The sequence below is a fragment of the Anser brachyrhynchus genome (assembly GCF_964034855.1).
Source record: "Anser brachyrhynchus genome assembly, chromosome: 1".
In the NCBI taxonomy this organism is placed as follows: domain Eukaryota; kingdom Metazoa; phylum Chordata; class Aves; order Anseriformes; family Anatidae; genus Anser; species Anser brachyrhynchus.
In genome coordinates, this window is record NC_137694.1 from 93,715,486 (window position 1) to 94,672,194 (window position 956,709).

The 956,709-nt window shown below is 39.5% G+C and overlaps 2 protein-coding genes and 2 long non-coding RNA genes across 48 annotated transcripts; 2 read left to right on the forward strand and 2 right to left on the reverse strand.

Annotated features, from left to right (window-relative positions):
- Nucleotides 1–23,684: 23,684 nt before the first annotated feature.
- ALCAM (activated leukocyte cell adhesion molecule) lies at nt 23,685–142,186 on the reverse strand. Of its 12 annotated transcripts, none has more exons than XM_080576541.1 (18): nt 142,056–142,186; nt 85,500–85,582; nt 59,907–60,007; nt 57,344–57,563; nt 52,853–52,917; nt 52,374–52,461; nt 51,386–51,568; nt 47,096–47,223; nt 45,270–45,399; nt 38,558–38,670; nt 37,541–37,676; nt 37,328–37,461; nt 35,953–36,085; nt 35,185–35,223; nt 34,752–34,869; nt 32,731–32,787; nt 27,605–27,721; nt 23,685–25,991 (listed from the first exon to the last, which is right to left on the reverse strand). In XM_080576541.1, the coding sequence occupies exons 2-17, from the start codon at nt 85,531–85,533 to the stop codon at nt 27,634–27,636; spliced, it is 1,767 nt and encodes a 588-aa protein (XP_080432667.1). In that variant the 5' UTR covers nt 85,534–85,582; nt 142,056–142,186; the 3' UTR covers nt 23,685–25,991; nt 27,605–27,633. The 12 variants fall into 12 exon arrangements, with proteins under 12 accessions (XP_080432667.1, XP_080432672.1, XP_080432673.1 ...); XM_080576546.1 differs by lacking the exon at nt 142,056–142,186 and adding an exon at nt 87,732–87,766; XM_080576547.1 differs by lacking the exon at nt 85,500–85,582.
- A 54,787-nt stretch (nt 142,187–196,973) lies between these two features.
- Nucleotides 196,974–304,587, forward strand: LOC308188021. 3 transcript variants are annotated; one of them, XR_013945102.1, is made up of 5 exons: nt 196,974–197,838; nt 223,633–223,694; nt 226,481–226,620; nt 230,269–230,419; nt 302,058–304,587. It is a non-coding gene; the product is annotated as an uncharacterized lncRNA (long non-coding RNA). The 3 variants fall into 3 exon arrangements; XR_013945103.1 differs by lacking the exon at nt 302,058–304,587 and having other exon boundaries at nt 230,269–234,539; XR_013945104.1 differs by lacking the exon at nt 302,058–304,587 and having other exon boundaries at nt 226,484–226,620; nt 230,269–234,539.
- LOC308188017 (uncharacterized protein) lies at nt 265,854–891,592 on the reverse strand. Of its 32 annotated transcripts, XM_080576577.1 has the most exons (16): nt 891,381–891,592; nt 889,403–889,518; nt 888,667–889,320; nt 888,145–888,204; nt 712,968–713,135; nt 620,074–620,202; nt 412,753–412,879; nt 403,312–412,050; nt 382,155–382,341; nt 304,611–304,819; nt 298,369–298,539; nt 295,929–296,078; nt 294,694–294,927; nt 294,242–294,396; nt 283,811–284,023; nt 265,854–280,617 (listed from the first exon to the last, which is right to left on the reverse strand). In XM_080576577.1, the coding sequence occupies exons 13-16, from the start codon at nt 294,793–294,795 to the stop codon at nt 280,350–280,352; spliced, it is 738 nt and encodes a 245-aa protein (XP_080432703.1). In that variant the 5' UTR covers nt 294,796–294,927; nt 295,929–296,078; nt 298,369–298,539; nt 304,611–304,819; nt 382,155–382,341; nt 403,312–412,050; nt 412,753–412,879; nt 620,074–620,202; nt 712,968–713,135; nt 888,145–888,204; nt 888,667–889,320; nt 889,403–889,518; nt 891,381–891,592; the 3' UTR covers nt 265,854–280,349. The 32 variants fall into 32 exon arrangements, 1 of the variants encoding a protein (XP_080432703.1); XR_013945069.1 differs by lacking the exons at nt 283,811–284,023; nt 412,753–412,879; nt 888,145–888,204; nt 891,381–891,592 and having other exon boundaries at nt 265,858–280,617; nt 294,132–294,396; nt 294,731–294,927; nt 889,403–889,642; XR_013945068.1 differs by lacking the exons at nt 412,753–412,879; nt 888,145–888,204; nt 891,381–891,592 and having other exon boundaries at nt 265,856–294,396; nt 889,403–889,642.
- On the forward strand, nt 379,155–392,855 carry LOC308188019. Its single transcript, XR_013945100.1, has 3 exons — nt 379,155–379,294; nt 381,700–381,826; nt 385,448–392,855. It is a non-coding gene; the product is annotated as an uncharacterized lncRNA (long non-coding RNA).
- Nucleotides 891,593–956,709: the final 65,117 nt, after the last annotated feature.

Consider the following 956,709-nt stretch of genomic DNA (forward strand, 5'->3'; position numbering starts at 1 on the left):
AAAAGTAACAACTATATAGTCCAACTGTACATTAATTTACAGGATTTTTTGCTGATGAAAATGACAACAGACTTGCACAGATACTGCTTTGACATTCTGTGCTTTGCATTCTCAACCATTATATTCTTAATGTTAAAAATATTTTAGGAGTGTAAAACACTTTTTTTTTCCTTTCCTGTTATTGTATTCCAGCATTCTGAAAAAGTTTAGAAAATCTGATGTCAGTATGATGAATTACAATAGAACTGTTACTACTTAAAGCCCAACCACGTTACCTGAAGATGGGATTAGACAATCAATGATCGGATTTTCCTGCTACTTTCTTCCATCCATATTAAATTATTGTCCATTATATTGGTTACTTATAGACATATTACTAAATAGAGAAGGTAACTGTTTGGTATACTCATCCTTAGTCCTACAGCTGCCTATTTCTTTCATTTCTCCTCTTCTGGTGTGAAAGTCAGCTGTCACTTCATTGTGTCACAGATACATTTTAGCAGCTGGGTGCCTTAAGAATGTTTCAATGAGTTGTTTTTTTTGTTTGTTTGTTTTTAGTTTTTCTGATAGACCTAGTCTTCTAATTCTGCGCAAGTTACCTTCCTCCATTTATCAGTTGCAGCGAGTCTCCATCAGGAAGATTAAATATGGATTTTAAAACATTTTGTGTTACTTTGATACCAAAATGTATGCCTAACTATATTTGTTTGAAAGAAGTCAACTTTTCTTTACTGCAGTAATCGCCATGGATGCCAGCAGAATGGAAAAGGAGCAGATAACTGCGTGGAAGATAATTCTGCTCCAACAGTCCAAGTCCCTCTATCTTTTTGGAGTACAAGATTTAGCTGTTTTGAATCTCCAGAGTGTCTAGTTCAAATGAAGTATTTGGGAAGATTACTTCAGTCTTCATTTACTGTGTCCTTCTCCAAGATGTTCTGCGTTCATGTTATTTCGGAACAGGATGCCAGGGTCTTAGCAGCAGAGGGAAGTGTGAAGTAGCACTCTGCTCGTAACGTTTTTTGGTGCTAGCAGAACAGCCAAAAGCTTCAAAAGGATTTATGTGGAAGCAATTCTGTTTTAAAGTTCATCATCTTGTTTTTTGAAGGGTATATGTATGTACATACTAATCTGGTGAAGCGTGGAGGAGAAAGTATTCCAAGGATGCCAGCCTGTGGAGTTTGAAACTAGGCAGTGGTACTCACTTCTGCAAAATACCTGTTCCTTTTGGATAGCTGAACTGAAAGTGCAGAATAGTCAAGCTTGTATCATCATCCATGTTACAAAAGGCCAGGTTTTCTCCTTAGATAGCTGAGTACTGCACAATACATGCTGTAAGAGAATTTGCCTCACTTAATTTTCAGATTGGGTATCAAAGAATTTCAAATGCTGTACAAAGATAAGTAAGTCTGCATTATCAGTCATTCAGAAATACCTCAAAGTATTAGCTGGCTTAATCTCCTGAAGCTATTGTCTTGCTTGAACATTGTGTTTTTCAGGTGTTTCCTCTTGAAGTTTACATCTTCTTTACCAGTTCCATATGGTCAATGTGTATTTGTTGAACCATTCTTTCAAAATTCTGTACTTTTTCACTGAGGCTGTTATCAGTGGTATCTTTATTATCCAGGCTTATGCACTGACATTCAAATCATCCTGCTGTCACGCATCCCAGCTTGGGCCAAGTTCAGCCCTGCCTTTTTTTTCACAGCAGATGCATCACTTGTTTGCATTCTCATCTGCTCCTTCTAAGACTGTTTTTCTTCTCCTACCCCAGTTCTCTTTACAATGACATCAACCATCAGTGCATCCTTCATCTTACTGCATCCTTCATCTTACTAATTACGTTTTACAGTCTGCCATCTCAGCTTGTGACCATATCTGTATTTTCATACATCTGTATTTTCTTCTCACAAGTGTTCTGCTAGTCTTGTTTGTCTCTTAATCGCTATGCAGATTCGTTGTGCCATATCTGAATTGGCTGCTGTGAACATAGTCATCCAAAAAGGATTCAAAATTCTGTGAGAAAGCCTGTTTTCCTTTATATAATCATCAGCATTTTTTCCTGCTCCTTTCCTAGCCTGGAAATATACTCCTATGTTTCATGATAAATTTAGTTTGTATGTTTGTTGGGGAAGGAGATGAAATCCACTGCTTGTTCCAGCAGATCCCTGTTGTGTTTCTGAGATGTGAAAAGACACCAATAAAGGCATCATCTTCTAATAACAGTCCTTGTATTTGAGATGACTTGTGTCTCAAAATGAAAGCTAAGAGGTCTGTACAACAAATGTGGTTTGTAGCTTATATTATAATAATTACCTTATAGTAAAAATGTATTTGATTACTTCTAGAATTAAGTGAGGTGCCGGTTGAAGGGGAAAATGGAAAAATAATATAAGACATGTCAATGAAGTTGGGAAGTCGCTTGCAGATTAAGGTAACTGATTACCATGACTTGCTGGGATAAAAGTCTGACTCTATACTTTGATGTCAAATAAACGATTATCACATAGCTTGAAAATTGTCCCCACAAAGAAGACAAAAATGCAACATCTGGATGATTCTACCAGTGCTCCACCCCCCCCCCCCCCCCCCCCCCCCCAAGAGACCATCGTACTTCATTTGTCAGGTAACCTTGCCTGTAGGTTGGTTGTGATGATGATATTTTTGTAGCATTTTAGGTGAAGCAATGTTTGTGACATGACTTTAGATAGAAGGTTCCTGATTTTGTATGGTGCTGCTGGAGGGGTACGTATTAAAGAAAAATATGTATCAATGCGTATCAAAAAAAAAAAAAGCCCAACATCTTAGAAAATTGTTTTTGTGTCAGTGTGTGTGTAGAGGAGGAAATCTCCAAGTTTTAGTGTGCACAGAGTGCACTGACTTGCTGCGTTTGGGGCACAGTGTAGTCACATGGAAAAGGCATTATGTGCCTGTCCCTCACACTATTTCCTTCACCCCCCATTCGCTGTTGTCTCTGGCATAGCTGTGAAATTCTGTGTGGCAAACTGCTCAGTCAGTTCTCAGAGCAACATTTCTTGCCAGTGGTTTAGCATGGTGTTTTCTAGACCTTGAAGGCTTTCCTATCTGTTTGGTGGTATATTTCTAGCAAAAAGACTATTAACAATAACCAAAGCTGGCTTTGAGTTAAACAGATTTGTCTTCAAACATTGGCATCCTTTCCTTTGATGTGTTGATGTTGCTGACCAAACAGTCTCTGAGATTATTAGGAGAGGCAGAATCTTAATTGTATCTGTGCCTTGTTTCTATGATACGAGAAATTGGCTGACCAGGACACCACTGTAGGCTGTGAATCTGCCATCAAACTGACTCTCGGTTCCCATTTTAAACACATCCCATAATAATTCCTAAGAGGCTCAGACCAACTTAAATTTGTCTGTGGCTTCATTTTTGGAGACGTGGGTATGCTTTTCACTTGTGGTCGTGTAACTTGCTGTATTCACGTGCATGAGCATAACACACAGTGGAAGCAGTAAAATTCAACCTATCCTGAAACCCATGTCATTCTCTTGCTTATTTAAAGGTTGATATAATTTCCCCTGTGAAGGACACAAGGCTTCTGTGATGGGGTACACAGGACAAAGGTTAATTTTCTTGCAATTTCTTACAAGCGAGAAGCACAGCAGTGTGGACTAACAGCTAATACAGAGGTTTCTGTTGATGTAGAAACTAGCTTAGCAGTGTGGATTGGTTTTCTTGGTTGGTTGAGCTGAAATTTATTTTTTAATGATCTGCCCATATGGGATCTTGTATTATTTGCACTGTATCATCATTGTATTTGAATTCTCTTCATTACAGTTATATTCATGCCTCTTGAGAGTGCCTGGTCTTCTCCCTTTTAAGACCGAAGTCTCTCAAGGTGGCTGTATGAAATGTGTGAAGGGGGACTGGTTGGCTGATTTGTTAGTAGCATGTCTGTGGAGAAAAGAGACTTCGGGAAAAACACTGGCTGCTTGTTTGGTTGGTTGGTTGAGATTGGTACTTATAGTGAAAAAGCTTTTATGAATATTTTTTCAGGTTTTGGAAGCTATTGTATGTCTCCATCCTTATTTTTCAAGGTGTATATTGAACAGTGGCTTTAAGTGAGCCACATATCTCCACCTATTTTTTGTCCTCCTTGTTTAATCAACAATTAAGAAAACTTCTGCTCTTTATATAGTTGATGAAATGATGCCAGCTTACCGGTGCTTGCTGAACAGTTACGGTGTTTGAACAAGACATTGTTATCTATCTCTTGGTGGCGAGATGGCGATAACAGGGTAAAAAGGTATATCAGAGGAAATGGGTAAGGAATGATTTTACCGAAGGCCTGCAAAGGAAGAAAATGAAGAAGAAGGAGAACAAAAAAATAAAGAAAGTAGTTTGTTCTATGAATGTTCTTTCACCAAAAGTAAATAAGAAATGTAGATAACATCATTAGCTAAAACACAAATGGTAGATCGTATGGCTTAATAATCCAATTTAAGGCTGCTTTTAATTAACAGCAAGTCTCAGTGTTCTTTTTTTGTTCTCAATATTGTAACAAAAATATGCTTAGTTAACATCTAAGATGAAAAATATGCATAAAATTAAGCAAGTTTGATAGTGAGAAAGGCCTATTGCAGTTCACCAAGTCTTGCAAATGAACGAATAAGCAAAGAAGACTTATTTGTCATTCAGGACTTTTGTATGAAAGCCAACTTTGGAGAATCTAGTTAAATCTAGACAGTGTTGAGACCTTGCTACAGCAGAGGACCTTCCCTCAAGTCTTCAGAAGGGTCATAATATATGTGAGTCACAGAGGGTGCGTTTCATTTGGGGCTGGAATTGTGTGTTACAGGAATATCAATTTAAGCCTTACACAGTATTAAGGGTGATACTTTCTACTGTACTGAGTGCCAGTAGTCTGCAGTCCAGTTATGCATTCATTCTTCTTCCATGCAGAACTTGGAAGAAGTTATTCTTTGAAATGAAAGTTAAATTACTTTCTCAGTATTGAAATCTGTCTTTCACTTGTCAAAGTGGTGGCAGAAAACATTTTCCAACTGCAGAGCAGTTGTGTTATGTGGTTGTGTTTTATACTCATTGTTGGTATTAGTTCATACAGCCAGCGGGCATGCTGAAAATTATTATTGCACAAATAGAATGCAGTTGGGAGGGGGTGTCAATTGGAATACCTCACTTTCACATGGTCAGGTTTCAAAAGTGGCTTCCTGATCATGCAAAATATTTTAAAATGTCTCACTTGGAGCATCTAAAATTATTTGTGTGCCTAAATTCAGTAGCTGCTTTTAGTATCAAATTTTTAAAATCTTTATCTCAGAAATACCGTAATAGTGCCCTTGGCCGCCATTCCAGAGTGTGGAGGGCAGATGGGGAGAAAGAAAGAAGGGAGATTCTCTCTTTCTAGTTCTGTCTGTCTATGCCTCTCTAAACTGTAGAGGACAGGCTATTTTCTGTGATACTAGTAAAGCCTGTTTGAGTTTTATCACTCAAAAGATATGATTTATGTGTATTTCAGTTTTAACACACAAACTCATAGAGAGGCTGCAGAAGTTTGTGAGCCAGGCCACTAGACTAGTTTACAAATGTACACAGGAGAACACTTCTGCATTTGTGTAAGAAACTCAGGAACAAATTGGACAATGCTTCATTTACATGTCCAGTGAATAAAATGTAGAGAGAAGGAGACTCCAGGGGAAAAAAACAGCCCATAATAAGCTTAGAAATGCTTGCCTGATCTCTGGGCTGCATGTCAGCTAAGTTGAAGCTGCGATGACAGTGGGCTTTCTTAGATTAGAGAATAAGAAACAAGAGTAAAGTCCTTAAGACTTTGGCACTTGTTTGCCTGCTATGTTTGCACCAATGAATCGGGCCTTATTCAAACCAAGGGACTGGTTTTACAAAGCCATATCCTGACAGCAGGAAACCTTGCTAGGATGTGCCTTTGAGTTAGAGAGAAGTTGGAATTTGCAACTGACGCTAAAAATATCAGGGAAAGATAATGGCACTGTTTGGTTGTGCAGCTTTGAGTGGAGAGTTGGCCATTATTTTCAATCCTTTACCTTGATGTTCTTCATCTTTAAACTCTGTTGAGTAAAATCCATGGTTTCTAATGAGTTTTCGCATTCCCTTCCCAATTAGGGAGGGGGGACCTGGCTTATTTATGGAAGCTCTGTCAGATTAATTTGTAGTTTGGTATGTGTGGGGTGCCTACAGGAGTTGGTGCACATGTTTTTCAAAATGCTTTGAAAGCCATTTTAGGAGTGGTGATACCAGGACTCACGCAGAGGGGAATATCTTTTGGTTGTAAAGCAGTGTCCCTGTGGCAAGCAGTCATTTTACTGATCTTTTGTTTATGCTGTAAGAGTATGTTATTTCTTGAGAGGCATAGTTGTAGCCTAATTGTATGATGATGGGAATTTAAATATGCATCATAAGTGTGACTCATTTATTTATACTTATGAAAGTGGAGGTTGGCTTTTTACATGGTGCTGGAGAAGACCTACTGGAAGCTGCAAAACACCCGGGCTTGGTTTGTCAAGAGAATAAGAAATTCGACCTTTCTACAATGGTGCTGTGATCAAAGGGTGCTAGACTTGACTACAAACAACGCCACAAAGCATTGCAGGATCAGTTTTGCTGTTTGTCCAAGCTTTCTCTTTGGTGATTGTGGATCATTTATCATTTTGCATGACAAAATTTGATGAGTTAAATTTAAAGGAGTAGTCAAACCATCATGTGTTAACAGGAATTTATATGGATAGTTCAAAGGGCAGGTGAAAAGAAATGCATTTGCCTCCCTGTGCTGGGAAAGCAAACTTCATGTGAGCCAATAAAGAGGGCTTCTTATCTCATGGGTGCCTACAGTTTGTTTCCTTTCTCCCTTAATTATTCTCTCTCTTTCTCTGTTCTAAGTGGTTCTCTTCCTTTTTTTCCCATTTTTTCTGTATGTGATGCAAGTAGCAGTGCTGTCTACATTCCCACTGTGCAGGAATAAAGAGTCAGCGGTGCTCAGAGAAAGTTCCTCATGAAGCACTTGCTGTGGTGTAAGGAGGAACAGCAGGCTAGAGCTGAATGGCACAAGGATGTCCTTCTGCATATTAATGGTGGAGAAATAAAAGGAGAAAGAGAGACTGCTCAAAGGGAAAGGAGGTTAAAAAAAAAAAAGTTCTTGCTTGATAAAGGTGTTAAATTGAAGCTGAGAGAAAAGAGAAAAACATGTAACTGTGTGTCCAGGAACACTGTTTTGCGGTTGTATCAGAGACAAAAGTTCTTCATAGATCATACTGGAATAGCCTGCATTAAAAGGAAGAAAAACATGTTTCAATATCTGTCTTTGTGTTCAGATGTACGCTGAACATCTTTATCTTAGCACTTCTACCCAGTAATACATTCTTTTTATTACAGAACAAAATCAGTTCTCCTCTAATTGTAATATGTTCCCATGAGCTGATACGGCAATTGTCATTTTAACACTGTATCAATTGTGTAAATTTGATTGTTTGTCTGTTTTTGTTTGTATTGGTGTCAGATTGTTTTACTTTCAAATACTTCAGTGTATAAAGGCCATAGGAGGGCAGAAAGCTTTATGTAGAAGTGGATCCAGACAAATCTGCAGTGTAATTAAGGGATCTCAGATTTTCTGAACGTACCTTGTTAAAGCACTTAGGACTCTCTTACTATAAGTTTCTGCTTGTCAGACTTCTACTGAAACACTACGTCAACGAAGGCACATCTGTCCTTCACTTCTATTGATTTAAAAATCAGATAGATATAATTAAGGTACATGTGCCAAAGACCTCATGGCTTGAAATGAAAGACAATTAGAAGCTGATGATCTGGGATAAAGCCATTAGAAGGGACTTATGCTCTAATTAATCAATGTACTTGCTTCTATTAATTTTTTCATGATATAATGAAACATTTTTTGCTTTTTATTCGACCCTGGCATTACCTCAAGCAAGCTTCTGCTACCTCAAAATCAAGAGATTTTTTTTCCTAGAAAATGTGAAGCCCCATGAATAAGAAACTGTCAGGATGCTGACACTTCAATGTAGTTATTTTTAGTTTGCTGTTTTTTCTCATCTTGCAGAGGATAGAGAAAACACAAAAAAAAGAAAAATATGTTGCTATCATTCTAGCTGTTTATCTGATTGAGAACAAATGCTGTTGTTACAGTGGTGAGTCAGCCCCCTGTCGAACTAGATACTGTACAAATGGAGACTGCATAATAAAAGGCCAGGTTCTCTACCAATAATTTTCCCTCTAGTGTAAGGTGGAGACATACATTAACATCCTGTTGTAGGATAAAACAGGAATAAGAGGAGACAAAAGCTGAGAAAATAGACATGTAGGGGAGAACAAGAAAATTAATTGCTTGATGGGCACTGTATATTGGCAACTGTGAAAGGTAGCATGGAAATTTCAACACAGGAAGATTTTGTACCATGATGAGGTACCTTTGCAGATGTTTGTGGAATACAGCTAGATTTAATTTGCAGGCACCTGGAATGTGGCAGTGGGAAAACTCTTCTTACCTTTTGAGGATCTTTCTTAGTATCTTCATTCTCTCTTCCAGTCCCACTCTCAGTAACAGCATGTGCACATTTTTGAATTATACTCTTACAGCTATCTCCTGCTGTCCTGCTGTCCTCCCCTCAACTTCTTCATTCTCATGCTTCACTTTTTTCATCTTGGTTCATCTTATATATTCTCTAAGCTTCCCTCCTCCCTTTTCTTTGCTCATTAGGAAACTATTCCTGTGTGGTTCAGACTTTCCTCGATAAATTTTGATATCTTGTGTTCACATGCTTGCTGGCTATTGCAGCATGAGTACCACACCTGATGAGAGCTCGTGCCCATTTCTGCAAGATCCTGGCACATCGTACTATGAACTTCCTCCTCCTTTACAATGTTCATTGCCTAGGAACATTCAGCTGCAGAAATGCTTTTCTTCTTTATTGCTGCTTCTTTCTTCCACGGTGAGTAGCTGCCATGTCATTAGAAGCTGTTTGCTATCTGTTCTTCAGCTGTTTTTGCCAACAAAAGAAGCTGAAGTACCTGGCTTCCTTTAGCTACCTGGCCAGCTATGTAAGTGTTGCTCTAAGTGCAGCCATTTCTTGTCTGGCTGGTCAAATATCTATACAGTATTGAGAATCAAGCTTTTAAATTTGTCAGTGGCTTGTATCTTTTGTAGTTGTAACACTACAAAAAGACTCGCACTTTGTTGGACTCACACTTGTCTGCATGCATCCATAGCGCTCTCATCTTTTCAATGTTCTTGACGCTGAATGGTAACTCCTAATCTATTGACAAAATGTCTTGATTGCAGGCATCTCAGGCTGTGAACACGTGCAATGTGTCAACTTAAGTTAAGTAGACTCTTAGGGGAGTTTCAGGAAAAAGGCATGCTGTGGTTTGTGGTAAGAAGTGAGCAGCAGAAGAGCTGCTGAGTGTGGGCTGTACAGTTGCAGTGGATCAGGCATCCACTGGTCTGTGTTGACTCCAAATGAAGGCTGCTGTGTGAGGCGCCACCAATGTGACTGCTTTTATCAGCTTAAAATGTCTTGTTTCCATGTTTCTTGAAGGGAGGCTACAAATTAGAGGGAAGTGCAATTGACTGGGCAAGAATTCCCATATTATTTCTTGTACCAGACCTGGTGCTTACCCTAGTCTTCTCCCACGTGAACCAAAATTCCAGGAAAATGGGTAGAGGGGCGCTGTGTGTGTTGTGGCATCTCTGGGAGCAGGTTTAACCTACTGGTCTTGGTCCCTTGTTAAAGAGGAGGTTCTCATTTATTTACTTATTTATTTATTTAAATGAGAATGAAAATGTTAGCATACTGTATGGGTTGTAATAAAGCATGGGTGCCAGAAAGGCTAAGGTGCTAGCTGTTTTCTTGAGGTGAGTCAGAGCATACAAATGACAAACTCATCTACCTGGCTTAGTGATTTTCTCCACAGTGACTGTGTTAATGACAAGTAGGTCCACTTTAAGCAGGGGCCAATTTATTAGACATATGAAAACCAGCTCAAATGTGTAAGAGCTTGCAGGTTGCACTAGCGCAGAGAAATGATGTTACAGAAGAAGGAATAATTATAGGGACGGGGAAATTTAAGGGGGGGGGAGGAGATGTCTTTTTTCACCCACTTCTTAGCAAATCTTACGTTTTGTAATGAAATGTGGTACGTTTAAATGCTTTGAAGTTACATACCTTGTAACAACTTGGTTGTTACTCAACAGGGGAGGATTCCAGCTGGTTGCTGTTACATGGAAATTCTGTGTAATCCTGTGCCACCTATTTCCTGGGACATCTGCACTATTTAATTTATTTTTAAAAACAGTCTTGTGCATTGGCTGAGTGCAGCGGTGGTGGTGTTTTGACTCTGCCATGGAAATTTGCTTTAAATGTGCTCTGGTGGAAGATTGACTCTGCAGCTGCTTTGGTTTCTGTCTGCTGCAGAAGGTGCTGTTTGTGCCCTCGGTGCTATCATTCCTGACAACACAACGTTGGAATTATTTGCACCCTCAGTAACTGGAATCTTTTCCTCAGCAGTAAGCGGGTGCCCACCAAGCAAGAACACAGTACTTTCCTCCTCCTCTTGTCTAGTTACCTGTGCCAATCACATACTTAAGGAAAACTGGAAGACATCCCTTCCCAAATCTGTGGCCACAAGACCAAAAACTTTCTGGGAGACAGTGGTCAATTAAAGCCAGATTGAAGATGGAAAAGGGAGAACTGAAACAGCAGAGATAATAAAGAGTAAAATTATAGCAAATACTTGAAGCTGGTGGGAAAGATCTATAGGCCATTGAAATGCTTTAAAGGGAATTTAATGGCAGGCAGAAAAGGCTTTTAGTGAAAGACTGGTTCTTTTTGTTTCGCTTCCTATGAGGAAAGGAGAAAGACTAGCTGGAGAGAGGCTTTCCAGGATGGAGATCAGACAGAAGATAAATAAGTAGGAGGCTGAGGTGGGCAGAATAGTAATCCTGCTTGTGATTGTTCTTGTTAATAAAAATATAATAATAATAATAATAAAAGCAAAAGGAGTCCAGTTAGGCCATAGTCCACCTAGTTCATAGGTGGATGCTTAGCTTTTCTGAACACGGTTTAGCACCAAGGTACAGATTTTCTAGTGCAGTTAACCTTATCCAGAGGCCTGCACTTTCTAAACCTTGACTGTCTGGCTTACCTAAACTTAATACAGGTACAAGATTTCTAGTGCTCACCTGTACCCAGGTGGTCTCTCACTTCAACAGTGGTTTCATTTCACTCTTTCAGCTTTCTCTCTGTGAAAAAAAAAAAAAGTCAAAATTCATAATTGGTTGAATATATGGATAGTGATTTCCTCGCCTTGACTTCAAAACTGTTTGACCGAAGTCTTACTAAAAGGCCATGTCCTATAAAACAAGGAGATAACTGTGTCCTCTGAAGGAACTTCTCGATGTGCTGAGTTGAGCACATCTGCCTAGGCCAGGCACTGTGTATACGTGGCCCTGCACACAGCTTTTCTGAAAAATCCAGTCCCCTGCACATTCAATCCACACTTCATGTGTGTGTGTGAACAGGAGGACGTGAAGGACATGTCCTTCTGAGTTTAGAGGACTTACTGCATATATATATAGCAAACCCTGAAATAAAACAGTACCTGAAATATAGGGCTGGCTCTGCACGCATAGCAGCAGTTCTTCAGATATGTAGCAAACATAAGACAAATGGGACTTTCTGCAGGATTGCTTGCTTGCACAAGACATCTACTCCATTCCTGCACCATGGTAAGCAGCAGAGGGGAGAGGAGCTGTGGGTGTATTGAGAGAGAACACAGCTACAGGAGAAGAGGTGACTTGGAGCAGTGCTGCAAGGTGGATTTTAATTGTCCCAGCAAGCTGCCTATAGACTTGCAGCCCACATTCAGATCACCTTTGTTCTAGTGCTGTTCAAGGCCAGGCTGGATGGGGCTTTGAGCAATCTGGTCTGGTGGGACATGTCCCTGCCCATGGCAGGGGGGTGGAACTGAGTGGTCTTTAAGGTCCCTGCCAACCCAAACCATTTTGTGATTCTATGATTTTATGAATAACAGAAGGACAACGGCCAAATTGAAAAGATCCCCTACAAGTTTTTAATCTGAGTTTGGCTTTCAGAGATGCCAATCACTTCTGTCTCCGTTTGCCTTGAGTTCGAGCCACAGTAGCACATGCTTGTTTATAATGAGGTCTCAAATTATAGAAAAAAGATTCATTTCTCGTAAGTGGATGTTTTGTGAGTGTGATGAGCCTAAATCAAGGCAGTGTGGATTAAGCTGCCCCTCTAATTTTCCAGCTCACTATTGGAGAGTATTTGTTAACGTAAAACTCAGTTACAGCCTGTATACTATTGTCTTTTATTAAAATTCATTTGAAGTCCTTATCCATTATCTTGGCATTCTGCAGAAGGTATGATTATGTCCCAAAGTATGGTTGAACAAGTTTCCTTATGTGGGTGACAACATCTGACCCTCTTCTGTAAGTAACGGTTCAATTTCTCTGAGTATTTTATTTTTCTTCTCTTCTTCTTTCCATTTGATATCTTAGGCCAGAGAGCAGTATATATTCCTACCAATCTGAATTTAAATGAGGCTGACAGCTAACTGTGATTTGCTTCTGTTCTTTCCCATCTACGCAAACTAGCTTGCATTAATCATATTAATAAAAAATGGCATTAAAATTACCAAGTTTTAAAAAGGCACATGACAGTGATATTACCCACCATGTTGCAAGTCATTGTGCATGCATATTAATTACAAGTTGTCTAAGATCTCTGCAAAAGCTCAAAGGAATGACATTTTTCCCTGTATGTTGTTTTTAATTTTGGAAAGCTCCCTTGTAACGCAAGATGGATCCTGTCCTAATGCAGTTCTCTAATCACATCATGCTTTAATTTTGATAGATGACCCCTGAATGCTTAAATCTACTAAGATTCACAGTAATTAGAATGATTTCCTAATACTTTGTTTCCTGAGCTATCCATGGTGACATCCATCTATCATCAGATGGATTTGTTTACTCATTTTCCTTCCCCCCCCCCCCCCCCCCCCCCCCCAAAAAAAAAAGTATCAAGTATTTTTTTACGGAAAGCTTATCTTTGTTACTATGTGGTGGAGGGAACATGTTATAATTTATTTCACTCTAGTCTCTGCTACCTCTTTTTGAGGGATTGTACTCTGAAGAAGTGCACATTTTTCAGAAATGTTCAAACCCTTTCTCCCTCAATCTCCAGGTAGTAGCATGGACTCAATACAAGTGCTAAAAAGTCACCTCATCCATTCTGAATGCCTGCCAGTGGAAATTGGGAGCACAAGGTAGAAATCACTAGGCATTTTTTTTCCTGTTCCAGCTTTCCCTCCCCTTTTCTCTTTTCATTCTAATGCTTCTTTGCAAATACAAATCTAATGCATGTTCTCAGTGTAGAATATTTTTTGAAAAGCGTGTGTACAAAACAAGGAAATGTTGAGGATGTTCATCTTCTTCAGATAACCTGTCTTTTTTTTGTCTGGTGCTTGTCATTCCGTGCCTATCCTTTGAAGAGCTACATGTCCTTTCTCAGTAGTGTTTCAGTGTCTTGCCAACGGTTGCTACTGTTTACTCATGCTCTTTCCCTGCCCTGTTTTCTCTTTCACCAGCCTTCCTTTTCTTTCCAGCCTGTGAACTTGCACGTTTAGTCTGCTCTTTCGGATATCCATTCCATGCTCTCCCAGCTCTCCATGCTCTCTCCCATTTCTCTGGAATGCATTTCCCCCTCCTTTGCTTTTTGTCACCTGCACCCCTTTTCTCGGACGTGTCTTCCACTGGTGCTCTGTAACGTTTCACCCCATCTTCCCTTCAGATGCAATCTTCTCAAGGTTCCCTCCTCGTCCCTGACCCCCAGCCACCTCATTGCAGCCAGGTGCTGTACTGAAGAGTAGGATGTTGTCGTGCTGCCGTGCAAAGCAAGAGGCTGCTTGCCCTCGAATACACCTCAGCTTTATCAGCGCTTTAGCGCAGGGAGAGGCAGGGAGGCAAAGATGAGCACAGCTGGCAGTTAAGTAATAGCTGCCAGCCGCAGAGGAAGCAGCAATAACCTTGTCTCATGGGGGAGGGAGGTTAGAGGAGCAGGCTGTAATCCAACACACGCCTCCTCTGCCAGATGCATGTGAGGGAGACCTGCAGCTCCATCAGACAGGGGACTGGTGTGGGGGATGCTAAGTGTAGCCATGCCCTGCCTGAGAGCAAGGAGTGCAGTCTATGGAAGCACCCTTGTCTTGACACAGGCATGATGTTTGCTGGGCTTTTGCTCCTTCATACTCATTATTTAAGAGGTGACGAAGCCACATCCCAGCAAAACAGGATGGCAGGTGCTCTGTACCACCATTTGTCACTGTCTAGATTTATGCAGTGAGCCCAGGAGGGTCCTGACTTGAAAAACTGAAAAAAAGATAATTCCTTCCTGAGCAGGTTAATAATCAGATCATATTAACAAGTAAAATTTGATTAGGCTTCTGATTAGGAAAGAGTAAGCCAGGAGTTTGAAGCTTGTTGTGTCAACAGAATAGATTAGCTTCAGTCTGATGTTCTGCTTTCATTAAGAAACTGGTAATAAAATTATAGCGTCTGAATTCCTCATGAGATTCTGCACATGATACAGTGCTTTGAGACAATTGCTAAATATTACAGGATGGTGAACTGGGAATTAGTCAACAACCGGGTAAAAGAGTATCAAATCACTTAATTGCATTAAAAATGGTGATAAGGAGTAGTGGTGGTGGAATCTGACTTTAATGAATGAGTTAAAATTTGAATGTTTGGAAAAAAATCTCTTAGGGTGCTGTTGTTTGCCTGAGGAGACAGGAGGGCAGATGTCCCAGCTGAAGGGCCCTGAGCTCACTGATGAAAAAGGCTTTATTTTGCAGAACATAGGAATTAAAAAATGGCCAAGCAGTCAGAGATTGCAGCCCAGTTCAATGCTAAAAAAAAATTCCAAACAGTTCTGACAGCTGAACTTCTTTATCAGAAAGTGTTAAATTAAACAATGTCACCAGCACATCGTGAACAGGCTAATTACATGCAAGAAGCAAGCGCCAATGGAATGTTATCTGGAATGGTAATAGAGTTCTGGTTTGTACTGAGAGCAGATTTTAGAAGAAAAGGAGAAAATAATTATTTTAATGTTTCTTCTGGAGCCTGGTATGGGCTTAGAAATGGCCAGCAGATCTCCACATACTAAGCTGTTGCCATTTTGCTTTGCCTTAATTCAAACCAGTGTCACACAAGTTCAGCGTATCAACTGGAAAGCTGTTAAAAACACATTGTAAATGCCTAACATATTTAGGAAAATAAGTAATGCTTAGCTTACTTTTCTCATCAGAATAGGATCCGGTGCCAGTGTGATTAATCATAGGCTGCTCAGTATCAGGAGGGAGAAAAATATATTAATGCTGCCTTGCTCTACAGACGCTGAGACCGTGCTGGAAGGAAGTGATCTCTGAAGTGAGGGGAGACGGACTGCTAATTCCAACAACAAACTTCCACCTGCTGTCAAGAATGATTATGGATCGGAGGGGTATGTTGTGATGATTGATGGATCTTTGTGGCTAGCGAGTTAACTATCTGCAGTCAAAACCCTGTGAATGTTAACTGTGATGTTTCACATCATACCTAAAACTTTCCCTTCCCTAAAATACGCCTCCTGTGGGACAATTTCCCTCTCTAAGCATGCTCACTCACACTAGCTCAGGCACCAGAAGTGTAAGAGAGTGAAAATAGCTCCCTGCTCAAAGCAGTCAGCTCTGCTTGTGCTGTTTCCTTCAGGCATTGGTACAACTGGCATTGGATATTATCTCTACACAGTGCTTCGTTTTACTGCCAAGAAATACAAAACATAGTTAACAATGCTCTGTCAACTTTATTTGGAGCGTATGGGAATAAGAGCAAATCAATGTTTGTTTCCTCTTTGAATTTCATCTTTTTGGATTTAAGTTGACTTGATTTCTATGTTCTGAAACCACATTGGAGCTGGGCTATTTCTGTTTGTCTGTTTCACAAATGATTCATTTGGTCATGTGCCCTCTGGAGTTTGTCCTCACTTAGATCTCTTTAAGTCACCCCACATGAGAAAGATGGGCTCTTGGAATACCAGGTCTTGTATTGTAAGGTCTCTGCAGGAAACACGGAGGTTGTCCAAAGAACATGTTAAAGAACCTGTCAGCTGACACAGTCCCACACAACATCCTTATCTTTAAATTGGAGAGAGATGGATTTTGAAGGGTGGAGACCATTCAGTGGATAAGGAATTGTCTCGAAGGCCGCAGCCAGAGAGTGGTGGTCAATGACTCTATGTCCAGGTGGAGGTCAGTGATGAGCGGTGTCCCTCAGGAATCTTTCTTGGGACCGGTGCTGTTTAATATCCATGGACAATGGGATCAAGCACACCCTCAGCAACTTTGCAGATGAAGGAAGGGATGCCATCCAAAGGGACCTCAACAAGCTTGAGAAGAGGGCCCATGTGAACCCAGTGAGGTTCAACAGGTCCAAGTGCAAGGTGCTGCACCTGGGTCAGGGCAATCCCAGCCATGAGTACAGACTGGGAGAACTCACTGAAAGCAGCCCTGCAGAGAAGGACTTGGGGGTTCTGGTAGATGAAAAACTCAACGTGAGCCAGCAGTGTGTGCTTGCTGCCCAGAAGGCCAGGCCCAGGTCTGCATCAGGGGCCAGGCCCAGGGCTGCATCAACAGAGGGGTGACCAGCAGGGAGAGGGAGGTGATTGTCCCCGTCTCCTCTGCCCTTGTGAGGCCCCACCTGGAGTGCTGTGTCCAGGTCTGGGGCCTTCAGCACCAGAAGGATGTGGGGCTGTTAGAGCAGGTCCAAAGGAGGGCCACAAAGTTGATCAGAGGACTGGAGCACCTCTCCAATGAAGAAAGGCTGAGAGAGCTGGGGATGTTCAGCTTGGAGAAGAGAAGGCTCCAGAGTGACCTCGTTGTGGCCTTCCGGTAGCTAAAGGGAGCTTACAGAAAAGCTGTGGAGGGACTCTGTGTCAGGGAGTGGAGTGATAGGACGAGGGGGAATGGCTTTAAATAAAAGAGGGGAGATTTAGATGAGATGTCAGGAGGAAATTCTTCACTCAGAGGGCAGTGAGGCACTGGCACAGGCTGCCCAGAGAGATTGTGGATGCCCCATCCCTGGAGGTGTTTAAAGCCAGGCTGAATGGGGCTTTGGGCAGCGTGGGAGGAGGTGTCCCTGCCCATGGTGGAGTGTATGTGTGGAATTGTGTGGTCTTTAAGGACCCTTCCAACCCAAACTGGTCTGTGATTCTAAGCTAAGTGAGAACAGGATGGTGTATGAGAATGAAAATAGTCTGGAAAAACATCTTGCTGTCATACACACACTCTTCATGCCATAGATAGGAAAGTGCTTGTATTTAACTGGTTATCAAGGCTCAAGTACAGTGTTTTGTCTTAGAGGATGTGTAAACTGAAAGTAACTGATGTGAACTAGGCAGCTGTAGAGGGGGATGAGTTGCAAGGCCACCCACTGGGACCAATGGAATAGAAGTAATCAGGAGTGGGTTGTTCATTTGGGAAGAAATTGGGTGCAGAAAATGAGGTACAAAACTGCATTCAGAAATGGAGGGGAAAAAAAAAAGAAAGAAAACAAAGTAAAAATCAGGTAAAGAACAAAGGTGGGCAGATTTTCCAGCAGCAGGAGCATGAACTTCTACAGATGGTAGAGTAGCTGTCCCACAGACCTGTGGCCACCGGGATGCTGGACAACTTGCTGGACTATCTTGCCCTTTGGACAACTTGCTGGACTATGTTAGGTCTGCCTTAGAATGGCCTGGTGTGGATGGGAAAAGTGAAGAGGGATAACTTGCACCTTAACGTTAGGTGGTGTGGGGAGAGAAGGGTGACAGGTACGTGTTTCAGTAGTAGTTCTGCGCAGATAATATGATTTAGGAGTGATGAACAGTAGCTTTGTATTTGCGTGTGATGGCAAGTCCAATAATATAAATGTAAATTGGTAACAGTTGTCTTAATTAATTAGGTTATTTGATTTATTAATTGTTAGTAATATGTTGATTAATCAATCAGCATTATAGTCCCTATCTTGAGTTATGTCTCACGCCTGTAATATAAAGGGGGACAGTTAGCCCCCGAGGAAACACGTTAGCAGGTAATTCTTCTGAAATTGGGCCTTGTGTGGCTCTGCCTCTGGAGAACCCAAGACAGTAAGGAAAGGCTCTGTACGTACCTTAAATATCAGTCTGATTCCTCCTCCACTTAGGCTGTCTTCTCTAGTAGTTTGCAACCTTATGAATCCCTGCTTAAATTATTTAATTTAAAAGCTTTTTTAGATCTCAGTCGTAGCTCCTTAGTTCCTACACAATCAAAATTGTTTTGGTCTCTAATACATCCTGGTAATTCTTTTTTTTTTTTTTCCCCCTGTGAAATCTCCAGTTGTTGCTTTATTTTCTTTTTGAGAAAGTTCCAATTTGGGATTCTCATTTGGGATTTAATTTCCTTTGTATCTTTCCTAAAGATTCTTGGTCAGCTTTAATGTGTTCTGAGTAACTACATTATTTGTTCCACCTTGGTTCCTGACACTTTCTCTCTTACCACCTCTGTCCTGCCTCTGGCTTTTGAATTACCCAGAATTTAGTGAGAGATGAGTATTAGTAATACAAAATGGGTGTCCGATATGTGACATCTTCACACCAAAATTCTCTTCAGGATGATAGAAGCAGAGAAGCTGTTTTCCCACTTAGCAATTCTGTTGTCAGTATTATTTAATGTAGCCTTGCTCACTGTTTCTTTGGCTATGACTCTTCATATGCCCCCCACCAGCAACAAACAGCCATCTGCCTTCAGGCAGATTCATTAGGGATGCTGAATAACACATTTTTATGCTGGATTACTTATTATACTCATATCTTGTGTCGAGATCTACCTGAATAAAAGAAGCAAGTGCATTAAAATACCATTTTAGATAGGTTTATTAGTTAATAACACCTTTAAATGCATTTGAATATTTTCTGTATGTAAATTTGTGTAAATGTACTTTGCATTGAAAGCTGAATTATTATAACAAAGGCAGCATTATGTATTGTGAGGAAGCTGAACCGTTTGTGTTTGGTCACAGTGTGCTGGAGTTGAACAGCCTATTCCTGTCCAGCCTGATCTTTTTTCACAGTCACAAGAAGGCTTTTTTCTTTTCCTCTCATTTCATCTCTGGACTCAGAGTTGAATTGCACTGAATGGAAAAGCACAAATGTTTAAAACGTTCTCTTGGTACCTAGTGCTGTGTTGAGGCTGGGTTAGTGCTTCAGCAAGTTCTGGTCATGGTGCTTCTGCAGGTCCAGCTCTTAGACTTTCCTTACAATTTTGGATGCAAATATGACCCGCTTATTCCTGTCTGCACGTTTTCTGTAATGGTTAAATCTCTGTCCTGCTGCAAGTGGAACTAGATTGATTTTTTAATTTGTTGAATTTGCTCAGCTCAACAGCATAGGTTGTTTCCTCTCTGGAGCTACATGAAGAGATGTGATGGCTTCTGTTAGAGATAACGATGGCCACTAAGGCTAGCAGCTTTATAAAGGATACCTCTGACTGTTTTGGGATCCAGATCCGTTCTTGGTGATAGCTATTAGCACCTTTTAGCTAGTGTAAATGTAGAAAAGTACACACGTAATAAGGAGAGAGCAAATGTTTGAAGAAACACTCCAGAGAGAGCAGCAGAGATAGCATATGGACGGAACACTGCACCTAAGGACTACATCATTGGAAGCAGTGATCACAGCAATGTTCCCATCTTTTTTTTTTTTTTTTTTCCTTTAAAAATTTTGTACTTTCAGTGAGTTATGGTAGTTTCACTCTTCACTTCTCTCCCTCACCCCTTTTTTTGAAGGACCAGATGATGGATTCTTCAGGGCACAGGTAGTGTGAAAGGAGTTGGTACATGAATATTACGTTCTAAAGAGCTCCTATCCACTGCTGGCTTTGGTCACTAAACTTGTACTTCTTACCCTTTCCTATAGTATATATATTAAAAAACATAAGAAAAAGAAAAAAAAAATCACACTGCTTTTTCAATGTTGTTCCTGGTATGTTTTGAATTAGGAAAATCTGGGACCCAGCACTCAGCAGAAGACATGCAGCAAAACTAGACTGCACTGAAAAATAAATTACTTCAAGGTACAGCAACTAGGGGTTAGAAAGACACTGCATGTGTAATTGAAACTACCATATTACACAGGCTGGTAATCTTGCTAACTCTAATTTTATCACTAGATAAAGCTGTCTGATCTGATTTCCATATCCTGCTTCTTTCTGTTTAGTAAGTGCAGTCACTTTGGTCAGTTATGTTTGTGTGTTTACTTCCTTGAATTCGTGGAAATGAGTGTGGTATTTCTTTATTTTGATTAATAAAAACAGGGAGAGCTTTTATATCAACAACACTGGAATTGAATTTGTGGAAATATTTTATGTATATGAAGTTTTATTTGATTCTTTAATTCATTTCATTTCCTGAATTTAGATTCAATTATGCTCTTCCTTTCAAATGTATTCTGTTGTGCATGCTAGACTTGCTCTTCTTGTGACAGATGCAAATATTAATGAAATCTCAGAACTGGTGTTTAGGCATTGTTGAACACTTACAACACAATCTGAATTTGTATATGCTTTCTAGCTCTGGAGAAAACAAATCCTCATCAGCGAGGTACCTATGCAGGTGATACTCAGCTAAGGAGGCATCGCTCCTGTTCTGGATTAGTAGCTGGCCTATTTTAATATAACTTGTATTATATACAGAGTTTTTCTGAGTAAAGAAGGATTGAAAGAGGGGCTGCTTTTTCCTAGAAAAAAGTAAATGAGTGGAAATAATTTTCTTTAAAATTTGATCTGTTACTTCTTAGAGCAATAGGATGTTTCTTTCTTCTCTCGGTTCTCTCTCAAGTACAGGGCTAGGTCCTTCCTTGCCTCACAGTTACATAAACTGAAATACATGAGAAACAGATCACATCCTTAAACATAATCCTTGTGCTGGCATTCCAGTACCAAGATTCCTGCTTGTTATTTATTTAACATTATGTCTAGCACTACAAGTGATGGGAAAAGGGCCAGTCAAAAAAAATAATAAAAGGCTTAGGTGCATTGGTGCCGCAGGTATAGTTGAATGTTATGGTGTTACTGTAGAGCCTTTGTAGTGCGGATCAGATTTTCTGTAATTTTTAGAAAATGGGACTCCAGAATAATGGATATGAACATGTAGAAGCACAAGCGTGGGAAGCTGGAATGTTTCACTTAGCCTGTTTTGCAGCCATTTTATGTTTATAGTTGACTTAAACTGTGGGTGTGTATCTCAAGGTGCTTTGGCATTTCTGAACTAAATGTCCTGCAATTAGCAAATGATGGTGAAGGCAGCAGAGAATCAATTCGTACAGCATGGGAGATGCAAAAACAAGCACTAGGATAGGGGATAGAGGACTATGCAAGCCTTTTGCTGCATCGTCACATAGAACAGGAAAAATATTTGAGGATGGAAGGGTTGCAGGAAAGGTGCATTACTGTTTCTGACTAAGGAACAAAATTTCATAATACTTTGTCAGTCTTTACCTTTCCAAGCTGAAATTCATTAATACATAAAAGAGAATGCCTCGCTGCTAATGGAATGCATGTCTCCATTTAGAATGTAAATGAGAAAAATGTATGAATTACAGGACGTTTTAATAATTGTAAGTGGAATAGGTGGATGGAGTTAGTCTTATTTAAAAAATTGACTTTGACATAATTTGATACTAAGTAATAAACTTACTTTCTGATTCTGACAATGTGAAACAAATCATTATTAAATGTGTGTGCTGCATTATACAGGAAACACACATTTTAAGGTGTGTGAGTGGTTTTCTTGTATGTCTGTTTTTTTTTATTTTGCTTTTCAACCTTCTGTCCTACTCCTCCTCATGTAGTAAGGTAGTGCACTCACTCTGGTAAGGTACCATGAGGAAAGGCTGACATGAACCTTGTTCAGCACTGGAGATAAACTGATTTACACTGGCTTGAGGATCTCACCCTCCTCTAGAAGGGTGTGAGCCCTTCAGGGTAGAAGTACCTCACTAGAAGTGCTGTACCTCCTGTGTTCCCTCCATCCTCACACGTTGACTATTCTGCCTGCAGGAGCAGGCTGTTCAAAAACCTGTACTAGGCAATTATTGGAAACAGCTACCTGGATGGAGATGCTTTTTCATCAAAAGAAAACCCAGAAAAACCTTTGCACAGATGTGGTTGACACAGGAGGTCAGGATCTCATTTCGTATGTCACTGATAATCTTAGCTGAGATAATTGCGTACATATGGCTGTCTAAACATGAAGTCAACAGGAAAGTATCCAGCTACCAGCTACATGTGGTAGTACGAGTAAATCAGATTTAACTGCAACAGCCAAGGATATTAGGTGAATACTGGATGTTCTGTGGAGAAATTTATCTTAAAAAACAGACAAACAAAATCCAACAAATTTACATTTATTCATTCTTTGTCTGTCTCTATGGCTGCTACCAATGTGGATAAAATATGTTGGCATCTCATAATGTTCAAGTAATCAACTTATAATTTAGTTACTGATTTGTACATGTATTTAAAAAAAATGACATAATGAAAACTCTCTGTGCAGAAAAAGGTGTAACATACTGCCTAAACTATCCGTGTTGATGTTGGCATGTCATAGGTAATACAGATGATTGGGTGTGGACAGTTTGTTTTTGCTGATTCGCAATCCAGTAAGAATTTAATGCTGGTTAAGGCTCTGAACACCTGCTAGCTCAAGGAGCGTAGTAGATGGAGGCGCGTTAAAATCCTAGAAAGCAAGTTGTTCTGTAGGCTTTAGATGTGGTACAAAATCTACCCGATGTTTTGCCTTTTGATGTGTTGAGTTCAAGCCCTTACTCTTTCTCCAGAAGGCCTTGCCTTCTGGCCATGCCATTACCTACCACGTTTCTGTGGTAGCATTTTAATTGTGGCTCCTATCTATTACAGTGAGCTACAGTTTAGAGATTATTGTGTCTAAGGACTTAAAAAATTGATGGCTTGCAGAGCCTGTGGGATAACTCTTGCAGGATGCTGCCTTTGCACCATGCAGACAAACCTGTTTCAAGCTCAGTGGTGGTTTCCTGCACAGCTGTGAACCGACACCATGATGTGTCTTAATTTCCCAACCTTAAAACAAGAGGATTGCCTTTCTTCCACTCCCAGTTGTCATGCTTTTAAACCATTGCTAAGGAGGGATGTATTTTTTTTCCTCCCCACGTGTAGTAAACTGAAGTTGAACACCAGTGTGGTATACAAAATTTCAAGCAGAACACCTACGATTCTTTGCTAGAGTGTTTTTTTTGTTTTGTTTTTATTTAACCAGGCCACAAGTGGAGATGCACAATGACCACTTGGAAGGTTTCACACGCCTACACGGCATCATGGCGCAGTTAACCTTGTCTCTAAGTGAGTACTTGTGCTCTCTAGGTGCATGAGAAGGCCCAAACACCCCCTGGACCTCCTGGGACTTCTTGAAGCCAGATTCTGCAAGTGCAAATTATCTGGGTTAGAGTCAACGACAGCGTGAGCTCTGGGTAAGTGCCCTCCCTCGCGTTCATATGCGGTCTTTGAAACTGAGATGTCAGACAAGCAGGTGAAGACATACTTCGGTTTTATTGTTGTTTAGGCATGGATAGAAACATTAATTTTTTTGCACTCTTGGTTCTTGAAACGTGCCTATAGTGAACGCGGAGCAGTGAAAAACCCGGCTCCCAGGACTGACGATTTAAAGTGCATAGGAGATCTAGCAGAATCCCAAAAGATGAGACGGTGTTTTAATTCCTTTCTCATAGCTGTGGAAGTCGAAGGACTTCTTCTTCTCTTCTTCCCCCACATTCCCAAGACAGTGGTATGAACATTTTCAACCCTTCCCTATGCTTTCCCTGATGATCTTTGGAGGTTTCTTCTCTGTATTTAAGAACAATTTGTAGTGTTATAAACAAAGATAGTTGATTTTTGCATACTCCTTCACTGCATTCTGTTACAGCTTTTCCTGTTTAGAGTCATGCCCACTGCATCTTTTTTAAAAAATGTGTATCACTTGGCAGTGTTCTTGCACCAAAAGAAAAGGATATATTTGTATATAAAGTAACTTTTTTGTGTGTTCACGTTTTATTTTGGAAAAACAGGTGTTTAAAAATTTTAGAATTTTTTTAACAAAATTCTAAAAAAAAAATCACAATATTTACAGAGATAACATAATGGCTTAGCCATGCAAAACAAATTACTTTGGTTTTTTACCCCATTTTACTTTGGTTTAAATATTGACCAAGATTATAATTATTTTCTTTTTGCCAAATAAAACAGTAACAAATCAGAGTTTAGAGGCATATAACAGGATTTCCCTCTATTGTTTTATACAGCATAGAGTTTATAGGACATCTTATGTATTTAATCCATGCCAATGCACTACAGGAAGCTTTTATTAAGACATCAGTCACTACTGCCCAGACATGTAACATTTTACAAATTTACAAGTAACAGTGTTTTCTTCCCCCTAAATAATGCAAAAGTGGCAAAATACATTTCCTAACGTCCATCTCTTTCTTTTATTTATTTATTTATTTTTGCCTACCAGTCTATAAAAACATACTTTTCCCTGGATATTTGTAAATGGAAACCTGATGTTCTGCTTGCTCTACAGTTCCTCTTCATCAAAGCTGCCTATTACTTTCTTCCAGAAACTAACCTTCCAAGAAGATGAAACCTTTCCCCCTTCAGTACAATTTTCTATTGGCCATTTACGCCAAAACATTTTCTTATCAGTACCATTCTAAAAATTTCCTCAAGCATAAAACATGTTTATAAAGTTACAAACTTGAATGTAACTAAAGATACATAGACATTTCATTGTTACAATTATATGTACTGTTTGATAAATTAAGTACCAGTTAAAAACACTAAAATTATCTCAAGGTGCATTCAATATCTGTAGCATAGTTAACAAAAACACACAAAAAATATATATATTCTATTTTTGTGGAAAAAAATGCAGCTTTGATATGACCACTTTTTTTCTCTATTTTTTTTTTAAAAAGTCTCCAATTCTGACTGATATCTTTTTGAAATGAATAAAAGGTACAGTACTTTAAGGCAGCGGATAACGTAAAGGAATCAAAATCAATCCAGAATTCCAGTTCCTTATCCTAATTCTAACATGAAAGACAACAGGTAATGTATCAACAAAATGCACGTCTTGCTCTAGAAGAAAAGAATTACTAACCACCATCTGCACATAGGCTAAGAATTTTTCATTGTGTTCCTTGTTCAATACCCAGCCTTTTCCATAGAAATTTAATTCCCTTTCTGGCTGTTTCCCTTTGTTTGGCTTTCTTTAATTTTCACTTTTATTAGCAGTTTAGTTTATTTTTGTCACAGCTGTCACCCTTCTTCTTTACTGTGATTTCTAAGAATGAAAAAGGAGATTGATATTTTCCTTTAAGACAATCTTACACTTTAGGTACTTGCTACAAAGCAGAGGCTTCACTGATAACAATCAGAATTAGACATGTACCTGCCCAAAGGGTGTCATAAAAACAATTGAAATAAAACCATTACACTATACATCAGAATAACAGCAACTCCCAGAACAAAGCCTTACAGTGTATAAAAATAGCTACGTAAAAAATTTACATAAAGGCAAACAAAAAGAAATCTTCAGTGCAGACATTTACAAAAAAATATTTCAAACAGAACACAATATGGTGACCTATTATTATCATGGCTGTTGCCAAAATTAGTTGTTTTGTTTTTGTTTTTTAGCTTGAGATAATTGTGTCTAAAATCCTCCGAAAACTTGGTAGTATGATCTGTTTAATACTTGAACCATGAATAGCTGTCACTTCTTTGTATATGTTTAAATACAATCCACGTTCATGCTTCAATTGGTCTATATGTATTCTCTGAAAACATGAGAGATAAAGCCAGTTAAGCAGTTTTAGTCTTAAATATGTTAACCAACATAACCGCTCAGTATCTAACCTCTAAATAAAAAGTTACATTAGCAATATTTTGTTCTGCAATTCAATAATGAGAATACTTTCTTACATTGTAAGAACAGCTTGTTGCAACGCTGTTCCTGGTAAATCAGGTAAGTTTATCTGCAAAGTAATGTATTTCTGGATAAGCTCTACACTTATGTAGAAATACTGATCTGAAGAAACAAAAAATTGTAGTAAGAGATTGCACTGTAGGTCCATGATGCTGTTTGAGCTGCTATGGTCAATAAAAACCCTCAGTAATTTTGTCTCCATCTAATCCCCTTGATATTGCAAATCGGTTTACTTTGGGCATTCCCAATTTGCTCTTCCATACTAGTAAAATACTGATATCCCTAGCAAAGGAATGCTGCATCTTTACATACTGTATCATTCTACCCCCTGAGCTCTGCGTATTTAGTGTAAAAATATAGACTTGTATTTTAAAATTTCAGGTAACATACTGAAATTATTCATAATCCAAACTGTATTTTTTATAGACATGAGAAACATGATAACTCTGCTACATACTTTAAAACCCTGGTAGCCAGAGAAGGTATCCAATGCTATATACTTACAGCCACTGGAAATCAGGGCCCTCCATGGCTTTCCTGTTGAGGAACTCCCAAGGCAGCACCACTGAACACTTACTAGTCCCATTTTTAAGATCAGTTGATGATTAATTGAAGAAAGCTCAATATGGTTAGCTGGTTTCTGCACTCTTGTGCTACCACCAACGACTCCAGGTGCTCAGAAATATGGCCTAAACCCCGTACTTTGAGTACTAAGCAGAGAAATGCAGCAGTGGCATGCATATATGCAGCAGTGGTGTATTTGAATGTGAACACTGGGTGGTGCTGTTGGTGCTCTGTAGTGCCCCAGAAACTTCTGACAGAGCTCTGTGTCTACCTGGTTTTTATACCGTTTATTTTATACTGATCCCAGTTGGGAAAACCTTTGTACCTGTTGCATTGTTACTAGCTTAATATGCAGTGTCTCTTCCGAAGATCATATCGATAACCATATCAGCATGTGAGATCTTGAATAAAATAATAATTTTATTCTTAGGAAAGATTCAGGCCTCTTGCAGCGATGATGAATAAAGCCTACCAAAAACTACTGCTTCCAGTAGGGCAAGAAGGCTCCTGTGAACATTGGAAGTTGTAACTCTAAATCTGCTAAATAGTACCTAAGCGTCCTCTTCACATGCACACAGGTATGTATATGTATATACCACAGTGCTATATTATACAAATTTTTATTTTCATTTCCCCAAGTGCATGAATTAAAATAAAACCAAGTGCTAACTTAGATCTAAATATTTGGCTTTTTTAACATGTGTGTATGCAGGTATGAATTCGTAACTGGCCAGGGGCTCGAGTCTGTCCCAATACTACCACAGTCAACAACCACTCCACTTCCCAGCCTCGGAAAGGTAAGCAACAGCTTCCAAGCTACCACCGTGATTGCTACACGCAGATTGCTAGGGAGAAGTGGTGGCCAAACAGCTGATATACGTAGCAATATGAAAAGCCTACCTGGAATGATGACTGACGCATTTTGTCTCTTAAGTCTCAGATTTATGATTGTTTTCTTCTAGCTTTTTGTTTTCTTCTATATTTCCAAGATCTTTGTCTACATGTTTTGATGCTGTCCTAAAATGAAAAAATAAGTTTATTTTTGTATGTCTGCAGCGCTTTGTTCCATACATTAATGATGCTGCTCTTCCCCTCTCAGTGAAACAGAAAATTCTTACAGTTCTGTTTGGAGCAGAGCAATAGGCTTGCATATGTTTGTAAACAGACCGATAGCACCAGATTCCCCACTGGCGTACTGCAGCAGGCCTGTGTATGTATGCTTTACTTCTTCAGAAATTCAGAATTATTCTGAGCTAGCGAATATTTGCTAAGGTTAAACCAGTTGTGCAGATCCATGTATCTTGACAAATTAATTGTGTAGCTTGTTTCAATAAACAAGAGTTTGCTTTAAGGCGTACTCCAAATGTTACAAGTGTGGCTAAGGTATCTTGATCAACATAGCAATCTTTTGTGTACTCATAGTAATTGCCTTTCAGAGCCTGTGCCAAACAGCAGCTCTTTAACTGGGAAGAAATTAATGAAAATTCAGGCAGCACTGGAAAAAACACGTTCTGTCTTCCAGATCTGTGGTAGCTATGACTGACAAGGTTTGGGTAAAGAAGAGACTGTGCAAATGTTTGAGGGGGAGAAAAGAGGTATGCCTCATTTAAAATAGCAGGTTGTCTTTAATACAAGTAGTGGAGATGAATTAATGAGTTAAGTGCTTAGTCTGGCTTAGCACAATAAAACCACTAAGCCATTCATTTAGTGTGTGAGAAGCCTCACTGTCTGCCAAGGTGAAAGATTCCTGCAGTGCTGTGATAACATTTTGAAGGCCACAATTTTTAAAATGTAAATGGGCAAATGGGTTTGAGTGGGACAAAATAAATCCCTAGTGTCAAAGCAGATTATGGTATAGGCATTTTCTCTATGGATAATTTGTTTCCCCTACAGAAAAGTAACATCTGTTGTGACAGATTCATGCATATGCTCACCCTTGCTTCAGGGTAAAGATCCGTAGTGACACTGACTTGCGAAATACAATGAAGACACAGGTTAGCGAGATAGTGTGACATGTCACGCCGACACCATGCAGGTATGTACCTCACAAAACTGCTGATTTCAGTTTTTGCTAGCGGAGTGTTTCTGTGCACGTCCTCCATCTGAGCAAAGGCTGAGCAACACGCGTGCCGTCAGCTGAAGGAGCCTTGAAAGGGATCGTTCAGAGTGCCACCGAGGCTTTATCTAGAAAGAGCTTCTGAAGGGTGCAAATACCCCTGCCCCTCAGCACCTCCGGGCATCTGCCGGATGCTGCTCCTCTGCCCAGGGGATGTGTGATGGGGAGCACTAGTGGGGCACGCGACTGTGGGCCCCACGTGCCACAGATTGCACAGAATGGGACCACTCCAAAACTGAGAAGATTTTGGAGTGGGTTACTTCCTAAGTGGTTTGAACTTTTAATGTTTCCAAGTCGTTTTTACCTCTTACTGTTGTTATTAGACTGCCTCTGTCATGTTTGTGTGGCTGACAGGAAGGTAGGTGTCTGTGCAGAACCAGTTTTGCTGTAAAAACCACTTACTGCACAGCTCCAAACTACTGCTTGTCACAGGCAAATCTAATTTAAAAAATGCTGAGTTTATAACCCAAAGTAACTTGCTCTGTAGTGGCAAATTTCTATTGTACTGTAAACTTTCTACCTTCTCCTGGTATCTCAAAACCTGAAACGCATTACTTGCACAGAAGGGAAGGATTTAAGATGCAATGAGGAAGAAAATTCAGTGCTTTGATAGAGATTAATCTTCTCCTGTGTTCTTAGTAGCCTTTCACAAATCTCTTTAATCCTAGTAAAAAACAGAAACAAAACACCCAAGCAAACACATAAAGCCCTTAACTAAAAAAAAATAGAAAATTTTTAACTTTTTAAATTTAAATGTAAAAAATATTTTTGTTTCAGGTATAGCACAGAATCTGGCTTGGCATGGCCTTTTCCATACATAAGTCTTACAAAACTGGAGAGTAGACAGCAGGCAAGGAAATGAAAAGCTGAAAGAATCCGGACTTGGGCAATTACCTGAGCTGATGTGAGTTGGAGGTTAAGAAAGCAGCATCATGCTTGTCCACCCTGTTCTCTCACCACTTTATGTAACTGCTTATGTCTGCTCTGGGAGACAAGTAATGGGCTAGATGGACTATTGGCATGGCTCAGCATGATCCTTTTTTTGGCTTCTTATCAGGAGTTTTAGAGTGCCCAAAGTATACTGGATCTCAAATGACCTGACACTTAATGACAGAGGGAACTGTAACTAACTGGCATTACTGTTTTTTGATCACACTAAAATGGTTCAGTGACTAAAACTGGGAGATCCTGCACTGCTATCAAATTTTATTTTTCAGGTGTTCTATTTCAGTTCCGCATTCAGTGAAGCTGTGGTGTTCACCTCACTAAATGTCATCTCTATTTTCCTAAAGCCAAAATGGGTGAGAATAGAGAGCTAAAAGGCAGCGCTCTCACTTTGAAAGAGGTAGGTCACCCCGAACTCTGTATTACAGAGTATGGTATATACTGCTTGTTTAAAATGAGAGCAGCAGCAGTTTTTCCTGTCTGAAAACCAGATGGATTTAGATTCTGAGTGCCTGAGACTGAAACACAAAGTTTAATTCTAGTAGCTCGGTGATCTTGCTGACTTTTTCATTTTGTTACACAAATACTGTTATGTAGGCAGATTCACCACCTCAGCACAAAACAATTTTTTTGCTTTTTTTAGTGCTATCTAAATAGTGCTATTAAGAAGAGCTAGAAGAGAAAATCGGACTGAGGCGCAACCAGGTGATCCATTGGCAGTGTGGTGCCAACAGCAGAGGAACAGGTGACCCTGGCATAGCACCAATCCTCAGGGCTCGACAGATGTGGCCTGGGCTTGTAAGAGAGAAAGGGCCCAAAGCACGCTTTCTGTCACTTCCTGAGGTGACTTGAGACAGATGCCAAATGGTCCTTTGCCAGTTTAATATTCAATAACTGTTGTTCCTTACTTTTTTAGTGCATTGACTACTGTCAACTTGCTCGACTTGCAACTCAAGAGAGACTAGAGACTTCCTGACGGTATCTGAGCAGCTGGGCAGCTCAGTCTGAATGGACTCAAATATTGCAGAGGATTTGCCAAGAAGGACAAGACAGCCTACTTTGCCCAGGTGAGCTCATGCACAACAAGATGTACAGATCTACAAAGCCCCCACCTTAGTATACTGTGGCCATACTGTTCTGAAGAGTGAGAAGTTGCTTGTATGAATATGAGCTTGCTTACATCTCTCAGCTGTTTTGTTTGTTTGTTTGTTTTGGTGGTGGTGGGTTTTTTTGTTTTGTTTTGTTTTTTTTCTTTTAAATTCATTTGTAAAACAGATCATTCCAAGTTCTTGCTAAAATTATGACTCATGTTTTACATTTATCTGTGCTTGCTCTTCAGGAAAATAATTATCCCTCAGGGAATCCTAATCAAAATCTCTCTAAGTAGTACCAAAGTGAAGTTTTTAGTTTTCTTCTGTGTGTGTGTGTTGAAGGGCCATTATTTTCATGTATTTTGTTTAGTTACTGCTGATAACGTTATTTTTAACATAAAGACTTTTTTTTCCATCTCCCTTGATTTGCCTGCTTTAGAGTAAATATACACTGCATACAGATTACACAAAAATTATCCTTGGGATTTAATTCCTCATTTCTTCTTATCTCACAAGCCTAGGCCTCACCCTCGGTTCCATTTCAGAAGAAAATTTGCAGCGCCTTTTGTCCCGTTATCAACTTGTGATAACAACAGGTAAGAGAATACACATAGAATGTAGTTCTGGGTGTTGAAGCAAGAGCTGTGAATTTCATTAATGTTTGCAATACTTCTGAAAGGCATGTTAAGACACTGAACTGCAAAGCTGCAAGAGATTTCCTAGGAGCTGAGGGTATTATACAACCAAACATGGAAATATTTGCTCTCTCTTTCCATTTACCCCAATCTTGTCTTCTAATTCCTACAATTACATTCAGATGTCTATCAGTAGGAAAAAAGAAGACAAATTAGAAAACCATTCTAGTGATCAAGAAATGAACGAACACTTTTTGAATTCAATTTATGAATTTACAGAAGTTTTGTGACATTAACTGACACTTTCAGAGATGTTTGTAACTTGGTCTGTTCTGTGGAAGGCAAATTTCATGAAAAATAATGCAAATGCTAGTCTCATTGAAAACATAAGCAAGTTTCCTATATATTTGTCCTGCCATGTTTGGTTTCATGTGCTAATTTCCTATAAAGTAACAGTAAAGCTGATTACTGTGTTCTAAGAAGAATTTCAATAGTTTATTGTGTTCTGAGCATGGACAATCTTAAGACTGCCGCTGTGCTGTTGTGCTTCAATCTGCCCGTTTTAAACTACTTACACCTTGGTCTAGCCCCACCTAAGTGGAGATTTGTGTACCTCCAAGCCCAAGGAGCAAAAATGGGAAAAATATTCAATATACATGCAACACTTCCATGCCTAGAGAACAGGAATACAGGGCTTTGCATGCTATGTTTTCTTTCTAAACCTTTTATTTGTATAGTACTCTCAGCTGTATGTGGCAAGATGAAAATTTTATATACAAAGGAATTACTGAAGATGTCTGGCCTAGAATCATTCAAATTTTAGTAAGATTCTAAAGTGTTTAATTATACTCTGTTCAGTGCAAATTAGTTTAAAATATCCTTTTGGAAAAAGGAGAACAGCTATAGAAAACAAATGTTTGGCCTTCTGCTCAGATGAAGGAGAAACATAGCATGCGGGGATCGGTAGCCTCAACTCTTAATGTGAGAGGAGGCTGGTTGTAGGATATGGAATACAGATGAGTGCCTGATTTATGGGATAATATTCATAGTGAAAAGAATATGTGGCAATAATCAGCTTTTGCATCAAGTGGAGCTGAGGCAGTGAATAACTATATAAGTGATTTATTGTGAATATATTCCAAGGCTACAAGTATAATTCCTACTTCGTGTGGATGACAAGACAATAGAAGATTATACAAACCACAACACCAATAATGAAAAAAGTAATGTTTTTCTTGCCTCGGCAGACTTGGAAAGTTCTGTGCTGCTGCCTTCTCAGACTTTCCTTTGGCGTCACTTTGGGGATAGAGATCAGGTGAGTTACTGTTCAAGGGTGGGTTAAAAAATAACTACTAACTGTTGGCCTCTATGGAGACGGAGGGTTGTGATTAGACACAGGTTGTGTCTGAAGTTGTTAGGTGTTCTTTGCAAGTGCCACTCCTATTTCTAGACTACAATTTGTGCTGAAAACTTTGTCAGAATAGATACTGACACTCTGCTTGCTCTTGCAAGCATGGCATTCAGAAGTTAGGGAGAATAATAACAGATCAACTTAAATATATACTTAGAACATGAGATTGTCAATGACGATGCATCAGTTATTAATAGTTTCAGAGGCTGGTAACATTGTATCAAATATGAAGACCATTATTTAACTATAAAGCAATTTTTAGTTTGTTTCCAGTAAACCTTTTAAATAATTCCAGCTCTAATATTTACTCAAAGCTTATAGAAGAGAAATTGAGCACAATGAAAAGCGTTGTCTGTTTAGAATATAACATATCCTATCTTTGAAGATGAAAAAGCTATCTTAAATCATAAGCCTATTTCATCAAAGGACATCCTATAGTCTAAGTTTCTCGTTAGCTTTCCCCACACTACCTAATGATGTAAATGTAATTCTCTGCCCTCCTTGTTCCCAAACCACTTGTTGCAGGAAAAAAAAAAAAAAAAAACACCCCAATCAATGTACAGTTTTATGATTGTACATTCTCATATGCAAAACAGAGATGAAAGAAAATTGTTCTGGACGTTATTAAAGAGTAGCAAAGTGTGGGAGGAGCACCTCAAAGTTATTATTACTTTTTAATATCTAACCAGAAGCCTAAGCATTGCAAAAAATAGCTCTCCACCCTGTCCCCCCCCCTTGAATATCCAAATGTGGTTCTGTGCTTGGGTCATTTACAGCATTTCTCTATTTGCAGAACTTCCAAAACCCACTCAGCTATGTCTGGAGTAAAATCCTTATGAAATACCTCAAAAAATAGCATTTTCTAATACAAGCAGATGGAGAATTTTCTTGTTGTAATTTCATATCAATGAAACATATTTGTTCATAGTAAAATTCCTCTAGTATATTCTAGAATTCATTTGAGCTAATTTTAATGAAAGGTCATAAAAAGAATTATAAAATTGTTTGTATACCCATACTGATTTTTACTTATGCATAACTTCTTTAATCTACCTTGTCAAAAAGTAGTTGTATGGAACTCTTAAGACAACACTCCTGTCATATGTTCTCCCTAGAGACAGATATGTGGTGATAAGGCCAAACAGCATACAGTCATGACCATCTTTAAAAAGATGGAGAAACATGGTTACGTTTTAGAAAATAAACTGGATGATCTCAAAGTGAGCCTGTGAGATAATAAAGAAACTTGAAAGCCAAGCAGGCCTCACTTGCAAATCCTGTATGCGTTTAGGATGGCTAAAACATACTGATTTTGATGAGGGCTTCTAGTTTTTCAGCAACAAAAGGTCTATCTTTATCAATCTTACTTCAAACATCTCAAAGTATATGTGAACAAATGAATTATGGACCTTTTTCCTCCCTGAGATAATTCAGACATTCTGTACTTTAATCTACTTTCTAAAAAGCAGAACAGTTACCCCACCTCCACCTTTAAGTGAGGACAGTTTCTAGTATCAGTAAAGCCACACAGGGGTAACACCCGACAATTAAGTAACAAGTACTGTATTTAAATGCAAGACTCAGCTCAGGCTTGGCTGTCAGGAAACAGAGCCTCATTATAGATGACTAGGTAGGAAAGTCATGGAGTCCCACCTCCAAGAGACATGTCCTGTTAAGCATTAGGGCATGCCAACAAGAGTTGGCATCGAGTTTCCTTTCTCTGTTAAATGCACATACTAATAACTTGTCCCTGTTCAGACTACTGGAATGCTGCCAAAAGGAAAACAGGTAAATACACATTTCTGATTATTTTTTAAAATGTAATATAAAATTTTTCATAAATTCTTACTTTGATTTCTTCACATAGAGCCAGTAGACAACGCCGGCAACCAGGGCAACCAGCAGAAGACCAACTACAATGCCCACTATTAGCTTTGCCTGGTCATTAACCTTTTCGCTATTGTCATCTGAAGCAAAGAAGAAAAGATAATGAGGTGACCTATGATAAAGAAAAGTGTTACACCATTTCTAAAGTATTGCCATCAGAAACAAGAAAAGGAGTCAGAATGTCAAATGAAAAAAAAAAAAAAGTAAGCACTGTTCTTAAAGACAAGGTTAAAAAAAAAACACTTAAAACTTCAAGAAAGTCATATTCTTAGTCAATCATGGCACTAGCTACTTCAAGTCCAAGGGGCTGTGGAACTTGTTTGGTGAGACTACCTAGGTCTTAAACTGAAAAAAAATAAATAGAAAGGGTTATGGAAATGGAAAGCCATACATACCATTTCTATCCTCTGGCTCATCATATTCTGGGATACTTACTGAAATGAGAAATATTAAAATTAATTATAAAAAGTGTTATACCTGAAATTTACCGTTAATTGTCTATTTACAGCAATGACAGAAACGCTGAAACTTAATGCAGTATTTGCCCAATGAGATAATTAATCTTTGAGCAGAAGTCATTGTTTTGTAACTATAATGTATCCAGTTGAAGAATCTTACTCAAAAACTGTAACATTGATCACAGAAATATTTCTGACTATATGTTTCTGTGCTACTTTTTCATAAATAGTAGTTTCTCACTCCATTTCATCACTGAACACTGACATTCAGAATCAAGTCTTCCCAGTAATGATAAACTGGAATTTAGGGACTAAAAGATGATTATGTAGTAATAAAGACTTTTGTCTTTTGTAAATGATATTTTATGCATACAAAACGTATATTGTTTTGTACTACTGCTATAATATTATTTTGTAACATTTTTGTAATATTATTTTGTAATAATACAAAATATGTGCATACATGATATAGCTAATCTTCATGACTTCCTTGGCTAAGTGACTTCATCCAGAAAACTACCAATAAATTCTATGTACTACTAAACCAGGCTGTATGTGCAATTACTTGCCTTTTACGACAAAAAGGCTGAATATCTATCTTAGTATCAACATTACTATGAACACCTACTCTTCATTTGAGTGTGAAGTGCGGTTACTTAATGTAAAACTACAATTTTAAGGAAATAATCTTTAAAAGGTACTCACTAGCAGAGACGTTCAAAGAGGTCACGGTTCTTTCTAGCTGATTTTCTGCAATGCAAGTTAAAGTCACGTTTTCCTCAGGAGCAATTACAATTTTACTGGAAAATTTTCCATTAACGTATTTGGTCTCCTCTGTCTGAAAAGGTAGAAAATGAAGATTAGTATCCTTGAAAAATGCAAAGAACAATAAATGCATTACCTGCATTACACAATGAAAATGTTCAGAATGAAATAATGATCAACTAATATTTCAATTTTCCAAATAGCACCAATAAAAATAATTCATGATTTTTATTACATGGTAACATGACTGTTTGCAAGAAAACACTTTGCTCAAGATATTCAGTTATATCTACATTTTGCATAGCATGTACTGTAAGACCACTAATAAAGATGCATTTTTGATAAAATCGGCCACATTCTGTATTTGCTTTCATTTCTTTCAACTATTTAAAAGAATTTCCAAGTGACAAAATTCTTTAAGGAAAAACCCCAAACCAGACTTCTCATTTCTTTCCACCTTGCTCCTTCTCATTCATGCCTTTATATGGGGAATAAACACTGTAAGATTTCTACTCTCCAACTTCCAAGTCCTGAGTTGTTTCCACTCTAAGAATCATTTTGCCAAGCTATTTATATTTAGTGGTATCTGTGCTGCAATGAGGATATGAAGTTGTTCCTTGAAGTTGCTGAACATCATTCTTACTTTAATAGTGTCCAGAAAAAATATATTTTCAATTAATTTTATAGACAACACAATTCCTAACCTAAAGGTGCAAGTAAATGGACAAACTTTTACAGTCATGTGTAATTCCCTAGGACTAAAGCAAAGCCTAATGAAGTAATTAAATCTATAAACTATATATAATATATAATCTATAAAGACCTATAAAAATTAGGATAAAAACTGCAAAGCCTGTAAGGAACTATAGCACATATACTTTCTGATTTGTACTTGTAACATTTCACGCAGTTAATTCCTACATCAAGTACCTGCTTTCTAACAAATTCAATAGTTCCATTATTATTTGTAAATTCCTTGTGCAATGGCAAAGTCACCACATTATCCAGATAAAATGACTAAACACCCTCACTTAAAAATGTACATTTCGTTTGTAACCTTTTCTTTCTTCTTCCAGCTTAACCTTGTAGCTAACTGAACTCTTGTACCTTTGCCTGCTATATTCAATAGCTCTTTATTGTCAGAAATCATACATGTATCTACCATCCACAAAGTATGCAATATCATTTAACCTGCCTTTTCTTAGATAAATAAAATTGACTGAGTTTCTTCAATCTCACTACCTGGAAAATTTTTCTTACCTTTAGGTTGTACCCTCTATCTTTTAATGAATAAAGTAGTAAGAAAGATACTTGCTTTATTTATGATGCTTCCACTGCCAGTAACTGTCCATTGCACTGCTGGTTTGGGAAAACCTTCCACATGGCAGACAATTGTTTTAGACATTTTATTTGTGTTGGTTTTCTTCGTCATTTTGATTTGAGGTTTTCCTAGAAGAAAAATATTACACTTAAGCACTTTGTTTGAACAGAACAATTAATAATCATAGTTTTTTTTTTGTTTTCTTACCTTCCACAATAAGTTTAAGTGTCTTTCTTTTCTTTAACCCTTCAACCTCCTGCAGAGTAGTTTCGCAGATATAGTTTCCAGCATCTTGATACTGCAGACTTGAAAATGATGGACTTGTTTGCATTCTGGTATTGTCCTGATAAAGTGAGGAATTAATCTTTATGAACTCCAATTCAGAATACATTAACCTCTAAATTACAAAAGTGACCAGTATTAACAGAATTTTTCAAACGCTTTGGTAGATTACAGTCTTATTCCTTAACTGGTCTCCCATTAGTAACTACAACATCACAGCAGGAAAAGTGGAAACTACTGGAGGTTTATATAAACCGCTTCTTCTTCTTGAACAATTTCACTTTCAAATCAAGGGTGTAGATGAGATCACTTTTAGTTTTGAGCTTTGCCAGTAGGCTGGTCAAAAACACTAGTGTTACAAGCCAAGACAATGACAACTCTCCTTAAGGACTAAGGCTTATGAGCTCAACATATGCTACTAAACAACCTTAGGTATCATCATTTTCAGTTTCCATCAGTATATGTATAACTTAAACCTGCCATCTACGAGAGCTATTTTTTTCAACCAGTCACTAAAAAACCACATGCCAACATCCAATCTCTCAACCACCTCCCTTGCTCTTCTACTAGGTTTATTGTTAGACCAAGCATGTCTTTGAAAAAATGATTAATAAATCCAAATTCTTCCAAAGGGGCTCTTCTCCTTAATGGGGACTGATTCTACAAGGGCCTTGCATTAGACCATTTCAGTAAAATTGCATTTGTATTGTAGTGGTCATTACTTCTCTCCATTTGAAAACTGAGACAATTAGAGTAACTAATTTTTAGTCATCAACTTGAAGCAGTATCTCTTATTTTAGCAATACATATAAAACTCATTTTAACAATATTCTTCAAAAAGCTAAATTAAAATGACTTCCATCCTTTCAAAACATTGAAGTAGCAGCAGTAATATGAAGGGGTGAATACACAGATGAAGTGTGAAGTAGATAAATTACTGACCTTAATCCAAAGCACAGTTGCATTTCTACTAGAAGAAATTGTGCATGACACAGGCAGGGCCTCTCCAATCTGTTTTGTGACTTCTCCACTAGGAGTAAGCTGCAAATCCAGATCTGGGATAGAAAGAACATTTGTCAAAATGGTAAACTTGAAATGCCTGGTCCATTCCAAAGGCATACCATGGAAAGAAAAATGCAACTAACTGCACTCATTAAATGCAAGATTTAATTTGTTCAATAAAATCTAAATCAAACTTGGAAGTAAGAGAGAAGACAATTAGTCTGAAATTGCAGAACATCCATGTTTTTGCTGGCTAAAAGGAAAAATGAAAATTACTAATCAACAAATTGATATATTTTTTTCCACCATGTACTACTGAAAGTATGCCAGAGGAGTTGTAAGAATCTGAAGGAGTACTGAGCATAGCAGTATGTGTTTCTTGATAGGGGAAGCACAGACTGCTGTGAGGGAGCTGTGTTTTTGGCCAGGTAGGAATATATTTTCAGGGGAGAACTCGTGCAGGTGGGGACAGATAAATCTAAACAGTTAGTTATAAAAACGTGAAGGGGAGGATATGAGTTCAAAGGGTAATGCCCTGAAATCTGATAAAACAGGTTGATTTTCATCCTGAGCATAAGGAGAGGACGAGGGTGGTCAACACAGTTTGCATGAGACACGATACTGACTAAGGGACAAAGGGTCTGAATTATATTGTTGAGCAGCCACACATGAAGCCCTTTGGTTTCTTTGTTTTTGTTTGTAACTTAAAAAGCCATATATGGAGCAGATTATCTTGAGGGTCATCACGCGGCACTTGCAGGGCAAGCAGGCGATCAGGCCCAGTCAGCATGGGTTTATGAAAGGCAGGTCCTGCTTGACGAACCTGATCTCCTTCTATGACCAAGTGACGCGCTTGGTGGATGAGGGAAAGGCTGTGGACGTGGTCTACCTTGACCTCAGTAAGGCTTTTGACACCGTTCCCCACAACATTCTCCTCAAGAAACTGGCTGCTCGGGGCTTGGACTGGCGTACGCTTCGCTGGGTTAGAAACTGGCTGGATGGCCGGGCCCAGAGAGTTGTGGTGAATGGAGTCAAATCTGGTTGGAGGCCGGTCACTAGTGGAGTCCCCCAGGGCTCGGTACTGGGGCCGGTCCTCTTTAATATCTTTATCGATGACCTGGATGAGGGCGTCCAGTGCACCCTCAGTAAGTTTGCAGATGACACCAAGCTAAGTGCGTGTGTCGATCTGCTCGAGGGCAGGAAGGCTCTGCAGGAGGATCTGGATAGGCTGGACCGATGGGCTGAGGTCAACTGCATGAAGTTCAACAAGGCCAAGTGCCGGGTCCTGCACCTGGGCTGCAACAACCCCAAGCAGAGCTACAGGCTGGGAGACGAGTGGCTGGAAAGCTGCCTGGCCGAGAAGGACCTGGGAGTATTGGTGGATAGTCGGCTGAATATGAGCCAGCAGTGTGCTCAGGTGGCCAAGAAGGCCAACGGCATCCTGGCCTGTATAAGAAGCAGTGTGGCCAGCAGGTCGAGGGAAGTGATTGTGCCCCTGTACTCGGCTCTGGTGAGGCTGCACCTCGAGTACTGTGTTCAGTTTTGGGCCCCTCGCTACAGGAAGGACATGGACGTGCTCGAGCGAGTCCAGAGAAGGGCGACCAAGCTGGTGAGGGGTCTGGAGAACAAGTCTTACGAGGAGCGGCTGAGGGAGCTGGGCTTGTTCAGCCTGGAGAAGAGGAGGCTCAGGGGCGACCTCATCGCTCTCTACAGTTACCTGAAAGGAGGCTGTAGAGAGGTGGGGGTTGGTCTGTTCTCCTACGTGCCTGGTGACAGGACGAGGGGGAATGGGCGAAAGTTGCGACAGGGGAGTTTTAGGTTGGATGTTAGGAAGTACTTCTTTACCGAAAGGGTTATTAAGCATTGGAACGGGCTGCCCAGGGAGGTGGTGGAGTCACCATCCCTGGAGGTCTTTAAAAGACGTTTAGATGTAGAGCTTAGCGATATGGTTTAGTGGAGTACTTAGTGTTAGGTCGGAGGTTGGACTCGATGATCTTGAGGTCTCTTCCAACCTAGAGAAATCTGTGAATCTGTGAATCTGTTATGTGTAACTCAGAGTCCAAGCTTTTCCTAATCTGTTCTGGCTTCAGGGAAATTGCACAGTCTGTGATAGCTGTGCTTGACACTAGGCAGGGTGAGACCCAGTAATAGAAAGGTCAGGAAACACTGCTCTAGATTTTTCTTAGTATATGGATTTGGCAGGCTAGTGATTGCTTTTTCAGGAAAATCCGACACTGAAAGAAAAGCAGAGTTTGCCAAGCTAAACCTCTGTTTTGCTTCTCCTCTCATAGTGTGAGCAGAGTTGCCTGGTCAAATAACTATCACAGATGCACACACACACACACACACACTCTGTAGCTCAAGTGGCAAGCATACATGATTTCACCATGATTATTATACTTGCTAGAAAAGGACTTCAAAACATCCTTTTGGCTTTTAAGCTGAATTAAAAAAAAAAAAAAAAAAAAAGGCTTGAGGCAACATCACAGTGGGTAAAGGAAAGGGGAAAGGGAAAACAGTGAGTTTTCCGTAACAAAACAGTGATCTTAACTCTTCATTCAGTGGTTGCCCTGGGAACACCATTATAATTAAAAGCAGAACTTCAGGGAGAGGCTAGGGTCCATCCTGTACTATTAGCGTGCATTATTATCTGTGTTACAAGTCTAATGACTAGTCTGAGAGGTCACAAGAACTGTACTTCTATCTGTGCATGAGTGGAGCAAAGATCTTACCAAGGGGAAAAAATGGCATTTTGTTTCTTTATTCCTACAGGGATGTCTTGTCCTTTGTCCCCTTACTTCCCCAAACTAGCAAACCCAAGCAAACTAACAAGATACTCCGGATTTCACCATTGCTTTCACAAGGATAAAAGGAGGGGAAAAAAAATCCAACACTCAGCTAGTAAGCAATTGTATATAGTTCATCATATAGTGCATGAGATGTGTTTCTTCTTGCTTGGTTCCTCTTAAGCACATACTAGGCTGAAGAAAAAGCTAAGATTTTTTTTCCCCCCCCTCAGGATGACTCTCCTTCAACATCTACTAAAGCCTTTCATTCTTTGATGCAAGCTAGCACCTCAAATCCAAGAGATCACAGACCATCCTATCACAGTGCTTCCTATCACACGCATCACAGAAAGCAGAAACTCATTAAATTTTTGGCCATCAGCTTAGGCAAGACTGACACAGAGTCCAATGCAATCTTTCAAACCAGTCTTCCTTCAGGTAGAACGCCTGTGAGCCCCAACTGCCCCACTTCTGGTAGAAGATTCTGAGACTAGAATCCCTCTTACACAAGGGTCTTAGTTAGTCTAGAAGTTCAGGAATATTTACAGTGTGAGAGATGAACTGCATAGCTCAGAGCACTATTTTTTAAGGTTATTTATGAGGCAAAAATAGAGTTAACTTACTATTTAGCATAGGATTCCCTTTAGGAACAATCCATAGAGCAACTTGACTTCTTTCTTTTCTCCCTCCCACCCGCGTAAAGCTTGCTTTATGAATATAGTATTTCCCTAAATATGATGGGTAACTCAGATGCTTTTATGTCAATGTTCAGCTTTCTGTGAATCTCATAATTTACATTCCTCTTAGAGGAAAAAAAAAAAAAAAAAAAAGACCTTGGTATTGAGCCAGAATATTTTGCTACAAAAATATTTAAGGACTATATAATGTACTGATGTCTTTGAATACCAGCAGGGAGCTTTCCTTACCTACACACTGAAAGGAGCTCGTGTACTTACACTGCTTAATAAAATCATGATGTCATGATGGGAACAAGGCCTGTGGTGGAAATGTAACAAATAGCTCCAAATGGATTCACAAATGTAAGGAAAACTTATTGTATTGCCTGTTTTTTCTGTTTTTAATGAAGATCAAAAATCTAAACTGACAAGACCAGAAGTGAGGAAATGAAAAGCCCTGACTCAGAATGAATGCATTTTCAGTGTAACACTGTCTTCTACGAAGACAGGAATATTCACCCATATGAGAAAATGTAAGCAATAAAGCAAAGGAGGGAGGAAAATAGGGTTTAACAGGAATTAATAAGCATTATTTCAAAGAAAAAAAGAAACCAACATGAAGTCATAAAAAAATGAAGATCTAACATCAAAAATTTATAAGTACATTAGAAGCAGAAAGCCCCCAAAATAGAGGGTTATGCTGAAAAATTAACATGAAGTAAGCATTGGAAGAAAGATATGTATGTTATAAAGCATATATGGATTTTATGACTTTTTCACTGGAGTTCCCCATAAAACAAGGCATGCTGCAGAAATGCTTTAGATCAGCATAAAGCAAGACACTGAAGTAGCTTGAAGAGAGATCTGTTCTCACAGGTACAAAGGTCTGGGCATTCAGGAACTACAGAACTATTCCAGGCCACTGTGCCTCACTTAAACAAAGGCTTTATTGCAGGTAAAGGTGTTTAAGAAACACATAACAAACCCTAAATAAAACAAGGAAGCACGGCACTAGATTGGATCTGTGAGTTCTGAGTAGCTGCACTAGCTGCCAACACCGGAAAGACTGCCAAGAAAATACATGCTTCTCTCGTACAGTAAAACTCTTCTGACGCACACAAAATAGCAGAGAAAGGAAAACGGGCTCATTACAGATAACCTGGAGCTGAAGAAGTCGTTCTTTAGAGTAACTATTTATGGACATTCAAGCTGACATGCACGCTACATGGAGCAAAATAAAAGGGTCAGTTACACCACAGCGAACTACCAGCAAGCTACCTTCGACATGGGGCAGATAGAGACAGTAGTACAGAGCTCACTTCAGATCTTACATACCCCAATTCTTACTCAAGAGAAGGGAATGGGTGGTAAAGCAGCAGATTACCTTATTAAATGTAAAACGTTCATTAAATATAATAATTCATGTACAGATATTCTACATATATTGTATCACTTCCAAGGGGAAAAAAAAAAAAAGAGTATACAGTTAATGCAATAAGTTGTAGAAGAGTGAAAATATGTCACCTAAGAAGCAATGAAGCACCATGTAATCAAATAGCCCTTGCAATACTGTGTTCAATTACACACAGTCAATCTTGTAAACTGTGCCTAACGAAAGAATAAAGTTGGTTTAGGAAGGGACGGAGACACCAGCATGAAAGCAAACTGAATGAAGTTGTGACAATGCAACTTACAGCAGGGACCGAGTATCAGCAGATGCAGTAAGAATATACACGATAGCGTATGGTAGATCAAGACAAGTAATGAAATGAGAAGGTTATATAAGCAGATAAAATGGGAGATTCTCCTGTGATCTCAGAAACTTATCTGCAGATTAAGAAATTTCCCTGTGCATGCACTGAATGGAACCGGGTGGACTGTGTGGCACCCTCCACCTGCTGCCAGGACTGCATTAAGCATTCCCTGGCCAAGGGACAGACTTGGACTGACAGACCTCATTCAAGTGGAAGGCACTCCAGAAAGCAGCCATCTCATTTCCTATCGACAAAACAAGTTTCCTCTAATCTGTGCTGGGTCTTCTAAAGCCGTAAAAAACCCTCAAAGAGGAGAACAGAGGCCACTCAAGAATGGGGCAGAGAGGCAGCAGACAGAAATGCCAGAGTTTTCAAACTTCTTATGCAAGTACATAAATTCTGAACTTGAAACACTCTGACCTGGCCTCACGGTGAAGAGGAAAAATAAATCTAAGTATTCATTTTCTGCCTAGAGTTGTGTATTTTTCTATGTCTTTTTTTTTTTTTCCTTTTTACATAAAGCATACAACTACTTTGGGAGCATTTAAAGTTCAGCATCCATTATGTCCCTCTGAACCTGTAAACTATTAAAGGTATTTATGCTACTGGGAAGACTAGACACCACCAGTGTTCCCTAGGGAAACCTAGTACCATTGGACTGTTTCATTTCACACACTGTGATAGTATGGCAAAGTGTGAAAGAGGTCCTGCTTTTGTTTTCTACCACAGAGAGAAAATTAAAAGCAACCATTAAACTGTTTGCTTCAAGGTTCAACCAGTTCGATGGTTGCTTATAAAGTGGTGTGATGAAGTGGGAGCAAAAATTCTAGTATCCAGATAAAGCAACTTTACCAAGCTCTCATGTTTCTGTGAAAACTTAAAATAACAACATTTTATTTTTTTTATAAAAAGAAATATGCGCACAAAATGAATACCTAAGTTTCTTCTCCTTACATGTTAGCCTCATCAAGATAAGATGAAAAGATGTTAGACTAACGTGAATTTGACTACAAAGAACAACCTTCAGTGTGGGCCAGCTTGTTTGTCTTAGTACATTCTAATTCACAGTTAGAGCAGAATAATTTACCATATATATGTTCACATAAGTGAAACATAAAATATCAGAATTTTCTCTGAACACGACAGTGCAAGAATATCATAATAAATGAAGGTTACATAAAGTGAATCTCTATCTCAGCCACTGAATTGAGAAAGTTAAGGTTTTTAAACAGAGATGTTAAAGTTGTTTTGTTAAAAAAAAAAAAGAGAGAGAAAGGACCTAATACTACTTCAAATACTTCAACCAAGCAACATCATTCAGTTATCCTGTATGTTGACTGGACTGACCTCCTTAAGTAAAGCAAAGAGAGACCATCCCAGGAAGTGCAAGATAGGTTTTATATCCTAGCTATGAGTACAAAATGCAAGGACTTACAGTGCACAGTGATGGTGGTCGCATCCATCATGCTTTTGTCAGTCAGAGAGCACTTGTATTCTCCTGTTGCATTTCGTCTCACATCAGCCATTACGTAAGTATCTGAGCTTCTTATACCTTCTGTTTCTCCCTATGGATGGAAATAAAACATTTATTGTATATGGTCCTGTTAAAAACATTGTTTTGTTGATTTATTTTTTTTTAATTATAAGGATCCTGAAATACACCAAAATATGTTTAAATACAGTATCACTGAAGTGTAGTTACCTATTAACAACACTAATGTTTATTTACTGCATGACTGCAGAGGTTTTTTTCAAAGAAAAAATACAATTAAAAACTTAACTCTTTTAACTGAATGACTAGCTTACTTCAAAAGAATATAAAAATAGAAAATCTGAAAGTTCAGCAGTAAGATGAAAGAAGAGGAAAACAAAGACTAAAACAGGCTACTAATAAGTGTTGGAGAAATCCCAACAGCAAAACAAGTTGTTTTTAAATCTGTAACTAAAATGGCATATTCATTTTAGAAAAAGAAGTCATGAAGAGTACTGTATTATACATTTTCCAGCAGCACACTACCTTAACATGCGGTTACCTACAAAAATTGGTGTTTTGAATTAGCCAGAAAGCAACATTTTCCCATTGCCCAGTTTCCACTTGGTAATAACTCACTGACTGAACAGAATGAAAGCCTAATTCGTATCTCTGAATCCAGAAGGAGATTTACCAGGTTTGTCACGATACCCACGAGTCTTGCAAAGGAATCGCCAATCCCATCTCCCCTTAAGAAAGAGGGTTAATATTAGGTAGCATGCAGAGTGAAGATCAGACAAACTGGCATGTTTAGCTCGCTCACTGCGATCAGGAAGCAAGAAGAGCTGCCATGCACTTCTTCCCTGGCATACACTGAATTCCTAGGATGACTCACTGAACCTAAAGTGCTGAAGAAGACTTCAGCTCCTAGTCTCCCTTGCTACTCTTCAGCAATTCGAACATGCCAGGAGTCCAAAGCAGAAGAGGATTATGTTCAAAGGGCTACACATGCAGTTTTTGAAATATTTAAAAGCATGCCACCGCTTTCGGCCTCTCCCATGTTCAGCTCTGCTCGCTACTGCAATAGGAACAAAAACGGGATATAAACTAAGAGAGAGAAGCAGGACACAGGAAGAAGGTATGAATTTTAGAATACAAAGCCACATCTGTCTGTGGATTTCACCAATACTAAGAAGATTAACAGCATCAAAGCCTTTATCTTTCTCAATTTTTATCTTATGCATTTGACAGATTTGTTCTACACTTTCTCCTGTGCTGTCACACTGGTTCTTTTTTGTGTTGGTATGCCACTATACAGTTTAATTAATAAATACATAAATAAAAGAAATTGCAAAAAGATTAATCTGTGGAAGTCTAAAAAAAAAAAAATAGCTGAATTAATTTCCTGTACTTTCACTGCTGAATCACCATTATGACAACAAATGAGATGGTTTTATTCAAGATGCTAAATTGCTTTTGCCAAGATTGCTTTTTATCAAAACATATGATGACGTGAAATGAAGACTAGCAATTTTTAGTAAGTCCAATCCCCAAAAAATTTTTGGGTGGGTTGGGGGAATGGAGAGGTTCTTCAAAATATTTTGCCTGAGTTGGCAAGGCATTCTCAGAGAGTCTGATGTAATGGCTGATGTCTGTTTTTCACTTCAGTTGCAACAGATTCATTCCTTCATTTGTTATAAAATCACGTATACGCTGACATTGCATCAACGTCTGTAGGAAGGAATGATACGGAATATTTCACTAGGCAGTGACAGCAAGGATGGACTTACTGGAATGTAAAACAGGAACTCCTGTGGAGGAGGGTTGCCATTCCCCGAGCACTCCAGGGTGACATTATCACCTTCTTTAATGGTACTACTTTGTGACAGCACTCGAATAGTCACCTTCTCTGTTGGATCTGTGAAAACAACATAGACACTTAACAGCTCCCACAAAAAAATACACAGTAACGCTATGCACAGGTTTTTAACAGCCAAAGAGTACACAATTTTATCATCAAGCAGGTGAAGGTGCTCACGTGTGTTGATCTTTATATAAAAGAACTGAAGTTAATTAGGCCTTCTATGTTTTTGCCAATTCAAGTAACCGCAAAGAAGCCCTATGATACAACAATTCATTTTTCTTCACCAAAATACCCTATAATAGAAACAGGGATGACTACAACTATGTCAAAAACTTATAAGAAAGAAACCAACCCTGATCAGTACGAACAGTTTCACAGCATGATTTCATTATGAGGGATTAACTTGTCCTCTGTGAAGCTTGCTGTTCAGAGGACTCCAGCAATCAGAAAAACAACCGAGGCTCTCAATGCCTTGCGTTAGTATTAGATAATAGCTTTCTTCCATTAAGAAGGAAGAAATATGAACTAAGCAACTCTATTCAGCCTGTTCTATATGCTGATCACTACAGGCTTTCAGAAAGATGAATTTTGTGAACATAATAGGACCCTTAACATAGTCAACAGAACTGTAAATGTAACATACTTCTGTCATGTTCAGTGAAGTTGAACTATAACTTACATTTTACTTCAGTCATTTTTTTAAGGCAGAGACAGAGTATACTTTAATAGATGTTATTCTTCCTAAGGAGAAGCCTAAATATAATTTTTCAAAAACAGAGTAAAATGAACAAAATTAAAGGAAACAATATGGGCAGATAACTCTCACTGTTTTAATTTCAATGAATAAATAAAATTCCACCAAGGATGCCAGTCTTGCATTAAGACACAGTACAGTGCCCCTTATTAGTCACCAAAAAAAAAATCTAGACAGCAGAGAAACCCTTCCCTGACAGCTGATTTTGTGTGTTTAGCGAAGCATGGGCTCTACAGCCCTTCCGACCCCTAAGGCATTCATCATGTCCATCTTCTGCTGTGGGATCTCTCAATAACAGGAGCTGCAGTCTGTTGTAGCCTCTCAATGACCCGGAGCCCTAGCATGGCTTCTCATCTCTCTTCATAGGAAGAGTGGCACCAGACTTCAAAAGGCCACATCCTCCCTCCTTCAGATGCAATGCCCTTGGCTCCCCTTCCACATCCAAACATCATCCTCAATACCTTCAGTGCTGAAGCACAACTTTTCCCACTGAGGGAAGTCCAGCACTGCTGGTGGTGCGGTACGCAACAGACATCAGTAAGTAGCTGGCCATGAATCACATGCACACCTCTTGGCAGTTTCTGCCCAAAAACCCAGTTTGAGGGGCTGGCTGTTGAGCTAGCCCGCTGCAGAACCTGTCACGTCCTCTGTCAAGTTTATGTAAAGGGGACCAGATGAAAGAAAGATATTGCAAAGCATAGCAAGATACACCCTGGAGTTGCTTAGGCTTTGTTTCAAGACTAAAAAGGGAAGAATTATACTGAGGAAGACCTTCAGGACTTTTAATTTGGAACTTTTTTCCCTATACAGACAAACAGAACTGGATTAAAAGTGGACACAGTTAAATAAGAGTGACACTACTGCAAACCACCGGTCTTTCCTCTGGGCATATCTTACCCTTCTGTGCACTGCCATCAGCTGGGAGCAAATTTTTAATCTTATTCTCTAAACTGTAAAAAAAAAAATAAAATCTACAGAAGTAAATACCAGAAGGCTAATTAAATTGTTCTCTAAGGTGAACAGGTCACCCTTCTGAGGAAGGCAATACAGTGACAATGTTCAGTGCAATACTCATGCTAAGCAGCACTCGGCAACGTGCTTCCCTGCCTTCATTAGTGAGCAGGAGCAGCTTGGTGAAGGCGTGTCTTGCACATATCCCTGGCTTGGTCCATGTCACCTTGTGCTTCTGTAAACCAGAGGCTTTGTATCTGCTTTCTGCAAGAGCGAAATTCTGGAAGCAGGCACCAAAGGGTGAATTTAGTGAAGGAAGGGTATTTAGTGAATGAATGCCACTGTCTCAGACCCACCATACCCACAACTGATGTCATTCAGTGTAATTTTAACAAAAACATAGCTGCTGGAAGCAGCATGAGTAAAGATCACTTTTAACTCTAATCTCTTATGGAAAGGAGTTCATTTATAGCAAGACAGACACTTAACAAGAGGGCATGACTGGAAAGTTTGCCTGACTAACATCTTTTTACATTGATTAACTCTGAGCAGAACCGAACATATCCAGAGCCTAGATAATTTAGATACAATCAGACATGATTTAATTGGCCAGTGCCAGTTCTCTTGTATTACTCATGCTACTCTCTGTAGCATGCTTACTACAGCTGCAAACCAGAGCCCATAGTTAAGCACTGTTTACTGCTGGCTGAGTTACCTTTCTCCAGCTAGCACCAAATTCTGCAGGAGCTCATTCCCTTTTCTTCTCGCAGTGTTACAGTGGCCGGCTGCTTCCAGGGGGTCAACTGGCTATTAAACACTTGAGAGGTGTCACTAACTGGAGATGGCACTAACCCTGAGCTAATACAAACAGTAACACATTTCTTAAATTCTGACTAACAGGTATGTCTTCAAAAAATAAAACCTTTTATAGGCATTAAGTGTGCATTCCCCATTTCTTTGCAATAAACAGGTAAGTTGCAAGGAATCTCACTGGATATCAGAGTGAACAGCAGGTCTATTTTATGATTTTTGCAACGTGCTTCAGAGACACAAAACATGATAATTTAACAGTCAATTTTAAAAAAAAAAGTAAAGGCTTAAAGACATACTTCCATTTCTTAGAGGTGGGAGTCTGGCATTTTTTTTCATATTCATTACATTTGAAAGATTAAAAAAAATCACATTTATTGAGAAAGAAACTAATTAGGATCACTGAACCAAATTTAAAAACAAAACCAAATCAGAAATCATTATCCTCAAGTAACATCCGTCAAGAAATCCATCTGTTGAAGCTCTGGATGTCTGTTAATAAAAAGTTTCAGAAATTCTTTTGGAGATGCATTTGAGCAGAGTATGGAATTGAAGTTACTGCAAATGAAGATATGCAAAAAAGAAATTGGGCAACCTTTTACTCTAAAGCCAAAGGTATTCTTGGAAGGCAAGGTAGAAAATACTTTGCCACTTCAAGTCCAGGACTTTTGTTTTCAAGCCAGTACAGCACACCTCCTGGCTGCAGAAATCCTGCGTGCATTACTCATTTTCTTCATATTCAACTGGATTACAGGGTTGTTAGACAATGTATACTAAGGTCCTAGGGTTGTCAGACATTGTATACTAAGGTCCTATTGCACATCTGGACCATAGATTTAGACCTCATTGTTCTTAAAATGGGGACTTTATAAGCTGAGGTATTACCTAAAGTGCACAAAGAAACAACACTTGACTGGATATATTGGTTATCCTTGCTTCTCTTCATTCTGTTACAACACACTGCCTTCTACAGTCCTTCACAAGTGTCACTTTACAAGACCCTGAAATGCCTCTTCCACCCTCCCACACTGCTAGAACCTTCTCTGACCTTTCCTTGCCAACTGCTTGTTTTCTTTATTCAAAGGAGAATTACGATCTCCAATAACAGACTAAGGAAGTTGCTTTGGGACTTAGCCCAGATGGAAGTAATTATTCACACACATTCTCTACTTTAAAATTAGAAGTCTACCAGTACTCAAATGCCACATTTTAAATGTAAATATCAGCGTCTTACAGCTGTAGAGAAGCTACTACATTTCGTGCAAGATAGTCTACTGGCATTAGCTGCTTGGTGCTGACTCGTTCGCAAAAACGAAAAGCATTTCAGTGTAGTGTACTGAAAATTATACAGTGTATTAATTGCCTATTTCAGAGTACACAGATCATTCTGATCACCCCCTATCTTCGCCAAAGTTCTGAAAAAAGCATTTCACAGTAAATGCTTGTGGTTATCACTTTCCTCTTGCCAATCCAGTCTTAATATTCAGTATTCTACTATTAAATAGAAAGAAAACTCAGGTACATCTTAAGATAAATAAAAATCATACAGACATTATAATCAGACCTTCAAACCAGCTTTGAAAACAACACCTTGATAGTCAAATAGCAATGTCTGTAATTTTGTAAACTGTCTCAGATTTTTCATATTTCTTTTCCCCAAGGAAGACTTCATAGAGCAATAGATGCTTTTTAATAACTTACAGTGAACATCGAAGACAACTGGATCAGACGGTATCATTTTCTGGCCAGATGGTCCAAAATATGTCACGCTACAAGTAAATTTAGCGTTTGCATCTTCCTTTGTTGGCATGTACTGAAGAGATGATGTCATGGTGAAGAGCCCAGTTGATTTGTCCACAGTCTTTTGCAAATTTATGACCACAACTGAAAAGGAAATATTGTTTCACTCACACTTCCTACTGCAGATACATCTTGCTTGCCTTTTCTCTATTTATAGTTATCAGGCTGCAAACACACAAGCAACATGACAAATTACCCAACAGACTACACAAAGAGTTTTCCTTCAGTATCGCCACTGATATTTACTAGGAACATTTTATCAGCAACATATTCCTAACATACTGTATATTTTTATATCAAAACAGAAAACTAATTTTCAATTATTTGTAATACAAATCTCAGCTTAATAAGAAGGCCCCAAAAATGCTGGCAAAACCCATTTTTAAGACCACATTTATAACTTAGCATTGTAAGCATTCCCTGTTTTAAGGAAGCTAAAATATTGACCTGATCAGCCTATCAAAATTAAAGTTGAAAGGCAAAAAAGGGAAGAAAAAAAAAAGTGCTCTTCCTAAATATCCTGGAGAATAAATACCTGCATAAGAAGACTATGACTATGTCCAAACACAGTATTGGACAGGTGTAACACTGAGACAATTAATACTGTATACAAAGCTGAAAATTAGATCAGTTTCTACCAGCTACATAGGTTCAAGAATGGCTTGTCAATAGCATAAAGAAGGCAACCTTTCTCCCCAAAGTGTTTTTTTAAGCGTAGAGAGATTATATGACATAGCTTGGGTGCTCTGAGAAGCACCCGAGAAGCTTCCTTCCAGTTTCATGTTTCCGAAAGAGTCATTTTCCTCAAAGGAACAGTACTTTAGACTAGAATAGAGCAATTCCCATAAACTGGGAGTTTACGGGAACAGTGTCCATTAGTGAAATGTACCTTTTTCCACAGGCTGCAAAACTCTCCCATTTTTGTACCACGTAATGTTGCCTTCAGGATAACTATCTCTTGCAATGCACTCTCCAAGCTGCAAAACAGACAGGAATTAGTAGCCGGTTTTCTCCACTGTTTTAATAGGTCTGTTTTCACTTAGGGTAAAAACTTCTGAACAGTTCAAATGCTTAACCCCAAATACATATATATTTAAATAGGACAAATCCCATCAGTGTTTAGGTACAATATGAAAGAGGGTTCAGTGATGGGTCTAAGACCATGATGGACCCTGCTTGCAGGGCTATTAGGGTATTGTTGAGGGAACCGTTCTGTGCTCAGTCTGGCTACACAACACGATTTCCCACAGGCACAAATGCACATGCACCCTCTCTTAGTCTCAGTCCATCACCTCTCTCCGTCTCAACTGCAAAGGAACTTTGGGCAGCCTTCAGACGTATAACTTTGAGGGATAATGCTGCTCTTACCATTTTTAGCTTCTCTGTTTCTAAGAAGTCTGCTTGATGCAAGATTTCTGGTTGAGAAGGTTGCTCTAAAACATAAATAGGACAAAAGCACCAGTGTCAGAAGAACAAACAGTTTTTTTTGAAAAAGCAAACATTACCAGAAGATGTGTGAACTTTAAGACTAACTAGAACAACCTGTGCTGCTATAGTCTTGACTATATTTTGCCATTAAAAAAAAGAAAGAGATACTTCTACCCCAATATCAGCAAATGGACTGGAGAGGAAGAAAAAACACTATCTTAAAATGTGTCATACTTTCCATAACGAATTCCATGCTTCCTGATAATATAAATTTTAGCCAGGCAAACTGTTCAGTACCTGGGAGGAGAAAACCTGCTCTGTTGTATCTGATTTATGTGACACACATGCTGGAGAAGGAACCAATGATACAAAAACCACAGCAACATTAAAGCAGCTTTACTATGGATATTACTGTAGCTGAGCTGCCACTTTATAAAGGAACAAATTCAACTGGATCATTCTTCTAATGCTTATTTTTCCTAGTGGGTATTGTTACATTTAGGAAATTCAGACGACAGAAGTAGGTGTAATTACTTTAACTAATTTAAAGTTGCTTATGACTCCCTTAAAAAAAAATAAACTTTTTCTTCAGTGCCAATGTGTCTTCTTATAAAGTTTTTTAATGGTAGACGGACCTCTTAGCTTGCCAAAGTGGAGGATCTATCAGCATTTCCATCATAAAAAAGCACTTTCTACAGACTATATAAGTTGTCTGTTAAAATAGTTTGGCCTGAAGCCCGGAATGCAAATTCTTATCTCTAGAAGAGATGGTTTTTCCCCCAATTTCTAAAAAAAGTGGGGAGGAGTGAGAGGGAAAAATAAATCAATGTTTGCACAGTCAAAGAAATCTTTGCACTCTAACTGTACTGCTTAAATAAGTATATGCATTATATACTTTTACAGACTGACACATCCTTAACCACGCCAGCTTACAAAATCTTTTTCCCCAAATCAAGCTCCCTTTGAAGTACTGCCAGCATTCCCAACCCCAGCAAATTCCATGCCAGCTTGCCAGAATTTCAACACCCTGGTGAAGTTACTCATCTGCAGGTGTACTGCTCCTGCTGTGGCAGAGACCGCAAGCTTACGTGTTTCCCCAAGAATTCACTTGCTTGGTGTGCATGTGTATATGTGTGTATGTACACAAATGCACAGATACTCTTCGCTTGGAAGCCAAAATGGAACAGGAAGAAAAGCTCAAAAAGGAAATGAAAGGCAATAAAGAAGCTATTTATCTGACATTCTCAAAGAACTTGCTTGTGGCAAAAAAAAAAAAAAAAAAAAAAAAGAAAAGAAACAGTGGAAGCTAAGCACCAAACCCATCACGATGTCTTCAAAGGGCTAACAGAGTAAACAATATTTTTTAAAGCCATGTGCATGTTTATTTCTTTTGTTAGTTATAAAGGAAAATGGTTAACCTATTTCTGTAAGAACCTGCCAAGGACAAAGCATTTTCATGTCAATTCAAGCAAATTAGGTTTTACAAGACCAGTAACAGGCCTTCTGGTTTAGATTTTCTGGTCCCATAACCAGGAATAGTTTGTTTCCTGTCACAGTCACCAGCTGATCGAATCAAACCACACAGCCTTCCCCCAACTTTCCCTCCTGTCATCTCTCTTTTCCCCCAGGACTGCTCTCTGTGGCCATTCAGGAAGACCTCCGCTGTGCTCTGTACACCACCTGCATCCTTTGCACAAAGGGAGTCAGTCAGAGGTTCTGCGCCTTTTGCTACGTGGGTGCCTTGGTTCCCCTGCAGAAGCTGGGGATGAGAGGCTCCACCTGTGCTCGCAGAGCAGCCGCTGAAAGGAGATTCCTGCTGCCAGATCCCAGCAGCCACCGCACACGTGCGAAGGTAATTTGCTATAAAAGACTTACTTGGCTTTTACTTTCTACAGCGAGATGAAATTTTAAGCTTAGCAGCAGCAGAAGACACTTTGGGAGGTTTACAGCTTCAGCACACAGCTCATCTCTCAGCTGAGAGCTCGCCTGAGCACTCTGCAACCCCACACAGGTACTACGATAGGAGGCTCACTGCCTGCGCCAGCCAAATATCGGTGCTGCTGGACAGCAGCTAGTGTCTGCGCGGCTGCTCTGCTGGAAACTGTGTCCATTTAATTCCAGAGAAAGAAGCTGACGGGATCCATCTGGAAAGCTGGTAGAGCTTGTTTGAGTAGTCCAGTGAGTGTGACTAGCAGGTGGGATCTGTGCAATGAGCCATTTTGGCTCGTTAGCCCTGAGCTAATCAGGTAGCAACAGCTGGGGGTGTGACAAGCTCCAGTGAAACCCAGCTTTAGTCAAGCCTTCTGGGACAGGGCTGAGTTTCAGATACACAAGTCTTTTGGTTTATGAGGGTTTGCACCACGGTAGCTTAGCTCTGTATCTGTGGTTCAAGGAGCTTAGAAACTCCACTGAAGAAATGAAACACCACTTAGAAGTACCACTGAATAAATGAAGCTTGCAGGCTACTCTTAACTCTTTCATAATTAAAACAAGCAAGAGCAAAAACTGAAAAGCCCCCAACCAGTCTCAAGGAAGTTAAACGCACAAATATGTTATGAGAGCCCTAAATAAAGTTGTGAACTCAAAATGAAAAACTGCAAAGGTAACTCTTTCTTGCCATGTTATGTCAACCACATTACGTATGTGCCATCCTCCACTCTTGTTTTCCTCAGTAAATAGAAGCTTTCTCTATTAGTATTAATGCATACTATAAAATATACAAGCTGTGCTCCATGGCTGAGTTAGCATTGTGTTAATATTTAGTACAGTACACAGTAATTCGAGCCGTTAGTATTTAGTTCACCATATACCACTGTCTCATCTACATATTTACTGCTGTGCGATAAGTAAACATGATAATTCTTTATCATTTCCTTTGAAGCACTGAGTTTACTATGCGTGCACTGAGCGCGCTTGTCCCTGTCATCATTAATTCACTTGTTCTTACAGTCAAATGCAAAGTGAAACATGGGAAAGGGAATTATTGTTGACTCCTTATCTACCTTCAAACTCATTTATGTCATTGACAAACTTCTGCCAAGACAACACCGCAGCCTTCCTGACACCTTCTCCCAGAGAGAAGCACAGGATTTCCCTTCTAAAACATATTCTTGTTGTTTAAGCAAAAGTGTGGTCTGTTTGAAACTGCAGCATGTACAAATGCTAACCTTAGCTTCAGCTGACCTACATCCCTAAAAAGGAGCAACCAATGCCCTTCCACTGGGCGGTTCAGCTTTCGAGGGAATGTGTTTCAGCTCTGAATCAGGTTTGCCAATGCTCGTGTCTGACCAGAGCAGGACTGCTCTGGTTCGCACTGCAGATCAGCCTCACAGCATGTAACCTGGGTTCCTATGGGTGCAATGAAACCAGAACACATGCTTCAGAAATTCCCTTCATGCTTCCCACAAACAGTGCATGGGACCAGACCACGTCTAGTTCTAAGTTCCCCATAACATGTTATTGCTTTGTCCTCAACACCTACAGATCCAATTCTGTGGCTGCAAAACTACTAATCTAGACGTAGCCATTGTCACTAGGACACTGCAGAGCCCAAGGAGACCAGTCCTTCCAAGACTAAAATGACCCTCCGTCAATTGCTCTCAGAGGATGCTCAAAGGTATAAATGCCACGTTACTCCTTCAACAGACCAGATGTTGAGACCTCAAATTTGACTTCATTAATCATAAAGAGGAGGATCTCCAGAAGCTGCTGGAAAGAAGCCTCAGGAAGTCAGGCTTCTGAGAGACTTGCTGTTTCACTTAGAACAAACAAATAAATCAAAAAAAAAAAAAAAAAGAGGAAAAAAACCACCCAGCACTCTTGAAAGTCTCCACTGTGATCAAGTAGTTGTAGTGACATCAAAATGGTAATATACTTTGCAGCTCTTTCTTGCTCTAAAAGAGAACTGCAGCCTGATATGCCTCCTGGTAGTTCAACAGGGAATAAAGTAAGAATCTGGGGCTAGCAGCTGGTTTTCCAACTCCTCGCTCACTCAAAGGTCATGCCACTGCATACTGGCTGCTTGGAGTTGCTTTAAACCTCTACACTGATCTAACCCTTTAGACCACACATGGTTAATGCTTCTCTCCTGCATAAAAATTTGTTTAGAGAACAAATGAAAAATAATCAGTGCTAATTTTACATTTTTGATTTCCAAGGCCAAATGACATCACATAAGTGAGTCATTATCAAAGTCTAAAATTCTCTTTGAGCCAGCACTTATCATGAATAAACTGTAAGTGCAGGCAGTCCTGTTACGTAAATGCTACCAGTAGATTACATTTTGAAAGCTGCAGAAATTTGCTAGTCTTAGTAATGTACTCAGCAAAGCTTACTTTCTTGGCTTTAGTCTTTCCCTTAAATAAAAGTTTTCTTAATTTATGATTCAGATACTGATGAAGGTTAACAGTAGTAACAACGAGATTTACTTACTGAAGACTTTGACTATCGTTGGCTCTTCGGAAACATCGTCTTCTGTTACTAGCATACATACAAATCTCTTTTCATCACTGATTCTTGCATTCCTGATGGATAATGTATAGTTTTCTGAGAGACTCAACCTGTTTTTGTAGTCTGGTACATCATCATACTGTACATTTTTTTTTGTTGATGATCTGAAGGCAATAAATACTGGAGATCCATTTGGCATTTCCTATAATAAAAGGATAAACACCTCTATTTTGCATGAGCACTCAGATTAATTTTAGAAGTTCCTGAAGATCTGCAATTGGTACAAAACCATAATTTAAAAAATCTTTAAAATACATGACATTACTTTTTGCTGATTAACTTCTGCTGCACAAGCAAGAAATTCAGTGTTATATGAGAGCTAGTCTAAGACTGCTGTTGTACATGTTGAGAATATCATCAGCAGAAGTAATTTCAGTCCTTTGACTCAAACTGCAGCACAACACAGGGCTTTCTGAGATCAAGGCTGGTGTTTCTGGCACCACCTGACTCTGTGTATATAAAAAACTCATTTGAAATAGAAGCCTTCATGAGCTGGGCTCAAAAGCTTCAGTTTCCCTTTTTTCATGATTGTTTTACATATTCATATTGTTTGTCTGGGATATTCAGACTTCATTCCAAATGCAGGATTTAATCAGGCATTACTGCCTGTTTTATTCTAAATTAGGTTTTAGCTTTCTTTTTTTCCCTTTTGTCTTTAAAGGGCCCAAGAGCTTGTGGCATGGGAATATACATACAATCAAATACTTTTATTTATGCACTTCAGGATAATCTGAAAAAAATAATTTTGTAGACATCCTCCTATTGATACGATCCATATCAATCAGTATGCAGTTGCCATCCTACGAAGGAATACAAAATTGAGAGCATTGCACAAACCTACTGTATCAATATTTTATTTTCATGATACCAAGTTACAAGCTGAGTGGTGTGGGCTTCAATTTCCCCCCTGCACAGAGAAGGGACAAGACAATGTCCCCCTCTAAATACAGTGAGGAGAAAGGTTGAATCCAACTCTATGTTCAGTACTGTGCTGAGGGCTGAAAAAGGTTTTAGTTCCCTTTTATCCTTTGCACCTTGCAGTACTGATAGCAGCAGTGCTCCCAGCACAATATCTCAGCTTGACTGCAGAGCCCACAAAAGCATGACGACGCTGTGACAGGAGATGAGTGGTGTCAGAGCCAGGGCTGGGAGCAGGAGACAACAGTTAATGTGAAGCTCAAATTCCCTTATAGTCTTTTTCCCTCTCTCACTTTCAAGTCTTGGATTATTCCAGGTGTCTGTCACACAGGAAAGAAGGCATCGCCTTAGCTTTATACACAAGAAGTTGGCTGTCAAGCACAAACGAGCTCTTAACTCTTCAAGCCCAAATGGGATTCCTCTTTCTATTGATGAAATAATCACCCTGCCAAAAAAAAACAAACCCGCAAACCAACGAACCCTCCCCACCCCAAAAACAAGTGTTAACAGCTGGAAGCTGCCCTGGAAGAGCTGGTACCAGCTTCACTTGGTTGTATGTTGACTATGTCACCAATTTCTTACAAACTGCAGCTGCTTTTTTCACATCAAGTTTGTGTCCCTTCCCATCAGCAGCAGATGGTACCAGTGACGCGTCCACACAGTTAGGCCAAGCTGTAATGCCTCCTTTTGCTGACTGGTGCTCATCACTTGTCTGAGATAAGCAACCCAAATGCACCTTTTCTTAAGTAGCCTTGCATCTATCTTCGCAGAGGTGGACTTGTGTCTTCCCAAGATTTCTGACTTTGCATCCCAAAACATATTTGCAGAGCAGGAATTCTCAAGTGCATGAGGTCTGTAAAATCTGCAAACCTCTAGGTACAAGGGAAAGAGGTAGGTGGATGGTGCAGTAACAACAGAGACAGATCCTTCTACTTTAAAATAGACTGGTGGATGCCATTGAAATAGAGAAAACTACATAATTTTAAATCCACTGTCAGAGTTGAAATCACTTGTTGCTGGTAACATTTTGGTTTGGAGCACGCAAGGAGATTTAGATCAACTTTGCAGAAGCAGGGAAAACAGGCAGGGTAAGACCACTGCAGCTCCACTAAGGTCAGCTCCACATTCCTCCCTGTGCATAAAATACACTCAGCCATGAAACGATGCTGAGACGGCAACTATCACATCAACCAAGCACGGGGACAGCATTTTCCTGGGGATGAGGCAGGCCCTGCCTCAGGCAGCCTGCTTCAAAAGCATTCAAACATACAGCGGTGGCTCTGTCAAGCTAGTGAGATGCTGCTGGGTAACATGCCAGATTTCTAACACAGGTTGGCAGAGGACCCCCCGACAATTATTTCACTTGAACAATGAGATTAATTCCTCAAACCTCTCATCTATACTTGGCAGAAGTTATACAGCTGGGAATCTAGCAGTCTTTCACGCAGAAATAAAAACCTTTGCATATGAGGCAGAAATCCTATCAATTGGAATCCTGTAGCCTCCTGCACAAAAAATATACATCGCATACCAGCTCTAACGAAAAAAAAAAGTAAGCTATACTTACATATTTCCATTTTCCAAACATAAGACCATCTGGTACTTCTAGACGACAAGGCATGGTAATAGTGTCTCCATATACTGCATTTACTGTATACAATCCCAGAGCTAGAGAAGAAACAGAGAAAGAGAGGAAATAATTAAAGCGTTTTCTTGAATTCCAATACGCTAACATTTGGTGCATAGTTACTACAAAAAAAAAAAAAAAAAAGCCACGTTCTTTGTAAACGGTTATTTTCCAGCATGCAGGGTTCATCCCAAAACCTCTAACAAAGCAGGATTCCTGCCACTACATTAGTTTACTTAAACATTAAGCCCTTCTTGGACCCACGTTTCCTGCTGCTGTCAGGAGGAGCCACGTGAATTTTCAGACAGGGTTTCACCTGCTCCATTGGATGACCACGCACACTACAGTCAGTATGCACAGCTAGCATTACAAACTCGGACCTTGAGAAGGAAAACCCCAAAACATTTATTGTATGAAAAATTGGCCACTCCTGCCTGGAGGGGTTACGCTGCAATGCTCTGCTGTGATGAGGCCAGCCGACAAGCCTTACCCTGATTGCTGCACTACATTAAAAACTTAGAAAAGAAAGAAAGAAAAAGAGAGTGTTATTTGAGTGCTATGTTCCCTTAAGCCTGGGAGACAAACTAGTCTGTACATTGAGGTTTTGGAAAACTGAAGTGAAATGGTTCTATGAATTATTTAAAAATAGCTTTTTAGAAACCTCAGCACAGTGCTATTGTGCTAATGCATACGATTCACAGGGTAGAAGTGACCCACTTATTTTCATTGTCCAAAACATGCGAACTGAACAAAACCAACAGGCCCTTAAGTGAAGAACTGTTAAAATGCAAGGGAGTTTCAAGCAGAAGATGTTAAAACTCTGTGCATTTGCCACGATTTCGCTGTGCAACATTTCTTGGCTCCTATTTTTAGCAGCCACCCCTGCTCTCGGGGAAGCCCAGTGCTCCTTACACCGCAGCCCCACCAGCTCGCTGCTGGGAGGTTTTGGGCTGGCCTCCGGTGCTCGCTCGGCGCCACGGAGCAGGCACGGTGGCTGCCAGCTCTTGCCCACACGTCTGCGGCTTTGGCCAGGGTCTTCTGCCCACAGAGTCAGGACCCTCTCCATGCTCTGCCTTCATTTGCAGCTGAAGCTGCATCGTTACGGGCTTGCTGCCAGAGAAACATTCTCTAAGAGACAGTAGTGGGATGCTAGTGATGTGGCCACGGCTGCAGCAGCACCCCATCCTTCTCGCAGGCGTAAATTTTTCTGGTGATTCAGCCCTTCTTGCTCGTGCTGGAGAATGGGCTGAGCAAACCTGTTCCCAGGTGCCCCTGAAGACCTGAGCCACAGCCCCTTCATCTTTCCATGAGTCTTGAAGCAGCCACTGGGATGACCTGACAGTTCTCTTGCCTTCTGCATGTATACTCCGTGGGGAGACTTTCCCTAGGGCATTGCTTTTCCTTGAGTAATTTTCAAAGATCCAAACCTTGAACTCCTTGCCCGTAACTTGAATTAGACAGACTCCAGAACATTTTTCCTCAGGTGAGGACTTCTGAGCTCACAGTTAGCACCAGCCAATACTCGTCATTTGCATCACTGTGACAATTAGGCTCTTCTCTATTTTCTGTTGTACTACATGGAGAAATACTATTCCAAAATCCTTCCTTAAAGAAGCTTACGGCCTAGACGACATCATATGGTAGAGCAGAGAAGCAGGCAAGCAAGCTGGAGCTTGATGGACTAGTGGAATTCAGTAGGTAAGAGGCAACAGCACTGGCACGTACCATAGAATTTCTTTTCATCATAGCAAGCCGTATCAACTAAGCAACTGCTACTCTTCTGACGCTGTTATATGTTTGGTCACAAACATGCTTTGGGTACATTATTCCCATTATAAGGGCTGCATGCTCTAATTTGCTGTGGTTTGCTTTCTAACTTACAACGGCAGTTGGTCCACTAGATGGCGCTGAATAAGTGCACACTCTACAAGCAAAGCACAAATTTTTGGAGAGAGCAGCTAACTTTAATTTTAATGAAATAGGACCGACGTTTTATGAAATCAAACTACAAACAGAAGTAAAATTCAAAACAGGAATATTTTTTCCCCATGACCCTCCCTTGCATTCATCCTCGTTCTGGTCTTCACGAGGGGGACCACACAACTTGGGCTTTGCCAGCTGAATCCTAATGTTGATTTCAGCTAGAGCAGGAAAGCAGCCCTTTTTGGTTCCTCTCTCCCACGGGTGCAAAATTACAAGAGACTTGCAAATCTTTATTCCACTGGTAACCAGGTTAGTACTCATTCAAATTCCAGGCACTAGTAACTTGAAATTCCGTAACAGCATTTTGCATCACACGGAAAACCAGAAACCGCTCTTTCGGCTAGCAGATATGCTCCGTCATTAGGGAAAAACAAAATAACCCTGTGGGATCTGCAAGGCTGTTCGCTACTGTTCTCTCCTAGGCAGTCGTTTAACCCCTGCGAGTTGCTAAGGTAACAAGCATAGGCCACCAAATACTTGACAAACAGCCCCAGGAATGTGAATGAAACTGTTTCTGGAAAGGATTTACGTTTGTAGCATTCAGAGCAGGTAATCAATGAATGGCCTGATAAATGGAAAGCCTGGCCTCTGATTTTGAAGAATTCTTTCATCTGAGATGCATTCCTTCAAATGGAAAAAACCCTGCAAAATCACGTCTTGTTGACATAAATTCTGCCTAAACTAAACCATACCGTTTTCTAGGAATTTAATACAGAATGAAAAAAAAAAATAGGTTTTACTTTACATGCAGAGAAACAGTCTTTAGAAAAACACAAAAGGTCCTGCAGTAAAATTTTCTCCTTCCTCTTCTGTAGGGAGAAATCTAGGACATTTAAGGAGTGCAAACAAGTTGAACAACTGCAAACTTTCACAGCAGGAACTGCAGTAATCTTTGCAAAACAACTTTGCAAACCAATACGTTACAAAACAAACAAACAAAAAATCTCAACAAATGTAGAAATTCCTCTTTGTAGCTATTAGATGCATTTGTAAAATGGTGCAATGGAGAGGAAAATGACTGCTTTAACTACAGAATAATGCCTACCATTTATTTTTTATTTTTTGGACATAGACTCCAGCTCATTTGAAGACAGAGAAAATGAAAGAGAGACTACAAATACATAACAAATTGTTCCATGCCCTAACACCACCCTGGGTCAAGGTCAAGGCCCTCATATCTCATTAACTGCAGGAGGGAGCGAAGGCAATTGTAGGGAATAACACAGCAAGAAGTCACCAAACGTCATTCCCTGCCCTGGTACATTTCTGATACAGCTTTCTATGGCTAATTAAGACTTTAACCTGCTCCCCTACATGATTTTCAGATGTTGTCTTCTAAAACTGAGGTAGTATCATTAACAACAACACTAATGCAGAGGCAGGATCTCTTCCCACAAGTGCTGGGGGAAGAAGCACTGCTGAACTAGCTATGGGCTATAGCTATACCCCGAGTTAACCCAGCTCACCTTCCCGTTCCCTATATCCAGGTCTGAGAACGCTGAGGTACCTCCTAACTCATTTCCCCCTCTTTGACCCAGTGCTGAAGAAACTCCACGCGGAGCCAGATTAAACCTTTCTGCATCAGTTCGGACGCGGGAAGAAAGCCGCAGCATCAGGAGGTATTTCAAGTCAGAGAAAGATCCCAGCAGGATGCTGCTAAATTGAGATGACATTTGCTGCTGACGCTATTAATTACGGCACTTTCCACGTCCCCGTGGCAGTGCTAACCGGCATCCTTCTTTGTCCCCCTCTCGGCATGAGTTGCCCAAGGGAAGAACTGAGCAGTTACTACCCACAGACTTGGGTGACAAAACCCAAAATCTGACTAGTTGATCAGAAGCTTAGAGGCAGAGGAGGGGCTATTACTGTTTTCTTTTAGATCTTCATCAAGAGTGCATGATGCAGGTCATAATTTAGACTAATTATTATTTTTTAAATCAGTGGGGTTACATAAGAGGAATGATTAGAAGGCGAATATCTAAAAATCAGGAAAACTGATGTTTTTTTCCAAGGTAACAACAAAAGCTGTAGGTGGCGTGTGGGAAGTTGCCATGTTTTCCACCTCTTTCTTCCATCTGAAATACTGGATGCTTGTCTTGCAGAAACCCCTTTTTGAAGTGCTTAAAGGTAACATTTATAGGAAAATGTAATACAGACCACAGGCTGTTCAAAGACCCTTTAGATGCAAGATTCACCAGAGACCACGAACTTGTGTCCAAAAATATGAGTAGCAGAGGTACTGCCTGAAATGCACCTTCACCTACAGGCTCAGCTGCCTCAAAGTGCAGCTTAATTCCACTCAGTAAAGCGAAGGACATTTGGGAAACTGAGCCTCCCTCAACACCTCAGAGTCCACCAGTTTAACTGATGCTTTATATGCACAAAGACATCCTACCTTTTCCTTCTCCACCTGATTTTTTACTGCTGATGCTCCTGACCCTGAAAGGTTCAGCAATGATGCTTCCCATTACATTTCCTCAGGAGCAAGGTCTCAGAAGACAGCAGGACACCGGTGCCTGTGCTATTGGCATGCTTGTAGGCAGAGGAAGTCAATTCACATCCTCCAGAACGGAAGTGTCCAAAGCAAAGAGCTATTGTGTTATTTAGTGCCTACTTCAGAAACTGCCAGTTAAATTTGGCACTCCAAATCTTTAGTTGAGATTTCGTCCCTCTCAGCTTATCTCGAAGTAGCCCAGGTTAGCTTGTATGTAATACATTGTGGGAGGCTAAAAAGATTTGCCTAATGAAATAAAGATTTTACTACGTTGCTTGTTATCAGCTCTGAAGTAGCCACAGGCACATTTTTCTTTCTGCCTTCCCCTCCATTTCCTAATGGGATTTCAGGTACATAGCTATACATGGGTCTTCTTGAGCATCCATTTAGGTACCAGCCAGGAAATGTCAGTACTTCACAAAGACAGTAATTGCACGTTCTCGAGATCAGAAAATTGCCTTTTATTAACAGAGTTTTATTCTATTGACAAAGCAGTATTTGAATGACAGCTGGGTGTTGGTGCAATGCAAAAGGTATGAGCAAAAACTGTCCAGCTTTGAATGAGTTGGGACTTGGCTTCCTGTCCCAACTGTTTGTTGATGCTGACCATGCTTTATGGTGACTTTAACATTGAAAACTAATTTTCATTTAATTATAAGCACTATTTAGAAAGAAAATTAAGAGAGTTCACAGAATGGTTAAGGTTGGCAGGGCCCTCTGGAGGCCATCTGGTCCAACCCCCGCTCACTAAGGTACACCCACAGCAGGCTGCCCAGGCCCACCTCCAGGTGGCTGTTGAAGATCTCCACGGAGGACACTTCACCACTTCTCTGGGCAGCCTGTGCCAGTGCTCTGTCACCTGCACAGCAAAGATGTGCTTCCTGATGTTCAGAAGGAACCTCCTGTGCTCCAGGTTGTGCCCACAGCCTCTTGTCCTTGCACTGGGCACCACTGAGAAGAACCTGGCTCTGTCCTCTTTGCACCTCCCCTTCAGGTATTTGTACACGTTGATGAGATCCCCTGAGCCAGTCCCTGAATCATCTTGCTGGCCCTAATGCTGGACTCTCCAGTAGCTCCACTTCTCTTTTGTACTGGGGGTGCAGGGGTGCAGGACTGGACCCAGCACTCCAGGTGTGGCCTCATCAGCACTGAGCAGAGGGGAAGCATTACCTCCCTGACCTGCTGGTGGCACTCCACCTAGTGCAACCCAGGACACTGCCAGCCTTCTCTGCTGCTGTGGCACGTTGCTGTCTCATGTTCCACTTGGTGTCCACCAGCACCCCCAGGTCCTTCTCTGCAAATCTGCTTTCCCCCAGCTCAGCCCCCAGCCCATACTGCTGCATGGAAGTTGGACTCTTCAGATAGTACTCAACTTGCAACTACTTTTCTTCTCTCCCTTTTCTTTGCCTGGCAGAAAGTCACTTTTTCAGAAAAACATGCCACGGAAAACATGGGATGCACTTTAGGAGGTCAAAAGACTGATTAAACAAGGAAAAAAAAGCGTTATCAAAATTCACACACATGACAAACCCTGTTTGAGATTGGTGGGTATGATCGTTCCTTATTTTGTAAGTTGGGCATCAAAACACAGAAGCAGGGCAAACACTTCAAGAAAATTCAAACGCTGATTATCTTCATCTTACATATATGATTAAGAGCAAGCGTGTGTTTGTGGATGTTATCAGGTTATATAAACAATATATTTCCTACCTCGCCTTGTTTAAATAGTGAAAAAAATCTACACACCAGTGACTAAGAATATTACTTACAGGAGAGTCGTCAGTATTATTAAAGATGGAAACTAACTTCACAAAAACATATCCAGAGGAATTTAATGTAATATGCTTTTAAAACAACGTAACAGAACTTGCTGAAAGGTTTCTTGCACTTTATCACAGCATTCTTTCAACATTTTCTCATCCCCGAATAATATTAGAGTTCAGGCAATTTTAACACCAAAGGACAAAAAAAAAAATCCTTTATCATCTTCTAAGCACTGACGCAATGGATAGCAATTACCCTTTGGAACCATCAGTGCTTACTTGAGCTCTGTGAAGATGTGAAGTAACTGAATGGGAATGCACATTCATCTTTTTTTCTTTTTTTTCTTTTTTTAATTTTTTTATTTTGGCAAGACACAACTCAAAACATGGTTTCTACTCTGGAAGATGTTAAATTTCCTTTTTGACAAGCTGGTCAAAGAAACACCTACTTAACTAAAGATACAAGCTGTCAAACCCAAACAGGCACGCTTATGTGCTTAACACTAATTTTGGCAAGTACAAAGGCAGATTAGGGAGGTGGGGCTTGGCACCCAGCAAACCCAAGCCATCAGACAGTACTGAACAGGGAACAGGCAGAGTAGAAACGCTGACAGCACCAGAGCTGGAGAGCACCAAATATCAACATATTTCAGGTATCATTACCCTATACAAAGCAGTATGCTTGTTGAAACATTCAGAAGTTTTCCTTATAAAGGGGGAAAAATACTAAAGAAAACATGTCAACATTTACGATGGGGAAGAAAAATAAAACTGAAAAATTAATAGCTGTGAAAAGGGTGGTAAGGGGCTCATGCTTTATCTGAAATCACAACTTGCAAGTTGCACTGCAAAAGTTGTACGTGGCTGGGAAAGTTGGGAGGGATTTTTTGTTTTAAGCCAGCAAGTGTGAACACACATCCCAAATCACTCTTTACATCTTTGAACTTTTAAAATGTTGTCAAGCTATACCGCTAATAACTAATATTGTTCTCCTGGTTTCAATTTCTACATAAATCATTCAAATGGTTTCCTTCTCAGTACAAAGAGACCATCTATAACTTGCTCAGATGTCCTGTTACATCTGACTGCGCGGGCTCCATCGTGTTGCCAACAAAGAAACCCCCGGCCACCTCCTCCATCTCAGGGCAGGAGGAGGAAGGACAACATGTCCTTCTCACTGGTATTTCACCCTGCAGTTCAGCCAGTCGTGCGCATCGTGGGAACCACAGTTTTCTTCAGCTGTCACTATACTTATACATGCATACAGCTTGGCTTTCTGTGTAACCTTACGGGTGAGCTCAAGACTGGGACTTCCATGAGTTTAGGTAGAATAGTCATGCAAAATCCCACTGAGCACTACAACCACAATTTTCAAAGTCCACACAGGACTCTGGGTGGCACCTAACTGCTGCTTATTTCACTGAGGGCTATTTCTGTGCTGAGATTTCAAAATTTCCAGCTGCTTCAGTACTTGGGCAGCAATTTTCCCCACCTCCCACACCAGAATACAGCTTTCCTATCTGCATGTTCCCTTTGTGCAAGCTTTGTTTGTGGCTTGGTTTGGAATGATTGTAGTGCAAGCTTTTGAGAAGTTTGAGGGAAATTTCAATCCGCAAGGCAGAAGTCTTAGAAAGTTTTGTATTTCCAGGGGCAGACAGCTTTGCAGAAGATGCTAGTGTGCAGTTTACAGGGCTATCATTACAGTGAGTTTGCCTTAGCGATGTTCACACTGAGCACTCCTCTGAACATTTTATATCATCACTGGAGAACGTACAGAAGAAAAGCTTCTTCAGCCTGAATGTACCAAAACTCCTAGATTGCTTATATTATTATAATAATTCTAAATAAACTTTGTCATTTTAGGAGCTTTGAATATTATATATAAGGCAATGATCATGGCAGTAATCATAAAAGCATCAAAACATTTCTAGAATTTTTGATAGGTATGCAAAAGAAATTTGTGCATAGCCATCGTCTCTTAAAATTTGAATATTCCTCATTAAGTGACAAGGATAATGAATTTAAAGTAAAGCAAACACTGCTTTCCAGGTCAGGTAAGCTTTGAAACTACACACAAAAGCATTAGCATCTGCAAAGCTTGAGATCAAATGAGTAGTTCAAAGCTCAGCAACCGATGCAAAATGCTCTGCAAAATTATTAGCATCTACACACAAGCTTTCCTACAGCTCCACTCCAGCCATTGCTACAGCACCCAACTCCAAGAGGCAAGGTATATTTCTAAGACCAGAAGCTCTGAAACTTGACCAGCAAGGCTCTGGTTTGCTTGGGAGTAGTAAGCACATCTCTGCTTTTTAATCCAGCCCCTTTGAAATCAAGAAGACCCCAAAATCTACTACAGAACTGGAAGGAAATCCCATGAAAGACACCACTGCCTTTGTACTGCATGGGATAGCAAAATTTCTTTTTGAAGAGAAAGTCCTAAGCTTTCCAAAGCTAATCCAAAAACAATCACATTTGTTCTACAGATTTGTGCATCTAAATTTTCAAATTCCTTGAGTAAATCTTACAGACTTAATAAATTACATATATACTGTAAGCAGGTAAAACATAGTGTAATCCAAGCAAGTATCTGCAAATACAGCATAGGGAAAAGAGAGATAACTACTTAAAAATCCCGAATTAGCATAAGGCTAGCAGAAACAATATTTCTACATCTGGATGGAATCATGCTGAAAGACAACATTGGCAAGTTGCAGTCAGAAGTAAAACAAAACAAAAAAAAACCAAGAAAAAAACACCATACAGTAGAAAAAGCTACTTTTTCACAACTGAAGCTTCAGCAGAAAGACCACTGCTAATGACTCACTTTGATGACAACTTTTACAGTAATTTCTTCAGACAGTTCTCATAACTCAAAGGAAGACAGAAGATGGCCAACACATCTTGATACTTCTGTTCAAGAGGTAGCCATGAATACTAATGGTTTTATGTATTTTTTTCTTTTAAATATCCTAGGAATTTGAAAATTATTAAAATAGTTACCAACATATGGTGTGCTTTTTTTCATTTTTTCATTTTTTTTGAAAAAAGTGTTCCAGCACATCTGTCAAGGCAGTGAGTTGTAGTTTAACAAGGGTTGATGATACAAGCTGTTTGCGAAGAGATGAGCAGCAAAATGGGGAAAAATAGTTCCTGCGTCAATACTGCAGTAAGTTTCAACTTTAAAGGGTACATCTATTTTGGCAGTGGAATCAGCAAAGCCCCTTTATTTTGATGAAACCTCTTCTTTCTGAGGTTAGCCTCTGATTGCTCCCCCAGCATACTTCTTTTCTGCTTCTCAGCTGGCCTTCCAAAACACTCTCCTATTTGATGAAACTACTCTAATTATTTTTCATCTTCTTGTTATGCTAGTCAGCAATGCTGTCAAGTATCCAATAGCTTAAAGGGGCTTAGAAGTTTCTATTAAGTCACAGAAAACCTGTAGCTCAAAAATAACTATCTAAAATCCCCTGAAATCCTATGTTAAAAAAAAAAAAGGCAAAAAAACCAACAAAAACACCAAGAACAAGAAAAAAATAAAAAACAACAATAGAAAGTGTACTAAATAAAGAGCTGGCCCTCTTGCTTTTTCATAACCTGGTATTGACAGCGTGGATCAATATACCCACAGGCTAATACTGCAGAAAAAGCACCTAATTTATACATAAATGCTGAATAAAAAGCTAAACAGCGTATGTTTTCCATATCAGAACTATGAGAGATTTTGTTTTGGTACTCCAAGAGTATATTACCCTGTCATCCTAGATTTTTAGTCAATGTCAAGCTGGCAGCACACCAACGGAGAAGGAGGCTGGACTTCTGCCTCCTGCATCCTCCTCCTTGCTTGTGCTGCTTGGCTGTAGAGAGAAGCTCTGGAAACGTGGCTGCACTGAAGCTGAGATAGGAGAGCAGACAGCAGCAGGGGCCAAACCCACTGGCTCCTTCCAGGGGCACGTGGAAGCAAACCTGCTGTTTCTTGTACATGCCACATTTGGGCTTCCTTCCTACCACATGGCTGGGACTTTGTTGCACCCAACCATTAACCTCTTCTCATTGGCCTGCACGGGATCACACCGATGAGAAGAAGCAACTGCAAGACTGCAAGGAAGCAGTCGCTGCATCTCGCTTGGTCAGCTACTGTTTGTGGAGAGGTGCAATCACTGCACCATGCCACGACTTCACCGTTACCACCTGTCAACAAAAAACAGGTAGTGCACCAGTGTCCCTGACCCAGGGTGCTCCTTTCCAACTATGGAAAACACAGGAAAACAAGTTTTTGTTCATATGTGTCCACATATGTTAGTAAAGTACACACTAGCTTGTCTACATACAAGCTAGTACATCCCTTCAGATTTTAGTCTGTGACTATCCATAAACAGATAAGAGGACAAAGAGCAGATGGGCCTTCCATTTTTTTTTTTATATATATTTTTTTTGTCAGGAGTTATGCACTAAGAAATGTATGCCTTTTGCAGTAAGTTCCAACTCTTCCATCAAAACAAAGGTAAAATAGTTCAAACGAGCCCCTAGCTTTGGAAAAGCAGCCCATAAGCATATTTTTCCTTCTCCTGGGATCAGCCAGGTGCGAGGATGCACACACAGACTGCAGCATCATAGAAAATTCTGCCCCTGAAGCCACCTGCTCCCTAACAAACACACGAAGGGCTCACGGCCACGTTCGTACAGCCAATGGCAGCATTGACGCTGGTTGTTTCTTCTCACTCGCCTTCTGCGCCTTCTCTACTTCCACTTCAGAGGAAGTAGTGTGCTTAACATACCTAAGGCTGGGCAGTTCAGGTAACGGAATTATCTGTACCTCCCACACTAAAGGTAAATAAAAATATTGACCTTCTTAGTAAACAACAACTTATTAAAAATTTATATTTTACAAAAAACGTACTGTCCAAAACATATAAATATTTCTTACATTCCCTTAGGCATGAAGGAACCTCAAGAGAAAATCAACGTACTAGAAAACAAATCAGAGGACCATTTTTGCAAAGAATGAGCAAAAACAGAGAACAATAAATAACTGACCAGATTAATGAATAGTAAACAAATGCAATGGAAAATTTTAGGAATTATGAGAGAAAATCTAACAAGAAATTAGAAAAATTAATGCAGTTAAATCAATGTCACTGTAATCCTTTTAAGCAAAGGAACCGCGACAACAGCCACAGCTCTAAGCCAATTTTCTTGTCTGAATTTTCTGTTTTCTGTCTACAGTCCTCCTTATGGGAAGAGGCACTTCCCTTCTGCCTGTCTAGGATCCTTCCATGTTGAAAATTAATGCCTGACAGTTTTCATGAATCTTTTTCTTTTTTTTTTTTTTTTTAAAACCGTGCTTGTTGTTCCTCTACTTCAAATCATGGTTTGCTCTGATATGTAATCCTGAAACAAAGAAAAAGGACAGACATCTACTATTTTGCATGGTCCAGATCTGCAAACTTCACCCTCGTATTATCAGTGCCTTCACCTGGGCATTTGCTTACTCATGCAAAACTGTCCTAAATTTCACATCCCGACTGCTGTTGGCTTGATGTCTGGTAGCAGCATCCTGCTCTACAGCACAACAGGGTTTTGAGCAAGCAGAGAAGAATCTAGGTGGAAAAGGCATCATTTTGGCTCCTCTTTCTTACTCAGAGCTCTGAAGCACTTGCAAAAGCTGTAACCGTACTGGTGCAATAATAATCCCTTACACCACAATAAGTAGGATATAAAACATTTGGTTAATGCAAGTTTGGCAACTTCCAGAAGTATATGCTGTAACTTCCCCTGCTGCTTTGCTGAGGCAGTCACCTGAAATCAGGTATGCATATGAAAATGAGAAGAATATTTTTACTAACTACCCCTCAACCAGGCTGAGGGGTCCTCAGCTACTTAACAGGCAGTATCCTGCCACACTTACATACTACAGTCTTATTTGCCAAACCTGCTGCTTGATGTTTTTAGCAGTGTTTACTCCCAAAGCAACGAGCTAGACCCAACCAGCTGAACCAACCACAATCTGTGAATAATGTGTACAGAGTATTGTTTTATGTGAACGAGCTCTGTTTATTTATGGCGAAAAACAAGCATTAAACACCTCAAAAAAAAAAAAGTCTCATAGAACTCACAGCTTTAAAAGGCATAGATGAAAGGCAGATTTATCCTTCCATAGCTTGGGGTGAGTTGAATAAGCTGTATCAGCTGTAAACAGTAAACAGTAAATGTCCAGCAATTGGTAAATGGAAAGTTTCTGTTTTATGTTCATCAGGTGGCTCTGGTTCAGTGGAAATCCCCCCTGGTTGATGATAGGCTTTTGGCTGCTACATCTGTTTTCCAACTGCATTCCCTACTGATAAGGTAGATGACAAAGCGACACAGATGACATTAATATAGCCTCAGTGGAATCATCAGCAGGTCTTTGTTACCTAGAGACAAGACCTATCATTTCACTGATGGCACAATAACATAGGTGTGAGGGGGGAAAAGCTCACTGAAAGTATAATGTGATAAATCCTTATGATTTATGCTAAAATAAGTGACTGACAGCTCCTTTGAGGCTCTCTTTAGATTTAATGGGCTCCTCACAGACACGGCTTTTTAAATTTCACAGATGCCTGTAGCCAGCCCTGGTACTGGCAACTGTCTGCTGCTGAAGGAGGATGAGCTGAAACAGATGTGCTCTTTCAGTAACGGGAGAAAACAGCAGCACCTTTATCTCTAAAGTTTTGTCTTTGCCTGTCTTAACCAGTATCCTGAAAATTAACAGGCGTGGCAGCAGCACAAACAAACTACATAAAAATTAAATAGTCATCATTACACATACTCTTATTCAATAGTGAAACATGATCTGCACTGATCTGCAAATACGTAAGGCTGGTATGATTTCACTGCCTATCATTTCTATTTGCGGAGACTACTGACGTGCAATGGTATGAAATGCTGCCAAATACTGGGGTCTGTTTCAACCCTGTATGTATTCACATATGTACATGCATATGTAAGCTAGCATCTGATGTGCTGTTAATTTTCTTCAATGTGTGATTTCTGTATTGTTTTGAAAAAAAAAACAACAACTGCTTAAAATAATGCTGTGTATATAAAAATGCTGAAAAGGACCACTCAACTGCAGATCTAATCTGGCTGACAGGCTGATGGTGTCAAATGATTTTCCAATATAACATAACAGCATATATGTACTAGCCAGTTATTGAATAAATTGCTGTAATATGTTTCAGCTGCCCACTGGAGAAAACCATGAAAGGTTAGAGACTGCAAAATAAGGTTCCTATTTATTTATTATTAATATACAATTTACTTTCCGGATTTTCCAACTGCAGACATTGCTTCTGCCAATACAGTGTTGCTATTAAGTTTAAAAGCAGCAGCATGCATTGTAAGGCCTATCTTTAGTCCCCAAATAGGTACCAAAGAGTTACTAGAAGTGTGTGGAAACAGAAATAACATAGAAGTTCAGTCTTTTAAGTACTTATGCACATATTTATCTTCAATAACAGATAGTCCCACAGCATGAAGACTGGGGCACAACAGAGCAGTGCTGTTACTAGAAAACAGTTATGCTGAATAGGACTCTCTCCCAGTTATTACATATTGGGGTAGCCTCTTGAAACTCCAAGAACAACGTTTATAAGATAATACAGAGGCACTAACAACCGATTGCTCAAAGACCTCATCCAGACCAAACCTTTGTGTAGCCCTCTTCAAGGCACCTGAGGAGCCACTGCTGTTTCCAGCGTAACCCCAATGCAATGAGCTCCCCAGCTCCAGGCTTGCACTGTGTGCCTCAGCGTCAGGTACAATCCCGTCCATGGCTTGCAGGAAGAAAAATGTTGGCTATCGGTGTAATACACTGCACTGGTTTTAAGGAACATGTTCGTTACGTGCCACTAGTTTTGACATGGTTTGACATTCCTGAACAGCAGCAGTGGAAATGATAGCAACTGCACAGAGTTGAACGATTTTGATTTGAACACCTGAGTAAACAGCAATTTCTTTGAAGTAGCCAGCCTTACATACATGGCTTCCCATGCAGCATGGCCAAGCATATATGCTGTCATTGCAACTCTGTAAAAACACATCTTGGTCACTGCCAAGTTGGCCATCTCCCCTAAAGACCAATCAGAAACTCCTTGTAGAGAAGACTATTGACTTTTAGTTAGCATGACAGCTTCTCTAGTGCATAATGCTCTTGTAAACTGCATTAATGCACTACTGCACTTCTAAGTATAGTTTGACGTGATGTTCTGACCTACATATTGGGGCCATTACCAATTTCCTTATCCAGGCGCTGCTGCTGTCCATACCACTTTTCCCTGAGGAGACACACAGAAGACTGAGTTGCCATTTTGATTCTCTGCAGAAACTTTTAGGTGTACACTGCTAGTTACTCATTTCTAGACACGACCATGTATTCAGAATGCTACCGTGGTGCAACAACCACAGAAGGCCCGGTGTTTGTGGTGCAGCATGCATGTTGGCCAAGCCAATGAGCCACCGTGGTGCTAGGCTGGAGCAGATCTGCTGCTCGAGGGCAGAGCCTTTGTGCAAATCTTCATGGTGTTGTACCACCAGATAAATGAGAAGAACGTTACTTCTTTCATAGTTACTTCTTTCATAGAAGAGAGGCACGTCACCTTGTGTTTTCTGCAGAGAAACAGTACTCACAAGGCCCGGCAAGGGACTGCTTCAGCTTTGGACACAAACTCAAAGCATGCCTGAGTAGTGCAGCCACGCGGTGGCCCTTGCAGCTCTCAGGCCTGAGGACATTCATGTAGGCCCCGCAGACCCCAGCCACCACTGGGCCTCGGGTCCCTGGCAGCAAACACCCCCCACCGAACAAAAGCCTCCTTCCTCTACCTCACACCACCGCCGAGTGTCTGTGGGGTGCTGAGGGAACTGGCAGTGGGGTGGAGAGCCTGGCCCCCAAAGACAAAAACTTGTCCTTCTGTCTTTTGTGAGGAAGCAGGTCAATCTCTCATAGTCTCCAGCTTCTGTAGAAAACATGCATTAATTATCACACTTTTTTAATGCTGTTATACCTAATTATTCTGAAGAAACCCTGAAACTAATTATTGGTTCTGGAATCTTTTTTCTTTTTTGGAGCCAGATGGTGCCCTCCCTGAAATACCAAGGCTAGAGAATTATTTATGTGAGCTCTGACCATGTCTGAACGGCCTAGGGAATGATGTATGTTTTTAATGCCCTGATACTGACAACAGGCCTTTTTACTCTAAATTAATAGGAAACAAATGTCGCACAGCAAAGACAAAAGTGACTTTGCAAAGTTTTATTCCTTAGAAGTTGCCTTTTTTAAGAGACCGGTGTCCTCACAAAAACACCAATATCTGCTTGTGTGAAAGAGAAGAGGGACACCATGACACGCGTGTGCTCTGGGCTGTGTGGGCATGAGGGGGAAAAAATCAACACTATTTGCAATAAGGTATCTAATTTTAGGTTGGGTTTAATTGGATCTCTGTTAAAAAAGGGAAAATACACACAAAAATCAAACAATAGGCTGATTTGCTTTGTTTAACCTACAAACCTGGGCCTTCACAAACAGCGCTTTGAAGTACCTTTCCAAAAGAGGTCAATAAAAGCCCAAAAATCTCAGGCTTCCTACCTGTATATTACCGTTTTCATCAGTGAATCTCAGTGTACTCTGCCATGGACGTAACTGCTACTCTACTTGTTTTAAAACAGCAAAACAAAGGGCCACCAAACCCAACACCATGCCCGCCAAGGGTGAGGAGGGCTGCCAGCTGCAGCACAGCCAGGACCAGCAGGAAGAAGCAACAGGCAGCTGGCACAAAACAGCTTTGAACTGAGTGACAAAATACCAGGCTGCAGGGTTATGAGAGCGTTTCAGCTTCAGCATTCACATTATGCCCTGTGCATTATCCTAAGACACTATTTAATAAGCATCATGCCTCATTTTTTAGGCTCAAACAACAAGAAGCCCCTACAAGTAGCTTCACACTTGAACCTGCCTTCTGTGCTCCAACAGCCACTCCAAGCAATATTTTTCCTCTCTAGACAGTCCATATAAGTATCTGAAATTGGCTGCTGCGGTAATGAAATTAGTCCAACATAAAATTAATATCCCTCATAGCTGTTTAAAAAAAAATACCTCTCATTATTATAAGTATTCTACAATCAAAACAAGGCACCTTAAATCAAGCTGAATGCATTTGAGTAGGTTTTCATTATCTACATTTATCTTAGGTACATGGCATTTCTTTCTCATTAAATTGCAATATGAGGCATCTTGTACATATAAAAATATGAAAACATATTTTCTTCTCAAAATGACTAAAATGTGATAAATGCCCACTCAATACTTCCCTTGCCTTGATGTTTCCCAGAGAGTACCATATGGCTAGTCTGAATCCCTCAACAAGAGGTTTCCTGAATTCAAAACTAATTTTATTTGGCAACTCCTTTTTTAGAAAATTAAATTTCCATAACATAGTTTAAATTATCTTCTATCTAACAACACAGTGTTTGTTGTTTTTTTTTTGTTTGTTTGTTTTGTCATAAGTACAAGCAAGCTCTTACACGTTTGTCATTTTCGTCTGTAGAGTTAAATTCTTTAATGGCAGTATCATTTTCTAACACAGTATTACTGCACATCATTAATAATTTATTATTTCATACATGGTCCCATGCATCCCCTGTATCTCATGGTATTAGGGACTCCAAGGATTTGGGGTATGTAGTCATCTCTTCCTTAAACAGCTGTGCAATCTAAGAAAGAAAAGTAAAGGAGAAGAAACTTATTGTCACTGCATCACAATGCTCCAGTGCGTGGCAGACACCAGTCAAGCAGTGTTTGGCAAGATTATTTCGCGTTCGATCGTCCACAGTCCTGCCACGAAGATCATCCTTCTTAGGATTTGTCTTCCAGACAAACCAAAGAAAGGAATTCAACAGCTAAAGGCTCTTCTGAAGAAACCAGTTTATATGCCCAAACAAAATGCAGAATTCTGAATTTGTCCTTTATTTCGCACCAGGCTGAAATAACTTCATTTCTCAGGATGGATACAATAGCTACAACAGTAATAGCTATTACTATTTAATTCCACTTCAAAGAACAAAGTGTTTTGTCATATTAGGATACTTCTGTACTCCTAAAAATAACTGGAATATTGTTATCATGAAACCTACTTTAGATATGGTGGAGGTTTTTCTTTTCACCTAAAGCAAATGAAGCTCATATGATTGCATTGCTTGTGGGTACCCCACAGGGAGCCAATGGGTTAGGAACTCGACAACCTGAATGTAAATTCTACAGATAAATAAGAGAGACCTCACTCCCAGAAGTTTCATGAGCTCGAGAAGGATAAATTAAAAAAAAAAAAAAAGGATAAAATAAATAAATATATGTGTGTAAAAAAAAAAGTTGACAGGCTACCAGAGCATCCACCCTGCAGAGAAGTTTCAGAGGCTTCTGGGAGGTGACAAGCTTCCACCACAACCTGCTTTGTCTGCATAGGACCCACCAAGGGGCATAAGGACATGGAAAAATAGCCATCACGAGGCTCCACTGCCCCTCATTTACTTGGTTACCTCTTTGCACCTCACCTGGTGCCAGCTGCCACATTGTACAGACAAAACTCTCAGGGAAGAAGGTGCACGGGGATTTTACAAGTGTAATGGAAAGACTGTGGAGAGGTACTGGAAAGTATCAGCCCCACTGATACTGGAAGAAGTCAGCAAGTTGAAATGAAAGAAAGGTCTGCAAACACCCTTTACAGACAAAGTGAACTACAGTTGCTGACCCCGTTTTCTATCACCAGCAATTAAGGAACATGTTTGTAGACTGTTCTAGCACGAACACCACTTCATTAAAACCATTACTCGAAAAGTGAGCAGTTTTGCCATTGTATGCTTCTCAGCTATTGCAGTAAAAACAAACCAAAAAAATATGTAAAATTCTAGAAAGCATTGGCAATATAAGCAAAGAGCAACAAAATAATAGGAGAAAAGGGTCTTCTGCCTCCAAAATGACGTTCAGGCAATTCAGTAGGTGTAGCAGAATTGATGCATCAAGGCACAGTCCTAACTAATCTTACAGAAGCAATTCTAATTAGGCAGGAAATGAAGAATCGTCCCTTTCAAGCTGGCTGAAAGAACAGTGGATTGATTTAAATCAAATCACTGATTTTAATCATGGATTTAAATCAACCAAGCAGGACACCTTGATTTAACTCATCTACTTTAATCTTGTACTTTTTACTTTTTTCCTAATGAAAGCTCATTCATTTTGTTAAGATAACATCAAGAATTGTAAAAAGCACATATTTTATGTTAAAATGGATTAAAAAAAATGTATCCTCACTAAATGTTGATTATTTGTGATTACAAAACCTGAGCTAACATGAAGGTTGTTTTTGTTTTTTCTTTGTTTCAGAGTTAAAAAGCATCACTTTTTAAAAAATCAATCACATTTGAAAGCTCATACAAGAACCACATTGAATGTTAATTATTTTAGAGACTGCAGAAGAATTAGGCCTTCATAAATATAAAAGATTTCAACTTAATTTTCTTCTAAAACCTTTCAGATAAAATGCTCCAAACCTACATCATCATAGACTTCTATTTGTGCTGAAGAACATTAGACTGCAGTGAAAGGTTATTTAATGAGGTTAATTTCATTATTCTCATACTAATGACCACATTATTTAAAGACACCTACCAATTGTATAAATCCCTACATTAGCCAGCAGCATCTTAAGAAATGTACAAGATACTACTGTGGCTTTCATTAATAAAAAAATAAAGAGGAAAGTGATAGTAGGATCACAATGCTGAATGTGAGAAACAAAACCAAATTAGATGCTACCTGGAAAAAAGAAAGCTTCACAACATAATGTGGGGAAAAATAACTCAAAACAAATGCCAACAGAAAGGGAGAGAACATATACTGAAGTATTCATGCTGGAAAAGACCCAGAGGTGACAAATGAGAGCAGAATGGATTTTGTGTGTTAGTACCAGTTGGTAATACAGCAGAAGGATGGGAAAAAAGAAAGTATATTAACAAGAACAACAAAGACATTAAAAATCGTTTAAGGGATATTTCAGGAGAGTGAATTGACAAACACATTATATCTGGTATGCCCAATTGTCAACAGTGTACAGCTTTAGCGTTTCTTTCAAACTTGTTTCCTTTTCTTTCTTTTTCTTATAGAGCCTTGCCATAGACGAAAGTTATCCAAAAATACTCCTTTTCTACCATGGCACATTCAGACATAGTTGTCCATATGAAACTCAGCAAATCATATATGAAGTTACATGAGCTAAATGCAAGACAAAATACACAAAGCTCATAGCTGAGTAAAACCTCAATTTTATGTAGAAGTGAACAATTCTGACTGATTTTGTCAGGGAAAAATTCCCGATGAAAAAATATCAACTCTTTATCCTTGTGAGTTACTACTTAATTCTTTAGCAGAGTATTAAGGCTCTGCTAAAAATGAGCAAAGAAAAAACGGTGACACTTTATTCTTTACACACACACACCCCGCCGCCTTTGGTACGCATTCAAAGCTAGGGATTCAGAGCTGCTTATTTCCATGTCTTAAGCACCTTTCCTTACTCCTGTTAGCTCTGCAAAGCTTTGGCAGAAAGATGTGGAGCCTATCCGAAATCATTCACAGCAAAAGCAAAACTAAACAAAAACTTATGCTCCTCCAACCGAAAGGTTAAGCATGTTTGATTTGCTCAGCCATATTCTAACTCCTAAATCTCTGAGGATAATTTTTGCTCTTTTACTGACAATGTTTTTGAATAAGAAAGATTTACATTTGAATTTGAAACGTTAAGATAACTTTGCAGCACTTCCCTTACAAACTGCGGGAACCCAAGGCACAAAGTGGCAATCTGCTAAACAAAACAGATGCAGTGATTCGGCTGCATTTTTCCTTGACACACGGAAGAAAAAGAAGGACCTTTTAAACAACCCTCGAAAGCACACAAGTGATAAGAACAGTCAATCTAGAAGGAACATTCTGAAGAAAAAAAACAAGCTACAGTAGGTAAATGATGAAAATTTAACACAAAAAAAAAACAACTCTAGATTGTTGGCTTTTGGCATACGCTCATCAGATAACTTAAAGTACATCTTAAGCAGCAATGCAGAATTTCTTCTGCTACATAATTTCAGCTATTTATTTATTTATCACAGATATTTAGTTATTTAGCATATGGCTTCAGCTATTTAATATCATTTATTTGCCTGGGAGACGATTTTCTGAGGGCCAAGCTACACAATCCATGCACTAGCACAACTCCAGATAATGGAAGTTATCTACCTGCAGCTCCAAAAGCCTAACAAGAAACACAGCCGCAGTTTGGCTTGTTGGGTACCACCGCCTTGGAAGGTCAAGACTATGCAGAATTGCAACAGAAAAGCTTTGCCACATTTAGGTCCATCTTTCACGTAACTAAACAACAAGGAAACTAAAAGATGATAAAGAAACACTCCCCAAAATCATTAGTAGGGCACTACCCAGTAGTTAAGGGAGAAAGTAGGGGCAACTAGAGGATAAAATAGGCTGGATTAACTCCTAGCAGAGACAGTATTTAAGTCCAGAAGTTTATTTTACACACTAACTCCCCTCCCCTGTATCCCTCTCCCCCAGTAGGATTAAACAGCGCCATCTAGCACAGACCAAACATGTTTTTCAACACTGGACTTGTTTACATTATCTTGCAAAGTTCATGTAATTTGGTGTGGAACACTGAACATAGGTTTCTCATCCCAACAGAGGAGGGGAAGAGGAAAGAAAAGCTCTCTTAACTTCAGCACTTTACTTTTTCCAGTCTTCACACCTGCATCTTTTAAAGTTATTTGTTTAACTGAAAGTAAATACTAGATGCATTTAGAAACTTGAAAAAAGTACTAGCTATCCTAAAAGAGCATCCATAAATTATACCATTAGAGCAGGACAACAAAACTGGTTCTAATGCTATTTCTCAGGGCACTTAAGACACCTCATCATACACACATTTACCACACACAAGAAAAAAAAACACGCACATCCCATATGAACCTCAGCATGCACAAGCTCCTCTGGCACAAGAATGCACTGTCTTACAGTTAATAAATGCATCCTTAAATCACAGAATCATAGAATCCTAGAATCATTAAGGTTGGAAAAGACCTCCAAGATCATCTGGTCCAACCATCCCGCTACCACCAACGTCACCCACTAAACCATGTCCCACCTTTCCTTGAACACCCCCAGGGGTGGTGATGCCACCATGTGCTTGTTTTTGAAAAATCACTAAGCTTGTTAAATTTATCTACTAAAGAGGAAAAATATCAAACCTTTTGGTAACCAATAAACCCCCAAAATGTAAAGGACATCTAATTAGTAAAATAGTAGCTATTCTTGCTGGTTTTGTCATACCAAGCTGCATACCCTTACTCCTGTAGTCTGTGCAAGCAGAGGACAGCCTTCAGGTATCTCCTGTTTTCCATCACAGTCAGAACTGCTGTGTGTAGTTACTTATCATAGCGGAAACACATGCTTTGGAATAATTACTTAAAAAAGTACAGACTAAGTACCTTACTCTGTACTTTTCACTAGAGAGGACTTTGCAAATTAATTCAAAGCATAGAAGCTAATGATAAGATAAATGACGGACCTCTCCGCTTTCTCTTGGGAAGGACACTTGCTATTCGCTGACGCACCTACTTTTAAGCCTCTTCCTTACTTCTATTAATCTACCAAAGAAATAAACCCTCCCTAGTCTTCTGGATACAGCCACGGAGAAGTGTCTTTTGGCTCTGTCACATGCAATGCGGCAATACCCTACGGACAGCTAGCACTCCTATGAGTCTCTTTTCTACCTAACGTCACACCGTAGTTTAAGTGAAGAACACATTTACACTGGTATGTTCAGCGCTTTGGCTTCTCAATCCAAGGTAAATTACTTTTCAAAGAGTCTATACGGTTATGCATTAAAACCTGAAGCCAACAACAACAACTTCTGAATAGCTCTCTTAGAATTATGGTTCGTTGCCTTAATTTCTGGTTTGTCTTTCACTGAACACAGAACGCATCATTTCTTGTCTTAATTGTTTGTGGAGGATACACGATCTTAAATAATTTACACCCTCCTGTGATAACTGTTGCTTTTAAACAAGCATATAAGATTATTTCCATTTATAACTTGTTTTGCTGGTTTAAAAAAAAATCCAGATAAAAGAAGCTGCATAAATGTGAAGTTATATTAAAGCACTCATGACTCCTAACTGGAAATAAAAATACCATAAGAAAATTCAAGTAGAGCTTATTAGCATTAGACTGAATATTTTAGGCCAAATGCTAGGTCTCTCACAGTTTCTTTTTGCCTAAAGTAAAAAATATTTTGTTATAAAGTTTACTCATTCACTTTTAAAACAAATGTATGACTAATCTTTTTTTTCAGATATTGAAATTCTACCAATCGTCTCACTGGATTGATAACTTTAAAATCTGATATAAAACCAGAGCCCTTGGAGCCAACAAATCTGATTTTAAAATAAAGTTACACTGCAAATAATAAATTAAACATTTAATGGATATATTATATATAATAATATATAATATACTGGAAAGCTTTAAATACACATGCCATTAGGTGTAGTCTTCCATCCCTGGCTACAAAATATCATAAGCTTACTACCCTGAAAAAAAGAAGTGTTGGAAAGATTGAAAATTTAAATTTTGTCATATTTTGTAAGTACCTTGACATCCTTACTCTTAGGCTGGAAACCTAACAGCACTTGTGTGTTCTGTAACTCGCTTTCTCCATTGCTGAAAAACTAAGTTTGATTGAGACCTTTCCCCTTCCTGCCTCTCCAGCCCCATCTGAAACAACAGGATCCAATTCAGCTCCTCCAAGGCAACAAGTCTGGCAAGTGGAAACTGATTTACAAAGGACTTTATGCAATTCTGCAGAACCCTGCGTCTAACTAAACAGAGGCCTATAAAAATGTCAGAGCTTTGATCGATTAGGATTCAGTCTCCGCATTATTCCTTCAGCTACACATTCCTGCAAGATTTCATGAGAGGGGGAATAATATAGTATGAAAGATTCAAAACACTGGACAAAGATGGGACTCATCCAAATATCATGAATTTGCTGTATGCCCTCTACTGAAAAAAAATAAAAATTAAAATAAACCTCCATAGTTTAGATAGAGATTTTACTGTCAGGAAAGAGAAAGGGGGTTACAGTAGAATATGCACGTACTTGCACACCTGTTTATGTATATGTACAATCATACTGTAAAAATGAACCAATTTCACTGGGAAATTTCCTATCTCACACTCGTATGATACTGACGCTCCAAATACAACAAATAATAAAAAATAGCAGGCCAGTGAACTCATTACCATTTCTTCAGATTCCAGCCTGCAAGTTCCTCCTCTTTAAATGCATGAACAGAAGATGAAACATTATAGCTGTGGCTTGGGCTCTCTCTCAGCTGCAGCTGCATACATCACCAAAATCTAAGAGTTATTCCAGATTCCTATTAGAGCAATTGAGATCAAAATGTGGCTCTATGTTCTGAATTTTGTCATGTACATTTTTAAAATCAGAGTGGAAAATTTGAATTCGTTATGGTCACTGAAACAAAACATCAAAAGCAAATTATTTCAAATCCATCTATCCTCTTTCCTCTTTCTCTGCTCAAGCCAGTGCCAGCCATTGAACCCTCTACAGCATTATCTTCCACGCTGCCTTTACATTAATTCTCTTAAACTCACCAGCCAGTTTTCTCATAAAGCAGGGGGAAAGAGTTTATGTAAACTGAACACCTTAATTTGAATGATTTACTGCTAGGAAAATTATATGTTCTATTTCTAGAGTAACAAAGAAAGCCACAACCACGCAATGAGTATTACAGAAAGGAAGGACTTTTGACTAAAGATCTAGACAAGAACACTTGTATTCTTGTTCTGCCACAGAACTTGGGGCGAATTGCATTCTTTTTTTTTTTTTTTTTTTTAAACTATACCAACTCTGTAGTATTTTGTGACTAAATAGTAATATGCTCTGTAGAAAAGTCATTATTTTGTTGGTACAGTAGAATGACCCAGCACTCAACTACTGACAGGCAGTTCAGGTTTTCATGCAGTATCTAGTTTTAAACTCTGCTAGGTTAAGTACTGAGACTGCACACTCAATAGATGATGACAAACAGCGCTCTGGCATAAAGGCAAATGCTTGTTTTTAATTAGCCTAAAACAATTAACATATATTCTGTATCATTAGAGTTCCAACACGAAGGGCACCATAAAACCAACTCACAATAAACCATCCATAAAGTAGTCCCAAGCCAACATACTGAAAACAACACACTGCCAAAATTACAAACTGAGCAGTAGCAGAAGAATGGTGACACCCACAGGGAAGCTCCCAGACAGGGACTCTCTTCACTACATTTGAGAAAAATAACTTTTCAATTGCTATGGCTTGGTACATTTACCTGATGTAGTCACCTGTGTCTATGCTCACAGTTTTTCCTACCTACAGAAGTTTTGGTTGACCAGACACCATATAGAATTAAACATTATTAAGCTAGATAATGAAAAATCTAATGAATAAATAAATAAAAACAAATCCTAAGTATTTTATAATCAGATTTAGGCAAACCGACAGACACAATCAATTCTAATTTACAGCGAGTGAATTTCTAAAATACAGCTGAAACTCACAAAGATCATTCTGCCTTCACATGGCTCTTTGCTTACAGTGTTAAGGAGTAGTCATGGCTAATCCAGGTGTCAAAGTTAAAAGATGGAAGCTGGACAGCAGTTTTCCTGTCCAACATTTTCCTCACATGTATCTAGTCCACTTATATTCATCGGCATTTGAGTGCTGGTTTTTACCTACAGATCATGAAGAAGGTTGGACATATCGTGCAACACCCTTGAACATACATTGAACCCTCAAGATGGGCTGTTTTTAAGACAAAATGTCCACCTAAACATATGCAATTCATAACTTGCTAATGCCCACATGCTTTGGCTACCAAAATAAAATGCATAAACAAATGCATCTTTTGCCTAAAGGTTTCTCCTGTCTTCACCAAACAACTCACACAATTATCTCTGTTCAGCCCCTTTCTAATTAATGAATTACTTGTTTCACATCAAACTGAAAGACATATATAAGTGATTTTGTTGGCTTTTGACAAAACAGGCCAACAAAAGTAAGGTTTAAGACAGAACAATGTAGGAAGAAATGTCAGAGATCCAGGTCCACCAAGGCACACCGTACTTTACCTAACCTTTTGTAATTGGACTACAGCACACGTGTTCCATTGGCCAATCTGTATTTCCACTGTAGGGAGACACTATGGGAACAGCTGACCTAGAGGAACCACAAAACATGCTATTTAATCCAGCTCCTACGGATACTGCAAAATAACCTCCTGTTCATGCACAGCTAGTACAAAAATTCACCTATATCCAAAGAAAAATATGAAATTGGTCTGACAGTGACAACTCTGTGGGACTTTTTTCTTTTTATTTTTAATGACAAGGTAATATCATATAACTGGTAAATGAAAAATTATTTTTATATCTGTTTGGTTTATTTAAGTAATTCTCCAAGTCTTTCTGTATGCATTGTAAATTGAAATATGAATGTATAAATTGCTTGTGAGATTCTAACCTTTAGCTTTAATCTCAATTGCTAAAAACAACAAAACTGTTATAATTTGGTGTCCAACTGTGAAAATAAAAAGCTATTTTCTGTTCTGGAAGAACAAAACAGATTTTGCTTTCAGCTCATTCTTCATGAAATGTGAGGTGGGAAGAGGCAGCTTTAAACTGCTAGCTTGTAAGTGTCCCTTGGAATTGTGGCTACTTAGAAAATTAAACCCATAATATATTATATTACAAATGCAATTCTGTGTCTCGTAAGTATTACCCTCATGTTCTAAATGCAACTTTATTTGACTGGGCTGCCTGTCACAACACTAAAGAAAGCAAGACTTCATAACATTTCTTCTATCACACATTGATCAGTGCTTCTACCAACTCATTGCTATTCCACTTATACATAAAATCACTGTGTGCAAATATCAGAATTACTCCTCTTCAGTGGCTTTTACATTTTCTCTTCAAAAATTATGTGACAGCAAAAAGCAGTCAGCAGAGTAAGCATTAAAACACACACATAATCTACTGGATTTTATAGAGATGTCAGCATATTTTTTATCCATTATTACAGATTTGCGATCTGTCATACCGCTCAGATAAAAGATATAACAATTTCCCTCTGCATTTCAAACGCTGGTGGTGCCACCACTTCTGCTATAGTGGCACAAAGCAGCCTGAAGACTCAGCCTCCACCATACCAGGCGCTACCCAAAGCCACCTTCTCCTCCTCACCTTCTACAGCCTCCCTGCCCTTGAAGTAGCCACAAGCAACTTTTTTCTGTTGGCTTGCTTATTTTAAGTGGCAAGAAGGTGCCTCTGAGGGAGAACGAAAGCGCAGGAAGAGAAAGAGGGAGGTGTGAGGTTTTCGAGGTGTCCAACAGAACAGATCCTAAGAGCAGTAACGATTTCATGCTTTCCTAGGTCTGACTTATACAAGCGATGCCTCCCTGCAACGTCTCCTGTTAGCAAACCCCCATGGATGCTGACACCACTGAGGGATGCTGAAAAATTAAGTACTGGGAAGGATAGACAACCTGCATCCTTTGGTGCAGGATGATCAACCATAAGCAAATCATTCAGCAGAAAACTCAGTGATGTATTGTTTTGCTTTACAGGTTTCAAAATTTACCACAGGCATCTGTGCTACTTGTAAGCCACATTTGTCTCAACTTTATGCTTTCAATCAGAAAAGGGTACTAAAAAAAAAAAAGGCAAAAACTACAGAACAGTTATCCACAATAATCCACAGATATATTTTGATTCAGTGAATCATTAACAAAATACATTTATAATCAGAGTCCTCAAAAACACTAATTCAATCTCAGATGCATCTTTGTACAAACATGACAGCACGGCCATTAACATAAATTCAGAGAGTCACTGTTGCTTTTCTGGTGATCAAAGTGAGCTATAATGGGGAAATCTGACTTCTGAAGTTGCCCCTCAGTCACACCCTGGGAAGATATCCAGCTCAGCACTGCAAAGTTAAGCACGGCCAAATGCAGAGCAACTTATGATTAGGCCTGTGCACAACATATCACCCACCAAGATCCAGCTGCAATCTTAAATGAAATTTTGCAATCTGGTGCAAACTCACAGATTCCTCTATTAATTACATTAAAATATTGTATATTTAGAAACAGAGAAAAAAAAAAACAATCACGACTCAGCATATCGTAAGCTGCAAATCTCTAAATACACAAATAAACCATTTTTTTCATACTATCTACAGAGATCTCAGGTCCCTAGATAGACAGAAAACAAAATCTTTGAACACATCCAGAAATGACATTTTTGGAATCAAAACTTCTGAACAAGAAGGTGTAACAAGATATTAAAATATAACTTAACCTTACTTGTGGATTTCTTGCTCCATGGATTTAGGCCCATTGTCTGTGCAAACAATCCAAATAGAGCCAGCTGAGAAGCATGGGCCCTTCAGAGTATGTCAAACAGCCACATGTGTTGTAAATTAGGATCATTTTCCCCAGCTTTTGAAAGGTATCATCAGATAATTAGCCAGTCACTGCAGGTTCCCTGAGACAAGTTGTTGATATCCATAATCCCCCCTGCTTTCCTCACTCTTCAGTTTTTTACAGCAGAGAACTGTAGAGTGCCAACTGTTCCCTCTGACTGTGTACATAAAAAAAAAAAAAAAAGGTAAGGATATAACTCAGCCTATATTTCCCCAAGTAAAAACTAATCTGGGTTAGATACATCACCATTTGGAAGGAACACGTTCTAGGACGTGAATGGAAAAAACACACAGGACGTTACTAATAGGCCTGACCCACTTGATTTTTTAGTAACATCAGTCTTCCAACGTAATCTCATTGAACTCTAAAAACGGAGTGTTATGAAGGTGAGCTGCATAAGCTTTTTTTCTTTTCTGTTAAACACGCCTGAAGTCCTCTCAATCACGTGAAACAGCCTTACAGTCCAAGGCCCATCAGAGAACTTTTAAAAGGAGCAAGGTAGTAAATTATTTCCTCGATCCCACTTAGCAGTATTTGTCACATCTGCCAGGAGCTCCATTAATGCTCCCAGTGTTCCTTTGATTTTCCACTTGCTGCTTGCTAAATGCTAAGAGTAATATGCTTCTAAAATCTAACTCTTGCCAACTACAGAAGCAATGCTCCTAACTCTTCTGGTGTGCCTCACTCATCACTTCATCTTATACCAAGGTTTTTGCAAGAGGTGAAAATTAAAACAGAAATTAAAGCAGGGTTAAAAAGTCGTCTCAGTTTTATGACAACATGGAGATAATACCAATGAAAGAACAGCTCCACAGACTTGAGCAGAGCATCCTAGAGTCTTTGTATTCCAGGTGTCACTTGGTGCAAAAGAAAAGCCACCACATCATTTTTCAGCTGGAGACAGAAAGAAGAAGCTGAGCTTTTTACAATTATTGTGACACAGTGGCTATAGTACTCAAACACCTCTTTTGTGTTAGACTCAGGTCTACCTAAAGCTTGCTGACTTCAATCAACTTCAATGAGTGTTGGATTAGATCCACACCTGAGAATATAAGCAATTTAATTAAGGCTTTGTCAATCTCAAAAGTTTGCTCAAGAAGCAGTTGGTCATTAACTGAAGAGGACAGGTTGTTCTTTTAAACTTGCACGACTTTCCCTCCAGGACTAATACAAACATTTTAGGTCCTTAATTTACACTTAAGGTTAATCTGTGTTTTAACAATTTCCTAATTGGCTAAGATTCTTCAGATAATGGTGAAAACAGAAGCAAAACACAGCCTTGATTAACTGAAGGGCAAATTAACTTTTCATCTGAATCCTGGAAAACTAGAAAAAGAACAGTTGGGAGAAGCAGGAAAATTTCTCTCCCGAAGAGTAAGACAAGATCTGAAACACTAACTCTAAGCAGAACAAATAGCTACAGGAAAGGCACTTGGAAGTGAAAATTACAACAAATCAAGAGTGGAAGGCTCAAAGGGTGGTTCCATTAAGAAACTCAATGTCAGATTAAGACTACAGGGAAGAAAGAACTTCTGAATGTCAGTTTTGTTAAAATGAGTACTTTAAAAAAAAAAAAAAAGGAAGAAGAAGAAGGGAAAAAAAAAGAAAAAGAAAAAAAGAAGAGAAGGAAATGTGACCAAGTTGTGAAAGGCTTTTTCCCCCTGAACTATGCACCTGATTGCTAAAATAGCTGCTATTTGCACTTTAAGTAGTCACCTCTACAGAGTTTTTTTCCTGATTTTTTTTTTTTGTCAGAGATGTTTAATGGGAAACCAGGATCACCATCTACTTGCTAGAAGAATTACACCAGTAGTAGAAGAGATGCCTAGACTGCCAGTCTCTAAAACCTGTGAGCAACAGCTGAGGCTGTGATTAACTATTCTGAAACTCATGCTGGGGAGAAAAAGGAATAGACTGTAGTCAAAAGTGGAATTCAAGAACTTAATGCTTCATCATGAAAGAAATCAGTATCTAGTACATACGCAGACAGGACACAACCTATACCATCACGTATATGAAAGAATGTCTCACTTGATAGGTATGATAACCTACCACTGGCCACAGCATCTATTGAGTAACATTTCTTGTAACATGATCTGCAGTAAATCAAATGAAACATATCTCCAAAATAATTACGAAAAGAAAATTGCTGATTTACTATGTGAGTAAAAGCAATCTGGAGGCAATCTGAATTTTGCTTTTCTTGTTAATCAGGGTTCTTCTCATAAACATCACTGAAAGAAGCAGATAAAAAAATACCATTGATAAGAAAAATATCAGCAAGAAAGATGGAGAAGTGGAAGCAGCTGAGTAAGAATAGGTTAGATGGCAACACTTTTTTAACTGCAGTGAATGTGATTCAATACTCAACATTGGCAAAATTAACAGGTCACATGAAAAATCATTTCATGCTATAAAAAAAAATTCTAAGAACAATGAAAAAAAAATTGAGAACCGCAATTTCTTATAATTCTATTAAGTCACTAAATACTTTGCGGTCCTTAAGCTTCCTAATCTGTAAAGAGACTTTTGGGTACTGTAAGACATTACAAAATTCTGTATCATGAAGTGTTATTTCATTATTGTTTTAGAAAAATTATCAAGACCACTACATTTAGTAAAAAATATGGTTTAAAGTTGGTTTTGTGAATGTTCTTATCTTTTAGCAGTGTCAGAATCTTTTTTTTTTAAGCATACAAATTATTTCCACTTCATGAATATTCTTTCTGGGGCTGTAAGAGTAACTATTTTCTACCACTATCTGAAGCATAAAGAAAATTTACAACAAAAATGCAACTGAACACACTACCACTCTTGCCTTCTTTATCCAGGCTGTAAAACGGCCATTTTGACCCCTCAAGAACTGCTTTAAGCTACACCCTCAATTTTATCTCTTCAAAAAGCAAATATTTATCAGGGTTAATATTTTTCACTTCTTGGGAGCTAATAATGAAGAGTCTTCTGGATAGAGAATCATGCCCTATTTCTCATTACTGTGTGCAAACACTGTCTAGACAACTGGTTCAGATGTAGGTGGCCCTATGTGGTCAGAGAAATTTCCCACACTCACACTATTTGAGGAAAACACACCCAAAGCTAACAAAAGTCCTCCTTACAGAGAAGAACTACCCAGCAGATCAACACTTGCCACCAGTTCATGTCTACTCATGCAGCAAGCATCCTTAGCCATGTGATCAAGAGATTTGGGGTATTCTGGGAGGTCCACATAAATACATGAACTTTGCCCTGTTACACAGACCCAATATTATAATATTCTGTAATATTACAATATTACAAAGCCTAAAAGACCATTCACAAATTTACCAAGTTTTGGTTCACGTGCCCATAAAGAAGCATCTTCATTTCTGTCTCGCTTATACAAATACTTGTGCTGGATTTTGTAGAATCACTTGCTCGCAAGCAGAAATGCTGAATACACAGCTACCGTATTTTCCAATTTTTGCAGATAAAAAGTAAAGGTTTCTAGTAAAAATGCTGACATGAACTTGCTGCAAGTGTTACTAATATCTTTAAAGTTACACAACTAGAAAAAAAGTACGCATTTTCAAAATCATTTAATAGATCAGTGTTGAGAGTATTACTTTTCATTGATAACGTAAGTGATGGATTTCTATTCTTCAAAGACCAGCAGATATTTTACAGACATTTAATACAGAAGAGAAAACCACACAGGCGTTTTACGCAGGCTGTGGTATTAAAACATATCAAAGCATTTAGAAGATATAACAAGGACACTAATTTATGAAACTTACACCATTTAAACATCTCTATATATTAATCTACATATAAAGGTTCTCCAGATATCTTAGTTTAAAAATATATAATTTGGAAACAAGTATTGTTATTACCATAAGCAACTAAGATACAAAAATGTCCAATGGTTTATGTTATTTGTTTAACTAGTTTAATAACTCCAATTAATAATAACTAGAATTAATAACACAACTGTGCTGTTAGCAAATATCAAGGAAATTTCCTAGTGTATCTCTGCAGCACTGCAGATTTCACCCTAACATTGCATAAACGTTGTAAAGTAAATGAGAAAAAAAACTGTTCGTGGTTTTAAGACGGCTACAATCAAGAACTTGCAAACAGCTGATTTTTGAAAGGAAAGTCTGTTCCTGCCAGGAAAAGAGGAGTAACTAAGCAAGTCCTTTCTCATCTTCACTGCTCTCTAACGGGAAAAAAGATGGTATCTTTTTCTCTCTGGTTCAGAGGAAGGACAAAGACAGATTCTGTTTCAAAGAAAAGAATCTCAAAATCCTCTCTCCTGTTTTGAGATGAGGGTTATCTGGGAACATTTTGACAAGATTAGCAATTTCAACAGAATAGTTTAACATTTATCTGTTTCTATCTACCACCCTAAGCAACACAATCATCCTTCCTCACTCGCCCTGTAGCACTGTAAATTACTCCACCTCATCTTTTACAGAGCTATTGACTCTTGGCAATTTCTTCCTGATCTGCTCTTCTTTTTCTGATCCAGATGATTTCTCAAACTTCCTCGCATTTCTTCAAATAAAGATCACCCTTTGCTGAATAACTGATTATGACCAAAGCCTGTCTCCCAAACTGGTGAACAGCTGAGGGAACTTGCTTTGGGACACAGCCAAGAAACTTCTGGTGTGGATGTTTAAATGCATTACCATCCCTCACACATTGATGTCTGACTGTAACAAACACTGTCTTGCAGAATGTGTTAACGTGACATCTGGACACATTTCTTTCGCTAGTGAATCAGTGTTACTTGCATCAGCATTCTCTGCCCTTTCGAAAACAAAAAACACCACTCAAGTTTTTTGCCTCCTCAGAATATCAGGATTATTGGAATAGATACCTGTCTATTTGGATTGATATCTCTCCGCTCTACTGAACAGGGAAATTAGCTGGTACCAATAGATTTGGGGGTTGCTGACAGGAATTTCATCTTCTCACATCTGCACTGACTGACTACTGTCACTGCTACAAACAGCCTGGTGACTTTTAATAACCAATATGTGACCCTTCACAGGGGAAAGTAAATACTGCCATTCTGTTTCTTTGGAGAGATCACAGAAGTAGTCAATAGAAATTATTCTTATTTCCTCCCATAAAAACATGGATAGCTTATATGACATCAACTCTGTTTAACGTGATGGTAGAGAATAATACGGATGGGATGAAAATGCATTTTACATGCCCTAACCTATGTCTGCATTTGCCTCTTACAAAGAAAGCAGTAACAATTGGGTAACAGTATTCAAGCATAAGCTATACCTCCATCTAAGAATCAAGGTTGGGCAAAAGCTGAGTTGGTGCAATTATATTAGCATATTGTATCAAATTCACTGGATATGTACTGTCTCCGGAGTTTTACTTCCTACTGCCCTATGTCTTTGTAGTCACTTCGTGGGAACCGCATTCAAGCCAAGAGCAAACAAATTCTTGCTATGAATGTTGTACTTTACATCCTTCTGCAGCATGAAAGCTGTCTCTGTAAGAAACATGACAGCAGACTGTACAGCTTTAGGGCTGTGACTTTACCCTGGCTGTCTTCCACAGTCACATTCAGAATATAACTTCAGTGGTTCATGTACAGCTTAAAAGCAGTTTCTCCCAGACGGGTTTGATGCACAGAGAGGAGCTGGATCTCTCTTCGGTGTGTTGGACAAATCTCGAGTATATAACCGAAGTTAATCACTAAGGCCATCAGACTGGGATACGGTAGGTTTGCATAGCCTTTCATTTTTTACTGACTAGAAAACTGTTCTGTAGTCAATTCTTTATGATCATAAAAATCAAACATTTTATTTCAAAAGTAAGGTACGTGCTATTGAACATGAAATGAGAGCAAACAGACTGGAGGCCAATTCTGCCAATCTCCTGCCCTTCCACTGCAGTACTGGAGTGCTTAAGAAAGTCAGACGAGAGAAAAGACAGTACTCCTTAGGGACCTAGGACATGGTTGTCTTCCCTTTACCAAGAGCATTCCAGACTGACAGAAGATGTACTGATACAAAACAAAAAAAAAAAACCACCACCAACAAAAAAAAACATTTCGGGGCAATTTCTGTTATTTAAGAGCACTGGTTGCTCACTGAGAGGTGTCAAAAAGTAAATTAAGAAAAACACTGTATATTTACCAGCTCGCTAATACGAATTAATTTTCTCATGCAGTGACACAACCTGAGTGATCAACTCTCCAAAATCCCAAAGGGACACATGCTGGTGAACTTCAAAGCCATAACCAATGCAGAAGCATGCACCCTCCCAACCCTGTCAAAGAGGAGACAGAGGAAAAGCATTAGCTGATCTGGTCACTGAAGAGTAAGAAACTACAGCTGGCTGGAAGGAGACTTTGCTCCCAGTCTTGCTTTCCAACATGCTTTACATCATATCGATCTACCTGCTGCCTCCTCTCTTGTCTGCAGATGAGCCCAGGCTATATTCCCTCACCTTAATGTTTTCAGAACTGGAGTGGGAAAGGCAAGCAAAACCAAACTCAAAACTTAATCTGGCCTCGTTCCCTCTTCCTCCTGCCTTTTGCCCTTCCCAAGCAACAAACGAGATGCTCTGAACAAAATGAAAGCCAGCAGGTTTCCTTTTGATGTCTTGGTTCCACCCAAGAAAAACACACACACACATTCAAAGCAGAGGACAAGGACAGGGGTTTCACCTGATCCAGAAACTAGCTCTGGAAAGATTCATCTTAATTAATTACACCCTGCTTTGCAAGTCCAGCAGACAACATGACACATGTTACACTGTTTCCACCAATGCTGTAGAAAACAAATTAGCTGACAAAGGGGGAAAAATTGCTTTTTCATCTGTTTTCCTATTGAAATTAATTGCAAGAAGTGTACTAGCATACTGGAAAAATGCTGAAGGCAATAAAAAAATCTGCACATGTAGGGACCCCAACGTATTTGATTTATACTTCATACCATTTTATTTTTAAATAACAAAGGTTTGCCTTGTTTTGAATGAACTGATTTACAGGCATTTTTGCTACGTCCATGTAAACTAGCTACACCTGTATATGCTAGCTGCCTTTTCTATTTTTCAGGTACAGGAGTGGAACAAAATAGAAAAGTCAACTGTTTAACAGAGGTCTGAGCTTAGAGAGTGTGGATGTTCTATCCACCAGAGTAATGGACATGCAACCAAACACGGAATGGTAAGCGTCATACGAAACCACAGCTCAGTGTTTCTGTAGGGGGTCACTAGGCTGACAGGGAGAGAAACACTTCTGCAAATATCTCAGGTAACAGCTTGACAGCGGTGGGACCTGCGGCAGGAAAAGGAGGTGAGGCTGAAGGACCTTAGGAAATGCCAGGCTAATGTAGTGCAGTGAGGCCTATCTCTTGGCAGCCCACATAGCCCCAGCCCTTCCCATTCCCAAAGGAGCTCAAAAGGGAATAGAAGTGGTGACTCCGTATGTTTGAAGAAGTGGTGACTGTGTTTATGTTCCTGAAAACTGTTGAAGATGTTACTTAGCAGACTGAAATCCGTCAGGTGAAGGACCTGACCTCACTGCATTACTTCCATCAGTTATCAGGTCCTTTAACTTCACTCTGTTTTAAATGGAACAAGCCACTCATTGCTTTGTAAGCAGGCACAGTAAGTTAGCCCACAGTTTGTGAAATTTCATTTCAGAGAGCAGACATAACAAGACAACCCAGAATATTTAATTAACCTGTCTACACATTTACGATAAATTACATATTCTGAAGGCAAGGCTGGTATAAGGCTCTCTGGACTACATGTGTCCATGTGGCAATAAACTTAGAGTTCCAAATTAGTTTTCCAACTTACACTGCTGAGCCCTTAACTAGGAAACGCATCTATAGGGCTACAAATCTGCACTGGGAAAATCTGGCTCTGGTTATTCAAAAGCTGCAGTTCAGCTTTGGCAGATGTTTATCAAAGAAGTACAACACTTGGTACCTCGTCTGAACCCGGATGAAAGTCAAATGTTGCAACTGAAATACACAACTTGTTCAAAGCAATACCCCTGAACAACAAGGTGAAAATTACTGGCACATTTAGAGAACACTATCATCTGTAGCGATCTACTGCAATTGCCAACAACTTCTCAGAAAGACTCTGAAGTAACAAAAGTTGCAGAACTGGGAATCTAACAACTGAGAAATTACAGATTCGCAAGTAAGACTTGTCAAGCTTTCCAGCACAGAGACTTTCCAGCTTTTTTGCCCAAAGAAAAGAAGTCCAAGAACAGAAGTCTCAGGTCACAAACAAAGAAAAAGAGACACCAAGGAACTTTTCAATGTTCTTTTTTTTTTTTTTCCTCCTTAGAAGAACAAAACAAGACCTACCTAATAAACCTTATGCGTTTATTTCAACAAAACTACTTAGATGATCAATTTGTCAGTGAAAGTATGGGCTTTTAACAACCACTCTAGACTAAAAACATCTAAAGGCATATACAGTTTTCCTTCTATTTATATTTACATACAGCGTTTTTCGAGAGAGGTATAAAGAAGTCATGGCTGGCTAGGAGCAAAAACATGATTATGTAAAATAGAGTATGCAAATACGTAAATTCACATGTAAAATAGCAGCTACACTGAAAAAAAAATCAACAATTTAATGCAATCAGCTGACAAAACACAACTGTCTCGCGTAGTATATTAGTATATACGGCATCTATGGGTTCTCTACTTTAAACAAATCAAGTGACCTGACAAAGTCAGGTCTGAAAATCTCGTGGCTGAGAAATGGTTCCTGATAAATGGGGGGGATGGTGGGGAGGGGGGCTGATGCTGAACATCTGCCATTCACACTGAATGACCTTTTTATGAAAGTGGACTTATCTATATTGAAAACTCAAGAGTCACGTTACGGCTCTCTGCATACAGCATATCCTTGGAGGTTTGATTTCAAAAGCCAGACGTGGTATTGTATATTCACTGCTGACAAGGAGGCAGGCAGAGCACATTACATCGCTCTTCAAAGAGATGCTGAGTAGTAAACCGAATGCAGGAACCCCCCTGAAATGACCCGATAAATGATTTTTGTTAGTTAGTTTGGCACCAGTATGTCTGATATCTAACTCTGTGACACACAGTCTATCGAGTACATGGTATTAGATTCCTGATATTTTGTGTCAACACGAAACCTATGCTGTGACACATGCCTTTGTAGTAAAGTATGGGAGGAGAGAAAAGTCAGAGGGGAACACAATACACTTCCCAAACATGTAAGGAAATAACTGAATTGTACTGGTATTGTATGTTGCTAAAAGGCTGCCATTAGAGACAAAAAGTCACAATTCAGACTAGCAGCTCCAAGCATATCACATTGCGCTATCATTACCTAGTTTTCAAACACAATTTCCTATTCTACTAAATCCCCAAACCAGTGTTTCAAAAGATTCTTTCCTCCTCTTACAACACATCTGATGTAATTTTCACATATATTCAGCAACAAGACTATAAATGAAGGCAGGCAGAGAAAGGACTGTGTTGCTGAGATGAACCTATTTCACAGAATCACCACAGAGTAATTCCGGTCACTCAGGATCTCAGGAGGTCTCCAGCCCAGCTCCCTGCTCAAAGCAGGGTCAGCCACGAGATCAGATCAGGCTGCTCAAGGTTCATTCAGGCAGATCCTGAAATCCTCCAGGGACGGAGCCTGCACAATCTCTCTAGGCAGCCTGCTCCACTGCTTTCTTTTCCATGCCAGTGAACTTGCCTGCTTTGCTGCCCCTTTTCAATTTATGACCAATATCTTTCATTCTCACCCCAGGAACCTTAGCACTGGGCCTAGATATCCTTTCAGTACCCTCCTCATGTGGTGGAGGCTGCTGCCAAGTGTGTCCAAAATCACCTCCAGGCCCAAGAAGTCCCACACCCTCAGCCTCCCCACATGAAGCAGGTTCCCCACAGGAATCACTCTAGTTAATTGATGACTTTCTTGTGATGGCAGGCCCAAAACTGGATGCGGTTCTTCACATCTAAGGATTTACGTCTAAGGAGTACCAATTACAGGGAACAATCACTTGACGTGGTGCTGTTCTCCTGCTAATGCAGGCAAGGATATTGTTGGCCCTGATGGCACACAGCTGGTTTGTGGTCAGCTTGACCTTAGAGATCCTGATGAAAGCTAAGGGAAAGAAGGCTCTGAGGGTCTCATCCTTATGTGTCCACAGCCACTAAAGCACCTGCTCTGTGCAGGAACAGGTCCAGTTTTTGCTTGTTTATTCTTTTACTGTTCATTCAGCAGCAGAAGACACTGCTCGTACAGGACAGAAGAGCGGAGGAACATGTCAGAAGAATGAGAACAGCCCTTTGCTACAGCAACGTTAGGCGAACATCAGCAGTGACTATCCCTGTGTTGTCTGCCCCCTGGGGGGAAAAAAAAAAAAAGAGTAATTCTAAGTCTACTTCAGTATCAATTATATATTTCTAAGGTATTAAATCTGTGTAAATGATTGATCTGTGAAAAATGCATTTAAGCTGCCTCTAGACTTTAAAGTCTCTCACTGTTTGAATGATTTGTTTTAGCTATTTTGTGCAGTCATATACTTGGGAACATAAAAATTCAGGTATGAAGCTTCAATGGATGGCAGTGGTCACTGGATCCAGACTTATGGCAGTAATTACCCTTTCAGTGTCTTGAAATTAGCCCAAGTATTATAAGAATAATGTAATATGAACTTCCAGGCTAAGAAATATTTTGGTGTTGCAGCTTACTGCAAAGCCCAGGGAAATGAAGACTGAACTGAAAAATACTGTAATCAGTATTTCACCTCTTTTTACTTAGTTTATCTGAAGCAACCAGATGCGTGAAATGAATAAAAATGTCTACTTTGCAGCATCGCAGTGAGTGTTAGAAAAATATTCACTCAAGTTAAATATTGGCAGAGGGAATTCCACTTTTGAATATACGGTAGCTTTGTAGTTACATTAAACTCAAAAGAACAAAACACAAGAAGTGCTTGATTCTTCTTTTTATTAAACAGCACAGTTTTGAATGAGAAAGTGTAAAGGAGAATAGTTCCTTCACAGTTGAATCTTTCTATAAGCTAGTCTAATACAGCGTTAGCAGAGGGCTTTCTTATTTTTCTCCTTCTCCCCAACATAATTGTTTGTGTGTGTGACAGAGCACCCTTTCTGCACCAGCCCAACACAGCTGTCAGGTACAAGGAGTAACACTGGTCTTTTTCAGTGCTTCCGTCCTTGATGTTTCTTTGGATGAGGCCTCCATTTAACCTCGTCAGCTGTATCTGCTGTAGATGACTGTCCAGAAGACAGACAGCCCCTCTATCTTGAAAAATCAATGCAGTGCTCTCACAGGTTTTCTCTCATACCTTTTCGCTGCTTCAGTTCAGAGCCTGGGATTTTTGTCAGTACTACCACTTATTCCTTATTCTCCTTCTATGAAGGACTCTCATCTATGGTCCCATTGGATGAAAACCACAACTGGTTTTGCTCAACCAGAATTAATGCTGTCTTATATAGAGCTTGGTGTCCTAAGGAAATAAAGCTAATGTCATCATAGTTAGCTGAATATGTCTGCCCATGAACTGAGCGCTAATTATGTTGGCTTGAAAACACCACAAAGGTCCTTGAGACTGGTAGGTATGTATCAAGTGCTTACAATTTCCACACTTTACAAGGAAGAGGACTATGTTAGGCCCGTAATTGTTGTAATTTGTTGCCCTTTGCAGAAATGAAGCTATGTCTGATTCTCACTGGAAGTGGGCCATGGTTATCATGGAGAAGATTTCAGAGTTCCAGCAGATTAAAGAGGCAGGAGGCAGACGTGAGATACACATCAGAAAGCCACAGGGAAATCAACTTCATAATTTCTTCTGCCTACCCCTGAACATGTTGATTTGGAAGTATGTTAACTAATATAGTATAACCAACATGATCGCAATGTACAGTTGCTTGTCCTCAGCTGTAAAGTCTGTCTTTTACAAATAGTGTTGAAAATTTTTGAGAGAGAACTTGTATGGAAATTGATTTTACCCACTTCAAGCTCTCATAGATTTCATTCACTCACACTCTTGCAGTCACAGACTTGGAAGTACCAAGGCACATATACTCAAATGGTATGGCCAGGACCTCTTGTGTGCAACGTAAATAATAAAAGATGCTGGATACCACATCCTTTTTATGTCTCAGGGGTGGTTCTTACTTTACAGCAGTGAACTGGTTTAAAGACAAATCTTCCTTGTCTGTCAGGAGACAACAGTCACAACGCTGTCCTTTACTTCAAAATGTTGCTTACTCCATCCTCTATAAATCCTAGGACAGACTGCTACTCAGTTTCTCCTTGTTTGTTTGAAATGTATATTTTTCACCTGATAAGATAAAAAGAAAGAGAAAGTCACATAGGTGTTATGCTGCAACCCTATTGCCACCAGAAGATACTGTGTACTGAGTGGTCATCTATGTTGAGGTCTGAGAGTGCAAGCCTTCTGGTCTCAATATAAAGCACATTCTTCAATTTTATTACTAGAAAGGGCATGATGACGGCAGTATCCTTGAACTACATCTAGCATTAACATGACTGGCTGTTCTTACAGTCCCTGTTCTGGTCTTTCTTTTGGTGCTTTCACTAACACACAAGTACATGCAGCACCTCCACTCATACTTCATTCATACAACCTTCATAAATCCAACAAAATTCAAAGTATTAAGACTGAAGTGCAAAATGTACCTTCCAAGTTCACATAACTTATGAAGTAACCAAGACTTGTTCCTTTTGAAAACAGTATTTGTTACATTTATGGTACTTTAAGGGTCTGAATAACAGTGCAGGTGTGCAAGGGTTAGTTCTGACAGATGGCTTCTTTTTAAAACCCCAGTACAGAAGCTGCACCTTCATTCTCTCCTGGATACACATGGAGGAACTTTAAAATCTCTTCCACACCAGACATACAAAGGCCCAATACTCAAAATACATCAGTACCTGCATTTATGGTAGTTACCTGCAGTGTCAAGATGGAAAACCCTCCACGCTCACTAGATCTACATGCAGATGGCTTTTCTGCGTCTAGGAAAGGTAAAAGTCAATCCTCTCATTGTCAGTGTTAATGAAATACACAACCATTATAACCTAACAGATTTCCATTTGCTCTTTACTTTGTACTACTACTTAATAAGCATGTGATGATCAGTACACTTGAAAAGACTTATGGTAATAGTTAAGGCACAAAACCCTTCAAGCATTTATGACACATTGTTTCCATGGTTTTTGTCTACTTTTTAGAACTGCCTCTAGAACTTGCATCTAGACCCTGAAAGGCTGATTAGTTCAATTAAGCTAATGAAGGAAAAAAATAATACTTATCTCAACCTTCACTTGACATTAACAAAAGTGTTTACATGGCACAGTTCCTGGCTTTCCTAGCCAACAGAGCCTCTGCAACACAACCGATTAATTAAACAGTGCTGAGAAGTTAACACTGAAGGTTACTGATTAATTGTATGTTAGAGCTGTCTAATCAAGTACCCAAGGCAATAAACAAATACAAAGATAAATTATACCATGATTAACACAATTATTTATAGTTTTAGTTTTAACTACTTGCTTGCCACATGGCATACTTCCACCTGAATAAGCAAAAGGAGGAGGGCAGCTCAGGATCACCTACTGAATTTCCCAGCTGGCTATTATAGCTGTTCTCCCGTGAAGTGAAATAAATTATTATTAATCCTACTCCATGCATGGCCATCATGCAAGCATATATGCTGAATGAGCAGCCATACATTTATTTATCATGTATTTTTTAGTACTACTGCTTGCTAATTCATGTCTCCAAGGGCTTAATTCGGCAATGCAAACAGCTGCTAGCCCTCATTAAGAGAAAGCAAGCAATCGACTCTAAACACTACATTATTATTAAGAGGACAAGATTCAGACCTAGAGACGATCGATAGCTTTTTCTCTGATACTCAAGTTCTTCTGTCTAACAGTGAACCTCTTGCCTTTTAGGGATCTTTGTCTCAATATCTGAGTTTCAGTCATAGGCCCGAAACTGCAACGCTTCTCCATCTGTTAAGGTTATTTTCATGGCCTCCTCTGAATCACCACATAACTCAGTTCTTCATTTGACAATACCAAGACATGAATACTAAAATTTGCCTCCACGCCACAGTTTTTCTAACTTGTGTAATCCACATGCATCACAAAGTAAATATTTTCCTCGTATGCACTGGTGCAAGTTCATTTACTTTTATCATGATTCAGACAGACCTTTTGAAGAAAATGCTCCAAGGAGGGCTCTTAAAGAAGGAAACTCCATGACAATGAGCTTCCCTAAGTCACTGAAAACAGAAGCTTGCCTCCTCCAAAAAACATCATTGATCTCCTCCTAAATCTGCCAACCCTGGCTGCTTCATACAATGAGGTCAATAAGAAGATTCTGTTGTGTCCACCATTTGCCTCTCTGAAAATAAATTAAATACATATCAGAGATACATAGAATATCCTGAGCTGGAAGGGACCCACAAGGAGTGGGTCCCTTGTGGGACCCATTGAGTCCAACTCTTGATTCCACGGAGGGCAACTTAAAAGTTAAATCATGTACCTAAGGGCATTAGATTTTAAAAAAAAAGTGTCTCATAAAAGGCAATAATTAATGAGAAAGTCCAACTGCATTCACCCATCCCCAGGTAATTTCCCCAGAATTTTCACTGTGCCACGGAAAGATTTATTAGTCATTTTAATGGGCAGAATCCTTTGTCAGTCTGCTCAAAACACAGTTGTTACAACAGTCCAAATATTTACTCTTCCTGTGTTTCTCTTTTGTTATAAGCCATTGTATATGTAATATAACCACGATCAAATCTCCCATTAAACCTCTCAGCTATGAGCAAAACAGTTCAAACTTCCCCACTGTATCTAAACAGACCCATCTCCCACTTATATCACACTAGCTTTAAAGGACTTCCTACCACAGGATGAAGAGAGAAGAGGCTCAACCCCATGTCCTCTAATTACACATCTTCCACAGCTGGCAATGAGACCCCACAGAGAGCCACGAACCCCCCTTTTTCTGTACTGCTGACACACAGGAGAGCTGGCAGCTCCAGCACGCTCATCTTCCCACACCCCGAAACACCTGCTATTTGAAGCTGCTTGTGGCAGGGGCTGAAATTATAGCAGCCTCAGGAAGACTAGATTAAGTAACAGACAAAAGGTCAAAGGCTGATTGATGTCACCACTGCATACTGTAAATACATATATAGATATACATTAAGATTTGCTCAATTTACATTGATATAAGTCACAAATTTTATATCCATGCCGTGGTCTTTTATTTTTTTCTTTCATTTTAAAATTACATTTAGATTTTTATTTTTTTTTTAATGTTGTTGCAATTACAATCAATCAAGATCAACAACCCCAACCCTTATCTCTTGAATTATGGATTCTGTGACAGTATATATTATACATTCAAAAATCTGTCTTTCCTTGTTTCCAAAAGTGGTTAATTATATAACACTGGAGAACTGTTTTTAGGAAGGTTAATTTTCATAAGAACCTTTCAACGTGCAATAGCTTGTTGCCTTCAGAAAATAATGTTCATACAGCAGAAAATAGCACTGGGAACACTGAAAGAACATCTAGCCTAACACACTGTTTCCCAATATTGTAAAGATGGAGCTCATGCTCATGCAACAACATTTCTCCAACCACAGGCTCACAAACCCACTGTTTGACCCATGCCAACAGAGCTGTCTTCAGCAACCTGAATCTCCAAGCATGATCAGTGTGTGCACTCTCAGGCAGTTTTAGAAAGGCTTGAATCTGGAGCACCTGATCTGCACACAATAACATACATGCAAGCTATCTTCAACAACTGTTAGTGCTCATTAAAACAAGCTTATTAAGTCAACCAAAATGCAGGCAACAGTTACTTGTAAAAGATGCTGCTACAACAGAAATAAATCAATCCTCTGTCATTTAAAACAACAACAACAAAACTCTATGTTTGCTTCAAGTCCAAATGCAGAGTTTAATGCTTGTTTTCTTACTTTGTCTCTCAAATTGATTTACTAGAGGTACTTGTATCTTTAGTCTCTAACACAGTTTGTGCAATGGCTACTATTGTACTGCAAGGTTAAACTGGTTTACTTTGACACAGAAAGTTAAGCGCATTGTGTAGAAATCAAAACTACTTGCTTCTTCCTGTAATCATGCAGCAATTTATATTTCAATTCTTTAAAACATGCTAAGAGAAAAAAAAGAGCATTGTTACTTATCTTCCAGGTTTCTATGTCTAAAGCTACACTCCTCCACCTTCTCCCATCATTTCTGGATGCTGTTTCAACAGTACAATTCATCCACTCAGCTTTCCACTTAATTTGTCAAAGATTATTTCCAAAAACTAGAAGTAAATGGACTTCAGGTAATCATTTACACTGCTTGCACAACTTTTAAATGTAGGCAGTTTTTAAAAGTGTCTGCAGTCAAGATGCCTTTCTGCTGCTGAAGAATCTCACAGCACACACACTAAACCCACAGCAGCAGTGAGCTGCCAGCCAGCTAGGAGCCCACAGCTTCAGCAAATGAAACTCAGATAGGGCAGGAGTGTATATGTACAGCCAGGAGGCCAAGTTCAGAGCAGAGCTGTTCCTCTGTCAGTACAGCGCCTGGAAAACACACCAGAAAATGGCTCATTTCTACACCAATTGCCTAGTGACACTCAACGTTTTCAAGCCACTCTTTAAGGATCTGTGAAACAAGGAAATGCATGCGTTTGATATGGATAACTGCAAGCCTCCATCTAGTTCTCCCATTCTAGAGGACAAGATGATCTGGGGCTCTTGACCTAACCCATTCGACTGACTTCCCTTAAATTTCCTCAGCAAACACGTGTGGGCAGGTCCATAACAAGGAACGATTTGTGTGCGTTTGATGATGCATGTGTTAAAGCTGTGCAGGAAGCATTAAGAAGCCATACATTGCCCCCTGACTAAAGATCTGAAAAGATCATCATCCCTGTAACACTCAACCAGGAGCAAGTGCGGTAAAATAATCACCAGTTTAGGGGGTTGTGTTAAGAAGATGGAGTGGTATTTATGAACCCACACAGGGTGCACAGTTTAAGTAATCTGCCCAGTCTTAAGAATACACACAGACCCCTCCCAGCCTTCTTCTGAGAAGCAGCAGCAGGGTCTTCGCTGCCCTCCAGCCATGCGATATGTTCTTAGTGTCTTGGCTCCGATGGTAAAGCCCACGCACTAAATCCGAGAGGCACGCACGATGGCATTTGTGTGGATCGAAAGGCAGAACTTTGTACAAGTCTGTTTATGCTAAAGCATTTAAGTTTTGACATTTGCATGCAGGAATTTCAAAAGAGCATATCTGTGGGTGGTTTTTGATAGAATATATATCATAAATAACAGGGAGTTGTTGAGAAAAAGCTACAGGTGAACTCAAGCTGTGTTTTTCATTAACTAAAAATGACCTGAAACTTAAGTTACTGAATTCAGTGTACTGTAACCTGGCAATATCCTCATAACCTTCCTCCTATAATAACAGATGTAATTACATGTCTTGCTATGAAATTTAGTTACTTTAAAAAACTCTTTGAACACCAAATTAGCTTCATTGTTACCCTTATTGTATCATCTCTAAATTGCACCTGTGCAAGCGCCTAAGTGCTCTAATTGCAGGTTTATAGGATGTATGCCTCAGAATGTAACTATGTGAACTACATAAAAATGATTAGGGCAATTACTCTTGGGTAAAAATGTTTAACGCAACGTCAAAGCCATACAGCAGTTGTGTATTTGTTAGGTGTGCTGTTCCTGTTGTTGCCCACAATCGTCTCCATGCTTTTTGGAGTGAGGTTACTGTCTGCTCACTTCTATTTTTCAATTTTATTTTTTAACGCTGGTGCTCAACTCACAGAACAAGTTTAGAAGGCGTTTGCCATGGTAATTCTTTTATGTTGATGAATCATGACTACTTAATTTATTGTAGATACCTTTATTCCACTGGCACGTATCTAAAAGTATGTCTAGTGGAAGGTAAAAAGTCAGGCTTAATTTTAGGAGAGCTTAGGGAGATGAAAGATAAGGAGCTAATTATGCAACTGTGTGCACTGGACAGCAGCATAGGCCATGGTAGAAGTGTCAGCTATTTTCAAAGAAATCTTAAAAAAGAACTGCAAGAAAATCTACAAAATAGAGCATCTTCTGTAATGGAGGCTAGAAATCAAAGAAAAACCTACTGCTTGATTTGGTTTGAACTTTGAGCTATTTGGGAAGGAAAAATTTCTCTTCATCAAGCAAACCTTTGCAGAGCTGTTAATGGCCTAAGAGCCATGTTAATAACAAAAATTGCTGCCTACATTTTTAGAACTATTTCTTCAGATATATTTTTTTAAAATATTATTTATTTTTAAAGTGTTAACAGGACTGTATTCCAATAGGTTTGCATAACCAAAAAAAAAACCATAAAAAAAACTATTATTCTACAACATCATCACTACTGCAAGCAAACACTGGTAAGCTCATATACTTATAGTCACTGGTCATACTGAGAATTCAGCACCTTATCCTGTTTATTAACAAACAGTTTTTCCCCCAGTTTGTAGCTCACTGCTCATGAATGCGAGGCTAGACACTTCAGCTTTGCCAAAAACTGTTTCACACATTCCTGGTGAAAACACGCAAATGTAATGTACTTGATTAACTTTAAAATACGGTGCCTGCTGACACAGCCCCAAATTCAGAAGAGCGGTTACGATAAGCATCGAGATCTAAGTGGTTCCTTAGCTGCCAGCTCCTTCACAGGCAAACAACAGCCTTTTCTTCTCAGAGCATCTTGGTATCTTCAACCAAGTACATTGGTATGTTTTACCAAAAAAACCAAAAAAGTTATCCTGCAAAGCCTTGTTCTTGACTCAAGCTCTTCCATATCCTACCAGCCACAAAAACATGGGAAGCTACTGTGTACCAGATATTCTGCTCTCCCTTTTCCAAGGCTACTGTGGATCTGGAAAGCCACCAACGTCTTGGTTACATAAGGAGCAGACATAAACACGACACTAGGGTGGCTGAAGGAAGGAGCAAGCTGTGGATATGCCAAAAACCCCTCAGTCCCCTTGGAACGGGGTCACAAAGCGATACTCAAACCAGTCAAAAAACACTGGGTCTGCAAAGGTACAATTACCCCCAGTGAAGTCTTTTGACAATGAAAAACTTCTGTTTCAGAAGAGCTTAATGGAGAGCTCTCCTCTTGCTCCCCAAATGCACTCACCTACTGCATTTGAGGAGGATGGGGTGGGGTGAGATCCCTCAGGCTCTCCCCGCCATCTGACGGCTTAGCACATGCTCTGGCACAGCTCAGCCAAAAACACTCAGCCAAAACTGCACAGGATGGCCTCTCTGCTCCCCACAGGATGTGGGGTGGTTTGGATGCTCTGCCCCTTGCCCTCTCCATCGGCTGGCATGGATGCTGCCAGGTCCAGGAGAAGCACAGGGAGAGCAGATGAGACATCAGCGACCCTAGCAGGGGCAGCATGAAGAAGCAGAGGGCAGGAGACACCACGTCTCTTAAGGACGGGAGAGAACGGAAGGGGGAAGGAGGGCAATTTGCTGGATAAGAGAGCTCAAGCGTTCAAGTCTCAGAGATTAAAGAGCGTTAGCAGCCTCTCTTCCCCACCTCTGTACACTAATGCTTTAATCCAGTTTCCACAGGGGGAAAAAAATCATACAGACTGTGCATTAAAAAGATAACATTTGATGGTCATGTTATCTGTCTGGGTCTCTGAGTTTTAAGAAAGATGGAAAAATTAGTTGTTATTCAATTTGAGAACATTATCACAGTAACCCTCTATTTTCATGTGAATACGAAATGGCTTCCTTTCTGGTTGGTTCAGACTTGGGCTGGGGAGGAGTTAATGTAGGGGAAAAAAAGCTCTGAAATGTAGATGCATTGAACTATACTTTTTTTTTTTGGTAATAAACCATAAACTAAACCAGCATATTTACTTTGCAATTTAAATCACTGCTTCGTAAGCACAACAGTGAGACCTTCTTAGCAGGACCACTTCATCCTTTGTGTATTCCCATAAGTAGGGCTTATCGAACTTCTAGACTTGGCATAAATTAATATGGAGAAGATTTACGGGCTTAAGAGATTTTTTTTCCAATTTTTACAGACTTGATAATAATTGTACTTCACTTTTTAGTACACTGCATTTTTATTTATTTAGCCTTCCCTTACAACGCAATTAAAATGACTTGGAAATACAGAACACTTTACGGGGCTGAGATTAAATTTTTGATTTGTTTAGCTTTTCTGATACTTCTGCATTTTTAATTTGTAACCCCCACATTTTTGAGAATTATACAAAGTTAACATCACGTTCCAACACTCAGTTCACATATGGCTACCTTCAAACGGTTAAACATTCCCGTTAAATGCTATGTTGCTTGAGTGCTTCTTCTTGTAGCTATGCTAATTGCTGTACACTTATTAACAAAGGAATCACAAGAACACATTCACAGCTATACCAAACTGTAAGTACTCTCAGACCTACTTGAATCTGAACCATACAAGGCTTATTACCAACCTATCTTAATAAACCACATACTTTCCTATTGGGTATAGTTATCCAACCATTGTCACACACAGAACTGTAGTGGCTAAAATCAGGTATTTGAAGATACTGGACTGGGAAAGCTCCCTTCCAGTCTTCAGAGAAGCCCAGGCCATCATGTTATCTTTCCAGGCATCACACAGAAAGGTACTCAGAATCTGTTTAGAGCAACAACACAAACATGTATTTAAAGTTTCACCATCCCAGTTTACATGAAAGTCAGCAAGGAACACAGAAGAATTCATTGTGGAGGATGTTTTGCATTACAAAGCGTACCGCTAAGTGTGAATTTTTGTTCTGCTCAAATCATAAGATTATGTTAAACAACCTGTTTTAGCCAGGTAAAATTCTCTGCCAGGTTTCTTCTGAAGTGAAGTAAAATTGCATATCATTTCACCAAGGCTACCTTCAACAAGCATGGATCTATTGCCAGAAGTACACAACCTGTTCAAATAGATGGTTAGTCACAGTCATTCACAATCAGATTATAGAAATTCCAGTTCCTCTTATGAGGGCCAGTCCTAGTTTTAAGGGTGGTTTTGCTTTTGTGTTTTCTGTTGGTGGGGAGTTCTTGACACTCGATGGGATAATTTAAGTCCATTATTTATTTACAGCTTGTGAATTTAACAGCTAGGGACAGAGAAGTTAAAGGGAGTAAGAGCAGCACTTGACCATGCAGCAATGTTTGACAGCTTGCTCCCGTATTTCTTGCGTTGCAAACATCACCCCTCACCAAGCAGAGATTCTGTTCTAATCCATGCTACTCATGCCTCCAGAGGGCATGAAAGTAGTGACAGAACAGCTGCTTTAAGAGGAAGTGTGGATTCTAGATGCACTTGCTTAAGATGAGAATAAAAGCTCCCGTCTTTTTCATAACATTTCCTGCTGCTCTTCCCTTCATAGGAGCCGCTTGCTCCTGAGATGCCCATCAGCCACACAGCGAAGCTCTGCAAGACCGACAACAGCAGCACTGACGGCCAGATGAAGACCGATGAAACTCTGGGGGTAACATTTCTAAGAAGCAGCAGTGATCAAATTAGGCTTCACGCACATAGAAGAGATTTTGTTTTTAAACAGTCTTAACCAATTGCAGACTAAAAGCCAACTTTTTTGCACAGCCTCAGAGAAATGAAGCCACTTGTAGTTATTTGGATACACTGGAAAAATAGGGCCGTAAAGCACATTAGAGCACAGCTTTCCTACAAAAGCTTATCAGGAGCCACCTTTTGCCTTCTTTTTGTTTTTTAACTAGAATCGTTGTGGCTTTCTGCACATTCTTTCTGAGAGTATCAGAAGGGTTTCTTTTAATATTTGTCACCCTCAGTTTCCTTTGTTTACCAAGTAAATGTATGTGCTAAGGAAGATGCTGGAACACCAATACCTGCAAAATACCTAGAATCAGCCTGACTTTTCACAGGCGTATAGTTACAACAACACACAGGCCCCTTAACTATAGCCAAGGATACTTCTTAATGCAAGGAGTTTAGGTTTCACGAGCCAGAATTCCTCGTCTTTGTCCAAGGTCACAGCTCCATCTCTACAGAAAGCCCTCTACAGCAGCACACCAAGAAGCATCCATGGAAGCAAAACGAACAAGAAAGTGCTGAGATGTACAGACACCCCCTCGCTTGCCAGCTTTCTCCAGCTTTCTTTCATCTCTGCCTAATTGTAAAGTAATTCACGAGGTAAAACTGGCTGATACAATCCCTGCACGGTCTGATCTGGGTGCCCAAGGACCAGACCCCACATCTTCCAAAAGCCTACAAGTGCACAAAACTCCTGCAATATTCTCATCCCTCACGATTCTTCACTGGCCTCACTTCCAAGAGTCCATCTATTTTCATTTATAACACACAGTATGTGTTGTTTGTTTGCATATTAGTGTCCATTTGCTCTACCCAAAGACTGTACTTTTCTAATAAAAAAGGAGAAGCTATCGAGAAAGAATGCATTTCACTACTTCATTAGTCAGAAAAGATCCATATTCAGCATCTTTTACCACACATTTTAGATGGTACGAAAGGATTCAAAATGCATTTGTAACCTAAGCACACACTATTTTTAAAAAGCTATAAAACTTAACCTTTGTAGGAAATGAATAGCGCTTCAGAATAGTTTTTTTTTTTGAATGGCTACTAAAACATCACACATCAGATAAAAAACAATCTAACGCTACAGATCCAGACGTTGCCTTTACACACTGGATTTGCTCCTGTTACTCAGCTGTGTGGGGAAAAATAGCTATATTCTAACAAAATTATTCTCTTACTGCAGGGGATTTTCCAGCCCCTGCCTTCTCTGCTGCACACCGATAGGGATGGATGACAATTAAGACCTCGGTGGTGTTTTAAGTTTATGAAAAGTTTTTTTTGAAACTTTCTTATGGCAGAGGAGGAAACATCCTTCCATTCCTTCATCAGTTTGTAATTGCATCCCAGAATTAGTCTTTCCCTAGCCACTAAGAAGAGATTACAAACAAGAAGTGAACTGGGATTTCTTTTGATAGAGTTGTGGGCTAGGCTTCCAAAAGCTTTTTTTTTTTTTTTTGGCCAAGGCACATCCCAGACAATTAGCTGACACTGAACCAAGAGATCAGACAACCACAGCAATCTATTAGTCTAATACTGGCTACAAAACCTGTTCATTTCCAAGGTCAGACTACATTTACAAGCAGAAACATAACAAGTGTCCTGGACTCTTCCATGGGCAAGAGTCCACGTTGCATTGTCCAGGGTGTGCCAAGCAAAGCATCATACTTTTCTCTTCATACAGACATGCAAACAAAAGTAATAAAACAAAACTCAAGGCTTACAGAGTTCTGCCTTCAAGGATCTTGCCTTCCAGCAGAAATCTCTTTTCTCAGGTCAGATTCACACAAGCTTGCTGAACACACCACAACCATAAGCCACAATTTAGGGTCAAGACTGGTCTGTTCGCTGGCACATGCAGAAAATTTGAAAGACAGGAGCTGTCTCCTGACAGTAGCTGCTTCGTGCTTCCACAATTCTTCAGGCAGAAGCAAATTTTAGAAGCAACAGACCCCACCTCCCATCGAATCCGTTGCTTTTGCTAAATGAAAAACAGCTTTTACAGACACTTTACCAGAAATACCAACCCCCAAACAGGTGGAAAGCACGCACTTCCATACCTCCCTCGACTCAGGGATGTTCAAGAGCTGTACAACACCCAGGTGCAGTTCCTGCCACTGTCTGCCAGCACACCATGGTGGCAAGCCCAGCTGTGAGACAAGAGCCAGGGGAAGCCACAATCTTCTCAGTCCATCTTGTCGACAGGCTGTTCCCGTAAGAAAATGCCTACCTCTTCTAGGGGTTAAGGCGCTTTCCTAGGCGTTGACACATCTGGACTCCGCTTCTGTGCAGTAAGTGCTTATGAATATTTGTGAAATGGTTGTGCAGATCCCTCGCCCTGCTTTAGAAAGCCCTCCAGGTCACATACAGAACAGGGGGACTCAGACTCGCATCTCCAGTTTCTCAGAAAATTAAATCACAGCTCCCATTCTGAACGGCAATTACTCTAATCGCTCAGCTGTTCATCTTCAGCTGCTTTGTGAAATCAATTATTTATTTTGGTTTTGCTTGCATTTTTGAAATGCTTTATTTCTAGCACGTTTTTCATTTTCATGAAAGAACAGATTTTCTTCCTTTTCTGCGTTAGACAGCTGAAGACCAAAGTCTTCATTTGCACAGATATATTCCTTTTAGCGGACAGATTTCTAAAGCGATTCTGTGAAGTATGCTTTCTGTGGGCTTTATTTGATCACTTTATCTGTCCTTTCCTTCCATGTCCCTCCCACACAAGGTGGGAGTGGGAAAAGAAGGGAAGACATGTAATTTTTTCTTGTAAGTCTTTTCCTACTCAACCATAACGCCATTTAAAATCCCAGTAGTTGAATAAGACTTCCAACAAATTCCTGCAATCACATTAAATATAGAAGAGATGTTGTCCAGTTTCAGCCTTTCAGGTTTTTAGCTCTATTTGAACACAATTTTGGAAGCTGGGAACATTAACATATGATTATCTCACAGGTAGACGTGATGTCAATGTATAAACCCTTATCTTTCCATCTTCTCATGAAGATTTACTTCAGTATGGGGAAAAATGCCAAAACAGCATTTTTACCAGCCAGACCCAGAAACTGAGAGCTCATGCTGCATAGCTATATGCTGTTGCATTCAGACACTGAACTATAAAAGAGAGCTTTGAAGATTTTCTCTTTTTAATAACTTATTCTCCTTTTTTCTTAAACTATTAGTAGGGAAAATAAAACCATCCCCAAAACTGCATTTTTTTTTTTTTTTTATTTAGAGTGATATTTACCACTTCCCAAGAAAACCAGTGCAACGATTTTCAAAATACTTCTACACATCTTCTACGGTTTTCTTTAACACTTATAAAGGGAAAGCCATAGTAAAACAGAAAAACATTAAAACAATTAAACACGTCAAAACAAACTAGTTTAGCACTTTGAGAGAGCACATTCTTTTTTTTCAAGGAGAAATACTACACACATAAGCTGCTGCTGCCTGCTACAGCAGGAAAGTGGCTTTCATAACCAAGGAGGCTGATTTCAGCAGGATCAGCCATCGTGGTTGGCCTTCTATTTTATCATACCACCAATTTCCTTCTACTGGGGTGATACGAATGCAAAACCAAGATACTCTACTTGTTATCTTCCACGTACTTCAGTCAAATAGCAAATCCCAAAGCAATAAGCCTTACAACACCATGACTGTGTTAACTTTTTTTTTTTAATTATTTTTGTAAATCCAGAATAAGAAGTTATTTCCTTTGCACTCTATTACTAGAACAGCCACGGTCAGCTAACACTTAGCACAAAGAATATATGACAACTAGTATTTCACAGTTAGCTATAGACAGACAAACCTAAAGCTCACCTGAGCCTCATAACTCTCAAAAATGTCACAGCGCAAAGTCCAGCTGCCTGTCACTTCAGAGAATTATGCATATTCCCTATTTAAACCAATTAGGACTTTTTTCCCCTCCCTTTTTCATTTGATCACGGCATTTACACTAAATGTGAGGCTAGTAGCAAAAAATGACGCATGTTAAGAAGAGGAGAGCCATTAATCCTAATTTCGTAATTACAAGGGAGTAGACAACGGCTGCTTGGAATCAGCTCTTCATGTTGGTTCGTGGGTGCACAAAATGAGCAACCTTTCTTCCAGCTAAGTGAGAAATAGCAGGGCATTGCTTTGCTGGCATTCAGAGAAATGACTGCCTATTTTCAGCAACACCAAGTACAAAATAATTGGTGAATATACATAGTAGCAGAGGAAAAACATTCATGGTCATCCTGCTTACAAGATGATGGCTGGAAATCACTGTTCCTCCATACTCTTTTCATGCTGTCACTTTCTCAGCTATTTTCCTCCTCAATAGACGAGGTGCAGCCATTTCAGATACTTGCAACCCAACACTTCTGAAAAAAGGAGTAGGGGAAACCAGGCATCTTTCAGCCCAGCCTCCCTGCAGTGAATCACACAACCACTACCACTGTCTCGCATCGGTACTTTATTGCTCTGCTCCCCCAGGTCTAGCTATTCAGAGAAGGGAACTATTTTTTCTCCTAAAAAGGTGTGGGTGGGAAAAGCTGGATGTGTACACGAGGGAGGGAGGAGGAAGAAAAAAAGGCATGTCTGCTCACAGAAGTGTCACCGATACACTGGAAATATCAGGTCCCCCCACTCAGGTCAGAAGATAATAAATCAGAGCCCTCCAGGCTGCTTAGGTGTCTTCTCTTGGCCTGTAAAAAAGCTGCATGTCTGACCTTGAAATCAGCAGATTTGAAACCGATAAGAGAATATCCTATATAATTTTAACAGTTATAGCTTTAGCCACCACAGATTCAGTCAAGACTTTTCACGTGGTATTTTTCCACCTCTCGCATACATTTCTGATTTGCCTCTCCTCTCTCATTACATTACTTTTTCCATAGAGTTTACACTGCATAAAACATTCACGCATTAATTTTATGCCTTAATATAACTGATACTTTAAAATACAGAATATTAGTTTTAATGACAGAGCAATGAAATTACCTCTCACCTTTGAAATGCTGTAAAAACTGATTACACTTTTACCTTTAATATTCTTTTATGTTCTTTGTCTCAGAGAACTTCCCCATACCTTCTACTTCCAAAAATATATGAATTCGTGTTATTTTTTTCTCTGCTGCTCTATGAAAGAGTCTTCTTGGGCATCATAACATCAAGAACTGTGAGCTAAATTGTATCCTAAAGTGTCACATATTCATTCTGAGATCTAAGACATTACAGATGCTTAAGGAATAAACCCACCCTTTCCTCCTATCCAAAGCTAGCTGTATATTTAGAGTCCCTTCAGTCTGCTGTAGTAAGCATATCACAGAATCATCTAGGTTGGAAGGGACCTCCTCCAAGATCACCTAGTCCAGCCTCTGACCTAACACTAACAAGTCCTCCACTAAACCATATCACTCAGCTCTACATCTATACATCTTTTAAAGATATATTCTTTATATATTTATGTTCTTGCATGCATACAAACTAACAGAGAAAGTTTACTGATGACCAACAGAAGGGAAGGATAAAGGCTCAGTAACATCTAAACTCTGCAGTGCTATATGATAAAACATACGTAAGCAGATATGACTAATTCTTTAAAACAGAAGTCCAACATTCTCAGGTACCTTAGAAATACCCATCAAGTTTCCTATCCACATCTGTCATCATGCTATATTCATGGCATTTTCACAGATCAGATGTTTTTCTCCTCTCATAAAATGTTTTCTCCCCCCCAAAAAAAACACTACATTTGTACCTATGCCGGAGAGTCTCTAATACTAGAAGAATGATCTGATCTTCCAAAGTTAAGAATGCTTCAAGATTTATGGCATTAAGAAAACCCAGATCCACATCTGGTGTCAGTCACCACAGCTTTTATCAAAACAATGGCACCATACAACTCACATCCAAGTCAACAGCTATAATAGTCTCGTCACTATGTTCACTGTCAAACCAAATTTTGATGAGGACAAATACCAAGCTAACCACATAGTAAAGGAAGCATAACCACAAATGAGATATTATCAGTGGGTTTCTTGAAAGAGATGCCTTGAGACCATTATTCTTTATTTTTATTTCAGCTGTCATCAATACTCTTTGCAGTGTTCAGGTAATACCCCCAGTCTGAGCAGAGTACAGAGACCTTGTCATCAGAAAAAAACACAAGAACACCACTTGGGAAGACGTGGGGTTTCCTCAGGAGTGGAGTGACAGGAACAGCATGCAGGTTACAGAAACAAGGTCTCCAGGGCATCTCACCTGGAAGCACTGCAAAAGCAGACAAACATAGGCACGACGCATAACAGCACAGACACTATATGCTGACAGTTCAATGGGAACAGAAATAGGAACCTAAATTATAACTGGGAACCTGAAATAACATCACTGTACGATGACCTCATCTAAAGAGCTCAAGTTCTAGTCACGTATTTTCAAGAAGCCCTGATTTAACTGGAAGCCGTAAAAAGAAGAACTACTACTTGCAGGAAGGGTGGGTCCATCGTATGAGAGAGGACACTATCCAGAAGACAGACCTGTTTAAGCAGAAGTTCAAATACCAGCACAAAGCTTTAACCTATTATCATTGCGCTCTGAGGATACCAAGCTTTTTGCCTTTCTGAAGGCTAGAAACAATGGCAGAAAACTCAAATGGTTTTAAAAAGGAGTAAATCAATTCATAAACGGAATTTATATGACTGTCTTGATAATAGGGGCCTGGACTTGGTGACACAAGATGCCCCTGACAGTCTTGACAGCACACCTCATTCTTGCTAATGCCACCATAAATCTTCCCAAAGGAAATTCTGTGTGGGCATAAAGCACCTGCTTAACCTTAACACACTGTGCCCTGTGGCCTGAAATTAGCAGCAGATGCTTGAACTGGAACCATAAGACTCCTCTGAGACTACTTCCATTTTCTAGTCTGCTGAATTTTTAAACAAATTCCCCTGTAAGGAACTTCTTGCTGCCTAGCCCCTTATATGTTCGATATAGATCTACCAACAATTAGTTTCTGTATCTTATTGTTCTTCCATATCTCCACTGTTTTCTTGCTTAAAATATCTATCGATACCTTTTGAATTTGTTGGTCCCACAATAATGTGCTTTAGCCTCATGCTTCAAGCAGAGGCTTTAAAGGCCATCATTTAAAGGCCACATTACAGATCTTCCACCTCAGCACTTCAGCATCCAGCACTGGGGACATGCCATCACATTCAGATGATGAGGTTTCATCTTTGGTAATGCTTACACTGGGCCTTCTCCTCCTCCTTTCCTGTTCTTCATTCTTTATCTTGAAGGGAGTTTCTGAAAGGAAAGTTATCTAAAGAAGTGACATTGTAGAAGTGTCATGCTGTTGCTTTTTAGCATTTCATAAACCAGTTTAACAGCAAGTGTTTATTCACCTGTTATCTTCCACCTGCAATTTGTTAGTGACAACGCTGGTGCTGCCAAGTTCTTAAGTCTCTTCCCCAAAAAGTGGTATTACACTAACTTCCAAGCCACATGCATAATTTTATCCATCTTCTCCTACGTGTTCTGAAAATATATACAATTATTTCTTTTGCTCAACTGGAGTAAATCTATTTCTATTCTGTGGATTGGGGCTCGTTAGTGTATCATCCCTGGCTAACACATACATCTCATATACTGAATACTGCTGTTTCTCAAGACTACTAATGAGCAAAATACCAAACCTGTTACTCTCCAAGTCAGTACAAAGAAAATAACACTTGTGAAACAAAGTGCTAATTCCCAAGTGTGGAAGTTCCACATTTGAGATTGGTGGAGAAAATATAAACAAACACCACATTTTAAATACAAATCTAGATTTTGAGGAAAAAAAGCCTAGAATTTGGGCTTATACAGATAAATAGTCTGTCTCTGGAGACTGCAGTAAGTATGTACCTGCATAACATTTTCTAATTGAGTATCCAATTCGAAGTTTCCACTTGTTCATTCAAATGCAAATTAAACCAACCACAGCACAAATGCCCAGTCTGAGACACAAATTCAATTATAACAAGACAGTTGCTGAATTCTTAATATGGACAATTTTCTATACTTACGTATTTACATTTTAATGTAGACAGAAAAAAACTGGCAAGAGGCACATGCAAATTAGACTTCATGGTCCTTGATGTATATGATAAATTAAAATAGGCAACAAAAAGAGCGGGGAAAGAGGAGCTCTGGGATTTTGTTTTACGCAAATGTTTTTAATAACTTCTTTGAGAGACAGGCATGACCATTTTTGCCACTTTCCGTGAAGAGTTCTTCTCCGAGTGAAAGAACTGCAAGCCCAGCTGTCAGCACAGAATGATGACCTGGGACTGGTATTCACCATATGCCTACAGGTCATTGAAAGGAGAGAAGAGATCCTTAATCTGCACTACAGCAGCTTTTATTCTACTTTCAGATTACTTCATCTTCTTGGCTTTTGTAAACATCTTTGAAGTTTCAAATAATTAAGAGCTGAAGGTCTTCAAGCGATCGCTTCCTCAGACAGCCAGGTCACAAAAGACTTTCAAAGGCTTGTTCCCTGCACAGAACTGAGCAGCTTCAGCAGCAGCTCGACACACTAAGCCACCTCCAAGCAGCTCAATGCCATGCATGAGGGCCCCAAACACACAGAACAGCCACCCATACCTCCATTTCTGGCAGATGCCCACAGCACAACAGGGAGCAGATTCTTCCTTCAGGTTGTGTGGCTGGTCCCCAGAGAGTCCCACACCTCTTCCTCCTCTTCAACAGGCGGAGGCATCGACACAGCTGATCTGTTAGAAGCCCACTCCAGCGATAAGCAGCAGAGCCTTCACAACACGTATCTTGTGCTTTGACAACAACAAGCCATGCTAACGCAGCAGTTTAAATAACCCATGTCAGAAAATAGGACTATTTTTCCATGTCACATGCTCACAGGTCCAAAATTTTCGTCAGGTTCCCAAGGACGCTTAATTCTTCCTGAAATCCAGCAGCTAGAAATGCTATGCTCTTGTTTTGGAAGCAGAAAGATGTTGTATCAATTTGTTTCAGACAGGACATCAAAATTAAAAGCAAAATACACACACCTCTTCCTTTCACACACACACCCCTTACTTCTCTCACTGAAAAAATAACACACTCTGTGTCCTAAGAAATTTCATTGACATAAGTACCAGTTTCACAAATGTACTTTATTTCTAAGATATATTCTCCCACTCTCTTGGTATTTGAACCCAAAAATAAATAAAAAAAATAAAAATCCAAATCTTCACAGTATTTCTTAGATTATGGAGCTATGGAAAAAAATGCAAATTATCATAGTATCTCCTCACACCTTCATAGCATTAAAAAACAGCAGAAAGACTTGAGGTGCTGTGATACGTAATGCAAAGCAAGAGACTGAAAGTGATTAACTGCAGCTTGTGGCATCGTAACTTCTGTTTGGGTGCTTTCTGGTGAGTTAAAATGTGACTAAACTAAGCATAACACTTGAAATCATGCAATTATTTGTGTACTTTATTTTGAGACCTCTTGTACTTAGCTTTAATTTTTCTTCTAATAATATTTAGTGTAAAGGGCAAACATCAAAAGAGAACATGCTAATACAACACCGAGGAATATCCAACATACCGATGTAAGGGGCACTGTAGTACCTTGAGGACTAGCCCAGTAAAAACTTCTGACGGGCAAAACTAAAACAATATTTGCTTATGAGAACAAGAGCAGAGCAAAGTATAGTGATAAGCCTTGCACAAAAACACCAGGCTTTTGTAGTCACCAACACTTCTTTTTCTTATATGTATTAGAGCAGGCTGTTCAGCTCTAAGCACTCAAAGAAACTCAAAAAGAACTTTCATGCCATGCCAGAGGCAATTGCATTAATTCATAATTTAAAGTCATTTTCTGTGTATATACAATATACTAGTATAGAACTTCAGTACTTTAATGTTTCATTTTAATGAAGAAATTACAGATGCAACACACAAAGCAGACATCAGGCCACAATGATGTCAGTGGCAGAGTTATAACCTTGTAACATGACAGAATTAGTTCTCCAGCATTAGAAATTCTCAGGGACTTCCCTGCTTATTTAGCATGCTTAAAAATAATAGTAATACTGATATTGCAAAGAACTCCCAGTATTTCTAAAGGTGAAACTTAACTGGTGTGTTTATATGAGTCACCCACTACAAATATACAAATTACTACAAAAATTAAATAATTTGTAAGATCAACCAAAGGAACTAAGTTCCAGCAACAGCTCATCTTCAACTTAAATAAATATATTAAAAAAAAAAAAAGGAAAACCTCCACAGGCAAGCTACTTTAAGTGGACAGAAACCACACAACACTCTACTTCCACTATGGACACCAATGCTTAAAATAAACAATTCCTGTGATTTAACATTAAAATAGTTTTGAAAGAACAATATATTACATGAGGAAACTACTATTCTTTTTCACTTTCTGAAGTTTTGTAAAAAATACCAAAGGGACATACGAGGCTTTAGTCTTGGTCAAAAAAAACTCTGGAAAAAAAATATCCTGTTTTGCTGCTTAATTGGAAGAGCTGCTTAAAGTGACCTTCTAAGTGATGAGGCATAATTAGAATGCCCCACTTTCACAGCATGTAAATGAATTAAAGCAAGAGAAGGTACTGGACAGCTTCCTCAGTGCTTAAGGCACCCGAAGGTGTTTTTGAACACCGGTTGTGAAGGGACACGTAGTCCATCTTGGAAGAATCTTCCTAAGAGGGCAATTCAAGCACACACAATTAGCTGGAAACTGTACATCTCGAGAGCAGCTTGACGTGCCTCTTCATTACCTCGCCTGATGAGGCGAGGCTGTGAGAGAGCCATGGTGAACGAGGGGAATAAGACAGCCAGAATGTCAGGGACTGGGAAGGGAGGAGAGGAAGAGTAAAATTTACCCAGCACCAGATGTCTCAAACCACAGAAAAGGGCAACAAGTTTGAAACGTGGGTATGCTCTAAGGCCAAGCGTCTCCAAAGCAGCAGGTCCAACTATGCCAAAAGGTCTCTCCTTAGGAAGAAAAAAGGATGTCATAAGACAGACTATGTTGGTGCAGAAACCACTGCTATGCCAGTGGTATGCCTTGCTCATCGTCAATTTCCAGTTCAAAAATACCGTCCAACTTGTATTTTCAATATAAAAATGCAGATAGTAAACTAAGAAGCATCAGCCACACTGTATGAAAATACAGTGATCAGGAGTCCACTCACACTACTGTTTCTCCTTTCCTTAAAGTGTTTCTACCGTACAGAAACAGACACAAACTAGTTTCATTAATATGGGATAGCACACCTGCCTCAAAGGCTGTGGAAGTACTAGATGAAGAACACAGTAAAAGAGGTCAGCTTTTTTTTTTGTATACGTTTTACTATTTGCATGCAAAAAGGCAGCTCAAACATTCTTATCCCACATAAAACTACCCCTTGGACAACAGCAGTGAAATCAATGAACTTCCGTAATCGCTCTGCATCCTTCTCCAGACATTTACGTACATTATTCTCAGAAGTGGAAAAAAATAGATTAAACATCATCTCCACCAGTCATTTTCTTGTGATAGATCCTTATTAAATATATACAGGTAGCTGACACTACTTACATACTGAAAAAATCAAGAAGGAAGCATCCACAACGTGCTTTAAATTTGATACCATGATACCTTAAAAAGAGTTAAAGGTGCAACACCTAACACTCTAAGGCAACATCTACACTATTTACTCAGAAATTAGAAGTTACTGAAGGAGTTATTCCAGAGAGGCCTATTCAAAATGTGGCATTTAAGAGACCTTTGTGAAGCACCACTGGATGGCTGGAAAAGAATTTAGGCTTATCTTTCTTCGGTTCGTGCAATCCTTTACAAGTATAAAGAAGGAAATAATCTTCCAGCTCTCTTTGAGCTGACAGAGAAGTATGAAAGCATTTTGATACTGTGCCTTACTGCTTTTGTCAGATTGCCAGCAACTACAAAATCCCAACAGCTGTAGGAGAAGGACCACGGCTACTCTAGAAAGAAGCCACCCGTGTCTGCAGACGAAGGCTAAGCTATCAAGCTCTGGTTCCCAGGAACGCTCTCCAGACAAGGGACAGACTGCTGTGCCTGCCTGGGAGGTATGGACTAAGATCCTTCCATGTCCTCTCACGTCATGATGAGATTACCATGTGGGATTTTCCAGCCCTTATTCAATAAGCAGCAGCACGGAACTGGCCACCTTGTCTAAGGAAGATTATTAAACTGCTTCAAAGAGGTCCCACCTGCAATACCATCCTAGGGCTGTGCCTGCTGTAGCCTGGCTGTCTACCGCAGAGTCCTTTGTCTGGTCTTAAAAAACTGTTGTTCATGGCTCAATTGTCCAAGCCATTGTACCTGAATGGCACCAGCCAACAGAAATGACAATTCCTTAAGGAGGAAGCATGGTTATACCTGCCCGAAAGCTGCAGGAGGAGGGGATAGGCACAGCCCTCCCCCCAAACCCTCCAATGCCTAAAGCCAAGCACGGACAAGTATGTGGCGAGGCACATCACATCCAGTCCCAGGCAGAGACTGCGAGCGCAACTGTATCAAATCCTCCCTCCTCCCCAGCAAAGACAATTTGATCACAGCTTGAAATGGTATTAGGTGTAACACCAGCAAAACCTATTCGCCAGTGCATTCACACCAAATGCTGCTGCTGGTAGAGACCTTCGGTTTAAGCATGTAGGTTTTCCCGTCTGTCAGTCTGACTTCGCTACGCTATGGAAACATTAAAGCACACACTAGGCAAATGGATCAAAGTTCGGCAATAACAACACAGAGATTAGAGGATAAAATTCTACGGTGTCAGTTATTACTATTTTATCTTCCTCTTCCAACTTGCCTTTCTGCAATGACATCAAAGCTACTTCAGCATGACTCAGTAAGTGACCTTACTAGGAATGAAATCTTAAAGATTAAAATAACAACTGCATTTCAGTTGTATTTATATATAACACATGGGGGCTTTTAAGCACAGATTTCCTTCCCCACCAGAATTATTTTTCTTCCAATTGAATTTTCTTTCTTTACATTCATTCCAAATTCATTGAAATGGTAATGGTCTAGAAATTATTTTGAGTCAAATTATAATGATAAGACCATAACCACATTTTTTGTGCCAACAAGTTAGTTTTTTTTTTTTTAGTTTTGAGAAAGGTAGGTATACTTATATCTTTTTCATAACCTGTGGAAAAATAAAAATGTGAGAAAAAACAAGAACAAAAATCAAAAACACCCTTTACTGCATGTTAGAACATTAATGTCAAAATAAATCGAATTCTTGGAAATATATGTTAGCAACCCATATCTTTTTTGTTTCTTTGTAATTGAATCATCCTCTTAAGGCGTACAAGCGCCCCCCTCCCTGTACAGTTTAGTTGGCCATTCAGTTGTTTGTTAAAAAAAATCCTGACTCTCCCCACACAGAGTATCCTATAACCCACAAGAAGGGCTACAAAAGAAGGCATCTGCAGAAGTACACATTAATCTGCAGGCACCGGTTTATGAAATCCTCTAGTATCACTTGCTTTCCTTGCATCTTCATTTGCACGGCTTTTGAGGAATAAGGCGAAATAGCATTTGCACGTAGTAACACTACAGGCAGTTTAAAACACATTCAGCCAGCATGTCTCCCACCCAACCCACATTAAAGGTTTTTTAAAAAATCCCTGCATTTTCTTAGCGTGACAAAAAAAAAAAACGGAGATGGCATAGTATTTGGATCATCATCTATGTTGTATTACTCTTCTACTTTGTATTCTGAAAAAAAAATGAATTGCCAACAAAATGCTTTATGTCATTGATTTTTAAATTAAAAAATACTTTCATAACTGATCATCAGGAGAAACTCGTAACGAAAAATGAGCTTTAATAATATTCACTACACACTGAATCATAAGGGTTTATTGGTAATAAAACACTTGATTACAGACTCAATTATTGATGGAGATAAATGAAGTACGGTTATATCATTTTTATAAGCTGTGCAAATGTAAACTAGAAAGCAAGGAACCATTCCTGATTTTTATGCCTAGTGCTACTAAGAGTTTTTAAAAGAGAATTCTATCTACTACAGCCCTTGTTCCCTCCATTTTGCCTTTCCCCCAACTTTCCCATCTCCATCCATTTTGTCCCTTCACCTTGCTACTTCCACTGTCCTTCACAGGTTCCTTCCCTTTCTTCCAAGGGAGACAAGCATCCTGGGTACCTCAACCTGTCTCTTCCCTGGTGCCACCAACCCAGATGACAGGAGCAGCTTCCACCTCATTCTCTGGCTGCCCAGCGGGTTACTCATCTGCCAGCCCAGCCTGCAGCAGCCCTACTTCAGCTACAGCACCTGCTGGTGGAGCAACCACACCAGTCAGGGAGGAGGAGGAGGAAGATATGCTGAACCTCAACCTCCTCTTGTCCCTACATACGGGCACAGACAACTATGGTGTCTTCCTCCTGCTCATGGAGGACATTGAGAAAATCTGAGAAGTCTCCAACCAGTACAGCAAGAGAACTAGGAGGAAGCTGCACAAAAGAACTCCCAGTGCAGCACCATGGGACAGCAGCTGCTCTAATCATGCCAAAGAGCTCTGCTCATTCAAGCATCCTCACACAGCCCCAAGCAGCACTTAGCACCCCAGAAAACCACTGGCAGAAGAAACTCTCCCGACCCTGCATTCCCCTGCTCAGCAAAGAGTTTGTTAAACCAGCTGTGTGATCTGGATTCCCTGCCGGAATTTGTGCGGACAGTCAGGGCAACTTGAGAAGACTGACATGATCTTGGAGAACAGAGGAAAAATAGCCTGACTAAAAATAGATAATGAAACTTGAATGAGAATCAAGCCAGGTTGCTATTCTTAGTATTGCTTCCAGTTAAATAAAGATTTCTGGTTAAACAAAGATATCAAGCGTACCTAGAAAATGCTTTAATTTTCCCTGCTGTTGCAATCTGCAGCAGGCAGACTAGTTTCCCAGTGAGGACCTGCAAAGCAACAGCAACAACAAACAACGTTTTGCAAGCTTAGAATGACTGATCACCACCACAGAGACTAAAATAAAAGTTATCCATCGGTTTAAAAATAGAGTAACAGTCAGAAAACTTTAATTTAGTCAGTTACAAAAAAAAAAAAGATCAGATAGAGACAGAAAAGGCAATTAATGAGAGCCTGACAAGTGCCGATGAAAGGGTCTTTGAAAAACAGGAGGCTAAAAATGCACTGTGATTCAGGAACTGGTCTTTAAAAGCTAGCCTTGAACAAGAAATAACAAAAATATTTGTGTAAATAACTCTGAATTAACATAAAGCATTTTTTTTCTTGATTAGAAGGAAAGGGAAAAACAAGTAAAAACCTCAGATAAAGAAGGTAGTTTCAGTACAGCTTAAAATACTCATGGAGAAATAAATAAAAGTAAAAATTGGAAAAAAAAAAAGAGGTGCAAGACCACCAATTGCAAGAATTCATTTTACCATAAAACAAGATAGCTGAGAAATAAAAGCAATTAAATATCCCATGAGTAAATTACACCTGCACTTGTGGCTAAAGGGGCAACTTGATCCAGTAACTTCTGATAGCTGCAGTCTCCAATATTTCAGAGCTTTAAAGAACTGAGAAATATTTTGTGTCTAAGGACTTTTTAAAAAATAACTCGACGAAAGAAGTGATGCAGAGGTACGTAGCTGAGAGAACATGCTGCAATACAGCCAAAAAGCAACTGAAGTAAACCCTGCAGAAATACAATCAGAAATGACAGTCAATAAAGCAAGCAACTACACTATGACACATGAACAAAAATAAAGGAGCATTTGATAAGAAGACACTTCAAGAACAGGAACATGAGAGCTTGTGTACGGACAGTGAATGCTGTCTTAAATGGGCTAGTAGGACTGGAAGATTGATAATTTTCTGACACAATGCATTCATAGCCTGTCACCACGAACAAGCAACTTCTGCACAAAATTTCAACTCCTTAGTGAAAAAAATGTAGGAAAACAGAAATAATAAGAGAAAAAGAGTTATCCTTAGTTGCTATCTTCCCTATCAGGAAATTCTGACCACTTGTGCATAAACTAGTCAAGCAGGGATTCATCAGTGCAAGCCTTCTTAAAGTTTTGCTCTTCGTGTTAAAAAGAAAAAAAAAAAAGCCAGCAGTAATCTATCTTTACAAGCAAAAATGAGAAAGAGAGTAGCTCATGAGAAAGTATATGCCATCATCTTTGCCCTGGGACATCTGCCTAAAACACAGTTTATAAATATATGGAAATAACATACTGCCATTTACTGAAAATTATTACAGCTCACAACCTTTGCTAACTAGGTCGTCCCTGGCTGGGTAATTGATAAGCAAAATGGTAACCACAGTTTCATTTTTCTAGCTTCTGATAAGCAGTAGCTATATAATTAATTTGCAATACGCATACGATTGCACTGATATGAAAGCCTGTATATGAAACATGGATATTTCATCTAAAGTTTCATCTCTTCCACTGCCTGCTTTCCCTGTAAGAACAAAGATTGAACCAAAAATCACCACAAAAAAAAAAATTTGGTTTAACTACTGCAGTGCATTTGGTGTTGATATCGGGTATATTACCCACCTCAAACGAGATACAATATTATATGACTTTACTCACATGAGTGTTCTGGGAATAGCCCTACTTTTACAGACAGCGCTTGGTAACTAAACTAATCAGATTGCTCTGGCATCAAATATACTTGGATATTTCTGCACTCATGAAAGGATTTAAAGTGTTCTAAAGGAAATGGAAACACATGAGAGGGCTTTTAAAAAGAGTGTGTATAAAGTCAGAAAAATATTATTTAAAAGATTTTTTTTTTAATTCAAAGAATTGTTTAAAGTTTTCTTCATCTACCTCTGGAATTCACATCCACAATATTGCTTGAAGTAGAGAACCTGCACTTCTGAACTCCTTTTCAACAACTGTGAGAAAGCAAGCTATGTGGTCTCCAATCTGTTACAGCCATCAGAGGAATAAAGTAGCTGAACCATAAATTAACTAGTTTTAATGCCAGGTAAACTAAAGAACAGTCTTTACTGCAATAGTTGAGAAAATAACACTTTACATTTCTTAAATGAAAAATGAAGGGGATGAGGGGGAGCTGTTAGAGTGTCCAAAGGAGGGCTACAAAGATTGTGAAAGGTCAGGAAGGCAAGTCACGAGGAGCAGGTGAGGCCCCTTGGTTTGTGCAGCCCAGAGCAGAGGAGGCTGAGGGGAGGCCTCATGGCGGCCTGCAGCTCCCTCACGAGGGGAGCGGAGGGGCAGGCGCTGAGCTCTGCTCTCTGGGGACAGCGACAGGACCCGAGGGAACGGCATGGGGCTGGGACAGGGGAGGGTCAGGCTGGGTGTTAGGGAAAGGGTCTGCACCCAGAGGGTGGTCGGGCACTGGGACAGGCTCCCCAGGGCAGTGGTCATGACAGCAAGACTGTCAGAGTTTAAGAAGCGTTTTGGACTATGGTCTCAGACGTAAGGTCTGATTTTTTGTGTGGTCCATTGGGGACCCAGGAGTTGGACTCGATGGTCCTTGTGAGTCCCTACCAACTTGGGATATTCTGTAATTCTATACTATCCCCTCCTCCCTTCCCCAAACTCTGCTAGACGTATTCCCCACCACCACCACCCATCCCTAAATAAACAGTTTTCAATGGGAAACACAAAAAGCAAAGAACATCACTAGCTTAAATCAACAGCCACTTGTCTAAGCTAAAACATGAACCCAAAAGTCACAAATCTGTACAAACAGGTACAAGACCAAAATAATTTTGAAGGCAAGGCTCTACCTAAGATGCGAAAGTCACTTCAGGAAGACTATAATCTTATTTTAACTGTTGAAATCAAAAGTAACCACAAGTAGCTTCTCCCCGGTGCAAGAATGGAAACAAAAGGAACTACCCCATAAGGCTTCTCTGAAAGGGAACCTGGGAGTTCTCTCAGGAGAGTTCGGCCTTTCTCTCAGGAGGCGCACAAAAAAACCACTCCAGCTCTTTTTTCCCCCCTCCTCTCTCCTTCCCATTTATTCTCTTAATAAAATGTCTCCCTTCTCTCCTTGTTTCAACTTCTGGTCTCAGTTTTCTCCTTCTGCTTACGGGTAAATAAAGCTGCAACTCCTTTGACACCTTGCCTCTGGTAAGCATTAGCAATAGACTCCACCCATTCTCTGTTTTCTCCTTTAGCACCTGCAAAAGGACCACAGCCTCTGACACATAGTTTGGTAGTCAAATTCTGATTAATTAGCTGTATCAGAATAGTCTGCTAATATAAACACAGCTCCTATCAGCATGTGCACTACTGCCAGCATATCAAACAGTTCTCCCTCCCTCCTCTTCAACCCTGCTTTGCTTTTAGTAGTGAGGCCTGCTAGAATAAGTGCATCCACACTAGTGCTTGGGCTAGCTCATTATATTCATGATCAATGTCACCCTTTATCTGATGGTGTCCTCTCCAGATCTTCACAAAAAGCAAAGTCTGTGTTTAATGACCCACAGGGAGAAAACAAGAGCATCCTTCTTTCCTTCCCATAGCCTCCTGCCGGCCTAGAGCACAAGGCTCTCCACACGTGTGCACACAGATGAGACGAAGCAAAGGGACTTGGAATCCTCACCACGTTCACTTGTGATAGTCTGACTTCCCTTGCAATTTACAGCTAATCACCTGTCCCCATGCCTCAATTATTCCTAGTCTGGAAAATTCTGCAATTAAACAACTTTGAGGTGATGTCTGAGATGACAGATAAGCCTGTGATTAAAAGATTCATGTTGTCGTGATACTATAGGCATGGTTAGGGCAAGCCAAAAAGCAGTTCTGAATGGTGTTAAATGAATTTCTTCTCATTCTTGCTTTACCCTGAGCACAAAGTTCAAGTAGAAGGCACCACGCCAGCGCTAGGCACAGTGCCTTCTGGTTTCAAAAATTCAGGCAAATCAATCTTCCAGTGACATACATGTCTGCTGCAAAGAGAAAAGGGCACTTACTGGTGTTAAGTGAGTTCTCTTTTCTCCCAGTAAGCTTTCTTGCTTTCTATCACAAGGCTATGCACTGTGACCCAAGATCTTACAGTTTTCCATTAAAATCATTTAAAAATATCTCGACATCAGCATCCTGAAGCTAGTCACGGCAATCCTTCCTTTACTTAGGTTTTGCAGTCTTCCAGTCTGCTAAAAATGTATTTTCAGAAGGAGTTAGAACAACTTAGATGGTCATTATTCACAATAATCTAAAATATTCTTCACTGAAGGTTAATATTGAAAAATACATGTTCAAATTAGAAATATTTGGAGAGTTTATTTTAAATAGAAATTACAATATCTCTTTGAAAAGTGGGGCACAAACAACACACAAATGGGACCATAACTGAATTAATCTACACTGCAAAACAAACAAGTTATCATCACAGGACTTGATAGCCATGCATTTAAATATATCCTAATCTCAAAACTAATAAGAAGGCATAACTATAAAATGGATCTCTCACATTAAGTCTCATAAAAGACTCAAAACTGCAAATCTGTTCTAAAGGATTTCCTCACATTTTAATTAACAGTCATAAAAAAAATTGTGATGAGATAATCTCAGTTTATATAGAAGCATTTTCTCCATTTAAAATTATACTCAAGAAATCTTAGTAAGCTGCATATTCCCTGCTGACAGGCATAAAAAAAATCCTCTCTCATATATTATATTTTACACATGGAAAAACCTTGTGTGTGCAATTTGAACACAGAGGCTTAAAAAGTCAGCAGAAGAGGTGAATTACCACTTGCATCATACTTTGGAAGACTGAACCTAAGCAAAATGAGAGCCCCCGCCTAAATTGTTTCCTCTGAGTTGTGCTAGCCAGACATCTTCAGCAAGGAGCAGAAACACACTAAACTCACAGACATCCAGGATCATAGCAGACTCCAAGCCACCAGTTACTGCTTATTGTGTCTTTGTGGGTCCTCTCTGCAAGGACCACGCTGCCTCTAGTCTAAAAATTTATTCTTTAAGAACATAATTACTTGAATAATTTCAAATCTGGATGTTCAAATATGTGCTGGATCATGGCCCGAGATTATCGAGTCAGCCTAATTTCAAGATTTTGCAACTTAACGCAGTTTCAATCATAGACATACAATGTCAACTTAAAAGACAAGCAAGCAGTCTGAAGCTTCCCAATTCAGTCACATGCCAAGGCTCAGACTAGAAAAATAGCTGGCCACTGCAATTTCATTAGCAAGGAGTCATACAGCTATATTTATTACAGTCTTCATATTAAACAACTAGTATTTCTTTGGAATTTGAATTAATTTATTGTAAGATTAAAGGCTTATTTGCTCAGGATCTTCTCATCTAAGGAACATCTTAAATGATCACAGCATAAGGTGTGTCTTACTCTAGAGAGAATCCGAAAGCTCACTAAGGACAGAGTAAGACATTTAGGTCAAATAACGATTACACTTAGCATATGACATACTTTCCAGGCACTTTACTTCATACACAAAGCAACTTGCAAAGACTTGATGAAAGTATTAAGGCTTTCCCCCACACCCAAAAAAAGTCTCTCAACACAAGCAGCATTTAGGTTATCTGAGGTGACCCAGGAGCAGAAGAGGGAGGGCTCCTCAGGAAGGACATGTTGGCCCTGACAGTGAGCAGCCTACATACAGCCCACGTAGGTGCCATGTAGGAACACTTTAGCCTCTTCTCCAGCTACTTCTCCACTTCAGCCTGAAGAAGTCATGGTGGGGAAATGGGCATCTTGGCGAGGCTGGAAACAGCACTGTGCTGTATGACTAACGGGAGAGTGGACATGTTGCTGAGGGTGGTGGTGTGGCAGCACACAGTCTCGATGAAGGGTGATGCCAATTACAGCAGATAGAAGGAAGGGGAGGAGGCAGAGTACATGCCAAACCAAAGACAGAATGCAGTGATATGGAGAAAGAAAAGCAGAAACCACTCGTCATGAAAGCTGTTTTTCCCCTTCTTTGTGTGGTCCCTGCTACTGTCTTCTGCTCCACTCCCTTAAAACACTCGTTCAGAAGATCCACCTTAACCCCAAGAACTTTCCAGAAAGCTTCCACAGAAAGCTTGCTTCTCTCCCTCCACAACTCACTTCCCTTGCCAGCAAAACCTCAAGCAGTGCTGCTGTGCAGAAGACTTACCTTCAAATTTCCGACCCAACAGGCCTGTGGGCCACACACTGCCATGAGGCAGCCTGCGCTTGCTCTGCACTGACAAAGCTGGGGCTCTCGGCTTCCCCCAGCCACTGCCCGCCATCTTCTCGGCAGGAGTGGATTTGACAAGGGAGAGCCAAAAGCGTGGTTTCCCTCAGGTTAAGCTGGCTGCTCTCCAGAAATTCAGATGTGCAAGTCTCTGACAAAAATGCATGAGGTGCAGCTCCTTCTGGTCACCAAAACAGCAGACAATTTGATCTCGTTACTGCCTTTCCTGGCAGCGTCCTTTCACAGGGCTTGTCAAAAGAAGTTTCATCCCTCTTGGTCGCCACTGAAAGGCCCCATTCCGTGGTTTCTTCCTGCAGGCCTGATGGGTACACCGAACTTGTCACATGGAAGTAAGCAATTTGTCTTCCACCTGTGCACGCCGCTCCCTGTGGAGATGGTGACTCACATCTTTGGTCTGGCCTGCAGTTACTGACATCAAGCTTCTCTTTCCGCTATAACTCATCTGTGATCCAGCCAGGAGCACTTGCGTACAGAGTAGTGGGAGAAAACTGAACTTTTAAATTCAAAACAAAACAGAAAGAGTACAGCTTCCTTTTCACATTAATACATCTCAACGATTCAAAGAACCGTTCTTGCAGTACTTCAGCTTTCCTTAATTGTTATAACTTCTAAAGCCTCTGCTCCCCAAAACTAAAATCAGAGAGATGTACTAGGCAACAAGTGAAGTTTAGCAAACAAAATAGGTTAGCAAAAAGACATTTTCTATTTCTCAGCCTGAAATGCTCCCAAATACCTTTTGATATTCAAGTGCAGCTTATAAATCAAAAAAGCCTCTCAGGTAATTTTGTTTTCTTTAAACCACTGTTCTCAACACTTCTTAAGCATCATGCTGAAAAGATTGAAATCGTATGGTAAGAATTTCAGTATTCCTTTTTTGTAATCTTTTTTCTTTTTCTACAAACTTGGAAAGAAGTTCAGATTCCCCTCAATATAAAACAGCAGAAAAGCAAACAGCTTCTTCCAGTGTGAATCAGCATGCTGGCTCGCTTCACACACTTCTAAAGCATCCACACACACATGCCATCAGCAGAAGAGATTGCAGCTGGCAATACACAGACAGTCACCAGTGCTCAGCCCAGCCCTTTCCTGCTGCAGAGCAGAAATCCCTTTCTGGAGGACATGCTGCTCCTGCTCCCAGTCCTGATGGGCGCATATGATTTTCAGGTGCTCATCACACCACAGCTCCCTCCTGCCCAGCCTCTAGTGCAGTTTGGCTAGTCTGAGACAGGAGAGCTCTTTAACATGCTATGTCTGCAAATGCAATTCGTGCAAGGCTAAGCACCATGGACTCAAACAATGGCAACAGCCATTATCAAGGATGTATGTCTGCAGAAGCAGCACATAAAAAAAACCAAAACCCTTCTGGCCTTCCATTTATGGCTTTACTGAGGAGCCAAAGGCCACCAAGGGCTCACAATGTTTGAAATTGCCACAAGAAACAAAAAACTCAATCATTTTTTCTACCACTTGAGTACCAGAGTTTGTTAGACCACTCAAATACTCCCAAGTGAAATGAAAGCTGTGGTACTTACCACCCTAGCTTAGCAGCATGGGACTGCTGACATATGCAAGGAAAAAAAAAATGAAAACAGAAACAAACAACTTGCAAAGTGACCTCTCCCAAGCCACTGCCAGTCTCAGTTCAAAATAGTGATGTCTGTGGGCAGAAGGATGCTGTTTGAAAAGCCTGGCATATCCACAGAAAACCTATGAAACTTTAAATTACTTGAGGGATCACTGATCACTTTCCTCTTTCCTTAAATAAACTTTATTTTCTAAAATGTCAAAAAAAAAATAATAAAAAAAATCAACAGGTCCTCCATCTTACCTAAGCAAATGGAATTAAAGTTTGTGTGTATTTTTGTTGTTGTTTTGCTTTTTAAAGTTATCATTGTGGAAGATACTGGGAAATTGCTAAGCCAAGTGTTTCATTAACAGAAAATTTAGGTCTTAGCATCATGTTTTGAATAAATGTAAGCATAGATAAACCATTTATTTTTCCTAGTACCTTTCCTTCTCTGCCTTCCTAAAGGTAGTGATGGTCCATCTTTAAAGAAAAAATGGAAAAAAAATCCAGACTTTACAAAAAATTTCAGCAGGAAAAAAAATATTGCAATACTCCCATTAAAGCTTCTATTAAAATCTTCACTTCTAGATTTATATACAGTTTACTATGCTCTGTCACAGAATATCCAGATTATAAACCACTAACCTCCTTCTGTGGTTATGAAAAAAGCTGTGTTGTACAGTACATTGAAAAAAGTAACAAATATTTATTCTATCACAGGAAAAAAAAATCCTCCTCACAAGGAGCCATGGTCTCCAGCATGCCTGTGTTCTGCTCTTTCACACTCGCATGAAAAGACTCCTAGAACTGTCATTGCTGTTTACAGATTACAACATCTTGAAGGAAGACTAGCAACCAGCTAAAAGAAAAAAAAAAAAAACAATGATTTGTGAGCCTGTTGTGAATTTGAATCCACACCTAAAGCAAGGCACCCTGCCATACTAAGAAGGCTAGGTTTTTATATATGCTTATGCAAAGCACTTTCCAAATGTGCTATTTCCAAAGCTATTATCTGGGCCTCAGGAGTAACTAGATACAAATCCACAACAGTAATTTGTTTCAAGCAACAGTTGAAACACTATGTCTGCCCAGAAAAATTAATAAGCTATTGAGGTAAAATATCAACTTCAATCTCATGAAATTGGACTTTGAATTCCAGCTAAAAAAAAAGTGATTCACCTGCCTCTCCTACCATGTGTGCGGATGTCATCCCTCACAACACCCGACTTCTTTCTGGATGAAGCTTCTGCCAGCTCACACTCACCCATTCAGTATTCATTAAAGAAATACACTGCTTTATTCATTTCTCTATGCCCTCCGCATCTGATGTAATGGAAACAGAGCCAGAGATCATGAGCATACCGAGTACGCCGAAGCCCATCTTTCTTTATCACTGCTGTACTCACAGATGGAAATAACGATAAAAAAGCAACCCATGGAGCTCTTCACACACCATCCAGAGCCGGAGAACAAAGTGACACCCCTAAAGCAAGCAGATAGCTCTCTGCAGCAGTTCAGAGGGTAAGTATGCCCCTAGCAAAAGCAGGGAATTTGTCAAGCTTGGGAAGAACATGGATCCTTTGCCTGCCACCACGGACACTGGAGCTGACCACTGCTACAGAGTTTTTCTGCCCTCTGGCTCTTCACCTGCATGCTGTCCAAGAGTGCCTCCACAGCACCAGCTGTGGCAAGGTGGCAGCCAGCACACCCTGACACCCAGCTCCATCCCCACTCCCCCCCCTACAACAAGGCATCATTCCCAGCTTCTATCCGCTTGGCTCTCATACAGCCACGATACACCTCTTACAGCCCTCAGATAGATAAACATTTTGATATGTGAATTGATGGATTCTGTGAATCTCTGCTGAAAGAGGGCTCACTTGCATCTTCTAGTGCACGCATGGTTGGTTATCACCCTCACAACACAACAGTTATTTTCTTAGCATCTCAAAAGTTTTAGACTCCTTCCCTGAAGAAGACAGACAGAAGTCTCTGATTTAATACCGCAGGGTTCTTAAAGTGATAAGGACTGACAAGTAATGACCTGCAGACACAACTGAGTTTAGATGAAATACCAGACCCTGACCCTTACCAAACTTGCAGATGAGCTTTCAGGAGACACACTCAGACATCAGATATGCACGTAGACACTTAGGAATTTGCTGCTGTGGGGCACCACACATTAACCAGGGTTAAACCTAGGGAGTAAAGGTTATACTTAAGGACTTAAACTTCAAAGCTAAGGCAGAACACGTTGCATCACTCAGCTATGTGTGATGAGTAAGGTGAAACTGAACCACGGAACGGGTGCCCCTTCAAAAGGCAAAACCCTTAGAGTTACAGAAGCCATGGCAAGAGCTAAACTACTATGGCAAAATATTTTCAGAAAGTTTAAAATATTTGATGAAGAATAAACCAACACCTTTTCTGACAACAGAAAGATGCAAAATGTAACTGTATGCAATGTGAAGTCACTGTCATTATTTGCTTATATTAATGTTGGCTATTTAAATCTGCAGATCTGTCTGCACAGCCAGTTCTCTATTAGTAAGAGCTCTTACAAGCACAAGAACCCCACAGTAAGAAATGTAATTTACTAATATAAAATGGAAACTAGGGGGATGTTCACAATACTGATCTCCATATTACTTCTGTGTAGACAAGGTTCAAGATTAGCAGTAAAAGTTGCTTGAGAAGTGAGGAGTAACGTTTAAAAAAAACTTGACAAAAATTTCAGTCATGAATTACAGTTGGAAAAATTATCCCATTGTCTACTTTTCAAGCCATCAAGTGAAAGTGCCAAATACTTTCTTGATTTACGTCACTAGCTGTCAGTGTCAGAAACTTAAAACTTTCCCAGTTTGCGAAGGCAAACCTCATAATGTTGCGTCGATATTAATGAGTTAATTTTAATATGTAATACTTATCCTATTATCTTGTATATATGCAAGCACTTTTTATAGTACTTGATGTAAACTACCAAGAATGAAGGAATAAATTCAGAACTCTTTTCTCTTCTGAAATTACATGCCTGTACTGAAGTTCCCCAAATACTGCCTAAAAACTCAGTTCCTCATCCTTAATTTTTTGTTCTATATATGGCTTTGTATGTAACAGACGTTACATTAATCCGCACTCTCCAAAACCACTAGAACAAGCCAACGAACACAATTTTATCTGAATGGGTAACAGAATTCACTCAGCTAAATGCATGCTTTTTTCTAGATTTCACGAAGCAAAATTGCATCCCAAAATGGACTAATACCCTACGCTAATATCCTACATAACAGCAACTGAACATTTCAGAAGCTCATGCCGCAAAAATAATATTATAACCTTTCACTTGCATTCAACTGTACATCGCTTTAACCCCAATTTAAACTGAGTATTCTCTTTAAGATACTCAGTTACAGAGCCTTATGTGAAAGCTTACCATTCCACTCCATAGATAACATGCCTCAGCCCTTATTTGTCCTTCTAATATATGAAGATTAGCAACTCTTCCTGGCCAGCATGGTTAACTCACTCAAGTCAGAGTTCCTGAAAAATAAGTTGCTCTACTTATTACAAACAAACAAAAAAGAAACAGCACTGAAATGAGTATATGTCAGCCATATAAAATACCATGTTTAACTCTAGCTGTACACAAGCTTCATCTATTTTATAATCCAATATCTAGGGTCATTTTCTCTAGTTAAATTGAAAAATTTGGGAAAAAATAGGTAGTTTCTACAGCAAGTCAAATGACAAAGGGCATTTGTGCAGGATAAGAATAATGCTGAGTTCATTACAAGTTTACTTAAGTCAACTTGAATTAAAAGGAATTTTAATTTTAATAGAAGGGGCTGGCATTTAATGAGGCTTCATAGCTAATCTCAAAATAGTCTGATGAGAAATAATATCAGAAAAAAAAGAACTGAACCCAACAGAAATACAAAGTCCAAAGTTTGCAGAACAGTTACTGGCTTTCTGCATTTAGCCAATTGTATATTAGAGACACAAAATGGGTTAAAAGCATATGAGCACATCCCTAAGGTGGCTTTTTTTTTGCTATAATTCAGAGTCTGTTTACAGAACAGTGTATTTCCAGTTTTTCTTTACGATCCTAGAAGAACTTATTTTTGTTAAATAAAGGTCCTACTTTGTCAGTGCTGCTGGAAGTGTTCAAGATCTTCCTTGCCACAACAGCTATTGAATACAGTCATTCCCTTACCTTGTTTGTACCCTGTTTTGTCCAACACCATTCTTAGCTCTTTGAGAGTACCCTCTTTTTATTCTAAATTCATTTTGCATTTCTCCGTGAAGCCCTCTTCAGATGTCAATAAGAAAACTAGTTCTGTAATGCATCCCTTTAAAAAACCTGCAATGCCTTGCTGCACAAGAGAACGCTCCATAACTGAGTCACCTCTTCGGATTTGCCTATCTGTGTGACTCAGTTTTGTCCTTCCTTCTTCCTCATGCAACAGGAAGTCTGTGATGAAAGTAGAATGCCTTCAAAAAACAAAAGCCTGATGCCACAGAACACTGTTAAGAAACACAGGCCTTTTTTTAAACACTTCTTTCAACCTGAAGCCTGAGGTCTGAGAAAAGCACAAAGATGCTTCAAGCTTCTAACAGTAAGGTAGCGGAGCTCCCTCTATTGAATTAGCTGCCAAAAATCTCCTCAATTTAAAAGAACTGAACTATGGGCAGTTTTCTATTTTAAAAGAAATAGAAAACTCCACCACCACAAGACGCCAGCCAGGACAGCGAGGACTCGCCTACCAGATAGGCAGGCTGTGGGACAGAGCTACGCAGGGGCACAGCCACCATACAGAGCACCCAACGCGTGCCGAAACACCACCAATTCCCCAGGACTCCAAACCTGAAGATTCCTGCACTCCATGAGACCTAAGGAGATGCTTAATATTTTACCGGTGTTTGAGCACTTTCCTTTAGGGCTCAGATTGCCATAACCGGTATCCACTAGGAAATTCTACAGACTGGACTACTGCAGCAAACAATAAAACACATGAAAGCTGTTGAAGTATTTGCAGTTTTCCTTCCACAATAAGAGGTTAACTATACATAGTACGACCTAATTGAAAACAGATGATGCAGATACACAGACTGTGGAAACACTCATTAAATCACTGACTGCACTTTTTGCTTGTTATCAGGGAAACAGCTTAGTACTTCCATTGCTATTGAAAGCACTTCAAATGCTTTCTAACCAAACATTACAGAACTGTTCTAACCCCTGATAACCTCCAAAAATCATACCCTAAAGCTCCATGCACTTTCCATCTCCACAGTTTTATCAATTTCTCCCTTTTTTCCTCCCAAAAAAGGAATATTTCTTATCAACAAAAAAATACCAGCTCAGGAGAAAGAGGAGTTGTTTTAATAAATAAATACTTATTTGCCTTTCTAGAGACCTGTATCTATGATAAGGAAAGCAATTTTATCTCAAGCTAGGCAGATATTCCTCAAACGAGCCGCCACCTTAGAGCAGTGGATTAACATCCACTTGGGTAGGATCGACTATGATTCAAACCACCCTCAACAGAACACATTGAAAAAGAAGAAAACCAAGCAAAAAAAAAAAAAAAAGAAAAAAAATCAGAAAAGGAAAAAAAAAGGATAGAAACTTGATCTGATTGCTGCCAGCAGTGGATTGTCAGCACACTAGCTGTGCTTCAATCTCTTATATAAAGAGATGAGATTCATTTTCAAGCATATTAGAGACAGAAATGTACAGCCTCCTTTAATATTCATACTGTTCTTAATAGGGAGAAGATACCAAGATAAAGAATGTGTAGGTCAAAGCCTTGTCTTCAGGGAAGATAATTTCAAATCAAGGGGAGTGCTCAAATCAAATGAACTAATGTTCACTTTTCCCTGGAAAAAATCACGTTCTGCTCGAGTCAATTCTAATTATCACCCCACAGCATTTACACTTCTTGAAGATTCTCTCATTCGAGCATTGGTGCATGGAAGCATAACTATTTTTCTTGAAAGCAGAGGAGCTCAAGAGAAACCAGCATGTTGCAACAGGTGCTCAATTCTCTTACAGGCACTACCTTACAGTTTACATACATCTTCTATTAAAAAAAATGTATTACCAAAATAAAGAGCTATCTACCAGACAACCCAGAAGAACCTTGAGGAGCACTGAACAGAGATCATGGGGTTTATGTACAGCAGTATCTCTCAAAAGCCGGTACATAAAGTCTAGCCATGTATCAGAGTCTCCAGAATTGAACAAGACCATACTAAAAAACATTACTAGTGGTATGAAAACACAGTTTCCACAGTCAGTGTGGTAATATAAAGAAAAAAAAAAGGTGAAGGTGTGAAACAGCAGTGGAACAACAGCACTGCAAACCAGACCCAGAGCCAGCCCACCTCTGATTATCATGATTATGGTCATATAGTGCGGGTCACAAAAAACAGAGATCAAATATTAATCATCAACTATCAGGAAATTTTGTTATGAGTTGGAGCTCCTACAGAGTCAACTCATTTGGTCTCTCAACTGTAAATGGGTTCAAAGTGCATTCAGACAGGCCTGGCTCCCCCACAGCCAGCTCCCTGCTTTGCAATCTGTTTTTGTTTCGCTACAGGCTCAATAATCAGCCCCAAATAACTCCAACTGTCCAAAAAATAATAAAAAATACTCTCCATAAAGTCCCCATGGTAGTAATCTAATAAAACCCCATGGTGGTGGAATGTGGTACGGCTGGTAAGCACATTAAAACTATTGCCACTACAGTAATCCTTGTTTTTACATTAGGTCCTTTGGTACCACGTGTTAAAAGATATGACATTTGGAAAATCTGCAGCAAGCACTCAACAGCACAAGACTACAAACCACATTACAGAAGTAGGGTATCTGTAAGAAAATGGAGAAGATAGGCTTATCCTGATTGCACAGATGTAATTTGCATTATGTAAAGTAATGGCATTTTCTTCATTTTCCCCTTCATGCGTCAGCTTGCACAGATATTAGAGATTCAGTTCCCCCAAACTTTCAGATGGAGATAAACCAACAAATAGTTTTAGTTCTAGAATTAAGACAGCTGAAACTGTTTTCCCTAGGGTTACAGGTTAGTGTCCTAGATTACTTTCACTAAAGAGAATGGATGGTACTGTAACTAGGGGTATTTACTCTAGCACAGCTTATTTCCACCTCCCAACCTATCTTGGCATTAAACATGACTTACCACAGAGGTATTTATCCTAAGAACGTAACAAAATGTATTTTTTTCAGTTAAAAAAAAAATGGGCTGGGTCCTTTAAGGAACTGAAGGATTTAGTTTCATTCACTCTGAAATTTCAGAGACCTACAGACCTAGATGATTTCTATTATTGCTTTCTGCCTTATGAGAAGTGCTAGAAAACCAGCAGACAAGGGGACAGCACAAGAAGAAAAGAACATATGTTGCAAGACTTTTCTAGTATATTCTTACCAAAAGAAGAAACAAAAGGTTTTATAAACAAGTCAAACACTTCCCAAAACAAATGATTTAACAACTCCTAGCTCACTTAAAAACAAGTCTGTTTGTGTACTGGACTACAGAAACAGCGTATCAAAATAAATATGTACCAAACACCATATGGAGGTTTCCTCACCCCAGTGTCAGAAAAGTCATGTGAACTCCAGATCTTAGTACAGAAAACCGGTTTCCTTAGATCAACATCATGCCAGATATACCAGGAGGAAAAAAAAAAAAAAAAGAGCCAGGAGTGAGAACACAGTAAGCATCCTGCAAATGAGAAGACTACATACTGCAGTCTTACTACCATTACACAATACAGTAGTATGCAACCAATCTTTAGTAACAGGACACGAAACGAGAGGCTCATCCTTATAATTATCATCCACTAGAAAGCAGGAGGGAGGAGGAAGCATCACAGAGATTGTGGTTAGCTCTTGATTAAGAGTTGACTTTTCCCACATACAGTCGTCTTCTCCAGAAGAGCCTGAGATTTTAATTGGTATTCTTATTTAGTCTGACCTACAGTTAGACTCCTGGCACCAAACCAGGATTTGGACCACCTCTCTCTTTTTAAATGGAGAACTACCTAGGCAGTATATTCTGAGATGAAAACCTCAATGTTTCTCACAGGAATTCCCAACCAGCCTAAGTATTGCTGGAGAAACCTACACTTGATGCATGTCAACTTTTAATATGCTTTTAATATCTTACCTATTGCTTTCCATATGCAAACCTGAAATGGAACTGCCAAAAAGCCAACCGTAGTGAGAGAGTAATATATCCAGAATTTGTGGTGAATGACAGCAAATCAGAATGAAACAGCTGAGATAGCAAGGAGAAAGAGATATGAAATACAGAGTAATACCAAAATCTTTTGAAAGATACTGTGTTTTTTAAGTATCTTTTGTCCTCAGCACAATAAATCGAGAACTAGAGGCTCAAATCAGTTTTCCCAGCATTTGCAGTATGGCTGGGAAAGTTTTCTAAGCTGGGGTGGGGCTGTTTTCTGCCCCTGTTTATCTGCCTGCATTGTGAGCAGTTACCCCGAGCTTCTCATTGAGAGGGCAAGGAAGAAATGAAGGGCAGAGAGAGCTAGGTTTGCCTAGAGAAACGGTTTATCTCTAACCTATTTATGTAATAGCTGGTCAAGTTCCATTTTTTATAGACCTCTATCAATGCAACCCTTGAGGTAAAGTATTTTTATGATTCAGATTTCCTTCAGCAGGGAAATGTAGACAGCCACACAGTCGGTAGGATCATTTCTTATTTACGTTGGAGGAAAGTGGGACAAAACTCTCTACAGGGGACACGTCTTGCTTCTCAGCTGAGGTGCTTATCTCTCTGGATGCTCCGCATGACTTCAAAATTTCATGAAACGCACAATCCTTCCCGAAGAGTTTCTCTACATCACATAAATCGGCATTCACTGTACTCTGCCACTGAGACTTACATATGTAAGTCTTACGGTGATTATGTGCTGCAACGCCAAGGCAAAAACCCAGCACAACAGCTCGACGTATCGCTTACGCTTCTCCTATTGCTTCTGGGTCTGTTTGGAGCTTTTACTTAAAACTATTCTAATAGGAAATTAAAGCTTTGGCAGCCTCGCTACGCTGGCATAGCTGGTTTCCTACTTACCCAAAGCTCGCACTAAATAAACGCAATTACAGCGGTGGAGGAAAAGGGCTCCTAAAGGGCTGTTCTGCGGTGCGGTGAGGACACGCTGCCTGCACACGGCTAGCCGGAGAGCACGTAGTACCACGGCAGGGGCCGGGAGCGAGACAAAAAAAAAAAAAAAGCCAACTCCAAGCCTTGTGCAAAGCCCGAGCCCTCGCAACAGCCGGCACATCCAGGCAGAGGCACCCCTCTAGAGCAATGCAGAGCGCTACCACGGGCTGACGCTCTTTCTACAGGAATAACCCAGCCGGCTCTCTACGGCGAATGCAGAACTCCTCACTTCGCGGCTTCTCTCCCTCAGACTTTCACACTCTCGGCATTTACAAAATAAAAATAAAATAAAATAAATACAGCCGACGGACGCCTCGCCACCAAGACGCTCCCCGAGCGACCCCCGGAGGGGAGGTCGCGGTCCCCTCGAGCGAGCCTCCGGGAGGCTCCCGACCGCTGCCTCCCCTCGGAGGTTTTTGGGGCGGAGAAGGGGTCTGGGAGAGGGGAGAAGAGCCGGGCTGCCCCCCGAGCTAGCGGCCGTCCGAGTTAGCGTCTCACCTGGCGGCAGGCAGAGGGCTCCGAGCAGCAGGAGGAGGCTGAGCAGCGGGCGGAGGCTGCGGGAGGCGCGGGGCTCCATCATCCCGCCTGCCCGCCGCGGGACCGGCAGCAGGAGGAGGAGGAGGAGGAGGAGGAGGCGGCCTTCTTCCCTCCCGCCGCCCAGCGCGGAGGCAGGTTGAGCCGCGGCGAGGCTGGGAGGCCGGCGGCGGAGGCTCGGCGGAGTCCCGGGAGCCGAGGAGGGCTCGGAGCAGCGAGCGGCTCGGCGGCGGGGCAGGTGGCGGCAGCCGAGCGGCGCTCCAGGACTGAGAGCGGAGGCCGGGAGGAGGAGCCCGGCCTCGGCGCCTCCCCGAGCCGGCCCCCCCGGGGAGGAGAGGGGTGGGTTCGGCTCCCAGACCCCCCAGGCCGGGCGGGGAGGTGCTGCCGAGGTGGGTACGGGGGAAAGGGAGCTCTCCTTCCTGCGCTCTGCTCGCTGCTTCGGTTCGTCCGCCGCTTCTGCGGAAAGCGACGAGCTGGGTGCTGAGCGCTGCTTTTTGGTTCAGCTGCTACGGCCAGACGGCGGTGCGGCGGAGGGCTGGGAGAGGGGAAGGGAGGAAGGGGGAAATAAGCGCCCTGCAGGCACCCGGTGCCTTCCCTCGGCTCGCACCGCGCCGTGTGAGCAGCCTGCAGCCCCAGCCGGCGTCTGAAGCGAGCCCGCTGTCTGTCCGGCACCCACCAGGGTGAATAATGCACGGCATGCGGCCGTCCCCCGGGGACTTTCTCCTAGTGAAATCCAAAGTGATGAGAGCTCTGACTTGCTTCGCCATGTGACGATGCGAACTTTTAGACAGGAACTTCCCCCAAAGTCCTGGAAATCAAAGACAAGCTGTTTATTCTGCAAATATGTTTGCTCTTCTCAAAACGATTTTCACGATGACTAAAAACTAAGCACGCTCACCGTGGCACAGGGAAGGTTTAAATGAGCACAGCCTGTGCTTTTTTTTTTTTTCCTCGTGTACTGCACTTGTTTCCAGTAAAATGGGGTAAGGATGTTTCACTTGAGGTCTAAAGCAGTGCCTTCAATTCACACCATCCTTCTGTCTTTCCACATTACCAGTACTACTCTTCTTATTTCTAAGTCATGCCACACAATCAGTTTAAAAAGTATTTTACTTTCTATATTTGGAGCTCATCAAGCTCTGCCATCCTTTGTTTTCTGAGGAGATTTCTCTCAATGAGCATTTTACTAAGCAGAGTACAAAAAATGCTACTTTTAAGATCAAGAATCTTTTTGTCTTCCTTTTAAAGCCGCTTTCTGTTTCCAATTCAGGGCTGGTTTTTTTTTTGTTTTTTTTTTTTTTGTTTGTTTGTTTGGGTTTTTTGTTTGTTTTGTTTTTTTGTTTGTTTTTTGTTTTTTCTGCTTTCTTGTACATTTAAAAGCAGTGCTGAGTACTGATTAGTAGGTATATTCAGTAATTTTATTGCTGTAGAGCCTGGAGACCCCTCAAAATCTGGAGAGGCATTGTATAGAATTACCTTGAGGTGACCACCTAATCTAGTTCAAAGTTGTTTTTCTCTTGTTTTTTATCTTCTAGTATGTGCCGGTTTGGCAACAGCTCGGGCTCCATTACGTGTTAAGGGCCTAATCCTGCCTTCTTTATTGATATGGACAAGCCTGTTAAAGCCAGTGGGATTGTGGATGGGAGAAAAGATTGAAAAGTCAAACTCTAAATATGATCCAAACGCAAGCAAAGAGAGAAGAGAAGAGGGCTTGTAGGCCAGAATAATGGTGCACTAGGTGTATGTTTTGTTTTGAGCATGATAATATTGAGTTCAATTTGTCAGGATCAAACAAATACATGGATTGCTTTGCAGGATTAGAGAAGTAAATAATGCCCAAGCACCTTGTTTTTAAAGCCAATGACTAACTGTTCCCTCATTTGCATCAAAATAACAAATAGTATGTTTTCTGTCAGTGGGAGCAAGGATGAGGAAATCTTTGTGAATGTGGCAAATAATTTCCAATGGCACGGTGCAGTGACTAAAAGGTGAGCTATAGAACTGCGCCTTTCAAACAGCCAAAACTTACATCGTCATTTTACAATTTATGCTCACAATAATGTTCAAAAAAATTATTTGATGACTCTTCTGCTCTCGTGTCAATTCTGAATGTGTTGTTAAAAGTCTGTAAGAAATATGAGAAATGCGGAAGGTAACATGGGTGTAATACTGAAATCAGAAGCATGATTTGTTTTGGGTTTCCCTCACTACTTTGTCATTTCTCTTCAAAGCTGTTTCTACCTTTCACTTGAAAGGAGCTCTTTGAATTCTGAGTAAATAGAAAACATCTCAAGCTCAGATTACTCAAATGTTTTGATAACTTTACAGGAATTTAAGTGTGATTAGAAATTGTCAATATAATTATTAAATATATCTTTATGTGCTATGTCATTTAAAACGTCCTCAATACTGAGATTTGTAATTAATTCCTTTAATGTCTATTGGGCTGACAGAATATAGGTTTGTTTTTTTACAATTTATTTTCTTGGGGCACGCTCCTGTTCCCGCTGAAGTTAATGGGAGTATGAGTGAGTCACTGATCTATTGGGAAAACAGCAACTGCCTGGCTTTACTGTCCAAAGTAAACATTTTTTTGAAGGAGTTAAAACAATTACTAGTATATTTTTTTTTTCTTCTGTAGAAAATAGCACTGTGTTTCAAAAGCACTAATAATAAAAAAAAAACTCTTTGATATATGCTTAATCCTATCAAACCATAGATTTTGTATTTATGTGACAGAGTGGATTAAAAATGTAATCCATTAATAATAGACTGTGCATCGTAACAATGAGTTTTTGCTGAGCTGAAATACCATTTTCCATTTCCAACATATGTGTAAAATAGTTCCTTTGGGAGAAAATCCTTAGCACTAATAGTACAGAATACTGTCAACTAGAGCAATGCTCGAGACACCTGGTAATTTAATACATTGTTAATACGGAGTGAGTAAACTTTAGTCTTGGGTGGTTGTTAACATCATGACAATGAAACAGTACATGCTATTTTGGCTCAGCATTCAGTGGTGCGTTCTGCAAAATGGAAGTCTTATGTTGTTGAAATTGTCCCTGAGCCTTAAGCAACCACCAAATGCAATGTCCAGCCTTGTGTTTCTGTAAGTTTAGTTCAGTTAGTTTAACTGGATGCTGTTAAATTAAAGGTATTACTTCAGGAGATACATATATGCATATGGGTCTTGTCATTTGTGTTGGTACTCATTGCGACATTTTTTTTAAACCAAGGATTAAACACGAATGTAACCTATGCTGCCAGTTACAACGCTGCTAAATGCAGCTGCCGTCAGTGAATTATCTGGGATTTGGGCCACATTTTTTATGACAGCTGGGAAATCCACAAGGTGCTTCTTGCTCCCTTAGGCACCTGAGTACCTTTACACACCAGGCACTGCAAATCTGAGCCAAAGCACGTTGAAGTTGAATGCAGGCTTTCTGATGACTTTGCTTGATTAAGGGATGAGCCCTGGTAGAACAGTCTTGTTTGTCAGGAGTTATTCTGCATTGCTCAGTATCAGCACATGAGGATAACTGATAGCAAAGTCCATCCAAACTAGATGAACTGTGTGTGGCAGAGAGTGTCTTTGGGTTGTAAGGTGTTTCAAACAAAGTGCAGGATGCAAGTAGAAAATGGACTAAACACAGACTTGGGCTAAAGATCAACTGTGGCCAATCTTAGCACAGAAGAAAGTTTACTGACCAGGGTTTCAGCAAGTATCTGCAGATTTAGCTGACTTGGATCAAAGTAAATGAGACACAAATATTTGGACTGAATGAATAAATAAACAAACAAACCTAACGAATTGCAGTGGAATAATAGTTGGAATCTGTGTTTCCAATATTTCTTCACTGCAGAAATGATCCCACTCAAAACAATCAGCAAATGGCTGACAGTATTGTTATTATAGTCATCAGCATAGCAATTAGGCTTCGGAAACAAATTTATTTTCCTATTATCCATGTCCAATGCACCTGTTTTTACATAATTTAACTAAAGGACCAGTACTGTACAAACATTCATTAAAATGATATTACGCTTACATTATATACAAAATATCCAGAATGCCTTCAGCTGAGACAGTTTTCAGAAAACATGAGTGAGAGGTGGGAGGAAGACATTTGAAAAATCAGTGGTGATTATTGTCTTTAAAAGTTTGTGATTTGCCTTTGAAAAAAGAAAGGAAGAAAAGAAAAATACCAGCTTAGAAGCAGCTCTTGTGCACAAGAAGTATAAGTAGAGCCCAAGTGGCTTGACATGTTAACTGAGAAGTTCATAAAAAACAAAACCAATCCAGTTCTTCAAGTTGCACCAGTATATATCAACTTTGGTGGCCACCTTCTCACCTTTTACGAAATCTTCTTGCAATTCCCTTTTCCTCAGTCTTCTTTAAAACAGGTTTGAGGCAGGTAAAAGCAGTTTTCAGGTTTCAGGTCTCTTTTTTTCATTATGAAAGCCACTCTAGAGAGTGAAGAATTGTTTTTGTATGAAAATCCCATAGCGTACACAACAGCACATGTGAAGCATAGCTCTGATAAAGTATCAGAGATGTAAAATAGCTATAATACAAGGAATGAGATTGTTAGCACTGCTAAAATGATTGCTCTGTGTTTCCACATTCTCAGCGTCCACGGGGCCAAATTCTGTGACTTTCCATGCCTTCTAGTCCTTGGTGGTACTTGACTATAACAGGAAAACACCTTAATCAACACCTATAGGAACTGACCACCCCCATACTAAGGAGCATCCTTGACGAGACATGTCTCATTCTGCCAAAAAGCACCCTGCAAACACTTCTGCAACATCTGGCTTGCACTGCTGGCATGCCATGAGGGAGCAAAAAAGTGCATAGTGCCATGTGATTTCAGAGGATGTTGGGTTTCTTTGTCCTATTTGGTGGCTCCAGCCAGCTCCTGATGCTTGCCCAAGGTTGGTCTGTCTGCACAGAGGCTGGACTTCCATGTGTCTCAAGCAGCAAGGAGCACAGTTTTCAGAGAGACAATCAGAGAATCATTAAGGTTGGAAAAGACCTTCAAGATCATCTGGTCCAACCATCCCCCTACTACCAATGTCACCCACTAAACCATGTCCCTAAGCACCATGTCCAGCCTCTCCTTGAACACCTCCAGGGATGGTGATGCCACCACTTCCCTGGGCAACCCGTTCCAGTGTCTGACCACTCTTTCTGAAAAGAAGTGTCTCCTAATTTCTAACCTAAACCTCCCCTGGCACAAGTTAAGTCCATTCCCTCTACTCCTATCAGTAGTTATTTGTGAGAAGAGGCTTACCCCCAGCTCCTCACACCTTCCTTTCAGGTAGTTACAGAGAGCAATAAGGTCTCCCCTGAGCCTCCTCTTCTCCAGACTAAACAACCCCAGTGCCCTCAGCCGCTCCTCACAGGACTTGTGCTCCACACCCCTCACCAGCTTCGTAGCCCTTCTCTGGGCACGCTCCAGGGCCTCGATGTCTTCTTGTAGTGAGGAGCCCAAAACTGAACAGAGAGGACCTAAGCCTTGCTGGCTTCAGAAGGCTCCACCATTACCACCACCCCACCACCACCCCCCAGCTGGCAGGCGAAGCCCCTGAGCGCAGCTCAGCCCCAGCAGCGCTCCAGCCACCATCTTAGGCCTCATGAGGGCCCCGTCACAGAGAGGTACGGGCCCACCAGGGGTGGCTTGGGCGCCATAGCCAGGTATGAGGAGACCACCTGGTGCCTCCCAGGAGCTCCTGGGGACACGGGGACACGAAGGGACACGAGGGGACATAGAGATGGACACGCAGGGACACACGGGGGACACGGGACCCCGAGACAGCAGCTGCCCCCCTGCATTCCTCTCAGCCCCAGAAGAGCTCAGGTTGCGCTTTGGGCACAGGGGCCTTTTCGCAGGGCTGTTCATGATGGAGTGCAGTGGGGCTGGTCTTGGTATCAACTTCACATGAAAACATCCCCCCTTCTGTTTTATCACTGTCACTCTTAGTTATGACTTGAACTAACTTGATTCTTGCAAGGTCAACTCTGTCATAACAGTGCTACCAAATCTGGGCCTCTGTTGCCTGATTCCACCCCTGCTGCCAGTGCAAGTGCAGACAGCACCCTGGCAAAGCAACAGAGAAGACTGGAGGCCCTTTCTGGCCAACATCCTCCTTCTATCTCTGTTACCATGCTGTCAGTCAGACAGCAATCTGAAAGCGTTTTGATATGTGACACTAGATGAGCTGGTGTAGGAGCTGGTGTTGGGACAGTATTGGGAGTGCCAAAACAGCTTCTGGAGTGTGGGATAGTGCGAATGAGGGCTCTGGAGCCCAGCAACAATGGATGAGGCCACAGGTACCCTCTCCCACATCAACTCCAGAATATATTACTATATTCAAAATTAATTTTGTCGTACTTTTAACAGAAACTGTGCCTGGTTTTGGTGCAAAATTTCAAATTCTTACTTGGATCACTGATTTCTGTATGAGCCATGTAATTTTAAAAATCTGCTTGATCAAATCTAATCAGAATACTGATGCAGAGCAATTTTTCATCTGAGGGTCTTACACTGATTAAGCCTCAAATCATGACACCTTTGTAAGGTAGATACTCAAATACCTTTCACTTTGGTCCTGCCTTTCATTTGAGGAATTCAGATATGCTTGGCAGCATAGGACAATAGAGAAGATGCTGAAGCCTAGAGAGATGAGCAATTTACCCAGATCTACTTAAAAAAGAAATGGCAAGTTAAGGGCAAAATTCAGAGTTCCTGAGTCTCCATCATCTACCATGAAACTAAAGACACTTTTTATACATTGTGTTAGATCTAATTTGTGAATGTTTCATTTATTTACAAATGTAAAGATTGCATAGTAATGCTGGTAGTCAAGTCAGTGAAATGCAGCTGCCTGTAGCAGTTAGTGTGCTCGTGCTTAATTTTCAAACCTAACAAAGGGGAGGGAACTCATTCAGAGCAGTCATGCATCACAGCGTGTTGTGGATGTTCTCCTTTGCATTATGAAAACAACCAAGAAAAAAATGGAGAAGAATGGAAAGATATGGGGTATGTTTAATAGAAAGTTTAGAAGTCAACAAGTGAAAGAAGAGAAAGGGAGTCTGGTTTATAGCTCATTCTGACCAGCAGACCATTGCCATGTCTGTAGGGGAAAGCAGGGAAACAATCCTCTAGTCCTATCTCATCTCTCCATAATTCTTAGCTATGATAAAGAAGAAAATACACAAGGACATAATGATAACAGAAGCAAGATCCAAGTCTAGAAATCTGAAATGGAAAGGAAGAATAAGGGAACAAAAGAGTAAAGGTTAACTTAGAAAAATAAATGATAATGATGTTTTTAAGGTCTACTTATTGCTACTTTTTCTCAAAGTATTTCAGCATCTTGCTTTATAAATAGTACAATTGATATGAGAGGAATTCTTGACAGGATATAATTTTATAGTGATTGCAAAGTAGGTGATTTGGGACAAATCCTTGGCTGGTCTGAGCCTTCACTCGATCCACCTAAGCAGAGACCAAGTGTTTTTAGGTCTGCTTGCAGCCAAAGGAAAAAAAAAAAAAAAAAAAAAAAGTGAAATTCCAAGCAGCTTGGAGGTCTCTGTGTGGAAGAGGCACAGAACAGCAGACAGCCTGGAGCCTTTCATGCCTACTCAGGGCTTACTGGAACCAAAGAAAATTTCTTACCCCTTCTTTAGAAGTGATTTTCTTCCCTTCTTCTCTAGAGCAAACCAAAGAACTTGGATCAACGGTTGAAGACTGGTGAGTTAATGTTGAATAGCACAGGTGTATTGGCTGCACCACGCTTCAGAGTTCAGCTCCTTCAAAGAACTCCTCTGGGAGATTCACCAAAATAAGAACTGAAAAGGAAGAGTTAAAATAGATGTAGTACTGGATTCCCACCGGTTTGTGATTCTAGCAAACTGGATTCTGTACATCCCAAACCTGGACAGTTTCCCTGTGTGACAGGTATTACATCAAACCCTCCTTATCAGTTTTTCCCTCCAGTCTTGTTATTAGTAGCACACCGTCTCATGCTGCATGCCTTTTAACATGAGTAGCTTTCATTCATTAACTTGTAGGAGAGGGTCAGCAGGAAATCAATGATGCTTTTTTATCTAGCCGTATGCGGAACCATTTAAATGAATCCACTGACTACGTTCCAGCATTGCAATTTCTTCCCTGCAACCTTTATTGCAGTGTGTTTGCCCCTGCTTGTGCAGCATCAGCACTTGCAGATTAGAAAGAGAGAGGCTTTTCTCAGTTTTCCCGAGAAAACAAAAGCAGTTGCCTCTTCCCAGCCTGCTAGTTACCCAGGGTAGGGATGAGCCTGCCTCAGGGGACTGACACACCATGTGTCCATCACATGTGCCTTAGAGCCATGTTGTTGAACAGTCAGTTTCGTGGCAAAATTCCTTTGATCTTCTGTTCTTTAACTGGATATCTGTGCCAAGGCTAACTTTGTAATTTTTATTTTATTTTATTTTATTTTATTTTATTTTAATGCTTGAAGATTGAAAGGCTTTTAAGACAAGACTGTTTGGATTACAGGACAACTTAGGGGGGGAAGTACTGGAATATCTCTCATATACACAATGCTGGTTCCTCAGAAAGTAAATTTAGCCCTCAGGAAGAAGGATGCAGTGATTATAAATGTTGAAAATATATTTTTATTATCAAATCAATAGAAATGTGCCAACAGATTTGAAGGAGAGGAGGGACAGGAAGTGGGTTGTGGGAGTAAACCATGTAGGAGTGATGATTATTATACAATATGTTGCATCAAAACAGCAACAGAAGTGTCCAAAGTGACTGGACTCCCTTTAAATAGCTTTTGCTATTCCAAAGTAAGGTAAAACTCTGGCTACAGGGAGTTTACAGATTAAATACACAGGATGAGAAAAGAATGGCTGAAGGGAAAAGAAAAACATTATTCTTATTTTACGAATGGGGCAACGAGGCATCATGAGATTGACGTGATTCTCTGGAGAAAGAAATTTTTAAACTTAAACGGCCCTAAGTCTGCATTTTTGCATATGTCAAAAATCACAGAAAAGATGTTCTATAAAAAAAATACAGAACAGTTCATCCTTAAAAAAGAAGAAAATTGTAGGATCCATCTAGAAATATATTTTTTAAAATGTTGCCAATCTACTGTAGCAAATATTTCAGGATTGAATAAAAATGCATCCACATTAAAAGATGGCCAATAAAATATCGTCCTGTTTTAGTTGAATAGTTTACACTATTCTGCACATTACATTTTAACATTAAAGCAAAAAGTATAGGAAAAACAATAGAATCAAACTTGAAGAAACTCTTGATTTGCAGAAACTAAAGCTGGAGATATATTTCGATAAAAATTACCTTTTCATTATCTTCAGGAAACTGTGAAGATGTCTTTGGGAAGGAGATTTATGACAATGAGTATATTGGCAGAAGATGTAAGCACAAGTTGTCGGATTAGGGACTCACGTTGAGTTGCGTCCTAGAAGATAATACCGGTGGCCGGTGTGTCCTTATTAGATAGGCTAACTGGGGTAGCAGCCCCATGTGCTCCCAGTGGCTAAAAGAATCAGTGTGATTGTAGAAGCGGCACTGCAGGGGCCTTTTTCATACAGAGTGCTGAGAGCTTCTGATAAGGATGGATAAAAAATACACATATTTTGCCAATTCTATTTAGTAGTGCTTTGCAACTCAGCGGCTGAAAGACAGTTGTTATTGGCTGTCGCGGGATCAGGCTCTGCAAGAGGTGGCACATCGTGGATTCAAGGTCCTGTTCACATTCTTTCAGTATGTGCTAAAAGGTTATTTGCTAGGGACTGCAGTCAAAAGGGTTCAGACCTGCCCAGCACTAATGTTCTGAAAAATTGCACTTACTAACAATGCACAGAGTCTACCTGTTTTACAAAGGGTAGACTTAACAAAATTTCTCCGCTTTTCCGCCTTGCATTCAAAATAACTTTTTTAGTCCAAAATATTTTTCAGAGGGCAGTTTATTCCCCTGATTGTAATACCTGGAGTTCAGACTTATTTTCAGGCTTACTGCTCACCCTATCCTCCTTTGTCATAAAGTCTCCTGTGTCTCATCTTGACAAGACGTTCTTCCCACATCCCATTATCTCTGTTGCTGTTCTCTTCCAGTCCCAGTCCACATGCGTGCTTATCTCTTGGCTTCCCCTGCACTTCTAAATCATTTCTTAGCTTACAGGCAGGTTTCTACCTGTTTGTCCACAGCCAGGCAACCTTCAACTTACCAGTCAGTTTTTCTCCCCACTCTTCTCTGTGCACCTTCCTCTGGCTCTCACCGTGAGCATGAACCCTTTGACTCTGGTTGCCACCATACTGAGTTCAGCAGTATGGTATTCTCCTGTTCCTTGGAAATTCAAGTATAGTCTCGTTCATCCCAGAATAACTTGTGTCTCATCGGCTGATTTTATTTTCTGTGTTGGGCTTTTTCAATTCACTCTGAGCCAAAGGTGCTATATAGTTATTACAAGTAAACAGACTTATTATGGCTTCATATAGTTTTATTGATAGATAATGACATACACAAGATAGCGGTCATGCCAGCTATTCACCAACAAAATTATACATTCAATACATAGTCCAAGATATGAAGATGCATTTGTACAAGGATAAAGATGTTTACAATTATAAGATGCAGAGTAAAGATCTATTTGGTCCTCAAACTATACTTTTGCTTGATGTTCTTTGTAAGACAGTTGTAAAATGTTTTTAAACAAACAAAGGCACATCAGAAAATGAATGCATTAATCAGAGTCCTTGTAGACCTTGCACACATTCACTTACCTGCTCTTCAAGTATAAAAAAAACTGAAAACTGAAACAGGGCAGCAGTGTACAAAATTTCAGCTTTCCTAGAATTGAGGTGGGGTTTTAGAAAGGTGTAAGTGGTAGTAGATTACTGAATTGAATGCTACTATTAAGCAGAAGAGTTTCCACTTTTTTTTTTTTTTTTTTTTTTTTTTTTACCACTGCAACTAGTCTTTGCATACACTGTGGACTCTCTTTTTCAAATCATATCACTTTGGAGAAGGATGAACCCCTTGAAAAGCAAAATCCGCTAACAAGGCAACCAGAAGGATTTGAGTCTCTAATCGAGCTCATGCTGAATTAATGTTGCATTTTCAAATGCTGCTTGATGACATGGGGCATGGCACCGCCATACCGTTCTTATATTGTATGAAACAAATTCTGAGATCTTGAGAGGTTCTTAGAGATGGCATCTATCTCTCTAAAATCTGAGTGCCTCTCAAATATATATAAAAAAAAAAAGAAAAAGAAAAGAATGATAATACTAATGCACAGCTTCTGTGAAGTTCTCATCATACACAGTCCCAACAGTACTTTAAGAAAGGATGGTGGTGTCATTGTTTGCACTTTGCAGATTGGGAAGCTGAGGCAGTGGAGGCAGCGTGCTTGCCCAAATCATCCAATAGGTCTGTAAAAGACTGAGGAACAGCTGCAGTGTCCCGTGAATGCTAATACTGCCCTATAATTTTTACCAACTTGCTTCTTCCTTTGGATGTTGCTTTAGAATAAGCTGTCCATGAGAAAAACTCTTCAAGTGTGCTACTTAGCTCCTTTGAGGGATCTTAACAAGTCTGAATTTGAGCAATTTTAAATCCAAGGCCTCTCTGGTATTGAGTCCTTCATGCCCTTCCCAACACGTATACATGAGGCCTTTGTAGAAGCCATGAGTAATCTGGGAAACAGTTATTAGGGGGTAACACAGCATGCTCATTTACTTTCTTAGCATTAAAAGAAATATGGTCTTTGCTATTTCAATAGCTGTCATCCACAAGGACCAGAATGAAGAGCAGGGAAAGGCTGAGCCAGAGATAACAGAAGGAGAGCACAAGGTCTTTGTGATGAGTACGTCTTCCTATGACAGCAGACTCTCAAGGTATTTATAAAAAAAAAAAATACTGAATTCCTACAACACCTGACGTTTTAGATAGCGTTGGTTGAAAGTGACTTTCAGCTGTGCATAATGAAATAAACTACAATTAGGTCATTTGGATATTTTCTTTTTAATTTTGATAAAAGCATCTTAGAGATCTTACAGATGCGATCTCTAGGACAGGCTATTAACCTGCAAACAAACTGAATGTAGACAAGGGCATCTGGAAACTGCAGAGAACAGAAAGACTTTTCCTATTTAGGTACTTGTTGTGTGAATATCGAATGTAATAGTCATTATAATTACTCAAACTTATTCTGACCTTTTCACCCCAAGGCCCTAAGTCCTGAGAAGAAGATGAGTACTACCATTACCCTTGTTGAACATTAATGGGAAAGTGTGGGTGGAAATGTGACTCTTGTTGTGATTTGGATGGTTGAGGCTGTTCACGGACGAAGGTCTGTAGGAATTGGCTCCTGTTTTTTTCAGAGGAATACCATCTTCCTCATGCAGAGCAGCTGCTGTTGCTGACGACTCCTACTGTTTGAACACATGGAACAAAGCTGCAGTGGGTACCCATGAACGTATATGTGTGTTTATAAGGGAAAGCACAGATTGGAACTCATTTTGGAAATTCCTTCCCCTTCTGATCAACAGTACATTAACTAAAGAGCTAAACCACTCTTTAACAAGTTGGAAAAATGAATGATTCAGTTACAGCTGGTAGGAGGCTGAATATAAAAACAGAATAGTGAGATGTACACTTACATAGTAGTCTTAGTTACTCTTAGTTCTCGTTCTTGTTTTTGGCCTTTTCAGTTATCAGCTTTAGAACTCATTTATTTTATTGAAGTAAATTTGAATAGAATCTATCACTTAACATAAAGCTTTTCCATTAGGATAATCTTCGCATAAGTGCAGTCCAGGGCTAATTTATTTTGGTTATTCAAAAGTACTCCAATGGCATGTTCAAGAGGTGACCCTTGTCCTAACACTCTTGTGGAGAATATGCAAACTGATCTTAATAAACAGATTATTGTAGAGTTTAATATGAATTTGAGAGTTTTAGTTGTCATTAATTTATCTATATCAAAACTTGCCTGGATCATCAAAAGGGAACAGTATTTTTCCATAAATTACTGCTGACCTGAGGAATTATTTATGCACCTACTTAAGTACATTCTGTTTGTATCAAAAATGAAAGAACCATCTTTATAGCTGATTCAAAGAATAGAGTTTTTGGAAGAATATGTCTTCATTACCCTTTAGCCTAGATACAGCTAACATATGCTGCAAGAAATATTCATGAAATTCTATAAATGTGTGGTGAGTTAACCTGTTCTGAGCTCCTATTGTTATATTGCTCTCAAAGCCCTAACTAGAACCAGCCGTTTCTGCTGTAGACACACACTGCGTAACAGCATTGCTTTTCTTTTACCATATTGCTATTTGGTGGCTGGCTCCCATTTCCATCCTCAGTGCTTCCAATTTCTGGTAGTCCAAATGGTGTTCACATACTTTAAAGAGATGTCCTTTTGGCAGTACTATCTGCATGCCACAAGCAAGTTCTCATGGACATTTTTTGTTGCATGGGTTACTTGGCATGCTTCTGGTACTCCAGAAATAATGGCTGTATTTTGCTGGTTTTAAACCAAGTAAAATTCCTGTTTTGTAATGACAAGATAATAGGTTAAATAAGGTTGGAAAAAAAAAAAAAAGTATTCGTTTCAGAACCATTTCTATCTTCACTTTTTTTTTTTTTTCCAATTATCCACCATCAATTTGGAAAAAAATAAAAATAAAAAGGTGAATACTATAAACAAAGCAAAGCACTTACGTGAGCATATGTCCTAGTAACAGACTAAAATCTCTATTTTCTGTTGAGGCTTTATTTGAACTTTCCACTAATGTTAAATCCATGGTTATCAAACTGTTCTGCAAAACTGTAGGAGTGAGTAAGGCAACTATTTTCTTGAGATATTGCTTGTAATTACTGGAAGAGATAGGGACATCAGTAACAATATTCAGAAGATTTATAGTTTGTTTGCTGGTGCATTGAAAATTAAGTGCAGATCACTGAGGGTTCTCTGTTATGCGGTCTATGAATTAATGTTGTTATCCATAATTTATTATTCTTCACGTGCTTCTCATCTACATTTAGTTGGTGTAGAGACAGACAGAGTAAGGAGGAGTAAACTTGAAAACATAGCACTTGTTTCATATAATTATCATCTTTACCCTGTCCCTGAAAACAAATAAAAGCCTCTTGTTACTTAAGTATTTTATTGGTATCTTGCTTTAAAAAATTGTGCATACATTCATTAAAATGGAAAATTTTAGCAGCACTCTTTCGTAGCTCTTGTGCCTTCACCAGGATGCTCCTGTGGAAAAACCAAAAGACTGGGAAACGTTATATTGAATTGTGAAAATAGTTCAAATATAGGTATTGCATTAGTGTAATCAATTTATTCTATTTTTCCAAGTATTTACCAAGTATTTTTCATAAATGATGCTTCTCAGATCTAGTGTACAGGTCTCATCTAGTATACTTCCACATGCATTTCTAAAGTTGGAGAAGAAAAATAAAGGACTAGCTTGATAGATACACATTTTTTTTTGTTAAGTCCTAGTATATTTACTTCATTTATTATATCTATATTGATATAGATATTTAGAAAGAAAAAATAATTGTATAGTGCTGGTCATCACTGGGAGAGAGAAAATGCTATAGGATCTTCTAAAGTGAGTTCAGGTGAACTGAGTTATCAGAACACATCATTTAATATTCTAGCTTATAGATCTTATCCTAGCAGCACATCAGCTTCATTCCAGTACATCTTTCATTCCCTGAAATTTTGAACGAGTAGTATTTTAATACTTGAAAGAAGATGTTTCCTGTATGTCTTCTTTCAGTGTCTCCAAATTAGCTTCTGAACTCTGCAGAAAATGAGTAACTTCATCCACATATAGACGTGTTTGGTAGCTCCTTTGTAGGTAATCAAGATTTGATTAGGTAACAGAATTTTTAAGTAAGAATCTGGGTAGGCATTTTCTCAACATTTTTTAAATTATCATTAGTATTCATAAAATGATGGTATAATGTTTTATGGTGTGGCAGTAATTTGCTTCACATTTATTTTCTAGTTATTATTTCTGAAACTAATAAAATAAAACTACCAGGAAGGGACCTGTCTGAACATTCTGGATGCTTCTGACATATCTGAAAGTGTAATAAATCCCCACCAAAAGTAGCATCCTTGTAAAATGATAGGAAATCATTGAGTAGGTCAAAAAAAAAAAGACAAAAGGATTATTTTCTATTTAAACAATATTCACAATTATACGTGCTTTTATAACAACTATTTAAAAAATGTGGATCTTGTGTCAAGTTCTGAAGTGCAAAGGAAAGAGGTGGCTTTCAGTACCACTGAGGAATACATTCAAAAGAGAACCTGAGAGCCGTTGCTAATGCCATAGAGTTCAGCTCCTCTACTCTCAACACACAGATGAGCAGAAGAACAGAGATTCTCTCTACAGTTGAAGTTTCTGACATCACAGTAGTGAGATTTATTTGGAAGAATTGTTGCAACACTACTGTGAATTAGTTACAGTATTTCATTATTAACATGTTTTTCTGAGCATCACATACACATCCTTTGTCCCCATGTTTGTTACCTTCCCATTTTTTTATGCAATGTCTTTCTTTAGGTACTAGATTGAAAATAGTTATGCATATACTCATTGTAGGTTTGAAATTATTGCAAAGGTGGCTGCTCACATATATGTAGTAGATTATTGTTTTCTGGACTGTCAAGGGCTCAGATGGTGATGACAGTAATGTGTTTTCTTACACTGTTGTGGCCAAATATCTGAAAGTATCTAGATAGCTGGCCTCCACCAAAACTAATGGAAATCAGTGGGCAGAAGTCTGAACAGAAGTTCAGTTCAAACTAGGTAAAAGGAAAAACTTTTTCCTCACGAGGATATCGAGACAGTGGAGCAGGTTTCTCAGCAGGGCTGTGCAACCTCTGTCTGTGAAGGCTTTTCGAGTCCTCACTGGAAAAGCTCTCAGCAACTTAGTCTGCCCTCGCTTCAGATTCTGCTTTTGACTTCCTGAGGTCCCTTCCAACCAAATTTTTATATGATCCTATGATCCTACTATTTTATTCACAATATTAAAAAATATATATATACTGGATCAGCTAAAAATGGGTATTGTATTCAGATTGCAAATGAATTAGTCTAACCAGACTGTCCATATGAACTAAAGAATCAGCCCCTTTCTTGATACTTACAGTATTTTCCATTATAACCTCCGAATCATTGTAGCGATGTCGTATCTAAGGTTCTCAAATATATTTGCTGGAAAGAAAGATGGGTTGATTTTGTTTTCACTGTCTAGCTGTTGAGAAAAAGAGGTTGTTAATGCTTTCATAAACCGTAAGAGAGGGAAGCTTAGGATTGTGAGGGTTTTAGTTATTAATAAGTTCTTCAGTTTCTGACAGCCAGCAATTTTTTTTTTTGAAAAGCAGAACTTAGCCAATATAGATGTCCAAATGAGACTTCTAATACCTTAAATGTATTGTACCACAACACTTGTTTCCACATGGATTTTACTATAAATCACATATCATGGAAAAAGCCAGGTATGCCTTTATTCCATAGTTTAAAACCATGCATGTTTATATTAAATCTTGAAAATAAATCTGCTTCAATTTTTCAGTTCAAAAAGTCCCATCAAAACATGCTTGGTTTTGTTTTAGATTAAAATAAAGGGAGAGAGAGAGAAGCTACAGCTCTTCATTTTTAATTTTTTTTTCAAGAACTCTGATTTCAACAGCTGCAGAGAGTAATTATTATAAAGGCTGTAGTCCCAATTGTTTTTGAGTTGATGTTGTAGCCATACTGTAACAGATACTCAGCAGATGCAGACTGAAGCACACAACTTGAAACATATGGCAAGATAAAATCTGAAAGCTATGCTAGCTAGCTACCATAAAGATTTTGTGAGGTAAAAGAACCTTAAATCAACATAGACTTTTAAAGAAGGATAGTAAAAACATTATAGGATAGAAATGATGATACCTCTCTATCACTTCTGCATCTGTAGCTGAAGTCACTGGAAATAGGAGTGCTGTGTTTTATTCTAATTGAGGCAAGTTAACAATAATTTTTTCAAGACTTCCAAATAACACTCAATAATCTCAAAGCTTAATAATTGCAAATTCTATTATTTCAAAGTCTTTCATACTGAAGTGGTATTCCCAAGAAGGCAGAATAAAATTTCATATAGTAGAAACAAGGACATACATTTCAACTTAAATGGGTCTTATTAGCTGAGCAAACCACTGAGAAAATGTCTGCCTTTTGGAAACTGTTTAGGTGATTTCCACTTGAAGCATGCAGCAAATAACACAGCACCTGCCTTTTTCCCTGACGGACATGTTTAGTTCTAATTTCTGTGGTAGAATACATTGCTGAAATATAATCATTGTTCATTTAATTTTAATCACTCCAGTACAGAAACAATTATATGCATCTTAGAAGGCTTGTAAAGAATTATGTTTTATAAACAGCATATATTTTAATGTTGATATGTATCATGCCTTAAAAATGAGACCCTTCCTCTCACATGTACATATATATACACACCCCTGCCTCCAGGCACACACATGTTAAATATACACACAGACAGTAACGCTCTGCTATCTGTACTTGTCTGTCTACTATCTTGAATTTCCACTGCCAGCTACTCAATACTCTGCTCTGCTAACAATCATTATTACCCTGGTTTTCCATCATCCACCCTTCCACCACCCAGCTTGTGCCAAAAATTTCCCTGAGGTGCAATTGAAGTCATACTGAGGCATGTCTGACAGCAGCAGTGGACAGCACAGAACCATCTTAAGGCATGGAGGACACTTTAAACTATGTATTCATGTTCTCTTCTATATATTTTGCTGACTGGATTTCTTGTTTCCATAAAATATTGACGTATGTACAGTAAGCGCTGAGAAAATGGATGTTCTTGTGTACTGTACAATATTTTTTCCTGTTTCAGTATTGTTTGTGTATCACACTGATGCTCATAGAGCTGTTTGGGTTGTCTGGTGCGCAGCTTGCAGTGACATCTTCCTTCTGCATCTGAGCTTTTAGGAGCTTACTTTTCTGGTTAATGTTCCCAGCACATGAATGGGAAAGATCTTATAATGCAGTGTACTGCCCTTGTATGTATATATTGAGTGCCTGAATGCATCTCCTCTTTACTACACCAATGCTTATTGAAAAAAATCATTTTGCTATCCATTGACTTGCTAACTGTTACACTTTTCAGAAACTCGCCCTCCATAGATAGCACGGTATGGCTGTATATACCTAAAACACGTGTTCAGATCTTCAGAGATGAGAAACAGCATGCATCATGACTAGCAGATATTTCATATTGCAAAGAATAATCTTGTGTCAGATTGGAAGCTGCTAGTTGCTATGAATGGCAACAATGGCTCCAGCTACCCCTTACTTAGCAGAAAAAAAAATAAATAAATAAAATAGGAAATGCATACACACCGTATCATAAACATTTACAACATTCGGGGAGTGCATGTAATTGAAGTGAAAGGCGCAGCACACCTGCTGTTTAGCTGAGATATATACCACAAGATAACAATGCCATAGCAGAATGTGATAGCATGGGGAAAGCCTTTGCTTCAAAATGTTGTAGTCCTTATTCCTTACTCTGTAACCCCTTCGTGACAGGGAGTGGGGTTTGATGGAGGCTTTACATAATATTTGATATGTATGAGATATCTGACTTTTTAGGAAATATGTAGTCTAGGGTTTGGATAAATCACTCAGATGTGTTGTTATTTTTTTTTATTTTATTTTGTTTTAAACCTGAGCACGAGGAAAAGGTATGCGCTTCAGAAAATCCCATGACAAAGTACAAAGAAATAGTCTTTCCAAATGTATGTAGGAAAAATGGTCAGGACTCTTCTTTGTACTTGACTGAGTCTAGAGAGGGAAGTTTGAGTTTAGTATGCATTATGCATGTGCGCTGCCATTACTAATATTATTATTGGAACTATTATAATTAGCATGTTAATTCTTTCAAGTTTACTAATAGTTGTATTAGTTCAGAAATATTTTTCAAGATATCCTATTTGTTAAGTATTTAACTATTGATCAGTTTTATGCAAGGAATAAAGCTTGTAAAAGATGAAAAAGCAGCTCAAGAAAAGGGAAATGAATATAATTTTTTTTTCTTCAGAGTTTGACCTAGGTTTCCTCATCAGAGGAAACAGAAGCCACAGACGTCACATACAGTTCAAACTGTCACAGAAGGCTGGATGAAGTCTTTCATGAAACTGCAGTCCTACATACAGCGTTTGTTGTGGTTGTGAGTTTACTGCATGGGCAGAGAGCTGAATCAAGCACTTCCTATTTTTCATTGCTTGTAATTTGCATCTGCCTATGAATCTGAGAGGGGAGCCCGTGTGTTTCTGAATCATGCATGTCTATGCTCTTTGTGCAATTCTGCTTTTGGTGTACCTGTAGCATTAAAGTGCTTTGGAGGAAGAATTAGTGCCCCATCCTGCACACTTAGCAGATATATATCTGGAGCTGGTTCACAGTCTGTGGATGGGAGTGGGCAGATTCCTACTGATGGCAGCGGATGTTTGAATCAGGCTTAGGGAAGTGATGGTGACTGTATTGCAGGGCTGAAGGAAATACGCCTTTATCAGTGCACTTCTACCAGTTAATAAATGAAATGCCTACAGAAAAGGTACAAGTATTTGAAGTTAAGAACAGTAGAACAGTGGTCTTTTTTTTTTTTTTTTCTGAAAATCTTGCTTCTTGACATCTTGGAGAAAAATGTCAAAGAAGACTAGTAACTTCTATTGGAAAGGTCATCGTAAGCAATGCATACATTTTTACATGCATTTTCAAGTGAGCAGGACCTGTTTCATTGACACAAATAAGTAAATTCTGTTATTTGTGCCCTTGTTTTCACTCATGATGGAGACAGTACAGCCTTGTGACTCAGACCTCATTTTCAGAAAGAAGTTGAGGCATAGCAACATTAAATCTCGTCATATAATCAGCATGCTCTACAATATTACTACTTTAGGGGCAGTGGAGTTTATAAATCAGAGAAACTTACTAGTAAAAAGCAGCGAGTTTTTAAAAGGGAAACACTGTTTAGAAGAATAATGATTAAGTGAGATGGAAATGATGTTACTCTTAACAAAACAATTTACTGAAACATTTTGAAAATGAAAATGCCAGCAGGCAATTTGTTTTGTTTTGAAATAGGTTTCAACATTGCCGTCTGCCTGTTTGATGGTAGGATGAAGGAGGCATATGTACAAACACATGCATATATACAGATATAAAGGTACACACACACATACATCCACACATACACTTATGTGCACATACATTCATGCAAGAAGATGATAATGCTTTAGTTTGTATCATCTGTGCTTAGCTCTTAAAACCTGATACCTGCAGCAGTAACAACTCACTCTTAGAGCCCCACAGCAATTTCGTAATGGAATTCAAAAATAATAAAAAGTTTTAAAATGTTATATTAAGCAGTAGTACTAAATTTAGCTTGAAGGAGCTTCTTCCAAACTCTTGCACTGTAGGGGCTATTCCAGACTGTAGTCAAGAAATCTAATAAATTCATTATTGAAGTGGGAAGAGGAACTATGTGGAACGGATTGTAGAGGACATATACCATGAAATTGTGAGAGCTTCAGAGAAAAAATGTAAGCGTCAGGTTTGCTAGCCTAGACCTTAATATCCTGTAAGTTCAACTTTTTGAGTTCTCTATCCTCCACTTTTTTTTTTTTTAATTTTATTTTGTGTGTGTGCTATATTCACTTCTTCCACAGCCTTAGAAGTAAATACTGAAATCCTTTCATGTCAGTTTCTCCAGTTTCATACATTATGTTTCTGCTTATAGACTTTGGACATGCTGGATTTGGTCCAGCCCAATGACTCAAAAGGTGTTCAGAGTGTTTTGGAAAGAAAATGAAACACATATGAAAGTGCATTTATATGCAAAATGCATGTAAAAAGGATCCCTCAGTGTTCTGTAGGTGTATGGGGAGTCACTTGACAGGAAGCAGGGGAATGGAATTGGTTGGGGATGGTTTCTGCCCCTTTGGGGCATTTGGTAACCAACTCCCTGCTCTTCCTCTCAAAGCTCAGATTTAGGTACTCTCAGTGCCAATATTTTGGAGTTTGTAGCTGTGTGAGGGATCACAAGGCCTTGTTCATTCATAACCATATGAGTTAACACTTTGGAGGCTTATCCCCACATGTGGAAATCTGAAAATAGGATTTAAGAAGCACACAAGCTAGGTAAAAGCAGGTTGGCCAAATGTACATCACAGACTTTCAGGCCCTAGGAAAGAAGAAAAATTGTGTGCTGTCTTGCTAGCATGTATGCATCTCACCCGGCAGAGAATGTCACTCCGGGAAGGTTACATTTCAGGAGAAACACTGCAATTTAAACTTGATTTTACTCAAAGTCCCCTAAAATCTGTATCTTTTTCTTATAGCTTGAGAGAAAGTAGTACATTCATGAGTTACAAGGTAGAGGCAGTGGTACAAGTGTAGGTTTGTTGGCCTGAGAGGTACCAAAGTGACGGGACAAGAAGGAAAATGCTGCCCATTCTGGCCTATGACCTACCAGATAGAGAAATATCCAAAACAATCCCACCAAGTTTCCTCCTCTGACACTCAGCTGGACAGGCCATTCTACATCTTGTTTAAGAAAAAATACATTAATGTAAGGTAATAGGACATCTTGCAGAATATGTGTGCAGATTATCCTGCCTTTATGGTGTATAAACAACTTACAAAAATAGTTAATTTCAGCATCAGCCTTTACATCTTCAAAGAACTGGAAAAAAACATTAAATCTCATAATCCAACTGTCAGCAGGAAGAGTATATATTATTCTTTTATGAGTGAAAATATTAAATCAGATTGCAACCTTTCTTGCTCAAGAGGTATGAAGTGTCACTTCATATTTTCTGTTGGAACTGATAGGGCTGTTTGCAGAACAAGGAGCAATGCAGCATGAATCCAGGTGTTGTAACTCGGTACTCCTTATTCCCTTGCCAAAGGCACATAAAGTATCAATTTATGAGCCAAAATGGGAACTCAGACATTCCAGGTGATAGTCTCAAAAGTATTAATATGATATGTTTATTTTGCCCCTTATTTGGCTTCATGTAAGCCAGTTCAGACACAAAAATTAAGGTAACATCTTTGAGTCTCATCCCATGCACCATGCCTACTCCTAGCTGAAACCCTTACCCCTGCACCTTGTTCCATTTCATGCTAAGCTTTTGTATTTTTGGTTCAAGTTCTGTCTGTAGAGTCAACAGAGTATGCGATCCCTGCCTGTGCTGGCCACACTATTGCCGTTGCGTGTAACTATCAGATTTCATCCTTTATCACAGATGGCTTGGAGATGCAGTCCCCCCTAATTTCAGCAGTCAGTGACATGAAAGATCAGAAGAATAGATCTGAAGGCAGGACAGCAGGGGTGGGTCGCTCTGATGCTAACTCCTCTGATGTTTTCTTAGCAGACACACACGCTGTTGGTTGCTTGGATTCACCTACACCTTCAGCAGCTCAAGCTCTCTTCTGGACAAAAAGATTCCAGTCGTATTGTGGGGAACTGGAAGCTTATGGCATCATTCCCCTGAAATTAGGACATTAATTCTGGTTAGGAAGCCCAGGCTGTTCACTGACAATGCTGTGCAAAGCGTCTGTGCAATCTGAGGATTCTGCCTGCAGCTTTGCAGTGATAGGAACAAATGTACCTCACCAAGAAATGACCCCTGGGACCACAAGGATCTGTCAGAACCTCCTGTCACAGCTGCTTCTGATGCGGACTTCATATTTTGCCTCAGAAACTGGAATTCTTTTTCAGTTTGTAGGCAGCCTGTTCTAGCTTTTTGAACTTACAGAAAAATTCGGAACAGTATATGAAGACGTGTGCAATATTGATGCTGCACTCAAGGCAATAATTGGGCTTTGTACCAACTTGTTTTATATTGTATTGAAACAGTGAAATACCCTATGTGATAGACTTTGGCGATATTTCTTGATTTATTTTTTTTCCTATTATTTTATCAATACTTTTAGCATAGCTTTTCTGTCCAGCTATGGAATAGATTATCTTTCATTTCTTTCTGTAGGTCTCCTATTTAAAACAGAAATAATGTGTGATGTGCTATGAGACATTTCTGGAAAATCTTATTATTATTCAAAAAACCCTGGTTAGCTGTAGCCAGAACAGAATAGATTTTAAAGAGGTGGAGAGTATTTGTAGTAAACCAATGTATGAAGTCTCCCTTATAACATCTAACTATGTTTACTTTATAATTTAGCTTACATATTCTGAGAAAAGGGGATGAACGTAAATTTCTTTTTTCAGTGAGGAAATGGCTCCACTGCATGTTGCCACAATGCACAGAGAGGTCTGAGCTAGTTATAACCTCTCTCATCAGGGCAGACACCTGTACTGCATAGTTGGATTGTTTCTGTACTAAGTCCCATATCTCTACAGTATATAGATTATTCTGTGATGCCCTTGAATTATAGATTGCATGCATTGACACCCCAAAGCAGATGTATTTCCTATACTTTAATAATTGTCCCATCTGGTCTCAAATATTACTGTGTAGATTTGGATATTTCCTCTCAAATAATAACCCAAATTGTAGTATGAGCCAGGAATTTAATACCAGACAAGTTTCATCAAAGCACTTGGGAGTTTTTGCCATTAGCTTGAGTAGGGCTGGGATTCCAGCCACTGTGGTTTTTAGTAAAGATACTCCTGGATAAACTGCACGAACAAGCAGAGGCCCACCCAGTGGGAGTGCCGATAAAATCATACTGCTCAGGAGGAAGAGGATAAATCTTCTTAGTCTCTTCAGAAAATTCACATCTCAACTTGCTTCCAGAAGGTTGGTGGATACCTCCGGCTCTAGGTATGTTACAAATCATCACTAAAAACCTGGAAAGCCCTGAAGATCTTAGCTGGGGCCAGCCATGCAAATCCTCCTTGTTATTAAAATCCCTCCCTTGAAGTAATTTTGAGGATTAATAGAACAAGCTTTTCAAATAAGTTTCTTTTTTTCTTTTTTTTCTTTTTGTTTTGCCCACATGAAATGACATTATGTCAAATGAATGTCAATGTGGAATGCTACATTCAGTTTCCCAGCTACCCTACCTATCTGTTTAAGTGTCAGCTTTCATTCTAAAATAAAGCTTGCATTTTGCATGTTTTTCACATTTTTCTTTGCAAACACCACCTAATGGCATTTTTAAATGGCAAGACCAAAGCAAGAAACACTTTCTATTTGCCCTTGTAGGTCTTTCAAGGCTCCCAGAGCCCATTTTGGTGGGGTTTCAGCAACTCCGTACATTTTCTGGTGCTTAACTCACTTTTGAGATCTGAACAGATAACACGGAATAACATGAAAGGAGACAGAGAAACAAGCTGGAGGGAGTCTTCAAAGCACAGCTCTAAACAAAAGAAATACGGGGTCCTCATCCTGTCTGCGTTGCATTCTTGTTGTAAAGATTTCAGTTCCTTCTGGTTTCCTTATCTCAGAAAAGAGATAGCATTGCTTGCTTACCGCACACAAAGGCTGCGGGAATTAATTGATTTAGACATACAGGCTGCTTTTGAAAGCCTGGAACATTATTAATATGAACCACTACCTGCCAAAGACATGACCAGCTAACCGCTGCACCCTCTGTGACAGTGTTTTACAGAATCACTGCAATTATTTCCAACCGGCAGAGGATTAAGGAGGCCAAGCAGAGCTTTCTATTCAGCAAATTCATTTTCTACTTTATCCCCAAACTATATCCCTTGCCTCGCTTTTGCTCATCAGAATTCAGTTTCCAGGCAGGGTGCCTGTGGGATCTGCGGGGCTGGCCCAGGGTAGGACTGCAAGGGGCTTCCAGGCTTTTAGTATCTGTTTGTAACTTACGTGGGGCCAAAGACCTTTCCACCAGCCTTGTTGTCAGAGCAGGAACTCACACTGCTATTTTTAATGTCTGTAGAGCAATTGTATTTCCCTGGGGCTCCTGGAGGCATTTATCCAGCTTAGGCTTCCTTCCACAAACCACTATTCAAGCACCACTTTCGAAATGGCAGCTGGCTGTGGCAGGCGCCAATGCACTGTGCTTTAGTCATGACTGTTGCTTCACACTTGTAAGTAGCGCTTTAGAGGGTTTTTTTGTTTTGTTTTGTTTTGTTTTGTTTTTTACCCTGATTGCTTCCAGCTCATCCCAGCACAGCAAGAAAATATTTCCGCACCTTGTTGGTCTTCTGGATTGTGCAGATATTGTGCCATAGGCTATAGTACCATATTTTCTTTGCCTTTGAGCTCTTTTAGTAGTTATTGCTTCTCTCTTTCCTTCTGCTTCAAAGCTCTGCAGTTATGCTTTGCTGGACAAGTCACATTCCAGGAAGAGTTAAAGTAAGGAATAAGTTGCTTGAAAAGATGTGTATCTTTTATATAAAGTAAGTGTAGCAAGCCAGAATGTTTCCTTGGCTTTCCCATGTGCATTTACTGCTAGCAGTAGTTAAAATATTTTGGGATGGACTATTTCAAATGTTTATGTGATTGAACAGAAACATTTTGTAGGAAAAAGCAGTTTCATAAATATTTTGAAGTGAAAAGTCTTTTTTTCTTTTTTTTTTCTTTTTTTTCGCTTTGATCATATTTTTGCTGTTTTTTGACTTTAACGCTTTGATTCTATATTGTTGTAGGTACATTTTTTAAATTACTGTGTGCATGCATTCAATAAAAATGTAAATAAACTAAGTGCTTTGATAAGCTTGTGCTAATCTTCCATGAACGTAGTTTTCGTCTTTCATATATTTTTCTGGGGGAGAACCCAAACTCTCATTCATCTGTCTGAAGCAGGAAAAGGCACAATGGTACAATTTCATGGAATAGAAACATTGAGGATTGAGGAACAATCTCATGGAATAGAATTTGTAGTGTGACAGCATCTTTTGATGCACAGCTCTTGAAGAGTTTTCCAGATTTTCTTTCTTCCACGGAAACCTCTAGGAAGTTCCCACCTTTTTCTCCATTAAGCAATCCTCTGCAATTTCAGAACACCACAATATTTCAGTAAGGTATACCAATATAATAATATGATTATATTTTATTTAATAGCAAAGTGGATTGGAGAGATACTGATGTAACTTGGCCATCACTAGTCAAATGCTCCTATACTCTATAACTTTTAAGCCCAGTTAATTTATATTTTTGTTTCCCTTAGTCCAAACTGGAAGGTAATGCAGGAATTCATTCATACTCTGTGTTGTAGACCACAGATAGAAACTTTTACGTGAAGCTCTTTATTTTCACTCAGAAAGGGCTGGAAAAGAGGCTTTAAAATGATAAAACTCAATCTGGCCTTTGCTGAGGAATTTTTTTTTTTTTTACTCTGATATATGTATTATTAAAGCTCATCTAAAAGTCAGGAGGAGTTCAAATTAGGAAACAATCTTCCAATAAAATTGGTTCTGTAATTGCCAGTAAGTCTTTTGGTATGTGAGTGGCAGCAAAATGCGGTGACAAATTTCAGTTTTGCTTTCCCCCCAGAAGAGATGTCTTAGACTTGTATACGAACCTGGATGAATTCAATTAGAGCTGCACTTCGGTAATATGTTAATTCATCAGGCACTATTCATCACTCTAAACATGAACAGCCTCAGTTTTAATTTCCACTCATTGATACCTGGTGTATCAGATCTATAGAAGGGAGCAATAAAAATCAATTATCTTGAATTTTGTCTGCAGTTCCCCATAAAGATTTGATCCTTTGCAGAGGAATTTTAGGGATTTCATTCAAAATCAAATTATCCAGGTCAATTTTCTAATGGGAAGGGAGAGAAGGAAGTGTGATCTTTTGACTCTCCACAGAATTGAAAGACGAATTCAGACATTTGGCAATCAAAATATTATGTTCAAATATTGCAGACAGTATTACACTATTTTGGTGAGACTTATTAAAGTGTGTGGTAGTTTTAAAACTCTACTTAGATGCGTAATTATATTTCTATGTAGTAATTTGCTTGGAAGTTTTAATAAAATCTTAAAATGTTATTTTATTATTGTTTCATTTTGGGGAAATTTTTAATCAAAGATCTTTCAAATTACTTTTTTGACATTGTTAACAACTCTTGTTCTGTGAGTACTAAGACAGAGATAAGGAAAAGATTTTATTATTATTTATTTTTTATTTTATATATTTTTATTTATTTATTTTTATATATTTTAATATATTTTATATATATATTTTATTATTTATTATTATATTGATTGCTTACTTTTTTCTCTTTCTTTCTTTCTTTCTTTCTTTCTTTCTTTCTCTCTCTCTTTCTCTCTCTCTTTCTCTCTTTCTCTCTCTCTTTCTCTCTTTCTCTCTTTCTCTCCTTCTCTCCTTCTCTCCTTCTCTCTTTCTCTCTTTCTCTCTTTTAAGTAAATGGTCTAGAAGTTTTTATTTCAGTCCTTAGTGCTTAGCAAGTGCTTCTAGTTAAGTCTGATACACATATGTATTCAATTTCTGTTTGAGAATCTTTTGTATTAAAATACAGCATGTAGCCTTTGGATCCTTTTGAAAATGAGGAGGCTTTTCTTTTTTTTAGTCATTTTGACTAAGAGTTTAGGATCTGATAATTGTTTGTAACCATTGTGTGTTTTACAATAAGTTTAGCGTTCTTCACTTTTGAATTTTTAAATGCTTCATGAAGAATTCTTAGTTCTACTCACACTGCTTGGAGGAAGTTACTATTATCTCTGTTTCAACACAGGGACTTCAAGTGGCACATCAAAATGTGATAGTAGCTGCTGCTTCCACATCATATTCTTTTCACAAATGCACTTGCCCCTAAATATTCCTTCTCCTCCAATCAATTTCTGAACTGAAATAGTTTTCAGTTCAGAAAATTAAAGTGTTGTCATGCAAAGTCAATGAAGAAGACCATGCTCACTGAGGGACAGCTGAATGGGTGGGAGGGACAAACTGGGACGTGCACCATGCTTACAGCTGCTCCATGTCTCGTCTTCAAGAAGCTGCTCATGTGAATGAACTCACATGTGTGATGGTTTGGAGGACCCAGACTAGAAGTTGCAGGCACCTCCTTTCACACGTTGCTTCCTGTCTTGGTTTCCTGAGCTGAGTGGAGGTCAGGTGCACTTAAACTGATGAAGAAACTCTCAAGAGAGAAATTACTGCCCATCCGTATGATGAATGGCTGAAAAGACATCAAGTAAAGCTGAGCTTCATCTTGGCATCCAGTAAAAACACAAATGCACATTTTGTGCCAGACATCTGTGTTTGTTCCAAGGAAAGCCCTCGGAAAGAGTCTGGCATTTCTCCACCTGGAGCCTATGAAAAAGGCAGGAAAGCTCAGTTCACTTTTTACTTAGTGTGTGCTGTGTTATGTCCCAGGATACTGGAAGCTCTTAAAAGTGGAGCAGTGTATTTCCATTCAGAGCCCTACTTATCACCAGGTGCACCGTGCACTTTCCAAACCACTACCCTGAAGTGTGCCCTGGCCAGTATTTCTGTTAATATTTCTTACCTTCTGGCTGGAAATAGAGAGGGTATTCCCTCATGGCGTTGAACATTAGAACATTTACATAGATACACAATTAGAGTGTTCTCAAGGAATATGTAATCGTATCAGTATATACAATTAAAGGTTCCCAGTGAGTTCTGTAATTCCTTTAAAAACTTACAGCCCTTTGATGCGATACATGTCATGTTCCTGTGTTCATTGGAATACTTGTGAATGTTTGCTTCCAGTCCCTTTGTGCTTCATTATTCTCTTAAAGATGACCATCACCTCCCCCTTTTTATGTAAAGAAGACCTCTGGGTTGGTTGCTTTGGGTTTTTGCTGGCTTGTTTTACAGTCAAAAGATCCAGATCTTGCCTATTCTGAAAGATTTCTTGAATGAGTGAGAACACAGTAAAATTCACAACACAGATCATAGACTTTTCACTTTAAAGTATACTTCGGTGTGTTTTTACTAGCCTCTTATAAAGAAGTAGAAGAAATGTTGTCTTTGATAAAGCATTTCTTTCTTCACTTATCTCTTGTAGGAATTCACAGTTCACGTCTCATTATCATCAAAATGATTCTGGTACTAGAAAGGTTTCAAACCTTTTTTTTTTTTGTCTTTGTTAAATTACATTTTATTTCCCATTTATATGAATGGAACCTTGAGGTCTGGCTTATGTTTTGGCAGCATGAGATGTTATAGTGCCTCTGGACAAATCAGGAAAATGCTGTGAACATGATTTACTTAACCATCTTTAGGGCATCTCTAATGGCTTGCTTAATCTTGAACATATAGAACCTAAAGTAAAGACATTAATCAGGTTCCTAGAAAAGGAGAAGGATTATAATCAAATGAAATCTGCTCCCAAGCAAAAAAAAGGACCAGCCTAGTAGATGAGAAAAATGGTGGGGCAGAGGTAGGAGGAAACAACGCAGATGATATTCATAGCAGTTTTTTGTTTGTTTGTTTGTTTGTTGTGTGTTTTTTTTTTTTTTTTTTGTATGATGCTTTGGTAATATTGACAGATTCCTGAAACTTTATCTTATACCTCTGCTGTACTTTGAAGGGAAAGAAACTGTAGGATTCAATGTTTAATTGCTTTGGTGTAAATTAGCAATCAGTGTTCTAGAATATTAAAGTGCCAGGCAAGTGAGTGGCACTTGACAACATAGGAGAACTGTAAAAAAAAACACCTTAGCAAGAGAAATAGAGCTGTAGATGAGAGGACCTTATTTTCCACTTTTAATGTATTCTGTATAAAACTTCCAGGTTATTTCCCCAAGCAACCTTAGCAAAGAGAAAAGTGGAATTTTAGATTTTGAAAATAGTTATGTAGGCCCTGATTCTGTATTCACTGAATATATCTGTATGGGTTGTTGAATCAGAAATCGGATTCTTTGCTGCAGTCATGGGACGGCTCACCATATAGACACGTCCACTGGTTTTCTGAAGATTCAGGATTAAAACGGGAGGTGGAAAGTGAGGCTAAAGGTGCCAGTGATTGATGGAACTGCTTCAGCTTCATAAGATATTATGTTTCGATGGAGATTTCAGGTATTAATTTGAGGAAAGTTAGATGCGTAAGTTCAAATGAACTTGTAACGTGGAAGAAAACCCGTGCTGCACACAGCATGGAGTTACCCATCCGCCACCAGGCAGCTTCTGCAGTGTGACTCTTTAGCATGAAAGCCTTAATTCTGATGCAGACAGCTGAAGGCCAGCTTGAGTCCAGGATAGGCATAACCTTGCTCGTTGGTGTTTATCGACTTCTGTCAGCCGTCTCTGCGGTGCTGACATAAATATGGCTATGTGAAGCTGTAAAGATAGCTCCGTACCAATTTAGTTTAGTTCACTTACTTTAGCTCTGAGAATAGCTAGACACTGATAGCTGTGGCAGACTAGCTCCTGGCATAGTCTTTTAAAGACATTTTACAGTAATCTGAATGTCTTGTCTATTTAAAGGCCATTTTTTTGCTTTGGCTTGATACAATTTCAAGTCAGGTTAGAAGTTAATGTTTAGGTAACTTAAAAACAAGGAAACAAACAAACAAACACACTGCCTAAAAATTCCAGGTGTGAATTGGACACCCCAAGGATGCATAGGCCAAGTTTTTCAAATCTTCTGAGACCATGCTCCAGACATATACATGGGCATATAGTCAGCATACACAAGATATTGTAAGTCTAGCTACAATTCTGGCATAGGTGCAATAGGTTTGTACGCCCCAGTATAGAACAGTGACCAAGATTTCTCCTCAGTTGCTTTGATATAAATGTAGAATAGCTTTACCATCTTCACTACCAAATATAAAGCAGTGCAGAACAGATAGATACAACTTCAGAGCTACATTTGAAACAGAATGCTTCCATTTAAAATCTAAATGTGTTCTATTTGAATGAAAGCTGTTATTTCATAAAAAATAAGGTTTTATTTTAAACAAAAATATTATTAGAAACAGTTATGTCAGAAATACTACCTTTGCCTGCGTAGAGGCAGGTATATATATTTTAGTAATACATTTAAATTATGCCAGAAAGCATATTTTTGTAATGGTTATTAGGGGTTACATGACATTAGTTACTTCATTATTCATATTCAATATTAACAATTTATTAAACTGTAATAAAAGTACTCGGCTTCATCCATTGCGAGCTGAAAGTGAGAACTGTGAAATGTTATCCTTGAAACCTATTAAAGGTACAGAGTTAGAAGAATGTAAAAAGAGGACAAAGTTAGGATGATATTTCAGAGAATCTAATGATGATAAAAGAAGACTATTCATTAGGCAGTATTTTTATTATATCTTCCTTCTAATTCATTAAAGGTGCCTAACTAGTCTTTATACAATGCCAGAATTTGTGCTAAAATACAAAGTGGAAAAACGAGAAGAGTCCTCCAGATATGATACTAGAGTGAGACTTGGGTCTGGATTTGTTGTTTACATTGCCAGCTTGGTGACAGCTTGGTGACAGTCCCATCTTTATACTTGTGCTGAGCTCAGGCTTTGGCTGTTCTGATTGCAGGCTCTTCAGAGCATGAGCTTCTGCTAGCTTGCAACAAGAGCAGCTGAGTTATGAGCTTGTGACTGTAGCTCTTGTTTCTTGAATACTTCTACAATGCAAGTAAAAATAGTGATATTAGTAAGTATAAAAATCACATGTTCAACAAACAAACAAACCCCAGCACACCACCTCACCTCCAACTGTTGTTTTCCTTCTCTCTAGCACAGTCCATAACTACCATCACAACTCAGCATCAATGACATCCTTCTGTGAAGTCTGAAGTCCTGTGTTCTTTGGTTTACTGCTTCTTAACTAAGGCCAGATTTTCAGGGGCTCTGAGCATGTGTAGCAAGACCAGAGGAAGGATGGCTGAGCTCTCTGGAAACTGAGTCCCACTTTCCACACTGTCTCCTGTAGAGCTGGTAGAAGAAACATTTGTTGGACTAAGCAAGGTCGTAAATATGCTAGTCAGGCTCTGTTGTTAGGAGTGCCAGCCTAGCTCATTTTATTCATTTTAAAATAAAAGATTATCAAAAGGGAGGGCGTATTCTCTGCAAAGGCCAGATTAAATATGAGTGTTTGTGTATAAGCTAGAGAACAATTCCTTTTTCCATGATACTGTTAGAACAAAAACACTAACTCTGTTTGTTTTAATGTGTATAATAGTGCCTAACTTCTCTGTTTCTTTTTTTTTCTTTTTTTTTTTTTTTTCTTTTGAGGGAGGGGGGAGAATCTCAGCTTTTCACAAAGGCATTTGTTAGCTTTATCTTAATTTTGCAGCTGGTGAAACCATGGCATGCAGAAGGGAAGTGACACACCTAAAGGATTATATTATAATGGTGAAAATAGAGCATAAATCAGCTGGGGCTGAGCCCAATGCACTGTCCTTTACATCAGAAAAGAGACATGACTTGAGGGTCAGTATTAAGTCTAAAGTATTGTGCCTACTTTGAAAAAAAAAAAAAAAGACAGAGTTATTTGCCATGATGAAAGTTTCCAAAGCTGGCTGTTTAGAACAAAGGCTAACAATCTGCCTTATTATATAGTCACCTGTATGGCAAGTAGCTTCCCAAATTTATGACTTACTCATGCTTTTTCTTATTTTGTGAGATTGTGTAACAGTGAGGAGCTCACAAACTGAAATTGATAATTATTGCTGGGAGAGGCAATATTAAAGTCTCCTTGCAGGGACCTAGACCAGGGCAGGAAGAAGCCAGGAAGGCTAATGGTACTCAGGATCAAATCTTGGTTGTACTTGTTCCTAGGGTCTTACTATGACTGACCGAAATTCTTAACCTCAGATGGAGAAGGAAGCATAAGAACTTCTATCACTTCTGAAAGTACTGTGGCTAGGAAATTTAGGCATATTTCATTTCCATCTCTCTATTAAGTTATGTTGACAAACCAGGCTATTGGCCAGTTTTGTAGAGTATTAGTAATTAACTAGGTAGCCTAATTATCAGAGCTACTTTGGTGTCCCAAGAGAAAATCCATTTCCACCTATTATTTAAAACAAAAATACTGCACTGAGAGAGAATTTATTGGCTTGGCCAATGGTTTGCAAGTGAATCAGAGGCTACGACACACTGCTGTTTGAAGTTGCACTTGGTGGCTTTTAAAAAGATCCCACTGTTTATGGATCAGATGGAGCATAATCTGTCTATTTACTTTTTCCTGTGCAAAGCATCACTTTAATGCCAGTCTGCTGAGACTGGCAGAGGCTGGCAGAGATACAATTGCATCATTAGAGCAAAGGTGCCAAGAGGAATGTTTGGCTCTTTCAGATCTCCAGCTCTTCGATCTCCTTTATGCCAGCAGGCAATATTTATTAAATACTCTGAAAACCAATTTATTCAGTTTAAATTACACTGGCAGCATAAAACTGTGCAATCAGCAGAGCTGCTGGTCTGAGCACAGGACAGCCTACAGGAATCCTTAAAGTCCACATTGCCATGCTAAGTTCAGGTCCCAGTACCTTCCTTTAGATATGCCTCCATGAATGAGCACAGGTAGACCAAAGCTTGTGGTCCTCTGTGTTGGCTGGATGAGACCCAACCCTGCTTCACAATTTGCAGAGTTGTTCTGCCTGGGTGTACTCGTCTGGGCAGAAGGCTGCACCTTTGGCTAATGAAAGCTGCCTGCTTCATTGCAAGGTTGCTCCAGGATTGTCCTAGGATTGTGTGGTGTGGAAGTTCCTCTCCCTCCTGTGATGGTGCAGCTGATGTGGCTTTGTACCTTCTGAAGTTGTAGCTGCTATTCAGTTCTCTTGTAGTGATGGGCACAATCATGCTGGAAATATTTCTCAAGGGCTTGGAAGAGAAATGGCACTCTGCGTTGCTTCATGTCCTTTAAAACTATTGCTTTTCACTTTTAAGGATGAAAATGTGCTTTTCACTTTTAAGGATGAAAATGCTGCTTGTTGCTACTCTTGAGGGCATCATTAATCAGGTCGTACTGAATGCTCATCGGTTTAGTAGATTTATGTGTATTTATTGTAACATTTCATGTGCAGTTACATCTATTACACCTAGGCAGGTGCAGATTCATGGCTCGACAGGTATATTGTTCCTTTGCTGAGTCAAGGGAAGATTTTAGCCAGCCATGCCAGAGAGCTTCAGCTGGCTGTATGAATTGAAATATATTTAAGATTGTAGAAATGTATTTAAGATTGGTAGCATTTGAAATAATTGGTGAGGACAGAAACTGAAATGAGGATCCAGTTGTGCTCAGCGTTGCATGAGTATATAGTAAGAAGAGGCTTCTAGTCTAAATATATAGAGAGGTGAATGTGTGTGTGGGAAAAGTCACAGAACAGAGAAGTGATGTGTGCAAGATCTCACAGCAGATTGTTTGAAAATCTTGGCATGAACCCATAACTCCTGCTTTCTGGGGCTATTCCCTTGTTCCTCTCCAACTCAGCCTGCCAATACAGAGTTGTCATCTGTACGTGGATACACAGATGTCATAGTGGACTGCAAAGCCAGATCTTCAGCTCATTGAAAATCAGTGTTTTGTCATGATGTCAATAAGGCTATACTGTTTTACATTATATGAGGGCTTTTCACTAAGTTCTTGTTGATGTCTTCTAGTATTTTTAAGACTCAGAACTCTGAAGTCAGGACTTTCAATATTTCCTGCCTAATTTAGGTATGAAATCTATACTTAGGCTGAGAAGGCTATGGCCAGATTTTTGATGGGTGATTCTACTGGGAGCCTGAATCTGTGGTAGCTCCAATCACTCATGTCATTGCTTACGTAGGAATGTAGGTGCTGTATTTAAGGCCACCTAGTTTGAAAATTTGTCTGAAATATTGCTCGACATTCTAGTGTAGCCAAATACTCCTATTGCCTTTGTTTGGTTCAACCATCCATCCTTTTGAGTTTTCTTCATTTATAAAACTAATGGTCTTGGTGCATTGCTTTTGCATTAATTTGACCTTGTATAAACAGATAACATTTGCAAAAGTTGGTTTAGCTTTTTCATAGGTTCACGATAGGAATGATTCAGGTTCTATATTTTGGGTCTTTATCCCACTGGACTGCTGCTAACTTCAACAGTACAGGACAAATCAACTATGGAAGTAAATTGCCCAAAATGCCTTTACTGAATTAAGCACAACGTTCTCAGGTTGGTTCTCTTTCTCAAGATGGATTACTTCTAAAATCAGCCTATTTCTGAGGTTCCCCTCAGCTCAGTCAAAAATAATATCCTTTAATTTTCAACAGTGCTTTGAAATGACCTCACAAGATGATATAATAACTTTTACAAGGAGATCTGGAGACTGTAGGAGCATGATGGGCAGGTATTTCACTTACATCTGGATGTACTGTGTGACATATTAACACTGCAGACACATCTGCTATTCCTAAGGGGCTGAGCAAACTTCATGATCTTGGGCAGATGCAGTATGCAGGGCTGACAGAGCAGACAAAGACTCATCACAAGTTGCTATAGCAGGTGAGAGATGGATGCAGGGGAATTCATCGGGGCTTATCGAGGTGCTGCGTGATGTGCAAAATAACATAAAGCATGTGGCTGTGTTGGGAACAGACTATGATGAACTAAATTCTATCATGAATGTAAAGGAGCAAGAGTTAATGATTTAACTACTGTCATTCTCCCAATAGCTTAAAGTCTGGTTCCCAGTGACTACACCTCTGTCACCCCACCAAGCTTGATCTCGTCTGCAAGACCAGAAGGGTCACTAGAAACATGAACAGTTGCAAGCCAAGTCATAGTTTTACCCAGAATTTCTAAATCACTAAATCCACAGAAGTGGTAATATTCCGTGTGGTATGTTTGTTTTTATTTTTAGGCTTCTGTACTGTTGTTACATGCAACTGACAGATCTGGCAAGGTTTTGAACCCTGGAAGTACATTTTTATGCCTATCTTTCACACTCATGTAGCTAATTCATATCATCTACATTATTATTTTAATAAACAACTTCCTCCTTCTCTTTGAAATCGTCTTTAGATTTTTCTCTTCAATTTGGAGTGTAAATTCTCTGAGGTAGAGGCTAGTCTTTCTGTCCTCTGCCTGTGCCAGTGTTTTTTAGGCACTGCAGCAGTACCACTAATAACCAATAAAATAATAGTCTCTTCTCCCCTGTTCTCCTCTTTCTTGGTCTTGTGTCAGACTCCTACTTTATGCTGTATGATTGCAATTTGATTTGACCATTTACTGGCATTATTTTGATCATTATCTTCCTGCTGTGTTCTATATTGAATTTTATTTTACTTCAAAACTGCATAACACTGAATGAAAAGAATAAGAGCAGTTAACAATGGCAAAGTAGGGCATTATCACTAAAAACAAATTGAGTTGTTCATTCCAGGGCTTTTGGTGGTCAGCAGTTCAGCGCATCTTTACGTGCAAACTGCTTCTCACTAACACCTGAATGCAGAACTATCTGTAGGTATAGGCAAGAATAGACAGTTGTCTGAGATAACAGGTTGTTCTGGAGCAGTAGCGTGGTTGCAGCCTTCTGACAGCTCTGCCTATGCCAATCAGTCTGGCTGCAGCTTTTAACGATGCTGAAGAGAGGTGGTAGATAGGCGGGGGGCCAGCACCTGTTGCTGGAGGTGAGAGCAAGGATTATCCCTGGTCCCCAGATGGCAAAAAAACAACAAACAAACAACAACAACAACAACAAAACCACCAAAAGCAAATCTGTGGAGCCCTGACACTGAGTATCTCACCCAGCTCTGTATTCACATCTTCCCCTTCCAACAGCAGGAGAATTATGGCTTTGTCTGGATCCAGACACTCACTCTTTTGTTTCAGCATTGCATATGCTGCATTGAAGACTCCACTTTGAAGACAAGACTTTCCAAAGCCCCTCAGAAACTCAAGAAGATGGAAGTCCCAGCTACTTTCATTTTAATGATGCCCTAAATCCTTCTGAAATTTCCTTCCTAACATATAAGTTCAGTTAAATGCCAGTAACACTGCCTTGTGATTTTGGCATTTTAATTTTCAAGTTTGCCAGCCACTGAAAACTTTGTTACTAGAACAGACTCTGACACCACTGCAGGTTGGACCCTGGTATCTGCAATGTAGGGAAACTATTCTGGGAATAAAAGTGGATGTGCCCTGGGCTAGCTCCACTCCCTTTGCAGGAAAGAAGAGTCAGATGAAGCACTTTTGAAGATCCTGAGTACCCTTAACTAAGGTGTTAATGAAATGATGGCTTTGCAAATAAAGCAAAGGTGGAAGCCTTTCCACTAATGATTGACCTCAGCAGAGATGATCTTCTCAAGTCCCAGGTAGGGGAGTTTAAACATGATATAATTTGAGCAGATGCTGGCAACCGCCGCTTGCAGCATCAAAAGAGAGTACTGACAGGATGTGCCAGGAGGCTGGGTACAGCCCTGCAGGCTGTGCCAGCAGAGCTTTGCAGGAGGAAGCACTTTCCTTGGGTACTGCCAGATCTGTTGTGACTTGTACCAGAAATCCCTTCTCATGCTGGTGTTAGTGGTATTGGCCTTTCTTCAGAGATGACTTCTTCTCATAGGCTGCATTCTTGCTAATGCTCCAGGGCCTGTTTTCTGTCTCCCAGTCCAAATGACACAGCACACGAATAAACTCTCTCTCTGGACTCATATCATGCAATATTGGCAGGACTGCAGCCACGCTACTTCCTCGTGTGCTCTGTCTGCACTTAATTATAGATTAAATTTTATTTTCGACAGCTGCCAATCTGGCACATTGCAGAAAGTTAAACTTAAATAAAAATAGGAAGAAAAAACCAGCTCTGACAACTCACCAGTAAAGAGAATTTGCTCTGCATTTGCTGCATGTGTGTCGGTATGCCTGGTATTGTGTGATGGTGTATTAGCAATGAGAAAGTAGCAAATTATGGTTAGCCTTTCAGCTATGCAGAGTATAACCATTCTGGTAGAAAATGAGAGAAAGCAAGGGATTGGAGGTGGTTTTAGCATCAACTGCCCAGAGACACCAGGGTATTATTTAGTTTCATAAGCTACGTTGATCCAGCTTGCTGAAAAAAGTCAAGGAAGGAATAATTTGCACTTTTCATTATAATTATAGGAAGACCTTGTAAATTAATTCATTGGTAGTCAGGTAAAGTTTAATTACACTAGGCAAAGGGAAGGTGGCATCTTTCTCAGTACTACTCCCCTGTGGCTAACCTTCAGAAACAGATTCAGAGCATCATTAAATCTTAGGCTCTGGAGACTGAATTGGCTTTGTGACCATTTATAATCCAATTAACAATAAATAAATAAACAAACATACAAACAAATCCCAAGCTCCATCCAAATGGTCAACACAGACAAAAAGTAAGTTAAACTCCCATAAAGTTCTCTTTAATGAAGAGAACTAAAAGAAGAGTCATAAAATTACTTCTTTTACCAAATTGTAGGTATTAGCATTTTTAAGATTTGGGATTTTTTTTTAATAAAGAACCTGATGGTCCCCAATGTCTTTCCAATCAACTCCGTGTTATTGTTCTCTTTTGCAAAACAAAAATAAGAAAATGAAAAAGCATCACAGCGTTTCATCATATGCAGCAGGATTTAAAGCTTCTTTGGAGAAATTGCACCTCATTATCTGGAAATACAGCTATCCGCTCTGAAAACAGCCCAAGATGACTGAACGTAGCAACTTGTCTGTTTAGAAACACCGTCAAGTGTAAGTTTATTTCCCTAGTGCTCCGTTTTCCATTGGTTCCCCACTGAATACGAAATGAAGTTAGAGATTTCTGCCTGATGTTTAAAACCCTACAGACAATTTATTGTTTTGTTTGTTTGTTTGTTTGTTCTTAGCTGTAATAGAGACCTACTATATTAGGTAGTTTGCAAAGTTATACCTGGACAGTCCCTCCACTGGCACCGTTGTGGAAAAAAATAAAAGGGCAAGACTGAGTGATGACTTTTGGGCAAGTTCACAAAACAAGCCAGGAATGAAGCCAAATCCTGTGACATTCACACTAGTTTAACAGCAGCCAAATCACACTAGCTGCCAAAGCTACTCAAGTAAGCACATCTTTTTCTACAAGCATCATCTCTCATAACTTCTACCATAATAGTGAAATTTCTAATCTCAGGATGCAAAACAACATCCTGTTTTATGTCAGCTGCAAAATTTATTTTATCAAGCAATTAGGGTATCAGCCCAGGAAGATCTGTCAGACATGCTTGTTCCTTTGATTTAGCTTCCCAAAAATCAACACTTTTTTTCCAATGCTCTAGCTCAAGGAGGAGAAGGAGGAAGATGAAAAGATGGAGGAGGGAGTCATTATGTCCTTAAAAGTCTTTTGGCATCTAGATATTACAGAGCTGAAAGCAATATTCATAACTAGATTAATAGGAAGGAACTTGTGGGATAAAATTTTGTTTAGTGTTATTTATTATTCATAGAATGTGTCATTTGATTGTCTTGAACCTTCTAGACATCCCATCTTCTCCCATTTGAAACTTGAGCCCAAAAAGCTTCCTGTTCACCTCTTCACTTTGTGTTTATACATGATGTGTGTACCTGCACCTGCACGCATGCCTGTGTGGATTGATGGCTACTTGGGGGAATACTTTTTCAAATAGTTAAATAAATACATATGCAAACTTGTTTTGCAACTCTACTTTTAGATGAAGACCTAGGAGATAACTTCTTGGTTGCTATAAATTTGGTCAGCAAAGGTTTGTGACAGACACCAGGCATCCTTCCCATTTGCCCTGGACAGTACACCTAGCCAAAATCTTAGAATTATAGAATCACAAGATGGTTTGGGTTGGAAGGGGCCTTAAAGATCACACATTTCCAACCCCCCTGTCATGGGCAGGGACTTCTCCCACTAGACCAGGCTGCTCAAAGCCACATCCAGCCTGGCCTAAACACTTAAATCATGTGATGCAGCCTTCACCATTGACAGAATGGCTGCATCTATTTCAGTGTTTGTAGAAGAGTATGAATACTTGTTTTCCTTATTTTACCTTACAGAGGTAAATGCTTACCTTAATTATCAACAATGTGCAGTATCTGAGTGTCTGGATAGACGTACATCTAATGGCATGTATGCTTAAATGTGTCTTCATCTGAAGATTCAACCTAATTGTTACTTACCTTTTTTATTAACCAGCTATCTATGCTGCATAGGCGTGTTGGTAAGCTAGTACTTCCAAAAGAAAAGAACTGTGATTATAATCCACATTGTTATTAATAAAAAACACATTTGACTTAAGACAAAGCTTGGATCATGTGAATATGTAACTGTATTATAACAGATCTGCCAAGAGGTTTGCAGGATTGTAGACAGAAGATGAAGTGATTAATTAAGGAATGACATCCACACAGTGAAAAGTCCCTAAAGATAAGTATGGCAAGAGCTATTTTAAGGAAAGGATCTAGGGTTTCTGTACCTGGATAATTTTATGCAAATCTTCAGTGGCAATGCTTGTGTGCATGTGAATATATTTTCCCTCTTTTATAAGTGCTCTCAAGCCTGGGGTCCCAGATTCCTTGTGACAGTCCCCCAAAAACTCACAGGCTGTTCCTACATAATGAGGCTCTTTGAAGCCTCATACACGTCAACCAGCAGTCCACGTGCCTAAAAGTTACAGGGGAGGACCTTTCAGGTGCTGAAGATGAGGGTGACCATCTGCTCAGGGGAAGAGGGGCTGTGAGCAGGACATGGGTGTGTAGCACATGGCGCCCTTGGCTAATGCTGAGGAAGGTCATCTCATTTCTGACTCCTTTCCTGAGCTCTGCTCTTTGCAAATGTGGGCAGAACAAGATGTCTTTTTCTCTGTGGTCTCATGAAAGACTGTTGTCTGTCTTTCACTCACTTTTCAGTGGTGTGAAGACTACATGAAAGGCCAGATTTTAACTTACTATAAGACCCCTTACAGAGCAGTCTATATGAAAAAATAACCCAAGCTCCAAGTGCAAGGTCCAGCATCTGGGCCAGGGCAATCCCAAGCACAAATACAGGCAGGGTGGAGAATGGATTGAGAGCAGATGGCAATATGTGCTTGCAGCCCAGAAAGCCAACCGTATCCTGGGCTGCATCAAAGGAAACCTGGCCAGGAGGGTGAGGGAGGTGATTGTACCCCTCTGCTCTGCTCTCGTGAGACCCCACCCAGAGCACCGCATTCGGCTCTGGGGCCCCCAGCACAAGAGGGACATGGACCTATTAAAATGAGTCCAGTGGAGGGCCACAAAGATGAGTGGGCTGGAGCACCTCTCCTATGAAGAGAGGATGAGAGAGTTGGGATTGTGCAGCCTGGAGAAGAGAAGGTTCCAGGCAGACCTTACAGCGACCTTCCAGTGCCTAAAGGGGGCCTGCAGGAATGCTGGGGAGGGACTTTGTGTCAGAGAATGGAGTGATAGGTTAAGGGGTAATGTCTTTAAACTGAAAGAGCGGAGATGTAGATTAGATGTTAGGAGGAAATTCCTCATTCAGAGGTTGGTGAGGCACTGGCACAAGTTGCCCAGAGAAGCTGTGGATGCCCCATCCCTGGAGGTGTTCAGGCCAGGCTGGATGGGGCTTTGGGCAACCTGGTCTGGTGGGAGGTGTCCCTGCCCATGGCAGGGGGTTGGAACTGGATGGGCTTTAAGGTCCCTTCCAACCCGAACAGTTCTATGGTTCTATAATTCACAATGACCTACCAGACTGTGGCTTTCCAGACTTGTCCAATAACCAGATAAGAAATTTTAATGTCAGTTTGACACAGGTTGCTCAGTTCAGTGTGATGGTCTCTGTTATTCAGATGTGCCAGTGTGAGAAAAAAAGCATTAAAACCTCTCTTTTAGGACTTAGATATCTCCTACAGGTTATTTTGGAATATGCTATTTGTGTTTTTCACGTTTAAATGCTTAGCCTAAGAAACCTGAAATATTTTAGAGAATGCACATACAGACATGCAAGGGCAGACACATGTAATATGTGTACAACTGTTCTTGTTGTTTCTGTGCGCTTGTATTATGTTCCATTATGTTCTTAGGAAAAATCTGCATGTGCACCAGCAGTAGTGTGCTTAGTATATTTTGTGAATGCATCTCTTTTATTTATTTGTTCTTATCTTTAGAAGGAAAATAGATTTGTTTTAGTTTGATGACCTCCCTAGTATGTTCAACATGCAATTTTCTACTCTCTTTTTCATAGCAGATAGTACCTTTTGCCCATCAAATTAGAGTAATTCCACATTCTAGTCTTTTTAAAGTGACATTAATAGTGATTTATGTTTTGTTTTAGATAATGAGCAGGTGGAGAAGAACCTTTTAAAAGGTTTTTATATGATTCATAAAGCAAGCAAGTAAACAAATAAAACAGTGAAAGATAAACAGGAACAATTTCCTGTTTTCCTTTCACTAATTTCTGGCAAGCTGGAATATTCTTCTTGTTTCTATGCGCTTGAACATATTTTGGTGAAGGTTTCTAGTTGTGTAGGAAATAACTTTCTCCTGATCCTGAAATGTAGAAAGACAGAGACAGGGTATGTTGCTTATACCCAGTAGATGAGAGAACAACTAGCAATAACCAAGCATTTCAGTACTAGACAGGAGAGAAAAAAAAAAATTGCAATTCTTACATGCATCTCTTTTGAACATCAAAGACATTCTAAACCACTTGCCTATCTTACGCACCTTTCACACAAGATGTTTCTGGAGCACAGCTGCTGTTGATAGTTGTTTTATACTGGGCAATTTGTAGCACACACAGGTCTGAAGCAGGAAGCACAGTCGTGTGGCGTGTCATGAGCCTCGGGGGAAGCACCGCTGCTTCTGCTCACTAATCTAGGACCTGTGACCAAACCCAAGCAAAACGGTTCCATTAGCAGAAAATTGGCACTGATTATGATCTATATTATCACACATTTTTAACAGAAACTCCTGCTGTAAACCAAGTACTTTTTTCACCCCAAGTAATGGAAACCCAGTCTTGGGAGTACGGCCTAGGCTGGGCTGTGAATACCACATCTCCCTGTACGTAACCTAGTTCCCTGCAATCCTTCATTTCACCCCGACTGTACCTAATTACTGCAGTAAGTTCTGGCATTTTTCCCATTCAAAAAAGTGAAAAAATCCATTCGGCCACACGGCTCAGATAATAAAAGGTGACTATTAAAATTCAAATTACAGTCATTGTCTGAAAGTTTAAGAGAAGTACTACAACCAAACTACATAGGTAAAAAGCAAGCAAGCAAGCAGGCAACAGCAAAAAAGACCTCACCAACAGCACCAAAATAACAAGTTGTTGGGTTTTTTTGTCCTTTTTTTTTTTTTTTTTCCTTCAATGATTCAAGTAACCAGCAATGTAAAATGGGAGCATGAATCTCTGCAGATGGTCACCCAGGCACATTTTGTTCACCAGACTGTCAGATCTAAATCCATATCAGCTCCCGACGCAGAACTGAGCTGTATTGCCTCCTAACACTAATTGTAAATGGAGCTATTATGGAGCCAGGGAAGTTATTATGATGGCTCTTTGTCTAAGTCATCAGGCAGCCTGTAAAACATGCCGTGTTTATGACTGTAAGTGTTGTATGGCTGTAAGAGCTGTACATCATGCCTGTCACTCTGGAGGGGCACCTGCCGACTGCTCATATGCCAACTTGTAAAAAGGTATGCAAACAGTTTAGCTACAAAATCTTCCTCTTATGTTTCATGAAGCCAATTTGAATTTTGGTATGTGACCCTGCAAATAATGGTTGAGGACACTGTGCTTTTAAGACTGTATGCAAGAATATGTATATATATATATACACACACACACATATATATATATTTGCCCAATGCATAATTGGTTCTAGGGCAGAAAATTTTAGTCTGATGATTCTATTAAAGAAAATTGTACCATATTTAGATGTAAAACACCTCTTGGTGCTTTTTGCCGTGGAACAAACCCTACAGAATAGAATTATTAATCCAAGTGTGAATAAAATGAGAAGAGGCAGCACAGTAAGCCAAAGATATGTATCCTCTGGCATATCAGAGGATATACCAGCCTGTAGTGGTTCCTGACCTCCTGCGCAAAGTGCTTGCCTTTCAGCCCTGTGGTGAATAAGTGGATGGGCTACAGCCGGGCTGCCTGCTCTCATTCTCTGCCTTTACTGCGTGGCACAGAGGAAGGATTGCTTTGCCTTGGATCTCTGCTCTGCAGCTATGCTGCTGGTGCTTCTCCTGTTCTTGCCTACCTTGGTTTCTGGGGTTGTAACAGGATTCAGATCTACGTGAGCCAACTTTTTTTGCATAGCAAACATTGTTTAGGAAAAGTGCTATCTGTCCTTGATTCCTGTATTTCATGCAGAGCTGCTTGAGGACACATATAAATATCTGCAAGGAGTATTTGTGGGTTGCACAAAGCTCTGTCCCTGGCTTTCATGCTCAGTCATCCTTAACCCCTCTAGAATTAAGATGTACGTAATAAATGATTCATTATGAGTGATTATCTCTGGAGACTTTTAATCTTATCGAAGCGTAGACTATGTCAATCATATGTGAAGCCTCAAATGGAATTGATTCTCATAATCAACCACTCTTAAGTTTGTGTCTAATTTTCACCATGTTGTCTTAAAGGAGGATCTGATTCTCAGTGCCTCTTTTGCAAATTGAAAGAAAGAAATAATGTATTTTTAAATCCATCTTCGGGACTCAGAGCCATCAACTGAATAGCCTCTGGAGTCTTAGGATTTCCAATAAGCTTTCATCAACAAAAAATCAATCACTTCAGGGAAAGATATTTGTATCCCAGTGGTAGCATACAAACAGAAGAGACGTAAAACATATTAAATTAGCTATTTTATCATGTGGCACAGTATAAATGGTGCTAATCTACATATGCCATTGCAACAATAGCTTGTGACACAGCAAAGTGTGCTGTTAACATCAATAAATAATGGTATTTCTGAATGTACAGCATATTGACAGATAGACTTTGAGAAAGAGTAAGTAAAAAAAAAAAGCAGAATTTTGAAGATAAAATTGGAAAAAAAGCATCCTGTAATTATACAGGTTCATGGAAACTGCCTTGAAGATTTCCATTGTGAATTTCTAATATACATGTAGGGACCTTACTATTGAAAACTAGATGAAAAGTAGGAAAAAGGATTAACAACTTTAGGGAGTAAGTACGCAGCCTGAATTGTGCAGCTTCCATTAAAGGTAATGGGTCTTTCAGTGTGCATTTCTTGCATTGAAAATGTGCCCTTGATAGTCTCATTTAATCTCACCAAAAGAAATTTCAAACTTCAGAGAGCAATGTGCTAAATATTATGCCATATAAGAACAACCAGGCACAGCCATAATTTCGTTAACCTTCTCAGTATGTAAAGCTAATGCAGAGCTCATCCTACCGCACAGTACTGTCTACGCTGGCAACTGCCTCCTTGCTGAGCCATATGCCCAAGTTTTCTTACCAGAAAGAATCCAGCCACTTCAAGCCAACAACTTCTCATTTTTCTTTAAATGAGAAGTGTAGAAAACATACATTAAGAGCTAAAGCAAAGATTTCCAGTCTCTTCTGGCATTCCAGCTGGAGTTTCCTTTCTGCTCTGTGCAGGCACAGTGAGCAGTAGTGTGATAGACACATTTAAGGTTTCCTTCTCTTAATTAAGAGAAAAAAAAAGTTACTGTAATGACAGACAAGAAACATATACTAGTACTTTTTTTCTTTAAGCAGTCATGTAAAATAGACAGAAAAATATGTAATTTATGGAGAGATAAGATCAAAATATAAGCTTAAAAATATGAATGAAAGTCAAAGGTTTAACGTGTGGTTTGTGTTCCTTACAGAGAAAAAAAGTGTAGCCCAGGCATAGGATTTACAAATGTATGTGCTATTTGTTTAGACGTATGAGGAGCAGCTGAGGTCACTGGGCCTGTTCAGCCTGGAAAAGAGGAGGCTGAGGGGAGACCTCATCGCAGTCTACAACTTCCTCACGAGGGGGAGTGGAGGGGAAGGCGCTGATCTACTCTCTCTGGTGACCAGTGATAGGACCCCAGGGAGGGGTGTCAAGCTGCGACAGGGGAGGTTCAGGCTGGATATCAAGAAGAGCTTTTTCATTGAGAGGGTGGTCACACACTGGAAAAGGCTCCCCAGGGAAGTAGTCATGGCACCAAGCCTGTCGGAGTTTAAGAAGCGTTTGGACTTTCATATGTCCAATAGACAATATGTCTTAGTCATACGGTCTGAATTTTTGGGTGGTCCTGTGTAGTGCCAGGAGTTGGACTCGATGATCTTTGTGGGTCCCTTCCAACTCAGGATACTCTATGATAGTAAAGTTTGCGCTGCATTTTCACAGAGATGGGGTCTGCCAAAGGGCCAAATGTATTGAAGGACAACTCCTTTGAGTCCCTGCAGAAATGAAACATATTATTTTTATTTATTTATTTATTTTTCCCTACAAAATTTGGATACCATTTATGGCTTTATTTCTGTTGAACCTATATTCTTCTATAGTGATTGAAAAGACCCCTACTTTGGCAGGATTTGGCAGGACTTGGAATGAGATGTGTTAAAGACGTATTTCCTGTGTAAAACTATATGTATTCTCTGTGTGCTCAAAGAGCCCCTTAACAGCCTAGACCTACCTACATCAAGGCACTCATTCACAAGAACATTCAATGTGAACTCTCTTCAATTTTTCAGCTTTATGTCTTTCTGATGCCAGAACTCATAAAAAATTGTACAAATCTTTTTTTTTCTATAAGCAAAAATGTTCATCTTCTCTTTGTTTCCGCTTTCCTGATAGTAATGTTTGAAACATTCCTGTTCATATTGTCAAAAATACAATACAAAACTAAAATGGGTATGTGAAAGGTCACCAAATATGGAAAACTTTAGTTCAAAATGTGTTTCCTTGGAAATTTATGAGTGAATCAAAATAAAGTGTCAGAATGACAATACCTGTGGGACATTAACTCTCAGTATAGTAATGGTGTTCCAGCTAGAATATCTCATTTTTCAGAAGTTCATTTAAGCCTAGGCACTTTAAATAATTAAGCCACAAAAATGAAGAAACTCATGTGAATGTGATTTTGACCTATGTTAAAAAATCCCATTTCTTTTATACTGTGTGAGGTTGTCAGTGACCAATCAGAGAAGCCCAGTGAAGTCCATTCAATGCACACAATATAATCAATGCACAAAAACCTCTTTGTCTTATTAACAGTATGGTCTGAAGCCAAGATCCTGAGTAATGCAGGTGCGATTGGAATATCCAGTGATGATTTGGCCACATGTATATGGATTACCAGAACCTAATATTGGCAAGAGGAAAGGAAAGGTCCCACCTGCATTCTGTATATGTGGCAGGTGTGACTTAGTCTATTGACTCACAGTTGCAAATGTAGCATCATAATAAACTCTGCACTGTTCTTTGACAAGAGTTTTCGTTCTGTGCTTGCAGGGGAGGATGCAATGCACAGGCATTTGACATTTTCCTTTTTACTAAATACCTTCAGTTCTATTCCAGCAAAGGCAGAATGCAAGGGGATGCGAGGTAAAAGATCACAGCAATGTTTTAGATCCCAAAGTTACGCATGTTCTTAAATCGTGGAACGACCACGAAGCATTAATGGAATTAAGCGACATTAAAACCCACAGTTTTGATAACTGCTGTTCATTGAAAGGCAGACTGTATAGGGAAACTTCTAATTTATGTACCATGTAGAAATATATCTGCCTGCCACCATAAGAAGCAAGCAAGACAGGGTCTTACAAGCTCTTCTTGAAGAGGAGTTCTTTTACATCACCAAAAAGAGGCATCTCCATACAGATGATTGCCTCAGACATATATGTTACCTTGCTGTGTTCTGGGTATGCTATTAGTATTAATCTTGCAACTCTGATCTCATCTCTGGTGGGTAATTATATTTTGACCTGTAAATTGCCCATTCAGCTCTAGTTTCCTGTGTGACAAGGCTGTTGAACAGTTGCCAAATTTCATGCCAGAGGTGTCTGAACTGTAGTGGTAGATTAAATAATCCCTGCAAGCCACATTTCTGTAAATGTTTCTGAAGGATATTATAACCTTTTAGGGGTGAAAAAAAATTGTAAACTGCAGTTAAAATTACCATCCAGCATTTGATGTTATTGTGAAAGAATGATATATGCGTGTATATATATATATATGTATAATGGCAATTGACATGATTATGGGATGCGTTGATCGTTGATCACAAGTACAACTTCTTGTTCCTGTGTGAAGGTAAAGAAATAGTGTCTGAATCAAGATCTAGTAAAACTTCATTGTCATTCTCTAGAGGTACTGGCTTGTATTTCTTATTTACATTTAACATTAATAAAGATCTAGAAGCAGAACAACTCAGCAAGTACTATCCCACAAGATATTGTGGAGTTCCAAAATGTGCTTTCTTTCTCAATTACAATGAAAATCTCAATTAGGCTAGACATTCTGATCTATTTTATTCTGAAACTCTGAACAGTTTTATTTCAGTAATGCTGAAACAGAATATTATGTTAAACCTAAAGTATTAGCAGTAATACATAAAAAATATGAAACCTTATAAATTAAAGGTAATAACAAAGTGAAATTAAATGCTTTCAACTTATCAAAACACAAGGTTTTAGTATGACTGAATCAAAGCAAAAGGTGAAATATTATTCAATTTGATACTTTTAGGTGAAACATTATTCAATTTGATACTTCTCTCTCAATTCTGGGTTGGAAACTGGCGTGTGTTTATTTTAATTCAACATTTCCCAGTGTGAAACAGTTCTCTGGAAAATGTTTTGACCATACATTATCTGTTAAGAAAACATATATATTAGCATAAGTCTTTGCTTGGTTCCTTCAATCTAAGTAACAGTACATGTTTGACTCTGCCTGGCAGTGGCTGCAAAGCATTACTGCTGGCAGGTCTTCCTAATAGTAGATATGCGTCTCAATTGGATTCCTGAGGGCCTTGTGCCAGTATCATATACACTGCTTGGCTTAGATGCAGGGTTAAATGAATGACCAGTTACTAAAGGGATGTAGCAACCAAGCTATTTTTTCATCCATGGGTCTTTTCTTCACAGGAAGTTAATGCTGTGCAAAGATAGAGTATGAAACTACAATGCAGGGGTGTCCACAACTGCATCTGCAGTAGACAAGAAGAAAATAGCTGTGTGACCTTGTCTGGTCATGTTTTGGAAACCCAGGTACCACACTGTGTGATATTAGTAGAATAGGAGTAGAGAACAAAGAATAGGAGCGCAGATGCATTTTCTTAATCCAGGCTTAAGCTAGGTACTCCAAACTACCTTCCTGTGTAGACATTTTTATGAGCAATAAGAGAGGTTGCTTACTTAGAAATGTGCTTTCTAAGCTTTTTGTCTCTCCAAGCTATTTTGAATGCTTAATGTCTTTGAAGATGGGTTGAGGTATGTCATTCATAACTGTGGCATTAATAAACTGAGAGCTATTGTGGAATGGCTTGTGTTCAAACCTGTGCTGTCTCCTAATTTGTTCGGTCTACTCTTTAGACCCAATTCCCTCTGGTCAAGATTGACAAAGGGCCACTGGCAATACTATCTTGCAGATACATGTACACTAGTGCTTAACTAGTGTAAGAAGTGCTTAACTAGTGTAGAAGCCATCCCTCTGCCAATCTCAAGACAGATTAGCATCCAGCAGCTGCCACGAGCAGCTGTGGGCATTCAGCACCTCTGAAAATTAGCTCCAGGGTATCTTGAGATTGGTATTCCAAAAGTGGTGAATCATAAATTAGAAGCTGCAGTGAAAAACATAGCTGTAGTTCTTGAATTTTTCATAAGAACTACTACAATTAAAGCCTTATAGCAGATAAAAATAAGTGGGAAAAATCAAAAGGCTTGCTGTGCCCACTTGAAAGAAAGAATTCATATGACTGATACTCACTATTTTTTTCAAGTAACATATTTAAAATAATGTTGATAATTTTGAAATAATAAATAAGATTAGTAAATTACCAGTTAAGTGAAAGCAGAGTGAAAGGTCAACAGCTAACCAGTAAAATGAGCAAATTTGTTGGTAATAAGTTTGATAAACCTACTTGGCTTTTGGTGAGAAAAGCTGAACGTCAGTAGTGGTTTAATTGGGATGGAAATATCTGAAAAAAACGAATGCAGAAAACTAAGAACTGAAATGCTTCATTTACCCAACTTCATGTTACGGTTTCTTGCCCAATATCCCACAATGTGCTTATCACATATTTCACAGCCAAGATATCAGATTCTACTCAATAACACAGTTTAAGCAGATAGTGAGACACAGCCCCCGGTTCTAAATTGATATTAATACCTAACTTGGTGTCAGATATGACCAAGAATATTGCTAGAGTCATACTGCGTATCATAAACTCTGCTATGCAATTTGTATAACAGCTCCAGGTCTATGAAAAACCCTTTCTCCAGTGAAGCTTTGTAAATAGGAAGTACAGAAGCCACCACAGTTAGTGGGATAACATACGAACCAGCTCAGGTCACTGAAATGGCTGAAAACTCCCTAACTTTTTTTCTAGAGAAAAGTCCAGAATGCATTTGCATTAGTGGTTTACTTTTGAATGGTTTTGGAGTTAATCTCCTCATCGTCCACACTTAGCAAGCTTTCACATTGTGGACCAGTTGTTCAAAGTGGATTCTTTTCAGATGAAGCTAAAACAGGAGTCATGCTCTAGTCATGCTTCAAAGGCAGTGGGCTCAGTGCAGGGGTCCAGGCTAAAGCTAATTTGAAGTACAAGCGCTCTCAAATGCAGCTCATGCAGATATCAGTTCCTAAGCACCAGCTCCTTTCATCTGTAAAGCTTCTCCTGTTGGTCTGCATTACTTGATAATGCTGACCTAACTTGTTTGTCCATCTTCATTACTGTATGCCTGTGAGCCAGGCAGCCCATAATTCCTATGCTGCCTGGCTGCATGTGACATCAGGACCTTTCTAAGACTTGCCTGCTTGCAGGAAGTCTGCAGAGGATAAAATGAGCTTTGCAATAGTCTTTCCTTCAGCACACTTTGGACACAAGGCAAGCTGGGATTTGAAAGATGATAGACTTAAGACTAGACTCTTTGACTGCCTATGAACTTGCAACAAGTTTTTAGGACCCATGCATTCTTCCTGTTGTTGGTTGGAGCTGAAGTAAAGGTATAAGAGTAATTGCTTGTTGGCTGGTGCATATCCCCAGAGAAGAGCAAAATGCAATGCAGCTGTTCCTCATCTGTGTCTTTCACAGGATGCACAACGATGCTGGCTTTTGGGGTTTAAGGACTGTTTGGGAATGAATCCTAGAGTTCCTCTTCCTGATTTTTCTATTCCCAAGCCCAGTTTCTTACTTTCCCATGTTCTTCTGTTTTGCACTGACTGAGTTTTATGTTGTCCCAGAAGTGCTGGGAGCATTGTTTTTATTTTATCTTCTTTTAACAAAACCTGCAATATCTGTAGCAAACTTCACCAGTTCTAAAAATCCATATGGTGTTTCTATATCAGAACTAGCATGTGGAATCCACAGAAAGCATCCACCCACTGGCTTAAGAACGTGGCAAGTCTTCAGTAAATAAACAAATAATATGATTGGCCATTTAGTCCCACAGAGGGAAGTGCTAGTGGTTTCTCCTCTCTGGGCTTTCTCTGAAGGTTGAGGAAGGAACTTGTGCTTGTTACCAGGAAGAAGGAGCTCCACACTCTTGTGTTATAAGTGTGCAAGGTCTCTGCAAGTACCTGGCTAATAGAAATTGGCTATTGTCGTGACTGTATGCAGACTCAGCAACTGCTAAACTTCTTGGGATAAACTCTATTCATTTTGTGTTCTCTGCTAGCAAAGAGATTTATGGAGAGTCTTTTCTCATATGTTACTGTATCTTCCTGGGACCTACATCCTACAAGCAGCTACCGGGCAGCGCAAAAGCTGTGCTTGCTCGACAAGGAAAGTGCCTTCTTGGAAGCAACTCAAGCTTCTTCTGTCCCTATTGCCCATATTTCAGCAGTGCACATCTAAAACATAGTAGTGGTCTTTTCCTGGTGCCTCTGAATTCTGAGGAATGTGAATAGATGATCAGTTTTGCTTATTTTAATATTTTACAACACTAAGTCTTGGTTTCCTTGGGTTTTTCTTTTGTAAGATGGTTGCATGAACAGACTGCACCGCCTCCCACCAGCCCACGAATGTTAATATTTTAATGTTTATTCCCATATCCCACTTGGCTGTCAAAAAAGTAGTATTTAGCAGCACACTTAATTTAATGCAATGTATTAAAGTAGTGCTATCTCTGAATAAATACATTATGCCTCTCATGCATGATATGAAATTTAGAAAGGAGCCAGATGCTAGAAAGGAAAAAAAGAAAGAAAGAAACAAATAGCCATGGTCACCAAGAAACAAGATTGATACAAATTGGTGTAAGCTTCATTGGAACAAAAGGGAAAGAAAATCAATTTACATAAATAATACTCCTTCTCCTTGCATGTTGATGTTGTTTAGATGAGTGTTTATGGGACTGGATGGTGGTGTCTTTCATTTCTTTGGAGAGGCAAGGCTGTGCACGCACTGAAGAAGAACTGAAGATAAAAAGAATGCAGCATTAATGGAATATCAGGGCCTCTGCTTGTACTGTTCCAGCCCAAGTAAAGTGTAAACAAATGTATCAGAACAAATGCACAGTGTTTACAAGCTTTCATTCTCTGTTTCTCACTAAGTTAGGGAACAGAGGTTTAGGAGGGACCCCACAAGGTCAGACTGGGAAGTTTACAGACAAAAAGTATTTGTGTTTTGTTTAACAGAGAATTAAAAATGAGGGAACAGATGAAAAACAAAATTGCTCATGATTGATTTGAGCAGAATTAAACATTCCTCACATTTGTGTCTCATGTGTTCTGCACTGGTATCCCAGGACAGGATGTGTTGGAGTATGACCACTGCAAATCAGTGTTACACCAGTGCTTGTCCCTTTCTTCTTTGCAGAGGGAATAGTCCAGTGAAGGAGTGCCAGTGTATAGTAATGACAATCTAGTTCATTGTGTTTAACCAATTTAGTTCTTTTCAGAGAGCACAGTGAGACATTTAATGCTATATGACGTGCCCAAATTCCTTTCACTTCCTGTCATCATAAAATATATATATTCTTTCTTTGGCTTTCTAACTTTGTAACATAAAATGACATGATATTAATATTATCCTTCCACACTCCGTTTGTTTTGTAGGGAGGAGATCAGCAGTATATGTGAACAGCAGGGTGAGTTGTCAGTCCTCTTCAAGCTAAGCAAAAGTTTTTCAAGTTTCTTATAAGGGACCTTTATCCATAATACTTTTCCTCAGAAGAACAGTGATGGCAAAACTATCACACTATATCTATACATATGCTTTTGTTTTATTTTGGAGCCCACAATGAGTGGAATTCTCAAAAGCACTCTGTGTTGGCCTCATTCAAATCCTGCTGGCTCTAAGTGGCTGCAAGGACATGCCACTTTGGAAAAAAATCCACCTCAAAATCACTTAAGCTGTATTTCCACATGACTACATCTAATTTTAAAGTGCACTGTAGAGAATCAAAACACCATGGCCACATAACATAAAGTGCTGGACCTGTACAAAGTCTCCCTGTCAGTCAAAGTTGTTCAAAATTGTTAAAGGGAAAACTCTGTTCCAGAAAGGCACTGTCTGTCTATTCATAGTTAGCATAAACCTGAAATGCAGCTCAAGACATAAGTCCCATGCTGGTTGTTCTGGATAACTGTTAGAAATATGGTTGTGTAATTGCACATGGTCCTATGAGAATGTGGATGGGTGGGTGAGTATGTCCTGTAATAAGCAGGAAGACAGACTGTGCAGCCACACCTGTTTGAAACAGGAACAAAGATGTTGTTGTTTCCAATGAAGGTTATCAAGTTCACCTCCTACCTCAACCATCAAAAGGAGGGAGGTTTTTGTTGGTTTATGGCAGTGCCACATGGCTGGAGGAGTGTCCTGTCATTATTTCGTTTGTGGCAAAACAGAGAAGAATCACAACGTGACTCCAGTGTCATGTAGCTGTAGATGCTGTGTATCTTTAGAATTTAATTTACTTTTCTGACTACAAAAGGATCATACAACGCAATACAATTGTGCCTGCTGTCAAAAAATAATCTGAGTAGCCAGCAAACTACAGTGTGATCTGCTCAATTTGTCAGACTTGTGAAGTTGGGGCACTTTCTCACATTCCTTCTGCCTGGATCCATTGTAATAAATTTGGATTGCATGTCAATTACTGCAATTTATGACTACCTATCTCTCCATTCTGAATATGTATGTGATTTTAATTTAAGGCTTCCTTACTGTACAATATTTATTATCGGTTCTCTATTTTAACCAGCATTGAGATAACTGCTATTTTACACCCTTCTAATGTCTTCTCTTTTCAAGGTCATCAGTTTTGCGACATCACTGAAAATGAAGTAGGACGTATGGTTCTGTTTAATCAAATTTCATGCTCTGCTGCCTCCTTCTTATGGCCTCTGTGCTAATTGATCAAGTTTTCAATTAAAGCCCTCCATCTTTGTTTTAATTCTTTGTTAAGGTTTTTATTCCATTACATGGTTTCATGAGATCTAAGTTGGTACAAGTGCAAACTGTCTCTGCCTTTCCAACTGTCTAGTTACAATGATTTAGCTATATAGTTCTCCTCATTCCCTGCTTCTTATTATTAAAACCCTCAGCGGAGTAACATCATCTGTTGGATTTAGACTTGAATTCCAAAAATCTGATTCATCCATCAAGAAGAGATTAGTTTACCTCATGAATTGTCATGGATAAAAATCTCTCTGTATCTCAGCATTTTCCAACCATCTTGCTCAGACAATTAAGCAAATTGCTGTTCCTAAAGAAATATTAAAATGACTTGCTAATATATGGGGCCATGTCAGGTATGTGCAGAAAACACTGCCTTATGGAGAGGTTTTCCTTGTGAGCAGTGATTCTGTTTTCATTCTTTTATTGTGTTTATATGGATCAAGTAAATATTAATATGGCAAATATATATTGATTCACAGGGCTGATTGCTCATTCTGTATTTTATAACTCTGTGTTTCAGCCCCTAAGTAGCACTGTATGAAATGTGTTTTGAAATCCACCAACATGTTCATTTTAAAAAAATCAAATAATCTTTCCAATCAAAGGTTTTTAAAGGACAAAGAAAATGCTCCAACAGAATCTGTATAAATACTTTTTTTTTTTTCAGGAAGACTTTGTTCACTTAGGGGTAGTTTTTCATTTTAAAAGGTGGACTTTTTACTTAAGTTCTGATACTCTCTACTCTAATGAGAATATAGACCAGATCATTCTCTGAAAAATTTGCAATGATTGTCAGCAGTCTTAAAGGTTTATGGTTGAGAGTCTGCAACATGAAAAATCTCACTTTATGATAATCTTCAAATAAAACATGAAAGCCTATAAAACATTTTCCATTTCCCTCTTTAAGATTCAAAATCGGGTTAATTTTCCAACCTCAGCTGTCTGAATGTTAAAACAGAGCCAAGGCATTGACAAGAGTGACTAAAGCAGAGCAGTTCCACAGTGGCTGTGCTAGTGCATTCTTGTATGCTGTTTTAGTATAAAGTTCCTGCAGTTCTTAAACTCTTCCCCTCACTTTGTGTTGAAGAGCATGCTACAAAATTCTGTGCTTTGAAAATTTCATTGTTCTTACATGCTGAAAATTCACGCAGTCACCAGGAGGAGCCCTGATGTTAATGGGAGTACTTGAGCCTTGGGACTCAGGGAACATGAGGTAAGATCCTGCTTCACAGAATCACAGAATCACAGAATGTTGGGGATTGGAAGGGACCTTGAAAGATCATCTAGTCCAATCCTCCTGCTGGAGCAGGAACACCTAGATCAGGTCACACAGGAATGCATCCAGGCAGGTTTTGAATGTCTCCAGAAAAGGAGACTCCACAACCCCCCTGGGCAGCCTGTTACAGTGCTCTGTTACCCTCACCATGAAAAAGTTTCTTCTCATATTTAAGCAGAACCTCCTAAGTTCCAGCTTGCACCCATTGCCCCTTGTCAGGCAACGCCAAAACTCTTGCTGATTCCAGTATGGTCAAGATTTCCACCTTGCATCCAAGATGATATCATTCATAGATGAAGACATTGTCTGTGGCATCAAACTCTGTCAGGGATCCTTTGGGCTTCTTTGGGCAAACCTACTGACCACAATAAACAACAAAAGTAACTACAGCAGCACAAATACTTTTATTTACAGAGCTCTCTCTTCAGACCTCTGAGGCATTTTTTGGAAGGACAGTAAAATCCATCTAGTCTGTATCTGTTTTTTTGCAGTAGTCATGTACCGAAAGTCTTGGGAAGTTGTAATAACAGGTCAAGCATACAGTGGTTCTTCCCTGGTATATTGTCCCTACTTCCAGCAATCCATAACTTAGCAATGTCCTTGGATATTAAAGTCCTTTCTGAGCTTAGCAGACTTGGTGGACTTGCTTCCATAAATTGGCTTTGTTGATTTTTGAACCTGTAACAGTTTCCTGTATTTAGAATATGCTTGGGCAAGGAGTTTCACAGTTTAACTGTGCTGCTTGAAAAAATACCTTCCTGTTGTTGCTGGTTTCAGCCTGTCACCTGATAATTTCATTTTTTTCTCCCCTACTTCTTGCATTACAAGAAATCAAAGTAATCATTTCCTAATAATCTTCTCCATGACATTGTGATTTCTGTTCATTTGTGTCATATCTACCCTCGGTTATCTCTTTTCTGTGCACAAAATTCTTAATCTGGTTGTTTCTTGTTCAGAGGCTATTCTTTATTATGTGATACCCCTATCTGCAATTTTTTCTCATCCTACTACAACCCCTCTGATCAGAAAGCCAGGACTGCAGGCAGTGTTCAGCTGTGGGCACACCATGGGTTTATACAAAGGCATAATTATGTTTTCAGATTGGTTCTGTGTTTCTGTCTTAGTAATTCCTAGCATCCCATTAGTTTTTTTCTCAGGCCAACTGATGGTTTCACAGAACCAGCTGCTTTGACTAGAAGTTCTTGTTCCAGAGATGCAGCAGCTAGTTCAGAGCCCATTGTTGCACACATCAAGTTGAGGTTGTGTCTCCTAGGTGCACCACTGCACATTTAGCAAAGCTGCTTTTCAGCTTTCATTTTATCCTCCACTATTATGCCATCTTTCTATATAACTTTACAGCATCTGTTAATTTCCACTGCCCTGAATAATTTAGCACTGTTAACAAATTTGTCTTCTCACTTTTCACTCCTCTTTGTGGGACATTTTTGAATATGTTTATTAAAAGCCTTTTGAGAGGGAGCTTGTTGAAAGCTTTTTGAAAGTCTTTTGACTGTGCTGTGAAAAGCTTTTGGAGAGGCTTGTACTCTCCATGTACAATAACTACAGGCAAAACCACCTCAAATGGACAATGACTTTTGCCTGAAACTCTCTGTCCTTCACTTCTCCTCCTCATAACGATGTAGGTCAATAATGCCCTCTTTTGCAAACTATTTTAGGGTTTGGGGGAGTAAAGATCATGTAATTGCTACCCTGTATTAGTTCTTAATTTAGCCATTTCAATAAGGTCTTATGTGGCGAATGTTTGAAGGAAGCCATAGGAAGAACACAAACTGTTCTTTAATTGTGTCTGGCAGCCATAATAATTAAAAATTGTAAAGTAAATGTTGCCCACATTTGAAGTATGCAACTACTACAGTGAAAGAAAATTTTTATATGTCTCTGCTTCTAAAACCCTGTCAAAGCCATTATGTGTTTAGTAAGCATATTCTGGAGTGTATTTGCTTATGCAAGTGGGCAATTGAAGAAGTGCGGAGATGTATACACTGCAGTTCACATTTAAATCAGGATTAAACTAAATTCAATGACAATTCAAATTTTAACTAAAGTTAGTGAAACAAATTCCCATATCCTTCCTGTGATAATTCAACACTGCTGAGCTTGCAAGAGAAAGATTTTAAAAAAAAAAACACACCATCCCCCAGCTCAACAAAAAATAAAGAAAGCAACAATAAACCTCTTTTATTGAATGTTTGATTATTTTAAGAAAACCTGCTTTTTTTTAAAATATATGATGTGTTTTGTCTTGACACAGTGAACCACAACATATAATAAATTTTAAACCAATTTTGTCTGTGAACACACACTATCGATTTAAATAGCATTTATTCACATTGGATTGTTTTAAGGGGTCAGTAGCTCAGCAAGTAGGAAACTTTGTGAACCTCCACTTGCTATCTGGGTAATGCTAGATAATGCAAGCACTGGGCTGGCTTTTCTCATTTCATCCTGAGTAGAAGCGAATGTCTGGCTGTTTCAGAATCAGATTTGGAACCAGTTAGATGTGGGAGTTATAGCCTGGAGGGTGTTACCCAGCACCTATTATCCACCAGCTGTGGAAGTGCCAGTACAGGTAGCTTTCAGTCCCACCTTATTTCTTTACCCAGATTCACATGTGAGATGGTAGGTGCTCAGTTCTCCTGCTATTCTGAGCCATCTGTCTTCCTGTCTTCTTTGCTGACCACTAACATAAATATCAATTCTGCTATAGACTGAGCTTGGGCAAAATCATGTTTCCTTCTCCGATTCACTCTAAACTCTGCTATCACTCTGCATTCTGTATCATCTAGATTGTGTGCTCTGATCATGATTAACCAAAGCCTTGAGGATACCATGGTGAATAAGAATGTCCATTGCACTGTACCAGCAACACTCCAACAAAATAGGTGGGAAATTCGGTTGGTGAGGAGAGGAAGGAGAATAATGTGTGAAATGTCCAACTGCTTATCTCTTTTCCAGACATTGTAGTCAATACTGATAAATTTTTGTCAACCCATGAAATGTTTTCTCATCCAGATCTTGATATGATGGCTTCTTTTAGACTGCTTTAAATATTTGTTTTCCATTACCCACCTCATTGCTGTGTGCCAGGTCACATCTTCCTGACCATGCCCTTCATGGACCTGCTGAGCAGAGGCTGAAAACTGGAAGGAGCACAGGAATCCAAGCTGCTGCTTTCTGGGTGGAGATGCTAGCAGCTTCCTCCCATGGGGAGAGCACCTTACTCTCTTTGGTCTGGGGTAGTAAACCAAGGACTTTCCCTTTGTTGCAATGATCCTCAACTTGCATAGATGGATTATTCTATTCCTCTAGAAAAGGAGAATTTCTGTATTCCTTCCCCTGCTCATTGTATATGCTGTGCTGGCCACCTGAGTTTCCTGCCTTCTTTGCAAGATAATGACATATGGATGGTCGTTAACCTTTCAATCCCCTAGTCATTTTTAAGGATTTAGTTGACAGTGGTCATGGTGCCATGTTTATAAGTCTTAGATGATATATAATGCAGAGTTCTCTGAGGTCTATCCCAATTGTAACACCAAGTGCCATTCACACTGGTGACTTCATAATGTGTGCAAGTACTCATGTTGCCTTTAAGATTAATGCTTTTGTATAATGTAATAAAAGCATTTAACACAGGCTACCCTACATTATGCATTTAAACTGACTCTGTTAAGGCAATTTGTAACTAGTAAACTAGTAGGAGAAACTATGATTCTTATTAACAGCTGAATAATACACTTGTAATCTTTTATTTCAGAAGCTGCTGTGGGAAACAGCTTCATTGCTTGCTGTTTCTTCTGAAATCCAGCTGGTCTTCACTAATATGATGGTTGCTGTATTAAAAGCCTAAAACAGCTATTCTTAAATTTAGGTTTTATTGAATTTAATCATTCTATTTTTAAAATAGTACTGCAGATAATGATCCAAACAGATCAATATTTATAACCAGAGTAGTGCAAACTAAATACATTAATAAATAAAATAGATATGCTTGTACTTTCATATATAACTTAATCTGATGTGAATTGCAAACATTTTTAATTGAAATTAGCAGCTAATGAAAGTGAACTGTTTACCTCTTTCTGCAAAGAAAGAGAAATTCTGACTATTTCTAAAGAATAAGTATGAGATTCTGATCTAGTTCTGCTTTTACACAAGTGAATTAAGAACAATTTCTCTGCTGTCAGTGAAGCAATGCTGTCACTTTAGAGAAGTGAAAGGACAGAACAATGCTTGTAGGGAACATGATCAGTGAAGCTGGTCATTCTGGTAAGGGTTGGCAAAGAATCAGATGACGGTACAGTAATTTTGGTTCCAAAGGCCATATATCACACCGTGCTTGAGAAAACAAGCCTAACCACTTGAAAGAGTTAATTAGCCAAGTTTCAAGCCCTTGGTGGTTGTGGGTATTTCAGTTCCAGATTTAGCTAGGTCGCTTGGCGCTGCATCTTTCACATAGTGCACCCCTAAACTACGTATAAACTACTTCAGAGCAAAATTGCCTTTGATCTTTGTGCAGTCATTCTCCATTAACATATGTCAAGGTCCTTCACAGACATGAAAAAAACAGTCCACTTAGCAGTCTAAAATAAGTGGATATGCCATGTACATTTCCTTCTTCATGTGTACATGGAGAATGAACCTACTTTTTGGTTAGGTGGACAAGAATGAATTTCTGTCACCTTTCTATCCTTTATTTTGGCTCCTGAAACAAATTTGCTTAGTCCCTGGGCTGCTTTATCTGTGACAATAATGACTTGGTCCTAGATCAGTTCCTGCTTGTCCCAGACTGTCAGAGCTCTCCCCACACCTTGGGAAGGGGGAAAAGAATTCAAGAGCACACAATACTACATCATCAGCAGTAGGTTTGTACAGTCAGGAAACCTACTGAGTGTAAAGTGTGCTAGGGAGGATGATCTGGACCTATATATAGGATAGCAATAAAATATTTCTATTCCTTATAACCAGAATTACATAAAACCACAGCTCATTCATTTTTTTGTACCCAAAGGGAAAAAGAAAAAAAAGGAAAAAAAGCTATTTTTTTTTCTCTTTGAGTTGTCAGATCATGAACCTCACCACAGCTGCCATGTTGTACTTGTCCATATATAAGTCTCTGATACTAGATAGTCGAGACTGACATTTTTCTAAGTGGCATGTACAGGAGTCTGTTTAGAGAGGTTTCATTACTACCTAACCACTTCAGATATGCTTTGGTCCATGTTAAATTGATTCTGCACACCCCACAAAAAAAACCATTGTCAACAGTAATTGCCAGCAACAGTTCCCCTCCCTCCTCACCTGTCCCCCAAATTGATATTAAAAATGGTTGAACTGCTAATGAAGATGAGACAACCCCCTCAGGAGACTTCTTGGGAGTACATTTGTCGAGCAGAATTTTAGTTAAGCCCTTTCATGAAGGACTTAACAAGTATGCAGAGACTTGCTGCTGTAACAACAAAAAAAAGTATCCATGCTTGCCTCCTATCTGCAAATTTGTCAATATATTTTTCTGTGCAAGAGGGAATACAGACCCCCACATCTTTTTTGCCTGCAAAAATAAAACACTGGAAGGTTCTTCTCTAATTAACTGTTAGATTTCCCAGGCAGGAAAAACTCAAATTCCCCCTCATCCAACTCTGATTCATTTCTGAAAAAGCCAAGTCTGCGATGCTGGTGGATAACTAGACACTACAAGGCTTTTAGCAGGCCCAAATGCTGTAGATGGTATTGTCAATTCAATTTAGAAAATTTAAAAGTACCTGAGGATCCCTGGGGGAAGCTGTTTTGTGCTTCAGCAGGTTTGGCAGGGGCAGCAGTCCTGCCCAGGGTGCCAAATTCCTTCCTTTTGCTTACTCATGGGAAAAGTAATGCCCATGTGTGAGGAGTAGCACTTGATTTTACCATTTACTGGCTAGAGAAGTGGTAGTCACAGACCTAGCTCCTGGAAATAACTCTTACCCTCTCTGATGAGTTTTGCCTATAAGACCATCAGCCCAAAGTGTTCCACTGTGTTACTCGTCTCAGTTTCCCAATCCGAACACAGGAGCCAGAAAGTGTCTTGACATCTTACCATTTCCAAAATTTCTTTTCTGCCCTCACACACTCTGAGCTTCCCTGTCTCAGTGTTCAATTCTTTCTTCCCAATGCATTTAAATCCAGAGGAAAACCTGTGGATTTCAGTACAAGTCTGACTGAGATGGCAAATGTGACAAGGAGGGATGTCATCTTGGTGGTTGGTCCTTTGTAGCTGTTCTGGCTTGTTTTTAAAAAGGAGGAAGAGCTACGAGAAATGAAGATACAATATATAAATATGTATATGGATATATGAAAAGTACTAACAGTCTAAAGTGGATCTGGAGTCAGTTATGGTGGGGATTACTCTATGTAGTTGTTTGCAACAGTAGAGACACAGACTTGTAGCCGTAGAAAGTCCTGCTTTGAACACTGAGACTGTACATAGTTGTAGGTCAGGAGAGGGAAGCGAAAACAAGAATGACTAAAATTAAAAAAAAAAAAAAAAGGTAGATGTGGTACTTAGGGACATGGTTTAGTGAGCAATATTAATGGTACGTGGACAGTTGGACTAGATGATCTTAGAGATCTTTTCCAACCTTAATGGTTCTGTGATTCTTTGATTCTAAGAGGTGTGCAAGGGCCAAAGTCTCCCTCTTCAGAGCAGATTTCTGTGGGAAGTTTGCAAAGACCTGTGATGTAACGCTGTATGCATGGCTGTTTGTTTTCTGGGATTCTTCAGCTACCCACTGACATGGGAATCTGACTTCGCTGCAGATTTAGCTTGAGAATTTAAGCTTTTGTGGTGTTGCTTAAGATTCCAGCTTTCCTGGTTGCACAGTACCTGATCTTTGTGTAACCCAGTGCTGTATTATCCTCCCCAGCCTACGCTCTGACAGCATTTAAAAGAGGCGTGAATTTTTGCTGTTCATCTCAGTGGGATGTGTAATGCCCCACACCTAAAATTCAGCTCACTAACTATTTTGCCTCTGCTCTTTTCAGCTAATAGAGCCAGCTAATAAGACTCTTTTACTGTATGTTCCCAACATAGGTTGCATGGCATGTTAGGGTCTCGGTATAATTGTTCGATGCACTCACAGGTACTGGAGGAGTGGGAGTGAAAGAATGGGCTAGGAATTTCAGCCTATTTAAGAAGTTGTTTTTGCCTAAGGAGAAGCAATATCACAACTGCTTCCCAAGGATCAAGCCACCTACATTGTTCTGATTTGATCTGACTGATGCAACACTTCAGATTCTGTCTTCCAAATTTGGTTTGCCTATTTTTCATATGCACTTCTGCAGCACATTGGTGACAGAAAATAGATCGTGCTGAAATTCTTATGTTTACTCCATTTCATATTAAAATAAAGACATAGCAGGTAACTAATTAGAGACCCTTTCTAAAAATATGCCTGGATGTCATAAATGTCTCTGTTGCTTTCTACAAGGTCTTCTCCCAGAATTCAGGTCAAGACTCAGAGATGCTGTCTGCATTTCCCATACCATAAAAGTCTTTAGGTCCTTATTGCCATATTAGATTTCAGTCTTGACTTTGATTCCTGCAGGTGTAGTTGTAAATAGTGCTATGATACAATAAGACAATGATTACTGCAATCCCACAGATGTTGTGTATGGGTGTTGTCTTGTTGCAATAACCAACATAAAACATAACAAACTCTATGAATATGCAATCTAGTCATACTCACTGTTAACACAGGACCCCACAGTCTTTTTGCAAGTGGAAGAAGGTCCAGTTTCCTATTTCCACCTAGCACTTTTTTAATGGAAATATTCAACCCAATAATCAATTGGGTTTTAAGTGTGTTAGGTTTCAGCATTACCACATCAGTTGCAGTAGTTTCCTAAGATGTGGAAATGTACACTTGCTTTCTAATTCAGTCTTTGTGTGTATGCAAGGAATTCTTAGATGTGCAATTCAGGGTAAAGAGTTAGAGTATACCACCTACATCAACCAGGAACTTGTTACTTTCAGGCAGTGTACACTGCTGAAATATGAAGTTTTCAGAGCACACCTAATTCATCTCCAGTTGACTTGTACCCTATGTAAATAAGGTGATTTTACTGCAGGAGGTTTTAAGAGATTAATTTGATTTCATCACCATTGTAAGGATTTCTGAGGATATGCACAGACTGTATTCCTTATACATCACTTCTGATCACAATCTCTTTCCAGCAGAAAATGAATATGTATTTTATTATGTTACTTATATCATGATTTAGGTGATTGCGGATGCAAAGCATGCCTTTGCTTTTGTCTGTTCTTGCTAGGAAATTCCCTTTGTAATCAGATGCTTACTCTCAATGACAGTAATGGCAGAAAAACAGCCCTTGACGTACAAGAAAGGACTAATGAAAAAGAACAGGTGAATGAATAGCTCTTTGGAGCAGGGCTGGGTTTGAGAAAAGGGATAAAGGAAGCTACAAAGCCAGGGCAAAGCAAGCATCCCACGCAGGATTTGGTGTCAACCTGGAGGTTGATGCTGCACTGTTTCACTCTTCCAGGCAATGTGTGCTTAGTTGCTCAAAGGGAACAAGTCTAGTCAAACGATCCTGCTCTCAGAATAGGGGCTTTTTGAGTCAAAGGTCTCAGAGAGTTTTATTTCATCTTAAAGGAAAAAACTCAAAGCAGGAACAATGCGGCTTCATCTTCTGATTCTTATAGTTGTTTCCAGATCCTAAAAACCAATTCAATGTTTTCTACCCATACTGAGCATCCTCAGGGTAAGAAACTGACTGACTCAGCCATACATCAACTTGCAATGTGTATATGCCTGCAATACAAGTCAGCAGACATTTGTTTTCTGTGCCATAAAAGACCAAGCAAACATATCATTATTATTACTATTATTTTTATTGTATTGTATTTTAGGCTGGTATTGGGGGGACTGTGAATATTTTTTCAAAGAAGGAACTGGCAAAGAAGATTAAGTGATCTAATAATTTGTAATAATGAGTACTGCATTTGTGAGTACTACAGAATGCTATATTCTGGCTTTTGGGACCATGTATGCATTTTTATAGGGGAATAAATAAATAATCATTTGTGACTTCAAAATGTAACAGTCTTCGGGAGGGAAGGGGAGAGAAATGAATGTTGATTCAGAAGGGAACTACTGTTCCAATTTGCTATAATTTTAACAGGAAGAGATATGTTGAGTGCGTACAGGAGAACAATGTGTACTTAATACTTCAAGTTAAGTACTGGTTTGATTTTTTTTTTCCTCCTTATTCTTGGATCTGAGTATGAGCCATCCACAGAAATAATGAGTAATTATTGAAAGTTTTCCAAATTTCAGACTTTTTTTTTAAGGTAAGGAGAAGGAGCTTTAGTTTCTTGATGCATTTATATCTTGCTTCAGTTTTCAAAACTGGACGAACTTCACTGTGCAGTTCACTTCTGAACCATCACTGTAGAACCTGAACTATTACTATTCATATATAATTCATAATACTATTATAGGATCAATGGAAATACTTGGGAAGTAAAATGCAACTTAGTTTTTCAATGTCTGGCCTTACAGCAATAAAATAGGTTAATTTGAAAAGCTTTCCAGAGTTTTCAGGGAATCACTAATATTCTCTATTTTGATGAAAACCGGGTAGAATTATCCATAATGAAAATATGGTTGGAACTTTCATTGGATATGATAACTTGCTATTTTCTTTGGGTGTGAAAAGGGATTGTAAGTGTTTTACCTCCGTTACTGAGAGGCAATAATTCTCATGAAGAGTCAATGATATAGCTCACAAAGGGGAATTGAATCCTCTTCTGGTCTTTAATAATGATAGGTCATATTGTGCCCCTGGCTGTAAAGTGGATCTTCCCACATCAGGGGAATACTGCTGACGATTGATACTAGATTCAACTTCCAGCTGGTGTAGTAAGCTGCATAAGGAGTGAGTGCAATTGTAATAGTGTTCTAAAGGATTTCTGTGGCCTCTTGTAGGCATGGAAAACCCAACCTGTCATGAAGGGAATTTGTGGACTGTCAGAGTAAATCCCAGTCTTGATACTTTGTCCTGAAATGTATTCCTAAAACAGACAGAAAATAATTTTATAGTCTCGGAAGATTATATTGTCACCTCTCTAGTTTACAGTAACAAGACAAGTCTTTCAGTGAAGTCAATAACACAGGTTGAGTAGCAAATAACCATGCAGCCGCAGTAAGTCTTCTCCCCCACGAAAGAACCAGATTATACTCAGATGAAGTAGAAAAGAGATTTCCTCAGAAAGACAAATGTCAAATGTAAAAACGTCTGGACCCTGGATGTTGGCATGGGAAGGTCATTTATAGGCGCTGCAGCCACACTGCCTTACCAATGCTGCAGGTAGAGGAGCTCTGGGGTGGTGTTCCCTGGCTGCACATGGAACATACTGCAGGACAATGGCCTGGGCTGCACCATCCCTTGACCACACTCTGCTTTCCAAGGTAAAAACATCTGGGTATCTGAGCTGGGAGAGAACCAGTAATTCCGGCAAAGGATCCTCTGATGTGAAGAAAAGTAGATAACTTTAGCAGGTGGATAGCACATCCACTGATGCCAGATTGCAAGAATCTGGAAGCATGTTAGCTACGGTTATTATTTGCACCATGGAAAACTATTCCAATATAGAAAAAAAAAAAGAAAAAAAAACAATTGAGCAGATACAAGAAGCTTCTACCACTGGTGGCTTTGTGTGGTTTATATTTTGCTGTTTAACTAGTGCCTCATTGTAGGGCTGTTCTGTATTTTAGGAGGACATTGACGTTTTGTGGTTAAAGATTAGTTCACTGAATGGTTGCAGTTTCACATATGCTCCCCTCTTCAGAATTCCTTGTGGATGTTTTTTTTTTTTTTTCTGCTTTTGATGAAAAAAGCACCTTTTGATAGAGAAGTAGAAAGGAACTGGTAGATACAGCCTTAAGGTAATGTATTTATCCTTTTAGGATATAGACAGTGAGGGGAACATCTGTTGAAAGTACCACATACAAGCTGTTGAACAAGAAGATAGCAGTGGCAGTTTCTGAGGGGCAGTTATACTGAGGTTGTATGCCAGAAATAAAATGATTTTGTGGCACCCTTGCACAGAACTGAGAGTCCCAGACACTGGCTAATACCTGGGTCTGTGGCTCTGTGCAGTTTTCCAAAGCACAAGGAAATCAGCAGAGATGTTTATCACAAAGCAAAAGAAAAAAGGCCAAATTCAGCACTTCTGTATACTCCCTTTATCTCCAAGTAATTCCAGTTATGCCAGGGGAAATATTCTTGTCATTATTATTAGTGGCAATATTTGGCTCAAACTTTGGAAAGTAAGCTTAGTCTTTGACACAGTAAATATTCAGTTTTCTGTTTACCTTCTTCATGTTAATGTTTTAAAGTTTATGCCATAGTAAATAATAAATCGCACATTTTTATTAGATTGAGTAGACACTTTTACATTCAGTTATTAGCTGTTTAGACATTGGTAAATGGGCTATTCTCAGGGATGCTGATGCTTGGATATTCCTTTTCTCTCCAAATGCACATTCCAAATCACAAACCATTTCCCTTTTTTAAATCTTATTTTTTTCAGCAGTTTTTATTTGTGCCTGCATTTTTATAGTGTTTGTTTTTGTTGGGGATGGTATGCATAGATATTTTATTAATGTCCAGAAGCAGAATTCTTTATGATTCCTTATGATTCTTTCTCCCAGCCCTCAGATAAAGATCTATGAATTAGTACAAAGTAATATATAAGGAACTTTTTTTAGCGGCTTATGTGATCAGTACAGAGCTAGCACAGAGCATTCCAGAAAGTCTTGGCAGGACCCTGAAATGATCATCACAGATGAGTAGCTGATTGCAGAGCTGAATCAATCTGTGATTACATTACAATATAAGGGCCAGTTTCTGCAAGCCCTTATTCATGCAAGCAATCCTAATGGAGGCAAAGCTAAGAAAAAGAAAGCTGAAATCATCAAATTCCTTTCAAGCATAAAAATCATCCTCAGGAGTGAGGGGGTTAATGCCTTGACGACTGCCTTTCCTCCCACATTTTCCATCAGCAGTATACAATGTGAAATGAAGAGAATTATGTTAATAGTTGCTAATGGCTTAAATAAAAGAAACCCCTGCAAAGTCCAGTCCATCTCCCCCTCGCCTGAATGTAGTTATTGCTGACTCATTCTGCAATTGAGAGAGATTTCTTCCAGTAATCTGTTTAACTTTGACAGACTTGTGAAAACATCCTTAACCAAGAGTAGCTTCTACAGATGAATAGTTTACGGCATACCCATCTGAAGCTTTCACTTGAAAACACAGTGTATTCTGCTATTACATGTTGAGTTTCATAAAAAGCGTAATTGTAATTAGTCCCTGTTTCTACAGCTATCCATAGCCCAGTGTAACAATATGGAAACCGGCCATGATGTGTTCAAAAGACAGAGGAATATATGATAAAAACAAAGTCAGAAGAAAGCGTAGTGTGTTGGGTAACATGTGTCCAGAAGTGCTTATTCCATGATTCTGAGAAGCACTTAAGAAACTGTACTGACATTTAAACTGTGTGTTTAATAAAGCCTGTCACTATGCAAAGCATTTAAGCATATGTTGAACTTCAAAGGTGAGGTCAGGTTGTACTGATGTTAATGGAAAAAGTGCATCGCAAATGATTAGCATGAGGCAAATATGGGCTGATGCAAAGCCCACTGATATCCAAGGAGCTGATATCCATTGGACCCTTATTTAGAGAGTTTGCTAAGATGGGGTCTCAATTGCTCATTCCACAGTGTGTTAATGCACCCCTAACATAAATGCTCAGGTGAAAGACTTACTGGGGATGCAGCCTCTATCCTATCTAACTTTAGATTTTAGGCAAAGACTGGAGAAAGTTTTGAAGCACATTCAACCAGAATTATCTGTCATTTCCCCTCCTTTGTTGGTCCTACAGAGTAAGGAGTCTTGTTTTTCCCCAGGTTCTCTGCAATACAGGAGACTGTCTCCAGGTGCCCCCAACTACTGCTGCCAACAAGCTTGTCATGCAGAGTTAAAGGAGAACAGGGACATTTCAATTTCAGGAGCATCCATGGGGTACATGAAAAGCACTGAGCAATCAGGAGATGGAAGATGGATGTAGGAAGAGCAGGTTAGATTAAAATTTGTACTTTTTTTTGATAGAATCCATATATACAAGTATGGAAAGATTCAATTTCAGATGTTAAGGATGTTACTTCATTTATCCCAGACATAACAGAGTTGCCAATGAGTACAAGGAAGTATATGGCTCTTGGATTTTCCAGGGCCTTTCCATTTAGAATCAGGTAAGAAAAGATTCACATTAGATACTGGTTCCAGGATATGAGGGGAATGTGTGTATTTAGGGACTTGCACAACGAATATACCTAGGCTATATGTTGTCTCACTATTGGTACTGCAAGCCTTAAGATGGAGACATCACATAGCTTCCAGTCTGCTTTTCAATGAGGCTTTAAAACAGGCCTTTGATTATGCATGTATTGAAGGCTTGTTGCTGGATATGGCGGGAACTACAGGAGATTCAGGGATGCAAAGCAATGGCATAGATGTTTTTTGGACCAGACTACAGAGAGTTAAACAACAGTTATACATTTAAAGTGATTTCAGACTGGAATGTTGCAAATCCTGATGTTTCTCTTGCACATAGTGACAGATATGAGATGCACAGACTGATACAAAGCCATGCAGCCTGGCTAGGGTTTGGCAGTTTCAGGACTGAGTTCATACATGATTTTGCATTTCTGTTCAAATACGTTATCCTAAAGCTTTAGGCATTCCTTAAAAGAGCTACAGTGAATGGAACCATGTATTTCCATAGGACCCATGGCATTATGGGAGATCCAGCTGTGTAGCCTGTCTATCATGGAGGAGATTCTGTTATGAGTGGGGAGAAAAGGCAGAAAGCTCATTTGGGAAAATGTCATAAAGATAGGCTGTTCCTTAGGCTTGCATAATTTTCTGTCATTGACTGGTGAGAAGAGGGCATTCAAGCAAAGATGTCTTGGAGTGTTGTTTGATCAAATGTAGTCATCTTGGCCCAGGAAATTCATTCAGATGTTAATAAAAATGGAAAACTGTGGTATGACACTTGCTGGATAGTAGGGAGTCTTTTGTCTTCCTTCCTGCAATTTACCCTACTTCATTTCTGAGGCCCATATAACAATGTGGATAGATGTCTATTATCACAGGACCTGGATTTGTATGCCTTGTGCAATGGTAGGAGGACAAATAATATAAAAGCAACAACCTGATGAAAGCCATTGTAACAATAGCCATTCTTTCTGAAGTGCTACATCCTAAACTGATTTTCACCAAATATTTAAGTTGTGCATCTCTGTGTCTAAGTAAGAGACATGATCTTGTTTACTGTATACTTTCATCTGCTCATACAGCTTGAAACACCACAAAACACACCTGAGTTCTAACACGTAAATCTGATGTATACTGTGTAGAGAGGAGACCCCCCCCCAACAAAAAAAAACCAAAAACAAAACAACCACACACCAAACCCCAAACCCAGACACCTTCGGCTTCAAATAATCCTGAAATTTCTTCTTTGATTTCACCTCTGGAAAAAAAAAGGATGTGCAGCTGAAAGCTGGGCTGAAAAGAGAGAGGGATGGGGAGGGGGGGAAATATGCTCCTAAAATGTTTTGAAGGATAGAAATTATCTGCTTTTTGTGAGCTGTGTGCTATAAATTCAGTCTGGGCATTTGTTACCCAAATTACCTCTTCCTTTTATCTAACATAAAAAACAGTCACACTCTTAACTAATGTTTCATTTTTGTGTGTAGATGCAATATCAGATGCTTAATTAGGCCAATAATTATTCATGCATTAGTGTGAACTTTTTGAAGTATAATGGTAACTTGTTAAATGTATAATTATTACCATGGATAATTAGCAACCTTTTTTTTTTTTTTTTTTTTTTTTTTTTTTTTTTATGTGCATCACTGGTCCTCTAGAAAAAAAAAACAACATTTGCAATACTGAATAGTGGAATTTTACACATATCCTCATGTTTTAATTTTAATATTAATAACTATCACATCTTCTCACACAATTTAGTTAAGATTGAAGACTTGACCTTGCTCAGGTAAAAGTCCCAATGTACTGTAGTCTTGGATACTTAGTTGTGCTCTACATTTCTAAGAAGCTGGTATTTCCTGCTACTTTAATGTCTTTCTGTTGTTTTTGCAGCAGAAAAATTGCATCCTTTGTGTCATTGTTATGAAAACCTTTAAGTCTCCTTTGACGCAACTTTTTTTTTTTGCTTTGGAAATTCAAATAGCAAGCATTTGATTCCACAGCTGAAATTATTCTCTGTGAGGAAGCTTATTTTTAAAGCTCTAAGTATGATGCATGTTTTCCATTTCACTTCAGAAATTTGAATGACAAAATATTTCAGCAAACTTGAAGATAAAATGTTCATTCCTGCTAAACACTTTGGATATACTTCTCTAGTCTGACCTATTTTTTTATTGTTATGTATGAATAATATGTTGCATATAAATTTTTGTGTGTATTTGCATGTATATAGGTATTTATTTGTGTGTGCTCCCTATATATGAATTTTATGTGCACACACATCGTTTAATATAACATTAAATACAGAAACATATGGGGTATGACATTGTGACTATTATGGCTTCACTAATACTTACTCTGAAGTCAAGCACTTCAGAAGCTAAGGTACATCATGTAATCATAACTCTGGTCCCATGTAATTTATAATCTTTAACGGGGTGATCACCCATTACTTCTCAAATAACGTATCCATGTGTAGCTTTATCTATAGGCTTAGAAGCTGAAGTTCTTTAAAAAGAGGTGTTTCTCCAATCCCTTCCCTAGAAGCTTCATCTTATGTTGCTGGAAGTCAATGAAAGGATTCTTATTGACTTCCATGATGCAGCTTGTGGAGCTGTACTCCCTGAGCTATTCCATCCTCTGTGAAAATGTAAATTAACTATGGTACTTCAAACACTGAATTTTCAGACTTTCACTTCATTGTTTCACACGTATAGTAACATTTGCAAGACTTTTATACTGAACTGTTTATTCTATTTTTAATTAAAAATTGCTTATGAAAAACATTTACTGTAACTATCAATACATTCTTTTCTGTTGCTCCAAAATATTTCTGTTCTTGACTTTATGTTATATTCTTGACTTTACACATAGTAAGGGGTCAAGCTCAAAATATATGCTATCATTTTTTTTGAAGAAAAATAGTTTTTTGATTAAATATTTAATATAACATTTCTGAGGACAATTTTTATTTCCATTAAAAAAATAAAACAGAATTACAAATGGTGCTAAACACAAATATTTTAATTGAACTGCTTCACCTTGGTACTTACCAGAAGGGTTAAATTAATCCTTTTACATACACTATACTTTTCTCTGGGTTTATCTTCATATTCAGACTGTATTTTCATATTGTGTTTCACTGCATCACAAAAGGAATATATATCGCATCAAAAATGGAACATCCAGTCAGAGCAGCCCCAATGTTTCAATCTACCTAGATCTGAGAAACAGTTTGGACCCTTAGACAAAACACCAATTATAAATTTTGGATCCTGTTTCAAATTTGGATTACTGATTTTAATGAAATTTAATGGACTTGAGAGATGGCATCTAGATTATAGTTCTTCCCTAACCAAGTTACAAAACAGATGAAAAGAAATAAACCAAAAGAGAATGATCAAGAAGAGCATTTAAAAGCTAAATAGTTCCCTGCTGTATTAGAGTGGCAATAACCTTTTGTTGTCTTGATTTACCGCTTTGTAAATTGGGAATATCATGGCTTTTTCTGATGTTTACATAGCACTTAACAGATAATTAGGATTGCCTACATGCTAAGTATTTCAGCCATACGTGGTATTTTAATGACAATATCCAGACCTGCATATCAAAGCAGTATAAGACCATAGTTTTTGCATACTTCATCTAGAACAAGAAATGATGTTTTCTTCATTTTTCCCATAACCCATTTCCTGTCTTCTGCTTGGACCGTATGAAGTTGAAGGAGCTGCTACATGGAGCTATAGTGTAAGGGAGGTTTGGAGTATAAAGCTATCCTAGTGTAACTTCTTTCTCTAACAACTGAATATAGAACCTGAAAGTTAGCACATTCAGTTCATTAGGAGGATTGTCAGTATCCCTAGTAAAGACTGGTCCAGACAAGAAACTTGTTGAGTCTGTTGTTCCTTTGATCTCCATTTGCATAGCTTGTCCGATAAAACTAAAATCATCTTTCTAAAAGTAGCAGGGCTGGAATGCGAAATGCTGTGTGTAACTGTTGGACTGTTATTTCCCTCTTTTTTACTTTTTCATAATGATGATGTATAAGAAAAGACATAATAGAACTTTTATCTATTAACTTTTAACTCTTTCAGTCTTGCATGTTCTTTGTCAGACTGGGTCCTCTGAAAGGCATTATATCTTAGGAGATCCCATTCATGCTAACTTGATCGGAAGTACATACCTACATCACCATGCTTTACTCAAGTTAATATACGCTGCCTCTTGGGAAGCCTTGTTAATTTGGGTTCAGCACTAACTTTAATTAAATGGCTTCTAATTTAATTTCTAATGGCTGGCTCATATCTGGCTCATATCCTCATTCACAGGAAGAATGAAACTTGTCTACCCACAATGGTATGACAAATCTCCATAGTTATCACTGAAGTTCTTTACAGAGTTGCTTTAACTTGACAGTATGACCGTAATGGCCAGGCTTACTAGGAGCCATGTGAATGTCATATTAGTATTTGCCATCAGATGTTCTAGAGAGTCAGGGAAATGTACATTAAAACATTATATCTTTTAATAATAAATGTGAAAGCAAATGCTTTATCTGTTTCATTGCTTACCTGCAGAAAGTTACCACAACAGAAAAAAAAAAAAAAAGAAACTACTGAGCAAATAATATAAACAACATATAAGAAAAACAGACAACAGTATCATAAAGCTAATCAGTAATGTATATTCATTTGGACTGAAAATGATGTAAGCTTCCTTTTAATTTCTTGCAGTTATAATTTCTTTTCCTTTTAAAAATAGTGATGCGAGCAATCAACACCTGCCAAAAGTGAATGATGTGTCAGCTTACTGTAAATTCCTTGTCAAGTCTGGGCAAGTGCAAAAATGTTAAATGTAACATTAATTGATTAATTTAACATACCAGAAAAGCTAAACTGTTCCATATGATGAAAATTCTCATTTTATGCCATGTTTAGAAAACATTTTTCAAGTACAAATACTTTACTACTGATCAATGACAATGCAATGGAGATGAATTTCATATTAATTCTCCATTGCTGCAAATTATTTTAATTACTTTTGCAAAGGGTCGCTGTCACAATCAGCAGAGGTTAACAGATCATCTGGGAACATTTATTTTGCCAATTTATCCATTCTTGAAATGCCGATATTAAATTATTTTATTTTTTGTTACAAATACTATGTATATATAGGATAACTTGTGACCTCAGGCTTCATGATTTAATACATTTATTCCGGCTACTAAAGCTAAACTGAATATTAATGCAACTTTTCTATTACTTTCATCTGAAGTCTTTTGTAAAAAATATATGATTGTTATGTAGCACCAGACCATATTTATGTAATGAGAAAGCATAATGTGCTCAATAAATATTGAAGTTCTTGGCCTCCCACTGAGCATTTGATATTGAAGCGTATCTAGTTACAGACTTTGAAAATGATGCCCCTTTTCATTCTGGGTTGAATTTGCACCTTTGCTACAGTAATTTCACTTTGCATCTCTGCACATAATTATTGTGAAGCTGATTCAGTAGGGGAACAATAAAGAGAGATATAGAGAGAGTTCTGCCTGAACAGCAGGTAGTGTTGTATCATTTTAATGAAACTTGAAAGTTTGAGGGACTAAACCAGTAAACATTCCAAAATGTCCAAAGCAGGAATTCAGGCAGTTGTTTCCTGGTACTCTGCTATCCTCACAGTATCTGGATGTAAATTTCTGTGAAGTGAATTAACCAATAGCACTGTAAGGGAGAGCAGACCTTTGGCATTTGTCCCTTCCACAGCAGAATAAATAATTCTGTTTTAAGCATCTATCACCTGTAGCTACCAAGAGCTTAGATGCTTATACAGGTGATACCTGAGTAAGGAAAGCCAACTAGGGTGTGAGGTGGGCTTATATCCTCCTAACGCTAAACTCAGTATAATTTCCTTCCTTTTTTTCACTTCCTTAACTTTGAATTAGCTCTCAAGGCAAATGGAATCAGGAAGGGGACTGGCTCTCCATTCTGAACTGAATCATTGTAATTTAAGTCATAAGTAGTTATAATCTTTTACTCTGAGAATGTGTGTATAATTATAGTGCTCGTGTTAGAGCTGATATGCCCTCAAAAGATGAATATTTTGCACTGGGATGGTGAGCACCTTAGGCAGACATTCACAATCTGAACGGATCCCTAGTCCCTTTGATAACGTTGCAGTACAGGAACTTTGAGTATACACTTGTGCAGCATCACTCCTAGATTTGAGAGGATGGTGGTTGTCCTTCAGAGGACATTTCACATTGTGCTGGTGTCTTCTGAAAGCATTCTGTGTGGTCTGTGCCCACAGGAGAGAGTCAGACCTCAGACAGAATCCTACTGAGAGAGTCATTGACATAACGCAACTTGTTTCAATTTGATGAAATTTTCTTTCTCATTGATGAAATTTTGACCCCTTTAAAACCAATGGGTGTACTGCTGTTGTCTTTCAGCGTGGATGGTGTTTAGCCCCTGAATCTGCAATAAGTGCTTGAGCTCAGAAACAAATATGAGAGCTGACTATTCTGCAGAAGTTAGTAGGCACGTGGGATTAGTCTTTTTTATTTTTTTTGGGGGGTGGGTGGGGGCGGGACGGGACAGAGGTTCTCCAAGACATGTAGGAAAGTTACCCCCCTTTCAGCTGAAACTAGATACTGAATTTCTCCTTTGTGTAACAGGAGATCTCTCCCTGTGTGCTTATTATGGTTCATTCAGTATAAGAACCATAAAATTATACAAAGAGGCTCAGGTACTCAGCCACTGTGAATCCATTGCCTTCAAGATCTGCTGAAAAATCAGAACAAAAGCATGCACAGAGGGGTCTTCAAAGATGATCTATAATTAACTTCAAACAAAAAAAATCTGTGTCAGTTCAAATCCTTATACTATATGATATGATGTGAACTGACATATCACCACTGATGTTGCCAGACTTGTATCAGTCAGCAAAGTGAGTATCTCATACATTCGACCACTGATGCCAGAGATATAAAATGAAATTCCAGGCTGTGTGTTTTTTCAGTGTAGTGAAACCAGAGACTTTTCAATTCTTGTCAGCTCACTTCTTAAGGATACATCACCTTCTAAAATTTAACTTTGTTTTTACTTCTTGGCTCAATAAAGAGGCAGTATGGCCAAAGTGATGATGAAAGATCTTTATATGAAGTCGGTATCATTTAAGGTTATCAGTAAGTTTCTCTCTCCCATCACTTAAGATATTCAGGTTTACTACACATAGTTCACTGTGATGTCAATGGTCTTTCACAAAATGTGTTTCCAATTTCTTTTTCCTAAGCATCAGAAAAGTTGCAGTCAGATATCTATGGAAAAAATGCTATGGGCTACAGTGATTTCAGACATTGTTTTCCAGCTCTATCTGTGACATGTATTGTCATTGGGAGAACGGACTGTTCCGCTCATGTTTGTTGGTCCTCTGACTCATAAGGAATGTTTGCTAGTGTTGTTTTCAGATTGCATTCCTATATTTCCCTTCTATTTTCACTGTCACTTCAGAACATTTGCCTGTTGATTTGCTTCTGTTAGACAATTTCCCTTCTGCAGGAGTACAGGGGTTTATATTCCCGACTCTCATGTTTCCAGAGTTTGCACCACTGTCTTTGCTAGCCTTCACTTTGCTGAACTCATTTACATCTCTGTAAGGAGTGGGAGAAAAATAGCAGCCTGCAGTGCTCCATTTGCTCCTCTCATTGCACAGGTGTAAATGACAAGACACAAAATTGTCAGGAGTTAGGTCTAGCTCGAGCTACTCAAGCATTGAGTTATGCTTGCAATTTGACGTTCAGAAAACACTGGGAACTACCAATTTTCATGTCATGCTGTGTGTGTTGTGTGGTACAATGGTATAGAATAGCATCAGATCTTACTTTGATCACTACGTATTGGCGTACTGTATCAAATCTTGCACAAACCTGATTTTAGATTCAAGTTTATAATCCCAGATCAGGCAATATTGTCTTCAAAATACCAGGTTTTGCTGTATGCAGTTTATACTACTCTGTACATATTCTTCTGCTTGTAAAAAAATCAGTCTTGTGTAGGTTTCCAGGCATAGGTTACTATTGTTGTAATGCACAAGTCTTCACTTCAGCTGGCCATTCTGCCATCATTACAGGAGTATTCCTTTGCTTGAATACTAGCTTTGTGAGCTATAGAAATAACAACCTGCTATATAAAGAAAAGTGGGAGCCTGTTTAATATTCTGGGTTAGAAACTAAGCTCACCCAGCAACTGCTTCATGAGAAGCTGAGGTTTGCATGGCAGTGGAGGGTTGGGACCTCAGAGAGATGGACCCCTGAGGATGGGGACCACCATGACTCTTTCCTGTAAATCCATCCTGCTTGCCTTTCAGATTCCTTCACGTGGGTGTATTGAGAGTTCATTAGTTCTGCTCATTTACCCAGGCTTCCACTTCTAAATCCAGTGCATCTCACGGTTTTGGCTTAATACTGGTTTGTTGGTAAGATTATTGCTTTGAAAAACTTACAAACTCTTGGAACTTTTCTCTAACAATTGCCTTTAAGCATGTACTTCTTTGAATAAGTCAGTGCAGTGACCTGAAAATTCTGTTATGTTTTACCTTGGTTTTAAATTAAAATGATCTCTGTTTTTTCCTTGGAGATGCAGACCTGGGTCCTATGGAGTTCACAGAATGGTTGAGGTTGGAAGGGCCCTCTGCAGGACATCTGGTCCAACCTCCCTGATCAAGCAGCAACACCTGGAGCAGGTTGCTCAGGACCACGTCCAGGTGGTTTTGTATATCTCCAGGGAAAGAGACCCCACAATCTCCCTGAGCTACTGGCTCTCCAGTAGCTCCAAATTCACTGTCACTCATATATTTTTAAGGGCAAAGTTTAGCCCTGTGGCTTTTCTTTATTTGTTTTAATCATACTGCCTATTTCAGGAACACTTAAAGCGGAGAAGTAATGAGAAAATAAGAATATTTAATTTATTCTCAATTTCTGCTTAAGAGGCTGTGGTCTTTATATAAGTCATCTAAGCAATGAACAAAGGAACAATTTATATTGGAGATTAATGAGTGTGAGGGCCTTTGGTAATATGGCAGTAAGTACCATAGAAATGTTATAAATACCTAAAAATTCAGCACAGAGTGTATGGGCAAAGCTCCAAATGGTCGTCACTATTGCAAGATGGAAAATAAAACCCTTAATGGGCAAAACCTCTGCCTGTTATTGGTAAGAAGCACTAAAAGTAGCCATTCTTAGGAGCACTTGTGGTTGACTAGCACTTGTTATGCTACAGGAGAGAAGTAGTAGTCCTGAGGAAGAGGTTTTTCTTTGTCATATCAGCAGCTTTAAGTGAAGCACAGATGCTTTATGCTTCCAGGCTTGGTTACATTAGAAAAATATATTGAGCATAGTTCTGAGGATTAAAAAAAAAAAAAAAAGGCGATGTGCTAGGAATTACTGGTGTGACTAGTGAAATTTTGCTTCTCTTGTGTGTAGTAACTACAGACACTTTTCACTTTTCCATGAGTTTCTAATTGAGATTGGTGTAGAGTCAGATATTTTCACAGAAGTCACACAGGCCAGAGAGTACAATAGCAATTAAGTATTGAGTGTACGTATGACTAATTAGTTAGTGCCAGAAGGAAACATATGTTTTTGCTTCTTCCTGGAGCCAATTACCACATGCCTGTGTTATAACGCAGGATGAGAAGTGGCCCCATGCTGAAATAAGAGTTCATTACAAAACAACATAACAAAGAAAGAAACAACTATATGCTGACCAAGCCAACCACTACAGAACCACAAACAAATGCAGAAAAACTATCAGGGAAACTTCTGCACTGAAAGAATGCTCAAACTGCCTTGAAGAGATGACTTCAGATCATATGTGCACTTGCACAACTTATTTTGAAATCAATGTACAATGCTTAACCATATTGGAAAGCTAAATGTAGTCTATGGCTGAAAAAAAAAAAAAAAAAAAAAACAAGGCAAAAAAAAAAGCGTTGAATCTACTTCTAATGACCCAATCAAGGCTGGAATGGAGACAGTTTTTGATGCTTCCTTCTCTTGCTTGGTTTGGGTTCCTATTTGTGTATGAAAGCGTCAGTTTGATTCACTCCATGCTTCAGTCCTGAACTGTGGTTCCCCTGGTTGTCTTCCCACCCTCAATATTTGCTCAGATCTTAAAAGATCTGAGCAAATATTTTGCTCCAGCATCAATATAAAGATATGCAACGTACATCTGGCCAGGCTGCTTCTAAAGGAAGTAAGTCCTTCAGTAAGGACACAAGTCCAGGCTCAGCAGTTAACCCAGGGCTTTGACTTCTGCTCACCTGTATGCTTCCCAAAGACAGCAGTGACTTGCCAGTTCTTCCTGACTTTTGGATATAGTCCCTTGGCAGTCTTTATTGTGCTGGGATTTTGTCCTTGGCAGTCTTTATTGTGCTGGGATTTTGTTATCTCCAGAATATTGTCTCCCTGAATGATGCTTCTTCAAATGATGCAACTAGGCTTTAAGGTTACAGTTGCAGACGTCAGATAATATTATATTGCTTAGTTATATCTGTCATGTAAATTATTTTTCAAGCAGCATTAAAAATCACATGCTCTCAATCACTGAGAACATGGACAGAGTTCAGCTGTGGCTTGGTGATTGAATGTTGGCAGAAACTTTGTACCATATTTATTGAATATTTGCACAAGCAGGGATTACATCAGTAACGATAGTACAAATTTGTATACTAAACACAGGAATGCCTTCTAGCAAAATGACAGTGACTGGTAATGCCTTCTAATTCTGTGATTTGCTACAAACGTAGCTTAGGTATTACTTTACCCTACTTCTGAAATGGAGATGTGGCAAATACAAATATGTTTAAAATAAATCTCTTTAGCATTCTTCATATTTCCATTCACAATTTGAATTAACACACCTCACCAAATATGTAACTGCTCTATGATACTTCTATCAGACCTAAACAAACAGGATTTAAAAATCTTTAACATGGCTTTATGCTAAGAATATTCATGAATACAAATCCATAGTTTGCTCACATTTAACGTAATTCAGGTAAACATTTTTCTTGTGCACTCATTCATGGGAAATGTAACACAGATGAAAACCTCATATAGTCTTTTGTTTTATATATTTGCCCATCTGTGCTTCTTGCTGCTGAGAAAAAGAAATCCTTTGCTTTTGCTCCTATCATTTTTATTGACACTCTTGGCAGGTGGCAGGTGGGGGGTTTATAAGCTTTTTGTTATTTTGCCTACTTTTCCCGACAAGTCCCCTCTTTATTTCCATGACAGTATTTTAAGCATATGCCCCCTTCTTTCCTGCTGTTTTTTTTTTGCTGTTTATTTATTTATTTATTTTATTTTTCCAACTGAGCACCCTGTTCAGTCATCTTGTTTCTCATCCTGGCAGCTGGCAGCCCCTCTGGCTTTTCTGCTTCCACCCTGTGGCTTGTTGAGAATGCTGCTTGCAGCCTGCGCACTCCCCACCTCCTCTGCCTTAGCTTTTGGGGTCCATGCATCCAGTGGCAGACTTGCCGAAGCCATGGATCTCCAGAGATCACCCTGCTACATTAGCAGTCAGATTTGCATTTTCCCATTGTGCCTGTGCTGCTTACAGCCTGAAGGTGACTTTGCCTCCATTTCCCCTGCCAAAGAAGGTGGTAAATAAGTCACAATTAAAAGGCAAAGAAGGAAGGAAGGCCTGGCCAGCAACGTCTAGAACTGGTGCTTGCTTGCCTTTCTGGGCTTGCTGAGCTCTACCCGTGTTTCTGTGATCACATCCTGCCTGGACAACCCGAGGCAATGCCAGCCTCCTGCTGGGCTCAGGCAGTGGGAACAACTGTCATTTCTCATCACTCTTCTCCAAAGAAGAGGTCTCTGGATCCAGCCTGAGCAGGACGGTGCCATCTTCCTCCTGTCCATGCTCCCATTTAGGGCATAGCCATGGATGCCTGTGAGCATCCATGCCTAGGGCTGGCTTCACTGGTGTTTTGCCAGGGGTGAGCCCAGGTATGTTGTTGGGCATGCTCAAGTCTAGCCGAGCTACTCTTGGTAGGGTAAGTACTCACCTGGAATTCCAGTTCTGAAGGTCAGGCTCTGTGTTTCATGGGCAAAACACTGCTAGCCATGTTCTTCACACTCATTTCTATTTCTGAACTGCTTCTGCAGGGCAGTGAAATGTACGGTTTAAGATGAGCCTCAAGGCAGTCATGGTGTATTAATAACAATATGTGATAGTGCTAGATGTAAACAGGAAAGGCCTTGGCATTCTTTCAAAGAAAGAAAGTTCCGTTCTTGATCCAGAAACACAGTTGGTACTCACAAAGTTATCAGCGAAATAATCAACAAATTTTTCTTTAAAATCATTCTAGAATGTCCAGGCTCTGACCCACATACCGGCCTGTACTGTGTCCTGGTACATCTACAGCTAGAGGTATGTAACAGGCAATTTATCTCATCTTTAATAAACTAGACAAAAGAAAAATCAAGATCATGTTCAAAATCTATTTAACGAAAACTCATCAAATAAAATTATTTGCTGTAATTGTCATCTCCTGAATTTTGATTTATTGCCAAACAGTATTATTTAATGCACTCAGAAATGAAGAATTGGTATTCTGGTGGCACAATATATCAGGGAAACATCAAAGCCATTTATAGCCTGTGTGGCTGAGTTTCACATGAGGTTTAAGAAAATATTCTGTTTAAGCATGAGTAGTTATTTATTTTTTTATTGTTAAGCATTATCATGGATAGCAATATTTCATTGGAGGCAGATGACTATCCAGAAACATAATTAATCATGATTATTTATGTCATACCTAATTATCAGGAAATAGCCCCAGGGATACACTTCAGTTATATTTCAGAACCTTCAGACTATAATTACTTTGCTTTGTATTAAATATTCTTTCCATACTCTTGAAGAAGTTTAGAACACATTTATAAGGAATAAGGTCGCAGGGATAGAAATAACTAATGTACAAGCAAATAATGAAAATACGTGCATTTGGGGAAGTGCTGAGTTATTATGAGTAAGTATATTAATTTCATTCTCTTCATAATTAGGTAAAAGAAATGGCTTTCCAGTGTAGTTTTTAATATCTGAGCACACTAGCATAACAACACAGACCTTAAAACAAAGGCCTTTTAAAATTCTGTTAATGTATTGTAAAGTGGATTAAAAGTTGGAAAAAAAATAAAATGCTACCTAAGGGTCTGAATTCTCAAAGACTTTTCATTTGTAAATTTTGAAAGCTATTTCTCAGTGAGGACCTTTCATATTCTAAGGAGTTTCATTGCTTCAGGTGTTGCTGTAAAAAATATTTAGATATATTTCTGGTTTAATATTTATAACCTATTGTGTGTAATTAAAGCATTTAATAGAAGTTGTAAAATTAGGTAGGCAACGTACATGAGTATGTATGTATGTAATTTACATTCCTGGTTGTTAACGATACTGAATACCTTTAAAATGAAGAAAGGATAAGATTAAGTATAAGACCTCAAAACATGCACACACTCGTGGACCTAAGCTATAATTTTATTGAAGGGCATACCACGCAACAAAGTCATTCCTGTATAAATGAAAACCTGGACATTTATTTTTACAAATAAGGTATTTTTCCCCTTGTTTTCACTGATAAAAAGGACAACAACATATTTTCAGCACCGCTATGACCAGAGGCTGTTTTTGGGCACACTGTTCTTGCATTACAGATTTGTAGAGCTATGCTGGAATGCATGCCATTATACTGCCTTTGAACAGAGGTTTGGGGATGGGACTTGGCTTTTGGGGATTTGTTTTGTTTTGCTTTGTTTTGGGATGTATGTAAGAAAGTTATGTATGATCAGGTCCAAAATTCAAAGTGTGTTTGGTTATTCTGTTAGCTAACAGAATTTGATCTTAGAGGTACTCAGTCAGTACAGCATCTTGGTAAGTGCTTAACGTTAACATAAGAGTCTGTGACTTTGATTCACATGCTTACAGCTATGTGTATAGTTAAACAGTGTTTGCACTGGGACCCAAAACCTCAGCACAGCTCCCTTTGAACAGATTTAGGCTGGCTACAGTGAACTGAGCCAGGACTGAAAGCTTCTGCCTAGCTGTCATGCAGTGGGTGCTGAATCTTACTGTTTTGAGCATGAGTACATTGGGGAGCTGGGTAGTTTCAATCTTTAGGTCAGCCTTACATAGGTCCCATTGACTCTGGAATCGTGTTTTGCTCATGCTGTGCTTGTGACTCATCTATATTTGGTTAGATGCAAGCAAATTGCCCTGGTGGCCGCAACATTGCCGTATTTAATGCCTGCAACTTGTTTTTCATGGTTGTGTTTTTCATGGAAGAGTTTTGAAACCTCTACAGGGTTTGACTTTACAGAACCCTCATTAAAGTGAAATTAGAGGTTTACTCGTTTTGCTAAATAATTCAACCTGTTTAAATATTAACAAAAATATTATAAAGATGTTGTTATTTTAAAATGCTGAAAAGGAATGCCTCATGTTAAGGTTCAAAGTCAACAAACAATCTCCTTATAAAACTGAGCACAGACAAACACAGAAATTATTTGCTAGTATTTAACAGAGAGACAGCTCTCAGCTAGAGTCCATTGCGATTTAATGACAGCACCATCTTTATCTAAATCGGTGATGAAAAACAATGTCTACATTTGAACTGACACCCTCTGTCTTCTGTGAATAATCATACGTAAGAGGGAACGTTACTTGGGAAACTATTTCCTTAACAAATGTCTGATTTTTTTCTGCATTCCATCCTGAAAGGTATTTTCTTCTCTGTTTGCTGTCTAGCTTAGCTGGACATTTTTATTTATTTTTTTTTTCACTTATTTGAATTGTCATTAGGACAGAAGGCAAAGTGTTTGCGTAATTGAGCATTCAATTAATTAACCAACTAATATTGGAAGTGAGTGTTATGAATTGACTACTTTTGCATGGCATTTTCCCCTCTATTTTTATTCACTTCCCTAATTTTCTGAGTGCTGTGTCTAAGTGGTGTGCTGATTGTTGCTGCTGATGGACAGGAGCAGCCATCCCTTAATAAAGCACTAAGGTGGCCACAATAATTTAGTGACTTTTCAGAAAATATTAAATGCTTCATTTTAATTCTTTTCTCCCAATTTAATGGCCTCCGAAGACAAGTCCTAGGTAATATGGAGCGAATTTTGTATGTCTGATGTTAATTCATCTAATTTTTTTAGCAGATATTTTTGACATCGTAGGAATCTTCAGCTTTCATGAAAGTGATGATATTTTGGGAGGCAGTTCTCTTTCTAGAGTGCATTAAGGTGTGATGAGAGACTTCCCTGAGCAAAAATTCCTGAAACATTGAGGGGTCAAGGTGAGAGCCTATTCTTCTCCAAAAAGCTTAGGGGAGTTCAGCTACAAGCAGCATGTAGGAAATGAGAAAGTTAATTTCCATTGAATTTTCCTTTAGAAATATTTTTCTGATTTATGTTGAAGGAATTAGAATTAAAAAAAATGTGTTGGTGAAATAAATGAAACGTTTTGTTAAGCAAAGATGTTTATTTTAAATTGGATTCACTACAAATTGTCATCAAAATGGCCAGAACAAACAGTTAGAATTAATATTCTGCAAGTGTTACTGCTGAAAGCCGTTTTAAGACAGGAAAGTGTCTTTATTTCTAACATGTCTAGACTACTTTTTCACTTTTTCTCTCTTTTTTTTTTTTTCTGTACCTTTTATATACTCATTAATAGTTGGATATTTTGTTAAAGAACTCCAAATGGGTGTTTTGCTATTCTTAAATGCAAAACAGAAGCAATCAATAATTCTGTCTGCTGCTAAATAGACCTCGACTCTGGGTGGTGTTAACAGTAGACAAAAAAAACAACATAGGATTAACAAGTATTTTGATCACATTGCTTGTTTAATTCAGCTAAAATACAATAGTATTTTGTAGGATTAAATGGGAATCTTTATTTAAGAAAATTAATGTCAGAGTTGGTACACTGCATGCTTTTTTTTTTTTTTTTTTTACCTTCCATCTTTTCTATTTCTATTTCCATGCTTTTTACACTTCTATTGCATTCGCCAGCTTTCTGTGCTTATTTGGTGTTAGATGAAGCGGATACTCAGGTAGCCAGTGCAGTTTTGAAGAGCCTAACCAGAACCAGCTGAAGGCATGAGAATATCCTTCCCTGGCCTCTGCAAACATGTTGTTTAGGAGGAAGTTTCAGATATCAATTGAGCATTGCGATAAACTCTTTCAAGTGTAAACTTGGTAGCTGCATCGCCCCTTCTCTTTTTGTCACTTCATTACATCTCGTTGCAAAGGTCAAGCAGTAGAGAGTGATACATTTCCTTTCATTAAGGAGCAATGGCAAGGAGCTGATGCTTAGGCTTTGTTTGTCCTGCCTGTTAGTCTCAATGTCACTGAAACACAGCATGAAAATTAAAACATTGAAAGGAAGTATAATAATTGTGAGTTGCCATCCTTATCTACTGAATAATGGTGTTTTTTTAGAGGCTGTGTTTTCTGTGGCTGGTGACAAGCTCTGGCTGAATGTGGCTGAGCCTTAGCAATGTCATTTTTTTCAATATGGATCTTTATATCCAAGTAATTATGAAATCTCCAGAGCAGGGAACCCTTCAAATCAAACATATGCATCAGAACAAAATATTAATTCAGCAAACATGACACAAGATAGTACATCAGTCAGTTAGTAACTGTCTCCTTTACAACTTTGCAGCATTCTTTTCCTGACACATAAATGTAACTCAATCAAGAACACACAGTATTTTACACTTCCTAAAATGTGGAAACTTTACATCCTTAACATTCAAAGCATGAATTTTTATAATTCTATTCTGATTTTTGGTGAAATTCTGAAAATTCAAAATCCCCCATGAAAAGGTGTTTTTGCACAGAATTTAATGTTGTTAGGCATGGCACTGTTGTTTTTGCGAAAAGTGTAACATTGTGCAGGAATTTGGACATTTTTATTTTATTTTGTGTTACACTTTTCTAACATATGGTAATATGTACTATATTCTGAAATACAAACTGATTTTGGAAACAGGCTTCAAAACGTTTGTTTCTGGGAAAACTGAAAACTCTCTGCTTTTGCTGTGCCAAAAAAAAAAAAAAAAGGATAAAGAAAAAGATTTTTTTTTTTCTAAAATGAAAAGCTCTTCTGCAGAACCTGTCAGGCTTACGGTATCGGCACGTTCCCTCAGGGTATTTTCTACTAGCTCTAGTTGTTTGACTGCAAGGGTCTTGCTCAGCAGTTGCCCCTCTCCTTGATTTGAGCTTTAACTTCTGCCACAGTGTAAATACAGAATAATAATGAATAATAATCATAAGTGAAAAAAGAAAAAAGAAAGCCAGGAAAGCATGAGTTAGCTTTAGTTTAGACAGCAGCGTGCCTCCAATTCCCCGACGGTCAGGCTCTGTTTAGCACTTAGACTGCTTGCATACATATATATATATATATATATTTCTTGAGCTGACAAATATTTTTTATCAAGGATGAAGTTTAGGTGTGAATGAACATGAAGATAATGTGTGAGAGGTCTGGCTTGAGGGGCTGCTGATCCCTTCAAAACATTTTTAAAGTAGCTTAGATAAGTAGAGGTTGGGAATGGAACGTGACGCTGGGAGGAGAGAAGGCTTTGGCAGCCTCATCTTTAAGGAACAGCCAGTTAAATTTCAGTGTTGAATTAGGGGGGAACGAATGCTAATGAGAAAGAACAAACAAAGCCTGGCTGGTCTGCTAATGTCCCAGTTTATGTACTGCATCAGGGCTCTCTTCTTGCTTCTCCTCATCTTTCCAGCTCTATTGCTGCAGATGAGCATTTCTATAGAGGTAGTGAGACCGCAGCACTACAACGTGGTGCCGCCAGACAGTGCTGCCTCTTGCAGCTATCCAGTACTCTGTCATTGTGCCAGCTCTGCAAGAATTTCTGAGCTGTAAATTGATTTAAAAACAATGATAATGACCTGCTTGCATCAACTCAATCAAACTTCATTATAGAGGTAATAAAGGTATGTTAGAAACTGTCATAGATTTTCTTAATCACTCCCTTGGACTTCCAGTTCTTTGGTATTCTGACAGATTCTCAGCTGCTGAGCATGTGCCAATATCTGCATAGAGTGAGTGAGCAGAGGTACATCAGGAGAAGAAGGAAAAAGATTTCAAACTGGCTATTCAACAGGCTGCTTTCTAGACTGTGTGTGTGTGGTGGAAATAACAAGCCACCCAACAGCTGAAAACTGACTACAAAGTGTTATGCTACACATGCATGTGTATTTAAATGACCTGGAAAGCCATGCTAGAAGGACACATATACAGGCACCAGTAGAAGCATATTGATGTCAGGGAATGCTGACCTGACCCTAGTGCATGGCCCCTGCCCAGGCAACAGTGATGTATATATCTGTCATCCTGGACCTGGTGATGCTGCCACCTTCAGCTCTAAAAACATTCAGGAGCTTCTTCCATTTCTTACTTTAACTCTACCTTGGGTCACCTTTCCTTACTGTTGTTGTTTGTTTCCAGCAAACTGCCCAGCTTTACTTAGGTCCTAATGCTCACAGGGTTAGGAGAAGCTATGCTTTTCTTTTTGTCCCCAGACTGAGCTGCCTTTATTAGACTGGGCTGACAGTGGATGCTGGTGGTGGTATAGGAAATCTGGAAGTGAGAAGAGGGGGTCAAGAAACTGGGAGTGAATTTGTGATGGCACTCAGAAATATGAAGAAACATGAATACAGAAAGGAACAAGAGGAAGGGAAGGAAGAATTTAGGTAAGAGAGGAGTAGATGAGAACAAGCAAAGAAGTCTACATGTGTTTAAGGAGAGTGTAGAGACATATGTCTTCCCAAGAAGAACAGAATGCTTATATGTGTCCAAAGATTAGTGCTGTATGGAGAAAGCTCGAGAAGACTTTCATGGCCTGGGTGGGAGTCTGAGGAAGGAGAGCCTGGCAAAACAACAGAATTAAGATGAGTTTCTATCTCTTTTACAGGCTCTTGATATGGTCCTTGACACATTCTTTAGTCTTCTCTTAATTTTCCCTCTTCTGATGTGCCTGTTTTGTGAAGTTGTTGGGTCAAGAGGTATTCATCCAAGATTATGAGGCCCTAAAATGGCTTTGACTCATACACTTAGCATCAGAGGTAAGACCTTTCTGTCTGCATGTTCCTGTAGCAGCTGTTCAATATATAACTCCGTGGAGGAGCAGGACACAAAGGTGCATACGCCTTATGGCTAACAGGTCTGAATTTTAGACCAGGCATCAGAGGTTAGATGATCAGAATTAAAAATATCCAATTCTGAGATTGCAAGTCTGGCATTGCAATAACAGTAGGTAATTCATCCCTATTTCTATTTGTGGACAGACAGGGAAACAATACCTGTCTGAGTACACACAAGTTATGTATTCACATGAGTAAATTCAGTGGAAAGAGAGTTTGCAATTGTGAGTAGGTTTGGGGATGAGGCAGTAATGCATTTAGGAGAGGTTTAGAAAAAAAAAAATCTGCCAAGAAAGGACAGTGTGCCTGATGAAAGGCTGGAATCAGCATTTTGGTGGCTATGCAAAGGGAGTGTGTGAGAATTGTGGTGAAAGAGTAGATAAAATAGGAAAGAAGAGTGAAGCAGGAAAAGCAAGAACACAGGGAGCCAGAAAATACGAAGCATGAAAGAAAGAAAAGAGCTGGCTAAAGGGAGGGAGAAGTGCTGGAGAAGAAAGAAACAAACAAACAAAAATCAGGGAAGAAAGAAAGGAAGAAGGTAAGATAGGAAAAGAGAGAAGAGGAACAAAGGGTAAACACTTCTGCACTGGATAGAAAAAAGTATCTTCAGGAAAAAATAATTAAAAATGTATCTGGAAAGTTAAAAGGTGGCAGAGAGAAAAAGAACAGAATAGAATGAAGCAACAAAGAGAAAGAGGGAGACAAAGTACATGTAAATGAAGTTTTTAATTATGGTAAAGGATAGAGATATCTACAAGAAAAGAAAAAAAAACATATGGATGAAATATCAGCGACACTAATTTATGGAGGCCCCTTCAGGCTCAGATTTTTAATACCTCTTTTTTACTATTGACATTTTAAAGTTGAACACAGTTCTTCTCTCTTGGTTGTTCTGGGCATTTTTTTTCCTGTGACTATGTACATTATTGCTCCAATAAAACAGAATGATGTAATAGACATTTTTCATGTTTATATTTTTGTTTTTGCTCATTTTTTAACATTGTTTTCTCCTGACACTGATTCCCTTGTTAAAACAATCTTTTTATCTTTACTGACTGCAGCTTTCTGGATGACAACTTCTTTTTTATCTGGAGAATACTATTTCGCAGAACTGTTGGCACCTAGTCACTGTGCATTTGCTCTGCAACTCTCAGCACCACTTGCCATGCATACCTTTCAAAGAATGACATATCTTTCTAAGGGAACTGTGAGAATGAGAACTTACTTAGGCTACGTTTGCCATGAGTTTGTTCATGGACAATATGTTTTATGAATACTGTTGCAGTTTATTTTTACACAGCTGATGCCTATGAATTAGATTTTGCCAGGCTGATGTGGAGTCATCAGTTCCCATTGCAGTCATTGATACTAGAACAATCTATGGGTTTGGACTCTTCATTAAAGAAACTGGATTACAGAAAACACCTGTCTCAGAAACAGATTTACTTAAATATGAATAGTAAATAATAATGAAAATCTGAAATTCCTGATAATTTATTGTTTGCTGTTTTGAAAAGCTTGGCATACTGTTTTGTATTGTAGCCTCCTCCACTTCCCCATTCTTGCTGGGGAAGATGATGTAATTAGGGAGGAAGGCAGGTGGACAATAGTTCTGCCTTCTACATCTGGATTGCAACACCCAGGAAAGTGTAGTTTTAAAAGGGGACTACAGGGATGCTGTATGGTTATATGCTATGATATTGCAAGCTCAGAATGCATGTGATATGTACTATGAAAAATTTCTGAAGTAAACTTTGCAAGGAAGGCATATAATGCAGGGATATTGAAGAGAACATTTGTCCCATCTCATTAACCGAATGTTTAATCTGGGATCATAACTGTGTGAGTTTTTAACATTGTAATTGAAGGAATGACCCCAACATGGGCACATGCACTTTAACAAACTTCAGTCTAGCCAGTGCTGAAGCAAATCTTACTGAAGATGTGGTGGCTCAGACCTCAGCACCAGATGGGTTCCTGGAAACTTTGTCCAGCCCTTAGTGAAGCTCATGTCACCTTGTCTTCACTGCATGGGACCTGTAAGTGACTACACATAGGAATGAAGGTGCAACTAGAAGTAAATATGAGGCAGGATATCTGAGTGACCTGGCCACTCACAGGGTGCATTTTTTTCTCACCCTCAGAGGCAGTGAAATGACACTAACAAGAAGTGCATGCCATGCGAATTAGGCTCTGCTTCTGCCTGAGCGCTAGAAGTCAGAGAGTGATGGGAAGAAACAGCCATGACCTCTGGGTCATGTAAGAAACTGGGCACTCAACTTCCATTCCTATTTTCACAAAAATGAGGCACCTTCGAGTCCAGTTGTGAAAAGTGCTAAGCTTAGTCTTATTCCATGACCTTCATACAGTGTAGAAGATGCTACTCACATGGCAGGGTCACCAAGGAGCTTCCATGGGAAGACCTTAGTTGTAAAAACTTTTGTCACCATTGTCAAACATCAGACACCACTTTATTAGGTGATGCTGCTGGAGTTTTCCTCCGTAGACTCAATACTTGAGCTAAATCCCCACAAACCAAGAGGAAAGAGCCCCTGGACTGCAGTGAGGTGTGGACCGGGCTTGCAAGAGCCCAGAAATCAGAGCCAGAAATCTTTCTGACTGAAGAGAAAGGACCAAAGGCATGGAGAGTAGATGGAAGGGAAGGGAAGAGGGCAGACCAGAGCCACTACATGCCCTCCAACCAACCTGCCCACAGTTCAGGTTTTGAAGCATTATCAGCCAAAAGAAAACCCTGGGAACTCTGGCAGAAGAAAGGTTTCAGGACTCCTTGTCAAACCACACTGAATGGGCGACGTGTTTAGAAGGATATAATAATTTTCTCTATCTGTAGTCTTTTTGGTGTGGGATGGGTGAAAGATGGAAATTCAATAGGGAGAAAAATGAGTGTGTTAAACCTGTAGCAGATGGATGCTGTTTCTATTTAGGTAATGACGTAGTAGCTACAGTTAGATTTGCAAAAAAATGTGGACTTACTCTATTCTTTCAACTGCCCAGGGCATTTTGTTACTATCACCATAGGGTAATCTCACACATCAAAGATACATGAAGTCTACAAAGGTCTGCAGAAGTCTTCTAGTTATGCATGTAACACAGATGACAACCTTGTAAGGCTGTATAGATCCCAGTAAGTTAAAGCAAAGGAATAACTCTTTTCCTGTGTTTAATGTTCTAACTACATAATTATGTTTCTATATAAAGGCAACAGTGGGTAAAAGGAAAAAATGAGTGGGTTGGTTCTTGGTTTTTTGTTTGTTTGTTTTTTACATATAGACATATAGACATATTTGTGTGTGTGTACACATGGATATAGAGAGAGTTCTATTACACTCAAGCCAGCCTGGCTAAACTGCTTGTCTGCCTCTGGGGTATTTTGTATTAAGCCTTGTATTCTTACCAGCCTCACAATGATCTCAGATAAGCAAACTGCACCTTTGTGAAAAGAATAGAAGAAAATCTATTGTTCTGATGTTTATCTATTTGCATATTTAGAAAGAAGTGTGATCTCATTCTCCATTCATTGCCCTGTTTTATTCTTCAGTTTATCTCTGAATACATTTTCTTTGACCATCTCTCAGATGCAGATACTTGAAGTAATCTTAATGAGTGGAAACCCACTGGTTATTATTAAAGCTGTTTAAGCAATGTAAGGTTTCATTTTATCGTGTAGGCTCCTCGTATTCTTAATTGTAATGATCTCATTCCCTAAAGTGTCTGTGCTTCCATTATTAACTCCTATTAATAACTTGTATTAATAATACACCATACAAGTCCCAGTCTGTGCTGAAACACTGCAAAACAAACCTCAGACAGGGAGGAAAATCTTCATGTTTTGTTTTAAAAAGAAGCAGAAATATTCCATTTAAAAGAAAGCCAAGGACAGTATTGTACCAGATTCTCTATTATGCCGATGCCTTATTGTTCTTGTCCTACCAAAAAGCACTCAACATGCTCTGAATAAACTCTGGAGAGGTCTTAACTTCAAAGGATGAGTGCATACTTATGGCATGGATTGTGAGTTAAGGTCGGATTGTCTCTGTGCATGCAGAGCTGGAGTTGGAACCCTGAATCTTTAGCTGGAAAGATTGCTCGTCTTCACAGCATTACATGGAGAACACAACAGAGCAGAACGAACTCACAGAGATGCAATAAGTAAACATGCCGTAAGGGTCTGAATCAGACTGTCACTGCCATGCTGTTGTAGGCAGAAGCACTGGTGCAGCGAGAGGCAGGACAGAGCTGGCACCCACCTCTCTGCAGCTGATGTTGAAGTGTCTTTCACTGCATATGTGAACCACTGTACGGTGCCACCTGCGTGGTGCTCCCAGAGGGGGTGGAAAAGAGAGGAGGGGAACAGGAAGGAGGGAGGCTGGGAGCAGCAACAAATTCACTGTGACCCAGCCATGCCTCAAGCCTCCACCAAGGTGTGTGTGGCCAGGCAGAAGGGGAAGTTTGAAGGGGCTTCTTCCTGCAGTCCCCAGAGCTGCACAGCCCCTCGGGGTAGCCTGGCTAGAGTGGGGACTGAGGCAGGGAAGAGGGACAGAGGTCAAGTGTCAGAGGGGCAAGGTAGCAGGAGGAAAACCATGCTTACATCCTCCTGGAGTGTTTGGACCACATCTTTTGCTTTACAAGGAAATAAATATATGTGTTTATCATTGGCCTTAAAATTAATGCTTTGCTCTTTTTCCCTATGGCAATTTTCCATTTCTCCTTACACTGAAAGCCAGCTGATGCCCCTCACAGGGAAGGTCGCCCTGCCATGCCCTGCAGAGCCTGGCTGGATGTGTCCTGCAGGGCACATTACTGGCACAGTGCCTCTGCCTCCACTTCTGGCAGGGAAGGGACCAGCGAAGCGCTGGAGTCTGTGCCTCGTGCAGAGATGATCTTCCTGCTAGATATTTCATCCAAACTCAGTCAGACTGGCTCCAGATCCCTGAACAGTCTGCATGAGTGAGGTGATGGACTCAGTTCAGTTTTGCTCAGCTCACCCTCCCACCAAAACCATGATTTGCTACCCCAGCCTTTTGGGAGAGGGGAGTATGCAAGCAAGGGGGTGCTCACTAGCTATAGTGGTGTCCCTGAGTAAGGCATTCCTCTACTGTATCAGTGGTTGCTTCTCCTGTCAGATCTTTTTCCCCGCCCTACATCTTTAGTGGCTTGCTTCCTCTTGCGGCTTTAATAAGAACAGAGGTTGAGAGAAACAGAAGTAAGTGATTGCACAGAAGGAACATCAGGTATCTGAATTGTCCCCATGTAGATAAATACCTCTCAGTAGATAGGGTCAAAATGTTTGGTGGAAGCAACATTGTGTTAGAAAATATCAGCTTGTTATAACTGGGACATTTTGCAGGACGTATTGATGATAATGATATTTCATTTTGAACAAAATAAAAAGTCATGAAGCAACCTCCTTACTTTCTGTAATGCAATGTTTTGGAAAGACTAAAGCTGATCAGCCTGGAACCCCTTGGTTCTGTTTTCACTTCAAATTTTATTTTAAAATGAGAAAGTATAAATGACAAATGTCAAAATAGAAAGTAACATTTTAATTAAAAACATTTGTAGGGCAAATTCTAAGATTGAACCTTCTGTTCTGATCTGAGATGGAAAGATTCAAAGTCCTGCTCTGTCTCTGAGAAAGAAATTCTGGCTGCTGCATAGCTCTGATAATATCCAGAGCTCAAGGAGAGCATTGATCCTGGATACCTCGACCAGTTAAACTGCATTTGTGTGTGTGCGCGTGCGTGCGCGTGTGTTCTGCAGATGACTTCCATCCCTCTTTATCATAGCAGCTCCCAATATCAGCCAAAAATATCTGCACAAAAGCCTCTGTTATGTCTCCGGGCTTGAACAGGGGCCAATGTTACATATATGGAGAATAGTAACTCAGTATCTGAATGGCTATCTCTTGCATTATGCTGACATAGCCTGAGCTGGATAAAATGCAGCGTGTAAACTGAAATTGAATGATCCATAAAGACTTAAATTATTCATTTGGGAGGTATGTTCTGAGTGTCGCTGAAACCCCAGGAGATCAGGTGAAAATAAATAAAAGCATTATCTCTTTTGTCATTGGCTTGTATCTTTGCTTACTGAACCTTGCGCTGGGCAGCCAGAAAGGTACTGCAAGGGGCAGAGGACTTGAATTTTCCGTAATGATGTTGCCCTGTGGCAGTGTTTGGTACAGGTGAAGTGTCTTTGAAAAGCAGCCTCAGAACAGGGCGTGTAAAATTTGTAGCAACTTGAAAGCTACACAGCGTTGCCTCTCGTGGCTAAAGAAATAAAGCTTCCTTTTAGCCTCTGCCACAACAATAGAGGTTCCAGATGCAGTTTTCTGTTACAGACAGGCAGCAATGGAGATATGTATTTTCTAAAAGCAACAGCCAGTTTTCATTCCGATATCCATACGTAATTCATTGGCTCCATATCGTCCTCATTTTAGGAATAATACAGCTGATAAGGGGACTGCTTATTCAGACCCCCTGTAATGCAAGGCAAAAAGGGTGCTGCCTTTCAGAACAAGATGTCAACTGAAATACTTAGACTACTCTAAAGTATGTGTATTAGTATTTTTTAAAACGGTAAAATTAGTATTTTTTAAAAACAGCTCTCTGGTGGTCACCAGTTACTTTCCACTGCCTGCAGTTCACACAGCAGGACAAAAAACGAAGTTGAAATAATCTGCTTGTTATTTTACTGATATTTACTGCCTTTCCTTATGACACAAACAAGTTCCCCATGGCATCTCTCTCATGCGATAGTGCAGCCTGGTCAACACGAAGCTGCCCTGAATGGCTGGGTACCCTTGCACCACAGGGTTTTGCATTGCATTGGGTGTCCTCAGACCTCCAACACTGTCCTTGCAGCTCCAGCAGGTTCTCCCTGCTGTAGCCCGGGCAGTGGGATATGGCTGGCAAAAAGGCAGGCAGAGCTCAGGCATTGCACTGGTGCATTAGCAACTACCGAATGTTAGAGCAGACTGTGCGGTATTTGGACCACGTGCTGGCTCCTGTTGTGTGATTCTGATCCCAATCCCCCTCTTGCTCAGCTAAGCCGTGGGATCCCAGGGAGCGCACACATCCCGGGTCCCACCAGCTGGGAGCCCGGCCAGGTAGACCAAGCAGAGGAGATGACTTTCCTCTGTGCTCCACACTGAGCAGGAAGAGCTGGATGAGGCAGGGCTGTCAGACACAGTGTTTCAAGCACGCCGTAGTGACAGGGATATTTTCTCTGCCATGGGATCAGGCGAGAGGCCCCGTTCCACCCACCAGTATCATTACTGAAACAATGGATGGCATATCTTGCATGCTATTGTCTGGATGGCAAATACACTTTGGGGGGTTAGGGGGGAGAGAATGAAAGGTGGGTGTGAAAAAGCTTAACTGCTATAATTGTATCCTATTAGTTTAAACATTTCTCTTTCTTTTCTGCACATCGATCCAGTCTTAAGGCAAGGGAGGGAGTAAGAAAGGTACTATTTTGGGCTGGTACTCTTCCTTTTCTTGCTTTGTGCTTTGTTTCTTGTTTTATTTATTTGTTTAACTGGCAATTAATATTTAGACTATCCAAGATTATGTGGAATTTTAATGAAACCAAATAATTAAATTCTTTTCTCCTCCTTTTAATTTCAACCAGTCCCTAGGAATCTCACCTCAACAAGCTAAACACTGAAATTTAAATGACAATTTCCCTGATCACAAAAGCAGTGATTTCTTATGTGATCCATGGCAATAGGACATAATTCTTGGGAGGGATAAGATCTTGTAGGTTAAGTTATCTGAGTCCCCAGGTACCATATGAATGTTATTATTCTGGGTAGGTTCCTCATCTTTTCTTTTCTTTTTTTTTTTTTTTCATCATATTTCACTGAAGGCTTTGACATACATTCAGCAGCAGATTGAATAGTGGTAGGCAATACAATTTGCTATTTCTAGCTTTCTGCCTTGCCCCTTTCTTGGAAAATTCTGCCCCCATGGTATGGACTGTGTGTCCCCTCCGAAAACCCTGAAGTTTACAGCCAGGCTTATTAAAGTAATCTTAATCCAATTTGATTTGTGACAACAACCCATCCTGCAAAATGTCATGGTCAAGAGGCAACTCAAAAGCTACCCAGCCACCACAGCTGCAGGGGCAGAAGATTTCGGTAGATGATAGAGTGGACAACAAGAGATCACTTCAGCAGCAGAATTTTAATCTGACAGTGAATGTGTGGGAAGATCCTTAAAGCCTCCCAAAGAACAAACATTAGAGGACAGTGAAAAGTTTTATATTTGTTCCTCTGTAATTGTAATGCTTCTTTCCCCCTTGTGCCCAACCAGGTTCTAGGTTTGATGAGAAAGATGGTGTTGAAAGCTTAAACCATATTCAGCTGTTTCTTGAATTTTCCAATAAGTTTCTGGTATGAAATCCAAAGCAGGGATAGAAGCATTGTCTGTCATATTTAGCTGCTGTGAAATTGTGTGACATTAAAGCGCAGGGAGGAAAACAAAATCTTGAAATCTTGATAATCCCTGCACTTTGTTGGCTACAGAAAAGCCAGGTTAATCCCAAAATATTGATGCTGTTTCTGGTGCTGACATGCCACCTGCTCTTCTTCATGCTAGATGTAACTGGATGTGAACTTTAAAACTCTTCATGTAGGTAATGCTTATTTGTGTCTTCAGACACTTTACCGTCATGTAAACTTTCTTTTCCTTTCCCTTGTAGGAACCCATTTGCTTTAGCGATGTTGTAACTAACACATTGGAGTAGACACCAGGGCTTGACGTGGGTTTTATTATTTTGGCTTAAAGAAAAAAAAAATTACTTCCTGAGAGCAGTTCTGCACCTTGCTTTAGAAAACATCTTCTTATCTTTGCAATTTTCAGTAGCAATAAAACAATTTATTTAATCTCCTTCTAGCAACCCACAACCCAATTTTCCTTTCTCATTATAAGTGTTTATGACAAACATGTCATCCAGGATTTTTCTGTGTATGGAGACATGAGTACACCTTCCTTAACTAATGGGTTTGCCTGTTTTATGCTAGATACATATTTAACACGTACATTTGTAATACAATTATTGATGTAATGGATTAAATAGAAGAACTACAAATCATACTTGAAATGAATTCTCAGTCACTGATAGTGCTAGAAGGATTCATGTACAGCAGGAGGAACTAGTACAACAAATAGAAAATGTAAACTGTGACAGTATTTCTTGCTTTACCAACATTATGGGAATAAGACTGTACCAAAAATAGACCAGTTCTGGAGCAGTATCAGAACACACTCTTTTAAAAACACATGCATACAAGTGTGTGCATAAGTGGTGTAAAAAGAACAGTTTTATGACTGCAGAGTCACTTTACCAGAAAGCCAGGAAATGTCAGAATTAAAACCTTGGAGAAGATAAATCCATCCCCTCCATTGTGTCTATGTATTATGACATAGTCATTAATGACATAGTCATATATAGATTTTTTTTTTCTAAAGGACCATTCCTCATTTAGCACACAGGATGGATGCTGCTCACTTAATCAGCAGTTATTCAGTCTCTTGTTTACTGCTCATTATAAAACGTAAAGCCCCAAGCCTTATTTACTGCACACTATTCAAATCCTTCTCTAAAGACAGAATTTTCAGTTGCCTCCTGGGCTTTTCTATTGAGCTCATCCCTGTGGTATCTGAGCACTTTGCAATGAATGCACTTCTTTATACAAGACCCTTGTGAGAATAAGGGATATTATTAGCCCTATTTTACAGATTCACAGACAAAATTTTGGGTTTCCAGTCTGAGGCACCTACGGCCAGATTTTTCCAGTGTGCTCAGCTTTATCAGTTTAAAGCAGAGTTCAGGTCCTATTGAGCTTGGTTGCAGCTGCGATACTCAGCATTTCAGCAAATCAGGCCCCAGGGTATGAAGTCAGATACCCAGAAAATAAAATGTGCAAAATTACTTTGTGCTTAGAGGAAGTTTGCTCTTTGCTGCTTCTGACTTCCTCTATTCCTTCTCCTTCACCCTGTCTCCCATCTCACACTGCCACCTTGTTCCCCCAGGGCTCCCCAGGGTTTCAGGGACTTGCAGCCAGGGCCTGTCCCACCACACCAGCCAGGAGCAGGGCAGGATGGAGGGCATGGGGTGCAACCCTGACCCCAAGCATCACACACCTCCCTGGGGACACAGAGGGGCCCAGGCTGGGCTGTAGTGTCCAACCACCTATGTGTGGGTGTCAGGAACAGGACTGTTGAGGGGATCCAGGGTCTGGCACAGCTTTGGGATGGACAAGCACTGCAACAAGTCAACATACAGGGGGTGGGCTGTTGGAAGATGGTCAAACGAGGAATTTAGAAATATTTCCTGGGCAGGTAGCCATGGTGTTAGGGAAGCCGAAGTGCAGGTGGAGTTGATACTTCTGAGGGATGTCAAGTTAAATAAGAGGAGCTTCTGCTGCTACATTAACAGTAAAAGGTTGAGCAAGGAAAATGTGGGACTGTTGCTAAATGGAACAGCTGATACAGTGACAACAGACAGGTAAGTCTGAGGTGCTCAATGTTCTCTTTGCTTCAATCTATACTAAGTCTCCCAGTCCTCTTGCTTAATGAAAGGGTTGAAAGTGGTAGAGAATGATCAGCAGTAGATAAGGAGAGAGTCAGGGTTGGCTTGCAAGGACTCAACCCACACAAGTTGAGGAGGTCATCAAGAAAACAGAGACAGGCTCTTGTCTGTGGTGTGTGGTGAGAGGATGGTAAGCTATAGGTACAGGTTGAAACAATAAAGGTTCAGCCTGCATATAAGGAAAGATTTTTTCCTGCTGAGAATGGCCAGGCAGTGGAGCTGGGTGCAAAGCAAGGATAAGAAGGCTCCATTATTTGGAGGTTTTCAAGAACTAACTGTATAAAGCCCTGATAAGCTTGGTCTGGCTTCTTGATTTACCCTGCTTTCAGCGGGAGGTTGGACTAGGGAACTCCCCAGGTCCCTTTCTCCCTGAATTATCATCTTGTCCTGCAGTTTCAGCTCTTCTCTTTTTTACAAGCACTTTTTCCTAAACAACAAGTCATCTAAGGTTTGGCTGTGTTCTTGCCAACATTTGAACCATGCTGCTTTCTCAGAAATGTAATTGCAAGAAATCTACCCAACTTCGGGCTGGCTCATGCACAGCAGGGCAGGAATCTGAGAAAAAAAAATGCATTTACTGTGCACTTTTACCTGTGCATTTACTTAGATTTTCCCTACACATGAACCAAGAGATTCCTTTCTTCTCTTCTAATGGACTGCAATGATGTGAAAACTGGAGTTTTATTCATGGGGAGAGGACCACAGTTGTTTTGAAATACGGGGATGCTGGTGCTTTTCAAAGTTAGATTGGGAGAAAATGACAGACGAAGAAAATGAAAGAGAAGAAAATGGTGGGCTTTCTCTTAACTCCATTCTCATATTTCTACTACATAAAGGAAACCATTACCCAGCAATAACAGCAAAACATGAACACTGAGCACTTCCACCCAAATAGTAGCAGTTTCACACAACTACAAGCAATACAAGTAAGGCCTGGTACAGAGAAAAGCCTTATAATAGCTAATGCTCCAAGTCATGTAGAACAAGGATCTATCAAGAAATGCTTCTGCACGTTACTTTCCCTTTATAAAGATACAGAAAGCAGGAAATGAACTATTGGAAAGAATGACACATCTACACTGGCCTCAAGCATTGTTCTCTTGGGTGCACAGCCTGAAGCATCTGCCTCTTCTCCATAAATTTCTGCATATTCTCTTTTTGTGTGCAAAACTGTGGATTACATGAAAATAAGAAAAGTCCTCGAGCTTTTCTGTCTATAAACAGATTTCAGGAATTTCAAAGGTGATTGCCAATGAAGAGCTAGTTTCAAGACTGCACAATACAAAAACATTGTATATGTGGAGAATTGTACCCTCTTATTTTGTTGTTCATTTTCTTTCAGCCCATAGAATAGTTTTCAGCTTATTTGAGGACAGATGACATTATTTTTGTTTAAGAGCAATTTAATTCAGTTTTATATACAGATGCAGATATATGTATGTATACACACACACGTACACAAACAACATTTTCAAATTAAACTAAAAGAAGCCACTTCTAACCTGAGGAAAGGAATACACACATGCACACAGATTTGCATTATTAACTAAGTCAATTTTAAACCCCGAGAGGCTTTGCATCCTTCACTAGGTGCAGTGGCATAAATATTATTTCCTTAGTTGCACTCTTGTTGGTGCCAGTGCCGAAATTCATATTAGGGAGTACTTCATTTCTAGAGTGGAGGTCTCTGCTGAAACAGTGTCAATGCAGGAAGGCTGAAATCCTGCCACAGTGGCAGGAACCTGTACACCCTCTCTGCATCCCCTTCCTGGCAGGAAGCATCCTCCTCAATAAAAATTCTTAGAGTGAGCAAACAGGGTGCAATGCTCTCACTGTGCAAATATGTGCCAGTCAAATGAAAGTGTTGGGGCGTAGGTGGGGCTTACTAAACTTCGGCTGCCCAGAAAACAACAATAACAGTCAAGCTGTAGGCAATAAAATATTTTCCAACAGCTTCAGGTTTTAACATGTTCGTATCTGGTCGCAATGAGCAGTGCTGGTACCCTTCTAGCCCCATGCTGCCCACGGGTCATGAGCTGGGAAACCGCTTTGCACCCTGGCCCCCAGTTTCACACTGAGCCATACCCTGCAGCATGGCTGAAGTTCAATCAGGAGGTGAATGTCTGTGTAGATGTAGGTACAGCAGGCTTAATCCCCGGAACTTTAATTTCCTTCACTTTTACAGGCTGGCAAAAGGAAAAGGTAACTATTTTTTTTTTTTTTGAAAAAGGGAATGAATCCTGTGGCTGTAGGGGATGGGCTTCATTGAAGTAACTTTCTATTTACTATCGAAAAAAGAGAGCTTTAGGTTTATTGGAATCAGTCTGTGAAATAGCACAGAAAAAGCAGGTCATCCTCCTATCTCTCATTTCCTCTGCCTCTTTCCTACCCCTTTACACGATTCGAGGGGGACTTTTTGACATCTGCTCTTCAATTTGGGGCTGTTCTCGACACTAATTTTTAGTTTCACTGGGAGCATTTGAACTCTTGAATGGCGCTTCTCTTATCATCACCACACCACGTAGTTATTACTACAAAAGAGGTGAGAGATAGAGAGAGGTGCTTGATACTTCCCAGCTGAGGAAACTGCTGCTACTAACCTGCTTTTTTGCAGAAGAGTGAGTCATGCATTAGGGTTGAAATGAGATTTATTTATCTGAGCTAGAAGAAATAAATAAAAATTGAGAACAAACAAACAGTAGTCACTGACAGTCAGTTGGTACCTAATGAATCATATTCTTGGGTTAGCAAAGGTTCAGATGTTTACTGAGTAATTTTTTCCTAAGTGTAGTTGCTCTTGGAGACTTCTGTGCTGGTACTAATACTGTGATTATAACACTCTTTATCTCTTAACCCTCTTTGCTTCCTGCTAGGTAATTTTGCTTCTTTAGAGAAGTCAAAGGAAAATATATCTTTTTATGACAGGAAGGAAGCATCGTGTGTGCATTGAAAGTCTGTCAATGACATGCGGCTTGCTGAAATTTTTGTCTCATAACCAGCTTATGATTTGGGTGGGACACATTCATGGATGGCAGACCCTGCTGGTGACTTGGTCCTGACAATTATCCCGATTTTCAGTTGCTAAACTGCACTAAAAAGATGAAGACATATACAGAATACTTCTCTGCTACAACTTTGCTGTGCTGTCGGTTGCTCTGCTTGGCCCAAGACTGCTACACAAGGGCTGGGGCTGGTGTGGGGTGACACTGTGAAGATGAAGGTGCTGGAAAGTCTTCTGTCTCTGTGCTCAGATAAAGCCCATGCTGGGGAAGAAAAGGAAAAAGCTCTGTTTAGGAAATTGTTGTTTCTTTAAATGGGAGATAAAAATCTGGGGAAATGTTTTAGGTAGAGGCTGTTCAGTGAAGGGAAGAAAGATTCACGGTAGTTTTCAGCGTTAATCTTGTTCTCCTTTTTCTAACAAAGTTCTTTGTTCGGTTCAGAAGAAAAGATGAATAAGAAGGGGCAGGATGGAAGTATAGAAAGCAATGAATGCTGGAGAAAAGGTAAATCAGTTATGCCTACTTACTGTAGTACAAACATGTAAGATAATAGGATATTGGGAATGTGTCTGTCAAAGCAAAGGAGCCAGGGAGAAAGGGCAAATACAAGTGCGAGTTACCTATTTTCTGAGTTCAATGTCCAAAGCAGGCATTCATGAACAAGCCTAGACTGTTATTTTTAAGGTCTGCAATACAGTTGTTGAATTCCACATTGATTCCAGGGCAGAGGTGACTGAGATTTGTAAAGGTACAAAAGTGCACTGGCTCAAGGTGACAAATCAGTTGTCTAGATCCATTCAAAGCCCATACATGCTACAAAAGCAAAGAGGATATGAGTGATGTCTTTGTAACCTGGTAATCCAAGGCCAGCTCTGGCAGTGCACAGGAAAGTCCCTGGGCCTTAGCTTGGTGAGAAGCGTGTTATTCAAGGGGGCTGCTGTGGAAGATGGAAACCCACTCTGTGCAGCCCACAGTCCCATGGGTCTGCACAAAACTCTGTTCTTGGGTGGAAAAGAAAAAGGTGCCTAACTGTGCAAGAGGGAGAGAAGGAAAATGAGCATCAAGACTGCTTACCTGGGCTTGGGCTCCATGTGTCCCACTTAATGTGTCAATATAGCCCTCACGAGGTGCAGCCCACAGCTTCCCCAAAGTCCTTGTCCAGCTTGGCAATGGCAGGTGACAAAGTGCACAGGGCTGGTTGGGAGTTACTTCTCCTGCAGACACTTGGTCAGCAGGAAAGTGTGTGAGGTGCTGCCCAGAGGGCCTAAAGGGAGTAAGAGTTTATGGAGATGACATTTCAGTTTATGGGAAGCATTAGGAATGGTATTATGCAATCACTTCTGGACATTATCTTAAAGGCTTCTGGACTCCTACTAAGTGTAGAAAAATACATTGTTAGAAGTACAGCTGTGGCATTTAAGCTATTTCACTGCTGAAAAAGAGTGGAAAACAGATCAACACAGACATTGTTTTTTGTAAACCTTGACCCAAGCTTATAGGATGTTCTTGAAATGGACACACACAGATGCGAAAGAGCACAGAAATGATGCTACTTGGCAGCTTTGATTGGAATAAATCACAATCAGTAGCGTACCCTCTCGTAAGACAATCTTCCCTCCTTTTGCTTCGAAACCGTTCTGTTACTTGTGAGTCATCAGAGGGCAGTAGAATTACTTTGGTGTAAAGTTATTTACTTGCAGACTTCTGGTAGGCTGTAGTGAATTATAGTTACTGAACGAGCTTTTATCTAAGGTTCCTGCAACTGAGCAATTAACTTTCTGACTCTTACACTAAAGCAATTCATGTAAACAGATTGTGGTTATGAAGGAAAACACTTAACAAGTCATAAATTGTGAATCAGTTGTTGATTTGTCCTTTTTTTTTGTTTCTTTTATTTTCTGAACAAAACATAAATTTTCTGCCTGTAGTGGGGTGTGTATTTTTTTTTCCAGAATAGTGAAATTTGCACGTCTTTGGGATATAGAAGAATCTCCTTAAAGAGTCATGGCTCCCAGCAGTTTACCATGTAGGGCAAGAGGATTCCTCTAAGGAACAGGCATTTGGGGAATTGTTATAAACAAGATGCCATCCCTTACGATGGAGCGTGAATTTGTAAATTTATAAGCAGGGAAAGATTACTTTGCATTTACCATGAATGAGAAAATGTGGCCATGTAGCTAATGTGAGGTAGTTCAGGCTATATAAATTGATCTCCTTATTTATCCTTCCTAATTCCATGAGTAGCCAAGCCTACAAGATAAGTAACACAGCTTCTTTGCATGATGATACTTTTATTCCTTCGTGCTTGCTTTGCAGAGCTCGGCAACGTTGCCCTATAAAGAATCATTAGTATGATAGGAGTTGCCCCCATTTAATAGATGGACAGTGTCAGACTCTCTACAAAATCAGGCCTTGCTATATGTAGACATCTTTGACTCACAGCTGCAAGATGGAGATGATAACTTTAGGAGAATAATGATTTTCCTATCTCTTTCCTTTAAGACTAGTCCTTGTACCTTCCCTGAAAGATACTGCACTATGAAGCTTATGGAGCAGAACATGATAAGAAAGGACTTCTCTGACTCCTTCAACTGCTTAATAATTAACTGTATGACCTCTGTTTAGAAGTAAAGCCAAGCTAATTAATGCATACTTCAATTGAGTATATCACCTATAACATGACTGTGATGTATAATGTAAATTTAGGAGATATAAGGATTGAGTGTGGATAAAATGTTCCATATACACCATGACAAGTATTATAAAAGCACTTTTTTGCAAATGTCTTCTATCATTCATTTTATGGCACTTTGCATCACTATGTAATTATGTATAATTGCTTGTAAAAACACTTAGACTTCTGGCCCCTTGTGGTGCAACTTAGTGAGAGAGAAAAGAAAGGGTCAGTGTTCAAATAAGGTATGACATTTTGTTGCACTAGTACAGCATGTTCCTTGGAAGTGGAAATATTTCTGTAACACCTCCCACAGGAGGGCTGAGTGTGGTGGTCTACATCGTATGTAATTTTAACCCAAACTTGAAATATTTTCTGCCGCCCACTGCTTTTGCATCATCATTAGCTTGCTATCTGAAAAAAAAAATGCTTCTGATCAATTAGAACTCAGAAATGTCTACTGACAAGTTTCTGAAAGTGATTTTAAAACATCTTCACAGTAGCCATGTGAATCAAATGAGTGTGGTTATCTCCATTTTCAAGGTAGAGGTATGGAGGAAAACGCGGCGTTAGGCTCCTCTGTATGCAAGGTTTTAGCAGAACTGAAGATGGTCTGATGTTCTTTCATCCTGCTGTGATGGATTAGACCAACAGGTACGTGCTTAACCTCCCTGGCAAGTTTGTCTGTTGTTTTAACAGCAGGCTGGGCTTTTTCACTTTAGGTACGCTTACATGCACAGAATTGATTCTGTGATGGCTGGTCTTTCAGCAAGTAACTGGAACCTTCATGTAAGAAGAGAAGATAGAGTCCTTTTTCTTTATGAATCTTTTCACAGGCGTGGACTATCTTGGTAGTTAGCTTTGTTATTTCACAGTTGTGGAACGTGTCATGATGTCTGAATAACTGCAATTACTGCTCACCTTGTTCTCTGTGCTTTGATTAAAATGCTTTTAGGTATTTTGCAAAATCCTAAGATAAAGACTGATATGCAAACAACATCCCTGAGGTAAATGGCAGTAAATGTTCTGTATGACATGCTTTGTTTGTGAGGTGCTCAGATAACACCGTGATTAGTGCCTGGGTAGACAGATGGGTTTTGAATGTTTTTCTCTGATCCTTTACACAGTTAGATCTTATATTTTTAGAATTGATTTGAGATCAGGTAGGACTATTCAAGCACTAAAGGTTTGAGAGAGGTTGTACTGTTCTAGTGTCACAAAGGCAGGTAAAATGCAGAAGAACAGTGAGGGCTAAACTGAATTTACCATGACAAATAGCAAATTGCTTATGAGTCTAGATCATATATGGAATGAAAATGCACTGTTTGGGCTGAAAAAGAACATTCAATTTGTCCTTCTTCAGTCAATCTCTAATAGAAGCAAGAGTTTATCTGTGGGAATTCCTGGACAATTGGTTGTGTGGCAGGAAGGCTTTCTGCTTCCATGTGAGTAAGGTGGATCTGAGGTTGCTGCTTTCCTTTTGCAGATCCAGTCTAACAGTGAAGATCTAGGAAGGAGTCCCCCTAGGATGGCAGATTTAGAGCTTTCATTATAGGGACATTTCTCAGAATGAAGAAGGAAAATCAGAAAATCAGTGCAGGAGAAGAATAAGGAACAGCATAAAATTAACTCAGATACTTCAGCTTTATTGATAATATGGGCAGAGGGTGTAATAAAGATAGTTGGCTCCTCTGTCTATTCAGTTTGGTTACATAGCTTGCCATAGTACATTCTCCCATGCTTTTATCTTTGTGATGTAACTCAATAAAAATGTACTGTGGCTTTGTTCATTCCTAGGATATGGTTGAACTGAATATTTAAAGGTGTCTGTTTCCAGGGAGCTTTCACCATTTTCACTGTTGGCTTTCACCATTATCATCATCAAGAGACACTGGATTTGCCTCTTGAATCATCAGGTGTCACAAGTCATGGTGACCCTGACACCATGCATGGAAACCCTCCTGATAACTGCAGAAAGGGAAGGTGGAAGTCAACACTAATATTGTCAAGCCTGACTTCTGTCCAAGTTGTGAATCTGCATTCTAAAAATCAAAGTAACTGTGTAAATATGGAAATTGTTTCAATGCCAAATCTTCATTGCTGATGTCACTCCTGAGCATGCCATTCAGGTCAGAATCACAGTGAGATATAGCTGGATCTCAGATTTAACTTGCTTGCCTTTCTTCTCTATCCAGTTTTGGAAGGTATCTCTACAAGTAGTGTTTCTGTCGTAAATTTGGGTTCTCCTTTGGAGTGACATACCAAAATGAGGAAACCACCTCTTAAGTTGTTTCTGATTAATGCTCACTTTACTCTCCAGATTATCAATAGTTGCCTATTACACTCCACTGTTTCACTTCCTTGTCCCCAAAGAAGAGTAGCCTCTAAATTTGTGTTTGCAAGCCCGAATCTGAAATCCATGACAAGATACTTTCTCCAAAAGGCAGTTGCTGGCCCTTGTCTGTCTTAATTCAGTTTTCTAGGAGCAGCGTCATGTTGCATGTGTTGAATTTCAGGCAGTTGAGACAGATGTCTAATGTAGTTGACCTGTCTACATAAGCCTTCTGAACAATCAATAGAGGCAGAAAGGCTTTTGCAGTAGAACATGAAGTTTGGGTCACCTCCTGAAGGCCTTGTCTTTTTGGGTTAGCTATGTTGAAGCTTATGGACACCGACTCTTCAGGTGAGCACCAGAGTACCCCAGCTTCGCCACTCTACTCCAGACCCATGCTTCTCCTAAGACTTTCATTCCAGTTATTTGACCTTTTTCCTTTTTTTAATTTATATATATATTTTACCCAACCTTTTCTAACATTTTTGTCAAAGGGAAAAACAAGCTGTGGTAGTTCCAAAACACTGACATACAATATTTCCATTTTTCTGTATTTCCATCTATTCTTCTGGCCAAAAATTATTTGCTGTATTTGATCCAGATTTGTGAAGGGCTCTTGTTGCCTTGGAACAGTGTTTTCTAGCAAACAAACCATTCCGCTGGAAAAATATTCAAGGTTAAAGCCAGATATATATTAAAGTAGATAGCTTCTGTTTTTCCTGTAGCCTTTGGATAAACACAAATTTCAGTCTTGCAGGCTGTTAACCTGGCATATTTCACCAGTTTGCAATTCAGAGAGCATATGAGTAACATTTCAGATAAATAGAGGAGTATCTTCCCCCTTTTAGGATGCTGACTCTACCTTCCTCAATCTCCTTCTGCTGATCTCCTCTGGGGGAAGAGAATTGAGTATACTAATGACAAAAAGGCAAATGTTCAAACTCCCTCAAGGAGCACTTAAAAAGCTGCTTCATCACAACAGTGTGACATGGACATGAATAGAGGATTGTTCTCTTCAGATTCCAAGCAGCCATCGACTTTATTGCATATTTTCACCTATGTGAGTTACAAATTAATGAAAAATATGTTTGAAAGCTAGTCATTACCTCAATCAGTCAATTATTCAAAGGATGTATCAGTGTGATTAGTTGTTCTCGTTTAATTATAGGAACAATAATTAGCTAATAAGGGAGTCCCATCATTCATATAATACTGATTTTCATTGTTTTAGAGACAATAATTAAAAAAGTCCCTTGAATCTATATATTGAGAAAATACCCTAGATTACTTTTAAAACAACTTTATGAAGTTGCAGGAAGGGCTTTACGCTCTTCTAACTTTTCTGGCCAACCTTATGCTTCTTCCATCTTCTCAACAGTAAATCCAGTTGAAAATTAATTAACGTATCTTGAAATGTAGTCTTTGTAGTGGATTGCCTTCAGAAAGTTGAGTGTCACACAGATGATTAGACAACTTGCTCTATTTAATTACCTTGTCCCTGGACAAATATAAAATGATGCCAAATGCTGGCAAAGAAAAATGGATGTGTAAAAGATTATATCCTGTTCCTATAAAGACAAAATCTTCTCTGAAATTTCAGATGCAAAACCATGGGATTTCATGCATCTCTCTAAAATTAGCACTGGAGGAACAGACGTTTTGTTTAAACAAGATTCTGTCTGTATATTCCTTATATTTGTGTTTCCTTCTTAGGACCTTCTGCCCCAACTTGTTATACCTTTACAGCTCAGTCAGTTTCCTGAGTCCTAAATACAAAGTGAAAAGACCCAGATCTTCATGAGTCAAGAGGCACCTAACTCACAGTGACACCCCAAAATGCATTTGCGAGTCCAGCCCAGCACATCTGGCTCACACATACATGGTCAAACCAAGGACAATAACCTAGCATTTGATGCTGAAGCCACTCAATGCACTTCCTGTGCCAATGACCAGTGAGGACAAAACAGGTCTGAAAGAAGCTAAGAACTTTCCAACAGCTAAGAGGCTGACTGTAAGGCTAAGAGGTCCTTACTTGTGGTTAAAAAGAGCTATTCCATATTTTCCCATATCCACAAGCCATGCTAATCATGTTTAGCTGGCACAGGCAGCTAAACCACAAAAAACTAACCTTACAAAACCATGCAGAGTGAGAGGAGCATGGTCCTCCAGCAACACAGGGCAGTGGGATCATTGCTTTCAGCTGCTGCAAGCTGCTCTTTCTGCTTGCCCCATCACCCGTCTGTACTGTAAACACAGGCTATTTCTCCTCTTATATAGTGGCTGAAAACTCTTCAGCCACTCTATGTAAGATATGAAACTTGCATTTCAATTCTCCTCCTACCACTATCTTGTAATCAAAAGTGACCTTGGAGGGTCATCTTCATAGCCACACGTGGACTTCTCCCAACTCCCCTGCCTAGTGAATGCCCTAAGTGTTTCTATCCCATGCTGGAGACAAGGTTTTTAAAGACTCCCCCTTCTCTCCAGCGCTCCTGACATTTTTAAAAGCATATGATTATCCCAGGCTTTTGGTTTTAATCTTTTTCATTTTCATTTTACCTCTGTTTTTACCCTGAAATTCTCTCATGATTCCTGCTCTAGTTCTAACTGTCCCAGGAAGCGATTGCATCAACAATACACCTAATTTAATTATTTAAAACTAAAACTAAAAATAAAAAATAAAAGATTGATAAAGCCCTGTGAGATCTCAGACGACAACGATCATCTTTAACTTCACATAGTGTAGCGGTCAAAGCGTTTAAACAGAAACCAGGACAATTTGCATCTGACAAAAATTCCCTCAGAAAATCATGTAAGCTCTGTATTGCAGCCCCTATATGCGATATAGGATTTATACCTGATAAGGTGGTGCAAGACATCTATATATTGTATTCAGTATTTTTTAGCTATTTCCTTATCATAGCCCCTGAATACTAGTCACATAACTTGGACTCACATTTTCAGTGAGCTCCCTTGCGTGCTTTTCACCTTTCATTATTTGTTTTACTTTGTTGTACTGGATAAATAAAAGAAAAGTTGGAGGAATGCAGAAATCCTGTTGTATTGAACTTTTGGTACCTAGTTCCATTAATGTTCTAATCATCAAAAACATAGTTTACATGTAGCTTTTGGACTGATTTTAAAGAGCTCTTTTCTAAATAGTGAGAGGAGTAAGAGCCCTTGAACATTCAAACTGATGTTCTTCAGTGCATAGATCAAACCATGACATTGCACCAGTTTCTTTGCAAAAATGTTTAAAGGTCTGCAAGTTCCGTCTGCATATAACACTGTAGAAAAGTGAGCATTTTAAGACTGATTTATGTGAGCTCTTTGATAATTTTCTTTGGACATATGTGACACTCCCTCGCCAAATAATACCACTCTTGATTTCCCATTATTGCTGTTGTTTCATTGCAAGACAGCTGCAGAGCCCTTTCCTGTATCCAGTATTGAAAAACATCCCACTCCCCATGATGCAACTTCACTTGATAACCTGATAGTTATTTTGTCTTTTCCTTGCCCCTGCTGCCTTCCTTCTAGTTCAATCTGGACAGCTTCCGACTCATACCTCAAGCCTCACCCTCTCTTTGTTGTGAATATTTTTCCCCTTCTTTTCTATTTTTTTTTTCTGCTCCATCTCAAGCGGTAGCCACAAAAGGAGGCAGGGAGGCAGATATTACTTGAAGGCAGGCATTACTGCTGCCAAAGGGAGAAGGTAAAATAGATGTCACTTCTGAAGAGAGAGAGTGAGATAGACGGCATGAGTGGATGCCTCACCATTGCTGGGACTTGGCAAACAGAGAGGTGAAGAGCAAAATGAAAAACTGTGGCAGCCGCAACAACTATGGAAAAAAAGCTACAGCAACAGGAGGGAAAAATACTAAATTAATTTTTATGAAAGCTGATGAACTTGGGATATAGACAAATTGGGGTGGTCACAGCCAAATACACACAGCCTTGGGAAGTGTGGACATAGCTAATTTCACAAGTACAGAGTGCTGGCAGGGAGGTATTGATGCTCTGCAGGGCAATGTGAGCCTGCAGGTATTTTAAGGAACTGAGCCAGTCAAATTTGAACTCTCATATGGGCACCATTGCTTATAGAAGACATCCAGTAGCTAGTTGTCACCTATCTATACTTAAAAATCTGTGAGATGCTGAATCTTACAGCACCTGAGAGTTGAGATCTGTGCTGGAAAGACATGTCCAGCTGTGGGATAAAGGAAAGTCCAAGGGGAATACACTGTGAAAGGGGATTGCCAGTAGTGAGGGGGCAAAAAGGTAAGGAGAGAAAGAAACAGCATATTTGGGTGAAGAAATGCTCAAACTGATAGTGTTAGTGAATCAGAGAGTTTTGAAATTACAGTATATTTTCAGCTCCCTGGGATTGCTCTTGCATAGGCACAGTGTCCTGGCAGACACTGGTGCTACTAACTAATTCTGCCATTCTTTGCCAGTTTTTGAAAATTTCATGCATGTACAACTAAATAAATAAATTGGTTCTTTTTCTTGAAAGTCATATGACTTTCTTATGCTGGAAAATATAAATAATACAAGTGACGTTAGATCAATGTGATTCAGTTATTTTGTGTAATCTTGAATTTAATCTCATTGGCAAGAACTTGGAGAGACATTCTGATTTTTTTATTATTATTATTTTTTTTCTTCTTGCGCTCAGTTTCATTATAATGGACACCAGGAAGCATTAATTTTGCCCCTTTCTCCCAACAGCTATAGCAAAACACCTGTAAGTTATTTTAAATGCATTTCTTGGGTTTTATCAGAAGTGCCTCCTGTCTTCTTTTGATGCATGTACAATTATATACAAAAACCCACACAGTTAGTATGGACTAGACAGATACTTGCAATATAATCTTCCTGTGTAAAAAATTATCCGTAAATCTGATCCTTCTTGAACATTAGAACAGTCTCTTTGATAAACGGAAAAGAAAATAAAGAAAACACATGAGCCCAGAAACTGAAAAAATAAAACTCTGGCATGCTGAAAGAAGGAGGGGTGAGGAAAAAGCAAGTCTAAAACCTCTCTCCTGAAATCTCCCCTAACTGGCAAATCCCTTCTGTATCACAACAGTACTGCAGCACCATGAGGAGACAGACTCTCCCTTAAGCAGTCAGTATCCAAACAGTTCTGTGTATTTCGGGCCAAAGCAAATACTTAATTTTGCTAGAAAACTACTCAAACCCCAGAACATTTCATGGTAAGCACACGTAATCTGCCTCCTCTGCACAAGGAAACAGGAAGCAAACAGAGGGAAATTTTAGCATTTGCCAGGGAAGAGCTGTATAAAATGCAGAAGATAATCAATGTACAGGGTTGGTCCAACAGAAAATTTTCTACTCACATAGACAGATGGATGTGGTGCAAGTGCTCCTGCTCCCTGCTGGCTGTGACCTAGTGGATAGCAGAGAAGCAGTGCTCCTCCACATCTTTACAGTGTGGGCTTGCACAGCAAGGGACATGCTAGGGCTCTCAGCTGAGAGATCGGGGACAACTGTTGCTATTTCATTCCCAATTTCCAGCATTTCCTCAGATTTAATTCATCTTTGCATGGCAAGACAAATGCCTACTTTCCAAACATGGGACATTTCCTGTGCTGAAGCTTGTCCTGAAGAATTTCAGCAAACTCTGTGAGTGCAGGACACCTTTGGGACCCACTCAACATCATTCATGTGTTTCCATGCTGTTTAATTTACTGCTGTTATCTATGTGTTTTAGTCATCCTGGAAATATTTCTGTGTCTTGATAAATTTTTGTGGTTGTGATAATTAATACCTGCTGGATAAAAGGCGTATACATAAAGTGCTAGAAAATGTTATATGTTTTTGTGTAGGTAGCTGCATGTAGATGCAACCACAGGCATTCAATAATCATAAAAAGAGTATGAATGTTGAATTCAGACCCAATGTACCTATTGAGCAAAATGCCAACAGCAGCTATGTATTGTAAAAATCGGGGGCATGTTGCAAGATTATATACAGAGCACAAAAGTAAATGACTTGCTTAGATTATGTTATTATTGCTGGTGAGAGTAGCTCACATAATTGTTCTATCAAGTAAGTTTTTTACATCACCAGTTAGAAAAATGTGGGGAAACCTGTTAACCCCACTTGTTTGACCTGTTCCTGTCAGAACTATCTTTAGTTTGAGCTTCAGAAGCAACAAACCACATATAATCTACGCCCCCTTTCTAACATTATTATCCCCCCTGCTGTTTTAATTTATGTGTTTAATTTTGGTTTTCTGGGTGCAATATGGCTAATTGCTTGAGAACTGTGCAACCTTACAAGTGAAATTTTGCTTTTATAATTTGTAGCACATCAAGTGTAATAATGTACATTTAATTTCTCAAAAAGATAATTATGCTAATAGAATTATTTGAATAAAAATTCACACTTTATTCAGGATAATGTCCTCTACCTCTTAATTTATACTAATGTAGGTCTGTATGGAATTTTTAATAAGCTACTTCAACCCAGGGCCAGGAACGGCTGGACTGAAGAAAAGGACTGACAGGACTGAAATGGGATTAAAAAGCTTCAGAAGGCTTTGTAGCAAAAGCTTTCAGAAGTGATGCAGGTACTGGGTTTGGATAGGTGCGAGAAGATGATGTACCCAGCCCTGGACACGTGGGCGGATGTGGTCTTGCTATGTTTAGCTTATAAAGGCAAAATAAGGAAGGGAAAAAAGAATTTGCAGTTGAGCAACTGCATTGCATGCAAGATGCAAGCCTTCACGCAGGCAGCCCATCACCTCCCCAAACTGTGTGGCACCTAATGAGGGCCAGCGCCTTGTGAGACTGACTCTTGTGGAGCAGAGACCCTCAGGGGCAGGGAACCCAGCCTCTTCCAGCAGCCTCAAAAGGCATCTGGGTGGAAAGGAGAGGAACAGCACCTCCCTCAAGCCCCAGGGAGATGCAATTTATTTTTAAGGCCATTCATTAGGCACCAGTTAAGCGTGAGGGCTTGGAATGGGCTCGAGAGAAATAAGGCACCGCATGTACTTGCTGCCCAAGTGGCCTCCTTGCCAGAAAAACTCTATTTCAGGATTTGAGCAGCATCCACAGGAACATTTTTGAAGGATAATTAAGCTTTTGGAGCTGGGAGGGGCTGTGCCAAGGCCAGGCTGTCCAGGAGGCTGCAAAACTGGCCCAGCACAGGCCAGTGTCTCATATTGCTATTGCCATACAGGGGCGATGCACATTTGGGCCATTTCATGCTCCCAGGTCCTTGGCACGCAGCTGAAGTATCCCGAGAGGTGCATCAGGGCCTTTGCTTTTCAAGGATGGTCACCAGATTGTTTTTCCTGGAGATGTTAGGCTCCTTGTTGCGTAGGGAAACTCTTCACTTGCAGTTGGGAAAGGCATGCCTTCAGCTAACCCCTCCTTGCCTTCAACTTATAGGAGCCCTCTGCAAGTGAAGTGTTAAAGCAGTGCCTCACTGAGTTTTCTCCATTTTATTCTGGAAGAAATCAATTATCTCTGTGGCCAGGTTTAAAAACATGTGATATCCCTCTCCCCAGGTGAAACTTCCCTCCCCTGCTTCTTGCACACCTTGCTTAATGAAAGACTGTCTGATACAATCTTACGAGCACTAAAGCACACTGAAATCTCAAGCAGCAGTATACAGCTATTGTTTTTAAAATTGCACCGCCTTGCACTTGCAACATTGATTATTGCATTTGTAGTAATTCCCTAGATTTGGAATGAGATAACTATTGTAAATCCCTTGTGAATTGCTTAAACAGCAAAGTATGATGAATGGAAGTTTCCAAAGGTGGTGACTTTTGTATTAGGTTAATATAAAAGACCATGATTAATGCCTAGACTGTCAGTTCATATTTTCTGCCTTAATTATTTCAGGACTTTTTTTTTTTTTTTTTTTTTTTAATGCTATAAGTGTATTTATAGGTGATAAAAAAGCAGGATTGACAGCCTAAGAGCTTGAGAAACTATCCATGGAAAGGGCATGTACAAGCAGTGGGTTTTTCAAAACTCCTTTGTGTTTCTTCCCCTTACCAATGTGTGTGCCTTCATTCTTGCTCTGAACTAAGTTATCTGCAGGGCTGGTGATTTCAAGGTCACAAATAAGGAGACACTTTTTGCAGTGTTTCTGTAATGTTGAGATCTATTTGCTAGAAAAGAGGGGGGACTGAGGTCAAGCCTATTCATTTCACAAACACTGGCCAACATTAATATCTGAATACTTTCTTGATATCCCCTTTTAGGTACGGGAAATAGCTTTAATATCTCGGATACCACATTGTGGTAGCAATTGCCTTTTAATGGTGATCCCTGCAGGACATCAATCCCTAACTAGTGTTACTTTTTACCGAAGCTGAGGTGGTTTCAAACAGAAATTCATAGGTAAAAGATTCCTTGTCATATGACTAATTTATTGAGTTGTATGGTTCCACTTAATTTTGGAAATTCCTTGGGCCATCGACCACCACTGATTTTTAGGTAGAACTCTTCACTGATTTGATTGGGGAGTACTTAAAAAAATGGTTGGATAATATGTCCTCATACTTCTATGGAGTTGAGTAACTTAATGCTATCAGAACATTTTCATTATTATTTCTGAGACTTGCTCTTTTTTTTTTTTTTTTGGTTTTGTTTTCCTTTAGTAGCCTTAAACACAAAGTGCCTTATAACTGGGGAAGTGAGAACAAGATTGTATGAAATAAAAATGGCTAAGGATCTTTACTGAAAACACATATTGAGGCTATTTTTACTTTCATTGCTGAGTTTTGCAGAATAAACAGATTACAATAAACAGAATACAGAGAGGTGATAACATTATTATTATTATTTATGCAGTACTATAAATGTGCATTCTGCTTAACAGACAAATAAAAGACTTCTCAGGAGATCACTTCAAGTTCAACTTCAGCATAAAGTACAACTTTCTCTTGAACATTTCCTTTTTTTCTTAGTCACAAGGAACAAATGTTTCAGATTTGAGTGCATTAAACTGAGGAATAGAAATCCTTATTTAGGCTCAAAAAGAAAGTGATTTGATCAGCACTGCTTGAATGTACAGGCCAAAACCCATTCTCTGATAAAAATTCTCCTGACAGCAGTGGAGACCACAGCTGACCCAGCATTCCCATCAAAGCTGCTGGAAACCAGGAAGCCTTGAACTTTTGAAAATTAAGCAGATTTTTAATGTTCTAAAGGTGATGGCTCACTGCAGGTCATAACACCCCACAAAAATTGTTGCAACATATCAAACTGTATATTTACAATACCACTCACTTTCAACTAAAACTTCAATCTTTAAAAAAAAAAGTTATTTAATTTTTTAAAGAGTATAAACACTGAAGTGGTCCAGGCCTAGAGAAGGTCTTCGAGGAAGGAAAATCTTGGAGACAGAATTGATTTAGAAACACCAGTTGGAGCATTGGTCTGACTCATGAAAGACAATTGTGTAAGCCTGTCTCCTGAGGTGTTCAGAAGTACATGAACTACTGTTGGCCATAGACACGAGCTGGGACCCTCCAGAAGAACAAAATGGTTCAAATGAACAGTTTCAAAGGAAATTCACTGAAAATATTAAGCAAGTAATGCAAGAAATTTAAAATATCGCATTAAAATACCAGTTAAAATAAGTGCTTATCTACGATAATGTTAATGTATTTCAGAGGGGAGAAAGAATGTTTGTCAGAAACATTTATAAATTGCAAGACAAGAAGAAACACTGGCTGGTGTAGAGTTTGTTAGGGGTAAATCATGCCCAAACATCAGATGTTAAATCAGGAAGGAGCACAGATTTAATTGTATCTGCAGCTGAGAGCTCTGTCAGGATGCAAGGTTTTTGTATCTTGGTGGTGTGCCAGAGGGACGCCGCCTCAAAGCAGTCTTTCTTTTATAGCCTAATTGCTAATGTAAACCACATTAATACAAATGTGGCAAGCAGATTTATCTTAATTTATAACCCTCTCTCTTTGTGAAACTAGATAGCACTTCTTCCAGATAGCCTTTTTCAACACCTGTGCCTACCTGTGATCTTGAATGCACCTGTGCCTGAACCTGTCTGTTCTTGAATCCTGTGGCTAGTTCCAGGTATCAGACATAAGGAGTACATTGCTTCTGCAGCTTCCTGGCTATAGCCACTCCTTTAATTGCTGCTTCTTTTGACATCTCTTCTCAGCCTTTCCTATCCTAGGAATTAAACTCACAAAGCCCAGCTAATGATGAAACTTTCTCTATGAAGCATTTTAAGGCCTACTAAAGGCATGTTAGCATCTTTACATGCTCTCTGGCTTCTCTTGACAGCTGCAGGTGCTAAGACTATTTGCTGTTTCTAGGGTGTAGTGTCTGTGTCTCTCTCTGGTGGGAGCTCACCTGATCAAAAGAAACAACTATCCGAAGTTATTCACTCCATGCTTTTCCATAGTCAATGAGGGAGAAACAGGCAGGTGTGATGTACAATTTGTCTAATCGTGAAGTCAACATCTGATCAAATGGCTAGTGTGCTGAGAGTATATTTCTCTCTGCTTTATAAGGACGGTCTAGTCCAGACGCAGACATTGGCACTGAGAATGACTAAGACACACTGAGTACTTTGTGCCTGTCTCCCTTGTACCTGCTGTTGGGGCACTGAACACGTCTGCAGCAAAAATCAATGAGAAATAGTTCCCCACTAAGAATTTCACACTTACCATTCAGCTTGTCATCCTTACACGAAGGTATTTGCCCCAAGACAAATAATAATAAGTATTCCCTGAATAAACATGCTCAGAGCAGGTCACCAGTGCTATACTTCGGCTGTAGCCCTTGCTCACTCACACAGATGTCAAAGGAGCAGCTCCCCAGAACATAAAGTAAAGTTACTCTTTCTAATCTTCACTATCAATTAGCTAAGGATTCTTGAAGTCCCAGATAAGAACCAGTGGAGGACAGACTTCAATATATTCTAAATTTGTACCGCAAGAACTTGTTTTGAACATATGTACTGTCCATATCCATAAATTGTAGGAGTAAACAGAGGGTGCTCCATTATAGCATCACAAAAATCTTCCAAAAAAACCCCCGTGGGAGTCTTTAAGTCATGAACAAAAATCAAATTGTGAAGTTTGTATTGAATGCTTTACTTTCAGTAGGAACATGAGGAAGCCTATTTTTTGAGAAACAGAAGAAAAAAATGGCAATAATTCTCACTTCCAACCAAGTAAGGCCCAACACACTTTGAAATAAGTGTAAGTGGTAACAATGTTCTAGCACTGCATTATATTCTGAAATTGCAACAACCAGTAGACTGGAAATGTGCATTGTTTCAGATCTCTACATATGTGCTTGTTCTGTCATGGCCAAAACGACTGTAATGACAGGTGGTAGGCCTTTGCTTCTCAGCTGTTTATCTGTAATGATTCTGACCACTTTAGAGCTTTGGAAGTCTTCCTTTTCTATTGGTCTTGCACATGGATTAAACCACACTGGAAACAACCATACTGGGAAAAAAAATAATAAATCCTGACTCCCGTGAATTCAGAAGGAATTCAGTAATCAAGCATAGCTGAAGTGGGATTTCCCTGACAATCTGAAACAACTAGAAGGAAATAGCAGCAACCTAGATAGAAAGTTTTATAAAACTAAGGAGAAAAAAAACCTGTTCCAGGGATTAGAAAACACTGAAGCCAATTGTGTTGAATTGGAGCCCACCTTCTGACATACTTTACAGTCCTTCGCAGTGTGATAATTGATTTCAAATGCCATCTGAAAACACTGGAGGATGATATCCAGAAAAAGGGGGATCTGGTATACCTGGCTGACATTTATTATTACAATCCAGTTTCTGAGCAAATGCTTTTGGACACAATCCTTTTTCTGGCCTGAAAAATAAGATCAGGAAAATTATAAAGCAATTCCAATGAGGGAAATAAAAATTGACCCAGATGTTTTGTTTTAATTCTCAATCAACAAATAGCTTCTAAATAAACTAACAGCCTCTAAAGCTGTTCGAAAGCCTGATACAAAATTTCTGTTTATGGAGTAAAGGAAAATTCCTTGTTCTATATGGAAAGGGTTTAGATAGTGTCCCAAATTATGTTTCAGGTAGTTATAAAACTGACAGCTTTATATCTGCTTTGCCTTAATAATCCTTCCCAAAACTATCCAGCAAGAGGTCTGGGTGCTCTGAGGATTCAGAGGTAAAAAGATGTCTCCAAAGTGGTCTTATTGCTAACTTCATCTGCCTCTGGCCTGCATCCAGCAAAGCACTTACATTTGTTCTTCAGTTTGAAATTGGCTTGGTGAAGTCAACAGGGCTTCTCATGTATCTGCAGTTAAATGCTTGCTTAAATGATTATCTAGATCTAACCCCTCTGCATCAAGACTTGAAGTACCCACAGTAGTCATCGTAAGGGAGTGCCTTGTTATATGTTTCCGGCAATCACTTTAATGAGTCACTTTTCCCTTGGGACATACACCCTGTCATTTGACTTGCTGCATGATACTTTGGTTCAAGCTCAAAAGCTCTTCCGGCCCAAACTCTTCCGGTTCAGTCCTGCATCTGAACAGCCCCACTCAACCCAATCAAACACCTTCTCAGTACCCAAAGAGATTTACCACAAAAGTCTATGCCCATTGCTGGGGACAGCTGACCCTCAGAAAAGCCAGCATGGCTTTTACTTGAAGAACAACTTGCTTCTCTAGCTTTGCTCTTACTTCTACAAATCCTTTTATCCTTGATAAAGAAATGTCTACATGATGAAACCAAGTGCAGTCTTCTGGTGAACCTTGTTTGAGTAAAAACCTAATAGCTGGCTTGCAAGCTAGGGAACTAACTTTTTGGGTTTTTTTCCTCAGAACTTTGTAAAAGCTAATTGAAAAGCAATCACAGTGCAGTACTTAATAGGCTTTCACATTTCAACAGCAAACAATTTTTTTCAGTGTTCAAGAGACACATCCCAGGCAATTTACTCCCTTTCATAGAAGGTAGGTAGTTTGATCTTGGTTAGGGAGAAGGCTACAGTATATCACTTTTATTACCTACTTTGTATGAGGATAAATGTTTTATAAAAGTTCTGAAGGTAATTTCTTATGTCAGGGAGGGTGAAACTTAGTTCTTGTACTCAAGATGTTTTAATTAGTTTTCCCTGAGTCTGTTTTCTTAGTTGTCTCACTACAACTGGATCAGTTTTATTACCCTGAAGAAATAATTTGCTCTTATTAAGACCAAGTACTCTGTTCTATAATTTAATATGTTGCATTCATCTCTAACGTTAAAAGGCTTGAGCCAAAGTTCACTGAAATCAGTGGAGACTCTGCTAGTGACACCAACAGGCTTTAGATCCCTTTGAGGGAGTTTTAGTCTTAAGAAGCATCTTTACTGCAGCTATTATGTGCAGCCTCTCTAACTTGGATATTATGGGAGGTGTAACTATGGTAGGACAGGGCTCTGTGGGGCCAAATGGTGAGTATTTATGCAACTCCTTGAGCAGGTGTTTTTTCTTTTTAGTTTGAGCTGAGTTTTATGCTGCCATGGTTACATTACTAGAAATACCTGCCCCAGTTAGCTTAAATTTAGCTTATGTATGGTTACGCAAGTTGAAGTTACTCCAGTATAGACACATTTACTTTCCCTAGAGGTTTCTTGTATTATAGTGATATGATTTTATACCTTATATCAGAGATATTTCCCTGTCTGGTTTTACTTCATCACTGGATGGATCATGCTTCTGCTCATCTAGTCACCCATAACACACAATCTTCTCTAGCAGTATTGTCATTTTCAGTTACAATCTATTTTCTTTTTCCATTACTTGAAAGGGTTTTGATACCCCTCCATTTCTGATAGGTAATTTTTTTTCTAGCCACCTGCATTTCCCTGGTGGATCTGCTAATAGCAATAAATTAATCCCTAGATGCATTATAGCATGGTTGAGCACCATTATATTGACAACTGAGCCAGAAAAACCCTTCTAGCTCAGTTCCTTAGAGAATGAATAATAATAATAATAATAAAAAAAAAAACCATCCCAGAACCCCAGAACTACAACAATATTAGGCAGTATAAGATCTGTGTTACTTGCTGGAAGCATTATTTTTCTCAAACCTTAATCTTGACAAATGTATTTCAGAAGTGTACAGTATGCTTGTTTATCATTCTGAGAATCCCGAGGATATATTCTGATTTCAAAACAACAATTAAAATACTACAATGAACACCATAAACATTACTTTAACAAGAGAGGAAGTCCCTAGTTAGGTTCATTGATATTCAGCAAGGGTAAATCTTATTTCTGTAAGCAATTTGATGTACTCAAGCGCAGTCTGCTTTTGTCCTGGTTTGGTATGTCCAGTTCAAAATGCTCCACCATATCCTAGTGTGTCATTATGGACTAGATCCAAAGTTTGTTCAGACTAATAAGGAACTGCCTAATATTTTCAATCTCCTTTGCCTTGTACCAAATGGAGCTAAAACCTTGCCCTCTCTGGCTTGTCTGTAATGCTCAATTTTTTCAATATGTAATAAAGATTTCTGAAGATATGAAATATTGTGTTCTCATTTTCAGTTGCTTTAATTTTTATTTATTTTTTTAATTTATTTTTTTTAAAGCTTGTGAGGATTTAAAGTAGACTTAGATCTTCTTCTAAGTTTCTTCTCAGTCATGACAGCCACAAGATTTTTTTAAGGAAAGCTCTGAATTAACTGAGCGAGGCATAGAGCACTCTGGCTGCAACAACAGCTGCCATGAATCCTGAAATTAATTTTCACATCACGGTGCTGGAACTCTTCCACCTTCTATGGCCTCAGTGCATGGTCTTCATGAGAAGGGTTACCAGGACTTCTAAACATGAGGAAAAACGAGGGAACAAACTGAGTAGTTATTAAGAATAGTGCTATTTTCCTGATGAAACGTGACTCATGCTGACAGTGAAGATTCAAAGTACTCTACAGATTTAATAGTCATAAGTAATATTTCAATAATGATAAGTGATACTTGAGAAAGACAAATCTTGAAGGGAAAGAAATTCTACCCAAGTTTGTTCAGATACTTCTGTATCTTTTATTTCATGGGTACCTTTACCACAACGTATATAAGGAATCAGTTCATAGGCTTTGGGGACTGTTGAACTTAATTTTTAAGTCCAAGTCCAATGTATGCATGTGTATATACATGCCAGTTTTATTCCATACACTTTATACTTTTTTTTTTTTTTACTTCAGAAGAGATGTTATTTCTATTGATATGCATGAACCGATTAAGTTAATCACCCTGATACAACCAATTAATGATATATATTCTCACATTATCTTGAAGAGTTAATGAAGAATACTGTTGGCAGGCATATTTTTAACACTCAAAATACCTGTTACAAAGACATGAGCTCAGAAACCAAAGAAGGCGTAGAGCAACTTCATGACTTGCTGTCTTTTCTTCTTTGGGAGGTTCAGAAATACAGTGATTCAGAACAAAAAACAAACAAACAAACAAAAACACACTTGTCATGAATGTGCATATGTAGAGAAAGAATTTATTATATAGTGGTTATAATTTACCACAAGCTCATCTGAATCCTACTGCCGGACCAAAGAAAAATACTTTCTCACTGTAATGTTGGTGGTGTATCAAGCTATACATTCCTATATTCCTTCTATGTATGCAAGTTTAGAAGCTAATATCAGTGTTGATGTAAAAATAAAAGTAGGATTTTGTTCTTGCACTTTTTGAAATTAGAAGTATGTTTAATTTTCTTCAATAATTCTGTTTTTTAATGAAGTTAAAGGATGCACAAAGTATCCATTTCTTGACTAGTAGACAGAAGGGGAAATTATCACTGGGAAGGAACATTATTTGCTTTTTCAGCATGATTTTTTTTATCTTCAAATCTAAATCCATTTATTATTTTCATCCTTGCTCTATTGAAATCTTGGGGCAGGGGAATGCAGGCAGCTGGATGTACCTCCAAGCACACTCAGGTATTCCAAAAATCCTCAGGTGTGAGCTCCTGGGGTGATTCTGTAAATCCTTAAGCTAATCTATTGTCCATCTCCTTTATACCCAGTACTCTGCTCTTCTTTTTCTCTGTTTTCAAGCTGAACAATTCTATTTTCCGCTCCACCAAAATGAGAGTCAAAAGTCTTTGATTTATACTCTCAGTTCTCTCATTTACAGATAGTACCATTGCAGAGATTTTTGACTATCCATTTTGCTTTCAGGTAAGGTTAAAAGTGCTCTGGATCTTGACAGCTCTGCAGCAGCAGTAGGCTCAGGAGAGCTGCAAGAATGAGTCATGTGTCCTCTAGTGGCAAGCGGGGAGGAATTCATATTCTCAAGCTGTATGAGGTGGTTTGCTCCTCTTTTATTTCAAAAACAAGAGTTATACCCTGGTGTTCTTGCACACTGAATTGATCAGCAAAGCCACCAGTTTTAGGTCGGGAAAAAAGGAAATATGTTTTGAAGCAAAAACAAATGCGTCACATCCTTTCCAGTATGAGTATGACCACACTTGCCTCAGTCTTTCTCAAAGATTGCTTCTCTTACCTTCACCTCCAGCACCTGCTTGAAGTCACTGTTAGCTGGGTGCCCAGATGAAGGAGAGCACACCCCTTCACTTACACGCTCCTTGGCCAGCCAACTGGTTTCTGCCTGTGGTCCCCCAGAAGTATAGAGTACAAGCTCCCTGCTGAGAACAGTTATTTATGTTGTAAGCATAACTGTATAAGCTTCTTACTGCAAAGCCAAGACCCTTTGGTTGACCAGACTTTCCTAGTAATGGGTGGCAGACCATTTGTAATAAACTCTCAGAATCCTATTGAATGTTGATAGGAATTAAGCACTTAACACATCCTTTCTGCTTCTGCTTGCTTTATCCTGAGGCAGAGATTTTTTGCTCAGGCAGGATTCAGTGCTTCTAAGGGTGATTTTTTGTTGTTTTTTTTTTTTTAGTTGTTGTTGGGTGTTTTCTTTTTCGTGTTAAGAAAACAAAGAAATAATAATAATAATAAAAAACCTTACTTTCCTTTCCACTGAGTTTATAAATGTAAATGCCAGAAGGGTTCAGGTTTCCAGTCTGTATTTTTTTTCCTAGTGAGACTCTTAAAAATGTATTTAGCTATACTCAGAATATAAACTACAATATGAAAGATCAAGGTGTTTTTTTTTTTTCCATTTGTGACAACCCAAGATTTATGTTCATTACACTAATTCATTTAAAAATAATTTCCCTGTATTTAAAAGGGTTAATAAAAGCAATAAAAGTGGCAATGCTTTACTGACAATGGTAGCATTCACCAACCCCACATGAGTGGTGGTATTAATTCTATGCTGATACATGTGGTGAGAAGGAAAGGAAATTTTTTACAGCTTTTATATTTCTGAGATTTTTCTTGCAATCAACACTCAGCCAAGCTGGAGATAAGATGGCAATGCTGTATTCCTTTACATCCTGCCAGCTGTATGGCACCTCAGGTTAATGCAGCCTACCTCCAGGACACCAAATGTATCAGTCTGTTTGAGACCCAGCTGCCAGCACTAATGTCAGGAAGCTGAGTGGAAGACTGGGCATAAGGCTTCTTTTAGGCTGGCAGTCAGAGAAAAAGCTCTTTCCAGAGATTTTCTTGGAGGAAAAATTATTTTGTAACATTATTGGAAGGCGACAGGAAGGGTCAGAAGTGAAATGAGATAGCAATTTGTTGGCAATATGGGGAAAATGCTGCCCATGGACTTTGAAGTGGGAAACATTTCTTAAAAGCAGACCAGATGGAAGCTGACCATTTTGATGCTTGCAGGACACAAAATAGACAGATTGTCAATTACCTAAAGGACTGCACAATTTGTCAAATATGAGTTGGACAAGCGAAAGAGAAGTTAATAGTATCAGGGAGTTCAATGAACAAGTCAGCCTGGCTGTGTGAAAATCTCTAGCAAATATACTGTTCTTAAGCATATTTTTAATCCCAGATAAAATATTTCAGTTAACAGTGGTGTTTTTTTCTTGGTCTTGTTGTTAAGCTGAGTTTCCCAAGGAAACGTGGTTTAAGCACTAAGATCATCTGCCTATGTTTTGGTGTCTTAATAAATTTTCAATCAATTGGCCTTTTTTGACAAAGGAACAGGTATCTGAGACACCATCACTTCTTGCACAGTTAGTGCATATAGACAGTTTGATATAGAAGACAATCTCTTGCTAATGTTTCCTTGTTGCAGTATGAGCACAAACTCTATCAGGCATCAGTGAGTCTGCACTGGTGCACTTTGTGATGAGAAACAAAGCCAGACAAAGGCAAGTTTTATTCTTTGTCCAGTTAATATAGTGGCTTTATTTTTCCAGAACCTACAAAATTCAATAGCCAGACTCAGCTGCAGTATATGCAAAAAGACTGCCAAATTTACAACAGAACATACATTAACAAACTAATACACAAACAGAAAAACTAATTCCTATTTGTTATTATTACTTCATATTTAAAAGATTTTAAAAATGCTATGGTGCAGACTTCTGTAGGAATCCAAGCAGCTAATGAAGAAATTGCCTGATTCATTTTCTACTGAATTCAACCACAGCATTTTCTTGGCCTCAAATATGTTACTATGTTGGGCCATTGTCAGTGATGTTACATGGGAAGCACATAACAGGTAAACTTGTAATGTTGGACATAAACCATAAAAAAAACTTGAATTGATATATTTTTCACCAAAGAAATCAGGCCAGAGGGTCTCAGAACAGCCTAATATATAAAAAAAGGATATTTATGCATGCACACATGGGCAGGTAATAGTAAAAAATGTATACTGATGGATCATTTTGTTATGTCTGACAATTACACAATTATGGCTGCAACAGCAAGGGGAGATATTAGTCAGAGACTGATATTGAACAGGACACCAGTCTGACCTAGACCCAATACAAACTGAAAACATTTTAAATAGCAGTAATTTTCAGCAAATGGAGCGAGGGTGGATGTGTGTGTGCTTGTGCAGGTATGTGTACATGTGTATGTGCATGCGTGTGTGTGTATGTAATATATTCGAGACGATTCAAATGGATGTTAGACTGCAGGCCAGTTGCTTATAGGTTTAGAAAAAACTTGGAATAAACATCAACAAAACATCAACAAGAATCCTGTGGGATTATCCATCCAAACACAATCCCTGGGGCATCACAAACATCTTTGCATAAAGCAAGACCAGCTGGCAGAAAGGAAGGATCATTTTCTCTTATTTATTCTTATACTTGAACTTATTAGCTATAAAGAAAGCCTGACTAGAAATATAAGGCATGACTGTATGCAACAAGAGGCAGAGGTCATATAAATTCTGCATATTCTGAATTCCACAGGAAACACCCCTCCAGAGGACCCCACTCACCAGCTTCAGGGACAACAATGATTAAAATGGATGAAGAAAATACAAAGACAGAAGCAGTAGCAAAGAATGTCAAATGTATTCTGAGCTGGCTGCTAGCAATCAAGTTAGTACATTGCCCCCTATCAGCTGGAAATTGAGTTTTCCCTCGACAAAGCAGGCTATGTGCACTTTCCTGGTCTACTGCAGTGGAAAGTTCAATAAACTCCAGAAACCAAGTTGCAATTCCAGACGAACGATATATTCATAAACTACCCCAGATCATTCTAAGAGCACTTTTCTAATTTATTTGAGACACAGCCTTATTGAAATCTTTGTCCCAAGGCATCTTTAGACTCTCAATAAGGTCTAGGGGGTTATTTAAAAATATAGATATTAGAGACCACATGAGTACGGTGGATATTCCACGATGTCTGTCCTAAGGCTACAAACCACCATGCTGTTCCATCTAGCAAAAAATTATAAAGGAGTCATCAAACTCAGACCTCACTAAAATCAAAAGTAAGAGAGAAAAAAGCAAGGTTGAAATGACTGCATTTTATATACTGTCCACTTACATACTAAAGTATTCATTTAAAAAGGGAGGAACAGAAGAAAAAAGTAACTGAGGGGAAAAAGACCTGAGGGACAAAAAAAAAGAATGGTTTAGTCTGTGGATCTCAAAAGACACAGTGACAAAATCCAGATACAGAGTGCTGAAGGAGCTCTTCTAAGATAGTGTGAGAAAACCACTTTCTTTCTATTCGAGATGATATTGCCCACAAATCTACAATGCATTTCTCTGCAAGCACAGACCAGACCCTGGCAAATTGAATTAGATGTAGGGGGTATGGGGAGGAGGTATGGATGGCAGACTGTCAGCCTGAGCACATCAGTCGACCAGCCGTGGTTCACTCACCTGCCGCTTGCAATGCCCTCCACCCAGGAGGTACTTCACATGAAAGCAAATGAGGTGTTAGCTGACTTAAGCAGTGCAGAGGTCACTGCTGATGAAAAACTAGTGAGCAGGAATTCAAAGGAGCAGCGTGACAGGATTGCTATGGTGTGACAGGAGTGAAAGGAGTTGAGCATGCCGCATGCATCTATTCCTGAAAAACAATACAGAGGGAGGTGAAGAGGCTCAGCTGTTTTGCATATAACCTAAGGAAAGAGGACCCAGCAAAAGAGGACCTAAGAAACGAAAAGCAGCTTGTGCAGAAGAGATGACAGCGGTGATGCATTTTCTGCTGAGCTTCGTGCCACCATTTGCTCAGGTCATGGGGTCCCAGGGAGGTAGTCCCACAGCTGTGGTCCCGCTAGACACGTTGTGTGCTGGCACAGGGGGTTCACTGTATCCACGACCAAATTTCATGAAAAGAGAAATCACATAGGCAAGGAAATTGCTGTGAAAACACATTCACTTTCTGGAAAGCAGAGGAAGCTGATAAGTGAGTGTGAAGGGTAAGAAGAAACTCTCAGGCACACTTTGGAACAAGGTGAAGCTTAAGTCTGCTCGAAAGTTTTCTGTTGCCTTTATTTTGTGACAGAAAACAAGGGCTTCAGCTAGTTTATGTATTCATAAAACTGAATGATTTTTATTAAACAGCTTCATGTTGTTAGAAGGGGTTTAGAAGAAGATAAAATTTTCCATGTGACTGAAAAGACTGCAAACACTTCTTGATTGCTCTTAATGTTGTCTCAGTTGTAAAGAGCTGCCAAAATTTTCCCTATCACCTCCATGATTGAGTACAGAAATGGACCATAAGCCAATGAAATCTATTTTAAACAAAGCCTTGTAGTCAACACTGCCAAAACATATCTTTATCATTAAAATAATAAATAATATTAACAAAATATGCAAAAACAGTAAAGCTCTCCCTGTTTTGGCCCAACTCAGGGAAAATACAAGTCAAAATACCTGAGTGACCTTTTGAAAATATTTTAGGCTAAAAAAATATGAAGCTTGAAATTGAAATCATATCCTGCTCCTTAGTTAGTGTCACTGGGTAGACAGAAAGACCAAACCACTTGTTTTGAGATCTGGAAAAGAATGCAAGTAATAAATATCAACTTCTTTTATTTCTCCTTAAACAAACAGCTCAATGTTTCAGCCTACAAATCTCAAGCCTCCTTCAATCCTTGCAAGCCAAATTTTATCTAAAGACTCAGGACGTGGATGAAATCAAGATATAATTTCTGTCTTATCCTGATGTCTATACCAAGAATAGCCCTCACTTGATCCAGAAGAACAGCTTATGGCTCCAAGACTTGAATACTTTCCCTGTTGCTCACTAACATCCTTTGCTTCCAGGAAATCAGGTTCCTTCTGCCAATTGAGTCCATCATCATCACTCATCCACACTGTTTTACTAATCTAGGAGACTTTTGTTACTGGGTGTATCACCACCCCGAGTTGGTGTTTAACCTCCTCTCTGCCAGGCCATGGGTCTGGGATTCAAGAGTACACGTGCCTTTAGAGTTTTGGAGGGGCAGGAAACCGAGGAGTGAAAGGGTCAGCAGGATATATTTCTTCCATGCTCCATTGTGCTTTATGTTGTGCTTGCCACAAAGAGATTTCTGTTTTTGTTGTTGTTGTTGTTGTTTTGTTTTTTGCTTGCTTGTTTGTTTTTTTTTTCTAGAATAGCACCTTTAGTTTCCCAAATAACTTCTAAAAATGACAGGATTTGGTATAAATTATCCATTCCTGAAATGAAAAATCAAAAATAAAATATTCACTATATTGTAACACAATATAACAGAGTTTAACTGCTGCTGCTGTAATAGATAGCTATTGTACTGCCCAACTCACACTTCTTTTCTAGCACATTTACTGATGGGTCACAAGTTCTAGGAAGGCATTGCATTATGTATGGCTGAATGTAGGCTCTTGGGTCTCTGAGTTTGGCTCCTTTGAACTCTGCTGCTGACATCTCTTCTGTTTTCAAACTTGTATTTCTGAAAGACATGTCTAACATCTTAATTCATGACTATATTTCCTTCTTTGCTGAAAAAGGGGAGTGGTATTAGGAGGAAGGAAATATTTGTCTTACAGAGTTTTGAACCATAGTGAAATAATATTACAATGCAGCTTTTGTTCACTGGACCTCCCAAATAGATACATCACCAGGAGGAGGACGTCCCGTGTTAAGGCAGATAAGATGAAAATATTCCCAGGTGCATGAAGTAAGTCTTTCATTAAGCTCAGCAGGCCTTAGAGATGCTCTTTGTAAAAGATGAGTATCAGTTTCTACATAGATAGGTATCAATGTAGACACTTAATCTTTCTAGCCCACCTGCATGCAGTGTTTGTTAACTGAAATGCGTAAGCCCCTTCCAGTTCCCTCCTTTGTTCTACTCAAAATGTCCAAGTTTTTTTGTTTGTTTGTTTAATTGGTTTGGTTGGTTTGGTTTATTTATTTACTGTTTGCATGCACTTCCTTCCATGCATTGTTTTGCTAACTCATTCTCAGGCCTAGCTACGTTGGCTTTGGTTGTGTTGCCATTGAGCTTCAACATATATAAAATTATTCAAATATGGAAGTGTTTTCAGACAAAGAGTCTGTTGCCATCAGATGACCATGACAATTTAGGGTGAAGAAGTTCTCATGTAGGAGAGAATTCTTGAAAGGAACAGAAAAAGGTAAGAAAGGAACATTGCTATAGTTCTAAGAGCAGGGCTGGACCTTTTCTGGGGAAAAAGGGAATTAAACCAAAAGCCGTTAAGAACAGAGTTTGGCAGATTCATTTTTGTATCTCTTCAGCTTTTGCTGCATACCAGAAATCTCTGCAAAGAGTGAGATTCCATTAAGTTGAAAAGTACAATTTTGTTCTTTCCTATTTGCAAAGATCCAGTCACTGCCCTGTCCCCATAAAATGACATAAAAAGGAGTCCTGCCCCAAGTCTTCTCTAGCACAAATTATGCATTTAGCTCTCAGAATACCATGTCCAGGGTCCAGTCCCCCAGTTTAGGTCTCTGTTTCCAGTCATTGCATCAAAATGACAAGGCCTATAAGGGTGATGATACTGAAATCATTAGCTTGGGATGGTGTTGCACCATACAGTCCCTTTTTTGTCCCTAAGTAGCTGTCTGAAATCTTGAGAATCTCAATCTTTCATATGATGGGGACTTGTTATCTAGAAAGTTAACTTGTTTCAGAAAGAGGTCATACTTTTCTCTACGTTCAGGAGGTGTATTTTTCTATGTCACAAGTTTCATGAAAACTGCTGTTGGTTAATTAGGTGGCACCTTGCTTAGGTCTCACACGTTTTGCCATCCTCACTTTTAGCTGTTAGTCTCTCTAGTCAGGTTTCATTTACACTGCACCCAGTGACCAGGTATCTATGGGCCAGCTTGGGGAAACCCAGGGAAAATTAGCTATTGAAAGGCCTCCTACAGACTGCCCAGCTGTTCCCATTTGCCTTTCTTTCCCTTCTCTGCATTGTTTCTGTGTACTTTTCACTCATGGTTTTACATTTGCTTCTGTTTTGCTCTCACTGGCAGCAGATATCTGGGTCTGGTCACTGACAATTGAATGAGAGAAAATACTCTTCCCTCTAGGATTATTCCCATTGCTGAGTGCATGGGAGTCTACTGCCTGGGTAGTTTCCTTTTCTTTAGCCATGTAACAGTCAATGTATTTTGCTCTGGCTGCCTCATTTTTGGAAGCTTGCTTCAGACTTCATTGAGTTTATTGCCCACACTGTGTCAAACTGCAGTTCATTATTGTCATCATTTTATTAAAATAGTCCCTAAGTGCACCAGATTCTGAATGCTTGACTGCAATACTCTGTGGAGATCTATGTTATTTTCGTATTGGTCAAAGCCAACAGTAAAGCTGCCATTAGCAACCAAGCTAATGCCTTTGTGAAGTGCTGCCATGCTTTCCCAGTGCCTGGCATTTAGTTGTTGGCTCTTGAATGCTGTGTCTCAACACTGGGTACATATTGGTTTTCCATAGTAGAGGTAAAATGGACCTCTATTGCAGAGGAAGTGGCATTAAGCTGAAATCCAGATCTATATTTACAGCTTCGTGCATTCCGTATAAATTTTGCGTTGTGTTCTGATCTGAAAAGGACAGCAATGTTTTTGGCCTTTATGTCATATATTAAACTGCACAATATTAAATAGAAAGGGGAAATGTATATGAGTGGAGAAGTGATCTTTAATATGTAAAACATGCTTCTTGCATTCTTCAAATCTATAGCAGAGATACTTTCGAGTTTATGTGTGGCACAACAATTCATAAGTTTGTGTATTTTAATGCCAGGCTCTTAGAGATGTTTGTTACAATGAAATGCAGATTCACAAGAACTCTACAGCAAAGTAAAAGAAAGTCAAAGGGAAACTGGAAACAGCATTTGTGATTAGTAAGGCATGACAACGTGCAGGTCTTTTGCAGTTGTAAGCCAGTCCTGTGAAGTAGAAGCTAAATGCAAAAGTTTTACCATTTGTGTTTTGTTGATATTTTATTGTTTCATACAGCCTTAGCTATAACACTCTGGAGCATTTGAAAATTCGTCATGCCTTTATGTTGAGCTTTTCCAGGGAAAGTGGGAAAACATATGTACAATAGTGTTTATCTTGTGTGTGAATGACTGTTCCTGAAGTATAGGCATACTGAGAATCTCGTTTTGGTGCAAGTGAAACTCTTTAGATAATTATGTCTGGGTATTTTTAATAGCTCTTGGTAATATCTTATCCCCTTCCACTCTAAGTGTCTTTGAAAACCCTCCAAGTACTCCAGGGAAATGCTTTGGAGTAGAGCTGTATGTGTAACAGCTTCAGGAGTTATCCAGAAAAACTTCAGATAATAAAAAAAGTTCAAACCATGGACTTCACAATCTCCTACAATCAAGAGCTAGTGGTTTTATTACAGAACTTTTATGGAGAACTATAAATATGCAACCTCCTTACCAAACTCACTATAAAGGAATTCATTTTGTTAACTTTTTGGGACAAAGTACTACAGCTTAATCATTGAGTAGTGCCAGTAAGCTGAGTGTGAGGAAACAAATCATTACCTCAATCATATTAGCAGCATCCAAGTGAATAAACTGGCCAAATCTAGTGTTTGAGGCTCTGCCTCAAGCAAACAGAATCAAGCTATTAATGTAAACAAAAATGTTATATTTGTTTAACAGGTCAGCCTTCAGATTAATCAAAGAGCAGAACCTTATAAGCATAATTTTGCTTCCATATCTTGTAAAAAAAATTTACAGTCATAATAATAGATTTCTTTCCCAGAGACTGATTTTACAGCAATTCCAAGTAATTACACACATCTGGTGATAACTTTAAAAACTGCAGTTATAAAAGGATCTGAGCTATAGACTACAGATTCCCTGTGCTATAATAGATCAGGTTTTGGCGCCACATCCACTGTGACACCCTTTAAAGGACAAACACTGCTGCAAATTTGGAAGGAGTCAGCTGTAAATTTATTTATAACATTATTATTATTAACATCTGTGTTACAGAGATCTTAATTTCCCCAATGACGGAAAAGCAGCATGAAAGATTTTGCTGCACATCTCTAATTAAGTTCAACCCAGTTACAGCAGCGTTGTATGGTAGAAATTTAACATCACCATGTCCTTGATTGGGCTGACAGTAAATCATCACAGATACATTTTTTTACAGTAGTTTTCAAAAGTGTCCTTCCCCCTCTTGTATTTACATTTGTATAGAAAGCAGTCATATACATTGCAGAAACCTGCGAAGTAGACATTTTTTTATCATATAGTTCAGAAATCAGCTGCATGGTCTTCACTATCTCATCAAACCCTGATCACTAATCCATCTTCCCTGCATTGATTCAAACATCCCAGACAGATTGGTAGTGTCATAGAGCTGTCATTTTTAAAGAAATCCAGCAGAAATCCTTGGGAAAGAAGGGTTTCCTTTCTTTCCCCAAACAAAGATTCCCTCCTCCCCTCAGTATTTCAGGGATGATGCTCAGTCATGACAATGGTTGTTACTGAGTTAGTGGCAGAATTAGCATTTGCCACTTCTCATACCTGCACACAGAGAAATGGGAACCTAGGGAACCGTGTGTTTCCAGCGTATCAAGACGGGTTGGCAGTGCTTGTGTTTATTCCCAGTTATTTATCTTGCCATTACGCTCTTATCTGAAAGCCTCACAATCTTCCGAATCCTCAGTGCAACCCTGTGAGATAAAGGACTATTGTCCCCTGTCACAGGTTGGGCAACTAAAGCCAAAATTTGCAAAGGCATTTAGTGTGTTGCATGCTGTCAGAGACAGACAAGGAGAGATAGGGAGGAAGGAGGAAAGGTTACCAATTCTGAGTTCTGTAGCAGTTCAGTTGCAATCCTAGGCCTGACCTCATTAAATTATGAAGCCATAAGGACTCCCGATAGTGGATGCTGCCTAATTTATATACCTGGCACTGAGAGGAAAAGAGATAGCAAGGGCTCCCAAGGGTGCCCTGGTACTCAGGGCTATGAGCTTGAACCATTTCTACCTTGTGCTGGAAAGGTAGGACCCTGAGGATACAGCACCATTGGTGTACTTCTGGAGCTTCTCCTCTCTTGGCTTGCCATGGTGTGATGTATGTATATTGTGCTTCGTAGCTGTTGGAATTTCAAGTAGAGTTTTATGAGCTAGCATCTCATGGCTTATCAGCCAGTTTCCTTACCCAGGAGATCTGGAACTGAGGTGATGGACCAACGGCTGTGATTGAGCATTTCTAGCTGTGCTTTATTTTCTTGTACAAAGTGGTCCTTCTCTGCCAGTACCCCTGAGATTAGACCTCCCCTTCTACACAAGGAATGTATTGGAAAAAGGGGGGGAACAGCTTTGACACAGAGCTTAACTTCAGCTCATGGTACCACTGGGATCTAGGTAGATTCATGCAGAGCCCCAGTGGCACTGAAATCTCCAACAGTTGGATCTTTACCGCCTGATGCCCAAAGGGATCATCATCAGCTGTTGGGAAGCATGACTGTTTTGCCTGATGAGGTAGTTATAAGATTTTGAGTGAAAATAGCTCCTGCAACTCAGAGAGGCAGAGTCACAAAAAAATCATACCACAGCACAGTGCCTGGGAACCCAGGCTAGACAGTCCCCCAGCTGCTAGGTGGATTTATATTTTTCGTAGTTGAGGAAAGAGATGGAAAGTTGTACATTTGTGATTTTGTGTACCAGATAAAGCTACCAGAAATCATCTGGGAGGGGAGCAAAGAGGGAAGCTGCATGACTTTGTAGCCGTCCCTTGAATAAGATGTGAGGCATCAGGCTTTGTAAGTAGAGGTAGAGGAAGATCAGTCAGGCAAAATGTCTGACTTAAGATGCAGACACACATGCTTATCAATCATATGTGCAGAACAGAAAATGGCCTTTTGTGCATGTGTGTGTTTGTGTTGGGGAATCCAGAATTTGGAAATCTCTGTGTAAAAAATCATTATTTTAATTTAACCTGGCAAGTAATAATTCCATTCCTAAGTCAGAACAAAATCCTTCTGCCGTACAGTCAACCCCTGCCTACTGGGTCACAGTGGTGGAGTAATAAAACAGAAAATATTTAAAAATGCAGTTAAAAGCATATTCTAAAAATGTTGTTAGACTCTTTCTTCTAGTGTAGTCTCCCTGAAAAGCCAGACACCTTACTAGCATCAGTCCAATTACAGGACTCCGATGGAAATGGAAATTATAGGTAATAATTTTAGAAATAGCCCCAGGATGCATTGTGTGTGTCTCCGAGCCAGGAAAACCCCAAAGGGCATGAGTCTGGAATATAGTACCTGGCTCATTCCCAGGCAGAAAGCTGCAGTCTTACTGAAGACCTGACAGACACACTGCAGCACAAGTGGCACTTATCCATTCAGATCTGATTCTGAAAAATAATTTGGGTTCATGAGAGCAAAAATAGTAGACATCCTGGGGATGAGTCCCAAGTGTCATTGAGGCTCTGCATATCACACTGAGGTGATTTCTTTGTTATTATCATTTTATGCAGTGATCTACAACCTGTTTTAGCAGTGACCTGAAGAGCTATGGTAGTTCATAGGATGAGTAGTCCCATGCAAAACATCGGACTTGTATGGTCCACAAGATCACAAGTGCACATAAAATGTTGGTAGGTTATGGCCCCAGGAACAGTGCTCATCTTTAATGACTGGAATGCCTTTCATTATGAAAAAGGATGTTGTCTAATGGCTGTTTTCTGAGGGGCAACCAGACAGTACAATATGTACTTATCTGTTTATGGTCATGCTTTCAACGCTATTCAACAAATCAATACTAGAGGAGTTGTCTTCCTCCTTTCTGTTTCTTAACTTTCATTGCTCCAGTTTGAAGCAACATGGAGGAGAGAGACGGAGTCACTTAACATCTGAGTTTTGGAACCATGTCTTGTAAATCTCAGCAGCCAGCCGGCAGCTGACATCATCTAATAAGAATGATTCTTTCCTGCAAATCGCCAAGGTCTTTCTTCTGGGTTCTGCTAATGCTAGCATACTGCTTTGGAAAGACTGTCAGGGAAAAATATATGTTAGAAAATAATAGCAGGAAGGGAAATAGTATTGGCTGCAAACCTGTCAACCAAAATCAGATGTTAGCTTCTCTTTCTTGCTTCCAATTTAGTAGAAACATGCTAAGGATTTGAAAATGTAACTTTTCATCAAATATGATCTTATTTTTCACTCCCTAAGTTAAAAAGTGCCATTACATTAGCGCTCCCTCTCTTTTGAGTTTCTAAAGTGAAAGGAAAGAGAACTGTTTTTAATAGGCTGCAAACATAACAGCACGATAGTCATTTGTACACCTGACGCTTCCTTTTCCTCTCCTACCCTCCCCACTCCTCATTCAAATCCACAAAGGTCTTTTTTCACATCAAGCATACGTGAACATTTTGTCTGGTCAAACTATTTTTTGCAGGCACCAATAATTCTGCCTGCTGGTAAACTTTCAATACACAAAAAGCTGGACATACTCTTTATCTACATCTTATTTGTTTGTTTTTGTTGTTATTGAGTGGCATTTTTTTGTTGTTGTTGTTTGCTTGTTTTAGATGAAAGAACAAAACTGAAAGCTCCACAGGGGGCAAGGAGAAAAGTTGTCTGTGTAGATCCATGAGTTTTGCTTCTTCCATGAAATCCTCCATCTCAGCACTCCCTTCAGCACTGTAGGTCTGGAGGCACACAGCACAACTTATCAGATTTCTCATGATGTTCGAAGTTAGGGTCCAGCTGTGGGAAGCAGGCAAATTGTGTGGGAAATTCAGATTTCTTTTCCTTTTTCTCAAAGCATATTACAAGCATTTTGGGTCTAAAAGAACTGCCTAAAACTATGACACAAGTACACTGCTCTTGACTGGAGACAGAAGGCAAATTAAAAATGTATATGATTTTAAAACCTTTATGAACTTTAACCCGACATCCTGGTTAACCTGATGTCTGGCTCTGACTGAGCCAGAAAGAGTTCACAAATGATTTGTTAGTGCTTGCGTTTGGCAGTCCTGAGCAGACAAGTAGGCAGACATCTAAAATTTAAAAGATGTGATTCACAAGAGACAGCCACAACTACATACACACTGCATAGCAAGGGAAGCTGGCTTGAGGCCCTGTGTTCTCTGTATAAATTGCAAAAGGGAATGAAATTCAGAGTAAATGCACAGACTTTTTGATTAAATCAATCTATTGCCACTATCCAATACGTCTTGTGTTCTCTTTTATTGCAGCACATTACCCAGCAATAGTTGATACCATAAATGATCTATACAGTCTTCTGGAGCTCTGGGTGAAATAAGGACAGACTGGTTTCATTATCATCAAATTCTACTTTTTTTTTTTCCTTTTTTTTTTTTTTTTAACTTCAATCAGGCCTTAACATCCATTTAAAGGTTTTTTATTATTATTATTATTATATTTATTAGATGGGAAAGTAAAGGAATTCATCCTGGAGATGCTCACATAATTGTGAATGAGGTAGGTATAGAGTGAAGCTGAAGTGGATTCCATGTTAAAATAAAATTCCTGTACAGGGGACCTACCTGCGATGAAAAAAATAGCAAAGGATAGACAGCTAGATTCCTATGTTCTTTTACTCTTCTATGCCCTTATCTCTCATTCATCAACTTGCCTGGTAGGGAACAGGTCATTGTTTAATTTAGTGATGCAGTCTGCTAGCCCTGCTGTCAGGACCTATAGACAACATCGTAAATTAAAACATACATTTAGGGAATTGGTGCAACAGGCCATAGGATAGCTTCAGGCTCATTTCAAAGGAACATGCAAATGTTCTTAACATTGTCCTGGCAAGCTGGTCACAGTCCTTTAATGCAGTAAAAGGAGAATAATCAATCCTGTATATATGACACACAGCACAGCATATTCAGGCACTCAGAGCTGTCCAAGTCCTCACTTGTCTAGATGTCTCTAGAGTTGCACAGATAGCCTGTCCACATATCTCATCCCCAAAATGTCAGTGAAAAATGTTCTGTAAAGTCATAAGCTCATTTAGGTTGGAGGCAGACAGTCTTCCTGGCCTAGTGCCCATCACAAAAGTAAACAAGAGATGCTGCAGAAAACTGCTGGCCATAAAATACACACACACACACGCACACTCATATGTGCACACTCTTAGAAGAGGCAGCGAGACCTTTTAGTCTGGCTTTATCAGTTCAGTAGTTCTGAAGAAAACCAGGCAAGACTTTTAGCATCAATAGTTAAACATCGTGCTCTGAGAACCAGTGTAGCAATCGCACTGTCTGTTTTACCCAAGTGGTTATATAGGGAAACCAAAACAAAGACAGAGCTGCAATGGACATATGTTTAAATCCCTCTTTGCAAAGAATGTTTGTTTGGTCTTTTGGTTTGGTGCTTTTCTGATTGGTGCAATTATTTGTGCCCACACAAATCCCTCTTCTGAGGAGAAGCTGACATTTCTAGAATGACAAGCTACTTCCAGCCTTGCAGAAAAGGACCCGAGGGTGCTGGTGGACACCAGGCTGAACATGCTACAGCTATGTGCCATAGCAGCAGAGAAGGCTGGCAGCGTCCTGGGCTGCATGAGGAGGAGAGTTGTCCACAGGTAAAGGGAGGCAATCCTTCCACTCCAGTCAGTGCTGTTGAGGCCACACTTGGAGTGCTGGGTCCAGTTTTGTGATTCTGAGATTCTTGGTTTTGATTTTTTTTTTTTCCTCCAGCCAGCTTGCTTTCACTCTCACTAGAAACAAGAAATGTGAAAGCAAAATTAAGTATGAAGGAAGATTTCAAAGGTATTTTACCATCTGAACCTGTTCCCTCTCTTCCCTTTCTGTTCCTTTTTCTCACAAAGGGCCCAATCAAGAAAAAGATGCTGAACATTTCCACTAATGCTCTGCACCTCTCATTCAATCCGAACATCCATGACTGAAGAACACCGTGTCCTACACACACACACACACACAGTCCAGGAATGTCTTCAAGAGAAACTGTTGATGTCTACTGCACATCAACTCTATTTTTGACTTAAAGAAAAATAAATAAATAAATAAATCACGTTCTCCATCAGCTTTTCACTGATTGTCACTGGGAAGCTTTGTGAAGTACTTGTGCACCAAAGAAAAGTCAGTTGGTCATTAGGTTCTGGCCCTCATTAGCAAAGATTTGGATGATGAAAAACTTTGACCAAATCTGGACATTTTAAAAATGATAGCCTAAAAGAAGAATAATCAGTCAATCAGCACTTCATTACTCATTGCCTTTCTCTTTCACACAGCTAGATGCTGCTGCTATTAACTCCCTTACTAGAAGTAGTCTCTTGTATCTATATTGAGTTTGAAATGCTGTTTTACCTGCCCAGAGTAAAAAAGAAAGTGCTGTATAGACCAGAGGGGCTCCTAGGTCTTCTTTAGGTTTGCTTTCCCCACTGTAGAGGGAAAGGAAGCCTTTGCGCTACCATTGCTTTGCAGATGGCATCAGGAAATATTTCTTTTAGGATTCTTTTTCTTGGCTTCTGTACTGGCGATAATCCTTAATTTGCAATAAGCTATCTATGTGTGCTCTGCTCTGCTCTCTCTTGCCACATGGGCCAAGGTGTACCTTCAAAAGAGTATCTATATGGGACAACTCAGGCTAGCATCACCTAAAGTGACCGTGACAGCCAAATGGAATTGTGGCAGCAGTGCAGGCCAAAAGCTAAATAACATTTACAAAAACTAAATAAAGTTGCTAGGCCCAAAGGCAATGTGGAAGACAGCATTTGGCAATTGCTCTTTTTAAGGAGGTATATTTTAATGGTATTTTTATATCATGCAGATATTGCAAATATGAATTGCTCACCAGTGAACACTCATCTTGCAGAGATTCCAGCACTAACTAGAGCTTTCTCTCTCACATAAAAGGAATATATCATGGAAAAAATAGGACCATCTCCCACATGGTCAGGTTTTAGCAGAAATTAAAATCTTAAATATCTCCCATTTATTGCTCTCTTCTTAACCAGTGAAGTTAGAGAGCCTGGAAAGATGCCAGTCAGCAGCTAGCATACAGGAGAGTCACTGCCTTTTCTTGTTGTTTTTAAACACAGATTTCTTTATCTAGGTAACTGTGCTCATGCAGGATTGTCTTGAGTGAGGCAGAAGACCGTTATATTATATCTTTATCATATTATCACTTAAAATTCAGGAATGTCTTGGGGTCTCAGCCAGACTGGGGCTCTTTTGTATGAGGCCCAGTGCAGACAGAGTTTATGAGCAGTCACAGGCTTTGCAGTTTTAGTCTGAGCATTTTTTTTTCTCTGAAAGCCATAGCTGCTGCATAGAGATTACTGCCTGAAAAATCTCACTTTATTTTTAAAGGAGTATGTTTCTCACCCACAGTGCCTGGAAATGAAAGTCCTAAATGCTCCAGCACCAGAAGACATATAAAAGACTGTAAAATGAAATTGTCTGCTTTCATGGTGTTAAGTCAATCCTGTGATTGATTGGGAAAAGGAGTGAGTGCGAGGAAGGAAAAGTGTTATTCAGTATTTCTGAATTCTGGAGCTGGTCAGAACTGCAGGTCACTGCTCCTCCCCCCCATTCCAAAATTTAGCAATTTTAAACAGACACCATCTTAACAAGACCATCTGCAGCCAGAACAGAGGCCAATAAAATTGGTTCTCCAAGACCAGCATCTGTAAGGTACTGCATCCAGATTTGACAATACTCGTACCCAAGGATGCTCAGGGATGGTTTGCATGCTGAAAAATGTAACTCATGCACCATTGCAACAGTGAATTCCTATTTCAGATCTTTGTGAGAGCTATTTATTCAATGACCATTCTATTTTACTTTGGTTTGTGCTACAGCTTTGAGTTGACAGTCACCAGAACTCACAACAGATCTAGGCAAAGCCTCTTCAGTTCACCATGTGAAACCCTTTTCCATGTTTCTAGCACAAGCAAGGCTCAAATTAGTTTGCAGTGACTCTCAGATACCTTAATTTCATCAAATTGCCTTTTTAAGTGTACAAACCAGCCTGATACCAGCAAAATTTTGCATGTGTACAAAGTTCCTGATGCTCAGTCTTTATGTTGCTGCTACCATGGCTGTTCCCAGACATAACCAGTCTACTTTACTTTCCTCACTGACCTGAAGATGTACTGTATTGGCGTTTGCTGGGCCTCTTGTTTCAGTATTCAGGCCTCTCTGTTAAGAAGGAAAAGGCTTCCATATGTTTTGCTTGCTGTCAGACTCCTTTGGACAGTGCTCAGAAACGTATGAGTTATACCCAGGCATCAAGCCAGTATGTCCTCCAGGTCAGCTGATATAGAGTCTTCATGGCTAAGTGCAAACTGGGGGAGGCTCTGGAGCTAGAAGACTTATTTTTCATGGAAATCCCTTTCTGGGGCTTATCTTTGTCTTAAACCTTGCTAGCTGAGCGACAAGGTTAATCCAGTAAATTGGGTTTGAAATGACAAGATACAGGTAAATTAAAGTACAAAGCAAGCTACATCTAGTAAATGAAGCAAAAAGGAGAGAAAACTTGTGTCATTCTTTTGGAATTTATGGGTCATTTTTCTGAAATGAAACATTTTTTTTTTGTAAATCTTTGAGATGGATTAATTTTCCTATGAAGAAAGCTCTCTCTCTCTCTTTTTCTCTCTCTCTTGGCCCTCCATAGATCTCAGAGCCCCTCTGGTTGTGTTTGCTTTTTTTTTTTGTTGTTGGTTTTGTTTTCTTTTTACATTCTTCTGCCGTATTTCTCTCTCTCTTTTTTTTCTTTTTTTTTTTTCTTTTTTTTTTCCTTTTTTTTTTTCTTTTTTCACTCAGTGATTTTTATCCTTTCCACTTTTGCTCCTGGGATGGAAAGCAAGTACTGCCTGTCAACGTCAACAGCCAGTTTCTTGAATGTTGACCTCAGGACTCCCCCTTTAAAGGCTCTTTAATACTGACCTGAACATTGTGTCTATAAGAATGGCCTCATGACATTGCGTTTCTCTGAGAAGCCACCTGCAGTCCCCACTGATACTGCACTGAAAGGGCCATGATTTGTCCTGAAGAACCTCAGCCTTCATGGGATCAGGACACTGCATGGGAGAACCATGGAGCTGGAGGTGGTGTATTTTCTGTTTGTACACCAGAATGAAAACCAGGAACACCCAACACCTGCCAAGAGAAACATGGACTAGACAATATTCTATTCATGCCCATTAGTTCTGTTTCTGTTTGTTCTCCACCCTCTCGTCAGCTGTGGTTTTGCTTATTGTCTTTTGGATCAGAAAATCAAGTTAAATATTGATTGCAGGACGTGATTTTTTACTCTCATTCTTCCTACACTGGTAAAACTAGAGTTACAGTGGCCAAGAGGACTATTGTGGCTGAGTAAATCACCTGGTTCATGTAGTTTTGTTTACTAGGTTATAGGAATGGCATACTGGCTCCTGCCCTGCATCATGTCGTTGACAGTAGACGCACTTAATCAAAACACGAGAAGCAAGACAGAGTGTTCCTTCTTCTGCCATTAACTTCCCATTTCTGTCATTCAGCACTCTGGGGATTTCCCACATTGGAAGCTGTGCTCAGTTTAAGAGCCGCTGAAGCCAGATCAGTGCTGGGATCTAAGCAGCCCCCCCACCTGGGTTTCAGCACACTCATGTGCTTGCCTAACCTGCACAGCCAGGGGTGGAAACCACCCTGCTAGTTTGTAAGATGACCTGGGGATCTAGAAAGGTCTGCTGTCTCAAATCCGTCACCTGATGTCAAAGTGGGATTACATCCTCTTGCTTAGAGCACACCCACACCAGCTGGTGAGTCATTTCTGTTTGCTCTCACACAACCACAGGCTACTTGAGCAGCCTTTTCACCTTTCATGGAGCAAGGAGTGTCTGTTTGGTTTCTTAGCAGCATGTTCGGGTAAAAAAGGGGAGCTGCGTGTAGAGAAAACCACTTATTGTAACTTGTGTTTGCACTGAAAATTTTAAAAGCACAAGGCAAACAGGGACATCAAATATAAGCTATACCTCAAATATGGTCTTTAGTCTGAAAAGTGTGAGAGAGAGATGACCTCTACTTTGCTGGTTGTTAGCGTTGCTAACAGGACTAACATAACATCTGCAGTTGTATGGTGACATCAAGATGGATGGTAAATTTTCTGGTTAAAAGTTCTTTTTTATATTAAACTTAAACCATTGTATAATTTAATCCCTGATAATACTGGATATTTATCCACAGTATACTGTACTATACATTATGGATGCTTTTCCTTTTTTCCCAAGAAAACAATAAAATATGTATGAGATACAAGCAAGAATATAAGTAACCCAAAGTTCAGAAGGTAAATCCTCTCTGAAGAAATGCTTGATAAATATTAGAAATATGCTGTGCAGCTGTATGCCATGCAGCTTGTGGAGAAGCAGAGCAGCAGAAAACCTAAATCACAGTAAAGTTACAGTGGGATAGGACAAACAGCTGAGAAATGGAAACAGGAAAATTTCTCTCTTTAACTCTGCAGGTGTAAACCCAAGAATCAAGGTAAAGAAGGCAAGACAGAGCAAGCTGTTAAAGTGATAAAAGAAATGAGTAATAAAATAATCTCTAAAGGCCAGTGATGTATGTTTGCGTGATCCATATTTACATGCTTCAATGACTATGACATTGGTCAAAGGGTACTTCAGGCATGTAGCAGGGATCAGCAGGCTCTGTCAAAGCATGTAGCAAATATACATGAAGACCTGCTGTTGTGGTTGTCCTAGGGAAGTGAAAGAGGTGAAGCATCATGCTTTGGCCAAGTTTGAATCTGTCACTCCTAAATCTACCCAGTTCCTGAGAAGAGCCCCTTGTTCCTTGTGGCATGCCCCTGTAAGCATGCCCCTGTTTTTTTTCTTAGCAGTATCTAGTCACAGAGTATTGACTGGTGGTGTTGTTCTTGGGGGGATTAAGGACCCGCAAGTAGTAGTGATTTTGAAGAAGGAGTACCTGAAATGGGTAACTACTGGGAATGGGTCCCAGATCTCTTCACATGCATTGTCTCACAAGACTATCTTCTAGGTCAGCAAAAAAATTAAGCTTAAAAGAGAGTGAGCTAACTACTAAGAAGTCTAAAAGCAAAATTAAGAATCTGTTTAACTGAAGATAAATAAATCCAAGATAAGGGTCCTCTTTGAACCAATGAGACTTTTGAAATTAATATAAACACTCAATTCTGAAATCTATCTGAAAAAAATTATCACAGAATCACAGAATGGCTGAGATTGGAAGGGACCTCTGAAGACCACCCAGTCCAACCCCCCAGCCGAGCAGGATCACCTAAAGCACATTTCGCAGGATGGCATCCAGGTGGGTTTTGAATATCTCCGGAGAAGGAGACTCCACAACCTCTCTGGGCAACCTGCTCCAGTGCTCTGTCACCTCACAGTAAAGTGCCCTCTCATATTCAGCCAGAACCTCCTGTGCTTCAGTTTGTGCCTGGTGTCCCTCATCCTGTCACTGGGCACAACTGAAAAGAGACCGGTTCCATCCTCTTGACACCCTCCCCTCAAGTATTTATACACATTGATGAGGTCTCCCCTCAGTCTTCTCTTTTCCAGGCTAAACAGGCCCAGCTCTCTCAGCCAGTCTTCGTACGACAAAGGTGACAGAAGTGATCCTACTTTCAGTCAAACCTGAAATGCCACAAACCTCTCTTTCTGTTTTCAGTGCTAATCTCTATTTTCATACTTCTGTGTTTAGGTAAACAGAAGCAAAGAGGCACAATGAGAAGTGGCCTTGAAAACTTCTCTATTTTACTTGAGATAATCAGATACAGCTATCTCAGAGTTTTTAGCATTCGTTTGTGCTTTTCTGTGCTTACTACAGGAAATACCTTGAATATTACAAATACTGAAGTTATCTAACCACAAATCCCAGTTATCTTTGGCAACTGGGAAATTTTAAGAATCTCTGCCATACAACATTTTCAAACCTTATCCAGGACTCTATTTAGATTCAAATATAGCAGTGGTCAATGAGCGAAGTCAGATCTTTACAGCAGATGAATCAACATATCTCATCCTATTGCCCCTTAACCTCAGCCTGGGAGAATCATTGTTCATCTGTTCCTGAGTTACAGGAAATGCCTTGGTAATTTGGATGTCTCTGTCACAGACTACTATGAAATTCTGACATATGCAGGCTGCTAGTAAGAGGTAAAAGAAAGCCACATCACTGCTGACATCACATGGAAAATGCTGAAGTTAAATATGAGGATCACTGTTCTTTTTTGGGAAGATATTTAAGCACTACCACCTGTCTCTAAATGCAGAAAGCTGTGCTTTAAAGGCCACAGGGCTAGTCATGATCGTCAAGCAATGCACTTCTCCAGGCACATGCAGAACGACAGTGAAGGCACCAAAAGTGCCTACCCTTGTTTATTGTTTCAGTCAAGTGCTGTGGAGATTGAGAAGTCATAGGCAAAACGTGGAGACATTTAAATCTGTTTTGGGTCTTGTTTTGTTTCATGTTTTGCTTGGGCAGACTCGCAGATTTCTTCTCTATTTCTACAGGGAGGGCCTCGATTTACAACGACGTAGAAAGACAATCATGTGGACCTGCCCCAGTTGGATTACACACTATGGAAAGTGTATTTAATTATGAAAAATTAAAGACAAGGGGGATATGTTTAGACTAAGAATGTAGACAGTTTGTTGGCTAGAAACAAAGCTGAACAAAAACGGTAAGAATTCTAGAACAATTGTGAAGGATTTATTTACAGTTTTTAAATACCTACATGTGTTTTCACTTAAAACTCTTGGGAGGGTCATTTCAAAGGCTAGGACTCCTGGCTGTTCACATTCATCTCTACCTCTGTTCCCCCTGCTTGCAACTTCAACATCAATATACAGACCACAGCAAAACTAAATGCAAGTCAGGTGTGACATATCAAGTGACACAAAGGCTCAGTCACAAGAAACAAATTTAAAAATGATCAAGAACTGAGAGGCATTTTAGTAACATTTACTGGTGTATTTTGTACAGTTCAGGTCACAGGAGTTTCCCTGAGAGTTTCTAATCTTGCTGCCAATAAGAAGTAAAAGTTGTAATTGTAAGGTGCATTCTTTTGAAGTCCTCCCCCTTCATAAAATGAAAAAAAAAACATTTTTTCCAATAAATTTCCTTTAACTTTTTTGTTTGATTGTTTCTTCTCTCTCTATTATATCTTCAATGTGAGTTACACTTAATCTCTTTAACTCTCTAAAGTTCCAATAATCCTTACCCTACCTTCCTAGAACACCAAAACCCAGCAGTATAGTTAATCTGCAGATTTTTGAAAATGGGCCATTAGAGCTATTCATCATAAGTGATGCAGCACAGTTTAAACAAGAAGAGAGAGCAAATATATGCCATCCTGAGTCAGATTAAATGTCCGGCTGCCCTAATGTTCTGTCTCTGTAATGTAGCCTCCGTGACTGATTTTCATGACAACACAGAAAAAAAACACAGACAAAAATCTGCAGAGAACAAAACTACAGCAAAGGGAGGGAATGCTCTGGATTTCATCAGCCAAATCCTCCTCCTTCAGGTAACACCCAGGGATGATGCTCATATCACGGAGCTCTCAGGCTGCAGGTCACCCATGGAGTGGGGACAGGGCTCAGCCTATCTATAGCTTACCTTTCCTAAAAAGCTACTATTACTGCATAACCACCTCAGGCTCTGAATGCAAAAGTCAAAGCTTTTATCTGTAGCTGGGTGTCTGCACTGCAGAGCAAGGTAGCTGGAGGCTCTGATTATTGTCTGAGAGCTCTGTGACAGCCAAGACAGAAGCACCAAAGGGAAGGGGCAGTGGGCAGAGCCCTTCCATGTAGGTGACTTTACCTCTCTGGACTTCAGAGAAAAAGGACTGAAGTCTTCAAACTGCATTCTAAGTGATCTAAAGTCTCTGCACTAGGAAAGTGCCATGAAACAAAAATAAATGCAAGCTTCCCTGAGCACCTTGCTGCTCGGCACATGTTGTGTGAAGATGCAAGATGACCAAGAAGAATTTAATTTGAAGTTGATACTCAAGAGGAGGATTCATAAAACTGATGAAGAACAGACAGCTTGAAGACACTGTGAGATTTCAGAAGATTCGTGGCAGCTTTTTAACAGGAGACCTTCATTTCCATATGCTTAAACCTATGTACACCTACAGTGGGCATGAGAAACATACTCAGTACAAGGAAAGTAGATTTATTGGTAATTGTACCTGGTACAATTATCTTTGGTTTTGTTCAGTTCTACATTTCAAGTCCTGTGGAGTTAGGTCTTTCATCTGTCCTCAGCTCAAGGGTGACTTTTGCCATCTGTCCATTTAGTGCTACAACTTTACCACAAAGTGCCATTGGAACTGTTTTTCTCTAAGAATTCAGATGGTGGTGTAGCTCTAATTGCTAAGATGAATTAATGGAAATTTGAAGAACCACCACTGTGTTGATTTTGTCAACCACACCTACATAATCCCAGTCTGCAAACTTTCTGTCCCATCTCCAGGAATGTATGGCTCTGAGACAGAAAGCAAGCAGTGAATGCCAAAACAGGCAGGTAATCACTTGGCAGCAGGCTCCCTTGGCTTAAGCTTTGAGCCAGAAAATGGACATTTTCATGATAGTGGCACACAGACAGAGGCTTTCTTGAGGGAAATAAAACTTGTTCTCAATCTCTTCACAGGTGACAACCCCATCTGCTTTGTGCTTTGTGTTCCACGTGCTCGTGTCAGTTGCATCTTCAGAAAGTAACAATTTAATATAAAAATGGTTTCCCAGATATGAGCAGAAGAAAAAAGAAATAGGTCCTCCGTTAAATAATGAATCCACTGATTATAAACTGCATCACTGCAAACATTAAGTGCTCATGATTTAATGCCACATGGAAAATGGAAATATAAAGAACATATTTAACTTGGGGGACTGGAGAGGTGAAACATGAACGAATTCATTGAAAAAAAAGCAATATCATTGTTCTCATCCTTGCTTGTTTTGTACTAGACAGGAATCCATTATCATCAAGTAAGGACTATTTCTAATCCCCTTGCTAAGCCCCAACCCTCGACCCTGGAGAATTTGTATTGAAGCAGAAATATGTCAATCATTTTGGTCAATTAAGCACAATAATAAACATGAAGCAAGGAAAAAAATGTGGGCAGTATTGCCAGGATAAGGAGAGCAGTGTCTACGCATTTTGAAAGCTTGTCTAGATTATGGGGTTAGCTCAATGAAAAATTGTCTACAACTTGTCTCCTAGGTCCAAGGGATATTCCAGATCTGTAGCTTATTCATTTCCTGTACTGATGATGCCGGCACTCAGTATGTAGGATTACATTTCACATATATTTTCCTGAGTTTTTGTTTCCTGAGTACTCCCCTTGCTAGTTCTGTAGTATACTTCAGACTAACGGCAATTCAAATGATCACTGGGTTTATCTGGAAGTTTGTGAAATAAATCATGCACTATTTGCATGCAGAGAGCTTACTAGATATGCTGGTAACAATAGCTCTGGTGATGCTTTTAGCTGACAAGAAGGTAGTTAAGAAATTTCTGTTTGATTTTCAGCTGTTCTCCAAGCTTATCTTCTAAACAGGAACACGTTCTCGTTTGACATCCAAAAGAACAATGTCACTGATTTGCAGAGGGCATCAGAAGTTCTGTATTTTTATTATTTTTATTGATGGCCTACTTTTCCTGCCTCTGTCTGCTCAGTGACCCTTTCACCGTAATTGAGCAGACCTGCAGCAGGAATTTATACCTAGCTGTACAGGTAAAGCAGATGACAGCAAACAGAAGCTGTGCAAATTGCCTCTGAAGGCAATGTACGCACACCCCCTGGCACATACAGGCTTATGTTGCCACACAATTAGGAAAGGAAAGGTAAATTCTGAATAAATATAGTAGCCATAAAAAGTAAAACCATCCTGAGATTAGCTGAAGTCCCAGGCTCTCTTTCTACAGTAGCCCAGCTCTTGAGATGATCGAATTTCTAGGAGGAAAAGCCCATCTGCAGCACGTACACATCCATGGCACCTCTTGGGGGGCAGACAGAAAGTGGAAGAAGACAGGGGAAGCCTGGCTTGCTGCCAGCTCACATTTTCATTTTGAACAAATGCGTCTAAAGAGTTTAGACAGAGCCTCTGTAGACCTTGATAAGAGTGTTTATCTGCTCAGCTTCAAAGAAAGCCACAGAAGGACTGTGATGAAATCTGGTGCAATCATCCCTTTCAAAGCCAAGAAAATATGTGTGTGTATATATATATATATATTTATATATATTTTATTTTTTTTTTCTGCTGGAAAAGACTGACGGCTAAGTGAATATGGACCTGAACAATCCTTATATTGAGGCATAATAAGCCGTATATCATTTGCACTTAGGGGCTCTCTGATCTGTCTTTGCTTCCTAACCAGGAGCAGTAGGTGCAGGAGCCATTTTGCTTGAGGTTCTGCTCTGCACTCCCCCAGCCACAGCTCTTGACATATGCTTGTGCAGGCTGGTTGTAGGCTAGCTTTGATTCATGAATTATGTTTTTATTTTCCTTTTATCATTCCCTTCGGTTGAAACGGTGTCTATAAAGGTTGAAGCAGTGTCTATAAATACCATATCACCCAAATGCTGAGATCGTGGAAAAAAAGTTAGGAGTATGTAGGCAAATCCCTCCTGCTCTTTCCCTGTCTCCCCAGATAAACAGCCCATCTCTGGTTATCCATCCTAAAGTCGCCAATGCTTAAGAAAGTAGCTGGCAGGTACTAAATAATCAGAGGAACAGGGAAGACTTTTGGGGATACCCAGTCCCTTCCGCAGCCTGGATAGTACTGTTGTGCTTTGTGATAATTGTGAGCATGCCTGAGGTTTTTAGATCTCTGAAAAAGGCAAGCTTCATGGCTCATGCAAGACCAAAATGAAACAGACTACATTCAGTGAGGATTTATTTATTTTCAACCTTTCTAGCTGTACCACCAGTGACTCTGTGACTCTGACATTATGCCATTAATTTGCTCTTCACATTTTAATGTTAACTATTTGTGCATTTCTCACATAACTGTTCAATCTAATCTACATTAGCTTCCAGACTTTTTTTTTTTTTCCCTCTACCTTGATCTAGGTGGTAAATCAATGAGGCTGCTCTTTAAATTCAGAGTCTTTGGAGATTAGCACAACTGAAGAACAGGTTATATAAAAAGGGAGGAGGGGAAGCATTACACATTTACAGTGAACTACTGTTATGGAACGAGCACTAAGAATACAGGGTGGCATATGTTTGGAAACTTTGGGATATACCTACACTGCAACTGGCAGTAATAATTGACTTTTGTGTAGCTTTAACCTGAGCTGGCTGAAAATGTTGAAGGCTTTGCACCATGAGTTTGGCTGCAACAGCCAAGCTGGATGCTAAGGGTATTCACACCAGCTGATGCGTCCATCAGCAGCACTACTGCTACTGGCACTAAAAAGAGCCAGGTTGAAAGTTACTTGGCATGTGCTGCCATAGTGAGCACCTTTAGGCAGACAGAGACACAGCTAGCATTAACCTGCTTTAGGAAAACAGCATGCACACACGCACACACTCAAGCACACGCACACACTCAAGCACACACACACACTCAAGCACACACACACGCACCAGCTTATTGTGGTTGAATAGGAGATGTAACAGTTCGGCCTGGGAAGGTTTGCATCTTCTGTACCCAGACTCCCCAAAACCACAGCTCAAATCCAGCAGTGCTGCCTGAAGAAGCTGGTGCTCCTTTTTGATTCAGAGAAAAAGAAGAGCTTCAATGTTTTGAGTTACCAGCTCTTTAACCTTTTGCTGTGGAAGTACTTACTCAGCATGCACTTAGTGTTAACAAAAAATTCATTTGGGACCTTAATCGAAAGCCACTGTAATCAATGCAAAGACCAGGAGGAAAGAAAGCAGATCTTCGTCTTCTAGAGATTTTACAGTGAAATTTGGGTTCCTAATAATTTAACATTGACCCAAACTGTTTTTAACCTTTCGGTTAGGTTGAACAAACTTTTCTAGCCTGCTAAGAAACAGAGAAATTGTCATCAAAACCATTTGCTTTCGAGTCACCAACTAAATCAATCAGGCATCCACCTAGAGACCTGTCAACTGTATGAGGATGTATTTTGACTGAGGCTAGAAACAGCTTATAAAGATGTCCAATCTCTTAAGCCAGAAACCTTAGCTAGATACCTACTTTCCTGTGCCACATGAAAAGTCCTGCCACACACTCAGAGTCTGTGTGGGAAAGGTTTCCTTACGTATGAATGTCTAGAGCAATGGCCAACGATACTGACTGAGGTATCATTTTTGAGTCAAAATGTCAATGTTAATTTCTCACTTGATGCCTGTGGATGCATTTTCTGTGGAAGACCTGCAGAGAAGCTGTGAATGGGAGCTGAAATTTGGAAGTGCAGCCCCTGCACACGTAAGACACATGGCTCTTCCTGACAGTCAGTGCAAGTTAACTTGGCAGCACTGTGACAGTCTGGCTTCTCTGGGCATCCTGGTGGGGAGATATCTGCATCACGGCTCTCTGACCATCCACACACCAAAGCTCCCCTCCACAGGAAACCGGAACGTACGAGACTCATGTTGCACAGCCAGCTGACACACACACATCTTCAGGCAGGACATGGTCGGGATGCACAGTGTAAGTAAGAGGTGAGGAGATCTTCCATGTCCCTCAGCTTTGACACACACACTAAGTCAGGCTTGGACCACCAAGCCCCCCCAAAGTAGGGAAGTTTAATTTTGCTTCTGATACTTTCAACATGAGTAAAGATCCTTTTGTTCTGCCAGCACACTATATAGCTGTTCATTTATGCTGCGCTGTTGTGTAGTTTAACAGTTTGAGCTACAAACAATTTCAATTGCAAAAGAAAGAAAATGGTTAACTCATACCACAGCAAAAATCCATCAACTTGATGCAACAGCTCAGAAGAAGGGATGCTTTCTTGTGTTGCACCAGCAAGAACCATGTTTATAACACTGCCAAGATGATTTTGCCTTCAAAAGATGTTCACTGCCTATGTATGGACCATAAAAAGGAAGGAAAAAAAGGCTACGAAGTCAGATAATGCAAACTTTCTGAAGGTAAATAGGATAATTAATGGAGGATACATCCTTAGAATTCTCTCTCAAAATTCAAGCAAGAAGAAAATACCTGTGATAGATTTTTTGCCTTACACACTGAATACCATCCGTATCACCTAGTACCCATATCCTCTCAAGGACTTGTGAAAACATGGTAGAATTGTTCTTACCCACTGAGAGCAGGACACCAGGCCTGTCCCCACTGATATACAACATCATTCCTGAGGCTGTCCTCATTTGATTGAAGACCTGAAGCTCTGCAGTTTTAGCTATAAGGTACCTTGCTTCCAGCACTGCATCTTCCCATCCTATTCTCCTTTTGTTGTAGAGAGGAGCAGAGGGGATCCAGGGGATCTCACACTGGGACTGTCTAGACTGGGTGCTCTCAGACCAACATTCAGGGCAGCTCTTGATAGCTCTGGGCCACCCATGTTCCTGTAAAGACAATGTATAAACCAGCTCATACACACAGCTCAGTTTCTCTGGGAGGCAATCCCTTTTTTTACTGGACCACTTGATAATACGAGCTCTCCTAGTTTCCCAGCCCATTTCCCACTTCACGGGTCCCTAGCCCCACCCTTTCCCCCTTCTCCAGTCCTCTCACCTCCAACCTCTCCAGTAAAACTGAGATGTTGCAGCCCTCAGCCCTTACCCATGTTCTGGTTGGTGCACCATTTCTCCCTATTAGTCCATCAAGAACTAGAAGTGCAACTACATAGGCATCCAGCTTACCTTTTCAGAATCCCCGCTTTCAAGAAAAGGCACTTGCCTCATTCCACTCTCTGACAGGAGTCTCAGATACATGCAATAATTATCCTTTGAAAGTGTCCACATCTTTGCATTGATGAGACCAGGCTGTATGCTTTTCTTCGGGACATTTGAAGCTGGAGGAAGTGGATCTCATCCTTTGATATGATTCGAAGATGTTGCTCTGGGTTAAATGTAAGGGCCCCGTCTAGTGTTAATCTGTAAAAATGTCCAAGAAACCTGTGGTTTGTTCTTAAGATACTTCTTCACATTTGAAAGCTCAATATTATTTTGCTCTTTTATATCCAGTTATGCATAAATCAATGTCATTGGTGCCTCAGCACAGAATTTTCCCAGTAGTAGAGTAAAAAGGGTTTCACTTAATCATTAAAAATATTTAGTTGGATGGGCACTTCCTGTGAAAAGATAACTCCCCTGATTTACTATGTAAGTCATCAAAATGCCTTTTGTTATAGGCCTACAAAGAGATTTTTTTTTTATTTTTTTTAATAAGATCTGTATGAATTTTGATTTGTGCCCCATCTGCCTCTAGGAACGATTTACAGACACATATTTATATTTGGAGAATAGCTTGAGAGGTCTAGTTGATATTTCATTGCACCCACAAGATGACTGCCTCTGAAAGTTGTTGGCATTGGTAGGCATCAAATGTATGACATTTTTTGTATATGTGTGAGAGACAGATGAGTAAACGGTTCTCAACAAAGCTGAGAGAAATTTAAAACCCAAACCTGGGAGGAAAATAGCTAGCTTTACAAAGATCAATCTGTGCCAGTATGAAGGGATATATTATCTTTGCAGAATATGACTTATCATCTTTTCCAGGTAGGGATCCCCTAATATTTTTGAAGCCATCTCATATTTATTCTAAGGGTGTCATACTTCAGAGGCACAGGCAAATGGAATAGCTGAGGGTGTGTCCTTTGAAGAAGTACTCGCAGAACAAGCCATCTGACTGTGTGTGAAATGCATGGCTGGACATGAACCAATTATAAGGGCAACTCTTTCCTACACCTCTAAAAATGATATACAAGCTAACTAGGCCTCATTCAGAGAAATGAAACTGATAATAGTCTTGTTGGCAGTATTCAAATAAACTAACACAAGCAAGAAACTCACCGAGCTGCTTCCAGTTGATACCTATCTTTTACCAGAATCACTGTTGTGTGTAATATCTGCATTGTGTGGGTGATTCTTACCTTTACGACAATGAAAAATAAATATTTTTAAATAGGCATTTGTTAGTCCTTGCAGCCATGCAGATAGGAGCCTGCAAAATACTGAACGATTCCACACAGGTCAGGATCTCCTTTTTTGCTCTATCTTGTAACAGACGAACAAGAAGATACCTGAGGAAATAAAAAGGTAATAACTGTCAGACTGATAAAAGGCAAAATCTGTATATTTGCTGACCTCAACAAGACTGAGGCAAAGAAGGCTATAGAAAGGAATTAGTCACATCTCAGAATAATAAAAATACACACTGTCATCTTACTCAGGGGATGACTTCCTAAATAAAAGTAGTGTTCCTGATTTAGGCCTTAAGTAACTTCGTGCTTGCTTAGCTTACAAAGAAACTTCTCTTAAAGGCATTAGTTTGTGTAATTATCTATTTTAATAAGTGTTTTAACTTTCAGTGAAGACACTGAGGCTAGCTGCTAGTGGAGACCACAAAAGTATTGCTCTGAAGCAAGTACCAAAATATATGGAGTGGGGGGTCTTCCCAGTTCCATACGCTATTTTGTCTGAGACCTGTAATCATCCTTGACAAAATCATCACTGGAAGAAAAAGTCTTTGATTAGACGCATGTTTGTGGAACATGTCAGGCATGACCAAGCTCTCATTCTAGTTTCTGCAGTAGATGGGCCATTGCTGGGTGTTAATGGTAAGTGTTAATATGCCAATTTGCAATAAATGTTTTCTCCAGCTCTTTGAATCTAGAATCAAAATTGACACTACTGTCAGAAGTAGTAGGAGAAGATCCTGATGAGCCAATGAGATCTCAGCTCCATGTCTATTTATTATTTTTACAGCTGGTGAAGACTGCCTGAAAGAAAATTCTGTGGGAGGTTTATTTTGTCACTGACTATGTTGTGTCTGTTTCTTCAGAAAAAATGGAAAGCTTCAGTTTGCAGCATCTTCCACTGGAAGTAACTTACCGTCTGAGTTAATACTCAGAAGAGGAAACACTCTACTGGGATCCTTATTCATATTCTCAGCTATGACTGTCTGCTTGCAGTTTCTTGCTACATGAACAATTACATTTTTCATGTATTGCTCAGACTTTATACCTTATGAATATGAACAAGAAATTGGCAAAAACTCACATCTCTCATAATAAAATTCAGATGTTTTCCAACTTTTTTTTTCTCCAACTTTTAAGGCTAAAATGCCCTTTGTGTACTTCAACATTCATATTTTACTCTAATATGAGTAGCAAGAGAGGCAGAAGGGATCCCCAAGCTAGGAAATAATGGCAAAGTTTTGGAGGTGATAAAGCACATTGACAATCACATTATTCCAGGGAAACTGGCAAACTAGGGTAAGCCTTCAACCCCACAGTAGTACAGACTTGTACAGACTTATACAGGACATGAAGGTAACATGGTATTAATGAGACAACAAACACCTTGTATTCAGAGACATCGTAAAACAGCACCCATGTTGTCAGTCACTTTCAGACCTTATGGGCTGCATGACTTCCAAACTAGGGCCCTTGCATGTGCACAGGAAGAATTGCACACCTCATAATGTGCAACAGTTTGAGGAGGAAAGCTTTTGAGAAACATGGTAGGGAAAGCAAAGGTGCATCTTAAATCTTAATGCTTTCTAAGATTTAGGTATGGTTTCATTCATGATTCACACTCTTGAATTCTGATTCGTGAGGACTACTTTTTTTTTTCTCCCTCCAATTCAAGGAGAACGTGGACTTTGTAGCCTGTAGGGAAGGAGTTATCATTCAGAGTGTTTAAAGAGCAGTTTCCATTTTACCGCCTGGTGGGACAGAGGAACAGTCCACGTGTAAATCCACCAGGGCATAGCTGTAGAGTACAAACCAAGACAAACTGCAGCACTGTCAAAACAGGTGTAGTGCTACCTACAGCTAGAGGCAAACCTCTGGTGCCATGTTAATGCCAGATAATTTTGAGGGCCTGTGGTTTGGTTGAAGGTGTCAGGATGACAAAGAAGGCCCCCAGTCTCTAATTTGATCCTTTCCTTCCTTTCACACAACTGGTCCTGGGAGACAAACCCATGTTGTCAAAGAAGCCTCAAAGCTGCTGACTGAGATTAATACTATATTGGCATTAGCTCACTGCCACCTCACTGAAAATTAAAGGCTCTGGATGTTCCTAGTGATTATTCAGAGATGAATAGGTAACAGACAGCTAGAAGGTACAGGGGGGTGGGGGGTCACTTAGAAATCGTGGAGTTACAGAGCTGAGAACACCAGTATACTGATTCGCCATGTACAGACAGACCCAGGAGCAAAATCACAGCTGTATACTCCTGAGTTTTGTACTTCCCAGGTAAGCTAAGAAAACTGTACAAATAAAGCTGTAGGCAGCAAATCTCTTATGTCTTTATCAAAATCTTCCATATAAAAAAAAAAATCTTAGATGTATCTCACTTTTACATACCTGAGCAGCGAGAGGGGTGCTTTCTCTTAAAGCTTCCAGATTAACAAAGGATGTGTCTGGAGTATTTGTCAGTGAATGATAAAAACTGAGAGGATAGGAACACTCACTCATTGGCTGGGAAGTTATCAAACTTGTAGAGCCTAGGGGCTGTCTTCAGATGCAAGAGAGCTCCTGTTGAAGACAAGGGAAATGGTGTGTCTCTGCCTGTGAAAAGAATTTGATCCTGGCCCTAGGTACTTCAGAAGAAAGCATTTTCTTGTCTTTCTCTAAAAAGAAACTCACTTGATTCCTCTTTCAAAAGCAAAAAGAAAGATCATAAAACGCATTATTAAAGACAGTCTGGATACTCTCTCCCCACCCTCTAGCTTTTCTCTCCCTATCTCCTTATTATTTATAATATTATAAATAGAAAGTCAGATGTAATACACAACTTCAAAGTAACCTTATATGGTAATTTTGCTGCAACAGTAAAAAATGATCAGTTTCTCTGTCAGACAGCCAAACAACACTTCTGCAGTACTTTTTGCACTGACTTCCAATCTCATGAACATTTGGTTGACAAGCATGTTTCTGTTACAGTCCTCATCTCAGCTATGATGTCTGAAATTTACAACACTCTTTCTGAGTGAAAACCAGGCAAGAGCCATCCCCGATAAAAATAGCAGCAAGGAGAAAACCCCAGTGAAGGAATTCAAACCAATCTTTGCAGTGTGTCAAGGCTAATATATGCCCTGCCAATTTAGAAGCAGGAGATGCATGCTTTACGCACTTAGTAGAGAAGCAAGGTGACTGAGAATAAACTGGTCAGCCACAGCATGCTCACAAAGGCCTGGCTGATGGTATCATGCACTCAGCCCTGCATGATGGTATGGAGGATTGAAGCTTTCTTCTGCCAACATGGTCCTGCTGCTGAGATGGGAGGAGGAGGGCAGTGATGCCACTGCATGGTGGGGAAGCAGCCTGGAGCAAACAAAAATGCTGCAGCAGGATCCGAGTCGGTTAAAGGGTGCTTACATATAGGAGAGAGTTAATTTTTCAAACTCAGATACTTCTCACTTTCATGAAGAGGACGCCACAGACACAATACTTTCCTGCCTAACAATCATAGACACTCCCTCTTTGCATGCCCCAGATAAATTAGAGGTAGTGGAGCTATGCCACAAACCCTGGTGTGTGGCCCAGCACAGTTGGATTTGTTCACAGATTTCATTTTTTTTCTCTACAGAAAGGTCACATGTCAATTACATGGTGCACTTCATTGAGAGATTACTGAACACTATCAATGAGGCTGTAATAGAAGTCTGTACTGCATCAGGAAAATCCAGTAGTTTGACTGAGCTGATGGATGCATCATCAGTTCCCAATATCCCAACTGCTATTAGAGATCAAAATATCTCTGCCTGTAACTGCTCCAGACATCTCATCTGTTCTTCTGGGTGAATGTACCATTAAATGTCAGTCTGTACACATATCACTGGGGTGGGGAGAGGGGGAGAAGGGGGGATTAATAGGCTAGAATGGTCATGTCTGAGAGAGACACAAATCTGAACATAGTAAATGGCTCAAGAAACACAAGGACCAAGCATTTGTAATGCCTCTTGACATCACAAGGAGCAGCACTTCAAAAATCTCAGAAGGGGATCAACCATTCAGAGACACAGCACAACACTTGGTATGGGATTGTTGGCAACAGGACCGAAAATGGACCTGATTTTCTGTACTAGATAGAGGTTGCTTTACTGTGTTTCATAATATGCCCTCTGTGCTCTTGTACCTTCGGTCCCCTGTGAACAGCAGATGGTTCAGAGAGTTTGTCTGACAGCAGGGTGCTCTCGGGACACAAAGGAGAAATGAGCTAATGGCACAAAGGCTTCTTGTCTGGCTGGTTGGTCTGCACATGGTGGCTGGAATGGGAAGAACTGCACTATTTTTCTCCTCAAATGTGTTGCAAATGTGAGGAGGGTATATCAGGACTCCTGGGGCATTTTTAATGACACCAGAAGAGATTATTTAACCTCGAGAGGTTAACATTTAATAATTAGGTTAGAACCTGCTGTTATCAGACTTGTCAGTCTTCTACCACTAAAAGAAATTTTAAACATCTGTGGAGGCCACAAACTGGGGAAAAAAAACTGTCGTGCTTCAAACACCGGGCAAAAAATGTGTAAGGAAAACATTTTCAAAAGTAGCCTGGGCTCATTTACAACTGAAGTGTTTAAAAATGAGGGATGGTACCTAAAAGTGAGTGCCTAGTGGGATCAAAAAAATCTGCTGGAACTTTTGAAGACAAGCAAGACGCAGGTTTTAAATACCTGTAACACTTTGACACTGTCAGTTTGGTCATAAGTTATTCACATACCTTGAAGGTTTTTGACTGAAGTAGCTCACTCCCTTTTCTCACCTGAATTCCTTCAAGTCCCTGGGTATCCAAGGGAGACTTAGTATTCTATGTAAGTAAGATGCTTTTGAAAATTTGCAGTAATTGCTTCTGCTCTGACACATCTTTTTCAAAGTAAAGGCTGTAAATTCATTATACACTGGCATTAAACTACCAGAAAGGAAAGAGCAGCACATACGTTTTCTGATAGGCAGGAAAACAGTGTGGTAAGAGTACTGACATCAGGCTTCAGGGTACATTCAGCATAGTTGCCGGTAGATTAAGTGTTAAAATAGAAACTGGAACATTAAAATTACAGAGCAAGAAGGGAAAGCACTTGAAAAATAGTCACAAAAATAAAGCTCGCACCACAGCTCAGACCAAATTAAACCAGGCCTGCACAACATCTGGTCTGGAGATGGTGTGCTAGCAGCTGAGTGGCAGCGTGGCTGACAGGTTGACAGGCTGACAGGTAGTGAGAGAAGGTCTCCGGCTGGCGCAGAGGCTCTCCTGCTCAGCCTAGCTGGGGATACCTGTTCTGCTTCCCGTCCTGCAGCTGGGGAGTGTTGCACACCCGTGCCCACAGACAAGGCAGCCTGCAAAGAGGAGCTGGGGAAGGCCAGGAAGAGGAAAGTGAAGAGGAGATAAGGAGGGAGGACTGCAGCAGGCAAGGACATGAAGGGATAGGATGGGAACATGACTAGGAAGGTGCAGTAGAGAAGGAGGTGGCTAGGTCACATGTAATTACAGATGGAAATATAGAGGAAGGTGTGTGTGTGTGTAAACGAGCAGAAAACTGAAGTCCAAAGCTGGTATGCTGGAGTCTCAGGTGTCTGAGCTGTGGAGCCCTAAAGTAAACCAGAGAATTATGCTTGATTGCTTAGACACCCATGGGCCAAAACAGGACCAACAAAAATTGGTCAGCAGCACGAACTGACGGATGTGAGCACAGCCAGCAGCTGTGGCAAGGTTCCCAGGGTGGAGAACCACATGGTGTGTACACCAGGAAACGTCAGAACCCACCAAAGCGTGGAGACACAGTTGGCCGCATGGACCTGATGCTTCAGTGCTGAAAGCAGCAGTGGCTTCTCTGAGAGAGGCAGAGCCCAGGCACCCAGCTCCACTTTCCTCAGCTGATGGAGCTGAATTGGCCAGCTGCCCTTTCTCAAAACCCTCCCAGACCAGCAGAAAGAAAGTTTTCACAATTTTTCAGCTACCAAGATGGCCGAAAACATTTTGAGTTTGTAATGTCACAATTGTACACGAAAGAAAAATGCATTTAATTTAATAATTGTTTTTCTTATTTTCACAGCTCCGACTATCCTGAAAGTCACTTTCATATTCCCCAGTGGTTTAAGAGAAATGGAGGTTGCTGTTTTCTGAGTCTTTCATATGGCCAAAAGACGACAAGCTTACTTTAGACCACTAAAACAACAAAAGAAACAGCCATGTAACAAGGAACCCTAGAAACTGATTTGCCAAGTCACTCTGTGCAGTCTCCCAGCTTTACGCTGGACTTCTTCCACACTGCCTGGCATTATCTCCTTTTCCTTTTGCCTTGTAAAGATTCCAAATCTGCACAGATATCCACGTACGTCTGTGAAACTTCCAGCAGGTGCTTTGGTCTGTCAGTGTAATTTAAGTTGTAGGCTTCTTATGTTGGGGCTCTGCTCTTGCTAACACTCGCATGCTTAACTACCTCACGTAGCAGAGTTCAGCACATGTGCAAGAGTTTGCAAGACTGGCTATTTGCTCGAGAACACTTATAAAGAGGCATTATATGAGAGCTATAAATATTTGGAGAGTGGCCAAGAACAAGTTTAGAAACTATAAAAGTAACATTGGGGGTGAAATGACAACCTACATTGACCAAAGAGCAGTGCTTCATTACAATTTACAGGATTTTTTTTCCCCCTAGAAATTAATTAAATATTTGAAGAAAAACATTGGAGGAAGTTTTCTTTTGTGCTTCTGCATTTTCCTGGGAACAGTCATTGCCTTCTTTGTTTCAGACACTATAAGAACCAAGCTCTAGCAGAGTACTTGAAGAGTCTTAGCAATGCTTGAGCATAACCTGGACATTTTATACTTGTGGCTTAAAATAGTGCTTTTATTAAATGCTTCTGTTTCAGCCAATGTATATTAAAAATTAAAAAAAAATAAAAATTTAAATCAGATGATCCTGGCAATTCAGCTTTGTGATGCCTTCTCCGTTAAGGTTACTTACTCAAAGTCATACAAAATTGACTCAACACAGAACATGTTTCAAGTCATACAATGTCTCTGCTTGTCTAGATGCAACAAATTACAACATCTGACAAAAAGCACATAAAAGGAGCTTACAGGCGAGACTGTAGGAAGGAATTATTCACAGACAACACAGAAAACAACATATGTAAATGACAGGAGAAGGGCAAACAAAATGTCTATCAATATAAAAAGGAAAGGAAGGCAAATTACTAGAAGAAAGAAGCCAACAACCTAACTGTAAATACATTAAAGAAAACAAAATGAGCCAAGAGCCAGTGAGGATTAGTTAGAGAAAAAACAAGTCAAACAACTCATTAATTTCAAGAAGATGATAGCGGGGTTTGTGGTTAGGGAAAAGTATACATACAATATATCTTAATTTTAACAAAATTTTTAGTGTTGTGTCACAGGGAGACCACATAAGCAAGCAAAGAAAGTACAGAATAGTTGAAACAATGAGAGGGGATTTATAAAGCTGTTTGGAAAGCTGAATTTGGAGAAAAGACATGAGTGGTTTGTAGTCAAGTTTCATGGTGATTCTGGAGTTGCACAAGTGTTTGTCCATGACCTGGTGATACTCAATATTTTCATTAATGACTTTGATGAGTATGCTTATTACAATTTGGAAATGATAACCAAGCTAAGTGCACCTGCAAGCATGTCAGAGGAGAGGAGGAAGTTGTAATGACGTGGATGGGTGCTAGAATTGGGGAAACAAAAAGAGACTGTAATTCAACAGGGACAAGTGAAAGGTACGTAGACAGGAATCAACTTGAATAAATTCAGGCTAGAAAATAACTGTCTAGGAAGAATTTCTGCAGAACAGATCTGAGGATCTTAATGAATTGCAGTCTACAAAAGCCAGCTATGCCATGCTGTTTTAGAAAAGGCAAATGTTATATTTGAAGATATATGTGGGACTATGTGAAATAAGATTTGTCCTCAATTTGGAATAAAGTTTCAGGCGAACATTTAAACATCTGTCCAGTTTGGGGCAGAAAATCTCAAGAAATGTGGAGATCAATTGACAAGAATCCAGAGGATTTAATGAAGAAATGTAAAAAAAAAAAAAAAAAAACGGGAATATTAAAAAAAATCATGGTAGCAGGTCGAGTGAGTTCTGATTGTCACAGAAAGCAAAGGAATAGCTGGATCTCCAGCATCTACAGTAAGGAAGATAAAGAGTGCCAGGCTTAGATTATGACCAGAAAGATTCATGTTGTATGTAACTAGAAAAGTTGCTAAAACTGAGAGTACTGAAGTGCCAGAATAGATTTTCTGGGAAGGATTTTGCGGGAAGTCAAGGACAGATTAGGCAATACCTGCAGTAGAGGACATAAATACCACTGATCTTCCCTCCAGGACAAGGAACAGATTTCTTGAGGAGATGTGAGGGCAATTCTATTAATTTACTCTCTGAAAAAATGGGTTTGAAACTGTTACCGATGGCTTAATCATGGAAGAGTACTCAAAATGTCCATTCAGGAACTGTCTCCTCATTTTATCCGGGACTGTGAAGTGAAAAATTCCCTCATGTACCAAGAACTCCAGACAACGCCATAGGATTTGGGTGAGCTTGCAAGATCAGGCCACAACTGGCTTTGCTTGTACTTACCAGAAAACACTCTCTTTGTAAGAGCTTTCGTCGGAATAGCACATAAACAGATTTGTTACTTTGCTCAGTACAGAATTATGACCTTGGCTGAGATTATGTTTGCTTGAATCCATTACTGGAAAAATATATTCCAAGCAAAATTGCATGTAGCAGTGGCTTGAAAGCAGGGAAGGGGCCAATATCAGGATAACTTCCTTGTTCTGGAACTTCTGTCAAAAAAAAAAAAAAAAAAAAAAAAGAGAACCTTCAATCATGCAGATAAAACGTTGAAAACCAAGAAAGACTGAGACAAAATCAGCAGAAATGTATCAGGAAAAACTTACTATGGAATAAATTCAGTACCAGACTTGATACATTATGATTTAGTGACATGCCTTTCTCTACTGAAGTATTACCAGAAATGTCAGTCCTGAAGAATGCTGTTCACCCAAACCAAGCACAGTCAGTACTTCATAGTTGTGGGCCTAAAAGCTGGGCTAACTTCATCAACTTGCAGAGAAAAGCATGGAGGGGACAGAGGATTCTGGCTTTATGTAATCCCCCCAGGAACTTGATATAACTCTTCATGGTTAAGGGAACAACATGACAGATAACTGGCACACAGAGAGGCCATTTATGTGTAGAAGCTGTGGAGCCTTTTACTGAAGGGTATATAAAATCATGATAACTATTAGCTGAGTGTTTTATGATTTAAAGAAAAAATAAAATGTTCTTTGTTGCCGTAGATGATGACTCCAAAAAGCTGGATTTTTAACATAAAAGATCTCAAAAAGCAAAAGGCAAGAAAGATCGTAACAACAGCAGAAATGATGAAGCTGTGGTACAGAATGACTGAAATTAGAGAGAAGAAATATTAATTGCCTGTCCCTGATTATGTAGGACTTCTCCCCTATGGTATAACTCCCAATGTGTTGCCAAAGCTTGTTTAAAATAATTCAATCACTTCTCATGGGATGCAACTCTGCTAACTGATCGTTTGGATTTCTTTTTTTCCCTGATTCTTCCACCCACAGTTTTACATTCCACTGTACTAGCCCATGGATGACCCATATATAAATTATTTTACATAAATGGAATTTGTACCTTTCAAAAAAGCATTCATTGTCGTCACATCAGCCTCCCATTTCATTCTGAGTTGGTCAAAGCTACAACACAATGTTTGTATTTATTTCTGGTAATTCCCTTACATAAATCAGTCCCTCCAATGCCTTGAGCACATCTGTTACTTTTCTTTGAGTGCCTTCCAACCGTCAATAACTTTCTGGAATTGAAGAACCTAGGATTATAGGTGCTGTTTTAGGTGAATAATTAAGTCAGAAGCATTTTGCGTTATTAAGTCCTATAAATAATTGCAAAAAACTTAGAATGCTTCATTCCCATAACCCTGAGCCACAACAAGTTGGTGCTTTGTTCTGTGTGATGTAAATAATAATATTTTATCCCTCATTTGGGACATGCTGAAGAAAACTCACATTCAAAGAAGACTGGACCTGTTTCATGGTCCTTTGCAGCTGTTCTGACTTGTTAGGTTATAGATTTCACTGATGTTTTCATACAATCTCGTCCAGTCTATCTAATATATAAATCAGGTAGTGAATAGTGAAATTCACCTCTGTGAAGATAATCTGCATGATGCTTAAACTTCCATATGAAACTTATTTTGAGGTCTGAGATGATCACAGAATGGTTTGTAAGCTTTATACTGACTGTATGTTTACCCTTAATAGTTACAAAAATTGATCACTTCTGTATAAGTGGGACTCAATTTATATCAAAACTGAATTTTTAGTTCAGGCTTATGCTTCTCCTTTTCTCCCCTCTTTTGTAGTAGGTTTCCTGAGAGACTGAAAGACTATGGGGTATGGCTTGCATCAGGCACCAGGAAGGAGGAAGAGAGGTTGTGGTAAAATAGGAAGAGTATAACGTGATAGCTGCTCTGGACCCCTCCTTGACTGTTTCACCTTGGATTTATCCTGACCTGGCTCAGTACCTGTGCTCAGCAGAGCACTTGTATTTATAGAATTCCCTTGGTTAGTCAGTGTGTCCCAAGATTTATGCTGTTGCCTCTTTCATCAGCTGGTGGTTCTGCCTGATATATATATATTTATTATTATTTTATTTTATTTTATTTTATTTTATTTTATTTTATTTTATTTTATTTATTAAGCATAGGTAGATACAAAGCATCATCAAACAGCAGCTCTACCTGTGGATCTATGAGCCATACCAAGACGTCAGCTAACACCATTCTCATCTTTCTCAATCCAACCAAGGGTGAAACAGTGCCCTACCTTGCACCCAATTCTAAGAGCAAGTTGTTGATACTTCAGGAATATTACTAGCATGATTATCTTCTTCTGAGTTTTTGCTTTCAAGGAAGCTGTGATCAAACTACATTGATATGGCTATTGCGCGTGTTGCTGTTCCTTGCTGACAGTCAAATTCTGACCTCCTAGAAAGAGAAAAACTGCCCACGTCATCACATAAACATCTACCACAAAACAGTAATTTGTAACTGTGACTGTTCCACTCTCTCTTGCTCTTGTGCTTTGCTCTTTTTATATTGCTTTTCATTTTCCCCTTTCCTCCCAGGAACAGGAGTTGGGGTAAGCCCCAACATAGTTAACGCTTATGGGGATAAACAACCAGTCAAAAACAAAGACACTACTTTGGGGAAGCTGGGACGAGCTTGTATGAGTCTGTAAGAGCAGGCTTTCTGCTGCCTACAACTATCTAAGGAGTTTTGGTTGCTTTTTTTAAAGACAGCTGAACTGTTACAACCTGCTGTGCTCACTTTCTTCCCATCACTGTTGATATAACTTAGCTTGGAATGCGAGTCTCTAATAAAACACTGGAGTGTTTTATTTTGCATTTTATTTTATTTTATTTTATTTTATTTTATTTTATTTTATTTTATTTTATTTAATGCACATCAAAGTCATTCATAATTCTCAGAATTTTTTACACTGAACTGTTTGCTTAAGCAAAGACTCTAGTGAGGGTGTGAATTATTTATTTATACAGTCTACTTTTAAGTTGGGGCCAACATTAATTTGGCTGGGTCACTGGCATTGTGGATTTAATTGCCATGTAAATAGCTATGGAGCCTATGTCTTTAATTAGTGTGCTAAATTCTACACAATTTATGAATAAAATATACTCATTTTGACATTTTAAAGCAGTTATTTTATTAATGAAGAATTTATCAGCATTATGCCAATTCCCTTGCCTTTTGTTAATTATATGCTCCTCTTTAATTTTCTGATATGTTAATTTTGTTTGGTATAAATATTTGTCCTCATTAAGATGAATGCATTGTCAATGTTGACTCATTCTTTCCCCCCAACAGATTACTTAAATGTGAGTTCTTTTTTTGATCCTTTGGTTCTTATTGATTTATAAGAATCATTTAGCTCCCTCTTCCATTAAGTCTTCTTCAGCAAGGGATAAAATTTCACTCAAGGAATGGCCTAGTTTCCTCTGCACAACCTGCACGCAATTTTGAAAGGGGTTTGGGATAGGAGGATTTAGCTAGCTGTGTTTCTTACAAAAGGGAATAAAGAGCCAAGTTTTGTTAATATAGCACTGTCCTTTCTGTGAACTTCTGCTGCTCGATTGGTAAGTCACACATGATGCGTGCTGAGAGACTTAAAATATGCAGATATGGAACGAGGGGCATGATCAGAAGGAGGCTGTTGTACAAGAGTGCTTCTAGGGCAATCGGAAAAGCATGATCTTGTATAGGAATGGTTGTTTTCCTTTGAAAATAAGGTCTTTTTTAACCTCACGTTCCTAGCTAGGGAAATTCTGACTCCCTTTTCCTCTCAAAGAATGGGACAGGCAACAAACAAATAAAATTGACATACAACCATGAGTCTAACTCAAAGTTTTGACAAACAGCTTGCTTATTTTGCTTGCCAACAAACATGCCAAGCCCACCAGGGAGGTCTGGGGGCTGCACTGATCTCAGAAGGATAGAGCCAGGTGTGAAGTGTTCAGGGAAGACAGAAGCAAGCCTGCCTCCATGAAAATGGGAAGGTTGGGAATTGTAGCTGCAAATAGTTGCATTGAGAATCTGTTTCATTTTAAAACCCTGGGGTCCTCTGGTTTTATTAGGCACCTACACAGTGGTTTGAAGTGAGAGCTGATAAGGGAGGCCAGGACTTTTGGAGCTAAGACAGAATGCTGAAGATAAAGCTTGCTGATGAGAAGGAGCCAAAATATTGACCCCTGGCATGATCTGGGAACCTAAAGAATTCAAGAAAACAGACAGGGAAGAAAAGTACTGTCTGAAAGCAACTTTACAGGAAATAATAACTATATCAGTTGAATCAATTAAATGAAGATTAGTAAGTAAAAATAATCGCATGAAGATGAAGAAGAACCATGTGTCTTAAATTGTTTTTATAAACAACAGAAAAGACTATTCACACAAAAACTGTTTAAGCTTCAAGATGTCAGGAAACACTGACTGTCAGCTGAGCAGTTAGAAATAAATATTGCTCAGGTTTCAAGGTGTGAAGCTCTCGTTGCAGCTGAGGGTAGGAAAGCTGGCATGAGCATGAGTTCAATGTTGAGAGAACAGCACCTTAGAGCAGAATATTATTTCTTTTTATGAGCCAGTCACATAAAAAACACGTACGTTGCTCTGAACAAACTATATCAAATTGTAAGCCGAATTAAACTGAGGTTACCTGATCTTGTACCTTTTGGCCTCTTATAGCTGCTAGAGAAGAGTTTGGTATTTCTGGCATTTCTTGTCAGAACATATAAGTGTTCTGTTTCTTTAATTGTGCCTTACCTGTTACATCCTCTAACCTATGTTAGGACACAAAAATATCTCAGAAGACAAATCAAAGCAAGAAGTCATAGCTGAGAGTCAAAACACAACACGAACCACACTGCTGAGGATGCATACACGTCAGCGGATGCAAAATTTGACATGGTGCCAAGGACACGGATGAGACAAGTCACTGGAAAGTACACCCACTGAGAGTAACTGGGCAAACCATGCCGGGGTCAGAAAATCTGCTGAGATGAATACATTTGCTGAGTGGGACAACACTCAGGGAATGCCATGTTTACTTGTCCAGCTCTCACTCTTCTCTCCACAGGTACATAAAGCTGCAGTGGCAGATTAGACAGGTCTAGGTGGATCTTGCTCTGGGTTGCCACTCTAAATCTTAGTGATGGTATTTTCTTTTGCTTTGTCTTCCCTTTCTGCCCTAACCAAGGCCAAGTCAGCTAAACAGAGAAAGTCTAACTTGTGAAGTACAACTTCCAGACTCACTGGAAGGACTAAGGAAATCTATCAGCATTACTATGCCCACTCTGTCACTCTGTGTCTATACTTTCTTTGTATTAGAAACTGTCCTTTTTGCTCAGCATTTGCACAGCACCCAGTATACCAGAGTCCTGCCCTGAGCACCTGTGCACTGCTGGGAGACCTGCGTGTGGCTCCCTGGGGAGCAGAGAAGGGAGGAACGACTGGGCTGTCACTGGCTTGGGGAGGCTCTGCTCTGGCCAGAGGTGGTGTGGGGAGCATGGCCAGCAGTAGCCACCAAGCCAGCAAAACCATACCAGCTGCCCGGTGTCGTTCACAGCTGACATGCTACAGCACTTGTAGAGACTTTGCTGCTTGAGTGGGTTAAGATAACACGTCCAGAAAACTATAGCATCTCCCTGGGAGAGGGTGAGGGTCATCCTGATGAAATGGGCTTGGAGAAATGGAAATATACCCGAGTGGAAAAGATACATCACCACTTGGAATGAGCTGTAAGCACAAAAATGCACCTGCCTGTGAGCAATGAGGAACTCCAATATGTTTCAGACAGGAATGGCCGTGGGCTTGGGCTGAAATGTATCTCCTCATATGTCCTGGTCCTCCCACACACAGTCTCTGCCTACCCACAGGCAGCAGCTCAACTTAACAGGTGGGATATATTTTCTTTTCACAGGCAAGGAGGAGCTTTTAATCAACAGCAACCTCACACTGAAAGTCTGGAGTCCGTATGCATATGAATATGTGTGGGTAGGTGTTGGCACTGAGCTTCACTGACACCATGGCCATTTTGGTACAATGAACTGCATATAAATGTTGCACCTTTTGTCGCCTCTTTAAATCAGAACTTTATCATCCTTGTAGATTCTGTACTACTGTGTAGTCTATGTGGATGTGTTGCTTTTTGGTTTTATTTTTTTTTCCAGTTGTACATCTCACAGATGTGCTATAAGTAAAGCTAAATGGTCAGGTTCGTGTGTCTACTATAGGATTATACGTCAGAGGACAGATGGAGGATCTGGGCCTGGACGTAGATGCAGATTTTGCTTGCCATAAGTCACCTAGGAATAAGATGAACCTCTTCTGATTCCTGAGGTCTTTAGCATGTGGATTACTGTCCATTGCAGAAAAATTTCAGGTCATTGGGCTTAACTCAGTTGCAGTTAAAACATGGATTTGAACACAGATTTAAAGTAATCCAAGAGTAATCCACTGGGCTACTTGTTGAGCCATCTGCACCTGTTTCTACTATTTGAATTTTGCCATTTTTGGGCTGTGACTACATACGCATTTTCCTTTCTACTCACATTGTTTATTTTTGTACTATGTTGCTATTTTAGCTTTTTTTTTTTTTTTTTTTTTTTAAGGTGCAAATGCTTGCAGGCTTCCTCTGAAATTATTTGATCATAAACATTTGCGGAGTGCTTTAACGTCATCTGGTACTTACTTTTGTAACATGCATTTTAGACAACACTGTGATTTGTTTGAACATTAAGTTCACTCATGGATGGAAGCCAGCATACTTCTTTCACATCATAGATCTGCTCTCAATTGTGTAGCATTTGGATCAGAAACATTTAGGATTAAATATGTTTTCTAAATGTTTTGAGAAAGCTTTTCTCAACAGAAGCTCTGCTGTAGCAGTCACACTTTTCAGGTAACTGATCTCAATACTCACTGCCTCTGAACAGCAGGACTTTGAAGACTTCAGCCAGCAGGTGACTTGATTAGTTAATCTTGTTTCCTTCTTTCTTTCCTTTCACCTCCTATATTTTATTACATTTGAAAATTAAAACAAACTCTGCCAACAGCAAGTTTGTTTCTGTCTCCCTTTGTTTGCACTGAGATTTATATATTTGAATACAATTGCCATTCCTTCTTACGGTGAAATCAATTCTGCTTTAGTGTCACTACAGTCTAAGTAAGGGATATCCTACTGCGATTCCAACACAATAAAGGCTGATTGAAGTGTCAATGATTTCAGCTGTGTTTTGTATTATGGAGTTAAACATGCTTTTTTTCCATTTAAGCAAAACAATCCCAGGGAATAGAGATGACAGGATAAAGGGCAATAGTCAAAGATGTGAGGTCTTTAGTGAAGCTTACTACAATAGGAAAAGAAACTGATTATATGGCTGTACTTATTTTTCATTTACTTATTTTTTAAATTTTAAATTGAAATGAATGATGTTCTGATACAAAGAACATTCTTTACCATACTGCATTCTATTCCCCAGGTGTTCCTGCAATTGGTCATGAGACTCAATTTATGAGAACAGAGAGAAGCCACACCCAGGTGTTCAGAGAAGGAAGCTCTGGAAAATTAGAAGGAAAAAAAAAAAATCGTAGGGAGTCCAATAGCTTTCAATTTTAACATAATTAAACAGCACACTCATTCACCTTATCTGAAGAATTAAAAATTAAGCTTTTTTGCCTGTTTTACCTGAGAAAATATGATGCTTCTGCACACACATGCACACACAAAACCAACCAGAATGCAATTTGAAATATGCAGCAGTAACTCTGGAGAACAAGTTGTAAAAATCAATCAAATTTCATGCCAAATGCTTATTAAAATCTAGAAGTTTTCTTTGCACAGAGTCAATGTTTATGCAAGCAAGCATGAAGTGATAAGTCCACAGTTATTTGGGGATCAACATCATTCGTCAGTTGAACTTATCAGGTACTTTGTAATAGAAGTTTATTTAACACAGGAGCTGTGCTTTTTGGCTTTATGGAAGGAATTCTGGAAAGCTAGAAAACCTCAGTTACATCTCAGATTTCCATGTCACTTAGCCTCCCTACTTTATGCTGGGAGATTAACAGACTGTTCTTTAATCTTTTGGGAAGGCCAAGGTAACAATAGAAGTAGAGAACAGCTGATGATTTTATTTCATAATTAATAATTTCAAGAGGAGATATTTTGGGTTTCCTCCTCAATTAGGAATTGTACTATAAATTATTAGACCTCAGTTTGTATTTTTAATTATCCAATAAGGAGGCAGAAACAGCAGGATGTGATTTAGATGCCTGTTCCATCTCAAAAATACTAGCAAGTGATGACTAATCAAAATCAGCAATGCATGGACTGATAATTTTTTGCATAAATTATTTTCAATGACATATACTAGAGGAGTGTGAGACATAAATTACTTGAAATTAGGTAACAACTTCCTGTCTGGGCAACTAATGGAGATTATTAATTTGACCAGCTCTAGGAAAACTGACCAACTATTAATATTGATTGTTGTGCATAGGCCTACACATTCTAAGCATTTTAAAGACATAAGCAGATTGGGCTTTCTGCAGGTACTCTCCAAGTCCTAAATGCACAGTGCTGAAGAGTAAGCCAGAGACTTTATAGGTTTGTTTCTCTTTCTCAAAAGCATGAACGACTGCTAGTGGTAGTGTACAAGACTAAATGGGCAATAATTCCCTCTGTTACTGCTATCAGGAGACTGAAGAAAAAGGTATACAGAAAGCACCATTGGTAATGATCAGCTGCAATCCATCATACAGGTCTCACAAACATCAGATCTAGTGGTGTTCCTGAGTGCCCGTTGCTGATAGCTGACCGGTGGCGTACTCCTGTAATACTGGTCTTATGCGTTCAACACAAAGAATGGCTGCATAGCTCTTACAGTGTTGGTCTTCCAGTTTCTCATGCCAGAAACCATATGTATATGGTAAAATGAATAATTCTGTTGGTTAATCTCTCCAATCAGTCAAGAAGATTTCCTTATTCTACCTATTAATCAGCTTCACCAGATCCTTATTGCTTTTCATAGAATCATAGAATGGCCTGGGTTGAAAAGGACCTCAAAGATCACTTAGTTTCAGCCCTCCTACACCGGGTAGGGTTGCCAACCACTAGAGCAGGCTGCTCAGAGCCCCATCCAGCCTGGTTTTGAGTGCCTCCAGGGATGGGGCATCCACAACCTCTCTGGACAACCTGTGCCAGTGCCTCACCACCCTCTGAGTGAAAAACTTTCTCCTAATATCTATACATTTTCCTTGCCCTCCATTGTTTTTCATTGCTTTCCTTATGACAGTGCACGTAACAATTGTGACCAAAACCTGAAGTCCTAATTCCTATTTAATATTAAGACTTTGAAAAAAAAAATGAGGTGCATGAAAGCAAGGAGATTCTTTTTGATCCTTCCAGGTATACTTATAAACAATGATTCCTTTATTCAAGTAATTTAATCAAGTTAAAAAGTGGTACTAGCACCAGGAGAATATTAAGGCAATACCTATGAAGTCTTTGAAGATAAATATAGCTGCAGAATTTCCTGTTCGCAGTTGTCTCTCATCTGTTTCATTTTACTGCCCTAGCCACAAGAGGATTTTGCCATTTTGGAGTGATTCTTCACAGTGTCCAGACAGATACTCTTTAAAATCCCTACTGCTGGATCCCCAGTTTTGGAAAGTGCTAAGTTATGAGCCCTCTGAAAATCAGTCTCCTCAAAGCTATTGTTACTCAGGCTGCCAAAACCTATGACCTCCAAAATCACTTATCTGATATCTGCACTAATTGTTGTCTTCAGATTGTGCTCATTAAAAGTCATTGTGTTGCAAAGACTGAACAAATAAAGTCTGTTTGTACTAAGTTATAGCTTAATTTCTCATTGTTGCACTGAAATTTAGAGGGTGGAGAAGCTATCTATGCATTTAGCAATCTGTGGCCATGAAAAGTTATCACTCCTCTCTAGAAATATATCTCAATTCCAGAATTACTTAGCTTATTTTGTTTAAAGGGGAAGGAGAGTTTGGTAAGCAGAGGTCAAAATGTCACAGGTCAGATTTCACAGGTTTCTGGGCCTCAGTTTTGTAACAGGCTTCATCTGTGTGCTTTATTTAAAGAATTCTGTAGTTTCACTAAACTCAGTGGGACTGTTCATATGCATAAAATTACGCATGTCTTTGAAATGAGCTGGGACTGGGTTTCTCTACCTTACCATATTTTGATCAAAATAGATTCCCAGAGAGATTTGCAAATGTGCGCAAGCAGGGTTCAGTGATAATTTTTATCATCTGTCTCTTCTCATTGAATTGTGCGGGGGAAAAAATGCAAGCAAAGTACTTAAGATGAACATTTGTGTGACATTCTAAGTTGCCATTACCATGACTGATGTTTCCCTTGGAGCACAAATGGAGAAATGCAGGACCTCCAGCTCAGGCAGGCAGCCCTTACCAGTCTGGATAGCGGGTGTTTCATTCTGTCACTTTTCACAGGGCTGAATGAAGCACAGAGCACATCTCTGATCAAGGACAAAGGTATTGCTTTCTAATCTGCTACATCTACTGTTGTATTTTGCATCTAATATTATAGATGCTTTTCTAAGTCTTATGTCTAAGCCCTTAACTAAATACCAGCTGATTGTCCAAAATGTCCTGGAAGTGTGAAAAAATGGAAGACTTTGTTACATATTATCAGAGCCGTTACTTCTCCTTTCCAGAAACATTTAGCTCCAAAGCAACAACACAGGAAGATAAACCTAGCTGAAATTAAAAAAATAAAAAATAAAAAAAAATTAGTCTACATTACTTGGAACCCTGACCTGAGCACTTAGATGAAAAAGACAGCTAGATATCTTCAAACATCAATGGCTGTGACCTTTTTTGTGGCCTCTGAGGGAAACTGATATGTAGAAAAGCTTTAAAAAGCAATTACAGAAGGTCTATGAAGTACCATATACAATATGTGTAACTTTTTCCCTGTAAATGAGTAGGGCAGAGCCTCTTTAAGGACCGTACCTTTCAATTTCAGTATCACTGCTAACAAAGAAGATGATGGAGAACAAATTCTGAGCAAGATCTGCAGACTCTCCTTTTTCAATACTGAAATTTTGTACAAAAGCTTTCTCTACACAATACATCCAAAGGCAACCCTGAAAATCCTCCACTACAGAAGTACACGGATAAGAACCAAACATGCCAGTTAAAATCCACCATTGTAATGGGAAAGCAGTACAAATACCTATGCTTTTATGCAATAATTGCAAGACATTATTTCTAGTAATAGGGTTATATATGTGAAGCAAATACTGATTGATGGTGACAGCAGATCACTTTCATAACAAGGTACAGAATGCAAATGCTTTGTGAAAAACTGTAATTGATTCAATACCCAGTTGGTTATATGCATATTGATATCTAGGTTGCCTGAGTAACCTTAACACTAAGTACAATACAGAAAGTAATTTATTATCACAACTCCCCCAAATATATTACCTCATTCACACATATATTTTGAGACTCAAACCTAAACTGTGCTGTCCAAAATGTCTATCATGACTTGAAACAAGCAACAGACACTCCTGGAGGCTCTAGTAGACTCTGAGAGCTTAGCAGGGTGGGAAGACATGTAGCATATGTTTCCCTTCACTGTTCTCCCCTTTGTTTCAGTTCCCTTGGGAGCCTGTGGCACTAGGGAGCTCCAGCATCACCTGAGCAGAGGCATCAGTTCTGACAGATGCAAGGACATATTGCAGGGGGAAAGAAATTTGTATGCAGTTGTATTTACCGACTACAGTGCCCGTGTTGGAGATGGTAACTGCTCTTTCACTGGACTACTGTTCATGAAAAATCTGTGGACTGACTGAGAGTGACTTGGACAGCTGATACAGTTGTACCCCTCTGGAGATCAGCGAGAAAGCTGAGCCCAAGTCCTTGAAGCTGTGAGCTTCTGGAAATCAGGCTGAGACCTGAACCTGCTGCTTGCTTGGCAGGCAGTAGTTTGGCTGGGTTCTGCCCTCATCACGTCAAGCTCCCCTTAGAGTCAAACCAAAATCGTGTAGTGATTTTGCAAGACAACTTCAGCTTAGGAGCTGTGACCTTGGCAGCACAAGATCACCCCTAATTTTTGAAGCCCTAGTCCTGAAGAGAAAATGTAATTCCCAAGGCCCTTGGTGTGAAAAGTAGAAAGATGCTCACTCCAGGTTTAGGCTACAAATTGATTAGGAGTCCCTTAAAATCAAGTGCTTGACCTGAAACAGCCAAACCCTCTTTACATCCTTCTCTCGAAAGCATTCTCCCACCTAATGCCTTCCACTGCAGTATTGCCTTTCACAGCAATTGGTATTCTGGAGCACAGGCTCTTTCCTTTCGTAATGCAAAGCCTTACTTACACTTCTTTTAGTAGGCTGCATGCTAATGAGGACAGTTTGCAACCCTCGCTGTCAGCGAGGAGTCCCGAGGTAGCGCTCCTTGATTCCTGGTTGGTGGGATGCACTGCACATGGCACCCTCTAATGGGGGAGAAAAAGCCAAATGATACCTTGTCAAAGTGCAGCTAAAACGAGTTAAGTTAACACAACGGATGCTTTGTGTTTCATGTGAAGTTGACTCTCCTCTGGGATCCTTTCTGCTGGCCTTTAACAAATACTCAATGTAGTCATCAAATCTGCTGTACTTCAGAATTCGGAGGTTAAGAAGCTGAAGCAGAACACATACGTACAGAGCACACACAGTTACAGACGGCAGAGATGAGATGTGCAGTAGTGGCATACAGCACAGCACAGTCTTTTCAATAGTTGTGCCTACTGTTATTTAGATTACTGCATCACTGAGATGTAGTAGGGAAGATCAAGTGCCCCTGGGCACAAGCATCTCCAAGGATTTAACCTCTGAGAAGATCAGAAGCTGAATAAATGACCTCTAAGGAGAGGCAGAGAGGCACAGACAAGTCCAGTGCCTTCTACAAGGTGACACACAATGTCAGGAAAGAGCTGGGAACAGAAACCAATTCTTCTGAGAAACCTTTCTGATACAGCTAAAGGAGTGTGCCATGGATGTACATGGAGCTATGAACATTTATGCATAGATGAGTATGCATTCTCTGCAAAAGGTGGGCAGGAAACAGATAATCTTTTTCAAAGAAAAATATCAATAATAGTTAGTGCCCTTACAAGATTTAACCTTTTTTTTTTCTTTTTTTACTGAAAAAAAAAAATCAAACACGAGTTTTGTAATTTTGAAAACTTCAATCAGCTTTTAACCCAGCTGAAAAGTTTTCATCAAAAAATGTTTTTTTTTGTTTTTTTTTTTTTTTCTGTTGGAAAATGGAAAATTTCAGACACGTTTCTGAGCAGAAATAATTCATTTAAGAAAAAAGAGAGCTTTTATCTTGAAGAATGTATTTTGACTGAAAGGATATAGTCAGTTCTCCTCATCACACATGGCAGCAAAGAGCTACGCACGAGTGTTCATTGATATAGAACACTCCCCTCCTGATTTTGTCTTTAATACAGAAAGTAGAGTACGATCTGTTTGCAGCAAAGTCAAGACCTCATTCCCACATCAACTTACTGTAATCTCAAATACTGATTCTTTCTTCATACATTTTCCTCCTGAGAAATGCTGAAGCTTCACGCTATATGGATGTGAAATGTAACTTAGTGTGGACCAGGAAGACAGATCCTGTGTTAGGTTCAGCTTCTCTCTCCAGTATGTCTGGTTGTGTCCTCCAGTTTAAAGCTTGTTGCTTGATTTGAAAGCCTGTTATGTCTCATAAAACTTATACATTTAGCTTCTGGCTGCTTTCATAGTTAAATGCTGTCATTTCACCTTATGCACATAGAAATGCTTTTCCTATGTCAAAGCGATCTATTCACCTCTCCCACGGAGTTTTGAAAGCATCTTCTGGGGTACAGCAGCACAGGATTTCTTCTGTGAGAGCAATTTGCTCTGTCATTATATTGTCTGCAGGTATGTAGCCGTATTGTTTTGCCATGTTGATCTTGGAAGGAGCTGGAAAGCTCATAAACTGGAAAGCAATTGGTTTCCAGCCTAAGCTTTACTTCTTCCTAGCCCACTGTGCTCTCCAAGGCAATCTCTGTGGGATTTTGTTAAAGAGGAAAAGGAAGATGCTGTTGTGTTCAGAGCTAGGGCAGACACAATATTACACCAAATTAAGGGTTAAATCCTGCTTTATTTCGTACTTATTTCATCTGTCAGCTCACATAGATGATGAACGCACCTCATCCTGTGTCCACATCAGCTCCCCACAACTCCCGCTGCCTGTGTCCATATTTCCCTCACTGCAGGGAGCTTGTGCATTTACTGTGGCCATGAAGGTACTTCAAAGGCAAACACAGGCAACTCTTGAAATGTGGATGATGAACACATGCTGGACAGAAGAAAAAACAATTCCTGCTGAGGGGCACAGCATCATGTAAGTGGTGCTAACTCGCGTCTCTGACATCTCAGACACATTCTCTTAGATGTACCACCAGAAGCCATGCCTTCTTCAGGCTAAGCTCAAGGCTCCCCGGTAACATTCATAAATGGGAAAAGTCATGGGAGACAAAGGCCACATAGCCTTGTTCCAAGAAATAAGTGTAGAGCTGGCTCTGCAAATGGAGTTGGCATGTATGTGAGCTGCTCACAGTTTGTAAATACCGAGAGGAGTAAAATGTGCAGAGTTCATGGGGAATTTCTATTGAGCCCCATGCAGTTACCGAGGCATTCCTCCTTAAATTTAAGGGAGTTAATTAGAATAATATATGTGCCACTTCAGCGTGATGCCTGATAATCATGCTGTGGAGAAAGGAAAGAAAAGCTTGCTTGAGAGAAAAATGCCATTATCTTCCCAAAGCAAATACAAATCTGAAACTTAGTATGTACTTTTTCAGAGGTATTTCAATTGTCTGTTGTATAGTGCATGGGTCTACAATATGGTGTACACAGTCAGTTGTTCAGCATGTCACCCTGTTGCTAAGTGTGAAGCCAGAAAATAAGTAGGCAGGTCACTGCCCGCCTCACTGACACAGTGGGAGGGGAGAGGTCTGAAAAATAATGCTGTAGAAACTGGAAACTAAACAACACCCAAGATGCAGCCATGGTTCCCTTCCTTTACATTATTTCTTTTTTCTTTTTCAGTGACTTATTTTCAGCTGTTCCTAACTGCTGGTGATTTCTGCCTCTCCTAACCTTTAAGAAGCCTAAAGCAGAGAAACAATTCTCCCATTTACTCAAGCTATAGTGGCTTTTCCACCCTTTCTAGAAAAGTGGGAATTATCTCAGAGAGACAACTTTTTGCATTATTGTAAAAACTTGTCTTGTGCAAAGGCATGTGTGCTGAGCGATCAGACAGGGCACGAGGACGTGTTTGGAGCACTTTCAGCACTCAAACAATCCTATTTTGCTTTTATCATACCACACAGATATTATCAGCCTTGAAGCCACTGCTTCCCTTGGGAGTGATATCCCAGGAGACATTCTTCAAGGATTGTCATAAAAACGCCATCCTTCAGCCCCACTAGAGTGTGACAAAAGGCGGTTATGTTAGGGTGTGTTTTTTTTTCCTTTTGTTTTCTTTGTCTCTCTCTAATGCATTAATTTTCAAAAGCTGCTATAATGAAAGCTTTAAAGAGAAGGCCAAATATGTGGAAGGAAAAGTAGTCAAAATGTTTGATTAAAAAGAAGGAAAAGGCAAAATGTTCATGAAAAATGGAAAACATCTCTGTTTTGTTCGAAATTTTCACTCAGTTCTTCATTCCTAAAGGTTCATCTGCAGACATTTTTAGTTCTGTTGGATTGGGGGGCAGAAGTCTATATTTGTTGTTTTGACTTAAAGCAATTTTCTTTCTCTTTAAACAAAAAAAGAGAAATAATAGGATTCTGTTCCTCCCTTATATTCACATTGTGACTTCTAAATTAAAAGAACTGTATTAGAAAACAAGGTCTTTTCAGCAGTGCACACTGTTCATACCGCAAAACTTACAGTTACGTAAGCCACGACAGCCACGACAAAGGGTAGCAATTATACAATGAAAAATTAGACAGCCTGTATACGGTTGCTTACCTGGGGACACATCAAGAAAATATAAAGCATAAAGGTCTTGCACAAAGCTCCTTGCAAAAGCCAGACTCAAGCATGAAAGGCCATGGTTAGAAGAGAGATGTAGCCTAAAGTATAGTAGCAGGTCTCCCTCAAACATGCACAGTCCTGTCACATCCATGGACAATCTCCTTACTCTGAAGTGATGCTTAGTGGTTTGAAAGACCCGGATTTATAGTTTGAGCAAGTTTCCTCCCATCCTTCAGTTTCCAAGTGAACCTTCTGAAGTGATGTACAGTAATTTCTCAGTAATAATTACATTTGAAATATTAATAGAAAGGAAGCTTTGGTTGGACAAAAAAATAATCCAAAGCTTTGCACCAAATACCCACTCAGGCTAGGGAGTGGAGGGCACAGCTCGTCCCAATCTGTGCCTCCTTGCGGACTGGGAATGGTGGTGGACCAGGCTGCCCACATCCTCCCAGCTGCAGCCCCCCACCACAACCCTGCTGCAGGCTCCCATCTATCAAATGCACAATTGTGGATTTACAGTTGCCTTGTGGCGTCCCCTAGAAAAGCAAAGTGTTAATGTGGGTGAAGGGCTGGGGGACCATGGAGGGACTGCAAGGGCAAGAGGTCTTCGTATCAGTGCATAAAATGACAGCCATCCTGTGGGGTCACCATCCCACTGACAACAGCTAATTAATTAACAAACGTTTGCTCTGGTAGTTGAAAGGATTTAGTGCTTGGTCTTGAAAGCTATGGGGTATGTGACTATGCGAAATTAAACATCGATAAAAGCAACCCTGAAATCTCCACAGGCCTAGTTATCAGAGGACTGTGAAGAGGTCTACGGAATTATCCGCAGTGACCTGAAGGGTGTCTTAGAAATCACCCTGAAGATGAAAGAGTAGATGTGCCTTCCCTGCATGTGCCTCGGAGCCTCAGGAGCAGCTGCCCAGCAAGCATATCTGGTCGGTGTTGATTACTACTGCTTTGTGTGCACAAGGCAGGGACTTTCACACCACCACCACGCTCCCATCTGAAACTCAAACCATTCTGCTCAGCTGCAGGGTCCTCCCCTCCACCTCTTCCTAACCTGACCAACCCCTTACTCTGGGACAATGCTGGCAGCAGGATTACTGCTTTCCTTGCCCACATGTCTGTGGGACCTTTACGTCCCCCAGCACAACTTTACCTCGCCATGAAGCTTATACAGCATGCAGCTGGGTAAAAATAGCATGCCAGGAGGTAAACACAGCAATTCTTCAGCCCTCCTCTGCTGGAGCCTCTTTCGGTTCCTCATTTTCCTCTCATGTTATCATCTTTTCCATGTTATAATAACAGCCTGTCACATGTCCTTTTTTTTTTGTTTTGTTTTGGTATGGAGAGGTTTGAGGAAAGGTTTTTCACTGGAGTTTTGAATAAAAAATTGTCATTATTTTTCACAACTGTACTTTTATTCACAAAAAGCAAAATGATTCTGTAACTTTGCTTTGATTAAACCAAACTTTGATTAAACAGTGATAAAAAGGTACCTTTTTAAAAAAAAACAAAAACAAAAACAAAAACATTTCTAACCAAGGACAATGGAAGTAGCACCAAAGTTTCCTAAGAAACCATGCACCCCCACTTTGAACAAACTCCAGTTGCACCCAGAAGCGTAACTTGTTTCAGGCAAGGGCTGTGCTTCAACAGATGGCTCTTCGAGAGGCTGGGGCAGCACCTAGCATGCTGAGATGCTTCTCTCCAATTAGCAACTTCACATGATTGCTGAATGCACATAATGTAGCTAATGTAGCTATTATTAAAACCAGTGAAGCTAATTTTGGCAATATTTGGTCACCACCAGCTTGCCCCATGCTGTTCCACCTGGTATGGGAAATCGCACAGTCTTCTGACCTTTATCCCAATTAATTAGTGCTCGTGTTTATGCCAGTGGGCCTTGTCCAAGGGGTCTGAAAATCTATCTTCTCCCAGCAAGGGAAAGATTTACGGTTCTCTAGGTAAATTGGTGGTGTTTGGGTGAGTTAAAAACGGTTAACAGACCTGTTTGCTGTGTATGACACATTGTTAAGCTCTGTAAATTAACAGGGGTAAATTCTCTCTACCTGAATAAATTCTCAGCTATACTAATAGGTTACATAATTTAACAAGGTCCTAAGTCTACTTGACAGCCTTAATTTAGTGCTTAACTTTCATTGTGTGCCGAAGTAGTTTCGGGGTCAGTTGTATTAAACAAATGCTAGCCTAAAGACAGAGTTAAGCTGTGCAAATAGCTCCCTGCATCGGGAAGCACGTAATCGTCAGGTAACTTGGTTAGGCTTAAACTTTTTGTAGATGCTAGGTCTTTAGTCTTCCGGGGTTTGGAGAAAGCTTTGGAAAGAAAACTCCTCATTGTAGCAATCACAATGACACATGTGCAGCCCCCCATTAGAAAAAAATATATATACATATTTGCCAAGATGTGTTCTGGGATTGAGTTTGCCTAAATCAAAGCTTGGATATTTTGTTAGCCTGCTAGTACATATGCAAGCACACTGCTCTTTAGATTTCCCCCTTTCTTCAGAACATATTATGTTTAAGAGACAGTTGAATTAAGTTTCTTGTCTTTGGTTTTTGTATTTTACCTTCAGCTCTACATTGTCATATGTTGCCAGCTAATCTCACTTTCATTGTGAGCAGCCTATCCTACCATTTAAGCAAAAATGCTTTTCAGAAGTAAGTCCTATAAGATGTTATGACATTTTGTGGAACAACATAATGCAATGTGACTGATACAGATGGATATGCCCCATAAAGCTGAGTGATTTAGATATGTGGTTTAACCCCCCCAAATCACTTCATAAAGCAGTTTTGCCTAAAATATCACTTTGAAATCCTATCTAAACTCCTTGGAATAGATAACAAATTTACTTAAACTTTTATATAAAAGGCTTTTTACCTGACTGCTTAGAGTGTTTCTATGTGCAAGGCTTTTTTCCACTCAGTACGTAGAGGAAAAATATATATATATATGTATATACACATATAAAAGAAAGCATCTAGCTAATGTTTCTTTCTCTGCTCCCCTCCCTGAAGGAAGAGAAATGCTTTAGTGGGATCGATAGTTATAAATCATTACAAATGATTTGAGGTTTTATTTCATCTACTTTTATTATAATGTCCATGCCATCTGCTGTACATATTGAGCTTATTACACTAATTCATTTTGCAAGCTCCAACCTCTGAGTGAGAGATGTCAGAGGGCAATTGATTAAGGGATATTTGTTCTGTTACATCTTTTTCCTTAATTTCACTCCATAAGGACTTCAGGTTGAGCAACTGAGCTGATATGATAATGGGACCTCAGGTCTGGAGATAAATGAGATGTGAGTTTGTGCATTCATAAATATCAGAACTTCTTTTAACCTAGTGCCGATGGGAGGGACAGTCAGTGTCATCTCTGTGTTAGTACAAAGCTAAAGGCACAAGGTTGTTTCTTTTCTTAAAAGTCAAAAGAGAATGGATACTTGACATATAAATGATAGATCAATCTAGGAATCTACTTTCCATACACCTTTTATTATCTGTAGTCAAAAGAATTTTGTGTGGTGGCAGTAAGACAGATAAAAGAAGTAGAACAAAGAAAAACTTGAAAGGTCTCTAATACAGCATGTGATATCACATATATATTGAGCAAATATTGGCATTGTATCCATTATGAGTATCTCAGACACAAAGTAAGAACTGTTTGCTTCTACACTTTTCTGTCCTAAAGTTTCTAGCCTCAAATTCTTGCCTTCCTCATTTGCGCTAAGTACACATTAAGGGTTATAGATGCTTGAAAAAAAATCCATCACCTTGTCTCTGTCAGTTCAAGACAGTGTCAAGAAGAAGAAGTGAACAAGACATGTCATAAATATTAGAGACTGGCTTGCTAACCTTAGAGCAATCTGTCCAACTATGACGGTAGCCTGAATATTTAATAACTAAAGCAAACTTTACAACTGCAACCCAAGCTTCATCACATTTTGACCTGTTTATAATTAACTTGTCCATCATGTCTGAGGTCCTGACACTATACATACATCTGAGTAACATTTACACACATGAGCAGTTCCACTGAGTTCAGTCAAAAAACATGAAAAATCTTATTTAGCGGATACTGGTACTGGATCCTAAATGTGGACAGCCACGCCTGAATGCATCAGTCTAAGAACCTCTCAAAAGGTCAGGACAACACTTTAGCAAAGGTTCCTCACTGGGACTCCAGGACCATCCAGCCAGAACTCTTTCCTGGCACAATGCCTGCTGTTCATCAAAGAAAACTATTTGAGCTAAAACACAGGCCTCACCGAGCTGGACAACACAGTGTAGCCGAGATCCATCACTCTGAGCTGCAGCCCCACATTTCCCACATGTATGATCTCATCAAAGTGCACAAATACTTGAAGGGAGGGTGCAAAGAAGTCAGCGCCAGGCTCTTTTCAGTGGTGCCCAGTGCCAGGAAAGAGGCAATGGGCAGAATCTGAGACACAAGAGATCCCTCTGAACATCATGGAGCACTTCGTTACTGTGCAGGTGACACAGCACTGCAACAGGCTGCCCAGACAGGTGGTAGAGTTTCCCTCCTTGCAAATACTCAAATATGCTGTCTGGACATGTTTCTGGACAACCTGCCTTAGGTGGTCCTGCTTGAGCAGGGGGTTAGACCAGAAGACCTCCAGACATCTCTTCCAGCCTTGACCATTCTGTGATGTTTGAAGGTTTAGATCTCTGCAACATGCTATTAGTTGCACTTGTGAGGCTGGACTGCAGCCTCTCTTAAATTCCTGCTATTTCAAGCTTCAAATGCAATACTAGTTGCTAGCAAATTGTGTTCACCCCACATGCCCGCTGATGTTGCTTCTGTTGTGACAGCAGTGTGCACAGATTGCCCTTTTTAGCCTGAAGGTAGACTGAACAACTTCCACTTTCCAGGGTAAAAAAGTCCTCAGATGATCTTAGATGATCTCATAAGATTTTATATTAACCAGTGATTACTTTAGCACCAATTCAGATGATTCTCAAGCACATAGTTTACATTGAAGGCAAATGGCATACCATAGAAGTATGTGTTAAACTTACTGTTAGCTCTCATATAGTCACAGACTTTGCTGTCTGAGAACTTTACTACTATAATAACCCCAAATATCTTGAAATTGCAATGAGTATATTCTGCTTCTGCTCAGAATTCTTAAATAGTAAAATGTCAGATCCTGCACGACCTGCCCCCCCTCTGCCTGGTTATGCTGTTTTGTGCACCTAGTTTCCTCAGTGAGCGAGCTCCTCTTTGCCCTGTTATTAGGTACTTTACGGCTCCACTACTAATTGCATGAATTGATTCATTTACAACAGAAAACAGGGCAACAATGGAGATGAAAAGATTGCAGCAAGGCAATGCAACTAGTGTACTGCTGGATGCTGAATACAAGTGCCAGCTGTGTCTTATCAAAAGAGACAACTGAAAAAGAAAATCCCAACAGGGACTGTGTGAATTCAGTAGTGTTTTGGTGTCTGTAGGGAAGAAACCAACAGAAAGGATTACCAAGAGCCTCTCTACCCACTAGGTCATGCCACTGCCCTGTGATGAGGTGTGAGGTGCCATTTCACTGTTATTACTACCCTGGCTTGTACAATATAGGATTTGCTACTGCATTGAGAACAAAAAGCGTCTTTCTCTCTCTTTGACAGAGCTTCAGCTAGTCATGCTGTACCCATTCCTCTCCAGTGGGTTTTCTCTGCAGCTTACTGAACTTCCAGCACTAAATAGGCAGTGTTAAGAGCACAGCAACCAAGCCAGGAGCCTGACTGCTGGGTAACTCTTTTGCTAGAGTGTAAATAAACTCCTTTATAGGACGCAGTCTCAGAGCTTTTCTTCAACCGGCACAGACTGTGAAACATACCCTTTCCCTTGCAACACAGGGAAAGAAGGTAACACCCTTCCCTTCTAATCTCCCTTGCAGCAATCTAATATATTCTTGCTGGCATAGCCAAAGCCACTGACTACCAAGGGCTGATAGTACATCTGTAGCCATGAAGAAGGCTTAGGCAGTACTTGCAGGATCTGTGCAGAGATGATCAATACAGGGCATGTGGGAGGCAAGCCATTTACATTCTGGTAGTCTCCGCAAAGTAGGTTCCAAAAAGAGTTTAAAGCCATCTTCCGCTGGTGAGACTTGTGCAGTGTTGTCACTGCAATGTTTCCTGCTGCTTGTCCAGCTTCTCCTGCCTTTTCCCTGCTCTACCTCCAGGACAAACCTATGGGACTGCAATTATACTTGCCTTGACTAACACAGCTAAATCTTTCTCAACATCTAAAATGCTGATCTAAAGCTTCATTCCACGGGTAAACTCCCTGAGCTAAAGGGGATTGGATAGGGCAGAGGCAAATATTGAAAGGCCCCAGCCCAGGGGTTTCAGTAATTTAATAAGGATAAATAAAGCATAGAGAAAATGATTATCAGGAGCATCTTAGCAGATTAGCACCTCACATATTGAAAGTGTTACAGGGTCTAAATATTGCAGCATGAACATCTTGCTTGTCTATGAGCATGGGCAATACTGCAAACCACGCAGGAGTTACATTTTAGATGACTGAGATGCACACTTAGCTTAAAGAGCCATGGTCATTATTTTTAGACACGGCTGATTAATTTGCTTTACTAAGACTCAAATGTAACATAATGTATATAATGCAATTAGAAGGCTGTGCCTCTGTTAATACTGTAGGCAAAATGCAGAGATAAGCTTATGAGAAACAGTGGGAGTCTAATAATTATTTATACGTTTGCCCTGTCTCTGAGGGCATGCGGACTTCAACATGAAAATTTGAACATTTGAGAGACATATGTCTCATAATCAGTGTGCTATTGATTTTCCCTCAAATTCCACACCTGAATGTGTCTTTCCAGGTTTATGATGACAGTCTAAGAGTGTAAGAGGACATGACTATGCTAAGGAGTTCAGAAAAAGAGGACAAACGTGAAACAATTGGGTACCATGGCTGCAAAGCAAATGAAACGTAGACTTTCTTCCATATAAGTTTAACCTCCCCTGGACGAGCTGAATGTCAGATACCCAACAAGTGTGATGTAAAAGAAGTTTCTCCTGCTCCATGTTCATCCAAGCAATGATAAATGTGCCATGCCTTGGAGAGGTCATCCCTTCACCTTCAGCAACTCTCTGCCAGGAGCGCAAGGTTAAGTTCTCATCTTGGCTACACTATGCAGCACAGAACAAACGTATTTATTTCTCTGCAGACCAACAGCTAAACGTTCTCAGATCCACATTAGGGGTAAAAATCTTGTCCCACCTCTATACATGTGCACTGGCTAGAAATAGTCATATTAAAAACAAACAGACAAAAACAAAACAAACAAACAGAAAAAAACGATCCCCAAGAAACTAAAGACCCAGCCCAACACTGGGAAATAGCTTAGGAATCAGTGTTGTGATGCACGCTTAATAGAGAGCCTGTTCATTGTTCTCATTAATAAATTGCGCAATTCTTGTTTTCTTCCTTAAAGAGTTCAGTGCTCTTTGCTTGTTTCTCATTCACCAAAGAGCAAGCAAGAAACAACCGTATTCAGCGGGTCAAAGCATGTCAGCTTGCCTATGGGTATCTTAAATAGGAAGAAAAAGTATACAGATGGAAAAGGGCAGGTCTGGAAAGCACCCTACAGACGGATGAAGTAAATCATCTAGAAAGACTTACTTAACTATTGTCTAATTGCAGTAACTATTTAATGTTCTGAATACTGCTAAGGTTTTCTTTGCTAGCCATACTTAACAAATTACAACTAAGGGATCTCTAAATAAAACTTAAACTTTATTTTATTGTTATTTATTTTTTTCGAACAGTGTTGGTAAACTGATTAGTTAGTGCATGCTTATACAGAAATGCATTAAATAATTTAATTATAGTAATACATGTGCTGTGACTGAGGGGTGATTTCTGTCAAAACTAATTCTTATGTTGTGTGTTTCACTGTAACTGATCATTGAACAAACAGAAAATAGTACAAACTAGCACAACGAAGGAGACATTCATTCAGCTGCAACAAACTTATAAATGAGTATGTGAACACCCCTATTCTGAAGGGACTTCCCAAACAGAAATAAGGTATCTCAATCTGCATAAGCCATTCAACCGTCAGGACCTTTCCATGTCCAAACCCAGAAATATCTAGAATCATGATAAAGTTTTCAATAACTGGCACAGATGTGTTTGCATCCTGCACTATTTCAGTTAATGGAGAGCTCCAGGGAGCCAAGATTTTGCTTGTTGTGTATTCATTTATTATTCATTTAAAGAACATGGCCATTTGCCAATAGGATCTGAAATGAAATCACCACCTTCACACAGGCAATCCAACAACACTCCAGTTGCAATGACATTCAGTTACTAATAGGTTAGTTCAGTTTTAATCTGCTGCCTAGAGATGAATAACATTAATTATTGTAATTGGTAGTGACAGTAATGGGTCCAACATTTCCAGGGCTAATTTACTCTACTTTTGTGAGGTATCATGCTAATGCGGCTATTCTGCTTCAGTACCCAAGATAACTAAAGCTAACTTAAATGTCTTTCTACTGTACAACATTGTGTAGTATCTCTAAGTCTTAAGACTTGCAATATACACAATGCTATGGAGTTGCTGCACTTAGGCTATTGACTGGACACAAATGTACTGAAGCACTGTGAAAGAATTTATCTGAACCCATCACAAGTTGACATAACATATATGAAATATTTTGTTCAGTTTGGCAGCTGAGATGGAAAAAATAATCAGATTAAATAATAACTAAAAAAAAAAACACTTACAAAAGGTGAAAACAGGAACCAGATTTAAGTAGGTCATTTTTAAAAATTATTTTATACTTCAAAGATTCAGAGCAATGATTTGACCCAAGGTTTCTTACCTCTCAAGTGAGTCTCTTAACTGCTAAGTTATTAGTGCACACTGAAGTAGGCCTCCCTCAGGCTCATCTGCTCAAACTGTTCCACTTTGAACAGCATACTTAAATATTTGGTGAGTGAACAAAAAATATAGCTGGTGGTCAGGATGCTCTCCTAGAATATGAAAGACCTAATTATTTATCCAAAATGGAATTAAACCAACAGGAATGACTGAGAACGGCGCTCCATCCCTGGCCTTTTGAATAGATGATAAACCTAAATGTTTGAACACATTACCAGGAAAGGGGAGGTTAAGATGCCCTCAGGCAGAGAGGATCTGAATCTATGCCCATATCCTACTGGTTAAATATTTTAAACAGAGGGCTACTGAATAAAATTGAGACTTGATGAGTTTAAGGAAGTGCTGAAATTTGAAGTGGCAAGCGTTTTTGGTAGTTATCACTGGTAGTTGAAAAATTAGTAAAGCACAGATGAGGGAAAATTGGTCTTTAGTTGAAAGAGTTTAGTTAATATCTAAAGATTAATATCTAATATCTAATTAATATCTAAAAGTTTTAAAAATGTGTGTATGCCTGTATATATACATGCAGACAATTAGAAACTTGTAGGCACCAAGGGCAAAACTATCAAAGAAGCAAAAGGGAGGTAAAAGAATCCCACCTATTTTGTCCTAGTAGCATATGTTAGCTCAAATGTTAGAGGGAGTTCCCCTTCACAGACATAGAATTTAAGTCTGTTCCCACAAGTTACATTAAATTAGGTTATGTTTTTATATACAGACTGGAAAGAAAAAATACAGGGTCATGAAACAAATGATCAAAAATAGTCTAAAAATATTTTTACAGTCAATCTGAGAGCTTCCCAAAAGGCTTTTATGTAAATTAATGGGTATTAGAATTACATTAAATTCTTTTTTATCAGTTTTCAAACCTCTGGCTTTTTTTACTGCTTTTTTTTTTTCATACTTCAATTTAATGAAATTTGATACCATTTTAAATAACATCCTATTTAAAATTATATATATTCATACACAGAGTAAGTCAAATTTCTTGCTTGTGCAGAATATATAAAAGGCAGCACATATCTTACGGAGCCAAGCATACCTAAAACCTGAAGAATACTGCAGTTCATAATGAAGGAAAACATGTACGTCCTAAAGAAGAACACAGGACAGGACTCTGAGTGGACAGAGTGGTTAAATGTAAGAGCAGACCCATAGACTTGTTGACTCAGAAGGGAAAGAGAGAATAGAAAGTGACCATTTGGGCTACCAAGTCCAGCTCCTGGCTAGCAAAGGCCATGACACTGCATTAATGCACTGCCTGGGAGGAGTTAGGCTCCTGCTAGTCCCTTCCGGCTGTTCCACAGCCTCCCTCTTCTGATGCTCAGAAACCTGCCTCTCATACGCAGCGGAAATTTATTCATTGCCTGTTTAGAGTCATTTGTTCCTGTGCCAGCACTGTCCTTTGGCTTAAATTGCTCTCCTCCCTCCCTGGTGTTTATCCTCCCGATATATATTTATAGATAGTAATCAGATCCCCTCTCTGCTTTCATTGTGCTAGGCTAAACAAGCCAAGCTTTTCCCAGTCTCCTCTGATAAGACAGCCATTCTATTCCCTCTGTTGTCCTCATAGTCCTCTGCGCCTGTTCCTGTGTCAATTGGTGGCTTACAGCAAGAAGCTGAGACATCCACTTGAGGACAGAGGCCCCTCTCTTTTAGGTGCTGTACTGTCAGGTAGTGAGGTTGAAGGGCCCTGTCCCAGGAGTTGCAGGGTCCCTGCTGGCTGGGAGAAGGGTGCAATCCCCAGAAAGAGATCAGCAGGGCCAAGCATAGGCCACATACCTGTGCCCAACAGCACCATTCCCTGAACCTCATGCTAGAGCCATACTTAAGATTTGGAGCCCAATGATGAGCCCAAAAGACAGATCAAATACACCAGCTGATACATTATTAATGCCATTAAGTATAAAGGAACACTAAACATTGCCTCATTAAAAGGGAAGATATGTAGAGAAACCTGTTTTAGAGAGCATTTGACATTGACTGTCTGAAGAACAGAGCCAAGAATTTCAGATGCTGCTGTTACTGATGCTTCAGCTGCCTCAGCCTCTCTCACCATTGACATATTCACATACGAATGGGTTACCTTGTGACTATGCTAACAGCACACTCATCATGGGATGCACCTGGAAGATGCACCATAGGATAAAATAACCTGCACTACTTCAGGCCTGTGGCAATGAGATGTATGCTCTTTGGGAATAACTAAATTAAAAGTATGCATTAATAGGGGTACTTTTCATATTTTATGACAATGTATTTCCTCTGGACTATTTATAAATGTTACATGAAAAATTATTGGTCAGATTCTCAATTGGCATACGTTGATGGAGCTTCATTAGCTGCAATGAAACCTGTCATTGCACCAGCCAATCAGTTGGCTATTTATTAATTAAGTTGTAGAACATGCTTTTGAAGGGGATTTTTCTTCCCTCTAACCATATTTCTTCCTTCACTTTCCCATGGACAAAATATACTCTTCAGATTGTTGCCAAAACCTGCATGATTCACTATATTAAAAAATAAATCTGCCCTTCTGGAATTTATAGGCAGGGGCATTATGCTGAGTCTGATTAATCTAAGATTTGAAGGGCTTCAGTCCAGCTATAAGTTTCAGTAAAGAGCTGTAATTGCAGGTTAAGTATAGCAATTCCAGATTGCTGAACACTGCTGTATTGATCTCTTTAAACCATTAAATATGGAAGTTCAAATTCATGCACAAAAGCAACACTTTTGAAATCCCGGTAATTTAGGAGGATTATGTTTCCAAACGTGATGCAGGTGGGATAACACTTATCTAAGTAATAGCTTCTCTGTTCTGGAGAAACCAAAGAACAGGCTGCACAACTAGGACTTCTGTTTTATTTTAAGCAGGGTAATATTTTGTTGTAGTGCTTCCACTTTTTTTCAGTGAGGTGCTGGCAAAGGCAGGCAAGTTTGGGGCAAGATAAGGTAACAAGCCTCCCATCACAGCCATGAGCCTGGTGATTTTCCTGGTCGCCAACGTGCTGAACAGTATGATTTCACTGTCAAAACAGCAAGGACTGCTCCCTCAATAATCTTCTTTTCCATGCTGCTTCAAGGGCAGGCAACCTCTCCCTCCTACCATGGGAGCTAAGTAACAGATACCACTGGAACTACGATGTGCTGCTGGTCAGCTGGGAGCCCAATCATTATGGAGCGTGTAATATAAAAACACATCAGTGGTGAGACCTAGGTGTCTTGTCTCCTCAGACTAAATTAGAGTACCCTCAGGATGCCATCACCTGATTTAGCAAATCCTTTTCCTGATGAGGTCTACTGTCCCATCTCATGTTGCCAGGACCACTGCTTGCACCAGCTCTGCATGCCCTCCCATACATTCTGAGTCTTCTGCCTTAAGGTATTACAGGAGATATGTTGGGAAAGTTGAGGTGATTGTCTGTGCCCATCTGAGCAAATGTAACAAACAAACAAAGAACTGGCTGCAAGGAATTCTCTTCTCTTCTCTTCTCTTCTCTTCTCTTCTCTTCTCTCTTCTCTTCTCTTCTCTTCTCTTCTCTTCTCTTCTCTTCTCTTCTCTTCTCTTCTCTTCTCTTCTCTTCTCTTCTCTTCTCTTCTCTTCTCTTCTCTTCTCTTCTCTTCTCTTCTCTTCTCTTCTCTTCTCTTCTCTTCTCTTCTCTTCTCTTCTCTTCTCTTCTCTTCTCTTCTCTTCTCTTCTCTTCTCTTCTCTTCTCTTCTCTTCTCTTCTCTTCTCTTCTCTTCTCTTCTCTTCTCTTCTCTTCTCTTCTCTTCTCTTCTCTTCTCTTCTCTTCTCTTCCTCTTCTCTTTTCTCTCCTCTCCTCTCTTCTCCTCTCTTCTCTCCTCTCCTCTCTCTTCTCTTCTCTCCTCTCTTCTAACTCAATGATAGTTTTGATATTTGTTTAAGTGCATTCTCTAATATCAGTGTTGTCTCTTTGTGCCTGTGATTGTATTAGAAGTGCCACACAATTTTTCCTGTAAGCTGGAATATTGGTATTATGTGTCATCTGTGCAAAACACTTATGAGATCTGGTCCATAATTACAGCTTTCTAACATCACACAAGAACATTTCTCAGACCTACTAATTGTGCTACCCTTTATGGTCCATCTTATTGATTAAACATCTGTTAGTGTTTTGGTAAAATGAGAATTCACTTGCAGTGCAATGTGTCTGGTATATTAAATTCTGTTTAAGTCAGCCCTAACTACAAGTTTGAGATACATGTATTGTATCTCTTTAATTGTATCTTAGCTTTTTTTTGCCACTGTTTGTTATTTGTGCTGTTTGCTGGAGGGCAGCAGAGCGTTCTGTTTTCTTTACAGAAAAGTCAAATTATATTTCCCTAAATTTTTTGTCAAGCTTGAAACATTCCAGGTGGACAAATACTTGGGAACACTGCAAAATAATAACTTAATACAGACCTTTACTGTTTTTCATATGTCATAATCCAATTACACAGTAAATTTTAACCTTTGTGGCCACTCCAGAGAAACTGATGTAAGAACTGACAGTTAAGAAAAAAAAAAAAAGACTTTTTAATTAGACATTATTAATTGTAAAGAATTTCTTTTTCAAGGAGGACAAAAAAGGATCTTTGAACTAGATCCCTCTGCTTCTACTCTTCATAATTCAAATTAAAATAAAAAAGATGTTGGTATGCTGGTAACCTCTGGGAAATTAAGAGTAGCTCTAGCAAAGGGATTGTGGGGAGCAATGCAGAGTCCTTTTCTCTTTCCATTCTGTGTGCTTTCTAAAAAATTAGAAGTTCTGCACAAAAGAAATCCAAAAGCTGACACAAATAGAGAGGAGTAGATAGTCTGTTTCACTGCTGTCCAATGTTATTTCAAATTGACTTATCCTTTCTTTATCTCATTTGCTGACTGATAAAATATTGACAGTATTAAAAAATAATCTGAGTCCTATTGCATGACTTGTTTTCCTTTTGCATGTTTTATGTATATTGATTGGAGAAATGAAAAAATGCTAATATCCATATGTTGTCACATCAAGAAAATGTGGACCACTTCTTTTCCCAAATTGTATTACGTCTGGATGATTTTGCAAAGATCTAGGAGCTGAGCTTGCATTCAGTTTTGAGCTGAAATGAACCAACTCAACAAAGAAGCAAAATTAAATTACTTCTACCCATATTTTATCCCTTTGACATGTACTTTCAGTGCCCCTCCCTCCATCATCTACTTCAGTCTGACAGTCACAGTATCACTACTAAAATCCTGCCTAGCAAGAAAAATGCCCTCTGCATTTGTTTCTGATCCAGACACAAATGAAGTCAAAGAAAGTCTTTCCATTGTCTTAGGAGGGTTTGAACAGGCCCTTTACCACCTACAGAAGAGAACAAAAATCCTACTGCAGTGTTTTGAAGGTTTTTTTCTTCTACTTAAAAAAACAACAAAAACAACAACAAAAAAGAGTCTAATTAGGGGTACAAATACAGTCTCTTAAGCTCTGGGTGAAAAACCCACTGACAAGGTCAGTAGGAAGCAGACATGAAAAAATGCTATGCTAGACCAGGGTCTTCAAGCTTTATCTACAAATCAAGTTCAAGAAAACTGTGGCACCCTGGGGACATGTGCACTACTGTGGCTGCCAAAAATGAGCAAGCCAAGTAACTACAATGAGACAGATAAGAGCAAAAAGCTACTCTTGGGTTCCCACCAGCATGTCAATTAAAAAATAAATAATAGAAAACTTAAGCTAGCATATCTGAAAGCAAAAGCATTCTCAGATATTATACTCTAAGAAATTTTTCATTCCACCCAAATAAACAAACAATTCATCTGCCTCTGTATTAAATATTTGTGCAAGGATCTGTACAAATCAGTTTCTGTAATAGCAGGTATTAGCACATTAGAAGCAGCACTTGAAATGTCCTCTACTGCAGAGGCTTGATCCTGTTGTCACTGAAGTCTGTGATTAAGTATTGATGATTTCAAAACTGCATGATCAGAACCACATAAAGTTACCCTTACACCTCAAAATGCAAACAGCTTTCTAAACATCTTTAAAATTTTGTTCGACAAGTGCCTAAGGTCTACTCTAGACTGGTATTCTATTTACTTGCTTGGCTGGATATCTTATATTGCACCCAGCAAAGTCTGAGCATGTGGGGACGTCTCCAGGGGCAGATACCAGCTCCACGCTCAAACAACAAGTCAGGGGCAGTTCCCTGTAGTATCTATGATGTTTTATTAAATGTCTTGATCTTGAGGTATCCCACTGCTTCACAGGTTTATGCTCACAGGCACTGGCCTGGGGAATTATACTGCCTTTGTAGAAATTTAAGGAGATGTTTCCAAAAAACTGGGAGAAAAGATTTCACTTATTTTATATATATGCATGCAAACATAATCACATGATCAGCAGTAGGACATAAGGAAGGTATGGAAATATTTCCATGTGAGCTGTTTTGAGTCAATCAGACAATTTATAAGAATGCTGAACTATTGCTCTGAAACCTGGGATTGTGTTTTGTTTTGTAATTCTGTGTCCTTAATTATAAACAGTGTGAGAATTAGGAAGAACCTGAATTTAATACTGAGTCAGCTGTGACTCCAAAAACCTGGAATAGCAAAAAGAATGTGTGGGAGTTTCATAGCTTTGTGAAGTGCACTAGCATGCAGGTATACTCAGAAACAGTATTTATTCTTAGTAGCCAGGTGACTCACAGCTGTTTTGATTCTTCCTGCTGAAAAAGTTGTCAAGTTCTCCCTCTCAACTCATCTCTGATGAAAGAAGAGCCCAGGGGATAACTTATGGCTCAAATGCAACCCCACCAAACAACTTACAACTGCTTTTATAATTAAATGAAGAGCTCCAGCTTTAAATGTGGATGGTCCCAACTTCAGAAAGCATTTAAAAATGTACTTCAATGTAAGCAACTCAGGGACATCCTCACTCCTGCTCTAGGAGAGAAAAAAAAAATCCTCACAATTCTTGCATTAGTTGGTGGGAAGGCTTCTGCATCAAGCCTCGTGGAAGACTATCTTTACCTTCTTCATGATAGTAGTGTGTCCCAGTCCCAGCTACACCCTACAGGTTCTTGGTCAGTTTTAGCCAGGCCAAAGTTGGCTGTCTTTGCACCTCTGGGAGAGGACCTACACTAGGAAAGGGTGAAAGAGGTAAATTTAACAGACTGGGAAAAATAGCTCTAGACTGGAAATGTAACTCGGGCAGCAAAAACGTATTTCATAATCCTTTTGTTTGAAAATTCTTTTCTTTACTTGCACTTGTTTTGGACAGCTTGTGCTGGATACATGATGCACAATACTTAGGTTAAATCATGCACAAATATGTAGAAACTTGTTACACTATCTAAAAGAGCAATAACAAAACAGAATTATCACAGTAAAAGTGAGCTTTCCTCAAGATGCTTTCCTCCAATTCTGAAACAAAATCCACTGCAGTGGGCAGCCCTCACCTTTATATCGATACAGATCTCAGAGCAAAACCCAGGCTTCGTTTTGTTAGGCTGAAGCCATGTATTGCTGCCTCTGCAACCAGCTAAGTCTAAATTCACTCTATACCAAGCAGACCAAAAATCCCATTTGGAAGGTTACAGGCCAGTGCATTAAGCAATTGCACCACTGTTGGGGTTAAAGTGGATAAATTATACAGGGGTAGCATCTGACACTAAAAACACCAGCTGGATCAAGGACATTTCTATCCATTCTGGCTCATTAGACTTAGGACAACAAGGTCAGCTATGTTAAATTTAATCACAGGGTTTCCTAGAGGGTATGGTAAATGGGTTTGCCATTTTTTTAATACCATGTTCAAGATAATATATCACCCACAGCTTGAGAGATAGCTTGCTTGTGTTTTAAGTATCTACTTTACTTATGGTCAGTTAAGACAAACCTGTATTGTTTTGTAACTGTGATGAGCCAAATTCATCAGAGGCATTTACCTCCTTCCTCCTCTATTAAAAACAGAGGGGCTGTAGTTCACGTATGTTAGCACTCAGCTTGGCATCATTTTTTAGTGGAAAAATAAACTGAGCTGTCTATTCTAAATTGAATCAGGCAAAATAAATAAGCAAACCAGATTTTTCTTTGCTGTAGGTACAGAGACCATGTCCTGAATGGAGAAGACTAATTTGTTTTAGACTCTTTGGAGGAAACAGTGCCTTTTTGTATTGTGTTTGTAAGGTCCCTAACACAGTGGGGGTCTGTTCTGTTACTACAACTTCTATGTACCACAGAAATAAAAATAATCAACAACAATAATACTGTGAAAGTTATTTAACATTGAGTCTTCTTGGGTGAACTCCATCTCGCCCCTGGAATGTCCACTAGTCCTCACAGAACAGGGCTATACGTGAAGAGAAAAATTGTATGAGCAACTTCTATGCTACTGATACTTCTATCAAAAAGCACAGCATGTTATCATCATTAGGTGTAAAAGCTAGTGTGATAGGAGTAATTAGTTGCCTCCCTCTCTTCTGCTGTCACACATCATCCTGAAGAAAACCATACCAGGCCCCACTGGAGTACCATTTTGCTTTGCGACAGCCAGAACATCACACCAGTCCAGGAACTCTGCTTCTGGAAGAAGCACTTGTTGCCTTGCTGCATATATTTCTGCTCATTTGCAGGTAGCCCTCACGTGATGGTATGTTGCTCCTAGTCACCAAAGAAGTACCTGCAATGTAAAGGTCCTACCAAGGGAAGCATTCTTTGCAGCTGTTGCTACACAAGCTGCCACGATGAGTTATCTAGAGTGAGTCAATCCATTACCCTGAAAAATATTTGGATGACATTACACATGATTAGCTTAACTGTAAATTGCTAGCTAAAATTCAAAGAATAATCAATGAGAGAGGGGTAAACATAGGCCCTGGCTAGCTTTACCTCATTGCATTAATTCTGCATGTAAAGAAATTAAAAAAAAAAAAAAAAAGATTAAAACGGCTGTGCCTCAATGTACTTCCTCAAAACTGGCTCCAGATGGTTCCGACCGCAAGAGGCCAGGGAAAGGGCTGGAGGAATGAGATATGCTGCGGTGTCAGGCCAAACAGAAAAGGGACAAAAGGTCATGGTGGGTAACAGTGTCATTGGGAAGTAGTCAGGAGGGGCAAAATGAGGGGTGTGAGCTCCGTGTATGAGAGGTTAACCAGCATTGTGAACTGTATGTCAAATAAAATTTTGAGGACCCTCTGTTGGCAAAGGGAGGCTCTGGCAACTCACTCAAGGAAAAACAAATTCAAATTAAACAAAGACCCACAAAACAAGTTGGACTTCTAGTTCCTGAGCATTACACCATGGTATTTGAATTTCACAAATAACCTGTTTCCAGGAAGCCTCCCTCCTGATCCTCAGTGGCTTCCTTAACCACAAAAGATCTTTTCATTATCACCAGTTTCAGCTACCTCCTCTTTATTTCAGGACAAAAAAAAAAGTAAAACTAAGGGTAAATGAAAGATTGCTTATCACCTGCTTTAGGCACATACAGTCTACCTAATGATCCTTGTCATCGAGCACTCATCATGACAAAGGTATTGTTTTGCCAATTCCACATAACAAATGGCTTGATCTCGGGATGACTTGACTCTTAACTTCCCACTCCACCACACTACTGATCCTATTAATCTGTCTAAGATACTAAAAAAAAATACAAAATAAAATAAAAGGCAAAACAAAACAAAACTCACAAGAATTAATGATGAACATGTGTTAAAACAATCAACTGATTACACTGAAATTTTTGACTTCAGATCTCTTCAGGAAATCTGAAGACAGGAGCTTGGTGTTATTTCACTGAAGCAACAAGAAAAAAGGACAAAATACATCATAAACCTGAGGGAGGAGGAAAAGTGGCAGTGGAACAAGCCTACTTAATACCTATAACTAGTATATAGTAGTGCAGGGATCAGCTCCCTTGGGCCAGATCTAACTTAGACTGTAGAAAGTGTCTCTAAACTACTTACTCTCTTGGGAAGCACTGGAAAGACTCTCTGTGGACTTCTCTGTGGACCCCAATGGTAGAAAATGCCAGATGACACCACACCATGCCTCAGAAGGGTACACCTTTAATGCTATGTGATGGTTTAGCACCAAATTGCATACATGTTGTCTTACCTTCACAGGGTTCTCAGTGGTCTAGTTGGGTATCATCATGTCAGATAAGAAACATCCATTGAAGAGTCAAGCTCAGTTATCAGCAACAGAATCTGAGATGCTATTATTAATACCCCATAACTAATTGCATATCTTAGATGTTCTGGCACATGAACTAGCAGTTAGGTAGTTTCTTATGAGTTACAATTTTTTAGTGGCAGTAGGTGAGATTTGAAACCTGACTATGCACTGCTCTGTAACCTGCTCAATTACATATGCCAGGATGAGAAAGTATTAGAATGCTAACAATGTGATCGAGTAGAACTTGACATTCACTTCAGCCCTGTATTTTCCTTCTGGTATATAAAGAAAAACAAATTGCTTTAAAGTCAGCTGATTATGCCTTTGTGTCACCTTTTCCTGTGGAATTTCCCATAGCATGTAGAAAATTAAGCAAATAACTCGACCTCAGGCCACCTTCAGAAGATACACTCCTCAATGCCCCTCAGCCTTAAATACAGACACTGCAAGCTGCTCTGTTTTTGGTATGGGACAGGAAAAGGAATAGCATATCCAATTAAAAGAACGGGGCCGTTTGGGCAAGCAAAGCCAGGGAGCCTTTTTATGCAAACCTCTATTGCATCACCAAAGCCAAGGCAGCAGTGCTGATTTACACCGGCAGATGAGTATCAGACATGAGTTAGAATTTTGCCCAGACCATCTGTTACAAGATCTCTACGCTGAAAGTTCCCTGGGGTTCTTTAATGACTAATAGTCAGCTTTTTCACAGTTTTTATGCCTACTCCAAAAGACAACACACCGAGAATATGGATACTCCTAACCTCATGCTGGGGTGTTGATTCATTGCAGGTTTGGCAGAGTATTGATTCATTTCACTGAATAACCAACATTTTTTCTTTAAACACTCTAACTTTTCCTAGGACATCTACTGTCCAAATACTTACCTACTTCATTAAAAAATCTCTGATCGATTTCTGAGTTCTGCAGATGAAGACATGCCAAGTTTAATTCATGAACAAAAAACCTGCATAAACAACTCAATTCCAAACAATAAAAAATGGATAAAAATCTTGTGTTTAAATGAGAGTTTGTTGAATGCATATGATAATTTTATCCTACTAAAGACATTTTACTGTTCAGTATGTTTTCCATGTCAAGTTCTAAGACAGATTTGAGCTGATGCCCAAATTAGTTTGAAATACACCTCATTTCATATAAAAAGAGTCATTATAGTTCTGTGGTATGTCTTCCACATAGCACAATCCTAATATCATGGTTTAGACTCTTAGAAATAACTGCAATGATGAGGACAGTTAATCAGTCTTTCTATCCAGAATGTCTGCATTAATTTGTAAATCTGAGAAATCAGCATTACTAAAGGACTATTTTACAGTTATTGTCCTCCACCCTCTATTTATTTATGCTGAGGGCACTGAGTTCATAACTGCACAAGGGTTTCTGTTACATTACAAATTCTAGTGATCCAGATGAGTCAGTGGAGGGTTGCAAACTGAGAACAGACATTGTGAATGCTCTATCAAGTGATCAGATTCAATCAATAACCAAACATCCCTGCACTCTGAAGTCTTGCTCATGACAGTAATAAAATAGGCCAATGGTGCCAAGTCATTGCGTGGGAGGCATGTGCCCAGGTACACTGTCATCTCCCATGTGGTGCATCTGGTGACCAGCTTCTTGCTGCCGACAAGAATCTGCCTGTCTGCAGATGTGACATCCATTTTGCACTCAGTTGTTGGCAGCTGATAACATAGCTTTCTCATGGACCATTTTGTTTTCTGTCAAATGTATAGTATAGATGTCTTTAATGGGATGGGATCTACTACAGTCTGACAAGCTGGTTTGTTTGTTAATAAGGGATGGATGAGAGACATCAGATCATATTATGGGAAGAATGTGCTTTCTCCCTTTTAACCTTCCAGCTGGGGCATTTGACACTGGGGCCGGGAGAAGGATTTTACGTGCCTTTCTGTCATTCTGTGCAACCCCCTGAAAATGTATAAATGCTCTCCATGGCAGCTTGGGAGAGAAAACTAAGGAAAGAACTGTGCCCAGAAGAAAAATCCAGGTGAAAACTGTGTTCAGAGACTTCCTTCAGGACACCAGAACAAGCTGCTTTACCTGGGGACTGTCATGGACAATTCTGATGTGTGGTCACTCTGACGCACCACCTGAATTGTTATCACCTGGTAAACTCATCCACAGTCTCATCAAGGAGGCTTATGACTGAGCAAACACAAAGACGGTTCATTTTCTCACGCACAGAGCAGGTTCGGGGCATACAGCAAGGTAACAAAGTCAGTGCATCTCCCATTAATGCTATATCTATTTTTAGAATTGGAATAACTTCCCAGGTCTGACATTCCATAGCTTTATGTTTAGGTCATGCTGGCCCTCTGGCCCGTAAAGGAAAGAGCCACGTCCTTCGTATCGTACAAATGAATCCTCGCTGAATTTAATGGGGCAGAGACTCATTGGTGTTTAAATCAACACAGCAAAAAGAACCTATACTAAACACAGTGCTCTGCCATGTAGGACAGTGTGCATCATCTGGCATGAGGAGGAAGAGAGGGACAGAGTCACCTCACGAGCAGAGGAAAACAAAAGGTAACACCATTTCTTCTCCCTAATGTTTTCTTAGATTTCTCTACACTTTTTTTTTTTTTTTTTTTTTTTTTTTTTTTTTTTTTTTTACAGAGAAGGAAAGGGAGATAGAAAACACCAAGCTACCTTTTCTGTATACAGAGAGAACTTTTCTGGAAGGCCATTTGGATGGTGCATGGCGGTGTGAGACCCCTGTGTTAATTTAAAAACTCAGTTGGTGATCTCGAGGCGAACTCAAGGCCACTCTGAATAAAGCGTGTGCATGTATATTTGTACAGGGAAAAAGTCAGGGGTTTGTGTTAACCTCATTTTACTTGAGAGACCCTTCACAACCTAAGTACTGTGGCCAGTTCCTACTGTGCTTTTAATTTCCTTGCTTTCTGTTTTCTTAGCAGAATTTTCCTTTTTATAGAATATTATTTTTCAATTCTAATTTTCAAAGGCCCTCACTGTAAGGAACTTTTCTCTGCTGACATGCTTGGAGGGGGGGAGGCGAATAGGGGGGGACTTTGGCTTTCATTTTACATTCCAGCTGGGGTTCTGGGGCATCAGTTTAAGTGCAGAATCCCCCCAGGAATAACAAATAATCCATTTTGTTCCCTTTAATATTTGCTGTACGCTTCCTTACTTTCAAATAAGCAGACGCATTTGGTAACCGCCACCGGCTACCTCTGTCAGCAGCTCCCCCACTCCCCCACTTCCAAACACAGAAAGTACAAAAAACAGACTTTGCTTCAGAGGTGACAGCGGTGGGGGAGAAAAACCCGAGGAATGGTCAAGCCTGTTATTGCCAAAATACAGGAATTCGAGCCATAGTTCAATGAAAATAAACAGGCTGTTGAAAAAGAAGGTGAAAAGTGAATGTAAATTCTGCTGCCTCAGGAAAAATAATCTCACAATTTGCTCCATCATCTAAGCCTCTCTCCAGGAAAGCACCAAGGCAGGTAAGTCTTTCCTTACTGAGGAGAGCATCTTAGCATATGCTGAGATTTCAGCAAACAGGCAACTTAACTGAAGGCATTTCTCTGAATCGTGGCCAATACTAAGATAAAGTTTTTTATTATTATTACCATTTAGTAGTATCTCCACTTGCCAGTTTAGGACACAATGCCCTGCTTTACATTTAATCTCTGCTATTTGTTGTTTATTCTGGTTACCTATGGAAAATCCACCTGTGTGCCTGTCCATCCTTTTCCTTCTCTGCTTGCCACACAAATGTGCCTCAGGAATCTAACCTGCCAATGCAACTCTTCTGCCTTTGAGCTTCCCTTCACATGCTCCAAGAGTCACCCAAGTGCAGCTGAAGGGTAAGACAGTGTAAAAACAACAATAGAAAACAGTGTAAAACAAGAATAAATAAAACCTCAAGCTTTTCTTTAGCACTTGCACCTGGTATAATCTTTCACACCACCACAGCATTAAATACACATCCTTAATGCTGTTTCTGACAGCTCCGCTCTGAATTACTTTGCAGAGATGCAAGTGACAAAACAAGGTACAAGGCTGCGAAAAAAAAAATAAAATAAAATAAACAAACACCATAATCGTGAAGTCTTGGTCTATTCATGTCACCTGCCACACGTTACTCTTCTTCAGAGGAACTGCTCTGACTTTCGACGGGGTGAGCAAGAAGCCAGCTGGAAAGGAGCAGCTATGGCTGGCAGAGGTTTTCCCCTCTGTAGCTGCTGGTGCAGACCCTGCTCTGACCCACTACAAATGAAGAAATCCATGCTCAAAGGATAGGAAAGCACCTCTTCACTATGTGAAGCTGAAGTATTAATTTGAGGTGAGGGGGTTAGTGTGAAGCTGATGCCCAACAGATGACTCAAAAGCGTGACATTTTGTTTGCAGGGGGATGAGTACTATTTGGACAGGTTCACCTGTGTTTTGCTACTTTTGTGTCTTTGGGTACATGGCCACAAGGGATGTAATTGGCAGGTCTGAGGGGTTGTCTTTGCCTGGCAGAGATGGCGAGGACAAGGTAGGACAAGATGCCACGCCTCCATACTTGCCCAGCTACCTCTTCTTTTTCTGGCCAGAAATTCAGAGCTAAAGGAACTGGAGGTCTTAAGCCATTTGTCTGTGGTTTCTGGACACCTAACAATGCTTGCTAAACATCTGGAAGTCTAGAACTCTCTTGGTTTTTTCATAAGTGTGGATTAGATCAGCTCTAAAGCCACACATTGGCTAATTCACCTGAAATACCTTAGAGCTATGACCAGGGAGATATACCCAGTGAACCAAGAGGCTCACCACTGGTGCAGAAAGATAGGAGGGTCTTGTATTCTTCTCCAGGAAACTCCAGGAAAAAAATAAAGAGAAAAAAAAAGAAGAGAGAGAGAATTTTGGCTGTGGCACTAGAAGGGCCACTGTGCTTGCAAAGCCTGCAGCACAGCATGCAGCAGGGCAGCCCCTTCAAGCACGCAGTGTTGCCCCTGTGCTTCAGAGATCCAGGGTCACAGCACTCTGCCATACCACCACAGCGGCTGAGGGAGAAAAAGAAAACATCTTTGCCATGCTAATGGAGCTGAAAATTCACTCTGTTTTCCCCCAAAGAGCCCACGGGAGAAGCTTTGCTTCCTGACACAGTCTTCTCCGCAGCATCTCTTAAACAGATTTCTGCTACTTTCACAACTTGCCGTTCATGGATATGTGGGTTATTTGAGACCAGTTGTGTTGCAGTTTATACCAGCTGTACCAAAATCAGATGCAAGTTTATCTGTATGTTGTCACCTGACCTGAGAGAAATGGGGAAAGAAGTCACCCACCTGCATCATCAAGTTGGCATGCAAAAATAAAACCAGTAGTAGAGAACAATCCTCATGAAGGATGATAACAAAAATGTGCCAGCATCAGGCGCTGCCTTGTGCTGAAGTTTCTACAACAAACACGCTGTCAGTGGACACGATTTAAGAACTGTAATTGCTCTATTTTCCTCAAACTTTGGCCTGTACGGCTGACAAAAGTAAAACTTGTGTTGAGTATGGCATATACCGTGGGTCTGAAAAACCCGCATTTTACAAGAGCCTCCACCCAGAGGAAAGGTATAAATTTTCTAACTCCATTTCACTTCATGGAGCCTAAATGCCTTCGAGGAACCATTCAGTATGCATCGCATTTAGCAGAGAACTGTTGTAAACAGACACTCAGATGAAGGTTAGGCACTTTTAAACAAAATACATTGCTAATCACCATCACCTGACAAAGCCATCATAAATGACACTCATTTCTTTAATACCTTACACAAAACTATCTGAAAGTTTTGAACACCTATCTGAGGATGGCTGCCCAGAAAATGGTAGCTGGAAACCCATCAGGACCTTCACATTCTCCTTGCATGGCCCCTGGAGAGTTGAGTATGCAAAGTGTGAATAATTAGAATAAAGGCAGTGTAAAACATCTGGTAAGCTGGTTTTCTCTGGGGTCTTTTTCATGCTTATTGTTTACATTGGGTCCTTTTTATGTCCCTGCTTTCCACTTAAAGACTTGCTGTGTTGCTATCTGAGCTGGAAATCCATGCAGTTGTTTCATCACCCCGTATTTCAGAAAGTAACTCTTTCTTCTTCTGTGATGTAAAGCCTGCAGGATTTTGCCTGGGAACCACACTTCTAGCAGATACCTTGGCAACAGGCAGTGTCTTGCTCTGATCCTTATAAGGCTTTAATCAAAATGATTTTTGAAAACATAGATTAAGCTCCATCTATGTTATAAAGAAACCATTTTTCATTAAGCCATTTTCAACCAAACTGCATTCACTCAGGAAACTAAATCATGCAAACAGAATATAAATAACTTAGAGGCTCTATAAATCATGTTGGTCACTGATAAAAAAAAAATAATAATTAAATTACACTATTCATTTAAAAATGAGCTGGAAAAAAAGCACTTCCTGCATCTCCATTGCCCAGTGTTAGCCTAATTTATCTAGGCTGAAACCCATGCAAGGCAGTAAATGTTCAAAACTGAGGTAACAATTGCTAGAAGTGGTCAGGAATTTCTGGACTAAACTTTTCTTCTGCCTCCACCCACAATGGAAAAAAAAAACAGTGATCTGTCAAAACTGAAAATGATTGATGGTAAACGTTTATTTTCAACAAGTCTCTCAGCTCAGAAAAAAAAAAGAAACCTTTGAATTATCAAGGACTGCTGTTTTGACATTTTTAAAGTGAAAAGTCTTATTTCTAATTGAAAGGAACAAGCAAGAACCCCATGTTCCTTTTGTACTGAAGAGAGGCAACTGCTTAGGAAGGTCACAATCAAAATACACTCTTTGAACATTATTAAAGTAAAACATTTAGCTTGGCCCCATCGTGATTTTATTTTGGAGATTTTCATCCAAGTTTTAAAAGGACCTTTCATCCCTGGTGGGAGATAGGAAAAATACTGGAATTCCTGAACGCTCGGGTAGGGTAAGGGAACAGATTCCCAACTAGGTGCAATAGCTCTCTCTCCCGCTCTGATTCCACTGGAAGGGCGCTCAAGGCCATCTGTTTCTTGACTCACTTTAAGAGGTCCAAAAAGCTGCATGAAGCTCCCTGTAGGCTGTAATTCCCAAGAGCCCTGAGATGTAAAAGTAAGATCCAAATCCCAGGAAGTCATACTCTCAGCTTGGGCCAATCTGAGCAGCGGCTGGTCAGCTGGGCTTGGGGCCAGCCTTTGTCTTAGACCTATCACCTACTGGCATGGGCATCTGCTAAGGCAACAAATCAGGCCCCACGTCTAAATGTAAATGTGAACTACATTAGCTCCAGTGCTACCTGTATTGGCCACTGCTCTACTAAGCTGTTTTTTTCCCCCATTAATGTACCTTCTGAGTCCATTTTAAAGAGAAAATAACTAACAAGTCAGCCATTGATTTACCATGGGACCTATTAGCAGCAGGCATTTAAAACTGCAGACCATTTACTTTAGCTGTATTATGGCCCTGCTGGTATCAATCACCATAACATCACAGGCATCAGCAGGGCTGCACCAATTTATATGATCTGAGGATCTGCCTTCTTACCTTTACTGAGGTATTTGCAGTAATTCAGCCTTGATTCCGAGAGTGGTTATTTGCAGCTGGACCCCTTCTAGAGCCCCAATGAAATAAAATTAGGTGAAGCAATTTCTAAGGCAATTTAAGGCCATTAAACATGACCGAAAAGTGATTAACATTGTTTGTGTGATTTACTGACCTGGCTGAGCACTGTTTGGTTGAAAATGACTTAGTCAAAAATGCTTTTACTTGCAGCAGGGAGATGACTTAACCCGGGCTTTCAAAAACACTGATTTTAGCCAAATATGGAGGGTCAGATGTAGGTACTGATCATTACCAAAGTATCGCCCAGCGTATTCTTCTAAGGAAGAAACACGAGTCTCATTTCACATCTAACCCTGAAATTAGCAGGTCTCCACCCATAAACAGCTATGCAGTGTCAGAGCATTCCTAAGAAAAACCCTCAGCTACTGCAGAGAAATTTCATTCCCGCAGCAGGCAATTAGCAAATATAGAAGCAGACCCACAGCTGTTGATTTGTGGAGTCACTGCAGTGCATCATGAACATCCCCTCTGCTCTGCCCCAGCAATCTCCTCCTTGGTCTTTCCAAAGTGAGGAATCTCCCTTTGGAACATAATTCCATGCACAGTTCCCTATCAAAGAACAAAGAAAACGCCTGTGTCAGAGACAATATTTGCAATGCTCTCTAATCCAAGCACTGTTTTCTAACAGTGTTCCTCTGTCACTTTTGCTTAAATAGGTAGGAGAGGGGTGTGCAGAAGAACCCGTGGAAAGCTGCTGCTAATTGCTTAGGTTGTGCACTGAGATTAAAAATCATCTCATTCAACAATTCTCTGGCCTAGATTTGTTTGCTCCCAGTGCCAGATGCAACTTACTGGCACCTGTTCACCTTTTGATTCGGAAGTGAGCTGGCAACACCTGTTCTGATTTAATTCGATGAAGGTAAATCACTGCACGTCCCCTAGCAGCAAGGATCCATTATCTGTAACTACATTATCTGCAGCGTACTAAACATTTGCTCTGAACACACTTAGAGGAAGATAAGAAAAATAATAGGAAACATCTCAGTAAGCGGTTGCCAATCTAATTTTTTTCCTCTCCAGGAGCACCTAGTCACATGAAGAAAAGTTGAGTTTACCATCAGGCTTTTGCAATCCGTAGATGAATGCAGATAACAAATCTGCATTAATGGATGAGGAGTTGTAGTTCTCCTCAGGAGGACATCAAGAGGACAGTTGATATTTTGGTTTGCAAGGAAAAAAAAAATATACTTAAGGGTTGCAGTTGCAAGAGAGATCTGGTTTGGTTCGTGAAGCTGGAACATCATGTTTCCCAATGGACACCTGCCAGACCTACAGAAGCAGGGAGGGCAGGTGGCTTCTTTGGGCTGTGGGGGACACAGGCATGCATCACTCTGCTTTTGCACCAGTGGTTCCCAGGATCATTGTGCCTCCTGCCTTCTGCTGAGCTTCTCGTCAGGGTTTGAGGAATTTGAAAAAAAAATCATGAAGGAAATGAAAAACCCTTTTGCCAGTCTAGGAAAATACACTCAAACTGCTCTGGAAGAAAATACAGGCTGTGTTTGAAAAGCACGGGCACAGCTTTAGAATAGATTTCATTTCAGAGTCTACAAAAGTCTGCAGCAATGTACAGATAATGCAACAGCAAACAGAGACTTGCCTTCTCCTAAACAAGACTGCTTCCCAAACAGTGCACTGCTGTTTTTCGCTCTTCCTCACATCTTGTGGATCCAGAAATGCCCATGACCCTTCCAGATCCCAGTGCCAAACACATCACCGTACGTACTCTTTACCTGCTTGTCAGTAAACCCAGACTCATATTCTGCCAAATATTCTCATATTCTCCCAAAATCAGTCAACAGACCTAAAAAGTACAGTGTTTGCTCAGAGAGGCATGCCTCTTGGAGAGCCTCAGTACAGCATCCCCAGGCGTGCTGCATCGATGTCCCTTAGCACAACCCCTGTACTTTCAGCTCACTCCTATTTCTACAGCCATCCCAAAGCCATTCGTCTGCATTGGGACTAAACAGGAGACAGTGCAGTTTCACTTGCTATTCACCACTTCCCTTTCTACTCAGCTATCACCATTTTTTTAATAGCTCAGTTTTGCAAAGCTCAACAGTGAAATTGCAACCAAACATAGTTCACATTAGGGGGGAATTACCTCTGAGAGCAAAAGCTTGCATCAGCTTTTGTGCAGGCACAGCAGCTGACATATGGCTCAATGCAACAAGCAACCAAACCCATAGCTATTTGGCACTGACCTACACATCTGCTGGAGGAAGAACAAGGGCCTTAGGGCACAGCTCAAACTTAGCTAGTCTGAATGGGAAAAAGCAGCTTCCCCATTATCTCTTACAATATATCTGCCTGCATCACAGCTAATACTGGGTACAGGGCCATATCTATTATAAGCTATGTTGTAAGACAGAAATCTTAAATTAAATTGTGGGTTGTGTACATAATGCCGGATTAAATTTACTTTTTGGGCAAGTGAAAAAGGTTGTGTTATTTTTTTCTTTTAATACATTTTTCCCTTACTACTGGACTGAAGATTCATTCTGGGGTCCCATGAAAATTCAAGCCCAAACACTTCTGTTCTGCATTTCTAGCAAGAAATGTTCCTTAAACAAAACCTTCTCCCTGAGCAATGCCAGACTGACACAGTGGATTTGGGGAGAAGAAAGATAAATTTCAGGTGTAAAGGAATGAGGAACAGGATTTAACATTGGCCTGAAGTTGCGGGGTTAAAGAGGGGAAAATCACGGCAGTGCATCTGGGGAACACAGAAAGAAGAATTTGTGATGAAGTGAATAAGGAGTATGTTTTTTGCCACAATGAATTTAAGTGACTGGCAATGATAACTGGAAAGGCAGAGGTGGGAAAGTAATTTGAAATGCATTGCCATAGTGATCTGAGGTGCACTGATGCAGGGATAACATGAAGTGGATGAGAGAGAAGGGCTGTTGCAATGCCAATGGAAAGCAAGAAGTAAGGACTGCCACAGGAGAAGAGGAGGAGTAGAGAGGAGGATAGGCACATGATGGGGAAAGGCTAAAGAATGACAGGTACTTGAGAAGGAAAAAGGATCAGCTAGTATTGAAAGTGGTAAAAGAGTTCAAGGATGACCTCAGAATACACTGAAGGAACTGCTTGGTGCCTGACCTGTGTCATCAGGAGACATAATTCAGTTGCAAGCTCTCAGTCACAAAAGGACTGAAACTGTAACATATATTTTCCAATTATCGCTTATGATTGAACTGCAAGCAACGCTCCCCTCCCGTGCTGAAAGAAGCTGTAAGCAGCAGTCAGGGTGTTAGTCCATTCTACTCTGAAATTGTAGTCCTCTTTCTTGCACAATTCAGAAAGCTGGCTGGCTAGTGGTTTCTTTTTTTTTTTTCTTTATTTAGAAAAACGTCTGCTGACTTTGTCAGCATAACTTGAGCATGTTCCTCTTTTCTCCAAAAGTCTTGCAGTATTTTCCCAAGAAACAACACCAATTTACACTGGGAAGTCCATATTAATGCAAAGCAAGATGAGACTGTGACTGAGAACTCCCCTGTGATGGGACTGCAATGGCACAAGTACAGGAAGCAGAAGGGAACTTTGCAGGGTAAATCCTAGAAGCAGAGTGGGATAAGGCAAGCTGCTACTTCTGCTAGAATGAAGTCACTTGAAAGGTGCAGAAATTTTCAAAATTAGGAACAATGGGTTCCTGGAGGTGAACAACTCATAGCAGACAAAGAATTCGGAACTAAGAGAATAATTTCCTTTGGGAGGTATTTTCAGTGAAATTGGCCCAACTTCATAAAACCCAGGAAGCTATGCTTTTTGCTGCAACAAATCTCCTTCACAACAAATCAGTCAGACCTAACACTGAGTAAGGAGTTACACTGATAGGAGAAATATCCTGCATCAGGAAGCCAGCCTATTTCTTGGTCCCAAAGGACAGCAAAAATTACAACTTAGTGGTGCACTCAGCCAGTACATTAGTGTTTTTTTGTTTTGCTTTGTTCGGGAAGACCCAAGTCAGCTTTCAGGAATTTCTGGGTGTAATCATTGCTATTTGGAAGTCAGTGGGAAGGGAGAAAAAAAAAAAAAGAGGAAAAAAAAAAGTCAGCCATCTGACAAAAATAGAAAGGAAAACCCAGAGGACTAACAAGTAAAGCCAACTGCTCACTATGTAAATCCCAGCTCTGAAATGTGAAAGTTCATGGTCACTTCACAGTGCCATGCAGAAAATCCCTAGAGTAACAGAGGAAGAAATGTGCGCTCATTATCTCTTTCTTGCTTGTGCACATGCACGCACACAGACACAGACGTATGTACAGGTTGGTGCATATACACACACCTGCTTCTTGGGATCAGGACAGGTACAAATGGCAGCAGAGCCCCAGTTCCTCAATGCAGAAGTGCATCTGTGTGTAAGACTGATGTACAACACCCTTCAGAAAAGTGATGGTCAGACGGTGAGATTTTACAAGTAAGGGCCTTAGCAAGGAAAACACTCTGTAACAGTGCAGAACCATTGCTTTTATCAATAATACCAAACGGCCGGAGTGGGCAGAGTGTTTCCATGTCATTCTCACAGCTGAGCAACCATCGTTGCAATTTTACAGAACAGGACATGCTTCACAGATGTTGCCACAGAGGCAGTCACTGGTATACCTGGACATAAGAGGCAAGTCTCATTCACCAGGCAATGACCTTTTACACATATACCAGGTTTTTCTTCATAAGTCCATGTAAAAGCAAACATGGTGCAGAGTCACCAGCACCACCCCACTGTTCTCAGCAATTACAAAAAGGGGACACACATTTACATTCAGTTACACTGTTTCCTCCAGTGATGCTGGGACATCGGGTAAGAGACTGGTGTGCTGAACACCTCTTCAAAACACTTGAGAGACCCCAGAAAAGCTGCAGTGCCAAGTGTTTCACTGAAGTCTGCGCTATCTCATATTAAAAATACATAATTACATACTAATTATTCATATTACATAATGTAAATCACTTCTACATCAGGTAAAGAAAGCTGTTCTTGTTATCAAGTGCAGAAATTTGATTCATTTTTCTTTACAACACAATGCTGTCCTGAATGAACAAATTCAGTTTGGCTTTCTACAGGATACAATTATAGGCTTCAAGCAAAAGGTCTGGTGAAGAACTTACCAGTATCTCTCTCTAAATTATACACTGGAGTTTGCATTTTTCTACCTATTTGATTGGGCTGGGGAAAGGGAGCCGACTGCATAGAGTGGGACTTGAAGAAAACATTTCAATAAAAAAATGCAATTCAAGAAAAAAGTTTCATATAGTTCAGAGAGCAGGTATGTGCAGAGTCCATCAGTGGCAGGCAAAAAAATAAGGGAGCATTAGGGAACTGGAAGTGAATGAGGAAATGATCTATTTTATTTGTGGGTTCCAGTTAATACTATATGATATGCTTTGCTGATGGAAGTGCATATGTCTGCTTCCTAATGACTATATTTGATTCTGCAGCTGATAGAAAAGAAATAGATGCAGCCACTAAGAGGCTGGACATCACACTGTCTCCTACAATTTCATTATTAATATATCTATTTAGAAAAGTCTGCTCATTCAGCATAATCCTTCATTTATTGATTAGTTCAGTCACTATCCAGGTTTTTCTTTCTTTTTTTTTGTTTCTTTTAGTCATGCTCACCCTTCTCTGCCCCAGTCTGACCTGACTGTGTTTGGAAAACAAACATCGCTAAATCTTTTTTGCATTTGTACTGTGAAGCTTAACAAGCATCTTCATTAAAAATCTAAGACATCATTAAGGTATTCTTTCTCATATTGTCAGTTGTGATGGGAGACAGAGAATGTATACTGTATTATTTAGTTCTTCATTTGATTTCCCTACAGCAAAGCAGCAGAGGATAGGGAAGCAAGCAAAGCAATAAACAGGAGATTTTTTTTTCTTTCATAGCTGAATGGTCTTCATGCATCTCTTCGTGTATCTAGTGATGTGTGTTCCCTCCAGCCTCCTAATACTTGCTAGTCTACAAATGATACCCACATCATCCAAACGTTCTATTTTATTCTCTAACTATAAATTATCATTTCATCAGATGTGACCCTCGGTTAGATATGTCTCAACCTTTACACTGCACATCTCCAGCCTTTATCAATGCTACTCTAAAGGGCAGGCATATTCGATTTAATAGTCTCTTTACTTTTCCCTTCTTTTTTATCTGTCTTCTGTGACTTAAACAATCAATCTTCTCTCTTTTCTCCCATTTTTACTTGAGAACTTCTATTTTTACTCTTGCTCCTGCCTGCATCTTCTTCGTCTCTAACAACCTGTCAGCAAATTGCATTTTCTGTGTTGACACTGCTCTTTCCCTTCTGATGGCAGACTGGAGGCATCAGTGTAACTTATTTCTGCCTTGGAGTCAGAGGAAGGGGGGTGTCACCTCCCAGGAAGTGAACTGGAAGCAGATAAACTTCTCATCTGCTGGCACTTCAGGATATCTCCCCAAATTCTATCTACCTCGTCCTCAAAACTATCCCCACGTTTGGGTGCTCATCAGCCAGCTAGGGTGATGGTGCAGTACTTTCCTGGCACAGCAATAACACCTCTCTGTCTGGTGCCTGCCTGTACACACACAAATTTGATTTATTTTACAAATGCCCTTGGGAGCAGGGAACTGTCACAGCTGATTGTGAGAAGTGGGATGCCGAAGCCGTTCCTCAGTTTAAAGCCCATCATGATACAAGAAGTAGAGGTCAGCTGAGATCCTGCAGCTTGCTAGAAACGTGACTAAGCTCACTTTTAATCCCACCTCCTCCTTGGCAGCACGCACAAAATGACACACAGAGAAATCCCCCAAGGCTCTGAAATGCTGAGTGGCTCTTCCTGCGCTGGTCACCTTCACTCTGCATCACTCTGGTAAAAGCTCTCCATCACTCTGCACCTCGGAATGATGAAGAGCTTTTTCCTTCATAAGCGTGTGCTGAAGACAATGCTCAGAGAAGGAATTTAGAAATCTGATTTCTCTTCCTTCCTCCCTTTTTGTTTGTATTTTCTCCCCGTAACAAAAGGGTCATTTCTGCAGCCTCTGCAGTCGGTAGGAATTTTACTGTACAGCTCATCAGTTACACTGCTTATAAACACAAAATGCCAGCACAGCCCCGCCGTGTTTCTTCCTTGCTGTATGACACTTACTCGTCTGCTCCCTCCCCACCAGTCCTCTGTCGTTTCACCCTCCTGTCTCTCCAGGCCAGCAAGTCAGTCACTGCCAGTGCAGTGCCAAAGCACTTCTCGAGGTGTGGCTTCCCTCTGCACCAGCTTTGCCCAGCCACCCTCTGCAGCAGAGGTGTTAGGAGGGGGTCACACCACCCAGCACGTGTTGCTGGAGGCAGGGATGGGGAGCACATCAACCCGGAGCACTCACCAGGCTGCACTTCTCCCTCTGGGGAGAAAAAGACATGTCAGGCTTCCTGTGACTTAAAGCTATGGAGTATTTTAATATCCACAGGGACTCACTGACAACCCAGGGCAAGGGCTGGTGTTGTTAATAAAGCTGCCTCCTAGTCCTAGGGATTGGTCTATAGGGCAAAAGGAAGGGGATGCATTACCCCTGCACCAATAAGGCTGCCCCACGCTTTCCACTCTGAGGAGCCATCAGACATCAAAGCAAATCAGGTCTTCAGCAGCACTAATAATGAGAATCAGGCCTTCAACAGCACTAATAATATCTTGTGTGGTTCTTCAGAGGAGCCTGTTTCAGCAGAAATTCATGCATAGCTCTCTAATATCCTACACCATTTACCTATCCTGATTGTAGAAGTGGATGCAACTTGACAAGATTGTGGAAATCCCATTCCTTCACCAGTCTCTGCTCTGTTGAGTCATGTCACAGACCATGCGGTGGGCCTGGGAACAGAAAGACGCCTGGGATGCAGGGCTGTGAAGATGGAAAACAAGACCTTGCTTGGTTGCTGTGCAGCAGCACAGCCAGTCTCTGGCTGCTCACTTCTGGCAGGAAGCAGCAGGGAGAAACCTCTCCCCATAGGTGCACAAGTGCTGCTGAAGGAGAGGATGAGCAGATGAGGTGCCTGGAGCTCTCACAATCCAGCCCTTTCTACCTCTTCCTCTTCTTCTCTCCCCCAGCTAAAGCTACACCTGGTTTATACCAAATTAGGAATGCACAGAAGTCAAAATGCAAAAGCACCAGCAGGTTTTACTCAGAGGATATGCCTGGTTCTTTAGGAACCTCTAGTTTTGTGTCAAACCCTTCTCTCTCACTGTCCATCTTCCTAGACTAGATTTTATGAAGTTTCAATTTCTCTCCAAACTGTATTTGTTTCTCTGTAAGCCTGTCTCACTGAGGCCCTCTGAGTTGCTCAGCAAGCACTTCTTTTAAATAACTGATCATGACCACTCTGAGCTGATGTGGGATCTTCTATGAAATTGATGTACTGGAAATCTGGAAAGAGTCAACAGTGACTGTGTGTGGTTCCCTCTGACTCCCTCCTGTGTTATACCATTCAACATAGAAAATGTAATGTGTGCACCAAGGAGAGGGGATGTCAGATAACACAGAAATGGTTACACAGCAGGTAAAATAAGAAAATGCTCTCTTGCTGATGGGGATATAAACAACATGGAGACATGATTATTTCTGGAGGAGACATGTGAAGATAACTGAGCAATCCTCTGATTATATCTTGGGAAACTTCCCTGAAGTCGTATTTCACACATCTCTTAGAAGTTCAGACCTTTAGCAAGTCAAACTTAAAGATGTTAAATAACTTTTAAACTAGAAAGAAGCCACCACCAAAAATACATTTACACATGGTCTCCCTAAGGCAAGACATTACTGATGGCAGATTTCACATGCAAAGGATTAAGCCCCACTTTTCTGTCCCACTCTTGTTCAGTTCAGACTCCTCCAGCTCTCAAGGGATGCACCAAGCTGCTGTTCCTCTGAGACTATCTGAACTCAAAGAGCTCTGCTGTCTCACCACAGGTTTTGGGAAAGTATCCCACTCTCACCAGCTTCAGAAGCTTCTACTTGTGTTTTTCAGCATGAGAAGTGGATTTTTTGTGTCTAGGTCTAACAAACCTGTATTTTTCTGTAAATGAAATGCATCTACCACTTGGTAAGGCTATGACTCTGCAAATAAATTCATGTAGCTAAATCCATCTGGATTCCCATACCATACATAAAACGATGGCCTAAAAACTGAATGCAAAAGTTGCCAAGATCAGAGAAAGCACATTTATCTTCTTATTTGGACCTCCTTGTATACATCAGTAGAAGATTAGCTTTTACATTGTACATCATGTTTCAGTTCTTTAAAAAAAAGGAGAGCTGTTTAAATATTTTCTTAACTGTTAAAGGGAATTTCTTTTTATTATGCAGATAATTAAGTATTGAAGATGTAGTGATCTATTTGATACAAAGAGAATAAAAGATTTGAAGAATTTTAAATAAAAAATATAACCCCAACCCTATCTGAACTGACTACTGTACTCTTTGAAATTTAAGGCTGATATTTTATCCCTATTCCTACAAAGCCTTCTAGTTAATGGCTGTGCATATTTATAGCATTTAAATTAGTTACTTGTATTCTCCCATATTGTTCTATGAATATAATAGAAATTTATGAAGGAAGGGGGATTAAAAATTATTAAAATAAGACATAGAGTTGCAGTTTATTCCCTAGTCCATATCAAGAGCATGCAACATTTTGTCAGATTATAGTGCCCTGTGTTTGCTCCTATTTCAATAACAATAAAAAAGTGGTTTGATGAAAAACAAGAAATTTCTTATAGCTTCATTCTAAATTTCAGTGTAGCCTAATCACTTTTCCTTGTATGTAATATAAAAGGGATTTGGACTGTACAGAAACTTAGTGTGAGAAAAAATACCAGCTTGGTATCTGGAGAGCCATCAGCTCAACAAATCACTTAAATGTGCCTATTCTTAGCACTGGCTGAAGCCCTGTGGGGCTTAAGCACGTGCTTAATGTTTTGCTACATTAAAACTTGGACTAAATAGTAACGATTGTGTTTTAATTTTGTTTGTTGCTGCTACTGTTGACGAATGCACTTGCCACCGCCTTTAATAACAGTGCGTGTTGTGCTGTGGTCTTAAGAGTAACTCCACAGGCAGAAATACCACTGAAGTACATTTGTAAGTGCTTCTTTAATAGGGAGAAAGAAATACCCTCCTTCTTTCTAGCTTCTTCAATGACATTGCTTGTTTGCCTTGTGAACTGCAATTTTGTCATTTTTTTTCCTGCACCTCCCTACTTACCCCTGCAGCAAACACACCCCAAACAACAGGGGTCCTGCTCACGGGGATGCGGCACAACGGGGCCACCAAAGGAAGGGAAGGGAGGGAACGTGACACTGAGGCCAAACGGTGGAGAGCAGTGGGGAAGAGAGGAATGGTCTGGGAAACAGCTCTGTAAAGCAGTCGCAGAACAAGTAACACAGGCTTAACTTCACAAGCCACAAAGCTCAGGAGGGTTTGGCAGGTAAAATGCATAAAACCGGTCTTGAAGGCTGGTTAGCCTATGTAACAACATTGAAGCTTTTCAGAGGGATTTTATTTCCCAAACTCTTTCTCTCTCATCCATACACTCACCGCTACACCCCAGGTTTCTGCAAGCTGGACATTTTTAGTTAGCGATGGTTTCAGGCCTTTGTGCCTGCGTTTCACAAGCTGCCAGGCCAAGCTTGTGTCCTCTCCACGCTCCCCCTCCTCCTCCTCCCCGCTCCCCATTTAGGCTGGGGCTGCATCCGCTTCCGAAGGAAGGAGGCGTATTTCAGATCTCCAGGAAACAGGAGACTATCACCGCTATGGCTCTCTCCAAAATTCAGATAATTGATTAATGAACTTTTCCCCTCTGCTCATTTGCAGCAGCAGGAGGAGATGGATGTAATTATGACACTAGTAACTGAGGGTTCAGTATTCTGTGGTTCCAGCAGCCAAAATGCACATGATGAGAGGTTGTAAGAATTTGTCAAAACTTGGGAACAAAAGGGTATTGGCAACAAAACCCCACAATCTGTGCTGCTTGACATCTTCCTGTTTCTCCACAATGCCTGACAGGACAGCAGCCACAGCAATGGGCGCCCCAAATCATTACAGCTGACCATAAGCTCAGGTTCACAGACGTCAGCCTTACACCATTTACCTGATCAAGCTCCCTGCAGCACAAGCTTCCTCTATTTGTTACCTAAGTTGTAGCAATGGCTAGGAACAGACAAAATACTTTCAAGCACACTGTTTGCAACCTCAAGTTCACAGCAAGCTGATTTGCATAAAAACAAGTTCAGTTATCTCCAGGGGATGGGACTTTAGAGGACAATCTGGCTATAACAGGATCCGCATTTCTGCCTATTCACCCCAAGTGCCTCTTATCAAATCTTCTTCCCTCTGCTCTTTACAAAGAAAACAATGCCATCCCCACAAGCCACGTTCCCTGAAGAATCTGCAATGTATAGATTTCACATCTTTAAGGGGTTGCAAACAAGTAGCTGTCTCCTCTGACAGCCACAGAAATCCACTGACAATCTCTGTGACAGGAATTGGGGTTTAAGCCAGTGCCTCAGCAAGAAGGGGTACCTGAGCCTGAGGGGGCTTATCCAGTGGCACAGCCCTCTGATATTCAGGAAACAAATCCACAGCCCTTGTTTCCAGGGGGTGCTGCAACTTCAGCTTGCTTGCTCTGAAACGTCTGGCACTAAGGGGATTAAATCAAGCCTTAGCTCATGGGTGCACTACAATTCATTCTGTAATCAATCACCTGAAAACATTCCAAGCAAAAGGCAAGGTGGAATTTGTAACTAAGGCCGGAAGAAAAGGAAACAAAATCAATATTCGAATATAACCAAGTATGGGCAAGAGTTTCCAATGTAGGATTACCAACAGGATAAACACAAACACTTAGAAAACAATTACATTGAAAGCTAAATCGTCCTGGGCAGATGTATGTCCAGAGGACTGCTGTACAGTAAGGCAAAAGACAAACATAAGCAACAAGAAATGAACAGGAGAGAATGGGAACCATTTTGTTTTGCTTTAAAACTACCTTTGCAGAAATTAAAAATGTCTATAAAACCACATAAAATGTATACAAAACCATTACATATTACTTCCAAGTATTTTAATGGCTTGGAAAAAAAATCCTCCTTGCAGGTTTAGAAATCTGGGGCTATCCAAAGGAAGCAGTTGCCAAACCTGTTGCTTCATACAAAGAAACATGTTGTTCGGTTGAATACTTTCTTTCCTATCAGGTGAATTAATCTTTGCAACTTTATGTGATGAGAACAGCTGAAAATGTGTGATTTCCTCTTTTTTTTTTTTTATGTGTTATTTTCCTCATTTCAATTAATTATCTAGAAGCACAATCAGCTTAGCAGGGTGCCTTCAAAAATTCCTTCACTGCAGTGCTTTACCACTGAGCAGAGAGTTTAACTAGATGGTTTTATTAGGGAGCCAATTAACACTCACATCCCCCCAAAAAGCAACTAATCCATCTTTTTATTTAGCCCTTCTAACCAAACTCCACTTTGTGAGTCTGCAGTCACCCCTCTGATACTCATTGTAGATCCCTGACAAGAAAAGGCTTTTGAAGACAAGTAATCCTGGTTTTAAAGAAATATTATTTGCCCATTCATGGGAAAGCAGCCATCCCTTGATCTGTTCCTTACCAATAGGTGCTGAACAAATTAGAGAAGATGAACTAGAGTGCAGCTTCAAACAAGTGACTGTGAGCAATGACACTTGAAGCGAGAATGGGGCTGGGTTTGGTGCTTATTACAGGAGATACAGACTGAGCTTCCCTAGTCAAAAAAATAACTGCAATGATGAAGGAAAGGAAGGTGCTTAAAATGCAAATATTGCCTTCTGTTCAAAAAAAAAAAAAAAACCACTAAAATCTCTGTTTAAAATCAGCAAATTTCATGGGGTGTGATTTTTAGTAATAGTTCACCATTTGCTGCCATGAGATGATGCTGGATTTCTTTTCTATTTCTTTATATCCACATTTTCTCTGCAAAACTATTTTGGGTGGAAAATTTTTGATACAGGTTTTGTGTCTTGCATCTCTATAATTCCACTATGACCTAATATGTCTGTACAGGGACTGAACTAAGAGGGTATTAGGTAGCAGAGAATTAAGTTTCCAAGGAGCAGAAATAAGAAGAAAAAAATCAATTTAGTGGAAACTGAAATAGAGAAATAGAAAAGTAAGGCATGATGTAGAGGCATAGATTTCCTAAGAAGGCATAATGAAGGGGCTGTACTACCAATATTAGCTTGGCCGGACATACCGAATGTCCTTGTGGTCCAACCTTCCCAACAATTCACACAAGGACTGCCTCTGCTCCCCTCTCCTGTCCTCTACTTCTCTGTAGGAGAAGGCATAATATCACCTATGTTCAAAGCCAGAGGATGTTCCTATGCTAATATTTGAATCCCATGTACAATGATCTTCAGCTTTCTCCCTGGGAGGACTTCTGTGCAGCACTGATGTTTTCCCAGGCACCCATGCAGCTACAAAACCTAAAGGTCTGAGAGGAACCAACTGGAACAGGAAGGAAGCAAGAAGTAAAAGAAGTGTATGGAAGCACAGAGGTGCATGAAAGAGGGGAGCAAAATAAGATGGGTTTTTATGACATAGCTTATGGTTAAGCAAATACATCAATATATTAAAAGGAAGGATGGACTCAGTAATAGCTCTGAAAGACCAGATTTCTGTTTTGAGAGACAGAGCTCAGGAATGTCTTGCACAGATGCAAAGCTAGGCTGAAAGGTCTGAAATACCCTTTCCAAACTCTCTGACATGGTAAATGGTCTCCAGCTCTAAAATGGTGCACTCCAATTTTGGACTCCCAAAGACGTAAGTGAAGAGAAAGGGGGATTTCAGAATGTAAATACAGATTTCATACGATCAGCTCAGCTTTCGAACAAAATTTACATGAAATCAGGCTTTGACTTCAAAGAATAACCCCTTTATTAGCAACCATAACCTATCCAACTGGTTAGCTGATGTTCTATGAGGCCAGTTACCCAGGACCATTTGTAAATAGAAAGATGGGCACCACCAGAAGACACATTGTTCCACTCCAATGGAAATGGACCTACAGGAAGGAATTTGTCCTGTGTTACCTAACCCCCAAAGCCCAGATGGTCAAGTTAAGACACTTTTTGACATGTAATTTCAGTTGGCCAACCTTTTCTTGGGATTTAATCTTATTTTTCTGTAGGTTTAAATTTTAGTTTCACAATGAATGAAAAGCAGCTAAGTTAAGCCTATTTTGTTTATGCTGGAAAATATTTGTAGATTGAATCAGACACAAAGCAGATAGCAGTATTGACACTTGGATGAAGAGATGAGGAGCAATGCTTTTAGCCCCAGCTCTCAGTACAGAACTGGTGCAGAGCAGAGAAAAATAAACAAACAAACCTAGTTATTTACCGGAAAGTCACAAAGATGAAGGAACAGAGGAGAGGGAAGACTAGGGCATGGTGGTTTTGGGCACTGACCCTTCCTTGCTCTTTCTGCAAGCAGGGAAGTGGGAGACAGACAAATCCCTCTGCCTTGCAGCAATTCCCCTTTTCAGCATATTTCAGCACCTTGAGAAACCAGCCTTTGGCAGCCCCCTTTCCTTTCCTCTCCCCTTCTTCTTCCTCATGATTTTCTTTCTGACAATGCCATGAGAGTTACTGCTATGCCTTTGCCTAGCTTTGGTTAGCTGTATTTAAATTTCACATGTTATTTACCGATGACCTTCACTTCGGAAGACATCTGCTTTTTGTAGCCCAGCTGTGTAAAGACTGACAGCAACCTTCATCAGCAGATAATTTCCAAATGAGGAAAATATTCGCGTGGGACTGTTAGAACCACTGAATTGATTTGTGCCTGCACCACAGGTCAGATTTCAACCCATTTTTCTTGAAGACAAACTAGACTGATTTATCCTCAGGGGCCTTGCCCTCCACTCTTTACAAGCCTCAAAACCCAGAAATAAATGATGTATGTTCATTTAGTACACCCATATCATGTGAGGGCAATTGATTCAATTACATTATAGCTACTGGAAACAAAGCAGCCATATGCTGAGCTTTCTGCCCCCAAGTGAAGGATGCTGCACAGCCACAGCTCTGAGCTGGTAGGCAGTTCCCTGCGTGGGTGCTGCCCCCTAAACATGCTGGATGGAGGGCGTTCTCTTAGCAATGGGGGAAATCTGAGCCCGAGGTTGGTTACGATAAGCATCTAAACCTCAAGGTACTTCTCTAAAGCTTTATCTGCACTACCCAGACCTCCTGAGGCTACAAAATGGCAATGAAAATTCCATAAGAAAAGGTTTTGCATGTGCCAGTGCGTGCCTCTTAACGCTGGAAGAGCAAGAAACAGAGGAAAAGCAGTAACCATACTATTTTGCTTCATACATCATACACAGCGTTTGCTCTAAAGACATACAAAATTCGATCATGAGGCAAATTTAGCCTTAAATCAATAAAATTCTGCTGGCTGGAAAAGAACAACTGCAGTGCTGTGCTCCAGCAGCTGCTCTAAGCCCACCCGTTTTCACACCCTCTGTGCTTTCCAGCAGTCTGTCCACCCTGCCACACGGAGCTGGAAAATGCGAACAGACAGCTAGAAAATCAGCAGGGTGGGGAAATTCAACATGGTTTCAGACGCCTCAAAATAAAAATAAAAATCAACCCCACTTTTCTCTATAAAGGGAACACTTACTTGAAGAAGTTTTGCTTTGATTGCTTTAGGATTTAGTTAAAACCACCATACCAAGCTCCAAGTTTCTACTTCTAAGCAAAACTCCATGTGGTCCAGAAAAAAGACCCACTATTAAAAGTAGCCCTGGGAATAGGTACTAGTTGCTCCTAATGAATTAAAAATGTGACAATGGCTTTGGGATTTTTGTAGTTTGCCTGCAAATCAGTTCTGACTGTGAAATGCCTGCTAGTTTTACCTCAACTACACAGAGCAGTTCACCTCAGAACAGGCAATATTTACTTGTACTTCCCAACACTGAAGACAGGAAATACCTTAGATGCTGCAAATACTGAGGTTATAAAACAGCAGATGTTTGCCTGTTGAAGGCACCTGACAAGCTTTTACAATCCTCAGCTGCGTGCGGGCAGAGTCACATCAACACTTGGGTTTTCCCTGTCCTCTCCTTTTCACCCATTTTACAAGGTGCTTCATGGAAAACAGAACATTTCCGTTCCATTTCAAGGCTACTGTCCTAAAAGCACTTGTAGAAAGGTGATTCAGGTTGCACCCAGTTCTTTAATGATCTGTTTTTTTACTGTTGGAAGGGCAAATCTTTCAGTTTATGCTTTGTTCTGTTAGTTTTCTGAAGAGTGGCTCAAAGTATTAAGACTGTTCCTCAAATATTTAAAAAAGAAAATCAGATGGTCTCTTTTTACAGATTGATATAAATCCAAGTGTATGAGATACTCCAGGACACAGTGTCATGGTAGCCTTTTAATGTTGTTTTTCTCCATAATAGCTTAAAAATCTGTTGGAGGATTCTTCCTGCCTGGCAATTCAATGTGAACTTATCAGATTGGGTATTTCCATGCTCATTCTTGCACAGGCCTTTGAGAAGTGAAATTACACTTTGCAGTCTGGCTGCAACCATAGCTCAACACAGCAAGATGGGGTGCAGAGGAGAAGGGGGAAGCCTGAGGTGAGGAATAGGGCCACCGGTGTGGCTTCTGCAACTGGTGGCCCAGGTGGTGCCCCAGGGATGAAGCTACTCAACACGGTGGAAAGGAGCTCATCATCAACCTGACTGTCCTCGGGGAAGCCATGGTGTGAGTCACTTCTCAGAAAGGACTCAGGTAGCAGGCAAAATAACAACATCGTTTAGGTGTGCTAATGACCCCGTCCCTGCCAGCTCTGTCCTGAATACGTTTAGCTAGCTACCTTTCGGAAATGGTGCAATAATACTAGAGCACCAGGAACCTTATTAAATATCCACAGTCCAGCTGAGCATGTTTTAGCTGAGTTTTTATTGCAAACCACTGTATGTCCTTGTCATTAAACAGGCTGCTAATTCATTATTTTGGACATTAACAGAATGCAGAAAGTATCTTAAAATAACATCTTAATTTATATTTTTAACATCTTGGCACCTCTAATCTTTATTTTATAAGCTCCATTAATGCTTAATGTCTGCTGCTGCATGGCAGCACAGCTACACTGACAGCTATTGCTTCAAGTCTTTCATCTTTGATCCTTCCAAGTGGTCAAACAATTAATTTAGTACAATTTCTTTGAGTCAGAGATATTCTTACTCTTATTGTTCCTTCTGTGATAGGGGAAGTTTTCTTTATAATGTTCCATCTGAAGCATAAACCAACATACTTCTTTTAATACATATGTGAAACAGTTTTCTCCACATGGCAAAATTTTAGAGGACAATCTGTCCTCTCCCAGGATACCAGTATTTCATATGTGTAAATGCAGGTGCGGCAAAACAATTATTTTTAACATTACCAAATTATTACTCAGCTGATAATACATTTGAAGTTTGGATGAAAACCAACCAAACAATCAGAAAAAAAAAATCCCCACAACCCTCCAAAGAAATAAAAATAAACTGTTTAGAGTGAAAAGGAAGAATAATCTATTCTGACCCTTCATCAGTTACCTTACTCTACTGCTCAAAACAATGTTACTCATGATTTATACACACATCATATTTTTCTGTGCTGAAGGAGTTTTGAAAAATGGACATCCCCTGTAAGGTCTCAAATACAGTCACCATACAGCAGGCTTGCAATCTTCTCACAGCTTAATGGAAACGTATGGGACATTGTAAATAACTGCACATGTATAGGAATTTTTAAGCTTTAAAATCCATTAAAGAGTTTCTAAACCCAGTTTTAATTGTAAACCAGACTGTAAACATTTTTAATGAGTCGAGCTGAGCCTAATTACTATATCTGAATCTGAACTTTCTTTTTCTTCCACAAGCCTCTTGTTCTGTAACACAACTTGATCTGCCAGCATCAAGTATTTTCTGTCTTATATGTGGCCTTCATTAGGATTCACTCCCAGGTCTCCAGAAAGGTAAAAAGGAAGGAACTTGAGGAAATGCCATGTGTTACATTACTGAAGCTAGAAACACGTATACCTTAACAACTATCCTCTGCACTCAGGCAGTGTGGATTCCCACTGGTGAACTTTCATTAAACACTAGACTCCTTACGTCTGCAAGGCAGCAAGACAGTTTCCTTAGCAGCCGAGGAATTTTCTACCAAAATAAACCAATGATCCATATATTGTATTATCCTCCCTTTATACCAGTTAATGTTAAACGGTTCAGAGGAAAGTATAAACAATGATCTCAATTTAGCAAAATAACACGTGCTTTGCCTTAAACATGCTTAAGACCCCCTTGGCTTCAGCCTTCATTATAAGAAAATCACAACTTCAGTAGCAGTTAAAACTTCTGTTTAACACAGCAATTCTTGGTTACACTTCAGCCTATTTTTACCCTGCATGCAAAATGTTTCAAAAGGACTGAACCCTATGCCTAAAGCTAAGTAGGAATTTAAGTGCTTCCCTGGTTAGGCATAAATAAGACCACATAATTAAGTGCATTGGTCAATCAGGTTGTGTTGATACTGCCAAATAAAAGGCCAAGAACTCATCTTGGGCCCCAAGACCAGAGAGTGCCCTTTCTGTGACAGGTTTGCTTTGGAAACAAATAGTTGGAATAGTTCAGAGCAGAGCCAAGGACAGCTTGTTCACAATGCAGTGGGGACAACGGGGAGAGGGGGGGCTCTCCCTGCCCACAAGCAGAGTATAGTTGCAGCATTGTAGATAGAGCCTCAGGATCCCATATCACTGCTGTCTTATCTATTTTCTATTCAGGTAACTCCATAGATTTCACTTCAGTTATTTCTTCCTGCACCATCCCTTGAAGGCACCAGTGATTTTCTTATTTATGCAATCCTAAATCACAGGGAGAGATTTTTTAGGGGTGGGGGGCAAAACACTAACGTTGATTGCATATCTTGGGAATGTAAGGCTTCTTTACTGCTGATGTGTCCATATCTGTTAATCCACCTCTTCCATCAGCATCTAGGACTACTGAGTTCTACTTGACATATATTATGGAAATGCCAGTCATATAATTCGATTTGTTCTGAGATGATGAAAACAGACTTATGCAAAACTTTCCTTGGGAACAAGAGCAAATCAGAACACTTTTAACTGGACCTTCATAAAAGTATGATATGCTACTTCCAGTTATCTCACTGATTTGATCAATCCAATTCACCTCAAGGGGCAATCACTACCCAAAAGGTCACAGACTTCGTATACCATTTTGAAGCTCCAGAAATATTTCCTCCACTAATGATTTTTCTTTTGGCACAGCCGGAATGCTGCTGTAAAAAGCCTGGCTATAAATTGCTGGATATTAAAGCAAACATCAGCATTCTTTAAGCCAGGCTCCAACTGTTTGAGCTTGGCAGGTTTGTCTCTAAAAATTTTTGTATTTACTTTAACATTTCTGGCTGCTGCAACCAGTAGATGAAACAACAGCTAGAAAAACAGAAAGAAGCAGTGGTGAAAGGTAGCACTTTTTGTATCTCTAAGTACCATGTTTATTTTCTCCACATACATTTCTAGTTTATAGATTGAAGAATCATGAGTTGATTTGTTTCCATCAGGTGGTATGAGTATTTCAAATAATGCAGCTTCATCAACATCCTTTTACTTGATATTTCATAAAAGACATCAGATCTCAAATGCAAAAGAAGAAAAGTAAAATGAAACATAATAGCAGGCTATTCAAAAGTACAGCAGGAACATTGCAAAAAAGTTGTTTTCATTCTGCTTGTAAATATAAATCAGGAAGTGACCCCGTTCCCAAAATTAGGGAACATGCAGATCCTTTTTATATAGCAGCGGGTTAATCAGCATTTTTTAATCAATATTTTTACTGCTTTTGCTGAATGAGAGAAACACAAGGCTGAGCTATGGAATAAAGCATAATTTACAATTTATCATTTAAACATTCAAATGTCTATGGGAAAAAGACTCGAACATGTGGGAGAAAGAAGGTTTAATTATATATTACATTTCAGAAGTCCTTTCAGCCCATACCTCAACAGTTCCTCGCTACTCAGTCAGTCACTTATTTTTAGATCTAAATTTCTCTCTATCACACATGAACCTGCTATCTAATTTATAAGGCACTCCATCAAAACTTCCAATTCTTAACCAAGAGGTAACAGAAAGCATCAAACATGTTAACCAAAGGACCTGCCAGAAAATTTTAAGGTCCTTTGTTTCTAGTATTCTGCCTACTTATTCTGCTCCCTTCTCTTTGCATCTTTACAATAATCTTGCTTCTGTCATGGGACAGAGTCTGAGCAACGCATCTAACCAACTTCCATTTAAGATTAAACAGGGAAAAAAAAAAAGGGGAAGAATGAATACTCATGACTCCATGTGAGACAGCATGGGGTGCAGAAGTCACCTGGCAGCAGCAGCCCCTTTACCCAGATCTGCTCAGCAGAAACCACCGTGGACACTTCAGCATATGTGGAAAAGAGCAAGAAGCACTGCACAGCCAGCATTTGGCCAGGAACTGGCCAAAAAGCATTGCTGCTGCTGGGGACGGCCCCAGTATTCAGCATCACCTCCATTCCGGGCAGCTGCCAAACCCACCATTCTCTTCACCGGGAACAGCTCCCACCTGCTGCTGCTTTTTTGGGGCACCCTTTGGGAAGGGTGAAGGGCTCTTGCAAGAGTCCCTCGCCCCTTTTACGCCACCATAGCTGCTTTGCAGCTAGTGCAGAAAATGGCAAACACGCAGTCCTTCCTCATGCTAAAAAAATTATCCGGAGATTTTACTTTCCTGCATACTGCAGTTGCCACTAAGATGTCACCAGACTGGAATCTGCTCTAGTAAAACATGCCTCTCTGGTGCACCCCCTGGAGAAGTTTTAAAGCCCTTGGACGAGCGCCAGTTCTCTGACAGAAGACAATCTCGCCTTTGCTTTACATGAACTGAGAACAATATACTAGGTGGTGTGATCCAGAGTTGATAATTATGGTCTTAAATCTAATGCTATGGCCAGTATGCACGTAGAATATTTAATGCCTTTAACAAAAATAGAAAGGCAAATGCTTCTCTCCAAAGTCAAGGCATGTGCATCCTATTTCGCAATTCTAATAACTTTCCCCAACAGATCTGTTTTCATCCCTTAAAGCTCTTTAAAATAACACAGGAATACCCATTACAATATTGTAAATAGTATTGCTCAACTGGCTTTTTCAGCACAGGGAATAAAAGATCCCACCTTGTAAAAATGGTGCTTCTTATCACTGTATTTCCTTTGTCACTTTTCACTCATTAATTATCTTTAAACATAGAAAAAGGGTGTTCGCTCTTGTAAGATCAGTGAAGCGTTTAAGCAATGCCGTCATCTTCTACTTCCTTTACACGCCCTGTAAAAAATATGCAAGCTTTCCTTGCTTGCTTCAGGTGGTAGACCCTGACCTGGCCCTTCACGCTTAACTAGAGTAACGTAGCTGCAAGCTAAAAGGATTTACAAAGCAGCCTTTTATGAAGGAATTCTCCCCCTTATGCAAAAAAATAACTTTCAGGCTAGTCAGTAACTCTAAGAGATGCAGTGTAGGGAATAACTTTTATTTATTCATTCCCTGGGCAAACTGAGAAGTCACCACAAGCTTCATTTTTTACGGTGAATTAAAAAACTAATGTCACAAGGAGAAAATACCACTTATACTCGACCAGAAACAAACAAAAATAGTTCACTTTATATTTTCATTCTTTTTTATTTTATTTTATTTTTCCAAGTCCTGTTTCCTGGAAATTTTCTCAGTTAAAGTAAAACTCAAATGTGAAGTGTGAGCTGAAAATGCAACCTTTTTGATTCCTTATTTATTTTCCTCCTTCCCCAAGGACTGTTTTGCCCAGCTGTACCCAGCAGCACCAGCATCTCCCCCTGATCTCTGCAATCTGAACCTGCAGCACAACAATCTCCCCCTTGGCGTTACATGGGACCAGCACATTGCGTCTCCTCCGTGCTGGCAGGGACAACTGGTATAAACCAGAGCAACGCTCCTTGAGCACAAAAGTTTCCATGCAATCCCTTTTCAAGGGGCTCCACCTCCAGTCTAATGACTGCCACCGGGGTCTCAGCAAACACAGCAGCTGGGACAGCACTGGCCTTGCATGTTTGGGGAAATGAAAGGGCGCACCTCACCCCAGGTGCAGGCTGCTTCTGATTTCTGTGTGAGATGGGATGTGGAGGTGGAAGAAAGGGCAAAGGAGGGAGGGGGAGGGAGAGGAAGTTCTATGATTTTTACCATTGTAATTAACTTCAGGGACTTTTTACTACCTAAAATGAGAGCATGTCATGCTTCTAGCATAGCTGTCAGTTCCTCTTAGTTGGTTTTTGTTTAGGAGGAAACTCAGTATCAGCAGATGTTCTTTGAACCAGCATCAGCTGATGTACTTTCTGTTTGAGTTTGCATCCTGCACTAAACAGCAGAAATGAGCTCATGGGTTTCCTATGCCTCTCTCCACTTACCAGCTTTTATTATAAGGAGGGAGGAACCAACCTTTAACATTCTCCTGTACTACTTCCCAAAGTAGCGATGCTGAATTGGTTGCAAATCCTTAGAAATGGCAGGCAGGAAGGCTGAGAGATGCAAACAGAGGTCTGGCTCACAAGCTTTCTGCACCAGAGATGTTCCAGCATCAGCACCAGGCTAGTCCCCATGGGGAAGCAGCTCTTCCCAAAGGGCAAAAATGAGCCCCTCCACAGGTCCCAGGGCACAACAGATTCACAAGGACATCAACAGCACCTGCAGCCTTTATACTGACACAAGGGAAGCAGCGGAAAGGCCTCCCAGGCACAGAAACTCCAGCAGGAGCCACGGTGCTCAGCAGCAGTAGCACTGCTCCTTCCCTGGAACTCCAACCACCTGCTATTAACTGGGGCTTCAACAGGCTCATTTTCCTCCAGAAGGCTGAATCTATTTAGTCATCTTCATCACTGAAGAACAGGTGCTGACCCTGGCCTCACCAGCCAGCCACCCCTGCGCAGCATTCCTCAGCAATGCTTGTCCACAGAGTAAATAAATCGTTCCGACTGAAAGCTGGTGACTACACCATCACATGCTCCTTCTTCTGCACTAAGGACCTGGTGTGGGTGGTGTGAACAGCAGGTTGCTCTTTTCCCCCATCTTGGGAGGGCTGTAATTCCCTTGGTGACTAAAATGGATACCTAGTGGTCTTTTTGCATTTTACTTACGCACCACTTAAATTCCTTCAAAATCCAATATGTTAATTTGGGCACATGAACAAGCAGATAAGCCCATCAAGCAGACGATAGTGACATTTTCCACGTGGAGGACTGAGCAACAATAACAAGCAAAGGTACCTATACTGCTGTAAGTCAAAATCTTAAAAGCAGCTTCCAATGCCACCATCTCTTGGTACCCAATAAACAGTTCATGAGAATGTCATTGAAGCTATCAAAAGGGGTTTTAAAACTAGAGTGGCTCACAGGAGTCAAACATACAGCTTGCACTCAAAGCGCCTCTCCCATCTCACAGATGGATAAGATGCACAAGGCAGCTGGGGACACAGATGAACAGAAAAGGTACGTGAGAGGTACCAAGCATGCCTGGGAGAGAAGCAATGGAAGAAGGGATGGTTTTGGGTGTTACAAAGCACTGGCAAGGCAGCAGCTCTGCAGTTGATGGCAGTGTTCCCGCTCTGCTCCCCTTAAATAAGTGACTCCCTGCTCTGCTGAAGAACCCTTTCCACCAGGCACCACTTTGGTACGTGAAATGTCCTCTCTATGAGCTCTCTTAGAAGCACTGCCAATGTGATGTTCCCTTACCAAGAGCAGAAACCTCCAGCAGGTAGCAGGGCTCCTCTGCCCATTTGCGAAGTATCTCCATCCCTAACTTTCCAGTTAGATGCAGGATCTAACTGGGATCTTTCCAGGGAGATGCAGGATCATCCCATGGGAGGCACAGAGAGCAAAGCCTGCTTCATCCCTCAGAGTTTTGCACTTGTGCATCGACAGAGACCTGCTAGCAGGAAAAGAGCTATACCACTGTAAGATGATGGTATGATTAATTTTATTGACGTGTGGGTTAGCAGAAATGAATTGGTGCTAAGTGCTTTTGAGACAAAACACTACAATGTGTTTGAAAAGGGAACCTGGGAAAATAAACTTTACAAAACAACAGGCGAGGTTAATATGAATTGGGAGTTGGAAGCTGAAGACAGCACTCAGTGCTTTGGTATTTGAATCAAGCCCTAACTTTGATCATCACATCGATCAGCTGATTAAAACTAGTCACCTGAAACCTAGTATTATGTGCTGTGCAGAATGCGAGGAGATATCGTTTAAGCCAAGCAGCATAAAAGGTTATTGCACCTCAAATCTTCATCCCATGCTTAAGCTGTGGTGATGCCATTTATAAAGATAGCAGGAATGCCATATTTGAACAGAGCAAGTGTTACGTATGACTGCAAATGTTGTTGACTTATTCTGGGTCATTGGAGATTAACATTTTGGAAACTGCAGACGTGTAGAAGATACAGTGTATGTTATACAGAGTCAGAGAACAAGCCTGTTCTTGCAAGATTTCAAACTCAATTATGCAGACACAAGAAGTTTAGATAAACTTTCCAGATTATATCAAATGAACTTTTGGTTGCTTATCTGAACTGACCCTCCAAAGACACTTGGGATTATTCTGAATGCTGTTGTTGTTGCTGGAAATAACAGCAGGTTAAGAATTTAGTTCTAACTTCTGCATTTCTCAAGCCTGGTGTGTAAGGAAGGGGAGAGCTTCCAAAGTCTGCCTATTTTCACAAACATTTCAGTATATCTTGCTGACCACAGTGAATAGTTGCTCTCAATGCAAACAAATTTCAATATGACCCTAGAGTTACATCAGAAGTTTTGTGAATATAACTATGAAAGACTTGGCTTGCTTTTTCATGAAAATATATTAAGAAAAGAAACACCCAGCTCCCCACACCTTCCTTTCAGGTAGTTATAGTGAGCACTAAGGTCTCCCCTGAGCCTCCTCTTCTCCAGACTAAACAACCCCAGCTCCCTCAACCGCTCCTCACAGGACTTGTGGTCCAGACCCTTCCCCAGCTTCGTAGCCCTTCTCTGGGCATGCTCCAGGTCCTCGATGTCCTTCCTGTAGTGAGGGGCCCAAAGCTGAACACAGCACTTGAGGTGCGGCCTCACCAGAGCAGAGTACAGGGGGACGATCACCTCCCTGGTCCTGCTGGCTGCACTATTCCTGATACAAGCCAGGATGCTGTTGGCCTTCTTGGCCACCTGGGCACACTGCCAGCTCCTGTTCAGGCAAGTGTCAACCAACACCCCCAGATCCTTTTCCTCTGCGCAGCTTTCTAGGCACTCTGCCCCAAGCCTGTAGCGCTGCATGGGGTTGTTGTGGCCGAAGTGCAGGACCCATCACTCAGCCGTGTTGAACCTCATCCCATTGGCCTCTGCCCATCGACCCACCCTGTCCAGGTCCCTCTGCAGGGCCTTCCTGCCCTCCGGCAGATCGACACTTCCCCCCAACTCAGTGTTGTCTGCAAACTTACTGAGGGTGCACTCAATTCCCTATGCACTATAAGTGAATAGCATCTGTTCACTAAAGGAAAGCATCAAGTAAAGATGTACTTTCCATTCAGAAACTCCACCTCCTAACGCAGATCCACCACTGTAAGGTTACTCTCTGCTTACTGAACCACATGTAGAGGTGGGGCTTTTTGTGAGAGTGGGGAAGGTTGCTGGATTTCCTCTTTCTCCAGGACACTTCCCCTTCTCCGCGCTTCCAGCCTTGCATGAGTGGGAGGGCACTGTGGGGCTGGGGACAACAGCGACACTGGGCACCCCTCAGCGTGACGCTGAGGGCCTCTGAGGCGAGCTGCAAGCTCAGGGCTGCAGGGAGAGCAGGGAGCACCAAAGAGGAGGGTGAGAGCAATAGGGAATGGGCAGGGTGAGGGAGGGCTGCCACAGAAAGGCATAGGAAAGCTGCTGAGACAGCAGAGCAAGCTGAGGCCACTCCCTGGAAAGTGGAGGTTTGCGCACAGTAAAGTAGGGGGCCACCTTCTTATTCAACTGATGGCTTTTGTTCAGGCTACTGGGAAGGACCACACATACACAGCTAACAGGCACACATCCTTTTTGTCTGTTTTGAGAAATACAGTACTTTTGGGACCAGTACTGTGCTGCTATGGCTATGCTGTACTCAAGCACAGGGTCTCGATATGGTATTGCCCTGCAGCTCCTGTGGAGCTTAGTGGTCTGGATGGAAACTTGCTTTCTGAAGAGCTCAGGCTACATTTTACAGCTACTTGTTAGCTGGTAAAAAGAAGGCCCTACCATCAGAAGCTTGATCCTGAAGCAATTCTTAATACTTAAATAGTCAGGGATTTATAGCCTTACACCATAGAGGATCTTTCTCAGCTTCACCCCTCAACAAGATTCACTACAGCCCTTTCTCACTTGGATGGCTGGGCTGTTTGTTCTCCTGCTGAATGGTAAAGAACAGCTGCTCAACTGTACTGAAGTTTTCCAAAAGAGGGAAGGAAGTACTGCCTGGCACTGAGATCATACCTCAAAAAAGAAAAAAAAAATCTCTCTAGCAAAGGAAGTTACAGGGCACCAATAAGTAAATGACTGAATTATACAGGTACTGTACAATACAGTAAGCTGTAAGCTACATAACAGAACGTATGGCTGAATTTACCACATCAGTGCTAAATACCCATTCAAACGACAAAACCTCTCCAATGTTGAGATTCAAACAAGTAACCAAATTTCTTGGGGAGGCCTATGTGTAATATACATACTAACACACACTTATGTGATGACTTTCTGTGGGGTGGTAACTAACCATCAGCATGACTGCTGTTCATTTGGCTGTCTCAATAACAACTTAGTATGGCTCAGTTATTGTGCTTGAAATATAGATTGGAAATGCAGAAAAGCTCAGCCTTGGGAAGGTCACAATTATCTAAAACCTCCTATTTAACCACAGGAACAGTCTTTCGGCCTCCAGAAGCCAACACATGTAGAAATCTGCTTGCCGTTCATTTCAGAAAAGGTCTCAGGAAATAAATATTTGCATTTTAGCACCTAAAAATTTGAGTAGAGGCATGCAACATTTAGAAATGTCTGTACTCTTAACACTCTGCAGTGTGCAAATGCCACCTTGTTCATAGTGTTCACAGATTGAGGTGTCAGCAACTAAACCTAAACCTTACATATGATACTGTGTTATTTACAGTAACCAGTGCTGCACCAAAAATCTTGGCCCACAGCTGCAATTACACCTGTCACTCATTTGAATAAAAATTACATCTTGTCATTACTACCTGACAGAACGAAAATTTAGAAAAAGAAAAAAAAAGAAGAAAAGTAAAACATGTTTTTCTTAAGAGAAAGGAAAACCAAAAAAGTAGTCTCACAGCAGAATACAGTTTATTTCTATGGGCTTGGTTCCTGAAGTTTAACAAGTTCTCATGTTAGCTGTTGATTTCTGTGTGCCTGTGCAGTTTGTGCGAGGTAGCCCTCCTTCAGAAGGAGAAACTTCCCAGCACAGCAGGGCAGCATTGTGGTAAAGTGCTGTAGACAACACTGGACACAGGGGGTAGGAGGCTGCTGGTAAAAGAGGATCTCCACAGGCAGCTACCACTTGTATTTCTCTAATATCGATACATGCAGGGTGCAGGGTTGGCTAATATCAGTACATTTAAGAATGTAAATTCTCCCCTGACTTGTGACTGTAAAGAGGAATTCCCATCAGTACCTCAAGCTGAGAATCATTCATTTGTGAACAGCCAGTAAATCACCGCGCAGACAAGTAAAATAAACCAGGATGTTTCCCAGAAATCTGCAGAAATTGTATTTGTTTTTATGGTAAAACACACAAAATCAAATTAATTCCGACTAACATGTTTGTCCTTCTCTGTAAAAATCCTGATATTGTTGAAAACTCAGAAATGGAAACATATCAAGACTGTCATTGCCTTTCAAAGAAAAGAAGCAGGGGCTGACACAAAGATTACCAGATCGGCTAGTAACAAGGAGAAGTGAATGTATGGGTCTTGTCCCCTCAGCCCCCTTGAGTGCCTGGGATATCCTGAAAACAGTGAGAAACTTCCCCTTCATTTAACTGGACAGAAGAGATCTTTGGAGGTTGCAAAGCATGTGTCACAGGGACATAGTGGAAGCATTTTGGATGGCTGAAGGATATTTTGCTCTCCTAATCCTCTTGCAGTGTGGTTGCCTCTCTGTGTTGACCTCTGACAGGGACAGCTAAAGTAACTGTACAAACTGTCCTCCTTCTATCCCCTCCCTTCTTCCTGATTGCAGAAGAGAAAAGCGTGTGGGAAACAAAGGCTGGGGAGCGTGCCTCTGCTTTCCTTCCACCAGCAAACACTGGGGAGGTGGTGGAGCCCATTGCTTTCAACCCATATATAGAGGAGCAATGAAAATTACCTCTCCTTCCCTTTGGGAAGCCTTATACCTGAAGACATCTTTGCAGGAAAAAAGCCTCTTTTACTGGCTTCAGGTGCAGATGTTTGCAACCCTCAGTGAGAGCATCTCGCAGCGAGAAGTTTTATTTTTAATCAAATCCTGCTGAAGCCCACTGGAACTACCTGGAGCTTTGTGAAAAGACTCCTGTCACAAGGTGCAGGACACTCACAACAGCAGCTGCCCGACACCAAAGCTGGGTTTTCAGGGCAGCAACTATGGGATGACCTAAAGCATTCAGCCTGACCTCAGTGTGTAACCAGCAACTGAGAATAACCTTGCAGGCTCAAGAAACCACCTTGTTGTGGTCTAGCTTAACCTAGGTGGTAAGGTCTGGCTTACCCAACTAAAGTGGTGCCTCAGCTAGGCAGCTAAGCTACTGGCTCCTCTTTACTATGCTGTAGCTACCGTTCCATGCAATTTCAAGCAGTACACAGCCTTAAAGCCCAACTGGAGCTGAAATGGCAGGGAACTCTGCAAGCCGGGGTACCCGCTGACTTAGGAGACCAGCCAAAAGAAAGAATGCCAGGAAGTGCCTTAATTTCTGACAATAGCAGGTTCTGAAGCACTTAGAGTTCTTAAGAGATTCCAATTAACTCAGGGGTAGCTGACAGTGAAACTATAATGCAGGAATTTGAGGCACTTTGCATGAAAGTGAACATGGTAAGGTTGAAAATAAGCAGATACGAGGGGAAAGGGGAGAGACCAAAGAGCTCAAAACTGTCCTAAGGATGAAGAGCTCAGGGTTGCTAGCATGACTGGCAACCTTTCTGAGCACTGCTTGCTGTGTTGGGCCTAAGGGCCCAAACCATCCTCTTGTGTCGCTCTTGGGACTACGAGCCAGTTCACAGGCAGAGGTGAGGGCTGGCTTGGATGGGAAGGACTCCTGCATGCAGTATCCCCATACAAAGGCTGATTTTATAGCCCGGAATTGACTTTCAGCATCTTCCTGTCCAGAAAGACGATCTAACATGGCCTGAGGCCAGTGAACAACACCGTGACATTACCAAGTATCCCATACTAAAGATAAGGAGTGAGCAGCAGCAAATGTGCAAAATTAAAGGCAGATTCCACAATAAACAGAACATGAATTTGCAGACTCTATGGCAAACAGCAACAGCCATATCTGTGCTGAGGATTTAGAAGAAGAAATAAGACAAAGATGTAAAGCAAATCAAGTGAAAACAATCTGTCTGGTGGTTAAGCAAAACTGTCCTCTGGATCAAACCAGGCAGAGCTTTACTTGTTCTGGTGGAGGCACCTGCCCCTTGCTGTTATTTTCATTGTGAAGAGAAAACATTACTTGAAGATGCTGAGACAAAAACAGAGATTGAGAATACCTATGTTCTCCAGATGTCATATCCTCAATGTAGTAATAGCCAATGATATGCCTACATTTAATAAATACATATTTTTAACAGTAAAAAGAAAAATAAAAGTCTCAATATCAGCCATCTAAGTGATTGGTAGAAAACAATGTCAAGCAATGCTGAACACCGCATTGGACTCATATGCATTTGATGTTGCTGTGGAACAACACTGATAAAGGCAGCTTGTCATCTCTTTTGCTCAGTGAAAAGCAGAAAGCTAAACTGGCTACACTGTTGGAGCTGGTGTCAGAGTAACTGGGGGGACACAGATAAATAGAGACAGGCAGAACAAAACCAATTAATGTGAGAGTCAGCACTGACCACGCCAAATGAGGCAGTTTCCCTCTATTTGGAAATAAACAGACGTGAACAGCGATACTGCCAGGAGATTAGAGGAGGCTCCCCCTCCCCATCAGACACAGAGAACATCTGTATCCCTGCAAGTTATTTCACCTCAAATAGCTTGGACAGGTTAAACCATAGCAAATTTAGATATCTGGGCCCTACAACATGATGATAGGCTCAAATTCAGTAGGTATGAATTTGAGCAGTGAAGTATAAGTTCAGATGCTCATATCCAGAACTAATCCACTTATCTCTACCTGACCATAGTGATGCTGATACCTGGGGGGACTCAATAAATTACAGGCACTTAGGGATTATTTGAGCATTGCTGCTTACACGTATTTGAAGTGGAATTTTATGATATGCTCAGGCTGATGGGCTGTTCTTATTTCTGACTGTACCTTTAAAAAGTTGTCTCTCCGAACAAACTGAGCCTGTTTACTGTATTACACAGAAATTCATATTGCACTGACACAATTGGTTATAATCCAGGCACAGAAAGAAACCAGTCTCTTAACCAGAGCTGCTGCTGAACTGCGTGCACGCCGACCTTGTAACCGCATGCTAGTCTGGCGTGGAAGGCGGTAGCACTGCTGATGACCCCGCTCCCCACCACAGCACAGCCCTTTTAGGCTGCAGGGGGGCCCGCTGCACCCTGCAACCCCCAACAGTTCCACGCCTGAAGCCGTGCCTACCCCTGCCAACGCAGCTGGTGTTTCTGCAGCTGCAGTCTGGTTCTGGGTGGGGAGGAGAAGGAAGAGATAGCGAGAAATAATCTCAGTGATTATATGAGACAGAGAATACATTCCCTTAAATAACCTCCTCCGCCTGCTGAAGTTATCAGAGCATGCCTTTCTAATGCTGGCTAATGCCAGGTTAAGTTCAGTAGTTCACAGCTGCGTATTTTGTTTGAGATTTGTCCCTAATTGAACAGCAAGCTCAGGGACTGCAGCTACACGTAATATCTGCTAGGAAAACACATCCATCTCAAGTGACATTTTTCAAAGAGGCACATGCAATCTTGTTAAAAGTATGAGCCCTAATGGCCATTTGCTCCATCATACAGCAGTAGCAGGTACGGCAGCAAAGGGAACAGCTGCTTGGTTGCTTCTGTGATCTATTTTGTCTAGATGTTTGCATGTTTGGGAGAGTGGTCTGGCCCTTTGCTGTTCTCAGATGAATCACTCTGCTAATGGACTAGCAAGTGCATGGATAACATTATCAGCGATGCAGACCATGGTTCCTATATTGCCTTAATATGCCTCCAAACCAATCTGGTAAATTACTTCCATTATAGGATTTAGATAGTATCCCATTACAGATCAAGCTTTTGGTTAAACGTCATTTCTTTGAAAGACATATTCGGTGTCAAGGTCCACTTGGTAGTTTCAGAAGAGAATGAGCAGAGCCCCAGATTTCCTTATTTACTACTAGGAGCAGCCCCTCTAAGAAACACTCCACGGGTGGAGCCAGGACAGCCAGGAGACTTGGAGAGAACTCCTTTCGTCGACAGAGGAAGGCAAGCTAGATAGTTTTCCACTAAGGTCTGTCCTCAGAGTACGGTAAGCATGCAAGTCTCCTGGTCACATACTGAAAATTGTTTCTAGGCTGTGTTGGGTCATTCTAAAGTTGAAGGGACTATATACCGTTAAATTATTATGCTAGAAAAATACATCCCATATATATGGGCTGCTGTTGAAGAAACTGGCTTTCCCCTCCCTTTCCAGTGGTATACTCATGACCCTTCAGTGAAACTACAGAGCCCATCCTAGCTGTCAACGTACAGCCAGTCTTTGGTGCATTTATTATTGCACAGTTCCATTCCTTGCTCTGAAAGCAGTTCTAAATAAAATAATTTTCCAGTTCCACTTGAAAAAAAAACCACCCTAGAAAAAACAAGTCATGAAAATGCTTCTATTTGTTTCAGAAAATATAAATGTTCTTTCTCTGTTTTAAACAAAATGAAAACATTTGTGTCCAGCCTATGCTTCATTCCAGCATTTCTATTAAATATTTTTACTTTATAGTTAATAAAAAAAGGCATTTAATTTTAGCAGAGTCCTGGCTTATTAAAACTAAACTGATGTGGCATATTAGAGGGACTTGCCAGTATTAAATATCTTTACATGATAATTTATTCCATATTTAGTGTTCAATGTTTGCAGTATTTAATACAGCTAAAGCATATGGTGCTGTTTTATTCAAATGGTAAACTATGTGATCATTAAAAATATATGGAAATGTAAACATCATGGCAGAGTTCAGTGTATCAGAAAGGAGCTGTTAATCCTTGCAAACAGTTTCATTATAATAAGAAGCCCAATCAATTACTGATTTTGTTTCCTTATGTATTTACTTGGTATTACGTATCAATTTAGGGTAATTAATTTTATTATATTCCAAGTTTATATGTATATTTACATTTCTATATTATTATAAAGGAAAGTGTCATTTTTATTTTGATTTGATAAGAAACAAAGACTGGCAAAATCTGTTTAACCACTAAGCTGGGAGCTGAGATCAATCTCCATTTCACTTGAGGTTTGAAAGCAAAAAAGCTTCTGGCTCTACAGCAGCTTTGTCAGCCTTGGCAATTTGCATTATGTTACCCATGATAGTATGCACAAGGATCCATTGCCACGAATGCAATTTAAGAAAACACTTTCAGTTCTTTTTACTCCTCAGTATTTTCAGGCAGCTGGAGTGCCTTTCTTTTTTCTTCCTTGCTGTAGAGAGATTACTTATTACCTGTATTTAACTGAATAATAAAAAACAAAAACAACATCTTGAAAGGTAATAAATAAGTTAAGTTCCTCAGAGAAACTTTTCAGGGCTTTTCACACCCAGGCAGAAAGCAAGAGGGATTTTGATAGATGGTGGTAGACGCACCGTTTTGGAGACAGAGCCTCTGCTGAGCAGAGGAACAGGGAAAGCTGGGGGGAGTGCTGTGGGAGCACTTCACACAGCGCCCTGCATGCTCCTTCCTGCCAGCCTGCCGCTGCTGCACCTCCTCTAAGTACAGCCTGGCTACTGAGGCTCTGTAATTTTTCAGTTACGAGTCTTGCAGGCAGATATAGACATTTGGTACTGGTTGTTGTACTTGTTAGCATACACGGCTGGGTATTTTTCACTCTTAGGCAAAAAAGTGTCTCTGACTTTACTGAGGTTAGGGTTTCATCCACAGAGCCTGACAGTTCACTACAAGACAAGCACAAGACCTAGGCAACGCTCAGCGTGGCTGTCTCCCCACTAACCAAGCACTGCTCTTGATACAGGACCTTTTAACTCTTTCATCAGAATGACTCACTCTTTAATGCTTGCAGGTATCTCCCTCTAAATCTGACTTTCATTTCCTTACTGCCTGCGTGCCCATATAGTTCCTGCAACTCAGCCTGACCGCTGGCCGCAAAGGCAAAATGCTCTAAATACTGCTGCTGTGTAGACAGGGAGCAACTGAGGAGAACAGACAAGCCTTATCTATCGTCTTTAGGCAGAAGGACACCAATAGTGGTACACGCAGGGTTTTTCTCCAAGGCATAAAGAGAAGCACGAATTAACTCGCAACATAGCCAGTGCTTGCAAAGCTATCTCGCATTTCAACATCGCTCTGCTCTCCACACACAGACAAGAGAGTCACACTCCCTAAAAAGTCCATGCTCAAAGGAGTTGGTGGAACTGGTGGTCTTTATAGGAAGGCACAGACATTCTGCTTTGATCCAAACAGAAAACATAACACTGGGGTGACTAGGTGACTGTCTAAACCTGAAGAGAAGTTACAACCAACTTATAAGTCATGACTGTGTTACCTGCTTGAAAGGGTGAAAGCACGTTCAACAAGTCAGGCACAGCGATTTAACAATCTTCCAACTTTAAAATGTCTGACACCGGGGATGTGATGGCCTATTTTGTTGTCAATTGTTTGTCCTCAAGACTATGCAAATTCAGCTTGAAAATTTCTTTCTTACAGCCATTTAATTTACACCATCCATTACCCCTGCCTGCATGATTGACATTTACCATATGATGTCTGGTTAGTAGCACTGGCAGCTGGGAGCCAGGAGACCTGGTATCTATATCTGATGTTACTATCTTTGGTAAGTCGCTTCATCTCTTCTATTGCATTCAGTTAATCACGGTCATCATCTGCAATTGAGCAGTTTGAAGGGACTCTATTATTACGGCTGTTACACCCAATACAACAAGGCTTGAATTATGTTCAGGGGACACAGCAGTACAAGACTGAATTATTAGGTAGTGAGTCTAACCTAAAGCATCAGGCAAATACAGTCACAGAGTTGAATGTCACAGTCCAGGCCTTTTTTTTTTGTTTGTTTTGTTTCATTTTTCCCCACTCAGTCAACAGTCTAGATAAGCAAAACATTTGTTACCTATACAAAAAAAAAAAAAAAGTGCCTCACCCACCTTGCTGCAGAAATGGAGGTGATTCATTTTGCCCCTTCTTTGATCATTATCCAGAGTATGGCATTTTCATGGGCCTGATCCAAAGTCTGGTGAGGCTATCTGGGGGCTTTTCCTTCTTGTGGATTCCTTTCCATGTAGCAAAGCATTCTTTGCATTCTTCTAGGGTTCTCCCAGCTCACTGTTGAAGCTGTTGGAAAACAAGTAGCAAAGTTATAAGGTAAATATCCTGGACCATCATTTTCCCTCTTGATACCTCCAAAAGGTATCCAGCGATACCTATGGTGTTCCTAAGAAAAATTAAGATGCTGATTTAATAAGGATAAAGAAACTAATTCAGGAAACATGAAAAGTAGCCCATGCAGTTTCTCTTGTGTGGAATAGCCAGAACTTTATTACAGCATGAAATGGTTAAACAGAAGTTTTACATCCTTCAGCCATTAGCACAAAAAGTCCTAAGAGAAACTATAGGAAATCTTACAGGATTGTTTGTATCAGAGGCATCAGATATGTTTCTAGCTCTCTTTTTACTGTTCAAGTTTTAGAGATGTTTTGGATAGTAACATCCTAACATTTGAAACTGAAATGAAACTTGATGTATTCACGGCATCACTGAATTTATTTGAGAGGGGCAGAGGAGAGAAAAAATAAGGTAGAAAAATATTCCAGGTCCTCTAAATCCTTGTGCCTTTTGGTTGCTAATCCAAATGCACTGTTCCTCCATTGCCCTGGTCCCAGGATTACTGATGTGCAAGTGGTCTCTAAAGTCTCTGCCTCACGTGTGTAAATACACTGCCCAAAGTGACGAGCCATCACGGTGAGGAGATGCTGGGCTACCCCACCTCCCTGGACCAAGGACGCTCTCACCTCACCCTGGCTTTTAGCAGTCCTGAAGCAAATGCACTCTGCAGTCCCTCATTTGCCTTCCAGTTCTCAAAGCACAGTGCGCTTTCAGAGAACTTGGTGTTGCAGAAGGTGGGTATACATCACTGAAAGGAACCTCATTTCACAGCTATTTTCTTGCAACCTTAATGCTAAATTCTCAGACGATTTTGGCCTGTTGTATTTCTGTAGCAAGCATAACTTAATTATTTGGCCAATTACAGTATCAGGGAGTGTAACAACCATTACATGAATGGGTGTTGAATCAGCACATTTTCCACTCCATAGTAATCAACAGGAAAGAGAGGGGAAAATGTATTAACTGAGAAAAATCTAATAAACATAATGCTACCTACAGATGTGTGCTATTTAATCCCATGAATGGATTTTAGGATTCTGCTCACGTGGTAATATCAGATACCATCTTACTGAGGGAAACAGTGACTTCAATGTGCGAGTCCAACATCAGGAAAATATTTAATGTCTGTATACAAACAAAATGTCGTCCTTAGTGATTCTCAAATGCTGAGCAAAATAATATTCAGGCACTGACACATTTTAGGCTAGATCCAAGAGGAAAATGCTGCTATTGACTTCAGTGTGAGCTTTCCAGCCAAGTCTGTGAGCAGGACACAACACATTCATCTGTCTGTAGAGACCTCCCTCAGGAGGGGCTAGATCTGGAGTAGGATGCTAGCCACGAAGAGAATAAGGATCTCATTTCATGAGTTTAATTAAAACATATCTGCCACACTTATTCTGCTTGACAAGTCCAAGGGCTGATAATGTGCCAAATAAATACATACATACATAAATAAAAATCACATGTTTCAGTTCAGAGAAGCATAAATAATGAATTAGTCAGGAACTGTGCTGGAACACAAGAGGAGGTAAAATAACATGGCAGGTTTGATTTTCCTCCATATGCCTCACTTTTTTTCTGGGTAGGGACAGACCAGGGGATACTTACGCTTTTAGAAAATAAATTAATAAACTAAAAAAATAAAAATAAAAAAAGTCAAAACCACTAAGCTTCTGTTCAAGTGGCAAATATTTGTACTGAATCTGAAGGAATAGTGCTCCACAAGTGTTAAATGTCTTTCCATTATTATCAGTTGTTACAGCTACATGCGATATTGATTATGTTAATAATCAGGATAACATTTTGAAGAGGAAGTATTAGATTTTCTAATAGTGATTAGTACATTGACTTTGATTGGCTATATAATTACAAGTTAAGGTGATATTTGATTCTTTAACATGGCATTTTATAAGTCAATGACCACTTAGGAAATCGTCTGGCCCAAGTTTGAACATTCACACTTGTAAAGTACACATTTTTGAAACACAAAATTCTGTTATTAACATTTATGAAATAGGATCCTCAAGAAGAACGTTTCTGCACACCTGTTATTGGAACCGAGGGCCACAGCATGCATTCAAGTCTAAACACTTCTTAAAACAATACCCACATTTATTGTGACCTCCTCTAACATCTGAATACATATTTAAGCTGAATTTATTATTATTGTTCCTTCAATACGGGAAAAGATACCTTAAGAGCCATGTATCATGTAGTCCTTATCCAGAGCCTACTGAAGTAAGTGGAAAGAGTCCTTTTATTCAGGTACTTAATGCAAATCCTAAATTGAACACTTTGAAAAGTTAAATTTTAAGTCATTTTGGGTTAGCTCCTCATCTTAACATCAGCAATTCAAAATAAGAGCTGACTAGAGTATTAATCAGAGATTTTTACTGCTGCTGGAAGTATCCACCTGTACAAGATAACATTAGATATAGTCGGGCTATAAATTCTGACATTTTTGTGAACTACACCTGGATTGCACACTTGTTTTTCTCATGAAAAATGGCTGACGCAAGTAAGATTTCAAGATATATCAACTTCAGGAATTTATATTTAGCACTGATAAACCAGTGGAGCCCTGTTTTTGGTGTTTATAAAAGACAAGAAAAATAAAGATCAGCTGTCACAATGCATGCACCACCTATTTCACATACCTGCAGCTAGCTCTGTAGGGGCAGGTTGAACAAGATTTTTGTCTCTTTTATACATAGATACATCAGACATCCCAGGAAGTATAAGACGACTTAAAAAAAAAAAATCTAACCATATTTTCAAAACAATAACTGTATGACGCTAACTCACTGAGACTCCTCATTATAAACTAAAAGATGGCTATGTGGAATGCATCTCACTTTTTCAGAATGCACTGTTGTGTTCTACCTGCAGTTACTCCATCCTCTCAACCCCATTTAGCAGGAAGACAACTGTTTTCATAGCCCAGATTCACACCATGAAGTTTTAACAACTGGTGTAGGGGCCCCAACAGACAAATTTAAGGGAATGGTAAAATTTCTCTTCTCAACCTGATTATATCTCCTTCCTTTAACAGCACAAGGCCTGAGGAAGCACACGGTTATCAATACAACACTGTGTAGATGCTGTACTCTGTCCTAGGAGCCCTCTACAAAGAGTCACATGGAGCATTTGTATCCATGACGGTGACAAAGCCAAACAGGATTTTTAACTCCTCAATTCCAGTGACTCAGACTACAGACACCCACACACATTTCCTGAGTCTTTTGGAAATGCCTCCTGCTTTGGTGGTGGCTAATTATCCACAGGGACCAACTCTTCAGCTCTATGCTCTTGGATAAATGCAAGGTCTATGTGGACAAGAGGCTGTTTCAGCTCCCCTTCCAAGGCCATCCAGGGAAGCAAGGACATCAGTTCTGGTGTTGTAAGGAGCATAGACACCAGCAGCTATGAGGGAGAGGAAGGTGGGACCTTGGTGAAATGGAACTACACAACTTCTGGAGACCATCAATAACCACCCTGATTTGGGAACGGTTCCTCCTCTTTGGTGTCATCTCCCCCTTCATGCTGAGTAGCATTACAAATGTGGGAGTAGGATGGAAGAGTCTCTGGTGAACAGGAAGCAAAGAGGAAACTGAAATACACTGGGCTGAAACTTGCCAGCAAATGAGGACGGGGAAGGCACTTAGGTAAAATCCTACACTTTTAACATCTTTTCCCATATACGACATATAAATTTGTCCTCTCTCATATCCTCTTTAAAAACAGCACTCCTTTGTGCAGTTGAGAAATAAAGGCAAGAAGATTGGAGTACATATTTTATTTGAAAAACTTATACTGCTAGAGCCTGAGCAAGACATCTAGAGCTTTCACTGTTGTAAAACAGTAATATACAAGGAATGTTTTTTATAAATTAATAAAATAATGATCTAGGTCCCTGAGCAGAACAAAATAAATGATAGAAGGACATAAAGGTATATATTTCTTGAAAAACTCACTAGTGACTTTAGCCTGAGGTCTTGCTTTCTACTTTTTTTTTTTTGAAAGTCCCCAGTACTCATGTCTGAAAAACACAAAACTAAGTTCAAGACTAACAACCCACATCCCTCCTCCAAACAGACCACGCTGTTGCAGAGGATATTAAGGGGAATGCTTATGAGATAAACTTATTTCATAAAGAATTACTTTTGTCTGATATGCTTTCTTAGCAAAAAAAGAAGAACCTTCTCTCCTTGTACAGCATTTCTGGATCACTGCAACATCATCTCTTTCTAAGCTGGTCTTAACAGGGTTTGCCAGGAGATACTCATCAGTCTTTAGCTGCTCCATTGCACGTCAATAAAAACATAACCATGACCACATGTAAACAAACTGGCTCAGCGGGCAGCTTGCACTTCTCCAGTGGTGCAAGAGCAGCTAACGGGCAACTCTCAAACCCATAGATTCTCTTCTTTGCTAGGATTGACTTTTTTTTTAAAGATTTTTTTTTTCACATGCTAAAAATGTGTGATAAAGTTCAGCATAAACGCATGAGAACCAGTAGATATTTTGTACCACCTTTTTCCTTCCTTTTGACATGACCAACACCATCCTAAATATTTGAGGTATGTACGCAATACAAGTACTAAAAATAAGCAGCAGTCAAGCACATGTTAAGGCAGAGTAGTAAAGTGATATTTTCCTCAGCTTCAGCACTCCTCAGTGACTCTGCTTGGTGCTTTCCTGTTGAAAACCAACAGATGACTCTTTGTTTCACTCTCCCATCACCTTAGTTACACCAAATACTCTGTAATACATGGCAAGAAGTAATACCACGAGAACTGCTGGCCTCAGAGAGGACCAGACAAGTCAATCTGCTGACAGTGTACAGGAACAATCCCGGGCTTCAGACAGCCCTATTGCTCTGCGAGGAGCCCCAGGCTCACAGCAGGGCAGCTGGCTCCTGCTTCAGGGGGACAGCGTGGACATGGAGCACACCAAGCCTGGCTTTCCCTGCTCAGCACTGGCCTACAGAGGCTCTTGAGCCCTCTCTCTCACACCCTGCTGTCACCAAATACTCACTGCTGGCCTTCCTCTGTAACAACCACCACGCTGAAACACAGTCCTCTCACTACAACATGTACCTCACAGTGGAAGACATAAGAGAAAAAGAACTAAATTATGCCTCAAGACTGCAGAAGTACCACACAGCAGCGGCCTGCTCTGGAGGGCTGGGGAAAACTCCCTACTGTCCATCCTCCTGGTTGCTGCCAGGTCTTCCACATGGTTTTGGTTTATATCACAGTGTGCTTTCACACTTTATTTATCAGACTTAGAGGTGCTGCTTTGTGCTAGAGGGCTTGTCAGGGAGCTGGCTCCATCACCTCTACCACCCATGAGATGCTCTCATGCAACATCTACTTTCTCTTCTGGAAAAATCCCATCAGGTCCACTGCAACAGAATTAGTGATTAAATTACTCTAGCTCCAGGAAAATTATGTAGCATAGTTATAAACAGACCCCAGACATGAGAAGTATCTGCTATGTGCTGGAGTTTTTAAGTAGCAATGGAAACAAAATGCGGAAAGCTGTTCCCACCGACCCATGCTGTTCTCTGGTGCCTCACAGTAAAACCACAGAAAAGCACGTCCTGCAGGACACAATGCAGGGGAGAAGTTTGGGGAACGCTTGTGCTGTAGGACCACAGCTCACCAACTAGCCAGGTGACTGCACGAAGTAAGACAGCGCATCAGTTCAAGCTGCAAAATTTGTGTTTTCTGAGCACATGGCGGAGTCAGCTGTTGCACACTGATAAAATTTGCAAGAGCAATCTTTCCAGTGTAAACATAACCTCACTCACACTCATGTAATCGGTCCCACAGCCCTCCTCTCTGCTGGATGGAAAAGCCATCACTGTGAAGTGGGAAAACATGACAAGAGTCAGACAAAATGTGTGAGCATTTACTAATAAAATGATAGAGGAATTGGATAACTCATAAGCATGGTAACACATTTACTCAGTTTGGCCGAAGCCCTGCTAATGTTTGGGATTTTATCTCACAAAAATGTATACAACTCATATCAAGAATTTCCCTCCCAGATCTCTTTTGACTAAACAGGGTTTTTCAAAAGCATTTTCTGGCACTGCACTAAGCTCTGCTTCCATCAGAACCACTGGAACACTGATATGAGGAAAGCTGGGCCAAAATACCACCCACAAAGTTTTATTTACTAAGTGCAGGGTGCTAACACTGGTATCTGCAGCCCTGTGAAATCGCAGCTCCTGTGGTGTGTCCCTGGAACAGCGAACTCAGGACTTTCCAGCAATACAGAGCCTCAGATAGGAAGGAGTCTGTTCCAACTCGGCACAAATTCTCTTCATACGAATGACTTCTCATCAAATCCTACAACTAAATGCTTAGGTAAGGGTATCAATATTACACTAATGCATTAGGGAACCAAAAGTAAAGGAATCAGAGAAATCAAACACCAGCAAAAAAAAATAAAATAAAAGAACAATAAAGCCTGGACATGCTTCACATTCTTTTCTGAATATGAAGCATTTTCTGTTCCAGCAGCAGCCAGCTCTGCAGCTCAGCGTGCAAGTCCTCTTTGTGAAATCTCGGTGAGACAGGACTATCAGAATCAAGGAGGAGAGATAACACATAAAAATGGAATTCAGCAAACAAATAAAAACCTAAAGGACTAAACTTAGTTCAGCCCAGCAGACCTTACTAACGAGGCACATCTTATCTCTATAGTATTAATAAAAGCACAGAAAGACAACTTATTCCTTTGCAGCACACGCTGAAATCACTCAAAATGAACTGTGGTTTGGTAGGAGATAGATCTATTGTGGGCCATAATTACACACGAAGAAAATGGATATATCTAACATGAAAGCTTTCTACACTGAACTAAAATGCAATAGCAAAGATAATTACTTTGATTCTTAAGTCTTCTCCACAAAGACAAAATCTTGCCAAGCTGGAAGTTGATTCTGCAATTTTTAAGGTCTTAAGATAGCTTATTTTCTTCTGCTACCCCCCACCAGCAGATTGAGACAAAATATGTCCCAGATTTTTAAAACAAATTACTTAAGGGCGGATGTCCATTCAAAAATAACACTTTATTTTATTTTTCTCTTTTCCTTTTCTCTCTTCTTCACTGCTGATGTTACAAGTAACACTTGTTAGATAGAATTGGAAAATAGTAGAGGAGAAAAACACAACAACACATTTCTGTGTTCCCCCAAGTTATGTTTACATTTGTTAAGATCTTGTACAATTAATTACCAGAGGTTTTTCATCATGGGCATTTTAATATGATTGAAATTGAATAAAATAATAAAAACAGTAATAGTCTTTTTCTTTGTTTCCTATACTGAAATCAATTAGTTATTTTTTTCTGTTGGATATAGGAAGCTCTGGTGCTGCAGCAAAGGAAAAGAGTTTTTTATTTAATTTAGTGGTCAACAAGGGCTGATTTTGAATGGTGCACATGGGGCCAGCCCAGGTCTGGGAACCAAGGCATTTTCTGAGCGCCCTGAAGCTCTGAAGAGACAGTGCTTACCAGTTCTTCACCCACACCAAGTCACATACTAGGTGATTAGATGCATTTCCTGAAATGTACAGCCAGGAAGCAACTCACGCTTGAGAACACAGGCATAAATTACTCCAGGTAAGCCACACACAGTATGTCAGCAACTCCACAGGGTTTCCCTTCACGCATCTTCCACCCTGCCACAACCTACGGCAAAGGTTCATTTATCCTTTTGTCCCTGCAATTTATGAAGCACATATGCTTCAAGGGCTGTCCCTGGAATGACATCCACAGACCTGGCAGAAATATTGTCATGCATAACATCCTTTCTCCTCAATATTATGGGCTTTCACATAGGACCTACTTTCTTAGCACTCACCTAATGCAGGCTTTTATTGTCAGGAATTAATGCATTGGCAGGGAAGAGAAGAATAACTTCAGCTCTATATGTTTCTTTATTTACATCCATTTCTTTAGCAAGAACACAATATTCCCATTTGAAAGCAACAAGAAAGAAGGTTTTGAGGTAATGACTTCTTCAAGTATAATATTTTGAAAGCATTGCAGAAGTACCCAGCAGTTCTAAGGAGATATGAGTAATATTCTGACTGTCCTACACTCACATGTTTCATTAGTGAGCTGCTGCAGCATGATCATGACAAACAAAGGCTTATGGCCCATTTTATGGACAGATAAGCAAAGACAAAGCAAAGAACAGGATGCAGGTCTTCAAATTCAAGTTTGCACTTCAATGCTAAAAGTGAAGCGTGCTTTCCTTTAATGACACACAGCAATAAAACGTGGCTCTTAATTGCAGGCGTGTTGTCCCAGACCCAAAGACTTTGACTGTTAAAGATTATGTTAAAGTCATACATAACAACTTCAAGGGAATCATCTCTCTGATATTTCTTCTGCTTAGGGAACGCCTAGAGATAAAGAAGTCTCAAAAGTTTTGCTCTTTTATTATACCAAAGTTGCAACCAACTCAGTGTTTAACACCAATTTCATGGTTCTAAATCGCTGGTTTACATTTCCCAAATAAAGTGAGATTCCATTTTATATTTCTGCAGATGAGTCAAGAATCAGTCCCAGACAATATTTTTGAGCATCTGAAATAGTTATGTTGAGAGCTGGTCAAACGTTTTTTGTTTGTTCGTTTGTTTGTTTTTTTCTTATTATTATTTTTTAGGTTTTTTTTTTTTAAGTTTTCCATTGCTTGTTTTAATAAGATGATTTTTTTTTAACTATTTCTTTTTTTATGTGCTTAAAAAGGGTATTTTTTTTTTCCATAAAGAATCTGTTTTTATCTACTTTTAGTTGCTGTCCTGTTAGAAACATACATTTGTTTGCAAGAAATGCAAACTTCTTCAGCTCACAGAATATATACAGAGGCAATTCCTACCATGATAGAGTCCTGAAGTCAACTGGATTATACTTTAATAGAAACAATGAAAAACAGCACTGCCACAACAGTCAAATCTCAGCCTAAGAGGGACAGACACTGTAAGTTTTTATTGCCTTTTTCTTGTTATTCCATCCATTTCATTCAGACTACGTTACTGAGTCCAGTCATAACAAGTAAATGATGGAGGTCTTTTATAGGATTTTTTTACTTTTTCCCTAGCTGCTGGCCTCACAGGACCCTGTGATGCCCTTTTTTTTTTTTTTTTTTGGCTTTTCCCCTCTAACACCATGTATCCTGTCACTTTTGATTCAAACTGGCCTATTGTAATAGCATTAGTTCAAACGTAGGTTGCTTGGCACGAGTCAATGCTTTACATCATCTTGCACAGAAATTTCATTGCAAGTGCAATGCAACATTCATTGCTACAGAAACAAACAAATAACAATGTTTAATCACCAGGGCAAGTCACTTAACAGCAGGGACTTTCGGAAGAACAGGAGTGTTTTGTGAACTGGAAGTGGCCGTGCAGAAATGGCTTTAGCAGAGTGAAGAAAGTTTAATGGGAAATATGGCAGCTCAGGATTAAAGGGCGGGCAAAGGTGAAACTACTTCAGCATGAGCTTCTGCTTTTTGCTCAGCAGATTTGACTAGGCAAGCCTGAACTGTTTGCAAATACCTGTTGTCCTGCATCCAGCACAACAGATTAATTTTATTTCCCAATATTTTATTTTGCCCACAAATACATCACTTCTTCCTGTACCCCTGGAGTCTAAAATGAAACCCCCCAGCAGCTGTCTGGGGACTGCTGCTCTCCACCTTCACCAGGGGTTATGACTTTGCCTTTAAAAAAAAAAAAACACCAACATATTGATTATTTCAGCATTGGCACAGTGAAGGGTGCTCCTGCAAATTTTAAGTAACTAATTAACACTCAAGGGAAAAGGAATATAGGGTGACAAGGAACAGAAGTCTATGAGCATGCCTCTTACTGAATGGGAAGTTTTAATCAGCCATTTTCTCCCCATGGTCCACATTCGGTACAGACATTCACAAATCCCCACTTCCACCTGTCTGCTGGCTAGTTCCTCTTTGTTGAGCTTCAACGTTTATGTTCCCACAGCGCTACAGAAATGGATGTTCCTCCATCCAGCTCTAGATCTCTGTCTGCCCCTCAAGCTTTCTTCTGAAAAAACAAACCACCGCTCCTCATATTGTGAAGTCAGATAGGCTGAAGAGGATGAAACACGTCTAGCAGTCCTATTCTGATCCTTTCTGCTTGCCAGAAAATAAATAAATAAATAAAATAATAACAGTTTCACTGGGGAATATTTGACCATATGCTACTTAACTGCGAGCTGCTACTAGAGCACCATAATGGGCCCAAAGACTGAAGCAATCTTCCTGCTCTCATTATAGTTTCTGCACATGGTTAGGGACACACGAGGAACCTGGGAGAGGAAAGCAAAGGCGCCACTCTCCAGGGATGTCAATCAGCTCTTAAATTTGAAATTGCAAAACATTCCTTTGAGCCAGACAGTAATAACGCTTACCCCACACTCAAAATTGCAGACAAACCTGTCCATAATCAGATAACATAAAGACTCTGGCAGATGGCTGGTGACGTCTGTACCTGCCTCCTTCCCCCGTACGTGGCCAATTCATTGTGGTTTACAAGTGTCTGGGAAGGCAGCCCCCGGGAAGCAGATCTGCTTGGCACCCCCGGGCCAGCTGTACACCTTGCAGCAGCAAGCAAGACCCACGGGGTAAAGCGCAGAAGCGATTATTGGAAGAGCCAGGATGCTGCTCCTTGCCACACAGATCACTCACGTGCACTGCACAACTTGACAGGTGCTGGTTGTGTAAGTTAATACTTCAGGGATTTTTTTTTTTTTTTAATCTTACTGAAAACCTTGTATTTTTAACTTTTCTTTTTCCCTGGGTTGGTGAATAAAGAAGGTTCTGCAATGGAAATAACTCTGACAACCTTGCTGCAATTATACTGAAATTACTGAAACAAATAAAACCTCTGCAAATCTTTTCTCACTTTCAAAGGCCAGAAAACATACTGATATTTATAGGTGTTGTCAAGGAACTACAATTCGTACCGGTACACTGAACACGAATAAAACCCGATGTTAACAAGCAGCGTCTGTCCATCTAATTTGTTCTAGTGGCCACGTTAAAGCAGCAGTGCATTTGAGCTGGTGAGGTTATTAATTGGAAATGAGTAGAAATACACAGCTTAAAACACTTTTGACTAATACAAACCTGGATAAATCTGAGTTGGCACATTTATTAATGCCCAGAATCATACTATGACTCAAAGAATGATTACCCAGGGCCTTTGACAGGTCGAAGACAGATGAGCTGATATGGCAGCCTATTGCTGCATCTGTCGAGAGATAACTTCAGTTTGGCGGGTGTTTGTTTAATGCTTGTGTAAATTTCCAGACTGATAGCCCTGAAATATGAAGCTTCATCTTCAAAACTGGGCACAGCTTGGGTCCATTTTCACAACATGCCTTAAACAAGTCTCAGGGCTTAGTGCTAAGAACAGGACAGGGAAGTGTCTCACTACTTATTCAGTCATCAGTCTACTGAGTTATTTCTTTGCAATGTAAAAGGTAGAAAAATACCCAGGACATGCTTCACATGTTATATTTGCTGTGTTTATGTTATATTCAATACACAAAACTGGTAACTTAGAAAGTATCTTACAACCTTTACAAGCAGCACACCTGTATTTGGTTTACATTGTACTTGGCCCTGAAGAATTAAGTACCCCTAGAAGGATATCTCAGTGAAAATTTTCAGGAGAAAGGGCAAAAAGCAAACTCTCCAAAAAAGAGAGAAGTGGTTGTTTCTCCCCCTTCTTTCTTCCCTCCTTGCAAAGGGAATTAGTGTGCAACTAGCTTCAAATTGAAGTAAGCTTTGCAAATTCACATTTGAGCACTAGCCTGATCCAGGAAAGTCTAAATTAACTGATTAAGCCTATTTTTTGAACTAGAGCAAACCAGATCTGGACACTTTTATATCCCTTCGTCTTTTTAAGACTATCATTTCTCCCTCATCTTCTATATAATCCTAATCTTATTTTTTTATTCAGCCAGAGAGCATACTTGTCTTGTTCAAACTGCATCTGCAGGAGAAGCTCCCTTGGTTCATTGGGGAACAACTCATCATGAAACACCACCATTTTCAGACGACCTGAAAACTCTTTCTATGCCCAAGAGATGAGTCTTTAAAATGTAATAGCAAGCTATGAGTATTGACGTGTCAAAAAAGGCCACAAAGGAATGAACCCTGCAGACCTCCATGCTGCAGAGAACTTTCTCCTTTGCCCGTTCTCAGCACAGCTTGGAGTGGCGGATCAATTAAATCAACCAGACAGCCAAACAGCGACCTGTGTGCTGAGCAAGAGCTACGTTACTGACTTTTAACAACTCTCTGCCTGCCAGGGCTCCTTTCTGTTCACAGCAGTGAGAACTGGCTCAGGGCTGCGCTGATCGAGCCGCCACTTGCTGCATTTTTACTGAAGGGAAGGAATCAGAGCATCCTGAGGGAAGGGAAATTTGGCTTTTTGTAGAAACAGAGAGTAAAAGAGGAAAAAGGAAAAAGCTATATGACAAAAGGGCCTTGAAAATTCCAGCCAGCATCTGAATTTTGCATACCATCCTCCAGCCTAAGAAGCATGTGTGACTCAACCATAAGTAAGAGAACTGCAGCTGAGCTCTTGACAGAGCCGTAATAGAAAGAGAAACATAGCACGGACAGGGGGCATTAATGAATATGTTCTTATATTATTCACTGCTTTCTTGAATTCTTATTAGGAAATTAATAAACACATATGGTTTGCAGAACAAATCCAGGCACTAGGAACTTTCCAGAGTACTTTTATTTTTTATGTGTATATATATATATATATTATTTATTACTAATGGTAATTATGCCTACAGGTGAAGTAACAGCTGAGTGACTCAAGTTACCCTGCTGTTTAATTTAATCAAAAGAGTCGTGAATTCTGTGAATTCTTTAACAAGGTCTTTTAGAAAAAGGACTAAGATAATTTCCCCTATTATTGGGATACAAAGAACACAATGAATTCATTTCATAACACTTAATATATAGCAAGGGTTTTTGAGGAGAAAAAGAGTAAAGGAGAGGGAATGAATAAAGCCACTTGAAGGTATGTTGATTTTCTGTCTGGAAATCTGTGGCATGTTCTCAAATCAGTGCCACAATCTACAGGGCTTATAGATGTTACAAATTAGTCAAAACAATTGTGATAGAATTTAACAGAAAAAAAAAAAACACGCTTGATTGCTACTTGTTTCTAAAGCACAGAATAAACATCAGGAGGGGTCAAAACCACAGCTACCAACGTGAAATCATAAGAAGCTAGGCTCAGATTACATTATTTTTGCTGTTCCAAAGCCTGAGGCTTGCTGAACACATATTTGCAAAACGTGGGAATCAGAAGAAGCAGGGAGATCTATCGATCTTTAGTGTATTCTCTGTCTTCTCTGATTTCCCAAAGTATGGGAAATTTGAGACTAGATAATGATTTGAGAGCTTAGACCAAACCTGGTATTTAATAAACTCTGGCAGCTTTCAAGCATCTTACTTCTTGAGCAATGATGTGCCTAAAGATAATGGTCTAGAATAATCCATGTTTAATCGATTAAACAACTCAATGCTACTACCAGGTTCTTTGATTTATGAAAATATTGAGAGTTAACATACCAGATCCACTCTCAGACCAGGAGTAGCAACCCCTCCTGACCATAACAAATCTCTTCACTGTTTGTTTTCTCATCATCCACTGCTCAGGACTTAAGGTTAATGGAGAAAATATAAGGAAAGAGACAAACAAAAACAGTCTTCAGCCTGCCTCCTGCAGTGAGCAGCACAAAGCAATAATCTTCGCAACCCACAGAAACGCTCTTGGATGATTGATGACTCTCTCTATTATAGAGGAGCCTGGGGGAATCCCCAGTTTCTGGCAGCACTGTACATAGGAACATGGCCTATCTCTCACTCAGCATGAGCGCAGCCACTCCTCCTGATGCTGGCTATTTTAGACATGGTGGAGAAGTCAGCATCTATGCATAACCTACAAAATAACCCCTCTGCCTTGGTACTTGGTTGCACAACAGCTCAAATGCATGCTATATGGCTCTGGTTCCCTCACTGCCCAAACCTGAGCTGTTCAGGGATCCTGCCCTACATTCAGCTGCGTTCTTGGAGAGAGGCACGACAGAAAGGCAAAGACTACCTGCCTACAGTCACACAGCAGGTCAGTAGCACACATTAAAAATAGAATCATTGTATACACGAGACCTTTCCTTCAGAGTCAAGCCCAACCTAGAAAATTAAAGAATTAACATGTGTGAGACCTTTTGACTCAAGAGCTCACATTTGGAAATTTGTTACGTTAAGGGCTAATTAAGGTCAATCGCACAATACCCTGTGTACAGAGGTCCATTAAGTCATTCACCCTCAGAAGGCGCGGGGTTGGTTCCCACAGGACACTTGCCAGTATTTTGTCCAAAGCACTTTCAGAAGTCACAAGCAATATGAAGGTTTTAGCAGTTCCTTTGCAGATGCTTCAGGTTCTTTCCACCTTAAAACTTTTTTTTTTTAATCTAAACCTATTTCCATTTAAGTTTCATCTGCCCATGCCTTTTGAACATGCTTGGGTGCACTGAACTAAATTTCTTTCATTCCTACATTTGCACACAGCAAACATTTATAGTCCATTGCAATGTCTTTTCTCCTTAGTCATTAAATAATCTAATGTATCACCAGGCAGTCATTCTACTGTTTTCTCTGATTTCTTTCCTTCCAGTCCCAATATTTGCTGCTTCCTACTGAAATCCCTCCCATTTGTTTCTCTCTTTGGTAACACAATGACCTAAATGAATTCAAAAGGCAAAATTCAGTACTCAGTGTGAAACACACTATTACTTTTTCCTTTCCCTCCTTCTCCCCATTTTTACACCCTTCTGAAAGATCAGCTCACTTTTAGGCATCTTAGTAAAATAACAAGGTGTGTTTAGCATCCAGTCTAACCCTTAACACTTACACAAGATTGAAAGGGCTGAGTTCCCAGGAAAAAATAAAGAAATCTGGCCCTTCATTTATGCACCTGAGGATAAAGTTGGGCTCTTTTGAAAAACCTGAACCACCACCATGGGACCTGGGCAGTGGGCAGCACAGCGCCAGTGGAAGCAATCTGAGGTCCAGCATCCATTGTCACCTTTGTTCTGAGCAGTAACAGGGGTTATGTTGCTGCAAGGAACCCACAAGCTATTGGGGTGCAAGGAAGCTAGATGTACTGCTTTTTCCATTATCAGGTGAAACTAAAATGACAACGTTGGCCAGAACGTGCCAGGGGTGTTGGGAGCATCATCCCTTCCTCCTTCCTTTCCACTCAAGGAAAGCTTCTGCAACTCAGCCTGCTGCTGGTTGATGTGCTAATGGTGCCAGCTACTGCCTGCCCCTTTTCAGACGGGACATGAAGTGGGGTTTCAGCAGGGGGACCTCACTCCCTCCTGGCACAAAGCACAGTTTGTAGGCCACGCACGCTAAACACGCAGGAGTATAGCATCTGCTATATTTCTGCAGACAGGAAATATATACTTCGGGAATCAAAGTATCAAGACAGCATTTACAAAAAAGCTATTAAACAAAAGCTCAGGGTCTGCTGATTCCCCCATGCTCCTGCTAGACAAAAAGCAACATCCTCCACAAGGCAGAACCCATTGGGGGTCCCTTGGTCCTGCAAAAACAACAGCTACTCAGAGGCACGTCTGCAAGCCTCACCCGTGGGAAGGACCCGAGGGAGCTTCTCTTCCAAAACCAATGTTAAGGGGGAGGGGGGGGGGGTGAAACTCTCTTTCAAGTGTCATGGTGTTAATTTTGCTCTTTTGAGTATGGAGACGGGTCTGTCTGGTTCTGTCTTCAGGAGTGTCTGAAATGAAGCTTGACATAACTGCTCGCTGCATCTTGCATCTGTATAACCTTGTTTTAAAATACCAGTACTTTCCAAAGGAAAGGAAAACATCCTTTGCTGCTTGGAATTTTCCATGGTTACACTTTGCCCAGAGGTGATATGTCCCTCGGAAGAAACTTTCATCATTATATAATACTTTCAAATTCTGTTGTTTGTATCTACCAAGGCAGACAAATAAATGGAGAGACAAATAAATGAAAGAATAGCCTGAGATTTTTATCAGTGTGTACAGCCAGGATGACTCAATGATCAAGACAACTGCTCTGGAAAGTTTTAGACTTCTGTTAATTGAGCATTGCTGAAATTCCAGGATGACTGGGGGGTCATCCTCAAATCTTTCTCACTAAGGAAAAATCTAATTTTATTAAGAGGGTGTGAATGGAAATACCTATAGGGAATGTCATGTCTAAATTTTAGATCCTGTCAAATTGTGCTTTCCAAAAGAGCTAAGTGTTTGAATAACCTCTTGAGAATATGATTTCTGTCAACATTAAAAAATATGCACAAATATTAGTAGTTTAAAATCCACGACTTTGAATCACACTGTTAATCTTTAAATACAATACAATGTAGTTGTAAACCACTGTTATCCAGATTGCCACTTCACTGAATACTTGAATCCCTAAGACCCACGCACCTTTTTTTGAAAGTATGCTTACTCATTCCAGAAGCGGCTCGAAACTCAGTCTCCTCACTGCTATAAAATCTTGGACATCAAGTGTTTTTAGTGTTATTGCATAATTCCTGCATACATGGATATAATAGCATAATTTATGATACAAACAAGAACTCGTATCTGCACTGAACCTACATGTACACATAGCCTTTAAAGAGTTGGGGGTCTGGTTCATCAAGATTAACAAGACAGTCTTGTCATAAACGTATTTTTATTGTGAGGCAGTTTGTGTGTAGACAAATTAATTATTGGCTTAAGCAATAAAATTCCCACAACAGTAAAGACTGGCCCAACCAACCCATTTGTCACTTGATTAACCTGCTGAAACTCAAGACACCTGTTCCAAACTAACAGACTTTTAAAGAATAAGTATCAGAGGACTTGACACCGTGCCACCATCTTGGCATCATATTTCACTTAAGACAACCTTCCCCCCTTCCCCTCCACCCCCCCCCCAAAAATGCCTTTCATTTTATGTGACAGATATATTTGCCTGAAGCTGTTAACAAGAAGAATGTAGAACACCTTTTCAGAAGGCAAAATTTCTACTAAAGATATGATCTCAGGAAAAAGAAAAAATGTAGAAAGTGTACTGATTATCCATATCCAGAGGCTAAGAGGATAAATCCCTTTGTTATTGATCTGCTTAGGTTAGGAATTCAGGAATTGCACGTGTGCCTTTGCATGTCTGTGCTTTGCTAGTTTATATTGAGCTTCTTTTGTGACACAGATGAAAAGGTAAGTTTTAAGGGTCTGTCTTAAATTTATTTTTTTAATCTTACTGTTGCAGATGCCCAAGAGTTGTGACAACTGAGGTGTCAACAGTCTGCAAGCATCTTCCAAAGCATGACTGTTAGTTTTGGTTTTGTAGTTTCAAAAATAATATTATAAGCCTGTGTCACAGGATTTAGAGCATTACCCATCTGCTCTGGTGGTTCAGCTTGCTTATCTACTGAGATCAAATTCTTAACTGAGGAAATTTCAAATAAAATTAACCTTCTCATTCTCTGGTATACCAGTTAGCAATCACTTTTCTCCCCACCAGCTTGGGAGAACTTGTGATGTGTTGTTATCATACAGGGCTTGCTCCGCGCTGCCTACAAAGTAGAAATTGTAGGAAGAAAAATGCAGGAAGACATCTGCACAAGCCCTTCAGCAGCAGTGTTCTAGCAGATCTGCTGCAAGTAAAGAGACATTCTGAATTACAAAGGAGCAATGCTTTATGCTACTACATTAATAATTCTACGTAAATTATGTAATAAAAATCCTTGTTTATACACCAACGGATGATCATCTCTGAGCCTGGTAGCAGCAGGTACAGCTTAAAAGTAATCCTGAAGAGCTCACACCAAAAGGGAACACAAAACAACTGGCTCCAAGACTAGGCACTCTGCACTGCACTCCTCCACAGGTAGATATCCCAACATCACTCACTGATTTCTTACTTCTGGCATGCAGTGTTTGCACCTGACTTTTCCTCAAAGGAAATTCAGCTTTCATGACAGCATGTTGACAGGCAGTGAGATGAAACTCCTCTGTTTAGCCATGCAGAGGTGCATCATGGATAACCCCACACATGGTTACATACATCATCCCAACTTCAAGGAAATACCTACCAGGCTGCAAAGATAACTGCCTCCAACATTCAGCCCCTTGTTTACCTGTAAGCACTGAGTAAAACCTCACTGAAGCCAACATCTCCCACAGTGTGAGAGCCTGGTAGCACAACTGCCGGTGATGGTATTGCTTATCTTCTAAACTGGGCTGGCCACAAGTAGGCTTAGAACCAAAAATCACATTTTCACTGTGCCTAACCTTGGACTTTTTCAGGTATTGAAATGCCATCATGGATTATAATTCCCACCTGACACTACTACACAATTCACATTTTCAAGAACAAATCTGTCCTTTGGTTACAAAATTCTCTTTAAGCAAAGAGAATGTTCCAACACGATCCCGTGTCTGGCACTGGTGCAAGTAAACCAAACTCAGCATCCAAGATGCTAAAATGTTCAGCTGTCCATTGCTGCTATGCCGAAGTACCCAGTCCCTCCAGGTGTAAAGCACAATTAACACTGTGTGTGAATGAGTCATTGAATGATTTCAGCTCTCCGAAGGAATCACTATTTCCTGCATTTTCCTTCAGATGTTCCACATCCCTCAGAGACACCTAAGGTTACAGTATGTATTATGTCTTGTTCCTAAGGGTCAGTATATCATATCAACAGAAGAAATACAGCTTGTTAACTTTCTGCACGCATCATTTGCAATTCCATTCCATGGGCACTTGCTGACTGAAGTAATCTCAATAATAAAGGTAAAAATATGTATTCCTAGAAGACTATTATATGGAATGACATAGGATGTAATGCCCTGTAGTCACAGAGAAAGGATGATTTGAAATGAATGAAACCAATGCTGCTTATGTGGTGGTAGGAAGATACTGCCTTTTTAAAAATACATATAACTGCGATGAAAGCTAAGCTGTTATTATGTGTAAAGCAGCTGCAGAGAAAGCGATAGCGTTAAAGGCATTAGAACAAAGATTATCTGTTCTCTGTAATTAAATCCTTTCCCTGCTTTATACCAGATGACTCCTCAGGTCACATGAGTCCAATTCAAGCATCACCCTTGAAACTATCCTGAAGAGGTTGCAGCCAGACACTGGAAACCCCCCAGCCCACAGGGATTTAATTGTTCTGTGGTTTCCGTCCTGCCTTCTCTCCACAGGAGTGGAGAGCTGTGACACCCACTGCAAACAGTATCCAGGAACAGGCCAGTCTCTGCACAGCTTCCCCTTTCCGCATATCTTTTGCCAGTGACCTCTCGTAGGTTTGGCATGGCAACACATAAACATCACTTCCATGCCAGAGCAGACAGATTATTCATATCCTTATTCTAATGGCAGTATGATATAAAAATACAGAGTACTTCCATTTCAGAGACGAGGAGAGTGTATCCGGCTCCCAGAGAGTGAGCCTGGTGCCAGGCCATTCTCTGCATGGGTGGGGGACAGAGGATGGCGTCAGCACATCGTGGAAACACAGACACTCCTCAATGGCCTTTTATCAGCCTGTCAGTCTGGCCAGCCTATGGAATTAGCTCCATTGTCTCCCATACAGCTTTCCGCCTCATCTGACACCACCTCACCTATTGCTTTTCTGCTGGAAGCAGTTACACAGGTTTAAAAACAAATAAAGGTTTTGCACGATCCATGAAAAGGGGCAGAGGGACTGCTGCTAGTTCAAACTCTGATCCACATCACTGACGATGAAAGAAAGGAAGAAAAGTCACTGCTGTTTGGTGAGTTGCCGGTCTCAATCCAGTTATGAGGGGAATATCTATCCACACGGATGCCCTCAGACTGGTGAGAGATGCTCAACAGCTGGAGGGCAGGACGCCTGAACTTACTTTTCCTCCACCTAGGGTCACTCTGGGCCAGAAGTAAAAAGAAGACAATGACAGAGTCAGGCCTGAATCATAATGCATCCCTTTACAGCCTGAAAATCAAAGGCTGACCCAGGCAAGTGTCCTTCCACTCCAACCGTCCTCCTGGACAATGTAGCTTCATTGTGGTGCAGTTTCAAGGAAAGCAAGCTCTAACATTTACAACCTGTTTCCCTTTATAATGACACTTATTTTTTCAGCTTGCAAGGCAAGGTTCTGCCTTCTTAAACAACATACAAAGAAGAAAGAAAGCTGGAGAAAGCTTTTTTTTTTTTTTTGAATTAAAAAAGTATGAATAAAATAATAATAAAATATGAATAAACTTCTTGCTTTACGGATACTGGTCCATTTAACCCCTGTTAAAGTAGACGTTTAAATCCAGACAAGGAAGTTATCTCAGTTAGACACACAGAAGAAGCCGTTTTACATTTTCTACAGCAAACTACTTCCAATAGTATTTAACTGTTTTGTTTCCTACCCTGATAGGTTTCTAGTGGAGTGCATTTTTCTCTGCTTTTCTCGCCAGCTTACCTACTGCCCTCTGATCTCCTGCTCGATGCCTTCTGGTTTTCCATGTGATAGATGTTTCTACCCTATAATACCTATATACATTGTCTCTAACCCCCACTCACAGTATTGTGCTCTATCTTCATTAGTATCCTACTTTCTCTTCCTAATAATCTTCCTCTTCGTTTCTCATTGACATTTTCCTTTTCCTTTATCAACTTTTTCCCCCTTACATATATACATTTTATTTCCTTTCTATTCTGATTAAAATTTCATTTGAATACAAATTTTATAGCAAAATATTGCTACACCCAGATGCTACATGCACACTCATACTTGTACAAGACCATGACAATTCTCATCCCTTACCTTCTGTTCTAGGTTTTCCCAGTTGCTGTGATAGTTTCTTTCTCCAGATTAGTCTCTCTTTTCTATTTTGATGCTGTGTTTGCTAATATCACAACTGCTTTTTCTCTGGAGGTAGATTAAACACTATTTTCTTTACTAATACAATTTGAATGATGCTGACCTTCTTTTCCCACCATTTTCCTTGAGTGCCTTTATTTCATCAACATTTTTAAGAATAGTCCTCAGAGCTAACGCTAGAGGCTGCTCCTCTCACAAGGCCATATAGTATTATCTCCTTCATTAGTGCAAACACCAAAACCAGTAATAGTGCACACCTGCAAGATAGATTACATAAGTTTTTGTTTCTTTGTTTTACTGGAGGCACTTCTAGGGTCTGTGCTGTCACTAGTTTGAATCTTAATTATGCAAAAGAACAGATAAGCAGGTTTAATTAATTGCAATTTAGGGCCACTTAGCAGTGTGAATCCAGAGATCTGCCTTCCTTTTCCCTCAGCCATTCCCCAAATGAGGCTAAGTAGAATGCTACAAGTCCCCTTTCTAATGGAGTCTACAGCCCTGTAGTCAATTCATTGAAAAATTACGTCGGTGACCTTTCATTCTGGCATGAACAGCCACCAAACTCCATTTTCCATGAAGTATTGTCAAACAATGATGTTTTATCGACTTAACTTTGAAAACTGAAAACTAGAAGCACTGGAATTTAAATAACACCCTGATAAATTTTGAGATTGGTAAAATGATAGTTTTGCTTATTCAACCACAAGCTGGGACCAGATCTTGCATATGCAGAAATACGTGATTAGCTCTGGGAAGCAAGTGAAGTTAAAAGACCTACAAAAAGTTGTTTCTATAGAATAAAGAGGGTATGGAAGATTTAAACTAATAGTTCTGCTCTTGATAGTAATTGCTTCAGGCCTAGCAATTCCTCACAGACAATTCAATTAAATGCTGACAGAAACACAAATAGAGCTCACACGGTCTTCTAGTTCTTGCAGCATTGCACTGATGTCATCTTGTCTGGAAGTTACTGCAAAAGTCTTTCCTTACTTAACACATAACTACTAAATAACATAGAGGTGTCTGAAGCAATTAGAAAAACAATATCCCTATGTTTCAAAACTCAAGTTTCCCATTTTCCAGAACTGACCTTATTGTACCTGGGAATTTCAAATTGGATGATGAATAGTCTTAGGTTCCAAACACTTGATGGGTTTTGTATTTCTCCTTTTGGTTTTATGTTTGCATTCCTGAAGAGTCTCTGGTGGTAACTGAGGTAGTATTCACTTGTTATTGTACTGAGACTAGCAGCAATGAATCAGCTGCATTGGATTTTTTTTCAGAGTATAAGTAGTTTACTTTTTCTAATCTCCTGTTACTGCACAGATATTTGCCTTTCTTTATTTAATCTTGACAATGAATATCATTCAGTTACCACTTGTCTTTACTGACTTAATGATAGAGTAGGGTATTATATATACACATATAAATAAAATATCAATCACAGTTTTGAAATATCAATGCTTTTGGTAGCAATTGTTTGCAAAAACAAGGCAGAACAGCACTGTAGAGACAAAAAAATAGTCAAATAAAAAGATCAAGTTAATTTATAATGAATTGACACAGCATGAAATTTGGGCTAGTTTTAAGTTTGTGATAAAGAATTCCAAAGCAAGTATACCTATGATTAATTTTCAAATAAGACAGACTGAAAACTTACAAACTACACTAGGATGGAGGAAAATTTTAAAGTATTTATAGCAATATTAATAGCAAGCAACTTACTTCAATCATATCAAAATGGAGCCTTATAAAATGAGGTTAAGCTTAAAAAAATCTCAAAAGCTGTTAACATATGGAAGTGCCCATTTAAGCCTCTCAAACAGCTTTAATTCTGACTGCCAGTGATATCGTTGCAGAACAGTATTCAATAACCTTCTGACACACTTAATGCATGTTTGTATTTTTCATCTCAGACTAGGAAAATGTGGCTTTCACATACCCATTAGAAATATACACACATGCATAGTGTCACCACACAGAAAAATGTGTATGTGGGTACAGCTCTTGTTCATTGCCCAGTTGCACTCAATGAGTGTTTATGATGTAAAATAATGGGCAGCAATACCTGAGGCTGGTTAAGCATTTAGATGTAAAGCAGTTTAAATGTTTTAAAACGTAAGAAATCCATGCCCACATCTTCTTAAGTTCCGGGGCCAAGCTGCTTACTACCTATGACGTATTTGTGACTGATTCAGATACCAGTTATTAATGCATGGCCAATAAGTACAGAAATAGGCAAACTGCTGCCTATCACAACTGACTTTTTGTCTTGAATCAAAAATTTTCATATGCATAACCCCATTGAAGCTTTACCATCAGATTCTGCAGTATCACAAAAATATTTAATGAACTAAACTCCAGCAAGTGCTGGCCATAAAAACAGCTCACATCCAGTTTATTCCAACCTTACTTATATTGAATAATATCCACAAGTCAAACAAGCAAAATAAGTGGTATTATAATAGTGGTAATATAATAATCTGCCTATAAGTTTCACTAAAATTTCTTGATATACTTGTAGTCCAGCCATTTCTTGGAGTTCTTTGATAAGAATGCTGTCCTCAGATCACCGCCTTGTCATTACCTGATGCTTTTTACACTCTTTCTTTCATAACTAAGACCATATCTAGCGATGCTTACTCTTCCCAGTGTTTCACTTGCTTAAAAAGAAAGAAAGAAAAAAAAACCAGCAATCCAAGCTGGTTTTATTTTTGTATCTCTCAGCAAGTTCTAATAAAGTAAATTGAGCAATATTCTCAGTTTATTGTATTGATAAACAGACTGTAAAGTGTTTTATGATATGGTACTTCCCGTATGAAAGACACTAGACTAACATAAATTGCAATTGTAACTGTAAAGTACTAAAATATATTTTCCCTCTAGGGCTCTCTAGTATATTTGGCTGAAAAAAATAAAATAAAATAAAATAAAATAGACTTGTTTATTGTATATATTTTTTGTAGTGTAATTAAATGTCTCTATGGTTTCCACTCAGAAACAAAGTCGTCTTTCCCAACTCAAAGCATTCTAAAGGCACACAAATAACTGTACAGAGCTGTCTTGTTCCATACTGGGGGTGAATAAGCACTTTCTTTTTCTCCTTCTCCAAACTGTCACCAGAGGAACAGACCTTTCAGCACACACAGCCCTATCACTTCCAGGCCATGCAAAAAGTCTTTAGACTCCGAGTCAATCTTTAGTACTGTCCCAGCAACACTGGCCTTCTGTGATCTGTACCAATGCAAAATTTTCCATTCTCCACCCAAACCAGAGTTAGGGGGATTTCTTGTGTTGATTACTTTGGATCTCATCCAAAGTGAGTTCCACGTAAGAAGGCATCTTCCCTAGGATTAGGAGTTGTCAATGTGACAGCTCCTGTACCCCAGAGGATGTAAAACAGGCAGAGGGGCTCTGCCCCCCTACTGGTGATTGCCAGAGGCAGCCGTCTGGACCAGTGAAGGCACAGAGGAGCACTGCATCTCTGGTGAGGTCCTGCAGCCCAGGCACAGGTCCTGTGGTCCTGGCTCACACGAACATAATTGCAGCTCTGCAACATCCACAGTGAAACTGAAGACAGACTTGGTCCTCAATGGTTTTGTTTCACTAGAGATAAAACAGAAACTTGCAGGGATATGGTAATGTAGCTACACAGTCCAGAGAGGCTTCACTTTGCACACAACAGCTATATTTTGAAGCCCAGCTCTTCAAAGACACTTGGACCAACTGTGAGCCCTCTCACAATGCTTACCAGCAGTAAAACTACTGAAGTCTCAGGAACTGTTGAAGGGTGGGGAGAGGGAACAGTGGGAATCGGAGCAATATCCAGACCCAAGGGTCTTTGTTCAGTAAATACGATCCCTCCAGTTTCATACAACCTTGCTTTAACAGCACTTCCCACCCAGACTTCCCATTAAGAAAGAAGTGCTAATGGAGCTGTTGCAATCCTTCTTCAAACAAAAGGCAGCAGTTGAAATAATGGCTAACTGGGGAAAGAATACTCACAGAAAAGTCAGAAGATAGGTAATGTATCTTTGAAATAAAGGTGGAGGTGAGATACTTAGAAAATTAACCTCCTCTTCTCTTTTGGTCTTCCTTTAATAAAATGGTAATAAATCCATTATCTGTTTTAAGGTTCAGAGCAGCTGCATAATGAATCTGCCGGAATACACAGGAAAGTGCAAATTCGCCATTACACTTCAATAGTTTGTGTTCCACTCTGAATGAGATGGAGGATTATACAAGCACAAAAACACTCCCTGGAGTAGTTGAACAGAGCTGGTAGACTAAAGGCTGAAACAGACACAATTAACTCCCCATACATGTTTAAGGACAAAATGTTAAGCTTTTCTTTTGACACAGACTTTCATAAACCCTGGCTATCCTTAGAGAAAAAATCAGATGGGGCTTCTTTGGCAACTCAACAGCACACCTAAAAAAGTAAACAAAATAACAAAACAACAACAAAACAACCCACCCTCCTAGTCACAAATGAAGGGTCTTCCCCATTGCTCTTTCTGGATCCTAAAACTCACAATTCAGGATTCATTTTGATGCTTGGAGAAGTAGTCTTTCCTAAATCTCTAGTGAGCAACAGTCTATCTTGGATTTGAACCTGCTATTTTAATTTGAAAACATTTTGGTATCGTATGTGTTCTCCACTTCTTACTCTCGCCTAAGCCTTCATTAACTGTTTTTCAACCATTTATTTTTCTAATTCTGTGAATATTTTATAACAGGTAGAAACCTCAGTGTTCAAAGATAGACAACACAAAATACTCATCCTATGCTCTTTGATTCATTCTTCAACCAGAGAACCATTGATAATGGCTTGGGCATCCATGAGGCAGAATATGTTGTGAACCCATATCTCTTTGTACCCATCTTTACACTATAATGTCTCAAAATAGCCAACCTATTCTGTCCTGGACTCTCTGAAAAGGTCATGTCTTATGATAAAGCGAAGTATGAGAAGAACACAGAATATAAGATTTGTAAAACTGGGTCTACACTTCTGTGACAAAGCTGGAATAGCAGCACTAATGTTAGCAGTAGTGAATACTTTTCTCCCCGCAAACTCTGGGGAATGTCTGAAAAAGAGGAAAACAAACAAACAAAACCAAGGAAACACATGTAACAGGAATTTACAAAATCGCAGACAATGAAAAATTTCAGTCTTAATTAATTCGTATATAACTAGTCCAAGTCATAAGTTGGACCCGAGCAGCAGAGCCCCCCTTGGTCAGGAGAGTGTGCCAACTCTACTGAGGTTGCTTTTAGGTGACAGTCAGCTTTTGACAAGTAACATTTTCACCACTACCCTGAAGGAAGGAGGAACAGGCACTTGAGTTGACACATTTCCTCAACATCTTAGCAGTAGCTGGTGCATGCACCAGGTTTTGCACTTTGCAGGATCCCAGTGAAAGAAAACAGGGGAAAATGAAGGCAGGTCTCCAGACAACTCCACTTCTCTTTCTCCTCACATCAGACATTTAAGGGAGAATGACTGGAGGAAAGATACCCTATCACAGTATGTTTCGTGATAGCATGAAGCAATCAGAATTCATCCGCATTCCTACTGACTTAAGACCATTTTATACAATGGACTCTGTCAAAGAACTCTTTTTTAGAAAGAGTGTTTTTCTTTAAGGTTTCTTGATAAATCTGTTGACTAATACACACAAAATCCATCTGTTCCCTGAAGATTGCCTCCAGAGCACAGAGAACTGCCTTTAATAATGCACATCCTTCTTGTTGTGTGTTTTCCTCTTTTCTTTGGATGTGTACTGAGTGGTTTTGATGTTTCTTCTCTATAATCATGATGAAGGATGCATCAACCTTTAAAGTAAACATGTTGCAGGTGGGAAACAAGCATCCCCCCAAAAGAGACCTTAGGTACACTTTTTGATGTTTGAACACCCTCCTCCTATCACCATTTCATCATCTGTAGAATGCTACATTCCAAAAGCAAGCTGATAGCTAGTCTACAACGAGCTGAAAAAACAAGTGGTTCCTCTGTACACAGCAGAACTAATGATGCCTGGTTTGCTCTCTGTGCAGATTTCCAGGTTTCTAATAAAGAATCAGCTTTTGAGTTGGATCCTCAGTGCGAGACCTTAATAGGACCTCTCTTCTCTACGCAGCCACGTACTTGCATAGAATTTACAGAATACTAACAGCTCCAAGGTAATTCCTTTTCTATGAAACTGAATTGAAATTGGTCACTGGGTTTGCAGATTACTTGGAGGGGAGAAGAAGAGGACTAAAGTGCAATCGAGTATGCTCATTCCCATAGAAGACCAGGCTAAAAATCCCATTTAACTGGGGAGAGGTAGAGGAAGGGTTATATACAAGGGGTGAGAAACATCAACAAAAATGAAGGAAAAACAACATCAAGACAAAGTAAAGAGAGGAACCAAAAGGACAGTAAAGCACACTGAGCAAATCTTTGCTGAGAAACCTTTTATTCCTTTATTTCCAAATTCTACTTTGCAAGGCTCACTTGAATAACCAACGTTTCTCCAGGTTGGCATGAAAATGCAAATGTTGTCTTTTTTATCATAATATAAATAATATTTTCATGTCATAGGAAACAATTCTTTATCAGTAAATAAGTGCCTTCATTTAGTGGCTATTAATACTTTGCTAAGAAAGAATCATTCTGATTTTTTTCCCCAATGGCTATAATTGTATGACAAGTCTGTCATATCCTACTAGTATCTAGGGACTGAATCTGTCCTGTTGGTGCCTTCTCCTTCCACCCTTTCCTATTGAAAGTAAAACAGCTGTTCAGTCAGGAAACATTTCAACAAAAGGCCTGCAGGTTTTTCTGATGTCTACTCATAGTCCAACAGAGGTTGTGCATTGCTACTTCTGCTGTAGCTTCCGGGGAAATGGTGTGGAAAGAAAGAGGGTGAATATTTGCAGAAAAAGGAAGGAAGATCTCATATAGATCTGCTATAGGTCACAGCCTACTATATTGTCCTACATCTGTAGTATCTGGACTCCCGATTAACAAGCTCTTTAGATATGCTCTTATTCTAGTACCTTCAGTAGGAAACTAGTTTCTAGCTGGAATTTTAGGAATGTGCCTGTATCTATAGAGACCTACTTATTTGATGTGGGATGGATTATGAAAATGTTATGTTATGTTAATGTTATGTTAATGTTAATATAAAGATCTCTATGCAGAAATGCTTTACTTCTTGCTACATCTGGAAGCATCTGTTAGGGATGATCAGAATGCAAATGTGTTGAACCACTATGAGTTACTGAACTACAGATCAAGTCGGGAAGGTAGGATACTTCACAGGAAAGAAGGGTCAGAACAGAGAAAGATTTGGGTTTAGTCCTTTTTATTTTAATACTTCTCACCCAGTACATATGAGTTCTCTTTGTTAAAAGTTCCCTCTAGTCTAGTCCCTCTAGTTCCCCCTTCTCTGTCCCAAATCTCAAATTAAACAGGCTCTGCAGAAATTATGAAACTGCTTTAGCAAATTGTTGATTGTATATGAAGCCTGCATCAGCGGTGACATTATCTTCTCTCTTTTCTTTTTTTTTTTTTCCAACATTGCTGTTAACTGAACAAATAAAAGTAATAAAGCACCAGTAGAATATGGTGAATACAAATGTTACTTGGATTGATTCAAAACATCTGTATGTTTAAAAGGTGAATTGCAAAGCTTAGATAAAAATGGTATGGCTAGTGTTATCTAACAATTACCTTCACTAACCAGACTCTGTATAGCATTACTTTTATTTAACTTTAACCTGTGTTTAATTTAATATTGAAAGAAATAGTAATAAAGTATTACTTGAAGCAGAAAATCTACTGAAGTACTCTCAATTTCCAGATTGCTTAATGAATCTAATCTTCTGCGTAAAATTCTAAGAAGGATTTTTTTATTATTATTATTTTTTTGTCCTGCAGAGCATTTTGATAATGAAATTATCATTGCAATATTCTAAGGAAAGCTTGCTTGCTGTTAGTGTAATGATCAAGTAAATGAAACCAACCATTCCATCGACATAAGGGGATACTAGAAGGATTATATGGGGGGTATATATTCTAATAACCTTACTGCTTCAGGACTGGACACTGGGAAAACAGAATGTGGGTAGGCTCATGTTCTGTCCCTAAATAACATCATCTTTTTCCCACGCTGTGAGACACAGGGGATTGGCAAGAGATTGCCAGGGACTGGCAAGACAGACCACTGGTCTGATCTAATAGGTTCTTTCTTACATTCTTATCTTTATATATGTACATATTGCCATTCTTACTCTGTATGCAGTCATGAAGATATCCTCACTTTCTTTCAGATGCATACTCCATTTCAAAGCTTTGTTCTCACACCTTCTGTACATACATGACTATTGTATTAGGAGTACAAGTGTTGTCAGAGAATGACATGTTTGAAGTATGTTAATGAAATGTGAAGCATCATAGGACTTCACCAGAGAAAAAAGGAAGCATTCTTAGCATTGATTTAGGAAAGCTTGCACCACCTAACAGTTCCAAAATGCTATGCATAGCTGAAAAGACATTTGGATAATCATGCTTTACTAACAGAATGAGACTTGCATGTAGACTGGAAAAATAAAACTCGTCATCCAGGTTCAAGGCAACAATGGAGAAGTTAAGAATCAGAGCCAAAATGTTCACTGGAATGTTGGCTCTCCCTGGAAATAGAAGAAACCCACATTTTGCATTTAAAGAGGAGAAAAGACAGGGGATATAAATCTAGTTTGGCTTCTTTTACTGTTATTATTTATTTTCTGCAATGAAAAACACCTCAAATAGCTCTATTTTCGATTTCATGCCACCAATATTACAACAGGAAAACTGTTAGCCAGGTCACCTGTTTATTCCAGTGTAATAATAACAATATTAAATGTTTTCTCTTATTATAAAAGGTCACATATTTAGCATGATTCATTGGTGTGTTTTCAGCCTTAGCTACCGTAAAGACGAGGATAAAATGCAACTGAATAGCTCTGAACAGCTTCTGAAATAGGTACTTCCACCTAGCATGTGCTTACCTGGTGTCTCCTATTATTTTCTCAAATTTAAGTAGAACAGAGCAAGTTCATTAACAACATTCTCCAAAACGGGCAGGGTCTATATGTAGAAAGTAGAGCATTTTCTGAAATACTACCAACCCTCCATAACACTCTTACCCTTCTCCCTAGCATTGCGTATGTTACTACCCATGGTGACTGTGTTAATCTAATCCTCACTCTACCTTCCATTCTGTTTTTGTTGTTGTTTTATTTTTCCCCCTCCTTATCTTTCTCTTTGGTTTGCTTGAAAAGTTGCAGGTGAGTGGGACAGTCAGGTGAACTCTCTATTAATGTACAAGGCAACTTGCTGTGCATATTTACCCTCTGCCTCTTGTGATCCTGTTGCAAAGCTCCTTGTAGATTTGTCTGAAGATGCACACTCCCTGCCTGCCTGCCTCTTTGTCCCTTGAGGTTAGAGTACGTTGCAAAGGAAAGAGCTGAGGAAGGCCTAAGACAAGAAAAAAAAGAGTAGAAAAAAATATAGGAAGGACACAATGATGCGCCCAGCTATTCCCTCTCTCGCTCTGTTTCTCAAGGGCTTCTGTGGATTGGCTTCCTGCTGAGCAGTCAAAAGGAGAAACTGGGCTAAGGTAAATCTAAGGTAAATGTGCTCTTGGAGGAACGCTGTCAGTTCTCTTTTTTTAGTGTAAATCAAAGCCTCACTCCTCTTGCCAGTACACCAGGCCTCTGCTACGTAGTTGGTACCTGACTCCCAATATCTCCCTGCAGTTCTGTTAAGCACAGTCTCCTTCACTTTCTCAAACAATTGGTGTACAAATGAGAAGCCAAATTTTCTTTTCAGCAGTTTTGGGTCATTAGGCCTTCTATACTACTTACCTGTCTAATCATCCAATCCTTCATCTCTGGGGAGTTTAAAATAATGCCCAAATCACAAGAAATGAAAATGAGCTTCCTTCCTAATCTAACACCTTGTCTGCAATCCTTCACAACATATAATGCTGTCCTTATGATCCTGATGAGAAATAAAAGCTGGTTCTCCCAACCTTATCTTCTTTCCCTTGGTTATCTCTACATCAAGCTGAAAAGATGGAATTTAGGACTGTAAAAAAGGTACAGTTAGTGTAGGATAAAACTACATATAACTTAAATAAACATATAACTTAAATAAAACATATAACTTAAATTTGTGATCATTCCCCTTAAGCATGAGAGTTATCATGTAATGTAAAAACAAATACTGCACATTTTATGTATTGACTTCAATCCTAACCACGTTTGGAAAACAATATTAGGTCTAGGTACTAAGCATATACTGGCCACATAAACAGTGGTGTAGAAATAAGAAGTGGGATCTTCCATACATCAGAGCAACGTGAGTAAGGTTATAAAAATGGCAGAGAGGAAAAACTTCCTAAAATTCCAAAGAATCAGGGTACTTCATTTTAGGTAGTTACCTATTTGGAGGAAGGAATGATTCTTCAAAAACTCGCTGTCTTCAACTACCATGATGACTCTCAATGAACCTTTCCACCAAGAAAAGTGCTACCAGATGTGAAACATCCTGTCTGGTCAATTTTTATATTCTCTGCCCCAACCTCAGAATCAAGACAAAACACAGCCCACACTATGCCTTATTGGGAATGGAAACTACTATTCCTCCATACTTCCTTGCACAGAGGGTCTTTCAAGGCTCAGATAAACCATGACGTCAGCTCAAATCACCTATGACAACAAATACTGAAGCAATCCTTATGTCTCAGAACAGTAGTGAAACAGGTGTTTAATTTAACATCTGCTTAAGGCTAATATTTTTATTCCAGTTCAGATTAAAATATGTTTTACTGAGGTCTATCTCCTTCAAAGTTGCCTTTCCACTTTAGGCTGCAAGTACTGATATGAGATTTTGGAACTGGAATGGCTGACTCTCCCACTTTTGGAGCTAAGGTCAAACACTACCCCATGATCAAAAATCAAACCTCAGTCTTCTTTGTACGAGTCATATATATATACATATGTATATGTATATATATATATACATATGTATATGTATATATATATATATACATATGTATATATATATATATATATTTTTAACAGCAGAACAACTTTGAATATACAAACCAAAGAGAGGGAAGACACCAAACACCTGTACATGATGGGGGCCACCCAGCTGGAAAGCAACTCTGCAAAAAAAGGACCTAGAAGTCCTGGTAGACACCAAGTTGAACACAAATCAGCAATGTGCCATTGCTGCTGTGAAGGCTAATGGTATTCTTCATTGCATAAGGCAAAGTGTCACCAGCAAGTCAAGAGAGGTGAGCCTTCCCCTCTACTCAGTGTTGGTGAGGCTGCACCTGGAGTACTGTGCCCATTTCTGGGTCCCCCAGTACAAAAGAGACATGGACATGCTGGATAGAGTCCAGTGGAGGGATATGAAGATGATCAAGGGACCGGAGCACCTCTCCTATGAGGAGAGGCTGAGAGAGTCATGACTGTTTAGCCTGGAGAAGAGGATGCTCGGGGGGATCTCATCAATGTGCATAAATACCTGAAGGGAAGGTTCAAAGAGGACAGAGCTCAGCTCTTTTCAGTGGTGCCCAGTGCCAGCCAGGACAAGAAGCAATGGGAACAAATTGGAACACAGAGATTCTGTCGAAACATCAGGAAGTACTTCTTCACTATACAGTTGATGGAACACTGGAACAGGTTGCCAGAGAAGTTGTGGAGTCTCCCTTCTTGGAAATATTCAACAGCCACCTGGACATGGGCCTGGGCAACCTGCTCTAGGGGTCCCTGCTTGGGCAGTGTGTTGGACCAGACGACTTCCAGAGGACCCTGCCAACCTCAAGCATTCTGTGATTCTGTGAAGATCCATTAGCAACCGAGAAAGCCTATTCATTAGGAATTCCCAAAATCTATTGTTATTTCAACAACAAAATAAAGGCTGTATATCTACAAAATCAGTCTTTAATTTTTAAAATTCTAGGCTTAAAAAACCTAAACAGACAAATGATGCTCTATGCCAAACCAATGGAAAAGCATATTCTTAATTTATTTTTTACAGACTTAGGTGAGATACATTCTCTTTTCAAGTGGCTGTATTTTCTGCTAACTGGCCCAATATGTTATAATCTCTTCATTTCAACATTGTATAAGTTTGCCAAATGATAAACACTGTTTACAACTGAGCAGAAAATAATATATACAATATCATTAACGCTTTAATGCTCCACAAGATTATGGAACTTAGGGATCTGGGCTTCTTATTTACTGTTCTAAACTTGACAGGGGCACTCACTTTCAAACTTCTGTCACAACTCCATATTTAGGAATGCCAGCACTTTTAGCTCAGGACTGAAAGGTTTTCACTCTCTTTCTCTACACGCCTTTTTCCACAGGACCTGCAACACTTTTTGCATGAAATGACAAGAGGAATCAAGATAAGGGAAAATGTCAGCAGAATATTATCTCTCTCTACATATACTTGCACTTTCTGACTGACAATAGGAAGCCCCATTATACCTTGCTTTTTTCTACTATGTTATGCCTACCATTTGAATGCAATAAGAATGGAGAAGGATAGCATTGCTTGATGCCTTTTCATAATTACGAAGTCTTTAAAGTCATTTCTTTCAGATAAATATAGGTAGACAATGACTAGCATTCAGTGAAATTGATGAATACTACATTGAATGCAAAATGTATATAGAGTAACAAAGAGAAAAATGTGATGTTTCACACTGAAACCTTCATACGTCTTCAGGGCTTTGTATGACTTTGTCTTCATCACTGAATCTACATAACTTTCCAAAGAAAAGGTAAATTCAAAAAAACGCCAAAAAGGTAATTCACATTTTTATAAAAGAAGAGAAAAAAATGTTTAATTCTAGTGTTAAATGTATTCACCTCCACCCCTAGCACTCAAACTTTTCTTTACGTAAATGATTTTTTGGGAATGTATATTTTGATTTGAACTGCCAAATTTTGCTTGGTTTGAGTCAAAACTAATTACTAAGGTTGCTAGCCACGTGTGGAAACAGAGGGGAAAAGACCTGAATATAACCATACCATTACACCTGTTAAGGTTTTGTCTCACTGAATTTGACAGGAAAGATCTCTGTAGTTACTATTATTATATTTTTTTATTATCCGATACCAGAACTTTAATTGCACCCATAACTTCTCTTATCAGCACATCTGTATCCAATTGTGCTAACACTTTGCTCACCTTCAACTTTTTTTTTGTTTGTTTTAGGAACATTTATTCGTGGTTCTAAACAACATAAATTTGGTTTCCTCATCAAGAAGCTCATTTAGCTACAGCTTGATTGCAAGTAATTTGCCCTAACTGTTTCTGTCTTTTAATTGTTTGTGCCTTTTTCTAATCTATAAACTGTAACTTCAGGCAGGCCATTTTTGTCTTACCATTTCCTCTTTGGAAAGGCATATCTAATAACCCACCTCATATCCTGTGGCTTTAGGCATCTGAAATCATATGAACAGAAGGGATAGACCATCGATTCAACTCCAAGTTCATTTAAAAAAAAATACTTCCATAAAATCTCCTTTTTAAGAAATAGGAAAATAAAACTTCATCCATGAAATTCAGTTTGGTGGAAAATAAATATGCATCACCATTGGTACAGAACTGACTCCCTCTTCTGTTTCCACAGTATTTCCTTATGACCTCCAAGAGACATGAAATTCTAAGTGCCAATTTGGGTACTGCTACAATGCTAGAGTTAATCAGAGTCCAATGAATTTTATTCCCACAGTTCTGAATTGGCACCATTTACCCTACTGGAGACAGAATACATGATCTCATTAGAGTCTCTGGACTTAGTCAAGCCTATACACAAAGCAGACTTATTTTTTTTTTTTTTTTAGTAATCTCATTCGAAGTTCTACCAAATATGGTATCCATATCAAATCTCTTTAATTCCTCCCACATAATCTCCTTTGCCCCCAAAATGTAATGTAACTGTATTAGTCAGATTAGCAGCACACTCAGGAGTAATCTCTTCCAAAACAAGAGAACTGTATGCGTTTTTTTTTTCTGATCCCCAAATTTTTGTTTGTGTTAATTATTCTAAAGCTAGCTGACAGCATGAATAACGCTCTTCCCTCCCTCCATCTGAATAACAATTAAGGATTTTGCATTTGTTTCTTCTTTTTGTTAGGACGTAAGATCTTTCCTCCACATTTTTTGTTCTGAGTGAGCGCCTGCTCTGACTTGGGCTGAAGTCTTTGGCCAAGCTCCCAAGTGAATATTTTCAACTGTGTCTTATTTTATGGCACCTGCATAAAGCACAAAATACACACAGGAGTACAGCAGCCTTGGGTGAAAGATTGGTGAAAGAATGCCAAGCACAGTAGGATTTCTTTATCTTAAAGAATGAAGATTCTTTAAGATAAGGTATTTTCTCACAAGACCTCAAGACCATGGTTAGCTATCACACTTGCCTGATGGGGAGCAGAAATTCCACCCAGAGGAGTATTTCTAGAAAATAAGAATGAAAAGCATTTTCTGTCTGCGGTAATAAAAGTTTAGAAAGCTTTAACCCTGCCTTGAGAAATTTTCCTTTTCCAGTATTTAAACTACTGAAAATATTGAGACTACATTATGAAACGAAGACCACCTTCATGTAGCTGATCTTCAAACAAATGTCAATCAAAAACTTTTTAACCAATAGATTCTGGAAGCTTTATGTGAGGCAAGGAGAAGTGTGCATGTAGACTCTGAGAAACATGCACTGGACATGCACATATGTATTGTCTCTTCAGAGCTTTCTTGTCCATGTAACATATTTTCTCGATGGATAAATAAAATGAAGCAATGTGACTAGACAGCCTGCACAGTTTATTGGCAATGCCAATAAAAAGCTATTTTGAGAAAAAGATGCATTGGCTGAGAAGTTCTATTTTATAAGCTAAGTAGCTCATGTCTGCTCGTATAAGCCTGCAAATTACTGAAGTGCTTCTGAAGCTCTTCTGGTTTTCTTAAAAGACCTTTGAAATCATACTGGTAGCCTTATGAGTTGATTATACTGTAGGATCTCACATGTAGAGTCTGGGGAGCCTTCTGTCAGGCAAAGACAGACTGGCATGAAAAAACGTCAGGACCCCTCAAAAATAATATAATGAATTACTTAAAGATAATATTAAAAAGAAGGTGTGAAAATACTTTACATTATGAAAAATAAATCAATTTTGTGTGAAAGCTCTGATTTCCCCTTCCTTTCCCCCAACACATACTTTAAACAAGGCAGCAATTGCTAATTTCCTGATTCCAGTCAGGCAAAGAATCTTCAGCTCATTTATGGACACAAACCGCTGTTGCCTAAAAGATTCAGTATGCGAAGTCCCATTTCCAAATGTGATATAAGTTCTTGGAAACCTAAAGAACACAGGAGTTAACACAACTGAACTGCTAAAACACTTCTGAAAATGAACTCTTAGCATAATGTTTCTGAAAGTCCCTTGGGGCCAAAGTATCACACACAGTATCACAGTATCACAGATTTCTAGGTTGGAAGAGACCTCAAGATCATCGAGTCCAACCTCCGACCTAACACTAAGTACTCCACTAAACCATATCGCTAAGCTCTACATCTAAACGTCTTTTAAAGACCTCCAGGGATGGTGACTCCACCACCTCCCTGGGCAGCCCGTTCCAATGCTTAATAACCCTTTCAGTAAAGAAGTACTTCCTAACATCCAACCTAAAACTCCCCTGTCGCAACTTTCGCCCATTCCCCCTCGTCCTGTCACCATGCACGTGGGAGACCAGACCAACCCCCACCTCGCTACAGCCTCCTTTAAGGTACCTGTAGAGAGCGATAAGGTCGCCCCTGAGCCTCCTCTTCTCCAGGCTGAACAAGCCCAGCTCCCTCAGCCGCTCCTCGTAAGACTTGTTCTCCAGACTCCTCACCAGCTTGGTCGCCCTTCTCTGGACTCGCTCAAGCACCTCCATGTCCTTCCTGTAGCGAGGGGCCCAAAATTGAACACAGTACTCGAGGTGCGGCCTCACCAGAGCCGAGTACAGGGGCACAATCGCTTCCCTAGACCTGCTGGCCACACTGCTTCTTATACAGGCCAGGATGCTGTTGGCCTTCTTGGCCACCTGGGCACACTGCTGGCTCATATTCAGCCGACTATCAACCAATACTCCCAGGTCCTTCTCTGCCAGGCAGCTTTCCAGCCACTCATCTCCCAGCCTGTAGCTCTGCTTGGGGTTGTTGCGCCCCAGGTGCAGGACCCGGCACTTGGCCTTGTTGAACTTCATACAGTTGACCTCAGCCCATCGCTCCAGCCTATCCAGATCCTCCTGCAGAGCCTTCCTGCCCTCGAGCAGATCGACACATGCACCTAACTTGGTGTCATCTGCAAACTTACTGAGGGTGCACTGGACGCCCTCATCCAGATCATCAATAAAGATATTAAAGAGGACCGGCCCCAGTACCGAGCCCTGGGGGACACCACTAGTAACCGGCCTCCAACCAGATTTGACTCCATTCACCACAACTCTCTGGGCCCGGCTATCCAGCCAGTTTCTAACCCAGCGAAGCGTGCGCCAGTCCAAGCCCCGAGCAGCCAGTTTCTTGAGGAGAATGTTGTGGGGAACGGTGTCAAAAGCCTTACTGAGGTCAAGGTAAACCACATCCACAGCCTTTAAGTAGTGTAACTCCCACTTGGAAACATTATGATAGACTCCCAGATCTCATTTGCAGAGGGTTCCAGGCTCTCCCATCAAGTGAAAATTCTGTATCACTTACAAAAACTCCTCTGGGCTCCTTTATTCCCTATTCCCATGTCAGGTAGTGAGAGACTGGGCAGAATGAGACTAAGAATGTCGAGTAATTTATTTAGGACGCTAAAAAAATTAATTCTACAAGTATTGAGTCTTCGGCTGAATGAAGCAGATATGGGTAATAACAGGAGACACCAACAAAATGCCACTAGCATGCTGAGTGGGAATAATATAATACACCATGACCATATGGATTCAAGAGAGTAATTACATATGAGTAACCCATCTGATCTTTCATGTTGCCAGGCTTTTATCTCAGATAGTCATTTTTCTCTGCTATTACCAGCCTTTTGTTCTAATGAAGAAAATCCTCCCCTTTCACCATCCTTATTATATCTAAGTAATCATTATACACTGATATAGAAGAAGGTGAATTCCTCTAAGCAGATGCATGCCGAGAAACGGTAAAAATTCCTTTCCACAAGGCCAGAACTAGCTATATACGCTCATTTGGTACCAGCCAATAATTCAAATTTAACTGGTTTTAGTGGGCATTCCCACAGATTTGAACACAATTCACACAGCGAAGAGATCACAGTTTAAGGAAGAAAAAGAATAGGGAAAAGGAGGGAAAAGAAAGAAAGAAAAAAAGTTTTTTTTTTTTCTTCTAGAGTGGCATCTTCTATTAAAACAATACAGAAATATTACATCCCAGAGTGAAGTAATAATATATTGGACTTCTCCACAAGCATGAATTCTTCTGTCTTTACACCTGCATTGAAAAACTAAAAAAATTGCTTTCCATGTGAAATGAATGCATAGCCCTTAAACAGATTTTCCACAAGAGGCAGAGGCAAGAACAGAATAGTAGAGCTATGATCTTAAACACATAATTGGGATTGGAGAGTAAGAAAGTAGATTAAGTTTTCCAGGAGAAAATGACAGAACTTTACTTTTTCCAGCTTTATTGAAACTCATAAAAATGCCCGTACAGTAATTCTAGCTAACGTTAGTTTCTGGCAGTCCCTTTGTTCATGCTGTTTTAGAAGGGGTGAGGGAGAAAGGGCCAGGTAAAAATGGGGGGGACATTTAAATAAGTGAACAGATACACTTCTTCATCTCCAATGGGGACAAACCAGGAATAATTCTAGATAGATCTGAATCAGAGATTTCCCTTCTACAGAAAGGGATTAGAAACAGTTGTCACTACAGTCTATAATAGCTCTCTTTCAGTTAGCTTATTTTTTAACATGCAGGGGAGCTATTCAGACCCACCAAAGCCCTTTCTAATGGGTGCTGCAGAAACTTGAAGGATTACGCTTTCATACCACTTGCAATACCAAAACATACCTTCCTGAGAGACTTCACAACCTAAAAGAAACTCAAGCTGTGTATGATAAAGAATTCGACACACCTCGAAGTAGCATATGGTTCTGTTGGTTACTGGCTGTAGATGTAGAACATAAGAGCTCACAGGAATGTCTTTCATGCCAATTTATAAGCTCATTACACCATGCTGACACCAAAACGCTTAAGACAATTTGTTCAATCCCTGTAAGGCAATGATTTTACTCACTTTCTCGTGGCTGATTGTGAATGTTTTCTTAACCCATATGCAGAGATCATTTGGGCATAGTAAATCTGATCAAAAGAAATTTTCACTAAAATACTAGCAAGGGAGATCCAGCTGTCCAGCCAGATCTCTGACAAGCTCCTCTCTGTGGCTCCGAGAAGAGATATTTGCTTAGGTTCAAGGCAAAATGGGCAAAATTCCACAGTGTGGCCCAAAGCATATTTTTTCACAAATTTGCATGAGATGAAAGTTCTCTATGCTTTTAGGGAAGGAAAAAATGTCAATGGTTTGACTAAAAAATGAGCTCTTTGCAGCAAGTGTTCATTCCTTTATTTTATTTTTTTTTCCGTATATAGGAAAATTCCTTTCCTCTATACAGAAGAAAGGGCACTAAGAAAATGCATTTTTTTTCTTCCTCTGAAGTTGTGAATTCCCCACTGATGACAGTTTTTCCCTCTAGATTTTTGAAGGCTTGGAAGGTTTTTTTCCCCTCCATTTGGCAGCATGTAGTCACATTAACCCCATTAAAATCTCTTGTTCGGCTCTGAATTGACACTGGAATATCTCTGACCAACAAAGACTAGTGCATGCACCTGAGGATTTGTTCCATTTACCCGGTGCAGCAGCAAAATCTCTTGTTTTCTTGGGAAGGTTTGAGACAATCTTCTGATGTGTTATAAAGTTATTAATGCTGCTTGATATTTGCTTTGACGTCTGCTCTGTATCCTCTTTAATCATCTTCATCATGGTTCACAGCTCTTTTTCCCCTTCATTTCGTTTTTGCCTATGCTTCTGAGGGAGAATGGTGCAACACACAAGTTGATAAACCTTTCAGCCTTTCACGTATTTCCCCCCTTTATCTTTACTTCCAAAGTTCCACTATTTGGCTTTTTTTCCTGCTGCTCAATAAGGGAACATAAATGTTCCAGATGCAAATGCCATTGGAGAATAGTATTTCTAAAATATTCAGACTCTCATGGGAGAAAATTAGTTTGCAGCACACATCCATTCAACATGTAATTTGGTTATGCATTAAAAGGGCTCCTTTGGTACTTGAGAAAACTTTTAAAAATCACATTATGAGCATTAGCTGCCTGCCTTTATTATATTTGGATGCCTTCCCTTTGAAGTTATTGATAATGCTTAGAGGAGCTACTTCTGCTACATAAGAGCTTTCTGCTCTCGTGACGTTTTTTTGGAATGACATCATATTTTGTCACCTGCCTTCCATTTCCTGGCACAAACTGTTCCCTGTGAAGCTATGTTCTTCTTGTCTGCTGTCAGGCAGGCTCCTGTATCTGCCCAACAGCATGCAATGCAGGAGCACACATTCTGTAAGCAATACCACTGTCATCCACACTCCCCCAACAGTCTTATTCCATCGGTTGTCCTAAGAGCAGGATACTGCCTGGCTTGGTCCCACACACTCCAGGATTAAGATTTTAGGTCAGATCAGTTCACCAATAGGGAATGGCAAATATTTTAGGATATGGGCTTGCTCCCTGCAATATACAAATTCCACAAAGTGGTCAGCAACTGGTAGTTGGGGATGTGAGAGGACTGCAATCCTGCAAGTGAAAAAGGAGCGATTCTCAACCAACTAAAATGGTGGGGAAGCCTCACAGAGGACCAGCTCTTCAGTCTGCCTGCAGTATGCAGCTGCAGAGACAGTCCACAAAATTCATTATTTCAAAGCTGTCTTCCAGGCCTGATAACCTACTTCTCATGTCACAGAACAGTGTCTGTACTCCATGAGGGTCCCTGTTGAGTCAAATTCCTACATTTACACATTCTTGTGCAGTTCTACAGACAGATTTGCAAAACCTAGCAATACTGACTCTGGTTGGTATTGCGAGAAGATTAATGAACAGCCAAGCTTTGACCTCTTTGGCCATAGTGCAGTTCAGAGATTGAGGAAGCCTGCACTGCTCTGGGGGATACAAGCAAACAAACAAAAACACTAGAAACAAAACCTAAAACAATTCAAAAAGGGAAAGAAATTCTCTGATCACCTGTCAGGCACATGAAAAACACTGTTGTACCTCAAGTTTCACAAACAGGAGCCCTGACTTCAAATTCTTGGGATCAAACTTCTGTTTCTCTCAATCATATTAAATGCATTCTTTTCATGTCAGTAGATTGCATACATCACAGAAAAGAAATGGCTCTTGATATCTGCCAGTTTCAGAGTCAGCTGATTATGATCAAAGTTTAGCATCTCAGTGCCTTACAGGGAAAATCCATTTAGAAATATGATGGGGGAAGCAAGAGCAGAGCTACTCCACTTTGATTTTTAGCCAGGGTGTATCTAGGAACTGAAAACACAAAGGTATGATCTTTTCCTTGTTCTTTGTGCACTGTGGTATTCATAACAATGTCTCAGGGTGGCTGCTTCCCCCCTACACATACCTTTTATGTCTTAGCTCACAGGAAAAAACATTTAGCAGGGTGGAAATCCAGAGCTTTTATAAGGTGACTTTCTCCCTTTCAGAAAAATCTTTATGTCCAGCTATACCCAGCCACACAAGACAACAGTCTCCAGCTCAGCTGCTGCAACATCAAAACCCACCTGAAACACTGCAGTCCTCCTAAACATCACTCCATATCACAGCATCTGACTCTTTCTAATTAATTTCCTTTGTTGTGCAGAGAGCATCCAGGAGCTAATTGTTCTGATGAGACAGATAAAACATCAAAGGATGTTCTAAAATGTGTTTAAAAATGTGGCACTTCTACAGCACTGCGGTCTGAAGCCCACCAGCATCCAACCAGCTGCCGCTGGTCGTGAGGGCCTCATCGGGGTGCTGGAGCACTGCTGTGACAGCCCACCTTTGCAGCAGAGAGGAGCTTGGCCTATTCGGCCTCTGTATTTTTGCTTCCTGAGCTGGGGCTGCTAGCAAGGATGGCATTCTTGGTCGTAGGGGAAGGTGCTGCATGTGACAGAAGACGATCTGCTCTTTTACCTCCCCCCTTGTAAAGCCCCTCCATCCCTCCCACACTCGCCCCCACTAATTTCAAGTAAGCCCTAAGAGGCCATCAGACAGTAATGAGTTTTTGCAGTTGACGAACTGGATGGATTTGAACTAATGAACCAAGAATTAAAATGCTCCATTATCCGTGCATTCAGCAATTTGTCTGTGTCTCACTAAGAGCACAGCAAATAGTTTGGATTTCTGACCAGATCTTTCCACATGTCACACAAATAAAAGTACCTCAGCTGGAAACGGCATGCTCTCAAGTCCCATCACTACTTGATGTATGAGGTTCTACATTAACAGACCAAAAGAGCAATGTAAACATCTGTTAGCCCAATTCTAGGCACTGTAACAAGTTTTCCCCTTAACAAGATTGTTCACATAATGAACAATAAATGTTAAGGGAAAAAAAGAAAAAAGGAAAAACTAAGGACAACTTGAGATAAAGACCCTGATACAGTAAATAGGCACACACTCACCTGGCTTTGTGGATTTAATGTGCATGCACAAGCAGTTATGAACAGGACTGCCTCTCTGAAATAAGGCCTTGGAAAAGAGGGAAGCGGAGACAATAAAGAAAATATGGGAGTCCTTTAAACTAACTGAAAGGGAATCAGAGAAGAGGAAAAATGGCTGAAAGAAACAATGCAAACAAGGAACAAATAAGCCATGCTCAGGATGTTCCAAAAGAAAAAAAACAAGGTCCACAGCATGAGGGGCACCGCATGGGGAACATCAAGCTATACAGGCTATATAAGGGGGGGTGGGAACCACACCACAGGTGAGACAGAGCAGCCTGGCAGAAAGCAGGAGCCCTCACTCTGCAAAATGGCACATCCCTTTCCCTTCTCCTGGGCTCCTAACACTGAGGGACTCATTCCAGCTCTCAACAGCGTTGCAGGAAGGAGGGGTGGAAAAAAAAGTATAAAAGTGCTTCTGGACCCTGCTGAATTGACAGCAAAGATCAGGACAAAATTCTCGCCTGTCCCTGGGCTGTCAGCAATTTTTCAGGATGGAGGTTGGTGGTACTGTTTTGATAACAAAGCTTGTTGATACGGGTACAAAGGAGGCTCTCTGAGGTCAAACAGCACCCTTGGAAATGGAGTGACGAGTTTAACAGACTTGCTATGATATTTTTTGGTATTTGACCTTAAACAACACATGAAGCTTGCAGGATAAAACAAAAACAAAGCTATAAACATAAACTGAAACAAGTTTTTCAGAGTTCTACCTAAAACACAAACAATAAAAGGAAACAGAGAGAAAATAATCACATATTAATAGAAAAAAATAACAAAGCCAAAAAGCTGCTATTTGAACTGCAAGGGGAGAAGTATTCAGAGCAGATAAATCTCCTGTCACTTGGTATTTTTATGATTCAGGCAGAGTAACTGAAAGGAGCAGCCAGTCCAATCCAACTATTTTCCTGTGTCAGATCTCAGGCTTTGTTTTAGGTTATTTTCAGTGTTGCTGATGGAATGAGATGAAAAGATTAAGTTTCGCCTACACCGCACTAAGGAGATGTGAACAGAATTTATCTTTGGACAAACCCGAGCACGGGCCCAGGCCCTCAGGTGCTGCGGTGCAGGGCACAGTGCCCTCGGTGGCGGTCCCAAGGGCTTGAGGCGTGCTCAGCACCTCTCAGCATCTGACCTAATGTGCAGAGCTTCAAAAATAACTTTTGGCTGGCTGGTTCTCTCCCAAGGACAGATAGTGTTGCACCAAAAACAATGCCACACAACGTGTGGCATTACACTCCTAACATGTTCTGTTATCCTGTTTTCTTTTTCAGACATCTCTGCAGTGAAACAAACACCACATGCCGGAAATATAAAGACCTAAGAGAGACAGACAGAGAACCATTATGGGGGGAAGAAAGGATATCTGAGGAGTTTTTGAGAACAAGATTTTCTGACCTGAGATCTGATTATATTTTTTCCTTTTTATACAAGAACAGAAAGTCAGTATTTTCCTTTGAAAACTTTCCAATCCAACGTCGGCTCAGTAATAGTTATTTTCAATATAAAATTTCAAAGTGCATCTCAGAAGTGAAAAGCCATTGTGAAGTAAAGCTTCAAGTTTCTCATTTGTAAAAACATCTTCAAACAATAAGAAATAACATAACTTTACTACCTTTAGGTTATTCAAAATGTAAAGCTATTCTTGAAGAAAGTTTTGCAGCTGACCATAACATTCATGGTAATTTTGACATAACGAAACCCACCAACACTGATCGTGCAACCTTAGCCTGGTAACAACACAGGACATCCATCAGGATTTCCTCTCCAGCAGGGAAATGGAGCTGCTAAAAGCCAGGTTTAGGATTATCATCTCCATCTTACCACAGGGTGAGGGGGTTTGGCCAAGGACAAGGAGGCAGCCAGAGCTGCAGGTGGGCTTTGACCTACATTGTGACTGCTAATTGTGCATTCAGACCATGGTTTGCCTTTATGGTGAGCAGTGGGAAGAGAAGGAACCATCAGTTCATACAACTCAGAAGGAACTTGAAAGTCTCATTACAAGGGTGGCAGTTTCACAAGGGGCATATTTCACAAAACTGGCACGCAGCCTGGCTGCGATTGGGATAAATTCCCTGTGCAGGAGCCCTCTGCAGCTGGGTATACAGGCACACTAAATGGTGGAATTAAACTTAGGACCATGAGACTGGAAGGAAGAACCAGGACGAAAACCAGGACTAATTGCTGACCTGTTTTTAATCGTTTTCCTGTGGTTGACACAAATTATATATCACCATCCTAATGGTTAAAAAGGATGTAAGTACTATTTAGTTCTTTCCCCTGCACCCTTCTTCAAACTGGGAAATGTATTTCATGGCTATGTCCTCACAACCCTACTCTGTAGTCTTCTGTTTATATCATAATGGTGAAATATTGCCTTTTTCACAAGCTGGAAGCCAGATTTCTCTTCCATTCATCCATTATAGAGTGAGAAAAAGAAAATGAATACTCTTATATCCATTATATATATCAAGAGACTGAATCTACCTTTTTTATTCCAAGAGCTAGAGATGACTGCATAGCTCATGAATTACAAAGCAATTTTGAGACACAACAGTGGCAGAAAAAGTAGTAGCATTTGGCACAATGTACCACACAGATGCGGTACCCAGAGATTGAAAAGTAAAGGGAATTTCTATCTATTTATCCATCCGTCTCGTTACTGTGTGGCTTTTACATCCAATGTGGGAAAATAAAATCTTTTTTTACATACCATTTTCTCCATGCATGCTCAACTTAAACGCTGTTGATTTATGCAGCCTATATCAGTGGCATAAAATATAACTATGTCACAGAATTTGGAGAGGTATGTTGAGACAAATATGCTAGAATACCTGAATCTGAGAATTAAGATGCACAGTATAAAAATAATAAATATATTGTTACCATAAATTAAAGCTGTAAAGATTTTTTTTCCTTACTTGTTGGCAAAAGTAACGATCTCTCCAGTGTCAGGATTGAACTGCAGGGCACTAATAAAACATGACACAAATAACAAATAAATTTCCTCTGTATTGAATGGTTTGAGATTTATTGAGGTCTCTTATACCAAGATCTATTGGGAGTTGTATAATCTAATGTATAAAATTTATAACTAGGAGATAAAATGTGGATAAAATAACCATTACCTTAGAATATTATTTCAACTCTTGCATCTAATTTGAATATTGTTTAATACAAAACATGCAGCTTCAGTGGAGAAAGGCATTTACACCGAGGAAAAGTCATGACAGTATTTTGAAACTGAATTACGAAAAGTAGAGAGAGGGCATTTAGTTTTCCTGAAGTTTTGCAAGTACATAGATTTACATATAAAACAGTGAACAACACTCTTTAAGCTACATAAGGTTTCCAGTTATTTGTGCATATATATATATATTATTTTTTTTTCCTTTCCCCCCTTCCTCCCCTTAGTTCTCAATAGATTTCTACCCATTTTAGAAAATTGTTTAGGTATCTTAATTTTGCTAATCTAAACTTCCTGGGCCAGCTCAGCTCAGCTGGAGACACAGCACAGAGATACACAGATTTACACCATCATAAAATCTGGCCAAGTTCAACTCTGCAAATAAATACCAACTAACCAGACTGTATAGGTATTGTAGAGATAGTGGAAGTGGGTACAGACTGTAGTGCTGATTCTGTTTTCATTCCTGGTAGTGTCAGTTCAAATATAAAAGAAAGACTTCCATGTCAATTTGAATGTAAGCCAGCATGAGAATAAACAATTGTGGTTTTGGACCTAATTTCAACTCTGCTTGATTCTATGCTGGTGAAACTGCACTGACATAAAAGTGTGATCACTCCCTATTTATACCAGTTTGCACAGAAACAGAAATGACTTCATATTTTATTTTTGTTCAGATCTGCAGATCTTGCCAGGGCAAACATATTATATTTTTCAAAACTTCATTATCCTTTGATATTGTGAATTTAACTGAAAAAATAAACAAGTCCTTGTTGAATAAGCAAAACTTAATCTCTCAAAAAATTTCCCATATGGAAAATTTGGATACAGAAGACTTATACCTGCAAATCTGAGTAATTTATAATGAAAGACGTTCAAGAAAGCCTGAGACAGAACAGTTCCTGCAAACAGTTCCTGGTGGGTCACCCCATTTTCTGATTTTCAACTACCCTTTTTTAAAGAGGTCCTGAAAAACAGTGTCACACAGTGAGGAGATCAATCCACTCTTTTCTGTGACATACAAGCTTTTTGAAAAGAATTCCATATTCAAGTAAGGTACTCTGGAAATCCATGTCTTCCCTGGAGTTTGGATATTTGCAGTGATGGGGCAATGCCCCTCTGTACTATTGGATCACCACTCCATCACAGTGTTCTCACCTTCTGGAAACCAATTCTGAAACAAATTCATAAATTTCACAAGTTCCCTGTCTTTTCTGCCCAGATGATCAGTTACGGTTAATAGCATTAAACAGGGTTTAAGGAGATGTTTATTTACCAGAAAGTTGACATCTACTCAAGATAGCTTGTTTAACGAAGATCTACCAGCAGTTGTTAGAGGTAATGGTGTGTTTAGTGTTTATCTTAAAGCCAGATGCAATCACTGACCTTGAGGTGAAAGGACAGTAACCTCTTCCTAGTCCTTTTAGCCCTTCTTATTTTGGAGTTCAGGTAAGAAATATCCTGCTGGGCTTCTTTATAGAAACCGCTCCAAAGATTTAGCTTTTAATGCTTTCTCTGACTGTTTTCACTTATCTAACCCTACTCTGAAAGGCCCAGGGAGCCCTCTGCTCCGTTGTCCTGAGTGCTACTAATTAGTATAAAATCTCCCTTCTCTTAAGTTCAGGCACCTACTTTTAGTTTGTGAGTTAGTCTGTTGCTCAGCAGAGACATGATCCTATACCTACCGAAATAGCGGATTGAGCTGTTTCTCCTGCTTTTTCTGCCCCAAAACCTTGCCTGGCATTCAGGCTGTTCTAGCCCAGCTACATACAACAAATTTACCCCCAAAGTCTGGGGAGGTCAGAAGAACACGGTCTCTTTGGCCCAAAGATTGCACATTAGGGCTTTGGTAATGATCTAATGTAATACTTTAGCATTTACGTTCCTGCCAAAGACTGCCGTTTGTAATTATTTGGTGCCTGCTCTCGTCTGCTTGGTATTTGACAGCCCCATGCTCAGAATGGTGCAGGGACACTTTGACAAATAACCTACCCCAAAACGAAGCCTCAGCTTGTGGATGACGTGGTTTGCTCATTGTGGGAGAGCCTAAACAGACAGCCACATGCCAGGAGTAAGCTTTTGGACTTGCAGGGCAACAGTTTGGGCTGTGACACAATAGAGACCATAATGGCTCATGAAAGTTAATGGTTTGGGCAACAGGGGTGCCTCTTGTCATTCTGATATTGCATTTTGCCGTCTCCGTTTTGTTTTACCTTTTATTTTTTGTGTATGTGAAGAGGGCTTGGTACTTATGCTTACCTGTCTGTAAGGAGCGGTGTTTAGAGCTAATGAATACAAGTTTTTTGAACTCCCTGGATGAAAGAAACTGTGTAAGTGCAAATTATCCTCTTGTCTATCCTCTCTGAAGTCTAACCTACTTTGATGTGATTGTGATCTATGTCAGTTATAGTGTGTATTTTAGGAAGGATTCTCACAGCAATGAATGTAAGTAAACCTTTGAGTAACGCAAAGTAACCGATGAATGTGGAAGTTCAAACACAGGATGGAAATTACTATTTTAGGCAAAGTTCCAGGATTTGGTTAAAGTATCTTTAGTTTTTAAATTACTTGCTCTCCATTTTTTAATATATGCTAGCTTTCATATCCTCCTTGAATCATTAGAGGCCAGCCCCTCAGGCTGGTATAAATTGTCAGTACTTTACTGATACCAGTAGATCTGTCCTGGTTTGTACTTAGCTGAGCACCTGGTCCAGTGAGGTGTATTCAGAAAATGCAGTCAGAACATTGCAATGGTCAGTAAAAGTAAGTAAAAAAGTAAAATTCATGCGAATAAAGACTGCCAAATAGGAAAGCTGAAAATACTTATATTTTACGGTCTCACTATAGAGTAACTACATAGGTTAAGTAAACCATCTCTAGATTCAACCCACCTTTGATTTTAGACCTAAGAATGCTACAAGGAACTGTTAACAATTCCTTAAAAATATATTAATATAAATATCAATATTAATCTCTGTTTCTCTGCTGTAAGCCCAAGAAGGGCTGAGAATTAATATGAGAAGTAATTCCTATTGCCTTGTCTTTGCAGGTGACCCAATCTGAGTCAGTCATGCAAACAGGTGAGCAGGGTTGCTCACACAGGGCTGTGTGGATTCCCTTGCTGCACTCTGTCTGTTCAGTTAGCACCGGAACACCACATTGCTATGGGCTCCTCTCTGCAGGAATAATATTGATTTCTGCTGAAGGTTTTCTCCTAGGAGAAAATAAATGTAAAGCTTCCATTTTTCTAGTCGTACAGTGAAAAGTTAATGAAGAACAGAGTTTATAGCAGGGGAAAAAGAAGGAAAAAAAAAGAGAGGAAAGAATTGAAGAGGGAGAGAAAAATAGAGAAAATTTAAAGGATGCATGGGGAGAAGGATGGATGTCAAAAGGTTATATGTCAGAAAAAGTTTTTCAGTTCTGTCTCTCCTGAAAAGTTCACTGGCTTGGAAAAGCTGAGGTCCCAGAAAACTACTACCACAGAGCTTTCCCAGGTAATATGCAGGATTTCCATTTATTTATTTATTATCAAATCTCTCTAAACTCAATTCAACCTCCACAAACTTCTTCACGAGCACATAGTATTCCTACAGACAATATTTTACATGCACTTTCCCGCAAGGTCAATACTACAGATGTGAGAACAGAGGAAGCAAGAGGAGGAGAATGGCAGCTGGAACTAGAAGACCAAAGACAATCCAGCAACTGAGCTGGTTTCTGTGCAGTGTCTCATTCACTACAACAGTTCTGCCCAATGCTGTCTTTCTGTAATTATTTTTTCAAAAAAGTTTCTCAAAGAGCTTCCCCTTGATGGAAATCACATGGAAGCAAAATATGCCTACAGATTCAGGCATTTGCCCTATTTACTTCTCTTCCTTTTCACCTAGCTTTTTTCCACATTTATTGTAAATAAAAGGGACTTACACTTTATCCAGGTAACCTATGGAGTAGTAAACCATAACTGGCTTCAAAAGGAACAAAGGCTTCCAATCATAACAGAATCCTGATGATACTTAATATTTTATTAAACGTGTATTTTTTCCACCCCAGGAAGCAGCACCCCCCAAGCCTTTTATTGTTCCACCGCATGACTAATATTATCTGTTTAATCTGCAATTAAACAGTCTTAAACATGTAACTTCTCTCCCTTGACGATATACCTACTTTTAAGACTGATTCTTTTCACTACTAAAACATTTTAATGAAAAAAAAATCATTGGCATCATCATTACATTTAGCTTAAGCTTGTACAAAAAGCACAGCAGCATCTCCTTCCAAAATCTGCTTTTAAGGAAAAATAAGACTCAGCCAATAATAACAATGATTTTTTCTTTTTTCTTCAAAGCATTTCACAAGGGGAGGAGGGGTAATTTTCCAGCATGCTCTCAATTCTGATTACCAGAAGATGCATTTGAATTGTTCGTTCAGCCCTTCGGTCTCAATGCATGCTCTAATGGGGCACTTAGGTGCAGACCCTGAAATATCAAGCTTATGAAATGAAAACATAATGTCCTGGCATGTAGAAGCACTCCAAATGAGAAGTAAAAGAATCTGAAGCCTGGCTAACACCAGTTCCACCTTCACTGATACCCATTCCCTGGATGTGTAAGTGGAGGCTGGGTAGGATCATAATAGGTAACAAGCACGAGGCTGTTCTGCAGGAGGCATCATTCTGTGAGTGCTTTGTTCATACACTACTCCATTCCTGGCCCTTTTTAGGGACAGAACCCAGCTGGGCTATCAGGACCTTTAGTCTAATTCATATACTCCTTAGAGCCATCTCACAGCAAGAAAATAGCAGTGATACAAAGTTGCCTTGTGTGGGGAATTGAGAGTGTTTGATGCTTCTAAAAATCATGCCACTTGTTCACATACTGATAAAGACCAAAGAAGCAGTCAAAGTCTGGGTGTGTAAGACCCTGTCTGCTCCACATTGCTTCATTACCTTCTGCAATGCGGATACAGGGTGCAGTTAAAGTCCCAAAGTTTCCAGAAGAAAAAGGTGAGTGTACTTGACGGGCCTAAGCCCCCTCTTGCTGAAATGATATCACTGACTTCATTAGACAGCAGGATTAGGCTTGCATTGCTCTGCATGGGCACATTTCAAATCTGTGCTAGCCAGCAGAGTTCTCAGACAAGCGATTAATAGCACTAACCATTTTGGTTAATATCAGGGCAAAGAGACACTCCTTTTGATATGCCATTTAGGTTAAATACATTCTCCTTCTGTTCAACTTGCCTGATACTGCAATGTTAAGCCAAGAACTTATCTAAGTAAAAAGATTAAACGTATCTCTGAGGAATGCACAACATCATTACAGTTGAATCATGAGGTTAAAGTGTTGCACTGAGGTTGCAAAATATCAGATAGAGAAGTGAGACTGAAAGGATAAATCCTTACTCATTTAGCATAGTTGCCCTATTCCACCTGCTAATGAAATCAGTATGTAAAGTGCATTGGAAAGGGGATCTGCACATTGGACGTTTCACTACAAGTTACACTGCAGCCTGCTATGGAAAATGATGGCTTATTGTAATCATTTTTTAGGCTTGTTTTTCACTGGGGATCAGAGGAATGTAATTCAAACATAAAGAGAGTTGCCAATAATTCATTCTTGAAGAGCCCTATAAAGATATGTGGCCAATACTGTGGCCTCTTTCAGGAAAAATAATGGTCAGACATTTTGCATGAAATTATCATTTCATTAATGTACCGATCGTTCCAAATGCTTTCAGACTTAAGTATGAATTAAACAATATCATATTCATCTTAGAGCTGTAGATACAAGCCTCATCAACTGCCATAGCATTATATTTTACTCGCCTCTGGAAGCAGACTTGTGTTTATATATTTGATCATTAAAAAACCCAATGTAGGAAAGCACTTCACCACATGCTTAAGCAGTTTAGTGGAACAGGGTCTAGGGTGGGTGCTAACCCTCTTCACTGGTAAGCATTTCAAAATCAAGCAGATCAATTTTAAAACAATTAAGAAGACATCGTAAGGTGAGACTGCATCATAGTAATTAGAGTGCACTGTAACTGGATATTATTAGGGACCCGGGGATATTTTCCAGACCTTCCCATCAAAATACACACATAATCTAAATGTAATATTCCTTTAAAGCACCACATTTTGCAGATGGGAAATAAAGCCCAACATTGCTTTACACATTTTTTCGATTGTTAGGAAATTAGGGTTTCTGCTACATTTTGTGTTATGCAAGCTGAATATACCAATACTTATGTTTTAAGCTGCTAGAGGCATCCCAAAGTGGGTGTTTAGCCAGCAGTCAGACCAAAGGTGTACTGGAAACGTATCACCAAAATAATCTAATATGGGCATTAAGTACATGATTTAAGTGCTGTCCAAACAAAATTCTCATGTCCTTATGTTGTGGCCTTTCCTTCTCTTAGGAGAGGATGAAGATTTCAGTGAAAGAGTTGATAGCTGTCTCAGAAAACTGACTATAAGACATAGGACATAAGGACTACATTTTCCATGAAGGCTGAGCTTCTGATCTCATGCTACTCTACTGGGATTGTGATTCCCAGGTTCATTTGCCTTAAACAGGCTCTAAACACAGCCAAGAGAGGCAGTAGCCTAAATTCTTCCAGCAGTTAGTCCTTTTTCTGCCAATCCCTGAAAAACAAGTAGTTTCCTACACACCAAGATTAATGAGCCTCATTTCCTGTAAATTTATGGGTCATAGCTAATTGGCTTTGTCTTTTGGGAAGGTAAAAGAACCACCTTAAGTTTTCCTTGCAGTTGTAGCTCCTACATGGGCTTTTTTTTTTTTTCTTCTCTGAGCAGATGTCTAATAAGGATTCAACTCTTCCTGTTTCCTCTTCCTCATTTTTCAAGGCATTTTGTGCGCTCATCCACATATTATTTTCATGTAATTTTTAGCAATGCTGTTCTTATATTCTACCCCACACACTGATTGAATTGTACGAGACGACAGTATATCAGCAGTGTGAGTACAGATGATGCAAGAACAGAAGTTTTGTTTCCACAAACAAACAAACAAGCAAACAAAACACAACAGATTTTGGAGAGCATTCTAGGTCTGCAGATCAAACTGAATCTCCTGCTCCAGAAAGGAGGAGTCAGGAGTTCAGAAAACATGAAAGTGAAGATTAGGCACCACAAAAAGAGCTAAGAACTGGAACCCACATCTGCAGTATAACTAAAGATACTGGAACGTGGATTTCTGCCTGAAAAGATAACATTTTCTCAACATCCATAACCAGCAGTCTTCAAAAACATTTAGTTTACGGTGCATTCTTATAATGCTGTTTATTACCTAGAGAATGTGTTTGATTAAACAGAAATCACCAGTAGCACCTGGAAACCAGAAGAGTGGCAAGAGACCATCATCATCACCTTGTACCACTCAGGGACCTTCAGAGAGCTGCTGGTGTGATCTTCCATTCCCCTCTCATCCTCTAGCCCTCCAAAACTTATGCTTCTCAAGTCAGCTCCTGAGCCACCTCCTCCTCCCCCCTTTGCCCCCTGTGAATTATTTAACCTTCCCATGTCTTAGGTTCCTCTTCTGCACAATGAAGTCAGTGTTATGCTAACGCAAACACCACCTGCAGCTATCTTGATGGATACTCGAAAACTCTGGGGTGTGTTATTAGCTGTAGTTTATAGATGGAAAAATCAAGATTGAGAGAATTTAAGTGCCTTGGCCTGACAGGAATCATGGTCCATTGACTTCACATCAGCCTTACACGACAGCACACACCAAAATACAAGGTTTTATGTAACTGGGTTATAGAAAAGCAACAGCGACTTCTGTTGGTAGGGCTGTCACTTGCTCAACAGGCTAGTCTAATTCTGAAATAACCTCCCTATTTCAATTCCTTCAGCAACCTGTTTACTGTGATCTGGCAAGTCCAACAGCTTACTGCTAGTTTGCAGAATGCTTTGGGAGTGTGGTTTAAGCTTTAAGATTGCTGACAGTCTTCTAAGGGCTTTTATGTGCCTTGATGGATGAGGAAAGAGGCAGCAGAGAAAGAGAAGCACACGAGATCCTTCTAAAAAATGCCTTTGGAATTTTCAGAGTACAGAGAAGAAAGGTTTGAAGATTTCCAAAGGTTTTTCCCACAAAGAAAACTGGAGGTAAATCAAACATATCCCTTCATCATTTTTAAGGAAGAAAGCTACCATGCAGAAACATCCATGAAAAGGAACAAATGAATAAATGCAAGCAAAGAGTTCCTAAGCCAGAGCAACTCCTGAAATATCTGTTTAATATGCTCCATATCTGAAATATTTACATGCATTCAGCCTCAGCTGAAATTTTACAGTGGTTGTCTTATGTAACCACAAGGTTGCACTAACAAGTCTGAAGGTGACAAAAGCATGAATGAATGTGGTAAGCTCTTTATGCATGAAAGAAACAAGGCCAACAAAGACCTAAAAAAAATAGCTTCAGTTTGTTTTTCAGGCACCTAAGGCAATGGACTACCTAATAGCACTTTTTTTTTTTTTTTGGTGCTGGGTTTGCATTACTGCAAACCTTTACAGCCTTATATTGAATTCTAAAAGTGAATCAGAGACTTGCCTCTTTGCGTTTTGCAGACATAATTCAAGAGGCAGAGAAAGAATTATTTAACAGAGAAAATGAAAATATTATTTTATTAGGATTATAGTTACAAGCAAACATGGGAAACAAAGCAATTAAAGTAGGAAATATGGATATTTTGTAGAAAATAAAACACATCAAAGATGATAGAAGCCACAGCAACTTAATGCGGACCACCTATATGCTTAATAATTTAAGTATGGGTATAAGTTTATAAACAAACACAAACTGGAGGGGTGTAAGTATATAGAGACACACTGATTTAAACAGATTTGTACAACTTTTCTTGTTTCGTTATTATTAGTTTTTAACGGTTTGGGGGAGAGAGGATCCTGCTTAACACACTTTCTTGTTTATACTCTTCATAACATTAAGAGACAGAGGAAAGTTTAGCCAAAGCTGAAATGAATGCAACAATTTCTTTGAGGGCATTTACAATTAGTGAGTTTAGCTTAAACAGGACTAGAGGACCCAGGACTAGAAAAAATGCTGCAAGTTCCTGAGGCCAGTCTCCCCTCCACTGCATTCAGCCATGTCATGTAATCCCATTCATGACATCTACTGAAATTTCCCACATGCGCATTCAGCCCTTGTCTTGCAATACTCTCATTCCTGTGCTGGATGGAAACCTGATTTTTAGTCTAAACTGTGATTCATGGCCAAATTATGCCACTTCATCTTTTATCAACGTAGTCTTTTCACTTTTACAGCTTGCACTTTCCTTCATGATTATGAAGAGCAACCAGATCCTTCTCAGATTCTCTTCTGCTAGGCTAAGCACACCAAGCTTTTTCAGCCTCCTTGTGAGGCAACTCTTCAGTCTTTCAGTGATCTAAACTATTTTTTTTTCCCTTTTACATAGCCCATCTTCAGTTCTTCTTCTTGAATAAGACACTTACTACATAAGAGGCATTTGCTTTGTCAGTGACCTGTTCCTTGAACAATGGCTCTGACACATTCCCTGCCACTTCCACTGCTAAGATCCTCCCAACGCACCTGTGCATCAATCAGGCCTGCCTTCCTCATGGTTGGAAAGCATGAGGTTATCACCACCATCTGTGGGTCAGTTACTGCATATAGATCTTCCCCTTTTTTCCAAGTGCTAATACCAGGATGATGGCACCTATAATATCATTTACTACAATACGGTGTCTCAGCCCATGTGTTGTGGGTCAACACTGGCAGGAAGAAAAGCACCACACATCCACTCGCACACTCCCTGCCAGTGGAATGGGGGAGAGAATCAGAAACATAAAAAGTGAGAAAACTCGCAGGTTGAGATAAAGACAGATAAAGCAAAAGCTGTGCACACAAACAAAGCAAAACAAGGCATTCACTACTTTCCGTTGGCAGGCAGGTGTTCAGCCACTTCCAGGAGGGCAGGGCTCATCATGCGTAACGGTTTCTTGGAAGGACAAATGTTCTAACTCTGAATATCCCCCTTCCTTCTTCTTTTCCCCCGGTTTTATTACTGGGCACGACATCATGAGGTATGGAAATCCCTTTGCTCAATGGGGTCAGCTGTTCTGTGTCCCCTCCCAGCATCTGGTGCACCCTCAGCCTCCTTTTGATAGGGCAGCATGAGAAGCAGAAAAGACCTTGTCTCTGTGTAAGCACTGCTCTGCAACAACTAAAACACTGATGTGATATCAACGTTGTTTTGTTCACGAATCTAAAACACAAGACCATAGTAGCTACTATGGAGCAGATTATCTCAGCCAAAACCAGTGCACCACAATACTCTGATACAGAGAAATAGAGGGAAAATTACTATCTACTATTCACACTGTAATATGAAATATTCAGCTCATCATGCCCATGAGTTATTAAAGGAAGTACGAATAGGCAGCTTTGGATATAAAATTGGTCTCCAATTAGCATTTTCTCTTCTATTTTTTTCACATCAGGGACCAGCAGGAAACCAATGAATGGCAGCTAAACAATAAGAGAAATAAAAGTATTTGAAAGTAAAAATCATCAAGTCAATAATAATACCATTCCTATTATTGAGGGAAAACATAAGTGTTGTACAAATAAGCCTTATGGTTTTGTATGCCAATCCATAAATATGTAGTTCTGCAGACAGAAATCAAAACTAACTGATTCATTGCAACAGATATAATTAGAGAACAAGTCTGGAAATAATTTGTTACTCCCTCCTTGACAAAAATTTTCTCCTTTATACGTAAGTGATTCTTGTCACATCAGAAAACTTTCAGAGGGGCAAATACAAATCCTTGGAGTTACAACAATGAAATATGCAAAAAGGAGAAGAAGAACAGATGACGACTTCACAATGTTGATCATACTAATTCTTTCTGAACCTAAAAGCAGGAGTGGAAATAATTCAACATGTAATTATCAAGTTAGAAATTGATGTACACCTCTTAGGAGCTTGGGAAAAGAGGGAGAAGAGGAGTAAAAAAAATCAAAGGATACCCAAGAGGCTACCTAATACATAAGAACAGCATGCATTTAAATATGAAATGGATCAGCTTCCTTTTCATGCAAAATTGGAAAATGTCTCCTGAATATCTTGGAAAAAAAAAAAAAAACACAACTAACAGCACACCACTAATATTCACCAGTGAACACTAGACTTTCAGGAGAAAAATCATACCTAATATATGCAAACAATCTATGCACACACATGCCTTGCTCTAAGGCTCACTAAAGCTGCTACTGGGATACTCCGTATCAACTTGGAAGGACTTTGGATAGGTCGCAGTATGTATGTAAGGTAAGGCAGACTTGCAAAAAATATCAACAGTTCAAGCATATGCATCTTTCCAAGAATGTTAGCTAAGACGGGGATTCAGATACTAAAGATGCAGGAAATTCAATACTGAGGTCGTTGTTTTTCAAAAGACACTTAAGACATTTATCCCCTTTTCTGGTAAAAGTTTGAAAATATCTGCAACAAAACAATCATCTCCCCACTAGCCAAAGGCATGACTGAAGTTCTAGAGAATTACTTGTACTTTCTTCCCTCTAATACCGTTTATCAGATGGGTAAATCTCACTACTGCAAGGCAGATTCACAGGGTGTCCTCTAAACACGGGTGGAAAGGATGAAAGCTCCACAACATGTAGGAAGGTTAGTGGCCTCCTCACACATTTTGGGCTATTCCATGGACTGAGTTCTTGCTATCTAAAAAGAGCTTAACAGCCCTTTAAGTTTTTATGTTGCATTTTTTTTCCATTCTTCCATTTCAACTAAAAAGTCTCTATAGCAACAGTTTTGCATCCTGATGTATCTGAAAAATGGGGACAAAAGTGATGCAGTTTATTTCAAGAGATGCTTTCATTTCACTTCTTAAACAGCATGTACACAAGGTACGTATATACTTTGTATGTACTAGAACATCCAGAATTCACCCAGATTCCAGTGACATCCCCCCAGATGCTATGACTAAACGCCTTATCTGAGATTCGTGATGGGATCTGACTCAACAAGTGCTGTTCTCCCACCCTCTGGAAAGCTGATCCCTGGAGTTTGGTCCCAAAATTATTCGAATGAATAGCCACATTCACCCTTCAAATTGCGCTTTACACAGGAAAATGCTGGAAACATGCTCAAGCCTTTAGCCCATGGTTTCTCAGAAAAAAAAAAAAAATTCTTTTCCATGTGGTGGCCTTGCATGAATGTCTTTACCTTTCATTGCCCACAATAAGAAATGAAGATAGCAAGCAACTTTGAAGTGAATATACAGTTACAATAACTCTGTTATTGAAAGTATTTAATTCAAAAGTATTTTCTATCTAGTTTACAATGAAAAATATTCAGATGAAAAGATTTCTCCCTTATGAAAATGTTTTTTCTCAAAAGCTGCCACTTTGCCCTTACCTTGACAAGGTTTACTTTTCAGCTGCAGTTCTGAAAATTAGCAAGTGCATGCCTTTTGCCTTTCGGGCTAATTTAATTAAAAGCAGTACTAGATCATATTATACCTCCTTAAAATACTGTTGTAAGAAACAGCCTGGGGAACCACTCCCCAGCTGCTTTAGAACAATGCATTATTCTGTTTAACTTCCCAAGTAGTGAACAATGCTGGTTCATAACTACTTGGAAGGTTGCCATGCCACAACTTAACACTTTTCTTTATTAATGAAATTTCTTACCTCTTAAACTCAGAGGATGGATACCCAATGGACTGGGGAGAATATTTTGTGTGATTCTGACACCTTTGAGAAAACTAAGCTTCTCTGTTTTCTTGTCATTCATTGAACATAGTAAAACCCAGGAAATACATACACATTCCAATAATTGTGCAGTGCATTTGGTTGTAAGCATCTGTAATAATATAGCTTCAAAATAGTTACTGGGAAGGTGCTGTGAACAGACAAAGTATGGTGTGTGCAGCTAAAACTCTATGTATTGTAGGCCTACAAGTGTATACGTAATCTCACACACACAAGGAAGATACTATTTTGCTGAATTCAACATTTATAATCACATACTTCAGAGCTTCAAAATTCCACGTAGAATTTATCTACAGAAGTAACTTACAATGAGTATAAACTTCAGGATGAATAAATATAGGTCTAACTAGCAATAAAACACCTCATGATATTTATTTCATGAAAATGCATGAAAATGCAGTGCAGTGCATGTCATAACAGTCACAAAGCTTTTTTTTTTTTTTTTTTTTGACAGCACTGTTAACACTGAATTCATGATGAGGAAAAGCACCTGATTTCTCTGGGGTGGTGATTGTAGGAAATGTTTCAGCAATGTCAAGACTGATTTCCACTGCCAGACAGAAAAGCATGGCTAGATAGGCTGGCCAGCAACACATTTGACCCACAGGTTAAGAAGCTTTTACCTCAACAGAAACAGAAAAGAATGAGTTCACTAGGTATTCAGATGTTAGAGGAATGGGGAAAGGTGCACACCTCCTTGCCTCTCTTAAGAAACAAGGATTCTCAGACTAAGAGAAACAATACTAAAGTAGATGAAAGATTTCTTTTGGCAGAATAGAACATCCACAGTTTAAAGAATTCATTTATTTTTGTAGATTCATTTTGGTATTTGAATACCAGAAGGGTTGTTTTTTTTTTTTTCTTTTTTTTTTCCCCATCCTAATTTTACAATAGTATCATTGTTGACAATGTAATACTGTGGATTTAGAGAAACACAAAAATGAAGTAGGTTTCTTGTTTTTTCCTTTGTGCTCTATGTAGTCATTTATCTGTGTAAGTGACCAAATCTACAGGAGAATCAGATTCAGGTACTTCTGTCCATTTAAATTAATTAATTAAATAAAATAGAAATAACCCAAAGATGATGAGCACCATTGTATTTGATGAAAATTCTTTTGCCATCTACAAACAATGGCCACAAATTCCTGTGATCCCCACTAACCTTTACTCACACACACACAAAAAAATCCTATTAAAACCAATAGGATCTCTATCTAATAAAAGACAGAAAGCTCTTTCACCAGAACATAGATAAAATAAAGTTTCAAAACCCTACACCTATAATAAGGTCATCCAGAAATACTTATAGAATAACCATTTTATTATTTTCTGTAATAATATAGCAAAAAATATTTACATAAATGGAGACATGAATCAGGATAAAATTACCCTCAAGTTGACTTTAATATTCTGGAATCAATATTTTAGCTTAGAAATTAATTAAGCTAAATGAATTTAGTTAATTAATCCAAACATTTAGCTTATACTTGAGAAGAACCAAAAGAAGGGAACCATTAGCAGGTGAGGCTTGCCTGCTCTTCAGACTTCCTATCATCTTTTTCTGTGTTTTTAAATTACTAGAGAGCTTGTCATGACAGAAACTCTCCAGTCTTCCTGTATTGCTACTGGGATATATCTAATAGTTGCCAAAAAGATTCAATTACAAGTTTTTTCTTCACCTCAGTGATTTCTTATATAACCTTCAGTAATTTCCTTAATCTCAGTTTATGTACTTGTTTAAAAATGGAAGAGTTACACCATCAACAAGAATCCAATCTCATAATAGGTGCTGCAAAATGTAATTAACTTTTAAAATTATTCAGTGATTCTCAGGTTGACAGAGAGTCCGAGTACAGTGTGACTGTTATGCTGTGGACTGTTGCACAGCTATAAAAAGAAAACTCCTTGTGTAGCACAACTGATAAATTAGTCTGAGAAAGGCGCAGAGACGTAGCTCAGAATCCATTCAACTGCTATAGCTGGGCTCTAAAGACCTTCGTACGTTCATGTGTATGCACTCAAGCACCAAGCTATATACTGCAGTTACCCTTATTTATCCCATGTATTTTTCTTTTACTAAGCAGCTTCCAGCAATCAGATGGATTAATGATATGTTGCTTCATAACAAGAAGTCAAGTGTTCCTTCTCATGAAAAGATAAAATAAAATAAAGCACTTCGCTAACAAGATTCATTAAAAAAGAAAGCAGCCTGATTCAAACCACGATCCAGCCCAGCGCACCTGCCGCACAGCCTGCCTTCCAGCTCCAGCTGTGGGTGATGAGGAGGGATAGAGAGCTGGATGCAATCCAGCGGTGCTTGCCCACACACAATGCGCTATCCTTTGGAGATCATGACAGGATGCAGAACAAATCCCCATAAAAGACTTTACGCAATTTCCATGTTAACTTTTATTTCCTAAATCACAATAGAAGGTCTTGCTGTCAAGAAAATGTAAAATTAATAAATGTGTTTTTCAGACCTTCCGACGTTGCCGTTTCTCACCTCCTCTCTCATCCTCCAACACAAGCTGCTAGAAGCAGTAAAAGCACAAACTGCAGAAACACTAAGCTAAAGATCTGAGCCGGCTAAATGATAAGAATCCTCAAGCCAAATCACTTAACCCTGGGGATGCTCAACTGCTCACTCAAACCTTCAGCAGCTCCTAGACTCAGCCTCCAAAATACCATCAGTTGCTAGCCTCTTTTAGCCAACCTACCATGATGCTGTATTTTTAGCATCTGTAGGGTATTACTGTTGCATCATTAACAACTGTCCTTCCCACACAAACCTTTATCATGGTCACCACTGGTGACAGGAAAATCATGGGAAATGACTTCAGAAAGCTATGGTAGACACAAAAAAAAAGTGGCACAGATGTTTTCCTTTTTTTTTCTTCTTTTTTTTTTTTTATTTGTTCCCCTAAAGCAACACATGCAAATCCACTACAGTGCCTACTGTTTGTGTTTCCTTTCTGTTTGTCTTGTAATATTGCTATTTGCACTGTTTCTGTCAGAGGCTGCAATACAGGCAACTGAATGTCATGATCCTATTGAAACTGCAGCAGCTTTGATTTCTCTGAGCCTGGATTTATGTACCTTGCCTCCTCTTTGTATTTTGTTATCCTACTGATTTCAGTTCTGAGCTGATGCATTTCCAGATGCCATGGTATGCTTTGTACTGCCAAAGTGAATAAAGCAGCACGCAGTGGCAGGTGGGGTAACTAACACCCATCCAATGCCACAAGTATTGGTTATTTTTCCGTGCTCTGTTTCTCACTAGAGATCTCTCTGATGGTTTTTAGCAAGCAGTCAGGCTGAAATCTTCGACTATGTCAAGTCTTTAGTCTTAGAAATGATAAATCAGGAAGTCCAAAACAAAAAAGTTTGGAGAAAGGGTAAGGGATCTTCCTAAGCCCACCAGATTCATCTGCCTTGGAGCATCTCAGTAGATAAAAGGTACACTGTTTTCAGGGCCAGGCTTTTGAAGTTCTCCTAAAAAGCATCATCATTGCTGCTTTATGCTTTAAGGACAGAGTCTGGGCTTCTTAATCACAAATCCAATACTCCAAGTATCCCTCTTAAATCACTTGCAGAGCAATAGAAAATGCTTTGTGAATGCCACATGTAATAAGGTAGTGAGACCTTTTGCAAGGCAAGATGAAGAAATAACAGCTCATTTCCAGCCCAACTTGCTACCTAATGTTTGAGCTGAGCAGTCACATCTTCAGATGTCACAGGAGGATGAAAGGCATTTGGCGTACATGAAGGGAGAAGCTGGTCCCACCAGGAGGCAGAGTACCACAGGTGGGACTAGGGGACAAATAAAGCAGTCAGCTGGGAAGTGAAGGCAAACTGGTGTGAAAGGGAGGGGCGGGAGAAGCTCTGGGGAAGAGAGGAGGGAGCAGGCTGCGGCTGCTCTAAGTGAAAAGTCTGTGGGCACCTCATACCCCCCCGAAAATAATTTTCAGGAGGAATGACAGAAATAAGCATCCAATGCACAAGCAGTTCACACACAGCTAGGACCCTGGGCCCAGCTTCATTTAAATTATTATTTTCCCTTCAGCCCACACATTTGTGTGCTGTTGCTGAAGATTTCTTCTCCATTACATCATAGCAGGCCTCAGCCTAAATAATACTAGGACTGCACCCACGACCTTTAAAGCTGGGCTGTCAGGCAGGCAGGGCCGCAAGAATGCAAAGCAGCACTAAAGCCCAAGCAGCAGGGTACAATAGCCCCATTATCCCATTTGCTTGTGCTCATCTGACACCGGGTAAAATCCCCTAAACGATGTCAAGACCTTCCAAATGTCAGGTCTTCTTGTCTCTGGGCACTTGTGCCTGGAAGCTCCTAAAAGAGCAGTGGGGTTTGTGCTGCAAAGTGCAATTTCAGACTTTTTAATGGTGGAAAGGGAGCAGGGGCAAACGAAGACAAGAAAAACATGCCTAGGAAAAGAGATTTTTGTAGCAATCTGTGAGATTTGCTTGGTAATTAGTTTAGGAATGATGCAACTGTTGCAAAACAGTTGACATGAACCTGCCCTTGGGGTTGAAAGCTATTTTTTATATTTATTTATTTACTAGCTACTGTGGAAGAGACATAGCAGAGTGAATGTAGTGGTACTGAGGAGTATTTATTAACAAATCACTTCTAAAGTTGAGGGCAAATAGCCAATGAAATCTGGCTTGTGAATTTAATGTTTTTGTCAGCATATGGTACCACTCAGGGGACATGAAGGAGGCAATCGTGTAATACATGCTTGTGTGACTGGCAACACAGCCGTAATGAGAAGACTGAAGAAAAAATAGATGTTTCTTGTAAATACATTTGAGCAGGGTAAATGAAGCAACACAAGCCTGTTCAACATGTCCATTAGTAATAATAATACTCCTTGTGAGCTTTTGATCTGCACCTTACTGGATGAATGTTTTGAATTACCTGTAGCAAAAATGGGGATACACAAACAAGCAAGCAAATTCCTGAATAGAATTTCTTGTTGAAGATGCTCCAACAGTTTCATCACAATCTTGTACCTGGGTTGTTTAAAGCACTCACATGGGAGACAGTTTTCAGGCTGAATTGTTTGTAAAGTCACTCATGCAAAATTATTAGCCATAATTCAAGCTTTTTGAAAAATCACCTAAAATAGAATTGATATGGATGGACTCAGCCCATGTCTATGTTCCACAACTCCCACAGACTTCACAGTGTGCCTGCCCCCAATCTGTTCTATCTGCTTTTGCTCTCCAATCAGAGTCCACTATTTTAACAACTTAGCTGAAAGCCATACACACATCATGAGCTGCAAATGGAGAAGAGGAGAAAAAAAAAATCCCATGTGAACTTGGAAATGTTCCTAGGGTTCCCAGTCTACTCTTGGAAACATTTCAGTGGACTTTGTCACAGTCCCTTCAAGCTCAATGCTGTGAACATGGGGAAAGAACTAGGTGCAATAGGAATTTTCATTTTCGCACTGATTCCCTAAAAGAATATAACACTTCAAAAGTAAGTAGAAGATCCTTGTACTAGGTGGTTTACCTTTGGTAACTGCACTAAATTCCTTGCAGACAAGTCCTTGATCCTTCATTTAATATCCACCACAGGCTTCCTGCACCTACACTGGTTTGGTGGAGTATAGCACTGTCATGACTGCTGCAGAGTGCCTGCCTGGGCTAGATATTTGTAGAAGTGATCAGGGATTATTCCTGTTCTGATAAACCTTGTACTGCTGGATGAACCGTCCAAAAATGTCACATCTGAACCCATGACACATGCAGCTAAAATGATACAGCTATCTCCTGCAGTCACATTTTTCTTTGCTCCTTATATCTGTTGTGAACTCACATGGAACAGGAATGGATTCAGGATTTTTTTTTTTTTTAAATATGGAATAGAACTCATAACACACTTGAGAGAAAAATTACAACAATATGAAGTCGAACACAACAGAAGTACTTCACGGTCTGATACTTTTCAATCTTGAACCAAAGTTGAAAAGGTAAAGGGAAAGAAAGCTAGGACCAATGATTCTTCCATGTGACCTGCTACCTCATTTTTTAGTTATTTGCCTCCCAAAACCAGCCACAGCATCTGACCAGAAATTTATGCGAAAGAAAGTAGCAGCGCCAGAAGTCAAAACTCATTAATTACTGTTTAGAAAAAATTTCTATCGTAAACCTGTTTTCACATACTCAGAACATTCTGAATAACTAAAGAAATAAAAGAAAGAATAAAGCGATCCTTGGGCAGAATTTCTTTAAATAGTCCTGTGCCCAACAGGGACTTCTCTTAATAATTCACTTCAGCACTTTTAGACGTTCTAAGTAAGTCTTACAAGTCATACGTATGGCCTTATTTATATTTTATTATTTTGTTCTCTTTAATGAAATTCAGAAGTAAATCCAGACTCTGATGCGACTACCAGTGACCTTTAGCTTATGGTTCCTTCTCTTTGTCCTTACTTGGCCTATTCATTCATCAAATATTGCTACATTTGATGATCAAATATTTGAGTAGGATCACTATCCATTATTTTGCAGCTTTGTGGCTGACATTCACTTAAAAAAAATACAGGGCTGAAGACAGAAGTGTAATTTTTTTTTTCCCCAGAGCTCCCAGCAAATAGACGTTAATCTAGTTTGAAGATCTCATTATTTAAGCCACGATCTACTTTTAGGTCCAGGCACATAAACACAAAATTTTCGCAACAACATCTGATGATTCTTGTAGAACATCCACAAAGGCGGCATGAGTATCCTAAAAAATTATTCATTATTCACAAGTATACACTGAGATTCATCACCTGTCTGTAACATTACCTGTGCACAATTTATTGTACAAAGCTAAGATTTGAATTTCCAATTGCTTTTACTAAGCACAAGTCATAGGGTTCGCTTCAGTTTCTTGTTTGGCCAAGTATAACCGGTGAAAGAATCGGTTTGAACAAACTCTAATGACAGGAGGCCACTTCCAGTGGTCACTATGCAATACAGATGCGACACTCACTACTGTGAAGAAAATTCCTGTTTAGTAGATAGCATACATACCACACACACACACACAAAAGAGACACCAACACAGTAAAAAAGAATTTGCTTAAAAATCATAGTAAACACTAACAGACTGTCAGTTTTGTGTGTAATGACCCAGCTGTCATTATTACCATGGTTGCAAATTCTCCTTGCCTGCTGGGCTGCAGAATGATGTTGTATCGGTTGGATATCAAGAGCCCGATATTGCTGTTAATCAGTGTGGCTAGGAGCATGCTGAATAGAGCAGAGGGTGGCTACCCCATCCAGCTGGACTCTAACTCGGTCCAGAGCAGAGCTGCAAACGTGGCAGAAGGAGGAGAAGCATCTTTCTGCAGGAAGACAAATGCATCGTGAAGGTTTGGGGTCTCCTCAACTCCCAACACACAGACCTTCCCCCTCACTGGGAATCCACATCTGAAACCACTGTGTGAGTAGCTCAAGAAGTGGTGGGAGGAGGAAGCAGAGCACCCAAATCCTAACACCCACTACGCTGCTGCTCACAGGTCTCCTTCTTCCAAAAACATCTGTAGCCTGCATGCTTATTCTGGAGGCATGCAACGGCAGCACTAGTCTAACAAGTGTTGCCAGTGTGAAAACCTGTTGTGACCAAGAATTCAGGACAAACAATAATATTCCTGTCTCATCCTCTTCTCTTCTCCTCCTTTTTTCTGTTTCAACATAGCATTTTCCTTTTAATGCAATTGAAACTTGCAGATAGAGTTAGGCAGAAGCTATTTCACTACAGCAGCAGCCTTAAATTTCAAACAAATATATTAAAAAAAAAAACAACAAAACACTATCTCTAGTCTTTGAGAAAACTAATTTAAAAAAATTAAAGAAAGTTATTTAGGTACTGCATACCAGCCTGATAGGATAGTGAGCAAAATTGCCTTGTTTGTAGTGATGGTGAAAACACTCCACAAATAAGTGCACCATAGACAACTGTACTCCCACTCCATCCACTTACATAATACTGCTCTGAGAAAAAGAACATCCACTGATATTATAGCCTTTTAAAGAATTAGCTTCTGCTAATTAACATTAACAAGACTTGGCCAGATCTACCTTTAATATCAGCAGGCGAGGATTCCACTGTTTCTGACATTTCCTGTCCAAAAAATAATAAAAAAGAGTTCTTAGAAAGCATCTTTGAAGTTGTGCATGTTCAATACCTGCTGACAGGAGATTTTAAATTCCCACTGGCAAAACTATGAACCCTAAGTGCTTGCTTGTCCATCCAATTAGCAGGAGAGGAGAAAAGAAAAAAAAAAGAAAAGGAGGAAGGAAAGAATGCTGAGTTCTGAACAATCACAACCTAATAACCCTGCTTGATGCTACAATATTTGTAATCAGTCTATACAGTGAAAACAAAAAGTATTTTTCATTGAACACATTTGAATAATAGATAAATTTAAGGAAATTGTAATCTGTTTTGCTGAGCAAAATAGCAGGCTAAATTAATTGAATAAATTATTCATTGTAAATTATGGGCTCAAGTCTGCTACTGTCTCCATATATATACATTCATTTTCTGGCATCTCTGCTGAGCTTGCTAACGAGGATACCAATTAGTAACAATGGTGCTGGTAGTTTTATTTTAGATTTACTTATCTTTGCATTTCCTGGTTTTGTCTTGTACCAAAAGCTGATATAATAAAAGAACATAGATTCTTCCATTTCAACCAGAACCTGAAAACAATGGAAGTCTAAAAAAATAATAGCAAATAAATAACTTGTCTGGGCTTTACATCTTGATCCCTCAGTCACAAATTTAAATTCATTTCAGCAAGCGCCTGGGCTTTGGTATAGGTATTTGGAATAAGTCTTCCAGTGCTCAGAGTTTTTGCTTCTCTCTAGTTACGAAGCAGCAAAATAGATATCTGCCTCCAGTAACAAACAGATCTCCAACTCAGGGTATGTGTAATAAAGTGCATTCTGTAACAAGTACTTATACTTGCACAGTGACTTGGAAAGATACACACTATACACCTGACTCAGACAAATCAAATACAGTCAAAGAAAAATCCAGTTGAGGTTTCACAAGAAACCCAGTTTACTGAGGACTTAAGCTGCTTCTCAGACAGACAGCACAACATGAAAAGTTCAGCAAAGCCCTGAGTTTTTTTCTTTTTTTAATTGAATTCAAGTCTTTTAAAAGTTTGAGAAAACATTGGACTAGGAACTGAAAGATGGAATAATTTGACCTGATTTCACATATCTACAGTATAGGCATCTGTCAGAGACTGTCATCCATGGCTGCTTTTATAACAGGGCTTTCATTGCATTCTTCCTCTTACTTAAGAGCTTGCTTAGGTTGATATGAATTGCTGGACTTTCTCTCTGTGGACTCCAAAGTAAAGTTAGGGTGACTAGCTAAGACAAAGTCAAGCACAGAGTAGATATCTGGCTGAGTGGAGCCCCTTGTGCCACAGGAGCAAGTTAGAGATGGACTAGGAACATGGTAGTGCCTGTGAACAGGCACTAATTAATACCGTGTGTTTTCCAGTTATGGAAAGTGCTGTCCACAGTATTCAGGAAAGTAACCAAATGCAAAAAGAACAGGTAAGATCCTTAATGTCTCACTACATACTGACTTCCTCTAAAATTGAAGTTTATCAATCAACTAGGATGTAAAAGCACTAAAGTACAGAAAAAGATGACACACTGTTTTCAAGCTTACAGCCTTTGTACTGGCTTTTGTGCCTGTTTCACCTTCCTTGTTCAGTGGGTACAGTTAAGATAACCAAAGCAGAAAGTTTTGTCTTCAATAATAAGTGAAATTGCCTTACTACACCTATTCAATGAGGTAAAAATAAAATAACAAGCACCACATCAAGGGTAAAACTGGAAACTCCCAAGCTTTATACAGCTACATCTCCAGCTAGAATTCATGGACTTGCTTTATTACACACACATATCCTATGTAAGTAAGCTGGCAGGTCCCCAGTACCTTTATTGATTGCTGTTTTTATACTGACTGGGAAAGGTATATGTTATAATATTCCTGTTCCAAAAATGAAACTGTGTCCTTTTCTTTGGAAAAGGCATATAAACACAGCTTCTGTTAAGTGATTTCAAAAAGCTAGTGAAAAAAACGTCGATTTACAGTTTCTCTTCTAAAACCCTCGCAACAATTTCATTTAATTTATTTGAAAAAAATTAATTCATATGTCAATTTGCAGTTACCATTTCCATGGCATTCTTAGGATGTTTTGTTTTTATTTTTTTTTTTAATAAGCTGACTTTATCTGCTCAGCTAATTGTTGACTATTGTCTGTGCACTGTTTTGTTTTTTCTTCATATCTTTTCGTCTCACTCTCAGTGTGTATTTGATCTTCCATGGAGCAGTCATGAACAAGCAGCCAGCTACTGCAAAGACTGATACATCTTTTAATGCTAAGACTAGGGACAGATCTCTTGCCATGCGATGCAAGGTTTTGAGATGACTAAATTCAGCATAAACTGGCAGGATATAGCATTGCAGACACTACCTAGCCAAATAATTACCTTGTTTCTAACCACTACAGTTAATCCAGGTAATGCATTGAGCATGAATATATGGCTGCCTTCATTTGCTCTCTTTCACAACCTCTCACTTCCATGCTATATATCTCTTTTCAGTCAGCTAGCACAGCATCTCTGGAAAACTCAGAACTTCTGAAGGACGATGAAACTTTTTGTTAAGGAATAGTATAGGAACAAAGCAGCACTATGAAACCAAAACAAAGCTTCCTAAAAATGATACTGTTGATTGTCAAAACGACAGACATACAAGGAATTATTCTCATTTGGCTCCTAGTCCTTTGACTTTTATCAAGGTTGCTCTAGAAATCCCTCATTGACTCTCTCTTTAGATACACGGGGACTCAAAGATATGTTAGCAATGTGCATTCTGTTCATTCTCAGGTAGCTGTCAGCATAACTTGAGGGTTCACCTGGTAACACTAGTTTTGAAAGAAAAATCGTGATGTCACACTAGAATAAGGTTGAAGATTTGGATGTGGCCAATGCTGGCACTGCTGTCTTCTCCTGAAGGTCACTGCTCTGACCTCCTGGGCTCAGCTTTCTCCAGGAATTTTCTATCAAGCCATGCTGTCTATCACAATATTCTTCTGGGATTAATTGCTATATACTTTTTTGCATAATCCTGGGGAATCACACTGACAGAGGATAGTTTGAAGGGGAATGGCAGGAAAAATGACCTTGGAGTTTCTTTCTGTCAACTGCTCTGCACAGATGAACACACTCATCAGAGGTGTTGACTGGGATGGCAACAGGCTATCCCAAGAACCTGCAGAGGCAGAAGGAGATGGCTTTATTTTCCATATTGCACAACCTGTGATTTGCTATTCAGTGAGGTTTCTCTTACTAACAAATGATAGAGACCCAATAAAGGGCGAATACCAAGCTGTATTTATTCCTGCTTACAGAGTTTCTTAGTTCCTTACTATTTGTCCCCACCCCCAGTGACAGCAGAGTTGACTTAGACATGTTCTATACCACTATAGGCAAGTTGTTATGAGCCAAAAGAAAGCCAATTCTTTCCTACATTAGTGTTTATTTTCAGTATAATTAATCCCAATGGTCCAAATGGTATGGGAGTGGACACTGTTGCTTCTTTTTAAACATACCAGCTATCCTTGCTGAAACAGCATGGTTGCCTTTTATTTTGCAATCCAATAAATTGAGAAGATGGCATTCTGCATACACTGTGCTTCATCATTCATCCCTATAAATCTTTTTCTCAAAAATATTAAACATCATGTTTTTACTATATGAACAATAATAAATAGCACAAAGCCAGAGGACTGAGATTCTGATTATCTGATGCAAAATAAACTCACTTTGTCCACTTCTAATTATTCTTTCAGATATTTAAAAATTACCCATCTTTTCACCCATCTGACTCATATATGCTCAAGTCACTGGCAAGTAACTAGCATGAATTAATACTTATATATTTAGCTAATTATAACTACAAGGGAGGGGGAGAGGGAGAAAGAAAGCGAGGACAGTAATTAAGTGACAACGAGATCTATGAAGGACTTTAAGGACAATGAAGAGGAACAATGCTTACAAATCAATCAGTAAGTGGAACTCCGCATTTACAAGTTTTTCCCCTTTTCATAACCAAAAAGAAACATAGCTGATTTTCCCAGTGAAATAGGAAAGTGACAGGCCTCTAATTCTGAAAAACTAAGTGAGAAATTGTTTTTTTTTGAAACCCAAAATATTAATTTAGCCCACAAGTATTAAAAGTGCTAAAAACACTGCCTTTTATTGAATTTGAGCTGAAAGATGATTTTTCAAAATGTAATTTTGGTAGAAGGTGCCTTATTAACTTCAGCTAAAAATTTTAACTTGCAGGATTATCTGAGCTAACCTACAGAGAAACATGCTCAAAGGCCAGACAATAAGGAAGCAATCAGCTACAGCAGAGAAGAATTACTTGTGTGAACTACAGAGTTGCTGGATCAGTTCAGCGTTATGCTTGATGCAGGTGGCTAAAAGAAAGTAACAAATATGGTCCAATCTGAGGGGTTAAAAGCATTCTACAAAATCTACTCTCCCATTAAGAACACGAAATAAATGTGTCCTCTTATAGCAAGGAAGAAGAAATTGAACTATTGTCAACAGGAGGCACTCAGCACCTTTGGAAAGAAAAGCACTTTAATTCTGGTGCCTAAGAACATATTTGTGAGCCTGAACTGGGTTTCAATTATCTGTCCAGGATGTATGGAAACACAAACGAGGCTTCTAACACTGCCCATATAAAGTTTACAGTCTCTGACCTGTGAAGGTCTCCATAAATTGCATTTACCTGTTACTTCTGAGTTGCAATTGATTGGCCTTGTTTGGGAGGTGTATGAAGCGGTATTGTCCTTTGCTAACCAGTTGCATTGAAGAGTTCTATCCTGAAAATAATTTATGTTTCTTTTGTGTCCATTCACCGGAGCACATGAGAGCAAGAAGCAGAGTTTGTAAAACAGGACCCGACACTACTGGAAACTGCACATTACACTAAATCCTACCATTTCGACCCCAGAGACCTGATTCAAAAAGGTATTTATGCACCTTTATTCACAGTAGTTGCACTGAATTCAGTACAAGTGTTTAAACATTAATTCCGTAGATATTGAAAACTGCTAGGAGCAACTAGGCCGTGATTTCCATCACACAAGAAAGCCTACTATAAGAAGTCTGCACATGAGATTATCACAGCCCACTTCAACACAACTACAGCTGCTCTGCAGAGTTTCACACAGAAAGAAACTCCCACTGCAGGGAACCAGCATATCAAGCCACATTACCACCTCAGAGTATATGTCTGATAATGATCCTAGCCGAGCATTGCCTACACAGTCCTTTACGTTGTTTCAATCAGCAGCAGACAGCAAAGAATATTTGTTCCAGCAGTAATGAAATGAAACAAAACCAAATTTCACAATATAAACATGGCCTTTAATTTTGCTTACAGATTACTTATCCCCTGCTAACCTCACTTTAAAAAAAAAAAAAAAAGTATCAATTTCTAAGCAAAATCATCTACATTCTCTTATTTTCCTCGGCTAGAAAATATTTTGATTTTAGGATGTATGGATATAATGCTTTGTTCAGGACAAAATACTACCAGAAAAATAACGTCAGTACCACTGACGATCTAGCCATCGCTGCTTTCTTCATTTACACTCTACAGGCATCCATACAGATTTTCAAAAATATCACAGCATTCACAGAATGACATGCTGAACATGGGTGGGCAGAAAAAATAGTTCTAGAAGGATTCAGTGCCAGGCAAAGCACTCCCTGATTCATGCCCACTGTATTTTCTAACACTGTATGTACCTTAGTATCACATTTTGAAATATAACACTACAGCTTTGATCCAATTGCTAGTGTCTTGCAAACTGCAAAAATCTTTCCCTCTTTTGAATCAAAAAAGTTAGGTTATCAGAAATGCAGGTAACCTAGGACCAAATTTAAGATACAGATCAGAAATAGTACATAAGGCCAAAACTTGAACAGTCAGACATTGCTCACATTTTCTTCTCTCCAAGTCATTGCACAAATTCTGGTGGAGAAAATAAAAAATAAATAAACAAAATCTAGTTAGAAATAAGGGAGGAAAGACACCAAGGAAGGTGAAGATAACATACATTCCTAATTATATATTTTTTTTTTGGAAAGCATGACCACTCCAATTAATATTCAGGCAAATGAAAGACTCAGCTTGATATTCAGAAATTCGGGGTATAAATGTGGATCCTTTCTTTTGGTAAAGAGACAGGTCAACACATTAGGAAACTTCTTGCAAGACCACAGAAAGGAAGTTTTTTGCCCCCTCCAACCATTATGGACTCTCCCCACTAGCAGAGCAAATGTTCCTATTTTTGCTATTTATAATCCTAGTTGTTCCTCGTGTGGCTTTAGCACAAGTTTCCTTGACAAATGCAGACAGTGAATTATTCTGAGAAGGGTGTTAGCAGAACCATTCAAGTGTGGCAAATGTATTAAATAAAACCTTTATTGAAATAAATACATGAGGTGAACAGCTACAATAGTACCTACCTCACTGACAGGTTAATAGCTCAGTGTTTAAAGGCAGGAAAACAAGAGTGGGCGAGAACAGCTGATGGGTTGTGAGATGCCACACTTAAACCTTTCTGCATACTGGACTCACATAACTCCTATTTCCAGGCTGTACAAAAATGATGTACTGACTTTTGGAGAAACTGATTTCTCTCCATTTACAATGCATTATCTTGGGCACGTAGTATTTTGAGTCCTATCTACAGCCTTCCAAGTTTACAGGTCTCAACACTAGAAGCAAATCATGTCCTGATTTTACCTTGCTTAAGTTTGGCCTCCACCATTCCAGATGCTTCCTACAGCAATGCTTGCAAGTGGGTCCATGAATTAGTATCCACAGCACTGATGCTGAAGGGAGAGGGGAAAAAAAAAAAAAAGGAAAAAAAAACCTACATCCAAACGCCTCTCACTTGCTTTGCACACAGCTTTTGAGCTAGTTTATATTTTGGTCTAACATAAAGGCAAGGGGGTTAAGACTGGGAGACATAAATACAGGGGAGGAGATTGTTCTGAATACCAACAAGGAACAATTTGGGCAAAAACCCTTCAAGAATATTCCAGATGTGTACATTTTGCTCTTATTCAATTCAGGCAAGATCTGACCTAAGTACGAACCATAATAGAAAAGGGATGAGCAAGGTCACTATAATTTTGTCTCAGTTCCTTTCATTTTCCTCTTTTTATTAGAGAAAAATATAATAATAAGAAGTAGTTAATCCTATCACTCGTGACACTCAACAAAAGGCTATGTAGGAGATTCAGGCTCAAATCTTGACTGTAGTGAATTGTGTACAAATACAATTCAAAAGTAAGTATTTCAAAGTGGTTAGGGAAGCACTATAGGATGCAGGAGCCAGAGAACAAGAATTTGAATCTGAGTTCCTTACACTGCAAATCCCAGCTCTGATTAGGATTATTTTAAATTCTCCATAAATTTTATGGGAGAGGAAAGCAACTTCTGTCCCAGACTTCCACAAAGCTAACACAGTCCATACACTTGGAACGTTTGTTTGCAGGGGACATGAGAAATCAGAAGGCTCCTACCAGCAATGTCCTTCACAGGTCAGCATGGTTCTGTATCACAGTCTCTGATGGCCTCCGTGGCTTCCCTAAACCAATTGCAAAGCTATCCTTCCAGCACCTAATGGGAGTCTATGGGAAAGCTGGGGAGGGACGCTTAATCAGGGAGGGTAGCAATAGGACAATAAGTAATGGCTTTAAACTAAAAAAAGGGATAGACTTGGATTAGATTTTAGGAGGAAATTCTTCGCTCGGAGGGTGGAGAGGCACAGGAACAGGTTGCCCAAAAACTCTGTGGATACCCCAGCCTTGGAAGTGTTCAAGGCCAGTTTGGATGTGGCTTTGGGCAACTTGGTCTGGTGGAAGGGGGGTTGGAATCAGATGATCTTTAAGGTCACTTCCAACCTAAACCATTCTAGGATTCTATGATTTGTCATTAGGCTGAGAGCTTCAGGAGCTAACACTCCCCAAATGGCATATGGCAAAATTCACAGGACTGCATGAAGCATCTCAGAGATATCCAAACACGACCCAGATTTGCTGATAAAGAAAACATTGCTTTAGCTATTACCATTAAAAATAGCATTAATAAGAGCTGCATTAATAGCAGCAATGGAATAAAAAGTAGTTAAAGAAAAAACAATGTCAAGAAGACTAAGAACACAGAAAAATGCCAGACCTTATATTGACAGAGTTGGCATTGATTCTGTAAAATTAATCCACTATTTGAACAGAGGGGAGCTGAGTACCAAGAGACAGACAGGCCCGTAAGCAGAATTAAAAAAAAAAAAAAAAAAAGTAGCTGAGCTGGGAATTTCCCCACTGAACTTCTTTCCCAATAGTAACAGCATCAAAATAAATAAATAATGCAGCTTTCCAGAGCACCAAACACATTGTTAATTAGCAGTATAATTTGAGCTGCCTTTAATGATGGCTTATTCTGTTTTGGCTGTCAGGAGAAGAAAACAGAAAGGGCATTTGGAAGCCTTATGAAAAATAACCACAGTTTTAGGGCATTTGGGCTTGAAAAATGTACAGCTGTTGATGGATTAAAACACACACACACACACACCGCTCCCGTAAACATTCAAAGAATAATAGATGGAAGGAAAATAGGTAATAAGAGAGTGAAAGATTTTGTTTATAGACATGACTGGTTGACTAGGGTATAATTATGGGACCTACTTCCAATCCATCCTATGTAAAATAATTGGTGTGTACAGGAGACGGATTTGCTTATAATAAATGGATCTCTTCACGATGGAACAGAATGATGTCAGTGTGAATATACTAGAATGACAGCATAATTTAACAGGAGTGATGCTGGAGGGTGGACATTATTAGCTTCAGCATTTCTGAAGGCATGTTATACTTGCGGGCACATCTTACTTTTGCACAAAAGGTGCGCAAGGTAAAAGAAGTGGCAGTTTTATAGATTAGAAGTTTTAATGGAGTTAATTAGATTGCACTCATCTTTCAGCTGTACCACGGTCAAGCTGTACTAGGAGCTACAGAAAAGAAGATGGTCAGCCTTGCTTCAGGCAAAACTGCTCATATCTGTTTGGTGAGAAGCAAATAAGGAAAACAAAGTCAGCCCTGTGACCTGACTGTTCTCCCAGAACTGAGCCAACCAAAGCAAATGAGAATAACAGAGGTTGCAAGCACATGCCTCCCCACACCGCACCAAAAAAATAATAATAAAAAAAAATAAAATCCCAGGACTGTTCCATGTAGTGCCATGGGCTATCAGACTCAGAGAGCTACTCTGCTCCTTTCTAGTGTTCTTCAAGTTCATGTGGCTGCTCCTAGCACTGAGGAGCTAGGTTTGGCCATGGAAGGGGGATCATAGTTGATTTTAGGCCTTGAGTAAAAGGATCTTCACCCAACCCATGGCCCAGAGGGAGCTTTAAAATCCCCTTTATAATTCTGAAGGCTTGAAATGTGTTCAACACACATGCTGCTATCAGTGTTGACCTTACATTTATGAACTATCTTTGATGACACAGTACCAACACATTTTAAAAGAAATGCAAAAGTTAACTGTTCTGCAGTGTACAATAAATAGCACCACTATTACTACTAGTGACAATTAGTTGCAGAGCAGAGAGTTGCAAAGAGTTACTTCAGGGGAATATAATGTCATTGACACCTATATTCTGTGGAAAGAAATAACAGGGTATCTCTGTGGAAAAGCCATTTAAAATATATATACTGTGCACGAGAAAATGTTGCGAATGACTTAGGTAGCACACCAAGGATATAAAATGCATAGGCATTATATATATATATATATATTATTAAACACCTGTTAATTTGATTTTGTAGGTCTTCATCCCCTACTTTCAATGCTAGGTTGACAAATTCTCCAAAGGTTCACATAGATCAAAGCTATAACTTATATTTTAGTTATCTGCACTCCAAGATACTTGTCCAATTTGAATTTATTAAGAATAATTAAAAGTGTATGTCAGAAGGGAAAGGACATAAAACACCACAGCTAAGTCACAAGCCTTGCCAAATGTTTAAAAACATTCTCTTCCACCAAGTTTGCATGGAAGAGGAGCCAAATCTCTCTCTGGAGTAACTCCACTGAAGTCAATAGAATGGCACAGGGAATACACTTGGACAGTGCAACCTGGCATATGGCCTTCTAGGGAGCATTATGATTTATTTAAAGTTGGCGACATTACTGTCCAGTCTCTCAAGTGCATCATATCTATTGCACAAGATACATTTCTCCGCTGCACTATCCCACCCACAGTAACAGAAAACCATCAAAGAATGACTGACCACAAAGCACTGCGGTAGGTATTGCCAGATTTTAGTCGGGTGATTTGCCTTTTTGCCTGCATCTCACTGGTTTTATTTCCTTGTCTGGAAAAGCCAAAATTTTCATTGTCATGGCTGCTAGTTTCAGGTAAAGCCTAGGCTCTGGTCAATAAGCAAAAACAGGTATGCATGTCGGCATGTCACATAGCAGTCCCGTTCTTGCTGCACAGATGTCAGAACTACTCATGCTACAGCTCCTGAGTCATGGTAGTTTACAGAACGACATGTTAGGACAATATATTCAGTGGTTGTTCATTGGGCTGACAACAATAGCTCAAGTAACACAGAACTACCAGTGCAACGAAGGAGATTTCGAAGCCAACACTTCCTTTTTCAGAGCTGTTTTGCCTGCATTGCTAACATAAGTATCACCTCCTGCCTGAAGAGTGACACCCAGGTCATGTCCTTCTTATTTATTTGTCTTAATATGGGTGCTGCATTGTGATCTTCTGGAGGAGGTCCACATCACCAGAACATTTTCAGGAATGGCCATGAGCAAGAATGCTCCACCTCATACCCATTTGCTCACAGTGGCTATAGGCAGCCAAGCTGCCTAATGTTTGCAGCTACAACTGACAAGAAAATCTTGTCTCAAGGATAGTATAAGTCTTACTCATAACATATTGGCTATCCATTGGAAAAAAAAAAAACAACAAAACAATCACACCTCTCTGGAGTTTACTCTCCTTTTAGTCACTCAATAGGAACAAACAGTGAACGTAGGATGGCAGTACCTAAAGCCATTTTTGTTTGTTTGTTTTAATTATTTTAAAATAATAGTCATCATCAGGTCATCACAAGTCAGGACTTGTGTCATGGAATTTCTTTCTTCTAGGAGCTGGTGTGGCCAAAAATCCAAGCAATAAAGTAAACACACAGTTCAGAAAGGCCACTCTTTTGTAACAACAGCCTTAAAGAATGGCCCCAGGAACAAATTCTAAGGAAACCATTTAGAAACAAACTGATGCTGAAATTAAATCTGAACAGTATCTTAAACAAACAAACAAACAAACAAGTACATATCAAGTCTAAGGAGAAGAATAGTGTAACAGAGCAGAAAAAAACTAAGAGCACTTCAGATTTTTTTTTCTGCTGCTGTTGACATATAAACACTACACAAAATGTGAACTAGGAAAGTGTTCTACTAATTCAGATAAAATAAGTGGTTCAGAAATAGTTTGCAGGTGGCACAAGGTGGCTTCTACCCTGCAGAGGCTTATGCACATTATGCCCTACTTCTTAAAATCTCGACAATAAAAAAATCATTAGTTAAACAGTGCTTTCCTTTCCATTGCAGACCAGGCTTCCAAAACAGATAAACACCCATGATACATGAGTAAACTCTTAGTTACTTGAAAATTGTGCTTAGCTGTGTTTGAGTCACATGAATGTGGGTGTGAGAGAAGAGAACATATGTTCTGAAAATCCTCAAAGAATGAAACTTGAAGTTGAAAGCCTACATATTAGCCTTTACTGAGGATGAGAACAGCAAGATCAAGACAAAGAAAATTAGGTAGGCATCTAAAAATGAAGGCTGCAGTAAATTAAAAGTGTAAAATTGGATATTAAACTATTTTTCCTATTGGTGGTTCTCTTCCTCTACTCAATATTATCTGTAGTTGACCTTGGAGTAGTCTGCAACGTTGAAAAACAACTTCACAAATGATGTTTACAGCGAGGATGCCCACAGATTCCTCCCGAAAAGCTGCCTATATAGAAGTTGCCATTGATATTTTTTCTCATTTTTTCCCCCACCATCTTTATTCCCAGAAAATAAAATGGAAAGAACTACAGAAAAATGAGAAACCTAGATCAACAGATAAATACGACAGGAAATGCAAAGAGATAGCAGCTGACTCTCCACTGCTTCATAATCTATATACTCATTTAGGTCTATGCAACATGATCTAAAAATCCAGCTGTGCTCTTTCAATTACACTGTCATCAATAATAAAAATTCTGCATTCAGAATTTATCTCACAGTTTTGTTGCCGATACAGGCAAAACAAGCTGTACACTGCTGTTTCATATCAAGCATACATTTTATGCAAAATCTGAAGCACAGGCTCAAAGAAGAGATATTTGTCAAATTAAGAACACCTTTTTATACAACTTTTAAAAACTAGAACTTTTTTTTTAAATGTCTTTCTTGTGGTTTGATTTTTTAGATAAGCTAAAAAGACAAAGGGCTATAACAATCATTGTATAACACTAAAAGTAAAGAAAGTCCATGAGTATGCTGTATGCACAAAACCAGCTGTAACAGTGGAAGGAATTGTTACTACTCCTCCTCAAATTTTTTTATTAAACATGAAGCAAATTTCTCACAAAAATATTAACAGAGTTCTGCAGAATAAATTCTCAAATGGCGTAGCTCGAACAAAGGGCTAACGAGAATGTGCTAACAGGTAGGAACATGGGAAGAGACAACTGCCTGCAAATATACCAAGGTACAGAGAATGACTCGGGAAAGAAATGAACCCGCAGCGTGACTCAGATGAAATTGGCTGTGTGTGACAGATACAGCCCAGAAAAGAAACATCTAGTAGAAAGTACTGAGAGCCGTGTTATTTGCTCAGCCAGCTAAGTAGGTTGAGCAAATACCAGTTGTGTCAAGTGCCATGGAGCTGAGACCAAAGAGACAATGGCAGGATCAACTTCTGCTTATAAAGAGCAGGAGGACAGAGGCTAGGGCAGGGAAAACACAAGTGAACGCAAATCAGTTACACTGATCTACCTGTAAACATATGTCCTGGACAGGTCACGGACCTGCTGAATCCTGTCCCACAAGAGTGGGCTGTGCTATTGCTGGTGTCATGCTCTAGTGCACCTCTGTTACCTAGAATCACAGGTTTTGACTGCTGTATGTATGAACAAGCGAGGGTTGATCGCATTCACTTCCAGTCCTTGGCACAGGACTGTGCAGGGGATGTTCTACGCTAACAGGTTACATGCTGAGGAGAAGGTGGGGGGCTTCACTCTGTTATGCAACATGGGCGGCCTACAAGATTCCAGTGCAGCCTTGCAGTTCCTCTCCAGCTTTGGTTTAATGACACAATATCATCCAGATATAAATGCCTTTCTCTGTCCATGGCTGAAAGAACTGCATAATTATTATCATGACTACTGGTTTTGAAATTTTTCATAGTACTACTCAATCATGGCAGGTCATTAACCAGCATCTCGGCCAGGTCCCAGTTTAGAGCAGGTGTCTTTTTTTTTTTTATTTTTGGTTTATTTCTGTCCCCTTTATAAATTCCTTCTGCAGTTGCAGATATATGCTGTGCTCTACTTTTACCTGCATGGCACCAGCCAGCTGAGACACTCTGTTATTATTCTTTCATTGGTGGGTGGAATGACCTCTAAAAGCCAGTTATTATTACTTATAACTGCTATTAGGCATCCTTCACCAAAGATAGTGACAGTAAATCACCTAATGATCATAAAGGGATTAAGAGATATTTGAAAGGAGAGATGTAATAGACGTGCAAAGTATTGAATTGAAAAGGAAAAGCTGAAATAATCATAATGATATTTGTTTTGAAGGGAGACACCATTTCAATCACAGGGATTGAACAGTGGATTTCAAGAGAATTAATCTCCTACATGTTAGTCAGCCTGATTGAATCATGCCGTAATATTCCACTTTAGCTTATAATATTCAACATTGCAAGAGCATCCGGAAATTTTCAATCAAGAAAGTTGTTTGGCAGCCCACATACTAGCTGAAATGCTAAATATAAATATATTATAAACCAATGAATGGAAAGACACTTTAAAATCCATTTAATAGCTCTTTTTTGAGCACTATAAATATCCTGTGGTTCTCTGTTGGGAATTTTAAAAACAGTCAATCCATGATTTACAGAGCTGTACCATCAGTTGCTCAGAAGCACAAATTCATTTGATGTTTCCTCTCAAAATAAACTTGTTTGACAGTAAAAGTTAACAGGTTGGGAACCTTGTAAACAAAGGAGTTTACTGAAATTCCTGCTTCTGTGTGTTTCAAGATTAAGTAAAAAACTCTGCTTAAGATAACACTGGATATTATACCAGATTATACAGAAAACAGAGATGGTAGAGATGGGTGATGCTTGTAGAAAGATCAGGGCTTTGTCAGTCTTTGTCTTTATCAAAATTCTGGAAGTTGTCATGGAGTCTTGAAAGGGATATGCCAAACCCATTCTTTTTCCTTTTGTGCAATTTCTGAGATACTTCAAAAAGAAAGTTTCCCCAGTATAGCTTAATAACTAGAGAATAACAAACTAGCACAGAAATTTCCAGATAATTTAGGCATTATAGATCATGCAGGCGAGGCAGAATGCTCCCAGGTTAGCTTATTCTTGTAGATTTAGAAATATAATTTGCAGGCAAGTTTTAAAAATATAAGTTGTAAGTAAAATAAGCATCCCAGACATGGGGGAGAATGCAAGCCCTGGTACTTTTCTCTGAAACTATTATCTAAAGGGGAAGAAGGCCCAGGATATTCCCTCTTCGTGAGCAGGGGTATTTATCTTGTGCAGTTTTCCAAACTGTTTCTTCAGACTTATGCCTATAACTTCCCCTCCCCAGTGAGCCACATATAAACTCTTCAGGTAACTTTTTTGCAAATGCTTCAGCTGAATCTTCACTGCTCCAGGAGTGGGCACTGACACAGAGTCAGACAGCGTGGACGGGCAACAGCAGCTTCCCACTTCTCACCCACACCCCCCAACCCCAAATCCAGGTGATCTTCGGCAGTGCAAAGCAAATAGCACTGCACTGGGAGTTACGCACACTGGTGATGGAAAAGCATTTCTCTCTCTATCCCTATTTTCCACTACTTATGTCTTTAAATCTCTTTGCTAGGTTGGGCCCATCCCAAGGTATGCTAAGGCACCACCAAGGCCTCAGGCACCAAGCTGTGGTATGGTACCACTGGTGTGGACAGAGAAGGTTAGGACGCCCATGTTCCCATCTCACCTGTGCCACTGGCTTATTGTCTGGCCTCAGGCCAGCCAGACCAGCTCTACACATGCATAAAATGCAGCTGCTGTTGAGACATACACCTCTCATAGGGGTGCTGCAATGGGCACTTGGAGAGCATTTTGGGAAACTTGGATGTAACCTGCTCCGTAAAGCTAAAATTTGGGGAGTTTATTTTGCTTTCCAGACTCTTTCAGATTCATTTCCCTTCACTATTACATGCAGCTGTACCCAAAACATGAGCCTTAAGTTAGAGAAGACTCAGTTTAGCAGACCCAGCTATTGAGTTCTTAACAAGACACCACCACTTCTGTTTGTCAAGCAGCAGCATGTGTCAGCTACATCTCACAGTCATGCTTTTGTTGTCAGTGGTTGGTTGCTTTTTAATATACTGAGATTTTATAAAGGTAGAAAAACAGATGACTTATCAGCTACTTATAAATCTTACAGAGATGTAGGCAAAATACATTGGTACAGCTAAGTAAATTGAGGCATATCTAAAAAGATGGTATGAAGAGGAAAAAAAATAAAAGGAAAGAAAAAGGAAAAGAAAAACTTCACAACCCTTGAATATCAATCCTTTTCACAGAATAGCCTACTGCATTATCATTACTGCGCCTTCTTCACAGGTAAGAAAGGAGACCTTTGAGTGAGATGCATTGACCATGAACTCTCCACAGACAATCAGTAAAAAGTTATTTAGCACAGATGTCGCTGTAATTGTGAGACACAGGAAAAATCAATGTTTAATGGCAGACTCCCAACTCCATCCTGGCAATGCTCTTGAGTTGAAATCACCAGGCTAGAATTTAAAACATGTAGAACAAAATTGGCTGAAATAAGTCCTCTAAAGTTATCATCACTCACAATATCCCATGTGTTTTTGATCCCTGAGTCACCCAGAGATAAATAGATTGTGATTTATACCTCTGTACTTCCAACCTTTATTATCTACTGCTAGTACAGGGACCATGCTTTTGTGAAGTGCTGTACATTCTTTGGGTAGGAACCATCTATCTGTTTTGTTCAAACAGTATGCATCACAGTGCACACAGGTTCAATATAAGGAATTATCCTAAATTTTGAGAATCTCAGTCAGCTATTATAAATGAAACACAATCAGTTCTTCAGAGAAAAGTGAGTAGAGAAGCAAATGCAGAGAAATAAGTGGTATAAAATCTGATAAAATACTGACAGCATAGCATCCTTCTTGTACTAATTCTGCGTAAAGAAAGATGAAGATGATGATGGCACAGGTGACGTAATTCATTGTTTCATTTAATGAGAACATCCTAAATGCAATTCAATAACTTCTGTTTCACATCTTACTCTTGTACATGATGTCGCTCTCTTTCTCTCGAAGAATATACGCGTAGAAGAGATTTATACAGGAAATATATTTTTATAAGCTTACTGACATTCCTACATGGCATACCGGAGCCTTACCAACAATTCACAGATGTACATGCTATGCAAAGGGGGTAAAATGTAATTTGTAGGGATGACTGACTGATCCATATCCATCTGTATATTCATCCCAGGATAAGCATTCCATCTGCTGCAGATGCTAGCTACAGGGGTTTTACAGTATCAGCTTTCAAGGCTGGGAGGCATCTACAGTATACCTAAAGGACTGGCTAAGACAGAGAGTTACAAGGGTAGTTGAGCTGCACAGAAGGGCTTTAAGTGGGTCAGCCATCCAGCTGTAGAACTGCATGATGTATTCCATCTGAATTAACAACACTTAAAACCTGCATAATCAGCGAGATCACAGAGAGTAGATGTCCCCTGCAAAGGTTTCCTTTTCTTTGCTGTTCACATTCAGGAGCATTTCTGTTTATAATAGAACAGGGACTAGGATCCTGATCTCTTTGTTGCTTTATCCCCTTGCATTCTCTGCATAGAAGTGCTTATGCATGTGACCTGTCTGTCAGACATTAATTCTACTGATTTTTATTTGCTCCGTTTTGCTCCCCTTTTCCTGTGAATTAAAGAGCACACTGGCTAAAACACTGAGGCTATTGACCAGGATTCCTATCTGCTAGCTTGAAGGCCTGTCTTCTATAGCAAAGGTGGTCTCTGCTTTCACCATATATAAGTAGTTACTCAGAGCAAAGAGGAGAAAAGAAGGACAGAACTGAAATAGCATTCCAACTATCAAAAAAGCAGCTACAGTACTGAACCACACAACAACCCAGTCTACAGAGTACAGAATAGCATTTTTACAACCTAGAACTTGAGTACCCTCCAACACACTACAACACAAAGTGACTAATGTCTGCCGTGTGGTTTGCATTTTCTCTCTTTCACACCCACACCCACGCACACATGTACAAACTGTGTGACTTAAGGGGAAAAAAAACAAGCTGTCAATGCAATATGTCTGAAAACTGAGGGTGGAAAAAAAAGAAGCAGATCTTGATCTATGACCAGAGCTTATGGATTAATGAAAGAATCCATCTCAACTGCATAGCCACATAGAGTGTTTTGCACATTTCTTTTGAGGGATAAGGTGGGGGAGAGTGACTTCTAAAGGTACGGCAGAGCTCCAGGTTATTTCTGTCATGGGAAGAGTTGCATTCTTCAGTAGATGCAGTCACATGAATAAAAAAAACTTATCAGGAAAACGTATACACTTTGTGTATAGAACCTATTCCCACAATTAGCATTGTATTCCAAAAGCTACCTCACAGACTTTTGGGGAGTATTCAGGAACTAAATGTATTTCAGTGGGCACAGTATCATTACAATCTAGCTGTCACAAATATTTGGACAGAGCCAGGCAAAAGAGTGATTAGGAAATTGCTAATTGCTGACCATTTCCTCTATGGAACCATTCATATGGTGAGATATAACTTTCTTACTCCATTTTAGGAACAAATTGATTAACTTAGTGACATTATACCTCTGATGCCGTTTCCAAAAATAAAAATTAAAAGAAAAAAAAACAACATCCAACCTTGCCAGTATTTCTTCTCTAAAAAATAAATGGCTCACAATAATCAAAAACTCTGGAAGAAAAGATAAGATTTTGCTCAGTAATTTTCCTTCATCAAAACTAGACTTCAGTGGGACAGGTTCACAGAAAGTTCTTTAAATGTTTTAGGATGCCCACGTTCACTAGGATTCAAAAGAGGGATAAAATTATTTCCAAATCAGTGAAAAGAAGAAACACTTTGGGTTTTTTAGTTGCACTCACACACTGAGCAGTACATTACCAGCTGCTAGGATCAAAGCTTAGCAGGAGTTCCTAAAGGGACAAGTGACTACATAGTGTGACTGCTGATTACACCTTCTCCAGACAGCCTCGAAATGGGAACATTATTAAAATAGGATTATTTTAAGGCTGTGTTCTCAGTGTCTCCATCAGGTTGCGTTCACATAGTAAAAGCTGTAGTTAACCGTGCAAGTAAACCACAGGCTGAGGTATGCCTGACATAGGCTCCATCCATACCCTTGATCAGAAAAATTTTAGCCTGAATGTTTAGTTTGGAAATATGAATGCATATTACAGGACACACGCAGGTATTCTGTATGAATTTCCTTTCTTTCTGCATTTGGCTTGATGTATAGATTGCACACATGCTGCTTAGCAAGCTTATCAATATCAGTGGCTAAACTAGCACGCTGGTGAAGATCATCACAATTCTCACTGGTTGTCTTGCTGATGTCTATGGTTGTGTTACACGACATCTGCTAGTGCCTGACGTGTAGCACAAGCAATTGAAGAAACCTGATTTAACTGTGTCCTGGTCAAAATACACTGAACATATCTTGCCTGACTAAAATAACCATGCTACCACTTCTGCTCCCTCAGTAAAACTCACCTTCCTTACAGGATAAGGGTGAATCCTCTAAGAGCAAATTTTAAGAAGTTTGTGTTTTCTCTGAGAAACCTAAAAATTAAAGTGTTTCTTCCCCCTTTCTTCTCTGATATTCTTGTCCTTCTTGGACCTACAAATATGAGATACAACACTTTAGAATTGGAATTTTCCTACTTACCCAGGAATACTGCAAAGAACAACAAGCTTTTAAGATTTTTTTTTGCTCCCCTACTGCCCTAAGCAGAACTAAAAGTTTGAGGGGAAGAAACTAGAAAGAAAGAGGAAAACGTCCTAATATTTCCCCAAAATGCAGAAAGAAATCTTTGGGTATGGGGGAGAACAACCCATGGACACGTGCCAAATCCCATCAGACAAGATGATACTGTCAACTTACTCAAGATGGTGGGTATGACTGTGACGGTACTTTTTCCTATTGTTAAGCAGTATTTTGGAAAGCTGCCTCCCCATCTACTGATTCCAATGGAAAAAAAAAAAATCTCCCATAGAACTCTGAAATTTCATTAAAGGACTCCTACTTGAGTGCAAGTTCTGGCATAGTTCAAATGTGCTTATCTTTCAAGACCTGATAAGAGTACATACTGAGATTCATAGAAATACTGAATCTATGCGTGGCAAAGACCTCTTACCTTTTCTTAGTCTGCAGAAATATACTGTATGTCTAACACTTCTCAAGTCTAGTTTTAAATATTTCAGCTGATACTTTCCACAACTTCCCTGGGATATTATTAGCCTTGTAGATCTCAGTGTCAGGGAGATTTTCTAAGAGGTACTTCCTAAATTTCCACTTGACTCCATTACATTACTTCTCTTATTATGCTAAGTAATTCTCTACTTCATGAGTACACTCTTCCAATGTCTGTAGACTCACCCACACACAAGTCTGTCATTGTTTAAGCAAACTGCAGCTTCTCACCGTAATTTTCTATTATAAATCAATCATCCTAGTCCCCTAACCTTTCTCACCACTTTCTCCCCCTCCTCCCTTTAAAAAATATTTTCCTGTTATTGGTGTGCAACGGAGGTTGTATGACTTTCAGTCTGTAGCCATTTTGAACAAAATACCAGTCTCCACAATTACAGCATAGGATTTCAGAATTTAACTCTCCTCCAAAGATAAACAAACTGACATTTTTTCCCTACTGCATAAGCTTCAGAATCATTTTTAATTTTATTAACGCTTGCAAATATTAGTGACAAGCCAGATCAACTACTCTTCCTTTTTTTTTTTTTTTTTTGTCATCATTTTTCTTTCTCCACTGCTCCATTTGCTGGCACAAATTATTTTAGTAACTTTCATAGTGTGAAACCTGGAACTCCTCACTACTAATGTGACTGAGCTCAGACTGAGTGGTTCAGAAAGTCATTTCTATCATCGGGGACTTCTGTGATATTCTCTATGCTAAGGAGCAAAGCAACCATTACAATTTCATGCCTGCACTGTGCACTCTTCCGATAGGAGCAAACTGTGCTTCTTGACCAATAACCAAAGTCATCTCAAAAACACCTCCCAAGCATACGCAGCTATACGTTCATTTTGATGTTTGATCTTAAAACAGAACATACCCAGTCTGAAACAAATGATTGCTTTGCCTCAAACCCATAAAGTTGCTTTTCCATTTCTGAAGCAATGCTAGATATCCCTTTCCACTATTAAATTCAGGTGCAGCAACACAGTTCAGTATGTTATGTGGGAGTGCAGATAGCGTGAGGCTTTATCAAGCTCAAATACATACAAAGTCAAAATGAAATAGAATTCATTTATGAAATGAAATTAGTGAAATTAAATGTATGAGGACACTCCCGTAAAAGCTATTTTCATACCTGCTTGTCAATACCATGAACCACACCTTTGACCTTTTTCAAATCTATACAATTTTCAAAGAAAATGAAAGCACTTGGTGTAGTACAACCATACCAGTTAATTTGGAGATGAAAAATAGAACTCTCCAGAATCTTGAAAATTCAAAGCAAGAATGGAAAGCTCAGTCAACTACTCATTTTATTCAAAGACTGGTCCAGAAGCAGGTTGAAGGTTTCCATACACACATTCCAATGAACAAAACACTTATTTCTTTGGCCTGCTTTTATTATCACATAGTTCTCTATTAGAAAGGGCCAACTATCAGACCAGCTCTTCCAAATCCAGTCACATCATCCTTAACATAATTTCATAATAAGAGGTACTCTCCTCTTTGCTAAAAGCAGCTATGATATTGGTGATACTGCTGATCTTGATGAGGAAGGTTAGCCTGGGAAGCAAATGATATAATGAATAACCATATCTACAATGCTGAAAAGAGGGATAGGAGAAAAAATGTCCTTAAAGAAAAATCAAAAATCAAAAGCAGCTTGCCTGAATTTTAACAGAACATCGCATTCCTGTCATAGGTTGAATCCATTTATGCTTTGCTAGCCTATCCTTGAAACCCCATGTCATACATCACTATTAATTAGTTACTTAATAATTCTTCCTTGTATTTGAAATTACCCTGCTCACCTAAACTCAATATCAGTCACAGATTCAGATAAGCTTTGAAACACAGAGTCTTAGCCAAAATCCAGAAGGACATCTGAACACCTTTCCTCCCAATATATCTGTTATTTCCAGCTTTCTAGTACTCAAGTAAAATTTGCCTTGACACAGTTAGGATTTCCAAAGGCATAAGCCTGAGTTAGTTGAAACTCAGGCAACATACATTTTAATCCTCCTCCAGGCACATACTTGGATACTTTTTCCATATCGAATCTAAGCATCTCCCTGGAATGTTTATTTAATGACCTTAGTGTTAACATCAAGAGCTTAATCAGTCAACTATAAATAACTCTAGACTGTCCCTGAGAGTTCAAATTTTGTGCGAGAATCTAACTATAATGAACAATAGAGAATTGTGGTTCCTATGCTGAGGGCCACTTTAAAAAAAAAAAAAGCTAATAACAAATGTAACCAGCTACATTCATTTTGTCACTTCAGCATCTCATTTAGCGTCTACCTGATAGATATTTCAGTCATTATTTCCTGTCTTCTCATCCAAACAGCAAGATGGCTAATTCACTTTAGAAGAGCCTTTATTTATGACTCTCTCCCACCCCACTTTAATTTCAGAGGGTGGGACCGGTAATGTTTCTTTTATAGGTTTCTTTTAATGGACTACGGGATGTTATTGTAAGGTCACTGACCACAATGACAGGAGAGAACTGACTGTGAATCTGTATTATTTTCAGGTCACTAACTGAGTGACCAGGAGAGAATGGGCTATGACCGGGTAGTGCTGGCTTTCATTTTTCTGCATAGTTCCGGGTGACCTTTCATTTCCACCACCCTTCCCCTCATCTGCTGTGAGAGCCTCCTCTATTTTCAATTTTTCTCTGTAGTATTCATTTTCAGTTGTAAGCTTCTTATTCTAATGAGGAATCCTGACAGGAATCTGAAGTTTGAGGCTGGTTTTGTCCCGAGCCTCTCCCCAGTTCAGTTCCCAAACCCTTCTCTATAACTGTCATGCATAATTTATACTGTAGGGTTGCAACAGACTGCAGTTTCAGCCTGTGGCAAACAACCATATGGCTCAAGTTAACCCCGGGTGAACAACTATTGCTCCTGCAGTTGCCTCAAAGTGCCATGTTAACTAACACATGGAAGTATAACCTGTTTTCCAAATAATATGGTTTCTCCAGGACATTCAACTATTGTGAAGTTTGTTTTTTATTAAAACAGTTGTGCCTATGACTGCTCTGCCTGAAATAGAGAATGATTTAGCAGCAACAACACAAAAAACTGTGGTCTGGGCTAGAAGACAGTAATATGTGGGAGATGATGTTCTGCCTCTGGGCTTAGAGAAAACACCCTACTTCTACTTTTTATCCATCACTACAGTTCTGCAACATCTGCCCTTTCTGTAGTACTGCCAGTCTGCACAGGACAGGTGTCATAAATCATATTACTACATCATCTGATAAATAACTGAGATAGAAAAATTGGAAAGTTTTAGACAATGAAAGAATCAGAGTAACAGAGGACTGGATGGCATGTGAAGCAGAACAGAAGAGAATGGCAGGAGAGGTAACTGGGGAAGTGAAGGGGGGACAGGTGGTGAGAATAAATGGTTTATCAAAATGTTCTTGCAACAATATTTTCATTTTTATCCTATTCATTCAGTGTATTCTTCTCTCAACTCCACTATCAGTAATTCTTCTTCCCAAACCAGAGGTATGTCAGAAAACAAGATAATAAGAGTTCCCAATTCAAAGAATTCTGAAGCTTTAAAAAATAAAAGAGATATCCAGAACCACAGTAGTTTAAAGAATATGAAGGAGAATAAGTAATTTACTTACAAATAATTGAACACAGAATTTAGCACCCACCCTACTAAACTTGGGAAACCTTAGAAAAGAGACAATGGGTGAGGTGGATCAAAGGTCTAGGTCTTAAAAAAAAAATAAAGAAGTATTGGTCAGAGGAAAAAAAACAAAACTCAAGATCAAGGCTCTCAGTCTGTTCTCAATCGACAGTGTTCTCAGCCCCCAACACTTTCTGCAATATAACATCTACCTTACCATCATTCCTTTCAAATAAAAAAGTGAGGCATCTCTATACTCCGCTCAACAAGTTCCTGAAAACCTGTTCCTTCTGAAACATGCATGCTGTTCTTACTAACTTGTGCCCTTAGAGGGGAAGAAGGGTATTTGGTCTATATAGGTGAAAGACAGTGCACCAGAAAATTTTGGCTTTTGTTACATATGAGATGTTTAGGACAGCTGAAAGAGATCAAGTGCCAAGCATAAATAGCCTGGCAAGCACAGGACTTACAGCAGCAAATATCAACAGGACCACGGCTTTTGAGCAAAAGGTAAGACAGGGTAATTATCCAGAGGATGAGTCGATAGAGAGTATAAGGACTCACATCACAAAGTTTTATTATTGAAAATCACTGATTTTCAACAATCACTCACACACGATGCTATTTACTTTCATTCCACATGTTTGTTACCACATCTGTCACTGGTGAATTGGCTCATGTTTCTAAGATGCTCACATATTACATTATAGCTACTCCATTTCACACTAACAGTAATACTACATAATTCATCAATGTCACTTCAGGCAGTGTTCTGTAGCTGTCTTGACCTGTAAAAAGAAAGGCAATAAAGATGTAGAGCAGTGTGGGTCTTTGAAATCTAGTGTGTCAAGCCCCCTGGCAACATACTTTCAGTGCTGAGTTTCTTTAACAAACTCCAGCTCAGGATGATCCTTCAGTGAAAGGCAGAGGAAAAGGTGAAGTTTCTAATCCCTATTCTCAATCATTAAAATCACCAATCTGTTAGGAAGTGTTACACAGACGGATAGGTAATTCCTAGACAGAGAGCTCCACAGTTTTAAAAAAAGTTATGAATTCTGCACAGTTCAGAGGCACATGACCTTCTGCATCCACCAGGTAGGGTCTGTTTTAATGGATGCATGTATTTGCCTACACAAGGTGAAATTAGAAAGGACTGAACATCAGACATCCATCTGTACACACAGAGTCTGACAGCCTGCAAAGTAATCACATTTTCAAGAGCAGCTACCAGGATCCAAACCACTGTAATGCTAGTACAGTCATTATAGCAGATCAGGGTGTTATTCAGGAACTTTTTACTTCTACATCCAGGTAAAGTCAGACTGCATGAATCAATGTAAATCCATGAAAAGATAATGTGAGAAAGACTGCAGGTAAGGAAAATACTATTGTGTGTTAAGCAACAGTATACAGAATAAAGTAAATTCTCAAACAAGTGAGAGAGATGGCTAGAGTACTTGCACCCATTTCCTTATCACATTGCTCTTTTATGTGACTGCTCTTTGCCTCCAGAAATAAGAGGCACTATGTTTAAGTATGTTTAAGCTCAACACAGACACAAAAGGAGTTCACCAGAATATATTAAAGATTCTTTTTGGTATCTTGCATGACAGTTGCTATTAATATTGAAGCAATGAGGAACCAATGATGTGGAAAAAGTACAGATATACACAGCCTAACTTAAACTCAGCCATATTTTAGGTAAATCACACCAACTAAAATAATGTCCATTGAGGTTTTTAGGTATAAATGCAAGACAGGAGACAATCCTTTTTTTGTCCTTGACCTCACCCATTTAAAACAGAACAAAACATCACCACTAACAACAAAAAACAAAAGTAAAAAAAAAAAACTTTTAATGACTCTAGACATAGATGTCCCAGTCAGCCAATACTATAACTCACAGAAAAAAAGAAAATCATTCTCTGTTGGAAGACACAAAGCAAAGCATCTGATAAAATCTCCTGCTAAGGTACAGTCCACAGTCCTTCTGTCCTGAATGTTAGAATGAAATGAAAATAAATAAAATTACATTTGCAGCCCAGGAAATGAAAATTTGGTCACCAAAGGCTGAGGTTAGCGGACCAACCCCGACATGGTTTGCTCCCATAGCTTGACACCCAAAAAGAAGCATTACTACTTCCTAGAATGAGAGAGGATGCTGGAAGTTTGGCAGATGAACATCAAGACCAGTGGCTTGAGAATGTCTCTCTGGTACAGGTAAATTATGCCTACTGCTTGGAGTTCAACACTGTAGCTGGGCAGAATCTAGCAATTTTCAAACAAGCTTGAATGACCTAATGACGAGTAACAACATCTGATAACCCCTGCCTTAACTTCAACATATTTCATTATTTGTTCAGTTAGGAAATCAGGACTGCAGAAAGAAAAATAAAGTTTCCGTGGGCAGAGAAATATTGTGATCCCTCATTCCTGTCAATTAGATACTAAAAAACAAAACAAACAAACAAACAAACAAAAAACATTAACTGCCAGGACCTAAACCTTAAAAACCATCCCATTCCCTTGGGTGATATTCAACATGTTAATTCCTATGCTGGAAAGAGTAAGCAGCTAATTTAGTTGCCATCATGACTATTCCAACACTGCATGGCTGACAAAGATGTCACCCAGACTCAATGAATGGAGAAATAATTGTCCAGTATTGACTTTCCATGTGTATTTACATTTAATCTCCAAGACCTAATCTTTTCATGCATTCTACCAAAACCATGTCCATGCATTCACTTCTACCCAGAGTGCATAAGACTAATAACTTGCAGTGACAATTAATGGAAAGGATGCTACAGCTAATAAAATTTTAGTATCAAAAAACCAAACAGACAGACAAAACAAACAACATCAGATGCTTTATTCCCAAGATCTTCTAAAGCATTAGTTTGTTTGTTTAATTTTATTTTTATTTTTTGCCCTTTTTTTTTTTTTTTGCTTTCCTTTGCATAAAACTAACCTCATTGGAGAAAAGTGAATCATGGGAAAAGTTCTCTAATAGCAAAAGTAGTTTGATTCCATTTTATTTCTGATGCTCAAATTCTATTCCTTCTCTGGCCTTAACATCTGGTCACCATGGCAACAGAAGTGCTGAAAAATCCTCTGCCTATTTGATAATCATTTAATCACTTAACAAAAGAAACTGGGAATTGGAGAGTTGAGTAATAGGAAATACCAAAAAGAAAATAAACTCTGGCATCAAAACAAAAACTCAACTAATAAAAAAGAAGGAAAAGGACCAGGAGTAAAGGGAAACATACTACAGGACCTCTGCATCCACACAGAGGGTTGGACATTCTGCTCCCTTTATCATTGTGCATTTTCCAGGGGAGACTGCCTGAAACATCCTTCAAATTACCGAAAATATCCTGAGGAAAAACTCAGAGGATCCGTGTTAAAAATCCAGAAGATGAACAAGGAGGTAAGGATTCTTCTAATCAATAAAAGCCAAATTTTGCAGGTTCTTTTATGTCTTGCCTCATGTAAAAAGAGGAAGACTGGGCCTACAAGGGTATTCTCAATAAGAAATCTCTGAAATGGTCAATGTAATGGTAAATCCTACAAAAAGTGACATCTCTGTCACCTTTAAGCAGAGGGGCTCCCTGATGATCACAGTGCTGTTGTTCAGCAGCTGGTAGCCTGGATCAAGATGCATTCCCTCTCCCAGAAAGATAACACTATGACAGACAACTTCACATCTGCCAAGCAGGTATGTTTCATGCAGCATGTCCTTACCCCTGATACCCATGTAAGATTAAGTCCAGTTCATCTCTGAATACAGTGGCTGTTACCAATTCTGTCCCCACTAAATCTTTGCCTGGGATGGAGCTGCAGGATAGATGAGATATGGAAGTGGGGATATTAAAAGTGGTTTTCCACAACTAGACCGTGCACTAGTTTGGCTACCACAACATCGCAGCTACGTGATAAAGGCATAACATTGGATCTCATCTCCAGCACACTCCTCAATATCTAAACACAGGATGTGTTGCTCTTGCTTTTATCGATACTGCAGCTGTAAGTAAAATAAAGAATTCAGCATTTGGTTTCAACAGTCTTATAATATCCATACTCCCCCCTTCCCTTCCCTTTCCCCCAAGAAAACATACATGAAGGACAGTCCATTGATCAGAACATTCTGGGCAGCTTACTAGCCATCTACACAGATATTGACTTGGAAGCTATCAAGGTAGTAAATCACTTCACAGACATTTTCCTCTCATGCTGCAATGGTAAACTGCGTCTATCAACAATATTTCATTAAACAATGGTGTATTTGTTCAAGTTAACTCAATGGGAATGGAAATTATTTTTAAACCTTGATGCTAGAAGTCAACGACTCCTGTGTCCTGGTAGTCCATTTGATCTGAGAAACTGCAAATGACCAAATGCTCTTGATGTACCCTTGACAAAGTGTTGCATTCCAAAGAAGGTGGTGAGGAGAGGGAAGACATTTGTGTGAAAACCACGGCTACTCATGCTTGCCAGAGAAGAGCAGCTTCGCTCTTTAATGGATAATATTGCAAATACCTTATGAAAAATATCTTCTGAATATGCCTCTAGCAGGGGGAAGGTGGAGATTTTTTACATGGCATTGAACCGATAAGCTCTTTTTAAATAATTGCTAGTTCTCAGTTAAGAATAATAGATCTTCTGGCTTTTTAAGTTATTCACACTGATTTCTCTGAGGTGTCACATCACTGTGGCATCTCAGCATTGAATGCAATTTTCTGAACAGCCCTATTAGTTAGGAAAATCTACATCATTCCCACTGCAAAGAAAGGGAACTGCTCACTACAAATTTGTCCTTCAAAACCAACATGTAGAAAGGTCATTAGTACTGCATGGAATAGAGGCCTGAGTCTTCACTCCTTTTTGCAATGCCTTCACCACAAAACTCACCTTTCTTGTGTAATGAAGGAATGATGAGAATTCATCATCCTCAAGAGCTTATCCCAGAAGGATCTTTTTCGTTTGTGCTTTCTCTTTAATTCAGGAAAGTTTGAGTGTGGATCTATATCCACTGACAAGGGCCATTGCCCAATGAAATAAAATACCAAATAAGAAAACTCCAGAACTAGGAATCCTTGGCCTCAACCCCCAACCAGTAAAAAAGAGAAGACTTGTTTTTGTAGATGCTTCTAGATTTGCCTTGTTTCACAAATACACTGCAGTTTCTTTTCTTTCTTTTTTTTTTTTTTTTTTTTTTTTCCACCAAAGGATGCTTCAAATCTAAATTCTTATCACAGACATTGAGGTTAACACAATGGCAGACACAGAGCCATGGGAATTTTCAAGCTGATCTGCAGTCCTTACTCACTCTTGTATTCATGTAACATTGATGTGTATAAGGGTTACTAAGACTTTTCTTATCCCTAACCTGAAGCACAGAGCTCCAGCACCAGTTTAGACAGATGAGCCATATTGTACCAGAAAGGCAAGTAACTTTCCCCTGCAAACCCCCGTGTCTTTCACGTGTCCAAACCTCACAGGAGAATTTCAGCCATACTTTGTCTCAGTTCTTCTAAAACCCCAGGATAATAATACAAAATCTTTAATATTCTTTTTTTTTTCTGCTATTCTGAACCAAGATCTAATTGATAACTTCCCAAGGTACGCAAATAAATTGCAATGTGAGATTGGCAGATTCTTATTAAAGTCCGCTTTACATTTCCCTTAGTGATAGGTAACCAAATGATGGTACAGATAAAACAGATAAGGTGAGAAGGATCAGGCTGAGCTTTAAAATTTTTATAACACCATTTCAGTGTAGTAATTTAGGCTGGGGTCACCAATGCCAACAAGAGAACACATGCATGAAATTAAGATGCAATTTGTACAAATCAAGGCCCCATAACCAAATCATAACATTACCCTCCACATGCCTGTGCTGCAGAGCAGTGCAGAAACACATCATTCAAGCCTTAGCTAACTCATTTAACTTTTTAGCAGGGTAAATTATCACATGATGACCTCCATGTTATGTAGTCTAAACTATTACTGATAACCTGAGCTAGACTGTTGTGATTTTACATCTTTCTGTACACTGTACAGAATTCCTTGCCTTACCTTACACATATGCAGATATCTATTTAGTCATTAAAATCTCTGTTCTACTTTTTTCTTTTATTTTTCTACCTTTCACTCCTCACTTTGGATTTTCTGAAAGATGTTCCCACTACTCTTTGGCAGTTTTTTTCCATTCATTCTCCGCTGGTTCACATATGTGAAAGGGAAGAGGCAGAATCCAGAAAGGAAAATATACTTCTGTTGCAACAAATACTCATAAGGTTAGCAAAGAAAAAGACAGATCTTACCTTTTTATTTACCTTCTGGGATTTGCACCTTAAAAGCACACCTAGATTGGAGTTCAAAGATTTTCTACCTGTAATTCCATGCCAAAGAAAATTACTATAACGCATAAGTTTCCTTACCTAGTTATTTGAGTCCAGAAACCAAAGCTATCGTCAGGTTGCCACATCTCACAGCTCTTCAGCTACAGTCACAAGAAAAAGTCAATATTCAAGTCAAGTACTAATATTCCACAGCAGATTCTGTAGCACGGGAGGAAGAGTGTAATATGAGGGTAATGAGAGAATCTGAAGCACATGGTTAAAACGAAATACTTAATTCTTTCACCTTTCATTTGTCTCTTCCTTCCAACTGTGTTATGGAGCAGACAGAGTATGAAAATCAAGGATAGACAATAGGGCACTAACCCTCATTCAAAGACACAAATACACTTACTTATGAACTCTGTCTCTATGCATTAGAAGTATTTTCTTGTGATCCCTGATAAGCACAAAATATTGGGCTATTCAGGCATCTCACCTAACTGGTTCCATATTGGGTCATACATACGTTGTTGTTATATACGGTCTTACAAACCTACATGGACTCCAGATTGCTATTACAATGATTTTACTAAACATTTATCATGTGCACATTCAGCTAACTACTACAAAGAAAAAGAAAAAAATGATTTAGACTTGAAAGAACTGTGCTCTCTAGTTAGGGTCTGGTTCCACTTTTCTTTTTTTCTAACTTAAAGTCGGTAAAAAGTAGCTTATTTGTAGTGTAGGCAAAAGTCATCTTCAGTGTACTGAGTGAAATTTTCCAAGTTAAATGTAGACAGAAGGGGACAGTATCCCTTTCCCATATACATAAATCCCAACATATCTTTTGTTCTTCTAAGGCAGAATTCACCATTAAATCCCACTGGGGAGCGGTGTGCCATCGTTTCTTATGCAGGTAAACTTTGTATGATCCAGAAAGTGTCAAAAAAAAAAGTTTGGTTTTATATCCAACACGCTTATTTTTCTTTGAAAAGTTCATCAGTTCCAATATTACACTTATATGATTATCTTCTGTTCTCTAAGACATCTGATTTAAATACTCACAAATTCAGGAATTTAACAGTTAGCACACTGGAGCATCTTTATAACTGAAGAGGAGCTGGCTGTATTGTAACACAGCTGCTTGTTGCTCCAGTGGGAAAAAACAAAATAATTAAGAGCAAAGATGTCTGATATTTAACTGTATTTAAGTAACTCACTATTGCTATTTTGTAGTAAGACAATTGTCTACAAAAATATAAGCACTTATTTCAAGTAAATAGTATCTTTCCTACTTATAATTAAACATTATTCTTCAACATTTAAACACTACCTTTATTTCAGAAGGATTCCCAAATGCTCTAAAAACTAATTTGTTGTAAAACCCTTACATTTATATTTACCCACACAGAAATGTAGCTACTTCTACATGAGATCCATCCCATAATGGGTCATGTTATGGAACAGGCAGCTGGAGAGAAAATATAAGTTTATTCATTTGAAACTACAAGACAAATTTAATTGGTGCAAAACCACATTCTTTTAAGCTGGAGTCCCTCCAAGACACTGAACCGACACTGAAAATTCTTTAAGCAAATGGAAAACTACAATGTTGATTTTGTTAATAGACATGCAATTAATCATTTGCTTTTTAAATAACATTACACTAATTAGATATTAAGTCGGCTCACATAGGTGGGGAACAGAGCTCAAGTATTTATATTCACATCTTTTTATTTTCAGAGGCATTTTTATTTAAAACCAGTTGCAACAAATTTCACAGTATTTGATCTCTTACTATATAAAGAAATCCAACACCTGTATATGTTAATGTCAGAGACATTTAGAAATAAAAGATGAAGGTGAAAAATGCACTTTGTTCTCATTCCTTTTCAGCTAGGCAAGTCTTCAGTAGAGAAAAGTTTTCCAGTTTTATGGATCATGGCTGTGACAGATGAAATGTCTGTGCAGCACAGAATTTATCTTTCTAGCAGAAATAATGTTCTACCAGTTGTGCCAGGAGATGGCAAGTTTTATGTGCTTATTTCAATTGAAAACATCTGCACTAGATAATGTAAGCCGCTGGGTCACATGTTAAATAACACTATTATATGTGACTGCATATAACGGCTGTTTTACATCTCCTTTATAATGGTTTGTAGCTAAGCAGAATTGCCTTGGATAATTAATTGAAGTTGCTGTAATATTAACCCTTAATGTATTTATACCTCTATTTTTTCCAATTAATTAAGGCCTGATTCAGTAAATATAAGACATTTCCACACATATAACTGAGGCACCTACATCTTAACTCAATTACAGAAGGCACTCTCAAAGCACCTGATGATACTTAAAATCTCAGATCCCCACAAATTTTTAAACAAGAATTTTCAAACTATCCAGTTTTCTGTTTCTGAATACATAAGTGCTAAAGCACATAAACTGTGTGCATCTCCTTAGAACTGGAGGGTTTTCTAACCAGGTTTTGCAAACCTGAATTGCAAAAGCAGCCTAGATTCTTGATGAAACCTGCTAGAGTGGTAAAACACTGATATAATGCAGGCCTATTTCCAACAGCACCAGCAAGACCACTTGTATCTTTTCAGGTAGGCACATGCTTGAGCATCTCACTGGTACCTAGGTAACTGTGGTTATCCTACCAGGTTTTTCAATGATTGACTTGAAACCTGCCGTGTGAAAATCATGGTAGTTGGTCTTAATTATACTAATACATGTGGAAACACTAAAGAAGAAGTAGCATGCACCTGATCACATTAAGACTATGTAGATGTAAGTGATAGACAAAGAAAGTGTGGAATATGAGGGGATGTTTCATGACCTTTTCATTCTAAGATTTCTAAAAGTTCACAATTAAATTCTAGTTACACCAATCAGTGGCTTGTTGAAAGCTGTATCTCTTTGGCTTCTTGATTCTCCCTCACTTAAGATGCAAATCTGGAACAGTTTTTTCTAGTTAAGGGTTACAGCAGTGTAAGACTAGTGTGTTCGGCCATGTTCCCAAATATTTACAACTCTGGAAATGAACAGATTCCATCACATGATAACAGATTAATGAGTTGAGAAAAAATGAAAACTGCTTAGAAAGCAGTGTGCCTTCTATGAGCACTTGGCTGTAACACGTGAGAGCAGGTTTCAAAAAGATGGATATGATCTTATTCAACCCATACTGTTAACCAAGAATCATGGTATATGTACAACTGATTTTCTTCTGCTAAATGAAGACACTGATGATCTGGTCCTCAATGACACACTTTCCTGGAAGTCTATATTGGAACGGATAAAGGCTAATGATTGGAAGTTATTTCAGATAGCCCTACCCGACTTCTCTGCAGGGCTGCTAGGAGCAGAAATAATAGATCGTCTTGTGCTTCATTGGTCTAGATCAGTTCTATTCTAACAATTACTGCACAGAAATGAAAGGTGTGAAACAATGAAACCAGGCATATTAGTGTACCAGCACGTCCATTTTAGAACATTTCACATGCAACTCTGGAATAAGCCGTGGATCTGGTATCCACTAAATGCATTTGCAGACCATACCGATAGTTTTAATTCAGCTTCCTTACTTCGGTCAGGACTGCAGAACTGACACATTTATGTGTGTTGCTTGCTTTCAGGATTTAATCTCATTTGTTTAACAGCATTATAACTTCCACTGGCAAGACTTTATTCATTTATTTTGACATTCATATGGACTACCATTATAATTGTTTCACTATCTCAATATCCATCATAATGGAATCTCAGCAGGGTTTATTCTCTTGGTAATATCTCTTTATAATTAGGGGTATCATATCCAGACTTCTAATCAAACTGGAAGAAGTATAGTGGCTGCATGTAAAGCATTTTATGTGAGTCCCAAGCTAGCAACCTGTGCAGCCCCGATCCAACAAATGCTCGAATGTATTTGCAATCAATGAACTACCGCAAGTAACTTCATTGTATCTGTTAGATATGGTTATCTGATCCTATGCCAAAAGCAAGTCTTCCCTGCATCTAAGTGACAAAAAAGGTTTTGTTTACAACTCACAAAATGATTCTCCAGTTCCTCCACTCCTCCCCAGTCACTTTGCAAAAAACAATATTGACTTTCTCCTGAACGTGATACTATGTAACCAATGAGCCAAAACATAACCTGTCATCACCTAATGGGAAATACTGGAAAACATTTCCAAAAACTCATTTTCTTTCAGGTTGGCTACTTGCTGCTGATTGAGGTGGATCCTAATTCCAAGCTAAGTTTGGGCAGCACATATAAATAATTCTGGCTTCACCATGACAGCCCTCCCCAAAACGGATAGTGCACTGTCAGATCCCCACGAGATTATGGAGCCATCTATTGCCAGGATTTTTGTTTAATGCATTCCTTATAGTGAAAGAATGCGCATGCATTATGTTTTCTTTCTTCTGTCCCCTTCCTTCTTATCACTTGATCCAACAAGAAATACCAGAGTCCTGTGAACAGGGCTATAAAGCAATGTTCTGTGTTTATGCTACTCAGGAATGAGATTTTTTGTAACATTTGCACACTCCCTGAAAAGAACTAAATATGCAGAGATTTGCAGCCAGGCCCAGAGACAGCTAAATGATATTGATTTAATCAGTGCTATTACACAGATTGAGAGGTCTCTCCGATGATGGTAAGGAGAGGTTCTCAGTGTATTTAACACAGCTGCCTTCTAAATTCTGAAATGCCATAGAATAACTAGGGATGAGGAAAAGGTTGATATCTGGCTCTGGGAGGAACAAACAAGCTGTCATAACAAAGCATGGAGTCAGCAAGGATGTTGTCTAAACTATCATGGGCTAAACCATGACAAAGAAAGGACTACAGGATTTATTGGGAATCAAATGTTTTTTTACTAACAAAATTTTGGCACTGAACATGGTCCTTTTACCACATCGCACTGATTTAAAGGAAATAAATTGTGCCACCCAATTAGAAAGAATACAGATAATACAAAAGGACAGAGGCAGGGTTAAAGCTGACACTGGAGAGCTGTAATTTGCAACAAAAATCTGGAAATCAAAAGCCTGCTAGCAAGGCATCCACTGAAGTGAATGAGGTGACAGATACATGTGCTGTCAAGAGGGCGCCTTTACATCAGCTAGTGTTAGTCTACTATTTTATTCAAAAAGTTTTCAGGGTTATGAACAGCCAGTGTTCCAAAATGAAACTTTGTTGTTCTTGTTGTTGATTCATCAAAATTAAAACTCTTTGTGGGCAAAGGTTTCAGTGTCTACAAGTATCCCCACTTATAACTTTTTATATTTTTATTTTAAGTGTTGAGGTATTCTAGTTCAAAAGGACAGCTTTGAAACACAGAACCATTTGGAAGTTCAAGCTGAAAAGCACACAGCACTCTGAATTTCTATTAAATTAATGCCAAAATTCTGTTCATCCAATCTTTTCCCCTCCAGCTTAGGTTATTCATTTAGAAGCATTTTTGAGACCTTCACTGTTACATCCATGTTCAGAAGAGGAGCTAGTCTGAAACCTTTCAAGATAGTAAGCCAAAGTTTTATTTTGTTTTACTAAGGATCTTCTACTGTTGCCAGAGAGTCTGTCTTTACAAACTGGTGTTTTCTTCACAGCCTGCGAGTGAGAAGTTTGCCCACACATCGACAGGAGGCAGCTCTGTCAGAGTGGGTTTTGTAACAGGACCATCTGATTAAAGCTGCTGTTATCACTTCAGATCAGAATAGAAATTAGTTTTCTTGTCCACATTTAAGGGTTCTCTCTTTTCCTTTTTTTTTTTTTTTTTTTTTTTCTTTAAAGGAGAAAGCCAAGCTTAAACAAGCCAAACATACAGGAGAGGATGAGGAGAGAAGCCAGGTACAGAAGATAAGAAACAGATTCTGCTCCATCTTGCCATGTTGAATCTCTCTCCTAATGTTTAGGTCCAAGACAACACCACCTGTGGAAGGCTTTCTTAGAATAGCCATCGAATCAATGAACAAAGGGCTGTAAAGGACCTAAAAAGGTGATCTGGTGACCTGCCTTTCTCCAGGAGGATCAGCTCTATCTACGCATATCCCATGGCAGCCTGCTCCCACTCTGCAGTAATTATGAAGCTTTCCTAGACTAAACAACCCGTTCCTCTCAGTATTTCATGATTAATAGTTTTTTTCTTTGCTTTTCTCTAGATTCTCTTCTGATCCAAATTTTCCTGAACTGCAACACCCAGACCAAATATTTTAGTCATTGTCTTACCATTTCTGAGGAGAATGGGAGAACTACACTATGTACCTTAAAAATAATCATTCTTGCTTACATATCTCCTGTATGGTGTTCATCTCTTTTTACAATAGAGTGACACCGTTGACATAGTCATTCTGCCATTAACTACAGCCCTGTTTCTTTTCCCTCATAACACGACAGTGATAGCTGGTACAACTAAGAGACAGAATCTGACTCCCCAAAACTTTTATCGATGGTGCCTGTGAGAAAAAAATAATAATAAATAAATAAAAAATAAAGGAAAAGGAAATTAAAGGATTATCTTTCACATCTCTGGTATAAAACCAACACATTCTTCTCTTGAAATGGAACAAGTGAGTTACAAAGTCACTGAGTTGCACTGAAATGGAAAACCCCAAGACACCATTTTTGGAAAACCACTTTTCAGAGAATAACTGTGAGGCAAGAGAATTTATAGTTCTAGTAATTTTGCCCTTGGTAGCATAATTGCTGTTACTATTCAGAATCCTAGAGGGTCTGATTTTACAGAGGTGCTGAGCAGGTGCTGTTTCCATTGATTTCCAGTGGAACTGCAAATGATCAAGACTTTTGAAAAATCCATACCCACTGTGATCCAATCCTTACAAAAATGCTGCTCTATTTCATATTATCTGAAAGTTATTTATTTCCCTCCATAGGTATTTTCAATACAGTTCTTCAATAAATAATAAATCACACAAAGAACATCTTTCAAAACATCTGATTTCTAGCAAATGCTTTGCATGTCTAGAAAGCGCCTCGTTCTTTAATGTTTTGGAGAGTTGTTTTTTAGTATCAGTCAAAGATTTGTTTTAGGACACAAACTCTCTCTGTATAGGCTTGGCAGATAACAGTGCATGATCTGAACTGGCTACAGCACTCAAAATTTATAAAAATAACTGGCTCAGTGGTCAGCAGACCATGCAATACAGTGAAGCAGATACTGTATGCAACGGGTATTTCCTGTTTACTTGCATTTTAGAAACTGAAGTTTGGATTTAAACAGCTGCTGACTTTGTTTTGTGTTTGGAGGAGCAAGAAGAGGACAGGAAAGTGGATTTCTGATGTAGGGAAATGAAACATGCTTAAATTCTTCATTGGCAAATCTGTCATGGTGTTGTTAAGTGTAAAGGAAGGAAGAGAAGCAGGAATGAAAGCAATAGGTCATCATTTGAATAGTATACATCTTGAATGAATAATAGGAAGCAAGCAACAGGAGAAAGCAAATGTAAACACCAAAGGAGACCTCAGTGGAGTACTAAATCAACACTATCATACAAAAGAGAGTGCATTAATAGAATTATAAACACACATTTACATATTTTACATTCTCTCATTAAATAAAATCTACCGTGAATGTATAGCTGATTTATAACAATTTATTTGATCAATGAGATGAGATTTTGTTTGTGACAAAATAACTAAATCCTTACAGAAAAAGTTGTAAGGCCAGATGCTTGCTCCGTGAACCATTCTGCAAATAACTATACCGGACTGAAACATTTTATCAAATTAAATTCTAATTATTTTGCTGTGTTTTGTTTTATTTCATAATTAAAATACACCGGTCTTCCAGCCAAATTGCTTAAGTCATCTGCCTAATAGTTCAACATACATAATGAACAATCTCAAGGCAAACAGTCCTCAAAAACAAACAAAGAAATAAACCACACATGTAAGTTATTAATCGAAACTACCCAGAGACTATTGACAAATAAAAATGACATTCACAGATATCGGGACCAATTCATGAAAGATTTACAAACACAAGAAACAGCTGAATCCATAATTATTATTCTTTACTTCAATAGTTCAACCAACCAACAAACGAACAAACTACCTTAAATGAATGAAAAGTAATAACCTGGGTTGCTTACCGAGTAACCACAGGACACTAGATAATGTTCCATAGTATCTCAGTGAAAAATAAGAATAACCACATGACAAGACACATTATGAACAGTAATCTGTCTAGTGAGTAACTTGATCCATATGCCGTTTCACCACACTAAATCATTCTAGATCTGGATTCTGTGCATTGTTTGCTGACAAAACCTCAAAAACATGCTTTTTAAAGAAGATGTGGAAATGAAGCAGAGTAAGACTGACTAGATTTGTGGGAATATGAAGGAAATCCTTTTCAACAACTTCTTCAAAATGTTCCCAAATGTTCTATATCATTGACTTTTCCTAAAATTGAAGAATACATCTCTTAAAATAAATTTTACATATATGTATTATTCATTAAAAGGAAGATAGGTTTAAATCAAAAATAATCTTCAGAACATTTTCCTTTATAAAAAAAAATCAAAATGTTGGTGTTTTAATCATGTTAAAAAAAAAATCTGTAAGCTTAGAATTTTTTTTCAGGTTAGAACTGTTCTTACAAGATCCACTTCTAACTACATAATGGTCAACAAAAATGTCATATAATTTACCTTGCAGAAGAGTATACAATTTATGAATTCTTTATGGTTTTAATTTAATTGAAATTGTCAACTGGAAAGAAATAGCCAAACTTGTTATTTTGACTGATATTTTCAGAACAGAAAAAAAAGAAAAAAAGTACCTATTCTAATGAATATTTGAGTTTAAAAAAAAAAAGTTTTTTTTTTTTTTTTGATAAGAAAAAAACACTAAATCGTCATCATCAAACCACCAAATTTCATCATCGATTTCCCTGGTTTGAATTCCATCTTTTCTGCTATGGTCACTACTACCTGACCTAATATTACCAAAGCTGTCCAACAACATTTTTCTTCCTACCTGCATCATTCTACAATGCAAATACTTATTTCATTTAAGTACTCATCTCTACATCCAGAATCACCTACTAAAAACCCAATAACACAATGGTCTGCATTCCCTAAAACCCGATAAACTCTACTGTAATGCCTGGAGAGACTGCCAAACTTGCCTGGGTTGACAACAATATTTTCAAGGGAAATGAAAAGAAGGCATTTTATAGGAGGTATTTTAATTTTGAAAAGATATGGTTAATACCAAAAGCTGTGTCTTCCCTTCCAGGCCAAATACTGGAGGGCCTGAAAAGCCAAGGGATTTCACAATTTTGATTTTTATGTGAATTGTTTACAGCAGCTCAGTCTTTGAATTATCACTTTTTAAAATTATTATTATTTTTTGCATGTCTTAATATTCCTTATGTCCATCTCTTCCATCCATAAAAGTTTATACCAAGATCTAGTTGTTTTGGAGACACAGAAGAAAAAGCATAACCATAATAGACCTGGTATTGCCATGAGCTTGAGTCTTTTATGATAATGAATTTGAAAATAGGAACTGAGCAAAATTTAGAGTCAAACTCTCTACAACTTTTGGTTTCATCCTGAAGCAGAATAGAAACATTGAACAAATGCCAAGGAACAAAATACATTCAGAAATTCAGAAGAGAAGGGTCTGGGGAGATCTTATGGAAACCTTGCAATACTTAAAGGGGGCCTACTGGAAGCATAGGGAGGGACTCTTTAACAGGGAGTGTAGCAATAGGACAAGGGGTAAGAGTTCTAAATTAAAAGAGGGGAGATATAGATTAGATAGTAGGAATACATTCTTTACTATAAAGGTGGACCAGAACAAGCTGACTGGAGAAGCTGTGGATGCCCCATCCCTGGAGGTGTTCAAGGCCAGGCTGCATGGGGCTTTGGGCAACCCAGTCTGGTGGGACGTGTCCCTGCCCATGGCAGGGGGATTGGAAGAGGATGGTCTTTGAGGAACCTTCTAACCCAAACTATTCTATGATTCTTTGTTTGTCAGCAAGTTCTATTTTGACATATTCAGTTAAAACAACTGGATTTCATAGAAGTAAATGATTTGATTGTTCAGTTGTATTTCAGTGTTAAACTCCATCTTATTCTCTTAAGCTAGTTTTGCCTCCAGCCTCTGTAACAGGCAGAATGGCCACCATCAAGACCAAAAGGAATTTACCTGCAGCATACACTAGCCAAGAATTGTCTCATGATTCCAAAAAAATCATTAGAGAATACATGCTTGACCAAAAACCCAGCTTGTAAAAGAAACTAAGTTCTATAAAGGTAGAATTTATCTATGTGAGTATGAGAGAGAGGAAAAGAAAAAAAAAAAAGAAAGAAAAAGCCTTTATTTTATATATATATATTTAATATTGATCTGAAACAAAATAATTTAGATGAGTGTCAAAACACAATCAATAGTCTGATTCAGGTCAACTAACATGAAATAAAATAGCGATTTTAATTTAAATTCTCTGTCAGAAAAATATGACACACAAAAAAATGCTATCATGCTTTTTTTCCCTTTTGAAATTACACTTCACAGTGGAATGTCATTTGGGTGAAAAATTCCTAACTACCTCTAGCCAAAATCCATGTTCAGGTACTAAGTATGTTTCCTGACTTTGCAGAGTCAGAATACTCTGTGCTTCCACCAGAATGTATTCATTCATAATACAACCAGAAGGTACATTCCTATTCATTAGTCTGATGTATTATATAGCACAGTCAATAGAGATTCGCTGAATTATGCTCAAATTAGGTAAAATAAATAAATAAATGCAGGGATGAAAAACCCACTATGCTTCTCAGCAAGATTAAGATCTTTGAAAGGTTAAATATCCTCACTGCTAAATATTTGTACCTGTTTTCTAGTCTAAATTTATTCTGTTCCAATTTCTAGACAATAGCTTTTCTTATACATTGATCTGCTAAACTGATGAGCTTTTTCCTTATGACATTACCATTCCCCATGTAGTTACTTACAAACTGTGATTAAATCCTGCCCAATCCTTGTCTTAGAATAAACAGATTGCACAGAGTCTTTGACCATAATGCATATTTCTGAGTACTTTAGTTATTCTTGTGTCTATTCTTTGATGAGAGCATACTGCTGTTAACAGACTGAGTGCAATGCATCCATAATTTGGACACAGTTTTGAACACAATGCCTGCTACAGTGCCCCTGAAGCTTAATGGAAAGCTTCCACTAGGACATGGGCTTGGATCTATACTGCAGAGTACATGCTCTTTTGTGAGAACAGAGTACCAGCTGGGACCCTGGCTGCTCACCTGCTTGCCTTGGTTTCTCCACAGCTCCCAACTAAGAAATTCTCTGCATCCATTTAGACAGCTTGTGTCCCACTGAGACTTTGACCTTAACAGCATGCCCATTAGGTCAAAATAAAAGCAATACAACACATATAAACTGAGCTGTCTCCAATGTGCAGTTTGTGAATGCTCTTTTTATTGTTTGATTTAAGTGGAAGGATTTGGAAATCAGGACTGAAAAATTCTCTTCCCCTATATTCGTTTATGGGGGAACCAATGGGTGTTCATTCTCTAAATGCTTTTGATGATCAAAGGTTAAACATTACTTTGTTGGTGGAACAAAAGCATTCAACATGTTCCTCAGTTACTTAAAAGTCTTTAACATGAGTATGCAGTTTCTGAGAAGCAGCTACCTTTAACGTAACAAAAGATTCACTTATAAAAAAATAACACATGCTTGTGGCACAAACATTTCATCTCCAAGTGAATTTCAGTTTCAGTGACTGGTTCCTTGAAATAAGGACAAAGTTAATTCACATAATTTTCATTCATGATGCTGACTTTGGTTATACTGTTTTCTTTTTGGATTCACAGTGCCTTCTCTACAAAGGACTTCAAAGAAATTGAATTAAGAGAACGCTTGTCACTGAGAAGGGTTGATTTGTTACCAGTCAGGAGACAACCTCACTGGCCAAATGATAACAGCCTGAGTCAGTCTCTCAGTGAAATATCCTCACTTCAGGGAATGACCTACTGGATAGAAAGGAATATTTCATACACTTTTTAGTTTGTGGACCAGCCAGCTTCCTAGACAAATACTATTATGAAAGATTATAAAAAGCCTCTGGTCAAAATATAATATTTTGAACCAAAATCTGGAATAGTATCCTCTCATCAACCAAACAAAAAATGTAGTTAGTGCTTTCTGATTTTTTTTTTTATTTTTTGCAATTCTGCCTTTGGAAAATAATTGCTGCAATTTTTGTGCCAAGCATCATAGGGCCAGCACGTGCTGATCTGCCTTAAATCAACAAGCTACCTGAGCTAACCTATTCCTTCTGGCCCCACTCTTTGTAGGAAACTGAATAGTTCTATTTCTTTTCCACAAGTTTCATTTTTATTTTTCTTTTCCATCAGCATTTTTATTTGCTGACAGCTGAAACATGCATTCTGAAGCAAAAGGAGTCTTTATTTAAAGCCCTCCTGTTGTTTGATAGCTCATCATGAAGCAATGTGAGGTCATTTCACCACATTCTTAGTCTAGCACATTAACATGATCTGCTCATCTCTTCACTTGTCTGTGTAACTGCTAGTCAAACAGCTGATCAGAGCTAGTGATCTCACAGGTTTTACGACATTTGATTAAGTTAACCTTGAAGGTGTTCATTTTACTTTCATTTCACAATGCATCAGACTGAAAGTTGCTTTATCATAAAGCACTACATTCTCACCACTTCATTGTTAGATATTCTTATCGATCACTCTTCTATTTCAAACAAACAGCAGTAACCAATCTCTTTGAAGTGCTCTTTGTGGCCAGGTTGCCTTGGCAATAAAGGTATGTGGAAAGAGGAAATACTACCTCTCAGAAAATTTTTGTATTTTGAAATCTGGTTGCGTTCAGAAGCAAGCCCCATCAGCAAAAAGAAATGGGGCCCTGACTCTCCACGAGTAAGTGAAATAACCCATTGGTTATTCAAAAGCCCTGAAACTGCCAATGCAAAGGCAATTTTTAGCAGACTGCTGAGGAGGAGGACAGAGAAGCTGGCAAGAAACTACTCTTTGCTGAAATGAAACCTTATCTGTGATAGATTTTAACTCCAGCAACTGAGAAAATTCCAACACAAGTTGTTCAGTCATAATTTTGCCAGCTAGCTCAATCTGGCAACTTGTCAAGTTGAAAGGGCACTTTAATGCTTTTAATTTTCTCTGTAGCATTTTAGATTTTAGTCAGCATCCTTACTTCCCCTGCTATACAACAAACAGCATGAGTATTAAATGATATCTGGAAAAAATACTTTAATATTAAGAACTACTAAATACAATGTATATGAGGAAAGAAATCAGATGAGGAAATTCCTTTCTGTCTAAAAAAAACTCCCCCAATTATGTTTAAGCTAAGTAGTCCCCCCCAAAAAAGTTTATTTTGTGAAATTGCAGAAGTGACTCATTGATAAGAATTAAAAATCTAGTCCTTTGGCTAGAGTCTGCAATTCAAAATTCCACTTACGTAGTGGCCCAGAGTGTAAAGATTTTAACACATCCTCCCTGGTTCTAACCTATCTGTGCCATATGGAACGGACACAGCATGCTGGCAGAAAACAGCCTCTGATGTTTTAGCTTCCTTATTCAGAGGAACAGTCCAGCTACCCAGTCAGATGCTGCTACTCAGTTAATGTGTTGCCGTACTTGAGACGACTTTCACTAAATAGCCAGTAGCAGAAGAGGCTTTTGTAATAAAGCAAGAAAGGCATAAGTTACATTACAGTTATGCACATGAACATGTAAATATCAGTACCAATAAATTCTATATAACTTTTCTGTCACACAAAAACAACATTAAAAACCCTTTAAAAGCTTCATATCCGCGAGGAAAATGGAAGGAGAAGGATCTATATTCACCTCAGATGATAATGCCTCAAAATATGCCTATACATTACAATTCAGCTCTCAGAGAAATATCCTAACTAAAAGCTCCCATTTCACCCTCTAGCATGGGTGGCCAAAAAAGGAATTTGCATGTGGCACAAATGTTGATTTTTCACCTACCTGATGCAAATCACTTAAACATGGCTAATACAAAATGAGATTGAAATCACCTGATGTTTTTTCTTCAGCCACTTTACTATTTTTTGGTGTAAGGCATTCTACTATCTTATTACAGAGAATTCCAAGGATCTGAGATAGTACTCCAACCCGCTTACAGTTACTTCCGAGGCTTTGATAAAAACTCAATAATGCTTTACTTGTTTTGAGAAATATCCACAATCCTGCTTCAGAGTTGCAAGACATGACTGAATAATATGGAATTGAAAACCAATATTCTTTTATGAATGCAGCTACAGAATGCAGCAGATTATAAAGTTACTTTAGCAATTACCAGCACGACTGAGCCTTACATTACGACGTGGACTGATGGCAAGTATGAAGCTGACAAGTTGTATTTATTTGGAAAACCCTCGGAAGAGGATAAATACATTTGAAATGAGAATTTATCTCTAAGTTAACATACAAAGGAAGAAATATTTAATCCACTGAAGGAGAGTGGAACAAAAGTGAATGAAAAATTGTACCATAGTCCATGGAAAAAAAATAATAATAATTGTTGGGTATCTAATCCAGCAATTCATGTCTCAGCTGAACCCAGGTGTAAAAAGAAGAGTCAAATACTGAGGACTATGTACAGAAAAAACTATGAGAAAACACCTCCTTATTAATGCTGCAGAACAGATGCAGGCTGAACTTATGTACTATTCCAAACAGTAAGGAGTGACACCAGTAAGTAAATCAATCAATATATGTTTTTAATTTGAAATTCTTTGTAGTCAAGACACATGAACATGGAGAACATGATGAATGCTAGGAAAGAGAGCTGCAGACCTGTGTCACTTCTCAGCTGAGCATCACTACTCACAGCAGCTCTTGAGGAAAAAAGCATGTCTAAAATAAGGATATTCTCTTTCTCCTTAAAAGTGCACTGGGTTTAGATTGATGATGGAGTTACTGTAGTTGGGTAAATTGAGTTTCTCATACTCTAGTGTATTGAGCTACTTTGGTGTGATGGTAAAAATCAGCATTCTGTTTATTTCTGGTTTTGGAGAAGGGGATTCATTATTGTCAAGAATTATGCATATCACTTTAACTTGCTAGGGCCTCAGTATTGTATTGTACAGGAACAAGTTTAGATTTATACTTTGTCCAAAAGGGCTTCGTATTTAACTAGACGCAGGTAATGGAATAAAAAACATTTTACATTGGTTTAAGGAAAATAGCAGAAGAAAATCTTCAGCTCACTTGTCCGAAGTCATGCAGAAAGACTGATATAATGAGAAATAAACCCAAGTATTTGAACCCCAGTTTATTCACCAATGCAACAGTCCATCTCTTCTCTCCATTAGTTTTCACTAGTGTTTTTTGCCAAAACATTTTCCCCTCCAAAAACGCTATTCTATGTATTTGTTACCTACCTAAATACTTTCTTCCCAACAGAAAAGTGACTGCATGCATTTTGGTACCAAACCTACTGTTACTAACATCAATTTTGTTATTAAGACAAAGAATTGCCTTTGCTAGTTGGTGAAAAAGAGGTGAAACTTGCACTTTCCCACTAGATGATGCATCTAATGGGACCATGTTCAGTAAGGCTTGTTAAATACTGTAGCTTGCACAGCGTATTTGCTGAAAAAAAGGAAAACATATTAATGAAATAAATAATTAGGGATTCAACCAGAGTCATATATAGTAGGATAACGCCTGATTAAATCTCAGACATTCTAGCATTACTATGTTAGTAAAGGGCTAGAAGTTATTGTTACCTGTTCATTTAGCACATCTTTCTAATTTGTTCATTACATTTTACAACTGTCCAAACAGCTAACTGTAGATATTATTCAAAAAAAAAAAAAAAACAAACAAAAAAAACACTAATAGAGGCTGCTTCTACACTGTCCAAGCATGATGTGTAGGCAAGGTACAAGCCTGCTGTAGTTGGACTATATGAACAGCTCATAGACTGTAATGGACTCATCGGTGAGACATTACCCCCATTGTCACAGACAGGAAAACAAAGACATGGAGGATGTGGAAAAGGCTCCTACAACAACTAGTTTCAAGGTACTAGTTGACCAATTTTAGTCTCCTTACTTTGCCTCTTTAAAGTCAACGTAGAAAACTGAGCAGCAGGGTTGCAAAAGTACATAGGAAGTGTGCAGCAGAGGAAGACATTGAAGCCAAGTCCCTAAGAACTAAACACATATTGTATATATGCCATAAGTAATCTCTCATCCAAGGTGAACATTTACTTATGGATGGAACTAGGATCAAATTACAGAACTAGAGATAGAAATTAAAATATGTAGACAAAACCAGAGTTGCATTTGCACCATAACCTGAAGCATATGTACTGCTTACTTTTTCCTTCTCCTTGTTCTCACAAATCCTCCTCTGCAGTTGTATAAACTAAAAATGGGACTAGATCCAGGATATTCTCATTCTCAGAGAAGTTTCATCACCACTAATCTGTAGAGTTGATGCTGACTCTCATATTAGCCCAGCAAACTCATAGTTACGTCAAGAAATATGAATCAGCTCCAAAAAGAAAATCTAAGGGCCCCTTTACTTCACAACATATTTGTAAGCTGTGTTAGGGTGGTCTCCTACTACAGATAATATATATTCTTGAATATTGTGTCAGGAAATGAAGGAACAATACAGGCATAGAGCCACAGAGCTATTGGATGACAAGCAGTTGTAGAGGAAGAACATAATACTTTCCCATCTCTGAAAGAAAAGCCCAAATCTTCTGCAGATTTTAGCCTGGTTTACATTGTGCCTGTGGAAATGATCTTAGTCATACTGTGTGCTGGCCTCTCCATTTCCTTCTTCATAACCACTTGAACATGGCCAATTCTGTCCAATTTGACCAGCCGGCAGTGGCATCAAAGGTATTGAGTCCCTACAGGTTTCATGCAGATAAGCAGCAGCACATTTGTCCTCATTGAGGGAAGGACTGCAGATTAGGCTCATTCTTTGTTGGATACCAAAGAAGCTATACTAATGGGTTCTCCCCCAGAAGAGGCTACCAATGCTCCAGATGTAAGAAAAGTGGCAAAAGAGTAAGCTCGTTTTTAAATGTCAGAGTTTCTGCCAGGAGACACCAAGCTGGGGAAAGAGCCTCTGGCACTTTGCCTGGTGGACTATTTGTTTCACAAAATGGTATTGGTGCTCTGCTCTAGCTCTCACCTCAGGCTCAGAGCTGGGAGCTCCTGGCAAGGGAAGGCACCTGCCCACAGGCAGAGTAAGGCCCCTCAGTCCTGTGTGTGATTTGGCACATGACTTTTCAGGAACGGTTTTTATTAATTTTGCTATAGAGGCAGGTGGCAAGAAAGGAAAGGTAGAAGAAAAGAGGGAAGCAGGTAAATAAATTAGCTCCAGAAAAGCAGTGATGTAATCCCCACTGGACAGGCTATCATAATATGTCATTTAAAACTGCTGGGATGTTTAAGGGAATTAATTAGTTTACAGTTTCTATAAATATATTCTTGAGTGGCAGGTGTTCTGGCATCCATATGCAAAGCTGACTGCCCAAATACAATTGTGAAACCACCCGCCAGGAAAAAAAAAACATGTTTATCTGCTGAGAAAATAGATATGTTGTGGCAATCTGTTCTTCTCAGAGCAGCATGCCTGGCAAACCTCTTAACTCTGTCATGTCCATATAATCATGGAGTGAAATGTGGATGAAGAGCTAATACCCTGTGTGACAGATGAGAACATTATTTTTTACATCGGTGTTCTTGGTATTGAATATTTCTTTCTCAAAAAAAAAAATAGTTATAACTTACTTGCTCATCATAAGACACTGAACAGCAAATTCCACCCTCTACAGTCACTTAGTTTTTAACTGATGTTAGTAAAAAGTGATTCAGCTCCTCAATCAAATGTTTGCAAGTCTTTTCCTGTGTGTAATCTACAGTTCTTCATACTTGTATGCTTCTTTGGTTCAGATACAGTACTCTAAATTTAAACTAATGGAGAGTTTGAAATTCTAGCCTTTAGCATTCAGGCTTTCAAATATTAACAACTAACGTGCAATGCAGAAAACTGCATTCTTTTGTACCATAAGATACTATGTTTACTTGATTACAGAATCACGGAATAATTGAGGTTGGACAAGGTCTTTGGAGATCATCCAGTTCAACTAACCCTGCTCAAGGAGTCAGCCATGGCAAGGAAGCTGCTCAGGGCCATGTCTAGTTGGGTTTTGAACATCTCCATGGAAGGAAGCTCCACAACCTATCTGGGCACCAGTTCCACTGTTCAGCAGAAATATTTTGACTAGGACATTCTTTTTTTTTTTTTTTTTTTTCCCCTTCTAGAGTAAAACATAATTGATTTTTTTTTCTATACAAATATTAATTATCAGCAACAAGGACTATAAAGTAGTTCCCACTAACTGTACCTCAAGTATGTTCAGCTGAATGGCTGAAATCATAGATTGACTGCACTATTTTCTGCCTTACAAATAATCTGGTAATAACCCACTAGGAATTTTTGAAAGGTACAAGGATACACATGCACACACAGTACACAAGCTATAATGAGATCTTTCCAACCATCTCACCAACATGTAGGCTACAGGAAGTTCCAAGTGTTTCCCGAGTGATGATATTTGCCGAAGTCAGTAGTTTCCATTTTTTATTATTATTTATCTTAATAACTCGTGCAACACTTTCTGCTGACAACTTGATTTTATACTGTATGTATGTATGTACATAAGGCAATGAAAGGGATTTGGAATAGTACAGAATTGTAACAATGCGAATAAACAAACCTTATCACTTATCACCATGCAAAATAAAAGAATATATGACTATAAGAGGGATGTAACCCTGCCTGGCTTCAGGGCAGCTGAAGGCATACTTCCTTGTCACAGGCTTTGGTTCTCAGGCTTCCCTTAGGATAGGGCTTGCAGGGGTGACATGAATCACTCGTGAAGCCACAGCAATCCAACCCTGTGGCCATATCTTTTGGTGAACAGAAAACCCACCAACTCTGTCTAAAAGATCTTTCTGTGCTGCACCTATGAGAACCTGCCCCTCATTTTCGAAGCAAAGGAAACACATTCTGGCAAATGGTACCCAAACAATCTACTGTCTCAACATGTTCTCTCTGCTTCTTTCACGCTTCTTTCTTTTCCACCCACACAGGGTATCGCCTCATTCTGAATATGGTGCTCTGAGGCCACCTCCCAGGGACAACAGTCTGCTAGGAGTAACTAGGCATTACAGAGCTTTCTTCACAACATGGGTGACCCGTCTCTGCGGCGAGGGCTGATGTGACCCTTTGTGAGGGCAGAAGTTAATCACAGGTAAATAAGATTAAGCTAGGGCAAGGTAATATCCATTTGTCACTCTACAGAAATCAAAATGTATATTTGACAAAAGAGTATTTGTCTTTATAGCGAGATAACAGAAAAACGGTGCTTGGAAATCTGTTACAAGCTGTCATCTGCCTGTAGCTGTCGTACTGTAGCTAGGAGGCAGTCTTCTGATGTTTCACCACTTCCCTTACCAATTACACAAACCATTGCAGTGCCTGTAGAAATTAATTGGAATTAAAATAGCAACAACAACAAAAAGTATCTGTGACTCTAGGCCCCTATAGCACCTTCATTAATTAATATAATACAATGAAATACAGCAGCATTAATCTAATCATTTCAGTGGGAATACAACAATGTACAGAAATTACTTCCTTTCCCAAGAGTGCTCTGAGAAGTTGGCTCTCAGCTTTCTCCAAATTCTCTCAAACAACTGAATTTTGCAGCAGCCCGAAAAGGCACCACAGAAAGTCAGTCTTTGACCCTAGGACAGGCAGCAATTTCAGTTTGCTTACAGCCATCTGAGCTGCTCCCCTCTTTCATAATGAGAAAGCTCCTGTTTAAGGATTACAGCTGCTCCGGCATGGCCCAGAGGAGAAGTCTCCCCATGTATCAAGTCCCAGGTCAAAGCCAGCAGCTTGTTTCAGCTCAAAGCACCCGCAGTTTATAGAGCAACAGGATCACATTTGCCTGTACAAAACATTCCCCCTAATGAATAGATGAATTTCTCACTAGCTGCAGTTTCCCAATGATTTAAAGCTTCAGCACTTTTGTAAAGGATGGTGCAAACGTATAACCTTAAAATGACAGATGCTGGTGCAAAGGCCAAATCCAAAAGGAAAGGTCTTCTAGCCAGATGACAATGGTAAGGTGGTAGGCATAAAATGAAAGCAGAAATGGCGACATGCACTGCATGCACTGTAGAAGCACTACTGTAAAGCACGGAGTGCAAGCAGTTAGTGGAAAATGACTACTCTTTAAAATAAACATCAGGCTAAAGAACTTGAGCACAGTGTTTTCTTCCTTTTGTTCAAGGAAAATTAACCTTTGAAAGGCCACTTTAACCAAGTATTATGCAAAGTCCTAAGCTGCATGAGCATTGTCATTTCCATCAGAATATAGGCAATTTTTCGTCCTCATGCCTTCCACTCCTATTGAGGAGATGCATTCCGAATTCCCAAGATGGCTTTTTAAATCCATTTCCCATGGTTTTAAAATTGCAAATACATGTTTTTGGAGCACTCAAAAAGCCCAGGTTCTCTTTCCTGAGTATTTGCATGTAGAGATCCCACCCAAGTGTGCTCAGCTGGGAGAAAAAAGGAATTTGAAGTCCCTTTAATTTGCCAGAATACAAGCCAGGCTGACAGTTGGTTTCTATAGTATTATTAACTTATATTTATTAGCATGGAGTTCAAAGACATTAACTTTCTATAGCATATAGAAAAAATATCCCCTCTTATTATAGCCTTACCACATTGATGCCATGAAGACCATCACTCCAGATATAAGAAAAATAATAACAATAGAAAACCCAAGTACCATAATAGGGTTGTTCTGAGGATGCAGATTCTTCCCTCTTTTGCTGATAATATGATGGAGCTTTACCGAGTAGACTCAGAGAACTTGCTTACAGGCTTTTTCTACACTTGTCGCTTCCTTCTTACATCTAGGTAGGCAACAGCTAGACAGTCACAGGATTCAAACTGTTTCTTTCTGTCCTCAAGGTATACCCTTTCTTTCCCTATTCCCCTCTTTTTTACTTTACCTGTACACCTTTCTAGCTTCTCCTGTGCACCAGCAACTATTTTTGGCAGGTAAGTTTCCAAACAGAAGCCATTTTGTCCATAGATAAAGCCTTTTCCAGAATACACAGAACACAAAGGAGGCATCTTTTGGTTAAATGCAGGTCTCACAGCAAAAAAAAAAAAAATATATGATATCTGCTAAAGGACAGATCAGCCTGACTCTGTGGGAATGATGACAGACAGTGTGTCCATTCACACCATATTGTTTTTTTGTCTACCTATTCTTTTAGTGGTGCTCATTTAAGTTAGCCATCACATCTGCAGTTAAGGAACGAAGGCTTATTCTTCTTCTGTACAGTGATCTCAGCCTGTCTTAGAAAAATATATTTGGGGAAAAAGACATCTTTTTTAGACTTACGGGAGAAAAAAATATTCTCTGGATGTAGTGGTATAAATGGTCAGTAAGCAATGCTTCCATATCTTAACAAAAGAAAATCTTTGGTTAATTTGGAGATGAAAACAAAAAGAACATGTGAATTCTGCCTACTATTCTTATACAGGCCTTCAGCTCATCTATTTCCGCATGGAACAGAAGAGCAGAGAACTTATTCCTGCCTCTCTGCATAACACTGGTGGTACCAAATAACTAGGACCACAGGAGACCCAGCTGCTCTCTGTTGAGTCTTCCAAAGCCACAGGTTGATTTGAACTTCTAGGCAGGGAAACGTAGATGTGTTTCCATCTGTTCACATTTCGGTGAGACTGGCTGTAGTGTACTTCTCCAGCAATCTCCCACCCCATGAAGCCTGACAGATAGGCAATGTGGGGAGGGAGAGACAAAATGGTGAAGAGGAGTAATGCATCATATCCAGACCAGATGGGTATCAAAGCCATCCTCATCCATGCCTGCTCTTTAGTTGCCAGAACGTTACAATGTCCCTGAGGCTACTTCAGCTGATATACTTCGATATGTATGGCTGTGACTATTTAGTGTACAGATTTTATGCAATGGTTGCTGAAACTCAAGACTTCTGAACTTGCTGATTGTTACAGAAGGAAAAGGAATGAAGATGCATAAAGGAGCAAGTCTGGAACAGCAGCTGACTGACAGCACACAAGGGGAACTCTGCAGGGGAAAAGTTTCTACAGAGTTTCTGTCAATGGCCTAGAATAACGCATGGGCTGCACTGGGTTGAAAGACTAATCTATAAATAAGACTAGTTTATTCTGCACTGAGCAGCAGATATAGGCATAGCCAAGGAATTTAAGGTGGATGACGATTCTAGCAACATCAGGAAGAGTAAGGTTTTGCTTTGTTGTTTGTCTAAAAGAATGCAGTGAAGAAATTGTTGAGGAACAAGCAACGCTTGGCAAAATGTTATCACTGAAATGTTGCTAACATCAGTACCTGCATGGGCTTTTTAATCTGTCACTCACAGTTAATATTGGCCACATAAATTAAAGTCATTCAGGAGCTAATTGAACTATCCTTCAGTTTTCTCTTGAAAATTATCTGAGGTTTTTACTCTATTCTTGCTGTTATGCACTGGGAATACCAATACTACCTAAAAACAAACAAACAAACTGATTTTCATGCCCTGTCAATAAAACATGACTGCACTAATGCAGAACCACCAATGGAGGCAGCCACAACATGAAGGAAAAGGAAGTGAAGGAAAAGGAGGAGGAGAAGGGAGATGAAGCTACAGTTTCTCTATCTTGTGACATGGACCTTGAGACTAGCTTTCAACTAGAGTTGCTTCAGGGCATTTAGTGACCTGGTAAATCCACAACTGAGAATCCCCACCTGAAACTAAAAGTGAGTTATTTAAGAGGGCAGGATCTCTTAACATTACACAAGTCTACAATCCCTGTTTCACTGCACAACTGCATCCATGCTGAGAAACTGATGTTGTCTGAGCATTATTTTCCTTAGAAGCATAGTAATATATTATTTTCAGTGCTGTGTATCTCCCAAATGCTATGCAGGGATAACATTACCCACTGCTGTGATGAAACATGGCAGCTGCTAAACAGAAGACAGCTACAGATGAGGTCAGGAAATGAAAATTATACTGGGTCACATTGGGTCTCTGTCACACCTATGAAATACCATAGTAGTTATTCTGTATTAAGACAAATTTAAATAGGAAAGCCTTCAAAGACACTGCATGTGAAATTGCCAAAGGAATTGTAAACAAGTGGAACATAATTATCCATGTTACAAATTGCTCTGTCTGCCTCTTCCTTAATGGATTGATAATGGCCTGCATCTAGCTGATTTTAGGAGACCTTGCATCAAACTTCTCAACTACCTTCCACTGGTAATTGAAGGCTAACAGGTACATGCACAGAAATAATTGTTATGATTTAACATAAAACACAGTGAATGATTTTTCAGTGGAAGAGTCTGTGAAATCCAGAGCTGCTAGCTGTTTGGCACACCATTATTTAATTCAGGGAACCAAACCACAAACAGTGTGTGAACAACACTACTATCCATGGAAATTGCTTCTTACAGTCAGGTTACACATTCTAAAAAGTTGACAATTTCAAAAAAACAATTATAGAAACTCAAAATAAAAATCCAATAAGTACTCTTCAATAAATAAAAAAATAAATGAATACCTCTGCATAGGAACATCTGGCCTAGAGATGGCTGATAACTGGGAGCATATACCAGTGTATACGTTTGTCCTAACCTTCCAGTTTTCCCAGGTATTCACAGTTAATCACTGCCAGAGACAAAATCCTGTGCTAGACTGACCTTTGGTCTGAAGAAGGAAAATTTTGCATTTGCTGTTATTATACATAGCATATTTACTCTGTCTAAGTGATATAGTAGATTGAACATCATGTAAAAGCAGGCACCATTATGGAAAAACAAACAAACAAAAAAACAAGATTGTTAAATCTATATTCACCTCTACAGAACTTAAATTTGCCACAGTATTGTGCAGAAAAGAATGTTGCAGGTCTAGTTCAGCAGTGTTGATTACTGTACTTTAATGATGCACACCATATTTCTACAGTTATTGGTACTTTGTTGCAGTCTAACTAAAATAACACTTAAAAAAACCTTTCAGATATTGATTTCCATTCCTCTCTCCTCTTCTGTACTGAAAAACTCTAAAACAGTGGAAGATTTGAAACCATTGCCTTAACCCAGACAAAGATAGAGATATTTCACACTGCACTGAAGCTTCAGACTTTTTCCCTCCCGGCCTCTGACAATGAGGGATCCAAGGAAATTACAGTTTTGTTTCTTGTCTACCTTTACTGTTAGCAAACACTGTAAACTGAAACTACAGGTTATTTACATACTTTTTATTTTCAATGCATCATGCAAAGATTAATTGTGTATAATGCCTAAGTAATTTTTCTTTTTAATTTTATAATCGTTACTGTTTCATCTACCTAGCATACTAAACAACTTACAAACACAATGGATAGCTCAGTAGTTCCATGATTCAACTTGTGGAAGAAGACCTAACCCCTAATCTTAGTTAATTAAGCATGCAAAGACTTATTCATGCACATAGCCATGCTGCATTTATAAAAATTATGCTGCTTTAGGTGTTAGTCAGTCTGGATCTAACTGGTTAGATGATCAGTGCTTAAACCCACCATTATACAAAGCTAGCAACCTGTGTGTTACATTTCCCATTCTGAGTAAATAACATGAAACCAAAAATTACCTGCACTGAAAAGTTGATAATTGTTTTAACACAGAAGAAAACTTACTCAAAGTAGAAGTCTTTTATCTAGTCCTCTAAAAAAAATAATCAATTTTTATGACTTATGAAAATTGATATGTATTAGTTATGAGTCTTATGTGGTTTCTGCAATTGCTCTGTGTAAAATTTGCCAAGGTTTTTTTTTTTTTTTTTTTTTTTTTTTTAACTGAAGCTGTGTATTTTACGTTAAAATTAGAAACTCTTCCTTTGTGGTCTTTTCAACTTAATTATACATCACAATTGTTCCTGATTTTAAAGCTATCACAGATTTAACCTCAAATCTCTCTCTCTTTATTACTAGCTAACTCTTTAGCGTCTAGCATAATAATGAAAATGTTAGGCAAAGAAACAGCAGAGGCAACTCCAAAGTTTCCAGCTCAAAAGCATTAAAGTAGATCTTTTCTTCTTAAAATACCTTGCTAGACCTAGCAGCAGGTTTTATTTGAAGATTAAGATTTTGGCATTGCAACCCCTTTTGAGTCAGAATTGGACATCTAACTAATCGGATACCCTTAGCTGCACCTAATCCTGGTATTGCCTCTATTTATGCAAACCCGGAACAAATCCAGTGAAGTCAAAGTTGTTATATAAAATAAAGCTGGTGTAAGATAGGAGCAATCCCTTCTTGGCCCTCCCTACCTGTGCTATCGTTTTTAGGCTTCACTTGACCCTTTCCCCCTGCAAGGCAGCCTATTGTGCAATTAACAACAGTACTGAGGATTTACCTTACATATCTTTACTTGCTGGTGTTTACCTTATGTATGTTTAACCATGAGGACCACAGCTATGTCTGAAGAAAGGGGGTGTGTCAACTGAGAGATACATTTCAATAATGTAAATGAATGGCAGATGAAAATATTACCAGACAAACTAATTAGATACAGTCTACCTGCATCCTTTATACCTGCCTGAGACACAAACCCATTGACAGAATTTTTCCTCAAGTGACTGAGGCTGCCGGGGAGTTGCAAGGCGTGCTGGTGTCAGCGTGAGCCTTTATTTTGGATGACAAATGAAAAGTGTTATGTCACTGGAAATTATACAGAATGGCTACAGAAGAACAGTCCTCTTCCATTGTGCCAGAGTACCTGGCCCTTTATCACGTACCAGTTGTGAGCCCTCTCCTGCTTTCTACTGAGTCTATCACTTACTACTACGATTGCCTCCTGGGGAGCTGTAGACAAGAATTTGAATGGATGACTAGACACTGTAGCCTAGTAGAACTCATAAGTTTTCCAGCTGCAACTCAGTTACAGAAAAGACATATATACACCAGGAACATGGTGTTTTGCTTTTATTTATCTGACACTTCTTATTATTATTTATTTTAGGAGAGAGTGCATTTCCTGCATTTTCCTTTCCAAGAGTAATTGTGCGGCATGTCTCTCAGGAAACCAGGCACCACTGTAGTGCCTTCCTGCCTTTCCATAACACCAGAACAGGCTGCCAAACCTTCAATGAGTCTTTTCCACTAACACAAGGCAGCTGCTAAGCAGGACCTGCAGATCATTCTTCTAACACACCTAACAGTAATGGAGCCAAAGCACCAGACTTTGGCCTTCTGATCTTTGCCTAGGTGCTTACATCTAGGCTGGATACACCTGCTCTAATTCTACAGTGACTTCAATGCTGAAGACCAAAATTTTGCCTGAGAGCTTATACGTTGCAAATATTAAAGGTCTTCTGTTAGCTGGCAGCCATCTCAGTAGCATTACCTTGACCCTTCTTAAGCAGAAATTATTGCATACTATTATATTTTAAAATCTCAATGGGATTATAACTCCTAAAATAATGTTTTGCTCCAGCAAGCCCATCAAGGAAAATATATCTGAAATCTTCTTTCTTTTCCCAAACAGGAAGGGATGGCTGACAGGAAGCTCCCTACAAAAAAATCCCAAACACGAAGTAGCCTGGATTTGATAACTTTCTGAAACTGATCCAAACAGCTGATACAATTAGCAAAAACAGATAAGTTTCCAGGTACTCAAACACTTCTTCAGGTCTGGAACGGAAGCTATGGGAGATAATGAAATTTGCCTTCCTCCTGTGTCAGCCAGGTTTCTGTTTGCTCTTTCTTTTCTCCCAATACTACCTGTTGGTAGTCTTTAACCGTGAGCCAGCAGTGTACTCTTGTGGCCAAGAAGGCCAATGATAAGCTGGGGTACATTAGGAAGAGTGTTGCCAGCAGGTCAAGGGAGGTGATCCTCCCCCTCCACTCTGGTGAGGCCAAGCCTAGGGTACTGCATCCAGTTTTGGGCTCCCCAGTACAAGAGAGACCTGGAGCTCCTGAAGAGAGTCCAGTGGAGGTCTACAAAAGTGATTAGGTGACTGGAGCATTTCTCTTATGAGGAAAGGATGAGGGACTTGGGCCTGTTTAGTCTCACGAAGAGGAGGCTGAGAGGGGTATATACCAAGGTATATAAATATTGTAAGGAAGGGTGTCAAGACAATGGGGCCAGACTCTTTTCAGTGGCACCCAGTGACAGGACAAGAAGCAACAGGCACACACTGAAATACAGGAAGTTCCAGTTGAATGAGGAGAAACTTCTCTGCTGTGGGGGTGACAGAAAACAGAGTTGCCCAGAGAGGTTGAGGAGTCTCCTTCTCAAAAACCCAGCTGGCTGTGATCCTGTGCAACGTGCTCTAGGTGACCTTGCTCAAGCAGGGGAGTTGGATTAGATGATCTCCAGGTCTCTTCCAAGCTCAACCAGTCTGTAATTCTGTGGTGTACCAAAAGCTAATATTTTTTACAAACTGTCTCAGGTGCAAAACATTTCTGAGGGTCTCTGTTGAAGACAGTGTGTGTACACTTTAAATACTGAAGGGAAGAAGTGACTGGCTGGACAATTGACATGGATTCTAAAGCTTCTGACACACAATTTAATCTACTGCATGGTTAACCATATTGGGATGCCAAAAATCTAAATAAATAAACATATAATTCACATTACTAAATGCAGTCTAATCTAAGGGAGGTTTAAAGTCAGATTATCCAAGATGAAGCAACAAGTATTTCCTTTCCAGGCTACCTATCTGTTTTGCAAATGACTATAGCTAAGGCATGGTCAGTGATTGATGACCATTCTTGACAGAGCTATTCTTTCTAGCTGGGTCATTCATCTCTCTCCCCTCCCCCTTCCCCTCTGCCCCCCTCCCTTTTTTTTAACAGATAAACTTTTTTTTTTTTTTATTGCTGAATTGGCCTACACTTTGACTTAACATTTTGTAGCCTATTGAGGGAATTCACTTTTGATTCATTCAGTTCAGGAAGTTGGGGGGTGGATCTCCTATTTCAAGAGAATCCTCTTGCTACTCTGCTTTTTTAACCTACGTCTGAGTACTCCTCCAGAAAACTGGAGAAAGAAATATTTTTCTTACTGACATACACTTCTGTGAACAATCAACAAACATTTTGTTCTGAGTCTTGGTGATTAATGGTCCCAAGGCGCTCTTCATAACATCAGGGGTTTCCTCCAAATGTCCTTGGGCAAATGGTAGCTCAAATGTCTTTTCACTAATGGTGGTGACATTCAGTTGTTTGGTTGCTAACCACTGCCTGTGAATTAGCTGCTTTTCACTTGTGGTGACCATGCAGAGATTATGAATAATGTCCTCTAGGATAGGAAAGCACTGTAGAAACATCAGATCAACTTTTTTTTTTCTTTTTTTCTGGACTTTAGGCTTTTTTTTTCTTTCTTGTGGTTGTTTTTACAGAAAAATAGCTGAAGAAATCTTGGATCGTGGTTGTATTGTATATTGTAGAGAAAGAAATACATGTCACCTTTGTATTCTCCTGCCAGCTCAATGTCAAACAAGTCAGGTCTGGCTTGAAACAAATAGAGTGCCTGCTGAGATGCTCTGAAGAACTGCTGGGCAGTGGGGACGTCTCTCAGGGAGCTCATACAAATGAGCTCTCCCTCCCCCAACAACTTGACATTAATCTTTCGTTGCTGTCACTGCAAGAGTTACTGCAGTAAAGTTATGCTCTGAGCCTCTCTTGGGAGGATGTCTGAGGCAGAGAAAAACAAATAAACAAAAAACACACAACACGAATATTCCAGGTTACCAATATCAGGTAACTGAAGTTCAAGGGCAACTCTTCTAAGGATTTATGCAACTGTGTATCAGTTCTCTTTCTTCACCTCTCTGGTTTCTAAAACTCTATTTCTCATAATCTCTCTCACAATTTTCTTTCCAGGGAAGCAGGAATCTACTAGTTTCTGCTTTGAACAAATGCAGAATTGAGCTAAGCAACTTTATCAAAAATCAAGTGTCAGCCTTGAGATGGAAGAAGGAACTGAACTTTCGTGTCCAGAATCACAAATTTTCATCCAAACTCCCTGACCATCATTCCTCTACTTACCTTTATGGACTCTGGGTAGATGTTATGGATACTTCATTTCTGAATGGGGTGGAGCCATGTGGTAGCATATCCTCCTGTTCTGCAGTCTCCCACAAGCTTATCAGTAGTGACAAGGTTCAATATCAGGCCAGAAGGCAAGCTAGGTTTTGAAAGTAAGGGGCATTATGTCCTTCTCAACACAACTCCTTTTATCCCAGCTCTGAATTACAGAGCAGAGTACATTGCACCTTCAGCCAACAGTGTTTCATTTTCCTGGCTTCTATGCTGAGAAGGAGTGCGTGACAGGAAAATCAGTTTGGCCCTAAGAAGCCAGTTAGTTCTAACTTTCTGAAACCTCCTCTTTCTGTGCTTATTTATGTAATCACACTTCACTCTAGGGCATAGATTTGGAGTGCGCAATTCAAGCTGTGTTATATCGTATATGATGCATTCTGAGGCACACTACTGCCAACACATAACTAAAGCAAGTTTCTGAAACACAAGTAATGACAAAATCAGTCAGGAAGTACTGATGCAAACTTAACTTAGAAAAGGTTAGAAAAAAATAAAAAAGTGAAGAACAAGGCAAGAGTTCTCAATATTGTTGACAGTTCTAAATACAAAGCTTTTTGACAGAAATTTCTTAACTTCCTTCAAATTTAATCACAGATGATTCTAAAGAGAAAATAAATTCTTTTTTTCCTGCCTAGCCTTCTATTTCTGCATAGTATCCAATTTCAGTATCTCTAACAAAGGGATAATCAGACTCATGATTACAGATGTGGGACACTACTCCCACTACATTTCATGTTGAAGCTCTAAGACCCTTTTCTCACAGACTACTGCAACTACTTTTATTCTGCATATATTTTTCTCCTTTGTTCAAAAACTCCAATTGTTTATAAATGTTTATCTATAAGGTGATACAAAAAAAGCTGGATATTAAGCTATATAAAAATGAAAGTCACAGATAAAAAAGAGCAGCAACAGATTCAAAGATAATAAAAATAATCATTAAAACAAACAAAACAAACAAAAATTGCACTCCCAGTTAGCTATTGGCAATTAAACTACTTAAAAAGTAGGTCTCAGTAAACAGATACCTGTGGGGCCTTTTATAACCTTCCACCCAAGAGATAAATTGGTGGAGGGAATCACTGTTGAGATAGGTGGCATGAGTTGTTCCCCCACACCCATGTAGCCTAGCATGCAGTGGGTAATTGGTTTCTGTCACATTTCTACATTTTAGCTTCAAAACCCTGTGTTGTCCTAACGGGAATAAATGAATGGCCACTACTGAGAATAAACACTGCTGCTATCTAAGAAAATTGTTCAAAATTGGACCAGCCTGAATCAACACATTTGGGGAGACACTGAGCTTTGGTTTGACTAATTTCTTTGTGTGGCTTAATTCGAGGCTGTCACCTACAGTACATTGAAAACATTGTATCTGCTGTTCCCACACGGGAAATTCTGGAATGGGTTATATCTCAGCCAGAGACCTGTCAATCTCCCAGCATCTCACTGAAGACTTACAGATTGAAAATACAGAGGGAAGTGAGGCATTTATTAGCAAAGGCAGGCAGCTGTAAGAATAGCCCCAATATGATCACGTAGCCCTCTACTCTTACCCTTGCCAAAATACACAGGTACAATACCAGCTGATGTGCTGCTTTGCTGATACTGCATTGATACATAACTGTGGAAATGAGCTCATTTCTTAACCCATCATAGATCATATAGCCAATAAAGCACAATGTAGCAGAAGAGTGAGAAGTAGTTTTGGACTGGTCTGGTTCCTACCTTGTGCAATTTTGAAGGAGTGATTTTCAGAATATTATTGTTACAAGCTCTAGCTATATTTTTTGGTTCACCTAATTGACATCACATGCTGCAGGGAAATAATATATCCAGAAACTGATCAAAGGTTGAAAGCATACAAACATCTTCCATTTTACACTCATGTTGTTGCTCAGAAACAAAGATGTGTCCTGTTTCTGTCTATGGTGTCTAGCTTGCTTGGTAATCTGACTTAAAGGCCAACAGTCTGCCCTGAATTTGCAAATCTTTGGGTCTTAACACAATTAAACACTGTATTTAATGGAGACCAACATACAAAGAATGAGGAAGTGCTAACCTGTACTCTTGCTCCTTGGAGGAAATCAGGGAATTGTAACCAGAGCATATGGATGAAGCAAAATATCACATTGAGCAATTCAACATGAAATAAATAGATTCCCATCAAACAAAACCTGTACACCGTGCATATCTCTTCCAGGTGCAATGTTGAAATGGCTGCTTTTTCAATCCAAATATTGACTATCACAAAGAGGCAAATGCTGAGTTTTGCAAGCTGTTTGGGCTAGTGAGAAGTAATAGGCTGCAAATACTGGCTAAAGGTTCCCTTTTATTTATGCCAAAAATTTTAAACTTCCTAATATCTACCACAAATCCAACAGGATCAGAATTTCTAAAGTATCTCCTCATAACTATGTGAATATAACATATGCTGTAAAACACTTACCACCCAAAAATATAGAACAGCTTCTTTGTGTAAAATGAATAGATATGAAAATATCTATGTTCATTCTCTATTCATATGAAATGAATAAATCTATAAAGAGATATATGACTTGATTAGTTTTATTTTTTTCCCTTCCCATGTGAATGGTCAGGACCAACCATTCAAGAAAGATCAAATATTACATTTTTTTTTTTTTTGGCAAATAACACAATCTCTCCAAATCACTCCAAGGTTTTGACCAAGTCACTTAATTGCTTTGCCTTATTTTTTTCATCTCTTGAATGGGTATAGTAAGATACTTTCTGTAAGTCTCTCATAAAACTATTTAGAAAATTCTGCATTTAATTCCTGACATATCTACGCAGCCTCTTTGAAATCAAAGGCTGCTTTCTACTATCATTTCCACCACTTTTTTCTCATAAACACTGTAATTTTAGATAAGGAGATTAATTTTAATTTACTGGTTGTTTACCATTCACATAGATGTGTTATCCCTATCTTTTGATCACCAGCGATTCATTATCTCAGAAATTCAACAGTAATTGCAAATCTTAAGATTAAAGTAAGCTATTGATACTAGTGGAATACTCCAAAATATTTTAGATGTCTTGCATTACTCATGTTTTAAATACGTAGTCCTTCTGGAGAAGTTTACAGAAATACATGTGTTAGGTAACTAATCAGACAACATGATCAGTCATTGGCTATCCCTAAGATACCAGACTGAGCTCAAAGTAATTACTATCAGAATGAGCAGAACGTGATTTAGTATTTCTAGAGGATTTGGAAACTGAAGAATGCTACATGAGCACTCAGTATCATTTGTGGTAATAAGAATGATTGGCAGCCCTAGCATCACTTTAGTCATGTGCTTAAATCTAGGCATGTTTTTTGGATGTGGGGTTGATTACAGGTCCCAACCAGTTGTGCAGTCCTATACTAGCATGGAGGGAAAATATCCTTCCTGACCCCCTGCGGGCAATCATCTCAGCTCCTGAAGCATGAAATTAGAGCGGCCTTATCTTTGCTTGCATACTGTAACTACAAATGTTATTAGTGATCATAAATTTAACAAGCCCTATTTTAAAATCCATCCACAGCATTATTGCATGACTTTTGAAGACAGTCCTTTTTGAGAACTTACAACTTTTTCCCTTCCATCTTCTAATTTCATTTGGCTGAACTGGGGGAGGAATGTCACCGTCAAACCTGCTGAAGAGCAAATACTAACAGTAGTGCTTAGCTCCATTTCAGCTATCTTAGAACAAACAGCCACTTCCTGATGTGTAGAAATACTAACATAAAAATAAATACTGCTCTGTCCTTCCGTGGAGTCTATGCAAAGACTTCAAACCTTTATACCCTGAGCAAAGGGAGCATCAGCTCTCACATTATCAAATATTCTGGTTTAATTGAAGTTGCCACCTGGCCAACTTTCTATCAGTTGTTCCCATAGCCAGCGTTTGCAAGTCTATTTGTTTCTTCTTTTAATGGGAAAGCCCACTGCAGCTCAGCAGAAATGATTAATCACCACTACAGGTGAAATCACAGGCAAAGATAATTGGCTGTATTTGAAAGACAGCAGAAAAAACAGAAGACCTATCTATGCCTAATATATATCAGCATAACCTTTGTATTCAGAGAGGGATTCATTGCAAGCATTACTACCATCTAGAAGGAGAGAAAAGGTGAATGGCAGTGCTACCCCCCACACATGGTATACTCATCTCTCATGCACAATGAACAACATGTGTTTTTCAGTCTAGATGACTTCATACTTCACTCTGAGGAAAAACAACAAAGACACAATGAAAATAAGCCCTCCATGACCTAGGGTGGAGCAGAATATATTTCTCACTTGACCTTCTTTGAAACCTTTCCCCTCGGCAGATGAGTTCCCACTGACACTTAAACCACGAGCAGCTGATAAACAGATGTTAACAACATCTCTGCTGAAACACTGTGCTAGTCCAGAACTCCTGCTGAAAATGCTACTGAGCTTTGTCTTCCTTCTTGTAAGCAGCTGCGCTGAACGAGGAATTCTGAAAAGATTACAACTGCCGCAGGCTGATGAAAAAAAAAAAAAAAGAGTTATGAGGGGGAAAGCCCTTTACTGAATATGTTTTCAGATAAGGTTGCACAACAGCCACATGGGAAAAAATGGGTCTCTGTTTTCTTTTTGCTTCCAAGCCTTTTCCAGGTTGAATACCCCAAGATTTACGTGACATTCAAACCTTCCTTTGATGAGGCCACTCTTAATCCTCCTGACAAACCCTTACTTTCATTTTTTTTTCCTGATTTCTGTGTCTTTGGTAACACTGATTTAAGTAAAATCTAAATATATGAAACCCACACAGGTAGCTGATAGAAACCATACTGTTCTTCTGAGTATTTGCAGCAGCAAAAATAATCCTGGCTGCAAAGGACCTGATACGATATTCTCACAGAAGCCTCTTAGGGCAGCTGCAACCTTAGCCAAGGAATGAAGCAGGGACTTTCAGCCTCAAGCACAAGATGCTGAAACTAATGAGGGCTGTATCAAGTCCTTTTTGTCTGCAGAATAGTCACAGTGGAACATATATCAACATGTCACAGTTACTTGGCCAAAATTTACATTTTTACCTTTGTTTTGAAAAACTACTTTGGAGCATTAAGTGGAGTTCAATAGCATCTGTACTCAGCAGGTGGAACTACTTTTGTTTTAAGATTTGGGTTCTGGTACACGAGTTCTTCAGTCAAAGAAAAAAGTCACGAGTTGTCTTTTTTTTTTTTAGCTAGATGTTATCTGCATGTATACATGAATAGAGTGAGGAGTTGAAAGGTGTTTTCTAGAAAAATTGTAAAAAAAATGTAATGAAATGTAATGAAAAATGTAAAAAATTTCTCATCCAGCTCAGAGTACAAGTGAAGCAAAAGGGACTCACGGGGTTTCTCTAATCCAAATGGCAGACTTTGGTTTAACAAAATACAAGAAAAAAATAGTCGTGGGAGAAAGTAACAATGAAAGGTACATAAAGAGACGGGGAAAGTGAAAAGCTTTTTTAATTCTATGGTGTTTCTAATTCCTGTGGATTGGAGAATGTGAAAAGAGTTGAAGAAAATGAGGACATGTACAGAAATAACATCAAAATTAACCGTTACACTGGAGAAAGTAAATGGCATAGAAGAGTAGAGACAGAACCTCACTCCAGTCCTGCTGGATCAACTTCAGGTCAAAGAACATGGAGCACTCCTGAATACATCTAGATTTTCTATACCTTGGATTGAGTGTAGAATATGTTGTAATTTTCAAAAAATAATACCTACATGTTTTTTTCCCTTTGAGAGTGAATGACTTGATGCAGAAAAAATGGAGGTGCAACAATGGTTCCTAAATGTGATAAAATGAGGTCTTCAGTTGTTAAATGTATAAAAGCTTCTCTTATCCTCCCTTCCCCCTGCTTCCCCCTCCCCCGCCCCCACCAACTGAATTCAAAATCCTCTTTGCTGTGAATACCGAAGGAGAACACAAGCAACTTTAACACTACCTGGACCAACTATTTTATTCAGGTTGCATTTTTAATGCATCAGTTGCATTAAAATGTGTAAGAAATTACTTCACTTGTTTAATCACTTAAAAGAAAGAGGGCTGGGGTCAAGAGAGGAATAAACTGCTGACTGGAAAGGAAAATGGGGAGGATCCCCACTGCTTTGAGAGACGCATAATACCAAAAGGACATCGGGGTGACAAATCTAAAAACTATATAGACTTTGTAGTGGTTTCTAAGTTTCAAAAGACTCCTCTCCAGAATCTCTCTCTCCATATTAAGAGGCTTTTTTGATAATTCAGTACGTTTTATCACACTCTGAGATGACCTGTATTGCTACGATTATTATTACTACTATTTTTAATACTGATAATGAAACTTGTTATCCCAATTGAGCACAGAGGCCAAACGAGTAGAAGCGTCCTCCTCCAAGCCAAACACATGCACCTAGAGGTGTGGAGAAAGTATCAAAAGGATGCTGTGTCCTCTGCGGTTTTGCCCCAGTGGAGTTCATTTAACTGGACACCGGGACTGACAATGCTGATGCACAGCCTGACAGGAGGTGATAGGGGCCCCTCTCTGGCTGGCAAACTGGACTGATCAGGATGCTGCTGTCCTGGTCGCTGGCACAACTTCTAAGCGTGAATTAGATCTTGAGGGAACACTCCTGTCTTTGTATGATAGAATGGGGAAGCGAATATTTCTTTGACTTGGAGATGAAGTATCAAGGTTATTTGGGTTTTGGTCAAATACGTATATCCTGTTTTATACAGGAATGGAGAGATCACCTTCAAAAACTGAATAAACTGAGAAGTCTTGTTTGTTTCCAACTGTGTATCACCCAACAGTATAAAAATAAAACTCCTACAAAACAAAAAATGGCAATATAGGAGAAGAGAATTACACCCATAGTACATGCAATTACAACTCAACAAAAATACTAACTCGTGAGCAAGTTCTTTCAAGCAGGATATGAAAAAGATAATTTGGAGCTTATAATACAATTAATCCTGATGCTACGTCTACATGAGTTGTCACTGCGCTGAACACATGCTCCCCCTATTTTCTGCACAAAGTTTTGATGGCAGGAGATCTCACAGACACACTGTGAAAGACATCAGAAGAATGCTTTTTCCATGGCATGGAGCACCAGGAAGGTAAATGATGGAGAAAGACCAGGGAAACTTTATTTATCTGTCCAATAGATCATTGCACATCAGACTGCAAAACTGGATTCTCCAACTTTAGCTGAAATGGAAGTAGAGTTCGTGTAAGGCTGAGGAGCAGTTTGAAGGTGCTACTTGTGACAAGATATATAGTTTTATCGAGTGGCCAGATCTTGCTGTACAGAAATATCTGCAGACCAAAAACAGGGAGCCCCAGTTTGTGAGAAATGCACTTCTACGGTTTATAATTATATACTTTACGTAAAAAATGGCATTTTTAATTCTTGGCTGAGTTCTAGCTTTACATGACTCTACATTTACCCATGGGAAAATGTGTATTTCCTATCAAACATAAGAAACACTCACTAGAATAGAGTATCTAGCTATATACACCGTGACAAACAATGATACCTATAGTAGGGATGTGAGTAAGGTAGAGTAAGTTCCTAAGACATATTCCACTTAGACTGGAATGAGAAACTTATCCAACCCTAAAACCTCCATTTCCTCACTGCCTGTTTTTAAATCAAAAGCTATTAACCAGTTCCTGTCTGAAGACAGCTTTCAAGGGCTGAGACATGGCTGGAAACTTTCAAAGTTTCCAGCTGGAATGCTTGCATATGAATACAGGAGGGCGAAAAGGATCTTGGTGTGTGGGAGGCATTTTAGGGTTCTTTCTTAGTTTGTAAAAAAAGCAAAGGTAATGAAAAAGTTAATTGGAGACCTTCCCAAAGTATTTGGAGCAGAAATATGAAGGGAGTGGAGGAGAAGAAAACTGATAAGGTTGTAAGAAATTAACCTAATATCCAACTTTCTACTACAGAGAAAGATCAATGAAGGCTTGGGCAAAACAGGACTTGATCTGAGACTCTATTTAAGACAAGAACAGAATGAAAAGGAAAAATAGAAAACATTAGGGTGGATTGAAGCATGGCATGCAAACCAAGCCAAGAGCACAAGAATAAATCACATCCCTGTGACCTGAAAAAAAAAATCACGGTATTTATTTTAGGCTCAAGAGTATGAAAACAGAAGATAATGTTGCAGAGGGCTGCATTATAACTAGCATTTACACACACACACTCACTTTGGTGGTGCTGCTGCCTCACAGGAGGCTGAAAGAAGGCCAACGCAACTAACAAGGGGTGAGGAATAGGAATATTCCCTCTGTTTTCTCCTATGGGGCAGGAGTGTAGTTTGTGCTCTGATCCTCGAAAGAGGGTGGTATTGAACAAAGGAGCTTCAATGTGAGAGGAGGTATCACTGCATGAAGGGAAGGCAAAGTAGGCTTTCTCTCTGTTTCTCCTCTATAATTTCCAGAAGATGAGATTTCCTGAGGAATACTGTGAACCTGACCCTAGTGTTCCCTTAGTTCTTCTGAGGTTACTTAACCAGTCTTCAAGCTTCCTTTCACACAGGAGATATACCTTTTGACATTCCAGATGCTTGTACTCATGAGGATACTGCATATGTATCCTATGTGGGAGGTAAGGAGAAGGTAATGAGAAGGGGTTTGGTCTCTGAGCACACCCTGTGAGCACACCTCCAGTTTTTCTTTTTCAAAGATTTTCTTGTTTAGCAAGCAACACAACTAATTCCCTCACATATGCTTGCAGGACCACCTTGTGTTTCATTTGTTTATTTCTTCCAAAGGATTAACAATAAGTGGGAATGAACATCAAGGGAACAGGAGAAAGTTAGACAGCTTACTGCTCTGAAACACTCTGGTTAAGGCGGAGAGCATCTATGTTACTGTATTTTATATAAGTATTTAAAAGAGAAGTAGCATTGACAAGATGATGATTTAGTCCTTTTAACTCCAACACATCAAAGCAAAGCTACCTGGAAATTTTCAATAGAAACAAAGTTTTGCTGAAAAATACCAAATTGTTGACTGTGACCTATTTTGTTTGCAACAGCAGTGGTGATATAAACCTCTGCCAGAGCAAAGCAGCAACTGTAGCATCCCAGATAGATTTGTGCTGGCTTCTGAGTCACTGGGAACCCTGCTTGGCAATTTATGTCATTACCTGCAGAATAAGGGCATTCTCGGTTTGCCTTTTATTTATTTATTTATTTTAATTGGCCTTGGACTGACAAGAACTGACTGAAAATAAAAAATAATAAAAAATACCTCTCACTCCCCAAAGCAACAAACCAACCCTCTCATGCACATATGGTCAAAGCAAAATTTTATATTGTGAGCTGACCTTGATTTCTTTCTCTCACTAAAGAAAATATGACTACATTGTTGATACTGGATGTTACTGATCTGAGATCACTTGGGCTTCATTTACACAGGGGATTTACACACATTTTCCCACTGAGACGGAAGTAGCAGAGGTAACAATAGTGTTTGCGGCGAATAAACTCCGGAGGCAAGACCTATATTTTATTTGTCTTTCCAAATGATTTATCAGCTTCTTCAACTGTTAGAATACTTTTCTCATAAAAAAGAAGGGAGGACAAATCACTGATACTGCTACCTCCACTAAATCCAGCCCAATCTCTCACTTGGGATAAATTGGCACAAACACACTGAAAGCAATGAATTAATGTTTATTCACTACCAACCCAGGGATCTGTATTTTCATACATGAATACAAACCCATAGAGAGAGTAGAACCAGGCAACTGACACTAGATTGATTTTCTCATTTTCTGAGTTTGGCAGTATGTTACACATCCCAGGAGCAGATTTGCCACTGGCCTAATACTTCCCTACATATATAATATTTCAGACGATGCTGCTGAAGTCTTTGCCTTTACTAATTTAAATATTTGCCCATTTCACAAATCTCAGCTCAGTTTCTCCTGCTTCATTTCCTCACCATTCTGTGGCACACAGTGGCTTACTGCAGATGAAAAATACCAGCCCTGCAAACTGGCAGATGCAGAAGAAAAGCCACATTAAATTATTTTTCTTAAAATTGAGTTTGTACAGCCGCACTCACGTTCATTGGCTCAAAGTTTTATAGCACTTGTAATTGCATCTATCCTTCCTGGAAACCAGTAGCTGCCACGCCAGTTTTCTACAGCGTGCACCTACATGGTTGTAAGTGCATCTCTTTTCTGATAATACTTACATTATTCTGATAATTTCTCATCAGACCTTGCTCCTAGACACCACTTTCTCAAAACGCAATATGAAAATACTAGCAAAATTAGTGAATCAGCATCTGGAAGCTCCCTTGCATGTGTTGCCCACAGGGAAACCTTTTCATTCCTATTAGCAAATGACACGAAGAAACAAAGTTGGTCACAGCTACTTGATACCTGATTAACAAAGTACATGCTGCTCCAGTGTGCTTGAAGGATAATAATTCAATTTAAAGGTATACATTAGAAGAACATGTTACAGCTGATTCTGTGCACTTTTAATTGGCTTACCAACCAGGTTTACAGAGAGGAGGTGGAACCCTTGCTGAGATGTTCACTCAATATAGAATGACACAACGCCACAGACTGTCAGTTATTCAGAATAAATCAGAGTTGTGTAGTACCTTTCTTTCTCAGTGTCCTTTTCTAATCCAAAATATTCCCCTTGCTTTCATACCCATCACTTCAAGTACTAAAGGAAGAAAACTTATCCCAGGGGACTTGACAATATGTCACAAAAGCTTAAAAATAAATAAATAAAAAGCATAAAGCATCACTCATTTCTGGTATTTACCACAACTTCTGTTCCCAAAATGCACAATTATGGATTTTTTTAAAGGAAAATTATCAACAATTTTACGACTAACGTAGTTCAGTCATCATCAATATTACACTTTTTCTTGATATCTCATTAATCTGGTGTTACTCATCCTCCTTCCCTTAAAGTGTGCAAAAAGTGTTATTATGACCTAGTTGTTGTTTTAATTGTTGCTAAAAAAGCATGATAGTAAGTTCTCACATCATTTTTGGCATCAGTTTCCAAGCTTTCTAAGTCTGCTTTCCACTTGTTTTCACTTCAGGTCCAGAGTTTTCCTCTGGCTAGCAACACCCATGGCTGCACCTGCATTTCTATATGGGTCACACACACATTCAGGGTGGACATCTTACATGGGAAACTGTGGTGACTTGGCCAGATCATGAAGTCTTCCTTTTTCACCCTCCTCACATTTTCTGTCTTTCCAGGAAACTTACAGTAGTAGAACATGCATAAGATGGGCACTCTGCATTTTAAGCACCTTGCAAGATGCAGTATTTTTTCCTCACAGTGAGATGTCTCAAGCTGTGGGATGAGACAGAGGACCCATCAGCCAAGACTTTCAGGATTAACTGGAAACAGAAGTGGAAAAAATGTAGCATCTTGCATTTTTTTTTTCCTTTCCACAGGATAGCAGACTAGGTGATCTATTAGGCCTTATCCATCTTCTAAAATCTGTGAACAGCAAGTAAATCTTGCTTTCATGTTTTCTCTGCATCAAACTCAACATACTTGATGACTAAGGAAAAAATAACACCCCCAAAGCCTTAACACATTTCTACATTGAACTTAAACTAATAAGATAGCTCATTTAATCTTCATATTTTACATTTGAGAGCAACACATACGGAGTTCTATGACTGAATAAAAGATTCTAAATTGCTGCCATCTTAGAGTCTGCAAAATTCTGAACATATCATCTGGACTTACGGTGTGTTCTCATGCTGTATCCTCTGAATCCCATAGTGTGTAGAGAATCTGTAGTTTGTAAGACAGTATTCTAAATAGCAATGTAAATTACTTCAAAATTTTCCTTTTTTTTTTTTTTTTGGCAAAAGCAAATCAGAGTTCATGTTTCTTTCTGAATATATAGATGTAATGGCTTACAAGGAAATACTTACCTGGCTTTGGATTATACATCAAAGAATCCCAAGATTTACCATCATGCCCTTGCAAACAAGGTTTGCTGGTGGATGTAGCAAAGACATGTTTTCTGAGATATGGATGCAAACCTGTTCCCCAGATCAAAATATTGAAGGTTAAGGGAATTCTGCAAACTTAGTTTAAATCCATATCTGAAAATACATAACAGACACTACAGTGGAGGAGCTGGTTCAAATAACTGAATAAATGCTCCTTTGAATCATAAGGAGTCCAAAATCAAATCCATACTTTCTAAGATGCTCTTTAAGTGTGCAATTATTTCGAAGGAAGTTCAAGGTGTTCAATAGCTCTGAAAAAATCACATCCCACACCGTACAGAACATATAAGGTGCACCTATTACATTCTGCCTTTGGAATTCTGAGTGAGACGATCCTCAGCATAGACTGTTTCAGATTCCAGACAATTTTTCAGATTCCATCCAGTACAATCACATCAGTTTACATTATATTAGCTTCTCAAAAAGCATTACTAGTTAATAATTTTGTACTTAAAGATACAGGTCTTTTACTGTTTTAAAGTGTTATTAATGGAATTGTGGAGATTTCAAAAAGGAAAAGCAGTTTCCAGTGTTTTACACATTAAAATAAATAAATAATAAAAATGGAGAAACATTAAAGTTTAATTCTGAACATTCAGCATTGTATTTTCTTGATTTAACACCAAGCTTCTCAATTTATTTGCTACCATCAGTTAAAAACTAACCTTCAAACAACTACAAACTGAACGTTTCTTTCAATCAAAGAATTTACCTGCAGAGCTTCCTAATTTTTTAGTCATACCTGAAGGTTGCCAGCACTGTCATAACTTACATCATCTGAATGACTACAATTACTTGTAATGACTTTTCCTTATTTAGCAGCCCTCTGTGAGATGATAGTAACAATTCTTAAACCCTTACTGTCATTAGAATGGATGATTGTCAAGGACACACAACTGCTCAAATGCAATGTTAGAAAAGGAAGGAAATGGAGCAAACAGCTTCCAGTGAGAGGTTCCCCCCAAACAAGCCTGAAAACTGAAAATTTAGAATTCTTACTGGAATCATACTTTGGCTTCTCTGCATCTTTGGATGAGCCTAGCTCTTTCTAATGACCAAACATGAAATAAGGGGACAGAAGCCTTGTAACTCAGGTATGCAAGCAAAGTGCTCACATTCAAGCAAAATAAAAGCCCACCAACAGACCAAAAGAGGTGGCAGAAGGCAGCCAGGCCTAGGAGATTTTTCCTTCTTTTCTACCAGTTACAACATCATATTCTGCCTATCCATATCAGGTGTATTTTACTTGATTTTAATATATTTTCGTGCCCAGGGATCAAACTACCTGTAAGGTATGTGTTATGAAGCGATACAAAGGGTAATAGATTTCACCCAAAGCAATATTTTTCATACATATGTTCATAGATCTATCCTGCAGTCGTAGATCTTAGTTTAAACATCTAGGCTTCTTACCCAAAGGTCTGATTATATTACCATTTTGCTTCATCATATCCTTTCACCATAGTTACTTGTGTTAGTTCATTCTCCTCCCCGTCACTGTCTGAGGTTATGCTACGTAATCTAATTAAATTATTATTTTCATTTCTTTCCATGTCAGTGCATATTCCCTACTTCGGGTCCTGAGAAGGTATCCTCACCTGCATGAAAATAGTTAAAAAATGTTCTTTTCTCCTCAACCAGCTAAGCAAATATTTGCATTTCTTTACATAAGTGGTCAGGGGAGACAAAATGTTTTGAGAAGGACGACAGTCAAATTTTCTTTACTTTAAAATTTGACAGTCGCCTATTTCTCCAGTGTTGCGCCTGTAGCTGTGCATGCCACACTGTGTATTTAGTTTACCACATTTACCCCACAGTCCTACTATTTTAGATTTCACGTGGGTTCCCAGTCACGCCAATACTGTCCCTGTATTCCCATCTAGTGACATGCTGAAATCAACAGAATGTTCCAGAAATGCAGGAGCCTGAGCTTCCTTACCCAAACACAGCACTGACACTTCAATGGAAATCATACTGCAACCTTAATTACACGGCACACTTGGCACAACCATTAATAATGAATGGTTGCTTAGTTATCCATTGAAATTATTGTTCAAGCAAGTGGTTTCTGCTACCTCCAAATAAGATTTTGGAAATGAAATCCATCTTACCTTTTAGTTTTTAACTCAAAAATTAACAGACCAAACCATCAAATGTTTACATGATGAGAATTTTATCCTTTGGAAAAAGACAATAATCCAAACAGTTCAATGTGTCAATATGCTGTGAAACTCAGGACTAAAATACTGTTAAGCCAGTTTAAAAGTTGACTTGAAAAGTACCTTCCTTCTCCTATGTGATATGAATACCATAACCTAAAGATATAGGTGTTTTTATTTATAGATATTTCCAACAAGTTAGCGTGTTGCACAGAACACAAAATATGCCAAATACAGCATGAAATACAGCATTATGAAAAATGTTTTTATTGAACACATGGACTTTTAGTGCATGGATCTTGAATAATTTTTGAGTTAACATGTGCACACAACATATTTTTTTTCCTGCATGATATGCTCCAAGTATCATATTGTGGTGAAAAAGTAGAAATACACTGATACTGCCTTGTAGCTTGAAATATACATTTTATTATGCAGGTGCCCATTTCCTTATGGATTTTAAATCTTTTTTTTTTTTTTTTTCATCAAGGTTATCAGAGATCTTCAAGCATAAGACCTTCATTCAGCTTTTTAGATTTCTGGCTTATTTCCTGACTCAGGAATAGGCTATACTAATTCAGGTACAAATGAAACTGCCAGCAGGCTGCTATACTCCTTATACTCAGCCAAATACATACTCTGACTACAGCTTTTTACTGTTATGATTTGGATTTCATAACACCAATAAGGAATTTCAGATGTAATAGTCTTTAGGGACTATTGCTGAACTTCTTGGGCGGTTATAGCTGCTCAGTCTCTGCGACTCCACACAAACTAAGCAGCACTCTGCAGCGTTCTTAGTAGGTATTCATTTACATGGATCACAGCACATATTGTTGGGCAATGCAGACAGCCCACAAAATCAGGTGTGCTCTTTGTCTCCTATTCCCAAGAAGAAGTTGCATAGCTCTTGCATCAAACCTCCATGAATCTGTTGTTATCCAGCCTCTTCCCATCCTTCTGGGCCAACAGAGGAAGGAATCATTTCAAAAACTCTCGAGATCAATCTCAAAGGATCTTAAAGGATTTTTTTTTTTTGGTGGGGGGGTGTCTTGTACTTAAAGGTGTTGCTGGAGCAGAAGGAGGAAGGTGACTAAGAGTTGTTTGAATGTAGGTACTTCGAAAAAGTAAACTGGATTGATGTATCACATGAATAGGGCTTATATGTCTAACTCTTTAAACATCAGAAATATTGCTCAAGATTTTCATGCAAAGCAACTTCACTTTGTTTTGGGCAGTGAAAACTGAATCATTCCAAATTTTATGATGCTAAATGGGAATTGCTGCATAGTTAGCAAAGTCCTTTTCCGAGAGGAAAGGTACTCAGAAATCTTAGGCTTGTTCAAATATTCCTCTATTCAAACCTACCTCAAGGTGAAAGGCAGCTTGAATGTAGCCTGACCCATGCGCAAAACAACATAAAGCCACTGCATTTTTATTATTTTTCTCATGTTGTATAAGGCTCATTTATATGACTTCTCTCAACTGATATGTGTTTAAAAAGTCTCTCGGATTTAAGTATCAATAGTTGTTTACTAGGAGGATTCTTCAGTTGGTTCTTCCATCTCAGTGCATTTCCACTCAATTTGCTCACATCTATGAAAAAGTAAATGCATGTTGCCAAAATCTCAGAGTTAACCATTCCAGCCAGGTCACCTGGAGGTCACGCAGCAACAGAATGATCTTAAAGGGGCATTTGTGTATCACTGTGAAAGGCCCATACTTTTAGAAAATGATTACAAGCTCTGATTCATGACAGCTGCAGGCAGCTGGGTTAATTTTCTCCCTTTCTCAGCTTGATTGTGCCCAAGAGAAAGAATCTCTCTTGCATTCTCTTATCTCCAGCTAAATAAGATGAAATATTTCTCAGGCAGAACAAATAAGAATTAGATCTCTCTAATGTGAGAAGACATGCTGCCGTAGCCAGGTTGAGCCCGTGCCCTTTCAAAAATTCCGAATGAAAATTCCCTATTTCAGAGGCTCTCCCATTTTTTGCTTTATTTTCTCTTCAGTCTCATGGATTTTTTTTTTTTTGGCATTTTAAGAAAGTAGGATAGTTTAAGTGAGCATATAATGAGCATGTATCCATTTCACTCATCCAGAATTGTCGCTGTTATTTCCAAGTCTCCAAACAGAACCCAAAATAACCTGCTTGTGGCAGAACGCTTTGAATTCTCTACCTTTCTTAACAGTTTCACAGTGGGATTTCACATCAGCATGTAAACAGGTCAATATTTATCTGTCTTAGAGTGTCTATCTTTAAACTCTCATCTGGATATGCTAACCACACATATAATAAAATGGAAAAAGAACATCCTGATTGGAATTTTTTTTTGAAAGACATCAGTTCGGCATCACTGCCAGGTGCCCTTAGCATGGGTTTGCAGGTAGCTCAGTCAAAAAAATTTGGAAATTCTTAGCAGACCCTTCTTCAGAGAAAGATGAAAACCAAATTGGGAAAAAGTTTTCTCAGAAAATATTTGCAAGCTCATGACTGAAAGTGCAAAAATTGATCAATAATGATAATAATACTATAAAATTAATTCATTTTGTTTAGAAGAGGAAAAGTGGCTTGGAAAGACACTGTTGCCATAGGTCTGTTGTATAAAGCCAAATTAAAACAAGCTGATGAAACTCACACGCTTGTAACTATAAGAAGTGCGGAAAAAAATTGAAGCAACATTTTTTCCAAGCTTCCCCCTAAATACACAGAATTTCAGATCTGAAGTTGCTCATTCTACTTTATCTGTCTATACACAGTTCCATCCTATTTAACTTTGCTTAAATAGCCATCATTCTTCTAAGTAACAAGGAGGAATGCATTTCATTACATTACACCTGCTTCAGAATAGTAATTTCTTCATGCTTATGCCTGTACTTTGTGGAAGACAAAGGCCTGGATTTATACCACCACCACATTTTTGGGGCCCGCTCATGCTGGGTTCCTTCTCCAAGAGACAGACAGCTTGGTTACCTTCAGAAAGTGACTTAGTTTACATACCAGGAGAATTACACCCCTAAGAAAAACTGTTGAGTTCAATGCTTTGGACAGATGGAATGATACTGTAACAAAACACCCCCGCTGTCTGATCCTGAACACAGATATACAACAAGCAGGGGTTTTCTTTAAGGGTGTGCATATGTACGTATGATAGAGAACACCTTTCTGAAGGACTTCCCTAGAGTCTCCAAGACAGATCACCACCCAGCTGGACACAGGTATGCATTAGGAATTGATATGCACAGTGTAGATCTTTCCAGTGTTGAGACAGAAACTGAAATTCTGTAATAACATTCAGAGAGGAGTTAGTTCAACATCCCACAAGCAGCTGAAATTACTTCCATAACAACAGTAGACTTTGAAACACGACAAGAATTGCCTGTGCTCAGGACAAGGCACGGGGCTGGGATCTACAGCCACTCAGATCTAACAGCCCCATGTTCTGTGACAAAACCGGCATGCTGAGGGAAGGCTGCAAACCAAGCTGACCCTTGAGCTATACCTGGGCTATTTTAAATTTTACTTTTGCCCACATTCCTCCTTCTCACACAGAAGAGCTACAGATTTTTTAAAATCACAGATTCACATTTCATAGCAATCAGTAGTGCAAGCGGTGCTTATCACATTTTAAGCAAACATATCTTGAAGAAAAGCAGATTTTTAAGTTGAATCTACTTTTGGGAGACTGAGCACTATTGGTTCAGATTCTTTTTGTAAAAGAATACAGATTCAGCATGTGGGGAAAAAAAAAAAGCATGCATCACTTTCAGCAACAAACTTGGGGAGGGGTTTTGTAATTGGAAGGACTGCAGAAGCCTGATTTCATTCATTTCTATTACATAAAAATAAATTGCGCAATGGGAACAATCAGACTTTGGCATGGCAGGACTCCCCTCTGAAGACTGTTGAAGTCAGAAGCATAAAAAATTAATGAGTTTTTTAGTGGTCCATCCATGTGTTAGAAAGGACATGGGACAACATAAACCTCATATTCTAATTTCACATGAGCATATCTGACTCGGCAGATTATACCAAGGGAATGAATGAATAACAGCCAACGTTTTCCCTATCCTAAATCCATACTTGTTCTATAGTTTGCCTTGCAGTTAGCTTAAATGAAATCTACAAACATTCAGGACATCTATGAGAATAAATTAAACCAGAATCCAGAAAATAAAAACACTGCAGTAATACTACGCAGCTAACTTAATTTTCTCCAGGTTCATTTAGAGACTCTTTGGGTGCTCTGCTTTGCTCTTTTCTGTTAGGAACTTGTTTTAGAGTTGGGATTCCAGAAAATGAGGAAGATTATTCTTGTACAGGTCTCACTGCACTGTTGGGTGAAAGCTCTGAACAGGAATGCTTCTGTCCACAAAGGACCCAATTCCAATCAGGCAGAGCTCCAAGGCAGCAGGAGACCGAGCAGAACACAGCTACACAAGAGGGCTTTGTTCCTGGAAAGGTAAAGCTGCTGTGATGCACAGATTGCTTTAGGCCAGCAGCCAGAGACTGAGCCACAGGGAACACCTGCAGGGTGGTATAAGAATACTGAAATAGCAGTGGGAGGGAAAATAAAAAATTGGGGTTCTCTCTCCTACTTAGCATCTCCCTTAAGACCAAGAGATCCCTTTCAGATGCAGGTGCTCAGAGGCATTTCCCAGCCACGAGCAAGCAGGTGGCAGTGAAGAGATGAGGCTGCTGGGAAGAGACAGTCAGGTCCTAAAGCTGGCAGGAGCAGCTGCTGGAGGTTCAGTGATGCCATAAGACTCTTTTGTCACTTTGTCTCTGAGCATCACGATCACCCATTTGTTCAAACCTCCCCTTCAGAGCATTTCTTTTGCCCCAGCTACAGCCTTGCTTTCTTTCTCTTTCTCCTGCTGCTGCATCACTAACTTGTACCTTATCTCCTTCATACAAATGATCCCTTTTTGGCAAAAGGTCCAACTCAGATACCCCTTAGATCATTCATCTCACCACCCTCCCTCACTAAAAAAAAATTTGCAGGCCCCTGAGTAAGTCAAGCACCGTCCTAAGTTGCTTCTCTTTAACCTTTAGCTGCTCTAAGGCAAAGCACTTTCTCCAGGTTTCTACAGTACCAGCCCATCTGAGGTGAGCAATTGCCCCATGAAATCCCACTGACCCTGTGGTTTCATACTACTTCTGTATTTGGTGGTGTTACTATTATATATATATATATATATATATATAAAATTTATATATATATAATTTATATAAAGTATTCCAATGCAGCCATCACCACTACCTAGCCCATGGGGGACATAGTTAACAGAGTACACATCAATGACACTAACAAGACTTAGTGTCTTGAATGTGGAGAGGAAAAAAAAATTAAAAGAAAACCACCACCAACAAAAAAACTTAGCTTTGTGGAAAACACTCGTCTGGCTATTTGATGAAACAGGCAAAATCTTATTTTCTTTTTCACGCACATACAGCCATTCACCTGCTTGTGCACTGAAGAACATCATTATAGCAATTTCACACACTATTTTAAACGTTATAAATAGCTCTCAAAACACCAACTGAAGTAACCAAGTGGTATGGCTTGATAATAAAATAGGGGGAGAAAGAATGAGCAAAAAGTCACATACAGAGGTATATAGTCATGCACACACAGACTCGTATGGTGTGAAATCATTCTAAACATAACTTTATGATGCTTTGAAGAGTGGTGTTGACATGCAGTGGAGAAAAGGGGAGTGTAGACCACAGAATTAAATTATCAACCCAGGGATCCTCCCCTCCAGTTGCCCACAAACCACAAAACCTCTGGCCTCACTTGGTACGTATTGGCAAGGCTTCCTCGTATCTAGAAGTGGCTTCATTCTTCCTTCATTTGTATTTTCCTCCATTCGCTAACAAAAGTAATGTTGCACAGCTTCTTAGTCTGCTGTGCTGTTCCTCTAAGGCAGGTTTTTTACTTTCAGTGACAAAAGTCTTAAAAGCCTTAAAAACCTACCCACTCCTGCTCCTAGCATCCCACCCAACTGCTCATTAATTGAGCTGATCGTTTTTCTACCCATTATCGCTCATGCTGGGAACAGGGACCTGTTTGTCTACCTCTGGTACTGTGTTGGTCCCATCTGCCACCACAGTGCAGTATGGCTGTGCTCAGTGCTCCATACTGCTTCGACTTGCGCTACTTTTGCCACAAACTTATCTGTTTGGTCTCATCTAGAAAAACAGCACTACCTCTATTCAGCTGCCAGCTGCCTTCGCATCCCGAGGCAAGTGAGAGCCTCATGCTCACTCCAAATGCTTATTCATACTCGAGACAAAGGCTTCCTCTTCTGCACACTCTGCTTCCCTCAGTCACAAGGGCTGTCTGAGGGCCACAGAGACTTGAAATCTGATCTAAACAGGTCTGGTACCACACCAAAAGGCCGTGATTCCCAACCTCTTACACATTTGTTTTTAGCTTATGTAAAATAGCCTTTTCCCTTCATGCTAGCTAAATCACTTTGCAACTGAATGCAACTTGCTCTGACAGAACGCTGAGCTTTTCTCAGCGCTTTTAGCTAGGACAGATCATGGCTCATTTTCCGCAGCACATAGCACTCATGAGTTGGTACATTTCATTTCCTGAAGTCACACCAGAGACTGGGACCCAGGTGAGTTTAATCTCTTTGGAAAATATTTGGCCTTTCTATAAACGTTCAGATTATAAAAGCGGCCTTATGAAGCAATTCAGTTTTGCATGTAAGTGAACTTATTGCTCCACAGTTATTCTGTGCAGTGGCTTTGTAATGAATGTCTAATATTCCAGAGCACTGGCAAATATTTTTGATTGCTTTTCTGTAGCTATTTCAGCAGGGCTTTGATAGTTTTCTTTATCTATCCTATTTATTAGTACTTTCCGCTTGCCCAAAGGCATCTATTGGAAGCATTAAAAAGTTAGGACAAGGGATCCAACCACATATCAGTCTGTGAATGACAATTTTTCCTTGAGCTGGAAATGTTTTAAGCTCAGTACGATTTCTAATCATCAGTTAGAACAAGAAGCAGCAGTCAACACAATCTAATTATTTGCTGCGAATTGTCTGCAGGAAAGTTACAAATACTAATAAAGATTAAGCTTAACCATAAAAATCATATTACGTAAAAATAAATAATGTTGTGCTGCCTTTAAGAGCTAAGGCAGTATTTTTATTCAAAATAAACATAAACGCCATCAACAACATTCTGTGAATACTAGTAGCAAACATAAATCAATCATGAAAAAAACAACTAAACTAAGAACTCTTATAGGAGGGGGGCTAGATGCTCTGAGGGTATCTTCAATGGATTTCAAACACCACATATTACTAGCTACTAATTTAAATCCTGTCTAAATCACAACTGGCTGAACTGAATTATCTACAGCAATCAATTAATACCAGTAAATTTCTGTTTGTTATCTGTCCATAAATCATTATCCACAGTATATGAATCATAATTTAATCATTTAGAAATCTATGTTTTATGCATTATATTGGCCTGTGGAATGCTTGCAAATTATTTGTTGTTCATAATTTGCTGTTTGCACTGCAAATTTCCTCACAGTCAAATATTACAAAATACAATATTCTTCTCACAAGTTTTGTGGTCTATTCTGTATAATTTAAAATAAAATTAGATGACCTCTGCATAGTAGTTTAAAAAAATAAAAATAAAAATTTCGTGTTGAAAGTTGTTTGCAGTTACTGTCAGAATACTATTCAATCCAAAGACAAATACATGCCTGGATAGAGATAATTTAATTCAGGTATTAAGTTCCCATCTTTCAAGCTACATGGAAAGAACACTTAGGCCTATCCTTATACTGAGATAATAAAGGATCTATTGTTCAATACAGTGTACCACATAACTGAAATTTAGTAAAAATCCAGATATATTTAATGGGATTTTCCTGGTGAAGCAAGCGCTATGGATTGAAATTTACACAGTGTGGGCTTAAAAACAGAATAGTCATGAGGAAATCATCATGACGCAAGACACAGATTCTTGAGTTCACAAAGTGGTAGAAAGAAAGGATTACAGATCTCCAAACAAAAGAACAGTCCCTGACTGCTGCCACTGAGTTCAGGGGAACCTGAGTATTTTTAAATAATTGGACCACTCCCCACACCCTGCCTTTGTCAAAACCCTGCTGGAAGCACCCACTTATCTACAGAAATGACAGTCCTTGGAATTCAGTTAATCTGTTGTACATGAATCCAACATTTCCACAACCAGCTGATCACCCAGCTCATGGGGGGAAACCCATAGCAAAAGAGAGAGCATCTGTAAAGCCTGTCAACTTCTTAAAAACACCACTGAAAACTGAAACACCTGAGTCTTTATGTAAATTTTATGGTTCTGCTCCTAGATTTTTTTCTTTCACTGACTTTTTTCTTAAGCAAGAGTTAAAAGGAAAAAAAAAATGCAGCTGGGACAGAACTCATAACATAAATACAGAAAATTACCTTCACACAAATGTGTCCAAGGCATCCTCTATCTATGAACAAGCTGGTAAATCATTTATGCGAAGGGGTAATCATAAAAAGCCAAAGAGATAGCAGAGGCCTTCAAAGAGAATTTCAAGTTTCTATCTGACTGGGCAGCTAGCTGGATATGTTTTTACATTAGTAGCCTACTCATCATAGAAGTATTTCTTGTCTAATTGAAATTAATGAAGACTACTGAAGTCAGTTAAGCCAGAATTTCTTTCCAATGTCTTAGCAGCATATATGAAATATATTCTCTGTCCTGATCCAGCTCCATGAGGGTGGGTGAGAAAAGTAACAGTTGGACTTGATGATCTTAGAGGTCTTTTCCAACTTAAATGATTCTATGACTCTAAGCAGTGTAGCAAATCAAAACCAGTTTAAAATTCAAGGTTCTTCACATTTCATTAAAAATTCAAAAACTGGTCTATTTTCCCAAAGAAATAGGACAGGTGTCAAGCAAAAATAGACTCCTTTGCTGAGAAAAATATGGTTTTACTATCAAAAACGTAGCAATTTCCATTTAGGCATTTTTCACTGTGAAAATAGCTATCCTAATGAAACTGTGAATGAAGCCTGATTTGGGAGAAGAGTTGGAAATGAGACAGTGTAAGGAAGGAGGAAAAAAAACACAAAAACACCACCAACACAACCCTAATGCTAAAGTCCGCAAAAAAACGAAATACGTAAATTTTACAAAGCATTGTGTTGGATGAAACTGCAATTAAAATGCTACTTATTCTAGCAAGTTGCAAAAATTACTGGAAGAATTCCAGTTGATACAATGAATATATCTGTGATAGAACTGTGGGATATTAATCATATATTTACAAAGAACCAGTTCCTTATGTCACAGTTGAGACGCACTACTTGGACGGTTTCAGAAAGACTGAATATTTGTTGTTTGGATTGCATTAGTTCTATGAGCAAAAGGCAGCAGTTTTTCTTTAAAAGTCAAAATGGCACCTCTTCCAAGCATTCAGTTTTCTTAAAAAGAACCTCTAGAACTGTGCCTAAAAGGAAAAACTTAACAAGTGCTATGAAGAGTTCCTTAAAACGTTCCTCAATACACTATTCTTCATCAGGAAATCTTTTGATAGGTGATTATAAGGGATAGGTAATCTCAGAGCCATATTTAGGAAGGAAAAGTGATTTCACTGCCTGGAACATGAAAGAATGCTACAAATTAGATCTAGTCAAGTAGTACAAAAAGTCATTCATTAACATACGCACAGAAAGAAAGTACCGAGTTAGCTCTATCATTATTCAAGGAGGTCAAAATTAGTCCTTCATGTACATTCAGTTCATCAGCAATTTATTTGCAAGAACTTCCGTGTATCCTAAAAAATACCAGAATCTTAGCACAAGTAATTATCTTGAAGAACTCCATGAAATGCGTATTTTTCTTCAGTACTCAGCCCTTCCTATTTCTCTTCTTCCAGAGAAAGTATTCTGAGCCAGCAACTGAACCATCCCACATTTCTAGTGATGACCAATGGTTATTCAGAGATGTAAAATAAAGTCCTAATTCTTTCCCACTGTTATCTATCTTTGCCTCAGTTGTCACTAGACATCATCTGCAAAACAAACAGGTAATTGGGATATAATATATGAAGAGAAGCCTCTTTGACTAAAATTCTTAGACAGTATTTGTGTGTCTAGGACATTAGAGTTAGCACACTGGATTAAACTACTGATTAAACTACAATTAGTTAACTAATTGATATTCCAATTTTAGAAGGCACCGTTACTAAAATGATTCTCAATAAATTGAGAAAAGATTACCACAGATGAAGTTCTGTAGTTAATTGCACAACTTCTTCCTTGGTGCACAAGTGTTTTTCTACCCTGAACTTTGTTTTGTCCTGCTTAATACTGCCATTAATACAACCATATGTATTTGTCTTTAAAAACATCTACTACAAAAAGGAAAATGGATTTTGAACATAACAAGTCATCTGGATAAAGTACAATTTTTTAAAGCAACAGTCAAACACCAAGACATTCAAAAGGCAAATAAATCAGATAACATATTTGCAGTTTAGCTAATTCTATTTAAATTATATGAGTTTACCTATATGACTATGTCCAGCTCATCAAAAAGGAATAACTCTGGCACGGAAATAACCCATAACCCTGAATTCAAAAGAACAGGGGTTGAGAAACATAGACTGATGGACAAAAAAAAAAATAAAATAAAATAAAAAAGGAACAAGAAGGAAAACAGCAGAGTAGAGAAAAAAGGGTAGTTACACATTCATTGTATGTGCTCATGAGCCAAAACTGATGATTTGCTTATTAACTGGACAAGAATTCTCAGAATTCATGGACTATAAGCTTTTATAAAACTTTATAAATTTACTTCACAAAGAGGGAAAGGTGACTTCTAAAGAGAAAATGGACAGTGAGAGTCAGTCCTACCAGTATCTGGAATGTACTTCTGAAAGCTGTCCTGCAGTGAGCCTCCAGACCCAAGAACAGTAACATAGAGAACTGGACAGTTATATTTTAGAGCTTAGATGTCAGCTAAGCCATCAAAGGCTTCCACATATGTGTCATCCATTCTGCCTTCAGTAGTGGTGGATTAGAGAGATAAAATAAATATTTATGATCTACAGGCAAATAGGCAGCACAGAATTGCTTTAGTTTTCCTATGTTATCTTCACTTTTATGAAAATATTACTCCTCTAAGATTTTGCTTTTCTTAGGATGATAAGATCAGGTACTGAATAGTTACATCAGCCAAGACTGGTACTAAAGATGATCTTGCAGTTAGCATAAAGAAGGATAAGACATGCTAGCAGTGTATTCATTAATATAGTTCCTCAAATTTATCTTTAAGCAGGTTGATGTCTGATAAAGGCAAAACCTGAGAGGCGTAGAACACAACTTACATCAGGACAGCTCCAGCAGAATGACTCTATCCTGTAGCATGGCCAGCCATAATGATGCTTAGATACCATGGTGGTCATAGCATCTAGGTCATCTCTGTGAGGAAACCAGGGAACCGCAAGATTCACCAATAAACAATGCAAATCTAAAAAGACGTGGGCTCATGGAGGGGAGTAAGGACATTCCACCTTCAAAAAATGAAATGATAGGAAAAATCTGTGCAAGTAAAACATGAAAGGAAAAACAAAACAACAACAACAAAAACCACAACAAAATCAGTCTATAAAGTTTTTCTGCATGAGGAAGTGATTGTATTAACTATTAGCATGGGGCCCATTTCATCTAGAATTTATTTTCTAGGATGAACATTGAGGCTGTGTTATACCACCTTGCTATTTTTTGAGCTGTGGGTGTTCCGCATGATTAACAAAGACAAATATCATCTTTTACCAAGGTTTATTCCCATCCAGGCAATTGGATTAGTCTATAACAAAAAATCAAATACAGGATTAGGAAATGCTATTTTTCCCTCAAATATAAGCTTGTCAACATATGGAATTTATGTAGAAATATATTCAAATGGACATTTGTGGGATGTTTGAACACTGATTTTTTTATTTTTTTTTTAGTGAAATGTGTTACTTCTCAGAGCAAGTAGTTAATAGAATTGGCAGAAGACACAGTGTGCAAGCAGTCATTGAACTGTTTAATAAAGATACCTTAGCCTCTACCACAGCTTTCTCAACACTACCTCATTCTGGGGTCTTATAAAACAACTCAGAATTGCCCCTCTCAATCAGTGAACACTGATTAGTAAAATTACTGAGAGGCAGCCAAAGGGACAGAGCCTCTCAGCATGATGATGGGATTTTCATACAGCTGTCATTACTTTTAGATTACTTTTAGTTGAAGTCAGTTGTTCACCAAAACAGGACATACATACCGATTCAAAAAAAGAACATCACTAACGTGCAGGGCTTTGGTGTCCATACTCTGCATACAGATAATTATTTTTTTTATTATTTTTTATTTTTACCAGTACATCACTGAACTCTGGAAACATCCAAATTAATAAGTATCCTGTTTTTATGCTACTGTATATTGGCTGCCTAAGATGCTACTTCTAGGCATGCCCAGATCTGCTATAACCTTTTGGCTTGTCTCTTACACAGTCCTGATCAAGATTGAAAAATTAAATTGTTCTTTTCTGCTTATATCTCCTAAGCTTCCTAGAGGACTTATTGGACCAGCATCTGTTGAAAGGCAGATGTGACAGACACGTTCGTATCCTAACACGTAGCACAGCCTAGCATCACAGGAGGATGTGGGATATATCCATTATTTCTTCTGTCTGAACCCATTATAACATATTAGCTAGTGCTAAAATCATGACAGTGTCTGTACTTGTGTTGGAAACACTTTTTACTTCTTGTTCAAATGTTTTGCCTATGCAAAAAAAAAATAATACGTATATATAGTTTTAGTATTCATTTAGTATTCAGCTGAATATGATTCTTTAGCTTTAAAGACAGACTCCTTTGCCATAGTCGACAAGTAAAAGACCACTGCTCTAACCACAAGACAGTACTGAGCATTTAGCATTTTGTTTTGCATACCAGCCAGGAAAGGATTCCACCCTTTATCCAGGCTATCTTAACACTGAATGTGTCAGAGAGTCTCTTGCTGGGAGGTGAGAGCTGAGTTTAAGTTCCATTAAGAAGGAGGGAAGCAAGCTTAAATCTACAGATCTTGTGTAAGTTTGATAACAAAAAGGCTAAAGAATATAAGGGGTTGGAAAGAGGTGTGGGCAGTGCCATCTGTTCATGTTTTTAAATGAAACATATTCCCTGCTCTAGGCTCCAAGGAAAGGACATGAGGGTCTACTTTACAGAGATTATTTCATTTTGCCACTCCTAATGGAGAAAGGATTCCATTTGGCTCTGCACAACTCAAACCCCAGCACTCTCTTAGTGCTCTCTCGCTCCCATCAGCTCAGCCTAAGAGACTTCTCAGCTGAGCATGCTGACTGCAGCACGGTAGTTTCTGTGTACCATCACGAAACGTTTGCCTCTTGGCACAAAGGAAAAACCCTGCACCACAGAAAGAGCTGAAGTGCCTCACACAAATACTTCAGTGTTCTGCACTGACTAGTCTTTGTCATGGCCATACCCTCGGCACCTGCCGGGATCCGACTCAAAATATTTGCTTTTGGTGAGCTATTGACTTGTTTCTACCAAGCAACTTGCTGCACAGCACACAGTTGGCAGCCAGCTAACAACTGCTGAATTGTAATTATACACAGCCCCTGCTGGAGCTCTGCGGGAAGTCTGTCTATCCGTCACTGAGTAACGGGAGGACTTGCCTTTTCTCATTGAAGTGACACTATTAGATGTGCCCATCCATATCACTGGTTGCAGGACCAAGTTCGTGATTAGGCAGTTAGGAACACATTTGTTTTGTTTTTCAGACATTCCCCTGTTGATGTAAACATCTGCTGTCCTCAGTTATGACAGCAGAGAAGCAGCTGTTGCAAACCCAACCACGTAAATTGTTAAGAGTTAAGTTGTCTGTGCCTCTAACCAGTTGCAAAATAACAGCAAGAGCTGCTGCATGTTTTACTATCATATGCCAACTACTGCTCAGCTGTACAGTTGCCATGTTTCTCTCTGACCACTTCAAGAGGATGAAGAGAGAAAGACAACAGTCTACCCCCTGATGATGGCAGTCATAACAGCCATTATCACACTGACAATGCCAAAAAAATGAAGGTTTTCATAAAGAGCTGCTGCAATGCCATGTAAATTAGTTACTCACTATTCACCAGTCCTGTTAGTTAACAAATGCTAAGTCTTGTTTCATTAGTTCCCTCGACAGCTGCTTCTGGGAAAAATTTTCCTTTGAGGGTGAAACAACAAAGCTAGGGTTTCTGCTTGTTCTGCTATATGCCACCAAAGGGCTTAAAAAAAAAAAAACAACAACAACAACAACAAAAAAAACTCCTTCCAGAACAAATCTGAAATCCCTGACTTTTGTCTGGAAAAAAAAAAAAAAAAAAAAACCTCCTCAGAGAGGGGTCAGGAATTGTTAACCTCAGTCATTAGCATTCCATAGGTATCAGCAGCAAGCACATTCCCCAGAAGTCAGAGCACATTTTGCTGTATACCAAGGTAGCACTGTAAATTTTATTTAAGTTCCAGCTAATAAAAGAAACAAGCACAGACTCCAGGAGGAAGGCGATGGAGCTCAACTTTCACATATGACACTACACTAAATTTTTAAAAACAAGACAATCTGCTCCCTCTCCCAAAATCTAACATGCAGCACAAAAGCATAAAACAGGGGCTAGTCTGAACTACTACTTGCATAATCTGATATTAATTAACAGATATCCACGTTTGAGGTGCATTATTCTCTCTTATAAATCCATTATTTTCACTACTGTTTTCATTTTGTGCCTCTAGGACTTAAAGAATCAGATAAATTCTTTTCTTATGTGCTTCACTACATTCTTTCCCTTCAGTGGCATTCTTTTAATTTCTTTATGGTTCCTTGATAAGAAAAAGAAACTTTAATCTTATTAAACCCTTAAAAGCTTTGCACTCTTACAATAATGCTTCCCTTCATTTATCTGAAATGCTATTCTGTCTACCTCTGTAGTCAAATGTCATTATTAGAAATGTAGTTATGATGCACATCCTTTTGAGCTGAACTAATGATGAGAAACGTCCTTCATATATACTTTTAACCTGCTGGTATTAAGATCAGCAGCCCAGCAATTTATCAGCCTCGGAAGTAAACAAAAAGATGAAACTAGGCTTAGAAAATACATTAATTTTTATATTCCAGAAAGATCCTCCCAGCATTCTAGACTGCCTCTTTCACATTGCAATTATAATATCTGCCTGTTTTAAAGGACCATCTTTCATATTTAGCCTTCTCCAGGGATACAGCAAGAGAGAGAAAAGGTATGTATTTACTGAAAGTGAATGAAGCATACATATGTTGCATGCACTCACCTAAAGACCTGACTTAAGTCTTTCTGGGGCCAGAATGAGACTTTCGATTGACTTGATGGCAGCTGTACTGGTGGCAACCTAAACAAACAGCCTTCAGTAATTACTGATGTCACTACCAGGGCTGAAGCTGGTAGTGCATTTTGTGACTATTTGAGACAATAAATGTTTCAATCAGTCTGTTTTTTTCTATATCAAGCTATGACTAAATGACCTAGCATAAAAAGTTACCTTGAATCACCTGAATGAGGGTAACTGTCTATGCTTACTTTTAACACATAGCAGTCATGATAGTAATTTGACTTAGCTAAAATTTCCTACAGCCTGAACTACAAACAGAGCTTAGACAAGTTGTAAAATAAACTCACAATTGCATATTAGATTATGCAAAGAAAGAACATCAACTTCACGTTGATTTTGCTCCATCCTTTTCCAGGAATGTGACCAAAGGGAGAACAAAAGGGTAGGGAAAGGACAGGAAACAAAAGGGTAGGGAAAGGACTGGTCACTGAAAATGAGCTTGGCACGTGCTAAGGACAGGATACTTGAGAGCTTGCAGAGAATAAGTTAAATTCATGTAGGCTTTATGTAAAGTTCAAGAAGGAAGATACTATTATATTTAAAATTTCAGAGTAATGTGTCTGGGGATTCAAATGGCATACTCTTTTTATAAAAGTCAATGATTAACAAAAAGATGGGGACAACTGACAACACTGTAAAGAGGAACTTCTCTTTCCAAATGCTGTAGACAATACTTATAGTGCAAAATGGAGCTTGGATTGTAACACAGGGCAGCACCCACCACTTGAAATTTTGCAAAAAAAACTTGAATTTCTCAGTCTCCAGCAAGAATGTTACCTGCATTATGCAAAGTAAAATAATTTTTCTGCAAAGGCACATCTTCAGAGCTGCAGCAAAATGAAAACTAAATAGCACTAGGCATGCACATTTTTTGGCAATGGCAGCAGACAGTGAAAGGTGCAAGAAAGATATTCAGAGTTAGTTCTTAGAAGATTTTTTGCATATGTTCACACCATAAGGGCCAGCAACAGTGACATAAAAATATTACTGTTCAGCTAGTAGAGTTCTCATTGGTGATGTGCTTCTGGCTTGTTCTTAGGTCATGATCACACATATTGAGGGTAAAGCTGCATTAAGAAGATTATCAGAAAAATATGGAAAGTCAGCACAAGCATACACATATATATTAGATTTCATTAAAAATGGGGAAAAATGTAGCAACAATAATAAAAAAAAAACCAGGAAACAAAGGGATAATCAAAAGAGATTAACTATACAGCATACACAGAGAAGAAGACTGACGACACAAGGAGGTTAAAAAAAATCCACCAATGGAAACATAATTGGAGTGCTTAAGTGTCAATGAAATTCAGAAAATAAATGTTCTGCAGTCGAAATTCCTTACTTTCTTTCATGGTTAATACTTTGGAGTTCATATGTTGGCTGATTCCAACATCACAAACTATGTGATGAAGCAATTACAAACTGGAAGATCTTGCTGGGGACGTTACTTAAGAGGGTAGTCACCTGCATGAATTTGAAATGAGAGAAACTCCAAAGGAAAGCAAAAGGAAAGCTCAGAGATCTAGAAATAAACTGCCATGGAATGATTGAAGAACTGCTATTATTTTGCAAGAAGGTTTGAAAGTAAAAAGGTTTGTAACCATGTACAAATAGGAAAGTGACAAAACAAAAGGCACAGAAGAAAGGAAACATACTATTCTCTACGCACATTGAGTTAGGATGAGCAATAGCAGGCTTATATTTTTAACAATCAAGTTGTAGGTAAATGAAGATCGTGAGGATATGGAGGTTGTGGTATATCCCTCAGGGGAATTTCAAAGAATAGGTAAAACAACAAACTCCCAGAAACACTTCTTCCTGGGGCAAGGAGATGGACTAAATAACTTCCTGAGATACCTCAGCTCCATTTTTAGGACTTTATGTAGAGTCCAGAAGTACCTGGAAAAAGAGACCTCGGGAGCCTCAGGGTTTGCAGTCTATGCAAGTCACATATGCAAACTGGATGCAGTCTGAAAAATCAGGGGACTCCTCCTCTTAACATGTCCTAAAACAAATGTAAAACTTCCGTACGAGCTTTCCACGGAAGACATTATACCCAGCAAAATCCTCTGTCAGGTAACCAGTCTCATTTTTAAGGACCGTGTTAATAGAGGAAGCATTTTTGTCTCTGCAACAGAATTGCTGTATTTTCATGAACAAGTCTGTTCATCTGCCTTCATCCATGAAATGAGGAATGTGCTGTTTACCTCATTCATACAATAGAGGGAGAGGGTTATGAAACTTGCTCACATTCCAGCGTAATCTGAGATCATTAGATAGAAGGCAAAATACACATACAAGTGTCTGTACAAAAAAAAAAAAGTTCATTGGTATTGTTAGACTTATCTTTAATATGAACTTAGGTATGAGAATGGTTTACACACAAAAAATGAACTGTAGAACTTGTAATATTAATGCAACCCTGCATGTTGGTTTCCTGTGCTTAAGACTATATTTTCATGAATATGTAAATTTCATTAACAACTATTCAGACCATAGCACTTTGGGGGTGGGGAGGGGAGATAGGGGAGGGAGAGATGAGCAGCACATGTAAATCTTCCAGATGCCCCGCAGTGTGCAAAGAGAGGTGAGATGAGGTCAGTCATTATTTACACATGATTAAAAAATGGAGGAAATACTGGATCAGCAGGTGATTAAAAGACACAAAGAAAAACAGGATAACAGCACTGGGACCATTGTACATGTGTCAATAGCAAATTATGCCTGCAGAGAAAAAGCCAAAACATTTATCCTGAATTAAACCCAACTGGAACATGGTTTACATTAAACAGTGAAATCTGTTCTTTTCAAAGGAGATTTTAAAACAATAACTTCACGTGCAGATCAAGAAAGGGTCTCCTCCCTTGTCTGGTCAAGCTATTACTGTAAAGCTGTTCTCCTGTATTCAAGATTAAAATTCCTTTTATCTTTGCCCAGATCTCATCTGCAGTACATTTAACAGAATCAGACATTGAAAGTGACTCACTAACAATTAGGCTTCTGCTTCTGAACAGAGAACTCTTTGAATGTGCATGCAGCAAGGAATGTTTTGGGGATGCTCTTTCTTGTGAGATGAAATTTTTAAAGAGAAATGTTTCGCCAAAGAAAAACACAAGAAAATCATTCAGGTGGTAGAAAAAGATGTTTAAACTTCAACCGTACAGAGAGATGGTGTTCTTTACAGAGTGTCAAAAGCAGCATCCTTGCAAAATTAGATTGGAACAGTGAATTGTATGCAACCTAATTATATTAACAATGTTACAAAAATCCAGAAGCATAACAGCTGTTTCATATCTAAGCTGTGGTAAACAGAGCCTCAGCAATCTCTGCCTGAACCATTCAAACACCAGACAAAATTCAAAGCTGCTTCAGATGTTTATATGGTAAATGTACCAAGAAAGTAAAAAATATGGATCCACTTGGCCGCTTTTCCCTACCTCATTAAATATACAGTAAAAGAGAAATGCTTATGTTCCTTCTCTGATGTTCTGCTTCTCTTGAACAAAAACTTTTCCACTTGCACCCAGGGTGCTGTTCTGATTCCAGTCACATGCAGTTAAAATGAAGAGGGACTACCAAGAGCCATACTGGGGCTTAAAGTAGCCCAAGCACAGAGCCAGCCTGCACCAGTCTGTATGGGTCAGCATTTCTCCCCCAGGTTAGCGCTGCTACCAGAATTACCTGTATAGCGTTACCATCCTGCCAGCTATACTGGGATGAGCTGAGGCACAACAGTGACTCTTGCTCAGTGCTTCTGAATATTTAAGAAAAGCACTCAAAAGTTTATCTTGCTGAGGGTAAACATTTGTCCAAACAAAGTTTCCAGGTCTTCTATGAAAAAAAACCACATGACCCCCCTGCCCTCGACTCCAGCCCAAACCCTACTGTTAAATTCAGTTCAGTAAAAAAACACAAGGGATTTGTGTGTGAGTGTATTTCAGCTCCCCAGATTCCCAAGGGAAACACTTCCTCAGGAGCTTCCAGGCTCTCTGCCATCTCAGGGTATGGGCAGACGAGAGCTCAGAACATGGGACCAAGCTCTCAAGCACCTCGCTGCTGAGAGCTAGGGGCTCCCCAGCTCTCCCAAAGGAGCTCCCTTCTCTGAGTCACTCTCTTCCACAAATTTAGATGATTACAAAAGTCAAGAAGTTATTACCATGCTCCTGTTCTGAATTGCTACAACTCTTCAAAAAAGATTTTTTTTTTCCTACTGATTTGATCCTATGCATTTTTTTAACCACAGGGAACAGTAGAAGGCCCATGATTAATAAAACAGGATTCAATATTATGATATTCACTTCCCTTTGTGTATTTTATATTCCCATAGTTTAACTGAAAATCTACTTACCTTTCCAATAGTCTTGAAAAAGTTTCTTTTTCTTCACTGATTAACATACATAAAAAGCCCCGGCCCTGTGTCTTTAGTCTTCCAGTTTCCCCACCTCCCATAAGTCTAATCTGTGTCTTTCCTTCAGCTGAAAGCTCTTTGGCAAGAAAAGAGCTTGTCTTCCGCAAATATATTCTGATGCTTAATAAACACTTTTTTCCCCTTTACTATAGCTGTTGGTAAACACAGTGCACAACTAAAAAAATTACATTGTTTGTAAGTTTTTCATTAACTAAATTTTAAGACTTGCAAAACCAGGTTTAATCTTGTTTAAATGTAGTGTGCTTAAGCATGGTTAAACTGCAATCACACAAGACTAGATGATTCATTAAGGTAAGAAAAAAAATATGGAGGGAAGGGGATGGCTCACTATGAATTCTCTCTTTTTCCTATTAAGAATACTTCCAATACCTTATAAACACCTACATTTTCACAGAAGTCAGGAAAATAGAAAGCAATCCCTATTGAACATAAAGCCCAAGTCAGATTTCTACTAAACAGGACAGTTAGTTTAAAAGAAAGCAAAGTAACAACCTAAGTCTCAATTTTATGCACAGAACAAGTATTCTTGAATAAAACTTCCAACATCCTATCAACAAAAATTGGCAGCTCCACCATCCCTTTGTGGTGAGGGCCTTGAGCTAACCTATAATTAATACAAATCTGATACATTCCTAATGCTTTTTCCACATGCATCATTCATTCCTTATCATTTATTACTTGCCCCCTTAGGATCATTGAGGTTCAGCCCCATGCCCTAGCCCTGCTGCACGCCAGGAACCGACTCTGACTAGCAGTTATCACTGCAGTGTGTTATATTCCTCAGCATAGTCCACTCTTAGCTGGCCCGGGCACTCTCCTAACCTTTAGAGGTCTCAGAGAGCAGCACCAGAGCCCTGGACACAAAAGACAGGGTGAAGTCCATGCTAAATTTTCCTCAAGTGCAAAGGAGTTGAACACCTCTGCATTTATCACTACCATAGGAGAAGAAAGACCTAAATGCACAAAAAGTAAATGCTCTTGGCATGTTTGCAAAGACATAAAAGCTGGCATATATAAATGAAAAACAAATAAACAAACAAAAACCAACCAACACATATATTAAAGCCACTTACCAATGAGAGTCACCTTTCCTCCCCTCCAGTATTTTACTGATAAGCTGATGCAGACAATTCAAAAACTGGGCTGGAGACCCAATGCTATAATGTCCAACACCTTTAGGATACATACACAGTCGTTAAGCTGGATATCAATCCTTCCCTTTACATTCCAAAACATTTGGGGAAGACTATTTCCAAGCAAGGCTCTCATTTCCCATTCTTACAAATTTTCTATGCCAAAAACCACCAAGAAATAATTTTAACTACTCGCAGATGTCTCTGTTTAATGTCTGATTCAAATTCTGGTCAGTTCCAGGTGATATGAGCATTTCCAAAACAGGATGACAAAGTCAATAGTCGAGAGATCTAATGAAAAATCTACGCCTGACCCTTCCATCTATTGACTTTATCCTACTGCTTTGGAAATGCTACTATTCCTTGAGTATGCCCCGTGACAGTCATCACCTTCTCAGGCAGTAATCAAAGGCTGCCAGTTTCTCCTACAGTACCTGGAGTACATATTCACATTGTTCCAGAGACATTTTAGTACCATTATTTGTAAACATTTTTTAACAAATTTGCAAAGTGGCAAATGGAAATGAATAATTAGTATGTTACACAAAGCAACTCCATGGCAAAAAGAAAACGCATACAGTCTTTCCTCTGCTCCTGTTTCAAGTGATCTTAGCGTCTGCCTACACACTGCAGGAAAGTAATGTCTTCTGACTTCTGCATGCCCCTCAGGACATCTATCGTGCTACAGACAAGAGGTGTTTTTTTCTGGTAAGCATTTTCAGTGTCAAATCACTGATTCAAGCAGACAGTTGATATTGCAGTACTTTAAAAACACACTTTTTTTCTATCACTATAAAAATGCATTTATTAGTGATTATTAATATTCATTATGGTACATTACAGACTATTAGCATTTTAGACCATGGCTATTAGCAACAACACATTCTCTTTGTTTTGTTCATCTCTATTACTACTGTTGCAGTTTCAGAACTAGATGGGGCCTTTAAACATTCCACTGAGGAAAAGGTGATGCATAAACTGTGCTACTGCAGAAGCACCCCTCAGAGGACCTATCACTCAGGAAATGGTCACGTTCCCCCTTTAAAAACTGTTAGAAGCAGGAGAGCCGACCAAGGCAGCAGCAATGAAAGCAGCTTCCTTGGCCCCAAACTTCTCTGTCCCCACAAGTTTGGAATTGGGGCTGACATGTAGAAGGGCAAAGGGTACTGCTTTCTTCTCCTTTAAGTCTCTCTCTGGATACTTGTTTGTAAGTATCCCACCCACAGAGCAAGATTTAATTACATTTTATGTGGCTGTTCAGATTCAAGGAAGAAACCTTGCTTCTCCATCTAACCTGCATGGCTGAGCTAGGCCCAAGACACTTCATCTGTAGGTTAACTAGTTATTATTATGAAGAAGAACTTACAACATTCCCCTTACCAGAGTGAATACTGGCAGCTTGAACTGTACCATGAGACTTATTTGTACAGAGCCTAGTATAACACTACAACAGTGACTCACATCTTCTGGGAGCTATCCTGGTAAATAACGGAGAGGTAGTATCAGACTAAGGAGTGCAGTTTATACATACAGACTATATTCTGCTCCAGTGCATGGCTACATTACTTTAAATATAAACCAGTTTTCTTCATGCAGTTTACAGATCACATCTAAAATAGAATCCCATGTCACCTCTAAAAGAAATTCCTAGATGCTTTTCTGAATCTCTCAAAAACAAATACATATGTAATTTTGAAATAGCCACAATTCCAGAACAGAAAAGTGAACACATTCCAAAATTAGACTTGCTCTACCCCACAGCATCAATAAAAGTGAACAGCGCACAAGATACCTTGCCATACTTTACCATTCCAGCTGCATGGTCCAAAACTTTTCACAAACACGACTTTTTCAAAAGTTCTTGGCATTATGTGAGCTTAATAAGTAATGTAAATTAGGTAGGCAGGTGACCTTGAGCCTAATTCCGCTGAGAAAAGCTGTAGCAGTGGTATATAGGAAGAAAAGCTGTTCTCAGTCTATGCAAAGGAACAAATAATTTCCAAGAAAATGTGGTATTTGGAGCTGCTGTGAATGGGGCCAGCTGTGACTGATCCATTAGGATCTATCTAATCCAGTAGCTAATAAGTAATGACAAGAATTCACAGAAATAACAAAAAAACTTATCTTCATTAAAAGCAAATGATCTGTGGAAGCCAAGGGATTAATCAACAGGACTGATTCCCAAGTAACAGTCACTAGCATTCAAATGTGCACTCTCCCTCAGATTTCTACCCATTTGAGTTTCTGATAAATAAATTTCTGACCCTAAATGATATGTCTAACTCCTGCATTGGCCAGAGGTTTCACAACACTCTCCTGAATTTTCACAACATTCTTCTCGAAAGATCGAGTTCCTTTAAAAAAAAAATATATCTAAACATAAACTGGAGCATGGTTCTGAAAAAGGTTTAGTTGTTGGGCTCAGAGCACCCTACACATTTTCTGATGTTACAAGGAAAAGAAGTGACTTTTTACATGACCCCTTCAGCAGTTCTTCCTTCAAGCAGCAAGAATCATCAGCAGCATTATTAGGAAGTCATAAGACAACAGAGCAACCTCACAAACCATATCAAGTACTTTTCATTCCAGCCCACAATTTCAGGACCAACTTCAATCCAAAATGCATTTTATTGTAGCTATGTCTCAGACCATTTAGACAGCACTGTCTAAAGATATTTCTTGTTTGATCTTCTTGGTTAGTGATATGGGATCAGACCCATATATACCTTGGGGTAAGGTATATAACAACTGGGCTAACAGCAGCCAAGGACTATGTTTCAGAGCTTTCTGTGGTATTTCATGGGTTTTAACCGAATTCTCTTAATCAATGGAGTTACAGAAAGTTGGTGTTTTCCATCTGACTATCAGTTCTCTTGGACAGATCCTACTTGCAGTATGGTTGCAGTATTGATGATACATCACACACATGTATCATGATATCCCAACAATGGTCACTTAAATCATTATTAGGTCTCTCAGAAAATTATTTCTGAGTGAGGCATTGACATTTCCTTGTTAAAGCCTCTCACCCTTAGGGGAGTTTCTATCACCAAAGCTATTAACAGTGATCTGGATCTAAATACTGTACTGTATTATCCGCATCCAGATGGCATAAAAATGGAAATTTCTGTAAGATTCAGTCCTGACCTTTGGTTGAAAACCATTCTTTCCCTAGTTACTGCCTGAGGTAGTCTGAGGTGTTTCTTTTCAAGCATAAAAGCAAAATGATGATTTATGATTAGCATAAGAGAAAAATAGCTTGCCCAGAAGTTTATGACAGGATAAGTCTATTTCTATGCCATTATTCTAATAAATCACGATGTTGCTACCTACTCATCCTTTCATGGTTAACACATCTGGTTGTTATTCTTGCAGTGGTGTTTCATCCTCCTTCACTCCCTTTTTCCTTATACATATACATATATATACACAGTGTGTGTAATATATATTTTACATGAATCATTATACATATTCTACAGTTCTAAAATACATGTGCAGTAGTAAAGGTAACCCCTTTTTGGTTAAAAATATTTCATCTTTGATTTAGAAATAAAGTTTCTGTTGCATACTTAGCACAGTTTACTAGAAAGATAAAACTCATCCTTCTTTAAAATGACAGCACAAAGTGTCACTTCATTAAGACTCCAGTATCTATTTCTGAGGGCTAACCAGTAGCAAGGGTTTTACACCAGTTCTCTGCACAGGGTGAAAATGGTGAGGACCTCTTATGAGTGCAGGTATGCCTCTCCTGTAGCAACCCCCCCCCCCCCCCATCTTGCTGTCTCAGGCCGTGCTTTAATTACCCTCATGGGCCAAGCTGCAAGTGAATTTGGCTTAAAGAAGTGACTAAGAGAATATAAATACAAATAAGGTTGCATTCTTTTGTTAAGTGGAGCCATCTGTTGCCACATCTAGAAAAATACGTGTTTGTATGACAGCCTGTTGATCACTGTTTTAAAATGTAGTCTCATCCACTTCTTTTGGTGACATGTAATACTATAGATAATTTAAATATTATAGATCATTTATAATATATAAATATTATAGATCATGTTAATATATCCATTTTGGGGGTTGGAGTCTGAGGGGGGACAGGATTTATTTGAGGCAGGGCTGGGGAGAGGAGTGCCCTTGCACATTGCTGTTCATCATGACCTTCTTCTGGCTCTGATTGGAAGTCCTAAAAGTCTTTTCAAGAGTTCCAAGAGCAGTAATCCAGTACAAATTAGGGTACAAAATTCCATTACATTATAAGGAAAACTCCTACTGAATATGCTCAATAGTTTTCCTTGCAGAAAGTTTACAGGGCCAGTGTTAGATGAAGTTGCCACTGTTGTGAGTATATTCAAATTATATGTAAGCCATTAACCATATCTGCAGACACCATCCAGGACTTAGTATGTGCCACTGGACACTGATCTTGATAAGTACAAAATTTCTAACAATTTCAATGCATTTCCTGGGTAAGCTAAGCATCTGAATTCTGCAAATTAACTTTAGCAATCGAAATAACAAAGCATATGCAAAAACTACAGAGGTTTTTTTTTTTTAATTAAATATTTAGTTTTGCCTTGTTTGGTGAAATATGTAAGCATTAATATTTTATTGAGTTCACTGACCTGAAGATAGAGATCACATAACTAAAGAAAAGTAACATGTTTTTGTTACCTCAAGTACCTTGCACAAGTAACAGTATATGAAGTCTTAATAACACCCACTGTATGATGAAATCACTTGTCTTTTGCAGCCATTACAAGCCTCCATTTACTAAAGGAAATCCAAATGTATAAATATATGGCCTGTTATATATAAACTACTTTCACTGTATGATAATTCATGTTTGTTATCTATTTTATTCATTTAGATCCTAGCCACTTATAACTCGGTGGTTTTCTCACTAGTGGATTTTCCCAAACATCCTTTTCTATTTAGAATGCGATTATCTAGAAATAAAAACAAAGTTTTGATTAATCACTGTAGAAACAAAGAAACAAATTCAAATGTAACTTGTTTTCTGACATCCCCTTACTTTATTGAAGAGATGCATGAAAATTCAATTAAACGTATTTAGGCCATTTATCTTGTTAATGCAATTCTCAGAGATCATCTGGTATATGTGATAATATATAATCAATACAGCCTGCAAGAGCCAGTTGAAGGTCTGTAAAACACAAACCAGGAGGTCACAGGGGTACATAAGTGTTCATTTGATTTGGTTTAGCTTTTAATGATGTACATCAGGACATCAGCACAGAGCTATCTTGAAGTCAACTTCGTCGGAAGATATTTTCGGAGCACAGAAAATAACACGTATGACTTACATTAGATGCAGGGGTTCACACATTTAAATAAAATTTTGATTAATTATAAAGTTGGATAAGAAATTGAGACAAGCCATATCCTTACTAGGAACAATGTATAACATTTAATACACATTTGTTCAAAAACCAAGATAGAATAGTTCGAAAGGACTGAAAGGAATTCGTCTCCCTTTTTTTTTTATTTTTTTTTTGAACCAGGGAAGACAGCATTAAGAGAGCTTAAACCAACTCTTTTATAGGAAGAGTTAATAACAAATCTGGAGGTTTACTGTCAAACTCAAGACTATAGTAACTGCTAAGTGATTCTTGCAAGAGCTATGTGTAGACCTCCTCAGAAGGTCTACAGCTTTACAACGGACTATTTAGCTGGCCTTTTTAAACACATCAGCCTTGTTCCCTTCCTTTTCTTACATTTATTTTCATGGTACCGTTTTAGCACTCTCACCCTACCCCACTGCTCAAAAATAAAAAAAAAAGTGCCTCTTGTGAACCCAAATTTTTGATCAAACAACTTTGTCAGAAAGGAAATACCTGCTAGATTTAAGTCTGAATGATGCCTTCTACTGAACCATATTGAATGAAGACATTTGCCAAAAGGGTGGAGTAGACTTATGTAGTGTCAAGCTCATTAATGGTGGAGTAGCACTGAAGATGGATATCATCATGTTCAACCTTGTATTAGCAGCATCCATTATTCAATAAATTATTAAATTGACAGACGGCAACAATGGGCGTATGTCCTCATTTAATTAATTAATGAGAAGGAACTCAACTTATGGTCATCTTATGCCTATAGATTTAATAATTTATAGAATAATAATTTATTGATTCCCCACTATTTCTACAGGAGATAGAATTCTATTTCAATAATCATCCATTCTTGTCGGAAGCTGTTATTACCAGGCACTCTGGTGGCTACACACACACTAATTGCAAGATGGACTAATCCTTCTGAAACTTCATTCTAAATTCTGGGACTAGAGCACATTTAAAAAAAAAAAAAAAGGAAAAAAAAGAAAAAAAAAAAGACTAATACTGAAATAGCCCTAAAGCAGCACAGTCACAAAATTGACCTCTGAAGAAATGAATGGATGAAGGGAGTAAACGGTGTTATGTTTCATTAGTTTGAACAGAACTCATTTGGCTCTTGTTGATTAATTGAGCTTTTCTAATTGAAAAAAGTGCAGATTTTTAAAAAATATATTTTTGATAGGCATTATAGAAAGTGGAATAAAAGCTTTTTCTAATTAAAAATATTCTTTTTACATTAAATCCTGTGGCTTACATTGCAATATATTTTGATATAGCATCAAATACGCAAATTGGGAAATATTCAGTGCAATTATTCATATATAATAGCCATTTTCCTTCTCCTGAATTTTATTATTCAAGTAATGATAAGTTCTCTGAAGACAAATGACATTTCTTCCATCTTTCACTTTACTGAGAAATCTGAAAAAGCTAGCTATAATTTATGATGTTTTTGATTTAATTATACACTTTGGCTGAACTAGTTTAGGGTGTATAAAATGATAAGATATAGCAGGTTGCCTGTTACAAGGTACTTGTATGAATCCGTAGATACAAGATGGGCTGCTGGAGAAGTGAATGCAAAAGTTGGTTTTCTGTCCAAAGCAACAGTACATCCAGAAATCACATTCATGCAACTGCATGAAATGCAGTTTCCTCATTTAAATATATTAAAAAAAAAATAGTTTCTCCAAAGAACAAAGGAAGTATGAATCAGTGACAAGTGATATTTGAGGGACAGGTGTAGGACTAAAAAAGGAAGAGAAGCATAGTGTGGTTAAGAAGACTGAACAAGACATCTTAGTTTACACTGACCCTCCCCTGTTATTACTTGTGAGGTGGTTAATGAAAACTTTGGTGAATTTTATGATGAACTTAGGTCTGGCCTAAATAATTACATGTGTAACAATTGCACATCAGTTAAAAAGCAATCAACAATAGAAAAAGGAGCCTTATTATGTTTTTCTTCACTCTAACTGATTTCTGCACAACAAATGTTGCTATAGCTGAAGTAAAAACTACAGAAAACCACAAATAGAGCAGCTAAAAGCTCCAGCAGAACCGAAACTCTGCAGAAGCATGGAAGGCAAGTGAAAAGGATTTAAACAGTGCTTCTCTCTTTGTCTGCAAGCAGTGGGTGAAAATAGAAAAGAGTTGTTTTATTTCTGACAATAGTTGACTCTGAGGCACTTGATGATTTTAATAGTTTTCAGTTAACTCAGCAGAAGAAACTGCATTGAAACTGTAACACAGAAATTTGAAGAGAACTGCATTCCGTATAAATGGAAAGGTGAGAGATGTTTTTAAATGGAAAACGCAAAAGGTACAGAAGCCTATTTTGTCATTTTGCAAGTGTTAACTAAGTTCTTTTTAAGAAACTTAGTTGCTGTTGGGATGGATGTAGGATAAAGCGCTCAAATATGTTGGAAGACCCGGAATTAGTTTTGGCGCAGCCAACTGAAATTAGCTTTGTAATAGCAGTCATTTAAAGCAAACTGAAATTTCTGTATTGGTTTAGTCACAATGCTCTGACACAATGTTTTGACACTGTCACAGTGATGGAGAACTCAAAATAGTACAGAAAAACATCCTAAAGAGGAAAGACATGGAGAGCACAAAGTTAGATTTGGACAAAAAAAAAAATAAAAAAATAACCTTCCTTCCAGCAGCCTATGAATGGCAATCAGTGGCAATTAGCAGAAACCAAGACAACAGTACACATTTAGAAAAAAACACAGCAACCACAATAAATATGAAAACTTTTAAACTGTTTTGATAATTATCAAGTATGCAAATACTGGACCAAGTGGACAAGATAACCAGAGATTTTCACAAGAGCTGTTCATGGGAGCAAAGACAGTGGCTCAGTGGAAAATGAATACTGAATCTCAATACTGAATCTGTTAGTTGTAAATCAAGAAGGCTTTGCAATATAATTAATGTGGCAAAAGAAACAGTGTTTGGAAAAGCTACAGGTAGGAAGGAATAAGCATGTGAAAAACAGAGATGAGATGATCTTACCTCCACAAGTTAGTAGGAGGATGAAACAAAAGTGCATACAAGAAGCACCATCCCACCCCCCTAGGAAAAAAACAAAACAAAACAAAAACAGAAGTGAACATATCCAACATTTGTTTAAACTGCAGTATGTCTTTCATTTCATGAGGAGGCTTAAGCATTGTAGGAGAGGTTAGCTAAAGCCCCTGAGAGCTTAAAGGTTTTATTCTCCATAACAGGGAGGCCCTCTGCAGAACATAGGGCAGAGAGGGAAGTGCCGAGATTTCCATGTCTCCAGGAGAATTCATTTTTATCAAAAGCCCCAAATAAGGAGAAGTAACTGAAGATTTGACCAAACAAAACAAACAAACAAAAAAAGCAACAACAACAACAACCCACAACAACAAAACAAATACTGTTTCCCATGGTGTTGCCTAAAAAGTTTAAAAGGATATGTCATGAAGCTGCAATAATTTTTGTTAAGTAAAAGACCACTAATGCTGGTAGCACAGAAATAAACAAACAAAAACTGAAGAAAAACGGAACAGAAGTAGGTGCAGATCTGTTACTGGTCTTGACTGAGAAAAAAAAAAATCCCCGTGTTACTCCCAACTCCTCTATCTCCACAGCAGAAACAAACAAACAAACCCAACAAAAACAAGCAAACAAACAAACAACACAGGATTTCCCTGGAGTAATATATCCCTCTCTGGGGGAGAGGGATATCTGTATGTTACAGATTAAAAAAAAAAAGTGCATCTCGGATCCACTTTCACTCTTAACATTATAACTATCTCCATAATATCTGCTATTTAATGGGCAGAAATTTAAGCAGAATGAAGCTTTAGACGTGTCACCACAGCTATCCACTATTAACAATCTGAAGTATTGACAAAAAACAGTTTCAAAAGGTATGACATTTTTGCAAAGGCTGCAGTGGCAAACTCTAACACATATTTAGGTCACACAATTACAGAACAATAATAAAGTGTGAGTTGGCCTCTGCTGACATTCTCTTCCCCAAGACCACTTGTGTTGTTAGATGTTCACATCACAGTCCCTAAAGATAAGAAGCAGAATATACCCAGAAAAAATCCCAGTTGGATTTGGGGTCCCAGAAATGGCCAAAGCTTCTTCAGCAGCATTGTACAGAGTGAAGGACAGAAACACAAAAGAAGAAAGGTTCAGGATGCTGTGAGATTTTCATCCCAGTTCTATGATAGCAAAAAGACATTTTTCCAAATTCCAAAGAGACAGAAGAAAATAGGCACAGAACTGACTGTCCTTGGCAAACAGCAATCACAGGAAGTTGGATCAGCTAAACCCCAAGACACAGCACACCCAAAGAGAACAGTCTTCATGTTTCCTGACAATACCGTGGGTTGTACTCTAAGACAGACCCACAAGCCTGCAAAAGCACACAGAATCTCCGAAATTAATAAAATTTCATCACAAATTTGATGAATACAGAGATTACAAGCATTAGAAATTCTGTATCGTGTTTGGCTGGGAAAAGAAAATTTATATTTTCAGGAATATGGTAGTTAGACTAAGTGATTAGTCCTAATGACTTCAAATCAACTTAAAGTAAAACTGAAATAATTTCTGGCGCAAGAATAGAAAAAAAGCCTATCAAAAAACTTTATATGTGCACAGCATCATATATTCTCAAGCAGCAGAATAACAGCACCAAATTTTATTTTCTTTTAAGGTCTCACTCCTTTTAACAGCTGTAAATATACATACTAATTGCTAGAGGTTATTATTTTGTCTTATTATTCCTATTTCTGTTGTTTTTTCTCCGAGTGTCCATATCATTATTGGACACACAAACTAAGAGTTTTTTTAAGGAAAGAGAAACATGTTCAGAACTGTTTAAAGGGCATTTAAATCAGGCTTAAGTGTATAATATTCTAATACTTAACAAATTAAAACCTTGTTACTTAAAGCTGTTAGCACTAACATGAAATAAACATACAGAAGTTATGAAGTATTCAGCCATTTTTTTTAATAATAATTTAAGAAGCAAATTAATTAACTTTCCTTGTAAGTAGTGGTGTACATCTTGTATTATTAAGTATGCAATTACTGTGTAATGCGGCACAGCTGTAAAATATTTAAACTGTTTTTCCACTAATTTTAGTTTGGCAAAACTGCAAGATTTCTAATTCTAGCATTGTTAACATGATGGTGTAATTCTCCAACAGACACTTGGAAAAGATCCTCATACAATTATCAGAAAGTTTTCTTCTCTTCATGAAAAGAAGGGCAAAATTTCCCAAAGTGCCTCTACTAGTTAGGAGTATGAATCTACTTTGAAAGACAGGTTAGCTGCCAGTAAACTTAAGGTTGCACAGAAGACTTGTCAGAAGCTTGTTTCATGTCCAACATTTGGTTAACGTCTCCTCTCAAAGTCCTTGCCCATGCCCAGTTGTTTTAGCAGTCAGCCCCTTCTGCATGTCATAGGTAATTGTTTCTCTGGCAGATAAATCAGAAAAGAGCATGCACACAAGCCTCAGCTACTCCCGTAGCCATCTGAGCACCAACCCTACTTTCAGTCTTGGTTTAAGCCAAGAAGCAATTGAACAAAGCAGCATACGCTCCTTGCAGTAACTACATGGGACACTGACCTTCAGCAGAGAGGTGTGACTAGCCATAAACAGACATAGCCAGGTTTACCCTACATTTCTGCACTGCTTTCACCACACCTTGACCATTTTACTGGCAGAAGAGCACCAACAGATATTCTTAGTGTGGATTTCAGTTTAGTGGCCAGCCCAAGTATCCAAGTGTCATTTTCCCCAGTAAAACAAAATAAGTTGCCCAATTTTGCCAGTGTAAGGTTATCTATATAACATTATTTTATCTTGATAGTTAAAACTTTCCACTCACCCATGTATGGGTGGAAGAAGAGCGATTCTCCTCCTTCCTGCTAGCAACAGCTATTCTGTCATAACATTGCAGTGCAAAAATTGCAAAACAGGGATGAAGGGATACAATCACCATTCTGTGAATGTAAACAAGAAGTTATTGCTGAACGTCACACCTTCCTTGTATGCCCCAATATAAAGGCAAACACACAGGGTACCAGACTCGTCTCAGGTGATTTTCAATACTTAGTGACTTTCAATACCTTAGTGACTATGTACAAAGTTGGAAGACAATCTCTTCACCAGCTCCACTGAATACACTCCTAGAGCCACTTCTCCAACAAAATCTAGCAGAAGACATGGACTTCCCTTCGCTAAATGAGAAATGTTTTTAATGGGCATTTTTCAGCAGAGGTAGCAAATAACTGAAGGTTCAGTAACAATTTATTTGGATATCAATTGTTATCTCAGCATTATAATCCAGCTTTTCTGTTCGAACAAACGTGAAACAAAGACAATGCACCACTGTTTCGTACTGACTGTACAAGCACACATAACACCATACATTTCAGCCAGTGCGGATCTTTTCCATGGTTAATGATTTCTTCTACTTTTCTTACTGTGACAATACTTAAATATAGATCTAATTTTTGGCTTTCATTTTTCCTGAAACATGCCTCCCCCCCCCCCCCAAAAAAAAAAAAAATAGCAGGTGGGGGGAAAGGTAACAAATCTAATTATCTGAATTCTAGCTACATTCAGTTCCCAATCAGAGTCTAGCTCAAGAGTCAAGAGTCTAGACAGGGAAGATTTTAAAGGAACAAACATGAGTATAAACCTCAGAAAGATGTATAGTGGGGCTCACTCAGAACAAGAAGCACAAAGCTCCACAGATAACCAAGTTATCTGTGTACTAAATAATGTATTCCTGCATGAGGTGCATGGTGTGAACATGCTTCATACAGGATTACAAAAAGGAGGCAAGGGAAAAAAATACAGATTGCTCATTAGTGTCCCTTCCAGCAGCCTGAGGAACATTGATAATCTTTGAAGGGATCTGCATTTAGTCACACAACAAAATATGCAGTAGCCACCCTGCAATAACCTGAAGATGGAGGAAGACATTTGGAAGGGAGGAATGGAGCAGTGTTTCAGGAGCATAACAAAGGTGATGAGAACTGTGAAAGGGATCTGATAGACTTCCTGTAAAATACAGAACAATTCTGAGATAAGTCTCCAAGGAGAATTTAAAGCTTTTTTTTTTTTTTAGTTTCTCTCTACCTATAACATACAAAACTTGAAGAAAGAAAACTCTTCTTCATCATATTCTGGACGTGTCATGTAATCCACAGCTGTTGGTGACATCTAGCCAGGACCGGTGAAGCACTGAATTAAGCACAGAGTCTCCCCATTCACACAGCAGGTCAGCAGCACTGTCAGGCCACTCCAGGCTGAAAAGAATAAACCCACTCCAGTCATTGTAAAGACACCAATAATTTTTCTTCTTATTTATTTATTTATTTATTCAAAAATGAAGGAGAGGGGAGGGTTGGTCAAATTCCTATTCTCCCTCCCCTACAAACTGAATGTATCCTTCATTTGCTACCTACAACACAAACCACCCATATGCAGTGTAGATACGCAAGTAGGTGTAGCATGCCCTGACATGCTATTGCAAAAATGTGGAAAAGTCCTTTGCATAGAAAATCATGATTAAGGAAAATGAGTCAACTGAGAGAAGCCACCCACAGAATGGTTTAAGATAGGCATTTGATGACTGCTTAAATCTCTCTACAGATAATTATGAAGGATTAGATACAGAATTGTCATTCTGTCTGCAGGTAGACATTTCAGGCTTTGGAGACACCAGGACTTGCACACTGTATTATTACCACAGCAATATAACCATTACATTCAGATGACATATTGCTGTTACTGGGAAAAAATGATTTAGATTCAATATTACTTACAGCTATATATTCAGTCTGGAAACCAGTAAGCAATTGAGTCCTTGTTAGGGGGTTGGGGCACAAAGACGGAATAAAACTGAGATTTTGTTTGAATGTATATTTCTCAATATATGTACGTAGCCTTTGAACAAAATCTTATTTTATTTAAATGTATGTGTGTATATATACATCCATAGGCACAGACTAGCATCAAGAGCAAGTGCATGACTGAGATAAAACTAAGAAGAAATAGCTCTGAAACCTTGAAGACAGCCAGTCTTTACTCAGAGACCCTGTTCAGTTTCCACATCTATACCTTCCATTCTCCAGGCATCAGAACTCCAGTTACCTGCAGTCTCATACAAGGAAGTGAGCTGCAGCAGATGGCCACATTTCTAAATCATGATTTATCCATCAATTCCACCCCATTTCTTCCTCTACAATATCCATCTTGCCCATCCTCCAGGCTCTGTCACTTTCAAGAGATCTCAAAGTTACAAAGCAACCAAGCCAGCAAGGTTGATGAATCACCCCTTCACTATTCTACTTATGAAGATACAGCGTTTTAAGCTATCTAACACCAGCTAGAGCAAAACTTTCTTACTTTGCATGAAAAAGAAAGAACACCAGCACCACTAGTGACTGCTTCTTGGACAGTATACACTACCTTCTCATAATGTCTTTACCTTCTTTTACCTTTTAATGATGGAGACGTTGCTCAGTCAGTTCACATAACATATGAAGATGCTGTGATTTGCTACAGAGAAGAAGAAAGACTGGAGGTTGGGTGTTTCTAAGTCTGAGATTCCCTTTGTCTACCACCCCTTGAAAATTGCTGCTGATAGTTTGCAGTAGTCATTGCAGTATGACACTACTTCTCTTTTTCATCAAAAATATTCTTGCTCTAGAGAATGAAATCAACACACAGATGCTGTACAGAGAGCTTACCAGGAAAGTAATGTCTGTCCTACTCATCAATGGCTGGTGAGTGATAGAGACAGGATCCTGAGCTGGTCAGACTGTTGGCCTTATAAAATATGACTTTTGGCAGCATTACAAGAAAGTTACAGCTGAAGGAATTGATCTTTTTGTTTTTTGTTGTTTCTACATCGTACCAGCAAATACAGATAGCCAAACCCAAACAAATGACCATTGAGAAGGTCAGGTAATGAGGTAATGTTGACTCTGAGCACATGACAATAGTTTTTATGGCGTGGCAGAAATGCTTCCCTACTCTTAGACAAGCTCTTGGATGCTCAGAAAAACCAAGCCATATAGCGAGAACAAACATTATTCAGAATAAATGTTTACTAAGCATATTTTATCATTTGTATTAAAAAAGAGAGTGGGAAAATCAATCCTAAGTGTTCCCAAATCAGTTCAGTAAAGTTCTGTTATTCATTCTAAGCAGTTCTTCCCAATACTTGCATATATTGCTTTCTGGCTTGGTCTTATTTAGCATACACAACTTGCTTCTTCATATATTCCTATACCTGTATTATACACCTGTAATAGGCATGCTCTCAGTTTTCTAGCCTTTTCTTGGAGCAGAGCTTAATCTTCCTTAGCGGCTTTCCTTTTATTCCTGTGTAATTTTGATTAAGAAAGTTTTTCTGTATTTCAAGAAAATTATTGTGTGTTACATGAAACTGCTTTGGAAATCAAGTGGTGAGGCCCAGAAAACATTATACTTGACCTACAGAAAAATCCCTGAGAAGATTTTCAAAAACTAAAGATTAACCAAACAGAAAACTCGTCTATGTTTCCAGTAGTTTTCAAAATGCCTAAATGTATTGCTGATTGCTACAGAAGCATAAGAGAGATGGCACATACGGTGTTTAGGTAAAGCCTTATTGATTTTTGCAAACTTAAATGCATGCAGAATTATAAGCAATTTCTTTTGTCACTCATTTCCATGCATGTATGTATAGTATAAAGACCCAGCTTATAAATGTAATGTTCATAAACATCAGTGATTCATTTAATGAGCAGGTGGCAGTTGCTCAACTCTGGATCCTGGGGAAATATATGTTGACCTTTCTGAAATAGAATAACGCAGGACAAGATATTAGTTTAAATACAAACCAGGGCTAAATTCACATAGATTGTTCTGAAGGTAATGGGTTTTATCTGGATAAAACAAGTTCTCTTATTTTGTTTTATGCTGGAGATTATGGTTGTTGGATTTCGTTAAGTGATTGGCAGCACAGAGTATCTAAAGAGCACATGACTACAAAGGAAAGTGAAGGCAAGTTACCTAACTAAACCTCTGAGCAGTGCTTAGCAAGGAGGCCACTGAACAGTTAGACCAGACTGGCCAATAGGGAAATGCCATGGAAGGGCATAGACATAGACGTGAGCCACTTTATAAGAAAACAAAGTGGCTTTCTCATCTGCTGCAGACAAGACCTTCTGCTGCAGTGATATTAATGGAACAACAGAGGAGCTGATCAAAGAAATTTGAATACTATTTATGGATATGAATGAAATACACCAAGCCTCTATGAATCATTTTTCCCTGCTGTTTGCAGACTTTCATTGAATCATAGAACCATTTAGGTTGGAAAAGACCCATAAGATCATCAAATCCAACCATCACCTAACACTACCAAGTCCACCACTAAAGCATGTCCCTAAGCACCATGTCTCCTGGGATTGGGATTCCACCAACTCCCATTCCAATGCTTGACCACTCCATTAAGAAATGTTTCCTACTGTCCAATCTAAATGTTCCCTGGCATTGTTGCCATTGTTATCACTTGTCACCTGAGAAAAGAGACAAAACCCTCCTTGCTACAACCTCCTTTCAGGTGGCTGTAGAGGGCAATAAGGTCTCCCCTGAGCCCCAGGTTCCTCAGCTGCTCCTCATATATCTTCTTTTCTGGTCCCTTCACCAGCCTCTTTGCTTTTCTCTCAATGCATTTCAGCACCTCAATGTCCTTCTTGTAGTGAGGGGCCCAAAACCGTACACAGTACTGAAGGTGCAGCCTCACCAGTGCTGAGTGCAGAGGGACAATTACTTCTGTAGTCCTGCTGTCTGCGCTATTTCTGATGTAAGCCAGGATGGCATTGGCCTTCTTGACCTCCTGAGCACACTGCCAGTTCATGTTCAGCCAGCTGTCAACCAGTTCCCCTGGCTCCTTTTCTGCCACACAGCTTTCTAGACACTCTTCCCTGAGCCGATGTTGCTGCATTGGGTTGTTGCGAACCAAGTGAAGTACCCGACATTTAGCCTTGTTGAATGCCATACAGCTGCATGTGGCCATCAATCCAGCCTATCCAGATGCTTTCGCAGAGCCCTACTACCCTCAAGCAGATCAACACTCCTGCCCAACTTGGTGTCATCTGCAAACCTACTGAGAGTGCACTCGATCCCCTCATCAAGACCACTGATAAGAATGTTGAACAAAACAGTTCCCAATACTGAGCCCTGAGGAACACCACTTATGACCAGACACCAACTGGACTTAACTCCATCCACAACAACCCTTTTGGCCTGGCCATCCAGCCAGTTTCTTACCCACTGAACAGTACATTTAAGCCATGAGCGTTCTCCAGGAGAATGCTGTGGGAAACGGTATCAAATGCTTTGCTGAAGTTCAAGTAAACAACATCCACAGCCTTTCCCTCATCCACTAAGCAGGTCAGATACCTTATCATAGAAGGAGATCAGGTTCATCAAGCAGAATCTGACCTTTGTAAACCGATGCCAATTAGATCTGATCAGCTGGTTGTCCTGTGCATGCCAGGTGATGGCAGTCAAGACGATCTGTTCCATGACCTTCCCTGGCACTGAAGTAAGACTGACAGGCCTGTAATTCCTTGGATCTTCCTTCCTGCCCTTCCTGTATATGGGCATCACATTCACTAACCTCCAGTTAACTAGGACCTCCTCAGTTAGCCAGGACTGCTGGTAAATTGTTGAACTTGGTTTGGTGAGCACTTCTGCCAGCTTCTTCAGTACCCTTGGGTGGATCCCATCCAACCCCCTAGATCTGTGTGTGTTCAAGTAGTGTAGCAGGTTGTTAACCATTTCCCCTTGGACTATAAGGGCTTCATTCTGCTCCCTGTCTTCCAGCTCAGTGGGCTGGGTACCCCAAGAATAATTAGTCTTACTAATAAAGACTGAGGCAAAGATGACATTAAGTAACTCAGCCTTTTCTTCATCTCCCATCACTATGTTTCCTCCCACAACCAATAAAGGCTGGATATTCTCCTTAATGCTTCTTTTGTTGTTTATGTATTTATAAAAACATTCTTATTGTCTTTTACTGCATTAGCCAAGTTAAGTTCTAGCTGGGCTTTGACCCTTCTGATTTTCTTCCTGCATAAACTTGCAAGATCTCTATAGTTTTCCTGAGTTGCCTGCCCCTTCTCCAAAGGTCATAAACTCTTTTTCTCTCTGTCAACCAGGTCCCTAAGTAGGCCAACTTTTGCCATCTGAAAAAACAAAGCAGCAGCTCTGTTGACCACCCTCCTTGCTTTCTCAAAGATGAACTCTATCATCTTGTGATTGCTTTGCCCAAAACAGCCTCCAGCCACCGCATCACCCACAAGACCTTCCTTTTTAACAAACAACCAGTCAAGTGGGGCACCTTCTGTAGTCGGTTCCTTACTTCCTTACCACCTGTGTCAGTAAATTATCCTCCATGCCTTCCAGGAATCTCCTAGTCTGTTTCTTCTCTGCCGTTCTATGACTTTGGAGAACTTCCTTTCACCTCACCATGCACCTCCACCATGGGGAAGGCTGCAGAACTCTTTTAGTATAGAATAAAAGCCAAGATACTGACATCCCAACTCTGTGCAGAGCCCAGAGTGAGGGCGATTACTATATCTAGCCTTTCCCTCAATTCTAGGCTTAATGAGGTCTCAATGTGTGCAATTTTAGCTAATAAACTGATAAGTTGTAAAATAATAGCTTGTAAAGGTTTGTAATAAAACATGACAGTTGCTTCCCTACACATTTGCATTCAACAGGATCTGCTATAAATACAGCTCTTAGAAATCTTTAAAATCTATACCAAATCCTTTCAAAACTCTCACAAATATATCACCTTTACCTTTCTAATACAGAAGTGCAAGAGTGCAAGGAGTATAGCATCCAGATAAACAGATGTAGAGACAGCTGACTGGTAAGTTCACACCTGATTTGTGGAATTGTTTGTTCTGGGGGGAAAAAATAAAAATAAATTAAAAATAATAATAATAATAAAAAAGGGACAATCCCCAACTACCTGATAGCAAGAGGAGGCTGGAGCTCACAAGACACAAGTTTGTAGTTTTTTATGCTCTTTAGCTACAGGGAAAAAAAATTAAATCATATTGGGTGTCTGGAAGATTTTCTCTAATGGAGTGTGCAACCTGCAGATACAATCAGTATAAACCCAGACTCATTACATACCTGAACCTGAGATGTATTTTGGCACTGGAAGGTAGCCAGTGAGTTTGGGAGTGTGTGTTAAGGAAGTTGTGAAAAATAATTTCTCATGGGAAATAGTTCATCTGTGGAGCAAATGCAATGCAGACAAGCAAAATACAAGCATCTTATTTTCTTTTTTCTCTGTCTGTGGTGCTATATAGTACAGGGGGAACATACGGAGACAGAATACTGAGGGGAGGTAAGAAATAAACACAATCAAAATTGCTGTTGCTTCTGATGAACAGCCCTCCTCCCACTCCTGGAAAGCAGACATGGTCCCAAATGCCATTTGAACTAAATCACCCGAGATTCATTATTCCATCTGAAGCACGAAGCATGTGCTAGCACTAAATCACTTCCATGAAATCTGGAATATATAATTCATTCTATATGGCCTCCTCCCCTGGAGATTTTTATTTCATTAATGAAAAACAAAACTCTTGTTTAAAAGAATATCACACTGTTCAGCAGTTCCACTTAAAAAAAATGCCTTGATCTTAAAGAAGGCAGCCTCATCAGTTAATGACATTTGTTGATTCCTTTCCATTAAAAAGGACAAAAAAAATATGGCTCTGTAAGTGGTAATTTAACATTTGATTTAAAATACACCTTCCTTTTTTTCCCTCTTTTGCTCTATTCCCTCCCCTTTTAGTTATTTATTATTCACCTCCTTTCTACTGTGAAAGCTTTTACCAAGAAGTAATCTGATGAAAAGCAAAGCCTGATTCCATCCCAAGAGGAAGTAGCTTGGGAGTGTGAGGAGACTGTTGACAAGCTGCAGCATTGCCTCAGCTCTCCTTTTCAGACATATGCCCAGTTACGCGAAGGCAAGACAATCAGAACAGTTTCTAAACCAGAGAGAAGGATTAGCATCGTGTTTGGGATTTCTGCTTCTGTAGACCAGTTGTCCTTATGGCAACCATTTCCATCAGAGACAAGCAGCTCAGTACTGCTCTCTGCTGCTTGTTTCAGCTTTTACAGCAGCAGCAGCAGCTTTAAAACTGTCACTGTGAAGAAAGAAATTCGTGAGGTGTGGGGAAAGAAAGAGAAGAGGATGATCTATTCAAGTACTTCGCTCTACGGCTAAATTCAATTCCAGCCCACTTCCCATTCTTTCCTTCTCCCACACTTACATAAGACTTGCTTTCTGAACTGTCTCCCCTTTGAATTTTAGTGAGGAAAAAGCCCTCTGTTTTTCTGAGTTCGGTGCCTGATCTCATACAATATTCAAACTATCTCGTGTTCATCTTTTCAAAGAGGCATGTGCACAATAAAGAACACATTAGACATTATTTGTCACTTCCATACATTAGCACACTGCAGCTGAATGTGACTGAGTCAAACTTTTGTTTTTAAAGCAAATTAAAATATACGGGGAATTTTTTTTTTTTTGGGGGGGGGGGGGGGGAGGGAAGAGTTAAGGGGGGTTGAAAGCTACCTAAAGAGCAGGAAACCTTTGTAACAGAGCTGGAAAACACAGGTGGCTCTTTTCTGCTGCTTAGCATGTTTTAGCTAAATGACCTGGGGCTCAGTCAGCCACTGTGGGCTAAGGAGGCATTAGAGAAGTTGCACTCAGTCTAGCAGCAGGTCTGCAAATGCAGCCGGACAACTGCCAGTACGCAGCAGGAATACAAGAGGAGATAATGGGAATAGCACAGAGCTCTCAGTCTCGTCTTATCTACTACTCAGGGAACTACCACATCAGAGCTGGCAAAGTTGCTCAGCTCCACTTCAGAAGTCCCAAAACAACATATTTTGTCTGGAGCAGTAGTTAAGACAGCACATCATATACTGCTATGAAGAGCAAAAGAATGAGGTCTAGGCCCTTGCCTGGTAACTGAGGACTTTTTCTTCAGTAGGCACCAGCAGAAAACTTTGATCAAATGCCCTGGCTATCACTGAAGCAGTCAAAAGATTTACAGCTATTAACAGCACACAAGAGTACGATATGCTGGAAACTGTTATCAAGTGAATGTGTGAGAAGGGGTAAATGAGGCATACACATGCTGAGCCTAATAAGTTTTAATAGCAAGTGTCAGAAAAATGTCAATAAGGTTACTGAATATTGCAGACCATCTTCTTCCTCTAGACATGCCCAAGCTGAGACATTCATATCAAGGGCTTAACAATTCATTTGGGTGGAACAGGAATGAAGACCTAGGCATAAAACAGTTTGAACACCCCACACGCTTACACCCCAGCGTGCTTCCGAAGGAGCTTGACCTTGTTAAGCTGGGAGCTGCAGGCAGCTGAGACATCAGAGAAACTGCTGGCTAAAACCATAGGTAGGGAGGATCATCTTGAAGCCACCAGATTTAAGGGCTCTAGTTTCAGATTCAGCCCTTTGACCTCTGTGAAGTCCCTGCCTGTGAAACTGAGATAACATCCTTTTTTCTTTCTTCTACTCAGAACATACAACTTTGTTGAAGCAGGAATCACACAAGAACATACAAGTTCATTAAAACAGGAATCGCACAACTGTGCAACGCTTGCCACAATGTATAGCTTGCTGGCTGCTCTCAGTCTTTGCTGGGACTTCTAGATCCCAGTAATATGCAAACAGCAAGCAGTAACAAACTGAAAAGTGTCCCTTTCCCAAATGACTACTTTAGGCTGAGAACCTGTGATGTCAAGGACTTAAGAAACACTTTCTGAGAAGTACTGGATTTGTACCTTTATCATGTGAGGATGGTGGAACAAGGGTGTACTAGGACAGACAGGATTTTTCAGGTAGTTTTGTATTCTACTGTGATGCAGGCTTCAGTTCAAGTACCTGAGACACTTCCACTTTGTTCTTGGGGAGTGGGATTAGTCTCACATGCTGATTTTGAATTCTACTTCCAGCTTTCTGTTTGTTATTACAAGTGGCTATGAAATGTGCTTTCTGGAGGTTAATGGGTACAGCCTGGTTCATTCAGTTCCTCTTGACGTGCAACTTTATTGCTTAAGTGCTTAGGGAATTAAGAGGGTCTAGTTATTGTTTTAGTTTTGCCCCTTGTATCAACTTCAGTATTTCCACATTTAAAACAAGAACAAAATAACACCAAGAGAATTAAAAGATGCTGCAAAGGGATAGCTGCTTGGCTTTAATTTATACATGCAAGTTTTATCATCGCTCCAACTGTAAATATTAAGAATATAAGAAAGCTATCAAACATGGTTCCTGTTATGCAGCAATAGCTAGCCCTTCTGTCTAACAACAGAGACACTGTTCAGTATCTCTGTGATAGTGTTCAGATGTTGGTCTCCCTCCATCCATGGCTGAGTGAAAAATGACTCATCCCCTTAAGAATTCACAGCATTTAAAAAGAGGAAATTTATCAAGCCTCGGTCAGGACCAGGTGCTTAAGTCAGACATCTCATCAAGTCTTGCATGGGAGGAAAATGCAGGAGAAAATTTTAAGCCATTGCTTTTATTTGCAACATAAGCGTGCGAACCTCCAGACAGAGCAGTTTTGTGGAATCCAGGACCAGTAAATCATAGAACCATAGAAGGGTTCGGGTTGGAAGGGGTCTTAAAGACATTAAAGACCATTTCCAGCCCCCCTGCCATGAACAGGGATGCCATGCACTAGATCAGGTTGCCCAGGGCCTCATCTAACCTGGCCTTGAACACCTCAAGGGATGGGGCATCCACAACCTCTCTGGGCAACCTGTGCCAGTGCCTCACCACCCTCTGAGTGAAGAATTTCCTCCTAACCTCTAATCTAAATCTCCCTTCTTTTAGTTTTAAACCATTCCCCCTTGTGCTGTCATTATCTGAATGAGCAATATGTTGCTCTCCATCTTTTTTATAAGCTCCTTTTATTTATTGAAAAGTTGCAATAAGTCAGGCTGAAGGGGAGAAGAGTTTGAAAAAGTTTGGTGATTGCCAGCGCCCACCTGGGAACATTCATCCAAATGAAGCAGGCATGCAGTGGCAGGGCCAACAATGAAAATTATTAGAGAGAGTGATTCATTTCCTCTTTTTCCTTTTTAGTACCATCTGGCAACGTGAATACAAGAAGGAAGCAAAAAAATGCAGTTGTGCTCAGTCTGACAAAAGCTGGCTAACAAGGAGTGTTTTCAGTGAGATGAGAACTGTAAGCATATATCTTACACTGACTTCCTAAGTGTTAGGAACCCCCAGATTTCTTCCTTTTAGGCAGCCCACATGCCACCCTGGTGAGCAACTTTAAGTGGCAACCCATTGAATAATCAAGGACTTGCAAACTGCAGCCATTCATTTCCAATGGGTTACAAATAGCCCAGTTTTTCAGCGTTCAAAACTCTGTTTATAGGAGAAGTAAAACTCAAAAAGGAACCAAAGTGTCTCTCCGACAACTTTTAGAACCACATTCAAGTGTTCACAGCGACTGCAAGCTCTGTTGCAGTCTGTTTCTCTACTCCTGTCTCTAAGGCTGGCCTTACACTCTCCCAAAGCCATCCTACTCCTGAAGCTGCATGTGCATCCAAAGAGGGGGATTACGATGCCTCCTTCTTTTGTAAGGCCCTTCAGGATCTGAAGATGAAAGCTGGATGATATTGTCATCTTCAAGGCAACAAGCAAAAAGACCTCTCCTCATGGAAAAGTCCATTTTGGACTAAATTTGCCATGTGAGATGAAGTAGACTCTGTGGATTCCCTTGTTAGTCTGACAGAAGTTAGATTTAAAGCACTCTAAAGGTGCTTCATTGCTTTGGTTCACAACTGTTACTCACTTAGGCTGTTTCCCAAAGACATATGTGTAAAAAGGATATGTTAGCTTTCAAGGAAGTGATCTCTTTCTCCTTCTGAAAAAAAGGAGGGGAAAAAGGATTGTTACAGGGGCTGAGCTGCTCCACATCCTGCTGTCAGGGCTTACAGTACTAGGTCTCAGGGAGCTTGCAGGGAGCCCAACAACTTTCCCATTTGAGTAGCTACGAGGTTTCATTCATTCATTCATTCAGTCATGCCTGTTTGAAGTCTGTTACAAAGAAAGGACTAGTCCTAGAGCCCTTCCTTGCTAGGAAGAAAGCACAGGCAGAGAATATGCTTTCCACTTCCTTCTGTTTTCACTTGAGGCTCTGATTTGGACTAGATGCTTGCACTCCACCAGTAACCTGCTACATTATAAGCCAGCAAACCTTCAAACTGTTACCTTCTTGAGAAAGTCTCCATTTCCTTCAGTGCATGTCTTAAAACAAAACCCAGTAAGACACACTAAACCAGCCCAAGGAGGAAGAATTTGCCTTGCCCTTGACTAGCTGCCAGAACAGACGAAGCTGCTTGCAGCAGCCCTGAAGCACTAAACCAGTGCGAGGAACCTCAGAAAACACACAAACAGATCTTTACAGCTTTGTGTAGGTGTCAGATATATAAAGGAATTCACTAATACTAGCAGAATACATGCTATCTTTCAATTATTTCAAGTGTGAGGCTCTTCAGGGAGTTTTTCATAAAAGTTCCAAACATCCCAAATGAATCATCAGATTTAAATTTTCCCCACACCAAATCTTTGCAGGTCTTTAAAACAGTTCTAAACTTTGCCAATGACTGAAGCCCTAACACAAATTACATAGGTTGTTAAACGACACAGACGTACTTACCTATTGCATCATTTACAGAGCAAAGTACTTAAAACCCAAGCAGTGAATATTAAAGGACATCATAAATTTTACATTGCCTACATAACAAACATATATTATTCATATATTACTCACATTTGCATAAAAGGAATGCATATTTCATCATTACAGAATAACCTTAACTCTGACCTGTGGATTTTCTCAGTATATTTGTTGTACCAGTTTTAGTTTCTAAATATTTTATAGTAAGTGTTACATGGGAAATACTATCATTCATTAACTTTATCAACTGACAATTTTAATTAGTTTTTCCAGAGAATAGCATTGAACACAGAGTTTCATAAAATATATAATAGTGTTGATTTATGGAAAAATTATGCATCTTGATTTGCATGTGGGAATGATTAAAGTATTATTAATGTGTAGAAACATCTTTTAAGTTTGTGTCAGGATTATAGTTGAAGGTTAGTTATGAAAATAAGCTTTGCTTCCTTCAAAACCCCTGACTCTGCATTTGAGCTATCAGTTTCTGCTAGTTGTCAGATGTAAAGGGATGCTACATATTCCTTCCAATCTGCAACCAGATCAGAGAACTGTATCGTCAAACACAAAGGCTCCTTTCTTCCAGGCAGTTAAGCACGGTGCTTATAGTTGCTGCTTAAAGCAGACCCACTGGACTCAATATGTGGATCAGGACTAAGACTGATGAAGGGAGATGAAATTTGTTTCTTAGTAAGCATGGGAAAGTAGGAGTGAAAGTCCTCTCCTTGGACACCTTTACTCTTACTTACAGAAGTATAAAAACCTTTAATATTGATTACATCAAGCAGACATAATACAGTTGATGATGATGTTAAGTATTCATCTGTTCAATTGCTTCCACTGCTGAAGTATTTCAATACACTGATATCATTTAGCTATTTCACTACTAATATGGACAGGAGTACCTACCTGCAAAACTTGCATGCAAATAGATCGCTGTCTTTTAATTATTTGAAATGTTTTATTGTGCTAATGAGATAAATATAACTTAATAAAATAAATATGTATCAAAATGCTTACAGGATTATGGTCACAGTTCCCACCCCACTTCTCAGAAACAAATGGAGAACCTTGCAATCTGACAATCAATGCTTGAAACCAAAACCCAAGATTTAAATTCGTCTGTACTTCTCATTAATCAAAGTCTAAATGCAGATTCAGTTAAGATAGAACATCATCCCTTATCACTTCCAGCCTTATTTCAACACAGCACCTACAGCAGTTGCTCCTCTTAGTGCAATACTTGTAATCATGTATGGTTTCTGGCAGTAGATTTCTTGCTGGCATTGTGTCTTGATAAGTCTTAAAAAAAATAAAAACTGTCCATAATGAAGCCATAGCTCCTGTTTTGAATCTCATTTATCTTTCTTTTCTAGTGAGAAATATAAGTGAAAGATAGGAAGTTGAAGAGGAAATCAGAAAACAAATACAAAGAAAAAAAAAAGACATCAAGAATGCATACATATGAATGAAGGATATACAAAGGGTATACAAAGATACCATAAAAGAAAAGTATCTACAAAGAAGTCAATAGTCAAGAGAAACCTATCGATTTCCTTATTATGACTATATTAGAAAACTGTAGCTTCTGTTTGCCAAAAACATGAAATCAGTCATTCTTTCCTTTATCATTATAGATTACGGTGACATGACTTAGGTACTGTATGACGGGGGAGATCTAATTATCAACTGATGAGTCATACTATACAATTTTAGTTGTAATCAGTCATGTTCTAAACAGAATCCAAGTTAGGTGCTGGTAATTATCGACTGTGGACGGAAAGATGTAATGATTTATTTTTCAAACTGGCATTGCCATCTGATATGTTCCTGAAAAGGCTACAAAAAGAATTATATATATAAAAAAATGTTTACACAGCATTAAAAATGCCTACTTTTTTATAGGTACCACAACCCTAGATCTCACTCATAAATTGTAATGGTCAGCTCAGAGTCTACCATTTCATACGTGAATCTCAACTGGCTTTCCCCATTATATCCCTTCGCATTTACATTGAATTTAATCTATGATTTTATTGTCTAGTCTATCCATCTTGCAAAATCATTCTGCAATTCTTCAGTTTACTCTTGTGCTCACTAACATTTTTAACTTTGTAGCATCACTACTGATCATCCCTTTTTTTTTCCTTCTTCTATGAATATGCTGAGCAACACAGACAGCTTTCCTGAACTCCCCTGGACTCCATTCCCATATTTAACCAATTATTTATCCATGATAATATCTCTTATCTAATGACAGCTTAGGTTCTTTAAAAGCCCTTGTTAAAAGCCCTTTGAAAGTTAAAGTAGGCTATATTAATAAGATCATCATTATGTATGTTTGCTAGCCTCCTCAAAAGAGACCAAGGTTTTCAAAGAACTTCCTTTTAAAGAAGTCACAATGACTCATCCCAAGTAGGTCAGATGTTTTTGTATGTTTATATGCATCATTTATATTTTCTACTAATTAGCCCATGAAAACGATAAAGTTTAAGGGCCCCTACGCTGCTGTAAAGCCCGGTATCATATTTGTTATTCTTTGGACCTTGGGTCCCAAAGAAATTTTAAGGCTTCCCAATACTAAAAGTAACTCAGCTAATTCATCTGGCAGTTGCATGAACTGCTAATATGCTAATACCAACTGAATCTAGTAATCTGTTAGTGTTTGCTTTGCCTGATTTTCCTTAACTTTTTCTATGGTTGCTTCAAACTTTGCTGGATCCTCTGATGATCCTCCAAACCTCATCCCACCTAATACAGGTTTCTGATATCTGAATCACGCTTGAACATATGTTTAGCCAAAGAAAGCAAAACAAACAAACTAACAAAGTAACAAATAAAATAACCTTCTATTAAAAATATTAATTCTGAATAGCATAGATAGATCATGCAACCTGGTATAGCCAGCTTATTTGTTTACTCTACTCAATATTAGTGTTATCTCAGATAAATATTGGGTGGCATTCATCACCCTGACCTCTGCCTATCAGCAGACTGGTAAAACAACCCCAAACATCCTGAGCCTTCTTGCACTGTAATGTTTGTCTAAAGACCTTGCCTGTGAGCTTAGAGACTCTGGATTTCAACCTGTTACGTGTTGGGTTGTAATGTGGAGCACTTCTGGATCAAAGCAATTGGCTTTGCAAAGGAAGCTGCCACTAGTAGAAACCAATGTATTGGCAAGGTAGCCTGGAGACAACAAGCTTTGTCAGATCCAGCACAGTTCTCAACAGAAGCATAAATGTATGCTTCAGACGCTGCTGTTAGGCTGAATCCTGCCAATGGGGATGCTTCTCTCTTTCCGAGACTATAAAGAGAGTCTATTTGGCTCAGCGCCTAACTTTTAGATCATTAATATTAGGAGAGATAAATCCTAACTTCTATGCTTCAGATTCTTCCTCTCTGAAATGGGGATCAGAGTCCTACCCTGTATCACCTGGGGAAAACCACATAAAATATTTTCAAACAGTGACATATAGCACTTGGAATGGAACTCTCAAAATTAATGCCTTCCAGGGAACTCAGAGAGAATTCAGCGCAATTACTTTTGTTAATTGCTGGATTTTGGAATTTTGTGCACACTGCAAGAAATTTCTCCTTCAGCCCAGTGGAAGAGACTCTTTTAACTTATCTAAGCTAGCTTAGGCAAAGACTTTGCTCTCAAAACTAGACAGAAAATGTTATGGAAAAACGCTGTTTGGGTACTCTGGAATTTTACACCAATTGTACACCATTTTACACTACAGACTTACAAAAAGAATGTGTGTAACAAAACTTAAGCTTTTTCAGTATCAGAGAGGTTTAAGTTTTAGTTGGTGGCTCAGGCTGGTTTTTATTTTATCATATCAATTTGATCTTCTGTAATAAATATAAAGTTAATATAGAGTTTATAAAATAGGTATTATTATTTACTTAATGGCCCATAACAACTTCCATAGAGAATTTATATTTCACAGATCATTGACTTGATAGAATGTGACAGCTCTTCTGAAGATGTTCTGGTCTACTGGGTCATTACAGACAGCACGCACAGACAGTAAATCCGTGTCCTAAATATCCTAGTAACGTTTTGTTCAAAACAGTTAAGTGAATGAGATCAAAGTCAGTTCAAAATATTTATTTTATTTTTAAAAAGCAAACCAGCATGAGGCACATTACAGACCATTTGCTAGCAAAAGCCTGAAAAAAATCATGTTGGGATTTATACAAATATCTTTATGTATGCACCACCAAAACAAGTAGACGTTATGGAAGATATAGGAGGAAATAGGCCCTGTCTCAAAGAACTTATACTTTAAACCCTTATCCCACAAAAATTTCCCCTAATGGTTTACTACTTATTAATAATCTATCCAGATTTCAATTACTATAATATACCTAGTCCAAGCCCTGAAGGACATGAACAGAACAGAACAGAACAGGAATAGAACAGAACAGAACAGAACAGGAATAGAACAGAACAGAACAGAATGGACTTTCAAAGATTATCTAGTCCAACTGCCTCACCTTTTCAGGGCTAATCAAAAGTTAAAGCATATTATTGAGGACATTAGCCAAATATCTCTTGAACACTGACAGGCATGGGATATCAACCACCTCGCTAGGAAGCCTATTCCAGTGTTTGACCACTCTCACAGTAAAGAAATATTCCCTAGTGCCTCTTTGGCCCTCCCCTGGTGCAGTTTTGTGCTGTTCCTGCTCATCCTGTCATCGGTTACCGGGGAGAAGAGACCAGCACCTCCCTCTGTGCTTCCACTCCTTGGGAAGCTGCAGAGAGCAATGAGTTCACCTCTCAGCCTCCTTTTCTCCAGACTAGACAATCCAGGTGTCCTCACAGGACATGCTTTCCAGCCCTTTTACCAGTCTTGTTACCCTTCTCTGGATGCTTTCAAGGACCTTAACATCCTTTTTATATCATGGAGATATCATATATCAGAACTGCACACAACATTCAAGGTGGATCTACACCAACATTTAATACAGTGAGAGAATCACCTCTTTTGACCATCTGGCTATGCTGTATTTAATGCACACTAGAATACAGTTTACCCTCTTGGATGCCAGGACACACTGCAGGCTCATGTTGAACCTGCTGTCAATCAGCATCCCCAGGTGCCTCTCTGCACAGCTGCTCTCCAGCCACTTGTCTTCCACTCTATACCTGTGTCCGGCATTACGCTGTCCCAGGTGCAGCACCTGGCATTTACCTTTCAAGAACTTCATGACATTGATGATCATCCAGTGCCCCAGTCTATCTAGATTACTCTTGCGAGGCCTCTCCACCATCCAGGGAGTCAATGTCAACTCCCAGTTTAGTATCATTGGCAAACTTGCTGAGGATGCACTCCATTCCTGCATCCAGATCATTGATAAAAGTTTGAACAGAACCAGCCCCAGAATTGAGTCCTTGGGGACACCACTGGTGACCTTTTACCAGCCAGAGGTAGGATCCATTCCCTATGATCCTTTGAGCTCTGCCATTGAGCCAGATCAACACCCAGCTTAGCATAGAATCCTAGAATCATTAAGGATGGAAAAGACCTCTAAGATCATCTGGTCCGACCGTACCCCTACCACCACTATTACACACTAAACCATGTCCTGGAGACATGGTTTTGGTCCTGGAGAACAGGAGAGGTGCCTGAAGACTGGAGGATAGCCAATATCACTCTAGTCTTGAAGAATGGCAAGAAGGAGGATCCAGGAAACTACAGGCCAGTCAGTCTCACCTCTGTCCCTGGAAAGGTGTTGGAACAGCTTGTTCTGGATGCCATCTCCAAGCAATTGGAAGAGAAGAAGTTTATGAGGAGTAGTCATCATGGATTCACCAAGGGGAAGTTGTGCTTGACCAACCTCGTTGCCTTCTATGATGGCATCACCAGCTGGGTAGATGGGGGGAGAGCAGTGGATGTCATCTACCTTGACTTTAGCAAGGCTTTTGATACTGTCTCCCACGACATCCTGATAGCAAAGCTGAGAAAGTGTGGGATAGAGGAGTGGACAGTAAGGTGGGTTGAGAACTGGCTGACTGGCCGAGCTCAGAGGGTGGTGATCAGCGGTGCAGAGTCTGGCTGGAGACCTGTGACTAGTGGTATTCCCCAGGGGTCCGTGCTGGGTCCGATCTTGTTCAACATCTTCATCGACGACCTTGATGAAGGAATAGCGTCCGTCCTCAGCAAGTACACCGATGACACAAAGCTGGGAGGAGTGGCCGACACGCCAGAAGGCTGTGCTGCCATTCAGCGAGACCTGGACAGGCTGGAGAGATGGGCAGGAAGAAACCAAATGAGGTTTAATAAGAGCAAGTGTAGAGTCCTGCACCTGGGAAGGAACAACCGGACGTATCAGTACAGGCTGGGGGACGACCTGCTGGAAAGGAGCTCTGAGGAGAAGGACCTGGGGGTCCTGGTGGACAACAGGTTGACCATGAGCCAGCAGTGTGCCCTGGTGGCCAAGAGGGCCAATGGGATCCAGGCATGCATTAAAAGGAGCGTGGCCAGCAGGTCAAGGGAGGTGATCTTCCCCCTCTACTCTGCCCTGATCAGGCCTCACCTGGAATAATGTGTCCAGTTCTGGGCTCCCCAGTACACAAAAGACAGGGATCTCCTGGAAAGAGCCCAGCAGAGGGCCACAAAGATGATACGGGGCCTGGAGCATCTTCCCTATGAAGAAAGGCTGAGAGACCTGGGTCTGTTCAGCCTGGAGAAAAGAAGACTGAGAGGGGATCTCATCAATGTGTATAAATACCTGAGGTGTGGGAGACAGAGGGATTTGGCCAACCTCTTTTCAGTGGTTTGTGGGGACAGGACAAGGGGCAATGGCCACAAGATGGAGCACTGGAAGTTCCGCACCAACGTCAGAAAGAACTTCACGGTGAGGGTGACAGAGCACTGGAACAGGCTGCCCAGGGAGGTTGTGGAGTCTCCTTCTCTGGAGATATTCAAGGCCCGTCTGGACGCCTACCTGGGCAGCCTGCTCTAAGGAACCTGCTTTGGCAGGAGAGTTGGACCCGATGATCTTTCGAGGTCCCTTCCAACCCCTTCAATTCTGTGATTCTGTGATGTCCTTAAGTACCATGTCCATCCTTTCCTTAAAACACCCCCGGGGACCTGTTCATCTCACAGTTGGACAATTTGTCCAGAAGGTTTGTCTTCTCCTACAAATTATCCACTGTTTTTAAAGGAATTGTTTGCACAGGCACCTATTTCATTTTGCATGGTTTCAATTTAATTTTAGGGAGGAGAGGAATCCTTCAGCAAATGAGAAGGAAAGCAGTGAGAAGAAAGGTTGTAGTAATTTGTAATCATGAAACATCACTCTTGACAATCTGTACATTTTGATGATTTTGTTAGTCTTTTGTTAAAATGAAGATGAGCATGTTGTCTTAACATTCAAAAATTGGTTGAAACAAGGCTTTTTTTTCCTTTTATATCTGTATGTTAAAATAAATGAAATAATTACTCCAGCTGCTATCCCATTTTGTCAAAAGTGACTGACCTAAGCTAGAAGCCATTTACTAAAACAAGACATAATGAAATCACTGAAATCCTGGAGAACATTGCTGAGAATGGCATCACTCAGGCAGTGGCTTAAATACCATGAATTCTGTTGATATTTGCAGATCAGATATACAGCAGCAACACACAACAAATGCAAATGAAATACTAGGTAGGCATGGGAGGAAAGAACATACTAGTAAACCAGCCAAAAAGCATTAGCTTGTGAAAAAGAGGGTAACATTTTGACTCAAGTAAGCTTTGATTCAGAAGAGCTAGGATACCACGCTTGGCATAGGACTGCTACTGATTTCCTCAGAACAGCTCTCCAGAAACCACTCCTAAAGAGCAAATCACTCTAGAGGCAGCTTACCAACTTCTTCTCAAGAAAGTTTAAAAAGAGGGTGATTATGAACCAGCTGCTGCTGGGAAGGAGAGGAAGGCTAGGGGAACAGAATCCTTGGTCATAACAGAAATGGCAACAGAGAGGAGTGTAGATCATAGACTGAAATATAAGGAACAGCACAAAAATGTGAAGGTCAGTTCTTCAGCAGTAGAAGGGAGAGTGTCTGCTCTGTCTGAGGACAGCTGCTACCTCTCCTGCTGAAGCACTACCATGGCACAAAAAAGAATACAATGTTTAGTATTTTTAAGTTTATTTTGGCAAGTTATCAGCTAAGTTAAACTTAGTTCATATTAAAATCAACAGCAAACCTCTGATGAAAAATGCTGACATACCCATCATTCACATCTGGACCTTTGGTAGCAATATCTCAGACAAACATCCTTACTTTTAAATAAAATTTGGTGCTGCTATCAGCACCCTTCTTGCCTGTCCACATTTTAAAAAGCAGAAGTGAACTTCAGCTGTCTCCATGCAGGAAGGGATCTAGATGTTGGCAATTACAGCAGCTTGCAGGTAGACCTCAGCAGATAGAGATGCTTCCTAGAGCCCTAGGTGAAGACTTCCTCCTTGCCTGTGATTTCTTGCTGCTTAGCTCTCAGAGGGCGGCACACTGTGTGGGCTGACCTTAGCTACTTTCCCTCTTGGCCTTCAAGTTAGCACAGGGCCCATCTTCAATTGCTTGCTTTCCTCAGGGTTTTCACTGAGGTGCAAGACATTTCACACTGAGGCACTGCTATGCTCAGCTCTTTGGAAGAGGAAGCCGGTGTACAAATTTCAAACTGTCCACTTGAATTTACCACTACGAATTTCCCTAAGTTCCTGTTCTTGTGTAGGAATACTTTTATTTTGTACTTAATAGAGCCAACATCTATGCTTTTACTAATCACTAATACGTCTCACCAAGCTTTATCACATAGATGGAGAACAACAATATCAACCACTCCTTAATCTTACTTATTTTTGGCATTGTTAATCGTATGCATTGATAGCGTGTTACTGACAACATATATAGAGACAGGAGCTACGTAAGGATGCAGAAAGTTCACATGAAACAAGTTATTGGAACTATTACTATTTTAAAAATCCCAGATTTCATCTCTCTCTTCCTTTGCTCTTCCGTTTTTGAAGATAATGAAATAGGGATGCATCAAGCTTTCACATTAGCATACTAGGAGTGGAGAGAGACAGAATACAAAAGAATTCCTCTTAATTCTTTCAGATAGGGTAATAGATAATAGCCTGAGGTGTCAAAATGGCTGATTGGCATGCAGCTAGTTTTCTTCATGCTTCACCAAAATCCTACGTGCATTGTCTCTCCCACTCCTGGCAGACAGCCAGGACTACTGCTTCTTTTCCCAGGCCACTGAGCTGAATCTCTCTGACGTTGCCTGGTAGAAAGGCCAGTCAGTGCTTGCGTTGGGATGCAGCTGAGCCCGGTTGTCACAGTTCCCTGCAGTCATGCTGATGGACAGGGCTGGACCCAGTGACCTGCTTCCTGCTAAACGGAGCCTGCAGCATATGGGATTTGGCAAAAATAAATGGAGTAGTGCCATCAGGGTCCCCTGGGACACCATGCTGAGGGGGAGCTGATGCATTTACAGAAATCGATTTAGACGATGGGTTTCTACCTTGTTTCTGTCTGAAAGTGCTCCATGGATGGACTTCATGATTCTGAAACATGCTCAGAATTTATTGTATATAGAAGGGGCTGCATAATTTATGGATTGGTAACTGACTGTTCACCATCACAATTACCTTGAAAGATTGGTCGTGTATGCTATGGGTTGGATGTTCAAAATCTAACAAATAGCAAAAGCTAAAAGGCTTCCAGTTGCTCCACAGAGGTGGGTAGGACACTGGTTGACAGGTCTAAAAAAGCCTAGAAAAAGATCTCAGGAAGGGCAATGCTATCTTTTACTAAATTCAGGGCTCCTTGCTGGGTTAAAGCAGAGATCAAACCATGGAAACAACAGCTTTTCTGTTTACAACTAGAATTTAAATAATGTTTTATGATCAAATCCACAAAGTAAATGTCTGGTTGTACATTGTTGCTGTGAAGGGTGAGCTCACCAGATCCTTACTGGTTTTGTTTTAGTGTCTCTGTGTTTAATCTACAACTGGGATTTTACCACAACCTTAGCTTCAAGTAGTGCCTTTGTATGTTCTATCCTGATTAATTAGAGACAGGTTTCTAACCTGACATTTTTGTAGCAACAAAGTTCTGGACTTGCCATCAGTACATATCCCATGTTTGTCCTTCCCTCCTCTGTCAGTGTATTTAGTGACTGCACTGCTTCCCCTCCCTGCTGCCATCTGCGTTTTCATGAAAGGCCTCATCCCTGATGTAACAGTGTCACTAGCAAGCTAGAGCTGAGGAAAACAGCGGGATGACCAACATTTCCTCTGACTTCTATAGCCCTTCCTGATGATAATAATAGATTAATACATTTTCCCCAGCACCACACATAGTTGCTGGATCAGTTATTTTTAATTACCTCTGAGAACCTCTCCCCTTTCTTCCTAAATCAATATAAGAATAGCAAACGAATTGCTTTGCCTGTAAATACAGATTTAACATAAAAAGATATAATCTCATTTTTCAACACTGCTCCCACTCACAAAATGTTCCTTTTAGACATGCCTCCCCATAACAAATAAGAAGTCTAGAAACAACTGAAGCGCATTCTCTTTTCCTCTTATTTAATAAAACTTTTCCCTGTCAGGATTCCCCATATTCACTTTTGAGGCTTTCCTTCATAGGCAGAAAGCCTGCTACAGCAATTATGAGAAAGGAAGATAAATATTTGTTAGGCATGCAGACAAGTCAATTAAATTCATTACTTCAGCCTCCCCAAAAATTCTTTAAGCAATGCTCCTCTTATCTCTGCCAGTTGCAACTAGACCTGTTTTGAACAAACATCTGTCCCTTCCTTATGAGGAAAAATGGATGATTTAATATTTGATTAGCAAATACTATTTCACAGTTGCCCATGTTTTTAAATGGAAGTAACACTATGAATTTCAGTATTGATTTCAAGAAGCTATGCGCTGTGTTATTCTTGAATTCATACTGTATATCTTACACTTGCAAGAATTCATTAATATTTCTAGGGAAAGGGCACATAAAGCACTGCCAAAGCGGGAAGGAATACAGAAGACAGACAGGATTAAATGGCCCTCATTTTTTTTCTCTGATAACATCAGCTTTATTTTGGAAACCAATTCTGGCAGCCAATTTTGCTTTTTTAGCATATGGACAATAAAGGTAAACTCTATGCTCTCTATCTGGACATATGCACTACTTAAAAGCTGATCAGAATGAGAAAGATATAAATATGACATTAAACAATACCATTGCTTTATCTTGCTCTGGTTTTATGTTTTGGAGAGGAACGATTTCAGCAGAAGAGAATCGCATAGTAAAATCTATTTACAACTACGTATCTCTGACTTTCTTTTTTTTTTCTTTTCTTTTTTTTAATTTTTTTTTTAATTTGCCCCAAATATTTCATCTTTGCACAGACTTTGACATTGAAAGATTGTAGAAAGCACAGAAAAGGATGGAAGAGGGAAAGACAGGATTCTCTGTGTTGTTTTCTTTTCCTGCAGGACTGGTTGGTGCAGGTTTTTGTTATCAAAAGCTTTCTCTTTTGAAAACTGCTTACAGAGAGGGTAGATGCACTTGGCTTATTTTGATAGCTGCTACGTTGCCAGAAGAACACCTACAGGAGGAATGCTCTGTGGCAGAGATGGAATGGCATGCAAAAAGGTGCTGGAGAACCACCGGCATGAAAGAGAGCACTTCATATGAAAACAAATGGCAATGTTCTGCATGGTTTGAAGGATCGTCTTCTGGCTCAGGCACTAGCCTGGGACTCAGAAGATTTTGGTTCAGCTTCCAGTTTTGTCATAGTCCTTCCCTGACCTTGAGCTAGGGAGTGTGTCAGTTAAATTCAGTCTTTCTATCAGAGAGTAATAGTGCTGTGCTTGACAATATTTCATCCATTTCAACTGCAACCTTTCTGAGGTAGGAGCTGTCTCTTACTGTGTGGTTCTACAATGTCTTCAGTGCACTCAGGCTTCTTAGCTGGGGCCTTTAAGACCTAATAACAAGAATAAAGCTGATTTAGGAGAGGTTTTTACTGCAGTTGTCAGTTCTTCTTGATTAGTTCAGACTGTATTTGGGGCTTCTGCTAATCCGTTAATTTAATGCAAAATGTAGAATACTGCAGTGCGTTCAGGAATTTGGGGAAATATTTACTTTTGTCTTGTTTGAGATTTGGTTTACTGTTGTGTCAATTCAGGGATCCTCCAGAAGTATTTGAAGCCTCTCCTCTGATTGCAGCTCAGAGAACCAGCAAGTTTCCCACAACGTTGTACATGCTAAAAAGAGTGAAATGAGCAAATTTCAGCTTGTCAGACATAAAACACTGTGATGGATGGTATTCATTTCAACGGTTCTCAGCTCACCTTCCCTTGTCTGCTGGTGGACAAAAAGACTGTCTTTCCTTGTGGGGTTGCTGCTGGAAGGAAGACTGTGGCTGGGAGGGCTCCCTGCCCATGCAGTTAACTGCAGCCTTCTGAAGCAAAGGGAGAAGGTTCCTGCTATAGAGCAGATGGAGCCTGCTTGTGTCAGGGGGAACCTCTTACAGTGAGGTAGGCAAGAGCAAGCCAAGAGTGAGAGAAGAAAGTCTGAAGGGAATCTGAGGCAAGATGTGGTGAATAGGAGACTACTGAAATAACCCGTGAGCATACAGCCAGGTTGCAGGGTGTCAGAAGAAAGAACTGCCTTGGGATGCAGAGGATGTTGCACAGAGTTTGTGCAACCTGAAAGCCACTGAACTTTGCTATGCTTAGAAAGACACACTCTGTCATGAAAAAAAAAAAAAAAAAAAGTAGTAGGAGTAGTAGGGAGCAGTTTTGTTTACAAATCTATTTTATACCAATTTGGTTTTATTCTGAGTTTTTCCTATGCTGAAAATACTTCAGAGTTACAATGTCAGAGGATTACAATGTACAATCCTGCTAAACCCTGGATTTTGATATTCAAAGCCATTTCCAATTTTCATAGGGTGCTCACTTAAAATAAATGACCTGAAGAAGCACAGAGATCCACTATAAAGTCCCTCACAAACTCAGAGACCCATGAAAGGCCTAGTCAAAACTGACCACAGAAAACAGTCTGGAAGAAGATAGGTTACTTGACATAGACCTGAACACCCTTTGGAGACCAAGGAGCCCACAGTGCATGGAACCAAGTGATGGGCAATGTAGCCAAGTGATGGGCAATGTAGCTAAGCGGACATTCTGTGCAAGGCATTTTGATGCTTTCCAAAATTGTTTATAAAATTTGATCAACATTTAAAAAACAAAAACAAACAAACAAACAAAAAAGTAGCATCGCCACCTGTATCAGACACAGAGGACTAAACCATCTGTTTATAAATTCAGGTAAACTACCACTACCGAAATCACAAATGGCATTAAACTCCCTCTTTTATTGGGAAAAATGGAAGTTTTTGCTGTACTTAAACCACCAAAATCTTGACTGAAAGGAGTATATCAACACTGCCTTTTTCAAAGATTTTGTATTTCTCACATTAAAAGGTTCTGTATTTTAGGAGTAAAAATAGATATTGCTCTTAGAAACAATTGCATCAGTAAAATCTTTAGTTTCTTTAAAATTTTATGTTCAATAATTCACTACATGCTATACAATTACTTCTATCAATTACATTCATCTTATTAATAAGAATATTTAAATTATTGCCTAATCCTTTAAATAAGTGGGTCATTTGTCTTGGCAGATGAACTACTGAGTAGAACGGAAGGATCAACATTTTGATTCTTCACAACATTGATACAAATACAAGTAAGATTAAGCCATTTGGTCACAATTATTCTGGTTTTAGAAGTTTCTATAAAATGGAAAGTTTCTGTAAAGGTGATAGGACAGAGCAATGACAGTGCGTGATTTGGAATAAAAGAACCAGGATGTTACAGTACACTCATTATTAGAAAAGCTTTTGGCATGAAGATTTCCATGGAACAGAATAACAAAACATATGAGTAATTCCCAATAATGCATGACAAATTATGATCTAATTCAGCTGTTTTTTTCTTTTTTTTTCCTTTAGAAATTATGTGAAATTTTAGAAATTATTTAAAGCACTGCTTTATATAACGTGTATTCAGAAGAAAATGGGACAGTGTTCTTCAGAGATACTATGGACATCTAATTGAGCTACTTTCAGTTTCTAAAGAAAAAAGTCTATTGGAATGTTAGAAATAAATTTTACAGAAACTCTAAATTAAAAGCATTATCATAATTGCACTTTGTAGTTCAATTCTCAGGACATGATAATCCTTTTTCCCTGAATAAGACACTAGGAAGAAATAATTACACAAAATATCTAGTTTTTAGTCAAAGTGCTCAAAGGACAAGAATAGCAGTTTGTGTTTCAAAATTACTGAGAAGAGATCTGGCTTGATGCTTGAAGGAAACAGTTTTCAAAACATAGGTAACAGTGTAAGTAAAGTGTAGGTAACAGTAAGCTTTCAGACAATGCAAACTCTGGAATTATTAACAAGGAGATAGGCTTAGACTGGTGATAGAGATATTTCTGAGAACCCTCCAATGATGTCTGAATATTCATTGAAAACATTTCCAGACACTGATAGCTTCAGGAATTTGTGTCAAAAATGTTTCCACGTCAAGAAATTTTTTGGGTTGTGGTGTTAATTTTGTTTTCTTTTTTAACATTACTTACATTTCTCCTACTCTGTAGAAATATATAGAAATATCTCATTATGAAACAGAAGTAGTGTTATGGGACATCAAAACCCTCAAAACCCATCATATCATGTAGAATTCCAGGAGGAACAGATGTTCCTTATACTAGTCCACGCAAGAAAATTAACTGACTCTATTTGATCTGTATGCTGTTTCTTTCTGTCTTAGAACAATATTCTTCAAGAATCGGGAAGAATAAAAGAACTTTCATTAGTATAAAACACAGCCAGCTCACTGTAACTTAGAAGAAACTGCCTTTTCAGAAATAGATTTGGAAAAATAATTTCAACTATGGTTACCAATTTTAAGAGAATTTCAGAAAGGAATTTATCTCAATATACCGTGACTGGAACTGTCTGCTGTTCTGAAAGACAATCTAGAAGAATTTTACTCTCTTCAGTAAAAGTCATAAAAGCATAGCACTCCTCACACTTACTTCTTGGGGTACTGCGTTAGTTTTGCAATGATGTACTCTTCTGGATAAGAACTAGCGATATTCCAGCTAATCATAATGTTCATGCATTTACTCCTACAGCAAGATGCAAGTAACATTAGTTCTCAGAAGAACTTCTGCACAGATCTGCAGAAAAGACACATGAAATTTTTATCTTGGCTTTTTTTCCCCCCCTTTTCTTTTTAGATATATAAAAAAAAAAAACCTATCGTAATGTGTAAAAATTCAATATTCACATGATAACATTAACTTTAAAATATTTCTATTACCCTCAGGAAGACTGGAAACAATTTGTTTTTCCAGGATCAGATATTCAGCATATTATTTTGTTTAGATAGATACACATTTCAAAGAACTGTTTGATTAAAGAAATAAGCCATCTGTCAGTGGCTGGCAACACAAAAGAAACTATAACTGCATAAATAATAAAAAGTCCTGCGAAAAATTACAGATCTGAATCAGTAACAGAAACATGAGATACACACAAACCTGCTGTAGAACAAAATAGAGTAAGAAGTTCACTAACTCACCCTTCTCATTTGAAAAGAAAGACTAACTTATTTTTAGCCCCTTAAAGCAGAGGTCCATCCCTAAAACAGCAGCTAGCAGAGGGCTGGAGATGTCCATGCTGCCACTGGAAAGGTAAGGGGGAAGAACTTCACATAAACTGGACTACTGATCTGCTCACTGAGAAAGCCACTTTCTTCCCAGGCTCCTGTACACATCAGACGACTTCTCATTTTTGAAGCATACGATTTTTTTAATCATTACAAACAGTCAGAAAAATATCTACAGCAGAATTTTATCAAATGTATGTGTTTTTGGCTATAATGCTCAAGAACTCTCAAAATTATAAGGTACTTCTTACAGAAAGTGAACACAGAAATAACTGTCACTCTGCAAATGCAGTCTTATGAGTAACACTGATTCAAACAGAGCCAAAGGAATATTTCTAAGTATGCAGGATAACTCCTTTCATTTCAGCAGTAATACCATAAGGCTTTCCAGGAAGACACTATAATGAACCACTCCCATTCCTCACTAAGGCAATGAAAAATTGAGTTCACAGGGATATGCAAGGAAACCAAGGTGAATTCACTAAAAGGCACAGAATCCCTCACACATTAAAATGTGTGTTAACATTCCTGCAAGAGCTCCCATCTGAAGCTTTGAAGAAGAAGCTTTAGATGGTTCAGGACTTAAAGTGCAGGACGTATATTTTTGTTCCTAACTGAACTTATTGGAAATGAATCCTCAAGATGTCTTTACATATATATACATATAATAAAACAAATAACCCCCTCTCCCCCAAAAGAAAAAAAAAAAAAACAAACACAACAACAACAAAAACAATTCAACTAACAAAGTAATTTCCACATGTTTTGCAGAAAACGTCACTGAGACACACTGCTCATTCCTGGATGTTCTTTCCCAGCCATAACATGGAATATCACTTGCTAAGTATGCTAACAAACCCAAGTGATTTAGCAGCAGGCTGTGGCTGCGCAGATGGGTGCTTCTTACTCTCATCTGGCACAAAGCCGGTAGGCCTTTTGCTTGGCCTGGCCTACCGCTTGTGCCAAGATGCATACCACAGTCGACAGAGTCAAATTCACAAATATGGTATGTGGAGCCATCAGAGCCCCTTTAAAACAAGAGAAGCACAGCTCCTCAAAACCTGGCATTAAAGATCATCAAAAATCCAGTGTTTATGCAGCCTGCCTGGCTTGTCCCTCCCCTGCACAAATGCAAATTTATTGTACAAGAGGCACTGTGTAGTCCCAAAACATCAGGTTTCATGGAAAACTCCCTTTAATGTAAATACATATAATAAATACAAGGCAAGGTATTACAGATGGGCAAGAAATAATCTCTATAATGCTAATTGACACATGGACTCTATAGGACTGGTGGGTCTGGCTCTGTAACTGTGGAGCAGCCAAACTGGCTGGAACTTGAGATCCCAGCATCGGGAACTGCTGTGAAATTTTCCAAGAAATGCAAGCATCCTAGGGTGCTGCCTGGGAGGTCAGTGCTGTTGAGAAACCAGAGATGTCCGAGAAGGGAAGCTACCACATGCTTAGATAAAACCATCTTTCTTCCTGAATTCCAACCAAGACTTTTATCAGGTTCCTGTTTCTCACATTGCTCTCTTACAAACCCAAACTCTGATGTTTAGGATTTCTACTCTCATGGTCCAAGAAAAACAGTAAGGAACACAAGACATTTTGAGTTAGTATTTGCAGAAAGCAAGAGAGAACTTTGTTCCACATTCAATAATAATCCACAGAAAAAAAAAATCAGAGAAACTAAGAAGCCAAGGTAGGCAATTTAAAGACTCAAAATGTTAAGACATCCATTGTAACATATCTCTCATATGAAGAAATGAAAATGTCAAACAACATACAGCTGCTCAGTGGTGACAGCTTTTGTTGTTTCTATTCACTATCTACAGATTTGAGGTTTTTAAAAGGGTGTTTAATTGCTGCTGATTTTTGCTAATTAAACACTGCTCTGAGAAAAATAGCAGCTCTTGGAAAAACACCTTTTTTTGGTGGAAACCTCTTTATTTGTTTCAGTGACACTTCTGTCACGAAGGTTCTCTGCAGACCCAAAGCAAACTTTGTAGTGAAATTAAACAAACAAAGAAACAAACAAGCCACCCCAACCCCAAACAACAAGAGAGAGACTTCAGAACAGTCACTGATTAGGTCATTCTCCTTAACTCAGACCATGAACTTGTCTCTTCTTCAGTATGGCACCCTGAGCCACTGGGAACTCCCTTACACTTTGCTTTCTAACTTTAAGCCCACTTTCCAGCTAATGTGGAAGCCTCCTTCTTATCCTTTGACAGAATCATATTATTCTCTAACCAACCTCCAGTCCACGGGTATTGAACTGTGCCAATACCCAAGTCCATTGAAATTGGAGATATATTCAAAAGAACAAAGCTTACTAAAAAATGTAAGAAAAAGCAGCAAAGAAGCCATGAATTGTGCAGTTAATTCATGCTAAATAATCTATTCATATGTATATGCATTGACTTCAGTGTTGTCTAATGCACCTTTCCTTTTTTTGTGAACCCCTTACTTACATGAAATGGATAGTTAGTTTTGTAGGACCTGGCTCAAAGCTCTGAGTTTTTTCTACAGCTTGGGAAGATCAACTGTTAGGATGCAGAAACATATTTACTTTCCTTTTAAAAAGAAAGCACACATGACAAAAGATAATTAACTTCCACAGTCAGAATACTGTTGTTTGAATAGCATTTGTACTGAACTGCTAGGTTTCTAGCAGTGTAAATTCATACATAGCAAGCAGAGAAAAAAAATAGCATTAGCAATGTCAGGAAAACCTTTTAAAATCTGCCTTGCTCCTAAGATTGTAGAATTATCTCCTGTGGGAAAAGAGAGAGAAGAAATACTCAATGACTAGTTCTTGATGCCAAAAAAAAGTGGTCCATAAACTCTTTGCAGAGAATGCCAGTGATGTTCAGTTTAGTGCCAATTAAGGTCCTTTTTGTATGCAGCGTACTAGAGACTGAATGGAGAGCACATCTCTTTCACATAGGTTACAAACAACCATCACTAATGACATTTGGTTCCCTCCCACCTGTTCTAGTTTCTAAACGTGACCCTCTGATGAAAGACTGGCCTCCAGCAGCAATTCTCTGAACCATGTCAATCCTTCACAGCCTTTGATTTATATTCAGGTTGTGAACATGGCATTTTTTTTTGTTAGCTTTTGATTTTCATCTTTTGTTTTGTGCATTAATCCCCATAACAAAACTGTCATTGCAATAGGTACTGTAGAAATCAGTAATACTAATAAATAGTAGGTATAATACCTAAATACTCTCACTCATCAGGATGAGTAGGTTCCTGAATTTGTGCTATGTGGAACAGCTGACAGTAGAAATAGTTATAATAGATCACTTTGACAACTTTAGATTTACATAATGGATTCATCCACTTTATAGATTAGGTTTGTGTAAATTCTCTCCGCATGCAAAAATGCCTATTACTTTAATAATATTTGCTTTGAATGGTAGATGCTGCTACATAAAGTATACACTTTCACAGGCTATAGCTTTAAGCATATATTTTTAAAAGACATGTATGCTTGTATGTTATGTGCACTCTAAGTATATATACATGCACCCACTGAATACGTGCACTGTTATAATCTTATAAAATATTTTCATTTAATTCATACAAACTCACCTTTTTTGGTTTTGTTTGTTTGTTTTCGATTATTCTCAGCCCTTTTTCAGGTTTAGAAAATCTGTAGTAGCAAACAAACATGCTGCAGAACTATGGAACTGCACCTAGAAAGTTGATACCTTTTTTAGACTGCTCACAACAGGTCACAAAAGTATTTATTACAAAAAAATCTAGGATTAGCTCGTTCTAGTTCCAGTCCTATTCCATGGATATAAAGAGCAACAGCAGAAGAAAAGGCTGAAAGTTCCATGTATCAAATGCAAGATAATCCCCTCCACAACCACATACATTTGTGAAGATGGACATGCTGCTGCCTTTTGATGTTTTCACATTTGGGAGGATGTGCGGGGCAAGTCTGGAGAATACAAGGCTGTGTAGATTTGAAGTAGCGATAAGATTTACAGGAAAATTCAAAACTACTAAGAGTACAGATATGAATAGTGTGTAATTTTGGAAAGGGGCTCACACATCATCCTAGCAGGACAAACAACTCTGAAGAAGCCCAACAGAAAATTCCACTAGTATGAGATCTAAAGGAATATTTCTGCTTTGACTCCAGCCAAGTGAATCCCAGCCCATGGACAGCCTTGCCAGATGCTCCCTGTTCAGACGGGATACTTGCAGTCACCAGTCAGTGCTCTTTACCCTTACAGGATGGGCAGCTCTGGGACAAGCCCACCAAGCCAATTCTCCCAGGTCCAGGTCCAGGGGATTTCAGCGTACAGCTGCAGGACAGGACAGTGAGCCTTTTAGATCACGTCTAACATTTTCCTATAAATAGCTTAGTTTATTATTATTTTTTTTTGTTCAGATTTGCTACAGTTACAGGACCTGGGGAACATTATTGTATGCTCTGGAAAAACAAACATCTGTGCCCCTCTGATTGGAGGAAAAAAAACAACACAAACAGCAACAACAGAACAAAACACAATTTTCAGTCCATGAGAAGTTCTAGAAAGTGAAATTTCCAACCAACTGGAAATTCTAGTTTTTGGCCAAGTATAATATTACATTATTTATTACACATGAAGATCTCTGAGGAATTCAAGTAATTTCTCTATGTCTAGTACTACCTTACACAGCTATTTTTGACAACATGAACGTATTTTTTCCTTGGAAAACTGAAGACTTTATAAGACTACAGGGCCATCTAAGCACCTGAATATCTTTCCTCTGTTTTTCCCATTGGTACTTCAAAAGGTGAAAAAATGCTACTGTTCATATTTACCATGTTAAGAGCAACTTGCACAAAACAAAACAGGAAGGTTGTTGCAAAGCAAGCAACTGAGGATGAGCAGTTTTGAACTCAAATTTTTCAGATGAAAACATTTAAACTGTCTACATTGCATCACCTTAAGCATTATACAGAATTACGAGTATGAGATCATGTATGGGCTGTCGTTGCTTTGTACGGTTTGAGGAGTGTGATTAATCTGCAAATTAACAGAGGTACTTTAAGATAATTAGAGCCTCAGATAACCCTTAGTTTGAATATATTAGCACTTTTTTTTTTTTTTTTTACACAAAGCTGAATATATTGCCATCACGGAACTAAATCGTAAGCAATGTCTGCCAGCAATGAGTGTAGATAATAGCTCTAAACTGTTGCTGTAATTTATTTCATTTTATAAAGTTTGTAAATAAAATCAAGCCTGCAATTAGCCAGTCAGTCACTAATATTTAAAAAAAAAAAAATTATAGAATATAATAAAGGTTTATATATGTTCCCAGCTGTCAATGTAAATGTTCCAGACCCATTAACACAAGTTGTTTCTCCTTATCACATGGCTAGTCAAACTTCAGTTGCACAAGTACTATACGTAAGTACACAAGTACTTACACATAGAAATACACGTACATAGTTAGGAACTAATTATAATTTCATATTTTTCTTAACCAGATATTGGTTGTAATTGTACTTAAATGTATGCAGACAGCTTCCTATTCAAAGTGATCCCGATTCTACTTGATTCTGCTTTGGCGGTATTCATGACATAAATGCTCCTTAATTACCCTTTCAAGGTGATTCTATGGGGTTGCATTGCTGTAAAAGAGAAATTAGGTATGGTTAAAAAAATAAAATCCAAATGCACAACAAACTAGGCAACACATTTTCTGATCTCTCAAAAATCCCAGGAATGGTTGCACTGCTAACTAACAAGCATTAGAGAGTGAATTTGATCAACCAGCAAGCCCTTTCTTTGTACATTCTGCCATTTGTTCTAATTGAGATGTGCATTTTTCATGCCTTGTGCTACCAGGTAATTGTGCACTGTCAAAATACCTACCTGTTGGCATATTTCCCCAAAAGAGTGGTAGTGTTTGGTCTTTTCCATTTCACCAACACCGATATTAGAGTAGTAAAAACCTGTTGAAATCAGAAGACCATGCCACCTTTTAACTTCCATAAGCACATCCCATTTGCTTTATGATGAAGGTTTTTTGAGCATCAAAGAGACCCAACAAATGACTCATTGTTTCAAGTTCTTCGTAGAACTCAGAAATTCCTGTAAAGCTGATGATTTTTATCATGTTTGCTCTTTCACTTACAGTTAAAGACAAGCAGGATTGAAAAAGGGCTTATGCTTTCTTGAATTGACTTGTGTGGGAAACAATTGACTTGGTCACTTTTTTTTTTTTCTTTTCACCCTACAAAGCACGGTTCTTGGAAAAGGTGGGAAAAGTAATTACAGCAACTAATAAGACTTGAGCTCTCAGAAGGTAAGAGAGGATGATACTCCACTGTGCTAAAATTTCAAATTGCTTTAAAGAATAAGAACAAAACAGGAAAAGAAAAGGTGTTGGTGGGGTGGAGGAAATCAAGTCATGAGCTGTAAAGTAATCAAACCACTTAAGTCAGAAGTAAGCGATGAGGATGTTTTAGGGAAGTGATATTGCTAAATCCCATCTTCTATTCTAGACCTTAAGCTTTTATATTCAGATTACGGCTCACAGCAAGCTGTCTTGGCTCCTGGGCTTTCCCTTTGTCTCTGCTATGATTATTACGACAGATATTCCTTCCAGCCATTCCTACTCTCTGCTGTGCTGTCTCACTCATGCACTTGCTGTTTCTCTTTCTGCCTCTCATTATTTGCTCAGGCTTTCAAACCCTCTGTGACAGCATTCATGGAACAAAAGGTTGGCATTACATTTATCCCTATTTATCCTCTTTTGATGTTGAATTGAATTTTGTTCTGCTAGCATGAAGAAAGCTAGATTTGTCATCATCATCATCATCTCTATTTTACTCATATCACCCTGAACACAACTCTAATTTATTTCCTAAATTTATCAAAATCTTTTACAGACAAAAACTTTTCACCAAACCTTTCCTCTATTTTTTTTTTTTTGGGAGGGTGGGGGGGAGGAGGCAAATGCAGATATGTTTGTATCCAAAATGCCTATAGGCGTTTTTCTCTTGTATGTTGAGAGCACCCTAGGAGGTACACAGTGCACAATTATCCAGCTGTGTATACAGGTAAGGAAGAAAAGTAGTTCACATAATAGAACTAAATTGTCATCATGCTTTGTTTCTTTTCTTACTTTTCATAGACATTCTAAAAAATCTATAGGTAGGAATTATTCTCACTTAAAGTCAAATTGCTCAGAAAAAAAAATCATCAAAAGACTTGAAGAGGGATCAGGTTATACAATACTTCTGCCAGTCCATCTCTGCATTAACTCTTATTCCCAACAACATTAACCACTACTATATTTTAGATGGCTGAGCTGCACGGTCTCCACAGATTGGCACTAGATGAGAATTATGTATTGCAAAGATATTGTGAATGCAACAGAATTAGATTGTTCTTGACTTACTATGAATTTGATTCAGTAACATGAAACTCTGAAATCTTCCAGAGAGCTTCCTGGCAGGATACATTTATCCTTACTTGTTTTTTCCCATGAAAAAAAGCCAGTATCTCTCAAAATAGTCCAGTTCCATCACTGACGTCCATGTTATACCATCTTAAAAGTATGCATTTGCAAAACTTTTACAAAATGATAGTTAATTATGACTCACCACCACTCTGGAGCAATAAAACAATGCTTACCCCTTTTTGTAGAGAAATACAGAGAGACTACACTAAATTCGTTGCCCCAAATCATCATTGGTAAGAATCGAATACTCTATGAGATTTATGACACTGACTATCACACATAGTCAAAGAAGTTGAGAATTTACCAGGCTCACAGAAAAATTATGCAATGGCATCATTAAAACTTCTGTTACTAAAGTGACAAGCAGAAGGACTACTTCCTTTCAGTGGCAACTCTTACATTGGATTTGGAGTAACTATAATTTTTCTAATTAGACTAGCAAATCCAGCTGGACCATAAAGTAGCTCATAGTGAGCCATGAAAACTGTCCCAAGGAGTTCATGGAGAAGAGAATCTACACTAAACTCTACACTAAATTACGTGTCACTAAAATGCCACAAATGGTCTTCATCATTTGGCCTTCCCATCAACACAGCAATGGCAGAAGGTCCAGAATATGAAATGTTAAGGTGGCAACTGTTAATTCCATTCTCATAAAGTTATATATTTACTGTAGAAAAAGAGCTTCTCTCTACTAGGAGGGACTACCTACCAGGTACTCAAAGTTTACGTTCAGAGACGTCCTCACCAATACATTCCGTATGCTCTATTTCTGTTTTTCTTGCTAGTGCAAAATGAGAGCCCAGCACATGCTGTTTGCCAGCATTCAGCAGCTTTTCAAAAACAAGCTTCAGCTTTGGATATGTCAAAAAGACAATGCTAATAGCACAGGATCAATGACTTCCTTGTGACTCAGGACAGAGGTCAAATCTATACACTCTTTGACCCTTCTGCAAATTTTGACACAGCCACTGATTGCTGATGATCCACTAACAGACTTCTCTAGTACAGGCAATGCTCCCATCATTTCAATTATGTATCCCAAATAGGATCTTAGATGTAGAGAGCAGATATCCAAAGATCAATGCAGTAACCCTCCCGTGATTTCACTTGTTAAAAGTGATCTCCTGAGGAAATAATAAAAGAATCCTTACATTGCATGCTGCACCCCTTTTTTGCTAAAGGGAAAGGTATTTGAATAACATAAAGTTCTGAGGAAAGTTTGGGTTAAGCCCTATATTTTGCTCTTGTTAAGAATAAAGGAAAGGATTTCTCTATCATTGCAGAAGTGAGTGTGTTTTCAAATTAGAGCAGTTACAGGGTTGCTGTGTATAGATCAGAGCAGGGATTCAACATGCTCACGGTACATTATGAGACATCATTAGCAACAAACTAGGTCTGTCTAATATCTTAGAAATTAGGGAGCTGCAGTAAACAAGCTGCCTCTGAAAAAGAGCTGAAAGTTTCAGGATCTTACTCAGTTTTAAGTACCACTAGACATGTGGCAGTGAGGCTTTCTCTCATTCTTTGATCAAAGGAGAAAAAAACATAGTGTGGTTAACTGGGTTGGTTTGTACTTTATCCGATTTCCTACTTCAACTTTATAAAATGGGCTTTTATGAATCCTTGGCAAAGTGAAAATCCAGTCTTGGAGCAAAGCAACAAGCTTATTCAACACACAAAGAAACAGTTTACAAAATGGAACACCTTCTTCTCAGCTTCTACTAAATGGTATCCCCACCATATATCCTACCGAAAATCCTCAGATTCTGCCCAAATCTCATCCTTCTCTAAATCTGTAAGCCAGACTCATTTCATGCCCTAAAGATCTACACATTCAGACGAACATAATAAATCAGCAGAATTTGAATTGCCTGTGCTTGTTTCACAAATGTACTGAAGGCAATTTATTGTCTCATACCAGCAAAGAAATGCAATGACAGGAATCTGCTCCTTATATTCAACTGCCTACTTTGGCTCCAATCTGGCAGCATCCATGTGTTTTATTCTATAGAATTGCTCATTTTTGTGGACATAGAAATGTTTTTGTTGGATTGCAACTTCAAAATATTAGGAAACAGCTACAATTATTCATAGATTCAGAAGATATGGCTGAACATGGGTTTCATGTTTTATGCAAGCCTGAATTATATACAGCCAAAGTGAGCTGTTCACTTTAGAGACTCACAAAGTCCAATTTCAAAAATTATACCATAATTTTTGAATTAACAAAAAAAAGTGAAACCATAACACCTGTAATTTATTGCATAGCTAAATCTATTAAATGTGCAGTACAGTTAAATTGGGAAAGAATAAAAGAGCCTTTGAACTAGAAAGCTTGTTATAAAAAACAGGTCTCAGTTCAGAGCAGACTTCTACACTCTAGCTATAAAGCTTTAAAAATGGCACTCATAAAGAGAAATAACATCACACCAGTATCTCTTGCATGCATCCTCACAGCTGCTGTCATTATATCTAACCTCTTAAGATATAGCAGGGTCAGTAGCATCTAAACTCTTGTGCAAGTCATCAGCATATAAGAACCTAACAAAGGTAAAAGGCATTGAAACAATTTCCATTAAATTGCAAAGATTATTTACTAAGTTGATTTTTTTCTTTCTTTCTAGTAGTATGTATGTTTCATGACAGTGCTCTGAAGCCTCAGCTTTGGAGCGCAACCTTATTGTTATAAAGGAACAAGCAGTGGTGGGGTGGTATTTTTGAACTTCAGGCACCACTATCTGGAGACAATCCTAAGAAAACAGCCCATCATTATACAGCAAGTAGGAAATCACCTGCTGACAGGTACTAATCCAATCAAAGCTTTTAGAAGTATACTAAACTTTATCCAAGTGAATTAGGAAAGCGTATGGCTAAAATGGTGAAAGTTCTTAAATATTTGACAGGTAGGCATTGTATGAGATAAGAAACTACATTTCTATTTTTTTTTAATCATAATCAAGAGACCTTGAAAAAGAAAAAGAAAAAAAATATGAAAAGACAGACAAGCAGAGGTAATAGCTGTGACTAGTTAGACTACCAAGCACTATCTACAACACTTCATGTTATATAAATACCTTATTACAGCAGCTTAAACAACACAAAATTTAGAGCTGTTAACATGTTAAACCTATCCATTGCAAAATAAGATATGTAAATACAAGGAGAAAACAATTTAGTAAAGCCTTACAAAATGCTCAGTTCAGAATGGTATGAAGAACAGAAAGAGATCTTTGTTCTTGGGATCAGAGTTTACATTTTGCTTCTTCAAACTACACATAATATTATTTTTAAGTTAAGATAAAGAAAACAGTATTTTCTTTTCCTGTAAGAACATGTATAGCCCAGGCTCAGAGAGTTCCACAATTCCAGTCTGTCGGCAGATAATTCAAAACATGTACCTCAGCAGACAGTGGTTTCTGGCCACCTGCCTTATATCAGAGATGTTTGTGGTACTTCTGGTGCACTGCATAATTTTATAAGTCAATGAAACATAACATGAACTAAAGTGAGGTTGGGAAAAAAAATAATGCTAAAAGAGACACAGACATTCCTGGGGACAGGACAGATGCTATGCGTTTCGTTAAGGGACACCTGATGTGAAACTGAGGCAAATGCAACCAGGCAATTGCAGTAGGGGGAAGACAAAGGAACTTGAGATATTATTGCTGACTGTTCAACTGTTGCAATTCTTTCTCAACTGTCTTTCTGACCTCATTCTGGAAAAAAAATAAAAAAAATAAAAAATCCTGCTCCATGCTGATAGAGTAAATTGCCAAAACCAACAAGTCTGAAAATATATGCTTCACAGTCCCCTAGATCATTCTAAAGCTAATTAAAAATAATATACACTCTCTTTACAGTACGACACTTCAAACATGTTCCCAAAAGCCAGTCAAGGTCTTTGGTGCTGAAAGAATAGCAGTGAAAGAGCCACAGGATGGACTACTTGTAACTTAGATGCTCCATTACTCACCTGCTAGAAAAGGAAAAACGGAGGATAGCTGCCCTTGCAGATTAGACAGCTGGCAGAAGCACCATGCCTGGGATAAACAGGTGCCAAGCAGCTGTGAGAGGTATTATCTTCTCACAAGCTCTGAGGACATTTGTGTGCTCTTGGCCAATCACTATATGAGTCACAATTTGCCTCTGGGCCTATAAATGCCCAAAATGTTCTTCATGAATATTTACTGACACAGAGAAAGTACTTATGTCCCAGTGTATTCTTGTACAGCAGTCTTTCCACGCTTACTCCCCTCTCCTTCGTTATCAGTGCTCTAATCGAGGTGAGGTGGAGATTAGTCACAGCGATAGGCAGTCTACACATCTCTGCATGCCACGGACACTCACTGAAACCATATTCAAGGACTGAATGCTAAAGAATTTGCCATCTCTTCACTTTCAGAAGCTTTCAGAAGCTTTTATGGCTGTAGTTTACATTTTCCATTCTCAAAACTCAGATGGCTCTGATGAAAATGTTAGCAGAGGTACATGTTCCAAACAGGAAGTTTCAGCATTTTCTATGTAGCCACTTTCACAACAACCAAGAAATATAAGTGAACCAAGAACATTTATAGCCTGTGACTCAACAGGCAATTGTTGAGTTTTCAGGAACACCATAAAGCAAAAAAAGGCATGACAAAATTAAAGAAATACTTGCTTTATGATATATTATTTTCATATTTTTAGGATATATTACTGTTTGTATGACATTCTATCATAATATTAAGGTATATTTCACAGAACATACCACCATATCACACCATACCATAAGCACAAGGATATATTTCACAGAACATATAGTGATGTATTATTGTTCCAACACCATGGACCTACACAGGTTGACACAACAGGCTAGATCAGGAAGGGGTTTCACAGTCATTTCAAATGAGAAGAGGCTGCTTTGGGGTTTCATTTAAAAGATAACTAATAAAAAGGTTAGTTGATATATCCTTTATAACGTAAAATTTTAGAATCGTTCCTCACCTCTGTGGAAAATTTCTGAGACTCCACAGATCCTGCATGGCTAAAAAGCTTGTGCTCTTGCATGTGCTTAATCCAGAGTTTTTTTCCAAGCAGTGCACGTAACTAGACAGGCATGAAGCACAACGTCACATTTAAATTGACAAATGTACATTAACTTGGGTATGATGTCCAACACAGCTAACAGAGCAACCACAACCGTTGCCCTCTATTTTCTTTATGGAAAAGCTTGATAAGTTTATGATTTCCAGTATTCTACACACCATTTTCCAGGTTTGCCAAAAGGTGAGATTTCTCCTTCCAATTGTGAACCTCCGTCTACATGCACACACCCAACAAAACCCAGAAACAAAGGAAAAGAGTCCTCCCTCACCTCAGTTACCTGAGGATACTATTAATGCGCATGTAAGAATGAAACATGCAACTTTACAGCACCTTAGTAGCACCTTTACAGCACCTTAGTAATAGACACAACCACCACCTTTTCTTAGACTGTGAAACGCCTTTTAAAGAAGTCTCTGAACACAGACATCTTTGCAGTACTGAATAACCAGAACTTTCTGCATGTTTGCTATTCAAGTATAGATTTCAGTGATTTGATCCAAATTCTAGAAGACAGGAGGAACATTTTTGATCAGAATTTTACAAAAGAATGTGCATGATGTAATCTTCTAGCTCAGACAAAAGATCCGTATGTGATATTGGTGATCTCCATTATACATTTTATTACAGAATAAGAGTTCACTAGGAAACAGATATTGGAGAATATGAAAAGAGTAAACAAAACAAACAAACAGAAAAACAATGAAGAACAGTTACCTAACTGGACTGAGTTAAGGACTTTAAGAAATTTAATGTTGTGCTATACAGCATAAGACACAGCAAAGCTGGCATCAAAAATCTGGTGAAGTTCTTCACTGTCCAATTGAGACTGATGTATGACAGAAATACAGAAACAGTTCTGGATGCCAGATTTGGGGGCATAAGCACAATTCTGTTCTCTTAGTTCTACAGCTGGATGGAGAAAAAAAAAAAAAAAAAAAAGACTGTTCCTTCATCCCTAAAATAGTATTTATCTAAATATGTCTTAAAATGAATGTAGAGGTATTAACACTGACATTTAATGTCTGCAAACACACAAGGAGCTATTTTCTAGCTACTGAGGCCTGCTCAAGTTCTGGATCAGAAACATCTTCATTTCAGAAGCACTCCCACTTACATATTTTCTTTCTTCATATTTGAATTTCTCAAAAAAAAAAAAAAAGAAAAAAACAACAAACAACCACAAATGCCCAACATCAGTCACTCTTCTAAAAACACATATGAAGCCTGCAAAAGGCATAAAATTATTCAGCTTCAGTCAAGAAAGTGAAGCAACTTTTTATGTTACTGTAGATCTGGATCATGCTCTTGAAAAACACACACACACAAAACAAACAAACAAACAAAAAACACCGTAAACACCCACAACCAAAAAACAAACCAACAAAAAACAACACAAACCGTTTATGAAATACAAGTATTAAATCCTATCCTGATGTCTTCCACCAAGGGATTAATTATCATAATCTGTGTGCTAAGTGATGTGCAAAATATGAGGATAGACATACTCCCTGCTCTAGACATTGTTCCTTAAAATCCTATCAGACTGCTTTAGTACTCGAAGAAGCGTCATCAGTAATTTGCTTCTCTTCATCTGTTTTCAGGTTGAAAAATGTCTCCTTTGCAAATACAATAATTTAGGTGCATTTCCTTTCTAAGTAATGCTAATCACCTACACCAGCTCTACCTGCAGTTATTAATCTTTGATATACTAGAGTTTTCTGGAGCTAAAAGGCTGGGAAAGGAAAAGTGTGTTTTGCTTGTTTAACATTTATTCCCATTATACAGCTTCTACCAATGCCCTATCAAAAGACAAAAGTCTTTTATGATTATTATTATTATTATTACTATTATTTTAGTCTAAATCCATTTCATTTCATTTTTATAGACTTTCATGCAGAATACCCTCAACTCTTATGAAATCAGCTGACATTGTTGGTTTAGCAGAACTTAGATCTTCATACTAAAAAGCCCATATTTTTCTCTTCTCTACGTTATCTGCTTTTGTTTTTCCTAACCTTTCCACAGAGCCTTACACACTGATCAAAGCATATAAAGAGTGCCTGCAATGAGACTTTACCTTAGGAAAGGCAAACTTTAGATAGGAATTTGAGACTTGTTCTTGCACACATGTCCAAAGGAGACCTCCAGTAATCATGACAGCAATTTAATTCTGCTGAGGTTGCAAGGCTGCTTTAACAGAGTTTATCACTCAAATTAACCAAAAGAGCAAACGTGAGTGGAAATCAGCAGCTTACTTTCCTTACCTTCTCTGCCAATCTACTGCTACAATATCTGCACCCAGTCCTTTGTATTTCTGCATATAATGGACCAACAGGTCAAGCAACAGTTTGTAAAATACCAGGAACTATAATGACTCTTGTGTCAAACTGGGAAAATATTCCAAATCCCTCCATTTACACCAGTTTCTACCTAGACAAATCCTCTCTTTATCCTGGATTTTGGGACAAGAACAGCAGTTACAGTTGCAACAGTGTTTGCTAGTTTCATCTCTTACTGTCATTAAAATTTTAATCATTTCAAAGGCTCTAGCAATCTGTGATTGATTCCTTTGCCTTTAGATTACATATGCACATAAATAAATTAATTAAACAGAGAGAATATAGAAGATGGAGTAGAAGCCAAATCTTGCTTGCTACTACATAAGCATTAAAATTCTTTTTTATTTTTCAATTGATAAAAATCTGAAGTGAGAAAGCACTACAGAAAAAATAAAAGCTAATAGTTCTTAAAATGAACATGTTTATCACTCAGCTGGAATATTTCAGGTTGTGATTTAGGAAGGATTTTAGTTTTGTTCTAAATATACTTGGAAGCAATTATGATAACTCTGTAGATTGAAGGTTACCAGTAAATTGTTAAGATTAGTCCACTTTTAAAATAAGGAGGTTTGTGGCCATAAGAAATTGAAAACCCTGTGAAGTCCACTTTGTACCTTTAAGCCAGAAGCTGGGAGGAAGAGAAAAAACTGCAGTTAGTGTGGCAGGGAACTCGTTGGTGTACAGCAGGAAAGAAACGCACAAAACAGTGGGTGATTACGTGGAAACAGAAAGGAGCATAGGAATCTGAAAAGTTGAAAAAGCACCTGAGACCTGCACATTACCGAGGGTCAATTTTGCTGTTTTATGGCTCTGTACCAAATTACCAACTCAGCAGCAAATTTGACCCCAACAATATGCAACTTGGCACAGCTATAATGTATCAAGCATAAAAACATCAGCAGGAGTACTGAAAGGGCACAGGAAGTGTAGAAAGCAAGAAGACAGCGCACTAGAGTTTGAATGGTCTAAGAGGATATAACTATGAGTAATGGGAAGACATTTAAAAAAATGGATCATTGAGACTGAACAGCAGGGAAGAAAAACAAGATGAATTAGACCACAAGAACTGCATCCAGAAGGAATCCCATCTCATGAGATGTTTAGAACAAGACTCAATGAAGTAGTAAAAAATATACTGCAGGAAACAATTTTGCAGGTCAGAGAAGGTCTTTTGTGTCTCTAATGCTGATCATTACATAGCACTTCAGGGAATCAGGTAGGGAAAAACAAAGAAAGAAAGAGGGGGGAAAAACAAAGACTGGCTAGAAGCAAGATCCTGTTCATACAGGTGAGAAAGGGTAGGAGCTTTCCAGCAAATGTAAGAGTTGAGAAAATGTTCTCAAGACAAACATTTTATGCAGGTGAAAACCAGTGGGTTGGGAAAGACAAAAAAAAATGTTGTCAAGATGGAAAAAATTTGTATAATTGGGGCACAGGTCATGCTGATACAAGAGGAAGTAGAAGTGGACCTATGCTCACTTACATAAGTACTGTTGAATCTACTGGTTAGTAAAGGACAAAAAGATTTTTTTTTTTTATTATTTTAATGGTTGGAGGATGAGAAGCCATAGTCTTATGCCAATACACAGACTTTCAGATTAGACGAGAAGTGCAGATGCCAGAATAGATGAACACAAACGAATAGCTCAGCTGCCTATATCAGGAACTGTGCAAGGGCAGTTCAGCTATGGAGGATGCGCTGTAGGCACCCAAACAAGAAAACCAAAAAGTCTCTTGAGGAAAAGCAGAAAGAGAGGGCTGTGTACTACTTACTGCCAACACTAGGGAGAACCATCCAAACACAGCTGGATGCCAAAGTAGACATCCTGAAAACATCCAACACAATGGAGTCACTGGAAAACACAGATAAGCTCAAATTTGTTCTGCCAGGTTGCAAACTGATAAGGCCTCAAGAACCCATGCTCTTTCAATAGGGTTGTGTGGGTCCAAAGAAACTGTTGACTGGGCTCACCAGGGACAGAGACAAGAAAAACAGGACTACAATTATTGACATAGGATTAATAGTTAGTTCACAGCTACATTAGAGGCATTGTTTGACAGAGCTGGAAAATAGTATTTGCTGGCATAGTCACAGAGCATTACTATGTTTGATATGAAAATGTCAGTGAACATCTCTTTCAATTATTCTTCCTTTCCTATTCTAAAGCTATGTTTATTCCACATAAACCTAGCGTCTCAGTTTAATTCAGGGAATTACTCGTATCAGTGAAGCTGAATAAAAAATAAGGTAGTGCAAAATGTTACAAAACACAAAACCCGTGTAGGACATTTAGGATTGATTTTCACAAAAGAAAAGAAAACAGACATCCAAGTTAAAAGGCCTTGTTGTAGGTTCATTGGTTTTAACCATGCATAATAAACAGGATGAGAAATCTTTAAATGCTTCAGTAAAAGTTACCATGAACTACTTCACAGGCGTCTTTCAGCGGAAGGAACGAAATAATTACAAATCATCTGACAGTAACCTGAGACCTTAAATTCCAAATTTGTACAAAGTGCATTGCCTGCTATGTCTGTGTACAGCGGAAGTGGTAAGTTCTACATGGAAATGTTGGAGTTATCAGATGCCCAGATGTATGGGTACTATATATATAAAATAAGCACATGATACCATCAGTTACACAATCAGAATTACCTCCCTCTTCTCAACAAGGCCACTGGGTATCTGAATTTCCAACACCATAGACTAGCCACTGAATCTGAAAAATCTGAAAGAAGAACAAGAAAGAAAGAAGAACAAGAGTCGAGTCTTTTCTTCTTGCATCTTTTATAAAACAACCCATTAACAGCATGATGAGGCTTACCACCCTGTCCAAAATTTTCACAATAATATCAATATCCCCAAAATCAAGATTCCCAACTTCTCCACTGTGCCTTGTGAGAAACCCTTCGCTACAGGAAGGACATGGACGTGCTCAAGCGAGTCCAGAGAAGGGCGACCAAGCTGGTGAGGGGTCTGGAGAACAAGTCTTACGAGGAGCGGCTGAGGGAGCTGGGCTTGTTCAGCCTGGAGAAGAGGAGGCTCAGGGGTGACCTTATCGCTCTCTACAGTTACCTTAAAGGAGGCTGTAGAGAGGTGGGGGTTGGTCTGTTCTCCCACGTGCCTGGTGACAGGACGAGGGGGAATGGGCGAAAGTTGCGACAGGGGAGTTTTAGGTTGGATGTTAGGAAGTACTTCTTTACCGAAAGGGTTATTAAGCATTGGAACGGGCTGCCCAGGGAGGTGGTGGAGTCACCATCCCTGGAGGTCTTTAAAAGACGTTTAGATGTAGAGCTTAGCGATATGGTTTAGTGGAGTACTTAGTGTTAGGTCGGAGGTTGGACTCGATGATCTTGAGGTCTCTTCCAACCTAGAAATCTGTGATACTGTGATAAAACAGGACCAATTGTGAGGATGAAAGGGATGGCAGTTCCTCCCCTTTTCCAGGCTGACATGGCAAGGTTTGGCTGACTTGGACAAGGTTTCAATATTAACAGCAAGGTTAAAGTGTGCTAAAGCATACTGGTGGAAATGTAGTAAGAGTGGGTGTAGAAATACCGTCATGGTAGAAATCATACATGGGAGGAAAAAAAAAAAAGAGGAAAAAGTAAAAGAATACAAACAAGCTGTCTTGGAAATCAGAAATACATTTAAAAACAACGAACCAAAACCAATCAAACAAACAAACAACATTGCATTTGGGATTAAATCTGCATGATGCAGTTTTATTTGTCATCATGTGGGTCTGGCTGGCTGCAGCTCTCTTGCAGGGCTCCCTGTGCTGTAAGGTCATGCACAACTGTCAGTCAAAGGTATCCAGAGGAAGTGTAAGACTTCGAAGATACAGAGACAGTAGATGGAAACTGAGTAGTATGTAAGATAGAGATCTTCAAAATGGGCAGCAGCAGAGCTATGAGACTGATATATCAGACAATTAACTTGGTGTTTCGAAGACAGATGGTAAGCAAGAGTGTGATCACTAAATGACAGCAGTTATGCAGAATGAGTTTTCCCAGTAGAAACATTGTGGTTACAGGAAAGACTTTGTGGCAAGATAGCACCTTTTTCAAATCTTTTATTTGGTATCCACTAGTTAACAAAAGTATCTTAGAAAGGAAATGAAATACCAGGTGGTTAGCAGAAAACTTTTCAACAATTTCACTCCTTTTATCTACTCTTTTTTTTTTTTTTTTTCTCCCCAGTTTACCCGAAAAATGAGTAAAAAGAAGCCATAAGAATAGAAAGAGATAGCAGTTTCACCAGGTAAGCTTATGCAAGCTTGTTTAAGCCCATTGGTAGTCTCTGCTAGTGGGTACGTCTGTGCAATTCCAGAGCGGATGCTCTAGAGGCACACACGCTGCAGTGAAAGGAAAGCTGCATGTGGCATTTTGGCTGGGTATCTGTGGAGAGTGCTGGCAGGGAGGCATCCCTGTGGGATCACCTTGTTGAAATTCCACAACCAAATGAAAGGGATCATTGGGATACTGATTACAGCGCATCACTTGGAATCACTTCCCCTCTGGATGCTGCTAAATCATCTCTGGCAGAAACTGTTTATTCCCAAGGCTCCCAGAAACATTTCTGAGCAACAAATCCTTTGTCTTTGCATAGAACTTGATTTGACTGAAGGCATTACCATGTGAGATAACACTCTCTGAAACCTTTTATCCCTTTTTCTAGTCTTCCACCAATCACATCACCAGAGTACTATACAATATTGAACAATAAACACAGACTTTGTTTATTTTCCAGACTTTGCCAGCAGCATTCACTTAATACTATTTTGTTGAAACAAAAATCTGAAGGTTTGCCCATTCTCGTACAAGGGAAAGCATTTTAAAATTTCTCAAGCTTCTTTTCTGCTCAAGACAGGCATGCCCATGCCCATGGAACACAATTGTAGCAAAAAAAAAAAAGGGGGGGGGTGGGGAGGGAAATCATTTGGCAACCCAGTAACAAACACAAGCATCCTATCACCAACACTGAGCCAAGTTCTATGTTGATTTTTAACCTTTGCAACTACACTGTCTCCAGCAGTGCTGTGAGACCTTTATTCTAAATGTTTTCATAACTAATAAGAACCTTGGGTTAGCTGAAAATGCTGTATAGTTGTATAGAAAATTCTTGCAGAACTAAAAGAGGTGTTCTTTCTATAAATGTGGATTTGTTAGACCAGGCAGGCAGAGCAGAGAGACTCTGAAAAAGGGAAAAAAGTAACTGGATAAGAAGATTAAGGAGGAAAAGTTGAACTAATCAATCAGAAAAATCAACAAACAAACGAACAAAAAAAAAACAAACACAAAAACAAACAAACAAAAAAACACAAACCCATAAGTAGGGTGGAAGCAAGGATCAATGGGTAAAGAAGAATCATGGATATGGCAGGAGAAAGAGACCAAATCTGGGCTCACTGAGCTCTCAACCCTCCAGATTTAGGATGAAAGTTTCCTGGAGTCTCCCCATTCTTCTGTGTCCAGGATGGGTGGAGGGAGAGGAAAGAAAGGAAAAAATTTATAGGGGGGAAAAAAAACACAAACCAACAAAATAACCCCACCAACAATGTGAGTTCTTACTCTACTAGAAATAATCTAATGTTCTTATGTTGAGCTAGACAGCACACTTAAATTGCATGGTTTACTGCTGATTGCTCATCCTATGTTCTTCGTTTTCATGTTCAGCTTGAAACAGTTTGCAGAAGTGCTGAGCCCTCACAGCTGCAGCTGGGAATTGTGCTTATGCTCAGGGAACTGCTCAATGAGAATCGTGCTTCTATATATAAAGTGTTATAAACATGTTGCCTATGTATAGTGCTAACTAATGCTAAGTATGATAAAAAAAATAATTCCTTAGGTGTTCTAAAACATACACTCAGACACTCAAAGTAGATAATTTCATACCTTACTTCCAATACTATCACCTCAGCTCACAGAATTTTTCTGAAAATAAGCATTTTGTTGTAGTGTGAGGATAGTGGAATAACTACTAAAAACAATAGCTCTGAGCTGCTCAACCTCTGTCTCCCAGGAGGATTTTAAATATCATGTAACAGGTGAGGTTTAGAGACCTTTAATGAACGATGGGGAGAAAACAAAGTAGCTAGTCATTAGCCAAGCACTGCCCATCTGGCAAATGAGGTGGAGCCTCACAGACAAAAAGAAATGAATCACATTACACAATCCCATCTATCTTGTAACATATTATACAAATAGACCTAATTAATTTTTAAATTAAACTCTAGCATTTGCTAGTAACAGAGGCTTTGATTCTGCAATTTCAGTTGTGGCCTCCTGCATATTATGGGAAAAGTAGCATCTCACCGCTATAAATTACTGAATCCCATAAAGAGGTTTCAACATTATATACACCTTTTGGGGAAATTTCCAGCTGGAGAGAAAATAAGGAAAAGCAGAATTAGCACGTCAGTGGTAACATAATCCACACTCAGCCTCCACGCAAAATGTCACAACTACATTTGCTCATCCACAAATAAAGTTTAGGTTTTAAAAGCATGGGGGGAATTACGTTGTTTCATTCTTGTGAGTAGCTATAGGTTGAAGAATTTATGCTGAAAACGGTATGGTTGATTTAGCTTCATTAAGCCAGCTGCTACCAAAGTCAAAACATACAGTGGCACACAATTTAAGTGTTAGTTAATAATGTCTTGGGGAAGAGGCGAGAAGAAACAGGGAGAAAAAAAGAAGTGCTGATGAGAGAAACATGATGGGATATTTAACATTTAATAAATATTAACAAACACGCACAAAAACAAGTTATACAGTGAGTCCTTTGCTTGCTCAACATATTGCAGAGATTTAAAAAACAGAATGCCTAGACACAGATGAAACATTTGGAGACTACATATGCTATCGCATAGGGTATGTGGCATTATAAATCACTCGTATACACAGAATTAAAAGCTTGCAACTTTAAATGTTGCTGTTGAAACAGAGTTAATGGTAAACTATGCAGCTTGACTGCCTCCACAGAACTATCCAAACCTGCCTCCTCCTTCCCCCTTCGCTATCCTTAACCCTCCCTCCTTCAAATTAAAAATAAATAAATAAATAAATAAAAACCCAGCTTGCCTTCTGTTCCCAGAGAAGCATCACAGATGAATAAATACAATAATTTGCTACTCCTAAAATAGCAGTAATCACCTGGTAAATATATTAAGACATATTTGTCTTGTTAATATCACTTGTATCTGCCAACAGCAGTTTTGAAGTTTCCCCAGGGCATAACAATTAAGACTGCTACTGTTTCAAACGTGTACAAGGCGAAGTATGGCATATGGATTTGGGTGTCTGGGCCTTTCTACAGAACTTGATAGGAATCATGGATTTCCCATTTATTCTGTCAAAAAAGAATTATGAGCTGCTCATCCTGTAGCTGGAAGGTATCCACAAGAGTACTATAAACTCTCCATTTAGAAGGATGCATTTCTGTTCTTTGAGTATTTATAGGTGCTATGACATCATAATGCTGGGAATCATAGTATTTATATGTTTTCTGTAAAAGAATCATTTACAGTAAAGCTATTAGAGAAAGTGAAGAACACTAGCTAGCCCATCAACAAGTGCTACATAAACACAAACAAGATACATAAAATCAGAAGCAGGCCATGAATGCAATATTAATCACATAGCTGGAAATTAATCTTACTTTTGTCATGATATACACATCTGAGGAAAAGAAACCCAGAGCAATTAAGGACTTAAAAAAAAAAAAAGAAACAAAGGAAAAAACATTTTACTAAGAATACACTAGCCTTCTGTTCACCTGCTATACTAGTTGTCCTTTAGTTTTATCCTCCAGTTTCTCCTATGCACCTTACCCTGTTCTGCAGGATAATTGACAGTCATTACATAAGATGTGCGTTCACCCTCTTCTTGTTCTGTGCAAATGCCCGTAATCTGAAAAATGTTTTGTTTTTCTATGCACGTAATAAAGTAGTTGCCACGTGTGGCAATTTTACATGATGTTGCATCTATTCAACACGGAACATAGTCAGCTCAAGTGAACAAATAAAAAGAATAATCCACTTTTTTTATGAAATCAAGTTTTAATGAAATTCTCATTAATATGTATGTTAACTATTAAAACCTAAAGAGACATGTCAACATTAGCATCTGAGCAACCTAGAAACACATTAGCCTCTGGTTTCAGAGAAAAGCTGTTTTAAATGCAGAAGCTCTGATTTCTCTTCTAGTGATGATTGTTTCTTTTGAAAGCTTTCCTCCCTACATTCACCCTCATCTTCCTTCCAGATGTTCATGGAGCAAACAGCAAGTGGTATGGATAAATGAATATATGCAGTTGTAAGGGTAAATTGACTTTTATTTGCTAAAAATTTCTCTAGTAAGATTTGCTGATGACAGAAGAGCAATATCTTGCCACTCCACACTCCCCCGTTCCCTAACTACTATTCTAAATCAGCAGCTACCGATTTCCCAATATCTTATATTTCTAGTTGCCAGTGTGCAGAACAGGTTCCTGGTGATCATCAAGAATAGACGATAATAAGAAACTTATGGATAGTATATTATTGAAGCTTGCTTTCCTCAAAATCTGAGCAAGTCCATCTGTGTTAAACGTGATCCCTTCTAACAATTATGCTATTTGTACAACAGCAAGATACAGCAGGAAGGAACCTCTGGCATATCTACAGGCAGACGTTCCTTACAAAATACTCTCCAGGAAAGCAGTGCAGCTTGAGTTCCAGTGCAGATCTCTCTCTCTCTTTCTTTTTTTCCTCCTTCTGATTTAGAAATCAGCCAAGCATTATGATAGGCATGGATTTCTGTTTTGCAACCAGACACATATTGCACTAAAGAACATGTTAGACTGTAAAAGCATAGGTTTATCTGATCATCCCCACCTTATCCTCCTTAAAAACAAACAAACATACCACACCTAAAAACAAACACACGCACGGCCAAAAACTCAGAACAAAACTCATTATCATACACATGCACATAGTCAAACATATAAACTATTCCTCTCGAGACCTGTACCTCCTAGCTCTTATTAATCCCTCCTGGCTGCAAAGTGCAGTGAATTTACAGAAACTCCCCAAATGCGTTCTGCTTTTGAAACAAACCAAGCCCAAACAACAACAAAAACACAGGTGAAATTACTCATTTGAGAACTTTCGCTAAATCCTCCTTTCTATTTCAGAGGAAAGAAGTGAGTGGGATCTGTCCTAATTAGCTCAGGGTCAAGACAAGAAATGGAGCCACCGCTGTTCATCTGTGCCCCAGACGGAGCACATTGAGAGAGGCAGCATCAGAGAAATTGTTGCAATTCATTTATAACTGCCTGGTGTGCTCTGTCCATACTCAGCTGGATTAATCAATCATTAGCAACCTTAACTGTGAGCCTAAAAATCCACTGGCAGATTAAACGCTAAAAATGGATGGCAAGTCAGGTACAGACACTGCAAGGACAATTCAAACCGGTCTCCAACAGCTCGTTTCTTCCCAACAAGCAAGCTCCAGGCTCTTTTCTGGCCACGCGAGTGCATGCTGTGCGATGTACCAGCCGTGCTTGTGGTGAGTGGATACCTCCAGTTCTGCGTGCAACTGAGCTTTCCCTGTCGTGCGGCTGAGTGCTTTCCCTCCTCCTGAGGGAAGCTAGTGGGATGGCTGCAGCCTTGGCAGCCAAGATGTGAGAGGCAGCCCCCAGTGCTTAAATCTCATTACTGCCTTGCCATCAACTGGAGCCGCCTTGAGGGGCGGTGGGGGGCTGCTGGGCTCTGCTAGATGTTATCGAGGTAGAAATAAATGCCTTTTCCAGGGGGGGAGGTGGGGAAGACTGTCTGGAAGGACACAACCAAACACACACACACAGCTTTGGTGATTTTCCCCACATTCAAGGAACTACCAATTATTTTACAGTCAGTAGAATCACTGTTCAATCTCCCTTGGCCAGAGGAAACACTGCAGTGGACATAGTTTTGTCAAAAACTGATTCCTTCCCTCAGGTACCATTTAAAAAGAAATAAACAACACACCCACAAATACTTTTGTAATTCATTACTGTATCATCATTTCCCGAGCATCAGAAAACCATTTTCTTATGGTCTTTTAGCATCACATTCATATTCGGTTCTGAATTCCTTGGGGTTTTTGACAAACCAGTGGATGAAACAAAGAAGTGGGCGAGGACTTTTTTTTCCCCCCACCTCAAGTTTATATTGGTTTCTTCGTTAACGTATGCAGAAGAATGTTTCATTTAAAGAATCCATCTGATAGAGCCAAATAAAAGACACATGTGCCACCCCTGTGTCTGAATGTTTACATTTCTATTACTATCCTAGTTTTAGTGAGAGATGGTAACAGAGCAATTGGAAAAGGATAGACCTTGCTACAGTGGACAGAAATTAAACAACATGCAGTTTTCTCTCTGATGAGCCAAGGGCAGATGAAAGCACAACTACCTGCTTTAGAAAGGGAAATGTGCACAAAGAATGTGCCATTTTTTTGTAGCAGACAGTATGACATTCATGTTACAAGAATACATAAAATGATCCATTTTGCTTCTTGAAACGGCAAATCCTTTTCCTGGTTCTGTATCTGTTCTTTAACTCTTTTATTCAGTAGTTAGGGAGTATATAACAAAAGCCTACATACTTCCAAGCATTTACAAACCAAGTATGAGAAACTAAGCTACTGCAGCAGAAAATTCGGTTGATTATTTCATTTCAGTTTACAGGAGCCAGAGGGTCTTGTGTTAACGGCATCACTCTAAAGCAGGTTCTACAAGAAATTATACATTTTTGTAGTAAATCCTGGAAATCTCTGAACAACTTAAGTGTATATTGATTTCACTTCCCTATTCTCACAGGCCACACCTACTCACAAGTGTATGTTTGTGGAGACTTCACACAAACAAGTGCTAAATATGCCTCATTTATTTTTGCCCTTTCTTCTTGCCAGTTGGGATCTAGACACATCTGACTTCTGCTTTGGGTTTGTTTGTTTGTTTGTTAATTATTAACATACTCTCTTCTCCCTTCCACTATGTCATTGCTAAGCTGAGGAGGCTGAATTATGATCTTACATAGATCAAAAGGAAAAACACTGCAGTTAAGGCAGCAATGAAGCAAGCTCCGCTCCTGCTCTCCTCAGCATGTTTCAGCCACTCGTCACAGTTAGCTGGATGTGGAAGGCCAATTCCAAGCCCCTGCCCTCACTACTGACCTGGATCAGAGTGGCAGAAGCTTTTTCCAGCACTGGCCACCAGTTTACTAGAAAGCAGAAATAGATCCTTTGGTTTATCTCCCTTAGAGCTACAGAGTAATAGAGGGGTAGAAACGCTTTGATGTAACATTCATCCCGGCTGGACTTGATCCAATGACCTACAGGTGAAAGGCTCTGTGTATCCCATTACCATTTCTTTGAGTCATCCCGACCCTTTGTTCCCCACCTTTATTAAAAGACCTGAAGATTAATGCAGTGAACAAAAGGCAGAGAGATAAATCTCAGTCTGCGATACATTTCAGAAGTGATGTTTCACAAGTGTAATTCAGGAGGAAAATTATTTTTTTTCTTTTTTTTTTTTTTAATGTGCAACAAAAATCACCATAAAATCTGATAATGCTGATAGGCATCTAGCTTGAGGCTTCTATAACTTTGAAGTGATTGTAGGTAAAGATATTGTTCAGAGTTTAAATTTTACAACATTAAATGGTTTTGTTATCTTTCCAGTTCCAAAGCAGAAGAGTAACTCAGTTCCTCCAGGAATCAACACAATTAGTCATCTGCAGATATCATAAAATGATTTTTTTTCCTAAAAAAAAATGTAAATCCTCTCATTATCTTTAAAATACTTTTAGCTTATCTTGCTTTTAAATTTAATGAGAGGAAATGTGTGCCAAATTAGAATTAAATGTCTTACTTACCTGGCTTTTTATCTTGGTCAATTTTGGACTATTGTTTCTAATGAGCAACCATCCTTTACTTTCTACCATCACCTATGAAGACTGTCATTTAGTCCAGATCCTCCTTCTTCCCCTTTACTTTAAGGTGTTTGTGTGATCTCACTGAATTGAAAGGCAGGGATGACTTCTGTAACTGTTCTGGACAAGTCTATGCTGACTCAAATAATTTCTAATCTAAAAATGAATTTTCTGTCTTCACTTGCTTTCATTTGGAATCTGATGTTGCTTCTTATACAAGTATTCAGGATATTCAAAATAGTAAGCAATGAAAAATATCCTGAAATTTATGCTGGCCCAGCTTTTGCCCCACTGGTTAATTTTCTGCAGCCTTAGATGTTGACACCTTCAGTAATACATCCTTAAGTGACTACTCATTTTGTAGCTAGCTCTACCACTACTTCTGGCCAGAATTTATGCTTAGATAAGCATACATGCATCCTCAAAGTATTTATGTAAGTTGTCACAGCTTTCTATTAATAAACTCAATGTAAAGATTTGCAAGTGATGAGATGAAGAAAAACAAACGAACAACAACCACAAAAAAAAATCATCATTTGTGAATACTTAATCGTGAAATAAATACTTTTAAGAGCATGATCCACAGATGTATACATTGGAAAAAAAATCCCTGATTAATATCTTTTTATACAGCTAGCACATGCTCATTTAGTGCTTTCTGTTTTCATCTGGGAGCTCTCTCATTGCACATCCCCTAAATGGTTTCAAGCAGTCAGGAGTTGGCCTACAGGGAGTGGGAGAAAGGCTCCAAAAATTCTTAAATATAAATAACCAGTTCAGGCTAGATGTTGGTTCTTTTTAGGTTTAGCAGGAAGGAAAAGTATTTCACGCTTTATGTGCCAACTTGGAGGTCCTTGCACATTTTTGCCCCACAACGAGCCACTAATTCCCATAGCATATCAATAGCTCCTAACCTTCAGCGCAAAATGACACTCCTTGCTTCTAAGTACAGATGAAATGAAACTGTCCTGGATTTATCTTTGCCAAGATTACAACGGAACTGTCACACGATAAGTGTCAGGTTCTTGTTGTAGTTTTTAGAATATTTAGATACTCAAAGTTTAATTTTGTCCTTTTATTTCTCATCATAATTAATTTACTCCCCTGCTTCCAACTTCTGAGTCCTAAGTAGAGCTGAACAACAGTGAACTCTACTTAAATAATCCCACCAATTGCCACAATTTCTTCGGTGAAGGGTCTTTGAGGTGTTTTCACAAACATCTTAAGAAGAAGAGTATGTGATCCTTGGCTCTGATATTGTGATATGACCAGTGATAACATCAGTCTTGCCTCCTGTTTTTCCCCTTTCACTTGTTAACTTTAATATCATACATAAGTAGACTGCTGCAATGCAAATGATGCTTTCCTTGTCCTAATTTCCTGTGCAATTCCTCATCAAAGTGATAAAGGAGTGGCCTCAAATATGCATTTGTTACCTCTGGACTACAACAAAGAAATATGGCTTCAGCACCTGGAAAACTCTAGTTATTTATACTGTTTCTTTGGTACATATTCTCAGAAATACATCAAAACTCTCCTCTACAGGTTACTTTCTACAAAACTATAAAACTAAACACCTTACTCTTTGACTCAACGCACCCCTTCTAAGAGATCAGTTAAAAGGTCAGACGAAGATCACAGCTGAGATCGGTTCTTCTCTGGCACAGGGAGACACCTGACAAACCAGAATAGAACAATTTATGCTTGGGCATAGCTTTCTTGAGATGCTGGACCAAGACTGCACAATAAATTGTTCTCACCTCAACAAGTTCAAGATGTTGCTGTATACACAGAAACAGGTGTATTTCAAAAAGCAAAAACCAAACCTCTAAACCCAAGATGACAGGTCAAACATCAGGACAAAAGGAACCTCAAAATACCCACAAAATAAATGCAGTCACATTTCACAGTGATCTGAAAGGACAAGAGCTTCCTCTAGAAGAAAACCCAAGCTGAAACCAGCGATAGCTATTCTAATACAAAGATGACAACAACAATATGATCTGCCCAGTGAAATTGCTAAGAATGCTGGAGGGTCGATTTGTCAAGAAAGCTATTTGTTTTGAATTATTCACTTAGTTTCTCAGTTAATTAATTTCAAGAATCTGGCTATTACATCCAGGCTATGATCCTTCAAACCGTGTTTAATTGTTGTTAGAAAGATGAAATTCTCTCTCTCCTTTTGAAGCTGAAACAGAAATCATTGCAAGAAATATAATAATAAAAAACACAACACCAAAAAAAACCTATAGCTCCCAGAATTGACAGAAAATTAACATGGCTTAATAAAATTCATGGTGGGCTTTTTATTGCTGCTGTTACTTAGAAGAGCTTAAACACATTGATGAGTGCTCCTTCACACAGAATCCCTCAATTGTCAGCATTTGGATAAGCCTGTGGCTACAAATAAATAAAAATAAATAAATAAATGTTGATTTCTCTCTGTTATAAATGTCTTATCCCTCTCACATATGAGCAATTTACAGAGACATGCAAAGCATGGCTGAGACGATGCACAGAGCAGAGGGCAGGGCATGAGCCTAGACTTGTTCCAGTAGTTTGAAACCTGGGAGAAGTCACCAGCATTTCAGTTCCTTTCATTTATCACCACGGCAAACTCCTTGTTCAGCACCATAACCTTTCTCTGCCTGTTTTCACCACATACAAAATGGTGCTTTACTCATTCTTTAGAGCACATACTGCTTTTCACCTGTGATTTTCAAAGCAGTGCTCCAGATACAGTCTTTCTGTTGTACACTCCACTTTTCAGAAACCCAAAATAGTTTGTCAGATCTGTATGTAAACCTTGCTTCTCTGTAAGGCCTCAAAGAGAATTTATATTCATACTATATGCACGCATCTACCCTCTGTGGGATATTGCCAGCTGAGCTACGGTTTCTTCACCATCTAATCCAAGCACATCAAAGCATCTTAGCAGCTCTGGAATGAATAACTACAGGCTTTCATGGCATAATTTATACACATATATAATGTGTTGAGCCAAAGGCATGTGCAGTCCCATGAAGCAAGTCAAGTTTCAGAACCTGGGTCCTGCAAACTCAGCCCAGCTTGTGAGCTTCACAGAGATTAACCCCACTCATCACGTTCTCTGGCAGGACACGAGGTATTAGTGAGTCTGTCACAAAACAGTGCCTCTACCTGTGCTGCTTCCAGGCATCTAGCAAAGCCATCCAGACAACTCAGTGCAAGGCAGCATTTGGGATATATTTTACCACTATTGCATGTTTTCATTAGATCTGCACCTGTCAGCATTCAGAAAATGCTGGCAATGCCAAATGTCTCAATAAATTCACATCTACAAAAGGAGTTACACCATTACTTTGGAGGGTTTTTGTTTGTTGGTTTGTTTTTAACATTTCGATATATGATCAAAGCATTCAAAGTTGGGCTTCAGAAAGCAACTGAATATTAGTTGCTCTTTTAGCTCAAACACTCCATGTTGCTCTTTATATAGGGAATATCTTCCAATCCAGATGACCATCACCTTTTTTTAATTTAAATTCTGCCATAAACCATACCTTGCATATGACCTGGCAGTGAGCTTTACATAAAAAAAATAAAATAAAATAAAAATTGATGCAAGAAAATCTAGAAATTCAGAGAGGTCAAACTTGTCATATTTCTATGTTACAGTAAATATAGCCCGTTCACTTCTTATCCCTCAGATCATGTTTTGGGTTCACATGAACCGAGATGTTCAACTAGTTACCAAACTCTTGGAGACAGATATATTTTCTGTCTGTAGCTATGTTTAGATGCGTGCTTTAGATGTGTTTAGCTATGCGTTTTTGGGCATGGTGAAGATAGATTCCAGAAGAGCTCTACATAAATAATTTGAATCCTTTCTGTTTAAGCACCGGAGTAATTCACCAGAGATCCTTAAACAGTTTCAGCAGGATGGGCATATAGACTGTGTAATTTTTGTACCTGCATACACAAAGGCAACACCTGACTGCGGAGGTTTTTGGACAATACTTCAATCCCTTTACTCTGTAATTTATTCTGATGCTGTAGTGGAAACAGTCTTCCCCTGGACATCTGGATTCAAAGGAAACTGAAAACCCAGCTCTTGGCACATGAACAATGACATTAAATATTTTGTTGTACTATCCAGGGGATCTTCAAAATATCTGTGAGAACAGGACACTAGGTGGTAACATCATATAAATAATTGTACTTCTCAGGTGGAACCATTGCATGTCTCTAAGCAAAGCCATTACCTTCAAAATAATAATTTTGAAGAAGGCCATTTTATTCAAAGTATTATTTCCTCTACAGGAAAAAAAAGAATAAAAAAGGAAAAAAAAAAGTATGATTATATCCTCAAACAGAATACTCATCTTGTTAAGCCAAACTGAACTGCAAGTCATTGCATCACTCATGCACCTCATGCAAACTGCTGTTCAAGTTCCTCCCATTCTCCTTCCAGCCTCTGGCTTGACTACATTTTTACAACAACCAGACCTCCCTTCAACCTTTAGTCAGCTCACAAGTCTTACGTGCTCCAGCTATAACCTGCTTCAAGGAAACATGAGTAGGAGTCTCCTGAGCTAAAATTCCCGTAATGCGTTTATACCTGGGACAAAGTTGTATCTAATGCTGCTTCTACTTCCAAAGAAACAAACCCTAGAAGCAAATAAGTAACACTCCATCTTTATGGAGGCTTAAAAAGCGCTACTCACTAGCTCTTTCTTCCACCTTCCAAGATGTAAATGATTGCTAATAAGCCCACATAACACAAAAATGGACCTTGCTGTTTTCTGCAATTCACAGCTAATGATTACAAGGGTCGGTTTTAAAGAAAACATCAGAGAAAGCTGCCCCAGATGAGGACTTCATTCTTGAAAACGTTGGAGTTCTGAAGAAGTCTCCTTTTAACTTAGTGAAACTCTGTCAAAGGACTTCCTAAACTGCTGGGTGGGGGGGGAAATGGTATGATGAAACATTCAGTTTGACTCATGGCTGTATCTGGAAGAGTAAAGGTGGCCCAATGCATTTTTATTTACTTACATCAGCCCTGAGAGAGAAGAATGACAAGCCAAAGAACTAGCTAGCTGGTTTTGTCTCCAAAGTTCATCCTCAATTATTCAAATATTTACCAACACTTTATTTAAAAATCTACCATCCAACTAGTTCTGTGCTCCATACAGTGAAAATCAGATTTGTAGAACACTGCAGAGAAGCAATAAATCATCTTTATACCTGGTGACATGCTAAGCTTTGATCTTTCAGTCTGCCTTAGGCTAGGATCAGAAAGAAGGGACCAAAGCCACAGCCTTTAGTTTCATGGACTGTTTTGATTCAAGTTATGGGGATACACTGATCCACTCAGTTAGTCACATCTTTTCATCTGTCTGCAGTGTCAGACAGAGATGAGAAAAAATATCTTTTAATTTTTTTGTCCAAATATCATTAAAACCCATCACTTGAAAAGTATCCTTAGAATAAAAATCAAATGTAAGACAAAAACCAAGAACAACTTAAGCTGGATCCACCGCAGAAGAGGAAAAATAAGAAATTGCTCTTAAGTGCTGTCCATGCAAAATTTTAACTGCCCATTCTGCGTATTTAAAACACACATTAAGAACTCGAGATTTCTTCACCAACAGAAGTCCCCATTGCCATTTGCCTATGGTCACTTTCCTTTACAACATGTACATACATAGATTGCCTTGCAGACTTCCTGTGAACAACCTATGCCAAGCATCAGAGACTCAAGCCTAACATCTAGTTAAAATGATGTCTACAGTCATAGACCTGATTCTTTGCACAGTGAGTTCCAAAGCCCTTTTTTTCCTGATATTATTTACTATAACCTTGCTGTAAACTAGTTCAGACTGTCAGATACAATTCTCCCATTCAATCAACGGTCCTACACCAGCATCTTTAGAGTTTTCACAGCAAGTGGGTGGAAAACAGAAGATGAATTTAGACAATGAAAATTAATTGAAACCCACCCAGCACAGAAATAACTGCATTTCTTGTAAGCCATGCTTTTCAGTTGCAAAACTTCTCCCGAAGCCTATGTGGACAGGTTTACTGGGAAAAACAAACCAAAACCAAACCAAAACAAAACAAACTCAACACTTCTGAGTAAATTTTCATGGACTTTAGTTGATACATGAATACTCTTCGCATTATAATTTTTCACTGCAGTTTCTGCTCCCAAATCTCTTAGGCCCATTTTCAAACTCTGCTGATTTATTATGATTGTGTATTCCATTACCAAAGAACATATATAAAAAGGTAGCAACACCAACAACCGAAGAAGTGTTTGCAAACTTAATCTCCATTTTCTTAAAATCAGGCATTGCTATGACAACATACTACTACCACACTACAGCTCCAGCAATGCAGGAAACACTATTAATCTCTACAGTACTTTCTTCTATATTCTGCCATCAGATTTCCAATTTCCTGCCTTTCATACTTTGAATCCTTGTGAATGTAATTCAGCTGGTGTTTTAATTTGCCCAGGTCTAATGTATTGTAACTCTTATTTTACGTCTTCACAGACAAAACACCAATCATAGTCTCCAATGGATGATCCTGAGGTCCTGTTTTGTACTACCATTGTAAACAACACATTTCAGCCCTTAGCAACATTAACCTCATTCAATAACCTCCCCATCCCCTGTCAGGTTTTCCAGTAGTCCCAATGACCCTTCGTTTGACTGCAGATTTCTTGTATATATATATTTTTAACATTCTGCAAACTTAACTTGGTTTCTCATGTTTCATTTACTACTTTTCCTTCTTGGAGTTTTTACACTTCACTAACATTTTCCTTATTTTTTTTATATCTTTTTATTAACTTTCTTCTTTAATATCTTAAACTTCAAATAAGCCAAGTCTTATTTATACTTCAAATACACTTTTTTTTTTATCAGTTAATTAAAAGACAAAAAAAGAACCCTTCTTCATCTCAGTATGCTTTTTCCACTTCTTTCACTAGATTCTCATAGTGTGGATCAGAGTACAGAAAGAACGTGTTTAGTTTAAAAACTGTTCCTTTGAAAACAGGTGTTTAAGAAAGGGTTTTGGAGAACAAAACTCATTTGGAGGTCCACCAAAAGCAACAGGTTAACAAATAGCAAACAAACATACAAATAAAACAAACATACTCTCAAAAAACTCAAGAAACAATGGAGGAGACTAAAACGAAAATGAAGGCTGTCCATAAAAAGTCTCAGAGATGGGGAAAACAATGCCCTGAAAACAAGGAATCCAGGTTGCCACCTTTATGGAACTCATTTCAACTAGCTGAAGAGCTGACACCAAGTTAAAGGCAATTACAGAAATAAAGATAAAACACAGAAACACAACCACACCTTAGCAAAACAAAAGACAAAACAAAAATGTGCATTTTGAACTATTTAAAATATGTTTGATAAGTAACACAAACTATCTGCTGAGGTTCAGTCTCTAGCCCCCAGCTTCAATGCTCAGCCCCCATTCCCTTGTTGGTTTCTATAGGGAACACAACAGTGAATTAACACGCTGTTCTAATGCACGATGTGGACGTCTGCCTATTAAGTATTAGAATGAAAACCAGCCCACACAGATTTCATGTAGGACATCAAACAGTCATTAAGGAAAAAGAGAATGCTCACTTCTTATTAAAATTTCCTGAACTACAATGAAAGAAATGTAATGGTTCTACACCATATTAGCAATCTCTCACATCATCTGGTCCCCCTTAGTGACAGTTTTGGAAATATATCCTGTTCATACTACTTTATTAGTCTATATAAAACATGGGATTCGTCTGTTCCAGATAACTACTTACTGTTATTCTTAAACCTACTGTTTAATTAGTCTTTCAAGCTAAGATTCTTAATATTTTGCAAAGAAATCCTATGTTTAGATTATTTTATGCCCTGAGCAATACGAGGACACAACTTTTATGAGCAACATACATTCCTAATTACACTTCTTCCATCCTTGATTCTCATTACGTTATTATCTATATTCTGATACTGTTCAACTAGTCAACATACCCCAGGTATCCCAGGCTACAGAGGAAAAGCGTACTATAGATAAGGTGTAGGATCTTTTTTGCATTTTTTTTTCCTTGAAGGTTCCATAAGACAGTTAAAAAAACAAAAAAAAAGAGCAGGGAAGCAACCCCACCTACAATAATACAGCTTTGATTTCTTCTGCTGAACACAGCCAGTGACTCCAGAAGAACTGCCTACCTGAGGCCTCACATTCAGTTCAGACCAATTGCATTTTGAATTATTTGATATCCAACATGCCACATTCATAAGTGTAACCAGTTCAGGCACAACAGAATCTTATGCCAGTCCACCATCTGTCTTTTATAGGCTGAACTGCTGTTCATTTCACCAACAGCATATCCTAAAATGTATGTTAGAGATCTTGCACTGCTGATGGTTTTTAGGATATCCCCAAAATCTCTGCTTTCATCTTCTTCTGACTTTACAAAAAAAACCAGGCACTTTCTTATTACACGTCTTAAGCGAATCCTCCAAATGTTTTCTCAGAAGCTATCGTGTCTTTGCCAAATATGGTTTATACCTGGTCTGAGCTGTCTTTTCCCTCCAGTCCTACCTAACCTCCTCTTTCAGACTTTGCCACATTATATGCCTGTGTTTCTAAGGAAGAGAAAAGAAAGGCCAGCGTAGAAACATCTGAGAATATTTTTTTTTTTGCCCAGGAAGTCCAGCCTATTGCACAGACATGTCTGTCTCCATTAGAATTGTTTGCTATCCATGTCATGACAACAGAGCAGGAGAAGAAAATACCACACTGTACTAAAATTCTAACCTGCCTCTGCCAGGCTGGAAGTCCCAGTGATACAATGCAGGTTTGACAACACTGTCTGAACACACGCTGCTTCTTGGATATCATCATAAGCTCTTATTCCAGCGCGCAAAATCATTACCAGCCTATTGTAATACCAGCTTTATTTAAGCAGACTTTTAGAGAGGTGGTAAAGTGATGTGTTACATGAGCCTCCAGTCAATAGTGACAAGACAGAGTTGGGACCCTCAGACCAGCAAGATGAATATACCGTGGTAATAATTATCAAGACGATAAACAGAAATTATCCAGGATTGTTCTATATGCGTTTAATTCATTTCTGACATGAGTAGGCTGGGAAAACAAATATACCATTTACTTACCTATACAAAGGTGCTTACTAAAAACTTGATAAATATAGTTATCTTAGCAGAAACTTTTATGACCCTTATTTCATTGGTATGCCTGGAAACTCATTTACTAAATGAAATTGGTATAGAATACATTACATTTTCCTTTCCTTTCCCATAACATTTTATTTTCTTTATTTAACCCCCCAAAAGGGGGGGAGGGGGTTAGGGCGAAGGGATGATTATAGAGCAAGAAAAAAGGAAATATGATCTATATGGTTTTCAATCTACAGAGGAAGGGAAGACAAATTCATGTTTTCCTTCTGGCAAAATGTATTAATATAGGATGAAAATTCAATATAAATATCAAGTCTCTCTAAGACAGAAAGAAGAGATGTTAGTGCAAAAGGGGATTAAAGTACAGGTCCAATTAGAATCAAACAATAATTTTCTTACCTGGACAGGATCAGAAGGATGATCTCACTGTATGACGGCATCCTATTGCACCAGATGATAAAATGGTACAGTGCGTTTCTCAGAGGGAAGACATTCATGTGTTGCTACACCTATTTCAGTTATGGTAACCTAGAATACAGAAACCAGCATCTCAGAAACTACCACTGGATTTCAAAGAAGAATATACCTTAAGAATAAGCAGCAAATAATTCCAGGCTTCCCCCTAAATCTCTATGTTTCCAACCAGCTGTTCATTCATTTGGTTCAGAGAAGCAAGTAGAACTGATGTGCTTTTACAAATGTGCATTAATCTAAAATTTTAACTGAAATAAAACCACTCATGATATTTCTGGCAAATCTGTGCTCTGACACAAAACTAGTGCATCAATAATAGTCACTCTTATCTTATTATCCAGACTTCAGCACAAACCATGAAATTCAGAGTGACTTTTTAATACATAAATAGTAAAATGCGAAGCATGTTTGTTTGGCTTTGTCTGTAGCATTGTGTGGACTTCACACATCCAGAGCAAATTGCTCAACTAGTAACAGCCTTTCTTGGAACATAGTATGAAATCTCAGAAAAGGACTATGCTAGAGTCAGAAGCATTGAAGAAGACATTAATAGCAGTGGCGTCAGATGTCACTGCTCATATCCTAAAATTTTACACATTAATTACTTTATGCACTAGAGGCTATACGCAGCGTTCTCCAACATGGTGTTTTACAAATCATCCTTTCAAAATACTAAGCCTTTCCAATATATCTAGATTTTGTCCTGGGATTTCCATCAGTGTGTTACTCTGCTATTTCAAAAAATAAAAAATAATAATTAAAAAAAAAAAACCTAACTCCCTCAGTCAAAATTTTCAGCCTGTATCCACTCCTTGATCAAACTGCACTCACACCAAAGTCAACAGTTGACTCTATGGGACAAAGGCTTCATAACATACAAGCACGGTATGTGCTATAAACTATATCAGCTTTGTTTTCATAGAATCATAGAATCAGAATATCCTGAGCTGGAAGGGACCCACAAGGATCATTGAGTCCAATTCCTGGCTCCACACAGGACCACCCAAAAATCAGCCCATGTGTCTGACAGCATTGTCCAAACGGTTCTTGAACTCCAGCAGTCTTGCTGCCGTTACCACTGCCCTGGGGAGCCTGTCCCAGTGCCCGACCACCCTCTGGGTGCAGACCCTTTCCCTAACACCCAGCCTGACCCTCCCCTGTCCCAGCTCCATGCCGTTCCCTCGGGTCCTGTCGCTGTCCCCAGAGAGCAGAGCTCAGCGCCTGCCCCTCCGCTCCCCTCGTGAGGGAGCTGCAGGCCGCCATGAGGCCTCCCCTCAGCCCCCTCTGCTCTGGGCTGAACAAAACAAGGGGCCTCAGCCACTCCTCAGACATCTTCCCCTCTAGATATCTGACCATTTTGTAGCCCTCCTTTGGACACTAATAGTTTAATGTCTTTCTTACATGATGGCACCCAAAACTGCACACAGTGCTTGAGGTGAGGCCATGCCAGCAGAGCAGAGCGGGACAGTCCCTTCCCTTGACCGGCAGTGCTGTGCCTGAGGCACCCCAGGGTAGGGCTGGCCCTCCTGGCTGCCAGGGCACGCTGCTGGCTCATGTTCAATCAACTTGCTGTCAGCCAGAACCCCAGATCCCTTTCTGTGGGGCTGCTCTCCAGCCTCTTGTCCACCAGTCTGTACATATAGCCAGGGCTGCCCCATCCCAGGTGCAGAATCTGGCACTTACTCTTGTTGAACTTCATGAAGTTGGTGATTGCACAGCCCTCTAATTAGTCGAGATCTCTCTTCAGAGATCTTTCTCTGTTCTACTGTGTATACCTTTTTTTGCTTTCATCTGTTATTATCACATCCCTGATACTCAGCTGAATGGACAGCATGTATTCAAGCAGGATTTCCTGTGGATGAATATGCTCCTGAATATGCAATGTGTGCTCTTTTACTGCTGGATCCTTTATTAAACTACCTGAATATTAGTGGCCCGAAATTGATATGATTAAGGTCTAATGAACTACTGATTAGCACTAATGAACACAACTGAACACACATTTTATTAAATGATTTGTCTCTTTTGAAATGAAAGTAATGTTGGGCCCATTAATAAAAATTATTTGGGTCATTTATGAGCAACTGTTGCACTCCTTGGAGAAAAAGGGTAGAAATCAGTCAGTCTGCAATCTTATTAGTGTTTCAGCAGGTCTAATGCATCAGTAGTCAGGGTTCACAAGCTCTATTTTCTAGGCTTTGTAAGGCCACAGAAAAACTTGGATAAGTTTATATGAGTGTCTTTGACAGGACTGATACATCTTTATGACCTGGCAGGATCGGAAGTTATACAGCATTCAGGAGACTTTGTTCCCTAGTTCTAAGTAATAAAATGGACGTGACTGGGAGAAATAAAAAATAAAATAAAATAAAATAAAATAAAATAAAATAAAATAAAATAAAATAAAATAAAATAAAATAAAATAAAATAAAATAAAATAAAATAAAATAAAATAAAATAAAATAAAATAAAATAAAATACGGAAAGATAATTGCTTATTCATATGTTTGCATATTTGCTATATCTTCTTCTAGCCCAAACCATTTTGGAACCCAATTGTACTAATGACGGCTGATCTACCACAACACACAGCACTAGTTTACAAATAGTTCAAAGGTTTAAAGATGGAAATGGTATCCAACACACTTTACGGAAAGATGGAGGAAGCATAAATGAACAAATGTTCTCATTATGTGAGGGTAAGATGGAGATATTTGTCTTACAGAACAAAGACAAGTCATAAAATATCCGTAAGTACAAGTGATGAAAACATCACTTTTGGCTTAGTGTTTAGAACACTATGTCCCATAGTATCCAAAATTATATGTTGAGTTATTAAGATATCATTCCAATTAACAAACAAGATTGTTCCCAAATAATTGCCCACTTCCTACATTAATTCAGTTTCCCCTAGAAGGATTTCTTTCCAATTATCCAATCAGATATCAAGGAGGAAGGAGTGACAAGAACACAGCCCAGGGCAGTCATCTTCAGACACTGCATTATCTGCTAACAGGTAACATAAATAGACACTGAAAGTCCAAGGACTGAAAAATTTGCTCTTTTTCTTTCTACTGCCATAAACACTAATGTTTGCAATTCCAACAGCACAACGACCCTGAAGTAAAATCAGTACGCTTCTACGTGAGTCCCCTGCCATCAATATGTGTAATATTTAAGGCCCTGGTGAGAAGGAGGAACCTTAAGGAAACCAGACACACACATGTTGCAGAGTTCATAGCATAGATAAAAATCAACTGGCACCTGTTGACTTAAAGGAGTCTTCTCTAGTGCAGAGTCATTATAGTTTTGAGATCAGTTATCCCTTTGTTAAACCAAGTTCTAACACTATCAAAAAGAACCCCATGAACACAGTCAGGGATTCAGAGAGTATTGTAATATAAACCCTCTGTATGTAAACAGCCAGATCCAATATCACTCATATATTAGGTAGAACGATTAATGTAGAAAAAATGTAGCACAAATGGAAAGACTAATGAGACCTTTACAAGATGATTTTCATGTAATTAAGTATAGTGGGCTAAATTCTGCTTCAAATTGTTCAAAAGTGGAACGAGAAGAATCCGCATGTACTTTAATAGAACTACTCTGCACCAAGAAGAGAGAAACTGCCGACAGAATTTGACCTATTGCCAGTAATGCCAGCTTAGCAAAGCAGCTATTTTTCTTTACCATATAACAAATTAAATGAATCTACAAAGTCTCAAAATAAATTTCTTAGAAACTTGAAAAGGTTGAATGCATAAAGTAGGAGGAAAAGACAGAGCACATAGAAGTGGACACAGCCTGACCCAAAGCCTAGGGAAATCACAAAGAACCTACCTAAGTGTTTCAGTCTTTAAGTTGTTATTATTGTTGAAGGGAGGATGTTGATGAGCACCTTTCCAATTGTATGAATAAACACCAAGGGAAGAGATTCTCCCTTTTGCTGTTAATTATGGTGTCGAAGAAGCACTGGGAGACTCTGCAAAGAGCTTCCCTTTGGACATAACTGAGGAAAACTGCCTAAGACCTCTATACGAGGGCTTCAAGCAATGAGACAGCTACACTAGGAGTTGGAAAGGCCTTAAAATTGCTGACAATAGGCACTGCTGCCACTTTTAAAAAGCTTTGTGCAGGGTTCAGCATGCACCAGTGATGAAGGTGGGACTTCAGACTCAGTCCTTAGCAGCAAGACCAGTTGTTCTCTGGATACGCAGTACCCTGAGCTGGTGGAAGGGGGTGGGGAGCAGGATGTGGCCCTCACTATCCATGAGGAAATGGTTGGCAACCTACTACAGCACTTAGATGTACGGAAGTCGACAGGACTGGATGGGATCCACCTGAAGGTGCTGAGAGAACTGGCGGAGGAGCTGGCCAAGCCGCTTTCCGTCATTTATTGGCAGTCGTGGCTATCAGGGGAGGTCCCAGTCGACTGGCGGCTAGCAAATGTGACGCCCATCTACAAGAAGGGCGGAAGGTAGACCCGGGGAACTATAGGCCTGTTAGCTTGACCTCAGTGCCAGGGAAGCTCATGGAGCAGATTATCTTGAGTGTCACCACACGGCACTTGCAGGGCAAGCAGGCGATCAGGCCCAGTCAGCATGGGTTTATGAAAGGCAGGTCCTGCTTGATGGACCTGATCTCCTTCTATGACAAAGTGACGCGCTTGGTGGATGAGGGAAAGGCTGTGGATGTGCTCTACCTTGACTTCTGTAAGGCTTTTGACACCGTTTCCCACAGCATTCTCCTTGAGAAACTGGCTGGTCTTGGCTTGGACTGGCATATGCTTCATTGGGTTAGAAACTGGCTGGATAGCTGGGCCCAAAGAGTCATGGTGAATGGAGTCAAATCCAGTTGGAGGCCGGTCACTAGTGGAGTCCCCAGGGGCTCAGTACTGGGGCCAGTCCTCTTTAATATCTTTATCGATGATCTGGACGAGGGGGTTGAGTGCACCCTCAGTAAGTTTGCAGATGACACCAAGTTAGGTGCATGTGTTGATCTGCTCGAGGGTAGGAAGGCTCTGCAGGAGGATCAGGATAGGGTGGACCGATGGGCTGAGGCCAACTGTATGAAGTTCAACTAGGCCAAGTGTCAGGTCCTGCACCTGGGGCACAACAACCCCAAGCAGTGCTACAGGCTGGGAGAAGAGTGGCTGGAAAGCTGCCTGGCCGAGAAGGACCTGGGAGTATTGGTTGATAGTCGGCTGAATATGAGCCAGCAGTATGCTCAGGTGGCCAAGAAGGCCAACAGCATCCTGGCTGGCATAAGAAACAGTGTGGCCAGCAGGTCTAGGGAAGTGATTGTCCCCCTGTACTCGGCTCTGGTGAGGCCGCACCTCGAGTACTGTGTTCAGTTTTGGGCCCCTCGCTACAAGAAGGACGTGAAGGTGCTCGAGAGAGTCCAGAGAAGGGCGACGAAGCTGGTGAGGGGTCTGGAGAACAAGTCTTATGAGGAGCGGCTGAGGGAGCTGGGATTGTTCAGCCTGGAGAAGAGGAGGCTCAGGGGCGACCTTAACGCTCTCTATAGGTACCTTAAAGGAGGCTGTAGAGAGGTAGGGGTTGGTCTATTCTCCCACGTGCCTGGTGACAGGACAAGGGGGAATGGGCTAAAGTTGCACCAGGGGAGGTTTAGGTTGGATATTAGGAAGAACTTCTTTACTGAAAGGGTTGTTAGGCATTGGAATGGGCTGCCCAGAGAGGTGGTTGAGTCACCATCCCTGGAGGTCTTTAAAAGGCCTTTAGATTTAGAGTTTAGTGATATGGTTTAGTGGAGGACTTGTTAGTGTTAGGTCAGAGGTTGGACTAGGTGATCTTGGAGGTCTCTTCCAACCTAGATAATTCTGTGATTCTGTGAAAATCTCCCTGCAGAACTGTGATCTCCTGAATGTCTCCTGTTCATTCAAGGCTACTTCGTTTCCAGAATGACAGACTTAATAAGCAGAGAGTTTCTTCAATACCACCATGCACAATTTATGTTTAGCTTCTCATCTGTTCAAGCAGACAATCTTCCTAATTGTTTACAGAGAAAACATTAATTTTCACTTGTGGATCAAGACATCACTACTTTAAAGAGTACTAACCAAATTCAAACCCTGTTACAGAAGCCAGCTTTAATTAAAAAGAAGAAAATTAATACATGCTTTCAACTTGCACAAGTGTAACCCAGAGCAGATTACAGGGGAAGAGTGTTGTTTTTATTATTTAGGGTCTTCAACAAAACTACCACTACTAAAAATCACCTGAAATCATTAACTTAATAAGTGGTTTGTTGTGAAATTTAACTTAATTAACCAAGATATCACACGAACATATGTGGTTCAAACATTATTAATGGAAATAATGTCCACAGTATGTATACACTGTGGCCAAAAAGCACTGTTGGTTTTAAGAAACAGACATTATAAAACATTAACATGAGGGCAGGCATTTAGTATGTGATAAATTAGACATCCTAGGGTATTAAAAAACATTTGCTGTTTTGGAGCAACTATGAGAAACTTTTCTGATAATATACAGTTTTTGAACAGCCTATTACTATATACTACCAGTGCTTCTGATGGGCTTCTGCTTTGTTCCAAAACTAAAATTGTTTCTAAGACTACAGTCGTGCTTAAATTATGAAGAATATAACCCCAAACTAAGAAAGATTTTTAATAACACATCAAGACTTTTTACTCAGCCTTGTCCCTCAGAAAATTGTGTTGAAAGATGAAACAGTCACTTTTAAGGCTTATAACACCAAAGGGAGTGGCAGGATTTATGCATGTGAAACCACTGCTTAACAGGCTTGCTATCAACTTGGTATCAACAACATGGAGATGCCCATTATTTGGCAGAAAAAGGAAGTACATATTTCTCTGCAAAGAAAATTTTTGAATGATTATGTCTAGAAAATATTCCCTTGGACATGTAATAAGTACTAACCATCAGCAAGTCTATTTTTATTTAACTATGAATAAGTGAGGTTTGGTTTGTTTTTTTTTTTTTTTAAGAAAAAAAATAAGAATCTGCTTCATTTTTAGAAAAGGTTTCTCAGGGGCTGAAAAACTGCGAAGACAAAACCAAAGGCTTAGGAATAAGGAATTAAAAAAAATAATAATAATTATGTCTTCATTTCTGAGGGCAAAAAATAAATTGTGGATTATCTCAGCATCTTATAAAAGATAAAACATTAAAGTTATGTACGTAAAACCATACATTATTCATGAACTGTAAAATGTGCATCCTTAACTAGTTATTCCCCCCAGAATGTAATTAAACCCGATGGCTCTTCTTTCAGGACATGTAAGAATAATAAACAGGACTGTTAAATAAAGAATTGAATTAAAGCTCCTGGTAAATTTATTTGACAATAATTTACATTAACAAGAAAAGAAAAAAGTTTCAGTTACTCATACAACTACATCTTAGAGTAACAGGTCCTGGAAATGACATGGCTAAATTTAACAGAAGTATGTCCTTTTCATTTAGTTAGATAAATCACATTTGAATTAAGTGTAAGTGGCTAGAAAAACTTGGTTAATTTGAATCTGGTTTGCTTTATGTTTTTGATAACAACACATCTCATATTATGATGTGAAACACTCAAGGTTGTTAAGATAATGTTCACTCCCACAGCAGATGAGTCAGCTCTTCAAACCTAATAATTATTATCCTCATTGATTCCTACTATCACTCAGCCCATGATGGGTCATTTGTGGCTTCCATTCTTCTGGACACAGCCATATGGCATCCCAGTGGGATCCAGGGCACTGACCCTGGGCTATTACAAGGGATACATGGTTGGCAGGCTAGACTACTGATTAAATATTAACCACAGCAGACACATTATTTCCACTCTGCTTTGAAATGAGTCTTTAATTAGAAAGAAAATAGCAGCAGCAAATGAAGTTTCATGCTTGTTGTCTGAAGTAAATATTTTGACCCATTGCCTGTGGTACAAGCTCAGAAAAGTCCCGTGAGACTTTCAGGCTGCCACTCAGATGATATAGAGGTGTCTTGGAATGTACGCAGCCATCAACCATCTAACATAGGTAAGGAAACTTAAATAAGGGAGATGTCTTAACTATCTGTATATAATACAACCATGTTTCTTGTATTTTTTCTCCATTCTAATTGTTTATCATCAATAAATTTCAGTTTGGATCTATTTAGAATCTAGGCCCTTAAATGTACACATGCAAACCCCATCCTTTCTTATGCAGCTATAGGGGCATTATTTCAAATCCATTTCTGCAAAAGGAAAGTTTCTTTCAGATTTCACAAGCACCAGGACTAGGTTTTGAAATACAGAAAATAGGTAAGCACTTTGTCATATATTCTTCTTTGAGTGAGAACACACATCTACAATAAGGCATCTCCTGAACTACTATCAAGACCAGATTTCCTGCTCACATATTCAGCAAACCTAGAAGCCTATCCATAAGTTGCCCTCTAGAGAGCATAGCATCCCCTTTACTGGGCACCTCCAGCAGCTCAGTACATTCTCCTGGTATCTTCAAACTCCTGATAAAAGAAAACCTCATTACTGTTTGTATACTGATCTCTGAAAGTAATTTTCTCTGAAAAAGAGACTGCACTCTAGAGGGTGCAGGATCCCACCTTTTATAGCAGGATGTTAAGCAGATAGGATATCATAAAACATGTCAAGGATCTTTGCTGGAAGAAGAGGAAGGTATAAAGAAAAACGATTTAAGAAAGTCACTGATAGTTGCTAACAACTGCTCATCTTCCATTCTTACTATCAAGCCAATGCTTAACAGTTTGGCCAAAGTGAAACCGGAAATAATTGCTGTTGCTAAAATCAATTGTAAGACACATGTAAAGACCACACAAAATTCAGACTCAAAGAGCATCTCACAGGCAGTCCATTCCTTCTTTCTGGACAGAGACTGAATTTTCTTTCTTTTTTTTTTTTTTTTTTTTCTCATTAGTAGTAAGCCAGTTTGTCTACTGCACAAACAAAGGCTCAACTCAGCATGTGACCTTCTGCAGAAAAGAGCTCCTATTGCTTTAAATGTTATCCCCCTGCATTGCAGAATAGGCAACTGGTAAGAAGCCTGTGTGGCATGTACTTCCCAAAATACAGATTGGGGCTTCAAGCTTTAATCAGCAAATGTGGGACAAAATGAATATTAATGTAATAATCCGTTATTGACAGCATCTCCATCAGCATATTCTGGTGACTCCCAGAGGTACCTGGGGAGACCTACACAGGCTTGATCTCGCTCTTACTCCTGACTTTGTTCTGTGCAACTCCATGCACTCTGCCGGTGTTAACTCCACAGTAGTGTGGGACAGAGGAAAGAAGCCATCCCTGTACTGGCTTGCAGGGTACAGCCAGCAGTTCATCTCCAGAGTGGATCCACCAGCTCTGATCTGCTCCTCTGTCTTTGCCTGGCTCCTGAGAAAACCGAATAAATGACCCAGGACAACCCAGTGCGGGTCTTTAGTCCCCTCTAGTGGCTAAACTGCTTCCACTGATCTGAGCTGCTGGCTGCCACCAAGTTAACTCCTATCTGGCTCAAGGCACACAGCTTTCATTTCAACACAGTTTATTCCTATAGAGGAACTATCCCAGAAATAAAATCCTATTATTTTATTATTAACTGGCTCATACTGTGTTGACAAAGGCTCTTAACAGACACCATCTCCAGAGCACAGCTGAAAAAAGATGCAGCATCACAGGCTTGGGTTGATACTTAATCTAAGCAAGCCGCTTTCTGAAAAGCAATTTGCTACCCATGAATGAACTATATTATGAAATTAGAAAACAATCAGTATGATTATCAAGAAGTGTAGAAGTGTTCCAAGACCTAGACATTTCCATGAATATTCCAGTCATCTGGCAACGCTAGGCTGAATTCCTTTAGGAGACTTTTTGTGTTGGGAAGGATTCTGCATAGGACAGGCTATTTTTCTCTTTAAATAAAGATACCTCCTTCCCTCACTTTTCTTTCAGCCACTAGAGACTTCAATTCTTCAGCTGGATCCAGGCCAAACTATGAGTCTCTTTGAAAAGCAGCACTGATTTCATTGAGACTCCAAATTGAAGTAAGTAGCATGGACTAATCTTGGGATTTTTATCATTGCAAGTCAAGCGGTAAATGGGCTTTCTACACAGCTCAACTCTAGGAGTTGGGAAATTATATGAGAAACTCTGATTTCTCCTACTCCTGGTCCTGCAAACCAGAGAGAAAACATTGAAAGCAAAACTCCTAAAGAAGTGGAAACAAATAAAAATGAAGTCTTGCTCCTTGAAAAAGAAGCAAACGTCATTAAGCTTTGGTTTGTGTCATTTTTATTGTTTGTATTTCAGAGAAATGTGGTTGACGAATGATCAGAATTATCAATACTTGATAGAGGGCCAGTTTTATTGTCAGCATCAACACTGCTGTAACTTGAACCAGAGAAATCACTGGCAGAAACAAGGTATCAGAAATTACTTTTGAGTTAGATGCACAGGCATTCTCAAACACCGTAAAAAAAAAAAAAAAAAGAGTAAGTTTTAGAATACATTGTGGACATATTCTGTTCCTGTATAAAACATCTTTGCCACCAGTGCTCTTTCTAGCAAAAGAAATGAAAATACTGGGGTGGAGGGGGAAGGGAAATCAGCTTCCAGGTGCATGCATAGCTCTCATTTAGCCCTCAGTAAACAAACTGAGTTTGTTACGGAGGAAGGCAGGCAATCTACAGCATCCCAGGCACTCTTCTCTCCAACCAGGCTGAAGATTATGTGTTTACATGGAGTATTACAGCACAGCAGTTTCCAAATGGCCTTGTAGTTCTTCACTGCTCTCAGCCTTTGGTGAGCATTTTTTCATTTTACACATTGTTCAGAACTTGCTACGGTGATTTCTAAAGTTATGTAATTGTGTCTCATGTGCTCATGTGAATGACTATTTCTTTGGCCTTATTTTTCCAGAAATTCTTCCAGCGTTGCTTTTCATGGCAACACTAGCACAGAAATAGCTGCATGGAAGTGGTAGAACTCTGCCCTTTTAGGTTCAGTGAAGATAGCCTTTTAACAAGCGGACTGTTTATTCTGACATTGCTACACGATACGTTGCTCTGCTGATTCTATTAGAACATGTTAGGTACTAATTTTACCTATCTACAGTTTCAAAAAAAGCAAAGACAACTTATTTGTCTCTTATATTTTAATGATACCTCATTTCCCTAGCACCCTGTTCAGTGTTAATAGTCCATATAAAAGCTCATTCTCATTATTAAAGCATAAAAGTAGAGGGAAAAAGACACAGAAGGGAAAGACTGCAAAATGGTCATTGCTCTGAGTCCCATATTCTAGATTTACCAGGTGTTTGACCAATCTGAATTTGATCAGCATGTTGCATTACTGAAGGTCTACAGAGAGAAATGATTATCTCGAAGCACTTTGCAAACATTGAGAGAATTCTACAGAAAGACACCCTTGTGAAGAAAGACGGATGATTCCTTATTTAATCAATGAGGGGAAAAATGAAGCACAGAAAGGTTAAATGACTCATCAAGGTCACACAGAAGAGGCTCATTCTGCTCACAATTAAACTTGCTTTAATGTTAACAGGAGTGAGTTTACACCAAATTCAAAGACAGAGTTGGCATCAAACCCATGTCTTGGATTAGCAGCACTGACTATTCCACCATTAAGGCATGCTTCTTTCCAAAACATGAATTACTTTTGGAAGGAAAATAATTTGTCTGCTTCCTAATCCAGATATGAATACCTTTCTGTGAGATATCCAAGTGATCTCATCCTGCATCCTCCACACACATACATACGCTGTATTAGGCAATGAAACATTTATGCCAGAACAACACAAGCTTATATAAAACTACATAATTTATTACTGTTATTATTATTTTCCTAAACAGTAAAATAATGCTTCAGATACAGAAAAACTATTTCTTCAGGTCTGGTGAATAATGTTCTGTAAAGTAGCGAGAAGGCCTACAGTATAAAATGGAAAAGCACAGACCTGTTTGGCAATCGCAGTGTTTCATTCAGATCTTGTCACAAAAACTAAATTTGCATTTCAATGCAATATTTTTTGTCAATGAAAAGTTTGCCTTTTTTTTTTTTTTTAAATATAGATATAAGTGAAGCACAACAGTTCATTTTAGGCTGAATGAAACACTCCAAGTTGACTCAGAGTGGCCTTTATGTTTGTTCGGTCTGATTTGCTGAAATGTTTCTGTTCTGAACCAAATTCTCACCTCTCCCTTTGATTTTACAGTTTGGCCACTGAACTGAAAAAAATCCATTCATCACCTAATTTTATCATGATTTTACAGATGAGGAGCTAAAGCTCAGAGAAATCATGTGAATTTTTCAAGCCAGCACAAAGTCTGTGACAGAGAGAGTAATTGGATCAACCCTGCCAGACCTGTGCTAACACCATCATGCTTAGATCATCCTTTTTGTCTGTGCCAGTGTATCTGCAGCATTTTGTTTAGCTATGGAAGATGAATCAAACACATGAACTAAAATGAAATAGGCAGAAAAATGTGATCAAAACCACTTGCAGTTCCTCTGAAGGCATCAGTTAGGTTTAGGAAGGGAGGACGGAAAAAGAAAAGTATGTCTCTTTGCTCTATCCAAGAAGTTTGCCTTCTTCTGTCAGACACCCAAGATAGACATGATAAGAAACATCCAATTGCTCTTGCAGCATGCACCTGCCAAAGTAGAGCCGGTTCTTGCCCAGCTGGCATGAGGGAATGCACGTCCAACCATATGAAACCATGCATCCACCCAAAGGACGTTAGAATCATAGAATCATTAAGGTTGGAAAAGACCTCTAAGACCATCTGGTCCAACCATCACCCTACCACCAATGTCGCCCACTAAACCACATCCCTAAGCGCCAGGTCCAGCCTCTCCTTAAACACTCCCAGGGATGGTGACACCACCACTTCCCTGGGCAACCTGTCCCAGAGCCTGACTGCTCTTTCTGAGAAGAAATGTCTCCTCATTTCCAACCTGAACAAGAACTCCTCCCAAAGGTGATCAGCTATCCAGGTAACACAGTCAAACTGGAACAGGGACTTCTCTAGGTCTCTTTCTCTTACTGCTCTTGCTGTTATTTCTGCATCACTTTCTACTACAGACAAGATGTTTCAACTTCTCTCACTGCTGGAGAAAAAAGCCTTTAGGGACTTCTTTGCACTGGGACATGTCAGAGTTAATGTTCCACTGCTGCTCCTTGCCCCATTTCAAGCTAAGTTATTTGAGATTTCCCTGCGTTCCACACTTGTCTCAATGAAGTCAGTTATGAAACATAAAAGGAGAAACATCAGAGTCTCCTGAAACAACCTGGCAGCCTGCTGTAAGTCTAGTGACACTGCTCAAAAAGATGTCAATTGAAAGCAAATATACCTCAAACTCCCCAGCTGTACAGATTCCACTTACGCACATTACAAAGCATTAGGTGAACTACTGCTCCCCTTCCAGTCCTGTTTTCAGCAAACATTTAATTTGCAGAGCTATAGCTCTGGATAATGTGCTATTATGTTGGTTGTTCTTATTTAGGATTCTATCCAAATCACAACATTTGGAGCTCACATCAGCATACCCTGAAAAACTGGGTGTGCTTGTATGAGGAATGTTTTAGATCAACATTTTTTCAAGTTCCCTTATCTGCTCCTACATTTTAACCTGAGGTGAATTTTTGATCAGCTTCAGCTTTCACAAGTGCTTGGACCTAAGAACATGGATTCAAGACTCAGCAAGGGACCTTGAGCAGTGCCAAAAAAGCCACACTCTCAAAAATCGGTGACCTCCTGTATTGTGATTGCTCACAGTGTTGTCTTAGGTGGCTGGGCAACTAAAAAAGAATTGTAAGCTCACATTTGGGCACACGAACAAAGCAACAACCATTTAATCCTTCTCACCACATGCACAGCAACAGAAAGCACTTAGTCACATGCAGGTCACCTCCCTTGCTCTCAGAGGAGGAGTTTATAAAGGAGTGTATCTGTTTTGGTAACTTTGGTATCTTCCCTCTGGAAACACTAGAAGCTGTATTTTGGGTTTCTCCTCTTCTCTAATGGCATGACAGAGAAAGTAGGATGCAACAGATGAATCAAACACATGAACCAAGATTTATGGGCTGTCCTTTATGCATGTTTTTTGGGCATCTAACAATGACATCAAAAATTCTAGGTGGAAAACCACTTTAGTTATCTCCTAGAATTAACTAAATCAATAAATGTTTGTCTTTTAAGAAAAATACCATTTTGGTCCAAGATTCAATTATCACCTTTCTATCTGAAATACTACTATCTTTACTTTATAAGGCAACAATCTTAACAAAAGACAAGAGAGATAGTATGACGCTTACCATACTTCTTAAGCAGAATCTGAAGTATCATACTCTGGTTTTAAGATGAAGTGAGGTTGCCCACTATCTCTTCTATTTCCCTAGCTCCAAAGATAGTATTTCTCCTTTTGTAGCTGAGTTGGTTTTCCTGACCATGCAGTATTACCAGCTTGTTGAAGGTACTCTTAACGGTTTCATGATTGAGTCTCCCACTATTTGCCTAGCAGAATATGAACAAGACCCAACCCTGCAAATCCACCTGCAGATTATTAGGGTTCTGCATGAGTAAATTCACTGAAATAAGTCCACAAGTAGCTCTATTATAACATTTGCAGAACTGAAACTTAAGCTAGTAAATATTAAGTGTGCTGTTGGATTAGTTGTCTGTAGAGGAAAGCAACAAATATCTGTTTTACTAACATTAGCAAGACAAAAACCCTTGAAATAACCATCTGCAGCTTCCAAACACAGATACCTTAGTAGCGAAAGAAAAGAAGGTGTGACCACAACACCACCAAGCTGATCAGTAAGAAATAAAGAGGTTGTTACAAACACAGCCTTAGAAGTTGCTAGAAATTACAAATGATTACTCCTAATTGGATCTGCTCACGCCTCTCAGTGTGAAAGGGCAACAGAGGCAGCATATTGAGAAGCACAGAAAACACAAATGAACATAGCATGATGGAGATGAGGGGAACTGAAGTGGGAACAGGGTGATCCAGTTCCAGAATCTGACCATCAATCTGTATTATCTGAAAGTCCTGCATGTATATTCTATATGTAACATGCTATATACGGACAGAGGGTAGATTTAATTTAAATTGAGCCTTCTGAGACCTCCTGAAAATTCAGGAAAATTCAGTTTTTCAGGTTCCAAAAATATTATTTATGTCCCCATAAGAATCATGAAAACTTAATTGCAGGAACAAACAATATTTCCTATAGAAACCAGCTTGCACACAGAACAGATCCTCATAAAGACCAGGGCTAAAGCTGAATGGGTAACTTCTAGGTCAAACATTTCTAGTGCTTGATTGTGCAGCCTAAATAACATTCTTCTGATGTATGAGATTTTATAACGATAATTAATGATGTAAGAATTACTATCATTACTGCTCTCAGTAGGTTGCTTCAGGAGAGTTTTTCAGAACTCAGGCTCTGAAGCTGAAGTGTAGGGTTTTTTTTCTTAGTTTCTTTTCATGCAAACTATGTCCCCAAAATGTCAGAGTTAACTGAACTGTCACAGAGTCAACTGAACTGTAGAGATCATAACAAAAGAAAAGAGAAATAAGGAGGCATAGGCAATGGAGAAGAAAAATTCACCTGGGTTAGAAAGGAGATAAAAAGCCTGTGAGGTGACAGAGGTGAATATTTTATCTGCCTCTTTAAATAATCATGTTTTACTAGGTATGGAGTCCTAATATGATAAGATAATGACATGTAAGTGAGACCGTAATAGCCAGGGTAGAGACAAGAGGGTAAGAGATGGGAAAACAGAAATCCTGGCAGTGCAGTACTGAGCCACTACTATTGGTGTCTGCTGGGCTCCAGACAAATGCTGGGCAATATAATCATATAATCATATCAGTACCAGCACCACTTTGTTATTTCACACACACAGAGCTGTGTTACTATCATAGTGTTGCTATATTGCTCTTTACTACCTTGTGTTCATGGCTATGGAACGACATCAAAAAAACATGAAAACATCAGACAGGTCAATTTACAAAGTCAAATAATGCCCCCATCCCCAATACTTCTTAAAATTAAAAGAAAAGAAAGAAAAAAAAAATCAACAAAAGCCACTACCAGTATTTCAGAGAATCACAGTATGGTTGAGATTGGAAGGGACCTCTGAAGACCATCTAGTCCAACCGCCATGCCGAGAAGGACCACCTAGAGCACATTGCACAGGATGACATCCAGGCAGGTTTTGAATATCTCCAGAGAAAGAGACTCCACAACCTGTCAGATGGGAATGACCTAGCACATACTGTTTTAGAATTGCAAGTGCTAGGATAAAAAAGTGATTATATGAAATGCACGCACTTCAGCTTGGGTACAAAGGACAACAGTCCGAAACATAATAGAAACCACTGTTGAAGGGATATCGGACCATTACTCTTCAATTGTACAGAAACTTAAGAGAAAGGTGGAAGGGGAAACACAGACAATATGAAGTATGCTCACTAGCTCCAGCAGAGAAGAGTTGCAAACACATTTGCAAAATGGCCACTTGGAAATAACCATTGCTTGAACCTGCCAGATTTAAAGGGTCTATTCCAAATACACATCCCAGGCAAAGGTCTTCCTTCTTGATCACAATAGTCACTGGGGTAAATGTAGGTTGCACTCATTCAAATTCATTTCCCAAGGGAAAATTACTTTGTTGTTCTGGACAGAGTATTTCATGAAAAAAAAAAAAAAAGAGGGAAGGGGAGGGGAGGGGAGGGATTGTGATTATCAGCAATAGTCTTTACATGTTTGTTTATGCATGGTCTCAGCTGTACAAACACCACTGATTCCATCAAAATTATTTTGCACAACCTTGTGCAAGGATGTGGAAAATTTAAGTTGCAGACTAGATACAATGGTTATTAGAGGAGCAAAAAATCTGTATATAGTTAAAACTGAGTCTGTTTCTGTGCTGTCTTTATCAACAACCTAGAACGGTTCTTCCATAACTTGTGATATGATAGGAACAGTTTAGGGTGCGGAATGTGCATTTCTTAAGATATAGTTTGACAGGTTGTAGAATCATAGAATATCCTAAATTGGAAGGGAACCACAGGGACTGAGTCTAGCTCCTGACTCTGCACAGGACAACCTAAGTGTTAAACCAGATATCTAAGAGTGCTATCCAAATGCTTCTTGAATACCAATGGGTTTGGGACCATGACCACTTCCCTGGGGAGCCTGTTCCAGTGCTTGACTACTTTCTCTGTGAATTGACTACTTTCTCTGTGAATAACTTTTTCCTAACATACAGTCTGACCTTCCCCTGATGCAGCTTTAAGTCATTTCATCACATCCTACCACTGGTCACCAGAGAGAAGAGGTCAGCAACTCCCTCTCCGCTCCCCCCTTCACAAGAAAGTTGTAGACAGCAATGAGGTCACCCCTCAGACTCCACATCTCTAAGCTGAACAAACCAAGTATCCTAAGATGCTCTTCAAAAGTCATGCCCTCTAGCCCTTTCACCATCTTTGTAGCCCTCCTCTGGACACACTCAAATATTTTTATGTCCTTCTTATATTGCGGAGCCTGCACACAGTACTTGAGGTGAGGTCACACCAATGCTGAATATAGCAGAACAATCACTTCTTTCTACTAGTTAGCTATATTGTGCTCAACGCACCTCAGGCTGGCCCCTTTGGCTCCCAGGGCACACTGTTGACTCATATTGAGTTCAGAATCAACCAAAACCCCCAGATCCATTTCTTCAGGGCTGCACTCCAGCCACCAGTCCCCCAGTCTATACGTACACCCTGGATTACTCTGTTCCAGGTGCAGAATCCATGGATTCTGTACACTGTTATGTAGATTAATTGCAAGAAGAAAGTGAGGGCTAGGATTTTACAATTTTTTTTTTCCAAATTCCTCATAATCCCCAGGTAGAGGTAAGAAGAGGATTGGGTTCTGAGGAATCAAAAACAATTCATGTTTAAAAAAGAAAACAAGACAGGCATACACATTTTAAAAAATTCCTTATCAGCTTCCTGACTAAATACCTGTATTTAGCATACACTTCTAAAGGGAAAGAAGCACAGTCCCCTTCAAACATTCCCAGGCTTGCTTTGCTTATCTGACTCCACTCCAGTGAGAGATTTTTGACATGGCAGAAGGAAGCGCAGCTATTCCTCCTTCTACACTTTTCTACCTATACACACAGAGGAAAAGAGATGCTTTCAACTAATTTTGTCTCTCCCCATTTTGAAAGTCATCAAACACCTGGCCCTAACAGAGGCCCACAGAGTAGAGTATATGCCTAGTCAATATGATGGTCTGCAGATTTGGCAGCAAGACAGAAATTTCTATTCTGATCCTTATAATCACCTTCATGTATTCAACCTTTTAGTCATGTTTTGAGGAAAACTCAGCAAAGTGATGAGAGTACCAGCAACACCCAAGGTATAAAAGATGGATTGTGTGGTGGTTCAGTGGGAACTACCACAGGAATCATGTCACAGATATCTACTTGCCACAAATGAAAATTTGTGTAGTAAACACCCAAGATAAGAAACACGGATAATTTGGGTGCAGCCAGTCTTCTTCCAAGCAGACAAAAGTGACAGTGGTGTCACCATTTCTACATTGCAGCCCACACTGGTATAGCACTGGGCCCAAAGCGACCTGATCATGGCCTTGGAGCTCTAACAGAATTGCAGTGAAGACTGTTTCGCAAAATTTATAATACTGTCACTCAAACTGTTTCAAATAATCATTTCCAAACTTCAACCTACAGGAAATTATTTTATGTAGTGACACATCCCCTGATCAGTTTCCACCCAACCAGTATCATTATGGGAGTTTCCATTATTAAAGACTTTCTAGGCCTCTGTTGGCAGCTACGAAGTTGCCCTGTCACTTTACTGATGGTCTTCCTCATCTTTATATTCCCCCATTCTCAAAACAAGCAAAGAAAACAAAACAAAAACCAAACTAATACCCAAAACACTAGTACAATAGTTCATTTACTTTCTAAGCATTGGTGTGTTTGTTTGTTTAATTTCTGAGTACAGGAATCCCTTTGTACTGACTATAGAGTCATTGTTAGAGGACAAACTTCTAACTGTTAGAGACACTGTCAGAAGACATTATAACAACCTTCTTGTACTTTGCATAGTTCTGCTCATGAGGGAAATGTTTGGTTTCTGGGATTCTTCCGACATGGAACAATTTCTAGGGAAACTTCATAGAAAAGACAGAGTCCATAGCATTGGAAAAGAGGATGAAGGAAGAGCAAGAGTTCAGAAATGAACAACTTTGGTTCATTTACAGTAGCTGAAAGGTTTATAACAATAGAGTTTGTGAGATCACTCGGAAGAACATATTTAGGTTGACCTAGCAGTTGATACCATTTCAACTTTTACCTTACGCCCCTCTGTTTTATGATTTCATCCTTCAGCTTCTTCTTGCTCCCACCAAGGTGAGATTTGCTGAGCACATCATCAAAAAGTTGAAGGCCAGCCTCATCCGGTTACCTGGTGACTGTTCTGTGCTGTATACAGATCAGTAGGTTCACTGTGGGGATTGCCATCGATCAGTATGCATAAATCTTCCTTGAGGATTTCTGTCTGCAGTGGACCCTCCCTGATAAACAGGTAGCAGAACTGAGGTATACTTTGATTTGAGCACAAATAAAATAATTTTACTTTTGTCTTTCACAAGATGCAAGCCTGTTCTAACAGATAAGCCACTGAACTCCGGAGATCTAGGTAAATTCCCACTTCATTAGCAGACTCTGTATGTGACCTCCTTAATCTATTCCTGGCTGCTATTTCCCAGCTGCAAAATGGAAAAATTCCCTGCTTTGAAATTATGAGAAGAGAGAATCCATCAAGGACAGTGAAATACTCATATATCATGGTGAGGAGCAATTCATAAGCACATAGACATTGGTACTTCATTCTTAAGGATGACCTCTGTTTCTATAGTATTCATAGCCCTTGCTCTTTAGACTCATCCCATTTATACCTTGTGATTAGTATCAGTAATTTAGCATTTATATTACTCCCTATGTTATTATAGGGAATACCAAAAAACAATTAAATAGCTCAAAGAGATGTTTATTGGCTAGGATTCTACACTGAGATTACAGAATTTGGGCCATAGGTCTCTCATGCATTTAGAAGCATTTTTCCCCTGGGTGGCCCCTTCATTGCTTTACTATATCATAATTAAAACTAAATTGCATTTGGAGAAACAAAATGCTGGACGTTTAGTGATGCATTATTCTTGGCGTGGATTTGTTTTGCTTATTCACTCAGTAATTTGTGAAACTCTGTAATTTGCAATGGGTATCCCAGTCATTAGTGCAAATTATTCTCCTTCTACTGTATTTGCATGTAATTGCCTTTTGAAATTAATTCATTTAAATTTCTTAAAAATAATTTGTTACAGGATGTCATTTTCCTTAAGAGGTTTAATTTCTTAAGAGTTCTAGGTTTAGTGTTTAAGATGCATAATTAGAGGAGACATTCTTATACATTCACCTCAGAAATCATATATTCAGAACCAGTATGTGCCCCATGCTGGGCCAAATTTAAATTGCTTGTTTGGGGCAAAACAGGCTCATATTTGACTTCCCTGTGTACTAGAAGATTATCCAGCATCCTGATGACAGAATATACAACATACCAGTGAATAAGCTTTCAGGGATGGCCAGTTTTCACCCTGAGTATCACACTGAAGTCTTGGACTTGTATGTATTTTTTGTATGTATTTCTTGTATGTATTTTTTTTTTCACCACTGTTTCTGATATATTAATGTATTTATTGTGTGAGGTAGGGGGAGTTCTTTTTTCCCCTTCCAGAAAATAAGAACGTTTTCACAATGACACACTGGAATATGTTGTCTAGAGAAGTTGTGAATGCCCTATCATTGGAAGCGTTCAAAGTCAACTGGATGGGGCTTTGAGCAACCTGATTTAGCGAAAGACATCCTTGCTCACAGCAGAGGGGACTAGACTAGATGATCTTTAAGGGCCCCTTCTAACCCAAACTGTTCCATGATTCTATGATTCTGTAAGATAAAGCCGTATGATGATGAGACAATTTTTGTTATAGAGATGAACAATGAACCTGTATCCTCAGTGTTTGTCACCCAACCAGAGTCCTCTTTTCATGCAGGTCCTACACCAGTGAACTTTAGAGTATCCTTGAAGACCTTTAGATGCATGGTAAAGAACAAGCAACTCAACGGTTTAACTGAGCAGTCTCAGAATCTGAGGGAATAGGAAAACAGCTCCATATCACTTAAAATATTATCTGAGCTTTGGTAAGGTTCTAGCTAAACCTTGGATTGTGGGTCCTTTCTCCTGGTGACTTATACCAGAATAAGAAAAGACATTATTGTGATGAAACTTGATGCTCTGTATACAGAAGTTCAAGACTTGTTGTTTGTGTTTTGTTTGTTTGATTTTTTCCCCTCTTAGGGCATTGCTAGCTATTAATTATGTGCCTAGTAGAGACCTGAGCACAACCTTTTACTTTGTTAACTACAGTCACATTAAAATTTCCATCATTGAAGGCAGCAAACCACATTTTTGGAAGATAAAACTGACTGAAAGGTAAGAAATAATAATAATGGAAATTTGCTTTGTAAAATAATTCCTTTGAAAGTCATGTGCCTTGGGCTGTTTAAACCACTGAATGTCAGTACTCATCTTCCTTTCAAATCTAACTTTATCAAGACACAGTAGATTACCCAGCAGGCAATCTCTATTCATGTTCTTTGGTTGCACAAAAGTCTCAATGAGACTTTGAGTACCATAAGGCCTTTTTATATCACTTATTTAAATTAGCACGTGTTTGCACACACAAAATGTAATATTGTACATACAGTGTATTAGTATAATACCAAGGCTTTTATACATGAGCAGAAGCCCTTGCATTTAGAAAAAATGTCCCCATGATGTGTACAATTCTGCACAACTAAAAAACAAGGCAAAAAGAAGCCAGATATCACATCCAGTGATGTACCCCATTCTCACATGACTGCTGATCACAACAAGGAGTCATTTACCAAGCCTTGGGAATGGACTCTGCATTGAATATAACACAGGGAAGAAAGGGAAACTGTGCTTGCAGGAATTTTAGCTCTGGGAGACAGACAGGCAAGAGCTGGGATGCAAAGCAGCAAATCAAATGGAATAAGTACACTGCAATGTGCATTGTTTGTGGCTAGAAACACTGCAGGAAATACAAAAGCCAGCGGGAATGAAAGCCTGGAGAGGAAGGGTGAAAAAAGGAGAAGTTCTTATATCCAAAGTGGTTGCTCCTTCCTTTTCTTCCTTCTCCCCTCCAACGTGCAGGAAAAGTAGGAGTTTGCTTTTGCCAGCATTTAGCAGAAAAGCGCACTGGGAGAAGGGCAAACAAATGGAAAGTTTTCAGGACAGTTCTGAATTTTTTTTTTTTTCCTAAATAAAACTAAAAGCCTTGTGAGGGTGCATTTATTACAATTTTTGTTTCACAGAGATCCTATTTCTAGTCCAAAGTTTCTTCTGATTAGGTTTTCTCAGGGATGACAAAAAAAAAAGCGGGGGGGCGGGGAATATGTGTGGATGTGGAGTTATAAAGCAATTTGAGCACTGAGATGAAAAGTTTAACACCTAAACCGTGATGTAAACAGTGCAAAAAGCTCCCTTGTACTGGGCTTTGAAGACAGTTTTAATGTCATTAGGTAAAAATGGACTGACTGGAATGTTACATGACAAACTGGAACTTCAGAAAGCACAACATGCTCAGGAAACATAGCAAAGGCAACTAGAAGCTGATGAGAGTCAAGAGCCATGGTTTCAGATGAGGTAATTGATAAAAGTATCTTTATATAACTCATGGGTAGGAACACTGGCCGGATTACTTCCAAGTGACAACATCTGAGTTACAGAGAAGGAAAGCCCTCTAGAAATTCACTAGAATTATTCAATCGATTATACCGAAAAACAGCTCTGGTTTGATTTCTGGTTTGTTTCTACTTTCCACATCAGTGGTTTATTTTGGGCTATTAGAAGAAAAGAAATTTCACTCTCTCCTCACCAACAAAACCTAAGAAGCACAGCAATTGTTTAGATGGTAAGAGCTCAAAGCAGGATTCAACTGGATGCTTGATATCTGGGAACTACCTGATGAAACCACTGTTTGTGTAGAAGGAAAACTGTATTACTTTGTTATATTTCCATAATGTATTTCTTTCCAACAATCCAGCTCTCCCATTCTTTCTGAAATCTGGATAATAATTATATCACCTACAACTCTAACAGTAAATTAAACAGTTCTGGGAATGTTGATAGAAATATTTGATTTTATAGTGTAGATGCTACCATGGTATCCAGGGAAAACAAACAAACAAACAAACAAACAAAACAAACAGCTGTTTCCCTTCCCTTTATGAAGCTTACAACTCCTGAAGACTGGATGAGCTGATGTAGGTATAAATCTTACTAAAGTCCATGCAAGTTTTTAATTCAGTTAATAGCATCAGTTTGCACTAACTGCTCTGGGAAATGTTTCCTATGCCCTTTGTATTTTTGACATTGAATGGCGGCACCAATATAGATAGGGTGTAGTACATTAGAAGGATGAATATCCAAATATTGCTTGTGATTTTCAGACAGAAAAGAAGCTAAATAAGGAGTCACAGATTCTAGATGATGTACCTCTTTCTTGCTACAGGTGTATGTCCTGGTTCTCAAGTGTCACCACACAGAGCTGGATAAAAAAAGCTAGGAGGAAATGTAATAGAACTATTTTCACTTCCTTCCCTGATTTTTTTTTAGTTTTTATATCTAGTATATCACTCAGCTGGCACCAGTTTCTTTTTTTTTTTTTCCCCTTTATAGTTGAGGGCAAGCAAAGGTCTTTCAGGAAGAGGATGCCCAATCATACTTTTCTCCCTTGGTCACAATTGTCAGGGCTGGAGAAGCCCAGGCAGAGTTGAAATAACCCTTGTAGAGTTGTTATAGAAATATAGAAACAACTGCAACATTTCCCTGCCATTAGAAGACCTCTCGCAACAGGGGCATGCTACAGAAGATAAATTTTCAGGAGTTTCACCTTTATAGGCAGGAAAAAAATCTCCCCTAAAAAACCTGTTGATCAGAGACAAAAACTATTTTAGGAAATTTCAGAAGACTGTCTGCAACCTTTAATTTAAAATCTGTTGCTATTGCGGGTACAACTTTCTTACAGTCCTGCTACCACTGCTATGGAGAGCCATTAAGAAAGAGCTTGGGAAATGCTTCTGAGTAGTGGCTCCTGCTCCTAAGCAGATCTAACATCCAGGGATTTGGACTCTGCACTTCTGCCAGGTATATCTGAAAAGACCATCCTTCTAACACGCACACATAAATACTCCCAGAGAGGGAGAAATTGGTGAAGCTCTGTTTACTGTCACAACGGCTGTGTCTTCACTAGTAAATTAAATCTGCTCATTCACACGCTCGGGCCCCATGGCCACTTGGCACAGCAGAGACATTACCTATGTTAGTAAATGCCTTGGCTACCATAAAACTGCAAGGAATTCACATACTGGAAATGGTCCCTGGACCATCCTAACAACAAAGCAATGACCAGAATTTGTTTGGAGATGGCGTTAAATGCAGCAGCTACACTGGGACTGGTAATGTTCTGACTGTTATTAGAATGGACAATTATATCCAGGAGCCAAGAATTTGCTCAAATACAGAGGCCACGAGCCAGCCTCAGAGTATCTCCGCTGACTTTTGTGGAGCTCCTCCATTAAATCTGTGTAAATGAGTAATGAACTCATGACCTGATAAAACTTGAGGATATGCTGAAGTTGTAGTAATGAGGAAGACAGATGAGTCAGGCAAACTGAGTTACTTGGTGTCCTGGGTCCGTTCAAACAAAATCTACATACTGCAGTGAAATCAACAAAAAAACATCTGGGGAGAAGAGATAGAGACCATATCAGCGCTGTGTCATGGGAGCTGCATCCTAGAACACAGTGACTCTAAGAAAACTTTGTGAGTTATATTGGATAAGCCACAGTGAATGCCACTGGGGTAAGAAATATTAGTGCACTCTTTACCACCTTTGCCCAAGGAATAAATGAGAACACAGAGACTGGATATAGGGAAACAATTTACCTCTGCAATATTTGTAATGCTGATAAAAGAAAACTGCATACATTTTTAATGGACACATTTAAATATATTATAAACATTGGAGAGGGGATAGGGAAATGCCAGACAAATGACTTTAAGACTGGATAAAACATTTTACAATAGCAGACTTAAGAAGTTCAGTCTGCTTACTTTATCAGAACACAAGAATGATAGTTGACTTGATGCCAGTGTATAAATACCTTCATGGGAAGAAAATATAGTGTATTAAAATAGCGTCTTTATTATTAAAGCAAGGAAAGACATAGATACAATGTTCAGAAAAACAAACAAACAAAAAGCAGAAATTGAAAGAAAAATTACACACATTTAAATTAATAAAAAAAGAAAAAAGAAAAAAGTCAACCCACTAAAGCAAACTAAAAAGGAAAACAGGGGATCCACCATGCTTAAAGTTTTCAGATCGTTACTAGTTACGTTCCTTGCATTCTTGTCAAATATGAGTAATAATTCAGTTAGCCCTAACCCTGGGCTCAGTACAAGGGTAATTGGCTGAAGCGTAATAACAGTTAGGAGATAGTATAACAGCAGAGATGATAAAATGGTTCCTTCCAACCTGAAGCACTGAATCCAAAGCCTGTCCTCTTCTCCATGGCTGGCACCCCTAACTGCTTTTGCATTCATACAACTCTGTATGCAGATTTCACATATCCACAATAGGTGACTAACTCAAGAGCGGAAATTTGCTGTCAATTCTGCACTCTTACTTAAGATGTTTAGAAAGAGGGAAGGATGAATCAGAACCCTCTCCTTACTATTTTGAAAATAATACTCTTGTTCAATGTCTTCGTGATCAATAATAGTGCTATAACACATTGGAGAGGGGAAAAAATCAGCAGAGGAAATACTAAGACAACTTTAGCAATAGTTACCAGAAAAATGCTCTTTCAGTGGCTTTTACATACTTTGTAAACATACTGTTTCCAAGCCCTCTGTTGACTAGAACAACAAAACCTGTAGCTAGTCCTATTTATTGGGCTGAGCAACAGCAGTAACAACAGCAACATCTTTTCTTTTCCCTTCCAGAAAGCAGCAATGTCAGCTAGAATTGGCAGCATGCTGAAGACAAAGTGAAACCCCAAACAGCTGAGAGACATCTGTTGATATTCTTCATGCTGTTATACCTAGGGGTTTCTTTCCCTGGAATTGTGTGCAAACCTTGCCAGCTTCATGCTGCTATGTGAAACCAGGAATGAGGCAGGTTACAGTGACCTAATAGTTCAATAACTTTTTACTCTGCCTTCTTTCTTGAGATTACCTTTCCAGAACAACAGTATGCATTTCAATAGAAATGATGACTTTTTTTTTTTTTAATGTCTTCATTGTAACCTTTTTATGGATTTTTTTTCTCCCTGATCTCTTTGCTCTTTGCTATCAATGCTACTCTCCACTGGCAGTAGAGAACATTTGATGGGGGTGAGCAATTGGCTTTGGGACATTTGAGATGCAAGGAAGAAATGTTTCAGTTCTAGGCAATTTTTACTGAAAATAAAGAATATAATTCAGAAATAAAACCTTGACTGATCCAGAGAACAATCTTCTAGCAGACTGACTTTGTTTCTAGCATGACCATATAATGTATAGAATATTACAGAAGGGTCAGATCCAGCCACTTCACTGGAGAGAAATTCTACAGATTTCAGTGGGAACTTGGTACTTAATGCATTATTTAATATTAATGAAGGAGGTAAAATCAGTTCTATAACAAGTAGATATATTTTAAAAGAAATGGATTAGCATTAGTAAGCATTACAAACAAGAAATTAGGGTTTGAATGTGGGGAGTTGGTTATTACTACATATGAAAGGAATTCAGAAGATAGAGAAGTTTAAAACAGACCATGATAGATACGGAGTATACAAGTTAGTAGAGAAAGATAAGAAGCATATATAGACAAGAGAAACTGTACTGGGCAATGAAGAGATTATCTTAAATTTCTTGAAGAAAGAAGGCCTGAATGAGGGCAGAGTGACATGTTCAGAACAGAAGTTCTGAATTGAGCTCTTGCACTTCTGATAGACAAGGATAAGGTAAAATTTCAATTGGAAAGAAGTCAAGTAACAAAATAGAAACCTGTGCTGAAGACTAAAGGAGGAGTGGATCCTGGAGAAAGAAAATCAGAATCAAAATTTTAGCATTACACTTTGTGTTAGGAGACAAGACAGTAACACTCAAAATGCCTTTGAGAGAGTTTGAAAGATTGAGATGGAAAGGAAAGATTGCAGAAGCTAAGGAAATTAGCATAGCAGAGAAGTGAGGAAAAAGTCAATGGGAAGAATGACCTAGAATAAAGACATGCTAGTGGATGATTTGCATCAGGACTACACAAAAGTCTATCTGCTTCCAACACAGGGGTAGTACACAAGCAGAGGAGATCACTCACAATTTCAACAAAAATACAAGCTGGCAGACAGAGTTTTTAAAATAAGGTGACTGTAATATGCACCTAGACTGTGACTTTTTAAAATGGCAAGCTTGTCATCTTCCATTAAACATCTTTTGAAATGAAGTACCTCGAGGCAATATATTCATGAGTGACCAGGTATCCTTTAAAGTATATTGCAATAATAAGGTATTAGAACTGAAAGATAGACTGGAAGAGGATTGAACAGCAATGAAATAATAAAAAAGTATAAAAGAACTATAGGAGAAAGGTACCGTTGGCCAAAAGGAAGTCAAAAGCACAACAACAGAAAGAAACAATGAAAACGAAGCCTTAATCAGGGAGAACAATTGGGGTTTTGACTGAAATTCATAGAACGAGAGACTGTAGCAAAGACTATATTAAAGAGGAGCCCAAAGAAATAATAAAAAACAATGAAGACATTAAACGCTTCAGATCAGATTTCTGAATTACTGTTCTTAAAGGAGAATCAAAGCTTGCTTTAATTAATTTTGTTTTATGTTGTGGTGGTGGTGTTTTTATTTTTTATTTTTCTTTTTATGGTAAAACTGAATAACAAAATATCCAACCTTTTTGATTTTCATATACCATTTTTCTTCAATTTATTTTCAAGGACAAAGTGGAAATGCAAAAAGGAGGGATACTGCATTTTCAAACAAAATAAAATGTTATTTTAATTCTTAAAACTAGAGTACCTGGTTACTTCCTGAGCTTTTCAAACCAAAAATTTTGTAAAATGTTTAAAATCTTTCTAACAGGGATACAAAGATGAATATATAAGAGATTAAAGATAAACTACACGTTTGAAAATTACCAGACTTGGAAAGTAAAAGAAGCAAAGGCTTCACTCCTTGGAGGTTAGAATATAGCATGGACAACCATGGCATTCAATGAGCAGCAAATTGGTAGAATGTAGTTTTCCAGCCTTAACACTCTGGTAGATCTCTCAAATAGGCCAAAAAAAAAAAAAAAAAAAGGCAATGAAATCAACTCTTATGCTAGTAGGCCGTGACATACTGGCATTTTTACGAAGGTAAGGCAGGGAAGATTGTGCTCCTATCAGAATGTTGTGAGTTTTTTGTTTTGATTTGATTTTTGACAGTCAATAACAGCTACTATAAGGTACAAAAAGTCTGTTTTGCATACACCAAGGTTGGAACCAGGATGCATCCTGATTACCCCTGTTCTGCAAATAGATTTTGTTTTTGAAAGGGTCTGGGCTGTAACACACAAGTGTGAAATACATGAGAAGAGCTCACACGGTTTAGAGACAGGAAACTGCCTACACTTCCATGGAGACAAATGGAAAGGTAATTATACAGAAGAACAAAGGGATTTATGTAAATGTATCTGGGTATGTTAGGTGAACTTTTCAGTGACTGCAACTCCCATGCAGGGGAATTCAACATTTAAAGACTCCCTCCCAACACTCCCTTTTTAATCTTGTCTTTTTCACAGATTTCTGGCTTTAATTGCGCAGATCTTAGACCTTAAGGATGTTGTTTTCTGTTAATTATGGTATACAATGCTGACATGAGGTCAGAACTTAATTAATTTCAGTTCTTTGACTACTTAAAAGGCAACAGAAGAGGGGAGAAAATGAATACTTTATGTCTTCTGAAAAACCAACAACAATCACTTTAAATAAAAAGACCTTCTGTCTCCAGGAGTAACAAAAATATAGTGTACAGAAATAGATGGCACACTTTGTGACTGTGTGAATTTTTTATGAAGATATATTTCCACATTTGCTTCTCCCAGATCATGTGAGTTACAAGCATGGTTTCTGATTAGTATCCTATTTTTGTGGCACTGACTGCATATTGCTAATTCCAGTTTTAAATAATGTATCCTTAAGTGGCGTGTGTGTGTTTACATCACACAAACCCATCAGTAGAAAAGAATTTGAGTCTAATTGATCCAGTCTGACAGCCACAAAATACAATATTACATTGGAATACACAATTGGTGCATTTGTCTACATTTCCCTACCCTAAGAAAATAACGTTCTGGGCTTCCAGTCTAAATCTGTAGTAAGCATTATCAATAAAAGGCAAGAGAGTTATGCCACTCGGTAACAATTTTCATCGGAAAGTAGCTTTTTCAAAAAAATATTTCTGTATGTGAAAATATTTGCTTTCTTTATAAATAACTTGGAACTGTTATACTAGGAAACTGTTGGTAAAATACAAGCTTTCCAAACAGTTACATTCTGGATTATTGTCCTATCTTAGATCTTTGATCTCCGCATCAAATTGTCATGGTATCATGAAGACAGTTTGTTTTATGATTCTGTTCATTCCTATGAATCCAATCCTGTGCTAAAGCTGTGTGACTACCATGAAGAGTGTCTAAAACGAACACTATAATGCAACCTGGGTACTGCAGTTCCAGCTGGGAGACTGGCTTGTTAAAAACAGAAGGCAAATGAGCTATTGAGGGAGCAGATGTTATTTTTTCCTGAAAAGCTAAAAATCTAAGGAGAAAAAAAAAAAAAAAGCACAGAAGAGTGAGGGATGGAAAAAAACAAACAAAAAAAAAGCAACAGATCAATACTTTAAAAACTATCTCTAGTGCTGGGTACCAATAGATGGATAGATTGTCTTTTCCTGTCAGTTGGAAAGACATTTTAAAAGTATTATTGCTCACAAATACATTCTCTGCCAGACTAATATTCCACCAGCCTTTTGGGTCTGCCAAGAAAACCCCAGACATGTCATGGCATTTCTCTCTCATATTTCCTCCCTTTCTCTCTTCCCCTCTCTCTGCCTTCCTTTTCTTCTTTCTCCCACTCTCTTCCTTTCTTTCTGTTTTCCCCCCTCACTCCCCCTTCCCTCTTATATTTTCCTAAATAAAATATCATCTTTATTGAATTGTTTTCTGCCTGTGTACTTGTGCATACAGGATGTGAGTAGTACCATTACCTGTTCAAAATAGCATAGTATTGCTTCCAGCAAAAACTGGAAGCAGCAGCAAGATGGAGGATGAAGAGTCAGAGAAGAAAGTGCACCCAAACAGGTGTTAGCCATGGTTAATGAATAAAAAACTTGTCTGGTAAATGCACATACATGACATTAGATGGCAAGAGGTGCTGTGCTTGAATGTTGCCATTGTACCTATTTGTAGGCCACAGAAGTGTCTTTTGACAGTCCTAGACTTAGCAACTGGCCAGAAAAGTTGCACATATTGTCCTTGGCTGAGATGGATGGTGCCTAAGGTTGGGCACAGGCAGTCTACTGATTCAGCACGCATGGTGGAGATGAGCTGACAAAGGCTCATACCTTAGGATCTGTTTGCCATAAATGTAGCTCTTCCAGTGTGAGAGCAAACCCAGTACACCACGTCCTGATGTTATCATGTGAGCAATCTGAGCACCAACAGAGTAAAACAGGGAAAAGCTGCAGCCTCCAGGTCATGTGCTGACAGACGGTGGCAGCTTCTCCCAGGCAGTCACCATGAGAGCTGGGGGTACCCTGAGTGGTGTCTGGAAGGGCCACATCTTACCGCGTGCGTGTGGTGCCCTCCTGATCAGCTTCAGAGGAAGGGCTGGTCTGGGCTTGATGGACAGGCAGTTTGGTTTTGAAGATGATGTTGGAGCACTATGACAGGACCAAGGAGAGACAAGGCACAGAAACAGCAGATTCAGCATTCACAAGCAAAACCACGCACCACGTAAATAGGCACGAGGCATACAGCAAGCTCCAGTTGCAAGCATTTCATGGTAATTTCAGCACAGAGACAAGGCACGCACATGAACTGTTCTCTCCCCCATACCAGCACAATTGGAGCCTGCTTCTATGCCTCTCTGATTCATAAACAAAACCTAGCGTAAAGCACAGATACAGACAGTTTACCAGACTGGGGCCTGTACTGACTCCTTTCCATCAAAATCATGATTTCACCCTTTTCATACACTTCCTCATTTCACAGTCTTGGCTGTCTTAGTGACCATGCCTGAAAATAACAAAGCAAGGTACAACTTTTCTGTCCCAAACCAATACACACCACAAATCCCCTTCTCTTTCATTTCCAGTCCCTCCATAGCTCAGGCAAACACTAATTATTGACCACGGACAAATTTCCAGCCCTTAATGCAATAAGATAAAGGAAAGGGAATTAATATTTTACAAATTCCAGTTGACAGCCCTGGCCATTTTTTACTGGATTTGTATTCCACTGGAAATAACCTTTTAAAATCTATAATGGTGTTTGAAATCTTTCCATATTTCTGACAAAAATAACCTTACGCGAATAAATGGGATTCATCATAACCAGGCATGTGATCATTTTTTATAATTTCTTGCAGAAACACCCCACTGGCTTATTGGTGCTACCACTGTCTGATTCTGAATTCCTGATTCTGAAGACCAGTATGTGCAGTTCCTTTCCTTTCCCTTCCCTCTAGTATTTTATATGGTCTAATTACCAGTAAGACCATACTCAAGAAATGAAAGCCTATATTCAAGCTGAGGCAACAGATAACCTTGAAGACCGCTACAGATTTTGAAAGGATTAGGGGAGAAAAAACTGCGAAGCGAACTTTTGAATCAAATATTTTGAGCTAGAGCTATGAAAAAGGAATCCAGCTCATTCTAAACACCATCTGTTTGCTGAGTGTACTTGCATATTTTCAATTGCTTTATTCCACAAACTGCTATTTACTTCCCTGAAATGTCCCTCGGTGTGAAGATAACATCTCATAATAAGATGCTTCCATTTTGGGGCTACTGTTTGTGGGCTGTGCAGTGATATTAGGATTACCAAACTTCTCCAGAATCTGAAGAGAGCAAACAAAACAATTAGTGAAACTTTAAAAACTAGTGAAAAATATGCTCTCCTCTGTGAGAGGAACAGTAAAGGGGAAATTACAAAAATAATGATAATTTAGACATTATATCTGTCATCATGTGTACTTCCAACTTTGTATTTTTCCCCCATGCCTACAGTTTCTATTTTTTTGATAATTACAACTAGCTGGCACTGCATGTGTTCTGACATGAATGCTAAAATTAAAAGTTTCCTTCCGAAAACATTACTTTCTGTTTATTTACTAACTTTCTAAAGACTCTTCCTTTTTCTCTCCCCTTTTAAGATTTCATTATTGAAGCAAACTGAGAAGTTATCAAAAACGATATATAGAGGCACCGCTTACAGCTCCAAAGAGTAATCTGAGTCGGATTGCGCTTTAGAAAGCAGGGATTCATCTGCTTTCTATAAAACATAGCATGCACAGTATGCCCCCCAAAATTACAGTGCCTAAGTATGACCTCTTGAATGTCTGCCTGTGCCAGCATGATTGTCTGTGTTGGGGAGAACCCCATAGAGACAGGGATCTGCTTTCACAGTGTGAGCTACAAATGATGTCCTACATTAGCCCACTTTCACGTAGATACTGTTCTCTTTTCTGGACCATCAACAATAACACAGAAACATTTTGCAGACAGTATAGTATTTTTCTCTGCCTGTCAGCTTCCGTTTTGACATTTTTATTCCCTAGGGTAGTGGGTAATGGAGAGGGTCCTACAGACTGCATGATACTTGTGAACCATGGATCAGGAATATCTAAGACATACATTTTGAGACCCTTATGCAGAAAAGTGAGCCCTTAGTCTTTCAGAAAGTCCTGTCTGAGCCCAGTAAGTGGCTGTTACTGAGGTGTGTAATAGCGTTATTGTCAAGAATCTACTTATTGACGAGCTAACCATACCTGCTTGAGTCAAAACTACAGTAGTCTAAGAGCACAGTCATGACACCTGAAACAATTGCTGTAAGAAACTGTTTTCACAACGAAAGCACTTGCAAAGCCAGAAAATGATGGAAAGTTTCCTGTTCTATGAAGTGAATTTATATACATATATCAATGCAAACATGTGATGTAGTAATTTTATTGTGTATAGAACATAACTACTGATGTATAGTGTAGTCAGTTGGAACATACTGCAAATGAATGATGATGATGCTAGCAGATAAGGAAAATGTCTTTATGCTGTTATATAATCAGCTTGATCAAGTTACATTAACACATTGGTGCTGTTTTGGGCTCAGTGCTATTAGCAGAGAAAGCACTTAAAAATATTCTGACACTTATCTTCTCCAGTTACGTTAACCCATTCACTGTTCCATTAGAAGTTAATGTATGAACTTAATTTATTTTTGTATCGTTACACTAACGGTCTTCAGAGAGGGAAGGGTTGATTAGATATTTTTTTGCTTTGGCTGTTTTTTCTTGTCCCCTCATGCCCCCTTGCTTGACATGTTTTCTTTAATTACTTGGCTTATTTATATCGTACTGGTACCTGCTGGAACTGAGGCCCGATAGACCAAAGGCAGTGAAGGTCAATAAAACAATGCTAGGAAGCTTTCAGATTCCACTCATCGATCAGCAAATACACTGAGCATTTCAGTCTATATTGACACCTTCCCTCCCATCCCTCAAAAAAAACCCAAGCCCCTCACTCACCCTACTCACATAAAATGTGCTTCTAGGCATATAGCAACATCAGCTTCAACACAGAGCAGATTGGCGCTAGACACGATTTTAAATCCTCATGGAAGGAAATATCCAAAAAGCTCTTTTGAGATCCATTAGCCACTGACATGTTAGATTCCTGGAAGAGTGAGGTTTCATAGCTAGTCTCTTTCACTGCTTGGGGATGCAGTGGAAATATGTTACTTTTTGGTCATCCAGTTTGATTTGGTTTTCCTCTTCTGATTTTGGAGCGGTACAAGTTTTTTCAGGTTTGCCACTGCTGGCCAAGAAGGACCCTACCAAACTGTTGAACCCTCACAGTCAATCAGCTCCCTCCAGTGAGCAATCTGAGACACTCATGGCCTGAGGGATGGGATTTCTCAAACAGCCTCTTTCAGCCTTGGCATCACTCTATTCCCTCCAAATTCAATAAGAATTTTGGTTACAAAAGAAATGGGCAGAAAGACTAAGGTTGAAAGCTTTTGAAAAATGTCATTCATCGTGTCACCTCTCTTCCATTAGGCTTTGAGTCAGATCCTCACCTTGTGTAAACTAGAATAGCATCATTGTTTTGAAGGGAGCTGCACCGATTTACACAGCAGAGGTCCTGTCTTCGTCTAATTAAAAAGCAGTTTCTTGACCTCTTTAGAGGATATAGGACCTTCATAATGAAGGCTTAGGGACCAAGCGTCCTAGTAAAATGTAATTGTTTCAAAGCAATGAAACATTGTCTTTGGACATCAGGAATCTGCTGAGAACAAGTCTGACACTGACCTGCACATCAGGCACATATGTGAGAAGCTGCATATATGCAGAACCTGACAAAGATCCCAGACTGGCTTTGAGTGAGTGGAGCCAGCTCTAAAAAAAAACAGTAGCTACATTAGCGTAGGACTCAGCAGGGTTTGTTAGTATGCTGAAACAGCTGCCTGCACTCTGAATGAGATAGCCCAAGTTTGCAGGCTATATGGCGCTGTGCTGTGCAATGCACACGTTCTCACTGGCAACAGTGAGAAATTCCATTACGCAGATCTGGCCCTCTACAATTTCTATGCCTTTGCTACTCTTAGGTGAATAAGACTAAGCAGCTGCTTACCTGTGTGATCTCACATTCTTAAGAGACGCTAATCATCACTGCATCCCAACAGTGTTGCCTTTGCGACACTGGACCCAAAGCCTTGCCATTGCTCTGAATGGACCCACAGCAACTGAAAAATAAAATCTTGTTCTAACCTCTTCTTCTGGAAAAAAAAAAAAAAAGTCTTAGAAAACCGAGGGACTGATCCATCAGGGTGTTTAGCTACTGCATTCCTCAAAGTGCCCAGCACCCATTGATACCAAAGCGTTCTGACTTGGAAATCAATGGGAGCAAGGAACTGAAACTGGCCCTAGGAAACCTAGGGGCTGGAGACTAAGCAATTTACTCAAGTTTTCACAGAAAGTTTGTGGCAGAACAAGAAATTCGAGTGAGATCTCTTGAGAACTAAACCTAACACTCTTTTCCCCAGGACCGTCCTTGCCGTCTCTGTATACCTCAAGGGAAATGTCTGAAAAAATGCAGCACATTACTCACTGCTCTCTAAAATGATTCCATGTTCTTGTCAGTTGCTATATCTTTCTTTATGAAAATCAGTCTCTCATCATCTAACCAGCCCTGGAGCTCTCTCTGCATAGATTGTCAAAACCGAGCCTTGACTCTCTCTTTTGCCTTTGAAGATAAGACAGCATGGTCTTATTGCAATATCTAACTGCCTAAATTTCCTAATGTGCTGAGCCAGGGGCTGGTCTACATTTCCTTCTCCTCCCTCCCCCTCTTTCTGTTGTTATTGCTGTTATATGAAAATGTTTGAAGACTGACCTAATACCCAGTGAAGTCCATGGGACGACCCATTGACTTGACGAGAAAATGGATCCAATATACAACAGACAATTTCAGAAGCAATCTAACTTAATTCAATTTAGGATAAATTTAATTTAAGCTAATTTGTATTACCTATGTATCAGAACTAGAGGTACTACAAACCAGTCCACATCATGTAATAACACAGGATGGCTCAGAGACTTTGCCCCTCCCACCAGGCTAGCATCATTGAGTTAACTATGACACTGGGAGCAAAGTACTCATGTCAAAGTAGCACTGCCCTCGGCCTAATGATTCCCCCAAGAGGCAAGGCTCATTAGCCTGTGCACTGTGCCATAGTAATGTGCCATTATCTGGGGTACTTCCATGCTGTCAAACCTGTCTATAAAACCAGAAATGCCCTATGGAGCTAATAGACATGAGCCATTTCCCTCATCCCCATTAGAATTCAGGGTCTCACTCAATCCCTTTTGTTAATCTCTGATAAAAAGGTGGGAATCGGTGCATAGCTGGTCAGCCCTCTCTGGTCATTATGGCAGCAAAGCAGTCAAAGAGCCTCATAGCAAAACTACTTCTCTGAAGGCCAATATATCTTCCTATACCTGTACAGCAAGTTCTGCTGTGCATGAATTATCTCACTCTGTACCTGAGAAGTTCATACTTTAGGATATAAACTATTTATCAGGTATCAGTTACATGTATATGTGTGTACATGTATGGCGACAAAGGTTTTCATGAAATAAATAGAGATGATTACAAAATACTCCTGCTTTAAAAAACTTGGAGAAAAAACAGAGACTTTAAAGCTTTTGTTTGTTTGCTTCCTCTCATATTTCCAATGAAACTGCTAACTTTTATATTGAAATACTGAAATTTCTTAATTTCTTTTAATTTTTAAAGTTAACCAGTGTTAGTTAATTTCACTGATGTTACATACCTCAAATAAACATATGACTTGATGCTGTGTACATAAACAGTGCACAATGTGGATCTGTGAATTCTTTCCAAATTAGGGATCCTCATTTCCCTACCACATAGCCAGCCATTAATCTGCTGCTAGGATGCTTACTTATTTAACTCCCAGAAAGTTTGCTTTTAATGCACAATTTTGCTCAGACAGTTAAGAGTGATGTGGAAAAGAGTGAGGAAGAAGGCCAATAGCCTCTTAAATATCAGCCTAATTAACTACTCTCAAAAGCAATTAGAAATTTCATCAGTTGTCAGTCCTGTCCAGACACTAGGATGATCATTTGTAATCTACATCACCTGAGAAGCTGAACATATGGAATTTGTCAACATTTACTGACTGACTGTGTTGCACGGTTGATCCAATTCAAACGTGTCTTCATTCCTTTGGTTGGCTAACCCTGTTCCTTTCAAGGATGACTAGATATTATCTCTGCAGCTCCAGCTTTCCCTTTTGAGTGGCAACTTCTAACGTTTCAGTGAACTGGAGAATTCAGTTTAGAAAGCATCTAATTTCCCTTCCAGTCACTGAGTACCCTCAATGTCTTTATCCATGCCTCTCCTGGGGATCTATTCAGCCTCCACAAGACCTCCTACTGTATCTTGTTTTGCAGGTTTCAGTATGTAACTCTACTCTGCCAAGTCACTTATTTTGTCATTGAGTTCCAGTATACAAGATACCATTTCTGTCATCTGTGAAAAGAAAGCTGTGTCTTTTAAAATCTCTTTCAAGTTTAACTTCATTCATTGGACAAATCTACAAACTCATCTTTGCTCTGCCAAAACATTTTCCATGTTTCCCTCTTCTGTTCCTCTAAGAGAACAAAGAGAACTACAAAGAATGGCTGCATTGCTACTTTCTGCAACATTTTCACCCTACCCTGAAGTTTTACTTTTTCCAAATTCTCCATTTTTGCCTGCTATTCATATCGACACCAATATGTGGAGGTTATTGGACTACTAACAGTTCTGTGCCTCCTTTCTGGTCTCCCTGATCATATACACTTCTCACTTAAACACTCATATAAACTTTGTCTGGCATCATTTAGAATTCAATGTAACTGTCTAGCTTTTAGAAGTATTTAAAGTTCATACAAATACTTAATCTTTTCTAATGCTACACACTTCGCTGAAGCCAAGTTAAAGCTCTGGCATAAGAGATCTACTGTGTCTTTGTCCTCTAAGGTGCTGCTGCTGACTACCTTTTCATCAAACTTCTTCCAGCAAATATTTTCATCTTCATCCTGCAACTGGTGGTAATTAACATAACATGTTGACATGTTAACATGTTCCTCAGCTGCCTTCAAAATAGGCTCTCTTCTGGACAGAAGGAAAGTCTGAATTACGATGGGAGACTATGAACTACGATGGCAGACTATGAACAGGAGGGACTGACATATCTTTTTCTACCAAGTCTTTCCAAGACAGAAACTTAGGGCAGGGGAATGGATGGGCTATACATTTTGAAAAACTGTGAGAACAAAGTGAGATTCAATTCAGAGTTCATCTGCAAAAGCTCAGACAGGCTTTCCTTACAAGCTAGAGACAAATTCTAGGGTTACTTCAGAAGTATGTTTAGAAATTCAGAGGTGTACATTAATATTTTGTGTCTGTTGTTGAGGTTTATTTGTTGTATGGATGATGCTGATCCTGAGTGCATAGTAGAGTGTTTTTCAGTTAATTACATGTTATTAATAAATCATTTCAAATGTGATTTGATTTAAACTATGTGAGCCAAGTAGGGCTTTTCTTTCCTTTTTTTTTTTTCTTTTTTTTTCCTAAGACAAGTCTGATCTTTAAAATGAATAGTACTGCTATTATTTTAGGGGTACAGTCAAGATATTTTTGTATTATTTAGAGCAAAGGCTCTAAGATCCCAGAAGAGCTTCCCCACTTTTGTTAAACACCTTTTCTCCATCCTTGATATCAGACAGGTCTCTGAGCAACAGTCTCCTGCAGAGCCCTTTCCTCTCATGGGTTCGGTCATGTCATTCTTTACAATACCCCATAACCATCACATATATGCCAGCTCTGACTTGCAACTGTTTCACAGCTTTTTGCTGGAATCCCATACCTTTCAATACAAATAAAACCCAGTCAGAATCAAAAATAAACAAACTGCTGAACATACAGTTAGCTGAGCGATAAACAAGTATTCCCTGTATTTATCATATCTCATTTTCCCAAGATGGCATTTGTTTCACATAATGATAGTCAACCTGTGTTTACATGATTTCTTTATCTAGGATACTAGAAGAAAAAAAAAGTGGCTGTATTAATTGGAAAGTGATTTCATATCAGCTAATAAGATTTCTCTGTTACCACATCTAACTAGACAATGCCTATTCAGGATCCCGCTACAGCAGCGGCTACACGCTTTATCCGTAGTCTGGCAGAAAATCTTATCCCTGCCCTTAAGGGTGCCTTTAGGAGGTAGAGGAAGATTTTACTGACAAGAAACTGAAGAGAACTAAGTGGCTACAATTAGACAAAACACCTGTAGCACAGAGGGGACTGGAAAGCAGTTCTTCTAAATTCCAGACCAGCATCCTAAGCATTGAACCGCTCTTCCCCTGGGAGAGGAGAGCTTTGAACAAGAAAGCAAAAAGGCTTCGGGATTTAGCAGGGCATTCAGTTGCTGGAAGTTGTGCCTTTCAGGGCCCACTGTAGCTCCAGGCACAGCTCAGTGTCGAAGGCTGGCTGCTGCTTGTGGTTTAACCGTCCCCCACCAAACGAGACCTGAAGCAAGAGATCAGCCAGGGGAAGGAATCAAACAGTCTCACTCGCTGATGTTTTACCTCTTGATAATAGGAGAAGAGTAAACAAAGATTTACCAGAGAGGGACAGAGGACTCCGCTGTTGCACTGTGTAACACAGGGTGTGGGGCACATGCCTCAGCAGCACCCCTGTGCTTGTGCAGTCCCCTGGGTCATGCTGCACCTCCCAGGGCCAGAGGAGGACTCTGACACAGAGAGAGGGAGGAGGCCATCGCCTCTGCTGGCACTGGTTCATGTAGCTGAAGCGGAGCCATCCTGACAGAGCAGGCCAGAGGTTTTCCCCCTGAGGTCCATTACTGAGCCTGAGAGCACAAGCAAGGGGCAGCTGGACAAGAGATTGGCTTTTTGCCACAGTAAGAAATTATTCATGTGTATTTTAAGCCTTAAGCAAAAAGGTGGAAAGAGAAAATAATAGGAAGATTACAGGGTAAGACAGAAAGAAAATGTAGAAGCGAGAGTATAAAACAGCATGGGGGATAGCATGAGTTAAGGGAAGGAAGAGAGAGCACACCAGAACCTGAAAGCCTTCAGCGGAGCTGGAAAAAAAATGAGGGATGGAAAGAGAAAAACAAAGCCCTGCTACAGAAGAAAGAGGAAGGGAGCAAATCAGAAGAAGAAATGGCATACCACACAAGAGGAGAAAGAGAGGAAAATTAATAAACAAAAAGGAAATAGAGCAGAGATTTAAGAGAGAGAAGATGAATGTGATACACATTCTACAAAATAGCCTTTAAGGTAAGGGGCAGTGGTTTTAGTCGTATTTTCTTTCCTGTGTGGCACACCGCTTTAAATAATAACCTGTATTGCTATAGAGTACATACACATTTTTTAGGTATCTCTATTCAATCTTTTTATTTATCCTATTTCAGCATCTTCATAAAGTAATGAAATGGTAGAGGAAAATGAGAGGCACTATATATGAAGAAAAAAAAGGGGGGGGGGGGAACAAACAGAAAAACACCTCCAAAAATGTAGTTCAGATTTTCTGTAGATCACACCCAGTAATTCTATTTCAGAGTTCTGAAGGACATTAAAGGAGCTTGATTTTCAATGAACACCTCCTACACATCCTCTAAAAGTCAGACCTTCCCAAAGTGCCAAGCTGGCACCCAAAATCTGAGAAATGCAAAGTTCGTAACCATGTCTGGAAACTCCCAGATCACCAGAGATCATTTTTGTCTCCTCATGCCCCCCTTCTACCCTCCTCCCACCCTGCGTACACTCCCTGCTGAGTCACTGGACTTGAACACCAGCAGCTCTCAGCGCCCAGAACAAAGCCCATCTCAAGAGCGGCGTCAGCTTCCTTCGCCGATACGCTTGTTGGAAATTATTAATCTCACGATTGTCTTCTGGCAGTATCAAATGTGGACAGACAGCTATGAATGTTTGAAGTTTAATTATATTTCCAAAGATGTAAACACACCCAGAGGCTTAGGGAATGGTGATATGTTTTAGTAAGTAGAAACATAGGTAAAATAAACAAACATATTACTTGCTTGGATGGAATGGGGAGCAATCTCCAGAACTTATGTTAATTACTCCTTTCTTTTTGTTACAACCAAAAGCAGCTCAATTGAAAACACCACTCAAGCAGGACTATAAAAGAGGGGTCAGCTGCTTCCATAAGGTCACTAGCTACATCTTTTTGATCTCTCTTATTGGAGAAGTAAAATTAAAGTTGAATTAAGAAGGAAAATAATCATAACAACAACGAAACACTCACAACCATCAATTCCTGCTACAGACATGCACAGTGTTAACTTGCTGTCAAATTTGATACTGATTTTGGGAAACCATTTGCTCTCTGTCTTTCCACTGGTAAAATCTCAGTGTACATTCATGACTTTACTATTTACAGTTTCAAAAATATAAGAGGAAAGAATAGCATGGTCTCAAAATATAACTGTTTGTGTATGTGCGTATATATCCAAGCTCCAGATTTGCTAGCCCCTAAAGCAACTCTTTCAGCTGTGAAGTACTTCAGCTGTGCTTCCTCTCCATTTGCAGGTTTAACTGCTTCCTCCCCCCCCACCCCCATTTTAAAATTTATATGTAAAATATTAGAATTGAGTCTGCTGCTTGTGATGACCTGCTGGTAGCACTACTGCTAATAAAATTTTGCATAACTATAACTAGTCAACATTATTTTCTTCTTCTCTGACACGATTCTGTACAAAGGCACAAAAACACTATTCTTGAAGCTACAATGTCAAGGAAGCAAAATTTCCTTAGCGTAATGGTGGTTGAGAACCTTCTCAGTTTCTTGAACTCCAGAAAACTCTATAATCCAGCTGATCTGGCTTCGCCCTTAATTCATTACATATATATTTTCCCACCTGGAATAACAGTTTACGTTAGTGGCAATAACTCAATTCTGTCTTGCTGATGGCATTTGTTATGGTTCCATCAAATGAGTATTTATTATTACTACTAATTGACTTAATACCCCCATCAAATGGGCGGTTTTGTTCACACAGTTCTTTCCTGTGGAAGAATTTCCATATGATAATAATAGTTGCTGGGATTTCTCTTCCAATGATACGGACTTGTGATACCACAAATTACTGCCATTTTGTCTCCTTTCTTGTTCAGCTATTAAAAAGGCAGTGCTTCATTTTGCTCTAGAGTTTCCCCAGTATTCTGAAAACTCTTACCTTTGTAATTACTCTTCCTGTCATTTACTTCCCTGACAGACCCTTAAAGTTGTCATTTTTTTTTCCCCAAAAAAGTCAGCCAGTTGCTAGAAAGAAATGTCATTGTATTATTACAATAGGGAAATATGACTAAATAGATGTATGCTGTCACATTCCTTAGGCTAGTCTGGTCTTTTGTAACCCAGTTTGCAAAAGATCCCCAAGACTCCAGTCCTTCCCACTGCTGAGCTCCTGAGCATGTAGCATCTCTGGCATGCGGTGCCTTTTTACCATGTCCTAGACAGTAATTCCTCTGCAGTTCTTGCCTCTTTGACCTATGTCTTTCTGTCCTTCAGAACGAATTATTACAATACACTGTATTTGGGAATACAAGCTCTGAGCAGGATAAAAGCCATTCAGTTGTCTTTAACTGATTGGAGGTGGCTTTGGCTGTTGTAACCTTGACCAGTGGGTTAAAGTCCTAAAACTGTTAGTAAGTGAGAGCTTTGCTAACTCTCAGATTCACCCATACTTCTGATGAAGATTCAGGCTGAGTCATATTTTGGGCTCCCCCATTCACTTGTCTCATAATGCAGATTGTAGCTAATTATCTTGAAATTACAGGCATCTCAGAAGTTGCTACCATCCTACTAAAGACACTGTAGCATTGAAATCAGAGTCTGTGGTGACAGCGATGTTTTCTTCCACTATTTTTCACACTACAGACAGAGCAGCTGCCTTTGACAATGGAAGCTGTTACAATAATTTTAGTCTAATTTAAGAAACATTTAATCTCTTTCCAACAGCTCTATCAGATGTGCCTCTGTCTGTGCAGACGTCTCTGTCTGCAGTGAATTCCACAGTACTGGGTTCCAGTCTAAATAATGCATTCCCAAATGCACTCCTCTCCCAAAATAATGTGTGGGATCAACTGTACTCTCCTGCAGTTGCTGCAGCTGAAGATACATAACGAAACGAAAAAAGTATACGTAAGACAAAGAATCCTGCTAACCTTAGTATGATTCAGTAACTCTCAAATATTTTTACTTTTAACACAGAGGAATTCATCAAAGCGGATGGAAAAGCTCTTTTTATTTCAAACATACCAAGTCTGAGATGATGCTTTTTCTGAATCTTCCAGTATAAGCAAGCCATATGGTTTGTATAGTGGGAATCCCACTCTTGGCATAACTATCCACTATTTTAAAATGCTATCTAATAGACAGTAGGCACAGTACTTTGTTTATTAAGTGCAACCTTTAGAAGCATGTCAGCAACATTAATACGTAATATTCTAATAAATACTTTTTTTAGGATAACATTCACAAGGGAATTTTAGGTCAAGCTCTTAGTAGAAACAAAGAGAGAAAATAACCTAATTTTGATGGATAATAATACTAATAATAAAAATAATAAAACTGAATTCCCAAAGTGAAATAAGATGTTGTATAGCACTGTAGCACTACAGGATATATATATTTTTTCTTCCTATGAAAAAGTAACTGTTCTTTTAGCGTTAACCTACAAGAAAACAGAATTCCTATAAGCTGCTCTCAGATAATACCTTCTTGCAAAACACTGAATTAGGGGGCTTTTACCATTTTTTTTTTTTTTTTTACCACTTTTCCTCCACAGAAGTAGTCTTGGAACTAGATTTAGTCCTTCAAGTACACTACAAGAACCACCCTGCAACATATAGTGTGTAGGCAAATTATGTTCACAAGGAATATTATTCACTTTCCAGGCACAAACATCTCTAACAGTTGCTACTAAATATAGTTTACTTTACTGATACTAGGAAGTCACTTTCAGACCTCAGTAACAGAATAGTGAATCTACATTACAAACCTCACTGATGTCCGGAAAATATACCTATTAGTGGATTTCCTTCCTACCTCTTCTTTCTCCTCTCTCTCACACATTTATCTTGTTTGTGCATCTGAAGAGAAACTCATTCTGACCTTGCTTACATCTATGAAACTTGATCAGCAGCTGACAGAAAAATATGATTCAAAAGATCTAACTCAGACTTACAATTATATAATTAGCGTCATTAATGGCTTATTTAGATGTGTTAGCAACTTTGAGTTTATTCTTATGCTCTTAGCAGGAAAGAAGTACCAAAAAAAACCACCATGGCAGAACACTTGAATCATGACCTACGCTGCAAATAAATGCACTGATGCAAACAGTAATCACACTTGACCTCTGTAACAAAGCGATGATAAGTCACCAGATTCTTACGAACTCCTTTCAGAGGGGCCAACCTCTTTAAGAATAAAAGGCATTTATTTCTATGCTAGCTCAATCCTCTTGAACAAATATGATCACATTGCTAAGCCTTTAAAATGACTTATCTATACGCAATGCTGACCACAAGCCATCAACCCACAACTCGTTTCTACAGATCTCGCAAATTGGACTTGAAAAGTTTCACAAAGGTTAAAGAGTTCAGTATTATTACAACACCATAGTGCTAAGGTCAGGTCTTTGGTTGCACTGAAAAAGTGTAAAGGTGCAAGGGAAGCAGCTCAGCCGATGTATAAATTTGACAGGTGTTGGTGTGGCTCGTGGTACAGTCCTCAGCAGCCACATGGCTGACCTGAGCTGGGACTATCTACATTGGTCACTGCATGGTAGGTTCCTAGCTGGAAATAGACACTACATCTACACTACCATGTAAATTAAATGATCCTTGGACCTCTCCATGGCACTAAGGACAAATGTCAAAGAAGGTCCTACATCCATAATAGTAAACGATACTATGCTAATAGGTTGGCCACATTTAAAAAAAAAAAAAAAAAAAGCTATGGGGAATTGACTTAGTCCATACTAATTCCCAAAAACAGGTCGGGAAACTGTTTGTTGTTATACTAGTTGACATGGTCCAGAACAGTGCCAGAAAACATGCTAGTGACTTAGAAGTGTAAGTAACTGAATTCCAGTGCCCAAGATTTTTTTTTTTTTGCATGGTTTTGCATACTAGTATAAATAACCATGAGGCCTTCTAATGCACCTCCATCCCTCATTTGTTGTGCGAAGGGACCTTCTCTCCCTTCTACATCTTCTCCAGAGATCTGAACTGAATTCATTAATTCTCATGTGAAAGACAGTTTGCATTACTCATGTGATGTACATGACCAATTCCCACTTCCAACACATGCACATTTTTATTGAGGCAAAGGAGACCATAGCAGTAGGCACAAAGACAGATGCTTGTCTCTAACCCTTGTGCTGACAATTCCACCTTCTGTTACCAGACAGGATTTCTATACACCATGCTGCCAACACTGGCATCAGATGCCAGGGTATGAAAACAAGTAGCAAAATAGAGGACTTTATAATCTAGAGAGATTCACATGATCTGTCTGTATCCACTAGTTGCAATTTAAGAAAAAATTGCCTTTGAAGAGAGTTACAGGATTGAATATATAAAGCCAGTTTTCTTTCTCTAGTATGCTGTTTCTATCAAAATCTTCATGCAGCTTTGGGCTAAGTAGGTCAAGACATTCCAGAAAAAAAAAAAAAAAAACAAAACAGAAGAGCTACTTTTTGATTGCTTTATTTTCAGCATATGACATTTTTCATCAGTAAAAGACAGGGGAAAGTATCTGGGATGTTTATAAGGAAACTCTTTTTGCTGTATTTTGCTCTTTCCTAAGCATTAGGTGTACTCAAGAAGCATCTCTCCCTGTTACAGGTGAAACCTATCTCACCTCAACATAAACACAAGTAGACTATTGCAGAGTAGACCTAAAAGCCATGAATAAAGGCTTACCTTTCCTATAGGAAAGGTAAATTGAAAATCATTACTAACACCAACAGAGGCTGATTTAGACAAGCACCAAACTTGGAGAGCATGCGAGTCCACAGGATTAAGTACAGGAGAAACTTTAAAACTTACACCATCATCCCATCTCTCACAGGCCTGCTGTTTAACAACTTGGTAGATAAATGGAAATCCAATGCAATATCCACTAACCACTTCCAGAGAAAGGCTGATAGGTTAACAACTTGGTAAATAAATGGAAATCCAATGTAATATCCACTAGCCACTTCCAGAAAGTGGTTGATAGGCTACAGCAGAAATAATATTTTCCTTTTGTATAGTTTCAAAATAAAGCAGCTTTATTCCCCAAAGCTTGTTTTGTTCTTCAGAAATGCCCAAACAATCTGCTGTAAGAAGATGGCAGCTCTTTGGTGGCAAAATAGGCCGATCAAGATTTAGAAACTGGTCCTTCCTTGCTGAAAAGGGTGGAGGGAGGGGGAGAGTGATCTTTACCTGCTGGATTTTATCTTGGAAGTAATGGCAAATCCTTGGTTGACACCAACACTAAAAACATTGGAAATTCTCCAGGAGGAAAACAAATTTCCCCATTCAACTGATATGAGCTGCTTACAACATTTTACCTGCTGCTCCAGATAATTTTTGTTTATACATGCTCCAGAGGGATGCATTACTCTAACCAACAGCTGTCTCTACCAGCCTTGCAAAGATGTCTTTTCCACAGTTGCTCATCTGCCTTTACCATGATTTCATTTGTCCATTTATTTTTTGCTTTTAGGGTTGATATTTACATGCACGGAAACTCTAGGACTTGAGTGTTTCAAGATAAAAAGTTTCCTATGCTCTTTGCTTCAGTCACTTTCACTTTGTATTAATCTCTAAGCAGAATCCATCATTTTATGTAAGAGTGACTGAAACTATAGAGAGTTTGTTAGTTGATTTAGCAATGGAGATTTACTTTGTATTTGTCAATGTAAACTGTATCTTCTGAATGTGATAATTATCAAACACAGCATGTTTTTAAAAGTCACTATAATGTCAATTGTTCCTGCAGATGATACTTGAAAAAACAATAGGTGATAAAAATCACAAATTTGAGGAAAGTGGGAAGCATTAATCTTGTCAAACTCTTTATGCCATCAAAGAAAACACACATGAAAACAAGTAGACAACATGTTGAAAAGAAGATAAATTTCTTTTTTTCCACTTTTGCTTTAAGAAGCTTGGTGTATTTGTTAATACCTGGTCAAATCCTTTTTCAAAATGTGAACAGGTGGCTTACTACAGAACTGATAGCAAATGCTCTTAAATGGAAATGTCACATTACTGTGAACTGCACAGGAATCAACCAACAGTAGAGAACATTTCTCAGTGTACTGTGCAGTCCACAGCCTTGTATTTTCTGCAAGTTTTCTATGTACAGGATTATGTAGTTTCTTAACTTTTCCCCCTTTACAGAGACATTTTTGATCTGTAGTGAAACTAACAGAGATCAGTTAAATTCTGATTGTGGAAACAGCTCTAGAGTTAAACAATTACATGTTGGAAAGACACTGGCTCCACTGTAAGATGACCATATCTGTGAAATTCTCCAGATTTAGTTGTCTGAATTGCTTCAGAACAGAGCAGGGGTCAGCACTGTTTGCTGTTTTCTAGCTCTTCCTACACTGATGCAACACATGCTTGCTTCTATTAACACACTGAGCCAGAACAGCAGGTAATACTATGCCATAAATCTATTGACCAGGTTATTTAGATGGGCAATGTTGTTTACTGAGAATTATTTAAAATTATAAGATATAAGTTACTAGGTAGGGGAGGAGGAGAAAGCCTTAACACCCCAGACATTTGTTTTGAAAGCATTGGAAGAGAAGACTGCAGAATTACATCAGTGTGACATGCTCCTTCACGTCTGCTTATTTGCTGGGTTTTTAAAAGTCACTGTTGATGCACCCAAATCAGGTGGAAAAAACAAAAAACAGCAACAACAAACAGAAACAGTTTACCAGTTCAATCCTGAGCTGGAAGTTGTTAAAATTGCTGTAAATTTCACTCTCTAACCTAAATACCACAGTCTATTCTTTTCCATATACAACAGATGTGCAGAGTTCAGTCTCATGAATTTGTCAGACGTGAGTCTGCTGGAGTTTCAGGGGACATACAAAGAAAGAATCAGTTTGGGGAGTTTGTATGGATCTCCAAATACGGTGAGAAATACTGAGAACTGTCCTGTTAAACACAGTTTCAAGTAGTACAAAGGTAACATGGAGGAAGATGGCCTTTTTCCTCCTTCTCCATTATATATTCACTTCAGCAGTGTGGGTAACAAGCTAAATTGTGCTGACCTTTATCAGAGACAGGGTATAACTGCTGAAGGAGAAGTAACATTGCTGCATGCCATGTTGTCCATTTGCCACTGCACTTTCCAGGCTTCCTGATACCGCATAACCACACTAATGAGCACATCAGCTTACAAATCCCTTCTGAATCATTCTATCAGCTCCAATTGCAGGGGTGAATGTAATTGCCGATCGCAGATCTGCAGCTAGTTTAACACGCAGGAAGTGGTGCACATTTTAATTTACAACAGACTCAACCATGGCTCATCAAAATAAGAAAGTCTTTTCCTAATGATATTCCATGCCATCATGGCATTTTAACCCTCTAAGACTGCACTGTCATGTCATGACAAAATGGTCAGCAGACTTCACAAATGTCACATATGATGAGTGGCACATGAATACAGAAAAGCTGAAAGATACCCAGTTCATTTAAGAGTCTTTCACAATTTGCTCACAAAGAGAAGGATGAAATTGAAACCATGCATCATTTGATCACTTCTTTGGAACAGTTCTCCTACTTTTAAAACCCATGCCAGAGATTGCTGGAAGGAGTTATAGAAGGGAACAGATAAAGGTGAGCTCAAGATCCACTCACAACAGCTAAGAAATATCCACCAACTTCCAGGTATGAACTGTTTGTGATGGCAGCACTAGGCAGGACGGTTTCACACATTCATTTACCTTCATAGGGCAAAAGAGATCTCAACGTCCCTGCAATTTCTGCTTCATTTTCTCACTGACAGTCTATGTCTCCAAGTCAATACCACCTCCTTCTCTTTCATTCACAAATTGCTGAGGCCATTTTAAACACCTCCAAGGAGGTTGTCTTTTTCCGTCAGATTCTGCTAATCTAATTTATAAATAAAGGACAAAACTTAACAAGAAGTATGCCTCAGTCCTCTTTTGTACTGACTTTGATCATCTTCAGGATACCCCACTGCTGTTTCCTCACAGTTGCCACTTGTTCTTGTCTTTCCCCCAGTACTTTGACTTCAGTTGTGACCAATCAAACAGTTGCAGGACTGTGCTCTGAGGAAAGACAGCGATCAGCACTAAAAACCAGAAGCCTCTTAAAACCAGTCGATAAAAATTTATGTCAGCCACCACTTTACAGCCCAAATCTGAGCTACAAAACAAAACCAACAGGAGCTGTATATCCTGGTAAAGGTGTAAAACATGTTTTCTCTTTCCAGCTGAACTTATATGGAGTTATTCAAAGGCAGAGAGCAAATAGAGAACACACAGCTTGCCACTGGCAACTAGACTTCCATTCAAGTTCACAGCAAGTCACACACACAACTGCTGTTGCTGTTAAGAGGTGTTATGGATGTCACTAACACACAGAGGCTCTTCAATAGATGCAGAGTAAAATAAACTATTTACCTCCTTGACAATTCTCTTTTAAATACAAAGTCTGAGAAAGTGAGTTAAAGAATAAATGAGGAAGCTACCTCTCTTAAAAGCTGCATTTTTAAGCATGGAATACCCCTACATGTGATAGACCTTCTCCTGAACTTGTAACAAGTTGTCTTGATATTTCACTGACACCTAGATAACAATAGGTCAAGCACTATTATTATACGCAATATAAACATATACTATTGAAATTCCATTTTATCAGTTCCTGAAGTTTTCTTCTCACTTGTCATTTCTCAATGCATACAGAAATTGTTTTACTCAATGAAACTTAAAAGACTGAAAAAGCTGGCAGAGTTTAAGGAATAGGCAAGTTACACTGCTGTTCACAAGCAGACACCTACTGCATCACTTTGTTTCGGAAAACAACTGGAATTCTGAGTCATAGTTGGTTTTAAATTTGCACAACATACACAGACTGATTTTTGGTGTGATTTTTCATAGTGATCACAGGTAGTATGATGCTCTTTTATTTGTGAAGGAAGATTAGTAAGAATATGATAATAGGATCAGGGCCTGAGTGAAGTGAAACAGTTGCAGTATGGGGGCAAATCAAAATTCCCCTGCTTAAACTAGAGGTTGCAACACATTCATCCTTCAGAAAGGTGAAAGGTAATGAGAAAATACCAGTGCTCCTTGTTCAGTGTTAATCAAATGATACCCAAGGTGATACATCTATTCTACCTGGGTAATAGTGGTTCTACTGAGCCAGCCATGACTTAAAATAATAACAACAACACAATATTTAAAACTCTCTCAGTCATCAACCTACTTGTACATCTACATATGAACACCTTGCCTGCACTGCTCTTTGAGTTTGTCAGGCCCTTTGATTTTTTTTATTTTTTTTTTGTTTTATTCTGGGCTTGTACAGAGACCAGCACAGTTGGGCACTGATTCTGTTTGGTATCTTAAAGCATTGATGTAATAGAAAGGAACAAAAATTGTTGGTGCCATCAAAGTTGTTTGTGATTGTCATCAACACAGACCTGCTTAAGTGTGGTGTATATACTGAACTCTTTTCATTTAGGCTGAATGAAGAAGAAGGAAAGATGCATTTCATGTGGGAAGAGCTGAAAGAACTGTAACCACTGCCAGAAGACCAGGTCAACAAGGAAGGCCCCAAGAGAATTTATGTCAAGCTGGCCAAGAACTAATGCAAATGCAGAGGTCAGAGCACTGGCTGGGTCCAACAGGGCCATGCAGCTCAGTGGAGAAAGCCACTACGAAATTATTAGCAAGTGTGAGGGAGCAAAGAGGCAGTTTCTTTGAGGCACAGCATTCCTTTTGCAGCAGAACTGAAAGGAAACTTTCCCATTTCCTTCATTTCTACTGCATAAAAGAAAGCATGAGCACGAGTACTTTCTTTACAAAGTAACACCTGACTCATCACAACAGCTTTACCACCTAATGGGAACAGTCTTGCTAACTGCTCAAGCAACAGATATGATATATAGTGAAGTAATTTGTCAAGATGCCATTCTTGCATGAAAAGAGGAAAGAAATAGTGTGCATATCTGAGAGAGAGAAAAAAAAAAAAAGCAGAACAAATTTATTTCCTTAAAGAGTACAGAGTTCCCAGTGATGATGGTGTGAAGGAGAGTGGTCTATACACCAAGGTACATTTGCCCCGTATCTGTGCCTGTAAAGGAGGAAGTGCCTTAACATTGGACATCTTTGTGTTGGTGTAAGAAATAGAATATTGGCTTTGGTGGAGGTTGGTTATACTCGATCTCTTTAGCAATAGAAAATGGTGTAAACTCTGCATCCAAGTAGTAGGGATAACCCAGGATTTTCTTAAAATCCTTAGTGCAACACCCACATGTAGTGGCATTTTGTGAAGCAGACGTGGAGGGACCTAGGACTGACCATTCCAAATATTGGGCCAAACACACTTAATGGCCTTCAACTGTCCTGATATTGCTGTGCAGACCTGTGCAGCTTGAGCTCTCCATCCATAGGCTCTTCCTGCCCCACCACAGACTGCCCACACCTGTAAGTATGGGGAACTATTTTCAGAAACGTCTAGATAAGTGAAGTATACTCTAAAGCAAGTAAGTGAAAAGACAGGATTGCACAAACCTGAATTTGCTAACTACTGCAGGAAGAGATGTAAGACCAACATACTTGTGCAACCCAATCCTGGTGAGATTGCTGAGTCTTCACTGGCATTAGTGGGCTATTCATATAAAGCTATAATTCAACCACACAATTTAGCACACCCCTAACCTCTGAGCCAACAAACAGCATTGTTGCCTTTCCTGGAACAGTTGCTCATACACTGTAAAGTAAGGTGCCTATTTGAAAGCCTTGCCAAGTACCAAACACAAAGCTCTGCCCTAGAATAACTAAATGGTGTAGTCCCATTGACATCTAATTAATCATTACGGTGTATGTTTGCACCTGAACCAAATGGGAAAAAAAGTCACATTAATCTCCAGCAAAAATACATCAGAACAATACTAAGGACATGCTGAGTTCATTTATTGTTTTGCTGATCATTTACTTATGGGGAGTTCAGTTTGCCAGTAGGATGTTATTAGAAAATGTTTTTCATTATTTGTTCACAATGCCTGTTTTGAAAGGGTTGAGTTTATTTATCTCCCTCTTGTCAGCTCAAAGAAGTTTAATTTTAGATATAAAAAATATGCTGTCATTAGTCTATCTGTGAGTTATTTAGTCATACAGATAGCAATGTAGGAAATACAGATGGTGATGGAATCTCTCCTGCATTTACCTTCCAGAGATTCAGATTTATCTATAGATCACAACAGATAAGAGGTTTAGTCACTAAGAAGCTAAAGAAATTCCAAATACTCTCTCTCCTGAGCTATTTGGATGAAGTATTGAAATGGAGGTTAGGACAGCAACCCAACTCAACAACATTTCAGAAGAAAAAAAAAATGTAGCCATTTCCTCTTGCTTAAAGTTGATTTGATTTAATGTTGAGAACTTGAACATTTTCTGAGCACACAGGCCATGGACAAAAGAGGCAAGTAAAATCTTAGCACACTACTAGGGTGAATTAAGTTTAGGCTGGAAATCCTACATCAGTGGACAAAAATAGATTAGACTATAAACACATTTTTCTAAGAGGTCAAAAGGTCAGATGTCAGGAAATTGGACAAATAAATAGAGGCGAATCTAAGAAAAGAGATAGGCAAAAACTAAGGCATTTTTCAATAAAAATGATAATGAGCAGCGGCTTATATAAGACTAATAAATAAAAAGGTAATCTGAAAATACATTCCTATAGTTACTGAATAAAAGACTTAGACAAAACTTTCCAAAAAGACTTTAGGAAGTATCAGCTCTGGCTGGGGATAGTTGAAACAAAAGGGAAAAGATTTTCTGAAACTCAGCAAGTCTGGAAATCAAACGTGCATGTTCAAAGGACAAAATATGGAGCAAATTCACTTGAGACACTGAAGCTACATAAAGGTATCACTCATGATGATGTAGTGATTTGTGTTAGAAAAACCATGACTGATTGTTTTGTTTGCTGATATGAGAAGACAGTACAGTTCATTAAGGGCTAATCCAAGTAAATATATATATATATAATGTTAGCAGAGATGATTCATAAAACTATAGAATAACTGATGTTGGAAGGAACCTCTAAAAGTCATCTAGTGCACAAGCATCACTGCACAAGCAGGGCCACCTAAAGCAGGTTACCCACAACTGTGTCCTGTTGGATTTGGAGTATCTCCAATAATGGAACCTCCACAACCTCTCTGGATGGCTTGTTCCAGTAGTTAACCATCCTGGCAGGAAAAAAAGTTTTTTCCTATGTTTAAATGGGATATCTTATTTTATTTATTATTTGTGCCCATTGTTTTATGTCCTTTCACTGGGCACCACTAAGAATCTGTCTCTGTCTTCTTACCCAGTCCCCTCATGTAGTTATACACATCAAGTGTTCTCTTGTCAAGTCTAAGCAGTCCCAGCTCTGTCAGCCTGTCCTCACATAAAAGACATTCCAGTGTCTTAAAAATCTCCTTGTCCCTCTGCTGGACTCACTCCAATATGTCAATGCCTCTTTTTGTACTGGGGAACCCCAAACTGGACATACTATTCCAGATACACAAGTGCTGAGGAGAAGGGATGACCACCCTAGATTTGCTGATGATTCTCTTCCTAAGTGCAGCCCAAGATGCTGTTATCCTGCTTTGTCACACAGGCACAATGCTGGTTCACACCCAGTTCGTTGTCCACCAGGACCCAAAGGCCTTTTCTGCAAAGCTGCTTTCCAGCTGGTCGTTCCCCAGCCTGTACTGGTACATCAAGCTATTTCTCCCCAGGTGCAAGACTTTGCAATTCCCAGAGTCCCAGGAACGGCTTTTGAAGGTTTTATCCATTAGAGAATAACAGAAGCAATGATAGCACACAGCAATTTAGTCCATTTTAATTGCTGTTGTCTTTCTTTAACTAGTAGGGATCAACTAAAGTATTGAAACATTTAATTTGGAGTTAGGTTACTGATTTTCTTTGTGGATCCTGTTCTAAAACATCTGTGAAACAACCTGTGAAATGCTGCTAGCATGATCCATATACTGAAATTAAATCATAAATCACATACCCATATTTTTTTCTCTAAAACTATCATGATATTTTAAAATTTCTAGTTTTTCAAGAATCGATAGTGCGATTTACCTAGAAGATACAAGAAGAGACCATAAAATGAATACCATTTGAACTATGATAGAGACCTTGAAGCTGTAAAATGTACACTTGTCAGTCCCCAGAATACTAGAACAAAATAGTTCCAGTTGGAAGAGACCTACAAAGATCATTGAGTCCAACTGCCTGACTACTTTGGTGCTATCCCAAAGGTAAAACATATCATTAAGTGCATTGTCCAAATGCCTCTTAAACACAGACAGGCACGGGACACCAACCACCTCTCTAAGAAGCCTGTTCCGATGTCTGACCACCCTCTTGGTAAAGAAATTTTTTTCCCAGTGTCTAGGCTGAACCTCCCCAGCTTTGAGCCATTCCCACACATCCTGTCATACATAGCAGGGAAAACAGATGAACACCTCCCTCTCCAAATAAACAGACACTTCTCAGTGATTTTATAATCTGACCCTACCAAGATTTATATTTATATGGTCTATACATAAAAAGACTTCAAGAAAATCAGGGAAACATTTAAACTTATTCTGAGATTAACCTTAGTCATGCTGTTCACTACACTTGGGCTAATACATTAGTGATGGAAGACATGGGATAAAGATCTGTGATTCTTCTTTATTTAATCAAGATGTTCAAATTCGCATCACAAAAGTTGAAGAGAATTTTAAAATCTATTGCTGGTTCATAAATATCTTTTCCAATAGCTGAGCTTCTAGATGTTTGAGAAACATTCATCCTTCAATTCACCAAAATAATTCTTTATTCATCCTTAGCGCAGCTACATTTTATACTTATAATAGTGTATTCATTAATATTTCCATAAGCTATTATCCATAGTAATTTTACATGTCTATCCCTAAACTTTTCATTTCTACTGTCTTTGAAAAATACATCATTATAACTCAGCTAGGCATAAGTCTTGGACATAAAAGGTTCTGTTTGTTGTTGTAATTGAATGTTGCTATGACATCAGAACAATTTATGACCCTGGTAAAAGTGGAAATATCTTTGTATTATGCACATGAATCTCTACATATGGGGATGCAAAGCAGGTCTTTTCATGTTTTACAGAACATCATAAAAATAGTCTTAACAGTCGATTTTTTAAGATTGTAGCATAACTTTCCCTTGTTGCTGTAGAGATTGAAATGGGCATAGATACCAAAGCTAAACCATTTCCATAAATATTTCAAATAACAGATAAGGTAAGGACCTGTCATCATTTCTTTAACAAGTCATCATTTTCAGAGGGATGGTAACTCAAGTGTGAAAAAAACTCCTCTTTAGATTCCAACTTGTCTTAAAATTAAGGGGGTTATTTCAGACTCCCAGAAAATTACTTCTAGCAAATATGAAAAAATACAAAGGTAAGACTTCTGTCTTACTCCAGCCCTCCTTGCAGAAACTGTGGGTCTCAAATGCTTCTACTTTTTCTGTAAACTATATTCCTATGCCTTAAATAGAGCTTTTTCATTTGAAGTTGAACTTTTCTTTCTTTCTTTTTTTTTTCATTAAATTGTCCAGAACACAGATCAGTGGCTTGGGACATCATCAGGTATAGATTAGAGGAGGATAAATAAATAGAAATGACTGCAATACTGGTATACTGTGTGTTTGTTCATTCTCCTTCTTAACAACAACAAAAAAAATCATAAGCATTTGAGAAGGTGGAGTTAGTTTTTATCTCTGCCAACCAAATAATCCAGGGTTTTAGGAATCTATGTTTTTCTCTAAACCTTCTTTCAAAGTGATTTTGTTATACTGCAGTGCTTATGCTATTATATAGCTATGGAGCCTACAAATAATATTAGCTGGCTGACAGAATAAGGCATCCAGACCCAAGCAATCCTTTTTCACAGCATAAGATCAGAAACCAGTATTTCTGGAAGAAGCCGTTTGTAAAGTATGAGTTTGTGTGAATTAACAGGCAAAAAATAATGGCAATGGTACGCATTTGTAGGAATTAAAGAGTTTGTATGAAGTAGTGTGATTGCCATCTCATTTCTCACATTTGCCCATGTCCTTAAAGACAAAATTACACTGCTTTAAAGCTGGAAATATTTATGTAAAGTTATGAAAGAAATTTCTAACTTTCAAGAACTGATATTCAAAAGTTTTCTGAACTCCACTTAGCAGGACATGGCATCGAGACCAAGCAATCACCTCAACTATTTGCAGAACAGGAATAATCATCCATCTCCAGCTACCTTTTCCAAAAGACTGGAACAACACCTGAGGGAGGCTCCAACCTGCTTCTGTGTTGTGATATTGTTTGCAATGGAGTAAAATATAGGTAACGTTTTCACTGAATTTGAACATCTTCATACCCCATTTTTGTTTGCATTTTTTCATTATAGCCTCCAAATAGCGATAATGCTATGAAAGTGAGATTGTTTCAAGATTTATAAAAAAAAAACACTCCACATCCCAAATGTTCAAGGGCCCTAGGTTTTGGGGATTATGAATAAACCACTTAGAGTAGTGAGAAAATAATTACTTTGTAATAAACACACTTAACGCCTCCCTGTCCCCACACCCCAGATTTCTCAGCAAACACCAATCTCATGCAGTATCTATTTAAAACAACTTTCTGCTCTGGCTAAAACATGCTTTCTGTAGTATATTGTCAAATAGTCTCTGACAGCAACTGCAATGCAGTTTTGTTTGATAATGAAGGAAATACTTGTATTAGAGATTCAAGATTTCCACATGACATGGTGACTTTTACCTCAATGACTTCCAACCCAGAAGGCATATACCTGGAATCTCATAACTGTTTGTCAATCTGCATAGCAAAAAAGTTGTGAAAAACATCACCACTTTGAGCTACCCTAATTACACACATAAAACTCAGTCATCTCCTGAATTTTTCCCACATGAGAGCTCCATTTTGCTGGGCATATGATTCCAAATATAAACTGATATAGCTGAACTGTAAGTGAACCCATCTGAAACAGACTCAAACCCAACTGGGATCAGAACCTCTTCCTTGGAAGCCACTGCAATCTCCTCTTCTCTGCAAACACCAGCACCAAGAGAATTAGCAAATGGTATTGCACTTAAAATGCTCTCCCAAATAAAATAAGCATATTTCTCTTAGCATGTGGAAAAATAATTTGCTACTTCAACATTTTATGTTAAAACAGCAATATTCATGTTCAAAAACTAAAACATCTGCATGCAGGAAGAAAAAAAAAATAGAAATGTTGAGATCTACTTGAAAGATTCTACCAAGTTGCACATTGCTTTGCAGAAACAAGTATCATCAGTCTACACATTGTGCCCAGCTACATACCATACAAAAGCACTGCTGAATGACATTTCAGCCTTTTGCTAATTTAAGTTTAAAAAGAACAGCATAATGCCCTATATGGAGCTAGTAGCCCTACTAATGATATTTGACACTTCCCTAGCATATGTCCTTGTTTCAGGTGGTTACAACTTTGCACGTTTTAAATATCGAGGTTGAACTTTACATTTACACTTAAAATCAGAGATAAAAATAGTGTGCCATTTTTCACAATCAGCAGAGAAGACTCATTAATTTAATTTTACCCATTTTTTTTAAAGGCACATTAACATCTCCAGAGTTTAGGGCAATGGCTTAAGACCTGTGGATTTTATGTATTCCTGTGGTAGCTGTCTCCCTTGCCATCTCCACATCAAGACATGAAAAAGCCAAGCCTCTTAAAATTTCTGTTTTCAAATCTGCAAAAGATTGTCATTACAGGGTAGCTCTCTTTTCAGGTGGTTTTGGATATGTTTGACTATAACTCTCTTCCATTTCCCCTGAATAGTTTTGGGATAACAGAATCTTAATTACAACTAACTTTTGCCAAATTGTGTCCTGCTTCATTCGTTCACGAAATGGACCACTTAAGAATGAATCAGGATTATGTGTCAGGAGACTGTTGTTTGCAAAAGTCCTGCAATATTTGTCAACCACTTTAGAAAGTCTGAGGTCAGGGTTGCAGAAAGATGATCAAAAAAGAGGCATTATATGATGGCTAGGGCTGTTAAAGTCTACTCCAGTAAACCATTAGTGCTACCCCCTAACACTTCTGCTTAATAGAAGCAAATTACTGAAAACAAATTTGTCACAGGTCACCCACTAGTAAGTATTCATGTTTTTCTGTTAAGATACGTGGGAATGCTTTTGGATAAATTCTGTAACTACTATATTGGAAGTAAGGTTTGAATATAAGAAACATCTTGTATGCTAAGTAGTCTGAAGGTTCGTGTCTTAAGTTAGCCAACCAAATGTGGCTTCAGCCTCTTGGACCCATAAAAAGGTGTATTAATAGTAACAAGTCTCCATCTTGGAGTTAAATCCCTGAATGTTTGCAGAACATGCAGATTCTGTGGTGAGCTATTCCTAGTAAAGTTCCTCAATAAATTAATAACTTATTATTAATAAGGGGGCTTGAGGATTCATTTGTTTGCAGTAATTTGAGTATCAGTATCAGAGGGTGTCAAATCACTGTTCTATAATTTGCACTAAAAAGTCTTCTCTGAGAAAAAACACTTTGCAGACAGTGTGAAAGGGTTGTATGAACACAAGAAGTGACTGGATTGACTGAAGTTACTCTTGCAAGCTTTTAAGGGAGATACAGTTCCACAGTAAGTCATAAGGTAAGGAGGAGGAAGACTAGAGCAGAAAAAGAAGGATGAAAAGACTGCTTTCAAGTGGTTAGAGGAAAAGATAAGGAACTGGGACTGAAGTGGCAACCCATTAATGGTGGAAGCACAAGCAAAATTTATCCACATGATTTTATTCTGGCTACTTCTTGAGAGATTCCAGCTGTTAGAGTGCACAAGACACTTCATACTTTCAGAATTTTGAAGAAGCTGGGAATACGGAGCATCTTACAAGACCTAGACTTAGGATCTATCCAATTTCCAGTCCAAATCACAATGCCTTCATTTCCTACCCTCATCAGATTACACATATATTTTTAACTATTTGCAGCTGAATTTTATAAATAAAATAAAGTATTTAAGATAATCCTAAAACTTACACAATTTTAGTGATTTTGGGAGACATAACCACTTCTTTAATGCAGTTGTAAAGCGATGCATTCTCCTTTACATTTCATTTTCCTTCAGTTTTTGAGGCAGTTTACACTGTTCCATCCAGCGTAGGATACTTAGGTTAATGCTGGGTCAACAGAGACATGCCCAGCGCCCTTCCAGCCTGGGGAAGCTGGATTCCAGGCTATCTTGTGAGGTATGTAGGAAGAAGTCAGGAGAAGGAGGCCTCCTAAAATGTTGCTTTGTAATGGGATACAAAGGCTTATGGGAAAGTCGGCTTGTCCTTACTAGACACAGCAGGGGTTTGGACTTACCTACCTAAGTGATGTGGCTCTGTAAAGTCAAATAAAAACTTGGCCATGGCTACCATACAAATTATTGAGATAACGTATGTTCTAGTCTCCCGTATAAACAGACCTTACATCACTTTTGCAGTTATTATTTTTTAAAGCCTGTGAAATGAAATGCAAAAGCCACTCGGTGCAACTCTTAAGTATGAACAACTAAATTCTAATTTAGTTAAATATTTAGACACATACAGTAGCATTTACATTAAAGTTGTTTTTCAATTCATGTGCTTGTTGCTGGACTAGTACCATAAACCAACAAAATAAGCAAAAGTCTCTATTTGACTGGACAGTGAATGAGCACCACACAGAGCACATTTTTATCAGGAATGATCCCAAGATGGACTGTAAAGTAACTGATCTACAAATCAGTAGAATAATTTTGATAAACTCTGAAATGCAGTCACATGGGACTTGAAGTGCAACCATTGTTTAACATTACACAAATACTACTTCACAGCTTGTAGAAAGTTGTGAAAATATTTGTACCTCTTCTAATAAAAAAAAAAAGATGCAGTAGTAAATGAAGTAGTTAATACATCATTAACAGAATTGTAGTTCAACCAAGACAGAGAAGTTACTCTTGCTACATTTCCGATGGGCCCCAAAGAACACAAAGTGACCTGAGGAGATCCTCACTTTTATGTTTTACCAAATGACAGCAACTCTAAACATCACAGTTCCCCAGAGAGACCTATTAAATCTGTGGCTTATGTATTTTTACACATCCAAATACAAAATTAAATTCTCCAGTCTTTGTTTGTCAACCCCCCCCCAAAAGCCGAGAAGATATTGTTAATGATCCCAAGTAGAAGATGACCATCTCCTCTTAAGAATATTGAAGACAAGTATTAAAATGCCCTGTGAAGTTATAGATTATCCCCCCATGCCCAAAATGTACCCTCTTTTTGTTGCGCAGTGTCTGAGCTGTGTTCTTGCAAAACTGAAATAAACATTAATACTAAGTGTTTCTGTTACATCTCCTGACTAGAGTAATACATCTTCTGAATAATAAGGCACTGAAGACTTTTTTTTTTTTTCAGAAAACTGAGACAAGACATTTTGGAAAAAACACCTGCAGCACTTCTAAGAGCATGGATATATTGAAACTGAAACCAGAAACTGAAAATCCCTTCCGAAGACTGGGCTGTTTTCTGCTCTTTCTCATGCTTCCAGTAAAAACATAAAGATTTGTATTTCTAACAGTGCACCTCTTGTACGAAAAAGTTGCAACTAAACAAAAGTAAATGGAAGAGTGAAGGAGACTGAAGTCAGAACACGTGGCATTCCAACCTCAGAAAAAAGAAAAAAGAATCTTCACAGTGCTATTAATTCATTCCAGTCATCCTATTTAGAGGATAGACAATTCTATTCCTTCTCTCTGCTTCCCCTACTAAGTAACAGAACAAAGTGTTACACTCTTGGTTCAGTCAATCAGAAAGCTATAGAGTTTGCCAAAGTTTTTGGTCACTTCAGTTCAAGTATTTGTTATATGCTGCTCCTGATGGATGGGAGAGTCTCAATATTGCTTACTCCTTTAGCCTGCCAACCTGGGAGACGCCAAATTCTGGCAGTTTCAGCAAGTTCCCAGTCTTCTGCAGGATTGGGTCTACATAAACTTCTGACAGAAGTAACAGAGAGTCAGTTTGTATATAAGCAGTATACTTCTCATTTTCTCCCTGTCACCCTTGTTCGTGGGAGGAATCATCCCAATGTCCTTAATTTTGTTTAGAGTTGCTGAAATATATAGTTTTTTATAATTGCAGCGCATCAAAGACTGACTGAAATAGTGGTGTTAATGTTTGCTATGTAGCAATATATGTGCTTATGTATTATAGCGCACTAATACAGAATAATCAAACATTTTCAACTCACCTCTAGAAAAATCTATAGGAAACTCATACAGATTCTGAGAAAGAAATGAAATTCTAAAGCAACATGATAAAGTGACACAGGAATCTTTTGAAAATGCTCTGGCATTTACTATCTTTTCTACAGGATTTTTATACCATTTTTAAAAATCAATCAGCTGTGCACTCCTGTCAGCAGATTGTATAGGATGATGGAAAACTTCTGAAGAAATCTCATTATCAACTTCTCAGTTATGTAAGTATAAACTCTGAAACAAAAGAAGAATTTTTTTTGGTTTGAATCAATAATGTTCCAGGGAAGACCAATACTATTAATGAGAGATACTCCAGCCAACAAGAGAATAACAATGCCAAGCATGTGCGCAGCTCCTAGCACTGTTGTACATATGGTTGTATGTGCAAATGACAGCCCAGCAGCAGCTGAAGTTAAACAATCTGGAGCAACCACACACATCATCATCTAAGAGAAACAGTGGGAACCTCCCTGATTTCAATGCAATTTAAAAAAAAAATAAAAAAAAAAAAAGAAAAAGAAAGAAGAAGAGGGAAGTTTCTCCTACCAGCAGAGTTTCAAGAATAACAGTTGTGGAGAAGCCCTGCTGTACAGTCTCAGAGAAGCTTCACAAAACCAACACCAACGCATTAGAGACAAACACATCTTACTACTGTCTACAAGCTAAATACAACACACATTGCTTATTCTTTGCACAATTAATTCTGTCAAAAGTCCTCTTATATCTAAGTGTCCCTGTGTTATGGAAGGAAGGAAGGAAGATGAAGAGCTAACTGAAGATTTCCCCCAACATGCACAAAACTAGGTAAGAAATTAGAACTCCAAAGTAGGTGGCTTTGAATCACCAAAATGCCTTTCTCCATACTGTTCATTTGCTGTAGATATGAGTTTGCAGAAGGGAACAGAAAAATTCCTGGCCTTCAGATTTTCAGATGAAGCTGAAGCTGTAACATAACATACACAAACACAAGCCAGAATTTTGCATGTAAGTCCTGATGCCAGATCTGGGTTCAAATGGCATTGAACTCCAGATAAAAACCAATAAACACACAAATCTGTAGTCACAAGAACACAGATGGTATTGTCCATATGTTTTTATGGCATACACAGGAGAAAATCCAATAATGTAATATGCATTTTCTGCTCTTCATTGATACTATAATTAAATTCCCTGAGAATGTACTTGACAGCTTATAAGAGAAGGAAACATTGGTAGCTTGGTAGTATAGGCTTATTTAACAAGCAAAGGAAGTGAGAAATACGAAGATTTACAGAATTTATGTGACGACAGCAAATCTTAACCACAGCATGTTAACCTATAAACACTCTGTAAAGGCTAAGGAAGCAGGATGAACTGCGGTATATAACATTTCATTTTTGGGTGGCTGGAACAGCTTATTGAATGAGCCCAAGGTAAGAGACTTATTTTTGCTACTTACAGAGAAGCAAAGCTACTAATAAGAGTCCAGACATTGAAACAAGGACAGATTTCCTCCCAGGTTTATTGCTAACATTTAAAACAATGCTTCTATTAAAAAAGTATTTTCATACTTGATCAGTTTAAGGGTTTCATTATTGTCATGCTGTGCAATTATGTAGACTTCTAGCAAGTATTCTCTGCCTCTGTACACTAGACCTTAGCGCTAATTTTGGTACTTGCTTGATGCTCAGAATGTGATAATGGTATTTGGAAGGAAGTCTTTCATTGAGCTGTGTAAAAATTGACAGTCTCACTTCACATTCATTTATGTGAAGAAAACATTCAATAAGCATCTTGGTTCTTTTTGCCTACATCAGGTTGAGAGTTTCAAATGAAAGCCAGCAATCTTCATGTATTTTAACACATTTAAACTGTCCCTACACTTCAAATACAGTACTTCTGTACAAAGAATATAATTTTATTAACTACAAAGAAAAAAACGAGAAGTCTATCTTTATAAGACTCCCTAGCTTGTAGGTCTTCAAAAACACCCAAACTGAATTTTGTGTTACTGAAAAGCTAATTCATATGCAGTTATAAACTTATACTACATCATATAATCTGGTATGACCATTAACATAATACACAGTAGGACACAGGTGTTATTTACTACATACCTAATCTTGCCTAAATGTTTTATATACTGCGTGGGAAAGTTCAGCTATGAATAATTTCTCCCAAAGGTATTTTTTCTCTTTCATTGTAAGATTTGATGGGCATTTTCTAAGGACTTCTAACATGAACATGATTCTAACATTTCTGTGCATTGTTTGCTGTTGAGAAAACAAAGGAGCAATGACATTCCATTCCTTATGTGCCAGATGGGAGACTGTTATTACTCTTTTAACTTACATGTCCACAAAGAATCAATCTGAGTGGATGGTACTTGTGCAAAATATAAGCATGTTCACTGGGTAAAACCTATAACAAGCTTTAAAAGAAAAATAAATTAAAAAAATAAAGCAGAGATTTTTTTTGTGCCTTTCTCTTTTCTACCCTAAACTTGTTTATAAGCGTGTAAATGAAACCTTAAGGTTGACTAAAATGCAGGAAGAAGTAGTTGCACAAAAACACATTTGGGAAAAGAACATTTAGAGTAATGAGTATGTGAAGAGTCTGCAGTGATGGCCTTAGGAGGATAACTTAGAGTGTTAAAATCAAATGAAGTATTGCCCTCAGCTAACAGTTCTTCCCCAGGGAGAAATATTTCTTAGGGGAAACATCCACCTTTAGGAAACAAACTGTCCTTTCACAAAGGAAAAAAATGTTTTTTCCAATTAGCTATTACAAATAGCTGCTTATTTAGCACCTCTTCAAAGCTTAGAGAAAAACGCACTATTTTAAAAAGAACATTAAGACCACAACAGCAGGGTACTCACAGTTAAGAAATACCATTTAAAAACTGCTGTACATCCTCCAGCTCTTTTATGCATGTCGTGTTATGATGCAATCTTTAATAAACACAATCCCATGATATTTTTCTTTTTTCTTTTTTTTTTTTCCACCCCCATAGGATCCCTCCTCCTTCAGTGAGCAGGATGCAATGCACTCAGTTAATGAGCAGCTATTCATTAATCTTGTCCTCATTATCTTCCCAGCAGCACCTTTTACCCCAGTGGCCCCAGCATTTCTCTAGCACTTCCTGGAGTTCATAACCCTGCTCTCAGACTTCAGAAGCCGAGGGAAGAACTGCATCACATCCCACCTAGACACATTTTGCCAAGAGAGAAAGGGGACCTCAAGATCTTCCCCTGCTGTTATCTGCAGTGCAGGGAAATGTGAGTAAAGATCACAGATCTCTTGACTCTTACCATTCCTTTTCTCCTCAGGAAAAAGGACCAGGGCCAGACTAGCAAGGTCAAGAAGAGAGATTTTGCATGCCCTGATTTGCTACTACCTGAGCTAGTGACCTACAGCAAACCACCAGATGGACATGCCCTTCTCCACCTCTCCTGAGGACACCAGAGGTTACTCCCCACTCGCCATAAGGTATTCCAGTTCCATCCACACTCAGCAAGAAAAGACAAGTCCAGCACACCCAGCTTTGAAAGGTAAATGCCTGATAAAGTAGAAATAGATCTTCACAACGTCCCTGTGAGACAACGGTTCCCACAAGATGTTAAAGCTCTAGGTAGTACTTAATAGATCTAGACATCTAGCAGGAAAAGTTTATGACCTAATTTTTCAGTGCTTCTGAAGCACTGAAAGTCTGTAGTGCTGTGTGTGTCACAGCAGAATCCTAACCCATCTGCAGCAAGGGTGCTTTAAAGATGTGTGCTAATGACCGGCTGCCCCTGAAAGGTTTGGTTGAAGAGCCTTGGGTTTGACTTGAGCTCCATGACAGGGACAAGGTGAGAACCCATTTCGTCAGGACCTTTTAGTATCCTTTAACCATTCCATTGTCCCATCTCTTCTAAAGCCCTCTACATTCAGTTCCTCATTACACACCTTGCAATAAACAAAGCACAGGTTCTTATGGATAAGAACTGCTTTTACTATAGTTGCACTACGGTTGGATACAGTTGTACCTGTACAGCTGCAGAGCCATCCTTGATCCAGCTCTGGAGCAGACCACTCTATCTGCCGAGTAAGGTGGCAGTTGCAGAGAGGAGGGAGAGGGAAGGATTACCTGTCAGAGTTGCTTTATCAGTCTGTATCTCTCAAATTGGTGCCATTGCTAAACGCACTATAGTATCTACAGTCAGAAGTCCTGCTACCTGAAGGCAGAAGCACCTTCCCTTATTACCAGCTCTTCCCAGACTGCTGCCTCCACGATGCCTCCCAGTCACTTTTGGTGCCACAGCAACCAGATGATGGCTGTTGGGACATTTTGCTGCTCTACCAACCACCTTGTGAGGCATCCCGTGGTCAAAAACAGTATTTGACTGGATAGTATACATCCTTGATGCTTCAGCTGTCTCAGATGCATCCATCAGAGGTTATTTTCACACCCACAAAAAATATGACAAAGTCAGCAAGCAGGACTGGGTAGTGAAAAGTGATGGGTAACGTTGTGATGTTACTTGTTCTGTTTAGGACAGGGTCTGCAACGGAAGATTTTTTTCCAGATCTAGACACTGCCTCCTATTAGAAGTTATCCCTTTTACAAGGTTAACTAGGCATCTAAGTATCTTGTGAAAAAAATTAACAACCCTGGGAAGTTTGGGTAGAGATTTTTTTTGATGGTTCATTAGTTAATTATTCAGTGAGCAACTGAATAATAATAATAAAAAAAAAATCTGTAGAGCTGCCTGTCTCCATTCCAAGGTCTTTCCCTTTATGCTTTTATATTAGACTCATCACAATTATGAGCTGCAACTTAGAGCTCTCTATTATCATCATACAGGAACACTAAACTGTTGAAGTCATCACAGATTACTTTGACTTCTGTTACACATAAAATTGCAAATGTAACAGTGTCTTACACCCAATTCAGCTTCATTGAAAGGAATGACAATGATAGCCAGCTTTTTCTGGTTTGCTCACCAGAAATTTGAAAACTAGGGGAAGGGGAATAGAATTGCATGAATTAGTAGCTAGGCTATGGGAGGAACACACGCTTGAGAATTAACAACATTAAAAACACTTATATTTGGACATTTCTTTATTTTATCTAAAGCAAGCTATCTGAGCGGAAGGAACGATGTTCAAAGTTTAAGTACCTTAGTTGCTTCTATGTTTTTGGATGTATTTAGGCTCCCTTTAGGCTTATGAGCTTGTAGAAGACTCAATAATAATAAAAATTAAAAAAAAAAAAAAGTTTAATCCTCCTTCTCCTTCATCTAAAGTTTCCAGACTTCCAGACATTCTTAGATCTAATTAGCAAGGATTTACATCTGTGAATTAAGCTTGTACCTTTAAAAATACAACCTATATGCTTGCATTCCGAGATTAACTGTACTAAATCGCAGCCCTAATATACATCTCCTAAAAAACACTCCCCCTTTTTCATCATGTAAGAGGCACAGAACTCACTGCATTTTCAGCAGGATAGTGGCAGAGCTGAAAGAATGAGGAAGAACCTATCTTAATCCCCCATAATCTTCCTGAGCATCAGGATCTGTGGACAGCTTCATTATGAAAAGTATCATTGCTCAAACTTCCTCTATTACTAAGTAATTCTTTGAATAATCCATCTGCTTGAGTGAGTTCATAAATCATTTGTTTTGGAGATTTATTTTGGCAGTGATTTTACGGAAATTCATGTGCTCAGACCTGAAAATGCTTATTTCTTGTTTGCTTTGCATGCCTGGTACATAATTAGCCCTCAATTTCATAGAATGCCTAAGCGAGAGGAAAACAATTCCTCAACACAGTGCAAGACTGAATCGCATGTCATTTACACTGACGTAAATAAGGGAGAGAGACACTGAAAAGAAGGAATTTACAGTACTCTAAGTAAGAATAAAATTCAGGCTGGCAATGTTGCTTTGTAATGCCTCAGTCTTGCAGTTAAAACTGCATGCGTTGAGCACTCTTCAAGGGCAAAAACTGATCTGAAATAATCTTTATTAACTTTTTTTTTTGGGGGGGAGGGTTAAAATCTTAAGGAATTTACAAGGGATTGAGGGAAAAAAAAGACTTCTTTATCTAAAAGTCTATGAGGATTGGATAAAAACTAGTCACCCCTATGAAAATCATAGTGATTTTCTCTAACCATCTCTTCAGACAAGATTCAATTAGTAAAATAAAGGGAATAGAGAAAAAAAAAAGGCAGAAAACCAAGGAAATCATATTATATGCTATTAAACTTGATAAGGCTTTTCCATCAGAGAACATCAAATCTTATTTCTGGTAATCCCTGTGCTGTTGTAAATCAGGAGTTACTGCTATAAAGACTACAGAGTTCCAACAGAATAAAATCGTAGTAAGCAGAAGCCAGAGCTTTGAGTTGTATTGCACAAGTCTGTAGAATCATTAAGGACAAAAATCTTTGCTGCTAGCAACGGTCTGTTTCCTCGTACATGTCCCAGAAATGTTAGCACACAGACACTGAGAGTTTGGCATGGCAGCTCTGCCCCCAAAAAGTCTGACACAGAAACCTAAATGGGAACACACTTACACTTGGGTCTCACTAGGTTTTGCTCCATGTAAAACCCAGTGGCTGATAGCTGGATTCCCTTAAAGAAACTTCCAACAAAACACAGGTAATGGCATGGTTGTTCAGTCCCCCTGCTAGCAGTGCCCTCTTGTCACCAGGCACGAAGGCTGCCAGTCAGACTCCCTCAGGTTAATTAACTCTCAGACCCAAACTCATCTTTCATCTCTTGCAGTCTCTTGGCTCGGCTTTACTTGCAAAAATTTGATCCCCATCCCAGATCTGTCCTACAGTTAGAATATATTTTTTTTCTTGCTATGAGAGACGTGAGTTTAAAACCCATAGCACTGAAGTCCTATGTTATTTCCTAGTTGCTTCTCAGGTTATCGTGCACAAAGGAAGTCTTCCCCAAACACACTCTATAACGTCGTTGCATTCCTGAAACTCAGCTCGTCGTGGGTAGGTGACAGACAGCAAACCAAAGAACTTGGCTCATGCACACAGTGTATGGAAACGTGAATTTTATGCAAGTATGCTCTGTGGCTAAAAATAACAGCAACAATAATGACAAAAACAAACAGGTGTGTAGTTCAGGGATTTTGAGGATCTCTGTTAAGAGTTAGGCCTCCAGACTTTAACCACCATGAATCCTTCAGACCTCACATCTGTTTACAAGTTTGGACTTGATACAGCAATAGTATCCAGAGTTACTGTGTCACAGAGAATTTTGCAATATCCATCCATCCATTCATTTACAGTAGGATAGGTAAGTGAACAATACCACTCTTACAAGACTTTTTAAGACTGGAGACTGCTATTTATTTTTCAGGAATAGTCTTTCCTCCTGCTCCATATAAAGCAACAGATTATAGAAGTGAGTGAAACCCTAGCTGAGGAAACAGTGGAGTTTCCAAAAACTAGTTCTGAAAATTATGAGCAGGTGGAAAATCTTGGATAACAGAGATAGAAGTAGTATCATATTTTTGCAAGAAAGCAAATATATAAATCATATATACAACCACCTGTCACAAGTATTTCTTGGGATTATCTGGTGGGAGGCAGATTTCAGGCACAATATGATTATAGGCATACTAATGCTATTTAGAGTTAGTAAGATGTCCGCTATAGGTAAATATTTGCCTTGTCAAAGAATATATGCTATAATAAAGTCTGTTCTAGTACTGATATAATCCATGAGGTTTCATTTTCTGTGAGCTACGCTGCATGGAAATATAAAGTTTTTTTCTGAAACATTTTATAGGAAATGTATGTTATATACTACTAGAAAGCACAGCTGAATAAAAACATGTCTGGTGTAAAGCAATGTAGTTCTCTGGAAAGTTGGTGGGATTTGTTCCTACTTAGCCTTGAACTGAAATAGGCCCGGGGTATAGAATTTTGGTGATTACGTTTCATATCTTTATCATATCTGCCCTCATCCCAAGATAAATAGACTATTTCCCAGAAATACAGTATACCTAGATATCAATTTACTGTAACATTCTCTGTAAGCAATTTCAATTCTGATATAGACTCTACTATATTGTATTTTCAAAAAATTCAACAATAAGAAAATGAAAGCAGAGGATCAAAAGTAAGTTTTTCACAGTTGAAAACAAGCAAAACTTGTTTTTCATGAAACTTGTTTCATACAAGCACTGACAAAACAATTAAAAAGCAGTGTATCTTGGGAATTAGTGGCCTCAAAAACAGTAAAGATTTGGGGTCCAGTTCACTGTTTAATTATGCTTGATGAAAGCACAAAAAAGCGCAGAACGAAGGTCTTTGGTTTGGTTAAAAAACACACCAATAAAACAAACAAACAAAACATTTTGTGGGAAATCTCAAACCCACCAAATAAAGCATTGTGACTGACTTCAATGGGGACAGGGATTCACCTTAGACACGTCACCTTCATGCAGTGACAAATAGTTCAAATTCAGATCCCTGCCCATATTCAGGTAACACTTGGGACCACCACACTTTTGCTGTGATTCTACACTTAAAACTTCCAATTCAGCTCCCTTGGGCAGAGTTGTATGTTAGTACTATAAGAGAAATAGGACCGCACAGAGTGGAAACACTCCTCGTGTGAAGGTGGTCCACACTGTCACTCTGTTCCAAGAGTTAGTGTGACCTCCCCAGGATGTCAGCTTTAGCTTACGCCTGGCTACCAAGCATAGCCCAGGGTCCCTGTGAGGCTTGCTGATAGGCATGTTTCCCCATGTGCTGGTTTCTGAGACAGCTTGCTGCTGCAGCAGCCAGTGTCGGTGCATGTGGCTGAAGATATTCCCAGTCCTGTGTTCTTCTACTTTCTGTACACTCACATTGCAGCACAGAACAGCTGGGCTTTCCAACAGTAATACCTGACCTGAGTCCCTAAAACTGATTTCTAAGTTTCCTGAGAAAATGATTTGCAGTGACATTTCTGAGGGGAGCTGTTATTACTCATTTACATTCGGCAGTAGGAATGTCTTGAAATCTATGGGGTCCCCCCAAGTAGCAGACACAACATGTTACCACTCAAAATCTTGGCTTACAAGGTGAACTTGAACATCACAGCCTCGACTGTTCACAGAATAGGAACAGACTTCAGCCTCAAGGACATGGTGAAATTCAAGGGTTTGCTCAAACCATCCAAGTTCAGGAAACTGCAATGTTTCCCACAGCAGGGTGTTGTATTGCTGTCACTGTCTCAGCCTCGGTGCCACACACACCCTTCTACTGAGAGATGCATGCATGGATGGATGCCTTCATTTGTCTCTTTCGTGCAACCACTGTTGCAAACAAGTCTCTTCCACCCTTCTCACTGCCTGTTCCTGCTCCAGGCTCTCTGACGGACCAGGCTGCCTTCCCTGCCAAGCCTCTCAGGTGCCCTCCTCGCAAACTCTGGGGGCCTCCAAAGATACAACAAAGCAGACACAGGACACAATCTTGGAGGACAATTGTGAAAGACTAACCAATAGGATGCAGAAAGAACAGTCAAGTGGAGCATACATGCTAAGTCCTGGACTCTCAGGAGTGAGTGCTAGTTGAGCTCTTTGGAGCTTCCTGCGTTGGCGATAACCATCAACCCCAGCACGATTCAGCGACTTAAATTATGCAGGAGTCTCTGGCAATCCTTATAGCTCCTACTCTGGAGCTGCTCATGACCAGAAGGCTAGTTTGCAGTGTGAGTTTAGCTGGCTCTAAAGTAGCCACAGCTCCCTTTTACAGGAGACATTAACCTGCTGGCCTCTGACGACTGCTTCAAATTCCCCCTAGGTTGCCAGCTTCATTGCAAATTTAATGTGAATCCTATGAGCAGTTTTATCTATGCTCTTTTGTGTCTTAGATTTCTGTGCTACCACCACTCATTGTGCAATCTACCTTTTTAGATAGAAAAAATGATCCAAGCTGGATTCCAGGATTCCAGACATGGACTACGGATAAAGCTCTTTTCTGACTTTTACTTAAGGCTTTTTTTTTTTTTTCCTGTTAAATTTGCCACTTAGCACCAACAGATGTGCACAACTCCAGCATAAAGGGAAGTCAGCATCCTCAGCCAAATCATTTCTGCAAAATTATTAAGGTCTAGAGTCTGGTAGCTCATTTGATAAAGAAAAAAGTGTAACATCAATATGTATAGATATTTTTACATTTTTTACCCATTTGCATAATTGTATGCTCATATCCCAATGGTTAGTGAGATTCTGTATTGGCATGTTTGTCTTTTATACATTACAGAGCACCAAAATAGAAGCAACAGCTGTGAACGCATCAATATTCACCTGAATTTTATGTTTTTAGAGCACCTATTACAGGAGAGTGGATAATTTTTTTTATATCTTTTTATCCATCATAACCAAAAGCTGTCACTGTCTGTACCATAATTCATCTGTTTCGAGCTGATCTGCTCATTGAATAGCCCCTTCATAGCATAGTGTCCACTTACGCTGTTTGCATCAAGTAGGACAGATTTGAATGCTAAATACTAAACAAACACTGTGGTTCTGGAGATCGAAATACAATCCTTATCTAAAACATAGGTTCACTGTATGCTGTCATCAAACCTTGTAATCTATCCTAAAACTCCATGTCGTTGTTGTAAAATTGAGACGCTTTCCTATCTGATGCAGGATAGCAGGAAATGAGATGCTCATTTCTATGATAATGAGGCTTTTAAATAGATAAATACCAAATAATACAGAAATGCTGATCTCGAACATGGTTGTCACCACAGCACTAAAATGACTGCCATTGTGTTGCTACAGGTTCCTGCCTGGTATAGGTTAATTTAACCAGCAACACTGAGATTCAGCATGTCAGTTCCAAAAAAATAAAACAAAATAAAATAAAAAAAAAAAAAAAAAGAGAAAGAAAAAGTGTGTGGTGGGGGGGTAATGTAATATTATGGATGGAAAGAAAGTAACAAGGGTACAATCTATTATAAGAAATTACTTATGAATAAATTGCAAGAGTGTAAGAGCTAAGAAAACAAGAAGGGAATGACAATTAGATAGAAAGCCCAGACAGTCTAAGAGAATAAATTTGTTCTTAAAAGGAAGGCGTGAGGTGTTGTGCTGACTGAGGACAATAAGTACATCAATTGGCATTTTAAATGTCCTGGAGAGAAACTCAGAAATCTATTTGTTATACAGGAATGAAACAAATCACTAAAGCCAAAGGGAAAAAAAAAAAAAAAACACCACCATTCCATAGCAGAGAAGATGCAAGGACTGCTATCATTTTCGGTATGGCATAAATAGCACACAAAGCAACCGTTTTTAGAATTAGTATGGTTATTCAAAGGGAACTGATATGCTAAGCATCTCTTAGCTTCGTTAGGAAACAAATTATCAGGGATTGGTACTAGAGATATGATGCAGCTGGAAGGTTTCAGTATAAGAAAAAATCCCTATGTTAAAATTCAGTTTATTTAAACCTTCTCACACACCCACTATATTTTACATAATCAGTGTGGAACTTTTGTACCCATCCTTTGTGATGAAATAACCCCCATTACCCAGAAGCTTAGCTTAACCACTTTAACAGTCAGGGGAGCAATATTCCACATGAGTAACTTATAAATATTCACAGCTGTATCTTGTGGCACTTGTGTGGGTGTGTCCACAGGGTAAAATTTTGGATTTTTAGGTAGCCCATCTAAGATCTGTTTGATCATTGTAATAGGAGATTACAGGCTAAAAATACCCTGAAAGAGACCCTGCCCCTGCGACTGTTGCCATGAATTTTCAGTGAAGTCAAGTGATCTTGACTTCAGAATGACTTAATGTGGCCCTGTTAGTATTGCTAACATGAAGCGGTTGTTACATTCTCAATGGCACAGACAAACTCAATCTAAAGTAGTGATAATATGAAACCAGCAAACCGACCATAACATCAAGATACACACAAGAGATGAGAAAAGCAATTTACATACAGCTCATACAAGTCTTTCACTAGACTCAAGGGTTTTCGATTGTTTTTTGTTTTCCCCAAATGTTCATTTTTAACAGATTTTCAAATTTCTACAGCCTTCTACACTTTTGTTTTGCTTAAACTATTATTCAGGAATAATACACGTGTCAAGTTTCCAGCCCCATCAAATCCACACTACCCAAAAATACCTTTACTCTTGTAGGCTTTTTGCATAGTCTTTCTGGTTGCTCTGCTTTTCTTTTGAAAAGGTCTGTGGCTGATATCTGAAATGCCTTGTTCTCAGCTGTCTTCATTAAAAGGTCCCTTTAAACAGTCTCAGAATTACTGACAAAGAAACAACTGTACGGCAACCCTGAAAAATAGCAACCCTTTTGAACCTCACAGTAAAGCTAAAAAGAGAAACATCCCTACCAATTCAATGGATTATCCATGGAAGTAACATCTTCAACAGGCACTGAACATCTTGATCTAGTGGTAACAAAACCTGTGTAATTACATAAATATTTAATAACATACAGGCACCTTACTGGTTTTTGGTTTATTTTCTTATCTACTGGTTTATAGCACACAGTCACCAAAGAGCCAGGACTTTGCTTCATTGGGAGTAACCATGCCACCCAATAAAACTTTTAACCATAAGTAAAGTTAAACATCTGAATAATCCTACTAGATGGTCAGACATTTGTGACTACAATCTGCACAAGGCTAGAGTTTGTTACAACACAACTTTACACCTGTGAAAAGCTCTGGTATGAAAGAAGCATAACATTTTTTAAAGTTCTTTTCATTCCCATGAAATCTTAGGCAATTCACTCTCTTATACAAAGAAAGTGATAAAGAAATCATACTGAGATTAATAGCTTGAGAGTTTCCTATGGTCATTTAGATTCAGGCTGTCAAAATAGATAATAATATAATTCCGTATTGAATTATGTAGCATGGTAAAACATAACTGTTGAAAAGGCCTCATTCTTTATTACAGTTTACAGGACTTCCTCATTGTTGGTTGTGGTGGGTGAAGATACTGCCTGACCCCAGGAAGATATACGAGATGCCTTCAAAGAGATGAGCCTCTAAGACATCACAGGCAGAAGGAGAAGGCAGGCCATGATCTTTAAACAGTTCGGTATCTTCCCAAATCTGAATGGCTATTGGGATTAGCAATAGCTTTTTTAGCACGCACAGTCCTAAGGACCACTCAGTGCTCTTCAACAGCATTACTTCCCTCTTCCCAGACTGGCTCCCAGTACAACGCTATATTATAGCGTCTTTGGCTCCCATGAGGGAGATACTGCAGCTTTCATCTACAAAGTTTGCTCAGAGGAAAATATTCCGATGCCTGGACATGAGGCTTTTAGACTCACTTTTAACTAAGAAAAACTGTCTGGAGCAGGATAAGAACTTTCTTACCAGAAAGAGGGGCAGTTCCTTTGGGACAGATACACCTGAGTTGCTCTCCAGGTGCCAGAAGTGCCCTAGGAAGCACTGTGTGCCCGAGGAGGCAGAGTCACACTGCGGCTCTGTGGGAGCAGGCTTGGACAGTGGCTAATTCTGCTAATTAGTGGCTAATTAGCCAAGGACTTTGGTTAATCCCTGTGCAGGTATGCAAAAGTGGTTGAGAGGAAAAGACAATATCCCTGTAATCCTCCCACCATACTTCACACAGCCTGCCAGGCCTGGTGTTTGCCAACTGACTGGATATATGTGACCAAAAGCAGAAGACAGCCCCACCACGTGGCCTACCCCTGGCACACACACTGCAGACATCAACACTAGCCTCTTAATTAATAGACTGCAGCCCACTGATGAGAAGGTCAAAGAGGGGCATTTCGGTGACCTCCAGCTGCTGTTAAAGACTTGAACGCAACTTCACAGTTGCTTTCAAGGGGGCTCAGGTGAACGATTCATGTGCCAGCCTTGCCCCTGTCCCAGGCAAGGTCGAGGCACAGCCACTCAGCTTCGAGTTGTGTGGCCGCTGGCTTGGCAGGCCTCTGCAGTCACAAGGGCCGAATTAACAAAAACAACCCTGTGACCACCTGATCCAAGGCCCTCTGGAGTCATTAAGAGCCCGGCCTAGGATGTTGCTGTGCCTGGTTCAAGCAGCAGAGGCTTACGCAAAAAATGCCTGTACTTCCCAGGAGCTTCCACCAACTCTCCTTCACCCCAATCGTACGACAATGCAGGCATGCTCACGTGCCTTTCTGAAAAGATTTTCAGTGACGAAAACAAAGCAAGGCCAAATCTGCAAGCCTCTTCAGCTGCAAGTTAACAACAAAAAAAAAAACTTTCCTTTCTCTCCCTTTCAACTCCCCACTCCCAACAAAGATAATGTCAAATCAATCTTTAGTTCAACCAAGTAACATCACAAAATAATGCAAAGAAAATGAACATTATATGTGATTTCAGGGCCCAGAAAACATCGCAGCAGGAAGAATTTATCTCTGACCTTCACGCCTAGAGCCTGCTGAAGAATATACAATAGTAGTAACTGGATATAAAAATATCATCAAGTAGGAAAAACAAAAGAGAAAATGAATAATCCAACAGTGGTTTTCAGGGATTTTTTACATGTTTTTCAAGAGTAGGGTGACTGTATTTGCTGCCCTTAGCTTTGGTTTGGTTCAATAAGCTTAAGTTCTCATGAGAACATCTCAGCAAAGAAAAGGGTTAAACATATACTTAATTGAGTGACTTCCCGCGTTAGCAGTCATAGCATGTGTAGAAATCAGATGTGTTTGAAATATTCATGATGAAATGCAAAACCACTATCACACTTTCACATTTCGGTCAAACTTGAAAATGGGTTTGTTTCTGTGAAAAATGTCACTACGATACACGCTTTTCTTTTTCTTTCTTCTTTTTTTCTCTTTTGATTGAAAAGTACTTTGCAGCTAGCTTACATGAATTCATATTAACATTCACTTCATGGGGTGAGATTCAATATTTCTTGTTTTCAGTGCACTGACAGCCATATTCTCAAACACTAAATAAAGCGAAGTTGGGGTGTGGGAGAGAGCTGACAAAGCTGGATGAATGAAAATTTTAAAAAATAAATAAAAAAATAAAAAAGAAGAAAACACTAAGCACTCTTTCAAACTTTAGCACCTTCCTTACAGAGAAAGGCAAGTTGCAAAGTGCTCCAAATTGGGTGGGACTGTGTTAAAGATGAGGTAAAACTTTCAGCTGGTATTATTCAGCTCTGCTCATATGAATGACTAAAGAAATTGTATTAAAAGGGTCATAAAAACAGCAGAGTGAGTTCAGTTCTATTTGAGCAAATGTTAATTGAACAGTTATCACCAATATACTTCCCAAATGCATTGCTTTTACCTATACAATAAACCGCTGGCATTTTACATCCAGAAGATATGCTGGCAGAGGACACTTCCTGATACCCTTTCACATAAGCTGATTTTATTGCCATTCAAAACAAACAGTATTCTACACTCTGATGCCTATCAGAGCTGTGTGGAAAGCCAAGTCAATTTTTGCATGAACCACCAATTTTTGATCAAAAAAAAAGAAAGTGTTAGTGAAAACCAAAAAGATTGCAGCTTTAAGAACAAAAAGTTTTAATGAAAACTCTGTGATTTCTTGACAGAAACAGAACTTTACCACAAACACATGAAGTGCTTACTCAAAACCCCATACCTCTGTTGACAAGCAGGCAGATGGCTTTAGGAACAACTCTTACCAGCCCACTGCATGACCTCCTGTCACCGTTTCATATACCCTTCAACTTTCTGTCCTACTTGCATCCTGAAGAGCCAAGGGCACAGATGAGGATATTTCCAGAGACTCCCCCACTCTCCACTCACACGTTTCATCTCTCTGAAGAGGAGAGGCCATGAAGGGAGGCCTTGGGAGGTGCATTTGCTACAAACCATTCTATCAGGGTAAGGAAGAGGGTGAGGTCTTCCCAAAGCAACTTCAGAAAGCCTCTGTATCACAGACGCTGATTCTTAGGGAAGAATTTAACCTCCTTGACCTCTTCTAAAAGAGAAAAACCAGTCCAGCAGATTTCTGGAATAGCTTCCAGACAGAGATACACCTGAGTGTGACACAATGCTGCATCCGCTATTCACCAGGAAGAACTTGTTGGGATGCGAAAATCATTGACAATGTTTGCTGTGCTGCCCGTGAAGCTGCTGAGTTCAAGATCCTAAGAGCAGTGAGGAAGAAGATCACCCGAGTGCAGACCCTGGGCTTCAGGTGAGCAGACTGTTCAGGGAACTGACTGGTGGGATTCCACAAAAGGCAGCTCTGAAGGGTAAGATGTTCAGGCCAGCTGGCAGGTCTTTGAGGTCAATATCCTACAAGGCAAAGAACTGTCCATCCTGATGCTTAAGAAAACAGACGGATGTATCAGGAGACTAGCTTGGCTAAACAGGGCTTAAAGGAGGAATTTAAAACATTACTAGGACAGGTCTTAGGAAACCCAAATACTGCTTGGAGTTTACATTTGCAAGGGATGTCAATGATAATAACAGTTTCTTATGCTACTTTAACAGTACAAGATTGAAAAAAGATTATTTGGGACCACTGCTGAATGGAGGCAGGTGACTTAGTGACAGACACATACAAGGCTGAGGTTATAACCGGAGGCATACCTCTGGCTTGTACGACATCACACTGTAGGTCAAATTACTTCAGTGCATTTCCCAATGTCCAAAAATCCACCAAACTTAAATTTTTGTCTCTCAGTCAAGTGTTGCAGCATAAATGAATGGCATACTTTCAAAGCAGGAAAGAGCTATTTAATAATACTCACCACCCTGGCAGAAGCAATACAGTCGTCCCTCCCGACACACACACACCCCAAAAGGCAATATTAAATGACTGTACCTTTAACACAGTTCATCTGTGATCAGTGTAGCCATATAGCCCCATAATGGGGTATTGCCACTGCTAGTACCAAGTTCGCAAGGCCTTGGGACTCAGGCTGGTCAGTCCTGCTCTGCCCGAGCTTCCCTTGACCTGCCCGTAGCTTCGTTTCACTCAGTTTAGCTGTGCCAGCAATTTCTCCAATTGATCAGGTGTCTATGGCTAATTTGTTTTACTTTTGTTTATTGTTGTGTGCAACCATAGTTTCACAGAGATAGCAGTAAAAGGCAGTTGTGCTGTAAAATGAAATATTTATGACTCTAGCCCAGTAAAGTAGCACAGAGGAAAAAAGGCCGGGTACAATGGAAGTGGAGACAGGATGCGGCGTGCAGGAGGGCAAGCATAGGAAGATCAGAGCTGGGGCTCGGCACTGGAGACCCCACAGCTCTGAACAGCTCAGTCACAGTCAGTTAAAATAGTGCAGATCTTGAACTGGACAAAACTGGTTTTAGCAGTAACAATGAGAACGAAAAAATAACACCTAACATACCTAAAGTGCATGGTAAATTCAGATATAACCTGGAAGTAAAGACCAATGAAGAGAGAGAAAGATGTAAAAGCTTGCTAACAAACATGTAAAAATGCTCCTGGGCCAATCCTAGAGAGAGGAAGAAGAAACCGTCCACGTACACATCATATTCCTCCTGGCTCCAGCTGCTGGCAGCTCTTGGTCACCCCCTATCCCCCCCCCTCCCCCCCCCCCCCCCCCCCCGCCCCTCCGAATGAAACCAGTTACCCTGGGATCCAGAGTAGCAGTGGAAGGGCAAGTACAGCAGAAAAAAGAAAAAGGGAGAAAATTTAAGTGTGTATATAACAATTAACTGCATTATGATTCCTTCTGCTGCTGCTGCAATTCCTGGGCAACCTGATCTAGGTGGCCTTGATTGAGCAAGGGGTTGGACCAGATGACCTCCACAGGTCCCTTCCATCCTCAGCCATGCTGTCATTATGTGAATTAGATCTGAATTTATAATGATCAGACTCTCAAGATTTTAATTAAACTACCAATAAATTATTGGCTTTACCTGCGTATAGGGTATGCTTTCTCCTTGCTCAAAAAAAGCCTTAAAGTGTAACAATGTCTGGACTGAAAATAGAAGAAAATGCCACACAACTGCGAACTCTGGCAGTCTGGATACGAGGTGAAACATAGGAGAAACACACTGAAATAGAAATATTTTTAGGATGGATTTTTAATCTACCATGTCAACACTTTCAGTCACTTAGTCTTTCAATTTGGCACCATCTGTGCATTGCAGTTATTACTTGGGACATCACTGGATTATATTAGTTTGCAATCAGAAATCTATTTGAGAGGAAATCATTGTTTTCAACCCAATTACAGTTTGCCATATTTGTCTGATTTTGCAGCACTTCACTGTGAAAAAACAATGGGATATTTACTGCCTACATTTTGCTGATTATTGAAGATTTTCACATATTGGAAAAGATACATTGATGCAGCTCATTGGTATGCTCTACAGCATCAGTGTGATCACCCAGTCACTTCCCTTAAAGTCGCAGTCATTGCGGCTCCTGCTACTGTGAAGACTCACAATTAGGCTTTACTTTACCCATAAATAGAAAGTCATCTATTTGCAAACCAAATCTTCATGGGAAACTACAGGCTGGGGATGCATCTGCTAGGTTGGCATTAACGTTTTAGCTCCCAGCCAATTAGGACAGAACAGTAACTTACATTATTCTAAGGCATAAAGTATTGATTCCAAATTACAATTGCTGGTTTCAAACTTAAAATGACACCTCACCTAGCTTTTCACAAAGTGAGATTCATCAGCTTTTACAGTAACAATCCCTCCTGCTACAAGAAAAGTACAGTAGCACTTAACAACAATTGGACATGAATCTATTAAATTACAATGGAATTTTTTTAGCTTCACAAATTATAGCCATATTAATACCAACTGAGTTCTCTATGAACAATAAATGCCAAAGGATTTTTTTTTTCAATGATTAGACACCTTTTGTAAAATGTAGCCATTTAGTACATGCAAATTTCCTGCTTTGCAGATCAAATGTGAATTATAGCACTAGGGGACTGGCTTATATGAATAGGCTTAGATAGTGCTAATTATAAAACCAGCATAGTATAATCACACTTAAATTCTGCAACTCCTTTAATGCAACATGGGTGGACCTTGTAAATTTGGCTGGCAAGAACAAAATTTTTACGGTCTGTCACCACATTCTGATGCAGAGCAAAATACATCATAAAAGAGGAGTTTAAAAAGTCGGAAACTTTAACCTAAGGGTAAAATCAACTCAATCACTTGAGTATCTAAAAGGTTAGGCCCAGCAACATCAATGCCTCAGCCACATAGCCACAAAAGCAGGATTCAAACCCCAAAGTCACGTTTCCCTCCACGATAAAACAGATGAATGAGGTGCCTAAGGAGGGCTGTACAAAAAAGACCCAGATGCTTCATAGGAAAGTTTAAATTTGGTCAGTGGAAACCTTGACAGTGTAAGGCTACTCTCTTCAGCCCTCCTGTCCTTGCAGCACCTCAGCTGGGTCTGTGCAAGGGGTTCTTCTTCCAGCTTGGGCTTCAGAGCAGTCCAGCTTTGGTGGAAGGACTCACCTCAAAGTCTGTCAAAGACACGGACGAGACTTCCTCATAAACATGGAAGCAAGAAAAGGTAGCTTTTCCCTGACTCCTGCTACCATTTTCACCTTTGCTTTAGGCACCAGATTTTTAAGTAACTCCTTGACAATTGGTAAATTTGAATTCCCTTTAGCCTACAAAGGTTCCAGCTATAACTGGAATAAAAACAGCTTATTATTTCCACAGGCAATTCTCAGTACACCTTCCTGGGGACTTGAAATCAGCTGTAGAGGTTTCCTTCTGTCCTCATGAACTCTGCATTTTTGTCAGGACACAGACAGTACTTCAAAGGAAGGACAAGCAGGAATCCAAACCCAACCGTCAGCCCCAAGTACAGTGTAGTCTACAGCTTGGCAGTGTTCTTAAAAGCCCTGAGCACAAGGAAGAAACAGTACTCTCCAAAAATGTAAGAACACCTGTATATTCAGCCTATTTCTTTGAGCCAAAAGTTGATTTTTACAGATTAAAAGCAAATTAAATATTCTTTCTACATTTTATTGCACATAATTAAAAAAAGAAAAAAAAACAAATAACAATAACAAAACACTTTTTGTAACTTTATATTGCCCTAATCCAAAGGAGAGCTGTAGCAGATCAGTGCAGCTCTGTTCAGCTCTCCTGTACCTTGCCATTCACAAGTGCTGGAGATTGTATGCAACTGGAAGAGAAGACGAGAGAAACCCCTCTGAATAATGGAGCAATGGTGCTACAAACCAGATGACAAGTCTGGAACATCATTTTCTTAGTTGACATAATGTATTGCCCAACAATATAAAAGTGCTGTACAGGGCTTCATTTCTAATTGTGGCTGCTGACTCCCTCTGCTTCAGGATTACCAGAAACCTCATCACATTAGAGGGCAAAGAAGCCACAGAAAGCAAAGAAAAGCAATTAAGGCACCACGGAAGAGCAAAGTGTTACAGGGGCTTAATCTCAGCAATATCCCTTCCTTTATTTTAAAAACTTTTTAGTTTTTTTTCCTGTAAAAAGGAAAAACTCTACCTTGCAGGACGAGAATTGGGACAAAAGGGCCATTTTTCATTTTTTCTTGTTATATGTTTCTTGTCCTTACATTTTAGAGTCAATAAAGTAATTCACCCAGACAGGCAAACTTGTTTTGTGAATTATCCATTAAGTATTTACTACATTAATTCTTCTGGTTTTATTTGGCATATTCATAAATCGGCATGCCAATAGAACTCTGTCATTCCAGTGTTGTCTTTTTTTCTGCTTTTTATCAAAATTAAAACACTATCAATATTTTGACTGTCAATACACACAGTTACAGAAACCAAACGGGATCTGCAAAATTACTACATGAATAAAGCTAATGCACACGATGCACAAACAAAGCAATCTACATTTTACTACCCCTAAATCCTGCATATTGTTATAATCAGTTTAATGTAACAGAAGGCCACTGGTGCTCAACTGTGTGCAGCATTAATTCCTGTTACATAGGGAAAATTGAGAAATCCATATCATAGAAAGTTATCTTTTTCTTCCCCAGGAAGTTCCTTGATTAATGGTTTATTGGAAAACCTTAGAATGTAGAGGTTCAAAACCCACAGAGATCAAAGATTACATATTCCAAAGACCTTGCTTCACATTTAGCAAAACATTTCTTGTTCATTACCAGTTTTGCTCTGCAACAGGACAACAGAGACTTCGTTATACTTTCATCTTGGCTGCCTACAAGATCTCACAGATCTGTGCACCTCTACTTTCTACTTGGAAAAAAAAAAAAAAAGCAGTCCATCCTGTTTATTCCTGCAGTGTTTTCCAGACACAATTCAAACCCAGAATACAAAATTTCAAACTATCACAGCAGTAGTCAGTTTTAATTAATTCTCATTCAAAGCTAGGCTTGTTGGGAAAGAGCCAGCGACTGTTTTCTTGCACAAGACGACAAAGAAAGGACAAACAAGATCTGTATGGACAGAGGCATCCAAACAAGAGCCAGAAGCTGGGTGCTATTTCTGTCCTGTCCTGGATTCAGTGCAGCTGTCCTGGTACTCGGGGAGGGGGCGAGACTTGCCAGCCCTTGGCTCGCCTGCTGCTGCGTGAGGCGATGCCAGCCCGCCCCGTCCCTGTCGCTGTTCTCCGCTTCTCACAGCTCCTGCCTTCTGGCCTTCCGTTAAGCAGAAGAGGGGCTGAAGAGAAAAGGGGACATTGAACACTACTGCTCCACACGAGAAATAGAGACGGGCAGGTGGAAGCAGCCTTTAGCGCTGCCCCACCGTATTTTGTACAGCACTGCAGTACTCTCGGTAGGAAGCAGGTGGGACGGTGTAGAAACAGTGGGGACAAACTCAAGAGATGAGCACTTTCAGAGCCCCGGAGAACAACAGGGACAGCTGAAAAGCAGAGGAATCCTATGAAAACGTGGAAGAACAGAGGAAAAAGTCATCTGGAAATGTGGGGCAGGGTAATTTACTGGGAGAACGGGGCAGGAAGAGAAGGAGTCTGTATATTTTGGAAGAGCAATTATTGCATTAGGAATAGATTGGTTTGATTTGCAGGGGTGAGAGGGCTAGGTAATGAATTGATTTTGCAGACAGAATTAATCAATGAGTTAGTGGTACTACTCAGCTTTAAAATGCTTACTCATGCTAGAACAAAGATTCAGACTCCCAGGGGAGGGACTCAGTTTTTATGGATAAATTCTTTCATGATGCCATACTACATAAATGAATTATTGGGCAGTTAACTATTAAACAATTAAACATTACATGACTTAATTACCTTGATTTCAAGAGCAAATACTGAAATCTTCAACCTGGGCCCCACCTCAGAGGAAAAATCCTAAGCTGGGGGCCACCACAGCAGCAGCATATAAATAAGAATTTTATTTTTGTTCCCCTCAATTGTCCAGGAAAATCTTTCCTGTGGTCTCAAAATTAGGCTGTCTGGTTATGCATGTGGCTCAAATTCTGTAGCTTAGCCTACGTAAAATATTGGAAAAGTGATGAGAGCAGCACCATCAGGAAAGAAAAGAGGAAGAAGAGGAAGTCCCACGCAGCCAAAGTATAACAGTACAACAAAAACACTCTCAAAAGAAAGGAGTTTTGTGGACATCTCACTTCCTGTGAAATTATGACTTTAAATCCTATGAGATATTTATTGCATCAGTAAAACTAACTAACTAAGGATAGTAAAACCAGCTAAATATGTCCTCCTCCTCCCCAAAGGCAGCAAGAAAAGTTGAGGTCCATGTTCAGGGAGAGCGATCCACACCAGTGGTACAATTTCAGGAAGGACCATGATGGCCTGGTCCTGCCCAGTCAGTAGCTGGTGTGGGGTCAAAGTGAATGGGGTGAGCTGGCCCCTGCATGAAAGAACTTGAAGACTGCCTAAAGGAAAATTAATACTGGGGAAGAATAAATGATTAAACATCACAGCCTTGTAAGAAAGGTACAGCTCAAATACAAGCAACTTCCACTTTCCACATTTCCATACAGCTGTAATAATGAAAGATAAAATTGATCTGAATGCAACTTTGTTGTTATGAAAAAATAGTTTGACTATTAGCTAAAATGCAGTACTGTCACAAAGTAAACACTATTTCCCTCCCCCCTGAAAATCAATGTGATGGAAGGCATTGGCAGTTGAGCACTTCCCTGAAGACAAAGCATTTGGCACATAATAGAAGAATCCAGAGATTAACAGTGGAAATGCCTAAAAAAATAAATATATTAAACAAATTCAAAGTCCCTCTGCTAAGCAATACTACTTGATAATTATAGTAAAGATTCCCCTAGAACTTCCCTAGCAATGTTTCCTACCTATCAAATATTTCTTTATGCCTGGGTCTTCAGTGAGAAAGTAGTCACAATAGCCAAAATCTACGGTAGTCATAGAGACAAGACAGAGCATCAGAAATTGCATTGTTGAACAGATTTTAAAGGAATTTGGAAAGGGACAGGAAGAAAGAGGGGCTGCCTCAGACAAGAAAAATGCACGTATGGGTTTTTGGTGCTGTATGATATGAATTCCTCCCAGCAATCAAATACAAATGTATCCTTGTAGGAGAGCAGCCCAAGGATTTCTTCATTACAACCAGAATTCCTAAGTGTCTCTGCAGTCCACAGGTCTTACAAAAAGAAAAAATGTACAGTCCCTATTTCCACAAAGGTACATATGAGCCATGGAGACTGGGCTTCTTTTGGTATTTCACCAAGATTTGCATTGTAGTAGCCAGAGAAAGAATTGAATGCAGACTAGGTCACAGAAACAGATCAAAGACAATGATGAAGACAGGAATTATATGGAGGAACAAATGCAGGCAGTTACTCACTTTTTTCTACAAAGCAAAACACCATGCAGCTGAAAATCATAGCGCTATGTAAATATTGCTTGTCCAAATAAGCAACTTTTACTGTTGTTACAAAGAAGGTGTACAGCAATGAACACGGACAGCAGGAAGGAGAAGATGCCCTACTTAATTCCAACAGGACTTTCTACACAATATTCTCTGTATTAACCTGGGATACACTTTATGAGGATGTTAAGCAGAGTGACATGCATGTGCAATTGCAATCCCTACCATCTCAGCAAAAAGGATATTTAGGCTTGGATCTTACTATGACAGCTTCTGCAAACATAAGTGGAAAAGGATTGATTGCCTTGTATCATTTGAGTGAAAGAAGGGTGAGTAAGCTATAGCCTGTCCAGTTTTTATGAATCCCACCAGTCAGTGCTTTTGCCTAATGTATCACACAGGTGTAGGTGAGGAAAAACACTCAAAACTGCTCCTAAACTGTGAGACCATTATTCTAGTCCTCCTGAAATTGTAGAGAAATCAGAAGGATTATATTTTTGTTTCATTGATTTTTTGCTAGAAATAAAAAGATTTTCAGCAGTATGGGAATTTAAAGTAAATGGAGTTGTGTCTATGGAGAAGTACAATCAAGATTATATTTTCTTTGTTGTTGATTTCTTTAAAAAGAATGCAAAAGCTTATAAACAATACAAAACATTATAAAAACAGTAAACAATTTCCCGTGTATTTTCTTCTGCAGATACTATGTAGATTTTGGCAGTGAAATTTGTTTGCACTTGATAAAAACACAATTTAGCAAAGAAGAGGACAAAAATCAATTTGATAGTTGTGTCCTGAAAATAGATTTTCTCAGTTTCCCTCTTAAACAGAGCGGCTGAGGGAGCTGGGATTGTTCAGCCTGGAGAAGAGGAGGCTCAGGGGCGGCCTTAACGCTCTCTATAGGTACATTAAAGGAGGCTGTAGAGAGGTAGGGGTTGGTCTATTCTCCCACGTGCCTGGTGACAGGACGAGGGGGAATGGGCAAAAGTTGCGCCAGGGGAGGTTTAGGTTGGATATTAGGAAGAACTTCTTTACTGAAAGGGTTGTTAGGCATTGGAATGGGCTGCCCAGGGAGGTGGTTGAGTCACCATCCCTGGAGGTCTTTAAAAGACGTTTAGATGTTGAGCTTAGTGATATGGTTTAGTGTAGGACTTGTTAGTGTTAGGTCAGAGGTTGGACTGGGTGATCTTGGAGGTCTCTTCCAACCTAGACGATTCTGTGATAATCCATGAACGTACCTCTTCACACTACAGGAACTGGACTGGGCACTGTGCAATAGTGGTAGCCAGGATTACATTAAATCCACTGTGAGATGCTTCAAAGACTTTGGTTCATCCATACCTGCCAGTCTTAACCAGGTACAAATAAATTTCAAATCCTGTTAACATTGCAGGATTAGTGTGACACCTGATACTGCCAGATCATAGTCTGTCCTAGCCTAACAATCTCGCTGAATGTTGCAGTAGTTCAAATCCCTCCAGCGGGATCTTACTCACACTGAACAAGATTGACAGATCTTTGGCTAAATTACACTAATCCATGTCACCAGCAGGGATGAGGATTCTTGTTTTGATTCTCTAGTCAGCTTTAGGTTTGGTTTGAATCTGCTGGGTTTGTCATTAAAATACAAATATGCATTTGAAAATCAACAGGCTTTTAAGCAAAAAAGGCAGAAAGCATAAAATGACGTTTTTCCTGAAAGACGGGTGAGATCCAGCTTTCAAGGCTCAACTAAATCACAGTTATAGAAACAGCACAACAAAACTTGGTGGTAAAAACTAATTTGATATGGAAATAAATGCCTGAGGCAATACTAATAAAATGCCCTAACAAACATTTCTGTCCTTCTGAATTTTGTAAGCGCTTGCACTGTAGTGGGGGGAGAAAAAAAAAAAAAAACACCTGTGGTTTATTATTGGTACTCTTCCTGCCTGCATTCATTAAAACTGTTAATTCCAAAAGAACATATTCCAAACTCTCTAAAGTCTGAGATCTCTGTAAAAGTGACAACAGCCTGCATCCAGTTCTCTGGCAGTGCTTGTGCATTCTTGTGTAGATCATTCAACGTCGTGTTTGAATAACTGATCCTTGCCAAGGGCTCTGCAAAAATGTGTCAGAAGAAATTTGTGCCAGTAGGACTTTCACTGTCCAGGCAGCTATAACTTGTTCTAGTCTGACTGTGTTTCCAGTCTGAGAGCTGAGGATATAAGTGGACAGGTCTGCTTGAAGGTGCTGTGCACCAGCATGGATGGAGTTTCTCCTGCAGGGATCTACTCCCAAACTGAATGTAAGCATACAAATTTCAAAAGCTGTACAAGCCTTAATAGGAGGGTCCCTGCATGCTACTTAGAGCAAAGCTTGTAAAATACCTCTCCTTCCTTTCAGCTTCTGAAAGATGAAGGGATAAGAAGTCTGTAAAAGCAAGCCACATTTCAGTTTTAAAGGACTGATAGTCTAATTTAGGGTTTTAAAATCTGCTAAGACTTCATAGCAATATTCCTCTGAAGTGAATCTATTAAAAAAGTGAAATTTGAGATTAAATTGGAAAAAGAGCTTTTCACATCGATGAACTAAAGCTGATTTGTTGAATTTGTATCACTTGAAAAATCACTCTCCCTGATATGTCTTAAAAGAGAAGGCAAATGAGAGATAAAACCCAGCTTCTATAAACCCTATTAGAAGATAAAACTATGCAAATTTACTCCTTTCCATCTCCGAATCAAGTACCACAGCAACATTTTTCTTGGTGTCACAAGGTGGTGCTCTTCCTTTCGAGTACTCTGTTTCACCTTACTAGCAATCTCATTTAATTTAGAGAGAAAAGCATATTTTGAGACTTACACACATGCACAGTCACTTTACTGGTAATGAGAAACACCTCAACTGTAATGCTTTTCTGGAACAAAGATACACAAAAGCCGAGATTCTTTGCAGGCAACATGCATGATAGCTTTTAAACGTGACAACCCGGACATGATAATGCATGAACTGTACCGAGTTCTTTTATAGTCTTCAGAAACTGGGATTAGCTGAGAGTTTAAAACTTGGAGATCTGTGGTCCTTTTGCAGCAGGTTCAACTAACCTAAAACTTTCAACTTTTTACAAGTAATGTTCTAATGATTTAAGTTCCAAACTTATCCATGCAATCAATAATGCAATCCCTGTGTTTTTTATTTCATACTAAATCTATTTTATTCTATGCTTCCTCACTTGTTCCACTTTTGATACACCAAAGATTTTTGTATTGAACATGCATAATTGCATTGAAGATATCAAGGAAGAGTTAGAGGGTTTGACAACGAGGCATATAGAGTTGTGGCTTTTGGTATACACTGTGGTATTTGGAACTTGGAGGTATTAATTTTGCTCGGTTAATCCCGTAAAAAATGACTAGCAGCACAGAAGTTGTCTGTCTCCATCTCCTGATTCATCAGTCCCTTGAGATCAGTGGGATAGATTACCTCTTCAGAACATCTCCTTCCCAACTGTCAATAATCTCATAAAGGTGATACCGTATCACAATTCACAGCCTGCTGCTGCCTTCAGATCCATAATCCTGGAGAAAGTTCAACAGCTACAGAAGCACAGAATGCCTGAGGTGCTAACCATTGGGTCATTCAGGTTGGACCTCACCATGCAAAATGTGAGCATCTAGCCAAGAGATGAAGGGTCACTTGAACCTCTGAACTAGAACTGTAACTCCAAATAACGCTGTGTTAAAACACTACAGAGAAAGATGATGCTTGCCTTATATCTGTAACTTATGAAAAAGGCCTAAGGCATTTAAAATAAATATGGCATTAAAATATTAACTGATGAGACAACAAAAAATGTAGACTAGGCCAATACAACAAGTTGCTAACATCAACAAAGCATTGCCAAAAGACAGGGACATGACAGAAAAACGGGGGATTGCAGGTACAAGATAAAGAAAAAGATAGCACATGCTGAAGACCGTATACAGTGGGGAAGAAGAGAAGTGGTTTTAAGCAAGGACTGATAAATTGAAGTCTTTCTTTGCCTACCTACAATTGTATTATTCACCTCTCTGTAAATGCTCTAAGCACTCCAAACATTCATATATATTAGAAAAGCATGAAAACAACCTTATCCCTAACCTGATACTGAGTTAAGTCCAAGTTCAGTTTTTGAGGTACAGAGTATCTCAAAAGTGATTAGGGCTTTTAAAACTCCCAAGTCCTCAGAGGTGACTAATTCATAAATATTTAATTTCTCAGAAAATTCTCAGTTTATTTATTGCCTCTGGGACATGGCATGTGTCATGCTATTTATTTCCACCCCTCATGTGTTGATTCCTCCCATAACACAGAGGGTTTTCCCAGCTAACAAGGAGCACCAACCATACAGATCACCATCCCAGCATTTCCAAATGCCTCCATATTTGCCACTGACATCTGTGATGCTGTTACATATCAATGACACAAACATCTCTAGCACCATTGAAAATGAAAGCAGAGAACAGTGTGAAATGAATGGAAGATAATAATAAAATAAATACTAGAGAACTGTAGATGCAGTGATTGTATTGGGAAACTTCACATTTAATTTATTAAAACCCTTCTGCTTTTTCTTATAGAGGGGAGCTGCTGGGAAATTCCCAGTGCATTGCACCAGAGCTCTGCAGCAGCCAGGAGCTCTGCTGCAGATTATGAGTTTGCCTCGCTGTTGTGGTGCCTTGAGACCTGCTCTTTAGCAAAGCAACGTCAATGGGAACTTTGGCTGCCCGCTGCAGCTTTTACCATCTGGGGTAACAACACCACTATTCTGAACAGTCCACCTCACAGACCTCAGGTTCAGTTAGAAACAAATTTTCATCCTGTAGAAAGCTCTTTTTCAGCAGAACTGATCTACTACCACATATGAGATATGTCTGCAGAATTTAGGAGGGTCCTACACGGGTATGAGAGTCTGCTGCCCTCCCAAGTGAAACACTGGTGTCTCTTTACAGCTGTAAAGAGAAAAGACCTACCTGTGGGTCACTAAACCCCAGAGTGGACTAGGCCACTTTCATACCTCCAAGGCTGACAAGGACCATGAAAATCCGTTGTTCTCTGTTCATAACTGGCATAAGAAGAGTTTTCCAGTAGTGATCCAGACAGACATGAACCCCAGGAATGGATGTTACTCTGCATATCTACCTGTCTCTAGGAAAGCAACATTTTAGGCTTAAAAATTAATAAAATAAAGGAAGTTTCTCTCCAAACCTCTCACTTCTTCAAAGTATTAAAAATAAACTCTTATGATACCTCACTATATTACAGTTTCAAAGCCCCTGAGAAATCCAGGCCCTTGATTTGGCACCTCTGAAAATCATAGACAAAGGTGAAATACAATAGCATCCACCACTCCTAGGGATAGGTTCCTCAGTCCTGCTTCCATGTGTTCATACTGCCTCTGCTGGCTTTGATGAACAGCACGTATCTGGGGGCTGGCAAGACCAAAAAGGGCATTTTGAAAGAACGAATGCATGGAGGTTTTTGTTGAAGTTTGGGATCTTTCACCCTTCAACGCAAACAAAGAAGCAACAGGGATATTGACACAGCTGCCTGAGCAAAAGACAGGAGCCACCACTGCCAATATAGTTTCCCCTCCGGAGGCAGGTAGAGGAAGAACTGCGATGGACATAATTAGTTTTGCAGTGGAAAACAAATCAATTGAAAAAGCCAGTTTTCAATCCTCTGTCTAACACAATAACAGGAAGCATAACATTGATTTTGGTTTGAGGTGGATTGGTCTCTGCCACGTGGTGTGTGTGGGGCTTGCTTTGTTTTATTTATTTTTTCCTGGCCAGAAGGTGACAGCTTCAAAGGAGTTAAGGCAGTTTACTAAGCAATTCCTCCATACCTGGTGAAGGTAAACCTGAAAATAGCTAGAGCTGTATTTAACCATCAAAATCCTAGAGATGGTGGCCCCAAGTTCATGAAGAAACTTAATGAGGATCCCACATTCCTTTCAGGGTATGACATGACAGCCACAGTACAAGAGTCAAAACTTACTAAACAATCTGTCCAACAAGAAGGTCGCTAACCCCTGCAAAACCTCCATCCTTTCAAGCAGCTGGGACACTCAATCTTTTTAATAAGCTTGGTCAACCTAATGTTATTTCTGGTGTATCCCCAGAAGGCTGTCAAATACAGACTTTCTGACCAGCCAGGAAAGCAATCACTGACTTTTTCATTCAGAGGGCAGTGAGGCACTGGAACAAGTTGCCCAGAGAGTTTGTGGATGCCCCATCCCTGAAGGTGTCCAAGACCAGATCAGATGAGGCCCTGAGCAACCTGATGGGTGATGTCCCTGCCTATGGCAGGGGCGTTGGAACTAGGTGATCCTGGAGGTCCTTCCAACCCAGCCATTCTATGGTTCTATTTTATGACTGTGGAGGTGCTTAATCCTAGGCCCATGTTTCTCGATGACTTGGGCTCACTTCTCTTAGAGCTGTTCTAGATGGAGGTTCTTACCTGAAATAAAGCCTGAAGGAGCATGCAGCACCAGCCTTTCTGAAAGTTTCTCCCTCAGCAGCTATGCAATGACTGTCATATGCTGCCAGACTACATCACCTCTCCTCCTACCCTCTCCCTGCCTCACTCTTCTACATCTGCCTTTCTCCCATGGCAAGGACAGGCACATTCACCTGCATCTGATACCTTTTTCTTCCTATAAGTCTGTATCAACATTCTGGAAGATTTAATCAGAAGAGGAAGCATAAAGCAAGGAGAGATCAATAATTGATTACACAGTTGCTTCTCTGAGTGATTCACATCTACCTTAGCAGTTTAGTGATTTCTGCTCAGGCTCAGTGGATCTCCAGCCTAAACAAATTTCTGCTAGCCAAGAGGACAGACAGCAGATGAGTTGGGAACTTACTGTGGTGCATGTGTAGAAACAGTGAGAAACAGTGAAACACAGAAATAACATAAAGGAGCAAACATCAGAGGTAACCACAAATAGAGTGTAATTACATCTCCAATAAGCAAATTAGCTGTTTCAGGAAAAGAAATATCCTTAAAATGAACGTAGAGTTTTGTCTAAAACATGTGTATGTCGTAGAATAAATAGCTACCTGCCATTATTAAAAGAACATTTGAAGGATCTGATGAGACTGATCATTTCCATAGAGCACCAGAGTATAGGAGTATCAAAGAAACACACACAGAAACACCATGGCACTAAATCATCATCAGCAACAATAACAACAACAAGCCACCATACAGGGTGAATCAATGGGCAGAACAAAAAATAAATAATAACAATAAAAACTAAAGCTCTCCAATCTGAAAGCATACCTGGATGTAGTCTGATACTGAATGCACACTGTGAACTATGTGAGGCACAACAGACATCCCTTCAGGTTGATGGTGAGCCTCAATTCAGAGGGCAACAAGCAGGAGCTCTCCTTCCTGCTGCTGCTCTTCCATTCTTCAAGGACACTGCTCAAGGGCAACATCCCACCACTGAAACAAATGCAGAAAATTAGAGCGGGAGTAATAATTTTTTCTAAACACGTGATCTCCTACAATGTTACCAGACAGTTGGGATCTTCACCACTTCCCGAACAGTCACAGAAGTGACACACTTGTTTCCAAAGTCTGTTTATCCTTTTAACACTTGGATAAATCCCACATGCTACCACCACCCAATGCCCATCCAGACTTTATTCCCTGGCTTTGTCAGAGCTCAGATTTCTTGCTCCGCACAGCACTGCTGAACAGAAACCACCCAGCTGTGGCTTCCTGCAGGATTCTACCTCTTGACAATGAAAAGACAGACAAGTTCAGTCTCCCTTCTTGTCACAGGACTACTTAAGAACACTTACTTATAGCACGCATTTTCTCAAGTGGCATAGCAAAGCTTTCATCCCTGTACTTCTAATTGAGTTTATCAAAGTCTAGGCACTTCCTAATATATAAAGCAGATGTAAGTCATAAATCACAATATATGAATTGTATTTGACTGTCCATGTATTTATGTGTACTGCAGTAACGAACGCAGCGCTTAGAATACATTTTTTTTGTTTCTTTTTCCTGTTAGAGAGCTGCACACTTCCAGAAAGTTAGCAAATAGACCTCTGAAAGACCATCCTAGGTCCAATACACCCCAAGAGCAGCTCCCATTGACTTCTCACTGGAATTATGCTCACAGCAGCTCTTTTATTATTATTATTGTTATTTTTTCAATCTAACAATTTCTGCTGATTCTCTCATAGGATGTATCAAGAGTGTTAGACAGATTCTGCAGGAAGAAAGGTTCTCAGTGACCTAGGTCTTGAAACTTAAGAGTAAGTAACATCCGGAGCATGTCTTGTATTAAATCTCATCTAGACCCATGACATTAATGCTTAAGAAAGAAATCCAGAATACCTGTCCTATGGGAAATACCAGCACCTACTTTTTTCCTGCATCAGTGTAAATTTCAGTACGTTCCATTTAAACATAATCTACTATTTCCTAGTATGTTCACAAACAAGAAATTAAACTAATAAATGTGTTACCTTTACACTTTTGATGAAAACAACCAAGCACATCGACATTCTTCATGAAAATATGTAGTCTAGCTATTTTAACTGGACTCAAATCCTTTGTCTAATATTCAACATTAAGATGCATTTTTCCACAGTAGCACATTACTTTCTGGGAGTTGTAATTCCTAAGTATTGCAGTCCCCAGTACGCCATATAACCTAGACCCCTCTGACAGACCCCTCCTACAACAATGTATTTGCACTTACTCAATTGTAATGAAGAACAATAATGTTCACTCAGGAAATCTGTGCTGCACTATGGCAAAGTAGTCTGGAGCCTGAAAAACTCACCAAAGTATTTGCAGGAGTTCAACCTAATGCTAAACAGTGTCACCCTAATTCCACTTTAAACATCTTGGTGGAGGACAAAAGAAAAGATACTTAACTAGGTCTGATACCAAAATAAATATTCATTTCAGTTACCTGATGAAAAATCTGTTGATTTCCAAGACCTGCTTTGTAAATAATGGTGACCCTGCCTGCTTGCTTCTGCCGTGACTGTCTCTACACGACCGTCTCGATATTTTCCTCACTGTGAGGCTCAGATTGTGGAAACCTTTCCCAAAAATCATTTCAAATCCCATTGCTCTTTCTTCCTCCAAGACACCCGTTCCTTTTATGATATACTTATGAAAATTTTGCCTGGGGAGGAATTACATGCAATGGATGCACATTTATCTATCATTAACAATGAACATTGCAACAACTAGCAGCCTGTTTTGACCAGATCACTCTTTTCAGGCAACCTTGCAGAAAAGCTGTCCTACACAAAGCATCAGCTCACTGGAAGAGGCAGCCAGACTTGCTCTATGTTTGCAAAGCACATTATGCAGACACTCTGCAGTGGAAACAGCACTAAAAATAAATGGCTGAAAATCACAGTGGTTCCATAGATTAACACTGTTAAACAGAAACTACATCGTAAAGTAGAGTAGGGGAATGGGTTGCAGGTTCCTCTCTCCCTCACAACTGAATGTTGATAATGGAGTTTCCTCAATACATAGTTATTCCTTTTTAAATTTGCCTCCAACAATTTTATGGAAATATGGATCAAGTTTGAGAGGGCTTTTAGCATCCCATTAAAAATTAACCACTTCTTCTATCGATTAGACGATTTGCAATGTGGTTAACTTTATAGTTTAGGGGGGGTTGGGTTTGTTTTATTTTTGTTTTAAATATAACCTTATGCAAATGCATTCTTTTTTGTTGGGTCAAGAGGAAACTTTGATAAATCATGGCACAATTTGATGGGGTTTACTTCCTACAGCACCACTTTCTACAATGTCTTTAGAACTTTTAGAAAAAAAATGCAGGTTCATCAGACACTCCACTCCAGTGACTTCAACTGAAGTAAGCACCCTCAAAGAATGTAAGGCCCAATGCATTTAGCCTCAGGAATAATGATCTACAGAAAGTCGTCTCAAGGAAAAGTAAGAAATAAACAATATGGCCATTTCAAGTTAATGATATTTCTGTTTCTCTTACATCCCTAACATCTTTCATCCTTTCATAAATCAGTATGAACTGCACTGAGCTCAGAACAAAGGCAGCTTTCCCTAGGCATATATTTGCTGAAGGAAACAAAGAAGGGCTGTAACTTTCCCCATGCAGAGAACTTCTCTGAAGAGTGCATTGTATGAGTGCACACCTTAAGCATGCAGCTCCTTTCTGGCTGCATGGTCCTCCCATCCGATACTGAAGAGCACGCAAATAATCTCCCTTTCCTGGGATCTCAGCTCAATAAACAATGTCCAGATCCCAATACCAGCTGAAAAGAAGCACTCCCTGGTGACCCCTGTCCCCAAAATGCCAACAGTAATAAATACAACATAGTCTGAAAAATGCGACTGTCCTCTTAAAAATAGGCCTTAAAAAGGACTGAATTACCATGTGAATGACTCTAAAACAGAAGGTTGCTGGGTCATTTAGAATATTTATCTGAAACAGAAATGCAGTAAATTATGGGTATTAGGCCACCTGAATGCCAGTAAGAATAGATAAGCAAGACTGGGTTAATTTCTATCCGATCCTTTATCGAACTTTTAATGATTAACATGAACATAAAATTTGCAGTACTAAATAGATGAAGTGTTTTAATTTTTGAAACTTGTATTAAAGGAGAGTAAACAGAAATGATCAAAGTATGATCAAAAGTTAAGGGAAGTTGGAATAGTGAGGGTGAGTCTGTCTAAAACTTGGGAACAAAGAATAAATCTTATTTTAAAACATGAAACAAATTTTTGGCTTTAGGAACTCTGGCGATTTAACTTAAGAAATCATGCAGTTTACCAGCTGTCTTTTCTCAGAGGTAATCTACACAATTTTCCTGTAGGCAGCACCCAGACTTGCAGGATTTCAAGACATTAGGTTTACTGTAGGTAAAGCAAGTTACTGCTTATTTTGTCCCAGTTCTCCCTCTTGTCCTGCTGCACGCAGTGCTACTGCACAATCTGCTAGGCAGGTACCAGCCATTTTCACAATGTAGTTTAGTTATGAATTACAAGAAAGCTGAAAAACATGAGGGAATAGAGAGCACATATGTGCGATTAGTAAACCTCAGCAGGACAGCTCTGATCATTTGTGTCCTGAAATGCTTGATGGTGCCTGAAGAGTGAGGATGTTAGTTATAGTTCTTTCTCCAGATACGAATTTTACTGGAAGATGAATATATTAATCAACGTGCTTTGATGATTAATTAGAACCTTTATTCTTTATTTTGTGAATGCATGTGTATACGTATCAAAGCGTATGTTCAGTTTCAACATACACTTCTCATAGATATGTTTTATATACATATATTTGCGCGTGTATTTATTTAGATCTTCTTCAAGGTGTTACTGTCCTGCATGTATGGAGAAAAAGCTGTGTTACAAACACACCTGTAATGCTGCGGGGATAACATGACTTCATTACTTGCTGTAACATTTCCACCTTCTGGTTGGACTCTATTGCAGCAGAACGAGAAAGCAAATGGCTTTCAAAATAAGCTCCTGTCCTTTTACCATGATAGGTAACCTCCTGCAGTGTCCTAGCCTGCCATGTTCATCTCTTCTCTATAAAGACTGACACCAGAGGTCTTAGTAGATGGCTCTGTCCTCCAAAAACATCTCCACGCTACCTAACCACATGGGCAGCTCTCTAAATGCAAATTAACCAGATGACTGAGAGATAATAAACACCAGCCTCCCTTTCCATCTCACCCATAGTCCTAGAAAAGTCATACACTGGGTCCAGCTCAGCTTGTTCAGGGACACCACCATCACTGAGAAAATCCATCACTGGTGATATTTTGTTTCTGGTTGGAAGTCCCTGTTTTCTCAGGTCAGTAGCATCTGTGACATTTTTTCCTTCATTCACTACATTCCTGGTGAGAGCAGTCAGCACTGCAACACAAAGCCGCTCTCACCAGCCGTGCAGGAGGGAAGTGAAGGCAGAATGGAGAGCATACTTTCCTCAAGAAGTTAGGTTTTATTCCCTGGTACCTGGGCAAAGGAGGAATAGTCAGAAAGCCTAGTGTAAAACTACAGGTTATTACTGCATATGCATTGGGAAAAGATTTGAACATCAAGGTGGACGAATGAATGTATGTGTCCCTTCAGGAGACCACTCTAGTACCTGGCTAGTTGTAGAAGGAGAGGAAGAAGAAGCATTTCACACCACAACAGCTTTTTTGGTTCACAGCACACTCCTTATATCGAACATCCCTATCCTCTGCGGAGCTCTAACTTGCCTTGTAACTGACAGTCCTTTCACACTGCTGCTGCTGCACTAACAGGCGCTTCCTCTGGGGACCCTGAAACTGCAGGGAGGTGACCACACCGCTTGTTAACAGTTACTTACACTGTAGAATGAATGCACTATTGTAGGAAAAGGTGTTACAACCACCAAAGACCCCCTGGTTAAAATGGCTTGAAAACAAAGTCCTCCACCTTGCAAAGACTTGAACCAAGACTTCATCTGGTGCTTGCACACAGGAGATTGCAGCAGGGCCAGGCTGACAGGGTGCAGCACACCAGCACTCAGAGCAGACTAAAATCCCATTGATAGTGCTGATTTAGGATGAAGTATTAGAAGCATGAAAGGGGGCAGAAAGACTGGAAATGCAATTACCTGTGTGTGGGTGTTATCAAGTCAGTGTTGCCTATTGCTTGAATCATGCCATGGAGGATTTTACTCCAGTATAGCAGACATGTAAAAAGCTAAAATGACATCTTTTATTTCCTTTTAACACACACACACAAAAAAAAAAAAAAAAAAACAAAACCAAAAACAACACTGTAACTAACCTGTAATGGATTATACAACACTGACATTGAAACTCCAGAAGTGAAACTGTTTGCAACAGCAGTTGTAATTAATAGGGCTGTGCAGATCTTGGCAAATGAAGAAGAAAGAAATCTCTTGAAGAACGGTAATAGCATCCATCACAGTGAAAGTATGGCTGTGGGCCCATACGCAGGCTGCAGGGTCGTGGCCAAGCTAACCCATTACAACAGACCCAGCCCTCTTTGCAGGATCTGCCAGTTTACGGGCGAAACACTTGTCCATACCAAGTTGTTAGGACATAGGAAGGTGTGTATCAGTCAGCATACTAACACAAGGACATTTAACATTATGCACTTTTTTTCTTTAATATATATACATGTCAAAGATCCTTTATAGAGTGTTATCCAATTTCAGCCAGGCTAAGACAACTGCTGAAATAAATTTACTCACAAGAGTAACACAAAAAAGAATAGCTTGAAATTATGGCCACAAAAAAATTTACAGCCCTCCTCAGCACAGCACAGGCCCACGGACAACCAAGACAACTCACAGCTGTGCTGCCCAGTGACCCAGTGGCTACAGCTCACTTCGAGACGCCCATACAAAAGCGTGACAAGACTTCATCCAAACGCCTATCAGAAACACTCGTACACAAGCACTTCATCCTTTGACTGCAAAACTACTGGGCACTGCCTGTTCAGCTGCAGACATCCTTGGAGAGTAGTGGAGACAGGTCCCCTTCTCTTGTCTCCCAGGCAAGAGCAAGCCAGCACCATGCATTTCTCCTTCACGCAGGTCCATAGAAATCATTTGGTCTTTCAAACACAATTAGATGGGTGACATGAAAATACAGCCAAAGATTTCACGTCCACTGCCCCCCCCCCGAATGTAGCTCCAAGGAGTCAGGGCAGCAGTGCCTGAGCCTCTCAGAAATACTCACTGTACAGCAAATCCTAAACCGCCTGAGTTCTGAAATCGTACTGACACCTTGGTTTATGTTTTAGCTCTGCCCTTCCTCCTGCTTCTGCAATAAATTTCTAGTCTCTGCTGTACTTTGGAAAGTCATGAACAATATACCCTTTTGTCTCACCTCCTCTGGACTATACTGCTATGGTAAATTCCATTTATGGATATTCACCCTATTTCCAGAATTTTCATCTACAAAGCATAATTTTGACATTTCTGCTTTTTTTCTTTTTCTGGTATGGGGCAAGAAGAAAAAAATAAAAGCAAAGTATTCCTGTTGCTGTTTATTTTCTCCTAATTATTTCCCAAATGAAGTTATTTTCCTGGATGCTATCTAATTTATTATTTCCCTCCTTATTCTAGGTTACCATCGACAATTGCCTAGCTACTGCAGATTTCAACACATGGACAGAAAGAAAATGCTGTTGTGATTAAATCAGAAATAAATAATTGAAAAGGAACAGTTGATAAGCAGATATAGGATATTTTTTATTTTTTTTATCCCTCTCTTGTTTTAAAACTTCTCAGGCTTTCTGCCAGCCTCTTAGTACTTGAGGGCGGGGCAAAGAAGATGGAGGAGCTGAAATAGATGAGCTTTGCTGAAGACTGCTGCTTAGTGGTAGTAGCTGGGAGACAACCGAGAATCATTTCCACTACTGAAAAGATGAGTAATGTCACAAGGCTCAATCCAGAAAACAAATAAAAAATAATAAAATAAATAAATAAAACACTCTGAAAGGACAGCTTCATTATGAGGACAGTGCTGTTCTTTTCTTCACAGATTGGAAGGGACAAAATGTCATAATCTCGTATTTGATACAGTCTTTTTTTTTTTTAATCTTTCAATAAACACCTTTCATTTTTAAAAATTATCATTATGTACAGAATTCAGGAACACTAATCATTAGATAAAAAATAAGGAAGAAAAAAGATAATGGAATGAAATAAGCTGCAAGGAGATTCATTTGGGGAATTAATTTACAATGCCAAAAATATAATTGCCAACTGATTAACACATTTTTTTCTCCCTCTTATGGGCATTTATTTTTAATTTATTAATTTCAATGCTCATTATACCTTGATTACATTCTCTTTTGGGAGGAAATAAGATTTGAAGTGGTTTCTATTTTTTTGCCTGTTTTATTGTTTCCATACAGTAATTGTATGTCATGTACTTGAATCTATGCTTTCTCTCACTTGAGGTTCTATTTTGAGTTGACTGTATTTGGGGGGAACAAACGTGTTTAAGGGCACTTGGCTGCAAATCAATCACGGAATGATAAGAGCTAATTTAAAGTGGTAGTAGCATCTGCTTTAGGCAGCAGAGTGTCCTTGTGGCATTGCCAATGTACTGTGCTGAGTGAGGCAAGAACAAATACAAAAGTTACCCGTGCAATGCCTTAAAATTGTAGGTAGATTTCTGAAAAATAAAGGTAATTTTCCTGCTCTGTAGAAATGCCACCTTGTTCTAGGTCAGTTCCATCTCTTGTACCTACCAGCATTTCTGCAGAGGCCATTATCACCATTGCCATGAAATAACTGAAGGAAATGCAAAAACTACTATGCAAGACAATCTAGTTTATTGGTTTCATTATTTTAAGCGAGTGGCCTATGGTTTTATTTATATTCCAGTCATCTGGAAACAATCTGGCACCCTACTGGGTATTGCAACACAATCAGTAGAAGGGTGGACAAGCCTCTTTTGGGGGGCCGAGATGTACAAAATTCCAGGCTCTTAAAAAGTTACTATCAGCTGCAAAATTGTCTATATACAGTTTTGTCAACTGTAATAAAATCAAGGTAATTTGAGCTACCTTATCCAGAAACTAGAGTAAGAGCTCCCATTTTCTCTTTTCTTTCTTTTTTTTTTTTTTTTTTTTAAATTTTTCTATGCCATAGTGCAACATCCTCACACATTTAAGCATATCTCTACTATGTGTACTATGCTTTGCTGATGTGTGGTGACATGTTGAAACACCATGACTTATTTGAAGATCAAACTTTTAATTTATTTGTAGACATCTTCTGGCATGCTACAGGGAAAGCCTTCATTTTCTCTCTAATTTCTAGCATGGCTCTATTACAAAAGAGGACAGAGATCATGATCATCTTTCTACCCCCACATGCAGGTCACAAAAATGCATGTTTCCTTTCCCCACACTAGCCCACAGAATAGCAATTGCCTGCGTGCAGTAACTAGAACTACTAATAGGCAAACCTTACAGATCGGAGATCGGTTCCACAAAGAACAGTAACCTTGAATACAAGAGATTTCAGATCCCTTAAGGCTTTTTTTTTTTTTTTTTTTGCTCTTTTAAGTAGAAAATGAGTGTTCTGCTCATCTGAATTCCAGTTCTTACTTTTTTCAAACTTCATGAAAACCAGCAATATACATCTTACACATTTTTAAAGAAAGATGAGATTTTCACAAAACAACATGCTTTAGACCTAAAGCCTTGTTAAAACATTGAATGTAGTAAGATTTACAGTAAAATTAAGAGCTTGTCTTTAACTCAGAGTCCCTAAATTCATTATACTTCATTGCAGCTATTATACCTCTGGATTAGCTTTAGTATTTACATAAATACCTAGGCTTTGCAGGAAATCTGCCTAAAGTGTTTGCCTCGATAATATCTTAAGGCAGCAAGGTCCAAAGGCTAATTGTATGTTGCTTAGTAAAGAAGCAGTGCCTCTTAAGTAGCTATTTTCTTATTCCTGCTTTTTGACTCCCCACCCCCCCACACCCCCCCCCTTTTTTTTTTTAAGAGTAAGGAAGCGTACCTGGTTTCAGTATTGTGTCTGCAGTTACTCTTCTGAGATAGAATTGGCAGAAAGTATCACAACTGATTTCTTAATAGCTGAGGTTATTAACAGATAGAGACACTAGATCAAACATGATTTCAGCTATAATCTCTTATGTTGTCTTTGGCTTTCAGGGTTAAAATGGCTATGGTTGTTAGGGATGTATTTAAGGCGTCAGAAATTCAGAGCCTGGTACAGAAAATGGGATCTTCAATGTGTAAAACCAACGTGAGTTCTGCTGTTAGCTTCATTGCACCATGATTTCCTTTACCTCATTATCTTTTACCTTCCAAGTCTGTTCTACACAATTACCTCAATTCTCTCAAAAGGACCATAGCTCACAAAGTTCAGGTGAGGGTTTACAATTTGTACAGGTGGCTTATAAACCCCATGTCCCATTATCAAAGATAGCATAGGAATTGAGGTTTTTAAGGTACTCTGCCACACAGATGCCTGTCCAGAATCAGATTTTCCAACCTGGACTTGCAACTTAACTGCTGCATTGCACAATGGTCGTTCTCATCTACGCAATTTACTTTAGTGGGTATTCCCACCACCACTATCCATATTATATTTAAATAACTTTAAAAATAAAGCCCTTGAGAGGAACATCAAGTACTGAATAAGTCACATACCATGCCTAGACTAAGGCTGCTCTTACAAGCATAGTTTCAGTAACAATAATATGTTGTACGTAAAGCAAAAAGTTCTTATTATGGACTTAAGTGGACCAACAAGGCTGCAAAATTACAGCCACACAGAAAAATCAGCTATAAGTAAAACTAGACAGACTGGTAAAAGGACAGTTTTACTAATATTGATACATCCCACTGGGGTTTTGTTGGCAAAAGCACATCAGTGAGTGTTCACTTGTCTGGGAGTGCAGAATTAGTTCTAAGACTAACTAATCAATTTAAGTCTGTACTAATTGACCCGTTGGGCTTTCAAGTGCTCTTGGAAATGGGAGCAAAGCTCTGAAAAGACTTTTATGGTATGGAAGACAAATCTCATCTTTAAACCCTTCTGAAACAGACACCCAAAGCTGTATCTCCACATCAACTAGCCTTGAACTTCAAAGATAATACTGCTCAAAGGGCAATTGTTAAAAACTCAGGCCTCTTTCCACTTCTTTGATGATCTGTAAAGAAGGTGGAAATGTAAATTGACACAGAGGGGGGAGCAAATCAAATCTGTTTCCTCAGGGGGAGCAATCAAGAGACTTTCTTCAGCAACACCTAATGTGTATCAGTGTAGCTGTGTTACATCCCTTACCAGCAATAATCTTCCCTTCTTTTAATTTTCCTTCATGCAATGGACCCAATTCCACCCTTACTCTTTAAAGCACTCTTTATGGTTGATTTAACACTTTCCTCCTCCCACTGCATCTACTTTACAAAAAGATGTTATTGAGAAAGGAAATGTATGTAGGTGGAAGAATGAATAGATTATTATTATTATTATTGTGTGAAAAAAAAGGATTTAGCATTCTGAAATGTGAAACACAAGATTTAGATGAGGTATATAGCTCAAAGATTATTCTATTCCATTCCAATATCTGTTACCCAATCATACAGCCTCTTTGGTTTAAATAATTTTAATTAAGCAATTCTACCTTCTGTAGTAGCCATTACCAGAAGATAATTGACTGCATCAGTAATGAAGCATTCTGAGGGTGCTAAACAAACACCAAGGTTAATTATCCGGCAGTAATGCTTGTTATGGAAGTGCAACACTGGCCAAACTAAGTTTCCTGTTCTCTTGCAGCACCCTTTCAGTAAATCAATGTAATATCCGTGGCTATATATATTGTCTTACTGCGGTAGCAGTATTCAGCAAAGGAAACAGGAAGCCACCAACTGGTCAGGAGAGCATAGAAAGCAATACACAGAAAATATGACTTGTTATTAAATGTGTTTTATTTGACTACTAAGTTTTACTATTTTTTTTTCCCATCTCTGAAGAATAAATTTTTCAAACTCTGTGTTTATGTACCAGGTACATCTGACAGCAGAGATGTATTTCAATTATAGACGGAGTCCAGAAGTTTATATTATCCACTACGTAATCCCAGAGTGGATCTGAAATTTTTATTTTCACACAGCTTCTATTTTCACCTTTTCTCCTTCTTAGCAATAAATCCTCTCACACTGAATTAATTGGATAGATGTCATTTAGAATTTGTGCATTTACATTTCAAGTGTTTACAATTCATGTATTTAATTCTCAATATTACTCAAAACTAATAGTGACCCATGTGTTTCTCTAGGGGTAAGAAGTTGCTTGAGATTCATGACAATGTTGAGTTTATTTCAGTATTGAAAGTAAATGTATCAAGTTTATTTGACCTTTAACTTGGAAAAATGTCAAAAGTTAGTTTTATTTTAGAGGTTAGCTTATTTTTTTTTTTTTTTGATTATACAGATTCCCAATTTTATAGCTAGAAGTATGCAAATGAGATAGCTTGATTCCCAAGACCACAAGGCTACTCCTGCCTTAATTTCAGCAATTCAAAAATGCAGCATGTCTTTTATGTCATTTTTCAAAAGAAAACCCCGATGTAGCTGCTCTCTCAGAACAACCCAATACCATGCACTGGCATACAGACATAGAAACATCTATGCAGCTTTTTTTTTTTTTTTCCCCTACTCAGTACCTGTAATCTTATTTGTATGAAAATCAGACATTTGGACAGAGGCACTGGATGTGTGCAAATTCTGTTTGTTAATAGTAGCTCAGCTGTTTTACATTAGTTTTCAAGATCATGACTAAAGGACCTGGAGACAAGCAACAATGAAAAGTTCAGCAACAAAAGTTATCTGAAATTATGCTAAGTGCTTTTTCATTTTTTTCTGCTCTGCATTCAGGTGGTGACCTCTTTAGAATAAGTACCACTGATTTTCTTGTGTTGGCAGAACGCCCGATTCAAGAGGCCTTCAGCCCTGACTGGAAGCATGAATTTCACAGCAATACAAACACACACACACACACACAAAAGAATAGAAAATAAGAAACTTAGGAGGTGAGCTGGGAACAAAGTCCAGAAGTTGTCTATTTGTGCAGGAAGACCCCATTACAAAAGGATGAAATGTTTTCACCAGATGTGAAATTCAATGGTAGTCAGGAGCAACCCAGAAATTTCTGTAAATTTAGATCGAATTTGAAAACGAGTTCTAGGAGTCAAAAAAAAAAAAAGTAGCTACTTTTAAATGCAATAATGTTTTAATCCTTTAGGGACAAAGCATATGCTTTTAGAAAGGCTTGCTTTCTAAAGGTCCTTTAGAAAGGACCTCAAAAGAAATCAACACTTTGATTTGCTGATAAAAGAAAAAGAGGAAATGGAGAAAAAGCAGTTGTTAATCTGAAGAGCTAATCTCCCTTCCTAGAGGACATTTTAAGTCCACTGTCCCCCATACCAGCATTCCCAATGGCAGGCTGTTGGCATGAAAAGCTCAGATTAGTTGAGAGGTTTGTTTTCAATGATTTCCTCATTCCATTTTGTAAAGCTTCGGGCCATCTCAAAATTTCTAGCTCCAGAGGTCTTTTCCAAGGTTTCCTGCAACCTTTTTCAGTGTTCCCATGCTCTCAGTTCTTGTCCCAAAGATCCCTAACAGATCTGATCAGATACTTTCATAATGATTAAGGGGTCAAATTTTTGACATAACCATCCTCTTCATTAGGCAGCTTCTCTGAGCCCCATGTTTCAACTCAGCTTCAGCAGTGAAGGCTTCCCCTTTTGACTGAAGGGGAGAAATGGGCATTCTGGTACAATTCACGTCACACTAATGTGAACACCAAAACAGGTCAGTGAAATCACATCCTGAAAGTGTTTATTTCTACTGACTGCAAAGGGAGGACAGGTGGTTCGTTCAGACAAGTTGTGTTAAATGAATCTATCCCACCTGCTCTAGTGGCAAAGGGAGAGGATGGATGAAAAGAACATGGAAAGATGGCAAAAGGAGGAAGCAGAGCTTTGGTTCCAGTCACGACAAGATGACTCCAGTCAGAAATACCTCTGTAAACCCCATCTTCAGCCTGTTTCACTTTCTGGTATTTTCTTTCTTTGCCTCATTCTCCCCCTTCTTTTAAACGTTTCCTGTTACAGTCTGCTAGCCCGTCAGATGGTTTCCTTGAAGCCTGTCACATCACAGTAACCTTCAGCATTTTATTTAGAACAGAATGCATTTTGTACAAGGCCTCTCCAAAGGCATGTCAGCTGTCACTTTCACAGGGTTCACTCAGGATGACCGAAGCACTTGGGAAAACAATGTCTTCAGCTGTACTCTTAAAACATGAATATGGAATTTGTTTGTTGCAATACAAATTACAATAGCTTGTCCATAAAGAAGTGGATGCAAGGGAAAACACAATTCGAACAGCAAAGAGAGGAGTTTGGCAAAAAAAAAATAATATATATATATATATATATATAAAACTTTGGAGGTTTTGAGGCTCAGTTTCGACATGCTCTGTCACATAAAGGTGGTTTGTTTGAATCTAACCAAGAGAAATCTGAAAGCCTTGGCAGCCTGCAAAAGTGGGTCAGAAATACTGCAGCATTTGTCTGGGACATAAGCTCCTGAACAGAGGCAGAGAACAGAAACAGGTAGAGAGAAGCAAGCAAGATAAAGCTACCCAAACTTCTAGCTGATAGAGTTTGAATTTACAGTAGATGCTTAAAACAGCCCTTTTTCTGCCTGTCCTTTATTTCTATCTGGCACTATTTCTACAGTGAATTTTGGCAAGAGAGTAGGGCAAATGTTTAGATGGCAGAAGCCCAAGTTGTTAAGCTATGGATGAAGGAGAAGAAAAAACAGGTGGCTTTCCAGATGCCCATTACTTGCAAGAACTTTGTTTCCTCTGTCCATACAATGAGCTGTACCTTGGTCCTCTATTGCCCACAGTCAGCTTCTCTCTCAGATACACATACAGGGCACTCCTCCCTCTCTGTTGCAACTTTTACTCATATATATGTAGCCGCCTCCAAAATGATATGGTTTGTGCTGATTATATTCTCTTGTCCAAAGGAAAGTTATCTAAAGATAATCCTAAAAACAACAACGTGTGAAACAACCTAGAACTGGCCGCTTCAGTGCTTCACAGGCACCATAGATAGAGATTTTTAAGCCAAAAAGGGTTATTGATGCACATGATCCAACCTTTGGCATGTTATACTCCACTGTGTTTCATTCAGTCATCTCAGGTTTTGAATCACAGAGCGTAAACACCACTCCGGTACTCAGGCAAACATGGGGAAAGGTGTAAAAGGATGCTCCAGAGTTGGACCCAAGAGGCACACAAGGCTCTGTTGGGTTTTTTTTTTGGACTACTCTTTTAGTTGTAAGGCCTAGAAATGGTTACCTGCCTCCAGGCCAAGTACAAATGGCTACTTGCAGTTGTGAGGTACCGCGAGCCAGGATGATTTGCATCCAAGAAGTCCCCAGTGCTGTGGTGATGGATGAGCTGTACACAAACAGTTAAAGTAACATCGGGGTCTGCTGGTTTAGAGCTGAATGGGAAGGAAGAAGACAAATACAAACTCTCCTATGTACCTGCTGATGCCAGCCCATCCTTGGAAAAGATAAATTGGGGCGGAAAGGTCCAATTGCCAAAGGGACCAACATGCAAAACTGCTGTGGCTTGTTCATACAGTGTCTCAAACCATACAGCTACCAATGGCAAAGAGATTAAGGCACTTGAGAATGGAAGACAGGTAGGGGAGAAGACGGCAAAGGGAAAAGATGAAACATGCTTCCTGTTTGTCACTCTACTGAGCACAGATTTCACAGGAACTGCCATCTCTCACCTGCACTTCAGCAGCAGGAAGAGAGCCCACTACGACTCTCATACCAGCATATGTTTAAAACAACCTCCAAAGCAAGCTCAAGGTAGTGGTGATAAAATGGAAATATCACTTAAAACTTGTTTGCCATGGCATTGAACAAGCAATACCTGAGAACCCTTCTATCCTTCCTCTTTTCCCAAAAAGAGCTATAATGAAACCGGAGAAAAGATGGCCATGAAGAACATGGGAGTTAAAAAATCTGGCAAAGCAAGGCATAGGATTCGGGCATGAATAGCATGTAGAATATGAGAACAAAGGTCTAATGTCCCTGATGGGAAAAACCTTGTAGGAAAATAAATCAAAGCAATATCTGTTTTGCTGGCATTAGCTATCAGGGAAGATGCTAAAAATGTTACTGCCAAGTAAGCCAAACCAAAGCAGAATAAAGCAAAGCAAAACAAAAATATCCCAGCCTTTTTGTACTGAGAAGCTTTAGTGTTTTCTGCAAAGAATACACTACATAAAACATAGGGCTACAGACTGGCTGGACAAGGTTTTCTCTACAAACAACACACAGATAAACTGTCCTGATTTAGGACATTTCATTCTCACACCAGCACCTTGAAGATTACCAAGGAAAGAAAGGTCAACTCAGTACAGACAGAAGATTAGGCTAAATGATACCTGTTCTTTCCTCACACCTCAGAACTCATTTCACCCAGGAACTGCAGTGTTAAAAGTGTGTTTTCTTCACCAGTGACAAGTGCAACCCACCCTTTGGGATCTGAGGGCTTACTGCAAAGGAAATAGGAACAAACATTTTAAAGTCCTAATGCATCTCGATATATAAGAATTAAAATACTCCTCAGGTATTTGGTCCCCTTGAGTTTTAGTCCCTTTTTAGAGACTGCTTAAGCATTTCTAAATGCTTCAGACTTTTCTAAACCAAGGTCTAGAGCTCTGAGGTGAGACTGATCTGCACACAAACACAGCACAAACAGTTCACCAGCAAGGTATTCCCAAAGACAGACAGATACCGTCCCCTGCCGTCTGCTGAGAACAGAAAGCTCAGATTGCTTTAGCACATGGCGGCACCAAATGGAACCAGACAAGTGCCAGAATGAATGGCAGCCACTTCGGAGATTTGGGAATACTTAAATACGGGAATGTGTTTTGTGTAAGGTAAGATGAGGAGACAGGCACAAAAAGACAGGAAACTACACTTGCTATTTTTTCCTTAAGTTTCATCAGAAAATGATGCATTCCTCTCAAAAAAAAAAAAAAAAAAAGGAAAACAGCTGCCCAGGGGTACAAATACATTCATTAAGTCTATCGCTTCAGTGCAGGATGAGGAGAAATATCTTTTGATGAGATTGTCACAAGACAGCTACAAAAACAAAACATCTCTACAGCTGTCAGGAAGGTTGAAAATAACACCTGTAGATACATCTTAAAAGGGTATTTTAATACTAGGATGAGGCAACTGATGAAGCATTTAACATTCAAATTGAATTACATCACTCACACAGCATCAGTGTGCCCCAATCAGAACTGGGTCCCCCCATGCTCAGAAGGCAGGAAAGCATCTGGAGAGCAGCAGGTCAAGGCCACCAACAAACCAGGTCTGCATGGTACTGTGGATTTTTCCCGATTTTCATACTCTTTGACAAGAGGGAAGTTCTCTGTTGGCCAGAAAACATAGTACAGCTCTTGAATATATATCGAAGTGTCTGTGTGAGAAACCTTACCTGACCACATACGTATATCCCTCACTTCAATCTCCCATATCAACTCTTGTATATTGTCAGTGATGGCTCACACTGTGACTATGCGAAGAACAGTAAGACCTATTTTTCCACAAAGTAAACGGGCTGCATAGGTTGCTGTGCTTTCCTCATTAAGGGTATAAAAAACTGTGGAGAAAACATGCTGCAACCAGCCTAGATCACAATAAAAATGTTATTTCCTACCATACAAGAAGTCTTCTTTGAAATCCCATGATATTCAGAAGAAAAGGGGGAAAGATGGAGGAGAAGAAGGAAAGAGAGAAAATAAAATCCTAGCACTTTGAATTGTAGTGTTCATTAAACTTGGAAAAAGTCGCCTACTTCAAGCATAAATGCTGTAAATCAACTCCCAGTAGCACACTAGTATTAAAGCAACTGTTGTTCTCTTGCTATTTTCCACGTTTCATTTCCAAAACCAGTAAGTTGAGTTCAGCACAGCCTTAAGGTTAGCAACGAAAAAGAGGATTGCGATCTTCTCTGTGCTTAGCTCTGATTTCCCTCAAGTTACTTGCTTTCCCTACACCAGGCCACAAATTCAGCTACATGTGCTCTGTTAACCATGAGACAGAGGACAAGTAGTGGTAGAGGGACTGAATGCTTCATAGCAGAGGTTCCAAACTGTTTGGACCAAGGACCATTGGGCCTTATGCTTCTTTCAGAGCACAATATGTTCTCACCGCCATCTATTTTAAATTGCAAATCCAAGTCAATCTACTGTGGAACCATAAAAAAATATTTTCTTCTCAGCTCACTAAGCGTAGGAAATTCCTGCTTACAGTTACTTGCTGCCAGCTTTTCTTCCCTCTTCCTACAAGAACTGGATAAAAAGGTAAGCTCTGGTGATGCTGCAAGTAGAGCACACCAGTTCAAGGGACAGGGGAAAGGGAAGGAGGACCCACTGAGAATGGACCGTGCAGGAAACAACAACCAAAAGGAAGGTGGTTCTCATTTAATGGCTAAGCATAGCAAGAATGCTGAGCACTTCAGTGCCCAGAGGCCAAGGCCAGCAGGGAACAAGCTGACAAGCCCAGGCACACATCTTAATGGGTACGGTGACATGCTGCCCTGGAAGCAGCAAATCTCATTACCAAATGCATGGCAGGTAAAGTTACAGGCTATGGGATGTTGGAAGTTTGCTGTGCCACTAAGGAAGGCACCTGACACCTCTCCAGGTATTTTAATTCTGAGCTGCAGGTTACTTCGTTGCCTTTGGAGGTCTGAACCCATTCGAGAACAGACATAGCAAAAATGAGAAACTATTCAATTTTGCCAAAATGACAACCTCCAGTACCCGCAGTTATGAAATTGCTTTCATCTTCAACAATACGTCAACATTCAGCTCTCTTAATAAAACAACTACTTTCCCACAATCAACAAATATTCTTAAGATGTCCTCATTTCCTTAAAAATGTAAATAAGGTAGTAGCTTTTCATAAATAACATACATTTAATTGTTAAAAAAAAAAAAGATGGGAGAAATTTTGGTGATCAGTTAATTTCCTCTCTATCAACTAGACTTCATTCAACAAGATCTGCTTATTTCAAGAAATAAAAGTTGCAATTACCAATTAACGTAAGTATTTAAAATTAATAGACATGCACTCCCCTGTATTTGCTGTAAAACCAACTTCTCAGTAACTGTTCGACTGAAATTAAATATTCTGATTTTAACAGTATTGAAAATATATTAACTACAGCCAAACATTGGCTTTTTTCACATTGTTCTGAATAATGCAACATAATACAGTCATGTAAAAATTCAAGTCAATAGAATGGGTCTCGACAACCTGAATGACCCTTTGATCAGATTACAAGGCCATAAACTTTTATATATATTTCATAGGAGAAAATCTGGAAGTTACAATTAATTAACTGAAAAATAAGAAAAAGATTTTTTTTCCCCATTGATGTGAATAGAGGCAGGATTTCATCCCAAATTCTACCATATTCATAATATCCCTCACCCTCTTAGACTGAAGCTTCACATCTCATTTAGGCTCAACGGTTTTCTGCTATCCACTACTACTTTAAACAACGTATGGCCCTTCTCACACTCTATCCTCACAAACTCATCGATGCCCAGGCTCTACTTCAGAACTCTGCCAAATCCTTTTTGTACTTACTCTCATAAAGAAGCACCATCTACTTTTGGCAATAATAATCACAGTTTGCTATTGAATACATAAGCTATGGTTCTTTCCACACAGATTAGAAAATACTGTCAGTAAAACAACAGCAAAATATTTAGACAAAACCATTTTAAAATGTAATGTTACAAATATTCCTATTTAACTCTTGCTTTATTCCAGCACGATTATCTGAACATTAGCAAATCTGCACTCCTTTAAACAGTGCTTTGTTTAATGCTGTATACGGTTACTGATCCTCTATTAAACATGTCAGTGTTGAGGGATTTAGGGTCATTTGAGCCTTAATCCACACCATTCTCTGAGAATAAAACAGAAGGCAGCCGACTGTGGCGGCAACACAGAGAACATATTTATGAGGAAAAGTAGCATTTTTTTTTCCTGATTCATCATCTAAATAGCTATGGAAATATATAGCACATTAAAACATATGACAAGAATAAAGACTTTTATTCTAAGTAGTATACACCTGAAAAATTTCCCTGGCTACTCAGAACATTCAGAAATCAAAAAACGATGTTCAGAATTTCAAGGTCAAGCTTAGAGAGCCAACATAACAGTCCAGGCACAAAGAGTTGTACCGAGCACTGGGCATGGCTTGCTGGACAGATTGCATCCAGCCCCGTGTTGGTACTCTAGAGAGACACCAACAAACTGTTATCACCTTGATAAAACACCAGGTACTATTCCAGGTGAAACACGCTATGAATTTCACCTTTCAAATACAGACCAGGGAACTACGTGCCCCTTGTTTGTATTAGCCAGCAGCACTGACCAAATGCAGTAATGACAAGCACAGCAATATGTTAAGACGATGAAGACCCGGTAAAAGAGCAAATATGATCTCCAGATATTAAGCAACTATAATCAAATTATTCACTAAGGCAAGGTGCCTGCGAAAGTGATACATGCTGCACCACGCAGCAAAGGCAGAGCATCCCGCATACTTTGCAGTCACTTCAACCTCGGGCTATGTCGTCAAGACAGAAAGGTCAGTCACTCATCTGGCGGAGTGCTGAAATCAACGGAGCAGTCCTGACTGATGCCAGCCGAGGATCCTGCTAATGAAGACAGTGACGCTTTCTGATTTACTTCTACCTGGGGAGCTGCCCTAAGAAGTCTTTTACAATTTAATGACAATGGGTATGCATATTCAGTTACTACCATATCACATTAAACTGATGGCATCACTCTCCCAGTTGGCCACTCAAACTCTGCTGGAGGACACTAACAATGCAGCACATTTCAGACTGCAGGGCTGAACACATTGTTACATTGCAGTTGCTGCTATTAAAATATTATGCCTGAACTTAATGCATTACACCTTGCAGTCTAATGTTCTTTAAATCAGACTGAATTTATCCAGGGGTATTTTTAGGCAAAAATACATCCTCACAAGCAATGTGATGATCAGCACTTTTCTCCCAGATGCTCTAATACGGAATAAAGCCTATGCGGTAATTAATATTTATGAAGTAAATTAGTTCCTGTTAAATCCTAGATCACAAATATATGGTATTTGAACCATAAAAATGCAAACCTAAACCAATATAATAAAAATACACTTACATACATATTAATTGTGAACTTTGGTCAAGTTGTTATATATTGCTTCGGTAAACACAAAATTAATAATCATGCTGGTCTGCAAACTTGTGTATTGATCTATGTGATTTCTAGATTAGCCAGATACAATAGAGGAAGTCTCATTTTAGTACATTAGGGGACCTTAGAAACTGCATCAGCAGGGCTGACTCTTATGTCCTTCAGTTGCCAACACTACCTTGTTTCCACTGTCACATGAATGCTTTCCCCTGCTGGAAGCCAGAGAAAGCATTATGCACAGGAGGACACTTTCCAAAATGAACTGATATGTGATTCAACCTGTGTCCCAGGAAGAGACCGTTTTAGCCATTATTAAAGTGAAAACAACACATGCCGTTCATGGAAAATACATTCTGTATATATCAAGCAGTTATGAAGAAGAGTAAATAACACTTTTTTTTCCAGTGTTTTTATCATCAGATCTCAGTGTTTTATAAAACTTGCTGTTCTACATATAATGCACTAATAAAAAATTAGAGGATTACAAATGTTCATGTGGTGAGTGATGCTAAAAACATTTCAACATCAGAAAGAAGTTATGTGGTTTAGCAACACGAGAATTATTTAAGAGCTCCCATATGAATTCAGCAGGCTACCTTCAGACAGCTAATTCTGAAAACGTTTGCTTTCATATGAACATAAAAGGGTTCAAAAGAAATGTAAACTAATTCAAGCTAAATATAACGTCTCCTCGAGCCGTTATTAATGTGTTTATTAGCACTTGTTACTTCCTCCCATTTCCAGATGGCACAGTGCAGAGCACCCTGCATAACACCATCGATATCTTTGTTGAAACAGGTGGAGTGCTGCGAGGTGCACCACAACAAGCTCTGTGCATAGGTGTGCTCGTTTCCTTCTTGCAGCACAAAAAGAGAAGAAGAATCCTCCCTGTCTAGTCAAGAAGCTGCCCTAAATCTTATTGCAGCTGGAGCATGAGGACAGGAACGGGAGAGGATGAAACCTGCACTTTCCCCTTGTCTTCAGGCAGAGACTGCTGGACTGGCATCTCAAGGGACCATTGCCCTCGATTCATCTCGTGCTTGGTCCAGCACCTCCACAGCCAAAAGTATTAGAAAGAGGATCATCAGCAGGGCCTGCTAAGGAGCTGAGGTGTAGGAAATGTGCTAGAGAACAGCATGTTCTCCCTAACAAACCCAGCACCTCTTCTAAGGCCAGCTGCAGAGACTCCAGGCGCAGTAATCTACAGAAGAGCAGACTGAGACCACCAGTTCATTTTATACACACCAACAACTTGCCATCAGATGTCATCATGGCTTGTACACCAATATTGAGGGCATTGTACTAGAGGATATTATCTAACCCTCTAAAAGGTGTTTAATATCCATTTTCCTCTCTTCCTCCGAAAATATAAATCTTTTTATTTGATTTCACATCTCTCCCATCTTTTGAGCATCAAAAAAAAACAGAGCTGCTTGAAAAACTTGTAGGTAGTGTGGAATTTTAAACTGAACAAAGAACACATCAGCAAGCTACAAGTAAATAATTTAGCTCTGGCCTGAGGCATTACCTTTTATTCAAAGAGGCTTAATTGATAAAGAATGCTAGCAGAGTCATTTACTAAATGTTAACTATGCAATAGCAGAACATCCTGTTACAAAGCAAGATAATTATTTTACATACCAGAATCTCAAAAGTAAATAGATGAATGCACAGAATCTTAAATGATCTCAGCTGATTAATGGGCAGATGAAGGATATCAGAGGCAATGTAATCTGTCAAAATATTCAGGCTAAACAAAAAAGTAATGCCTCAGTTTATCAAAAACACACCTTCATTCGCTTTTATTTTCTGCATTATCTCAAAGTTTTTGCACTGTAGAGCCTCACTGGGATCCTGTTTAAAATCCTCCTTAATGATATGGACAGCAGAGGAGAGCGTACCCTCAGCAAGTCTGCAGAGTCTGGAGAAGAGAAGGCTCTGGAGCCAACTCATCAATGCATATAAATACCTGAAGGGAGGGTGCAAAGAGCCAGGCTCAGTGCCCAGCATCAGGACACGAGGTGGTATGCACAGACTAGAACTCAGGAGGCTCCCTCTGAACATCAGGAAGCATCTCTTTCTTGTGCAGGTGACAGAGCACCAGCACAGGCTGCCCATAGAGGCTGTGGAGTGTCCCCCTTTGAGATCTTCAACAGCCACCTGGGCATGGGCAGCCTGCTCTGAGCGTCCCTGCTTGAGCAGGGGTTGGACCAGATGGCCTCAAGAGGTCCCCGTCCACCTCAACCACTCTGCGATTCTATAATATAGACCCCATTTCTCCTCCATATAGGAAAACAGCTGTATTCTAGGCATGTGTTCAAATAATAGTTTACACAGAAAGCTGTATTAACAGTGTCTCTTATGCATCATCTCCCAACTCTACCGTCACAAAAGGCACAGTGGTGTTTCTATCACAGCAGTTTTTCAGTCCTGCTCTTTAAATTAGTTGGGTAAGTAATTACTAAGTATCTCCTGCCTCTCTCCCTTCTCTGTCCCAGATATTTAACTTGGTACCCTGTTTCTTTCTTTCCCTTGATATGCTCTTGGACACCTTTGCAAAGTAACTTAATGAGTATCAGGTCTGTAAGACGCTATCTAGACACAAAATTTTTTTTGGAATACTTATAGCTCTAAATCACAATGCATTTGTCAGTACTGCTGAAAAAGATCTCTGCAGATGAGATACATCACCACTTGTCTGTCTAAAAAATAGGATGTTTACTCTGCCAGGAACCGCATGGCTGACCAGGAATTAATTTGGAATCATTTCCTGGACTGGCTGAGGTAAAAGACAAGCAGGACTAATGCAGAGCAGCATAATCAATCACAGTTAATTTAATCTTTATTTATTTATTTAAATGTGTTCTTATTGCTCTCATTTAAAGATAATATGGGAATTAGCATTTTGGTTTTTGTTTCCTTCTGTTTTGTTCAGATGCTTTCTGCCTATTTATTACCTCATGGCAGTATTTCCATAAATGCAAGCCCTTAATTTCAACCTGCTAAATGCAAGTGAAGAAAATCACTTGCATAGTTCTGTGATAAAGAAACCAGAAATAAAATTTTAAAACCACACTAATATGCTCTTATGAGATCATGCTCTGTTGAATTACTGAGGATGATGAAAAGCAGCAGGCATTGGCAGAGAAGTAACTCTGGAAATGGTCAGTCCATGCCTCTAACACTTATTCTTGACATCAGAGATATGCCGGGAAAGCAGACACAGTGTGAAAGGGTAAAGGAAGCTCTGTTGTACTGCCCTAACCTAATAAGGATGCAACTACCAGGGACGTAATTCAGAGCTCCTCACTAAGAGCAGTGAGGAATGGAGGGGCCATCAGCCAGCACTGGTACAGCACTCTCCAGGATTCTCTCTCACAAAGTGGAGTGTCAGGAGAACTGGCGTCTTATTTATTTTGCTAACGTAACTTCATCAAAAATTTAACTTCTTTCTACAAAATTGCTGCTGGTATGTCACTGAGATTGGTCAATCCTTACTCAAGTCCAACCTTAAAACTTAAACAGAAAAAAGGGAGGGAGGAGAACTTCATTTTCAAGAGGAGCAGTCATGGAAGTTTAAAATTACCAAAGTGGAAATTCATGACCAAAGCACACATCCACACATGAGCGTAGTGGCTTTTCCATTCCCTCATTGGTCTTCCCAACAGGAAATACACGCAAAGACAGACACGGTTCTAACTTAACCTGCCCATAAAGACAAAAGATGCTGTGATACAGTGGATCAGCTCAGTGATAAACTTTAAGAGACAGTAATGCCCAAGTCTAACATTTGCTATTCGATACAGAATCATCCAGATCTCAACTGTACCTTCCATAACTGGGAAAGGGTAAAGGAACAACTTTTCATGGCAGGATGGTTGAATTATAAGCATAGCATACTTGACAGAGGCCTTTATGGTGCCCGTTAACGAAATACTGAAGTACCAATTCAGAGTCTGAGTGTTTTACTATAGGTTTGACTTTCACACAGCATGCATGCTCAGATGTACACATGGTTCTCTATACATGAATGAACATGCTATCCACATCTCATCTTTAAGGGAATAAAGTCATCCTGCAGGGGACTGATTGTAACCACCATGACAAATGAGGCCCATCATATTATAGCTAATTCAAGACCCCTGCACCAAGCTTAGATAACTGGGGTTGGCACTGAGGAGGTGCACAGATGGGAGGAATACTCCCCCACCATCTGGAAGATTTCCTACACCTGTAGCAGCAGCTGCTTTGATGCGCACAAACACACACACATCCTCCTCTGTAGAGCAAAGAAAATAAAGGTCTCTGCTATGGCATAACTCATGTTTCTATACTGTTGGTGCCTGTTCTCCTCCTGTGAGTCTGACCCCTTGCAGGTGCAAACATCTCTGCCTAACTTCAGTAACTAAGCTGTTTGAAAATGAAGTTGCTGAGTGAGAGGTGAATTAGTGTAGGGATAGGGAAGGGTACAAAGGGACTCTGTACTGAATAAAGCTTGTCAGATGATGGACACACACATTCATGCAAAATTTCTGGTGTTTTCTTAAACCCAGAAAACATCATTTCATGCATCCAAACTGTTTGATTTTAAAACATTAAAGTAACCTCAGATGTTTTAATACTGCCAAAAATATCAACATGAAATAAAACATGTACTATGAAATATGTATACACATACCTTCACAGGAGAGTATATTAAAATTGAAAGTTCAGATACTTTCTCATATAGAAAGTCAAAGCAAAACGCAACAAGAAAGCCTTATCAAAATATTCAACTTCTGATTTGAATTGTTTTGCAATTTTTCAGGTGACAAATTAATTAATTGATACTCATATATTCCTATTGTTAAAAATAGATTTCTCAATGGAAAACTCATTCATCAGCAAGTTTGGGCCAAGCCCAGTATGAAGTATCATGCTAGATTAAACCCTGTGGCAGCAGCTACTTCAATCAGTCAAAAAATAAATAAATAAAAATCACATTGAAGAAGTGACTTTTACCAAAAGTTGCTTTATTGAGGACAGTGTGTCCAAAGAGTCAAAAAACCTAACTAGTTACTGCTCTGCAGCTGAGCCCCAATAACTACCCTGACTCTGTTCCTGCATGCCTTCAAAGCAAAGCAAACACGAGTTTCTGAAGTACTCTGAAAGCAACTCAGTTGCTTTTCACTGTGTCCATATACTAAGAAAAGAACATTTTTGTGCAATTTGGGAATTCTGTGCTAGGAAATGACTGGCACCAAGTTGGAACGACATAGAAACCAATAAAAGTTATGGACAGAGAGCTCATAAAAGTACTGCAAAGACAACAGAACCCATACCAGCTATTCTCTTTCATACCCCTAGATACAGCCGTTCATCACTTGGGATTACTAAAGCTGTGACAGCATTAGACAGAGATTGACAGCTGTCTGTTATATAACAGAGTAGAAAGCCAGCATGTGTTTACTAGCTTCCAGCTAAGAGTAGATGAACAAGCCAAAGGGGTGTGTAGTCATTATCATACAGATTATGATTGACTAAAGCCATGTGAAACTTCTGCAAAGAAACCCCCAAATAAGCTTGTGTTGCCTTCATGATCCCTGGTTTCATTTTAAACTGGAAACACAGATTAAGCTTACTAAAATATTCATAAAATTGGTCTAAATTAGAGAACAAGATTGGATTGAGGTTTTGCTTCAAATTTGAACTGTGTTGAGCTTGTCAGGGCTGCACAGATTTTCAGCTCAAACAAATCCAAATTTACTTTTGGAGTTTTCCATTGATTATTTTACGTTTGTTTTACTAGAGTCATACAATATGTCTGAATAATGATCTGGTAAGAGTTGTTCATAAATCTATACCAACACTTGCATTACTCCACCAAGAGAACACTGGTAACTTTGGCGTAAACAAGAATCATCTGCCCTCCCATACCCTGGACTGGATTAGGCATACTCTCCTTTCCAGAACTGTACTATCCAGAGACCAGCCAACAATTGAACATTTGAAAAAAAAATAAAATAAAATTAATTTGAAAATTTTAAAATAAATTTGAAAAAAAAATTTGAAACAAATTTGAAATAAAAATATTGACATGAAGTATTATTGTAATGTCATTTGAGACAAAGTGGATATTCACAAACCTCTGCTTAATGGGCTTCATTTCCTCTCCCTATTTCTATCCCAAGTGGAAGTAATTGGAAATCATCTTCTACTGGAATACTTTTTCCCTCTTTAAATCTCATGAGTATGAAGAAGCCTCAGCAGATTAGTCATACAAGGATTATACTAGTAAATATTCCTCACCTTCCACAACCTTCAACATAATTATTCTGTTCTTTGCAAGACAGTTTGAGTATCTGTTGGGAGAGAAAAGGTACTTCATCACACTTGGTGGGTTTCTTTTGAGACTAACCTTAACTGTATTCACCTTTATTTTATAGTATTTCGCTTTGGCGTAACTGTGATATCTCTTAATGACTAACACGTATGCTAGATATGGCCTTATCTCCATTGTGGGATCACCACAAATGCAGGTGTAAATTGTTTGGTCTTAACCAAAAATGTCTTCGGATTTGAGCATAATTTACAATTAACAACACAGCTTAAAATTCCACATTCTTGTGTAGGTTCCCCAGGACTTTGTGCTTTACTAGAAAACTTCAACTCTGAGGTTTAAAATCTCTTAAATTCAGAAACTTCTATGCAGCACTGCAACACTTGCCATGAATGATGCTTGTCAATTTTCTGGCATTGGTGAGGCATTCTGATACCTTTCATAGCTCTCTCCCTGGCATTTTGGTCTAGAATGACACCTTCAGCACTTTTATTTTATGGTATCCTGTGCCATTTCCCAATACATGCAAGCTTAAGACTGTAGAAGATAGCTCATCCTTTACTAAGTCTGTCTTTAGCTCACCATCCCACTCTTCCTTGTGGCAATCTCAAAATCACTCAGCCAAAATATGGTACTCAGTATTGTTATTTGGGGTAGTTAAAAAGACCAACTCATATATAGTATATATATTGGATTAATAAACATTGGCCATCAGCAGCATGGCCATTGAATTACAGAAGAAAACAAACAAACAAAAAAAAGAAATACACACACACAAAAAAAGACAGTGAACATAAGCTGCAATAGGGTAGATTTCCAGTGCTGGAAAAAGATTTCACCATGAGAGCTGTATGACATCGGAAAAAGTTCCCCAGGGAAGCTGTGGAATCTCCACTCTTCAAGATGTTCGAAATCTGACTATTGTCCCAAGCAGCTTGAGCTGCATTGGCCCTGCTTTGAGGAGAGATTCAGATGAGATGCCCTCCAGATGGCCCACCCAGCCTGAATGATTCTACAATACTAGGAGAGCACACTGAAATTTTCTCTGCTGAGAGAAACAGCAGCAAAACTAAAAAGGAAACCCAAAACTGTTGTCTTTTATTCTTTTCTAATTTTTAGTGAGTTTTGTATTAATTGCTCCCAAGAACTTTCAGGAACATGTAGAAACATGTTGCTTACTGCACTAAGACACCTCACAGCCAGAATGCAGCACATCTCACAGCCTATTCTAGTAATATTTGGTTTTGAGATTTCAATTCTGTCTCAAGTCCTGAGCACTGTCTTTCAGTAAAGATCTGAGGAGAAGGTAGAATACATCTCAGAGGGGTTAAATCTGTGTTGATCCCTAGTTTTGAATGGATACTGAGTCACCTAATCTAGACCAGGTCAAACGGAAGGGAAATATGCAATGGTGAACCCTTAAGGAAACTGATTTTTTATTTTTATTTTTATTTTTTGACAGAAAGGGCTACCTGCCAGCCAATAGATGCTTTTAGTGATCCAGACAACTGAGAAACTCAAAGAAAGATAGCAGATTTATTCTCAGTTCTGATTAAAACCTGTGAATTCACCAAGTGAACCCAGGTGTCCTAACAAGACTTCTGGTTGAAGGAACCTGGAACTAGAAGTTTCTGGTTGAGGAAACTTGGACACAAAAAGAATCATTTCAGTCATTTGAAATATGCATTGGGAAGAAATGTTATCTAAGCTCAAGCCAATGGTTTTATTTCATTGATTTATACATATAATTTTATTGATTGTTACAATATTTATTCATTTCATTTCAACATTGCCAAGTGCAATCTGCACTAACTGCAACCCACCTTATATTTTCCAGATTTTCTCTTTTGTAATGCTTGCCTTCATCATGTGCAGTAACTGTCTGTTATTTTAGTAGATTCCATACCCCAGATGACATGAATGTTATCTATGTATTCTTGCAAAATTGCTATTTCATTTGGTCACCGAACATGAGGGAAAGCACTTTGATTTATTTCGACAGATTTTTTTCTTTGGTTTCTAATATAACAACATTTATTACAATTGGTATTTTTCTTATAGATTCCTGCAAAGGACGGAACAATTCTTATCTCCTGTACAAAGGAAAGTGTGTCAATGATCTGCATTAAGAAGGAAATATAGCTGCTCTATTTAAAAAAATAAAAAATCTTTTCTTTAAAATTCACTGTATTAAGTACAGTGATTGTGAGTATAATTCTTCGTCTATGCACTGTTTTCATTCGGACAACATTGACTTTCTTGGTAATTACGATCCATTGCACATCCATTTACACTACAATGGTGGCGCAGGTAATTTATAAAAATCAAATCTAAAATATTATGGATAGTAGTCAAGAAGCAGGCATGAATCATGTTTCACACAGTTGAAGAATTTGCTATGATTAATTAAAGATTTTCAGTCAGACCTTTCTTGCTTTCATAACTTAAAAAGGAAAGCACAAATTAAATATGAAGGTTCAAAGACACTGATTTTCTGAGAAAGGTCTTCTGCCAATAATTTAGGTAGAAAGGTGCAAGGTATTTTATAATTTCACAGAGAAGATTACAGAACATAATATCCTGAAAAGTAACACTGAAATGTTCTTACATGGAGAGATAAAAAAAAAAAAAAAAATTTGGTTTGGTTCTGACTAGTTAGGGGAAAGGTAGCATAGTTACTTGTATTCCCTAATCTTGCGAAGGTGGTTTTCTTTTGTTCCTTGCTTGCCACACAATTGTATGCTACCAGCTGAATAAGAAAACAAAGAAAATATGCTGAGCACTGTCTTTATCACTCCATTCAACAGGAATTTCATCACAGATCTTATTGATGGTGGAATTAGGACTACAGTAGACAAGATTTTGATAATCCCGTCTCTGAGAATACATTTCAGGGGAGCCTTCAGAAAATTATAAATATGCAATATATATACTGTAATTAAGCCCCCCTAATGTGGGGCCTAATTCTGATTTCACTAATATCAGTTTAAATACTTACACAGGTATCAATGAAACAAAACCAGGCGTTATAGGAGTTCTTCTTCCAATTTCTTCATAAAGGTCCATTTCTCAGTGATACATTTCCTCCACTAGATTACTAGTAGGTTTGTGAGATAATTCATTCTATCATGTTGGAAGCTGCCGATACAGCACTCGTCAGATCTGCCACTATGGGACCAACAAGAGAAAGCAGCAAATGTACTGTGCTTTAATAGCAGATCCGGCAATACTGAGATCTGGATGGAGCATCAATAAACTCAGTCTCATTTCAGAAATAGCTTTGATTCTGCATTGTTTAAATAACTCCATTTAACATTATGACACCCTGCATATATTGTAATCAGCATTTCTTTAAACATTATGAAATGAAGGCTGTTTTGAAGGCTGCAATTTTAGTGTGTGCACTGATCTCAGCAGCTGATGGGTGAAAACAAATAATTCACACTTCTGAAAGTTTCTCAGAACAGTAGTTACTGAGGTTAATACTTCATTAATCACCCTGTATGTCAGAGGTGGACTTCTTTTCTCCTAGCCATCAAGCAGGATTTCTGGAGAAAATAATAAAATCAAGTGTTAAAACCTACATCACTGTCAATTACTTGCTAAACATATGAATGTATAGGTTGATAAATGAGGAGAACAGGAAAGATGGAAACAGCACTCAGAATGACACGGTGCTAATGAGCACTGAACTTTGTTAGAGAATGCCAGTAATCCAGGCATCTGCTGAAGACAGACAAAAGAACAAACAAGGTTAAAGGGAACAGAAGACTTCAAAAATTAATGGTTCACTCAACTCTCATCTGAAGTTGTTTTGGTGTAAGAAATACTTTTTCAAGAATCTGTGGAGACCCTATATCCCAAACTTCATGTTAAATCTCGAGGACCCCATTTCAGGTACATACCAAAACTGGATACAAGAAATGTGTTTTATTGTTCTTTGTGGGTGTGTGATGGATGAACACAAAGTGGTGCAGAGTGATTATGATGCCAAAAAATAAATGTTACTCTTAGAAGACTTTCTTAAAAAAGGTTCCAGAAAAACTAGATCTCAAGGATATAATTAGGAGACTTGAGGGCTAATAAGATTATCTAAATAGATTTATTTTTGCACTGTAAGAGAATTGCCAATGTTCTCTCATACTTTCATGTTAATTTTTTGTTTGGTTTTGTTTAAAAGCCTACAGCAAGTTATTTCTATCTTTTCTTACAGGTACCTCAGAAGATGAAATAATTTGAGTTTTACTGGGTTTTAGTTTGTTTCAGCAAAGAAGACTGGAAAAATTTTGTTACTGGTTTGACTTATTTTACATTGGAAATTTACATCCACTTAAATGCATTGTCTTCTGGAAAAGTACCTGACACATTGGCTCAACTGTAATGTCATGAACACCAAGAACTGACAGTTCCAACAGCTTGAAGAGGAAGAGTTTTTTTTTTAGAGTCTGTATGTTAAATATTCATTAAGAAAAAAACACAGTAAACAGCAGCACAGTTAGAAAGCAGTTGGGTGGCCTTGCAAATTAAACATTCTACTTAGTTTCTCATAACTGTCCTACAAATTTAGAAGCAATTGCTTTAAAAATTCTCTCTCTTAACCCTCATACTGAAAAAAATAGTTTTGTAATTAAAAAATACACATGAAAATCCACACTATGACTATCTCCAACCAAAGCAAAAAGGCGATAGATTTATTTCTTTGCCAAGAATTTTTAGTTGACTGAACAGCAAAATAAACCCATTGCCATATTTTCCAATTAAATTCAGAAGTCAGTTTGAACACCTCACTCTGAGACAGTTGCTAGGCATGACTGGCTGAAAAATTATGCAGATGAATTGACCAGAAACTACAAGTATTGTGCCAAAATGATAGGAAACACTTTTGTTAAGAATCTGAGGACCTCTAACTCAGATGTAACTGTAGAAGTTTTCACTCCTACTAAAATCCTAGCAGGAATTTGAAAATCATGTGACATTATTAAACACTTTTGGGACATAAAGAACTACAAATATGACAGAAGGTCCCTGGCTAAACAAATCTGTGCTCTTAAAAAAAAAAAAAAAAGCCATTTGATACCAGCAGCACTTGAACTCTTTGGTCCATGTGCTATTGTAGTAGCACCAAGCAGAGCCAAACCTCTCTCTCCCCATTATTGCCTTTGCCTTCCCCATGATACTTTTTGGCCTTCTCCTTATGCTTTGCCAGGCAGATCTTCTCATATCCTGTTTGGCGCCTTGCCTCAGCAATTTGCAATGGGAAAGGAAGGAGACAGCTGGCTGCTGGATTAAGAGAACCTCCTACTCCGGTTAGAGAAAGTAATTGTTCTTCTCTACAAAGCACATTTTTCTAACACCAACCTATAGCTTTCATGACCACCTTTCCTTCTGCAGCCAAACAAAATTTCAGAAATGACCACTACCAGAGAATGGATTGAATAGGTACCAAATGGTGCCAAGGAATTTCTGACAACACAATAACCCAAATTCCCACTACGGTCTCAAGTAGACCTCAGGTTCATGCTGTGATGGATTATTGCCTGTGCCTGCCCACAGCTTGTAGTGCTTAATATGCCACATTACTAGCCCTTGCTTTTATGTTATGCCTGATGTGTGTTTTATCAGGAATGTCTTGGTGTCTCCTTAAATTCTCAGCTGCCTTCTCTTAGGTATGGCTTGACACACCATAAAGGAACGAGGTTGCTCTATTTTCTCATATTGACTAGTGTACAAAAGAAATTCTATCAGAATTTATCTCCAACTCTCTAACTTCAGAATATTTTTCTCACCCTTTTGCTGTATCAGGAAGGCAAAAAGTACTGGCATCTCTTCAAACTAGCAACAATCATGAGTAGGCTGATCGCCAGCACACTGGGAGGTAGCAAGTGCACACATTTCTGGGTGGAGGTGATTCACATTTTACCCTGTGCCTTCAGTGGCCTCTCACGAGAATTTTCATTCTTATTATTTCTTATTTTTGTTTTTTGCAAGCTGTTCTGCATTGCAGATAGCTTGCTGAAAGGAGCCAGTGCTGGTGAAACTTGACATGGAAGTAGCACGCACAAAGTACCACTGAGTCAAAGAAGACAACAGAGAAACTGTCACAGAGAAAGGAAGATATTAGGGAGAAAATAGCATACAGGGGAGAGGGTAGAAAGAAACAAAAGAGAAGGTTAAAAACCAATTTCTACTGCAAGAGCAATGTGTTATCATGATTAATAAAGGATCTCTTCACACACAGCATCCAGGGCATAAAAAAAATTCTGTTCATGTTGCCAGTTTGGCTCCTTGAAAAGCAGACATTACAGTGACATCCCTAATTATCAGATACCACCTTTTCTATCCTGCACATGTGGGAGGCTTATAATTGCCCAAATTTTGATGAACTTCTATAGTTCAAGATCAAAAATAAAAAACACATTTCTGGCACATGGTCAGACTTCTCTGCTGAATGTCAAGCACCTACTCTGTTGCAAAGTATCAAAGTGCCATAACTTGTAAGTGAAATATTTACATATTTATTATTTTTCTTTAACAAGCACAAAGCAATACACTTTCCTCTAACCTTGTTACAGAAAATGATTGAATCATGTTATCTGAAATTTGCACACAGCAAACACAAGTACAAAGAGCCTCAGGCAGACACTCAGCCCAGAAAATATCCTTGCTGATTTAAGTTTGGCAAAGTTATAAGCAACTGAAAATGGATTTCTATCAAGGAAAACACCAGCTTCCCTTAACTGTAGGCATCACTACTGTCTAATATATTTGAATTTTTTTTTTCTGAATGAATATCACGGCTGGATCTCTCAGTATTTGCTTACTTATCTATTCAGGCACTTTCAACAGCTCTAAACACAACAAGCCCTTGTTTACACATTTAGAGAATGGGTCTGTGCTTTGCCTAGATGAAAACTCAGTTGGCAATACTGGCTGTAAGTATTGCCAATGGACCATCCCACTGTAGTGCAGTGGCCCCTTGGCTGAGACAGCTGCTGCTAGAGATCCATTTTGGTCATGTAAATATTTCATCTGGCTCAGCTGCAATAACATGGGTAGAAGGGGAATGTTACCAGACCAAAACCAAGTTGCACAATTCCAACTTGCAGACATTTCGGAGCATGAAATCCCTGCCTGAGAGATTGCTGCCTCCAAATGCAGCATCTGATTGAGGTAGCTGTGGGTCCGGCAGCAGCTGTCTGCTCCTTGCTCCTGGTGGTACCACACTCCAGCTTCACGCCAAACCTTCACAACCCCAGGCAGGGGCCCACCATCAGCCTGAGCAGCACAAGATGCCTGTGGTGTTCAGGTTGCTCTGTTACGCCTCCACCTCTCCCCCATTTATGACAGTGGCATTATGAATTCATGACAGCTCTATGCTTTCACAATTACATTTCCCCAAGAATTCAAATAAAAGAAAAAAGAAAAAAAGCATGGAAAATTAAGAGCAGAAATTGTATTTTTTTCACAGATCCAGTAGCCTAATTTATATGCAGAACAGAGGCAATGAGTTATTATTACATTATGCAAAATAATAGCACAGATTAAATTTAAAGTTTGGGGGATCTATAGGTCTTGTGTACACACATTTCTTCTTGTATATTCAAGTTAGCTCTAAAAAGGAATGATTTCTCTATTATTAGCATTACTAATGTAGTCTGAAACATCTTTTTTTTCCCCCTGCATTGTGAAATATTTCTAATACTTAGTGCAGTGGGACTTGTCTACACAGCTTTTTTTTTTTTTTAAAGGAACCCACATTATTCAAGGAAGCAGAACTTGCTTGCAATACGTAACAGATATATAATGCTACAACTTTCACCTACTTTTTGAATCATGCACAATCTTCAAGGTACAGCCCGAAGGGGAGCTTTTGTACAACTACCAGAGAATTTGGCGCAGCACACTTCCAACTATCCTGTTTTCACATGCTCTCCTGCCCACATACATTTACCAAAAAAAGGATAGTGCGGCCAGTATAAGTCATCAGTCTGCACGGTTACAGCTCACAAATGCCTTACCCCTGTATCTGGAAAAAAAAAAAATTCCAGCAGAAAGGTCAATTTGGCAGCCAAGTAACAGGGAGCACAGGCTGCTGTAATACCTGCTGTCAGTAACAGACTGCTGAGTAATATGGGTGAAGGAAACTGGAAAATATCCTAAAAACATTCTAGAACCAATAAAAGGAAGACATTTTGGTGAGTGCTTTGTGTATTTCAGAGGCAGATACTCATATGCTCCAGTGATAGAGATAAGCATGTAGGGCACTTAACACCAGGAATAAACAGATATTAATGTACCCGAGTCTATTTACAGTGTTATCACATCTCTGCTATTGCAGTTTTACTGATGCCTTGTCTAGGAGTGGCAAGGTCTTTATTGGCATTGACCTATCTCACTTTTCTATTTTCTGTTTTTCAGTAATGGGCAGGTTCTGTACCTGGAAGACTTTCATTATAATAATGGATAATTATTAACAGGTAACTTAAGCAATTACATGAAATAAAGTTAATATTTTCCTGCCTTATGAAGATGAAAATACTTTGGTTGGGATTTAACAGCTAATAAATTGTTCTATAAAAATACTGCTCTGCGGCAATCATCTTGGTGGACTCATTTTCTGTGTACTAATTACTGGGGATGAAATCCTGGCCTTGCTGACACAAACCAAAACTCCCACTAATTTCAGTGGAGCCAGGATTACGTCTACACAGTTTTACAGACACCAGTTATGAACACCATCTCGTAGATTCAACGTTCATGTTTTGCATCTCAATAAACAAACGGAGCAGGGAAATCTAGCTGGTACGGACCTAATTTCTCAGATAACAAATCAAATAAGAAAGCACTGGAAAGTAGGTAGAAAACCAGGAGAGAATGGGAAAGACATTCTGTAGCAACACAGGGCTAAGTCTTGTATTTTGAGCACTGTTACACGAGGCATCTCGGTACCTTACTGTTAGGTTCGGCATGCCCTGATGGCATTCGCTGCCTCCAGTCAGGCACTGGGGCACCCTGTAAACACCCAGGAGCTCGCTACCTGGGTACCCAGCTAGGCTGTCTCAGGATCTTTATCTGGAGGGCACATTTTGCACCATATTCACGGCAGATATTTCTTCCTCTGATGGGAGCTCAAATTTCTTTCTGTGAGCTGATTTGATAACCCTGGGGTTATAAAAAGGGAAAACCCACCATATCTTGGAGCATAGTGCATCCACAAAAGAAGAAAACGCACCAGTTGGTATGCTTTAAAACAGGTAAATACTATATGCTAATTGAAACAGCTCCCACAGAAGAAATTGAAAGAAGTCCTACTGCTTGGAAGACTCCTTGTCATTAGGGAACCTGCCAGGGACAGAAGACAACCATGATTCCTCATCTTGCTTCCAGCTAGTCCTCCAGGGAAATTTTCCAGGTGGGTTTTCCATATTCTAGTTGAGCACTCTAGTCTGCAATACTGGCTATCGCTACCACATCCTCCTCTCTCATTTTCTGTTGATACCTTCTTGCTTACCCCTTTACAGCTGCTAAGACTGACATGAGAGCCTGTTGCCCAGCAGGTCACAAGGTTTTCAGTACAGACAGTCACAAAAAATTTAGGTGTTTTCCTACCTCCTGTGGAAAAGGGTGGGCAGGGAACAGGTGCTCACAGTGGTAGCTGGCCACCAGATGCCACAGAGTTTCATATTTGGCAGCAGTGCTAGGCAAGGAGCCTTTTCCTCTCCCTGGCAATTTATCCTTACCCCCTGATGCTCCGTGCCCTGTGCCAGGACGTGCTTCTGTCTTGCTGCACAGTGAAGAGGGTGGCAGAGCTCACCCAGCTGAAAAGTGCCCTTTTTTGCTGGTTTGATTTTCAGTCTAAAGAAGACATCGCGGATGCATGAATAACCCTCTGAGGATATAGGGAGCGCAGAAACTGCCTAAGTTAGCATCATTGCTGAAAACTGTCTACAAAACCACATCCAAAGGGAGAGGTTTTATGATCACCTACAGCTGATGCAATGCCACACTGTCACCAAAGGGGACATTCAGGCCCCCTCCATTGTGCCAGTAGCAGCAGTCCCAGTGATGTATGGCAGGCTGGCTCTGGGACTGACTAAATCTACAGACTCACCAGGGAGGTGTCAGAACACATCCCTTCCATGAGGATTTAGATGAGTTTAAACCAGGCATGATATATTATCCCAAATCCTTTCCTGGACTTAGTCAATCTTTACCTGTCCCCTCACAACTGAGACACAATATCAATAGAGCTCTAGGCCTAAGAGGACAAGAATGGTAGAAACAGAAATTTGGCTTACATGCCATACTTTATTCAATTTAATAAATAAGTATCTGTAATATTCTATAATTACTTCTCTGGATAGAATAAAAAGAAATAGAAAGTATCCATCTCTATACCTAACATTTTTAAAAACAATTTTCATAATTGATTCAAGGCCAGCTGCAGTATAAATCATATTTCGCAAGTTCCTAGAAGCCTGACATACCAAATGAGACACATTAGTTGCTAGAAATCAACCACCACTTTTTACTCTAGGTCTTCTAGTATAAGCGGTTACCTAACTTTCTTCCAGGTACATTATTACATCTTTTCTCTTCTAATAGCTATCATTAGCATTTGTATGCAATACCCTACACATACAAATAAGCACTTTTAGCAGCACAGATAATAGGATCATTTTCAGAGACACCACCTGCAATGTCTAAACCTATCCTAAAGGACCCTGCAACTTTCAGTATCACTTTCCAGGGCATGACCTATGTATTGCACTGCCTTCCTTGCCCTGGTGACTAACTTACACGTTCTGCTGAGGCTTAAAAGAACAACTTTTTCCAGTACCTCCTGGGAAGAGGTACAAAGCCCACCTCTTTAAACATCACCTCAGAAGATGCCCACCTGTATCTTTCTCTCTCCGTTCTTCTTGAGGCTCCCCTTTCTGAGCATTTGGCCGTAAGCTCTTCCATTTTCTCTTCCTTCCTCTGCTAGCTGTGGCATATTTCTGTAAGCCTTTATTCCACCCCTTTTCTTTACCAGACACAAATACCTCCACTCTCAGAGAGGTGACCCCTGTTTTGCAACGTTACTATTCAATGGATTTCACTGTGAAGCAGCTTCTGTGCTCAGCTCTGGAGAGCCTTGAGGTCACAAGAGAAATGCTACTGAGGCACCTCAAAATAGATGCAACAAACTAGCAGATCTGACAAGAAGCAGTTTGCATAGCTTTCAAAATGGACTTAAGGATCAAGACTTTAAACAGGTGAGTTTCCAAGCCTCTACTCCAAGATAAATGTTACTTTTGCACTTCTCTCCTGTACCATCAAAGACTTGCTACTATTTTGTAACTTTTCTCTATTTCTGGGAGCAAGCTTCGTGGCCACTCCTGCCAAATTTATTCTACACCACCAAACCTAGGCCCTGTGCTATCTCCCTGTCTGCTTGTGGCCAGGTGGAGAGGCAGATTAATGAACTCGTGCACAGCCAAAACCTGAGAAGTGCATGCTTGAGTTCCTGCCAGCCAAGCAACTACAGATTGTTTCCTTATCTGGCTTTTCCTGTAAACAGCTAAAAGCTTTGGGAAAACACACTGGGTCCTTTTCTAGGAATGAAGATATGCGGTCCCCAAGGCTACTGAGGGGATTCTTTCTGCCACCTCTCTCCCATCAAAAATAATTAAATTAAGAATAATTAATAAGAAAGATATTCACTAACTCTATCATGGTTGAGTTGTCATTAAAAGTTTTCTTAGGTAAGAGAGTCTTAATTGGAAAATGAGACAGAGACACTGAACTGTCTCTCCAGGAAAATGCTTATCTCCATCTGGAAGGGAGAAAGGTGGTGGGGTAGGGGGGCAGAGGGCAGCTTTCTGTTGGCCAGGGTGAGCTACCTGCTGGTCCTGTTTAGGAAAGGGCATGAGAACATCTCTTCTGGACCTCATGAACTAAGTTAGGTAGACAACCAGGCCAACTAAACTAAAAATTTATGTTTTCATATGGTCTCTAGCTTTGCAATAATAGAGCAGCTCAGTTTTTTTCATATATCTACAGCTGTTTTGGAGGGTGTGTTATTACTTTGATTTTACCAAGTAAGAAGTGAGACACAGAGAGGCTAAGGATTATCTGAAGGTTACCCCAAAGGTCTACTGGGGACCAAGAACTTACACCCCAGAGTCCTAACCTACAGCTACTGTTAGCTACTTCTCCCTCAGCCAGGGGTGCCCTTTCCTCACTATATTGAGCAAGATATATTTATCTTGTAACAAAATGCAGTAAATGAAGTAACAAAATGCACGGCAACATTGAACGTGTCATGTCAATGAAGAGCATGAGGTCTCATGGAAACCATACGGACTGAGTACGGAGGGCATAAGACAGATGGGGTTGAATTTGGGAGGCTGAGGGAAGGGATGAGGAAGAGAGTCTGCAGCCCATCCAAGGCCTACACTAGCATCCTTGTTCTGTAAATGACAAATATTTATGAGTGCCTTTGAACAAGTAGATCTCCCCTCAGCCCACCTACAGGATGACAACAGAAGTTATTCAGTTAGTTCAAATGACAGTAGCCTTCATCACAGTTCCATGTAGCGGACAATAAATTCTTCACCAATTTAAGTCTAAGAAATTCATCAACGTTTGATCAACACACTTTCTTTAGTAGCACTGTTACCTCAGCCCCACTATTTCAGCAAGTCATGCTCCCCAGTCTGAGGTAAAGCCAAAACGAAGATGCATTGTTACTCTTAATTTGGCCTCCTTTTCAAGGGGCCATAGTCCAACTGTGGGACCAGAGCCAGCTTTGCAATGAACATGTGTTGCTGTTTAGTGACCAGAGTGCTCCTGCTCCACTGCCAGTCAAGCTGTACAGCAAAAATTTATTGATTTATTTTTAAGACCCTTGCCTTCTTTGTCATGGAAGTTGGAAGAGAGCACATACAAGTACTCTCTCTTAAGGACCATTAACATCCACTTAAAGACCACTAACAGATTTTCTGAAAGCTGAGGGCTGACCCAAGAAAAGAATAAAGATTTAGATGTCTTAATCAATCGTAGGATGACAAAGAGCCAACAGTATGATACGGACATAGCAAAAGGTGAATATTCACGTTGTGCGGCAGATAGCACTAATAATACTTCACCTCAAATCCTGTATAGAGTTTAGCATCAAGCTTATGTAACCGAAACTCAAACACAGAGAAAGGCTGCTAGTGATCTGAGGAATAAGATCATATTTAGAAAAACAGACTTAAATGCAGCAGCTTCTGTAAATTCAGCAAAATGGAGGCTAAGAGGAAATAATTGCTTTCTGTAAATATATCATAAAAGTAAACATGAAGAGGAAAAGAGGTACTTAGTCTAAAGAACAATATCAGTACAAGAAGAGATATAAATACATTTGGCCATAAATTTAAGCTGGAAATTAGAAAAAGATTTTCAATCACCAAAATAATTAGGTTCTGCAGCAACTTTCTAAAAGGCATAGTGCAATCCATCTAGTTTTGAAAAAGGTCATGATTAATTTATTAAAAAGATTATATAATTTGTCTACATATGATAGGAGGAACAGCACTTAATGATAATGTTATTTTCCTATGACAGTCTCATAGTTATAGTAGTTGGATCCTGCCTGAAGACCTGGATTCAGTCCTCACTACCATCAGGGATGGAGGATGTGGAGCAAGCCAGTCTAACAAAGCTTTTTACCAATGTTCACAAATCACACTCACAAATCTCCTCTCCTTCAGTTTTTGGGAACCTGGGTTCTAATTTGCAGCTGTGAGGAGGAATTATAGCTGCAACTGAAGTCACCAGGATCTGGGTCTTGAACACACAAAATATGCTAAAGTGCTAAGAACTGAGAAAATATAGACCCTAATTATCTCAAGGATGGCAAACAAAACAGGTGGCTGTGCCTCGTTTCATACGTGTGCATCCAAGTTCCACATTACTGCAATAGAGATGAGCCCCAACACCTCAAAAATGCTTTGTAACATTAAACAATGTTTTCACAGTGCACAAAGAAGGTGATGACTAGAAAAAGCTTACGAGAAAAATGAATAATGTCTTTGGGAGATCAGACTTCACACAGCATGTAGTGATTCAGGCTTGAGCCTACACATTGAATAGCAAAAGAAAAATAGTTGAACTTCTGCTTTTTCAGTGTGTACAACTCCTCAGCACACTGAACAAGGCAGAATCCGAGGAGAGGGGGACACAGTGTGTGATCATGTAATTAAAGACTATATTATGATGATGATTAAATACTAACATGAATGAGCCAGTTGCTGTTACTGTGTAGGACTGAATGCAAATGATTTTTCTTTTCAAATTCTGCCTTGGCTAGCTGGGGAGAAGAATGGGAAACACCAGTTCCCTCTCTTCTGTATTCCACATGGCTTTGATTTCCCTTTGTAACTCTCATACTCCCTTCTCTTTTACTGTCCTTGGCTATCTTATCTTTCTGTTTTTGAGAAATAATGCCTTCAAGAGATGTAGCTTAAACTTTATCTTGTAATTGTGTGTGCTCAGCGTTGTAACAGGGTTAAAAAAAAAAAAACAGTTAGTATACTGTGCGAACGCTACTGCATTCACCAAAATAACTGTGAAGGCATACTGCTATCATTTGTTCTCTTTAACCTTTATTAAAAAAAAAAAAAAAAAAAAAGATTAGAAATAAATCTATATAAAGGCTGTTTCCACTGTATGAGGTTCAAAGAGCATTTGGCTGATGAGTGGGTAGCCTGCAGGCTGGACAAATTGTATATGGGTTTTTATTTTATTTGTAAATTTAATTCTTTAACAACTAGTGTATATGTTTGAGAATATGCCGGGTTTAAACCGAGAAAGTAAAAATCTCCCTGAAAAGTGATTCTTATTTAACACAATCAGTTGTGGTAAGGAGGGAGGATCCTGCATGGCACCTTTTTGTCAACAATACACATATGATCGCACATACAAGCTTGTAGAGGGGCAGAGACACATGCACAAAGGGCCAGATTTATGTAACTTAATCTTTCTACAGCTACTGCAGTGGCACTCATTTATTTCAAATGTTTCAATCCATTTTTAAATCAGATCAAATCTGAGGGAAGAAATAATGATCTTACTTTCAGAGATGCTGAATACATGACTCTTGATGAACTCAGTGCCAGCTGTTGACACTCAGCACCCTCTCAAAAATCAGCATAAAATACTAACCCTCTGATTTCAGATATGGAGTATTCATCTGGAGAAACAAAGACAATAGTTTTTACTCAGTTAATTTGAAAGACCGTGTGGTTTTGTCTTGGCATATAGATCTGCTTTAAAAAAAAAAAAAAGATTTAAAAAAACAATTTCACCCCAATTTGGGGTTATATCAATCTGTTTTCCAATAGATTTCTCCAAAGAGGCTTCTCAGAAACAGCGGAAATATATTTCAAATGTTTATTTTTATAATGTAAATTAGCCAGTGACAAAGCAAAGGTTTCTGCAAGAAAAAAAAAAAAAAGTCTGAGAAATTGTTCAGGTTTTAATTAAAAATCCACTTTTCCAGCACTTAGTTGAGTAAAACTTGTATCTGAGTAAAATAAGTGGAGAAAAATAACACAGAAGAAAAGCATACAGATAAACCTGAACCCCCAAACCTGACAACTCTCCTCCTAACTCTATCAGAAGTGGTAAAAAGCGCAAAAGATTTACTCCCAAGGGAATGAACCACAAGAAATAAAAGCAGGCACTTTACAGAAGAGCACTGGGGACACGGATGAGGAAAGGAATACTTGATCAGGGAACACAGAATTGCTGACAAAAATAATAAAGTGCCTTTGTCAGGCAATCAGAGAGGAATTACTTCTTCGGATGTTCATATTGCACCATAATTGAGAGCGCAAAGTAAAAGTAAGAATGATCATTCATTTCCCACTCTGCATATCAAAAACAGTACAAATCACGTCTAAAGATGCATCCATTGTGCCCATTAGAAGTGAGCTGAGGAAGGAAGGCCAAGGGAAAGGAATAAGCTCCAAACCTCAGGACACTGTACAGAGTGCCTGTACAGTCCCTGGCTAGTTTCTTTTTTCCCCCCTCAATACAAGAGGAAAAGACAGCTAACGCAAACAACAAGTAGAAACACACTGGCTAGAATAGTAACTTATCAGACAAGAGGCAAGTTTTGAGCTAACAATTAAGCTAATCCCACCAGTTGATGTCTCATAACACAAGAAAATTAAACCTTTTTTCTTTGCTTTCTCTCCTCTAGCTTTGTCTACTCATTTGTCTTGCACCTTGTTCTTCAAGACTTTTTTTTTTCTTTTGCAATCACCAATATGCTTCCACTAGTCTCCATTCCACAGCACCCGCTACAGACCATAAAGATATCTGTGCAACAAATTGACAAATCTGTCCGTTCAGTGATCACCGCTACTGCCTGGTGAGTTGGGGTAATAAATCATTTTAGCAGATGAATTTGTCATCCAATACTGTAACAGTGTAAAAGCAGCAGAGGCAACAAGCCTCCAGGCAAAGGAACAGTAGCAGAACCTAAATTACAATCTAAAAGGTAAAATTGCAACAATAAGGAGAATAATAGGATAAAAACATTTTAGATAGCATGTAATCAACTATAATCCCTAAACCTGGTATGGCTGCAATTCAACGGACCCACATATTTTGGTTGATTCTAACCAGCTTCATCCATGCTTGGAATGAGCTGAAGCCAAAGCTGAGCTGGGAGTGTAATGCTCTTCCCACTCTTTCTACCATTTTGTGGTCAGGAGTCATTGGTTACCTGTTTCTACCTCTGTGAGTTTAGCCACTGTGAAATACCATTGAGTTCTGGTCATTCTTGTCTTCTCATATGTCAAGTGGTTGAGTGATGCTCTGAATCACAACTCTGGCTGCATGTCCAACCGCGGTTTGGCTTCACTCAGCCTTATTACAGCCTTGTAGTCCTCCAGCTGTAGCAAACCAGCTGGAACTCCAGCCTGAGTTATGCCCTGTGTGCCCTACGTGATGAGGTGGATTTACACATGTTGGGAATTGCCACGTTTTTTGCTGTCCTTTCCCAGGGCTTTCTCATTTGATCAGAATAAAGAAAAGAAAAAAAAAAGTAAAAGCCTAAGACAGAAAGTGGAGCCAATTTTTTTCTACAAGATGACATCCTATATTTTGCCTTAATCACCGCTAAACCACAGTCAGAACTCAGCCTATACAAGAAAAGCCTCATGGGGGGAAGAAAAATCAAACAGCCTTTTCTCTAGGTACACAACATGGCATCAAGTCTGCAGAACAACCCTCTGATGACCCATGTCAGACTTCGACTCGAGAGACAAGCCTCAGCTGTAAAAACCATTCCAGAGGTGTTGAAGTGAAGAAGAGGCACCACAAATAGGTCAAACACCAATCCGAATGTTAACAATGTGTAAATGTCTATGCAAATGCACTCGTCATCAGTACTGCCTACAGCAGTGGGACAAAATGAAGATGTGCATGGCAAAAACACACAAAGGAAATAACGAGCTGGTGACAATGTGGAAGACTCTCACGCAACAGCCATCTCCACACCTCTTAAGGATGGGATTAAACCCTGATTTTACAGCACTGATTTTTCCCTTTGTGAGCCTGTGGTCAGCAGCAAGACCCCCAGCCCAGGCAGGAGGATGTGTGACGGGTGTTACTGCAGACTGGCTGACAGGTCAGACACCTCTGGATTACTTCTTGGTACCTTCTGCAGGTGGCCTTGTAAGGGAAACAGTGCCAACTGCTCTAACTGAACTCCTGCACCATTTACTGGATTGGTCTTTGTTGTCTGTGCAGGTGGATGTGGAACAGTTTTACCAATACAGGAACATTACCCAAAGAATATCCCTTTAAAATCCTCTACATACGAAGGCGACTATTGGTTTTAATGGACAGAGATATAGGTGATTATGTCAGCACCACTATTAGACATAACTTCAGAAACAGCAGAAAGTCTAAGTTTTTATGGTGGAGAAAATAACAATAAACATGAAACCCCGGTACTACAGCCTATAAATAGGAATTGTTCTCCTTGAATATCAAAGCTCTAGAGCAGGTGACAAACATCATCTCTCCAATCCACAGATTTATAGCAGATGGCAAACAAAAGAGTTACTACCCAGAGTTACCACAGATTAGCACAAGAACCTGCGTGAGTACTCCCACCTGTGGCAAATGTGGGTACAATCCATCAGATACACCCTGGTGCAGTTCCACTTGTTGCTGTCAAGCAGCCCACAGTAACTCGTTAAATCACAAAACCTCAGTCGTGGGTATGAGCCCAAAGCTCTGGCCCAGAGTGCTGCTTCTGTTGTGGGGGAGTTGTGCGTGAACGTACCCAAACAAGTTTTAATCTGCTCACTGGGTAACACCAGCAGTTAACCATCTTACCCAAATCCTTGCCTGAGTTCTAGTTTATGGTAGCTGACCTCACAAATTCTGACCCCTGCAAATCCTGCAGGCATGGGAGTGCGAGGAGTACAGATGAACTCTCAGCTTCTGCGAAAGAGCAATTAACTAATCATTGCTCAGGTTTATTAAATGCTTTGGAAACCACAAAGTCTGAAAACTATCCTTCCCTATTGCTCAAGATTACTGCTCTGGCAATGAAATTCTTTGCTCTGCCACTATCAAAGCACTAAAATACATTATACCTCATTAACAGAGATGAGAAACAGAGCTGTAAAAGAAATATTCAAACAGATCTGATTGCATTTGAACTACTTGGAGGAAAAACAAACAAACAAACAAACAAACAAAAAACACCACAGTTCTGTAGCCTCTCTCCATCACCAAAATATATTAAAATATTTTCCACACAGCATCCACCATATTCAAGCACCGAAGGCTATCACTAATAAAAAGAAAAAATAAGGAAAATCACCAAAAGAGCTACCAGGCTATATAAATTAGTAGTAGAATAATTTCTTTAAATGATTGCCCACTAATGATAGCTTTCAGGAGATAAAGCACTAAGTCAGTGCCAGCTAACATGATATCTCCTCTATCTAGGCGACTGGAACAATCACACCATTCATGATAATGACAATATAAACAACTTCATGTCTCTAGACTTAATATTCCCTATAGTAAGAAATGGTACTTTTATTCCACTTGCAGCAAGGTTGAAAGCATATGCAAGGTATATCTGTGCTCTTGGTTTTACCCGTCCAAAAAAATAAAAAACAATATGCAATATTTTACATGATTTTGACAGATAACAGACCACATAATTTCATGATCATGTGATGAGCAAATCTGTGTCACATTTGGGAACTCATGAGGCTAGGCAGCTGTGGGCATCCCTATCTTGCAGGAACCATATATGCATAAAAGATAATTACAGCTTTCATTTATTTAAGTTTCTATCCATTTTTCTGTCAGGAAACCTTGAAAATGTAAATGAAAAAGCAGTAGATGGCTTGCTAGCTTTGTGAAAGGATTGAGAGCAAGGTTAAGTTTCAAGAGAAAGTTGGAAGTGAGAAACCTGAAAATACACATTCCCTTCCAAACACCTTGATTAAACTTGAGGTGTATCAGAAACCTAAGCACAAGCCCCAACCCTCCCTGACCAGACTACGGAAGAGATCAAAGTGGGGAGCTCCTTAGCTGGCTAAATGGGAACAAGTGCACCTATGCTTAGCTGGAGATCAAGGAGCCTGTGCTTCATGGGGATGAGAGTGGCACTTAGCACTCTTATTTTAGCAGCAAGGATCAGACAAGCTGTTGTCTTCATGCCCATCCTGATCTCATTTACACTATTTCTCATGGCTTATCCTCCACCTCCTTGAAGAGTTGCTTTATTTTCTTAACACCATCCAGACAGAGAAATATTTCCCTTTTGTCTTCATATTTGTGTGTCATGGAGAAAAGCAGGGGAGAATGACATCTTCAAGTACATAAAGTGATGTTATAAAAAGAACAAGAATCAATTATTCCCCTTAATTAACGAGGACAGAAGAGGAAGTAATGAACTTAAGCAGCATCAGGGGAAATTTAGGTCAAATACAGTTCCTCTGTGAATTTCCACAGAGTAAGAAGCAGAGTTAGGCAAATGAACAAACCGTCAAGGGAAGTTAGAGTCCTCATCAGTAGTATATAGTCAAGGTTAGAAACCTCCCTGGAGGACAACCAAGGACTAAATGAAGCCATTCCTATTCCCTCAGTGGAAGAACGGACAAGAGATTAAACTCAAGCCCTCTTTGAACAATAACAAGTCTCCTTTCCTGTTTTGTTTTTCCTTCCTCCTTATTAACATCTTCCCCTATTTTTCATGTTGCATGAAGCGTTCTGCATCGGATAGCTAATGTTCTTTCAGAAATCCAAATGGAAAGGTCAAAATATTTGTATAAAAAGTATTTATTTTCCAAGCCCCCATGGCTTTCTGTCATGTCAGGACTTCTAATAGCAAAGCCATCCCAAGATCTACAACAGCTGCTCTTTACCAAGGCACAATTCATGTTTCAAGAGACAAGCACAAGACAACAAGCTATTCTAGTAGTTTTTTGGTAAAAGAATATTTCATTCTCCTTGTCCTTTTTTATTCATATAACTAAGAGAATATGTTAACCAGGCAACATAAATATGAAAGAAATTTTTTCTTCCCAAATTGAATCCTTGTTTGTGAAAGTCCAGACATTCTATTTGTAACTTTTTCATTTGTGAGTACAGTTGAGTAAACCAAAGTGAACTTGATGGAAATAAAGTCCCTACTTTTCATTTTAGTTTCTATTAAAAATTATAAGGAGTTCTTATCTCTGTTGCTGCTTCACACTTAAAGATAAACTAAAGAAACGCCACCCTAACATTTAAAAGCAAAAGCACTAGGAATTACTCTCAGAAAAGAGAAAAATAAAAAAGGATTCCTTTCAATTTTAGGCATTGCACTTGCATGTATGTTCCATCTGGCTTTCACTTATGAGTTAAAAAACTTATGTTTAAAATATTTGATAATGAAAAACATTTCCACACAAGACAAATACCAAAAAAAAAAAAAAAAGGAGAATTTTGCAGATTCCTTGCAAATTTTGAACATTTTCTCCCACATTCTCACTTAAAGAGGCTTTTTACATATGCACACATACAGAGGTAAAGGCATGCAAGGAAACAGCTTATTTTCTTTTGGAAAATAAGCCACCAAAGGAAGAAAATGACCACTAATCCTTGTAATCATTGTTTCAAATTTAGTATTCAAAACACCCTACTGGCATTTCTTAAGATGTCAAGCACATTTCAGCATTTTGCGGAATGAAGGGTATAAAATTAACTGGACTTGCATCAAGTTTTCCAGATTTCTACTGGAACTACTATTCAAACCAATGTAAAGAATGATTCACTTCACCATAATCTGCATGCCCTCTGCAGTCAGTCTGAGCTATGGCCATCTTGCTCACAATACGCCTCACTTTGAGAGAGGTTGCACCATGCAGATCTCTCAATCCCCCTCCTACCTACAAGATGGAATCTAGGCAGCAAGTAGAATCTCTGAGATTTCTGAAGTTATCTAGGAAAAATTTCTTTTTTCTTCAAGTTCCAAATGACTTTTGCACATCACAGCTCTAAATCCCATATGCACAATTTGAGAGGAGCTCACTTGTCCTAGGGAGTTTACTACCTTAACAGACAGGTGAATAAAGATGAAGAAATACAGAGTGATGGGTGCAATTCAAAGAAATTAAATCAGAACAATGATGATGTGGCAAGTTGTCCCCTCAGTCCAGTGTCTTCTACCTAAGAGCAAACCAACTAACATCACAAAGATGCTTAAATCCTTCTTCCTTCCATTCTGAAATCCACAGGTCTAAATGTTAAGGATATATTAAATGTATCCTGTTGGGTTAACCTACTGCATAATCTACAGTTATACAGTTGTGATCACAGCTATTTTATTAGCAGTTATTTCCCTTCTCACTTTAATTTAGCTAGAGAAAAGAACAGCATAGGGACAGAAATCCACTAACAATGGGACATACCCATACTAACACAGAGCACGGTGAAACTCTCCCTGACACATTTTCACTGTTATTGTGTCAATGTCATCCAGGTTAGGTTATCCATCAGTCCATCTAAGATGAAGTTATGTGCTCGACTGGAGCACAGATATACCTAGGCAGATATATCCGCATCTTACCTTCATTAGCACAAGACTACAAAACCAGCTTAATGACAGAAATAGAATAGGATTCTGTCACAGTAGCTCACCTCACTGCTGGAGGTGAAGTTAAACACACCAAATAAATGTACATTGAAAATAAATAAAGATCAAGACAGGTGAAGAGATGGTGACATGACTTTGAATACAACACTTCATTCACTCCATTGCAATACTTTACTTTTAGAATATCTTGCATTCAGCAAGAACGCAAACAAAAAATAAGCACCAAAACCAGATTCAGTACAAACTCATCAAGTACTGGACAATCTATTGCCTAGTAAATGCCACAGGGTCATGTACATGATTGGTACACCACACAAAGAAAGGCTACTCTACTATATCTCACTTTTCCCTATGGACAAAACTTGTAAAAGTGGGGAGACATTTTATGATGTGTGTGACAGCTCTTTTCCTGTTCTGGTACTGTAAAAATCCATGTCCATATCTGGTCGGGCAGAGGAGCTATAATCACAGACTTCTATAAAGTCTGGGAAAATAATAGGAACCATATCCCCAGATCTCTGAAGTACATTTGAAAGTCTAAGTCTAAATTCCTGAACATTTTTAATATGCTATTGTATTCTAACCAGCTACTTTATTCCAGTAAGAGTTGCCTTTCTTCTTACAGATGACTCCCAAACTAACTTATATTGTTTCAATAAGGCACTCTGTGCAAACTTTCGATGTTTTTGTTCAGCTTTGTTTCCCTTAAGATTATTTCAATTTTTTCTTCTGGAAATTGTCAGTATTTGTTATAATTTTCTAAAAACAAAATACCCCAGTTCATTCCAGCTAATTCCTTCAAATATTCCCCCAAAGCATATTCTTTCAGCTGCAACATTGATAGGAGCTGCCATAGAAAACATGTGGTTAATAATAAACAGCTCACAAGGTTGCAGGCTGTTTTTAGTTGTCTTGTATTACAAAACATAAGCTCCAGCAAGACTTAATATAACAGTCATTCCCCAGAAACAACACAATTTAACACTGTTTAGACTGCTGTGGATACAAGACTCTTGATGCCTCCTCCCATCAATTTAAATGTTATTTTCCTCCCTGTTCACAGATCTTCTCTCTGGAAATCACTCAACAATATAGTTAGACTGAATTGCTTTAAAAGTCTAAACACGGACTCAAGTAGAAGAAAGACAGTGGTAAAGACTACCTTCAGGGTCCTTTTTATTTACCTGTTGTTGGAAAAGAAGCTTAAGTTCTGGGGTTCATTAAGTAATGCTCTGTTACATAAAAAAAATGCTATCAATCTGTTTTAAAAGAAAAAAATAAAGATTATATATATATATATATAAAGTCACAGGAGTCCTATTGGTGGACAACTTCAGAATTTTGGTTTCGTCTTTCTCATGAAACTTGGGGAACCATGGTGAGATGAAAAATGACAATTCCAAGTGCAGTAAAAGGGATCCACCAGGCAGGCAGAGCTCTCTTTGCCTCCCAGTTTATGAGTTTAGGAACCGAGAATATGAGTCAAAGAGCCCAGGTAAAAAAAAAAACCTCACCAAGAGGAAGATTTTCCCAATGTTCACATTAGAAAGAGTTAGCTTGATAAAATACAAATTAGAAAGCCACCGGGAAGCTCTGTGCTGAAGGCTTTATGTGGTCAGGAAAGGAACTAGCAATCATGTGCACTAAATGACACTGTATTATCCATTTTGGTTAGCAGTGTGCAGAGGGCAAAGAGTTTTGAAAAAGGATGAAAAATAGGAAATTTAAAGTAAATCTAAGCAAAGACAGGCCAAAGAGGAAAGGGATGGAATGTAACCAGGGATGGAAGGAGATCCTCTAGGGAGAAAAAAGAATCAGCACAGAGAATTGAAAACCATTCTAAGTCAGAGGATGGAGAAGTACCAATAGGAGAAATAGCCGGAGAAAATCCATGTTGACAGCAACAGATCTCCCTGTCAGTCACAGAGGAGAAGCGTTGCCCTGCGAAAAGCCAATTTAGGCATCAGGAAGTGTCAGAAGTGTCAGGTGGGATCAAATTGCCCAAAGGAGTTTGAAAATAAAGGTGAAGGGATGAGCAGGCTGGACTGGCCCGGTCATTGTAATAAATGCTGTACTACCAAGAAAGAAATCCAAGTGTATTTCTGTGCCAGTTATCGCTTTCTTAGAACAAAAGGGGAAATGTGCAGAGGAAGAAGGGATCACTGAAGCTCTGAAAACAGGAACAAAGTGCTACATCTGCACAAATTGTAAGTAGTAACAAGTCATCACCTGTCCAGAAAATTTTAATCATTTCAGAGTGCTTTCATGTGGAAACACATGCCAGGGAAAAAGATTCCAGGGCCTAACTCTGCTCTGAAATAATTAGGATGACTGGGAACTTTAGCACCTTCCTATAATTGTGTGAATTCAACTATAAACCACACAAGAGGAACAGATTATTATAATTTTAAATTAATTTGCAGTATTTTTCTCATGATGATGTCACAACTGGTGGTCACGGAGACTATTATGACACCAAAAAAAGATCAGCTCATGATGTCCAAAAGTGGGAGTTGAGTGAACTTTTTTGAAGGCAAATCAAAAAGTCAGTTTGGGGCAAATATTCCTAGTACTTAAAGTGTGATTTGTACCCCAAGTTTTATTTCGAGATTTTGGGTGATGCTATATAGCAAAGGAGCCTAGTTTTCTTTGAGAGACCCAGCCCGGGTGCGAGGTGTGTTACAGCTCAGGTAGGACATAGTTAACCAGCCCTGCCAAGAGGCTGAAGATTTGTTCCAAGTCAGGACATTGTGCTAACACAGCCACATTTCCATTACTTGCCACAACTCATTCAAAGCCAGGCAAGCTTGGCCTCTCTTAGAGGCACGGGCCTTTAAGTCAAGCTCAGGCATGACTTTAAGGCAAGCAAAGAATTAGTCTGCCCAAAGGACAAAATATTCTGTGAAGCTTTTCAAAGGAGGCAGCAAACATATATAAACATTTGAATTTGCAGCTTAATTAATTCATATAGTATGCAGGAAAACTGCTGTTTGGAAACCTCAGACTGAAGGCTTAACTTTTCAAACGGTTATTGCAGGAGAATGATAATAACCCCTTCTAAACCAATAGAGCTATGTAGCTGAAGATACTTCCATATTTTAGATATAATAATATGTTATAGTTTTATACACATCTCTCCAGCTTTACTTCAACTACAGTTAAAATAATTGGTTCAACCTGCTCTGTTTTAAAGCCTCCTGTCTACAAATTCCTCCCTATATTCCACACTTGTTATTTTAATAGACTCTGCAACACATCCTGTCTTCACCTCACTTGTTTTCTGTCATAAGTTTGTGTAAGCAATAACAAACAGTTGCATTTTCATTCTTAGAATTAAAAATATTTATTGCAAAACATATGGTTCATCTGCCTCGAACAAAAAAGTCCAGACTTTTCAAATTATAAATCAACATCATTGTTCCACTTCTAATCAATGCCACAATAAGCCTAAATGTTCACATATGCAGTCCTGTAACACACAACCCAGTGTCAACTTACCGAAACAAACTCAAAATTTCTCAGCAGTTTCAAAACTGGTGACACTAAAAGTTCAAACTTTTTTTTTTTTTTTCCTGGTTTGTGGGGTTCTGTCTAGATTTGATTTTGGCTCCTGTTTCAAAAACAATTTTTCATATAGAAAATTCAATTCCTAGTGAAGTGACATTCCTTCTGCTGGAGTGGAAAACATGTTGTCTATCTCACCTTCACTAAGATCGTTATAAATTATAAATTTGTGCTATAAAGTAAAAGGAAGAAAAACTATCAAAAGATGAACACCGATAAAACTTACTTTAACTCAGGTTTAAATTGTAGCTTTTAAATTCACAGTTTGTCCTAAGAACAATATAAAATATTTAAAATGCACTTAGTACTACCATCAGATCAGAAAAGAGCAACAAAACACTCTACCAGGCAACATAACCCCCATTAATATTTTTTCCCCTGATTTTAAAGACACATTTCGTATCACTCAGTGGATGTAGAAACAGTGATGGAAAGTACTGTCATTCTGCCAAAAGAACATACAGAACAAGACAAGTGAGAGCAATTAAATTTCTGATCAGTATAATAATTTAACTGCAGATCTGGAGACTATAATCATCTGGAACATTTGAGCATTATGAAATATTACAAGGGCAATGTTCCATAAAGTATCATACATGGCTTATCACATGAAGGCACCTCACCTGACGGTGTGTAGTGGCTCTGCCATTCCCCTGGAGATGTTATATGTTCTAACAGTAAAGACCACGAAAAATTAGAGGGATTGCAGACCAGATAAAGAATTGTGTGTGCATCCATTCAGAGCAATGTGGAGAAAATTCCCAAACACAGGGCTGTCATTATCACAGGCTTCCTTTACTAGGGTCATACCTTTAGTGCCAGGACAGTTGACATATCAAAGGAAAAAGTAATATGATACTTCAAGTAATTCTTTGTGTCAGTCACATACAGAGCACACTAGCATCTTGGCCTCCTTGCTATACACCGAATTTATCATTTATTATGATGTAGGTAAGGTGTCCCTTACACAGTCACTATACGATGTCATACCCCTAACAAATCAAAGATTCAGCATAGTATTCAAGAACACCCACAAAAGCCCATCCTGTGAGAACTAAAAAGGACCTATTTATCGACATTCCACTATGCCATGGATCTTTCTGCTTGCAGAAGGGGTAAGTGATTATTTCATCAGCTGAGAGAGAAAAAGCAGGGCTACTTGCTAATGCATCAGGTGGAGATGCTTTATCGCAGCCATTCTGAGGCAAATAATTTGGGGTGACATTCATCTCACTTCATTTTAGCAGTCTAAAAGTCAGGTGTGTAATCTAATCTACTCATTTAGTTCCACTTAAAAGTCAGTGAAGAAAAACAGACCCCTCCAGCAGACTGGGGAACAAGCAGGCCCTCACTACATCCTAAAGCATCTGGATGGATTGTCCTCCACAGGCTACTTCACCTGTTAAATTGCTAGTTGGACTCAACTTGCCTACCTCTAACAGAATCACATTTTTGAAGGCATTTTGAAGGTACCCCATGCTCTCATGGGAGTCCCACTGGCTAAGCCTTTGCTGTTTGATCCGAGAGGAACAAAGGAAATCAAGGGACCCAAATTTCTTTTCAAAATTTACACATGCTCACTCTGTGCATTGACCATCCACCAGCAGGATGAAGTCAATTGCTCTGCCACTTCCCAAAGGCACTTGTGCAAGGATACGACCGCTGGAGTCTCCAGCTTACACGTGAAAGCCCGCTGGGTACATACACAGTCAACAAGGATGGCTAGAACCGCGATCACATGTTGCTGGGTATTTTGGGGTTCACTCACACCACCACACACAATCAAGCACACGTGACATGATTTGACAGCTGAGCCGTGTAACTACCCCGTGCCTGCCACGGCCCGCTCCAGCAGGGAGGTGAAACCCATGGACTGAAACCACCACCTCACGAGTGGGCAGTAGGCAGAGCTCACAAGCAGCCGGTTAAGGGAGCTCAGCAGTGGTAAGTGGATTAGCTGCCCAGCCACCTGTCAAGCTGTGGAAACCAAACTTCTCAGGAGCATCTGGCCATACTGGTGGCTTCCGATTGGTTTTCAAGACAGCAACGCTGCTACAGCATGGAGACAGCTCATAGCTTGAGCTTGAGAGTTTTGGGGTTTGGGGCAGGAGAGCTAACTAGGCGTGCCACAAAGCAAGTGGATATCCCTCATTTTGATCTATTGTGGGGAACAGCTTTTCAAATTAAATAGCATTTTTTGAAGCTTGGATACTTCCAAGTCACAAAAACAGTTCCTCCAAGCTTGTGTGGACAAAACTTCACACTTCTGGCAAAATCTGGTGGATGTTCTTCTGCTATATTATAACCTACATGCACCCCAATCCAAACTCCAGCGGAAGGCAGCATCTCACTACATTTTTCATCTTAATATTGTGTGACAAACCTGCTTATCTTGACTTCTGAATAACAATGCTTATTCCAAATTAAAAAATAAAAAATAAAAAATTACTGTCACTACAATTTACATTTAACAGTGTCTTTCTTGGCTAGCACTGGGAAAATACTGCCAGGAGAATTCACAAACATTAATTTGACTAAGAGCATACATTTGCTTTGACAGCATTCACCAGGGTTGCTGTTTGCCTGGCATGAATATTCATTCCATTTTATTTTTCCTTTGTGAAGTTGCTTGTAGGAAAGCTATACCTGGACAAACAAATAGAAAGGTTCGTGAAAGAATGCTTCACATGGTCATGAAGCCTCTCATGTCCTCCCTGCTTTCAAAAGATTCAGACATTACATCAGCAAATACAAACAATCCCACATGACAAAAATAAAGATTATTGAGTAGATACACAAGCTTGTAGGAGAAAATAGAATAATAACCACCCTCATAAAGGCCTTTTTAGCCACTTGTCTGAAAAGGCTTTAAAATAAAGTTCCAATCTGCTTTAGTTAAGCACAAATTATTGGACTCAGTATGGGAGAAATTAGATGAATTCCTACCATATCTGCATCATAAAAGAGATTAGAGTAGATGATCTAATAGTCCCTTCTGGCCTGAAACCCTATGAATAAAAAGAAAAGCTGCTGCACTCTCCACATTTTCAGCAAATATAGCAAATAACCCATAGAAAATGGGTTATTTTTCCCTCCTTCAAAAGCCCAGTAAAAGAGAACATTTAGGTTTCTCGAGTCCCACTGTAAAACTCTCCATATATAAGCATAATCTTCCAAAGATAGAAAAAGAAAAAAAGAACCAAAAAGGCACTCACACAAAGCATTTGCTGAGCAATTTTGAATAATGAACAAATTAGAGAGGAAAAAACCTGTTTGTGGATAATTCATGAACAGAAAGGAGGATGACATTGATCAAATAAATTATTCGCTGTAAATAGTTCATTCAGCTCTGGCTTCAACACACGTTACCAATTAAATCAAACAGAGCCCAATCCCACAGCAATTATTTAGGAAGTACAATCTGGCCACTTGAAAGCAACTCCAGATTGCTTAAACTGTTCCTTTTATTTTTTCCCCCTATTTTGTCAATATGCGATTTTTCCCTCTCTTTGAGTCAGACCACTCTTGCCTACCTGCAATACCACTCCACATTTTTCAGCTCTCTTAGCATATTTCCAAGTTTGTAAAGACTAATGTTTTTCCAGCTACAACTGACCTTAGTCAAATTTTTCTCATTCTTCATCAGTATTTGTTGTGGGAAGCAGGTCTCAGCAGATAAAGATCTTGACACTATAGGTAAAAAAAATAATTTCCAATTTCTTGTTTAGCTTTGTTTATTTTTTCCTAAAATGACTGGTTGTACATATAGATTCATATCCTGTAAACTAGGCCTGCTTTCTTCTTCACGATTCAAGCATTTCTCTTATTAGTTTTGGGTTTCATTTCATTGAGCCCAATAAATTCTAAATAGTAATTTCTGCTAGATTCATTTCAGTCTTCAAGATAAAGACTGATTAATTCACAGCCTTGACCTGCTGCTCTTTGTCCCACATCCTATTACATATGCTCTGTAGCTCAGGCCTCCTCTCCACAAGCACAATTCATCTGTTTTTCAGTCACCTGTCAATAAGCACGAGCTATTTCCCTTCTTATCCTTTACGTATTGTTAAAATGGGATGGCAACCATTGCAATCTAGACTCGAGAATATCAGCATGAAAGACTTCACAGCATCAGGCATGAGCCAGCTTTGGTTTGTCAGCAAAAACACGCAGTCCCTGTGTACATTCATCCCACTAAAGTGAGGCCTACATGTCAGCAAAGCTCTGCAAAATACTGAAAACTTGGGTCAGTCTCTAGGACAAGTTATGCCCTAATTTAAGCATTAAAGACCTCCACCAGGAAAGCATTTTACACCTGTATGGATCCCACCTGATCATCACAGGGTTCCCTTGAGGTGCTTAGGGTTCCCTTCAGACACACAGGCAGACTTCATACTGTAAACCGCTACCAAAATACATGAAATACTAAAAAGTCAGCACTTCAGACACCTGGAAGATTCCGGTTCAGTTCTGGTTTGTCATGTTAGTCACTTATGACAACATCTATATTGTTCTGGTGGTTCGTGGCTCAAGGCCAGCTCCTTGACCATACATAAAGCCTCCACAAAAGTTCGGATGAGTTGAGGCCCAGGAGCAGCCCCAGGCACAAATGTTGTTCATACCATCACCCTGCCCACGGTGGACAGCAAGGAAAGATGGAAAATTGAAGATACTTGTCTTTAAGACCTCAGCAACAGTCAACAAAGGCAAATCTAGTTATCAGTTCTGTTAGCACATGACAGGGTAACAGCCTCAGAATGCAAAAGTCATGCACGAGTGTGTATCTTCCTCTAGAAAAGACATTTCTTAGCCCAAACTAGGCAGTCTGTCAGCCTTATCAGTACTGAAATAAAAGATCTCTCCTTTATTTACCTTTTGCTGTATCAAAAAGGTAGCTTATGTGGACATACATATGGACACTGATCTCAGGATATGGTTTTATCATCTATTTGGATAGCTTGCATATCTCTTTGCTCTATCATTCTGTAAGGATAAGGAAAACATAGCTGAGTAACTTTTACCATGAATCCTCATAAGTGTTTCATAAAAGCGTTAAAGTGTTTTATATGGTTTTATAAAACCATAGAATGGTTTGTGTGAGAAGGGACCTTAAAGACCACCTATTTCCAACCCCCCTGCCATGGGCAGAGACACCTCCCACTAGACCAGGTTGCCCAAAGTCCCATCCAACACGGCCTTGAACGCTTCCAGGGATGGGGCATCCACAGCTTTTCACGTTCTGCCAGCTGGGCTTCACAGTCTTGCTGGATATTTCCTAATTCACCTCCCTCCTTTCATCCAGATGCTTAGTCTATCTTTCCTCCTTTCTATTGCGTGTGAATACCCTTCTGTTTGAGGCGTCAATCATCCTGCGATGCAATTGCTTTCGCTCGTGGATGAAGACCTTCTAGGAGAGTTACATTTCTGCATAAGAATGCTGTAACGCAGGCTGTATGACTTGATTTAGGCTAATGGTTGTGCATAAAAATGCCTTTTCTATACCACATCCTATCCCTTTGATCAAATTTTATTCATTGTAATTATATTTGAAAACAAACTTTTAAAGTATTTCTTCTTCTAAGTTCTAATAGAAGTTCATATGTATTTCTTATGTGTGTGTATGCACATAACTTGGAAAATTATTTTCTTTTACTTTGCTTACTAACAGAAAAATCCAGTTTCTCTAGAGGGAACTGAAGATGATTACTATATTAGTTCTAAGACCATTTTCCCTTGCACTACAGCTAGTAAATGATAAGCGGAACAGGAGCTGAGCAGGTGCAATTGCTGTACTGTAGTAATAGCTACACTCCCAGCTAAACAGCGGTACAGATATCAGCCAGGCAAGTGCAATATCCTAACCACAGTAGATTTTCCAGTGAAGATTTGAGGGCTAAAACCTACAGCAGGTCGAGCACCTTACTGTTAGTCCATGAAATTCCTTTAGCACATGTATAACTCAGAAATCAGTGCAACAACTCCCACGCTCAACTCTTTGGTGGGTTCTAGAGAGGGTGACATCCCATTTTCCTGAAATCACAGAATCATCTGGGTTGAAAGAGACCTCCAAGATCACCTAGTCCAACATCTGATCTAACACTAACAAGTCCTCCACTAAACCATATCACTAAGCTCTACATCTAAACATCTTTTAAAGACCTCCAGGGATGGCGACTCAACCACCTCCCTGGGCAGCCCATTCCAATGCCTAACAACCCTTTCTGTAAAGAAGTTCTTCCTAATATCCAACCTAAACCTCCCCTGGCGCAACTTTAGCCCATTCCCCCTCGTCCTGTCACTAGGTATGTGGGAGAATAGACCAACCCCCACCTCGCTACAGCCTCCTTTAAGGTACCTGTAAATGACCACCAGGAGAGGATAAAGGTGGAGGACAGGAGTGAGAAGCTGCCCAGCGTGCAGGGGGGATTTGCACACAGTATTCTTCCAAAGCACAAGTTCTAGCATAACAGAAACAAATGTGCTCATAGGAAGAAATATGCTCAAGGGGGCTCATTCTCAGCACAGAGAGTTGACCCTTATTTCACCATACAAAATTATACCTGAAAGGTTAGCAAGCTTCAATAGCTATATGGTGACAATAAAGATTCCCACGCTTAACACAGTGGAGAAAGTAAGGGCAGTAAAGGAATGAAGAAAATGGGCAGAAAACATGACTGCACTGAGGAGTCAGGCAGAAGCACAGCAAACACGCTTGAGAGGACAAGGTTAGGAGCCAGCTGTAATCGATTTGCACATAGATAAGGACACAGACAAGTGCCTTGATAGTGCAGGCTGAAAGGTCAGAAAGGTGGATCTCAAAGCATATTACTAACTCATTAATTAAGCTCGCTCCATACCCCTGGGAGCTAGGTACTGTAACTTGATATTCATCGCAGAAGTCACTAAACCACAGCACAGAGTGGTTCAGTGACTTTGCTCAAGGTCACCACGTTGGGAACAGAACCCAGGCAGCCTCTGTCCTCCCATCCATCCCCTGTGCTTCTGGGACACAGGAATTCATGTCGTGAATCAAACTGTACTCATGACCACTCCAAGCCACAAAAAAAGTACTCATAAGCAGTATTTTAATGTTCAGCTCCAACAAACATTAAGGCAAAACACCATTTTTAAGCCGTTACTTAGTAAAGAACACATTTCACCTTTCCCCAAACTAGAGGCAGAGTTGTAAGATAAACAGTCACTGGCATCATTTACAAGTGAGACAAATGTTAACATAACTTAATTAAAAGACAGATTCTGTAAGATGTTCAGCATGCTCACAGCCATTGATCTCAGAGGATGAAGCACTAGCACTTGAAGAAAAGTCTCTCATTTGTTCAATGTGAACATACAAAGAAGTTAATAAAATTAATGGCGTTTTTTGTAACAACAAGCTTTTATCATTTCCCAAAGTATGGTATGAAACAAACCTTCTGTTTTATAAGAATGAGATAATAATTAGTTATGTAGCAACCCTTCCAATCAGATCGTTTAGATCAACAGATCCTTTCAACGTTATAATCAAAGTCATGATCAAACACACAAATCCAATTAGACTTCAGCCATGAAGCATGGTTCTTTGAGTACAACGTACTTCAAGGGTAACCTGGACTCACAGGTAAAAGTAACCTAAAGTGACAGAAGCAAAATAAAATGGGATTATATATGATTAATAAACATGGAAATAATTCTGCTGAAATCATCCATTTTCTTCCAGCCCAAGTCTGTTTAATAGTTAAAAAAAAAAAAAAAAAAAAAAAAAGTCAAACCTTATCTGAAGCTTTTTGATCACAGAGAACTAAATTCTCTTTATTGGGCCCCTCTTTTTAGTTATCATTAGAAGTCCTGCAACTTGCTCAGTGCTGTAAAGGAGACATCTGTTGCCTCTAGAAAGGAGAACTGCTCCTGTCCCCAAGAAGAAGGTTGAGTTAGGTTGGGTTTTTGTTTCCTTGTTTGGATGGGGGATAATTATTTTCTGTAATCATTAGAGTTCACATCTCACCCAAATTCCTAGGATTTATTTTTTTTTCCAAATCTCATCCCTGACATTGCAGAAATGCATATTTCTGATGTTTTATGTAAGTGGTCCACACGCAGCATTTTTCTTCTTTAATTTTGTTCTTCTTCCTCCCCAACCATACAGTATAGCAGTAAGTTCTAGAGAACAGCTAGGTAAAATAACGTTTCTCTGCATTGCTTTAAAATGCTGAGCCTTAGTTTCATGGTACATCTCTTTGTACATAGGTCTTTTCGGGGAGGGATAGTTTAACATTTTTAAAGCAGAACACCCAGAAATAATTTTTCTACTTTACAATACACGTCATTTCAAAGCACTGAAGTTTCATTTTCTCTCCTTCCCAGAAAATAAATAAATAAATAAACGTGTTGATCAAAAACATTAAAATAAATCACAGATTTTGAATAAATTTTTAAGGAAATCTTCAAAAGCCAGCCTTTAGATCCGGTCCCATTTCTAATCTTTCACAGGTTTAAAAAGATGAATGCATTTTTAAGGCACAAGTGAAGCTTACGCCTTAAAAAAAGGACATCCAGTTCTGATGACGAAAGCCAGTATAAATGAATATACTCCAGAAGCTCAGCTGCACCAGAGGACAACACACTTATTCCCGTACTTCTTTTTTGTACAGGAACTCAGACTAGACAAATAGAATGGAACCTCAAACTCAAAAATTACATACATGTATGTTTTCCAGGGCCAAGTAAACTGCCCTTATTCAAGTAATCTTAACAGCAAAAGTAGTCACACAAGCACTCAATTGCTTTTGCAGCATTATATATGTGGCATAAAGCAGTGAATAATTTAGAGAAGAACATTAGGTAAACAGAGTAGTTTCCCAGTTATACCACTATTTCACCAGCTGGGTGTCCTGGAAACCATCACAGGATCTGATAGATAAGCAAAACGGAAGCTAAAAAAAGGACAAAACTATATTTAGGAAATAACGTCTGTTTCTTTGTCAGTAAAGCAACACACATCATGGTTTATCAAAACATGGCAGGATTGACACCCTTTCAATCCTCAAGTCTCAGTATAGCCAATACTTTTTTTTTTTTTTTAATAACCTTATTCGGCAATATTTAAAATACTGTTTCATAACTATTTTTTCAGTAGCCAATTTTCAAAACGTCCCTCCATCACTGCTGGAAAGTAGTTAAATGTTTACTAAATGCTTACTTCAATCTAGTAACATTGAGGCTCCACCTATCTCTAAAAAGACATATGTCTAAGAGTTAAGCACAGGTTTAAAATCCTTTACTAAATCAGGGTTTATATGAAAGGCTGTATCCAACATGAGCAGATGTTCTCTGCACTGAATATACCTGATTTTTTCCCTATACAAATATTTAATACAAAATGCATAGGAAGTAGTCTACCCTAAATAGTGCTGGAATGCAGCCTGTCCTGATGTACCCAACTTGCTTCTATTTTTTCCTTAAAATCGTTATTCAGGCATTCTGCTCTTCTTCAACCAGTTCAAATGCATTAATCAACCTGTCAGATCCACTTCAACACTTTTGCCAGGACTCTTTTGGTCTTAATTTTGGCCTGCAATATTTTTAAAGGTATGCAATACAACATGTAGAGCCTTTTTTAAATCACTGCTGTATTATAGTTTCGTACCTTCCATTGTGTTACAAATAACAGCCCATTAATCACTTCACTCGAGATTATATGTACAATCCTTGTATCTTTTCTCCAATTTATTTGCTAACTGTTTCAGCATTTATTAGCACAGAGTACAAACACAAAAGTGATTTAAAGCATCTATGCAACAGGAGATACCAACATTTCAACTTCTGATTTTGTCCCTAAACAGGGAGAAAAAAGGCAGGGGGAAGAATATGTGTTGCCCCATACTAATGAGTCTGAAAAACTGATCAAAATAAATGGAGTTTTCCTTGTGGGGATGGGAATCAGGTGCCCCTAGGTTTCTCCTGCTGTGGGCCTGACTCCTGGGCCGCTCCATGCATCCCAGAACAGGCGCAGGCAAGAAGCACTGCCTGAGGAGGGAGCAGGAGGAAGAAGGCATGTACTCCTTCCTTGCCCAGGAGAGACTACATGGACCACACTCGCAGCTCCAGGTGGTGGAATGTCCAAGTAGCATTTTTTGTTGTTGTAAAAACAATAGCAAAAATTCTATTCAAATTAAATATAGCACCAAATACAGTATTTTTTTTTTCAAAAAATAAAAATAAAATTTAAAGCTTAGTGAAATGGAACACTATTTTTTTTTTCCACATGGGCGATTTTTACAGTGGAGATTGCAAAGCATTTGTACCACCTAAAAAGCACTCAAAACTCAGGCCAAGATTTTGACCTCACCATGTATTTCCTGATGACCACAAAAACCCCTTCTGCCTTTTAAAATACAGAACAACGAAAAAGCAGGTAAGATCTTCACATTCTCAAGATATTTTGTAAAATCAGAGAAGCCTGCCTAAACACACCTGGGCCAAGGAGGCAATGCACATTAGCATCAGTGCTTGGAGATGCATCTGGGAGCTGGGAACAGGTAGACTTTTACAGGTGACTGATGACATGCAACATCTAGCTTGGGTTGCTCTGCTGTGACTTGAATGCCAGAGCTCAGTACTGAGTACTTTCCTAGCAATAAAAGGCTCCTTGCAGGTGTCTCAGTTTGGTGTCTGGAATACAGGGCACCTAACACTTTATAATCACTCTCAAAAACCTCAGCTTATGGCTCAAGACATCCTCCAGAAAACGCTTTCTGAGGTTCTCAAGTATGACTAACTAAAGGCAGTAGCAGAAGTCTGCGGCAGACTGCACAAGACCTCATACTTGAGTATGAATGCACAGGAGGGCAAAAAGCACGGGGCAATAACCAGAGGGGGGAAGCGACACACAAGCTCATGGATACCGACACCATTGGGCTTACACCAAACCAATTTCCTGGATTAATTCTGGGCTTAAAGAAAACTGACAGCCCAAGAACCAAGCCACAAAGAAAAAAAAAGTTTATGATAAAAGATTTTTTCATTTTGAATCTGACACACCTTTATTTTTTTATTCACTAGCTTACAATATGCCTGCTGTTGCATCTGGACACACTACATTTATATTCATCTTAACCTTTCTTTTACATTCTCACCCTTCATTTCAAATTACATGCTGAATAAACCCTGCATAGCATGAGAACACTGAAAGCACCATCTGAAAGATTTTTTTTCTGTTGTTGGTGGTGGTTTTTGTTTTTTTCTTGCTAAGAGATGTAAAGCATAACATTAAAAATATAAGCCTTCCTGGATGTTACCAAGAGAAGGAATCAATCTTCACTCATGCAGTAGTTAAGGTCAGTTCAGGTAAGGCCACCAAGTCTCCAGAGAAGCAGGTCCTGGATCTCAAGGACAACTTGTTGAGACAGGGTGAAACACTAGTGTCATGCTTCAATAATTCCCAGTTTGATGCATACACTGGCTCAAGGTTTTCTGAGTGCTTTGTAGGGATAACAACATATTTGCCTTTATCCCTTTCCAGAGGCGTACTACAGGCATCCCCTTCCAGTAGCTCTGCAGTGTCCATTTTGACTCTGCTGCCCAGGACAAGCAAGCCACAGGACCACTTCCAACAGCTGTTGCACAGATACTGGCATGAGCCTGCAGCCTGTGGTCAACATGGGAAGATTGGAGTCCTGGTAAGGACCAGCTGATGGGAAGCCAGCGTACGTGAAAGGGCCAGCATGAGTGTTGGACAGTCTGGGAGGTGTCAGCATCATTTACAGTCTGCTTGGCTCCTGCTTATAGGTCAGAAAGACCTGTGAATACAAGGCAAGACACCAGCAAAATTAATAACAACAAACAGATGTTGGCACTGCTTTGAAGGGCTGTCACCATGCTGTTCAGCCAAAGTTTATTTAAGCAAGCTGAGGTAAGTTAATCACAGCGTAAGTGGCCACAGAGTGAGGACTGCTCAACTATCCGGTGGTTTAAGCCCATACAACTGCATTTTCCCTGTTGTCCTGTCCCAGTTTATTAACAGCTAAGCTGTACATGCATGAGGTTTAACAAACCTCTGCGTGACAAGGTGGACAGGTCTGTCAGTATGTGGAGGGAGCCCTTCAAATGGTGTTCGACCTGCAGCCCCTGCCCAGCCACATCACTCTACACTGACCATGTATTTGGGTTCCTGCTGCTCTGTCCTGAAGGTTAGTCTGGCTTAGACTTCACAAAACACACTAGCGCTCAGAGGCTTGCACTGAACCACAGAAGTCTATCAACACAACAACACGAAATGCAGATCCTAATGTGGGCAAAGCAAACTTTAAGCCACACATTTAGCCTGTAGTTTGCTTACTGCCCACACAGCGTTACCAGTCCACACAGCGGATCCCCTTACAGTCACACCTACTCTTCTTTAATCTGGAATTTGTTTTTCATACTTGGTTACACAGATCACAGAAGTACCTGCCTCCTTTTATCCAATTTTCCTTGCACAAAGATGAAAGGAAGTTGTTACGCCATGGATGAAGCGCAATTGGTTTTGGCAAGGGTATTCAGAGGCACAGCAGGACACAAAGGGTGAGGCACGGCTTTCCCGTGGTCTCTACTTACGTGAACTACAGTTATTGGCAATGGCTTGCCTGGTCTAACCCCCAAAAAAGCCCAGAAATTAAAAAATATGAGAATAATTCCAATGTTAATTAGTTGATACATATCCAGGATGTTTTTGTCACCTATATTATCTATACATTAATAGGTTGCTGATGTGACAAATCACTGACAAAGCCGGCGTGTCTACCCATACAAAGCTCCATTTTCCTCATGACACAACAATGAAGTAAATTCAGTCAATCGGGTGATGTTAGTCCTTTCTGTCTGTCATATTAGTTAATCAGCAATCGCAGGATAAATTCTGCAGAACAGAAATACTTTCTAATAAAATTTATTTAATCGCATATAGAGCACTTATATACTTCAAGTTCTGGAGGCTTTGAGTTTTGAAAGTCTTTAATAATTCATGCAGTAAGTAGGGCTTTCTTTTTAATCCAAACAGAAACGTACTAAAAATGTTTCAGAAGCAAATGATAGTATTATCAAACCCAATATGTATTTACTCATTTTTTGAATTATAATACCACTCAAAAGCCCCAGCCGTACCATACTTTGTTAGGGGTTGTGCAATAAAAAAGACGTTCCCTTGACACAATACATGGGAAATAATATTTTCTATGAATGAGAGACAGTCACCAAATTTCACAGAACATATACATTCAGATACCCAAGTTGGCTTTTAAGCATTCAGGTTACGGTGAAATTCTGGCCTGAAGCCAACAACAACAAAAACATAAAAATAATAGTAAGGAAGCTCAACAAAAGAAGGATCTCGTACTTTTTTCTGTCCTAATCCTACTTTTCACTTCATAATACAGCTCTAGAACGTCTTACAAAGGCACCCGGGGTCAGAAGATTAAGGCTGTTGAATTTTCTAAATCATGGAATACACCCCAGAGTTAAGCCACAGGAAAGCATTAAGATGACATCTGCAGAGTCTACAAAGAGACTTCTTGGAACAACAACTGCAACAATTGCCTCTTCAACAGTCTCCCAGCCACGTTAGCGAACAAGGGCAAAACCTTCATCCCCTGACATTTAAAGGAACTTGAACAAAGGCCAGATGAATGTGTAAAACCTAAGTAGTGTACAGTTTGGATCTATCCCACCTGATACACCTCAGTGTACCCTGGTTTAATGCACTTCCATAAAACAGTTAGCAAATCTGATGAATGAGCTCTGGAAAACAAGAGTCTGCAGTTTGCTTCTGAAGACATTTACTGACTACCTGCTCTTAATGAGAGTAACCAGCAGTAAAGAAAAAAAAAACTTTCATTTATTTACATTCACAATGCTAGTTTCTCATCTTTCAATCCCATAGCATTATAATCAATAATGGTACTTGATGACTGTGTCAAAATTCCAACCCAAGAAAAGATTTTCAAAGACATGTAGATAACCAAGAATGAAAAAAAGTCACACAGGACTTTTTCAATGGCATTTAAGGCAGACAAATTTCCTAATTTAGCTGGGTTTACAACACGTCTATGTGATCCTCTGGAGAACGTCATACACCCAAACAAGTTTATGGCTGTAAAGAGTTGCTCTGTACACAAAAGCAAAATAGCCACTTCAAGTAGCTAAGACAGTACCATTAATTACCCTTAACAGATTTCTATTTCATAGCTCTCACTGAATTGCTACTGAAAGTGTCTTTGCAATCCTAACAGGCATCTACTTAGACCTTCAAGCAACTTAGCGCTTTTTAAATTCTACCCTTTAGAGATCAAGGAATGGAAGCTTTGGCATTTTTGGCTCACATATTTAAAAATAACGTGTATTTGGCGTTTATGTTACCAGAAATAAACATTGTCTCAAACTTTTATTAGTAACTTCTCTAGTTTGAGATTTTGCAAAGAAAATTGTAAACAAATAAATAAATAAAGCACAATGAATTGACATGAAATAAAACCCAGCTTAAATTGAGTTTTATCTGCTATTTTAGCCTAACATTTTTACTTAAGGAAAAGAACTTCAGACGCTGTCAATAGAAATGATTTTAGTTGCAAATTTTGAACAAACAAATTGTACAGGAACTTTAATTATTTCTCTATTAATTATTTCTCTAATGGTTTACTGAATATTTTAAAAAGGAAGTTAAGAAAGGAAGAAATAAAAAAAGATTTACTAGTTCCAAACTGTGACGAAGAAAGTACAATAAATACAAGAATTTAAGACTTGCAATCCTAATGTTGCACATATGCTGGCCCCATAGTGAACTCCTCTGGGGAAGAGATAATAGGAAAACATGCATAATCTTGAACACTGACATTCCCGGTGATCCAAATATCTTTAGTTAGAGGATTTTAAACTCACACCAAACATTAATAAATAACAAAATTCTTCCAAAAGCCTGTACAATTGCCAGAAATTCAGTTTCGGGGATTGTAAGGGTGCATACACAGCCTTCACTTTGAAGGGACTGAGATCCAAGTTTATGCTTTTTATGCCTCTCCTGTTCGCAAACCATCAGTTCTGTGTGTCTGTGGCTTGTCAGTATCTCTAAAAATTAGATCACTTAGAATTCAGTGCCTAGATATGAATTTAGAAGTCCAGCACTAAGCCCACAGATATGAACATTCTGGCCAACATCCCCATAAATGTTCTTTGATTTCTCCTTTGTGCTTGACATAACATATTGCAAACAATGAACCCATTTCAAATTGATCAGCATAAGATATTCACTGCAGAGGCCAACTCTCGACACGCTACCCGGTCTGTTTTTTCTTGTACAAATTCAAAAGCTCACTCTCAGGTCAAAATAAGGATTGCCAACATAACCTGGATCCCCAGGTGGGGAGAGCTCTTGGATGATTTCTCATTTCACATAATTAAGAAACTGATAGATTGCAGCTGTAAGTCTCTGTCTAAGACAAAAAATTTGTGGAGTGCAGAAGCACAATACCCACATCTTTGCAGTAAATCCAAGAAGATAAAGGGCCCAAGAATCTCCTTATTTCCTATTTTAGCAATAGAGAATGCAGTTGTCTTTTTAGCTACATTATCACCCACCTGTAACAGTATTCCTTTGGTAATCATCTACTTAAAGAGATGAACAAATGATGCTAAAGAACATCACTGCACATCAAGGCTATACTAATACCTTCAAACTCTACTTGCTTCATACTTCATCAATCAATATTGCTGGACATCACCGCTGTCATTTGCTTCCAGTTCCCTTGAACTCTCCAGTTTACCAGAATAGTCAATAGTACTGCTAGCCTCAGTAATTTATGAATATAGCTCTGTATTACTGACAGCAGCCAATAATACTATTCAATTGCAATATGTTGCCATGGTAAAGCAAGGGTATCCAAACATCTTATACACAATAAACACATTAATATGCAGCTATTGCCGTTTTTACCTCTTTATCCTGACAGAGAAAAGCAAGACTGCTAAAAGCAATCATGCCTTATTCCAAAAGAGTGACAGATATTTTAAGGGACAGAAGTGTCAGAATAGTAACTGGAACTCCAGAAGGCCATGATATATATACCCTTATATATTGTGTATGCATACATGTGTATATACACACACACGCATGTATATATATATACACACACTTTCTACTGAGATCGCTGTATCTCAAAGTTAAAAACCTTATTCTTTCTTTTTTTAAATGCAGTGTACGTACATGTATGTAATGTATAAAAATAGTCTACCCTGTTTTAATCCCATGTAATTAGACAAAGCAATAATTAGTATCAATATGTGACACTGAACTGTTTAATTTTTATGAATTTTTTCATGCAGGTTTTACAACAATCACATTTCAGTGGTGGTGACCTTGGACCACAAGACCTTGGCAGGGGAGCAACACTCCATAAATTAAAAAACAAATAATTCAACTTTGAAACTCTATTCAAGTCCTAACATCAAGCAGAATTTTTCCCCTCCTCTCTGTGCCATTTTCTTGCTCTACTCAAAGAATGCATTTCAAAAATCCTGTTTCATCAAACATTTTGTTCCATTGATAGTTAAAAAAAAAAAAAAAAGCCACACAGAGAACTAACAAATATATTAGGGGAAAAAAAATAAATTCACGCATTAATAGCAGCTGCCTCTACTTCAACATGCAGTAATTCTTCCTACACTGACATCCAAAGCCAACAGTTTGCCCTCTTGCACTGCCTCAATAACAAGGCTCTTACAAAGATAATTACATACACTTAACACATTTCTTTAAATGCCATTAATCCTTCCTTTATTTATCTGCCACAACTTGAGTTTATTAGAATTTTTTTCCCATTATTATTACTGCAACATTCCAGAGCAGAGTAAAACCTTTTACTGACATCTCTTAGTTTAACAGCTTATCTACAAACTGACTTATTCAGAGGTAACAGTTCAGAAAGAACCGTTCAAGACTGAGTACTGGGGAGTCTCTTACTCTCAACAATCCATTTGAAAGCAGACTGAACTAATTTGGAGCATGGAACTGGCACTTCATATTTCACAGAGTCAGTGTCTTATCCTTAAAAATCACAGTAAGAGCATCCATCGAAAGAGCTATTTCAAAATAAGTTTTTGGTTTTCCATTCATACCCTTCAAAGTTAGAGCCTTTTCAGCACCTTGTTTAATAACCAGAAAAAGTTGGTGGATATGGGAGGGCAAAAATTAGATAAATAAATAAATTAAGCATGACATTTAATATGGTAAAACTTTCAAAAATTTAATAGCGTTGGAAAGTATGACATATGGCTTTCATAATACAGTACAAAGAAGGAATACAAATAAAAAAAAACACAGGCAGCTGAAAATTTCTCAACAAAATAATCTGATGTTCCAAAATCATGTTTTTCCTTTTACATAGAATATCATTGTTTCAACCTTTTTTTCCTCCCTCAAACTAGATGAGATATATTTTGAAAGCTCATGCTTAGTTAGAAATACTGTCCCCACATTTGAAAGCATACAGGCAGACCAGACTTGGAATTCTTCATAAGCTATTAATATCAATAATGGCAAGTGCTCTGTAAGCTTTCAGAGAAAATCCATACACCCTTGATTTTAGTTATGCCTATATATATATATAATATATATATATGAAGGGCATTTTAAAATCATATTAAAATATTCTATTTACAGGATAGCTTTTATTATATTTTACATAAGAGAACAATCTGATAAATTGTACTTTACTTGTGACAGTGAAAGTGGCTAACTAATCCTTTTATTTCCAAGTTTTTCTAGAAGAGAGAACTGACTCAAACTTTATATATATTATATATATACATACACTTATGTATATTCCTTTCACCTTTCAAATGTGTAGCCAGTTTTTCTAAGTGCATTTATGCCAAAAGTCAACATACTACCAATCAACACTTGGTAGCAATCATTATTGCTGTTGACAATGGAAGAAAAATACTTTGTTTTTAGACTGACTGATTTTCAATTATTCCAGCTCCAAGCAACCGCTTTTATTTTCAAAAAATATATCATGGGGGGAAGATACTACTACTATTATTATACTGTAAAAATAAATTCAGTCGACAACACTGAAAAGTAAATCTTTTTATATTTGAATTTTGAAGGTTCGTTTTCAATAGTTTACCTGTATACACCGGTCACTAGTGGTGTCACCCAGGGTCCAGTATTAGGGCCACTTCTCTTCAATATCTTTATCGATGATCTGGATGAGGGGATCAAGTGCACCCTCAGTAAGCTCTGCAGGAGGATCTGGATAGGCTGGACCGATGGGCTGAGGCCAACTGCATGAAGTTCAACAAGGCCAAGTGCCGGGTCCTGCATTTGGCCACAACAACCACAAGCAGTGCTACAGGCTGGGAGATGAGTGGATGGAAAGCTGCCTGGCAGAAAAGGACCTGGGAGTACTGGTTGATAGTCAGCTGAATATGAGCCAGCGGTATGCTCAGGTGGCCAAGAAAGCCAACAGCATCCTGGCTCATATAAGAAAGTGTGGCCAGCAGGTCTAGGGAAGTGATTGTCCCCCTGTACTCGGCTCTGGTGAGGCCGCACCTCGAGTACTGTGTTCAGTTTTGGGCCCCTCGCTACAAGAAGGACATGGAGGTGCTTGAGCGTGTCCAGAGAAGGGCAACAAAGCTGGTGAGGGGTCTGGAGAACAAGTCCTGCGAGGAGCGGCTGAGGGAGCTGGGATTGTTCAGCCTGGAGAAGAGCAGGCTCAGGGGCGACCTTAACGCTCTCTATAGGTACCTTAAAGGAGGCTGTAGAGAGGTGGGGGTTGGTCTGTTCTCCTACGTGCCTGGTGACAGGACGAGGGGGAATGGGCTAAAGTTGCACCAGGGGAGGTTTAGGTTGAATATTAGTAAGAACTTCTTTACAGAAAGAGTTGTTAGGCATTGAAATGGGCTGCCCAGGGAAGTGATTGAGTCACCATCCCTGGAGGTCTTTAAAAGACGTTTAGATGTTGAGCTTAGTGATTTGGTTTAGTGGAGGACTTGTTAGTGTTAGGTCAGAGGTTGGACTGGGTGATCTTGGAGGTCTCTTCCAACCTAAATGATTTTGTGATTCTGTGACCAAATCCTTAAATGATACTGGCAAATTATGTTTAAGTAGTATGATTTTTCAGAGTTGTGTTGTGCTGTTAACATCAGCTAAAACAGCTGTTTTCCATGAAAATTGATACCAGATCTGGTATTTGTAATGCACGATAAACCAATTCTGTATTTTAAACCCTGGCCCCAGCAGGGACAGCACTTAAGCATAACACATACATGAACATAAGCCACCTGAAGATTTTGGTTTTTATTTTGTTGAATTGACAGTGTAGCTGGACCTAAAATTGTCAGAAAACAAAGATTTGCTCAAGTTAAAGACTGTGATAAAGCATACAAGAACACATACGTGTGCATTATTTACTCCAGTCTCCACATTCACCTTTCCTCTGTGTGGGACAGCACAGGCTCATACAGAAAGCTCTAGCATTGCTTCAGTTTTAATGAAAATCAGCTAGTCCACACAGATAAAACACTGCCTTCCTTTCAAGAAGAACACATCTAATCTTCATTTTTTCATAAAATAAACCTATTTTCCTTTTTACCAGTATGACGGATCCCCAGCCACCTCACTGTAGGATTCTGGCACTGGCGCTGATGTGAGGGGTGCCCAGCTAGGCCCTCCATGTCTGGCTGTGGCACTCAGGGGTGCCACAGCCAGACATGAATGGGGGCAGCAACAGGGTCCCATGAGGGCCTTGAGATGATGCCCAGGGCATCTAGTGACGGCAGCAGGACACAGACACCCCCAGTGCTGCTCAGAGCAGGTCTGTGGGCACAGTGAAGCCAAAATGGTGCCCTCAGGCCTGGGGGTGGGGCCACAGCCTGTCAGTGCCAGCAGGGCCTGGCTCCCAGGGAGACCCAAATCCACTCGGGGTGGAGCTCACCTACATGCGCAAGGAAAACAGGCCATAAAATTAACATATGTCAGCAGCATAAAATGGCTTTCCAGAAAGGACCTGGCCTGGGTTGGTCCCACAACTACAGAAAGGGCGTTCTCCAGTCAGAAAGCCATGGCAGGTTGCGGGCTGTGGAGGAGGAAGCCATGAAGCACTTGCCATGCACCATATACAGCATGGCATACCCCGGAACACCCAGCTAAGCTCCCTTAGTGCTTTCCTAAATCATGTGCTCTCCTCCTTTGCTTTGACCCTCACCATTGAGAAGCCACTTGTAAAAGTTAACATTTTAAAGACAGCCCGACAGCTCCTCCACCTAGCAATGGCTCCATAGAGCCCCTCATGGGCTGTGCATGCAGCACGCAGCCAGGCAATGGCCAGGTCTCTTCCCTGGTAAACATCACACAGGTGAAAACATGCTCCAATGATTTTTGGAAGCATTGTCACATCCCTCACATGTAGACCTCAGAAAACAAACAATCCATATATTAGGTAATGCTGTTTAAAAGTATCGACTAGTAGATTTTGATGGAAAAATCTAGTTTCCAATGATTTTTGAGTAAATTTTCAAAACCACTTTTTCCAAAACTGTTTGTTTCAAAAAGTATCTGCCTTCACTGATTTTTCCTCAAAAGGACAGTCACTGAACTCTGAAGTATTCAGACATTTAAATGCCACCCAGATGTTTCTCCAGGAATTAGTTTTGAATACCTTCTGCCACCATTCACATTTCTAATAGACTTCATTTTCTGTCATTAACTGCAGATGGATGATTGTTTTAATGGCAGAAAGATGAGCTGCCTCTTGTGGGTTGGAAAGCCCATTCAGAGACCCAACTATAGAGAAGTGGTTGAAGAATTACTAGGAATGTGCTCTGATCTGATATTTCACTGGCCTGCAACCTGTATAATCACTCAAACAAGCATAAAAAGGAGTTGTTGTTTTTAATTCTCTACCATATTTTTCCCACTTTTATCACAAGAAACATCTGTTTTATTTACGTGGCTGAATTGGCTGTAGTCTCAAATTTTGATGCAATTTTGTTGTTGTATTTTAATGAAAATTACCTTTTTCATTTCCCTTTCAAGACTATAGCTTTCTCTGAGATTGCCAATAACAAATGTCTCCTGCAGTGACAAGAAAATGAACTGGAGTGCTTGGGAACTACACTTGCAGGTATTACAACATTTCAAAATTGTATTTTTTCTAAATCAGAACAGATGCACAAGTTTAGAGATTACCTGAAACAAGAATACTCTTAAAAACCCACAATAACCCTATTATTTCAACTTTTACATTCTGTCTCATTACAATAAAACTTTAGTGAATGTTGCTGCGTAAGAATTTAACACACAAAATAATGGATTTATGAAGACAGTTTTAGTCACTAGTATTTACTGATCATCTGTACAGTTTTCTCCTAATAATACCAAATAAAACAGAGGTATTCAGTGTTAACAGACAGTCATAAACAGAACATATCCAGATAAAACCAATAAGATAAAAACTTCAAAGAAATTGAGTTGTTTCTTCCAATTAAAAAAAAAAAAAAGATTTGAAGTTTGTAGCTACTACGCCACCTTCCACCCCACATCCACTTTTTTGGTTTTTAAACCATCAAAATGAGCTTTTATTTTGACCTCATTGCAGTGCTTTATCACCCCTTCATCTGTTCAACCTGAATATATAAAGTCAGGTCATTTTGATTTACTATTAATCATAACATTATTTGTACTAAAAAGGCAAATGATTAAGTCAAAAACATTGTCTTAATCATTCTTTATCAGCAACTGGAAGAGAGGTGCATGCCTAAAACAGTCTAGATTAATTCAATCATCTTTTTTTTTTTTTCCCCCCTCCCTGAAACAGAAGCATTTCATCAGGCTAAATTAGCCCAATTTTAACTAGTGTGAAAACAGAAATATAACTGTTTCTTCTGTTTCATGGTCAGTTGTTTTCCCCATATGATCAGTTACTGCCTGCAGAATGAGAAATGTGACCTTATGTTTATCTTTCTGTACTTAATAAATGCTGTTTCATATTTTCAAATCCATGTTGGGGATTAGAATATGCATTAATTCTGGTTTTAAATATAGCCTATAGCTCTTCATCACTTTGAAAACATTTGCTATTTGTAGTAGCAAACACCATTTTGTTTTCTTATACAAGTACGTATTCTCATACATTGTCCATTTTAAATTCTCATGCGGTGCACATTTTAAATTTTGTCTTTGAAAGTAAAGCATGCTTTTAAAAAAGAAATCAGCATATATTGGATATTTCTTTTTTCTGTAGCTGAAAATTTAAATTAACGCAGTCTTTCATTTTTGATTAACTCCATTCTGACATCACTTTTTTTTTCTAAACAAGTCCTTATATGTTACCAACATTTGCTCTGTTAAAAAGTGTGCACATGTATTTGCATCCTATATGAAGATATCTTTCCAATCCAGATTTAATCACTATGCAGTCTTCAACTGATATAGCTAGATATGATGAGAATGATAACTAGCAACACAAAACTTGTAAACCACTAAATATTATGCATTAGAAAGAATACCAGTAAGTCCACCGAAGGTTAGCCATTAGGTTGACAATGTCCCCATGGATTTTTTTGTCGTTGTTTGCTTTGTTGTTGTTTTTGGGGAAAAAAAAAAAAGGCAACATTATTTATTTTAAGAGCAATCAGAGTTGCACTAGTTCACCTTAGTGTAAAGGCAATATTTCCAACTCAGAGTTGCAACCTGAGAATGCCATTAGAATCCATTTTGGTCCAGCTGTTATGACTGACAAAAATTGTGAAGGAATTGGCTATGTCACAAACTTGGAATGCAACACGTTGCAAGTTTCGTGGATTTCCAAAAGGAATCATATGTTGAGGTAGGTGTGCACAGCAGCACAAAGAATAAGTAGAGGAAAATGAAGACTCCTAACTAGATTCAAGAAGAAGACAACAGAATGTAATTGGAAGTATTCTCGATGGCAAGGAAATGACAGAAAGCTCTGAAATGCATTGTCAATTTTATATCCTATGAGAGGAAAAACAGCAACTGAACACGGATTCAAACTTTTGAATACCTGGTAACTTTTTGGTGATAATTTCAACAAATATGTAAATAAGCATAACTTTAGCAAAGAGGAGCTACTAAAGTATCTTTTATTTTGAGTTGCCCTGCAAAATCTGACCTTCATAGACCCTAGGCCTGATTCTACTTAGCTTGCACAACATGAAGCAATCACTGCCCAAAATAGCAAGACAATAAACTGGTCCACAACTAACATCTTTTCCACCGTGACTTTGAACACCACACATATATTTTTGTTCTGTGTTGGAAACAAAACAAAGACCAGAGTAAACTGCTTGTAGAGACCATAGACGACTTCAAAACTTTCTGAACAGGTTGTGCAACATCTGTCAGGAATTGTAAGCTTTTAGTTAACCTTGCCTTAGAACTCAGAAAAAAAATGGAACAAGATGAACACACGCTTAAATGTAGATTATATGTGCATATGATATTAAGTATACCAATAGCTGATATTAAAATTTTAAGTCAAAAGAAAATGAATCAGTGTTGTCAAAACCTAACATTTCAACTTTTTCCTATCAAAGTTTGTCAGAATCAATACATTTTCTCCAACATTTCAACTTCAATAACAGTACATTTTTGATGAAAAACTGTCAAAAATTTCATACTGTTCTTACAAAGATTATTACGTAGCACAGTTCACACCTGGAACATTTTCCCTGTCAGCCAAAGTGCAAATTTCCTCACCGATACACATTCAACAATATTGTGGCAATTTATAAAAAGAAAGTAATTATAATCAGAAGAAGAGAGCATATGGCTGATCTCAACGAAGGGATTAACATCTCCATCTCAAAAGTGGCATTACCAAGAAATCCATGATGAAGGAAAATGGAGAAAAGTTGGTAATCATCCCTAATAATTGGGATAATTACTAGGGATGCTGAGTGTCCCAAATATTTTAATGCAAAGGCAAAATACATTGAAATCATGCATTTCTTTAGTTAAAGCTTACCACAATAAAGTGGCCACAAGCACATGGTAAGGAATCTGATACTTAGGGACAGAGAGAATAGCAAAGTTTGCAGAGCGTTCCAAATTAAACACTCAAAAGATGAATTTAAATGAAAACTGCATCCCCACGACAGACAAACCATAATTTACATGAACCATAAAGACACTAGTTGGGAAGCAGCCTTCTTGGCTGCGAGGACTGTGTGTGTCTTCAGGCATGGAGCAGCTAACACCAGCAAATTCAACCCGTTGGTCAGGATGGAGATAATGTTGCTACAGGATACTCATACCAACTATGTGGCTTTAGAAGGTTTTTAAACATACTCTGAAAATATACTCAGAACTCCATACATATAGATGAGAGTCCACATGTAAGAAAGAGAGAAGGGTAAATACAGATCTTGAGTCGGAGCACTTGCATGATTCAAAATAGGAAGAACCAAAAAAGAGCAGAAATTCAACTAATGCCTTTGCAAGTGGCATTTACCTTTAAAGTGCAAAATTCAGAAAGATGTTATATTCTCATTCTGCCTTTTTTTTTTTTCTCCACATTTCAAAGTTGGACATTTTAATGAGATTTGAAATAATCAGAGATGAGTATTTGTGTGCAAGTACGTATGTTATGAGTGGCTCATACCAGTAAGTGTTTACAAAATGGTAGAATTTACTTTGAAAGAGTTTCAGCAGAGGCCACATTTAACTGAAATGCAACAGCAAGACAAATAGTTGAAACTACACTTTCCAAAATGATAGAAAACTCTGGTTCTGTAGCTATACAAAGTGTGTAATAATGAAGACACTGAACAGGGAAGTCCAGGCAATATTTTCAGTAAAGATTAGACTGTAGCCTCATCACAAGAGCAGATGATATGATCTGCACAAAAAGCAAGCGTTTTGAGAGACTTATCAATATCTCATCTTTTTAAAGATCTAACTAAATGTAATCTGGAAAGATAATGGAGAGGACTGACATTTAAGTTGGGATAATGTCATTAAAAGAAAGAGAGAAAAAATCATATAGTACTACCTGACAGGCACAAAGCAGGTAGAGTCATTTTACTCACAATGAAAAAGGAACGAAAATTCACTTCTCCATGCCCCCCTCCCCCCCCCCCCCCCCCACAGAAATCTGTCATCAAGGAAAAGAATCAGTCTATTCAGTCTCTCATGTAAGCTACAGAAAACAAAATGACCTTATGGATTTATCCAGCTTAGCCTGATACTATGGCTCACCTCAGAAGGAGTTATAACTTCTCAGTTAAGCAATGAATGAGAGGAAGACAATAAAAAAAAAAAAAAAGTGAACCACAAAAAGACATGGTTTTAACCTGCAGAAAGTCTGTAAGTAATATTCCTCCGAGCGCCAACACATACTATGCAGTAGAGCAAAGCAAGATTAACTTCTCCAGCAAACATAGATTAAAACTGTCCACATGCAGTCTGAACATTAGATATGCATTAAAGAAACAATGGTTTAGCTTGATTACAAAGCAGCTTTCTGCCCTTCTATCCTTTCTGAGCTCAAGTATTCATTGTAACAGATGACAGAAGTTCATCATCTTGTCTCCAGCCTCCAGCTGAGCCAAAAACAAGAATTGGCCTTTTGCCTTCCAGAATCATTCCTACCAATGCAATGCAACTGTTTCTTGCTATAGTTGGAGGTATTTTGGCATTCAGAATGTAGACAAGCGCCCAACATATCTCATTGTTAGTTTGTTTCTAAAGTAGATGAATAATATGCATACCTTGCCATTGTATTTTCCAGTCCTTGACTAAAATTTTTTTGAAAAGTCAACAAAATGTGCCTTTGACAACAACCTTCTGAAAATGCCCAGGCATCCAGATTAGTTTCCATATCAGTCAGGATCAAGTGACCAAATTCTTCACAGGGAGAATGAAACAATGAGGAATAAATGGAGTGGAAAAAAAGTCATGTGAAAGTTCAAATAAATATTCCTGGATAATGTCCTGCCTTCCTCTGCCACTTCTAATGACAAGTAATTCTCAGCTTCACAATGCTGCTGGCCACCATCATTTTCACTTCTGAAAGCAGCTGACAGCAAGTAGTAAGAGCTGCTTTGATTAGGAAGTGATAGGATAATAGCTGATGTCCTTACAATCTGCCAGGCTTGTCTAGGTGGATAAGGAGGTGCAGAATGAAAGAGGTGTCACAAGGTGCTAGAAAATCTACGCCAGCTTGAGACAAGTGAATTAATGTGCTCCCATGCACTCTCTTTTTTTTTTTGAGAATTTTTTTAACAAAATACATCTCAGAAATGAATGAAAGGTTCTAACTGAGGCAGTTTATGCTTAGAAATCCCTGAAACTGCTACTCAGACTGTAAACTGGACCTCAACCCTCTACTACAAAGCATTAACAACACACCCTTCAAGCCTAAAATAGTTTGCAACAGTGTACTCCTAAATTACAAAAGCTGACCCCATTTCTATAACCTAAACATTGTGGGTTTATTTATGCTAATTTCCGTTGATGGCAAAATCTCTCATATGCACACCAGTGCTTTACAGAGGTAGGATTAGCCCAGATATTTTCCAGGATCCAATAAATACTTGTAGTGAAGAGTCACAATGAACAGTTCTTTATGTCCATCTAGGCAATACATTTTCACAGAAATATTCACATACTACATCCACTGAAATCCTTCATAAGATATTAGTAGTACCTCTGCCAGAGGAAAAAAAGAATCCATATACACACAGTGTTGCCTGCACTGGCAGAAAGGAACTTAATTGTTCCTGATGAATTACGACTGTGGATCAACTAATAGATATCATGGACCTAAGTGCCACAATCTTTCCTTAAAATAGCAAGTTTATGGAATTTCATATTTGAATGATGGAAAAGTTAGGAGGATTAATAACAATGGTCTATTTTTCCATTCTCTCTGCAATGATTTACACAAGTCTTACAATTTTACCTGCTCTGTAGGGAATTCCTGCTGGGCAAATTCCTTTTTCACTTGATTTGCTTGTTACCCTATTCTTATCTAGCCCCACAACACATAACTTATGGCAGCTCAGAATGTGCCTTTGCATGTCAATGCAAGCTGACAATTTGCACAACTTGACTCACTTGGGAACCCATAATTTGTCTTGCTACATGCACCCTTAAATTGCAGTTTGGAAAACATTAGCCTTTCAAACATAAATAAACTGGAGAATTAAATCACATCACTAATGTATACACTATTTGAATATGAAATTATCACTGAATGGAAAGGGGACTTATCTGCAATAAGCAAAGACTCAAATATGATGTGCTAATAATATATTTCATGGGAGAAAATGAATGAAAATAAACACCCTATGGATTTACAACCAGTGATGAGTTTAGCTCATTTGAATTAAGGATGAGTTGTAATACAATCAAAATTAATCGAAAACTGGTACAAGACTATTTTTCTTTTAATAATACTTGGAACTTCATTGCCTTTCCAAATTCCCAGAGTCTTTTCAGCTTGAAAAGTCATTCAAACAATGGCTTTATTCTGAGTAAACCAGTGTGGTTTGAGGCTATAAATACATCTGCTTAGACACATGGTTTGATTCTGCCAAGTCTTCTGCACGTGTTTACATTTTGAAGACAAATACTTTGACTCCACAGACCTTAGAAATTAAGCACCTGCCTACATATAGACATCTTTGCAAGAATCAACAGACAAGGGTATTATTATTCATTTTCATGTCCTTAGTGAGAAGGAAATGACACAAATGAGCTTCAGCATATGTGCTTAATTTTACATGAATAATCCAGTTAACTTCACTGTTAACATTCATGTGCATAAAGTTAAGTACACAGATATTTGCCAGATGGGGACCTCTGTGACTGGCTTTCATCTGGATCTATTTGTATTTAACTTTTAAATGTTGGTATATCTGCACCAGTGCTCTGAGGAAATTCATCTCAAAAGGCTGTGATGCACATTGGTTCACAACACTGAGAAGCATGTTTTAGATTTAACTAATGTCCCTCCAATTTAAGTGATTTGTTTTACAAAACACATGGTTTAAGTGGAGACCAGGCTGAGATGCATACCAAGATCAATTTGGCCCTTTTATTTTCGTAAAGAAAATTAATCCTGCATAATACTAATTTAAATCATACTAAAGTTCAACTACTTAACACAGTCTGTATAACATCTTGAAATTATCTAAAAAAAAAAATAACAATTTTTCCAGCCCCCTCCCTCCCCCCAAAAATTAAAAATGAGCCAGTAGTTATCTGGGGATACTGTGAGGATTTGTCTCTAAGACATCTATACAGTTAAACTTGAAGCATCAATGCAATACAAACATCATCATAACAACTCTGCTGATACAAGATTTCTCGACATATTTTTTTTTTTCTGCTCTAGCCTAGGAACATTTTCTTTGACAAGAAAATTCAAACCTTTTTGTTACACTGGAAACTAAATTATATTCAAGCCTCAGCTAAAAACAAACAAACAAAAAAAGGATCCAAAATCCTTACTCCATCTCATAGAAACAATTTAGTTTGCTCAACACCCTGTCAAACTCCATTTGACATGAAATTCCAGGATACTTAAAAGTGCTTTTTCATCTAATTTGTTTCTGTTTATTTTTACAGTACTAACTGTTTCGATCCCTCTTTAAAGTACTTGGGAGGTAAGATCCTCTACTTCATAGTTGAAGGAAAAATACCAACTTTGAGAAGTATTTTAATGACTCACATACACTGTTGAAAGAAAACACTTTCATCTTCAGAATTCCATGCACATGCAAAATCTCTAGATTATTTCCCTCTTGCAAATTTCCCAGAATATAAGACCTCAGTCTATCTACACAATGTAGATGAAACATTTTACCCAAACCAACTCATTTCTAAGGGGTTGAAAATGTACCTAAAACCAGACAACCTGAAAAAAAACGGATTTATTTTTCAGTGCTAAAGGCAGAAATATACCTAAGTGGCACAAATCATTGTAAGTATCAAGTGATACACCCATAAGGGAAAACACTTTTTCAAGAACCTGTTTTGTCAATGTAAAGACAGTAAGAGTAGAAACTTAAACGTTGTAGGTCAGAGCTCCAGTCCTACAACAATATTGTGATCTTATTATGGTCTGCTGATGGCTGACTGCAAGTGGAAATGAAAACAATCATCACAGCAGAGCTACTGCAGCACACCTTCTAATCTGCAGTCTACCTGTTTGAGACAAAAACACAGGAACAAGAAGCCCAATAGCTTATACAGCCCAATGGTAAGGAAAATATTGTTTTTTTTCTTTCCTTCTGGTAAGCACTAGCCTTTTCTGTTACAAAGTCGTGGTGCTCCTCCTCCCCATCCCAAAGACAGTCTCAGAGCTCTCTTCGATGCTGCAAGAGAAAGTGTTCCGAGATTACTTCTGAACCTATTAAATCTTTTGCTTCTCATTTGCCTTTCTCATGGTATCAAAAATAACAACATATGAACATCATTAGCCCAAGTTCATATTGCTGCCAGAGTGGCAACACATTCACTACTAGGAAAACCTCAGAAATCCCAGAGCAGCAGTGACAAGTTTGGACAGAACAACAAACTTAGGCTGGCTGCAAAAGGCTCTCTGCCCCTTAAAGAAAGAACTAGTAGAAAAGAACTAGTTATAGGAATCAGTATGAACCTTACTAATTACATGATCACAAATACCCACCCCACATAAAAACAAAAAAACTACATAGGCAAGAATGCATAAGTTGTTTCTTAAATTTCAGGGTTGTCGTATTATGGAACATTCTCTATTTATGTGCATGCAGATAATTATGCATACACTAACTTTGACCATGAAGACTCACGTTTAAAATAAGAGAAAACAAATGTATAATCACAATCATTGTAAACCTGTTTCATGCTGTCTGAAAAATGTAATCCTCTGAGAGGAACTCTTTAAAATGTTTCAAATAGAAAATCCAAAACCATTACTCGTTTGGTATCAACATGACAAGCATTTTTTTTTTGGTGAAGTTAATTTTTTAAACAAAACCAGAAGTGTTTGATGGGTTACCTGTAATCTGTAATGCAACATGTGCTTTTCTAGAGAAAAACGGTGTATACATAAAATAAATTAGGTATAAAATACGTTCAACTCTTCATTTGTTAATTTACGCAAATGTACAAAGATTTTCTTTTTTTTTTTTTTCTCCCATTTTCTATCCTCTAACATACCCTAAGGCAAAAGTTCATTTATTTGACAAGGGTATATAAGTACTTCCAAGCAGGAAGGAAGGGAGGAAAATGGAAATATTTAGGCACTTTAAAAACAGAACAGCACATCCATTTTGAAACTGACCTAATTTTAAAAGCTTTAAATACTTTCAAAAGATAATTACTTTAATTTTGTACTGAGCATTTTGTGCTGCCATAGCATTTGTATCTGAACAGAAAGGCATGCTACAGATCTTTGCTCTCCCTGAAAACAAACAAGTAAAACCCCCCACAAACCTCAGAACCTTACGCTTTGAGTCAACATGAACCCCCACCACAAAACACACGCACACACACAGCGTAAGCTCAGACAGTAGACTTGTGTAGTTCTATTCCCCTGTAACATCACAGTGGGTTCTAGTTTCTGCCTCAAGAATGTGTGGATACGCTCCCGCTGAGTTACATATTGTGCCTAAACTTGGATCTTTGTAATTCCTAGTGTTTTGACCTGTTATCTATTGCCATTTGTTGGTATTAGTTCTTGTTCACTAAGTCTATGTCTCATTCCTGCAATCCTAGCAATAGTGTAGGAAAAGGATGTTTCTTCACAGAAATTGCATCTCCTCCCTTTTCTTGTCCAGGATAATTTTGTCCCAATATGTCCTTAAGTTAAGAAAGTACAAGAAACCCTCTTGTGAAAAGCAAACGCTTCTTCCAACAGGTGGAAAGATGTCATCAGTACTATCATCTTAAGTTCAGTCTTCAAACATCAAAAGAAAACAAGCGTGCCATGTGCCCACATCATGTCATATTCTGCACATACATTTATAAAAGCAAATAGGAATTCTACAGGCACAAAGTAAGTTTTATATACCACAGAACTAGAGGGCTTCTGGTGAATACATAAGAAAGCTTGTTTGAGAAGGACCACCTATTGTGGAAACGAAGTCTCAGTCACCTCAGGATTAGGAAGGACAGAAGGGAAAATCCATATCAAACTCAGAGATCCAAGCCAACCTAAATTTAGGGATTCAAAGAAACACCCAGCAAATCCCACTAAGTTGCACATGAGCAAGACTGAGGAAGAGACAGATGGGAGAGACTTTATTTTTTGTCTCAGTGGTGCTGCCAATCTGCTACTCTTCAGATTTCTCAAATCATATTCTTTGTCCTGTAGTTGCTACTCCAGTTCTGTTAAAATTTACATGGTTGAACATTTGGAGAAGCAGAGGCAAGCTTTTTTAGAAAACTAACCTTCTGCATCACAAGCACTTATTCAGTATTTACTCTCTGCCACTGAGTGAAACTTAAGGGTTGTGAAATTACATTTTTTTAAACTGATTTGTCACTGAAGTTGGACAAGACACTGCAGATAACTTAATATTTGTTTACATTTTAGCAGTGTCCATTTTTGTAATAGGAATTTGAAAGAGTAAATGTAAAGAGTGCAAAGCAAATCTTTCTATTATTACAATTTTCATGCTTCCCTGGACATAACAGTCAGGCAAGACACACAGTTTGCAAGAATATTTTATTAAGAAAGGAACAATTTCAGCCGTAACTTGTGATGTGGAATAGATGCAGAAAACTGCTAATGTAAAGTCTTGAGAAGGGAGAGGTCACTGAGAAGGTAAACTATCAATTTAGGTTTTAAGAAAGTGGAGAAAGAGGAGGTCACATTATTTTGAGTAAGTTTATTCTCTTTTGAGATAACGCTTTCGGAGACTATCTTCATTTTGAATTAAAATTGTATTCTGAATAGTTTAATGGATAAAAAGCAGTGATTTAACAAAGCTTTCATGATTTAACAAAAGATTTGATGATGGCAAGGTACACTTGATTATTTACTGCATACAGGGCAAGGTAAGCCAGATGCACCAGAAAGGCCCTCCTGATGAGTCACAAGGTTCATAGAGGACCCTCTTTCTTTCTAAATTCCTACTTTGAGGAGTGTAGGTGAGGCTGGACCCAATTTCTTTCCCAAACTTGGTCAACAGTTTGTGTTTGAAGGGTTACATGTGCACAGTTAAAGATATAACCTTAGCGAAGATTACAAAGTTCAACAAGATATTAATCTTTCACCAGGGATCTACTGCAGCAAGGAATCTCTCAACAGCAAGGAGCAAAGGACCTCTGCAGCAGGCATAACCTTGAGAGGCATCATGACTCAAGGGGAGATCCTGCTGTGTAGCCTGCTGCTGTGCAGGAGAGCTAAAAGGGCTCTTGGGCTGCTCACGATTTATGGGGTAAGATGATTTACGTAGTCATATTTGCATACCAACTGCAGACATTAGTTTCTGCCAAATTTGGCTTGAGTGGGACATTGACCAGCACTGTGGTTAGGTGTGTGCATTGCCCTTGGCTATTGTGTTGTCATCTGTCTCCCTCAATTCCACTTTGAGCCAAATGCAGCCATCACAACCAGATGCAGCCCTTAGGACCACCATTGAAGGTTAATGCTTGAGCAGGGTTATGGGAAATAAAGGTCAGTTTGGAGGGATGGTGAGAGGAGGGAGGAAGTACAGTCATATCCCACCTGGAGCCCTGCATTTCACTTTAGGGCCTGCAGCATAAGGAGAACATGGACTTGCTATTGTGTGTCCAGAGGAGATGATCAGAGAGCTCGAGCACCTCTCCTATGAAGACAGGCTAAGAAAGTTGGGGTTATTTAGCCTAGAGTAGGCTCCAGAGAGACCTTAGAGCTGCCTTTCAGTATTTGAAGGGTGCCTATAGAAAAGATGGGGAGGGAGTCAAGAGATAATGGTTTTAAACTAAAAGAGGGTAGGTTTTGATTAGATGTTGGGAAGAAATTCTCTACTATGAGGGCTGTGCAGCACTGCAACGTGTTGTCCAGAATGACACCTCTCTCTGGAAGTGTTCAAGGCCAGGTTGGATGGGGCTTTGAGCACCTAATGCAGTGAAAATTGTCCCTTGCAGGTTGGAACTAAATGACCTCTTAGGTCCCTTCCAACCTAAGCCATTCTATTATTCAGCATCAACTAAAGACAACAGAACGTCAACCATCGTAGAAAATAAAAATCTGAAAAATAAACTTTTGTCAGAGGACAAAGTTGTCCCTCTCACTCATCCACTGCTCCTGTAGGCAGTTCTGGGAAAAGTGTAAATTGGGAGTGGGGATGGTGGTTTCATGGGATGGGAGGAAGAGCAAGAATTACATGTACCCCTTATTTTCTTGGACATTTATGCTGTGCTAACTATGGTATAAGGAGCATTTATATGAAGTTCAAGTTTATTTTAATTCATTGATCTCTGTCCTTCCTCTTCTGAGGCTGAAATAGAACTTAGTTTTTTTTAAACACCTGTTACTAATGCTTTCAACTTCACAGCTTACACATGTAGCTGTTATGAATGTTCACAGAAAGCAAGAGTTCCATGTAGAGGCAGGATTATCAAAAATATTGTATATCACAGTATCACAGATTTCTAGGTTGGAAGAGACCTCAAGATCATCGAGTCCAACCTCCGACCTAACACTAAGTACTCCACTAAACCATATCGCTAAGCTCTACATCTAAACGTCTTTTAAAGACCTCCAGGGATGGTGACTCCACCACCTCCCTGGGCAGCCCGTTCCAATGCTTAATAACCCTTTTGGTAAAGAAGTACTTCCTAACATCCAACCTAAAACTCCCCTGTTGCAACTTTCGCCCATTCCCCCTCGTCCTGTCACCAGGCACATGGGAGAACAGACCAACCCCCACCTCTTTACAGCCTCCTTTAAGGTACCTATAGAGAGCGATGAGGTCGCCCCTGAGCCTCCTCTTCTCCAGGCTGAACAAGCCCAGCTCCCTCAGCCGCTCCTCGTAAGACTTGTTCTCCAGACCCCTCACCATCTTGGTCGCCCTTCTCTGGACTCGCTCGAGCACGTCCATGTCCTTCCTGTAGCGAGGGGCCCAAAACTGAACACAGTACTCGAGGTGCGGCCTCACCAGAGCCGAGTACAGGGGCACAATCACTTCCCTAGCCCTGCTGGCCACACTGCTTCTTATGCAAGCCAGGATGTTGTTGGCCTTCTTGGCCACCTGGGCACACTGCTGGCTCATATTCAGCCGACTATCAACCAATACTCCCAGGTCCCTCTCGGCCAGGCAGCTTTCCAGCCACTCATCTCCCAGCCTGTAGCTCTGCTTGGGGTTGTTGCGCCCCAGGTGCAGGACCCGGCACTTGGCCTTGTTGAACTTCATACAGTTGGCCTCAGCCCATCAGTCCAGCCTATCCAGATCCTCCTGAAGAGCCTTCCTGCCCTCGAGCAGATCGACACACGCACTTAGCTTGGTGTCATCTGCAAACTTACTGAGGGTGCACTGGACGCCCTCATCCAGGTCATCGATAAAGATATTAAAGAGGACCGGCCCCAGTACCGAGCCCTGGGGGACACCACTAGTGACCAGCCTCCAACCAGATTTGACTCCATTCACCACAACTCTCTGGGCCCAGCTATCCAGCCAGTTTCTAACCCAGCGAAGCGTACGCCAGTCCAAGCCCCGAGCAGCCAGTTTCTTGAGGAGAATGTTGTGGGGAACGGTGTCAAAAGCCTTACTGAGGTCAAGGTAAACCACATCCACAGCCTTTCCCTCATCCACCAAGCGCGTCACTTGGTCATAGAAGGAGATCAGGTCCATCAAGCAGGACCTGCCTTTCATAAACCCATGCTGACTGGGCCTGATCGCCTGCTTGCCCTGCAAGTGCCGCATGATGACCCTCAAGATAATCTGCTCCGTGAGCTTTCCTGGCACTGAGGTCAAACTGACAGGCCTATAGTTCCCCGGGTCTACCCTCCGGCCCTTCTTATAGATGGGCGTCACATTGGCTAGCCGCCAGTCAACTGGGACCTCCCCCGATAGCCAGGACTGCCGATAAATGATGGAAAGCGGCTCGGCCAGCTCCTCCGCCAGTTCTTTCAGTACCCTCGGGTGCATCCCATCCGGCCCCATCGACTTGCGCACATCCAAGCTCCGTAGCAGGTCGCCAACCATTTCCTCATGGATAGCGAAGGCCACATCCTGCTCCCCACCCCCTTCCACCAGCTCAGGGCACTGATTAAATCAGAATCACTTTGGTATAAATGCTCTGTGTATGCCAGACCTAGAGAACTCATACAGACTGCTTGTGCATCCCTAGGGAGGTTATGGTCATCACATATAGATTTTATTGGCATCACCATGTTTCTTCACTGATCCACGAACACATACGTTGTGGCCCAGACACTTGTCATTTCAGATTCAGAGGTTTCTGTGCTAATTCTCCAAAGATTACTTATTCTCATACTTAATTCTCCAAAGATTAATTTTAACAAGACTTCCTTGGAGAGCCCTCAATAGAAGATTAAAACCCACACAATTTATTACAAGTATCTGACAGGGTCTCAGGGGAGGGTTTTTTTTTTTTTCCTCTTTTTTTTTCCTCCAGTTATCACAAACAACAGCATTTTGCTTATGCAAAACAACGTGTATTTGCTCAGAAAGGATCTGTACACCCATCCATGCAATGAAAGAGCAGAAATTGTCTAAATAAGCTAACACAACCACATGAACTAGCCACTATTTGAAAAGGAGTTTGTCAACAGTGCTTTACATCATTTCACCATTTCTAGCCATAACAGTACTGACAAAAGACGAGACCCTTAAATACATTCAGCTCCCTTTGTGGAAAGAACAGGATACAGGGTAGAGTCCTCACCTGTATATTTTCCTCCAAAGTGTGTATTTGTGTGCCCAGTGGGATGACATTTTTTGATTTAGCTGTCAGCAAATAGAACTTCATATTGCACTCCTGTCTTTTTGCTTTCTTAGCTGACAGACTGCAGTGAATAAGGGTCATTCTGTCCTTTTTAAAAGCTGTTTGTTTGAATCAAGGTATTTTTCATAAAACCAGACCTGTTCATTATTCATAGGAAGCATATTATAAAGTCTGGCATCATGTTTTGGGACCATCGGTCTTAGGGCAAGCAGATTCATCTCTGCCTCTCATCCTGCCTCTGTACCTCTTCATATCCCTCAAAGCAGAGCAAGGTGCCACTGCTGAAAGAGTGGGAGTTAATAGGGTGGGTCAGTTAAAGGACTGCTGTTGACAAACCTGTTCTTCATTTTTAGCAGTCATCTCTAGTTGCTAAAAAAAGTACCCTGCACTGAATCAGGAGGAAAAAGTATACACTAGAAATGAAAGCTACCCATTAAAAAAATATAACTCAAATCCTTGCCTGTAGAGCATCCAGACATATATTTCTCTGTACCTGAGAGCCAATCTATTGCTTTTTCACAACTTGTCAACAGTGCTCCACACAAAGAGGAGACACGAGAGGAACTTCAGAACATCCAGTCCTGATGGATGCTGTGAATACACAGCCACCCCACATGCACTGTTTAAAAACCTCTTGGATGTGAACTTCAGCAACACTGCAGCAGCTAAGACTGCTTCTGAGGAAAGTTCAAGTTCTTAACAATTTTCCCTTGTAAAATATGTATTATCAGGATTGATTTCAAAAGACTTGTGAAGTCTGGTAATTTCAGTATTTGTGCTGTACATTTTTTGAAATATTGTAAATTTCCTTGGGGGCAATTATTTTCATTTACTTACACTTAAAGATACTCCACTTTTCTGTAAAAATAAAGGAACAGTATTTATCTTAATCTTGCAAAATGTAGTTTGAGCAGGATGATTCTGTTGAGACACTGATAACAATCATAATTCTTAAGATATACGTACATCTGTAAACCTGCAGATAAACATCTATCCACATGTTCTTATATATCAATGTTCATTTTTCCAGTACAGTAGTTTTCTTTATTGCTGAAAAAAAGCTTCACAGCATTTTAAAATGGTTTGTGATAGTTCAATTTACTTTGTTACTTTTTATGTGACCTGCTAGTTTTCATGGGTGCATGTACACGCACATGTGAAAATCTCCCTAAGGTTTTCTAAGGGCACTGTCTGTAGAAAAACACTGCTCAGAAGTCCAGGCTTAAAAAGCCATAAACATCCAGCTTTATCATTTTCCTTCTTGCCCAAGGGCTTCCCTTGTGGTTGATCAAAGCAGTAAAGATCACAGAATTTAACAACCAGTCTAGTCAGGCCTTAAAGAACAAGAACAAAACTTTCAAATAAACAGATCCAGACCATCATCGCACAGACCATGCTACCTGTTCAGAAAGGAAGCCCTGCAGGCAGCTTATATTCAACACATCGTCCTTGGAATAGAGAGGATTTAGTATGGAAACGCTTGGAGAGTGTTAATCCCAGACCTGACATGCAAAGAAAAAAATCTCTAGGTGTAACTAGAATTATTTGGACTATATTCAGTCACAAGAGTTCCCATCAGAAATGTGAATGGAATAAAAAGAACCCATCAAATTCCTGGGCTGAAGAAATGTAGAAACAATATGCTTTGATTTGGTATTACCCTGGGAAATCCTTCTTCATGCCAGTAATGTGGCACAAACTGCCCGCAGTATGGTGTGGATCCTCAATCACCATTTTCAGCAAGTCCATAAGCTAAGTTAGCAAGGAAACAGTGAACTTGGAAAAACAACAACAACAAAAAATTGTCAAAGGACAAGTTTTCAACACGTCAACAAGTTAGTTACAGAGTTGCTGTTTATCAGACCTTTAGAAGCCATTCTACAAAATAATTCTTGAGCTTTTTCCAATCAATCGCAGATTGGGAAAAATACCAATTAATATTCCAAAAATATTAGAAAAGTTCAAATATACCTTGAAGGTATCCCTCTACCTTGCCAGTCTCCCAGGTTTTTCTTTTTAAATCAAGATGCACTTTTTGCAGAAACAGGTTTAATTCTTGTGCCATGCAGCCTTGACTCCATCTCTTGAAACAGTAAGAAGATAAGAAAGTTTGACTTTTAATCAGCTATTTTTCCCTAGACAGGATACATCAAAAATATATTCTAGCTTTTTAATTCATTCTCCCTGCTTTATATTTCCTCATGAACTATGCTAGATTGTCTGCCTTCTGTCTTTCTCCCCTCACTTATATTGCATTTGCTCTTTTTTCACACACAAATCTCATCTTTCCCAGTCTAGCTGATGTACAGAGTTCCAAAAGAAAGGCAAGTAGGACTAGAAAGAGAGCGATAAGCTTCAGAAAGCAAAAAGGGGAGATGGAGTCTCTTCTAAACTGCATGTTCAGTTTCCTATAAGAGACATAAAAAAACCCTACAGCCAGAAGAGTTCTTCAGGCATATATGTAAAAAGATTTGCAAGTCCATGTCCATGGCGCACTATATCATAAGAAGCACCACAGCTTTGTAGTTGCATGACAAAGGCAAATCTTTTAATGTTTCTGACACAGCAACCTTCATGTTTCAAAGGCACCTATTGGTGGTACCTGTACTGGGGAAGGAAATAGAAAAACCCACTGCCTGGAGCTAAATCACCTCCCCTTCCTTCTTATTCACCTCCTCCTCATGTCATCTAGATCTGAATCACTGTACAAACAGCCTGTCTGCCAAGGCAGCACTGATACAAATGTTTTTGCCACCATCTCAGATGCACTCATTCTAACATTTCATCAGCCTCCTGCTACGAGAGTTCCCCGCGTCTTTCACTACCTCCCACCACATTGGCTTCTCCAGGGTCTGAATTCACATCTTCTTACGTGTCTGCCAGCAGAGCGGTGCTTCCTGTATCTTGTCAGTTACCTCGCAAAATTTGACTTCCTGCTTAGTCCCTTTTCTTAAAAAAAAAAAAAAAATCCTTCAGATTATAGCACAGCCTGCCTTGTTGGCATACTGTCTTTTGCATCCTGGGCGTTGTGCCATGCCATACCCCCACTGGTAGGGAATTATTTCCCGGAATCTAGAACAAGTTCAACAAGCTAAGAGAATTACAAAGCTGATATCATTTTTCTTAAGGTACATGTAGCAAAGACAACTGAATAAGTTGCAGGAGACACTTCTACTTACAAACATATACATATTGATTCAGTCTTGATCTGAGACAGACATGATTTTGAACAGGTAAAACTCCACTGTCACAGTATTTATCCTGACTGATTATAATGAAAGCTGACAAGAAAAATAAATACCAGAGGCCACAGGTGTAACTTTATTGCATCATCAAATGGTTCTTATCTCACTTGCTCTACTTTCATATTCATGCAAATGGACCAGCTCCTGTAGACTACCCATGATTTACACCTGAACAAACATCAAAATCAGGCCCAATAGGAGGACAAATTGCCTCTTAAAAGGTGATTTGAAGCTGTCACAGGAGCTAACACTTTTAGCAAACACAGCTCTTTCTATGACTCTTCAATCACAAACTGAAGAAATAACAAGGGAATGTTTCCTGTTGAGCTTAAAAAAATAGTACCTTTAGCTTTTACTCACAAGCAATCTGTTCACAATCCCCTCCCTTGCAGAACACCGCTAAAGGTAAATAACATGAATTGAAAAGCATATAAAAGCACTGCATTATCCAGAAAAAAAATGCAAAATGTGTTTTAATGATGCCAGTACAATGGATACATGACAAAATTCAACTTTTTTTTTGTACCTAGTACCATCAGCTTGCTTCTTATCTTCAGAATATTGCTGTAATAGAAATCTCTCATTTTACTCTCCAGTACTTGCTTGCAGATCTCTGCTCACCAAGGTTTGGCTCCACCTGCCTGTACACAAGGGTCACAGATGTGCGAGCCTTTGAGAGAAATGAGGGAACTACACAAACTGTAGAGTGCTTGTTTACATCCATGATTTTTGTTTAAGCTTTGCAAGCCCGTAAGAGCTCCACACGGATCATCAAGACTTGTGGTTGATTCATGATTGATACAATTTCCTTACTGGGACAGAAAGGCAAGCTAAAGCCTGCAGGAATTTCATGCTGAGTCTTGACAGGTCTGCAAAATGTCTGATAAAATCCTCCACGGAAAATTAAAGCCTGAAGAAGGATGACCTCAGAAATACAGCAATGGAGCCTTAAAGTTATAAGACCTGTACAAAACACCCTTGCCGAAGTCCACAACAGTGGGGGGGAAAAAAAAAAAGTGCAAGAAAAAAAAAAGGCTAAACATTTCTCCAACATGCCAGAGGGTATACGTACAACAGATAAGCCATTTGAATCATTAAGAAGAAAGAAAGGTGTGTTAAGACTTGCCATAAACAAGCGGGTTAATTAAAGCATAAAAAACGTGGAAGAATGGGGCAGTAAGGAAGAATGAAGTAAGTGATGAAGATGATGAGGCCTACACCACAAGACAAATCTTGAAAAATTTCATATATAGAACTTTGTATGAACTGATGCACCTTTGGGTTTCACCTATCAATAGTAATTTCTGTGCTGATATAACTCAAATTAAACTTTTATTAAATGTGTTCAGAACTTTCTATTTTTGCACATACCAGGCACATCAGACTTTCCATAACTGTCATCTAAAGAAGTCTCAGTCCTGAAGTACAATGGGAGAAAAATGCGCACTGTCTGTAGATATATAATACATGATAGCTGATCCCTGTTATAAGATTTATCTTGGACTTCTGGTGACAAGAACAAACCACTTGAGTTTTACTTTTGTGGGTTTTTAAGGTCAATGCATTCCCCTCTGACAATGGATACAGACTTGCTAAGGATAACACAAACTATCAACCTTCTTTTGCCCTTGAATAGATTATGGTTACCTGCCAACTTGTGAATGAACACAAAGTACCCTTCACAGCACAGACAGCCAGTATGCTGAACACATGCCCTCTAAAAAAAACAACTCATTCTAAAACATCAAGTAATTTTATGTCAATATAACCAAGAGATTCGACCATAAATTGAATTTTTGGAACTCTGTCCATAGCTATTTGATATAGATAACTGATTTCATATAGGGAGAGAGAAAGCATTTATATAATGTTTCACAGAAGATGCAAAATACCACACTATATGTATATACACATATTTTTGAAAATGACTTAAAATGTCTAGTTATGAGCACATACCGAAAATTCTGTGCAAGTCCAGAGTTTTTCATTCCTTTTATGTTTTCAGTTACAACATAGTTGTGGCCAAATACCAAATAATCAGGAGTGGAATCCTAAGAATTTGGTTTTATGTATTAATTCACCTGAACTAGGTAACCAGTGCAATTTAGATTTTTGACCACTGCTAGGAATGTCATACATCAAATCCCAATTTATCAAAACATTGCAATGCAGATTTCAAAAATCCTGTGGATAATGTATATTTGACAAGCATGTCTTTGAAAGTACTTTAATCATACTTAAATATCTTTAGACATTGTGCATTTATAGGCCAAATACCTTTTTCTGTGTGTATTTTCTTTCAGATAATACTGAAAGCATATGTTGTGAAGATTTAGCTCATATTTCTACCTTTTAAAAACACTTTTCTAGAGCCTTTTTTTTCCATTATAATTTATACTAAAAATTGAGCTCTCTGCTTAAAAGAAGTAGGTAGGAGGTGGGACTGAGCATTAGGTTAAGTCAGAATGAAAGATCAGCTTTCCACATTGTAAGGAGAACTGAATAAAGGAAATTATTATAAATTATTTGCATTACAATCGCCCCACAGAGCCAGCATGACTGAGAAAACATCGTTCAAAGTTGGCTTTTAGGATTAGAAAACAAAATCATAAGAAACAAATAATTCACAGGATTTGTATATAACATAAAACAAGCTGATGGAATCCCACTTACTCCATTTGCCAGTCACCAACAAGGCTTATATATGTAAAATCACTCCTTAAACAAGGCCTCAATCAGTTGACTTGCTTGTTAATTTTTGAGGAAGGTCAAAAAATGATGTTCAGAAGCAAATATGGTGAGCCTGCAGAGGAACCTAAGTGAAAAAAACATAGGATCAAAGTATTTCAAACTGCAGAAACTCACACACACACCCTGGTTGGAAAGGAACAAAATGGACTAGTTGGTGATAGCAGAATCAGGACAGCCCCAATGTGCAATATAGATCTGTCTGAATGCCAAAAAAAAAAAAAAAAAAAAACACTCAAGTCATTTATTTAACAGCCAACAAGAAAGCTTGAAGAGATTTTCTATGATGAATATTATTGAGCCAAATATAAAACTGGTCAAATAATGAAAAAAACATTCACAGATAATTTCATCATCAATTGATTAAAACAGCTTAGACTGATTTTGTTCATAATTTTTTTTCTGTTCAACAGTTTTGCTGTTCCTTTCATTCTTTGAGCCATGTGTCTTCTATCAAGAATCAAGCAAAACAAAGCAAAATCATTCCCAAACTCTAAAGCTAACATACTAAAAAATGTTAGGAGGTATTTGTGAAAACTGATATAAATCAACTAGTACAAAATCCCACAAGGATGCAGGGCCACACAATTCCTTTCAGTGCATGGGGTAACAAACGTACTTTTAAACTCAACCTCTGTGGAGTTAACACATGTCCTGGATTTTGGAAAAATAAAAATAAAAAAAAAAAGGAGAAAAAAGTTCCTAAATTCACAACTTTCATATCTGTGGCACAAAGAAATGTAAAGACTCTTGCTGCAAAGGCTTTTAAAGCTCACAAAATGAGGTGCCACACAGTTTCTACCACAAGAAGACATAAAAGTCATTCATGAGTGACTGTCGCGCCTTGTGAGAAAGTACAAAGCACTACAGACTTCAAACCAGAAAACGAAACAGAGACCAAACACTCAAAATATTTTTTGCCAGTTAACAGAGACCCAGTGTGACCCAATGCTTGCAAACAGCGTTCAGCTGGCTGCTGGACCTACTATTAGTGCTACGGGATTTTCAGGAATAAGTAGTCAACAACTTCAGGAGGAATCTGGTCCCAATGATAGAAAGAGTTACCAATTACTCCTTTCCCTCAGGGGACCAACTGAAAGCTTGCAGAGACACAAAAGCATTAGGCTGACAGGTGCTGAATACTCAGGAACAAGGGAGAGGCTTGAGAGGCTTACCACCCATTTTGGTGAGATCCACATCACTCTCAGCCAACCCTGTGCTCCAGTTCTGGTGGCTCACAGCAGCCCACCCTGGCTCCCAGACCCTGCGTTAGGCTCTGCAGCCTATCAGAGGGACTGCCCCTAGTGCAACAACTACTGTCTGGCATCGGCTCCGTGTGTCCTCATTCTCTACATCCTCTGATTTATTTAGAAAGTTAGTTGGAAGGAGCTACATCACACCAAGTATTGACCATTAAAGGGTTATCTGGGCTCCATCTATAGCTAATTGAGGAGACAAATTTAACACAAATGATAGGTGACTTGCTCCTGGAAGTATTTCTTGCTTTCTCTAGACTAATAGAGGGTTGCTGAATGATTAACTTCTCAATAAAGTCAAGTGAATTGAATGGGAAGTGTCCTTTTGATTTTTTTATTTTATTTTTTTTAACCCAAGGTGGGGAGAAGTAAATTAGTTTTCAAATTAGAAACACAGCAACACCGGTATCCTCATTGTTCAGACAAAAAGGTTTATACACATACATGGAGACAGACACACACACACACACACACACACACACACACACACAGATAGACCCACACACAGAGAAGCCTTTTGGTTCAGGGCAGCTTTGTAAAACTCCTATGTAGCAGCATTGGTTAGATATACAATTTCTGGCAATATTCCTGCATCATCAACAGCTCTTGTTTAGATGCAGTTATAGCAATCTAACTGAGTTTTTGATGGCGTCACTGCCTTTGTTTAGCAATCAAACATAAATGACTTTAATAGTAGGGGTTTTGGCAGGTATAAAGTGCTTTTGCTACACAGTGCTGACACTACTGCTATGCTGGTATGTATTTTATCCTGAGATTATAAAAGACAGAACCAAAGAAGTAGGATGAAAAACTGTATCACAGTAGGGGGAAGCGGATCTGGACTCATTCATGGGACTAATTCCTTCTATTTTTCTTTTGTGACTTACATTTAATGATAAGATTTCTTTCTGAGGAGTGTCTTCTACTCCCTTTCTTTTCTTTGATTCTGGGAGAAAATCACAACCACACATCTCTTGTATGAAACTCTGAAAGAACATTTTAAAGTTATTCAAAATAAAAGGGAGTTGCTAAAACAGCCAGATTGACAGTGTTAGTTTTCAAAGACTTTATTTTTTATTTCATTTTTGCCCTTGAACAGACAGTGATTCAAGTTCCTCAGCACTAGCTTACAAATACAAAGATCTGCCTGGGCCAATTGAAGGAGTAAAAGACAACTGTCTGTTTTGCAGCAGCTTTTACTGCTGGTGCAATATGAACAAGAAGGAACTGGAAAACCACCACCACACACCCTGCCTCACACACCAGCCTGGACATTGTTCAACCACAAGACCTCGTCCTGGAAAATGTCGTCGTGCTATTCTCAAGTGTCTTACTAGCAACAACCCTGGCACACACTAGGCCTCTTGCTGGTCATTCAAAGACATTACACGTACACCAAAATACTTTCCTTGGGAACTTCAACACAACAAGAGCAGGCAGGAGTGAGGAGGGACTAGGCACTCTCCTCCCACCTGGAACAGGGCTGCCTGTGCCACATCAAAACCTGAGAAGTATCAAGAATGTGGGGTTGGGGGGCGGGGGGGGGGGGGGGTGGCGGGAACAGCAACCTACTACAAAGACATTACACAATGAAAATTCAGTCCAGAGATGCCAGGAGACAGCTGCTGTTAGGAAGAAACTTAATGCCTCACTTTCCGGAAAACCAATGGTAAAGTGTTTGTCATCTTCCTTATCTTTGCAAGTGGGTTCCCATGGGATTCATTTCAGTGGCTAATATGTAGGATAAACTGAACCAAACCAAAGTTTAGGTCACAAGACCCACAACCAATGGACTTTTGTTTTCCAGATAGTTTCCCAGTTTCATCTGTGAGTAAAACAGGCACTCTGCAGAGCACAGCTGGCAAAGGACTACTTAATAATGTACGTAATTAATAAAAGTGCAATACAAGGCCCATGGCTGTTTTCACTAATGAAAGTAGTCCAGCTTGCTTCAAGAGCAAGAGGCCGTCTTCAAGAGACAAAAACATCCCCTAAAGATACCAAATACAATTCTGGCTGTCTGTTTTGTTTGCACACAAATGGATGAAAGATAAAGGGGTTGTTCATTCAGCCATGAATTATACACCCCCCACCCTTCACAGAACTTTAAATATTTTTATTAAATTGACTTTCAAACAATGCAACAAGGACTTAAAAATACCCTTTTTCTGAAGGTTTGCACCAAAAAAAAACAAAATTAAAAATAAAAAAAATTGGAGAAGCAATCAATCTAGGCATCTGCTAGAAGAGCAGCAATGAAGAGCCTAGCAGATATTAAAGATCCAGGTAATCTAGTCCCTGCTCTTGTGAGCCCTGCAAGGTACAGAGAACACTGCTGAAATCAATTCTTTATTCAACAGATGTTTTTAAATCACAAAATAAGTGGTGATTATATATACTATGTCCTTTTCAGAAAGAAGTTGATTTTTTTCCTCCTTATTTCCTTTTTACAAAGTGGGTACAAAAAGCCTAGCTCCATCCAGTTTTTAATATGACACATCTGTGTACTCAGAAAGCTGAAAACATTTCTTGCAAAGCTACACAAAGAAAAAGCACAGAATCAAACAAACCCAAGCTGAAACAACATAACAGTTTAAAACTCAGTTTTGATTTATTTTTCCTGATTGCTCAGGCACTGAGACGTCAGCACAGAGACAGATTTCTGGTGGAAACTCGTTCACCATTAGACAAATGTTTCTAAATGCATATAATCAAGATTTTCCACAAAGGGAGTACTTGCTGGACTTACAGGAGACTATTTTAGCAGTCTCTCCATTTACAGTCAAAGAAAAAAGAGCAAAAGTCAGCTCCCACATTTTTACTCAGAATCCTGCATTTTACTTTGGAGTTTGTCTTCCTTTTGTGCACCTAATCTGCAAATGATTTCCATTCTAATGAACAAGCTTGGTCTTCAGGGTATCTTCATCTACAACTTGTGGTACCTGCTAGAGTGGAAAACATGGATTATTATCAATAAGCCTGTATTTTGCTACATTCCTGGCTGTGACCCTCACCTATAACTTTATATGCCATGAGAAGCTTGTGAAATCCTGTGCAGAAAGGATGGGACATGCATTTTAAATTGTATGGTAATTAGTTCGTAATACCCTCCTTTGGCTCTTCTCAGTCATTGTTTCCTTCCAGTCTGCTACCGTTGTAAGTGCTCATCTATTAAAATTCAAATTAGTGAAAATTGCTTCATGAATATGTTTTTTGTTGTTGCTGGGTTTTGTTTTTAGCATAGAGAGTTTCCTTCGCTGCCACACTTTCCAGTAAAGCATGGTTATGCACAGTACCGCACATATTTGGAGTTCACAGGAACTGTGGTGTTCACAGGAGAGGTGGGTGCACTTTTGTGTTTGAAAAATATCACACCACGTGCCTTTTTCCTCAGTGCATTAATCAGGGGCCTACAATCAAATTCCAATTTGGTCACTAAATCAAAACACACTTTGCTGGGACTCTGGGCAACACAGATTTGAAAGGTCAAGCACAGAAATTCACCTGCCAGGGTTGACCTGATGAGCTACATGTAACGGGTATACCCAAACCACTGTCTTTGCGTCCCCTTTACCGTCTTATCCACTGACAATTATTTACAGATTAGTTATAGGTTTGTCAACTGGCTACAAAGAAGAATCCTAGATAATAAGTGAAGAGAAAACACTGATCAACAAATTTAAAATAATTTTTAAAGGAGGAGACAAACCTTTAATCAGCAGTCAGACCCTCCTGTATTGACTTACTAACATTCTTTATACTCCTGAAAAGAAACATTTTTATTTCTCTAGTAGATCATAAAGCTAGAAAAGTAGCAAATTGTTATGGCTGGAAAACAGTAGAGGAGGAGGCAAGAAGGGATTATTCCCCCCCGTCCCTCCTCCTTTTAGACATCTTCAAAGGAAAACTGAATAAACTTTGAAGGGAAGGGTACTCTGAATATCCTGTAACAAGAATACTTCCAATTCTTTTGGTATGTAAATATTTCCAGTATCAAACAACATTTTCTCACAGGTGTTATTAGACTCTTTTCCAAAAGACAAATTGTAATTCTTAATCTAACACCAGAATAGTCAACTTTAAGATTAAAGCATTTGCTTTGCTGTCATAGAGGCACACTTGGCCCCATTTTTGCTTATGCAGTATTTTCTCCACTACGCATAATGGAATTCTGATTTATTTTACACTAAGTGGGAAGAGAATAAGAGCAATTAAATAAAAATGCAGCTTGGGTCTGTCCCTCAAAACATGGTCTTACCTGGACCAGGAAGATGCAGGAAAAAAAAAATCAATTGAAAAACCGTTTCAGAAGATCAAAAACTATCTTTGAATGTTATTAAGACAAACTTTCAAAACTCTTCTGCACTTCATCCTACTCAGGGAGCAACCAGATAGGATATTTTGTAATACCAGTGATCTTTACTATGGGTCAAACTCAGAACTAAACTTTCTGATTTTTAGAGAAAAGGGATGTTGTGGGAAAAAAATGAGGTAAACATACAAAGGGGTGGAAGTGCAAAGAAGGAGGGAACACATGGCAGAAAGACAAAAGAGGAAAACAATTTTAAGTAATTTTAATTTAAAGACAATGTCAATTTTAAGACATCAAGTGGTAAAATCAAGGTGAGCCCCAAAATCTCCAAAGCAAGATTCTCGATCTATCAAAGACTTACTAAGAATAAAATAAATTAAACCACTCTTCTCCCACCTCTCCCCTCTGATTTAATCCTTCTTTGCTCACTTCACAGCATCTCAAAAAATTAAATAACCAAATAAAGATCCCTGTCAGAGCAAGGCTCTGTCTTCAGTTGTAGTCTAGCACAACTGTGATTGATTCAGGCCAGCTCCCTACCACTCCTGCCATAAACGAGGAAGAGACGGGAATGGCTCAAGGTGCATCTTAGAGCAGTTCTTGTTCACTATGTTCTTTCATGACTTTTAGGCCAGCTAATGAGATATTCAAGAGGCTGGTAAAGAACCTCATGCTGTATAATGTGAGGCTAAGATGGAAATTAAAATTGTGCTGTAGAACAAACTTACAACATTGTTAGTGAGACTCATCTGAGCTTTGGCAATTTATTTCTAATCCTGGAGGTTAAAATAAGTTTTCTGATTTCTAGAGGGAGCAGGTTAGGGAGGATTTTTGTTGTTGGTTGGTTTTCTTCTGGTTATGATTTTTTTTTTTTTTTACTGTTACAACAGGAGATAGTATCTGATAGACGAACTGGGGGAGGATATTACTTTAAACTACGCCCACAACTGCCAGGAAGAAACGCAAAGGCTGATTCCATCTGGCAGGGTCCTCATCAGCCTACTTTTAACTTGGTTTATAATTAGCTTTAAGCAGATTTCACAAATTAGTCATAATTTTAACTCCTGCTATCCTGATAACAGAAGGCAGACACAGGGAGTAACATGGGCACCATCTAGCTGTATCAAAGTACTTAATTACAGCAATTCTTGGAGCCAACCTGCCATTCAAAGGACCTTCCCAAAGCCCAGTCCCACAGCTGTATCAGCCTGGGGCTGCACTGAAAGCAGAGGTTTTTGCCTATAGATTTTACCTTTCAATGCAGAGATTCCACATGTAATCATAGGAATTAAAGTGGCAATGGATCGAATGTATATTAAAACAATGCTGATAAAACACGTAGCTCCTGCTGAGCATCTGATGCTGTTGCTTAGAGTATAATAGTACAAGAGCATCTATGAGCCACAGTTGCTTCAGAAGACAACACAATGAACACCCAAGTGGGCAGGTATCAACTTGTGAGAAATTAAATATTTATTTTCATTTCAAAATGAAGAACACAAAAGAAAGGAAGAAAGGCATCTTGAGGTTGAAGAGAAAGAACACTTCTTCCTCTTAAATTTAGTATTTCACTAAGGTTTCATTTATATGGTTTCTATGAGCTGTACCTTCTGCCCCAATATTATAAAAAGAAGTGAGAAATATATTTTTAAAGTGTGTGCAATGAGTAAAAAAAGGCCAAGGTGAATAATCTTTATAAGATTTTTGATTTCTGTGTCACAAAGCAGGAAAAATGAGGGAAATCTATTATTTTATATCACTTAAAACCCATTCAACTTATGAAGTAGAGATTCTTGACCTAAAGCACTGCAGGGAGCTGACAACATAACACCACTATGCTTACTGAGGTGGTCCTTGAGTCATATAACAGGCATAGCATCTTGCAGAGTCTACAACATAAAATGAAAATGGAGAAACTCAGTTGTCATTAAAAAAAAAAAACCAACCAACAGTTCTCTACATCTTCATGCCTCAATTTACATACTTTAATTTCACAAAGCCAAAGAACTCCCAAGAGACTGGCTTCACTGTATCAAATGCAAAAGAGATTCAATCTTCAGATTTTGGGGAAATTTAAAGTTACAAACACCATTAAGCATAGGTCTGCATGCTGTCTTGTATTTATATGTTTGCTCATTGATACAGAAAGTTCCAAACCAGAACTGCTTTACTTTATTTAAATGAAAGGTAGATTGGTGTAATCCACTTTATAATTCTTTTATTTTCTCTACTCCTATGCCCCATATTCACGTACGTTACTTTTATACAAGCTTGCAGTGCTGTTTAGATATCCAGTGTTCTCCAAGAACATTTCAGGGCTGCATGTTTACATCTCTCAGCAGCAAGCATCTGAAGAACTTGCAGAGCAAAAATACAGGGAATACAGGGATTCTGCAGCCTTCTTTTCCACAACAAAACTTGAATCTTCTCAGCCCTACAATAGGCCATACTTAACCCCTGAAATGTACACAACCAACATGAAGAAGCACTTCACCTAGGGAATGACTATTGTATATTATAGAACTTTTTCCCTGTGCCAATTCACAGGCAAAGTTGAGACCGATGAACATGCTAAATCTGTCCATCTTCAATATACACAGCATGGTCCTGGGCCTCTTTGAATACCTCATCACCTGCAGCACTCAAAAGGGTAAGGGTAAGCCACATACCAAAAATGATATTGTACGGAGCAGACAATTTACATTCTTGTTCAGTAAACATCATAAATATGTTTACAGCAAGTGACTCTCACCACTCTAGCCATGCTTGCAAACTCAAGTTTAAACATAGGAGAAAAACACACCAACCATTAAGACTTAAGCATGGCAATAGAACTCTACAGGTGTCTGTATGAATCAGAGCCATATGTCTCAACACTGAAGCCAAAAATTCACTCTGCTAGTGAAGACACTTACACCCTCTGCTTCTACTCAAGTTCTTTATGTGCAGAAATTCTTCCCTCCCCAGTTCCTCAACAAGAGGGTGGTCAGGCAATGGAACATGCTCTCCAGGGTAGTAGTCATGACAGCAAGCCTCACAGAGTTCAAGAAGCATTTGGACAATGCTCTCAGACATACGGTTTTTAGGTGGTCTTGTGTGAAACCAAGAGTTCGGCTTGATGATCCTTGTGGATCTCTTCCAACTCGGGATATTCAACGTATTTACAGTGACAATAGCTATTCGTTTCCTTTGCTTTTATTCAAAGTGTGCATAAAAATGTGTTTACTGTTGTGTCAGATAAGTGGGGGAGGAAGGGAGGAGAGAGGAGTCAGACTGAAAGAATATTCCCCCCACCCCCCATTTAGTTTTCTTTCAGATCAACTGTCAGACTTGGAAAAAAAAATTAACACTATCATTCATATAATCATATATATAAATATAAAAAATGCAAAAAAAAAAAACAGATACAATACATAACAGGAAAAAAAGATAAAGGTCTGGGACTAAGGCACAATGTCGAAGGCAATCAAGGACATACAGAACACACAAAAGGTTGTGTGACTTTAAAGACATTTAACTTCTCCTTCACTTAGCTTCTCTGCATGCAACATAGAAATACAACAATGTGTCCCTACTATCCCAATTGTTCCCCTGATTAACACAAACAGTTAGTAGCAACAAAACTGGTGTACTAGTTCTGGCTTCTTTTTCATATATCATTTCATAAAGATTTCTGTTGTGTATATCCATACTTAATCATTGTCAACTCTTTGTTGTACAAGACGAAATATCACTACAAAATTTTCCACAAAAACTGTCTTTTGTCCAGTCCTTTGTATGTGGGGATTCAAACTACCAAACAATCCTTAGAAATCATGGAGTGCTGCCACATGCAATGGCCTCATGACATCTGGCCATTTAATCTGAGATTCAACACAAACAAGGTGCTGCCAAAGTATATTGAGCTTTCTGCAGGACTACATAATACCTTAATTTCAACTCCAGCTGCCATATCTTCATCTCGCCTTTCCCACTCTGTTTCTAGAGCTTGGGAGAGGAGACAAAGAATCTTGGTGTGAGGTTGGGAAGAAAAGGAAATTGAGAAGAAATGAAGACAGATGCCAGCAGAACTCCATCAAGTCCCAAACATTTTTCCCCTCCCCTAATTGTTCGACAGCTATTTACAAAACATACAACTTGATTTTTCACATACTTGATACATAAAACATCCTGGTGTAGGTGCCTTGCTGAGGTCAAATATAATGGGTTGCGTGACAAGAGACCCACCAGCACAAGGGCAGAAGCAGTGGCTGCACAAAACTTTCACGTGGCCAAAGAGCCCTGGCCACATTTGTTTCTGCCAGCACCACTGTGTCTGCACCCCAAGGAGAGCTGTGTGGCTGCCCTGGCAGCTAGGTCTGCACGTGGCCACAACTGCACCCCAATACACCAAGCCTCCATCCCTGGCAGAGAACCTGTCACATGGCAAAGCAGAAGTGGTAATTAGGGCACATCAGGCTGAGGGTGACCCCAAAACTTGCCCTAAGACCCAAATAAGATGGATGCAGAGACCCACAGTAAAGAGCTCAGCTACTGAGACCTCAGGGATGTCACTCTCAACCCTTTCATTTTGGAGTCTTACAATAAGAAAAGTCAATACAGTCTTTCTACTTGTTTCAGATTACTGATTCCAATAATCCTTCCACTTAGTCCACAGAAGGGATTGCCACAAGCAACCTCCTCAGCATCTCCATCCCTTTCAGAACAAAATAAAATATTTATGCCCTACCATTGCAGGTCATGAAGGAGAAGGGGAACAGGAAAGAATCAGCTCAGGTGTTTGTCCTGCTACCATTAAAGTCAACAGCAGCCCTGGGAACTGGCATCAATAAAAAGCAGGAGAAATGAGACAACGATGGTTGTTGCATTGCTTTGAGTAAAGGGAATTGAAATCTAAATATTGATCAGGAGCAGCTCATAGCATTCTACAGGAAGTAATCGAACTACCCTAAAAATTCAGAATGACAAGCGTGCTAAAACTTCCCCAGTTTGAATGAGGATATTTGGAAGTGAAACTCAGACCTCTGCAAGTTAAACAAATTGCTACCTTTAGACGTTAGTGGTGATAAAATTGTATCCTCTACCCACCAGCCGACACATTAGGACAATACAATATTCTTTCCAAGCTCAATAAATTCAAAGTACCAATAGGTAACTGAGGGTCTCAAATTTTTCTTCATAAATAAGATGAACACACATAGTGAAAGCATACTTAGGTTTGAGACTTTTTTCTACGAATCTAAAGTAATCTCAACTCACAGGAGGTCTACCTGTATACATTATTGCTAGTATGTTTTGCCAGTATGAAAAGCAAGAGAAAAATATCTTCATGCACTAATAGCTTTTGTTTCACCCATATCCCAACATGTTTTTCCTTTTTTCCCCACTCAGTATTTATGAGAATGTTGGCGAAAGTCTGTAATAAAACATTAAATTTTATCATTTTCATTTCATTGAATGCAAAGATTTTATTTGTACAAAAGCTTGTTTCCCCAGTCGCTCCCTGTAAAGCAAAAGAGTTACAATACCGTCCATATGTATAAAATCATGTGCATGAAGAACATCTGAAAAAAATCAGAATCTCCAGGACAGATGTAACAAGGGTTTTGCAGTAAAAGCTATCAACATTAACATACTAGTTCTAATTTACTTTACTTCATGCATTTAAATTTATTAACTTCAGGCCATATGTTGGCTCTGGAGTTTGGCTCTGCATTCATGAATCAGTTGACAATGAACAGTTAAGTTCCAGTAAATTGGAAAGGTGAAATAGGGTGAGTCTAACTAATGGAAGAAAATGATACAAGCGTAAATCCAATACACCATAGGAGAACAGCAGCAGCACAAAAATATTCCACCATATGTTTCAAGTGCTGGCTAAAGCCTCAGTGCAGAAGGCTTTGATGTTGCAACTGTAATTGAGAATGTCAATACTTCCAGGGTAGAAAACTCATCTTCACTGATTAAATACTTGATTTCTAGCCTCCACGTTGGAAGAGTATCAGCTTCCTCAAATTCACTTTGGTAAATGTTGTGGAAGATTTAAGAGCATGAGAGACAGAGCCCTCGCCACTGTTTCATGGTTTTAGAACAGTGTAGTTTTAGGCTGAAGGGCAAAGTGGGTATTCTGCAGTTCTCTAATTCAGAAGCCATCTGTGCTCTCTTTTCATCAACACAAGTGGAAGAGTTGCTTAAGATTCAGATGGATCCCAAACATTTTGGCAAACAAAACAGAGTGTATAACTAATCCAAAATAAGCACAAAATAAGGCTTTTGCTGTGGTGAAGCAGCAGCACACCATATAGTAAATGCTGACTCACAAGACTAACAGGAAAACATGAGCCATAGCTGCTAAAGAGAAAATATACTCCTGGGGTTGGTGGCTACTCTTCCACTTGGACTTCCTTTGGTCCAACGAACACTATCGGCCTGCACGCCTTGGGGATAGCATGCTCTTCTTCAGAGGAGCAGAAGGGAAGAGTTGACGATTCATGAATACCAGAAAATACACAGCTCTAACATTCTCTGCTCACACTACCACTTGAAGAACTATGCAAAAATTAAGCTGCACAGAAGCTGCCTGCAGTACTTCAGGCATCAGGAGCAGAAGTGAGGAGATGAGCATGGGGAAGGTCAACTTCCTTGGTTACTTAAATGTGAAGTGACTCAGGATTGAAAGTATTTTGGAGCTCTATTGCTTTTAAGAACTTGGGACGTAAATACACATTCAGGTACTGAAACTAAAAGCAGCTTCATTTCTCAGAAGCTGCTAAGCACATAGGTCCTCCTCAATGAAAGAGGGGATGACTGCATCCTACTGTTGGGTAACGCTTAATAGGCAGACATGTTTTGTGGGAGTCCAAATGCTTGGACACCTGCTTGAAAAGCTTGGAGCGTCCCACACGGCATACATAAGGCCTTACAATGACTCTGTTTTCTGTCAGGGCACTACAGGGGCTGGGACAGCAGGGCACAGCCTGGCAGCCAGGGCCTATCCCCTCACTCAGCCAGGACCAGGGCAATGAGGGGGTACCAGGCACCTCCCCTGGGACAGGCCCAGACCAGGATGTAGGCCTAGGGGTGGGCCCAGCTGGAAGACCCAAGGCCAGGCAGGGCCATGAGGCTGTGTTCACAGGGCCCAGGCATTTCATTTGGGTGCACCTAGTGTGTGTTTGTTTTGTTTTTAAATTCAGGAGGAGTGTACTTTGGAAGCAGATCCAATCCCCACTTTGGTCTGCATTATTGAGCAGTATAACCATGAGATCCTTTCCCCAGTGAAGTCAAGCTCAGAGACACATCTACATCACATCAATACACTGCTGCTGCAAATGGCCTTTCAGTGTGTGGGCCTAGACCAAAGGCAGAATGGGACAAGCGCCCCTGCAGACATGTACAACCTACATAATATGCCTTCAACACTGTTTGGATCCATAGATCCTCCCGTTTGTTTATACCACAAACCACCCACAGTAAACCTCTGCACAGTGCACAGCCCTTCCTTTCCCTTCTGCTTCCCACGAAGTGATGGATAGGATGTGTCCTAATTTTACAGCTTCTTGACAGATGGGAAAAGCCTGAATTAAAGTCCATAAAGATCTGTAGCTAATGCTTGTGATATTAAAGACAAAACTACCGCCTGCATATGTTAACATAGTTTTACTTTGCATAGTTAAAAATAGAAGTTAGTCTGACTTTAGGGATCTGAACTTGGCCGTATTGTGTGCACACACTAATTTCTATTTTTGTTAAATTAAAAAGTAGTTAATCTGCGCTACTACATTTCAATCATAAAAGATACAGGGACAGCTATAGTGGAAGGATTAAAGGTAAAAACCATCTTGAGGCAGAAGTCCATTATTATTAAGACAGTCCAACTTCAATCAGAGGCTCCCAGGACCCCTGATGCAACACAGAGAGAACGAGAGTCCTGCCTCAACACCTCACAACATAAACAGATATCCATGAAAACTGAGAATCAATCCAGTAAAAGGGAGGATAAAAACAAACAAACAACAACAAAAAAAAAAACCACTGATACAGCCATAAGAGCATGAGGAGTGCCCAGAGTATTTCTCAGTGCTGGTCCAGGAGCTGTGGTCAATATGCCTCATAAACCACAGCATATGAAGGCACATGTGTATGCCCACCCTTCTCCCTACCCACATTCTCTTCCCACCCCTCCATTCCCACCCATCCTAGTGCAAGAAAATTACACATGTATGACTGCCACAAACGAATATGGTAGTGGCCAGTTTTGCAGCTAATCAAAAATAGTGTCTTCCTGCTAAATTTACAGCCCCATCCTCTGCTTTCCTTTGCAGGGTTTGGGACTAGCAACAAATACCTACTTCACTTCACAGGATCTGACAAGCTGAACAACACCCACATGCGACTCACCAACAAAACTAACTTTTCAGTTAGGTTTCACATCCATTGCACCCTCAGTTGAATTTTACACAAAACCAAACTGGTATTTAAATAACAGACAACTCACCAGGATTTGTTGTTCCCATATCATGAAACAATGTATTAAGAGAGAAAAGTTAACTGCCAGGATAACTATCATTGCTGCAAACAATCTTCTGCAAGATTAAGTTAGCAAGGAAAAAACACAGCTCATTTCCATGTCGTGGCTATAATTTTCGCAACACAGAAAAATGTCAGTGTCAATTTAGCAAAGCCTATTACAAATGTGCAGTTGCATTAGGTCATACAGTTTGTACCATTTAGACTGCTCAAGTGCTTGCAAAGCCTAGTCTTTATTTTTTAGATTGTCAATATATAGGCAGCAAAACATAGAAAGCTAAGAACACAGAAAAATCCCAAACCAAGACTTGCATATTTTCCCACCCATTAAAAACTGTTAAGGTATTGGCATGTTGTGACCATCACTTAAACTTGCAATATTTGATCGGTTGTTTCTAAGAACTCCTGCTCTTAAGTGTTTTGTCAGACTCTGGTTTCATTAAGATGGAATTACAATTCCAGATCTCATGGCTGCAAATAAACACAGGAAAACTCTACATAAACCTCAGACACAGAAAAATCTTGATTTAAATCTACATTTTCACAATTTCACATGATTTTTAGTGGCAAAATATTCAATAGTTGGCCAATAATTCTGTTCATATATTGAAAATAATCTAGAAAGGAAATTAGGCATAGATTCTTAAGAAAACTAAGAGAATTTTGAATTGCCTGTGGGTATATACACATGCACACATGTATATTTTATACCCAGACATAGGTTTTTACATCAATTTCATTCTTGCTAATTTTTGCCATAAACAGGGTACTCCATATAATTATGAAAAATCCCAGGTGCTAAAACAGTCTAAAAATGGGAGAAATAAAGAAACGTGAGTTAGAAAGCCTGCAAGTTACATACCGGTTATGCATACTTATTTATATATATATATATATATATATTTTCTTTTATAGAGATTAATGTTGTGTTATTTGAACACTGTAGCATATTTTAAAAAATTAAGGCTAGAAGCCTCTTACTTTGATGCTAGGAACAACATTTCTTACAAGCCAGTCCATGAAGAAACACTTTTCCATAAGATCATTATGTGAGGAGCATGCTTCCTTTAGCTTTGTATATATTGGTGAGCATCCTGACATTGGAAAGACAAGTCAAAGGCTACTTTTGATGAGTTTTTTCCTTGTTAACAACATATTTGAAGCCAGATCTAGCCCACTAACGTATTTCAGATCAGGCAAAACAAGGTTCTGAAGAGAAGGACTTTCAGTAACTTCTAACTTAAGCTGCAAATGAATCAAAGTAGACTGGAGAGTTGGTGGCTAGACAGCTTGACTCCTCTACAAGACTTTTGCATGCTTTAATTTTGCAAAAATTAGGGATGATTAATACAAGAACTATCAGACGAACTATGCACTTCGTTTTAGATATATGTGTCAGCCTTGATGGGAGTAAGGATTTCTTGTTTTGTCTTTGGAACCAAAACCAGAGATGGACATACATACCACGCAGCCTCACATAGTACACTACTAAAACAGTCATTTTTAATTTCACTATCATGCCAAACAATCACCAAACAAAATAACTTTAGCATACAACTTGATTTGAACAGTTGATTCAATGTAATACGTAAATACCAAAAAGAATTCTAAAAATGGCAGATTTTTATTGGATATGTTATAAACAAATTCACATACAGAGAGACGCAACCTGTCGGTTCACTTAAAATGTGACTACTTTATTTGTCCAGTGTTCAAGAATGTGCAGTCAATATTCTTTTGTTTCATGCCTCTTGACATATTAAGAAAAGAAAATGAAGAAAGGGAGAAGAGTAATTTTGGGCTGAAACCCAGAAAATATCACATTGCCCTACTTGACTAACCATAGCTGCCACAACGAATTCTACCCTACAGAGACATTTTAGTACCTGCAATCTGGAGAATGACTAGAAACAAGGTGGGTCAGGAGCACCATTGCAGGAGATGGACTGTAGGAAGGGCAAGTGCTGATGACTTCTGGCTTAAGAAATCACAAGACTCCAAAACACCTCTGTGCAGTTTCTCTGCAAACCCAGGTCACAATATAAAGGACAGGCAGTAAATCCTGATGACCCACAGATATGGTACAAGATGGAGAGACTGATAAGTACCTGCTCTTAAATGATACAAAAACAGCATATTGAGGTGTTAGCAAGGATCCAGTAACTGGTGTCCCATGTTTTATGTGTCATCACACAAAGCCCCGCACAGATGACTTGAACACATGCGTCCACATGCCAGCTGGGTGGACAGGCTACTTGGTCTCACACTCCTCTCACAAACTCAAGTCCAAGTGTGCAAATGGATGTCCAAGTGTTAAAAAAAAAAAAAAGTTTTTTAAAAATAAAACCATCTTTCCTTCCTGCAAAGTCTCTGAGATTTGCTACATTGACGCAATAGGGAAACATTTTCTCAGTCTTGAAGAGCAAAACAGATTTTGCAGGCTCTGAATTTGGCTTGGACATAGAGTCATCAACAAAAGCCTATCAGAAAGAATTAGATGTGACATGAGGAAGACTTCACACAGCATATGTTTGAACGTGCTAATACCTGATCTCCCAGAAGAGAAAAAAGCAAAACACCACTCAAAATTCCCCAAGTAGTTTAGAACTCTAAAGCATTGAAGAAACTCCAGTAGACTTATTAGGGACTCTGCCCTGTCTTATGCTCCCTACAAATAGGTTTCCAAATCAGAGAAGAATGTAGCCTAGAAACTTCAGACAACATTATTTGTAAATTCTGGTGAGATAAAATTTACCCATTCCTAATTAAAACAAAAGGATATGTTAATAGAACAGTATTCAAATCTGTCTTGTAGATCAATCACGCTTGTACTTTTTCTTAATGTTTCTAGTGATCTTAGTCCCTAGATCTAATGTTAAACTTAGTGTCTTCTATTTACTGCAATGTCTAATTTTACGTACAGCTTTTTTTTTTTTTTTTTTTGAAGAACTTAGAGTTTTCTGTTTGTTATGGGTAGAGAAACAAAACTTTCTGTTCTGGGCTGCTTTCAAAAATTATATGAACCATTGTCAAATCTGCTTTAAAAAGATTGATTTTTTTTCCAGTTTTCAGAACATCATCATAGAGAATTGATTAGACCTAGATTTCCGACTTATTAAAACAAACTTTACAGTTTGATATTTTTCATTATAGAAGTAAAAAAACAAACAAAAAAAAACAATTCCTCACAAAGTCAGATAAAGGAGAAAGGAGGGAATAATAAAGTACAAAAAATATTTTCTTGCACAAGTGTTTTACTTCAATTTATTTTTTTGCACACATTTCAATGTATTCAATATGAACACCTCACACATCTTCATTTCAATTTCTTACACTTCCTCCAAAAAGGAAGAAAAGAAATTAACAGAAATTAAATTTTGACAAAAACACTTTCCCAAATTAGAATTGCTACAAGGTAGCTGATTGTTAACACAGGGCAAATTAAGTGAGGTGAAACCAGGAACACAGTCCATAAGCACATACTAAAGTCATGTTGCTCAAAAAAAATAATTCTGAGGTCTAATATTAAGATTTTTTTTTTTGTAATGGTTTTTTTTGCTATAGGAATACTACTAAATAAAAAGAAAGTTTAGCATAACTGATTACCAAGCAAGAAGCTATTTCTCACTATAAACCATTTAGTTCACCAGGTAAAATACATATAAATAATACATAAAATAATATAAAATTTTTAAAATCTGTAAACACCGCATTTAGAGTTAAACAGAAAAATAGACGCAAAATGCAAGTAAAACCAAAAGAACTGAAGAAGGTCACAGAAGAACTAGGTCAACCAACAGCCAAGGACAAAAAACGGGCAGAAGTTTCTGCTCTTCTACCGATTTTGTATAACCAGTTACTACATTTTTTTTTTAATATATAACCATGTTTGCAATGTGCATGAGAATCTGTTGGGGTGAAGCTTTATATGATTTCTGCTGAAACAGGGGACATTCTGCCCTTCATCTGCAGTCACCTGTGGCACGTTTCTACTTCCTTCATTGCTTTAGCACAGATGCTTACATGGCCCCCTGCAAGCTGGGCAGAGAAAAACCCCTGCTGAAAACCACCCATTCCATTGGAATAGTGTTAATTTTCCTCCAGTTTAGAGACCTTAGGTAAGTGTACTGCGCTGTTAGGCCACACATAGCTGGCAGATATGAACTAAATCCTCCTTTCCATAGGCAGCCTACAATCACTTTGGCACAGTGGTGCTACCATAGTGCAGCCTGCAGGGCTGGCATCCTCCACCTCCTCATCCTGCTGGTGAGGCTGTGACCTTCATCGTGCCCCAGCTTTTCTCCAACACTGCTGCTCACATGACTGCAAAAGCCCTGATGTCAGTCAAGAGCAGTCAGATTAATCAGTAGGCTTACAATTACCCCATTTATTTCGCACAAAATTACTTAGGGAATTTCTCACACAAAGGCTTCCTGGCTGTTTGGTGGGAATGGTAACCTTTAATGCTAATTTAGCAGTGAGATTAAGGTGTGTAAGAGATTTTACTTCAAGTCGTCATATCTTCAGTCTTGAAGAAACAGAGACATAAATAAGAGACCCGTAAAAAGAAGAATGTCTTTCCTCCCGTTCTTTCAGAGGTGTTGTGAGGATAAACGCATTAAGGATTATGAGGTGCTTAGATACTACGGTAATGGGGGGGACATAGAAGTATCTAAGATAAACTGCTATAAAAAATGCAGAGAGACTTTAAAAGGAAACAAAATCCAGCTATGTACAAAGCACAGTACTTTTGTAGTTACTATTTATGTGCCATCTGTGAACAAGGAAAGTACTTAAATCAGCTTTGTTCATGCTTGAGCTGGGCAAATAATGTAAAATAGCTACTTGTAAACCCTTGTCCAAATGTAAATTCTCCTTGATTGCCTGCCTGTTCTGTTGACCCACTTCACACAAACATTGAAGTACAGGTGTATTTCTGTCAGTCAAAAGAGTCAACTGTATGGAGGGAACAGATTTCCCAAATATTTGATAGCTCCTTTGTAGGTCTGGGAGTCAGACAGTGTGGGTGGGAAGGGAGGAAGCAATACCACCTGACACGGGACACCAATCACAGAGTATAAATAGCAAGTCAGGTATAGGAAATAACTAACAATAGTTATTGCTTCAGACAGCTATGTACATCTAGTCAGACAGTCAGCCAAAGAGTTATTTCTAAACTATTCTCATTATTTTTAGCAACAAAGACTTGTTTATGTGAGTTTCTACATAGATAATTCATTATTGGGATAAGAGGACCATATTCATTGAGCTGCTTGCTTTAAATAGATTTTTCTCCAGCTCCAGTTCAGAAACAATACCACCTACAATACGGAGAGATCATAAAGAGACAGTAAAACGCTATAAACCAAGGCTTGATTTGCTTGTGTTGTTGCTGTGCTGTTCATACAGCTTAAGCAGCTCAATGACAGGGTGTCTTGTGGGAAATAGGAAACAGTTAAGCTGAAGAGAGATACAAATCCTCTTCATTTAAATGACATGGGTATTTTTTACAGAGGGTGTTGAGTCAGAAAGCATCCCTGCTGTTTGGGAGGGAATTCTCAGAGGCCTGCTCTCTACCAAGCAAAATAAAGCTGGAGTGACAAAACTAAGAGATTACAATCACTTAATAAGACACAGTAAAAGCCAATACAATTTACTTTTCAATAATGAGCTAGGAATGTTTAGATCCCAGGAAACTTTTCTTTTGTTTGGCATTTCTGTTCTCAGACTACACAGAAGTACACACAGAGCCCCAGGAGCTCTATTTCTGCCCTCTGGACATCACAGCCACCATCTTCACAAAGGAGAATAGTACCAGTTTTGCGTGCAGGAAGAATGTTTTTACAGAAAAACAAGAAGTCTCTCCACCTGATCTTTGTGAGATACCCTATATCAAGTGCCATTCTCTCATTAAATGACCAGACCAACATCTTTCAAGACAATCATGTGGGGAACAGTGTTGTTTTTTTTTTTCCCCCTCCATTGAAATTTTGAACAATTACCAATGGCTCAGGTGGATAAGTTAAACAGAAAGTGCCTTTAAACACTCACATTGTCTCTCTCTTCTCTTCCCCCCACAGCTTGATTAGGTTGGTAAGTGCTTCTTTGTAATTCCCATTTTGTCAGCACTACAATATCACTGCAGTATCTGCCAGGCAGAGACAAAAAATGAGTAGGAAGGAGAGGAAGGAGCTGTCAAATAAAAAAGGATCTTAAAGACTGTAAATCACTATAGTATGAAGCGTATGGTGAGGGTAATCATTAAAAACATATCAATCAGTGGGAGCGGTTTCGTTAAAGAGAGAAAAAAAGGAAGAAAGCAGCAGTGAAGAGAAGATCTGAAGACCCTGAACACTCTAGTGCCAGATTCCTCTGAAAACAGACCTGACTACACTGGGCAAGGTAGCCCAAGGGCCTAGCCCAGCACAGATTTCTTCAAACACCACACATTTAGGCTTTTTCTTCGCTGTAAAAGCAAGACACTGATTCAGAGTTCTGGCTCACGTGGCACAAGAAAGATTTTTATAGTATTATGCACTTGTTGGACTAGAAACGCTCTAGGGTGTGTGCGCCTTCTAGATAGATGGCATGCCCTCCACGCGTTGTTTAGTCTGGAGAAAGGGAGGCCCACGGGAGACCTTATTGCTCTCTACAACTACCAGAAAAGAAGGTGTGGGGAGCTGGGGGTCAGCCTCTTCTCACAGATAACTAGTGATATGACTAGAGGGAATGGCCTCAAGTTGTGCCAGGGGAGGTTTAGGTTGGAAATTAGGAGACATTTCTTCTCAGAAAGAGCAGTTAGGCATTAGAATGGGTTTGCCCATAGAGGTAGTGGAGTCACCATCCCTGGTGGTGTTTAAGGAAAGGTTGGATATGGTACTTAGGAACATAGTTTAGTGGGTGACAGTGGTGGTAGGGGGATGGTTGGACCACATGGTCTTGGAGGTCTTTTCCAACGTTAATGATACTGTGATTCTGTATTTCTCCAGCTCTTCTAAAAGCTGCCTGTCAGTGTTGTTCAGTCAGGAAGTTTCAGTTCATCTGAGCAGGAATGTAGAAAGTTTTAACTTGGAAATACAGAGTCTGTGTATAAGGCAGAAAAATTATTTATTCAGAGAGGACTATTCTTACGATTCATGCAAAAGCTACAGTACAGGAATAGAGCTGGTAATCTGAAATGAAGTTGGGGACAGAGGGGCAAGAAGGGGAGATACGTAACCAGTGTGTTTGGACACTTTTTTTTCCAGCAAGCATTTAAGATTTTATTCTAAATTTAGGTAACTGGAAGCTAACATGGCCAACCTGTTCCTCAGTACAACGGTGTCACAAAGAGAAAAGAGGAGAATATTTTCCCTGAAGGGGCTCAGGGAACTCCCGCAGCCCCTGATTCAAAAGGAAAGAAAAACAAAACACAACAAGTTTATTCAGAACTAGAGACCAGCAGCTTGCAGCTGATTCCTATCGAGTCTACCCCATAGCTGTATGGGCATCCCTTCACACTGCTATGAAAGTTCTAATGCAAGACGTTTTGAAGACTGGCTAAATTAGAAACATTGTTCCATTATTCAGATTTTCCTAAGTAGGATACAAGACAGTGTTAAGCAACTCACTGAAGTGTTTTATGTCAAAAATGATACAGGAAGGAACAATATCCAAATGCAAGCTACTGGAGTCGGTCAATTTAAAATAGCATAGATTTATTCATAAATATCCATGAATCCTTGTTTATTTCTGTAACTGTCCAGTTTATTTGCTGCATTATCGTATAAACAGTCAAAACGTCCATGAAATTCTGGCTTCCTGGAGAGGGAAGATGCAATCTTTTCTATAAAGAGAGCTAATACATGACGCCAGTAGTGATACTTGCAGCATCTAAAACTGAGCAATGAATATGCTCATCCTGATCAAATTATACAGAATATCAAATAGCTTCAGCAATAACCTTCTTATTCAATAATAACCTTCTTCAATAACCTCTAAGTGTTCCTCCTTATCCTTCTATATTTTATTGTACAGTTATGTACAAACTGTAAAGAAAAATTAGAAATACAGAATAAAGTACAAGAATTGCCAGCAAGGAAAATGCCTTTTTTTTTTTGTGTTGTGTTGCAAATCTTTACCAATATTTACAAACTTGCTGGAAAAGGAAAATGGAAGACAAGATGTGGGTTACATGGTTTGGTTGGAGCCTGCTAAAAGATGAAGGCAAAAGTGAATGTGCACTGAAGTTAGAAAGACTACAATATATGTTACTCTGTTCAGAGTTACAGGACAGTAGTAAGTGAGGCAAAATTACTAAATGCATTAACGCTAGTCACAGGTGAACAGAAACTGGCTTTATAAAAATATTTAGTCCATTAAATAAACAGCAGGAAACAATCAGTGGCAACTACAAACAGCTTATTTAAGTAGTCCTTAGTAAGCTCAGTGGCTTGGGCAGAAGTTTCTTTAGAATTGATAAAAACCAACCTCTCTGTTGGGTGACTTAGTTAATAACCATCTATAAAAACCCTGAGGAACAATTCAGTCCCACTGAAGTAAGATTTTATCAGTGACTTAAATTTCACCCTCTAAGTATCAGCTAATATTCATCCACTTCTGAAGGAGAAGTCATAGACCCCAATAGAGAATTTTGTTTTTCATCCTGCAGTTATTATCCTGGGGAGGTTAGTGCCTGGTCCACTTCTGCTGGAATCTGTGAACTCACGAGGCTCTCAGTGAAGACTTGCCATGACACGCAAACTGCTCAAAGTGAACTACTATGAACAGAACAGTCACAGATCTTGCCATTCTCTTGGTCCTGAGATTAGCTCTGTAAAGCACAGAGCTATTCGAACTGCCCAGTTTAAAAGGTAAGAAATCTAACTGGGCACTAAGCATCCTACCACCTCTGGGTACCCACAGACTTTGTTGCACCTCTAATAAAAATATGATGCAGTTGATGCTGTAACTAGTAAGAAAACTGGTCTCAAAAATGCAAAGGGCACTACCTATTGATGACTAGACCAAGCATTTGGACATTTTTACAACATTTGATGCTTGCAACTTTTGAGACCTTAAAAAAGGCACCACATGTCTTCAGTTGAACTTGGATCAATCCAGTCCTCAGAGAAGCACCCAACAAATGTATGGATCAGTAAACTCACTTCTCAGAAAAAGTCACAGAAGAAGGGCAAAGAGGGGAGAGATGGGAAATGTTATTCTATTAAACACTATATGCTATTAACTGAATACAGAACATCTTTCATACGGTAAGAGACAGTGGTGGTGGAAAACCATATTTTAAGTTTCCATATTTTAAGTTTTAAAATAGGAAAGGATATCAGAGAACCAAAGCTGGATATCCTCCATCAAAACTTTTCCTGCTTCCCTTATTATGTTACCCCATTACATAGAAAACTCCAAGGAAAAGCTTCCCTAAGCCATTCTTAAGGATGCTTCCACATACACACCAGAAAAAATGATCACAACTGTTGCTGTCTTTACTGCTTGTCATTTCATACAAGCATTTCACTTATGCTGTGTACCACAATGAATAAATTGCACTCTCACTTGCTGTTTACGCTTTGGCATGTTTCCTCTGTTCTCTCTCATACATCTACCTGTCGGCCTGTCTCTCCCACGTAGGAGAGAGTTAGATCAGAGCGGGCTATCGCAGATAAGCATCAGGAGCGCAAACAGGCTCAGACCACCAGCTGGGAAGAGAGTGCCTGTAACAAACCACCAGGCACTGTGAAGCAAAACCCTTGGCATCCCATCACTCAGCCTGACCTACCTCCTTATTTCCAGCCCATCTGCAACCTGTTTTCTGCTGATTGCTCCCTTTGCATTCACCCCCCACCCCACCTCACACACAAGACTCAGAGAAATGCACTCAGTCCAATTCTGGATAATACAGGAGAAGAAAGAATTTGAAAAAAGAGTAAGTTAAAAGTATTATGGCATACAGCTCTTGCTTTAACTCTTGTGCTGGAAATCAGCTGTCAGAGCTAGAGACAGGGTATCTGCCTCTCTGGCCTGCCCTCCCAAGATGACTAGGTTTCCCTTTCTGAATAGCCTGCATAACTCTCTCCCCCAACATAATTCCAACTCTGGCAAACCTAGCAACATGGCAAACATTTTTCAGTAACAAGCTGGAAAGAGCAGGGAAGAAAAACAGAAGTGTCCCATGACTTCTACCAGGGTTCCAGGCTGAGGACAGACTGTCAGGGTTACTCCTAAGTGTTTTTTCTTCCAACCTTCCATAAAATTCCTGTCACAATACTGTCCAACACGTGATTTCTCCAAAAAATCTTTTTCTAGCTGCATACAGTTTCAGCATACTTATCCGCTCCTTTCTTATGAGTGATATCATAATATCAGACATTAAAATAACTTTCGCCAAGAAACCAAATTGTGTCAGTTAATTAAGATGGAATAAAACCTGATGGGCATTGTACCTGACCAACAGAGAGTAACCTGTATGAAGAATATCCCATGACAACCCCCTTCCAAATGCTAACCAAACTCACTGTGATATTCCAAACAGTGGCTAGAAATACCAGCAGCTGGCAAGAAGAAACTGAAATCCAACACTGAGGGTAGAACAGCTTAAGGGGAAGAGTTCCTCCTAGTCAAAGCCAGGAGAGTCATTTTAATGGTTTCAACACCCCCTATGCCTTCAAATACAGCCCTCTCACCCCACCTGGATGCTCAAATTGTCAATATGAACCGGAGGGGCACAGCTCCTGGAAACAAGCAACATTATTTTTACAGCCTGCCTCATTAATTCTGTCTTCTCGCCTTTTCTTCACAAGCCCAGGCAGCGAGCTGATGCTCAGGGGTCGCTCCCCCCTCTTGCACACCAGACATGGCAGTGTGCACTTACTGCTTCCTCTCTAAAACTCTGCCTCCCGCTTCAAAGTCTCCAGGTAGTCAGACAGCAGAAGGAATGAAACCACAACTGAAACCGCAGACTCAGGGAGAAATGTGTCAGAGAAAGCAGGAGGGAAAAGAAAACAACACCAAAGAGGAAAACACTGACAGAGCTCAGAGAAGGCTTTGATTAAATGTGGTATCTGGATTTGGAAACCCCAGACAAAAACCTGGCCAAAAGGGTCACCCTTTATCTGGTTCAATTTAAGTACTGTGCTGTGAGAAGGTTGTATTCCTTCTTTATTAGTGAGGAAAAGGTTCAATGAACACTCCAGAGGAAGTGCTTTGTAACACCTCAGTTCTTTGCTCCTTTTACATCCTTTTTCATTACTTGCAGTACCAGGCACTCCTCTTCTGCCCAGTGATGGATTTGTTACATCCTCTACTGAGCTCTTCCACCCCCAACACCATGATTCTGGGTACCCTCCCACTACGCCACATGCCATGAACTCCCATGGGTCACATCCCCTAGCAAGGGCCACTGATACATTCAAGAGCTATCTGGCCATATCCCTCAGCACATCCCCCCTCTCCCTCCCAGCATGGAGGAGAGCAGTGCTTTCCTCCTAAATGCCTTTCACCCAGATTATCTGAAAGGATCCAAGTCGCCCAGTTAGAGAAAGACAAGCAAGGAAAGGAGGGTGCAAAATATTGCCATGTGACAAGGCTGGTAGGTGTGGGTGTTGAGGAGGACTGACAGGAAGGGGTAATTGGGCACATCACAGCTGAGCAAAGGTACAGCTCTGAGAAGAATTAACCTGCGATACCAATACAATGAACACAATTTACATTCTTTCTTTAGATCAATTTAACCAGAGCAGACACTGGTGTAATTATACTGTGACTGTTGTACTCCTCAAGGTAGGAGCTTGTACCTTGAAAAAAACAGAAGGAAAATGAAACAAGTGAGCAGATGTCACTGGAGGAAAAGATGGAAATAGAACAGCAAGTTCTGCTCCATATTTAAACTCTACAGTCTCTTCTTGCATATCTTTTTTATTTAAACTGGTTGTAACAAATATCTTGATGCATTTAGGAAAATTGCAGCAATTTTTCCATACTATTGTTGTATAACTATTTGTCTTCTTTTACTAATGCTGGCAGGCTTACATAAAACTCTGAAGAAAGGAAAAAACTTGTTCTGAGAAACACCAGCGGAAAATCCATTTACTTCAAGTGATGTTTCTATGGGCTGATACCACTATAGCCACAGGACAAATTTGTATCAGGCAGCAAGGCAAAAGAGGAAAGAGGAGGAAAGAAGTAGGGAAGAGCAGGTGCTTCTGTATCCACTCTGCATAACAGCATCAAACCTTGCTGTACCTCTGGCTCGTATTGCACACTCCTCATCTCACTGGAAAATGTAGAGATGTAAAAATATCTGATTTCTAGTTTTCTAGCAATTCTGTAAGTTCAGAGCTACCATAGTGCTGTCCACGACACCAGTGCATCGCCATAATAAATGAATTTCTTAATGTCCCTTCCACAGCTTCTCGCAATGTCTTGATGACAAATAGGGTGACGGGAGACATTATCCATTATCACCTGTTTAATTATTCACACACCACCTACAAGGACTTAGTAAATATAGATCATGAAGAATGTGGAGATTGAAGAGATGGAAGTCAGACATGTAAGTTCACTAGACACGGCTAGTACTCCTACTCAGACAAATTAGACCCTATTGTGAAAAAAAATGTTGTTCAAAATCTAAAAGAATGGAGACATCATGAAGTAATGCTGCGATAGTCCAATGCCATGCAAAATAATGAAAAAAGAAATGAAAGAATTAGTTATCAGAAAAGCTATGCATGAATTCTCTCTGCATGGATTATGCATAGGGCCATAGGTAGTGGGATGACATTTAAAGTGGCCTATAAGAATGGCATCATGGAAATTTAATGCCTCCTCCATTACATTAGATGCTGAGCCTTTTCCTGGTCAGGAGGTATTGTTTTCCCTAAAACATTCCTGGTTCTGTCCCTCAGAAAGGAGGCTCAGGGCCTATTCTAAATAAAAGGTTTCATCAGCAACTCATTGATAAAGGGTTAAATGGAGAAGTAGTTAATGAATATTAGAGTGCAGTCTCTGCTTTGCTTTCCTAGCCAAAAACATAACTGTTTTGTGTGCTTACACTTCATACCTTTGTTCAACATTTTCTAAAGCTTTCCTAAATCATTTAAAAAAGCTTCTGTATACAAAGTGCACACAATAAGTTACAGACTCAGTTCCAGTTCTGACAGTAAAAGTGGAGAAATTTCTGCAATCAGTTAACAGCAAAAAGAACAGATCCTTAAGTTGTAATTATTACAGAAGTCTTGCTGAGGCACAAGACATGCTCTGTCAAATGAGACTATTGTGTTAACTAGATAAAAATTCTCAGGAGATGCTCTACCTTAAACCTGACTTCAAGAAACTCTGAAAGTGTTACTATTAATAGTATCATCACCTTCATAAAGCACAAATATTCTACCCTCCACAGTCAGATAATCAAATATACAATATTTAAACCAGCATTTGGATTAGGCATAGACAAGTATGAGTTCAACAGCAGCAAATCACCCAAAGCAATGGGTCTCTGGACATTATTTAATTGACACTGGGGAAAACATCACGTTCCCAGTGTTTTCCTCCAGCCACATATGGTAAGCAGGCTGGCCTATCTCCTTCTCTAAGGGTAATTTTTTTTTTTTTTTAATTTTATTACTTCATTTCTAAATCAGGCTGAAAGCTGTATGGAGATGGAGAAAGTAATTTAAATAACACCTGCCAATTTTCCACAGCTAAAATACCTGTGCTCTTGAAGAAAAACTGAAATCCTTCAGAATTATTAGCTAGAATGTGGAATCTGGTATCAAGCAGAAAGAAAAGTGCTGCATTTATTTACATAATGTATCATTTTATAATATATAAATGTACTCTTACTGCAACATTATATCAATTATTTACCAAAAAAGCTTTAATAAATTTAACTGTTTCTCCCACTTATCAACCACTTTAGAATAATTTAAAGCTCATTTCCTGATGCACTGAAATTATTCTCAACTGTGCGTGCTGGCAAACACAAAAACCTTTTTACTTCACATTTGCAGAATGACATCTGCTTTATTTCCATCTTTGTTTTCAGATGCAAGATTACTTGAGCATTTATTTCTTAATCTGTCAAATAGCATTGTCAAAAAACAGGGAGTACACATACTCCTCAAACCCCCATAGATTCAAAGTTACAAAAGCTACATTCAACATTTTTCTGAACTTGCCTATCAGATAGAAATCATATTGACTTACTTCTATAAAAGTGTCCCCTCTGCTAAAAAGTCTGCAAACGTTTACAACACTGAGAAGGGAGAAACCTTAAGATTTATTATTACAGAGTGACTGCTACATAGCTAAAGTGGAAAGTAGTTTTCCATTATTAGCTGAATTTTCAACCAACCCCATCTTTTGTTTAGTGTAGGGTCAAGTCCTATTCCAGCCTCAGACACAAAGAATCAAACTCAAAATTTCTGACACCTCCTCTAACACCAGAAGTTTTAGCAGTCCAAAGTTAACAACCAAAACATAGTGGAGAAAAAGATGTTTTATTTACTTCCTTTATAGTCATGCTACACATCAGAAGCAAGGACAAAAAAGAGGCCTTGGAGAATGCCTAAAAAAGTATGTGAATACAGACCCACTGCATTTATTTCATCATCTTGCATGGTCTTGCTGCCACAGCTTCACACTTTGCCTTTCTACACTGATCTTTTTAAGGCTTATTCACCTGTTTGTCTTAGAGTCTAAAGGAATATGCTGCACACAAAATTAAATATGTACAGCTAAGATAAGAAGTCAAGGTGGTTGGTTTTGTCTGTTAAATATAAGCAAGGTCAATAAAACACATTAGTAAGGTGAAGTAAAATGTCTTTTCCTAGATAAGTGATTATACCCAGGGAACCTAGCTTTCTTTATTTTTAAGTGATATCCTTCTAATCGTTATTCATTTGGTTGAGATTTGCATAGATTTTTCTTTGTGGTTGCTGTTGCAAAACTTGAAGGGGCAAACATCAAGAAAAAAAGACAGATCTTAACACATGAGAAGAAGGGCAAGAAAGTTAGCATAGAGGGTTGTGTGTGGAGGCAAAGGATGGGTGTGGGAGTTCAATGCAGATGTGTATGACAGCAGACAGAACCAGGATCTGTATGCAAAGAAACTAGGACAAAGGGACTCTGTCAGGGTACCAGAGCCTGCATAAAAAGTTTGGGCAGAGTTGATAGTAGAGGATTGAGATGGCCAGAACCCCAAAAGAAGATGGAGACGGACTGGGAACATGAACCAAAGACAGCAGAAAGAACATGTTAGCACAACAGTATTGTATCACTGGCCAAATGGTCACAGGAAGCAGTGAAAGAGGAAGGTGGTGAGAAACAGTCTATGATGGGGAAATCAAGTGACAGTGACAGACAGCAGAAGGAGCCAACTCAAGAAAATTCACGTTTCTTTAAAAAGATCAGTTTGATCCACGAATATAAAAAGCAAAATACATATTTTGTAATGGCATGGTTACCATATGGCATCAACTCCTCAGCAGAAGTGTTCATATACCTTGTGAGAATGGTTCCACAGTTTAAAATAGCTGTGTTTCTTTAACTTCTGTTCTGGATTTCCTGGTACTTCTAAAATTCTGGCTTGAGACAACTACACCACACCTGTAACGCAAATTTCTACCATCACCCACTACTTCTGTTGGTGATACTTTTCATCAGAAGATCTCAGGGCTCATTTACAAAACAGGTCAGCATCATTATCCCCATTTTACAGATGAAAAATGAAGGTGCTGTAGATCAGCCTGCATTATTAATATGAACTCTCAACTCTAAATTCATTTTACTGTCATTTTCCTTGAAATATTCATTTGTACTTTTGCACTAAGGGTATTTTTGTCATGTACTTCTGAATCTTGACAAAAATACCTGGAGCATATTATGGGGCATTTTTAGCATTCTCAGGACTCTAAATAATATAGCACAGACCCAGACTCCCACACTACTCAAGAGAAATCCATTCCCTCAAACCAACCCCACAGTCTGAACAGGTTCTACCTTCACTCCAGCATCTCTAGGGAAAGATCCTGTTTCCCCATGCTTCAGCCTAATATCATGCTCCAACTCCCTTCAAGTTTTAGTCACATCTTGCATTCGAAACTTCTGATCTTCAGTGCCTAGAGGAAGCATTAGTTACAATTGTTTGGGATGTCTGCTGTGTTCTGTAACCCTTTCAGAAGAAAGTCTGGGATCTCTCACCTGCTTCTTTAGATATTTGTACAGGCTTTTAAGTTTTCTGTGAAGTTACTAAGCAGGGCAGAATGTCAGCAGCTGCCTTAAAATCAAAAATGAGTTAGAGTACAACACTGATCTCCCTTCTGGTTCCCTATTTTTCCCCACCTCCAAATGTTAACTCTTAAAATGAGGCTTCTTTTCTGAAATAAGAGAGTTCAGACTCCATGGCCTACAAGCAACAAAAGCAGGGTGCTTTAGCACCCTGTTGGATGATCAGCTGAACTTTCTCTTGTGAGGACCTTGAGGCCTGGTTCCCTCCCCCTTTTCCACCCTCTCCAAAGGAAGAGCATCTACACTCTTCCACTTGGCACACAGGTGCCTAATTTTACTACCTCTGGAGAGTATACAATTCCTATCCTCATTCCTAAAATGAGCATCAGTGAGCTTCCATAAATTATCCAAGATACTAACCAAATGCCAACAGGGAAGATTTAATGCTGGCCAGAATGATTTCATAATATCAGTCTGATGTCAGAGTTAAACCGTGGAAGACCTGAAATTCAATCCCATCTTTCTTGCACAGGACCAAAAAGACGTGCAGTAGCTTCAATTGCTGCTTTTGCTAGAAGAACAGTGAGGCTTGGCTCTACACCTATTTAACTTATTATGAAAAAGGATGCTCACTGCTAGTTCCTCTGCACACTGGGGTGTGCCTGATTCTTCTGAGACAAGATCAGCCCACCTTCAGATACCAATACCCTGCTCGTACACAAACTCACATGAAAAATTAAAGTTATGATGCCCTTCTTTTCAGTGATTGCATGGGAGACCAGGATGTTGTTACTGGAGAGCATCATCCCGCATGGAAGCGGTGAAAGGATGGAGGTTATAAACAGCACACAGAACACTTAAAAATATTATCCAACAACTATAACATTTTGACAGGTCACAGAAAAGCTGTGATTTTCCACAAGCTTCTTGCCAAGCTACACTTCAGTAGAGTTTCATAGGATGGCAGAGGCAGAACACTAACAAAAGTCACCTTCTTTTAAATATCAAGTCCCTTCTTCAAGGCCTGACCATACTAGAGAATTAAGCTGAAGATTTTTTTTTCTACTAGCATCATTCTTAAACAGATTAATTTGTCTGAGATTCTCAATGGTACAAAAACTAGATTTCAACCTGAAGTTCAGCCTGGGGTTTACCCACCCTTGCAGTAAATGTTTAGCCTAATGGAAATCAAAGTCATACTGCATCAAGAAACTGGTGATTCTAACAGAGTGCTTCTTTACAGTGTGTGGTTGTATGACTGTTTGAGGAGAAAAGCAAAGGTCATTTAATTATATTGTCTCCCTCCCTCATCTCTACCATTTATTGTCTCTCATCTAATCTCAGTCTAGGTCTACTACAGAAACAGATGCTAGCCTTTCAGTATCCTTGTTTTTAAGAACCTTCATTCCAGGAGAATTTTCTGAAAACATATGGTGAGCTATATATACTGAAGATTTTCTCAGCTGGCTTCATTTACACAGGAACATACCCCTCAGGTGAGCTGATCAGAATACCCAGCATTCAAATCAACTGGGTAAAACCCCCAGGCAAAAGGTACCTCATACCCCAGAAAGTGGGATAGGATTTTCCTTATTGGAAATTCTCCTTACTTGTCAGTCCTAGAAGTCTGATTGCAATTCATTCCTCATTGATTTTATAGTGATACACCACTGCACTCATTGCAGCTCATTCTATTATCTGACACATTCATTTAAATCATGCAAAACCTGACACAAGCTGCAGAACACTCCATGTTTAAGAACCACAGCGTTTAACAGATGACCTAAAGTCAACAAGCCTTCTGTGACATCAAGAGACACCAGAATTCAAAGAGTTTGACCGCAGTTCCTTTCAGCAAAAGTAAATAAATCTAACCTCTCAGAGCAACAATGCCCCACAATGGTATTCAGCCTCTCTCCTGACAGTGGTTCTAGAGAACAGAACATTTCCCCTTCCAAGGAGCATCCTCTACAGATCATCTAACCATAAGAAGGAGATCTCTGATCCTTAACTACTGAATAAATATTGAATTATTTTTGCAGCAGCAAGCTAAACATAAAAGCAAAGGATGCCTTAAGTAGGTGGGATCAAATACTCCATGTTGTCTTTGGTTCTCAGTCTTAACAAAAGGATTTTAGCAGATGACTAAGCACACTAAGTGGCACAGTCAGTTGGATAAAATTAAACAAGTAGAGTTGCGTCAGCAACATTAGGCCCTTAGCTATGTGTGAAGCACAGTATTAGAAGTGACAGGGAAAAGTGTTCCAAATAACAAGTGAAATCTGTTAAGCCTGCCTTTCTGCTGCATCCTTAAGGGAGCAGGAATAAGGACCCAAACATATACCTCCTAATTGTTTCACTCCATCCCTTAAGGAGAAACCACCTTGGATGCTACAATCCTGAGCAACAAGCTAGAAGAAAGCCATACATTACCACTCAGAACAAAAATGCAGAATAAAATTCTGCTTGCAGCATCTTGTTTGTACAGACTGAAATAACCATACTGTTCTGAATGGAGCTGACACAGGAAAAGCTTCAGAGACAAAAAATAAAGCGAATTCATTGGAGAACATCAGGTATGGGTAGTTCAAATCCCTTGGCCTTGGGCCTTTTTCTCCACAACTTTCACAATTCCAGAGTAGCCACAGTGCACTCCTTTTTCCTAAAGGAATGGTAAAAGGCTTATTAAAACACTGGAACATATACAGACCAGTTGAATGTTATATACCAAGAGCAAGGCAGAATGCAATACTGTCCCAGTCCTCTCTGACCAGACTTCTTGAAGTAGTTTCTGGCTCCATTTGCCACTGTAATTGCTGGGCTGACGTGCTGACCAGAAGCTACTGCAAAGGGTTTTAAGAGAGGTAGCACCTCAGAGTATGTTTTCACCTAGCAGAGCCCCATCCTCAAAGACATCCACTAACCAGCTCCGTCCCCAGAAGTCAGCAGCACCTGCCTCATCACATACCACCACATGCATCACACATTAAGCCATCTGAGAGGCCTGCCCCTGCCCTCAGATCTGGTGTATTTTCTCTCACTGACATACCCATGTCTTTCTAAGAGAGAAACACCAACCCAAACAAATTGTGACTGTGAAGCAAAAGTGAGTTTATTAAATCATTAGGCTTGTCCTACATTGCAGATCACACTAGATTCAAGCTAAAAAGTCTAATTCTGCAAGTCTCATTTTTTAATTCCTGTAGCCTTGATGCTTTTGGTAGTGAAAGTACAGGTATTACACTGCATGTATTTCATACATCTAAACTATCATTATGTTTTACCTTCCTTTTCCAATTACAGCACTAAATTTCATTTTATCAGCTCAGAAGAGGTAGAAAAAGGATGGGGGAGAGGGAAACAGTAACCTGGTGATAGTCACCAACCAGCAACTCATTTTCCCTCCTGGCAAGCTCAGCACTTGGAAAAGGCCACATTCTCTGCAGCTAACTAAGGGTTTCAAAAAAAAGTTGTAGGGGAGGAAGGTAGGCAGGCACATAGAACTTTCTGCTCTTTTGCTTTTAAGTTTAAACACTCATGAGGGAGAGAAGGAAGAATTAAAAGTGATCAGAATTTCTTTCCTTCAATATTTCCTGACATTATTCTGTTGCTTTATTAGGTCAAAGAGGGTCAAAGGAGCTAGGATAAGAAATAAGTAAACAAAGCTTAAGATACTTTTTTAATTTAAGCAAAAGCAGTTTTAATTCTTACCACTTACAAAACTGATGATCCTAAAACCCATGGAGTTTCCACAGGCCACATTAAGTAGAACAAGGTTATAACCCTAAATTCACTTAACCTGAGATCAATACCTTACCTCCTGTAAAATGCAGTCTTTAAATTTCAAGAGATCACCTTTTTTTTTCCTGAGATATTTCCAGTTTTCTCCACCCACCAGAGACCAATATACTCTTTTGCAGCTAGCTGGAATTTCCTGTTTTGAAGTTCAAGTGTAGAAGCATTCGGTGTTACAAACATTGTCAGAAAATTAAAAATTATTCTGACATTTTTACAAACCAAGTTTGATCATTTTATGTTCAGCTCTAAAGATAACCAGGCAAAACAGTCAATTTCTTTGTGATCAATTCAAAAACAATTGAAGCACAACTAAAATGATCAATGCAAAGAATATACTTTAATACAATTACTAAAGAATGCAATTATGGATCACTAAACCCATTAAAGGAAGTTCAATCTGAGTTAGGCAACTCCATAGCTGTAAGTGTATCTCCATATTAATCTTATTTACAGCCTGGTAGACCTCATAAACACAAATCAAACTGCAGCAATTTTAAGAGCAGTATTACACAGCTGAGCAGAAAAAAAAAGCTCCATCTAGGCACAGCTCTGAACGGGATTGTGTGCGGGGGGGAAGAAAACTTTTGTTGTAGGAAGATATTTTATTTTTTTTAAACCACGAGAACCTGGAAGGCTGTGGAATAGATTCAGTAGGTGCATGCAGATCCTCCATCACAGCAATGATGACAGCTTTGATTTCTCATACTTTGGCCCAGAGTTTATATTTCTATGCTTGAAGTCATAGAATGACAGAACAGTTGAGGTTGGAAGGGACCTCTGTAGATCATCTATTTTAGCCCTCTCGCTCAAAGCAGAGTCACCCAAAGCTGGCTGTCCAGGACTATGTCCAGTTAAGTTCTGAATATCTTCAGTGACTGAGACTCCATAACTTCTCTAGGTAGCCTATTAGTGTTCAATCACCATTACAGCAAAAAAGTTCTTATGTTCAGAGTGTTGTGTTTGTTTGTGCCTCTCTCCTCTTGTCCTGTCACTGAGCATGACTGAATAGCCAGGCTGTTTTCCTTACTCCCTGCCACAGATACTTAGAAATATTGATGAGATACCCAAAAACCTTCTCCTCTAGAGGCTGAGAGTCTCAGATCTCCTAACATTTCCCCATGTGAGATGGGCTGACCCTTTAGTCATCTGTTTAGCCCTTCACTCAACTTGCTCCAGTAGCTCCATGTCTTTCACTGGACAGCTCAGAGCTAGACATAGCACTCCAGATTATGGCCTCACCAGTGCTGATTAGAGGGAACAGAGCACCTCCTCAGTCCTGTGGTGACTTTTTTTCTAAAAGAAACCAAGGATTTTGTTAGCCTTCTTGGCCATAAGGACACATTACTGCATGTTGACCATCAAGGCCCATCAGTTCCTTTCTGCAAGGCTGCTTTCCAGCCAGTCAGCCCTAGCCCATACTTGCACATGAAGTTCCCTGTATGCAGGACTCTGTGCTTCCCTTCATTGAACTTAAGATGATCTTCCCCACCAAGGTTAAGTTTTTCTTGCTACGGACTTTTTTCTGCTCTCAGAGGCCTGGGATTCCTGAAGGTAACTCTTACATGTGAAGACTAAGATGACGATAACATGGAGCATCTTTGGCTTTTTTCATGTTCTTTGCCACCAGAGCCCCTTCCCATCTAAACAACAGGTCCACATTATTACTTGGCTTCCTCTTACTGCCAAGATATACTGGTAGAAGCCCTTTATGTCACCCTTCAAATCCCTCACCAGACTCAGTTCTAGATAGACTACAGCTTTCCTATCTAGCCCTCTCCCTGCAAACTTGGACAGTTTCTCTATGTTCCATCTGGGGCACCTGACCCGGCTTCCACCTTTTTGTGCTTGAGTTTTGTCAGGAAGTCTCTGCTCAACTATGCAGACCTGCTGCTGCCTGTGCTCAGTTTGCTGCTCACTGGGATAGACTGCTCTTGAGCTTATTGAGTCCATTTTCTCCTGCTTGGTGGAGGTTTAAAAAAAAAAAAGGTTTTCAAGGAGCTAGAGCAGCCATCCTGACAACAAGATGGAGTGGAAGCAGGCCAAACAGAGCATGCAAGCTACGAGGACCCTATGCTATAGTCCCTCTACAACTGGCATAGGTTGCAAAGCTCAGTGCAATTTCAAAATGCTCTGAAGCTGCTCTAATATTTTATCTAAGAGCCATCAGTTGTTCCAGAATACAAAGGCAGATTGCAGCTATCCTTCTTGTTAACTTGTATTCTTGTTCAAAGAAAGCAACTGAGAATTGGGGGTCTCAGGAGCCAAAAGTCACACTTCCTTTTTCTGACCCAGGGCTCAGGGAGGCTCTCCTCATACTTTTAAGCTATTCACCATCTCTCTTCCTAAATTACTGAGACTTTACTACCTGATCCTTGAGAGAAACCTCTGCTATTTCTCACTTTAGTATCTCTGACCTGCCGTACATTACTCTCTCACTGCAGCTTATTTCATTAAAGTTAGAAATGTCTAACTTTGCTTCACTATCTCTTCAAGCTTGATTTTCTCAACTCAAAAAATGTCAAAGGTGTCATCAAGGTCTGTCCAAAGAACACCTCAAAGATTAATGGTAATGAAGCTACAGCAGCTTAATGAAGTTGCTTAACAAGTCAGATAGCATTATAGGTTGTTTAGCACTAGCAAGGTTATGCCTGGCAAAAGTTTAAACAGGAGCTTGCTTTGTTGGCCTGTGAAAAAGTACTTACTGAACTCACCAAGTCTGATGCTGCAGGACGCCTCCTGCTCACTTATCAGCTCTCTGCAGCTGTATTCCAGGTCACGCTTGCTGCTGGAGAGAGGCCAACCACAGCAAAAGCTGTGCCACTAACTGAGGTCCTGACACCCACCAAGCCTCCAGTGGAGCACAGGCACAGGACCCCAGCACACTGCCTGCCACATGCCTGGGGAGGCACATCCTGCTCTAGGTTCATCACTCCCAAAAACAGTTAGTGAGCCTCCCTCTACCAACTGACCTAAAACCTGGATTTCCACTCATCAGCATCCAGATAACCTGGGCAATCTGATGTCTGTGGCTCTTTGGCCCAAGCAGCTGGCTAATAGAGTTCTGTGTGCATCAGAACACAATTCAGTCACTGAAATCAAATTAACAGCTGCAAATTGGTTTATTAAATGTAAACATGCTCAGAAAAATCTACCTATCTTTCAAACATCAGGAGTAAAGAATTGGCAGTTTCCTACTTCAGAAACTTCAAGTGTCTCAAACTCTGGAGGAACTACCCCTCCAGCTACTGTCAAGGCACAAGTCTCTTGTTGCTTCTACATGTGCAGCCTGAAAGTGAGAAACACTTCTGTTTTTGCAACCAAGGCTACCCCTCAGTGCATATACCTTGGATGTACCTGCCACCTTAGGCAGGCATGTTATCCACAGCTGATTTCATTACAGCTAAAACAGCTTTCTTACTTTTCTGGAATCATTAAAAGATCATCTTCAGGCTCTTTAGAGATATCTACCACCTCCAGCTGCCAGTTCAACAATAGGTTGTCTGGATTACTTCCATAAAGAGGTCAATTAAGTAAATGTATGTATACAGATCATATTTATATCAGAATTTATCAACAAGGAAGCAAAGGCCTTGCTTGTTTGGGTGTTATATACAGCTAGAGTTTGTCCTTCTGTTATCTGAACACTTGGAAAAAAAATCAAAATGAGACTTTTAATCAATGTTACCTTAGTCAATCCTGCAATAAAACCAACCCACAGAAGACTACATCTGAAATGACTGAAAATTAAGTCTCCTAAGAGATGAAAGGCTACACAAGACTTGAGTTTTGCAAGCACAAAATTGACACTGCTGATTTTTTTTTTTTTAAATCAAAAACACTAGAACCACCCTACCGCTGAGCAACTACATTGGTTTCAAGTCACCAATGCCCTGCTCCACGCTGCATTCTGGGTCTGCACCCCAGTCAGCTTACCTCAAGTCCATCACCAGTGGAAGTAACTCCATATCCCTGCTGATCTCAGGTTCAGCAGACCTTTACCAGGGAGGCCTTTACCAGGAAGGCTTTACTTTCACATCAGTCCCACTATGCTGGGTTGGAATCCTACAGAAAGTCTACCCACAAAACAGCCAAAGCCCTGACCAGGTGCTCACTTCACTACAGAGAAACTATCACACCAAGGACTCATTTCTCCCACATGCCTTGAGAATTTAATCCTATAAGATCCAATGCACCCTGAAATAAATCCTGCTCTCTCCCAACACCTGTCTCCTGCTTTTTGCATTAGACACAGCTGCAATACAAATTCCATGTGAAATTACCACTACCTGATTGCTTGATTCTCCTCTTGCACTCAAGGAAAGGAATCCACCCACTGCATGCAGTATCATCAAGATACTGCTAGTTAGAGAGGATGCAGTTCAGTGGTCAGTCACAGGGATAGCTCACGTGCATAATGCAAACCATTCAGCAAGGGAAAAAAAAAAAGGATGTTTTTGCAACACAGATTAACCAAATGGAGAGGGAGGGAGGAGAAGGTAATGTGAAGAACACTATCATCATAAATCAGTTTCCTGTTTCCATTTTATTTGGGGTCTGCTTTCCATTTCTTAAATGAGTGTTTTTACTGAATGGGCAGACGCAGATGTTTCCCAAGTTTTTATCTTAAGAATTGACAAGGTGCCAATTGTGCACACATATGGCACATGCAAGAAGGATACTTCTTCAGGAATGAACAGCTAGAATAAAAGATGCATCTATATCCTAGTTTCCTACAGATGTTAGGAGACATGTTAATTCACCTTGTACAGATTTAAATCCTAGGAAAACTCTATTGCTTTTGCTCCATTTTTTCCTGAGATTAGGATTTCTATCAAAACAATAACAGAATAAAACACCTTAACTCACTGATTTTTCTACAAGTTTTTGTAAATTAATAGACTATTTTTCTTTTGTCTGTCTCCATTTACTTTTGTTTTAAGAATGCAGTTTTAGAAATACTCTTGGTTTCCAGAAAGTTCCATGCTTCTCCTCCAAAAAGCTCTGTCCTTAACGTATTTAGAATTAGGCACGTAAGATCTTTGTCTCCTCAAAACCATTCCCTCCTACTTGAAATGGTGGTTACACTATTATAAAAAACATCTAACATCTAAACCCAAGTTTAGGGGAATTTACTCTCAGGAATTTACACCATTTTACTAACAGCCAAAGGCAAACTCTACCTGTGAAAGCTACCAGCAAGTTCTACCTACAACCACTGATGCTTCAGGAGTCATTCCTAGGTTTTGTTAAATGGCATTGTCTTGACACAAATCCTGCACAGAAGATCACCAGAACAGCAAGGGTCTGTTTACTAGCATACTTATACGAACCAGTCTTGAAACTGATAAGTTTCCTAACTTGTAAGAGACTTCTCCAGTGCTGGCGAGTATCATAACATTCAATATGCCCTACAGCCTCACAATTAACTTCTGCCACCAGCACCAACTTCTTATCCATGCAATAAAAAACACCAAACAAAGCAGAAATCTTGCAGGCACCATCAGAGGACATGCACATGTACCACGGCACCAAACAATGGACCTCTGCCTTGGATGTAAAGCACTACAAGAGGTGTAGTCTCACTCCAGGATCAGAAATCAAGCTAGAGAGTCTCGAGAAAGATGCCACAGCTTTGGAGTTTGTGAAGGATCTACTGGCCCATTTTAAAATGGGCTACAGAGAAATACAACAGTGATACTCCCGTACACTTCCTGTGCAGGAGCAACTTTAATTCATGATCAGTGAACTCCTTAGCAGTGACAACACAAATCTGGAGTATTCAAAATAGCAAATAAAAGAAATCATGTTAACTCAGAAGCAAACAAGCATCTGAACTGCATCCTCTGCTGAAGGAGAAAAGCCTACCAAACACCAAGCTAGTTACCCAAGCAGAGGATATACATTGTGAGCTGTAGCACAGGCTCCCAAGGCAGAGAGATGTTTGACGGGGAAGAATGTAAGTGAAGAGCAATGCTTCATCCATGTTTCAAGGGCAAAGCTGAAATCAGTTCCACACAGTGCAAACAGACCACTGAAGGGTACTCATACCTTCTGGTGAAGGAAATCAGCCAGTTACAATCTTGCCTTTCCAAGGGCAGGTCTCCACATCTACCCTGTTCTCTGGTAAACATGAAGAGTAGAAGAGTAGTTTAACAAAGATCATCACCTTTCATTGTCTTAACAGGATACTAAAAAGAGCAAACCAGAGAAAGCTTAATTTTTTTGAGTGCTTTCTGCATCAAACCAACTCAATTAAAAACGTACATAACCTTAACTTGCCACAGACTCAGGCAAGCATATTTGCTCAATGATCAGTACTGATCTGTTCAAAGGGAAATAGTCTTTTTTCTAGGAAAAGTGTGACCTAGTTCTTAATGTCTTATTTCTATACCTAAGGTTTCCTTAACACGCAGTTCATCTGTTTTGAAGTGAGAGCAGCTACTGCATAGTACTGCATAGGCAAAAACAAAGGATCTTGACTCGATGCAGATCAGAAAAACATATCTACCAAGCCATGAGAAAACAACTCCAGGAAATGCTTCGTGAAAGCAGGATAGATACACAAAGATGGAAGTTCAGCGCCTCTGGTAGCCAGATATCAATGTTCTAATTCTTACAGCTCTTAAGCCCTCACTTCACCCTGCTAAAAGCTCTGGGCGCTAAATTTTTCTAAGAAAAAAACGGGTCAGGTCCAAAGCAAATATAAATTCCAGTAAGTCCTGCAAATACCAGTGTGGTGCCTGAGGAGCATCAGCTGCATGGTCTGCTGCTGTAACATGCACAAGGACGCTACACAAGCACTTAAAGTAGAAATAACACCCCTGCAACAACCTTGCAGTATTTAACAGGAGTCCGTTTATTTTTCACCCCTTTGGAAAACAGTGAGATGTGTTTCACTAAGACCGATGATCTCAGAGCTCACCCAGAAGGGCTTAAAGTGAGGGCAGAATTGGGAAAGAGGTAACTAAGGGCACGTACAATAGAAACACATACAATTGTGTATACCACAAAGATAAAATGATTAACAGCTTCCAGATAAAAAAAGTAAGGAGTGGGGAAGACATGCAGCATCAAGAGAAACTTGGAGGTACAAGTATCAAGCCTAGGGAGGCATTTCTTGAAGTAAAAAGAAATTAAGCTATAGAGCTCCCTGTTCCAGAATACGCAGATAAATTTTCATAGGTCAGAAATAGACTGGATGGAGTTACAGAAGAAGAGTCTACTGAGGGCTGTTAATTACAAATCACTGTTTTGGGGTGCCCCTGTCACAAATTGTTCTGTCTAGGAGAGCATTCTGGAAAAATATTGCCAACTGCTAGACCAGTTCCATGCCTCTTACAAAACGTTATTGGCCATTATCAGAAAGGTCATACTACACTACATGTTCTGTCTGATCTGGTAGGATCATTCTTGTGAAAGCACAGACTGCTTGGGTCATGGGTCTGGACTAATTACAAACTATGGTTATGGCACAGTGACATGGGCACATACAGCCCTGGCTCTCTATGACAGAGCATCCAGCATTGATGAAGATTTGTTACTAAAAGAAAAAATGTTATCAAAGAGATTCATACTCAAATAACATAGGGAGCTGAATTATCAATCTCAAAACAACATCTCATCCGTTTTGATTATCACCACTCCTCTTAACAGTACAAAGAGACAGTGAGGAAGAAAGGCAGTATAAAGGACAGAGTACGACAGAGGACATGCCTTGCCTGTTAACACCAACTACCCAGTAAAAGGGAAAAGCATAACCCAATTACAGGAAGAAAGGCCACAGAGATGTACTAAAGCTTTGGTCAGGAAAAATCTACTGATATGAGTGGAAAAAGTGAGGAATAGGAGAAGTCCAATAACTTTTGGGTCATGCAAATTTATGCAAGTAGATATTTTTAAAGAGACTCCATCTCAAAACATCTAATTCATTAATTCCTTTTGGAAGCACACCAACTATTTACGATATATTGGACAAGACAAATACCTAATAATTGCAAGAGTGACAAGTCCAAGACGATAAAGATTATTTGTTTTTATGATCTGTTCCCACCACTTCTCACCTTTTTATTTCATCATACAGTGATGATACAGATAAGACAGGCTACTTTTGTAAACAGAAAAATGTGTTTTCACCCAGGTATTTTAACCTTTTCCACCTAAGGGACAATTAAAAAAATAATTTAGCTTTCTATTCTTAGCTCTTAATACAAATACGCTTAGGAACAAACAGGGTGCAGCCTTCAAACATGACTACACAAAGTCAGGCACTAAAATCCACACGTACATACCACTTAAATATGAATTGCAGCATGTGACCAAAAAGCATCTCATCTTTACTCAACTGTCCTTAGAAAATAAGCCTCCTTAGTCAGAGGAACAGAAGTCTGAAATGCTCATCTCAGTATTTACTTCCTACTTTCTAACACACGTCAGCTGTTTTCCGTGTTGTTTTCACATTGGATTGGGCTTTTATTCTTTAGTTATGATAAAAAACTCCTTGATCACTTGCTATGAACTCAATCCAAGCAAATTCGGGCAACTGGCAGGTAACAAATGCAGCTTGGCTACTCAAGAGAGTATAAATCAGTTTTGCTAGACAGTGTGAAGCCAGAGAAAATATGGTTTTAATACATTTATATGATTATTTCCCTGCATTGGAAGAATGGACTTAATTATCCCAGGCTTTTCCAGTTCTATGTTCCTACAGCCTAAAGTTAGCATATGGATGACCAAATTCACTATGAAACCACAGAACTGCAGAAAGCTTATCCAAGACCATCCATCATGTTGATTCTTTCAATAGCTTCATTTTTTCATCCCTACTTCCTTCACAAACACTATTAACCTGCCTTCATAGGATAGCTACACTTATATTTGCTTTGCCTTTACAAACACAGGAGTAGCTCATGCAAAGCCTGAGTGGTGCATATTGTACTATTCCCAGAATTTTCAGAACAACTTATGTGAGAAAAATAAGGATGACATTGTGACACAAGGTCTTAACTTGCCACCCTTTGGTATATGTAATTACTATATTTTAAGGAAAACAAGTTCTCACAAGCCAACATTGCTGATGTTGCTAGACCTAAAGCAGAGTAGTGCAAGTGTTTTATTTTTTGAAGTTGACAGATATATAGACACTCACATGTAAGATAGTCAAAGCATTTGTGTAAATTAAAGGATTTTTTTTTTTAAATAACAGGTCTACCATCATCTACATAAGGTAAAAAAATCTACTTGCAAAACAAAGAATATCACAAATCTATTTCTTAAGTCACTAGAAACACAAACAAAAAATCAATTAGCAGATAATGGGCCAGAATCTGACCACAGAATGCAGCAGTCTCTGCTGCTTCCTCTTCACCAAAGCAAAAAAACACACAAGGTGGAGGCATTTGGGTTATCTGCTCTCAGCATGGGTACAGGGGGCTTGGAGGGGAAGAGCTTGTGGACTCAAGTTTTTCTCTGTCCACCTATGGCAACAGCAAGGTCTTGTGAACTGACCAAGCAGTGATGTTTCCGCAGTACACCCCGTTTTGTTCCAGCAACCTGCAGCCCAGGGATCTCCTGTGCTGGGTCCAGTATTTTGACATTTCTGCCCCAAACAGATTTCTTCTTGAACTGATCCAACCATTTCTGTAACCATGTGAACTGTGGCACCACCTAGGGCTCTAGGAGCGTGCTGTGTGAAGTGCCTCTTACTGCTTCAGTTTTGTCATCAGTGAGTTGCATTCACTGCCCTGATTCTTTGAGACACTGAACAATCACTCCTCATTCACTATTTCTGCACATCTTACAGTAAGCCTGTTACACACCCCCCAGTCACATCAGAGCCCTGGTTTACCTGTAACACCTAATTGTCACCATCTACCTCCCATACCCTTACTTACCAGGAGAAGCACTAGAGGAAAAGGGACTAAATCTGTGCCTGTGACAGCAGGAAGGACACTGTCCATGGAGGGCTCCTGGCTTTGAGTAGCCACCCTTGACACATACACAATTGGTGCACAATATTTCATTCCCATTGGCATCCATGGTCTAAGATCAAGTTCTTAGCTCAGCCAAAATTGCAATGACCTTGGCTACAGCAAAATCAAATAAGGTTTTGTTTACGTGGTATTTTTGAACAAAAAGTTTTGATTAGAGTGCCACTAGCCCTCTTTTTGCACTAGAGACTACGTGTTCGCAGAGGAATGAGAACAGTAAACAGACTGAAGCATATCTCCAACTTTGTTTTGCTGTAGCGAAACCATCATGTATCCCTTGAAATACAGGGTCACCACGAGTAGTTTCTACTGTCAATCATTTTCAGAGACAAGTCAGGAGCTCCCACAACACCAGTGCTCTTCAGCACCTTACTCCTACTGGACAAAGAACAGGAGAAGGGTAGGAGGTATAATAAAACTCCAATGGGTAATACTGAAGAGCAAACGTTATTTCTATGTTTTCAAAGATGGGAATTTGAACCTTCAGAAATCTGTCTACATCTTTCCTACAGCTAAATCAGATTCCTGGGTCGTAGTCTTGTTAGACATGCTTCTAGAAGAAGTTTAAGAGGAGATGGTTTTTCCATCTTCCTACATTTAAGAACCTGTTGTCTACATGGATAGCCAGGAGTCTCCATAACTGCATGTCAGCCTTACACAACTCATCTTCAGTTGTCTGTCCTTACAGAGGACAAATAAAACCTCATGCTACTAGCCAGTGTAAACAAGAAGCATCCTTCAGTGTAATGCGATACAACTTGAAGAGATGGTATGTACAGTAGCATATCAGCCTCCATCTCATCTGCAATGACTTTTTCCTCAACTTGTTCTTCACTTTTACTGTCATTACTTTTTTCCCCCCCCCCCCTTCCCCTTTACCCTCTCAGATCACTAGAGTCACTTTGGGTTCACTTTGAAATGCCTTACAGCTCTGAGTAAACTGGGTGGACTCAGTCATCTTTGACCATGCAAATCAGAGGTAAGCAGAACTAGATGGTGTTAGAGCCAACCAGAGAAGACTATGCTGAACTGATGCCTCTGAATCAAATTTTCTCCTCTGTAAAGATTTATCACTCCTTTCCCCTTACTTAACAGAAGGCACGTAATCTGGAATGGTGTTGAGTTGTGTCTGGCTGAAAATAAAGAAAAGAAAGCTAACATTGTTTTTGTGAAAGTGCTTCTGCCAGCATTTGGACCACAGCCAGCCTATCAAGTGCAAGTTTACAGAGGGTTACAGTGCCTTGCCCAGGCATTTGATGAAAACTGTATAGCCTCAGAACACAAGCTTTTAGGTGTGAATGTTGTATACAGAATTACAATGAGGAGTTGCACTGACTAACAGTGCAGAAAAATGGAATTTCTCAGAATTTTCTTTCCCCATTCTCACCCCTCCAAAACATGGATCTTCGGATGTCCCATTAATATTCTGCTCCTTGAAAAATTACATATGTAAGAAAGATTAATGTTATATATTCACTCTTCTGTAATAGTTATTTTCTCACTTTGGGAGAAAAATCCTGTCTTGAAAATAAAGAGTTCATTCTTTTCTCTAATTCAGTGTTAAAATATATAGGCATCATTATCATTTGAACTACACCTACTAGTGCATGAGGAATTTCCCAAAACCTCTCAGATATAAACGCATTTTTCGCCTCTTGAGGAGTTATAAATAGAAAATAATTCTCTCCTACTACTTCTAGCATAAAAGCTTTCAGGACTGATGTTAGATGGAAAGAACTGCAAACCAGCCACAGACAAAGCATACTGTGGCTAGCAACTGCCTTGGGAGACTAATAATACACGACTTTCCACTTCAGAGTCCCTCAGGTTTGAACCTGCCCTAGGTACAGGACACACTTCAGTGAAACAGAAGTGTTGCAATACATTTAACAAGGAAGAAAAGATAGAAAACAGTTGATCTACACAGAAATAAAAGACACAAAGCCTGAATATCTGGACAGAATTGATGTCAGAATTTAAGTGTTTAATAGACAGAAATCAAGTTTCATTTGGCATTCAAATAATATTCATCTTTGCAAACTAAAGTACCTCCAACAGTAAAGTGCCATATGTGAGCACTTAAGGGAAGCCTAGGTTTAAGGAGTGAGTCAGTAGGGCCAGGTGATAAGGCGGGTAAACTACGCTGGTAAGAATTCCAAGAAATATGGTGTCCTTGTAGCCCAGGCTGATTTAGATTCAGGAGGCAAAGAGGAACACAGTACAGATTATAACAGAAATACACACAGATAACTGCATTTCTGATGCATCAATGAATCAAAGATCACCATTATCAAAGCAATAGGATGTGTTTGAATACACACTGTACAGCAACTGTAAGCAAAGGGGACAATCCTGGGATGAAGATTACCATGCTTCAGAGAGAAGCAAAGTTGTCACACTGTATAGCAGATACTCCAGACCCAAAACTTAAGAGAAACAAGATGACTGAACCACTGCTGTTCATTTGCATAGCCCAGACTCCAATGGGAATCAGAGGCTTCTCCAAATCAAATGTTCTGTGTGGAAAAGGTTTCTCAAAGCAAGGAGTGTGCATAAAGGAGCACCGTCTAGTCCCTCATCTGACTGGAATGCTGGGAGTAAGCCATTTTGTCCTTTGAAGTTTAAAGGGGCTGTTTCTTTGTATACTTGGAGTCCAGAAAAAAAAAAGTATTGTTAGAGAATTATGCCTCCTAGTGATTAAAATTAAATAGCTAGAACTCAAGATGGTTTTCACGTCACATCTAGTTACATACAGTAATTTCAAAAAAAAGAATAGTTACTGTGCTGTATGAGTGAGATTCATCTTTTCAGCATAGGACAGTTTTTCAGAAGTATTGTAGCCCATGGCTATTGGCGTCTACTTAAGTCACCAAATGGAAGTTGTTTGACACTACTGACCTAGATCTCAATGTCAAGAAAGGGTTTACAAGTTAGAACTGAAGTCTATCTAGAGTTTCTAATAGACTGGAGGGATCAATACTGATCAGAGAATGATTTCAGCTCTCAAACGTACACCTAACAACACTGCAATTCAGGTAGCATCTAGCAACTTAAGACAATCTCATTAAGTGTATCACAGAGACGGTACATGTGCTGGAAGAGGCACAATATGCCTATTACATCAGCTGTAAACATAAGCAACAAGTACAATTTTGGGGTTTAAGATTGCTGTGTTTCAATCACTAATGTTCTTTTTCTGCCTAGGTACAGGAGATGAAGTATTCCAAAACCATAAAGCAGGAGAAAATCATTAAGATGATACAAAAAATCTGTGAGGAATAGAATGAGGTTAAGCAATTGCAGAACGTGCAGCTAAAACTCAAGTGCAGTTAAAAACTATTCTAAAATTGTTAGACTCAAAGTCAATATTTTGAGGAAGAATTAAAGAGTCATATTAGAGGTCATGAAAAACATCCTGCTTTACAGTAGGGCTTCTTCCATCAACACCTAGATGCAGCCCAGAAATCTTGTAATATTTAGATGTCTTTCAATTTTGCAAATATAACACAAGACTTTTATTCAAATATTACATGCTGCTAGAGAAGAGAACCAACTGGAAATTTCTCATTTAAAATATACTGTTTGGAAAATGCACGTTCATTGACATATCCGTAGTGTCAGACTTCCATCAGATTTGGGAAATCTAACCAAGCACCTCAACAATTTAGAAATTCAAACAGTGATTTCCACTAGATATTTCAGTTCATCTATTAAAAATGTCCAAGTCAAAACAGACTGGTATGACCCAGTTTTATTTTTCAGTGCAACTCCCTTTACAGCCAACATAATGCTCTGACTCAGGACAGGAAAAATCCCAACTATCCAAAGTTGGGATGGAAGTGAAAGCAATTCCCTACTGTCAGAAAAAGGAACACATTTCCACTGACTGAAATCTATTTCAATTTTCAAGTGTCAATATGTTCCCTGTTGGTATTTTTCGCTTCAAGTGGAATTTGAAATTTCAGGCTTGGACAGGACTAGGTTTCTACAGAAGACAGGAACATACCCAACCAGGGAAAGAGACTGGCATCCCTTTTCTAGAAAGATAATTACAGTAGAAGTTTCCAGGACTGTTAGCAGTTGTGTCTGAGCAAACTTCTATGCCTTCTCTTCCCCCCCGCCCCAACTTTCCTATGTTTATACATTTCTCATCTCCTGACAATTTTATAGTTCTTTTAGTACAGTTCAATTGCAGAAGAATATTAAGCACCATCACAAAGGAGATAAAGTCCTGATACTTCTGGCTCATCTCCCTGGCAAGGCAGAACTGCTCTGAACAACACATTTAAGACAATCATCCTACAGCCTCATCTATGCCTGTGGAAAATGCATGCTAACAAAATATTTTATTTACATGCTGGGGTTGCTGGGGTACAGCCGGAGTTTTACATGCAGTGAGTAGAAGCACTAAGAACAGCTGAACCTATTCTGGACTCTTGTCACACTCTGACCTCCCCTCCCTTACTAATCATTATAATCATGACTTCTATCAGATCTTACCAACTGGAAGGCAATAGCCCAAAATCTCCAGTGAGCTTTGCCTTTGGTTGTGAAGGAAGGAATATAAAAGTACAGCTAATACAAAAGCAAAAATGGCCTAAAAGAAAAGATGCACATTCTCATTCCTCAAAGCAAATCCCTACAGATTTGCAGGTCTCACGGAGCTTCAAGCAAAACTGAAGTGCAGCCCTTTTTTCCCTTGCAGCACCACACCCTCCACCAGATAGCAAGGACGATTGGTTCTACACGTGGCATTAGCAAGTTTGCCAGATATGACTACAAGTAACTGGAGAATCATTTGCATTAGTGATCTAAGCACCAACATAGCTCAGCTTTTCAGAACCAGGTGATATCAGCAGGGTGGCAGGAAGGAATATAAAAAGCATAACAGGAGCTAGAAACAGAAACTGACACAAGAGATGAAGAGAATGACCTACTGGGGTTCTCTAGTTACTCATCTCTGCAGAGCTGATCTTTACTGATTTAAAAAATAAACCTCAAACCAGTCAGCTAACCTTCAGCAGCTTGTTCCCAGAAAATACTCTAAAAAGAGCTATCTAAAGGGAAAACAAATGAGATGTACACAGACAGTGCAATCAGTTTATCCTTGTTGCACAGAAGGAGAGTTACAATACCTCAGATTCATTCCTTAAAAATGAAAATCTTTTCATAAGCATTCTTGAAGATAGACCCTAGTCTGTGTCTTCACCAAAATATACCTTAAGTTGTGTTCTCCTTGCTGCCTCAACATTGGTTGCTCAAGACTCTGTTGCTTAACAGAAAACTTGCCCTGTACATTGCAGGTAGGGTTATTGCCAATCTCTCCTTACAAGAAAAAAGCTGAATAAGAGCAGAAGTCTATACACATGAAAGTATAAATCCTATTTCCTCATTAAAACCCGTATTAGACAGAAATTATCACCTTAAAAAGTTCTGTCACCATAAGGAAGTCTCAGCGTAAGTAATTTCATACTTAAAACAGATTCTGATCTCCAGTTATTACTTTTTTTTTTAATTCAACAGCCAACCAACTACTTTTCTTACTGGTGTTCATCCGCCACTAGAAAGCATGCAGATGAGCCAGCAGGTTGCTGTTTGGCAGCTATGATACCATAAGGAAACTACCATATATAAAAATTATCTTTATATAAAGATAAATATTTTCTGGCTCTTCTGTGGATTTCAAGAGCATTTTCTAAATAAGATAAGGATTTTCATTTTGTACAGATGGAAAAAAAACAGACATGAATTGAAAGCCTAGGCGTGGAGTCAACAGTAGCATTGGGCACAAGAATATTTGACCTTTAATTCCTAGATACTGAATCTATGCTGCCTTGGTTTTGCTGAAATTAAATACTTTGTGGCAAAATAAGGAAATATATATTATTTTCATTCAGTTTTTCAGCTTCTGTGTACAAGGGTAAAAACAGATAACTCATGCTTAAGTGGGATGCAGGAAGACTTTTCAGACTGAGCAAACAGATCCACTTTTATCAAAAAATATTCTTACTGAAAGTAATGATAGCACATGAACTAGTGAAGCTTCATTGGGCATGTTACAATTCTGTTCTTTTCTTCTACACACCAAATAAATTGCTCCTTGATCTTCTTAAGCTCTTCCACTGAGCCTTTCCCATTCCCTGACCTTTGGGCAAATTGTCCACAACACCAACACATCAGAAGACGAAAAACCCATTTTAACCAAAAAGAAAGCAGCTTTCAAGCACAACTGCAGAGATACAACACAGGATAACTATCTTCCTCTGAACTCTGATTGACCTGGTATTTTAACCCTCTCTGCATAAGGAAAGCCAAAGACTTAAGAGTTTTATGCCTAGTTTCAGCCCTTTGGTGGAACCTCTACAAGAAGCTATGCTTGGCAGACAGAACCATTTCTCAGCAGCACCATTCAAGTAACAAAACCTATAGCTGAAGGCCATTTTGGTAAGCAGTGTTTCAAGTGTGTGATGTTAGGTGCTCATTTCTTAAAATTAACCAACACTGGCAGTTCTCCCAAATCTTGAATGCATGAATTGCAACCCTCAGCTCAGTACCAGAGCTGCTTTCCATGAAGCCTGCTTCGGTGGTTTTAGCAAGTTGAAGACCATCATATGGTAGACGCGCTGTCCTGCTTTAGCTGCCTGCTCTGCGCTTTCAAGGTTGCTCTAACAGACTGTATGAGAAAAATAGGGGCTGCTGAGAAGCAACAGTTAACTGATGTCAAGACCAAAGGATTTTATTTTCAACTTTGTCTTGCCCTTCCTGGTTTAGATTTTGGCCTAGAACAAGCCTGAATTTCTACCATTTGGTAGAAAAATTTCTACCATTTGGTAGAAAAGCAGAAAGCTTGCTTCCAAAAGGAGTGATGGGTATTAGCTAGCTGTGACTCAGGTAAGCCCCAGACAACAAGTTTAATAGCTACACCATCTATTCAAGAACATGAGGCGGCATGATCAGTCTTGGTCTTACCAAATACTGAAGACTTGTCATTTGTTGTCCCCCTCTGGAGCAGCTCAACATTTTTTTTCCCCCTACACTAAAGTCAGAGGCATCAAACTCTAGACTACTCCCAATGTCCTCCACTATTCTTTACTTTCTTCTTTATGAGAAAGATTACTTAGCATGTCTTTAAAGGTGCATTCTTCATCTCCAGAAATAAGATAATTCAGTCAGACTTGGTCAATATTCCCTCAAAACTCACAAAACAGTTTGTCAAAGGTTATGTTACCTCTAGCTTATTTTCCTTGTGAAATAGGGAATAGATATAGAATAAACTGTATGGTTTTTAATATCTCACCACAATGAGATACACACAATAGACACAGAATCTGTGTATAGTTATAGCTACTCCTACATATCTAGTAACTGAAGTCTTATTCTTTGTAAGATGAGCAAATACACACCCAGAGACATTTTCCCCCTCATCTTCCACTTGGCTGTAGATGGTGCATGATAAAATGAGAATTCAGTAACCTCTACATAGCCCTGCTACTCTATGAGCATGGCTTGTAAATTCTTTCACTACAAAGAAAAGGACTGTTTGTCTATTTAAGTTAAAACCCAAGAAAGCACAAAGAACCAGACTTTAACACAAATCAACACTTTGCTCTTGAAATGCTGTATAAAAAGTTTAAACAACTTTGCAAAAAAAGTATCTAGCAATTTCTCCCACTGTTTTGAACTAATGCCTGCCAAAAGGTTTTTAAGACATTACTCAGATTTGCTCATACTTGAGCAAATACTTGTTCTAAGAACATACAAGTTTGAAGCTACAAGTTTGAAGCAAGTATTTATTCAGGTTTGACAGTATTGTCACCACTTTGACACAAACTGCAAAATGAAATCAGAGGCATCCTTATTTCAGTTGCAAAGAAAAAACAAACGGCAGCGTCCCCTCCCATGAAGTCCCCTTTGCTGAAAAAAGCACTTCTGAAATGCTAGAGAACATGAATAGGAGAGTGGCTGTTGGGCTTTTGCTTACAGCTCCAAGCTCCTCTCAGCCAGCTCCTCGACTCTGCAGTGTTGGGCTGCCAGTGCTCATTCAGCCCACATTCTTGCTTCCTGCTCCTTCCTGGATCTGCTTCTATGGCATGTTCTCATTTCCCATCTGGATCCACTCAAGCCAATATTCATGAAAACCTTTGTTTGGGAATGATGGCAAGCTTGCAGTTTATGATGTAGACACCATTTTTCTGCCTTACATTTGTCCATGGCAGGTAAACATTACACTCTGTTTTAAGCAAAAGGTTAAACTTCACCAACAATAACAAAGTTACTTAGACTTAACTGCACACAAATTAATCTAAAGAAAAAGCCTTTTACCACATCCTGCCTTTGATTTAAGTAATGTTGTTTCTGTATTGTGTATTTATAATACTGTTGATACCAGATGAATGAATCCTTGCCACTCAGATTTTCTCCATAATTAATACTCCTAATGGAAGATTGAATGAATAAAGAATAAAGCACCTTGATGGAAAGATGCTTACATTTTTAAATAATGCGTACCATATATGTAAATGTTAACCTCTGATGTAGCCAGAAAATAAAGTGCTTCAGAACACCGCTGAGCAAATTAGTACACATCTACTGAATTTAGTGCAGCATGAACCCACTCTCTGGCTAGCTTTAACTTTTTGAATACAAGAGCCCTTGCAGCAGTACTTCAGACAGCAAAGAAAACAGTCACTTCAGGGAAGAGTATGAACCGAGTTGGCTTATTTAGTTCGTGCAACTCTAAAAATGCAACAGCTATCTGAAACTAACAAAAGGTAGAGGTTTCTACATTGATTAGAAACTTCCTCCTCATCTGTCAATGTTCAGCATTGTCACCAGCAATAAGAGAAGTTCATGTTGTCCCACGTTGTTCTCTGTGCAGAGAGGTGTGCTCTCACCTCTTTTTAAACACAATAACTGATAAGTGCTCCAGCCTTGACGTTCTGCAACCTGATCACAGGTTAATCGAAATACTAAGCAGTAACCCCAGAATATGCTCCAGCATCTGCCACTACATTTCAAAATGGAAATTCCTCTGCTGTCCTCATGAGAGCATTATTCCACTATATTGGTTTGTTTGTTTAATCTGTTCTTTTATTCTCCAACTAGTTTTGAGGTTGAAGAATGGTCTCTGGAATTACTCCCCTAGGGACAATGGCTGACCCTCGCAATCTGACAACCATCTGCTGAAATTAAATTTCAGAAAAAAATGCCCATGCAATCCTGACTGCCAAAAAACCACACTGAATATAAGCGATTCAAACCAAACTGAAATATTGAGCAAGGAGCCATTGCATCACCTTGCTTTATAGCAAGGACTTCGCTACACAACAACAAAACTGCAATAAAATTCTGATTTCTAATGTGGGAAACATAAAACAAAGCAATATTATTCCCAGATTTTCATTCTAAAATGAAACACCATGCCGTTTCTGCTATCATTTCATTTAAAATGGATGTCATTAGAATCAGTCAAGTCCTGACCACCGTAACTGCACCCAAGGGAACTGCAGAGGATCATTGAGGGAAGTAGCAAGACAGAAGGTCGAACCAGCACCACATTACTCTCCCTTGACATCTGATGGAGTCATGACAGCAGTTTGGATGCTAGATGGCATGAATATTCATCTGTATGATTTTAAAATTACATCATGACATTGGAATGATACTTCTCATGTACCCTTGTTGTACCTTGGTGACACTGTAGTGAAGATGCAATGTCAAAACACTGACTTTCAAATGAGTGTCACCTGCTTTTCTTTTATTACCACCACTTTTTTTGTTGTTGTTGGAAAAAAACAATAAGCAGCAGCAGACTTGGATAGTGAAGTATATTAGCAAATTTATTAAGGAAATCCAAAGAACGCTACTAACCCCCAATATTTTCCTAAAGAAACTGTGGCCTTGCAGTATACAGCTCCATTAACAAACCCCCCAGTTTCTATAAAGAACATTTACATCAAAGTTTCTTTCCTCTGGAGGAATCACATTCCAGTTCTTCCAAAGAAAGAACAAAAGTAGTATCTGCCCTGAAGTTGTAAGAGAAGAGAAAACACCCTCACAGGCCAGTTGAGCCAGCAGGGACCTGAGCTATTGTTGCAAACACTCTCAGAAACTGTTTGGCCTGGATTTTTTCCTTGAATAATAAACAGCAAATAAATTAAAATTAAGACTAAACAGAATGCCAAGTGTCTAGCGAGACTGGGCACTTCCATTCTGTATGGATGTCTAGGTTTCAGTACTGCACAGGGACTGCTTTCAACAAGAGTTCAGAACTTTCTCTGAAAAAAAAACCAGCAACTACTCAGGCTGTGGACAGAGATCTCAGACTATCTTGTCCTCTTGCTCCAAAGAAAGAAGGAGCATAGGAAAAAACACCCTCAATCAGGCACCACTAGTTCCAGTTTCTGACAATAGAGAAGTATCAAAGAGTTACACTAATATAATGAACCAAATATTTGGTAGGAAATTTTAGTTACGTACAGTTATAAATGGAAGGCAAAGACCATCTGTAATACTGCAATACTTCAGGTTCAATGCCAATTAAAAGTACCACATAAGAATGTGCTCTGAAGCAAAAGATATTTAATGTTCCATGAAAGAGTTCAGAAGTTTTGTTGAGTGTCCTTCCTGCCTACACGTTTCTCTTCCTCTTGCATTTTAGATTATTTCCCTCTCCTTGAAAAACCCTTTCCCCTTGTTCTCTACGCTCTGATGCCCCACTTTTACGTTCACTACCTCCCACAGTTCCTTCCCCAGGCCTATTGCTACAACCCCGGATGGGCCAGGCCATGCTGAGCTCCTCAAGCCACGAGCCCACACCATGCTGACACTATTGCCTTTTACTGTCACCCCGTCTCCTCTGCAGCCCACCCCTCGGGCAGTTCTTCTCTAGCCCCCAGCCTCTTCAGAGCCATGGCAGAAGGGACCCGCAGGCATCGCCTCAGCAGAGCGGGGAGAACCAGAGCAGGCCGCCCAGGGGCACGGCAGTCAGGTTTGGAGCATCTCCAACTACAGCAGCTCCCCGCTCTCTGGGCAGCCTGTTCCAGTGACCACCCTCACGGCAAAAATATGTTCTCTTAACTTTCAGGGGCTACTTTGTACACATGGATTTGCCCCTAGGTTACCATGAACTGGCTCCCACTGCCTTCCCTCCCTCCAGCGGGGGGTGTAGCGGCTCGGGGACAGTCCCCTCAGCCTCTCCCCGTCCGACGGGCTCCAGCCTGGGGCCGTTCCTGCTCGCCCAGCCCAGCCGCGTCTCCCCACAGGGCAGAGCTGAGGCCAAGAGAAGCCCGGCGCTGAGCTCTGCCCCATGCACCCAGCTCCGTGACCAAAACAGATTTGGCCCGTACGGGGATCGAACCCGCGACCTTGGCGTTATTAGCACCACGCTCTAACCAACTGAGCTAACCGGCCACGCTACTGTCACGTCGTGCCGGAAGTGCCCTGTCAGCGCCAATGGCAGCGCGTCCCTCCCGCCCTGCCCCCGGCCTGGGTGCCCCCCCGAGCCTAACGCCCACGGAGCAGCCCCCGTGGGGCGAGCACCGCTGGTTGCAGGCTGCGAACCCCGCGGGGCCGCCCGCACTGCCCCCACAGCCACACACCCAGCCCTGCACAACAGCTGGGGCAAGGACAAGCACGCAGCCTGTCCCCAGGGCGAGGGCAGCAGGGCCACCACCCAAGGCCCTGACGGTTCCTTCCTCCTCAGAGGCTTTCTAGGCACCTGGATCAAGCCCTGAGCAGCCCCCTGGTCTGCCCTCACCGCAGATGGTGCTCAGAGCAGGAGGTTTGGGAGAGATGTCTCTGCCAGGGCCCCAGAGTTGCCCTACAGACCTAGCAAAGCTCAGGGCAGGCTTCAATGGAACAGAGCAGACTCATGGTCGGGCCTCTGATGAGGGAGGAAAGCTTCTCGGGGCCTGGGCAGAGTTGACCAGCATCTGCCAAAATTCATCCAGCAGTAGACTGGAGTGAAACCACCTGGAAGCAAAGAGCTTCCCTGGGAGGACAAAGTGGCACAGGAAAGAGTCACAATTCCATTTTATCCTCCCCCCCCCCCCCCACATTTTAAAACAGAAACCTTTGACTTTGTTAATTTTCCTGGCCTGCCCTATAATAAAAACAGTTTTTGAAGTGTTTGGTCTTCCCAGCAAATCTCATTACAGAGAAAAAGACCAAGTTAACCTACAACCTGCACCACAGCTCTGGACAAAACAATGGCTGAGAATAACAGGAATGACAGCACTCTTTTCTAGCTCATACATATCCTTGTGGTCAGCTCCTACACACACATTTCCTTTGCCTCACTTGCACACCACCAGTTCACAGCCTTTCAGTATTTAAAGGGGGCTTATAAAAGGGATGGAGAAGGACTCTTTACTCAGGTAGATAATATGACAAGGGGGGGTGGTCTTAAACTAAAAGAGGATAGATTTAGATTAGACATTAGGAGAAAATTCTTCAATGTAAGGGTGGTGAGGCACTGTCATGGGTTGCCTGGAGAAGCTGTGAATGCCCCATCCCTGGCGGCGTTCAAGGCCAGGCTGGATGGGGCCTTGGCCAACCTCATCTAGGGGGTGGCATCCCTGCTTATGGCAGGGTGGTTGGAGTTAGATGATCTTTAAGGTCCCTTCCAACCCAAGCCATCCTATGATTCACCAGTTAGCCTGTCTGCTACCAATGCTTCCTTCAAGTTCCCCCAGCTTCATTTTTGCCCTGCCTTATGATGCTGTCCTGTGTCCCTAGGAGCAAAATGAAAGCATATCCATTCCATCTCGGCTGTTCCAGCCCTCACATCTCTGCCTCCCAATCCTGCCATCTTCCTCCTCAGCACCATCAGTTCATACTTAGTTGCTTCTTCATGTGTATGGAAAAGCATCTTCTATGTCTGCATCCTTCTCCAACTGCAGCTATATTTGGTTTTTGCAACACCATTGTCTCATTACCACACCTGAGCACCAGCCCTTCATGTTTTGCATGCTGCTGCTCCTTGCCTAATTGAATCTCCTGTTTAAACCATTATCTCTCATCCAACTTGTATAACTTGTCAGCCCTCCAGGAGGACAGCAGTTCATTTTATGAAACAAAAATAAATTAAGAGGGGTCCAGATTACAGGACATAGGCAGCAGTAGTCAAACAAGATGTTGCTGTCCAAGACAGACCTTCAGAGACTCCCATGGAGTATATGCCATCACTTTCATTCTTCAGGGTATTGTTTTATCAGCCCAGTAAACTCTCCTGCAGGCTGCCTGGGGCTTTCAGACAAGCAGATGAGGGAACATGTGGGGAGCTGGGGAGGGAGAGACTTCAAACTCTCATTTCTTTACCCTTCCTATCCCACCTCCATGAAGCAGCAGCCAGGCAACTGCCAGGAAGCATGTACTTTCTGGTATCTTGAAAGCTACCTATATTTTCTGGAACATGTCGCTTTGTGTTAGGCTAAACTAATTCAAACATTCAACAGCAAGGCCACGTGGAATCTAAATACCAAAGTGAAAAATGAAAGGGCGGAAAGGAAAGATACTTCCAAACAAGCTGCAGCATGGGGCTGTGTATGGATCCTGGTCATTCTCCCAACTGATAGCCAGAAGAAGAGTGGCAGATACCAGAATAGCAGGCCTTCATTTGTGTGCATCTGGCACACAGATCTTCAATCTGCTTTTCAATAAGAAACACTCACCTAATCTTTTTGGTCAGTTGCTATGCAGAGAGCAAGGGAGAGGGGGCAAGGGGATATTAATCATCTCTCCAGCTTTTCTGTCCAGAATATCACCAGAAATAGCTCAAAGTAATATATTGTGTTCTAATTCACAACTGCTCATCGTTAGTTCATAATCAAATCTAGTCCAATCTTCCACACTAATACAGAACAACCGTATGCCCTTCGGATCTATTCTTTCCACTCCCTAGATAGGCTAAGCATGCCTTCTTCCTCAGAGTTCCATCAGTCACATTCCATATGCCAACCACCATCACTCTGAAACCCTCTTCCACACAGAAATAACTTTTTTTTTTATTCCAGAGTCTCATTTGGGCTCTGCTTTGCAGCTTTCCCCATGCAAGCAACAGATTGTGATTAGACAGTGACAGATAACTTAGCAGTCAATGAGATCAATGCTGTCTCCAAGAAAACAAGGCTTTCTAATTGAACAGTAAATGTTGGTTTCTCTACAGTGAGTGGGATCCACTCCCTTAAGCAAAAAAAAAAGGCTATACATAGCCAATATCTGTAACATGATGGAATTTACAGGTTGTACATGCAAAGTGCTTACAAGTGTCTTTCAACACCACTGATGTTAGTGAATTACATTCACAAGTGGTTTAGTTGGCAGAAACCAATCTCCAAGGGTTTTGCTAATTCAGAGCTTCAGCTAGACATCTCAACAACTTGAGACTTTAATGGCACATTTAAGGAGACCTTCCATAATATTCCCTTCCCCTCCTAACCTTACTATAAGAAGAGTATTTCTGAAGACTGAAGAGTTTACTTTTAAACAGAGGACAGACAGCAGGCAAAGCTGAAGAAGGAACAAGGTTCAGCTGCCTGAGCTCAGATCTTGTCTCCAGTTTCCCATTACCTCCCTCCCACAAATTGCCTAGCATCCCCCTCCACCCTGCACCAGTTCCCCTGACCTCTCTCTCTTGCTTCTCCCACCTCCCCCCAAAAAAATCAAGAGCCATATTACCAACACCTGCAGCAAGCAGCATGCTCCACTGAGCACAGGGCCTGCTTGGCGCCCTTGGCTGTTCCCACCACAACCTTCACTTATGCCTCAGTACATTGTCTACAGGCAAAAACTACTTTTCCTCAGACCTAGCTTTGTTCAGGATTGCAAAGATAGTCCTGCTTCTTTGCCAATCAAATCATTCCTTCTCCTTTTTGATGGCAATAGATTGCCAAGTGGTGCAATCTCTCAGTGCGGAGCGCCAATTCTCTGCAGCCTTCCCACACCCCATGCTCCAAACCAACCACGTGCTGTGACAGGACCTGCCATTGTGAGTTCTGGCTGCGCACAGAAACAAAGCCACCTTCCAGAGGAGACAAGACATTTAGGCAGGAAGTAGAACATGGCGTGCTCAAGGGTTTCTCTCCTCAGCCCCTTCCTGAGGGCCTGCACTTGCAGGACACATTAAGGTCTTACTTCATGTAGACCATTAAGTCACCTAATAAGGTGATCTTCAGTCACTGCTCACTACTCAGTCCCAAATGGATCCGAACCAGCAATTTAACAGCAAAGCATAGCTTTGGGCATTCCGCACCCATCTCCTGTTTGTTCCTAAACTTTTATCAGTCCAGGATTGACAACTGTGGAAAAAAATTGTTAGCTGCCTGAATAGAAGGGTACATGGAACTAACGCTATCAGCCTGAGTACTACCAAGGGATTTGTTAAGCTTGCCAATGAAATCTCACTCAAAACTACTAATGCAAGCTATTTGCATATGTCCGTGCATCAAACAAAATGGAACAGAGACACAAAGTTACATTTAATAAGATTGTTATTGCCTAAAGTAAATGTTTGGAAGTCATTACATGTGTATTGAAGTGGTGCATAAATGTGCATCCCGCATTTACAGCATTTTAATAATAGCTACTGTGAGTTTTTAAAACAGTCAGGAGGACCGCTGTTGTTTAGCTATTTTCAGTGTTTTGAACTACAAACCTGCATGTTCAAGAACTGGAATGAGAAATGGGACATAATACTCAGTGCAACCAACAACAGCACAATTCACTTCACAGCTTCTTTGTGATAGCCAGCAACAACTGGGACAATCCCAGGGTCCCGCGAAGAGGAAAAACCCTTCCATTCAGCGATCCAAAAGTGAGAATCCAACTGTGGATGGTTCCCAGCCAAGCAGAAGTTTGCATTTAAATCTTGATGACGTTGTAGTGCCCAGGCACTTCTACTGTAGTAGAAGATAAAACGTGAAGATACTTTGCTAGCTTGCCTACCATACTTCCAGGATCTAGTCTGTTCCCTGGGAAAGTATTTTGAGATGCTCTGCAACTCTCAGCCTCAAGCTAACTCCAGGCATCAGTCTGTCATTTAACATGCCACATTAAGTCTACAGGTAGCATTACAGGGATCACCACTGAGTTGCATAAATACCATTTCATTATTAGCACCAAAATTGTTGGCAGATTTTCCATTTTTAAGTACGGAATATTTTATTCCTGCTATGGAGGAATACAATGGATTAGTTGACATTAGCTTCACAGCAAGTTCAAGTGATGCTCTTTCACACAGAAACTTCATGCAATTTCTCCCTATTTTTACTCAAAAAAAGTATATTTAACCCAGGCCAAACAAAATTCATCCCTTAACATTTTGAGAGTGAGTTTGAAGACTATTTAAGTGTTGCCCCAGAGTGGTTTGAAACCTCATTCTAGAAGTTGTTTTATAAAGCTGGTTTCCTGATAGCTTTCAAAAAATTAAACTTGTAAACAGGCAAAGTACCATGTGATTTTACTAAAATCTGCTTGCAGATGAGCATTTCTGTTTTGTTTAATCAAAAAGTGCAGAGGAGCCCTACAACATTCTATTCTCTTGGAAGTTGCTCAATGCAGTTTTCAAACTTGACTACTCAAGGTGAATATATTTCACAAGGTGTATCATTCCAATTAGAATCAAATCTCATGAAATATTTTAACTAAATACAGTCATTTTCCCTCCCTAAAAGGAAATCAGAATAACTTTTAGTCAAGTTTCTATTATTTCCTTCCTTCTTCTTGAGTCACAAACACCCAAATACAGAGCTTCCACAGAAAATTACAGTAAAAAGAAAATTATATTACATTAGAGCAAAAACCACCTTCAGCTCAGTGAAGGTTTACAGAGCACTTTTTTCTCCCAATATGCCAGGCACTCCATGCCCTTAACATACGTTGTATTATTAAATGTTTTCAGTAGGGTTTGCAATATTTTCCTGTGGAAAAACTGATTTGTGATCAAGCAGATGTCAATTAGACTTTGTTTAAAGCCACTGCCATTAGGATCATTCTTGTCAGACCTGTTAAACCTACAGTTTCTGGCACTCCTATTTCTTCAGTCCATGTAGGCAGCCCTCTCTTTGCTTGGTTCTGTAACATACCCAGTGTCATTAAGGTTCCATTTGAAAAAAATTAAAGATGACTATAATTTATATGTGATTAAATTGCACCAATTATTTCTTGAAGCCACAAGCATATAATTTCCTATAAGCACTGAAATAAAATCAATATCCCAAGTTCATAAATTATTTATGACTCCGACAGACTGCTGTTTGTTAATGCAACAGAAGGACACCTTTCTGGACCTGGACAAGAATTTCAGCTTTCATTCATATAAATAAGAACGCACACTCAAACGCACTAACGCCAGCCCAAAGAACAGAAGTTCCCTCAAATTTCTATGTCTATGGTTGCTGAAGACAGCTATCACCAAATAAGAAACACTGGCATACAAAATGAATGTTACTAAAATACTGCAAGTTCTTGCCATAGTTGACATTTGAATCTTCTGGAGAGTTTCTTACAAGGTTTAGAATGTTCCACACGAGACCTAAAATTAGATGTAGTGCTTATGAAACTAAGTTTCTGAATGCTAGAAACAGCTTACCTGCTACTTTCATGTGTTTCAAGAGAACTGCCATAATATTTTTATACTTCTTAGTATTCATATCATGCTCTAGCCATGAAAGATGTAGCAGTACACAGTTTATCCTCAGATATTTTTTAAACGTAGAATCCGTTCTCTACATGTTCTCCACTTACTTCACAACATGTACATCATTGTCATTGTTGAGTACAAATATGGCTTTCTTACCTTCAAATATATTAGCAATTAATTTTTGCAACAACCATATACAAACCTCCTATTTTCATTTACACAGAGGAATAGATTAAGTATTCAGAGAATCAAAGATTCAACCAAGGGAAAGTGCTGTCACTCCACAGTTCATGTCCTGATACAGGTCTGTCAAACAATTACATCTCTTCAAAGAAGCATTTGAGTCACGTTAGGAAAGAAACAACACCACCTGTTATCCCCAAAAACACAGGGGTCTCATTACCAGAAGAGCAGTACCTGGGCATGAAAACACAACCAGATCAAGTTCCAGCAGGGTCAGCTCCCTTTTCTATCCTCCTGACATAGATAAATTGAACAACACAGTTTATTCTGTATGTACCTTTGTGACAACCTTGAAAAAAGAGTGCCTGTCTAATCTGAGTAGATAGGGAAGTTGCCGTGTCACTTCTCAAATAAAAGAAGGTTTGGTCCAATGTTATTAGGTCAAACGTTAATTTATCCTGTGAAAGCCTACCCTGACCAGAGTCAACAGCAATTTTTGACCGCACAGAGCTGCACCTAGCTCTCTGGTTGGTTTCAGAGTTAGAAACTAGCATTCCCAGAGGGGACATAATGCTTTAAGTTAGTTATTTGAAATACTGTTCCTTGCAGCCTGAGAAATTATTTCTTTACCCTATGTGCACCTGTGCATGTATACACCATTTCATCCAGTCCGTCAACTGGGAACACAAGCTGTAGAATGATGATGTGTACTGTATTTTGCATGTCTACATGTTGCCCAAAGCTATTTGGATCTAGCCAAAAATTATACATCTCCTCAGAGAGCTTTCACTTGCCTTTCAAAAAAGAACAAACACACACAGCAAACAAGTCTTCCTTATTATGGACAGTTCCTTCTCCATATACCACACAATTCTCCAGTCAGCTAAAAGGGGACCTTAACACATTTTTTTAACCTATGATCAAATATTAAGAATTCCTAACATAAGGAACTTTTTTTTTTTACCTGAAAAACATATCTATAGCTACACATTATCTATGAATTCAATCTTGCTCACAATTCCAAGTCTTCTATATTTCGATAATTTTGACAAAGGACTAAATGACAGTCATTCATTTCTTACAAGTATTAGGAAAAGCAGTATTTAGATAAGGGATATCTTGGTAGAAGGAAGGCCCAAAAAAACAAGATTTCTTCATAAGGCAGAGAAAGGGAAGGAAAGGATTCCCATGTTTCACTCGTTACAGAACAACTCATTGCATATCAAATCATACAGATCTGATAAATTGAAAAAATAAAAATTAATCCAGTTTCCTAGATGCTCTCTTCCATAACAGCAAGGTCCAAAATCTGGCCAAATAGGTTAATTTTGTGAAGGGTACTTTGCTGATAAGTGAAGACAAAACTAGTATCATCCACTTTTAAAACATCTTTGATACATGGAAGAAAAGGGTGTAACTACCACAAGCTCATAGCAGCCTCATCTTTTCTTGGGCTAGCTCTTCACTTGCTTGACAATGGGAACAGAGCTCTCAGTCACGACCAAGGAATTCAGAAGCATGACTTTCAGTGCCCTCCATGCTACCAAGTCACTTTGGTACAAACAGTTCATGTTCAGAGCAACACAGCACAGCAAGACAGGAGCTCGGACCTGCTGTTACCGATGAGATGGTTGTTACCATGTTGGAGCAGTCTGTTCTCAGGGCATGGTTTTAACAGATATCAGCATTATCAAACCAGGAATCTCTTTGATTCATGCACACCAAGAAGTATGAGGCAACACAGCACAGCTAGAGTGCGGGCTGAAAGCTTAGTAAGGATTTCTGTACAAAGCTGGACCCTGTTGGACAGGATCAATTCAAACAGAGGAAAGGAAAAAGAGCAAAAAGCCTTTTAGGCAACACTCGAAGGAGGATGACCTTCTAGAACCCTGCTGATTACTTACATGATTTCTTGCCAAGTAACAAGGGCCACATTGCTCTCCAGCCTCAGCAGCCAGCATTATAGATCTCTGCACATTGGTACACTTACTTCCAGCCCCAGGCTCAACTTCAGTTGTTGAATATGGTGACAAACTATAAAGCATGGGACTGAGACACATACAAAGTTTTATTTGTTATGTTTTAAGAAAAGCAATCAGTATTAAAGATATTTGTTTTTAATTTCATTTTGAAGCTCTAGAAAATTTAGTCTCCTTTTGTTAATAATCCTTACCTCTACCACCAGCCTAGAGCTGAATACAAGTTAAAATCCCTTAAGTTAAAGCCTCTTAACTACACCCTGATCCAGAAAGCTACATCAGCACAAGTGTAAAGCAAAGAATGATACAAAAAAATAATTATATGAATCAAGTTCCAAACAATGAAATCCTCTCCAAAGGTTTAGCATCATTTTTGGGGTTTATTTCATACAATGGCTTGGGTTGGAAGGGACCTCAAGAGATCATCTACTTCTAACCCCCCACCATAGGCAGGGATTTCTGCCTTCCCCATCCTCCAAGGCATTTGATTCAGACTGCCCCCAAGGCAGATTTAGACTGAGCACATCTCGACATGGTTAGGGTTTTATAAAAATAATCAAAGCATGAAATAAGCTATTTTCCTTGACCTCTATCCTGAACTGATTTCCAAGAACGATTAATACCCTTGCCAATGACCAAGTTTCTCTATATTCTTGTTCTCAAAATTTGTTTTCCCCAGAAAGACAGACCCACTCCAGGAGCAAGAGGCTGCCACCTGCTATCCTGTATTCTCTTTAACTTGGTCTTTCACATGCCAAGAGGTAACCTGTTCATTGAGATTGACCAGATAAATTACCAGACACTGTAGGTGAATGTCCACCAAGTACAGAATCAAGGCAGAGTCTGAAGTTTTAAAATACTTGATGTTTTAGTATGGTTTGTTTGGGGAAAAAAATGAAAGCCTGCCACCAGAAGCTCACATCTTGATGTATACATCTTTTTCTAACTGCAGTATTGCTGTAAAATTGGAGTGCACAAGGCTTAGCACTCTTTACCCTCAGAGATGTGAGTACAGGAAGGAGATTCCACATGCAAGTGTCATTCCCAATAAGAGCACCCAAGGGATCCTTTGCACAAGGTATTTTCCTGTTATAAATCCAGCTGCCAGTTCTGTGCGTCCTACCATCTCCTTTACTGCCAGCGAGCAGAATACTGATGCTGCCCTGCTACACCAGTGGATTTGTGGATTTTTTTTTCCTCTTACATCCATTGTCCTCTGGGTATCCTGCTCACTCCCACTAATATTAGAGAATCCTAGTAGAAAGGACAGGAAGAGAGAATAAACTAGTAAAATTAGAAACCAACTGAATTTAAAGCAGAAGACAGGTGTGAGCTGGGTACCTGCTGGTTTCTTCCTCCAGCAGAAATTAATGATATGCAATATCAAACAAGGATAAGAGAAAAATAACCCCCTTTCCTCCAAATAATAACACAACAATAGGTAACCTCTTGCTTTATTCTGCAGGACTGTTATTTGGAAGTATTTCTCTTTTAAAAGAAGATTTGAAAGTGATTTGAAGGAGAGAGGTAATAGAAGGGATTTTAAGCCTTCACAGTACTTAGAAGCATCCTGCAGGGACAGCACTAAAGTTTATTTTGGAAGTGTTTACCCCCCTATTGCCTACATTCTTGCAAAATTCTGTCTTCAAAGCTGATTTTTATTACAAAAACAAAACAAGCCAGCTTATTAACGAGAATTCATTCACTACAATTCAGACAGTGATTTACTATTCATATATGCACCAGACATCCTGGGTAGTGTCTGGAAGCCCCAGATCCTATGAATTTTAACAGAACCCCAAACAATTTTTTGTAGTCATAATTATTTGCTTGCTCAGAGTATTTTAGTTACCCAGCTGGAATTGCAGAGACAAAGGGGGAGAACAACATTTAAACAATACCACACAGCTTGGATGACCACACAAATGTCACGAAGAGCTATTGTGCACTAGACCTTCCTCTAAATAGTAAGGACTTAAATCAAACCCATCAAAATAAAATGCCCTAAAGAATGGTTATCAGTGTAGTACACTCCAGAATGCACAACAAATGCCTAAAGACCTTATGCAAATCAACCAAAGTGCGATGCTCACCTTAGTGCTCACAAACAATATAAACACATGCATGTATCCAGGCCCATTAAAAAAACATTACAGAAGCATCAGTAAAACAGAACAAGAACACTTTTAGAGCAGACCTCCTATAGGATTTAACAGACTTATCCTACACTCACACTGGCAAATACTACAGCTCAGAGTGGGTATACCTGTGGGCCAAGCAGCGGGTTTTGAGTGCAGCGTTCACTCTATACCCACTGCTGGAGCTTTACTATATGCTAGGTCTACTGTAGTCCTACAAAGTGAGCAACCATTCACCTTTGAAGTGCTTCAGGTGCATCTCTGGCACCTTTTTGCATAGTTTCATCTTGCAGGATTATGGTTCACTCATTCCAAACTGATTCTCCAACATGGACAATTAGGAGACGCCTCCGGAAGTGCCATACTTATCCAATCTAAGACACTACAGTAAATAGTCATACACATTTTGTTACCTGACATTTAGTCAAAACTTACTCCCACACCACCAGATTTACCTCAGACTTCATAACCACAGGGAGGGAAGTCAGGACTGAAGTAACCACCTCCAATGGCACAGTTGAAGCATTAACAAGAAAAATGGAGTCAGTTGGGACTTAAGTAACCACCTCCAATGATACAGTTGAAGCATTAATAAGAAAAATGGAATCAAAGATAATACAATAAGAGCATAAGGCTAGGTTGCAGGGGATCTACCACCAGTTTCCTGTGTGACCTGATTAAGTAATTTACCTTCCTAGTGTCTCATCCCCATCTGCAAGGACACGAGAATAAGTACTGGAAGACTGGGAGCTACTCAGATATTAACATGAATCACACAGCTACAGAGGGATAGCACTTAAGATTAAGAGTGTTGGATTTAAAAGCAGAGAGGTCAACTGCATAATTTCCATCTAAACTCACAGTGGAAACACCTTGCTCCCAGAGGTTTATGGCCACAAAACCTGAAGTTAAGCTTCTCTCTTCGGGCATCCATCTCATTCTTTCTCTGCTTTTCTCTATTTAAAGATTCCGGTTCTGCCTAGAAAACCATCAAAATAAGAAACATTCCCACCCCCCACTTAAGCGTAAGAACTTCAGATAAAATCTCTAAAAGGCATGGGTCATAATGAGTGGTGCCTGAACACTCTCAAAAGCACATTATATTGAACAAGTAGGAGTGGCAACTTTTAAAGGCTAGCGTTATCACAGCAAGATTTGAGTTAAAAACAGAACAAAAAAGACAAGACATTCTGACATTTGCAGGAAGCAAAGGGTACAGCAGAAAAAAACAAAGAATTGAAATTCTAAGATCTACTAACAACAGGAGATGCAGATAAAAAATCACAATCTCAAGTGAAGTGAGAAGTGCAAATGATTCCTCTCCGGGAATCCAATGATTGATCATAGGCATATTAATCTACTATTTTACTTATAATTCAGTCCGATATTTGATTTAAAACAGAAAAACAGGCATCTTGGAAAAAGTGAGGTATGCGAACATAACAGACACAGATAATTTTGTGAAGAAAAAATTCAAGGCAGAGGTACAACAGGCTTGATTTAATTGCAGAGGGAAAAGAGTGACCACTTCCTGGCAGAGAACTTGGATGCACTTGTGAAAGAACCTGTGTTTAAAATAATCATATGCATCATGAGAAGAGCAACAGCTGCACAGCAGTGACTTGACATGCAAATTTCTGCCTTTATTCAATCCGCATATGCACATGCTGATAATAGATATAAGCAGAGGGGATTGTCAAAAATTGCTCCAGAGTTCAACTAATGATCATTGTGAAAATTAATTTTAATATATTCGTCTTGCATCATCACAAGCGAAAGGAATATAGTTGCTGGCTTTGAAAACAACACTTCAAAGAATTGTTGCATTCAATCAACAAAATACTAGAATTTTCATTGCTATTTTAGCCTTTTGAATAGAAATAGGCTCAAGTATACTGAACTGATCATAATCTGACATAAAAGGCGTTAGCTGGAAAGATTTCTGGAGAACTGTAATATGCACTAACCTGCAAAACACACACCTAGTTTTAATATTTCATTATGAAGAGAGAAATCCAGCTAACCTGTCTCCCCCACTAAAGCAAAGGGGAGTTTGGTTGGATGTGGCACCTACTGCATTAGCCACACACTTGCTTACCAGCTTTTAGCACTTAGAACTGACCACACCAACAGCAGAGGGCATTCACCTATTCCTGGATGGATTTGTTCTGGTTGTTCACTGCTGGGTCTATTTTTACTTATGTGGTTACTAAACAAGAGCTTTGTGTTCAGGGCAATATACAAAACGTGAATCATTCAAGTGAGATATGTAGCAGACCTACCTTATATGCATCATGGTAAAGCTGTTGAGAACGATCTCTGCATACAAAGTAACAGACATTCTCTGAAGGTATTAACTGCACTCATTAGGTATGCCCCCAGTAAAAACATCTGAGAATCTCCAACATCTCCCCATTCTGATCCTGCCTTTTTTTTTTGTGCCACCCACCTTTGCTCCCCTAAATCTTCTAAAGGCCTCAGGATCATAACTCCTAATGAGACTTTTAAGACTTTTTTCAACTTAAGTTTTTTTCCCCAAAAGTATCCTTATCCTGAAGTTCCCTTATCCTAAAGTTCCAGTAGATCCTAACCATAATATTCTGTGCCCAGAGATTCTCAAATCATCTCCTAGGGAATGTGATCATAAACACCTAAAGAGAAAAAATAAGAACAGTCATAACCAACTCACCCATGTAGTGGATTGAAAAAGAATGCAAGATAACATGAAAGTCTTAAAGAAAAAAAACCTTTAAGCTCCAAAAAGCTTTCCTTACATTAACCACAGGAATTACAAAGACTTGTCACTCTGAATGATAATCAGAAGAAATATTAAAGAAAAATAGTACAATTTAAGAAAATACAAAAGCAGATGCCTCCATGCAAAAAAATCCATTAAAAATGAGTACCACAAAATATATCTGAAGGAAAAATCCCAGACTTTTTAAAAATTATCAACAAGTATATATACAATTGTTATTTACAGTTTTTCCAACTAGTGTCAGGACTAACGTGGAAGTATGGGACACACATGCCTAGGATGGTCTAAGAGTAACTGCCTCTCACAGTACAGGCAACTGCAAAACTACCAATAGCTACTGTCATCAGCATTAAGCATGCTGGCCACAGGGGAAAAGAAGGAACCTGAACCCCTTCCCTACCAGAAAAAGATGTGGCAACAAAACATTTACCCTACGTGAAGACGGACCCAAACAGTCTGAGCCAGGAATTCCAGGCCCATCTTTTAAGTCAAACCTTAAGCAACTCTTTCCAAAAAAAAAAAACACAGGAGGAAGACAGCTGAAGAAAAAAGGGGAAAAAAATCACACTGCAACATGAAGACCTTGGCAAACAAAAGCAAAGGAGGAGATGAAATGAACTGCAAAATCCGCATTATACTACCTACAGTAAAATCACCTCTAACAAGTCAAAGCCACAATGTTGGCATTCTATTAAATTGTGTCTCAGTGGACTAGACACACAACTGGGAATAAATTAAAGTAGGATTATACACATCTACAAAGCCATAGAAATCCTAACACATACACAGCTTGTATAGCCAACCACTTTTCCATTCCAAAGTCAGTTTGCACCTGGCTACCAGAGGTTGCTCGAATGACTGCAGAATGGAAAAGATCATTGCCAAGAAAACAGCTACCACTCCTTCAACTTTTCTGACTTAACCCATCTCTTTCACAGCATCTCCAATTCCCATAAAGATGAACAGCAGCATTTATGAATTTGTTCCTCAAATAAAAGCCAGAGGCCACTACTACCAGAACAGTATTGGAGAAACATCTCTAATCAGTTGCCTTAACAAGACCCGATTTTCCTCAAGATCTTTCAATTTATTTGTGGAAAAAAACTCAACCATAGAATATCCTGAGTTGGAAGGGACCCACAAGGATCATCGAGTCCAACTCCTGGCACCACACAGGTCTACCCAAAAATTCATTCCATATGACCAAGTGCACAGTCCAAACACTTCTTAAACTCCAACAGGCTTGGTGCCGTGACTACGTCCCTGGGGAGCCTGTTCCAGTGTGCTACCTCCCTCTCAGTGAAGAACCTTTTCCTGATATCCAGCCTGAATCTCCCCTGTTGCAACTTAACTCCATTTCCTCAGGTCCTATTGCTGATCACCAGAGAGAATAGATCAGCACCTGCCCCTCTGCTCCCCCTTGTGAGGAATGTGTAGGCCATGATGAAGTCCCCCCTCAGCCTCCTCTTCTCCAGGCTGAACAGGCCAAGAGACCTCAGCCACTCCTCATACATCTTCACCTCTAGGCCCCTCACCATCTGTGTAGCCCTCCTCTGCACACTCCAATAGTTTCATGTCCTTTTTGTACCGTAGTGCCCAGAACTGCACACAGTGCTCGAGGTGAGGCCGCACCAGCTCAGAGCAGAGCGGGACAATCCCTTCCCTCGACCGACTAGTGATGCCGTGCTTGATGCACCCCAGGGTACGGTTGGCCCTCCTGGCTGCCAGGGCGCACTGCTGGCTCATATTCAGCTTGCTATCAACCACGACCCCCAGATCCCTCTCTGCTGGGCTACTGTCTTGTATCTCATCCCCCAGTCTGTACGTATAGCCAGGGTTGCCCCATCCCAGGTGCAGGACCCAGCACCTGCTCTTGTTAAACTTCTTGCAGATGGTGATCGCCCAGATCTCCAGTTTGTCTAGATCTCTCTGCAAGGCCTTTCCACCTTCAACAGAGTCAACAATTCCTCCCAGTTTTGTATCATCAGCAAAACTTACTCAAAACACTATCTAGTCCTACTTCCAAATCATTTATGAAAACATTGAAAAGAACTGGCCCTAAAATGGAGCCCTGGGGGACCCCACTGGTGACCAGCTGCCAGCCTGATGTAACCCCATTTACCATAACCCTTTGAGCCCTGCCCATCAGCCCATTGTTCACCCATTGTGCGATGTTTTTATGTAGCTGTATGCTGGACATGTGTGTTCTCCAGATCTATGGAATCATTTCCATGAATTACCATTTACTTGTACATTCTGCCTGAATAGATAGTTGCTCTTATTCTGTGTTGGTAATTTCATCTGTTTTGACTGGCATGTAGCTCACAGCACACCTCTGCTCCTCCCCTGAGGAGGAGTAGCTCTATAAAATTTGTGACTGGAATTCACGCAATCTCACAACTGATTCAGTGGATTGTTTTTGTGAATGTGATAGATCATTTCCTTGCAAGCAGGAAACATTCATGCTATCAGTGCAAGCCATATTGACAGAGCTCTAGACAGAGTCACTGGCTGCTGGCCAAAGCAGGTGATCACCTCTCAATGCTCAAGTAGAGCTTGCATCAAAAAGAAGAGCAATAAAAAGCTTGCTCAGAAGCCACTAACAGCAAATGACAAGTGGTGCTGTAAAGGGTCCAGGTATTATTAAACTCATGCAAGGGAATAGTTACAAAACTGCAAGCATTCATTAAAGTTTTTAGTGTCATATTAATGCCAAATATTCAGTTTTTCTTTCTCCTACCAAATACGTTGTTCCATAAAACATATATAAAACTCTTCTGCCCTTATAAGAATAAAGTAGACTTTGAAAAAAAGTCTAGATTACCTGTGCAGAGGATTGGACAGTCCAGAGGAGGGTCACAATGCTGTTTCTAACACTGCAGTACAACAAACGTCAGTAAACTCTTGAAAAAAAATCTCATTTTTAAAATAAAAAAGCCTCAAAGCATAAAAGTTCTCCTCTGTTTAGTCAGATACTTACTTCTCTCATTTACACAAAAACATTCTTGTCAAGCATATGGTCTGCACTTCTTAAAACTTTATCTCCAGATGTGGTGCTTCCAATCTGCTGTCAGTAATCTCCAAAGGAAGACTTAGAAATTAATTCTTATGCAGGATCCTAGTTCAGAAAAGCCTTTGGTTTTTATATTAGGAACACGAGAAGCCTCCCAGCTCCCTTTTTGTTTTTGGAAGAAAGACAATTCCCCCTTACAGAAAACCATTAGGTTATGGTGTGCAAGGAGAACTGCTGGGCTGAAATATAGTTCAGATTATCCTCTGTTCAAATCAATAGTCATTCTCCTGCAGTGTCAATCCCACAGTTATCTTGAGAATATTCAAAAAACTTGAGGAAACGTTTTGTCACAAAACATTTTGTTAAGAGCCAAAACATTTTTAAAATAAGGTATTTCTTTTATATGAGAAAAATGGAACTTGGACAGCATTTAAATATTTTGTTTACTTTAATATCAAGGAAGTGTATTGCAGCTTTCACAGTATTTTCTTCCACAATTTTAGTTGTGAACAAGAAAAATTAAAACAAGAGTGAAAAGGCATCACTTAGTTTCAACTCCACCAACAGAAATGTTTGTGATCTCAGACTGAAATTTGGAAGGATAGATGATTACTTGATGTTTCAAAATTCAGATCAACTTTCCAACAGCATCATGAAAAGCAAAAACTTCCTGAACAAACTCTGATCCAAAAACTTATCTAGAAGACAGTTCTGATACCCATCACAGTCTTAAAAAATATAAAAGCATCTGATTGTAAGTGGATAAACTGAGCACCAGAACAGACAAATCCAAATAGAAGCCTATATAGTCCAATATTTAGTTGTGAACAATAAGTACTTTGTGTCCCACTTCTAAGCAGTCTTGACAATTAAACCTGAACATCAGGCTCATCCCCATTAAAGTGCCATAGCAATTTCAGGATGAATGTGAAGGAGCTAAGTGATCCAAGGCCAGTTTTTAAAGGTCAAGTGCCTGTTGCTGAAATAGTACACTTGTCAGCAGCCTCAGCTGATGCAAAAGATTGCACCAGCACTGCAATTTGACTGCTACCCATCAGTACTAGTATGGCTCTCAAGAATAGTGCTGAAGTACATTAATAGGGCAATGTGGAATAAATATTATTAAAATATGAAGTTGTATTTCTGCCAAAGCAATTCACAGGCACTCAAGCAAACCAATCACACTTCTTTGCATGCAGAAGTTTTCTATGAACTGCTAAGGAACATCCCCATGACTATTCTCATAGAGTAGCATCTAATGGAATAACAATGGTCAAAAACATCCTCTTTGATGCAAAGGACATTTTAAATCATACCGAGAAGTTGTAGTATCACACATTGCCAGAATTTTTTCCAGTTGCAAACATCCAAACACTTTACAATGAGTACTTATTTCGAGTTGTTATCCAGTTTCACCAGAAGAAACAAAACCACCTCAGTACCACAAAGGCGTTGGGTAATTTGCTCAAGAATATTCAAGGTCAGGCAAGAACAGCTCAGCACCAGTAGCGTGGACAGACTCCTGCTCATCTGATTTACAGTTCCCCATCCCAACAAATGGGCCAGTAGCACCTCTCTGGAGCGACAGCACATGTTAGCCTGTCCATTAAGGGCTGCCTCTCCACACAAGATAGCAAGATCTACATACACTCCAGCAAACACATCCACACAGTAGTGAGAGGATGGCTGCATCATTCTTGCTAAGCAAGACCCCACTGAAGTGAGTGATGCTAATATCTCATCTTTTCTAAAAGGCTAGGCTACATATTTAAAGTATTTGGAAGTGTAAATACTGCCTGTGCATTTTATGACACAATAAAAAGTGGTTTAATGCAGCAATAAAAACTCAAATATGCCTTGGCAAAGTTATTTTAAACACAGTTCTAAAGCTGATAGCTACTAAGTTTTAGACAGATAATTTCTGAAAGGCCTTGGCACAATACCATTTAAAATGAAAGTAAAATATTCTGCATATCAAGGCTTGCTAAATAAATCTCAAAGTTTTTATGGCACTAATGAGTGAGCATGAGCAGATTGGGACTGTTCAGTAATTCAAATTAAAGCTATATATATTGTAGATTAAAAAAAGGAAAAAAAAGAAAACAGAACATTTCATATTCCTTAGTCCTAAAACCTTTTCCTGACCTATCTGGAGGTAACAGGGCTGCAAATGGGGAATTCTTTGGGTTCAGACAAGAATATTCAAAACAGTAAAATAGAGCACAAGCAAGATTAAAGCATTTGCAGAACTAGAAGCACCACACACTAACCACACACTATATCCTGCCCACCAAAACCTTACAGCTGAAGAGATGAAGTCACACAGTAAATTAAACTTGACTCACAATGGTCAGTGCTTCATAATGACTAACCTTCAGTGGTGTACCTGAGCAATCTCTCACCCACTATGAAGAGGAGGGTTTCACCTCCACCATTTCCAAACCATCAGGGTGGAAGACCCACGGCCACCCCAACCCAAATTCACAGCATTAGCTATGGCCTGCAACAAGCAAGGGGGGCCAGCCTTTCACTGCAGGCATCAGGTACATCCCCAAGGTGAGGGGACATGCCAGCAGTGTTGCCAGCAAACATGCTGCAGACACAGCTGGAGCACATCCCAACCTGTCTGGGCAAACATCTATGCAAGATCTGCCTCCAGGGAGGCCATGGAAGTTTTGGCAAAAGTAAAAGCACAAGCTTGATGTGGAGAACTTGTGAGAATTAAAACAACATTTCTTCCCAGTCTGCCTACTCAGCTCAGGAGCTGGGTTTGCAAAGCTTTGATTTTCACACAGTTTATTCCAAATGGATGCTTTTCTTTTCAACAGAAATGAGTCAGGCATTGCTCTCAAAGGTGGTTGGTCTAACAGGATTGTGGTGTCCATTTGGGGCAGTAGTTGCCTTGTCTGGTACCAACAGCCCTAAAGTATGTGACTCTCCCCACAAAGAGCCCTACTCCCCGCCTTACAGCAGCCGCTGCAGCACAGGGCAGGAAAGAGGAAGACATTTTCTTCTAAGCCATCACAGTCCACTCCAGGACTGCTAGACCTACAGGTCACGAGCCACAAAGGATCCTTACTTTAAACACATACAGTACGTACAATAGAGCAGGGTAGGTTCGACCTTTGTCAAGTAGCTCAGTTTGACTTTGAGAAACGCAATTGAATAGAAGATAATACACTGAAAAGTTGCAGTTTTTCCACTGTCCATTATTTGCACCATGATTTGAACTTCTATTTGCCTTTGAAGTTGTTTTTTTTTAAATAAGGAAATATTAAAAGGTGCTTATCTCATGTTAGTCAGAATTATTTGGGTGTTCTGTCAGAGAAGCCTGGTACAGCCTGCTCCTGTTACAGCAAAACAAAAATGAACATACACAACATCACCAAATCATATGCAAGTAATTTGCAGAAACAGTACTTAGCATTCTGATTTAGATACTGTGGACCCCTCTTGTTAATTAAAAAGACTAGGTGAATGATTTAAACAAATTTCAGAAGAAATATGAACATACCTAAGCCTTTGTTCATAATAAGAGCTGAAATTTCTGGAGACTCATAAAAAGCTAACTCTGGTCAAACATAGGCTTGTGCATGCACACACAAGCACTGAGCTTTCCACTTTCTCCTATATTTCCCACGTTTAACAAGCAGTAAATATGTCAGAATAATTTTGAAAAATAACGCCTGCATCAATAGACAATTTTCTACTCCATACCACCTTCATTATGAAAGTGCATTATTCAGAGCAAGAATTCTGGAAACACTTTTTGAAGTTATCATAGATATAAGGTGATAAAAGTAATAAGGAATAAAATTGTTGTCAGCCAAAAATATTTTGACAAAGTTCATTTTGTGCTTGACTTTTTAAAATGACATTTAGTCTGACTTAGAGTTTATAAAATAAAAAATAAAAATAGCCTCAAGTGCTTTTTTGCACTCTACATAAACACCTTTAGCCACACAATTATTTAACACCTGAATGTGAAAGAATGTCTGCTTTGAAGACACCACTCAAAAATAAGGTTAATGCTAAGGAAGAACAAATAAGGGTTACTTATTCACAGTAATGCAGCTGGAACTGGCTCACTGCTGATCTTCCTGATGTGCACAGGGGACTGTTGCTCTGCCCATACATATCCACAAAGATGCCTGTACCAAGAACCCAGCCAAACATACCTTAAGAACTTAGCTACCCAGGAAAGTAAATGCAAGTCAGCTGAAGGCATGGAGTTAAAGCCAGGAACTTGGAGCATCATTGGATGCAAGTTACAACTAAGAGGGAATACTGAGATGGTATTTAAGACATTTTAAGGCAATATATCCTGACTTCAGAGTAGACTGATCTACCTTCTGTTTTTAAAGCAAGGTATGTGAATAGCAGCAAGAGAACAAAACAGCAAAGCCAGCTTTCCACAAAGTGCAAGCCTTCAATTTGTTTCAATGATACATAAATACTCACATATGATACATATGAATACTCACAATGATACATAAATACTCACATTTAAACTTCATCAGGAGAAAAACAATAAAGATATTGGAACACTTCACAATTCAGGAGGAACAGATTGTTTCATCTTGAGGCAGCACAAGTTCTTTCCAAGACCAAAGACCGAAAAAAAAAACCAAACAATTTTGGGAGCTAAACACTCAGAAATCTTCATGGTACTCCAGAACACTCTCAGTACTAGCACCTCTCATTACTGTGCTAGGTCTAGGTTCTTTTCCTAAAAACAGGGTTAGAAAAATTATAATCCCAATGCAATTTCCTGCTGGTAGCTCCAGCAGGTCACACCTCAGCACAGCATCAGCAGTTGTCTTTTCAATCCAAGACAGCAGCAGCATGAATTAGTGACTAGACAAAGTGTCATTTAGTTTAAAATGTTTAGTTTTTTTTAAAAAAAAGCAGTGTCATTTAGTTTAAGAAAAAAATCACAGCCAAGAAATTTATATCTTGAAAGTAAAGAGAACAAAACGTGCACAATCATCAAATATGTATCAATTACATGGGACCTTGGGCATGGATGGAAACAACTTGATCCAGCTCTGTTCATACATCACCCTCACAAGAAATTCCTAAACTCATTCCCAAGTCATTTTATTTCATTCTTACATCTCTTGATGCTCAGCTTCTTCACCTATGCCTACAGAAAATTGTCTAGAGAAATCCTTGTCGTGAACAAAGAAGAAAGTCAGTGTCATTTAACCTTTGAGGTTTCGCATTATTTAACCACCTCTGAGCACAAAGACATCTTTAAGGAATCCCTCTGAACCTTCCAGATTCTGTTCCTCACAGCAAAAGCAACCTGCACATACCAGAATATAACCTGAGTTTCTTCTCTTGAGAACTTAGAATTTCAAAAATAAACTAGCTATTTTTTGTCCAAAGCATCCTTAAATCAGCTTCAAGGAAGAAGTGAAGAAAAAATTCAAACTGCATGGTGCAAAGGCTGGCTTCTTCATAAGTTGCATTTAGTTCAACTTTTTGTTGACTAACTTAAAGTTCATACACCATATTGTGTGGAATGGGACTTCAGCATAAGGTACTGAAGTGGTACATAAATTTAAGGTTATGTATCAGCTGAAGCTCCTCAATGAACTTGGCTCCTCTACATGATTCTTTTAAGGCTATAAATATCACAGACTTCGACTTAAAAGAATTCCCACATCCCCCAAATAAAACATGGGGGCAAGAACATGACAAAAGTATAGAAACAATCCTGGCTAAGGGATTATTTTGCATTTTAAAAAAATGCTTTGATCAGTTTGGACTATTTTGGACTGTATATTTTACCTGCATAAAAACACAAAAATTAACCTGTCCATAACTGCACAGATGAAAGACAAGTTCTAATTAATGAAGCAATCTAAACAGCACTTGAACTACTGTTTTTACAATATAAGGCTTACATTTTTCCCCCCTTCCCTCCCAAAAGGCTACATAATCCTTACTTTCTCATCTGCAGGAATTTACAGGTGTTTAATTAGCAATAGTAAGCCTTAGTTTTTGCTCCCTGAATGCTATCAAAACATACTGAGAGCTACAATAAAAACATGAGAACAACAGACAATGTTAATTAAAAGTTTGAATATAAGGACTAGAAAGTTCAAAAAAGATTTTTCACTAGTTCATACCAAGATTTGGTGGCATGAATAATTATACATAAATCAGAATAACTTTCTATGCTTTGCTTCTTCAATTAAGAAAATAAGCCGCCCCACCATTTAACTGAACATTTATTCATAACCAGGGCTTCTACTATAGAATATCTCGTACATGTGATGTTAAAGTGATAAGATATACACAAAGGGACCAAAAAAGTTCCAACAATTTGTACTGTTGGGGCAGCATGTCATGCTCCCAATCTAAGTCCACCCTATGAATAAAGGTATTCTGGTGTAAAAAAAAAGTTTTCCAAGTATCCACTCTAGTTTAAAGACAAGTTCCTTCAATTTCAGCTTTCCATAAATACAAATGATTGAGTTTCACTCATGTCATCTGAAAGCAAATTTGAAGATTGCCTCCTCCAATATTCATACCAAAATAGCAGGTTTTATGTTAAAGGCCACTGTTTGACATAGTTAGAACATTTCCCTTCCCTCTCCTCCCTACCTCCTCCTTTCTCACTAAAGCCTCAGCACACAAGGACTTAATGTAAATAGGCAAGGATCTAACTATACTCTTTTCAGAAAAACATTATCACAAAGTTTTTGAAAATTTATTTGACAGTAACTAAAACTTAAAGCTATCTGTACATCTCAAATCCCAACATAGCATAATTTTCCTCTCAAGCAAGCTGTTAGCAACAACAGTAGAAGTGATGTTAAAGGGAAGTCAAGCAGACAAGACAAGAGACAAGTCAGAGACATCAGGATGCACACTAGTATAATAAGCACAGGTCTATTTTGCGTCAGCAGACTTGGAAACCTTGGAACTCCCCCATTCCAGTCCCTCCCACACATTGGATAACCCTATGACTGATATGGGGCAAAAGCATTACTTGGCACAGTATGCTTTCAGCCTTAGAAAAAAAGACTATGCTGTCACTGCCATTAGTTTTCTACCTAGTTTCCTTGAGACAGATTTGATAAAGCATCACTGGAGAGCACTCCTGACTTCAGTTACTGTGACTAGTCTGAGTAGTTTAGTGCTTTGTGCACCAGCACAGATTTAATACAGGCTCTGGGACAGTACTTCTTCCAACGTACAGTTGGCATGAGAGAAAAGGAAGAAGAGTAGTAGTAGTGATGTAGCTGTGACACTGTATGAATTGAGAGGGAAGACGAGCAAGAAAGGGTAATGGCTTCTATTTAATCCTAATTATATCCTGAAAAACTCATTCATAGAAGCCCTGGCCATCATATTATCCTGACCTAGATCCAGCACAGATTTCACAAGTGTTACTTGTGAGGTTCTGCCTCCAAAGGCATTATCCCAGAATCTGTGCTCTTTGCCTTCGCATCTCTGTCCAGCTTTGCAAAACACCAATTCCAAGCATACAGCCTTCTTGTACCATGTGAAAACATACTACATTTCAGTAATGTGAAACCCAGCAACACGTTCCATGGTAGCAACAAATACTTCCCTCCTGCAACAGCCTGAGATGTTTTACACATGCGCTTTCATCACATGCATCCCCTGCTCCCTGGAAAGAACTAAGCAACCACTAGACAAGCTGCTAACTCATACAGACCTATCTACAAAAGACAAGCAGTCAAAAGTCAGCACAACACTTCTCTCAGTCTCACTACTTTGAGAGAAGACTACAAGAGTCACATGAAGAAAATAAGATTCACATCTCTTTTTACTATGAGTATGTAGTATCTACTAAAGAATTTAGAGAGCTCTTGTTGCACGTTTGGATTTTCCCACTTTCTACCCCAAGGTAACCGCAGTGAAGAAAGTGGCTACCCACCACACAGATGAGCAGATCTCCTAAGAATGCAAGATACACATGCACATGAAATGTTTGTGGAACAGTTCAGTATAAAAAAAAATCCCTGCACTTTATCTTCTACTAGTCTGCAAGCGATTTAAAGACTTGCTTCTGAAAGGGTTATCAATAGGAGAAATGCAGCTCAGAAGCTGGATATCAAATAAACTGCTCAGTTTCCATCCATAGGTTTAAGAGAGATAAAATAATTGTGCAAATTCTGAACAGATAATAAATTTGAGAAAAGCACAGACTGCTTCTGGCTATTTTATGACCTAAAGGACAATAAACTCATTAGATTGCTCTTTACTAATAATATAATCAGTTAGAACTATAGATAGAAATAGGTATGAGTTGGGTTGTTTATCCCTCTCCCTCCTTCTAAATTATACTACACAGCTCTTTGTTCTGAAAGGTGGACATATGATGCAGCATACAAGGTGCATTTCAAGCAAAAAAAAGGCACAAAAATTCAAATTCAAAGAAGGGCACAAAAAATTCAAATTTAGAAATATATTCTGGAAGTCCCAGTCCCATGGAGACCTCAGACTTCTGACTAACATCATGAACCTATGTCAAAAACAAACACAACAGAAGACTCAAGTGACCTAAAGCATACAGGAATGCAACATAGCCTAGTCTAACAAGGACTAACTTTACATACATCTCTAAAAACAGAGCTACTCACAATACATTTTTTAATATCCAATATACATACTAACATGGATACTTACTATATAAAAAAATCCAATGTCACTACTATGTTATCAAGCATACTCTTAGTAATATAAGCACTACCACCACACAGATATCCTGCCTTTTCTGAAAGCGCATCTACCCCGACCAGCACAGAAACAACATTAGAAAGAGCACTGACTTCCAAACAAAAGATGGACTGTTCCTTTCCTTGAAGCAAGGTAGAAGAAACCTCATCAGCCTGAAAGAGAGGGAGTAATAAGTGCACCACAAATTCATCCAGCTCTAGCAGATGCACAGCTTGGCTAAGGCAACCAAGACCAGACATAGATATCTCTGGCATGCCAAGCCCAGAAAGTGTTTACAATAATATGTATATGTGAAAACAGAGAATTATTTTATTTTATTAAGACACACAGAACACTTGATTAGCTTCTGAATATTTGCCTTTAACCTTCTTTCCGTTCCTCCTAAACCTTATGCTGAGGGCTAAGATGATTTTCAGCACCTAGAAGTCGTAGCAGCCTTCAATGAGTAAACAATAGAGCAGCAGACTCTGCTCAAAGTGTTTTCCAAATACATTTGAAAGGTGCCAATAGAAGTTATTTCTGTGAAAATATATAGAAGCATTTAAACATGTGCAGCATATTGCTTTTACTAATAGAACTGTACTTTTAAAAGCAATAAAGCTCAGCACTCTTACCTTCCTTTAGTTGTATTAGAAGCAACTGTTTGAGGTTGACTGAAGCTCCTGTTAATGGAATTTGAAGGGAATGCATTTTCTCCACCTCCTCTTTAAGAAGCCTCTCATCCTGTTTCAACATACATCTCATACCTGAAACAGGCTAGGAGTTGCTCTCCTGCACACTGGTTAACTTATCACATGGGGAGTTATCTTTGCCTTAGCAGGGCTCTCCTCAATCTTGAGCTGGATTCAAATTACAATTCCAGTGCTGCTTCCAAACAAAGTCACTTATTTGGCAGAAAACAGAGCACACCAGCTTCTTCATCGTGTCCATTGGTGGTGCTTCTGTAGCAGCACTTCATAACAGTTGGAAAAACAGCCATTATTTGCTCCTAGGACATTAGGCAATTATATCCAGCTGATCCAGCTCTACATTTTAGTGCTTCAAACAGGTGTAGGGTTTTTTTCAATAGTTCAGCAGCCACAGACTTTACAGAAAGTTAACATATACATGAAAGAGCCATAGGAGATCCTCACCATTCTCATTAGAGGAGATTTTTTTCCCCCTCATTCTCTCACTGCACCCTGGCTGCATATCCCCTCTGGCAGGGCATCACAGGCTTGCCTTTGATATGATATCCTCTGCATTGCTTGAAGGCCTCACAAGGATATCTATGCACATAAAGGTATGAGCAAGAACAGGCTAGGCAGTAGCACCACGGAAAACTCACAGCAAGAAAGAAAGGAGGCTCACCAACCAAGGTCCAGTCCCATAGCATCTAAGTAATGAGGGTCCAGAGGTGACCAGCTCCAACTAATAGCCTATCTCATCAGGCAGACTCCTAGTGATGAGGCAGGTCCGAGGTCAATCTAGGAAATCAATCCACAGATCAACATTAAGATCAGGGCCAGCATTTACTAAGCAGGTCTGTAGTAAAGGTAAAGGTCAAGCCAGAAAACAGTCTTCAGGTTAAAAAACTCCACAGCCATAGAAACATACAGATCAACCCTCTCACCAGGAAGCTCAAAGAAGAAAAAAAGAAGAGAAGAGAGGGGACCCAGAGCTCGGCTTAAATAAAGCTTCTGGGCTCATATGTGTGGATGGAGAACCAGGTGAGACTGTTTAGAGTCATGAAGGCTTATTAGTGCTGTCAGGGCCTTAACAACATGTACCTGAGAGCAACTGCAAATTGCAGTTTCTCTCATAGGGCATATTAACACAGAGTGAGTTGTGATTACATCATTGAGATGGTTTTTAATTTCTTCTGTTAGCTGGGTGGTTTCCTTCCTCACCTATCTCCAACCAAGACCTGCCTCATCTATGTGTCTGAATAAGATAAAATCAAGGAAATACTTTATTTTTCTATGCTCTGGTATATTGTTTTGGTGACTTTATGATTCTATTTCCATTCTGAGAGACTTCTGAAAACTAACTACATAAATATTGCTCCCAGTGATGCACACACCATGCTCAATGGCTGCGGAGGTCATAGTAGGGCCTGTAGTATTTATTTTCTATTAATTTTACCCTACAAGGAATTTAAGCATCAAATTGCCATTCAGGTCTGTGTGAAACTTGTATGCCATTGCAAAGTCATTTTAGGGAGAAAACTTTGCTATTACATTACTTGGAATTGTGAAAGTAACAATAGAAAGGCGTAGAATCATTAAGGTTGGAAAAGACCTCCAGGATCATCTGGTCCAACCATTCCCCTACCACCAATGTCACCCACTAAACCATGTCCCTGAGTGCCAGGTCCAACCTCTCCTTGAACACCCCCAGGGATGGTGACTCCACCACTTCCCTGGGTGACCCATTCCCATGTCTGACTACTCTTTCTGAGAAGAAATGTCTCCTCATTTCTAATGTAAACCTCCCCTTGCACAACTTGAGCCCATTCCCTCTAGTCCTGTTTACCTATTTTATTAGCTAGTTGCCTGTGAGAACAGGCCAACCCCCAGCCCCCCGCTCCTTCCTTTCAGGTAGCTGTAGAGAGCAATAAGGTCTCCCCTGGGCCTCCTCTTCTCCAGACTAAATAACCCCAGTTCCCTCAGCCGCTCCTCACAGGACTTGTGGTCCAGGCCCTTCACCAGCTTTGTAGCCTTTCTCTGGATACGCTCCAAGGCCTCGATGTCCTTCTTGTAGTGGGGGGCCCAAAGCTGAACACAGCACTCGAGGTGCAGCCTCACCAGAGCAGAGTACAGGGGGGTGATCACCTCCCTGGTCCTGCTGGCTACACTATTCCTGATACAACCCAGGATGCCATTGGCCTTCTTGGCCACCAGGGCACACTGCCAGCTCCTGTTCAGGTGAGCATCAGTCAGTACCCCCAGATCCTTTTCCTCTGCACAGCTTTTGAGCCACTCTCCCCCAAGCCTGTAGCGCTGCATGGGGTTGTTGCAGCCAAAATGCAGGACCCGGCACTCAGCCATGCTGAACCTCATCCCATTGGCCTCTGCCCATTGACCCAGCCTGTCCAGGTCCCTCTGCAGGGACTTCCCACCCTCTGGCAGATCAACACTTCCTCCCAGCTTGGTGTCATCTGCAAACTTACTGAGGGTGCACTCGATTCCCTCATCCAAGTCAACAGTAAAGATATTAAAGAGGATGGGTCCCAACACTGACCTCTGGGGAACACCACTGGTGACTGGTCGCCAGCTGGATTTCATTCCGTTCACCACCACTCTGGGCCCAGCCATCCAGACAGTTATTAACCCAGCAAAGCGTGTACCTGTCCAAGCCATGGGCTGCCAGCTTCTCCAGGAGGATACGGTGGGACACCGTGTCAAAGGCCTTGCTGAAGTCAACAGGCTTTCCCTCATCCACCAGGCAGGTCACCTGGTCATAGAAGGAGATGAGGTTGGTAAGGCAGGACTTGACTTTCATGAACCCATGCTGACTGGGCCTGATCCCCCAGTTGTCCCACATATGCTGCATGATTGCATTCAAGATGACCTGTTCCATCACCTTTCCTGGCACTGAGGTCAGGCTGACAAGCCTGTAGTTTCCCAGGTCCTCCTTACCACCCTTCTTACAGATGGGCATCACATTAACAAGTCTCCAGTCATTCAGGATCTCTCTGGATGACCATGACTGCTGATAGATGATAGAAGGCAGCCCAGCAATCACATCCACCAACTCCTTCAGCACCCTCGGGTGGATCCCATCTGGCCCCGTGGAAGTGTGACAGTCCAGGTGGAGCAGCAGGTCTCTGTTTCCACCTGAACTGTAGAGGGGTTCTTCTTCTCCTCATCCCAGACTTTCAGGTCCGGAGGTTGAGTACCCCCGAGGATAAGTGGTCTGGCTAAAGACAGATGCAAAGAAGGCATTAAGAACCTCAACCTTAATAAACCTCAGCCAGATAAAAATCCTTCACCAGGGTTTTGAGCCTGTCCTACCATGGTTAAAGCTTCAGTATTTTACCCACGTGCTCTGTGCTGGTATGATCCATCATTTGCAGAAAGGAGTTACATGTTACACACAGATGGTTAATCAGGTGGTGACAAATGTCCCATCCTATCTTTCAGTAGTCCCATTTTCTCTAATCCATTGTCACTGTGAGCTTTGCATTTTTTTTATTTTTTTTTTCCCCGTGCAGGTTCCTCAGGTATCTTTTGGGGAAATCAACTGGACAATATGAGCAATTAGCATAGTGATGCAAAAGCTGATTGCACTAATTACTTGCTGGATAGCCAAGAAGGGAGGTTAAGAGACCAAGGCCACTTAATAAAGAAAGGACAGACAAAAACAGGTCTCTTAAGGTGTTAAAAGAAAGGGAACTCATACACGTACAGTGTAGCTGGTGGCTGAAGCCATTACGCTTATTTTTTTATCTGATTTTCAGGTAGCAGGTTTGGCAGTGTTCTTTGGCCTTCTGCCTGGTTTACAAAACCCACTGGCACCGTGACACTTCTCTATTTAAAGGAGAAAGAGCAATGTGTTTCTCATGCATGCACCAGTGGAGATGACCAGCTAGGAGTCACCTCTTCTTTCACTGAAAAATCCTATTCAATTGTCTGAGAAAAGGCTATGAGTCCATGAGGAGACTGTGCTTCAGTACAGCTCCCAGCAAGGGCCACTAAGCAATATGTAAACAGTGACTCCCAGTTGCAGCGGTCTGCAATTGGAAAAAAAAAAAGCAATTAAATGTCTTCCTGAGGTATAGAAATGTATTAATCCACTATTCCCCCCTCTACATGCAAGCAGACCGCATCATTCAAAAAGACAACAGCCAGAAGAAAAAATATGGTAATAGCTGGTTCTAAATAAATAAATAAAATAATAAATTGTAATAGTTTTCAGTTAACTGAAGCAAATGAGGCTAATTTGAAAAGGATAATACTAGTCATAAAAGTGAAATAGTTCAGAGAGAAGTTTTAAGCAAACAGAAGGTGAAAATCTAGAAGAGTTTGTGACTGATTTAAGGTTAAAGAGCTAATCTTGCAATTGCAGTTAGCAATCACAGTAATTGAGCTCTTGATAAGAGACCAGATGGTGATTACAACTTGCAAAAAACATCCAGTGAGACTGATTTCTAGAAGTTTGGGATTAATAATTAAACTGAAAAAGAAATAAATACAGAACATATCAAACAAAGTAATTTGTCTACTCTAAGTTGATATAGGGGATTGTCCAAAGTGTTTGATGCCAATGCCACTACAGAGAATGTAAAATAACATAATGACATAAACAGAACAGCTCAAATGTCTCCAAGAAAGAACTCAGAAACCTAGCACAAAGAGCTGCACACAATACACTCATAAGATAGTGAGTCCTAAGTCCCTTAAGACTGGGAACATAAAACTGTTTCCTATAAATGCTGTCAAGCAAGGAAGTGTTACAGTCCTTCTAAAGTGATGAAACCAAACCTGGATACCAGTGAATTATAACTCACAGGTTGAAGAATAGACTATCACTCAAGGTATATAAGGTGACTAGGACTCTGTCCACATGTGTAAAAGTTTAAGTCATTATATGATGCCCAGATGAGGTGAAACAGCCATAAATGATGTAATGACTTTGTCAAAACGGGTTTGACAAATAGTCTCCTTCCCTAAAAAGGGAAGATGTGTTTTTGTTTGTTTCTTTCTTTCTTTTGGAGGGGTTCATAATCTGCAATGTACGAATTATAAAATTCATGCAAAGTTTAAAAAGATTTAATAGCTACAGACACCACACTTCCTCTTTGACAAAAATCTAAGGAGCTGAGTTTAGACCTGCGATACATACACATCACTGGGCATTCTTTTCTTTCAGTTCAATCTCAAAAGGAGTGTGAATTGTAACTGTCAGGTCATCTTTCAAAGCTGAAGATACCTACAGAAAAAGTTACCAATGTTATCATCATAGTTTGATCAAATAATAATAATAATCATCATCATCATCATCATCATCATCATAAAAACTGAAGTAACAGGAATACTAAAAGGGGAAGGGGAGGGAAAGGGGAAGAGCAAGGTGGCTGGAGAATAACTAATGTCCTAGAGCAACACAGACACAGATATGTGAAAGCTTGAAGAACAGAACAACTGCCCTAGACAATTGCCATTTCCAATTCAGCCCCTCTGAAAGATTCTACAAATAAAGAGTTGCTTGTCAAATCCTATTTTCATTAGACACAGTTGTGCTACTCATACAATCTAATTTCAGGTATTCAAAGTGAGTATCTGGTCATAGATAGTTATTTAGGTTCCTTCTACAGTAAGTGAAGAAAATGAGGTACTCTGAGAGGATTTTTCTTTTCCATGTTGTTCTATGATAGTTAGCTAAGATAGAAATAATTGCTCTCTGGAGCAATTGATCTTCATTTTATCTCTATTGACTACAGACAAAGTCTAAACATTTACCTTTAATGAGATGCTTCATTTTTTGATGGCTAAAATTGGATAGGAAAACTCCCACTTGTTATGCCCAAGAAAGTAATCTTTGATCATGGGCCACAGTTTAATAGGTGGGAATTTTAGCAGTTTTCAGTGCAGTGTAAGTTAAAAGATAGCACCTTTGTCCCCTTCTCCCTACCACTCCTATTATCCTCAAGAGTACGGTGAAAAACATTAAAATACACGTTAGATGTATTTTAGAAGCACATGTTAGATAGGGAATGCAGATTCAGATTCTGATGTCTCTCCATCACTATTAAATTTTGGGATGGCACCAAAGAACACAGAGCAGCAACTAGCAGCTTGGATCAACTTCCTTTTGACAAGGAACTGTGAAGAGGACTTCTCTGAGGAGAATGCGCCAATGTACCAAGAAATCAGTGTGGTCATAATTAAGGATGGCACAGGTTTTAAGGTTTAACCCTGCAGTTTTAAGAGGTTGCCTCTCCATCTAAACAAGAAGGAATAGGTAAGACGTGAAATAAATACTGAAATAAAGTAGAATAAAGTACAACAGTACAACATAAAATGGAGATAAAGAGAATGCAGGTAGTCCTCTTATACAGTGGGACACCTAAAACTAAAAGTTGAGCTCCCAAGACAGGACAGGACAAAATTAAATGGAATTACAACCTCACAAATGGTGGTGTACTGAGTCAGAGCAGATCTCAAGGACCATCTTAAGGCCCTGGGTCATTAAGAAGCTACTTAGATGGCATTAATTATCATGTGTTTAAAATCCTGTTAAATTAAGGGAAATTGTTACTTGAAGTGATTTTTAATACTAGAAGGGAAAAGGAAAAAGGAGGGAACACTGCTTGTTAGAGGCTATAGAAAGACCAGATGCTGTATAAAATCATAGTATCATTTAGGTTTGAAAAGATCTCTAAGATCATCAAGTCCAACCATTAACCTAGCACTGTCAAGCCTACCACTAAACCTTGTCAATAAGTCCTACTTCTGCACGTCTTTTGAATACCTTCAGAGACGGTGATTCAACCAGTTCCCTGGGCAGCCTGTTCCAATGCTTCACAACCCTTTCAGTGAAGAAATTTCTCCTAATATCCAACCTAAACCTCCCCTGGTGCAGCTTGAGGCCATTTCCTCTTGCCTATCGCTTGTTGTGTGGGAGAGGAGAGCAATCCCCAATCCGCTACAGCCTCCTTTGAGGTAGTTGTAGAGAGTGATAAGGTCTCCCCTAAGCCTCCTTTTCTCTAGGCTGCATAACCCCAGTTCCCTCAACTGCTCCATGTAAGACTTGTTCTCTAGACCCTTCACCAGCTTCATTGCCCTTCCTTGGACATGCTCTAGCACCTCAAAGTCCTTCTTGTAGTGAGGGTACCAGGAGTGAACAGAGTATTCAAGGTGTAGCCTCATCAGAGCCAAGTACAGATTGCACAGATGTTTCCACTACACTTTGCTGACTAGGAAGATTCCAGTAAGACAGGGCTCTGTAGGCTCTGAGTAGTTGTTAAACAATGCATGCAAGGTTTAATTTACATCCAGTTGTGTAGGAAGGTCACCAGTTGTGAACACCAGTAAAATTAAAATGGGTGAATATTTGTTATTGTAAGTTTAATCATCTTCTGACCAGAACTCTCCCTGATGACTTTACTCACATAAAAAAAAAAAAAAAAAAGAAAAAAGTTGCTCTATTCTCAAGAGTCTAGTAAAGTTGAAGGACATTTTAAAAATAACTCACACAGTAGGCAGACCTTTAGCCTCTAACATTGCTTTATTAAATCACAAAATGATATATTCAGATAACATTAAGGTTCTGACCTTGGATGCACAAAAGTAAGGAAATTCAGAGGAAAGTTTGAACCTCTCTCTGTATCTAACATCAGACTTTTGCCTACTGTTTGCATTGAGGGCTTATGGCACCTACTGTAGCTACGAAAGATCTCCTGGTGGTTTGGTGACCCTTTCACAATTTGTAGGCACAATAGATTAAGGATATGACTTTAAACTGGACATGAATTATCTTGTGCTTCAAGGTTGAATTCAGATCTTTAGCCAAGTTTGGAGACTTTTTGAGTTCAAATGTTCCTGTGTTTTAAAGGCTTCAAGACAAAGCAAAGAAAGACCCCTTATCGACAGCATGCTGTGGTGGTTAATGTAGAAATACAAAGTCTTTATAACCAAGCTGTATGAAGATTGAAAAAGTCTCCTCTTGCCTGAGAATCAGCAGGAGAAATTTCAGGACACAAGAAGGGATTTTTCCTTAGGTTGCAAAAGATTCCAAAACTGGGGTTTAATATAAAATTACGGTTTAATCAACCATTCCATTATTCTCTAATGAACTAAATTGAAAAAGTCTCAATTAGATATATTTTCCTTCCAACACTTCATTGGAGGGGGATTATGAAGGAGTTAATTTCCTAATTTACAAACAAAAAAAAAGACACAATAATAATTATTATCCCTCATTTAAGAATGTAATTCAAAATGCTATCGCTAAGTATGCCATTACAGTGCATACATAATTTCTTTTGCAAAATTATGTTTATGCTAAGAAAAATTTAAAATTAAAAATGAAAAAGAAGAAAAACACCTTGAAGAGCTATTTCCTAAAATAGAAAGCAATGCAGAGTAACATAGGATAGTAGCATAGTCAGCAAGCTCTATGAGAGGGAGAATAACAACACTTTATTTCCTACGGCTCTGTATTCCCAATACCTTTGTGTTCCTCACACTCTAATTCCCTCCACCACAGGCACCTCTGTTTCACTCAATCTTTCGGCACTGCTTGAGCTCCCACCACGCTGCGCTCAGCTCCCACCGATCCTCACCTTTCTCCATGGGTCTCTCCAGAGGCCAAGGGAGAGAGTATGGGGTGATGAGTGCATGTGTCCTTGGTGAGCTTCATAGGCCACCTCCTGGCTGCGGGACCCAAGGGTCCCACAGGCTCCACATGCCCCCTAGCCAATGTATCTTGCAGGCCTTTGTGGCCTCTGCCTATCTGACAAATTTGATTGAAATTTAGCAAGAGATGACAGATTGAGAGTGGGAGGATTGATGACTGATACATACACAGTGATCCACCAATCTTCTCTTCCTTAGCAAACCAGATATTTAAGGTTTCTGAAAGAGGAAATCACACCCTGACTTGAGCTCCACACTACTTTGCTCTGCATTACTTAACTCTACATTACTTACCAAGCCATATGAGTACTCAGCAGGTGCCACCTTCTCTTTAAAAGTGTGTTCACACCTGGGGGCCTTCCATCTCTCCCAGCCCTGACACTACCCCACAACTACATGTGCAATAAGCTGCACATCTCGCCAGGTGAAGAAGTACCTTTGTTTCCCGCATAGTCCCCTCAGGGTAAATTGTGGAAAACTGCCCAGTGCCACAGACCACACCAGCGGAGACATTGGGAAAACAATATACAGTGATGAAAATAAGAGTTGCAACATTTTAAAGGGCTCTGCTTTAATCCCTGTTCATTTCCTAAATGATGCTGTTCTCATTAGTTCCACGTAATAACTACTTCTTAACTGTATTGTTGATTACCAATGCTAGACAGGTGCCATAGATTTTGTTCTAATTTTTTAACACAAGGTAATGTATTAAAAGGAAACAAAGCAAAACAAATCAAAAAAAAAAAAAAAAAGGAAAAACAACAACAACAACAATTCTAGGGATTCTAGAAAAAAATATTGCATTTTCAGCCTAACAGCTTTAATAAATTCTTCTTAGCTACAACAGGAAATGTTAGGTGATAGGGTTGTGTCTGTACATTTAATTTAGGCTCTTGCATGTAGGTTCTTCAAGATTTTAATTTTATGCTGTGTACCATTTCAGGTCTGTCTGGGATATTCGGAAATGTGTTTCTAATTGCTTTCTTCATGCAAAAGAGATGCCTTGGATTACCAACAGCAGACCTATTAATCATTAATCTAAGTGCATCTAGTCTTCTGCATATAATATTTATAAGTGTTTATATACCTCTGGCTAATGCTCACAATCAATGACTGCTTGACAAGGCACACAAGAGAGTTATCAAATGCCTAAATCTTTCCAGGAGATTTAGTCTATAGTTGACCTTTTTTCTAGACTACATTTGTGATAAAAGGATTTTTAAAAAGAAATTATTTTTTAAAACATCTACTCTCACGGGGAAATAAAAAACTCACTTACTACATATTTCACGTAGATCTGGGTGATTTTTTATTGCTGCCTTTCTGGCCTTTCAAATCATCATCAGTTTCTTAATGAGAAAATATGATTTCTCTCTTGTCTTTGTAGTTTCAGAAGGTATCACTATGAAATAAGCCTTATGCGGACTGTGAAATGTGTGGGGAAAAACCAATTACTATATTAGTTTAATTGTGACTCCCCACACCCTATGAGACCAAGCAGAAGTCTAATCAATTTGAAAATAGAGTCTATTCGCATTTTAAATAGTTCTGGTTGTTGGAAAAATACTATTTACATTCTAAAGAGTACATTCATCAGCTGCTGGTCAAACATCTAAGCATTCACTTTTTCCTTTACAGTCAAGCTCAAAAAACTGTTGTAATTCAGCAATAAGAACTACAGAGTCCTCTTTCATTTCAGTTGAGTTTTAATGTTGAGAAACAGAGCTGGTCAAATGATTTATTTTGTTTATTTATTTATTTTGCAAATAAACTGTGTGATGATATTCATCCTTTTTTTTTCTCCCTGCTTGCAAATCATCTGTGAACCAATGCAAATGCTGTGACTGTATATCTTATTTACCACCATTTCCAGAAACCTATTCCAGTCTTAGAAACATCTGCAACCTCCTTGCTTTGAATATGTATTATTTGTTCTTGCTGGTGTGCAACTGGTTGCATGACAGATACTAAGGTACAAACACTAAAATCAATCCATAAATAATTTTGCTTGCAAGAAAAGGAATGCTCCAACCATTTGCAGAAGACAAAACCTGTGTGAACAGTTATAAATGTGTGGGGAAAAGCTCCAAAACCCAGCTGTTTGGAATTCTCCACATAATACCTATACCTGACCTCTCCTCTCCTTTTTGCTATGTAAGAGTTGCTCCTCTTCCTACTGGTTTTAAGAAGCTTTAAGACCTTTGCTTTTCCTCATAGACCTCTGCCATTCAGACAGATTCCCACATTACTGAAGCACCAGGCTCTACGCATGGCAGAGTTGCAACATTGCTCTGGAAAGTGCTTGGTCTCATGTTTGTCTGCAGTCACCAGCCACAAATATGAAAAGCAACTTAAGGCTAGGAAGCTGACAATAGACATCTGTGGGCATCTCATGAGGAAAAGAAGGGAAATAAAACATTGGCCAATGGCTTCCTAGGGTGCATTAGAAAGAGTGTGGTTAGTAGGTCGAGAGAGGTTCTCCTCCCTCTCTACTCTGCCCTGGTGGGACCGCATCTGGAGTATTGCATCCAGTTCTGGGCCCCTCAGTTCAAGAAGGACAGGGAACTGCTTGAGAGAGTCCAGCGCAGAACCACAAGGATGATTAAGGGAGTGGAGCATCTCCCTTATGAGGAAAGGCTGAGGGAGCTAGGTGTCTTTAGCTTGGAGAAGGGGAGACTGAGGGGTGACCTCATTAATGTTTATAAACATGTAAAAGGTGAGTATCAGGAGAACAGAGCCTGGCTCTTCTCGGTGACACCCAATGACAGAACAAGGGGCAATGGGTGCAAGCTGGAACACACGAGGTTCTACTTAAATATGAGAAGAAACTTTTTCACGGTGAGGGTGACAGAACACTGAAACAGGCTGCCCAGGAGCGGTGTGGAGTCTCCTTCTCTGGAGATATTCAAAACCCACCTGAACACGTTCCTGTGTGACCTGATCTAGGTGTTCCTGCTCCGGCAGGGGGACTGGATTAGATGATCTTTCAAGGTCCCTTCCAATCCCTTACATTCTGTGATTCTGTGTGAAATATTTCTGGAGGTTACCAAGCCACGGACAAGAGCTTTGAAATGCTGTACAGTATGCTATGCTTCTGTGCTGGATGCTAAACTCATATCAATGGCATTTGCTGCTGTAACACTTGATTAGGCTTAAACTCTGCTGGATTTCTGCTTCCAGAAGGTTGGGCTTTGGGTTTTTTTTTTTTTGTTTGTTTGTTTGTTTGTTTGTTTTTTGTCCTTCTTCCCATGGTCTACCTCAGAAAAGGTAGGTAGGTAATTCACTGAATTTATCCTATATGTCTTTTACCATCCAGTGACAGCAAAATTATAATTGCATGAAAAGAGGCTAATGTTCAGCAGCAAGCTGTGCATTTCCTTTTGATCCTGAGGTAACTCATGGCAGTGACAGGTAAAATGACTTTTCAAACATAGATAGAAAAGCCCCTGAGGAAGAAATATGTTGTACAATTGTGAGAGGAAACACAGCCAGGCACTGAGCACGTTTTCTTAAGAACACTGCCTCTCTACTCAGCACAGACACAAAAGCCTCTCTCAAAGGAGACGTAACCAATGTGTTTTAAATTTTCTGGTTCCACGTGTCAAAACTGGACGAGATTCACAAGGATCCAGGGTCTTACTGCCAAAGAACTTGCTGTCTGGAAGGTAGCAATACATTTCTCCAAGAGAGTTTTTACTTGTGTGCCCATGGGAACGCAGCCCCAGGCCTCGGCACAGCCATCCGACAGCCCCAAAGCGTAACACCACGCCGTTCAGGCCGGCGTGCCACAGGCTCCACAGGGTGAGCAGCTGAGAAAGGTGCTCCGTACACACACCTATGACCCAGTCAGACAGCTGCGCTTTCAAACCCCTAACTAAACACAAAATTAAGCACATCTGTAACTGAAAGATGTAGGTATGGAAATTAACAGTGTTCCCCATCTGCTTGAAGCGAAGGGCCCATTTGAGTCCCCATGAGAGTCCCTTACAGCCCAGCGCCCGTCCCCTCAGCAAGCCCCAGTTTGCACTGAAGTCAACTGCAGGACACTGTTGGCAGGACAGACAGACACAGGATGGCAGACTGGCATGGGACACCCACAACCCACACCCCAGAACAACACGTTGCTCTGACAGTCAGTGCCATGAACTTGGTACATAACCTGGCCCGAGGCTGCCTGACATTTTGTCTGCACATGTGAGAGTCACAGATTTGCCCTTGTGACTATTTCAAGCTATGTGTGCCAAAACACCCAGGTTCATGCCACAGTGTGTGATGTTTTATGTAGTGTTGACTCTTTTAGGACTGCTTCCTTTTCTCAGACCCCAAAATGAAACACCTCATGCCTATTTTTCCAGTTATGCTGAACACTGCCAGATTCAGTTCATGCTTTGAAGGAAGGAGAAAGTAATACCTCAAAAAAAAATAAAAATAAAAAACAAAGTAAAACCCCACACTTCCCCCCTAGAAATTACATGTTTCCAGTGGGCATCAAAATATAAAAGCATAATTATTTTATTCACTGGTTTTCATGTAATGCCCTCATAAGAACATGTATTCACAGCTTTCTTGCTGAAGGGAGCATTGGGACCTTACAAAAATCAAAAGAGAACATCTTGCCCCCATTTCCCGTAAATGCATTCCTTGTAAACTAGTTTAATTTGTTTCAGCTTCAGAATCTCCCATTGTGTTCACCAGCAGAATCTGTGCATACACAGATTGAGCTAAATGACAAGAGCCTTTTCCATCAAGATACTCTTCTCTCAGTCTATATACATTTGTTCAGTTTTGTTGCCAGGCACCTATCCACTCTAATGGAACACAATTATGCCCAGAACATTATTTTTGTAATGTTTTAGAAGTACCATTTAGCAAAAACCTGCTATCTTTTCCCCACATGCACGCTATTTACAATTTCAGTGGACCATTTCAATGCTCGCTTCAGATTTCATCTCTGGAATTAGAAAGAGAGAATATTAATCATTAAGCTATTTTTGCTTGAACATATTTTACAAAAAAAAAAAGGGGGGGGGGAATTTTTTAGTGCTTCTTGAGCAATTAGGTCCATTAGGTATACTGCTTCCCTAAAGCTAACCTAATTGGATGGCCATATACAATATTTTATTCAGAAGACATTCTGGAATTTAGCACTGATAGCATTTATGGAGAAGGGGCCATTGCTTAGTGAATCTGTTAAAATAGTCCAAACAGACTATTTATCACCTCCTGTAGTCTATGAATGGCTGTTTATGTTTCACTTAGACTTAAGTAAGGTGACTGCTTTCTGGCCACTGAGCAATTTTTAACGTACCCTTCGATAATACTTTCTCAAAAGCTGTTCCCAGCCTGTGTGCATATAGAAAGATTGTCATCAGTGTACAGGGAAACATCAAAATGTAAACATATCTTGAGAGAGAGATGTGCTAAAATTATGTCAAGGGACGGGTGAATATTGCTTCAGGAAAAGTGGCTTTTTTGAGACTACCGCCTATAAATTTCATCAAAGCTATGGGTGGAGAATATCCAGAGTGAAAACCAGGCTCTTTTAATTTAGTCTGCATGTTCTGAGGTAGTCATCAAGCTACTGGTAAAGTGCTTTTTCAATTAATTTTGAAGGCAAGGTAGGATTGATACCAGCTCTGCATTTCCCAGATGCACTATAGAGTCCTCGTTAAATCAAGGACATGACCTTGTCAATCTTAAACTGGATGAAGAAGAACTTGGACACTGAGGTAACTTACCTGACTGTGCTAAAGGGTCTGCAAAGGACTGCAGTGCTGCTGAGTTCGTAAGATGACTCAAAAGAGGAAGGGGAAGGGAGAGGAGAGGAGGAAATCCTATCATTTGTGGATTAGAGGAGAAAAGAGATCTTGTTCTCTGTGGCTGTAAATCAGGAGCCCCAATTTCTCATAGATGCTTAAATCTATTTGGATGTTTGGTATATTGTGTAAAATGCTACAGTGCAAAACAAAGTATAAATGCCTAAAGGATGATTTAATATATAGTGGTACATTCCCAGCTGCATTTGAGGCATCCACTTCAGGTGATATAAATGATAACCTTAATGGTACTCAAAGATATTTCTGTTCAATTCAGTGGTAGTGCATTAATTTGCACCCACCAAAGATGTGTCTTCAAAGATCCACTTTCAAATACATTTTAACTTAAAAAAAAAGGGGGGGGGGAGGAAGGTTAAATTGCAAGCTTTTGTCTCTAATATTCTTGAGCTGCTAAGTTTTGGAGTCAAAGCAGTACTGAGTATTAAGCTTCTGCCAAGAGTTTGAAAAACAAGCTGAGCACACTGAACTCTCCAAAGCATATTCCTTGTATTTTCTGTACACACTAACTAACCGTAGCCTCATGATCAAAAACGTTTCCACAAAGATGCCATAAGGTTAGCACAACAAGTAGCAGAGGACTCCGCCTGATTGACCAAATCACTGCAGATTTCTTCCTGAGAGATTCACAAGTCCAAATGGTGTCATGGCTAGATGAACAATGACAACTGTATGGGGTTTACGTAGCAAGGTTTTGGTAGTAGGGTGCTGCAGGGGTGGCTTTTGTGAGCAGAGCCAAGCAGCTGCCCCATGTTAGACCAGAGCCAGCTCCAGCTGGCTCCAAAAGGGATCTGCTTAATATATATGGATCTGACTCTTAATAGATGCTAGTCTGTACAGGTGAGGAGGAAGACACTCTCTTCAAGCTGCTGAACCTGTTGGTTCAGAAGCCCTCCAGCAATGCCACAGACGTTAGCCCCACACCCTGACCTCTGCAAAAAGATGATACCAGCCAATGACCCTTATTCTCAGCAGGTGTCAACCAGTTACCATTGTTACCCAGTTTATACAGGTGAAAATATTATTTTGCAATATGTACTCTTGTAGAGTCACAAAGATCAAGAGTCAAACTCAGGGTCTTCAGCACCAAAATGCACAGATTTATACATTGAAAACTCAATAATATTCTCTCAGCTGTAACTAGGCAATAGACTGTTCCCGTCAGTGAACCAGCTGCAGCAGGAAGGTTTCATTACATGTACAAGGCACTGCATTTACATTTTGACCCACTTTAAAGATAGCTGAGGGGGAGTGACAACTCAGTCAGAAATCCTAATATTTTGGCAGAGTTCATTCCAGACTCCTAACGGGAAGCAAACATCAGTCTAGATTTAAATACTGGAGCTTATTCGTCTGTTTTCTATATGGCAATCATTTAATTAGCAGTTGCTTTGCCTCTACACCATTCCCCACTTCTTTTGAAATGTTCTGGCCATACAACATGGTTCAAAGAGCATGCATACCCTCCAGAAAAAATCAGAATGGGCACTGGGCTTTCTGCTCAAAGCTGGCTTGGTGATAGTTTTAGTTCAGCACAGGAAAGCCACTTTTCATAATGTTCCCACATCTTCCATTTGAGTTCACACTGGGCTGCAAACTCTGCAAACTGAGGTCAAACCTTCAAATGAGGTCAAACCGAAAGATGCACCCCTGGGGTGCACCTGTCTTGGCGTAGCTGTGAGTAGGCATTGGGTTGATGGACAGTCTGCAGCTAGCCTGAGGTCAAAGCCACCAACAGGCATGTAGTGGGGGTCTTGGGTACACAAAAGCAAGTGTTAAACTCTACACATCTGCTCCCGTTGTACCACACTACCCTCTGATGCAGGCATATTTTCATGTAATCCTTTTTCCACACTTTAATAATAGACAGAAATTTGATCATCAGGGTCCATTTGATTCTATGGTTTAAACTGCAGTTGCAAAGTCATAAAGTCCTGGAAAGCCACCTTCAAATCCTGAGAGGGCAAAGCTTTGTGTCACAGATCAGGCTGAGCTGTCTCCGACTGATTGAGGGAAATGGGAAAGTCATAAACACTTCTCTATAGCTCACTTCTTTATGGAGGTACACACAATTGTATTCATATTCCTGTCTTTCCTGCTTCCACCACAAAATGTAATGCATACATCTTGTCCCAGAATAAAAGAAAGTCCCCAGAATAGCATCACTCCCATCTTTTTTTTTAATCATCTTCTATTCCCCTCCTCAAAGACTTATCAGTTGGGAACTGTGGAATCACATACCCTTACTAGGAGTCCTAATCATTTAGCAATATTTTTAGGGATCTGTTAAAATACGTCTCAAGGTGAGGGGAGGGAAAATTGGAAGCCTGTTTCCCCAGAGCAAATCCATTTTACTGCAAGATTTATGCACACATATCAGCTTTTACAGTCTAATTCAACAGACATAGAAAACAACTGGACCAATAGTGAAAATAAGAATGCTGCATTCAAACCAGCCTGTCACGTAACCCTGATACACATAGCAGAGCCTCTAATTTCAGAGATAAATCATAAGTTATACACATACAAATCTTCATTTCATCACATCTTCTAAGGCAGATAAGCTGAATTCCATATCAATCACTATGTTCTGATCTTCTAAGCCTTTCATCATTTTAACACAGCACTGAAATAATTGTGCCAAATACTGCAATTTCCAATGTTAGTGAAACTAGAGAGTTTGGAGTTGTTTTTCTAAAATACTCATCTCCTTTATCGATATGTAAGATTTGATGTTAAATTACAAAAGGTTCTGCTTAGGTTTATTAATGGTGGTGTGGATATTTTATAACTACAAAGTGTTGAATAAAGTGTCTTAATAAGTGCTTTATTTGAAGTCAGATACTGTATGTAACCCACAAATACAGTTATGGATATAAATCCTTGAATTTGAACTGTTTTGTACTTTGCAGACTGTATTAGCCCAGGCACTGAATAACGGACAGAGAGGCAGTCAGTTCCAGGTCACCAATTGCAAGACAGAGCAGGGGCACTTTGTTGTCTGTTTTGAATGGCAAAGGCTGGATTCAGACATCAGTTGAGCTGAAAACACTTCTTGCCCAATTCTCTTTGCATGCCTTCCCTATTCTGAGTTTCATGAAACAAATGACTTTAAAAAGATGACTATTCACTAATACCACCTTCCGGAGCAGGGTGTGTTGTCTCTTGCCTCAGCTCCCTCAGCACATTAGACTACCAACAAAGCCTGGAGGAGTTGAGTGACCACTGCAAGATCCCACCTAGGCAGGAGCACAGATCTCAGCAGGAAGTTCCACTAGAAGCCACCTTCTTCCTGGAAAAGCATATGTTAACTCATTCCATGTGGGAGCAGTACAATGTCCCTTACCGTCTTGCTCAATTTATTACATTTGCATTCCTCTGCTTCTTACCACTGGGAATGTCTTAGCTGGTACTTACTGTTTGGGGTTATTTAAATTGGATCCAAGTCTTATTTATCTAAGTCTATTAGAATTCCCCTTCTGTTTTTGCACTTTTCCTGAGTTTCAGCTTCAAAGCCATCCTTCTCCCTCCTTGTTTGGTTTGGTCTTTTTCCTTATAGGCCCATTTCTTGCCAGACCAAATATTTGCATACTTTTTTTTAAAAAAAAAAATATATATAAACACAAGCATACAAATGGGGGTACCTAACACCAAAATCTTGCAGTCTGAGTGCATCAGCACATCCAGTCTCTCTCGGTCTCCCTCCCAGCACTGCCTTTTTCAGAAACAATGCTTCCGAGTGCAAAGCTGAAATCCCTGGGGGACCCTGCAGTGTGCTGTCTCATAACTGACAGCCCTCTGCACTCACATGTACAGATATTTTAAAAGGAGAAACCAGAAAAGGCCAGTGGTGAGGTCAGACAAATGTAGGAAACAAAATATCTTGTTATCTTGAAAAGGGCTTGCATGGTAGTCATATCTTTTCTTACTTGGCCACATAATGGTAGATTCCCCCTCAGGTGAAAACAAATTGAAAGAAAATGGAAAATGACCTATAATTCCTCTGTCCCTGCAAACATTCCACACCAACCAAAACACACAAACCTAATGGAGTTTATAAGGTGAGGGACTTACTAAGAGTAAAGGCTTATAAAAAGTTAATGAGGATTTCAATCAAATAAGTGACTGCCTTCATCCATACCCTCAGCCACACTCACCTTCAAAATATTTATCTTGAATAAATGAGTTTTCTTATGTGTGCACATATGTGCATATATATATATATATATATAAAATTTGTATTCTTAGTGAGAGGGATAGCCCATGCAGACTGAAAAGCTGGATTAAGAGTAGCTCTGATCTCCAGCCAGAATCAAATTCACAACCTTAGCTGGGAATTAGTCAAGGAAAACATGCCTGTGGGACACTGAGAAGTACCTGGGGGTCCCCATTGGAATAGATATGACTCCACTCTAAGACCCTTTTGAGAGGCAGCCTTTTCCCATTCTGAAGTCTGCTTACAGCAGCAAATCCCATACTATTAGAGGAACCTGAAACACAAGGAGCATAGGGAATGCCCTGTTGGGCCAGACCTTCAAGCCCGGTACTCTCCAACAGCAGCAAAGAAGCGGCTACTTAGCTATTTGTCTCCTCACATTCCTGTAACTTCCACAAATCTTGGACTGAAGACATCAGGGGACACATCCCTGCCTATTTCCATTAGCATCAGTTTGTGGACCCAACTAAATGTCCATGAATTTGTCTAATTCCCTCTTGAGCCTCCTAATGTAGTTTGCCTCCGCAGCACCCTATTGCCAGAGATTCAGAAATTACTTCTCTGCTGTGTGAAAAGTACCTTCTTTTATAAGATTTAAATCAACTTCAGCTAGTTTCAATTCATACTCCCTGTTCTAGACTTGCACTTGGCAAGGTCTAGTCTAGGTTAGCAGTCTAGAAACAGAGACCTAGATCTCAGACTAGACCATTTAGGTCTGCTCTTCATGACTAAGTTTTACATTACCTTATCCACTAATTCTTGATGTCATAAACAACCATCATATTCCCCTCAGCCCTTTCACCAACCTGAGATATATTGCCCTTTTTAGTTTCTCTTCATCAAGACGTTTCTTCATCTTAGTCTGGTTGCCCTTCCCAGTATCTTTTCTATAGCCACCATGTCCTTCTTAAATTGTGGAGAACAGGATAGCATGCCCTTCCCAGTATCTTTTCTATAGCCACCATGTCCTTCTTAAATTGTGGAGAACAGGATAGCACAAAGCACTCAAAAATGCTTCAAGGTTTAAAATAGGAGCAAAACAATCCTTTCTGTTTTGCTCTAGATACATTCCTAATGATGCCTAACACAGTGCTGACCTTTTTTGGCTGCCACCACACCTAAGCAATGATTTTAGAGGACTGTCAAGAACAACTCCAAGATCTCTTTCCTGAGTTGTGAGTGCCAATTTCAAGCTCAGCATCATGCAAACATAATTTAGATTACTTTTCTCCATCACCTACATTGATCTACAGTGAAGCTCATCTGCCACATTTTTTTTTTTTTTTAACACATTCAGCTCTGTGGGAAATGCTTTCTGGAGTTCCTTATCCCCAGCACAGAATTTGACTAACCAAAAAATCTTGGCATCATTGGCAGACACAGAGGTGTCAGTGCTCATTCTCTTGTCAGTCAGCTGAAATCTGAGCAGCCTGATTTGCCTTCCCTATTCCTTACAATTATACTGGCCTTTTTGGAGAAGAACTGGGTGTTGTATTAGTCATGCACCTGTAGGATCTTCTCTGCATTCTAGTTTTAATATATATGTGGCTTTAATTAACAGTACCAGCATTCCAGCAACATCCCTTGCCAAAGGACATCCTCCACAGTGGCACAGAGAAAAGCTTATATTGGTTGGCTTCTCCCTTGGTTGGGCAGCCAGGTAATCTGTTATGCACCTCTACCCTTGTTAAGGTAGTTAGAAGCAAAGTGAGATGTGGCCTAGCTGAGATGTATCAGTCTAACACACTCTCTAGGGAATGGTTCTATTTCACACACACACACACACCTTTCTCAGCCAAAGTGCCATGAAAACTTTCGTATCTGTGGTCTGCTGCTCACTATGCTTACACTTCTGCAAGTCTAACTTCTGCGGGTTGTTTTTATTTGTGTAAGAATCCCCAATAAATATCAGCACATGCTAAGCCCAGTGTGTAAAAGCCTTGAACTGGAATTGCTTTATAGACCTGCAGCTTCCTGATTGTCGAGCATTACTTTTTAATAGCTCTATCAAGTACCATAAGGCCAATACCTAGAAAATACAGTGCTTGTGTGTAAGAAGAGTTTAGCCAGGAGGAGAGAAGGAATAGGGATAACTACAGTCCTTGAATTCTGACTTCAGTGGTATGCAAACCTTCCGAGCAACTTCTAAGTTAAAACATAATTAAAGACATGAAGGTCAACCGAAAATGGCATAAAATACAGCATGAGCTTACCAAAAGAAGATTGTACCAGATTAATCTCGTACATTTCTTTGACAAGATAACCTACATTCTAGACAAAGGACATGTGATTGATCTCATCTGTATTAACTTTAGTGAAGTCTATGATAACACACAGGGAATTATTAGTACAACAGGAAGAGATGGGGATTAGCAGAGAAATTCTAAGGATGAGAAGCTGTCTCAAGTCAGACACAAAGTGCACTTTTTGAAAGGGAAGGTTTATGTCTAAAAGGAGATTATAAATGAGTTCCTCAAGAATCAGCTATGCCCCATTTTGTATAAATTTATATAGGTTTATGAAAGTCACTAAAAGAAATATTATCAAAATACTGATGAAAGAATGACTCAAAGTGTTTTCACTGCAGGGAAAAAATGGACTACAGTACACACACACAAAAAAAAGAGAACATTGAAGTCTTGGATAATAAAATGGGAAATCTAGAAGTACAAACTGAAAGATCGCAATATTTGGAACGAAGAGAAAAAAAATCTCTTACAGACTGAATGCTTCTGCATTGAAAATGCCTAAGGAGCAGAAGAACTTGCTTCCACTTGTTCATTTGTAGGAGAGCTATGTGCCAGGAACATGAGAAGGTTGTGAAAAAAGCAAATGCCATTTTAAACAAGAGCCATTTCTATTGAGAGAAAGAAATGGGGAACAATTCTTACTATTCAGAGAAAGAAATATTCAAATGGAAGAGGCACAAGGAAGAATTACAGAGATAACCAAAGAACAAATTTTTGGTGAGAAGTGTAGGAGAGACTTGGAATAGGAAAACTGAAAGAAGAATTATTTTTATACACTAAATTACTTAGACTAAAGTCAACGTTTGCCCAAGAACAAATGGTAGACGTTTTAAATGAGGACACTTGAGTTCAATGAACTCAAGGAATAGATGATTTTTTTGATGGGAGTAAGAGGCACACGAAAACTCATTTTAACATACAGTCTTAAAGTGAAGAGGATCATGTAACACATTTTTTGCACTAGCTGGGAATTGCACTTACTTAACTATGAGATCTTTCCAGTCCTGTATGCTACCTTTAGCAGAAGTGGTAATCCAAATTTACAACTTAAAAGGAGCAGTTAGAGGACAAATTTCTCCAGTGCAGAAGCTCATTCCCTAGAAGGTTTTTTGTTTTATTTTTAGCCACAAAAATTTAACCTGACACAGTCTTGACAGTCAGGAGAAGCCCATGACTTTATCTTGCAGTGGCCACCCCTCGTTCGAGCAGTGCAGAGAATATGAAGTAGTGCCATCCTGTGCGGGTCCATGGATGGCTGTGACTTGTGACTGTCACCCACCTCGGTACACAGACCCTTAAATCTGCCAGGAAGGAGAAAGCCTATGAGCACAGTGATGGGGGTGGATGTGCATTTGCGTCTGGTAATAGGTTTCCTCCTGTTTTACATTCACAACATCTCTGTGTAGCTGGCAAAGGCAGGCTTAAAGCACGGGCTACGAACATATCTTGTGATAGACTTAATCTAGCTTGTGTAAATCACAGGAAGTGTGAAGATGTAGCAGCATGGACTCCAGTGGGACTGCGGCAATCTTGACAGGGATCGGGGGTACATGTACTCCAGTTTAATCAACGCCAGCAAAGCGTGCTTCCCACGCTGCCATTTTTATAATACACATATCCTCCAAAGCTAATAATCCTTTCTATCCAGAGGATTCCACATCTAGTTATACACCGCAGTTTAATTTGTACTAGATACTGAATGAAAACAAGCAGGGAGCTGAGTGCTAGCCTCTCCGGGTTTCTGTATCCTAATATAGACACATTTCATTACTTTTATCCAACTTATCAGGGTCTTTCTCAGTCCACTGATGGTCTCCTTTATTCACATATATGAAACTGGCAGGAGTGATATATTAGATAAAGACTGTTTATGATGGCCCAATTGAGACAGTGTTCAAGTGCTTCCTGGTCAAAGCACTACTGTAATTCTAGATGCAGAAAGAGTATTTTTTTCCAATCTGGTTTTTAATCCTCTCTCAATTCTTTAATGACCCACCTGGTTATATAAACACGGAAAACCATTTCAGCAAACGTCCTTCAGGGAAGTTTAACAGATCTGGGAAGTAGTATTTCACAAAAACCATCACTGTTATTGATGCAGGCAGTGGTAACTCAGATGTGATTTGAAATTTGACAAAACACACATGAAATAGGCTATAAATGAAAAAGGTTAAGCTTTCGGTATCAAGACAGAATATGAGAACAAAATCAACAACACTTCTTTTGCAGAATTAAATAATTTCATGTGAGATGGTTCTGTTTCATAGTGACCAGCCTCCTTCAGGATGTCAAAATACGATGATACTTCTAACGTCATGTTATGAAGTTCCTCATATATCATCAAAAAATTAAAATAAAAATCTATACTTCCCTAACCCACTTATGTTACTTCAAAATCACCTTTAGCAGCTGCTTCTGGTAGGGAAATGCTGAAACATACATGAGCTGGTTCGTAGATAACACATAATCTGCTATCCTCTTTTTAAATGGTTTGTGAGGCCCCAGATGGCCCCATTCTCATCAAGAAGCACTGGCCCAAATCCATGGAGCATTGTAGCTGCTTTGCACCAAGTAATATGAAGCATCAGGCTGGGTTTACCTGAGGAACAAACATAGCCTGCCATTTTCATTGTCAAAAAACAGGGGTTGCAGCAAGAAGGATTTCCTTTGAGTTATGGTATGTGTCTCACAAGATCTGTTCTCATGGTTGAAATTCATCATCCTTGAACTTGAATATTAGAATTGCTTTTGCCTCAAAAACAAACTAACATTAGCCTACAGCCACAGTGGAACGGTGCAGTGCTGCTTTGATTCTTCTCATGTTCAGGTGACGGCACCAACTGCCTTTTGGGGTCATGTTATCCAGCAGGACACTCTTCATATGTGAATTCAAATTTATTGGCCAACTTGAAAAAAAAAATCCTTTTTTTTTTGTGTGTGTGTGCTGCCAGCCTTTCTGCCATTGCTATACCACAGCAAAAGAGGAACAGACTTTTATCTCCTATGCTAGTATCCAAAAAAACAAGGTTGTAGGCTCAGTTGTCAATGGCAACAGCAATATCATTGTCTAGCCTCTAATTAATAGCATAGAGTGCAATTATCAGTAAGCTTATGTTTCCACAAATAGAAATTCTGCTTCCTTTCTGCACAAATATTACGCAGCACACGATCCTAATCCAACTGTCCAGAATGGGGTTTACCTGTGAAGTTTGTAGCAGATGAGTCACAACTCTGATATTCAAGACCCTTCCTAAAGATAGACAGAAAAGACTTACACACACTGAAATTATTTTTAGTTGGGTTTCATCAAAGTTGTAGATTTCCAAATGGCAAATTCTAAGGCATTTTTTTTTTCCCCACCCTATTGTATTCCTGGCCTGGCTAGATAGGTCCACAGGGCTATTCTTGCAGCTAAGCTCCTACTGGGAACTGCCCTGGAGAAGCTTTTCTTTTCATTGATTAAAGATACCTCTCACTCTGCTACTTGCACTAGATAACTCAAGTTGGCCATCTGAAATACCCTGCTGACTGCTATTTGACTCTTTTTGTTCACCGTTTTATACATAGGTCTTGTAGGTCTTGAGAAGCCAGAGCTTCCATGCAGCCAGCCATAAATCCAAGTCACCTGAGCAGGTTCACATAGAAATGAGAACCTCACCCTTTGCATGTGGAGGCAGAGCAACAGCTTTCACTTAAACATTTAGCCAAATGTTAAACATTTAGCAAACGTTACTTACATTTCTCCACTCTTTGCAAAACTCACCTTCCCTGTTTCCCTGCCTGCACATGCAAGGAGTTTTAGGATCATAGGAATGAATGTTAGCAACTCCAGCAACAAATTGCACTGGTGTTTAAATTTTACTTCCTTACTACTCCGTTATTGTACCTCCAGAAAGCTATATTTTGCTCTTGCAGTATGTATATTGATTGGATGATATAAGGAGGTAGTATCCTCAGATATAGAGTATGAATTAAAGCAAGGATGAACACCTTTTATCTGGGGAACAAAACCAGTTCACATTCTATTTCTTTCTTTTCTCTCAAAGGGAGGAAAGGTTCAGGCTCTGACCATGCTGGGAGGGGTGAGACCTTCTGAAGGATTGTTGGTTGTAGCCAAAGCGTTTTCTGGTCAGCCAGGTGAGGAACAGAAGAGCTTCCCCCAACTTTCAGTTTCCCTCTGGGCAAGTAAGCACAGCATATGATTCTAATATCTCAAACTCAATCTTAAAACCAAGAATTTTGACCTTGCACCTCTGTCTAGAAGGCTGCTCCATTGCTCTAATAGAAACCTTCTTCCACTTTTCAGCCTATATTTATTCATGTCCCTCTTACAGCTGTTTCCTCTTGCATCAACATTGTCCTCTACCTTAAATCTCTCTTTTCCTTTGTAGAGTTTACCTCCCTAATGCATTTATAGATAGCAATCATATCCTATTCTCAGCCTTCTCTCCGTTTGTCATAATAATACTAAGCATTTATATAGCATTTTTTATGTCTGAAGTTCTGCAGAGATGTTATGAGTTTCTCCTTACCTAGAAGACAGACAGATAAGCAATATGAGTGTTTTCATTTCGGGCTCTCTGTGCACATGTGTGATGAGATCATTCAGGCAGAAAGCTGAAGCTTTCACACTGCAGAGAGGCATCACATTACAGCCAGGAGAAGAGTCAGAATTCTCAAGCACCAAACACCATCCAGGCAACAGCCTGGACCAAAGCCTGTTTCAGGTTCATTTTGCTTTGCATCAGTTTTCCACTCCTCCTAAAAATAGTGGTTTTTTTAATAATCCATAGTCTGACCTAATTAAAGAAGTGATATATTAGTAGGAACAAAGTTATTAAATTTGCTAGTAACATATACAAGAAGAAATATATATATATTATTTTTGTATGATATTTCAACACTCTGGCTGCACTGTTGCTCACCAATCTAAGGGTCACAGCTGAGCATGCATTGTTCTGAAAATCTTGGAGGATCTGATATTTAGACATTTTTAAAATGTGGTAATAATAGCCTAGTATCTTGAAAAACAGAAGAATATACCTGGTGATATTGGAAGAATATATATTTAAAAGTAAAGAAGAAATGAGATATGTCCAAGTCTTCCAAAAAAATCTTACAAACATGAAAATCTAGCAGAATCTTTGGCTAGTTTTCAGATACAAAACAGGGAATATGTAAATCTTTAGTGCTCAAAGAGCTGAAAAAAAGAAAGCAAGGAATCAGATCTTATAGAGACAAAAGACAAAAGCTGAGCTTTCTGTTTCAAAAGTTATCCAATTCATGTAAATACAACCCAGTGAGTTTTCATTCAATAAGAGTCCAAGCAAAATCAAAGTGTTAGACATCAATTGCTCAGTAAAAGGGAATTTCAAATATCTGGATATCCTTGTATCTGATTAAAAAAAAAAAAAAAAAGACAAATTAAATCAATGGATAAGCATCACCCTTCTAACAAAGTCCCATTTTACACTCTAGATGATTTCCAGTAGGCAAGTTTCATTGCCTCCTCATGAAAACTGCAAAACAGCACAAAAACCTGGCTATGTCAACAGAAATGTTGATCACCATTACTGTATGTGTTTCAATGTGTTCTCCATCTTTTGCTAGTGATGAAAGTCAGTGGGGGAGGATAGAAGGGTTCTAAATTGGATAAGATGCAATATACCTAATATGAATTACAGCATCATTTTAAAAGCAAGGAAGACCAGATAAATCACTGTCTCACTTGAGATAAGAGGTAGACAATAACACAACTCCTTCAGTAGCCACAACTACTCTTGAGTTGCAGCAGTAGTTCCAGCTACTGCTTCCAGCACCCATCTTCAAAACTGTAAAACAAAATCACGGCAGCATGCAGTGCTGCAGCTCTTCCCAAGCTCTACCGGGGCAGCAAGCACTAGTAATTACGAGTGAGCTCAGAAGGGACTGCTTAAGGCCAAAACACAGTAATGGCTTTTAAATCTACCTGGGTGTCGAAAACAAACACATGGCCAGCAATTGTGTCTCCCACCCTACTTTTTTTTCTCTAGACCCTGAAGCATCCCAGAGTCAGACCCTGCGGCCAGGCCTGATACTTCTCTAGGCTCCCTTACACCTGTTAATTGCAAAAAGCAACCCAAATGCCAAGCCAATGACTGTACCTAAAGCATGTTGTCATTTTCACCAAGAATGCCAGAGATGTGACAAATCAGCCAATAGCCAAATACATGTTGTACTAGCAGGCTGTTCTGCAAGCCTGGCCAAGAAAATTCCAGAAACAGGTCAAAAAGTAAGTCCTGTTCATCCAAGAAGGACCTAGACCTACCAGACTGGTAGGAAAGAAACTTTTTCACTCACTGGTCATCAACAAAAGACAATATAGTTTAGTCTGTTAAATGGTAAGGACATTATCAAACAGCAAACAGTAGAAAATGACTGCATGATATAAATAGGTTTAAATTAAGGGTGGGACAATCCTGGTTCCTAAATACAGCCTGTCATTTTGAGCAGGTCAACTTTCAGACCTGCCTATTAAAGCCAATTGAACTGAAGGTTGCAGGGACCTAAATGAGAAGGCATACAAACTTTCCAATTCAAGTGGACAAAATCCTATCTGATATATGCATTCTAAATGAGGAGAAAAACTTCATAACCCTGCTGGACAGACATCTGCATTAACAGCATAGTGAGGATGCCTACAGAGATGAAGACTGACCAGCAAAGAAAACCACCTCTTAACTTTATCCTAAGACAACAGTAATCAATATTTTGCTATCAAAATGGAAAAATGTATTGAGTGCAGTTCCGCAGCTCTGTCCTCAGTATGAGACCATTCAATATTTTCATTAATGATGTGGATGATGGAATATAGCATATGCTTATTAAATTTATAGACAACCATTAAAGCTGTGAGAACATGCAGGACAGGACTGAAATTCAAATTGCATTGGCAAATTGGATAAAAGAGTTTGCAAAACTGTGCTTTGATTCAACTGGGAAAACAAGTGTGAGGCACAACACAGGCAGGAGCAATCAGTTTGCACTAATACAAGATGGAAACAACTGATCAAGTAGCATTTCAACATAAAAGGGTATGATGACTATAGGGGATTATAAACTGCATTTCAGCAATGTGAGACTAACAAAAGACACAAAGACACGGTACCACAACACATAAGCAGAACAATAGTCTGTGAAATATATGAAGTAGGGCACTCTTGGTGCTGTGTAAAATCTTTAAGTACTGTGTCTACCATGGGTATTTCAGGGGAAGTGTAGACCACAATGCAAGGAGAAACAACTGGAATGGTCAGAGGTCTAACATATATGACCTGCACAAATAAAAATAAAAAATAAAAAAATGGAGAGAAGACATGATGATAGTTATTGAAGGGATATATAAAGGATAAATCAAGAACTGTCATAAGGCAAGTGGAGAGTGTTCAAAGAAAAAGTAAGTGCACAGTAAACTTTTTTTTTTTTAAGCTTGATACATAAATGGTAAAGAGAAGCAGAAAAGAGCAAGGTCATTAGACACTGAGGATGGGATCGATAGTAAACATAACCTTGGTAGGATCCATAAACTAAACAAACACTTTAGCATATTTTCACTACAGACAACAGGACAGAATACTCAGATGTTGTAGAATATAGGCACAAATAATGGGTTACTATAAAACAGAGGCTGAAGTGAGGTAGAAGATAAAGTTGAAAGACCTTAACTCACACAACTGATGGGTCCAAATCACATCTATCCAAAAACTCTAGGAGAACTGTCATGAAATACACTGTGATAGCAGTAGCAAATATACTAACTGCACTTAAGGAAGAGTAAAAAATAATAAATTCCAGTGACACACCCAAATCAATTTTGAAAGAAGCAATAATCAGAGATTCAGAAGTAAGGGAAAACGGTGAAATAAAATTCAAAATAGATTAATCTGAATGGCTTGGACTAACCTAAGAACTTACTTTCACTACAGTATATTTGGGCTTTAGAAGAACATCTTTTATAGCACTACACGAGCACAAGAATTAGTACTGGGACTCACAGGAGGTAAATATGGGTATTCTCCAAGACCAATTTTGTAGCCAGACTTATTCAGTAATATTTTTGTTAGTGGACTCAGAGAAGAAAAAAAAAAGTATGAAGGCAGTTAAGTTATAACCTTATGAGCACTGTCATGCAAAAACCACGGATAATAGCAAGGAATTAGGTAGAAGAGAAAGGATGAAATACTGAAGTACAAGGAAGTAGTAGTTAGCAGTGTTTGAGAAATGCAGGCAGAAGATGGGAGGGCATCAGTTTGAGGAGGAGGAGGAGAAGTGAAATATCTGACCACAAGTGATATTAATCAACGGTAATTGCAGAAGGCACAGAGAACCACTAAAAACATGGCATCGGACACTCCTGAAATGGCCTTTGCAGGCCCACCAGGCAATCCCAGTGATCCATGTTCTAAAAAAAATGATGAATTTGTGCTACTTAAACTGAAGCAGGTGCACAAAATGGATTCTAGGATGATGAGGGAAATAGAAAGCTTATCTGAAAAGAAGAGCAACTGTTTAACAAATGAAGGCTGAGAGGGAATATAATTGTTCTCTATAAACATATCAAAGAGGTAAACACCAGGGAAGGAGAAGAGCTATTTAAGCTATAGGCCAGCGCTGGCACAAGAACAAACAGGTAGAAACTGGACATAAATAAGGTTAGACTGGCAGCATAATTTCTAACCATGAGAGGAATTAAATTCTGGAGGAGCACTAAGGAGCAGGAAATCTAACTATCTTACAGTGAGGTTTTATTGGTTTGCAGAGGTAACATGTAAGGGGGCTACCTGGGACCGCAGGGGGAGTTAATTCAATAGCAGAGATCCTTTCAATCCTGTATATCATAAGAACTAGAGAAGTCTCTCCAGAATAAGTTGAACATGCATGTTTAAATCAGATATGCTCATCACAGAAGAGTGTCTTTTAACATACGCATATTGCGTGGTTCTAACAACCATACTGAGGGGGCCTCCAGGACTCTGCTGTGATAAGACTTGTAGGAGAAAACTCCAACAGGGAACTTTCCTCTAAGAACTATCAAGACCCCTGCACTATATACATTCCAAAAAATCTGTACCAGCACACACAATGTTGACAGTGCACACGTAGTCCAACACAGCAATAACTTATCAAACCACATCAAGAAAACGGCTATGCATTTACAAGAGAGAGGAAAAAAAATGGATTTTGATGATCTGTTCAGGTTGAATCCTACCATTCCTATTCCACAATTACTACCTGAACAAAACCTGCAAAATCAAATCTTTTGCAATGCAGCACTTTTACATGCATAAGTTCTTCCAGAAGAAGCACACACAAAGGTACTTTGCAACAATTAGAACTGATCAAATACAAAATAAAATGAAATAAAATATAAAGTAATTCTAAAGATTTTTCTGTATCTTAAGGCGTGTTTTGGACCAATTTTTGTTTATAAAGCTACTATATAAAATGCATTGCTTATAATGAAATCTTAGGAAAAAATCTGACTATATATAAAATGCTATAAACATTTCATCTACTAAAGTCTCTTTTTATAAAGTATTTTTATTTGAGTAATAGAATTCATGAAGTTTGATGAAATATTCCATTAAAATTAGTCAAATGACTGAGAAGTAATACATTAATTGAGAATTTGTAAAAATTGATAGTTTATTAGCTGTCAAATGATCTTTTTGACAAAAATTATATTTTAGTTAGAATTTACCAAGACCTGACATACATTATGTACTCAAAAATGCTATCTCACAGCACTTTGCCAAGGAGAACAGCTATAAGTCCTTTATTATGTTAGAAACGGGGGAGTTGGAACAGAAAGATAATTTGCCCAAAGGGAAAGCAGTGCATCATCAAAATATTGGATCTCAAGCTGCCATTCTCCAAATACCATCTCTGTTTAACAAACGGAGAACAATTTATTTCTGAAAGTACACATACAAATATATGAAAAATAGTAAAAATAATTTTGTGGCTGTGTAAAAAATTGCTGTATATATTTTTTGAAATTATGAAGCTTTTGACAGTTTTCCTTACCAAAGAATAAATTCCATTTCCCTAGGAGTGACACGGGTGTTATGACTGTGAGAAATGCTGTAAAATTAAGTTTCACTTCAAGATATAACTCCAGCAAACCCAAAAATTCACAATAGGCAACATCTCTGCACAGCAGATCTGTACAAGGCTCCAGGAATTACAAGAATTCTGGTCAAGTCCTGTGTTAAAACATAAAATTTCCTCCTGGGCAGAAAAATGGCATATGGTCAATGAATCACTTCGGTTCTCAAAATACAGCCTAAGTAAGACTTAAGTGTCGCAAAAGCTTACTTCTGGCTTCCTGCCTGGGGGTGACAGCTACTGTAAGGACTTTCACAATGCTGGATGGGCCCTCCATACTGGGGTGAACTGAAAGTGACGTTAGCCACATTTTGGTTAGTTTTAGGCAGCAGTCAGCATACAGCACACAGCTTTGCACTGAAATTAGCTGAGGTATGTCTGAAACCTCCTTCTAAACTGTTAGAAGATACCAAAGTATCAGAACGCCTCATCTGAATTCAAGGCTTATAATTAAACTTAAATCTACAATACTGAAAATCCTAATATTTATTTATTTATTTTTATTTGTCACTGATGTGACAAAAATAAATCTCAACAGACCAGTGGTTGGACCCTGGATTTAAGGGAGCTTTAATGTTATAGTACTTGTCAACAACATGTTGTTACCTTTAAATACTATCATAAAAGAATAAATTAAGCCATCAAACAACCATTCTCCAGTGTGTTACAGCCAATGTATGCACAAAGAAAGGAAACCTTTTATTTAAAGGACTGAAGCAAGAATCTGGAGATCTGAGAATGCCTATAATAGGAAGAATCAAACGGAGTCAACAACCGATGCCCCTGCTAGTCAGGAGGGAGATGCCTTTGCTATATAAACCAGAGCTGTTAACACCATGACAGGTTTGCATTTAAAAGTCCTGGGAGGGATAATATGTCTATTTTGAAGATAACAATTAGGAATTCTTTTTTTGTTGTTATTATTCTATTTTGAGGTACTCAGTACTGGGCGACCTGTCTAAAAAGTGTTTAATTGTTTGTGGTATTTCAAACTTCACTTGTGCCTCAGTACTAAAACTTATGCCTAATGCTTGTGACTGATATTAAGTACATATGTTCAAAATCAGCATTTCTGAAAAATTCCTCAACTCTGATCTTCCCTTGGATCCTGATTTCCCATGTAATCTTGATCAAATCAAGCAAGCTCTTCAAAGCCTCCAAAAATCTTTTCCAACAGCAGCAAAGCAGACAAGCTTGATGTACACAGAATGCAACCAAAAACAACAAGTTTCATGACTGATTTCCAGGTGCAAATGGAATTTTATGGGCTGGGGATATTTTACTGCCAGATAGATTTTTTTTTTCCTTGCTTTGTGATCCCTAAAACTAAAAGTTGAGATATGAAGGAAATGCAAACGTACAACATTCCAATAAGAAAGACCAACATTGATCAGCTTCTGTGGTTATTTCTTGCTCATCAAAGGTGTTCAGAATTTCCTGCTGTGAAACTTTTTGGTGTCACAATACAGTGTGTGTGCTCACATTCTGCACATGCATCCAGGGACTGGAGTAAGAGAGTAATTTAAGTAAAGCATTTCAACCTCATTCAGACTTTCCTTACTTTGGTGAGTTTCAATCACAGAATTAGTGTTGTTTGTAGTAGCTTTTGCATACTATAACAGTCTAAGGGCTCCAGCCATCAGAATAAGGTCAAATGCACACAAAACCTTTGAAATCCAGGACTCAACAGACCTATATATATATATAATATATATATATAAATCCTACTCAGTTCAAAATGTTAATCTCTCTCCATTATTCACACTTTGTTGTCCTTCTGTAAAACACTGCCACTGACATAGCCATAAAAATATGTAGATATGAAGTGCAGCATAATGAACTTCCAGAAATTAAGCCATTTAACAAAAAGAAAGCCCAGACAAGTACTTCTACATTATGCATTTGTGACTTAGTTTGCTAATTAAAACAGATAATAAATATGTTCACATGAAAGGCATCCCATATGATTTTCTGTCTCAACTCAGTGACTTCTGTTTGCTCAGTGCTCTAAAGCAAAATCATATTTATCACAACTAATTATCCAGATAATTCCTTGAAATGGTCATATCGTTTAATTATCCTCTAACTTGGGGTCTTCCATAGCTAATAAGAAGCTAGCTTGAGAAACAGACAGTAACTTGCAATCCATACTTATCTAAGCTGATCAGCTATAAAGCTTTGAAAAGAAAACATTTTATTTTGTAATTGGGTACCTCAAAAAGAGGCCCACTGTGCAAGCATTTCAAAACTGTCATTTCCAGTAGTTTTGGGGTGTTTGTTTCAATGCTTCTTAATCACTGATTTTACTGGCAGTTGCTTTCTTTTATTTAATGCTGTGTTTTCTGCTTATACCAACTCACAAATTCTCTATACAGATAGGATAGATTTACAGACCTCACGTTCTGTGTAGGGCACTTAATGTTACACAAACAGCATTTTAGTCTGATTCATGTGTTTCTGCAACACATTAAGAACACCTTGCTTGGCTTCTGCTTCTATTACCTTAGTCAGTCCCTTTACATAAGTTAATCTTGCCCATCGTAACACATTTGTCTCAGGGTGACTATTTTCTTTATTTATCTTCTTTTCCTTGATTTACTTCTCTCAAAATGTACCAGGCCTGCACTTTTACCAGTCCCAGGAGATTACCATGGGGATGCAAATACAACCTACTCAAAGCATGAGAGAAGACATCTTTAGTCAAGGTTCTGGACAGAGATGTGAAGCTGCACACATGAACCAGCAGGAAACTCATGGGGGTCCTCAGCTGCTCCCCAACACAGGGCAGAGCAGGGAAGGTGGCATGAAAATCACGGAAGAGACTTCAGGCCACCCAGTGCAACAAGCATAAAGCCTAAGGCACTGTTAGAGCAGGATCAGCTAAGCCACTTCTTAACTGCTACAGGCTGATCATTCGGCACATAAATCCTGGCACAAATAAGTCCCAGGTTCCACAGTGCATTGTTACAGGACCATAATTAGCTTAGGAACATCCATAGATGTTGGTTCTGTCACTTCACACCCCTCCCAATACTCCAAAACAGCATTTTTTGCCCCATTCTTCTATTTCTTCCCTAAAGTCAAGCTGCTTTTATACAGGTTTTCAGTCTGCACAGTAACATAAGGGTAAATCCAGCACAGCCACAGGAGATATTCCAGCTCTATATAAGCAGAAACAAGAGGAAACCTTCACTTTTCCTACTAAAATTTTCTGTGCCAAGTGATTTTATCAGTCTAAAGCTTCCTAATTGGAAAGCAAAGCCCATGTGTTTATTGGAAAGTCTTCTGACATACTACTGGCTCAAATACTTTTTGAAGCCCTCCAACAAAAAGTATTTTAGATAGCCCCCCTCCCCATCCACGGCCTCATGATGATTCTGCTCTTCAGTTGCAAGAGATCAAGACCAACCAGTGTGTAAATTAACTCTGTCGATGCTGTTTCAATATCATGCATGCTGTGCCACCATCCTACACTTAAAATCAATGGCACAAAAGGCTGCCATCAGGAGCAGAGCTGGTGTGCCCCAGGTGGTCTGCCATGAAAATCCAGCACTAGTCAATTAAATACTGTTAGTTCAGTGCTTAGGTTTACAGCAGGAGTGCTGTTGATACAAAAACCAAAAGCAGCCACATCACTTTGTGCTCCGCAATAAAGCAGAGAAATGGCATGGGGTGAGGACTGATATCCTGACAGAAAGAGGACAAAGTCACACAGAACAGAAAAGCTGCTGTCAGGCTCGTAAGAGCAGAGACAGCACTACAGGATCTTTTTGCCCTCCTTACAGTAAAGAATGGGTGCTTTGATTGCTCTCTTCTCTTTACAGGTTCCGTTAACTTTCCTCGGGGTGCTATAGGAATAGAGGTATTTGTAGAGGAGGCGTAATACTTCAGTCAGAAAGCACAGCACCTGTTCAGGTTAGTATTTTTCTGCGGGACCAGCCTGCTAGTGAATATTTTCAGTTAGAGAGTGTTATTGTATCAAGTACAACAGCACCTTGCTGTTAGGTTTTGCTCCTGCTCAACTCAAGATCATAGATCCTTTGCAGGCCACAGGCTTGCTCACCATATTCCCTTGCTGCTTCCTACAAGGACTCCCGCTAGTTTCTGAAAAGGGGAGTAAAACCTGTGGTGAGATGAGAGCTGCCCTTCCAAGAAGGACATGTATTTTGTCCAGCTACATCCTACAGCAAATATCCTTGACAGAAAAATAAATAAATAAATAAATAAATGTAAAAAAAATCAAGGCCTACCATCATCACATAAACAGAAGATCTTGATCAGCACCACAGTAGGCTGTTGATAGCTCCAAAAGGGGCAGAGACCACCTGTACCATAGACTAACAAAGTCAGATGGGTCTCCATTCTCTCCAGTGTGGATTCAAGGACATCGCAGGAGCTGTGACAACTGTAAGCACTGAATTGCCATCCTCTTCTCTTTAGCTACAACTACAAAGGAAAAAGAAACAGGTTTCTAACAAGACGGCCCATGTCAAATGAAGGTCCTGTGGAGCCAGGAACCAAGGGCCCACTGCACCATAGGAAGCCATCATCTCACACTTGTACAGGTACGAGACATGTTAAAGAGCAGCTACCTGAAACACCAAAGCCTCTCCCCTCTCTTCTGGGAAATAAATTGCCCAAGAAGAGGCAGAGGCCTGAATCTGCCTGGTTTTAGGAAACAAACCAGCTGACAGTAGGAAGGGAAAAGGAGGAGTGAAAACACAAAGCTGCAGCCCTTGGCCCAAGTCATTGACTCACTAGAACAAGGCCCAGCAACACAAGGGCTAAAAAAGGCTGTGGCAGCGATGGTGCCTTGTCTTTCCCACTGGTCACCAGAGAGTCCTACAGAGGTGAGCCAAGAGGTCCTTGCCTGCAACAGAGGCCAGTGCTCACCCCTGGCTCCACACTCCCAGCACTGCACCTTTCTCAAAGTCTGGTGCCTCCATCGAGGTGGTGACAAATCCCACCCAGTCATTTCTGATTTAAGGCATGGTAGCAACATTCAGCGTCATACCCTGTGACCTATGGCCTAGCCATTGTAGCGGATAACAGTAATGATTACTTTCCAGTAAAGTTATAAATTTGAGCTCGAGTCAGACAAGTAAGAGTCCTTGCTCATTGTCTTGGAGTAATCCAGCGACAAACAGTTTTGAATAGAATAAAGCTTAAACTGAAAGACATGAATATTTCACCTTTGATTCAGGACTTGCACAAATGTTCCATATATTCCACTATATGACGTATTTTCCACACATCTACCTCCATATGCAAAACCATGGACTCCAACAGCATTTCATGGGACAGTACCGTGCTTCATAGACAGGCCTAAAAATGTAATTCTTGATCTATATATATTCTATGTGTCACTGTAACCACTTGCTCCAAGGAATTTTGTATCTAGAAACAAAATTAATCTACAGTAGTATCACACAAGTGACTGCTTAAAAAAACATTTACTCCTAAATTCTTTAACTGACCTGACCAGCTGTCCTGGTTCCAGTTAGGACAGAGTTAAGTAGCTCATAGTAGCTGGTAGGGTGCTATGTTTTGGATTAGGATGAGAAGAGCGCTGATAACATGCTGATGTTTTAATTGTTGCAGAGCAGTGTTTACACCGGGCCAAGGACTTTTCGGCTTCTTGCTCTGTCCTGCCAGCGAGCAGGCTGGGGGTGCAGCAGGAGCTGGGAGGGGATAGACCCAGGACAGCAGACCCAAACTGGCCAAAGGGGTATTCCATACCATCTGGCGTCATGCTAAACAATATATAGGGGTGGCTGGCCGGGGTGGGGGGGCCGGCTGCTCGGGAATAGGCTGGGCATCGGTCAGCGGGTGGTGAGCAATTGCATTGTGCATCACTTGTTTTCTTACACATTATTATTGTTAATACTATTACCATTATCACTATTATTATTATTATTGTTATTATTATTTTCCTGTCTTAATAAACTGTCTTTATCTCAACTCACAGGCTTCACTTTCCCGTTTCTCTCCCCCATCCCAGAGAGGGAGGGGGGAGGGTGAGCGAACGGCTGTGTGGTGTTTAGCTGCCAGCCGGGTTAAACCACAACAGTCTTTTTGGCGCCCAACGTGGGGCCCGAAGGGTTGAGATATCGACAAATCTGACCAGAGTGTGTTAAACTAAAATTGGTATAAGTATTGGACCTGCTTAATAGTTGCTAGTCACGATGTTGATTGCCTTAATCTCCAGTCTGCTGTACCTGTATTCCAAATTGAGTTTTATGGTGCGTTACTTTCTGTATGTGCTCCCTGTTGCACTGTTTATCCTTTCCGGGCCCTGGTTTAAGATTGTTATGGTACTGTGCGGTGTAGCAATGGCTTATGAAATGATGAGATATCTGGTCATGACTTTAACCTGGTATTTGTACTCAGCACTGACATCGACTCTATACTTTGGAACCCATATCTCAGAAACTATTAGCAATTACACCTATTGCCTGTTTTCGTTAGGGAGCCAATCTGTGAAGGGGACAGGGGAAGACATGTTTCCCTACCTGTTCACTCTCCCTTTCTCCTTCACCACCACCCTCTTATCCCCCGAGTTAGTTACGGTGGTTCTCCGAGATGTTGAATATCCTTGGGATACTCAGACCAGCCTGCTCTTGTTGTTATGTCTCCTGAATGCGCTTCAGATTTTGTGGAGGGTTAAACAACTACTTAGGAATCTCATCCGGAGATCTGTCTTGAGGCGGGATAGTTGCGAGTGGCAGGGAGTGTGGGAGGATATGGGCAGGTTTCTAGAGCAGTGGTCACCTCCAGTGTTTTGGACATTCACCCCTGAACAACTGCAAAATCCTAAAAAGCTGGCAGAATGCTTGAAAAAAAGGTGTCATGACTCTGGCAGTTCCAAAGTGACACAAATCACTGTAGCGTGCTGGGGTCTGGCTTGTGCCTATCGAGCTGCAATTGATGCTATTAGCAACCTAGCTCCTGCAGCCGCTCCAGCTCCAGCTCCTGCAGCCGCTCCAGCTCCAGCTCCTGCAGCCGCTCCAGCTCCAGCTCCTGCAGCCGCTCCAGCTCCTGCAGCCGCTCCAGTTCCAGCTCCTGCAGCTACTCCAGCTCCAGCTCCTGCAGCCGTTCCAGTTCCAGCTCCTGCAGCCGCTCCAGCTCCTGCAGCCGCTCCAGTTCCAGCTCCTGCAGCCGTTCCGGCTCCTGCAGCCGCTCCAGCTCCTGCAGCCGCTCCAGCTCCTGCAGCCGTTCCAGTTCCAGCTCCTGCAGCCGCTCCAGCTCCTGCAGCCGTTCTGGCTCCTGCAGCCGCTCCAGCTCCAGCTCCTGCAGCCGTTCCGGCTCCTGCAGCCGCTCCAGCTCCAGCCCCTGCAGCCGCTCCAGCTCCAGCCCCTGCAGCTGCCCCAGCTCCTGCAGCTGCCCCAGCTCGTGCAGCTGCTCCCACTCCTGTGGCTGGGTCAGAGAAACGAGCTGTAGCAGTGCAAGTTGACCCCGCAGAGGGTATTCCAACCCCTGTGGCAGACCCTGCATCTGGGTCAGAGAAACGAGCTGTAGCAGTGCAAGTTGACCCCGCAGAGGGTATTCCAACCCCTGTGGCAGACCCTGTGGCTGGGTCAGAGAAACGAGCTGTAGCAGTGCAAGTTGCCCCTGTAGACAAGGTGAAAAAATGGTATAGAGGCTCAGGTCGTTTAAAACGCAGACAGTCTTCTGCTAAGTCTGGGCGTAGTGAAGACGAGGCTGGGCCATCAAAGGTGCAGGAGACTGAAGATGAGGATGAGGATGGCGAAAAATCAACAGTAACTACCCGGACTCCATACCAGCCATCAAAGGTGCAGGAGACTGAAGATGAGGATGAGGATGTCGGAAAATCAACAGTAACTACCCGGACTCTACACCGGCCATCAAAGGTGCAGAAGACTGAAGATGAGGATGAGGATGTCGAAAAATCAACAGTAATTACCCGGACTCTATACCAGCGTGAGCTACGAGATGTGCGAAAAGATTTTGGTCGCTGTATAGGCGAGCAGCTTGTCACCTGGCTGCTCCGGTGCTGGGACACGGGAGCCAATTATGTGGAATTGGAGGGCAAGGAAGCCAGGCGGCTGGGATCCCTTGCTAGGGACGCATGCATTGACAAAGCAATTGGAGATGGAGCACAATCTCGCAGCCTCTGGAGGCGTCTCCTGTCAGCTGTGAAGGAAAGGTATCTCTTCAAGGAAGAACTTGTATGTTTACCAAGCAAATGGACCACCATGGAGAAGGGAATTCAGTACCTGAGGGAATTGGCCGTACGGGAAGTAATTTATAAGGACCTAGACGACGCACAAACATCCGCAGATCCAGATGCAGTCCGGTGTACACTACCCATGTGGCGGAAGTTTGTACAGAGTGCCCCATCATCATATGCCAGCTCATTGGCAATGCTAGCCTGGAAAACGGAGGAGAATCCCACAGTGAATGAAGTGACTAAAATACTCCGGCAGTACGAAGGAAATCTCTCCTCTTCCCTAAAGGCCTGTGTCTCAGCTGTGGAGAAACTCTCTGAAGAGGTCCACCAACTTAAAGAGAATTTATCTTCCCCTCCACCTGAACGAACCAGTGTCCACCAGCTAAAAGAGAATGCTTTAGAGAAACTTTCTGAAAAGATCCACCAACTTGAAGAAAGATTATCTTCCCCTTCACCTGAACGAACCAGTGTCCACCAGCTAAAAGAGAATGCTTTGGAGAAACTTTCTGAAAAGATCCACCAACTTGAAGAAAGATTATCTTCCCCTTCACCTGAACGAACCAGTGTCTCAGCTATTAGGGGTAAACGTTCATCTATGCAAGGAAGACAATATGGTGGGCACACACACCGCGCCACCCTGTGGTTTTACCTACGTGACCATGGAGAGGACATGAGAAAATGGGATGGAAAATCTACTGCGACCCTAGAGGCACGGGTACGTGAATTGCAAAGGAAAACAATTGGGAAAAAGGAGTTCTCTGAAAGGTTTGCTGCTCCAACTTCCAGCAGGCAGTCCTTTAAACACAGAAATGAAGATTCTGACCAGGACTAGAGGGGCCCTGCCTCCAGCCAGGGGGAGGAAAGGGACAATCGAGTTTATTGGACTGTGTGGATTCGATGGCCTGGCACGTCAGACGCACAGAAGTATAAGGCTTTGGTAGACACCGGTGCACAATGTACTCTAATGCCATCAAGCTATAAAGGGCCAGAGCCCATCTGTATTTATGGTGTGACGGGGGGATCCCAGCAGTTAACTGTATTGGAGGCTGAAGTGAGTCTAACCGGTAATGAGTGGCAAAAGCACCGTATTGTGACTGGCCCAGATGCTCCGTGCATCCTTGGCATAGACTATCTTAGAAGAGGATATTTCAAGGACCCAAAAGGGTTCCGCTGGGCTTTTGGCATAGCTGCTTTGGAGACAGAGGACATTAAACAGTTGTCTACCTTGCCTGGTCTCTCAGAGGACCCTTCTGTTGTGGGGTTGCTGAGGGTTGAAGAACAGCAAGTGCCGATCGCTACCACAACTGTGCACCGGCGGCAATATCGCACCAACCGAGACTCCCTGAGTCCCATCCATAAGCTAATTCGTCAACTGGAGAGCCAAGGAGTGATCAGCAAGACTCATTCACCTTTTAATAGTCCCATATGGCCAGTGCGAAAGTCTAATGGTGAGTGGAGACTAACAGTGGACTATCGTGGCCTGAACGAAGTCACGCCACCACTGAGTGCTGCAGTGCCGGACATGCTAGAACTCCAGTATGAACTGGAATCAAAGGCAGCCAAGTGGTATGCCACAATTGATATCGCTAATGCATTTTTCTCCATCCCTCTAGCAGCACAGTGCAGGCCACAGTTTGCTTTCACTTGGAGGGGAGTCCAATATACTTGGAATCGGCTGCCCCAGGGGTGGAAACACAGCCCTACCATTTGCCATGGACTGATCCAGTCTGCGCTGGAGCAGGGGGAAGCTCCTGAACACCTGCAGTACATCGATGACATCATTGTGTGGGGTGACACTGCAGAAGAAGTTTTCGAGAAAGGGAAGAAAATAGTCCAAATCCTTCTGAAGGCTGGTTTTGCCATAAAACAGAATAAAGTTAAAGGACCTGCACGAGAGATCCAGTTTTTAGGAATAAAATGGCAAGATGGACGCCGTCAAATCCCAATGGATGTGATCAACAAAATAACAGCTATGTCTCCACCAACTAGCAAAAAAGAAACACAAACTTTCCTAGGTGTCGTGGGGTTTTGGAGAATGCATATTCCAAATTACAGTCTGATTGTAAACCCGCTCTACCAAGTAACCCGTAAGAAGAATGCTTTTGAATGGGGCCCTGAGCAACGACAAGCCTTTGAACAAATTAAGCAGGAAATAGTTCATGCAGTAGCCCTCGGGCCAGTCCGAACAGGACCAGATGTAAAGAATGTGCTCTACACCGCAGCCGGAGAGAATGGTCCCACCTGGAGCCTCTGGCAGAAAGAACCTGGGGAAACTCGAGGTCGACCCCTGGGGTTTTGGAGTCGGGGATACAGAGGATCTGAAGCCCGCTATACTCCAACTGAAAAGGAGATATTGGCAGCATATGAAGGAGTTCGATCTGCTTCGGAAGTGGTCGGTACTGAAGCGCAGCTCCTCCTGGCACCCCGACTGCCGGTACTAGGCTGGATGTTCAAAGGAAGGGTCCCCTCTACGCATCATGCAACTGATGCTACATGGAGCAAGTGGGTTGCACTGATTACTCAGCGGGCTCGAATAGGAAACCCCAGTCGTCCAGGAATCTTGGAGGTGATTATGGACTGGCCAGAAGGCAAATACTTTGGGATATCACCAGAGGAGGAGGTGGTTCGTGCTGAAGAAGCCCCCCTGTACAACAAGCTACCAGAAAATGAGAAGAAATATGCCTTGTTCACTGACGGGTCCTGTCGTATTGTGGGAAAGCATCGGAGATGGAAAGCTGCTGTATGGAGTCCTACACGACGAGTTGCAGAAGCTGCTGAGGGAGAAGGTGAATCGAGTCAGTTTGCAGAAGTAAAAGCCATTCAGCTGGCTTTAGATATTGCTGAACGAGAAAAGTGGCCAGTTCTCTATCTCTATACTGATTCATGGATGGTAGCAAATGCCCTGTGGGGGTGGTTACAGCAATGGAAGCAGAACAACTGGCAGCGCAGGGGCAAGCCCATCTGGGCTGCGGCATTGTGGCAAGATATTGCTGCCCGGGTAGAGAACCTGGTTGTAAAGGTACGCCATGTAGATGCTCATGTGCCCAAGAATCGGGCTACTGAAGAACACCAAAACAACCAGCAGGTGGATCAGGCTGCTAAGATTGAAGTGGCTCAGGTGGACCTGGACTGGCAACATAAAGGTGAATTATTTATAGCCCGATGGGCCCATGACACCTCAGGCCATCAAGGTAGAGATGCAACCTACAGATGGGCTCGTGATCGAGGGGTGGACCTGACCATGGACACTATAGCACAGGTTATTCATGACTGTGAAACATGTGCTGCAATCAAGCAAGCCAAACGGTCAAAACCTCTTTGGTATGGAGGACGATGGCTGAAATATAAATATGGAGAGGCCTGGCAGATTGATTACATCACACTCCCTCAAACCCGCAACGGCAAGCGCCACGTACTTACAATGGTGGAAGCAACCACCGGATGGCTGGAAACATATCCTGTGCCCCATGCCACCGCCCGGAACACTATCCTGGGCCTTGAAAAGCAAGTCTTATGGCGACATGGCACCCCAGAGAGAATTGAGTCAGACAACGGGACTCATTTCCGAAACAACCTTATAGACACTTGGGCCAAAGAACATGGTATTGAGTGGGTGTATCACATCCCCTATCATGCACCAGCCTCTGGAAAAGTTGAACGATACAATGGACTGTTGAAGACTACACTGAAAGCAATGGGTGCTGGGACATTCAAAAATTGGGATACACATTTGGCAAAGGCCACCTGGTTAGTCAATACCAGGGGATCTGCCAACTGAGCTGGACCTGCCCAATCAAACCTGTTACGCACTGTAGAAGGGGATAAAGTTCCTGTAGTGCACGTAAGAAACATGCTGGGTAAAACAGTCTGGGCTACTCCTGCCTCAGGAAAAGGCAAACCCATTCGTGGAATTGCTTTTGCTCAGGGACCTGGATGCACTTGGTGGGTAATGCAAAAGAATGGGGAGGTCCGGTGTGTACCTCAAGGGGATTTGATACTGGGTGAGAATAGCCCATGAGTTGAATTGTAGTATGTTAATTATTATATAATAATGTATGTCATCACTACCATGATTGCTATATATCATAGATGAAAATGGTGATTAATTAGAATGTATTGGACAGAGTGTAACCTGAGCATGACATAAATGGTATGGAATAAGGGGTGGATAGCTGTCCTGGTTCCAGTTAGGACAGAGTTAAGTAGCTCATAGTAGCTGGTAGGGTGCTATGTTTTGGATTAGGATGAGAAGAGCGCTGATAACATGCTGATGTTTTAATTGTTGCAGAGCAGTGTTTACACCGGGCCAAGGACTTTTCGGCTTCTTGCTCTGTCCTGCCAGCGAGCAGGCTGGGGGTGCAGCAGGAGCTGGGAGGGGATAGACCCAGGACAGCAGACCCAAACTGGCCAAAGGGGTATTCCATACCATCTGACGTCATGCTAAACAATATATAGGGGTGGCTGGCCGGGGTGGGGGGGCCGGCTGCTCGGGAATAGGCTGGGCATCGGTCAGCGGGTGGTGAGCAATTGCATTGTGCATCACTTGTTTTCTTACACATTATTATTGTTAATACTATTACCATTATCACTATTATTATTATTATTGTTATTATTATTTTCCTGTCTTAATAAACTGTCTTTATCTCAACTCACAGGCTTCACTTTCCCGTTTCTCTCCCCCATCCCAGAGAGGGAGGGGGGAGGGTGAGCGAACGGCTGTGTGGTGTTTAGCTGCCAGCCGGGTTAAACCACAACACCAGCTAATCCTAACTTTCGTTGCACAAAGCTTTCTCATACCTCTAAAACAATTTAGTGAAGTCACTGCTTTGTCACTCCATAAAACTTAATAACAAATGTAGCCATAAGATGTGTCCATATGTTTCTGCAGTCGCCAGTGTTATTCATTCCCAGCAGGCAATGTTTTTTCCTCCCTAAAAGAAACAAGCACAAACTACATGCAAGAGTTTTCTAGATAAAGGAGAATCTTTCCCACTGTATATAAACAGCTGATGTTTCACCAAGGTTTTGCAATAGGAACAAAGGGAAATTGCAGAAAAGAAACATCATACTGAGGCCATATCTTGCCTACTTGTATCATTTCATTTCTTCGGTATAACATTAAGATTGCAGGCCAGAGGAGCTCTTTTTATATTTAACATGAACTTGCCTCACTGGTTGGAGTAACTACTCATACAATTGCCATCAGGTGTTGTGCTGTTGTACAGCACACACACAGCAAAGCTTACAGCCAGCTCCAGGGCTCAGGCAGGTGCGGCACACACTTCCCTCCTGGTAGGCAGGAGCTGCAGAGAGCACACTACATTGCTCCTCCAAAAGCTTCATTAGCTCTCTATTCAAGTCAGGATTTGTCTCAGGATGTAGCTGCTGCTCTATAAAGCTCTCAGCCATTTGCTTGTGAGCTCTCCTTTGTACCAGAGCTCTCCATCAGACGTGAGAACCTGGAAGATGTTCGTGGGGATATCTTACTGGAATAGCTCAGTTTGGAGCTTTCTCTGACAAAACTTTCAGCTTTTGAGCAGGTTCTTTGGGTCAGAAGGCATACAGAGGAGCCTACTATGTGTTCCTGCTTGGGAGAACGAGCCTCTCAGCAATGCTGGGTGACCAGCCACTTTGCACACTGCTGCCATGTGCGTTTTTCTCCATAATCTGCATGCATTCTATAAATCCAAATATATAAAAATAGCACACGTGTAAGGAAAAACATCATGCTCATTTTAATTTTTTCTTTGCACAAGGAAGATTACTTCATCACAATGAATTAATTTGCTAATACATTCTCCCTTCAGGCCTGAATGTTTCCTTGATAGAATTAGTTATTGAAATTGCTCAGACACCCCATTCTCAGAGTTGTTCAATACCATTTTGGATGAGGCCCTGGGCAATGTAATCTAGTGGGTGGCATCCCTGCCCATGCAGAGGGGTTGGAACTAGGCCTTCCAACCCAAGCCATTCTATGATTCTATGATAGATATTTTAAGCCACACAGGCCAACGTGTGCAAGGCCCTGATTTATTATTGTATGGTTTGGTACGTCTTCGAATTTTGTACATTTGTAAAATGGATGTACTGTGGATCTAACTTAGATATTTTGTTAGCTCACTGGCAATGAAGCTCTAGATGTCACACACAGCTTGCATAATATTAGTTGATGCAGCACTTGCTGTTCCTGTAAAAGTAATCACTGCAACAACCACCCATTTCAATGTAAACACATTTGAGGAACCCTTCCGATTAGGCTGTGGAGACAAAAGACCTTTTCTCCTTTGCCAGTGAAAAGGAGAGAGAGAGGATGCATAGAACCGTGCATGGTAGACAGAAAAAAATGCTGTTAATTCCTTCCTCAGATAAGGCTTTTTGTTTGTTGATTTTTTTTTTGTGGGATTTTTGGTTGGTTGGTTTAGGTGTGGCTCTAGGCTAATCCTTTACTCCCGCTTTAACTTGATTTCTGATATTGTAAAATTGTAAATCTAATGCTGAATTGTAAATCTAAAACTCTTCCCTCCTTACTCAGAGGGCTGAGGGGGAGATGACCCCAATAATCCAGAACAGCACGCAGCACAGTACCAAGCTGTGAATGAGTGACTTCAAGTAACAAGAAGAGAAAAATTGCTTTAATACAGTCTGGTCCAAATGCATGTCGGTCTGATCCAGCTGACCTAGAAAGACATACTTACTGGAATAGCAAGAAAAGCTAGAAGGAACCTTTAGCTTTTGTAAGAATAAAGAGAAAAATCAGCATTAAACACCTATCAAATTGCACCTCTCTGCAGTTATTTTGCTATTCTGAGCCTAGGGAGATATTTCACAACGTGTCACAGATACAATGGCAGCGAGTTGAAAAATGCTTATACTCCTTTACAAGGTTCACATTTGTATCAATAGACAATTATGTAAAAAGACAAGAAATGGACACTTTGCATTAGGGAGCACCTTTAGATCAAACACCTCCTGGCAAGGCCCACCATTACTGTTTAATCTGACTTTACATTGTAGACACACACACTCCAGCACGTGCACAGAGTTGCCATCCAGCCGGCAGTCCGTTTGCAGAGTGACTGAGAGCTAAAACACCCAGGTTGATCCTGGTTCTCAAAGCAGCAAAACCAAGCAGCAGATCAAGTCTGATCTGCCAGGAATTCAGCACACCTGCACATCTCACCAGAAAACAGGGAGGAGAACTTCTTGGAACTCCATGGCCATCTTTTACACAGTTTGGAAAGAAACAGTTTCCCCTCACAGCATTCATTGCACTTCTTTAGAATTTAAGAAACAAGGAAATATCCTATCTTGGCTAATTTTACACCTGTAGATTCCATGGTTTTGCAACGTACTGCTATACAATGGATAAAATGCCTACTCCAAGCCACATTCCAGTAGTGCATTTGGATATGAGTTCAAAAACATACACTCACTATTTATTCCCCTGGCATGCTGACTGCATGTTCCTCCATGAGTTGTAGGGCACTAAATTTAATCAGAAAAAACAAACACTGACTTGCTCATGTTGTATTCAAAATAAATTCATTAATTTTCACATCAGTAACAGCACACACCTTCTTTTTTCAGGTTTGCTTAAGCTACATTCCCCTGATTTCTGTGGACATAAGAGCTTTGAGAAAATAATTCCGGATTAAAAATTCAGGATCAGTCTCAATACAATAAATCTATACAGTTACTGTATAACCATATATATAACTTATATAAATACATATATATATTAATATATATTATATATATTATTATACTATATTATATATTATATATTTATATATATAACTTATATAAATAACATATATATAAATTCTATATATGTAACTATGTATAACTGTATATAGATTATGGTCTTACAGAAGCATTGCTATGAAGGTAGTTTAACCTCAGACTCTTCCAATAACTGTTGCAGTTCCCCAGATATTTGGCCTTCTATAGTCCACCCGTGCTTCATCAATGGCTTACTACATCAAATACTTTCAGTGTACCTATTTTCTCTATGCTAAATGTTCAAGTCTGTTTACCCATGGAACTATACTTTTGTTCAATACCTACTTTGACAGTTTGCTTTCCATGAGTATGGGATCTGTAAAATACAACTTAATATTAAAAAAATCATCTTGGTACCTTTGAGCTTAGCCAGCTATGTGGATGATGCAGTAAAAACATTCCTTCTTTTAACTCCTGATCAAAATGCTAAGAAAAACTTCAGCATCTTCTGATGCATTTCCTGATGTCTTAAAAGTTTAAGGTAATTAGTTTCAAGTGTTTGTGACGTTTCTTCTACTTCCTGAAGGACTTTTATTCTAACAACAGTTTGACCTAATGTACTCAATTTTTCTCCCAGCTTCTTGTAATCTCAAGCAGAAGTGTTCTGACATATTGTCCATTATACTCAATCAGACATGAACTGTGTCCAATGCTTGCTTATAGTTTTGCTGTTAAATCCAGCGAATCCTGGACCTCCCACTGCTCTGAAAGCCGACAAGTTATCTTCCACCATCTGGAAGATGTGAAATGCGCTTAAAACTAATAATAATAATAATCTTTAATGGATCCAGATTCATTTTAATTACTTCTCCTCCAGCTCCAGTTGTCTTTGAGCTCACCTCTTTCAGAAAACCTTTAACATATCCTAACTAATAGGCTGAGTTGTCATTCCTGGAACCGCTGACCCCCTCTCAAGGTGCATCCACAGCTGCTCTGCCTGCACTGGTGTTGCAGGTGCCCGGATGCACACCCAAAACCAGCTCTAAGGCCTGGATCCCACCATGCAAAGCCATCAGCAACAAGGGTCCATTGCCGGCGTCCTGCCAGACTTAACTTGAGCTCTACAAACACACACTACAAAAAATTCCTCTGCTGGAAGAAAGGCAGCCTGCAGTGTTTTTATTCTTTTAAAGTGATTTCAAGGCCCCTTTAGGAGATGTTTCACTGCTGATACTCAACAACATGTGGAAGGGGAAATTTGAGAGGGACCCGTAGCTGAGGAGACCTGCAGGGAATTTTGTCATTTCACTATTGTTCACTATCACAGATGTCAGCTCACATTTTTATCATGGGTCTCTTGTTTGCTTTCTTTGCGTGATTAAGAAACAAAATCTGGTCTCTGAAAATTAAAAAAATAAATAAAAAAATGACAGAGAATTCTAGTCCATGGTGTTTCACATAAGGAAAAGATGGAAAACTTGTACTCAGGACCCAAAAAACAGAAGACAGTTCAGTTAGTTGCCACATTAAAAAAAAAAAAAAAAAAAAAAAAAAGTCTGGTTTCTTACAGATTCATTATCATACAAGCTTCAGTTGAAGTTTTGCACACCTTTGTGACATTTGCACTCTTTCTCCCTGTTTCTTCCCCTGGTCCATACACTCTGTAGAGTCTAATTAGGGTTGAGCCCAGATGGAGCTTTTCCATCTCCTTATTCCCTTGCAAGTTGCAGGAAGTTAAATACCCCAACATCTCTGTGAAAGCTGATCAATAGCTTATTATGGAGGAAGGGACAAACAGCCACACAAACTCCTGCTCACCCAGAGCGTGACCATACTGTTTTCATCTCCTATGAAAAGCAAGCTAAAAAAAAAGGAGCTGCTCCATTTGTTTTGAGCCTTATGATTTTCTCTAACTTGCGATTCCAGAGTGGATGAGGCTGGCATTCAAATGCAGCATTTTGAAAAACGCAAGTCAAAATTCAAAGGCTCTCCTATTGTCTCCGAGTAAGAACGGAGGATATTGGGTGAAAGAGGATGCGTGCCTGTTCAGCTGGGAAAGAGAAACAATTAACTTCTAGTCTTCGGCTATCTTTTTAATTGCTCATTAGACAGCTCATCTGTGTATACTTGCAATGGAAAAAAACATCCAAAGTATGTCACAAGCAGATGTGCGTGCCGCGCAGCAGTAACTCCTCATGGAGCTCTGCAAAATGATCTCAGGAGTGGAGCGAGGGAGGGAGGCGAGTGTATTGATCGACCAGGGAGTCCAATATGCTGAAAGAGATCCTTTTATGTTTTCCATAGCTGTAGATGAGACATTTAGATTACAAAAACCCAATAAGAGTAAACAGTGCAAGCAACTCCTTTGCATGCGCTGCAGCATTTCAGAAACAGTTACTGCCCTTGCATGCTGAGAAGTGAAAAAGGACAGGTGCTCTCACAAGCAAAGGTGCCCAAATTTCATGGCTGCACACACAATTGCCTAGCCTGCCCGCCCCCCTGAAGGTACACATCTCCTCCCGAGCACACCTGAAAAGATAATGTCATGCCATAATACATTCATGATAAGCAGCTGTTAGGTGAGCTTGTCTCTGCCACTCTCCTACTAGCTTCTTGCCATAAGCATGAATGCATGTGTTACTTTGCCTGCCTTCCACTCCAGGAGCTACTTTATAAATTCTTCAATGTGCATTAGCCTATTGGTTTATTTATTAGAAGTCAAGAATACATTTACAACATCCCTCTCTATGAAGCATTCTTTTAAGAGAGCTTCCATACTAATTAAGTTAAATGCGATAATGACACCCTGTTGATGGAACTGAAGCTAACGATAATGATGCCATACATTTAGTTGCTAAAACCTACTCAGTTAAATGAATGGGTCTATTGTTTGAACAGCACTGTGTCCCACAGCCTGGGAGAGTGCAGGAGAGAAGAAAAAATATATGTTACGATGCACTTGCTTTACAGGCCAATAAATAGGTTTGAAATGAACTACTCTGGCTTAGATGAACATGTGCCCAATCAATTACACTATCCTGGTATACAGAGATACTTGCTAGTGGAAATATGGTGATTTCCAAAACTGGAATAATGAAAAATTGATGCCTTTTTAATCAAATGAATACACAGTTGCTCTGTCCAGAATATTCTTATTTGAATTACTGTAGGTATTTGGAAAAAGGTATTTCTTCCGAGAATGTTTGAAAATCGATAATACTCCCCAACCTTTGCTGATCAGATGTCAGACCTTTTTCAGACTGAAAATGTGCACTTAGGACTGACTGCAAAACAGTGTGAGTGAAATCACAGTTCTTCACTGATTTTACAGCCCAACACTTTCCTGCCCATCTCCCCAAACTTGCTCCAACCAACACAACTTTTTCTTTTGCTGTTTTATACTAAGATTCACCTTTCTGAAATCATCTCTAGTTTAAAAAAAGTTTGTTTTTTTTTTTTCTTTCAATTACAATTCATCTACAGTAATGTCAATCTTAACACAAGATAAGGTTGATTTCTTTCACCCAGAGCAGTCAAATGTCTCATGTATAATAGGATTTTTGATGTTGTCGGCATGATTAAAGAAATATTTAAAAAATCATTTTCAAATAATATTCTTGAATTTGGAAATTTAGTTACATTTATGTATACCATTATCCTTGAAGGGTTTAGAATTGCTTTGCTGCTCAAGGCTCGGCAGACAGGCACTGTGGTAGCTACACCGTAGGATACTTCCTTTTCCTCCTTGTCACAAAACCCATCTCTGTGTGACAAAGACCATGTCATCCCCTGCAGGCTGTTGCTAAGTAGCTGCCTTATGATGACCTTACTCACTGAGAAAACACTACACTGCCTCACCTGCTTTTATGCTGTCCACTACTCAGCGTAAACAGGGCACCACTTATCCTCCACCCAAGCCCAACCTCCACAGACTTCCCTTGGACAAGCAGCTTACCCCCAGTGGCAGCACAGCTCAGGTCCTCCCCATTCTCTGCAGCTGCACCAGCTGGCTGGACGCAATCCATTTAAACTGGTGATCTGGGCTAAGTGTGTGGGAGCAATAACCTTCTCCAACGGCACAGCTGAGCCTAGAAGATAGATCAACCACATGCATCTGCAGCTACGCGCTCTGCTGTGTTTTTCCTTCCCCCAACTGTCTACCCCTCCCTGGTTGGTTAAAAGTGAGTTTTTGAGGATAACCTGCTTCTCTGGTCACACACCTGATTTGCAAGACTGCCTAACTGGTCGTGCAAGCAGTTCAGAGACCAGCTCATGGTAGCCCGCCTATATATGCAATGAATTTCTGCACCTAACGTGAACCATTCTTTATCATCCAGTCCTGCAAACCCTCGTGCACATTCTTAGCATGACATCCATGAGCACTTCCATTAAAATCAACACTACTATTCAGATGCATAAATTTAAAGCACATCCATATGTGCTTGCAAGATTTTGGCCTGTTTCTACTGCCATTTCATGTCTATTGAGCCCCTATGACTTGGCATATTTAGAAAACATCTGCTGTAGTTAACAGAGTCCATTCTCCTATTTTTCCCCTCTTTCTTTTTTATGTTCTCCCTCAAAGACATGACAGCATCGAGTGTAAATGGAAGCAATATGCTGTGTATATGCAGAACCTAATAGATTCCGTCTCAGACTGATATATATGTGAAACTGAACCAATACATCTTTAAACCCATAAGATCTGCAGATGTCATTTATAGCATTGTAAATTACAAACTTTTACTGTCTTATTTTTACAGTTGATGATTGTAAAATATAAAATTGTGCATTATCACTGTGTAATAGCACAAGCTTTAGAAACATTGTGCTACAAAAGGGAGGGTATATTGAAAGCCAGAGTATTCAAGGGAGCCTTATAATGCAATTTTAAGCTCTACAGCTGACTGTATAATAAAACTGTAAAGCCAGATATGAAACAACGTTTGCTAATAACAGGAAAGCGAAAACTGTATTGAATTCCTGGGGATTCAGAAACCAGCAAGAATAAAGGGACACATAGAGGACATTTAATTAAGAATAAAGATTGTTGGAGTCACGCTGGGGCATCTGGTCACCCTACATTAAAATGAACACTACTGCTAATAATAAAGTATGTAAAAATGACCAAAAAATAACTTAGAGTTAAGCTGACAAGAGCATGGAAGTCCAGGGTGAAGGTTCCAGCTCCCTCCCCTAAATCCTTAGATCACCCTTCTGGGGCTGAAGCGCTTTGCAGCCATGCTGCGTGGCATTATTTCTATCTAATGGCTGGGGACAGAGCAGAGATCCAAATGGCCAGAAAAGGCTTCCAAAACAAGTAATTTTGCAGGGAGCCAAGGGGACTGCACTGTCTTCTTGAGCAGTGCCAGCCTGGCACACCTTTGGTCCCACACCTCCTGGCGGACCACAGCCCACTGGCATCCTGAGCATCACATGCTCCAGCCGGGCAGAGCCATGGCACACCACATGAGGCACAAGTGTTACCACCTCATGGTGTTCCTCAGTGCTAAGTGCCAAGCTGCAGAGCTTGGAGGCTTTTATTACTACCCCTGTCTTTTAGACAAGGGGTAGTAATAGATTCTGCAGGGGGGAGAAGGCAGAATTCACGGGGTACCCAAGCAGTACAAAGCAGCAACAAATTCACGATGCTATCCTGGCTTTGTGGAACTTCTAGCATATGAAGCCAGTGTCCCATTATGGAAAATTTTGATCCCAGAGGTTAATGGCTACCAAACTTGATGTGAGTCAAAGTCTCAGAGATAGTCTGTTCCTTAATATGCTGTGGAAATAGAGGAGAGCCACAATTTGTGTCTCCCGAGGGGCTGGCTGAAGTGGGACCTCAATCCCACATTTCACACCACAGAGAGAACTGCAGCACTGTCTCACCTCTGAAAACAGCTTCAGCGTGTGCCTTACTACGTACTGAAACACCCGCTGTGCAGCCCCAGTGAGATGCTCCCAAAAGGGCATCTGTCTGAACATCACTCATCACGGTGTTCTCCTGGGTTGACTCTCCGGTGTCCGAAAGGGGTGACCTCATGCTGCTGTTTAGGATAAAATTCAATTAAAAAGTCTGTCAGCCATGAGAAGCACATCCATAGGGAGCCAGGCTTCATTAGTTCCCATGCTCACAGCCTACTGCTCTGTAGAGTGCCAAAGCAGAAGTGCTTTTATACAGCTTTCTGTAATTTTGCCTCACTTCTATCAAGTTTACCAGCTTTCCTTACAAAGCAGATCACTGCCACAGTACATTAAACAATAGTTTATTCATAACAAAATATCAAGGAGAGTTAATGGCAATTGCTTAGCATTGACTGGGTTTGGTGCATATCCTAATTTTTGCTCTCTACTATAAAAAGAGTACAAGCCAGGGTCAGTCCCTCCCCTTCCAGACCATCAAAATAGACCCTCCTGAAGTGCAATGATCTTGTACCCAGATCTACTGAATATCAGGGTCGCAAATTATGCTGGGACACATGGGAGCCCTACAGCTTTGCAGCTTATACACGTTGCACGACTAAATACCAACCTAATCAGAGTAAATATGGGAACAAAATCCCCACAGAGGCATCTCAAAGGTGTCAGTCCTGCCAAGTCCTCTCTTGGGGGGATTTCTATTCCTGCCTGGAGACACATGCAAGATCACAATGTCATTTTATTGCTGAGCTTTGAAGGAACTCCAACCCTTACTAACATCACCTTCATGGAAGAATTAAAAACAAAGGGAAAAAAATAACAGGTGGAAGCAGGTGGTGGTCTGTGAAATCATAAGTTTGGTATTGGCTCATTGTCTAAGCAATACATATGGGAATCTCTTCTTTTAATTTGCCTTCTGTTTTCAGAGAGTAGCTTGACCATATTTCCTCTGTGACAGCACTGAGAGTCTTACATTTGCACTTGCCTCCAACATCTGGAGCGACGGGCGAAAAACTGGGTACTATGCAACCTGCACATCGCCTCACACTCATACGTGTGCCTTTCACAGCAACTTCTTCCTCCTCTGCTCTCTCCCCATCGCTGATCCGTTCTGGAACACTGGTCCTCAAACTTTTTTTCTTTTTTTTTCTTTTTTTTTAAATATGCCACGCACGTGGCAGGTGAATGAAAAAATAGAGTTTGAGTGAAGAGACAGAGGCAATGGCAGAAAGTGTTCTGAAGAGATAGGAGATCAAAAAAGGTTTCGTTCACTCATCCCTTGAAGGTCTATTCACATATATAATAGGCTCATCATATCTAGGAATTACTTTGCATCAGAGCTCAGCGTGTGTGCGTTTTTATCAGCTGGCTTCCAAAAGCGAATGCCTTTAGGAGGGGCTGCTGTCACGGCAGCCCTGGAAATGGTGGCGGGAGAGCTGGGCACACAGAGAGGCTGCTCTTAGGAGCAGAACGTCCAGCCTTGCCCGCAGCCGTCTGCAGAGACACACCAGGGAGGTTTAGAAAACCAATACACTTGAGAAAATATACATACATATAAATATACATATATATAAACACACACATATATATGCATTTATGAATTCAGGAATCTAATATGCTCTTCTGATCCCTTATCCCACTGATATCCCACTGACTGATCCCACGAGTTTCTCAGTCCTGACCCTCGTAGGAGAGTCTCACAATTTCAGCACTAAAGGACAAACCCTGGACCATGGGATATCAGGGCAGAAATTTGTGTCCTGAGCTACTGTTAGGCTGACCAGGATATTGTCCCTTCTCTAGTGGGAAGCCTCTCTAGTTAGGGATGTCCACCAACTGGGCCAGGGAAGAGGAGATGAAGTCCATGGGCACCGCCAGGTGGAAGACAAGAACCATCCTGTGGTGGGAGAGGTCTTCTTCTCCTCTTTCAGCAGTGCTATTAGCTCAGTTTGAAAGGACCCTGATATTGCTGTCTTGTACCGTTCTTTCCAATGTGATTTGTGAATGAGGAGGTAAAAAGGAGAAAAATATAAAAAGCACAAGAAGGATTTCAAACATCTGCCACTTTTCCTTGAAAGCCTCTGCCTTGGTTTCTGTCCAGCCCACCCCTCTTGCCACCCTCCACTTTGGGAAAATCCATGCCTCATGAGATGCCGCAGTCCAGGCAGACATAAACTCATTTAACTAATGCACAGCCCCTAAGTGCTGACCAGAAAGCAAACCTCCAAACTCCACAAATGAACTAGATTACTGAAATCGGCAGACCATCTTCACTGACCACAGTCAAGGGGCTGCCACCCTGGGGCCTCACCAATGCCAAGCCAAGTCCCTCCATCCTGAACACACCCACCAGCCTGAACATCGGATGTCTCCTTTTACCATGGCCAGCCACTGAAATTTTACTTTTTGTTAGCTTGAACCTTCAAGCTAAAAGTGGTGATTACTGGTGATACAAGTACCAATTAAAAAATAAAAAATAAAAATTACTGTTTAACTGAAAGAAGGCTTAAAAACCTGAGATAAGTATGTCCCAAAATTTCAGAAACCAATGTGGAAAATAAACAAACAAACAGGTTTTAAGCAAGTCTGAGCAGGTTTGGGGAGGTCTGAGTCATGATTTTTGAGCATCTCAGGTTGACAATATTACTCAAACCACAATGGCAATGTCAACATTTCACAAACATTCATAAGAGAAATAAAAGCAAGAAATGATGTGTGTGCTTTCGCATCAAAAATGGGAAACAGTGCCAAAATACTGGAGTTTAAACAAGCATTGCAGACATCAAAATTTATGCTACGAGTAGACTTCTTAAATAGTTCAGTGCAAGGAATTATCAGCACCTCCATCATTTAACATTGACTCTGTCCCCTTATAACACCCTCACAGCGTTTACATAAAAGGGAAAAAAAACACTTGCGACTATTGAACTTCAAGACACAAAAGGTCTTGCCCTGGAAGGAGAAAAAAAAAAGAAAAAAAAAAGGAAAAAAGCCTTTTTCCTCCACCTCCCCCCCCCCCCCCCCCAAAAAAAAAAAACTGTTCATTGTGGGGGTTTTTTTGTTTGTTTTTTCAATCATAGTCTGGAACCTCTGACTTGAGATGGTGGTTTTTATCTCTTCTCCTTTGCCGACCATCCCAACTGCAGCCCAGGTCTGCTCTCAGCTGCTGCTTGCCAGTGTGACTCCTCTGTCTTTGGTGAGTTCACATCAGAGCAGCTGCAGGTACAATTTAGTTCATCTGCTGGTCCCCCAGAGCCAGCCCCCAGTCCCATGGATATGTTGGCTCTGCAGGACTGATGAGAATAAAAAGCAAAGAACTTGTTTTGTGACTGGAGTCAGCAGATACAGCTCTGCACAGCAGCAGCAGATCTGTTGAGTAGGAACATTTTTTAATGGTGATTTCTCAAAGTGGGATTTTACTGTAAGTTACAGCATGCCAGTTTTGTGATCTCTCAGCCCCGAGACTGTCACTGTAATATTAATTATACACTTTCCAAAGTGCTACCCTTAACATTTTTCTCACTGCTAGCAGAAGTACTGAGAAAGGACCAGTACCTTCCAATAAATATAAATTTCCTCTTACTTCTGAGGTAATCTGATCCATACAGATGCATTTCAAGGTCTGTCAAAGTTATTCAGGCTCATTCCACAGCAGCCAGGACACCCTCTGCCAGGGAGTTTTATCAAGGAGTTTCAGGGAAACAAATCCAAAACCAGGTGAATTTTGTTACCCACAGAACGGGTGATATGAAATGTAATAGGAGGATATTTATCAGGTACATAAATCAACAAATGAAAAACATAAAGATGATGCTGGACCCAAAAAATACCCTAAGTAAAAGTCATTGTAGCAGTGCTCTGGCATTCAAACATCTGAGCTGTGATCAATATTATTTTAGCGCACACGGGTCCTTGTGTCTGCCCGTACCAACAGCGCAGGTGTCCACAGGCGCTGCCCCAAAAACACCATTAATTGTGCAGCACAGGAAGCCCAAGCATGGGCCAAGTGGCTCAGAAATTTGTACGAGCTAATCCCAGCTCAAACCAGGCCCCCTCTGGAGCGCAAAGAAAGGCACTTAATCTTTCCTGAGCAGGTCTCTTTCCCTGAGCTGTAACAGCTCTCCTCAGGGGGGCTGTGAGTCTCTGGGTAATGGAAAGCCTTACATAAAGCTTGAACATCACTACACCTAAAATACAAGTTTCTGCCGGGTTCAGTGCTGCCAGGCATATGGGGACAACTCCTAAAATCAAGGGGATCAGCTCACTCTGTCACATTACGGAGTAACTCTTCCCATTCACTGCCACAAGGACTAGAAAAACGTTTTCTCCAGCATGCCAGCCAAGGGAGGAAACTCCCTGCCAGCCATGGCAATGAGGCAGCATCTTGCTTTGTCCCTGGACGGGAGGTCACCCTGCACCCCTGAATGGAAAAACAACCCCAGCCCATGCAGGGAACCCGAAACAAAACGACAACAAAAATACAGTAGGTCCAGCAAACACCAAAGTGGAACTGAATGTCCCAGCTACCCTGCATCATATCAGACCACAGGCCTGGATTATGAGAAGCCTCTCTTCTCCTCTAAAACATTCAACCCCAAGCAGCGCTACAGGCTGGGAGATGAGTGGATGGAAAGCTGCCTGGCAGAGAAGGACCTGGGAGTATTGGTTGATAGTCGGCTGAATATGAGCCAGCATTGTGCTCAGGTGGCCAAGAAGGCCAACAGCATCCTGGCCTGTATAAGAAGCAGTGTGGCCAGCAGGGCTAGGGAAGTGATTGTGCCCCTGTACTCGGCTCTGGTGAGGCCGCACCTCGAGTACTGTGTTCAGTTTTGGGCCCCTCACTACAGGAAGGACATGGAGGTGCTCGAGAGAGTCCAGAGAAGGGCGACCAAGCTGGTGAGGGGTCTGGAGAACAAGTCTTACGAGGAGCGGCTGAGGGAGCTGGGATTGTTCAGCCTGGAGAAGAGGAGGCTCAGGGGCGACCTTATCGCTCTCTACAGGTAACTTAAAGGAGGCTGTAGCGAGGTAGGGGTTGGTCTATTCTCCCATGTGCCTGGTGACAGGACAAGGGGGAATGGGCGAAAGTTGTGCCAGGGGAGGTTTAGGTTGAATATTAGGAAGAACTTCTTTACTGAAAGGGTTGTTAGGCATTGGAATGGGCTGCCCAGGGAAGTGGTTGAGTCACCATCCCTGGAGGTCTTTAAGAGACGTTTAGATGTTGAACTTAGTGATATGGTTTAGTGGAGGACTTGTTAGTGTTAGGTCAGAGGTTGGACTAGGTGATCTTGGAGGTCTCTTCCAACCTAGACGATTCTGTGATTCTGTGTGATTCTGTGATTCCCCTTCACAACAGGAGCATCAAGCTGGCATTGGAAATACGCCATTTGACTGGAACTACACCAAGAGTAAATGCTGCAAAGTGACTGCATCACTGCACGCGGCTGACAGTAATTATTATTAGGACTGCTCCTCCTTTGATAGGCATGCATTACAGATGGCTGAATAACGGAAACATTTGTGAACGATTATTTGGTGGTAGAAAAAAAAATGCTGCCAAAATGTCAATGCTTAAACGCAATACAATTAACCAGCTCCAAAGCCAAGCTCTTGCAGAAGTGCAATCATTGTCACAACACCCACCAGGCTCTGTGGGAGCACAGACATGAGCAGTGTTTACAGGGTCAAGAGTCGATGGCACCAAGTTGGTTAGACTCACAAATTACTCTCCCAGCAGGTAAGCTGCCCAAGTTATCATGGAATATTTTAACCCTTATTCATCCAGCACTGTCTATTGCTACAGTGATATGCAGAGGGGTGAATGGAGCCCTGACCCAGCAGGTGGCTGTGGAGCCATACAGCCACAGCACTGGGGGGATACGTCTGTAGTAGCAAAGGGGTTTACAGGCTGAATTAGAAAAATCTTTACCTCAAGAAAATGAAAAAGAAATGCCAGCAGAGAAGTAAATATTAACAGCCACATTTCCATTCTAAACATTTTTAAAATGGCTTTTGGTTTGCAGAGGGCAGGAGGAGGCAAAGGAATTTACCTTTGTTATGAAGCATTTCCTTCATAAGAGGTTCTCAGGAAGGTAGGAGAAAAAAACCCACTTCACTGAAAGTAGTACTAAAAAAAAAAAAATACAATGATGATATAATGGCCCAAACTCCCAAATTGTTATTCTCAATCAAAAAGGGACACCCACACATAGCTCATGCTTGGCTCAAAGCACAATACCTCACATGCGAGCATTTCTCCTGCCAGCGCTCGTGTATCTTGTTTAAGCTCAGGCACTTGTCGCTGCTCCTCGCCTGAGCTGTGTCACAGCTGTGCCCGTGCCTGGCCATGCACCACGCTCACCCATCCTGGCCTGACCTTGGGCCTGCCTCCTCACCATGGATTTGCCTGGTGGTCTGGACTCTTAGCTGACCTTGGCTGCTGCCACTGGACTGTCCTTGCTCTATATGTTTGGGTACCACAAGATGCAACTCTGGCTGGTGATGCACCACTCCTGACTTGGTGCCACCAATGTCCCTCATGAGGCAGCACTGCCCCTGCAGCTTCCAGAAAGGCACAAAGTAGCCACCTCCACCCCTTTCCTTACCACCTCTTCGTGTAAAGAATGTGACCTGGGTTTCCAGCAACCCTGAATCTGCTCACCAATCAACCACTGTTCACCAAGGGCCAACAACACACATTGGGAAAGTTCAACGGCTTTGACATTATCCCCAGATGTCTTCACTGCACGTTCATCAACATAGCCATGGCTGCCTCCAATCTGATCCATAAACAGGACAAGGAGTAACAGCTTTAAACTAAAACCAGGTAGATTTAGATTAGTTATTCGAAGGAAATTCTTTACTCTGAGGGCAGTGAGGCACTGACACAGGCTGCCCAGAGAAGCTGTGGATGCCCCATCCTTGGAAGTGCTCAAGGCCAGATTGGCTGGGGCTTTGGGCAACCTGCTCTGGTGGGAGGTGTCCCTGCCTGTGGCAGGGGGGGTGGAACTGGGTGGCTTTTAAGGCCACTTCCAACCCAAACCTTCCTATGATTTTATGAATGATACATGGTGGCCAGATAGCTGGGACTACTTCACCAAACTCTGCTGTTTTCCCTTTCCACTAATGACTGTATTTCTGCCTTTTTTTTTTTAAGCTGTTTTTAAGCCACACAATTTTCAGGCAAAAAAAAGTAATAACAACCCATCATCCCAAACAATATGAACTAATTCAAAAATAGATTAAGCTGACTGACTAAAACACATAAAAAATATATATATATAGTTTCTGTCCCAAAATTCGAGTGGCCTTTACAGTATACTTTAAAGAATGGCAAATTAAAATATATATATATATATATATTTTTTTGCAAAGAAGTTCATTTTCAGAAAATTAAAGCCTACAGTTTTCACCAAAAAGTTTTCAACCTTTTCTACTTAATGTTTGTAAGAGGGGCAAATGAGTAAACATAGCTGTCTGTCTATAGAAATAAGTAAGGAAAGATCCTGAACTGTAAAGTGTCCGATATCAGGACACAACCTCCAGCTAGGCTTGTAATAAATTCCAGCTATTCGAAGCAACAGATAGAAAAGAGTTACCACTTCTCCCCCACAAGAAATTTTTGGTATTTCAGAGGTATTTCAGAGTATATTCATAGGCCTCATGTTCTTAAAGTGTATGTACTGCCTGACACTGACTGATACAACAACGGTTATCCCTGGGCTTTGCTATTATCCTGCTCACATAAGAAAGAAAAGTGGCAGATACAGCATGCAACACGAGTCCCACCAATTCAGATGAGCCAAGTTCATGCAGTGATGTCCCTGCTGAGGACAACTAAGCTGCATCACCCTCCAGGGAGTGACTCGAGGGCCAGGCTCGCTCCCACTGACTTCAAGCGGAAAAACCCCAGCTGTCCCCAGCACATGCAAGCCGTCAGACTGAGGGAAACATTCAGCACAAACAAACTCAGCCACCTCAAGTCCAGCTTCAACTTGGTATCAATTATAGTTAAAATGAAGGAAACCACTGAGTTTCTTTCCGCCCCCTTGAGCCCTGACTCAGGAGGTTTCTGCTGGGTTTGTGACAGGGACACGGATAACAGTCAGCCCCGTACAATTAACAGAGTAATGATAACAACACTGACGCGCCAGAAGCATCAGCGTCCACACTTTCTCTTCTGTGACACAAGATGGGGGTGAGACATTCATCCCTATGGAGGGACATTTCTGGCTGACTCGCACCAATGTGGCCAAACTTGGGGCAGGATGAGCACCTTAGGATCAACCACGTCTTCACCCACATGCTGGCGGGAGGGCTGCCGGCAAGCGAAGCCACCATCACCAGTCCCACCATCACCCCATGCGGGAGAGCAGTGGGTGCGTGCATTCAGCATTGCCAGCTGCCCAAAACACCACAGAGACAGCAACCAGGATGGACACGGAGAGGTGAGTACATAACACCGGCATCACTGTGGTCCCTTTTCTGTATGGCACTGCTGTGGAAGTCTTGGTCACAGGCTGTGTGTAGCCAGGAGTCCATAAAACTGGAGTGCAGAACTCCCCAGGCATTCAGGCCAGTCCTTGGCAGACCTATAGGAGAAAACAGGCAAAAGTTGTACCATCTCTGTGTTGTTGCTAAGGGCTGCCATAAATGTAGAAATGTGCAGATAAGGCCATTGTCGACGACTGTTCCAGGATCCCCAAATGCTGCCATGCCAAATCTTTCATTACAGAAAAATTTCCAGCTGCCTCACTTGAAAAATGAATTGTTTCCTGTCACTTAGGCAAAGCTGTCGCCTGCCAAAAAAACAAAAAGGCCAAATAAAATCTGCTGCCTCTCATTAGATCAAAGGTTGGCAGTAGAGATAAACCACTGCACAAACACACAGTAGAGCAATTGACTACAGAGCCATTTGTCACTTTTAATAATACTACAGTTGTAAAATGATGATAATGGAAATCAAGTTACTCTAATGGTAGTAAAATATTTGTAAACTAAACTTGTTCATTTTGACTGTAAAAAAGACATGGAAATAATTTAACTGCAGAGAATAAAATTGAAATGGCTCTGTAATTACATAGATTTTCAGCATCTTCTCCTTTATGAAAAGAACTAACTGCTGATGACTTCCACATTTCCAGCACCTTACCCTGAAAAACAAAAGATTATAAATATGTACCAGATGTACAGAAAGGGGGCCTGCAGCAATATTTCAGAAGTGTATACATTTCTTCCGATTTCTGCTTCCTGTTAGTGGCAAGGCAAGTGTCACATCTCATTAACTAAGTGAGCCTGTACACAGGTGAAATTTCCCTAAGTCAAGGGAAGTGAGAGAGCAGTGTTAATGAAGTCACTGGATTTCAAGATCCTCCTCATCACCATAAAGGAAAACATCCCTGGAGGATTTCTGGTGACTTTGGTAAATCAGCGTGCTGGCAAAAGACATACTGAATTGGTCTCACGTGGCTCGCTTATCCTGCCTGACCTTCCTTCGTAGGTTTGATGAATTCAAGGTCGGGATTGCAGGAAGTTGAACATTTTTCTGTAATTGCTCAGGTTTCTTTGAGTTCTGTTTTGACCCATTTTCTAATTATTTTCCTGGAAGATTTCACATTAAAGAAGTGCCAGGGCTGTCAGCTAAAGAGCATGGCAGTCCCAAAGGAAAAACTTCAGGGAGATGGAAAGTGCCCTGGTAGCCCGACTCATCCTTGGATTCTTCTTGCTGTTGTTTTAGATTTCATTTTAATTTAAATTAGAGCCATGCGAGCTTCTCCACTGCATCTAGATTCAAGGAAAGTCAAAACTCTGATGCCAAATCTCTTTAATTTCAGAGCAAGCCAGTGCATCTCACAATTTTGCCCATGCCTTTCACCCAGGTCAGATCTAAACTGAGTCAAAATAAATGGGTCTGGTACTTCAGCTCAAGGGAATTGCTTACTCACACCCACAGTATATCAGGCAAGGATGTGTTTTGAAACTGGATGACCTGGCCTTTTTTTTTTTTTCTTTGAATTTGTCTACAGGGAGTTGCTTGTCATGTGTCAGAAACTTACCAAGAAAATCTAGACCTTAGGGAAAACAGCAAGAAACCAAAAACTGAAGCCAACCCATAAGAGAGTGCCAGAAATCTTGCCAGCAAGGTTTTTATAGCTATACTTTAAAACATTCATCCCAGGTTATTATTATTATTACTAATAAAAGGGCTGTAATTAGCACTATACTGTCAATGCTCCTACCATTGAGTGAACCCAGAAGAGTAGCTCTTGAACAAAAACTATAAACCAAGCTATCAGTTACTGTCCTAAATAGCTGTTGTTAATACTGAAGTAACCAAAAAGCTGTGTTTGTGTATGGTTGAGCCTGAATGCTGGGCTTTGCTGTTATCAGCAGTGGACCAGGCATGCTGGAGCTGGGTCATGCGATTGCTCTGCCTCTGGTTCTCACTGAGCATCCAGAAGCAAGGACGCTCGCAAAGCAGAAAGGAGTGTGCTTCAAAATGAATGGATTTGTGGTTTTCTTGAACCCAATGACTCCACATAAAATGTGTTTCCTCTCCACACTGGACACTCTGGTGAAAGCCTCTTGAATACAGTGCTGTCCATACCTCCATTCAGCATGGACCTGCCTTCTCTCACTGTACCTCAACTCCCCTCTTTATGAAGGGGAACTGTAACAACACAGTCCTCACTTTAATCTCTGTATGGGGATGGACCATACTATAGGTGCAGAGACTAACTTGTGCAAGCCAGAGTGAGCCCAGCAGGGCTCATTAACTTGTGCCTAATACCATGTTTATGAGGACAAGCTCCAGCCCTGGAAGCAGCCTGCCCACTCTCAGAAAGCATAGAAAACATTTCAGGAAACCTTGCCCATTTGGAGCTGCTCCAGGAAAAGCCAACTCAAGTGTCAATTTCTTAAATGCTGAACTGGAATAGGAAATGACGGGGAGCAAAGAAAGTGCAGCAATATCTCTCTAGCTTCCCTTGACATCAGCTCGTGCCCAGCCAGGCTTGTTAGCTCTGGCTCCTGGCTGGTGCCTGCAGACTCTCTTAGGTGACTCTGCACAATGGTTTGTGGGACACTGGGGAATCTTTGCTGTGACAAACAGCCATCTGGGGTCCAGCCAAGGCCGGCTTAGGTGTCTCTCACCCTAAAGGTAGACAGGCCTGCTGAAGAAGCATCTGGATACTACAGTGGCACATGGTGCTTGGAACATAGCTCACTGCAGGCACAAACACTCCAACAGCTTTATGTCAGCTGTGGGAGGCAGGACACCGTAACCAAGCATGTTATCTGATTCCGATAAACATTATTTTTCCAATTACAACTGGCTGGTTTCATCCCTATTTAAAATATCACCATGCAGCATCTAAAAGTAATGCAACTCTAGGTCTTTGGGAGTTTGGGACAGGGAGAGGAGCATAGTGTTACTTTTTCCTCCGCAACTGAAGAAAATCATAGTCATCTCCAAAGTGAAAACAGTAATATGCCATCTCAACTAACTTGTAATCTTAATTCACCTCAAAGTAAAATCCCTTACTCATTTTTTTTTCTACTGAAGAAAACATCTTCTAGAATAAAATCTCAGTGAAGATTTTCAAGATAAGCACAGATACATAACCCATGTTGCAATCAATCATATCCAAACCTAACATACATTTACTTGCTCACAAGCACAATGAAGTTTCACACCCTATTTAGTTTTCTTGTGCAAAACTTGTTATTATTCATGCCCTTGAAGTTCCTAAATGAAATGGTGACATTAATTTGTCCCAAGTCACATCAGGGAAAATTTGGTCAATAATATGCTAAACACCAATTTCAGCCTCAGAAAAAACAATACATGAATCCAAGTCGCTGGGACTCATCAAATGAACTAGGTGCCAATGCAATTAATCAGTTCTGACCACTCATTGTAACTTGAGGAACACGCTCACTTTTAGTCCAAAAGTCATGACTGGCACGGGAACAAAAGAAATTGCTGTCACTGGTAGTAGGAAAAGAAGCAATGTATTATTACACAAAACAATACCTGCTTTTGTCATGGGACTGGCTGAAGCAATGAAACTCAGATAAGTAAACGTGGGCTACAGCCCAGTGCTCCTCAGCTTGCCGGTCTTCACAAGGCACACATTGCAGCCAGGGCCACCCCGAGAATAAGGCCCACTCATTTTGGAGGCGTTGGCTCAGTCCTGAAGTTTCTGATCAGTTTGCTGACGCTGGAGACCCACTGAATCAGAGCACGCAGAGAAGTGTCTAGAATACGCAAACAAATAAAACATACGTGGTCCAAAATTAAATTATGGGCTGAGAGATTAATTTTGAAGAAATATTTTTAAAGACATATATTTTCATATATATATGTCTATATCAAACACAGAGCACTGCAATAAACACACCTCGAGCCTGCTGTCAGTATCTTAGGATGAAGCACAGCTGTGATGTATGGTTTGTTTTCGACTTCTAAAGAACTGAGAGGACCTATATTCAGTGTTTATCAGATTGCCCCTTTCCAGTTCTTAAAATAACATACACGTAAAAGAGGAGACTGACTGGAGTGCTTCACAGGGCCTTGTTTTCAGCTACAACCTAAATGAGTTTTGCACATGAGTGGAATCATTTACTGCTTATTTAACTTTGCAAGTGCTTTGGAAGACCTCTTGTAACACTGACTTGGTTTTTCCCCGCTTGGCTGCTGCTTGGACTGCCTCAAGCCGTTTACATCTGCACATCCACAATAAGAGACGTGGTCTTCTAGGTTTTATGGCCACCGAGCAATAGACAACCACAAGACAGATTTCTCTGGCTGCAAAGCCTCTCCCCCAGCACGGTGCTACCACTACCAAATGAGCCTTGCTCAAAGCAGGTGCGCAGAGCACGCAGCGCTCAGAGCCCAGCGCTGCCGCAAGGCGTCGACATGCTCTCATTGCTGCCCCAACAGCGGGCTTAAACCACCAAGGAGAGTCGTCTGATGAGCAGAGTGCCAAAAGTGAGCCCAGGCTCGGAGGTTCTGCTTTTTCCTTCTCTGCAGGCTGGACGCTCAGACTTACTGCACCTCTGCCTGCGGCGCCCCAGGGCTGCGCGCTTTTAAATTACACTCCTTGTAACCATGGTGAATCGCGTGGTCCTGTTTCTTATGAATAAAGCCCTTCCTGGCCATCTTATAATATGACTGCCCATGAGCAAAAACTTATTCTTTGACCTCCTTTCACTCCCTCCCCGCTCCCAGCTCTGATGTATTAGAGCCACGTGCGAGGACAAACAAGGAGAAAAAAAAAAAAAAGAGAGAGAAATTGCTCACAGGATCGTGAGGTGTAAAACTGCAGCCAGTGCAAGGAAGTCCATCTGTATAAGGTATGCACATAGTCTTGGCTAACACAGCACTTTTTTATGAGTATTTTCACTCTCCAGAATCTAGATTTTCTGAACATCTTTATGTTCAATACCACAACTCTCAAATTAAGAGTTTGTTCTTGAGTTATGATTTCTATGCACAGGTCAAATATTCAGCTGTAAGAGCTTCACTGCCAATCGCTTACAGACAATTTGTGCTTCCCTTTTAATTCTCCCTCATTTACCCAATTAGCATTCTGTTAATTAAACACTGAAAGTGCCTTCACTTTCTTCAGAAAAACACATTTCTGCTTAACCCCTGATTTATACATGTACCTCTTCAGGCTGTTTCAATGAGATTAGAGTGTGCACACCATTTCTGTTCCTGGTTTGCAGACATTATTCTGAGGAAGTGCTGCAATATAACACCAGCCTTGCTGCCTGCCATTTAGACTGGAGTTTTGCCTAGCATAGTTTGGCTGCTGAGATAATTAATAGTCTTTAGGAATCATGATTCCCTGGCTGTGAACTTCAAAGACAGCAGTAGTTTTATATTCTTTCTGTGAGCTAGCAGACAGTTATTATAACATTACATGATTTGGAAGTGAGGGACTGTCCAGGAACCATTAATTGAAGCTGGCTAGAGGGCCTCCACCACATCTACCCTGAGTCAAGCTTTGTATAAGGAAAGGATTGCATGTTTTAAATTCCCTCTCTGTTTCAGTCTGTGCTCTGTTGCGTTCAAATTATCAGATCACCCAGCTCCCGTGACAACGCATCACTGGGCGCTTGTCCCAGCACCACCCCATGTTGTGTGACTCCCAGCCATGGGCTCTGCTCCCCACCCTGCTTGCACAGCTCCACTTGTGCCTCCAGCTCAGGATGAGGTGACACCAGGCTCTGAACCCATATGCGAGCACACCAGTGAGGTCTCCAGCCCCCTGGGAAACACCTCAGTTTAAAAGTACCCACTCTGTTCTCCAGCATCTTCATGTGTGTGCCACATGGTTAAAACAAACCAGATGCTGTACAACAATGTAAGATAAAGCAATTAGAGCATCACTCCATGTCTTCAGATGCGTGGATATGAATTTCCGCTCTTCTCTTGGGCCAAAATTTGTTGCTGCTCCATACAGATGTACATGGTTTGCTCCTCCTTTTGGGCTAGCTGTCAAAAGAACAGGACACACACCTAGCCTGGGTTCTCATACAGCGTGACAGAGAGGTTGTGCAGGACCTGACTGCAAAGCCTCCTGTGCTGCTCAGAAATGACCGCTTGGTTGGCGGTTTTAGTGCTCATTGCACCACTAGCTACAAAAGCCTGCCATAAATTAAGACCACTAGTCCATTCTACCAATGAGGTGTTGAAGGGTCTTCTATATGCAAGCACAATGTGGTGCACTGTATCTAAATAACTACTTGTGAATCCAAAAGGAAGAAAGTGTTACATGCCTTTCCTCTAAACCAAAGGTGACATTTCTCCCTTTCTGTCAAGACACATGATCTGAACTTGAGAACAGCTTGAACCCCAGGGCACAAGAAGCAAAAGCTTTTCTTGACATTTTACAGACCAACTTTCTCACGAGTACAAAACAACTCAGAATTGAAGTCCTTATTTTCTCCTACATCCCACTGCTGCTTCTTGGCTGGAGGCTTTTACCATCTCTACATTCTCAATATCACAAAGCCTTCACTTGGTTTTTGATG

Coding starts and splice junctions, on each gene's coding strand:
- ALCAM (XM_080576542.1), bottom strand. CDS start 141,678: ATGTGCCGGCTGTTGCGAGGGCTCGGGCTTTGCACAAGGCTTGGAGTT. Junction 57,564..59,906: donor TGTTTGGAAAATGGAAATAT/GTAAGTATAGCT, acceptor CTTTTATTATAG/GAAATGCCAAATGGATCTCC. Junction 51,569..52,373: donor TTTGCAGCCTGTGGAAAAAG/GTACATTTCACT, acceptor TTTCCTTTTCAG/TTGTGGTCATAAATTTGCAA.
- LOC308188017 (XM_080576577.1), bottom strand. CDS start 294,795: ATGTGGACACTTTCAAAGGATAATTATTGCATGTATCTGAGACTCCTG. Junction 294,397..294,693: donor AAAGCGGGGATTCTGAAAAG/GTAAGCTGGATG, acceptor TTGTCTTTACAG/GAACATGGGTGGCCCAGAGC. Junction 280,618..283,810: donor CTTATAGACACAATGTTCAG/GTCAGTATTAAA, acceptor TCTTGTTTCTAG/TGAGAGTGAAAGCAAGCTGG.